The 1153433-nt window shown below is 43.1% G+C and overlaps 1 protein-coding gene and 1 pseudogene across 1 annotated transcript; one reads left to right on the top strand and one right to left on the bottom strand.

Moving 5' to 3' along the window:
• Positions 1–179700: 179700 nt before the first annotated feature.
• LOC124796820 lies at positions 179701–179818 on the bottom strand (annotated as a pseudogene).
• Positions 179819–529475: 349657 nt separating this feature from the next.
• LOC124795582 (leucine-rich repeats and immunoglobulin-like domains protein 1) lies at positions 529476–1067589 on the top strand. Its single transcript, XM_047259654.1, has 7 exons — positions 529476–529901; positions 530227–530347; positions 924154–924278; positions 924368–924553; positions 938064–938256; positions 954629–954760; positions 1067441–1067589. The coding sequence occupies exons 1-7, from the start codon at positions 529476–529478 to the stop codon at positions 1067587–1067589; spliced, it is 1332 nt and encodes a 443-aa protein (XP_047115610.1).
• The last annotated feature ends 85844 nt before the right edge of the window (positions 1067590–1153433 follow it).

Raw genomic sequence — 1153433 nt, 5'->3', positions numbered from 1 at the left:
ATGGTTTGCTGATGGCCCAGCACTGAAATCTGCAGCAATTTGCGGAAGGGTTGTACTTCTGCCTCGTTTAAAGATTCTCTTCAGTCGTCGGTGGTCCCGTTCTTGCAGGATCTTTTTCCAGCCGCAGCGATGTCGGAGATTTTATCTTTTACTGCATTCCTGTTATAGTAACTCGTGAAATGGTCGTAAAGGAAAATCCTCACTGTATCGCTACCTCGGAGATGCTGTGTCCCATCACTCATGCGCCGACTATAACACCACGTTCAAACTCACTTAGATCTTGATAACCTGCCGTTGTAGCAGCAGTAACCGATCTAACAACTGCGCCAGACACTTGTAGTCTTATATAGGCGTTGCCGACCGCTGCATCGCATTCTGCCTGTTTACATATCACTGTATTTGAATACGCACGCCAAAACCTGCTTCTATGCCGCTTCAGTGTGTTTGACAGAGAGAGTATGTGTTGTGTTGATAGCGCGGAAGTGTCAGGTCTCACTGAACCACATATTGATGCTCTCCTATTTCGCCGTTCATCTCCAGGAACACATGGATTACCTTATAGCTGATACCTCTGCATTGCCTCCGCTTCCCACAGAGGTTCTCAAATATTAACATCACACGTGTTCAACACAGCATGTATTCCTACAGAAGTGAGAGGTGTTCTTCCTGGTTTTCAACCCTGACAACGAGTTATATCACCTTCTTTTGGAAGTCACATTATCAACTTACAGGCGAGTGCAGTTTATTAATTAAGGTTTCTGGCAGAGCTGCAAACAATATTTTTGTTAGTGACTACTTTCTAACATTTTCATTGATTCTGAAAGCACTATCTATATTAGAAGGTACAAAGTTATTAACATAACATGAAATAAAACATTTTCAAATATTCTGTGTACACAGATCACAGCAGTGCAATAAATGTTTTATGGCAGACCTGCATTTGAATGCAGTGGAATGTGAATCACACTATGTAACATGGCTTTCTACAATGAGGCGGAATCAAGCAAATGTCTTGTTAAATTATATACTCCTGAATATAAAAAGCAGTACGCAGTACTTTTCGTATTAGACAGCGCGTCCAATGAAAATAGATTGTTTCTAGACACCGGTAAATTATCTGTAAAAGTCACGTGGTTCGTGAAACAATTTGTTGTAATAAAGTGCACGGAACTGACCCTTCGGCGGTAAAAATCTACTGCCATGTTTGATGCTAAAGAAGGATGGTAGGGCGTATAAATTTCTGCAGAACCAGTGTGCATTCGGTTACTGTGCGCATTTCCACAGTCTATGGAAACATGAAATCTACGTTTACGGTCTCGGAATGTATGCAAGCAAACTAGTGATAAGCGTACAGTTTAATCACATTTTTTTCAGCAACTGCTATTGTGGAACTAGTAGTGCGGGAGTAGTAGCGCACTCTCTGCCCAGGGGGAGTGGCAAGGGTTCAAGACCCAATTTGGATGTCATTTTAACTTGTGATAAACGTTAAAAATTGTGTCACCTGCTGAGAACTGTTATCATAGAAATACACTTCTGGCCATTAAAATTGCTACATCAAGGAGAAATGCAGATGATAAACGAGTATTCATTGGACAAATATATTACACTAGAACTGACATGTGATTGCATTTTCACGCAATTTGGGTGCATAGATCCTGAGAAATCATTACCCAGAACAACCACCTCTGTCCGTAATAACGGCCTTAATACGCCTGAGCATTGAGTCAAACAGAACTTGGAAGGCTCCTGAAATGTAGGGTTTCGCAGGGATCGAATGAACGGTAGAGCCACGGGTCGTAACACATCTGAAATGTAACGTCCACTGTTCAAAGTGCCGTCAATGCGAACAACAGGTGACCGAGACGTGTAATCAATGGCACCCCATACCATCACGCCGAGTGATACGCCAGTATGTGGATGACGAATACACGCTTCCAATGCGCGTTCACCGCGATGTCGCCAAACACGGATGCGACCGTCATGATGCTGTAAACAGAACCTGGATTGGTCCGAAAAAATGACGTTTGGCCATTCGTGCACCCAGGTTCGACGTTGAGTACACCATCGCAGGCTCTTCAAAATGGCTCTGAGCACTATGGGAGTTAACTTCTGAGGTCATCAGTCCCCTAGAACTTAGAACTACTTAAACCTAACTAACCTAAGGACATCACATGACACACATCCATGCCCGAGGCAGGATTCGAACCTGCGACCGTAGCGGTCGCGCGGTTCCAGGCTGTAGCGCCTAGAACCGCTCGACCAACAAGGCCGGTGAAAGCGCTCCTGTCTATGATGCTCCTGTCAAGGGTAACCGCAGCCATGGTGTCCGAGCTGTTAGTCCATGATGCTGCAAACGTCGTCGAACTGTTCGTGCAGATGGTTGTTGTCTTTCAAACGTCCCCATCTGTTGATTCAGGGATCGAGACGTGGCTGCACGATCCGTTACAGCCATGCGGATAAGATGTCTGTACTCTTGACTACTAGTGATAGGAGGCCGTTGGTATCCAGCACGGCGTTCCATATTACCATCCTGAAACTACCGATCCCATATTCTGCTAACAGTCACTGGATATCGACCAAATCGAACAGCAATGTCGCGATACGATAAACAGCAATGGCGATAGGCTACAATACGACCTTTATCAAAGTCGGAAACGTGATGGTACGCATTTCTCCTTCTTACATGAGGCATCACAACAACGTTTCACCAGGCAACGCCGGTCATGTGCTGCTTGTGTATGAGAAATCGGTTGGAAACTTTCCTCATGTCAGCACGTTGTAGGTGTCGCCACCGGCGCCAACCTTGTGTGAATGCTCTGAAAAGCTAATCATTTGCATATCACAGCATCTTCTTCCTGTTGGTTAAATTTCGCGTCTATAGCACGTCATCTTCGTGGTGTAGCAATTGTAATTGCCAGTAGTGTACTTTCAGTAAGTCTTTGGAATGTTCATAAATATCTCTGTTAATTTTATAAAGTGTCCTTTAATCCACTCATGGTTCTGCGATTTGCCTCGACATTAAAATAAAGCTAACGCAACTACACTCCTGGAAATGGAAAAAAGAACACATTGACACCGGTGTGTCAGACCCACCATACTTGCTCCGGACACTGCGAGAGGGCTGTACAAGCAATGATCACACGCACGGCACAGCGGACACACCAGGAACCGCGGTGTTGGCCGTCGAATGGCGCTAGCTGCGCAGCATTTGTGCACCGCCGCCGTCAGTGTCAGCCAGTTTGCCGTGGCATACGGACCTCCATCGCAGTCTTTAACACTGGTAGCATGCCGCGACAGCGTGGACGTGAACCGTATGTGCAGTTGACGGACTTTGAGCGAGGACGTATAGGGGGCATGCGGGAGGCCGGGTGGACGTACCGCCGAATTGCTCAACACGTGGGGCGTGAGGTCTCCACAGTACATCGATGTTGTCGCCAGTGGTCGGCGGAAGGTGCACGTGCCCGTCGACGTGGGACCGGACCGCAGCGACGCACGGATGCACGCCAAGACCGTAGGATCCTACGCAGTGCCGTAGGGGACCGCACCGCCACTTCCCAGCAAATTAGGGACACTGTTGCTCCAGGGGTATCGGCGAGGACCATTCGCAACCGTCTCCATGAAGCTGGGCTACGGTCCCGCACACCGTTAGACCGTCTTCCGCTCACGCCCCAACATCGTGCAGCCCGCCTCCAGTGGTGTCGCGACAGGCGTGAATGGAGGGTCGTATGCGTGTTTGGCGCCGTGCAGGTGAGCGCCACAATCAGGACTGCATACGACCGAGGCACACAGGGCCAACACCCGGCATCATGGTGTGGGGAGCGATCTCCTACACTGGCCGTACACCACTGGTGATCGTCGAGGGGACACTGAATAGTGCACGGTACATCCAAACCGTCATCGAACCCATCGTTCTGCCATTCCTAGACCGGCAAGGGAACTTGCTGTTCCAACAGGACAATGCACGTCCGCATGTATCCCGTGCCACCCAACGTGCTCTAGAAGGTGTAAGTCAACTACCCTGGCCAGCAAGATCTCCGGATCTGTCCCCCATTGAGCATGTTTGGGACTGGATGAAGCGTCGTCTCACGCGGTCTGCACGTCCAGCACGAACGCTGGTCCAACTGAGGCGCCAGGTGGAAATGGCATGGCAAGCCGTTCCACAGGACTATATCCAGCATCTCTACGATCGTCTCCATGGGAGAATAGCAGCCTGCATTGCTGCGAAAGGTGGATATACACTGTACTAGTGCCGACATTGTGCATGCTCTGTTGCCTGTGTCTATGTGCCTGTGGTTCTGTCAGTGTGATCATGTGATGTATCTGACCCCAGGAATGTGTCAATAAAGTTTCCCCTTCGTGGGACAATGAATTCACGGTGTTCTTATTTCAATTTCCAGGAGTGTATTTCATGCGTTCATTTTCAGAAACAGCTCGTGTGTGGATAAGCGGCAAGAAGAACCCAAGAATTGCCGCTGTAAAGTGCTGCAGTCTACGAGGGCGTGGTGAAAAGAAACGCCTCCAAATTTTTCACACGAAAACTCTTAAGGCTTATAAAATAGAACAAACGTCATTAACATTCTGCGTATTTATTCTTCATGTCTATTTATTTCTTTATCAACATTGTCACCCTGGCGATGCACACATGTCTCCCAGCGAAAGAGCAGTTTGTTGGTAGAATGTGTGACTTTATTGACGGAGCCACCGTCTCGCCACTACCTGGACCGCTTCATCCCTATCAAAGTGATGCCCTCGAAAACGTTCTTTAACTTTTGGAAACAGACAAAAATCGGAGCGGGCCAAGTCGGGACTGTATGGAGGATGATCGATGACAGTGAACGGAGGGTGTCGGATTGCTGCAGATGTTGCAGCATTCGTGTGTGGTCTGGCGGTGTCACGATCAAGGAGACGCTGCTCCGTGTGTGGACGAGCTGCTCGAATACGAAACTCCGTTACAGGAAACTGTTTCATGCACACTGACATAGTTATGTTACACGCCACCATATGTTATTCATTACAATTCGGAGCCCTCTAACGGCAGAGGACTGCAGCAATGTAGACGAGAAGAATTAAGATATAGAATGTTAATAACGTGTGTTTTTACATTAAAAACTCATAGGCATTACTTTATAGCACGCTCTCGTATGATTACGTTGATGTGTTCGTGCCGAGCTACCAGATAGAATGGTTCGCGCTGAATATCTCTGGAATATAAGAGGGGTAGAACTTTAATAGTAGCAACTATTTATTGACAGCTCGTAGAAAATAGATAAATGTTTCAAAGTTTTACTGTGCTCCAGAGTAGTCACCAGTATTGTGTATAACCCGTTGCCAGTGATGTGGAAGTCGTAGGATACTCTTAGCAGTGCCAGTTGTGTTGACAGTTCGAGCGGTGCGGTCTGCTGCCTGACGAACTTGTAGCAGTTCTGAAGCGAATGCCGTGAAGTGTTTTATTCAGTTTAGAAATCGAGTTGAACTTACAAGGGCTTAACTCAGCCTATGACCAGCTTAGAGACAGAAGTGATGACACTTTCTGCGGGACCTGACCATCATTTTGCGGGACAATGCTCAAACAGTGCAAGCTGTTACTGATTTGTTTGACTGATGGGGCTGCTAGGTGCTGTACCACCTACTGCACTCCCCTGAATTAAGTCCTCATGCGTTCAACTCGATTTATAAACAGAAGGAAACACTGCACGGCATTCGATTGAGAACTGCTAAAAATTCGTCGGGCAATAGCCCGCGCCGCTCGAACTGTCAACACAACTGGCACTGCTAAGAGTATCCTGCGACTTCCACATCACTGGCAACTGGTTATACACAATGCTGGTGACTACTTTGAAGGTAAGTAAAACTTTGAAACACGTATCGATTTTGTATGAGCTGTTAATAAGTAGTTGCCACTATTAAAATTCCAACCCTCGTAAATATTTCACGAAAGGCAACCTTGGTGATAGTTGATCAGCGTTTCAGAAAATTGGGTGTATATAGTTATATGTGAAGAAGTTTATGAAATACGATGAAAAATGATGTTGACTCCAGAATTCAGTGAAAAGGTCGAATGTTTCAGAATAAGCTCATCATTCACTACCACAACAGGTCATGGACGCGACGTCACTCATCACTTTCTTTCGAATATTTATATGACAAAGAGAGATCCGTATAGTGGTTTGTAAGCTCCCTTTCTCAGTATTTTACTTCGATTTTTGCTGCATTCAGACGAGGGTATGGTAGGGTTAACAGAGAGGAAACGCTTCGTTGCTAAAATAATTTGACTGTGTAGCCCAGGACAGAAACGTGTCTCGTTACTATATGAATAATAAAGTTTCTGAATTGTGCGTGAAAAAATGTTAGTCTCAAACGTCAACAGTAAAGATCAGTTTGCGTTGTTTCTCGACTTTTTGCACATAACACACTTCCTAGACCCAACCATGGTCCTATTAACTGTTGAATGTATTCCACTTCCACTTTCAACTTCGCCATTGCTATAGTGCTTTCAGCTTATATCTGTCCATGGCGGCCTTCTTTTAACTGCTCAGAAAGTATTATGTTCCACCAACGGAAGCTGCTAACTATCTACAATACTGTTTAGTCCCCTGATTTCATACAGAGGGTGTAACAGATACAAATGCAGATATTTCTACAGACGATTGAGAACAATGTACTGAATAATATTTCATTTCTGTTTACATCATTTGCATACTAGTGACTACCGCTATCAGCAGTAATATGTTTTTAGCTTGGTTAGTAGCTCCAAGTACATATGACAAGAGCAAGCCATTAATGCTGATTTTCCCCAGGGTTGCCAGCAGAGCGGTTCTAGGCGCTTCAGTCCGGAACCGCGTAGCTGCTACAGTCGCAGGTTGGAATCCTGCCTCAGGCATGGATGTGTGTGATTTCCTTAGCTTCGTTAGGTTTAAGTAGTTCTAAGTCTAGGGGACTGACGACCTCAGATGTTAAGTCCCATAGTGCTTAGAGCCATTTAAAAATTTTAAATCGCCAGGGCAGCAAGTCAGACCTTGACGTGCAGACACTCGGATGCACAACTATTAGCCTATACTGACAGGCATAGTCTACTTAATCCTGCAGTCACAGACATACAGGAAACATTAGTTAGTAATTTATATGACTTATTTGTGGGAAGATTGTTCGACACACAGAAAAACAATAAACAGATTGATGTATGTACATATTAATACCACATATAAAATATCTGAACTTATATGCATTACATCCTGCACAATAACGGCACCTGCTATGAGTAAACTCTACCATTGCTTGTTACGTATTACTCTTATAGTCAACGTAATACTTCGAAACTCATAATTCATCTCTTGATTAACTATTCCAATGAAATTAGTGTGACGCATCTACACACAACTATTTCACATGAATCTCAAGTGAATGCCTACTTGCTTGCTGGAATATGACCAGCAGCTCTTGAAAAGCGTTGAGTGTAAAGGTATTACGACAAGCCCCTGCTAGATATAGGTCAAAGTCAGCTCCAAAAGCTTCATCGATGAGTAACTGGTTCGATTTACTGTGTCATACTACCACTGGGAGAAGTTCTGCTTACAGGTTTGAAAGTAGACGATTATCCTCTTCAAATGGCTCTAAGCACTAAGGGACTTAGCATCTGGGGTCATCAGTCCCCTAGACTTAGAACTACTTAAACCTGACTAACCTAAGGACATCACACACATCCATGCCACAGGCAGGATTCGAACCTGCGACCGTAGCAGCAGAGCGGTTCCGGACTGAAGCACCTAGAACAGCTCGGCCACAGGGGCCGACTAATGTGGCGACAGTATCTCAGGATTATCAATTTTCATGAATTTATGCTGACTGATGGTGACTCTATTTTCACAAAAGTCAGAGGTGAGCGTATGAAATTCACTCATTTTCAAAAGTACTGACACCAAGAAAGAATTCGGTAAGTGTCAGAGCAGCAATCATCGCTCATGATTGTGCTTTTCTTTCTACTTCCTCATTAAATTGAGAGCAATGTCGTAGTTTTGCAATTGTCTGTGATGATGCAAGGCACTTCTCTCACTATGGCCATAAAAGAATGGTGCATCAGCAGGATTGTGCATCGAATCTGTTATTCACTAATCTTTTGCATCAACTGCAGATAGCTTATGCATGATAATCTCCGAAGGCGGTCTACTGAGTTGTGCATAATCACACATAACATCAGTCAGTTCACGTTGATGTATGATCTCAACAATTTTTAAGCCACATGTATCAATATTATTGCAGACCGAAATCTAGAGCATTTTTTAAGAAAGAAAGAAAAGGCTAATACCGTCTTCTCCTATTTGTTTAGCTAGGCCTCAGATATTTTAGTCATATAGTATTTTTAGCGAGATCTGCGAATTCTTCCAAGTATGATACTGTTTTTGCAATAAGGCACGAGGCATGATAAAGGTCAGTGAGAACTACTCCACTGCGATGATATTGATCATGTCTGAACGACCGTAACCATAACTTCTAGAAGCAGATACACCATCCTGGAATTCATGTTTCAATAGTTTTCAAACATTTTCAAGACTACTTGAAAACAGTTTTGCCCATCACAATTATATCATAATTGCTCAGATCCCTACGTAATTAAGTGTGATAAAATACTTCAATGATTAGTAATATCTTACGAATTTCGTTTAATACTCACAGACATAAGATATAATACAGGAACTTTTGTTATGAACTATGTGGGTGTTTATCTTTCCTATACAATCTACGACAGTCACAGCACTGATTATCCATCTAATGTGTTAAAAATGATCATTAATTGGTCTTTCACGGCAGTAATGGATTTTTGCTGTGTCAGAAAGGTCCCTAGAATTTGACGATTGAAAGAATATTTCTGTCCTTTAAAGACTAGGAAGAATTTACCGCTCCTGTTAATGTATGTAGTCTTGTGCAGCAGACGTTTCTGGCATATGTTTCGAATGACAACGCCGCTGTCTAATTCATATGGTGTATACGGTGTAGCATGATGCATTTTAACCAATGCCACTGTCAAGTGACGCAGCATTTTCACGACTGTACATCTGCATTACTATTAAGCAAGCACAGAATGATTTGTTAGCAGGCATACATAGTGTGTCACGTTGGAGATCAATATTCAAAAGTCGACCAGACAAAATGTATTCTGCAAGCAAGATGATTCATGAGTATTCCTTCAGTGACTCTTATTACCTTCCAGTCAACTGAATTAATGTGTGCATCCCATCTTAATTTTCCCGAAGTCGAGATCCAAATTTGTTCCATGTCAATGAGGGAGTACAGCGACTGCCCGCCGTTTGTGAAATTAAAACATATCTGGTCTTTTTCATATTTAGTTTATTAGCATTGCAAGTTTCACTGAAATTTTTTAAGGATGTAACGTCCTTCTATACAAATGCACCCTCTACTGACATTACATGAGAGCTAACAACATTATCAAACTGTTAGATTTCCTTACAGTACACCTGACATTTGCATTGATTTTGCCTGACTCTAAGAACCGGTAACTGTAGATGAAAATGAAATATTTCTAATTTCATCTTCCACTTCACACCTCTTGCTGTCAGCCCGTATTAACAAACATAGTATCCTGTTGGTCAGACCAGTGATGTACACAAAAATCTCATTGTCATGCACAATCCACTATTTAGTTCATGGCTGGAATATGTAGGGTGTAAAGGATATAAGTGCAAATATATCTGTTAGTAACCTAGGACAGTGTACTGAACAACATCACATTAGTATTTAAGCCATTTGAAGACTAGTAATAGTAACTATTACCAGTCGTATATTTTTATGTTGGTTAGTACCTCCAAGTGTGTGTGGCAAGAGCAAGTTATTAATGTTTATTTTCCCCTGACATTAATGCAGGTCAGGTGTTTCAAAGCAGACATACGGACGCAAGATGGTTAGGCTGTACTGAGAGCTATAGTCCACTTAGTGATGCAGTTATGACTGTGCAGAAAACATCAGGACATTAAGTTTATGACGTGTTTGTAGGAAGATACTTCGTTGCAGAGAACAATCAGTCAAGACACTAATGTGTGTATGTAGGTAACACAAAGCCTTTACACCCTGTATCTGACTACACAGAACATTAATGCAGCCTGCATCTCCTACATTTGTGTATATCAATAGCCATGAATAGCTACTGTATCAAATCAGCTGTTTCTTATTATGTGGCATGGGGTTCATACGCAAGATAGTGCAGGCCTTTTTACGTAACACTTTCTGTACGATGACATTTCAGGACGGAACTGCTCTACTGGAGGCCAGTATTGTCATGAGATAACGCCTCTATTGAAGATTGATACACAGAAGAATTGTATTGTGTACCTCATCTCTCGGAACCCGTCAGTTACATAAGCAACATCAGATTTCAGTGTCCTGTAACGTCATAATACTTTTGTTTCTTTTAAATTCCAGCTGAAGGATGAATCATCTACGAAGTGGTTGTTGGTGTTTTAGATCGATAAGCTCGTAGCGGTTCACAATTTATGAGTTCTGCGAATAACAATTCTGTGACATAACTACGTGTAATACACTCGCAATAACTGTTCCTAGAATAAATTTAGATCCTATTTCTTGGGTTCAGGGAGATTGACTAGTTGTATCTCTTAAGACTATACGAATCAGGACAGTCCTTCACTGATGACTTCTTAATATTGAGTAATCTAGCACATCTACAAGATTCATTAAACATGTATTTTTGGTCTTAGCTTCAGAAACAAGAAAGAAAGTAAAACTTCTCTACTGTATAATCAGATGAAACGAACTTGTGAGAAAATAAAACACCTGCAGCCGTACTTATGATTTTATTTATTTTGTTGCAACCAGTTTCGGCGCTTCAATGCGCCACCTTCAGGCTATAGTTGACGCGGAAGGGGTTGATACGACCCCTAAATATATCGCATCAGTGGCCAGCGTAACTGGATATGCAGATCATCTGAAAACGTAGGTGTCAGATGTGATATATTTAGTGGTCGTATCAATTCCTTCCGCATCAACTACAGCCTGAAGATGGCGCACTGAAGCGCCGAAACTGGTTGCAACAAAATAAATAAAATCATAAGGACGGCTGTAGGGGTTTTGTTTTCTCACAATAGTAAACGGCCGTAGTCCCAAAGACCTCCTGCCAAAAGGTTGACCATACAGAAACGAACTTATTCTGATGGAAGTAGATAATCTATATTAATTGTTTTAGTTACATTAAATACTTGGGACCTATGTGAGGCACGCTCACGAGATCTGTAGGAAGATGTAGCAAGCTAACATTTCCCCTTTTGATAGTTTCGAATCGTACACATCTCAAAAAAACTGTTCAAATGGCTCTGAGCACTATGAGACAACATCTGAGGTCATCAGTCCCCTAGAACTTAGAACTAATTAAACCTAACTAACGTAAGGATATCACACACATCCATGTCCGAGGCAGGATTCGAACCTGCAACTGTAGCAGTCTCGTGGTTCCGGAATGGTGCGCCTAGAACCGCTCGGCCACCTCGGTCGGCCGTACACATCTCAAAAACGGCCTAGAATAACCGTAAACACCATGAAAAGCGGTACATTTGATTCGATGCTGTGAATGCTTTAAGCGTATTCCGTAATTAGCGTTCCCTGTATGTTTCATAAGAGTCTTATCAATTTTTGCATCCGTGGACTTGGCGCTTTTGAAGACGGAGAGGTTTCATATTACTTATCTGGTATTGGCAAAGAGAAGAGATATTTCTGTGTTTCGTCATGTGAATTGCTTCCGATAGATGTACTGGAGTGGTAAAGGAATTGATTTTAGTAAAATTTTTGTAATTAGTGTTATTGACTCGTCGCATTGCTTGAAAGGGAACATCCACGATGTAGAGTCAAATTCAAATCCCTGTTCACCAATCAAGATCTAGATGTTACTGTTATTCCCCCACTCACTCCAGGAGAATGCGAGGATCAGTCCTGGAACAGAATACGGCCTGTTAAGTCTTCTGGGCTGTACAATCGCGTTAGTGATCTGACTGTAATGAATCTGAACTCTCGTTATTTGATTACCGAACAAGAAGGAAATTAGAGAAAGCTTTTGACAATGTTGATTGGAATACTCTCTTTCAAATTCTGAAGGTGGCAAGGGTAAAATACAGGGAGCGAAAGGCTATTTACAATTTGTACAGAAACCAGATGGCAGTTATAAGAGTCGAGGGGTATGAAAGGGAAGCAGTTGTTGGGAAGGGAGTGAGACGGGTTATGTTATTCAATCTGTATATTGAGCAGGCAATAAAGGAAACAAAAGAAAAGTTCAGAGGAGGTATTAAAATCGATGGAGAAGAAATAAAAACTTTGAGGTTCGCTGATGACATTGTAATTCTGTCAGAGACAGGAAGGGACTTAGAAGAGCAATTGAACGGAATGGACAGTGTCTTGAAAGGAGGGTATAAGATGAACATCAACAAAAGCAAAACGAGGGTAATGGAATGTAGTCGAATTAAGTCGGGTGATGCTGAGGGAATTAGATTAGGAAATGAAACACTTAAAGTAGTAAAGGAGTTTTGCTATTTGGGGAGCAAAATAACTGATGATGGTAGAAGTAGAGAGGATATAAAATGTAGACTGGCAATGGCAAGGAAAGCGTTTCTGAAGAAGAGAAATTTGTTAACATCGAGTATAAATTTAAATGTCAGGAAGTCGTTTGTGAAACTATTTGTATGGAGTGTAGCCATGTATGGAAGTGAAACGTGGACGATAAATAGTTACGACAAGAAGAGGATAGAAGCTTTCGAAATGTGGTGCTACAGAAGAATGCTGAAGATTAGATGGGTAGATCACATAACTAATGAGGAGGTATTGAATAGAATTGGGGAGAAGAGGAGCTTGTGGCACAACTTGACTAGAAGAAGGGATCGGTTGGTAGGACATATTCTGAGACATCGAGGGATCACCAATTTAGTATTGGAGGGCAGCGTGGAGGCTAAAAATCGTAGAGGGAGACCAAGAGACGAATACACTAAGCAGATTCAGGTGGATGTAGGGTGTAGTAGGTACTGGAGATGAAGAAGCTTGCACAGGATAGAGTAGCATGGAGAGCTGCATGAAACCAGTCTTAGGAATGAAGTCCACAACAACAACAGTTTTGAATCGCGCACATCTCAAAAACGGCCTATATTAACTGCAAACACCATGAACAGCGATACATTTGATTCGATGCTGCGAATGTTTTAAACATATTCCGTAATTAGCATTTCCTGTATGTTTTATAAAAGAGTCTCATTAATCTTTACTACCATCGACTTGTCACTTTTGAAGATGGAGTGTTTTTATATTACTTATCTGGTATTGGAAAAGAGAAGAGAAATTTCTATGTGTCGTCATGTGAATTGCTTCAGACAGGTGTGTTGGAGTGGCAAAGGAACTGGTTTTAATAAAATTTGTGTAATTATTGTTATTGATTCGTCTCATTGCTTGAAAGGGAACATCAACGATGTAGAGTCAAATTCAAATCCCTGTTCAGCCATCAAGATCTAGATGTTACTCTTATTCCCTCACTCACTCCAGGAGAATACGAGGATGAGTCCTGGAACAGCATACTGTCTGTTAAGTCTTCTGAGCTGTACAATCGCATCAGTGATCTGACTGTAATTAATCTGAAGTCTCGTTATTTGATTAGCTAAATAAGGAAATAGAAAGATTAGAATCAAATACCACATCTGTGTAACCATGTATCCCGGAGGATGAAGCAACAATGCATATACTGTGCGTTATTACTTGCAGTCGGCAGCGGAGGGCCAACCTGTTTGTGCCGGCCTGTGAACAGGCGGAGGTAAGTGGCGTGGTTATCAGTAATGGTCCGATGCAGGTGGAACTCCCCACCTGGACAACTGGAGGAGGCAGAAACTGCTCCGGAGCTGCAAATAGGCGTCGTTACCCGAGCTGCGAGCCTCCGGTCCCCCTGCGACGAACACGTACGGCTAGTTTACGGCCGGCGGGCCGCATTCGGACGGACGTAGGGTTAAGCACTAACCGACCCACACGCAACCCTCGTCTGACTGTTTCGGTCTGTATACGTCTACCTTTGCCGGCTCTCAGTACCATTTGTGACAATACAAAGTTATTGAAACACTGTTATTAATTCATTGAGAGGCTTCGCGGCAGTTCGGACAACTTTTCGCTGCCGAAGTATTAGCAATTAAGGTAATAGCTTGAGCTGCAGTTAACGACGTCATGCTTATAGCCCACGTCTCCATGTAGGACAGCTACAAGTTGCAGACACTTTTGTAAGCATGCACTTTGCGACTCTGTGTTACTGAAAAGGATTTGTCACTGAAGAGCATTAAATATTTTCTGATATGGGTGCTGCTTCTACATAAACCTTCCGATGGGTGCGCCTTTGAAACTTGCGCGAGCGGGTGCGTGTAGCACTGACTGCTGCCTCGAGAAAATCGGCTTTTCCGCTTATGTAGCAGCCCTGTTTTTGATATAAGGTAGGTAAAATCATTAGAAACAAATCGCGATATCGAACTGAATTATGTATTTGGTTCTTGAGCGTAATTCAAACACCTTCACTACTACTTCATCTACATCTACATCTACATCTACATCTACATCCATACTCCGCAAGCCACCTGACGGTGTTTGGCGGAGGGTACCCTGAGTACCTCTATCGGTTCCCCCTTCTATTCCAGTCTCGTATTGTTCGTGGAAAGAAGGATTGTCGGTATGCTTCTGTGTGGGCTCTAATCTCTCTGATTTTATCCTCATGGTCTCTTCGCGAGATATAAGTAGGAGGGAGCAATGTACTGCTTGACTCTTCGGTGAAGGTGTGTTCTCGAAGCCGGCCGTGGTGGCCATGCGGTTCTAGGCACTGCAGTCCGGAACCGCGGGACTGCTACGGTCGCAGGTTCGAATCCTGCCTCGGGCATGGATGTGTGTGATGTCCTTAGGTTAGTTAGGTTTAAGTAGTTCTTAGTTCTAGGGGACTGATGACCTACGATGTTAAGTCCCATAGTGCTCAGAGCCATTTTTGATATGTTCTCGAAACTTTATCAAAAGCCCGTACCGAGCTACTGAGCGTCTCTCCTGCAGAGTCTTCCACTGGAGTTTATCTATCATCTCCGTAACGCTTTCGTGATTACTATATGATCCTGTAACGAAGCGCGCTGCTCTCCGTTGGATCTTCTCTCTCTCTTCTATCGACCCTATCTGGTACTGATCCCACAGTGTTGAGCAGTATTCAAGCAGTGGGCGAATAAGCGTACTGTCCGCAGCTCATGGTCGTGCGGTAGCGTTCTCGCTTCCCGCGCCCGGGTTCCCGGGTTCGATTCCCGGCGGGGTCAGGGATTTTCTCTGCCTCGTGATGACTGGGTGTTGTGTGATGTCCTTAGGTTGGTTAGGTTTAAGCAGTTCTAAGTTCTAGGGGACTGATGACCACGGCAGTTAAGTGCTCAGAGCCATTTGAACAAGCGTACTGTAACCTACTTCCTTTGTTTTCGGATTGCATTTCCTTAGGATTCTTCCAATGAATCTCAGTCTGGCATCTGCTTTACCGACGATCAACTTTATATGATCATTCCATTTTAAATCACTCCTAATGCGTACTCCCAGATAATTTATGGAATTAACTGCTTCCAGTTGCTGACCTGCTATTTTGTAGCTAAATGATAAAAGTATCTTTCTATGTATTCGCAGGACATTACACTTGTATCACATACACATCACAGTGTCAGCATGGTGTGCTGCTATGCGCTCAATGGAGGGTTAAATCTATCAAATGCTCATTGACAGATACAATTCAATAATTTCTCCATTATTATAGGTTCGCCAACAAACACAAGCAGGGTGTTCTGTGCATGACATAACGTGAAAGACAGCCAATGTTCGTTATAAATGACAAACAGGTGGTAGCCAAAATTATGGAAACGGAAAATACACAACACATTTTTACCCCGAATACGGTGTAGGAAAACCCTTAGCATTGGAAACAGCCCCCAGTCGTCTCGGAACGCATAAATACAGTTCCTGCATGGTTTTAAAGGTTGTCTTTTACCAGTCTTCCGGCAAAGTAATCGAAAGTTCAGGAAACAGTGGTGAACTCTTATAACGGTCACACATTGTTTTCCTCAAAGTAAACGACAAATGCTACATAATATTGACACCCGTGACTGTGGTGGACATGGGAGAATCGACAAATCATCCTCAAGCTCACAATACCGGCCCTGTACAGTGCGACCCGTGTCAAGAGGGACCCTGTCATCCTGCGCAATTTCACGCCATTCTTGCCAAAACAGATCACTGAGGATCAGTAGTATTGAGATCTGGTCATTGTGGTGACCAGGGAAGATGGAAAAATTAAACTTTGGTCTCCCAAAACCAGTTCTCGGCTATGCGAACAGTGTGAAAAGGAGCCTTGTCGTCCTGAAACACAGCATCACCAGTGGGGACCAAACATTGTACTCTGGGATGGACATGATCAGTCAAAATGGTCAGATAATTCTTTTTTCAGAGTAAACATGGGGGTCCACGGAACACCACAATATTGCTGCCCAAATCGTCACCACTCCCGGCATGTTTCACTTATGGGACACAAACTCGGTCAGAAGTCTGAAAGACTGTGAAACAAGACTCATCCAAACAACTGACTTCCTTTCATTGCTCCACAGGCCTGGTTCCATGCCTTCAGCACCACCTTTTCCTGTTGGGTGATTCGCATGTAAGGTTTTGAAATTCCAGCTCCCCCTGAAGTTACAAGGTGTTTCAAAAATGACCGGTATATTTGAAACGGCAATAAAAACTAAACGAGCAGCGATAGAAATACACCGTTTGTTGCAATATGCTTGGGACAACAGTACATTTTCAGGCAGACAAACTTTCGAAATTACAGTAGTTACAATGTTCAACAACAGATGGCGCTGCAAGTGATGTGAAAGATATAGAAGACAACGCAGTCTGTGGGTGCGCCATTCTGTACGTCGTCTTTCTGCTGTAAGCGTGTGCTGTTCACAACGTGCAAGTGTGCTGTAGACAACATGGTTTATTCCTTAGAACAGAGGATTTTTCTGGTGTTGGAATTCCACCGCCTAGAACACGGTGTTGTTGCAACAAGACGAAGTTTTCAACGGAGGTTTAATGTAACCAAAGGACCGAAAAGCGATACAATAAAGGATCTGTTTGAAAAATTGCAACGGACTGGGAACGTGACGGATGAACGTGCTGGAAAGGTAGGGCGACCGCGTACGGCAACCACAGAGGGCAACGCGCAGCTAGTGCAGCAGGTGAACCAACAGCGGCCTCGGGTTTCCGTTCGCCGTGTTGCAGCTGCGGTCCAAATGACGCCAACGTCCACGTATCGTCTCATGCGCCAGAGTTTACACCTCTATCCATACAAAATTCAAACGCGGCAACCCCTCAGCGCCGCTACCATTGCTGCACGAGAGACATTCGCTAACGATATAGTGCACAGGATTGATGACGGCGATATGCATATGGGCAGCATTTGGTTTACTGACGAAGCTTATTTTTACCTGGACGGCTTCGTCAATAAACAGAACTGGCGCATATGGGGAACCGAAAAGCCCCATGTTGCAGTCCCATCGTCCCTGCATCCTCAAAAAGTACTGGTCTGGGCCGCCATTTCTTCCAAATGAATCATTGGCCCATTTTTCAGATCCGAAACGATTACTGCGTCACGCTATCTGGACATTCTTCGTGAATTTGTGGCGGTACAAACTGCCTTAGACGACACTGCGAACACCTCGTGGTTTATGCAAGATGGTGCCCGGCCACGTCGCACGGCCGACGTCTTTAATTTCCTGAATGAATATTTCGATGATCGTGTGATTCCTTTGGGCTATCCGAAACATACAGGAGGCGGCGTGGATTGGCCTCCCTATTCGCCAGACATGAACCCCTGTGACTTCTTTCTGTGGGGACACTTGAAAGACCAGGTGTACCGCCAGAATCCAGAAACAATTGAACAGCTGAAGCAGTACATCTCATCTGCATGTGAAGCCATTCCGCCAGACACGTTGTCAAAGGTTTCAGGTAATTTCATTCAGAGACTACGCCATATTATTGCTACGCATGGTGGATATGTGGAAAATGTCGTACTATAGGGTGTCCCAGACCGCAGCGCCATCTGTTGTTGAAAATTGTAACTACTGTAATTTCGAAAGTTTGTCTGCCTGAAAATGTACTGTTGTCCCAAGCATATTGCAACAAACGGTGTATTTCTATAGCTCTCGTTTAGTTTTTATTGCCGTTTCAAATATACCGGTCATTTTTGAAACTCCCTGTACATGCTTATACAGAAGATCTTTTGTGTTGTTTTGCTGCTGACAGGGTTCACGAGTGCGACTTTGAATTGTGTAGTGTCGCATGCAGCTGTCGTGTCTTGTTGTTCGTCAAAATCCTCTTTAATGACCGTACATGATCATCACACAACACGTACCTTCGTCTGTGTTATGACTTAGTGCTTGATATTTTTCAGTTTTCCTTGTGTATGGTATAACTCTTCGATACCACACCTCTTGAAACACCAAGTACTTGACTGCCTCGGCTACGAAAGCATCCACCACACGTGCATCAAAAATGTGTCCAAGCTGGAATTCACTTAGCTCCGACATAATTACTCACGAGTACTCAGAACACTATTCTGGCCACGACTGACATTTACAACGTATTGAGCACATTGTACAGATGCGGTTCATGGTGAAATACAACAGCTGCAGATTGGCAATTATCCTTGTTTACGTTCAACCATACATTTCTCGCGGTTTCTCCATATTGTTGTCTAACTCCGTAAAGGCAGTCATTTCGAACGAAGTTTGAGAACTGGCACCACATTTTGGGAGAATAAAAATTTGAAACTGGGGAAATAAATACCAGGCATTAGTTGAACATTGTTTGGAAGGAAAAATGCTCTCTTTCCGAGCAGTTTTGGACTGCGAATCGAGATTATGGGATTTATACATAATTCTATTGAGGAACGTGATAAAAATGTTATTTCTATCGCTACTTAATTTTTAGCAATCCCTTCAAGATCTAAGTTTGCCGAGAAACAACGTTACTATCGCAGAAGTTGCTACCAATATTCCCTGGTAAGCTAATCAGGGTGTTTTCTAAAGCCGTTAACAAAACTACAGCGAAAGGCCATATATACAACAAGTAGAAGTAAACTATCACTTATAACTAGTCGTACAACATACAGAAAGAAATTTCTCATAATTCACTCAATATTGCAGGCTAAGTTACCGCTGACCTGTCTAAGCGACAGGCATGGGAAATACGAACTGTATCATTATTCTTGAAATCCGAAACACGTAGTATAAATAACAACTAGATGAATCCAAAGTGCATAGAGAATAATGGAAAAAAAGGAGAGGCAGAATGCCCTTCGTGAAGTTGCATCTCGCATGCTTATAATCTAGAGATGCAACAAAAAAATTCAAATAACGGGAATAGAAAGTACAACTAAAATTCTTATAGAAATAATAGAAGTGACGATGTTCACCTTTAACGGCATAAAATACTATAAAATCTACAGAAATTAAGTTTTACACCATCAGCATAATGCTGAGGACGTTTAATGATCACTTAAGATGAGAAATCTCGTTGTAGGTAGTTGAGTATTGTGGACCAACGTTAATGAACCAGTATATCAAATATTACCGTGAAAAACGATATATTAGTGCCAACTAGTTTGTACCTGCAGCGTAAAGGACTGCTATCTGGTACTGAGTCTCCTGTTTGGTGAGCAGTGTATTCGAGACGCAATGACCACAAATTATTCCAAAACTGCTACACATTTATTTGACCCCAAAGAATACAATAACTTGAAGGGTTCAACAACGAAGAACTTTTTAAAATCGTTAGAATTCAAACAGGTAGCCTTGTTCAAGTTTCAGGTGAAGGATAATTTCACAGTATGTGCCTAGAAAATGAACGTTTATAGTCTTGACTTAAACCTTCTCTTCTAACTGTAATGACAATCTGGATGCTCGCTCTGCGACTGCCCTAACTTCCCAATTAAAGAGGGCAGATACACATTACCTTAATTACTATAATTTACAGCGAAACGACAGAAACATATTGCAAAACGTTCACCGTTATTGTGGTCCCACACGAAGGAAGTATGATACGTAATTTTCTCTCTCGGTCTCCCTCTGTTCTCACCGGTTTACCCTTTACGCTCTCTTGAAAGTGTCTAAACGGAGGTTTTGCAGCGAATCTAATTCACGCGAATCTTTCAATTAGATACGAGCTTTCACCCACTTTCCCGGCAGGCCATTATATGGTCCGAACACTGGGAAAACCATATTCACTCATTCTCCGCATTCCACTGCTCCCCAGTTTCACCGCCATCGTGTAAAAATTAAATCGAAATACGTATTTGTGTCTTATTCAGGCATCTACTTCTTCTTCTACTTTTACTGATGGTTAAATCCCATCTAGTATGGGATCCTACTGTACTGAGAGTCTGGCAATTTAATGTAATTTAACTTTGCGGCAGGATGCTCTTCCTGGCCCAGGAGTCCGCAATTACATAAGGGAGGAAAGTTGTGCGTGTCACGTGTCTGCTAACTGTGTAAATTTGGTTCTGTGTGTTGTCGCATTTTAACTGATTGTGTATCGTATTATCTAAGGCGGAAATTTGGGATGGACCAGCATTTGCCTAAACGAGCGTGGGAAACCTCCTAAAAACCACTCTCTGGCTGGTCGGTGCATCAGTCAGAGTCTTTACTCCACTGTGAGGATTTCTTGCTGGTCTGGCTCGCCATTCTGTCTGGCAAGGTCGCGCGCTGCGCCTTACGCTATGCGTGCTGGTGTATGTTAACCAAGCGTGGTTGTCAGTATTCCTGTTCCTTGGACAAATGGCGGCGTATTCTACATAACACTTCATCAGTATTAACACGACTGCGTATCGTTCTAGCCAACTGGACTAGCCGCTAGTTGTAGGGCAGTACCTTGAAAAGAATGTCAGCGTGGCAGTTTCTCCTCAAGGGACGTCTGTACTATTATAGGGCTATCAGGTAGCTTATAATGCCCTCGCACCATTTAACCATTTACCTGTCTCTACATTGTGAAATTACAACACATCATCGGATCGTCTTTTAAATTTATGACAGTTTGAAACTGTGTCCAATGAATGGCTGCTAAATTAAGATTTATGGCTTCATTCGACTGAACTAATTTCACGGAAAAGTGTATTCGCATTCTGTCTCTAGGTTCAGCGTTCCTCTTCTGTTATTTTCCGCAGCTTTCCAGCTTCCACGCTGGGTGCTGTGGTGGCTTTGCAGAGGTAACAACGCAGGATGATATCTCCGTGAGGTGAGACGGAGATGTATTACGGAGCCTAGGGCTGGAGGACTAACACTCAAGCCCACCCCCCTTCCCGTTACATTTTCTTTTTAGTTCTCAGTGAAACTCTCTGTCCATGTTACCCTGTTTCTTTATTTTCTCTATTTTGCTCTCTCTCGTCCTCTTCTCCTCTCCTCTGTCGCCCTGCGAGTGCAGTTTAAACTCATGTGAATGAGCATGTTTCCATGAGCTTGCAGAGGGGGCAAAGGGGGCGGGGTGACGTTATCACTGCTTGCGAAACTGAGCCGAAACTGCGGTAGTCACTCTTAAAATGTCCCCAAACTCCTCATCCTCTTGCCTCTAGTGACTGTTAACATGAAGTGAGTCATACCCTACTTATGCTGTCTGATTTTTCGTAAGTTAGCGTAGATTCTACCCTTTAATACGAAGCATATAACAATGCTGAGGTTATGATTATTAAGTGTTAATCGCATTTATATTTGCTACATACCCTGTCAAATAATATCATTTCCGTTGTATTCACTAAATACCATTGGCGACAAACTACATAGGTGTCAGGAAGAGAATGCCCTTAGCACCGAAAGGACTTGCTGTCACTAAGGGAGCTTACTTTACAGCAGCACTACGGCCAAAGTCATGCCGCGCGGTATTAGCCGAGCGGTTTAAGGCGCTGCAGCTATGGACTGTGCGGCTGGTCCCGGCGGAGGTGCAAGTCCTCCCTCGGGCATGGGTGTGTGTGTTTGTCCTTAGGATAATTTAGGTTAAGTATTGTGTAAACTCAGGGACTGATGACCTTAGCAGTTAAGTCACATAAGATTTCACACACATTTGAACATTCGAACATTTGCCAAAGTCATAGGGACGAATACGGTTAGGCCAGCTATGACAGAATGTGTGGCAACACGGATTAGCAACAATTCTCAATAATTACAAGTCTCTTAGGTGGGAAGAGGAGACGAGACAATGTAGATTTCATTATTGTAATGATTTCATACCATAATGATAAGTTACTTATTATTCTTCGTTAACAAAATACATATATGTGAAACGGTTAACTAAAAAAGAGAAAAAAACTGAATGTAAAACTTCAGTGACAAATTAAAACACAAAACAAATGTAACTAAAATAAATTACTAGACGAATAACGAAAATTTAGATATTTTAATTACTTATGGTGAAAATACTCTGACAGCACACTGTATAAAGCTTATTTTCCAAAAATATTTCAGAAAGCAGCTTTATTGCACATGGATGCATGTGCTTGAAGGCTTCGTTGATTTATGTTCCGACAAAAGTTTCCATTTTTCAAAATTAGTAATAGTGGTGCGGTATTCTGCAAAATTTCAAGTTCTTAAAATATCGATTATACAGCTTTCAAGAACATTAATTACGTATCAACTTTTATATGAGAAACAATTTTTATACATCATTTTTTCGCCTTTGGGGCTGTGTTTTACCCCTTATAGGTGAAATTGGACAGAAATTGAAAATTACGTATTACATTATTTTTCCCCCCTCTATACGCCGGCAAAGTTTCATCAAGATAGTTTACTGACACATGGGAATGTTCCCGTTGAGTAAATCAAAACACAACTTGAAAGAAATGTACCGGAAAATGGACAGCTGCCCACGGAGGGTTGGTCTAAAAGTGTGTCAAGACAAAATGGAGATAATGCAAGGAAAAGAAGACGAAAGCAGGAAAAATTTCTTGAGACAGACGGAGTGAGGTTCAACAGACTTCACAATATCGGATAGTGGGGACCATGGTTTGTTAGATACAACAGCGTAGAAATGGACATCAAGGAAAGAACAGCAGTGGAATGAAATGATTGTATACCCTCAGAGGGACGCTCGGGCCAAAATCAGTATCAACGAATTCTAAGATGAGAATATACACTGACAAGCCAAAACATTATTACCATTATCCACCGCGATGTTGGATGTCGCCTGCTGGTGTTGCGGACACGTGACACGGTACATAAGAGGAGCATACCGACAGGGGATCACCCTAGCGAAGATATGGGCTTCAAATGGAGAAATCCATTGAAATAAGCAACTTTGACAAAGGGAAGATTACTATTATGCAGAGCCTGAGAACGGCGAAGCTGGTCGAATGTTCACGTGCTACTGTCGTGAGATCTACGGAAAGGCGGACGGTGACACTAGCACTAAGCGCTAAATGTTTGGACGTTCACGACTCTTTACAGAACTTGCGGATCGGAGGCTTTGTCAAGAACAATAGATGGTGTTCTGTGGCATCTCTGCCGAAAGAGCCCAATCCTGGTGCGTGCACAAGTGTTTCGGAGCAGTGCGTTCACCGTACGTTGTTGAAAATGGAGCACCCCTACATTTTCACATGTTGCTTCCACGATACAGTCAGTTACGATTGCAGTGGGCTCGGGACCATCGGGATTCGACTGTCGATCAATCTAAACGTATAGGCTCTCCGGGTGAATCACATTTTTGCTACACTAGGTTGATGATCGTCTCCACAAACGCTATCGCCGAGGTGAACGGCGACTGTAAACGTGAAGCGTGTCACGGACAGAGGCTGGTTCGAGTGGTATTATGCTACGGAAGATATTCTCCTGCGTTTGCTTGGGACCTGTGGTTGTAATCTAAGACAAGCTGACAGCACTAGACCACCTGCATCCCTTGATTGGAGCAGTACAACTGCCTTTGTCTCGGATCCAGAACCGAACTGCAGTAGTTTGAGGAACATTATAGTGAACTTAGGATGATGTCTCTGCTACCAAATTCACCTGTTGTAAATCCTATGAAACCCATCCGGGTCGTGACCGGGTGCCATTACCGCGTGCACAAATCAGCCGCCCGTTATTTACACGAATTAGGTGACCAGCACGTAGACACACCTCGATATACGTATAAACAAACTGCGAGGTCCCTGATATACAGAGTCAGTGACGTATTTCGTTCCAAAGATGGACAAATAAGCTATTATGTAGTTAGTGATAACATTTTGGTTCATTGGCGTAGATCACAGTGATAAGGCCAGCAGTCACGTAAGGCTTAGATACCTGACTAGATGAGAAGAGAAAAACTATTAAGATTCGAAAGAAGAGTAAGGAGGCGTTCATTTAAGATCTTTCGTCTACTCACATACATAATTGGACAGGAAATTGTGGGGAGATCTAGGGTGGCTGTAGACTGAAAGTGGAGCAGCGCTCGTACTGGGGTATGTTGCCATTATCGGAAGAATGCTACGGCTGTCACACGGGATGACTAATAGTCAATTTCCCAGTAGCAAGGGGGGTATATACGTATATTCTGTCTATATGTGCTTCTTCCGTTAGTTGTCTTAGTAAGCTCTCCATTCCATAGAGTCTGAAAGCATTTTGTGAACAATAATCATCCCTGGGCATGTCTCCGCACGGCGTTGTCAGTGACTGATAAGGAGCGCAGTGTCTGGTGGGCGTAGTCTCTATGTATTGGGGTAGACATAGTGATCGCTCTTTAGTTTGCAGACCCTTGAAGCAGGGAAGTTCATAAACACAATCCGGGGGCCTACAACCCTTCAGCTTGTACCCTACATATTCCCCGCCCAGTTTCACCCTGTTACACTGCCTAACACCATTTATCCCGTAACTAGGCTCTACTGCATTTAGACGTGACACACACGATATCTCTTTCTTAACCCACTTGAGCTAAAGGTGAACATTAATTTTGCACCATTGAAACAGTATTGTTAATCATCTTCCATTTTTTGATCACCTGCACTGTCGAAACTATTAGCTCTACAGAAATAAAATGAGTAGTGTACGTTACGGTCGCAGGTTCGAATCCTGCCTCGAGCATGGATGTGTGTGATGTCCTTAGGTTAGTTAGGTTTAAGTAGTTCTGAGTTCTAGGGGACTGATGACCTCGGAAGTTAAGTCCCATAGTGCTCAGAGCCATTTGAACCTTTTATTTATTATTTATTTATTTTTTATTTATTTTTTGAGAAGTGTAGGTTACTTTTGTACTGGGAAAAGTTTTTCCTAGGAGGGGTGATTTTCGAGTTCGAAGAAACATAAATAGTTAACTTTAAAATTTCTCCCTTTCCCCATCTCCAAACACACTGAACCCCCCCCCCCCCCTCATGCAGGATTTTTAGTATGTTGACCGGGACATTACCTCCGAGCACTGTGCAAAAATTTTCTCCCCCTAATCGCCCTCCTGTGGTCTTCATTAACTGGACTAGAGGCTACAGGTGACTAAGAGAGCGCGTGCTGCTGGCTAGAAAGTGAAATCTACCAGACAGGCAGCAGTGGAGAGAGCGCCCGCGCTAGGCCAGCCGGCGGAAGGAGATGAAAAATGCGGCGCGCAGCACACACGCGCCGCGCGGCAGATTGACTTTAAATAGAGATTTATGTGGCTGAAGTGATGGAGGGTTGTATTTACGGGCCCGCGATAAGTTGCGGCGGTTTGCAAGCGCGCGATCTATCAGCCCCCGGGGGCGGCGTCGGCGTCGGCGGCGTCGGCGCCGGCGGCGGCGGCGGGGCTTCCGTCGGAGGCGGCGACGTTGAGCGATCGCGGCGGCGGCCGGCGGCCGTCAGCCGGGCGGCGGTAATTTCTCGCGGACCGACACACGGCCCGCTATGAGGCGCGCTGCAGCCGGTAATTGGACACTGCGCGCCGCCACGCCCCGCAGCCGATATTGCCCGGGCCTGCAGACTGATCGCTTCCCGCGGGAGCAAAGGACGCCGCACAGCGACGGCCAGTGAATCACACGCGGGCCCACGCCGCTGCCCGGCTCCGTGTCTCGCTGTTAAACGGCTACTCACTAACACCCCTCTGAGCGCTCTCACTTGTACAGTCCCTCTGTCTACGCGGTGTTCTCGTTCCGTCTGTAGCAGAGCTGTAAAACTACCGTAGGCTACTGTACTGTCTGCCATCGTGTTCCCCTACATGGCACGCAGCACCGCATAACAGCCACGCTATGAGGGAAACAAACCAACAGCCAAACAGGCGAAGACATCAGGTAAACACGCCGAAGATTCCAGTCGAATAATAGCAACCTTTCCTTGCAGAGGTCGCCGCGACATATCCGGCCACGGATTCCTACGCCGGGTTTCTATTGGCTCCAGCTCACTATATAGGCTCGGCCGGTCGAAGGCAGACCACTCTTCGTCCGCTGCTAATGGCAACCGCTATAGCAGAGTCTCCGAGAAGATATCACCGGAGCCGCTGTACTGCACTGCTGATCGAAGTACCAGCCGACCGAGAGGAACCACATCTCCGGCTAGATTGACGGATGTTTACATCTATTGTACAGCCAGCTACTGTATTGTAGAAGTTACGTTCAATAAACTGTTAGAGAATACAACAGCTACCGTAGACAGCAATAAGTAAGCTTAGACTACGCTAGTTTTCCCAGTAGCTTCGCTCGTTTAAGATGGTATCCGCATTACCTGTACGTTAAACATGTTGCATACCTATCGGGCGTTACCTCATAACGCTCACTTCCTGTATGCAGGGTGACAATTATTGAACTATATGAAAAAATGTAAATTAGTTACGAACTACGGTGTGCACACAATTTATTCAACATGATGTGTTCGAGATGCCTGTCATCATTAGCGCAGACGAATAGCGAAACTTTGCATGACCCACTGGAGCATCGGAAAATCGATGTTGTCAATGACCTCCTGAACGTTTGTTTTCTGTTCAGTAACGGTTTTGTGGATATTGCTGTACCCCTTGTCTTTAATAGAGCCCCACAAAAATGAGTCTCATGTGTTCAGATCCAGAGAATATGGTGGCCAATCGAGACCCATGCCTATAGTCCCCAAAGTGTTCCTTCACGATACCAAACATTATCATGCTTCGATGAGGTCGAACTCCGTCTTACATGAACGACACTTTGTTGAAATCAGGGTCACTTTGGATAAACGACATGAAATCACCTTCCAAAACCTTCACGTGCCGTTTGGTAGAAACCGTGCCATCAAGAAATATCGCACTGATTATCCCGTGACCAGACATTGCACACCTCACAGTCACCCGTTGATGGGGAACAGACTTCTCGATCGCGGATTCTCTATCCCCGAAATACGCCAAGTTTGCTTACTGACGAACCCATCGAAATGAAAGTGGGATTCCTCGCTAAACCAAACCATACAGCCCATACTAATTCCCATCATGTCCTGCAGCCAACCATGCTGTCTGAATGTCCTAACGCAAACCTTTTAGAAGTTACGACGATTTTATTTCTTACAGTTCACTTATTGTCTCCCTGTATATGCGATCGGTGTCTTACTAGAGTCCCTTAAAACAAGCAGCACTGAAACCATCTAGAAACCGGGTGAGGACACATACAGGGCAGGTAAACTGCGGAACATTTCTGTTCTACGTAGTTATCTTCCTGTCAGTCACTTAAGAATAAATAGTAAATGTAGCAAAACTGAAATTGTTAATGTTTGATTCTGATTTCATTCGAAAATTGATGATTCTTAGCTTGAAACAGAGGGATGCTGTAGTAAAAATAAATAAAACAATACAGATGTATTTTAAAGCGCTAGGAAACGCAATTTAGTTACTAGGAAGATAAAATGAAAGAAAATGTTCAAATGTGTGTGAAATCTTATGAGACTTAACTGCTAAGGCCATCAGTCCCTAAGCTTACACACCACTTAACCTAAATTATCCTAAGGACAAACACACACACCCATGCCCGAGGGAGGACTCGAACCTCCGCCAGGACCAGCCGCACAGTCCAGGACTGCAGCCCCTAAGACCGCTGGGCTAATCCCGTCGCGGCGAAGAAGGTTCTATCGAGTACAAAATAACAACAGTATTTATGTATATTTTTTATGCTTTTGCATGTGAACTGTACTTGTATCAAAAGTAATCGCTTTACTTATACAAAAGGGCAGAACTTCCAAACTCGAATAATTTTATTGCTTTAAATTCTGTAACAATAAAAAAAATACACAATGGACTAACACTGAATGATGTGCGGTTCTAATTATGCGCAAAACGAACAAGAAAACAAAGCGAAGTCGTCGGCTTCCATTTTCTCTATTACACATTTGTTTATGGTCCTATCTCTACCAATTCTACGAATAGTGAGGGTAATTTATCATTTACTACGTCATTTATGCAGAGTACCAAAAACTACGGAACCGTCCTTTTGTAGAGTCCAACTCTAGTTTGTATTGATATTATTGCACTTGTTCTTAATAGCACTTTGAAATCAGTTGTGACAAACACTATCAAGCGTTTAAGCGTGTCCTCCTGAAATATCGTCTGTAGCGCAGTGCAGTGTCACCTGTAATGCAGAGTACTCCTGAGCGTCGAAAGCAGAAGATGTCGCAAAAAGTGACCAAAAAGATTCATAAACAGCTTTAAGAAAGAGCAAGAAACTAGAGAAAAAGGCTTCACGGTCAGAAAACAATGGAGTTCTAGAAAAGTAATTTCTCTATGTGGCTTGGATAACACATTCGAAAAAAAATCGAGTATTGTGATTAAATCCAGCTTTTGAGAAAGTTGTCTATATTTTCAAAAGGTGAGATAAATTTTCAAGGGGAAAGGAAACATTTTGGAAAATTTTGAAAGAGACAAGATGTTATTTAAAGAAATGTGTAACAATAAGAGAAACAACCTAACACGACCTTCCAACATTCTTACAAAGCGTGCGAAATACTTGACAGCAATAAGAAATAATAAAAATGAGCCAATGAATTATGAAAAATGTGCTGTCGACATGAAATTCTGGGCGTATTGACTAGTTGCACTGGAGACTAAGCAGCTACTATTGTCTTCGTTGGAGGATCTTTGGTTTCATAGAGGGACCAGAGTTAATTTATGAATCGAAATCGAAATCCCAATATTATAACGATCATATGAATGGGGATAATTATCACAAATGGTTAACAGAGAAACCTATTCTTTAGAATTATGCGAAGTCTGTTTCTAAAGCGTATGGTATATGCCGCCCTGCGGCTCCCACGATACCACTCTAATTTGAACACTATAGCACTAATCCGCTATATGGTACAGCGAAATAAAAATTTGCAGAGGAAACGTTCTTCCATTAATTTAACCGTCCTAAAGAAATATAACGAGTCTTTATCGTAGATTGCCAAACATTATTGGTTAAAAGCTTGCAAACAAGTAAACGGATCTGAAAATGAGTATGGGCGTAAAATGGACTTGAAGGAAGAAGCTACAGAGAACATAATATTCAATGGTGCTCTGCAGAGTGAAGATGAATATGCAGCACATCGCGTCTACAGTGATATGGAAACTGACAAGGCAGATGCAAGTGGAACGACTTCCAGTGGAACAAATACAGCAGCTGAAGAACTTGGCGTCGTCCTTATGTGATAGAGGATGCACTTCATAAAGCTAATCACTAATGTTGGTTCAGTTCTTATTGCGTAACTTTAGTTGCACCGACCATCCTTCCCTCCGCAATCCTGATTACGCGGTGACTCTTGATAAGCGTACAAAGGCTCTCACTAACAAGTGCAGTAATAGTGTGGTCGACTAACAGGTATGGTACATTGTCACGACTGTAGAGACAAGGATAGAAACGGGGAATTAACTACTCGAACCTATCACTCTTTCCCTATCAGTCATCAAGTTGCACACACCTGGTTATCCAGACAGTGGAGACATCGATCATCTTCATCTGTTCACAGCGTTTCATCGCCAGAATTGATGATATAAATTACAGAAAAGGGAGTAGTGCGAAATCTTAAAATCATTAATAACCAGTAATTGAAATTAATTTTGAATATATTAGAAACCAAGCTCAGTACCTGGTTTTGCCCGCCTATACATTCAATCCAATTTTATTAGTCCATTTCCTCTTTCCTCCTCTCTCCGTCCATTTCCTCTCCCCTTCTCTGTCCATCTTCTCTTCCTCCACCCGTTTACTTCCACACCCATTCACCTCTTCCTGCTCCTGACTCTGTACATCTCCTCCTCTTTCCATTCTCTGTCCAGGTCCTTCTCCCACTTTCCTCTGCCAATCTCCTGCTCCCCCTTATCCGTGTCCATTTCCAACATCACCCTGTTGGTACACTTTCTCCCCCTCGTTTCTGTCTCCACTTTATCACGCAATTCCCGATTTGGGTTTTCTGGTTATTAACCCCAGTGTATTTCCTTCCTGATACTAAGTAAAATACGGATCGAGTTTGTCTGAAATCGATGCAGGGAGGAGCTTTTTAGCCGCAGTTTTGCCCATGTGTACACATATATATATTTGAGCCGAGTGGAGGGTCTGAATCAGAGGCTGAGACGGTTCTGCGGCCGTGTGGGCTGCAGATTCCTCAACTTGCGCCATACGGTGGTGGGGTTTCGGGTTCCGCTGGATAGGTCAGGAGTCCACTACACGCAACAAGCGGCTACACGGGTAGCAGGGGTTGTGTGGCGTGGGCTGGGCGGTTTTTTTAGGTTAGATGGCCTCGGGCAAGTACAGAAAGGGCACCAACCTCAACGGGTGCGGGGCAAAGTCAGGACACGCGGGGACCAAGCAGTAATTGGTATTGTAATTGTAAACTGTCGAAGCTGCGTTGGTAAAGTACCGGAACTTCAAGCTCTGATAGAAAGCACCGAAGCTGAAATCGTTATAGGCACAGAAAGCTGGCTGAAGCCAGAGATAAATTCTGCCGAAATTTTTACAAAGGTACAGGTGTTTAGAAAGGATAGATTGCATGCAACCGGTGGTGGACTGTTCGTCGCTGTTAGTAGTAGTTTATCCTGTAGTGAAGTAGAAGTGGATAGTTCCTGTGAATTATTATGGGTGGAGGTTACACTCAACAACCGAGCTAGGTTAATAATTGGCTCCTTTTACCGACCTCCCGACTCAGCAGCGTTAGTGGCAGAACAACTGAGAGAAAATTTGGAATACATTTCACATAAATTTTCTCAGCATGTTATAGTCTTAGGTGGAGATTTCAATTTACCAGATATAGACTGGGACACTCAGATGTTTAGGACGGGTGGTAGGAACAGAGCATCGAGTGACATTATACTGAGTGCACTGCCCGAAAATTACCTCGAGCAATTAAACAGAGAACCGACTCGTGGAGATAACATCTTCGACCTACTGATAACAAACAGACCCGAACTTTTCGACTCTGTATGCGCAGAACAGGGAATCAGTGATCATAAGGCCGTTGCAGCATCCCTGAATATGGAAGTAAATAGGAATATAAAAAAAGGGAGGAAGGTTTATCTGTTTAGGAAGAGTAATAGGAGGCAGATTTCAGACTACCTAACAGATCAAAACGAAAATTTCTGTTCCGACACTGACAATGTTGAGTGTTTATGGAAAAAGTTCAAGGCAATCGTAAAATGCGTTTTAGGCAGGTACGTACCGAGTAAAACTGTGAGGGACGGGAAAAACCCACAGTAGTACAACAACAAAGTTAGGAAACTACTGCGAAAGCAAAGAGAGCTTCACTCCGAGTTTAAACGCAGCCAAAACCTCTCAGACAAACAGAAGCTAAACGATGTCAAAGTTAGCGTAAGGAGGGCTATGCGTGAAGCGTTCAGTGAATTCGAAAGTAAAATTCTATGTACAGACTTGACAGAAAATCCTAGGAAGTTCTAGTCTTACGTTAAATCAGTAAGTGGCTCGAAACAGCATATCCACACACTCCGGGATGATGATGGCATTGAAACAGAGGATGACACTCGTAAAGCTGAAATACTAAACACCTTTTTCCAGAGCTGTTTCACAGAGGAAGACCGCACTGCAGTTCCTTCTCTAAATCCTCGCACAAACGAAAAAATGGCTGACATCGAAATAAGTGTCCAAGGAATAGAAAAGGAACTGGAATCACTCAACAGAGGAAAGTTCACTGGACCTGACGGGATACCAATTCGATTCTACACAGAGTACGCGAAAGAACTTCCCCCCCTTCTAACAGTCGTGTACCGCAAGTCTCTAGAGGAACGGAAGGTTCCAAATGATTGGAAAAGAGCACAGGTAGTCCCAGTCTTCAAGAAGGGTCGTCGAGCAGATGCGCAAAACTATAGACCTATGTCTCTGACGTCAATCTGTTGTAGAATTTTAGAACATGTTTTCTGCTCGAGTATTATGTCGTTTTTGGAAACCCAGAATCTACTATGTAGGAATCAACATGGATTCCGGCAACAGCGATCGTGTGAGACCCAACTCGCTTTATTTGTTCATGAGACCCAGAAAATATTAGATACAGGCTCCAAGGTAGATGCTATTTTTCTTGACTTCCGGAAGGCGTTCGATACAGTTCCACACTGTCGCCTGATAAACAAAGTAAGAGCCTACGGAATATCAGACCAGCTGTGTGGCTGGATTGAAGAGTTTTTAGCAAACAGAACACAGCATGTTTTTGTCAATGGAGAAACGACTACAGATGTTAAAGTAACCTCTGGCGTGCCATAGGGGAGTGTTATGGGACCATTGCTTTTCACAATATATATAAATGACTTAGTAGATAGTGTCGGAAGTTCCATGCGGCTTTTCGCGGATGATGCTGTAGTATACAGAGAAGTTGCAGCATTAGAAAATCGTAGCGAAATGCAGGAAGATCTGTAGCGGATAGGCACTTGGTGCAGGGAGTGGCAACTGACCCTTAATATAGACAAATGTAATGTGTTGCGAATACATAGAAAGAAGGATCCTTTATTGTATGATTATATGATAGCGGAACAAACACTGGTAGCAGTTACTTCTGTAAAATATCTGGGAGTGTGCGTGCGGAACGATTTGAAGTGGAATGATCATATAAAATTAATTGTTGCTAAGGCGGGTACCAGGTTGAGATTCATTGGGAGAGTCCTTAGAAAATGTAGACCATCAACAAAGAAGGTGGCTTAAAAAACACTCGTTCGACCTATACTTGAGTATTGCTCATCAGTGTGGGATCCGTACCAGATCGGGTTGACGGAGGAGATAGAGAAGATCCAAAGAAGAGCGGCGCGTTTCGTCACAGGGTTATTTGGTAACCGTGATAGCGTTACGGAGATGTTTAACAAACTCAAGTGGCAGACTCTGCAAGAGAGGCGCTCTGTATCGCGGTGTAGCTTGCTGTCCAGGTTTCGAGAGGGTGCGTTTCTGGATGAGGTATCGAATATATTGCTTCCCCCTACTTATACCTCCAGAGGAGATCACGAATGTAAAATTAGAGAGATTAGAGCGCGCACGGAGGCTTTCAGACAGTCGTTCTTCCCGCGACCCTACGCGAGTGGAACAGGAAAGGGAGGTAATGACATTGGCACGTGAAGTGCCCTCCGCCACACACCGTTGGGTGGCTTGCGGAGTATAAATGTAGATGTAGATGTAGATATATTCACAAATATTTAACATGTATCTCTATAGAACTTCCCCCTGCAGTTTAGTTTGCACACAGCTCAATATTTATGACGTCATTTCTCTTGGTCTACTTGTCATAGAATGCTATAATTTGGCAAGCATATCCAGTGGTATATGTGGACGCTGTCTGCGAGATGTGTTGCGAATACGGTTAATAGTAAAGCAGCAATAAACTGTAACGTCATGCCTGTTGCGGCTGTTTCTCACTCATCTGAAATAGTTATGGCGTCATGTTTCCTGAACTGTGTGTCGCACAATGATATACTTTTTCCCGATACATTCAATGATACATGTGAATACGGTCTGAAATATGTGTCGTGAATAGACTTATTAGCAAATAAGTAATAAAGTAAAAGGTCATGCCCCAGTTTTGCTGCATGAACGGTGAAAATTAGGTGAGCTGTAAACTGTGCTACTGCTAGTCACACACTGTGTGCCGTTCACGCAACCGCCGACCGCCAAACCACCTTTTACATAGCGCCATGCCACTTCCGTTGCGGGACGACTTCCCTACAGCTTTTACTTGTTCGAAATACAAGTACCATAAGAATGAACCAGCTTTCAATAAACATTTTCTTTTTATGAATGTACGTATTTTATAATAATTTATCATTTTAACATATCGTTTTGCTTTTTTCACATATACATAATTTTCTTGCCATAGATCAAGGAGTTTAATTAACACAGAAAACACACTTCATAATTGCAGATATACTTTGTGGCGTTCGCTGTTTTATTCAGTGGTTTAGTATTTAACTAATTTGTAAATGAAAATGATAATCTTATTTTATTAAACTGAGTAATTACTAAATAATTTCTCTCCCGGCTAAAGATTTGGTCAAGTTGCTAAAGAACTCCAAGTTATCGTTGTGTTAAAGTGTTGTCTGTAAGTTGTGTAAGTGTCACTAAATCACAGTTCATACAACAGATTCTATACAACTATTGATTATGATGGAAGCAGTTATCTTCAGCAAAATGATCATTAAAACCACCGAATATCAGCCGCGCACAATACTGACGTATGTTACCTGAAACAATATTCTTCGCAACTCGTGCTTCATTAATTTCGGCTCCATACATCAGCTAGAAAAGTTTGTTATAAGGATCGTGCTATGAGCACTGTTTTTAGAGAACCAATCTGATACGAATTATTTTCATTAAAATGGGATCGGGACCACCGGTGCACATTTATTTTCACACATTTGCATTACGTTCGGCATTTATGTCTGCAGAGTCGCGTAATTTGAATTTGCCGCTGAGATAATTGTTAAGATGGCGGCAGACAATTGAGAGAGACTTTCTATTGTTAGAGCCAATACGATAAGTATTTGAAACGCTTATTAAACTTTATTTCGTATTGTACAATATTTAGACTTAATCAAGCAGACATTTGATTTTTTTTCTAAGGCAAAAACAGACAAAAACGCGATACAAGTCGCTATCATCAATGGCTGCGCTCCTTGCAGCAGAAAGAAATAATTAACACAGATAATGCTTACTGAGAGAGGAATTATAGTTACTAATAGTTATTCACTCATATTTATAATAATAATGAACTCTATTCTCAAGTAATAACTAACAAATAATTACAATTTCTTAACAGACCTCAGTCTGATGTGCGTCAGCAACCTACAAAAGCCATCCAACAAAAGGTAAAAAACAAAGGAAGACAAACGCAAATCATAAAAGGAATTTACAATTATCATTGCCTTTGTATGATACACATCGATATGTCCAATTACATCATAAAATATTATATAAATAATTAATATTTATCATCGTTTTCACTGTTTTTTCATATGTTGAATAGACAATGTTTATAACTGTTAGACGCATAACTTCCTCTCTTCGCACTATAGCTAAAATTTATGTCGTGGATATTACAACTTTTACCTAGTGTAAAACTACTTCTAATCGATATAAGTGTTTCAAAGTCTGCTCTCATTTTCAAACACTGCCTAAATAAATTCTGGGTATTCGTGCGTCTTGTGCTATACAACTTTTTCGTCGTCACCGCTTTGAGAAGCGGTTCCAACCCCCCCCCCCCCCCCCTACATCGTCACTTCCCAGACAGTAAGAGTTACGTGTAACACCTTTGACTGAAATCGATCCTCTGGTTTAGGAGACGATATTGAGCATACATTACATACATGCATTCGTCCACTTTTATAATCTGTATGGATGAGAGAAATGTGAGGTAGACCTATCACAATCTTTTATCGTGTCCACTTAGAATATTCTAGAGTGACGCCGGCCGAAGTGGCCGTGCGGTTAAAGGCGCTGCAGTCTGGAACCGCAAGACTGCTACGGTCGCAGGTTCGAATCCTGCCTCGGGCATGGATGTTTGTGATGTCCTTAGGTTAGTTCGGTTTAACTAGTTCTAAGTTCTAGGGGACTAATGACCTCAGAAGTTGAGTCCCATAGTGCTCAGAGCCATTTTTCTAGAGTGACTCGAGAAGTTTCCGCCTTCCTCTATGACAAGTAACTGAATAAAAGCAATAAATTTAGGTCTGGTGCGTGATGCGGCGGCAGTTTTTATGGCATGATTCATACAAAATTTATCACAATACACAAAATAATTGATCTAATTTAATGGTGTTTCAATTTATTGGCAGTTGGTTAGATGATTTCTGTCAATGAACTCCTAGTTCAGCAAGTATCTAACACGTCACTTAAATTAGGAAATTAATTTTCAGTGCTCATGACCTTTCTACAGCAGAGACTCACTACCTTCCGCACTTGCATCATAAACAGTGTGAGAGAGAGACAGCATTCTTCTTTCAGTCATTTGGTTATTCTGAAGGTGTCACTGATTTGTAGAATTTTATGATACTTCATACATAATTTTATGGACAGTATCTTTAGTGGCACTGTATCATACACTTTCACAATATTAGTGAAGACGAAATGACTGCTTAGATTCCTTTCCAGTCTCCCTGTGATGATCTGTCTTAGGATAACGATGTTATCTGCAGATGGCTTGCCTCTTCAAAGGCCAGATAGTACTTCAGTTTCAGTTACAAACTTCTGAAATCTTGATTGTCAAATCTTTTAATAGTCATGGGGGACGGCATTGCAGTTGTAGGGGAAGGAGTAGAAGGATAGGTTACAGGAGAATAAGGCCTTTGGACAAGGAATGGGAGACGAGAAAGGCTAACTGAGTTCTGTAATAAATCCCAGCTAGTAACAGCGAATACTCTGTTCAACAATCACGAGAGGAGAAGGTATACTTGTAAAACGCCAGGTGATACTGGAAGATTTCAGTTAGATTACATCATGGCCAGGCAGAGATTCCGAAATCAGATACTAGATTGTAAGGCTTACTCAGGAGCAGGTAATAGACTCAGATCACAATGTAATAGTGATTGAGAGTAGACTGTAGTTTAAGAGATAAATTAGCAAGAATCAATAAGCAAAGAAGCGGTATACAGAAGTACTAAGGAATGATGAGATACGCTTGAAGTTATCTAAGGCTATAGATACAGCAATAAGGAAAAATTCAGTAGGAAATACAATTGAAGATGAGTGGACATCTCTAAAAAGGGCAATCACAGAAGTTGGAAAGAAAAACATAGGTACAAAGGAGGTAACTGGGAAGAAATCCTGTTTACCGATGAAAGAAAGAAGTTCAAAAATGTTCAGGAAAATTCAGGAATACAGAAACACACATCGCTCAGGACCGAAATAAATAGGAAATTCAAGGAAGCTAAGACGAAATGGCTGCTTGATAAATGTGAAGAAGTCAAAAAAGAAATGATTTTTGGAAGGACTGACGTAGCATATAGGAAAGTCAAAATAACATTCACTGAAATTAAAATCAATGGTGGTAACATTAAGAGTACAACGAGAATTCCACTCTTAAATGCAGAGGAGAGAGTGGATATGTTGAAAGAGGACACACCATCTATGAGGGAAAGATTGGTCTGATGTGATAGAAGAAGAAAGAGGATTCGACTTAGAAGAGATAGAAGATCCAGTATTACAATCAGAATTGAAGAGAGTCTTGGAGGACATGAGATTAAATAAAGCAGAAGGAATAGATAAAATTCCATCAGAATTTCTAAACTCATTGGGGAAGTGGCAACAAAACGACTATTGACGCTGGTGTGTAGGATGTATGAGTCTGGCGACATACCATCTGACTTTCCAAAAAATATCGTCCACACAATTTCGAAGACTGCAAAAGGTGACAAGGGCGAGAATTATCGCACAATCAGCTTAACAGCTCATGCAACCAAGTTGCTGTCAGGAATAATATACGGAAGAATGGAAAAGAAAGTTGAGGATGTATTACATGACGAGCAGTTTGATTTTAAGAAATGTAAAAGCTCCAGAGAGGCAATTCTGACGTTGAGGTTGATAATAGAAGTAAGTCTAAAGAAAAATGAAGACACGTTCATAGGATTTGTCGATCTGGAAAAAGCGTTAGACAATGTAAAATGGAGCAAGATGTTTGAAATTATGAGACAACTAGGGGTAAGCTATAAGGCAAGATGGGTAATATACAATATGTACAAGAGCCAAGGGGATATAATAAGAGTGGACAACCAAGAACGAAGTGCTCGTATTAAAAAGGGTGTAAGACAGGCGTGTAGTTTTTCGCCCCTACTGTTCAATCTGTACATCGAAGAAGCAATGATATGCACAGAAGCAAGGTTCAGGAGTGAAATTTAAGTTCAATGTGAAAGGATATCAGTGATATGATTCACTGATGAAATTGCTATTCTGAGCGAAACTGAAGACGAATTGCATAATCTGCTGAATGGAATGTATAGTCTGATAAGTACAGAATATGAGAGTAAATCGAAGAAAGACGAAAGAAATGAGCAGTAGCAGCAATGGGAATATCGAGGAACTTAACATCAGGACTGATAGCCAAGAAGTAGATGTAGTTAAGGAATTCAGCTACCTAGGCAGCAAAATAACCAATGACGGACGGAGTAAGGACATCAACAGCAGACTAGCACTGGCAAAAGGGCATATCTGGCCAAGAGAAATCTACTAGTATCAAACATAGACCTTAATTTGAGGAATAAATTTCTAAGAACTTACGTTCGGAGCACAGCATTGTATGGTAGTGAAACATGGACTGTGAAAAAACCGGAACAGAAGAGAATCGAAGCATTTCAGATATGGTGCTAAAGACGAATGCTGAAAGTTAGGTGGACCGATAAGGTAAGGAATCATGAGGTTCTGCGCAGAATCGCAGAGCAAAGGAATATATGGAAAACACTGACAAGGAGAAGGGAAAGGATGAGAGTACATCTGTTAAGACATCAGAGAATGACTTCCATAGTACTAGAGGGAACTGTAGAGGGCAAAAACTGTAGAATAAGACTGAGGTTGGGATACATCCAGCAAATATTCAAGGACGTAGGTTGCAAGTGCTACTCTGAGATGAAGAGGTTGTCCAGGACAGCAATTCGTGGTGAGGAGCATCAAGACTGATGACTCAAAAGAAAAAAAAGCATGGTAATTGAACTTGTGGCATTTACGTGACTATAATTGGTACACTTCCTTGCTTCGTTTTTTATGTACGGTTCTTCGATACACTATGTTCCCTTCTGCTGGTATTTCCTGCCAATACCATATAAATTTACATTTAATAAAAAACTTACATGGTTTCGCATACCGAATTTGCTACGAATTACAGAAGGGCTCCGGTAGTTAGGCGTGAAACACTAAGAGGCTCAGGGGTCAATTTTTTTTGTAGCTTATTAAGAATCGTGTCATCGCCGTTCAATCCGGAGTATTAAGCACTCGTTTCATAGATTGAAAAAAGTTGCCAGTGCTGTTGTCAAAACTAATAGAACTCACGCGACCATAGCTCCTTACTCTCGACATGACTCAACTGATACTAAAGAGGAGGTTATCGGCGTATGTATCCACAAAAAATGGTTCAAATGGCTCTGAGCACTATGGGACTTAACATCTGTGGTCATCAGTCCCCTAGAACTTAGAACTACTTAAACCTAACTAACCTAAGGACATCACACACATCCATGCCCGAGGCAGGATTCGAACCTGCGACCGTAGCAGTCACGCGGCTCCGGACTGAGCGCCTAGAACCGCTAGACCACCGCGGCCGGCTATGTATCCACAGTTCTAAGCGGTCGCAACTCTGCTATACTGCCCTACGGGTAGTATCTGCCACACGGGACTTCAAACCACAACAGCAGGGTAACGTAGGATTTGCTGCGAGTTAATAATGTTATATTCTCCAACTCACGGACGTAACCAACTGGTCGGCAGTGACAATAAAATCACTGCACTGAGACAGTGAAGAACGGTACAGTCACAGACAGCTGGAACAATGGAGTATAGTGTGGGATAAGCTTTGCTAATTCTCTACCATCACAAAGTATATGTATGTTGTGGCAGAGCGAAGTGAACATCGCCAACATTAATAAAATTCTTGTTGTTCCAACAAGATAATGCTCGCTCACACACTGCCTGTGAAACTCAACATGTTCTGCAAGACTTGGAGGAACTTCCTCGGGCAGACTTGTCTCCACTCGAACACATATGGGATATGATGGAACGATGACTGACTCGTGCGAATTGTCAACCACCAACCCTTACAGTACTTCGTGAACAGGGCCAGGTGTAGCGTAACTTATACCAGGATAGTATTCACCATCTACTGGATGCGGGTGCCAGCGCCTGCATTGCCTTTCGTGGAGGCTAAACCACATATTAATATGGGTGCTTCAAGATGGGTGAATTCCTGATATACCTGTTATATCGGAGCCAAGGTAGCCCCTGAGGGCCGGCAACCCATGTTACACCACAGAGGACGAGGTTGTCTATGCCCAAGGCGTACCAAAAGCAACATGGTAAACACAGGCTATTTACATACAAGATAATGGAAACAGACATTCCGAGCACTACTTCCCGCAGGGGGAGCTCGAGCCACGGCCACGCCAAAACCTGATTGGCTGGAGAAAGCTATTTAGGGGTTAGAACCATCCCAGAAGTTCAGTTCACGCCGGATGCCGACTTCGTGTACTGCGACCGTTGAAGATTATATCTTTGTCTCAGAATTTGGTCTGTTACTAGTGGCCCGCATCTCGTGGTCGTGCGGTAGCGTTCTCGCTTCCCACGCCCGGGTTCCCGGGTTCGATTCCCGGCGGGGTCAGGGGTTTTCTCTGCCTCGTGATGGCTGGGTGTTGTGTGATGTCCTTAGGTTAGTTAGGTTTAAGTAGTTCTAAGTTCTAGGGGACTGATGACCATAGATGTTAAGTCCCATAGTGCTCAGAGCCATTTGAACCAATTTTTTTTTTGTTACTAGTGTGTGTGTGCGTGTGTGTGTGTGTGTGTGTGTGTGTGTGTGTGTGTGTGTTACCACGAACCTTTGTGGAAAATTAGAAGTTAACTTTTGTTTGCCTTCATTAGGAGACTTTTACTGACATCGTTGTTGTTACCGTTCGTTTGTTGTTCAGTCATCAACCTTGTGAACTTACATTAATAAAATTTGTGTTTGTGAAAAATTGCGAATTGTCAGTCACAACATTAACATAACAACTTGTGCTATCGATCGAATGAAATCATTTCATGTATTCCACATCCACTGTTGAAACAATAAATCTTGAGCGAATAGGCACCTCTGAAAGGGTTAATCTGGCACGGTACGTGCTGCAACTATCTGTCGGCCGAACCGTATGACCACTGTTCTATCTATCGCTAGCGAAAGGCGACTATATACCGAATCTAATACCAACTGACACTGTAGCAGCTTATTGCGTAAATGTAAAGGATGTAAATTTAATATAAATGCATCTGAAGTTTACGCTTTTGTAAAGTAGATTTGTTTGATGTATAAAAGTGAATGTTCTAAAAATATATTTGAAAAGGTTGTAAAACGAGAAAGAGGAATTTTACATAGTAATGTGATTAAATATTTGTGCAAATTAGTGTTTTGGAGTAATTCCGGTAAAACAGACAAGAACAGTTGCTGTACAATATTTTTGCTTAGCACGAGTGACGGGACATAAATTGCTGCGTATCTGATTTGTTAACATAGAATATTCAGTGCTGGGGACAAAATATGGGTCACAAACGAAAAACAATTTGAAAGCATTGTTTAATCTAACGTAGAAAAGTACGTTCCGAGCAAAGTCTTAAGTGTTGGGAAGACCCACCATGGTTTAATATACTTGTCAGAATACTGTTACGTACACGAAGACGCCTCCGAGATCAGACAAATCCTAGCCGACAAACAGAAACCGAACGAAGGCAAAATGAGGGTAGGGAGGGAAATGACTTCGAAAGGAAAAATTTTGTCAAACTACATGACTAAAAACACTAAGAGGATTTGGCCTTACGTAAAATCTGCAAGCGGATAGAAATCATTTAATCAGTAAATAAGAAACCATAATTGCAACGAAGCGGGAAACGACAGGGAGAAGACCGAAATACTCCATTCTATCAATGAAAACTGTTTCACCGCGGAAGATCGTAATACGCTCCCTTCCTTTAATCATTGCGCGGACTTCGAAATGGCAGATATTGAGAAAAATAATTGTTAAAAAGAAAACCAACGACAATTGCTTTATATTGGAAAGGTGTCAGGGCAGATGAGATTCATGTAACATTGTACAGATACTATGCGAAAGAACTACAGTAGTTCCGCTTCTACCAGCAGCTTATAGTAGGTCGCTGGAGCAAAGAAGGGTATCTAGCGACTGGAGAAAAAAGAAATGTGTCATTCCAGTTTTCAAGAAGCGTCGCAGAAGAGACACAAATAATTTTGGACCTACACTGAAGCGCCAAAGCAACTGGTGTAGGCATGTGTATTCAAGCACAGATACGTAAACAGGCAATGCCTATACAGGGTGTTACAAAAAGGTACGGCCAAACTTTCAGGAAACATTCCTCGCACACAAATAAAGAAAAGATGTTATGTGGACATGTGTCCGGAAACGCTTAATTTCCACGTTAGAGCTCATTTTAGTTTCGTCCACCTACGCTCAATGGAGCACGTTATCATGATTTCATACGGGATACTCTACCTGTGCTGCTAGAACATGTGCCTTTACAAGTACGACACAACATGTGGTTCATGCACGACGGAGCTCCCGCACATTTCAGTCGAAGTGTTCGTACGCTTCTCAACAACAGATTCGGTGACCGATGGATTGGTAGAGGCGGACCAATTCCATGGCCTCCACGCTCTCTTGACCTCAACCCTCTTGACTTTCATTTATGGGGGCATTTGAAAGCTCTTGCCTACGCAACCCCGGTACCAAATGTAGAGACTCTTCGTGCTCGTATTGTGGACGGCTGTGATACAATACGCCATTTTTTCTCCAGGGCTGCATCAGCGCAGCAGGGATTCCATGCGACGGAGGGTGGATGCATGTATCCTCGCTAACGGAGGACATTTTGAACATTTCCTGTAACAAAGTGTTTGAAGTCACGCTGGTACGTTCTGTTGCTGTGTGTTTCCATTCCATGATTAATGTGATTTGAAGAGAAGTAATAAAATAAGCTCTAACATGGAAAGTAAGCGTTTCCGGACACATATCCACATAACATATTTTCTTTCTTTGTGTGTGAGGAATGTTTCCTGAAAGTTTGGCCGTACCTTTTTGTAACACCCTGTATAAGACAAGTGTCTGGTGCAGTTTTTACACCGGTTACTGCTGCTACAATGACAGGTTATCAAGATTTGAGTGAGTCTGAACTTGGTGGTACAGTCTGCGCACGAGCGATGGGACACGGCATTTCCGAGGTAGCGATGAACTGGAAATTTTCCCGTACGACCGTTTCACGAGTGTACCAGGAATTTAATTCGGCAAAACATCAAATCTTCGACATCGATGCAGCCAGAAAAAGATCCTGCAAGAAAGGAGCAAACGACGACTGAAGAAAATCGTGCAACGTGACAGAAGTTCAACCATTTCGCAAATTGTTGCGGATTTCAGTGCTGGCGCATCAACAAGTGTCAGCGTGCGATCCATTTAACGAAACGTCATCGATATGGGCTGTCGAAGCCGAAACCCAGTCGCGTACCCTCGATGACTGCACGACACAAAGCTTTACGACTCGTCTGGACAGGCCAACACCGACATTGGGCTGTTGATGACTGGACACATGTTGCCTGGTCAGATGAGTCTCGTTTCAAATTGTATCGAGTGGACAGACGTGTACGGGTATGGAGACAACCTTATGAATCCATGGACCCTGCATGTCTGCAGGGAACTGTTCAAGCTGGTGGAGGTTCTGTAATGGTGTGGGCGTGTGCACTGTAGTGATTTGGAACCACCAATATGTACAGATACGACTCTGACAGGTGACATTTACGTAAGTATCCTGTCTGATGACCTGTCTTCATCTCCAAAAAGATGGACATGCAGAGTGCATCCATTCATGTCCATTGTGTATTCCGAAGGACCTGAGCAATTCCAGCAGGACAATGCGACACCCCACACGTCCAGAACTGCTACAGAGTGGCTACAGGAACACTGTTCTGGGTTTACACACTTCCGCTGGCCACCAAATTCCACAGACAAGTACATTAGTGGGTACATTTGGGATGCCTTGCAATGTGCTGTTCAGATCAGATCTCCGCACCCTCGTGCTCTTACGGGGTTTATGGACACCCCTGCAGGGGATTCAATTTCCTCCAGCACTACTTCAGACATTAGTCGAGTCCATGGCACGTCGTTTTGCGGCACTTCTGCGTGTTTACTGCAGCCCTAGACGATATTAGACAAGTGTATAAGGTGGAAGAGGATGTAGATGAAGACGAAATGGGAGATAAGATACTGCGTGAAGAGTTTGACAGAGCACTGAAAGACCTGAGTAGAAACAAGACGCCGGGAGTAGACAACATTCCATTAGAACTACTGACAGCCTTGGGAGAGCCAGTCGTAACAAAACTCTACCATCTGGTGAGCAAGATGTATGAGACGGGCGAAATACCCTCAGACTTCAAGAACAATATAATAATTCCAATCCCAAAGAAAGCAGGTGTTGACAGATGTGATAATTACCGAAATATCAGTTTAATAAGTCACAGCTGCAAAATACTAACGCGAATTCTTTACAGACGAATGGAAAAACTGCTAGAAGCGGACCTCGGGGAAGATCAGTTTGGATTCCGTAGAAATGTTGGAACACGTGAGCCAATTCTTACCTTACAACTTATCTTAGATGAAAGATTAAGAAAAGGAAAACCTACCTTTCTAGCATTTGTAGACTTAGAGAAAGCTTCTGACAATGTTAACTGGAGTACTCTCATTCAAATTCTGAAGGTGGCAGGGGTAAAATACAGGGAGCGTAAGGCTATTTACAATTTGTACAGAAACCAGATGGCAGTTATAAGAGTCGAGGGGCATGAAAGGGAAGCAGTGGTTGGGAAGGGAGTGAGACAGGGTTGTAGCCTCTCCCTGATGTTATTCAATCTGTATATTGAGCAAGAAGTAAAGGAAACAAAAGAAAAATTCGGAATAGGCATTAAAATTCATGGAGAAGAAACAAAAACTTTGAGGTTCGCCGATGACATTGTAATTCTGTCAGAGACAGCAAAGGACTTGGAAGAGCAGTTGAACGGAACGGACAGTGTCTTGAAAGGAGGATATAAGATGAACATCAACAAAAGCAAAACGAGGATCATGGAATGTAGTCATATTAAATCGGGTGATGCTGAGGGAATTAGATTAGGAAATGAGACACTTAAAGTAGTAAAGGAGGTTTGCTATTTAGGGAGTAAAATAACTGATGATGGTCGAAGTAGAGAGAATATAAAATGTAGACTGGTAATGGCAAGGAAATCGTTTCTGAAGAAGAGAAATATGTTAACATCGAGTATAGATTGAAGTGTCAGGAAGTCGTTTCTGAAAGTATTTGTATGGAGTGTAGCCATGTATGGAAGTGAAACATGGACGATAAATAGTTTGGACAAGAAGAGAATAGAAGCCTTCGAAATATGGTGCTACAGAAGAATGCTGAAGATTCAATGGGTAGATCACATAACTAATGAGGAGGTATTGAATAGAATTGGGGAGAAGAGGAGTTTGTGGCACAACTTGACAAAAGAAGGGACCGGTTGGTAGGACATGTTTTGAGGCATCAAGAGATCACAAATTTAGCATTGGAGGGTAGCGTGGAGGGTAAAAATCGTAGAGGGAGATCAAGAGATGAATACACTAAGCAGATTCAGAAGGATGTAGGTTGCAGTAAGTACTGGGAGATGAAGAAGCTTGCACAGGATAGAGTGGCATGGAGAGCTGCATCAAACCAGTCTCAGGACTGAAGACCACAACAAACAACAAATCAGGTTCTTTGGCTCTTAAGTGTGTAAAGCATGTTGGGGGGATGCAGGCAACAGTGGAATCGCTGTCGTAATGCGGGATGAGAGGGATTTATGTGGCATCCGGAAGGGCATGACCATTGGTTTTCGGGCCAAGGGTGGAAGCATTTCAGAAACGGGTAAGTTCGTATATTGTTTGCGTGCTCTCTTGTTAAAGAATACCGTGCATGTCAAAACGTGCCGGCGCCGATTCAGAAACAGTGCGCCACGGTCCATACATGACAGGGATGAACAACGACTGGGGAGATGTGTACGGACGAGTAGACGTGTAACTGTTGAGCAACCGACCGGTCGGATGAACCAAGGGGCTGCCAACATCGTCTACAAAGCGACCTTCCGGCGAACGTTTCTGCGTATGGGCCTTAGCAGCAGGCGTATGGTTCATGTACCCATGCTGACTGCTGCTCATCGGCGACGGAGCCTGTAATTCTAAACCTTACTACCGCAACTCGACGTCCACTGGGCGGCGACATGCGGTCTTCTCAGACGAATCAAGTACTATGCTCCATTGGACAGGTGGCCAGTGGCGTGTGCGGAGTGAAACGTCTGAAAGCAAAGACTCTGCGAAAGTCACCGAAACTTTATGATCTGTGGAATGTGTTCGTGGCATCCCCTGGTGACCTTATCATTCTGGAAGGCACAACATGCCAACACAAGTATGCATATATCCTTGGGGACGACATCCATCCCTACATGCAATTTGTCGGTCCGATAGCATCTATCAGCAGCACAATGCAACGTGTCACACAGTTCGCAGTGTATGTATATGGTTCGAATGACAACAGGATGAATTTACCGTACGCCCCTGACCACCAAACTCCCTGTATATAAACTCAGTCAAAAATCTGTGGAGCCACCTCTATCAGGTTGTTGGGGTCGAGTATCCCCAACCGAAAAAGCTAACGCAGCTGGCTACGGTACTGGAGTCGGCATGTCTCCACATCCCTGTTGGTACCTTTCAGAACTTGACTGACTCTCTTCCTGCATGTCTCGCGGTGGTTCGTGCTGCAAAAGTTGATTATTCACTCATCTGACAAGTGATCACATTAATGTGACTGCATTGTGCATTTAAAAATCGTACAAGCTATATTTGTTGGACTGGTGGTGGTGGTGAGTCCCATACTCCTTTACAGAACGTAGGGGAGCGACGCGGGAGACCCGCGGCGCCCTACTAGGCAAGGTCCTAGTGGAGGTGGTTTGATATGATACAACACCCAGTCATCTCGAGACAGGAAACATCCCTAACCCCGCCGGGAATCGAACCCGGGACCCCGTGCTCGGGAAGCGAGAACGCTACCGCGAGACCACGAGCTGCGGACTTTGTTGGACTAGTGAACCAAAATTCAAATAGGATGACCTTATAATCACTTATCTACTGTATGAAAAATCAAGAAGTAGATATAATCACAACTGGAAGAATTTAATACGACTTTTGTAGTACACAGTAGGAGGCGCTGGTGGTGAAAACAGTGTTTCGTTTGCCTTCCGCAGAGGGGACCTTTAGACAGCCACAGCAAGAGCGGAAAGTTCCACGGGACTGCTAGAAGGTCCACTTCATAGCAATCTAGAAAAAGGGGAGAAAATCGGATGCACATAAATACCGGCCAATTTCACTGACATCGATTTGATGTACAGTCATAGAACATATTTTGTTTCAGACATAATGACCTTTCTAGACTCTGAGTACCTCATCTGCAAAAACCAACACGGTTTTAGGAATCAGCGGTCATGCGAGACACAGCTGGCCCTCTTTGAGCATGATATACAAGCTCTAGATACCGGCTCCCAGGTTGATGCCATATTCCTCGACTTTCGATAGGCGTTCGACTCAGTTCCGCACTGTCGCTTGCTACAAAAAGAGCGCGCTTACAGATTATGTGATGACATATGCGGCAGGATAGAAAGTTTTCTAACAGACAGGGAGCAGTACGTCGTTCTGAATGGGGAGCCTTCAACAGAAACAAGCGTAACATCAGGTGCGCCCCAGGGCAGCGTAATAGGCCCGTCGCTTTTTACGATTTATTTAAACGATCTGGTTGATGGTATTGACAGCGGCATTAGACTGTTTGCCGATGATGCTACAGTCTACAGGAAAGTAGTATCACACGAAAGTTGTGAACAAATCATTGAGCATTTGCAAAAAATAAATGCGTGGAGTAATGACGGGCAGCTATCTCTCAATATTAGTAACTGTAACCTACTGCGTATAACAAAGCGAAAATCCCCATTAATGTATGAGTACAAAATAAAATCCCAGTCTTTGGATGCGGTAACATCCGTCAAGTATCTGGGTATGACTGCTCGAAATGATCTCAAATGGAATGATCAGATTACACAAGTAACGAGCACGGCGAGCTCTAGATTGCTATTTATTAGTAGAATTGCCCGCATCTCGTGGTCGTGCGGTAGCGTTCTCGCTTCCCACGCCCGGGTTCCCTGGTTCGATTCCCGGCGGTGTCAGGGATTTTCTCTGCCTCGTGATGGCTGGGTGTTGTGTGATGTCCTTAGTTAGGTTTAAGTAGTTCTAAGTTCTAGGGGACTGATGACCATAGATGTTAAGTACCATAGTGCTCAGAGCCATTTTTTTTAGTAGAATCCTGAAGCGATACAGTCCTTCAACAAAGAAAATTGCTTACAATACGTTAGTTCGTCCAGTCTTAGAGTACTGTTCGTCTGTATGGGCCCTTACCAGTTGGGTCTGATTCAAGAGATTGAGAATGTCCAAAGAAGAGCGGAAAGATTCGCGACTGGTATATTTAGCCATCGCGAGAGCGTTACAAATCCCATGGAAAGTTTGAAGCGGGACACACTTACAGATAGACGACGTGCTAAACGGAAGGGGCTGCTCACTAAATTCCAAAATCCGACCGTCGCCGGGGATGTAGAGCATATATTATTACCACCAATTTTCAAATAGCGCAATGATCACCATTCAAAGATAACGGAAATTAAAGCTCGTACTAAGGCGTTCTGGCAGTCTTTTTTCCCACGCGCGATCCGCTAGTGGAACGGATGGGGGGGAATATGGCTGGTTCAAATGCCTCTGAGCAGTATGGGACTTAACATCTACGGTCATCAGTCCCCTAGAACTTAGAACTACTTAAACCTAACTAACCTAAGGACATCACACACATCCATGCCCGAGGCAGGATTCGAACCTGCGCCGTAGCAGTCGCGCGGCTCCGGACTGAGCGCCTAGAACCGCTAGACCACCGCGAATATGACTTTGGCGCGAATTGTGCCCTCCGCATGGTGGCTAGCGGAGTATATATATAATTGCAGAACGTGTTGCAGTCGGTGAGGAAGTTTCAGCCTGCTGGAGCTGCAAGATGTGCCAGTTCTGGTGATATCTGCAGCCCTGCGACAGACCTTTAAGTTATCGTGAGAGAGACTGTAATCCTGCTTGATTCGTGTGATATATAACTGAATTTCCGTGTGAGGCTATTGTATCTGCCTCATCCGTTCCAGTTTAGCGAATGTTTGTGCGTCACTGGCATTCAAAAACGGGGTGGCGATGGAACATTAAACATTTCACTTCCAAGGCGAGCTCGACTATGTAGGTCTGGCTGATGTGTAATAGAGACAAAACTTGCGGAACTGGAAATGAGATCTGGATCTGAAATGTGATAGGCGCTGGAGAAAGGAAAGAATTTATTTGAAATATTAGTATTTTGTGCGTGTCACATAAAAAAGATTTGAATACATGAATTCTTTCTTGAAAAATGAAGTTAGTTAAGCGATGTAAGCAGCTACACCGTCTGTAACTCACAGAATCAAGTAATCTTTTTCAACAACAGAAAGCTGGAAGCGTGGGCAAGTGGAATACAGTCCAGGGCTAACACGTTTACGACTATTTTCAGGTTCCTTGCCTCAGTACTTTAGAGGCTCTTTTGCGTGGTGCGTAGTAAGTATTGGGTCAAAAGGGAATATACTGTAAACTGTGGTCTACCACGAATTTCTCTCGTATTACTTTCACAGGTCGAGCAAGGGACATCCCAGTTTATCTTATCATCATGATCCCTAGAGATGCATGATGCCGACGGCGGAAATGTCACTCTGCCTTTTTCGAACAATAGATTATCGTTCAAGTTTTCCGAACACGTGTGTCACACTTTTGTATGTGTATAGTTGTGTTCCAAGTAGCTTGACCCTGAATTTGTTTTCGACTGTCGCACCTACAGTACAGTGGCTCCAAATGCTGGTGTATCAGTCTATAGATGGTGGTGCTGGAGTCTTATATGGTAATTTCCCTTAGTGGTGCGCCTTATTTTGCCGTAAGTCAGTCAAGAAAATTACATATTCCACTCGCCTTTCTCACTACATGTTTTATGTATTCATCCTGTTTCGTACCACTTCTCAGAAATATGCATAAATATTTGTATGATGTGACGTGGTTCAGACATGCACCAATCATTTTGTAGAGTTTACTGGGAACCTCCATATTTAAGTAGCAAACTAAGTGATGTGATCAAATTTACAAAAATATCATTGTTTATGAGTGAACAAAATAGTCACGAGAGAGGTGGAAAATAAACAGTCTGTAACGAAGCCTGCAGTAAGGACACATGTATATTATGACAGTGTAGTCCTGGACCCTGACACGAATGGCCACCGCGCTCAGAATTTAGTAGTGTTATCTTCTTCCTTAAATTCAGTGTATACTGCAAAGTCAAGGTGGCAACCAGTGCTGGTGAAAGGAGGTTAGAGATATATCATCTCCCCCTTCACGAGCACCAACGTTAATCATAACTGAAGTATCATATACATTGTTACTAAATTCAGTTGACAACGACATGTGCATTGTGTCTCTGCCCAATAAGGTAAGAAGATTACTTGGTATTCCTTTTGGATGTAACAAGTAGACGTGCATGTGTTACATTTTCTAAATACACTATCTGATCAAAATTACTCGGGCACCTATTAGTGAACGTCTGTTTGAAGTGTAACCACCCTTTGCCTTTATGATGGCTTCGCCTCTAATCGGGACTTTCCAACTCAACTAAATACATAGGAATTACCACTAAGAACAATTTATATTGGAAACAACACATAAAAAATGTTGTGGGGAAGGCTAATCAAAGACTGCGTTTTATTGGCAGAACAGTTAGAAAATGTAACGTGTACTAAAGTGTCTAGAATTAACGGACTACATGGAGAAAATTCAGTGAAGAGCAGCACGTTTTGTATTGTCGAGAAATAGGGGAGAGAGTGTCACTGACATGATACAGGATTTGGGGTGAACACCATTAAAATAAAGGCGTTTTTCATTGCGGCGGTATCTTTTCACTAAATTTTCAGCAACTTTCTCCTCCAAAATTTTGTTGACGCTGACCAACATAAGGAGGAACCATCATCATAAAAAAATAAGGGAAATCAGAGCTCGCACGGTTGGATATAGATGTGCGTTGTCCCGAGCGTTGTTCGAGAATGGAATAACAGTGATTTATTGTGTATGTGTTTAGATGAGCCCTCTGCCAGTCACTTCAGTGCGATTTGTAGAGTACCCATGTAGATTTAGATGTAGGTATCTGAATGTCTGTGGAGGAATGGCAGACCATTCTTCCCCATGGCGCGAAACGAGGGAGGGTACTGATGTTGGACACTGGGGTCTTCAGCAAAGTCGACGTGCTAACTGATCCCAAATCAGTTCCACTTTGTTCAGGCCGGGACTCTGGGCGGCACAGACCGCTACAGGAGCGCTATTGTCCACAAACCATTGCCTTACCAATGCTACTCTATTGCTGGGTGCATTCTCATCCTGACACAAAAGTCATCGTATCCGAAATGTTCCTCTACTCTTACGCAGTACACGGTGCAGTAAAGTGCGTTCGTGTTTGGGTTGTCGTTGTTGTAACCTTCAGCGTCAATTACGGTCTGGTACAGCTCTCCACGCAGATATATCCTGTGGAAGTCTCTCGATCTCTGCATAACAACCGCAGCCTGCATCCATTTGAGGCTACATGCTGTAGCCTAGCCCTGGTCTACATTGGATATATATTCATATCCTTCCACTTCAAGCGTTTTCTTAAATGGAATAAGGGGGCCGAATCCTAACCACGAAATACACACCTGTACCGTAACACCGCCTCCTGCGTACTGTACTGTTGGCAGCACTCGTTGGTGGCAGGTAACGGTGTCCATGCATGCACCCAATTCCAAACCCTTCACTCGAATGTACACAAACTGTAGCGTGGTGCGTTACTCCAAATAACTAGTTTCCAGTTATCCACTGACTGTCCAATGGCGTCCGCTTTTACATCGCTTAGCATTGACTACATAACTGTGTTGCTTACGAGGAGATGCTCGAGCGTGGTACTCCGTTTCCTGTGTCTCTCCACGCACAGTAGTTGTGGTAGCTGGGCTGCTGGTAGCACTTTGTAACTCACAGTGACAGCTTTGGCTAACTTCATGGTATATTTTACAACGAACGTCCGCAGTGTTCGACGGTCCTTGTACATCAGTACACGAGAACTGTCTGAATCTGATTTAGCTGTAGTTGTTTCTTTGCGTATCCATTTCAGAATCACACCAATAACAGTCGATTTGGGCAGTATTAGCGGGTTTGAAATGACCCTGGTGGACTTGTTACTCAGATCACATTGCCCGCATCTCGTGGTCGTGCGGTAGCGTTCTCGCTTCCCACGCCCGGGTTCCCGAGTTCGATTCCCGGCGGGGTCAGGGATTTTCTCTGTCTCGTGATGGCTGGGTGTTGTGTGCTGTCCTTAGGTTAGTTAGGTTTAAGTAGTTCTAAGTTCTAGGGGACTGATGACCATCGATGTTAAGTCCCATAGTGCTCAGAGCCATTTGAACCATTTGAACCAGATCACATCCAGTGAATAACACGCGTTCTAAGTCACTGAGCTACTCTGACCAGTCCTGCTATCACTGATTCTCTTCTGGCAGCGCAACACACACTACCTCCGTTTACCCCTAACTCAGGAAGTGTGTTCTCTCAAACCGCGCGAAAGTTTTCGATCTACCACAACAAGTTCAGTCCTAGCGGGATGCTTCTAAATCTCCCATACCCTCCTTGAATCACCAATGCTGTAATGTTTTGCTGTTGGTTTTATTGCCTTCTTTGTTTATTGTTGACGCGTGTTACTGACACTTGGCGCGGTCTCCTAGACCGCACCTCGCGCATTACGTACCTGATTTCTTCAGTATGGTTGAGAATGCGTTGGCAGTAACATGCTAGCTTTAAGCACCCTAAGTTTGGCGACTTGTTATTCGGTGGCTGGAGGGAGATGTCAGTAGATCAATTAACAGACGAAAAAGGCGAAGATTTTACAATAGCCAGTGATCATACTTCTGCTAGGGAACAAGACGTTCTCTCAGACGAAGAACTTAAGAACAACTGTGATGGGGATCTTTCTGTTCATTCAGTGAGGTAGTTGAAGTGTTAATTAAAACCAAATGTGTCCTCAGTGATGACAAAGAAAAGTGTAGATCAAAGCACTGAATGCCAGTTTTGCACTTTCTTTTTATACCCATCGACTATAACTTTTTTGTGCAAGTTTAAACCATGGAATTTAGTTTTATGTGACCATTTACTAGTTACAGATATACTACAACTTTTCAGAAGGTAAAATCCAGTTGTCTAACAGATCGTTTATACGAACTATTTAAAAAACCACACGAAAGTTTTTGATTTTGTGTGATAAAAGTAAAATACAGCATGCATTATTTAATGCAATTAAATTAGAAAAGAGCATTTACTCAACACTTAAATAATTGTATAAATAATTATTGCATAACTTAAATTAAAAATTTCAAACGATTTGCGCCTTAAATCTCGGGCTAAACTCAGGGCTCCCAGAGACCCCATCTGGTAGTACATGTTACAGAAAAGTCACCTCGTCAGTTAAGGGGTTTACAATGGCCGGTACCCTCTCGTGATCTCAAGTGGTCTGTTTCACTTTACATAGGGCTGTCCGGACACTTCTTATCGGGAGTGTAGCTTCATCTTTATTTCCTATGGACATTGTGATGACTGTACAGCCAGCATCGGGTCCTGTGTAAATAATATGGAATGTGACCAAAATTGCATGTTTAAAAGCTGTGAAATTAGAACAAAAACTGAAACTTCTTCAAATGTGATGCTACAGGACACTGTTTGAAATTCTGTGACCAAACAAAATACGAAATTGTGAGCTGCTAGAAAGAGCAGGGCAATACCGAAGTACACAGAAAACTCTGGGCACTGGAAGGGACAGGAGAGGAAAAATGAAGTTCTTGTGTCAGCCACAGATTAGGATATGAAAACAGATTTTCAGTGCTTTAGGCTAAAATAAAGGATTCAGAAAGATGAACAGCGCCATGAAAACAGCCCAAAAACTAATAATGTAAAACTGATCCCTTCACTTAAGCAGTTTGTTACTGGCAAACAGAAACAGTGACACCCATATAGTGTAAACACAGGAAAAAATCTTCGTATTCTGAGTACCTCATTTGCTACTGTTCAATAAAGTGTTTAGTTTCCTGTAGTGTACATCTACAGTAGGTTTCCACGTGAATTTTTCCAAATGCCAAGCCCCAAAATTAATTTTAGTAGCTAATCAGAAAACCGACCAGGGAAAGTAACATGTTACATCACTAAATTAAAAAAAAAAAATCCGAACATCTCTGCACAGAAAACGTAGAACAGGCCAAAAGTAATCGTTAAGCTATTACAGAGTAATTGAATACGGCTGCAAATACCAGTGTATAGAAAGATAGGAAAATATTTTGCTTAGCAAGTGGAAAAAGAAAAGGATTTCTGATATCGTGAAATATTTGTCTACAAGCATGAAAATGTTGAGCATAAATGGCCACAGTTCAACAGCATTGTACAACACGCGTTAGAGAGGGGCGCAACATGGGAATGGCGCGCAGTAGATGGGCAGGCACGACATAAAGTTGCCCAAAGAAGAAAGAGAGCTTCACTGCAAATTTAAAAGGAGCCAAAGCCTCACAGACAAAAAAAAAAAAAACACCACGAAACCAACTTGAGCGAACGAAAGCAAAGCGTTTAGCGAAATCTGAAATAAAATTCCGTCTACCAACCTCCTATAAAATCCTACAAATTTTTGGACTTATGGTAGTAAAGGTATCGAAGTCATAATGCTCTATGACCATAATGGCATAGAAACTGAGATTGAACAGAGAAGCCCGAATTATTAAACATTTGTTTCATAAAATGTTTCTCTGAAGATTACTTTACTGCGATTCCTCCTTAAAACAGTCCGCAAACGTCTTAATGATCGAAATATATGACATCGGGTGAGAGAAATCAACTAAAATTGCTCAGCGCAGGAAAGGCCTTGCCGTGATGGGTTACCAACACTGTTCTACATGGAGCATACTAAAAAAACTTTTTATTCTTCCAGTAACAGTGTACCATAGGTCACTGGAGGAGCACGTGAATATATTTGAAGAATGTCATGCTTATCGCCAAGAACTTGTGATAAAGTCGCTTTATTTAATAAACAGTTTGAGCCCACATCATTTGGTTCAGAAAACATTTGCAACATCACATTAGGTCATTATGAATCAAAACTTCACTGTCTGGCACAGCTTATGATCGACGACGTATTTTATAGCACATTATTATGTGACAACAGTGAAAAATTCATGGATTTCATAAAGTGACGCCATTGATTTTATAACGACTAATATTACGTCACAAATGCTTTTGTGAACCTTATGATGGTCTGTGGAACGAAACTCGTTGTTTAATATAGGAAATTTATCAGCGACCCTTAGCGGTAGTCATGATGTCCTTCAAGTGTTTCTAGTGCTGGGGGAAACGGCAGGTCATTCCCATTTTTCAAGATTGGTCGTAGAAGAGACGCACGCAATGATAGGGCTATATCGATGACGTCGATCTGTTGTAGAATTTGAGAATATATGTTATGCTCGCTTGTTATGCCACTTCTGGATACTGAAAATCTCGGCTGAAGGTAGTACATCTACGTCTACGTGATTACTCTGCTATTCACAATAAAGTGCCTTGCAGAGGTTTCAATGAACGATTTTCAAGCTGTCTCTCTACCATTCCACTCTCGAACGGCAAGCGCGAAAAACGGGCACTTACATTTTTCTATGCGAGCCCTGATTTCTCTTATTTCATCGTGATGATCATTGCTCCCTATGTAGGAAAACAGATGTGTTTTCGCAGTTGGAGGAGAGAATTCGTGATTGAAACTTAATGAGGAGACCCCGCCGCAACGAAAATCGCCTTTGTTTTAATTATCTGATACTCCAATTCACGTATCATGTCTGTGCCACTATTTCGCCTATTTCGCGATAATACAAAACGAGTTGTCCTTCTTTGAACTTTTTCGATGTCATCCGTCAGTCCCACGTGATGCGGATCCGACACCGCAAAGCAATACTCCAGAACAGGTCGAACAAGCGTGGTCTAAGCAGTCTCTTTAGTAGCTCTGTTGCACCTCCTAAGTGTTCCGCCAATGTGTCCATGTCTTTCGTTTGCTCTACCCACAACATTATCTATTTGACCGTTCCAATTTAGGTTATTTGTAATTGTAATCCCTAAATATTTAGTTGTATTTACAGCCTTCAGATTTATGTGACTTATCGCGTAATCGAAATTTAGAGGATTTCTTCGAGTACTCATCTGAATAACGTCAGACTTATCTTTATTCAAGGTCAATTGCCACTTTTTGCACCATATAGAAATCTTATCTAAATCATTTTGCAATTCGTTTTGGTCATCTGATGACTTTACAAGACGGTAAATGACAGCATCATCTGCAAACCCGGATTGTGGAAAATACAATCGTGTGAAACGCTGTTCGTTATGTTCGTCCACGAGACCGAGAAAGCAATACATGCCGGCACCCAGGTTCAACAAAATACTATTATGGTACTGGACATTAGATCAGCTGTGTAATTGGACTGACAGGTTTCTAACAAACAGAACACAGCAAGTCACTAATAACGGAGGAAAAACTGAGAACTTAAAAGTAAGTTCGGGCGTACTCCTGGGGAGTGTTGTAAAAACATCATATTACGATGTCTATAAATAATGTAGTGGATACTGCCGGTATTCCACGAGGCTTTTCGCAGACGATGCTGTTGTATACAGAAACGAAGCAACACTACAGAACTGTACCGAAAAACATTATAATATGCTGGAGATAGGTGCTTGGTGCAGCCGCTGGCATTTGACTCACAACATAAGAAAGTGTAAGGCAGTGCTTGGAAATCGGCAGATCGTGTGGTTACACCACTGCAGAATAATAACTGAGAGTAGTCACATCTGTCAGTTTTCTTAACTATTGCAAAGTGTTACAGTGAAAGTTTGCTTACGAAAAATTCCATCAGAGTAAAGCCAAGTTAGTAGTATCTGTTACATGACTATACAGAGTTAGTTCAAATAATAACAGCTTTTGAAAGAAAGAAGAAAGTAAGAAAGAGGTTTTCTTCAGTAAGAAAGATGTTTTCTGCAAGTGAAATGTTCAGTCTAAAAAGTGTGTGCTTTAGTATTTAAGTATTTTAGTATTTCAGTTTGTTGACTATGAAAATTGCTTTTCTAAAGGCCCCCATGGTCAAAGTATTTTTTCTTACTTGAAATTACCTACTGGGCCTTTTCTCTTTTAAAAACGAAATGTATGAGGGTATAGTCCAACATTGTTTACGTGCAGTAATATTTATTTGAATGTTCAAATGTGTGTGAAATCTTATGGGACTTAACTGATAAGGTCATCAGTCCCTAAGCTTACACACTACTTAACCTAAATTATCATAAGGACAAACATGCCCGAGGGGGGACTCAAATCTCCGCCGGGACCAGCCGCACAATCCACGACTACAGTGCCCCAGACCGCTCGGCTAATACCGCGTGGCAATATTTATTTGAGGAAGGCACTTAAACAGTAGCAAGAAAGTAGGCAAAATTCATACTTCCGCTTTTCCAATACCGGTTCATTGACTGGATAGGCTGGGACTGTTAGTTCATACCTCAAAAAAATAAATGAACTAAGAACTGAGTTGCCCTAGCTTCAATACAGGGTGTTACAAAAAGGTACGGCCAAACTTTCAGGAAACATTCCTCACACACAAAGAAAGAAAATATGTTATGTGGACATGTGTCCGGAAACGCTTACTTTCCATGTTAAAGCTCATTTTATTACCTCTCTTCAGATCATATTAATCATGGAATGGAAACACACAGCACAGAGCGTACCGGCGTGACTTCAAACACTTTCTTACAGGAAATGTTCAAAATATCCTCCGTTAGCGAGGATACATGCATCCACCCTCCGTCGCATGGAATCCCTGATGTGCTGATGCAGCCCTGGAGAAAAAATGGCGTATTGTATCACAGCCGTCCACAATACGAGCATGAAGAGTCTCTACATTTGGTACCGGGGTTGCGTAGACAAGAGCTTTCAAATGCCCCCATAAATGAAAGTCAAGAGGGTTGATGTCAGGAGAGCGTGGAGTCCATGGAATTGGTCCATCTCTACCAATCCATCGGTCACCGAATCTGTTGTTGAGAAGCGTACGAACACTTCGACTGAAATGTGCAGGAGCTCCATCGTGCATGAACCACATGTTGTGTCGTACTTGTAAAGGCACATGTTGTAGCAGCACAGGTAGAGTATCCCGTATGAAATCATGAAAACGTGCTCCATTGAGCGTAGGTGGAAGAACATGGGGCCCAATCAAGACATCACCAACAATGCCTGCCCAAACGTTCACAGAAAATCTGTGTTGATGACGTGATTGCACAATTGCGTGCGGATTCTCGTCAGCCCACACATTTCGATTGTGAAAATTTACAATTTGATCACCTTGGAATGAAGCCTCATCCGTAAAGACAACATTTGCACTGAAATGAGAATTGACACATTGTTGGATGAACCATTCGCAGAAGTGTACCCGTGGAGGCCAATCAGCTGCTGATAGTGCCTGCTAACGCTGTACATGGTACGGAAACAACTGGTCCTCCCGTAGCACTCTCCATACAGTGACGTGGTCAACGTTACCTTGTACAGCAGCAACTTCTCTGACGCTGATACTAGGGTTATCGTCAATTGCACGAAGAATTGTCTCGTCCATTGCAGGTGTCCTCGTCGTTCTAGGTCTTCCCCAGTCGCGAGTCATAGGCTGGAATGTTCCGTGCTCCTTAAGACGTCGATCAATTGCTTCCAACGTCTTCCTGTCGGGACAGCTTCGTTCTGGAAATCTGTCTCGATACAAACGTACCGCGCCACGGCTATAGTCCCGTGCTAATCCATACATCAAATGGGCATCTGCCAACTCCGCATTTGTAAACATTGCATTGACTGCAAAACCACGTTCGTGATGAACACTAACCTGTTGATGCTACGTACTGATGTGCTTGATGCTAGTACTGTAGAGCAATGAGTCGCATGTCAACACAAGCACCGAAGTTAACATTACCTTCCTTCAATTGGGCCAACTGGTGGTGAATCGAGGAAGTACAGTACATACTGACGAAACTAAAATGAGTTCTAACATGGAAATTAATCGTTTCCGGACACATGTCCACATAACATCTTTTCATTATTTATGTGTGAGGAATGTTTCCTGAAAGTTTGGCCGTATCTTTTTGTAACACCCTGTATCATACTATTCATACTGCATTTCTTTCTAACCGTTGGGTAAGATCTTAGGAAAAGAATTTAGTAGTCTGATTTACTTATCCGTTAGACACAACACACGGTCAAACCCTGTGAAAAAGGTAACTCTATTCATTAGCTTTTCCTATTAATAGGATTATCGTCGCATACTGAAGTTTATTTGGGAACTAAACTAAATTTAGTAAGAGGGTTATACTTGGCAACATAGAGACAGGGTTTTCTGTTATTTGGGTAAAGGCATACTAAATTACAATAGCCGTGGTAAGGTTATAAGGTAAGTTACAGAACCCTCGTTGGCCAATATTTGAACGTTGATCGTCAGTCTAGGATCCGTACCAGACGAAACTGATAGAGGAAGCAGCGAATGTCCAAAGAAGAGCAATGTGTATCGTTACAGGATCCTCTAGTAAGCGTTCTCAGTTAATCCAATAGCAGACTTACAAGGTAGCCTTTTTGCATCACAGTTTAGTTTACTGTTAAAATTCGGAGATCATATGTTACTATAAGAGTTGATCATTATATTGCTTCCTCCTATTTATAGCTCGCAAAAATATCACGAAAGTAAAATTTAGAGAATTGAGCTCAAACGGGGGCTAACAAAAATCGTTCATCCCGCAATCTATTCACCATTGAGACAGGAAACCAGGAAAGTAAAGTTTTGTTTATTTGTCGACGAAATGGCTTTTCTAGTGCGTAATCATAATCGGTTTAGGCCACAATTGTATTCTTAAGAAGCTAAAAGCATTTGATGAATTCACGTATGTGTGAGTTTGACAACGCATGAACTTTTGTTCATCAAATGACGCTTTTAGCATCTGACGAGGATCAGTGTGGCCTATACCAATTATGATTACGTAGTAAAAAAGCCATTGTGTCGACAAATAAACTAAACTTTGTAATATTCGAATCAACGTCTTCTTACACCAATTTTTCTTCCAGAAGCTGCGAAGTGATTGTGGTACATGGAAAAGGTTTATATTGTGGCATTCATGTCTTTACGACGTGCTTACGGTAACTGCAGAAACGTGATTGTGGCGACATTTCTACCGGATGTATGCAAACAAGACCAGCATGGTTATATTATCTTCTTGGCTGTCGAAGGGTAAACACCGGCAGACATCCATCGGAGACTGGCGAACGCGTGCGGGGCTGCATGTCTGTCGAAAACTGCCTTTGTGGAATGGTGCGCCAAGTTCTGTGTGGCAGCGGTGCGATAGAAGGCGGCAGTCGATTTGTGACGCCAGCAATTTCAAGTGGGAGACATTCAAGCACACGCCCTATAGTCCTTATGTCTCCCCACGCGATTATAATGTCTTCGGGCCCCTAAAAAGACCTGTAATGGTCAACGACTGCTATCTGTCAAGGATGTGCAGCAGGAAGTTATGGGTATCTTCAGCCTGTTGCATGGGTGGGATGATTGGCTCAATGCACAAGGCTATTCTGCCAGATTGAAATACCGATTCTGGGCTGTACGCCCTTCTAAGGGAAACTTTTTGGTCACCGCTTCCAGTTAGTACTTGACTAGCTGTGGGATCAGTACCTTATTGGTATCATGTGTCTCAGGTATAGTGGTACTCTACCTTCATCGATCTATATTTCCGTTGGTTATCAGACCTAAACAGTTATCAGTTTACAAATTTAGCGCACCTGTTGGGAGAGATGCAGAAGAAATTCCTCAATAAATAGTGCTTTTGACAGACTTCTTATTAGTTGCAGGAGTGTGAGCATTTCTCAGAAAGTCATTTTCCTTGTCTAAAGTAAGGCAGAACCGTTGGACCGTATGAAGAGCTGTCATTTTATATAAACAGAAATGGAAAGCATATTGCTGCAAGTCTGAAATACGTCAAACGGTATTAAACTGGGGTACGTTTGCTGCTAACGGCTACTTTCCTTGAAGTTGAGACTTTCCTAGCGTTGAACATCTCGGTAACCATCGCGAACACCAGATGCGCAAAACTATAGGCCTATATCTCTGACATCGATCTGTTGTACATTTTTAGAACATGTTTTCTGCTCGCGTATCATGTCATTTCTGGAAACCCAGAATCTACTCTGTAGCAATAAACATGGATTCCGGAAACAGCCATCGTGTGAGACTCAACTCGCTTTATTTGTTCATGAGACCCAGCAAATATTAGATACAGGCTCCCAGGTAGATGCCATTTTCCTTGACTTCCGGAAGGCGTTCGATACAGTTCCGCACTGTCGCCTGATAAACAAAGTAAGAGCCTACGGAATATCAGACCAGCTGTGTGGCTGGATTGAAGAGTTTTTAGCAGACAGAACACAGCATGTTGTTCTCAATGGAGAGACATCTACAGACATTAAAGTAACCTCTGGCGTGCCACAGGGGAGTGTTATGGGACCATTGCTTTTCACAATATATATAAATGACCTAGTAGATAGTGTCGGAAGTTCCATGCGGCTTTTCGCGGATGGTGCTGTAATATACAGAGAAGTTGCAGCATTAGAAAATTGCAGCGAAATGCAGGAAGATCTGCAGCGGATAGGCACTTGGTGCAGGGAGTGACACCTGACCATTAATATAGACAAATGTAATGTATTGCGAATACATAGAAAGATGGATCCTTTACTGTATTATTATATGATAGCGGAACAAACACTGGTAGCAGTTACTCCTGTAAAATATCTGGGAGTATGCGTACGGAACGATTTGAAGTGGAATGATCATATAAAATTAACTGTTGGTAAGGCGGGTGCCAGGTTGAGACTCATTGGGAAAGTCCTTAGAAAATGTAGTCCATCAACAAAGGAGGTGGCTTACAAAACACTCGTTCAACCTATACTTGAGTATTGCTCATCAGTGTGGGATCCGTGCCAGGTTGGGTTGACAGAGGAGATAGAGATGATCCAAAGAAGAGCGGCGCGTTTCGTCACAGGGTTGTTTGGTAGGCGTGATAGCGTTACGTAGATGTTTAGCAAACTCATGTGGCAGACTCTGCAAGAGAGGCGCTCTGCATCGCGGTGTTGCTTGGTGTCCAGGTTTCGAGAGGGTGCGTTTCTGGATGAGGTATCGAATATACTGCTTCCTTCTACTTATACCTCCACAGGAGATCACGAATGTAGAACTAGAGAGATTCGAGTGCGCACGGAGGCTTTCCAGCAGTCGTTCTTCCCGCGAACCATACGCGACTGGAAGAGAAAAGGGAGGTAATGACAGTGGCACGTAAAGTGCCCTCCGCTACACATCGTTGGGTGGCTTGCTTGGTATAAATGTAGATGTAGATGTAGATCTTGTTTCTCACCGAAATTTAATATGCGTAGATGCACAAAACTAAATGAAAAGCGCGAACGGGAAGGAGCAAAGGGCGGAGTAACTGTATAGTCCAGATCCAATGCCCTGTCTCCAGTACCTCCTTTATAAGTATAAGACTGTACTTGATAGTGGACACTCAGCGTATGGGAAACACAAGAAGCCACATGATAAAAAATATGGTCAGCTTCAGTACTCTCCGGGAAAGTAACCCGTTCGAAGCTGACCCTGTGTAATAGAAGGTAATGACCATCGTTTTGACACGAGTATTACATTTTGATGAAGAAATCACCCTCCTTTGGGTCCTTGGCCAAATCAATTTTTTCCATGAACTTTGACTATAGTCAGAGCAGCAAAATATGCCTTCCATTTTGGAGATTAAATTGTAAGGATTACGACCACCTGTTCGTCTGGATCTGTAGGTGTTCATTTGCCTCCTGTGTGATGTAGCTGCTGCTCCTTTTTGGAACCATGCTAAAAATCATTGCAGTGAAAGCAAGTGCTCCAAATGACGTTGTGACAATCATTGGAACGCGGCCAGAAGACCTCCCTTCTGTGCTATCAGGCTGACGTAGTTCTCAAAGCAGTTTCTCACATTAATTTTCCTGACGACTGTTGTCACAGAAACTTCGTTTCCGCTGTTGAGAACTTTGACTCCAAACAAATTATGCCTCTGTGAGGTAGCCTACGACCTCGAGCGCTTTTCTTTGTCCCCTTTTAAGGTTTCCTCTTATTATCAGAAAGGATTTGTTTCTTAAGCTCTTTCGAGACAAAGACTTTGCCCGCTTCACTAAGCAAGAACGCTTAAGAAACAAAGCGTTTAATGAGCATAAGGTCGCTTTTAAATATATTTCTCGCATCTGGAATTTAGTCTCTCCATTGCGCAACCAGAAAATAGAAGAAATTTTTTGTAATGAAATTTATCAATTATACCATTAGCTGTATGTGATTAACTGTGGGTTTTAACTGATCAACGTATCGTTAAACAGATCCGCATATCAGCAACAATGAAAAGAAAGAAATTTGTAAAAACAGGAAGAGATGTTTAAGAGAAGGACTTACACTGCTTAGAAAAAAAGGATATGCAACCAGGTTTCGAGCTAAGGGAAACATATGCACGAGATCAGCAAGAGGAAGAAGTTTCCTCTGATAAAAGAAATCCACTGAATATTTTGTCTAGGTTTAATTTGTAGACAAACGAATACTACGTATTATCTACGTCGCCATGAAGAATTAAGACATATTCGGAAACGGAAAGCGTTAGATGGAGGGAATTCAAAGGTAACTATACATGCTATGTAGCTGAGAGCATGTGTAATACGAAGGAAACCGACAGACGAGACGTCCTTAAAAAAATAATAAAATAATAAGAAGGAGTTGCTGTCCCATAGGTGGTACATGCTGGTTTGGTATGAGGATGGATATACATAGTGGTCATAAACAGTTGTAAAGATGTTGCAGGGCAGCGTGAGCTGAGAAATAATTATTAGGAAAAAAATCGATGCATTGCGTAGTTTTCGAGTTGATTACCATTAAAGTTAGCCAATCTGACCGTTGGGCGCGGAAATTCAAGTGGCCCGCCAGAGTCGTTGTCGCCAAACGTGTTCACTTTCTTTTTTTTCTTTTTTGTCTGTTTCCTAAAACCGATCAGGATAGTCTTACAAGAATTGGACATAGGACGGTAGTAAGAATCGAATTCGAACCATAGGCTGAGTATTCTTATGTGCTGTCATCTACGCTATGAGAACAACAGTCACTAATCGTATATGGATGGCCACTTGGATTCGCGAGCGCAACGGTCTGATTAACTAACTTCCACGATAATTAGTTCGTAAATTGTGCAACACCGTTACAAGCTTTTCACACTGTTACTGTATATCACATACATTAATGAAAAATTTTCCTGCAACAAGTATAATTTATTCGTGTGTGGATCGACGTTGCGCAGATGGGCTTCAAAGATATTTTACAATGAAACGATACGTTTCTGGATATGTGTTCCTTAACAGGACTATCTATTAATTCCCCTGTAACTCCTAGAAGGCTGTAATAGAAACTGTGAAACATCCTGCATAAAACCTAGAGGTGACACTACCCAGGTTAACAAAACAGTGACGTGTTTCAGAGGAAACAGGATAACCCTCACCGATGTGTGAATTTTGGTATTCGTAAGACCACTGCCTGATTTAATACCTAGACACTTCTTCAGTGTTGTATAAACAAAAAGTGGAACAGCTTTTTGCCAGTCATGTGTAGTCGTTGAATGGAATTGTCTGATCCATTTCATGTGTTTGTGACACTTAGCTGTGTAGTTCTCGAGGCTTCTAGATTCAAGTATGTGACAGAAGCGAACGTCAGGAAAGGAACTAAGGGCGTGATTTTTTTTTATCGATCATCACATCTATGTTCTGTTATCCTACTTCTTTTTCTGATATCCTGACCCTGTGTTTTGATTCCGTATGTCTGGTCTGAGTGTATGAGACGAGTGTGCTTTCTCGTGGACGAATGGAGAGTAGACTCAAGGATTGGTATCATGTACCAGTGGACCTTGACTTTTCACTCTCCTTCTCTCTGGCTTCTTGAGCAAGCGAGGAATGGTCAGTCGAAACGTGAAACAGTCATGTTCGGGCTTGGTAAGTTCAGGTTGTGTCTCCTGTATGCATTCCCAGATGTGGATACGGGTATTGGAATGCACTCCGTCTTCAGGACAGAAGTGGCTCATCGGGACCATCCGACCGCCGTGTCATCCTCAGATGAGGATGCGGGTAAGAGGGGCGTGTGGTCAGCACACCGCTCCCTTGGTCGTTATGATGGTTTTCTTTGACCGGAGCTGCTACTATTCAGTCGAGTAGCTCTTCAATTGGGTCACAAGGATGAGTGCACGCCGAAGAATGGCAACAACGCATGGCGGCCCGGATGGTGACGCATCCAAGTGCCGGCCACGCCCGACAGCGCTAAACTTCGGTGATCTCACGGGAATCGGTGTATACACTGCGGGGGAGGCCGTTGCTGGGCATTGGAATAGTCTTCGGATAATTTAGCTTTGTTTTATAGCAAACTTTCAAGCTTCGAATGTTAGGAGAATGTATACGTTTTCCGTGTCGAGTATAATTTTGCAAGTGTTCAAGTTTAGATTTTGAAGAGGAATAGTACTTTGTCATACATCTTTTGGCTACCGCGTGGGACAGTAATACTAAGTAACCACGTTTAAATATGTATACGACAAGTTGTTTCTTCCTCAACGTTTTATACAAATTAAAATAGTCTGTATCCCTTAATGCTGCTTTGGGTTTCTAAACTTCTCCATTTTAGCGGAGTTTGTGACTAGGCATTTGTTTCAGCCACTTTTACTAGAGCAACTGTGACAGGATCGATATCATTCGCTTTTTTAGTCTTTCACAATTGTTCACAACTTCAGAGCCTGCATAGAATGCGGTTGATTCTTCATTAAGGTACGGATTTTGAGGCTAAATTGTCGGGTTTCGTACTGCTCGTGAACATCATGGTTCCAGCAAGCATTCACTATATTACGTTGAGGTATCTACTCGTGGTCAGCATTTAATTGTTCTAAATTTTCTTCAGAAAATGAATACGTGTTCGTGTAGTCACATTTTGTCTGTTTCTCTGATTTCTGATTGGGTGTCTCTTTACGATTTTCTTAAGTGATTTTTTTTTTTTTTGTGAACCCGCATGCTCTTCTGGTCACGATAGACGCTATAGCTTGCAACATTAGATTACACTCTCTCCGTTAGGTAGCTATATTTTAGCTGTTTTTCTGATTTCCGATTTTATGTTTGCTTGTGATTTTCTACATCGACATCAACAGACACACTCCGCAAGCCACCGCATGGTGCGTGGTGGAGGGTACCCTGTGCCATTTCTAGTCATTTCCTTTCCTGTTCCACTCGCAAATAGAGCGAGGAAAACTGTCTATATACCTCCGTACGATCCCAAATATCTCTAATCTCATCTTCAAGGTCCTTACGCGAAATATATGTTGGTGGCAGCAGAGTCTCTATGCAGTCAGACTCTGGTTTTCTCAATAGCGATCCTCGAAAAGATAATCGTCTTTTCCAGTGAGTCCCATTTCAACCCTGAAGTATTTCCATAATACTTGCGTGTTGCTCGAACCTACCGATAAAGAATGTAGCAGCCCGCCTCTGAATTGCTTCGATGTCTTCCTTCAATTCGACCTGGGGGGGGGGGGGGGAATCCCAAACCAACAAACAGTACTCAACAATGGGTCGCATAGTGTGCTATATGTGCTCTCTTTTACAGATGAACCACAATTCCCTAAAATTCTCCATATAAACCGAAGTCGAGCATTCGCCTTCGCTACTACAGACCATTTCGTGCTCATTTGCAACGTCTCGTCTATATCTTAAATCGTGGCTGTGCCAAGTAGCCTACTACTAGTACTGTATTCGAACATTGTGGAGCCGCTTTTCCTAGGCATTTGCGTTAACTTACGTTTTTCTACATTTAGAGGTAGCTGCCATTCATTATACCAACTACAAATTTAGTCTAAGCCATCTTGTATCCTCCTGTAGTCACCCAATGTCAACACCTACCTATACACCACAGCATTATCAGCAAACAGGGGCAGATTGCTGCTCACCCTCTCAGTCGGATCATTTATCTATATAGCACAGCGGTGCTGTCACACTTTGCAAGGGCACTTCTGACGATACTCTTGACTCTGATGAACACTTCCCATCGAGGACAACATACGGGGTTCTTATTCTGTTACTTAAGAAGTCTTTGACCCCCTAACATATCTGCGAACCTTTTCCGTATCCTAGTACCTTCGTTAACTTTCGGCAGCGTGGCACCGTAGCAAATGCTTTACGGAAATCGAGGAATATGGAATCCGCCTGTTGCCCTTCATTCATGGTTCGCAGGAGCTCTTACAAGAAAAGAGCAAGCTGAGTTTCGCAAGAGCGAGCTTTCTAAAACCGTGCTGGTATGTGGACAGAAGTTTTTCCCTCTTAATTTTTTATATTCTAACTGAGGATATGTTCAATGATTCTGCAGCAAACATAAGATAAATTTATTGATATAATTGTACGGGTCGATTCTTTTACGCTTCTTATATACAGAAATCACCTGCGCTTTTATGCAGCCGCTTGGTACTTTGCGCTGTACGAGAGGTTCACGATAAATGCAATTTAAGTAAGGGGCCAATGCTGTAGAGTACTCTTTGTTAAACCGACGTGGGATTCCATCAGGACCTGGCGACTTAATTGCTTTTAACTGTTTCAGTTGCCTCTCTACACCAGCGTTGCTTATTACCGTGTCCTCCATACAAGGGTCCGTCTTATGGTCTAAACACGGTATGTTTGTACGGCTTTCCTGCGGGAACGATTACTTAAATACGAAATTTTAAATTTTGGCTTTATTTTTGCTGTCTTCTACTGCCACGCCATACTGATCATGGATAGAAGCCTTACACCTTCTTAGCGATTTTACGTAGGACCAAAATTTTCTCGTGTTCTCGGCGAGATCTATTGCTAAGGTATGACGTTGTTAGTTGTTGTGAGCTACGCCCATCGATAATTTTACAGGCGCACGAATTTCTAAATACTTCTTCCTTTCATCATTTGCGGGTTGAGTCACCGAGAGTACAACAAAAGCTGTTGCACTCTCGGTTCAAAAGAGAACGTGCAATTGACGACAGGCAAAAGTAAATAGAAATTCGTGCGCTTGTAAAAATATCGGTGCTTCCCCGGAATTTTTCGAATTGCGTAGGTAAACCACGGTGGGTCTTTCCTGTCCTTAATGCACTTACTCGGTACATTCTTATCCAGAGTACGGTTTACAATCCATTTTAACTTTCTCCAAAATTGATCCATGTCCATCGTACTGGCACTCAATGATTGGGTTTAAGGTGACTGTGTCTCTCTGCCCACGTGTTCATGCTGTACGTTTCTTTAATCGGCTACTCTCTTCCTGTGGTGTAGAAAAAGTACCTACATGTGCAGCAGGATTTTATAATTCTTTTATTTGTCTAATTTAACGATTTTTCGCCGTTGTTATACCTGTTCATTGTGATGAGTTTCTTCTCTGCTCATTCTGTAGCAGTTTCAGTAGATATAGTAGTGTTTTTGATTCTGTCTTGCTAAGTATATTTTCAGGGGAGCGACTGAGTGTCTGATTCTATATTTATTGATTTCCTCTATGATTCCATGCTTTTCATTGTTCTTTGACGTAGCCCAGAGAAGTGAATAGTTACAGACTCTTGTTCTATGTCATACACAAGCTGAGTAGCTGGAGTTGCTCCAGATATGCTTTTATTCCTAACTTCTATTAGTCCATCTCGTCCTCCTTCTTCTTTGTCCGTCTCCTCTCATTCCTTTCTCGTTCCATTTCTCTTCCCGCTCTCTCTGTTCATCCTCTCCTCCCCTTTATCTGCCTATCTCTTCTTCCTCCAGTCTCTGTCTATCTCCTCCTACTCTTTCTTTCTCTATCAATTTCTTCCACTTCCCTCTCTCTGTCCATTTCCCTCTCCCCCTCTCTCTATGCATTTCTTCCTCTCCGCACCTGTGCCAATCTTCTCCGTCCCCTTCTCTTTCTGTCCATGTCCTCTCCCCCTTTTGTCTCCACGTTATCACTCTCACCCCAGTAGGAAGCTGTTAGTTCTTATACCCACAATATTTCTCTCCAAATCGTAGTATGTGTACCAAATTCATTGGAAATCATTTCAGCGGTTTAGGATGAGATTTTTATCAAAGCCTCGGCCTGCTCACACACATGTGAAATAAATTTCACGATATTTAACACGGTTCACACGTAATCGTATAAATATTTCTCTAGTACCCCCAGCGAATTTTGCTCTGCATTTTCATTTTCGGACAGCTCAATGTTTATAATGTCGTATGTACTCAACTTTGGGCTGTACCGTGATATAATTTTGTAGGGACAGCCAGTAGTATAAGTGTGTACAGACTGGGAAATGTGGTGTGAACAGAGTCAGTAGTAAAGAAATAATAAATTAATACGTCATACTTCATGCAGCAATTTTACTGCATGAACAGCAAAAAAGTAGTAACAGACAAAAAATCGTTCTATCATTATTTTGTGGGGACTGTCAGCGACAAAAGTTTCATTAAGGTTCGAAGTTGTGTGTAAGGTTTGTTGTACGTCATTATGTGCTCTCGTTCTGAAATACTGGATGACTACAGAATGGGTATTCGTGTGTCGTGGGCTACAAAGCTTTCGCACCCCCGGCCTCACTCCTTTGAAAGGTAGGTGTTTATTGTACTCCACAGCGATTCTTTCCAGGCAGTCAGTGATATGTGTAACACTTCTTTTTGGAATCGATCGAGTTGTTTAGAAGGACTTGTGGAAGAAACATACTCGTACATGCAGATGTACATCCGTGGATACAAGAAGGCCAATTTAATATAGACTGAAGCTTTATGATACACTTTGCACATCTGAAAGTTATTATTTGGTAGCCTCTCATGGACTTATAAAATAGGAATTTCCCAAACTACGTGTGTCAGAGAATTGTTTCGCCAGCTGTCCACGTTGAATTATGTCAGTATTGTCCAGTTTCTGAAAGGGCCGACGTACAGATATGACTCGGACTCAGCAGGCTACCAGGTAAATGCTTGCCCCATCAGTTAGTATCCAGCGTGAGACGACAGTTAGAGAGTGCTGAACAATCATTGCTAAACTGATTGTACAGCTCTGTCCTTATCAAGTAGTTTAGAAGTTTACACCGTTGTTTTCCATAGGGGGAACACCTTAGCATCACATGATCGATGTCTGCGATCTCATTTGTATGTTATTCATAGTTCAGAGATGGCTGAACCCATGTGGTTAGGAAGGATAACGGCCGTGACGAAACCTGATGCTCGTTATAGTAGCTATGTGTCACAGGCACATCTGCCAAAACCATGTTTTCGCCGGAATGTTCGGCTGTATTGAATTCCTTTCCTCTGTTGTCAGATCTGCCACATCTGTCTGCATCTCTAAGAGTCTTGTTTATTGGAGCCGGCAACGAGATCCATATGAGGTAGACAAGAGTAGTAATGGTGGCTGTCAGTTGCGCTACGTCTCGCTAGGTGGTCTTCCAACTCGTTAAATAAGATACCAGAGTGACCCTTGATCCATAATAACTGGATCCCTTTGTAATGGCATTCACAGTGGTACATTAATTTAAATGCATCAAGCACACAAGGCGTTTGATTGTAGAATCTCACCCCTGTTTCTCCCGTGCATATGAGTGATCTGGAATAGCGGATACAGATATCTGGTAATACGACAAGACATGCTTTAAGGACTCAAGAGTAGTCAGATCACAATACGAGTTCATCACGAGCCATTTGCACGCTAAATTCCGACAAAATTTTCAAACGTGTTGTAACCGAATCTACTTGAGTAACAGATCTGGTGACCAGATCATTCAAGTTCAGTAACTCGTGAATCATCACGCCAATATCTGGTTACGTTAGATAAAAGTTTACAGTATAATTCACTATCCCATCTATAACTTTTGAAGGAAAAGTTTAGTGGCGATCTGTAGTTCATAAAGTATTTATTTTGGAATTAAACGTTCGACAGATAACTTGATTTTAACTTTATTCATTTACCTTTCGTACTTTACCACTAGTTTTGTCATCTCAGCTCCAAAATCAAGCAAAAATCATTCCTACCATCTTGCTGGAATGCTACGTGGCCAAGTGCTGACGCTGGATCCCATCCTGAGAGATTGGCTCATAATTAACACGCACGAAAAAGTTTTCCAAACACAGAAGAAAATGCAGAAAAACAAACTTTTAACATGGACAACAGTGGTCACACGAACCGTATAAAATGGAGAAAAAGATCGCTCCTTATTACATTTCGATTCATGGGTTTGAGGTTTAAGTTGCGTGAACGTACCAGCCCCTCACTAATGTATCCACTGTTGCAGCTGCTCTGAAGATTCACCACCCGCATTAGAGAACTTTGCAATGAACAAATCAACCCACGAACCCCTTTGGGCCAAGAGTAAGACTGACTGTACGTTCCCGTACATGTCAATAGTCGCCCCTAGCTTCTGCGATAAAACTACTGGAACCAGGTAATTTCTGTCTGACATAAGAGAACGTCACTTTCTAGGACAAACATTTCAAGACATCCGCAACCTCGCTGTATGAATTTTCAGAGGATGCTTCACCAATTACAGCTCTCTCCAGGAACTCGCGCGATCGGCAGTGTGTGAATAATGACCTCTAACAAGAGTCAGGCTACCCCGAATCGCAAATCTCTTGCAGATGCTCGAGATAGGCAGTGGGTCATTGTAAAACACAACGCAAAGGAAACCGTGAAAACAAACCTCATATACTGTGCACCCAACCACATGAGACCTGAAACACCACTGCAGAAACTCATTGCAGTAAACTAGGATGGACCAAGTGCTCACTGAAAGCACATTAAACTCATAGCTTACAATATTTACAAGGAAAATATCAAAGCGGACGGAATATGTGTACCAAAATACAGCGGATTCACAAATAATCATTTTCCATCACAGGTTATAAGCTGTATTTCACATGTTATGAAGGTAAAAAATTAACAGTTGCCTTAATTAATATGTTTCTTTCGCTATTTATACGAATCAGCCTTGCACGACATCCACTACTAACCTAAGTAGCTTGTCACCTAATTTAAAAATTCTTAGCTTAAATCTTTACATGTGTGCAGCAAACATAGACGTTATAATGCTTTAGCAGGTGTTAACCGATTAAGCATAACATATTTACAGTTAGACAGCAATCACCAACTTTGGTCTCCAAGACTGTGCTGCCACCCAACTGAAAGAACGAATCATGTCAGCCCATCCTTCCACGTTGTTGTGGCGTTGCTGTGGAAAAGCAGTCAGTCTTGCTCATCGATAACACAAAAGCACCTTTTCAAATGTCTCAAATGGCTCTGAGCACTATGGGAGTTAACTTCTGAGGTCATCAGTCCCCTAGAACTCAGAACTACTCAAACGTTACCAACCTAAGGACATCACACACATCCATGCCCGAGGCAGGATTCGAACCTGCAACCGTAGCGGTCGCGCAGACAAAAGCACCTTCCAGGTGTAAAGGCAACAGCTGGAGAAGCGACTTCTCTACGTGATTCACAAAACCTGCACGTGTTTCAAATGGTTAACTGCCCCAGAAAGTTATTTAAGATATGACGTACCTTTAAGGACCGAGCTGAATTACTATGCACAAACAGATTAACTAACACAAAGAATCTGTTGCCCTAGCTGTCGATCTTAATGTGGAGATCTGTATAAGAGTAAAATGAAGTTACTTGAAAGTATTAACAGAAACAAGTATAATTGAACAAATTAATTTATTTAGTTAAGAACATAAACATGAAACACAGCTAACAGCCTCAGTTAATATTAGAAAGCTACACTACATGTTTCACACCAAGTGAACTGGCTGGTTCCCATAGCTACTTACAAGTATTGAGAATGTGCACTTTGGTCTCAACTGCCGTTCTGAAAATGACCCACGCACCTTTAACTAAACGGACACAGTGATTGTTGGCCTAGGCGCTACACTGAGAAACGCATGCATGTACCAAAGCACTGTTAGATCTGAGACAGATAATTGCAACGAACTGACTAAATCCTGATCAAAGGGTGTCCTAAGGTGCTCAGCAGGAGACTTGCGGGACACTGCCATCGCCACTGTCTCTCTGGGATAAAGGGCGAGGGAAGTGGCTCCGCCGATGTGAACTCTGGACCTCGGACGAACTCCTAGATCCATTCTCATCTCCATTTCCAGACGAAATTTTTAATATGCGCTCACCATTGTCCCCAAACGAACTCTCCCATCTTCTAGTTGAGTCGTACTGCCAGTTCTTTCCTTCCTGCCAAACAAGACATGACCGGCAGTCACTGTATAAGAAAGAACACTCATCCATCAACTGTGTGATTGCTTCTTCCACAAAAATCTTTCCAAGAAAATGCATCACGTTCAAATTCGAATCGCTTTCTAATCATCCCTCCTTCAGTTAGCCCTGCATCGGAGGTCATCAGAAAGTATATATATATATATATATATATATATATATATATATATATATATATATAGTGTTCGAAGCTAGGCTTTGATCTTACGACATGCTGTGTATGCTTTGGAAAGAGCTAGATTGTCTGCTGAAGGCACTCTTCAAAACACGACAGAATACCGGTATCCGCTCATAAAAGTCCCCCTCCCCCCTTTTCAGCAAATGGTTTAAATGGCTCTGAGCACTATGCGACTTAACTTCTGAGGTCATCAGTCGCCTAGAACTTAGAACTAATTAAACCTAACTAACCTAAGGACTTCACACACATCCATGCCCGAGGCAGGATTCGAACCTGCGACCGTAGCGGTCGCTCGGCTCCAGACTGTAGCGCCTAGAACCGCACGACCACTCCAGCCGGCCCTCTTTCATCACTTCTTGTCCACTTAGCTGGTGGGTCATAAACAAACCACTGCAGTGATCTCTCAGGGCTACCCCAACTGTGCAACTGTCATGGAAACAGTACCTTACACTACTCGCCCTGTGCAAATGCTGGCTGCTCAGGCCCACTTTTTTGTTACATCGGACACTGCCTTGTCTGACCCAGATCCAGCATGCACCTTGTCCTCACGCACTCTCACACTGCAAAGTAAAAGACCTGCACCATGTTAAATGTAGTTGAGATGTGACGTTATTCAGAGGTCCGTACATATTGCCCAGTAGTCCAGTTCACTTTTATTAGCCATTATTGTAATATTCTGCACCCTCATTACCCTATTAGTAGTGTATAATTCTCATATTAAATGAAAGAGACACGTCAAATGACTTCCCAATTTTCAATGTTGAGACACCAGTCTATATTTTACGATCACTTATCATACTTCGCAGGAATTTTAACAGTGTCTTACATTAAGGTCACCAGTCCTCGAAGTTAAGTTTTCGTGCAGATCTCCACATCCTTGAATCACAGCTAATATATTCGTGAATACATGTGCCCCCTTAGGTAATCGCTTTTATTTAAGTGAGAGTGAGGTTAATGATCACATTGGGTATGCTGTATACACCGTGTAACATCATACATCATGTACACTTCTGAGCCAGAAAATTATTATTGTGGTGTCACCGCCAGACACCACACTTGCTAGGTGGTAGCCTTTAAATCGGCCGCGGTCCGTTAGTATACGTCGGACCCGCGTGTCGCCACTATCAGCGATTGCAGACCGAGCGCCGCGACACGGCAGGTCTGGTCTAGAGAGACTCCCTAGCACTCGCCCCGGTTGTACAGCCGACTTTGCTAGCGATGGTTCACTGACTACATACGCTCTCATTTGCAGAGACGATAGTTTAGCATAGCCTTCAGCTACGTCATTTGCTACGACCTAGCAAGGCGCCATATTCAGTTACTATAATCTGAACAGATAATATTGTGGATCATGCACCGTCAAGAGCGACGTTCATCATTAATGGATTAAAGTTAAGTATCAAACTAGCAACGTCAGCTTTCTGAATTCTAATTCCTGGTCATGTTCCAGACCTCACGTCAGTATAGTCCTTCCCTCCTCACGCCAGCCTGCGTGAGCTAAACGCGTGCATTTCGGCCTCCTCTAGTAACACGGTGTTGGCTCTTCAGCCAACGCAACAATTAACACCTGTTTAATAGCGTGTTGGTCAACCTTTGCCACGCAGCACAGCAGGCATTATTTGTGACTTGGACTGTACAGTGTCCACGGTAGGCTTACAGGGGTATGTGGCGCAGGATCTCTACGCTTAGGTCAAGCAGTTCCCGTAAATGTGTTCCATCCTGTTCGGATGAAGTGCATTTTGTAACTGAGGCGTCAAAGTGAGTTTTCTATCATTACAACAAAAGTTACCCTGCTGGAAGGTGCCATTGTTGTTGGAAAACAGCAAGTATGGACCGATGCAGATGATACGAACTAATATTCACCTATCCCACAGCGACAATGGTGCCTTTGATTGCTACCATAGGCCTCACGGAAGCCCGGGTTAATACACGCATACCACGATATTGCAACCACTTCCCAGTGTCTGTGGCTTGGTGCTCATATGGAGCAGCCGTTCAAATGGATGGCAGTTATATGTGCACAACAGTCGGTGTAATAAGAAACGTGATTCATCGGAAAGTTCCATTGATCCACAGTGCAATTTAGATGATCCCGTATGTCCTTCAGTCGTAAATGATGGTGTCATTTGTGAGGTAACGGGCGAGTCATCGCGCCCTGAAGATACTCTAAGTTCGGAGGAAGCAGTGGCCGCACGGGCCGCTTGGTGGGCCGGCCACGTGGTGCCAGACGCTGGACGAAGCAAGAGTGGTCCAGCCGCGTGGCTGGGAATTCCATGGTGACGCTACGTTGATGAAGGAGACACGCCAGGAGGGCGGACTTTGTGAAACCTTAATGGCATACATTTACATCTACATCTACATCTACATTTATACTCCGCAAGCCACCCAGCGGTGTGTGGCGGAGGGCACTTTACGTGCCACTGTCATCACCTCCCTTTCCTGTTCCAGTCGCGTATGGTTCGCGGGAAGAACGACTGTCTGAAAGCCTCCGTGCGCGCTCTAATCTCAATAATTTTACATTCGTGATCTCCTCGGGAGGTAGAAGTAGGGGGAAACAATATATTCGATACCTCATCCAGAAACGCACCCTCTCGAAACCTGGCGAGCAAGCTACACCGCGATGCAGAGCGCCTCTCTTGCAGAGTCTGCCACTTGAGTTCGTTAAACATCTCCGTAACGCTATCACGGTTACCAAATAACCCTGTGACGAAACGCGCCACTCTTCTTTGGATCTTCTCTATCTCCTCCGTCAACCCAATCTGGTACGGATCCCACACTGATGAGCAATACTCAAGTATAGGTCGAACGAGAGTTTTGTAAGCCACCTCCTTTGTTGATGGACTACATTTTCTAAGGACTCTCCCAATGAATCTCAACCTGGTACCCGCCTTACCAACAATTAATTTTATATGATCATTCCACTTCAAATCGTTCCGCACGCATACTCCCAGATATTTTACAGAAGTAACTGCTACCAGTGTTTGTTCCGCTATCATATAATCATACAATAAAGGATCCTTCTTTCTATGTATTCGCAATACATTACATTTATCTGTGTTAAGGGTCAGTTGCCAGTCCCTGCACCAAGTGCCTATCCGCTGCAGATCTTCCTGCGTTTCGCTACAATTTTCTAATGCTGCAACTTCTCTGTATATTACAGCATCATCCGCGAAAAGCCGCATGGGACTTCCGACACTATCTACTAGGTCATTTATATATATATTTATATATATTTCACGCTTCGTATAGAAATTAATAGTAGCCAGATAAATCATGATACCTCAAAAAGAAACATATACATTACTATTATTTGCACGACGATTCTGATGGTGTAATCAGATTTTCAATATCTTTATTAGTTTAAAGTTTAGTGTCTGATGGTAAATTATACAAGTAACACTCAGTAACGAATTTCCAAAATATAAACGCTTCATCCGATTTTGTCGATCGCCGTGTCTTTAGAAAGCTATTAGCGTAAACCTAAATTGGTATGAATTACAGACATGTAACTTGAATAGTACATGAGTTATTGGAGGTAAAAGTGACCGATTACTATCGATCGCGACAGGGCATAAATACTCCACAGTTACACGAAAAAACGGTAGAAGCATGCTTATAAATATATTTATTCATCTATGTCTTTGTCTATATCCGACATATACCATTCATGAAGAAATTGGTTAAATATTTACTGTGTTTTTAGAAAGCACACAGACATTAGACTACTGGCCTACCTTTTGTTTTTATTCCGATGATATGCGTTTATTTAATTTGTTTATGTATCTAATAACGTGTGTTAGAGCGTGTGTATGGTCCAGCCATAGGAATAGTTATTTAATTTCAGGTTATTTAAATGTAAATCCGGTATTTCGAATGCATTTCATTATGTTTGTGTGGGTGCGTTGGCTTGAAGACACGACCCGACCGCTCTAGCCAATCACAGCGTTCATGAATGGGGAGATTCGGGAAGTGCTGGACAGTACGGCACAGGACAGAGAAGTTCGGAACAGGACGGCGACGAACGCAGAGTCGCGGCAGAGACTTGGAGAGTGTTCAGCGGTTTGCGCGTGGTCGCGGCAGATAGAAATACTTCGGAGTGCCGACTTGTGCACTTGTGAGATTTCCGTGGCTGCTACAGTGAAGATGTAGTGTGCATTTAGAAGTGTTGTTGTTCATGACTAATTACATCCAGTAGGAATCTATTGTGTCCCTGTTATTCAACTTGTATTTTATTTAATTTCTAGACCATCGACACCAATAAGTCTTTTGCAGATATATACCGCATTCTCAAAAGTACTTCTACTGTCGTACTCATCATTTAAAGTTGTTAAGATAGTACCTGTAGATTTTATTTAATTGCAATCTTTCATTTATAAATTTATATGTTACTTTCATAATTCGCGATTGCCGAGTGATAGAAACCTTCGACCACTGGATTCATGTGTGTATTATTATCATATACTGCAGATTCTGCAGTATTTGGCCTGTAATGCGGCAACTACGTTTCCCAGGCCCTAGACAACGAAACCAGACAAAACTTTTAATATTTCATCTCTGAGACAGAGGGTGCGTAGTTGCTTGAAAACCCGAACACTGAAACACGTTGAACCTCCACCAACTTTATACGCTCTCCTCAGATCTGCACCAGGTCAGGTCACCACCTACCCTGTCTTAACGAACTTGCAAGCCTCTGACCTCCATGTTTTGTGACGAGCGCCTGTCCAACACGTTGTCACCCACGTGAAGGTTCACAGTAGTTACACCACTTTCCAGGGATCATCACGACAGTATCAGGTAAATAAAAGATCAGAAACTTCCTGGCAGATTGAAACTGTGTGCCGGACCGAGACTCGAACTTGGGACCTTTGCCTTTCGCGGGCAAGTGCTCCACCAACTCAGCTACCCAAGCACGACTCACGCCCCGTCCTCACAGCTTTACTTCTGCCAGTACCTCATCTCCTACTTTCCAAACTTTACAGAAGCTTTCCTGCGAACCATTCTGGAAACATCCCCCAGGCTGTGCCTAAGCCATGTCTCCGCAATATCCTTTCTTGCAGGAGTGCTAGTTCTGCAAGGTTCGCAGGAGAGCTTCTGTAAAGTTTGGAAGGTAGGAGACGAGGTACTGGCAGAAGTAAAGCTGTGAGTACCGGGCGTGAGTGGTGCTTCGGTAGCTCAGTTGGTGGAGCACTTGCCCGCGAAAGGCAAAGGTCCCGAGTTCGAGTCTCGGTCCGGCACACACTTTTAATCTGCAAGGAAGTTTCATATCAGCGCACACACCGCTGCAGAGTGAAAATCTCATTCTGGAAATGAAAGATCAGCTTCACCATTTCAGGGATTCTCGTTCCAAGCGCCAAGCCATAACAACCTACAAAATAGTTTATGACAGACGATTTCTCCATTTGCAGGACATATCGTCGCCAGGATGATTCACCACTAAGTCTCTGCTCGACTTGCATAGTTTCATTACGTGTCACGTGCCCAGAGCGTCACCAGGCGCTGTTCAGTCTCTCGGTGGGTAGCTAGTACAACGTTTTGGCCGTACTGGCTGTGATCATCACGTCCAACGTGACAGACTTCCGTAAACTAACGGTGATCTGTCTTGCTGACATTCTCACGATTAAAAAATTATTTGAATAATTAATTAATTGTGTGATGTGGTGGGCTCTTTAAAATGGTTGAGTTTTGAATTTAAATTACTTTTTTTGACATTCGTTAGTTAATAAAGATTAATCCTGAGCAAACATATTGTTCACGAACTAATCTTGAAATGCGTTACATTTAAGTAACGAAATGAAATAATCTTTTGGTATTTTTGACTGGGCTAAATATTTCTTCTCGAGCATGAGATCTCTGATTATTATTTGCAATTGCCCACACAGGCGCGAGAGAATTATTTGCTACCACTTTTAACAATTACTTGTAGTCCGAGTCATGGCTCTGCATCTCGGCCAAGAACTGAGAAATGAAAATCTTAAAACTACATCTGCTGGTGCTGCGTCAGTCGGCTGTGTAGAAAATGTTTATTTTAATTTTAGTTGGCAAATTCTTCGCTTCCTCGAATTTTATGAACTACGATTGCTACGTAATGGCGTCTAGGGCTGCAGAGGCTGCTGAAATTGTTGCGGTGAAAATTACTCAAAATCTTGGTATTTAAAGGAAGCGGTCATGAGATAGGGCTCATCTCTTACAAATAAAAGTGACGACAAGATTAAACTAATATATTATCAGATTAATAGTACAATTGAGCTTAAATTCAATAGCAGAGAACCAATATGTCCGACTTCTCACTCGGCAGACAAGAGGGACAGTGAACAGATAAAAGGAGACAAATGAATACAGTCCTTCTTTACCTAAACCGCCCATTGTTAATTAATGCTTACTTTTTACTCTTTGTAATCGACTGTCTCTTCAGTATTTTATATAATAATAATAATAATAATAATAATACACATGAGAAAAATTACCTACCGTCAGAGCGGTCAGTATTCACACACAACATAATATTTTGTGTCGAGATAATATCTGTCGTCCACTTTATTTGTTTGTAAGTATCACGTTCGAGTTTTTTGCAGTAATTCAGTGGGGACGGCACAATGTCCCCCGAAATGTTCATCGCATAAAATGTTAGTATTTTTTGACATTAACATTTCCCTCTTAGCGTCCACAGTGTTCGCACACGCAGTTTTTTACATTTTACATAAGTCACATTTTAGGTTACAGTTACAATACTTCTTCACATAGATCGATCACATGTTCCTTCCACCGATGTTATCATCGTTGCCAGAAATTGTACTAAGTGATTGTTGTTGCACAACAAAGAATATAAATGGAATTTTTACAAAAGGACATAGTATACAATTGAATACAAACGGAGTTATGCACAAAATGGACATGGTATACAATTGAACTGACATTTATCATATGACACCTGAACCATTTTGTAAATTGGATCATTATCCCGAGGTCGTACTGTCGTTTTGGCTGCTTACTTTTGGCTGTTGCAGCTTGTGTAGTGCTCGGAGTCACACAGTTACGAGTTAGTCTGAAATTTATACAATCCCAGGGGTATTAGCTGTTCGCTCCCCATTCGGCGAGGCTTGAGGAAAACCCTGGTGAAAACCTAGGCAGAGCAATAGACCAACCCGCTTCGAGTATTTTCAATTAATAATTTATACAACGTCATTTAAGAAATGGAATGTGTATGATAATGAGTAACTATTTGTTACAATATGCAAGCAAATTGACTGATATGATGACAATTGATACATCGTGGCAATATTTTTGTATATATGACAGTATAACAGTTTATGTTGTTATCGAGCAAGGTTGTGGTGTTCTATGCCGCGACGTTCAGCTTCCGGCGGCGTTGGCAGCTGTGGTCTGCGCTCTGCTTCCGCCGTGGCTATGGAGAGGTCAACACCCGATCGGCGTAGGCGCGGCTCCCGTCGGCGTTGAACACCAGTCAGCTGATCCGCCGAGCTGCTGGCGATGCGATTCTGTCAGCGGCCGGGTGATTTGGAGCTCGTTGACCAGATTCTGTTCAGCAACGAATCTCCGGCACTGTACATGAAACACACACACGCACAACTTAATATTCCCTTCCCGCTGCAGTTGTTAGGGCTAGTGGGATAGGAAAGTTTATTAGTTCAACAGTAGATGCGAAGTTTTCACCGGCTGCGGAGTGCCAAGTGAGCATTGTCTTGCAGAGAAACATGACATGGCTCTTTTTCCTTGGCATGAAGTTTATACATGACACCGTTTTCGTTACACTTCAATTTTAGTTCTATTAAAATCCTTATGACTTATCTTAGAAGAAATATTAAGAAAAGGCAAACCTACGTTTCTAGCATTTGTAGACTTAGAGAAAGCTTTTGACAATGTTAACTGGAATACTCTCTTTCAAATTCTGGAGGTGGCAGGAGTAAAATACAGGGAGCGAAAGGCTATTTACAATTTGTACAGAAACCAGATGGCAGTTATAAGAGTCGAGGGGCATGAAAGGGAAGCAGTGGTTGGGAAAGGAGTAAGACAGGGTTGTAGCCTGTCCCCGATGTTACTCAATCTGTATATTGAGCAAGCAGTAAAGGAAACAAAAGAAAAATTCGGAGTAGGTATTAAAATTCATGGAGAAGAAGTAAAAACTTTGAGGTTCGCCGATGACATTGTAATTCTGTCAGAGACAGCAAAGGACTTGGAAGAGCAGTTGAACGGAATGAACAGTGTCTTGAAAGGAGGATATAAGATGAACATCAACAAAAGCAAAACAAGGATAATGGAATGTAGTCAAATTAATTCGGGTGGTGCTGAGGGAATTAGATTAGGAAATGAGACACTTAAAGTAGTAAAGGAGTTTTGCTATTTAGGGAGTAAAATAACTGATGATGGTCGAAGTGGAGAGGATATAAAATGTAGACTGGCAATGGCAAGGAAATCGTTTCTGAAGAAGAGAAATTTGTTAACATCGAGTATAGATTTAAGTGTCAGGAAGTCGTTTCTGAAAGTATTTGTATGGAGTGTAGCCATGTATGGAAGTGAAACATGGACGATAAATAGTTTGGACAAGAAGAGAATAGAAGCTTTCGAAATGTGGTGCTACAGAAGAATGCTGAAGATTAGATGGGTAGATCACGTAACTAATGAGGAGGTAATGAATAGGATTGGGGAGAAGAGAAGTTTGTGGCACAACTTGACTAGAAGAAGGGATCGGTTGGTAGGACATGTTTTGAGGCATCAAGGGATCACAAATTTAGCATTGGAGGGCAGCGTGGAGGGTAAAAATCGTAGAGGGAGACCAAGAGATGAATACACTAAGCAGATTCAGAAGGATGTAGGTTGCAGTAGGTACTGGGAGATGAAGAAGCTTGCACAGGATAGAGTAGCATGGAGAGCTGCATCAAACCAGTCTCAGGACTGAAGACCACAACAACAACAACAACAAAATCATTTTCATTTTTCCGCTGCACTCGCAGGCACTTTTGATCACCCAAATACGAGTACACTTCTTAGCCCAAAATATTCGCTGCTGCTCTGTTCGCTGTATTTACAACAGTCCGCACACAGCATTCAAAACTCACATTGTTGTACTTAATGAAAATACAGTCCGTCCCAAAAACATTGGTTGTGGGTTCATTTAACATCACAAATTTACATTTGTAAGAACGCTCTCAGTTTCTTGTGCATAATATTATCGTTTTGCGTGTTCGCCGCCATTGAACATTCAGTACCTGCACCTCACTGTCCTTGGTCACAGTTTCACTTTCACAGTTCGTCACTGTTCAAAGTAACTGTCTCGGTTAGTTCACAAGTACTAATACATTTAACTCAGTCCAAACTGGATTTTGGCTCATGCTGGGTTCCACCAGTCTCTTTCACCCAAATACATAGCTCCAACTTTCATCTACAGATAAGTACTCTCCATCAGATTTTTGACAGTACAATTGCATTTGCGTCTGATCTGAGGTAAGTCCCATGTCATGTCTCCTTATTGATTGCCTCCTTGCCCTCCTGAGCCAGACTCGACTTTACAGAAACTTTGCCTTGAGTATTATCTATTCATTTTGCAATCTAGGCCGAACGTGCAAGTTCCTAGACTTTCGGTAGATTATGAATTGCAGTTGATCGATAAACTCGTGAAAATCTCTGCCTTAGCAGGTAGCATTGCGTCTTAGCAGGACCTAGCATTTTTCGCGTTTACTGGTTGTAATTCATTCTTTGCCCACAACACATGAGGTACCTTTGGTGTCATACACACCTTACCCTCATGATCGATAGTAAATTGGATTAATTATGTCTCACCCTTGGAATATACATAGATACATATAAAATAACCTATACAATATTTGTTTTCACAAGCTTCATTACTGTTACAATATAAAAAACATTTTCTACACACTAATTAAATTCTTTTAGCTTCACATTTTGCTGCAAGTTTTGAATAAGATATTAAAACATCCTTAAATGAGATTTGAAAAATATTCTTAAACCTACATTTACTATTCTTTTCAAAAATGTCAATTATTTTCATGTTACTGCTACTTTTAACACCAACAGAAATGCGTAGCACAAACTCTTTGTGCGTCACTCTTCTTACATACTACAATGAAACTATATTTACATATATGAAAAAAACATCCAAAAACTTAATCTACTATTTACAGATGTGATCACCGCTCTATTGAGCGAATCTCTTCAGATCATTGTATGGGTATAGTCCTCTTACCTCTTCAGATTTGACGTCGCCCAACAAATAACTACACCAGTGTGGTATGTCCATGATTTTGTAAGGTCCGGTGTATAGCGGTTGCCACTTCTTATTCTTTTTAACTAACTTAGAAGACTTGGGTCGGGTCTTGTTATACGGAGATAATGATGGTTCAATTATACCCCAATCGAGCATCTTCCTGATTTCCTTCGTACCTGCCTCCTTTTTGGACCACGGGACGGTGTAGTTGTCATGGCAAAATGTATCTTGGGGCACTACCTCGATGTTATAGGTGTAGCCTTTTCTGTGTGAAACATTCTCATAACTTACGAGTAGCTGAGTTAATTCATTCGGCTGTGCCGCGGTCAAATATTCTGATTCCATGACCTTCATATTTATCAGATTCCTTTTCTCATCCCTGTCTTCAGTAATAGACTCATTATAATACATCAGAGTACAAGTTCATAACTTATAGGCCTCCAAATCTAAACTGAAAACTACGGCAGTATTTCCTGTGCATTTCTCGTGTTCGTAACAATGGCAGTGTCACACTTTTACCCTCGTTCATAATGCTTACTTAACCGCACATGAGGTCGATTTTTGCGTCCCTCTGGAGTAAAAATTTTATCCTATGCAAGCGACTTCTAATCCTTTAATCACTAGGAACGAGCTTCGTATTGCTTCATTTCCTATCATAAATTCGACCTGGTGCTCTATGATTTGGGATTGTGCATCAGTTGCACCTGTCACCGGACAATTATTCACTGGCAATACAGGTATGTTATTGTTTTGACTTAAGTACTTGTAAATGTCTACACTCATGACATTCGTTGACGCACCTGTGTCTAGAGTTATTTGGATTTGTGCCTCGTATATTTCAGTTTGTAATATAGCTTGCAAAACATCTTTATGTGTTTGGTTTCATTTTGGTGGTACGTTTACCATTTTCTCCTCTGTTTTCATCCCATCATTATAACTCAGCATAAAAATCTTATTACTGCCGTTATTGAATGTGCCCTCACTACACCATCTCGCAGCCAACAATGGAGAGCGGATTGCAGCTGTCTTTAGTTTAACGGGTCAGTGACATTGGGTCGACAGTTATCTGTCACCTCCACTATCCTCACACTATGATTCTGGTTGTTATTATTGTGGTTGGGTTGGCTGTCCTGCCTCCCCGATGGTGCATTTTGATACTTCGCATTGTTCTGGTTCTGCGGCGGTCGCTTATAACCTCCAGCCATGTTTTGTGTTGGATCTGAATTTGAGTTCCACTGTGGAGCTGTATTTTGATGCCAATGTGTTGGTGGTTCGTTATATCCACGCCACTGGTATCGGTTATTCCGCCACTGAAGATTGCCGTTACCATTATACCCACTGTTCATGCGCCCGTCGTGACGTCTTTTTCGCTTTTGATGATTATAGCCATTCCTATTATTTGGTCCACGATTCGGTTGCCTATATTCCTGCCTGCTCTCATTACCGTTTGGTACTGAGTTATTATTGTTACTATTACTACAGTTGTAAACAGCTTTCTGTTGGTTACAGCCCGCATGATTCAACTCATTTTCGGTTTTCATATCTTCAATTAACAAATCAACGGAGTCAACTCCCTCCATGAACTGTTCAATGTCATACTCGGGTACGTTGATGAAATACTTTTTAATCTCACTGGGTAATTTCATGTTTATCAGCCTGACCACATCCCGATCAGACATGGGTTCGTCACAATACCTACTTTTATGTATATATTTTTCGAAGTACTTGAGCAAGGGCCGGCCTCTGTTCCAGATCGGTTCTAGGTGCTTCAGTCCGGAACCGCGCTGCTGCTACGGTCGCAGGTTCGAATCCTTCCTCGGACATGGATGCGTGTGATGTCCTTAGGTTAGTTAGGTTTAAGTAGTTCTAAGTCTAGGGGACTGATGACATCAGATGTTACGTCTCATAGTGCTTAGAGCCATTTAAACCATTTGAACATGCGCAAGGTTCCTACCTTCGGGTTGTACATTTCAGGGCTGTACTGTTCCTTACGCAGTCTTTCTTGTAAGCTGTCTGACCAAAATGTCTGCAAAAATGGTCACTCAAATTGCTGAACACGCTGAAAAATTCTGTGTTTGGTTACATTATCTTCCTCCCGGCACAGTAGATTGCTACTGTGCGTTTCTTTCCTTAAATCATGGTGTGAACTACAAGGTACTGCATATTGCTCGTGTCCGTAATTAACAGCTGGCTGCGTCTGCGCATAGGCACCTTGCATACTGTTGTTGTTGTCATGACAATCGGCATGCGGAGTCTGACTAACTGTCGGTCCTCCACTGTTTACATGATTTTCTAACTCAGATAGCCTCCGTGCGGCATCTCGTTGCCAAATTGGTAACACTGCTGGCACACGTGACTTTATCTGCGCTATAGTCCGTGAGATGAGTGATTGGTACTGACAGTTCCGGCGGGCAGACGGCGCTGTTGCCGAACGTGGCTCACAGCACGCGGCGCCCTGTCTGCTACACGCATTCTCTAGCAGCAGAAATAAAAGCGGGACAAAATACAAGTCGTATTGGTACGCGTGAATTTATTTAAAGTTGATGCTTGAAATATATTAACTCGAACACTGATAAGAGCTATTTAGTACAAGTATCTGAGATGCTGAAACATAATAAAGTTATTTGTTAAACTTCACAACTGAAATGAAAACTATTTTCGCAAGTTGTTGAACATTAGCAGTTTTGGTTTCCATTGTTAAGTATTAGCATTATTAATTTGTTCTACTACAAGCTACAGAATAATTGGTCAGTGTATTAAGAGTTATAATCTGAAGAAAGTACTCACAATATGATGATCTGGTTGTAGATCGATAGCAAACTCCCTCCTTACATTCCTGAATACGTTGTAGTTACTCTAATGGAAAAACACCACTCACATCACTGTCAGAATCTGATTTGACATTGTCTTCCTCAGCACTACTCGAACTATCACTGCTCTCTCCCAGATGTATAATTAAATTTTCGATGCATTCTTCCACAACCCCTTCGGTTTTGGCCGCCTCTCTGATGGCACTTGCAGTGCTGTTTACAATTTTAGCCCACGTCTCGCTTGTCACTTTATTGATAGCTGCTGGAAGGAGAGTTTCCACTTCAGAGATCGTGAATTTTTTATTGTTTGCAGCATTGTAAATTTTTATCTGCACTCACACTCCTTCAATTGCATTGAAGTGACAGTGGTATGGAGGAAGCAGAACGATTTCATGCCCGTGCCTTTTAGCAATCTCGTCAATTACATATGTTGGAAATAGGGGTTTCTTTTGTGCCACAATTTCGAGCAGTTCCGCCTTCCTTAAATCTTCTCTGAAATCTACTTTTCGCCGTTTCAACCACTGAATGATATCGTCTTTTTTTGTTGCCAAGGTTGGTGCCTTATCGTGAACAACGGAATGATAAGGCGCATTGTCCATAACAATCACTGATGGACTTGTTAGATTCGTCATAAGCGATGTCTCGAACCATTCTTGAAATACTACACTGTTCATTTCTTCATGGTAATCGCCCGTCTTTTTTGACCGAAACATTTTCAAGCAGTTTGGCACAAAACCTTTCGATGTTCCTGCATGTAAGACAATAATACGCCCTCCTTTGCCAACAGGCACTGCCATTGTCCCCTCGGGCGTTCCATCATTCCAGCCTCTACGTAAAGAATGGCTGGCATTGACCCAAGTTTCATCTAACCACACTATACTTTCGAATTCCACACCCATGATCCTGCGCAGAAATCTGCACCGCCATGCAACTACATCTGTCCTTTCCATTAATATTTTGCGTCCGTTAAACAGTGAATTGCTGAAGCCTATGTCTTTCAACATTGTACGCAATGAAAATTAGCTTCCTTTAAAAAGATCGTCTTTCTGAAGCGACACCTGTAATTTAGGTAGAGTGGGATGTTCCCTTCTCTTATAATAGCTGTATATATGACGACGAATAGCGTCTTTCTGAAAATCGTCCAAAGCTGTCACCTGCTTATTTCTCGGTCGCTTCTTTCCTGGTGTGTGCAGCTTTGTTGTGCCACTCTCGTCACAATCTACACTATACTGTTCTTTTCCTATCTTTACAACAGTGTTCTTACTTATTTTCAATGCTGCTGCAGTTCTCTTCACAACCTGAAAAACAGGAATTAAGGGCCCACCTTTGTCCTTTTCTTTCTCAAAGTAATTCCTCACAGAGCACACGAATTCACGGGCCTGGGTGTGTAGCACACTTTTCTTCCTCCGTTTCACTTCTTGTGTTGGGCTGGTACTACCCGCCGCACTAGACATTGTTTACAACGAAACATAAACAAAGAAACACTAAAAACAACAAAAACGAAATAAACTGCGAATTCAACTTCAGACAAACGACGAACGACCGCACCGCCTGCACGCGAGACACTGGTAAGTTTCATAATCGCGCGCGACCGGGTTTCAGAGCGGCAACGTGGCCCTTGGTACCCGCTCAAAGTCAGGCCGTCATTGGCTGCCTGCCTGCGGTCGCTAGGCAACGGAAAGACGCTACCGAGCTGTCAATACCAAAGACTCGTCTCCCAGACTATAGTTCAGCTTGTATCGCGACATCGCTGGCGTCAGTGTTTACGCTCATAGCCGCTGTCGCTTGTTCCACATCTGACTTCACATCGCTCTGTATCTCTGCTGAGATTTCGCGATTTTTAAGCTCCAAGCACTTGTGAAGTTCTTTTTCCACCTTGTGAGCTTGGACCCCTAAACACTCATCAATATTTTTTCGCACCTCCAGCTCCACATTATCTACACGGTTTGTTAAGGTTTGAACATCATCTTCAAACCTAGTCTGAGTTATCTGTAATTTCTGCATCTCACTAGCCAAATTTTGTATAAGGTCGGGTATCGCCTTACACGTACCCGCATCCCGACGAGTTCGTTTTGTATACTGCTTAGCTTTGCTTCACTACGCTGTTCTTGCTCACTCAGCATTTGAGGTAATCTTTGGTCTCTTTCTCTATCCCTTTGTTCTAAAAGTCTTCCTCTTTCCCGTTCGTTCTGTTCTCTTCGTAGCTCACGCTCATGGACCATTTCAGGTAATTTCTCGTCTCTTTCTCTTTCTTTCTGTTCTAACCTTCGCTCTCTTTCTCTATCTCTTTCCTCAAGCCTTCGCAAAATTTCGGCAAAAGGCTCTGCAATAGGCTAGCACACAAGTGCCCCACATAATCTAACACTTGTGGCATGGGATTCGTTTACATCTGGAATATGTTAATCACTTTCCATGTGTACTAAATTTCGCTCGTCAGATACGGGTGCTTTAGCTTACCCTATCTTACCCATAGTGAATTCACTTCCACACAATTACAAATTCTAACACTAACATAAACGAATAGATATACCCTCAAAAATAAACAAATAAACTCACTTCTCTTTTCACTACTTACTATTCTGCACCAAAAGGCATCTCATGTGCGCATGGCTTGAATATTTCACACAAAACCATCTAGAATACTTGGACAATTGGCCCTACCTTTTTCTTTCTTTTTCAAGCAATTTCGGTTTCCTTTATAGTCTTTGTCTTCTCCGGATATCCTCAAGGTACAATTTGGTGTATATGTAAGAAAATTTACACAAACATTAATATATTACAATGATTATGTACATACATAATTACATTAGTCACAATAATACACCATTCAAGTCAGTACATAATTCGAGCCCCGAGTTGCGGCGCACGGTCTCACGTAACAATTAAAAAAATATATAAAAAATAATTAATTGTGTGACGTGGTGGGCTCTTTAATGGCTGTGAGCACTATACGACTTAACTTCTGAGGTCATCAGTCGCCTAGAACTTAGAACTAGTTAAACCTAACTAACCTAAGGACATCACAAACATCCATGCCCGAGGCAGGATTCGAACCTGCGACCGTAGCGGTCGCTCGGCTCCAGACTGTAGTGCCTAGAACCGCAGGGCCACTCCGGCCGGCTGGGCTGTTTAAAATGGTTGAGATTTGAATTTAAATTACTTTCTTTAACATTGGTTGGTTAATAAAGATTAATCCTGAGCGAACTTATTGTTCACTAACTAATCTTGAAATACGTGACATTTAATTTACGAACTGAAATAATATTTTGATATTTTTGCCTCGGCTACATATTTCTTCTCGAACATGAGATCTTATTTGCAATTGCCCACACACCCTCGAGAGAATTATTTCTTATCACTTTTAACAATTAGTTGTAGACCGAGTCGTGGCTGAATATGAAAATCTTAAAGTAGCAGCGAACCAATATGTCCGACTTATCACACGGCAGACAGGAGGGAGAGTGAACAGATAAAAGAAGACAAATGAATACAGTCCTTCTTTACTTAAATTGTATACTGTTAATTAATGCATGCTTTTTATCTTTGCAATCGACAGTCTCTTCAGTATTTTATATAATAATAATAATAATAATAATAGACATGAAAAAAACTATCTACCTCGCGAGCGGTCAGTATTCACACACAACATAATATTTTGTGTCGAGATAAAATCTCTCGCCCACTTTGTTTTTAAATACCACGTTCGAGTTTTTTGCAATATTTCCGCTTGGGACGGCGCAGCATACAGATATTTCTTCTTTCTCTTTCGTCTCGATGACATCAATGAACCGGGTATTCATAATTAAACTGATGGTTTCTGAGAGCCGCAGCGCGGACCGTATACATCGCAGGACGTTAAAACATCGTAGATATTTTCTTTGATCGTTACGCTCACGGAGTGTCACGAAAAATGTAATAGTTACACTTACTGTTAATAGGTGAAAATCTGACGCAGTAAGTAGACGGATTGTGTGGGTGCAGGAAAATGGGAGAAACGATCAGACACATGCTAACAGTTGTTGCGGTTTGTTTATTAGGATACGGTCACAAGCTACAACATGTATTCAGTATGGTTTCCCGCCTCAGCAACAGGCTGCATCTGCAAAACGGCACGGCCAACAATTTCTCACACAACATCCTGTTATAATAGCGATATGTCGTCGTATACTGTCCTTTGTATGAGGAAGAATCCGGATACGTGCCTGATACGCACGATCTTTCAGATATCTCCACAGCTAGAAGTCACACTGATTTACTTCGGGGTACCTGAAAGACTACCCATCTTGTAATTGTCTAGAGATGATACGGTCGTTACCAAAGGTTTGTCGAAACAACTGTTTCTCCTGGCAATTGACATATTGTGTCGCCCCATCTTACATGATAATAGTGGTGCAGGCACGATTGCGTTCTTGCAAAACTAGCATCACGTGTTGAACAAGGAGGTCTTTACAACATACAGATGTCACTGGAAGCTGAGAGGTCCTCGAGGTGTCATCTCCTCGAAGGAAAACGGACCGAGAATGAAGGCAATGTGAATCCACACCACACAGTCTCATAAGTTGACAGCAGTGCATGTTCATGCAGAACCTGTGGCGTAGTAGAACCCCATATGTGTCTGTTGTGTGCTATTTTGAGCTGTCACGTTCGCTACAATGATAGGGTGGTATATGCGGATATGTAGCGGTAGAGTAACTTCTGAAATTGTAAATGTACCCTGATCACTCAAAGTGTTTCGTCTTGGAGCCTTTCACCCACTTCAAAGTTGGTTACAAAATTCTCACTCCTATCACTTTACTTCAACCTTTTGTTATATAGAGATGGGATACCGCCCAATGTCTATTCCTGCTTAATTGCTGAGGTCCTCGTACTACTGAATGCAGAGCTAATAAACGGAGATATCGGAAGTATAGACTGTATACCTCCGATCCAGCTCCTGATAATTCAGTAATTAGCAGATATAGTAGTAGAAATACCGATGGTAGCAGTTTTAGTAATAATAGTAGAAGTAGTAGTAATAGCAACTTTTGCTATGTATTGAGCCGTAGAACCGTTCCATTTTATTTTGAATGTAGACCAAACATACGGCTTTTTTATGGGGTGCTACATTAAGACCGCTGCACTTTAAATAAAATATGATTTTCTGTAACAGTGCTTTGTAATACTAATAGATTTACACTGTAGATATTATGTTTTATGTATGGAAAGACACATGATAAATGGCCGCCACGGTTTTAATGACACATGAATGTTCTACTGGCGAAGTTTTCAGTAATCATTCTGTACGAATTTCGTGCTATTTTGGTGATACAACGTACAATTTCGGCCTCGTAACGCTTGCGTGGTTGCGGAACCATTGGCGTTAAGTAGAGATTTCAGAAAACCCCACAGAAGAAAGTCAATAGGTGTTAAACAACAGTACAATGTCAGCCAATTATACTCTTCAAAGCGGAAGATGAGACGAATTTTTTCTGTGCATGATTTACTGCCAGAAGTTGATGAGTCAAGTGCATTTTGTAAGCATGGAGATATAAAGCTGGAATGAGAATAATGTGAGGAGTGGCTGTTGGAACGTCCAGTTCAGCACGACGATGAATCGATATCCTAGATTCTTCGCCACGCTCTCTCAATTTGCCGTGATGTTTATTTATGAACGACCACTACGGGCTCGTGTCTTGTGTTGTACATCAACATCTATACCAGTACCTTCGAATTTTTCGATTATTCTTTTTACAGCTGATGAAGTTGGAATATTGCTTCTACCAATTGTGTGATTGGATTGAGGAGTTCCTAGATAACAGAACGCAGCATGTCATTCTCAATGGAGAGAAGTCTTCCGAAGTAAGAGTGATTTCAAGTGTGCCGCAGGGGAGTGTCATAGGACCGTTGCTATTCACAATATACATAAATGACCTGGTGGATGATATCGGAAGTTCACTGAGGCTTTTTGCAGATGATGCTGTGGTGTATCGAGAGGTTGTAACAATGGAAAATTGTACTGAAATGCAGGAGGATCTGCAGAGAATTGACGCATGGTGCAGGGAATGGCAATTGAGTCTCATTGGAGACAAGTGTAATGTGCTGCGAATACATAGAAAGATAGATCCGTTATCATTTACCTACAAAATAGCAGGTCAGCAACTGGAAGCAGTTAATTCCATAAATTATCTGAGAGTACGCATTAGGAGTGATTTAAAACGGAATGATCATATAAAGTTGATCGTCATTAAAGCGGATGCCAGACTGAGATTCATTGGAAGAATCCTAAGGAAATGCAATCCGAAAACAAAGGAAGTAGGTTACAGTACGCTTGTTCGCCCACTGCTTGAATACTGCTCAGCAGTGTGGGATCCGTACCACATAGGGTTGATAGAAGAGATAGAGAAGATCCAACGGAGAGCAGCGCGCTTCGTTACAGGATCATATAGTAATCGCGAAAGCGTTACGGAGATGATAGATAGACTCCAGTGGAAGACTCTGCAGGAGAGACGCTCAGTAGCTCGGTACGGGCTTTGTTAAAGTTTCGAGAACATACCTTCACCGAAGAGTCAAGCAGTATATTGCTCCCTCCTACGTATATCTCGCGAAGAGACCGTGAGGATAAAATCAGAGAGATTAGAGCCCACACAGAAGCATACCGACAATCCTTCTTTCCACGAACAATACGAGACTGGAATAGAAGTGAGAACCGATAGAGGTACTCAGGGTACCCTCCGCCATACACTGTCAGGTGGCTTGCGGAGTATGGATGTAGATGTAGATGTGGATGCATATGTAGATCGCAGTTTACGTATCGTGACAACGAAACTTTCACCAATTTGATAGTAATGCTTTTTTAATAGAAGATGTTATTCCAGCGTATAGCGCTCCGTCTTTACTCAAATGGTTCAAATGGCTCTGAGCATTATGGGACTTAGCATTTGAGGTCATCAATCCCCTAGAAGTTAGTTCTACTTAAACCTAACTAACCTAAGGACATCACACACATCCATGCCCGATGCAGGATTCGAACTTGCGACCGTAGCGGTCGCGCGGCTCCAGACTGAAGCGCCTAGAACCGCTTGGCCTCACTGGCCGGCCGTCCTTACTCATATCTGTCTCCCGTCGATCTGTTACATTTATCGACCCACAGACTCAAGGCAGCCAGAATCGGTCATGCACTAGTGTAATATCTTTTCGAATAGTAGGCATGAAGAGTAAATAAATGAAAGTGTATCGCAACTAACCAAGATACTCGCAATTTGTTTACCGTACAGGACCAAATTACCCAGCAGCATTTAAGGCTTTAATTCACCCATAAGATACTGCTGTCCCGAGTCGGCAAGAGTCGATCAAAGGAAACCGAATCTCTTTAAGACCCAGCGTCGACAACTTGCATCGGTTTCAGCACACTCAGCAGGATGTGTTTTACGCACTTCGTCGGTGGTAGCCAGTATATTATCTGTCCGCCCCCGGTAGCTGAATGGTCAGCGTGACGGATTGTCAGTCCTCGGGGCCAGGGTTCGATTCCCGTCTAGGTCGGGAAATTTTCTCCGCCCAGGGACTGGGTGTTGTTCTGTCCTCATCATCATCCTATCATCCTCATCGACTACAGGTCGCCGAAGAGGAGTCAGATTGAAAGACCAGCACATGGCGAACGGCTTGACCTACAGGGGGTTCTAGGCATACGATTAAATAAATAAATAAGTATATTAACTTACTTTTGTGTTTCAAATGAGTCGTTTATTCTGATGACAGGTCCATCTTCGTGCACTAATCCTTCTCAGCAGCCTGTGATGAGCGTTTCAGAGGAACACGAGCTAATAAATTATACGTACTGATAGTACCAACACGGTTGTTGCTTTACATAGTCAAACACATTGTAGCTTCGATGGAAATTCTTCCACTGTAATATACACATAAACTGGATATGATGTGCAGTTAGTACAAGCTAATAGAAATTCCATCTCTGTTATGGTAAGAAAATGGATATTTAAGGCGGTTGTTGGCGAAACTATAGTACAGTGTTATCGTCGAATAGGTTGCGATTACTGTGTGTATCAACAGGTATGTATGGTTTGTTTCCCTTTATTTTCTGCAAGAACAACGAGCGCACTCATCTTCGTTTATACACACACTAGAGTGAACTCATTCGAACAGTTATGCTGCCCCAAATCCATAGTGTGAGACGTCTGTATATTTGACATAAAATATGACTGTCAGTATTCTACGTGTGGGATGTTTTTAACTAATCTGTTGTACTCTACATCCTGTGAGGTGTAGCGCCTTCGCATCGCTCCTGTCACTTGTCAGTACGATATCGTTATAGGCATGAGTCATCGACAGATGTCACCAGCTGACGTGGACCTGAGTTACAGAGCTGCACGTAGTTGTACTAGTAGTCGGCAGAGGTCAGCAGTTGAGGGACAGTGCTAGCAGTCGTAGTCAAAACAATGTTGTAAAGTTATATTTGATTAATATTTAATGTATTTGCATAATGATAATTGTTTTATATGTGTAGTAATTAGCAGTGTGAGTGTTGTATGAGTGAAGAAGAACAGAAGTAAATGAAAATTGTTTTGTTTATTCACGAAGTAGCAGTCAAACTATACAGGGGATTTGCTATAATTAAATGTGCAGTCAGTTTATGGTACTAATAAATCGTGAGTAGAACACAAATTAATCGATAATTTCAGAAGGAGTAATTTTATATTTGATACTTTTCTAAATTTATTTATTTAGCAATTGCCATAGAAAAATGGTTTACTATGATTGGTCATTGAAGTAAAGCGCGGGTTAGCGCGGGATAATACTGCAACCTGATTTGCTGTTTCTGATATCAGCCAATCAGAAAAATGCAGGCTCACGCCAGTCTATGCTGGGAACAAAGCCTTTGGTGTGATCTAGGTCAGTCGGGGCTGAAGGTTCGAAGTAGTTACATGTCATTGAAAGCAACTCCGGCGAAAGTACTCTAAAATCGCGGAAAAATGCTAATTACGAGTTCGCGAAGTAGTACAAAGCGTATTTAAGGGAACGGTATAGTGGAAGTCGTGTGGAATTTCGGACGGAATATCAAAATTATTGCTTTTGACTGTTAGTTAAAAGCGCGTCGCGTGTTGTGCGATCTAAGACTGGAACAAGTATTACGTGTAGAGCAGAGTGCACAACATTTGAGCGAGCATTTTCATATCTAAACGATCCGGTGAACTCTATTAACTTCGGTAACGGGTGTAAATACCGTAAACTGGCTGCGTGTGTGATTGTGGTGTGCGTGTGTGAACTTTACATTGTGTTGCCACTTAGTACGGACTTAGCAGTGTTAACTGTGATCTTTATCGTAAAAATACACCTGAAAATTTACATTGCCAAGTTAAAACTTTTATTCCAGTACTAGCCACATCCCGTTTACCGGACAATTCTATGTACAGGGTGTTTCAAAAATGACCGGTATATTTGAAACGGCAATAAAAACTAAACGAGCAGCGATAGAAATACACCGTTTGTTGCAATATGCTTGGGACAACAGTACATTTTCAGGCAGACAAACTTTCGAAATTACAGTAGTTACAATTTTCAACTACAGATGGCGCTGCGGTCTGGGAAACTCTATAGTACGATATTTTCCACATATCCACCATGCGTAGCAATAATATGGCGTAGTCTCTGAATGAAATTACCCGAAACCTTTGACAACGTGTCTGGCGGAATGGCTTCACACGCAGATGAGATGTACTGCTTCAGCTGTTCAATTGTTTCTGGATTCTGGCAGGTACACCTGGTCTTTCAAGTGTCCCCACAGAAAGAAGTCACATGGGTTCATGTCTGGCGAATAGGGAGGCCAATCCACGCCGCCTCCTGTATGTTTCGGATAGCCCAAAGCAATCACACGATCATCGAAATATTCATTCAGGAAATTAAAGACGTCGGCCGTGCGATGTGGCCGGGCACCATCTTGCATAAACCACGAGGTGTTCGCAGTGTCGTCTAAGGCGGTTTGTACCGCCACAAATTCACGAAGAATGTCCAGATAGCGCGATGCAGTAATCGTTTCGGATCTGAAAAAGGGCCAATGATTCCTTTGGAAGAAATGGCGGCCCAGACCAGTACTTTTTGAGGATGCAGGGACGATGGGACTGCAACATGGGGCTTTTCGGTTCCCCATATGCGCCAGTTCTGTTTATTGACGAAGCCGTCCAGGTAAAAATAAGCTTCGTCAGTAAACCAAATGCTGCCCACATGCATATCGCCATCATCAATCCTGTGCACTATATCGTTAGCGAATGTATCTCGTGCAGCAATGGTAGCGGCGCTGAGGGGTTGCCACGTTTGAATTTTGTATGGATAGAGGTGTAAACTCTGGCGCATGAGACGATACGTGGACGTTGGCGTCATTTGGACCGCAGCTACAACACGGCGAACGGAAACCCGAGGCCGCTGTTGGATCACCTGCTGCACTAGCTGCGCGTTGCCGTCTGTGGTTGCCGTACGTGGTCGCCCTACCTTTCCAGCACATTCATCCGTCACGTTCCCAGTCCGTTGAAATTTTTCAAACAGATCCTTTATTGTATCGCTTTTCGGTCCTTTGGTTACATTAAACCTCCGTTGAAAACTTCGTCTTGTTGCAACAACACTGTGTTCTAGGCGGTGGAATTCCAACACCAGAAAAATCCTCTGTTCTAAGGAATAAACCATGTTGTCTACAGCACACTTGCACGTTGTGAACAGCACACGCTTACAGCAGAAAGACGAAGTACAGAATGGCGCACCCACAGACTGCGTTGTCTTCTATATCTTTCACATCACTTGCAGCGCCATCTGTTGTTGACAATTGTAACTACTGTAATTTCGAAAGTTTGTCCGCCTGAAAATGTACTGTTGTCCCAAGCATATTGCAACAAACGGTGTATTTCTATCGCTGCTCTTTTAGTTTTTATTGCCGTTTCAAATATACCGGTCATTTTTGAAACACCCTGTATGTTGCGACATGCAATAGACAGTAGTGGTCTAGTATTTTCTACTACAGCTTTTAGCTAGACAAATGAACATTGCTGGACGCTGGCAGGGCGGAAAAAAGTAACGTGCCGCGCCGCACATGGACGATGGTTAATACCCGAAACCGGTAGATGACTAATGGGGCAATAAATATCTCATGATTAAAATGCATTTCATAATAAAACTTGCGGAAACATTAGAAATGAGAACTTTTTGACTTCTTTGAGCCGTCAGTGTTTAGTCAGAGCCGGGCCATTCTGTTCTCCGTTCCTTTGACTTGGAGGTTTGATGCACATTTGGTCAACTAGTGCGAGGCATTATGTAACAGCTTTTACAAAGGGAACGACTGTTGCATCCAAGATGACTTACTGGTCACGTCGCCGTACATGAATGAGCCAGCCTGTATGGCCGAGCGTAGCGATGGGTCGAACTCGTTGATTCCCGTGAACTACTTCATTCATTTCACTCTTTGCCGTGAAGCGTTCAAATGAAGTAGTTCATTCATGAAGTACGGAAGCCTGGCGAAGTTGCCCAGTTCGCCGCTCAGCCGCGGCTACGCTCGCTTCGCCTCGCTCGTACAATAAAGTTTCGTAATACTTCATAATTTTACCAACAGATTGCCGAACTATGCAGTAACGTGCACGCAACGTTTTACGCTCTTACAGCGCCTGACCTAACTTAAATAGAGCATGGTCGAAGGGGACAAAGGAAAGATAAACAGAGAAGCCTGTCACTTACAAAGAAGGTATTACATTTAATCTTGCTCGACATTTTCTCATCAAACGCCCAAAAAAGTCTTTATCGGCAAAGTGAAACATTATTTGTTGTATTCATGGACTGAAAAACTAGGGCTACCAACAAAATGCACCCGGCGGCGGTGGTCTCGCGGTTCTAGGCGCGCAGTCCGGAACCGCGCAATTGCTACAGTCGCAGGTTCGAATCCTGCCTCGGGCATGGATGTGTGTGATGTCCTTAGGTTAGTTAGGTTTAAGTAGTTCTAAGTCCTAGGGGACTGATGACCACAGCTGTTAAGTCCCATAGTGCTCAGAGCCATTTGAACAAGAAAGAAACAGGTCGTGCTCATTAGTACAGCTACAGTAACACAGTACGTGAGCGTATTGGAAGAGTATTACGTGTAGGAAACTAAGCCTTATCCGGCGGCAGAGAGAGCAGAGTTAATTCATTTGGGAGCCGCCAGGGCTCGCCTGCGGGGCCGTGTGCTAATGTGTGGCAGCGTGCTGGAGTGTGCCGGGCCTGGAGCAGCACTGTGTTTCTGAGGCGGGCGAGGCGGCCGTTTAGCATTCCGGCAGCGAGCTAACAGTTTCCAGGGAGGCGGCGGCCGTTCATTAGGCGCCGAGATGGCACCAGCGGCGCGCTGGCGGTAGCTGCGCCAGCGGCAGCGCCAGCGCCGGGTCGGCGGGGGCTTCCCCGGCGGGGCTTCCCCGGGGGGGGGGGGGGGGTTGGGGCTTCCCCCGCGCCGCTCATTGCGATGCAGCGCGCGGCCGCGCCCCCCAGATCTCGCGTGCGTAATGGCGCGCAATCGCTCCTCGGCGTGCCCTCGCGCCGCCCTCCTAATGTCCCGATGACTTCGCAGACGGCCCGGCCGAAACAGATTCTGAGCCAATATTGGCCGACGAGAGCGGCCTTACTGCCTGCCTGCGAAGACTTCTCCAGCCGGTCGATGACTCGGCGCACCTTCCTGACAGCAGGTGCGCAGAGGGAGCCGGTAAAAGCGCAAATACACGATCAGGCACCTATTATGAGACTACACTGAAACTAGAATGAATTTTCACTCTACAGCGGAGTGTGCGCTAGTTTGATATTTCCTGTCAGACTGTGTGCGGGACCAAGATTCGAAGCTGGCGCCATTGCCCTTAGCTACCGACTGCGCTATTCAAGCACTCCTCACGAACCGTCCTCACAGACTAACTTCCACCAGTATCTTACCTGTACCTTCCAAACTTCCCAGAAGTTCTCTCGCGTACGTTTCGGCTCCAATCCAATGATTCTCAGCCCCCCCCACCCCTAGGGGAGTACAGTAGCACGAAACGTGAGGCGCAGCCTTCTTGGAAAAAAAATATGGATTAAAACTTGATTTATATCTGAGTGAAGCAAAACACATTCTTACATAACAAAAAATTAAAATTCACTTATACACTGATATAATGCACATAGAAATAGGATTGTGTCATACGAATGCATTGTTTCACGACGATATGGAATGATAAAATTCTCTTCAATTTCTGAACGCGTCGAGTTGTTTAAAATCAATGAGCTTTAGCCGGAATTCACCTCGGCCACTGTCAAGCGGTGACTGTGTTTTGGTTACTCCTACTATCCTTACATAGCTGCCCCGCCTCCTGTGATGTCACTGCTGTTCTTCTCAGCTAATTATAAATTTATGTTTTCATTGCACACCTGCCGCTCCCGCTTCAACCTTCCGTTGGCCGCATCCTGAGCCGTTTTTAGCTGCTGGCCGCAGTCTTTGTTGAGAATGACAACTTATCTGATGCCATTGTTGTGGATTTATGTAAACACACACTGACGTCACAGTTGTTTAAGGAGAATATTTTAAATTTAAGTTTTGCTATTTGGGGAGCAAAATAACTGATGATGGTCGAAGTAGAGAGGATATAAAAAGTAGACCGGCGATGGCAAGGAAAGCGTTTCTGAAGAAGAGAAATTTGTTAACATCGAGTATAGATTTAAGTGTCAGAAGTCGTTTCTGAGAGTATTTGTATGGACTGTAGCCATATATGTAAGTGAAACGTGGACGATAAATAGCTCGGACAAGAAGAGAATAGAAGCTTTCGAAATGTGGTGCTACAGAAGAATGCTGAAGATTAGATAGGTATATCACATAACTAATGAGGAGGTATTAAATAGAATTGGGTAGAAGAGGAGTTTGTGGCACAACTTGACTAGAAGAAGGGACCGGTTGGCAGGACATGTTCTGAGGCATCAAGGGATAACCAATTTAGTGTTGGAAGGCAGCGTGGAGGGTGAAAATCGTAGAGGGACACCAAGAGATGAATACACTAAGCAGATTCAAAAGGATTTAGGCTGCAGTACGTACTGGGAGATGAAGCAGCTTGCACAGAATAGAGTAGCATGGAGAGCTGCATAAAACCAGTCTCAGGACTGAAGACCACAACAACAACAACAACAACAACATTTATTCATGGAGAATATTTTAACCAGATGGACGTTGTCACGAGGGGGAGCCCATTACCTCAAGTTACAGCCATCCTGTTTATGGAATACTTTGAGGATATCGCCCAGGATACAGCTCCTACAAAGCCTAGTTGCTTTTATCGTTACGACGACGACTCGCTCGTGGCCTGGTATCAAGAACGTCAAAAGCTGTGAGAACTCTTGGCCCACATTATCAGTACCCATTACAATGTCAAATTCACGGTGCAGATAGATGCAGATGGTACCGTGCCGTTCCCTCCAGTAGTCGTCCCCCATAAACCAAAAGGGTATCTCATCCGCAGTGTTTCCCGGAAACCCACCCACATGGACATATATCTACACGGTAACAGGTATCACCATTCGTGGCAGGAACGTTCCTTTCTGAGGACGTTGGTGCATCGAGCTGAATCAGTCTCAGATGCTGAAAACCTGCCGAAGGAACTGAGCCACTACGAAACGTATTCGAGGAAAATGGTTACAACAACCACCAGATATCGCAAGCCATTTTTCCAAAAAAATGTAAGCAGAAGCTCCCACAGGAGGACCCGAAGAAGCTTGTGTTTTTGTGGTTCTATGGCTCAGTAACAAAAAAAATTTAGTCACTCCCAAAGAGGCAGAAAATCGATTCGGTCTTCAGGCCGTCAGCAAAAATTCAACAACACATTACGCCTGTGATAGGCGATGTACACCTCAGGATGCAAGGAGTATACAAAATACCGTGTGGGCGTAGACAGTTCTACGTCGGACAGACTGTTCGAACTACTGAACAGCGTCGTGTGGAACACGAGAGATGTTTTCACCTTCTGTACCCTGAGAAATCAGCGCTATCAGAGTATGGAAAATGGGCATTGTATTGCATTCGACGAGATATCTGTTGTTACACGTTTCTGAGATAACGTCATGAAAGAAGCGATCAAGGTAATAATTTACGACGACATCATTAATAAAGAGGGCAGCCTAGAGCTATACACTCTATGGGAGCCAGCTATCGGAAGGCTGGTGTGGGTGCGGCGGGGCACAACCAAAACATGACCTTATGAGGCGCTGGAGCGAGCAGCAGTGGCGTCACAGAAGGCAGCTAGGCTATATAAGGACGGCAGCAGAAAACAAAAGACAGTCACTACTTGACAATGGCCGAGGAATATTCGGCCGAAAGCTCGTGGATTTTCAACCACCTGACTTGGGTGGAAAGTCAAGAGAATCTTGTCAGATGCCAGTACTGCATATCGCGTTCAATAAATAAGTTTTCAATCCTAAATTAGAGACTTTACTCATTATTGTTGATTCCTTAGGGCCAGGTTTTCAGAGAAAACATTTAGAAAGAGCGTTTATAATCTGAAACAGACATTCCGAATTCCTTTCCTACGTTTAACTGACATCCGTATTTTAACCAAAAAAAATCGGTTTCGCAAAAGTAGGATGATAAAAATGGTAGTAGCTGACGGAATGTTTTCGTTCCAGATAATTAACTCATCATCCACCTCTGCCCAAAATTCAAAGATCGATTCGCTCCTAAATTTTCGTTTGATTTCATCACTTGCCCCTTGGTATAAGGTAGGCTGGGATGGGGGGGGATTATGAAACTTATGAATAAAATTTGGGTCGCGAATACTGAAAGGTTGAGAAACGCTCCCGTAGGGTGTTCCTAAGCCATGCATCCGCAATATCCTCTTTTACAAGAGGGGTGGCAACGTAAAGTATGCAGAACTCCTCTGAAGTTTGGGAGGTAGATCAGGTGCCGGCGGAAGCAAAGCTGCTGTGCTTGGATTGGTCCGTCGGTAGAGTACTTTCCCGCGAAAAGTGTGGGTCCTTGGTTTGAGTCCCAGTCTAGAACACAATCTTTATTTGCCGGGAAATTTCAGAAATACTTTCCAAGAAGCTAAACCTCGGTGTTTCAGTTGGTAAGTGATATGCTAAAAGTCTAATACTCAAGTGCTCAATGGCCAGATGGTATCAAGATTCTTCGCTTCTATCACCTCCGACACTGATTCCTGAATGTGATAAATGGCAACTCTCAACCCGGTTCGCAGTCCATATTAAACTGCAGACCCTCTAGAACTGGCTGGCTAAGTCAATTCCAAGGTAGGACGAAGGTAGCGGTATACCATCTTCGCTCTGAGTATGCCCAGCAAATCAGTAGGTTGATGACAACTTTACTTAGTTTCTGACACCACTAGGCACTTTATCGATTAGTCTCAAGCAAATGTGAAGTTTACACCGAATTCATTTAAGCAGGAAGTGAACATGGAAACGTACTCAAAATAATCCGCAAAATTTCATTTCATATTTTTAAAACACACAAACAGACGTAGAAAATAATACTGTGGTTCTACATGTTTCTACTGTACATTCATTATCACTAGATCCATTAAAAATAAGAGGAAAAGAAAGAGAAAACCGAAAAGGGGAGTGGGAAATGGGGAATGTGAAATGGGTAAAGGATAAGTGCAAAATAAAGAAATTGGAAATATGGAAATGTAATAAATATGGAAGAATGAAAAAACAAACGAAAACGGAGAAATGAAAAATCAAATGAAGGAAACATGTTACAGCAAAAAAAAAAAAAAAAAAAAGCGAATACAAACATCGATGTACTACGTGAAATACATCAATGAATAACATTATGCTTAAATATGATACTTGAACACATGTTCAGTACAATGTCAATACAAATAATAAGTACACTTGGACTGGAATGAAACAGACAGTGAGAGATTAAATGCTCACTTTTTAAATGTCATAGCTCCCTGCTATTTGCCCTAATCGTTTACAGATACACTGCGTCCAAATTGTAAGTTTGAATTCTGAAGACCATGCCACGAAACATTTGTGCCTCAAAATTTTATGCATTTCTTTGAGTGAAATGTGACCTTTTTATGAATACTTCAAAATGGGGAACATAAAAACCAGAATAAGTACCAAACTCAGAGTTTCTATGCTACCTACGGCCAATGAAGATATGTTTCAACAATTCTATCTTTAACTCAAATGACATACAGATCAGTTACATCTAAATTATTTTTCCGCTACACTTAATGTTCTAAAATAAGTAATAGCTACAGGATCTTTCTTATGAAATATTAATTTAATAGTTAAAGCTACACCAATTCTGCAAGGCTTTAGCTCCGAGTTTTCAGAGAAGTGACCAGAGGAAGATTGCATATCTCAACTACGAAACTTTTGTCGTATTATAAGAATTGTGCGTCCGTTATGAGCATGATTAAGGACTGTGCATAAACAAATTTTATCTCGCTGACACTTGAACCTCATGAAGAATCGACCTGATGTTACTGAAGCAGCGGCAAATGTTCAGGAATTTACGGTTACTTCGTCAAAAGCAAATACAGATAATGTCTGCAACAAATATACACATTGAAATCCTTCGAGATTTTGGCCTCAGCCCGATTCGGAAGGTATATAGCCTCCAACTTCCGTTCAAAAGATGGAAAGCGAGTGTGAGGTCTTCCGAAACGTCACGGATAAACTGTCAGCTGATGTGGTACGCCAACAGTGAAGATTTTTTTGCATAGATTTTTTTGCAGAATAAACATTTTATAGGTTTTTATTTGGGATATCCCTATGATTCTCATACGTTAGTTTCCCACTTTGTTTCGAATATACGCATGTAAAGTGTGTGTGGACAGATATATACACCTTTTCCAGGTTCACAACGTAGTTTGATAGATGATATTGGGACGTAATTTCCTGCTCGTCAGTGGCCGATATCATAGTAGTATATACTCTTAAGTGTGCGATGCAGGTCTCGAAATTTGCAGTTACGCATTGTACTGAAATATTATTAGAAATTTTTGGATATAGGTTCAAATGGCTCTGAGCACTATGGGACTTAACATCTGAGGTCATCAGTCACCTAGAACTAAGAACTACTTAAACCTAACTAAACTAAGGACATCACACACATTCACGTCCGAGGCAGGATTCGATCCTGCGACCGTAGCGGTCGCGCGGTTCCAGAGTGAAGCGCCTAGAACAGCACGGCCACACCGGCCGGCGCTGCAGCAGAGTGCTCAAGATTTGATACGTATCACCAACTGTGACATAATCAGGTGTACAAACAGTGATCCAATACTGTAAAATGCTTTTTCATTCCAGTCTCTGATCACAAATGAATTCTTTAGACGATGACCGGTTTCAGTCTGTTATGACCATCCTCAGATCTTTTTTACACCATGTCCTAAAGTGATACGGCCATAGTGGCATCGTCAAAACATACAAATATAATCAGCATAGCATCGTCACATAGATTTAAAATATGGTGATTATTGCCAATAATCACTATGTGGACGATGTGACCTATTCAACACCATATTTTAAATCTATGTGACGATGCTATGCTGATTATATTTATATATTTTGACGATGCCATTATGGCCGTATCACTTTAGGACATGGCGTAAAAAATATCTGATGATGGTCATAACAGACTGAAACCGGTCATCGTATAAAGAATTCATTTGTGATCAGAAACTGGATTAAAAAAGCATTTGATACGTAGATCGAGTAACTAATGCGAAAGCACGAAACTGTTAAGGCTTCGACAGCCACTTGTTTTGACTTCTATATTGGGTTATTCTGCCAGTATTTCATCATTATTTTTCTGATGTTTCTCTAGTATGTGTGGCTACACGCTCCATTGCTGGTGGCAGACTGTCGATAAAGCTTTGAAATGAGGACGTGCTGTATGAAACTTCGAAGGAAAAAAATTCTGATTCAGCTTGAATAAATGAAGGGATAGATTGGTATGGTACATCCTGAGGGATTAAGGAAAAGTCAGGTAATGGGTGGAAGTATGGTGCGTAAAAATTGTAGAGGGGACCAAGGGATGAATACAGTAAGCGGATTGAAATGAATGAAGGTTGCGGTAGTCATGCAAACATGAAGAGGCTTGCGCAGAACAGATTGGTGTGGAGAACTGCTACAACAACAATAAGCTTTATGAGACTCGACAACGGAGGAGATTAGTGTTTAACATTCCGTCGACGACGAGGTCGTTATAGACGGAGCACAACCTAGGATTGCGTCAAGGATGTGGAAGGAAATCGACCGTGCCCTTTCGAAGAAACCATCCCAGCATTTGCCTTGAGCCTTTTAGGGAGATCAGGGAAAATCTAAATCTGGATGGCCGGACGTGTGGTTGAATCGTCATCCTCCCGAATGCGAGTCCAGTGTGCGCTTACCATTGCACCATCTCACTCGGTAGACTTGACAGCATTCGTGTACCGACGTGGGAAGTGGAGCACCTGGTGCAGCTCGACACGTCGACCTGGTAAGAGTGACCGGCAGAACATAAAACTCTGCTCACAGCGCGACCTCCGTGGACTGCTCGACGTCGTTGTCGTCCGGCACCGGTTCACGAAGAAGCGGATATCCCAGCAGCGGCGAGTATTTCACGATCAATCGCCGACAAATTGAACTGAATCTGTAATAATACTCCGGAATCATAAAATATACGACCTGCGAGTCGGCTCTCGGTCGCCCGTGGCCAGAAGTTACAGCGGGGCGGCGGTGACGGCGTAAGGAGCGCCGGGGGGCGGCGGCAGCGTGGGAGGAAAGAAAGGCAAGAAATAACAGACATAAATTGGAGGCGACGGATTAGAGCTGCCCGGGCCGTGTACTGCAGTTCACATATCTCACAGGGGCTGTCGAAGGGAACTGCCTCCAGCCAATTCCCTCAAACTCCTGCCGCCGACCGGCTCCCTGCAAGCATTGCGCTCGACCGAGGTCTGTCCACAGGCGGCGCCTCGCAGCGGGCGCCAGGAAAATCCCGCGCAGCCCGTCTCTCCACGGGTATTCGATTCACGAGGCTAATAGCATTGCTATGTTTTTGCGGAACATTCTATACTTACTCGTGAGATTACTGTGTGTGAGAGTGCTGCGCGCACACACACACACACACACACACACACACACACAAACACACTTGCATAAACATCTATGAAATTGTGTACTACCGTCGTGAGAAATTTATTCTTTGCTTTCGTGTGTATAACTGAGTTGTTGGATCCTTACATGCACCGGATGGTCATAATCAAAGTGCAGCTTCTCTCGGAGGTCTATTCTGGGCTGTAACTATCGTTTGACAGCGGACCTCAGATGTTAAGGCCCATAGTGCTTAGGTTTTCCGTGATTTCCCTAAATCGCTCCAGGTAAATGCCGGGATGGTTCCTTTCAAAGGGCACGGCCGACTTCCTTCCCCATCGTTCCCTAATCCGATGAGACCAATGACCTCGCTGTCTGGTCTCCTTCCCCACAACAACCAACCAAACCCATAGTGCTTACAAGGGAACCTCCCCATCGCACCCCCCTCAGATTTAGTCATAAGTTGGCACAGTGGATAGGCCTTGAAAAACTGAACACAGATCTATCGACAAAACAGGAAGAAGTTGTGTGGAACTATGAAAAAATAAGCAAAATATACAAACTGAGTAGTCCGTGGGCAAAATATGCAACATCAAGGACAGTGAAAGCTCAGCAGCACCGTGGTCCCGTGGTTAGCGTGAGCAGCTACGGAACTAGAGGTCCTTGGTTCAAGTCTTCCCTCCAGTAGAAAGTTTTAATTTTCATTTTCAGACAATTATCAGAGTTCAGGCACTCACACATAATCAATTTCGCTCTCCAAAATTCCAGGATGTGTTCAGATTTGCTTGGACATATGCAGGATTTGACGGTCTACACAGGGAAAAATTTGAAAACGTTAAAAACATATGTTTTGACAGAGCACAGAGAAAACTGTGCGACTGTGAAACGGTTGCATTCATTTGTTGCAGTTTATGTGAAACATTCTTATGTTTTCATCACATTTTTGGGAGTGATTATCACATCCACAAGAAAAACTAAATCGGGCAAGGTAGAAGAATCTTTTTACCCATTCGCCAAGTGTGCAAGTTAGGTGGGTCGACAACATATTCCTGTCATGTGACGCACATGCCGTCGCCAGTGTTGTATAGAATATATCAGACGTGTTTTCCTGGATCAAATGTTTTCGGTTCCCATTGGAGAGGCACGTCCTTTCGTCTACTAATCGCACGGTTTTGCGGTGCCGTCGCAAAACACAGGCCCTAAACTTATTACAGTGTATAGAGACGTCAATGAACGAACGGACAGATCATAATTTACAAAAACAAAGTAAGTAAACTTTTCGCTCAAAGGTAGACTTGAACCAATGACCTTTCACTCCGCAGCTGCTCACGCTAACCACGGGACCACGGCGCTCCCGAGCCCTGATATGCCTTGATGTTGCATATGTTGCCCATGGACTACTCAGTTTGTATATTTTGCTTATTTTTTCATAGTTCCACACAACTTCTTCCTGTTTTCTCGACTGATCTGTGTAGAGTTTTTCAAGACCTATCCACTGTGCCAAATTATAACTAAATCTGAGGGGGGTGCGATGGGGAGGTTCCCTTGTTAGAGCCAATTGAACTTGTACTGCGTGCCATCGGGTTCCCCTACATGGCAGGCAGCACCGCATTACAGCCACGCTATGAGGGAAACAAACCAACAGCCAAACAGGCGAAGACATCAGGTAAACACGCCGAAGATTCCAGTCGATTAATAGGAACCTTTCCTTGAAGAGGTCGCCGCGACATACCCGGCCACGGATTCCTACGCCAGGTTTCTATTGGCTCCAGCTAACTATATAGGCCCGGCCGGTCGAAGGCAGATCAGTCTTAGTCCACTGCTAATGGCAACCGGTATAGCAAAGTCTCCGAGAAGATATCACAGAAGCCGCTGTACTGCACCGCCGATAGAAGTACCAGCCGACCGAGAGGAACCACATCTCCGGCTAGATCGACGGACGTCTACATCTATTGTACAGCCAGCTGTTGTATTGTAAAAGGAGTTACGTTCAATAAACTGTTGGACAATACAACAGAACTACTTAATATAACTTAAACTAAAGCTATGGGCAATACACACACCCATGCCTAAGGCAGGACTGTAACCTCCGATGGGGGAAGCCACGCAAACCATAGCAAGGTGCCTGAGACCGTGCGGCTACCCCACGTCTATGGTGCCTCGTGACAGTTATTATGTAATCAGGATTTATTCCGTTTGTTATCCCATTTACTACCGTTTCTGTGAAGATACTTCAAAAACATTTACAGAGCCTTAAGATGCAATCACGAGATCGTACAATACAAAGCAAAGGGTAGTACAACAATCCTAAGAGGAACACGTGAATTGAGTGACGTGGTTGCTCTTCTACTGCATAGAGTGAACATATATGCAAGGTGCAGCAAGCAGCAAAGGAAACAAAAGAAAACTTCGGAGTAGTAATTAATATCCATGGAGAAGAAATAAAAACTTTGAGGTTCGCCAATGACATTGTAATTCTGTCAGAGACAGCAAAGGACCTGGAAGAGCAGCTGAACGGAATGGACAGTGTTTTGAAAGGACGATATAAGATGAAGATCAACAAAAGCAAAACGAGGATTATGGAATGTAGTCGAATTAAATCGGGTGATCAGCGGCAATCAGAATAGGAAATGAGACACTTAACGTAGTAAATGTGTTTTGCTATTTGGGGAGCAAAATTAGTGATGATGGTCGGAGAGGATATAAAATGTAGACTGGCAATGACAAGGAAAGCGTTTCTGAAGAAGAGAAATTGGTTAAGTGTCAGGAAGTCATTTCTGAAAGTATTTGTATGGAGTGTAGCCATGTATGGAAGTGAAACATGGACGATAAATAGTTTAGACAAGAAGTGAATAAAAGCTTTCGAAATGCGGTGCTACAGAAGAATGCTTAAGATTAGATATGTAGATCACATAACTAATGAGGAGGTATTGAACAGAAATGGAGAGAAGAGAAATTTGTGGCACAAATTGACTAGAAGAAGGGATCGGTTGGTAAGGCATATTCTGAGGCATCAAGGGATCACAAATTTAGTATTGGAGGGCAGCGTGGAGAGTAAAAGTCGTAGAGGGAGACCAAGAGATGAATACACCAAACAGATTCAGAAGGATGTAGGTTGTAGTAGGTACTGAGAGATGAAGCAGCTTGCACAGGATAGAGTAGCATGGAGAGCTGCATCAAACCAGTCTCAGGACTGAAGACCACAACAACAACATACGCGAGGTGCACATCGGTCCTCTCTTCATCAACAACCGCATCACCACCGCTTTGTACTGTGTATCTCTGTCAAGGTACAACTAACCATGGTGGAAAATTGCAGACAGAATCGCTTTGAATGCAAGATACAGGGCCAAGAGTATAGTGGACTGTACAATAACTGGCATAGGGACTGAATGAAACAACTTTGTTTCGAACAAGACACACAGCCCATATAGTCGACATATGAAATGTTTTGCAGATATTTTCATTGTGACCAAGATACAGTTCCGCCCAGCGCGATCCTGGACGAGTCGCACGATGAGAAGGTGGTCACAGCCACTTTTACCCTCTTTTCACGACTCGGTTTGGCGCCTCTGCGGTGGAGGTGAGAACCGAGCCGTCCAGCGCTGAAATCACGTAGTTTTCTTATGAGTGGCCGAAGAAACATTTCTCACACACCGCCTCCGAGAATTGAATCGAAAAATTCTCGCATGGTGGCATAAAGCGTCAATCACCCCATTGCTTGGGACTTGGATAACCACAGAATTCGCTGTCTATGAGGATAGTTCGCCGTGCGATGGGCCAAAGGACGACTTAACTGAAAACCTTCGGCACTGTTGGCACCTCCTGGACGATTCAACGCTTTTCGACGGACATCACGGAGTTTCAACAGCAATTATCTTGTTCATACCCCTTTGGAGTTTATTAGAACGGCAATGTTTGGTCTGGTTTACACGATGGAACCAGCCTACCATTCAAAACCATTTGTCTAAATTTTAACACGAACCGAAACAGCAAAATGTCCTTACTCTCCTTCAATCTTTCCGCGCCGCATGCTGCTGTGGCGTGATCACAGAAGAGTACGACATTGATACATGAGACCAAATAATTTCAAAGGGTCCCTCTAAGAACATTCAGTTTGGCAAAACTATTACTAGCATCCACCCACACTTACTAACATTTTTCAAAATGTGCATTTACAGAGAAAACCTTGAAGTAACTCGAACCGTCTGCAGGTAGGCAACAACTTGACACACCTCCAAAACCAGCTGCCTGGCTGCAGGCGCCTAGGAGCTTTTCCTCTGTGAAGGCAAAAATAGACTATGTAATCGAAAGTATCCGGACACCTGGCTGAAAATGACTTACAGGCCGTGCTCGATCGTGTTGAAAGATGCAATCGCCATCCCCGAATTGCTCTTCAACAGTGGGAAGCAAATAGGTGCTTAAAACATCAATGTAGGTCTATGCTGTGATAGTGCCACTCAAAACAACAAAGGGTGCAGCCCCATCCATAAAAAACACGACCACTCCGTAACACCCATAACACCACCGCCTCCGAATTCGAATTGTACTGTTGGCACTACACACGCTGGTAGATGACGTTCACCGGGAATTCGCATTACCCACACCCTGCCATCGGATCGCCACATTGTGTACCGTGATTCGTCACTCCACACAGTGCTTTTCCACTGTTCAGTCGTCCAATGTTTACGCTCCTTACACCAAGCGAGACGTCGTTTGGCATTTGACGGCGTGATGTGTGCCTTATGAGCAGCCCCTCGATCATGAAATTCAAGTTTTCTCACCTCCCGCCTAACTGTCGTAGTACTTGCAGTGGGTCCTGATGTGAAATTCAAGTTTTCTCACCTCCCGCCTAACTGTCATAGTACTTGCAGTGGGTCGTGATGCAATTTGGAATTCCTGTGTGATGGTCTGGATAGATATCTATCTAATACACATTACGACCCTCTTCAACTGCCGGCGGCCTCTGTCAGTCAACAGACGATGTCGGCCTTACACTTTTGTGCTGTACATGTCCGTTCACGTTTCTACTTCACTATCATATCGGAAACAGCACAGCTAGGGATGTCTACGAGTGTGAAAATCTCGTGTACTGACGTATGACCCAAGAGACACCCAATCACCCGACCATGTTGGAAGTCCGTGAGTTCGGCGGAGCGCCCCATTTTGCTGTCTCACGATGTCTAAAGACCGCTGAGGTCGCTGATGTGGAGTACCTGGCAGTAGGTGGGCCGCTCAGTACACCTAAAACGTATGTTTTCGAGGTGTCCGGATACTTTTGATCACATTGTGTTTACTCAATAGATACTGGTAGGTGATATTGAATGTTTTGCCAGATTGGGAGTTCTTGGAGTGAGTATTTGCCATCTTATTCACAGATGTGTCATGATTGCACTGCTCTGTGATCACGCCACAGAAGGGTGTGAGAAAAGGACACTGAAAAAGTATAAGGATCCTTTTCTGCTTTTGATCAGGATAAATTTTTGTCGAATTGTTTTAAACGAACCCTACTGGTTCCATACTGCACATAACAGAAAAAACTGCGCTGCACTCAAAAGGGGTGTTGAAGGCTGTGATGTTCGTCGATAAGGGTTGAATCTGATAAGGGTTGAATCATCCCGGACGTGTCAACAGCTTAAAATACTGGCAAAAAGTTGTGCATTTGCTCGTTGTTGCACGAACTGTCGTTTCCAGCACGAAATGTATGGGAATGAACGACTCAAGTCAATTGACGCAATTGATGTCACCTCCTGAGGTCTTCTCGCTTCGATTCTGAACGCTGGTGTGTCAGGTTTCCTCGCCCACTCACAAGAAAACCGCCACGTAATTTCAAAGTTGGGCTTCGCGGTTCTGCCCTCCAACGCACAGGCGACAAAAGAAGTGGTGAGATGTGGGTAAGAATTGCTGTGACGACCCTCCCATCGAGTGGCACGTCCGCGTGGCATTAGATAGAATTGTGGTGAAATTTGGTGCCAGTGTGACATCATTAACTCACTTTACTCGTCACATGAACTTCCGAGCTCTGGCCTTTCTTCCGCATGTGTCGCACCTTACTGTCTGAAGCGACTTGAGCCCGAGGTTGACGTGGCAGGGCGCCACGCTTTTGCGGCGTTGCAGAGGAAAGTTGCAGAAACATTTGAGCTATCTTTCAAACTTATTCGTTGGAATGGGACACAACAACGTGGTTTCGAAAAGTGATCCTTTAATTCTGTTGCAGCCTTGAAGAGTCTCCGTGATTTTGTCCATGGAGTTCTTGTTCACCCCGTAACCTCTATATAGCGAGTTTCATATCTCGTCCCGTCACTTAATGTTGTAAAGCTACCAGCCTCGTTCGGGTGATTAGACAGGTGTATTCCGATGACAGTCATGTGGCGGTACGAGGCACAGCGTCCTTACCAGTGACGTCATTAATGAAAGTCGATACAGAACTAATCGCAGGTGCACCTCGTTTTGGTATGTCAGTGTTGTGGCGGCTCAGTGGTAGAGTCCCATACTGAAGAAAGTCTCGCGTTCGACATCCGATCAGCTCTAGGATTTGTATGTATCACTTGTCACGTCTTTCACATCTGGAAATGTTTGTTAACTGTCTGGCTAAGGCAATTCAGTTGTCGGATGCAGGAAGAGGGATAGCAGCTCCAACACGACCGTGGCTTGAAAAGAACTCTTGTATTTAAACTAATCCTCGGACTGATAACAGCATTACGTTAGTGCGCAGACTCTGTTGTAGGCATACGTCACGCCACGCAACCGGTACTACAAGGCTTCACTAGAACAGTGAAATTAGCTGTTTTGCATACAGTAAAGGCTATCTGTATCGTATATAATCGCGATGTTGTAATAAATTAACTTTTTTGTCAGTCACGTTACATTTCACTGACATTTATTTGGAACTTGTTTTCAGTTTCGATTTTTAAAAGTGTAGGTACACCATAATTTTTAACCCATGTCAAGCTTGGTGTTGCTTACGATGACTTCCGCGTTTTACGATGTGTCTTTAAATTGTCGTTTACGTGCTGTTGCCTAAATCACTACGGTAATTTAGCTCAAATATTCAAATGTGTATGAAATCTTGTGGGACTTAACTGCTAAGGTCATCAGTCCCTAAGCTTACACACTACTTAACCTAAATTATCCGAAGGACAAACACACACACACCCATGCCCGAGGGAGTGGTGGTGGTGGTTAGTGTTTAACGTCCCGTCGACAACGAGGTCATTAGAGACGGAGCTCATGCTCGGGTTAGGGAAGGATTGGGAAGGAAATCGGCCGTGCCCTTTCAAAGGAACCATCCCGACATTTGCCTGAAGCGATTTAGGGAAATCACGGAAAACCTAAATCAGGATGGCCGGAGACGGGATTGAACCGTCGTCCTCCCGAATGCGAGTCCAGTGTGCTAACCACTGCGGCACCTCGCTCGGTGCCCGAGGGAGAACTCGAACCTCCACGAGAATCAGCCGCACAGTTCATGACTGCAGCGCCCTAGATCGCTCGGCTAACCTCGCGTGGCACTACTTTAGCGTGGAAGTGATTTTTAAGACATATTCCGTAAGGGCACCCAAATTATTAGGCACAATCAGTTTTAAAAATTAATGTAGTAAATATTTTGAAGTAAGCAATGATAAACTGTTGGTAGCCATAGGTTTTTCAGTCACACTAAAACTACGTTTCATCACTACACCTTTCTCGGCAAAGCTACGTGTTGCCTTCATGGCCGGCAAAAAGTTAACAGCCGTATCACCAACTTGGTGACACTCAATCCCAACATCACAGGAAGTGCGTTGGCTAACCTACTCAGAACCAAAGCATACCTTCTATTTGTCCGATTTCTACGTAAACTACTATTGATAACGACAAGAAGACTATTTCTCCTACCGTCATAATTGATTTACCAGTTCATAAAACTGAAGCATTGGAATAATATATCAGTAGCTTTATAAGAAAGTAGGAATGTTTGGCTTTGCGAACGAATGTCATGGCCAATGTATCCTTCAAGCTACCTTCAGTTGTGAATATGAAATGCCGGTTTCATCAGTTTTAAGTTCTCTAGAGAGTAACGACGAAAAACACAGAAATTTCATTAGCTGTCAACGTTGGTCATACATTTATAACGTCTTGTGAAAGGGTTATGTGCGCAGCTCGTGGTCGTGCGGTAGCGTTCTCGCTTCCCGCGCCCGGGTTCCCGGGTTCGATTCCCGGTGGCGTCAGGGATTTTCTCTGCCTCGTGATGACTGGGTGTTGTGTGATGTCCTTAGGTTAGTTAGGTTTAAGTAGTTTTAAGTTCTAGGGGACTGATAACCATAGATGTTAAGTCCAATAGTGCTCAGAGCCATTTGTGAAAGGGTTATGAGTCCTCCAACAGCGTGAACGTAAATACGGCTTCTTGTTGCGTTCTTGCAGAAAGCCATCCACCGTTTACAAAAAAAAAAAAAAAAAAAAAAAAAACTTGAGATGCTGCCAAAAGCACCATCAAGGACATCTAAGACAGGAAATTTAAGCTAATCATCTACGAAAACAGCCTCAATGTTCCCTCCCCAATGCGCACAAGCACTTGGCTTGTAGCGTCACAGCCAATAGGACGTTAAACGATGATCTCGCTATCTTCCTCTGTGGTAGATATGCTCATCCAACAGTACCATCCACTTGAAGTACAGTTGATTAAATGAAAGAACTGAAGGAATGCAGGTAAATACAACTTTTCGTAGCCGTTTTTATCTTGTGTTTTCATTTCATTGATACAAACACTACTTTCGTGTTACGGTGGTAATGAAGTGACGCTGCATGCCGAACATAACACATAACGCGTCACGTAAGCAAAAATCGATTGTGATGGAAGTGTTCCATAAATTGAGCTTGAGCGTCTATACGTCAAAGGATGCCATGGTCTAGCCACATAATATCTTACGATTAGAATGTGAATTCATAATTTCGAAAAATTGAAAGAAAGAAAAAATGCATTAGTATTTCAACTGAATACTCCAGCGGTGTTACGAACACCGAAGAAAGCGTATATCAGAGATTTGGACACGCAGTCATTGCGACTTGTGTAAGGTACGATCGAAATGTATCCGTTCGATGGCAACACTAACCTCTTGCCTACATGTCGGTAATTATATACCCAAGGATGTAGGCTGCAGTAGGTACTGGGAGATCAAGAAGCTTGCACAGGATAGAGTAGCATGGAGAGCTGCATCAAACCAGTCTCAGGACTGAAGACAACAACAACAACAACAACATCGGTGCTTCCATATACTCTGCAGGAATGCCCGATAGCGAAAACTTTTTGATCGCCCCTTATAATGCATATCGCCTACTTGCTGACACTAAGACGAATCATAAGAATATTGCATGAATTACAATTATACCCACAGAAATCGCACTTAGGGCAGAAATTAAATCGTAGAGAACCCTTTTCAGATAAGATGCTTTGCGGACTAGCGTTAGTGAAACTAATGGTCGTGGTCAGAACAACGTGTTTGTGAGTGTGTTATATCGTAGCTCAGTGCCTTCTACGTGGGAAATTTGTGGATGTTCGTTTGATGGGTACTTCGGTATCCAAGGCAGCCGTAGAAACACCAGTTTGCTCGAGGATGAAGGTCTGGCAAAAAGACTTAAATCATTACATAGACATAGTTTGGGTCGCTTAGCTAAGTTATTATTTCCGAGACTCGCAAATGTGTATTGTATCGCACAATTAAAGCGAATGACGGTCAGAATCAATGCTAGTGTCGAGCATGTGTTGCTACGCTTAAAACCGTGTTTCCACACAATTTGCAGAACTCCACAGACGTTAACAGACCAAGTCACGTCACAAATTGTTGGACAGCCGGATGAAATCATTCACCTGCTATTTTTAAGGTGCCTCGCTGAACTTTAAGGCCATATTCTATAGTCTACTACGTCTTATGATGTCAGTGTTTACGTACCGACCTGTCAAACACTGCTAAACGGTAGCCCAAGACTGGAAAAAAAAAAAAAAAATTCGTTGTCTTCCTTCCTACAGACATGATAAATTTAGTATTCTGCGTTTATTCAAGAGGCTATTAACAAATTTACTGCTAAGTGCAACGCCATTCATTATGTAATTGTCAAGACTTGAATTAACCAGTGTTGCTACGTGCTGCTACTTGGAACAATGTGGAGGATAACTAATCAAAAATGGTTCAAATGGCTCTTAGCACTACGGGAGAGGATAACTAATTACATGCATGTATGCACAGGGGGTGAACAAAAATATGGAAAGACCAAAAAACTGGGGGGGGGGGGGGGGTGTAGGAAAACCGTTGACGTTCAGAATAGCGTGGTCTCGGAATGGATCAATTCCGGTCCAGTATGGTTTTGAAGGGCATCTGATACCAATCTTTCTGCAGAATGACCAGTTCAGATATATAGGATGGAGCTGTGTAGCGATCACACATCGTTCTCCCTGAAGTAGACCGCAAAGGTTAAATAATATCTATATCTGGTGACTGTGCTGGCCATAGCAACTCCGAATAATCGTCCTCTTGCTCACTAGACCGGCTCTGGCAGTGCGGACTGTGTCAAGAGGGGCACTATTGTTTTGTACGACGGCATCACCACTGGGGAACAAAAAAATAATGTACTATGGGATGGACCTGATCAACCAAAATAGTCACATAATACTTGGTAGTTATGTGACCTAGAATAACAACCATGGGACCAATGGAATACCACAATATGGCTGCCCGAACCCCCGTCATGTTTCCCTCTTGCCAGCGAGCAGTCGGCATTGTAAACTTGGGACGCCTTGCGCCAAACGTAAACTCCACCGGAAGTTGAAGACGGTTCGAAAAAAAGACTCACGTGACCTAATGACTTCCATTTCACCATAGCCTTGGTTTTATGCCTTCGGCACCATGTTTTGCTGTTGCGGTCATTTGCATCACTGACGTAGGGTTTTGAAATTCCAGTTCGCTCCCCATTTCCCAGCTTGTGGAGCTCACTTCGTGTCGTTTGGTGCTGCCAGGTTTCGCGAATGCGACATATTGTTTTGCAGCGAGTTTTTGCAGCCAACTTCCTGTTACTTTTCGTCGAAGTCCTCTTCAATGACCGTCAGTCACGAGCACCCAGCACACATTTTAGTCCGCATTGTGATTTAACGGAAGATGTTTTTTTTCCGTTTTCCCTGTTTGCTTTATAAATCTTCGATACGGTGCCTCTTGAAACTCCAAACACTTATGCTGCCTGGATACGAAAGTACCTATAAAACGGGCACCAACAAGTTTCCCACGCTGAATGCACTGGGCTACGACATAATGGACTCACATCTACAAAGAACAGTGTCCTCACTACGACTGACACGTGAAGCTTATTGTGGGCATTTCACAGGTGTCATACGTGATCAAATACAACTGCACCCTCTGCACTCTACTCTATCATCTGCTTCTCTGCTCAAGCTTTAATTTACAGTGGTATTACACTGTTTTTGTCCAAACATCATTGAAGGGTGAGTTATACTTCTATATTTACTGTCGTCAGCGATTTTTTTCTCTTTTCCCTACACCTTTTGCAGTAATATGATGCAGAATATGCATACAATATTAATGAATACAGTAAATAAAACAGTCTAGTTGGAATAACAAGGAAAAATTTTGAGCTTGCCTAAATGCTATTCAGTCTTTTGTTGCTCTTGATGTCCCTGGTCCTCATTATGGATAAATACAGACGGTATGGTATTTCCACTGGTTGTGAATGCGTCGCTGGAGACTCTATGCTTTTGAAAAGGCAGTCCCTGCGGCTATCGGACCTCCAGTGCCGCTATCGCTAATTCGCGCGCGCGCTGCTGGCTGTGTTTTTAACGCTCAACGTTTCGCGTTACACGATTCGCGGGTACTGTGCACCGTCTTTTCTTTGTTACCACCGACCGTTATCACTTTACGTAGCATACTGTTACGTGTTTCTGACTGCTGTGTTACTGAGAGGTTCAAACCAGAATGTGGCGTAGTAGCTGCTATCTCTCTGCAGGTGAAAAATTCAGTGTTATTTTCATTTATCTTGGCTTATCTTTTGTTAATGAATATATTAATCAATTTAGTGTATATGTTTCTCTTCTGAGCTAGTCGATTCCGACAGTCACAACATACCTACCAGAAGGCGTATCACTCTTAACAGGATTTGGCCTGCTACATTTAGGCGGAAACATGACCTTTAGGGTTCTTGTCGTTCAAAAAGGTAAGGAGATAAGAATTAACGTTTCGTCCATGACCAGGTCGTTAGAGATGGGTCGCACATCGTGCTATTGTAAGATTGGTAAAAAAATCTAAAGTTTGCTTTTCGCAGGAAATATCACGGCATTCGCCTTAAGAGGCCTAGGGTCCAAATGGTTCAAATGGCTCTGAGCACTATAGGACTTAACTTCTGAGGTCAGCAGTCCCCTAGAACGTAAAACTACTTAAACCTAACTAACCTAAGGACGTCACACACATCCATGCCGGAGGCAGGATTCGAACCTGCGACCGTAGCGGTCGCGCGGTTCCAGACTGTAGCGCCTAGAACCGATCGGCCACTCCGGCCGGCTAAGAGACGTAAGGCAACCACCGAACAAATAAACCTGGATATCTGTGCGGGGATTAATCTCATCCGTCTGAAAGCGATTCCATTGTCTTGTTGTCTCTCTCATAACCACTTCCTGATTGTTTTAAAATTAAAGCAAATGACCGCGAGGGATATCCGCGCAGGCTAGGGCGTCTTCTCACGGTCCGGGAGGCTCCCACTCCGCCGGAGGTTCGAGTCTTCCCTCGGGCATGGGTGTGTGTGATGTCCATAGTGTAAGTTAGTTTAAGTTAGATTAAGTTGTGCGTAAGCTTAGGGAGCGCTGACCTCAGCAGTTTGGTCCCATAAGACTTCACCACAAGTAAGTAAAGCAAATGTCTATTGACTCTGTGAAGTCGGCATTAAGAAAAGGGGTAACTTTCGTATTCTTGTGGTTTTATACCCATGCATCTTCATGAAATATTGATGTATTGTGGCATGTATCTCTGTTCATGCATAGTCTTCACACAACGAACCGCCTGAAGCAAAAACACTTTCACTGTTGGCAAGCAAGAAATACAATCATATTGCAGCCAAGTTCAGAAGGCGAAAACAATCGAAATTAGTTGTGTTACTGGAAAAGTGATTGCTTGTATGGTCAACACGACAATATCTCGTGTAGAATGAGCCTAAGCAGTGACATGACGTTTGCTACAACACTAAATCACTTCTATGTGAGAGAAGCACATAGCGCTGACAGAAACTGAAAAATTCCGTAACAGATCTGGATATGGGATTTTATATTCACACATCAGACAGTAGCAAAAGTGGTAATACTCGAGAGATTAGACGCATCTACAAGGAATATAAGATGTCGGCATTCGAGTTTGTTTTGTAAAGGTAATTTCGGATAAACACGTGCTCTGAGGTGAACATTAGAAAGCTGTCTGACGGACGGGCATCTAGATAGCGAGACTCTCACAGCTTTGAGTCGGAGTCAGGAAAATGTGAGGAGGGAGAACATAAGAAAGGAGGGAGAATTATAGCACATTGGAAGAACAAAATAGATTGCTGATGGATGAAGATCATCAAGGAGACGAATGTATTCGATTCTGTGAAGTTGACAAAGCAAAATATGTCAGGTAAGTGACCACAGTATTGTGGAACTGCCAGATACAGTGCTAATATGACTGTTTTCGTTTGCACGTATTAAGAGAAAGTTGCTGAAGCAATCAGCCAACAATAATTGAAAGAGTAATATGATGCTATCGACCGAATATGTAAGAATAATTCTTAAATAGTTCTTATTTCATTGCCTACTTACAAATCTCGGGTACGAGACGTAAGTTTCACGAAAACAAGTATATTATGTTTCGTGAAATCACGTTCTTGTAGCGCTGGTCTAATTCATATGTGCTCAAAAAACAACGAGAGACTTCTAACTGCACAGTATTCGCAGCAAAATAGAGAAGGTGGTTCGATTAAAGAGATCACAAATGTTTACTGGAGCAGTGGATACATTATAAAGTTCTGCACGTCTGTAAATGTTCATGTACACGTGAAGGAGCAAGTAAATAGTAATTATGACCTCGACATGACCTTGGTGCCTGGTGCAGTCGCACTAGTGCTTGCAACATAAACGTCTCATGTGTCACAACTCTACGCTCGCAATGAATCGAGAGACACAGCTGACCAATGAGTTCTCACACACATTAGCAACGTCTGTGTTCTTTCAAAAGCTGAGTCCAGTTGCATTGCACCGATTCTGCGGTTACGCAGTTGTAGAATTCTCAAGGCAACTCTACAATTTTTGCCAGCATTCTCTACAGAGACAACGACAATAGTTTTCAAAAACATCACCTCCGAAACTTTTCAACACGCTGTCGCTGGTTTCAACGTCTATGAAAGAGAGAGTTAGGAATACTGAAAGATTATCTCGCAATTTGCTGATAGTAATCCTTGTCTGTAGCGAAATGGGAATGTAGTCTGTTACAATTGCTCTACTACTGTTCGTTTTTCACTCAACACATGTAATAAAAGTTCATAGACAGCTGTGTACTTTCTTTGCAGTTTTGATTGTATGGTTTAAATGGTTCAAATGGCTCTGAGCACTGTGGGACTTAACATCTGAGGTCATCGGTCCCCTAGAACTTAGAACTACTTAAACTTAACTAACCTAAGGACATCACACACATCCATGCCCGAGGCAGGGTTCGAACCTGCGACCGTGGCGGTCTGCCATGTAAGCAGGAGATCCCAGGTTCGAGCCCCGATCGGGGCACACATTTTCATCTGTCCCCGTTGACGTATGTCAACGCCTGTAAGCAGCTAAGGGTGTTCATTTCGTTGTAATTTCATTCTAACGAGCTGCTTGGTCACCTATGGTATCTGTTCTTTCCGAAAGAACAGATACCATCTTAGTATACATATATTGAGAGAAAGTTACACCTAAAAAATCCGTGGGTTTGTAAGACAGGGGTAAAACCGGAGTATAAAGATTGTTAAGGAATCAGTTCGCATCTTGAGTTTAAAGTAAACTTATACTGCCAAATTACATCAGCAATAGAAAGATGAAAAGGATATCTCAGACTAATGTAGAAAGTATACTTACTTTCAGTCAGTCGATAGGTACCCTATTATCACAAAAATATAGGTTTTGGGGGAGTGTCGCCCATTCTGAATAATTCCTCGTAGTTGCGGAGTAACGAGTCTTAATGGGAACACTATCACCGGTGCAAAAGAATGTGATTATAAGTTTTTCCTTAAAATTATGTACATTTCATGAAGTGTTTGGAATGTCCAATACTACAGTCGCTGGTGAAATGACTTCTGAACGGACTGAGAAGATTCCTTAGATATCTCCGCACATGTGCCATGAATATGATGTTTTTAACGTTCATGGACCACCGAAACTTGTGCAGTAGACTTCATCTTTGAGCTTACTCCAGGCAAAAATGTCCTTAGGTGTCAAATCCGGCGGACGTGCGGTTCAACAGATAATCCCTTAACGTCCTACCTGAGGGGAAGGAAAGAGCTGGGTGAGCTGTTTTTTAATAACAATCTGGGCATCCATCGTGCTACGGCAACACCCATCTACGTATTCCAAGTGGCAATTCCTCTAGAAGAGCCAGTACTACTTCGGAGAGAAACTGAGCATGTCTTTTACCCGTTAAGACTTCGTGAGTGAAGTAAGGACAAGTCACGTGGTCAACAATAATCCCACGCGAAATGTTGACAATCCGCTGCCTATGATGGTCATCCTACATCAGACGTTGCAGTTTCTGAGACGACCAACATCGTGAATTTCGTTACATTTTATTTTCCATGATTTGTAAAAGTCACTTCATTACAGAAGAGAATTTGGGTCGAATAACACGTGGTTGACTCATTCCAAAGGCACTCCCAGCCGCTGCTGCCAGCACAGTTATTTCGTTCGCTCCGCTAGTTGCAGGCTTGCATCTAACCCCATGCTTAGTATTCCAGTGCCCTCCCAATAACAATGTTTACACCCGCTGAATTGCCACTCTTGTAGGACACCATCTCCTGGGACATCTTTATGCGCACCACTCAGCTGTTCTCTGCGCGTCTCTTTTGCTTCCTCCGCACAGAAATGGCATACAGAGTGTCTCTTAGTTCGTGCAAGGCGTTTGAATAGTTCCTTATTGAGGTATAAAAGCACCATCTTACGCATAAGACAGAAACAGGATTAATTTCGAAACAGATAAATCGTGAGCTCTAAATATTACAATCATTCTGAAACTAAACTGGTACCCAACATTAAAGCCACGAACAGAAATTTTGCAAGATTACGTTTATTTTACCACAGAACAGTGTAAACAGGTGATAGCAAAGTAGAAACAATGTATAAAATACAAACTGCAACATGCATAACGGTAGACAAAAATGTTCTTCGTTTTCTCCAACTTAACATATTTGCACACAAATTCCGACAACTGGTTAATGTGTTCTGTTATGTATGAGACGGAACTATGGGCCTCATGCAAAAAGGGTGACGCAGATGAGTCACGCAATTTGACTCTTAGTCTGATCACGAGGGTTGGCCATTAATTGCACGCGTTGATCACGTAGCCTGACGTGAGGATCAGTGAACTATACTTGGCGGGATGTATCTAGAACATCTTTGATGATAAGAAAGTTAGTAGATAGGAATACAATTAAATACTTAGCTTTAATTCAGCATCAGCGATGAAAGTCGATCTTGACTTTGTACAATAATATTTACAAATGCAGTTATAGACTGAACTACGAATACTTGTATACAATTCTGATTGCTTCACACATACAGATCAATTGGCCATGCCCAAACTGTATGTGGTGCCTGGCTAGGTCGTAGCTACTGACTTAGCTGAAGGTTATGCCAACTAGCGTCTCGGCAAATGAGATCTCTGAAGCTAGAACAAGTGAACCATTCCTATTAAAGAGGGCTGTACAACTGGTCAGTTCGCTAGCTTGTCTCGTAAGACCAGCCGAGTGGCGGCGCTCGGTCTGCTAGCGTCGACAGTGGCGACTCGCGGGTCGGATGTGTACTGACGGACCGCGGCCGATTTGAAGCCTACAGCCTAGCAAGTGTGGTGCCTCGCGGTGACACCACACGTTCACTATAAGGTATGTGTTGTGTCTAGACAAGACAGCCTAGACACAATGAGAGGAAGCCGAAAGGCACGCGCTACGCTCACGCAGATGGGCGTGAGGTCTGAAACAGGATACGTAATGAATGCTATAAAGAAAAGTACGTAGCTTCTGGAATACTTAACTTTAATCCATCCTTTTGGTACATCTGGAGATTGTGGCGATACAAGTGAGACTCTTTAGATACATGCAATGTTACTAATGGCGCCTTGCTAGGTCGTAGCCATTGACTTAGCTGAAGGCTATTCTAACTATTGGCTCGGCTAATGAGCAATGCTTCGTCCATGTAGTCGCTAGCAAAGTCGTCCGTACAACTGGGGCGAGTGCTAGTCCGTATCTCGAGACCTGACTTGTGGTGGCGCTCGGTCTGCGATCACACAGTGGCGACACGCGGGTCCGACATGTACTAATGGACCGCGGCCGATTTAAAGCTACCACCTAGCAAGTGTGGTGTCCGGCGGTGACACCACAGTATGACCGACTCCGGCAGCAATACAGGCCTGACAACGACGGAGCATGCTGAGAATAACGTCATCAATGTCATGTTGAAGCAATAGCGCCCATTCTTCCTGCGGAGTTGCTCTCAGGTCTTGGGGAGTGGTTGGTGGATGCTGATGTGATGCAGCCCGTCTCTCTAGTGCATTCCAGACGTGCTCTATAGGATTCAAATCGGGAGAGCGAGCAGGCCACGCCATGCGTGCCACATCTTCCGTTTCCAAGAAAACATCAGCCACCCGTGCTCTATGAGGTCAAGCATTATCGTCATCAATAGGAAGTTTGGGCCAACAGCAACTCGCAACAACCGCAAATGAGGTTCCAAGAGCTCTTCACGATACGCGGCAGCAGTTAAACCTTTCTAATTCACCTGTGTAATTTCATGAGGAGGTGTTCGAGTGGTCAACACAATACCTGCCCGCACCACTAGCGATGCTCCTCGATATCAGTCTCTTCCAACAATGTTCGGGTCTCGAAATCGTGTTCCACATTCCCTTCACACGCCAATCTGTCGAGAATCACTGTCCACACTACCTCGGGACTCGTCTGAAAAGAATATTGGCTCACTGTTCGACCGTCCGGATGACATGTTAAAGACTCCACTCTAGACGTTCCATACTGGGAAGATGCGTCACGGGCACAAGTACAGCAGGTCTCCGGAAATAAAGGCTACACTGTCAACGCCTTTAGCGTCGATACAACACATCCAGTGGATGCTGCGAGGTCAAATACCAGTTGCTGCGCAGTACAGGGTGATTCAAAAAGACTACCACAACTTTAAAAATGTGTATTTAATGAAAGAAACATAATATAACCTTCTGTTATACATCATTACAAAGAGTATTTAAAAAGGTTTTCTTTCACTCAAAAACAAGTTCAGAGATGTTCAATATGGCCCCCTCCAGACAGTCGAGCAATATCAACCCGATACTCCAACTCGTTCCACACTCTCTGGAGATGTTAGAGAATTGTCTGTCCCCTCAGCTCGAACAAGAAGCACAACAATTCATATTTCAGCAGGATGGAGTGCCACCACATTGGCACTTATCTGTCCGTAACTACCTGAACGTCAACTACCCGAGGCGATGGATCGGCCGCCAGGCAGCCCGTGACAGAGCACTTCATCACTGGCCTCCAAGAAGCCCTGATCTTACCCCCTGCGATTTTTTCTTATGGGGGTATGTTAAGGATATGGTGTTTCGGCCACCTCTCCCAGCCACCATTGATGATTTGAAACGAGAAATAACAGCAGCTATCCAAACTGTTACGCCTGATATGCTACAGAGAGTGTGGAACGAGTTGGAGTATCGGGTTGATATTGCTCGAGTGTCTGGAGGGGGCCATATTAAACATCTCTGAACTTGTTTTTGAGTGAAAAAAAACCTTTTTAAATACTCTTTGTAATGATGTACAACAGAAGGTTATATTATGTTTCTTTCATTAAATACACATTTTTAAAGTTGTGGTATTCTTTTTCAATCACCCTGTACTATGGCAGTACCGTCGTGCCCTTACAGCTAGGTAACGGTCCCCTCTTTCTGATGTAGCACCTGGTCGGTCCTGCCCCGGTCATCGGGATACAGTTTCGGTGTCTATAAACTGTCGCCAGATCGGAGAAACGACAGAACGATTCACGTTAAGCCACCGGGCCACATGAATTTGCTACTGTCCTGCTTCCACTCTTCCTACGGCCCTGTAACGCAGGGAGTCTGGTAGGTGTCTTCTCTGTTCCATACTGCGCCGTCTGTGACTGTGTACACAGCGATTGTGGATGTTGGACTACCCGGCAAACACTCCTCCGTTTGATACGCGCCCTGACGTCGTCGTTGGCGTGGTTTTCCGTTCACAGAAATGCTATCTTCCGTGGAGAATACGATCGTACGTACATCCGTTGACAGTCTGTATGATTGTATCGTGAGATAGACATAGGAAGGGGAAATAGCGGTTTGTTGCTTTAAATTTGGACACCATGTAGTAATCGTGTTCGACTTTTATAGAACTGTGATACCAGGAGTAGAAATTACTACCGTTCCATTTCCAGATGACACAAATACCTCTAGAAATAATACAGCAGAAACATAGCATACGTATATTTACTACCAGGAAATAATGAATAAATTTAGCACTCATAATACGAGCTGAGTAGTTGTTCTTAAATCACTGAAACTGCACTGACGGACAAAAATATCGGAACTCCAAAAATAATTAGTACACAATAATGAAATTTCGAGAATACATTGTGTATTTAAGTGATTAACATTGCAGAATAACAGGTTAATGTGAGCGCCAGATAAGCCATTTCAAATTTGAAATGCTGGTGCATTAATAACCGGTGTAGCCGCCAGAATGTTGAAAGCAAGCATGAAAACGAGCTTGCATTGTGTTGTACAGGTGTCGGATGTTAGTTCGTGGGCGGGAGTTCTATGCATGTGGCAATTGGTCGGTCAATGCAGGGACGCTTAAATCTGTTTGCGATTACGCTGGAGTTGTCTTCCAGTAACTTCCCATGTGAGGCTCGACTGGAGACAGATGTAATAATCGAGCAGGGCAAGGCAATATGTAGAGCTTGTTGGGTTACAACAGCGGTATGTTGGCGAGCGTTATTCTTTTGGGAAACACTCTCTGGAATGATATTCGTGAATGGCGGCACAACAGGTCGAATCACCAGACTGACGTACCAATTTTGCGGTCAGGGTTCGTGGGACAGCCACGAGAGTGCCCCAGCTGTGATACGAAATCACTCCCCAGACTATAAACGCAGGTGTAGATCCAGTGTTTCTAGCACACAAATAAGGTGAACAAGCTGGTTGCGGGCCCTGAGGTGGTGTCCTTCTAACCAGCACAGGGCGATAACTGGCACCGAGGCAGAATCAGCTTTCATCTGAAAACACAATAAACTTCCACCCTGCCATGCGGTCACCTTTCGATTGACACCACAGAAGTAACAAATGGCGGTGGTTTTGGGTTCAGTGGAATGAACGCTACAGGGCGTTCGGCCCGGAGCTGTCCTGGAACTAAACGATTTGTTACAGTCCGTTGTGTCACTGTGGTGACAGCTGCTGCTCAGATTGTTGCTGCAGATACAGTACAATGCATCAGAGTTATACACCAAACATATCTACATCTACATCCATACCCCGCAAGCCGACTGACGGTGTGTGGCGGAGGGTACCTCGAGTACCTCTATCGGTTCTCCCTTCTATTCCAGTCTCGTTCGTGGAAAAAAAGATTGTCGGTATGCCTCTGTGTAGACTCTAATCTCACCGACTGTATCCTCATGATCTCTTCGCGAGATATACGTAGGAGGGAGCAATATACTGCTTGACTCCTCGGTGAAGGTATGTTCTCGAAACTTCAACAAGAGCCCGTACCGAGCTACTGACCGTCTCTCTTGCAGAGTCTTCCACTGGAGTCTATCTATCATCTCCACAATGCTTTCGCGATTACTAAATTATCCTGTAATGAAGCACGCTGCTCTCCGTTGGATCTTCTCTCTCTCTTCTATCAACCCTGTTGTTGTTGTGGTCTTCAGTCCTGAGACTGGTTTGATGCAGCTCTCCATGCTACTCTATCCTGTGCAAGCTTCTTCATCTCCCAGTACCTACCGCACCCTACATCCTTCTGAATCTGCTTAGTGTATTCATCTCTTGGTCTCCCTCTACGATTTTTACCCTCCATGCTGCCCTCCAATGCTAAATTTGTGATCCCTTGATGCCTCAAAACATGTCCTACCAACCGATCACTTCTTCTAGTCAAGCTGTGCCACAAACTTCTCTTCTCCCCAATCCTATTCAATACCTCCTCATTAGTTACGTGATCTACCCACCTGATCTTCAGCATTTTTCTGTAGCACCACATTTCGAAAGCTTCTATTCTCTTCTTGTCCAAACTAGTTATCGTCTATGTTTCACTTCCATACATGGCTACACTCCATACAAATACTTTCAGAAACGACTTCCTGATACTTAAATCTATACTCGATGTTAACAAATTTCTCTTCTTCAGAAACGCTTTCCTTGCCATTGCCAGTCTACATTTTATATCCTCTCTACTTCGACCATCATCAGTTATTTTACTCCCTAAATAGCAAAACTCCTTTACTACTTTAAGTGTCTCATTTCCTAATCTAATTCCCTCGGCATCACCCGATTTAATTTGACTACATTCCATTATCCTCGTTTTGCTTTTGTTGATGTTCATCTTATATCCTCCTTTCAAGACACTATCAACCCTATCTGACACGAATGCCACATTGGTGAGCAATATTCAAGCAGTGGGAGAACAATTGGACTGTAGCCTACTTTCTTTGTTTTCAGACTGCATTTCCTTATGATTCTTCCAACGAGTCTCAGTCTGGCATCTGCTTTACCGACGATTAATTTTAAATGGTCATTCCATTTTAAATCACTCCTAATGCCTACTCCCAGATAATTTTTGGAATTAACTGCTTCCAGTTGGTGACCTGCTATGTTGTAGCTAACTGATGAAGGGTCTTTCTTTCTATGTATTCGCAGCACATTACACTTGTCCACATTGAGGTTCAATTGCCATTCCCTGCACCATGCGTCAACTCGTTGTAGATCCTCCTGCATTTCAGTACAATTTTCCATTGTTACAACCTCTCGATATGCTACATCATCATCCGCAAAAAGCCTCCGTGAACTTCCGACGTCATTTATATATATTGTGAATAGTAACGCTCCTACGACACTCCCCTGCTGCACACCTGAAATCGCTCTTACTTCGGAAGACTTCTTTCCACTGAGAAAGACATGTTGCCTTCTGTTATCTAGGAACGCTTCAATCCAATCACACAATTGGTCTGATAGTCCATATGCTCTTACTTTGTTCATTAAACGACTGTGGGGAACTATATCAAACGCCTTGCGGAAGTCAAGAAAACACGGCGTCTACCTTGGAACCTGTGTCTATGGCCCTCTGAGTCTCGTGGACGAATAGCGCGAGCTGGGTTTCACACGACCGTGTTTTTCGAAACCCATGCTGATTTCTACAGAGTAGATTTGTAGTCTCCAGAAAAGTCATTATACTCGAACATAATACGTGTTCCAAAACTCTACAACTGATCGACGTTAGAGATACAGGTCTATAGTTCTGCTCATCTGTTCGACGTCCCGTCTTGAAAACGGGGATGACCTGTGTGCCCTTTTCGAATCTTTTGGAACGCTACGCTCTTCTGGAGACGGGTGTTACCTCTCGGTAGTGCGACGTGCCCGTCCGGAGCCCGGTCTTCTTGTGACTGTCGATTTCGTGATCACCGATGCCAGCAGTCACGTACAGTGGCTCCAATCCTGCCAAGTCTTTCTGCAGTATCGCAGAAGGAACACCCAGCTTCTTGTAGCCCTGTTTCCTAACTCAGTTCAAACTCGGCGATGTGCTGATAATGGTGTCTTTCGAGCGAGGTGGCGCAGTGGTTAGACACTGGACTCGCATTCGGGAGGACGACGGTTCAATCCCGCGTCCGGCCATCCTGATTTAGGTTTTCCGTGATTTCCCTAAATCAATCCAGGCAAATGCCGGGACGGTTCCTCTGAAAGGGCACGGCCGACTTCCTTCCCCATCCTTTCCTAACCCCATGAGACCGATGACCACGCTGTCTGGTCTCCTTCCCCAAACCAACCAACCAACCAAAAACAATGGTGTCTTTGTCGCCTTAAAGGCATCCATGAGTGACATCAACTCACTACGTCCAATCTCGAAAGTAACCAGCGCTCACGACCGTTACAGCAGTTATTTAAAGCAAACCTGAATTGGTATCCTCACATTAGCGCTACTACCGCCACTCTGTGACAGTGGTGCGAGATTTGAACAGACATATTTAAGATGTAGAAACGCGCCTACCAACTTTGGCTTGAGTTGTTCAACTCCTTCTCGGTGATGATTTTTTTTTTTCATCAGTCCATACGTTGTTACATCTTCGATGAGATTCTGAATTAGACGTGAAAGAATGGAAGAAACGTACAGGAAGTTCGAATACACACGTACATTCTTAATATTCCTATATCGCCACGTAATGTGTTTCCAACGATGCACTGAAAAATAAATGGACCACGAGAGGCTAGTGAAACCACTGTTTTATCCTCGAATTATCACAGGGAATAAGAAAGTAAGTTCCTGAGTGGTAATTAGAACCTTTTAGCCGGCAGGGGAAGTGCTTTCTGTATTACATACATAATTCACCTATGCTACTACTTTTATGAGCACAAAATTCATGTGCCTTAACGCGTATGGAGGGCAAGTCTCTTTGTATAACAGCGCAGCGAAGATCTCTTTTTCGGTACACCTCTCGTTTGTGTAGCAGGAATCATTTAACAGTATGGCGCAAAAACTTGGATGTATTAATTCGTTCACAAAACTATGTCAAACTGACGGTGATCTTTGAAGCAGCAACTTTCGTAGATCATTATGGGTATGCTTTCGAATGCTGTTCTACAACTTAATGAGACAACGGAGCATATCTACTGTCCTTGGTGACGGTGATCCTTTCAATTAAGTCCCACCGCCCCGTTAAGTAAGTTTGTGTGTTCTAAGGACACTACACTGAGGTGCCAAAAGTCATCGGACAGCGATATGTACAGATGAAGGCGGCAGTAATATCGCCTACACACGATATAGAAGGGCAGTGCATTGGTGAAGTTATCATTTGTACTCAGGTTATTTAGGTAAGAAGGTTTCCGATGTGAATATGGCAGCACTAAGTGAATTAACAGACTTTGAACGAGGAATGGTAGTTGTAGGTAGACGCATGGGACATTTCATTTCGGAAATCATTAGGGAATTCAGTATTCCGAGATCCACAGTGTCAAGAGAATGCCGAAAATATCAAATGTCTGGTATTTCCTCTTACCACGGAAAATGCAGTGGCCTACGGTCTTCACTTTTACGACGGTGTACAGCGGCGTTTGAGTATAGCTGTCAGTGCTAACTGACAAGTAACATTGCGTGAAATTACCGCAGAAATCAGTGTGAGACGCCCGCATCTCGTGGTCGTGCGGTAGCGTTCTCGCTTCCCACGCCCGGGTTCCCGGGTTCGATTCCCGACGGGGTCAGGGATTTTCTCTGCCTCGTGATGGCTGGGTGTTGTGTGCTGTCCTTAGGTTAGTTAGGTTTAAGTAGTTCTAAGTTCTAGGGGACTGATGACCATAGCTGCTAAGTCCCATAGTGCTCAGAGCCATTTGAACCAATCAGTGTGAGACGTACGGTGAACGAATCCGTTTCGACAGTGGGCGAAATTTGACGTTACTGGCCTATTGCAGCACATGACTGACGGATACGTTTCCTAACAGCACGAGAGCGCTTGCAGCGAGTCTACTGGGCTCGTGGCCATATCGTTTGCACTCTACCGGCAAACCGTGGCCTGGTCAGATGAGTTCACATTTCAGTTCGTAAGAGCTGATGGTATGGTTAGTGTGTGGCGCAGACGTCACGAGGCCGTAGGCTTAAATTGTCAACACGGCACTGTGCAAGCTGGTGGTATCTCTATGATGGTGTGGGCTGTGTTTACATGGAACGGACTGGTTCCTCTGGTCAAACCGACTGGAATCTGCTATGTTCGGCTACGTGGAAACCATCTGCAGCCTTCCATCGACCTCACGTTCCCAAACAACGATGGATTTTTTACGGCTGACAGCCATGTCGCCGGACCGCAATGGTTCGTGATTGGTTTTTAGTATTTTCTGGACATTTAAAGCGAATAGTTTGGCCACATAGCCCGACATGAATTCCATCGAACATTTATGTGTTTACATGCAATGGGATAGGGTCCTCTGAGCCAACTGAACCCGTCATCGACTGGAAATGGCTATGTTCTCCTACTTGGAGATCATCTGCATCCATTCATACACTTTACGTTCCGAAACAACGATATCATGTCAATGGGGCCGAAATTGTTCGCGACTGGTTCGAAGAACATTCTGGACAGTTCCAGTGAATGATTTGGCCACCAAGATCTCCCGACATGAATCCCATCGAACATTTATGGGACATAATCGAGATGTTAGTTGTGTACAACATCCTGCTCCAGCAACACTTTCGCAATTATGGACGACTGGAGAGGCACCATGGCTCGATGTGTATGCAGGAGGCATCGACTGGCTTGTTGAATCATACTAGGTCGAGTTGCTGCAATAGGCCTGGCAAAAGGAGATCGGCCACGATGTTAGGAGGTATGCTATGACTTTTGTTACCTCAGTGTGTGATGCCATTTCAGTCGCTACGTTGCTCTCGCTTACAATGAATGAGGTGATCTGATAGCTTCACACTAGACTTGTATACAAGTCTATGATATTTCTATAACAGTACACAATACGGGATGTTTTAACTGCGCCGCGTTTTAAGATTTTACATTATTCAATTCAAATAACGTGGAAATAATTACTGACTGAACGCCAGCGTATCAGCTGTATCCTAACCATTCTCTGGAAAACATTTTCAATAGCAATATGCAGAGAAGTGCTGGAAATTATTTCTTCAAGATTTATGCCTGGGTATTCGGAAAATAATTGGCAGATCTCTTCTCTTTTCTCGTGCGGCTATGAATTCCTTTCTTGGCGTTTCTGTCGTTATTTTTGTTTTTTATTCTCGAGTCAGGAACATACGTATTTACAGTAGCCATACACATCAATGTATATACAAATTGTATTTATATTGCATGTGCCCAGTACTTTGCAACCTCCAAGGAGCTTGGAATGGCTTGCAGGAGAACAATCTTCATGCAGGATGTAGGGCACAAAAGGCACTGGAGCATGTGGCTTGTGGTTTGTTCTTGTCCACAATCACAGCACGTATCTTCTGTTATGAAGCCCCATCTCTTCAGGTTGTCTCTGGATCGTCCAACTCCTGATAGTAATCTGTTTCAAGATTTCCACGCCAGTCAGCTCCCGTTATGTTGTCCAAGTGGTAGTTCTTCAGCTTCTGGCGTCTGCAGGTGAGGCATCGACTTCTTCTGTAATTCCAGCCTTGCCTTCTCTGGTGAAATGGTGAGCTGCTCGGATGTTCTCAGGAGCTCTTTCGCGATCTCAGCCGTTGCTGTGGTGGATTATGTGCGTGCAGTGGATGGGCACTGTCCTGTTCCACTTTCAGTCTCTCCTTGTTGGCAGCCACTGTTCGGCTTACCTCTGGTGGCGCTATTCCAGCCAGGCAGTTGAGCTTATCAGTTGGGCTAGGTCTTAAGCAACCTGTGATCAACCTGCAGGTTTCGTTGAGGGCAATGTCTACTTGTCTGGCATGAGATGACCTGTACCAGAATGGAGAAGCATATTCAGCAGTAGAAAAGCACAGTGCCATTGCAGACCCGTACATGAAAGGAGCCTCCACGAAGATTGCAATGATTTCCGACCTGGGCGCCAGGTATCTCTGGCGACTGATCCTTTCACACCAGAAACATCACCTTGGTCCTTTTCAGAACCACAGTGGACCATCATATCGATGAATATAGAAGGATATTTCTGTTGAACTACATTTATTATTCGCGTTCTCATTACCTATGCAGGATTTCCCTGTTGATCATAGATAATTTAAGGAACACATAACTGAAGAATATTCCAGTGTGCCTCACGCAAAAAAAAATGAGCAACAAAGAAATATTTCGAAGAAGGAGGATGTGGTTCTCTGGCGAGTAGGCTGCGTCTGTGGAAGCCCCAGTTTCAATCCCGGATGGGAGCACGTATTAATCCTGTTTTGCACCACTCCAGAACAGTTGCACGTCCACTTATCCTGCTGTGATGCCAAAGTGAGTAAGGGGGTGCTTTCCCCGGCAAAAAACCGTCCGGCGCAAGGGACTCGCCATCCCTCCCTACCGCCGTAGTGCCGCGGGGGACAGAAGGGCTGCAGCAGGGCTGATTGCCGGCCAGAGTGGCCGAGCGGTTCTAGTCGCTACAGTCTGGAACCGCGCGACCGCTACAGTCGCAGGTTCGAATCCTGCCTAAGGCATGAATGCGTGTGATGTCCTTAGGTTAGTTAGGTTTAAGTAGTTCTAAGTCCTAGGGGACTGATGACCTCAGGTGTTAAGTCCCGTAGTGCTCAGAGTCATTTGAACCATTTGAACCGGGCTGATTGGCCGTTGACGGATTGCAATTTCACAGAAATCCACCAATGAAGTAACGGATTTAGCATTCTTTATCATCGATTCCACATTAATGATCACCCATTTCAATATTCTCTGATATTATCTGCTGTAGCTAAAAAATGGCTCTGAGCACTATAGGACTTAACTTCTGAGGTCATCAGTCCCCTAGAAATTACAACTACTTAAACCTAACCAACCTAAGGATATCACACACATCCATGCCCGAGGCAGGATTCGAATCTGCGATCGTAGTGGTCGTGCGGTTCCAGACTGTAGCGCCTAGAACCGCTCGGCCACCCCGGCCGGCCCACATGTAGCTGTATCGCTGTGTATGAATAATAGCAGTATTAACTAATCAATTTGGAATTTTATTTCCTGTGACGTCCGTATCCAGATATTTTTCTGACTTTTTTGTCGGTCCTTTCACTGTGAAGCAGGATGATACACACTGAGGAGACAAAACTCAGAGGATACCTGATAATATTGTATTAGAACTCTGTTTGTCCGGCGCGGTGCAGCAGTTCGACGTGTCATGCACTCACCAAGTCGTTGCCAGTCCCCTGCAGAAATATTAACGCATCCTGCCTCTATAGCCGTCCATAATTTACAAAGTGTTTCAGGCGCAGGATGTTGTGGACTGACTGATCTCTCCATTATGTCCCATAAATGTTCGATGGGATTCATGTTGGGCAATCTAAATCATTCGCTCGAAATTCCCAAAACGTTCTTCAAACATCGTGAACAGTTTTGTCCCGGTGACATGACACCGTCATGTATGGTTGCAAATGGTCTCCAAGTAGCAGAACACAACCATACCAATCAGTGATTGGTTCAGCTAGACCAGAGCGCCCAGTCCACTTCACGTAAACAGAGCCGCATCACTGTGGATCCACCACCAGACTGCACAGTGCCGTGTTGGCAATTTGAGTCCATGGCTTCGTGGGATCTGAACCGCACATGGACCCTACCATTAGCCCCTACCAAGTGAAATGTGGACTCATCTGACTAGGTCTCTTGTTGTCTGAATACAGGTCCATTACGTTAACCACCGTGACACGTTCCTTGGAAATAACTATGGTAACCAGACAGACTTTATAATTGAAAACACAGATTCATCATCATCATCATCATCATCATCATCATCATTTAAGACTGATTATGCCTTTCAGCGTTCAGTCTGGAGCATAGTCCCCTTTATAAAATTCCTCCATGATCCCCTATTCCGTGCTAACATTGGTGCCTCTTCTAATGTTAAGCCTATTACTTCAAAATCATTCTTAACCGAATCCAGGTACCTTCTCCTTGGTCTGCCCCGACTCCTCCTACCCTCTACTGCTGAGCCCATGAGTCTCTTGGGTAACCTTGCTTCTCCCATGCGTGTAACATGACCCCACCATCTAAGCCTGTTCGCCCTGACTGCTACATCTATAGAGTTCACTCCCAGTTTTTCTTTGATTTCCTCATTGTGGACACCCTCCTGCCATTGTTCCCATCTACTAGTACCTGCAATCATCCTAGCTACTTTCATATCCGTAACCTCAACCTTGTTGATAAGGTAACCTGAATCCACCCAGCTTTCGCAGATTCAGAGTGCCAAATTCTCTCAACACTACGAGGACGAAGTTTGTAACAGTGTACTTATAGATACAGTTATATACATATGTCGCGTCTGTTCTTTCGAAATTAGTGGCGACGAGTGAAAATGTGTGCCGGACCGGATTCCAACCGGAGATCTCTTTACTAGGCAGCTGCGTGAACCAGAATGCCACCCGAGCGCAGTGTGTGTGTAGCAAATGCGCAGGGTGTCTTTGCACTATGCGCAGCCGACTCACATTGCCACCTATACACAGACCCGTTCATGTCCTCCGTGCAGGCCGGCCGGAGTGGCCGAGCGGTTCTAGGCGCTACAGTCTGGAACCGCGTGACCGCTACGGTCGCAGGTTCGAATCCTGCCCCGGGCATGGATGTGTGTGATGTCCTTAGGTTAGTTAGGTTTAAGTAGTTCTAAGTTCTAGGGGACTGATGACCACAGCAGTTAAGTCCCATAGTGCTCAGAGCCATTTGAACCATTTTCCTCCGTGCTCGCCAGTTTTATATTCCCACTGGATGTCGCACAGAAATGTGCATCCACGCTGAAGGTTGTTGATTCCTTGCCACTCCGCCTTCGATATACGTAATACGTACCACAGCTGAGGCTTATGCGGCGGTATGTGTTCTTTTGGACACGTTCTAAAGAACAAACACCTCACATTTCTGTAACTGATTCGCTTTGGTGGGTTATGAACCAGCGAGCTTCAGCACAGACGGACATTTACGTTTGACCTCCAGTAGAAATCTAAAATTGTTGGTATGGAGAACACGGACACGGTCTGTGGATATGTGGTGCTAGTTGGGAATGTCAGTCGGCCGGGGAGCGTGCCAAGATATTCCACCCATTTGCAATAGACAGTGTGCCCATTTGCCATAAACACTGTGTTCAGGTGGCGTGGTGCAGTGGTTAAAACAATTGCCTACTGGAGGTCCCAGGTTCGAGTCTGCTTTCTTTCGGACATCAGAAAGAACAGACACCATGCACTCATACAACTGATTTGCTCGATGGGAAATGAATCCGAAACCTACAATTCGACCTCCTGTGGAAGTATAAAAGTAGCGAGCATAGAGGACATGCATAGGGATGGGGATAGGTGGCGCAAGAAGAGGATATTAGTGTTAAGGTCGACAACGAGGTCATTAGAGACGGAATAGGTGACGCTAGGTGGGAATGTTAGTCAGCCAGGGAGCGTAACGAGACAGTCCGTGCAATTACGATGAACACTGGGTTTGGATGGTGCAGTGATAAATGCAACTGTCTAGCAAGCAGGAGATGCTGCGTTCCAGTCTCGGTCCACCACATATTTTCGCTCGTCGCTCCTGATTTCCGCATAAAGTCCCAATACACTTGATATCACTAGTTCCTTCGCTCTCCTTTCCTTTCTCCGTGTACACCTTCATTTTCCATAACATAGACACAAAGTGAAACTCTCAGTTTTAAATAGCCAGTAAGTTTATCAATAAAGCATTCCCGCGAATGTGACTTCGTCGTCCTGATGTTATTGAGCACTTTTGTATCAATCGGGGTGATGTATTTGCTGCTGCTACAGAACCACATGCAGGTGTGGTGTAATTCCACCCCATTTGTAGACTTAATTTCTTGAGAACGCCACTGAACTATATTTTAAGTGACGGGCGACCGAAACCCTTTATTGGTTGCAAGAGGTGGAGTCTAAAAGTTGTCCGTATGCAGGGGTTGGTAGAGGAGGAGATTAGTGTCTAACTTCCCGTCGACAACGAGGTCATGAGTGCCGGAGTATAAAGTTGGATTAGGGAAAGATGTGGAAGAAAATTGGATGTGCCCTTTGAAAGGAACCATCCCTGAACTGGTTGAAGCGATTTAGGGAAATCACAGAAAACCTAAATCTGGATGGCCGGATGCAGGTTTGAGCCGTCGTCCTCCCGAATGCGAGTCCAGTGTGCTAGGCATTCCGCCACATCGCTCGGTCAGGGATTGGTCAAAAATATGGAAAAACATCAAGAAATGCATACTTGGCCATAAATGTAGGTGATAACCAAGCTTGAAGGTTGCGCTGATGTATGTGATATCGAACGGGACCTGTGGAATGTCCTCAATACCTGGCAAGCGTCAGCACTGGTCAGAATAGTGTTCCGTTACGTCGGAGCTAAGTGAAATCGAACGAGACCAAGTTGTTGGTGGACGTATGGTGCATGCCTCCACAATAAAGGTAAGCAAAGTGTTTGTTGTTCCAGGAGGCACCGTATCAAAGATTTATATCGGATACAGGGAAAGCGAATAAACATCATCAGCGAAGTCACAAAGCGGACGGGAGTGTATGCTGAGTGATCGTGACCGTCGGCCATTGAAGACGATTGTGACGAAAAATGAACGGACGACGGCTGCCGAACTATAGGCCGCATTCGCGAACCCTGTCAGCACCAAAACAGGTCCAAAGGGAGCTCCATAAGCAGGAAACTGTAGACTGTGCTGGAATTCCAAAGCCTCTACTCTGTGATGCAAATGCCCGCAATAGGAGAACGTCATGCAGAAGCCATATAACCTGGACTATGGAGCAATGGAAGGAAGTAACTGACCTTTGTTGTTGAATGTGGAGAGAAGGTTGCGTGGTCGCTATCTCCGATGTCAGCCCTGGCTTTTTTTTAAAAGAAAAAAAAAAGTTGTTGTGTGTCGCGTTGTCTCAGGAGAGGATACAACGACCTTGCGACACTCTTGTCAATCGAATCAGTGCATGCATCTAGGACAGAGGGGGTGAAACATCATGCTGGCAAGTGGGTTCACAAGGCCAAGTTCTTTGCACATTTGTTTCAGTTTCATAATCACTGAAATAACATGACATACCCTCTCATTTCCTCTTTACCTTCCGGATTCCTCACTTTTTTCTTGACTTTTCGTGCTTTATTTTGGCCTAGACGAAGCAGGGCTCTATAATGCGACGACTGCTGCTTAATGACAGGGTCATTGAGTAAACTGAGCTTTCGTCACCAGCTTTTGAAACAAAAATGAGATCATAGTATGAAGGCTTTCACGACCTGATGACGTATCTTCTGGTAAACCTTCCGGGATGTAAGGTCGTGGTCCATGAAACTCTTCAGCTCCTAACGTTTCGTCCAGAGCTGCGCTGGACATCTTCAGAGGGGTGTTTCTCCTCCAGAGAGTCTTGCCGACTGACGGGTCGGACGTCTGAGAGCGACTTATATATCGTAGAAAGTGGGCGTGACCAGAGTTGCACGTGATATGCAAAGATAATCTTTATCTCTGACAAAGATTATCTCTGCATATCACGTGCAACTCTGGTCACGCCCACTTTCTACGACGTATAAGTCGCTCTCAGACGTCCGACCCGTCAGTCGGCAAGACTCTCCGGAGGAGAAACACCCCTCTGAAGATGTCCAGCGCAGCTCTGGACGAAACGTTAGGAGCTGAAGAGTTTCATGGACCACGACCTTACATCCCGGAAGGTTTACCACAAAAAATGAGATCCTTTTGAACTAATTTTTTAAAGTTCCCTGCAGAATTGCACGTGATGTCTCTTGTCTCGACTTGAACCAACTGTGGCTCAAACTTTGCCGCAATACTTATTATGTTCAATTCTACTAGCACAATATGTTCACGTGTACCATGATGCATTTCCGTAACGTTACAGCGCCTTGTTTGGTCCGTCTGCAGTATTGCAGAATCGGATCCCCCACTTCCTGCATACCTTCTGGTGAGATGACAGCTGACAGCCGACTGGAAGTGTTGATGGCAGTCGATTTTCGCCCGTCTGAAACACTTGTACCACTCATACTTCTGTATATTATCTAAAGCTGGTTTCTACAGCATTCGATGATTTCCTGCTCCGACTTTCACAAGAAAAAAAGAAGGGAAAAACAAGTTTTATACAAACAGACCGCTCCTTCAGGTCAGCCGCCTCAAAACTGGAAACTGACGATATACGACTAGAAATACGCTCACTATCAACCAATGAGGCCACTCAGCTCGCTGCCACCGGTCCAAGGATGTATCCTGAGACATCTAGCGGTATTTAAGTGTACTCTTTACCATTTCATGTGAAATTCCAGTAGCAGGACCATTTACATAACACCCTACATTTTTATTTTTGTTGCTGTCAGTTGGTACAGCCATATAACGTCTAAATCAGGACAGTGAAGCAGCATTTCTGTTCCCTCAGCGCCTGCTGGCGGTTCGTGCCTCCAGCTGCTATGTTTGCTAATGCACTTGATGCCACAGCCTCTGGAACGATGCCAGGCCTTGGCAGTCCACTGCTGGCTGCCAATAAAGTAGATCCACAAGGTGACTACTGTACGAACTTCCTAGTCCAGCCAGTAGCACTTACAGACTGCTGTCAGTGACAGAAGTTCCCCCCACCTTCTTATTCCAGCCAGTCATTAATAGGTTTGAAACATTTTCTTGACAACCTTTCCATGCAAGCAGGATTACATTACCAGAAACATCCCCCAGGCTGTGGCTAAGCCATGTCTTCGCAATATCCTTTCTTTCAGGAGTGCTAGTTCTGCAAGGTTCGCAGGAGAGCTTCTGTAAAGTTTGGAAGGTAGGAGACGAGGTACTGGCAGAAGTAAAGCTGTGAGTACTGGGCGTGAGTCGTGCTTGGGTAGCTCAGTTGGTAGAGCACTTGCCCGCGAAAGGCAAAGGTCACGAGTTCGAGTCTCGGTCGGGCACACAGTTTTAATCTGCCAGGAAGTTTCATATCAGCGCACACTCCGCTGCAGAGTGAAAATCTCTTTCTGGAAACATCCCCCAGGCTGTGGCTAAGCCATGTCTCCGCAATATCCTTTCTTTCAGGAGTGCTAGTTCTGCAAGGTTCGTAGGAGAGCTTCTGTAAAGTTTGGAAGGTAGGAGACGAGGTACTGGCAGAAGTAAAGCTGTGAGTACCGGGCATGAGTCGTGCTTCGGTAGCTCAGTTGGTAGAGCACTTGCCCGCGAAAGGCAAAGGTCCCGAGTTCGAGTCTCGGTCGGGCACACAGTTTTAATCTGCCAGGAAGTTTCAGAATTACATTACACTGTGCATGTTCTGAGGGCGGCACTGGACTAGTACTAAAGACACGGTACTGATGAAGACCACTTGTAACGAAGTCCGCAACGCTGGTCTGTAAAACTGCAGGACAACGCTGTCATATACCCCAGTTTCAATGAAGACGAGCACGGGAGTGGAAACCTATGCTCGCGCACGCCGTAAGTTGTGACTAAGTATTTTTTCTGCATGGTTTTCTGTCAAGGTGTACAGAAATCTTGTGCAGTTTTAGTATCAGAAGAAAGGTACACACACATAGAATATCTGGTATTGCACCCGGAAGAAATAAAGTTGTGGAATTCAATTTTGTTTGTCTACAGGTATGACTCCCCTGCCACAGTAAGCATTGAAATCCACGCAATACAGCTGTAAGGTGTCAAACAAATAACACACCCTACATTGAATTCCTGAAACAATTCCTGTTAAATCGATATGTCACATGACATAGTTACGTGAAATTGTATGCATTTTATTGATATGCGTATCAAATAAACAAGCCGGCATTTCGTGAATATAAACCACTAACACTCACACTAGTAATTGCACACAAGTAATTTCTCAGACCCCAGCTAAGAGCCGCAGTTCTGAGGGAAGGAGAATTTTACTATGAAACGTGCGTCCCGTGTTCGGCTAAAAACTTCATAGTGGGACTTGTAGTGGACACAATGTGACACTGGAGCCGCTGCGTAGGCCACTGGCAAAAGAAGTCATTGTCCTGCTTTTAACGATGACCCTTCGGAAAGCCTTTCTACAGGAGCACGGCTGGGAGATGGTAGATAAACGTCTGGAGAAACCCAACTCAAAACATTGGTGACTAACTGTAGCCACCTGTGTTAAAACTTGCATGAAAAAAGAGCTGTGTATGTCAGTATTACTTAACAGAAGTTAAACTGTGCCCTACGAAAGAAACGACACCTATGATAGGCTACAAAAGCTCTAGTGGGTGCAGTTATAACAAGTACAAACGCTCTGATTGGCCAAAAAGAAAGCGCATGGCCACCAGCTTTGATATAGGAAAATTACAGACTGCAAATTCTCTCTTCCTCTTCCTGCAAATTGTCGAGTGTTTGGGCAAGGCGACTCGAGCCGCGCTGAGACGATTGCGAGAGTCATTGTGTGAACACTTGTTCTCAGGCTCGTCTTAACTTGTAAGAAGTTAAACTGCAAAGTCTCCTAGTACGGGGAATCACACTGAGCACTGACAGTTAACGCTTCTGAGCGATTTGAGGGTAATGACGTACGTGCTACTACCGCCAAATAGCGTGTACCATTCCAACTGTCTTACAAGGGGAGGCCGCCAATTGTGAAATTCAGATTCGATTCATACTGCGCATAATAAAAGCTCATGGCCAGAGGTGTAATGTGGCAAAGCACCAAGATGCACTTCTCAGCCGTTGTCGAGAAAATCGACAGTTAAAAGAAACCGTTGCCGTGAAATACTCACTACGATTAATAGTTTTCTACAGCGTCGTGGCGCAGCGGTAAGCGATCGGGTTCGTAATCCGAAGGTCGCCGGATTGAATGTCGCGCCATGCAACATTTTTTTTATTATTAGTTTTTTGTAAAACAGGGTGTACCAAAGCTCTCACGTCCGCACTGATTTTCGACGATGTTATAAGTTGCGCTAGGGACCGCATCTACCTTCTTTCGAAGTTAGCAGGCAACTACGCTGTTATGCGGCGGCTTGTTTCGGCCCATTCAACATCTGTCCTTCAAGTGTAACGAGCGAGTAACGGAGTTTATATTTCATACCTGCCGCAGCAAATTTGTGTTCGTGGGGTTTCTATTCTAATTCGAACGTTTGACTTACGCTATACGTATTCGTTTCGGAATATCGTTTCTACGTCTTCCATTAACTATACGTGGTTAACATTATGAAGACAATTAATAACATTTGTGAAATACAACTTTGATTGCGGAAAACATAATGATGTTCGAAGTCACCAGTCAACAACTTATTATATGCATAATTGTTGCAACTGATTACCGGGAATTTGTGTGTGTGTGTGTGTGTGTGTGTGTGTGTGTGTATACACACATTTGAATTACAAAAACAAACACTAAAAAAAAAAACGTAGCATGGCGCGAGATTCGATCCGGCGACCTTCGGATTAAGAACCTGAGCGCTTCCCGCTGCGCCACGACGCTGTAGAAAATTATTAATCATAGAGAGTATTTCACCGCAACGGTTTATTTGAACTGTCGATTTTCTCGACAACGGCTGAGAAGTGCATCTTGGTGCTTTGCCACATTACACCTCTGGCCATGAGCTTTTATTATACGCAGTATGAATTGAATCTGAATTTCACAATAGGCGGCCTCCCCTTGTTAGCTAGGGAACAACTAGCAATGTCGGCTTCATCGAAGACCTACAAAATGTATCAGACTGGGGCTTAACAGTCGAGAGGGATTTTGAATAGATTCTCAGGTTCACAGCTCGTTCTGACAGACCCCAGTCCCACCACCGATGAAAGGTAAGCACGCGCACTCGTGCTACGCCAGGAAGTGATATTTGGTTGACACTCAGAACTGCGGTCGTCTCTGTCTCTCCTATTTTTTTCATACGTTCATCCATGAGCTGTAGTTAAGCATAGTCACAATTGTGAGGTTTAATTGAAGCAGAAACGCGACATATCCGATTTAATGAAAATAATTGATCAGCCACTTCTTTTTGTTTGCTCTTTACTGAACCCATTCAGTTTTGGGTATTTTCATAGTGTAATTTAGCATAATTGATATCTCTGGTCCCAACTGTAGTTATTAATTTAAATATACAGGTCCTAGTAATACAGACAACCGCACCTCACTGCAGAACCAATAACTCTGTATTATTGTTTCCTAGGGAGTCATGAAAAAAAAAAAAAAAAAAAATTGCCTGTAACATACAAATAGAAATAACATAACATATCACCTGAAATTTATTCTTGTAGTAGTTTATTATTATTTTCTCTAGTGCTCTCATGTTATCAACATTTTAATGGAAAAACTTGCCCTTATATCGATTTTAACACATGTAAAGAACAACAAATTACATCTCTGTACAAAGTAGGCTTATGCCATATCTCTCTGTCAAGATCTTTGTTATAAGCAACAGTTGTAAAGCGCATGCTGGATGCTGGTAAAGTGTCACTGTTAAAGTGTGAACTAATATAGTTCGTGTGAAAGTGTTCTGGACATCAAAATGGAGGCAGATAGATACGAAAAAAGCCGCCTATACTGTCGCAGTAAGTAAAAACTAAATTTACATCGATATCGAAAGATAAGGTATAGTCATGGCGATACATTGAAGTGACCCATCTCTCTGCCATAGAACCAGCACCCAGCATTATGCTACTACCAGTAATGATGTAACTTCCCGGATTCTGCCGAAATCATCTGAAGATGAACCTGAAAGGGTTCGAAAACCGGTTAATGTAATAAAGCATTATTAATGAAAAAGTGACTGGTTGCAGTTGTGTATAATTTATTTACATTAATATACAGTCACGGTTCTAAAATATCCGTAATGGATAAGCATAATCTGTAGTTAATTTGTTTGTATTTCATCGACCCCCCAAACATAGTCATCCACCATCTTACTATTAAGGAATTTTAGAAGAGTTAGGAACTTCGCTTCATAGTTGTGAACACTCAGTATCAATATTTTACCATCCTGCACATATTTTTGCTAACATTGCTATGTCATGAAGTCATGATTCGAGTAAAAACAAACATTAATAACGAAAAGGTAAGATTTTAATTTTTTGGTAACATATAGTTATACCTCAATCCGTACACTAATATCTGTTAGCGATAACATTTCCTGCACAGGGTGCGCAGTGGAACCGATATCATTGCCTGATTACATCACTGACCATACTGCTGCACTCTTCTGAACCCTACATGCATGAGATGGTACCTTAGAGGCCATAGGTTCAACACCATATTGCAAAAAACACTCACAGAGCATCCTTGCGCGACTGTGGTAAGAAGATAGATGAGAACCAGTCTCACAAATGGTAGACAGTTCCTTAGCGTACTGCTACAAGGAAACAAAATGAGGCCACTGATGAAACGAAGATGGATTGCATAACTTTTTTAGTGTCCTTTAGAGGCGTGCAGTGGAGCTGCGACACGGTGATTTCAATGAGTACCAGAGTTGCAAACAAGTACCTTCAAACAACCAAAAACTGAGAGACGTAACTGCAATTTTCGAGTTTTATAATTGCATCTTTATTACTATTTTAAACTAAACTCCATCTGAACTCGTCTCGGCAGGTCCTAACGGTACTGACCGGCCGGCGTGTAACCTTCAGCTCATAGACATCACTGGATGCAGACATGGAGGGGCTTGACGCCAGCACACAGCTCTCCTGGACGTTGTTAGCTTTCGTGACCAGCGCCGCTACTTCTCAGTCAAGCAGCTCCTCAATTTGCCTCACAAGGGCTGGAAGCACCTCAATTGCCAACAGTGCTCGGCAGAGTGGGTAGTCACCCATCCAAGTGAAACCTAAGCCTGACAGCATTTAACTTCGGTGATCTGAAGAGAACTGTGTCACGACTGAGGCAAGGCCATTGGCATCTTTATTACTGTAGTCTGATTAAAAGCGCTTGATCATTGACACTTCACACGTTGGAGCTCTCTTCCTCCAATCAGGGCGTCCAGTGTCACTCATGAACTGTTCACTGTTACCAAACTGCCGCAACAGATAGTTAGTTCATTTCCAATTCTTTGGCTGGCTTTTGATTTTGACATGTTTGGATCCTGGGGCCAGTCCTTGTTATTTCGGATTTCACCAGACATGGTAACCACTCCAAAAAGAACACTCACGAAACAATAGTAACGAAATACGTACGTTCCATTCACAGAACTACTGGATCCTTTCGCACAAGACGCGATTCGGAGTCACATATTCAGTTATTATCATCATGGACATTGACGTACAGGAGATAAGCTTCGTAAGACATTGTATGATATGGAACTTTTAAAAGGCAGTAAATCACTGTTGTCAATGGTGCTATACATGATTTAATATAACATTATTGGATTACGTGGTAATGTAGCGCAATGGTTAAGATATAATATTGATGTGCAGAAGGTCGTATGGTTCCTAGCTCGTGAGGTAACTGTATTTCAAATTTGTAAATCTTTATGAAATTTACACTGTTATTATTATTTTCAATTAATTGGTGTAAATGTAATTTTCTATTTTTAATCTTTTGTTGCACCACCAGCCGCGGTGGCCGAGCGGTTCTAGGCGCTCAGTCCGGAACCGCGCGACTGCTACGGTCGCAGGTTCGAGTCCTGCCTCGGGCATGGATGTGTGTGATGGCCTTGGGTTAGTTAGGTTTAAGTAGTTCTAAGTTCTAGGGGACTGATGACCACAGCAGTTAAGTCCCATAGTGCTCAGAGCCATTTTTTTTTGTTGCACCATCTTAATCATCGCATTAACTTTTTGTTTCGTCTTATTATTTCTTCCTATCATTCTTTTTTTTCGTTTACAATCTGCCTGTGTCACCTACAGCCTGTAAACGAGTGCCACCCACGACTTCTCATCGGCTGACATTGCGTCAGCTCGTGTAGTCAGTATGAGCGTAGTTCTGGGTAACTGATGAAAGCCATAAGTTGCAGTTCGCTTTTAGTGCTGGAAGTCAAATATTTCTTTCCTTTTTTTCGCTCGTTGAGATCTGCTTCAAACAATTGCTACGAAAAGAGCGATCTTGATTAATAGCACAGCTGTTCAGGTTGTTGACAGCTGTTTCACAGCGCATCACGAACTTGTGGTTAGGTTAGGACATTAGTGTAAATTGAGAGCTAAAATGCGTGTTGTGTGCCACAGTTCAGTCACTGGTCGTTTGAATCAGTTGTGGGTAGCGTTTCTCACGTTTCCGCCGTAGCTGACAGCTTCCAATACTGCTCCGTGTCAGACGAACAGCCGTTCAGCACTTGTGAAGTGACCCGCTGCGTTCGCGTGTCGCCTTTTACTGACAGGGGCAGGCCACGACTGTGGGCTCACGGGTTTGGTGAGGCCATTGAAACAACATAATGTGAGAGTGATATGGTGCACTAATCTGGCAGGTCGGAGAAAATCGCAAGAGAAGTTTTACGCGTCTTTTATGTACTGGTTGTATCTGTGCGTAGGTACTGAACGCCAGACTTCATGGTGGTCAAAGGTTTAGTGATCGAGCAGTGTAAGACGAACGTGTATGAAGCGATCGTTCGATTACCGCTTATGCTTCATTTTTAATCTATACTTTTTCATTTCTGGTCGCATTATTTAATTTACATGACTTTTTAGAGGTAATATAATAAAATAGGAACCACGTGTATTTGCGTGAAGGCCGGCCGGTGTGGCCGAGCGGTTCTAGGCGCTTCAGTCTGGAACCGCGCGACCGCTACGGTCGCAGGTTCGAATCCAGCCTCGGGCATGGATGTGTGTGATGTCCTTAGGTTAGTTAGCTTTAAGTAGATCTAACAAGAAGAGGCCGCCAATTGTGAAATTCAGATTCGATTCATACTGCGCATAATAAAAGCTCATGGCCAGAGGTGTAATGTGTCAAAGCACCAAGATGCACTTCTCAGCCGTTGTCGAAAAAATCGACAGTTAAAAGAAACCGTTGCGGTGAAATACTCTCTACGATTAATACTTTTCCACAACGTCGTGGCGCAGCGGTAAGCGCTCGGGTTTGTAATCCGAAGGTCGCCGGATCGAATCTCGCACCATGCAACTTTTTTTTAGTATTTGTTTTTTGTAATTCAAATTTATATATATATATATATATATATATATATATATATATATATATATATATATACATATATATAAATTCCCGGCAATCAGTTGCAACAATTATGCATATAATGAGTTGTTGAAAGTCGTTTGTCGTGGAAAAACTGGCGACTTCGAACATCATTATGTTTTCCGGAAACAAAGTTGTATTTCACAAATGTTATTAATTGTCTTCATAATGTTAACCACGTATAGTTAACGGAAGACGTAGAAACGATATTCCGAAACGAATACGTATAGCGTAAGTCAAACGTTCGAATTAGAATAGAGACCCCACGAACACAAATTCGCTGTGGCAGGTATGAAATATAAACTCCGTTACTCGCTCGTTACACTTGAAGGACAGATGTTGAATGGGCCGAAACGAGCCGCCGTAAAACAGCGTAGTTGCCTTTAACTTCGAAAGAAGGTAAATGCGGTCCCTAGCGCAACTTATAACATCGTCGAAAATCAGTGCGGACGGGAGAGCTTTGGTACACCCTGTTACAAAAACGGAAAAATGGAGGCGGTACAATTGGAGAGCTATCCGCCTTCACCAACATGCATAAGCAATTCATTAATATATATATATCTGAATTACAAAAAACTAATAATAAAAAAAATTGCATGGCGCGAGATTCGATCCGGCGACCTTCTTTTTTTTTCTTTTTCTTTTTTTTTTATTAGCAGTCCAACGCCATAACCACTTTTTTTTTAAGTGCTCTACCAACCTTTTTTTTTATTTTCCTGGACCTCTTCCACTTCAGGCGTTGGCCCCTATCATCCGTATCACCCCCAAAATCCTATCTAACCTAAAAAAATTTTTAGAAAAAAGAAAATAATGATTAAAAAAAATCTGTTGCCACCGCCACTTTCACCCTAACTTAACCTACTTTTTTATTTATTTTTTCATTATTTTTTTGCAAATAATATATAAAGGAACTGAATAAATCTTCTTGCCGTGACAATCTGTCCAATACCCGTGAAACAGGAGAACACGAAATCAATCAAGCACTTCTGATTTGTTTTATATTACGGCTTCTGGCAAAATGAGTTTTCCTGAGGCACTTTCACCTGCTGTACTATAAAAATAAATAAATGAATAAATGCCAACTTAATTATAATGAAGCACAATTAGTATCGACTCGCTGTAGTGTTGTGCACCAAGCAAAAAAAAAAAATTTCCGCTTCATTACGGCAAAGTTTGAAGTAAGAAATTTTGAAACAAAGCTTTGTATTTCCGACTCGTTTTAAGGTTGTGGTGCTCTTCCATTATATACTGTATGTACGCGTCTATACTCGCATGTGTATTCGTAACTGCAAAATATGCAAACTGGCCGATAATCCAAGCATAGCTATTGTGCTTTGTTGCAGGAAAGAAATGCCAGTCTGGTTGAAGGACATCTTTAAGTGTTATAGCAGAGTCTGTGGTTCTAGTAATTATTGCGAGTTTTTTCCTAGTCCAGTTCCATATGTGGTATTGGTCGCGGCAGATGAGAATGTGTGCCAAGGTATCTACAGTATGGCAATGATCGCAGTACGGACTCTGCTTCATTTTGATATTGTGCAACTTTTCACCTGTGGGGACCTTCTCGTTCACAATGTCATACCACGTGGACACTACTTTGGAGTGGAGGATGGGAGTGTTAATGGTTTTCCAGACGTTACTCCAGTTGACCGCTGGATATTTCGCTTCAATTGGGTTTTGCCTATGGTGTCTCGTGAGGTGGTAATAGGTCCTTCTGGTGTTAAGCAGCTGTGAAGTATCTTGAATATAGCTCATTTCCAGGTAGTAAGTCCGGACGTGATCGAGTTGAGCGCTGATGCGACCAACATCGACTGGGGCCTTTTTGCTCGTTGGGGCTAACCTGTTGAATAACGTTTTCGTAATTGTCGGATGGGGTGACTGCAGTATTTTGCGGATTCGGTCCATACATACGGCAGTGCATTGGTTCTTGATGTCTTTGACCCCCAAACCACCAGCGGCGCGGGTTAACACTATGGTTGGCATGGCGACTTTAAAGATGTTTCCGCTCCATATGAACCAATACGCTGCAGCTAAAAGCTTTTGCGCTGTATCCTTGGGTACTGGTAACACTGCTGCGATGTGATATATTTTGCTTAGCGCATAGCTGTTAATCAATAGAGCTCTCTGTATCCGATTGAGCGTTCTAGTTTTGTGTTCACGGAGAGTAGCCCTGAATATATGTAGTTTATGGTCCCAGTTGGCTACTGTCATGTCTCTTGGGTTGGCCATTAGAATCATACCTAAGTGGTTCGTCTTCTCTGTTCTTTGTAGCCATGTTCTTTGAATGGTCTCCATATGGGGTCCGACAGGTAAAATTTTCGATTTTTGTTCATTGAGTTTGGCTCCGGAAGAAGCGGCGTAAGCGTGGAATATTTGTTGAACGACTTCCATTTCTGAGTACGTGTTAACTACTACACTGACGTCATCAGCATAAGCGTGACACACGGTTTTTGTACCCAACACCTGTAGACCTTGTAACCTGTGATGCAGGTTTAACAGTAACGGTTCTACGGCGATTGCGTACAGTGCCATAGAAAGGGGGCAGCCTTGTCTCACTGATTGCTTGATCGGGACTGGTGAACTTAGCTGACCATTAATTTTGATTCGAGAGGAAGTGCCGACTATACATTTGCGTATGATCTGAATAAAATGAGCACTGAATCCCATCCGTTGCATTACAGTTAGTAGAAAGTGGTGGTTGATGCGGTCAAAAACCTTATCGAAGTCTAAAAACATGAGACCAACATTGCATTTGCATAGCCACGACAAATATATTATGTCTCTATATTCACATAATGCATTCGACATTGATCTCCCTGGGACAGCACTCATTTGATAAGGGCCAAGTACTTTCGGCAGTACCGTCTTCAGTCTACAGTTTATGAGTCGGGTGAAGATTTTATAGTCGGAATTGAAGGGTGTTAGTGGTCGAAAATCCTTCGGCATAGCGCTACGTGGTTTTTTAGGGATCAGTACAATCATTCCTTCGGTAAACTGAGATGGCATCTGCACGTCTCCCAATAATTCATTGCATATTTTGGTGAATTCCGGTCCTATGATGTGCCAAAAACAAGCATAAAATTCTGTGGGTAGGCCATCTAAACCAGCAGATTTCTTTGTAGGCGAGTCTTTGATTATGGCACATACTTATTCCTCAGTTATGTGGGCTACAAGGTCGTCGTTGTCAGTCGGATGGACCGTGGATTGAATGTTGGATAAAAGCGGCTCACTTGCCGTCGCGTCAGTCGCCGATGCGGAGTAAAAATCTGTATAATGTTGCACCACGTAGTTTTTTACTGTGACTTGTTGATCGTATTCGTTCCCCTGTTCATCACTGAGAGTGTGGATTAACTTTTGTTTACCTCTCTTGGCTTCCCGTATCACGTGATATACGGACGTATTCTCCTGCGTCAGTTCAATCGGAGGACGCGATCGAACTTTTATCCCCTCTAGTAATTGTCGTACCAACGCCGTTATTCTTGCTTTAGTGCGTTTTATTCTAGAGCTGTTTGCTACTAATCCCATGGGGTCATCATATAGTTCGCGGAGGCAAAGAAAGTGATACTCGAAGGTGCGTTTTCGCCAGTACGCTTTCATGCGACCATATCGTGCGATGCATTTTTTTATCTGCGGTTTCGCAGACTGTAGCCACCACATGATGCGTGTTGGATATCTGTATTGCATCCGAAGACAACGCTGCCATGTAGCATCGACCTCCTGTTTCAGTACTGCGTCCTCCAAAAGTGACACGTTTAGCTGCCATACGCCCCTTCCCAGGAATGTTTCTTGTTTAGTATGCTTCGCGGTTATATGAAATGCGCAGTGATCCGAGAAGTTAAGAGGCCAAATTTCACAGTCAGTTACATTATGGATAAAACCTTTCGTTACATACAGCCTGTCTACTCTGCTTGCCGAAGTACTGGATACGTACGTGTATCTTCGGGTGTGCGGGTGAAGGTGGCACCAAGCTTTTATCATATCTAGCCCGTTAATTAATAGCAACAGCTCCTCACAAAAGTTGAAGTTCGGGATTTGATCTTCGGGACGCAATACGCAGTTAAAATCTCCACCCAAAATTATGTGCAGTCGAGGATCCGTTATTAATGGGACAATTTCGTCCCGGAACAGGTTGCCCCTTGCTCGTTTTCCGCTGGATCCAGAGGGAGCATATATATTAACAAGAAGCAGATCAAGTATTGCTTTTGCTGTACATGGTATGCCGTGTTTGAACAGTATTCCTGTTCCACATTCATTGCCTATGTTTAAGATCGCCTCATATCCGTACACATCCGCTATTTTGGTCGTAACTACCTCTTGCAACATCGCTATGTCAATGTCGGCGGCATATAAGTAGTCCTTCACAGATTGTAACTTTACGTCCGAAACTATTCTGTTTACATTGAGCGTGGCGATTTTATACGCCTGCGTCACTCGGTAGTCCAACTAAGCGCATTCAGTGTCGTCAGACCATGCTGTCCCCGTAGCAGTTCCGCAGCGGTCAACAGTGTCCATTGGTTCTTCAATTGGAGGGGCGAGGTTCATCTGTAGGTCCTCATTCGGGTTGGGGATGTCTGGTTTTCCGATGTCTACCACGCCTTGCTTTCCGCTTCAATCTGTTTTAAGAATTTTTTTGGTACGGGAGAGTTTTTTCTCCGGTTCTTGAATCTCTTCAGGGCTCTGTTTTCGTGTTTGCCGTTTAGGTTTCACCGGCTGCTGTCTGATGTTGTCTTCCTCAGCCTTCTTCAAATCTTCAAAGCGGGTGGTGTTTCGAGCTAAATTGTCGACCGTGCTCTTGGTGGATGATGGTGTCAATAGAGAAATCGGTTCACTACGAGGTTGCTCATTCCGGGATGGTTCTTGCATGTCGTTCTCAACAGCGGAGGAATCGGAAAATTTGCTGTGGCTCCCGATATCTTTCGGTGTCTGTTGTGCTGAAACCGTTACAGCTGTCACGATTTCCTTAGGTTCGGGTGGTCTAGCTCCTGTTGTGTCAGTGGTGGCTTTCTGGGCTTCTTCTCGGGTTGGATGGTTCTCCGTGTTCACATCAGGGCTTGGGGACAGGACTTGTCCGCGGGCAGCCGTAGCGTAAGTCGCTGCCAGCGCAGTCATAGCCGGCGGTAGCGGAGCCTCACCAGCCGGCAGCTGCGCCTCTCGCCGCTGTAAACACTCCGCGCGGACGTGGCCGGGAGAGTTGCACGCCGCGCACGTCCTCGGCTGGCCGTCGTATATAACGATACCTCGGTATCCACAGACCCTGATGTATGACGGTACATGTTTGTGCAAATCGACCTTTAATTGCCTCACTCCGTTGAGAACTTGGAATTTGCGCGCGTTGGACCACCGTTCGGCAACATTGCTGAGAACTTTACCGTACGGCGCTATCACTGCGTTTATTTGTTCCGCCGGTACTTCGAATGGTAGTTCGAATATCCTGATAGTTCGTATTCCAAACCCTGCATGCGTTACGGTGACTTCGCCTACGTTTCCATCACAATGTTTAAATTTCATAATTCCTCCGCAAGACTCAACTATTTTGTCACATAAGTTGGCATTCCTCAATTTCACAAATACAACGCTGCTCACTATCGAAAGATGCATTCCAATGACATCCTCTGAATCAACTTTCACTTCGTATTCCAACCAATCTTCGATTTCGTGTAGTTTAGGTCGGGCGTAATTACGATCAAACGAGAATTTCAAAGTATCTTGTCTGTTCAAGTGGGCCATCACGGATTCATATTTCAAATTTCAATATGCGTAGAAGTTCTGCAACGATGCAAGAAGCACTGCGACTTACCACGCCGAAGCACAGCAGACCGCGGCGCACGAAACTCAGCACACGTCAGCACAGTACGGCTGACGCGGTGAGACTCACCGCTGCGCCACGACGCTGTATAAAACTATTAATCGTAGTGAGTATTTCACCGCAACGGTTTATTTTAACGGTCGATTTTCTCGACAATGGCTGAGAAGTGCATCTTGGTGCTTTGCCACATTACACCTCTGGCCATGAGCTTTTATTATGCGCAGTATGAATCGAATCTGAATTTCACAATTGGCGGCCTCCCCTTGTAAGTTCTATGGCATTGATGACCTCAGATGTTAGGTACCATAGCGCTCAGAGCCATTTGAACCATTTTCGTGAAGTTTTAGTGAATTTCATGTTATTTGATTACTTACTACATTTAATTAAATTTAATAATCAGAAGAAACATATTTATAGCTGTCGACAAGTACATGTAGAAACGCATAGAGTTTTTCTGAAAATGTATGCCTGTCGTGATTTGCGAAATCCCTTGTACATGCAGTCTGGTAAGATACCCTCAACTACTTTGCACCTCGACGCTTCGAGCCGCAGACACAGAGGCAGGATCCATTTGGCAGTTGACCTTCGTAGTGGTGAGACGGTGCTAATGTAGCAAGAACGAGTAGTGTAGGTGCAAATATTTTGAATATCACAGAATTTAAGCTTGCACTACAAAAATGAAGAGTAGACCGAGAGTCGAACCGTCCACTCATACATTTTCATCCTAGAAAGCTCGAACGCTAACCGCTTGACCATCATAAACTCTAAGGTCCACGAACTACACGCAGATACAGCAGTTTCATAATAGACAGGTAGAATCTCACTTGTGATTTTCTCGGAATTGCCACAATAGTGGACGTTACAACTTGCACATTATGCTATTTTAATGGCCTACTAAAGGTACACAAACTTTTTACATCTACATCTACGTGAGTAATCTGCTATTCACAATAAAGTGCCTGGCAGAGAGTTCAATGAACCACCTTCAAGCTGTCTCTGTACCGCTCCACTCTCGAAAGGCGCGCGGGAAAGACGAACACTTATATTTTTCTGTGCGCGAGCTGATTTCTCTAATTTTATCGTGATGATTATTTCTCCTTATATAGTTGAGTGTTAACAGAATGTTTTCGGAATCGGAGGAGAAAACTGGTGACTGAAATTTCACGAGAAGTTCTCGTAGCGACGAAACACGCCTTTGTTTTAATGATTGCCACTCCAATTCACGTATCATGTCTGTGGCACTATCTCCACTATTTCGCGATGATACAAAACGAGCTTCCCTTCTTTGAACTTTTTCGATATATTCCGTCAGTCCCACCTGATGCGGATCCCACACCGCACAGCAATACTCCGGGATAGGGCGGACAAACGTGGCGTAAGCAGTCTCTTTAGTAGACCTGTAGCACCTTCTAAGTGTTCTGCCAATGAGTCGCAGTCTTCGGTTTGCTCTACCCACAACATTATCTATGTGATTGTTCCATTTCAGGTGTTCCCCAAGGTAGTGTTATAGGCCCTTTGCTGCTCCTTATCTATATGAACGATTTGGGAGACAATCTGAGCAGCCGTCTTCGGTTGTTTGCAGATGACGCTGTCGATTATCGACTAATAAAGTCATCAGAAGATCAAAACAAACTGCAAAACGATTTATAAGAAATATCGGAATGGTGCGAAAAGTGGCAGTTGACCTTAAATAACGAAAAGTGCGAGGTCATCCACATGAGTGCTAAAAGGAACGCTTTAAACTTCGGATACACAATAAATCAGTCTAATCTAAAAGCCGTAAATTCAACTAAATACCCGGGTATTTGAATTACGAACAATTTAAATTGGAAGGAACACACAGAAAATGTTGTGGGGAAGGCTAACCAAAGACTGCGTTTTATTGGGAGCACACATAGAAAATGTAATAGTCCTACTAAGGAGACTGCCTACACTACGCTCCACTTATAGAATACTGTTGCGCGGTGGGGGTCATTACCAGATAGGACTGACTGAGTACATCGAAAAAGTTCAAAGAAAGGCAGCACGTTTTGTATTATCGTGAAATATGAGAGAGATTGTCACAGAAATGATACAGGATTTGGGATGGACATCATTAAAAGAAAGGCGTGTCTCGTTGCGACGGAATCTTCCAATCACCAAATTTCTCCTCCGAATGCGAAAATATTTTGTTGACACCGACTTACGTAGGGAGTTTGACGTATAAAAATTTTCGGTGCCTACAGTGTCACGTCTATCAGTGTCACACAAATTTTTATTTTATGGGGATCGCTTAGGACTATTTCCATGTGTTCACCCCTCAAATTCCTCCCTCATATCACAAAATTGACGTCTGATGTAGTACAAACGGAAAAATAAATTCCTTTTAAAGCACAGTTTCGTATATAATTTATATTCAAAACCTTACACCGGTGTCACAGAACAAATTCTACATCGAGAATACTTCACACAACTTTAAGGGAAGAAATGCTTCCGATAATTATTACAGTATTTAAAGAACATCAAAATATGAACACGCTGAAATGAACAAACAGTACATGAGACTATGTTAATTCAACTGTAAAAAGCTAAGGAGCATATTATTAGAAAAATGAAAAATATGCAAAAATGAAATGCCAAAATGAGCACTTCTCAATTGGAAGAAAATCAAAACAATCAGAATGGCTGAAAGATAGTCCAATTACACGAGCCATAAACGAATAAGAGATAAGCAACTAAGGAAATAAGAGAATAGGCAAAATTGAGATGCCAACAGAATGAGATGCCAACATAATGAGAGCTGGACGAACTCCGTCGGCACTTACATACGGTTGCGCTCGTGGCGGCACTTCGCGGTCCGTACGCAACACGCGCGCCTACGACCACAATGCACTCTTTGTGCTCGCGGCGGCGTCTAGCGGCCCGTACGCAAGTTGTGCGATTGCTGTCGCAGGTCGACCCTTAATCTGTGATGTTACAGGAGGAAGATAAAATCAGAGCTCGTACGGAAAGATATAGGTGTTCATTCTTCCCGCGGCGCTGTACGAGATTGGAATAATAGAGAATTGTGAAGGTGTTCGATGAACTCTCTGCCACGCACTTAAGTGTGATTTGCAGAGTAGCCATGTAGATGTACAGGGCTATTACAAATGATTGAAGCGATTTCATCAATTCACTGTAGCTCCATTCATTGACATATGGTCACGACACACTACAGATACGTAGAAAAACTCATAAAGTTTTGTTCGGCAGAAGACGCGCTTCAGGTTTCTGCCGCCAGAGCGCTCGAGAGCGCAGTGAGACAAAATGGCGACAGGAGCCGAGGATGCGTATGTCGTGCTTGAAATGCACTCACATCAGTCAGTCATAACAGTGCAACGACAATTCAGGACGAAGTTCAACAAAGATCCACGAACTGCTAAGTCCATTCGGCGATGGTATGCGCAGTTTAAAGCTTCTGGATGCCTCTGTAAGGGGAAATCAACGGGTCGGCCTACAGTGAGCGAAGAAACGGTTGAGCGCGTGCGGGCAAGTTTCACGCGTAGCCCGCGGAAGTCGACGAATAAAGCAAGCAGGGAGCTAAACGTACCACAGCCGGCGATTTGGAAAATCTTACGGAAAAGGCTAAAGCAGAAGCCTTACCGTTTACAATTGCTACAAGCCCTGACACCTGATGACAAAGTCAAACGCTTTGAATTTTCGGCGCGGTTGCAACAGCTCATCTAAGAGGATGCGTTCAGTGCGAAACTTGTTTTCAGTGATGAAGCAACATTTTTTATTAATGGTGAAGTGAGCAGACACTATGTGCGAATCTGGGCGGTAGAGAATCCTCACGCATTCGTGCAGCAAATTCGCAATTCACCAAAAGTTTACGTGTTTTGTGCAATCTCACAGTTTAAAGTTTACGGCCCCTTTTTCTTCTGCGAAAAAAACGTTACTGGACATACTGGAATATTCGCTCATGCCACAACTGGAGACCGACAGCGCCGACTTCATCTTTCAACAGGATGGTGCTCCACTGCACTTCCAGCATGATGTTCGGCATTTCTTAAACAGGAGATTGGAAAACCGATAGATCGGTCGTGATGGAGATCATGATCAGCAATTCATGTCATGGACTCCACGCGCTCCCGACTTAACCCCATGCGATTTCTTTCTGTGGGGTTATGTGAAAGATTCAGTGTTTAAACCTCCTCTACCAAGAAACGTGCCAGAACTGCGAGCTCGCATCAACGATGCTTTCGAACTCATTGATGGGGACATGCTGCGCCGAGTGTGGGAGGAACTTGATTATCGGCTTGATGTCTGCCGAATCACTAAAGGGGCACATATCGAACATTTGTGAATGCCTAAAAAACCTTTTTGAGTTTTTGTATGTGTGTGCAAAGCATTGTGAAAATATCTCAAATAATAAAGTTATTGTAGAGCTGTGAAATCGCTTCAATCATTTGTAATAACAGTGTAGATGTAGATATTTTTAATTGTAATCCCTGAAGGAAATCCATGATCGCAAAGTCGTGGCCTCTACTTGTGAGCAGCAGCCGATGTAGCAACACTGTGGTGGTGACAGACTTCAAATGTCAAGTAATTTTAATCGGACAGTAAGTATCGCACAATTTTTTAAGATCGTCGATGCTACTCGCAAGTACTCGGGTTCGAGTCCCGGTTTGGCAACACGCAGTTCGTAGTCTGCCGGGAAGTCGCGGCAGATGGAATTTTTCGCAGGCGGCGGTTTCAACAAGTGCCGAGTGGGGTGGAAGTTCCCTCCGGAGGCCGGTGGCGGCCTGCAAGAGGTCTCTGACTTGCCGGTCCCCCGACTCGCGGCTGCGGTCAGATTATTTGCCAGCGGTGGTAGCCCAGGGAGCGCGTTATAAATCCCAGCGAGCTAATAGTGTTGTCCGAGGGGGCGGAGGGGGGAGGGGGAGGGGGAGACGAAGCAACAGGAGAGGCGCGCCGGCGCCTGCGCAGAGCGCCGGCCGGGCCTCCGGCGTCCGGCGGCGGCGGCGGCGTCCCGCGGCCCGGCGTCAGTCGTGCGCCGCGCGGCACCGCGCTTAGCCTCGCCTCCGCCTCCGCCTCCGCCTCCGCCTCTCCGCCTCCGCTCCTCAGTTCCTCCCCGGCCGGCCGCAGCTCCGGCGGCAGTCGTCTGCGGGCGCCGCGCCGCCTCTCTGTCTGTCCCCCACCGCTCGCGTGTGCGTAGCACGACCGCTGGACGCCAGACAACCCGTGGTCCAGTCTGCCGACGCCGCTGTTGCCTCGCGTGCACGGAGTTGTCTGCCACGAGGAAGCTATCCTTTTCTAGTAAGTCCTCTTCTCGTTCAAGTGAAACTACTGCACGTTGTTCTCCCACGCGTGCCTCATCCTCGACGGATGCCGGCAGTCAGCATCACCTCAACAAGTGGGATGACAGAGTTCTTACTTTTGTAAATAAAGTGGCCCAGATCCCTTAATAATTCTGAATTTTCTTTATAACGTAGTTTCGGCAACTGGTATCATCATCAAGAGTGTAAAACAAGATTTAATGTGAATGTCAATAAAAGCAGTGCCTAATCGGAGTTTGAACTCGAAGCTGACAATTCACCCCACGTTTACCCATAGGTTATATTGACTCTGACACTCAATCTTTATTTACATGTTTCAAGATTTTACCTGAAGATGACAGCTGCCGAAACACGGTTACAAATAAAGATATATCTAAAGGATTTAGACTGTTTTATTCACAAAATGTTCACAACGCTTGCAGACTCGTAAAGAAAATTTATTTCCTCTATCAACGAGACCCTTTTTTTTTTGCAGTCATCGTAAAAGTGCATCGTAAAGAGTCCACAGTAGTCCGCCATCTGTCATAAGGACATACAGGTGCTTTTCCATTCGTCATTACCTAATTTTTCTAATATCCCATCAGCAACTTCTAATGAAGTCCGGTAACATTTAGCAGTCGTCGCTGCGAAAATTAGGCTTAGTAATGTACAGCATATCTTTGAACATAAAAACGTGTGCTAGCGAAAAGAATAAATGCGTAACTGCAAAAAGACAATAAAATGAATAATTAATCAGGAGTGCTTTCACGTGGCTCGCGAAGATAGTCATAGATTATGTTTGTGGGGTGTGGCATCCGACTACGACATAGAGAGCATTCACTAGCCTATTAAAAACCAACCTGCGCCCAGTTTTCTTTCAACTTCAACAAATGACGCTGACCAGAATTCTGTGCCACTTTCTATAACAAGACGCTGTAATCAGAATACATCCGCTTAATCAGTCGTACGGCACTGGGTAGTTAATTTCGAAACACATTTAATAAAGGGACGGCATAAAAAATGCTAGAGACACTCGAATTCCTACGACAAAATTCGGGTAGTAGTTCATGGACGTTTTCTTTGTATTTTGTTGAAGCGTCTCCATGGTCTCATATAGACTGACACGGAACAATTGCATTTGTTTCGATTACTTTCCACCCCTCCACGTTTCTCTTTGCGTCGGCAATAATGAACTAAAAATATTTGAACAACAGTGCGAGTAATTTTAAGCCATATTGACTATGAATAGACCGTGACTGTTTGAAAAACGTGTTTTCAAATACGGTTACTAGTCTCAAAATTTGTTGACAAGTAAATTATCTACAAGCGAACTCATAAGCAGGCTATATTGCCGTTACAGAAACATTTAACACGTGTTTGTACAGATATTAAAGCTTCTTTATATCACTACTGTGATCAGCCTGTGAAGAGAGAAAAGGATAACATGAGGTGATGTCACACTGTGGGAATGGGCTTCCGTTCGCATGAAAATTTTATAAAACACTCACTTACTTTGCGACAGCTTTATAAACTTTTCATGTGAACATAAGATCAATACACAAAGTGACATCTATACTTACTACGTTATCCTTCTCTCTCTCTCCAAAGGATATGTGATCATATAAAGAAGCTTTAATATTTGTATAAACAAATTTTAAATGTGCCAATATAGCCTGATGATGAGATTTCACTTCGAAACATGTCATTAAATAAATAGTTTAGTTGTCAACAAATTTTGTGACTGGTAGTGGCATTTGAGAACTTTTTCATAACAGTGCAAATGTCGGCGCTATGCGCTGTGTGTCTTATTCGGAAACAGACTTTTCACTACTGGCAACAGTACCGTCCTCTTTACTCTCCTCCCTAAAATTTGCAGTCCCTCTTACTGGTTTCCTGTCCTTCCAGCAGTGTTGGTTGTAATTTGACAGCGTAACACAGCAGCAACTACAGGTTTACTGATGAAGAACTGGCCGAACACGTACCTCGTGAATGGTTCACCGAAAGCAATAAAAGCGCGGCACTTGCTGAGCTGTGCCCTCAGCGACTGCGATCACATCGCAGTACTTTTACATCTGTGAAGAACCGAAATTGGATCCTTCGGTACTGTCGTGATCCCATATTACGGGATTTTTCACTGTTGCGAAGTAATACCCAGTTACAAATAAAAATGGGGTAACAAACCGAGTGCATAGAACGTACATTAATAGTCTGTAACGAACGATCAGAGCTGCCAAATATTCAGAGAGAGGCCAAAGGAGATCATAACCAGCGGAGACCATGGCTCTAGTCTACCAAAACGCTCGGAAAATATCTCTGAACAACATTCAAAGCGTTTTCGGTGAGATTCAGGTACAATCTGTATTCCCTATTCGTATGAAAAGATGTTCCAAATTCCATTTGAGGCTTCTGATCGTTGCCTAGTGGGTTTTGTGTCAGTCTACTGCGAAATTCTTCCATGCCGATTGATTTCCGTTATACACATATCGTCAACAAGTTGACGAACGAAAGCGTTAGTCACAATGTGAGTTTCGCCATGAACTTCAAGTGAAGCGTATTCTCCAAAAATACAAATGCTACTACTTCAACTGGATAGAATTAAAAGTGTCGAGTGGAACTTGCCAATCTTTGCAAAAAGTACGTATAGGAAATATAAATCGAAAGCAGACAGGTGATGGGTATTTATAAATAAAATGTCAAGGAATAGTGTATCACATCTTTACGGTTCGGGTTGCTAGGTAACATTTTGTGTGTTCTTCCCCTATAAACTGAAATTATCCTGAAATCCGATGATACCTGTGGTGTGTAACGCTCCTACCCTTCTCACGGCGCGAGTCAAAGCCTCAGTTCTGCAATACATCAGTGACGGCGACGAGCAGGTGTCTGCTGTAACAGTCTGGAGCCGAGCCGATACAGGGTTGTAACGTAGTAGCAAGTTTCAACACAGCCTACAGTGAGGTGTAGGGCGAATATTCGATTCTGTGAGTTAAATATTCGTCTACAATGATATCTATTAAAGAGCCGTATATGACAGTCTCTGCCAATAAGACGCAACCAGTAACAAACATTTTCTCCCTTACGTCTTTCAGCTTTTACTTCATTATTTCTGAATTAACAATCAGTATCTTTCATCAGATTGAACAGAAAAACACTACTTTTCTTTATGGTCGGTGCACCTCCGAATATGCAGCAAGAAGTAAGTGATAGACTAAATAGAATCTTAAAAATAATAAAGCAAACAATTCATGGGGATGTTTCCGTAGAATATTTTTTAACAAATCCATACAACATCTCCGAATAAACTGTCCTTAATAGTTGGTGTCATTACAATGAAGGTAAGTTTTCTGGTCGTTGATGTCGCTCTGGATTTACTAGAGTGTGTTTCATTAAAGACTTAACGATCATTAATAAGAGATACTGTGCATTAATTAGTTGAACTGCGAGTTATCAGAGGTCAGTACGCAGATATAAGTAGCGACTACTCAGAATCACATTAATAGACTTTTCAAAGAATACCCTTGTTTCTAAGCTTCTTATTAAGCTGGTTAACCGAAGAGAAGAGTTGCAACAGCCAGATGTTCTCGTTTGGCCTTTAGCTAGACAATGACGTGCTACAAAATACAGTTCGGCATCTGACCTTCAGGTATTTAAAGAGAAATGGTTTCACTGATATTTCAGTCCATATTCACTCTTCTTACAGAGAGCATTAATGTATTAGCTGCTGACATTCAGTCCTACCTTTTGTGTACATGTCGATAATTCTGTGAGAGTAACATCCGCGACTCAGTAAATCAGGCTTGATACCCATCGCTCACCCATAACAGCGGCATCAAGGGTATATTTATTGACCCGAACAGCTGATGAACTTACTCTGTGGACGAAAATTTACCGTATAGTTTACAAAAATATTTATGCGGATCTTTCATCATTCGTTATGACACTTGGCATGAAGGTGATACTAAAAACATGGATGTTGTTGTTGAATGCGTCTTACGAGCACAATAAATAAATTCATTTCAGATTAAATCATCGACGACGGGTTTTGTATGGTCAATATCTTATATAGTAATGTTATAAATTTACGGAGAAGATCTGAAAAATAAGTTTACGATGCTGTGGCAATGATTATTACAACTGTAATTTTATGTCATTCGGTCCACTATTACGTTTCTCTCTGGCATTCAGAAATTTGGCCATTCGTTGTTCCAATGACAGGTACACCAACAGAGCTTATATGCGAATCACTCTTCTTCTAAATTCTCTTTAGATCCTTTTGATGCTTTCCCGAAGGTTACGTCATATTGCATCAAATAATGTTTAAAGCGTTTTCATTTTGCTACATAGACTCAAGCCACGCTTCTCGTAATACAAAATGTACATTTTCATAACATATTCGTGATTTTATGCATTTCGTCATCTCAAAAATCTACCTGGAAAAATTGGGACCATCGTTATTCACGTAGACTTGGCATACCAGTGGTATCTCTCTTATTTTCATTTGTCTTTTTTCAAAAACGTTCCTAGGTGATTTACATTCCTCCAAGGTCTTGTTAGTTTAAGATGTCTTTCTAGCATACGGGATAGTTTTTTTTTCAGTATTTCTGATTGCCAGAACAAATGAAAAGAAATACTGTTTCGTTGCAAAATCCTCTGAGATCAGTAGTTTTTTATAAACTGCCGGTAGACGCGGATCTGCCATTAAACATACTCAAGGAAATTTAAATAGCTTTTTCAAATGTTGGGCAATTACATTTTTATGAGCTGATATGCAGTCCTTGACGCATAAAATACAAATGTTCATCTTCGATCTAGCGATCAGCTAGTTCATCATTTGGTTATGGAGATTATTCGTGATTACAGAAAATACACAACAATTGCCATGAACATGTCGCTTGTTCTTTAAAGTACAGGGAAGACAGTTGGAGCAACGATTACAAAGCAGCATACATTAAATTATAAATTTGTCTCAATACTATTTTACATCAATTACGAATTCGATATTCCATAAATGATATGTATGAGTAATTATTGTCACATGAAACACCGAGTACTGAGGCAAGGAAGGATCACACCGTACTTAGACACACCGATTACTCTCCATGTTGGTTTCTGTTCTCTATAAATATAGCAGAACTGAATATCGCAGTAGAATAACTTGAGAGTTCTTTTTCAATAAAGCACATAAAAACTCAGTTTAGACAATATTTATTGTGTAACGTAAACCAAACCCAATTTGTCCTTCGGCCCTGGGTTTCATGTGAAACAAAAGAAAATTTAAAATACCACCGTAAACACCAAGGGCAAAACTCTTCCGTGTTGTATGATGTTTAGATATTGTTTTACGCGAAAATCAGAGCAAATAGTGGTGGTACGAAAAGAGTAATTGTTCCCACGCGCAGGTAGAGAATGGAAAAGAAGAGAGGGAACTGTAATGGTGCCATACCTACCCTCCGCCACACACCTTAAGATGGAACACAGGCATTAGCTGAATAGATAGACCTGGCAGAGAAAACAGCTGAACATCACACAAAAGGTTCGAAGTCTTCGGAATTAATCAGCGCTAACAGTAAGAAGCGCAATAAACGCTACCATCATCTCCCCCATTTGTAAGCTTTTGTTCTCCAGCACTTCATTTAAATCGTCTTCCCAAAGTTACGGCGAACCACTGCCTCTCGTTTCGCGTTCAGTCGAAATCGTCCCTCCGCCACTGCCGTCCATCTCACGCCGACCAATATTACGCCGGACTGCTCAGACAAAACCTCATAGAGGTGACGACCGGCGTCCATTCCGGCGATATCAACGCGGCCGCTCGAGATTCCGCGAAATGGGGCGAAATTCGGCGTGCGCGAAAGACATTAAAGCGACGGCGGCAGCAGCAGCGGGAATAAAAGGGCGGCCCCGGAAATTAATCTCCGTCGGGGCCCTAATGAAGAAGAAGTTTGCGCGGATCAGCGCGACGCCCCTGTTTGCCGCTGCCTCGCCGCCGATTAATCACCGCCGCGTCTTAATCTAAAGTCCGGTCCTGTCCAGCCAGTCCAGTGCGGTCCAGTCCGCTCCGGTGCGATCCCACAGGGCGCTGAGTGTGGGGTCCGGCAGGGGCCGAAGCGGCGGCGCTCGGTCGGAAACCGCCCCCGCTGTCTGAAACGGCCGTACCTCGATTTCAGCTCCCTCTACTTTTTGTCTGCGTTGCCGCCGCTCGTTCCGCCTGCACTCCAAGACGAATGGCTGCCTGTTTCCAGTACCGGCGTGGACCGACGAGCTCTCGAAACTCTACTGATTAACGGAAATGTTTTGTTTCTGCCGATCAGTTTCTTTATTTGCGTTTGATAGCCTTCACTGGACCACTTAAGCAGTCTTATACGCCAGATTTTTCGTTTTACTTTTGCCCCACTACTACTTCAGTCTGTCAGATCTCATCTTTATTTCTTCGTCTGCAACCACTCTCCACATTTTTTATTTATTTACTTCCGTTTAATGTCTACTTTGGTTGGATTTCACTTTCTTGATTTCGTGTGTTTTATTTTTTAAATTTTCCGTCGTAATATGTCTCCCTTCGTTTACATAACCCATCTGATGTTGCTCTTACTGTTCTGCAATTTCCGCATTATTGCCCTTCTCTTTCCGTTTTCTCGATATCTGATTAGATGTCCGTAGGACAAAATACGCTTCTTCCTCATCCTGCTCATTACCAGTTCAGTTTCCTTGAAGACTGTTTCATAAGAAGTGTTCACTTTCTATGTGGAGTATTTTGCTTGTTTCTGCGTCGTTACGTCCGCATCTCGTGGTCGTGCGGTAGCGTTCTCGCTTCCCACGCCCGGGTTCCCGGGTTCGATTCCCGGCGGGGTCAGGGATTTTCTCTGCCTCGTGATGACTGGGTGTTGTGTGATGTCCTTAGGTTAGTTAGGTTTAAGTAGTTCTAAGTTCTAGGGGACTGATGACCACAGATGTTAAGTCCCATAGTGCTCAGAGCCAGCCATCTGCGTAGTTAGTTGTTTTGAAAACGGGTTCACTTCCATATGTTATTTGTAGTTGCGTAGCTCTATTGCAGTATTTTAATTATGTGACTGTTGAGAGCTCTTTTTTGTGATATCTACATCAACATCCATACTCCGCAAGCCACCTGACGGTGTGTGGCGGAGGGTGCCTTGAGTACCTCTATCGGTTCTCCCTTCAGCTCCAGTCTCGTATTGTTCGCGGAAAGAAGGATTGTCGGTATGCCTCTGTGTGGGCTCTATCTCTCTGATTTTATCCTCATGGTCTCTTCGCGAGATATACATAGGAGGGAGCAATTTACTGCTTGACTCCTCGGTATCTTGCCAGTTTCTCCATTATATTTTATCACCTATATTTTTCGTGACCTTGTTTGACTACTTATCCTATATACTTAAATTTATTTACTAATTTGCTTACCCTTTCTATTGTGATTCTCTTTACGAGTAGTACCTCCTTTAACATAATTTCTCTTATTTTTCGGATATTCTGAGGGCGATTTTCAGTGATTTTTTTCTGTAATGATTCAACTTGTTGTCGAGCTCCTTAAAAATGGTTGGAACAGAGATCAAAGCCATTCCAAATCACAGGCTGTTCAAACTTCTGCTGCTAATATTTTACATAAAATTTAAGAATTACTGTAGTTCTTTCTTTTTGCCTACATCTGAATACACGTACGTATTCCGAAAGCCACCGTACGGTGGTGGGTGGAGGGTAGATTTCACCACTACTAATGATTTCCCTTCCTGTTCCATTCGCAAACAAAGCGAAGAGGAAACGACTGTCTATATACCTCCATACGATCCCTAATTTCACTTATCTGACGTCCGTGGTACTTACGCGTAATGTATGTTAGCGGCAGTAGAATCGTTCAGCAATACGCTTTAAATGACGGTTCTCTGAATTCTCCCCATAGCGCTCCTCGAGAAAAAGGTCGCCCTCCCTGCAGAGATCGCATCTGAATTCCCAAAGCATCTGCGTAATGATTGCGTGTCGTTCGAACGTTCCGGCAACAAATCTAGCAGTCCGCCTCTGAATTGCTTCGATTTCTTCCTTCAGTCCGACGTGGAGCGGATCCCAAACACTCGAACAGTACTCAACAAGGGATCGTGCTAATGTCCTATATGGGTCTCCTTTACGGATGAATCATACCATCGTAAAACTATTCCAGTAAACAGAAGTCGACCATTCGCCTTCACAACTAAAATTCTCACATGCTAGTTCCATTTCATATCACTTCGTACCGTTATGGCTAGATATTTATTCGATCTGTGTCAAGTAGCATACTTCTGATGCTGTATTCAATCATTACGGGATTGTTTTTCCCTGCCCTCATGCATTAACTTACATTTTACTGCAGAACCACAGTAGTTTGAAATTTTGTGAAGGTTACTTCAAATTAATTGTTATATGTAATGCTTAATATTTAATATATCATGTCTAATGGGAATGAGATTTGTTATTGACGTAAATATTTTCATTTTTACATAGTCTCGATCACATTAAATAATTCTGCATGATTAGTGGTTGCGATTATTAAAGCCACCATCAACTATGGTTGTCTAGAGCCACCCGATCTCCATGCTCTTCTATCTATGCGTGTATTTTTTGTCGACTGCCTTCACGCGGCGTCTACATTTAGTGCATTACTGTACTTCTTTGGTTTTCCTCTCTTCTGCCTTCCTGTAGGTCTCCTCGCTCGCACGTTCTTTCTCTCACAATCCATACGACTCACATGGTCATATCATCTATAGAGGGCTCCATTCCGTTCACTGTACCATTCTTCGCTTATCGTTTTCGCTGCATACCTGTCTATTAGTTTGGTTTTTCGATCCCTTCTCCAAAACATATCCATTATGTGAAGATTTCTATTCATTTTGTTGTTAGTATCTATGTTTCTGACTCATATGACACAGTCCTTTCCGCAAAGCGGTTACTACTTTGTAGCTTCTGAGGTATCATTGTTCTATAACAGTGGATCTACCGCTCAAATTATGACCTCAGGCTTCGTTATTTTTTTCTTTACATCCTAAAAACTCCGACCATCCGCTATACGTGTAACGCCGAAGTGGTTATATGAGATTGTACTTTTAACAATTTCTTTCACGCTGTTCCTTTCCTATACATAGATATTGCATTTTCCCTGTATTTGTCTGCGTGCCTCACAGGGCGTCTCATGTATTTTCACCACCACACATAACATTTTATACACAAATAAATAAAAAATGTGTCTATAAAATGTTATTTTTACTACCAGGAGACATAAACCAGCATAAAAGCCCAGCTTGTAACTTTTCGCGTTACGAAGTTATGGACAGCTGTGCGTCTTTTTATATTGTGCTCTATATTTTTTATTTGATAATCCACTTCCTCCCTTCAGATCTTTTTAAAAATGATCACAATGTACCATTCACATAAACATGACGTTATTAAAAACGTAACACTAAAACTAATTGTTCATATACTGCACGTACCCCGGTACGGTGACTCGCCCACCTGGTGAAGTTGACAGGAAGCAAGTGGAAAAACAAAAGAAAACGCACACCTGCCATTCAGTCAACCGTCTTCGGTTGAAAGTTTGTCTGAGTTCAACATACATCATCAAAGTAAGGATGAAGAAGTTTTTAATCAACTGTACGCAACATATCGTTTAAAAGTGGTGGAATACGGTAATATACGTATCTGCATTGTAAATAAGGATACTTTATTGCGATTACTGTTCTGATAACTTACATTCTGTATAGATGAGTGGCGTTACTACTTTCTCTTCGTTGCTAGACATCGTACTCACTCAAACCTTCATCTGAAAATGGTAGGTTGATCGAAACAGTGTGAAAATTATAAGCTGTTTTACTTAACATATTTAATCACTCTCATTCCTAGTTTTGTGATATAATCTTCAGGAACAGCATATACTTACAGTATAAATTATAGCTCAATTAATGTTAAAAGTAGTACAATATAATCATGCAGATAGTTAGGTCCAGTTCACTACCGACATCTTTCCAGCAGCTCGGAAAAATCTGACTACTTCGTTCTATACAAACGATGTCGTCTATTGTGTCGTAATAGTGGTCATTCATGATGCTTTTCTTTTCACTATTTGATTTGGTGTTGAACAGTCTTCTAACACGTCCATGAACAGAGTAGCTTGGGTTGCAGTGCTGATTTCTCCTCAAGTTACATGCTCAAACACGACGGGATGTAAACAAGTATGGCGTAATCTGTAACACGTATGGCGCGTGGCAGGTACATCGGCTGAGATTTGTCTCTCGTCTGTCGGTATTGAAATGTCAGTATATTGGCACTGGCAGGTCGAAATATTGCTTATCAGCACATAGATAGGAAAATATCTCCAACCTATTGCAGGAGAATATTCGCGGATGCATGAATAGTCTTCAAAAAGACTGTTTTACTACTTACATTATTCATTATTTAACTCATTAATACTCGAAATGTACGAGTTACATGAAGATGAGAACCAAAGACATGAAAATGCAAAACAATCACTTAATAAAATAAAAGTATAAGTTGTTGCGAACAACTGAATTATGATTAAATTTACAACATAAAAAGGACCGCGTAACTTCCAGAGATGTAATTCGTGGGCTACGATGCAGTTTTTTCGTTGGTCATGAGCTTACATGTACTGTAAGACACTATTCGGCGAATGGTATACCAATACATACGGTGCCCATGCATCGAGAACGTCCATAATCGTCCACAAACTGCTGAAAACAGAAAATTGTTGGAATGCAATACCCTGCAGAATGTCGAATACTTTGGCGTGTCTTATATGATACTAATTTTTGTCTGCGTAAGTATTGTATTCCTTAACTCCATTCGATTGCTCATAAAATTAATGTGTAGTGGAATGGCGCTTGCTAATGGTGGCGGCGATATTTCTACGTAACAAAGACGGAAAATGTAGAGCGTTTTAAGAGCAAGATTGCAGGTACTTTATGTTTAGTGGAGACCGAAGGGATAATTATCTTAATCTGACAACCGGACTGTTCACTGTCTGTTCATCTCCAGCTTATGTACGTATAAATTCACTGTAAACATGAACATGAGTCATATAATTTATACCCTGCTTTTTAAGTACACCTGAACGACTTGAAGAGCAATAGATTGTCCGATATAGGAAACAGCGATTGGTTGCTCCAATATGACATTAAAATCGATAGAATTTTTTTATTTAAAGATTCAAAATAATTGCTCCAATATACAAGTAGATTATAAAAGCTTCACATCGTGAACTATACACCGAAACCTACGAATTTTTGAATGTAATATCTTCGAAAGTTTGAAATATTATGGTGCCCAAGTTATGCAGTACGTATTGAATGTCAGAAAATTTCAGCATTGAGTCGTACTAATATCTCGAAGCCAACAACAGACTGTAGATGCCCGACCCAATGGCCTCGTCGTGCTTTCTGGGTGTCTTGGAGCACATAAAGCAACCTAATGATAATAACTTGCCCGTATTGCAGGCTAATCTTTTCCACTGCTGTGAATTAATGATACTATGTTGAACTCCTGGCCCATCTTGTTCTACGACTGTCTTCTAATTTTTCTGTGATCCTGACAAGCATGTTGTCATATAAATGCTCTTACTGCGTCACTCTCGTCCGCTTCAATTCGAATAATGTATGCCAAAGGCATGTAACGTGCCGTTAGAAGTCCTGTATTTTAGGACACCACCACCATCTGAAGGGACACTTAGCGGTTTGCAATTTTACTGTTTTCCCTACGTCACATGTTTTCATTTAATCGTGCAGCAGTTTAAGTCCCAGTTACACAATGTTATCATTGGGTCTGAAAGATGGCTGGGCGGGAAACTTTCTGTTTGTGAAGTGTAAGTATCTGGGAGGAAATATACCACAGCCTTCTTGAACGCAACAATGCAGCTTCGCCTCAAGCATTTAAAGGAAGTCGCGGGAATCTTATAGCAGAATCACCCTAAGGGAAAATACATCGGTACTAGATCGGGGTGTTAAGAGCCACTTTGGATAGTCCACCACAGCGTTTATGAATTTGACTTTTTGTATGTTTATCAAATCGTAGTAAATGGCTTCACTCCTGTCAATACATTTTCAACACCTGAAGAATATACACTCCTGGAAATGGAAAAAAGATACCGGTGTGTCAGACCCACCATACTTGCTCCGGACACTGCGAGAGAGCTGTACAAGCAATGATCACACGCACGGCACAGCGGACACACCAGGAACCGCGGTGTTGGCCGTCGAATGGCGCTAGCTGCGCAGCATTTGTGCACCGCCGCCGTCAGTGTCAGCCAGTTTGCCGTGGCATACGGAGCTCTATCGCAGTCTTTTAACACTGGTAGCATGCCGCGACAGCGTGGACGTGAACCGTATGTGCAGTTGACGGACTTTGAGCGAGGGCGTATAGTGGGCATGCGGGAGGCCGGGTGGACGTACCGCCGAATTGCTCAACACGTGGGGCGTGAGGTCTCCACAGTACATCGATGTTGTCGCCAGTGGTCGGCGGAAGGTGCACGTGCCCGTCGACCTGGGACCAGACCGCAGCGACGCACGGATGCACGCCAAGACCGTAGGATCCTACGCAGTGCCGTAGGGGACCGCACCGCCACTTCCCAGCAAACTAGGGACACTGTTGCTCCTGGGGTATCGGCGAGGACCATTCGCAACCGTCTCCATGAAGCTGGGCTACGGTCCCGCACACCGTTAGGCCGTCTTCCGCTCACGCCCCAACATCGTGCAGCCCGCCTCCAGTGGTGTCGCGACAGGCGTGAATGGAGGGACGAATGGAGACGTGTCGTCTTCAGCGATGAGAGTCGCTTCTGCCTTGGTGCCAATGATGGTCGTATGCGTGTTTGGCGCCGTGCAGGTGAGTGCCACAATCAGGACTGCATACGACCGAGGCACACAGGGCCAACACCCGGCATCATGGTGTGGGGAGCGATCTCCTACACTGGCCGTACACCACTGGTGATCGTCGAGGGGACACTGAATAGTGCACGGTACATCCAAACCGTCATCGAACCCATCGTTCTACCATTCCTAGACCGGCAAAGGAACTTGCTGTTCCAACAGGACAATGCACGTCCGCATGTATCCCGTGCCACCCAACGTGCTCTAGAAGGTGTAAGTCAACTACCCTGGCCAGCAAGATCTCCGGATCTGTCCCCCATTGAGCATGTTTGGGACTGGATGAAGCGTCGTCTCACGCGGTCTGCACGTCCAGCACGAACGCTGGTCCAACTGAGGCGCCAGGTGGAAATGGCATGGCAAGTCGTTCCACAGGACTACATCCAGCATCTCTACGATCGTCTCCGTGGGAGAATAGCAGCCTGCATTGCTGCGAAAGGTGGATGTACACTGTACTAGTGCCGACATTGTGCATGCTCTGTTGCCTGTGTCTATGTGCCTGTGGTTCTGTCAGTGTGATCATGTGATGTATCTGACCCCAGGAATGTGTCAATAAAGTTTCCCCTTCCTGGGACAATGAATTCACGGTATTCTTATTTCAATTTCCAGGAGTGTATTGGACATGTGACTCGGGTGTTGTCGCTTCTTGTTTTGATACTCATATGACCTGAGTACTCATTCTGAGGCACACGTGGAGTAATTATTATCCATCTTCGCTCTTATTCTGTGACATATGAAACTAAAGTCTTTCAACTGAATGTCAGCAGACTACCAGAGTACTTAGGACGTGTTCTTGCCCTCCGTCAGAATAAATCAAAGTCCGTCATAAAAGAATAGAGTATGATTCTGAAAATTCCATTTAGGTTCTCTTTACCAGTTACGTTCAACAAATAGTGATGGTTCTCCAGGAGAGATCTTCTTGAGTTCAGTTTTGTCTGCATTCGTTCCATACAAATATTTTTGGTTGTCATGTCCATTTAAGAATAAATTATTAGTAATAGTTCTACGTCTTATTCCGTTCCTGTCAGACATCGTAAATGGCACACATTTCACCTCTTTTGCATCCGTTAAAGGATGATCCAGGACATTCTATTACGAAGTAATAGCTTCACTTGATACTACGGTCTTTTGCTACAAGTGTTACAACGTATATCACAGTACTTTGAACAGAAATATTATTTCATGCTCTGAAAAGTCTGCCGTACTTTACCACTCTTTAAGACAGTTGAAAAATTTGATGATAGATTTTTCGATGTTACTGTTTCCCTAATAATGTCTCCATCTAATCTTCGCTATTACATTGCACACGTTTCTTTTCACCATCTACCCGTAGTCTGTTGTCTTCACGTAGTCTTCATAGGACACCTTCTTTTGGATGGAGTCGTGAAATATTATTCAAGACTTGAATGAAAAACGTAGAGCTATAATTCTCGATTTTCTGCTGATACAATACTTTTTTCTCTTTGATAGTACCGAAATAATGTACGGAAGAATCCGTCAGCGTCAGTTTGCTATAGAAAGTGGCTGACAAACCCATCATTTCACGGGTTTCCATTTTGCCAACTTTCTATTAAAAACGAAAAGAAAGAACTACTTTTTTGTGTAATAGCGAAAAAATTTCATTTCCATGTGCTCGTGAAATCACCTTTGACATTATGAATCACTTTCTTTTACTCTGTGGGCAGCTACTTCTACTGTCTACAACGCGATTTTGTAAACGTCTCTACAGCAACGTTTCTACTTTTCTCTATAGACGGCTATTGCTTCCTCTACAGTCATCTGATCTTCAGAGCTGTATCATGGATTTCGTCACGTTGACTCGTCTGTAGGAGTGTCTTAGTAACAATGAACAAATGTATTAAGATTTCATTCATTTGCGAGCTTTGTCCACGCATCTCAGTATTATGACTTAATATCTCCTGACCTATGTGTCATACGGCGATATAACTCTGTAGGTACATTCAGCGGCATACTTGCATACCATCTGCAAAATGTATTACAAGTAGAGTCTCTAGCAAAGAAGTGATAAATTTAAACGTTATACAGAATGCGGCATTGTTTCATGCATCTCAATGTTTCTGACGTCATACCTCCAGAAATATGATACGTAGATGGGTCTTATCCCACAGCGATTGTTACGTGACAGTAAGGGGTATGTGTAGCAAATTCGTAACCATATTTCACCCAAAATACGTAACGTACGTCATGAACTCTCCGTTATTGGTCTGTGCTCCAAATTTTTGATGCGGGAAACAAAACACCTGAAATCCGTTTGTGGTGAATGGATTAACTGCAGTGCCGTTTCACTCACTCATTTTTTTACCCAAGTTTGATTGATGAAAAATGGGGATATGTCCAGCAATAGATGTGGGCATAGCTGGGCTGACAAATTTAATTAAAACCGCTGCTGCAGAAGTTTCATCACGCCTAGTTTGGTAGCTAACTTATTTAGAAGTTAACATTTACAGTTCACCACGTGTATCCATTTACAACCAGAATCACAGTGTTATTAAAAACTTAATAGTCCATCATTTGCAATAGCATTATGTAAATTTATGCGTTGGGTTAAAAGATGTAGCGTTATTAACACCCTAATATTACACGAAAATGGGGTCATTTCATAGGAAATGTTATCTCAGTTTGACAAGGTTGGGTGTGGAAGATATTGATGGCGTGGACAGGGGAACATTTGTTTCCCGACGCTGTAATCATCAGTAGAGATATTAATCATCCAAAAATTAATTGAGAATATTACTGTTCTGTTAGTGATGGACGTGACAAAACATCCTGTGAAACATTACTGACTGTCTTCTCTGAAAATTGTTTAGAACAGATAGTTCGAAACTCCACTCATGATGGTGATGTATTAGATCTAAGGGCAACAAACAGACCTAACTCTTTGATGATGTCAACATCTAAATTGGCATTGGTAGCCATGAGGCAGTTGTGGAAATAATTAATAGCAAAGTACAAATGGTATTCAGAAGCAGAAAGTTTTATATGTTCAGTAAACTAGATAAAAAGTAGTGTTGTCGTACCCCAGTTAAGAAATAGAAACTTTTAGCAAAGGACACGAGCATGTAGAGGAACTGAGGTTTCAATTTTAAAAATATTTGACCATGCACTATATAGATACGTACCCTATGAAACAATTCATGACGGTATACAGTCACTGTAAAGAAACTTCTAATGTTACAGGGACCTCTGCATAATATGGGTAGAATAAAGTGCGGAGCTATAGATAGCGATATGCAGAATGAAACGCGGTTAGCTGTCAAGAGAGCAATGCATGAAGCCTTCGATGATTACCATGGGAGAACATTCTCAAATAATGTTTCCGAAAACTCAAAGAAATTTCAACTGCGATACATCGTAAAACCTTCGAACTAAAAACAGTGCCCAGTCCTTGGAACAAAGCACAAGTCACACGCGTCTACAAGAAGCATAGTGGAAGTGACACGTAAAACTATCGTCCAATATCTTTAACATCGATTTGTCGTAGAATCTCAGAACATATTTTGAGCTCAAACGTATTATTAAAAGCACGATCATATGCGGCATGAAGCGCAATTTGTGACCGCATCGCAAATTTTTTGGTAAGGAGGACACGGCAAGTAATCTTGGATGCAGAGTCATCAACAGATGTAGGAGTAACTTCGGTTTGCCCCTGGGAAGTGTGTTGGGACCGTTAATGTTCGTGTTGTATATTAATGACCCTGCGGACAACAATAATACTAACCTCTGAATTATTGTACGTCATGCAGTTGTGTATAAAGAGGACTTCCTGAAAAAAGCTGCGTAATATTCATTATTCAGATCCCAATAAAACTTCAAAGGTATACAAAGATTGGAAACTTGCTTTAACTGTTCAGAAATGTAACACTGCACTTCACAAAACGAAAAGTCGCATTATCGTATTACTAGTATAAATGAGACACATTTGGAGTCGGTTAACTCATACAAATACCTGGTTGTAAGATTTGTAGCGATATAAAATATTACGATCACGTAAACTCAATTGTGAGTGAAGTAGGCCGCAAATTTCGGTATTTTGATAGAATACTGGGGAAATAGAATCATTCTACAAAGGAAACTGCTTACAAATCACTCTTGCAAGCCATCCTAGAAAATTACTTAAGTGTGTGGGACCCGTACCAAATAGTACTAACAAGGGTCACAGATGTGTTTCACGGGGGTGAGGGGGGGGGGGGGGCATGTCACAGATATGTTGAAGAAACTGAATTGGCGAACTGTTATAGGAAGACGTAAACTATCCCAGGAAAGTCTGCTACCAAGGTTTCAAGAACCAGCTTTAAATGGGATATACTACAACTCCCTACATATGCTCACACAGGGATCGTGAGTATAAGATTAGATTAATCTCAGCACGCACCGAGGCATTTAAATACTCATTCTTCGAGCGCTCCATAAGCGAATGAAACATCAGAAAGCCATAACAACTGGTAGGATAGGATGTACCGCCTGCCATGCATTTCAGAGTGATTTGTAGACTATAGATATGCTTTTAGGTACGGAGGTAATTATAGAAACGAAAGAATGAACACCCTTTATTACATAGAGTACGCATAGCTTGGAGTCTAACCTTCTTAACGATTTATTCAAGTGGCTGGGTGAATATGTAACTATTAGTGGTGTTCTTGAAGAAGAAGTTGCGAAGCAAAGACATAAAACGCTCTGAGTTTGAGTAAAGCGACAGAGAAAGGTTTTCTCTTCACATGAGACGTTTTGGTGACATTTTAGCAAAGAGTTTATCCTGGAGATGCACGAATATTGTAGTGAAGGAGACAGTAAAGGTTACTGAAACGGAGTTTCCTAAGAAAGTTTGTAAATGTAGTAGCGGAGCCGTAAGTGTGGATTGTTTTAATGAATTATTGGATACATCATAGTGTTTGGTCAGCGTAATTTAAAGCTGTGTCGTTTACAAAGAAAGGAATAGGCCCCAGCTAATATTTTTATGTGAAATTTCTAAGCGTAGCTTGTCTGTCAATGCATATATGACTTACATCACAACTGCACACATTCATGTAAAGCACCGCACATGTAAAGCACATTAAAGTCATTTTGTATAGAGTGTCAGACAAATAATACATAAAGTTTAAATTCGAAGTAATATATATCCTAATTCTAACGGATACATGTTTGTTATAATGAAAATGAAGTCGGTACTTTATTTGAACCAGACACGTGAACTTACATACGTATCTATCCGTCCGTTGTTCTAGTACATAAGTTTGAAGAATTATTTCATCACAGGTAGTCTAAGAGCGGATGCCTACAATCTTTGTTCAAAGTAAAAAGGAACATCGTATTCATTTCATTCATGAAGGTAAACTCCTCCGTCATGCACATTCTAAAGAACTAAAACGCAAATGGCAAATATTTCACCCCTATGAGTCAAAAATAACACTTTTATGCACCTTACTTACTTATATGAAACTATTCTGCCAATCAGTACAGATGAATCTACTTATGGAAGTTGTACATATTGTAATCTACCCCTTCCTGTTTGCAGCTATTGTCAACAATGAGCAAAGTCTTTTGTGAAAAATTTGAGATAGCGAAGATTACAGTAAACTTCCTAGTTTATTTACCTTTTCGTGTACAGTTGGCTCCAGTTCTTCTTACCTATGGGTCTGATTCTTGAAGTTGGAGTTCTCACATCTTAGGTCCTCATGGTTGAATTGATCTAAATAAATTGGTTGTTGTAGAATTTTTGTTGTCACGCTAATATATTTTGTCACATTTTTGTATATTATAAAGTCTTTTGAATTTTCGCATTAACAAAGCTGTAATTACATTGTTCGCCCAAAATACAAAAATACGTCCGATCACGTCAGAGGCATGTTTACTACTACTTCACTCTGCGGTAATAACCACATTCCAAAGCGTTTACCGTTCTTCTAGACAAATGAATTTCTATTACTTTCGATTATTATTTCATACATGAATCCAGAAAGAAACATAGTAAACAGCGCTAGGTTGCGTAATTATAATAGAAAATTAAAGTGTGCCCAAAAATTCGTAATTTCAAAAGTTTCTTAACAATATAATTTTAACTGTACGCGCAGATCTAGTACTTATCGCCTGTTACATCGAAAATGAAGTAATTAATTTTCATAAATTTTGACTTGAAATATAACGTTCTACGTACAAAATTATATGAAAATTTTCAGAAAAGCAACTGAGATAATATTGACCAATCCAAAATTCGAAAAATAATACTGGTATTGACAACTGCTGTTGCGGAAAAGTTATGCTAGAGGAGGATTCCCGATACAATACAGATACTGAAATATAGTGGTACATTCAAAATAATTATTGGGTTGCCTACCTGCATGTAATACAAATCAAAATTGCTACAAATGGGCTGTATACTTCTTTATCCAGAGCATAAATTCGTATATGAACTTCATTCAATGAATGATGCGACATTGATCTTATCTTTAAATTCGTATATGAACTTCAGGTAATGAATAATGTGACAATGATCTTATCTGTTGGTCACAGTGAAAGGGAAACCTTCACTCCACCTTTTTTGTGAATTGACTGTACAGAAGCAGTTCCAATACTGGTGGTATGAGAGACATTTTTTCCTTTCTATTAGCCTCGAGATATGATAGTTATAAAACAGTCAATCGGATTACGTTTACGAGGTTTCGACACCGACTGTGATTATATACACATATAAACAAACATTAACATAGAGAATCTGAAATAAGCCAGTTTTTATTACTAACAGAGTTATAAGAATATTAAACCCACATATCGTAACTGACAAACGAATTTAGGAGCAATAATGACCCGTCACATAAAATACTTCATTAAGATGTTCATATTAAAACCACATGAAATTAAAGACACTGAAACTAACTTATAGCTATATGGGGTAGCACGGCACTCACCGCTAAGGGCTGTAAGAGGTAACATTTACTCGAAGTGGCATCAGACTTGTAAGAGACACACATGCCAAAGTTGTCACAACGTGGACACGAAAAAAGTTGCACCACTTAGTAACAATCGAAAATAACCACTGCATAATTTTTGAAAAAATATTTTAAAAAGCGTACGTATATTAAGTGTTAACCTCAAATAACAATACCCAATATTATGCAAAATGGGAAGATTATGTAAGACATTGCAACTACTACTATTACATATATTTTTGCCTGAAACGATTAAATGTAATAAATGAAAACGAGAGAGGAAATCGGCATTGTGTAGTCTACTCTGAGGAAATAAAGGAGGCTCATCTATAGGCACTTCTAAGTAACGGGTTTATACCAACAAAAATTTTTTATTACGCAATTGCAACTGTTCGTTAGGAATGAAGCCATCATTAAATGAAAGGTGTCTGAGAATTTCCCTCTCTCTCTCTCTCTCTCTCTCTCTCTCTCTCTCTCTCTCTCTCGCTCTCCGCCCGAACAGACCTTGGAAGACCCAACGGCACCGACCTGCCGCCGTGTCATCCACTCAGCCTAGGGGCTGCGGATATGGAGGGGCATGAGATCAGCACACCACTCTCCCGGCCGTTGTCAGCTTTCGTGACCGGAGCCGCTACTTCTTAGTCAAGTACCTCCTCAGTTTGCCTCACAATGGCTAAGAGCAGCCCGCTTGCCAACAGCGCTCGACATACCGGACGGTCACCCATCCAAGTGCTAGCCCAGCCTGACAGTGCTTAACTTCGGTGATCTGCCGGGAACCAGTGTTACCACTGCGGCAGGGCCGTTGGCGCTGAGAATTCCCGACTCGTTAAAAATATTAAGTCTAAAGACTCTTCTCTCTGAGTGCAGGAGTGCAGATTACACGTGTCATGAACTTCTTTAGGCCTGTGGGCCGTAATAAATAAATGATAGGCGAAGGACATATTACGTATTTCGTTACCTTTTTTCCTAATAGATGTTCCTTTCGTTTAACAGAAGTTTCGCGTCCTATCTGTCCTACATAATAGGCTGGACATATGTCACAGCTAGTTCGATTCCCGGCGGGGTCAGGGATTTTCTCTGCCTCGTGATGACTGGGTGTTGTGTGATGTACTTAGGTTAGTTAGGTTTAAGTAGTTCTCAGTTCTAGGGGACTGATGCCCATAGATGTTAAGTCCCATAGTGCTCAGAGCCATTTGAACCTTTTTTTTATGTCACAGCTAATTTTATAGACACTTGAGTTTTGTAATGGAGAATACTCTGGTTTCAAATAACGAATAACATAAATTTAAGCTGTTGCTGAAGTTATAATTGTTTACACTCAGCTAGCGGCTACACGGGTAGTGGAGGCTGTGTGGCGTGGACTGGGCGGTTTTTTAGGTTAGAAGGCCTCGGGAAAGTACGGAGTGGGCTGCATTCTCAAAGGGTGCATGGCAAATACAGGACGGGCTTGGATCAAGGAACAGGCGGAATTGTAGTTGTAAATTGTTGTAGTTGTGCTGGGAAAGTCCCTGAGCTTCAAGCGCTAATAGAAAGCACATAAGCTGAAATAATTATAGGTACAGAAAGCTGGCTAAAGCCTGAAATAAGTTCTGCAGAAATTTTTACGAAGTCTCAGACGGTGTTCAGGAAAGATAGATTAGGCAGAATTGGTGGTGGAGTGTTTGTGTCTGTCATTAGTGGTTTATCTTGTAGTGAAGTCGAAGTAGATACTCCGTGTGAATTGGTATGGGTGGAGGTTATACTTAACAGCCGAACTAAGTTAATAATTGGCTCCTTCTACCGACCCCCAGACTCCGATGATATAGTTGCTGAACAGTTCAGAGAAAATTTGAGTCTCGTAACAAATAAATACCCCACTCATCCGGTTATAGTTGGTGGGGACTTCAACCTTCCCTCGATATGTTGGCAAAAATACTTGTTCAAAACCGGTGGTAGGCAGAAAACATCTTCCTTGATTGTTCCAAATGCTTTCTCCGAAAATTATTTCGAGCAGTTAGTCCACGAACCCACGCGAATTGTAAATGGTTGCGAAAACACACTTGACCTCTTAGCCACAAACAATGCAGAGCTAATAGGGAGCATCATGACTGATACAGGGATTAGTGATCATAAGGTCGTTGTAGCTAGGCTCAATACCGTTTCTTCCACATCCACCAGAAACAAACGCTAAATAATTTTATTTAAAAAGCGGATAAAGTGTCACTAGAAGCCTTCCTAAGAGAATCTCCATCCCTTCCGAACTGACTATGCAAATGTAGACGAGATGTGGCTCAAATTCAAAAATATAGTAGCAACAACAATTGAGAGATTCATACCTCATAGATCTATAAGAGATGGAACTGATCCCCCATGGTACACAAAACAGGTCCGAACGCTGTTGCAGAGGCAACGGAAAAAGCATGCGAAGTTCAGAAGAACGCGAAATCCCGAAGATTGGCTAAAATTTACAGACGCGTGAAATTCGGCACGGGCTTCAATGCGAGATGCCTTTAATAGGTTCCACAACGAAACATTGTCTCAAAATTTGGTAGAAAATCCGAAGAAATTCTGGTCGTATGTAAAGTACACAAGCGGCAAGACGCAGTCAATACTTCCGCTGCGCAGTGTCGATGGTACTGTTACCGACGACTTTGCCGCTAAAGGGGAGTTATTGAACGCAGTTTCCCGAAATTCCTTCACCAGGGAAGACGAATGGAATATTCCAGAATTTGAAACACGAACAGCTGCTAGCATGAGTTTCTTAGAAGTAGATACCTTAGGGGTTGCGAAGCAACTCAAATCGCTTGATACGGGCAAGTCTTCAGGTCCAGATTGTATACCGATTAGGTTCCTTTCAGATTACGCTGATACAATAGCTCCCTACTTAGCAATCATATACAAACGCTCGCTCACCGATAGATCTGTACCTATAGATTGGAAAATTGCGCAGGTCGCACCAGTGTTTCAGAAGGGTAGTAGGAGTAGTCCATCGAACTACAGACCTATATCATCGGCGTTGGTTTGCAGTAGGGTTTTGGAGCATATACTGTATTCAAACATTATGAATCACCTCGAAGGGAACGATCTATTGATACGTAATCAGCATGGTTTAGAAAACATCATTCTTGTGCAACGCAGCTAGCTCTTTATTCGCACGAAGTAATGGCCGCTATCGACAGGGGATCTCAAGTTGATTCCGTATTTCTAGATTTCCGGAAAGCTTTTGACACCGTTCCTCACAAGCGACTTCTAATCAAGCTGCGGGCCTATGGGGTATCGTCTCAGTTGTGCGACTGGATTCGTGATTTCCTGTCAGGAAGGTCGCAGTTCGTAGTAATAGACGGCAAATCATCGAGTAAAACTGAAGTGATATCAGGTGTTCCCCAGGGAAGCGTCCTGGGACCTCTACTGTTCCTGAACTATATAAATGACCTGGGTGACAATCTGAGCAGTTCTCTTAGGTTGTTCGCAGATGATGCTGTAATTTACCGTCTAGTAAGGTCATCCGAAGACCAGTATCAGCTGCAAAGCGATTTAAAAAGATTGCTGCATGGTGTGGCAGGTCGCAGTTGACGCTAAATAACGAAAAGTGTGAGGTGATCCACATGAGTTCCAAAATAAATCCGTTGGAATTCGATTACTCAAGGCTGTCAATTCAACTAAGTACCTGGGTGTAAAAATTACGAACAACTTCAGTTGGAAAGACCACATAGATAATATTGTGGGGAAGGCGAGCCAAAGGTTGCGTTTCATTGGCAGGACACTTAGAACATGCAACAAGTCCACTAAAGAGACAGCTTACACTACACTCGTTCGTCCTATGTTAGAATATTGCTGCGCGGTGTGGGATCCTTACCAGGTGGGATTGACGGAGGACATCGAAAGGGTGCAAAAAAGGGCAGCTCGTTTTGTATTGTCACGTAATAGGGGAGAGAGTGTGGCAGATATGATACGCGAGTTGGGTTGGAAGTCATTAAAGCAAAGACGTTTTTCGTCGCGGCGAGATCTATTTACGAAATTTCAGTCACCAACTTTCTCTTCCGAATGCGAAAATATTTTGTTGAGCCCAACCTACATAGGTAGGAATGATCATCAAATTATAATAAGAGAAATCAGAGCTCGAACAGAAAGGTTTAGGTGTTCGTTTTTCCCGCGCGCTGTTCGGGAGTGGAATGGTAGGGAGATAGTATGATTGTGGTTCGATGAACCCTCTGCCAAGCACTTAAATGTGAATTGCAGAGTAATCATGTAGATGTAGATGTAGGATACGATGAACCCTGGCAGACACAGGTCCTAATTGATATATGAAAAAGAAATTTCTTTTCATTACGCTCATCATTAGTAGAAATGCCAAGAGTGGCAATTCTGATATTGCTCTTATTTTTGAAAATGTTATCCACTATTATTACCTCAGATCCATTATTGTCAGCAATAGTTTTAATCAAATTCGTTTCAGCTTCGAGATTTTAACCATATAAGGGAGCAGAAACGGATGTTCAGATGTGTGTGAATTAATAAGGGACCAAACTCCTTAGGTCATCGGTCCCTAGACTTACACACCACTTACACCAACTTAAACAAACTTATGCTAAGAACAACACACACACCCACAGCCGAAGGAGGACTCGAACCTCAGGCGGGAGGCGCCGCGCAATCCGTGACATGGCGCCTCAAACCACGCGGCCACTCCGCACGGCTGGTGAGAATGAGGGTGTGTTGAAGAGGACGGCACTATTTGATCGTCACATGATAACGAACACTTCTCAACATCGGTCGGAACAGGGATAGTAGGTGCGCGGACGATACGCTTGCATCTAGCTCCCAGCTACTGAGAAGCATAGCGCCACTTTCCGACAAAGGCGTCGATACCGTCGACTTAATACAGGCTTACCTTTCAGGATAATTGTTTGTAGTGCAATAAGTCGTCCAGCAGCAGTACTCCAGCTCTCGTTCTCAGTCTTGAAATTGAATAACAGAGATGAAAGCTTCGTCTATCACATAGGATCGAACTCATTACATCCAAATCAGGTGCTGCCAAATCGACGTACCAGCCTTGGCTGCGATGTTAAATACTGACAGACAACTGGTTTGTTAGTCTTACTGTTAGCCGCTTATGAAGCATTGTATACATAAGCATAAGTAATTTCAAATGGTCCGATGCAGACGAATATTGCTCATCGAAATAAAATGCTATAAACTAAGGGAATGAGTACCGTAAGAAGTCGTGCAATGGAAATAAGAATGAAAGTGAAATGTGATTCACATTCCAATAAGTATTCAGGGAAACAATGCCATCACACAGAATCCCTCAGCTGTTGAAAACAGTATAGCTACTCACTCAGTCGCCGCCAGCGACTTTGAGGAGAGTGAGTAGTTGTGAATTTGAAATGTAGTGATACCTGTTTCACGGCGTTAACTGCACTGCGATACCTTCCCATCGCTTAAGGGGCTCCGGAACGCCCTATACTTGCAACGTTAAAATAACGCTTATAAATTACATCTTTCCTCACAAAGTATTTGAGGTAGGAAGTTGAACTTTTTACAGATTATTTATTGAAATATGGGCTACAACTTAACACAGGGATTTTACAAAATTTTAGTTCAGTTATTAAAGATGATTTTTTTTTCAATTGTAATGAAAATTCACAACATTGTTTTGCAATTTTTTATTTATATACTCAAAAATATACAGTTTTTTGGAAAAAGGCTGTGTTAAATTATGCAGAAGGTACTGTGTAAAATTTACTGAAAGTTTGAAACAAATATGTTTGGAAGATCCTTAGAAAACATGTAATTAGTATGAGAAAATAAAAGTTTTGGGAATCGAGCGACAAAGATTGGATTAACTTTTTAGTGTATTCCAGGCCCATAGGATGGATTATCTTCATCCTCTGCAAACTCCTCCTCCAGCTTCCTCTTGTTCCTCCTCCTGTTTACTCTTGCTTGTATTTCTAGACTCTTTACAGCCCTGTCTGCAGCCCGAAGGCGTTCCTTGTCTAAAGCAAGCATCGCTCGTACCATGTTAGAACCTATCTTCATTCCCATTTTCTTCAGTTGCAGTTACTGCAACACTGTTCCAAAAGGTGGTCATGTATGAACACTTATCACATTTCAGTTGTATTTCACTAGCAAGTCCTACGTGCTTTATTATGGAGAGTTCCAGACCAACTTCACTACAATGAATACATCTTACACAGTTTGAAAAAATTCCTTTGAGAACCGACATATCAAATATTTCATTCACATCCGATTCGCCCATAAAACATTCATAGTTTTCACTCATTGAACCAAGCTTCTTCTGTGAAGTCTTTTCTTTCCCACTTTGACTGCTATGGGCAGGTGTACTTGAGAGGTTAGGTTGACTCACTTGGTTATCGTCTTTATTGTTTACAGTAATAACACATACCTTTGGCTTTCCAACATTTCTCCTTTTCTTAAAACCCTTCAGAGAATTTCTAATAACTTTACTTTTACTCATTATTATACTTCAACAAAACAGAGACTCAAGAAACAGAATTAATTACGAATATTTTCGAGATAACGACAGAGTAAATAAACATGAAACAATCGACAATCACACCAGCGATATATATTGAACCATCACAGGTTAGCCACAACACATACTTTATCTCACATCACTAAAATGTACCTGATGAACACGGACGTTAATAATAACACCATTTGACAGCAGTTTAACAGCGCCACAGTGGGTCACGCCGATGTAGAACACATTTCAAAAAAATTTAAAAATAGTTGTAGTCTTCGGAATTGAATAAATTATATATCTATTAAAAGGTAATAGTCTGCAGATTCAGAAAACGCAAAAAAGTAAAAATTGAACTTTTCATGATTTTGAGCCTTTCCGGAGCCTCAGATAACTACAGTTATCGTGGCTTTGGAGCATTAAACACATGTAACACGAAACTTCACATGTGGTCTTACGCATTAGCAGCGTCAGAATGATGGGTAATACATGGTGAAGTTCCTTTGAAAAGAAGTGTGTTCCAACTGCAGTACTTCTCACATGCCGGCCGCTGTGGTCTCGCAGTTCTAGGCGCTCAGTCCGGAACTGCGCGACTGCTACGGTCGCAGGTTCGAATCCTGCCTCGGGCATGGATGTGTGTGATGTCCTTAGGTTAGTTAGGTTTAAGTAGTTCTGAGTTCTAGGGGACTGATGACCACAGATGTTAAGTCCCATAGTGCTCAGAGCCATTTGAACCATTTTTTGAACCTCTCACATTTTCCTGATTTGATGCAGTACTGAAAACCGTACAGTGTCTTCTTTTTTTTTTGTATTCCGAATGTAAGTGGTTAGTTTCCTTGAATATCGAGACGGTGTATCCAAAATGTCAGAAAAACGTAACTGGCAGACACTCGACGAAGAACAGTGTGCACACTGCGAGAACATGGTTGCAAAACTATGAGAATCGTCTTTTATCTCAGAAACAAAAAATATTCATCTGCTGCTTCTCTTTAAACTGATGGCATCCGGAGTGCTGCAGTGTGAGCTGTATACATCACAGGACGCTGAAACATCGTAGGTATGTTCATTAATCGGTGCGCTCGCGGAGTGCGCTGAAAAAAATAACAGGTCCACATTCTACCAGCAGGTGGAAATATGTCGCTGTAAACAGTGAGAATGTGAAATGTTTTCTATTTCGATGTCAGAGCGCTGTTGTCGCTTGGCGATGCGCGTTGATTCCTATTATGGAGAGACTACTGGTGTAACGGGCTAAGAAGGTTGAAGTTTGCTGAACGAAAATGGTTCAAATGGCTCTGAGCACTATGGGACTCAACTGCTGAGGTCATTAGTCCCCTAGAACTTAGAACTAGTTAAACCTAACTAACCTAAGGACATCACAAACATCCATGCCCGAGGCAGGATTCGAACCTGCGACCGCAGCGGTCTTGCGGTTCCAGACTGCAGCGCCTTTAACCGCACGGCCACTTTGGCCGGCTTTGCTGAACGAACACAATGGCTATTGAGGAGAAAGACCGTGCACTGCTGGTGAAGTTGTTTTATCAGACCACCAACAACAGCAGCGCTGTATTGTGGGAACATCACTGACAGAAGAAGATGCGAACGGACACTATGTCAATAAATGGGCTAAAGAATATGATCGAGAAATCTGAAGTAACAGACGAATTAGGTGGTGCACGAAGAAGAGGAGGGTGGCTCATCAGCATAGCAGACAAAGTTGCTGTAGCTATAGCAGTTCAGCACAAGCCTCAAATTCAGTGTCAACTACTCCAGCCTTGTCACTGGAAATTTTTTCTCCCCTGGCCAGCAGTTCAAAAGGTTTTGCGGCGTATTTTGCATTGGTATCCCTACTAGAATGCGAATGTGAACCAAATTAAGCCCCAAGATAGATTACAATTCCGAGACTTTGCCCTTCGCTTTTTGGCAAGCGTGGAAAGGAATGACATGAGGCTGGGGGGATATTCTTTGGACGAGCGAAGGCCATTTTAATCTGTGCGCTGCCGTAAATGCACAGGACTGGACTGTCGCATATGAGGCTCTACTCCGCAGCATCTTGTCGAGCAACATGCATAGACTGAGATTATGTGGCAGTGTGGTGCGTTTCTACAAGTTCCTTAATTATCGGTCCGTTTTTTTCGAGGAGACGACGCCTTGTTGGTCTGTTGGGTGTACAGCGACATCTTAATTCTGTAACGATTTCCTTGTGCAAGACGCGATTCTATGTTTTCAAGAACGCAACTATGTCCACACCACTATTTTCGTGAACATCTCGCTTGACAGGGTTTAAGAAACCTTGAGAAGCGGACGCATCATCTCTAGGTAATTCAAAGACGTGTCACCTTCCAGATCCCCCGATCTAAATCCATGTGATTTCTGCTTGTGGGCATATGTGAAAGAAATTGCCTAATATGGACGTATTTGGGCTCTTCCTTATCTGAAGGACGGCATACGACGACATCACTCTGACTGCATCGGGATGCTGTGAGGAATTGTCGGCCTTGCCATGTTATGACTGCAGCACGTAGCTGAGTGGGGAGACTATGTTGAACATCTGTTGTAACTTGCTATCGTTTCCTAATAACATGCCAAGACCTCGGCTGTCATGTGCTTGATGGTTACTCCCTTTCTTCGACGCTAGTAGCGTACTCTCGTTGCTTACAGCGCAATATTTTCTCCTTGTCGTTGGTGGTGGGAATGAAACTACTATTTTTGAGCATACTTTGCGAGCGCGCCAATTAATGAACACAATTGCGATGTTTCAGCATTCTGTGATTTACGCAGCCCTCATGGCAGTACTGGAAACACTAGTTTAATTACAGGTACCCGGCAAGTATCCCACTGAGATCGCGTACACAATAACAGATCACAGAGCGGCGTACCAGCAGCCATTTCTCCCAGACACCTTTTGTTAACGGAACAGAAAGAAACCCAGATATGTTGTCCACATGAAGTATTCACGGAAGCGAACTTCACAATGATTCACAGGAAGTATGTACACAAAAGGGCCAAAAAATTGTGACTACTGACAAGCGTGAGAATAAATACCAGCTGGTGTTACTGTGGGCACATTACGCGATAAGGAAAGTACGGGGTGTTCAAAAAGACACTCCGCAGTATCGTATGGTTGTTAGTCGCACGCGCCGTACGGTTGTTCGCCTGCCTGGGTTACTTCCCTTCAAGTGGACTTCCCCAACATTCCATTATTTCGTTTATCTCAGCCACCGTCAGTAGCATCGTTGGTGTGTGTCGTACCGTATGGACGTGAGCGTGTAAGTTTAGTCCCTTTGTTCGTTTGTTTCGTTTTTGTAGTGTTAAAATGCTAACCATTTTTAGTCGAACAAGTGTTCAAATGTGGCAGTAAATGCACAGTTCGTCAAACATTTAATTCAGTTCTCCCGGAGACAACACTCCCACATCGGGATACTGTGCGACATTTGATTAACAAATTTCGGAGTTCGGGTTCAGTGGCAGATGCACCGAGAGGTGGTCGTCCTAGCGTTTTGTATGAGGATAAACTACTCGATATTTCCGTTGAAATGTCCATGAGTCCCAACAAGTCAATACGAAAACTCGCCCAGGGAATCGATGTTAGTGTCGGAACGGTCCACACAGCTGTAAGGAAAAAATTAGATCTTTTCCCGTACAAAGTGACAGTCATGCAAGAACTGAAAAATGCTGATCATGGCAAGAAACTGCGTTATTGTCAATGGTTCAAAAATTTCGTTCAACAAAATGAAAGGGATATTCTTAATGAATAGTTTTTCACTGATGAGGCATGGTTTGATTTATCCGGGTACATGAACTGACAAAACTCTCGTATGTGGAGTACTGGATATCCATTGTGTATTCATGAGGAACCACTTCATCCTGTGAAAATAGGAGTTTGGATTGCAATTTCTAGACGTCGGATTGTAGGTCCCATATTTTTCAATGAAACAGTAAACGCACAACGATACCGCAGTGAGTTTCATTTCGGTATATTCACCACGGCCTACGGCACGCGCGGCTAACAATCACACGGCACTGCGGAGAGACTTTTTGAACACCCCGTATATGAGTAGAACAGAGACGGGAATCATTCTATCGAAAACACGACAGCAAAGGGGGAATTCCATTGACTGGTACGACTCTGAGAAGGGAAGATTGTTGTGCCCAGGTGCCTGGGACCAGGCATCTCTAAAACCGCAAAACTGGTCGACTGTTTCTGTGGTACTTTCGGTAGTATCTGTGGACAGTGGCTGAAGGATTTTGAGACCACGAGTAGGTGACAAGGAGCTGGATTCTGACGTCTCATCACACAACGGGCAAGTCGGAGTCCTGCCTGCTCTGTTGACGGGATAGGCCACTGTCAAATGGCTCTGAGCACTATGGGACTTAACATCTGTGGTCATCAGTCCCCTAGAACTTAAACCTAACTAACCTAAGGACATCACACACATCCATGCCCGAGGCAGGATTCGAACCTGCGACCGTAGCAGCCTCGCGTTTCCGGACTGAGCGCCTAGAACCGCTAGACCACGGCGGCCTGCTAGGCTACTGTCAGCGGAGGCTCTGATGGAAACGTACGATGCTGGTGCAAGCACATCGTTCAGTGCACACGCGTCCTCCACAGCAGACGATTCTCTATGTGTTCCCACATACCCCAACGATTATTACGATTGCTTTGGGAACTGTTTCATCGAGATAGGATTTTGATAACTGAAAACAGGTTGCCTACTGGGATAAATCACGTTTCTCGTTGCACCAAGTGAATGGTCGTGTTCAGATACCGATATCCAGGGGAACGGCTCCTCTAAGCACGTACCACGCGACGGACACTGGAGAGTGATGCCAATGTAAGTCTATGGTGGACGTGCAGCTGTGTTTCAATGTTACCTGCGGTAGTAATCGAAAACACCAAGACAGCTGCGGACCATATGAACATTATTGCCGACGACCTGCATCGTTCCATGCTTGATGTCTTCCCTGACGGCGGTGGCATCGGCCAGAAGGAGAAATGGCAGTACCACAAGGCGAGAGCCGAACTGCTGCGCTTTGAAGAGCGTCATCGTGATGTCAAGCTGATGTCTTGGCCATCTATTCTGAACCCAATGTGTCACATGTGGGAATCTACTGGGCGCCAAATCTCGCCCATAAACTATTAAACCTAATTTAGGTGAAATTTTAAACATTTTGATTGGCTGTGGCTAACGCGAATTACAGGATGTACATACAGCCACTTCAGTTGCACAGAAGTTTTGTCAACTGATCATCTTTTCGATTCCTCTAAGGACAATATTCATCAGAATAAAAAGTTACAAAGAATACATGTACTCACACCACGATTAAAAACGTCTGAGCAAAAGTGCTAAATGGCTCTGAGCACTATGGGACTCAACTGCTGAGGTCGTTAGTCCCCTAGAACTTAGAACTAGTTAAACCTAACTAACCTAAGGACATCACACACATCCATGCCCGAGGCAGGATTCGAACCTGCGACCGTAGCGGTCTCGCGGTTCCAGATTGCGGCGCCAGAACCGCGCGGCCACTTCCGCCGGCAGCAAAAGTGCTCTCGTCAAACAGAAATGTCATAGCAATGAAAATTAAGGTGTAAAAGTGTAACATGATTGTCAACTAGATAAAATATTCCATGGAATATGACAGCCGCAAGGTCGTTTAGGGCCAAGAGGGGCGTAACACAGCCGCTACCGTCAGACTCTCTGACTTCAAGAAAGTATGTGATTTTTGCTTGATACAAAAATAAAATACTGTTGGCTTTATTTAGTGCAATAAAACGGACAAGTTGTATTTAAAGAACACTTGTATAATTGTAACCATAAATGTTATATAATATAAATTAAATTTTCAAATATTTACTGCTTACATCTTCGTTTAAAGCCAGGGGTCTCAGAGACGACGTCTCGTAGTGTACGTTACAGAAAAATGGCTTAAGTGGTTCTGAGCACGATGGGACTTGACATCTGAGCTCATCAGTCGCCTAGAACTTAGAACTACTTAAACCTGACTAACCTAAGAACATCACACACATCCATGCCCGAGGCAGTATTCGAACCTGCGACCGTAGCAGTCACGCGGTTCCGGACTGAAGCGCCTAGAACCGCGGCCGGCGTTACAGAAAAGTCACCTCGTTAGTTAAGGGTTAAATAGCAGCCGACGAATTCTACCAGAGGCACATACCTCCGGAAACTTGACGAATTTATATCGCATAGAATCGCTACTGTATTCCGTTCCAAAGTTGGGCCAAGAAGCTATTAATTAGGTAGGCATAACGCGAGTTCTAGTGCACGCTTTTCGTGTGTGTGTGTGTGTGAGTGTGTGTGTGTCTGTGGATGTAGAAGTGCATAAACTAATAATATATCTAAATATTTTTATAGGAAGAACGTATCTTAAAGATACAGATTCAGTCAGTCTGCAGAGTCAATAAAGGAGGGAAATAAGAACACAGCTTCGTCCCTGTAGATGACACAGTGCGGCTTTTTCTTTTCAGCGTTGGAATTTCCTGTTCATAGTGCGTGCACGGAGACACAACGTTGTGGGCGTGCCCGAAGCGTCAACAGCAGATGCCCCCCACTGGGAAACACTGCGCTGTTTCCACCGCCCCTCTGCGGTTACGAGGAGCCGCAGAAAATGATAAAATGTCCATCTGAGAGGGTTACGGGACGGGCCTCTGTAGATGGCTAAAAAAATTCAGTCTGTTACTTCTGACCCAAAGTTATTACTTTTCTGGTCACGTAGGTAACGTATGGTGCTCAAATTAAGAGACTGACTATTTTCGAGCCACGACCAGTTTTCGACACGTACGTCAAACTCGATCTGGTGGTCATAGACGCTCCAATACAGGTATGTCAGATAAAAAATAGTAATTATGAAATAATGTCTTTTCCGCTTATTTCACCACGACCTGTGGTTTCTGTAGTTACACAAGTTCGAGATGACAAATATCACATACTTAGAACTTGAACAGTTCATACTGTTATCATACAGTGTCGCTGAGTTAAATTTGTTTGGTGCATAAAATCAGTGGGAAATAAGCACAAATGCTTAATATATCAGAACGAATTTCTCGCTCAGCAGTGCAGTGTGCGTTGACATGAAACTGCCTGGTAGGTTCAATCTGTGTGCCAGACCATGTCGCGACCCCGGGATTTTGGCCTTGCGGGGGCAAGTACCAGGCGTGTTTTTTAAGTAAGTACCGTTCTAAAATTTAAAAGAGACGTGTTAAGATATCTCAATAATTTTATTTTTACATGAAAGCCTGTACCTTAATCTACTTTTCTACATAATTTCCGTAAATATTGAGGCACTTGTCATAACGTTGTACGAGTTTTTGAATACCCTCCTCATAGAAGTCTACCGCCTGACTTGTTAACCACTGCATCACCACTGTTTTGACTTTGTCATCGTCTTGAAGACGCTGACCGCCCAGGTGTTTCTTCAAGTGCAGGAACAGATAGTAGTCACTGGACGCAAGATCGGGGCTGTATGGTGGATGATCTAGAGTTTCCCATTGAAAAGATGTGATGAGATTTTTGGTCTGATTCGCCACATGCGGACGGGCATTGTCTTGCAGCAAAACGATGCCCTTGCTCAATTTCCTTGGACTGTTGCTTTGATTCTGGTGTGACGTAGGCCACCCATGTTTCATCGCCCGTAACAAGTTGGCTTAAGAAATCATCACCGTCGTTGCGATACCGCTCAAGGAAAATCAATGCGCTGTCTAATCGTTTGGTTTCGTGCGCGTCCGTCAACATTTTCGGTACCCAACGTGCGAACAATTTTCGGTAATTCAAGTCATCGGTCACAATTCCATACAAAACACTGCGAGAAACATTACGAAAGTCATCCCGCAAGGAGAAAATCGTAAAGCGTCTGTTTTCTCACACCTTACTGTCCACTTCCTGCACCAAACTTTCATTAACGACCGAAGGACGCCTACTCCTGCCGGCCGGGGTGGCCGAGCGGTTCTAGGCGCTACAGTCTGGAACCGCGGTACCACTACGGTCGCAGGTTCGAATCCTGCCTCGGGCATGGATGTGTGTGATGTCCTAAGTTAAATTAGGTGTAAGTAGCTCTAAGTTCTAGGGGCCTGATAACCTCAGAAGTTAAGGCCCATAGTGCTCAGAGCCATATGAACAATTATTTTTTTTTTTTTGAACGCCCACTCCGTTGTTCATGATGCACATTTGTGCGGCCATCTTTAAGTGCTCTCACCCTCTTTCTTACCATTACATCACTCATAATGTTTTCTCCGTAAACTGCACAGATCTCACGATGAATATGGATCGATTTTAGGCCTTTAGCACTAAGAAATCTTATATCAGCCCGTACTTCACAGTCGGCGGGACTCACAATTATCGGAGGCATCTTAAACACTCAGTACACAACGTAAACACGGAAGAACCAGACTGTAACGGCGTCAGTGCGTAGATTAAGGTACAGGCTTTCATGTAAAGATAAAGTTATTGAGATATCTTAGCACGTCCTTTTTAATTTCAAAACGGTACTTACTTAGAAAACACGCCTCGTACTTTACAAACTGAGCACCCTGCGCTCGACTCACGACCAGTCCTCACAGATTTGGTTTAGCCAATCCACGCCTTCTATAGGGTTCGAGTCCTGGTCCGGTACACAGTTTTACTCTGGCAAGAGTTTTCACAAAATATATCGATTCCATCTTAACAGCAAGCTCTATGATTAAGCGTTTTGACAACCAAAACCAAATTCAAAACGTAATGTCGTACTCCAGCTAACACATCAAAATAATAAATGGTTAAAAGCAAATTACTTTACGTTAAGAGCAGAACATTGTCATTGTACCTTATGAACATAATTAACATGACATACACTGATTTGTACAGGTGTGTCTAGTGAAAGACCATCACTGAATTTATTCGCAGCAAGAGAAATGAGGTAATACACTTTAACACGGTTGTGTAGGTGTGCTGATAGTGTCGAATTCATCAAATCACAACGTTAGAAGAGTTCAGCATGTGCTCTATAACGAACAATATTAACTGGAATTCGTGAGAAATATGGCCATTGCAAGGCTAAGATGTTTCACACGAAAAAACTCTCCGTTGTTACGAAAAAGGAGAAATATAAAATGCCATACGACGATGAGCCAGTAAGCATAGTTGAGATGTAAACACAAAATTGTCATTAGGAAAATATAAGCTCTGGAACATCTAGTAAGAGCTATAGGAGTAGCGCCGAGAGAGATAGGTAGAAGGAAAAACTTAAAGGAAATTAAAAAACATGGATATGTAAAACAAATCGTCCACTATACTAATCGCGGTAAAAATCAATCACAAGTGTGGACCAAAAGGGAATCGCTGTATGGTATCAAATCAGTTAAATAATGGAACACGGAAAAAATCCTAAAATATGTCTTCGGCAAAATACATTCCATTAGCAGGTTCTGTAAAAACTATGCCGCAGTTACCATTTTCCTGTCGTACTTCTCTTACGCTATTGTTCTTAATTGCAGTATGTTTATACAGGGTAGTCAGCAAGAGTATGAAAAACTTGTAAAGCTGAAGTTGAAATCTTCTTGGTTAAAATTCATATGGCTACCATTGGTGGACTATGACCCACCAATGGTAGCCATATAAATTTTAACCAATACTATCACTTTTCCAACACGAACGCGTGAAAACTCTCCTTTATAAGAGGACGCGACACTCGTTTCGGACAGTGTTCTAGCAGTAGTGGACAGCAGAAGACCCTGAGGACGATCGCAGCAGAGGGGTCGAAACGTCGATCATTTTAGAAGAAACATGACGCGGCCTAATAACCCAGAACATTTTAACTTCAGTGACAACGGCCACGAAAGCCTGCAGACTTACATAACTTGTAAAGCTGTTTCACGATAGGCTATACTGTGAAATAACTATTAAGAAAAAATTCGGTACGTTGCACTGTTTCTATTAGGATTGCACTTAGCCACTCAGCACGTTACGGGTGTAAATTCAACCAGCAGGCCAGAGACGGTGTCGCCAAACATGTTTATCGCTTTTTTCCTGAAACCGAACAAGGGAATAACAAACATTTATCAGCACAACCTACAATGCAACAGTGTTACGACCTTTTCAGACTGTTTCTGATCACCCTGTACATCACCGTAACGTGTCTGTGAACTGTGAACAGGTAGTGGCGTTTACTAATAAAGGTGATCACAAAAGAGGCAGTAGTTCGCTTTAATGAGTGCGTGACACATGGCTACGCCTGAATATATTCGCTCTAAATTAGTTAGGCTCATATGAAAATTTAAAATCCAAATGTGCAGCACAGAACAGAATACATTTCACAACGAACTGAGAATATCAATATTTTCAACTGCCCAACAATTGTTATATGGTTGTCAGCGATTGACTTTCTTTTTTTGCTTATCACGCTGTCAATTTCTAGATTAGGTACCCATAAAGGCTGTTTTTTCTGTTACGAACAGTAATACATAAACTTGTGTTATTCTCCTTTCCGAGTTTCTCAACAATTAGTTAACAAACTATTATTTTGACCATTGATATGAGGTAGCTGTTGTTGCTTTCTTGAGAAGTCGGAATTTAACTAGGTACAAACAGAAGATGGAACTGTAGTGATTTCAAGTAGCATTGGTAACACTGTTGCAGATTTCACGAAAGTACAGCAGAAAGCAGGCAGCTGTTAACCTAGATTTCTATTTTTAAGCAAAATTTCCAAACTGTGTTCAAGCTGTTGCATACCATATGATGCAATGTGATAATGCGTAGTGGTAAACCTTTTTCAAGCCGTGGGAAGGGGAGAGTAACTATTCCTGTGAAATGATATTAAAAGGCAACGATTCTAGAATGAAGTATGTATTCAAAAAGACAGAGTAAAACTTCCCGAGATCTTCACACGTACCATGGGTCTTAACAATGCTATGCTTAACAAAGTGAACACTGACTTAAAAAGCGTATAATGTTAACAGAGAATTTCTATTAAAAAAACCGAAGAGATTATTCTGTTGATACGTTAATGAATGACCCAGGGAAGTAGGGTAGTGAAAAAAAAACACCACTATTCTAAAATTATATTCTTCTCACCCTTTAATATACACACTATGTTCATCCATGGTATCCTGTACAATACATCTTTCTTCATCTAACAGATACAACCATAAGTCAACACAACACGAATACGTCCTCACCACCCAACATACTTCAACTAAGAATGTATCAGACTGCACAGGGGAGGTTAAGGTCGTGCCACAACAAGGTCAAAGATCGTTTAACAGCAACATAATTTTCTCTTTCTCTGTAGTGCACATCGATATGTTACAAAAATCAAAATGACATGCCCACCTTACGGTTTAAAATCGTTTATTGACTTGTTTAGATAGGTATATCATTCAATGCTGTACATGAATTGTTGCTCTACAGTGCTGTATCAAACGGCTTTGGTAAGGGAATACTTGTCTTAACCAACTTTCTTTTGTCAACAGCTTCGAAGGGAACGAGGAAAAAAGTGCACAAATTATGTCACGGGAAGCATTGCTTGTTATGAGGACCGACGCGAGGATGGTCAGGAAATTGGTCATTTATGGTGAAGTAATTATTAGGCACTTTTCGCAGATCTAGTTATAACATTCCCGTGGTATTTTGTACTTGCTGTTACAGTGAAATAGTACTTCACAATGTTTCCTAAAGTAACTGCCAAATTTTGTCGGAGAATTGCATCTCGGTCGAAATTTCACAGTTTGACCTTTCATCAGGTTCGTGTCTTTCGATCTTCCATCATTGTGGTATCTATATTAAGCTAAGCTGTTACCAGCATAACTCAAGAATCCGAATAACAATGCGTACAGCGGTCGTCCTGCCGACACAGCCTGGTCGTGCGTAGTTCCTCGAAACGAAATTAAGCAATATTTAGCCGGCCGTTGTGGTCGAGCGGTTCTAGGCGCTACAGTCTGGAACCGCGCGACCGCTACGGTCGCAGGTTCGAATCCTGCCTCGGGCATGGGTGTGTGTGATGTCCTTAGGTTAGCTGGGTTTAAGTAGATCTAAGTTGTAGGGGACTGATGACCTTACAAGTTAAGTCCCATAGTGCTCAGAGCCATTTGAACAATTTTAAGCAAATATTTAACTTTATAATACCAAAACAAAAAGAGTATATCCGAAGTAGCAAAGCGAATCGGGTATTGTATTTTGACTTATAGGATAATGGATAATTTTTGCGACTGGTAATAACAGCTCACGTTGCGTCACCGAAGCAAGATCAATATGAATGCATTAGCAAACATTCAAAATACAATCGATTTCGGGCGCTGTTTTCGTTTATCATTCGTTTCAGTGTCACACAAATGGAAAACGACTGACAGTAACTAAAAGCTAACCGACGTATCAGAAAGGGGTCACTTCGATCACAGTCCACTAGCAGTCCCACGGCGTCCGTATAGACGCTTCGTTTTGCTTCCCACAGTGTTCCAGAACTACCAAACGTCATTTACTGATTTGGTTCCACTGGTGTCGAGTGCTTTGTTTTTACCACCAGAATTTTTTATTCCACCGCTATGTCACAACAGCCAAAAAGTTATATAAACATTTATATATCGAAACATTAGAGCAAGCATTTTTGGCCAAAGGATTTTAGGAGAGTCATAATCCTCCATCAAATGAACGTCGCCCTACTGATAAACGGAGTAGCTTTAAGACAACGGCTAAGGCACTTGAGAAGCAATCGACCGACAGCAGCACAGTTAGAGTCCTAGTTCATACATCTCGACGTAGCTTTTCTGTGGCTTTCTTAAATCGTTTTGAGAAAATGGGAGGTAGCACATCACACAAAGCCACTACTAATACGCTTCGCTATCCTTGCCCAATATGGAATAGTGATCACTGTTGATTATAGTGCCTGTGGTGACGTCAAATTTTAATGTCGTTTCCTATGTATCAGTATGTAAATGTTACATTTTATCATGTCTGTTTTGCATTACTGATATAATTCAAATGCAGTTATCTAAAAACGACAGCTAACGATACTGAAGTATCCACTGAATATCTGAAAAACAGCCCATAAATAGCTATAAACTTCTGTTGCACCACACAGAGATGTTGCAGAATTAGTATTAGCTCTTTACGCAAAACACCTCAAATTTCGAAACAAACTGATAGTACATGTTACCCAAATTTATTTTCTCTATTTTAAAGCCTTTTATTTGCTTGTATCCATTCAAGTTGATGATTCAGTATTGATGTGCCACGTTTCGACTACCAGACTAGGCCTCCTCGTCATGTATGGTGGATGATCATCACTCCTTTGTCTGCTGCCTCTATTCTAACGTTACTATAGTCAACCTGACGAAAATTACGCTAGGACTTTCATTAATATATAAGTCAGCATTTAGTCCACACTACTTCTCACAACTGGAAACCGCCATCTACATTAGCCATTTTTCCAATGTAAATGTAGAGTAGAAAAACATTATTAGTTGTGCAGACTAAATATTAAGTTAAACTATAGTGCCCTGAAACTATTTTAACACGCTTTGATTAGGTCGCTTTCATTTCTACTTGGTACAAATTTCCAAGTGATTTTTTACTAATTTCACGATGAGCTACAGAGTTGAAATTTTGAAAATAACTCACAACTTGATAGCAGTGCAATATTTTGTAGCCTTCTTATTGATCTTTTCAGTAGCAGTGAGGATGAAGATATTTGGTAATGCCTGACATATAGGCTGCCCTGCACAGCTGGTGTGTTGTGTGGAGAGTATTATAATGTGCTTCATGGATACAAAAGTGGGCGGACATGGTTCAGCAGAAAGAGGTGGGAGGAGGGGATGGGTAAAAATCAGGTGAAGAAAGAGATGGACACAGACAGCAAGTAGGAAGAGATGGACAGAGAGAGGGGGAGGAGTTTATGATAGTGAGAGGGGGAGGAAGAGATGGACAGAAAAGTGGAGGAGGAAATGGACAAATAGAAGTGGGAAGAGGATATAGACATACAGATGTTAAAAGAGAACATGGAGAGAGAGAGAGAGAGAGGGAGGAGATGGATAGATAGAGGGGAGAGGGAGACGGACAGAGACGTGTTGGAGGAGATGGACGCAAGAATGGATGGTAAAAGAGAGACAGAGAGCGGGGGAGAAGAACAGATGTGTACAATGCGTGTGTCATACTCGTACAAGGCAAAAGATATAAAGCTGACATTGCAATAAAAATCTTACAGAAACCATAAAAAAATTATAAATAAAATATTTTAAAAGTTATTAAAATCAGTCTTACTTGCTTCTTTATTTTATTTTTTTAGGAAAATAGCAATGAAATAGATTGATATATTGTTAATACGTTGGTGAAAAGACATTGAGGTAAACCTGAAATTTAACAAATTTCTCATAATTTCATCAAAACATTTAAAATCTACAGGGAAATTTCACACACACACAAGATTAAAAACAGAAATTAGTTATTTCAACAAAAATAACTTTTTAACATAACTCACTTTTTGAATCAGACTAACACATGTAAAAGTATTTCTCCCAGCCCCATACAGTTCCTTAACCATGAACATTGTTGATGAATAGTTAACTTTCTAACTATTATCCATTGCATGCACTTTTCTATATTAGTCTTACACGTATTTTTATAGCTATTAAAAATTCACAATCACAAATTTTCAGAACGATCTGTTTTAAGTGTGGAATCTGTATGTTGCTAGGAGAATTTATTTTATACTATTTATTCCGATCTAAAAATGTGTTACATAAAAAGATATTTAAATAATTATTTGACAGCTGTTCTCTGAACACTGTGATATAGTTCACCACTAACTATATCCTCCACTCTGCCCATCACTTCACACAGAGCAGGACTTGTATTCAACGTCCTTTATTATTTGCGGAATGTGTTTCAATATCTGTCTTTTTCTACAACTTTTGCTCTCTCGCTCAATGACCAATGAGGTTATTCACTGATGTCTTAAAACATGTTGTATCATCCTATCCCCTGTTCTGCCAATGTTTTCAACATGTTTCTTTGCAGTCAACCTTATTTTCTACATCCTTCCAAAGCACTAAAGCCCAAATGCTTCGGTTTCTTCTTTTCCAGTTTTCGCTCAGTCCCTGACTGACTTCCATACAAGACTCCATATGAACGTTCATATTACTACCTTCTTCAAATTATTACCAGTGTGTGATGATAGCAGACTTACCAGGTATGTACGCTTTTCCTGTGGTAGTGTGCCTTTTATGACGTCATTGCTTTCTGTCATATGTATTATTTTGCTTCCAAGGTACAAGAATTTTTTTAATTTGTCTACTTTGTGCTCTACAATTTTGAAGTTTACCATTAATCACGTTTCTGCTATTCATCTTTCTTTTTTCTTGAGTTCTCACTCAGTTCACTCTGACTCTCACATTTTCTCCAGTCAGCAGGACATGCAACTGTTCCTCACTTTCATTGACGAAAGCAATGTTACCAGCAAATCTTATCGTTTATACCTTTCACCTTGAGTGTCCCACTCATTAACCTTTGTTTCTTTTCTATTATTGCTTACTTGGTGTACAGATTAAACATCAGGGGAGAAAGACTACATCCCTGTCCCACACACAATATAATCTGAATATTTTGTTCTTGGTCTTCCACTCTTGTTTTCCCTCTAGGTTCCTGTGTATTCTGTATACGATCCCTCTTTCCCTGCAGCTTACACCCATTTTCTTGAGAATTTCAAATATCTTGTACCATTTTAAATTGAAAAATGCTTTTTCTGGGTCGACAGATCCCATGAACGTGTCTTGATTTCATTAGGTCTTGCTTCCATTAGAAACAGCCACATCAGAACTGCCTGTCTGGTGTTTTTACCGACGCCAAAGCCAGACTAATCGTAATCTAAATGGCTCTCAAGCTTCTATTCCATTACCCTGTATATTATTCCCTCCAGGAACTTAGATGTATAAAAAATTAAACTGATTGTGCGTTAAGTAGAGGTTGGCGGTAAGGCAAGTCTATGGTGGGTGGTGGAGCTGGGCTATTATTGGTGAGGAACTTCTTTAGCTCTCCAGCTTGGGTGTAGTTTCAGCAATGTAGCGAGTAGCTACCGAGTGGATACCCGACGTCCGGTCATGAAAACAATAATTTCTTATAATTCTTTATTTCATGCCAGAATACAAGACTTGAAGAGATGCTAGGCAGCAGTCAGTGCTCCTGATGCACAGGTTGGTTTCAGTGGAAGAAACATGCCTCACTCCCGTCATGGTCAGTGTGTGTCATTGACTTGCCCATCCGGAAGCGAGGTTACATGATCAGCACTCAAACGATAAAGTGTCACATCAACTCCTAGGCTGCCAGTCGGTTCTCCATTTTGACAGTCTCCACAACGTCCATCGTGTTACCTGGGCAGATGCGCAGCTCAGTACAGGATGCGCCAAGGTATGTAGAGTCGAACCATGGACCACAGTGCGGATGTCAGCGTCGCTGATGGCAACCAAGGAGTGTTCCCATATGGGACAACGAACAGAACAACGATTGCCTGCAAGGGGCGTTGAACAGCAGCAATGTTTACCCGGAAAGGCGATGGGGGCTAGGCAGCTAAGTGGCTGAGCATGAACTTTGGACCTACAAGATAGGTAGCCTGCCGTTGAGGAAAGTAAATGAGCCACTGGCCCACCAGATGGAGGGCACCATGTCAGCAGCATTTTGACTTAGACGTGAAAACCAGCCTTAAAGCTAGTAAAGACAGTGTGTTGTTGGGACAGCTTGATGGACCACTTTGGGGTGTTGTGCGGCTTAGACATCTCGTTGTAGCTTTCTCCTGGCGGTGGCTGATCCTTATGTGAGCTCAGCTGGCCATTACTTCTTAAACAGCAACACTCTTCCTCCAGAATAACCAGGGAGACGAAGCTGTTGGGCATCATCACCTTGGTGGCCCAGTCCTTCCAATGTGTCAGCAGTACTGCAGCTCTGATTTGTCTTGGTGGTTTGAAACTTCGCGTTTCAGGAGACTTGGCTGACGACTTCTGTTATGTCAGCATAGTCAGTGTGGCTTGTTGCACAAAAACACCCTTCACTGAGGTTTCCTGCGCCACTCTGCTGCAACATCTGTCTGCTGAGTTGGTCACAGGTCTCTTCCATTAGTCTAGGTAGAGACAGTCCACAGGATCACAGACTATCCATGTTATGGCAAAGGCTTCGACACACTTCTTACACCTTTCATAGATGTGCATCACTTTTTACATGTACATCACTTTTAGATCTTCATTATTATAACTCATATTGAACCATCATGTTCATAGGTTGTTTACTTAACCAACTCTTGCTTCGTGAGGTTTGCCCACTCAACAGGTATCTTGTGTAAAGAGAGCTCAGATAGTTGGGCCGATTTTCGCCTTAAATAAATACAGGTTGGACAAAGAAGAGTCAAGACTACAATGGTACCCAACATGAAACACGCATTACCACTAGCCTGTGGTTTCGATCACTATGATACTGTTGTATATGTTAGAGCAGCTCCTCCACAATTATGTATCACATTTGAGTTTCTATTAGTTCTTGCAGTGAGTGTGGAAGGTTAGGTTCCATGATGTCACTGGGGCAAGTTCTGGGCTCAATGTACTTTCAGTGATTTATATGGCCATACAACAAGAAAGTGTGACGTTTACAGTACTTGTTCCAGAGATGGCAGCTGGGAGGTAAAAAGTTGATGCAGAGTTTTCACAAGTTATGCTGTTAATGGAAATGAAATGAGTGTTTGGAGTCACTGGTCAGGAGGCCCCTTGCGGAGCAGGTCCGGCCACCTTGGTGCAGGTCTTATTACATTCGATGCCACATTGGGCGACCTGCGCGCCGGATGGGGATGAAATGATGGTGAAGACAACACAACACCCAGTCCCTGAGCGTAGAAAATCTCCGACCCAGCCGGGAATCCAACCCAGGCCTGTAGGACAGCAATCCGTCATACTGGCCACTCAGCTATTGGGGAGGACATGCTGTTAATTAGCCTGTCTTCCCTAGTCATATTGATTCCTCAGGTTGACATTACCTATAGTAACTTACAACAACCACTTAAAGTTCATACATGGAATGTATTCAGTCTACCCCCATTCTTGGAAACTAGCACTGTGGTGCCAGTATGTCTCACAGAGATACTTCTGGTGCTGCATTGCCCTGAGGATAACTGGGCCTCACTTGCTCTTTTAGAATTGTGGATCACTTGGGTTGGAATTCTACACTAAACTGTTTCCTATGCATTACTTCCATACTAAACACTGTACATTATCATACTGCCATCCTACATAGTTAATTACAAACAAAACACCACCTCAAGCATACTGCGAAACGAAACAAAACTAAATGAGCAATCTTTCAACTCTATGTACTAACAAGACAAATAACAAAAGATAAATACTCAAAATGAAATATAAATGTTAATAATGATTCACCTGATCCGCCAGGTTAGCTGAGGGCACTAATGCGCTGCATACTGGACTCAGGTAGGCGCGTCGGCCTCGGATCGAATCCGCCCGGCAGATTAATGACGAGGGCCAGTATACTGGCCAGCCTGGATGTGATGTTTAGGCGGTTTTTTACATCCCACTGGGTGAATACTGGGTTGCTCCCCACGACCCACCTCTGTTACATGACTCACAGACATATGACAAACGTTTGCATTGTTTCATGGCTTACACTACACATAGACAGCTGGGGTACACTATTTCTGTCCTGGAGGGGGGGGGGGTATGTGGTGGCGACAGGAAGGGCCTTAGGCCACCCTCTGACACTAACGTTGCCAACGTCATTGTAACAAGGCTGACCCTGTGTCGGAGTGGTATAATGGCCCCAAATAAAATGATGAATAATGATTCTCCTGATTCCTATCCTGTCCTCTATATATAACCACTGGTAAACTCTCAACACACCGTAAGTTGTATAAATTCCTCAGTAATTATCACATGAAATTACTTTAAACAATTATATCATTAAGCTCCTACAGTCCATTTAGTGTGTATAGCACAGGACAAAATTACTCCAAACAACACAACAGTCGGCAATGTAATCCACCAAAGATTCCAACCTCTTCAAAAGACATACAACTGCAATAAGTCGCAGAAAATGTGATCAGAAAACACAGTCAAGAACCCTGTAATTATCATCATCACAAAAAATTAATACAAACGAAAAAGTCTTCCCAATAAATGCCCTCAATCTCTCAACAAAGCCAACCAACTTGATTGTCTATGATTCTGGTGTCGCTACTTGGGTAAAGGAAGCATCAATCATTCTCCCTCCCCAGTTTGTAAGATTCTTTGTATGTCTCTTCACTCATAAATACACTATTAAAAATATACATGGCTCCAATTACGGTATCTCACATCATTTGCCAACCCAATCCCACCAAGACACTTAAAAATAAAACGATGTATTATAAGTTCCTTTTCCTGGACATTATGTATATGGAATTTTTCACACAGCTTGCATCAGTGCTTCTGATTCCCTGATCTTCTTATTCTCTACCTTCTTCTTAGAGAGTTGTACCATTACCTGTGCCAATGAATTTCGTTCAGCTGTAAGACGATGAGGATGCCCAATGTGTGCTACAGTCACGCCCATAGGACACTGTAATTTGAAATTCAATGGCGATGCCATTACAACCAATTTGTATGAACCTGGTACCTGATGATGAGGTCTTTGTCTTACTTTTCAGGCTAAATGGCTCATCAACATTACCACTACTACACCCAATATTCTGGTAGTTTACACTTACGATGCCCTATACATTCCTGCCACTCAAGGAGCTTGGTGTTCATCTTTTGCACCCACTTCTCCAAGTCCAACAGTCTAGTGACATTCAGTAGAGATACCCAGTCTTCCCCAATTTTGGCATCACACCTTCATACGGAAATGGTACTTTCCTTCCAGTATACTCCCTCATATGACGACATGTATCATATGTTTCCGAATTATTTGCTGCTACTTTGTGTGGTAAGTTGAGATTAGGAAACAACCCAGTCATTATGATGGTTGCTAACGTAATAGCTCAGCATCCTACCAGATGAATGAATTCCACCTTTCTGTTAGCTTGTGGATGTAATGGGCTAGTTTTTACTTTGTGAATATGTAACAAGTGATAAGACTGCTTCAGCAGGTCTGACATAAACTTGTTTTCCTGATATGTGTTTCCAGTCTCTGGAGCACTGAAATACAACAGCAAATTATTTACAACCAGATGTGCCACCATGTCCATCTGATGATCTAGCACAGCAATAATTACCATATACTGGGAGAAATCATATGTAATAGTCGGAAGGTAACATTTTCTCACTGCTGTCTGGCTAAAAGGTATTGAAATACCCATTACAGTCATCTTAAAACGTTTAGCAGCCTCTGGCAAGCTCTGTAGTAGCACAAACTGGTGGTTTAAATCGGGACTTTCTGTACATAGGACACAATTTCTTACCTGCTGACCTACAACTTGTTTCCTCATTGTCCACCAATAACGCTCAGCTACTTTCTGATCTGTGGTTCTATGACGTCAGTGCCCATATAATACATGATCATGCACTTCCTTTAATACTTATGCCACTGCAGCAGGTGCTATAGTACTGAGCCAAAGTTTCCACGTTGGACATGAAATGTCAGAAAATGGTGAACTGTGGCTGTATTGTGAACAGTTGGCAAACTGCATCAGCAAGTTGTTCTCTTTTTCAGTTCTGCCAGGCTATGAGCCAGTTCTGATATTATGCCAATCTTGCTGATAAGCCCATCTGTATTATCATTTTCCTTACAGGTTTTGTGAAGAACGCCAAAGAGTCTAACTCATTTCCTGCTAATGCCCATTACATTTGTCTACTTAGTGGATACTTCAAACCAAACAAGCACTTCTATGGTGATCTGTACCCAAAATTTCTCCCCACGCAGATAAAATCAGAAGAATTTCATGCTGCATATCAAGCCTAACATCTCTTTCTCAGTGTCAGACTAATTTTTCTCAGCCTTGGTCAAATGTCCCGGAGTGTAACGAGTTGGATGCTCCTTACCCTGAACATTTGGACTTAGAACACAACCCACTTCACGGTTACTAGAATGTCATGATCAAATAAAGTTCTTTCGTGGAACAAGGAGTCCAACACAGGGTTAGTTGTTAATGCCTCTTTCAAAGCAACTAATTTTTTATGCAGATCTGCAATATCTACTCTCAACTGAGCTATGTATTCTATGAAAGAGTCATTTCCTTTCAAAGTAGTAGGGGTCCATGATCTTGACCTTGAAATTAGGTAATCTTTATTTCACATCCAGCAATACAATAGAGAAACGAAACAGAATCCACTTCAACGTAGGCAACTGTAACATTAAAACGCTATTCCTAAATGTTACATCTAATCATGAGCCATCTTGATTCAGTACACAGTTGAGCATAATGGCCATACCTGCTGCACAAGGAACACATAACTGATGCTGACTGTGCACACAGCTCGCTGTGGCCTAGCAGATTACTCTGGGTGCACCATACTGGACTAATGTCAATAGTATTACCTCAAAACTTTGAAGACGGCTACACATCGCTGAGTGTTATCAAATTCCAAACTCAGGGTCCTATGGCTGTCTTATCACCATCTTAGAAGACTTACACATGAACACAACAGGGAGACGTCCAGTCATCCCACTGTGGACTTGATGCTGCCCCCTCTGGCTGTCGACGCCGTTCTCAATGCAGCTTTCCATGACAGGAACACTTCCAGAACCATTTGCAGAGGTCAGAGACGGATGACTCCTAGAGTGGATGATGGAGCTGAGTTGCTAATGGTCAGGAAGCCCATCAGCTCTCCACCTCAACTGTTGTTGCATTGGCATGTACCAGGTGAATTTAAGATACCCAGTCATAAATTAAGTAATGTAATATTTTCCTTATTTCATGTCAGAATACGTCAGTTGAGGTGGTGCTAGGTGGTGTTCAGCGCCCCTAAGGTGCAGGTTGGTTTCGCTCAGAGAAGCGTGATAATGTCGCCATGTGGCTTCCTCTCATGGTCCATGTGTGGCATCGTCTCTCCCAGGAGATGGTGAGGCTATATGGTCAGTATTCCAGGGGTATAGTGCTGTATCAAGTCCTAGGCAGTCAGGCAGCACTCCATTATGACAAACTACACAAAGTAGTTTGCATTAGCTGGGCAGATGTGCAACACAGTGTAGGTTGCACAAAGGTGTGCAGAGTTGAACCATGGATTCCAGTGCAGACAGCAGATCCAGTGATGGCAGCCAAGGAATATGCTTGCTTGGGGTGGCCAATGGCAGCAGAACTTGCCTGACCAGGAACAGAATGCAAAAGGTTGTGCTGCATAATTCACAGAAAGTGGGAAAAGTATGAAAATTCTAGTTACTGTGATAAAAAAGAAATAACAAAATGAATCCCACAGGGTTCAATTTCGGGTCCACTCCTATTCCTTATACTCTTATATGTAAACTAACCTTCCACTTAACATTCAACAAACAAAATTGGTACTTTTTGCAAATGATACTAGCAGTGTAATAAATCTCATTAGACAGAAAGCAGCAGACCACTTAGTAAATGATATGTTCCAAAGAATTATTAAGTGGGTCATTGAAAATAGCTCTCTCTAAATTTCGAAAGAAAACGCACTATATTCAGTGCTGTACAACAGTCAGAGCCATACCAATTACTGATTTAATACATGAGCAGGAATCAGAAAGTAGGGTGGAATTCTTCAAATTTTTGATGTACATATTGATGAAAACTTGAGCTGGAAAATGCATATTACTGAGCTCAAACAATAAAATTCAGCAACTTTTTCTCTCTGTAAAATTACTAATCTTGGAAACAAATGCATCAGCCTTCTGAAATATGAGTATTTTGCATATTTCCACTCAATAATGTCATATGGAATAATTTTCTGGTGTATCACATCATTTAGAAAGAAAGTATTGACTGAACGAAAGCGAACAGTATAAATAATATATAGTGTTCACCCACTGTCGTCATGTAGGAGCCACTTTAAGGAGTTAGGCATTTTAAATACACCCTCATTATAGATATTTTCGCCAAAGAAGTTTGTGATAAATAATACATCGCAATTTGAGAAGAACAGTGATGCACATATCTACAACATTAGAGGGAAAAATGGCTCTTATTAGCCATTGTTAAAACTGTCACTGGCTTAGAGAGGAGTTCAATATGCAGAAATTAATTTTTTCATCTTTTTCTGGTAGCCAGGAAAAAAATAATGAAAACACTAGTTTTTAAGTGTAGTTGTCTAGTTGTGTGAGTAGGAGTGAAATCATAATGTATTCATTAATGGCAACACTAATCACGTATACATATCCTGTGAACTTACTCCCTCCTCATCATTTCGATAAACGAATCGTTCAAATGATATACTGAACATATAATTAACTAACAGATTTTGCGCAGACAAAGACGGCTGGGTGGCTAAGTATCCCAGGCACAAAATGTGACCCGAAAGGTAGGTGGCGGGCACTGGATGGACGTTCTCCAGCTGGAGTACATCAACTCAGCACCATTCGGTATTAGGAGTGGGTAGCGGACTCGCAGCTCAGGACGACAGCATCTTGTGGCAACAGCTTGATGATTCATTTCGGGACGTTCATCGACATAGACTTCCTTTTGTAGCTAGCTACTGGTGGTGAATGATACTGTCTGTTTGAAATGGGCTGTGTTTATGTGAGGTCGGCGGCCGCGGTGGCCGAGCCGTTTTAGGCGCTTCAGTCCGGAGCCGCACTGCTGCTACGGTCGCAGGTTCGAATCCTGCCTCGGTCATGGATGTGAGTTATATTCTTAGGTTAGTTAGGTTTACGTAGTTCTAAGTTTGATGACCTCATATGTCAAGTCCGATAGAGTTTAGAGCCATTTGAACCATTTTTATGTGAGCTCAGTCCGGTACTATTTCTAAAATCGCAGCACTTTTCCTCCGGCATAACCGGTCCATGAGACGCAATCATTGGACAATCACATCATTACCTAGGCGGGCAGTTGTTCCACTGCATCAGCGGTACTACAGCATTAGTGTACCCGGACGCTGGTGCAGTTTTGCTTTACAGCAATGTCAGCGTAGACTGAATATTGTTTATCGCGAAAGAACCCCCTGCAGTCGGAGTTCTTACACTACACTGCCACGACGCCTGTTTGCTGACTAGGTCACGGCTTTCTTCTGCTGGGCTAAGCGAAGCTGTGGGGCAGTTGATAGTCCTGCCATGTATCTGCATTTGTTATCTTTGGGATAGAATCAAATACTTAAGAACAGCATTGAAATCACTCTGATCAGAACTCAAAGTGCAGCTGGGTGATCGTCGTGAACAAGTCGCTCACAGATAAACTCAAGAGGAGATTGAACAACATATGAAAGTAATTGGAAAATAGTTCTTGCTACTGTGAAAGATTTACATCCTGTAAAAAATAGTGACAAAAATGGAAAACGTTACAGCATGAACACCAGACCTGTAGGATATTTTGGATAGACTTTCATCTTAATACGAACTTATTTTCACAAGAGAACAAAGCAGTTCTTGCAGAAGAATGGTGTTGTTACTTAGTGGCTGCTGGGTGTGGCTTAAGTTACTTCAGACGAAGAACGCCAAACAGCACGCCCATAGGACACGCACGTCCAACTTCTCACCACATTTAGAAACGAGATAATGCTTGATTCATTGGCACGAGGGGCCTGTAGTTCACACAGACAGCTTGGTGCAATGCATTGAGTGGAAAAGCGCATGGAGTCAAGATGTGCTCAGAAAAAAGAGTTTGGCAAGGAGAGTAGGAACAGGTTCTGCCAGAAGGGGTACACTATGGGGAGAACTTTCTACTGTGGAATAAACAGATGGTAACAGCTTAAATTGAGACAAAGTGAGTAGGCTGAGAGTATAACCACTAACAGCTGAGAACAAGTTACTGCAAGATGGGTTGAAATCCAGAATTGCCGCGCTTTGTTTCCTTTGTAACTGAAACGAGTTCGAGGATGTCTCCCACAAACAATTTAATTATATTACAACTACATAAAACTTATTACATCTTCCAGGACTGCTGCTTACCCACTGAATATCTCTTTGGAGATAAATTACTATTATACACAAAAAGTAAGGGCATTTCATTACTACAGCAAAGTAGGAGAGGAGTTCGAAGCGGGCCGCATCAAACCAGTCAGAAGACTGATGACCTACAAAAAAAGAAAAAAAGAAACGTAAATTATATCTTCTTGTAGGTGGAAATGGACGAACATGTACGTCACTTCTCGGCAGTCTGAAGCGCCACATGACCAGAATGTAGATACACAACCGAACAGGCCACGTATATATAAGTATGTACACTTTAATCGCCTTCGTCATTGGAGGAAAAGCCTTCTAGTTGTTAGACTGCAAGGTGTTCCTCTGGTGTTTACTCTTACAGAATCGACGTTTCGACCCACCCGATTGGGTCTTCTTCAGGATTTTCTGGTGTCGTCGGTTATCTGCCCAGAAACATAACTCAGACTAATAAAATTCAAGACTTTACCTTCAAATCCTGTATACGTAACCTGTAAACTAATTGTCCTAAACCATATTGATAAAATTCGGGTATGGGATTCGCATACTGACTAAGATCACCGGCCAGAAAATAACTCACCCCAGTGGACACGCACAGATGAAACGTTAGGTGTTTACAGATGGCGCAGCGATGGAGTCACATGTTCAACCACTCGAACTGCCTCTATGTGAGCATGAGGCAGCAGCGATCAGAGAGACATTTTCGTTCCAAGCGGGCATTTTTCAGATACGCGGGTAAACGTAAGGACGTGACAGAGTGGCAGAAGAGAGCAACTGTTTTTGGCCGTGCCCATGTCCATACAGCGTGTGAAGTTGCTGGATTTGTTCGTGTTTCGCGGCGGACTGTTCAAGGTGTCTGCAAGTAGGGGTGTGATACACGTTGCCACGAAACATGACGTCTACATCTACATCTACATCTACACGGTTACTCTGCAATTCACACTTAAGTGCCTGGCAGGGGGTTCATCGAACCATTTTCATACTACATCTCTACCATTCCACTCTCGAATGACGTGTGGGAAAAAGGAACACCCAAATCTTTCCGTTCGAGCTCTGATTTCTCTTATTTTATTATGATGATCATTTCTCCCTACTTAGGTGGGTATCAACAACATATTTTCGCATTCGGAAGAGAAAGTTGGTGATTGAAATTTCGTAAATAGATCTCGCCGCAAAGAAAACCGCTTTTGTTTCAGTGGCTGCCACCCCAAGTCGCGTATCATATCAGTGACACTCTCACCCCTATTCCGCGATTACACGAAACGAGCTGCCACTCTTTGCACTTTTTCGATGTCCTCCGTCAATCCTACCCGGTAAGGATCCCATACCGCGCAGCAATATTCCAGCAAAGGACGGACAAGTGTAATGCAGGCTGTCTCTTTAGTGGGTTTGTCGCATCTTCTAAGTGTTCTGCCAACGAAGCACAGTCTTTATTTCGCCTTCCCCACAATATTATCTATGTGGTCTGTGGTGTCACCACCAGACACCACACTTGCTAGATGGTAGCCTTTAAATCGGCCGCGGTCCATTAGTATACGCCGGACCCGCGTGTCGCCACTGTCAGTGATTGCAGACCGAGCGCCACCACACGGCAGGTCTAGAGAGACGTCCTAGCAATCGCCCCAGTTGTACAGACGACTTTGCTAGCGATGCTACACTGACACCTACGCTCTCATTTGCCGAGACGATAGTTAGCATAGCCTTCAGCTACGTCATTTGCTACGACCTAGCAAGGTGCCATTACCAGTTTATATTATTATAATTCTGTATCATCAAGAGCGATGTTCTACAATTATGGGTTAAAGTTAAGTATTCCAGCAACTGCGTCCGTTTTTCTAAGTTCTCATTTCCTTGTAATGTTCCAGACCTCACGCCAGCCTGCGTGAGCTTAAAGCGTGCACTTCGGCCTCCTCTAGCAACACGGTGTTGGCACTTCTGCCAACACTTCATGGTCTTTCAAATTTAAGTTACTAGTAAATGAAATTCCTAGGTATTTAGTCGAATTGACAACCCTTAGATGTGTGCAATTTATCGTATACTCAAAATTTATCGGATTTCGTTCAGTACACATGTAGATGACTTCCCAGTTTTCTTTGTTTAGTGTCAATTGCCACTTTTCGCACCATACAGATATTCTCTCTAAATCATTTTGTAACTGGAATTGATCGTCTGATGATTTTACTAGACGGTAAATTACAGCGTCATCTGCAAACAATCTAGGGAGGCTGCTCAGATTATCACCTAGATCATTTATGTAAATCAAGAACAGCAGAGGGCCTACGCGGAACGTCAGATATAACTTCTGTTCTGCTCGCTGATTTACCGTCGATTACTACGAACTGTGACCTCTCTGAGAGGAAATCACGAATCCAGTTTCACAACTGAGACGATACTCCATATGCACGCAATTTGATTGACAGTCGCTTGTGAGGAATGGTATAAAAATCCTTCTGGAAATCTAAGTATATGGAATCGATCAGAGATCCCTTGTCGACAGCTCTCATTATTTCTTGGGAATAAAGAGCTGTGTTGCACAAGAACGATATTTTCTGAATCCGTGTTGGTTATGCATCAGTAAGTCATTTTCTTCAAGGTGATTCATAATGTTTGCGTACAGTTAGGTCGGGAAAAGATCCTAAGTGAAAGCGACTTATTTTATGGTTCAAATGGATCTGAGCGCTATGGGAGTTAACATCCGAGGTCATCAGTCCCATAGACTCAGAACTATTTAAACCTAACTAACCTAAGGACATCACACACATCCATGCCCGAGGCAGGATTCGAACCTGCGACCGTGGCAGCAGCGCGGTTCCTGACTGGAGAGCCTAGAACCGCTCAGCCACAAAGGCCGGCACTTGTTTTATGGTTTATGAAACAAAATCGCTTCTAGACCCGAGAGGAAATGCTGCTGGAAATGAATGAAGGTCCATCCAACCTGTTAGCGAGAGAACAGTGCGATGGGAACTGCAAGCAATGAACATTTGGAGTAGTTCACCTCGCAAGAAGTCATTGCTTACAACATAGGCACATAAATATAGCAACAGCAGAGTTCAACCGGGTGTAAGAATATGGGACAGGATTTCCGAACAGTTCCTCATCCAACTGCGTCTCAATTAGCTCTTAAAATCACCTCATTTGAATTTCACAGATAATCAGTGGCACACGCTGGAACACAGGGTAAAACGCCTATGTCAGCATCCGCACAATTTGGTGGAGTTGCGCGACCAAATTGTCAGCGAGTGGCTTAACCTGAATGCGACGTACGTGAGCAAACTTATGGACTCACTTCCTAATCGAATAGCGGTGGCTATTGGGGGTGGAACTACATGGTGTTAAATGATGCTTGTAATGATTTCTGTATGGGTGATTAATTTCTTTTCTCCAGTGAGCTTACATATTTAATTACTGAGTCTGCAGTCAACATAATTTCGAGTTCGTACTGCAACAGCTCATTTTCATGTTACAAGATGTAATCAATTCTATTTATGTATGCTGCTATGGAAGTCACGCGTTAAATAACTTCTGATCGCATCAGATTCCTCGAGTCAATTAGAGAAGTGATTACGAAAAGACCAACGTCACCTAGCACAAGCTGTCGATATGGTATCGAGTCAAGAGATGTGCTGCAGTCAGTGACCCATATGAGACCATTTGTTACATAGTTTTAATAATTCATTTCATTTCCAGTGTTTCCATGACTCGTTTCTTCCGTTCCGTTCCGCTCATGGAAGCTCACGCGCCTTTTTCTGGGATAATTTTTGGAAACTACTTTACGGTAACAGTTATCGGATCAGACGATGAAGCAGAACAGTTTCCTCTTAGACGCAAAGAATTTGGTTCGTGTGACGAGATTATCTCGCTAAAGAGAGTGAATGTGCGGGATTAGGGTGCGGCGGCGCGGTTCTTTCCGTCCCTTTACGACGGACCTGCACCTACCTGTGAACATTGTCTCAGCAGATCATCAGTAGCGAAGCCGAGTGAAACCTGTTGTACTTCGACGTGAACCAGGCTGCAATTGAAGTCACTAATCTACGTTTCGGGAGAAAGTTTTCACACGAAATGAAAGGTTGGAAATTTTGTCCTTAATTAATATATTCTGAAACTTAAATGAACAAGTATCACTGCCAAGCCCGTGCTAGTCTTAACACACTCACTCACAATCCCTTTCACTCACGTTAGCAAGTTTATGGTGTTGCATTTCACGAAAACGTAATAGCTACAAAAATACGGATTGTTTTCGATTGAGAATGCTCGACAAATATTAAGTCTGTCGGTACCTAATGCAGTCACAGTTTTTAGCCACCGACCTGCTCAATACGCCACGCGCAATGCATGTCTTTTCTCGTCATAAAATTCACTTCAAAATTCCGAAATTTCTACACACCAATCGGAATAATTATGTCGTTACTTTACAACACATTAGATGTATGAAACACTGCTACATCCGGCAAGTTATCATTTCCATAGGAACTACTAGTACACACGTCCGAACTGCTTAATGGCTAGGCTCCGACTCCTCTCTAGAATACTCTAAGTCTTCTCTACGAGCAGAGAAAGGCGTGCAAAGAATAATGCTTTACCATAGGTCAGTTTACTCAACAGCCAATAGAAAAACAACATTCTCCCGCGTCAGTCTGCGCTTTTCTTCAATAACCAATCGCAAAATAGTAAACCTAACGACTGTACTTTTTATCGACGTAATTATCTAATATGCTGAAGTTTTGTTTATACCTGAATTAACTTTCCCTTTACCATAAACTTACTTTACAAATCTGTTCTACAAAAATCCCCTTTGTCCACGTCCATACTTCTTCGAAATGCTCCCACACTAAATCCCACTACATAACTCGTTAAACAATTATCTTTATATTAACCAAAACCACACTCACGCATCATTCATACTGCTAAAACACATTTATAACATTTTACATACACAAAAAGACATAATAACACTTTATGAAAATACTAGAACAGTTTATGAAAAACATTCTACTACTTTAGTGCACTCTAGTGGGCACAATCGAAACTAAATCACAGTCCCCTAGAGAGCATGTATACAGAGAGAGTGGCCATAGCTGAAGTTGCCCGTGATAGGTTGATTAGCTTTGGCAGAAAAATGGCGCCAAACGTCTCACTCGCTTCTTATGTTCGCCGTGCTTTTGAGTTGATTTTAAGTTGAGAGGACTTTTGGAAACGATTAAAAGGTATTTGAATTATTGAGAGACTTGTTATGCGTTGTGCATGCATGTTCGATTTAGTTGCATATCGTTTTTAGTACGTAATTAGCGTTTGCGATCTTAAATACGAGTAGATATAATGAAGCGTTTTGTGATGAAGTCAACAGGCCTACATGTTTGAAGTAAACACGTTAGTAATGGTACAGTATTGTTTTTGACATCTGTAATTAGTTCTGCATACGTTCGTAAACGAAGCCAGGTTGTGCTGCATTTGCTTGTTCCAATAGAGGCGAAGGTGGATTTCGCATGCTAGCATTTCCACGCAATGAAGAAAGACGAAAGCAGTGGGCAGTCGCAGTCAACAGGGCTGACATAAATCAAACAGGAGCCTTGTGGAAACCAACCAAGTACTCTTATCTATGCGAAGTAAGTCGTTTTTGCTTTTTACTACATATAAAACAACTTGCAATATACATAGTTAAATTATAAAACCGACCTGTAAATTGGCTGTGTGAAAATTATTATAACACATTATTCTTATAAACTAAGGCATTTAACGAGTGATTTCGCCATATTGTCATGTGCTTTTGATTCGGTGAGTGTATATTCTGTATCCTCCCCCTCACTTATCGACCTTAATGACAGTGAAAAATTAAACCGCGTGTACCTAATGGAAATTTGGGAAAAGCAATCGTCACCGAAGTTAATCTGTCGGTAAAGAGGGAGGAAAGGGTTACATCTCAATTAAAGGAAAAATGCAAATGAAACTGGTGGAAATTAATTTTGAAAAGGGGTAAAGTTAATCAAAAAAGTTAATGTGCGGTCGTTACGTTAACAATTAATTGGCGTTAATTAGATATTTGAGATTTGGGGAAATTACGGTCGCCAGTCCTATGGACAACTACTATAGTAACTGAAAATGAAAGATTAATGCACATACAATTAGCACTAAGCATGGCAACTGAAGGTTGACATGTGTTGTGTGAAAACTGAATGTTTGCCAGAAGTAATAAATTTCGCTACACCCTGACTTAATTTGCAAAAGAATTAATAAAACCGGAAAATTGAAAGTTAATTTAGTGACTGAAATTAATATTGAACTTTGTTTCTGAAGCACTATGAAATTCAATAAAATAATGTTAGTCTTGGGCTACCTCAACAATCATTTCAAAAGCTACTTGAATCTACGCAATTTAGAAATAAGAGATTTAACTTTGAACTTGAATTAAATGATTCTGAACAATTAACAGTAGTAAAATTTAGTACGCACCAAGCTGAGTTGCTGTCATAGGTAAGCTAAAATATGGTAACAAAACTTGCACTCTTAATTTGTGCTTGTGTAATCTAAATATTGTAGCCAGCTATGAATACTTTAACTGAACTTTGGAATTAAAGCAGTGAAATGGAATGATATTACTTTAATGCTGGCGTTTGAATTTCAACGACACTCGGGTTCATTTCAGAAAAGGAAAGCACCCTACTTGGTAATGCAATTGGGACAATGAGCAACAAAGGTTCATGCTAAGTTGCTGTATTTTTGTGATGCAACAGTTTTAAAAGCTGAGGTCTGCCATACAGTTCTAAAACTTTACGTGCTTACAGTCTTCCTTGTTGGTTGATTGAAGGTTTGAAGCCGTCGATCGAGGAGGTGGCGACAGTCACTCATTGTCGGCCGTCGCTGTTGCAGAAGCTGGATGTTGGCGCGCCTCCTTCTCGACACGGTCACCAGGCGAAACGGGCTCTTGATGTGCGCTAGCTAATGCTTCCCGTCCGCGACACCGTGTCAGAAACTATCATAGCAAGTCGAGCGCAATTACATGCTGCCAAACCCCGAAAGCGCGGCAACTCGCAGGAGCTTCACACAACACACCTGATCCACCGCCCTACCCCAGCCAGACTGTCTGCTCTGCCCGCGCTCCAGGCGGCAGAGTTAACACTACCAAAGATCCTAAACACTTTGGTTCTCCACACGACCTATCGCTGTAGTCGTTCGATAGCATAATTTTCCCTAGGCAAGACCCAACGTAAAAATACAAATAATATTTACAAAACAAACCAATTATACATCGACATATATATATATATATATATATATACACAAATAGTAAAACAATTACAATATATAAAGACACAGAAATGTTATATCTTCAGGTAACAAAATAAGAAAAAAGAACTGCAGTGCAATAGGTGGAAATAGGAGGATATGCATTTCCGGCGTTACAACTCCACTACTCCACTACTGGCCATTCAAAAGTCCCCTCCGCAGTCTGGTGGAAAAATAGCCGCCGTATCGTCCGGTTGGCCACTCTCTCCCTATACAGGCTCTCTACAGTCCTCTATCCAATACTGTCCTCTATCGGCTGATACATAAACTACGTGCACGTCCAGTCTCGCGTCACCATCTGTCACTATCCAGCTCTGAGACACATCTCCCACTTAACCGCCTCCAGTACAGGATCGGTATACGGCGCTACGCCTCAAGGGGCCTTCCTGAAATCAGATGCGGGCAGACGCCCAAATTTGACCCAATTTTACTCAGTGCCTCTCCAGTGTCATCAAACCGAGGTCCAGCATCAGTTATCGCCGACAGGCGCGATACGCCTTTAAATACGGACAGTTTGCTGAGAGGCGGTCGCTGTAAAACGGCAGCCAGACGTCGCTCTGATAGGGAGTTGTTGGTAGGGTGGGGAGGGGGGTGGGGTGGGGGAGAGGGAGTGGGGGAAGGGACGCACCGCGAGTCCCGGCTTTGCGGCGACGCCCCAGCACGGCGCGCCGCCAGCCGCCCGCCGCCTGATAGAGCGGCCCGCTATGCAGCGCCCGAGATATCGGCTCATTTTCCGCCTCGGCCGGGGAAATTGCTACGGGCGGAATGCGCCGCCGCCCGAGATGGGATCGCTGCTCCAGAGTTCCAGCACAAATCGCGCGCCAACCGAGTTCCGGCACGCTAGGCAGCGTGCGCGGGCGACACTCGGTGTGTACTCTGCTCGCGACAGCCTGGGCCCTGGATGGCGTGGCCGCAGCAACCGGTTCGGGCTTCTCTACGCCCGTCTCTCACAGGATAAGCTCCCCCTACCCGACTAATGCTCGCGCCGTTCCTTCTGAAATTCCCCTATGCGGCCGCGGAACAAAGAGTCCAGCTAATACAAACTGCACAAAATACACTGGTAGGCGAAACTTCGGGACGAAAGTAACTTACCGGCCGCTGTGGCCGAGCGGTTGTAGGCGCTTCAGTCCGTAGCCGCGCGACTGCTACGGTCGCAGGTTCAAATCCTGCCTCGGACATGCATGTGTGTGACGTCCTGAGGTTAGTTAGGTTTAAGTAGTTCTGAAAGGGAAGCAGTGGTTGCGAAGGGAGTGAGACATGGTTGTAGCCTCTCCCCGATGTTATTCAATCTGTATATTGAGCAAGCAGTAACGGAAACAAAAGAAAAATTCGGAGTAGGTATTAAAATGCATGGAGAAGAAATACAAAAGTTTGAGGTTCGCCGATGACATTCTGTCAGAGACAGCAAAGGACTTGGAAGAGCAGTTGAAGGGAATGGACAGTGTCTTGAAAGGAGGATATAAGATGAACATCAACAAAGGGAAAACGAGGATCATGGAATGTAGTCGAATTAAGTCGGGTGATGCTGAGGGAATAAGATTAGGAAGTGAGACACTGAAAGTAGTAAAGGAGTTTTGCTATTTGGGAAGCAAAATAACTCATGATGGTCGATGTAGAAAGGATAGACTGGCAATGGCAAGGAAAGCGTTTCTGAACAAGAGGAATTTGCTAACATCGAGTGTAGATTTAAGTGTCAGGAAGTCGTTTCTGAAAGTATTTGTATGGAGTGTAGCCATGTATGGAAGTGAAACGTGGACGACAAATAGTTTAGGCAAGAAGAGAATAGAAGCTTTCGAAATGTGCTGCTACAGAAGAATGCTGAAGATTAGATGGGTGGATCACGTAACTAATGAGGAGGTATTGAATAGAATAGGGGAGAAGAGGAGTTTGTAGCACAATTTGGCAAGAAGAAGGGACCGGTTGATAGGGCATGTTCTGAGGCATCAAGGGATAACAAATCTAGCATTGGAGGGCAGCGTGGAGGGTAAAAATCGTAGAGGGAGACCAAGAGATGAATACACTAAGCAGATTCAGAAGGATGTAGGTTGCAGTAAGTACTGGTAGATGAAGTAGCTCGCACAGGATAGAGTAGCATGGAGAGCTGCATCAAACCAGTCTCAGGACTGAAGAGCACTACTACTACTACTAAGTCTACGGGAGTGATGACCTCAGTAGTTAAGTCCCATAGTTCTTACAGCCATTTTAGTAAAGTAGCTTTCGCATGATTTGTCACTGGCAAGTAACATACCTCGATGAAACGTGGACCATACACACAAGACGACGGTTCAGACCCACGTCCGGGCATCCTGATTTAGGTTTTCCGTGACTTCCCTAAATCGCTTCAGGCAAAAGCCGGGGTGATGCCTTCGAAAGGGCCGACTTCTTTTCCCATCCTTCCTTAATCCGATGGGATCGATGACCTCACTGTTTCGTCCCCTCCTCCCAAATCAATCAACCAACTATACACAGAAAGAACTGCTACACTATAGCACACAAGGTAACAGAGAGAAACTCAATGCTACGAACAGAAGTAACACTTTTACTCAAAGACGATAATTAGACTGAACTCACAGCGATTCGTGCTGGTGCCTTGGACATAATCAGAGGTGGGACTTGGTGCATAAATGATGCGTGGTAACGACAGATAGTAACGCATCCTCACCAACATTCTCCTATGCTGATCACAAGGTAAGCAAGGAGTTTTTATGGTAGGGCAGTCGTTCCTGTACCAGCGTTGTTCACATCTGCTGGATGGTCATTGGTGCAAGTGGAAAAGCTGCAGTATCGCTCACATGCTCGATCGGATGGATCCCATTGACTTACTATTAGTTTTCCCCAAAGTCAATCCTACATTTACTATTTAAATTTACTAAAATCGGCATATTTTGCCTTACACACTTCTATCAAACATTAGAAGCTTACCGAGCGAAGTGGCGCAGTGGTTAGACACTGGACTCGCATTCGGGAGGACGACGGTCCTATCCCGCGTCCGGCCATCCTGATTTAGGTGTCCCGTGATTTCTCTAAATCGCTTCAGGCACATGCCGGGATGTTCCGTTGAAAGGGCACGACCGACTTCCTTCCCCATCCTTCCCGAATCCCATGAGACCGATGACCTCGCAGTTTGGTCTCCTCCGCAAAATCAACCCAACCCCACCCCCTTAGAAGCTTTGTTATTGTGGTATAGCAGGAAAAGTACATGCATGTGCAACGCCACAAGGCATTTCTCAGACGTACGCCGTGTATCACCTTTCTTACCTTTCTTACACCCTATACAATTTCTAGGAGGGCGGGGGAGGGGGGGGCGGTAAACTTAAAAAACCTGTAAACGGCTGCTTATAACTCGCAAAATATCGAAAAAAAGCCGAAAGTGTTATACACCGCTAAACATGCCCATTTCTCTGCTTTCCAATGACGCATAACACGTAATGCCATTTATTAACAAAGAAGACACGCTAAGAAGAAGCCATAATTGCACAGCCCATCTCACAGCCGTGAACGTGGTAGCGGACTAGAAACCGACAACCGGCTGTGAGCCGGCTGTAGAAGCCAACGGGTTAAATTGGAGAAATGAGGACGCTAGTCCGTTCTTCGTAAGTCCTCTGGTTCGATCAGCTCTTCCACTTGTTCGATGTGATCACACATTGTCATCCCTATCCATACAAATAAAAAAACTGCAAAATCGTCCTGTCTGTGTGTTTGTCTGTTTGAACACACTAATCTCTAAAAGTACATGACGACTTTTCACTGAATTTCCTCAAGTAACCTGAGTGCAGCTTGGGGCAACGTATGGGTTGTACTTGATCAAAATCGAATAAAGGAAGAAAAAGATGCAGTTTTAATTTTTATAAATGTTACGGGAACTCTGTCTGTTAGTTATGCACGACGAAACTGTTGAATCGATTTGGACCAAATTTCATATGGAGATATCTTGAAGCCTGAGGAACAACATAGGCTACTTGAGAAAGTCTATAGTACAAGGTAGTTATTGATTTGAAGAATATTATGAGAACTAGGGAACAACATCTGCGAAAAGCTATTTACTGTCTAGGTGTTGTGCTTTAGCGATTAACGTTGCGCAGTGGTTAGCACACTGGACCCGCATTCTGGAGGACGCCGGTTCAAACCTGCGTCCGGCCATCCTGATTTAGGTTTTCCATGATTTCCCTAAATCTATTCATGCAAATGCCAGGATGGTACTTTTGAAAGGGCACGACCGACTTCCTTCCCCATCCTCCCGTAATCCAATGGAACTTTTGACCTAGCTATTTGCTAGCCTCTCTCGACTGAACAAACCAACAATTTTGTACTTTGCCGCATTAGTCAGAATGGTTTTATTGGTTGGTACTGTGAGTTAACGAGCATTTCACTCTCATTTAAGTACATGGCAGAAAAACTCAGCATTCAGGAATTGTGAAATGAAACCTGTCGTCCAGGACCGTGTGCCACAAAGAGTGCAGATTCGCCAGAAGATGGGGAAATTCACAGGCGTCTGTTGCACTGAATGAGGCCTAAGCACTGTAGTGTGTGAGCGAGACAGACGAGAACCTACGTTATAGGTAAACCCCGTAGAAGCTGTTTGTGGCCAGGGAGAAGTAGCAGTGTTAAATACGCGGACCTAAGATCGGCCATAAAGCGAAACATTTATGAAAGCTATTTAGTTCTGCAGTAATCTGTCCGCCTCCAAAAGGTCTCATGGCGAGCCCAATAAAACTTGAATATTGATCGTATCTATAATAGTTTAGGATTTACTGTTAAAGTGAAATTAACAATTTTTTTAACGAAGACATGAATGCTAAAATCTGAACGCTCTCGTCGATCTTAATGATCGACATTTCATATAGAAACGTATCATTAAAATGACAAATGTTGTAAATATCAACTCTGTAACTTTATTTGTTTAAAACATACAGTAAATATAAATTATCAGTTTTTTTAAGTTAAGCGTCAGATCATCATTTCCTCCACACAAAACACATTGAACGATGACAGCATGACACCTTATTGAATCATTAGGTAATAGAATATTTGTTGTATAATTTAGTTCATAATAGTTACTACTGTTCTTTATTTATTTACCAGAAAGCACATTGGTGCAAGGCTACTGGCCGTGACATTCAAAGCTAAGAAGGAAATTGTATTGGTTGTATGTAAAGGAATTTAAACTTTATTATGTAATGGACATTATTGTTACTTATTTACAACGTGAAAAAAGTCAAACATTGATTATATAAATATGTTAATATGTAAAATAATGTAGAATAAGCTGAAGCCAATGAGATGGGCCGTTTCAGGAAAGAGAACTGCATTAGTCGGTTGAGCGAGGATGTTCGGCGCGCGGGAAATGCGGCCGGGGACGGGCAGAGGGACAGTGCTGGTGGAGACGCGAAAGCGGGCGGTCGGTCTTTAGATAGCTAGGAAGTGAAACGACTCAGAAAATTTCTCGCTGTGTGGTATCGCGGGACTTGGTGTCTGAGCGGGGAGCAGCCGCGTGCCTGGTGTGAACTATAACTTTTCGAGTAGTTAACGAGGTGGAGTATTGGACTCGTAATTGGCGATGACATTGTGAATGATCGAACTGTGTCAAATGGATACGCGCTCGAGTGTAATAGTAATTCTAAATACGACCACTTTCGCTATTATTTTGCTTTTCTGAATAAACATTATTCTAACCAAATCACAACTGTGTGGCCTACATCATTTATGGGTCGTTAATTTAGCTCCGGATATTATTATTAATGTTGTTATATGTTATATTACAGTTGTATGTTTCATGCAATTTCGCAAACTTGCCATCAGCCAGACAATTTAGCCAATGGGTCACATGTGTCTAAATTAGGGCGTGTAATGCGACACGAACCGTTCAACCCCTAGACGAGCTTGAGCTAGGACGTCTCGACGAAAAGGAACCGCATGTGAGCCCGGACATCTCTGGGATATTAGCTCCAGTATGTTCTAAGTAATATAGTACAACATAATGAACGCAATGTGTATACAGCCCTCAACGTGTTTAATCCACACATCCATACCAATATTAATAAATGTGAAAGTAATGCTGTTGTTACGTTTTCACGACTAAACCGCTAAACATAAGTCCATGAAATTTGCTACGGAGATAGCTTGAACTTTGAGGAGGAACACATGGAATTATAGAAAGTAAACAAAACAATCGACCTCCAAGCGAGTGAAGTAGGGTATGGAACATCTTGGTTTACGCCAGTAGTCAAACCATGTAAAAAATTATAAAATTTGTCGCATAGTGTATACTTTGTAACGTACAGCTGCTTCAGTAGCAGCCGGCCGGGGTCGCTGAGCGGTTCTAGGCGCTACAGTCTGGAACCGCGAGACCGCTACGGTCGCAGGTTCGAATCCTGCCTCGGGCATGGATGTGTGTGATGCCCTTAGGTTAGTTAGTTTTAAGTAGTTCTAAGTTCTAGGGGACTGAAGACCTCAGAAGTTAAGTCCTATAGTGCTCAGAGCCATTTGAACCATTGTTTTGCTTCAGTAGCGCGATGGATAGACTTGCGCATGCACTGGGACAACTTGGGATAGGGTAGAGTGGGGCACACATCATCGCCTATGCTTACGCTAACAGACCGAGAAGTGAGCTGACGTTACTGCATGTACAATAGTTTATTTGTTCACAACCACCCGTCATAACAAAACTATTTATATCTCAGCGCAACTGCGGGTAACGGGAAGTCTTTAATAAAATCTAGAAAACTGCGTGTAGGGCTCGTGCTCTATACATAGAAGACGATGATGATAGTATAATAATAATAATAAAAATAATAATAATAATAATAATAATTTGATGGCGCTCAGTGACCTGCTGGAAGTCTTCCAATTGCTCACCACTTCGGTCGCTTGTGCCACCCTAACCTACTGTACTCACCCAACCGAGGAAAGGGGACCTATAGTTTGACGTGAAATTTGAACCATGTGTTGTTTCTCGAGACTCCTCACATAGTTTAGAGGTGAAGGATGGGTTAAAACAATGTGGAATCTGAACCATGTGTTGTTTCTGGCGACTTCTCACATCACTGAGAGGTGAAGGCTAAGTTAAAATGCAGGCTGAGAAACCCGTATTCCGACCGAGACGCAATCCCGCGATCTGTCGGTTTCCATGAAAGCGCTTTACCGCTGGACCACCAGACCCGATGTGTATGTAAATACTTCATCAAATAGTTCATCTATAAGATGTGATGAGTGATTTTGCAGGTTTAAAAAAATGCGACATACATCTTCTGTATGCATTGACTTGCAGTCTTAAAATACTTGCACCGCCAACGTATCGTAGCCCTTAACACCTGACAAAAGCCGCGTGGGGTTGCCGCGCAGTCTAGGGCACCTTGTCACTGTCCGCGCGGCTTTCTCCGTCGGAGGTTCGAGTCCTCCCTTGGGCATTGGTGTGTGTGTGTGTTGTCCTTAGCGTAAAATAGGGTTAGATTAAGTAGTGTATAAGCTTAGGGACCGTTGACCACTGCTGTTTGGCCCCATAAGATCTTACCACAAATTTCCAAATTTACCTCACCAAATACCAGCTGCAAAATACTAACACGAATTCTTTACAGACGAATGGAAAAACTAGTAGAAGCCAACCTCGGGGAAGATCAGTTTGGATTAGGTTGAAACACTGGAACACGTGAGGCAATACTAACCTTACGACTTATCTTAGAAGAAAGATTAAGGAAAGGCAAACCTACGTTTCTAGCATTTGTAGACTTCGAGAAAGCTTTTGACAATGTTGACTGGAATACTCTCTTTCAAATTCTAAAGGTGGCAGGGGTAAAATACAGGGAGCGAAAGGCTATTTACAATTTGTACAGAAACCAGATGGCAGTTATAAGAGTCGAGGGACATGAAAGGGAAGCAGTGGTTGGGAACGGAGTAAGACAGGGTTGTAGCCTCTCCCCTACGTTATTCAATCTGTATATTGAGCAAGCAATAAAGGAAACAAAAGAAAAATTCGGAGTAGGTATTAAAATTCAGGGAGAAGAAATAAAAACTTTGAGGTTCGCCGATGACATTGTAATTCTGTCAGAGACAGCAAAGGACTTGGAAGAGCAGTTGAATGGAATGGACAGTGTTTTGAAAGGACGATATAAGATGAACATCAACAAAAGCAAAACGAGGATAATGAAATGTAGTCGAATTAAATCAGGTGATACAGCGGCAATCAGAATAGGAAATGAGACACTTAACGTAGTAAATGAGTTTTGCTATTTGGGGAGCAAAATAACTGATGATGGTCGCAGAGGATATAAAATGTAGGCTGGCAATGGAAAGGAAAGCGTTTCTGAAGAAGAGAAATTTGTTAACATCCAGTATTGATTTAAGTGTCAGGAAGTCATTTCTGAAAGTATTCGTATGGAGTGTAGCCATGTATGGAAGTGAAACATGGACGATAAATAGTTTGGACAAGAAGAGAATAGAAGCTTTCGAAATGTGGTGCTACAGAAGAATGCTAAAGATTAGATGGGTAGATCACATAACTAACGAGGAAGTATTGAATAGGATTGGGGAGAAGAGAAGTTTGTGGCACAAGTTGACCAGAAGTAGGGATCGGTTGGTAGGACATGTTCTGAGGCATCAAGGGATCACCAATTTAGTATTGGAGGGCAGCGTGGAGGGTAAAAATCGTAGAGGGAGACCAAGAGATGAATGCACTAAGCAGATTCAGAAGGATGTAGGTTGCGGTAGGTACTGGGAGATGAAAAAGCTTGCACAGGATAGAGTAGCATGGAGAGCTGCATGAAACCAGTCTCAGGACTGAAAGCCACAACAACAACAACCTCACCAAAGTTTCAAGTTAACGCTTCTACTCCTTACTGAGAGAAAGATGTCTTAACAGCCGGACAGACAGACAGACAGACAGAAAACAACAAACTGTTTGTGCCTACCGAGGCCTGGAACCCTAAAAATGAAGTCAGGGCCGACTGTGTCCTTGAAAGGACTCACCATGGGAAGCAGTACTGTATCAGAGTAACCATCACTTCAGACGTTTGGAGGTCACTAACCTCATGCATTATAATGCCTCCCCACACCACGTAAACTATCATGTTCGACAATGCTGGATGCAACCTCACATGGCGAGAAGTTGCAACACGTAATACACCCAGGAACAATGTCCATCATGAAACTTCGTGGCAGATTAATCTCATCCCAAAAAATCGCATAATGTCCATCATGACCCCATCGAACAGCGCAGGTGGAGGACCTCTAGGAACGAAAGGATATTCGCCGAACGGACTGGCCTGCACATTCCCCTGACTCAAATCCAACCGAGCACTTGTGGGAAGCGTTGGGCAGACGTACTGCGGAGGTGCTCGTGCCCCAACGACCATCCAACAGTCAACTGCGCTCTTGGACGGAGTGCGGAACGCCCTGTCACAACAAGCCCTTACCAACACCGTGGTCTGCATGGGAGCACGATGGAGGGATTGCATTGTTATCCATGGTGAACACACACCCTGTTATGAACCATGTCCCGCCTTTTTATAATGTCCTGGGGACAATCATAGATTTCGGTGACCTCAGACTAATTATTGTCTTTGAATAAAATGATCATTTGTAATCGTCTTGTTGCATATTTCTTTCAGTTATCCGCAGCAGTGGTATGCAGAATGGTCGAGCTGTTACTTGGCAGTGAAAGATCATGCGAATGTTATTTTCATTCTTTTGTGTTACACCCCAGTATAGTTTAGGACCAGCCTTACAACTTGCATTATTCGTGTTTTTCGTCGGTGCTCTTTTGAATACGGAATGTCGATAGGTGTAGCTGTACCTCTGGTGCACCTTGAATCAACACGTCAGTTTCTTTTTGTACAGCGTACCCCATTTATCTGAACCGCGTGAAATACCATCCTGTCCAGAAGCAAATTAAAAACATGTAAACGAAAAGTTATTTAGCAACCGGCAAATATTAATCGGCATGATAACGTTGCTTGTAAATTTGTTCGTTACGATGATATGAACAGTAGTGCGTCACGTTTAAATAGCATCTTACATTTTTTATTCGGTAATACACTTCTTCCCCTCAAGACCTGTTCGAAAATGTATGAGGTTGTCCGGCTATTAACTGCTGCAGGCTATCGTTTATTTGCACCTTCCTGCTGTCCGTTGAGACTCCATCGGCAACGAAAGATATGTATTGCGTGTCTGCTCATACCTCATGACGCAGATATTTAAACTCTCTTTACACACCTTTCACGCGGATAATGAAATTGTTGTGCCCTCACCTATATAGTTCTCGTCCATCCAGCATTATTGACAATTGCAATTAGAATAATTAATATTCATTCTGTCTCCAATATGATAACCCTTCTTATTGTAGTTATGTAAATCAGTTGTTAAAATTATGGTTCTTACTTCCACGCGTTGAAGTGCTAGAACGTTCTCAGTTGCAAACAAATAGTTTCAAAAAGCTCTGGTTAAAAGTTAGGTTGGGATTGTTATAAATATTCGTTTAGACACAGGTTCTCGATTAGGAATGAGCTCAAGTCCACCTTTGCTTTTTGCTGTGTGGTGATCACTAAGTAAATAGCCACACAATGAAGTCAGTTTGTTAAGCTCTTAAGAATATCACTGTTTGTTATTCTCATTCGTGCAGTTGTGTTGATACAAGGAAACGCCCACATAAATTTCTCTGAATCGGCTTAATGTATACTTCACACATTCCATAGAGTAAATGAACTCAGTCTGTTTGGTTTAAAACATTATTACGAAATCCTTGCCATACCGAGTTCTATTTACACACGTTACACACATGTAATTAAGTTGTTATGTCCTCGGGAGTGAAGTTCTCGTGAACTCTGCATTACTGACAATCGCAATTACAAGCTCCTTTGATCACGCTCTTCGGTTTGTCAGTGGAATTTTCACTGGAATGTTACTGCTTCAGTATTTATCATTTGATCTCTACTCCGTGCATTCTTCCACACGAAGTAACCGAACTCATACACTTTGAAATCATCTTTCACAAGAAACACACATTGTCTTTCAGCTCTTCTCCATAACCCCAATAACGTAAGGTACTTAAATGAATAAATAAAATAAAATAAAACAGGGGAGAAAAACTTTCGCCTCACAACCATCTATGAATTCCAGATATAAGCAAACCTGTAACATCAGTGCAGCCGAGTAGACTGCGCCGTTTCTCTAGTCACGAATGAGGCAAAGTGCTTCGTGTACAGTCTATCAACATGTTTCCGAGGCAGTGGTCTTCAAACTTTATGGGTCCACGGTTCCTTTGAACTAAACACAATCACTCGCGGCTACTTTCGCACATGACATATAACTCAAACTGTGCGGTAAATAAACTTCATTTTGGAAAAAAAATGACTAACAATAATTATTCTATGAGTATATAATCTATATTATTCTATGACTATATAAAAAGTAATGTGAAAATCATAGCAACAGAGGTGTTGGGTAAAAAACATAGAAACCACAACCGTGCAGCAGAGTGGTGGTCATAGGAAATAGAGGTCCTCGTTAGAGAAAAACGAAATGCGTTCCTTCAGTGGTTGAATGATAAATCAGGAGAAACAAGATCAATATACAAGGAAAAGAAGAATGAAGTGATGAAAAAAATATGAATGGCAAAAAATGAAGCATGGGAAAGAACATTTGCCAAGGTTAATAGCAAATTAGGATCTGGGAGAGCAAAAAAAGCATGGTCAGCTTTAAAAGGGCTTCGACAGGATACAAAAAGCAAAAACCAATCTCCAACTGATAACACAAAAGGAATGGGAAGAGTATTTTCAAAAATTATTAAATGAGGACAGAGAAGAATAGAAAAAGGAACAGTGGAAGAAAATGGACATGAAGATGATGAGATCCAGATTTTAGAAAGTGAAGTACTTCAGGCGTCGAGAACAGGAAAGAATGACAAATCACCTGGACCCGGCAGCATCAATTTGGAGTGTCTGAAATATGGTGGTCACAAAATTGTGAAACAGATAACACAGCTCCTCAACAAAATGATTCATGGAGATTCAGTACCCAACGAGATGAAGCTAGGTTACATTAGTACCATATTTAAGAAAGGGGATCGCAAAATGTGTTCAAACTATCGAGGAATTTATGTTACGAACACATTAATGAGAATTTTTGCGAAAGTAATTAAAAACAAACTGTAAAAAAATTTTAGAACCCAAGAGGAACAATGTGGTTTCAAGGCTGGGACATCATGTGTAGACCATATTTTCACATTACGACAGAGTTTGGAGAAACATTGGGAGAATCAAAAAAATATAGGATTAATTTTCATAGATCTAGAAAAAGCGTATGACACTATCAGAAGAAAATTACTTTGGAGAGCACTACATATGGCAAGCATAAGCCCTTCCATGATTAAAATAATACAACAGATGTATAAAAATAACATTGCCAAGTGAAAGTGGGTAATAAATTTTCACAGAAGTTTAGAGCAAGCAAAGGCCTTTTACAGGGCTGTCCCATGTCACCATCATTCTTTAAAACCTATATAGATACTAGCCTTAAGACATGGTCTCGTAAATGCAATAGTATGGGATTAGAAATAAAAGATGGAGTTTACCTACATCATTTATTGTTTGCTGACGACCAAGTAGTCATAGCACAAGACGGGGAGGATGCTAACTATATGTGCAGTCAACTAGCAGTGACACACAAAACTTGGGGTTTGAAGATTAACTACCAAAAAACAGAATACTTGACTGATGATTCAGCTGGATGATTGAAGGAAAGAAAATCAAAAATATAAACACTTCCTGTTATTTGGGATCCATTTTAGAAATCAAAGAATTAGTAGCGGATGGAAGGTCATTGGGATGCTTAACTCAGTGTTATGGAGCAGGAATGTTATGAGCAGAACAAAAAAATTAATATACAAACCTATATTAGAGAGTGTGGTTCTGTATGGAACGGAGACCTGGACAATTATCCTGAAGGACGTTAAAAAAATTACAAGCTCTAGAGATGGACTTCTGGAGAAGATCGGCAAGACTCTCCAGGAAAAAGATAAGGAACACCGAAATAATAAGGAGAGTGCAAATAAAAGAAAGAACATATGACGTTATGGATAGGAAGAAATTACAGTGGTACAGGCATGTACGACGAATGGAGGAAGCCAGAATACGAAAACTGATACGGGAGTGGGAACCGGAGGGGAGAAGAAGAAGACGACGACCTATGACCACCTGGCTCCAAAATGTACAGTACACAATGAGGAGAATGGGCGTAGACAAAGAGGACACACAAGATCGAAACACCTGGAGGAATATTTTGAAAATATAGTTTAAGAACGTTTATTCTGTGTATAGTAATTTCCGAGAAAGTTATTATGTGGGAGATAAGCCTCTGTAATGAGGAAACGCTCAAAATAATAAAAAATAACTAATTATTTTTTTATTAACAGTAGATCTCTTTAATCTGGAAATATTATTATATGCTATTTTCGCAAAGAAATCAATGGAAAGGATTAGCTTACTTTTTCATCATCATGTCTTCAGATCGAGGCTCAAGACTGGAAACTCTGATTCACATATCTGCGGTCTATATTACGTGCTGATTACTGCCAATTCTGAAATCCGTACCTGACATAAGTACATTGTTGCAAAAACTATCGTAACCCGTAGGGCCTTGTTACCTACCTGTCGATACTCCTGTTTCCCGAAGCTTAAAACTCAAGCAGTAATGAGGAAAGCCGGCCTTAATGGCCGAGAGGTTCTAGGCGCTACAGGCTGGAACCAAGCGACCGCTCCGGTCGCAGGTTCGAATCCTGCCTCGGGCATGGATGTGTGTGATATCCTTAGGTTAGTTAGGTTTAAATAGTTCTAAGTTCTAGGGGACTGATGACCTCAGAAGTTAAGTCCCATAGTGCTCAGAACCATTTGAACAATTTTTTTTTAAATGAGGAAATGAACGTAGATTTCAATATGGAATCCGACGCAACAGCCACAAATTGGTCTTTTTCCTTAATGGTAAGTGTTGAAGCAAGTTCTGCAAGGACAGGATTTTTCTATTCAGTTATCTTGAACAACTTCATCTGGGAGGTAGCTGAGAAAGAAATCATGAGTTCAGTTAAACTGCCCACAGACACAAACTTCAGTTCCTCGCTCAACTGAAAGTCATTGTCTTCTGAAACCATGTGAAGGACAGGAAAGCCGTTGGGTATATCTCTTTAATCCAGCTTTTTCTTCCACGATATCTGAGGGCTGAAATTTTGTCTGACACTTGCTGAATGTTGGTCTTATTACCTTGAAGGGATACATTCTATGAACTGAGTTTTTCAGAAATGTGCTATAATACGCCAGCTTCACTGTTAACGAACTTCTCCAAACTCAAATGTTGCTCTTCAACAAAGTAAAAGTTCATTCCCGCGTTCATACAACTTTTTCAAGACATTACTTCCTGAAAGCCAGGGAGAGTTAATGTTATACATTTATGAAACTTACTCAGTCCCAATATCAATACATTTGTTGGAAAGACGTCGAGCTAAATGGCCGCCTTCTAATGAAGTTCCCCACTTTGGCCACTTACTGAAGAATCACATAAAGACCAGGGCTCATACTTTTTTATGTCAGTGCATCTCGGTGGATAAGACAGTGTGTTCAAATAGCAAAAGGAGCGTCTTTTACAGGTCGGAGCTTGCAGTCCCACTAACAGCCTCTCTCCATAAACACGCGTACGCAGTTTTCCAAATTAGTGCCATTTATTCCACAAAATAGTGCAGTATTTCACAAAAATCTATTGCTTTGGTTCCAAAAATCATTTACCTGCAGAGAATTAAATCAACATACAATTTTTCTAACGTATAAAAAGAACAGAACAAGGGGGATGCACATAAATGTGGCTGACAATAGCTTCATCCAAGGGAATACCAAAATCACCATATCTTTCAGTTTTCAACCAAGTGATTATTGATGACAGCAATACTGAGTATTTGACGGCTAATAGTGTTGTCTGACAAGGCAGCGCGTACTACTTGTTCGGCAGATGACCCAATTATGATGAAAGATAGCATGTCAAGAGCAGATAGTAAAATAAGGTGATCCGCAATCGTGAGAACCTGCATGCTCTTTGCTGCACGGTAGGCATCTTCGAAGAATGAATGAAGAATAATTGTAGAAGTCGTACTGAAAGTTTATTTATAGTTCTGTCACTTCTTTTAACTTGTCAGAGAAGCATTATAATGGTTTATTTACCAAACCCAAAATGTCCCATTTTATTAGGAAGCTTGCTCTGAGTAGCTAGGACTTTGAAACAAATGACACACTATGGTCGTTTTTCATTCCAAACATCACTTCGTCTAAAATCGAAATTCCTGTAGCTGTCGGCAGATTCACTGCATTTTCGTCTATTCATGTCTTTAGAACTGCATAATACATCTGAAATATTTCGTTCCTCGTTTATGTTTAAAATTATCCGAGCTGACAAAAATGCAAATCACAGAAGGCAAATTACAAATAAAAACGATCTTCATTCGACAAAATTAGCCTTCAAACTGGGTATTACCGAATAGAAACAAACAAGTAAATCCGCTGTTCTTTGAAGAATCAAAGTCCCAGGTATGAAACAGTTTCAAACGGGTGATTACTGTTCAAATGAATTAATGTGTTAAATACCTGTTGTTAAGCATGTAAGAGAGATGAAGTCTGTAAATGGTTTGTAATTTTGTTTAAAGTTAGTTGGAAGACGCTAAGCACTCTCATTATGAAACACTGTACGAATATAGTCTGGGTAATTTGCACGACATTATAAGTAAAAACCAGTTTTTCCCACGTCCCTATGTTTATGACGTCATGTCTGCTGAACAATGTCTTGTTCAATGGCGTAATTTTGCAGGCACATTTAGTGGTATTTCTGAATACTGATTCAAACTGTATTACGAAGAGTCGGTAGTGCAGAAGTGAAGTATTACAACATCGTGTATGATGCTAATCAGCATATTGTGGAGAACATCAGCGAGAAAAACTTTCGCAAAAATTTGAAACTATGGGTAAAGTTAGTTGCAAGTCGCTAAGTGCTCTCACTCTTGAGTACTGGGTGAATAAATTCCGGATATTTGCGCGTCGTCAGTTACTCTGCCTCAAGAAAAATACACAGTTCATAACTGTAATACCTGTCTTGTTGTGTTAAACATTTGGTTGATTCTTTGATTTGGGGAGCCGACCAAACAGCGGGTCATGGGTCCCATCGGATTAGGAAATAATGGGGAAGGAAATCGGCAGTGCTCTTTCCATGGATCCATCCCGGCATTTGTCTGAAACGATTTAGGGAATCACGGGAAACCTAAGTCGGGATGGCCAGACGTGGCTTTGAACTTTTGCCCTCCCGAACGCAAGTCCAGTGACCTAACCACTGCTCCATCTCGCTCGGTGTTAAACTTTTGACATTGGAGTATGCCCATTAGTGAGTAGATTATGCCAGCATTTTAGATATTTAAATTCGGTCAATAATCACGCGAAATATAGAAAATAAAATTTTTGTTGCTTCTGGAAGCCAAGAACCTGCAACTAGGAATGTTTTCCACGTTATTAGTCACTTACTAACATAGTAGATGATTCACCTGGTATGTGCAATTCGTCTGCCATCTACTGCGCTACCTTATTAAAAAAAACTCAATTACAGACCCGCTACATATTACCACGAGCGCGCACGTTGTTCCTTTACTAAGGAATCAAATAAGAAAAATTACTACACTGATGGAAAAACTCTCGACGCCAAAAAATAATTAATGTACAGTAATGAAATTTCGGCTATACGTTTGTCTAGGTAACATATTTAAGTGGTTAACATTGCGATATCACAGGTTGATGTAAGGGGGAGATAATCAGGCGCAGATGTGAAATGCTGGTACATTAAGAACCGCCAGAATGTTGAATGCAAGCATGAAAACGTGCATGTATTGTATTGTTCAGGTGCCGCATGTCGTTTGTGGTATGGAGTTCCACGCCTGTTGCACTTGGTCGGTCAGTACAGCGATGGTTAATACTGGTTGGGAATGAGGCTGAAGTTGTCGTCGATGATATCCCATATGTGCTCGATTGGAGACAGATGTGGTGATCGAGCAGAACCAGAGCAACACTTCACGCACTCTGAAGCATGTTGGATTATAGCAGCGGTATTTGGACGAGCGTTATCCTGTTGGAAAACAACCGCCAGGAATGCTGCTCATGAATGGAAGCACAGCAGGTCTAATCAGCAGCTTGACGAACAATTTTGCAATCAGGGAGCGTGGGAGAACCACGTGAGTGCTCCTGCTACCATACGAAATCGCACCACATGCCATAGCTCCAGGTGTAGGTCCAGTGTGTCTACAACCCAGACAGATTTAGTGCAGGTCCTCAATTGACCATCTTGTAACCAACATACGGGCGCCACTGGTACCGAAGAAAAACACACTACCACCGTGCCCTCCAGTGGACATCACTAAAGTTGCAAAAATGTGGTGGTTGGGGTCGTGGAATGTCTGGCTTGGAGCTGTTACTGAAGTAACCGACTTATAACACGATGTCCGAGTACCTGAACGGAATTTTTACCGGGCGTGGTGGCGCAGTGGTTAGCACACCGGACTCGCATTCTGGCGGATGACGGTTCAAATCCGCGTCCGGCCATCGTGATTTAGGTTTTCGGCGATTTCCCCAAATCGCTTTAGACAAATTCCGGGATGGTTCCTTTGAAAGGGCACGACCGACTTTCTTCCCAATCGTTCCCTAATCCGATGGGACAGATGACGTCGCTGCTTGGTCCCCTCCCTCAAATCAACCAACCAACCAAACACTATGGTCTCCCCGTTCGGTAGAGCCACGTGGCCATCCTGAGCCAGATCTTCTTGGGACCCGGTTTTCTTGCTACCGTAACTAGCCCTCACGACCGTTACAGCATGTATTTACAGCTGACCTGATCCACCAACTTTCGTTTATGTCCCACAGCTCTTTCTTGGTGCTGCGATTTTTGTTCCGTTAGTGTGTTGTTTATTTTATTTATCGTATGGCTTTACCAGTTCAAGTGCGGTACTGACATCGTAAATTTACATAACATAACATATAAATATACATATACACACATACATAATAATATAAACATAACAAACACCAGTCATTATGTTGAAATATAATCACAGCTACAATTCTTCAAAAAGTAATGTCCAAATGTGACAGCCATTTAATGGGAGCGGGGCTGGCCTCCACGAAGTCTATCCAGTCACCACAGAATCTTCGCAGTGGGCAATCTGGCACTAGATGTTGTAGTGTTTGTTCATCAGTTTCACAGTCACACACTGAGTTATCATTGGCGCCCTATTTGTACAGCATAGATTTAGTTCTCGCGTGTCCAGTTCTCACACGGTTAAGCTGGCACCAGATTTTACGAAGAAGCTGCATTCCTGGGATTTGTTGGTTGGGGTCCTCTATATTGTGTCGGTTAATCTCACTATTGTTCCACTTGGTTTTCCAGGATTTGTGGCAGTCATAGGTTTTTTCCTTGGGCAAGTGTTCTGTCTTCCCATATAGGCGCTCTTGATTCAAGGCGATATCGCCAGCGGTCATCTAGTACTTGGTGTATCGGTAGCACTCTTCCCTTATCTGCATGATTTATTTTTTGCCAGTCCTGAATTGTTGCCTGCTGTCTACGGATTTCAAGCAGAGTGATGTTTGAGAGGACATGAACCGATTCTAGAGGAGTTGACTTTAGTGTCCCTGTTATTGTCCTCATGGGTTCATTGATCTGGGCGTCAATCTTCTTTACATGGGCAATCCTACTCCGCACAGGTGCACAGTACTCTGCCACGGAATAGACGTGTGATATTGCTGCAACACGTAGTGTATTTTCATCTGCTCCCCATGTGGTACATGCTAATCTTTGGATGATGTTATTTCGGGTTCTCAATTTCTGGCTGGTTAGTTCCAGGTGTTTCTTGAAGGTAAGTCACCTGTCAAGAGTTATGCCTAAGTATTTGGGAAATTTTTTATGGTTAATTCGTTTTCCGCAGATACTAATATTTAGTTCTCTGTCTGCTAGCCTGTTGTTTAAATGGAAGGCGCAGGTCACTGTTTTGTTTGGGTTTGGGCACAGTCCCCATTTTTTGTAGTACTGGTTTAGTACTTCTAGGTCAGCAGTTAGAGTTCTTTCACCATCTTCTAGCCATTTGCTTTGAGTAGCTATAGCCATGTCATCAGCGTAGCAAAACGTACTTGACTCAGTGTCTATCATGTCACTGATGTAAACATTAAAAAATGGTTCAAATGGCTCTGAGCACTATGGGACTCAACTGCTGAGGTCATTAGTCCCCTAGAACTTAGAACTAGTTAAACCTAACTAACCTAAGGACATCACAAACATCCATGCCCGAGGCAGGATTCGAACCTGCGACCGTAGCAAACATTAAAAAGCAGTGGAGACAATACAGATCCTTGGGGAGTCCGTCTTTTATTCTTTTTTACTTGCTGCTTTGTGACCCCAGGTTTACTTTGAAATATCGGACTTTCAGCATTTTTTCCAACAGGGTTGTCAATTTCAAGCATGGAATCATGTTGGCAGATTTCAGGATAGGACCATCTATGCATACCGTATCATAAGTTGCACTGAAGTCGACATAGACTGCTGATGTTCTCAATCCATTTTGGAATCCTGATTCTATGTATGATGTGAGGACTAATACTTGTTCGCAGCAACTTCGATTAGTTCTGAATCCGACTTGTTCGTGAGGCAGGTGTTTGTCTATCGTTCGGTATGTCCTATTGTAGATCAGTCTCTCCAGCAACTTATAGCAAATGCTCAGTAATGCTATTTGGCGGTAGTTTGTCGAGTTTTCACCACATTTCCCTGGTTTAAAGATGGCCAGAGTAAGAGACATTCTAAATTCCTTCGGGATATCTCCAGTTTTTAGTATGTCATTGAAGTAGTCTTTAAGGCAGGTTCTTGCTATTGGTTCCAGATTTTTTATAAATTCAGGAAACATATTATCATCTCCACCTTATTTCCGTAGTTTGAGGGTTTCTATAGCGTTAGTTAGTGTGTTTTTAAGAAGAGACAGTGACGCCGCTTTAATAATGCCGCGACGCCCTTGGGGACCGTGACACGCGGTTTGAAAATACCTGCTCTTGATGACTGTTTGCCGCTTATATCGTCTGTCGATAGCAAGAAGGGCTACCAGCACGGGAAGTGCTCCACCAGCGTGTCGCAAATCACAGCGGTGTTGCTCGAATATTCGTCAGCTAACGCGAGGTATCAAACCTTGAAGGTCTGCCTCATCTGTAGGGCCTCTTTTAATTCGTCACACAAACGACAAAGTAGCTGATACTGAAATATCTGGCCGTGCGATGGAAGAGCAACTGAAGTCGCCCAACAGAGGGGAGGCCGCTGCAAAGTACGGGATACCAGTACGGTTCTACAACAGTAGGCGAAAGAACTTGCCCGTCTTCTAGCAGCGGTTTACCGTAGCTCTTTGGAGGAGCGATGTGTTGCTGTTGATTGGAAAAAGACACAGGTCATTCTCGTTTAATAGAAGGGTTGTCGAGCACACGTACAAAACGATAAGACTTTATCTTTGATGTATATCTGCTTAAGAATATTGGAAAAATTTTTATGCTCGCGCTTTATGACATTTCTACACACCAGAATTTACCTCTATAAAAATCAACATGGGTTCCTAATACAACGATCGCGTGAAACCCAGATGACTCTGTTCGTTCACGCGCACCAGAAAACAGTAGGTGGCCCTCCAGGTTGGTCGTGCGGTCTACCGTACGGCTTTCCAGGCGGTGAGGAGCGCCTGGTCCCCGGCACGAATCCGCCTGGTGGATTTGTGTCGAGATCCCGTGACCCGGCCAGTCTGTGGATGGTTTTTAGGCGCTTTTCCATGTGCCTCGGTGAATGCGGGTTGGTTCCCCTTATTCCGCCTCAGTTACACTATGTCGGCGATTGCTGCGCAAAGAAGTTCTCTACGAACGCGTTCACCACCTTTACTCCACCACGCAAATATAGGGGTTGCACTCGTCTGGTGTGAGACGTTCCCTGGGTGGTCCACTCGGGGCAGAACCACACAATAACCCTGGGTTCGGTGCGGGGCGGCGGAGAGGTGAAGTGGACTGCGGTAGTCTTCGTGGATTGTGGACCACTGCGGCTGCGGCGGGGACGGAGCCTCTCCGTCGTTTCTAGGTCCCTGGTTAGCATACAGTACAACACAATACAAGCAGTAGATACAGGCGCCCAGGTAGACGCCATGTTACTTGACTTCCGGAAGGCATTCGATACAGTACTGCAATGCCACCTAATGAACAAAATACGAGGGTAAAGAGTATCACACCAACTGTGTGACTGTAATGAAGGGAACATAGCATATAATTCTCAATAGAGAGCAGCCTTCAGGCGTACAAGTAACTTGGGGGTACCCCAAAGGAATGTGTCGCTTCGATAACTTTTCACGATCTATATAAATGGCGTTGAAGACAAGATCTACAGCGTCATGAGGCTTTTCGAGGATGATGGTGTTGTATACAGAGAAGTAACGCTGGAAAATTGTAGCGAAATTCAGGGAGACTTGCATGGAATCGGTGCTTGATACAGGGAGTGGCAGCTGACCCTCGCCCAAAACAAATGTAGCATATTGCTTGTACCTAGGCAGAGAGATCTTTCACTGTATGATTAAACGAATGCAGAAAACTCACTGGAAGCAGCGACTTCTAATAAATATCCAAGACTATGACTACGGAGCGATTTGAAATGGAACGATCGCATCAAATAAATCGTGAGTAGAGTAGATGCCAGACTGAGATTCTTTGGGAGAATCCTCAGGACAGTAGTCCATCAAGAAAGATCGTAGTTTTCAGAACACTTTATCGACCAGTATTTTCCGAGCACGGTGTAACTTCCATCTTACTAATCGGCCTGTCCTGCTTGCGATATAAAATATGACCGTGGATCGCGTGTATGCCTAATAGGTTTTTTTCTAATTGTATAAGGCTATCTCTCCCGAAGAAGTGACACCGATACGTAGGTACAACGGACCCTTCTGACGGGAAGTCTACTAAAAATAAAAGTAATTAAAGCGAACTGGGCTATAATTTGGAAAATGAAAGTTATTTTGTGCGTTCACTCACGAGGAACACTGGACAGAAAGGACTACCACTGATAATGAATCCAAAAGTTACGCTAATGAACGAAAAGGAAGTAATTAAGGGTCACCAGCCCACTAGGGCAATTTACATCCAAAATCCTGTACAAGACGATGTGAAAGAAAAACATGTATTACTAAACACTAACGTGGCAACGAAATGTTGCCAAATCTCTTTTGTTTTTACACTAATTTTAAGTGAGTATGTAATGATAAAGAAAACTGAGAAGTCACGTTTACGCTATGTTTGCTGCTGCTGTTGTTGAAGACGGTAGCATGTTGTAGAGCCACGGCTAATTACAGGAACGGGCAATCGTCAACAGACTTCTACCTAAATGTACACATACAGTGAAGCAATGTCCTTACTTATAAAAAGAAAGCATTTACATTACAAATATTTTCATACAATTCAGAAGAAACATATATATCGGTAGCAGGTGCCATGCATCCTGCATTTTCGGTGTTACAACTAAAGTATGAGACCTGTACGAGACAGGACTCTTAGAGCAAACAGAGAAGGTGCAAAGAAGAGCAGCGCGTTTCGTTTCAGTTTCATTTAATAAACTGGAAGTCTTCACAGAGATGTGGCAGGCGCTGCAATAAAGGCGTTCTGCATCACCGTATGGCTGACTGTCTAAGTTTCTACAGCGTATGATCTACAAGGGTCAAAAGATATAATGATAGCTCGTACGTATGGCTCACAGAACGACCATGAAAAAAAGTTAGAGAGATTCCAGCAGACTCAGAGACTTACCGGCAGTTGTTCTTCCCGCAAACTATTCGTAACTGTAACAGGAAAGGAGGGGGTAAACAAAGTACACTCTGCTACACACCGCGAGAGGGCTTTCGGGCTGTAGACGTAGATGCAGATAGTGATATCCAGCGGTCTGCGACGTAAACTGACGACCACAACGTACAAATTGTGCCCTATAGGAACCTCAAGGCGAACGTCACTGCCTCTCTGGAGACAAGTTGGAAAACTGCCACTAATCAAACAATATGTTTTGTGTACTGGCAAGACAGCCAATCCCCAAGGACGGGAGGCCGAAGGGCACGCGTTTAGCTCACGCAGACTGGCGTGAGGTCTGGAACAGGTCAAGGTCTTATAGTAGCAAAAATAGTACGTAGCTTCTGGAATACTTAACATTAATCCATAGTTGGTGAACATCGGTCTGACGGTACATGCATCACAAGATAGATAGCAATTGATAATGGCGCCTTGCTAGGTCGTAGCAAATGACGTAGCTGAAGGCTATGCTAAGTATCGTCTCTGCAAATGAGAGCGTATGTAGACAGTGAACCAACGCTAGCAAAGTCGGGTGTATAACTGGGGCGAGTGATAGGGAGTCTCTCTAGACCTGCCGTGTGGCGGCGCTCGGTCTGCAATCACTGATACTGGCAACACGCGGGTCCGACGTATACTAACGGGCCGCGGCCGATTTAAAGGCTACCACCTAGCAAGTGTGGTGTCTGGCGGTGACACCACAATATGGAACCTTTCCACACGATCAGTTTGATCACCGGGTATCCTTTACACAAGGTGGTCAGAAACAGTGTGAAAAACTTGCAAGGATGTTGCAGGGTAAGCTATGCTGAGAAGTAATTGTTCATAAAAAATTCTATACGTTGCCACAATTGCGAGTCAATTAGCATTGACTTTAGTCAATCCGGCTACTGTACGTGCAGATTGAAGTGGCCCGCCAGATACAATTAACGTCGGTAAACAGTTTTTGATGTTGCTGAGCAACAGTCATATAATATTTTGTAAAGGAACACACCGCTATTTTATTGTTTATTGAAGTACAAACCAGGTTACGTTGCTAAACATAAGCCTGTTATTACTAAATATGGCTTGCTCCCATGGTTATTTACATATCTGTTATAAGATGGTCGATCCATGCCGTGTGGCCAGGGCCTCCCGCGGGGTAGACCGCACGCCAGGTGCAAGTTATCGATTTGACGCCACTTCGGCGACTTGAGCATCGATGGGGATGAAATGATAATGATTAGGACAACACAACACCCAGTCCCTAAGCGGAGAAAATCTCCTACCCAGTCGGGAATCGAACCCGGGCCCTTAGGATTGACAAATCAAATGGCTCTGAGCACTATGGGACTTAACTTCTAAGATCAGCAGTCCCCTAGAACTTAGAACTACTTAAACCTAACTAACCTAAGGACATCACACACATCCATGCCCGAGACAGGATTCGAACCTGTGACCGTAGCGGTCGCGCGGTTCCAGACTGAAGCGCCTAGAACCGCTCGGTCAACTTTGAGCTTAACAACATGTTAACAGTCCTGCAATGTATGTTAAAGACATAAAATCAAATACTTGAAAATGGCATAAAAGGCCGAAACCTGGGTTGTGCTTAAATAAACAATAAAACAGTCAAATAGCGGTGTGTTCTTTTTGAAAGTAATTAACGTCAATAGTTTTTTTAGCGTAGGTGGTAGAGGACGAGACTGCTTAGCCTTTGGCTCGTGTTAGATCCTTACTATCGTCCCAAACCCAATTTTCGTACGAAATTCTTGTTCCAAAAGAAAATAGCGTTTGGCGACAACGTCTCTGCATGACCGTTTGAATTTTCGCGCGGAACGACCTGATTGGCTAATTTCAAAGCATATGAACTCGGAAACTGCGCAACGTATCGATTTTTTTCTTACCAGTTATTTCACAGCTCTACATACCTGGGACACCCTTACAAACTTTTTCAGTCTATTTCTGAGCGCCCTGTAGGAAACAGCAAACGCCTTAGTTCTATTTTGGGCCGACGAGGCGATAGAATACCTAAGTCCTCTAATCGCTATCGAGGTTAAATTTACAACTGTAAAGTACCGGCCAGGATTCTGCAGTCTATTGTTCAATCATACACTCATGTTTTCGGCGATGGCGTTATCCGTCAAGACACGGGTGTACTACTCCAGCCTCGCTATCATTTTCGTCAGGCAGGAATCAACTAAACAGGGCCTGCGATATTTGCTGGCAGGAACCCCATGGAGTGTGCTTGGGACTAGTTGGAATCGACAGCGCGCCAGTGCAGGAGACCTCCTCATACATCTCATGGATAGCATGGCAAGAAAAACCGAAGCGTGTTGCAGTATGAGGAGTGGAGCAAAATCATACAGAATGTAACGGATTAACAGATTCTGATTTCATTCTACTAGACAGCTATCTTTTCAATTTTAGCTTTCATTTTATTATACAGTTTATCTTATCCTTACTTTTGTGAGGCTTATTCACTCATTCTCCGCTCCTGTTGAATCCAAGCCCTCGCACGTTGTCTTATACCCAATGGCACAAAATGTCTTTTCGTGCAGCTAAAGTATCCTTGGCATGTAATCACAGCCATGAATATATTGCGTTCTGACATCTTTCGAATCAAAAATAGCTTTTCCCGCACGTTGCATACATATAAACCGCATATGAAAATACCGAACGAGATGGTGCACTTCTTAATTCACTATTGGCGCTTTGGGGAGGCGCCTCAAATTCTCGTATGCCTAACCAAGTTTAGATTTTCTATGGTATCTCTAAGTCACTTAAGAGCACTGTGAAGAGGATTCCTTCGAAAAAGAGACGGTCGATATGCTCCCACACGGCTACGTAATATCCGAGCATGCATTTACTGTCTATTTATTTATTGTTTATCGTATGGGAGTACATACACTATTCACGTCAATATTCTCACAATGATGTACAAAATACGCAAGAGCTTCTGTCTCAGCTGACCTTACCGATTGATGTCACGAGAGTCTATCCATTCTAGTGTTGTTGGAGGAATGTTGATAGTATCCTTCCAGCCTCCACTGGAGCGTATCCAGGGACATTCTTCCAAAATGTACTCAATGGTTAGCTCAGAAGCTTTACAGTCACCCAATGGGGAGTCTGAGTGTCCCTATTTGTGCATCAAGCACTTAGTCCTTCCGTCTCCACATCGGACTCTGTTCAACTAAAACCATCTTCGTCCAGGCAGTAGCTCAAAATGGTTCAAATGGCTCTGAGCACTATGGGACTTAACTACTGAGGTCCTCAGTCCCCTAGAACTTAGAACTACTTAAACCTAACTAACCTAAGGACATCACACACATCCATGCCCGAGGCAGGATTCGAACCTGCGACCGTAGCGGTCACGCGGTTCCAAACTGACGCGCTTACAGCCGCACGGCCACACCGGCCGGCCCAGGCAGTAGCCAGTCTGATATGAATGTGGAGGCTTCGAGGTCATGACAGCCTATGCTGGTCTTGTTTTTCCATGTCTCCTTCCACACATCTTCAGTCGTCACTGGTTGGATCTCACGAGCTGTTCAGAATGGTTTGGTTGACTTGAGACACGTGCTGGATGGGCTAAACGCAATTTGCTGGGTACATAGCCTTTGGAGAAATTCTTATTAATCTTTTCCCATCCACGGGTCACTGATTCTTGTCTTCTCAAATGTGATGGAGCAGTGTCACTGAGAGCAGACGACCAAGGTAGATGATTTGATCTCGAGGTGCCCGTTATGGTTCTCACGTTATCGTTAAAATGACTCTCCACTTTACTGACGCTAACACTCTTGTCCCAGATTAGTGAACAATATTCGGATACAGAATATACGGGAGACAGGCCAGCTGTACGGTGAGTGTCAGCTTGAGCCCCCCAAATAGTTCCAGCTAGTTTCCGCATAATGTTGTTCCTGGTCTTAAACTTTTCCGAAAAAGACGTGAGATGAGACCTGAATGATAATTAGCGATCCAGTGGGATTCCGAAACACTTCGGGAGAGGGTTGTTTTTACCCGTTTCGTTACAGAAGTTGACATTTAATGGTGGCGTTGCTAAGCGTTTGTAGAGATGCAAAGCTGTCACTTCGGTTTTTGAAGGTTTAGCTAACGATCTCTAATATCTGTGATAATCACCAAGCACAGTTTCTCCATCCTCTAGGTTCTTGCTTTGAAATGCAATGGCAGTATTATCTACGTAGCAGAACTTCTTGGATACAGTTTCTGGCATGTCGCTTACGCACAGGTCGCACAACAGTGGGGCTACGGAAGATCCTTGTGGCAGATCGCTCTTGATTTAGCCTCTGCTGCGCTCATTGTCTTGGACGTTAACCTTAATTAACATCAGTTGCGCCACAAGGAAGCTTGATGGCGCCGCTCACGTTTTCAGAGTCGGCATTAACGACACTATAAGGTCGTTCGCTGACTATGTTTCTGTGCACATCAAAGTGTTGTTCTAAGAAACTGCAGAAAGGCTTGGACTAAAATTTCCGCTTGCTTTAATGAATGCCAGCTTTCGTTAAATGTGGAGAGACATCAGACAATGACTGTAAGAAAGAGGAAGAACCCTTTACTGCTGTTGCTGAATACGCGTATAAGGGTACCAAACAACAGGATGGAAACAGTGTACGGAGCCTTTTTGCGTATTGAGTAAATTCTGTGTGTAAGTGTGAGAAAGTGTTCTAAATATTTGTGTAACGTGTATCTGAGACGGAATACGGGAACCAGCGCGGTGCACATCTAATGGGATGTGGAGAACCGCCTAAAACCCACATCCAGGCTGGCGAGCGCACCGATCCCTCCTGGTTAATCCTCTGGAGGTATTCGACTGGGACCGGCAGACCTACCTGTCCCGAGAGCTGTCATGTTAACACGGGCGGTTACCCAGCCGGGTACTGTCTGGATCCATAGTAGCCGTGAACTTGTAGAGCACGTCACATCGTAATACAATTTAACGGTAATACTAAGACGCGATATAAAATGGGACCATCTTGTGAAACAGTGTTAGCGGAATCCAATGGAAGACTTGATTACTTGAAATGCTGCTTGGAAGATTCAGTGCAACCGTAAGATAAATCGCATAAAATGCGCTAGTACGAACAATTCTAGAGTACGTCTGAAGTTTCTAGAGTCCTCATGAAGTAGCATGAAAACAGGGCGAACGAATTCATACACGCGCTGCCAGGATCGTAAAGGCCGGCGAGCCCAACACGACAATAACAAATCTGTCCGGGGAATTCGAATGTGAGTTCTTGGCAGAAAGACAGCATAGATGTCCCGAAACACTGTAGTAAATTTAGAAAACTAGTATTTGACGAAGAGCGCGACCATTGTCCTGCCGCCATCGCTTATCTCACAAAGATATTGCGAGAATAAGATGTGAGAGAACAGGGCACGTACAGAAGCATAAACACAGCCACTTTGCCCTCTCTCATTACGCAAATGAAACAGGAGAGATAACCGGTAATATTGGTACCAAGTACCCTCAGGTATCACCTATACATGGGTTGCGAAGTATAAATGTAGTTCTAGATGCAGATGCAGAGCCAAAAAGTTTTGGGAGCAACGTTGAAAAATCCTTCGCGGTAAGGGAGGTTCCAGTCTTAAGTGTATCTGTAGAGTACAGATGGCTGTAAAGAGTGTGGGTGTACGCAATAGTGTCGTGTTTTTGTTGCATAACGTTGAAAAAAGGGAAGCGTGGGTGCTCACATTGAAAGTTTATAGCTGAATGTAAACACGAGATAAGCCATTGAACTTGTGAAATGCTGGTACATTAATAACCGGTGGAACTACGAGAATGTTGAATGCAAGCATGCAAACATGCATGTATTGTGTTGCACAGGTGCCGAATGTGAGTCTGTGGGAGGGAGTTCCATGCCTTTTGCACTTGGTCAGTCAATACAGGACCGGTTAATGCTTTTTGTGGATGACGCTAGAGGCCTCGTCCAACGATGTCCCATACGTGCTTGATTCGAGACGCATCAGGAGTTAAACCAGGTCAAGGTAGCGTGTGTATGTTACGTAGAGCGTGATGGGTTACGACACGGAGCGTTATCCTGTTGGAAACAAACCCCCTGGAATGCCATTACAGCACAGTAGGTTGAATCACCAGACCGACGTGCAGATTTCCAGTCAGGAAGCGTAGGATAACTACGAGAGTGCACCTCCTGTCGTACGAATTCGCATCCCAGACCATAACTCCAAGTGTAGGTCCAAGTGTGTCTAATGCGAAGGAAGATTGGTTGCAGGCCCTCAACAGGTCTCCTTCTAAACAACACACGGCCATCAATGACAACGAAGCAGAAACAGCTTTCATCATGAAACACAACTGGTGTACACAGAACTCCAATAAGCTATCAGTTGAGACGTCCGCCCCTCGTAGCTGTGTGCTCATCGCCACGGAATGTCATACCTAACGGCCCGGGTTCGATTCCCAGTTGGGTCAGAGAATTTCTCAGCTAAGGGACTGGGTTTTGTGTTGTCCTTATTATCATCATTTCATCCCCATCGGCGCGCAAGTCGCCGAAGTGGCGTCAACTCGAAATACTTGCACCAGACGAACGGTCTACCCGACGGGAGGCCCTAGCCATACGGCATCGGATCGAATCGCTTGACGCCACTGACGTCGCAAGTAGTGGTGGTTTGGAGTCCATGGAAAGTAAGCTACAGGGCATCTGGCTTGGAGCTGTCCTTGAGGTAACCAATTTGTAACAGTTTGTTCTGTCGCTGTGGATATAGTACGATGCGACAGAGCCGCACTCCACCAAATATGGTGTTTTTCCCTCTCGGTAGTACCAGGTGGCCGTCAGGGGTCCTGGTCTTCTTACGATCGTACATTCTCGTGACTGTTACATCCACAGATTAACACACATTTGCGAACAAAAAATTTTTATTAGTTGGAGCAAGGCCACCGCTTAATTTTACAAAAAGATATTCCTCCAAAAACAAAAAGCTTCTTCTCCTGCCAAAACTTTATAACAAGCCAAAGAAATATCCCACCTCATTGACTTGAAATATTAGCGACTGAATTGAATTTACGTTCCTTTGTCTGGTTTTCTCTCGACGCTCTCGGGCGGATGCCGAGGAGGTAGACGGGCGCAGAGTCCGGGGTCGATGCCCGGCGTAGCGAAGACGTGGCACCTGGACGTTCCGGCTGCGTCGAAGTATCTTCCGGGCGGCAGTCCGCGGTGCGTCGAAAGATGCCTGCTTTTCTTTCTTCCTACTATTTAAACACGGCGGCTCCAGTCTTTCTCCGCTGATTCCGGAGTGATGATTGGCGGCCGTTGGCGATTCCTGATTGGAGGATGGTGATATCATAGTGTGACCATCCGCGCCGAAAAAAAGGCTCGTGCGCGTGCGTAGTTCGCGGCTGATTGAATGTTTGGCGGGAACGCCTCTAGCGCCGGCTGGGGGAACGCGCCGGCACTTACAAGGGGAGGCCGCCAATTGTGAAATTCAGATTCGATTCCTACTGCGCGTAATAAAAGCTCATGGCCATAGATGTAATGTGGCAAAGCACCAAGATGCACTTCTCAGCCGTTGTCGAGAAAATCGACAGTTAAAAGAAACCACTGCGGTGAAATACTATCTACGACTAATAATTTTATCCAGCGTCGTGTAAAGTCGGCTCTCAGCCGTGGCAGCGTGCGGACGGCCCCGCGCGCCGGCCAGTGCTCCGCTGCAGGCGTTGGTTACTTCCGCGTCGTAGCTTTCAGGCTTGCGTCCGTCCACCGTGAACAACATGCCGAGCGCTTACCGCCGTGCGACACTTAAAGTTTCCTTCCCAGCTGAACATGCGCGACCTCGTGCACATGAAGTTGAAACGTTCATACGTGAAGAAGTTCGTTTAGATCCTAACCACGTTATCGGAATCCATTTTTCGATCACGAGTAGTGTCGTTCATATTAAAATGACAAACACCGAGGTGTGTGAAGATGTTATTCGCCGCCATGCCAATGGACTTAAGTTCAAATACTCTGATGGTCACGTCGGAGCTGTAACACTTGAACTCGCAGAGTACGGTCAACGCACGATTAGGGTGTTTGAACTACCTTTTGAAGTGCCGAAGGACGAAGTTGTCTCTGCGTTACAACCATACGGTAACGTCACCGGTTACGTAGAGGAATAATGACAAACCTTCACGACCTACCATGTCCTTAATGGTGTGCATCAGGTCAAAATTGAACTGAAAAAGCATATTCCATCATACCTGACCATTGGCGGGGTGCGAGCCATAGTCATGTACGACGGCCAACCCCGAACATGTGCGGGTTGTGGACAAGAAGGCCACGTCAGATCCGCCTGCATGCGACGCCGCCTGATCCAGACGCCGGTCGGCGAGGAAGCGTCCCCAGCGGTGATGACTCAGATCCCTGTCACATACGCCAAGGTTGCCCAGGAAGGTAGCACGTCTACACAGAGTCTTCCTGCTCCGTTGACGTCGTCTGATCAGGTAGATGCAACCGCTCCTGAGATTCCTTCTGAGGTGTCCCAGACGCCAGATCCTAACCTGCCGAATCATCGCAGCACTGTGACTGAAAATGCTACTGAGATGGACGTTGATCCGGGAGTGGTACCTACTTCTGCTTTCCTTCAGACTGGTTCGGAGTCAGACGAAAGCCACCCGCCATCGGACTCTGAACGACTTGTTCGAAAACAAGGGTCGACACGAAAGAGAAAGAAACGTAGCCGTACACCCCCTGATGAATCCATTCTACGGATGGATACCGGGGATGCAGACCCGAAGATGGACGACAAACCGATCTCTGATGACCGAAAAGCTGATGCGACAGACCCGCCACAGGCGACCACTGGCTACGAACACCCCTCATTACTGACGCCGTCGCCCCCACAGGTCGACGTTGAGAGAGCCTATCCGATGAGACGAAAACTACGTCTCTTCTCCACGTGGATGCCGTGCACAGCCGATGCCCTACCGCAGCATCAGTCTCCTGGGCAGACGACGTGGAGATCGAAGGGACTGGGGTGGATGCTGCTGATGATGGGGCACCCCCATCGGTTGCGCCCGCGCCCGCAAACTCTCCACAATAGCAGCCTCTTCAGCGGACCGGCAAGATCGACGACCTCTCACTCCTGAAGAAGAAGCCCCGCCTGTGCCTGTGGGACTCCAACACCAGCATTATCGTGTCGCAACGATTAACCTCGCGACCATTCGTGCGCCCCACAAACTAGCGCTGCTCCGCGATATGATTTATGATGCGGACATAGATATTGCGCTTTTTCAGGAAGTGCATGTCGCCGATTTTTCACCACCACATGGCTTCACGGTGCATCTTTCTCCCGCTTCGGACACCGGTAGTGGTGTTGCCATCATCTTACGCGAAGCTCTTCCTGCCGAAGATGTCCTATACCTCCCCAGCGGCAGAGGTATGGCCCTTACTCTCTTTAATGTACGCATCATCAACATTTATGCGCCGTCGGGCTCCAGCTACCGTCGTGAACGCAATGCCTTCTTCGCGAATGAAGTTACACCCCTTTTTATGGGACCACACGATGACTGGATCATGGGTGGAGACTTCAACTGCACCCAGCGACCTCAGGATCAATTGCCGCGTCACTCACCATGCGCAGCTCTGGAAACAGTCGTCACGCGGCTACAATTTGTCGACACGTGGAGACATGTTCACGGTGATCTTTTGGGCTTTACGTACCACACTGCGCACTTATCTAGCCGACTGGATCGCATCTACATCTCGCGATCCCTAATTCAACACACTCGACAGGCTGAAATCTGGCCTGTTGCTTTCTCAGACCATGAGGCTTACTTCTGTGATGTTGTTCTCACAAGACAGGCAGTATGGCACGGACGTGGTTTATGGAAACTGAACACGGCACTTCTTAATTCACCTGACTGTCGACTTCTAATAGAAGACACTTGGATCACATGTAATAGACGCCGACCCACGTATCCGTCTACCATATCCTGGTGGATCCAGTGTGCAAAACCTGCTCTTCGAAAAACTTTAATCCGGTATGGCAAAGATGTTGTCGCCTGGAGGAAGAGCACTATGGACTTTTACTACAGGATCCTACGAGAATGCTCCACGATGCCAGCCTCCCCTGAGCGCCATACAAGGATGAACCAAGCTAAGGCCCAAATCTCCAATCTCATGCGACGGCATTTGGAAGGGGCGATAGTACGATCTCGTACTGCTGATCGCATGCCTCATGAACATCCGTCGATGTACCATATCATCCAAGAACGACAAAATCGACGCCGAAAATTGATTCACGTCCTAACGGATCAAGAAGGGCGTCGCTACGTAACCCAATCTGCCATAGGGAATGTGCTTCACGCCCACTACCGGCAGCTCTACGCCGCAGTTCCACATTCCCCAGAGTTGATCGAGGAAGTCTCACAGCTCAACTTCGGTGGTATCCCAGGAGATGCGGCGATTGAATTGATGTCGGAGGTGACTGATGAGGAAGTCCGCGATGCGATCCGGGCAGGAACCATCAATCGCTCCCCGGGCCCCGACGGTCTTCCCCTCGAATTTTATCGCACCTTCCGTGATTTGTTAGAGTCCACCTTCACCTCCATCTGTCGGGAACTGATGTCTCCGGAAGTACCTGTGCCGGACGCTTTCATGGAACGAATTATTATTCCTGTGCATAAACCGCACGGTGGCAACAATATCAGTGATTATCGGCCCCTCACCCTCCTTAACAGTGATATGAAAATCTTCACTCGCCTTTTGGCAGCACGACTTAAAAACGTTGCCCGATATGTTGTGTCGCCAGACCAAGCCTCTTTGGGAGGCGACAACAATATTCGCACGGCTTTATGCCGCTACAGGGATATGATCGCCGTTACCCAGGCACAACGCCTCTCTGGGGCACTTGCGTCTTTGGACTTCAGTCAAGCTTTTGATAGGGTTGACCATTCGTTCCTTACGGCCGTTCTCCACCATATGGGTTTCCCGGTCGCCGTTATCACGATAGTGATGCGCCTTCTGCGGGGTGCCTCATCCAGGATTATGTACGATGGCAGACTCACGCCACCGATAATAATAGGTCGATCCGTACGTCAAGGTTGCCCTCTATCAGCAATTTTGTACGCCTTTTCCTTGGAATCCTTGCTATGTGGACTAAGAAAACGTTTGGTAGGGTTGTCCATAGATCGCTACCGATTCTGTTGCACGGCCTATGCTGACGATGTCGTCATCTGTTTACGTAATGCCGACTAAGTTCGAGCTGTTTTGACGTGGGTAGCGACTTATGGTGAGGCGTCGGGTAGCTCTTTAAACGTACGTAAGTCACAAGTTATGTTCATTGGCACGGGACTTCCCGTGGAGTGCGTTACACCTCTCACCACCGTTGATACCATTCGTTGTTTGGGAATAGATTTTTCATCTGATCTCCGGCGTTCAGCCACCATCAACTGCCGACGCCTCCTTTTAATAATCAGAGCAGGTCTTATGGACCATCGCCTTCGATCCCTAGACATTCTCCAACGAGCTCGATATGTCAATACATATATCGCATCCCGAGTTCCCCATGTAGCGCAAGTTCTACCTTTCCCGCTTACTGTGGCACGTCGCATGTTGGCAGCGATGGCATCTTTCGTCAGCTCTGGGATGTTGTTCAAAGTTAACTATGCGACCCTTACTCTTCCCCGTGAACGAGGTGGGATAGGTCTGTTTCACGTGCCGGATAGAGCTCGCGCCCTATTTGTCAGCTCTCAGATGACGGTATGGACACGTTGCCCAACGAGCCTCACTGGTCTCCTCCTGTCGGCATACTCGCCGGTCTCACTGTCAGCCCCAGTGATGATCTCGGATGTTCCGGCCCAGTTCCATTATATACGGTACTTCTTTCTGGAACTCAGTTATCTACGCCTCACCTTACCAAGACAGCTTTTACTCAAGACAAAGGCAGTATACAATGTCCTCCAATTACGTCGTCCACCTAACCCGATTGAACTAAAGTTCCCACAGATTGACTGGCGTCATGTATGGCGCGCGGTGTTCGCCTGTTACCTTGACACGAATGTTCAATCTGTCTGGTACATAACTGTCAATGGTAAGCAAATCAACCAATTTCGCCTTCATCGTATCCACCTCGCCCAATCACCTCTATGCTCCACGTGTGGAGTGCCAGACAATGATGAACATCGGTTTGTTTGCGGACCGGCGGCGGAGGTTTGGCACTTGGTTCGACGTATTGTGGCCTTTCTAACGCGGGACATTCCGGATCGGATTACTCCCCTTTCATTATTATTTCCGGAACGTGACTATTTTCCTCGGACAAAGACCAATGCTGTGAACTGGATTCGCGGACATGCCATTCACTACTTATTTGGACAAACTGTAGACTCTGTACTCGATTTTTGGACATACCTCAATGACCGTCATTATGTCGTTGTCCGTCACCCAAAATACAGACAATGTTTCTCGAACTTCCTTGGGAGTGCTTTCCACGAGCCGCCTCGCAGCTGGAATGTGTTAAGCCAAGAGAGGAGAAGGTTTCCTGTTTGAACCAATGAACATTTCTGAACAATTGAACGGAACACATCAATTTCGAGAAGACGTGACTCAACATATTACCACCGGGGCGCAGAAGGCCTCTGATCAATTACACAAAAAAAAAATAAATAAATAAATAAATAAATAAAATAAAATAAATAAATAAATATAAAACAAAAAAAATTAAAATAAACTTCAGAAAAAGGCACGTGGCACGTGGCTGGGGGTACCCTATACCATTACTAGTCATTTCCTTTCCTGTTCCCCTCGCAAACAGAGCAAACAAAAAACTACTGTCAATATGACTCCGTATTAGCCCTAATTACTCGTATCTAATCTTCGTAGTCCTTACGCGCAATGTAGTTGTCGGCAACAGAACCGTTTCGCAGTCAACTTCAAATGCACGGCTATCTAAATTTTCTCAACAGTGTTCCTCGAAAAGGAAGTCACCTTCCCTCCAGGGATTCCCACTAGATGATGACGATGATGATGTTTGGTTTCTGGGGCTCTCAACTCCCCGGTTATCAGCACCCGTACAAATTCCCAACCTTTTCACAGCCCAATCTAACCACTTTCATGAAGGATGATGAAATGATGAGGACAACACAAACACCCTGTCATCTCGAGGCAGGTGCAAATCCCTGACCCCGCCGGGAATCGAACCCGGGATCCCGTGAATTCCCTCTAGACTTAACACAGCATCTATGTTCTTCGAACCTACCGGTAGCAAATTTAGTAGTCTCGTCTCTGAGTTGCTTCGATGTCTTTCTTTAATCCGACCTGATACGGATCCCAAACGCTCGACCAATACTCAAGAAAATTGTTCAAATGTGTGTGAATTCTTAAGGGACCAAACTACTGAGGTCATTGATCCCTAGACTTACATACTACTTAAACTAACTTATGCTAAGAACAACACACACACCCATGCCCGAGGGAAGGAGGCCACTCTGCCCGGCCATACTCAAGAATAGGTCACACTGTCGTAAATGCGGTCTCCTTTACCGATGAACCGCACTTTCCTAGAATTCTCCCAATAAAATGGCTTCCCTCCCACAATCCTCACACGCTCGTTCCATTCCATATCGCTTTACGAAGTTACGCCCAGTTACGTAAATGACATGACTGTGTCACGCAGGACACTACAAATGCTATATCTGAACGGTACGACTTTGTTTTCCCTATTCATGTGCATTAACTTACATTTTTCTACATGTAGAACTAGCTGCCATTCATCACACCAACTAGAAATTTTATCTAAATCATCTTGTATCCTCCTACAGTCACTCAACTTCAGCATCTTCTCGTATATCACAGCTTCATCAGCAAACAACGCAGATTTCTGCCCACCCTGACCGCCAGATCATTTATGCATATGGAACATAACAGCGGTCCTATCACACTTCCCTGGGGCACTCCTGACGATAAGCTTGTCTCTGATAGACGCTCGCCATCGACAACCACAAATTGGGTTTTATTGCTTAAGAAATCTTCGAGCCACTCACATGTCTGTGGGCTTATTCCATTTGCTCGTACCTTCGTTAACAGTCTGCAATGGAGCACCGTTTCAAACACTTTCCGGAAATCTAGAAATATGGCATCTGCCTGTTGCCCTTTATCCATAGTTTTCAGAACAGAACCTGAGTTTAGCACGAACTGTGCTTTCCAAACCATGCTTATTCTTGGAGATAAGCTTACTGGTCTCAAGAAAATTTATTTTGTTTGAACTGAGATCATGTTGAAGGATCCTGCTGCTAATCGACGTTAGGGATATTGGTCTGAAATTTTGCGGATTCGTTGTTTTACCCTACATATATAAAAGAGTCATTTGCGCTTTTCCCCAGTCACTTTGAGACGTCCCCTTAGAACAATTATACATGACTGTGCTTAAACTGACACACAATATTTTTAGCGCAACGCAATCTGACTTTCAATAATCCCTACAAAAGAATGGCCCTGACTAACATTAACCTATACCTTTCACAAATCACTTACAAAAATCTTCGTTACTCGAACTACTGCAATACAGCGAGCGCCACTACTGCCAGCTAAATAAAAGATTCAAACTGCGGAAGGCACTAACTACTGATAGGCATAGTTAGCAAATGAAAGACTTTGATAGAGAACAAATGATGTATTTACCTTAATAGTCATAATATATATAGCAGTTCATGACATCCAGTCTTACAAATTTCAAAACTCCGCCATCTCTCTCCCCACATCCACCACTGCTGGCGGCTCACCTCCAACTGCGCAACGCTACGCGCTGTTAACATCCAACTGCCCAACACTACAATGGCAGACAACAATGCAAAATAGCCACAGACTGCACACAGCACCGCCAGTGATTTTCATACAGAGCGCTACGTAACGTTGCCAATAAGAAAACATAAACAGCCTACTTACATAGCCCCCATGCTCCCCACAAAAAATTTTACAAATTGTTTTGGGCAGTGGCCAATAATGATTTGATAAAATTTTTCATAATTACAATAACAAAGATATCAAATGCACACACTTATTGATACAATGTTGGTCAAAAGCTAAAATTTTCTCACAGTCCATAAAGAGAGTCTGATCGTTCATCACAGTAAAATTACAGTGTTTTTCTCAAAGTCTGAGCAGTAAAAGGTGCAGTTCATGACATCCAGTCTTACAAATTTCAAAACTCCACCATCTCTTTCCCCACATTCACCACTGCTGGCGGCTCACCTCCAACTGCGCAACGCTACGCGCTGTTAACATCCAGCTGCCCAACACTACAATGGCAGACAACAATGCAAAATAGCCACAGACTGCACACAGCACAGCCAGTGATTTTCATACAGAGCGCTACGTAACGTTGCCAATAAGAATACATAAACAGCCTACTTACAACTTGGAACTTCGTGCTGAGCGAGAGATGCACGATAAATGCAGGCAAGGTAAGGGGGTAGTGTCGAAGAGTACTCTTCCTAAAACCGAATTAGGATTCAATCCGGACCTGGCGATTTATTTGTCTTCAACTCTTTCAGTTGTTTCTCAAAGCCAGGGAGGCTTATCACTATGTCGTCCATAGGGGAGTCTGTTCGATGGTCAGACTACAGTGTGTCTGTACGATTTCTTACAGGATAAGTTTAAACTGTGGATGTCTTCAAGTGCCACACCAGACTGGTCAACGAGTGAGTAAACGGAAGCCTTAGACCAGATTAGCAATTTGACATTGGACCAGAATCTTCGCTCGTTCGCGGCCAGATCTTTTGCTGAGGCATGAGGGTGGTGATTGTATGGTAGTTGTATGCTTCACGCATAAATCTTCTCACAGACGCACGATTCTATTTCAACCTTTTCCTGTCGTTATTTTCGGGTTATCTTTCGAAACGAGAGTGCAACAAATTCAGCTTCCTCAATATTTTCCTAATTTCGTTGTTAAATCATGCTGTGTCTTTTCCGCACTTAGTAGCTACAAAGTTCTCCAGACCACTACGTACAATCGGGTTAAACATTGTCCATAATTCCCCCAACTCGTCTGAGTGTAACTAAGTGATGCCAATTCCTGTCGAAGTGAGATGGCAACTACTGCTTATCCGCTCCTCCTAGTAGAAACCGAGCTGTTTTGAATAATTTGTTAACTTTGTTGAACATTCCCCCTGTCTAACCATCTCATCGTTTCCCCCTCCGTCCTCCTTCCAAGTCCTTCACCCCATATGTCCGCCCAAGTCTTCATCCACCCCACTAATAACCCATTTTCTCCTGCCATCTACTCATACCCTTCTCTCTCTTCATCTCCTCATCCTCTATCTCCCTGTCCGTCTACTCCTCCCCCCTGCCGCTGTTCATCTGCTCCTGCCTCTCTCTTTGTCCATCTGCTCTTCCCCCTCTCTCCGTACAACTGCTCCTCCTCCTTTCTCTCTCTGTCTGCCCCTTCCCTCTCTGACCATCTACTCGTCCAATCTCTCTTTGCCCATATCTTTCTCCCCCCCCTGTCTCTCTCCATCTCCTCATTATATTTCCTGTTCATCTCCTCCTGCCCCCTCTGCATGTCCATCTCCTTCTTCCCTCCTTTGCCTACTCAATGACCACCTTCCATCACCCACCCCTGTAGGACGTTTGGTGGTTCTCATCCCGTCAGTATTCCATTCCAGATGGCAACTATTAAGTGTGCAACATTTTATTTAAATTGTTCCACGAGCTTAGAGTGAGCTTATTACCTGTGCCTTTGCCACTGTAACACCTCTCAGACATATTTCACATATTGTGCCCCGCAGAATGAAAATGTCATTCTGGAAACATCCCCCAGGCTGTGGCTAAGCCATGTCTCCGCAATATCCTTTCTTTCAGTAGTGCTAGTTCTGCAAGGTTCGCAGGAGACCTTCTGTAAAGTTGGGAAGGTAGGAGACGAGGTACTGGCAGAAGTAAAGCTGTGAGGACGGGTCGTGAGTCGTGCTTGGATAGCTCAGTTGGTGGAGCACTTTCCAGGGAAAGGCAAAGGTCCCGAGTTCGAGGCTCGGTCTGGCACACTGTTTTAATCTGCCAGGAAGTTTCATATTTCACGTATATTTTACAAACTTTATATGTATTTGCACACGTATTTCACCTGTCTCCCTACAGATTCAGTTTCATTTTCATGCAGCACAATGTTTACGACGTCGTATCTGCTCAGCTATACAGCCTTCAATGTTATACTTACGCAGGTACATACGAGGTTACTGTCTGCGAAATCTGTTGTGAATAGAGTTAGTGGCAAAGAAGCAATAAATTAAAACGTCGACCAAGTTATTACAGTTTTTCACGAATCTCAGTGTTTATGACGTCATATATCCTGAACTATATGTTGTACAATGATAAATGTTTCTGGCACATTCAGTGATGTATATGAGTACTGTATGCATAATGCGTCGTGAATACAGTTGGTAGAAACGAAGTAATAAATTAAAGCTTCGTGCTACATGCGACAGTTCTACTGCACGAACGGTGAAAATGTAGTATGCAATAAACATTTTTCCTTTCATCTTTTTGTAAGAGTTGTCAACGACAAAAAGTTAGGTAAGGGTTTGAAATTATGTGTAGAGTTGTTGCGGATCACAAAGCGCTCTCATCCTCAACTATTGGATGGCTGAAGTATGGGTATTCGCGCGTCATACGCCATACTGATTTTTCACCCCCAGTCCACCTCTTTAATAGGGTGGTTGTTCTTACCTCGCAGCAATTTTTTCCAGACTGTATGTGATATGCGTGACATGATTGGTTGATACCTGTGCAGCGGTTTAGCAGGAGATGCATGCATGCATGCACACATACATACATACATACATATGTACATACAAGGACACATACATACATACGTTTTTGTAATATGTATGGATTTTTTTGAAGAAATTTTAATTGGACATTTAACTGACATCGGATACACATTTATAGGACAGTCATTATATGTTGGCAGGGATTACTATACATCACCCACAATATTTTGATTTTAAGATACATTATTTTTATTATCAGATTTCATTGTTTATATAGTTAAATTTGAATAGTTTTGCCCATAATTTGAATTTTATCAGGGATACAAAGAATCTAGCAACTACAGTAGACAGAGGAGTCAATTTACGATTAAAGTAAGATATTTCTCATGTTTGTAAGATAATTTTTGAAGGCACTGGAGACATACACTATTTTCACTACTACAAATTGAAAGGTGTAAATGTTTAAAGTTCATTTGCTGGCAAACTATGGCTCACACAATTTACTATAAATTACGAATCTTGTGTTGAATATCAGCTCGCAGCCAGTGACGTATTCTTTTACTTAAATTAATGAGTAAAAAGTTTTGTGGAAGACAGGTGACCACATAAGGTCGTTATGTGACGTCAATGCACGCACTTTTCGGGATTAGGGAACCGGGAGCATGGAGGGGTGAATTTAACCTTAACAAATGCGGCACACATATAGCCCGAGGTCTGTCCATGTTAGGCTGTTTTGGGGGGAAGGTTCTAGTTGCAGCCGACAAAGGGAGTAGAAAGTCGTCAACGCATTGCGTTTACTACTGTGGTGCCTGACAGAATATTGTATTACAGTCGCGGTGAGCATAACAACGCGCAGGACTGGCTCTGTTGTTTTCCTCCCAGCGTTATTCACACAGCAATTGAGAGTGAAGTGTTTTCCGCTAATTCCTCTAAATATCATCAGCGCTCGTCACAGCAAATAGCTCTCTACACACGGAGCTTGATTCATTCAGTTGCTTCTGATTGTGAACGTGAGATGTGTCTGTCCTTTTTATATCTTTGATTATAAGCGGCAAGTACGTTCGAAAAAATAGAGGTTTATAACCATTGAACAACTTTTATCATCTATTCGCATTGTAATAAAACCTAGAGGTAATGAAAAATCCAGTGTACGGCAGAGCGCCCTGTTTTATCGGCATCAAAAGCTTGTCTATGTCTTTTATTGACATTGTCTGATCGCAGAAATCAATACCAAGGTCGGTTTCAACCGCTAACCAGCCACCATCAAAAGCATAGGAAGGAAAAGTAAGGCTGCTAATACACTCCTGGAAATGGAAAAAAGAACACATTGACACCGGTGTGTCAGACCCACCATACTTGCTCCGGACACTGCGAGAGGGCTGTACAAGCAATGATCCACACGCACAGCACAGCGGACACACCAGGAACCGCGGTGTTGGCCGTCGAATGGCGCTAGCTGCGCAGCATTTGCGCACCGCCGCCGTCAGTGTCAGCCAGTTTGCCGTGGCATACGGAGCTCCATCGCAGTCTTTAACACTGGTAGCATGCCGCGACAGCGTGGACGTGAACCGTATGTGCAGTTGACGGACTTTGAGCGAGGGCGAATAGTGGGCATGCGGGAGGCCGGGTGGACGTACAGCCGAATTTCTCAACACGTGGGGCGTGAGGTCACCACAGTACATCGATGTTGACGCCAGTGGTCGGCGGAAGGTGCACGTGCCCGTCGACCTGGGACCGGACCGCAGCGACGCACGGATGCACGCCAAGACCGTAGGATCCTACGCAGTGCCGTAGGGGACCGCACCGCCACTTCCCAGCAAATTAGGGACACTGTTGCTCCTGGGGCATCGGCGAGGACCATTCGCAACCGTCTCCATGAAGCTGGGCTACGGTCCCGCACACCGTTAGGCCGTCTTCCGCTCACGCCCCAACATCGTGCAGCCCGCCTCCAGTGGTGTCGCGACAGGCGTGAATGGAGGGACGAATGGAGACGTGTCGTCTTCAGCGATGAGAGTCGCTTCTGCCTTGGTGCCAATGATGGTCGTATGCGTGTTTGGCGCCGTGCAGGTGAGCGCCACAATCAGGACTGCATACGACCGAGGCACACAGGGCCAACACCCGGCATCATGGTGTGGGGAGCGATCTCCTACACTGGCCGCACACCACTGGTGATCGTCGAGGGGACACTGAATAGTGCACGGTACATCCAAACCGTCATCGAACCCATCGTTCTACCATTCCTAGACCGGCAAGGGAACTTGCTGTTCCAACAGGACAATGCACGTCCGCATGTATCCCGTGCCACCCAACGTGCTCTAGAAGGTGTAAGTCAACTACCCTAGCCAGCAAGATCTCCGGATCTGTCCCCCATTGAGCATGTTTGGGACTGGATGAAGCGTCGTCTCACGCGGTCTGCACGTCCAGCACGAACGCTGGTCCAACTGAGGCGCCAGGTGGAAATGGCATGGCAAGCCGTTCCACAGGACTACATCCAGCATCTCTACGATCGTCTCCATGGGAGAATAGCAGCCTGCATTGCTGCGAAAGGTGGATATACACTGTACTAGTGCCGACATTGTGCATGCTCTGTTGCCTGTGTCTATGTGCCTGTGGTTCTGTCAGTGTGATCATGTGATGTATCTGACCCCAGGAATGTGTCAATAAAGTTTCCCCTTCCTGGGACAATGAATTCACGGTGTTCGTATTTCAATTTCCAGGAGTGTAGTTACTGGAAATATGAAATAAATAAGTGCGTGCGTACTGGAGGAGACGTACTCATTGTGCTTGTTACATAATAGGCTAACTTAGACGCAGAATAGGACGGCTGTCTAACACAAAACCACTCAGTTTCGGATATGGCACTCAATAACGTATGGAAATACAATGAGGTGACAAAAGTCATGGGGTAGTGATATGTACAAGTACAGATGGCGTTAGTATCGTGTACACAAGATATAAAAGGGCCGTGCTTTGCCAGAGGTGTCATTGTACTGAGGTGATTCATGTGAAAAGATGTTAGGCGTGATTATGACCGCACGACGAGAATTAACAGACTTTCAACGCGGGATGGCAGTTGGAGCTAGACGCATGGGATATTCCATTTCGGAAATCGTAGGGGATTCAATATTCCGAGACTTATAGTGTCAAGAGTGTGCCGGGAATAGCAAAATTCAGGGACTGTTTCTCTCCACGGACAGCACATTGCCCGACGGCCTTCATTTAACAACGGAGAATAGCGGCGTTTACGTAGAGTTGTCAGTGATGACAGACAAGTCAAACTGGATGAAACAACCGCAGAAATCAACGTAGAACGCATGACCAACGTATCTGTTGGCACAGTGCGGTGAAATCTGGCGTTAATGGGCTACGGCAACAGATGATAAACGCGAACGCCTTTGCTAACACAACGACATCTCTTGCAGCTCATCTCCTGCGCTCGTGACCACATCGGTTGGATCCTAGACCATTGTAAAACCGTGACCTGGTCAGATGGGTCCTGGTCTCAGTTGGGAAGAGCTGATCGTAGTGCTAGAGTGTGGAGCAGGCCTCATGAAGTCATGGACCAATGTTGTCAACAAGACACCGTGTAAGCTGTAGCGGCTCCGCAATGATGTGGGATGTGTTTACGCGGAATGAACTGGGTCCTCTGGTCCAGCCGAACCAATCAAGAACTGTAAATTGTTATTTTCGGCTACTATTGGAACTTCTGCAGCGATTCATGGGCTTCATGTTGCCAAAGCGACGATGGACTTTTTATGGATGACAATGCGCAATGTCACCGGGTCACAATTGTTCACGATTGGTTAGAAGAACATTCTGGACAACTCGAGCAAATCATTTGGCTATCCAGATCGCCAGACATGAATACCATCGAAGGCTTATGGGACATAAATGAGAGGTCACTTCGTAGACAAAATCCTCCACCGGTAGCACTTTCGTAATTAGGGAGACTGCAGAGGCAGCATGGCTTAATATTTCTACAGGGGACTTCCAATGATTTACTGAGTCCATGCCACGTCGAACTGTTGCTGTACGCCGCGCAAACGAGGTCCGACGCGATGTTAGGAGGTACCTAGTGACGTTTCTCACCTCAGTGTATTGCATACTGTACCTAAACGTGCATTTCTTATTGGGATATTCACAAGGGAAGCTGCCTATCGCATCCCCCTCAGATTTATTGATAAGAAGGCCCAGTTGATATCTCATCAACAACCAAACACAGAGCAGGAATGATAACAGGAAGAAAGTGAAATGACTTTTTTTTTCTATGACTGATTTCGGCTACTGCCATCTTCAGATCATAAAATATTAAAATACTCTGATGTTGCATCAACGTCAAACTAATAGTAGATACTGCATGAGAATATTTTATGATCTGAAGGTGGCAGCAGCCGAAACCGGTCATAGCGAAATGTAAAAATTTATGTGATAAAAAAAAAAATGGGTTCAAATGGCTATGAGCACTATGGGACTTAACATCTATGGTCATCAGTCCCCTAGACTTAGAACTACTTAAACCTAACTAACCGAAGGACATCACACAACACCCAGTCATCACGAGGCAGAGTAAATCCCTGACCCCGCCGGGAATCGAACCCGGGAACCCGGGCGCGGGAAGCGAGAACGCTACCGCACGACCACGGGCTGCGGACTATGTGATCAAGACGGACCTGCAAAATAAGGTACAACATCGAGCAAAGTGGGGCAGGTAATGTGCAGCGGTCAAGTCGTCATGGTGATGGACTGCAAAGTGGATGAGCCGTGTTCGAAACTCCCTCAAGTCTTCACAACATTATGAACTGTAGTCCGATCAGTGACATGTTTGCTCTGTTTCTCTCGCCTTAGCAGCTGTCATACCATACACTGGATAGATTGGTTATTGAACATGAGTCATGTGGTGAGAGTATATTACCGTCCAAAGTAAATCTGATGAACAGTGAGAGCAGGCGACATAACACATAGACGTCTCACAGAAATGAAAACAACAGGTAAATGTGAACTATGTTACAACAACGGAATTCAAGACTCAAAACTTTTGAAAAAATCTTCGTCAATAACATTTATTTTGACAGCGCCAGAGGTAATGCAGCTTATATGACGAATTATTGTGTTTTCATCATTTCCTTAGGAGTGATCACACTCACATTCATACGAACACCTACATCGGGCGAGAAGGCATATCTCATTCACTCACTCACCAGGCGTACAAATTAGGTGCATCACCGAGGAAACGAACTAAAGACCCCTACGAGGTAGATCACGTTCCCTATCGAAAAAATTTGAACTTATCTTAGGGTATTAAAACGCTCATCAAATTTCAAAATCGGCTCTCTCGAGATTTTTTTGGGAGTTGAGTCAAGAATATTTTCATTTTCAATTTCACGTAACACAAAATTTAAAAAAATGTTATTGCCGTTTGGTCTCCTTGTTAGCAAGATATTATGTGGAATCAGTAGCAGGTAAATAAGAGCCACTTGGAAAACTATGACCTCTGTAGGTTATAAAACCAGCTTACCATCATATCTTAAGTTTTACATGTTACCTCGTAAGATTTCTTTTACATATTTAATATTTTTGAAGAGAGTGCTGATATCTTCTCAAGTTATCAGATGACTAGTGGCGTCGTGCTGTCACAGCGTTTCGACGAGTTTTGCACATTTCATCTTCAGGTGAAGTGTTAAACTGATATCCAGTTCAATCTGTTATAGCCCCTCGAACGGAGACTCCTTTGCCGAGAGCCCAATGGGTAGGATAATCGAATGCCTCCAGAAGAGAGATGGTAGTCGAAGGTGAGGGGAGGATACGCCTGGCGAAGCGGAGGGGGTCTGTATGACGAGTCTAGGTACTGCTTGTCTATTCTGCTCGCTGCACGCCCCAATTCTCATAAGAGTTTTTGCTGAAGCCACACCCCACTCAGATATCAATTTCAAAGTGCCTTCCAAGTTGGCAACAACCCCTATTGCCGATGCTTCTTTGATGACTAAATCCCTTTGTACAGCACTGTGCCTTTGCCTGTTCAAGAACAGTGATGTGTTCTCCTCTGATGCTGTGCCCTGCCTCTGCAGGCTTGTCAGTTTGGTCGAGGTGAACACTGCTCAACTGTTCTGAACTGGACTGTCAGATGCACCTCTTTGTCTGGCGAATGTACTGAATACTAAATTTCCAACTGATGCAGTAGACTCCAGGAGTCCGCAACCATATTTTGTCTGTCAATGATCCAAGAGTATTCTTGATTTTAACTTCTGAGTTGAAAACGACTTTTATAGTTTGGTTCTCCAACATACTGGCTGTTTGTCAGCCCTATATGCAGAAGGAATGCCATGCATTTTGTTCCTTCTTCTGGATTGTTTCGTGTTTTCTTCTCAATTGGCTGGATAGCATATTCAGTGCACACAGGAAAGAAGTGGACTATCTGTGCACGGGGGCCCAGCACAAGGCGGCTTGAGCGAGAGCAGATAATATTCCCTTGTTATCCAATGAGGCAGCACGGAATACCACTGGGTGGCAGGACCGACAGGTGGAGCTCCGTGTCTGACGGCAGACCAGAATGAACGAGACATTGATAAACGTTTGATTTATTGTCAGATATCGAATCCAGCATGTGCACGATCTCTGAGCACAACGTAGTGGCTGATGCTGTAGCAAGTTCTTGATAAGTTCCTGTTTCAGATATGAATCTATGCCGCAGTTTTAATGTACAAGTAATTTTGGAGCCAGCGCTATGACCGTTTACTAGTTTAATTCGAAAATTCTGCACATACTTTTCTCATTACTTTGAAGTGCATTTAGGATTGCAAGAAAGAAACTATGCTGTTACAGTCGTTTGGTAGCGCAAACTAGAACGGTTCTTCAGCCAACTAAATGGACAGGATTTCAAGCTTATTGACTGATTTGTATTAAGTTTTTTTATTACTGTGTCTGAAATGTATACTATTAACCAAGATATCTGTGGTGACCTTTTGAGCAGCGTAGCAGTATGTGCAGAACTTAATGTTCGTGTTCGCTGCGAGGTACACTTTAAACTCTTCTGATGAAGGCCATGCAAGGGAGGGATACTGTAAGTTAAAAGTGGCAGTATTACTTGCTCTCACTTCATGAGCAACTATTGACAGAACTGATATTTAATCCTGAACGTTAGTCAGGTCTGCAATGCCCCTACCATTCCAATAAATATCAACCAAATGTTGTTGGCGATAACTGCTTTCACCATCAGCTCGGGATCGAGTGCCTTTAACGCTGGTCTGGGTGAGCAACTTCGGCAGGCGAGCTGGTCCATTGGCAGATGCTGACAGATTAAAAACTCGATTAATATCATTACTAGCCATAAAAAGGTTTGTAACTCATGTCGGAACGTTACAAATATAAAACATCTTGAGACCACACTCAGACGAATTTACGGCATACAATATTACAAATGAAATTAATAGAAACTAATAGTCTGTAACATTTACAAGTGTCCAACATTGTGTGTACGCTGTGAAAATTTGAAGATTAGCCGGATGATGTGAGGGCAAAATGTTTAGCTTTAAATGGAGGTCGAAATTCCCCTAAACTATATTTTGTTCTTCGTCTCAACAGAGTAAATACAAGCCAAGCAATAAACTTCAACTTTGACGACTTGGTCTTAGCCTCAACAAAAAGACACATGTGTGGATCTTGGAAGACTAAATAATGCTGGTCCCTAAACATAATACTCGATGAACCCTCTGCCAGGCACTTACGTGTGATTTTCAAAGTATCGATATAGATACATGATACATGTAGGTGTAGGTCCAGCTATCATGTGATCTCGTGAAAAAGAGAGTACAAATAAATGTGATAGCTACAAGTTAAATATGAAGGTTTTACCAACAACGCAGGGACACAAATGCGTAAGGCAAATTTTCTAAGTCGACCCACCAAAGTTTTTCCATATCACATATTCTTCACTTCAGTAAGTAATATGTACTTTTGGGCCGCCGTGATTTATTCACTTACTTGTCTTTCATGGAAGTTTGAGGCCAAATCCAAACGTTAAATGTATCTCAAGAGATAGTTTCGTGCGTCAGAATACACGTAGACGACCGGAAACCCTCCATTGCTTCAGCGATTCGTGCACTGAGAGAAACGCACGAAATTACGTTGATTAAGATGGATTTTCATCCAAGTGACAATACTGAACCAGCTCTAAAACATCAAGTCTTTTGCGTGCCCGTCCGCCAGCACAATTCAACCAACAAGTCAGTGAAATCCGTTAGTGCATGAAATTAAGCGGGATGAGTTTCGTTAAACAATGCAAGTTGAAAACGTGGCGCTGCAACAAGGTGGAAATCTGAGATGACTTCATTGTCATTGAAAATGGTTTAGGCATTCACAAAAATCATTCTCTGTAGTTTGATTGATCTGACTAGGAAACCGAACTCAAGCGGCCACAGAAGTTCTTGGTTATGCTGAAATCTCAGCTGTATGATAACTGAAGTTGTAGTAGCTTAGGAAAGTTAAATTGCACCTCCAGACATTCGCAGCTCCTATGTGAAAGAAATATCTCACATTGTTAAGGAAAAAGCCACGAAAGAGGCATGGATCCACGTGACAAAGGTTATGTTGATGTTGTTGTTGGTGGTGGTGGTGGAATTAACGACGTGTTTATGAATGGAATAATGAACAAATTATCGTGATATACAGGGTGATTCAAAAAGAATACCACAACTTTTGGAATTTAAAACTCTGCAACGACAAAAGGCAGAGCTAAGCACTATCTGTCGGCGAATTAAGGGAGCTATAAAGTTTCATTTAGTTGTATATTCTGTGATTTTATCCCTGCTCAAATGGAAACAGATGAATCTTTCGTTTCAAAGATTGTGTTTAGTGATGAAGCAACTTTCCATACTAACGGGAAAGTCAACCCTCACAATGTCTGTATATGGGGCACTGAGAATCCGCGGGAAACAACTCAGTATGAACGTGACTCGCCTAAGGTGAACGTTTTCTGTGCCATTTCAGCCAATAAAGTTTTTGGTCCCTTTTTCTTCGAAGGTGTTACTGTAACTGGACTACAGTATCTGGAGATGTTAGAGAATTGGCTGTTCCCTCAGCTCGAACAAGAAGCACAACAATTCATATTTCAGCAGGATGGAGCGCCACCACATTGGCACTTATCTGTCCGTAACTACCTGAACGTCAACTACCCGAGGCGATGGATCGGCCGCCAGGCAGCCCGTGACAGAGCACTTCATCACTGGCCTCCAAGAAGCCCTGATCTTACCCCCTGCGATTTTTTCTTATGGGGGAATGTTAAGGATATGGCGTTTCGGCCACCTCTCCCAGCCACCATTGATGATTTGAAACGAGAAATAACAGCAGCTATCCAAACTGTTACGCCTGATATGCTACAGAGAGTGTGGAACGAGTAGGAGTATCGGGTTGATATTGGTCGAGTGTTTGGAGGGGGCCATATTGAACATCTCTAAACTTGTTTTTGAGTGAAAAAAAACCTTTTTAAATACGCTTTGTAATGATGTATAACAGAAGGTTATATTATGTTTCTTTCATTAAATACACATTTTTAAAGTTGTGGTATTCTTTTTGAATCACCCTGTATTATTTTCATCTTTAAATGGTTATTAATATGCTCATAATGTGGTTTCTAATGATCGTTAATGTATTATGATGTATGGCGTTGATTCTAAATAACTATGGAACAGTGTGACTCTTGTAGGATATAAGATAGATTTCCTGGGTTATACTCATGGATGAACACAGCAAACAGTCCTGTATCAATTCAGATTTTATTGCAGATCTATGTAGATTTCGAATAAAGAAATGTGGAAAAAAGCCACTTGAATTGATTAAATCAAGAATCATTTAGTAGTTGTACATCTTGAAGAGTACGTAATAAGACTAATATAGCGAGTCATATAGACCCAGAAAGCTTGTACAAACGCATGTCGTTAAAACGACCTTCAACAGTCCGTAGCTTATTTCACACTGAGGCTGCTGTTAGCAATCCTTCACAGTTAGCCACAGTAGCCACAGGTAGTAAAGGGCGCCCCCTTACTAGTTAACGTTCGGTTACAAATTACTACGTCCATAAAATCCACGTAACATATAAAAACGCTAAATAATTTCAAATTTTTCGTTGAATGAATGAAATCACACTGAAATAATACATACACCAACTCTAGGTTATACGGCGCTATCAGCTTATCGTGAAAAATAAGAACGGGGAGTATCCATGTTTGGTGCTTAGTTAGACTAAGATTGAAGGTTTAAGGAAAACTATCTGACATTTAGTTTGATATGTACCTTATTGCATATATCAGAAATATAACTGCATGTTAACAGCATTAGGTTAAATGGTTGGTTACAGTGTCCCGCCTATTAAGATAACATGACACATGCTAGAGCACATAATATGATTACTGATGACTTAATTTAGTAAACAATGACTTAGTTTAATGTTATTTTAACCGTAGCTGAAGCTGTTGCCAAGAGTTAGGGGGAAATTGTCGTAATGTTTCTCATGGGTGAACCTGTTTTCGTTTGAGGACCTGTAGAGCGTTAATGTACACGGTAAATCACTCAAAACGTGCACCGCAAATATTGCGGAATCAGAAAGTGCGATTGATGTGCGATTTTCAAAGAATGGATTGGTAGTCAGACACTCGTACTGTTAGCCATTAAACAAAATGCATTATTACTTATTTTGTGTGAAAATACACTTTTTAAATGGAAAAATGCCTATCGACATTAATAAATTAACAGTAGGGTAAATTAGAATTTCATGGTGATTTTTGCGGGATTCTAGAGCGATATCATACTTTGAAAAGTTCCCACACTTATACAATACCTGTGGAAGAAGAACACACTAAAGAAATTTTCGAGTGCATACACTAATTTAGTGGATTCTGCCCAGTATCGAGACAATTGACCATCACAGGTTGTCTTCAAAATTACCACCATCAACAGCGGCAATACACGCTTCCATTCTGATATGGAACGACTGTTGCACACTTTCTAGCATTTCAGCGGAGAAATACGAGCAGGCTGTAGTAATATGTCGTTGCATTTCATCGGGTGTAGTTGGTATGTGCTTGTAGACAGTCTGTTTTAGCTATCCCGACAAAAAAATTCTACAGGCGTCAAATCCGGGGAACGCGTTGGCCAAGGTACACGTCCCCTGCATCCGATCCAACTATTTGGAAACAATCCGTGAAGACACGCTGTAGTACTTCGTGTACTATGGGCTGGACAGCCGTCATGTTGGTACCGGAGGCTCCTCCTATTCTGCACAGGATCGTCTTTTAGCACATGTGGAAGCTGGTCTGTTAGGAAACTGCGATATTTGTGCGCGTTCAGTTTTCCGTCTGTTAAACAGCGGCCTGTGAGTAGATGCTTACCTGTTCCACACCACACGTTTACACTCCATTGACGGTAACGTTCTACCTGACGAAGCCAATGGGGACTGTTGACAGACGAATAGCAGATGTTTTGGTGGTTTACCTGGCCATGATTGGTAAATGTGGCTTCACCACTAAACAACATACATGATACATATGGAGTATCCTGTCTTAATGCCCACGTACGGAAGTTGACACAATTCTTATTATCGTTCCCATGCAGCTCTTGATGTGGAGTGACGTGATGGGGATGGGAACTATGTCGATGGATAATGCATAGGCCAGTGGCGTGTATCGTGCCACTATCTCGTGTAATTGTGCGGGAGCTAACGTGCCGATAAACTACAACAGCAACAAGAACATTAATTCCCACATCTTTATCGTCACTTGTTTCCGTCTGTTACGTTGTCCAGGTGTTACACTACCGCTTTCAAGTAACTGGCTGAAAAGGTTGATAAATAATTGCCGAGACGGTTGACGTCTATAGTAATATCTTGGCGCATACACCGTACAAGAACGAACTGCATTCTTCCTACACGCTCCATACACCATGTGCATGTCAGCTTTTTCTGCATTAGTAAATCCCACCATCCGCTGACGACCTACTGCTGCTTCTATTGTCCCACACTAACTGATTAGCAAGTCGCCAGGCACTCAAGGAACACACAAGCACGCTGTGAGCAAATATAACAACATCATACCTAGCAACTACACAGTTTGAATGGATCAGTAGCACTTTTCAATTTCGCAATACCTGCGGTGCAAGTTTTAGGTGATTCACCCTCTGCGGGGTGAAGATACTAGGCGGATCAATGTCCCTGTCGTGGTCTCACTTGCCGACAAGGTGGTTTTCAAATAGCTCCCAGAACAGAGTGGTCCTAATTACTAGGTGCTCGTTGACCGGAGTAATGTGACAGGACCTCAGATGACAAGAAACTTCCATCTATTCCGGCAGTCCATCAATCCACCCTTCTCCCTCTATGAAACATATTAATATGGTCGGTCATGTCTGGAACGCTACCCTCGTTTCCGATCAGATGGGCAGCGAAATTAGATTTTTGAGCCACGTCTTTCCATTGCAAGCGACCTGATCCCCGAACCTCATTTCAAGCCGCCTTCCAGTCTGTCCCACTTAACAAGAGCCGGTCAGGACCATTTAGCTTGTGAAAACACCTACTTCATGAGAAATCCACAATGATAATTAAGATATAACTAAGGCTATTCCTGCTCGAAAAGGAAACCTTACGGTTTTTAAAAATAGTTGCCACTCTAGTATTGACTTTGCCATAATACGGTAAATAGCATGATAAACAAATATATTTGCTACTACTGTCCTTTATATCGCTCATCCCGACAGGTGTAATTTCTTTTGGTTTATGGGTACTGCTTGATTCTAAATATTATTAACGTAATAATGCAGTAAATATTAATTTTGCACTATACCTACTCGATGATATTTAGTTCAGATTCATGCACAGTCTCTGGCAATAGAAGTTGAAACAAAAGATTAATTGCAAAATTGAGAAAAAAATTTTATGCTGACCAGGGTGGGTGGAATGGTAATCTATGACATCATCAGTATAGGAAGGTTTTGAAAATACCGATCACGTTCTTCCCACTTTCATTTCTAACATACCTACCCAAGAATTTAACAGAGCCCTAAGCTTCAACTTCGGTAGTAAATTTAATTTCTTCAGTCAAAGTACTGAAATGCTAACAGTTGCATAAGATCATCATTATTGCTTGCGATTAATAACAACGTGTTATCGGTGTATCTGAAAATGATACACTATTTTCTGTGCCAATTCAGGATTTTGAAGGAAAACTTGTTTTCCATGGAATTTATGGCAATGTCCGCTAGTTGACCATATTGAACTTCCCGCACTCAGTCTATCATTTTGAGAGTACATTTCACCATTCAATTTAAAATACTGTAGCTGTATTTCAAACTTAGGTACAGCAGATCAAGAAATCCACAATTCTCACTTTAGGAAAACCTATACTGTTTCCCTAGATTTCTGCTAACAATGTGGATAGTGCCGTGTATGTCATTTAAATTTACTGTGTCCAATACTACATACCTATTGATACTGAGACCTTTTTAATGTTAATGGTAACTTTAACTGCTTTTTACTGAATAGTGGTGATTAAATTGGAAGTGTTTCTTCAGAAAATTAAACAATTTCCTAGTCGATTTGCTAAAAGGACCTCCGCTGTCATTAACACTTAGCCTAACCGACATTTCTTGTTTAAGAATATTAATCTGCATTCTAAGTGTGGGCGTTTGTGGATTCGTAATTCTAAACTGTTGTGTTTCTCTAGGTGAAAATGTCTACCTATATTTTTTGAGCTTTTCTTGTTTTAATTATTTGAAAATCTCTCCCTTACCTACCCTGAAAAATGAATTACTAAACGTAAAACTGTTAATATGTGTTAATAGGTGTTTGCCAGTGACATTACATCACCGTTGCCTTGAATCGTTCAGTTAAATCTGGTCTCAACGTTATAGACCCGAACTACTTCAGAAACTGTATCACAATGCATCACACACCTAGTTCAGTGTCTGACTCGATCGATTCGGCTCTTAATGTCGGTGATTCAGCTAAACCACTTCAGTGATAGAGGTAATCTTTATTACTAAAGTGATTCAACATGATCACAGTCGAATCACTTTAATAGTAAAGGTGTAAGTAGGATGTTTAGGTTTTTTTTATTGGTAACGCCACGTAGCGCTCTGTATGAAAATCACTGGCTGTGCTGTGTGCAGTCTGTGGCTGGTTTGCATTGTTGTTTGCTATTGTAGTATTGGGCAGCTGGATGTTAACAGCGCGTAGCGTTGCGCAGTTGGAGGATATGGGTAGTGAGATGGCGGAGTTTTGAGAGCGGATGATCCGGACAGAGACAGTAAATTTGTAAGACTGGATGTCATGATCTGATACATATATATATATATAGGTTTTTTTTATTGGTAACGCCACGTAGCGCTCTGTATGAAAATCACTGGCTGTGCTGTGTGCAGTCTGTGGCTGGTTTGCATTGTTGTTTGCTATTGTAGTATTGGGCAGCTGGATGTTAACAGCGCGTAGCGTTGCGCAGTTGGAGGATATGGGTAGTGAGATGGCGGAGTTTTGAGAGCGGATGATCCGGACAGAGACAGTAAATTTGTAAGACTGGATGTCATGATCTGATACATATATATATATATATATATATATCAGATCATGACATCCAGTCTTACAAATAATGACTTTTGAACACTATTAAGGTAAATACGTTGTTGGTTGTCTATCAACATTTTTCATTTGCTAACTATGCCTATCAGTAGTTAGTGCCTTCAGTAGTTACGAATCTTTTATTTAGCTGGCAGTATTGGCGCTTCTGTATTGCAGTAGTTCGAGTAACGAAGATTTTTGTGAGGTAAGAATTCATGAAAGGTATAGGTTATTGTTAGTCAGGGCCATTCTTTTGTTGGGATTACTGAAAGTCAGATTGGGTTGCTCTAAAAATAATGTGTGCTACTTTAGTGAATATCTGAATACGTTCAGTTTTGCTGAGCTGTTTGAAAATCAAATAACATAAGATGTTTATCAGCAGAGTCATTCATTAATTTTTCTAAGGGAACGTTACAAAGGTTACCTTTACTATGAAAGTGGTTCAACAGAATCACTAACATTAAAAGTCGAATCGATCGAATCAGAGATTGAACTAGGTGTATCATGGATTGTGATACAGTTTATTAAATAGTTCGGGTTTATAATGCTGTGACAAACTTTAATTGGACGTGACCCTTCGTCCCTCTGACAATACTACGCATCTAAGATAAATTGTCCTTTCTGATGGTCACTCTGTCGAATTGTAATTAAATCCTCAATAAAAGCAGAATGAGGGGGTGAAATTCAGGGAAGCGTGCGGTATTTTAACCGCCCTGTAGATAACACACGGGCAATTACGTACGCTTGTATAGCTTCTGCCACAGCTCACTTGGTCGGGTTTTCGCCAGCAGGCAGCGGTCGGAGAATGTGACGTCGCCGGGGGGGGGGGGGGGGGGGGGCGTACGACAGCCATTAGCCTGTATAAAACGGAATATAAATCAGGGTGAGCGACTAGGGCGCTCTCCTTTTCCGCAGAGCCAGCCGGCCAGCAAATCAAACATCGGCGCTGACATCGCAGCTGTGGCGCTTCCAGACTCTCGTCTCGAATAACATTTTTGCCAGTGAGGGAAAGCAAAACACGCTTCACAGGCCGCCGGAGATGGCATCGGCGGTAACGAAGCGTGAAACGCGGTCGTCTGCGTCTCCTAGGTGCGGGAGGGCGCCGGCGGCAGCTGAGCTGGGAGGAGGGAGGGGGGGGGGGGAGGAGGAAGGGAACAAGTGTTCGTTCAGTGCGCAGTGCTGGCCCCGCGGTTATGAGTGGTAATACTGACAGGGTGTGTATAGTGGTGCTATAACAGATGGAGCCATCTGTGATTCTTATGTACACTACTGGCCATTAGGTATTCATTCGGGAAATATATTATACTAGAACTGACATGTGGTTACATTTTCACGCATTTTGGGTGCATAGATCCTGAGAAATCAGTACCCAGAACATCCACCTCTGGCCGTAATAACGGCCTTGAAACGCCTGGGCATTGAGTCAAACAGAATTTGGATGGCGTGTACAGGTACAATTGCCCATGCAACTTCAACACGATACCAGAGTTCATGAAGAGCAGTGACTGGCGTATTGTGACGAGCCAGTTGCTCGGCCACCATTGACCAGACCTTTTCAGTTGGTGGGAGATCTGGAGAATGTGCTGGTCAGTGCAGCAGTCGAACATTTTCTGTATCCAGAAAGGCCCGTACAGGACCTACAACATGCGGTCGTGCATTATCCTGCTGAAATGTAGGGTTTCGCAGGGATCGAATGAAGGGTAGAGCCACGGGTCGTAACACATCTGAAATGTAACGTCCACTGTTCAAAGTGCCGTCAATGCGAACAAGAGGTGACGGAGACGTGTAACCAATGGCACCCCATACCATCACGCCGGGTGATACGGCAGTGTGGCGTTGACGAATATACGCTTCCAATATGCGTTCACCGCGATGTCGCCAAACACGGATGCGACCATCATGATGCTGTAAACAGAACCTGGATTCATCCGAAAAAATGAAGTTTTTCCATTCGTGCACCCAGGTTCGTCGTCGAGTACACCATCGCAGGCGCTCCTGTCTGTGATGCAGCGTCAAGGGTAACCGCAGCCATGGTCTCCGAGCTGATAGTCCACGATGCTGCATACGTCGTCGAACTGTTCGTGCAGATGGTTGTTGTCTTTCAAACGTCCCCATCTGTTGACTCAGGGATCGACACATGCCTGCACGATACGTTACAGCCATTCGGATAAGATGCCTGTCATCTCGACTGCTAGTGCTATGGGGCTGTTGGGATCCAGCACGGTGTTCCGTATTACCTTCCTGAAGCCACCAATTCCATATTCTGCTAACAGTCATTGGATCTCGTCCAACGCGAGCAGAAATGTCGCGATACGATAAACCACAATCGCGATAGGCTACAATCAGACCTTTATCAAAGTCGGAAACGTAATGGTACGCATTTATCCTCCTTACACGAGGCATCACAACAACGTTTCACCAGGCAACGCATGTCAACTGCTGTTTGTGTATGAGAAATCGGTTGCAAACTTTCCTCATGTCAGCATGTTGTAGGTGTCGCCACCGGCGCCAACCTTGTGTGAATGCTCTGAGAAGCTAATCCTTTGCATATCACAGCATCTTCTTCCTGTCGGTTAAATTTTGCGTCTGTAGCACGATATCTTCGTGGTGTAGCGATCTTAATGGCCAGTAGTGTATTAAAACATAAGCAGTATGGGCACACGAAATATGGTTCTTGTGAAGCACAAATTACACTTATCACAACGAAGTAATGAGCTCTATCAAGAGGGGATATAAAGTTGATTCCATATTTGTAGATTTTCCAGAAGATTTTTGACATCATTGGTCACAATCAGGGCCTAATACAACTGTTTGCCTGTTGAGTATGATTTCAGTTGTGCGACTACGTCCTTGCTTTCCTGTAAGAAAGATCACAGTTCATAGTAATGACGGAAAGCCATCTATTAAAACCTAAGTCGTGACGTCTGAGGTTTCCAAAGAAAGGGTTATGTGTCCTCTGCTATTTTTAATCTATATAAACAATAAATCACACAAATTTAGATGTTTTACGAAATTGCAGGGCCTCTGTTGTTTCGGCTGAAACCAGGCAAGCAATTTACAGTTATAATGCCTGCCGTTACGGCGATACACATAATCGATACAAGAGTGCAGGTTGCTCACACATCGTTGGCGACATATGGATGTTTGGCTCCAATCATGAGTCGTGCTCCGATAGCTAAATGGTGAGGCAATCTCTTGCGATAAGCGGGATATCTGGGTTCGAGCCCCGTCCGGCACCAATTTTGCACTGACGTCATCCCATTATACAGCTGATGGTTTCCTATATTTTTGCCTGCGAATACATTTAATGTATTTCAGAAGAAGCTTGCAACGTAAATCGGGATAACACAAGCACTGCAATATCGTACTAAAGAGTAAGTTTATATTACTCTTGTCAGACCTCTTCTGGAGTACTTCTGCGCTATGTGGAATCCTTACTGTATAGGATTGACGGAAGAGCTTGTAACGCTGCGCTTGTGCACACGATACTCTTTAAAGCCTGTACTATGGTAAGTTGACGGGCTTCACTTTTTGAGAAAGGATTTTTGTATAGATATTGACCGCGTGTACCTGAATGGAGGCAAATCAGACTTACACCCACTCTGAAATAACAATGATACGTCAAGCAAGTCCGAAATGCAACTACACGTCAGGACGGACAAGAAACAACACAGAAGATGTTACCAATTTGTTAATAATACGTTCGCCAGCCTAATTAGGCATTAACTGAGTTTCTTTCCAGTACAAGTTGGTGTACGTGTATGCAAAACAACACGTAATAACACTGCATAATATGGTTAATTTTAGAACCAGAAAATCTACTGAACTGATAATTTCACTTTCTGTACTAATATGGATAAACCATAAATACATAACACTGCACTATAATGTTTACTACAGAACTTCGTACTGTCTATTGATCTGATTAAAATCGGGCATAGGTTACCCTAGAAACAGCACTTTCGAGTCACACCCACAATGTCAATTTTGATAAAGATAAAACACTTATAACTTTTGGTTTTTATACTGGCTTTGACTTTGCTGGTCAAATCAGTTTAGTACACTTCAGAATTCAAATGAATAAGAAAGAGGGGGGGGGACCTTGAAATTGTTATGATCACTGAATTAAAACAATTAATTACTGAAATCATTATGCACTCAAGATTTACAATATATGAGTTACTACTCTTTTTATCTTATTTCCTGCTCATTTAAATACCATTATATCTGTCTCGGAATAATTAAGCTTCATTACTAAATCAATATCAAAATTATCTTCCAACTTTGTCAGACCTTTGTTATTCGTCTATTGGTTCATTAACAAAAAAGTTCTTTAAACATCATTCTAACATAGCTAGGTCTGCAGGTAATTATTATTAACACAAACTTTAATTTTTCATCTCGGGACACTCAGATTGCACAACATGTGGAAAGGGCCCTGTCTAGGTTAGTTGTGAGGATAATTAAATGATAGGACAGTTCTGGTAAAATTTAAGTTGTTATTGAACAGTATGGAACAAAAGTAACACTGGTCCACACAAATACAGTACTAAAAGTTTCAACCTGTTTGTATCGATGTGGCGGTTGGCGAGCGGCGATATGGCGAGGCACAGAGCACACATACAACCACAGCAATGGCTCTTGGCTCTTGATGTATCGGCACTTTACTTCTCCATAGCGACGCAATACTTTTCAATTTAGTGCCTATGGAATTTTGCCATGCTGTATAGGCGTCGGAACGGCATATCCGGGGTTCAATGAAACTATGTCTTCCAGGAGAGCCTCCTCGATCCAGAACGTGTTGCTGAGACCAATGCCCAACTCCGACTACTACTGCTGAGCCCGTTGTGCCGTGCAGCGCCCGTGTGCATTTTCCCGCGCTCGCCTGCCATCCACCTTTTACCGCTCTCTTACAGACAGGGTATTTACCAGAGGTTTTGCATCCTGCATATCCTAATACATTGCCTACGTATGGACCAGACGCACAATTACAACTTTAACATCTTACAACAGTCTCGACATTTGTTACACTTCAATTCTATTACAATATTCCTTGAAATTTGACATAAACAATAATATTCACATCGAAAATTGTTTACAGTTTCTTTAACATAATGGCATGAAACAAAAAAGAAATGAAATCAGAACATCGATTACACTAATTTGTCGAAAATCAGAAGAAAAAATTATTTATATGTACAATAGTATAACGTCGTTGTTGTTACAAGCTGTTGAAAATTCCAAGAAGCGTATTTGCACGAAGTAGGAATAAGATTTTCTTGAATATGATACGCGATTTTGGGTAGGATCATTAAAATACAATGCCGAACTTAAAAGTTAAGCATGCAGAACACATGGTCATATGTCACTGTAACTATGTACATGTACACACGATCGGTGAAGAGTCGCAGTTCTCAGTGTCTCAGTGGCACGTAGTGCCTCCTCCAAAGGGCTTACTCCCAGTTGTAGACTGCCGTGCAAGCAACCTGACAACATCTGTCTTTTTCGCAGGGACTGTATTTTAAGGATTGAAGCATAAGCTTCTCTTAAGCTGCGTGCTGGGGGCTAAATAGCACATTTGTCGCATTTGCTGCTCTGCAGACGAGACTGTCGCGTTTTTGCTGTTCTAACAGTGTTAAATATGCTCGCACAATGATAAGGAGCAACCGCAATAAGCAAAAGAAGACGACAGTACCACCGGAAACGCCCACTGCCGAAATGCCGGAAGAGTCAGGCCTGCAGAGAAGACAACAGGAAAAAGAAGCCCCATATCGTGAAAGATACTATTTACAGAGGTTTCTGGTATTCATCTGCTATACTGGAGGCAACTGGATAGAGACCTATGAAGATCTGACTGAAGAACTTCCATACCGTATCAAGAGCACATCGATGGATAACGGTAGCAGACTGGAGATCAGTGGATTCTCTTTGAATAGCCAGGATACCACGAGGAATGTGGCTGTCTACCTCAGTCAAGAACTAATCAGTACAATACTTCAGAAGAAGACGCCACAAGTCATTGCCCTGTTACGAGTGCTGCTGTAAATGTTCGATCTGAAAACAGTGCCTCGAGCACTGTTGAACCGCGGATTTGATTCTACGCTGAAACTTCACAATCGAAGAAATAAGAAGAAGCTACCGCTGTTTAATCTGGCTGTAGATCCGTCGGAAGATGCTGTTACTTTCAAGATGATAGAAGAAATCTTCGAGGTGAAGAACTCAGTGAGCTTCGATGTGAAGTTTGAAGCTCTCCCAGCAGGATTTACATCACAATGTTTCAAATGTGAAGAGCAAGGACACGTGGCTAAATATTGCTACAATCAAGCGAAATGCTGCTGAGAGCGGCAACTGTACGCAATAGAGAGAAGGTGACCAACCTTGGGCCCGCTGTGGAAAATCACGCTTTGCGAGCTGGCAACAGTGTCAAGGACAAGAAGCAAGCAGATTCAGAAGAAATTGCCAAGAAGAAGAAGAGGCGTAGAGGACAAGGGAAATGCGCGACGTCAATTCCAAAGAAGAACAACACTGTGTCCAGCTGGTGCGCCAAGCCAGTGACGATGGAGGGGGGAGGCCGGCCACACAGTGGGGAGTGGGGGTAGACAGCGGCGAGACAGCAGTCGCAGCAGGCAGCGCAAAACCACAATACCCGAAACGTGGGATGGAGGTCGAAGCACTTGTCGATGCGGCAGTAACGAGACCTTACAGTGAGCTTGAAACGAGGTTTCTAAATACGACTGATCGAGTCAATTCCAGCCGCAGTGAAGATTCTGAAATCGCCCTGACGCGCAAGGTCAATCACAGCAAAAGTTGTAGTGGAGACTTTACTTCGGCTATGAGGCAAATGCGGGGACTTTCGTCTTCCCCTTCGCCTAGCAAAACACAAAATAAACAGTTACCATAGAGTATCCAATATTATCCGGCGCATACGATTGCATTACTTCGGAAACGAACCCGTCATCCCCTCAAAGATGGAAAAAAAATTACGTCGTTGATCATGCCTAGTGTTGCCATTATATAAGGCACGTACGCAGCCTTAGATGTTTGTCTTCGGAAACTTTCACGGTGGCGTGCTTCAATAATATCTTTTCTGTTTACAATCCGCGTCATTTCGAATAAACCACGTGAGCTTTCAACAGCTCATCAAAGTTGAAATCACTGACTGCCGGGGCTGGCATGGTCTTGTGCTTATATAGATGTAATGGCAACGTCTCGAACGTTCCATAGAGGGCCGGAGTGGTGCATGAGCGGAAGGCAAGATGGGCAGCTCCTAGCGACCAACAAGGTATACGAGTCTTGAAACGAACTTATGACGTCACACTAGTAGGCTTGTCCGGCACACTTCGCGAACGCTCGGCTCCGTGCAGGGCCCACGGGAAATAAATTTTTAACTGAAAACGTATTCGCTAAACGTCTTAATTTTGTCTTGTACGATGAAGAACTTTTACGCATCGAAACACGAGGCAAAGAATTATAGACCTCACCTGAAATAGTTACTTGCTCCCCACCAGACACGCCTGCAGTGTCACGTGCTGTGGCGTACGCGCCACGTCCTATCTTTCCCGTGGGCCACGGCGCGGGACCGAATGACGTCACTTGGCGCAAGCTGCCGGCGGTACATTTGAAACCGTCGCTCCCGCGTCCCTACAAACGTCAAGCCTACGATTTTACTTTCGCCCTGTATCCAAAGTATCCAAAGCCCGCCTCCAAGCCTTATCCAAAGTATCCAAAGCCGATCTCTGTAAAGATCGTTGCTGTCTATTCTAATTTCGGCCGGTTCCCTGTATTTTATGCCCGTTTTCTAGGCAACGTTCAGTCTCGACCGACTTCTAAAGTTTCCTTTTCTCTTTCATATGTCGTGAACGCTCTACACGACGCTCGGCAACAGTGTGAATGGTCTGACCTACGAAAATACTACCACAATCACAGGAGAGCCCACAAACGCTAGAAACTCTAAGACTTAAGTTGTCTTTCACCTGGCGTAACATATTTCTTCTACATCTACATCTACATTTATACTCCGCAAGCCACCCAACGGTGTGTGGCGGAGGGCACTTTACGTGCCACTGTCATTACCTCCCTTTCCTGTTCCAGTCGCGTATGGTTCGCAGGAAGAACGACTGTCTGAAAGCCTCCGTGCGCGCTCTAATCTCTCTAATTTTACATTCGTGATCTCCTCGGGGGGTATAAGTAGGGGGAAGCAATATATTCGATACCTCATCCAGAAACGCACCCTCTCAAAATCTGGCGAGCAAGCTACACCGCGATGCAGAGCGCCTCTACTGCAGAGTCTGCCACTTGAGTTTGTTAAACATCTCCGTAAGGCTATCACGGTTACCAAATAACCCTGTGACGAAACGCGCCGCTCTTATTTGGATCTTCTCTATCTCCTCCGTCAACCCGATCTGGTACGGATCCCACACTGATGAGCAATACTCAAGTATAGGTCGAACGAGTGTTTTGGAAGCCACCTCCTTTGTTGATGGACTACATTTTCTAAGGACTCTCCCAATGAATCTCAACCTGGTACCCGCCTTACCAACAATTAATTTTATATGATCGTTCCACTTCAAATCGTTCCGCACGCATACTCCCAGATATTTTACAGAAGTAACTGCTACCAGTGTTTGTTCCGCTATCATAAAATCATACAATAAAGGATCCTTCTTTCTATGTATTCGCAGTACATTACATTTGTAATGTATTGGAGGCGGGCCAGAACACTGTTTAACATTCGTTGCAGTACATAAAGTTCGTTGTCGTTACGGCATCAGCCCCGGCCGTCAGTGATTTCGATTCCTGATGATGATTGCGAAGATAGCTGTTGCAAACTCGAGTGTCTTATTCGAAATGATTTAGCTTCTAAACCGAGAATAGTATATGGAAGCATCAGATGTTGAGCGATCCGTGGTGGACCTGGTCCGTCTCCATAGCTGATTGGGCAGTTCCGTTTCACGAGCGCTAGCGAGCGGCCGCTGTTGACTGCTGCGCTGCACTTCCGTGTTTACATCGCTGTACTTGTGCTTTTCCTAGAGCTGCCCGTCCGTTAATCTCCATGTTCGTTCATATTCCTTGTGATTGCTCCGTCTGGTCGTGCTGCTGCTAACTGGAATTTCCTCGCCCGATTAACCATGGCTACAAACCTCAGGAAGAAAACTCTGGTATTTGCTTTTGACAAGGAAACCCCTCCCGTTCAGCCGACATCTCTGGAAGTAGATGACTGGATTACACAGGTTGTTGTGTTGTTGTGGTCTTCAGTCCAGAGACTGATTTGATGCAGCTCTTCATGCTACTCTATCCTGTGCAAGCTTCTTCATCTCCCAGTACCTACTGCAACCTACATCCTTCTGAATCTGTTTAGTGTATTCATCTCTTGGTCTCACTCTACGATTTTTACCCTCCACGCTGCCATCCAATACAAAGTTGGTGATCCCTTGATGCCTCAGAATATGTCCTATCAACCGATCCCGTCTTCTAGTCAACTTGTGCCACAACCTCCTCTTCTCCCCCATTCTATTCAATACCTCCTCATTAGTTATGTGATTTACCCATCTAATCTTCAGCATTCTTCTATTGCACCACATTTCGTAAGCTTCTATTCTGTTTTTGTCTAAACTATTTATCGTCCACGTTTCACTTTGACTACACTCCATACAAATACTTTCAGAAACGGCTTCGTGACATTTAAATGTATTCTTGATGTTCATAGATTTCTCTTCTTCAGAAACACGTTCCTAGCCACTGCCAGTCTACATTTTATAGCCTCTCTACTTCGACCATCATCAGCTAATTTGCTCCCCAAATAGCAAAAGTCATTTACTACTTTAAGCGTCTCATTTCCGAATCTAATTCCCTCAGTATCGCCCGATTTAAATCGACTACATTCCATTATCCCTGTTTTCCTTCTTTTTTTTTTTGTTCATCTTATATCCTCCTTTCAAGACACTGTCCATTCCATTTAGCTGCTCTTCCAGGTCCCTTGCTGTCTCTGACAGAATTACAATGCTATCGGCGAAAAGTCTTCATTTCTCCTCCATGGATTTTAATTCCTACTCAGAATTTTTCTTTTGTTTCCCTTACTGCTTGCTCAATATACAGATTGAATAGCATCGGGGAAAGGCTACAACCCTGTCTCACTCCCATCCCAACCACTGCTTCCCTCTCACGCCCCTCGACTCTTGTAACTGCCATCTGGTTTCTGTACAATTTGTAAATAGCCTTTCGCTCCCTGTATTTTACCCCACCACCATCAGAATTTGAAAGAGAGTGTTACAGTCAACATTGTTAAAAGCTTTCTCTAAGTCTACAAATGCTGGAAACGTAGGTTTGCCTTTCCTTAATCTTTCTTCTGAGATAAGTCGTAAGGTCAGCATTGCCTCACGTGTTCCAACATTTCTACGGAATCCAAACTGATCTTCCCCGAGGTCGGCTTTTCATTTCTTTCCATTCGCCTGTAAAGAATTTGCGTTAGTATTTTGCAGCCGTGGCTTATTAAACTGATAGTTCGGTAATTTTCGCATCTGTCAACACCTGCTTTCTTTGGGATTGGAATTATTATGTTGTTCCAGAAGTCTGTGGGTATTTCGCCTGTCTCATACATCTTGCTCGCCAGATGGCAGAGTTTTGTTAGAGCCGGCTCTCCCAAGGCTATTAGTAGTTCTAATGGGATGTTGTCTACTCTCGGCGCCTTGTTTCGACTTAGGTCTTTCAGTGCTCTGTCATTTCACGAAGTATCATAGCTCCCATTTCATCTTCATCTACATCCTCTTCCATTTCCATAATATTGTCCTCAAGAACATCGCCCTTGTATAGACCCTCTATATACTCCTTCCACCTTTCTGCTTTACCTTCTTTGCTTGGATCTGAGTCTCCATCTGAGCTCCTGATACTCTTGCAAGTGGTTCTCTTTTCTACAAAGCTCTCTTTAATTTTCCTGTAGGTGGTATCTATCTCACTCCTAGAGATATACGCCTCTACATTTGTACGCCTTGCATTTGTGCTCCAGCCATCCCTGCTGAGCCATTTTGCACTTCCTGTCCATCTCATTTTTGAGACGTTTCTATTCCTTTTTGCCTGCTTCATTTACTGCATTTTTGTATTTTCTCCTTTCATCAATTAAATTCGATATACCTTCTGTTACCCAAGGATTTCTATTAGCCCTCGTCTTTTAGCTACTTGATCCTCTTCTGCTTTCACTATTTCATCTCTCAAAGCTACTCATTCTTCTACTACTGTATTTCTCTCCCACATTCTTGTCAGTCATTCCCTAATGCTCTCCCTGAAACTCTTTACAACCTCTGGTTCTGTCAGTTTATCCAGGTCCCATCTCCTTAAATTTCCACCTTTGTACAGTTTCTTCAGTTTTAATCTACAGTTCATAACCAATTGATTGTGGTCAGAGTCCACATCTGCCCCTGGAAATGTCTTACAATTTAGAACCTGGTTCCTAAATCTCTGTCTTCCCATTATATAATCTATCTGAAACCTTTTAGTATCTCCAGGCTTCTTCCATGTATATAACCTTCTTTCATGATTCTTGAACCAAGTGTTAGCTATGATTAAATTATGCTCTGTGCAAAATTCTACCAGGCGGCTTTCTCTTTCATTCCTTGCCCCCATTCCATATTCACATTCTTTTTCTACTATCGAGTTCCAGTCACCCATGACTATTAAATTTTCGTGTCCGTTCACTATCTGAATAATATCTTTTATCTCATCATACATTTCATTAATCTCTTTGTCATCTGCTGAGCTACTTGGCATATAAACTTGTACTACTGTGGTAGGCGTGGGATTCGTATCCATCTTGGCAACAATAATGCGTTCACTCTGCTGTTTGTAGTAGCTTACCCGCATTCCTGTTCTTTTATACATTATTAAATCTACTCCTGCTTTACCCCTATTTGATTTTGTATTTATAACCCTGTATTCACCTGACCAGAAGTCTTGTTCCTCCTGCCACCGAACTTCATTAATTCCCACTATATCTAACTTAAATTTATCCATTTTCCTTTTTAAATTTTATAACTTACCTGCCCGATTAAGGGATCTGACATTCCACGCTCCGACCCGTAGAACGCCAGTTTTCTTTCTCCTGATAATAACGTCATCCTGAGTAGTCCTCGCCCGGAGATGCAAATGGGGGAGTATTTTACCTCAGGAATATTTTACCCAAGAGGACACCATCATCATTTGACCATACAGTAAAGCTGCATGCCCTCGGGAAAAATTACGGCTGTAGTTTCCCCTTACTTTCAGCCGTTCGCAGTACCAGCACAGCAAAGCTGTTTTTGTTAGTGTTACAAGGCCAGATCAGTCAATCATCCAGACTGTTGCCCCTGCAACTACTGTAAAGGCTGCTGCTCCTTCAGGAACCACATGTTTGTCTGGCCTCTCAACAGACACCCCTCCGTTGTGGTTGCAGGTGCAGTACGGCTATCTGTATCGCTGAGGCACGCAAGCCTCCCCACCAACGGCAAGGTCCATGATTCATGGGGGGATTACACAGGTAATTGGTCTCAATTCTGATACTGTCCATAGCTGGATCAGTAAAAATGCTGTGTTTTTGTCAAGTTATTCAGTACTGCGACTGTTGGTAAAGTGTCATGAAAGTGGGGCAATGAAGTACATTTTGTGCACAGGAATGGTTATAAAAGTAATATTTCCATGTATAGAGCTGACAGTGATTATAAAACCGTTCGTGTGCTAAATCTTCCCATTGAAAATGATAAGATTAAGGAAGCTCTTTCAAACTACGGGGACGTTAAATCAATTGCAAATGAAAGATGGTCGCTTCGCTTTAAACTGCAATGTTTCAACGGGGTCCGCTGTGTGATTCTGTCTCACATAACTGTTTGTGGGTATCAGGCACAAATTTTTTGTACAGTTCACAAGCTACATGTCATATATGTAACGAATCCGGCCACTTCCGATAGGAATGTCCGCGGCGAACTATTGTTTTTAAAAGTGATTTGATACAGCGTCTGAAACTTACCTTAAATGATCCGTTACCAAAGAGTAGCGCGGGTCAGCTGGTTGAGGATATTAACGCAGTGGGCCAGACTGACGTCCCCCTTCATGATACTGTCAATTTCTCCCGTTAACCACAAACCACTACTCGTGAAACTGAAATCCAACCGAAAAAACGATCTCTGGAAACAACTGATAGTTGCTCAGAGGAGGAGCTGTCCTGTTGAACTCCCTCACTTCGCAAGCAAAAACAGTGCGATGCAGTGGCAGAGGAACGGGAAGGCAGAATGCGAGTGGAAATTGATGAACAGAAAGATAATACACATACGGTACCAGAAAGGGTGTAGTCAGTATTAATTATTAATTTGCCAGAAACAACATGTGACGTAACTGATTGCACAGATCAGCATCTATCTTGTAGTTAACGCATTCAGTTACAGGTTGCAAAACTGCCGTTTCCATTTGTTTCTCTCGATCAGGAAGTAAGTGATATTAGTAAAGAACAAGGAAGTGGTGCCCAAAATGAGATCACGGTCAACACCGCAGGGCAGGTGCCACCAACAGAAATTGCGAAAGCGTCTGCTGCTGCTCCAGATGAGACGCGAAGTAAAATAAACACGCAACCAAATGTGAATGTAGTTCGTAACCAAGGGAAGCGAAAATCCGGAAAGGGCGACCGAAGCCCAAAGAACGTTCGGTGCGAAACGGTTCTACACGAATCACTGGAGGAAAAATCAGAAAGTTTACAAGGAAATCAGTCTGCTAGTGGTACAAGAGAAAACCTCAGAAGTAGAAGAAAATGGGACAGTAACTAACAAACTGATTGAAGTGTTATTCCATGTTCAGCCTTCCGGGAGAACTCTTAATAGTTTAACTAAACCCTGCACCACAGGAAACTAAATGAGTTTATTGAAACAACTACATAGAGACAGCGCAGTGACGCAATCTTATTCTGTCACCACTACAAACGTAAATAAAATTACGTCCGGTTTGAAATCATCGGCACTTATGGCATTTTTGTACGAATCCGCGACTGATATTGCCCTGTTACAAGAAGTTCTAATGTCGGATTCAGTAATTCCCGGTTATGTCAGTTATATAAATGTTTCTCACAAAACAAGTGTTGGAACAGCTGTTTTGGTGAGGGAAGGCATTCCAACAAGTGAGGGTAACTACTGGAATCCGGAAGGGTAACAGGTCTCAATATGTTGGATGTGACTAGCAACTTGTATGCCCCTTCCGGAAGTTTTCACCGAGCTGACAGGGCACGTTTCTTCAAAGATGAACTGATACGCTTTGTAACAACAACGCTGTACTATTGTACATACAAGTAAACTTTTTTCCATCAGATTTTTCGATAAATTAGTGTAATCGATGTTCTGATGTCATTTCTTTTTTGATTCATGTCATTATGTTAAGAAAACTGTAAACAAGTTTCAATGTGAATATTAATGTTTATGTCAAATGTCAAGCAATATTGTAATAGAACTGAAATGTAACAAATGTTGAAACTGTTGTAAGATGTTTAAAATTGTAACTGTGCGTCTGGTCCATACGCAGGCAATGTGTTAGGATATGTATAATGCAAAACCTCGGGTGAATACCCTGTCTCTAAGGGAGCGGTAAAAGGTGGATGGCAGGTGAGAGCGGGAAAATGCGCACGGGCGCTGCACGGCACAACGGGCTCAGCAGTAGGAGTTGGGAGTTTGGCATTGGTCTGAGCAACACCTCCCGGAGCGAGGATGCTCTCCTGGAAGACGTAGTTTTACTGAGCCTCGCGTATACCGTTCCAACGCTCATTCAGCATGGCAAAATTCCATAGGCACTAAATGGAAAAGTATTGCGACGCTATGAAGAAATAAAGTGCCGGTACGTCAAGAGCCATAGCTGTGGTTGTATGTGTGCTCTGTGCCTCGTCATCTCGCCGCCTGCCAACCGCCGCATCTATACAAACAGGTTGAAACTTTTAGTACTATATTCGTATGGACCAGTGTTACTTTTGTTCCATACTGTTCAATAACAACTTAATAACAACTTAAATTTCACCAGAACTTTCCTATCATTTAATTATCCTCACCACTACCCTAGACAGGGTCCTTTCCAAATGTTGTGCAATCCGAGTGTCCCGAGATGAAAAATTAAAGTTTGTGTTAATAATAATTACCTGCAGACCTAACTATGTTAGAATGGTGTTTAAAGAACTGTTTTGTTAATGAACCAGTAAATGAATAACGAAGGTCTGACAAAGTTGGAAGATAACTGTAATATTGATTTAGTAATGAAGTTTAATTGTTTCGAGACAGATATAAAGGTATTTAAATGAGTTGGAAATAAGATAAAGGGAGTAGTAACTCATATATTGGAAATCTTGAGCGCATAATGGTGTCAGTAATTAATTTTTTTAATACAGTGATCATAACAGTTTCAAGGCCCCCCTCCACCTTTCTTTTTTTATTCATTTGAATTCTGAAGTGTTCTAAATTGATTTGACCAGCAAAAGTTAAAGTCCATATAAAAGCCAAAATTTATCAGTGTTTTATCTTTATTAAAATCGACATTTTGTTTGTGGCTCGAAATTACTATTTCTAGGGTGACCTATGCCCGGTTTTAATCAGATCAATAGACAGTACGAAGTTTGGTAATATACATTATAGAATGGTGTTGTGTATTTATGGTTTTTCCATATCAGTACAGAAAGTGAAACTATCAGTTCAGTAGATTTTCTGGTTCTAAAATTTACTATGTTATGCAGCATTACTACGTGTTGGTTTGTATGAATATACACCAACGTGTACAGGAAAGAAACTCAGTTAATGTCTAATTAGGCTGGCGACCGTATTATTAACAAATTGGTAGCATCTTCTGTGTTGTTTCTTGTCCGTCCTGACGTGTAGTTGCATTTCGGACTTACTTGACGTATCATTGTTGTTACAGAGTGGGTGTAAGTCTGATTTGCCTCCATTCAGGTGCATGCGGTCAATATCTATACCAAAATCCTGTCTCGTAAGGTGAACCCCACTCACTTACCATAGTACAGGCTTTAATGAGTATCGTGTGCCCCACGCGTCACGTTACAGCTTGTTAAGGAAAAATCCAAGACAGTTATTACTTGGAGGTGATTTTAAATGTGTTTTAATTTCTTAAGTGAACTAAAACAACTAGTTACTGATTCAGAATTAAAGGATATATGGGAAATCAAATACCCCTCCATTGTTGAGTTCACTTATGTCACGGCAACATCTCGTAGCAGGATTGATAGATTATATATTTCTAAAAATCTTGAAACTTCCGTGACGAAAGTAGAAGCCATTCCTACGTACTTTTAAGACCATTCAAATGTCTTAGCTTACATAAATCTAACAAGGCAGCCAAGTCGCCGATTCCAGAATTAGTGGAATTTGAACATTTCCTTGTGAGTAAATCATGATTTAGAAGACCTGATGAAAGGAGCATGGGCAATATGCCTGCGTGCTCGTAGTAGAGATACCATTGCTATCGACTGATGGGTTACAATGGCGAAGCTACAGTTGAGGAAGGTTCTCATTCAATACAGTGCTCAGAGCGCAAGAGAAATGAAATGCACTATAGAATACTACTATTCTGTTTTGAAAGATCTATATGAACAGGTCTCAGCAGGTGTCTCACTTCGGATAGCACACATCAAAAAAGTCAAAGCCAAGTTACTTAATATCAAGAGAAATCAAATGGCGCTGCAGTCTGGAGCCGCAAGACCGCTACGGTCGCAGGTTCGAATCCTGCCTCGGGCATGGATGTTAGTGATGTCCTTAGGTTAGTTAGGTTTAACTAGTTCTAAGTTCTAGGGGACTAATGACCTCAGCAGTTGAGTCCCATAGTGCTCAGAGCCATTTGAATTTGAAATCAAATGGAAGGGTTGAAAATAAAATCGAAGGCAAATTCTGCGTCAGAAGATGAAACTACTTCCTGTATCATTTTGTGAAGCATACGAAAAATGGAAGAAGGACTTTTATTGAGGAAATTCAAACAAAAAACTGTACGATTCTCAGTATCCAGCAGGATATCATGGACGAGATTTATCACTATTACAGCTAGCTATATTCTGTAAATGAAAGTAGTGATGCATCCTCGGAAGAATTCCTTGACATGCTAGCCCCCACAGCTGACAGAAGATGACAACGGTAATTTTCTCGAGGTAGTCAGTGAAGAGGACGTGTATGAGACTCTGTGCGCCTCACCACCAAAAGAATCCCCATGACCGGATGGTCTGCCAGCAGAGTTTTACATCCGTTACTGGCCAATAGTGGGTGCGAAAATCACGGACATTATAAATGAGGTTATTCAGGATAAAATGATTCCGGCTGAGTTTAAGGAGAGTAAAATTATTCTTGTGCCAAAAAATAATGGAAACAAAGATTTAAATAATTTTCGTAAAACTTCACTGCTGAATTCGGATTATAAATTAATAGCTAGAATATTGAACAAGAGAATTTCATGCCTTACATATAAAATTATTAGTAAACATCACAACTGTGCGCAAGGCAGGACCATTTTTCAAAAGATAGCAGAATTCAGGGATATCATGGCAATAACTTCTGTAACAAACATAAAGTGTGCTTTATTGTTTTAGATTTTTATAAAGCCTTCGATGTAGTAAATTATGAATATCTTCTACAGTCATTGAAGAAAATAGGTTTCATCGATAGGGTCATAAAGCTGATGAAGAACATAGCAACTGGAATAAATGCAAAAATAGCGGTGAATTGTGAACAATCCAGGCCGATCCAAATTAAACGAGGTGTTCCTCAAGGAAGTCCTCTGTCCATGTCACTCTTCACCTTTTCACAGCAACCTTTCCTCCGACATGTCCATGCTAGATTAAAAGGCTTAACATTATCAGGAAATAAAACAGTTATTAGAGCCTAAAGTGACGATATAGGGGTCATTATAAGGAATAATGAAGAGGTAACCACGCTAACAACAGTGATTGATACGTACTGTAGAGCATCTGGAGCCATTGCAAACGAAAAAAAAGTAAGATGTTAAATCTCAGAGGTTTTGATAGTATCAACTTCGAGTCGGAAAAATTAGCCCGACAACAATAAACACTTGGGATCACCCTGACAGCATGCCCCATGAAAATGACGGCTTTAAATTGAAAAGTTGCAGCAGATAAAATGCAAGGAGCCATTATAAAAAATTTAACTCGATATATGAGTTCATAGAACAAAGTATATCAACTCACGCATCGCTTATTATACTGCCCTACTGTTTCCAATACCGAGAATGATAGCGAGGAGAATAATGTCCAAAATCACGAACTTTTTGTGGAAAGGTGAAGTGTTCAGAGTACCTGCTAAAGTAGCCACTTTAGATCCTAAAAATGGTGCACTACGATTATCTCATATAAAGGATGAAGCCTCTGCACTTTTTATCAAAAGGCAGAGTAATTTGATAGGAGACTCGCGAGAAAGCATAACCAGCCAACTTTTCGAGATCATTAAACTACGAAGCCTACTTCCCCCGATTGGAGTGTAGAATATCAACAGTCGTTTACAGCATGTGAGGGTTTTCTACGTTGAGTTCAGTTATGTAAGTGCCGAAATCAGACAGTCACGACACTTAACATCAAGAGCTATACTGTGGGAACGAAAGAAAAGCAAATGGAGGAACAAAATGGAACGACAGTTTCCAAACATTGATTGGACTGAGTCCGCAGCTTGTGGTCGTGCGGTAGCGTTCTCGCTTCCCACGCCCGGGCTCCCGGGTTCGATTGCCGGCGGGGTTAGGGATTTCCTCTGCCTCGTGATGACTGGGTGTTGTGTGATTCCTTAGGTTAGTTAGATTTAAGTAGTTCTAAGTTCTAGGGTACTGATGACCACAGCTGTTGAGTCCCATAGTGCTCAGACCCATTTGAACCATTTTTTTTTATTGGACTGAGATTTGGAACAACATTAGTTCTAATGTGCTCACGTCTAATATAAAAACGACATGGTACAAGACAGTTAACAACATAGTTAGCACCAATGAAAGACTGTACGCAGTCGGTCTCTGTGAAACAAATTTATGTCAACAATGCCATCTAGTTGACACAATAATTCATAGATACACTACCGAGCGAGGTGGCGCAGTGGTTAGAAACTGGACTCGCATTCGGGAGGACGACGGTTCAATCCCGCGTCCGGCCATCCTGATTTAGGTTTTCCGTGATTTCCCTACATAGCTCCAGGAAAATGCCGGGATGGTTCCTTTCAAAGGGCACGGCCGACTTCCTTCCCTAATCCGATGAGACCGATGACCTCGCTGTCTGGTCTCCTTCCCCAAACCAACCAACCATAGATACACTTGCAGCGGTCACGTGAAAAGCTGGAAGTGGATCCGAGAGGAAATAGCTTTGATTACAAGGACAAATGGTTCAAATGGCTCTGAATACTATGGGACTTAAAATCTGAGGTCATGAGTCCGCTAGACTCAGAACTACTTAAACCTAACTAACCTAAGGACATCACACACATCCATGAGCGAGGCACGATGCGATCCTGCGACCGTAGCAGCAGTGCGGTTCCGGACTGAAGCGCGTAGAACCATTAGACCACAGCGACCGACTTACAAGGACATCCCCTGAGTGTATATCGCTGTCATTGATACACAGGCCTGAAGCACGCTATTTCCCAGAGGCAAAAAATAACGCTGTCTACTGGTTGCTGGACGGTTACGTTAATTAGGTTATTAACTAACTAGGGGCCGACAATACCATAGAGTTCAAGGTAGACATGCTGTGTGAATACCACAAAATGAGAAGGTATTTGAATCACAAGAAAAAGTTCGGTAACATGTTAAAAATTGTATTGGAAAGATTGGACGTTGGTTAATGTAAAAAAAGAAGACTGTGTTGACAGTGATGTAGTTACCTTAATGATATTATTTAAATTTTTATTGTACATTTTTGGTGTGTGCTTCTTCTGCTTCAGAAAGTAGTTTTTGAAATTTTATAAGCTAATGTACAGATCGTATGTTACAATCAGATGGTGTGTCTATAGTGTCAAAACACAAAACATTAAAGCAGCATTATTGGCTTATAGCATAAATATGGAAATTGACAGTTTTGATGGAAATGTCGTTATCTATTGTTTAAAACCATAGGATTGTATCTGATGCAATGTACTATTCAGTGGCTGGAAAATTGCCCTGTTCATTTTTGCACTGTGAGGTGTAAGTGAGTTTTCCAGTGAAAGATCTATTATATACGTCTGACCACTTCAGATAATTAACATTCCATTAATGTTCAGAAGGTGCAGTTGGAAGGCTAGTCAACTTTACAACATCTCTTCTCCGCCATTTTCAAGTATTTAAGAGATTGTCTAATATGATTATTAAATTGCTTTTATATGCGATGGGCATAAATCTTCCATATTCTGCATACGTTTTTGGTGACTACCATACAATTGTGTGAAATGCTCATAGCTAGTATGACTGAGCTGAGAAAGTTAAAGAACAGTTTGTAAAAAAAAAAAAAAAAAAAAAAAAAAAAAAAAAAAAAAAAAAAAAAAAAAAGTGGTCGGCGTTGCAGAATGCCGGTGTGACGTGTAATTTTATATATATAAATTTTCGGTGTCTGCAGTGTCACGTCTTTCAGTGTCACACACATTTTTATTTTTAAAGGGGATCACTTAAGACTATTTCCATGGGTTCGCCCCTCAAACGTCTCCCTCATATCACAAAATTGTCGTCTGATGTAATTCAAACTGAAAAAATAAATTCCTTTTAAAGCACAGTTTCGTATATAATTTATATTCAAAACCTTACACCTGTGTCACAGAAGAAATCCTATATCGAGAATACTTTACACAAGTTTAAGGGAAGAAATGCTTACGATAATTATTACAGTATTTAAAGAACATCAAAATAAGAACAGGCTGAAATGAATAAACAGTGCATGAGACTATGTTAATCAATTCAAGTGTAAAAAGCTAAGAAGCATATTATTAGCAAAATGAGAAATATGCAAAAGTGAAAAGCCAAAATGAGCACTTCTCAATTGGGAGTAAATCAAAACAATCAGAACGGTTGAAAGACAGTACAATAACATGAGCCATAGACGAATAACAGCTAAGCAACTAAGAAAATAAGAGATTAGGCAAAAATGAGATGCCAACAAAATGAGAGCTGGCCGAACTCCGTCGGCACCTATATACGGTTGCGCTCGTGGCGGCACCTCGCGGCCCGTACGCCAACACGCGCGCCTGCGATCGCAGTGCACTCTTAGCGCTCGCGGCGGCGTCTAGCGGCCCGTACGCAAGTTGTGCGACTGCTGTCGCAGGTCGACCCTTAATCTATGATGTTACACTGGGTAGAATATTTTCCCCGCTCGGGGACTGGGTATTGTGTTGTCTCCATCACCGTATCATCCTTATCGACTCGCAAGTCGCCGAAGTGGCGCCAACTAAAAAGACTTGCACCAGGCGAGCGATCTATCTGACGGGAGACCCTAGCCACACGACATCTCATTTCACTTGAAGACATGGAGATAGCTTGTACACTGGCGAGAAGGCGTTATCAGTACCTAACTGTTTGAAAGAGGCCTCTTTGGGGGTCTCCATTTGGTCAGTTGGCAGAATCGAGTAATATCCAAATTTGTGCGGCATGTCGGTGTGACACTGGTCCAATGTTGGACTGCACTGGAATGCGAGGGCAGCCACACCCGTCGTCTACGATCTAGTCCACCACGTCCGACCAGCGCTGGAGAGCATCGCCGCACTGTGCTCCAGCGCATCGTAGCCCCTCCATATGCGCTCTTGTCATCCGAGAACACGCTGTGGACTCCTTGCAAATTCTGCATCATCTCGCATCATTGGTTGGAGACAAGCAACAGCTAGACTAGGTAATTAGCGTCACATGTGTAGACTGCCATCAACACAACGCAAGAGGGTGCGTTGGGTGAGGCACAGCGGTATTGTATGGTAGGTTGATCTGGGGCAGGGGACCAAACGCCGAGGTCATCCGTCCCATTGGGTTAGAAAAGGGTCGGGAAGGAGGTCGGCCGTGTCCTCTCAAAGGAACCACCCCGGCATTTGCCTGAAGCGATTTAGGGAAATCACGGAAAACGTAAATCTGAATGGCTGGACGCGGGTTTGAACCGTCGTCCTCCCGAATGCCAGCCGAGAGTGCTGACCGCTGCGCCACCTCGCTGTGTACCGTGGTGTTACTGTGGCGTCACGGTGCGGAGAGCCCCGGCGTATGACGTCAGGTCGCTGCTCACTGATCACTGAGAGAAATCTGACGGCACAACTTGTAACCCTACTACTCGTTTTTGAACCAATCTGTGTGCATAAGAACGTGTGACTCAGCAAAAACTGCCCCAAAATGTGCCTCTTTTATATAAAATTTTGATCGAAGGTGTGTTACTGCTATCTGACTGTGGTTTATTAAACGTGTTCAAGAATAGCAGATGATTTCATCACGCAGCGGAAAGAAACGGGAACATGAATTAAATATTTAAATGAATGTAAGATCATGGTTACTTCTAGCACGATGAGGCGTAATCCCTACACTCAAAGCCTAACGTTTGTTCTGACAAGAGTATGAAAGACAGTAATCACGTCGAACGTAGTCTGGAATCAGCACGCAGTTTCGAGGTCTTGCCAGCACCAACTTGCCTTAGGAGCAGGCGTGCAAGGAATTCCAAACGATTCCGCTGATGGCACCTTGGCTTCACTTTGATTAATAATCCCGATGATGACTGCATTCTGAGAAACCTTCGTTCTCAAGTCAAGCACACGCGAAAGAATTAAAATAAAATCAGGTGAAGAGAAAGTATAGCAGTGGTTTCATAAAAGACTGTGGAAGCAAAATACATTTTAGTTCTTTTAGTGACATTTCTGATTATTATTGTTAACACCAACTTCAATAAGCAACATAACTAACAAATTACGTACGTCCTGTGAGGGATCGTGTGGTATACAAGTTCACGGTATATGAAAATCAGAGCAAACCAAAACCGTCTACATGCAAGGAGACTGTAGACAACACTAAATGAGTGGGATTATAACTAAGCCAGTACATTAATGTCACCGATACGTAAGTGAATACTGATAATATGTCACGAGCGTAAAATAACAACCATCTCTTTGAACAGTGGATCAAAGGCTGAACTCGAATGAAGGTACGCCTGTAGACTTCAAAGCATTGCAGACAAAATATTTCACCATATAGTTCAAGTATGACACGGGTTCATCGTAATCCTCGTAGAACGATGAATTAGAATAGCCATCAGAACGTAGTCTCAATTCAAGTACACATCATTCACAAGGCAGCTTCTGTCCCAGGCCCACGAGAAAGACAGGCCGCTGCGCGTGCGTCACCAAACTAGGCCTGAACTCGCTCGCTCTCTCAGCTCAGCAAACGAAATGCGTTTCTGAACCTGGTAGCTCGCAACTGGGCGTGTACATACTAACGAGAATTGCATCTCGTACTGGAATCAGCTATTATGCAGCCCTACTGATTAACAGTACTATAACAAAATTTAAGACTAATACCCGACATAAATAGTACAATGGCTTGTTCATAGCAGTTAGTCTCTTCTGGTTAACAGTCCTCATTTCATACAAGAAGTGGCGCCTTATGCAAGTGATAATTTTGGCATGATTTTAATTTTATTGTACCCCAGTACAGCGTAACAAATTATAAGTAGCCTTATGGACTTCCGATCATTGTAGGACTAATAACAGCAAGACTTCATAATAGTGGATTCCAGCAGAAGATGCAATTATTGTTTCTACGTGCACACCTAGTCACGAGTCAACAGGTGTAGTAACATAGTTTATCTGCTGATCTGAGAGAGCGAGCGAGCGAGCTCACGCCTAACTTCGTGACGTACGCGCAGCGGCCTGTCTTTCTCGTAGGCTTGGCTCTTGTCTGTGCCGGGAGACAGGAAAAAGAAAGATGTCCGCACAGGCCCAGAAACAGCATTGGAAAGGAAATATTTGGGTCCGTTCTAGGGCCACACTAACACGCGATTCTGCTAGCGCTTCCGATGGGTGGTCAGTTTACTATACCTACAACACGTCGAAACGTCCCCTTAGAAAAATTATACACGAGTGTGCTTAAACTGACACACAATATTTTTAGCGCAACGCAATCTGACTTTCAATAATACCTACAAAACAATGGCCCTAACTAACATTAACCTATACCTTTCACAAATCACTTACCTCACAAAAATCTCCGTTACTCGAACTACTGCATTACAGCGAGCGCCACTACTGCCAGTTAATATAAAAGATTCAAACTACGGAAGGCACTAACTACTGATAGGCATAGTTAGCAAATGAAAGATTTTAATAGAGAGCAAACAATGTATTTACCTTAATAGTGTTGAAAAATCATAACATACATAGCATTTCATGACATCCAATCTTACAAATTTCAAAACTCCGCCATTTCTCTCCCCACATCCACCACTGCTGGCGGCTCACCTCCAACTGCGCAACGCTACGCGCTGTTCACATCCAGCTGCCCAACACTACAATGGCAGACAACAATGCAAACTAGCCACAGACTGCACACAGCACAGCCAGTGATTTTTCATACAGAGCGCTACGTAACGTTGCCCATAAGAAAACATAAACAGCCTACTTACAAGCTGACCAATTTATCCCATGGTCGCCGGGAGTGAAGTATCTCGGTGTCTACCTTGACAAAAAATTGCTCTTTACGCAGCATATTGACGACAAGAAGACGGCAGCCCAGAAGATGACCAGGTCATTGATTCCGTTCCTGAAGAGTAAGGATCTCAATCCTAAGACTAAACTCCAATTGTATAAGGCAACGATGGAACCCACAATGTTGTATGGCTCCACCTCATGGGGAACTACGTGCGTCTCCAACTACAACAAACTCCAAGCGCTGCAAAACATTTGCTATCGATGGATCACAGGAGCTCCATGGTGGACAAGAAACGTCGACATCTGCACCGCACTCCACGAGACCACTATACAAGAGAAGGTCCATGACAAGGCTCTACGAGTTTTTGACAAGATCGATGCCCTTAGGGACGAAGTTCGACAATTACAACCTGTAGGAACGGTAAACCCTGCAAGATGGCACAAGTATCGAGTACCGAAGTCAATAACGTTTCACCCCCCATAGGCAATCTGTCATAACACGAGGAAGCAGTCGCACATAACAGCCTTGACACATTTCACCATCCACAGGAGATAGACATCACCAAAGACAGCAGGCTAAAGGACCCATTGCGTGCCCAAGCCTAACTGAATGTGTAATAAATAAAGTGTTTTCCTTTTATCCTTACATCCCATCCTAGAAGAATAAGTCATCAAGGATGATCTCTTCAGTCCACACTACACACTATATTTTAAAAAAAAAACAAAGAAAAGGGAGGCAGGAAAAAGAAAGATGTCTGCACAGGCCCAGAAACAGCATTGGAAAGGAAATATTTGCGTCCGTTCTAGGGCCACACTAACACGCGATTCTACTAGTGCTTCCGATGGGTGGTCAGTTTACTATACCTACAACACGTTTCCTAGCAGACACACCTTCGCTTTACCAGCCAGAGACTGTAGTATGTTTAGCAATCGATAACACGTATACCGAATCTCTTTGCAACAGATTTGCAGTTCAGAACGTGCAATAGAATGAACAATGAATAATTTGGCTGTATGACGGAACAGATTCACACGGCACACTGCAGATACGGTGCGTACTTACGTGTTACCTCTCATGCAGCTGCATTGTGGCACCAATTTTCAGCAGGACAATGATCTTCGATGCACGGCGCGTGTCTCCGTGCAGTGTCCGCGTGATGCTGAGGTACTCCCGAGGCCAGCAACGTCTCCACTCCGTGGGATCAGATTGAACTTCAGTTCCGTCTCAGTGCTAGGGTACAGGATACCTTAACCACCGAGCGAGGTGGTGCAGTGGGTAGCGCACTGGACTCGCATTCTGGAGGACGACGGTTCAATCCCGCGTCCAGCCTTCCTGATTTACGTTTTCCGTGAATTCCCTAAATCACTTCAGGAAAATGTCGGGATGGTTTCTTTGAAAGGGCACGGCCGATTTCCTTCCCCATCCTTCCCTAATCTAAGCTTGTGCTTCGTCTCTAATGACCTCGTTGTCGAGGAGACATTAAACACTGATTTCCTCATCCTGTCCACTACAGAAGGTATAAGAGAGGAATATAAAGACCTAACGAAAAACGAAGGGCCTCGTGTTCGATTCTCGGGTCGGTCGGAGATTTTCTTCGCTCTGGAAATGGGTGTTGCGTTGTTCTTACTTTCATATCGTCGTAAATATCTAGACAATCGTCTCCAATAGACTGTCGTATTATTTTTCCGAGGGCATGCAGCTTTACTGTATGGATAAATGATGATGGCGTCCTCTTGCGTAAAATATTCCGGAGGTAAAATAGTCCCCCATTCGGATCTCCAGGCGGGGACTACTCAAGAGGACGTCGTTATCAGGAAAAAGAAAACTGGCGTTCTACGGATCGGAGCGTGGAATGTCAGATCCCTTAACCGGGCGGGTAGATTAGCAAATTTAAAAAGGGAAAGATGGGTAGATCACATAACTAATGACGAAGTATTGAATAGAATTGGGGAGAAGCGGAGTATGTGGCACAACTTGACAAAAAGAAGGGACCGGTTAGTAGGACATGTTCTGAGGCATCAAGGGATCACAAATTTAGCATTGGAGGGCAGCGTGGGGGTTAAAAATCGTAGAGGGAGACCAAGAGATGAATACACTAAGCAGATTCAGAAGGATGTGGGTTGCAGTAAGTACTGGGAGATGAAGAAGCTTGCACAGGATAGGGTAGCATGGAGAGCTGCATCAAACCAGTCTCAGGACTGAAGACCACAACAACATTCAGACGCCTGAATGCGTATGAACCGAAAGCCAATAAACTGAAAAAAAAAATCTTCCCAAGCGAATCATACATGTATCCAGGCCAGGGAGGGTGCAGTGTCATTGCGCGCAGCTCGTGGTCGTGCGGTAGCGTTCTCGCTTCCCGCGCCCGGGTTCCCGGGTTCGATTCCCGGTGGGGTCAGGGATTTTCTCTGCCTCGTGATGACTGGGTGTTGTGTGATGTCCTTAGTTAGGTTTAAATAGTTCTAAGTTCTAGGGGACTGATGACCATAGCTGTTAAGTCCCATAGTGCTCAGAGCCATTTGAACCATCTGGCAGTGTCATTCTCCTAAGTGGGCTCATACTGACAGGTTGTTTGTAAGTGTGATTGAATAATAACGTCATATACCCTCTGAATGTGTGAAGTTTCATTTCGTTTCCTCAACCCATACTGAGTGCAACACGTTTTTGTCAGGCACCGTAAAAGAGTTTCTCGTTATTGCCTGACCTTTCCACGAAAGGGCAGTACCTAAGTTTCTTTCAATCACCTGACATTGACAGTATTGCAGAGTTCCATCTTTAAATACATTGTTCCAATCTTGTTTCGGAAAACTTTTTATTTGCCACGATCGCAAGGAAAGATACGAATATTAGTTTCGATCAGTTAAATGCCCATCTTGCGATCACGTAACAGAAAGCAGTATTAACGAACTTCCAGAATATTGGAGCAGCCTGTGTCAGCAACTTCTGTTAATCAGTATAACGAAAAACCAGTCCAACTTGTAAATTTTTACTTTTTATTCATTCGATGACTAGTTTCGGCCCAAGACTCATTTTCAAACCATCATAACAAAGTCAAACTGCAAATGTTCGTTGCTAATTTTTGACGTCTTTGGAATTGCCATTTTCGACTTTGTTATGGTGATTCGAAAATGGCTCTCTGGCCTAAACTAGTAATCGAATGAATAAAAAGTAAAAATTTGAAACTTGGACTGGTTTTTCGTTGTACAGAAAGCAGTATTTACATCGGTTATCAACGAGAGACACTTAGTCAGAATCATATTTACAGTCCAAAACTCAAAACTTTCAGGTGGCATAGGGTTTATATTTCGTAACAACAAATTTGGAGGCTGGATTTGTCAACATGTTTACAATTCCAAACTGAAAAACTGAATTTGGCATACCGTATGTATATTCCAGTATGTATATTCTAACTACAGTTCTCAAGTTTGGAATTGTAAACACGATTGTGACAAACGTCTCGCTTGAGTAACCATTGTGCACACTGCTTTCTGTTAAGTGATCTGAAGGTGGCCATTTAACTGGTTGGAACTAGTAATCACTGTATCCTTTCCTGCCGTCTTGGCAAATAAAATGTTTTCCGAAAGGAGAATGCAACACTACCTACGTTTCTCCTCCGGAAGCCAAAGTAGTTCGTTGACGCCCATCTACATTGCGAGAAATAATTCTTGCAATAAAATAAATTAGATCTCGCACTGAAAAATTTTAGGTGTTACTTTTTCCCACGTGCTATTCGAGAGTCGAAAAGTAGAGAAATAGTATGAAAGTGGTTCTATGCTTCCTCTGTCAGACATTTAAGTGCGAGTTTCAGAATAATCGTGTAGGTGTAGATGCAGAAACGGGACAGAAACTGTTTAATGCAGAGTAAGTTCTCCTATGAAGCACTACAGAGGAGGAATTCGTGACACACGTTTTCAGATGTGGCGCACTCAGCCAGACGTGAATACGGGATTCGGCGGAGAGCTTTAACAGAGAGCGCGGCCCTTAGGCAGCCTTACAAGGGTTCCTCAGGACTGGGCAATGAATGAGGTTCGCACTAATATTACTGCTTTCCATGGGCTTCATCAACTGCTGCTGCCGCCTTCCTTGCAAAGTAATACAATACCGAATCGTGCTCATTTCGTTGCATGAGGAGAGTTAACTGAGCGAATATCCAGCTGCTACAAAATGCCAGTGAAAACTCTTACTTATGTGTACAAAACAAACCAATCCATGTTAAGGGTGTTGCGTTCGACTGCGAGAGGGAATGTCTAAAAGATTTACAATTCATGAGCGCGAAATGATGTAAGGAAACTGCGTTCGGTGAAGGTACTGAGTTGAAATATGTACACGACTGGCCATTAAAATTGCTACACCACGAAAATGACGTGCTACAGACGCGATATTTAACCGACACGAAGAAGATACTGTGATGTGCAAATGGTTAGCTTTTCAGAGCATTCATACAAGGTTGGCGCCGGTGGCGACACCTACAACGTGCTGACATGAGGAAAGTTTCGAACCGATTTCTCACACACAAACAGCAGTTCACCGGCGTTGCCTGGTGAAACGTTGTTGTGATGCCTCGTGTAAGGAGGAGAAATGCGTACCATCACGTCTCCGACTTTGATAAAGGTCGGATTGTAGCCTATCGCGATTCCGGTTTATCGTATCGCGACATTGCTGCTCGCGTTGGTCGAGATCCAACGACTGTTAGCAGAATATGGAATCGGTGGGTTCAGGTGGGTAATACGGAACGCCGTGCTGGATCCCTACGGCCTCCTATCACTAGCAGTCGAGATGACAGACATCTTATCCGCATGGCTGTAACGGATCGTGCAGCCACGTCTCGATCCCTGAGTCAACAGATGAGGACGTTTGAAAGACAACAACCATCTGCACGAACAGTTCGACAACGTTTGCAGCAGCGTGGACTAATCAGCTCGCAGACCATGGTTGCGGTTACCCTTGACGCTGCATCACAGACAGAAGCGCCTGCGATGGTGTACTCAACGACGAACCTGGGTGCACGAATGGAAAAATTTCATTTTTTCGGATGAATCCAGGTTCTGTTTACAGCATCATGAGGGTCGCATCCGTGTTTGGCGACATCGCGGTGAACGCACATTGGAAGCGTGTATTCGTCATCGCCATACTGGCGTATCACCTGGCGCGATGGTATGGGGTGCCATTGGTTACACTTCTCGGTCACCTCTTCTTCGCGTTGATGGCACTTTGAACAGTGGACGTTACATTTCAGATGTGTTACGACCCGTGGCTCTACCCTTCATTCGATCCCTGCGAAACCATACATTACAGCAGGATAATGCACGACCGCACGTTGCAGGTCCTGTACGGGCCTTTCTGGATACAGAAAATGTTCGACTGCTGCCGTGGCCAGCACATTCTCCAGATCTCTCACCAATTGAAAACGTCTGGTCAATGGTGGCCGAGCAACTGGCTCGTCACAATACGCCAGTCACTACTCCTGATGAACTGTGCTATCGTGTTGAAGCTGCATGGGCAGCTGTACCTGTGCACGCCATCCAAGCTCTATTTCACTCAATACCCAGGCGTATCAGGGCCGTTATTACGGCCAGAGGTGGTTGTTCTGGGTACTGATTTCTCAGGATCTATGCACCCAAACTGCTTGAAAATGTAATCACATGTCAGTTCTAGTATAATATATTAGTCCAATGAATATGCATTTATCATCGGCATTTCTTCTTGGTTCAGCAATTTTAATGGACAGTAGTGTATATTCATTGCCCACCACTGTTTTTATGAGGGTAACTTGTAATTATGGTTCCAAAATGAATGGGAACTACTTAGACATTGCTGAAAGTATCATATGTCCTCGTTGACTGTCATGTAAATAAATCGTCAGTATTCTACGCTGCGTATGGTGAACACCAATGACAAAAAATTATGGGAGGTAAGCAACCGTTTACAAATGTAATTTTAGGCTGTGACTTCTCTTCTGCAATTTTCAAAGTGCTTCGGAGCATTGCCCGAAGTACGAGCATAAAACATGTGCCGCAAAGTGTTATATGCGTGTACCAAATGTTAGAACTACTGAAATGGTATCTGATTGATTGGCAGTCGAAAACAGCGCTAATTTCTTAGATCTTTTCTTAAGTATAAGGGACAGTCAAATGAAAACGAGACAAACGGAAAAGAAGTAAGTTGCCTTTTTATTATTTCAAAAATAGTCGACATAACTGTTAACACGTATAGACATGGCTACATTGAAAAATGTTTGCTGTTGCCTACGAAACCACGACTGTAGCGAGGTATGCACTCCTACCAAACGAAACCTACGACAACGAACATCTTTCTTCAGCGCTCCAAAAATATGGAAATCGCGCTTGGGTGAGTTCGCATGTCACCAAGTTTGTTTCTGCTACGCTTCACAAATTTTGCTGGGAAGCCTGGCACATTCTCCATAACGTCTCCATCTCTTCCCATGAGATTTCCATATTTATGGAGCCCTGGAGAAAGACAGTCATGGCTGACGAGTTGCTTCGGACGAAGACGAACACTATTGGGTACAACCATCATTCCGTGCACAACTGTAGACTTTTTCCATGAAGCCACTGGCAGTCTTGTCTCTCAGTGGGATAAATGTATTAACAGTTATGGCGATTATTTTTGAAATAATTAACAGTTACCTAATATTTCTTTTCCCATCTGTCTCGTTTTCATTTGACTGCCCCTTATATAACACATCATGTATTGAGTAGGAAGGAGTGCTGAAAAGTAATGCCTCCGAAATTTGTATGTGAAAACTCTTGAAGTAATTTAAATAGAACAAAGGTTACTGACATTCTGCATCTTTATTCTTTATGTTTACATATTTACTTGTTAACACAGCCATTCTGGCGACGAATGTATTTTTTTCCAACGAGATACCAGTCTGTTGATATCATCGCTGTAGAATGTTTGACTTTGTTGACTTAACCACAACCTCACCTCTGGTTGCACGGCTTCGTAACTATCAAAGTGAAGTCCTGCAATGTGCTCCTAAGTTTTGGCAACAGATGAAAACCGACTGAGACGAAGTCGGGACTGTACGGAGGGTGATCGTTCACAATGAACCCAATACGTCGCATTGTTTCAGATGTCGCCGCGCCCGTTTGTTGTCTGGCGTTGTCATGCTGAAAGAGAGCATCCTCCATCTGTGGACGAACACTTGGAATTCGAAACTCGATTACAGCACTCTCTTTCTTACGCACCAATTTGTAGACATCAAGAATAAAGATGTGGAATGTTAATAAGTATGTTTTATTTTTAAAAGCCTTAAGAGTTCCCGCACATACTTTTCAACACGCCTCCGAACATCCGTTGCTTGATGGAATTTTGAAGAAACTGTGCAATGATTCTGCCGTGCTGACACGACGTGTGCAATCTTGTGTAAATTTATCAAAAACAATGGAACTGTACTTACAAGGGAACCTCCCCATCGCACCCCCCTCAGAATTAGTTATAAGTTGGCACAGTGGATAGGCCTTGAAAAACTGAACATAGATCAATCGAGAAAACAGGAAGAAATTGTGTGGAACTGTGAAAAAATAAGCAAAATATACAAACTGAGTACTCCATGTAAAGATAGGCAACAACAAGCGTAATGTACTGTCAGGAGCGCCGTGGTCCTGTGGTTAGCGTGAGTAGCTGCGGAACGAGAAGTCCTTGGTTCAAGTCTGCCCTCGGGTTAAAATTTTAATTTCTTATTTTCGCAAAGTTATGATCTGTCCGTTCGTTCTTTGACGTCTCTGTTCACTGTTATAAGTTTAGTGTGTGGGTTTTGCGACCGCACTGCAAAACCGTGCGATTAGTAGATGTGCCTCTCCAATGGGAACCGAAAACATTTGATCGCAAGGTCATAGGTCAACCGATTCCTGGACAGGAAAACACGTCTGATATGTTCTATATGACACTGGTGACGGCATGTGCGTCACACGACAGGAATATGTTGTCAACCCACCTAATTTGTACACTTGGCGAAAGGGGAAAAAGATTCTTCTACCTTGCCCGATTTAGGTTTTCTTGTGGATATGATAATTACTCCCAAAAAAGTGATGGAAACATAAGAGTTTGTCACATAAACTGAAAATAAAAAATTAAACTTTCCACCGGAGGGAGGACTTGAACTAAGGACCTCTCGGTCCACATCTGCTCACGCTAACCACGGGACCACGGCGCTCCTAAGCTCGCAGTATCCTTGATGTTGCTTATCTTACCTATAGACTACTCAATTTGTATATTTTACTTATTTTTTCATAGTTCCACAAAACTTCTTCCTTTTTTCTCGATTGATCTGTGTTCAGTTTTTCAAGGCCTATCCACTGTGCCAACTTATATCTAAATCTGAGGGGGGTGCGATGGGGAGGTTTCCTTGTTAGCATTTACTCAATAACTCGCACTGCATAGAAGAAACAACATGGTCAACGTGACGTTCTCGCAGTAAAATGGATCGGATAGACATGGAACAAAAATACGCAGGATCCCCACGATCTTATGGTCATTATTCTGGATAAAGTAGCGACACTGGTGCAGCAGCGGAGCGGTTTAAGGTTTCTACGAGAGCGAAACGTCTCCGGATACTGGTGAAAGGCATGCTAATTCTCTGCGATCAAACTCCTTCACGAACAACCCCAGTGGTTCGAGGTATCCTGAATACAATTCTCTGCTACCTTATCTAACCTACCGTCGTACGGAAACGCTTTGCAGTTCACTGTTTGGGTTAGGACGTTCAAACTGCACGGTTGGCCGCGGGGCATGACGGGAATTAATATGCGTAAGCATGGTTTGGTTTAGCGATGAAGCCCACTTTCATTTGGATGGGTTCGTCAGTAAGCAAAATTGGCCCAATGTGGGGATTGGGACTCTGCATTTCGGGATCGAGAAGCCTCTTCACCCTCAACGGGTGACTGTGTGGTGTGCAATGCCCAGACACGGAATAATCGGTGCGGTATTCCTTGATGCCACGGTGACTACCGAACTGTACGTGAAGATTTTGGAAGATGATTTCATTTCCATTACCCAAAGTGACCTTGATTTCGACAATATGTCGTTCATGGCAAACGGAACACGACCCCATCGAAGCAGGACAGTGGAGGAGCACTTTGGGAACCACATTCTGGCTTTGGGGTATCCGGAGAGCACTGCCATGGGTATTGATTTGCTGGATCTGAACACATGCGACTCCTTTTTGTGGGGCTATATTAAAGATAAGGTGTACAGCAATAGCCCCAAAATCATTAGTGCGCTGAAAACAGCTATTCTGGAAGTAATCTGTAAAGGGTCTCGTTGTATCTCCAAACAATGTGTGGTGAATCACCGATTTCATTGCTATGATAGTGCCTGCAACTGGTGAAATACTGGAATGGGTAACTCTTAGGGACGCACATCCGTCAGAAACTTAGTCCTCCGGCCAGATGGAATTATCTGTCTGCGAAACAGCAGGAATATTAGGTTTCAACGTCCTGTCAACTAAGAAGTGATTAGAGACGAAAACAATCGCGTAGGGCACGGATTTAAAACGGAAGCAGCTGTTTCAAAGCTATCACCCCGGAATTTGTCTTAGTCGATTTAACATAATCATCAAAAATTATTCGAACCACCATCCTTTCGATTTCGCATCCTCTGGGCTAAACGGCCTGATCATCTCACTCTAGTGCTGTACTTACGAGATTCTCTACAAGGCTCAACCATTTACTGCAAAACTCTTCGCGCCTTAGAATGTAAAGTCAGTTTTTGTATGCTTAAGGTTTGTGAATACCTACGGCTATGGTAAAACACATGTAATTCATTCCACACAGAATGGAAGCAGTTGCAGACTGAGGCTCCTAGAACGGCTCGGCCACAACGGCGGCAACGATGTGTCAACACTTCGCGTTTATGACGTTTCTAACTGAGCTGGGATCTGTTTGAATGAGATTTCTGAATTTCTGTGGAGGAATGACAGACCATTATTTCTCATAAACCGAAACCAGTGTGGTAACCGACGTTGGACGCTGCGATCTTCTCTGAAGTCCCAAAAGTGCTCCATTGGGTTTTCCAAACTTTTCCTCTACTGTATGCAGTACATACAGGGTTATTACAAATGACTGAAGCGATTTCACAGCTCTACAATAACTTTATTATTTGGGATATTTTCACAATGCTTTGCACACACATACAAAAACTCAAAAAGTTTTTTTAGGCATTCACAAATGTTCGAGATGTTCCCCTTTAGTGATTCGGCAGACATCAAGCCGATAATCAAGTTCCTCCCACACTCGGCGCAGCATGTCCCCAGCAATGAGTTCGAAAGCATCGTTGATGCGAGCTCGCAGTTCTGGCACGTTTCTTGGTACAGGAGGTTTAAACACTGAATCTTTCACATAACCCCACAGAAAGAAATCGCATGGGGTTAAGTCGGGAGAGCGTGGAGGCCATGACATGAATTGCTGATCGTGATCTCCACCACGACCGATCCATCGGTTTTCCAATCTCGTGTTTAAGAAATGCCGAACATCATGATGGAAGTGCGGTGGACCATCCTGTTGAAAGATGAAGTCGGCGCTGTCGGTCTCCAGTTGTGGAATGAGCCAATTTTCCAGCATGTCCAGATACACGTGTCCTGTGACGTTTTTTTCGCAGAAGAAAAAGGGGCCGTAAACTTTAAACCGTGAGATTGCACAAAACACGTTAACTTTTGGTGAATTGCGAATTTGCTGCACGAATGCGTGAGGATTCTCTACCGCCCAGATTCGCACATTGTGTCTGTTCACTTCACCATTAAGAAAAAATGTTGCTTCATCACTGAAAACAAGTTTCGCACTGAACGCATCCTCTTCCATGAGCTGTTGCAACCGCGCCGAAAATTCAAAGCGTTTGACTTTGTCATCGGGTGTCAGGGCTTGTAGCAATTGTAAACGGTAAGGCTTCTGCTGTAGCCTTTTCCGTAAGATTTTCCAAACCGTCGGCTGTGGTACGTTTAGCTCCCTGCTTACTTTATTCGTCGACTTGCGCGGGCTACGCGTGAAACTTGCCCGCACGCGTTCAACCGTTTCTTTGCTCACTACAGGCTGACCCGTTGATTTCCCCTTACAGAGGCATCCAGAAGCTTTAAACTGCGCATACCATCGCCGAATGGAGTTAGCAGTTGGTGGATCTTTGTGGAACTTCGTTCTGAAGTGTCGTTGCACTGTTATGACTGACTGATGTGAGTGCATTTGAAGCACGAGATACGCTTTCTCGGCTCCTGTCGCCATTTTATCTCACTGCGCTCTCGAGCGCTCTGGCGGCAGAAACCTGAAGTGCGGCTTCAGCCGAACAAAACCTTATGAGTTTTTCTACGTATCTGTAGTGTGTCGTGACCATATGTCAATGAATGGAGCTACAGTGAATTTATGAAATCGCTTCAATCATTTGTAATAGCCCTGTACATTGAGGTTTATAAAGGCAAGGTATGGCGATACGCGCACACACAGATGGAGAAGGTATCGCGTACACAGTGTCTAAGAGGTCTGTACACTGTCGGTGCTGTCACTTATAATACTCAGGTGATTCACGTGAAAATAAGTCCGGCGTGATTACTGCCGCACGACGGGAACTAACAGACTTCGACATCGGAATGGTAGTTGGAGGCAGACGCATGCGACGTTACAATTTCGGAAATCGTTAGGGAATTCAATATTTTGACAACCATAACGTGCCTAATAAGTCAAATCTCTGGCATTAACTCCCACCATGGACAACGCAGTGGCCGACGGCCCTCATAACGACCGAGAGCTGAGGCTTCTGTGTGGAAGTATCGGTGCCAACAGACAAACTGTAATGTGTGAAACAACAGTAAAAAATAAATGTGGGACGTACGACGAACGTATTATCCGTTAGGCCGGTATTACACTAACAAATTACTTTGTCAAAGATTTGATCGAAAATATGATCAAATATTCGTCAAATTTATTTGACAAAGATCTTTCATGTGGCGCTAAAAACTGTCATCATATTTTTTGTCGAAGTTCAAGATGGCTGACAACAACAACTTGTTATTAACCTCAACATTTGCATGTACCACAACTGCGCAGTGTCCACATGTGGGAGAGAAGCGGGTGGAAGAAAGAAAACGTACCTGGGTGACGCCGTGTGCATTACGACGAGACGATGAAAGCATTCAACAAACCTTGGTACGTGAGCTTGTAGTTGAGGACGTCATGTCGTACATAAATTACTTAAGAATGGATGAACATGCATTTCAGTATTTGCTCAGTGAAGTGTATCCTCATACCATAAAACACAATACTCACTTAAGAACTGCTATATCTGCAGAAGACAGGCTCGCTGTAACACTCCGATTCCTTGCTACAGGAGAGAGTTACGTTAGGTTAGATTAGGTTAGGTTAGGTTAGGTCTCCAATATTCTTAATCTATTGTTTTTATTCACGGTGCCTCACGTTGTAAAGCGCTTCATCAGCTTCATACAACCCTATTAATTTTGTAGTTGTCTGTACACACCAATTGTATTTACTGGTCATGTTTGTAAACACACTACAGATGACAGAACGCTGCAGCGATGCTAGCGCTCCACGTGGTAACATGTCACATTGCAGTGAACAGAAGACAAGCGACTTTTATGATCAAATCTACATCGGGGCCATAGATTTGATCAAATTCATTTGACGACAGACGAGATTTGACAAAGTGCCCTATTACATCATCAAACTTCTTTGACATAAACATGTGTCATATCAGCTTTGACAAAGAAATTTGGTAGTTTAATACCGGCCATAGGACAGCGAGCAGTCCGCAGCTCGTGGTCGTGCGGTAGCGTTCTCGCTTCCCGGGTTCGATTCCCGGCGAGGTCAGCGATTTTCTCTGCCTGGTGATGACTGGGTGTTGTGTGATGTCCTTAGATTAGTTAGGTTTAAGTAGTTCTAAGTTCTAGGGGACTGATTACCATAGATGTCAAGTCCCATAGTGCTCAGAGCCATTTGAACCATTTTTTTGCAGAAATTTGATGTTAACTTGCAGACGACCAACACCAGTGCCATTGCTAACAGCACGACATCGCCTGCAGCACCTCTCCTAGGCTTGTGACCATGTCGGTTGAGCCCTAAACGACCCGAAAACCGTGGCTTGGTCTGATGACTCTCGATTTCAGTTGGCAAGAGCTGACGGCAGGGTTGAACTGAGGCACAGACCCCACGAAGCCATACGCCCAAGTTGTCAACAAAGTATTGTGCAAGTGACTCCATATTGGTGTGGGCTGTGTTTACGTGGAATGGACTGGGTCCTCTGGTCCAACTGAACCCAGCATTAACTGAAAACTGTTATGTTCGGCTACTTGGAGACCATTTGTATCCATTCATTTTTGTACATGATAGTTTGCCATGTCACCGGGCTACAGATGTTCGCTGTTGATTTGAAGAACATTCTTCACAATTCAAGCGAATTATTTGGCTATCCAGACAGCCCGACATGAATCTCGTCGAACAGTTATGGGAAATAATAGAGAAGTCAGTTCGTGCACAAAATCCTACACCGGCAACACTTTCGCAATTTAGGTAGCTATAGAGGTAGCTTGGCTCAATATTTCCGTAGGGGACATACAAGGTCTATTGAGTCCATGTCACGTCGACTTGCTGCTCTATGCTGTGCGAAAGGTGATTAGACACGACATTAAGAGGTATCCCACGGTTTTTGTTACAGCAGTCTAATGCTGTAGTATGTAAAATTCTACAGCATTTAGCATTTCCACAAGCACAGTAATGGAGCCACACTCGAACCACCAGAAACTCCCACGTGATATTTTTGTATCCCGCCTGGATAGGCGGTAGGTGGGTCTGCTAATGTGAACTGCTTCTGTAATATAGGCCGAGAGTGAAGGAAGCGAGTAGGAGCAGGACAGGTGAAGCACTTCGGTGCTGCATGTAACTTTAACACTTTTAATAGAGTCAAAAACACAAGCAAATACACTCCTGGAAATGGAAAAAAGAACACATTGACACCGGTGTGTCAGACCCACCATACTTGCTCCGGACACTGCGAGAGGGCTGTACAAGCAATGATCACACGCACGGCACAGCGGACACACCAGGAACCGCGGTGTTTGCCGTCGAATGGCGCTAGCTGCGCAGCATTTGTGCACCGCCGCCGTCAGTGTCAGCCAGTTTGCCGTGGCATACGGAGCTCCATCGCAGTCTTTAACACTGGTAGCATGCCGCGACAGCGTGGACGTGAACCGTATGTGCAGTTGACGGACTTTGAGCGAGGGCGTATAGTGGGCATGCGGGAGGCCGGGTGGACGTACCGCCGAATTGCTCAACACGTGGGGCGTGAGGTCTCCACAGTACATCGATGTTGTCGCCAGTGGTCGGCGGAAGGTGCACGTGCCCGTCGACCTGGGACTGGACCGCAGCGACGCACGGATGCACGCCAAGACCGTAGGATCCTACGCAGTGCCGTAGGGGACCGCACCGCCACTTCCCAGCAAATTAGGGACACTGTTGCTCCTGGGGTATCGGCGAGGACCATTCGCAACCGTCTCCATGAAGCTGGGCTACGGTCCCGCACACCGTTAGGCCGTCTTCCGCTCACGCCCCAACATCGTGCAGCCCGCCTCCAGTGGTGTCGCGACAGGCGTGAATGGAGGGACGAATGGAGACGTGTCGTCTTCAGCGATGAGAGTCGCTTCTGCCTTGGTGCCAATGATAGTCGTATGCGTGTTTGGCGCCGTGCAGGTGAGCGCCACAATCAGGACTGCATACGACCGAGGCACACAGGGCCAACACCCGGCATCATGGTGTGGGGAGCGATCTCCTACACTGGCCGTACACCACTGGTGATCGTCGAGGGGACACTGAATAGTGCACGGTACATCCAAACCGTCATCGAACCCATCGTTCTACCATTCCTAGACCGGCAAGGGAACTTGCTGTTCCAACAGGACAATGCACGTCCGCATGTATCCCGTGCCACCCAACGTGCTCTAGAAGGTGTAAGTCAACTACCCTGGCCAGCAAGATCTCCGGATCTGTCCCCCATTGAGCATGTTTGGGACTGGATGAAGCGTCGTCTCACGCGGTCTGCACGTCCAGCACGAACGCTGGTCCAACTGAGGCGCCAGGTGGAAATGGCATGGCAAGCCGTTCCACAGGACTACATCCAGCACCTCTACGATCGTCTCCATGGGAGAATAGCAGCCTGCATTGCTGCGAAAGGTGGATATACACTGTACTAGTGCCGACATTGTGCATGCTCTGTTGCCTGTGTCTATGTGCCTGTGGTTCTGTCAGTGTGATCATGTGATGTATCTGACCCCAGGAATGTGTCAATAAAGTTTCCCCTTCCTGGGACAATGAATTCACGGTGTTCTTATTTCAATTTCCAGGAGTGTATCATATGCATACATAACTTTGGCTAGGATGAGCACGTAGGTGTGAAGCCGTAGTCCATGTCTAATCCTGTGAAGTTCGGATGACTGTTCTGTATAATCTCAAAACTAACAAATACTCGTTGCTGTCCAAAATTTAACTAAACGTAACTAACAAAAAGTCTCAATATCAAGCTAGCCCACTCGCTAGTAGAAGCGATATTTCCAGGCCGTCTTCTCTTGATGAAATGGGGGAAACCAAGACGGCACTCCCTGAGCTCCACAGCGTCGCCCAGAGGGCGCTGTGGTCGGCATAGCTAGTCTTCTCTCGTAGTGCCAACTTACGAGAGCGTGCACCCACGTCGTGGCATCGTAACTATCGACGCCATAGTTATAACAGCACCTCCTCCGTAAATGACTGTTCTCCATCTTACAAACTCCTCAGGCCGCCATCAGGTGCAAGACGGAGGAAACATTGTATCACTGCCAGTCATTCCTTTCCCTGTGCTACGTGCAAATGGAGTCACGGGAAAACTCCGTCCGAGCAATAATTCCTCTTAATTTATCTTCGCTGTCCTGGCGCTTCATGTACAGAGTGACAATTATTGAAATCTATTAAAAGAAACGTAAATTACTAACAAAATACCGTGTGCACCCATTTTATTCAGTATGTATGTTGTGGACTGGCAAGACAGCCAATCCACAGTGACGGGTAACCGAAAGGCACGCGCTTAAACTCACGCAGGCTGGCATGAGGTCTGAAACAGGATACGTAATGAATGCTATAAAGAAAAGTACGTAGCTGCTGGAATGGTTAACTTTAATCCACAATTGGTGAACATTGGTCTTGTTACTGTACATGCTTCATTAGATACATAGCAAAGGATAAATGGCGCCTTGCTAGGTCGTAGCAATTGACTTAGCCGAAGGCTATGCTAACTATCGTCTCGGCAAATGAGAGCGTAATTCTCAGTGAACCTTTCCTAGCAACGTCGGCTGTACAACTGGGGCGAGTGCTAGTAAGTGTCTCTAGACCTGCCGTGTGGCGGCGCTCGGTCTGCAATCACTGATAGTGGCGACACACGGGTCCGACGTATACTAGCGGACCGCGGCCGGTTTAAAAGCTACCACCTAGCAAGTGTGGTGTCTGGCGGTGACACCACAATGTAAACCTCACTACAGATATTCGGATTTAGGTTACGACTTGTTCGATATGGCTGCCATCATTGGCTATGATATGGCGCAGACGAAAAGCGAAATTCTGCATGACCCGGTGAAGTGTGGGAACATCAATGCTGTCGATGACCTCCTGAATGGATGTTTTCAGCTCGCCAATAGTTTTGGGGCTATAGCCGTACACCTTGTCTTTAATGTAGCCCCACAAAAAGAAATCGCATGTATCGAGATCCAGAGAATATGCCGGCCAATCGAGACGAATGGCAGTGCTCTCTGGATACCCCAAAGCCAGAATGTGGTTCCCAAAGTGCTCCTCCACTGTCCTGCTTCGATGGGGTCGACATATTGTCGAAATCATGGTCGCTTTGGATAATGGAAATGAAATCATCTTCCAAAATCTTCACGTACAGTTCGGTAGTCACCGTGGCGTCAAGGAATATCGCACCGATTATTCCGTGACTGGGCACTGCACACCACACAGTCACCCGTTGAGAGTGAAGAGATTTCTCGATCCCGAAATGCGGATTCTCAATCCCCAAAATGGGCCAATTACGCTTATTGACGAACCCATCCAAATTAAAGTGGGCTTCGTCGCTAAACCAAACCATTGGTTCAAATGGCTCTGAGCACTATGGGACTCAACTGCTGAGGTCATTAGTCCCCTAGAACTTAGAACTAGTTAAACCTAACTAACCTAAGGACATCACAAACATCCATGCCCGAGGCAGGATTCGAACCTGCGACCGTAGCGGTCTTGCGGTTCCAGACTGCAGCGCCTTTAACCGCACGGTCACTTCGGCCGGCTAAACCAAACCATTCTAACGCATACTAATTCCCATCTGCCCCGCGGTCAACCGTGCAGTTTGAACGTCCTGACGCAAACAATTAAGAAGTTATGAGGATTTTATTTCACAAAATGGTTCAAATGGCTCTGAGCACTATGGGACTCAACTGCTGAGGTCATTAGTCCCCTAGAACTTAGAACTAGTTAAACCTAACTAACCTAAGGACATCACACACATCCATGCCCGAGGCAGGATTCGAGCCTGCGACCGTAGCGGTCTCGCGGTTCCAGACTGCAGCGCCAGAACCGCGCGGCTATTTCACACAGTTCAATAATTGTCACCCAGTACATAGGCAGAAAGAGGATCTTAGGACAAAAACGTCGTCCTGCATTCAGAAATTCCCATTTCAGTTCACGATGCGTATCGATCGAATGTTCCGATATCAAATCTAGCAGCGCCCCTCAGAATCGCATCTGTGCTTTTCTTTAGTCTGAGCTATTAGGATCCCAAACACTCGAACAGTACTAAAGAATGAGTCGCACTAGTGTTTACAGGCGATCCCAACTCCCAACAACCCGAATTCGACCATTCACTTTGCCTACTAAAGGCCTTACGAGCTAGATCTATTTCATACCGGTTATGAATATTACCCTTAGATGTTTCATCGACGTGATTGTGTCAAGGAGCACACCACTAATGCTGTATTCCAAACTTACAGAACTGTTTTTCGTACTCATCTACATTAAGTGCAATTCTTTGCCGGCCGATGTGGACGAGCGGTTCTAGGCGCTTCAGTCTGGAACCGCACTACCGGTTGATATTCTGTCTAAGTCATCCAGTATCCTCTTACAGTCACTCAATGACAACTACAGTTGTTGAATGTTGCTCACCCCGTCCGTCAGACAGTGTATGTATATAGAGGAGAGCGGTCCTATCACGATACCATAGTGTCTGATGACCATTCGCCGTTCAGGACAACTACTTCGCTCTATTACTTAGAAGTCTTTCAGTCACTCCCACATTTGAGGATCAAGTTCCGTTCTCTCGGATTTTCGATAACAGTCTGCAGTAGGGCGCTATTTCGGGCGCTTTCCGGAACTATAGAAATATGGAATCAGTCTGTGGCTATTCATCCATAGCTCGCACGACATACCGCGAGAAAAGGGCAAGCAGAGTTTCGTACGAGCGATGCTTTCTAAATCCGTGCTGATTTGTAAACAGACGTTTTTCTGTCTTAGGTAAAATATACTCGTGTTTAGGATTTTCTCTGGGATTGTGCAGCGAACCGATTTTAATGATACTGGCCTGTAATTTTCGTTGTCCATTGTTTTATTCTTCTTAAATATAGGAGTCACCCAACCTTTTCTCCAGTTACTTGGGACTTTGCACTGGGTGAGAGATTCTCGATAAATACAAGCCAAGTAATGGGGCAATGGCGTAGAGTACTCTTTACGCAACCGAACTGGGATTTTAGCCGGCGGCTTACTGGTTTTCAACTCTGTCAGTGGCTTTTCAGTGCCTGTGATGCCTATTTCTTTGCCCTCCGTTTAGGAATCTGAGCGACTGTCAAACGATTGTACCCATTTGTCCGTGTGATGCTCTTGCATGAATGATTTTCTTAAACACGAAATTTACAATTTCAACGTATCTTCTGTTGCCACCCAGACATATAGCTACACGCAGGGTCAGAATTTTCTATGGCTTCCGGAAAAATCTTTCTATAAGTTAAAATGGTGGAAGTTGTTATGTGTTTCACGCATCGAATTTTTTTTATAGATATACGAATTATTACTAGTTTTAGTCTCTCGACATTAATGCGTTCCTTTATGAATCGACAGCGCTACAGCCTCTCCTTCCATAGCATTTTCCGACTTTCATTATTGAAGCTTGATCGGTCATTCCCGTCTGTAATCCACTTTCTCGGTACATAGTTTTCCAAAGTGCGAGTCACAACCAGTTAAAACATCGGCCACAATTCCTCTACGTAACTTATATATATATACTTCTATATAAACGTTTTTGGGGACAATCTGAGCAGCCCTGTCAGACTCTTTGCAAATGTAAAATCAGCAGAGGATCAAAACCAATTGCAAAATGATTTAAGCAAGAAATCTGTATGGTGCGAAACGACGCAGTTGGCTGTAAATAATGAAATGTGTGCGGCCATCCACATGAGTAATAAAAGGAATCCCCTAAATGCTGACGAATCAGCTAAATACCTAGCGATTACAGTTACGAATAATTTAAATTGGAAAGATGACACAGACAATGTTATAGGAGAGGCGAGCCAAAGACTGCATTTTATTGTTGGAATGCTTAGAAGATGCAACAAGTCTGCTAAGAAATGAATATTTCACTCTGCAGCGGAGTGTGCGCTGATATGAAAATTCCTGATAGATTAAAATTGTGTGCTGGACCGAGACTCAAACTCGGGACCTTTGCCTTTCGCGGGCAAGAGCTCTACCAACTAAGCTACCCAAGTACCCGCTTTGATTCCGCCAGTAACTCGTCTCCTACCTTCCAAACTTCGCAGAAGCTCTCCTGCGTCCCTTGCAGAACTAGCACACTTGGAAGAAATTATATTCAGGAAGGATGCAGGAGTGCTTCTGCGGAGTTTGGAAGGTAGAAGACGAGGTACTGGCGGAATTAGAGCTGTGAGGACGAGGTGTGAGTCGTGCTTGGGTAGCTCAGTTGGTAAAGCACTTGCCCGCGAAAGGCAAAGGTCCCGAGTTCGAGTCTCTTTCCGGCACACAGTTTTAATCTGCCAGGAAGTTTCAGTCTGCTAAGGAGATTGTCTACAATACACTTGTCCGTTCTCTTGTCGAGTACTATTGCACAGTGTGGGATTCGCATCAGACAGAAGTTAAATGAAGGGCGGTTCCGTTTGTATTATCGCAAAACAGAGTGGAACGAACATGATACTCGAATTGGGGAGACGGTCATTAAAACAAAGGCATTTTTTATTTCTTTCTCCAACGTTTTCCATAGAGTGTAAGTATTTTGTTGGCGCCTACCTATATAGGGATAAATGATCATCATAATAAATATGAGAAGTAAGAGCTCGCACGGAAAGATTTAAGAGTTCGCTTCTACCACGCGCCGTTCAAGAGTGGAGCAGCAGAGAAACAGCAAGATGGTGACTGGATGAACCCTCTTCCAGGCAATTAATTGTAAATTGCAGAGTAGTCACGCAGAAGTAGATGTAGAAGTAGCATGTACATACATTTTTGTAGTCCCACTGTCGACGGCCGCAAGTCCTCATCTTCATACGATGTGTGACGTAATACGAATAGTATCTGTAGCAAACATAATAAAATCGTATCAGCTACATTTTCACTGATTGGTCGATTGAAAATCTAGACTCGGATTTTTCCGAGGGAAAGTATTTCTAAGGTTATCGATACATTTTATCGATGTTTTAATTAATAAAATATTACTAGCAATACGCTTTTACGTGGAACAAATTATCTGTACTGCGATATTTTGACATCGCACATCGACTGTGATGCTTGAAGTGTTGCAGAATGTTTCTCTCTACATCTGCATATGCATCTATAGTCCGCAGGCCACCTTGCGGTGCCTGGCGGAGGGTACATTGCATACCACTCATACCACTGTTGCTTTTCCCCTTTGCTGCTACGACCGCGACTAGTTCTCAGGAAGATCTGCAATACATTACATTCGAATATACAGGGCTATTACAAATGATTGAAGCGATTTCATAAATTCACTGTAGCTCCATTCATTGACATATGGTCACGACACACTACAGATACGTAGAAAAACTCATAAAGTTTTGTTCGGCTGAAGCCGCACTTCAGGTTTCTGCCGCCAGAGCGCTCGAGAGCGCAGTGAGATAAAATGGCGACAGGAGCCGAGAAAGCATATGTCGTACTTGAAATGCACTCACATCAGTCAGTCATAACAGTGAACGACACTTCAGGACGAAGTTCAACAAAGATCCACCAACTGCTAACTCCATCCGGCGATGGTATGCGCAGTTTAAAGCTTCTGGATGCCTCTGTAAGGGGAAATCAACGGGTCGGCCTGCAGTGAGCGAAGAAACGGTTGAACGCGTGCGGGCAAGTTTCACGCGTAGCCCGCGGAAGTCGACGAATAAAGCAAGCAGGGAGCTAAACGTACCACAGCCGACGGTTTGGAAAATCTTACGGAAAAGGCTAAAGCAGACGCCTTATCGTTTACAATTGCTACAAGCCCTGACACCCGATGACAAAGTCAAACGTTTTAAATTTTCGGCGCGGTTGCAACAGCTCATGGAAGAGGATGCGTTCAGTGCGAAACTTGTTTTCAGTGATGAAGCAACATTTTTACTGAATGGTGAAGTGAACAGACACAATGTGCGAATCTGGGCGGTAGAGAATCCTCACGCATACGTGCAGCAAATTCGCAATTCACCAAAAGTTAACGTGTTTTGTGCAATCTCACGGTTTAAAGTTTACGGCCCCCCTTTTCTTCTGCGAAAAAAAGTTACAGGACACGTGTATCTGGACATGCTGGAAAATTGGCTCATGCCACAACTGGAGACCGACAGCGCCGACTTCATCTTTCAGCAGGATGGTGGTCCACCGCACTTCCATCATGATGTTCGGCATTTCTTAATCAGGAGATTGGAAAACCGATGGATCGGCCGTGGTGGAGATCATGATCAGCAATTCATGTCATGCCCTCCACGCTCTCCCGACTTAACCCCATGCGATTTCTTTCTGTGGGGTTATGTGAAAAATTCAGTGTTTAAACCTCCTCTACCAAGAAACGTGCCAGAACTGCGAGCTCGCATCAACGATGCTTTCGAACTCATTGATGGGGACATGCAGCGCCGAGTGTGGGAGGAACTTGATTATCGGCTTGATGTCTGCCGAATCACTAAAGGGGCACATATCGAAAATTTGTGAATGTCTAAAAAAACTTTTTGAGTTTTTCTATGTGTGTGCAAGGCATTGGGAAAATATCTCAAATAATAAAGATATTGTAGAGCTGTGAAATCGCTTCAATCATTTGTAATAACCCTGTAATGAGGGATAGTTACTACTCCCTGCAACAAACGTCGATGGTATGCAGGTCTTGCTTTATTTCGCTACAATGTTCCAGCGTTGCGCCTTCTCTGCACCAGACAGTATCACTCGCAAAAAATCTCATGGAACTTCCGACCTTATGTAGTACGACATTCATCCACAACGTCTGATCAACAAGGTTTGATCTCTAAGTATTTGAGCTAGACGTCTACCCCGCGACTAAAGATAACTTTCTAGATGTACATGTTTTGACTTCCTCTGTCTCTCTCCACTAGCAGAACTAGGCTCCTGAGACATATTTACACGCAGCACGTGTACTGTCAGTTAGCAACACCCCACCAGTACGCAGAGGCAACAACGTCCCTCTGATGAACGTAATGCAGAAATACGATGGTGTACTGGTCGCCCTTACTATTATAATGTGTATTATGTTTCCCCCAGAAGAGCGTAGTTTACAGACTGGCCATGCGACACAGTCATCAAGAGTACATTGCTATCTCAAGAACTTCCTCAGTCACGGTCACAGAATATGCGCCAGAAACTCTCCAACTAGTTTGTACGACTCAGTGGCAAAAGGTAATTTAAATCAGCCGTTCATTTCGTGTGGATAAAATCGCGATCCGCATGTCATATTGCGTGATGGAATACAGCTGTAACAGCAGTTTCCGAGAAATATGACCAGTATCTCCGCATTGTGAAATATAAAAACTTACAGAATCTTCGTAGAGTTTTAAGAGATAGTAGTAGACAGTTTGTTCAAATCTAGATGAATTAATCTAATTCTTTGCATTAAAAATAGAATTATCATGGTCTAAAACCGGTATTTACAACAATGATATTTGGTATCAGCATGGTGGAAAATATCTCCGTATACAGGGAAGACCGTAGTTTTGAACCCAGCACTTTCCAAAAGTGTTTGGAAAAGAATCGAGAAGCTTTGTAGTCTAGAATCTTTCGTGATGCTTGCATAATACATAGAGTGTAACAAAACGCACTGCTTGACAAAAAGGGTGAAACACCCACAAAATCAGGAGGAAACCAAATGAAACTTCACATGTTGAGAGAGTATGCGATGGTATTTCAATGATTGCAAAAACCAGATCAAATTTACAAAGAACTTGAGACAATGACCCCGTTTATCATTATGATTTATTCGGGAGGACGGCGGTTCAATCCCATGTCCGGCCATCCTGATTTAGGTTTTCCGTGATTTCCCTAAATCGCTCCAGGCAAATGCCGGGATGGTTCCTTTCAAACGGCGCGGTCGACGTCCTTCCCCGTCCTTCCCTAATCCGATGAGACCGATGACTTCGCTGTCTGGTCTCCTTCCCCAAAAACAACCCAACCCCCCATTATGATTTTGCACCTGCCTGGGTGCATGCACTGATTCGTTTGGGACAGCTGCTATAAAGTAGTTTTATACTATCTTCAGGCAAACTGGGTCACAACTGTTGTAACTGGACCTTAACATCCTGGGTGCTGGCAGTGGAAAGGATTTGGTGTCCCATTTGATTCCACACTTGTTCTGTCTTGCTGGTCACGGAAATACCCCAACATCATGCAGACACTTGGAAAATGCACATGTCTTCTGTGGACGAGCACACTCCTACTTAAAAATGACACCACGATACTGTCGAAACACAGGTAACATTCGAGGATGCATTATGTCCATGACACACCGTGGTGCTAACAACGGTTCATCACCGAATACAATGCCACCCCATTCATCAGTAATACATTGTTCCTGGTCAAGCCACGAGTCCAATTGCAGCCGTATGTGTTGTGAGAACGGCAGAATTGGCATGGAGCAGTAATGCCCTAGTCCCGATTTTGCTAATCTCCGACTAATTCCGCAGGATGCCATAGAATGTTGCATGGGGTGCATTTCCTGTTCTCGAATGCCAAGCGCAGAAATGAAGCGTTCACGATATGCTTGGTGCATAATACTGCGACCCTCCCTCGTGGTGGTCATACGTGGCCGGCCGGTGTGGCCGAGCGGTTCTAGGCGCTTCAGTTTGGAACCGTGCGACCGCTACAGTCGCAGGTTCGAATCCTGCCTCGGGCATGAATGTGTGTGATCTCCTAAGGGTGGTTAGGTTTAAGTAGTTCTAAGTTCTAGGGGACTGATGACCTCAGATGTTAAGTCCCATAGTGCTCAGGGCCATTTGAACCATTTTTTGGTCAGACGTGGTCCATTGGAACCTTGACGACATGACTGCCCTCGCGTTCCACTAGAGTCGAATATCCGGCCACCGTCACATCTGAAAGCTCCACAAATCTGGACATCGCACTATTCCAGCAGCCGGCCAAATGGAGATGCGGCATGAGACTCGTTTCAAACTATGTCAGGTGCTGATAACGCTGCCTCACACGACTACGCGATACCTCTGTTCCCTTCACAGGGATCTACAAACATGAGACGTGGTTCACGCCCACTGTTTACCGTACCAAACATGGTAACAACACTAACGTACTCCCACGTCTGATCTTTTGTGTCACTGCGAATTTCAACTGTAATTCACCTAATAATCGTAAACGTGGTCCGTAGTAGGCTGTAATGCGGTATTTATTTAATCGTGGCGTTAGCAAATTTATACCAAGCGTCATATCCAAGCACATTTGTGACATCTGTATTTCATTTCATTTTCAAGTCACTCTTAATTGCAAGTAAAAAGTAGCCATATTCCCTCATTTCAGGAACATCCTGTGCAAAGAGCACACTTGTTCTATCGAAAACAGATCAGGATGTCTTGCTGGACACCTCAACATCGTACGGACAGTTGGCAAATACACATGTCTTCTGTGGACGAGCATTCTGCTGCTTAAAAATGACACCACGATGCTGTGCAAAGAGCATAGTTCAGGACACGATATCAAAAGGTGTCACTGTAGTGTGGATTCCCTCCAAAAATGACAGAATATGACTGCTTTCTACTTGTAATTAAGAGTGGCTTGAAAATGAAATGAAATACAGATGTTACAAATGTTCTTGGAAATGACGCTAAATCGAAATTAGCTAATCGCACGATTAAATAATTATCGCATTACAGATTGCTACGGACCATGTATACGTTTTGAAGCATTTGGGAGCTTTGGATCCACATAAATACAAAATTTTAAGTAAATTATTTACATACCCGCCATTGGCGAGCTACTGTGCGACGTTACACTGAGATCCAGCCACGCCTTTCGGTCTCCTTTTTTCAGTCAGAATACACCTACAAGATTCGCTAGGTTGTAGACGTTGTCTTTTGCAACAAACTGAGGATATCCTCCGTCCAGAAATTGCGTATAACGACAGTACAGAGCGTCGTTGCTACAGAGAGGAACGTCTGCCACTATACCATCCTTTCGTCAAGAAATTAAGTTGGTACGGCGATGAAGAGCAAGCGGAACTCTAGAGAATAGGCTAGACGGCGTTTAAGATAACAAGGCGGCGCCGACCGCGTCCTGTCCTGCTTCAGCAACACTGTCGACTCCTACAGAGATGGTCGGCCGAAGTGGCCGAGCGGTTAAAGGCGCTGCAGTCTGGAACCGCAAGACCGCTACGGTCGCAGGTTCGAATCCTGCCTCGGGCATGGATGTTTGTGATGTCCTTAGGTTAGTTAGGTTTAACTAGTTCTAAGTTCTAGGGGACTAATGACCTCAGCAGTTGAGTCCCATAGTGCTCAGAGCCATTTGAACCATTTTGAACCTACAGAGATGAGGGTGCTTAGACCCGTTCTCTGCCAGAGCGGTGGCGTAGAAGTAGGCGTTTTCCCCTTCCAGGCACCACTTCGCCCACCTCGATACTTCGTTGCGTCATTGGACGGCGCATCCGTACGTGGATTTACGCCCTCAATTTCTTCCCCAATTCTTCCTCAGTCAGTCGGCGAATTTTGCTTGGATTTTACGCAGACAGTGCAGAGTGAAAGTCTTGACAATGAGGGAGACAGAGAGGGATGAAGACAAAGGAAACAGAGACAAAACACCTCATTTAACGAAGCTTTTAATGCATGTGAACTAATTTGAGTCCAATCGTTTCCGCGGAACTAGCCGTATATAGTAGGCCTTATTGCTGTTCATTAGGAGAATTTCAGGGACGATCGATACCAAGCCGACGCAACCTAGCAATTCCACGGGCGGCTGGCCGCAAAGCGCGGCATTTCAGTGACGGACGCCGGTAATGGATTGCGCTGGAGACGTCAGACGGTCGCGTGCGTCTTCCTCTATGTCTGACATGTCGCAACCTCCCCTCTTCCCTCCCCCCTCCCCACAATCCCTTCCCCATCAAACTGAGACCCTTCGGCTGCCTCGATCTGCCAGCCGTCTTCCCCAATAGCTTGCAACACCAGTCCTCGTTTACCAGAAGTTTCGATCGCCGTAGTGGTACTTAGTGAACGGTTTCAGTAAAGCAGCTTGGAAGCACTTCCTGCAGGAACTAGCATTCTGAGAGTCTCCTAAAGCCGCGAAGATGGAATTCCTTGAATCGCTACTGCTCTTCCCATGCCTCAGTTTTATGTGACTCTACACATTGTCACCGTGCAGATTGCCAGACCATATATATCTGTCACTCTTTTACTTTTCGATATTAGTATTTTGTCTCATTATGTGTTACATATTTTATCCACATGTACTTTCTACACCCTTGCCGCAGTGGATGCATTCCCGTGAGATCACCGAAGTTAAGCGCTGTTGGGCGTGGCCGGCACTTGGATGGGTGGCCATCCAGCCACCTTGCGCTGTTGCCATTTTTCGGGGTGCACTGAGCCTCGTGATTCCAATTGAGGAGCTACTCGACCGAATAGTAGCGGCTTCGGTCAAGAATACCATCATATGGACTGGGAGAGTGGTGTGCTGATGCCATGCTCCTCTTATACGCATCGTCCTCGGAGAATGACACGGCGGTCGGATGGTCCCGGTAGGCCACTCGTGGCATGAAGACAGAGTGCTTTTTTTATATTTTCTACACACTTCAGCCTCTATATTAGGACAACATGACAATTTTCTGGCTAGGTACAGAGACGGTATTCATACCAGTTACGGTTTTCTAAACCAGTATATACTGTTCGATAACGTAAAAGAATAAGTTGATCTGTGGCGTAGTTTTGATCATTCTGCTTTTTAATAAAGTTTTGTTGTGTTTGTATTGGTCAGATTAATAACCTGTGAGTAGAGTGTCAAAGAGAGTTCAAAATGGTTCAAATGCTTCTGAGCACTATGGTTAACATCTGAGGTCATCAGTCCCCTAGAACTTAGAACTGCTTAAACCTAACTAACCTAAGGACATCACACACATCCATGCCCGAGGCAGGATTCGAACCTGCGACAGTAGTCAAGCAGTTCCAGACTGAAGTGCCTAGAACCACTCGGCCACAACGGCCGTCAAAGAGAGCTCAAGAAGAGATAATAACATATAACGATTATACCTCAAGGTCACTTCTGGCGTTTGGTTACACAATCGGGCTTACTACTTTAAATCACAGGGAACTCCCATGCCTCACCCCATACCCATGGACAATTCCCACATCTTGGGCAATTGTGTGTCACGCATTCAAGGTCACCAAACCACTGTGAGAGTTCTGGAACAAATATATTTAAATATAAGATTCATCAAATATGTGCTAATTAACACATGTCTAACGATTATTTTTATGAAAGATGCTCGTCTTTTTGTTCCTAATTAAATATTGGGCACGAAATTCCTGTTTCATTGCAAACATAAATAATGAATTATCAGTATTCTATAAATGATTATTAACAAGTTTATATATTTTTAAAAAATTAAATAATCTTTGTTAGCATTCTTTTATATAAGGTTTATATTTGCAATGAAAATTGGAATTTTGTACACAGTACATAATTAAAAACAAGAATGCATGCACCTCCATAAAAAAGTACTTCTACATATGTTAATTAGCACACGTTTGATGAATTTTATATTAAATGTTCTCGGTCTCGAATGAAAAAATTCTAAATTTGGAAGAAGGACTGAACCGATATTCGAAATTGCAGTCCTTTGATTTCCCAATTACCTATTTCCAACGATCCCGAGTAAGCCAAGATTCTGTCCTGAGGAAAAAGTATTCATTTTAAGAAACAAAAGTTACTGAGTTTCCTTGCAAAACTTCAAGGTCTGCTTTCTCAAGAATTTTTGAGAGTTGCACTGAATGGTTTTGTAAGACCGATATTTGAGATATGAACTTCACTTACTATGAATATAAAAAGAACTACAAAAATCCGGTCGATGTTTATTCTGTTTCTAAGTGGAGTAAAGTCAGGGAAGGTGGACGCCACTACCTTAAAACTCAGCTACGTACACACGTCACCCACCAAAGACTTCCGATACAGAATTTAACCTGGTGAAAAAGCGACGTCAGAACAGTAACTACAAAGGCACCTTCAACTAACAGCTGCAAATAACAGACGTGTATTCGACCACCCAGTCGTGAGCACATAGTTTTAGATAGCGGACATGCAGTCGTAGTGTGTCGACGGTGTTGTATTACAAATCTCAAAAGGAAGTGCTCTTGTCATTCTCCAAAATGTTTTGAAGAAGAGAAAACTATGTGCAAAGTTTGCGCCACACTCTTTGACTCCTAAGAAAAAGTAACGACGTTTGGAGGCGTGGGGCGACTTAACTGAAATGAAAAACTCGTACAGTTCTTCTCTAGAAGAAATCATCACGGGTGACGAGAACTGCTGTTGTCAGTGCGAACCAACCACAAAACGACGAAGTGCGGAGTGGGAACCGAATAGGGTGTGAATGTAACGTACGAGTTGAATAACATCCCAAAGGAGTTTGCCAGCAGTGCAGCAGTTGTATATGATTGTGTGAACGTTATGTGCACTGAACTCAAGGAGAGGGGGGGGGGGGGATATGTAGAACACCTGGAGTATGAACATCACAATTTTAACTTTGCTCAATTTTTTTATTAATATGTGGTCTCGAAATTTTTAGGTTTGACGGGGTAAATCTCCGGAGTAATTGGATATGGAAGTATGCCCGAACAGTTAGCCCGTAATGAGGCGAGGTATCATCTTGCTCAAAGAAAATTGACAGTGTCGTCCCTTGAGACTGCAGTGACACCAGCACAATTTAGGCTGACAATAGTAGGTAACAGGCTACTGTTAGCGTACTCTGACTGAAGAAGGAATCAACAACATTCGAAACCCATATATCACGCAAAACTATCACTTTCGATGTGCCAGTGTCTATCGAAGAACATTTCCAGTTAGAGTCAACGTCTGACCAGCGTGCGTGATTCTGTTTACTTACTTCTCCGTTAATGCTGGACAGTTTTCGAGCTTTCGTGACACCCATTCCGTAAACTGAACCAGACATTTTGTGTCGGTAAGATGTATCAAGGAAGGTGGCCCAGTGTTCTGTACACTGGTCTCTCATTCAGGAGACCGACGGTTCAGATCCCAGTCTTAACATCTAGATTTAGATCTTCCTTGATTTTCCAAAACTGCTCCAGGAGAACTTCGAAAAGTTTCCTTTGGAAAGAGTTCCTTCCCAATTATTTCGTAATCCGAGTTTATTCTCCGTCTCTAATAACCGTGATATCGACGGAAGATTAAACTCTAATATGCTAAATTGTTGATGCTCATTGTTGATGTACGGCAGACGCCTGTTTCCTGCGAGAAACGGCGCGTACTGCATTCTGGACTCTTATCGAACGATGTCAAAATGGTGGTTGATGTTTCTTCATCATTGGCGGTTATCGATCGTTCAGCTTGCTGTTTGATAAGTGACACGGTCAGTTTCACGGAATTCAGCCAGAAGTTTCACCATCGCACTGTGGGTATTGGGTGATCAGTCTGGGAGACATTGGGTGATATCCTCTGGGATAACACTGGTGCCTGTTTCCTGAGGTCAGGGCTATCTCTGTACTTTAGGTTTTTCTTAAAGCTTGCGTTAACGCCATCAGCTTACATGCAACATTTAAGGAAGAAACATCAGTCATAACTCGAGAATAAATAATGCTGTTCAAAAATGGCTCTGAGCACCATGGGACTCAACTGCTGAGGTCATTAGTCCCCTAGAACTTAGAACTAGTTAAACCTAACTAACCTACGGACATCACACACATCCATGCCCGAGGCAGGATTCGAACCTGCGACCGTAGCGGTCTCGCGGTTCCAGACTGCAGCGCCAGAACCGCGCGGCCACTTCGGCCGGCAAATAATGCTGTTCTCAGATGAAAGACGCCGTTGTGTTCCTCGTGTGATTCTCTGTTTGATAAACTATGTGACCCCCTTTCTATGCGAAAATTACAAATTGCATCAGATACGGCCTTCATTTTCGTAACATAGCCTCAAATGTTTCCTCGCTCTCCCAGCAGATGGTATTTAAATTTTTTTTCTATCCATCTGCATTTGTTTCAGAAGAATGGTTCAGTTCCGTATCTGTAGAGCATCCTCTACATGATGTTTTTCCGAAACTTCAAATACTGAGGTAAGAAATAGGAGTCACGTTGGATCATTATCATACCTGCTGATTGTTATGCATTAAATGTAAATGTCGTGTGACTTGGGCCTCCCGTCGGTAGACCGTTCGCCTTGTGCAGGTCTTTCGGTTTGACGCCATTTCGACGACCTGCGGGTCGATGGGGATGAAATGATAATGATTAGAACAACACGACACTCAGTCCCTGAGCGGAGAAAAATCTCCGACTCAGCCGGGAACCGAACCCGGGCCCTTAGAATTGACATTCTGTCGCGCTCACCACTCAGCTACCGGGGCGGACTGTTATGTACTACGGCAGTGCGATAATGCAGCACCTCATGGAAAGAACAAATATCCAACACAGACACGAACAAAAATGTATTGAGAGTGGATCCTCAAAACAGAGACCACTTACTCTTTACAGCCTTACACAGGACGATCGCCTAAACTTTTCACTTCAAGTATTTCCGAACCCGTTTAAGACGCCGAAATTCCATTTTCACCCAGATGAATTATGAGAAAGTCCCCACTAAACGACGTACAGTCTCTTTTGATAGCTGCATTAATTGCAGAGATATCGGTTTTAACTTCGCTTTCTCAAATGAAACTATAGTAATCTCAGATGCTAGTATTTCAGTTATAAAAGAAACGAATTGAATGGCACCCCACTCTTCAAAATATTATGACTATTACTTCGATGTAATTACAGTGTTTAGAACTTAGGATATATTATTTCTGAACATGAATTCCATTGTTGTTTTAAAGCGAAGTTTGTGAGCTACTATCCAAAAAATGAAATACGTTACGGCTGATAAGTAGAAAGTGATCCACCACTGAGATACCGGTATAAAAGGAGCACATGGCAAATATAGCTTTCATTCTGTCTGCGTTGTTTACGTGTGTCGAGTGCTCATTGGTTTAAAAAAAATAAATGTTTGTCACAAACCAAGAGAAACTATACATTCTGCTACTTTACGACGAATGAAGAAAGAAGGCGAGAGAAAAGATGAGTTCTACGACCGTAGCTATCTCAATAGATGCTGTGCAATAAGAATAACATTTCATAGAACATGCAAAAAAATTTTGATTGGAAAGGGCACTGGAATACTAGGCAGACTGTAAGGACCAAGCTTCCAACGAGCGAAGCGGACGAAGTGCACTGGTATGTGAAACGTAAGGGCGAAAGTAACTTTCACATGACACTTCACTGCCTGGTAACATAGCTCGACGAAACTTGGCCTGTACATAGAAATATCTACTAGAGCATAATAAAGAAGCAAGAAACGCAATGTGCGTTGAGGCGAACAGAAATAACACATTTATTGAAAGACAACAAATGCACCGAAGTCGCCATGACTTAAGATGGTATCAAAAATGGTTCAAATGGCTCTGAGCACTATGGGACTCAACTGCTGAGGTCATTAGTCCCCTAGAAATTAGAACTAGTTAAACCTAACTAACCTAAGGACATCACAAACATCCATGCCCGAGGCAGGATTCGAACCTGCGACCGTAGCGGTCTTGCGGTTCCAGACTGCAGCGCCTTTAACCGCACGGCCACTTAAGATGGTATCCTGGACGTAGCAGAAGGTAGAACGTCGTTCTAAATAGGGTATGCGATTAGTACGGACGGCAATGTATGCTCTGCAAGATGTTCCCAGGCTGGCCACAAGAGCGGAGAGAAGGCTGTGCAGTAGGGCGTTCCCCTCGTCCACCAGCGAGGTTGACAACTGCTGCTTGGTCGTTGGTGGATGAGGACGTGATGCAAAACATCCACCAAAAGGCATCGCACACGTGCTCAGTGAGATTTAAGACGGGGCAAAGGGCAGGCCAGTTCATTCGCCAAATATCCTCTCGTTCTAAGCGGTGCTCCACCTGCGCTGTCCGATGCGGTCGTGCTTTTTCACCCATAAAAACGAAGTAAGCGCCGAATGCGCCCCGGAATAGACGAATACGGGGAAGGAGTACTGTGTCAGAATAACACTGGTGAACGTACAGGGCTCAGGGATTTGGAGGTCAGTGTAACCATGCGACATTAAGCTGCCCCACACTGTAACACCTAAGCCACCAAAACGATCGTGTTCGACAATGTTCCTGGGTATATTAGGTTGTGTGACCTCTCGCCATATGAGTGTACGTCGAGAATCACCATCTGAACCGTATCTGCACTCATCCGACAGGTGCACGTGACCCCACTCCTCGCTGGTCCGGTTCACACGCCCCTGCCAAAACAGCAAATACTACAGCCGCCTTTCGGGTGTCACTGGGTCACAACGTACTGATCGCCGGCCAAAGAGACGCCTCCACCCCATATACTGCCTCTATGTTGCGTGAGACTGCGTGCCTTGCCGTCCTGTTAAATGCTATTGGAATTCCACCAGTTGTTTGATGTGGATCACTTGCTACCTGTTTCATAGTGTAGCGATTATCTGCTGCCGCAATTGATCATGGTCGATCACCTCTTCTCCTAGGGGTAGCAGCGTCTGTTATTCGGAGCGCTCTCCATGAACGCCCAACAACGCTGTTAGCAATACCAAATTACTGGGCTACACTCATCACACTCCGCTACCCATCCAATTCTCCGATGATTATTTCTACATCTACATCTACATTCATACTCCGCAAGCCACCTGACGGTGTGTGGCGGAGGGTACCTTGAGTACCTCTATCGGTTCTCCCTTCTATTCCAGTCTCTTATAGTTCGTCGAATGAAAGATTGTCGCTATGCCGCTGTGTGGGCTCTAATCTCTCTGATTTTATCCTCATGGTCTCTTCTCGAGATATACTTAGGAGGGAGCAATATACTGCTTGACTCCTCGGTGAAGGTATGTTCTCGAAACTTCAACAAAAGCCCGTACCGAGCTACTGAGCGTCTCTCCTGCAAGGTCTTCCACTGGAGTTTATCTATCATCTCCGTAACGCTTTCGCGATTACTAAATGATCCTGTAACGAAGCGCGCTTCTCTCCGTTGGATCTTCTCTATCTCTTCTATCAACACCATCTGGTACGGATTCCACACCGGTGAGCAGTATTCAAGCAGTGGGCGAAGAAGTGTGCTGCAACCTACTTCTTTTGTTTTCGGACTGCATTTCCTTATGATTCTTCCAATGAATCTCCGCCTGGATTCTGCTTTACGGACGATCAATTTTATATGATCATTCCATTTTAAATCACTCCTAATGCTTACTCCCAGATAATTTATGAAATTAACTGGTTCCAGTTGGTGACGTGCTATATTGTAGCTAAATGATAGAGTATCTTTCTTTCTATGTATTCGAAGCACATTACACTTGTCTACATTGAGATTCAATTACCATTTCCTGCACCATGCGTCAATTCGTTGCAGATCCTCCTGCATTTCAGTACAATTTTCCTTTCTTACAGCCTCTCGATATACTACAGCATCATCCGCAAAAAGCCTCAGTGAACTTCCAATGTTATCCACAAGGTCATTTATGTATATTGTGAATAGCAACGGTCCTACGACACTCCCCTGCGGCACACCTGATTTCACTCTTACTTCGGGAGACTTCTCTCCATTGAGAATGACATGCTGCGTTCTGTTATCTAGGAACTCTTCAATCCAATCACACAATTGGTCTGATAGTCCATATGCTCTTTCTTTGTTCATTTGTGGGGAACTGTATCAAACTCCTTGCGGAAGTCAAGAAACACTTCATCTACCTGAGAACCCGTGTCTAAGGCCCTCTGGGTCTCGTGGACGAATAGCGCGATCGTCTTTTTCGAAACCCATGCTGATTCCTACAGAGTAGATTTCTAGTCTCCGGAAAAGTCATTATACTCGAACATAATACGAGCTCCACCGGCCGGGTTGGCCGAGCGGTTCTAGGCGCTACAGTCTGGAAACGCGCGACCTCCACGGTCGCAGGTTCGAATCCTGCCTCGGGCATGGATGTTTGTGGTGTCCTTAGATTAGTTAGGTTTACGTAGTTCTAAGTTCTAGGGGACTGATGACCTCAGAAATTAAGTCCCATAGTGCTCAGAGCCATTTGAATACGTGCTCCAAAATTCTACAACTGATCGACGTTGGAGATATAGGTCTATAGTTCTGCACATCTGTTCGACTCCCCTTCTTGAAAACGGGGATGATCTGTGCCTTTTTCCAATTCTTTTGCACACTACGCTCTTCTAGAGACCTGCGGAACACCGCTGCTGGAAGCGGGACAAGTTTCTTCTCGTACTCTGTGTAAAATCGAACTGGTATCCCATCAGCTCCAGCGGCCTTTCCTCTTCTGAGCGATTTTAATTGGTTTTCTATCCCTCTGTCATCTATTTAGATATCTACCGTTTAGTCATATGTGCGGCAATCTAGAGAAGGGACTACAGAAAAGCCTTCCTCTGTGAAATAGCTTTGGAAAAAGACATTTAGTATTTCCAGTGTGAACTAATCTAAATGTTGTCTCCAGGCATTATTGTAATGAAGAACGTCAACACATTGTCCCGCAGCTGCTCGCTGAGTGACACACACAACTGTTTTCCGTTCCTTCAACTGCCTCATGTTCCCGGACAGCGCCGTTTAGTGGTACAGTCATGCTGACCTAACGCCATGTGACGTCCAGCTCTCTGTATACGACTGGCGCCAGCCGTTGTGGCCGAGCGGTGCTGGGCGCTTCAGTCCGGAACCGCGCGACCGCTACGGACACAGGTTCGAATCCTACCTCTGGCATGGATGCGTGTGATGCCGTGAAGTTAGTTAGGTTTAAGTAGTTCTAAGTTCTTGGAGACTGATGACCTCAGATGTTAAGTCCCATAGTGCACAGAGCCATTTGAACCCTCTGTACGACTGGGAAAGCTCTGGCAATAAGCTGCCATCTTCTCATTTATTTCCAATAAGAAATCGATGTTCTAGGGAGCTGTTTCTCATAATGCGTATGTTATTCCCTAAGAATCTCCGTGTGCCTTTGGACTAAATCAGCCCACAGTTTTTCGTATTTTGTGCTTAAACAGCTTTTTTTCGTATCATATGTCATTTCACCGGTGGGTTAAGCATCGGAGTCTTGCTTGCAGACACTGTCACTCGGTTCTGATGCTACGTTGTCTAGCGAGAAACACAGCGGGTATAGACCTTAGCGTTACCTATAGAAACGTCCAGTTGAGCAGCTAGGGGTATGACAGTGACATGTCAATCACCTGGAATGAGACTGTCCGCACGTCCCAACATTCCAAGAGTCACAACTTTGTCGGTACGCCGGGACGTGGGAGGCTGGACAATTTTGGGCGACGTTTTCACTGCTACGTCTCCGTAGACGTTCTACAAGTGTTTATCAGCATCATAGACGGTCCAGATATCGCCAAAAGAAACTCACTGACAGCTCGCTGCTTGGAACGCACCTCCATTACAAACTCCATTTTGTAGGCAATGTATAGCGCCGCCACTTACCGGGACATTATGAGTATATAGAAGGTGTTTCGGAAGTGATGGCGAATAAATTATACGTGGAAAGTACAGGCCAAAAGTACCTAAAAAGCTCCAACAAATATGGGTCCACAAATCAACCACTGTCGAGATACAACACATTTTCTGCTGCGGTCCATCAGTGCTTAGGAACTCAAGGTATTTCTAAACGTTAAAGTAGGTGTTCGAAATGTGGTCCATGTGTCCGAATGCAACACTGAACTCGTCTCTAAAATCAGTTGCGAATCCTCTCGGGCGGTCCTGGGGAATTCTCTAAACGCTGGAAGGCTGCTTCAATCCGCATTCGTAATTCCTCAACAGAGTTGACCTCGGTAGAGTAGACCAGACTTGTGACATGACCGCACACACAGGAAACTATGGGATTTAAATCCGGAGACCTTGGAGGCCATCGTACTGGCCTTTCTCTACTTATTAGTATTGACCGCACGTCCGAGCTAGAAGCCGGCGCTCTCGTAAATGAAAATGTACTGGAGCGCCGACATTTTCAGGCGTTGGTTCAGTGGGACGTCATCATCCACATCTGGCAGTACAGTCCGCAGAAACTGTATGTACTGCCGTCCGGTTAGTCTCCGTGTTAGGGAGTGTGGTCCAATTATACGGCCTCTGAGGAGTCCTGCCAAACGCTCAACGGATAACGCTGCTGATGTGTGATACGTGCGTTGCATTAGGACTGACATCGGCCCAAATGTGACAGTTATGGTCGTTAAAAATACCGTCACGAATAAATCCAGCCTTATCCGTATTGCTTACAAACAGGGTGCGACCGAACCGCCGAATCCTTCCATCAGTAAATGGGGTATTTTCTCAACTGACTCGCTTGTTTTAACCCCCTCCACTGACGGAATGACCCGCTTCCTAATTCCGTATGTATAAAGCCAATACGGACTTGTAGCTGTCACGCCTTTGCGCTTACTGCTACGTATTTTAACCGTAAATAGCTCAGTCCTAATGGTAAGAGGTAGTAGTGAATTCACGTTGTTAATATTTGAATACAGCACAGCTGCCACCAGCTCAGCTCACTTTTACTCCACTCCTACCCTCGCCATTGCACCACATTAACTAGATGCTACATGGACCTCGCTAAATTCACTTGCGTATACATTTTTGACCGTTACTCGCCAGTATTTACCTAATGATTAGTACACTCCTAACCGGACTATTTCCCAAAGAGCTGTGATGATTGAACGGGTTCGATCCACGGCCTACAGTGCCCTACAGTTCACACGGTAACACTGCCTACCTGACCCACTTAACTTGGTAGTGAGCTTATGTATCCAATCACCACTGCTAGCAGCAGTGGATAATCCTATCAGCACGACGAGAGCAGCAGACTTACCGTCGAATCCTCCTGAAAATACTTATAACTACGGTCGCCAGCTCTGAAGGAGCAAAAGAATAAATCAATTTTTTGGCTCGTTTCAAAGTGAAACGGCTTGAGTTGAATTTAAACTTAATTCTGAATATTACTATTTCTGATCATTCTAGGTGATTCTACAAAGCAAATACTCTCTCAATTTCTGTGAGTTGGCTTGGTAATTACTACCAAGACAATTTATGCAACTAAGGTTAAGAAAATTCTATCCTTCAACTTATTTAATGATTTTGGATATTACTCTTTGGACAGTTGATATAGAATTAGTTAAGTGACTTTACTTGAAAGGTTACTCAGAAAAATTTAAGTAACTATAAATAGGCGACTCATTCTGGTGTGACCATTGCTCTTTTCAACATTCTTATACGCTAAAGTATTCTACACCCAAAAGAATTGTAAATGAAAGAGGCGATGGTGGCCTCAGTCTGATTTCACTACACTATGTTTGAGGTTACTACACTTTACAATGAACAACATGCGTCGTAATTTTACTCATTACTATATTCTGTCCTCTGCACTTGCATAAAAGAAAACTGGTATTCTCCTTTTACATGTATGCAGAGTTCGACTTAACAATTTCAAGCAGTCTTGCCTTGGGTAGACGTGTCAGTGCTGGTGGTGGGATGCATGTGGCTAACGCAGCTCTTCACGCCTCATGCCCTTAATGGCGGCTGGAACTACGAGCTGTAGCACTCGTATAAGCTACTGCACGTCCGCCATAAAATCTGGGCGCAGGAACTCTTACAATCAGCCCCAGTGGCATAGAGACGGCTTCGACAACCATTCGTCGCGTTCCACTCCACAAACGGCGACGATATTCGCCTGTTCGCTGTTGCACAATCACTTTTGCGTGAGCACAGTTACGCACGTCCGATCACGTCAACACTCCCCAGGCCATTCCATTGTTCAGTCCCTGTGTCTCCAGCTACCCCTAGCTACACTCGTATCACCAAGAGTGGGGGCGTTCCCCTACCATCTTTTCACCGAAATCATTTAGTATTTAAGAATATTTATATTTATTACCCTGGAGTTCATACCAGTCATAATGATTTACAACTAGCGCTTTACAATATTAAATTATACAGTAATAACTTATAATTACCAAGAAGAACAATACATTTGACTCCGAGAGCTTAGTGCATTGTCTGACAGGAAGCGATAATTCCCAGTTTCGCCAATAGATGGCAACAGGGTGCACTCCCTGGCAGTCTCACACCAGCGCGCCCGTTTCCGACGCGCGGGCTCCAAATTACTGTCAGCCCACCATCATTTCAGTTCCGTTACAAGGGGATTCAGGGTATATTGTGGTTGCATCCATTGGCAGAAATTCTCTCTAGCAGGGAAGTCTTCACTGTTGAGGGCTTTAACTCGCTGGAGATGATACGGATGGAGTACCTGCTGATGTAAAATCCGCCGCAAGCTGCTGTGACTCAGGACGCGCTCTTGGGTAGCTGAAGTACTCGGACGTTCGTGGAAATCACGTGACACCCCTTTCTCAGCATCGGGTGTTATGGATCTGGGTCGACCTTCCCGTATATCGTGTTCGAAACTCCCGGTTTGTCTAAGGCGCTGATGTAACCCGCTAAATGTGCCATTGTCGGGTTGCCTCCGGAGAGGAAACGCCTCTTCATACAATCGTGCAGCCTCAAGGGCACTGCCATTCCCTTTGTCGTACATGAAGTGCGTGTCAGCGTACATTTAATTGGCGAAATCTCTGTCTATGGTGCATTCATGTTTGTAACTGATAGTGAGGCTGGTACCACACAGTCCATGTAGGGAGCAAGGGCAGTACACTACTGGCCATTAAAATTGCTCCACCACGAAGATGACGTGCTACAGACGCGAAATTTAACCGACACGAAGAAGATGCTGTGATTTGCAAATGATTAGCTTTTCAGAGCATTCACACAAGGTTGGCGCCGGTGGCGACACCTGCAACGTGCTGACATGAGGAAAGTTCCCAATCTATTTCTACATCTACATCTACATCTACATTGATACTCCGCAAGACACCCAACGGTGTGTGGCGGAGGGCACTTTACGTGCCACTGTCATTACCTCCCTTTCCTGTTCCAGTCGCGTATGGTTCGCGGGAAGAACGACTGTCTGAAAGCCTCCGTGCGCGCTCTAATCTCTCTAATTTTACATTCGTGATCTCCTCGGGAAGTATAAGTAGGGGGAAGCAATATATTCGATACCTCATCCAGAAACGCACCCTCTCGAAACCTGGCGAGCAAGCTACACAAACAGCAGTTCACCGGCGTTGTCTGGTAACACGTTGTTGTGATGCCTCGTGTAAGGAGGAGAAATGCGTACCATCACGTTTCCGTCTTTGATAAAGGTTGGATTGTAGCCTAGCGCGAATCTGGTTTAACTTATCGCGACATTGCTGCTCTCGTTGATCGAGATCCAATGACTGTTAGCAGAATATGGAGTCGGTGGGTTCAGGAGGGTAGAACGGAAAGCCGTGCTGGAGCCCAACGGCCTCGTATCACTAGAAGTCGAGATGACAGGCATCTTATCCGCATGGCTGTAACGGATCGTGCAGCCACGTCTCGATCCCTGAGTCAACAGATGGGGACGTTTGCAAGATAACAACCATCTGCACGAAGAGTTCGAAGACGTTTGCAGCAGCATGGACTGTTAGCTCGGAGACGATAGCTGCGGGTTACCCTTGGCGCTGCATTACAGACAGGAGCGCCTGCGATGGTGTACTCAACGACGAACCTGGTTGCACGAATGGCAAAACGTCATTTTGTCGGATGAATCCAGGTTCTGTTTACAGCATCATGATGGTCGCATCCGTGTTTGGCGACATCGCGGTGAACGCACATTGGAAGCGTGTATTCGTCATCGCCACACTGGCGTATCATTCCGGAGTTATGGTATGGGGTGGCATTGGTTACACGTGTCGGTCACCTCTTGTTACCATTGACGGCACTTTGAACAGTACATTTCAGATGTGTTACGACCCGTGGCTCTGCCCTTCATTCGATCCCAGCGAAACCCTAGATTTCAGCAGGATAATGCACGACCGCATGTTGCAGGTCCTGTACGGGCCTTTCTGGATACAGATAATGTTCGACTGCTGCCCTGGCCAGCACATTCTTCAGATCTCTCACCAATTGAAAACGTCTGGTCAATGGTGGCCGAGCAACTGGCTCGTCACAATACGCCAATCACTGCTCTTGATGAACTGTGGTATCGTGTTGTAGTTGCATGGGCAGCTGTACCTGTACACGCCATCCAAGCTCTGTTTGACTCAATGCCCAGGCGTATCAAGACCGTTAATACGCCAGAAATGGTTCAATTGGCTCTGAGCACTATGTGACTTAACTTCTGAGGTCATCAGTCGCCTAGAACTTAGAACTAATTAAACCTAACTAACCTAAGGACATCACACACATCCATGCCCGAGGCAGGATTCGAACCTGCGACCGTAGCGGTCGCTCGGTTCCAGACTGTAGCGCCTAGAACCGCACGGCTACTCCGGCCGGCAATACGGCCAGAGGTGATTGTTCTGGGTACTGATTTCTCAGGATCTATGCACCCAAATTGCGTGAAAATGTAATCAAATGTTAGTTCTAGTATAATATATTTGTTCAATGAATACCCGTTTATCGCCGGCCAGAGTGGCCCACCGGTTCTGGGCGCTACAGTCTGGAACCGAGCGACCGCTACGGTCGCCGGTTCGAATCCTGCTTCGGGCATGGATGTGTGTGATGTCCTTAGGTTAGTTAGGTTTAATTAGTTCTAAGTTCTAGGCGACTGATGACCTCAGTCGCATAGTGCTCAGAGCCATTTGAACCATTTGAACCCGTTTATCATCTGCGTTTCTTCTTGGTGTAGCAATTTTAATGGCCAGTAGTGTAGTTGCGCATGCATAAACAAACAAATAGTCGATCCCAAACCTTGAGATACCGCAGTACCCAGGGACCTGTACAGTTCGTTCCTAACATGAATTAATGCGATACCTCAGCAACGGTTGATTTTCGGACCCATGGTTATTGGATCCTTTTAGTTTTCTTTTGGTCAGTACTTTCCATGAGTGAATTATTGGCCATCGATTCTGAAACACCCCGTGAAGCTGAAGCTGGAATATTCCACTATGTCCCACGAGAAATTCCAAATTTTTCAACTGAAATCGGCCCGGAACACCGTTCGTATAACCCATTTGTTTTCTTTTTTTTTGTTTAATAAGTCTCCTATGTTATTTTTCCATTTCCGAGAACAGTGGCCCGTGAGCTTGGCCGTACCGTTTTGCAACACTCTTCAGCATAGCGTAACATTTATTTACCTCCGTCCCTGTGTAAGTCGAACAGGACAAGGAGTCGATAATATGAGTAAGAAACAGTCATCACCATTCACTGAACCGCGGCCACTGTGGAATATATGTAGATGGAGCAACAGAAGCTCGCTACGATGTGTCAAGCACGCGATCGGTGGAAGGAAGTGTGTGATCAGCAAGCGCGACGGCGGACCAGTCCTTATGTAAATAGGAGGAGAAAAAAACGCCTGAATTTAAATTGGGAAATAAGCGGGCGTTTGGCGCTACTCACTGCCTGCGCAGCGCCGCCTCCTCCGCAGCCAGCCGGCGGCTGCTTCCGGCCTCTGCCGCCGTGGCGCTGCGAGCGGGGCCCGCCCGCTACGCCGCGCGACGGCAAACCGACACAAGGACTGGAAAGAATCGCAAATATTTAAATAGCCGGTATTTTCAATTCCGCGGCGACGCGGTCCGTTCTGTGGCGCGCACACCCTGTCAGGAGTCTCCCTGTGTGTGTGTGTGTGTGTGTGTGTGTGTGTGGTGGGACGCGGGGTGAGGTTGGAGGGTAGCGGGCGGCGCACATGCTGGAAGAGGCATGGAGATGGCGCTCTGCTGCGAGATATACGCTGGCCCGGGAATGGTAATAGGATGCATTCCTCGCGGCCAGCCGGCGTCCAGCGCACAGTGTCCGGCAGATTGCGTTTCGCGATGGCGGCCAACGACGTTAGCTGGCAGCAGACACCAGCTCTGCGACGCTGAGCGCCGGGTAGGCTCGGCTTGGAGGCCGGGTCCTGTGCGCGGGGTAACACAGTACATGTCTCGACGTTCCTTCAATATCTTCTCCAGTTACGAGGGTCACTCAAAAAAAAAATGCACACTATTTTTGAAAAAAATACAGTTTTCATTCTGCATGTGTGAAAGTTCTGCGGTATGTAGATACAGCCTTCCCGCTTCTTTTCAAACTTAGTTCAAACTGTTCCCGTGAGTGGCGCCGTCACACCATGTCTTCAAGATGGCTGCTACACTTGACGTTCGTCAGAAGCAACGTGCTGTCATAGAATTCCTATGCTGTGAAAACGAGACAGTGGGAAACCGACAAGAGGTTGAAAAAGGTGTATGGAGATGCTGCTGTCGATCGCAGTACAGTTAGTCGGCGGACAAGCAGGTTACGTGATGAAAGCGGGCACGGCAATATTGAGGATTGTCCTCGCAGCGGTAGGCCTCGTACTGCACGCACTCCAGACAACGTGCAGAGAGTTAACGAATTGGTGACTGCTGACAGACGCATCACAGTAAACGAATTGTCACGCTACGTTGGGATAGGGGAAGGAAGTGTTTGCAAAATACTGAAAGTGTTCGCGTTAAAAAAGAGTTGTCCAGGTGGGTTCTCAGGATGTGGACAAAGAAACAAGAAAAACGAAATGCAGCGAACTTTTGAAACAGTAGAAGAATGGTGGACATGAATTTCTTGGAAGAATTGTGACAGGTGATGAAACATGGCTCCATCATTTTTGACCAGAGACGAAGAGGCAGTCAACGGAGTGGCATCATGCAAATAAACCTAAGGAAAAAATTCAAAACCACACCTTCTGCTGAAAAAGTTATAGCCTCGGTGTTTTTCGATTCCGAAGGTCTCTTGCTTGTGGACATCATGCCAAGTGGAACCACCATAAATTCTGACGCATATGTGACGACTCTGAAGAAACTTCAAGCTCGACTGAGTCGTGTTCGACCACGTCAGCAAAAGCAGGATGTTTTGCTGTTGCACGACAATGCACGGCCACATGTCAGTCAAAAAGCGATGGAAACGATCAAAAAACTCGGATGGACAACACTGAAACACCCGTCTTACAGTCCTGACCTGCCTCCATGTGACTATCATCTCTTTGGGAAACTGAAAGACTCTCTTCGTGGAACAAGGTTTGAAGATGATGACTCCCTTGTGCATGCTGCCAAACAGTGGCTCCTACAAGTTGGTCCAGAATTTTACCGTGCGGGTATACAGGCGCTGGTTCCAAGATGGCGTAAGGCAGTTGAGAGGGATGGAAATTATGTGGAGAAATGAAAATATTGTTCCTAAAGAATGTATCTACACACTGTAAAACTTTCAAACATGTAGAATAAAAGACGGATTTAAAAAAAATAGTGTGCATTTCTTTTGGAGTGACCCTCGTATAAACGAGAAATCGCCTGCACTTGTCTACAATGCAACTCCATCAAAACATACTCGGCCCTATACACTTTCTTTTCGGAAATATTGCATGGGAATTTCTTTTCTTTCGTGACGTTCCCCTGTGTCAACAATATGCTGTTCAAATTTCACATCATTCTGAGCAGTGATTCTCTTGCTACAGCTTTTTGGAACTGGAAGCCACCTGGCGGTGCGTGCCGGAGGCTACCTTGCACCACAACTAGTCATTTCCTTTGCAGCTCCACTCCCAATCAGTGCGAGGGAAAAACGACTGTCCATGTCCCACCGTACGAGTCCGTCCTCATTTCTCTTATCTTCGTGGCCCATAGGCGAAATTCACGTTGCCGATAGTTGAATCTTTGTACAGTCAGTTTCAATTGCCCGTTCCCTAAATTTCCTCAATAGAACGTTGCTTTCTGTCCAGGGTTTCTCACTAGACTTCACGAAGCATCTCTCTAATACTCGCGTGTTGTTCGAACCTATCGGAAGCATATCTGGCCCCATGCATCAGAATTACTTAGATGTATTTGAAGCGCCTGGTTAAATCCGCATCACAGAACAGGTAGTTGGAATTGTGGAAAGGGGCCAAACATGAGCGGCTGTCAGTTACACTCGAACACACATAACTTTATTTAGTTGCCCAAACATTACAGAGCAAATTTTCGAGCTTAACTATCGACCGAATATGTCACACAATCTTATGGCTTCAGGGCACAACTTCTTTAATTTTTAAAGCGGCTGAACGCACATGATTTAAAACACAACTACAATAAATTTTGAAAAGCCAAAAAGCGCAAGGTTTTATCCTTAAATAATACTTCAGTGAGGTTGAAAGCCCAAACAGTCTAAGTCTTGACAAGTAAGGAATTTTAATTTTAAAACGGCTGAAGGCCCATGATTTAAAAACACAACTACAATAAATTTTCAAAAGGCAGAAGGCCCAAAGCGTTATCGTTAAGGCGTAAGGCCCAAACAATCTAAGACTTAACAATAAGGAATTTTACTTTTAAAACACAACTACAATAAATTTCTACAAGGCAGAAAGCCCAAGGCTTTATCCTTAAATAATATTTTTAAAGTGAGGCTGAAGGTCCAAACAATCTAAGATTCAGAAAGTAAGGAATTTTAATTTGAAAACGGTTGAAGGCCCATGACTGAAAACCACAAATACAATAAATTTTCAAAGGGCAGAAGGCCCAAAGCTTTATCGAGAAAAAAATGTTTTAAATGTGGCTGAAGATCCAAACAATGCAAGAAGCGACAAGTAAGCAACTTTCAATTTTAAAATGGCTGAAGGCCCATTATTTAAAGCCCAACTAAAAGCACACGAACCATCGGCTATGAGCCGTTAAAATACACACTCAAACACCAATAAGCAAAGGCAGTACAGCCAGCGGGGCTCAGAAGTTTCCGGGGGGTCGGTCTGCACTTGAAATATTAACGTTCGCTTAGGGGAGACAGGTAATCCGCCCAACTACACTCCTGGAAATTGAAATAAGAACACTGTGAATTCATTGTCCCAGGAAGGCGAAACTTTATTGACGCAGTCCTGGGGTCAGATACATCACATGATCACACTGACAGAACCACAGGCACATAGACACAGGCAACAGAGCATGCACAATGTCGGCACTAGTACAGTGTATATCCACCTTTCGCAGCAATGCATGCTGCTATTCTCCCATGGAGACGATGGTAGAGATGCTGGATGTAGTCCTGTGGAACGGCTTGCCATGCCATTTCCACCTGGCACCTCAGTTGGACCAGCGTTCGTGCTGGACGTGCAGAACGCGTGAGACGACGCTTCATCCAGTCCCAAACATGCTCAATGGGGGACAGATCCGGAGATCTTGCTGGCCGGGGTAGTTGACTTACACCTTCTAGAGCACGTTGGGTGGCACGGGATACATGCGGACGTGCATTGTCCTGTTGGAACAGCAAGTTCCCTTGCCGGTCTAGGAATGGTAGAACGATGGGTTCGATGACGGTTTGGATGTACCATGCACTATTCAGTGTCCCCTCGACGATCACCAGTGGTGTACGGCCAGTGTAGGAGATCGCTCCCCACACCATGATGCCGGGTGTTGGCCCTGTGTGCCTCGGTCGTATGCAGTCCTGATTGTGGCGCTCACCTGCACGGCGCCAAACACGCATACGACCATCATTAGCACCAAGGCAGAAGCGACTCTCATCGCTGAAGACGACACGTCTCCATTCGTCCCTCCATTCACGCCTGTCGCGACACCACTGGAGGCGGGCTGCACGATGTTGGGGCGTGAGCGGAAGACGGCCTAACGGTGTGCGGGACCGTAGCCCAGCTTCATGGAGATGGTTGCGAATGGTCCTCGCCGATACCCCAGGAGCACCAGTGTCCCTAATTTGCTGGGAAGTGGCGTTGCGGTCCCCTACGGCACTGCGTAGGATCCTACGGTCTTGGCGTGCATCCGTGCGTCGCTGCGGTCCGGTACCAGGTCGACGGGCACGTGCACCTTCCGCCGACCACTGGCGACAACATCGATGTACTGTGGAGACCTCACGCCCCACGTGTTGAGCAATTCGGCGGTACGTCCACCCGGCCTCCCGCATGCCCACTATACGCCCTCGCTCAAAGTCCGTCAACTGCACATACGGTTCACGTCCACGCTGTCGCGGCATGCTACCAGTGTTAAAGACTTTTTTTTTTTTTTTCACTTGCTGCTCTTTATTTATTGACCCACCTTCTAATTGCTTATGGTGGGTCGTATTAAGCCGCTTAGCCACTGTGACTGGGCTCGGGCCCAGGAGTGGTTATGTGAGTTACCTCCCCTGTTCCCGATCCCACTCACACTGTTGCCCAAGTCTTGCCACGTGGAGGCGTGCTTTTACGTTATTTGTTCGTTTTTGTTCGTTGTGCAGCTTTTAGATACATTACAAATAATATAAATAATACGGAAATGGAAAACAATTTCATTTTGAATTTAAGAAGGAGTAAACAGAAAGATAGGAAAGAAAAGGATAGAGAAATTACCACCACCTATGTGTGGGTTGCGGTCAGGGTCTTGGAATGACCTTCAAGACGCTGGCCGCCACTCACAGTTCACATATGTACTTGTATACTTCATTAGCTTATTACTACTTACATAGTGCAAAATTAAATATTAACTAGTCTAGATGTGATGGAGTGATTTTATTGAATTTGTTTAGGTCTGTGTTTGTGTCATTATGTGTGGTTGTGGGTGTGTGTGTGTGTGTGCTTGTCAGACAAGTTCTCGCTTGATGAATGATTGGCACCTCCCGGCTATATGGCAACTCAGCCTGGACGGTGGTTTTCCCCGATCTACATTGTGTATCTGTCGGGTTGGGCCCAGCTAAGGGGAACCACAATTAAGATCCTTCCATCCAGGCCCAGTGTTGCCTCTCGTCGGGAGGCGTAGGTTCGTATGGTAGGTGCCTATCTTGGAGTTAACCCTTGTTTACAGGTGTCATGTCACCTTTGACTGCATATCCTCTTGTCTGTGTTCTTGTATATATGTGCTATGTGCGTGTGTGTGTATGTGTGTACATGTGCATGTAAGACCAGTTCCCGCCTCCTGGTTACGCGGCAACTCAGCCTGGACTGTGGTTTTCCCCGATCTACGTTAAGTATCCGTCGGGTTGGGCCCAGCTAAGGGGAACCACAGTTAAGATCCTTCCATCCAGGCTGGGTGTTGCTTCTCGCCAGGATGCGTAGGTCCTTGGGGTAAGTGCCTGGCTTTTGACTATTACTCATTTGTGATTTTGTGTGCATGTGTGTGTTCTTTACTGTTGGATGTTGTTCAGGTACCTAGACTACTCATACGCAGGTTGCCACAATGGGCCGTCGACATGGCTCATCTCAACATCTATGTCTTCGCCCGAGGTGTTTGTACTGCTGTCCATCTCATGGGCACTCTGTGGTCTGCGTCCCCGGCCTTGCCTTCTGAATGGTCTATTGTTTAGATATTCGGTACACAGAGACCTGGATATTTCGTCAGTTAGTGTATTAAGTTTGTCACATAGGTCTTGGTCTCGTAGAATGGTGTATATTTCATCTTGGGTATTCTGCCGGGTAATGTGTAGTGTGTGTCTAATGTTTGTGCGTTGCCCGCAGAATAGGACAGTGTGTTCTGGGGAGCCTTCTTCCCCACATGTGCATCTGGTAGTCTGCTGCAGACTCATGCGGCTCAGGTGCGTGGGATCAGGTGCGTGTTAAAGACTGCGATGGAGCTCCGTATGGCACGGCAAACTGGCTGACACTGACGGCGGCGGTGCACAAATGCTGCGCAGCTAGCGCCATTCGACGGCCAACACCGCGGTTCCTGGTGTGTCCGTTGTGCCGTGCGTGTGATCATTGCTTGTACAGCCCTCTCGCAGTGTCCGGAGCAAGTATGGTGGGTCTGACACACCGGTGTAAATGTGTTCTTTTTTCCATTTCCAGGAGTGTATATCCGATCCGCCGGAAACCCAACCAAGAGACAGTCAACGGACCCACCGACAAGACGACTTGCTTTCCACCTGACCAGTACACAAGGAACTCCAATGCCAAAAAGTAAAAGGCATAGCCGCTCACAACCAAGTACGCATAAGCTGTCAAAACTACACGCACGTGTTGGACAGCGACAACACGGTGAGGAAAGGACACTGCCCGAATTTTAGGTCAGCGGCCAGGGCAAGTAATCGGAACGCTAACGGCTACAAGCCAGAAAATTTCGTTGGTACACTTGGACTTCAAATAACCAAAATACAGTTAAACTCCACCAGATGGTGGCAAAACTTTCGCCAACTCGAACACTCGCTGTTGCTCACCGGAATACCCCCAACAGCCAACCATGAAAACCAACGTCACAATGTGAACAGACTGGCTTCGGTAATTAAATCACCACTCAACTTTAATGTCCTGGGTCGGTGAGCCACGAACCCCGTAGCAATCGGAACAGCTCCTACACACTCCGACACTGCGTAGAGACCGCCAGCGGGCCCGACCCACTGCGCCGCGCGGAGATTTCCTGGCTGACCCACACCAACCGACCGACTGCCGGACACCGGCTAGCCGGAAACTATAAGCACCAGACCAAAGATAGTACAAGGTGCGAATATCGATACACACCGCTGCTGCTACACGTAGAAAGAGGAAGAACCACGGCATAACCACAATAACTGCGGGAAACCAAACGCAGAGTAACAGTCAAGGTTTAAACCAACGCATATGCCTGGGGCAACACGGCTCAGTATTCTCTTAATCTTACCTAGTGGGGATCTCAAACACCAGTGAACGGGTCGCACAGGAATTCTACACGCCGTCTCCTTTACAGATGAGCCGCACTTTCCCACAATTCTCCCAGTAAACCGAAGACGACTATTCGTTTCCGTAGTACAGTCCTTACACGCTGGTTCCATGTCATATCGCTTTGCACTGTTAACGCTAAGACATTTAATCAGCCTAGCTGTCGCTGGCAACAAACTGCTAACGCTGTATTAGAAAATTACGCGATTGTTTTTTCCACCCATTTGCGTTAATTTACATTTTTGTTCGTTTAGAATTAGGTGCCATTCATCACACCAACTAGAAATTTAGTCTAAGTCATCTGGTATCCGCCCAGAGTCATTCAACCGTCAGCAAACATCACGTCACTGCTGTTCACCCTGTCAATTAGATCATTTATGAACATAGAGTGTAATAGCGGTTGTTTCACATATCCCTGGGACACTCTCTTGTCTGTAATGAACACACGCCGTCGACGATACCGTACTGAGATCTATACTCATGCTCATAAATTATAGATAATGTTGATACATGGTGAAACAACAGTCTGGTGGGCGGTTTGCGGGTTTAAATCACCTCGGGGTATAACTATGACGTGCAAATGACCTGCGGTCGTCGCACGGTGGCGCTGGCAGCAGCCCACATACGCAGAGGTGTGTTGGTGCATGTCAGAGTACGGTGCAGGAGTAAGTGTGCAGACGTTTTCAGACGGGCTAATTGACTGCGTGTTGAAATGGCTCAAAGAACACGTATTGATGACGTTACGAGGGGCAGAATACTAGGGAGACTGGAGGCTGGTCAAACACAGCAGGTCGTAGCACGGGCCTTCCGTGTGCCACAAAGCGTGATCTCAAGATTATGGCAACGATTCCAGCAGACAGGAAACGTGTCCAGGCGCTACAATACGGGACGTCCACAGTGTACAACACCACAAGAAGTCCGATATCTCACCATCAGTGCCCGAGGACGGCTACGGAGTACTGCAGGTAGCCTTGCTCGAGACCTTAGTGCAGCTACTGGAACAGTTGTCTCCAGCCACACAGACTACAGACGACTGATCAGACATGATTTATTCCCCCGGAGACTTGCAAGGTGCATTCCACTGACCCCTGGTCACAGGAGAGCCCCTAAAGCCTGCTGTCAAGAACACAGTACATGGTCATTGGAACAATGGTCCCAGTCCACGTTCACGGGCGAGTCCAGCTATAGTCTGAACAGTGATTCTCGCCGCGTTTTCATCTGGCGTGATCGAGGAACCAGATACCAGCCCCTTAATGTCCTAGAAAGTGACCTGTGTGGAGGTCGTGGTTTGACAGTGTAGGGTGGGATTATGATTGGTGCACGTGCACCCCTGCATATCTTTGACAGAGGAACTGTAACAGGTCAGTTGTATCGGAACGTCATTTTGCACCAGTATGTCCGCCTTTTCAGGGATGCGGTGGGTCCCACCTTCCTCCTGATGATGATAACGCACGGCCCCACCGAGCTGCCATCGTGGAGACGCACCTTGAAACAGAAGATATCAGGCGAATGGAGTGGCCTGCCTGTTCTCCAGACCTAAACCCCATCGAGCACGTCTGGGATGCTCTCGGTCGACGTATCGTTGCACGTCTTCAAATCCCTACGACACTTCTGGAGCTCCGAGAGGCTCTGGTTCAAGAATGGGAGGCTATACCCCGGCAGCTGCTCGACCGTCTGATCCAGAGTATGCCAACCCGTTGTGTGGCCTGTGTACGTGTGCATGGTGATCATATCCCACATTGGTGTCGGGGTACATGCCCAGGAAGCAGTGGCGTTTTGTAGTACATGTGTTTCGGGACGGTTTTCTCAACTTATGACCAATACTGTGGACTTACAGATCTGTGTCGTGTGTGTTCCCTGTGTGCCTATGCTATTACGACAGTTTTGTGTAGTGCCACGTTGTGTGGCATCACATTGTATAATTATCCTTAATTTATAAGCATAAGTCTATTAGCTTCTTAAGAAGTCTTTGATGCACTCACAGATCTGAGTACCTACGCCTCATGCTCGTTCCTTCGTTAACAGCTACTCCATGAAACTCCTTCACTCATTTGAGAGATGGTGGGCGAGTTAACTGTGTTTTTGCAGTAAAGAATAAAGTAGTTTATAATACTCTAAGTGACGAATGTGAATGCCAGGGAAGACGAGGTTCTCGATAATCATGCTCATCAAACCATTATAGAACATTACAATCCTCTCTAATGGATCCATTAGCATCTTGCAGGATTCATTCCACTACAATAAAATTTACCGACGCAAGTTAATGAACTTTATCTCTCCAAATGACTTCTGTGACGCCTCTGCACTCAAAACGACTCTAATACCCACCGAAAACCCTGATTTTGCTACAGTGTATTACTTAACCCTATCGTACTGCCAAGAAGACATTTTGGGTTCTTTGGTCTCCGAGGGGTCTTCCGCACAAGAATCGTTCCTGGCTATAGGTAGATCCGTCCGAATGCTTTCCGTGATTCTACCGTTTGATAGTGCTGTGTGCACCAATGACGCCCCTCATTGGCATTTGACTAGTTTATTAGATGTTTGTCAACACTTCCACGAGGCTCTCATATATGCAGATCTCACCACAATGATTACGTTGACACTGCATTTTAAGGACGCTTCTTAAACTGCAATGCTGTCAGGAAACTTGGCAAACTAACTGAAGATATTTGCAAATTTTGTCACTTAAGGACCATATAAGTAAGGATCGGAAATTTGCATTGATTATTAAGTCTACAATTCAAGGTGATGGTAGACCAGCACGACATAAAAGTTTTTGGAACAACTTTTTCTACTTCAGTCACTTATTACTATCAGTTATTACCATGACGGGTTTATGTGGCATGCTGTCATCGTCAGCTGCATTACAGTTACATGTACATTACCCTGACGTCTGATGAGGACTATTTTCTGTTCGTTCCAGTGAGATTATATACTGAAGCTTAACCATTTTGTACACAGAGCACAGTAACAAGCTCAACACCAGCCATTAGCACTTTCACTTTCAGATGTTTACATTAAATTAAAGAAAAGAAATGGAATGTAAAGACAAATATGCGAAAGAGTTATGTGATGTTTCCGTGTGTATTACTGTGTTCTGTGTGACAGATAAATAAATTTCCAAAAAAAGTGGAAAAATTTCGGTACAGAACCTCACTGGCATACCCAGTAAATACTCCCAATCACTCTTCAGAATTAACTGTTGTGCACCTGATGATGGTAGCATGCTGCCGCAACGCATCATGCTAATAAATATTAGTGAAATGTGACAGAAGAAGTAAAAATTATTTCGTAATTTTAGAATACAGTTGCTGACCTTACTCAGCTTCATATCAAATGGATAAATTTAGGTTAAAAGTGGATGTACCACAGCAAATGGAACGGTTTGGTGTTACAGACCTTCAACTAGCCTTCGCCAAGAGAGACCAAACCAGGACGGGCAAGATAAGCGATTCTGGTACATTTGATCGTAACCATATCGTACGTTGAGAGGTGATGTTTCTAGTGAGATGGACTCTTCCGTTACAACGTGTCAGCGATGTACCTACCGACTGTAACTTCAGTCTAGGATACACATCGTTACCAGGGTCAGTTTCCGTGGACTGGAACGAGTCGATAACAGAAGTTGCTGTCGACTTTTACGGATTATGAGCGAGCATACGCGGGTCGAATTGGAGAAAATAAGTCACGAAATCAATAGCGAACGATACCATCTGATGGGCAGCGATAACACCTCTTCGTTAGCTTTGTCATCGGCAGCACGCATACTGTAGTGTGTACGAAAGGAGCAAAGACCCATATTATCGACCGTCATAGAGGCTTATGGTAAGAATGATATGGAAATAAGTTTGGATTCTGACGAATCGTGAAGCATCAAATACATTAGAGACTGAACATTTATTGTGGTTGGAAAATTTGCCTTTGTGGAGGAAACCATTCCTGAAATCGGTTTAGATGATTTACAAATACAACGGAGAACCTAAGGCAGAATCACTGGACATCCGTATAATTCACGGGAGCATAGGGGACACGACAGCGGCTAAATACAGTATTTGTGTTACTTGCTTTCAAATCAAGCCTTGGAGGGTTAACGAAGTGTCAGCGTAGCACAGGTGGATCAGACTGGGCAAAAAGAGGGCACTTAAGAGACATAGAGATACTCTGGATTCACATTGAGCAGGATCACATTTTGTTCACTTAGGGTTAACCCTTTCTCTATCACTGGGAGGTATGAGAATATGTCGCACCATAGGTTACCAGAGAAATAGTGGGAATTTGTTGCATTTTATCGCCATGTATCAATATTCCACTAGTTAAGGGAAGCCTCCTAATGGTTTAAAGAATTCTTAAAATCACAGCTTGCATCGACTGGGTGTGCTGTCTTCAAGTTCCATTGTTAACTCTCTACTGGGGTGCGCTTCACCCCGTACTCTCTCATCGAATCAGCTGACGCCTACAAGTAGGCAGACCTGCAAAGCGGGCTGATATCGCGTCTTCTCTTTGTTTTTCTTTTTGTTTTCTTTATTGGGACCAAACTGCTGAGATCATCGGTCCCTGAGCTTACACAGTACTTAACCTAACTTAAGCTAACTAACGCTACGGACACCACACATACCCATGTCCGAGGGAGGACTCGCGCCTCTGACGGGGAGAGCCGCGCGAACCGTGGCAAGGCGCCCGAGACCGCGCGGCTACCCTGAGGCTATCTCGCCTTCCTGAAAAATTTATATAGATTAACTGCTCGCACGTATCGACGTTGGCTGCCTCACAGTATAAGTCCATATTGAGTACCTTTAATGGAAGTTAAGAACTTGGGCAGACGCTCTGTTCACTGACGTCTGTCTGTTTTTTGACTACCTTTCTAGTTTTGAGTAGCAGTCTCCTTAAACTCCAACGGCCTTGCCGCAGTGGTACAGCGGTTTCCGTCAGATCACCAAAGTTAAGCTGTGTTAGGTTGCGCCGGCACTTGGATCGGTGACCATCCGGCCTTCCGAGCGCTGTTGGCAAGCGTAGTGCACTCAGCCCTTGCGAGGCAAACTGAGAAGCTACTTGATTGAGAAGTAGCAGTTCCGGTCGCGTAAATTGACATGCGGCCGGGAGAGCGGTGTGCTGACCACTTGCCCCTCAATATCCGCATCCAGTGATGCCTGTGGGTTGGGGTCGGTCAGTACCGTTAGGCATTTATGGGCTGTTCGCAGGGAGTTTAATTAGTTACTTAATCTTCTTAAACCCCAGGGGTACTTATGGATAACCCTGTACGTGGGACCGATGACCGTAGCAGTCAGGTCCCTTCAATCCCACAAACAAACCACCAACCCTGTACGTCCCACCCTTCCCCACAATGGGAAACTAAACTGCGGGAATCATTTCTTTTTTCGTACTGTTTCATCCGACTACCACATTACTTAAAATAACCACACTTTAAGGTCTCTCACTCCGAGAGAAAAGTGGTAGTGAATGGTTTAAGAAGTTAAGGTGTCAAACGAGGCTGTCCTCCTTTAAAATTTACAGATTAGATTACATTAGATTAATACTTGTTCCATAGATCATGAATACGACACTTCGTAATGATGTGGAACGTGTCAGGTCAATAAAAGATGTCTGTACAAGATATTACATTAGACAAAATATTGCATGACACTAATGTTTAAGTTGTTGTTTTTTTTCCCTTAATTTATATCCTACTTATCTGTGGGGAACAAGCTTTAAGTACCTTGCTGGAAATGCCATCAATTCCGTAAGAGCTTTTACTTTTCAGTGAGTTTAATATTTTACTGATTTCAGAGGGAGGGGTTGGTGGAATTACATTTAAGCGATATCACACGTGACGGAAAGCAAACATTAATGCAGGTAGGGAATCAATCGAATATAGAAGTTTAAACATTTTGTCATGCGTGAGCGCCAGACATATAAATTGGAGCAGAATGGGTCATATTGGCCGACACTGAGAACATCGTTGGATGTCGGAACGATTTTGAACAATCGATGTCATTTTGGAGAGGCAATGAGAGTTCAGTCTTTAGGCTGGGTGCTAAACTGACTTTAGCACGGTACCTGACAGAGGAAATATGTGTGTTGTTCCTGCATTAAGATGGGGGTCGGACAGTACCTTCAGCGACCAACTGGATTGGCAACAGCTGGCAATCAAGCTCAAGAAACTCTCTCAATGCAACAGCAAGAAAATGGACAACGGCTTGTGGTGCAACAGGTTCTCGCCTCTTGGACTGTCGGTATTAGCAAGCACATTGGTTAGAACGACCGTCTTGAGGAAGGTGAGGCTCTCAGTGAAACGTCATTAAACTTAATGGTAACTTCAAATATCATTTAGTAGGACGACTTGTGAAAATACCTTACACAACTGCTGGCATTACGACACTATCTGCGTCGCGTCTGATTCTGAAGTTCACACATCACTCAGTTATGCACGTAAATTATGCGAGCAGGAAAACCTTCGCACTATTGTTCCTCTTATTTTTGTTTCCTTTTTCCGATCACAACTTTTTAATACGATATTCGTTAAGAATATACTGATTTCTTGTAAGGCTTCGTAACTTCATAAATTTCTTCGCATTATCAAAACATGTAGTACATTGTGTGAGTGACATCCTTACGCATCATGTAGCTCTAAAACCGATCAGTGATCTGAATATTGTATTTCAATTCTGCAAATACGATGGAACCGACGCCCTTTATCCGATCATATCCGTAACCAACAACATTTCGATGTGAACAGTTATTCTTGTGAGTAATCGTCGAGTGCAACATTAATATGTGATCGTCTATCGTCCGTTAATTCCAGTGCCACACAGACACGCTCGATAGAGGCATTTAACGAGGAATGAACTGTTAACTATTCTAAAGCGGAGAACGACGAGCAGGTGTTACCACCAAAGCAACGGAAAACGGTATATCTTCTGAGAGACTATTTAGCTGACTAAAGATAATAGTTTAGTTTTGAAGATCACATCACAGTCGAATTTTCACACTTCACCCACATATGATGCCGGAAGACTTGGTATTAAAGCCAAAAGCAGCCCTCTACCGTCGCATTTCAAATTATTGGGAATTGAAGTTTCCACCATTTTCATTAATTGAATTAGTTGACTCCCGGTCCGAGTCGACTAAGGTTGTGTATTCATACGCACTGCACGTCGCTTTCCGAGAGTTTAAAAATCGTGTGTGCAGATTTTTTTCCAATAGACACCCTTTATTGAAGAATCTGACTTGCAAACTTTTTTTTTTTTTTTTAAGAATGAGATTTTCATTCTGCAGCGGAGAGTGCGCTAATATGAAACTTCCTGGCAGATGAAATCTGTGTGGCAGACTGAGTCTCGAACTCGGGACCTTTGCCTTTCGCGGGCAAGTGCTCTACCATCTGAACTACCAAAGCACGACTCATGGGGCGTGAGTCGTGCTTCGGTAGCTCAGATGGTAGAGCATTTGCCCGCGAAAGGCAAAGGTCCCGATTTCGAGACTCGGTCAGGCACACAGTTTTAATCTGCCAGAAAGTTTCATGGTTTTTTTTTTTTTTTTTTTTTCCTACTAGACACCCTTCATTGAGATTGAAGAGTTTGACTGATGTAGTTAGTGTACAGGAAAATCAGTGTTCACTTCTGTCGCTGGAGCATAATCCGAACCTAAGTTTTAAGGGCGTGATACATCATCTTCTTACTTGCAGCATCTACCTGCATAAGAGGACTACATGTAAGGAGCACCCATACCTGAGATAAGAACTGTTCTGGGATTGCTTTCGAGAAAATGAAATGTAAAATAAATGATTCGAGACAATTATTAGAGAATTTCCACCGCAAATAAAAGAAATAAGGTATTCTTTTCATTTGTTTTTTAATTTGATTTGATTTGAAACATTCTTAGTTTAGTTAAGTCTTTATGGGAAACTTAGCCCATCTGGTAGTCAAGCCGACTTGAAACGGCTGTCGACAATAACTAGACAGTGGGCATAGCGAAAACTCGCGAGTGATGAGGCACCAATAAAGAAGTGACTCTATTGTGACGGAGATGTATTAGTCATAGTAGGTTTACAATACCATGTTTTACGCACCATTTTACTCAATTTTGACACTAGATAAAACTTTTATTTTTGCATCTTATACGTGAACTTCAAAGTACACCCTAACTGAGGGTAGACAAACATGCATTCAGATAGTTAATGTATGCAAAATAAATTTTTCTTTTTGAAAAATCGCAAGATATTGTTCCAATACGAACAGTTAGAAGCAAGGTAGAGAGTTGTCTACGGAATTGGTTTCATAATTCTGAATATCATTAATTAGCTTCACTTCTTTTCGTATTAATGACGTACCGAATATAGCGAGAAGCTCTAAACTTTACTAGTGGAGCAGGACCATCCTCTCTGAAAGGGTTTCATCGAAGACTTCTCACAGAGTGAGGAACACGAAACTAATATTACTCTTGCATTATTTGCAACAAATTATCATACCAGAGTAAAAACTTGATTCTGAGTTTCTGTCTGTGCTCAGTTGGGTGTTTAAAAGCGTATCATTAATTATTAAGAATCCAGTAGTATTTCAGAGGGAAAATCCTCGGCACAGTAATTTAGAATGTTGTTAGCAAGTGCAAACATTCATTCTCGTTAAAATATAAACTGTAATCTCAGTCACACAAATCAATATTTCATTGTACGCAGACATATTCTGTATCTTTAGCTACACAGATAATCCGCAAGCCACTGTACGGTGCATGTAGGAGAATACCATGTACCACTGTTCCCTTTCCTGTTCCACAGCGAGGGAAAAACGACTATCTATATGCCCCAGTTTCTCGTATCTTGTCTTCGCTGTCCTTGGTACTTCTTGGCGGCACTAGAATCGTTCCGCAGTCAGCTTCAAATGACGTTTCTCTAAACTTTCTCAATAGTGTACCTCGAAATGAGTGTCGCCTTCCGTTCAGGGATTCCCATTTGAGATCCGGAAGCATCTCCGTAACACTTATGTGCTGTTCGAACCTACCGGTAACAAACCTAACCACCCGCCTCTGAATTGCTTCGCTGTCTTCCTTCAGTCGGACGTGGCACCGATCCCAAACACTCAAACAGTACTCAAGAATAGGTCGCGCCAGCGACATATATGCGCACTCCTTTACATGTGAACCACGCTTTCCTAATATCCTTCCACTAAACTGAAGCTGACTATTCGCCTTTTCTATCACAGATCTAAGTTCTCACATGCTCGTTCCATTTCATATCGTTTGGCAGTATTACACAAAGATATTTAGATGACTTCACTGTGTCAAGCAGGACACTACTTATACAGTATCCGAACATTACAGGCTTCTTCTTCCTACCCATCTGCATTAACTTACATTGTTCCACATTTACAGCTAGCTGCCATACATCACCCCACATATGTGTCGTAATGCCAGCAGTTGTGTAAGGTATTTTCACAAGTCGTCCTACTAAATGATATTTGAAGTTACCATTAAGTTTAATGACGTTTCACTGAGAGCCTCACCTTCCTCAAGACGGTCGTTCTAACCAATGTGCTTGCTAATACCGACAGTCCAAGAGGCGAGAACCTGTTGCACCACAAGCCGTTGTCCATTTTCTTGCTGTTGCATTGAGAGAGTTTCTTGAGCTTGATTGCCAGCTGTTGCCAATCCAGTTGGTCGCTGAAGGTACTGTCCGACCCCCATCTTAATGCAGGAACAACACACATATTTCCTCTGTCAGGTACCGTGCTAAAGTCAGTTTAGCACCCAGCCTAAAGACTGAACTCTCATTGCCTCTCCAAAATGACATCGATTGTTCAAAATCGTTCCGACATCCAACGATGTTCTCAGTGTCGGCCAATATGACCCATTCTGCTCCAATTTATATGTCTGGCGCTCACGCATGACAAAATGTTTAAACTTTTATACTCGATTGATTCCCTACCTGCATTTATGTTTGCTTTCCGTCACGTGTGATATCGCTTAAATGTAATTCCACCAACCCCTCCCTCTGAAATCAGTAAAATATTAAACTCACTGAAAAGTAAAAGCTCTTACGGAATTGATGGCATTTCCAGCAAGGTACTTAAAGCTTGTTCCCCACAGATAAGTAGGATATAAATTAAGGGAAAAAAAACAACAACTTAAACATTAGTGTCATGCAATATTTTGTGTAATGTAATATCTTGTACAGACATCTTTTATTAACCTGACACGTTCCACATCATTACGAAGTGTCGTATTCATGATCTATGGAACAAGTATTAATCTAATCTAATCTAATCTGTAAATTTTAAAGGAGGACAGCCTCGTTTGACACCTTAACTTCTTAAACCATTCACTACCACTTTTCTCTCGGAGTGAGAGACCTTAATGTGTGGTTATTTTAAGTAATGTGGTAGTCGGATGAAACAGTACGAAAAAAGAAATGTTTCCCATTGTGGGGAAGGGTGGGACGTACAGGGTTGGTGGTTTGTTTGTGGGATTGAAGGGACCTGACTGCTACGGTCATCGGTCCCACGTACAGGGTTATCCATAAGTACCCCTGGGGTTTAAGAAGATTAAGTAACTAATTAAACTCCCTGCGAACAGCCCATAAATGCCTAACGGTACTGACCGACCCCAACCCACAGGCATCACTGGATGCGGATATTGAGGGGCAAGTGGTCAGCACACCGCTCTCCCGGCCGCATGTCAATTTACGCGACCGGAACTGCTACTTCTCAATCAAGTAGCTTCTCAGTTTGCCTCGCAAGGGCTGAGTGCACTACGCTTGCCAACAGCGCTCGGAAGGCCGGATGGTCACCGATCCAAGTGCCGGCGCAACCTAACACAGCTTAACTTTGGTGATCTGTACCACTGCGGCAAGGCCGTTGGAGTTTAAGGAGACTGCTACTCAAAACTAGAAAGGTAGTCAAAAAACAGACAGACGTCAGTGAACAGAGCGTCTGCCCAAGTTCTTAACTTCCATTAAAGGTACTCAATATGGACTTATACTGTGAGGCAGCCAACGTCGATACGTGCGAGCAGTTAATCTATATAAATTTTTCAGGAAGGCGAGATAGCCTCAGGGTAGCCGCGCGGTCTCGGGCGCCTTGCCACGGTTCGCGCGGCTCTCCCCGTCAGAGGCGCGAGTCCTCCCTCGGACATGGGTATGTGTGGTGTCCGTAGCGTTAGTTAGCTTAAGTTAGGTTAAGTACTGTGTAAGCTCAGGGACCGATGATCTCAGCAGTTTGGTCCCAATAAAGAAAACAAAAAGAAAAACAAAGAGAAGACGCTATATCAGCCCGCTTTGCAGGTCTGCCTACTTGTAGGCGTCAGCTGATTCGATGAGAGAGTACGGGGCGAAGCGCACCCCTGTAGAGAGTTAACAATGGAACTTGAAGACAGCACACCCAGTCGATGCAAGCTGTGATTTTAAGAATTCTTTAAACCATTAGGAGGCTTCCCTTAACTAGTGGAATATTGATACATGGCGATAAAATGCAACAAATTCCCACCATTTCTCTGGTAACCTATGGTGCGACATATTCTCATACCTCCCAGTGATAGAGAAAGGGTTAACCCTAAGTGAACAAAATGTGATCCTGCTCAATGTGAATCCAGACTATCTCTATGTCTCTTAAGTGCCCTCCTTTTGCCCAGTCTGATCCACCTGTGCTACGCTGACACTTCGTTAACCCTCCAAGGCTTGAGTTGAAAGCAAGTAACACAAATACTGTATTTAGCCGCTGTCGTGTCCCCTATGCTCCCGTGAATTATACGGATGTCTAGTGATTCTGCCTTAGGTTCTCCGTTGTATTTGTAAATCATCTAAACCGATTTCAGGAATGGTTTCCTCCACAAAGGCAAATTTTCCAACGACAATAAATGTTCAGTCTCTAATGTATTTGATGCTTCACGATTCGTCAGAATCCAAACTTATTTCCATATCATTCTTACCATAAGCCTCTATGACGGGCGATAATATGGGTCTTTCCTCCTTTCGTGCACACTACAGTATGCTTGCTGCCGATGACAAAGCTGTCGAAGAGGTGTTATCGCTGCCCATCAGATGGTATTGTTCGCTATTGATTTCGTGACTTATTTTCTCCAATTCGACCCGCGTATGCTCGCTCATAATCCGTAAAAGTCGACAGCAACTTCTATTATCGACTCGTTCCAGTCCACGGAAACTGACCCTGGTAACGATGTGTATCCTAGACTGAAGTTACAGTCGGTAGGTACATCGCTGACACGTTGTAACGGAAGAGTCCATCTCACTAGAAACATCACCTCTCAACGTACGATATGGTTACGATCAAATGTACCAGAATCGCTTATCTTGCCCGTCCTGGTTTAGTCTCTCTTGGCGAAGGCCAGTTGAAGGTCTGTAACACCAAACCGTTCCATTTGCTGTGATACATCCACTTTTAACCTAAATTTATCCATTTGATATGAAGTTGATAAGATCAGCAACTGTATTCTAAAATTACGAAATAATTTTTACTTCTTCTGCCGCATTTTACTAGTATTTATTAGCATGATGCGTTGCGGCAGCATGCTACCATCATCAGGTGCACAACAGTTACATTAATCTGAAGAGTGATTGGGAGTATTTACTGGGTTTGCCAGTGTGGTTCTGTACCGAAATTTTTCCACTTTTTTTGGAAATTTATTTATCTGTCACACAGAACACAGTAATACACACGGAAACATCACATAACTCTTTCGGATATTTGTCTTTACATTCCATTTCTTTTCTGTAATTTAATTTAAACATCTGAAAGTGAAAGTGCTAATGGCTGGTGTTGAGCTTGTTACTGTGCTCTGTGTACAAAATGGTTAAGCTTCAGGACATAATCTCACTGGAACGAACAGAAAATAGTCCTCATCAGGCGGGTGATGTACACGTAACTGTAATGCAGCTGACGATGACAGCATGCCGCCTAAACCCGTCATGGTAATAACTGATAGAAATAAGTGACTGAAGTAGAAAAAGTTGTTCCAAAAACTTTTATGTCGTGCTGGTCTACCATCACCTTGAATTGTAGACTTAATAATCAATGCAAATTTCCGATCCTTACTTATATGGTCCTTAAGTGACAAAATTTGCAAATATCTTCAGTTAGTTTGCCAAGTTTCCTGACAGCATTGCAGTTTAAGAAGCGTCCTTAAAATGCAGTGTCAACGTAATCATTGTGGTGAGATCTGCATATATGAGAGCTTCGTGGAAGTGTTGACAAACATCTAGTAAACTAGTCAAATGCCAATGAGGGCCGTCATTGGTGCACACAGCACTATCAAACGGTAGAATTACGGAAAGCATTCGGACGGATCTACTTATAGCCAGGAACGATTCATGTGCGGAAGACCCCTCGGAGACCAAAGAATCCAAAATGTCTTCTAGGCAGTACGATAGGGATAAGTAATACACAGTAGCAAAATCGGGGTTTTCGGTGGGTATTAGAGTCGTTTTGAGTGCAGAGGCGTCACAGAAGTCATTTGGAGAGATAAAGTTCATTAACTTGCGTCGGTAAATTTTATTGTAGTGGAATGAATCCTGCAAGATGCTAATGGATCCATTAGAGAGGCTTGTAATGTTCTATAATGGTTTGATGAGCATGATTATCGAGAACCTAGTCTTCCCTGGCATTCACATTCGTCACTTAGAGTATTATAAACTACTTTATTCTTTACTGCAAAAACACAGTTAACTCGCCCACCATCTCTCAAATGAGTGAAGGAGTTTCATGGAGTAACTGTTAACGAAGGAACGAGCATAAGGCGTAGGTACTCAGATCTGTGAGAGCATCAAAGACTTCTTAAGAAGCTAATAGACTTATGCTTATAAATTAAGGATAATTAGACAATGTTATGCCACACAACGTGGCACTACACAAAACTGTCGTAATAGCATAGGCACACAGGGAACACACACGACACAGATCTGTAAGTCCACAGTATTGGTCATAAGTTGAGAAAACCGTCCCGAAACACATGTGCTACAAAACGCCACTGCTTCCTGGGCATGTACCCCGACATCAATGTGGGATATGATCACCATGCACACGTACACAGGCCACACAACGGGTTGGCATACTCTGGATCAGGTGGTCGAGCAGCTGCCGGGGTATAGCCTCCCATTCTTGAACCAGAGCCTCTCGGAGCTCCAGAAGTGTCGTAGGGGTTTGAAGACGCGCAGCAATACGTCGACCAAGAGCATCCCAGACGTGCTCGATGGGGTTTAGGTCTGGAGAACAGGCAGGCCACTCCATTCGCCTGATATCCTCTGTTTCAAGGTACTCCTCCACGATGGCAGCTCGGTGGGGCCGTGCGTTATCATCATCAGGAGGAAGGTGGGACCCACTGCATCCCTGAAAAGGCGGACATACTGGTGCAAAATGACGTTCCGATACACCTGACCTGTTACAGTTCCTGTGTCAAAGACATGCAGGGGTGTACGTGCACCAATCATAATACCACCCTACACCGTCAAACCACGACCTCCACACAGGTCACTTTCTAGGACATTAAGGGGCTGGTATCTGGTTCCTCGATCACGCCAGATGAAAACGCGGCGAGAATCACTGTTCAGACTATAGCTGGACTCGCCCGTGAACGTGGACTGGGACCATTGTTCCAATGACCATGTACTGTGTTTTTGACAGCAGGCTTTATGGGCTCTCCTGTGACCAGGGGTCAGTGGAATGCACCTTGCAAGTCTCCGGGGGAATAAATCATGTCTGACCAGTCGTCTGTAGTCTGTGTGGCTGGAGACAACTGTTCCAGTGGCTGCACTAAGGTCCCGAGCAAGGCTACCTGCAGTACTCCGCAGCCGTCCTCGGGCACTGATGGTGAGATATCGGTCTTCTTGTGGTGTTGTACACTGTGGACGTCCCGTATTGTAGCGCCTGGATACGTTTCCTGTCTGCTGGAATCGTTGCCATAATCTTGAGATCACGCTTTGTGGCACACGGAAGGCCCGTGCTACGACCTGCTGTGTTTGACCAGCCTCCAGTCTCCCTAGTATTCTGCCCCTCGTAACGTCATCAATACGTGTTCTTTGAGCCATTTTCAACACGCAGTCAATTTACTCGTCTGAAAACGTCTGCACACTTACTTGCTGCACCGTACTGTGACATGCACCAACACACCTCTGCGTATGTGGGCTGCGGCCAGCGCCACCGTGCGACGACCGCAGGTCATTTGCACCTCATAGTTATACCCTGAGGTGATTTAAACCCGCAAACCGCCCACCAGACTGTTGTTTCACCATGTGTAAACATTATCTTTAATTTATGAGCATGAGTATAGATCTCAGTACGGTATCGTCGACGGCGTGTGTTCATTACAGACAAGAGAGTGTCCCAGGGATATGTGATACAACCGCTATTATACTCTATGTTCATAAATGATCTAATTGACAGGGTGAACAGCAGTGACGTGATGTTTGCTGACGGTTGAATGACTCTGGGCGGATACCAGATGACTTAGACTAAATTTCTAGTTGGTGTGATGAATGGCACCTAATTCTAAACGAACAAAAATGTAAATTAACGCAAATGGGTGGAAAAAACAATCGCGTAATTTTCTAATACAGCGTTAGCAGTTTGTTGCCAGCGACAGCTAGGCTGATTAAATGTCTTAGCGTTAACAGTGCAAAGCGATATGACATGGAACCAGCGTGTAAGGACTGTACTACGGAAACGAATAGTCGTCTTCGGTTTACTGGGAGAATTGTGGGAAAGTGCGGCTCATCTGTAAAGGAGACGGCGTGTAGAATACCTGTGCGACCCGTTCTCTGGTGTTTGAGATCCCCACTAGGTAAGATTAAGAGAATACTGAGCCGTGTTGGCCCAGGCATATGCGTTGGTTTAAACCTTGACTGTTACTCTGCGTTTGGTTTCCCGCAGTTATTGCGGTTATGTCGTGGTTCTTCCTCTTTCTACGTGTAGCAGCAGCGGTGTGTATCGATATTCGCACCTTGTACTATCTTTGGTCTGGTGCTTATAGTTTCCGGCTAGCCGGTGTGCGGCAGTCGGTCGGTTGGTGTGGGTCAGCCAGGAAATCTCCGTGCGGCGCAGTGGGCCGGGCCCGCTGGCGGTCTCTACGCAGTGTCGGAGTGTGTAGGAGCTGTTCCGATTGTTACGGGGTTCGTAGCTCACCGACCCAGGACATTAAAGTTGAGTGGTGATTTAATTACCGAAGCCAGTCTGTTCACATTGTGACGTTGGTTTTCGTGGTTGGCTGTTGGGGGTATTCCGGTGAGCAACAGCGAGTGTTCGCGTTGGCGAAAGTTTTGCCACCATCTGGTGGAGTTTAACTGTATTTCGGTTATTTGGAGTCCAAGTGTACCAACGAAATTTTCTGGCTTGTGGCCGTTAGCGTTCCGATTACCTGCCCTGGCCGCTGACCTAAAATTCGGGCAGTGTCCTTTCCTCACCGTGTTGTCGCTGTCCAACACGTGTGTGTATTTTTGACAGCTTATGCGTACTTGGTTGTGAGCGGCTATGCCTTTTACTTTTTGGCATTGGAGTTCCTTGTGTACTGGTCAGGTGGAAAGCAAGTCGTCTTGTCGGTGGGTCCGTTGACTGTCTCTTGGTTGGGTTTCCGGCGGATCGGATATAGATATAGATGGTTCCATCAGGTCATACATAGTTTATCATCCAGTTTATTTCTTCACTTACTAATTCTTCAATGTTCACGGAATTGTATATGATATATTACAACACGTCTCATGAGGATTCACCTCGAAATGGCACGTAAATCCCTTAATACTTCCTGGCCTTTCTTCAAAAATCTGTATATATTTCTCCAAAAGATTTACCAACTGGCCAGTTTGTTAGTTTTCCAATCCATCACCTTCCTTCACCTTTTCTTACACTTGTTCTGCTATCCTAATATCTTGGATTCTTTTACCTCTTACGTACGTTTACATCTCCTTTCTTTTCTAATGAGCTTAATACCACGCCCAGGCCAGTAATTTCCAATGATCCCTTCTTCTATGATCAGATCAACTTGAGCCATTTCCCCCTTATCAAAAAACTGACTTTGCCGGATGAGGAGTCTATTTTTAAGCCCCTCTCCCACATAGTCTCTAATCCGATGATACGAGTACAATCTTCTTTTAATTTTAAGATTACTGGGAACACGCATCTTATTGCTTTATTCCTATTCTTAGATCTAGCAAAGCTTGTATCCGTACTGTTTGCGAGCGGTTACCTAAGGCATCAATGATCTTACAGTTTCGTATCGGCAACGTCGGTAACTCTGTCTTCTGGGATAGCTGTTTAAATAAATTGTTGGAGATCACATTTATCGAAGCTCCGGTATCCAAGAATGCTCTGATAGGCATGTCTAATATTTCGGCACGGATCGCTGACGCTGGCACTTTATTAGAAACTTGTTCCCCAGGATTTACATCTTCCGTTAACTCCTAAATTATACTCATTCCATCGTTACACCTAAAACAGTTTGCAGGTGATTGCTTCCCCCTCATTACTCTTTTGTCGACCGAACCTCAGGAGCGTAATCCGGTCGCATTCAGTTTAAATTGCCGGGACTAGCCCGTCCGTTGTTGTCATCGGTAGATTCGACTGTGACCGGTGATTGTTCTCGCCAGGCTTGATTATTTCTTGGCCTTGGCCTCGCCCCCTATGTGGTTTGATTATTTTGTCCTTGATTTCTACAGTCATTAATACAGGATTGTACCTCCTTTCAAATCGCCTCTGTCTGTTTCTGTTCGGCTCATAATTTCTTCCGTTATTCTGCTGTTCCATACAGTTTGCTCCATTGTTGTAACCACTAATCATATTGATTCGATGAAAATTATCCATTTGTCTTCCATTCATTCTTCCGTTGTGACTGTTATAACCTGTCTGCCTAATTTCCATTTGATAGATTTTATTGTAATTATCTCTTCCTATTTGTTCCTCCTGTAGCAAATCGATTGAATCTACTGCATACATGAATTCTTCCAGATTATCTTCTGACACATGCAGCAGTTTTTCCCTGGTCTCCATCGGAAGCTAAGCTTTTATGATCATTATCCCACTTTTGTGATCTATTGCTTGATCCCAATATCTTGCTTTGTTCAAATATTTTTCGAAGTGTCTCCGTAAGTTACCGTTTCGGTAAGAGACGGGTTCTGGGTTATGTACATCCTTCTTCAATCTCTCCTGAATGCCTCTTGACCCATATGTGTTGAGGAATGCCATCTCAATTTCTTCGCATGTGAGACACTTGTCTACTACGTCAGTCACCCACAGACTATCATCGCCTTGCATGTAACATGATACATACTCGATATTCTGTCGATCAGACCAGGCTCGTAGTAACACTCCTCTGAATCGTCTGATACATGCGACAAGATTTAATGTCTTCTTTTCCAGAAAAAACAAAATTGGAATTGCCTATGCTTTAACGTTTTCTCTTTAATGATAGGTGACATACTTCCATACATCTGTTCGTTTGGGCTTGTGTATGCGTACTGCTCATCACCTCCATAATTATACACCGAGCCGCGATTTCCAGCCCTAGATCTACCTCTAGATCTCCTTTCTTTCTTTAGTAGCTGCACTCCGTAGTTCTTCTATACTTTGAGCGCACGTTGGCAAATTCTGTGTAACTTCTCCATTCAATCTTTGGAACTCGGTTCCTATCTGCTCGCGAATTTCCTTCAACTCGTAATCTGTTTGGCGAGGTAACGATAGGCCTTCACTCACTGTATTCTCTAACGCTTCCTCGATACCTTTATTAACAGACAATATCACTTGCTGTTCCTTATCCACTACCCAGTCATCTAATTGTTGTCTAAACAGCTGGTTTTTTTTCTTGTAACTTTTGTTCCATTCGCCCTTGCCATCCTGACGCTACTTCCTTTACTGTTGAGGCCAGGTTTCGCACCTCTACTTCTACCGTTTGTTGTCTCCCCCGCACGTTTTCAATTTCGCTGTTTACTCTATTTAGATCGGAAACTGTTCGTGGGTTTGCTTTACACAATTTCTTTCTTTCTTGATATCTGTCTGTTCATTTGTCAAAGTACTCACAGCAGCCAATTCTTTAACGAAATCTTCCCTTGTGGGTAGTTCATTCCCTTTATTGGTTACACCCTTTACTTTCCCGCTAACTCTGTCTGTTCTGTAACTAAATTGCTCACAGTGCTGGTCAGGTTTGCTACTTTAGCCACTATATTTGCCTGTCCCATAGCTATGACTTCTACATTTGCAGTAATAGCCACGTGCACAGCTGACATATTCGCTTGCGTAGCAAAGTCATTTGAATAGTAGACTTGTGAGACTGTTCTGAAGCTAAACTCGCTACGGTATTCATCAAAAGTTTCATGTGATTTAAAAGCTCAGCCATAGGATCTTTGGTTTATCCTTGGCTAGACTGTTGGCCCTGGGTTTAGTTCATCACCACTGGGCTGCACATTCTCTTCCTGTTCCCTCTGCATGTGATCTGGTTTTAACCATAAGAATTGAACTGTTCACTACTCTTTTAATTACTTTACTCTAGACACAATTCAGCTTTACCTCACGAAAATACACACCAGGCTCTATACCCCAGAGTATCTTTCCACAACTGTGAACACGTCAACAAAAAACACAAATCACTCTGCGTATACTAAAACATATAATAAGTAAATCTACAAATATTCCTAACCCAGTTGTTATCTACAAAGACCAGACTGCATTGTCTGCATTGTCTCTGTCATTCTTGTACTCGCCTTTACCGCAGAGTTCATATGTGATGGACCCGCTTTGACGTGACTGTCTCATGTCGGATGTAACTCACATAGAATGATTCCGTCAGTCGTGCATGAAATTCTACAAAGCACAACATTAGTACATACACATAACATAAAATACACATTTACCACACCAAATCAGAATATACAGGGTATATCATAATTAATAGTGTAAACGCATACAGTTGAAAGTACACGATACTAGAAGCAAAAAAGTATCAGTAAACACAGGGGCGGAAATGCATACCTTACGAGCTACGGGTAATTTTTCATCTTCGATACGGTGAAGCAAATCTCTTCTACTGCAAGCTCTTTGCTTTCCACATTTCAGGAAGTAATAGTATGGACCAAAACGGGGAAAAATGTCCAGTAAAGATTTACTCTCAAATGCATACCTTAAAAGTTATTAGCAATTGTTCATTAGAAGAGTTGCGTTTCCAACTAGTGAAGATGAGCACCTTCTGATATCTCTTAACATATGCACTTTAGAGCACATGTTCCCTGGACATTTTTTCCTTGTTTTGGTCCACACTCTTACTTCGATACTTTTTTGCTTCTAGTATCGTGTGCTTTCAACTGCATCAGTTTACGCTATGAATTATGATACACCCTATATACGATAAATACATGTAACTGAATGATTGTGTATTAATTAGTTTTTGGTCACGAAATACTTGACAGTGTCTATTTTCGCCCCTTGTAGGTCCTGTCACGTTTTTGCCATTTTTATAATATTACTGCTCAAAAAAGGAATTAATGTTTTTGAAGCTGGTAATATTCAACTCGTTGTTATTCAACTAGTGTGTGTCGTGTCTCTGTATCTCTGTGAAGGACAATATTCCAAACGGCGTCGACTTCGCATTTGGTTCAAATGGTTCAAATGGCTCTGAGCACTATGAGACTTAACTTCTGAGTTCATCAGTCCCCTAGAACTTAGAACTACTTAAACCTAACTAACCTAAGGACATCACACACATCCATGCCCGAGGCAGGATTCGAACCTGCGACCGTAGCGGACGCGCGGTTCCAGACTGTAGCGCCTAGAACCGCTCGGCCACTCCAGCCGGCTCGCATTTGATTTCTTTTTAGCAGAGAAATATTTCTCTATGCTTTTGATCGTGTTATTGAAACAAGTTCTACAGCAAACAGCGACCACTAAATGTTAGAAGTCCTATACAAGCTTGTTGTACATTACAGTTCACCACAGAATCTCTTGGTCAAAAATAAATACGCAAAATTACCTTTGAAATGCACTGGACTGTATTATGGCTGATACTAAACTGCGCATTAACGACACATATCGCTTGTGAGCCTCAGAAAACACAAATTATACAATATGGCGGCGAACAATGACCGTTTCATTGTGCACACTTCATACACGTCCTCTCGTTATGCTGTCTCGCCATGTATCGAATTTCTTACATTTCTTCGTTCGTCATGGAGCAACGCTAAATCAAGGAATAAATGTTTCGCTCGCGCAGGTGAAATGTGCGGCGTCGCGATATACACCGTGGTCCATTGGTCGTCACTGTTTCACTTACGCGTGAAAAGAGTCAACTACAAAGATCGAAACTTGTCTGGCTCCAACGGGAAAAGAGATGGCGCTGAGGTCAAACGGATATCAAATGCGTTTTTCGAATAGGAACCGCTAATTTTTATTATTGGATATCAAATGCGTTTTTTGAATAGGAACCGCTATTTTTTATTACATATTCGTCTAATGAATCAACTACAAAGAACGAAACTTGTCTGGCTCTAAGGGGGAAACTAGATGGCGCTGCCAAAGGCCAAACGGATACCAAATGCGTTTTTTGAATAGGAACCGATATTTTTTATTACATATTCCTGTAGTTCGTAAAGAAATATGGAAGTTTTAGTTGGACCACATTTTTCGCTTTGTGATAGATGGCCCTGTAATAGTCTCAAACATATGACTCACATTTTAGACGAACAGTTGGTAACAGGTAGATTTCTTAAATTAAAATACAGAACGTAGGTACGTTTGAACATCTTATTTCGGTTGTTCCAATGTGATACATGTACCTTTGTGAACTTATCATTTCTGAGAAAGCATGCTGTTACAGCGTGATTATGTGTAAATACCACATAAATGCAATAAATGCTCAAAATGATGTCCGTCAACCTCAGTGCATTTGGCAATACGTGTAACGACATTCCTCTCAACAGCGAGTAGTTCGCCTTCCGTAATGTTCGCACATGCATTGACATTGCGCTGACGCATGTTGTCAGGCATTGCCGGTGGATCACGATTGCAAATATCCTTCAACTTCCCCACAGAAAGAAATCCGGGGACGTCAGATCCGGTGAACGTGCGGGCCATGGTATGGTGCTTCGACGAACAATCCACCTGTCATGAAATATGCTATTCAATACCGCTTCAACCGCACCCGAGCTATGTGCCGGACATCCATCATGTTGGAAGAACATCGCCATTCTGTCATGCAGTGAAACATCTTGTAGTAACATCGGTAGAACATTACGTAGGAAATCAGCATACATTGCACCATTTCGATTGCCATCGATAAAATGAGGGCCAATTATCCTTCTTCCCATAATGCCGCACCATACATTAGCCCGCCAAGGTCGCTGATGATCCACTGTCGCAGCCATCGTGGGTTTTCCGTTGCGCAATAGTTCATATTGTGTCGGTTTGCGTTACCGCTGTTGGTGAATAACGCTTCGTCGCTAAATAGAAGGCGTGCAAAAATCTGTCATCGTCCCGTAATTTCTCTAGTGCCAAGTGGCAGAACTGTACACGACGTTCAAAGTCGTCGCCATGCAATTCCTGGTGCATAGAAATATGGTATCGGTGCAATCGATGTTGATGTAGCATTCTCAACACCGATGTTTTTGAGATTGCCGATTCTAGTGTAATTTGTCAGCTACTGATGTGCGGATTAGCCGCGACAGCAGCTAAAACAAATACTTGGGCATCTTCATTTTTTGTAGGTCGTGGTTGACATTTCACATGTGACTGAACACTTCTTGTTTCCTTAAATAACGTAACTATCCGGCGAACGGTCCGGACACTTGGATGATGTCGTCTAGGATACCGAGCAGCATACATAGCACACGCCCGTTGGGCATTTTGATCACAATAGCCACACATCAACACTATATCGACCTTTGCCGCAATTGGTAAACGGTCCATTTTAACAAGGGTAATGTATCACGAAGGAAATACCGTCCGCAATGGCGGAATATTACGTGACACCACGTACTTATACGTTTGTGACTATTACAGCGCCATCTATCACAAAGCGAAAAAAGTGTTCCAACTAAAACATTCATATATCTTTACGTACTATACGAAAATGTAATAAAAAATGGGAGTTCCTATTTAAAAAAACGCAGTTGATATCCGTTTTACCTATGGCAGCGCCATCTAGCGGGCCAATCATAGCACCATCTGGTTTCCCCCTTCAAGTTAGACAAGTTTAGTTCTTTGACGCTTATTTCGTGAGATATTTGGCCCGGTCACTATCAATGGACTACCCTGTACATTAACTTTGAACCAACAACAAAGGGAAGGCTGTTGAAGAAATCAGCTGATCGATTCACGATTTCTAACCGCTAGTGCAGGGCAAGGGACACTATATGTGCACTCTGCACAGAATAGTAAACCTTGACTCGAAGCGATACGTATCCCCACAATGTTGAGACGTTGTGAGTGTATTTTAGACTTCGCTTTGTTAATTTTAACATCTACAAAACGTAGTGACACTGTACTTCGCCATTTAACATGTAGGTTGCATGAAATGATGCGGCGTTAGGCCGTGAAACTGTTTGTGTTAAAACAATAGTTTTACCAACTGTTAGTGGAATTCTATGTAACTTGACTGCTAAGAGATATTGTGCCAATTTCAGTCCAACTTGCATGTTGGACAGTTAAAATACCGAGCTGGTTGTAGGACCTTGCCTGTAATGCTCCAAAAGCTCTCAGTTGGGGTGAGATCCGGCGACTCTGCTGGCCAAGGTAGGGTCTGGCAAGCACGAAGGCAAGCAGTAGAAACTCTTGTCGTGTGCGGGCAATCATTATCTTGCTCAAATGTAAGGTGTGGATGTCTTGTCACGAAGGGCAACGAAGGCAAAAAAATGGTTCAAATGGCTCTGAGCACTATGGGACTCAACTTCTGAGGTCATTAGTCCCCTAGAACTTAGAACTAGTTAAACCTAACTAACCTAAGGACATGACACACATCCATGCCCGAGGCAGGATTCGAACCTGCGACCGTAGTGGTCTCGCGGTTCCACACTGCAGCGCCTAGAACCGCACGGCCACTTCGGCCGGCTGGCAGCGAAGGCAGAATATCGTCGACGCAACACTGCGCTGTAAGGTTGCCGCGGACGACAACCAACTGGTTTCTACTATGAGCTGAAACAGCACCCCAGACCATCACTCCTGGTTGTCGGATCGTATGGCGAGAGATGGTCAGGATGGTGTCCCACCGTTGTCCAGGTCGTCTCCGGACACGCCTTCGCTGTTCATCGGGGCTCAGTTCGAAGCAGGACTTATTACTGGAGTCAGTTCTACTCCAGTCTATCAGATTTCAAGCCGAATAAGTCAGACACCACTACAGACTGGCTTGTAGGAGTACAGAGCTCAATACTAGTGGGCTCAAGGGGCGTCATGAGCTCGGTCCCATTACTGCGAGCCTCCTGTTGATGATCCTGAAGCACTAGTTGCACTTCGGATCGATGATAACGTTGAATACATAACTCTGAGAGCCTCTTTGATGACTGCTTGTTTTGTATCCCGCCTGGGAGGCGGCGCGTAGGTAATACAAGTCGGTACTGCAAGAAAGTGGTTTACTTGTGCAAAACAAGGTAATAAACGATTACATAACTTTGTACGTAGGTGCGATGCTGAAGCGAAGTGTCCTGGCTCGCTGCACCTGATCAAATGGCCTGAAGCCGTCGCGGAGCTCGTAGACCTCGACAGCACCGGCTAGAGGGTGCTGTCGCCTGTGTCTCTCGTAGTGCCAACTTGAGAAAGTATTCCGTGGCATCGTTGCTTTCGATGATCTGTCGCCTCTCTAGGTTGACTGCTTCCGTCTTGACGCTATGTGTAACCGTGGTTCACCCCTTTGTGCTAACTTCGTCGAACAGTGGCATCGCTCCTATTCAAATGTCAAGCGATTCGCCGATTACGTCAACCGGCTTCTTCGAGCTCCAACCACATGTCCTCTCTCAAATGCCAACATCTGCGTAAACCGTTCACGCATCTATCTGCGAGGCATAGTTACTATCCAACTGAGTGCACGGAATGAAATACGCGAAGATTTTATTTCATGCATCTGCCGCCAAGTTCACAATTTTGAATTTTCCGTAGGTGACCAATTTGCATAACTTTTATAGTATGTTTGTTTCTTTTCTTAGAGTGTTGTTGTTGTTGTGGTCTTCAGTCCTGAGACTGGTTTGATGCAGCTCTCCATGCTACTCTATCCTGTGCAAGCTTTTTCATCTCCCAGTACCTACTGCAACCTACATCCTTCTGAATCTGCTTAGTGTATTCATCTCTTGGTCTCCCTCTACGATTTTTACCCTCCACGCTGCCCTCCAATGCTAAATTTGTGATCCCTTGATACCTTAAAACATGTCCTACTAACCGATCCCTTCTTCTAGTCAAGTTGTGCCACAAACGTCTCTTCTCCCCAATCCTATTCAATACCTCCTCATTAGTTATGTGATCTACCCATCTAATCTTCAGCATTCTTCTGTAGCACCACATTTCGAAAGCTTCTATTCTCTTCTTGTCCAAACTAGTTATCGTCCATGTTTCACTTCCATAAATGGCTAAACTCCATACAAATACTTTCAGAAACGACTTCCTGACACTTAAGTCTGTACTCGATGTTAACAAATTTCTCTTCTTCAGAAACGATTTCCTTGCCATTGCCAGTCTACAATTTAAATCCTCTCTACTTCTACCATCATTCGTTATTTTGCTCCCCAAATAGCAAAACTCCTTTACTACTTTAAGTGTCTCATTTCCTAATCTAATTCCCTCAGCATCACCCGATTTAATTTGACTACATTCCATGATCCTCGTTTTCCCTTTGTTGATGTTCATCTTATATCCTCCTTTCAAGACACTGTCCATTCCGTTCAACTGCTCTTCCAAGTCCTTTGCTGTCTCTGACAGAATTACAATGTCATCGGCGAACCTCAAAGTTTTTACTTCTTCTCCGTGAATTTTAATACCTACTCTGAATTTTTCTTTTGTTTCCTTTACTGCTTGCTCAATATACAGATTGAATAACATCGGGGAGAGGCTACAACCCTTTCTCACTCCTTTCCCAACCACTGCTTTCCTTTCATGCCCCTCGACTCTTATAACTGCCATCTGGTTTCTGTACAAATTGTAAATAGCCTTTCGCTCCCTGTATTTTACCCCTACCCCCTTCAGAATTTGAAAGAGAGTATTCCAGTTAACATTGTCAAAAGCTTTCTCTAAGTCTACAAATGCTAGAAACGTAGGTTTGCCTTTCCTTAACCTTTCTTCTAAGATTAGTCGTAAGGTTAGTATTGGCTCACGTGTTCCAACATTTCTGCGGAATCCAAACTGATCTTCCCCGAGGTCCGCTTCTACTAGTTTTTCCATTTGTCTGTAAAGTGTATCGTCTTAGAGTGTATCAGCAGTGAAACCATAAATGAATGAAGTTCAAGAATCAAGTTACATACACTCCTGGAAATGGAAAAAAGAACACATTGACACCGGTGTGTCAGACCCACCATACTTGCTCCGGACACTGCGAGAGGGCTGTACAAGCAATGATCACACGCACGGCACAGCGGACACACCAGGAACCGCGGTGTTGGCCGTCGAATGGCGCTAGCTGCGCAGCATTTGTGCACCGCCGCCGTCAGTGTCAGCCAGTTTGCCGTGGCATACGGAGCTCCATCGCAGTCTTTAACATTGGTAGCATGCCGCGACAGCGTGGACGTGAACCGTATGTGCAGTTGACGGACTTTGAGCGAGGGCGTATAGTGGGCATGCGGGAGGCCGGGTGGACGTACCGCCGAATTGCTCAACACGTGGGGCGTGAGGTCTCCACAGTACATCGATGTTGTCGCCAGTGGTCGGCGGAAGGTGCACGTGCCCGTCGACCTGGGACCGGACCGCAGTGACGCACGGATGCACGCCAAGACCGTAGGATCCTACGCAGTGCCGTAGGGGACCGCACCGCCACTTCCCAGCAAATTAGGGACACTGTTGCTCCTGGGGTATTGGTGAGGACCATTCGCAACCGTCTCCATGAAGCTGGGCTACGGTCCCGCACACCGTTAGGCCGTCTTCCGCTCACGCCCCAACATCGTGCAGCCCGCCTCCAGTGGTGTCGCGACAGGCGTGAATGGAGGGACGAATGGAGACGTGTCGTCTTCAGCGATGAGAGTCGCTTCTGCCTTGGTGCCAATGATGGTCGTATGCGTGTTTGGCGCCGTGCAGGTGAGCGCCACAATCAGGACTGCATACGACCGAGGCACACAGGGCCAACACCCGGCATCATGGTGTGGGGAGCGATCTCCTACACTGGCCGTACACCACTGGTGATCGTCGAGGGGACACTGAATAGTGCACGGTACATCCAAACCGTCATCGAACCCATCGTTCTACCATTCCTAGACCGGCAAGGGAACTTGCTGTTCCAACAGGACAATGCACGTCCGCATGTATCCCGTGCCACCCAACGTGCTCTAGAAGGTGTAAGTCAACTACCCTGGCCAGCAAGATCTCCGGATCTGTCCCCCATTGAGCATGTTTGGGACTGGATGAAGCGTCGTCTGACGCGGTCTGCACGTCCAGCACGAACGCTGGTCCAACTGAGGCGCCAGATGGAAATGGCATGGCAAGCCGTTCCACAGGACTACATCCAGCATCTCTACGATCGTCTCCATGGGAGAATAGCAGCCTGCATTGCTGCGAAAGGTGGATATACACTGTACTAGTGCCGACATTGTGCATGCTCTGTTGCCTGTGTCTATGTGCCTGTGGTTCTGTCAGTGTGATCATGTGATGTATCTGACCCCAGGAATGTGTCAATAAAGTTTCCCCTTCCTGGGACAATGAATTCACGGTGTTCTTATTTCAATTTCCAGTAGTGTATGTCGTGAGGCGATGGGGCCAGTGCACAAAAAGAGTGGCGCATTGTTACAAAAGGGTACACGCCCTGTATTTCCTGCAGACATAGTTCTGTTCCGGTACGGTTAACAGGTCTGTGACGGTTTCAGAGTGAAACGGCGTGGGAAATGAAAACGTAGTCCGAAGTTGAAGCACCTGAGACAGCAAGATTATTGTGGGCAAAACTCTAAAATACTCTCAAATTCACCATCAGATTTTGGCAGTATATAGACGAAATACAGTCTCGTGTCAGCCGTAATGAAATAATGTCAACAGTCTGCCCAAGGCCGCACAGATGTGAGTGATGGTGATCTGGAAGGAGGACCATCAGTATCAACCACACAGTGCAATGTGGAGGAAATCGAGGAACTGATTAGTGGGAACAGAAGATGTTCTAACCTCGAGGACGATCACCCAGTGGTTTCCGAATGGCTCTGTGACAAAGGAGCGGATTGCTGTATTTGAGGAATTGGACGGTTGGGACAACGTTCCGATTGTGGTTTACACAGACTTGGTGACTACGCCTGAAAATAGTGTCACGTATATGTGTCACTCTGAAGTGTAGTGTGGCATTCACTAAACGTCACTTGTCATCTCATGGAAAAGTGTAACTTAATTTTTAATGTTCACATGTAACTGCCAACAGAAGGATTTTCGAACGCATGTTCATATGGACTCCCTGTATTGGTTTCTTGTCAGGAACGCATTCCTGCATTTATTGGCACCAATTTGTAAACATCCTGGTGCACCTGTCGACTCCAGTGTAGTCGGGGTCGCTCGGATGATGGACGATAGTACAGAGGGGATTGCTCCAAGCGGCGTCGAAGACAGTTTTGCAGAACGCGTCGGTCAATTTTAAAAACAGCTTCACATGACAAACAGTTGACCTTACACATATACACTGAAGCACAAAGGAAAGTGGTATATGAATGTTTATTCAAATACAAATGGTTCAAATGGCTCTGAGCACTATGGGACTTAACAGCTATGGTCATCAGTCCCCTAGAACTTAGAACTACTTAAACCTAACTAACCTAAGGACAACACACAACACCCAGTCATCACGAGGCAGAGAAAATCCCTGACCCCGCCGGGAATCGAACCCGGGACCCCGTGCTCGGGAAGCGAGAACGCTACCGCGAAACCACGAGCTGCGGACTATTCAAGTACAGAGATAAGTAAACATGCAGAGTACGACACCTGCTGTCGGCAACGCCTATATAAGACTACAAGTGTCTGGTGCAGTTGTTAGATCGGTTGCTGCTCCTACAATGGCAGGTTATCAAGATTTAGTGAGTATGGATGCGGTGCTGCAGTCGGCGCACGAGCGATGGGACCAAGCATATCCAAGGTACCGATGAAGTGGGGATTTTCCCGTACGACCATTTCAGGAGTGTACCGTGAATATCAGGAATCCAATAAAACCTCAAATCTCCGACATCGCTGCGGCCGAAGAAAAGATCCTACAAGAACGGGCCTATCGACGACTGAAGAGAATCGTTTAACGTGTCAGAAATGCAACCCTTCCGCAAATTGCTGCAGATTTCAATGTTGGACCATGAACAAGTGTCAGCGTGCGAACTATTCAACAAAACTTCATAGATATGGAATTTCGGAGCCGAAGGCCCAATCGTGTGCCCTTGGTGACTGCACGACAGATAGCTTTACTCCTCGCCTGGACTCGTCAACATCGAAATTGGACTGTTGTCGACTGGAAACAATTGCCTGCTCGGACGAGTCTCGTCTCAAATTGTATCGAGCAGCTGAACGTGTACGGGTGTGGAGACAGCCTCTATGGACCCTGCACGTCAGTAGGGGACTGTTCAAGCTGGTGGAGGTTCTGTAATGGTATAAGGTGTGTGCAGTTGGAGTGCTATCGTGACCGTCTAGATACGACTCTGACAGATGACACGTACGTAGTATCCTGTCTGATCACCTGCATCCATTCATGTCCACTGCGCACTCCCACGGACTTGGTCAATTCCAGTAGGACAATGCGACATGCTGTAACCTCTCCACAAAAAAATCTTAAAAGTCAATAAATGTGAAATTGTAATCTCCCAGCGAGAATATAAAAGTCAATGTTAAGTGAAATGTTATATTCCCACAAAACTGCATAATAAAAATGAACCAAGCGTAACCTGCTTGCAAAATTAAGAATAATAATGGCCCAAATGTAAACTCCCCACAAACATTAACTAATGAAGATTGCTCATTAGACCCACAATAAAATTAATTAAATAATGAAGCATAAACTATGTGTAACATCTGAACACAAATAATTAAACCTGACAACTTTTATAAGGGCAGCGGCGCTGACCTTCGGCCCTGTGCAATAATTAAACCTGAACACAAAAACCAAAATTCTTACATCAGTAAACTCCATCAATATCTGCTCTTATTTTTCGGCACAGCTCCGTGCAATGCTGGCCCATGTTTAATTTTAATTCTTGGAGGGAATGTATACGAAGTATTACTTCACTTGAAATGAATCTTTTTGTTTAAAACAGTTACTTTATAAGAAAATTATTATTGGGGCAATTCTTGAACAAATTAATTACAATTAACATGTCATTAGCTGACCGCAATGTTGCTTCATTACCTTCTAAAATAATATACCTCGTCCTGAATCGTGACCAGAGATGGAAGGAGAGCACGCCGCCGACGCATGCCGACGCCCGCTCAGTACAACCGTCCACTCGCTACAACTACTGCCGACTGAGTGCAACTCGCAACTGACTACTCGCAACTCAACACTCGCGCGGTCAAGCGCAGACTAGCAACGATAAATAACTCTCTGGTCAGAGATTCTGTCATGTCTCGCCATCGCTGGTAATGAATACGTACGCGTTTCAATGCCGAACGTCTAGAATTGTTAGAGTGGCTCCAGGAACACCCTTCTAAGTTTAAACGCTTCCACTGGCCACAAAACATCCCAGACATGAATATTACTGAGCATATTTCGGATGCCTTGCAATGTCCTGTTCAGAAGCACTACTTCCCTCCGGCACTACTTCAGACTTAGGTCGGGTCCATGCCAAGTCGTGTTGCGGCACTTCTGCGTGCTTGCGAGGGATCTACACTATATTAGGCAGCATTACCAGTTACTTTGGCTCATCAGTGTACAAAGATAGATACGCGCGTTTGTAGATGGAAGTTCAAAGTGTTCCAGCCGGGAAGTGCGGAAACAACAAAGACTGGAGGTGCCAGTGGTTACAGAAGTTTAGTCTCTCAACTGAAGTTCACACAAGATCTAAACACAAATTCTGTTAGACAGAATTGCACACTGAGTCTATATCACAATTGTGGTGTCACCGCCAGACACCACACTTGCTAGGTGGTAGCCTTTAAATCGGCCGCGGTCCGTTAGTATACGTCGGACCCGCGTGCCGCCACTGTCAGTGATTGCAGACCGAGCGCCGCCACACGACAGGTCTAGAGAGACTTCCTAGCACTCGGCCCAGTTGGACAACCGACTTTGCTAGCGATGGTTCACTGACAAAATACGCTCTCATTTGCCGAGACGATAGTTAGCATAGCCTTCAGCTACGTCATTTGCTGCGACCTAGCAAGGCGCCATTGCCAGTTACTATTGAGATTATGAATGATGTACCATCAAGAGCGATGTTCACAATTTATGGATTAAAGTTAAGTATTCCACCAGCTACGTCAGTTTTTTCTACAGTCTAATTTCCTTGTCCTGTTCCAGTCCTCACGCCAGCCTGCGTGAGCTAAAACGCGTGCCTTTCGGCTTCCTCTCATACCGGGTTGGCTCAGTTGCCAATCCACAACAACAATCATTCAGCACTGTGATTTTATGTCTGTAGCTACAATTGATGTGTCCAAACATTTCGCGAGACTGTAGCCTGACTTCGCGCTGCTGTCCGTGGCGGGGCGTGCGCTTTTGAGTAGTCCGGGTGCGAAAGAGTACACAGGCCGCCGGTGAGTCCGCGGTGGCGTGGCGCGGCGTGTTTGGCCCGTAGTCGGTACGTTGCTGTTTTCCGTATGCACGCCGGCTGGCGTTGGTGGGGTTACCGCGGGAGCGGCTTATGGGTGGTTGCGCTTGCGCTGTTAATCGGTCGTGAGCTGAACTCTCTGCGCTACGGCTTGGTTTTGTTTTGTTTTGCTATAGGGTGCAACAAACAACTGGGGTCATACGCGCCCAGATCAAAACTAGAGAACACGAAGACAGATAGGAGTTGAAGAACGACTATCCGTCAGTTCCAATTGACATAAGAGAAGACAGCTAAAAACAGGGGCTTGGAGAAAGGGCTAAAAACGACACCAAATAGAAACGGAGGTCCAAAACTAAAAATTAAATGGCCTTCGCCATATTGCTTTTGCGGATAAAAAGTAAAACCCCGTCGACGGCCGTCGCGTCATTTGCTACAACGGCCGATAACTCAGACGGCAAACCCGAGCGGGAACGTAAACGGTTAAAAAATTACATTGTTCGCTCAAAACTACGTCCGATCACATCAGAAGCATGCTTACGACTCTCACACTCTGCGGAAATAATCATATTCCAAAGGGTTTACAAATTTTCTTAACAAATGAGTTTCTAATAGTTCCTGTTACAATTATTACTTTCGATTATTATTTCGTAAATGTATGCAGAAATAAACATAGTAACCAGTACAGTATTGCGTAATTAATAACAGAAATTTTAAGTGTGCCAATAGTTCCTAATTTCAAATGTTTCTAAAAAATAGTTTTAACTGTACGTTCAGAACTAGTACTTATCGATTACAACACTGAGACTGAAACATTGTATAAAGTAATCCATTTTCATAAATTTTAGCTTGAAATGTAATTGTGTGAAAGTTTTCAGAAAAGCAACCGAGATAATACTGACCTGCCCAGAATTCGAAAAATAACTCTAGTATCGACAACTACTGTTAAGGAAAAGTAATGCTAGAGGAGGATGTCCCGTTACACAGAACATAAGCTTCAAAATGCTAATCACTCCAAAATGGGAAGGCGTATTTTGTATTAGCTCTTAATATAAATGGCAACTCTGGCGTCCACTTCTCAGAATAGTTCGTGGTCCCTGACTAACTATAAAATCTAAACTAAAGATCTTACTCACTGTGGGCGCAGCGAAACAATGAAAAAGTCTACAACCGCGCTCAACTAGAGAAACAAGTCCAGCCATATTGCCACACATCGCTCTAATCAGCCAGGCAGCCACCTTGCAACAACAAATCGCACGCGGCCCATCAGACTGCCTGGGGATTCCCTGCGATCAGAGCTCGGTCGCTGCAATTTTCCCACACACGTGCGATCTACGAAGCGGTCGGTCTCCCGTATGTGTGGCCCTTAAGAATCACGTGGGCATTCCGTGAGGAAGTGTCGGACAGTTAATACTTGGGCGCAATGTGTAAAAAGTGGTGCGGTAGCGCCACTTATCAAATGAAGATGGCTAAAAAGGCAGTGCCCAATACGCAGCCGAGTTAAAATAACCTCCTCTCGGCCGGAGGCCCGAGAGGAGGCCGACCAAGCCGCTGGGAGAGGCTTGGTAAGCCGGAGATAATTCCCGTGAAGCGAGGACCATTGGCGATGTCGAAGGGACACCACCTCCTGACAGAAGACAACACAGAGATCATCGGAGGGAATATGGGCACTCGCGGGCTGAGGTGCGATGACTGCAGCCTTGGCAGCAGCGTCAGCAGCCTCGTTTCCTGGCAGACCGACATGACCAGGGACTAGCGGAAACATCACACTGGCTCCATCAAGAGTGAGCAAGTGACAGTTTTCCTGGAGCCGCTGCACTAAGGGATGGGCGGTGTACAGCGCACATGGACTTTGGAGGGCGCTGAGTGAGTCTGAGCAGAGGACACAATTGACAAGCTGTGTCTCTACGGTGCGGTCATTGATGATGTCGCAGAAGGCTTGGGTAATGTAGTTATCATCAATTGGCCCATTTATCTGGCTGATAAAGATGTTTTGGAGTTATGGTGTAATGTAAATTTACTCACAGATGTATTTATACACAAAAAAAACCGTATTGCAACTCCTTTTTAGTTGACGCCACTTCGGCGACTTGCGAGTCTATGACGATGAAGCGATGATGAAGGACACACAACACCCAGTCATCTAGAGGCAGCAAAATCCCTGACGCCGTCGTGAATCGAACCCGGGACCCCGTGCGCGAGTTGCGAGGATGCCACCGCAAGACCACGAGCTCCACCAAATCAACACATACATCTCAAAAAATGTATTTGATGTATGCAGGGGGAAAATAAAATCATATTTTGTATTAAAGTAATACTGCTGTGAACGTTAAAATTATTTATCGTCATAATCTGTATACCACACTTATGATTTTTAAATATTTTAATTACTTAAATGTTAAAGCAAATACATTTTGGTTTCTTTTCCTTATAACAACAGATTAGGTTGGGGCAACACTAGACGTGAAAAATTAGAACAGGCTACCGTAGATACCTTACGCAAGCGTGGGATCACGGTTGTTTTCCTCGTAGCCTTGGTCAGTTAAGATCGTATCCGCGTTACTGTATCGGTAACTATAGGGCTTTACCTCTTATCGAACTCTTTGGTTACATACGCGATCAGTGACTCACTAGATTCCCCTAGAAAACGTAAGGGGTGAACCCACTAGATACTCAGTGAGGATATACAGTGAAGCGCCTGAGAAACTACTGTAGGCATGCGTATTCGAATACAGAGATATGTAAACAGCAGAACACGGCACTGCGGTGAGCAACGGCTATATAAGACAACAAGTGTCTGGTGCAGTTGTTAGATCGGTTACTGATGCTAAAAAAAGATTTAACTGAGTTCGAAGTGGTGTTATATTCGGCGCACGGCCGATGGCACACAGCATCTTCGAGGTAGCGATGAGGTGGCGATTTTCCCATGCGATCATTTTACTAGTGTACCATGAATATCAGGAATCAGGTAAGACATCAAATCTCCGGCATCGTTGCGCTCGGAAGAAAATCCTGCAAGAACGGTACCAATGACGAATGAATAGAACCGTTCATCATAACAGAAGTGAGACCCTTCCGTAAATTGCTGCAGATTTCAGTGCTGAGCCGTCAACGAGTGTCAGCGCGCGAACCATTCAACGAAACATCATCAACATGGGATTTCGGAGCCAACGTGTCAACACCGAAATTGGACAGTTGATGGTCGGCCTCTGTGGCTAAGCGGTTCTAGGCGCTTCAGTCCGGAACCGCGCTGCTGCTACGGTCGCAGGTTCGAGTCCTGCCTCGGGCATGGATGTGTGTGATGCCATTAGGTTAGTTAGGTTTAAGTAGTTCTAAGTCTAGAGGACTGATGAGCTCAAATGTGAAGTCCCATAGTGGTTAGAGGCATTTGAACCATTTTTAATCAGTTGATGACTGGAAACATATTGCCGGGACGGACGAGTCTTGTTTCAAATTGTATTGAGAGGATGGACGTGTACGGGTATGGAGACAACCTCAAGAATCCATGGACCCTGCATGTCAGCAGGGGCCTGTTCAAGCTAGTGGAGGCTCTGTAATGGTATGGGGCGTGTGCAGTTGGAGTGATATGGGACATCTGATACGTCTAGATACGACACGTAAGTAAGAATCCAGTCTGATCACCTGCATCCATTCATGTTCATTGTGTATTTCGACGGACGTGGGCAGCTCCAGTAGGACAATGCGAGACGCCACACGTCCGGATTTGCTACAGAGTGGCTCCAGGAACACTCTTCTGAGTTTAAACACATCCGCTGGCTACCAAACTTCACAGACATGAAAATTATTGCACATACCTGCGATGCCTTGCAACATGCTGTTCTCAAGAGATCTCCACCCCCTCGTACTCTCGCGGATATATGGACAGCCCCGCAGGATTGATGGTGTCAGTTCCCCCCAGCACTACTTGAGGCATTAGTCGAGCCCACGCCACGTCGTGTTGCGGCATTTCTGTGTGCTGGCGGAGGCCCTACACGATATTAGGCAGGTGTACCAGTTTCTTTGGCTCTTCAGTGTAGAAAGGGCCATGTATCCGACGGGAGATTTTTGTTCGACATAGTTATTCTCTTCTCTGTTACTTAAAAATTAGCAACATTTATGGGAAATTGAAATTGTAAATGTTTAATTAAGGTTTCATTCGAAATTTGTTGATTTGAGACGTGAAACGAGGGGATATTTTAGAAAAAAAAAATGTAGAAAATACAGATTTATCATACAACCCTATGAAACGCAGTTTGCTCATATGTCGCTTCAATACCTCGTCGAACCTACGTGAAACGTATTTCTGTTATCCATTAACCGGTTTATCTTTTATCAGTATTAAAAGGAAACTTTTGACCTTGTTCAAGACGAAGAACGTTGTATTGAGTACAAAATAACAACAGTAATTGCATAATTTATGTTTCTGCTTGTAAAGTTTACTTGCAGCAAGCGTTTTTGCTCTGGTCACAAAAAACCGCAGGTGTTACGCGATCAGGTAACGGTTATTACTTATAAAATGCAGTATTTGTTCTATGACGATATAAAACACACAGCGGTTAACAATGAACAATGTGCGGCTCTAATTATGTGCAAAACAAACAACCAGACGAACAAGGAAACAAAGAGCAGTCGCCAGCTCCAAGTATTCGCCTTACACACTAATTTGCGTTTCTGTCCCCACCAATTCTACAAATGTCACCGCTAGTTCCACCATTTACTACGTCATTTATGTACTAGACCAAAACCATCCAACCGTAGTTTTGGCAGAGCGCAAGTCTAGGAAACAGTAGTCAGTTCACATGTTTTGTTTGTGATCTCTCTTGAGACGTCTATTTACAAAATCGAGTTCCACGCGAAGTCGTAGTTCTTCTATCCATGTCAATTGTTGGTAAAATGGCTTCTTTCGTTTTCATTGTTAACATGGGAATACTCTTTGGATAAATGTTAAGATTTCAGTGTGGTAGAGCTAGTCTTGATTGTTGATCTGTCAGTGTAAATCCTAAGAAGTGGCTTTTCATTAATTTCGCACAACCATCATTACGCTATCGGTGAGCCACACGGTTACGCGACAACTTGCAAATAATGAGTATAACAGAGTTGATGTTAAGTCTGAGGCAGTTGGCGGCGCCGGGCGACCTTTGGTAGCTGCCCGCAGCAGCAGGCGTTTGCCCGGCTTTGTGTAGGAAAGCCAGCGTCGGACGGAGCAGGTCCGGCAGATAGGCCACGTCTAATAGACACGCTCCAGTTCGCATCGGCGTCGGATAGAGGGCGCCGAAATCGCGGGGGCGGCCGACGACGAGGCGTCCTCACACACACACACACACACACACACACACACACACACACACACAGCTGAGAGGCACAACACGAAGTCAGGGATGACAGGGCAGCGAGTTTCAACACAACTTGGTGGCCACGCCAGGCACACTACGTGAGGGCTTCGGTCAAACACGCCACGCCAGCTACAGTATGTAGTAGACCTGAAGGTGGCAGCTACTTAACCGAGGCCTTATTAATTGCAAGATACTGTAGTGTACAAAATTTTGGCTGCTCATAAAATGTAATTTACATTAATAACTTTGTATTGTGTTCAAATGGTTCTGAGCACTATGGGACTTAACATCTGAGGTCATCAGTCCCCTAGAACTTAGAACTACTTAAACCTAATCAACCTAAGGACATCACAAACATACATGCCCGATGCAGATTCGAACCTGCGACCGTAGCAGCTGCGCGGTTCCAGACTGAAGCGCCTAGAACCGCTCGGCCACACCGGCCGGCGGTATTCAGTCAAACCAGTAAGAAAAGTCGATACGAGGCTACTTATGCAAGGCTGCTTTACTCTTGTATACAGGATAATTCCGTAAGAGCGTGCAAAAATGTAACAGGACATAGAGGATGCTCTACTGAACAATTTGAAGTAGGGAACCAGGGATCGGAGAAGCCAGCTTAAGGAGATATGGAAGTAAACTTGTATACCGCTTTGTCTAGCATTACTGTCTTCCAGTTTATTTACAACTAACGTGCGTTTACACGTATTGAGCTGTCTATTTACGTACACATTCTTTATTTCTTTGCAAGGAAACCAGGAGGACGAGCATGATTACTAGGAAGTCATTATGCAGGGTTTGTTCACTTTATTTGTCCATAAGGTGTCTCTGTTGTGTAGTACACTACTGGCCATTAAAATTGCTACACCACGAAGATGACGTGCTACAGACGCGAAATTTAACCGACAGGAGGAAGATGCTGTGATATGTAAATGATTAGCATTTCAGAGCATTCAAACAAGGTTGGCGCCGATGGCGACACCGACAACGTGGTGACATGAGGAAATTTTCCAACCGATTTCTCATACATAAACAGCAGTTGACTGGCGTTGCCTGGTGAAACGTTGTTGTGATGCCTCGTGTAAGGAGGAGAAATGCGTCCCATCACGTTACCGACTTTGATAAAAGTCGAATTGTAGCCTATCGCGATTGCGGTTTATCGTATCGCGACATTGATGCTCGCGTTGGTCGAGATCCAATGACTGTTAGCAAAATATGGAATCGATGGGTTCAGGAGGGTAATACGGAACGCCGTGCTGGATCCCAACGGCCTCGTATCATTAGCAGTCGAGATGACAGGCATCTTATCCGCATGGCTGTAACGGATCGTGCAGCCACGTCTCGATCCCTGAATCAACAGATGGGGACGTCTGCAAGACAACAGCCATCTGCACGAACAGTTCGACGACGTTTGCAGTAGCATGGACTATCAGCTCGGAGACCATGGCTGCGGTTACCCTTGACGCTGCATCATAGACAGGAGCGCCTGCGACGGTGTACTCAACGACGAACCTGGGTGCACGAATGGCAAAAGGTCAATTTTTCGGTTGAATCCAGGTTCTGTTTACAGCATCATGATGGTCGCATCCATGTCTGGCGACATGGCGGTGAACGCACATTGGAAGCGTGTATTCGTCATCGCCAGACTGGCGTAACACCCGGAGTGATGGTATGGGGTGCCACTGGTTACACGTCTCGGTCACCTCTTAGTTTCATTGACGGCACTTTGAACAGTGGAACAGTGAACAGATGTGTTGTGACCCGTCCCTCGACCCTTCATTCGATCCCTACGAAACCTTACATTTCAGCAGGATAATGCCCGACCGCATGTTGCAGGTCCTGTATGGGTCTTTCTGGATAAAGAAAATGCTCAACTGTTGCCCTGGCCAGCACATTCTCCAGATCTCTCACCAATTGGAAACGTCTGGTCAATGGTGGCCGAACAACTGGCTTGTCACAATACGCCAGTCACTACTCTTGATAAACTGTGGTATCGTGATGAAGCCGCATGGGTAGCTGTACCTATAAACGCCATCCAAGCTCTGTTTGACTCAATGCCCAGGCGTATCAAGGCGCTTATAACGGCCAGAGGTGGTTGTTCTGGGTACTGATTTCTGAGGATCTGTGCACCCAAACTGCGTGAAAATGTAATCACATGTCAGTTCTAGTACAGTATATTTGTCCAATCAATACACGTTTATCATCTGTATTTCTTCTTGGTGTTGCAATTTTAATGGTCAGTAGTGTATTTACATTGTCTCGTGACAGAACGTGCCATAAATCAACCACAGGCTAATTCATTACCCAGTGCTATTCAGAGACGTACAGAACAGTACGGTGGAGCAGTACCGGTACAGTTTCGCAGAACTCACTGACATGCACCTTGTGTTTGTGGCGAAGTACGTTGCAATGCTCTCGTTGCTGAAAGGCTGTACAGGAAACGATTTCCTAACAGGCGTCATCCGTCACGACGAGTGTTTATTTCTCTCGATTGACGAATGTGGGAGACTAGTTCACTGGAAAGAAGAAACGAGGCACCTGGAAACATGAGGATCGCTCGCACTCCCGATTCTGAAGAGAAGATTCTGGGATTGTTGCAGCGGACACCACTACAAATACTATTCATATTCAAAATATCCACGGGTGTGCCGCCGGTCTATAGTGTCCAACGGGCACAATATTTCGGCGATCATACATGACGCCATCGTCAGGTGAACTGACGGACTGAGCTCCTGTGAACGTGCTGGCAGGGAGATCCGTACGCTATGGCTGCTCAGAGGGAACTGGGTTCGGTCTCGGCGGCGGCCGATTTAAATACCTTCCGCCCGCGGCGCGCTCCCTCCGCCGTCAGCGCCCCGCGCCACGGTCGCGCGGTGGAACAGATTGCGACGGCGTCTGAGATGACGTCGGTGTGATGGCTCTGTCCACCGTGGTCGTCACAACTATACGTTTGCTCGATTTACTCTTGATTAACCCGATCGCTGGTTCCCAAGGCTTGCTAAGATTATAGCCACAGTCACGGTTTATGAGGTCGTCATTGGTGCGAATTTCGATGGCCTCTCTAACAACGCTGTCCCAGTATCTCGACGTCTGTACCAGAATCCTCATGCGGTCATACTCCATGGCGTGATTTTCCGACAAACAATGTTCAGCGACCGCTGACTTCCTCGGATACATCAGTCGAGTGTGCCTCTGGTGTTCACGGCATCGATCCTCGACGGTACGTATCGTCTGACCAATATACGACTTGCCAGATTGACACGGAATCTGGTACAGGCCGGCCTTCCTCAAACCGAGGTCATCTTTGGCGCTCCCCACCAGTGCACTAGTTTTATTTGGAGGACACAACACAGTTCCGACCCGGTGTTTCTTCAGAATGCGGGCGATTTTCCCCGAGAGTGCGCCTGTGTATGGAATAAATGCAGTGCCTACCTCCTCCCTCGTGACTTCATCCATCTCAACAGGTTGTGCTGCAGTGGTTGGGCGGAGGGCACGTTGAATCTGCCACTCTGAGTACCCATTTTTTCGAAATACAGTTCTCAGATGTTCCAATTCCTGGGGTAGACTCTCTGCGTCAGAGATAGTGCGCGCCCTATGTACTAGAGTTTAAATCGGCCGCCGCCGCGACCAAACCAGTTCCCTCTGAGCAGCCATAGCGTACGGATCTCCGTGCCGGCACGTTCACAGCAGCTCAGTCCGTCAGTTCACCTGATGATGGTGGCATGTATGATCGCCGAAATATTGTGCCCGTTGGACACTATAGACCGGCAGCACACCCGTGGATATTTTGATTATCAAATACGCCGGGAGAAACTCAAGAATCACTATTCATATTGCACGTGAACTGGGGGCTGCACATACTAGCGCGAGGAAACTACTCTGCTTACATCGGTTACATCCATATCATCCAGAACAAGTCCATGCAATGCTTGTGACTGAATTTGCACCGACGGTCGAACTGTGTCACTTGTTGCTCCAACAGTGGATTGATGGACCAGTTTTCACCCAGATAGTGTTGTTTACTGACGGGACCTCTTTTGCTTGTGATGGTATTTCGAAAACCAGGAATAGCCACGTGCGGGATGAGGAAAACCTTCACTCCGTAGTAGAGTCACACCTTCAAGTACATTTTGTTGGCGACACTCTCACTGAGCCACCAGGCCGCCTGTATGGCCACCTTTGTTTGAGGTTCGTGCAAAGAGCTCTACCTGAATTGTTGGAGAACGTACCCTTGGCTGTTCGTGAGAGGATGTGTATACAAAATGACGGTGCAGCGCCTCACTTCACTGAGGATGTCCGCTACCATCTCAATGCTATATTTCTTGATCACTGGATTGGAAGGGGAGGTCCTAGGTCAGCTGGCCTGAATCTCCTTGATTATTTCCTATTCGGATGTCTAAAGTCACTTGTTTATGAGACCCCAGGGGATCTGGAGATGGAATTAGTTGTGAGAATTGTAGCTGACTGTGATGTGATTCGAAACACAGCAGCGACATTTGTAATGGTGCGTCCGAATCTTGTTCGGCGATATCATGCTCCATTGCGGTTGATGGCCGTCAGTTTCAGCAAATGTTGTTGGATACAGTACAAATGGTACGTTCATTGTGTCACTGATGGAGTTAACTGTAACTAACGTAAATAAAAAAGTACACAGTAATGTGATTTTATTCCTATTATCTCTTAAGCAGGCTTCTCCGACTCCAGGTTCCCTACCTCAATTTGTTCAGTGGAGCATCCTCTACGTCCTGCTAAGTTTTGCGCGTTCTTATGGAAACACCCTCTATTCGATGTACAGAAGCGAGTCTGGATATTCTAACTTATCCAGACTATATCTTCTAAATGAGTGAAGACAGAAGCTTGAGCAAATTTTTAACTTAAGCATCGAAAGTAAAAGGGTATCGCGGCCAGAAGCTGTAATTTCCCAGTCCATAAACAATAACCTCTTTGCATTCTCCATTTCATGAGGTGCAAGTCAGTTACAACTGCCCAATTCTAGTTTGGTCTCGGGTGTGCAACTGCATCTACTGTAGCTCAAATAATGAGAGAAAGGCACCATCAGTTTCAGGATGCTGGTTGCTTATGTAAGGTGAAATCCATAGGTCGCCTCAGTGTAAGAACATGGGAAAAGCAGAAGAGACGCACAGTAGCCGAGCACTAGAGATATTCTCCAAGGATTGACGTGTTTTGCGCTGTTTTGACTTCATGGCGCGTTGTAAATTCTGCAAAGCATCTTTATAGCTCGGCGCACTGATTGTGGTTCTACCCTCATGGAAACTTATCGCTTTTCGTGCTGCCCTTCTTTGCATAGCGTCAATATCTGCTGTTAGTCCTATTACGTATTGGTCTCACATACTTGTACCATATTCTAACATGGATCACACAACTATCTATTACTTTAAACAGCCTCCAGTACATGTAGTCAAATCATGGAAAGAGAAACCATCATGGGCTACGGGGCTTTAATCCATGCTGCAACTGAATGTGTGTCCAGTGTTGTAATACCTGCATCATGTAGCTCAGTTTAGAAGGAAAAATAAATAATTAATTATCACGTAGCGAAATTTATGAGAAAATAAACGACGCCTTTGTGCATAACTAAGCATAAGCAAGAAATGACATTGCATTTCCAAAATACGATGACTAGGACATGTTATCAGAAAACCTAAAAAATCGTAAATTCTCTTTACAAAATATTCATTAATCCCAGAAAAACCTATCCAATAACACAAAATTTGTTAAAATTTGGTACTGTCACTTGTAGTTGCATATGCATGGGATGCCAGGGCTTGCTATAGTTTCTATGAGGTGCTTCTTTTTATAGGCAGCTTGGCAATCCATCCAATTCCTGAAAACGATTTGTGCGGATCTTGTGAAAGAATCGTTGGCAGCTGACATACTGCAGTTCGTTTTCTTAATGGATCCCAAACCTGTTAATGGTATTCAGGCCCAAAGGCCAGCGTATGTTACTGAGATATTCACCAGAACAGCTCGAAACAGACAAAGCGCAGTTGGCAAGCAGTGCAGGCGAGAGGTCACCTATGTGGTCGCGGTGCTTCGCCTCTGTACTTCACGCTTTTAAAGACCTCTACACCTGTACGAAATATCCCACCCCCCTCTCCCCTACCAGGACGATACCAACACAAAATCGATAGCTTTACGTGATGTTCCTGTGATTGTGTCAGCTATCATTTTACTTCTAGACAAATATGTGATGGATAAATCTGTTCACATGATATGCATCCCACTCTGAGCAACGTTTTCGTTAGTTCACTCATAACCCAGCCTTCGTGTTCCTGTCTACATAATAAGAGCGGCTGCATCTGCGCTGCCATGAGCGGAACACACACATCTGACTCACAGAGCAGCTGAGTTCCATAGAGAATTTATCTGAAAACTTCGTCTGTTGAGCACAGCTGTAAACTATGTAGGCAATCTCAATGCAAGCATCGCTGAATTTCGTCATGCAGTTTTATGGCGTCTGTTAAAAGGCGATGTCTACTTGTATATCGATAATGAGCATCTGACTCAATGTAAGCACGGTTCGGCAGACACCAATCCAAGTAACGCACAGCCCATCAGTCGTTTGGAGAGGATCCGGTGTGGCTCGATTAATAAACAAACTTTGTGGGCTACTAATGACTAGCCCCTATTCTTAAATATGAAAATAAAAAACTAAATAACAGCTACAGTTACACATAACTCGACTGGCAACACCACACAACCTGAAAGGTATAAGGTAAGAACTCGCAGGCGCAGCTTCGTCTTTCGGCAGTGTGACTTACCTTAATTTTATAAAACTGTCCCTAACTTACAACTATGACTCTCCGAGACACCTTACCGAGGAGATGAAGTTAATAATCGACACTAACAATAATCAGAAAATATTTGTTGATTATTACTTTAGAAAAAGCATGATATGGGAGCATTAGTTTGCTGTAGGTAAATAAATTAGAAAATTGAAATAAACTTCTGGCTTATTAGAACAATTACAGCAACAAAACCTCACATAAATTAATACGACGAGTAACATCTGCTACACCTGGCTGCATACCTGAACAAACGATGTTAACAAAATAAAGAAGTACTTCCCATCTGTCCGACGAATGAAAGCAGTGATATACTAACTCCCGATCACAGGTTAAATGTTGGACTCGGACGTATCCAACGCTGAATATTGAGCTAAAACTAATTACCGCTGTGCTACATGGTTCACCAGGAAGCCTAATCAGTTACGCTGCCGCTAGATAAGCTTCAAGCCGTAAAAAAGGAAAGTAGCAACACCTTACCTCGGATAGCTGAGCAGAAAGCACCTAGAGGAGCAACATGTGCTTGTTAAAAAAAAAAAAAAAAAAAAAAAAAAAATCAAAAAATATAGCTTGCTCTCTCAAAACTAAAACTGCAGCCACAAAAAACATAGCTCTCTCCCCTTCAAAACTAAAATTGCAGCCACTCTCAATACCAATATCATGTACTCCGTGCCTTCAGCTGTGTGACGACAGAATTACCGGACCACAAGTTGCATGATGCAAACAATTTCCAACCGGCCTCTTCCGGCTCAGCAGTCTGCTGGCGCCAACTCAGAATAACATTCGTGCGAAACAGCTCAGAAGCGACTAACTCGTAACACATGCGCTACTCTATATGACAAGCCCACCGACGCGTGTGTACATATGACAACAACCAGCGCCGGCCGTTGTGACCGAACGGTTCTAGGCGCTTAAGTCTGGAACCGCGCGACATCTACGGTCTCAGGTTCGAATCCTGCCTCGGGCATGGATGTGTGTGATGTCCCTAGGTTAGATAGGTTTAAGTAGTTCTAAGTTCTAGGGGACTGATGACCTCAGATGCTAAATCCGATAGTGCTCAGAGCCATTTCTTTGAACAACAACCAGCTGACTGCCTCAGCACAACAGCTGACTCTTTACAGTTGCCTCCTTCAAACTGCTCCTTTTTCTTCCTTCAAATACAACGCGCTAACGTGTTATCACCAAGCCCTAGGAGTTCATTTGCTGAGGCACTCACGCCAAATATCACCAGTGAAACCTAATTAGTTCCCATGTCGCTAAGGTACATCGAAATCGTCCAGAGAGCGGTTGGAAAACACACCACAGTCGATATTTAAAAATACGTGATCGGAATGAAGGGGGACAGAATCAACAGACACCTTTTACAGTCAACGTCGGATTACCTACTTCGTGTTGCAAACGTCACCATCATCAAAGCGCAGCATCACAGTGTATCAAGACTGAGGAAGAGTGATGGCAACCGGGCAGCCCTCTACATGGAGTCGGCTTCCCCGAAACATGCAGCCACAGTGTCCATCCAGCTGCAAACATCACCAGTGGACGAGAATCATGAGTATAGAAGTGGAAACACTTCTCACAAGTGAAACAGAAATACTTGTGCATTACTGATTTCTATATCTAGACTTTATCTCATTCATTATTCGTTCTATACTGTTACTATACCAAATCATTTCAATAGCATGATTTTTTTAAAAAAAAAGGTTCAAATGGCTCTGAGCACTATGGGACTTAACTTCTGAGGTCTTCAGTCCCATAGAACTTAGAACTACTTGAACCTATCTAACCTAGTACATCACACACATCCATACCCAAGGCAGGATTCGAACCTGCGACCGCAGCGGTCGCGCGGTCCCAGACTGTAGCGCCATGAATTTAAAATGTTGAGTAAAATTGTGATATTCTTGGTACAGTGGTAGGAGTAGTTTAAAAATTTTGACAGCTGTCTTATCTCTCATCTTTTACAAGGTGTCTGAGGAAACTACTCCGTAAAATGCGATCAAAAGGCAGCGGCATAACTGCTCTCTGGTGACCCGGACATTTTCCTGTGGCCCCTGAGGATGAGATGCCCCTTGCGCCCGAAAGGAAGAAATAGAGAAAACAAAAAAATTAAAATAGAAAAATTAGTACCTATGAGTCAAGTGAAGTCATTTCCTGTATTAAAACAATTAAAGTTGGTTTCGGAGATCATTCTGACATAAGGATACGCGAATCATTTAGTCACTTATAGCTAACCCATGACAGTGTGTTCTGTGCGTCTACGCACTCGCAAACGAAAGCTGACGTAACACTTAAATGTCACAGAAATTTTATACATGTTTGAACTGGAACTGATTTAAATATATAGATACGAAGACGTGCTGAAAGTAGTGTGAAAATTCTTATAGATTTTTAAACAAAACAAACGTTGATAAAATTCTACAGCTTTGTTCTTCATGTCTACGTACATGATTTGCAACATGTTAACCCTGATGACCAACACAATTCTCCAAACGATAGATCAGTTTGTTGATACCGTCACTGTGAAATACTTGACTTTGTTGATGGAGCCACGACCACACGTATGCTTGCCCAGCTTGATCACTGTCAAAGTGAAGTCCTCGAAGGTGTCCTGTAAGTCTTAGTAGCAGAGGGAAATCGGATGAAACCAAGTAGAAACTATATGGAGGATGACAGATGACAGTGAACCTAAGGCGCCGGATTTTTACAGACGTCGCAGCTTTCGTATACTGTCTAGCAATTCCACGCTGAAACTGAGGCTGCTTCGTGTGTGGAGAGACTCTTTCAATTCGAAACTCGATTGTAACACGCTGTTTCTCACGCACCGAATAGTTATGGTACACAGTGGAGCGTTAATTGCTAAAATTTGGGGAGCCCTTTACAGCCAGAGAGCTGCAATTACGTAGACATGATGAGTGAAGATGTAGAATGTTAATAATGTTTCTTTCATTTAGAAATCTTTAAGAGTTTTCACATAAAAAATTCGAAAACATACTTTTTCAGCACGCCCTCGTACATTAAATGTAGACACTCACCGCATACAATTTTGAAAGCTGCGATTAATACCGATTGGGAACAAGCGAAAATTGGTCCGAAATCATCCACAGTCTTTCGACTTCTGTCGGAACTGATACTCCTGTGAGCCACTGCTCTGAGGGCTTGTGACAGTCAACGGTAAATACTCACGTCAGAACGGGGAGTACACAATGACGTAAGAGGTTATGTACTGATGTTACCCACTGCTACAAGTTACACGTCAGCGAAGTGAAACACAGCATGAAACGGTGACTACTAATAGCGTCTGGTCTACTGCGCAAGGTATCATATGATGGACAAAGTTGGCAACGAGAAATATCAAAACGTGTACTGATTCAGTACTAGGGAGACAAGAAGCCAAGATAATACAGGAAAACTGTGCGTGGGCTGAGAATACGAACTGCAGCGGCATCAAGAAGAAAGGTGACTCACGGTCTTTAATTACACGTTATCAGTTTCGAATCGCATTTTGTTTCGTTTATGAAACCTAAGGTTTAAGACGTAAATTAATTTCCTCACAAAGAAACAGCTTAAAGTTTGAGAGTTTTGTCGTGAGAAATTCAGAAAAAATATTACGTTATTTAAAAAGATAACGGTATTTCTAATGATACGTGCATGGGAAAGTGCGTTTAAGGACACCACCTGAAACGTTCCACTAGTCGAATAATTTCTCTGCTGGCGAATACAGACATCATCTGGCACCGAAACTTTGTTGGAGAATTCTTATATTCCTGTTATTACAAAGTTCATAAAACTTACGATTGTCGAACACAAAATGCCTCGGACAATTTGTTAATAGTCTGGATGACTGTTTCGCAAAATCAAATTACGCTGAATAGAACTGCAATGCCAAAGATCTCTGCTTTCATTAAACATACATGACTGTGAGACTTCGTTATGCGTCCTGAAATATGTGCAGCTGCTTTGACGCCTGTAGTTTTAGTGCCACGAACTCGTGCAACTGAGATGACTTACCTTCTCACTATTATCGTTGTTTCGCGCTCTTACTGCGTTTCACGGTTTTCTTGAGATTTTGCTGACTTCGGATGGACACCTTCACGTTGCTCGCCAGTCGCCTCTTTTCGAACTGTTGCTAAGCAACGGTATGGACTGCTGTAGAGTCTCTTGTATTGTTGAGAAGTGCCTCACATCCCGATATGTTTGTTCTTTACTGCAAGGGGACGTACGAAAAATAATAGTCGCACGATTAAGGAAACAATAAAGCAATTTCAGCAGGGGTGTAACTAGTCTAAGACGGCCCCGACGGTAAGATGCCTCTAGAAAAAAAAAAAAAAAGACGCTAAGGAAAAATTAGAATGTATTGAGAAGTCTCTTGCGATTTTAAAATAGTGAAAGATCGTTTTAAAAGTTCTTCTGACGTAAAATATGCCAATCATTTGTCTCCTTGACTCTGCTCCAAGATAAATGAGCATTAGGATATGAATATCAGTTAAATGATTCTATAGAACGAAAACTCGATGTGAGAAGTATTTCGGCCGAGGCTGTGTTGGTGCATCAGTCATGAATGGTATACTCAATGGTGTGCATAAAGCAGTGAAGATACAATTTTAGTCTAGTCTTTAAAAGCGCTGTAGAGTCTAGGAGGTTAAACTAGAAACAGCCCTGCATTTCGAAATAGTTGAGAAAATGTACAGATTTTTTTTTTTCACATCAGACTACGGTTGTAGGGTTTGGCTACTTGTTTCGTGAGCACGTCCAAGGAAACGTTAAAGACACAACATCCGCAGCGTTCGGCTGGGAGATAAGGAAGTATCTACAAACTTTGAGAGAGATTCATTAACTTTCTTGCCGTTCCCACGAATATGGTAAGAGTAAGAAATATAACAAACGAAGTGTAGCGACACGTCTTGATGTATAATATTACCCTTTTCAAATGTTTAAATGTCTCTAAGCACTATGCGATTTAACATCTGAGATCATCAGTGCCCTAGAACTTAGAACTACTTATACCTAACTAACCTATGGACATCACACACATCCTGCCCGGGGTAAGATTCGAACCTGCGACCGCAGCAGGCGCGCGGTTCTGAAGCACCTAGAACCCTTTCCAGATTCAATAGACGTTCCTAGAGAGAATTAATACAGAACCTACGTCCTTGAAGTCTGAAAATATGTTACGTTGTAGCTCTACAGGACTTCCTGAACGGCCCTGCCAGTAATATAGATGGAAGATTATAACTGAACGTCCCGTTCACGCCGTTGTCTTTAGAGACGAAGCGGGGACGGTTAAGTGAAGACTGAATAAGGAAATCGGCAGCGTCCTTTTTAGAGGAAACATCCCGGCATATGCTTCAAGCGATTTGGGGAAAACAAATGAAAACCCTGGATGGGTGTACGGGGATCTGAATAGCCATCTGCCCGAATGCGATCAAAGTCTCCAATTTTGTTTCCTCGTTTCCTCATGACATTTACACTGATGAGCCAGAACATTACGACCTGCGACTTACTATCGATAGAAACCTGTAAAGGCGATAGCAGCGTCACCTGGCGAGGAATAACTGCTGGTCCGACACATGCATGGTACAATTACTGTCAATGTGATGTGTTGGCAGAAGAGCCAACACCGTGTAGCTAGAGGAGGCCGAAATGCACGCGTTTAAGCTCACGCAAATTGGCGTGAGGTCTGGAACAGGACAATGTAATTAATATAGTAAATAAGGTACGTTGCTGCTGGAATACTTAACTTTAATCCATAATTGGCGAACATCGCTCTTGTTGATACATCAATAACAATCTCAATATAAACGTAATGGCGCCTTGCTAGGTCGTAGCAAATGACGTAGCTGAAGGCTATGCTAACTATCGTCTCGGCAAATGAGAGCGTATTTGTCATTGATCCATATCTGGCAAAGTCTGCTGTACAACTGGGGCGAGTGCTAGGACGTCTCTCTAGACCTGCCGTGTGGCGGCGCTCGGTCTGCAATCACTGACAGTGGCGACACGCGGGTCCGGCGTATACTAATGGACCGCGGCCGATTTAAAGGCTACCACCTAGCAAGTGTGGTGTCTGGCGGTGACACCACACAATGAGCGTGCTGTCCGTGTGTAGATTGGGGAAGGTGAGCGGTCTATCTGAGTTTGAGCGAGGGCAGATTGTGATGACCCGGAGACACTACACGACTTGTCGGGTGTTCGAAGAGTGCTGTGGTGAATGTCTTCAACATGTGACGAAACCAAGGTGAAATCACGTCCAGACGTCGTGGGATAGGGCGGCCACCTCTCATAGGTGATGGGCGTCGTAAGCTGGGCAGACTGGTAGAACAGGCCAGGCAGCGAACCGTGTCGGAACTAACATCAGACTTTAATACCGGGCAGAGCACAAGTGCGTCTCAACACGCAGCGTACCGAACACTCCCAACGATGGACCTACGCAGCCGATGACCCATGCATGTGCCAATGCTAACACCACGACAACTGAAATGGGCACGTGACCATCAGAGCTGGACGTTGGTGCCCAGGCTGAGCGTTGTATGGTCTGATGAATCCAGATACCTTCTTCATCATGCCGATTGGAGGGCGCGAATCCCTTGTCTTCCAGGGGAACAGCACCTAGACACCTGTACTGCGAGACGGAACCAAGCTGGCGGCGGCTCCGTTATGTTCTGGGGAACATTCACGTGGACATCCATGAGTCCAGTGGAGCTCGGCCGAGGAATAGTGTACACTGGCTGCAGATCGCGTACACCCCTTCATGACGATCATGTTTCCCGACGGCAGTGGCATTTTCAACAAGATAATGCGCCATGTCTCAAGGCTAGGAGCATCATGGAATGGTTGGGGGAACACAGTGGCGAGATCCGATTGACATAATAGCCACCCAACTCGCCAGTTGTGAACCTGATCGAACATATATGGGATATGGCTGAGCGTGGCGTCAGAGTTCATCGTCCCTTCCCCGGAATTTACGGGAATTAGGTGATTTGTGTGTGGAGGTGTGGCGCCAACTCCCTGCAAGGCTTCATTGATTCCGTGCCACGATGCGTCGCCGCTGTTAATCGTGCCAAAGGTGGACGTACCGGCTACTAGGTAGGAGTTCTGGATGGACAGTGAGTCTTACGTTTCCAGCAAATCTAATGTTAATAAGATATTAATCTAAAGTACAAATACAAGAAAACTTCTTGCTGCAAGACATAGCAGAGGAAATATTGAGTTACACTGTTGTATCTATCAAAAGCCACGGCTTTTACGAAACGGAGCGCTTTTTTTTTTTTTTTTTTTTTTTCAAAGCTAAAATTAATTTCTTAAAATCCTTAAGTTCGGCGAAGTTTCAGGCATGGTTATCCATTGTGGTAGTATTCTGAATAGGAGAAGGCTGCCAGTCTGTTAGAGACTCATTAAGGCGCCGTACATCTCTCAGGAACGTGTTTGGTAAACTCCGAGATCCATCTTTCAATGCAGAAACCACGGGTGCGCAGACACCTACATACCTGTCCCACAAAGTTCGTGCAGATGACCTTACACTCGCACAGGGGCGCAGAATGAGTCATTCTTCAAATGCTCTGTTCGCGGACTAAACAGAAAACTTCAGTGTTTCAGTGAAAGATACGCTCTTCCACGCAGTTTATCATCGTTCGGAGAGTAAAGATAAAGATGTAAATGTGTAAATTTATGCAGAAAATTAAAGAGCAAGTAAAACTGATTTTTGTAAAATGAGTATTTGGCATACACAGGAATGAGAAAGAACTCATAACAGTAATTTTTGATTTGTAGGCCTTACACAGTCGTCAGAGTTTGTTTCTGTCGGTAACGTTTCAACTCCTAATTCTGGAGACACTATCAGAGGCTAAGACTCAGACTGCAGTTGAATAGTTAAACTAGCGCAGCAAGCCGCAATGATGAGCTCATAGAGTCGTACGGGCGTGTGTTACGGAACTTGTATAAGGTAATAGTTGGAGATGTTTGCTTTATTTTGCACTGAGGCCCATAACGTGTGTAATTTTAGTCAAGCCGAAAAAACAACGTGAACAGAAAATAATCCTTTAACAGAAAAGAATTTTTCAAGAGTTCAAAAGCAACTTGTAACAGAATGGTGTACTTACTTGTTAAACGAGACAGATTGTTGGCCTTAGCGCTAAATAAAAAAAAAGAAATTAAAAAAAACAACACAAACTCTTGGCAAGTACAAACTCCCTAACACAAAGCTTAGGCACGACTCTGCGAATGTACAAGCAGCAGTCTTCTGTTACGCCGCGACCCGACAATGCTACGATGTGTCTAAACAGTTTAGCTACTTGAGTCTTTAGTAGGCCCCGATGATGTCTCCAGCATTAGGAAACGAAACGTTACACAGAGATAAATCACCAAGGGTAGAAATATCGGCTGTGAAAAACAGAATTTTAACATTATTTGAGTAAGACATGAATTTATTTAACGCGTTAGAAACGTACATTTCATTAGCAGTCTTCATTTTTATACGGATATTCTAACTTATGAACTTCTTTCAAACTGTCTCTTCGTTCTTGTTTTGTCTTGCAGGGTAATGTTAGATATTACCGTTAGTAGTTAAATACATATTTTCTATTTGGTTTTCTAGTTAATTAAAGTGTACCTTCCGTAGTGTCCAGAATTCGTAACGGAGCGATCCAGAAACTAAAAGTTGTTCCACACGCACACATAGAGAGAGAGAGAGAGAGAGAGAGAGGGAGAGAGAGAGGGAGGGAGATAAAGGGAGGGAGGTTGAGAGAGAGAGGAGGGGTTCTTTTTGGGCGAGAGGGGGATGGGGGGGGGGGGGGAAGAACGGCTAGCTGCGAGATACGAGGTGTGGGCGAAGCTTTGAGTTGGGATTGGTTTTAGAGTGGGGATAGGAATGTAGAAGGAGAAGTGGGCCCCACTTCATGTACTTGTCCCGATGCTCTATAACAACAAGTTACAATCCGTTCATGATGTTGGTGCCAATGCAGTAGGGTCGCTATGGTATCACGTGTCCATTTCTAGCAGTGAATACTGGTTCCAAACACGCATTACTCAGTTCAGAATTGTAGAGAAATCTTGCCGATAATTAACGCTAATTAAGAACTTCTTGTCTTTCTCATAAACTATTTTCCCGAATATACTTAAATTCTATGCAGTGCTGATTAATGTAACAATACACATAGTATACTTATACAGTCATGTTGCACTGTCGGTGAAATATTACGTATTTCCTCCACGCCTAAAACATCGGGGTTGCATCTTCACTTTCTATCATCTTTAATGTGATCAACTGTCTTTCGTTATGTTTCAGTTATTTCTATGGATTCTCTAGCCAGTTTCAGTCTGCATCGAAACTTTCACCACTTATCTCTAATGGCCAGGCTGTACGCCTGCTTCAGTTGCTAAGTGGCTTCGAAGAACTTACTTTCCCAGTGATTATTAATAGATAACAACAGCATTTATCTGTTCTTTTCAATTCGTTGTGCGTCATTCGATTACAATTAGTTAGGTTCTGGAGCTATAATTGTTACATTAGGTGGCGTATTTATTTTATATTAGGGAACAAAAATTGCCGTGCGGTTAGAATATAAGTGGAACACGTGCACGTATATTCATTATCAATTTTTCGCCACTACAGTGGAAAACATTTTCCCAGAAACATTATCAAAACTTTTGATAATACTTTGCGGAAACAGCGGTCTTGTAAGTTACGTAAAATTAGTGAAAAAACGGTCTAGATCGTGATGGTTATTTTATTAAAAAGGCTGGTTTCGACCTGGTCTTAGGCCGTCTTCAGAACAGCACCATCAGCTGAAACTGCTGATGTCTAGAACAGTCCTTAGACCTCAGTTGCTGAAAGTGGGACTGTGATCTTCAAAAATGGCTCTGAGCACTATGGGATTCAACTGCTGTGGTCATCAGTCCCCTAGAACTTAGAACTACTTAAACCTAACTAACCTAATGACATCACACACATCCATGCCCGAGGCAGGACTCGAACCTGCGACCGTAGCAGCAGCGCGCTTCCGGACTGAAGCGCCTAGAACCGCTCGGCCACCGCTGCCGGCTATAAGCGGCGACGCCCATTTATCTATGTATATACAAGATATTCTCTTGATGAGGTTCCAAACTGTCAGAATGATGGAGAAGGATAAATGTATCAATTTGAACTAAGGGACGCTGGTCCTGAAACGGACGGGTCAAAAGTTATAAGTGAAAATCGTTGTGATACCTCTGACAGTGGAATAAAGTACCAATACTGTTGTTCCTAAGACTGTACAGTAGGCTAGTTCCAGAGGTGGTAGTTTGGACCGAAACAGGAGAAAAATGTCCAGTAAACATGTGCTACAAAATAAATACCTTAGGAACTACGAACACTTGTTTACCTTTGCTAGTGTGAAACGCATCTCCTCTACTGAATAGTGTCATAGCTCTTGATGTATGTATTTTAGAGTCCATGTTCACTAGACACATTTATCTTGTTTTATTCCATATAACCACCTCTGAAAGGTGCCTACTCTACAATCTTAGCAACAACAGTACCGGTACACGTATTCCACTGTTAAAGGTATAGGAACGATTTTCACTTGTAGCTTTCGACCCGTTCGTTTCCGGACCAGGGTTCCTAGCTAAAATCAGCATAATTATCCTTCTCCATCATCCCTGAAAGTTTGTAACATCATCATGAAATCATCATGAATATGCATGCACACACAGACACCGGCGCCTATAACCTCGACTCTCGCTAGTGTCGTTTGGGTGACTTTCCCAGGCACGTGTTCATATCCTCATTTTGTTCACCAATATACGAGGGCAGTTCAATAAGTAATGCAACACATTTTTTTTCTGAAACAGAGGTTGTTTTATTCAGCATTGAAATACACCAGGTTATTCCCCAATCTTTTAGCTACACAACACTATTTTTCAACGTAATCTCCATTCAATGCTACGGCCTTACGCCACCTTGAAATGAGGGCCTGTATGCCTGCACGGTACCATTCCACTGGTCGATGTCGGAGCCAACGTCGTACTGCATCAATAACTTCTTCATCATCCGCGTAGTGCCTCCCACGGATTGCGTTCTTCATTGGGCCAAACATATGGAAATCCGACGGTGCGAGATCGGGGCTGTAGGGAGCATGAGGAAGAAAAGTCCACTGAAGTTTTGTGAGCTCCTCTCGGGTGCGAAGACTTGTGTGAGGTCTTGCGTTGTCATGAAGAAGGAGAAGTTCGTTCAGATTTTTGTGCCTACGAACACGCTCAAGTCGTTTCTTCAATTTCTGAAGAGTAGCACAATACACTTCAGAGTTGATCGTTTGACCATGGGGAAGGACATCGAACAGAATAACCCCTTCAGCGTCCCAGAAGACTGTAACCATGACTTTGGCGGCTGAGGGTATGGCTTTAAACTTTTTCTTGGTAGGGGAGTGGGTGTGGCGCCACTCCATTGATTGCCGTTTTGCTTCAGGTTGGAAGTGATGAACCCATGTTTCATCGCCTGTAACAATCTTTGACAAGAAATTGTCACCCTCAGCCACATGACGAGCAAGGAATTCCGCACAGATGGTTCTCCTTTGCTCTTTATGGTTTTCGGTTAGACAACGAGGGACCCAGCGGGAACAAACCTTTGAATATCCCAACTGGTGAACATTTGTGACAGCACTACCAACAGAGATGTCAAGTTGAGCACTGAGTTGTTTGATGGTGATCCGTCGATCATCTCGAACGAGTGTGTTCGCACGCTCCGCCATAGCAGGAGTCACAGCTGTGCACGGCCGGCCCGCACGCGGGAGATCAGACAGTCTTGCTTGACCTTGCGGCGATGATGATACACGCTTTGCCCAACGACTCACCGTGCTTTTGTCCACTGCCAGACCACCGTAGACATTCTGCAAGCGCTTATGAATATCTGAGATGCCCTAGTTTTCCGCCAAAAGAAACTCGATCACTGCCCGTTGTTTGCAACGGACATTCGTTACATACGCCATTTTAACAGCTCCGTACAGCGCTGCCACCTGTCGGAAGTCTATGAAACTATACGAGACGAAGCAGGAATGTTTGAAAATATTCCACAAGAAATTTCCGAATTTTTCAACCAAAATTGGCCGAGAAAATAAATGTGTTGCATTACTTATTGAACTGCCCTCGTACCTTTTACATCGCCTCGAAGTTTGTCGGTGTCGTTTTGAAACATACTGTATACACTACGAAGTTAGTTGCTTCATAGGTAAATTCTCTTCTAACGATCTTTTCAAGCACTGAGTTGCAAATGCTCTTCCTAGTTGCCTGGGACAGCACTTCGAGCTACTGGTCTGTGACGCTACAGGCTGGGAAAAATTCTAACTAGGTAAGAGGCACGTCGCGTGCTAACTGCCCGCGTAAGAGGTTAATTGCTGGCTTCCTCCCACTTATCTGATCGCGAGCGCCAGCGTGCAGTTTCCATAAAGCTCTTCTGCGGCTTTGCCCTCGCTGTTGAATGCTGATGTGCTAAGGGAGGATGAATCTCTTCCTTGCTGATTCCGTCGTTTCATTTCTTGTTGCCTTATGTTTAGCAGATGACACAACGATAGAATTTGGTGGATCTATCCGGCAGGCACAAGTGTCTTTCAGTCAAGCACACAGTTTTAATCTGCCAGGTAGTTTCGTATCAGCGCACACTCCGCAGCATGTTGAAAATCTCATTCTCGAAACATCCCCCAGGCTGTGGCTAAGTCATGTCTCCGCAAAATGCTTTCTTCCAGGAGTGCTAGGTGTGCAAGGTTCGCAGAAGAGCTTCTGTGAAGTTTGGAAGGTAGGAGACGAGGTACTGGCAGAACTGAAGCTGTGAGGACGGGCCGTGAGTCGTGCTTAGGTAGCTCAGATGATAGAGCACTTGCCTGCGAAAGGCAAAGGTTCCGAGTTCGAGTTTCGGTCCGGCACACAGTTTCAATCTGCCAGGAAGTTTAAGTAGCTGTAAAGAATCCGCTGAGTACTCCATACGTATGCTGGTCAAAAGTACTGTATCGAACTGAAAGAAGGTTAGAGGGACAGATATGCTTCAGATGAGAATACATCTGGCACCAGTGGTTTACAATGTATGGTTTCTGCACATGATCTTTTGTTGTGCTCCATACAATCAGTCTTGTGTACTACAGCACTATCTTTAATATTTCATGGGTAAACATTGGTGAATCTCTCTCCATCTATCTGTTTCAATCTTCAAAACTTCCATTTGGTACTGTAAGGACATGACGATCTTCACGGACAAATTTAATAGTATTCAAAGCACAATGAAGATTATTAGATTGCACATAACTCTGAAAGCACTTCACACCCAACTGAATAGAAACAACTTAAATTTGCGAGGGTGTGCTAAAAAGTAATAACTCCTAATTTCTTATGTGAGAACTCTTATAAGAGGTCCATGATTAAGGAATTTGTTGCTAGCGCACTCGAGCAGATGTAATTTCGATGGATTGCTCATGCGCTGCCTGCGATATGTAAGCTATAAGAGAATCTGAGACCAAAGAGCAGTGTTGACTGCAGTAGTAACTGTGTAGCTGTAGCAGCAGTAAGTAGTTGCTAGCGAGCAGTCTGGTGTATCGTGTTGGCTGGGCCGGTCGTGATGGAGCGATGGCGGAGCCTGAGCGTTGTAGTATAAGGTAAAAGCAGCCTCGCGCATATGTAGTATTGTTATATCAAGTCCCAAGTAAATGTTCAAAAAAAAAATCTCTTAATAATAATCTTTCTCATAAAAAGTAACTTTTGACAATCATTCATTTCAATTTAAAGAATTTACTAATTTCTCCAATCCTTGGTCATTCCGATTATTAAAGAAAAAAAAAGTTGTTCTTTTTATACATGATAAATCTATCGGCCAGCATTGCACAGAGTTGAGCCAGAAAAATTTCTTATAGGAGCAGATATATACGCGTTATCCGGCGACCTAATTGAGGTAAGATTTTTCAATTTATTCATAATGAATTTTCAGGGCCATGACGCAGAACTGCTGACGTCCAAAATTTACCAGCTTAAATTCACAGTCGGTTATTGAAAGGTTATAAGTGAGTCGCAATTTAATTGAGAGGTTAGTGACATTGTATTATTGGTAGGTTACGGAAGTTTTCTGTTGGGAGGTTACACTGAAAGAAATAAATAATTGTATTGTTTTTACTGTTGAGAGGTTACGGAATTTATTTTGTGGGGAGGTTACACTCTTAAGAGTTTATAAATAAAAAAGATGTTATTACCTTTCTACGCCTTCATCCTTCATGTCTACATGTTTGTTTCTCAACATAGTCACACTTGTGGTATCGGTACCTACGATGTCACTGCTTAGGTTGGCGCTATGACACAGACACGGACGACAGCGCCCTCTAGCCGGCGCTGGAGAGCTCTGCGAGCATCGCTACAGATTCTGCCCATTTCATCCGGTGCAGAGAGCCAGATCACTTCGCTTCGACTTCGCCCCACCTTGCAAGTTATGTAATATGTTTGCATTTGTTTATCCACGAGTAAGGTGTTTTAACTGTATTGCCAGTACCAACGTAATTTCCCTTTTCCCGTTCCTGCCCACACGCCGCCTCCCACGCGGGATACAAAAACCCTGACCAGGAACCCACTTCTGCCGACGAGGGACCAGTTTGTTGATACCGCCACTGCGGAGTGTTCGACTTTGGTGACGGAGCCATGAGCCTCATCTGTGCATGCATCGCTTCATCAGTACTAAAGCGAAGTTCTCGAAGATGTTTTCTAAGTTTTGGAAACAGATGAAAATCATATATGGCCAAGCCGAAAATGTATGGAGGATAGTCGATAACAGTGACCCAAGGCGTCGTCGTGTTGCTGCAGACGTCTCAGCGCTCATGTGTCGTCTGGACATTGTCATGCTGAAGTAGGCGGTGAACCACGTGTGGACAAACTCTTCGAATTCGAAACTCGATTGTAGCATGTTATTTCTCATGAACCGACAGTTACCTTACACATCAGCACGTTACACGCTACAATTCGGAGGTTTCTAACGACAGAGGCTGCAAAACTGTAGACATGGAGAGTAAAGATGTAGAATGTCAGTAACGTCTGTTTTATTTAAAAAGTTCAAACAGTTTTTATATAAAAAAATCGGAGGCATTACTTTTCAGCACGCCCTCATAAGTGCTGAAACGTCCCCTTAGAAAAATTTATGAATGACTGCGCTGATAAACCTCTTACATTATTTGCTTTTCAAACAGCTGAGCAGTAAAAGAAAATGCACACAGAAGTAGTGAATTTCCACGCAGTCTTGAAGAAGTTGTGTTGTCCTTCCAACGAAAAGACAATGCTGACTCTTGACATGCAGACAGGTAATGGGCCACAACAGAGCAAACCCACAGCAGAGTCAGTCGAAGTTTTGAAGAATATTGGTAGGTAGGTGTAGTTCTGGTAGAGATTATGGTATTGGTGAGCCACCAGAGGTGCAGACCCATTGCAGTCATTGTAGAAATAATGGTATTGGTGGGTCATCAAAGGTGCAGACCCACTGCAGTCCTTGGCTATATAAGTAGGCTGTTTAGGTTTTTATATTGGTAACGCCACGTAGCGCTCTGTATGAAAATCACTGACTGTGCTGTGTGCAGTCTGTGGCTGGTTTGCAATGTTGGAATTTGCTGTTGTAGTGTTGGGCAGTTGGCTGTTAACAGCGCGTAGCGTTGCGCAGTTGGAGGTGAGCCGCCAGCAGTGGTGGATGTGGGGAGAGAGATGGCGGAGTTTTGAGAGCGGATGATCTGGGCGTGTGTCCATCAGAGACTTTGGCTAGGATGAGCATGTAGGTGTGAAACCGTAGTCCATGTCTAATCCTCTGAAGTTAGGATGACTGTTCTCTATAATCTCAAAATTAACAAATACTCGTTGCTGTCCAAACCTTAACAGAACGTAACTAATACAAACTCTCAATAGCAAGCTAGCTCACTCGGTAGTAGAAGCTGTATTTCCAGGCCACCTGCACTTGATGAAATGAGCAGAAATCAAGACGGCACTCGCTGAGCTCCACAGCGTCGGCTAGAGGGCGCTGTGGTCGGCGGAGTTAGTCTTCTCTCGTAGTACCAACTTACGAGAGCGTGCACCCACGTTGTGGCAATGAAACTATCGACGCCACAATATTGGCAGTTGGGCTACTGAACACTGCAGACCGCCCGCGAAAGAAGTAGCTTAGTCATCAACGCACTGGGCTGAAATTCTAGAGCAATGAGACTCAAATACTCGCCCATGTTCACGTTTCTCTGGTGTCCCTGAATCATTAGGGCTTCTTTAAAAAGGAATCAGTAAATTTCTCTCTCTATATATGCCCGTTCCGATAATCATCCTTGTTATCGGGTACGGCTTGCCTAGCCTTCCTTTCCTTCCATTTCAAAACAAGCTGTCTGATCGCAGATCGCGTTCGCCGCTTCTAGCACTTGCGTGGTCATCACTGTAGGGCGGACTGGAGCTTAAATAGACTAAAACTACGTACTTTCGTTTGCTCACAACATCACAGACTGCATTCGCGTGCAACAGAAATGTGATGCGTTTGTCGTTTCTGGACGAAGGATACCGATCTCACGAAATGCGTGCCACCAGTTCAGCCCGCAGAAAACGGCGCCGAATCGTTGCCGCTCATAAACTATAAGTTAATATGTCAAAAATCTGCCTCAGTTGCGAAATGTTACTGGTCTTTACCCAGGTTTCAGCTAGAGTATCAAGCCTTCTTCAGAAGCATCAAATAAACTAATACATGCCAGAATAAGGCACGGATGTAGCAACTGATGAAGCGTTAGACAATGTCAAATGGCGGAAGATAGTCGAAATTCTGAGATAGTTATAGTGAAAGAGGGGTAGTACACAATACGTGCAAGAGCCAAAAGGGAACAATGAGAGTGGAAGACCCAGAACTAAGTGCTCGGATTAAAAAGAGTGTAAAACAGGAATGTAGTCTTCCGCCCCTACTGTTCACTGTGTACATCGAAGAACAATGACGGATATAAAAGAGAGGCTCAAGAGTGAAATTCAAGATGAAAGGATATGAATGATAAGATTCTCTGATAACATTGTGATCCTCAGTGAAGGTGGAGAAGAGTTACAGGATCTTCTGAATGTAATGAAAAGTCCAATGGATACAGAAAATGGATTGAAAGTAAGTGGAAACAAGGCTAAAGTAATGAGAAGTGGCAGAAATGAGAACAACAAGAAACTTAACGTCAGGATTGCTGATCACGAAGAAGATGAAGTTAAGGATTCCTCCTGCCTAGGCAGCAGAATAACCCATGACGGACGGAGCGAGGAGGACATCAAAAGCAGGCTAGCACTGATAAAAAGTGCATTTCTGGCTAGGAGAAGTCTGCTAGTATCAAACATAGGCCTTAATTTGAGGAAGAAATTTCTGAGAATGTACGTCTGGAGCACAGCACTGTATTGTAGTGATACATGGACAGTGCGGAAACAGTAACAGAAGAGAATCGAAGCATTTGAGATGTGGTGCTACAGACGAATGTTGAAAATTATTAAGTGGACTGATCAGGTAAGGAATGAGGAGGTTCTGCCCAGATGGAGAGGAAAGGCATATGTGGAAAACACTGAGGGGAAGAAGGGATAGAAAGACATCGGATAAGACGGAATAACTTCCATGGTTCTAGAGGGAGAGGGCAAGAAAATGTAAAGGCAAACAGAGATTGAAATATCTCCAGCAAATAACTGAGGGCATAGGCTGCAAAATCTCCTTGCAGCTTACATTTGAAAATTTTTGGAATTCAATCCCACTTCTTTCTTCTCCACTTGCAGCATTACGAGTTTGTAGACAAAAACTGACCCTTTACACCTTCCTGAGAAACACCGCAGGGCTGCTTCCGTCGTTGGATTTACTTTTTCTCTTTTGGGCGGGTTCGTTGCTCGTGATGAATGGCAGGGCATTCTTCCTCACACGTACTCCTGTGTCTGCACTTTTCCGCCGGTGCCGTTTCTTTTGAACGTGCAACTCCTAGCTATAAATCACGCTTGCCCTCACGCATTTAGGCCGATTATACACTGCTCCGCGAGTCAAATTTTTGTCTAAGTGACTGATCTTGTCCGCACGTTTCCGCTGGTGCCGTTTATTTAGACATGCTGCCTCAGAAGCCTCCGAGGACATAAATCTTGATTAAGATTTTACTGTGTGGTTGTCAGGGAAGGATGAAGGACTAAGTACTGGACTCGTACCTCGGAAGGATCAGGTTCAGTTCACAATCGGTCATTCATACTGAAGTAATTTTCCTATATTAGCAGACTAAAAACTGCAGATAATGTTCGATTTTCTTCCCCCACCACTCCCGCATTGGAATAATCATATCTGGTACAGGTTGTATCAACAACTACTCCCCAACGTTGCCATTGTCAGCGATTAACAGTCATTGCTCTAAGATTATCCATGGGATATTCTGCAGCATATGTACTTGAGTTCAGTGTTCATTATGTGACGAAAAGAAACCGCGAAACACTCGTGATGGCGTATGTGCAGCAAAAGGAGATATTGTTACCACCCCCGGGTGATGTGTATTGATCTGAATTGTTGACAATCAGATAAAAAATGTTAAATGTTGGGGAGGAGGTATTTCCTTTGGATTATTGCATAATTAGAAAAGAACATGAAATGCTCTCTTGAGATTGGAACATATCTTGTACGAGACAGGAAAACAAAAACCGGATGACGAGAAATTAATTTGAAATTTTAAGAAAATATTTCTCTTCGTCGCATTCATAATTGATTTGCTTGTATGTAAAGTCAGCGAGCGATAAGCAATAAACGAAATGCATAGAGAAGGCTAACGTTTCCATAACAGAACGGTGAGTAAATTGTCTTCCCAGGAACTATGGAACCCTCAAATTACGCATCACTTACTGCTAAAGAACAATGAAATTTAAATTAAATGTGAATTTTTTCAGTGCGAAGTGTCTTGCGGCTCTCGAATGGGGAAGAAGAGCTGCTTTGGCGCAAACAGTTAAAAAGTCTTATCTTGAATTATGTCATGCATTAAACAATAGAATTTATCTATCCGATGCTAGCTTTTTTTAAAAAAAATTCAGCATACAACAGCATTATAAGTTGTACGTTATACCTAAGTGTAGCGTGATGAGTACTTCTAGGGAGTTTGGTATGGTAATTCAACTTCACTGTATCAGACTTCCTTACCAGACACAGGGACGCATGGGCGCGCCACAACGAAATTACGAATTCGAATTACTTCAAGAAACTATCCTGCTTAACCTTCTCCAAGCTCAGAAGAAGAGAGCGGTTAATTTTCAAGCATTTTCATATCAACTGTTGCACAAATTACCATGTCTTCTAAATTTTAACAATGTTAATTGTTATCTACGATCTTCACTTTGTGGATATTGATCGGTGACTCAGTTCAAGCTTGAACAGCTTCCAAAAAATCTCAACAAAACTTGATCCTAAAAATTAATCTTGTCTTGACGAATTGAAAATAAAATTTATAATACGTTCCGTTATTCAATGACTTCAAAATTGTTGTAAGATGATTAAATAAATTTTCTTATTCATCGATGTATTTTATTACAACGTAGAATATACAATACCATCAATGTCAATTCTATGAAGTCAAAGCATGAATAAACTTAATAATCATTATATTTTTACATTAATAACATTGCGGGTCCATTACTATGTCTGTTAAAGACAGTTAATTCCATTTATTTTTCCGCAAATCAGAGGGCGATGACATACTCCCACAGAATCTTCTCCTGTGCCACGACCCTCACGAGTTTGTCAGCAGCAATCAGCTCTGTGACCCTTGTGGTGGCATCGACATGCAAAAAATAAAATAAAACATTTTAGTACACAGTTAAAACTTAGCAGTTACGAAAATATCACTAAAAATATTCCTACTACACATTCAACGTCTTACCCGTACATTGTACTGTACTATTTCCCTGCAAACTGAGAGGTAGAAGACCAGGAGTAACAGTTTTAATGTTTGGTTACGCTACTCATTGTAGCGGATATACCCAAAACATTGGCAGGATTACATAAGATGAGAATTGTGTACTCGCAGAGATTGGACTATCACAGAAGGAACGCTTCTGCCTTCATTTCCTGTCAATGAGTTCGCAGCAATTCCTACTACTTATTATGTGAATATGTGAAATGTATTCGTACTTGCGGATATGGATAACCATCAGCTGTGGAATGGAATGACGACAACGAAAATTTACCAATGTCCTGGATTCGCAAGCATGCGTGTCCGAAGGAACAACAAGGGCGCTGCAACATCGTACTTATTATATGTCCATGACCATATTTCTCCTTTCGTAGAGAACGGATACCTTCATAACATATCTATAATGTATGATAAATTCCGAAATGCAGGACTTTTGACCCCAGCGATGGCGCTGTTCTCCATAATAGAACGTTGACTGTTACTTTTCGGTGTCAATACGACTGCGTTATTCCGAATCGACATAAAGCATTACTTTACAGTACAGAAGATCTTGAAAAACTGATTTTCACCCACAACTTATCAGAATTACCAGAATACACGAATTGTGCTACGATTTACACTACTGGCCATTAAAATTGCTACACCAAGCAGAAATGCAGATGATAAACGGGTATTCATTGGTGTAACGTCCCCACAAAAATTTTAAAGAATATTATTTAAGACTGCTAGTGATCATTGAGCTAACTGTAACCTTTCCGGAGAATTTTTAAAAAGACAATATTTAATAGAAATGGGAGCCAAACGTAACCTCCCTGCAATGAAATGTACTGACAAAGACAATAAAAATGTGAAATTCGCAATCTGACTCTGGTGTAAGCTCCCACAAAAAATATAATAAAAGATAATTCAGTACTAATGAAACATCAGTGACAATGAAAATTCAATTAAACCGAAATATCGGTCTTTGGCCCTGTGCAAAAAAATCAGAATTAATTTCTTACCTCAGTATAACTGCATGTCAAATTTCTGCTCTTATTGTTGGCCACGGATTGGAGGAAATGCATTGCAAATAATATTTTTTTTTTTTTTTTTGAAATTTAACTGAAACTTTTCTTTAAAGGAAATAGAAGGAAATCATAGGTTCAATTAAATGGTTTTTTTGTAAAAAAAATGCTTTGAAATCAAAATTATTATTGGGGCGATTATTGCACAAATTAGTTACAGTTGATTTGCATTATTAGCTGAGCGCATTTAAGAATAATATACCTCATCCTGAATCTTGACCAGAATGCCGTGTCGACGCCCGCCGACTCCTCACACACAACTGCACTCGGCTGCTACTACCGACATACTGCAATGCACACAGACTGCCCACTGACAGACTGCTTGCAACTGTACTGCACGACTACTACCGACCGAGTACTGGACGCAACTGAATTGAGCTACTGCTACCGACAGAGTGCTGCTCGCAACTCTCGCGCGGTCAAGCGCAGACTAACCACGATAAAAGGCTCTCTGGTCAAAGATTTTATCATGCCTCACCATCGCTGCTACGTTACATACGTGTTTCATAACCCTCCACTGGGGGGGCAAAAATTTGGCAGCGATGGTGAGTCATTTGGACTTGCCATCGCAAGAAATTTTTACAATTTACAGAATACTCAAATGTAGTACATAAATTAAATGTGGTGCACACGCACCAAGTACAAAACATTTCAGACAAAGACAAGATATGAGTACAAAACATAGTAGCAAATCAGAAAACTGTATATACAAATTATTTGACAGATAACAAAGTGCATACGCACTGAAAAAATTCTTTAGCATTTTCAGAACAAATAAACAGAATGGCAGAAAATCATGTTGACAAGTGACATGAGTGTACTTAATGAACATATCAGGAAATCATAAAAGGTATACAGAATGAGTACAAATCATATTGAAAAATGAGAAAAGTGCACAGGCACTGAAGTTCAGTAGAAAACATATTAACACATAACATAAGTGCACATGCATCGTAGTTCAGAACATATCATTAAAATAAAAATGTATATACAATATAAAAGACAAGAGTGCACATATACTGTACTTCAGAACAAATCGAAAAAATGTCTTTAGCATTTTCACAACAAATAAACATAATGGCAAAAAAATCATGTCGACAAGTGACATAAGTGTACTCGCACTGGAGTTCAGCAAATCGAAAAAAATGTATAACCCATGAACATAAATGATGTCAGCAAAAAATGATCTTCACTGTGTGACAAGAATTAGGATAGGAAAGGGTAGGATTGCATCATGGTTGTAGCACTTTAGATTGCACACAGCTGTTCTGCAAGTCCATATCTTTCCACAGAAGTACAACACCAAGTGACACAATTTGAAGTTCCTTTCCCATCAGAATTTATCAGCGTAGCCAAGACACTGAACTGTCGTAGTAATGTTCCATGTTTTCATTTTGGCAGTACACTAGGTACACCAAACAGTGCGACCATAATAACGTCTTCATCGCTCACGGTGGTGGACAGCATGTCGTGTCAACACCACGCTCTTACAAGGCACACCAACGTAGAATTAGTGCAAAAACCAAATATAGTGCTCCATGATCATGAGGATGGACAGGACAAATCGACATTGCAGTAATTCAGGGTAGTTAGCTCATAAGGTGAAGGACATTAAGTCACATAATATTGAGAATTACAGTAGTAGTTTGCGGCATTCAGAGCCCAGTTATTGAACATTTCTGTACCATGTATTTAGTATAATAATGTTCATAAAATTAAATTATTGGCATCATGGGTAGTCGTATTACAATAAATAGTGGCAGTCCTTGGCCAGTTACAAAGCACATTTAGTATGACAGAATAATGTTCATCAGACGTCTTAATTGAACAGGAGAGTCAATTATTGGCCTAGCATTAACATAATACATTGAGTGATACAAATTATTGGCACTCATTGGCCAGTGACCAAAACATGAAATGTCATAATTGAAAACAGGAGCTAATTGATGACATAATTAATATATAATTCATTAAGTGGCACTAATTATTGGCACTCAGTGGCCATCAAGTATCGACTAGTATAAAACATTGTTCCTCATTCAGTATTATCCAGATCATTAAGAAGTCATTATTAAAAATCAGCTAATTACAATCATAGCAATAATAATCATGGGCATTACAAGTAGTCTCATTACAATAAAACATTGTTCCTCATTCAGTATTATTCAGATCATTAAGAAGTCATTATTAAAAATCACCTAATTACAATCATAGCATTAATAATCACAGGCATTACAAGTAGTCTCATTACAATAAACAGTGGCAGTTATTAGCCAGTTACAAAGCATTATTTTATATATATACTTTTTTTTTGTCTCATTAAGAAGTCATTACTCAAGTGACATACTATTCAGACCTAATCAGTATTATTCAGAATTATCATAAACTAGTGACATTATGTGGGACTGGTAATACATTTTTTTTTGTTAGCAATGCATTGCGTTGGGATCGATAATTAATTGCTGAGGCATAACAATATTTGCTTTTGACCTATTGCTGCAAATGAGGATAGGTAACGTCATTCGTCATGACTCAGCTGTAGCAAGGTTATGTAACAAGGCAGTATATGTGATCACATTTATAAATAATAGACACAAATGGGTAAAAAAAAATGCAAGTACTAGAACAGGTATAATAAGTAACAGGTTTAGTAAGTATCATGAAAAGCTTCTCCTGGAAAAAAAAAAAAATACAAAATGGATTATTGAGCTGAAAGAAGAAACGCATACTATGCTGAAAAGTAGTGAACTTCGAATTAACAGGTAGTGAAATGTGTATAAAAATGTGTTCCATAGCTGTCCTTTCCAAAACTTTCCGTCATCCTACTATGCAATATAACACCTGCTGTCAAAGCAAACTGCAACAAATACTTAAATAACTACATAGCATAAATACATAACTTCAACATTATCCTCATCTCTAAAGAAAAAACTTCATTATCAATCACTTCATTATCCATATTATCATAACTTCATTATTATCATCACCTATAAAGAAAAACTTCATTATTCATAACAGCATATTCTTCATCATTATTCATCAGCATTCATTATCATCTGCAAAAAATTCACTTCATTACTCATTACACAACTATTCCTTATCTCTAGCATATTTCATCACTAAAACTAAGATGTGTAGTTCTGTCTGACAGCCTGCATCAATCGCCTTGTATTCTGAAAGAAAAAATTAGTAAAGACTGCTATTCTACGATGAGTATAGTATATTCTTGTTAATGCTTGTTAATCCTGATCCATTTACTCTTCCTCATAAAGTTATTGCATCTTCTTTCGTTTACTCCGTAGGTGAAATTCCCATTTCTGTTGAATTTATTTCTTACACGCATCATTTCTTTCTGAAATTGATGAACAAAGATTAATGTCTTGCATTTAAATCATATACCCACTAAATAATGACTGGTTTATGGTGACATAATTAACCATACAGCATAACATGACAGAAAACGAAATATGTCAAAGACATTGACAGTGTTCAGAGGCAAAATGTACAGAGAATATCACAATGCAGCAGCAAAAAGAAAAATGTGAAACAGTCACGATGTTGAGATATCATAGGGCAAAAAAAAATTTCAAAGTCAACTGGTGTGTGTTATATCTTAACTATTTCACAGTGCATACAAACAAAACTGGAATACAATCATATACACAAAAAAAAAAAAAAAAAAATGGAAAATGTGCCAAGAAAAAAATACGATAATCATCAGTAATTAGTCATGTGAATATAATTGCATTAGTAAATGGCATCATAGTGTGTTGAATCATACAGTGTCTTCATTCAATAAAGGGTTTAATATTTGACCAATGGTGGTTGCCTTTCGATTTTCTGGTTCTCAAAGTTTCGACGTGTACAACATTGGGATGAGGAATGCTGCGAATCCGATATGGACCTGCGTATAGAAGTTCAAATTTACTGCACTTACCTTTCAATTTGCTGGATAAATAGTGTGTACGTACTAATATCTTCTGTCCAACGTGAAAGTCGCGGGGTGTACAAACCTGTTTTTGCAGTCTTCTCCGGCGCTCTGCGGCACGTTTGATGTTGTTCAGCGCAATGTCAATTATTTCGTGGTGTCTTAGTCGACGACATTTAGGGAAGTTTACTAATTCTTTAATTTTGTTTGGTGGTTCAACGTTTTTCAGTATAACAGACGGAGATAGCATAGTGGATTCATTTGGAATGGAATTAATTACATCTTGGAATGAGAGTATGTGTGTATTCTAATCGTAACATTATTCCTATCTTGCCAAAGGTGTTTAATTTCTTTCCACACGTTGTCTTTATTTTGCTCCTTTGCTATGTCCTGTAATGACGATGAAATAAAGTTTTCAAGTGCAACTTGCTGAATGTGCATGACACTGAAATTTGCTTTGCAGAAGTTGGTTGCTACGTCTTGCTGATTGTTGCTCAGAGAACGCGATAGTGCGTCTGCTATAACATTTTGTGTGCCGGGAATGTGAACTATTGTAAAATTAAATTCCTGTAAATAAAGTTTCCATCTGCTTAATCTGTCGTGAGTGAACTTAGCCGAAAGTAAAAACTGTATTGCTCTGTGGTCTGTGTAATCGGTGGTATGTCTGCCATAAAGAAAGTGCCGAAATCTTGTAAAAGCCCATACAACACATAATGTTTCAAGTTCTGTAACAGAATAATTTCGTTCAGCAGGTGACAGAATGCGACTTGCAAATGCGATGTTTTTAATTACTATTGAACCATCTTCTTCAATTTCCTGGAAAATGTGTACACCTAAAGCGGTATTGGAACTGTCGGTGGCAATGGAAAAATTTCTAGTAAGATCTGGGTGCGATAAAAGTGGTGCATTCAACAGAGCATGTTTCAGGTTCATGAATTCAGAAAGTGCTTGCTTATCCCAAGACCAAATACTGTTTTTACCTGTTAATTGGCATAATCTAGGCGTGTCTAAAGCGGAGTGATGAATAAATTTACGAAAAAAGTTAATGAAGCCAAAAAAACTGCGTAATTGCTTCTTCGTCGTAGGAACAGTAATGTCACGTAGAGTTTGAAGTTTTTCCGGATCAGGTGCAATGCCTTCTGCTGAAATTACGTGTCCAAGAAATTTTATAGAAGTTTTGCCAAAGTGCGATTTACTAAGGTTAACTGTAAGTCCTTGTGCACGAAAAGTTTGTAACAGTTGTTCAAGAATCAGATTGTGTTCAGACCAGTTAGCTTCTGCAATAAGAATGTCGTCTACGTACGTCGTGATTCTGTCTTTAATGCAAACGTGTGTCGGATGGCGTCAAAATTAATAACATTTTCGTGAACAAGAATCTGCGTGTCTAAATTATTGCTTACTTTACTGGAATATGCAACCTGTACCGTCTGGTCAAATTCTGTCGTACGTGCTATTATTTACGGGAGGATGCTGTGGCATTTCGACTATTTGAACTGCTCTGTTATTTCTTACTGACGTGTTACGCTATAGATGACACCTATTGCCTGGTTCATTCATGATTATTTGTTGTTGCTAATGTTCTTGCTGCTGATAAGATAGACTGTTATTAAATGTACGCTGATAATTGTGCTCATTATTTTTACGTCTGTCGTAATAGTCGTTCCTATACGGTGCATTGCGATAGGAATTGAAATTCGGAGTTTTCTGTACGTAGCTATTTCCTTGCTGCTGTGCGTTACTATTTGTTGGATCTGGGACTAAACGTGCACGCGGCGAAACATTAAAGTTTGGTTGACCTTGTAGACTGCATTGTTGGTTAGGTATGCTAAGCGGCTGACTTTCATGCTGTTGTGGTGAAAAACATCTATTGTTACTAAAAATGTGGTTCCGATTGCTCAAAATTTTATACATACTGATGATTACGATTTTATCTGTTATTAAAGTTCTCGTAGTTGTCATTACGGGAGTGCTTAATAAAATTGTCACATTCGGTAAAGATTTGTCATATCCGGTTTTCATTACATATTCTTAATCCTACAAAGAGCAATAGTTAAAGAGCAGTTTTGATAGATATAAAGGATAGTAGAAGAGAAGGCAGCAGTGCAGAAATCTAAAGATGAAATAGCACTACTACAGCTCGGGGCCCTATGCACGCTACGGCACATATTCATTAATGCGTAATGAATCCCCTGAGGTCAATTACGCACTGCAAATAAATTTTAGCTTTTGCGTTGTAGGCAATGACGGTAAAAATCCAAACAAAAATTCCTGTATTCTTGCTAATTCCAGTTTCTGCATTCTGCATAATAGGTAATGCTGATGAGAATACAATAGCAAATTGTCGCATCAGTTTCAAAGCTAGCTTCTGCATTACAGGCAACAGCGGTGAAAGTACAAAAATAAATTGTCTTATACAGTGCAAATCGTGTATCTGTGCTCTGTCATTATTAAATTCCTTACATTTTCTTATAAATGCATATTGCTTATAATCAGTGTTTTCGTCACTGAATTTGAGAACACGTTCAGGTTTGTGTGAGAATCTGTTTGTCTGTGTCATTTCGGATTTCAAGTTGCGTAGCTTTTCTGATTTTAAGTCGCGTAGCTTTTCGGATTTTAAGTCGCGTAGTTGCTGTAAATTGTTCAAATTATACGCTCTGCGTGAGTCAGACAAATGCTCGCAACGTAGCGGATTCTGTGACGTATTGGTGACTGAAATAGTTTTCAACTCTGTTACTGTAACACTTTCGTCAATTTGGTTGATCTGGCATGCAAATTTCTCGTCAACTTCCGTATTCGGAGTGTGTGAAACTTCCACTGACTCTAAATTAACTTCGTCGCGTATCTGTACTGCGTTTTTAGGGCATTGTTCATTGACTGCATTAATTTCGTGTATCAGTGTTGCGTTTGCTGAACATTGTTCAGTGACTGCATTAATTTCGTCTTTATGTGATTTTGTTGTGCCTACACGTGTACTACTTAATTCTTGTGCAACAGTGCCAACTTCTTCATTACTGTTATTAGCACAAGCCTTAGTATCCTCACGTAATTGTTCTTTACTGTCTTGACATTGCACGGTAACAGCTGTAATCTGCTCACTAACTTGTTTGTTCTGTTCTTTAAGGTCGTCTTGTTTTTCGTTTGTGCGTTCGAAACTTTTATCAATTGCTTCGCTAAGTTGTTTGTGAAAGTCGTCTAATTTTTTATTTAACTTTCTGGAATTGTCGTCTAATTTTTCATTTAACTTGTCTTGTTTTTCATTATTATTGTCTAATTTTTCATTAAACTGTTTGTTCTGTTCACTAAGTTGTTTAAGTCGTTGAAAATTTTCACTATGTTGTAGCAATATTGCCATAATTTGATCCAGGGTAACATTACCTACTCTATTCTCTGTACTGTTTGATAGTGTGTCTGCAATTGTCGCGTTTTGTGTGACCATTTGGTCATTCTGTAATTTGCAAAAGGATTTATCAGTCGAACGTACCCTGTCACTCACTATTTCGGAATTAACTGAATCCGGCGTACTTTCAGTACACTGTTCATTTTCATTAGACAAATTTGTGTGTTTGTCACGTGAATTTAGTAAACTAGTTGTGTTAAGCTGGGCAGCGCTCATTACAATAGGGCGCCCTGCGTCATCAATTGTCGTCAAATCAAAAGAGCACATAACCGAGTTCGTTTGTTCATCATTAAGACAAAAATCATCATGAGTGGTTGGAACGCACTGATTCTCAGTGAACGCAGAATTGTCATCATTACTATCGGTCACGCTGTTTAAGTCGGTAATTTCGTTCATAATACCTCGCGATACACTATTCACAGTCTTTCGCGGCATTTTTTACAATAGTCACAAATATTCACAAAACAAATAAGCACAAATACAAAAAGGCAACAAACACAAATACAACAGAGCAACGAATTGCCGTTGACCTGTAGAAAGAAAGTCACAAGATTAGTAAAAGCGTTGCGCCAAATTCTAATTATATCTAAGCAAATAAGAGCAGATGCCTTTTCAAAAGATTCTCAACGAAATACGATCCTGGACTGGGTGCCGCCAAGTGTAACCTCCCCACAAAAATTTTAAAGAATATTATTTAAGACTGCTAATGATCATTGAGCTAAGTGTAACCTTTCCGGAGAATTTTTAAAAAGACAATATTTAATAGAAATGGGAGCCAAACGTAACCTCCCTGCAATGAAACGTACTGACAAAGACAATAAAAATGTGAAATTCGCAATCTGACTCTGGTGTAAGCTCCCACAAAAAATATAATAAAAGATAATTCAGTGCTAATGAAACTTCAGTGACAATGAAAATTCAATTAAACCGAAATATCGGTCTTTGGCCCTGTGAAAAAAAATCAGAATTAATTTCTTACCTCAGTGTAACTGCATGTCAAATTTCTGCTCTTATTGTTGGCCACGACTTGGGGGAAATGCATTGCAAATAATATTTTTTTTTTTTTTTGAAATTTAACTGAAACTTTTCTTTAAAGGAAATGGAAGGAAATCATTGGTTCAACTAAATGGTTTTTTTGTAAAAAAATTGCTTTGAAATCAAAATTATTATTGGGGCGATTATTGCACAAATTAGTTACAGTTGATTTGCATTATTAGCTGAGCGCATTTAAGAATAATATACCTCATCCTGAATCTTGACCAGAATGCCGTGTCGACGCCCGCCGACTCCTCACACACAACTGCACTCGACTGCTACTACCGACATACTGCAATGCACACAGACTGCCCACTGACAGACTGCTCGCAACTGTACTGCACGACTACTACCGACCGAGTACTGGACGCAACTGAATTGAGCTACTGCTACCGACAGAGTGCTGCTCGCAACTCTCGCGCGGTCAAGCGCAGACTAACCACGATAAAAGGATCTCTGGTCAAAGATTTTATCATGCATCACCATCGCTGCTACGTTACATACGTGTTTCATTGGACAAATATATTATACTAGAACTGACATGCGATTACATTTTCATGCAGTTTGGGTGCATAGGTCCTCAGAAATCAGTACCCAGAACAACCACCTCTGGCCGTTATAAGCTCCTTGATATGCCTGGGCATTCAGTCAAACAGAGCTTGGATGGCTTGCACAGGTACAGCTGCCCACGCAGCTTCAACACTATACCACAGTTCATCAAGAGTAGTGACTGGCGTATTGTGACGAGCCAGTTGCTCGGCCACCATTGACCAGACGTTTTCAATTGGTGAGAGATCTGGACAATGTGCTGTGCTGGCCAGGGCAGCAGTCGAACATTTTCTGTATCCAGAAATGCCCGTACAGGACCTGTAACATGCGGTCGTGCATTATCCTGCTGAAATCGAGGGTTTCACAGGGATCGAATGAACGGTAGAGCTACGGGTCATAACACATCTGAAATTTCAAAGTGCCTTCAATGCGAACAAGAGGTGACCGAGACGTGTAACCAATTGCACCCCATACCATCACGCCGGGTGATACGCCAGTATGGCGATGACGAATAAACGCTTCCAATGTGCGTTCACCGCGATGTCGCCAAACACGGATGCTACCATCATGATGCTGTAAACAGAACCTAGATTCATCTGAAAAAATGACGTTTTGCCATTCGTGCACCCAGGTTAGTCGTTGGGTACACCATCGCCGGCGCTCCTGTCTGTGATGCAGCGTCAAGGGTAACCGCAGCTATGGTCACCGAGCTGATAGTCCATGCTGCTGCAAACGTCGTCTAATTGTTCGTGCAGATGATTGTTGTCTTGCAAACGTCCCCATCTGTTGACTCAGGGATCGAGACGTGGCTGCACGATCCGTTACAGCTATGCGGATAAGATGCCTGCCATCTCGACTGCTAGTGATACGAGGCCGTTGGGATCCAGCACGGCGTTCCGTATTACCCTCCTGAACCCACTGTTTCCATATTCTGCTAACAGTCATTGGATCTCGACCAACGCGAGCAGCAAAGTCGCGATACGATAAACCGCAATCGCGATAGGCTACGATTTGATCTTTATCAAAGTCGTAAACGTGATGGTACGCATTTCTCCTCCTTACACGAGGCATCACAACAACATTTCACCAGGCAACGCCGGTCAACTGCTGTTTGTGTGTGAGAAATCGGTTGGAAACTTTCCTCGTGCCAGCACGTTGTAGGTGTTTCCACCGGCGTCAACCGTGTGTGAATGCTCTGAAAAGCTAGTCATTTGCATATCACAGCATCTTCTTCCTGTCGGTTAAATTTAACGTCTGTAGCACGTCATCTTCGTGGTGTAGCAATTTTAAATTGAAAGTCATTTCCAGTGCGGATGTGGAACCTGATTACAATTTATTGCTTATGAACTCCAGATAAAAACTGAAGAAACTGCAAAAAGGCAAGAATTTAAAGAGATGGGACCTGGATAAACTGATAGAACCAGAAGCTGTAGATGTTTCAGAGGGGTATTGGGGAACGATAGACAAGAAGAGGGAAAAGAAATACAATAGAAGAAAAATGGGTGGCTTTGAAAGGTGAAATAGTGAACGCAGAGGAGAATCAAGCAGGTAAAAATACGAGGGATAGTAGAAATCCTTGGCAAACAAAAGAGATATAGAATTTAATTGATTAAAGGAGAAAATTTAAAAATGCAATAAATGAAGCAAGCGAAAGGAATTACAAACTTCAGTAAATTGAGATCGACAGGAAGTGCAAAATTGCGAAGCAGGAATGGCTAGAGGACAAACCTAAGGATTTAGAGGCATATATCACTATGGGTAGAATAGATACTGCCTACAAGAAAATTAAAGAGACTTTTGGAGTAAAAAGAAGCACCTGTATGAATATCAAGAGCTCAGATGGGAAACCTAATTAAAGACTGAAAAGCAGCTAGGTGGGAGGAGTATGTAGAGGGTCTCTGCAAGGCAGATGGGGGTCATGTTATGGAAAAGGAAGAGGACGAAGAGGAAGATGAAAGGATAGGTATGATTCTGCGTGAAGAACTTGACAGAGCACTGAAAGACTTAAGTCGAAACAAGGCCCCGGTAGTAGACAACATTCCGTTAGAGCTACTGATAGCCTTGGGAGAGCCAGCCATGACAAAACTTTTCCATCTGGTGAGCAAAATGTATGAGACAGGCGAAATCCCCTCAGACTTAAAGAAGAATATAATAATCCCATTTCCAAAGAAAGCAAGTGCTGACAGGCGTGAAAATTACTGAACTATCTGTTTAACAAGTGACGGCTGCAAAACACTAACACGAATCCCTTACAGAAGAGTGGACCAATTGGTTGAGGCCGACATCGGGGAGGATCAGTTCGCATTCCGGGGAAATGGAGGAACACGTGAGGCAAAACTGACCCTACGACTTCTCATAGGAGGTAGGTTAAGGAAAGACAAGCATATCTATATGTAGCATATGTAGACTCAGAGAAAGTTTTTGTCAGTTTTGACTGGAATATTCTCTTTCAAATTATACAGGTGGCAAGGGTAAGACACAGGGAGTGAAAGGCTGTTTACAATTTGTACAGAAACCAGAGGGCAGTTATAAGAGGCGAGGGGAACGATCGGGTAGCAGTGGTTGGGAAGGAAGTCAGACAGGGTTGTAGCCAAATAATATTCAATCTGCATATTGAGCAACCAGTAAAAGAAACAAAAGAAAAATTCGGAGTAGAAATTAAAGTCCATGGAGAAGATATGAAAACTTTGTGGTTTTCCGATGACATTGTAATTTTGTCAGAGACAGCAAAGGACTTGGAAGAGCAGTTGAACGGAATGGACAGTATCTTGAAAAGAGGATATAAGATGAACATCAACAAAAGCAAAACGAGGATACTGGAATGTCGTCGAATTAAATCTGCATTTAATGTAGTAAACTGGTCTTGCTATTTGTATATTGACACAATATATAGGATCACACTAATGCAGAATGAATAATCGACACCAAATATTATGGACACACCAATATGGCGGCAGTGGCTTCACTTCTGAGGCGTAAAGGCATCTCCACTTATTCTACCATCCATGACTGGGACCGGCAAGCCATAGACTTCTGGTTAAGTCAGCACTGACAGGAGGCCCTAAACTCTTGTCTTCCTGGAGGTGTGGCTTTGCCCGTTCTTTCCATTGGCGCGCGGGTCAGTGCCTTCTTGATGCCGTTTCGTGACGCTGCTCTGGTCGGTGTGCACTTGATGCCTTAGGACAGCACACAGATGATGGCAGCTCTGTTTACCTAAACCATTAATCTTAAACAAAATTTTTACAAATGTGATCTTGGCTGACTAGTTATCTTCCTTCCACTCAGCAAGGTCACGTATACCCTAACTTAAGCTTACTACCGGTATACGGGATTAATATAACATTTATTTTACCATAAATACTACTATGTTGATTACGTATGGACGTATTTAATTTTTAGTAGACATTTTACAACAAACACAGGTACATCTGAAGACGAGATGTGAAGTCTCGAAACGGAACACGGAATAAAAGATTTGTAAGACTATCCCTGCAGACTCACTCTATTATATTTATTATTGTAATAGAAATTATTTGGTAGAAGCAGCTGACGAGTTTTTGTGTGGAGCGCAGTTGAAGAAAAGGAATGAAAGATCGGGGTATCGGTGGAAAAATAGCCTGGAGTCGAGAATGGTATTTTTCTTCTGTGTCTGGAGAGGAATGAACATCTACACAGCTACTCTGCGATTCGCTCTTAAATGCCTGGCAGAGCGTTCGTGGAAGCACTTTCAGATTTTTTATTTGTGGAAAAGCACGTGGGACAACGAACACGTAAGTATTTCCGTACGAGCTCAGGTGTTCTTATTTTATTAAGATAGTTATATCTCCCTGTTGCCCGCATCTCGTCGTCGTGCGGTAGCGTTCTCGCTTCCCACGCCCGGGTTCCCGGGTTCGATTCCCGGCGGGGTCAGGGATTTTCTCTGCCTCGTGATGGCTGGGTATTGTGTGCTGTCCTTAGGTTAGTTAGGTTTAAGTAGTTCTAAGTTCTAGGGGACTGATGACCATAGATGTTAAGTCCCATAGTGCTCAGAGCCAGCCTCTCCCTGTCTAGGAGAGAATCAACAAAATGTTTTCCCATTCGGAGAGGAAAGTTGGTGATTGAAATTTCGTGAAAATATCTCGCCGCAACGGTAAACGCCTTTATTTTAGTGATTGACACCCAAACTCGAGTTCCATTTTCGTGACTCTCTCTCCCGAGTTCAAAGTGATCGTTGTTCGATGAACCTTCTGCCAGGCACTGAAGTGTGAATTGAATAGTAGTCATGAAGATGTACATGCACATGTAGAATACATAATCACCATATATAAACGCCATGTTGAAACGTATGGTAGACCACGGTAAAGTGAAAATGACCTTGTGGTACGCAGAACTTAAAAAACATGGTCAATATGTCATACTTGATTTCCAGTTTATTTCCTGACTATGCCAAAAATTAGCGTAAAAACTAATTTTCAAAAGATTTCATACTAAATAATAAAACACTACCACTACACTCTTTGCAAAAATGGTTCAAGTGGATCTGAGCACCATGGCACTTAACATCTGAGGTCATCAGTGCCCCAGAACTTAGAACTACTTAAACCTAACTAACCTAAGGACATCACGCACATCCATGCCCGAGGCAGGACTCGAACCTGCGACCATAGCGGTCGCGCGGTTCCAGACTAAAGTGCCTAGAACCGCTAGGCCACACACTCTTTGCAAAGACGACCGACAGATAATAAACTACATCATAGAAGAAAGTGAGTAAAATATAAATATCTTCAATTCAAAACGTAAAATGATGTCTCGTACGGGATGCGAACTGGTCACAACCAACCCAGTAGAAAAATGGCTCTGAGCACTATGGAACTCAACTGCTGTGGTCATCAGTCCCTTAGAACTTAGAACTACTTAAACCTAACTAACCTAAGAACATCACACACACCCATGCCCGAGGCAGGATTCGAACCTGCGACCGTAGCAGCAGCGCGGCTCCGGACTGGAGAGCCTAGAACCGCACGGCCACCGCGGCCGGCCAACGCAGTAGAGTAAACTAACAATGTTCTTAATCTATTCACTACATGGCCGCGTGGGCAGAAGTTTTCAGCAATTGCAGTATCTATGTATCTTAACGAAACGGCATTTGAAAATATCAGTATATTTACGTTGTTCGAGCTTCAAAAAGTCAATTGTAGTTATGTTGCTGACGAAAAAGCATTTTGTGAAAATAGCGGTTATCTATAAAGTCATACTACCATTTAAAAAATCGTATGTTGGAAACTACACTCCTGGAAATTGAAATAAGAACACCGTGAATTCATTGTCCCAGGAAGGGGAAACTTTATTGACACATTCCTGGGATCAGATACATCACATGATCACACTGACAGAACCACAGGCACATAGACACAGGCAACAGAGCATGCACAATGTCGGCACTAGTACAGTGTATATCCACCTTTCGCAGCAATGCAGGCTGCTTTTCTCCCATGGAGACGATCGTAGACATGCTGGATGTAGTCCTGTGGAACGGCTTGCCATGCCATTTCCACCTGGCGCCTCAGTTGGACCAGCGTTCGTGCTGGACGTGCAGACCGCGTGAGACGACGCTTCATCCAGTCCCAAACATGCTCAATGGGGGACAGATCCGGAGATTTTGCTGGCCAGGGTAGTTGACTTACACCTTCTAGAGCACGTTGGGTGGCACGGGATACATGCGGACGTGCATTGTCCTGTTGGAACAGCAAGTTCCCTTGCCGGTCTAGGAATGGTAGAACGATGGGTTCGATGACGGTTTGGATGTACCGTGCACTATTTAGTGTCCCCTCGACGATCACCAGTGGTGTACGGCCAGTGTAGGAGATCGCTCCCCACACCATGATGCCGGGTGTTGGCCCTGTGTGCCTCGGTCGTATGCAGTCCTGATTGTGGCGCTCACCTGCACGGCGCCAAACACGCATACGACCATCATTGGCACCAAGGCAGAAGCGACTCTCATCGCTGAAGACGAGACGTCTCCATTCGTCCCTCCATTCACGCCTGTCGCGACACCACTGGAGGCGGGTTGCACGATGTTGGGGCGTGAGCGGAAGACGGCCTAACGGTGTGCGGGACCGTAGCCCAGCTTCATGGAGACGGTTGCGAATGGTCCTCGCCGATACCCCAGGAGCAACAGTGTCCCTAATTTGCTGGGAAGTGGCGGTGCGGTCCCCTACGGCACTGTGTGGATCCTACGGTCTTGGCGTGCATCCGTGCGTCGCTGCGGTCCGGTCCCAGGTCGACGGGCACGTGCACCTTCCGCCGACCATTGGCGACAACATCGATGTACTGTGGAGACCTTACGCCCCACGTGTTGAGCAATTCGGCGGTACGTCCACCCGGCCTCCCGCATGCCCACTATACGCCCTCGCTCAAAGTCCGTCAACTGCACATACGGTTCACGTCCACGCTGTCGCGGCATGCTACCAGTGTTAAAGACTGCGATGGAGCTCCGTATGCCATGGCAAACTGGCTGACACTGACGGCGGCGGTGCACAAATGCTGCGCAGCTAGCGCCATTCGACGGCCAACACCGCGGTTCCTGGTGTGTCCGCTGTGCCGTGCGTGTGATCATTGCTTGTACAGCCCTCTCGCAGTGTCCGGAGCAAGTATGGTGGGTCTGACACACCGGTGTCAATGTGTTCTTTTTTCCATTTCCAGGAGTGTATTAGAGATAACGCATCGTGGTTCGCTGTGAAATGTTTATCAGCTCTCAATGTTTTTATTTATTTATATATTTTTATTATTTTTATGGGAAATATTCAATGTGTGCTCGACTCAACGCTCAGACTATGAAGGGAATATTCAATTACTGCCCACGTACGGGTCAGCACTGCAGCATATACTACTCTCATTGTTTAATTATTCGAGCGCGAAGAAACCAGTGTCATTGACTGATGTGTACACGCAATCCAAGAACAGAAGCCTGATGACGCGGCATCGGTAGAGCGCTGGGGCCATGTGATGGGACCATGACGACCCATCCACAACTCAGGAAACGCGTCACTCAGCGCATTCTGCACGTTTATGCGCTAAACCCCCTTCGTGCATAAAGCTATCCAACCCGAAAACCTAATCGTGAGCCGGGCACACCTTTAAGGTCTGACTTAACAATTTTAATGTGCGCAATTTTAATAGATAAAGTGATTTCTAACGCCCTCACTGTACATCTTTACTTGGATATTTACGCAAACATCTATTTTAATATGAGTAGAAGGTGTCTAACATAAAGCGTCTTTCACTAAACACAACAAATTATTCAATAAAATATTGTAAAAAATGATCAGATTATTCACGATTGCTGAATGATTTACAAACTCAATGCATATAGATTTAACTACTGGATTCCGACTGGAACGCAGAGTTGCTTTCCCCAAAGAGATAACCGAGCCCTTGTAACATAAAATACGAAACTATAATTTGGTATGAAAATTCGTTAAGCCCAAATGATCACAGTGACTGGACTTCTGCTGAGGCCCATGCACTGCGTGCAGCAACTGTGAATCTGAGGCAGGTCATCATACAGAAATCGACAAGTGCTGACCAAGAATGCCCTATCACGCTGACGATGGAACTTATGGAACTTGCGCTCTCTGCAATTATTCTCAGGCAGCTGTGCTGGACGGTGCTTTCACGGGGACCGCTCTGCTGCAACTATCAACCTTTTGGTCCCTCACTGGGATGCGCTCTGCGGACCGCACTTTCAGCATCCCGACCCTACATACTCCGAACCCAGTTTACCGCTAGTTCTCACTACCGACTGTTGTAGCACTTTCCTATCCCCAACAATGCTTCCTCGCCAATTCGAACATGTCTACCAACAGTGGAAACTGCATACACAGTTGCCTAATAATGTGAATCACCTCCATTTCGCAGAGTCTCCCACGAAACAACACGTCATGATACCAGTCCAATCGTATTTCCAGTTGGCTAATTTATCAGCGGCACGTTTTCTTGCCCAGCACCAGCCTCGCATCAGAGATCCTCCAACATTTAGATAGCCGTACATGAGGCTGGGGTCATTCATATACATCCACATCTACATCCATACTGTGCAAGCTACCTGACGGTGTGTGGCGGAGGGTACCTTGAGTACCTCTATCGGTTCTCCCTTCTACTCCAGTCTCGTATTGTTCGTGGAAAGAAAGATTGTCGGTATGTCTCTGTGTGAGCTCTGATCTCTCTGATTTTATCCTCATGGTCTCTTCGCGAGATATACGCAGGAGGGAGCAATATACTGCTTGACTCCTCGGTGAAGGTATGTTCTCGAAACTTCAACAAAAGCCCGTACCGAGCTACTGAACGTCTCTCTTGTAGAGTCTTCCACTTTTGCGGTTATTAAATGATACTGTAACGAAGCGTGCTGCTCTCCGTTGGATGTTCTCTATCTCTTGTATCAACCCTATCTGGTACGGATCCCACACCGGTGAGCAGTATTTAAGCAGTGGGCGAACTGTGTACTCTAACTTACTTCCTTTGTTTTCCGACTGCATTTCCTTAGTATTCTTCCAATGAATCCCAGTCTGGCATCTGTTTTACCGACGATTAATTTTATATGGTTGTTTCACTTTAAATCACTCCTAATGCCTACTCCCAGATAATTTATAGGATTAACTGCTTCCAGTTGCTGACCTGCTATAATGTAGCTAAATGATAAAGTATCTTTCTTTCTATGTATTCGCATCACATTACACTTGTCTACATTCAAATTCTGTTACCATTCTCTGCACAATGAGTCAATTCGTTGCAGATCCTCCTGCATTTCAGTACAATTTTACATTGTTACAACTTCTCGATATACTACAGCATCATCCGTAAAAAGCCTCAGTGAACTTCCGATGTTATCCAAAAGATCATTCATGTATATTGTGAATAGCAACGGTCCTATGACACTCACCTGCGGCACACCTGAGATGACTCTTACTTCGCAAAACTTGTCTCCATTGAGAATGAGATGCTGCGTTCTGTTATCTAGGAACTCTTCAATCCAATCGCACAACTGGTCTGATAGTCCATAGTTCATTAAACGAATGTGGGGAACTGTATCAAACGCCTTGCGGAAGTCAAGAAACACGGCATCTACCTGCGAACCCGTGTCTATGGCCCTCTGAGTCTCGTGTACGAATAGCGCGAGCTGGGTTTCACATGATCGTCTTTTTCGAAACCCATGCTGATTACTACAGAGTAGATTTCTAGTTTCCAGAGAAGTCTTTATACTCGAACATAATACGTGTTCCAAAATTCTACAACTGATCGACGTTAGAGATATAGGTCCATAGTTCTGCACATCTGATCGACGTCTCTTCTTGAAAACGGGGATGACCTGTGCCCTATTCCAATCTTTTGGAACGCTACGCTCTTCTAGAGACTTACTGTACACCGCTGGAAGAAGGGGGGCAAGTCCCTTCGCGTATTCTGTGTGAAATCCAACTGGTATCCCATCAGGTCCAGCGGTCCGGTCTTTCTCTTTTGAGCGATTTTAATTGTTTTCTATCCCTCTGTCATCTATTTCGATGTCTACCATTTTGTCATCTGTGCGACAATCTAGAGAAGGAGCTACAGTGCAATCTTTCTCCGTGAAACAGCTTTAGAAAAAGACATTTAGTATTTAGGCCTTTAGTGTGTCTCCTCTGATTCAGTACCATTTTGGTAACAGAGTATCTGGACATTTTGTTTTGATTCACCTAGCACATTGACATAAGACGAAAATTTCTTAGGATTTTCTGCCAAATCAGTACATAGAACATTTCTTTCCAATTCATTGAACGGCTTTCGCATAGCCCTCCTCACACTACATTTCACTTCGCGTATTTTTTGTTTGTCTGCAAGGCTTTGGCTATGTTTATGTTTGCTGTGAAGTTCTCTTTGCTTCCGCAGCAGTTTTCTAACTCGGTTGTTGTACCACGGTGGCTCTTTTCCATCTCTTTCGATCTTGCTTGGCACATGTTCATCTAATGCATATTGTACGATTATTTCAGCACTCCACGTTTCTTCGAGAATGCGAACAGTAGTTACCTACAAAAGCTTTTTCCTAAACACAGGAAAGCGGCACTCTCCTGCTTTTTACGTGGCGAGTTGTTCACAGTTTTGTCGCTGGGCAGGCCCAGGTTGTAAAATATACAATAGCTGCTGGGCCCCATGGCTTTGTGCTGGTTACACAACTTACACGAACACAGACACCTGAGGTCGCAGGTTCTGCCCGCGGCAGAGAAATGCTCTTATTTTTATAGCAATCTGTCTGTCCTGTTCCAACTCCGAGCCGCTGTGCCGTCCCACACTCACAAAACCCATCCAGAAAACAGGCTGTTCCAGCAACAAGTTCAAATGCAAAGACATGAGGCTAGAAAGAGCGCAGTCTGGTACCTGGGATTTGATGTACTTTAATAAACATTGCCCACGAAATCCACATCCCTATCTTTTTCTCATTTCTTTATTGACTTGATGTAGAATAATAAAAAAAGCATGGGAAATAGTTTGCCGCATTTCACAAAGTCCACTGTGGGGTCGCACCTTCATGCTGGAAAACGATGGAGGGCTACATCTCTTCAGTGTGTGGTACCAGGACGTATTCGAGGATATCGAGGTGAACATTTTCATTTATGGTTTTCTCTGTGAACAGGAACAGGCGTATCACCCGAGCTTGCTTTAGGACATTAGCCTCAGGCTATCACGGTCGTGTTAACGAATGTTGTGTGAATTTTGGAGCCGCAAATCCTAATGTTGTAGCGATTCACGTGCCTAGAAATGTGGAACGTTGTTTCACCTGAGAACAGGCACTTTTTCAGGTAGCCATTGTCAACATCTATGGACACCAGTTCGCAGAGGAAAATCGTTTGGTGTGATTTGTATACAATTTGCACTTTGCATTAATAAAAAAGAGTAATAGTATATATACTAGTTTATGGTCAGTTGAACTTACTTCCTGTTATTGACGTGAAGAACGTCAAATTTAGCTCCGGGATTTGCACTGAAAAGCAGCTTTCGCTTTACCAGCTAGTGCTGGCGATACAGCGGGAAGTACACTTCGAGGAAGTTCTTGCACAGTGCCTGTCTCTTTCGAAGTTTTGATCCATCTCACTACGCCTGCTTTTTATTCCAGTAGAGCCCTGCATACTGGCCTCGAAGATTCTTCAGTAAAGCTGTCACAAATTTGGATTCTGCGTAGCAGATGACAAATTCTTCTGCTTATGCCATCATTTTGATGTCCTCCAAGTCAAATCTGCAACAACAGAACAAGGAGGAAACTAGGTGCCGCTGAACGCTTTACGACAAACAAGGATTCTGCGTGTCTAATATGAGGGGCAGTCAAATGAAAACCGAGCTCTCGCCACAGCGGGGCCATAGGGTGGTCGCATTCAAAAGCAATCAGCACGAGTGTAAGACATTTGTTCACTAAGGAAACAAGACTATCAATTGCTGTTTCGTACAACACAGTCAACGGTTGACGGTCCCATAACCGCTCCAACTCTTCAACTCCGTCGTCTGACCGAAACCGTCGTCCACGCAAGTCTTTCTTCAGGTCGCCGAAGATGTAAAAATTGCGCGTTGAATTATCCTGGCTGTACAGAGAATGTTGCAGTATTTTCCAACCAAGTTGCTGAAGCGTGGCGTTATTCCGATTGCGGGGGGAAGGGGAGGGGGCGGATGTCATCTACTACATCATACAAGTGTCATCGTGTAAGAGTATGTTTCCGTTAGATACCGTTCCAAAAACCGGTGGCAAACGGCTAGGCTAGCAGTGAAAGCCTCCCACATCTCTGCCACCAAAAAAATCCAGAGCTGTTCACACAACTTCCGATACGGTTGAGCCGTAGTTGTGTTCGGCTCTTTGAAAAGCGCGCCAGGCGTAGTGCTTTCGCTTCGTCTAGTGTTTGCGGTGGCGCTTTCGGTTTGGCGCGCTGTTTGGATCTCTACCGCCCTCTGGCGGGAGGTGGAGCAAGTGTACGGCAGTGTGACGATAGAGGAGTAAGTACCGGGCTGTGACCGAGAGAGGTGGTGGCGCGAGCGGGGCCCTGCTGTTGGGGGTCGTCAACTGCTCGCCACGTGCTTTGGCCGACCTCTTGGCTGTCAGGGGCTAAGTCTGCCTTACCCGCATGTACGTGGCTTATGAAGCTTAGAAGCCGTGGTGCAGGAGATCAGCGCGTGGGACCGTATGTCTTCTTATCGGCCGTTGAATCCACTGGCAGCGGTTGGCTCTGACGAGCAGAAGGAAGTGCAACGTGTTCCCGGCGCCGTGGTAGAGTGTGAGAAGTTGAGTTATATAGGGGTTTTTCAAGTTCTAGTGAAGCGTATGAGTTTCTTCACCAGTGGTTTTGTTGGGGTCTTCCCACCACAGTTTTCGCTTGCCTGTCCGCGGGAATGTGGTAATTGCTTCTTGGTCGGGCCGTTTCATTCACACCTCAGTTGGGTGATTTAGGGTCGGTGTCGTGTGTCTCTGTGGTTCAGAGTCTGTACAGGCACCGCCCTTGCTACATCTTCTGGTTTTGAGTAACTTGGGGAGATGGTGGCTTGTAATGGAAGTTTTGGGGCTGAACTGCTGTGGCCCTGTAGACCACCAATAGCTATTCCTACTGTTGTGATTTGGGCCCCTTTACACGTGTCACTCCCTCCCCGAGCTAAGAAAATTTTTTTTTGAGAACTGCCTTTAATGTGGAGGTTTGTGTGCTGGCTTACTCACATTTATCTTGTAACAACTGACAGGTGTAATATAAGTTATTTAACCGGCGAGAAACAACTTTTTTGGCTTTAGTACAAACTAGCTACTTGAAGGCGTTTTTTTAAAGGAATTGTTCTCTTATAGATATAACAAGTTTAAAATCTTATTATTGGGAACTTGTTAACGTCATACCTTGCAATATCCTTCACATACAGAAAATTCGTCAGCTATTCGAAATTGTTTTTGAAATTGTTTTCCTTTATATGCCAGATTTAAAAATTTATTATTGAGAAAGCCTTTTAAAATAAAAGGATAACCTTAGGAGTGTGTGTTACTTCACCAGTACCTCCTAGCCCCTACTTCCGTGATAACGTTTTGGAATAACATGTGTACTTGAGGTGTTGTTTGTGAACCACCCTAATTGATGGCTCAAACGTCACGATGACCTTGTTTTTAGATTGCAGCGGCCCTCTCCTGGTCATATTCCTCGATTATGGAACCACAAATAGTGCGCAACGCTATGAAGACACTCTGCAGTAGCTGCCATGCTCCATAAAGAGAAAAAGCCCAAGAATGCTGTCGGGTGATAACAACCTGTTGCACGATAACCCCCGCCCCCACATCGCCAATCGGACTAACGCTTCGGTTCAGCAATTTCGTTGGGAAAACACTGCAACTTCCTCCGAACATCCCGACTCCCTTAACGTGGGGTGACCTGAAGAAAGAGATGCATGGACGTCAGCTTCATTCGGATGGAAGTGCAAGAGTGGGTGCGGTTGTGGATCCGCAAGCTCCCTAGCGCATTCTGCATCTACCTCTACATCATACTCCGCAAGCCACCTAATGGCGTGTGGTGGAGGGTACTTTTGGTACCACTATCTGATCCCTCCAACCCTGTTCCACTCGCGAATAGTGCTTGGGAAGAATGATTGTCGATAAGCCTCTGTATTGGCTCTTATTTCTCGAATTTTCTCCTCGTGGTCAATAAGTGAGATCTATATGTGTGTTTGGGGGGGGGGGAGGCGGTGGGGGGGCGGGGGGAAGTAATATGTTGTCCGACTCCTATGTATGCGTAATATGTTAAATTTATTTACGTTCAGGGTCAACTGCCAGAGTCTGCATACTCATCAATTCTCCGCAGGTCGTTCTGCAAATTCTTACTATCTTCTGGTGTTGGTACTTTGGTATAAGCAACTACATCGTCTGCGGGTAGGCTAAAAAGCATCCGACGCTTTCTACTACGAGTGTGAGTCAAATGAAAATCTAAAATTCGTAATAACAAATCGAAATTTCGCGCCGTTTCCGTTATCCTGTAAGTTGGTAAGCGTGCTACAAACTGCGTGCAAAATGGCCTGTAGGTGGCAGCATAGTGCAGATGCACACATACCGTCGCAGTATCAGTATAAAGATGGCCGCCCCACTTACGACTTGCACCAGGGAAGAACAGTGTTCTGTTCGGTTTTTTCGTAGCGAAGGTGTGAAACCTATTGAAATTCATCGACGAATGAAGGTTCAGTACGGTGATGCATGTTTGTCACAGCAGCAAGTCTACGAATGGAGTAGGTAGTTCGCAAATGCTGTGACTTCAGTGGAAGATGCTCCTCGTCCAGGTCAGGCACAAGGAGTTGTGACTCCACAGAACATTGTAGCAGTTGAAGCCACAGTGAAGGAAAAACAACCAAGTGACACTGAATGACGCAATGGGAGGAACGAAGTTCCATTCTGATGAAGAGGTACGCCACGCGGTGCATGAGTGGTTGCGCGGACTACCAAAAGAATTTTTTTCTAAAGGAATTTATGCACTTTGTAAGCGCTGGAAGACTTGCATTGAGCGTGGGAGAGATTATGTTGAAAAGTGATACAGCTTTGTACCAGTTCTGCACAATAAATAATATTAAAAAAAATTTTAGGGTTTTCATTTGACTCACCCTCGTAGATCATTAATACAGGGTGTTACAAAAAGGTACGGCCAAACTTTCAGGAAACATTCCACACACACAAATAAAGAAAAGATGTTATGTGGACATGTGTCCGAAAACGCTTAATTTCTATGTTAGAGCACATTTTAGTTTCGTCAGTATGTACTGTATTTCCTCGATTCACCGCCAGTTGGCCCAATTGAAGGAAGGTAATATTGACTTCGGTGCTTGTGTTGACATGCGACTCATTGCTCTACAGTACTAGCATCAAGTACATCAGTACGTAGCATCAACAGGTTAGTGTTCATCACGAACGTGGTTTTGCAGTCAGTGCAATGTTTACAAATGCGGAGTTGGCAGATGCCCATTTGATGTATGGATTAGCAAGGGGGAATAGCCGTGGCGCGGTTCGTTTGTATCGAGACAGATTTCCAGAACGAAGGTGTCCCGACAAGAAGACGTTCGAAGCAACTGATCGGCGTCTTAGGGAGCACGGAACATTCCAGCTTATGACTCGTGATTGGGGAAGACCTAGAACGACGAGGACACCTGCAATGGACGAGGCAATTCTTCGTGGAGTTGACGATAACCCTAATGTCAGCGTCAGAGAAGTTGCTGCTGTACGAGGTAACGCTGACCACGTCACTGTATGGAGAGTGCTACGGGAGAACCAGCTGTTTCCGTACCATGTACAGCGTGTGCAGGCACTATCAGCAGCTGATTGGCCTCCACGGGTACACTTCTGCGAATGGTTCATCCAACAATGTGTCAAACCTCATTTCAGTGCAAATGTTCTCTTTACTGATGAGGCTTCATTCCAACGTGACCAAATTGTAAATTTTCACAATCAACGTGTGTGGGCTGACGAGAATCCGCACGCAATTGTGTAATCACGTCATCCACACAGATTTTCTGTGAACGTTTGTGCAGGCATTGTTGGTGATGTCTCGATTGGGCCCCATGTTCTTCCATCTACGCTCAATGGAGCACGTTATCATGATTTCATACAGGATACTCTACCTGTCCTGCTAGAACATGTGCCTTTACAAGTGCGACACAACATGTGGTTCATGCACGATGGAAGTCCTGTACATTTCAGTCGAAGTGTTCGTACGCTTCTCAAGAACGGATTCGGTGACCGATGGATTGGTAGAGGCGGACCAATTCCGTGGCCTCCACGCTCTCCTGACCTCAACCCTCTCGGCTTTTATTTATGGGGGCATTTGAAAGCTCTTGTCTATGCAACCCTAGTACCAAATGTAGAGACTCTTCGTGCTCGTAATGTGGACGGCTGTGATACAATACGCCATTCTCCAGAGCTGCATCAGCGCATCAGGGATTCCATGCGACGAAGGGTGGACGCATGTATCCCCGCTGACGGAGGACATTTTGAACATTTCCTGTAACAAAGTGTTTGAAGTCACGCTGGTACGTTCTGTTGCTGTGTGTTTCCATTTCATGATTAATGTGATTTGAAGAGAAGTAATAAAATGAGCTCTAACATGGAAGGTAAGCGTTTCCGGACACATGTCCACATAACATATTTTCTTTCTTTGTATGTGAGGAATGTTTCCAGAAAGTTCGGCCGTACCTTTTTGTAACACCATATATATATATATATATATACACTCCTGGAAATGGACAAAAGAACACATTGACACCGGTGTGTCAGACCCACCATACGTGCTCCGGAGACTGCGAGAGGGCTGTACAAGCAATGATCACACGCACGGCACAGCGGACACACCAGGAACCGCGGTGTTGGCCGTCGAATGGCGCTAGCTGCGCAGCATTTGTGCACCGCCGCCGTCAGTGTCAGCCAGTTAGTTTGCCGTGGCATACGGAGCTCCATCGCAGTCTTTAACACTGGTAGCATGCCGCGACATCGTGGAGGTGAACCGTATGTGCAGTTGACGGACTTTGAGCGAGGGCGTATAGTGGGCATTCGGGAGGCCGGGTGGACGTACCGCCGAATTGCTCAACACGTGGGGCGTGAGGTCTCCACAGTACATCGATGTTGTCGCCAGTGGTCGGCGGAAGGTGCACGTGCCCGTCGACCTGGGACCGGACCGCAGCGACGCACGGATGCACGCCAAGACCGTAGGATCCTACGCAGTGCCGTAGGGGACCGCACCGCCACTTCCCAGCAAATTAGGGACACTGTTGCTCCTGGGGTATCGGCGAGGACCATTCGCAACCGTCTCCATGAAGCTGGGCTACGGTCCCGCACACCGTTAGGCCGTCTTCCGCTCACGCCCCAACATCGTGCAGCCCGCCTCCAGTGGTGTCGCGACAGGCGTGAATGGAGGGACGAATGGAGACGAGTCGTCTTCAGCGATGAGAGTCGCTTCTGCCTTGGTGCCAATGATGGTCGTATGCGTGTTTGGCGCCGTGCAGGTGAGCGCCACAATCAGGACTGCATACGACCGAGGCACACAGGGCCAACACCCGGCATCATGGTGTGGGGAGCGATCCCCTACACTGGCCGTACACCACTGGTGATCGTCGAGGGGACACTGAATAGTGCACGGTACATCCAAACCGTCATCGAACCCATCGTTCTACCATTCCTAGACCGGCAAGGGAACTTGCTGTTCCAACAGGACAATGCACGTCCGCATGTATCCCGTGCCACCCAACGTGCTCTAGAAGGTGTAAGTCAACTACCCTGGCCAGCAAGATCTCCGGATCTGTCCCCCATTGAGCATGTTTGGGACTGGATGAAGCGTCGTCTCACGCGGTCTGCACGTCCAGCACGAACGCTGGTCCAACTGAGGCGCCAGGTGGAAATGGCATGGCAAGCCGTTCCACAGGACTACATCCAGCATCTCTACGATCTCCATGGGAGAATAGCAGCCTGCATTGCTGCGAAAGGTGGATATACACTGTACTAGTGCCGACATTGTGCATGCTCGATTCCACAGACCGAACGTGAGGAGAGGGGCTAGACTAATAGGTTAATACAAACCATAAAAAAATGCACGGAAGTATGTTTTTTAAAACAAACCTACGTTTTCTAAATGGAACCCCGTTAGTTTTGTTAGCACATCTGAACATATAAACAAATATGTTATCAGTGCCGTTTGTTGCATTGTAAAATATTAATTACATCCGGAGATATTGTAACCTATGGTTGACGCATGAGGACACTCCTCCGCTGTTCGATCGTGTGTATCGGAGAGCACCGAATTACGTAGGGATCCAAAGGGAACGGTGATGGACCTTAGGTACAGAAGAGACTGGAACAGCACATTACGTCCACATGCTAATACCTTTTTATTGGTCTTTTTCACTGACGCACTTGTACATTACCATGAGGGGTGAGGTACACGTTCGACGGGCGTTTCATAGGACGTGGAGAACGCATAAATTGGCCAGCCCGTTCTCCTGATCTTAGACCTCTGGACTTCTTTCTGTGGGGTACGTTACAGGAGAATGTGTACCGTGATGTGCCTACAACCCCAGAGGATATGAAACAACCTATTGTGGCATCCTACGGCGACATTACACCAGATGTACTGCGGCGTGGACGACATTCATTACGCCAGAGATTGCAATTGTGTGCAGCAAATGATGGCCACCACATTGAACATCTATTGGCCTGACATGTCGGGACACACTCTATTCCACTCCGTAATTGAAAACGGAAACCACGTGTGTACGTGTACCGCACCCCTCATGGTAATGTACATGTGCGTTAGTGGAAAAGACCAATAAAAAGGTGTTAGCATGTGGACGTATTGTGTTGTTCCAGTCTCTTCTGTACCTAAGGTCCATCACCGTTCCCTTTGGATCCTTACGTAATTCGGTGCTCTCCGATACACACGATCGAACAGCGGAGGAGTGGTACCCAAGCGTCAACTTTAGGTTACAATATCTCCGGATGTAATTAACATTTTACAATGCAACAAACGGCACTGATTACGTATTTGTTTATATGTTCAGATGTGCTAACAAAACTAACGGGGTTCCATTAAAAAAACGTAGGTTTGTGTTAAAAAACATACTTCCGTGCATTTTTTTATCGTTTGTATTAACCAATTACACTAGCCCTCTCCTCACGTGGGATTGATTCGTCAGCATTTGATGTGGTTTACGAAATATATCCAGCGGAAACGTTAGGTGACTCACCCTGTATATATATACATCGTAAGCAGCAACGGTCCTAATACACTTCTCTGTTGTACTACGGATATTACCTTTGCATCTGTCTACGGAAAAGGAATTGATTATTTTGTCTGTCAGTGGGATCAATGACTTACCGAGGCTGCTGTTTACTTTTGAATGGAAACATTTCATGCTCTTATTGTGGCCAGAGTTTAGTTTAAAAGAAAAGATTTTTTGATATGGTAGTTAGAGTTTATGAACACCCTGTGTATTAGAATGGCATGTCTTATCCTTCCCTAGAGCGTGTAATAGTGTAAACTGAACTAGCTGCTGCAATCCTAAGACGCCCCATCTCTGCAGGCGACAGGAGACAGCTCGAAAACGCCACGCTGTACGTTTGTCTTTCTTAAGACCTAGATGAAAACGCTGTAAAATGTGGGGAGCTTGGGGGGAGAGACACAGGGACTTGAGGAAGGTGGATCCGGTGGCAGACGGCAGAGGACATCTGGCGCTCGCCAATCGAATAGGTCCTCGCGCCGGATCAGAGCCACAGCTGCTTTTGTCTCCGTGGGTGGAAGAGTTCCCCCACTCCTCTCGCGGGCCTACAGGTGTTCCCTGCTATCTCGGATACGGCAGACTGCCAGAGGAGGTATATAAAAAGAAGGAGGGGCAAAGTGACGGAGCTGGTAGACCAGTGAGAGAGGAAGAAAGCTCCGAGGGAGGCAGAGAAAGGGAGAGAGGTGGAGTTTGGCGGGGTGAGTGAGAGGCTGGCCACCGGGGACCTGCTGAAATCCACGGCTCGGCTGGAGGCGGCGGCCGTTCCAGCGGCAGTTTGTCTGCGCGAGCGCGCCGTGTCACCCGCAGGCCTGCGAGACCGTGTCCGCGGCCGCTCGCTGCTCCGTCATACACAGCTCGCTGTGGCGTGCGCAACAGGGCGTCTGGACCGTCGGTGGCGGGGGGTGATGGGTGGTGGGGGTAGGCAAGAAGGGAAGGAAGGCGGGACAGGGCGCAGCGCGCGCCGGGCTACGTCACGGCCGGCAGATTGCCGCTGCATTCGGGGCACAGAGCCGCCGCGCGATCGGCGCATTAGCCAAATTGAATTCCGCGAGCGGCCGCGAGTTGCACGAGAAAATATCGCCTCGGCCCCCACCACCGCCGCCGCCGCCCCCGCGTCTTGCTCCTTTTCCGTTCCTTTGTCTTAGGGCGGATTTCCCGGCAGGGTCTTTCTAGCTGCGAGAGTAAAGGCGGCTCCGAATCGGACACAACAGGGAACTCGATTAAAACACTCGAAAGGACGGAAGCGTCTTTGTGACAAATCTTAAGAGCATTAGTTTTTTTGTCGGAAAGTGTTTGCATTGTAGATTGCCCAGTGCGAAATATTGCTTTCCGAGTTTGTTTGTAGAGAATTAATCTTAACCCCAGCCATTCGTTCATCACGTCAAAGCAGTCCCCTCTAATCACGGAGTGGGCGTATGTGAGCAGATTCAGAAAACTTGTTTCCTTGTTCCAAACAAGTTCTTAATAGCCATTGTTTGCTGTTCTAAAACCACGTCTACATACACACTCCACGGGCGCGAGAACGGTGCCTGACGGAGGGTACCCTATGCCACTACCATTCATTTTGTTTCATGCTTCACTCGCAAATACAGAGTGTAGCATGATACCTTAATATTTACACACATCACTGGGTTTGTTGGTTTTTCTCTGTGTCGAAAAGTCTTCCCACGAACACGTCTCATGTTCACTACACAGTCGTAAATTCACCACTATATGGACTACGCATGCCAGTGTAAAGTAACCGTTTTCCGTCCACGTGTCCATACTTCAACACCTGGCCAGGTGCCCAGGGGATTCAAATGGTTCAAATGGCTCTGAGCAATATGGGACTTAACATCTATGGTCATCAGTCCCCTAGAACATAGAACTACTTAAACCTGACTAACCGAAGGACATCACACAACACCCAGTCATCACGAGGCAGGGAAAATCCCTGACCTCGCTGGGAATCGAACCCGGGAACCCGGGCGTGGGAAGCGAGAACGCTACCGCACGACCACGAGCTGCGAACTGCCCAGGGGGAAATAAGCATTAGTGGCATGCTGTTGCCACATCTACTTACTTGTAGGTACTACCCCGCCTCAAAACGTAGGATTTACAATAGATATAGTTATTAGTCTGCAACCAGCATAAATACTGACATAACGTTGTTCAGTACACTACTCTTACTCACCAATAGAAATATCTCCACTTATACCCATTACACCTGTAGACCGAGTGGAAACGGCTGTATCCCTCCAAGCAACCCCTAACTTCTCTTATATTTGTGGTCCTTACGTGAAAGGTCCTGTACGTTAGCAGCAGTACACTCGCTCTTCAGTTAGCTTCAGACGCTGTTTTCCAAAATTTTCTCAATAGTGTTCCTCGGAAAGAACGTCACCTTCCTTCCAGGGACTCCATCTGATACCTCGAAGCATCTCAATAGTACCTGCGCGTTGTTCGAAACTCGTGGCAACAAATCTATCAGCCCACCTCTGAATTTCTTCCATATCTTCCTTTAATCCGATCAGGTGCTGATCCCAAATACTCGAGCAGTATTCAAGGACTGGTAATACTTGTGTCCTTTGCAGATGAACAACACTTTTATAAAATTCACCCAACACACCAGACTCGACCATTCGCCTTCCCCTCTATAATCCATTTCATATCACTTTGCAACGCTGCACCTGGATATTTAATCGACATGAGGACGTCAAGTAGCACACCACTGATGCTCTATCCGAATATTAGGGGCTTTGTTTTTCTTAGGCATCTGTGTTAGGTTACACTTTTATAGGTTACACTTTTATACCTTTGCAGTTCATCACACCAACTAGAAATTTTGTCTAAGTCATTTTGTATACTCGAATAGTCATCCAATTATGACAAAAAAATACTTCAAAAGGTTCTCAGCACTATGGGACTTAATTTCTACGCTCAACAGTCCCCTAGTACTTAGAACTACTTAAACCTAACTAACCAATGGACATCGCACACATCCATGCCCGAGGCAGGATTCGAACCTGCGACCGTAGCGGTCGCGTGGTTCCAGACTGCAGCTCCTAGAACCGCTCGGCCGCCCCGGCCAGCAGCTATGTGCGGCCGACCTGGACGCGGGAGATCAGCCAGGTTACCGCGACATTTTTATGATGATGACACACGCCTCGCCCAAAGACTCACCGAGCTTTTGTTCACACCAGGTCTCCGTAGACGTTCCGCAAGCGCCTATGAATATCTTCGATGCTCTGGTTTTCCCAAAAAGAAATCTTTATGACTGGAACGCACTTCCGTTACAGACGCGATTTTGAACACTACGTACAGCGGCGCCACCTACCGGAAATTCATGAAAGTAAAGGGGCTGAAACTGGAATATTATACGATATCTCATAACAAATTCCACGTTTTTTCGACCGAAACTGTCAGAGAAAAAAATGTGTTACATTACTTACTGAACGTCTCTCGTATTGTGGGTAACAGCAGAGGCTTATTATCGTGTTACTTATGTCATTGATCTAGGACAGCGCCTCTAAGAGACTTAACCAAAATTATTTCTGTGAGGTGTTAGCGGTTTCATACACGTAACATCTCGGAGCCACTCTGAACACAGTGGTTTTCAGTTTGTATGTGAAGTCAGGGACTCATAGTGAAAGATACAAATCAGAGCCAACATAAATGCCCGTTGACTTATTATCGTGTTACTTGTGTTTTTTATCTAGGACAGCGCCTCTAAGAGACTTAACCAAAATTATTTCTGTGAAGTGTTAGCAGTTTCATACACGTAGCATCTCGGAGCCACTCTGAACACAGTGGCTTTCTGTTTGTATGTGAAGTCAGAGGTTCATAGTGAAAGCTACAAATCAGAGCCAACATAAATGTCTGTTTGACTTGTCTATGGCATTTAAAACAATTGCGGTTTATCGTGACCTCGTTTCCATAGATCTCACAAAATTGCGTACTTTCTGTATGTTACACGTGGCTGTATTGTCCAGCGGACAATTAATTGCTGTTAAACTTCTAGAAGACTCACTGTGTGCCGTTCAGAATTAGAGATTTCCGTTTAGGATATGCATAAAATGTGAGACCATGAAGATTAATTTAGTTGACAAGGTAGATTCCAGATAAAAAATTCAATCTAGGACAAGCATAACATAGAACTAGTGATCTTTTCAAACAGTCCGGTTTTGTATTTTTTTTTCAACTCAGTGTGACTAAAATGATTAAGTCTGGTATAATTTTGTAATTTTAATTAAATAGTCTCTCGTGGTACCATGTCTGAGTTTACTTCTCTTGTCAATCAAAGTTTTCCGAACCAGACCCGTTAAATGTCATTTACTTGTGGTGGAGCAAATTTAAGTAGGTCTTACACAAATATGTTTGTTTTAAGTAATACAGAATGTCTATCCTTGGATCAGTACTGCCCTGCCTGTCGCCAAGGAACCACCTTCCTGCTTGTGGCGCGATTCTGCTATCCCCTCCGCTTTAAACACGGGTTACGACTTTTAGCGAGTTATTTGCTTACATTCTGACGTGAACGATGAGAATGGCTATAAGGCAGTTACCTTTAAGCGATGACTTGTTAGAAAGGAATCTTCATCACATGAGGACGCGTCTTCTAGTGGCGAGAAACCGGTCGTGACTTTTAATGAAAAGTGTTCTAGAGCCAGTACAGGATTATTTATTTCAAAATGTGGAAATTTGGCTGATGTTGCCCACAATTTAAAATTATATCGCGGTATATTGCCTCACTTCGTTGACAATATTATCCTTTTCGGTGTCGATGACAGATTGTTTCATCACTAGAATAACACATTGCCTTGAGATCTCACTATTTGTTTTGGTATCCTTTGTCGAAAGGTATTATTGAATCGAAGTAATATAATACTGCCATGAGATTCGAATAGAAGAACTTCCACGATTGTTTCAATCCTGGACGACTTTCCCAACCTATGAGTTACTAGTCAATATTCTTTTGACACGCCGTCGTAGAATTTAGTCCGGTGTTTGGCTTCCGAAGACAGGGAGTTCGCGACAGACCACATCCGATGACTGCACTTTAACGACTGCCGTGCAGGCCCATGCTCGAAGACAGGACACCATAATACTCAATACTGAAGCCACAGATGCTCACCTGTGTGTTGTCGCACCTTCCAGAGATTGTATTTGATCTCATATCTACAGAGATGCAGCAGCGGTGGCCTCACAAAATCATTCATCCTGAGAAATTTATTTTCAGGCTTTGAAACTTTTTCTCAAAGTATTGAGGTTGGCATTCCCTCCCGTTTATGTAATTTTGACCCGAAAGACTTTGGCCACCACATTCTCCTCTCCGATCCCACCATCTTTCTCAGATCCGCACTCCACTATCGGCGCCAGCGCAGACTGTTTTCCAGAGATTATAACATCCGTTTGCTATGACACAAACTAATGTTACCCTCTAGGAGGATTTTGAGTTTTGACCGCGTGTTTGTCTAATACATCAGACGGTAATTTTGAATATATTGGAATTTATAGAAAAACTAAGCAGGCTTTACTTTGAGGATAAAAGAGTTCTTACGAATGAAACGATAAACGGTCGCCAGCCCAGTTAGGCACATAAATTTGAAATATTATGTTTTAGAAAATTGAATATTAGTTGTTGAAGTGACTTTAATTGAAATCCCCTTTGAATAGCATACTGGATACACACGAATACATGGCGACCGAAGTTGTGGATAGCAGTAGTTACCATCAATGTACGAACCAGTAGCCATAGAAAGCAAAATTATACCCAACTCATAGTAATAACAGCTACAAATACGGGCATCACGTGACTCAGTATTGAGATGTTACTGCAGCAAGCACCGAACTAAAACGGGTCATGGAGGAGCTTCTGACTTAATTGACTTATAAATACCACAAATTAAATTAAATAATACTACTATTACAGTGTTTATATTCCCATTTATAGCAAAGTATCAGATTTCTTTAGTAGCAATAATATTCCAATTATATTTCTAATATGAGAAGAATATGGAGGGGATCATAAACTGATACTGTATCAGTAGTCAAACTCTACGCTTATTTCAGTAGTAAGATTCAATTAAACTAAATTTAATTCTTAGCCTCACTTGGAATAATTCAGACAAAATATTCGTACAATATATCGATACTGTGTATCCCAATGAATCCTTGTGTTTTCATCCTCCAAGGATGAAAACACATTAACCTCAAAAACATTGTTCAAGATAGCAATCAAGGCTAAATTATGTTTCAAATAAATTTAAACTTAAGTGCCTTTTTCAACACCTTGTGAAGCAGGTATTTTAGACAACAACATTTAGACAATCTGGCACTGGATTTTAGCACATTTAACACACAGAAATAAATTTCTAGTTTGTTTAAAACAGGATACTCGGTCTTCTGAACACTTGGGAGGGTATCCTACATAGGTTCATGATTAGGATAAAGGATACGGTTCTAAATACAGTTTTATAGCACTTGGATTATTATTAAAATCACTCACACAAATTAACTGGTCCATGCTCTGATATATATCTTTATGCATGAAGTTGATGGAGCAGTGGCGAAGTAGTGGTGGCAAGCGACGTGGCGGCCAACTGTACTCACGGCTCTTGATGTTTCAATGCTCTTTACAGTTTCTTCTTGGCGACGGATTTTTATCGTGTTAGAGCCATTCCTTATTGCAGAGAGTATCATGCAATAGCCAAATCCACATCCGAGACAAAATTCCTTGGAAAACGGCTTCCAAATGCCTCCATTGTCTCCTTCGATGTGTACCGTGCAACGGCTGGCCACTGACTCCGTACCGTCCCCACCACGGAGCCGCCCAGTTCGACCGCCAGAACCACATTTTATATCGCTCCAAGCCACTTCCGTTGCGGAGGGACTTCCCTACATCTTTTACGTTTATACGACTGTCTTAAGCATGAACCAGCTTCCAATATACAATGTTTTCTTTATAACGTACATATATTATAAAATATCATTATTTAGTTTTTTCTATAGATACATTACAAAGTTTAAATTTCCTCTCACAAATCAATGACCTTAACGAACAAACAACAAACACTTCATAATCACAGATACACTATTACATAGTATTAACATACTTCTAATCGACATAGGTGTTACAAAATGACGCTTTCGAATCCTTTGTTCAGTTTGCTGTGCAAGCGTAACAATTATTCATGTGACTCGACAGTGTCATTTCTCCACTTTCTATTGATGCTCATACGACCAACTACAGTATGTGGCTAACAACTCACGGAGATGGCTGTAGTGACGTCTCTTAAAGGTACATGCCAAGTTCAAAAACCTGAATAACAAAACAGTCACTCGAAACAACATATTTCATTATAATCAGTTGTTCTCGCCAACGATAAAAATATGTTTTCAGTTACCTTCTACTATTAAATATAGAAAGCAATCTCTATTAGTTGCCGTATGTTAATGAGAATTATCGCTTTTGCGATTTGAAGTAGATTCAAAAGGAGACACCTGATTCGACAGTTATCAGGCAGTTAATAAACAAGATCGCGACACATCAACTATAGCAACGGTAAGTGTCAGAAAGAAACGTATATCACAATTTTAGTGAAATACATAGCTCAGAGTAAATATTCTTTACATCCTTGTGTTCCAGTGTCACAACAATATAATTTAATATATTCCACGACTCTCCTGTTTTTAACATCTTACGATAGTTAAATTTTGGATATGCTAGATTTCTGCATCAGATAATCAATGCACTGTTTACTACTTATAGTTATGCAACAGTTTGTTCTCTGTCATCATTCAGCTGATGTTAAGCATTGCCCTGTTTTCTAAAACACCGGGATTCATTGGGAAACACAGTATCGATATATCGTACGAATATTTTGTCTGAAGTATTCATTACACACAGCACAAGACGTATCTTGAAGGTTGATGAACTCGAGGGAAATCGTGACCTTTTCACCTGCAAATGCACCCATCAAATGTACCTCAACTTTTCAACTTTTTCTGGCGTACTTTCATTTGCAACCGTGACCTTTTCACATGTCAAAGCCCTCATGAAATGTACATTCATCTTTTTATTGAGTAGTTCCATTTATTTTCCAGTGGCTGGTATGAAGAGTTGCTTTGAACTTAATCCGACGCTCTGTGAATACAAACATACGTCAAATTCTGACAGGTGTTAAGTGACGTAAAGAGCTTTGAAATTTATTTTGTTGTAGAGGATTTGAAGTATTGGTTTCAAGAATATCGAACGACTTTCCTTCGAGTCAGCGCGTCCCGCAGTGTAATTCATAAAAAAGATTTCAATGCAAACAATGATTGCCTACTGATTACGGACTGATTAGCTCGTATATGGCACTACTAAAATCGCAATTATTTTGTGTTAAGCTTATTCAATTTCCTTTTCTTTTTCGTCCGTAAAAATAGAAATATTTGCACTATGGCGAATTGTGTGCAATGCAACGTCAAGTACTGCACATTCAGTGACGTATGAAGTTTCACTTTGGTTGTATTTTTTCCAGACTCTGGAAAACCCTTATTAAAATATTTATGACTTTACAACAGATCCTGAGAGTGGCTTCCCTGTTTCCTGTGTGTGCTGGGCACACATCGTAGCGCCAAGTCGACATCTGCTAGGGCTTTGATTATTAAGGGAAAAATCACATGACGCTGATGTGATATACTTTCAGTAATGCTTTATAGAATTGTCATATTTGTTTATCCGGGTTTAATTTGTGTTTACCGGATTTAATTTGTGTTGGTATTGATAATCCCGTCATCAAAACGTAGAATTTTAAGATGTGAACAGAAATTGAAGAAGATAGCAAAAGAGGAGAGAGTTATGGTTTTGTGTCCAACCAATATGGAGGTCACTGGCGACTGATTACAAGCTCTTAATGGCCAAATGTTTGGAATGACATCGGCCAATTCCTTTTCAAACGAGCCGACGCCAAATTTGCCTTGAGCGGTTTGGAAAAATCAATAAATACCTAATTTTAAATGACTGTGTAGGGATTTGAGATGCTTTCGCCCCTCATGCGCCATACTCGGCAAAGAACGTAACCGAGCTTTCACGCACCCCAAATAAAAATCGATGAAATCACCATGCACCTCTGTCAACATGTTTTGTTCATTCTGTGGAATAATTAATTTATTGTTAAAACTTCTCGCATGTGTTCATTAAGTACACTACTAACATAGTTATAATGATGTATTTCGTTTCATTACTTTATTTACTTTCTCTGTTTGATAGAAACGCTGAGACTAACATCGCAGTTACCAAAGTTGTAATAGCGAAAGAATTTCAGTAGGGCGAAAGCCATATGTAGTTTAATTCAATTCAGAGTTAGGCATAAGTATTTGCTGTTCAAATTTCTATCATGACTTCTATATTAATGCAACGACACGCACTGGGACTTGCAGACAAAAAGTGATTAGTATCCTCGAAACTGAAAAATGCAGTAGTTATGAACTGTAAGATTTTCTGGTAGACAGATAAATATCCTCGAAATCGAGAGAGTAATGCCAATGAACTGTAAGAATTTGTGTAAGTTACGAGGCCTTGCTGAAAAGTAATGCCACCGAATTTTTAGTTCCGTTTGCAACGGTGCTTTCGCGTTCCCTTCAATACGGTACCAGAACGTTTAAGTTCTACCACAGTAAAGACGGAAGATCCGAGATTCGGAATGCCAGAACTGTGTAGTAAGTAGCGGTAGGAACACCACCACAACATTACGCAACACTAACACTCCAAAATCATCGACTCTCGGGGAGAGATTTTAGCCGTGTTCAACCTAATGGTTGTATCGAACTATTTTTCTCCGAATCATACAGTTTGTGGGAAAAGCAGTGAGAATAATTACTTTTGGAAACCTTTTATCAGACAATGCCTGTTATAACATTAAACTGTTTCGCTTAATAAAACGTCCGCCAGCCCGAATCGGGCACAGTGTCTACACAAAAAGATGAAGTCAGTTTTCGACACTGAATAAATAACTGCTTTCACTTACTACGTAACTGAAACACAACTACTTAATTTCCATTTACTACGGTCACTTCGCAGTAAGTACTATTAACACCACTTTCTGTTACTTATGGAATTTATCACTATACTTCAGTAATTATTTAAAGAAGACACACATATGTTTCAACAAGGATACAAAAAAATATTAAACTTATAGCTATCATTCATATGACCAAAACTTTTATTTAACACGACTAGATTTCATTTCTCTAGGACTGTTATTTGTTAATGTTTTGCTAACACCAATATTTGTCTGGCTTTCTTTGACATGGAGAAGCAACACGAACAACTACTGTTAAGATTGTTGCAGTTAAACAATTATGTTACTTTACTTTCAGAAATGCTATTGAAAACTTATTCTCATGGTCACACAAAGCGGTGGCCCTTAAACTGATACGTGCAAACTTTGTTATTTAATAATGATTTTCAGAATTTACCACCAAAACGATACTATTCCCAGTAATTTACTATTATTCAAGCTTCAATAAACATCAGGATACTCGGAATAAATTCGTTTAGGCAAGGACCCTACTGAGGTAAATGACAGGAAAATCACGGTTAAACATAAAGGTACATTCAACACTTATATTGCACTGCAGGAAGAAGGATGGTTCATACTGTGATACACTTCTAAGTAAAGTACTTTGCCTGTTACTGATGTCGAAGGTGGCGTGAGGCGATGCTGTGTAGTAACATTGCTCAGGTACGGCTCTTGATGTACATAGCTCTGTCTTCCTCTTGGTGGTGACGATAAAATTACAAATTTTTGAGCTATTAATTTATTGCCGTACTGCGCCAATCATGTAGAACACGTCCGAGGCCAAAAACCCAGTCTTGCAGGTAAATTCGGGGCCTCTAGTGCTTGACCAACGTAATGCCTGTTCACTACTTGCAGGGCAGCTACCGACTGTGTGAGCCATTTGCGCGCCAAATCTCACTCGCACGCCCCACCACCTTTTCCATTCCACCACAGAACGGAGTTCCGTTCTACCTATGATCCCTACACCTTTTCAATTTACACTTCCGCTTCCAAAAACCCTAAGTATGAACCATCTACAATTGCATGACAGCATATACATACAAATTGACATAATTAATTACAACTGTACTTGAGATATTACATAATTATTTACAAAATACGTTTTAATAAGTTTATTCCGCCTACGTCAAAGAGGTTATTTTAAACAGATAAACTACACTTAACAAAAACTTACTCTCGTTATAGTATTTGGTTAATTTTTCAAAACTATTATGGAACAAAAAAAAATTTAAATACACAGATTAATGGCAGTATTATATTTACAATAGAATTACACGTTCTACTCTCAGAATTGGTTGAAGTACTGTATGTCAAGAACATTACTAACTAGTCATTGTCGCTTCGCTGACGCAAGTTGCAACCCTCTATCAGTAAAGTACTCCGAACTGTATAGTGTGACGTTGCAGTGACTAAAGTAACTGTGTCGGTGCGTGAGACGCCCTCAGACTGCTGAAATCACGAATTAGAAGAGTTCGTCCATACTAGGGGCACCGTCTTCTTTAGCACGACAATGCAATGCCACGCGCAAGCACTGCGACATCTGCCAAAATCCTACGCCTTGGGTTCACTTTCATCAATCACCTTACATACAGTCGCGACTTGACCTCATCCGCTTTTCAGCTGTTTCCAAACCTTAAAGAACGCCTTGAAGGATTTCACTTTGATAGCAATGAAGCGGTGCAAAGGGAGGTGACCTTGTGGCCCCGTCAACAAAGTCAAACATTCTGTAGTCCCGGTATCAACGAACTGGTTTACCGTTGGGTGAAATGTGTTCGTCGCCGAGGTGACTATGAAGAGAAATAAAGAAGTGAACATGACGAATAAATATGTAGAATGTTAATAAAGTTTGTTTTATTAAAAAAAACTTTAAGAGTTTTCACGTAAGAAATTCGGAGGCATTACTTTTCAGCATGCCCACGTAAGTTTGAATTGTTAATACTGGGGTCTCCAAAGTGTGTGTCGATGAACTTATAAGCCGTCGGTAGGTGCCAGCAATACTACTTAACATCATACGATTTGAGGTTTCAGTTAATGTCAATGTACCATTCACAAATAAACGAAAATTAAATTAGCCTCGTCACATGATTCAGTCCTCTCGATTTGGTAATATATATTCTGCTGATCTCACAACAAGCAAACCGCCGTTTAACGGCACGACCGTAGGTGAACAGGTGATGTCTGAAAGATACCTAAGTCACGTTTTTTATAATTTTGAGAAAAACAAAATAAGCTTCTTTTTTGTTGTGTGTTATTAAACAGTGCTTTGGTGAAATTACATTTAAGATGTATACATAGACCCACAATTAAGTGCAGTTTCGACACTTAATACATACTATAAAACCAGAAAAAAATCGTTTTATGTTGATAACTTAGATACTTTTTAACACTCAATAAATTTTGAAGTATGATTTTGCTTCAAATGATGCAGGTTTTTAATAAATCATGTGCAATATCTGTTAGTTCCTATTAAAAGCACAAACTTTAAAATACATTACAAAGACTTATTTTTCTGAATTTATTATTTGAAGCAACTCAAAGTGAACGTTTTCTTTTTGTACTCGTATGTTAAACACTAAAACAGATTTAACCCATTACTACATATGCCGTGAAGGTCAGGTATATCGCTCATCTGCTTTTGCCCCTGTTTTGTATCTACGCTTCACGGATATCATCTCTCTTTAAGCACAACACTTTCACACGGGCTGTTTTTGCTATTTCTTATTTTCTACGCATCGCAATATTTGCTCCTCATGTTCGTTTTGATGTTACTGACAGCGTAAAATGTTGTAAAGCTTACTCTTTCATAAGCAATCAATAAGTCAATGTCTCATAAGAAGAGCTAAAAGTAACTGACGCTGAAACTGAAAATAGTATTTTCAGATGTGTGAAGGAAATGTACTCTAAATGCTAAAACTGCCAAGAGTCTTCCAAATAATCTCAATTAGGACTCTGACCCACTTCCAGTCTTAGTGCCAGAATTTTACTTCTGAAATATCGACTTTCCACCTCTGACTTATTGGATCATCGCCTACCTGCCGCGCTCTTCGCTGTCCATGACCACCAGCCTTGGTCGTCTTTTGATGCATGTAAGCAGTTTGTATTATGAAAATATGAGACATCGTTGTGGTTCGTGTGGTTGCTTGCTCAGCGTAGTATTTTAGCCAAGAAGTGTTTCCTGCTGTTATAAGCTCAATCAGGTCACTTTTGTAATATTACGTGACCTAGACCTAAACTGAAATTTCAATTGTCTTTTTAGAGCGGAAAACACATTGTCAGCTTGAAGGTCATATAACAATTTAGATGTGAGAAATATTTATTTTTAGTGAACATAACGTGTACTAGACACTTCTCACAAATATCGTGTATTTTGCACCGCAGACATTTTAATCGAATATAATATGTTGAAAATTAAAATATGAAACGTAAGTTTTTGAGACTCCGTGTAGATTTACACTGTTTGTTGTATAGATATCGAACTTCTCCAGAATTCACTAGTGCTTCATTATGACGTTACGAAAAGAAACTTAAATTGTCTGTGTGTGCTTTACAAGAGTCTGAAAACTATTTTTGCGGTCAGCCAGGAAGCAATGTTAAACATACTGACTCTAATTTCCAGTCTCAAGTCCACATTACTATTTGTGCTCACTGAAAGAAAAAGTTCCTACTCCCATTTTCTCAGCGGGATCTCCAACTGTGACTGTAAATTAAAGTTCTTCGTTTTAACTGACTGATGCATTCTGTAAAAGTTCAACCACAGGTAGTATAGTAAAATCCATAATAATAATAGTAATATTATCCCTACCGGAAACAGCACTGTTAACATTTCAGGGGCTACCTGTACGCAGAGTTCTACGTAAAAAGGTCTGTCACCCTGACTCCTACTCACCAAAAGTTAATTGATCGCCATAAAAGTGGAAAATAATCTAGCCACTTGCGCACGACTTTGCCAACGTTATGTGCGGAACACAGACAATTATATCCGAGAAACCTGAGAGATCCCGAACAGAGTGCAGTGCTCGCGAGTTCACTTCCTACTCTTACCGAAAACGCATTCAAGTCTGCTCAGCTCTGACCTCATCAGACGCACAACACAGGCAGGCGTTTGACTGTCTCGAACAGATTGATATCTCGGTGCTAAGTGTCTTTGCCACGGCCTCTCTGTACAGGGCTATTACAAATGATTGAAGCGATTTCATAAATTCACTGTAGCTCCATTCATTCACATATGGTCACGACACATTACAGATACGTAGAAAAACTCATAAAGTTTTGTTCGGCTGAAGCCACACTTCAGGTTTCTGCCGCCAGAGCGCTCGAGAGCGCAGTGAGACAAAATGACGACAGGAGCCGAGAAAGCGTATGTCGTGCTTAAAATGCACTCACATCAGTCAGTCATAACAGTGCAACGACACTTCAGGACGAAGTTCCACAAAGATCCACCAACTGCTAACTCCATTCGGCGATGGTATGCGCAGTTTAAAGCTTCTGGATGCCTCGGTAAGGGGAAATCAACGGGTCGGCCAGCAGTGAGCGAAGAAACGGTTGAACGCGTGCGGGCAAGTTTCACGCGTAGCCCGCGGAAGTCGACGAATAAAGCAAGCAGGGAGCTAAACGTACCACAGCCGACGGTTTGGAAAATCTTACGGAAAAGGCTAAAGCAGAAGCTTAACCGTTTACAATTGCTACAAGTCCTGACACCCGATGACAAAGTCAAACGCTTTGAATTTTCGGCGCGGTTGCAACAGCTCATGGAAGAGGATGCGTTCAGTGCGGAACTTGTTTTCAGTGATGAAGCAACATTTTTTCTTAATGGTGAAGTGAACAGACACAATGTGCGAATCTGGGCGCTAGAGAATCCTCACGCATTCGTGCAGCAAAAGTTAACGTGTTTTGTACAATCTCACGATTTAAAGTTTACGGCCCCTTTTTCTTCTGCGAAAAAAACGTTACAGGACACGTGTATCTGGACATGCTGGAAAATTGGCTCATACCACAAGTGGGTACCGACAGCGCCGACTTCATCTTTCAACAGGATGGTGCTCCACCGCACTTCCATCATGATGTTCGGCATTTCTTAAACAGGAGATTGGAAAACCGATGGATCGATCGTGGTGGAGATCATGATCAGCGATTCGTGTCATGGCCTCCACGCTCTCCCGACTCAACCCCATGCGATTTCTTTCTGTGGGGTTATGTGAAAGATTCAGTGTTTAAACCACCTCTACCAAGAAACGTGCCAGAACTGCGAGCTCGCATCGACGATGCTTTCGAACTCATTGATGGGAACATGCTGCGCCGAGTGTGGGAGGAACTTGATTATCGGCTTCATGTCTGCCGAATCACTAAAGGGGCACATGTCGAACATTTATGAATGCCTAAAAAAACTTTTTGAGCTTTTGTATGTGTGTGCGAAGCATTGTGAAAGTATCTCAAATAATAAAGTTATTGTAGAGCTGTGAAATCGCTTCAATCATTTGTAATAACCCTGTACTTACACTACGTGATCAAAAGTATCCGGACAACCCCAAAAACATACGCTTTTCATTTTAAGTGCATAGTGCTGCCACCTACTGCCAGGTACTACATATCAGCGATCTCCGTAGTCATCAGACGTCGTGAGAGCGCAGAATGGAGCGCTCCTTGGAACTCACGCACCCCTAACGTGGTGAGGTGATTGGGCGGCACTTGTTCCATACATCTGCACGCGAGATTTCCACCCTCCTTAAAATTCCTAAGCCCACTGTTTCCGATCTGATAGTAAAGTGGAAACGTGAAGGGACACTCAGCACAAAAGCGTAAAGGCCGACCTCGTCTGTTGACTGACAGAGACCGGCGACAGTTGAAGAGGGTCGTAATGTGTAATAGGCACACATCTATCCAAACCATCAGACCGGAATTCCAAACTGCATCACGATCCACTACAAGTACTATGAGATGCAGGCGGGAGGTTAGAAAACTTGGATTTCATGGTCGAACGGCTGCTCATAAGCCACACAGCACGCCGGTAAATGCCAAACGACGCCTCGCTTGGTGTAAGGAGCCTTAACATTGGACTACTGAACAGTGGAAGAACGTTGTGTAGAGTGCCGAATCGTGGTACACAGTGTGGCGATCAAATGGCAGGGTGCGGGTATGGCGAATGCCCGGTGAACGTCATCTGCCAGCGTGTGTAGTGCCAACAGTAAAATCCAGAGGCTGTGGTGTTTTGGTGTGGTCGTGTTTTTCATGGAGGGGCTTGCACTCCTTATTATTTTGCGTGCACTACCACCGCAGAGGCGTACATTGATGTTTTAAGCACCTTCTTGATTCGGGGATGGCGATTGCGTCTGTCAACACGATCGAGCACCTGTTCATAATGCACGGCCTGTGGCGGAGTGGTTGAATAACATCCGTGTAATGGAGTGGCCTGAACAGAATCCTGATCTGAATCCTATAAGACACCTTTGGGATGTTTTGGTATGCCGACTTCGTCCCAGGCCTCACCGACCGACATTGCTATCTCTCTTAAGTGCAGCACTCCATGAAGAATGGGCTGCCATTCCCCAAGAAACCTTCCAGCACCTGATTGAACATATGCCTGCAAGAGTGGAAGGTGCCATGAACGCTAAGGGTGGGCCAACACCTTACTGAATTCCAGCACTACCAATGGAGGGCGCCACGAACTTGTAAGTCAATTTCAGCCAGGTGTCCGGATACTACGGAACATCTACTGTCAATCGCCCTAGGGACAGGTATCCCCTTTCTCAGAAACGTATCCATTAATAGCTCTGTCTTTCAATTAAAATCCTCTAAATTTTTCTATAGAGTTATGTATGCTTCAGTTAGTCTACTGAGAAAGTTTTAGCTCTGCTGCATTTAAACTTTTTCGGCTATAATTTTTAAAATGGAACCGACAGTTGAACGTTACGGAAGCATTGTTATTTATTACAATACAACCTTGAAATCTGGAGAGCTGTATTATCTGATGAATGCAGTAATTACCACTATCTTTTGTAAATACGAATGATGCTTAATCTGCCATTTTATTTCCGAATTTGGTTGTTAGTAAATAACTTGCAAACTTCTAGAGATAGTATATAATCCATTATTGAGTCGAGGTAGCAGTTGTCGTTATACTGGTTATCACTGTTAGCATTCAACCGCGATTCTTATACATATATTTTAACAGCGCGTTTCAAGAGACAATGCTCTCATCATCAGGTTGTAAAGGTTCTAGAGGTAGGTTATTGGATAACATATTTCGTGGTTTTACGTGAAAGTAAGTCTACATATGAATTTTCAGTTTTCTGAGCCTAACATTTAGCGGCTTCAATTTTTCGTATAAACGCCGATTTCCACCAAAATATTGCTCTCATGAGTTGAGACTTGTAACTTTTAATTGTGACATACATTTGCATATGCTGAAGAACTTTCAGTTTTGTAGTTTTATTACGCAGCGCCACTTTTTTTTTCTTCTTAAGATTGTATATTTAGCCTAACACATTCATTGGGTCATTCTGAAACCTTACAGTATTAACATACTAATCACTCACTTTTAAATTATGGTCTGTTAAGCAGTGGTGCGTTATGATGACGTGGCGCTGGTAGCAGTGAACTGGGCTAAGCCCAGGCACACTCGCTCACCTCTGTACCGCTTACAATGATACAGCGCTTGTTTGGCCTCACTGCTTAATCTGTGAGTTCATAGTATAAGCAATGTGTGTATGTTTCCAGAATGAGTGTATGTGTTGTTGCTGTTGCTGTTGGCCGGCCGGGGTGGCCGAGTGGTTCTAGGCGCTACAGTCTGGACCCGCGCGACCGCTACGGTCGCAGGTTCGAATCCTGCCTCAGGCATGGGTGTGTGTGATGTCCTTAGGTTAGTTAGGGTTAAGTAGTTCTAAGTTCTAGGGGACTGATGACCTCAGAAGTTAAGTCCCATAGAGCTCGGAGCCATTTTTTTGTTGCTGTTGTTACTGAAATATTTTAGCTATGAACACACTACAAGGTAAATCGTTAATCTAAGTTTTGGGTAAATACTTGGAACACGGTGGAAAATTCTCAGAGTTCGGATACTTAGCACAGTCAAGATTTCTTATGCTGCTACCTGGAGATTCCATTTTAATGTGTAGCAAAATACTGCACTTTGATTGCTTCGTGCTTACACTACCGTGATTCTGGCTGGAGAGACGAAAAAAAAGGTATGATTGTGTGGCATTGTTGGCCGGGAGGACCCTTCTTGGTTGCAAGTCTTCTGTTAGATGACGCCACACTCGACGACTTGCGCGCCGTTGATGATGATGAAGGATGGTGAAGACAACACAACACCCAGTCCAAGAGAGGAGAAAATGTTCAACCGTGCCGGTAATCGAACCCGAGTCCGCTGCATGATAGCCAAGTACGTTACCACTTTTTTTTCAGTCTCATTTTGTTCATTAATGTTCGTTGCCTTTGTTCGGGGTGGACGTCCCATGACACCTACTAAAGTTCGTCGATAATCCATTCACTCAGCTCTTTTTTTTTTTTTTTTTTTTTTTTTATTTACAGAGGACTGCTAACCCTCCGACCAAAAATGAAAAATGCTGAGCTACCGTGCCGGCTCTCAGCTGAGCAGGCGGACGCAGGAGAGAAGAGTGTAGGTGCAGGGGGGGGGGGGGGGGGATGGTGAAACGGAGGAGGAATGTATGGTTTGTCACGTGATAGACAAAGAGGTTATCGCTTGTCATGTGGTAGATGAAGGGAGTTGGCTGCCGACATCTAGGATTGTGATATAATGGACACAGCACTGATGGGGGTCACGCGATGTAACAAATGTACACAAAGTGTTCTGGAAAGTTTATGGTTTTACTATTTTGTCATCACCGGTTTCACTTTCCAGTTACGTGTGTACTCCAAAGGTGCTCTCGAATTATGCCTCTCCATCTACTGTAATTCTCTCAGGACAGTATCCTAGCTGATTCCTGTTGTCCTATCTCATTCTTTACTTGCTCCAGTCATCCCCTCCTTTGCCTTTCTGCCGGTCTCATCTATGTGTAGCCGTTCTTTTGTTCTCCTCCCCTGGTCCATTTTTATGACATGGTCAGAGCAAGAGTTCACTCCATATTCTGCCATTATTTATTCACTTATTACCCTATCCTCCGTAGTTTCCTGTAGCACAGTTCGTAAAAACTTTATTTCTGCGGCTTATAGTTTGTTGACCTTTTTCCCTTTTGTACATATTTCTAGGCCAATATGTAGATATGATGGTAAGGTATGACTGAAGGAGAGTCTCTTTTGGTCTTAAGGTGACTTGTTTTACATAGACAACGTATTCACATTTTTTTCTTGTTTCGGACATATCGCCCCTGAATTGAATTGAAAATTGTAAGTGATTCCGGTTCTAGGCGCTGCAGTCTGGAGCCGAGCGACCGCTACGGTCGCAGGTTCGAATACTGCCTAGGGCATGGATATGTGTGATGTCCTTAAGTTAGTTAGGTTTAATTAGTTCTAAGTTCTAGGCGACTGATGACCTCAGAAGTTAAGTCGCATAGTGCTCAGAGCAATTTGAACCATTTTTTGTAAGTGATTCCCATCCCCTAGTTTTGACAAAGATTTTCCAGAAGGTTCCCTTGGTTGGAAGGCGAAAACCGAAACTGAAAATTTCTCACCAACAAATCAAAACTGAAATTTCCCAAGCAAGAAAGGCCGTAATTATCCTTTGCACGACCGCAAATCCTTAAAATATTGTCACATAGTTCCAGCTATGCTCGATGACGGGTGACAACGATGTTGGTTATGGCCTAACCTCAGCTGTTAGCAACATTTAGAAAGGGCTGCACTGTACTTACCAGGACTTTTCTATGTGAGCAGGAGATTGTGGAGAAATATCACTGAAAACTTTGGACGAATGTCTTTATAATCCAGTTGCTGAGAGTTTTGATTTACGTAATTCAGAATTTATTCAAAGCGTGTTATCCAAACGCCTGTTCGAATCGATTAGTAGTTGTACAGTATATTATTTTCTCAATCATAGCTGGCTGTCTATTTCGAAATATCTCAGTACAGAAAGAAAGAAAAAAGAAAAAGAGTTATGGTTCAAATGGTTCAAACGGCTCTGAGCACTATGGGACTCAACATTCGAGGTCATCAGTACCCTTGAACTTAGAACTACTTAAACCAGACTAACCTAAGGATATCACACACATCCACATCCGAGGCAGGATTCGAACCTGCGACCGTAGCAGTCGCGCGGTTCCGGACTGAAGCGCCTAGAACCGCTCGCCCATCGTGGCCAGCCAAAAAGAGTTATCAATTGTTGTAACAATGATGTGACACTCTTCAGATTATGAATCGAAATTTCGTGTCCGGTTAGCTACTTTCACCATCGTTTGCTTACTAAATAACTTAGTTGAGTGTTAGAATTTTATGCATGCTGAATTAAAACGAAATACATCGTATTTTTGTGTCTTTAGTTTAATTCTATGACACTGGTTTCTGGGCAACCGGTTGTTACGTTCATTTCTGGTAGAATATCGACATCGAGAATATCATATAATTGAGCTAGATGTAGAAGACGGGGAAATTGGAATCACTGCTGTTTCAGAGAAGTGAATTCGGTAACAGGAATACTGAAGGAAAGTTCTCTCTTCTACGTCTAGGCACATCAAGCCAACCTTAAGTGCGCGTGACAAACCCTGAGAAACAGAGTTTATTGTTTATGGCTTTCATGAGGTTTCTAAATCAGATTAGCCGAGTCGTTCTCAAGTGTTATATTAGTCATAAGGCCGAAATATAAATGATACGATAACGCACGACATCAGATAGCAATTTTTTTGTCTGGATGTGGATTGCTCTATTGTCACGTTCAGAACGCATAGGTTTTCAACAAACGTCCATTCTACGTCAAAGCATTTTTATCTAAAATTTTTGTTTCACAGAGTAGTAACCGTCGCTGGATTGTCAATCAGGAAATTTGGCAAAACAGTCATTTGTGGTTATCTGAGACAGCGTCTTGACATCCTCGAAATATACACTAGACCAAAATTCCTTTCCTTCTACGGAAGTTACCGGGTGCCACATTTAGCAGGTATTCCAGTAATTCCTAGTCGAGGGTCCCCGATCTGATGTATACAGAGTTTCGTCTCTTGTGCCAAGACCCCTTCCAAAACATTTGTTCTGTTATCTTTGGCGTAAGATTTTCATAAGGTCCTCAAGTTACTGTTTTACGTTTCGCTAGGTAATCAGCAAGAACACTCTCCTTTGGATGGCAAAAATTCGCCAACGATGTTTCTGTTTTTGTAAGAACCTAATGAAAGATTCGGCCAAAGAAAATCTTAAGAAGTCGAATCTCTCCAGCCAGAATTGAAGAAGACATTCGCAACTTCCTCGATATTTGCAAAGCTAACATTAGAATTTTTTTAATCATATACTACTATATTCTGAAGTCTTGCTGCGTCCACAGGAATAAATTTCTCCTGTAAGTGTGAGCAAGAGCCGGTAATTGTGTGCGATAAGTATCGTAAGCAACCAGATTAGAAGCTATCCTTAAGCATGACGACTTCCGAGTGCTGCTGGCAAATGGTTCAAATGGCTCTGAGCACTATGGGACTTAACATCTCAGGTCACCAGTCCCCTAGAACTCAGAACTACTTAAACTTAACTAACCTAAGGACATCACACACATCCATACCCGAAGCAGGATTCGAACCTGCGACCGTAGCGGTCGCGCGGTTCCAGACTGAAGCACCTAGAACCGCTAGGCCACACCGGCCGGCGGTTGCTGCCCCCTTCTGTTTCCTCAAGGTAACTAACAGTAAGAAGGCTGGCGTCATTGAGCCAGCAAATATGTATGAGGCAAATAAAGCGGGCCAGTTTCTTTTCTTTTTTCTTTTTTCAGCAGAAAGAAAATAAGAAGATAAATTTACAGTTGTTAATGACTTAACGTTTATGTGAATTCTAGCTGAGGAATCCGGCGTCTCTCGGGTATTAATTTATTCCAATCTTTCATTATCGCATCTCCTCCTGCCCCTCTCTCTGTCCATCTCCTCCTCTCTCCTCTCTCTGTCCATTTCTCTCTCCCCTCTCACCATCCATCTCCTCCTCTTCCTCCTCCTTTCCTACCTGTGCCTACCTACCCCTCGCGGTCTATCTCCTTGTCCTCCCTTCACTCTGAACGTTATCACACTCACCCCAATATGAAGCGCATGCTTCTTACTCCTACAGTATTTCTTTCCACATTGCAACTGTTATCTTTACAAAATTTGGCTGAAATCGTTCCAGGGGTTTAGGATAAGCTTTTTCCCTGTGGCTTTGCTCGCATACCCAAATGCCCAACATATTTCACACACGTTTATCATATTTCACTCGTATTTATGCACTTATTTGCCATGTATTGCTAGCAAATTTCGTCCTGCAATTTCATTTTCACGCAGATTAATCTTTATGACGTCATATATCCTGAAATACGTGATACAAAAGACATAATTTTGAAGACACATTCTGTGGTTTATGTGCCTACTGTCTGCTAAATGTTTTGTGAGTAGAGTTAGTAGTAAAGAAATAGTAAATTAAAACGTCATCTATGATGTGACAGTTTTCACACATCTTAGTGTTTATGACGTCATATCTCCTGAACTATGTGTCGTGAAATTATATATTTTTCTAGGTAAACTCAGCGGCATTTGTGGATACTGTTTGTAAAATGTGTTGCGAATAGGTTTAGTAGAAAAAATAATAAATTAAAACCTCATGCTTCATGTGGTGGTTTTGATGCATGAACAACGAAAAAGTAGTAAGCGGAAAACTTTTTTCCTTTCATCATTTTCTAGGTGTCGTCAGCGAAAAAAAGTTTTCGTAAATGTTTAAAGTTGAGTGCAAATTTCGTTGCAAGTTTCTAAGTGCTCTTATCGTCAAATACTGGATGACTTAAGTATGGGTATTCTAGCGTCATGGGCTTCACTGTTTTTTTCAGCCCCCACCACCACACCTCTTATAGGTGGGTAGTTCTTAACCCTACAATAATTTTTTCGAGGCAGTAAATGATATGTGTACAACGTTTGACTGAAACTGGTCCTATAATGTAAGAGGAGATGTGGAACATTGATCCGTACATGAATACACACGAATAACCTTTCCTGTAATTTGTATGGATTTTATTAAAATCTGTAATTAACTACACCATTTCGTTTATTTTCTTTCTAAGTGTAATTGTTTAACATACATAATCTCATTACCTTGTTGTGTAGTCGCAGACTGGGGTAATAGTGCGCTGAAGGAGAACAGGTGCGCACCCTGGTGAAACGGAAGCTGGAACCAGCTGAAACGAAGAAGAAGTTACGGAATGAAAAGAAATTATATACTCGGCTTATGAACAAGAAGCTGAAAGTTGTCTGTGGACGATTTATTTGGCAACTATATTTTGTTGTCGCCGACCTACATAGGGGGAACGATCATCACGATAAAATACTGGAAATCAGAAAGGATATAGGTGTTCGTTTCTTCCGCGCTTTGTTCGGGAGTGGAATAATAGAGAATTATTGAGATGGAGGTTCGATGAAACCTCTACCAGGCAATTAAGTATTTATGCAGATGTAAACATAAAGCCAGAAAAAGAGGATGGAAGAAACCCAAAAGAATGAAGGAGGTGTCTCATATTCCCAGTATTTCCAATGATGACTGTTACGATAAACTGATTATTGGGTCATTGAAATCACTACCGACATTTAGTAATGAACCAGATGAGCTGTGCTGCGTCTGTGGAGAAGGAGGTAAAGACAGAAAACTGTGCGACATGTGTGTTGAATGCTCTGGGAACGTCCCACATCTACTGGAGAAGACACCCCAACACTATGATTGTGATGACTGCTTACCCAAGGCAAGAACGTTCTGGAAACTGTTGAAATGTAGAAGTTAAACAGACTACCCAGTCCCTGTTACTATTAAATAACATTTCAATATTCTGATTTCCTCACAGAAACAAGCAGATAAATTAAATGTTAACTATATTCACTCATTTATCTATACAACTCTTTAAAGACAATTCGTTGTTTAAAGTTGTTACCAAATACCGTGAAAAGTCTTTGTCCAATTTACTACACAATACTATTAATGTTCGGAGTGGCATACGTCATATATCTTTTCAATACATGTATAAACCTAAAACGTTGTTACCCAAAATGTCGAAAAGTTCTTGATCGATTTTCGTCAAATTTTTGCACGTTATTCTAATAAACATTCGGATGGATTGACGATATATGTATAGGTTAGCTGTGAAGGATGTCTGTTAAAAACGACTGAGAGAAAGAAGATGCTGCGCTTTGAAAATCTTTGGCTTTTTTATTCCTTCTTGCACAGTTTTAACTGCGATAGCAGGTCATGTAAACTACTAGACTGAATAGACATTGCTTTTCCCTTATATATTTTTCTCCTTATGTCTAATTACAAATAAAAGTAGTGTTTGCAACTAAGTGCTGTTTTGAAAAGTAGAAAATTGTATTAGCTTATCGAGTTACGATTGCAATTCTACTGTGAAATCCGAACCGTGTGAAATTTTGTAATCCTACCCATTTGCAATTTAAAACTATACGAAACACTGTAATTTTAGCTACTATCTTCAGAAATCCAGCAGCAGGAGAGGTCTCCCATACTCTGTACACCGATGATCCGAACCGGTTTACCCATTCATTTTAAGCAACTTCGATTTCCAATAAAGGTTTCGTTGACAATAACAATAAACCAGGCTCATGCCCAGAGAGAGGAAGGGAGAGAAGATGGACAAACCGCAGGAGATGAGGAGGTGGAAAGAGATAGGTTGTGGGGAGGGGGACGGGAGATGGACAGAGAAACGGGGGATAAGATGATAGCCATAAGGAGGAGAAAATTAGGACGTATATCCAATGCCAATACATATTTTGCAATTGCGAACCATTGGCAGGTTCGCTAGCGTTTCACACAACCTACCCTTCTCTAGCGTACAATTCTGCAAACGCTGCGGAAAATTACCCCACGGGCTACGGATCCGATCACTGTATCATCTTTGCGATATCAGCAGTTAAATTGAATTCAGCTGTTTTTCACATCAGAATTGATTTAGTGTGGTAAGAGTAGAAAAACTACAGTACTCTTACTGGCAGTTGGCGTTAGGTTACTAATAATGACTGTGTCAAAATAGTTAACTTTTACCTTACATGAGGGGTGGCCGAGAGGACGTGAAGCACTGTGACAACTCTGTTGTTGTTGTTTCTGTGGTCCTTAGCCCAGAGTTTGGTCTGATGCAGCTCTCTGTTTCCATATTCGATCAAAATTTACGCGTATGCTTCAAATGAATGGCCACCATGCGACGTTTGCCTTGTCGTAAGATAAAATGTTTGAATTCTGTAATTACAAATCCCACAAAATCCCAACTAATCTGAGTTCTACATGATCGGGAAGAGTTTATGATACCATGCGGTGCCAGTTGCTCGTAACAAATTTAAACTCATTCTATTGTCTACTTGGCTAGTGTAAAACTCTAACAGATATCCAATACCTTTTATCAGGATACACTGGAAGCATATGACCAATCTCCTTTATTAATGTATTACGTTTTCGCTTTGTTACAAATTACTCAGAATTCTCGTTAAACAGTATATCGAATAAGTTAAAACTGGTTCGGTATTACATATTAATGCTACTTAAGTTCATTATCATACACAAATTACGTTTATTACAAAGGGGAATAACATGAAGTAAGTATTAACTGCCTACATAATAAAAATGGATTAATGTTAATGTTCATGATGTTTTCCACATACGATGTTGAAATGCAGATTTGGTAGGAAACGTACTTTACACGAGAAAGAAATTGATCAAAATAGAAATGCAAATTTGAACACGAGTCTCCAGATCCGAAACAATTACTCACAGTTGCTATCTGGCTAAAGTAACTAGGACTTTGTCGTCACGGAAAACTATGTAATCTTTTTTTCCAAATAACTATGAGCGTCTAGGTACTGCGATTTCTTTCCATCCGGTCCGCGCACAACCGGCTGCATTTCAGTGACGGAAAACACCTATACAAAGTCCATTCAAATCGGTGACTTACAATTGGTAGTCGTAATAACGACCTCAGCATAATTCTGAAGGTTGTAACAGAGAAAGGTCACACAGACACTTCTACTCTTGTGAAATAACATTTGACTCGAGCTAGATCTGTGGAAGAAAGGTATACAAGGAGATTAACATACACCAGTCGTAGATACCTATACCGCCAATAATTCAGTCTCATTCAGCCTGATACTATACCATCATAGAACTGCATTTTGTTCCAAGAGCTACCATACCTGAAACTTCATGAAACGAATTCAGTCCTCACATCTACACTTTTAGATCTATTTAATCTCTCTTCAGTTTCGAGAGACGTGGTTTTCTTCAAAAAGAGTTTGAGAAGTGAAACAGTAGTAAGTTTTGTGAAAGAGAGAGATAGACAGACAGACAGACAGACAGAGAGAGAGGGTATGGAAGAGATGAGGGAAATACTGAAATGTTATCAAAAAATTATTTTTTGTTCAAGAAAAGAACAATTTGCAGGAGTTTGGCGGTACAAAGATTAACATCATCTGTCGTCAAAATGTGGAAATATACATGTCATACAACACAAACAGGAGTCTCTACGTTTTTAAGAATGCAGTGGAGTAAGTCATTTCTCGCGAAAGCAGAGCTCGAATTTTTTTGGGTGTAGCGCGGCACGGCAAGGACATAAAAGGCAGTCATTGAAATGCAGCCGGTTGTGCGCGGACCGGATGGAAAGAAATCGCAGAGGCGTGATGTGGGCAGAGTCGGGAGATAGGACGAAACGAGACGAGAAAAGTTAAGAAACTAACTCAGCAGAGAGCTGTGGAGAGTTGAGAGATCAGAATAAAGTTTTAAGGAAAGGAAATATGGGCGGGAGGGGGACTGAGGCGAAGCAAGGAAGCGGAGGCGTTTCTTACAATATGGTTATGGAGGAAGATGGCTGAGCCATATATTTCATCCCGGATTTATTTCCCCGAAGACCAGTACGTCACTAAGATTAAAAAGACTGTCGTTATTGTTAATAATGGTCTGACGGGAAAGTAATCACGCGTGAACTTCAATGGGAACACTTCAGGGGTTTGCAGTCATTATGTGTTTCGAGAGCAAGCGTACAGTGGCTAATGGCTATTTACAGACGTCAGTGACCTGTAGTGAGCTTCGGATGGCCTTCCTGTACTAGCGATTAATTAGTACGTCACCACATTACCCCGCCTCGCTAGCGGTGCGTTGCTCTAGCAGCAGATAGGCCTATAATGCGAGCATAGTTGTGGTTTTCTACGGCTAACAGTTGTCTAACTCTTTGACTGCATGAGATAGGTTGTGTCTTGGATATGACAGTTACTTCGAAGATATATACTAAGAATATATCTTATTTAATTTATTAACTCAACTGCGATATTCTGGCAGTTCGAAGAACTATGCTAAACATTCAGATCTGATAAGAACATTATTTATACAAAGGTTGTGGAAGTTGTACGGTTCCAAAAGCCCTCTCAGCTCACGCTACCGAAAATACTTGAACCACATCCATATACATCATAAAAATGTGTGTGTGTCTTTGTGTCTGTGTGTTTCACATCTGCTCCTAAACCAGTGGAGAGATTTTAACCAAACTTGATACACATGTACCTTTCTGCCGGGTGACAATGGCTGTGAGGTAAGATAACCCTTCCTATCAGAGGGTTTGGGGAGGGGGGAAAAAGAAACTTAGCCCGTGACCCGATAATTCTCACACTTCATTCATACAGAATTTGTGAATGAGAGCAGTTACCAGCTTGCAACAACATTTACGCGTAATTTGAAACCTTCACGAAATTGTTTCTCTCTAAAACCCCTACAAAATGATGAAAGGGAAAATGTTTATCGCTTACTACTCTTCCGTCGTTCGTGCAGTAAAAGTTTCGTACACGTATGGCGTTGTGATTTATTACTTTTTTTACTACTAGCTGTATTCGCGACACATTTTAGAGGCAGTGTGCATATGTAACGCACTGAATGTACATGCAAAATGACATCATTATGCTACACGTAGTTCAACGGATATGATGGCATAAACAACGAAATACATGAAAAAATACCGCATCATGTTCAAATGTTCATATGTTTGTGAAATATTATGGGAGTTAACTGTTAAGGTCATCAGTCCCTAAGCTTACACACTACTTAACCTAGATTATCCTAAGGACTCGAACCTCAGCCGGTATCAGCCGCTCAGTCCATGACTGCAGCCCCCTAGACCGCTCGGCTAATCCCGCGCGGCTACCGCATCATGCATGACGTTTAAATTTATTACTTCTTTGCTGACATTAGTATTTGTAATACATTTTGAAGACAGCCTTCACATAGGCCGCTAAATGCACCTACAAAATTGTGTCACTTTACAACCAATAGTTCGGAAGATATGACGTCATAAACACAAGACCAGCCGCTGCGAGGTACGGCTGTGAACTCACAGCTATACACAAATACCTGGTCAGAAGCGTGTTTCTCTTCTAGTATTCTTAAAAATATAACGATGCGCCAGAAGGCAGATTTTTACGAGATAATTCAGATGTGTAATCGAATTGCATATATGACAAAAGAACACGTGATAAAGTACTTTGACTGTGGGTGTGTTTGTGCTCTTGTTGCGGTTTTTATATAACACGACGAATAATATTTACTCTATTCTCGATCGAGAGTTGCGTAAACATCAGGTTTCACTTGCTGCTATGGCAGGAGTATATGTAGGATGCAGCGTGAACATTCTGTTGGTGTGCAACGTCAGCAGAGAGATGCCCATACTCACTGTATTTTACTCCTCAGTTTCTTCTCTGTTCTACGAAAGTTGTAGCCCTGAATTTGTGTCATGCAAATTAGCTAATCCGATAAAAATCTACTACAATTAAAATTTTAAAAATGTTAACCACCTTTGTATTTTAGTTATTATTTCATTCAAGTAATTTTGTGTCGCATAAACAGAGAGAGCTTCTCGGACCAAGCATTCTTCGTTTTCTTGCTGTATCAAAATTAACATACACTCCTGGAAATTGAAATAAGAACACCGTGAATTCATTGTCCCAGGAAGGGAAAACTTTATTGACACATTCCTGGGGTCAGATACATCACATGATCACACTGACAGAACCACAGGCACATAGACACAGGCAACAGAGCATGCACAATGTCGGCACTAGTACAGTGTATATCCACCTTTCGCAGCAATGCAGGCTGCTATTCTCCCATGGAGACGATCGTAGAGATTCTGGATGTAGTCCTGTGGAACGGCTTGCCATGCCATTTCCACCTGGCGCCTCAGTTGGACCAGCGTTCGTGCTGGACGTGCAGACCGCGTGAGACGACGCTTCATCCAGTCCCAAACATGCTCAATGGGGGACAGATCCGGAGATCTTGCTGGCCAGGGTAGTTGACTTACACCTTCTAGAGCACGTTGGGTGGCACGGGATACATGCGGACGTGCATTGTCCTGTTGGAACAGCAAGTTCCCTTGCCGGTCTAGGAATGGTAGAACGATGGGTTCGATGACGGTTTGGATGTACTGTGCACTATTCAGTGTCCCCTCGACGATCACCAGTGGTATACGGCCAGTGTAGGAGATCGCTCCCCACACCATGATGCCGGGTGTTGGCCCTGTGTGCCTCGGTCGTATGCAGTCCTGATTGTGGCGCTCACCTGCACGGGGCCAAACACGCATAAGACCATCATTGGCACCAAGGCAGAAGCGACTCTCATCGCTGAAGACGACACGTCTCCATTCGTCCCTCCATTCACGCCTGTCGCGACACCACTGGAGGCGGGCTGCACGATGTTGGGGCGTGAGCGGTAGACGGCCTAACGGTGTGCGGGACCGTAGCCCAGCTTCATGGAGACGGTTGCGAATGGTCCTCGCCGATACCCCAGGAGCAACAGTGTCCCTAATTTGCTGGGAAGTGGCGGTGCGGTCCCCTACGGCACTGCGTAGGATCCTACGGTCTTGGCGTGCATCCGTGCGTCGCTGCGGTCCGGTCCCAGGTCGACGGGCACGTGCACCTTCCGCCGACCACTGGCGACAACATCGATGTACTGTGGAGACCTCGCGCCCCACGTGTTGAGCAATTCGGCGGTACGTCCACCCGGCCTCCCGCATGCCCACTATACGCCCTCGCTCAAAGTCCGTCAACTGCACATACGGTTCATGTCCACGCTGTCGCGGCATGCTACCAGTGTTAAAGACTGCGATGGAGCTCCGTATGCCACGGCAAACTGGCTGACACTGACGGCGGCGGTGCACAAATGCTGCGCAGCTAGCGCCATTGGACGGCCAACACCGCGGTTCCTGGTGTGTCCGCTGTGCCGTGCGTGTGATCATTGCTTGTACAGCCCTCTTGCAGTGTCCGGAGCAAGTATGGTGGGTCTGACACACCGGTGTCAATGTGTTCTTTTTTCCATTTCCAGGAGTGTAGTTGTTACAGATCCAGAGTTAGGTAGAACACTCAGTACAGATGGCAACAAGACAACAACGAAAATTCACAAACGTTTCCACGTTTAAAGAAGAAAGACTATAGCTATAGGCACGTTAGCCCGGAAAAGGATAATCACGAATGTCTTTAGCACAGAAGCCCATTTACCGCAATGATCTGCGAGGTACCAGTGACTCGTAATACAAAATAAAGCACGTTTCTAATCCACGAGATCTGCTGCGAAAATTGCGGCAAGACTCCGACTTTGTGGCTGTGGATCCGCTAGCGGATATCGCGAAACGTAATGGATTAGTGTACATAATCTAGTAGTGTGGCCAAGGGCAAGGACCATACGTTCCTTTGAACAAGAGTGCTGTTAACATCTCGAGATATCTGCTGTGTACCACATTAGCCATCTATCATATTACATAATTAACATATCGTCTACATCTCTATGTAATACCTTATGACGCTCCAGCTTGCTTCAGACTGACTTGCTAAATTCAGCGTAACGAATAGTAATGTAAGCAGTTGGTCGATCTAGAGCACAGAGAGAATTCCTCTGTCTGGAAGAGCTGTTTATGGAAAGAAAATATTTTTTGATGTTTTACTCGACGTGCAGTAACCCAAGCTAAGTGTAAAAATGTAATCAGCTTACAAGAGAAGCTACAACTGGTCACCCTTCCCCCTTCACATTTTAAAATTGGAACACTCACTTTTATTGCGTAGTCTCGTTCCAGGTCAAAAAATAAGTACGATTTTCTGAAGACATTGTTTTCCATTCGTGACAGATGGTGCTGTAAACGACAAATATAAAGTGTTCCTGTTTTTGCAATTAAGAGCCAATGCATGTGTTTCAACATTTCATTTGAGATGCAAACAAAAATTTTTGTGTTCTGTCGATTGATATTTATGTTAGAAATTTACTTTAGTGTCACTAATTAGAATGTACAGTACAATTTGATTAGCCGATTCAATATCTGGTTAGAAACTACCACTGGAGTGCTAAATTTCGGTGAGTATCCATGACAGATGCGCTTCTGACTACATCTACATACATACTCCGCAATCCACCATACGGTGCGTGGCGGAGGGTACCTCGTACCACAACTAGCATCTTCTCTCCCTGTTCCACTCCCAAACAAAACGAGGGGAAAATGACTGCTTATATGCCTCTGTAAGAGCCCTAATCTCTCTTATCTTATCTTTGTGGTCTTTCCGCGAAATGTAACTTGGCGGCAGTAAAATTGTACTACAGTCAGCCTCAAATGCTGGTTCTCAAAATTTCCTCAGTAGCGATTCACGAAAAGAACGCCTACTTTCCTCTCGAGACTCCCGAGTTCCTGAAGCATTTCCGTAACACTCGCGTGATGATCAAACCTACCAGTAACAAATCTAGCAGCCCGCCTCTGAATTGCTTCTATGTCCTCCCTCAATCCGACCTGATAGGGATCCCAAACGCTCGAGCAGTACTCAAGAATAGGTCGTATTAGTGTTTTATAAGCGGTCTCCTTTACAGATGAACCACATCTTCCCAAAATTCTACCAATGAACCAATGAACGACTATCCGCCTTCCCCACAACTGCCATTACATGCTTGTCCCACTTCATATCGCTCTGCAATATTACGCCCAAATATTTAATCGACGTGACTGTTTCAAGCGTTACACTACCAATGGAGTATTCAAACATTACAGTATTCTTTTTCCTATTCATCTGCACTAATTTACATTTATTTATATTTAGAGTTAGCTTCCATCCTTTACACCAATCACAAATCCTGTCCAAGTCATCTTGTATCCACCTATAATCACTCAACGACGACACCTTCCCGTACACCACAGCATCATCAGAAAACAGCAGCACATTGCTATCCACCCTATCCAAAAGATCATTTATGTAGATAGAAAACAACAGCGGACACACCACACTTCCCTGGGGCACTCCAGATGATACCCTCACCTCCAATGAACACTCACCATCGAGGACAACGTACTGGGTTCTATTACTTAAGAAGTCTTCGAGCCACTCACATACTTGGGAACCAATCCCATATGCTGGTACCTTAGTTAGGAGTCTGCAGTGGGGCACCGAGTCAAACGCTTTCCGGAAGTCAAGGAATATGGCATCCGTCTGATACCCTTCATGGTTCGCAAGATATCATGTGAAAAAAGGGCGAGTTGTGTTTCGCAGGAGCGATGCTTTCTGAAGCCGTGTTGATGCATGGACAGCAATTTCTCTGTCTCAAGGAAATTCATTATATTCGAACTGAGAATATGTTCGAGAATCCTGCAACAAACCGATGTTAAGGGGATTGGTATGTAATTTTGAGGATCCGTCCTTCTACCCTTCTTATATACAGGCGTCACCTGCCTTTTTTTCCAGTCGCTCGGGACTTTACGTTGGGCAAGAGATTCGCGATAAATGCAAGCTAAGTAAGGAGCCAATGCAGTAGTGTACTCTCTGTAAAACCGAATTGGAATCCCATCAAGACCTGGCGATTTATTTATTTTCAACCCATTCAGCTGCTTCACAACCCCAGGGATGTCTATCACTATGTCCTCCATACGGGAATCTGTACGAGACTCAAACGGCGGTATGTTTGTACGATCCTCCTGCGTGAAAGTTTCCTCAAATGCTAAATTTAAAATTTCAGCTTTCGCTTTGCTGTCTTCTGTTGGCAGGCCAGATTGATCAGTGAGTGACTGAATTAAAGCCTTCGACCAGCTTACCGATTTTACGTAAGACCAGAATTTCTTTGCCTTTTCAGCAAGATCTTTTGCTAAGGTATGACGGTGGTAGTGGTTGAATGCTTTGCGCATCGCTCTTTTTACAGCAGCACGAATCTCTACTAACTTTTGCCTGTCCTCATTCTCCCGGTCTTTCTTGTACCGCGAGTGCAACTGTCTTTGCTTCCTCAGCATTCCCCGAATCGCACTGTTAAACCACGGTGGGTCTTTTCCGTCCGTAACCCACTTTTCCGGCACATACTTCTCCAATGCGTGATTTACAATGTGTTTAAAATTTGTCCATAATTCTTCCACGTCCATCGTACCGGAAGTAAATGAAGTTGATTCATTTACTAAGTGGGATGCTAACAACTGCTTATCTGCCCTTTCTAGTAAGAATACTCTCCTACCCTTCTAGACCGACTTTTTAACTTTCGTAACCATAGTCCTAATGACAACATCATGTTCACTAATCCCTGTCTCAACAGTGACACCGTCGATGAGGTCTGGTCTGTTCGTGGCTACCAGATCTAAAATATTTCCATTACGCGTTGGCTGTCGATTTAGCTGCTCAAGACAGTTTTCGGATAATGTGTTCAAAAGTAATTCACACGACGGCTTGTCTGTACCACCTGTAATGAATCCATAGACATCCCAGTCTATGCTAGGTAAGTTGAAGTCGCCTCCGACTAATATATCATGATCCGGGTACTTCTGCGACGCAGAATGTAAACTCCCTTTGAATGATTCTAGAACTGTCACGATGGAACCTGGTGGCCGGTAATAGTACCCCACAATTAACTTTATTTCCCCTAGCTCTGTTAAACGTGTCCAGATAACTTCACAACCACACTCTACTTCGACCTCAGTATACACAATATTTTTGTCAGCTGCAATGAAGACACCACCTCCTACGGTGTCTAATCTGTCTTTCCGATACACGTTTCAACCCTCACTAAATATTTCAGAACTTCCTATCTCAGCGTTCTGCCAGGTCTCAGTCCCGAGAATAATTTGCGCGCCACACGCTTCCTGGAGGGCAGTAAATTCAGGAACTTAATTCCGCACACTCTGAACTACTTCATCGACATTTTACCTTATTACAATGTATATAGTTCGTATCCCGCCAGTAGCTGCGTAGCGGCCAGAACGAAAATTACGGCTGTCGGATGGATACGCACACAGAAATCAGTATGTCTGTTGGCGGGGTTCGAAGGCGGCCACCTAAATCAAGCATTCCGATGGTTTGAAGACTAACCGCGATCAACCCCTCAGGGAACAGAAAACTGCCCCACTATAAAAGTAGCTTATTTGCCAGAAATCTCAACATTTAGGCATGTTATTTTTACTGTATAATCATATTTGGAGCACTCAAATAATTTTTGAACATCAGTATCAACAAAACACAAAGCTTTACATTTACATCGTAAGTGAAACATAGGATCAAATACGTCGGTTCTTAATTGCGAAAACACTCAATATTTGTTGATTACAGTGCTATCTAACACGAATCGGAAACAATGGTTTGCATAAACAGTACGTATTTTCTGGCGTAGAGTCCGGTTATGCAAAAATATGGGAGATTCCCTTTTTGAAATACCAAGTTGACCCCCTCCCACGCAAGATGAATGGTTAGGATGTGGCACAGGCTGATGTCCCGTACACTAACATCAACTTTTCACCTGGAACGTTTCCTTCGTACGATGTGCTGGTTACGAGAATTTAATGGTCTCATGTTAAAAAAACGCTCTTTATACGTATTTGTTGATATTTGGGCAAATAAAACTTGTCTAGTAAACCGATAACTTTTTTTTTTTAAATTCAGAGACTGCTGTCCTGCTTACATTATCAATTAACCATCAATTATGGAAACTGTTTTTTTATGTACGATGTTTTAATCATGTTGAAAGAGACGTATTTGTTGATATTTGGGCAAATAAAACTTGTCTAGTAAACCGATAACTTTTTTTTAAAAAATTCAGAGACTGCTGTCCTGCTTACATTGTCAATTAACCATCAATTATGGAAACTGTTTTTTTATGTACGATGTTTTAATCATGTTGAACGAGTTCCTTCTCTCATCAATACACCAGAATTCCGAGCTTCAAAAAATTCTTTGTTTTGGACAGTTAGTCGGTAACGGAAATTCAGAGTTGGAGAAGATCTGTAAAGAGACCTTCAGAAGACTACCCACACGGAGGGCTTCCAGAAACAGCAAAGGTATGTTAAAACTGCCTTTTTCAGTTTCCCAGAGCTTCGAGCAGCTACGTGTCTCACTATTATCTCATGAAATATAGTCACGAGGTCGAGTTTGGGTCGTCAAACCGAGAAAAAAGCCACAGGAACCACGGGAATGGGATCCTGGTCCTCCACGTAGCAACCTCATATGCTGATCGATCAAGTGCAACCGAGTGCATGTACACGGTTTCACTCCACCACCTCCCATCAGTTACCAACAACTGTGACCTGTCTGCCGGATATCACGGATCCAGTTACACAACTGAGACGATACTGCATATGCTCGCTAATTGGTTTCAAACCGCTTCTGAGGTGTATCGTTTTAGAGACCCCGCTGAAAACATCCGTTTACAAATGGCATCTATGCAACAGTGATTGAGTAAGACGCACATGGCAGCCAGATGTTTCGCGAAAAATGGTTGCAGCCTCAGCCAAAGTGGCAACCAGCCATTGCTCATTGTTTTTCGATGTCTCGTACTCCAAATGCTTCAGTGCCCGTCGCAAAAAGAAATACGTAGGGGTGGATCCCAGCGGAGGTTCGAGTCCTCCCTAGAGCATGGGTGCGTGTGTTTGTCCTTAGGATAATTTAGGTTAAGTAATGTGTAAGCTTAGGGACCGATGACCTTAGCAGAAGTCCCGTAAGATTTCACACGCATTTGAAATTGAAATACGTTGTTGTTGTTGTTGTTGTTGTTGTCTTCAGTCCTGAGACTGGTTTGATGCAGCTCTCCATACTACTCTATCCTGTGCAAGCTTCTTCATCTCCCAGTACTTACTGCAACGTACATACTTCTGAATCTGCTTAGTGTATTCATCTCTTGGTCTTCCTTTGTGATTTTTACCCTTCACGCTGCCCTCCAATGCTAAATTTGTGATCCCTTAATGCCTCAGAACATGTCCTACCAACCAGTCCCTTCTTCTTGTCAAGTTGCACCACAAACTCCTCTTCTCCCCAATTCTATTCAATACTTCCTCATTAGTTACGTGATCTACCCATCTAATCTTCAGCATTCTTCTGTAGCACCACATTTCGAAAGCTTCTATTCTCTTCTTGTCCAAACTATTTATCCTCCATGTTTCACTTCCATACATGGCTACACTCCATACAAATACTTTCAGAAACGACTTCCTGATACTTAAATCTATACTCGATGTTAACAAATTTCTCTTCTTCAGAAACGCTTTCCTTGACATTGACAGTCTACATTTTATATCCTCTCTACTTCGAAAATCATCAGTTATTTTGCTCCCCAAATAGCAAAACTCCTTTACTACTTTAAGTGTCTCATTTCCTAATCTAATTCCCTCAGCATCACCCGACTTAATTCGACTACATTCCATTATCCTCGTTTTGCTTTTGTTAATGTTCATCTTATATCCTCCTTTCAAGACACTGTCCATTCCGTTCAACTGCTCTTCCAAGTCCTTTGCTGTCTCTGACAGAATTACAATGTCATCGGCGAACCTCAACGTTTTTATTTCTTCTCCATGGACATTAATACCTACTCCGAATTTTTCTTTTGTTTCCTTTACTGCTTGCTCAATATACAGATTGAATAACATAGGGGACAGGCTACAATCCTGCCTCACTCCCTTTCCAACCGTTGTTTCCCTTTCACGCCCCTCGACTCTTATAACTGCCATCTGGTTTCTGTACAAATTGTAAATAGCCTTTCGCTCCCTGTATTTTACCCCTGCCACTTTCAGAATTTGAAATAGAGTATTCCAGTCAACATTGTCAAAAGCTTTTTCTAAGTCTACAAATGCTAGAAATGTAGGTTTGCCTTTCCTTAATCAATTTCTAAGATAAGTCGTAGGGTCAGTATTGCCTCACGTGTTCCAACATTTCTGCGGAATCCAAACTGATCTTCGCCGAGGTCGACTTCTACCAGTTTTTCCATTCGTCTGTAAAGAATTCGTGTTAGTATTTTGCAGCTGTGATTTATTAAACTGATAGTTCGGTATTTTTCACATCTGTCAACACCTGCTTTCTTTGGGGTTGGAATTATCACATTCTTCTTGAAGTCTGAGGGTATTTCGCCTGTCTCATACATCTTGCTCACCAGATGGTAGAGTTTTGTCAGGACTGGGTCTCCCAAGGCCGTCAGTAGTTCCAATGGAATGTTGTCTACTCCCGGGGCCTTGTTTCGACTCAGGTCTTTCAGTGCTCTGTCAAACTCTTCACGCATTATCGTATCTTCCATTTCATCCTCATCTACATCCTCTTCCATTTCCATAACATTGTCCTCAAGTACATCGCCCTTGTATAGACCCTCTATATACTCCTTCCACCTTTCTGTTTTCCCTTCTTTGCTTAGAACTGGGTTTCCATCTGAGCTCTTGTTATGCATACAAGTGGCTCTCTTTTCTCCAAAGGTCTCTTTAATTTTCCTGTAGGCAGCATCTATCTTACCCCTAGTGAGATAAGCCTCTGCATCCTTACATTTGTCCTCTAGCCATCCTTGCTTAGCCATTTTGCACTTCCTGTCGATCTCATTTTTGAGACGTTTGTATTCCCTTTTGCCTGCTTCATTTACTGCGTTTTTATATTTTCTCCTTTTGAAATACGTAGGATGTGCGTAAGCAACAACTCTAATACAATATTTGTGACATGGCGGTTCTAAAACCGTCTCTGAAAATTACTGGCGTGAAAACCTACATAGATCGCTACTGGAACCCATTTACGCAATTCAGACAATACTCCAGATGTACTTAGTTTGATTTTAAGCCGCTTGCGAGAAATGGTGTCAAAGGTTTTTTTTGGATATCTGGAAATATGAACTCATCTGCAGATACCCGGACGACACTACGCATTATTTTGTGGGAAAAAAGTATACAGTTTTGTTTCCCAAGACGGATATTTTCTGAATCAATGCTAGTTTTTTGCCATACGTCGCTTCCTTTGAGGTGATTCATAATGCAAAAATATAGTAAATCTTTCAGATTCGTATTCTAAACCGTTCTCAGTTGTATTCAGTGGTCAACTTCTATTTGCTTTCGTTTGTACTGATGTGGCCTGCGCAACTTCCCAATCTTTACCTGCGGATCCTTCGTCGAGCGAGCGGTTGTATATGACTGCAAAAACTGAGCTATTATATCACGATACTCCTAAGGGAACCTATTTCTTACACAATGTGCACAGAAAAATTTGCATTTATTAAGTGACTTAAGTTAATTAGGTACACCGGGGCTACTTCCAAGCTTTGATATGACGTCTGGAACATTTACTTCATCTTCTTTTGGAGGATGAATTTCTGGAAAGTATGTTTGGTAACTCCGCATTAGTGGCGCTGTTATCGGCGAAATTACCACATCTATCACGCGGTAAAGAGATTCATTGTTTTTTTTTTCACCTGGCGTACTTTGCATACGACAGTATCTGTATGGATTTTCTGTCAGATTTTGAAACAGAGTTTTGTTGTGAAATCTGTTAGAAGCACCTAGGACTCAAATACACAGTTTCAAGATTGTGTAATCACCAGCTCTGGAGGTTTTGCGTTCCGTTAAATCTGACATGCATTTTTCGTTGCTTGTTGAGTAGTGAACTGTTCTGTTATGTGTAGAGTCGGATACCATTAATTTAGCTGGTATGAAACTCTGAGTTGCGGTCAGTAACACTTCTTTTACTGTAAGCCACATCTGGTAGGCGCTAATTAAAAAAAAAAAAAAAAAAATGGCTCTGAGCACTATGGGACTCAACTGCTGAGGTCATTAGTCCCCTAGAACTTAGAACTAGTTAAACCTAACTAGCCTAAGGACATCACAAACATCCATGCCCGAGGCTGGATTCGAACCTGCGACCGTAGCGGTCTCGCGGTTCCAGACTGCAGCGCCTTTAACCGCACGGCCACTTCGGCCGGCAGGCGCTAATTCAGTCTCGAAGCAATAGAGACTTCCTTAGGAAGGCACCAAGGAAATTTTTTTTCGCTTTTTTAAACACTTTTGATGGATTTGGATGTAACGGTATTCAGTACCGCTAGAACGACCTTGTAATCGCTAATTCCTATACCTGTCATGATGTTCTGTATGTACTCTGTACTGGTTTCTAAGAGGTGAAGTATGTTATCAGAAATACTTAGACTTTGTGTGGTCTCCTGGATTAATTGGTTAAAAAAATTTGGGAGTGGAACTTAGTGCAATTTCGAACGATATTTTATACCCACACCAACTTTAAACATGTATCTTCCGTGACGTATCTGTGCTAACATGAAGTCACCACCAACTTTAAATGTATGAGACGGTTACCTCAGCGAAATAACACCGAAATTTTTCTTGAAACTCTCAGCAAACATATCATATGACTCGTGGAAGTGGGCTGAAAAGGAAACCATTATTAATTTCTTCCGATTGCCGTGTGTAACTTCTACCACAATATCTCAACAATTATCTACTTCACTCATGGAAGTGGGCTGAAAAGGAAACCATTATTAATTTATTCCGGTTGCCGTGTGTAACTTCTACCACAATATCTCACAACAATTATCTACTTCACTACAAGACAAACTACCTCTGACAGCGAGAAACACGCCACCAAAACTGAATTTACCTATCCATACTGAAAGCCTTTAGGTCTTCGGCAAAAACTTCGGCTGAACGTATCTCCGGTTTTACCCAGTTTCTCAGTAGTTAGAAGATTTCAGTGCTTTGCATGTGCCCTTGAAGCTCTGGTTATGTCCCACCCCAGCTACGACGATTTGGAACCATAATACTGATGATACCTGTATGCCGGAAGGTAACTGGCGGAAGTAAATCTGTGAGGGCAGGTCGTCGGTCTTATTTGGATAGCGCAGTCGGTGGAGCACTTGCTCACTATTGGGGAAGGCCCAAGTTCGAGTCCCATTTCGGCACACGATTTTGATTTGCCAGGAAGTTGCAAATCAACACACACTCCACTAACGATTAAAGATCGTTTCTTAAGTCTACCCACGTCCTGTGATAGACTTACTTACTTTGAGACTGGACTCCTCTCGGTACGTCATTGAAGTAAGATACGTTTTTATCTAAAAAATATGGACTACACTGTTCATGGATCACATTTGTCCAAACAGTCTGAAAAATGTTTAAGTGAAAACACTCGTACCCGATGAATGAGCAAAAACATTTACTTCCCGTTCAAATAATATGGTTCAAATGGTTCTGAGCACTATGGGACTTAACATCTGAGGTCATCAGTACCCTAGAACTTAGAACTACTTAAACCTAACCTAAAGACATCACACAAATCCATGCCCGAGGCAGGATTCGAACCTGCGACCGTAGCGGTCGCTCGGTTCCAGACTGAAGCGCCTAGAACTGCTCGGCCACACCGGGCGGCTCAAATGATATACGTAGTTTGTCTCTATAAGTGTTAGCAATCAAGGTCATGTCTCATGCATATCTGAAAAGTCTGAACAAGTACGTAAATGAAAACAGTCCTACCCAGAGACTGAGTGAAAACATTTATATAATAGACGTAGCCGTTAGTCGGCTGTCTGCCACTGAGTGAAACCACTCAAACCCGATGAACGAGTCAAGAACATTCGTACAACTGACGCGGCCCCAGAGACTAGTTTCGTTCGAATAAACAAAAGCAGTTGAAAGAAAAAACAATCGAATGATCAATCGTGTGTTGAAACGAGTCTGTTGTCCGGTCACTATCTCTTCACACTGCACTGTTTCAATAGTGTACCGTTAGTACATCGAACGGAAAGGAAGTGCTGTCACCGGCGTGGACTATAATGGACAGCGACATATTATTGGCAGTGTTCGCTGGCGAATATCGCGTATTATAGTACGGGATAGGCAATTAGAAACGTAACAGACCAGCCGCAAATTAGTGGCTCATAACAATAACTGGTGTGTTACAATATGAATAGTGTGAAAATAAGTTGCGAGGAAGTAAGCATAAATTTTACGTTGCGACGTGTTGCCATGACAAATGATGCTCCTGTAGTTTCGAATGCAAAACTGTCGAAAGTTCTAGGCTTGGCATCCTTTTAGATCTGCATCGAAATCTACATCTAGATGGTTACTCTGTAATTCACCCTTAAAGTGGCTGGCAGAGGGTTCATCTAACCATTTTCATACTACTACTCCATCATCCCACTCTCGAATGGCGCGTGGGAAAAAGGAACACCTATATCTTTCAGTTCGAGCTCTTATTTCTCTTATTTTATTATGATGATCATTTCTCCCTACGTAGGTGGGAGTCAACAAAATATTTTCCCTTTCGGAAGAGGAAGTTGGTGATTGAAATTTCGTAAATAGATCTCGCCGCAAAGAAAACCGCCTTTGAGATCTCAGGCTTTCCCGGCGAATGTGCTGTATCCAAGGTTCTCGGATGTCCAGCCGGATCCGTTCGTCGAAGTTCCACGATATTTCGGCGGATTCGGCTGGACACCCGAGAACCTTGGATACAGCACATTCGCCGGGAAAGCCTGAAATCTCATATCACCAACCTCTACGGGTACGATATGTACCAACTGGTGAAGAAACTGGATAAGCTTCGGAACCAGAAAGGACGTCTGCTGAGTTCTCTCGCCTTTTTACTAAGGTGTAGGGATGAAAACACCATACCTACTTTCGCCAAAATGGTGTATTACATATGCACGCCTGCAGCGAATCGTATTAAGCGAAGAGCCAGTCTGGCCCTAGTCAGGGAGAGGATTCGCTACACCCGTCTACAACTGGACAAGAACGCCAAGCAGCTCCTGCATCTTCACCTACGATTATCCTCCGTACTCCAAGATCACTCTTGGGAATGGGTGGACGGTGTTACCTGGGCCCAGGCAGACTGGACCCACCGTAAATCCACGGAGAAGCAGATCACCAAGTTTGCACGACTACCTGGCAAACCGAAACATGAGATAGTGCCCAATAGACGGCCCGTGATTAACCTCACGGGTAAACCACTCGGCGACGCAGCTACAGCTGTACTTGAAAAAGGACTCAATTTCGTACCGACACCTGCATATCTGCCGTTCAATGAAATAATCTCTTCAGTAGAACAGGCAGTCCGTGGCTTACCAGATGACAAAGCAGAAGAAATCAGAAGGGAAACTTGCTGGATTGTTTCAAGGCAAAACCAGCCAGAAGCAACATCTCGGGAGCAGAAAGAGCAGCACTACGAGCCCTCAGAGACAATAAGGAGATCGTCGTTCTTCCTGCCGACAAAGGAGATGCCACAGTCATCCTTGAGAGACGCGACTACCAACAGAAGATGCTGCAATTGCTAGATGATCCAGCATATCGGAAAATCAACACAGACCCGACCAGGAAGATACAACAAAGCACCGCCACCTTGCTGAAAAATGGCGCGCTCGAGGACAACGACATCAAAAGACTTCGCCAACGTTCGGCGGTAGCTCCGAGGATATATGGTCTCCCAAAAACGCACATTGAAGGCATGCGACCCATAGTCAGCAACATAGGGGCACCGACGTATCTTTTGGCGCAGCACTTAGCGGGCATGCTAAGACCTTATGTGGGGAAATGTGGGCACCATATCCAGAACTCGACGGACTTCATTGGCCGCCTGAAGGAGATGACAGTACAAGAATCTGACATCATGGTTAGCTTTGATGTCGTCTCATTATTCACACGCGTCCCGCTGGAAGATTCTCTCCACTTAATCAGTGAGAAATTTGGGCCTGAGCTGACACAACTGTTCAGGCACGTGTTAACATCGACGTACTTTGTCTTCAACGGTCAATACTACGAGCAGACCGACGGAGTACCATGGGGAGCCCGCTCTCCCCAGTGGTGGCCAACCTGTTCATGGAGAGTTTCGAAGAGGAAGCACTGGAAGCCGCCGAACTGAAACCTGTATGTTTCTTTCGCAACGTGGACGACACGTTCGTCATCTGGTCACATGGACAGGAACAGCTACAGATATTTCTGCAACATCTAAATTCGGTCCATAGTAACATTCAGATCACGATGGAGACTGAGGAAGATGGAAAATGTTGTGTCGGTATCTGGGCCGACACCGTGAAGTTGAGATGGCTGAAAAGGCAAGCTAGACTAACGCAGACGGGCGTGAAGTACTGGAACAGGATACGTAATTAATGTTAGGAAGAAAAGTACGGAGCAGGTTTAATACTTAACTTTACTCATTGATTGAGGTACATCGATCTTGACGATACACAGGAGGCTTTAAGTACAATCACTGTATGGCTAATGGCGCCTTGCAAGTTCGTAGCCATTAACTTAGCTGATGGCTATTCTGTCTCTCGGCTAATGAGAGAGAAAGGCTTCGTACATCTGGTCGGTAGCTAGGTTCGCGTACAACTGGGGCGAGTGCTCTCTCGTATCACGAGACCTGCCTTGGTGGTGGCGCTAGGTCTGCGATTACACAGTGGCGACACGCGGGTCCGACATGTACTAAATGGACCGCGGCCGATTTAAGCTACCACCTAGCAAGTGTGGTGTCTGGCGGTGACACCACATTCCTCCCCCGCAAATCGGCGAACGGTCGTGTGATAAGGCTTCCGCCCGCCGTGGGGAGGACCACATGTTGACGTATGCGATGAGGTGGGGAGCCTAAAGGCCGGTTCCCACTAGAGCGCGGCAGCGCGGCGTGCGGAAACGGCAGCGGCAAGCGTTTTCCGCGTTGACGCGGCGGCTCGCGGAATTGGCGTTCCCATCTGGAAGCGGCAGACGTTAGCGGTAGCCAATGACGGACAGCCACTGAGGTACGGGGCAGGACCCACTGAACCCGCGGTGCGTTTGATTAACTATATCTTACACCTACATGAAGGAAAGACGAAGTTGGGTGAAGACATACCAATTTTTCATTTTCTGTACAATGTGCTCTTTCACATACTTCATTATTCATGTTTTCTCATTTCACCATAAACAGATTTCATGACTACCGTTCACGATTGTTCACTATCTCCTAACACAGTGAAACAATGTACAACAAGAGAGATTATTCAGATAGTTAAGCGAGACAAAATTTTAAATGTGGTACGGTAGCAGGTACACGAAAACAGTAAGAACACAAAGGCTAGGTGGAGGGGATGAAAGTGGAAGCCACCTGATAGAATTTCCCACAGAGCATAATGTAATCATCGCCAGCACCTTGCTTAAGAATCACGAAAGAATAATATATATTTGGAACAGTTTTCGAAACCAGATTTTAAATTGTAAGGCATTTCCTGGTGCAGACGCAAACCTGACTGAAGACTGTCAGTAGCAAGAAAAGGGTTCTGAAAAAGAGAATTTGTTCACACCGAATATAAATGCTAATGGTTGGATACTATTTTACAAAGGTATTTGTGTGGAGTGCAGCCTTGTATGTAAGTGAAACGTGGACGATGAACACTTCTGTCAAGAAGACAATGGACGCTTTCAAAACGTGGTGATTCATAAGAATGCTGAACATTAGATACGAGGATCGTGTGACTAAAGAAGAGGTACGGAATTAAATAGAGGAGGAAGAGGAAATTACAGTAGAACTTTGACGACAATAGGGGTTAGTTGACAGGGCGTATTGTGGGGCGTCAAAGAGTGAGGACAAAGGGGTTGGGTGATAGTATTCTGATAATAATCATCTGTTGAAATACTATGCTACTATTTTATCCATTAATGTAAGCAGTGAATTTACTCTTCCATGCACTCCTTAAAACATTTAAACCAAAACTGAAATCAGCTGAACACCAAATCTTTCAACCACTGTCTGACAACTACTGGATTCACTTTCAACTTTCTATAACTATCACTGGCTAGCCACACACACATACAGATATAAGGAGAACAAAAATAAACAAACATTAGTTTTCAGCATATAATTCTGCAGGTTGGCATCATGTACATAAACAAACCAGACAGGAAGGGACATGAGGTGAACACACTGTAGTTACGACTTTAAATCAGAGTTTTCGGTAAAACGTCTACTGCTAGTGACAGAAGAAAAAAGAGCGAACATGAAAATGTGCTTATGTTCCATAATCTAAGTTTTAGTTCAACCTCCAGCATGTGAGCAGGTGAGGGGAAACGTATATGTCCGCCAAAAACTCAATTCACTGTAAGTAATCAGTCATTCACGTAAAAAAAGATGTGAACTGTTTTATAATCTCCAAGTATCACAGATCAAAACAAAACTGAGTCATTCTAGATTCCACCGAAGATGCCTTAAAGTAAAAGGCGAAACGCGTCTTGAATCTGTAAAGTACACTGGATAAAGAAAAAAGAAAGGAAATAATCAATAGCTCTACATATTTAGTAAATTACATCTTATGACATACCAGCAAATTAGTTTCGGTTTAACTTCTCATTCGACATGCTATTAATGCCATTTAAAAAAATTCATCTATCCCTTCTGAAAAACTGTAGTTACTTTCATATCTTGGTAGATAAACAGATTTAGGATATTTATCATGCGACGAAATACATGACTTTTCACAAGTTATCGTTTGCAAAAAAAAAAAAAAAAAAAAAAAAAAAAAAAAAAAAAAAAAAAAAAAAAAAACATTTCGATTTCTTGAACCGTTTACGAAATTTGCGGTTGATCCAACCATATGGTTTACGACGAGCAGAGCAGGACGAAGTACCGGTCGCGTCGCCGAGCAACCCGCGCGCGGTCACGGCATAGCCCGTCCGCCGACATATCAGACAATGTCTCGAGAACGGTGATAGCTATCGATCTGCTCTCAGCTTTAAAAACAATTTCGATATGTTGACTAAATTTCATACGCAATAATGTATTACCTAAAATGAACTGTACGCAAAGTCCACGCAATGCGTTTTTACCTCTGCACACTCATTAAAATTTCGTGTAAAGGTTTACGTAAATGCGATACAGCAAGTAACCACGACGAATAACGAAAAGAAATTCGGTCCTTTATCGAGAGAAGATATCAGGCTGTAACATGCCCAAGAATCAAATTTTTCTACCGAATAGTTTCCTTGGAATCGGATGATAAGTATTTCATAGCTGCCGCCGCGTCCGCGCCAGCGGTTCGGCGAAAGTTCGTGTGGCCCGGGAGTCCGTACCTGACGTCACGCTCAGCGCGTTCTGTGATTGGCGGCGCGCACCTGGAGCGCGGCACGCGGCAGCGGAAGCGGTTCGACATGGTCAAACCGCGACGCAGAGCCCGCCGCGCCTTGCCGCTGACGCCATTTCCATGGCAACCACGCCGCTGACGCGCCGTTTTGACGCGCGGCAGCCCTAGTGGGAACCGGCCTTAACAACAGGCGAGGCTGTGCCACCCGCACCCGGCCATTCGGTCCGAGGGGAGCTAGGAAACGCATACAACTGGGGCGAGTGCTCTCTCGTATCACGAGACCTGCCTTGGTGGTGGCGCTAGGTCTGCGATTACACAGTGGCGACACGCGGGTCCGACATGTACTAAATGGACCGCGGCCGATTTAAGCTACCACCTAGCAAGTGTGGTGTCTGGCGGTGACACCACAGAAAACTACCCTTTCTTGATGACCTAGTGGAACGTAGGTCTGATGGCTCACTGGGTCACAGTGTGTACCGAAAGCCCACACACACTGACCTGCACCTACATGCGTCCAGCTGCCACCATCCGGCGCAGCTTAATCGAATGCTCAACATCTTGGTACATAGAGCACACTCGATCTCTGATGAACAGAACTTGACAACGGAGCTCAAACACCTGGAGACCGTGTTCCGCAAGAATGGGTATGGCAACCGCAAAATCCAAAGGGCCTTCCGACAACAGAAGTGCAGCAAGAACCGACATGAAGAACAACCCGAAGAAGAAGAGCAAGCTCTGGCCTTTCTGCCGTTTGCTGGCAACGTGTCGTCAAAAATAGGGAGACTGTTAAAGGCGACATAAGATTGACACAGTCTTCCGGCCACCAGCAAAGATTCGTGACCTACTAGGTACGGCAAAAGATGATGTAGGGCCGAAGAAAGCGGGCGTATACAAAATCCCGTGCGGCCAAACAGTTCGCACGGTCGAGGACCGATGCAAAGAACAGGAACGCCACACCCGCTTACGCCAGCCCAGCCATTCGGCCCTAGCAGAACACTGCATTGAAACCGGACACACAGCGAAATTTGAAGAGACAAAAATCCTGACTGCCACAAGTGGCTACTGGGACAGTATCTACAAGGAGGCCATAGAAATTCGAGTAACAGATAACCTCATCAACAGGGAAACCGGGTTTCAACTTAGCAAGGCCTGGAAACCGTTATTAAACACCATCAAAGAGCAACGGCACGAGCGGACGCGAGATCCTTCCGCCACGGCGGACGGAGATGGACTGCGCCTACCACCGGGCGTGGCTGCAGCTTCCCCCACGCCTCCCACCACGCGGCGCCCCGTCGGCCGCCCACGCCGGGGTACGACTCGGAACCCCGCGGACATAAATACCACGGACACAGCGCAGACAGATCATTCCATCAGCACCACCTGATGATGGCGGAACGGTTATCCGCCGAAATATCGTGGAACTTCGACGAACGGATCCGGCTGGACACCCGAGAACCTTGGATACAAAACCGCCTTTGTTTCAGTGACTGCCACCCCAACTCGCGTATCATATTAGTGACACTCTCATCCCTATTACGTGATAACACGAAACGGACTGCCCTTCTTTGCAGTTTTTCGATGTCCTCCGTTAATCCTACCTGGTAAGGATCCCATACCGCGCAGCCATATTCCAGCAGAGGACGGACAAGTGTAATGTAGGCTGTTTCTTTAGTGGGTTTTTCGCATCTTCTAAGTGTTCTGCCAACAAAACGCAGTCTTTGTTTCGCCTTCCCAACAATATTAACTATGTGGTCTTTCCAATGTAAGTTGCTGGCAATTGTAATTCCTAGGTATTCGAATTGACAGCCCTTAGATTTGTGTGATTTATTATACACCCAAAACTTTTATCAGATTTCTTTTACTACCCATGTGAATGACCTCGCACTTTTCTTTCTTTAGTGATAATTGCCACTCTTTGCACCATATAGAAATTCTCTCTAGATTATTTTGTAATTGGAATACATCGTCTGATGATTTTACTAGACGGTAAATTACAGCGTCATCTGCAATCAATCTAAGGGAGCTGCTCAGATTATCACCTAGATTATTTGTATAAATCAGGAACAGCAGAGGGCCTATGACACTACCTTGCCTAACGCCAGATATCACTTCTGTTCTGCTCGATGATTTTCCGTCTATCACTCCGAACTGCGACATACAAAGCAGTGTTAAGAGGCCAGTGAACAGAAACCCTAGTGTAATAACACTAAATTAAAAACTAACCCAGAGGGGTCATATTCCATGTAAAAAAAAGCCCAAAGTACATCATAACTACTGAAAGACGCCCGCTGTATACTGACTAACCGGAACGTTTAAATATTGGTAATTCGTTCTTCGGTGGGACGTTCTTTCGCCCTATAACATGGCCTTATCGTACCCGTGAGCTTCCTATTAAACAAACATCCTGAAGCTTTCCTAAATGCCGAGTTATCTTGAATTCCAGGAATATTAATTTAATTTAACCCCAGATCATATCACAGAGATAACGTACAACTGGAAACTAACTACTGGACTTAATATGGACCGATCATGAAATGAACTTTACTACATCCTTGCCAGTAACTTTCTCTTACGGGATATTTAATGTTATCGACTACAAGAGGAGGGAAGGCGCGGTGGTATGCACATTAGGCATAAGTTTAACGAAATAAATTTATACTCAAAGCACATTTCTCCATAAAGTGGAACGTACTACCGAGCGTCGCCGGCCGAAGTGGCCGTGCGGTTAAAGGCGCTGCAGTCTGGAACCGCAAGACCGCTACGGTCGCAGGTTCGAATCCTGCCTCGGGCATGGATGTTTGTGATGTCTTTAGGTTAGTTAGGTTTAACTAGTTCTAAGTTCTAGGGGACTAATGACCTCAACAGTTGAGTCCCATAGTGCTCAGAGCCATTTGAACCATTTGAACTTCCGAGCGTCATTAAACATAGAAAATGAATGAAACCACAATGTGGAATGTACTGCTGAACGTCATTAAACACTGAACATGTATAAACCCCAAGGACTATGGTTCCATGAGCCTAAACTGTATCAATCATCAACATTCACTGAAGAAAATGTTGTCTCTGGGGTGCAACATGCGTTAACAGTCACAGTCTCAAATGCTCACAGTCTCAAAACACAAGATAACATTCCACAACTTTCTACCAAAAGTTGTTTCGTCAAAACTGGCTTGTGACTGGCAGCAGAAATAAACAAGAAACTCAGTCGGGATCACGATGCATGAAGAGAATGGTAACCAAATGAGGAACGAGTCAGACGAAATCTGAATCTAGTTAAAAGCCAGCAAAATCGAAGCTTGCGAGAATTCCATGATGCTTCTGAAATATGACTTTAAAATTAAAGAGATTTCTTAATTCGAGGAAGCTGAACTAACTTCCATCCTGGATCACCGTCTAATCTTGCTCAGAAGCAGCAGATCGTGCTCACCAAACACCAGCTCAGCCCATTTTCTCCGACTGACTGACTCTGTTACAAAATCCAACCTGCCTCGCTACCGTGTCCACAGACCTAAAATCTTGGAGGAAGCGAACTGACCAAACAACAGGACGATATCTTTAGTAGTAATGGCACCTCCTTCAATTGGAAGACAGGAGAGCCCACACCTGTTTGCTCTTGCTCATAATTTTCCATCGCGTCGACGTCTCAGATCTGAATCAACTAGTCCTTTGCGCATGGAACTGAGTTAACCAGTTGCGATGTTCCTCGTTAAGAAACGCCACACAGAGTGGTGCCTCAAGACAACACGCATAATTAAACTCAATGGCCATTCTTGGGCCTCTGCTATGAAACTGAATCAAAACAGTCCACCCGATTTCACCGCGTTGGCTGCGTTTGCAATTACACTGAAATTCAACTAATCCAGCATTCATCCATGTTTAGAAAAGTTGGTTACAGGTATATGATGTGATGAACATGAACTGTAATAAAAATCAAAATAAAACACAGTTTCGCTTGCCAGAGTAATATTCCATTCTGGCGTGGGAAAAATATGAGAACACAGAAGTAGAGAAGAGACACTCTGTAGAACTTTCAAAAACAATAAAATTGTACGAAATGTTGAGCGCCGCCTTTCACTATTAACTGGTCGAGCGTGTGTGTAAAATTCCACAACCGCTACGCATACACGTAAAATCTTGAAACTACCTGGCAGATTAAAACTGTGTGCCGAACCGAGATTCGAACTCGGGACCTTTGCCTTCCGCGGGCAAGTGCTCTACAATCTGAGCTACCCAAGCACGACTCACGCCCCGTCCTCACAGCTTTACTTCTGTCAGTACCTCGTCTCCTACATTCCACACTTTACAGAAGCTCTCCTGGGAACCTAGCAGAAGTAGCACTCCTGGAAGAAAGGATATTGCGGAGAATTGGGGCGTGAGTCATCCTTGGGTAGTTCAGTTGGTAGAGCACGTGCCCGCGAAAGGCAAAGGTACCGAGTTCGAGTCTCGGTCCGGCACGCAGTTTTAATCTGCCAGGAAGTTTCATATCAGCACACACTCCGCTGCAGAGTGAAAATCTCATTCCGGAAACATAAAATCTTCATCTACCTGATCATTGCATATGCCAGTGAATCATGGATTTCTCCTCCTTCCAAGTTCTGTTACTCCCATGAAACTCTGGTGCGACATGCACTCCCCCTCGCTTTCCGTGTCCGACTACTTTCTCCCAATTTGTGTTCCGTACAGGTACCACACCTCCTCAAACATCTAGTAATACATTCGCCTCTCCTACATTTCCGATAAACTTTCGTCTCAACGCCCAACACTCTCGTCCATCCCCTAAAAAAACAGGACTGCTGCCTCACCTATGGTCATCACTTCTTAGTTTCCCTTTATGTCCAAACAGCTTACTTCCTTTCCCAACGTAATTTCAGTCGCCTTCACATTCCAGACCATGAAGTAATCCCTGAAATTTTCCCTTCCACCTAAACACAACCTACTCAACCTAACGCCCCTCAACCCAAATGAAGGCACCTCCCAATCTTTCCTTTCCCAGCTGGCATCCCACTCACCTCTTAAAACCATATTCCTTCCAGTATTTCACGTCCATAGCCATATAATACCGTCCTCAATATTTTCCACATCTCAACTGCAATTACATTAACCAGGAGACCTCATCATAACATGGTGACAATGAAGATAGTGTAGAATCCAACACCGTAACAGCCCTGAGTCTAACCATTAATTTTATCGTGTAATATTTTTATATTAAAATTGTAAACTCTGTAACGCAATGACTGAAGAGCGGCAATTTGTTCGTTGCCCAGCCGCTCCAAACAGAGTGAATCTAAATAACTAATTCGGCAATCGCTTCAAAAGACAGAAGAAAATAATGCTCTTCCCCAGGGAACAGCTTTGGCATCAGTTCTGTTCAGTGTATATAAAACTGACCTCACTGTAAGAGTGCCAAAAAAGTATATTTATGTAGGCGATCTGGGTTTGGCCACTCAACAGAGAAGTCTCGAGACTGGCGAAGAAATACTCTCTGCAGATGTAAGTACAATGCATGTAATGTAAGTACAATGCCTGAATACTTAAAGAAGTAGGAGTTAATACAAAATTCCTAGAAGACCTTAGCTACTTGCTTCCATCTTAAAAATAGAATGACCAATGCAATACTAAATGTCACTTTTAACGGTAAAGTCTTCCACCATGAAAATATCCCAAAATATTTCGCTCTAATTTCACGTGGAACCTGGATTTACAAGACCACACAGGAAATGCCGCAGTAAAGAAGAGATCGCTCAATAACATCATGCAGGAGCAGATTTGTATCTCACGGAGCGTGAGAGCCACAACTTCACTAACGTTCTTCCACAGGCCTCGTATACTCCGTTGCCGAATACTGTGCTCCTGTTGTAGGTTAATAGTTCACATGTGAGGGAAATTGATGCTCACTTAAATGCAACAACGAGGACAATAAAGGGACGCATCGGGCCTGCTCCTCTTCACTAATTAGCATCCCTAAGGCACACTGTGTCACCTGATCTAAGAAGAAAGAAAGTGTTTCTCAAGAAATGTGAATAATTAATGAAAATTCCCAGGCCTTAATCAACTTCAATGTTCGTGCACTTAGAATTAACCGATTAAGATATACTAACCCACCATATTGGCAGAATTACTGCAAGAAACGAATAATAACATGAACAGAAACGTGGAAGGGCATTGCCTATGAGGAATGAGGAATATAAGACTTTCGTAAGGCCTGCTACAAGGACGTCTGTGGAGGAAGCCTCCACCGACGGTGAATAGGTTCATCTTCTCCAAATTACTGCGGAAAGAAAACATTGTAACACGATGTAGGAGACGAGCGTACCCTGGGAATAAAGAAGATTTCATTGAAGTAATAGAGGCAGCCCTCGAATAAATGAAGAGTTAGATATTAGTTTCTGGACTGAGTGCTTTAGTATAATCTATTTTTTCAAATTAAGCAACTCATGTACAATAGTTGCTTACGTTTGTATCGTCGTAAGCTAAATATATAAATGGGGAGCCATTTCAAAAGTTTCTATCTGTACTAGAAGGAAGTTCTAAGAATAATTATTGCTGCAGACAAATTGCTGCTACTATTTTCCTCCTGGATCACGTTACGAGATAACCAAAGAACCACAAGAGCTGGATATCTTATACAATCATAGGTGCATCACGTAACATACACTATGTGATCAAAAGTATCCCGCCACCTGGCTGAAAATGACTTACAAGTTCGTGGCGCCCTCTATCTGCAATGCTGGAACTCAATATAGTGTTGGCCCACCCTTAGCCTTGATGAGAGCTTCCACTCTCGCAGGTGTACGTTCAATCAGGTGCTGGAAAGTTTCTTGGGGAATGGCAGCCCATTCTTCACGGAGTGCTGCACTGAGGAGAGGTGTCGATGTCGGTCGGTGAGGCCTGACACGACGTCGGCGTTCCATAACACCCCAATGGTGTTCTATGGGATTCAGGTCAGGACTCTGTGAAGGCCAGTCCGTTACAGGGATGTTATAGTCGTGTAACCACTCCGCCAGAGGTCGTGCCTTATGAACAGGTGCTCGATCGTGTTGGACGATGCAATCGCCATCCCCGAATTGCTCTTCAGCAGTGGGAAGCCAGAAGGTGCTTAAAACATCAATGTAGGCCTGTGCTGTGATAGTGTCACGCAAAACAAAAAGCGGTTCCATCCCCCTCCACGAAACACACGACCACACCGTAACAGCACCACCTCCGAATTTTACTGTTGGCACTACACACGTTAGCAGATGACATTCACCGGCCATTCACCATACTGACACCCTGCCATCCGACCGCCACATTGTGTACCGTGGTTCATCACTCCACATAAAGTTTCTACACTGTTCAATCGTCGAATATCTACGCTCCTTACACCAAGCGAGGCGTGGTTTGGCATTTGCCGCGTGATGTATGGCTTATGAGCAGCCGCTCGACCATGAAATCCAAATTTTCTCACCTCCCGCCTAACTGTCATTATACTTGCAGTGGATCCTGACGCAGTTTGGAATTCCTGTGTGATGGTCTGGGTAGATGTCTGCCTATTACACATTACGAGCCTCTTCAGTAGTCGGCGGTCTCTGTCATTCAACAGACGAGGTCGACATATATGCTTTTGTGGTGTATGTGTCCCTTCAAGTTCAAACTTCAATATCACATGGGAAGAAGAGGACATAGTTATGTTTAGGATTGTGGAAATCTCGCTTACAGACATATGACCCAAGTGACACGCATTCACTTAACCACATTCGAAGTCCGTGAGTTCCGCGGAGCGCCCCGTTCTGGTCTCTCACGATGTCTAATGACTACTGATTTCGCTGATATGGAGTACCTGACAGTAGGTGGCAGCACAATGCTCCTAATATGAAAAACGTATGTTTTGGAGGGTGTCCGGATACTTTTGATCAAATAGTATATCAGAGTTCCGATGTGTGTCAACTTACGCTTGGGTGATTTTAGGAGAAAACTCGTCTCATTGTATGGCAGCAGAGGTCGTGTTAGAAATTGTGAACCACACGTTGTCGACAGTGATAGAGTGTACTCTCAGTTCACTGGAAGTGTGAACTGTAAACATAAAGAGCTGTCGATGCCTAAACGAAGAATGGATCAAGAATGTCGTGTTTACAACAATTACTCCGCATTCGGCCTAGGTGACAGGCGCCTCGCCGATAGCTTCTAAAGGACGATTGACAGCGTTACTTGGATGGCAGTATTCGCAAACTGGGAATATGTAGACATGCACATCTATAACCTTGCAGAAGGAACCTTCTCTAATATCTCGGTTTACCGATGCCTCTTCTTTTAGTCTTCTTCTTGTTGGTCTCGGATTCTTGAGACCTCTTAATGAAGAGACACGATGTAACACGTTCCGTAGTGATACAATGAAGTTACGCAACAGTTGGTGATTAAACTTTTGAAACTGCCGGTTTATTGGCATTTGTGGAAAGAAAAACACTCTCATAATCTCATGCGGCCAACTGTAACTTTTTTGTGTGTAACGGGACTTACTGCGTCACAAATCGTTCTGATATATTAATTAAGCTGCATTAAAGTGTTGCTAGGCCACGTAATCAACACGGTGATACGCGTCTCAATTAAATCTGAACTTCGATATTTTAAGTAAACTTTCGGTTCATTTTGGTCGAGAACGGTACTTGTCTCAAAATTAACTTCCAACGTAGTGCATTTGCAACTATTGCATGCGCTTTACAGGACAGCTCGATCACGTACTGGTGTGTAATGTACATCAAGCACGCAAGTTTCAGTTTTCCCTAAAGGGCTAAACGATTCTTTTGTAGTAATGTGATCCCACGTAAAGTTTTAGCTGGAATTGGATTTGTCTTCTTCCCAGTCAAAACCATAAAAACAAAATTCACCGTGCACGTCAGTGAACTGCACTCACGCACATTTAAACTTTAAGTGATACCTCGTCTCAGCATAAAACCCGCACCTAAATTCACAGCTTAGTCATGCATACAATAATCAAAGCACCTTTGTATTAAATGTATAAATTATGGCAAGATAAATTACGGTATACAATAACTAGTAATACATTTCTGACTCTGAATGCACTTCAAGAACTTTTATTTGTTAATCAATAAAATTTTATTGTCTGTGAGAAACTATTAGTTTGCTAAAACGGATTCAGATTACAGTCAACTCGTGTCTGGACGATGACGTCACGAATAGACACTTGTTTGGAATGAACGTAATACCTGTACTGAAAAATATTGTCCGTTGAGTGATTTACTGACCATTACGACAAATCCGGTACCCCTTGCATCGCTACATCGGGTCACTTTAACGCTGTCTCTTATTCTCACGCTTCCGACCTATCGGCTCTGTAGACGGCATAAATTCTACTTAAGGCTCTCGTTTCAGCCACATCCACTGCCTTACAGTGTGCCGTATTTAGTGCCCAAATGATGATCTCACTACCGACCTATGAATCGTCTCTTTAGTCTTCAGAATTATTCTTCTACCGTAAAAAGTCCCGTTGTTTCATTTATGTTTCATTACGTGCCGTAACTCTCTCAGCATTTATTTATTTATTTATTTATTTACATGTCAAGTTCCGTAGGACCACATTGAGGAGCAAATCTCCAAGGTCATGGAACGTGTCAGTACATGAACTTACAACATAAAAGTAATAACAGATAAAAATAAATGTTCATGAACCTGAAAGAAAATCAGTCCATAAGTTTAAGCAAACGCTATCAGCAATACAATGAGAATCAGCTTAATTTTTCAAGGAACTCCTCGACAGAATAGAAGGGGTGACCTATGAGGAAACTCTTTAGATTTGAAAGCGCGTGGATTACTGCTAAGATTTTTTAATTCGAGTGGCAGCTTATTGAAAATGGATGCAGCAGTATACTGCACACCTTTTCGCACAAGAGTTAAGGAAGTCCGATCCAAATGGAGGTTTGATTTCTGTCGAGTAGTAACCGAGTGAAAGCTGCTTATTGTTGGAAATAAACTAATATTGGTAACAAGAATCGACAATAAGGAATATATACATATTGAGAGGCCAATGTCAAAATACCCAGACTCGTGAACAGAGGTCGACAAGAGGTTCGTGAACTCATACCACTTATTGCCCGAACCGCCCGTTCCTGAGCCAAAAATATCCTTCTAGAATGGGAAGAGTTACACCACAACATAATACCATACGACATAAGTGAATGAAAATTAGCAAAGTATCACTCACTTTCGATACCGTTCGAATAGTGAAAATGGCAGTATTAAGTATTTGAACAAGATTCTGAACGTGGGCTTTCCACGGCAGCTTACTATATATCTGAACATCTAGGAATTTGAACTGTTCAGTTTCACTAATGATATGCCCGTTCTGTGAGATTAAAACGTCAGGTTTTGTTGAATTGTGTGTTAGGAACTGTGAAAACTGAGTCTTACTGTGATTTAACGTTAGTTTATTTTCTACAAGCCATGAACTGAGGTCATGTTCTGCATTACTTGAAACCGAGTCAATGTTGCACACAACATCCTTTACTACCAAGCTAGTGTCATCAGCAATAGTACTAGAGGGCATATCATTTATATAAATAAGGAACAGGAGCGGCCCCAACACTGATCCCTGGGGCACCCCCCACTTGACAGTACCCCACTCAGATCCCACATCACAGCCGTTATCAACATTGTGAATAATGACCTTTTGCTGCATGTTGCTAAAGTAAGAGGTGAACCAGTTGTGAGCTACTCCCCTTATTCTGTAATGGTCCAACTTCTTGAGCAATATTGTGAGAACAAAACAGTCAAATGCCATTGTTAAATCAAAAAATACGCCAAGCGTTGGAAAATTTTTGTTTAGCCCATCCAGGACCTCACAGAGAAAAGAGAATATAGCATTTTCAGTTGTCAAACGAATTCTAAAGCCGAACTGTACATTTGATAGCAAATCGTGTGATATAAAATGATCCATTAACCTTACATACACATCCTTTTCAATAACTTTTGCAAACACTGATGGCATAGAAATAGGTCTAAAATTATCTACATTATCCCTTTCTCACTTTTTATAAAGCGGCCTGATTTAATTCGGCTGCGTTCAGTTACCCTTTCTTAACATATGCTAATTAGCTAGAACATTAGGACCACCTACGTAAAAGCTGATGTGTCCTCCTTTGGCAAGAATAACGGCGGCGACGCGTCGGGGCATGGAAGCAGTGAGGTCTTGGTAGGTCGCTGAAGGGAGATGGCACAACATCTGTATATGCAAGGCACCTGATTCCCGTAAATTACTGGAAGGGGGGCGAGGCGCGCTAACGTCATGTTCAGTCACATCCCAGATGAGTTCGATCGGGTTCAGATCTGGCGAGTTGGGGGGCCAGCACATCAACTGTGTTCCTCGAACCACTCCATCACACTCCTCGTCTTGTGACGTGGCGCGTTATCTTGTTGAAAAATTCCACTGCCGTCGGGAAACATGATGGTCATGAAGAGGTGTATGTGGTCTGTAATCAGTATACGATACTCCTTGGCCATTGTGGTGAGTTGCACGAGGTCCACTGGACCCATGGATACCCACGTCATTGATTCACGCCCTCCCATCGGCATGATTAAAACGGTATCGTGATTCATCATACCACGCAACGCTCTACCACTGTGCCAACGTCCAGTGTCGATGGTTACGTGCCCATTACCGTCGTAGTTTCCGATGCCATGGTGTCAATATTGGCACAGGCATGAGTCATCGGTTGCGGAAGCCCGTCGTTGAGAGTGTTCGGTGCACTGCGTGCTCAGACATACTTGTACTCTGCCCATCATTGAACATCATTGAAGTCTGATGTTACTTCCGAAATAGTTAGCCACCTGACCTGTTTTACCAGTCTGCCCAGTCTGTGAGGCCCGACATCTGAAATGAGGGGAGGCAGCCCAACCACACAATATCTGGACGTGGTTCCACCTTGGCTTCGTCACGTGTAGAAGAAACTCACCACAGCACTCCTCGGACACCCGACAAGTGGTGCAGTATCCGAAATGCTCGTGCCGAGACTCCGGGGCATCATAATCTAATCCCGGCCAGACTCAGATAGATCACGCGCCTTCTCCATTCTATACACGGACAGCTACGTGCACCGTGTTTGTGTCCGACTATCAGTTATTCCTCTCCAGGGGACGCTCCTGTCGCCTGGACGCGTTTATATAGAGAATAAGTCGGTAGTCTAATGTTCTGGCTAAACAATGTACAGGGTTATTACAAATGGTAGAAGCGATTTCACAGCTCTACAATAACTTTATTATTTGAGATATTTTCACAATGCTTTGCACACACATACAAAAACTCAAAAAGGTTTTTAAGCATTCACAAATGTTCGATATGTGCCCCTTTAGTGATTCGGCAGACATCAAGCCGATAATCAAGTTCCTCCCACACTCGGTGCAGCATGTCCCCATCAATGAGTTCGAAAGCATCGTTGATGCGAGCTCGCAGTTATGGCACGTTTCTTGGAAGAGGAATTTTAAACACTGAATCTTTCACATAACCCCACAGAAAGAAATCGCATGGGGTTAAGTCGGGAGCGCGTGGAGGCCATGACACGAATTGCTGATCATGATCTCCACCATGACCGATCCATCGGTTTTCCAATCTCCTGTTTAAGAAATGCCGAACGTCATGATGGAAGTGCGGTGGAGCACCATCCTGTTGAAATATGAAGTCGGCGCTGTCGGTCTCCAGTTGTGGCACGAGCCAATTTTCCAGCATGTCCAGATACACGTGTCCTGTAACTTTTTTTCGCAGAAGAAAATGGGGCCGTAAACTTTAAACCGTGAGATTGCACAAAACACGTTAACTTTTGGTGAATTGCGAATTTGCTGCACGAATGCGTGAGCATTCTCTACCGCCCAGATTCGCACACTGTCTGTTCACTTCACCATTAAGAAAAAAATGTTGCTTCATCACTGAAAACAAGTTTCGCACTGAACGCATCCTCTTCCATGAGCTGTTGCAACCGCGCCGAAAATTCAAAGCGTTGGACTTCGTCATCGGGTGTCAGGGCTTGTAGCAATTGTAAACGGTAAGGCTTCTGCTTTGCCTTTTCCGTAAGATTTACCAAACCGTCGGCTGTGGTACGTTTAGCTCCCTGCTTGCTTTATTCGTCGACTTCCGCGGGCTACGCGTGAAACTTGCCCGCACGCGTTCAAGCGTTTCCTCGCTCACTGCAGGCCGACCCGTTGATTTCCCCTTACAGAGGCATCCAGAAGCTTTAAACTGCGCATACCATCGCCGAATGGAGTTAGCAGTTGTGGATCTTTGTTGAACTATGTCCTGAAGTGTCGTTGCACTGTTATGACTGACTGATGTGAGTGCATTCAAACACGACATACGCTTTCTCGGCTCCTGTCGTCATTTTGTCTCTCTGCGCTCTCGAGCGCTCTGGCGGCAGAAATCTGAAGTGCGGCTTCAGCCGAACAAAACTTAATGAGTTTTCCTAGGTATCTGTAGTGTGTCGTGACCATATGTCAATGAATGGAGCTACAGTGAATTTATGAAATCGCTTCAATTATTTGTAATAGCCCTGTATATAATGTGTGTTTTATATCCACTTTTGAATACATATTCTGTTCAGAAACTACCTGGCAAATTAAAACTGTGTGCGGGACTCGAACCCACGAGCTTTGGGGCAAGTGCTCTACTGACCGAGCTACGCAAGCACTGCTCGCGACCTGTTCTCACGGCTTTATTTCTGCTACCTTCCAAACTTCGCAGAAGTTTTACAGGACTTTGACTTCTGGAAGAAAGGATATTGCGGATACATCGAAGTTTGGAGATTCATTCTCGTAACATCCTCCAGGCTGCGCCTAAGCCACTTCTCTGCAATATCCTCCTTGCGGGAGTATTTGTCCAGCAAGTTTCGCAGGAGAGGTACCGCGGAAGTAAAGCTGTGAGGACGGGTCGTGAGATGTGCTTGGGTCCCCAGGGTCAAAATCATTGTCCGGCACACTGTTTTAACGTGCCAGTAACTCTGCTGCAGAGTGAAAAATCTCATTCTGGAACACCGCTTAGGTTTAGGCTAAGCCATGTCACTGCAATATCCTTTATACACTGAAGTGCCAAAGTAACTGGTATAGGCATGCGTATTCAAATACAGAGATATGTAAACAGGCAGAATACGGTGCTGCGGTCGGCAACGCCTATATAAAACAACAAGTCTCTGGCGCAGTTGTTAGATCGGTTACTGCTGCTACAATGGCAGGTTATCAAGATTTAAGTGAGTTTGAAAGTGGTGTTTTAGTTGGCGCACGATTGATGGGACACAGCATCTCCGAGATAGCGATGAAGTGGGGATTTTCCCGTACGACCATTTCATGAGTGTACCGTGAATATCAAGAATCGGATAAAACATCAAATCTACGACATTACTGCGACCGGAAAAAGATCCTGCAAGAGCGGGATCAACGACGACTGAGGAGAATCGTTCAGTGTGACGGAAGTGCAATCCTTCCGCAAACTGCTCCAGATTTCTATGCTATCCCATCAACAAGGATCAGTGTGCGAACCATTTAACGAAACATCATCGATATGAGCTTTCGGAGCCGAAGGCACACTCGTGTACACTTGATGACTGCATGGCACAAAGCTTTACATCTCGCCTGGGCCCGTCAACACCCACATTGGTGTGTTGTTGACTAGAAGTATGTTGCCTGGTCGGAGAAGTCTCGTTTCAAATTGTATCGAGTGGATGGACGTGTAAGGACATAGAGACAACCTCATCAATCCATGGAACCTTCATGTGAGCAAGGGACTGTTCAAGTTGGTGTATGGTCTGTAATGGTGTGGAGCGTGTGCAGTAGAAGTGATATGGGACCACTGATTCATCTAGATTCGACTCCGGCAGGTGACACTTACGTAAGCATTCTGTCTGATCACTTGCACCCATTCATGTCCATTGTGCGATGCAAAGAACTTGGGTAATTCCAACAAGACAAAGCGACGTCGCACACGTCGAGAATTGCTACAGAGTGGCTCCAGGGAGACAAATCTGAGTTTAGACACTTCCGCTGGTCACCAACCTCCCCCGACATGAGCATTATCGAGCATATCTGGGATGCCTTGTAAGGTGCTGTTCAGAAGAGATATCCACTCTCTCGTTCTCGAGTATGATTTATAGAGAGCTCTGCAGGATTCATGGTGACAGTTTCCTCCACCACTACTTCAGACATTAGTCGACTCGATGCCACATCGTGTTGCGGCACTTCTGCGTGCTCTCGGGGGCCCTACACGATGTTAGGTAGAAGTACAGTTTCTTTGGCTCTTCAGTCTGTATGTAGCCTGGCAAGTTACACAGGAGAACTTCTGTGTAGTTTGGGAGGTGGGAGATTACCCACTTTCGGTTGTAAAGCTCTGAGGACAGGTCGTGTGTTGTAATCGGGTAATTCAGTCGGTAGAGCACTTACAGACGAAAGACAAAGGTACAGGTTTCGAGTCTCTGTCCGGCACATAGCCGCGCGGGTTAGGTTCGAGTCCTCCCTCGGGAAGGGCTGTGTGTGTTGTCCTTAGGATAAGTTAGCTTAAGTTATATAAAGTTGTGCGTAAGCCTAGGGACCAATGACCTAAGCATTTTGGTCCCATAGTCCTTACCACAAATTTCAGTTTGTCCAACACACAGTTTTAATCGGGCAAGAAGTTTCGTATCAGCGCACACAAAGTCAAGAAAACGTCATTCACAACCTATTACGTTTCTTAGCAATTGCTTACCATCCAAGCTGTTATTTTTCATTCAGCTACTTCTCCAAAAGCATTAACTTAACTGTAAACTCACTTAAAAACAAAAGTGTAAAACAGTATTTTGATTTAAGTAATACGTGAAGGCGAAAAGTCGACGAAAGTGTACGCACAGAATAACTATTGTTTCCAGAAAAAAATTATTCAACTGTTGCATTGAATAGCTGTAGCTTGTACTCTTGTACTTGTAATGTTCTTTCTTCCATTACTCATGATTCTTTATGTCTTGCGTTTTTAAGCGAATCAGGCGCTGACGAAACTATATTACATTATTGTTGATAGTGAGATGTTGCTTTGAGTTCTGACTTAGTTTACTTGCGGTGAGGCTTAGATCAGACGTACTCAGCAGCTCTCTTTTGGTAAGCAATGAGTTGTTGCTAGTCTCTATGCTACTGTCCACAGTCCGCAGGTAGGTACTGTGTCTGATATGGCCACAGCGAGGATCGTCGCTAGAAGTGACACTGCGCCTTTCTTCACCCAATGAAGCTCTGCGATGACGTGCCTTGTGCTCTCAGGGTAGCCACACTGCCTCGGGAAGCGAAAATCGTTCTTCTTGCGGTGAGGCTTAGATCAGACGTACTCAGCAGCTCTCTTTTGGTAAGCAATGAGTTGTTGCTAGTCTCTATGCTACTGTCCACAGTCCGCAGGTAGGTACTGTGTCTGATATGGCCACAGCGAGGATCGTCGCTAGAAGTGACACTGCGCCTTTCTTCACCCAATGAAGCTCTGCGATGACGTGCCTTGTGCTCTCAGGGTAGCCACACTGCCTCGGGAAGCGAAAATCGCATTAGTGAGTCCCACCTCGAGTATGATCGTCAATTTTGAATGTTTCTTTACTCTGTATCTACTGAAATACATCAGAATCTTTATTTCTGAATGATTTTTATTTCAGTTCTTGATTTTTGAAGAGTGAGCGAAATCTGTCTTTAGTCGACGCCCTCAGAAATTTTTCCAGGGGGCGGAGGGGGCATGAGTCTAAAATGGCCATTTCTGATATAAACAAATACTATACTGCAGTCATCGTACGGTCTGACTGTGGTCAGTGAGTCCAGATTTTAACGACCCAAAAAACAGCAAAATAGACAATCATTTATGACCTAAAATTTATATAAATACGATATTACAAAGTAAAATATGGGTTAATAAATGTTGCTTATTTACAGACGTTCTTGTCGATTTCTTTATATATCATGCAACACAAAATTCCTTTCCGTACAAATTGAGAGTAGTATTTACTTTTTGCTGTGTTTGAAATTAACTAGCACTTACTATTGTAATGCTTGAATATGTCGGCAAAAGCACTAAGTACAATGAAAAAAAAAAAAAGCCTATCCAAAGAATGAAACCGTAATTTTACTATTGCGCATCCTTGTTTAAAGTATTCTAAATTAGTTGGCATGTTCTGGCAATCTTCAGTTTCTGTAGGATTGCGCTGGATCACCAGGTGCATTTTAAGGTTTTCCAAATTCTGAGATCTACGATCGTTCCTGAGGATAGCTTTGTGCCTGCAAAAGCTCCTCTCCACATCACAGTACGTCACAGGAGAATATTTCCAGGTGATGAGGACAATGCAGGCCAGCTTTCACTCATTGTCTTCAAATGTTGTGGCATTCCTACAAAGACTGTCACCAATTTTGTACGTTGTAGAGTATCCAGGATTCCGCTGGAGAACAGTCTGCAATTTATTGTCCACTTCTGTCTGCCACATGACCACGAACTCGAATCAACTCTGCTCACGTTGCAGAACACCCAAAGCGTCTTACCATTGGGTTTCAGACGTGTGATGGATTGTGATATAGCTGAAAGTATCGTTGATGCATGACAAGCTTCCCGACGAGGTAGCCGTAAAGACCTGTTTCACAGTTTTGATAACAAGCTCAGAGGACACTACCATTGCTTTGGTGCTGTTGATATAATACTCAGAAGCCTTTAAGCCAAGAACCCACTCGTGTAAGAACAGGCTAAGGGAGGAGGGGCAGTGAATGTGCTTGTTCCTTGAATTTCTACACCCGTAGTGGAGCCAAAGGAAATAAATTTTATCACATGAGGGTAATTTGATCGCACCTTACATTCAACTCTATGTAATAAATGTGCAAGCCAAGTGACGTACTCCATACTGGGATAGAGAATCCCAAGCCCCTTGGTTGCTTTTACCATGTATGATGCACCATCCGTTACTAGCAGCAAAACCTCCCTGTTGACATCATCCAGCCACAACAGCTTCGTAGACTTGTCAAACAAAATCGCCATTGACAGTTGTTTACTCTCTCGAGACCTTTATAAGGAGGCAAATTTCTGCAGGCCCATCAACTTCTACGACAGAAGCAACAACATTTTCAGCATACCTGTCTCTAACATAGGTGGTTTCATTTACGAACACCCAGACCTTTTGATCAGCAGCATTAATTCACATTGAGCATCTCCTCTTAGCACGCGTATAAATAGTTCTTTCCCAATCCAGATTAGTTTGGAACCCTATGTGTTGCGTACTTGTCCAAGAATAGTCCGATGAATTCTTCAGCTGCTCCAGTGGCACATTGCATGACACCACTATATCATACACAAGTCCTTGAAGAATAATTGCACGGCTGAAGATGCACCTGTCTGCTCAAACAACAGCGTTTGTCTACTGTCATTTTCAGCACTTCTCTTCATGCAGCTGCTGTGTTTGGCCATATAAAAGTGTTGTTGCACATTAAAGCTCTTTTCTACACTAACTTCAGCTTCACATAGTTTACAAAATGATATTTCACTGTCAGTGCTGAAGAACTTCTCTCCAAAATCACGAACAAAACCTCGCAACCTCATGCTGTTGCAGCACATTACTTTCTGCTTCTTGAACCCGATTGAGTTTATATTCAGAGTGAATAGTATGACTAGGTGTGCGACGTTCATTGCGTTAGAAGCCACCTTTCTTGGTTTAGAGAGCATTTTGCCGCCCCCGCGCAACAGTGTCTTACCTCAACCAACCGACTAGTGTAATTGTTGTGCCTGTTTGTGAGAATATGACCTGAAACAGTGTCATGCGACCGACATTTTCATTTGTTTATTCTTTTGCACTCAAAGATACGACAAATATATGCACTCTGGCAAAAGTTGGCCGAGATGCGATTACAGTGGCAAAAGTTGGAAATATGACATAGTACTAACAAATGTATAAATATGACGCTATATGCACGATAGAAAAACATTTACTACTGTACAGTACCTGAAGTCGTGCATAGATTGTTGTAAAATTTGCCTTAAACTTTGTAACCTCCCCCTCACTTATCGACCTTAATGGCAGTAAAAATTACACCGCGTGTACCTAATGGAAATTTGGGAAAAGCAATCGTCACCGAAGTTAATCTGTCGGTAAAGAGGGAGGAAAGGGCTACATCTAAATGAAAGGAAAAATGCAAATGAAACTGGTGGAATTCAATTTTGAAAAGGGGTAAAGTTAATAAAGAAAGTAAATGTGCGGTCGTTACGTTAACAACTAACTGGCGTTTGTTAGATATTTCAGATTTGGAGAAAATTACGGTCGCCAGTCCTGTGGACAACTACTATAATAACAGAAAAAGAAAGGTTATTGCACATATAATTAGCACTAAAAGCGTGGCAACTGAAGGTTGAAACATGTTGTGTGAAAACTGGATGTTTGTCAGAAGTAATAAATTTCGCTACACTCTTAATTTAGCAAAAGAATGAATAAAGCCGGAAAATTTAAAGTTAATTTAGTGACTGAAATTAATAGTGAACTTTGTTTCTGAAGCACTACGAAATTCAATAAAATAAGGTTAGTCTTGGGCTACCTCAACAATCATATTTTAAAAAGCTACTTGAATCTACGCAATTTAGAAACAGGAGATTTAACATTGAACTTGAATTAAATGATTATGAACAATTAACAATAGTAAAATTTAGTGCGTACAAAGCTGAGTTGCAGTCACAGGTAAGGTAAAATATGGTAATAAAACTCGCACTCTTAATTTGTGCTTGTGTAATCTAAATATTGTAGCCAGCTATGAATACCTTTACTGAACTTTGAAATTAAAGCAGTGAAATCGAATGATATTTCTTTAATGCTGGCGTTTGAATTTCAACGACACTTGGTTTCATTTAGGAAAAGGAAGGGACCCTGCTTGGTAATGGAGTTGGGACAATGAGCAACAAAGATTCATGCTAAGTGGCTGTATTTTTGTGATGCAAATGTAAAAGTTTGAAAGTCTGAGGTCTGCCATACAGTTCTAAAACTTTACGTGCTTTCAGTCTTCCTTGTTGGACGATTGAAGATTTGAAGTCGTCGATCGAGGAGGTGGCGACAATCACTTATTGGCGGCCGTCACTGTTGCAGAAGCTGGATGTTGGCGCGCCTTCTTCTCGACACGGTCAGTAGGCGAAACGGGCTCTTGATGTGCACCAGCTAATGCTTCCCGTCCGCAACACCGTGCCAGAAACTATCATAGCAAGTCGAGCGCAATTACATGCTGCTAAACCCCGTAAGCGCGGCAACTCGCGGGAGCGTCACTCAACACACCTGCTCCACCGCCCTACTCCAGCCAGACTCCGCTCTGCCCGCGCTTCACGCGGCATAGTTAACGCTACCAAAGATCCTAAACACTTTGGTTTTCCACACGACCTATCGATGTAATCGTTCGATAGCATAGTTTTCCCTAGGCAAGACCCAGTGTAAAAATACGAGTAGTATTTACAAAACAAACCAATTATACATCGACATAAATGCATAAATTTATATATATATACAAATAGTAAAACAGTTACAGTATATAAGGACACAGAAATGTCATATCTTCGGGTAACAAAATAAGGAAAAAAATTTATAGTACAGTAGATGGAAATAGGAGGATATGCGTTTCCGGCGTTACAGCTTCAGGAAAAAAATTGACTTGTCATTAAAACTCAGGTTCTAGTGATCACCTGCGTAATTCTAGAACTGTCTGAACGAGAGGTTTAGCTGAATCACGGGAAATAGTTTGTAGAAGTGTTTGGGCCTTTTGCATTGAATGAAAGCTCTCTATTACAAAGTCTAGGGCGGTGAAGGAGGGTGGGATGTGGGAGAGGGGGGGGGGGGGGGGGCGCTCAGGTGGGCAAAGTGGTCCGTCTTGAGGAAGCATATATCAGTGACGATGTCGGATCACAGAAGAGAATCGCCCTTACACTTCATCTACAATTCGGACGCCTTGGTTGCGAATTATTTGTCACCTTCCTGTTTTCCTGCTATACTACGATAATATTTCGGTATCCATCAGGTGGACGAGTGGCAGGCTCACATCTGTAGATCGCATTTCTTGTTAACAATAACTATGTACCTTAACAAATACGATGATTATAAGATTTCTTGTTTCATTTTATGTATTACTAGTTGACAAAACCGGCTTTGCTGGTGTACTAACATTGCGAATTGTCTATTAGAAACGAAAAAAAAAAAAAAAATGAAACGTGTTTGTAGTTTCATATCGAAAAAGTTTCATTTCTGTCTTCCTGACAACATTTTTGAATTCATTGAACAGTCGTACAAAGAAACGTGCATAATGTACCATCCAAACGAAGAAACATAGCCGGCCGAAGTGGCCGTGCGGTTAAAGGCGCTGCAGTCTGGAACCGCAAGACCGCTACGGTCGCAGGTTCGAATCCTGCCTCGGGCATGGATGTGTGTGATGTCCTTAGGTTAGTTAGGTTCAACTGGTTCTAAGTTCTAGGGGACTTATGACCTCAGCAGTTGAGTCCCATAGTGCTCAGAGCCATTTGAAGAAACATAGAATTTTTGTACGCTGGGTGCAGCTGCTTCGCATCTCTAGAATGCGATTTTGTAAACTAGTCTATGGCAACTATTCTTCATAGCTCTATAGAAGTCTATTGTTTTCGCCTACAGCCGTTTGAACTGCGCAGTTGAAGGCTGTGAAAATCACTGCCAGATGGCAGGGGTTTCCTTAAGTTGCCTGGGCTGTATGAGTGCCTTAGTGGTACAGAGTAAACGTGTTAAAACTTAATGCATGCTGCGGCAGGTTTTAACGGATCTCAGTGTTTATGGTGTCATATCTCCTAAGCTATATATGGTACCATGATATAAATTAGTAGGTGAATTTAGCGGCGTATGTGGATATTATCCGCGAAAGTTATTGCAGCTGGAGTTAGTAGCTCCGATATGACAAATTTAAACGTGAATGAAATTTTTACTCTGTAGCGGACTGTACGCTAATATGAAACTGTCTGCCTGACCGAGACTCGAAGACGGGAACTTTGCCTTTCGCGGGCAAGTGCTCTACCAATAGAGCTACCCAAGCTCTACCAGGTGCCCGCGAAATGCAAAGGCCCCGAGGTCGAGTCTCGGTCTGGCACACAATTTTAATCTACCAGGAAGATTCAGATTTAAACGTTATGAATAATGTGGTAGTTTTTCCCACATCTCACTGTTTACGTGGGTTTACTACGTGGGTTGTTCTTACCCCACCAGCGACAGTTGCCTTACAGTAATCGGTCCAGCGGTTTATGAGTAGATGTGGAACACATAGATACACACACACACACACACACACACACACATACAGACACACGATTTTATAATATCTTTGGATTACTGAAACGAATACTTGAAATAAGAATTTTTTCACTACAGCCAAGATATTCGTCACAAGGGAATTATCAGCTGCAATGAAATTTTAAAGAAATGTTGTGTATCTAACATTTCGAAAAGGAAACGTATTCTGCATGCTGCAGCATGCAACAGGTGGTTTTCTTTTGAACTACTGTAATTTATATACAGCTGCTGAGATTATGGCCTATGCAGGAAATTTGTTGCATAATGCATTGTTTATTTTTCAATCTCAGTTGCATATTTTTTAGAGAATGATTGGCTTCGACCTCCTTGGATCATCTTTACAAGGTGTTGTTCCATCACCAACTGAATTAGTTAGCACATCGGCTTCTCTCCAGACCCCAGTGTTCCATATGCCTACCTTCTCTGGTTTCGTATCTTGAGGGAGAATAGCCTATGCCCCCACAGACATTCAGATACTTCAGTGCAAGTGTCCCAACCAGAGCTCAAACCGTGGAGTAATTCTCCAGCAGGAGGAGGTTCTTACTTATTGGTCTGTAGATTATTACAGTAGTGGTCGAAACCGGTCACCATAATAAATAAATAGTGATCAAGACTGTTTTTGATAGTAAATGCTTAATGACTAATTAAAAGTGTGTTTTCTTGAAGTATAATGTTCAACGCTTAGGAAAGTACATGTCCATCTGGGACTTGGCTGACACTGGTCCTACTCTATGACATTGACTGCTTCAGCTGACATCATAAACTGGCGACAGCGTTTTCATACCTGGCTCTAGAATGACCACCGTGCGAGAGTGCTGCTGTGCTGAGAGACAGTACGTGTCTTCTTCAGCATCCCCTGTTCTGTACATAGTTCCGCATAGTCAACGCGTGCACAACTATCCCACTAGAGCACGCCCCGCTAAGCACAACAGCGCAGGCGCAGCGCTCGTCCGTCTCCGCACTATGAGATGGCGCTGCCTTAGAGACGGACAAAATTCTGCTTCCACCAATCAGTGTGTTAATATGTAACGCAGCCAATGAGATTGCTGCTAGCGTAGAACCTTTTCTCCTCACGGATCACACTCGCGCAGTGATACCTGCAGCCGGCCGCGGTGGTCTAGCGGTTCTAGGTGCTCAGTCCGGAACCGCGCGACTGCTACAGTCGCAGGTTCGAATCCTGCCTCGGGCATGGATGTGTGTGATGTCCTTAGGTTAGTTAGTTTTAAGTAGTTCTATGTTCTATGGGACTGATGACCACAGATGTTAAGTCCCATAGTGCTCAGAGCCATTTGATACCTGCACTTGTGAGGTATTATAACGAGTGTACAGACCTCCGATTGGTCAGTCTGCATTAGGCTGCGTTTGTCTGCATTAGTCTGTACCAGCCTGCATTAGTCTGTACCAGTCTATAGTCAAGTTTCAGTCTGCGCCTAATAAGATTATCATATTCCTGTACATAGCCATGAAGAGAAATGTATAACTTTGTCAAGTATCACAGATATGTGTGAATAAGATTAATGTACCAAGACCAAAGGAACTTCAGATTGTCAATTGTAAATAGCATCCCAAATCAAGTTACATAATGTCTATGCTTTTCATTATTTTAATAAATGTATGTGAAAATTAATCAAGTTCTGTTTAAAGTTGGTCACTGTCAATCTGCTACTCTAAGTGTTCAAGTGGCATTTCTATCGTCTGACCTAACGGCAGAAGATAAACACGCCACGATAAGACCACGAGACATATTGCAGACACTCACCTACTTCGTTAGAGCGACAAGTCAAATAATCCGATGGTGTGTGTACCGAAGGTCTTACAGTACGCAGACCACATCTCCCATTCGCTGTTGCGGGGTGCAGCGAGACCTCGAAAATGTCTGTGGTATTGACTCGCGTTGTCGACTTTGAAATGGAGTCGCGGTTTCCGGTCGATACCACTCTGCCCAAATTAATGACCACACTAACAGGTGGACAGTTGACGTGGCTGTGCGATCTTTGGGCGATACCACACTACTCATATTAATGACTACTACCATGGGTACGGATACTTCTAGTGTAGATGTCGACAAGATATCGGTAGACCCACTAATTAATTAGATGGTAGGCTGTTATTTTATGATCATTGACGTTAAGCATAAAGATTAAAAAGGTACTGGGCAGCAGTGAGGTCCGCAGCATGTCAGCTGTTGGTGTTGGTGAACCCTGCTGGCTGGTTGGCTGGCTGGTGCCAGCCCCTAACCCCCCGGCAGCTCATCAGGGCCTGTGTGGCCTGCTGTGTTGCAGCATGAGGCGCGCCGCGCGGCATGCAGGGAGCGAGTGAGGCGCGTCGCCGCCCCCGCCGCCGCGAGCCGCGGGCCGCCGCCCCCGGCCCCTCCGCCCCCGGGGCGGGCATGGGCCGCCGCTCCGTCGTCTCTGCTGCCGCCCCCGCGTCCCCGACAGCCGCCCCCGCCGCCCTCCTGGTGCTCGCCGCCCTCTGCGCCGCCGCCGCCTCCGGCACAGCGGTCAGTGGTAAGTACTCAGTCAAAGCGTCCTGCACATTAACAGACAGCGCCGTTTTGTGAGAAGAGCAAAGAGGTAAATTTCAATCGTCGCACGAACACCTGCTGGATAACCATAGCTATAAGTCACGACGGTAAAGAAACTCATCCACAGTCACTCAGCTGTGTGTAACAAAGATTGTGCTGAATAATGTTTTTTTATTCCAGTCTTTGATCACAATATTAATTCTTTTGTCGATGACCGGTTTCAGTCTGTAATGACCATCCTCATATCTTTTCTACACCATGTCCTAAAGTGATAAGGCCATAATGGCATCGTCAAAACATATATAGTCAGTACAGCATCGTCACATAGATCTAAAATAAGGTGTAGAATAGGACACATCGTCCTCATAGTCATTATTGCTACTCAATATGACTGTGTGGACGACGTGGCCTATTCTACACCTTATTTTAGATCTATGTGACGATGCTGTGCTGACTATATTTATATGTTTTGACGATGCCATTATGGCCTTATCACTTTAAGACATGGCGCACAAAAGATCTGAGGATGGTCATTACGGACTGAAACCGGTCATCGTCAAAAGAATTGATATTGTGATCAAAGACTGAAATAAAAAACATTTGACAGTATTGGATCACTGTTCGTATACATGACTATGTCGCAGCTTGTGAGATAGTGCTAAATAATTCAAAGAATGTCAGAAGCTCAGAAAACTTCATTAGCTGCCCAGAAATACAACGCGAGCCCCACAGGGTTCAATTTTGGGTCCACTCTTATTTCTTATATTTGTGAATAACCTTCCACATAACATTTGGTAAGCAGAATTGGTACTTTTTGCAGACGATGTAAGAATCCTATTAGAGACAAATCTATATAGATAATGATATATAATGTCTTCCAGAGGACTATAAAGTGTTTCTCAAAGATGAGCTCTCCCTAAATTTTAAAAACACGCTATATTTAGGCCTATACCAAATATGGTGATACTAACAACTGTTAAAGCACACGAGCAGGAGTCGATAATAAGGTCAAATGGTCCAAATTTTTGGGTCTATATACTGATGAAAACTTGAATGGGCCGAAGAATGTTATAGCAATTAAGTTCAGCTACTTTTTGTATAATTACATAGTTGTGTTCCAGTATTGTAACAACCATATAGAACTATTAATGCTACAACATCCGATGACGACAGCATAGATTTGTCGAAACCTGTCATAGCAATAAAAAAGATTGCTAGCAATCTTGGGAACCTTGATTCTTCAAGAATAAAGCAACTTACTACAATTGCCAACATTCAGAAACACCTCTTAAAATATTTTGCATGTTGCCAGTCAATAACGTCTTATGGAATAATTTTTCTGAGGTAACTCATCACTTAGAAAGAGAGAAGTGGTTTCACAAAAGCGAGCAGTGAGAATGATATGTGGTGTTCACCCACGAATGTCATGCAGGTTCTTTTTCAAAGTGCCACGCACTTTAACTGCTCCATCAGAATGCATCTATTCACTAATCAAATTATAAATGCTGCATCACAATTTGGAAAGAGCAGTTTTGCCCACACCTACAATACTAGAGAGAAAAATGATCCTTATTCCCCATTATTATAGCTTTCAGTGGATCAGGAGTTGAATAAGCAACATTTTTCATCATGTGCTCAGTAACATAAAATGTGTGATAGGTAGGGAAGCAAGTTTTTAAATCCAACTTAAAATCGTTTCTTCTGGACAATTCCTTCTATTCTGTTCACAAATTTCTACCTAAAAACTTGTTGCTAGCAAAAAAATAGAACTGAAGTTAGAACGTTTTCATTAATGTTAACACTAATCATGTGTACATAACCTGTAAACTGACTCGTTCGACATAATTTCGATAAAAGTATCGTTCAAATGATCTATGAAAGTGAAACTAACAGGGGGAAGGTAACCGGACCTTGCGAGATACATGCACGATTATATATACATAGTGAGAAAAAACTCACTCATTTTCTAACAGTGAATTATAGTAGGTCGCTGGAGCAACAAAACGTTTCAAGCAACTGGAAAAAGGCAGAGATAAATGCTGTATTTGGGAAGAGACACGTGTTGTGGACGTCTTTTATTACAGAACTATATTAGCATATTACTACGTTTCGTCTGTGTGAACAACATGTATTTGCATAGAGAGATAATAATATGCTAGCCTGCGCTGAGCAGATTCCTTACAAAGAAAAAATGTATTTACAAAACTGTATTAAAGCAATTTTTGACGTAGCTAGGCATCCTGAAATGTTTTGACTCACAATGTACTATTCAACAATAAACTGGAACCGTGGAAACAAGCAACGTCATTGATATATAGAATATACTTAAAGATTCATTAGTAGCGGGTGCAGTACAAAATTGTTAAGGCTTTCATGGCCACTTGTTGAAAAACTGCCTGTTGGCTTCTGTCTGGGGATCTTTGGCCGACGTTCATCTGATGATTTTTGCCGTTTCACCAGCACGAGTGGCTGATATTGTTAAAGTTTCGCCCTCCATTGCTGGTGGTGAGGGTGGTGGACGTTTCGCCAGCACGAGTGGCTGGCTTTATCAAAGAAAAACCATCAGACGAACGTCGGCCGAAGAACCCGACACACAAGCCAAAAGACAGTTTGCCAACGGGCACAGTATTAGAACGACTACATCCATTCATGAATTAAGCAATTGGTCATACCAACCAGGGACTTGAAGTGATTTTATAGCATACGAAACCAGTATAAATATTTCTTCTATGGGAAGCCCAAATAATGCATGTCATAGATTCACTACAGCTGACTTCAATACATCAGGTGGGAAGCGAGCAGGTGGTTACCGGCAAGTTAGGCAGCCCACACTACGGTCTCATATGTCTTGCGGACCGAAGTCGTGGACGCTTATAGCATCGAATGTTCTGGAGACGCAATCGGCAGAGAGGCCTGGGACCCATTTTGTACAAAAAAAAAAAAACAAAAAAACAAAACGGGTAATTAATAGTTTATTGTGTGATGATAATGTTGGCTGAATGACATCAGATTTCTGACGTTGTTTTATTTCCCATGTAGAATACATTGAAATTTAAATGGTTACAGAATGTGCGCAATGATTCCCCTTGATAATATGTACGATTTATGTGCATTCCTCGTTGTTCCATTTTATGATACACCTAAAGAAGAAGTAACTGCCTATAAACGCGATAACAAAGCTTCTGCCCAAGCCCCTGCTATAATTTAATACGATAGAACAAAGGAATATAACAACTGATACAATGGGGCTATTGAATGTAATAGTTTCTAAGTTATCCAATCCTGTGATATAACCCAGGACCATAGTTCACATGAAGTATAAGATTTTCAAGCACTGACCTATGCGAATTTCACTTATTAATGAGGGTTGCGCCTTAACATTGAAATTAACACTTACTACGAAAGTTACGTGTTTTGTTGCTTTATGCACCCTGTCATGGTGTTTGAACTTGCTTCATGTCGAGGTTTACAAAGTGCTAAGGAATTTCCGGTGGCAAACTCTTGTTTATTAGGTGAACAGGTGTAACCTCCGTAACGCTACTCTGCGTGGTCGCGTGTCTTGGGAACGTTTGGCTGCTTGCTAGTTTTCGTTGTTTAATCGCAAGACCGTTCCAATATCATTGAATAATAAGTTGCGAGTCTGAACATTTCGGTGTACTAGCTCCTCCAGAAATCGTTTTCGGAACTATATTGTATTAACGAACCCGACGATGTTTCTCAACTGATAGATATTATTACGGATTGGATATACGGCATAATCTGGTCTATGGCAGGGAATTGTCTCAGGACGCTAATTTCGACTCCTTGTTGGGACTTCGTCCACTTTGAACGTATGGAACTCTAACTTACATTAAATCACATAGAATATGAATGAAAAAGACTCTTTTGCTTTCGTTTTCTTTTTATTCGTTTTAAGGTTTGTCGAATTTGTTGTACTCAATACAATTACAAAACTTTAGAATATACAATATTCTTTGTTTCTTGTATACTATGCGGTGATACTATGAAATATTGTTCTAAACCAGTTATTGGTGAAAGTACAACATGCAACTGTGTATGTGAAAAACATTCATCTTAAATAAATTAGAGCGTATGTGAATGCCATTACAAACGAAATTGGAAATTTAAATCGCCCAAAACAAATGGGTAAATCGGATGGGATCATTGGTATAGGGGTATTGGAGCTATTTCCCCAGCTGCTGAACCTGTAAGGATGGTATCTTCAATGACATTACTGGATTCATGAGATTGGAAACTGTGGTCGATACTGAACTGCTTCTTCATTGGTAAGTACAGTATCGAATGATTTGTATTCCTTCTGTTTCCTTTCACCTTTTCCAAACTGATATTGTTTATTTCAAATTCAGAAATGTTACGGAGTGTAATGACTGCTCTCTTGCGAAATGAGTGGTATGTATTCAGTAAGAGATCATTGAAGTCAGGATTAACTTTAGAAATTGGATATTCAATTGTTGATGTAATGTTACCAAGTATATCATGAACAACATACAAGCAAGCTGAAGGTTATCCGATAGTTGAGACGTACAAAAGCTAATTTATATTAAAGATAGGCTGACTTCATTCACTGTTGCTTCGTAGATGTATATGTACATCGTAATCTTTCGTCATTGATAATGACCTAATAGTGTCGGAAAAAAGACAGAAATAAATTCCTTTTTTTCTAAAAGTGGATGTGAGAAAGAATTTTAAATCGTTAAAACAAAACAGTACATTTTCGCAGTGCGTGTGTGTGTGTGTGTGTGTGTGTGCTGCGATATATATATATATGTATATATATATATATATATATATATATATATATATATATATATGTATGATGTACTGAACAAAATTGCATCAGTATGTAGATCATTTGCTTTCTAATAATTACAGGTATTACAAGTGGTATGTTTTGAGGGTTGGTTAGTACCTCCAAGAACATGTGGTAAGAGGAAGACATTAATGCTTATTTTTCCCTTGAGCAGGGATTGAAGTATGGCAGTGTAGACGCAAAACGGTAAGTCTCTAGTGACAGGCGTAGTCCACTTAGTGAGTAGTTACAGCCATGCAGAAAACATCAGGTAGTAAGTTACTTGACGAGTTTGTGGGACGACTGTTCGATGCAGTGGAGTAACAACAAACACAGTGATGTGTATACATATTATGCCTGTACGTTGCTGTTTACAGAAGTATAATGGGTGTGTCCTTCCCAATGATTATTAGCGTGACAGATAAATATCTGAAGTAAATCGATCAAGAACTTCTCGAGTTTCTTGCTAATAACGTTTTCCACTTACATATTAGCATAAATATAAGTACACCCCTTTAGTAGTCGCGTTGTGGAGGAAATAAATTTATGCACGTACTTACTAAAAGTGTGTGTAGGTTAATACCAGACGTCTTGAAGCGTCAAAGAGCCGTACAGTGAAAAATTGAGGAAAGTGTGAAGAATAAAGGTGATCAAGCAGGTAAGAATGGATGTAAGCTACAATAGCTATGGAAGAATGAAGAAGTTCGCACAGGAGTTACTTGCAGGCACAATTGTGTCTACATCTACATCTACATTTATACTCCGTAAGCCACCAAACGGTATGTGGCGGAGGGCACTTTACGTGCCACTGTCTTCACCCCCCTTTCCTGTTAAAGTCGTGTATGGTTCGCGGGAAGAACGACTGCCGAAAAGCCTCCGTGCGCCCTCGAATCTCTCTAATTTTACATTCGTGATCTCCTCGGGAGGTATAAGTAGCGGGAAGCAATAAATTCGATACCTCATCCAGAAACACACCCTCTCGAAACCTGGACAGCAAGCTACACTGCGATGCAGATCGCCTCTCTTGTTGAGTCTGCCACTTGAGTTTGGTCAACATCTCCGTAACGCTATCACACTTACCAAATAACCCTGTGACGAAACGAACCACTATTCTTTGGATCTTCTCTAGCTCCTCTGTCAAACCAACCTGGTACGGATCCAACATTGATGAGCAATACTCAAGTATAGGTCGAAAAAGTGTTTTGTAAGCCACCTACTTTGCTGATGGACTGCATTTTCTAAGGACTGTCCCAATGAATCTCAGTCCTCGGAAATAAGACTACGACAACGATCACAACAAGTACAAAAATTGGAAGAAAAGTGAGAAATATGTGTAGGAATTCAATAAATTTTAATTCTGCGTTTATATATGATTGCACCCGTCCGCATATCAGGCATGAGGTATCATGCCTTAGAAGTAGAGCAGAGGTTTACCATAATTACGTTTTAGATATGTCGCTGAGAACAAGAATATAAATATTTCCAAAGCATATACCTTCTTTAATTTACGTACATTTCGTCTGAACATTCACCAACGGAGTGTTCAAGAACTGCTAAAGACGCAGAACTATGAAAATTGTCAGCAGAAAGATATAGTGGAACAGGGAGTGTAGCTTACATGTTCATAGATATGTGTACGAAATGAATCCGGAGAGAGTGTGATTCGACGATGTGTACGCGAATGTCGTCGTCTCCCAGGGAACAGTCTTTTGGCATGAAATAAATTTACGTTATTAATAGGGCAGTGCTGGAGAAACCTGCCCGGGAGCAATGCAGGCTGAGTTTCGGCACTCCGATGTGAGGTGGTGTGTGCTGTGTTGCGTGACTGGAAGCTGTTGCAGCTGCTGCACTCTGAAAGTCTTGCTGCTCCTAGCCTAACGGTCCGCGAAACTAAAGCGCCAGCAGTTCCTCCAGTTGCCGCGAGAGCCGCGGAATTAGCGACAACTGTGGCGTCTCGAGTAAACGTCTCACAGTTGGACAGCATTCATGGACGTTTTCAAGCATACGGTTTGCACATTTTTCTTTGTATCCTACTTGCTAAGTGGTTTACTTCGTTCCGCGAATTTGTTTGTTAGGTTGGAAAACAATTTAAATCCTGTTAATCAGTAGAATAGGCTTTGTGGAACATTTCGCACTGCCTCTGAGTTACGAAACTTTCACGCTCAGTTCTGCAATACGGACACGATTTATTTTTTGTCTGATTGTAGTTAAGATTTATTTCAGTGTCTTTAATTAGGATCAATGTTGAGCGAGTTGGAAGCCTCACAAGACTGCGTTTCTTCGAACTGAATATAGGGAACTACAAATAGCATCGCATTCCTAATCATATACTGTCATACAACAGTAAGGACTGTCTCTTGTGATTGCTGTTCACCAGTACTGTTAAAAGTATTCTACAGTTTTTTGTTCCTCTTTGTTTCCATAATCTACTTGATGCACTTCTCATTCAGAAACAACTATAGGAAAAGATGACATACGACTCAAATTCGAACAGATATTTCATGGATATGTTTTGTGTAGTAAGTGATCCGTAGCTTCTACGAGGGTTGGAACATAAATAGTGGCAACTATTTATTCACAACTGACGTAAAAGAGTTATATGTTTGCACCCGTTACTGTGCTTCAAAGTAGTCACCAGCGTTGTGTAGAACCCGTTGCCAGCGATGTGGAAAGTGTAGTATACCGTTAGCAGAGCCTGTTCTGTTGATGTTGCGAGTGGTCTACTGCCTGTCAAATCTTACACCGTATCGAAACACTGGGTGTGACATGGGCCACATTGTGGGAACCAATCCAACGAATAGCGTCATTAGGGGCCGCCGCGAAAGTTGAAAGTGCCTTAGAGCCCCTGTATGGTGAAAGTTATGGTGATTCCCGTGTACAACTGTGATGGTGTTATCTTAACACATTACGTTCCTCTACGGCAGACCGTCATTGCACAGTATTACTGTTCGTTTCTGGAGCATCACCTGCGACCGGCTTTGCGAAAGAAGCGGGGACACTTTCTGTGCAACCCACCCATCATTTTGCACGACGATGCGCGGTAGCATATAGCGCAAGCTGTGGCTGCTCTGTTCGGTCGATGGGACTGGGAACTACTGTACCATCCACCATACACCCCGGACTTACGTCGCTGTGGTTCAAATGGTTCTAATGGCTCTGAGCAGTAAGTGGCTCTGAGCACTATGGGACTTAACATCTGAGGTCATCAGTCCCCTAGAACTTAGAACTAATTAAACCGGTCTCGCGGTAGCGTTCTCGCTTCCCGAGCACGGGGTCCCGGGTTCGATTCCCGGCGGGGTCAGGAATTTTTCCTGCCTCGAGATGACTGGGTGTTACTGTGTCGTCTTCATCATCATCATTCATCCCCATCACGGTCGGAGGAAGGCAATGGCAAACCACCTCCACTAGGACCTTGCCTAGTAAGGCGGCGCGGTTCTCCCGCGTCGCTCCCCTACGCTCTGCAAAGAAGTATGGGACTCATCATCATCAACCTAAGGACATCATCACACACATCCATGCCCGAGGCAGGATTCGAACCTGCGACCGTAGCGGTCGCGCGGTTCCAGACTGAAGCGCCTAGAACCGCTCAGCCACACCGGCCGGCTAAGTTCTTGTGACTTTGATTTGAGGATTGAAGATGAAGGAACCACCTCGTGGTATTCGCTTCAGAACTGTACCAGAGGTTCGACAGGCAGTAGACGGCACCATTCGCATCATCAACACAACAGGCTCTGCTAACGGATACTACGCCTTCCACATCACTGGCAACGGGTTCTACACAACACTGGTGACTACTTTGAAGGACAGTAACAGGTGCAAACATGTAACTGTTTTATATCGATTGTGATTAAATAGTTGGCACTATTTAAGTTCCAACCCTCGTATTATAAGGCAGAAGCCATGACCACCGGTAAGCTTAGCATGACTTAACTTCTTCGACGACTACTTTCTGTAGCGTTACAATCACTTGAACGAACGTCTCTGAGGTATACTATGCTGAGCCATTGCTATTATGTGTCGTGAATCATCAAACAATTTATGAATTTGTATACGTACATTAATTCTCAAATATCGTAGACCGTAATAATCCTTACAATGTTTTATGTAAGCTCACCACAGTTAGTGAGTACGACTCAGTTACATTTGACATATGATGATATTACCATCAAAACTATTCGTCGAAGGATATGTAATAAAATTTTACTGCTGCTTCCTGTTGGTCTCTTCATCATTTTTATACGCTTTATTGTATATGATGCTTAGGTAATGTAGAGGTACACAAGTTTACTAACTGATAATAAAAAATAAATTAATACATTGATATAAGTGGACAAAGGCTGTGATTTGAGCAGATTGGAGAGAACATGTAACGTGGCAGTATGGAATCACTATTTAAGAGGCAACATGAGAGTATAGACTGGAAAGAGAGAAGGTTAATAAAGATGTACAGCAAAGCAAAAAGTGAAAGATCGAGTCGGCAGTTGGAAGACATAATCATCGGAAAGGGGGTAACGCAAGCATGTTCACTGTCACTGAAGGTATTCAACAGGTCTAGAGAAGGACTGACAGGAAGGCTCCAGAGGATGCAAGAGGCTATGTAACTGGAGGAGAAAACATAAAGATTATAAAATATGCAGATTATCAAGCAGTGCCAGTGGAATCTGGCAGCAGCTACAAAAGGCTTTGAAGAGTACTGCGAGAAGTGCAAAGGAGTATGGAATGAAGATAAATGTAGGAAAGACGGAAATGATGAGCATAAGCAAAAGGGAAGTTCCAGTTAACATACTCCTACATGGAAAAAAGGTAGAACAAGTAAAAACGTTTCTATACCTAGGAAGTTTAATAATACGCAATGCACGATGTACAGAAGAAATAAGGAGGAGGATGTCTACGTGAAAGACAGAATTTGAAACTTATATACTAACATTTAGAAGAATTACAATGGAGGTAAGGAAAAGATTTGCTAAATGTTACATGGGAAGTGTAGTGTTGTACACCAGTAAACAATGTACAGTTAAAAAGGAAGATGAAAGGTATTTACAAAGTTCTGAGATGTGGCCATGGAGCAGAACGCTTAAGGTGAAGTGGACTGACAGACGTAAGAACGAAGGAGTGATGAAGGAAACAGGTTAAGAAAGAATAATATTGGAAGTGACGAGAAAGAGGGAAAAAGATCTTCACTGGGATATATACTGCGTAGGAATTGCTTGGAACAAACAGTGAAAGACGGAAAAGTGGAAGGTAGAATTAGAATGATAGATGATATTAGAAGAGGAGAAAATTACGATGAACGAAGATGCCCGGAACAGGACGCAGTGGAGAGCCTCCAGTTGAAATGTGTCATAAGACAGATACACTAAACGAGTATTTCGTCTGAGCGGGCACTACGATGAGCGTCTAAGTTTCTGTTCAGTACTATCCTCTGCTTTCGCTTGAATTCTGGGAAGAGTAATTCTGTAGAAGCATTTATGATGGTAATCAGGTGTTGCCTAGTTAAGAGAGGTGCACCAATATTTGAGCAATATCTTTATTAGTAATATGAAAACCAACAACTCGAAATCAAGAGGCGGACCCCCAGTAAACAGCTACAATACAATATACAAATTATAGTGACAAAGCATGGCCACTAAAAGAAAATATGGTACAGAATGATTTCAATAGAAGTCTGTCAAATTCAATTTTAGCACTAGCCCGTTGGCAATGGCAAAATTAAAAGAAATATGTTAAAAAATTCAGTCCAGTAGTAGCATTTAAAACAATCACAAAAATCGTCATTATGATTTTCAAAATCGACCGAGAAACAGCAATAAGCAGAGATTTAAAGAGAGACACTACATTCTCAACGGGCCACTCCAAAACAAGCAGTAGCGGCGACATGAGCAAAAAGGATGGCTAGCAATTATCACAAAAGCCCTTAGCAGAACTTCAAGCAGTGGCAGTCAGTCGGCAATGCTAACTAACGTGGAACCTATGACTACTAGTCAATAACTAACAGAAAACCCGAGTGCAGATTAAGAAAAATACAATTGCATTTAATCCCCTAATAGCACTCGTGCAGACATGCACTACTGTCCATATGACGATGCAACTCACTTGAACCAGCTTTTAGTCCAGTTTGCAAAAAGACCGTAACCGAATTCCGCTGCCATGCCACATGAAGGGCTGCGGAACAGATGCGCTCGTTCTGTTTATTGAGTGTCCCATTCATACGGGCCAAACTGAACCAATACCCACCTAAGTGGGCTGACAGCGAGGCCAGTTGCAAGGTCCGGTTTCTCGCCAGGTGGAGGCACGTGGCACATCAAACCCACGCGCCGCCATTGTGATGGCAGATTATATTTGATGCATGGAGCTAAGAATATGGGGAGATGGCGCTACGTATCCCAGCCGTACTACGTTTTGAAGCCATGGGGGCGTGGCTCGCTGCCATGACATTCTGACCAAAACATTGCCAGTGTGCTATAGCGCTGCGTGTATTACAGTCGCTAATTGCACCATATACGCATGTAACGTCATCAGATTGGTTGTTTCAAAGTTTTTGTTTAAAGTAAAATCTCGTAAAGGCGAAATTCCGCGTTTCTTCTGACTAAAAATTGTTTTTAATGTAATATTACGAATAGCTAGCCTACAATGTAAACGATACAATTTTGTTAATTCAGTAATAAACGTGTATCACAAACTAAATAATAGAAACTGAAACTAAGTTAGCTATACCCTCCCTCCAAAGCCCCATAAATACATCTTGTTTGTAATACGTACTGGGACATTTCAGTTACGTTACACTACTGTGAAACACTGTTCATTACCACCAATATTTACTGAAATACGGTACATAGAATGGTAAATCTACACAGTGTCCTGTTTAGGCCTATACTTTACGCCAGTTAATGTAGTGTTAGCTTTTAATTTGGTACATGATGAAGACAAAGTGAGTTACTCAACACTTCGATTATCGACGATACGTACGTATTATACTGAAACGTGAACTTGAAAACTAAGAATTTAATTCTTTGAATTAACATACCTTTTGCAAATGTTTTGGGTGTTAGGAAAACTGATGGTACAGCATTTTCTCGGAGCCTTACTGTTGAAAGGGAAGTTTGGTCTATGTCCTCTTCTCGGAAATGCTGAGAACATATAGTGCTCCATTTAGACGCACGCCAATTCTTCCTCCTCACGGAATTCTCCCAGAGAGCTTTCCGACTTTCATTTTTAGGAAATCTAAAATCATACAGGAGAAAAACACGCTATAGTACAAGTACCGATGTAGCACACGTTCATTCACAATGAAGTTGTAAAATCACACTTAACGAGACAACTTACACATGAAATGTTATTCCCTTCGATTTCGCATCACAATCAGAACGATTCATACATCCGAACACCACACAAGTCACCATAATAGCGCAAAATCCTTCCAAAAGCGAGCGACAAGCCTATGCACACAAGCTTACAGCAGCAATGTTTTGGTCGGATTGAGATGGCTACCCTCGGCTTCACATAGCTTCACAGCTGTGACGTCACGGCGTCTCCCTCTGTTCTTACCTCCATGATTTGATGGCTCTACTGGGAAGGCCACGCCAGGATCAGCGCGCCTGCAGCGCTCCGGCAGCTGCGGCGATCGTGCGTACTTCTAGCACAGCGTACAGGACGCCTCAGAGCCCTTAGTCGGATATTCAAAACGACGCGGTGACGTCACGTAATTGGGCCGTCACTGAACTGTTACTGTGGATCATATTCAGGCTCGTTACCTGAGATGTAAATCGCTCTCTATGTGGTTATTACTCGGTAAATGCCCGTCTGTAAGTTCTTGTCCTAGAGATAGTATTTCACATCTTGTTGGCAGTGATAAGCTATAAGATTACAGCATTTTACGGAAAAGTCGCTTTTGTGTTTAATGCTGGGTGAAGTAATCATCAGAACAAAATGGTGCAACTGACATTTCTTTTATGGGCATTATGCCGTGGTCCAAGGTACACTACTGGCCATTAAAATGGCAACACCACGGAGATGACGTGCTACAGACGCGAAATTTAACCGACAGGAAGAAGATGCTGGAATGTGAAAATGATTAACTTTTTAGAGGATTCACACAAGGTTCGCGCCGGTGGCGACACCTACAATGTGCTGACATGAGGAAAGTTTCCAACCGATTTCTCATACACAAACAGCTGTTGGCCGGCGTTGCCTGGTGAAACGTTGCTGTGATGCCTCGTGTAAGGAGGAGAAATGCGTACCATTACGTTTCTGACTTTGATAAAGGTCGGATTTTAGCCTATCGCGATTTTGGTTTATCGTATCGCGACATTACTGCTCGCGTTGGTCGAGATCGAATGACTGTTAGCAGAATATGGAATCGGTGGGTTCAGGAGGGTAATACGGAACGGCGTGCTGGATCCTAACGACCACGTATCACTAGCAGTGAAGATGACAGGCATCTTATCCGCATGACTGTAACGGATCGTGCAGCCACGTCTCGATCCCTGAGTCAACAGATGGGACGTTTGCAAGACAACAACCATCTGCACGAAAAGTTCGACGACGTTTGCAGCAGTATGGACTATCAGCTGGGAGACCATGGCTACGGTTACCATTGACGCTGCATCACAGACAGGAGCGCCTGCGATGGTGCAATGAACGACGAACCTAGGTGCACGAATGGCAAAACGTCATTTTTTCGGATGAATGCAGTTTCTGTTTTCAGCATCATGATGTGTTTGGCGACATCGCGGTGAACGCACATTGGAAGCGTGTATTCGTCATCGCCATACTGGCGTATCACCCGGCGTGATGGTATGAGGTGCCATTGGTTACACGTCTCGGTTACCTCTTGTTCGCATTGACGGCACTTTGACCAGTGGACGTCACATTTTAGATGTGTTACGAAATGTTCGACTGCTGTCCTGGCCACCACATTCTCCAGATCTCTCAGCAATTGAAAACGTCTGGTCAATGGTGGTCGAGCAACTGGCTCGTCACACTACGCCAGTCCTACTCTTGATGAACTGTGGTATCGTGTTGAAGCTGTGTTGGCAGCTGTACCTGTACACAACATCCTAGCTCTGTTTGACTCAATGCCCAGGCGTATCAAGGTCGTTATTACGGCCAGAGGTGGTTGTCCTGGGTACTGATTTCTCGGGATCTATGAACCCAAATTGCGTGAAAATGTAATCACATCTCAGTTCTAGTATAATATATCTTTCCAATGAATATCCGTTCATGATCTGCATTTCTTCTTGGTGTAGCAATTTTAATGGCCAGTAGTGTATAATTGTCTGCCTAATGTTTCATCTTCCAATGCTAGAGACATCATAATAGATTTTAATGACTTGGAAAGAAGTTACAGACTCATACAAGCTCAGCAAACTAAACTAAACACCGCCCCAACAGGTAATGAAGGCCCATCCGTGCTGACAAGCTGCCGGGTCATCCTCAGCCCACAGGCGTCACTGGATGCTGATATGGAGGGTCATGTGGTCAGTTTAAGAGACCGAAGCAGCTACTTCTCAGTCAAATAGGTCCTCAGTTTGCCTTACAGAGGCTGAGTGCACCCGTCTTGCCAACAGCGCTCGGCAGATCGGATGGTCACCAATCCAAGTACTATAATTGCCCGATAGCGCTTAACTTCAATGTTCCGACTGGAACTAATGTTGCCACTGCGGCACAGCCGTTGGCACGAGCTCAGGAAGCCGAAGAGTTTGTATGTATCCACGGAACGGTCGGTTCGTGACGTTATCAACGTCGTCAGACTCCCGCCCGAAGCTCACGAAAATGGCAGGCCTTGGCGCGTACGTCACAGCAAGTGACACTGCAGGTCTTACGAGTGCCAGCAGCCGCCTCCAGCGGGCAACGAGTAACTATTTCAGACGAGTTAAATAATTCTTGGCTGTGCGTTTAAATGCACACTACATATGCACATGATAAAGCGAAGAGCTTTAGTGGGTACCTTTTCAATTACATACTGACTTCCCGTGCGCTCTTTACGGAGCCGATTGTGGGCGAAGAGTGGTGGCCAAGTCGACTAGAGTGACGTTACGAATTCGTTGTGGGGCCCATATTTGTCGTGGGCCCCGACTACTGCTTAAGATCACGGACTCGCGCTGACATATGTTGTGGAACTTATTCTAGGGAGCAATTGGCGCTCTTTCTCTTATTTACCTGTAAGGCCAACAACTTGTTTAAATTCAGTCCTTCTTCTTCTGTGTTGAAACTATGTTTTGTTGTTTTTTATTTCTGTGTACATCCTAGCGTAGTAACTATTTGATTTTTCTAAAATCATAGTGGCAGAGTGTTTCCAGGTCCTAGGTCATAATTCTCTACTGATGTCCACAGCTCGTGGTCTCGCGATAGCGTTCTCGCTTCCCCAGCACGGGGTCCTGGGTTCGATTCCTGGCCGGGTCAGGGATTTTCACCTGCCTCGAGATGACTGGGTGTTTGTGTTGTCCTCATTATTTCATCATCATTCATATAAGTGGCGAGATTGGGCTGAGCCGAGGTTGGGAATTTGTACGGGCGCTGATAACCGAGCAGTTGAGCACCCCACAAACCAAACATCGTCATCATAATCTACTGCTGATCTACACGTCTGACCTGTCGACAAGTACTCTCGTGTTCCTCAAAGGGAGGCGGAGATGTTAATGCCTCTATTTGCAGTTTTTATGTACACTGGACCGCAAGTGCATGGAATTTTATACATTCTTGCGGTGGCAAGCGGCGGGCATAGGTCCTTTGTAGTGTTCAAATATACATACAATTTTCTTGTTGGTTTAAACACTGTATCAATTTCGTGTTTACTGAGTGGTTTGTTTGCTCATCCAACCCGTGACAGTTTTCACAAAAAGATGGTTCCTACTTATATCCCTGTCAGAGAAGTAAGTTCCTTCTGAAGACAGTTGCTAGGAGATTGAGCTGTGTAGTTCACAGTTTCTTTTAGCCCCGTCCACCACTGTTTTGATTGGTCCTTTTTTCTGCTCGGGATGATCATTGAAACTTCTGCGAAGGTGTCTATCCGTGTGAGTGGTCTTTCTATGGAGTTTATTCTATTAAGTTCCATCATGCTTTCTAAGTAGCTTTGCGAAATGCCGCGTATGAGCTTCCAGGTCTCCATCAATTGGAACCCTGAGAGGTAAATCCAAATGCTTAATAAAATTACGCAATTGAGTTGAATCGAACGCAGTTTTAACAAGTTAGCCCTAATTATCAATTTCAAGTATCAAAATTTCCATAAGTATTATATTGATTAATTGACGAAAGGGATCTACTTGTTACGAAATTAAATGCATTTACCAAGAAACGAATTTAATACATGTATTTGTATGTGCACAGATTAATAACAAACAGTACAATAGCACTTCCTAACAGATTCATTAAACAAGATGGAATCACATGAATACAGCGATTTCATGATCGTGGAAAGGAAAGAGCACTATGCCTGAGAAATTAGTTATGGTGTGCCTGCATGAATTTACTTGAATCTAGCAGCGTCTTAGCTCTATTCTGACCTAATCCGCTGAAGCTCCTATGTGATCTTACCTTAATTGTGAGCAGACGAGATGACTGTATACCTGTAGGTGTAGGTAATCAGAATTGAGACTGCTGCCCATCTAGTTGCAGATCTTGCCTTCTCCTCTTTCCATCTCAAAGTCCGCGACCCTCCAAGTTAACCTGCAAGTGAAGTCTGAGCTGGAGTCTGACGAAGTGTACTGCTTCTAAAGACGAAGCGAAGTCAAGTTCCCTCCGAGCTGCCAGCGTCTGCCCTGAGTGAGATTTTGTGCTTAGAAGCTTTTTCCGCAAATGAGATCTTTCTTAGCGGCTTTTTCTCCCACCATGAACTGTAAAAGACATAGCCTGAAATCCTGGGTCCGTCGGCCTGCTCTGGACAGAGAATTCCAGGCCGTGGGTCCCCGTCATGAATGCACATCACTTAGTCAAGCAATGAACTGTCGTTTCGCATGGAAAATATTGAGTAGGTACTCTGTTTTTATGTCCTTAGGGCGTTTCTCTTTGCTTGTGGGTGGTGAAATTTGTCCTGATCCACCTTCATCCGGCTCGCAAGTCGCGTGTGGTAAAAACCGAAATACAGGACATATTTCGAAACGATTTTACTTGCACTTAGGCCAAGGGAAACGACAGGTATCCGTAGAAATGCGACCCTCTCAATTGCGTCTTCTACGAATTTGTTGGGCAGCTAACGCTTCTGAAATTAGTCGGCGTTTTCGGTGGGAGTCATGCCCAGGGAGAAGTGCGTCGCTCCTCTGCTGGAAAGATTTGCTGCGGTACAAACTTACCGGAATGTGAGGCTACCAGTGTTCTTTCCTAGCTTGGGAAAGCCGTAAATGCGTTCTGCCAAGCCTTCTGTGGTGCACAGAATCCTTTCGGGCCTATGGGGTCTGCCGCGTCGCAAGCTGCGTACCCTATTTCATCACTTACCGGAACTGTGTTTCACAGGCAGAATCAAATCTCTGCGGAAGCCCATATGGTTAATTAGAGCAGAAGATGATCTGACCTTACAGTCAGTGCTGTTACTCTGTCATTAAATCGGAGGAAGATTCGATCGATCGGAACGTGCGTTGTCGAATTATTGATTACATCTGCATATCAGAAAAAGAAAAAATGAGGACAGACAGGCCAGGGAAGACTGACACTTCTCACCTGTACATCCAAAAATTGTATTAAATGTTCTTCCTTTTTTTCCGTACTGAAGTGTTATATTGTTGTTGCGGCCTTCAGTCTGAAGACTGGTTTGATGCAGCTCTCCAAGCTACTCTACCCTGTGCATGCCTCTTCATCTCCGAATAACTACTTCAACGTAAATTCTTCTGATTCTGTTCACTGTACTCACGTCTTCGTCTCCCTCTTCAATTTTTACCCTCACACTTCCCTCCAGTACTAAATCGTTGATCTCTTGATGTCTCAGAACGCGTCCTATCAACATTACTTCTTCTAAAGTTTCACCACAAATTTCTGCTCTTCCTAAATTCCAGTCAGTACCTCCTCATTAGTTAACTGATCCACCCAGTTAATCTTCAGCATTCACATTTCAGAAACTTCTATTCCATTCTTGTCTAAACCTTTTCGTTGTTCATTTTTCACGTACATACATGGCCGAACTCCACACAATTATTTCAGAAAAGACTTCCTGGCACTTACCCCACATTCTATGCTGACAAATTTGTCTTCTTCAGAAGTTATTCTCTTTGCCAGTCTACATTTTATATCCCCTCTATTTCACCGAACATCACCTATATTGCTGCTCGTATAGCGAAACTCGTCTACTGCTTTGTTTGCCTCGTTTCGTAATCTAATACTCTCAGCATCATCTGATTTAGTTCGACTGCATTGCATTATCATTGTTTTACTTTTTTGATATTCATTTTATGTCCACCTTTCAAGGCACTGTCCATTCCGTTCAGCTGTCCTTCCAAGTCTTTTCCTGTCTCTGAGAGAATTACAATGTCATTGGCGAACTTCAAAGTTTTTATTTCTCTTTCCTGAACTTTAACTCGTTCTCCAAATTTATCCTTGAGTTCATATACTCCTTGCTCTATGTACACATTGAATAACAGTGGGGACAGGCTATAACCCTGCCTCACTCCCTTGTCAACCATTGCTTCACTTTCATGCCTCTCGACTTTGGTTTCTGTACAAGTTGAAAAAAGCCTTTCACTTCCTGTATTTTACCCCTTCTACCTTAAGAATTTCAAAGAGAGTACTCCAAAAAGGTTTCTCTAAGTCTACAAATGCTATAAACGTAGGTATGCCTTTCCTTAACGTATCTCCTAAGCTAAGTCATAGGATCAGTATTTCCTCGGATGTTCCTACATTTCTCTGGAATCAAAACTGATCTGGCCCGATGTCGACTGATACCCAGTTTTTAGATTCTTCTGTCAAGAAACTGTATCAGTACTTTGTAACAATTATTTATTAAACTGATAGTTAGGTATTATTCCCAATTAATGTTAAATTAATTTTATTCAGAATAGTTAGAAATTCCGAGAGCATTTTTTCTCCATGAAGTCATATAACCAAAGTATCATCCACATACCGAAACCAACATGAGGGTTACTTCTCTGCCGTCTTGCTTTTTCATATATCAGCAGTACCCCAAATACCGGCCGTGGAACCCTGCATTCTTGCATACAGTGATTTACGTCAGCGAATCGCCTCCTGACATTCGTGCAAGACGCAAGATACGATTAGTACGCGTTGCTAAGGCTGCTCTCGTAATTCGAGGCGGCCGTCCTGAGCCCTATAAGCTCGAGCAGCTCCTCCTACGCTCACCATTTAGGGCGTCTCTAATTAGCCTCGCTGGCCTGGCGGCCGCTTTCAGCGGCGCGGCCCCGTCTGTCTACGCGTTCAGAGCTGAGATGCCGCCAAGGCAGCAGAAAGGTGGCACCATTACGAGCTGTGACGGCCCGATCGGAGGGCCAGGCGGCGTTATTGGCTCGCGTCACGTTGCAGGCTGTCTGCCGCCGGAACAGGTAACTGAATAATCGATAGCACGTCACGGGCACCTACAACAGCCGAGGTGAGGAGCCGTCGTCGCCCCCGCCTCGCCGACGCCTAGCCACCGGCAGCGGCGCCACACCACAAACCCACCAACTCCAGCCACCTGTTTCTGCTGACTCAGACCTCGTAAACGTCCGCTTACCAGTGGGTTTCCGCATGTGGAAAAAAGGTTCGACTCGTGACCTCCAGCTTGCATGATTCGTCAAACCTTACACACTCAGCAAAATACTGTACATCAGTGACGGCCAGGAATCCGGCTCGCGGGCAGAGCCTTGGCGCGAGTGCTGTACCTCTCAGCCTCGCTGCACGCTTTCGTCACTGGTACACGCGGCCATCGGGAAAGAGATACGGTGGCATTTACACCACGGCACGTCACATTGCAGGTCTAAGGGGTGCCAGCAGCCGTCTCCAGTGGAGAGTAAGTAACTACGAGGGCAGTTTGCAAAGTAAGTTCCGTTTCGATTTTTCTCCTCTGCACTGCTACCGTCAAAGTTCCACTCATCCACAGTAGTATCTGTAGAAATTCTTCCAATCCATATGTGACCTATAGCAAATCAGTGCTTAACAGTATCGGTTAAAAACAGTCTTTGTTGCAATTTTATTTTTTTATTTTTCAACGACGCGTTTCGCCTGATTTAGGCATCTTCAGCTTATCTTAATTTGGTATTTCTTAGAAGAATCCTTTAGTCAGTGTAGCCAAAGGGCATCGTCGAATATATGAGGCCAACATCGCCTTCGTTTATTGAGTTTAACGAAGCCGATGTTGGCCTGATCAATTAGACGAGGCCCTTTGGCTACACTGACTAAAGGATTTTTCTAAGAAATACAAAATTAAGATAACCTTAAGATGCCTAAATAAGGCGAAACGCGTCGTTGAAAACTAAAAAACTAAAATTGCAACCAAGACTGTTCTTAACCAATACCATCGTAGTATCTGTGGTTCAGGCAGAACGAAATGATGCCATTTCGAGCTCGATTGTGTTGTGAGTCTTTCTTAGTGATTTTTTATAACGATATCGTTATCGAAAATCCCGTGGCGTGTGAACTGAGATCCGCGATTCGTTTCCTGAATGCTAAGAACGTTAAACCAAGTGACATTCATCGACAAATCTGCGAGGTCTACAGAGAAAATGCAATGCGTGCTTCAATGGTGAGAAGATAGGTCTGACAGTTTAAGGAAAGGCTTGATCAACTGCATGGCGAAGAACGAAGTGGGCGTCCGTCTGTGGTTTCTGACGTACTGGTTATTTCAGTCGAAGAAATGATTAATAAAAACGGTAGGCTTACGATTATTGCTATTCATCATCAATTTCCATAGATTTCACGAACAGTAATTTATAAGGTTGTTTGTGAAAAACTGGGGTTTTATAAAGTTTGCACATGGTGGAAGCCTAAACTTCTTGGGGCAGCAGGTGACAACATTATATGATGAAGGAATACATAAACTTATACCATGCCATGTCAGATGCCTCGAAAATTATGGGGGCTGTATTGAAAAGTAGTGTAAGTGTTGCAGATTTTTGTGAAATAAATCGCTTTCGTTATTGGTACTCGGTTCCTTTTTTATAACTGAATGGTTCTTACTTTCCGAACTACTCTCGTGTTTGAGACGAGTTTAATAATTCTTGACTGTTCATTTAAATGCACATAAGCTATCGATAACACACTAGAAATTTAAGGCCTTTAGTTGGCTCGCTACATAGTGATATCCCTTTGGCGCTGTACGGAGCTGAGCGTTCGCTAAGTGTGGTGGCCAAGACGACTAGTGTGACGTCACCAGTTCGTTGCAGGGCGCCTATAGCTACGCCACATTAAATGACCACGAGGAGAGGGAACAGGGGGAAACTGTGAACGCGCTGCATTCAAGCAGCAGTTTCTCAACTACACAGATGACAAAAAAAAAATAATAACTTTTTAGTTTTATTTAATTATTTTCGCTGCACTCAAAGGGTAATTTAATCCTTATCTGTAACAAACTATCGGCATACGGACAGATGTAGCCAATTTCACAGATTTTTCGCACTCAGGTTGCCACGTAATACTGATTCACTTAGTTTCATAATCGAAAAAAGGTCTTTCACACACATTTGATGTTCTAAATATTGTAGCATTATTTCTACCTCATTATGGAGACGTGAAAGCTCTACCTGAGAAAAGCTAAGTAGACATCTTGGAGTGTTTTAAGGATTTGACTTAAAAATGGGAACTACCTTGCAGATCAAAGAGTTATCTCTGCGCACACATTGGAGCCCTTTCCACTGCAACGGCAAATGATCGCGAAAACAGCTCGTAAACAGATGTAACATTGGCAGTGTCCTCAAAACTTTTACGAAACAATGAGTTCTCACAACTCAAGTTTCCTTTAACGCCTGTGAACTTAGGTAACTGGACTGTGTTCATCAGAAGATGTGCCTTCTAATGTGCGATGTTCTTTTTCAATGCACCCCCGTCAAGTCATAAATACTCGTAAGTTGTTTCTCACTTTGCAGTATCTTAACGTTGGCAGTGCGCAGTCAAGTCCACATGAAATGCGAGGTCTGAAATCCATTCTGCATGTTCTAATTTTCGTTCCTACACCACTTTTTTCTCCATGATTCAACAACAGTGGGTTTTAAATCCAAAAATCTTTCCCGGCATGCCCCTTGACTTCACCAATGTACTTTTCAGTAATGTATAGAGTCTCTACACTCTTCGGTCAGCGCCACCGAAAACCGATGGAACCAACAGTGGAATAATCGGTTAGACTTCAGAAACTTTACTACTGTACCAACTATTTCTTCACCAGTTCCACGCCTTCAAATTTTGCACAAGGTGCTTCTTGATGTTCAGAACAATAAACCCTATCTGTTGATCTTTGTAATATTTTGCTTGTTCATTGTGAACAAAACCTGTAAATTATTTCTGCATGCTATTGTAATGTCATTTCATAGTAAATTTGCAGTATCTGTCGGTTATGCGACTGGATAGTACACAATGAGATTTATCACCCCTCTATTCTGTTGTTTCTATTTATTTTTAAAGTGTTCTGACGATAGTTCACTAGACAGCATCCAATTGCGAAAACGGCACCATGGACCAGCAGTGGAGGATAAACAACGCTGACGCAGCGATTCTATCGAACTGAAGAGAGCTGTATCGACTGAAAAGTGCCTCACCGCAATACTAAATTAAATGTCCCACTGTACCGACCACTTCCGACAAGGATCGAGCAAAGCCGAGACAAGATGTATCTACGCCCGCACACTTGGCCAAATGGAGTTTGCAAAAAAAGTGAAACACCAAGAATATACGAAGAAATGACATGGAGTTTATGGGTTGACAGGGTGCATGTTGCCATTTCAGTGTTTATAAAACTCAGTCAACCGTACAAAGACAATGGCAGTGAACACTATGGCGTGGTGACAGCTCTGGCCTGTATGCATGCACTGATTCAGTTGGAAAGTGTGTCATAAAGCCGTTCTATCCTCTGTTGAGGCAAGCTGCCGCACACCTGTTGTGACTGGCTCTTGACATCCTAGATACAGGCACTGGGACGGAGCTGAGTCCAAGATGGTTCCACAAACGATCTACGAGTATCATAGTCATATCGGGGGATCTTGCTGCCCATGCGAGTACTTCATCACGGAGGCAGTTCATAGGGAAACGTGCCATGTGTGGTCGAGCATTGTCCTGTGGATAAATGGCAGCACGATACTATCACATGCGAGGTAACGTGTGAGGACACAGGTGTTCCTGACGTACGGCTGTGTTGTCTGAGATCGTTCAGTCACTACTAGCCGTGACCTGAAGATGCGACCGATAGCTCCTCACCCCATGGTGTTAGCAACAACGCCGCTGTGAAATCCAGAACATTTGGAGAACGGGACCTCTCCCGAGGTCGCCGTCATATTCGCCGACGATGGTCATCCATGGTAGTGGGTATCCACGATTCATCCACTTGTGATTATCACATCTGTGACCCCTGCGGACAATTAAACTCTCTGTCCTCTCTCCCATCTCCCTCCAAAAAGAAACAAGAATGATCTCATTCTATCAGTTTCTGATCATTTTACACTCCAGGAAATGGAAAAAGGAACACATTGACACCGGTGTGTCAGACCGACCATACTTGCTCCGGACACTGCGAGAGGGCTGTACAAGCAATGATCACACGCACGGCACAGCGGACACACCAGGAACCGCGGTGTTGGCCGTCGAATGGCGCTAGCTGCGCAGCATTTGTGCACCGCCGCCGTCAGTGTCAGCCAGTTTGCCGTGGCATACGGAGCTCCATCGCAGTCTTTAACACTGGTAGCATGCCGCGACATCGTGGACTTGAACCGTATGTGCAGTTGACGGACTTTGAGCGAGGGCATATAGTGGGCATGCGGGAGGCCGGGTGGACGTACCGCCGAATTGCTCAACACGTGGGGCGTGAGGTCTCCACAGTACATCGATGTTGTCGCCAGTGGTCGGCGGAAGGTGCACGTGCCCGTCGACCTGGGACCGGACCGCAGCGACGCACGGATGCACACCAAGAACGTAGGATCCTACGCAGTGCCGTAGGGGACCGCACCGCCACTTCCCAGCAAATTAGGGACACTGTTGCTCCTGGGGTATCGGCGAGGACCATTCGCAACCGTCTCCATGAAGCTGGGCTACGGTCCCGCGCACCGTTAGGCCGTCTTCCGCTCACGCCCCAACATCGTGCAGCCCGCCTCCAGTGGTGTCGCGACAGGCGTGAATGGAGGGACGAATGGAGACGTGTCGTCTTCAGCGATGAGAGTCGCTTCTGCCTTGGTGCCAATGATGGTCGTATGCGTGTTTGGCGCCGTGCAGGTGAGCGCAACAATCAGGACTGCATACGACCGAGGCACACAGGGCCAACACCCGGCATCATGGTGTGGGGAGCGATCTCCTACACTGGCCGTACACCACTGGTGATCGTCGAGGGGACACTGAATAGTGCACGGTACATCCAAATCGTCATCGAACCCATCGTTCTACCATTCCTAGACCGGCAAGGGAACTTGCTGTTCCAACAGGACAATGCACGTCCGCATGTATCCCGTGCCACCCAACGTGCTCTAGAAGGTGTAAGTCAACTACCCTGGCCAGCAAGATCTCCGGATCGGTCCCCCATTGAGCATGTTTGGGACTGGATGAAGCGTCGTCTCACGCGGTCTGCACGTCCAGTACGAACGCTGGTCCAACTGCGGCGCCAGGTGGAAATGGCATGGCAAGCCGTTCCACAGGACTACATCCAGCATCTCTACGAACGTCTCCATGGGAGAATAGCAGCCTGCATTGCTGCGATAGGTGGATATACACTGTACTAGTGCCGACATTGTGCATGCTCTGTTGCCTGTGTCTATGTGCCTGTGGTTCTGTCAGTGTGATCATGTGATGTATCTGACCCCAGGAATGTGTCAATAAAGTTTCCCCTTCCTGGGACAATGAATTCACGGTGTTCTTATTTCAATTTCCAGGAGTGTATATACAGACGTTATTGATATTGCATTTGAAACTACTAGGGTTGCCCAGAAAGTAACGCACCGCATTTTTTTTTCTCCTCCGAAAACAATGCTATGAATGCGAAAACGTTACGCATGTATTATTGAAGTTTCCTGAGTGCGCGCACCAAGCTTTCGTCACTTCCGACATGTAGCGTAGCTCAAGAGCAGTCTCAAAGTGGCGTCTGTAGCTGATATACGTTACAAGCAACGTGCCGTCATTGAATTTCTCACTGCAGAGAAAGAAACTGTGGGGAATATTCACAAACGCTTGTGCAAAGTCTATGGAGCATCTGCTGTCGACAGAAGTACAGTCAGGCGCTGGGCACGGAGGGTGAGGCCATCAGAAGGCGGTTTGGTGGAGCCCAACGATTTGCAGCTTTCTGGGAGACCATCCACGGCTGTCACACGTGCCATGTTGCAGCGAGCTGATGTCATTCACGAGGACAGACGCATTACGACTCTGCAGTTAACGTTGCATCTGCCAATCAGCAATGTAAGTGTGGATGCAATTACCCGCACTCTTGGATATTTAAAAGTGTGTGAAAGGTGGGACCCGCGGTGTTTAACGGTGGATCACAAATCGCACAGAAAAAACATTTGTCTTGCTTTGTTGCAACTGTCCAAAGCTGAGGGGGGAGACCTTCTTGTCCCGGATTGTGACAGGTGATGAAACGTCGGTTCACTATTTTGAACCCGAAACAAAACGACAGTCGATGGAACGGCGCCATTCCCGCTCCCCACAGAAGAAAAAATTCAAAGCAATTGCTTCCGCCGGTAAGGCCATGATCACCGTGTTCTGGGACTGTGGCAGATGTCATTCTCACTGATGTATTGCCAAGAGGTGGTACCATTAAGTCACAACCATGTGGCAACACTTCAACAAAACTCAAGACGCGCTTCCGGTGACTTCGGCTCTACAGCAGTCCAGGAGATTACAGACGTGATTGATAATGGTTGCATTAGAAACTACAAGGCTGCAACATAATAACGCTCGGCCCCACCAATGTCTGAGAACTGCTGAACTCATCGCAAAACAGGGTTGGACACTGTTACTCCATCCAACCTACAGCCCTGACCTAGCCCCCTCGCACTTCCACTTGTTGGGCCATTCGAGGAAGAAAGAAATGTTCTAATGTGTGTGAAAGCTTATGGGACTTAACTGCTAAGGTCATCAGTCCCTAATCTTGCACACTACTTAACCTAAAATTTCCTAGGGACAAACAGACACACACACATGCCCGAGGGAGGACTCGAACCTCCGCCGGGACCAGCCGCACAGTCCATGAGTGCAGCGCCTTACACCGCTCGGCTAATCCCGCACGGCTTCGTGGAAGACATTTCGTGGACGATGAGGCTGTGAGTCACACAGTAATTCACTGGCTCCACCACCAGGACAAGGATCCTACTGACAAAGCATACACGCCCTTGTTTCTCACTGGACGAAGGCCGTAGAACAGGATGGAGAATACTTGGAAAATTAAGGTGTATAGGTAAAACACCATTCGTGTGTGTTTGTTGAAGAAAAACACCATCCTGTCAGGTGTGTTTGTTGAAGAAAAGCAAATGCGGTGAATTACTTTGCCGGCCGCTGTGGCCGAGCGGCTCTAGGCACTTAAGTCCAGCACCGCGCTGCTGCTAAGGTCTCAGGTTCGAATCCTGCCTCGGACACGGATGTGTGTGATTTCCTTAGGTGAGTTAGGTTTAGGTAGTTCTATGTCTAGGGGACTGATGACCTCAGTCCCATAGCGCTTAGAGCCATTTGAACAATTTGTATTACTTTCTTGGCAACCCTCGTTGTTATAATCACTCACACTAGGCTATCTAGCTTGTAAAAAGTCTTCCACGATGCGCATCCGAGCCTTTTTGCTGTTTTGCTACACTGAAAACTGAGAAACAAATTTTCTTCCCCACACCACGCACTATTCTGCAATCTTTCGTACTATTTACAGCCGTAACGTAAATCGAAAGCCTGTAATTTGCTGATGTATGCAGTTTTCATCGACACCCTCGTCAGCTTAGACTCCTCTTAAATACAAATATAAATTTATTCGTTGCTAGTTAGGTTTTGAAGTCATTTCTTCTTGACAGTTTGAAACATCCTCTTAGAAAAATTCATGAATTACTGTGCTGGTAAACCTCTACGCTATTTGATACAGAGACAGCTGACTAAAACTGAACGTACTCAGACATTTCTCTCTTTACTTATTCTGATCATCACTAAACTGAGACACAATATTTTTAGCGCAACACAATCTGACTTTCAATAATCTCTACAAAAGAATGGCCCTGACTAACAATAACCTATACCTTTCATGAATCACTCACCTCACAAAAATCTCCGTTACTCGAACTATTGCAATACAGCGAGCGCCAATACTGCCAGCTAAATAAAAGATTCTAACTACTGAAGGCACTAACCACTGATAGGCATAGTTAGCAAATGAAAGATTTTGATAGAGAACAAACAATGTATTTACCCTAATAATATTCAAAAGTCGCCATATATATATATATATATATATATATATATATATATATATATATATATATATCATGATATCCAGTATTACAACTTTACTCATTCTGATGGACACACGTCCAGATCGTCCGCTCTCAAAATTATGGCATCTCTCTCCCCACATCCACCACTACTGGCGGCTCACCTCCAACTGCGCAACTCTACTCGCTGTTCACATCCAACTGCCCAACACTACAATGGTAAATATTCCAACAATGCAAACCAGCCACAGACTGCATTCAGCACAGTCAGTGATTTTCATACAGAGCGCTACGTGACGTTACCAACATAAAAACCTAAACAGCCTACTTACAAGTTAATTTCATAGTATTAAGACAGCAAACACATTGGCTTGCATGTGTACGTCTACAAGATGAAACTCATTATACAGTGATGCGTTAATAAAGCAGACTTCTTGATCGAAACTTGTCAATCCGTCACTTTCGGAAACGTCAAAATGAAAACACCCGCTGCCCTAGTGAAAGTACTGCCCGGTCTTTAGGATTTCGGTGTTAGACAGCGTTAGCAGCGAAGCATACCTGAAAATTGACCCAAACTCAGGGTAAAACTAGCTACAAAAATTCAAACTGAGTATTTTGTAACATATTTCAAGATGGCGGGTGGTATTCAAGGTCAGTGCTAGCTGCTTAAGTTTCGTGCGGTATTGGAGCGTATCATATACGTACTCATTCTCCCATTTCATCTCCCATTTCATCTTCATCTACACCCTCTTCTATTTCCATAATATTGTCCTCAAGTACATCGCCCTTGTATAGACCCTCTATATACTCCTTCCACCTTTCTGCTTTCCCTTCTTTGCTTAGAACTGGGTTTCCATCTGAGCTCTTGATATTCATACAAGTCGTTCTCTTATCTCCAAAGGTCTCTTTAATTTTCCTGTAGGCGGTATCTATCTTACCCCTACTGAGATAAGCCTCTACATCCTTACATTTGTCCTCTAGCCATCACTGCTTAGCCATTTTGCACTTCCTGTCGATCTCATTTTTGAGACGTTTGTATTCCTTTTTGCCTGTTTCACTTACTGCATTTTTATATTTTCTCCTTTCATCAATTAAATTCAATATTTCTTCTGTTACCCAAGGATTTCTACCAGCCCTCGTCTTTTTACCTACTTGATCCTCTGCTGCCTTCACTACTTCATCCCTCAAAGCTACCCATTCTTCTTCTACTGTATTTATTTCCCCCATTCCTGTCAATTGCTCCCTTATGCTCTCCCTGAATCTCTGTACAACCTCTGGTTCTTTTAGTTTATCCAGGTCCCATCTCCTTAAATTCCCACCGTTTTGCAGTTTCTTCAGTTTTAATCTACAGGTCATAACCAACAGATTGTGGTCAGAGTCCACATCTGCCCCTGGAAATGTCTTACAATTTAAAACCTGGTTCCTAAATACATTATATAATCTATCTGATACCTTTTAGTATCTCCAGGGTTCTTCCATGTATACAACCTTCTTTCATGATTCTTAAACCAAGTGTTAGTTATGATTATGTTGTGCTCTGTGCAAAATTCGACCAGGCGGCTTCCTCTTTCATTTCTGTCCCACAATCCATATTCACCTACTATGTTTCCTTCTCTCCCTTTTCCTACACTCGAATTCCAGTGACCCATGACTATTAAATTTTCGTCTCCCTTCACAATCTGAATAATTTCTTTTATTTCATCATACATTTCTTCAATTTCTTCGTCATCTGCAGAGCTAGTTGGCATATAAACTTGTACTACTGTAGTAGGCGTGGGCTTCGTATCTATCTTGGCCACAATAATGCGTTCACTATGCTGTTTGTAGTAGCTTACCCGCATTCCTATTTTCCTATTCATTATTAAACCTACTCCTGCATTACCCCTATTTGATTTTGTGTTTATAACCCTGTAGTCACCTGACCAGAAGTCTTGTTCCTCCTGCCACCGAACTTCACTAATTCCCACGATATCTAACTTCAACCTATCCATTTCCCTTTTTAAATTTTCTAACCTACCTGCCCGATTAAGGGATCTGACATTCCACGCTCCGATCCGTAGAATGCCAGTTTTCTTTCTCCTGAAAACGACATCCTCTTGAGTAGTCCCCGCCCGGAGATCCGAATGGGGGACTATTTTACCTCCGGAATATTTTACCCAAGAGGACGCCATCATCATGTAATCATACAGTAAAGCTGCATGCCCTCGGGAAAAATTACGGCTGTAGTTTCCCCTTGCTTTCAGCCGTTCGCAGTACCAGCACAGCAAGGCTGTTTTGGTTATTGTTACAAGGCCAGATCAGTCAATCATCCAGACTGTTGCCCTTGCAACTACTGAAAAGGCTGCTGCCCCTCTTCAGGAACCACACGTTTGTCTGGCCTCTCAACAGATACCCCTCCGTTGTGGTTGCACCTACGGTACGGCTATCTGTATCGCTGAGGCACGCAAGCCTCCCCACCAACGGCAAGGTCCATGGTTCATGGGGTAAAATACAGGGAGCGAAAGGCTATTTACAATTTGTACAGAAACCAGATGGCAGTTATAAGAGTCGAGGGACATAAAAGGGAAGCAGTGGTTGGGAAGGGAGTAAGATAGGGTTGTAGCCTCTCCCCGATGTTGTTCAATCTGTATATTGAGCAAGCAGTAAAGGAAACAAAAGAAAAATTCGGAGTAGGTATTAAAATTCATGGAGAAGAAATAAAAACTTTGAGGTTCGCCGATGACATTGTAATTCTGTCAGAGACAGCAAAGGACTTGGAAGAGCAGTTGAATGGAATGGACAGTGTCTTGAAAGGAGGATATAAGATGAACATCAACAAAAGCAAAACAAGGATAATGGAATGTAGTCTAATTAATTCGGGTGATGCTGAGGGAATTAGATTAGGAAATGAGGCACTTAAAGTAGTAAAGGAGTTTTGCTATTTGGGGAGCAAAATAACTGATGATGGTCGAAGTAGAGAGGATATAAAATGTAGGCTGGCAATGGCAAGGAAAGCGTTTCTGAAGAAGAGAAATTTGTTGACATCCAGTATAGATTTAAGTGTCAGGAAGTCATTTCTGAAAGTATTCGTATGGAGTGTAGCCATGTATGGAAGTGAAACATGGACGATAAATAGTTTGGACAAGAAGAGAATAGAAGCTTTCGAAATGTGGTGCTACAGAAGAATGCTGAAGATTAGATGGGTAGATCACATAACTAATGAGGAAGTATTGAATAGGATTGGGGAGAAGAGAAGTTTGTGGCACAACTTGACCAGAAGAAGGGATCGGTTGGTAGGACATGTTCTGAGGCGTCAAGGGATCACCAATTTAGTATTGGAGGGCAGCGTGGAGGGTAAAAATCGTAGAGGGAGACCAAGAGATGAATACACTAAGCAGATTCAGAAGGATGTAGGTTGCAGTAGGTACTGGGAGATGAAAAAGCTTGCACAGGATAGAGTAGCATGGAGAGCTGCATCAAACCAGTCTCAGGACTGAAGACCACAACAACAACAACATATACGTGGCAATGGAGTCACTCAGTAAGTCGAAAAAACGGGCCTGTCCTTTCTTCGTATCCACACCGACCTGACTGCACGACCTGTATGGAATATAAATAGGCGACGCGGAAAGTTGGAGATCTCCACTCCTGCCTAGAGGGTGGCTAGCGCCGTGGCCCGGCACCTGGCGCGTTTAGTTTTCCCTCGGTATCTGCCGCACTCACCCACCCCTGCGGCCGTGTCCGCGCCGTGCGCCTTATTACAAGAAAACAGCGGCTGTTGTGAGCTGGCCGCCACCGCCGCCGCCGCTGCGCCGCGAAACCTGGTTCCAACTAAGCGGCTTTTCTCGAGTCGGTGCCAGCCTTCGCGCCGCGGAATAATTTTTCCACACTCGGTCCCGTTTCTGCCCGCTTACCCGGCGCTCGCTTCAGCCTCTTAATTAAGCGTCCTCAAAACGCCCTGCGGTCCGGACGTCTCGCTCCCTACCAGATTAGCGACAATTACAGACCCAAATTTCCCCTTGTGGTCGCCGACTATTGTCAGTTTCATAACGGTTCCTGCTTGCGTATTGTACGCGTGCGAGGAACTTGTTTTCCATGGAAATCGGTCCAGAGACCCTTTTCGGCAAACATATCTTCAAATGGTAAAAGACGCTCGTTATCCTTTCCACAATGTATACCGGGTGATCAAAAAGTCAGTATAAATTTGAAAACTGAATAAATCACGGAATAATGTAGATAGAGAGGTACAAACTGACACACATGCTTGGAATGACATGGGGTTCATTAGAACAAAAAAAAAAAAAAAAAAAAAAAAAAATGAAAAATAAAAAAATACAAATTTTCAAAAAATGTCCGACAGATGACGCTTCATCTGATCAGAATAGCAATAATTAGCATAACAAAGTAAGACAAAGCAAAGAAGATGTTCTTTACAGGGAATGCTCAATATGTCAACCATAATTCCTCAACAATTGCTGTAGTCGAGGAATAATGTTGTGAACAGCACTGTAAAGCATGTCCGCAGTTATGGTGAGGCATTGGCGTCGGATGTTGTCTTTCAGCATCCCTAGAGATGTCGGTCGATCACGATGCACTTGTCACTCCAGGTAACCCCAAAACCAATAATCGCACTGACTGAGGTCTGGGGACCTGGGAGGCCGAGCATGACGAAAGTGGCGGCTGAGCACACGATCATCAACAAACGACGCGCGCAAGAGATCTTTTACGCGTCTAGCGATATGGGGTGGAGCGCCATCCTGCATAAACATCGTACGTTCCAGCAGGTATTTATCAGCCAGGCTGGGGATGATGCGATTCTGTAACATATCGGCGTACCTCTCACCCGTCACGGTAGCCGTTACAAAACCAGAATCACGCATTTCCTCGAAGAAAAAAGGCCCGATAACGGTAGATATGGTAAATCCAACCCATACCGTGACTTTCTCGTCGTGCAATGGAGTTTCCACGACAGTTCTAGGATTTTCTGTAGCCCAAATTCTGCAGTTGCGGGCGTTGACAGACCTCGGAGCGTGAAATGAGCTTCGTCGGTCCACAACACGTTACTCAATCAATCGTCATCTTCCGTCATGTTTTGTAACGCCCACACCGCAAATGCCCTCTGCTTCACTAAATCGCCAGGTAACAGTTCATGATGCCGATGGATTTTGTACGGATAGCATCGGAGGGTACGCCTACGTGCCAACTAAACAGTAGTGTATGGAATGCCGGTGCGACTTGCGACTGCACGAGCACTGACTTCAGTCTCCATTTCTTTCTGCACTGTCTCATCAGCATTACGCCTTGTGCTCGGTCGGCCACTAAGGGGTCTATCGTCTAAACAACCCGTGGCTGCGAGCTTCCAAATCATTCTCGTCACAGCTGCATTTGTCAACGGACCTTTACCCGTTCGAATCCCCTTCCTGTGGCGATAGGATCGTAACGCTGAACTAGTACATTCCCCATTACGATAATACAGCTTCACTAAAAGCGCCTTTTTAGGTAACGTCAACATGCTGCGACTGCTGGCGCATCTGATTCTCTCTCTCATTACAGCTCCTTTTATACACGAATGTCATGCGCAGTCACTGACGTTTTGCTGTCCAACGCCATCTGTCGGTCATTTTATGAACTTTTTTTTGTTCTAATAAAACCCCATATCATTCCAAGCATGTGTGTCAATTTTTACCTCTGTATCTACATTATTCCGTGGTTTATTAAGTTTTCAAATTTATACCCACTTTTTGATCACCCGGTACTTGCTATCTGCCATCCGATGGTATATCTGATTTGGATTTGGATTTTCATTCAAATATGGGATACATGCTCTTACATACACCACGATATTTGTGAAGCCACTCTTCTTCTTATCGAGAGAGGCAATGCATTTATATGAAATTTCGTCCGAGAATTTAAAGGAATTAGGACAGATGTCAGAGACAGCAAAGGACTTGGAAGAGCAGTTGAACGGAATGGACAGTGTCTTGAAAGGAGGATATAAGATGAACATCAAAAAAAGCAAAACTAGCATAATAGAATGTAGTCGAATTAAGTCGGGTGATGCTGAGGGAATTAGATTAGGAAATGAGACACTTAACGTAGTAAAAGAGTTTTGCTATTTGGGGAGCAAAATCATGATCGAAGTAGAGAGGATATAAAATCTAGACTGTCAATATCAAGGAAAGCGTTTCTGAAGAAGAGAAATTTGTTAACATGGAGTATGGATTTAAGTGTCAGGACGACGTTTCTGAAAGTATTTGTATGGAGTGTAGCCATGTATGGAAGTGAAACATGGACGATAAGTACTTTGGACAAGAAGATAATAGAAGCTTTCTAAACGTGGTGCTACAGAAGAATGCTGAAGATTAGATGGGTAGATCACATAACTAATGAGGAAGTATTGAATAGAATTTGGGAGAGGAGGAGTTTGTGGCTCAACTTGACTAGGAGTAGGGATCGGTTGGTAGGACATGTTCTGAGGCATCAAGGAATCACCAATTTAGCATTGGAGGGCAGCGTGGAGGGTAAAAATCGTAGAGGGAGACCAAGAGATGAATACACTAAGCAGATTCAGAAGGATGTAGGTTGCAGTAGGTACTGGGAGATGAAGAAGCTTGCACAAGATAGAGTAGCATGGAGAGCTGCATCAAACCAGTCTCAGGACTGAAGACCACAACAACAACAACAAGACATATGATGATGCGCAACGGAATCTAGCGAAGCGATCTGAGCATGACTGGTCAGGGAATCTGTTTCATTAGTCATTTTAAAAGACATTTCTCAGGAAGAGCAGACGTTCTCAATATGGGAGGTGGAAAGGAATGTTGGGAAGCACGTGGGAAAAAAAACTAAAGAACTATATTCCCTGAAGGAGGATGTAAATCATCAGCGACTTGTCGTCTAATTTTAGCAATATTTGAAAGATGCGATTTCATCTGATTATGATTCATATTAATGGCTCTGAGCACTATGGGACTTAACTTCTGAGGTCATCAGTCCCCTAGAACGTAGATCTACTTAAACCAAACTAACCTAAGGACATCACACACATCCATGCCCGAGGCAGGATTCGAACCTGCGACAGTAGCGGTCTCGCGGTTCATATTAATGATTATTTGGTTTCTTGAGAGACTATTATACGATGCACTTAAGGTGTGCACTGATGCAGCAGCAGCCTTAAGCGTACATGTTTGGAAATGCAGATTAGTACACGTCGCCCAACTGGGCAATAAACGGGATATAGCCCTGGCGTGCACTAGACGACAATACCGCACGAATCTCGAAGCGGACCATTTGTTTTCTTCATTCAAATTAACAATTCCTGACAGCTCAAGGTTCCTAGATATTAACTGTTCTTTACTTCTGTGGTTATTATTTATTAAGCAATTGTTGTTCTCTCATGTAACTGTCACTGAATTATTAGTTCTGAATTATGGGCTGAACTACTTGTTTTATATATGGCACTTGGTAGTACAAGAAGATGTTATCTAAATATACATATACAACATTTTGAGCATGGAGGATGCACTTCTTTTTCGAGGTAGTGCCCTGGCAATACCTGTAGCCCTTAGGATTGCGGCACAATAACGACGACGAAAATCCAGACGTTTTTGGCTTCAGTCATGCCTGGGAAGAAGGGACTAAGTAGCGACATATACGAGGTGCGACAGTAAAGTAAGGAGACTGATTTTCCTTGCAAGATGTGGCAGCCCTGCAGGCTTGCGTAGGCACGATATCTTTGACCTTGGTCTATAAGCTGCTTCTAGTCCAAACAGCACATCGATGCAACTGCTCAGTCGTCAGTTGTGCAGTAATAAGTTAACCCGTGTTTGTGTCTCTCGTCACGGAAATGGAACCGGAGAATATTGAGCAACGGTATGCCATTTCTTTTTGCGTTAAATTGGGTGAAAATGCGACGACAACTTACGGTAAGCTTCAGAAGGCTTTTGGAGAGGAGGTTATGTCAAGAGCTCAAGTTTTTCGTTGGCATAAAATGTTTAGTGAAGGCAGAACGAATGTTGACGATGAAGACCGCAGTGGACGACCATCAACCTCACGAACGGATGTCAGCTTGCCCAGGGTGCATGAACTTGCGATCTGATTGAAGATTATCCGTGAAAATGATTGCAGAAGAACTGAACATCAATCGAGAAACGGTCCATGTAATAATAACTGAAGTTCTTGGTATGAGAAAGGTCTGTGCGAAAATGGTCCCCAAAAATTTCACACCACAACAGCAAGGAACACTGGGAAATGAGTCAGCCGATTTGTTAGAGCAAACGGAAATCAATCCAGAATTGTTGAGCTGTGTTATCACTGGTGACGAAAGTTGGTTTTTTCAGTACGATCCAGAGACAAAACGCCAAAGTTCGCAATGGTGCTCAAAGGGATCACACAAACCAAAAAAAGCTCGCATGTCAAAGTCAAAAGTGAAATGCGTGCTTCTTTGATTCCTATCGAATTGTTCATAAAGAGTGCGTGCCTCCTGGACAAGCAGTTAACCAATATAACTACAAAAAATTTTTAGAAAGACTTCGTAAAAGAGTTCTTTGTGTCCGTGCCAACATTGCTGATAATTGGATTCTGCATCACGATAATGCTCCATCCCGTACTGCTCTGTCAGTATAGCAATTTTTAACTTCAAATCAAATTTCAGTACTACCACAGCCACCTTGTTCACAAGATATGGCTTCGTGCGACTTTTTTCTATTTCCAAGAGTCAAAACGGCGGTCAAAGGACACCATTTTCAAACAACACTTTATGTCCAAAAAGGTGTGACGAGGGTCTAGGAGGATATCACAGAAGATGAGTTCCATAAATATTACCATCAACGGCAGAAGAGCTGGAAAAAGTGTGTGCAATCAGAAGGGAATTACTTTGAAGGAGACAACACTAAACTTCATTAAAACAGTAAGCAACATTTTTTTTCACATCAGTCTCATTACTTTATTGTCGCACCTCGTATTCCCTGTTAACGAAGGTATTTAGACTCGAAGATCCGTAGGAATTTCGGAACTCTGTGAGAATGGACGTGGATTACTTTGACAAGCTGCTGTCGAAGATAACTGAAGGAATTTGCTCCAGTGACACAATAAAGTATGAGGCAGTTTCACCTAGTCGAAAGTAAGAATCAATCAATTTGTTCAGTCGTTTTGAGGTCGGTCTCTATCGCCGGCTATTGCCAGTTTCTCTTTCCAGGCTTGCTGAAATGAAGCAAAAGATGCAATCAATTCAGACGTGACGTTTTCTCAATTATAGCACGGCACTACATACAAAACTCCAAAAACACACATATAATGTTGTATCCACGTTTTCTTACAAATAAAAGACCTCCTACGTAGCTTATAACGACAGCAGGTCGTGATGATCATACAGATATCTTTCCTCAGTATACGCCTGAATTAGGACGCCCAGTACTTGTTTGGTCCATACCATTTCTAGGATAGGAACCAATAAGTAGAAAGAAATTTTTTCGCAAAATATGTATATAACAGAAAGTTTGTCGGCAAAAAATGTTGCTTTTCTTTAATTACTGCTTTTATTTAGAATATTCGCAAAATCTCCAATATGAAAACTGAAAGGTATCTACGGATGAGGGATGTTAACAGCAACAGTAAACCACGAATAGTAACAAGCAGGGAGCATACTCATAGTAGTCCGTTCCGTGAATTTGTGAGTTATCACTGCCTAATGTGCATGCGGCGGTCCACAGGTGATAAGAACTGCTTTCTATTTCCGAGCGCGGATTGATGTACCTACTAATGTTCCGCCCTTTCCATCACCAGACATCCATCTGTCGCATTAGATCTGTACCGTTCGTGGCGATTCGTCGTCTAACAACCCGTTGACAGGGATTGGGGTGAGTTCTTAAGAAACTCTCTTGATATTATTCTCTCAGCAGAGCAGTTTGACATTAGAGAATCGTGAGCTGAGTCGCGAATCGATCTGTCGCGCCAGTCTTTCGTGCTCGCTTGTCTTTGGCTAGACGGCGTCCACGGGCGGCTTCTAAGAGGTCTCTGGCCAGTTGATTCTCTCACAGACAGTCCACCGAGGAGGCAGGTGATGCGTAACGGGACAGCTCGTGGGACATGCGGAGAGTTCCGCGGTAGCTGGTGGTACAGCAGAAAGAGAGGGGCCATTTCTACTGCAGCCTAAAGACTGGTCCTGCGAACCGCATTCTGCGCCTTAGTTCTACTCTACGTGTTGCCACGGGGCCGCAAGTTGCTTTTTTACATCACTTCATTATTGCCGTGTGAGAAGCTTGAGAAGTAGTTGCTTACATTTAGCAGTGCACCGGCCCTGTTCAAACTGCAGTTACGACACTTTATACCAGCCGAGTGTCTGGAAACGCACGCTGCCTTGGGTAACGCTCGTTAACTCGGCAGACGTGTGAGAGAATCCGATACCCGCTAACTATCATCTCGCTATTTAAATCAATTTATATTTTTTTTTATAAGGCTCAGCCTCCCGTGGTAAAGCTTCCTTCTAATTAAATGCTTGCTGAAATTTTCTGGCACATTAAAACTGTGTGCCGAACCGATACCCGAACTCGGGACCTTTGCCTTTCATAGGCAAGTGTTCTACTGCGATTAGCAAAGGTCCCGAGTTCGGGTCTCGGTTCGGCACACAGTTTTAATCTTCTAGACGTTTCATGTCAGCCCACATTCCGCTGCAGAGTGAAAATTTCGTTCTGTAAATGCCTGCTGTTTAATGTGTTGGTCCTTGAGTGAGAGAATAAGGATATATGACCTTATATTCAGTAAACTTTGCCGTTATGGGCAGTGTACAGTTTTGGTGTGACTTTTAACGCTCCACCTGCGTTCTTTGCGGGTGCTCCGTATGGAGTTGGTCCAAGCTGGGTTCCTGAGCAACTACTGAGATTACTTTATTAAAGCCGGCAGTGCAGGTTTTGCAACTAAAAATTTTCTACTTCTTGCAAATGCAGAAAAATTGTGATAAGTTATTGCAGTGCACTATTACATCACCTGGTGCCAGGAACTTTTGCTAGTCCCTTCTTATATCGTGAAACTGACTGGTACTGAAGCGAGGCGAGTAGCTAATTCATAAATCTAATCCTCAAAGCGTGGGATTCAGCTGTTTGTTGCCACGCTGTATTGCGTGTGTTCATTTTATTGTGTTTATAGTAACAGCTTTGTGTATATTTTAGAACCAGCTACTCTGGGCTACATGGCCCTGTTCTTGTGGAGTGCCATGATTTCTACCGCCCGATGCGAACCGCTTGCGAACCAGGAGATTGCACAGACTAATCTGTAAAAGTTTATTCCTCAAATTTCTTATTCCTATTGTATGTATATTTTATTAAAACATTCTTCATATTTACATAAATGTTACTGTATGTGCCCAGTTAAGGTTCCGTTTGGTGTTACTGAGAATTCATGTAAATAATTCTACTCACGACTAGAACGTTTTAAGTGTTGCTTGATTTTATTTGAAGGTCTACACTGTTCAGATTATGTAATTTTACTCTCAAATGCTCACTGGCGTGAAGTATATTTGATGAATTTTTAAAAATCTAAGTCTTTTCTGTTCTGTGCTCCTAATTTGGACATTGGCAACCACCCTCTTTTGAGGTCATCCTTTTCAGTTTGCTAATTTGATGAATTATGTGGAATTTTGTAATTTTAATAAACTGTTGTTCAGATGTGCATTAAAGAATGAGGTTGAGTGGCCATTAGCCCGGTCCTTCCCTGTAGAGGCGTACTGACGCGTCTCCGATTGGGAAAGATGGGTGGGGGTGCATTTATAAATGCACTATAACTGAGAAACTCGGTTTAGGTGGGAACGAAAGTCACTAGAAGATAAGTTCACCGTATTAAGCCAAATCCCAATAATTCCTACAAACTGCAAGCTGTAATCGTTAAACCTCACTTGTGACCATTCATTCAGCTGAAGAAATTCTATACTTCACAACGGAGAAATTTTAATGTGGCTGCATAATGATGTCAAGACCTCTTACCAAAACTGATAACATTGATAGATGCAGAAGTTAGCTCTGTAACTCTCTTGATAACTGAATGTAATTACTGCAGTGATTAGCTACATTATGAAACCTAATGACTAATAGTGATTGCTGCCAATTTTTTTTTTCTAAGCGTACTCGAAAACACCACGATACATTCCCGCACTGTCTGACTTCCACTCACTCACACAGAAAATTTCTAAAACTTTGCAGACCCTGTGGTCTGGTGCAACGTCCATGAGTAGGGGCGAACGGCAGACTGTCACTAAGAAAATATACTGTGGCAAAAGGCCATGTGTCCAGTTGAGTGTGTGCTGAAAACGCCAGCGCCTGTTGCTCAAGCCTCTCGTACAAAACCTGAACAGGACTTCAGTGGAAATTTCCACTGCGTGCGCGTTGGTCTGACTGGCCAATCGCAAGACATACCTTTTAAAAAGATTCGGACAAATCGTTCTCTCCGGCCCGGTCACACCACACAGCCCCGCTTTGGAAACTAAATTCAAAGTTTTCGTTCCTTTGCAATTAGAATCAAGAAGGCTGTTCCGATTCTATAATCGCACACGTAATTCTAGTCATCTACACATTCATACATCATATCCACGGTTAGGATTACGGATACTGGGTAACATATGATGCTGATATGAGACAGAAAGGAAATAAAATCAATAAAGTTGGCTGCCTACACTATTCTTCTGCCGGGCATGACTATAAGTTAAGCAGGTAGAAGAAACGCATGTGCCAAAGTAAATGCAGCCTAGTTAATCATTGCACGTAATAATTGCACGGTAGGTGGCTTAAAAAGACGCCTTTCAAGGGGAACATAAATATATGGTAGGACTTACCTGAATTAATTGTCGGCCCATCAATCCAATGCAGACCAATCGCAGACCACTGAAAAAGAGTTTCTATTCAAAAACTCTAAGTTTATAAGTTCTTTACAGACTTTTTAACTGTAATATAAATAGATGAATGCAGCAGCAGTTGATTGTATCAAATGAGCTAAGCGACACAAGGAATACCTTTGAAATTCGTTACTCCATTCACTAGACTATAGCTGCAGTAGTGGCAATACTCAGTTATCTCAGTAAACTAGATGGCAGCGAAAATTCACAGCTGCAGACTCAAAGTGTCCCTCGTATTTCATGAGTAATTGATGAAACAATGTGTATCAAGCCAACTTTCCATGAAAGCTGTGAAGTTCTTTTACGATCTCACTCGTCAAAGCATTTCATGTCGCGATGGATTCGCGAAGTAATCAGAGCCGTTACAGCTGAATAATGCGGTCACTTGCGACCCAAAATCAGTCACAGAAACATAACCACCTGCTGTTCTGGAGGCAGGGCTCCTCACCCATTCGATGCAAAAGCCACGTCCCGTCTCGCAAGCATTAACAGCTAAGTCCAGCTTACTGTGCCCCTCCCCCCCCCCAGCTCTTTTTAGTTTGCTTGATACTGGCTGCCGCTATTGCCTTTCGCTAATAATCCAGTCTGTCCTAGTGACATATGTCACATTACAGTGTTGGGCAACTTTTGAACCAACTGGCCAACGTTTATTGTAAGAGAGTTATAATAAATTGCCCTCAAATACTGATCAAAATGAAATCAAATGCTATATACAGCGACAGTAAAAAAATCACAACATCTAGAAGGAGTTGGGTGACATAAAGTGCACCTGAAAGATGATTTCCGTTCAAATTTCGCGCCAGTCACATAAGAGTGACGCTAGTAGCGCCCCTACGAAAATGCAAATATGGTTTGCTTCAAATACACGCTACAACGGTCGTGAGCATTAGTTACCTTTGAGATTGGACGTAGTGAGTTGGTGTTAGCCAAGAATGCCTTTAAAACGTCAAAGACACCATTAACAACACCTCACAGAGTTCGTGTACTACGAGAAGCTGGATGTTCCTTCTACTGTACTGCAGAAACACCTGGTAGGAACGTAACCACTGTACATGATTGCTGGCAGCGGTGGCCACGAGAATGTACGCTCGCAAGATGGTCGGGTTCTAGACAGGCACGTGACATTACTGAGAGGGAAGACCATCGTGTGCAGCGTATGGTTCTGACTCGCCGCACTACATCTGCAGCAGCGATTTGAGCAGCAGCTGCCACCACAGTGACGCAGCAAACTGTTACAAATCCGTTACTTCAAATACAGGTTTTAGCCAGACGCCCTATAGCGTGCATTTCATTGACCCCTCACCACCGCCATTGGGAAATTTAGTGGTGTCAATGGAGAGCCCATTGGAGGGCAGGGTGGAGGCCTGTTGTGTTTCCTAACGACAACTGGTGCTTCCTTGTTGCCAGTCATAGCCGTGTTGGTTAGGAGCAGTCCAGTTGAGGCCCTGGATCCAACCTGTCTGCGTGCTAGACACACTGGAACTGCACCTGGAGCTATGGTGCGGGATGCTATTTCGTACGACAGCAGAAGCACCTTCGCGGTTATCCCATTCAACCGGACTGCAAATGTGTACTTCAGTCTGGTCATTCGACTTGTGTTGCCATTCAGGAACCGCATTTCAGGGGGCGTTTCTTAACAGGATAACGTTCACCCACGTAACTCTGTCGTAATCCAACGTACTCTACTGAGTTTCGGCATGTTGCCTTGGCCAGTTCGATCACCAAATCTGTCTCCAATCGAGCACATAGGGGACATCATCGGACAATCCAGCGTCACAACAGCATTAACCGAGCCCGTAGTGATCGAACAAGTGCAACTGGCATGGAACTCCATCCCATAAACTGACATTCGGCATCTGCACTACACAATGCGGCACGTTTCTATACTTGCTTTCAACATTCTATCTGTTACACCGGTTATTAATGTACAGTATTTCACATTTGCAATGGTTCGTCTCGCGCTTACTTTAACTTGTGATCGTGCAACGATAATCAGTTATGTGTCTTACATAGACAAATGTATTCCCGAAATTTTTTTACTCTATATTAATTATTTTTGGGTACTGCTGTTTTCTTTTCGTCAGCGTATTTAAAATTAAAACCAGTTCAAAAAATATTGTGTTATCACTCATATATTATTTCTAACTTAAGACATAAATTATATACACATTTTTAACATTCACTACTCATACGCAAGTTCAGAAATTGTATTAGAGTGAGCATGCTGTGGTGCCTGCATTAAATGTTTGGTGAAAGCCCCAACTCAGTAGGTTCCAGTACGAGACCCATTCTAAGAAGCGCTGGATTCTGATAAATAAGCTGTGAGGGAAACCGCAGTTTATCTAATCGGATATCTACACAAGCTGTTAAGCAACTCAGCCATTCCTAATGGCATACCTGAAAGCACTCAGTACAACAGTACCCGCTACCGTTATCCGAAATGGAATTACTTCGGTTGCATTTACACAGAGAGACATCCTTTCGGGCAATAAATTTTCTGCGCCGGCCTGCGAGCTCGCTCCTTAAAATTCTTTCCCTATAGGTCTTCATATTCAGAGTTCCTCGCTGGAATTCTGCAACACATCAAAGTGGGAGTGACCATTTTTGTGGTTTGGAATGTCTGTCAAGCTATTCAGAACCCCATTTTCCACATTATAATCACCCGTAAACACAGGTGTTTGTGTCGTATTGTTTCAACAGGTACTCAATAGGAAGAAAATGGTTCAAATGGTTCTGAGCACTATGGGACTTAACATCTGAGGTCATCTGTCCCCCAGAACTTAAAACTACTTAAACCTAACTAACCTAAAGACATAACACACATCCATGACCGAGGCAGGATTCGAACCTGCGACCGTAGCGGTAGCGCGGTTCCAGACTGAATCGCCTAGGACCGCTCGGCCACACAGGCCCGCAGTAGGAAGAAAAGGTATCTAACTGGTGTCATACGTAATTCAGAAGTCAGCTACGTTCTGTCACAGGAGGTGGGTAACGAGACTCCAGACAGTCTCGCAGTTGATGGATTTTTCCTGATTTCTTTGTGGGCCGGCTGTAAGGGGGTTCACGAGTCCCGATTGTTCACCACGGTGGCCTTCCCCTAATTCAGAGGTCAGAATGTTGGGTTGCGTAACACCACGAATCCGACATTCGTGGAGGCAGTAGAGCTCGTATGGCAAATACATTATTTATTTAAGAAGATGGTTATACAGATGTGGCGGCGGTGATCCGAGCAGCGGTGTCTGTCTCCGTCGACCATCAACTGGCGTGGTTGTAGTAATGTCAAGCAGTGCCGAGGACCTATTGGAGACTTCTACCCTGGAGGTGGCCCCTCTTGGTGGTTGTGGCTCAAGCTCCAGAATCACTGGGTCTAGTAGACGTCTAGCTAAATGATGGTTTACGAAGCTTATTGGCCCTATCGGACCGTCAGCTGCCGAGGAGTACCTCTTGGCGTTGGTAGCAAGCGACGACTGGAATACTACTAGGCGGGAGAGCAGAGTAATTGATGGTCGTTTTCCAATCTCTGTTATGACCGGGCCCAACCTTTGGTCAGACGTCGACCGAGCAGGCGCAGCGTTAGGGTTCGGCACGAGGCAGTTCAGCTCGCCACTGCAGTGGTCCTCGGCCTTGCATCACGCCGCATCCTGGCAGCAGGATTACACGGGCAGAGAAGTTGGAGAGAGATAAAATGCAGACTCTTTATGTAAGAGTGGGCGGGGCTGCCGTAGCTCGGCCGTTTGACAACTCAAGAAGACTGAGATTAACTGGAGCTGCAGAACTGAGAGCCTGTAGGCAGCGCCGACAGACAGCAGTGCATCTGAAACGGGGTCATTGGCGGAACACTCAGCTTCAGAATTGTCCTTTGCGCCTAGCGTTCGTTAACACGATGAAGTTAGGCGGCGGCCATAGCCTACCCAAATGGAAAGAAATATTGTTGAATCATGTGTATATTCAGTGAAAATGGAACACAGACTAGTTACAAATTAACCAGTACAGGGTTATTACAAATGACTGAAGCGATTTCACAGCTCTACAATAACTTTATTATTTGAGATATTTTCACAATGCTTTGCACACACATACAAAAACTCAAAAAGTTTTTTTAGGCATTCACAAATGTTCGAGATGTGCCCCTTTAGTGATTCGGCAGACATCAAGCCGATAATCAAGTTCCTCCCACACTCGGCGCAGCATGTCCCCAGCAATGAGTTCGAAAGCATCGTTGATGCGAGCTCACAGTTCTGGCACGTTTCTTGGTAGAGGACGTTTAAACACTGAATCTTTCACATAACCCCACAGAAAGAAATCGCATGGGGTTAAGTCGGGAGAGCGTGGAGGCCATGACATGAATTGCCGATCGTGATCTCCACCACGACCGATCCATCGGTTTTCCAATCTCCTGTTTAAGAAATGCCGAACATCGTGATGGAAGTGCGGTGGAGCACCATCCTGTTGAAAGATGAAGTCGGCGCTGTCGGTCTCCAGTTGTGGCATGAGCCAATTTTCCAGCATGTCCAGATACACGTGTCCTGTAACGTTTTTTTCGCAGAATAAAAAGGGGCCGTAAACTATAAACCGTCAGATTGCACAAAACACGTTAACTTTTGGTGAATCGCGAATTTGCTGCACGAATGCGTGAGGATTCTCTACCGTCCAGATTCGCACATTGTGTCTGTTCACTTCACCATTAATAAAAAATGTTGCTTCATCACTGAAAACAAGTTTCGCACTGAACACATCCTCTTCCATTAGCTGTTGCTACCGCGCCGAAAATTCAAAGCGTTTGACATTGTCATCGGGTGTCAGGGCTTGTAGCAATTGTAAACGGTAAGGCTTCTGCTTTAGCCTTTTCCGTAAGATTTTCCAAACCGCCGGCTGTGGTACGTTTAGCTCCCTGCTTGCTTTATTCGTCGACTTCAGCGGGCTACGCGTGAAACTTGCCCGCACGCGTTCAACCGTTTCTTCGCTCACTGCAGGCCGACCCGTTGATTTCCCCTTACAGAGGCATCCAGAAGCTTTAAACTGCGCATACCATCGCCGAATGGAGTTAGCAGTTGGTGGATCTTTGTTGAACTATGTCCTGAAGTGTCGTTGCAATGTTATGACTGACTGATGTGAGTGCATTTCAAGCACGACATACGGTTTCTCGGCTCCTGTCGCCATTTTGTCTCACTGCGCTCTCGAGCGCTCTGGCGGCAGAAACCTGAAGGGCGGCTTCAGCCGAACAAAACTTTATGAGTTTTTCTACGTATCTGTAGTGTGTCGTGACCATATGTCAATGAACGGAGCTACAGTGAATTTATGAAATTGCTTCAGTCATTTGTAATAGCCCTGTATTGTGATTTTACTGACAAAATCAAGACCATTTCCTTGACGGTTATGAGCCTTTAATCTGTGCAGCAGATGATACTAAAGTTTAGAGATGGTGCATATCCACTGAAGAGTCAAAGAAACTGATACATCTGCCCACTATCATGTAGGGCTCCCGTGAGCATGCAGAAGTGCCGCTGCACAACGTGGAATGGACTCGACTAATGTCTGAAGTACTGCTTTAGGGAATTGATACGATGAATCCTGCAGGGCTCCCCATAAACCCGTGAGAGTACTAGGGGGTGGAGATCTCTTCTGAACAGCACGTTGCTAAGCAGCCCAGATATGTTCAGTAATGTTCATGTCTGGGGAGTGCGGCTGCCATAGTATTAAAACTCAGAAGAGTGTTCTTGGAGCCAATCTGCAGCAATTCTGGACGTGTGGGGTGTCTCGTCCTGCTGGAACTGCCCAAGTCCATCTGAATGGACAATGGACATGAATGGATGCAGGTGATCAGACAGGATGCTTACGTATGTGCCACTTATCAGACAGACTCTAGACATCTAGAGTATCAGCGGTCCCATATAACTCCAACTGCACACGTCACACACCGTTACAGAGCCTCCCCTGCAGATATACAGAGCCCATGGATTCACGAGGTTGTCTCCACACTCTTGCACGCCCATCCGCTAGATACAATTTAAAACGAGACTCGTCCGATAAGGCAACGTGTTTCCAGTCATCAACAGGCCCGGCGAGGGGCGCACGAATGGGTCTTCGGTTTCGAATGCCCATATCGATAACGTTTCGTTGAATGGTTCGCACGCTGACACTTGTTGATGCCCCAGCATTGAAGTCTGCAGCAATTTGATTAAGAGGTGTACTTTTGTCACATTGAACGATTCTCTTCAGTCATTGTTGGGACAGTTCTTGCAGGATCTTATCCCGATCGCAGCAGTGCCGGAGATTTGGTGTTTTACCGGATTCCTGATATTCACAGTACAGTCGTGAAATTGTCATGCGGAACATCCCCACTTGATCGCTACCTCGGAGATTCTGTATCCCATCGCTCTTGCGCTGACGATAACACTACGTTGAAACTCACTTAAATCTTGATAATCTGCCATTGCATTAGCACTAAGCGACCTAAAAACTGCGCCAGACTGTTGTTGTCTTTTATAGGCGTTGCCGACCGCAGCGCCGTATTATGCTTGTTAACATACCTCTGTATTTGAAACGCCTATACCAGTTTTCTTGGCTCTTCAGTGTAACATGTGTTGTGGACTGGCAAGACAGCCAATCCACAGTGACGGGTAACCGAAAGGCACGCGCTTAAACTCACGCAGGCTGGCGTGAGGTCTGAAACAGGATACGTAATGAATGCTATAAAGAAAAGTACGTAGCTGCTGGAATACTTAACTTTAATCCACAATTGGTGAACATTGGTCTTGTTACTTTACATGCTTCATTAGATACATAGCAAAGGATAAATGGCGCCTTGATAGGTCGTAGCAAATGACTTAGCTGAAGGCTATGCTAACTATCGTCTCGGCAAATGAGAGCGTAATTCTCAGTGTACCTTTCTTAGCAAAGTCGGCTGTACAACTGGGGCGAGTGCTAGTAAGTCTCTCTAGACCTGCCGTGTGGCGGCGCTCGGTCTGCAATCACTGACAGTGGCGACACGCGGGTCCGACGTATACTAGCGGACCGCGGCCGATTTAAAAGGCTACCACCTAGCAAGTGTGGTGTCTGGCGGTGACACCACAAAATGTATTGGAAATATTACTATGTTGAGACGCATAGCTACATTTCCTTAAAGAAAACACCTATCGGTAGGGCACAACGAGCACTATTGGGGTGCACTAATGTAAATTTAATAAACCGTATACAGCCAGGACTGCAAGCCCGAAGAGGCATTCTGAACCACAAAAAGGCTTGAGTTTCGCCAAAAGTATTTTTTAAACGTGGAATGTAGCGTCAGCAGATAATAGTAAGAGTAACTACTAGGGCTGTTCAGAAAGTAAGTTCCGATCGGTCACGAAATGGAAACCACTGGAAAAATCCGGTAATGCTTTGCACAGATGTGTTGGGCAGTGTCTCTAGTATGCCCATCGATCGTGTCTCGTCGCTCTTTTCAGTTTTGAGTGAACAGTGAGCACATAAATATGCGTAGGTAATAGCGTCTCCCGCCAAGTATGAGGGCCTGGTTAGAGATTTCGCCTGTGTCATGCAGCCCACGTAACACAACTGTCGAGCAGTTCCTTCTCCATACCAATTCTCGGCCGCACACTGCGGGGCCAATGAAGACGCTCCTGCAGCGTTTCCGATGAGAAGTGCTTGATCACCCACAATACAGTCCTTAATTGGCTCCCCCTGAGTCTCATCTCTGCTCACAAGAACCGCTGGCTATGAAGACAAAACTTTTCCACAGACAGCGAGCCGCAGACCAGTGCAGATAACTGGCAGAAATCACAGGCGGCTGCTTTCTATGACGAGGATATTGGAAAGTTGATAGTACGCTTCGAAAAAACTCGAAGTTGGTGCGGCGATTATGTAGAGAAGTAGATGGAAGGTGGACTTAACTGTTGCAAATAAAACGTTTCTGGTTTTCGCTGTGGTTTCCATTTCGCGACCGATCGGAACTTACTTTCTGTACAAGTTTCGTATGTACGTATGTATTAAGTTCTTTTTATTTTATTATTATTTGGTAATGAAACAGGGCACAGTAATCCCAACAGGGATAAATTCATTAATATTAGGAGAACTATTTGCCTGATTGGAAACCTGAGTTCAGCAATGGGAATCGGTACAATTCTAGACTAAAATGATGTAAAATACATGTATGTAAAGTAGAAATTAGTAATTTTAAATACTGCGAAACGGAAGATCAATCATTTGGCTCGTTCCGAAGCGAGGTCATAAATAGGCGGCGGCCATCTTTATCCTGTATTCGGAGTATTTTGCGGCAGTCTCGTTTGGATGGGGTCGGTCGTAGGTGTCTGGAACGACAACCGAATCACATTTGGTTACAGTGTGGAAATTTTATATGTACTGAGTTTGGGAGTCAGTATATTGGCGCCCAGTACCGCGAAATATTTAGAATCTTTTTAGCCAGTGGCAGGCTGTAGGCTTCGCCATGTTTTAACGTAAGGTGAATATTGAATTTACTTTACGATCAGTTGCTGCCGTTGGGACTTGGCAGTTTTTGAGATCAATTGCCCTCTTTGAACTTTCATTTTGTAACTCTATTTCTGAGGAATTTTCGGGAACAGTTTGCAGATTTCATGCGAGGTAGCCGCCAGGTTGATTACGACCTTGCTCTCCAGTGGTACCTGACGCTGTGTATGTATCAACTGACGTGATAGTGTCCAACAGTGTGAATAAACGCTGTTGATTGAAAAAAACTACACTCACAGAGAGCTCTGATTGTTTCATCACAATAATTCCTGCATGCACTTTATTTGTGAGACTAATTCTAAGGTAACTGCGACAGTGCGTTTGGTCGCCACCTGTAGACAGTAACGCAGCCACTTGCAAAGTCCAGCCACGCATTTTTTGAAGCTATAAACAAGGACCTGTTGATCTTTATTCCATTTTTAGTTCATCCAAAAGCACGTAAGGGCTCTGAGATATTTTATTACGATCAGTAATCCTTAAAAATAGTCGAAAAATGTATTTCCGAGCAGTCATATAACATGAAACTTCCTGGCAGATTAAAACTGTGTGCCCGACCGAGACTCGAACTCGGGACCTTTGCCTTTCGCGGGCAAGGTCCCGAGTTCGAGTCTCGGTCGGGCGCACAGTTTTAATCTGCCAGGAAGTTTCATATCAGCGCACTCTCCGCTGCAGAGTGAAAATCTCATTCTGGAGTCATATAACATATTCTCAGTGTGAGGATGTTGCCGCAACACTACATTCAACAGCACGAATACAACACGCTTAGTAGCAAGGAGCGTTATCCGTTGTGCACACTTAATCCACAAGTATGAAATAATTGTTTCGAGTCAGTTACAAAAATTTTAAAAAAAGCAGTTTACAAAGGGCAGAAAAGGGTAACCTCTCAGAATGGTAAATGTACTGGTACATATTGAAATTGTGATTTTACAACGTACGTACCACGTTCACACTATAATAGTCTATTGATTTCGTCATAATGAGTTGCTGCTGTCGATGTAGATTACCTAACACAGGCAGTGTCATTATCACTCTCAAGAAATTGGGATTGCAAAGTGGCACAATTATCTGTACTGAAGAGAAATATTTCCTCTCAACGAATGACAAACTTAACTACCTCATTGTGTAGGATGCACGTAGGTACCCAACTTCTAAATTCTTCGAACAGCATGGCACACAATTAAATGTGAGAGAGCAGCAACAAAGAAGGACGACATGGAGAATACACTGTAGGCCGGTTTCTCGTTGCAGTATCAAGCTTTATTTCAATACGGAAGTTTATTATAGCCTAAGTGATCCACAGCTAGTTGCTTTTATTCCACACTGTTTTTCTTAATTTTTTTAGGCAGGCTGAACGACGTGACACAGTTGCTGAACTCGTTCAGGAGGATGCCGGTTCAAATCCTCATCTTGTCATTCACATTTAGGTTTTCCGTGATTCCCTAAATACTTAATTGCGAGTGTTACAATAGTTCCGTAAGAAAAGAAAAGGGACGATGTTCTGCCTTATTCTTCATCAGTCCGAACTTGTCCTCCGTGTCTAATAATCTCGCCATCGTCAGCATGAGAAACAGAATCTCTTCCCTTCTTATCTCCAAATACCTTCATAGTACTGATGCTTTCTTGAAGCGTCGTCAGACTAACTGTTATCTGAATGGTCATCATTATCATCATGTACTATCATCCTGTCTCTTCTACTTCCCAACGTGTTCCACATATTTCTGACCTTGCCGATTCCGCAGACAATCACATTTCTTATCAGTCCACCCAACTTTCCATCCCTCCCATAACACTACGTCCCAAAGGTCTCAAACCATCGATTGGCTTATTCTCTCTGTCTCTCTTTTTCCCACAGTTCATGTTTCGCTTCCATACAATACTTTGCTTCAGACTGTACTTCGAAATTTTTCTCTCATGTTGTGGCCAGTGTTAGACGCTAGTAGACCTCTTTTGATCAGGACGTCAGAAACCCGCTGTTTACCTGTGCCAGTCTCCTTTTTACATACTCCTTGCTTTTGCTTTAAAAGTACCGGAATTCTTTCACCGTCAGCTTCGTAATCGGTAGTTGTAGCGTTCACTAAACTCATTTCTTCTACTTCTCAACATTTCGCTACGCTTCGGTTTAGCCACAATACATGTCCTGTGCCCAACAGACTGTTCATATTGGTTAGTACCTGCACTAATTCCTTCTCGCTTTCAGTGAGGTTACAGTGTCATCTGGGAATCTTAGCTTGAATATTTTTTCACACCGAACTTTAATTTAACTCCTGAACCAATCTTTTATTTCAGTCATTGCCCCTGCGGTTTACAGATTGCACAGTGGAGAGGAAAGGCTACATCCTTGTCTTGCACATTTTTTAGTCCGAGAACGTTGTTGTTGGTCTTCAGTTCGTATTGTTCTTTCTTGGCTGTTTTATATATATATATACTGTTCCCTACAGTTAGTACCTATTTTCCTGAGAATTTCGATCTTGCAGCGTTTTATTGTTGAATGCTTTTTCTAGCACACAGATTGTAGTACATAACGTCATTGGTCCATCTACAATCGACTCTCCTTACCTAAACGTGCCGCCAGCACTTGTATGGTATCTGTCCATGGAGAAGTGGCAGCAGTTTCTGTATCCTCTTCCACAGGGAGCTTGGTTCTTGAGATGAACTCTCTGCGCTACGAGAGTTAATTTTGTTACGAATAGATGACGTCACTTGCAGGTTGCCTTACTTTTTAAAGCCGGGCACGCGGAGATTTGCGTTTGTTGCGATTACAAATGTCTTAACGATATGGCCGCTGACGATTTTTTATATCCCGAGCTGTAATGTAGAAATTCGATACTTGGTGAGCAGAACACACTCTGGGCAGCTATTTTTCGATTAGCATGCCTGTAATAAGGAAAACATCACATCAACCTTCATCCTTTCAAATGCGCTTGATACTAAACTAAACTAAACTCCGTCCGAACAGGCCTTGGAAAGCCTAACGGTACCGATCGGCCGCCGTGTCACACTCAGCTCACAGGCATCACTAGATGCGGATATGGAGGGGCATGTGGTCAGCACACCGCTCTCCCAGCCGTATGAGAGGTTTCGCGACCGGAGTCGCTACTTTTCAGTCAAGTAGCTCCTCGGTTTGCCTCACAAGGGCTGAGTGCGCCCCGCTTGCCAGCAGCGCTCGGCAGACCGGATGGTCACCCATACAAGTACTTGCCCAGGCCGATAGCGCTTAACTTCGAAATACACTTAATGCACAAATTATAACCAGTTAAAACTCTTCGATTTAGTAACACAGTATTATGTATTTCCGTGCTTGTGTCGAAGTGATTGTTCAACAAGTAATATTTAACAGACACATGTTCATACTTTCAAAGACCAATATTTTAATCATCCAGTGTTTCTCAGCCAAACTACAGGAACTAAACTGAAATAGGATTTACTTAATCCCTGACATCTATGTTTTCATTTGATGACTGAATACCTACGGAGTACTGGTATGCTCGTACGCATTGCACAGTTGTTTATTTGAAGCGTGTTCAAACCATTGTACTTTGTGTTATCTACTTATTAGGGATTACTTAAAGCTGCTTTAGAAAAAGTCGCGTGAGTTATTTTAGGTCAAAGTGTTACATCACAGATAGGGTGGTAGAGCAGAGCTGAGCTTCGTTGTCTTTGTTGAGCAGGTAAAAAATAATATCAGACCCATGACAAAACAATTTTCGTAGTATTCAGGAAACAGTTATAAGTACACGTCTGTATATAGATTCGGATTAGTATCAGTAGCTGCACATGATTGTTTTGTATGTCAAATAATTTCACCGTTTCACTGATACCACGGGGTAAAGACTGAAAATGAACAAGGAAGTTTTTATTAAATTTATTGCAAGACGTCGACATTAAACGGCACAGACAGGGTAAATATCATAATCCAGCAAACGTTACTGCTGTATTTCTATACAGTACTTGTATTATTATAATGAAAATTTAGTCCCTCAGTATTAAATATACTTGAAACAAAAAATTCCTTATTAGCACTTAGAACAATAATATTCCCTGGTGTACCAAATAAAACGTTCTGAATAAATTACTGATTTCCTAATTTGTCTCACTATTTTTTGCAGTGATGATGTGAGCAGTATAATCATATGGTATCGGAATACCTTCTCAATTTTCTTAATACAAATATGTTATGCACAAAGTGAGATAAATTGTTTTTTTTTTATTTTCGCCGAAAATGTGAGACCTGGCACGTTTATTTCTGTTTTTGTACTGACTGGGGCAACATTTCCTGCTTAAGTCAGTGGTGGATCGTAATACAGATTCACAATTATCTCAGACATGTCTTGTTCATGGACACAAGTTTACTCGAAAGATTTTTCTTCCATTGCCATACAATTTCAGCAGTGTGAGGTTTCTCTATTACTTATGATATACAATATGTGTCCCAGGGAAGTGTGTTAGGACTCCTGTTGATCTCTATATACATAAATAATTTTTCGGACAGGATTGGCAGCAATCTGCGGTTGTTTGCTGAAGATGCCATGGTGTACGGTAAGATATCGAAGTTCAGTGACTGTAGAAAGGTACAAGATGACTTAGAGAAAATTTACGTTTGGTGTGATGAATGGCAGCTAGGCCTAGATGTATAAAAATCTGGGCATAACTTCGCAAAGCGATATGAGATGAAACGAGCTTGGAAAAACTGTGGTAGGGAATACAAAAGGTCTCCTTCGGTTTATTTGGAGAATTTTAGGAAAGAGTGGTTCACCTGTATAGGAGACCGCCTATATGGCGCTGGTGCGACCTGTTCTTGAGTACTGTTCGAGTATTTGGGATCAGTACCAGGTCGGATTAAATGATAACATCGAAGCAATTCAGAGGCGGGCTGCTAGGTTTGTTACCGGTAGTTTCGAGCAACACATAAGTGTTACGAAGATGCTTCAGGAACTGAAATGGCAATACCTGGAGGGAAGGTGACATTCTTTTCCAGAAACGCTATTGAGGAAATTTAGAGAAACGGGATTTGAAGCCGACGCCGAACGATTGAACTGCCGCCATCGTACATCGCATGTAAGGACCAGGAAGGTAAGATACGAGAAATTAGGGCTCATAAGGAGGTGTACAGACAGTCGTTTTTCCCTCGCTCTATTTGCGAGATGGCTTGCGGAGTGTATATGTATATGTAGATGTAGATTCAGATGTATACAAGGTGAGTCAGCTGCCCCTACCGATAGGCTTTATACAACCCACAATGCCTTTAGACACCACTCACCAATTTTCATTTTCTCTCGGTCGCTACGCAAAAACTATTAGTCCTAAAGAAAAATGAACAGGACATTTTTGTAGGTTGTTTAATGTAATTATTGTACTATTATAAATTTTCACTGGACTTTCGTGTTATTCAAGAAAAACGCATTTGTAGGTTTTCTTGAATAATTCTGAAACTAGGGCCCCTAGCGAAAACGCATTCCAGCACCAAATTTAACTATATTAAATTTCCTACAAAAAGGACACGTTAATTTTTTTCTGTAGAACTACTTAAAAGTCATTAGGCGCATTTTATCCGGTATTTCGGCAGAAACTTGTAGTTAGTCGGGCCAAACAAACACTGCTCACCAGATGTTTCATGTGACCCGCAGCGCCAAACGAAAGTATCAGTTTGTTTCCTGTTATAAACAGAATGATTTTTAAAACGGTATTTTAAGTTCCCAGTCGACAGAGTGGTCCGAAATTAGTGTATCACGGTATATATTCGATCGATATGTATTTACATCGGCAGTAAGCACAACTCGAGCAGGGACTGTCGAATGGGCAAGTAAAATTTCGCTCTAGGTATCATACTGTTTATAATGAAAAGCAAACTGACGCGTTCCATTGACACTGGGCATCGCATGAAAAACATGATGAACATTGTTTGTGGGGGCTGACACGAGCTACATATTTCAGGAGTGAAATTGCATATATCTGCCGAATCACAAGAGAAAATACGTGTGGCGACTCTTAGGACGGATGCCCAATATATACGCGGCGTCCCGCCTAACTTTGCCACGTCATATATTTCCGAGAGGAAGCAAAATGTGAAAAAGAAATTGGTCATAGATGTCCCTATTCAGGGGCTCAAAGAATGGGCTGGATTGCACGATCCATAAATACAAACAAAAATCTCTTCCAACATAATGTTACTTTTTTTTAATGGCAGGTTTATGTTTTTTCTCCAACTAGAGGTACAATTAGTGACGGCAGACTTAGTTTCACTGCTCTAAACCTTATAAGTTCTGAAATACTTAGAATTTAAACAATGAAAACAGTGCCACAGTCTCCCCTGCAATCCAGTACTGCCGCAGTGCGGGTTGCCTACACTGTTCTGAAGCCTGCTGTAGCCAAGCCTTGCCCTGTGCATCACGATAGAAACCAAGGAGCCGTTGTCGTCCTTTAAAGTCTACGTATTTCAGAAGGCTTGTGATTTAGAACACTAAAAACACATCTGCTGTTACGAACAGTACCTTTGCCTTCCATTTCCGTATAAAAAACATACACCTGCCATCGGAAAAAGGGTACTTTGTGCTGAAAGTGATCTTTGTTTCCATTGGATTTGGCATTCCTTTCTGTTGTGTGAGCCCCTGACAGTTGAGGGAGTGCTACCAACCTGTCTGCGTGATAGACACATTAGATCTACACCTTGAGTTATAATCTGCAAGAGAGCACTGTTATGGTCGTCCCAAATACCAAGACTGCAGACCCGTACATAAATCTTGAGCTGCACCGTCCGCCTGCTTAGCTGAGTAAAAAAAAATAAAGTGGTAACGTGCTTGCCTCTCATGCAGCGGGCCCAGGTTAGATTCCCGGCCAGGTTGGAGATTTGTTCCGTTCGTGGACTGAGTGTTGTTTTGTCATCATCATCATTTCATCCCAATCATCGGCACGCAAGTCGCCAACTGTGGCGTCGACTGAAATAAGACTTGCACTTGGCGGCCGAACGCAAATAGGACCTCCCGGCCAACAATGCCATACGATCGTTCTGTTTTTTCAATGGTGCAATTTTCAAATTTTGTTAGTTTCGGAAATTTATAACGTAGTAGAGTTAGGTGCGACACCCTGTGCATACATTGACGTAAAAAAGATCGCAATACTGAAATATAGTTAATCCAGAATAATGGAATTTCCGCAATGGATTTGTCTAGGTAACATGTGTAAGAAATTAACAAGGCAGGATCACAGGTTAATGTAAGCACGATATGAGCCATTGAACATACGAAATGTTGGCACATTAATAATTGATGAAGTCGCCAGAATGTTGAACAAAACCGTGCAAACATGTATTTTATTGTACAGGTGCCAAATGTCAGTTTGTGGGATGGAGTTCCAAGCCTGTTGCATTTGGTCTGTCAATACAGGGGCGGTTAACGCTGTTTGTGGATGATGCTGGGCCGGCCGCGGTGGTCTAGCGGTTCTAGGCGCTCAGTCCGGAGCCGCGCGACTGCTACGGTCGCAGGTTCGAATCCTGCCTCGGGCATTGATGTGTGTGATGTCCTTAGGTTAGTTAGGTTTAAGTGGTTCTAAGTTCTAGGGGACTGATGACCATAGATGTTAAGTCGCATAGTGCTCAGAGCCATTTGAACCATTTGATGATGCTGGAGTTGTCGTTCGATGACATCCCATGTGCGCTTGGTTGGAGACAGATCTGGTGATCGAGCTGACCAACGAAACGTGTCGACTCTCTTACAGCACGTTGGAATACAACAGCGGTATGTGCGCGAATGTTATCCTGTTGAACAATATCCTCTGGAATGCTGTTCATGAGCAGCAGCACAACAGATCGAATCACAAGATTTATGTACGGATCTGCAGTCTTGATGCTTGGGACAACCATAACTCAAGGTGTAGATCTAATGTGTCTATCACGCAGACAGGTTGGTAGCACTCCCTCAACTGGTCTCGTCTTAACCAACACACAGCCATCACTGGCACCGAAACAGAAACAGCTTTCATGAGCTCAAAACGACAAACCTCCACTCTGCCCTCCAATGAGCTCCCGGATGACACCATTTTACTCAAAAATGGCGGCGGTTTGAGGTCTGTGTAATGAATGCAGCTACAGAGCGTGTGGCTCGGAGCTGCCCTTGAAGTAACCAATTTGAAACAGTTCGTTGAAATTCAGTGACATGTTCAATGTCACCATGTCCAGTCTCAAAGGTAACTAACGCTCTTAGACGTTGTAGCGTCTATTTAAAGCAGGGCCGGCCAGAAATTTTGCACGCGTGCGGTGCTCGTGCACATGTGCAACTTCCGGGTCGCAGCATGCACGCCGCGGCCGTCAGCGTTCACGTAGTGCATGTTTCTACGCACAGATGTCGCTTTATCCACTTGCTGAGATACTCTGTACCGGCGCATTCTAGTGCTCTTTCCACAGCTTGCAGGCCATCCAAGGGAAGGTATTTCGCATATTAAGCATTTAAAATACTGTCACAGTCTATCATTGAGACATCTACTTTTATGTTAACAGTTTAACCCAGTAAGACATGTAACACAGTTAACATCCGTGGGTTTTTATTAAGGCAGCTTGACTGACGGCACGTAAATACGCATTATGTTTTTGAGCTAGTATTTAAGAAAGAGAGCACTTAGCGACTTCCAACGAACCTTAGTCATGAGTTCAAATAACATTAAACTAATGCAAGGTTTCTTATAACTAATTCTCGGTGCCCTCATTTACACCCACATAATTTCTGTCTCACTGACCACTGAACAGGTTGATAACCGCAGATCTCTCGATGATCACCTGTTATATCAATACCATTATTGCTATCTCTTTCAACAGGTCCGTCTGAAATCTGCATAGTAACCGACAGTTAGATGAATGTTATGTTTTATCGACTTCAGATGAGAGTAGCCCCTCACACATTTAAAAAAAACCCTAAATGTAAGTATACATTGAAACAATCGGTTTAGTGACCAATTTTCCTCTTGCTTGTACCACATAAACAGGGAAGTGGAGCCGCCGCGGTTCATTTAGGACACATGTCTAATAACAGATGTCGCTGTCGCTCCCTGTCGCACACGTGCGCACATGTGCAGCACTGCCGCACGTCTGCACACTGTGCAGCGTTTGGCCGGCCCTGATTTAAAGCAAACGTCTCAAAGTTGCCGAACTAGTGCCACCAAACAGCTCCGTTTTCGTGTGGCGATCCTTTTCCATCAGTATATATATATATATATATATATATATATATATATATATATATAATTATAACGATTGTTCCCCTTTAGGAGAGCGATTGGACTTGAATTCATAATTTCATCTTCGGATGTTTTTCTTCTTTGCTTCCCAAAACCTCCTCATCCTCTCAGAATGCTCCTTCTTCCGTTCATCTGTCCATTTTTTACCAGGCTGACGCGATGTTCTTTCCCCAAACTTCACAATTGTGATCTTATGCCGGCACTCGGTGCGATCTTCGAGATTTTTTTATGTTGATCTGCTGTAGATCCCTCTGGACTTCTTTCAGCCATTCCGTGCCACATTTACTCCTTGTTACAATATTGAATAATTTCTTTGCTGTTCTGGAGTCTTCCATCCTGTAGATGTGTGTATAAAATTTGGCTCGGCGCTTTCTGATTTCATCTGCTACTATGTTGATCTTTCTATAGAGCCCGTTTTGTGGTCTCTTCATCCAAATGCCATTTTTGTTGATTGGACCGTAAATCTTCCTGAGAATTTCTCTTTCCTTAATTTTAGAATGACCATCAATCACCATTGATTCAGCTGCATAGATTGCTTCTGGAAGAATCACTGTTGTATAGTGCCTTAATATATATATATATATATATATATATATATATATATATATATATATATATATATATATATATATATATATTTTACACACAGTGAAGCACCAAAGAAACTGGTACAGGCACGAGTAATCATATACAGAGATATGTAAACAGGCAGAACACGGCGCTGCGGTGGCCAACGCCTATATACGACAACGAGTGTCTGGCGCAGTTGTTAGATCGGATACTGCTGCTACAATGGCAGGTTATCAAGATTTAAGTGAGTTTGAAGATGGTGTTACAGTCGGCGCACGAGCCATGGAGCACGCCACCTATGAGGTAGCGATGAAGCTGGGATTTTCCGTTACGGCCATTTGATGAGTGTACCATGAATATCAGGAGTCCGGTAAAATAAAAAATCTCCGATATCGATGCCGCTGGAAAAAGTTCCTGCCATAAAGGGACCAACAACGACTGAAGATAACCGTTCAACGTGACAGAAATGCAACAGTTCCGCAAATTGCTGCAGATTTCAATGCGGAGCCACGAATAAGACTCAGCGTGCCGTCCGCTGTGGCCGAGCGGTTCTAGGCGCCTCAGTCTGGAACCGCGCGACCGCTACGGTCGCAGGTTCGAATCCGGACTCGGGCATGGATGTGTGTGATGTCCTTAGGTTAGTTAGGTTAAGTAGTTCTAAGTTCTAGGGGACTGATGACCACAGCTGTTAAGTCCCATAGTGCTCAGAGCCATTTGAACCCAAGACTCAGACTCAGCGAAACATCATTGATATATGCTTACGGAGCCGAAGGCCCAGTCGTGTGCCCTTGATGACTGCACAACACAAAGCTCTATGCCTCGCCTGACCCCGTCAACATCTACATTGGACTGTTGATGACTGGAAACATGTTTCCTGGTCGGATGAGTCTCGTTTCAGATTCTGTTTGAGCGGTGGTTATGGAGACAATCTCATGAATCCATGGCACTTGCATGTCAGCAGGGTCTGTTCGAGCTGGAGGAGGCTCTCTAATGGTCTGGGGCGTGTGCAGTTAGAGTGATATGGGACCCTGATACGTCTAGATAATATTCTGACAGGTGAGACATATGTAAGTATGTTGTCTGATCACCTGCATCTATTCATGTCCATTGTGCATTCCGACGGACTTGAGCAATTTCATCATGACAGTGCAATACCCCGTATGTCCAGAATTGCTACTGAGTGGCTGCAGGAACACTTTTCTGAGTTAAAACACTTCGGCTGGTCACCTAACTCCCCAGACATGAACATTATTGAGGATGTAACTCTTCAGGCTCTCCCGGCGAGATCCTGACATGTGGAATAATCGAGTCTACTGCCGGATGTTTGTGTCGCTCTGGCGCAATATTTCGGCTACGTAACGCGTTGCCTTCTTCAGGTGCTACCTGAGACTGCCGTATTGGAGGATCTGCCAGGCGGGCGCGGACGGCAAAGAGAGGGCCCAGCGCCCTCTGGGCATAAATACTGGACAAGATCCACCAATACGGCAGTCTCAGGTAGCACCTGAAGAAGGCAACGCGTTACGTAGCCAAAATATTGTGCCAGAGCGACACAAACATCCGGCAGTAGACCGTATTATTCCACATGTCATTATTGAGGATTTCTGGGATGCCTTAACATGGTGTTCAGAAGAGATCTCCACCCCCTCGTACTCTTACGGATTTATGGGTAACCCTACAGGATTCATGGTATCAGTACCCTGCAGCACTACTGCAGGCATTAGTCGAGCTCATGCCACGTCGTGTTGTGGCACTTCTGCGTGCCCCGCACGACATTAAGCAGGTGTAGGAGTTTCTTTGACTCTTCGGCGATGCCGCTCCGCTGCCATCTTTGCTGCGCGACTGTTCCCCCACTCCTCTCGCCTGGTGGCCCTCTCTCTTCGCCCACGGCCGCTAATACCCCTGATGCTATCTGGCACACTCGCCGGCTGTCTGTTGAGATAAGCCGGCGCGCCCTCCCCCGCGCCCTTGCCGCTTCAGATTATTAACTTTACCCTCCACCCCCTCCCCTCGCCTCCCCTCCCCATCCCACCGCCAACCCCAGCGCTGCCGCAAGCCGGCGCCGGGTCTCGTATTCCCGCCGCCAACCGCGCCAAGCATAATAGCCACTTAACTTGTTCCCCCTGCTGCCGCAGACGGGCGCTCCCGCCTAATGTATGTTTAGACATCGAATTTGGAACTTTATGCACAATAGCTGGTCGCAGCCCGGCCGGACGCATATTCTACGCTGCGCTACCTTATCCTGCCCCGTCCCTCTGTAGAGACCGCGCCGGTTTCGGTGTGGGGAGATGGGCCTCGGATTGCACCTCTTCTGTAAAACTTTATTGAATTCACTAATTAGAAGAGGGCCGCTTGCCCGCCGGAGTGTTACGCCCTCCACAGCCCGGCTCTCATTAACGATGAGTGGCTTCCTCGGCGAGTGGATCCGGCCGCCGTCAAGATTTAGGCGCGCTACGGTTGGACCGTAAAGAATATTACTACTGCCACCGCCCGCCGGGGCCTCCGCCATACTCGCGTGCCCAGAGGGCAAACTTCATCTCGCGCCGACGGGTCCCTCAGCTTGCCTCGACGAGTTTCATGCTAGCTTAATTTTTAATCCGCATCTTCTTGCTGCTGGGGAATTAACTCGGCGACTATTAAATCATAACGGCGGCTATCATGGCCAAGTGCTTCCTGGCTTACTTGTAAGAGTTATTTCAAACACTGGCCGCGTCTTGCTGTTTTAACTTCCAACCTCAAGCGGGCGGTAAATGAGCGCTGCTTAAGACCCTGGCATAAAAAATTTATATCAGGATCTTCGGCCAAACAGGTTTCTGAAGTAGGAACAAGGGAATACTTTATAATTACAAATACGAAGGCTACGAGAACACTGTAATGGCAGGTACTGCAGATACACAGTGGTGTCGCAACAGTGATAGCCGAAAACAAAACAACATACACATCATTGAAAGGATCACTGGAAAGGAAACTGTTGTGTTTGATGTGTTGGCAGAAGAGCCAACACCGTCTAGCTAGAGGAAGCCGAAATGCACGCGTTTAAGCTCACGCAAACTGGCGTGAGGTCTGGAACAGGACAATGTAATTAATATAGCCAATAAGGTACGTTCTTGCTGGAATACTTAACTTTAATCCATAATTGGAGAACATCGCTCTAGTTGGTACATTAATAACAATCTCAATATAAACTGGTAATGGCGCCTTGCTAGGTCGTCGCAAATGACGTAGCTGAAGGCTATGCTAACAACCGTCTCGGCAAATGAGAGCGTATTTGTCAGTGTAGCATCGCTAGCAAAGTCGTCTGTACAACTGGGGCGAGTGCTAGGACGTCTCTCTAGACCTACCGTGTGGTGGCGCTCGGTCTGCAATCACTGACAGTGGCGACACGCGGGTCCGACGTATACTAACGGACCGCGGCCGATTTAAAGGCTACCACCTAGCAAGTGTGGTGTCTGGCGGTGACACCACAGTGTTGGCAGAAGAGCAAACACCGTGTTACTAGGGGAGGCCGAAATGCACGCGTCTTAGCTCACGCAGGCTGGCGTGAGGAGGGAAGAACTATACTGACGTGAGGTCTGGAACATGACAAGGAATTAGAATTTAGAAAGCGGCCGCACTTAGTTTGATACTTAACTTTAATCCATTAATGATGAACGTCGCTCTTGACTGTACATGATTCACAATATTATCTGTTCAGAAGACATAGTAACTGAATACGGCGCCTTACTAGGTCGCAGAAAATGACGTAGCTGAAGGCTATGCTAAACTGTCGTCTCTGCAAATGAGAGCGTCTGTAGGCAGTGAACCATCGCTAGCAAAGTCGGCTGTACAACTGGGGCGAGTGCTAGGACGTCTCTCTAGACCTACCGTGTGGCGGCGCTCGGTCTGCAATCACTGATAGTGGCGACACGCGGGTCCGGCGTATACTACCGGACCGCGGCCGATTTAAAGGCTACCACCTAGCAAGTATGGTGTCTGGCGGTGACACCACAGGAACCTTCAAAAAATTGGGGACACAAACATTAAACGAGCACTCGTTACGCGCTATCTTCGGGTACACATAGATGAAAAATGGAATTTCCACGAACACCTAAGGCTAATAACACAGAAAGCAGAAAAAATATTGCGTAAACTGGTAAGGCTAAATTCAAGACAGTACACACTACCTCTACCAGTCGTACGGACATACCACTGTGTGCTCTTCGAATCAGTACTCAGCTTCGCAGCTAGCACGTGGGCACACAGACTGAACACACTGACTGAACCTGGTCACCAACAAAGCATCATTCAGACGAGAGCCGAGAAGTGTCCTACTCAGGCTCTCTGGAGCCTTCGGCACCACCTCAGTGGTGCTCGGAATATGCCCCACAGATATCACGATCAAATACAGAAATGAAAAGTACTGGTTAAAGATGGGGAGACTAGATAAGGTACACACAGTAACTGGTGTGGCTATACAGACGTTACGTCCCGTTCAAAGATGGCGTTTGGATACGTGGCCAGGTGAGTGGGATGTAAGCGATAAGGGACGTAGATTTCACGACTTCTTCCCTGACATAAGTGGAGGTTAACAATGAAACATATCGATCCTAGCCGCGGTATGGTACATTTCTTAACCGGACACGGACATCATCCCACGCACTTAAGCCGCGTGAGTCTGCGGCAGGCATCAACATGCACACGCGGGGAAGAAGGTTCCCCTGAACACACTCTGTCTTTTTTTTTTTTTGCGGGCAATACGCCAACAATAGACATACACTAAACTTAGACTATATAGAAACAGACATAGATATATACACGTCAATAAGAGACGAAGACCAATGGGCACAATTAAACGTATTGACAAACAGTATTTCGAAAACAACAGATGAAGAGTACCTGCGGACACGACATAACAGACATGCCTACGTGCAACGTAGCAACAATCTGCAAAGGGTGGACAGCAATAGCCACGAAAAATGGTTCTGAGCACTATGGGACTTAACATCTGAGATCATCAGAACTACTTAAACCCAACTAACCTAAGGACATCACACACATCCATGCCGGAGGCAGGATTCGAACCGGCGACCGTTGTGGTCGCGCGGTTCCAGACTGAAGCGCCTAGAATCGCTCGGCCACAACGGCTGGTGCGAGACCCACAGTGATAGCGAAAGTGACAATGAAGAGGAACAGGAGGAGGAAGACGAGATAATAAACAAGAATAAGGTGCTGGTGCTAGCGAACAAGCCAAGAAATCACCAAATGCTTTACACGAATGAGCACCTAAAGTTAATACATAGGATTAGCAATACATAGGATTAGGAATACTATTTCTCTACTAAGAACCAATTTGTGTCTGTGTGCGTGTGCGTGGGCGTGTGTGTGACTGGCGGTCAACAGCTCGAAGAAACCATTCCGAGATATTCACTGTCAGTCACAAACGGTGATGCCACTAACAAATCTCTCCTCTATCCTATATTTTTATATTCTTCTTAAAAAACAACAAAATTTTATTTATATGTCAACCTTAAATCACTGCTATTTTGAAAAGTATTACCCTGTAGATAAACAAAAGAAAAGAAAACTGCAGAAAAGATGAAAAACGAAAATTGTAAGATGTCTACCTGTTTTAAAACATCAGGTAACTCGTCTATAATTCGGCAATAAATAAATAAATAAATAATACTACTGAAAGTAGCCAGTGTCAGAGATATATTAGATAAATTACACATAACTAAAAATGCACTCGTTTCAAATGAAAATAGATGGAGAGAGTAATAATGCTGCTGTTATACAATTACACTCCCGTTGAGACCCTGAAGTGTGAAATTCGGATCCAAAGTGCCCAAAACCTTCCTCTGCATTGGTGCAAACATGTGGCGCTAGGCAATGTCAGTCTGGCGTTAGGTGACGCATTGTGCAACGTGGCGACTACGGGAAGAAAAGGCTAGAGGTCAGTAGTTCCTGTGAGCTGTAAGGTGTGTTAATGGTGTCACACAGGTACCAAATTTCGCCACAGTTCTGCCTCCGGTAACAATGGACGCGGTTTACTTATTGGTGGCCGAGGATAACGTTTCAGACCCACTATCTCCCATGATCGGCTTGAAAAGACCTCCGAAGCTGGCATAAAGAGCGTCATTGGGACCACCCCTTCTCTAGGACCGTTCATTTTAACACATTTCGCTCTCGAAAACGACAGTTTGAACTACAGTGTACAACAGGACGACGTTCTTGACAGTTCTTTCCATTTTTCTCACACGCCCCAGACGATTCAACACTTTTCTCTAAGGCTGCTGCAGCCTCATTGTATCTGGAGTGCAGTTTGACCACCAAGTTATCTTGTGTGTAGATCTTGGAACCACTAAGGGCACCTTAAGAAAAATGCAACGACATTTTATTGTTGTTCAAAGCAGAAAGTGTTGCTCACTGTTTTAATCCCTGTTTTTTTGAGCCCTTCTGCTGCGCGTAAACGGACGGCGAATGGTACTACATTAAATCGCCCATGAATAAGATGACAAAGGGACCTCGAAGAGTCCCCTTCCTCCCATTTCGGCTCACCTTTGTTAGGCAGTGTAATGATGTCTCTGTGCAGACAAACCAGTCTAGCGACCCCTGCGCACCGGCTGGACAGGCAGCCCTTCCGACACCCCTCTGATTTCGCTTGCTGCCAGCTGGCACAAGTGTGCAGCGGGCTGCCGGTCTCGCTGCAAGGTGGAACTCGCTGAATGAACAACTCTACACAAGGGCACTTTTAAAGTGCCCAGCAATGGTACCCGAGTAACAGTGCCAAACTAGGTGGTCTCGAAGTGAGCCTTTGCCACATCATTCAAGTGGGAGTCGGCGTCACCTCTCTCCCTCTCCACCCCCTGTGCAAACGCACAAAGAGCGCGAAAAAGGAGGGATATAAAAACATAATCACATTTTCGTTTTGGATCACGTTCAAATTTAGTCCGTTTTGAACGGATCCTAGTGGTTCCACTCGAATACCAGAGAAAACGGGACGTTAAACACTAATCTCCTCCTCCTCCTCCACCAGAGAAAAAAATTCAGTCATGCTACATTCCAAAGAGGTGAAACCACATTCAGTGGGGGTGCAGCCCACGATGTCCTTTGGAAATGGTTGAACCGTACAGGAGGTTTCAGCAATGTCAAAATCTGTGCAGAACGTCGACCTGATGATCAATCATCTCACTGCGATCTTTCGTTTTCGAGTGTGAAATATTGGAGAATCAACGCGACAGGGGATGGTGGTTTCATGGACTCTCTCTATGCCACTTCCTGAGGGCTTTCAGTGCCAATTCTGGGTGGCGGTGCGTCTGCAAGTTTTCATCAGCCACCTGTAAGAAAATCGCGTGATTTCAGTGCTGGGGGTCGTGATTCTGATCACCAACATAAAAGTGTCTAACGAAGGGGTGAAATGTGGGGAAAGGAGTGTGGCGATCTTCCCAATGGGTGAAAGATTCACTGTGGCGTTGGGCAAAATTGTGGTGAAATTTTGTCTCAAAGTGACGTCATTAACCCACCTCACACCTCAGACGTACTTCTGAGCTCTGGCTTTTCTTTTCCCCCAATAGTCAGTATTTTGCACTTTAAAGCATCACCGAGCCAGAGAATGACATTGGAGGGCGCCATGCTTCTGCACCATTACAGAAGTAGGTTAAAGGCACCTTCAAGTGACGTTCCATACTTCTCCGACGCAGTGGGAGACAATAACAGGTTTTCAAAAAAGTGGCAAAATGGATTGAGAATTATAATGGAGCAACAGTAAGTTGCATGATATGAAAGGGAGTGAGCAACGGTTCTACTCAATCGCCCTTGAAATAACAGATATACATAGAGCAAGTAGTAAAGGAAACAAAGAAAAAATTAGGAGAAGGTATCAATGTCCTGGGAGAAGAAGTAATTTCAAGGTTCCCAGTGAGACTAATTCTGTCACTAAAGGCAAAGGATGTCGAAGGTCAGTTCTGTTCCTTGAAAAATCTTAAGATGAATATCAACAACAACAGAACAAGGCTAATGTGTAATAGTCGTATCAAGTTAGGTGAATACGAAGGATTACGTCGAAGTGAGACGCCTAACGTAGTAGACGATATTTGGTATTTTAGAAGCGAAGTGTCAATGGCAGAAGTAAATAGGATGCTGACAAATATGTGTGCAGAATGATAACTAATAAATAGGCACTGAATCGAACCAGGCAGAAATTTAAGGATGGTTTAGTTGATAGGATACAAAATGAAACTTGAAGAAACATTTAATTTTCAACTCGTCATTAATAGGTCTTGCACTAACAATATTTAATTTATTATTATTTTGGTTTCTGGACACAGGTGAAAATATTAGCAGTTGGCGTGTACAGAATCAGCATCACTTCAGTCACTCTAATTTGCTGAAAAACTTCACGTAGCAACCCTTGGTTTTGCAAGTGGTTCCTGCTGCAGACTAGAATCTTATTCGGTATTCATGGGTCGTTAATCGTAAAGTGTCATGATTTATCCCTCTGGCTTCCGTAATTGAATTCAGTTTAATATTTGAATAGTTATTTTTAAATTGTCTTCATCTATTCCATTTCCTTTCAGTTATCCAGTATCAAGCCCGCAGAGAGACGACGATATCGGAAAAGGTATTGAAGGTCAGTACTACCACAATGATGGGAGAAGAGAAGGAAAAAATTGAATGGGAAGCAGACCAGTTTGTTTTGGAAGAGGCTTTAGAGAGAGGTTTGAAGAACGTAAATGCATATACGTATACAAATATCGGATCAATGCTCGTGGAAATATAAAAATCATTGTTTGTATAAGCAGATAAAAGAAGAGCGTAATACTTTCAACTTAAGAGTCTGTGTTTTTTATCAGTTAATATTTTTCTCTTTGTGCACTACGCTACTAAAAGCTTTTGAAGTACTGAACGACGCTTTTTCCATCTGTAAAGGTGTATGGATAATCCCAAACTTATCGAGTGACAAGGAAGAATAACAAATAAAGCGTACGTCTCAGTATTTGGTAACGCTTCCAGCTTGGCCAGTTCTGTTCCTAGCTGCTTCATTGTGTTTGCTGCTGCAGCTAGAGGACTATGAGGCTTGATGCTGGGGATGGCTTCTTTCTCTGAAACCACTACGCCGAGTTGCATGTAGTCTCAGGGATAACAATAGGTGGTATGCCACCAACATGACTCTTAAGAGGGATATGCACCAACCGTTAATGAGGAAAGACTTTAAATTTTCATTCTGAAATGACATTTTGTGAGTTCGTGAATCAGTTGCTAGACTGTAGCTGTCGTATTGTGTGAACAGTTTGAAATCCATAGGCTGATAATATGTTGTACGCGTTAATAGTTATAATTGTTACTCATCAAGATAAAATAAACGATACTGTGGTCAAATAGTTTTTATTTGGACTTTACGCACGTAATTTCTCTGGAGTATCCATTTCATAATAGGTCATCGAACTTTTGCACATATAATTTACAATTCAACGAAAAGTTCACAGCAAGTGAGACGAGAACATATCAAACCTAATAAAAATTTGCGTGTTGCTCAATGAAAGAGAGCAAGTCTTTCAACTGGATGCTACTTCACCGATTTACGAGACCTTAAGCTACACCATTTATCCAACCAGGGAACGCGAACTATCTGTCGTTCCTGGCAGCTCCTCACGCCGTTGATAAATGAAGACCAGGTTAAAGACAGACTGGAAACTTACGTCGTCCGACCGGGATTCGAATCCGCCACGTCTCATTCCCCACGCACTTCTTTCAGCACTAGAGCGCCAGGCGCAAGAGATCACAGCTTATGTGAAATTGACAAACGCTCTTACAAGGGAAATTCGTCGTCACATCCCCCTGATTTAGCGGTAAAATACCTCGGTGAATAACCCGTCAAAAACTGAACACATTTCCAACATGAAAACAACAATGAGATGTGCTGATCTGTGGAAAAGAAGCAAAATAGAAACAGTGTACGGTTCAAGCTCAAGATTTGCTACATCGAGCGACCTGCAACAATCACGACGTAGCGGTTGTGTGGTCACAAGTGTTGGACTGCAAAGCGTAAGATACGTGTTGAAACCTGCCTGCTGCCCCATTTTTTTCACAAATTTATAAACTGTCCGTCTGGTCATTGATGTGTCTGTTCTCCTTCTTTAGTCTTGGCAGTTGTAATAATATAAATTGGTTATATGAGTCATGTGGTAAGAATGTATTACCGTCGCAAGTAAATGTCATGAATAGCGAGAGCAGGCGAGATGCCTCATAGATCTCTCACAGAAATGGAAAAAAAGCATATAAACGGGTATGAAGTATGTTACAGCGAAGGAATTCAAGAGTCGAAAGTTCCAAAACGGAACGCAAGAGGCATAGTCCCTGGTAGTTGTGTAGAAAAAAATAGGAGGTACGTTCGTCTATAGGTTCCTTCGTTACACTTGGCTGTTGCGAACGGACGCTACATCAAGATACAGACACAAATCTGAGTATCGCAAACAGATATGTCGATGATCGGGGGATGAGGGGGGGGGGGGGGGAGCAGTTCAGAATTTTTTGAAACACAAGAAGGGCGTCAGGGAGATTTGAACCCGGAACGCCTCTTTCTGAGCCCAACACAGTGACCACGTGACCACGACGGGACGGTCGTTCATAGTTGCTTGATGTTGCACATGTTGATCTCGGACCGTTCACTTTTTGTATTTTCTTCTTTTTTTTCCAGAGTTATTATACTTTCTTCCTGTTTTCATGCTTGATCAGTGTTCAGCTTTCGACAACTAAATCTGAGCGGGCTGTGATGGAGAGTTTCCCTTGTTAGACATAAGCATTAAACTGTGTGGGGATGTGATGAAAACTGACAGTTTTCCTTTCGAAGAAATTATTTCGAAATTTAAGTTTTGTGGATGACAGAACCAAGGGAAAAGAAAATATGAATCACTGGACAAGAAAATTTAGCGCAGTTCTCCCAAATTAAGGCCTTTACTATCGCACCAACTCATTCTAAGCGTGTCCAAAAATGGCAGACTGGTTTAGAGCTCATTATTGTCCGTTGGTTGAGGCAATTTTTACAGTACACTCAGATAACCGAGAGGCGGTGATGGGGTAAGGAGAGGACTCATGTTGCCCAGTTTAGTTTTTAATTTTTGATATTGTTTTTTCATACCTTAATACTTCAAATCACTGAGGAATTGTTTGCTGTGATATGTTTAAAATAATGAACAAAGAGCAGAAGAAATGAAAAATTAGGGAGATAAGAGATATGGAACAACCAGTCGTACGAAGAAGCTAACAGTTTCTCAGAAATTGAAAATATTGGGGAAGAGAAAATAAAAAATAAAAATCAAACATCATAGTACACGTCCAGCCATAAATCTTCTAGGTCCTTTCGAAATCTCGTTTTCCAAACTGTTTTACAGTATAGCACTAAAAGGTCTGCTGATAGATACCATAATTGCTTGAGTGCCTTTTGTTTCCTTTTTTTAGGTTTCAGATGTATATGACACATACCACTCTCTTGGTATTTCCTCTCTCCTCACGAGTTGACTCTACGATTTACATATTAAGTCTCAGCATTTAACGGGATCAGTATTTCCAAGGTTCTATCACAACTCCTCCTAGTCCACTCGCGCTCCCAATCCTTGTGTTCTTCAGCAACACTTTTACTTCTTCCTGTGGTATATATTCTATGTTACCTAAGGTACTGCTATAGTAATAGACTTCTGTTAACAGTTCACTTCTTTTTATACTTTCTACCAAGAGTTCTTCGAAGTACTTTTTCCAGTGGCCTATAGGTATAGGTTCAATTGGGGGTGCGGGATTGCTAACCACTTGCATCTTCCTTCTCGTCCTCCAAGCCCCGCCGATCTCCTTCATCCAAGTGAATGCTCAAGTTCCTCACATACTCTTTCCCATGCCACTTTCTTAGACTTCGTTTGTAATTTCTTAGCCCTCTTTCAATACACTTTGTATCTATTTAAACCCTCTTTACCCCCAGAGCTTAACCGTATGTAGTACTGTCTCTTCGTTTCCTCAATTACCTCTAACAACTCCGTGGTCATTCACTCAGTTCTTACTTATCTGTATCTTTCGCTTCCTACACCCTCCTCCGTTGCTTCCTTAATCGAATTTTTCACGACGCCTTATAGTTCACTGTCACTTCAGTCTTCCTCCGTCGCATCCAATCATAGATTTAATCTTTCACACCCTCTTCTTTTAGCGGCTGTATCCTCCGTTTTAGCTTCTCTGTATCTGTACTTCCGGCCTCCTTCTCCCCGTGTTTTATCTTGGTCTTAATCGGAAAAACAGCTCTTGAACTAACTACATAATGGCTGGAGTCGCATTCTGTTCCTTTTTTTACCCTTACATCTGGCAGCTTAATCACGCACTGTCTTCGCTCTATTACATACTCTATAATTCATTTTAGGTTCCTTTATGGATTATTCCAGTTGTACATTATTTCTGCTGGAATTGGCCTTTCATAACAGTACATTTCTGTATCTTAGGGGAGTTAAAAAATCTCCTACATTTATTATTTTCTACATCTATCCCCATGGTCCTACATTCATTATATAACCATTTTCCAGTTCGACCATGTACGGCCATTATAAAAATTCACGTCCCCCTAGAGCTTCGTCGACCGCTTCTTGCAGTCATCGAAGAAGTCTCTCTTCTTCTCCTCAGGAACCACCCATTTGTATTCCAGAAATTATTTTGTTACACTCATTAGTCTTTCATTCATTTTCTCCCAACTACTTATTGCTTGCTTCCGTTTCCTCCATATTAGATCTCCTACTCCTGAGTTCGCTCTTCCACTCCAAAATAGAATGTAGTCTCCAATCGCACCTTGAGGATATCCTTTCTTTTCGTTTCTGTCATTATAAAGGACATCAGTTTCCGTTCTTCCACTTCCCTAATTATTTACTCAGTTTTTCCTCACAACTCCTGCACATTCCATGTTCGACGAATCAAATTCCTTGTCCTTTACCAGAGTTGATGCCTTTTAATCCATCTGTTTCTTTTTTACTTTTTTTTGAGCAAAGCCTGTTTTTTTCCGGGATACGATGATAACACCCCGCCAGCCTCCAACAAGGAGGAACGGGATTTTTCCTCAGCGTTTACCCCTCTAGCGAGACTTTCACCCACGGCCCGTCCCCTACCCTACGTGCATTATCTTGGTCGGAAATAACATTTCGGTATCCTGGTTATTACACAGGAGGCAGACAGATCAACATTTTTGGGGATTGTCTCGCAGTTTAGCCTTTAACCGAACAGATATCTTTTACAAGTGTGGCAGTTAGGTTTCAAGTATGTGGAACTCAAGACCAGTTCTTTTAATTATGTTCAGTTTTCTTCCTGCATAAAGTCGGTCACAGAATTACTAACAAAATTTTCAAGGTACTCAGTAGAAATGAAGTTACTTTTGCCTTCATCGTCTCACGAATTTCAACAATAGCGCGAATTTTCTGAAGCCAAAGTGTCCACGCCATCTTATATTTAACTTTAAGTATCCTTCTGTACATCCACTGAGAAATGTAAGGAAATTACTACGAAGTATCAACACTGAATACATAAAACAAACGACACATCTGTCTTACATCGACCAGACACAGAGTAAGAGTTCTCTTTTTTAGGTAACAACTGCATAGTTGGCCACAAGTTACTGTTGTAAACTTGAGTATAGATTCTCTGACTACGAGTTATCAAGTTATCAAGATACGTCAAATATGAAAACAGTTCTGAGAAAGTTTTGCTGTCATATGTACTTAATGTATGCCATCAATTCCTGGTTTGTAAATTAAGTTTTTCAGAATATGTTCTGTAATTTCTTCCAGTCACTCCCCGGTGGCTCTGCATGTCTAAGCACGCCCGCCTTAAAAGACTATTTTGCAGTACAGAAACTAAAGTACCAGGAGAGATTATCGTGGTTTTAAATGTGTGACAAAAAAAAATATGGCTCTGAGCACTATGGGACTCAACAGCTGAGGTCATCAGTCCCCTAGAACTTAGAACTAGTTAAACCTAACTAACCTAAGGACATCACACACATCCATGCCCGAGGCAGGATTCGAACCTGCGACCGTAGCAGCAGCGCGGTTCCGGACTGAAGCGCCTAGAACCGCTCGGCCACCGCGGCCGACAAATGTGTGACATGTCACTGTCACATAATTTAGAATTGGAATGTAGTCACTGAAAAAATGTGGGACGAAGTGCGCTGTCGTTGAGGGCGGTTACGTGAACAGTGGAGTGTTGACCTCAGAATACATCCTTTCACTGTCACATGGCAAATAAGCCAAATACAATGAAAAACTTGTAATGTGAAACTGACGGGAGGTAAATGTTTTTTGTGTTAAAGAATTTCGTATCAAGCAATGTGTGCTGGAAAACGTATATTTTCGGTATCGTCAAATTATATTACAGAAAAGTAATTCTATTTGCTGCTAACAAGTAATCTTGTATGTACATATTGTACATATATAGTGTATTATTGGTGTTTAGTTATAGTTAATCAAAATCTAGAGTATAATCGATATAGATAGCGATTCGCCGTTTATTCAACTGATATTGTTGATACATTTTAGAACACGACGGCTTTCAGTCTTTCCCCAACAGAAAATAGAGGTAATTTTTCCGATTCATAGGAGTCGCCTCCTACATCCTAATTTGTCCTTAGATATTTTTCACAGTGAACATGACTGTCCCTTGGATGATAAAGTTGTATTGTTGTAAGAGGTCAACTTTCAGGAACACACAAAGTCGGTCAAGGATTTTCGCAAGCCGATGGGAAAAGTGGGAATTTCCAAGACGCCGTGTAGCTGTGAAGATGTTTATGCGGGCACTGCTAACGGAATAGTAGAAAATCGAGTTGAGGAAAACAAGGGCAGCTGCAGAAGGAGAGCAACAGCCGTGTCAGCTGTTGTGAGACATGCTTCCCAGCCATGAGGCCACCGGGTAGGATTTGATAAGACTCAAGTGCTGGCAGTCACGCCTTCAGAGATTGCCAGATACACCAACAGTTTTCATGAGAAGGAGGGTAGTGTGAAAAACGGATTTGGATTGCAGTGCTGGAGAAGATGTGTACAAATCCTCCACCATGTGATGACAGCAACAACGGACGACTAGAACCGAAAACGGCCAATTGCGCTGCAGTTTTCAGAGCATGTGAGCCCACAGAATCGGAATTTAATTCAATCAGCAGCGAGCCAGGGTATGCACTGGACTTTCCAAAGAGCTGTAAACCCAGTTGAACGTGTCTTCCGCAGTCGGGGGCCAAACGTTGGGATTCAAAAAGAAATTCACCCGACCGTGTCATTATAGCTTTGAATAGTTTCACGAGTATGAATTTCTATTAGGTAAGGTTCAGTAAAGAAAAGCGACTTTCGTTTGCGTTGAAGTCAGATTGCGCATCATATTGTTTCCACACTGAAACTGCAACCTATCTATGGTTATCACTTAATAAAGGCAAGGCCTCCGGTCCAGATTGTATACCAGTCAGGTTCCTCTCAGAGTACGCTGAGAAAATAGCTCCATATTTAGAAATTATGTATAACCGCTCTCTCACAGGAAGTTCCGTGCCTAAAGACTGGAAAACTGCTCAAGTCACACGAATACCCAAAAAGGGAAGTAGGAGTAATCAGCTGAATTAGACGCCCATATCACGAATGTCAATTTGCAGTAGGGTTTGGAACATATACTGTGGTAGGACATTATGAATTACCTCGAAGGAAACAACTTATTGACCCATAGTCAGCACGGATTCAGAAAACATCGTTCTTGTGAAACACAACTAGCTCTTTATACTCATGAAGTAATCAGTGCTTTCGACACGATATGTCAAATTGATTCCATATTTTTCGATGGCTTTCGATACCGTTCCTTACAAGCGTCTTCTAACCAAACTGCGTGTCTGTGGAATATCGCCTCAGTTGTGTGACTGGATTCGTGATTTCCTGTTAGGAAGGTCACAGTTTGTAGCAATAGACGGAAAGTCATCGAGTAAAACAGAAGTAATATACGGCGTTCGCCTGGGAAGTGTTATAGGCCCTCTATTGTTCCTGATCTACATTAACGACATAGGAGACAATCTGAGTAACCGTCGTAGATAGTTTGCAGATGATGCTGTCGTTTACCGTCTTGTAAAGCAGATGATCAAAACGACTTGCAAGCTGATTTAGATAAGATATCCGTACGGTGCGAAAAGTGGCAATTCACCCTGAATAAGGAAAAATGTGAAGTTATTCACATGAGTGCTAAAACACATCCACTAAATTTCGATTACGCGATAAGTCACACAAATCTGAAGACTGTAAATTCAACTAAATACTTAGGGATTACAGTTACAAATAATCAAAATTCGAACGATCACATAGATAATGTTGTGGGTAGAGGAAACAGACGACTGCGATTTATTGGCAGAAAAGTTAGAAGCCGCAACAGGTCTACTAAAGAGACTGCTTACACCACGCTTGTCCGCCATATTCTGAAGTATTGCTGTGAAGTGTGGGATCCACATCAGGTGGGACTGACGGATGACATCGACTAAGTTCAAAGAAGGGCGGCTCGTTTTGTACTACCCCGAAATAGGGGAGATAGTGCCATAGACATGATACGGGTATAGGAGTGGCAATCATTAAAACAAAAGCGTTTTTCGTTAAGACGGGAACTTGTCATGAAATTTCAATCACCAGTTGTCTCCTCCGATTGCGAAAACATTCTTTTGGCACCCACCTACATAGGGAGAAATGATCATCACGATAAAATAAGAGAAATCAGGGCTCGCACAGGAAAATTGAAGTGCTCGTTTTTCCCTCGCTCAGTTCGAGACTGGAAAGGTAGAGAGACAGCTTGAAGGTCGTTCATTGAACGCTCTACCAGGTACTTTATTGTGAGTAGGAGAGTAATCACGTAGATGTAGATGTAGTTGTAGTTGTAGATGTAGGTACTTTCTTTATTAACTTTACCACTTTTCAAAATTAATTTCCACCAGTTTCATTTGCATTTTTCCTTTCCTTTAGATGTAACACTTTCCTCCCTCTTTACCGACAGATTAACTTCGGTTACCATTGCTTTTCCCAATTTACCATTAGCTACACGCGGTTTAATTTTTCACTGCCATTAAGGTCGATAAGTGAGGGGGAGGTAACCTCGCTTATCGACCTTAATGACAGTGAAAAATTAAACCTCGTGTACCTAATGGAAATTTGGGAAAAGCAATCGTCACCGAAGTTAATCTGTCGGTAAAGAGGGATGAAAGGGTTACATCTAAATGAAGGGAAAAATGCAAATGAAATTGGTGGAAATTAATTTTGAGAAAAGGGTAAAATCAATAAAGAAAGTAAATGTGCGGTCGTTACGTTAACAATTAATTGGCGTTAAATAGATATTTGAGATTTGGGGAAAATTACGGTCGCCAGTCCTATGGACAACTACTATAATAACTGAAAAAGAAAGGTTATTGCACATACAATTAGCACTAAAAGCGTGGCAACTGAAGGTTGACACATGTTGTGTGAAAACTGAATGTTTGTCAGAAGTAATAAATTTCGCTACACTCTGACTTAATTTAGCAAACGAATTAATAAAACCGGAAAATTGAAAGTTAATTTAGTGACTGAAATTAACAGTGAACTTTATTTCTGAAGCACTACGAAATTCAATAAAATAAGGTTAGTCTTGGTCTACCTCAACAATCTTTTCAAAAGCTACTTGACGCAATTTAGAAATAAGACATTTAACTTTTAACTTGAATTAAATGATTCTGAACAATTGTTGTTGTTGTGGTCTTCAGTCCTGAGACTGGTTTGATGCAGCTCTCCATGCTACTCTATCCTGTGCAAGCTTCTTCATCTCCCAGTACCTACTGCAACCTACATCCTTCTTAATCTGCTTAGTGTATTCATCTCTTGGTCTCCCTCTACGATTTTTACCCTCCACACTGCCCTCCAATACTAAATTGGTGATCCCTTGATGCCTCAGAACATGTCCTACCAACCGATCCCTTCTTCTGGTCAAGTTGTGCCACAAACTTCTCTTCTCCCCAATCCTATTCAATACTTCCTCATTAGTTATGTGATCTACCCATCTAATCTTCTGCATTCTTCTGTAGCACCACATTTCGAAAGCTTCTATTCTCTTCTTGTCCAAACTATTTATCGTCCATGTTTCACTTCCATACATGGCTACACTCCATACGAATACTTTCAGAAATGACTTCCTGACACTTAAATCAATACTGGATGTTAACAAATTTTTCTTCTTCAGAAACGCTTTCCTTGCCATTGCCAGCCTACATTTTATATCCTCTCTACTTCGACCATCATCAGTTATTTTGCTCCCCAAATAGCAAAACTCCTTTACTACTTTAAGTGCCTCATTTCCTAATCTAATTCCCTCAGCATCACCCGACTTAATTAGACTACATTCCATTATCCTTGTTTTGCTTTTGTTGATGTTCATCTTATATCCTCCTTTCAAGACACTGTCCATTCCATTCAACTGCTCTTCCAAGTCCTTTGCTGTCTCTGACAGAATTACAATGTCATCGGCGAACCTCAAAGTTTTTATTTCTTCTCCATGAATTTTAATAGCTACTCCGAATTTTTCTTTTGTTTCCTTTACTGCTTGCTCAATATACAGATTGAACAACATCGGGGAGAGGCTACAACCCTGTCTTACTCCCTTCCCAACCACTGCTTGCATTTCATGTCCCTCGACTCTTATAACTGCTATCTGGTTTCTGTACAAATTGTAAATAGCCTTTCGCTCCCTGTATTTTACCCCTGCCACCTTTAGAATTTGAAAGAGAGTATTCCAGTCAACATTGTCAAAAGCTTTCTCTAAGTCTACAAATGCTAGAAACGTAGGTTTGCCTTTCCATAATCTTTCTTCTAAGATAAGTCGTAAGGTCAGTATTGCCTCACGTGTTCCAGTGTTTCTACGGAATCCAAACTGATCTTCCCCGAGGTTGGCTTCTACTAGTTTTTCCATTCGTCTGTAAAGAATTCGTGTTAGTATTTTGCAGCTGTGACTTATTAAGCTGATAGTTCGGTAATTTTCACATCTGTCAACACCTGCTTTCTTTGGGATTGGAATTATTATATTCTTCTTGAAGTCTGAGGGTATTTCGCCTGTTTCATACATCTTGCTCACCAGATGGTAGAGTTTTGTCAGGACTGGCTCTCCCAAGGCCATCAGTAGTTCTAATGGCATGTTGTCTACTCCCGGGGCCTTGTTTCGACTCAGGTCTTTCAGTGCTCTTTCAAACTCTTCACGCAGTATCTTATCTCCCATTTCATCTTCATCTACATCCTCTTCCATTTCCATAATATTGTCCTCAAGTACATCGCCCTTGTATAAACACTCTATATACACCTTCCACCTTTCTGCCTTCCCTTCTTTGCTTAGAACTGGGTTGCCATCTGAGCTCTTGATATTCATACAAGTGGTTCTCTTCTCTACAAAGGTCTCTTTAATTTTCCTGTAGGTGGTATCTATCTTACCCCTAGTAAGATAGGCCTCTACATCCTTACATTTGTCCTCTAGCCATCCCTGCTTAGCCATTTTCCACTTCCTGTCGATCTAATTTTTGAGACGTTTGTATTCCTTTTTGCCTGTTTCACTTACTGCATTTTTATATTTTCTCCTTTCATCAATTAAATTCAATATTTCTTCTGTTACCCAAGGATTTCTGCTAGCCCTCGTCTTTTTACCTACTTGATCCTCTGCTGCCTTCACTACTTCATCCCTCAAAGCTACCCATTCTTCTTCTACTGTATTTATTTCCCCCATTCCAGTCAATTGCTCCCTTATGCTCTACCTGAATCTCTGTACAACCTCTGGTTCTTTTAGTTTATCCAGGTCCCATCTCCTTAAATTCCCACCTTTTTGCAGTTTCTTCAGTTTTAATCTACAGGTCATAACCAATAGATTGTGGTCAGAGTCCACATCTGCCCCTGGAAATGTCTTACAATTTAAAACCTGGTTCCTAAATCTCTGTCTTACCATTATATAATCTATCTGATTCCTTTTAGTATCTCCAGGGTTCTTCCATGTATACAACCTTCTTTCATGATTCTTAAACCAAGTGTTTGTTATGATTATGTTGTGCTCTGTGCAAAATTCTACCAGGCGGCTTCCTCTTTCATTTCTGTCCCCCAATCCATATTCACCTACTATGTTTCCTTCTCTCCCTTTTCCTACACTCGAATTCCAATCACCCATGACTATTAAATTTTCGTCTCCCTTCACAATCTGAATAATTTCTTTTATTTCATCATACATTTCTTCAATTTCTTCGTCATCTGCAGAGCTAGTTGGCATATAAACTTGTACTACTGTAGTAGGTGTGAGCTTCGTATCTATCTTGGCCACAATAATGCGTTCACTATGCTGTTTGTAGTAGCTTACCCGCATTACTATTTTCGTATTCATTATTAAACCTACTCGTGCATTACCCCTATTTGATTTTGTGTTTATAACCCTATAGTCACCTGACCAGAAGTCTTGTTCCTCCTGCCACCGAACTTCACTAATTCCCACTATATCTAACTTCAACCTATCCATTTCCCTTTTTAAATTTTCTAACCTACCTGCCCGATTAAGGGATCTGGCATTCCATGCTCCGATCCGTAGAACGCCAGTTTTCTTTCTCCTGATAACGACATCCTCTTGAGTAGTCCCCGCCCGGAGATCCGAATGGGGGACTATTTTACCTCCGGAATATTTTAGCCAAGAGGACGCCATCATCATGTAATCATACAGTAAAGCTGTCTGAACAATTAACAATAGTAAAATTTAGTACGTACCAAGCTGAGCTGCAGTCAAAGGTAAGCTAAAATATGGTAACAGAACTCGCACTCATAATTTGTGCTTGTGTGATCTAAATATTGTAACCAGCTGTGCATACCTTAAGTGAACTTTGAAATTAAAGCAGTGAAATGGAATGATATTACATTAATGCTGGCGTTTGAATTTCAACGACACTCGGGTTCATTTCAGAAAAGGAAGGGACCCTGCTTGGTTATGCAATTGGGACAATGAGCAACAAATGTTCATGCTAAGTTGCTGTATTTTTACTGATGCTAATGAAATAGCTTAAAAAGCTGAGGTCTGCCATACAGTTCTAAAACTTTACGTGCTTTCAGTCTTGTGGAAATTCTCACAAATTTGTGTTTTTACGTCATTACAGACTTTTTGACATTTCGATTCAGTGTTATGTAACTCAGTAGTTAAATCTTCACGTGTTTGTTCAAGTGTGGTGTCTAACTTTTGAAGATTTTGTTCCATTGTGTCTAACTTTTGAAGATTTTGTCCCATTTGTTTCTGATTTTGTTCAAGCGTTGTGTCTAACTTTTGTAGCCTTTGTCCCATTTGTTGCATTAACTGTAATAACAATGCACTGGTGTCTGAAAAATGTTCCTCAGTGCTTTTAGGCAGTGAAGTTGCACCGGCAACATTCACATTTTGACAAGCAGAAAATCTGTCTTGACTCATTTGACAAAACGGTGAGATCCCAAAACCTGAGTCTACAGTATTTGCAATATTGTGCTCTGTCATTCCCGATTCCTGAGGCGAGCTGTTGCCGACCGATCGATCTATAATGCTTCCCTGTTCACTAATTGTTTCACTGTCTACACCATTATTTGCCGCCCGCTCCATTTCCTTATGCACAATTACCAAATTACTAGTTTGAACATTAGTTAATTCATTACACGGTGGCGTTAACACACTGTTTTCGTCTTCACTGTCATTTCTCAGTTTACTTTGGAGCCTAGTATTACGTTTTTCACACGCCATTATTGTCACAATATTTCACACGACAACACAGAAAACCACAATTTGAAGAGCAAAAATAAGAGAACACATTAACATAGCAATGAAAATAATTTCTAGTTAATTGCAAGCACAGCTGCGAAATACTTGGTACAAATTTACATGCATGCCACAACTGTTTTACTGTACCACAATGAAAAACTACAACTACAGAGGAAATTTTCTCTATAATCACGCGCTAGCAATAAACAGTAGCTACACTAATTACAGAAACTACAAGGAAAAAATCAGAAGATTCCAGTGAGGTATCCTCAGCTAAGGGTGGACATATGAAACGTCCCCTTAGGAAAATTATACATGACTGTGTTTAAACTGACACACAATATTTTTAGCGCTACGCAATCTGACTTTCAAAAATTCCTACAAAAGAATGGCCCTGACTAACATTAACCTATAACTTTCACAAATCACTTACCTCACCAAAAATCTTCGTTACTCGAACTACTGCAATACAGCGAGCGCCACTACTGCCAGCTAAATAAAAGATTCAAACTACTGAAGTCACTAACTACTAATAGGTATAGTTAGCAAATGAAAGTTTTTGATAGAGAACAAACAATTTATTTACCTTACTAGTGTTCAAAAGTCATAATATATAAAGCAGTTCATGACATCCAGTCTTACAAATTTCAAAACTCCGCCATCTCTAACCCCACATCCACCACTGCTGGCGGCTCATCTCCAACTGCTCAACGCTACGCGCTGTTCACATCCATCTGCCCAACACTACAATGGCAGACAACAATGCAAACTAGCCACAGACTGCGCACAGCACAGCCAGTGATTTTTCATACAGAGCGCTACGTGGCGTTACCAATAAGAAAACCTAAACAGCCTACGTACACCATTACCGAACTCTGTTTTCCATCAATTGGCGTACGTAGCTCTATCTTCAATCCAAGCGAAATAGTGGTTTGATTTCGTTCCAGATTCTCTCCCTTTCCACTTAAAAATATGTTACAGTAGTTGTATTTAAAAACGAAAGAAAAACAGAAAAAGCTTCTGACAGAAAAACCACTGCTTTCGAGACAAAGTTCACCACCTTGGTCATTTTCGTCACTGAATTCGAAAACTGACGGAAAATATTTCACAGTGGCAGTAACAAGAGAAAGGCGATAAAACAGCAACAGTAGCAACCCATGTTTACTTTGTTCACTCTAATACAAATAATAAAAGATACAGCACAAAAAACTTATCACGTCGCGTCTTTAGAAAGCTTTGCTCATGAGAATCAAATCTTTTCGTGTAAAACGATTTTCGTTTCGTGCAAAAAAAATTGGATTAAACGATTTCTTCGTTTTAGGCTTTACGAGGGAAATGTTCGTCACTTCATATCTCCTGTATACAAAGGATGGACAAAAATATGGAGTCAACAAAACGACAAATCATTACCATGCCTGATGCGGTGCAGCGAATCGCTTGGCATGGAAAACAGTTTCCAGTTGTCTCAGAATGGACAAAGACAAATCCCTTGTGGTTTCGAAAGGAATCTTATACCACTCTCACTGCAAAGTAGCGGCAAGTTTAGCTAACGATGATGGATGTGTACTGCGATCACACACCCTTCTCTCAACATTAGTGTGGTGACCAGGTAAGATGCGACGGTTCATGCCCGTGCTCACAGAACCAGTCCGGGACGGTGGGTGCTGTGTGAACAGCTGTATATCTTGAAACGTAGTACCACCATTGCGGAACAAATATTTTACCGTGGGACGGACCTGATCGGCCAAAATAGTCACATAATCCTTGGCAGTAACGCCATATTGCAGAGTATCCGTGGCGACCATACCGCGACATGGCTGCCCAAATAATCACTGAAGTCCCAACGAATTTCTCTCTCGGGACGTAAACTCGACCAGAAGTCGGAAACAGTGTGAGACACGTCTCATCCAAGGAAGTGGCTTTCTTCCATTACTCATGTGTTAAGTTTTATGGCTTCGGCAACACGTTCTCCTGTTACGCTGATGAGCGGTTTTGGAATTCCATCTCGGCGTGCAGCTGGTGGTCTAGTGGAGCCGGCATGCTAGCTCAGCGTGTTCGGTCAGTGGGTTTAGCTATCCTCTGTAATAAAAAAACTGAGTGAACGGATCAACGACAACCAGAACGGGTGTCTTCGGACGTCCGCCACGAACAAATTCAACGAACAGTGTAGAACAAAATCAGATTAAAAAAAAAGAAGGTGGCTAGCGGTCCTGCCCCTGGATCACGGACTCCCGCGTTCGATTCCCGTCCTGGTCGAGGATTTTGTCTGTCCGGGAACAGGGTGTTTGTGTTGTCCTCATCATCTCATCATCATTTGGGAAGAGCCGAGACTGGAAATGGAAAGATTTGGAACTCATACGGGCGCTGATGATCACGATGTTGAGCGCTCCACAAACCAACATCATCATCAACGTTATCACGTAATTTCCTGCTTACGGAGCTTTTTTCGTGTTGTTTTCGTCCTGACATGGTTCTCGAGTGCCGCATTCAGTACTGCGCTACTGTAGGTTGTCACCTCCCTCTTACTAATCGGCGTATCCTGCTTGCGATATAAAATATTACCGTGGATCGCATGTATGCCTAATGAATTTTTTTTCTAATTGTATAAGGCTATCTTTCCTATAGAAGTGATTCCGATAAGTAGGAGGAAAGGGTACAACCGACCATTCTGATGGAAAGTCTACTAAAAATAAAAAGTAATTAAACCGAACAGGGCTATAATTGGTAAAATGAAAGTAATGAAATGCATTCATTCACGACCAACAATGGACAGAAAAGGGGTACCATTGATCATGAATCCAAAAGTTGCACTAATGAACGAAAAGGAAATAATTAACGGTCGCCAGTCCACTAGAGCAATTTACATCCAAAATCCTGTAGCCCCTACAAGATCATGAGAAAGAAAATCATGTATTATTAAACACTGACGTGGCAGCTGAAGGTTTTCACGATTTTTGACACTAATTTTAAGTGAGTATGTAACGATGAAGAAAACTGAGAAGTCACTCTTACGTTACGTTTGGCATTAAATTTTAAAAAGGGCAATCGTGTAAAGATTTGAAAATACGATATTGAACTGTATTTTAGTAATGAACTTCGTTACGTGAACAATAACTTTCAGTGACCTCAACATAACGTCATCAAAGAAATTTAGTAAAGCAACCAGCCTTTACTTTGCCGTTACTTATTTTCCAAACTGGATTTTATATTATTGTCTGAACAACTGAGCCTCTTTTATGGCTTGAACAGAATTAGACACTAGAACACATACCAAATCAGACAGCCATGTGCTCCAAGTTATATGTAAAATAATTAAAACTTCCGCCCTCTTAATTTGTGCATTTCTTTAGATTTGGATTTTTCCCAGTGATTGATTCTCAAACTTAAAAAACAAAATTCCTTTACTTTAGTCATATACTGAGTACTCTGTTGTACAACAGTTCATTGAAAGTAGACTGAGGCTAAAATTCTTAAAAGTGAAATTATTCATTAATAACCTGGTTGTAAGTATTCAATTTGTTTCTTGTGACATTCGGTTAGCATATTAGGAAAAAAAAGGAACAAGGACCCTGCTTGGTAACAATGGCGGGGGGCAATGAGGACACAATCGCCCTGTATTTAACTGATTATTATTTAAATAAATGTTATCAATCAAATCACATTCAGTTGTGCTGTTGGGTTAGCCGTTAATACTTTCTACCAATGAACAGTCTTACTTCAGGTGGTTGTTCTGGGTAGTGATTTCTCAGGATCTATGCACCCAAATTTCGTGAAAATGCAATGTCAGTTCTAGTATAATATATTTGTCCAATGAATACCCGTTTATCATCTGCATTTCTTCTTGGTGTAGCAATTTTAATGGCCAGTAGTGTACATCCCTTCAATGTCGAGTAGTGAATGTACTAAATATCTTCCTACAGCCTGTTGTATCTGACGAACAAACCTTGATAAGCTATTAAAACAATGGACATTTCCAAATTGTAACCTGTCACGACACGTGGAAACGTCTGTCATCAATTATGCGCTGAAAGCTTAAAAGAGAAAAGATATTGATGGTGGAGCAATTACGCGGTGTGGCATATTTAAGGATGGAAATATGCGGCAGTTTTAACTGTAACAGCTCAGGGATTCGGGTGGGTAAACAGGGACTCCGAAATATGTTCCCGCGTGCGTGTGCGTGTCTGCGCTCACATACGGGCGCGTAGTTACTGGCGGCAGGCGCGCGCACATGATAAATGACGCGATATCGGCCGGAGTCAGGTGTAGCGGCAATATCGCCAGAAGATATTGCAGGCGGCGGCAGAGACATTAAGGCAGCGCCAGGCGCGCTAATTTATCGCGGCGCAGACGGCTGCCTAATACGCCAGACGGAATACATCAATTTCCTTCGCACCTGCTTCCGAGGCGCGGTGAGGTGGGGCATTGGCGGGGCGGTGCGAACTGCGCGCACCGAGTGGAGGCAGCAGCGAAAGCAGGGCGAGTAGCAGCGAGTAGCAGGGAGTAGCAGGCAGCGCCGGGGGAGGGCCGTTAAAATTAGCCGAGCCGAGCAGCGGCCACGGCAATCGTTCCGCGCTGCCACCGCCACCCCCTTCCCCTCCCCCCTTGGCACACCCACACCAAGCTCTGCAGCGGCGGAAACCAGCCAGGCCGATACCTCGATAAACTTAATTGTCGGCACTTAATTAACTAATCGCTTACACTATTAGCACAGGCCGCCGCGACGGAGCCCGCTTAATGAGGAAACTGATGCGTGAGGCGTTGCCTACGGGTGCGGGATACGAAGCGCGCTCGGCGAAAGTGTCGCGATTTTGCTGTGAAATCTCCAACTGTTTTGCACACGGTTCGAATGTGCGGTGAACAGGGGCGACCATATAGACTCTACGACAAAACAGAAACACACCCACCACGAAGGAATTGTCCGAATGGGACGCGGGTAGATGTGATGTGCAAGTACAGACAAACAAATTATTACCATATCAAATTTGATGATTTATTCGAAAGGAATAGCTTCACAAATTGAGCCAGTCAATAACGCTCTTCTCCACCTCTGGCCTTTTTGCCAGCAGTTACTGGGCAAAGGACTGAGTGGTATTATTGGCCGTTCTCCACAGGAATATCGTGCCAAACTCGGTCCAACTAGCGCCTTAGGTTTCAAAGTCCCGAAATCGTTGGAGGGCCTTGCCCATAATGCTCCAAAAGTACTCAGTTCGCCGCGCGGGATTAGCCGAGCGGTCTGGGGCGCTGCAGTCATGGACTGTGCGGCTGGTCCCGGCGGAGTTTCGAGTCCTCCCTCGGGCATGGGTGTGTGTGTTCGTCCTTCGGATACTTTAGGTTAAGTAATGTGTAAGCTTAGGGATTGATGACCTTACACGCCCGGGTGCGATTCCCGGCGAGGTCAGGGATTTTCTCTGCCTCGTGATGGCTGGGTGTTGTGTGATGTCCTTAGGTTAGTTAGGTTTAAGAAGTTCTAAGTTCTAGGGGCTGATGACCATAGATATTGAGTCCCATAGTGCTCAGAACCATTTGAACCATTTGATGACCTTAGCAGTTAAGTCCCATAAGATTTCACACACATTTGAACATTATTTTTTTGTTTTTGGACTCAGTTTGGGAGAGATCCAGATAGCTTGCTGGCCAAGGCAGGGTTTGACGAGTACGAAGACAAGCAGTAGAACTCTAGTCCTTTGCTGGCGGGCGTTATGTGAACCCACGATGGCTTACCATGAAGGACAAGGAAATGGGAATTGGAACGTAGTAGACGTTCCGCTGTACTGTTAGGGTCCCGCGGATGTCAACCACAGGCATCCTACTGTGCAATACACTGGTGTCAAAAATTGAAGCAGGAAAGAGCAAAGATATTTACAACAAGAAATATACATCTAGAAAAATAAAACTGAAACACTGCACCACAGTGGTACGACCAGAATGTTTATATGGATCTGAATGCCAAACGATGAACTATAAGATGGACAGACTAGAGGTATTGGAAAAAAAGATTGTTAGAAAAATAATGGGTCCGATAAAAACTGCAGATGGTTGGGAAATGAGAAGTAATGAGGAGGTCTACAAAAATATAGAGAAAATATCTTAAGTAACGGCCAAACGAAGATTAACCTTTTTCGAACACCTTTACCGAATGGACGGAAGCAGACAAACAAAACAAATACTCCTATATTTCTGGAAGAAGAAAAGGAAAATAGCATGGATTACAGAAGTGAGGAAAGATGTAGAAAGAAGCAATATCAAAGAATAAGAAATAGCAGAAAGAAACCGTTTTAAAAATAAAATACTAGATTTGGAAGGCTTTCAAAGCAGAAGAAATAAAAAATCGGGAACAACATAGACAGAAGAAAAGAAGAGACTTCATTGGGAGAAAATGAGGGAATACTGGAAAAATTGTAAGGAACAACAAAGGCAGAAAAGGAACTGAAGTTGTTAACGTGATCCTAGTTGGTCAATACGATTGTATTATATATATAAATATGTATAGTTTGGTGCCCTCTAGCGACAGAGGGCTGCGAATATGTAAACATAAAAAGTGAAGATGTAGAATGTAAATGACGTTTATTATATTTACAAAACTTTAAGTGTTTTCCCATAAAAGCTTTGGACCACTACTTTTGAGCCCGTCCTCGTACTAAGGCGTCCGCAAAACATACCCTCTACGCTGCTTTCACAGTGTTCCAGCATCCGAAAAAATTGTAAAAATCAAGAACACAAAGTTGATTCAATAAACGATACACAACCCACAATCCTTTCTCCATTCTCTGTCAATAGAGACAAAGAGATCTCTATCTACATTTTAATTCGGCAGTGTGAGGTAGAGGAGTAGAGGATATGTTTAGCGGTCGTCTTAGTACGAGGGTGGACTGAAAAGTAGTGGTCAAAAACTTTTATGTGAAAACCACTACTTTTCAGCCCACCCTCGTACTAAGGCATCCGCCAAACATACCCTCTACTCCTCTACCTAACACATGCTGCCGAAAGCAAATGTAGATACACTCTCTGTTGACAGAAAATGGAGAAAGAATTGTGGGTTATGTATTGTTTATTGTATAAACTTCGTGTTCTTGATTTTTACAATTTTTTTTTGGATGCTGGAACACTGTGAAAGCAGAGTCGAGGGTATGTTTGGCGGACGCCTTAGTACGACGGCGGGCTGAAAAGTAGTGGTCCAAAACTTTTATGTGAAAACTCTTTGTAGATGTATAAACGTCATTTACATTCTACATCTTCATTTTTTATTTTTACATATACGCAGCCCTCTGTCGCTAGAGGGCACCAAACTGTAGTGTTCAACACGGTGGTGTGTACTTAACTATAGCGGTTAGTGAGAAACAGCGTACTGTAATCGAATCTCGAATTCCGAGAGTTCTTCCACACACGGAAAACCCTCTTTTGCATATAATGTCAGGCACCACACGAGCGCTGCAACAAAGGTAACAATCCGACCCCTTAGGTTCACTGCGATAGATCGTCTTCCAAACAGTCTTCACTTTGCCCCACCCTTTTTTCATCTGTTTCCAAAACTTAGAGAACAACTTGGAGGACATCAGTTTGATAGTGATGAAGCGGTGCAAGCAGAACTGAAGTTGTGGCTCGGACAAAGAAAGTCAATTATTAGAGAGCGAAATGTCAACAAATTTGTGTGTCGTTGGGAGAAATGCGATTGTTGCCAAGGTGACTAAGCTGAGAAGTAAATATGTAGACATGAAGAATAGATACGTAGAATGTAAATAAAGTTTGCTTTATTGAAAAAGCTTTGGAAGTTCTCACGTAAAAAAATTTGGAGGAATTCCTTTTCATAACGCCCTCGTACATTTCAGATTACATTTTATGTCTGCAGTAGTTTACGTGAAACGTGAATCACCTCTCCAATGCAGTATGTTAGTGGGAAAAAATGCCTCATGGATCAAATTTAGTTTGATAATGCACTTTTCTATAACGTCAGTCGTTCAAAGGCACGGGAGAACTACCTCAAAACGGAATACATATCGAGAAACGCTATGAAGCTCTCACTAACATTCGAGAAGCAGCTGTCACCTTTAATCCCACAATTATTTACCGGAAAAGAAGAGAATCGAAGTGTTTCAGACATGACGCTGTGGAAGGGTGGTGAAAATTAGGTGGACTAATAAGGAATTTGGAGGTTTTCCACAGAATAGGCGAAGAAAGAAACACGTGTAAAACAGTGACAGAAAGGAGTTGGTTGAAAGGGCTTGTGTTAAGTCACCGGGGAATAACTTCCATGGTGCTAGAGGGTGGTTTAGTAGATAAAAACTGTAAGGGAAGACAGAGATTGCAATACACCCCGCAAATAATTAATTATTTGGAGTGCAAGTGCTAATTTGAAGATGTTGGCATAAGGGATGAATTCGTGGTAGGCCGCTGAAACAAGTCAGGAGATAGATGACCAAAGAAACGCACCTTATTGTCTGACGCATGTGAGAATATCGCAGTTATAGCGGTTTCGAGTTATCGATGGTTGCTTTACGTGCTCATGTTGTTAATACCATGGAAAAGAGAGGATGACGAATTCATTAGAGGTGGAGTACGAATTATAACTAGAAGAGTATGAGGAAGGAAATCGGCTGTGCTCTTTCCAAGGAAGAACCCCGGTATTAGTCTTAAGCGATTTAGGGAAATCTCGGAAACACATTCTGGTTGGTCAGAAGGGGATGTAAAGCGTCATCCCCCTAAATACGAATACAGTCTTATCGCTGCAAAATCGAGGAGTTATATAGACAGTTCTGATTTCTTTACTCTTAGTGGTATGAAAAAAATTCAATTACTTATCAGAGGATACTCACGGAAACACTGTAGAGTGACACAGCAGGTCGTTGGAGGCGGCTTTAACCTATCGAGTATAGATTGGGACACCTATGGATTCATTGCAGGGAGTCCTGACGATCAGTCTTGTGAAGTACTAATGTACAGGTTTCCCGAAAACTGTCTTGAGCACCTAGTTCGATAGTACACAGGCAGTGGAAATATTTTAGACCTTATAGTTTCAAAACCAGCTAACTCTATCTATGGTGTCGGAATGGAGACAGGGATTAGCAATCATGCTATCATAGCAACGACGATTACTGACGTTAATAAGTCCGTAAGGAAGTTTGGGAGAATATTTTTGAAGTGTTGGCAGAAGAGCCAACACCGTGTTCCTAGAGGAGGCCGAAATACACGCGTTTAAGCTCACGCAAACTGGAGTGAGGTCTGGAACAGTAAAGGGAATTAATAGTAGCAAATAAAGTACGTAGTTGATGTAATATTTAACTTTAATACATAATTGGAGAACATCGCTCTTGTTCATACAACATTTCCTTCTCAATATAAACTGGTAATGGCGCCTTGCTAGGTCGTAGCAAATGACGTAAGTGAAGGCTATGCTAACTATCGTCTCGGCAAATGAGAGCGTATTTGTCAGTGAACCTTTCCTAGCAAAGTCGGCTGTACAACTGGGGCGAGTGCTAGGACGTCTCTCTAGACCTGCCGTGTGGTGGCGCTCGGTCTGCAATCACTGACAGTGGCGACACGCGGGTCCGACGTATACTAATGGACCGCGGCGGATTTAAAGGCTACCACCTAGAAAGTGTGGTGTCTGGCGGTGACACCACAATTTTTACTAGAAAGAGCAAGTAAACAGTTGTTAGGATCCAATTTACAGAATGAAGGGGCATCATTCAGAATAATAGACCTAGAATTATTATGAGCAAAATTTAAAAGGGTTATAAATCATGCTCTGGAGAAGTATGTACCGAGTAGGCGGGTTACGAAAGGAAAAAACCTAATTGTGGTTTAGTTTTCTGAGGAAGCAGAGACTGTTGCCTTCTTGGAACAAAAAAGAAGGCGCATATGTAGACAGGCAAGTTTAGTAGAAATTCCTACGTCTGTACAAAGATCGACACTGCGACTACCACCATCGTAGCTCAGCAAAACATCTTGCCAAGAACTTCTCAAATTCTTGTCCTGCGTGCGAGGTTTGCCCAGAAAGTAATGCACCGCATTTTATTTCTCAGCCGAAAACAATGCTTCGAATGCGAAACGTTAGGCATGTATTACCTGAAGTCTCCTGAGTGAGCGTGCAAGTTTCCGTCACTTCCGACAGATAGCAGGACAGTTTCAAAATGGTGTCTGTAGGTGATGTACGTTACAAGCAACGTGCCCTCTTTGAACTTCTCACTGCAGAGAAAGAAACTGAGGGGAATATTCACAGACGATTGTGTAAAGGATGTGGAACATCTGCTGTCGACAGAAGTACAATTAGTCGTTGGGTGAGGTCATCAGAAGGCGGTCCGGCGGAGCTCCACGATTAGCAGCGGTCAGGGAGACCATCTACGGCTGTCACACCTGACGTGTTGCAGCGAACTGATGTTGTTATTCGCGAGGAAAGACGCATTACGACTTGGCAGTTGACGCTGCAAAGAAAGTGTGAATGCAATTATACGCACTCTTGGATATTCAAAATTGTGTGTAAGGTGGGTCCTGCGTTGTCTATCGGTGGTTCCCAAATCGTACAGAAAAAACTTTTGTCTTGGTTTGTCGCAACGTTTTTAAGCTGAGATGGAGGCCTTTTTTTCCCGTATTGTGACATGTGATGAAACCTGGGTTCACCATTTTGAGCCTGAAACAAAAAGGCAATCGATGGAATGGCGCCATTTCCACTCCCCACGGAAGAAAAAATTCAAAGCCACTGCTTCCGCCGGTAAGGTGGTGATCACCACGATCTGAGACTGTGAAGGTGAGATTCTCATTGGTGTTAATTCAGAACCATATGTGAACACATTAACAAAACTCAAGGTGTGCTTCTGGCGACTTCGGCGTCACAGCAACTCAGGAAATGCTTCGCTGCAACAACGCTCGGCGCCATACAAGTCTGACGACTGCTGTCGCGTCCCAAGCGTGGGTATTGCGAGGGATTGAGCGACACGGTTCGTGGATGGGATTTTAGCCGGTTGACCTTAGTGAGAGGGAGAATTTTTGATCTGGCTAAGATGTAGAAATCCCTGGTTTTCACAAGGCTAGGAAGATGGTAGAAATTAAAGCCTTGATAACTTTAACAAATTGCAGTTTATTCTAACTGAATACAGCTCACCCTAACTGCGCGGTGATTGCATTCACAGGAAGGCCAAGTTTAACACAGAGACGGTGACTGACTCCACCGTTCCGACTGCCTACTAGAAGTTCTGCAACGTTTCTTAACACCCTACGTTAGAGTCCCGCGGCTACGCCTTAACGCTCTCCAGCGACCATCTCCGGCTGCCTGCCTACAGCCCGTTCCCCAGCCCAAGTCGGCTGCTGCTATCACTCTCTAACTCTTCGCCCTCACCAGACTAGACCCGACACGACAAGACCTCAGAGCGGCGTGCTCTCGGGTTTTGTTAGCGTTTCCCCTTCGACCCCGCCAGCGCTTGGCCTGACGTAGCGTCGAAGGCAACGTGTCCTTATTTAGTATCGTTAAAACATTGTTGTTGCTATTGTTCTTCAGAGGCTGAGTGGAGGGGCAGAGGCGCCTCTCCCTATATGGTCACGCACTGCGCCCTGAGCCCTTCATTGGCTCCTCATGACGTAGTGCGGTCCCCACCAAAGGCCCTCTTTCTTTCTCTCTCCACTCCCAGACCTCTCTCTCTAGCCAGGAATGCTTACCGTTGATACTTTTTAATTGATTGCTTATCATGAGTCCCTACACAGACCTTCGATTGTATCAGCTGGCTGTTTGCTTTCTTATCAAGCGCCGCTGCCCAGCAGTTTGACTGCCGCCTCGGCTGACCCCTCTCTGCCGCCTCGGCTGACCCCCCGGCCACGCCTGGAGTCCAGCGCTACAACTTTAACTTCTTCCTACGTACTATTCTCAAGGTACTGCAATTAGACTTGGCTTGTTCCTGTGGTTACAACACTGCTGAACACATCGCAAAACAAGGTTGCACAGTATTACCCCATTCCACCCTACAGCCGTGACACAGCCGTCTCCCCTTGTTTGGGCCATTAAAGGAAGCCATTCGTGGACGACATTTTGAGGACGATGAGGAGGTGATTCACACAGTGAAGCACTGGCTCCGCCACTGGGACAAGGATTTGTATCGACGGGGCATACATGCCCCTCTTTCGCGATGGAGAAAGGGGTGGAGATTACCTGGAAAAATGGTATGTGTAGATAAAACACTATTCTTTCGTGTGTGTAATTCTCATTATGTTCAATAAAGAATTGTTGAAGGAAAAAATGCGGTGCATTACTTTCTGGGCAACCCTCTTAAAATGGCTAAGGGGGTCGAAGGCTTCAGTCACTCGTTAACGAGTCTGTCGTAGCAGTAGAAGACAGCAAAAGAAACTTCGAAGTTTTAAATCTCGCATTTAAGGAATCATTTACGCAGGGGAATCGTACAAAAATTCTCTAGTTTGATTGTCGTGCTGACTCACGCATGGAGGACATTGTAATACGCATCCGGAAGGTAGATCAGCAACTGGAAGAGTTGAAAACAAATAAGTCCCCAGTTCCGGATGGAATCCTAATTTGGTGTTACTGACAGTACTCTACTTCATTAGCCCCTTACTTAGTTTCCATTTATCGCCAAACTCTCGCCCAGCGGAATATTCTAAGAGACTGGGAAAAAGCATAGGTGACTGCTGTTTATAAGAAAGATAAAAGAACAGACTCGCAAAAACACACAAAAATATACTTAACAAAGGTTTATTGCAGAATTCTTGAACGTATTCTCAGTTCGATTGTCATAAATTTCCTTGACATGGGAGAGCTTCTTCCACAAAGTATCGCCCGTACGGAACTCAGCCTGTCCTACGAACTGTGAGTAGGGGGCAACAGGATGATTTGACAATTCTAGTTCTCCGAAAATAAGCCGGTCGGGGTGGCCGAGCCGTTCTAGGCGCTACAGTCTGGAACCGCGCGACCACTACGGTCGCAGGCTCGAATCCTGCCTCGTGCATGGATGTGTGTGATGTCCTCACCGCATCGAAACATGAGTTTCTTTCAACAATTAGTGACCTTTACAGCGACTGTATTCAAGAACACTATCGCAGCAGAAAGAAAAAGTAAGTTTTCCCACTGAGAAGAAAATTCAACTAAGAACATTGACCATCAGATTTCCTAGAAAGTTAGTTTTCGGTATGTTTGATGGTGACTGTTCGGGAGCTGACCGTAGAAGCATTTCATTAACTTCCATTTAAAACTTCGCAACTTTTCCAGTTCAACACCTCTAAATTATTATCCAGCCAGCAGTAAAAATAGAATACAACGTACTGGCGACTATGACAGGACTATGTACTGCAATCATCAGATCGAAAGTAAAAAGTAATGTAGCTGTAACAGTCATTGTTGAAATGCTATTCGTATTCTGTCTTTTTTCCACATATTCGACAGTGGACGACAATGGGAGAAGATAAATGTTACCAGCAAAAACAGAATAAACTTATGGAAACGCAAGAAAATTGTCTCCATAGACAAGTAATTGAAATTAACGGAACGTGAATAGAAGTAAATCAGAAAAAGGTAAGATCAAGAATATTCCATTGATCGTAGCACGCAAAAATAATTTCTCCACCGTAACCTAATCCTTAACCGGTTTAAAACATTTTCGCAAGCAACAATATTTATGCCAGAGTTGAATTTTCATTGTAGTAAGAAACTATATTCATATACTTATCAGTAACAAAACGAGAAGCCATCGTGTCGTGAACGTGTATCACGAGTGGAATTTTCCACAAATGTTTTCTGTTATATTTCATTATCTCAATTACAGTGTGTAATTTATTATTGGTAAAAATGGAATCAAGTGTCAGTGAGAAAATTTATAGTGATGGTAGTGATGACGAAAATACTGAATCAGAATGTAATGTATTAGACAATGAAAAAGACAATGCATTGCAACAGGATGGCAATGTCACCGTCGAAAACAATATGCGACTGAACTCAGTTGCAATGAATGGAGAGACTGTTAGGCCAAATGAGGTCACACGGCTAAGAGCCGATAAGGTTAATTCACAATCCTTAATAGGAAATCTCTCTTTTCAAAATAATTTGAAGAGCAACTATGCAACAGACGCAGGAAATTATTCGAGCTCGATATTGAGAGAGCGGAACACACACGCACATATTCAGTCTACACACATCAGACAATCATTATTCGCAAGTATTAAGCATAGATTCATAAAAGAAGGTTGTATACATGGAAGATTCCTGGAGATACTAACAGGTATCAGATAGATTATATAATGGTAAGACAGAGATTTAGGAACAAGGTTTTAAATTGTAAGACATTTCCAGGGGCAGATGTGGATTCTGACCACAATCTATTGGTTATGAACTGCAGATTGAAACTGAAGAAACTGCAAAAAGGTGGGAATTTAAGGAGATGGGACCTGGATAAACTGAAAGAACCAGAGGTTGTAGAGAGTTTCAGGGAGAGCACAAGGGAACAATTGACAGGAATGGGGGAATGAAATACAGTAGAAGAGGAACGGGTAGCTCTGAGAGATGAAGTAGTGTAGGCAGCAGACGATCAAGTAGGTAAAAAGGCGAGGGCTAATAGAAAATATTGAATTTAATTGATGAAAGGAGAAAATATAGAAATGCAGTAAATGAAGCAGGCAAAAAGGAATACAAACGTCTCAAAAATGAGATCGACAGGAAGTGCAAAATGGCTAAGCAGGGATGGCTAGAGGACAAATGTAAGGATGTAGAGGCTTGTCTCACTAGTGGTAAGGTAGATACTGCCTACAGGAAAATTAAAGAGACCTTTGGAGAGAAGAGAACCACTTGTATGAATATCAAAAGCTCAGATGGCAACCCAGTTCAAAGCAAAGAAGGGAAGGCAGAAAGGTGGAAGGAGTATATAGAGAGTTTATACAAGGGCGATGTACTTGACGACAATATTATGGAAATGGAAGAGGATGTAGATGAAGACGAAATGGGAGATAAGATACTGCGTGAAGAGTTTGACAGAGCACTGAAAGACCTGAGTTGAAACAAGGCCCCGGGAGTAGACAACATTCCATTAGAACTACTGATGGCCTTGGGAGAGCCAATCATGACAAAACTCTACCATCTGCTGAGCAAGATGTATGAGACAGGCGAAATACCCTCAGACTACAAGAAGAATATAATAATTCCAATCCCAAAGAAAGCAGGTGTTGACAGATGTGAAAATTACCGAACTATCAGTTTAATAAGTCACAGCTGCAAAATACTAACGCGAATTATTTACAGACGAATGGAAAAACTGGTAGAAGCGGACCTCGGGGAAGATCAATTTGGATTCCGTAGAAATGTTGGAACACGTGAGGCAATACTAACCTTATGACTTATCTTAGAAGAAAGATTAAGAAAAGGCAAACCTACGTTTCTAGCATTTGTAGACTTAGAGAAAGCTTTTGACAATGTTAATTGGAATACTCTCTTTCAAATTATGGATGTGGCAGGTGTAAAACACAGGGAGCGAAAGGCTATTTACAATTTGTACTGAAACCAGATGGCAGGTATAAGAGTCGAGGGGCATGAAAGGGAAGCAGTGGTTGGGAAAGGAGTGAGACAGGGTTGTAGCCTCTCCCCGATGTTATTCAATCTGTATATTGAGCAAGCAGTAAAGGAAGCAAAAGAAAAATTCGGAGTAGGTATTAAAATTCATGGAGAAGAAGTAAAAACTATGAGGTTCGCCGATGACATTGTTATTCTGTCAGAGACAGCAAAGGACTTGGAAGAGCAGTTGAACGGAATGGACAGTGTCTTGAAAGGAAGATACAAGATGAACATCAACAAAAGCAAAACGAGGATAATGGAATGTAGTCAAATTAAATCGGGTGATGCTGAGGGAATTAGATTAGGAAATGAGACACTTAAAGTAGTAAAGGAGTTTTGCTATTTAGGGAGTAAAATAACTGATGATGGTCGAATTAGAGAGGATATAAAATGTAGACTGGCAATCGCAAGGAAATCGTTTCTGAAGAAGAGAAATTTGTTAACATCGAGTATAGATTTAAGTGTCAGGAAGTCTTTTCTGAAAGTATTTGTATGGAGTCTAGCCATGTATGGAAGTGAAACATGGACGATAACTAGTTTGGACAAGAAGAGTATAGAAGATTTCGAAATGTGGTGCTATAGAAGAATGCTGAAGATAAGGTGGGTAGATCACGTAACTAATGAGGAGGTATTGAATAGGATTGGGGAGAAGAGAAGTTTGTGGCACAACTTGACTAGAAGAAGGGATCGGTTGGTAGGACATGTTTTGAGGCATCAAGGGATCACAAATTTAGCAATGGAGGGCAGCATGGAGGGTAAAAATCGTAGAGGGAGACCAAGAGATGAATACACTAAGCAGATCCAGAAGGATGTAGGTTGCAGTAGGTACTGGGAGATGAAGAAGCTTGCACAGGATAGAGTAGGATGGAGAGCTGCATCAAACCAGTCTCAGGACTGAAGACCACAACAACAAGCATAGAACAATATTTACAGATTTGTTATTTATTTATTGTATGGCTAATACAGACATATCATAAAATTATGTTACACACACACACACACACACACACACACACACACACACACACACACACACGCACACGAGGAACTTGAGTTTGTCTTTACAACTGATTTTCCAGTCCTTCAATCCAGCGCACTGCATCTGGAGTTTCTAGCAGGAAGTCCTCTTCTTCACCGTGATAGGCTCGAATCCTGCATTCGCTGACAATGTGGTGAACAGTCTGGTGTGGAGCCCAGCACTCACAGGCTGGATTAGGCAGCTTCTTCCACTTAAAGAGAGCATCCCTGCATCGGCCATGTCCGGTACGGATTCTGTTGAGAGTAGTCCAGTTCTTGCGTGGTAATTCGAATCCACTTGGAAGTATAGCACCTGAGAAGACGTTATGCAGGCGCACGTGTGTCACTGCTTCCCACCGACTTTTCCATTCTTCGAGAGGTCTGAAATCCTTAGCAACCATGTCAGCAGCATCGTACAGGGTTGGGTGGCGTGATTTCAGTCTCTTACGATTTAAAAGTGGCAGGCCGGTATGCACAGGTAGGTTAGAATTCCTGGAGATCTTGTGGAATTTTCTCATAAGGGCAGTACATCTGCGTAGATCAGTAAGCATATAACGGTTAACAGTGGAAGCCAATAAACTGGAGTATAATTGCGCCAGATATTATGCGCGTTGTCGTATTCAGCTGTGTGTCAACAAGCTTTGTATGATGACTGTTCATCCAAACAGGTGCACAATACTCATTTGTATTAATTTAATTTGCATTAATTTGTGTAAATATTTTGTATTTAGCAGAATATTTACAGAAATTGATACAGATGATTCCTGAGTTACATACAGAATTGAGTACGATAATCGCAAACGTGTCCACTGGTCTCGGCAAATTAGATCAAAGTCTCTGTACCTTAGACCAAAAAAGTCACGCCACTCTCTAACGACTTCGAAAATTTGCTTACCAACTTGAACACACAGTTTACAGAAACATTAAATAAATTAGATACAATATTTTCTAACACGTACAATCAGCAAGACAAAAACTTTCTAGGATGAGCGAAGATGAAGGCCAAGGCGCATGTCAAGTTGAGGAACTGGTAACGGTGTACAGTAGTTAGTACACACTACATCTTAGCTCAAGTGGTAACAATAATTCAGACACAACCCTCTCAAGTGAAGTCTACGTGCGAAAACTCACCGGATGATGTACAAAAACTCCACCAAGACATGGGGATTTCTGACTTTATGACAAGCTTTTTTTGAAAACCAAGTACGAACGTATCAATAATGGTGGGAAAAGATTAAATGAGAGAGCTGAGGACGGCCCCTTTCGCAGCGATTTTACATCAGCCGAAAAGTGCTTCTGGGAACAAAATACTTACGTTCAAGCGGTTAAAGTGATAATAAACAAAAGAGAAAGTAAATCTATCGCTAAAATGGTTAGTGATATTGAACCGCGAATTTACTTTCAAAACTTTTTCTTAAGAATTTACGAATTTGCTTTATTTACTAGCGATTCATCAAGAACATTAACACATTTAATCACACTATGTGAGCTTGGAAGTAGTTGCCAGTGGGTAACTGATGAAAACAAATCAAATTTCTTTCAACAAATGGAAATTTTATTCCTGAAGCATTTTTTATTAGAAATAGATTTAAAATTATAATCAGAAAGCAGCCTCTAAATATCAAGTTACAATTTATTCAGAGGCACAAAGAACAAATTTTTGACTGTATGAAGTTTCGGGCTGAAAACCTTGCCGCTCCCTTTTGACAAGGCCGTAATCACGACCGCCCACAACAACCTCTGAAAGACTACACTGGTGTTAACCTGCAACACACCAGATTACTTCAAACTAAAAATTTTAACAACTCACACAAGCACATGAACTATGCACCCCGTAGTAGGGATGGAAATGGTACAAAACACTAGCATTTAAAGATTAACTTGCCACCGAAGGTGCAACTTGATTAAAAAGAAAAAAAAACTCTTACGGTGGAAGGGTGGCAACTTTATATACTAAAATGACCATTTAAATAAAGATCCATGAAATGCAGTCTCACATAAAATATACAAGGTTAGCCAAACATGCTCTACATTACACATATACCGCCTCTCAAGATGATAGGCAAGATAAAAACATATTTCAGGAATTCGTCCGTTACACTTCAAGCAGTAAGTTCGTTAAGACCGAATCCGACAAACATGACAGAGGCAGCTGTTAAGGTACGGCAGACCGACGGACAGACAGACAGACACTAACTGCCTAACAAATGCGGACGGGAGATAGACTAGCAAACTGAGGACGAGAGACTGACCAACAAAACAAGTAGAAATTAACAAATAAATGAAACAACATATCACGAATCAGTTAGCTTCTAATAAACTGCGATGTCTGGCGAAGACTGGCGCAGCACCCCCAAAACGCTCTCCCGAACCGTCTGCTGCCAGTCGCATCAACGGACGCAGGAAGGCCCGCCGATCTCCCGTCTCACGGCGTCGCAGCTCGCACGGGGCAGACCGATGTCGTGGGTTGGCTCCTGTTGCTCTCGTGTCGGCCGCGAAGCCACTGCCCCTCGTTATACGGCGCGGCCCACTGGACTGACGTGGCGTCGACACGCGCGCCGACGCTCAAGACGGACAAGTCAGCCTCTGTCCCAGTGCGCGACCGGCCAACCGATCGATCCAACCGCCAATGACCATTGCCTGAGCAACCTCGAGAAGACTGGCGGCCTAACACAACCTAGCACGCCGGACGACAGACAGACACTGACTGCCCCACACTGACCCGGCTGACCAACTGACCGACTGCACGTGAACAGGCAACCTTTCCCGTTTCTCACCCGAGGGAGACACCAAAGCTGCGACTGCCACAGCGGGGCCACCGCCAGAAACGGGGGGCGACTTCTTCACATTACGCGCTGCGTCGCGCTCTACAAAACAGCAATTTTTTACCTCGGCTCAGATTTTGCAAGCCACATCTAAGGGTCAGTTAATACTTATGTTCACGCTGTACAAACATTAACAGAACACTAGCGTTGTAGAAACAGTTGAACACTACATTCAGGCACAAAGTTACCAGCAAACCTCAACATAAAATGCAATGAAAACATACGCAAATATATTTCTATCTGTAGTATACAGAGACGGTTTCAACAATTATTACCTGAGTGAAAAATATACATATTAAACAAAGGATATTGAGACGTAGCTAGAAATATAAGAAGCTGCGAGCAGAGCATGGATTTACAAGAACTGTTTCAGCTGTCTTTGTAGCAAGTAGCGTAAATTGTTTGTGAACAGAATTGATAGTACAAGAAGATGCATGATGTTTATCTTAAACAGATGTTATTTGATAAAACTCCCATGCTTTCCCTTTCTTCGAGTAGTGGTGACATTGCTCTTGAATGTGTTGACGATAATATCAGTTTTCAGGCTGTTGACGGAGATGTAAAGATCTTGGGGAGTTAACTCTTCACTTACTGAAAGAAATACAAAGCAGAAAATTTTTTAGAGCTAAAAATAAAAGTGTCAGCAGAAATTAACTACGAGGAACCTCAAATTAGAATATAGATAAGATTTCTTTATAACTGTGCTTGTATAACTTTTATTTGTTTGATGTCTTTGTAAATATGTTCATCTATATTTTTTAAACCTGTGGAAACCAATCTTACGCGATATCAGTCTTGTGAAAGAGTGCTAGGTAAGTTTTCCAATGTACCTCAGATATGTTGAGTTGCCACCTGGTTGCTACAAAATAGTGTGGGCGACGTTTCATGTTCGCAGTCACCAAGTTATTCATCACTTTAACGAATCTATCGAGGACCAGTGGCACGTGTGTGCTAATGGAAAGCTTAACACTCACCAAAATGTCCATGAAGGTTTCAAGAAGACGTATCTGGTCCTGCAGGATTCATGGGCTTAACGATAAAGTGGAGACTATCATAGCTTACGGAATCCGTAGGCAGATGTAATCACTCCGAGTGGACACTACGAACAGTTCACGCTACATCACGCAAGCAAATAATGCTCTGCCTGTAGCGGAAAACAATAACCGTGAGGCTTCAAACAATGGAAGCAGCTCACGCCGACGATTCAACGACAATTGAAAAATAATGGACAGAGAAGATGCAAATGTTTGTTGCAAAGTAAAGAAGAGACACGTAATTGTCATAAATGAAAATAAAAAAAAGATAGAGATTTAATTGAATATAGAAAAGAGTACATGACATAAATGAAAATTTCTAAAATTTTCCTCATTCATGTAAAGTAACTGATTTATTTGTAACTGTACTTCTGTGTACGAAAAATTTTGGTGAAATGTATGACGCATAAAGTATTTGATAAAAACGAGGTTTCCACGTAGGTGGCACACGTTAGCCATATGGTATATCAAAGAATAGTGGACAAATATTCCAATAGGTGAACGTTCGAAATATAGTTTCCTGACCCTTTGGCCATGAAACCACACGACTGCACCTAGCTCCTCTGGATAAAAATTATAAAATGTGTAAATTTGTATATATTAGTAAGAAAAGGAAATTTTGTACTGTATGCTTTGTATATGAATCTGCAGCCCACAGGGGGGTGCAGGTGGAATGCACTTGCTAGATATCTGCAAAGAGGTATACGTTAATACAAAAAAGGAAGTGATGCACTGCAGCAGAGATGCTGTTAGATGAGAGAGATGTGGCTGTCAGCAGAAAGAAAGAGCTAAGTCTATTGTGCGTCTTAATCAAGAGAGGACATGAATATTTTATCGCTTCTCCTGTTGCAACAGTTTTGTTAATAATATTGGACTTTGGATTATTGTAAATAACATCAAGTAAAACAGTGCGTGTCTATTCATTTGATAAACAGTTTATCTCTCCACATAAAAATATGAGTTTCTTTCATTAGGCAACGCTGTCAACAATTAGTAACTTCTACGGCTGCTGTATTCAAGATGACCATCGCAGCAGAAAGAGAAGATTAAGTTTCCCACTGACGACAAAATGCAACCAAGAATATTTATTATTAAATTTCCTAAAAAGTTTGTTTCAAATACATTTGATGGAGCCTGTTCGGCAGCCGGCTGTAAAGATCTTTCATTAACTTCCATTTGTGACTTCATCTTTAAAAGCAATAAAACAAATTCCAATTAAAGAACTCTAATTAATTATCCGGCCAGTAATAAAAATAGCATATAATATAGAAAGTACCCTCCACCACGCACCATACTGGGTATGTATGTTGATGTAGATGTGCAGTGGTCAAGGAAGGTGCAGTAGTTATAGAAATAGATATAGAAAATTAGGTGATAAGCCGAAGTGAGTACCGTTAGATGATAAATCGTGATGCGACAAAGTATGGAGCAAGTGCCTACGCTGTAAGTCACCCTTTGTTAGTGTGGGTGTCTGCTTGTCTTGCGTTCGTGAGTTTATTCAGCGCTGTCCCTTGTTGCGTGCACAAGATCACATGAAGCGCTTGTGAGTATTTCATACCCCACTCACCTCCAGTGAGATTAACTCTGCTATTTCCTGATAGCGGCTTGTGTCATGTGAGAAAGTCCAATTGTCGCCGTCCCTACGAATATAATTTCTCACTCAATGAGAATCCGGTACGCCCGGCTCACAGAACGTCAGGTAGGTGGGTTAGCACCTACTCTACCTCAACTTCTGCCGATGGTTGCTAACTTCTGTCAGCCGGTGCGTTCATGAGTTAGTGGCGTCCCTTTTAATTAGCTCTGGCGCAGTCGCGAGCAGTTCCGATGGGTAGAACCCGCGACGATTGTGTATAATAAAAGACCCTTTGTGAAGACCTCAGCACTCTGACGAATTCCCGACGGTCTGCCGCAAAGCGTCTGACTAGGTTTCCGAACGGCGTGGCTTTGATCTCTGTTCTAAATAATTACTTCGTTTCGGAGAAATGTGCGCGGCCTCCGCTTGCCTCTATTCTGTAGACCATAGTGCAACGACCCGAGAATGGAGCAAAACGGCGAATCCAGGATCTACAACCGAGAGCTGTTCCTTTGTTACTGAATCGAAGCTGGAACGAGCTAAGTGTAGGACAGTGGCAACGGGCAGGCATGCTGTGCTTCTGGCGAACCTAGCAGCGCAATGAACGACGTCACAACGACAAATTACGAATTTTGTCAGCAGACTTTGAAGAGAGCACCTTCGTTGTGCGAAATGTGAAATTTCTTTACTGCAGCGCCAAACTTGTAATACACTACTGGCCATTAAAATTGGTACACCACGAAGATGACGTGCTACAGACGCGAAATTTTACCGATAGGAGGCAGATGCTATGACATGCAAATGATTAGCTTTTCAGAGCATTCACACAAGGTTCGCGCCGCTGGCCGTACCTACAACGTGCTGACATGAGGAAAGTTTCCAACCGATTTCTCATACACAAACAGCAGTTGACCGGCGTTGCCTGGTAAAACGTTGTTGTGATGCCTCGTGCAAGGAGGAGAAATGCGTACCATCACGTTTCCGACTCTGATAAAGGTCGGATTGTAGCCTATATCGATTTCGGTTTATCGTATCGCGACGTTGCTGCTCGCGTTGGTCGAGACCCAATGGCTATTAGTAGAATATGGAATCGGTGGGTTCAGGAGGGTAATACGAAACGCCGTGTTGGATCCCAACGGCCTCGTATCACTAGAAGTCGAGATGACAGGCATCTTATCCTCATGGCTGTAACGGATGATGCAGCCACGTCTCGATCCCTGAGTCGACAGATGGGGACGTTTGCAAGACAACAGGCATCTGCACGAACAGTTCGACAACGCTTGCAGCAGCATGGACTTGGAGACCATGGCTGCGGTTACTCTTGACGCTGCATCACAGACAGGAACGCCTCTGATGGTGTATTTAACGATGAACCTGGGTGCACGAATGGCAAAACGCCATTTTTTCGGATGAATCCAGGTTCTGTTTACAGCATCTCGATGGTCGCATCCGTGTTTGGCGACATCGCGGTGAACGCACACTGGAAGCGTGTATTCGTCATCGGCATACTGGCGTATCACCTGGCGTGATGGTATGGGGTGCCATTGGTTACACGTCTCGGTCACCTCTTGTTCGCATTTACGGCATTTTGGACAGTGGACGTTACATTTCAGATGTGTTACGACCCGTGGTTCTACCCTTCACTCGATCCCTGCGAAACCCTGCATTTCAGCAGGATAATGCACGAACTCATGTTGCAGGTCCTGAACGGGCCTTTCTGGGTACAGATAATGTTCGGCTGCTGCCCTGGCCAGCACATTCTCCAGATCTCTCAACAATTGAAAACGTCTGGTCAATGGTGGTCGAGCAACTGGCTCGTCACAATACGCCAGTCACTATTCTTGATGGACTGTGGTATCGTGTTGAAGCTGCATGGGCATCTGTACCTGTGCACTCCGTCCAAACTCTGTGTGACTCAATGCCCAGGCGTATCAAGGCCGTTATTACGGCCAGAGGTGATTGTTCGGGGTACTGATTTCTCAGGATCTATGCACCCAAATTGCGTGAAAATGTAATAACGTGTCAGTTCTAGTATAATATATGTGTCCAATGAATACTTGTTTATCATCTGCATTTCTTCTTGGTGTAGCAATTTTACGAGGTGCATTCAAGTTCTAAGGCCTCCGATTTTTTTTCTAATTAACTATTCACCCGAAATCGATGAAACTGGCGTTACTTCTCGACGTAATCGCCCTGTAGACGTACACATTTTTCACAACGCTGACGCCATGATTCCATGGCAGCGGCGAAGGCATCTTTAGGAGTCCGTTTTGACCACTGGAAAATCGCTGAGGCAATAGCAGTACAGCTGGTGAATGTGCGGCCACGGAGAGTGTCTTTCATTGTTGGAAAAAGCCAAAAGTCACTAGGAGCCAGGCAGCTGAGAAGGGAGCATGAGGAATCACTTCAAAGTTGTTATCACGAAGAAACTGTTGCGTAACGTTAGCTCGATGTGCGGGTGCGTTGTCTTGGTGAAACAGCACACGCGCAGCCCTTCCCGGACGTTTCCGTTGCAGTGCAGGAAGGAATTTTTGTTCTTGAAAACATTTTCGTAGGATGCACCTGTTACCGTAGTGCCCTTTGGAACGCAATGGGTAAGGATTACGCCCTCGCTGTCCCAGAACATGGACACCATCATTTTTTTCAGCACTGGCGGTTACCCAAAATTTTTTTGGTGGCGGTGAATCTGTGTGCTTCCATTGAGCTGACTGGCGCTTTGTTTCTGGATTGAAAAATGGCATCCACGTCTCATCCACTGTCACAACCGACGAAAAGAAAGTCCCATTCATGCTGTCGTTGCGCGTCAACATTGCTTGGCAACATGCCACACGGGCAGCCATGTGGTCGTCTGTCAGCATTCGTGACATTTTCAGGTCGTCATGCAGGATTGTGTGCACAGAACCCACAGAAATGTCAACTCTTGAGGCGATCTGTTCAACAGTCATTCGGCGATCCCTCAAAACAATTCTCTCCAATTTCTCAATCATGTTGTCAGACCGGCTTGTGTGAGCCCGAGGTTGTTTCGGTTTGTTGTCACGCGATGTTCTGCCTTCATTAAACTGTGGCACCCACTAACACACTTTCGACACATCCATAACTCCATCACCACTTGTCTCCTTTAACTGTCGATGAGTTTCAATTGGTTTCACACCACGCAAATTCAGAAAACGAATGATTGCACGCTGTTCAAGTAAGGAAAACGTCGCCATTTTAAGTATTTAAAACAGTTCTCATTCTCGCCGGTGGCGGTAAAATTCCATCTGCCATACGGTCTGCCATCTCTGGGACGTATTGACAATGAACGCGGCCTCATTTTAAAACAATGCGCATGTTTCTATCTCTTTCCAGTCCGGAGAAAAGAAATCGGAGGCCTTAGAACTTGGATGCACCTCGTAATGGCCAGTAGTGTATTTGATAGGCATATCATTTTCCATTTATATTTTCAACCAGTTTTGGATTATGGATGACTCAATTATTTGATAGGAACTTTCACATTTTTGGCTAGTTTCAAGTATACTGAAGCTGGGATAGCAACAATGAGAATTCAGACTATGGGATCTGTCCCAAATTCCGTTTTCAGCATTTTAGTCACAATTCAGATAAATCTCTCTAAAACATTTGATGTAATGGGATGACTGGTTTCAGTTAGCAGCTGTAGCATTCCTTAGTAATCAATCACACAGAAACAGCATACTTATTTATCTATTGTTCGGTGGTCGGCAAATTGTACTAAGCCGGCCGGTGTGGCCGTGCGGGTCTAGGCGCTTCAGTCTGGAACCGCGTGACCGCTACGGTCGCAGGTTCGAATCCTGCCTGGGGCATGGGTGTGTGTGATGTCCTTAGGTTAGTTAGGTTTAAGTAGTTGTAAGTTCTAGGGGACTGATGACCTCAGAAGTTAAGTCCCATATTGCTCAGAGCCATTTGAACCAAAAACATAGACTTGTATAAGTAAATTAAAGTGACTCATTTCCTGTAAGAAAACGGGTTAGTTCATATTTTTGATGTATTTGCCTCTCCGAATCCTTCGAATCGGAAACGTAACTTACAAGTAAGTACCCTTTATATCTTAAGCTTACCACAATTCAATTATTTCCACGTTATTGTTACTGTGGTGGTTCTCTGTAAAACTGTCACTCATTTTTCACGGAAGTATTACTCGTCCGCCCACTCCTTCATTTTATGCGGTACGTCACTTGTGACACCTCAGATCTTGTGCATACGACTGAATCATTCATAGTTAGTACGTACTGATCCCTCTTGTTTCAAAATATTGACTTCATATTACTTTAGGTTGAAGAGACGTACCGTCATTACAAACAGTGTGACATCTTCACCAGAAGTTAGTAGCAGTCTGCACTCTGACGCACACAAATTCTGCTGACGTTAGTAATCCACACCTCTCACAAACATTTCTTTCGATAAGATTTGTTTCATTTGCATTGCGGCTTCTGAAAAACCTCTGTTAAGTCATAGTCTATTACTCTGTGTGCTAAAATTGAGCTGATGGCTCCCACAAACAGCACAAAACACAGGTTAGTACTCTCCCACCATACACCACCTGTACCAGGTACTTGTAACGATACAGGTTAATTATTTACAGCTCGAAACTCAAGAAATTCCTTACTACATCAACCATCACAATGATAAGAAATTCTCATTTAAAATACCTTAAATGGCTCTAACCAAAAGGAAATTCACCGTTGTTATCACCTAGTTACAAACTGAATTTACGGGTGATTCTCTTTTCATCATCAAGGAAAATTAAATTTGAAAATAATGATGTCAGAAATTAATGCTTATCATTACATACAAATTATTCGAATTTCTTACACTACCAGCTGAAATAAAAATAATACCAGAATGCTCAGACCATCCTAGTCCCTCAGCTCTGTGAATGAATCATTCGCTAACTTATACTACCATCTTACATAGAAAATTATAAAGTCCTACTACTGTATATACATCACTGAACTTCCTTTAATCATTATATCACCCACATTATGTATTAGTTCATGTATGAGTTCAGGGCACATCACGAGAAATATTTCTCCAAATCATGATGTAATTCGGTTTGTTCTCCGATAACTAAAAACATACGACCGAGATGCGAAATTCTCAATATCGTAATTGACGCAAGCACAGAATTTGTTATTTCTTGTTGAACTCATTTAACAGCGAAGACTTAGGTTGGGTTTGCAAGAGTACTTGTTCTACGAAATTAAAATTTTATATCCCCAATCTTCTTCGATCATATGCCGTAGTCTAGTCTTCACTTTTAGATTATCTACTCCATCTGTAACGTTTTCCTCCCACTGAGAATTGGCTCTCGGTGCCTTGGGGATCTTATCCATCCACTCATTCCGTTTTCCTTGAGGAAACATCAGTGCTACTGCTGTGAAATTTGTGGTAGTACTAATCTCTTCAAATTCCCTCCGGAAGTCAATCCTTGAGGTTTGTATGACACGGTTCACATAAACCTATTTAGCTTTCTTAGAATCTGTACCACGAAATTCCTGTCGAAATGGTATCTTGAGGTAAGTATTTGTTTAACACCCTCTGCGTCTAATACATATCTCCAAGCAAGACAGGTCATGTTGAAAGCATAATCCGACAGTACTGCATGTGACTTGCCCAAACGCGGCAAGAAGTCGTCCGCTTTAGAAAGGGTCTTCACGATGTTATCTTTAACGGAAATACCTTTACATTTTTGCGAAGATATCAGAGAAAGCAACTATATATTTACAGCCACATCTGGCCTATGCACTGGTCCACAGACTTCCACACAGATGACACCTAGGGGCTTCTCCGATACTATTGGATGGAATGGATTCTTACTGCCACGATTGTTTGGCTTCGTCTTTTGACGTAATTGACGGTGGCGAATCTCTTTTAACACCTTAATCCTGAAGTCCGTGAAGTAACAGTAGGCTTTTATCTTGACTGCACATTCACAAACACCAAAATGGCCCATAGATGGTTTGTGCCATTATAAGCCTATTTTCATAGTCAATAGGAATGCAAACACGCAAATTATTTCAATTATCACACTTGCAGTTAAATAGTACTTTATCTACAACTATATAGAATTTATGTAAGTGGTGATCCTATTGTCTCCGAAGTAACTGTCGAACTTTTGATCATCTACATCTACATCCACATCTACATCCACACTCCGCAAGCCTCCCAACGGTGTGTGGCGGAGGGCACTTTACGTGCCACTGTCATTACCTCCCTTTCCTGTTCCAGTCGCGTATGGTTCGCGGGAAGAACGACTGTCTGAAAGCCTCCGTGCGCGCTCTAATCTCTCTAATTTTACATTCGTGATCTCCTCGGGAGGTATAAGTAGGGGGAAGCAATATATTCGATACCTCATCCAGAAACGCACCATCTCGAAACCTGGCGAGCAAGCTACACCGCGATGCAGAGCGCCTCTCTTGCAGAGTCTGCCACTTGAGTTTGTTAAACATCGCCGTAACGCTATCACGGTTACCAAATAACCCCGTGACTAAACGCGCCGCTCTTCTTTGGATCTTCTCTATCTCCTCCGTCAACCAGATCTGGTACGGATCCCACACTGATGAGCAATACTGAAGTATAGGTCGAACGAGTGTTTTGTAAGCCACCTCCTTTGTTGATGGACTACATTTTCTAAGGACTCTCCCAATGAATCTCAACCTGATACCCGCCCTACAAACAATTAATTTTATATGATCATTCCACTTCAAATCGTTCCGCACGCATACTCCCAGGTATTTTACAGAAGTAATTGCTACCAGTGTTCGTTCCGCTATCATATAATCATACAATAAAGGATCCTCCTTTCTATGTATTCGCAAAACTTTACATTTGTCTATGTTAAGTGTCATCGATCATCTTGTTCTTGCAATCCACCCATAATGCGGAATAAGTCCAAGTAATATCTTTGATTCAATTCATGATGCGTTAACAAAATAGTAAAATCCCCTTTTTTTCTTTTACAGCTGTTTTCTGACTGAGTCCTTCTGGCAATCGAGATAGAGCATCTACAATTAATTTTTTCTTTCCACTAATAACCAAAATCTTAAAACTATACTCCTGTAAAATCAACACCTATCTTGCAAATCTTGAATGTAGCAATTACAACTTTGCAAAAATGTTAAAGCTTGGTGATCACAATACACTTTTGTACTGGGTGACAATTATTGAACTATATTAAAGGAAATAAAAATTATGTTCAGGCGCTCAGTCCCGAACCGCGCGACAGCTACGGTCGCAGGTTCGAATCCTGCCTCGGGCATGGATGTGTGTGATGTCCTTAGGTTAGTTAGGTTTAAGTAGTTCTAAGTTCTAGGGGACTGATGACCAGAGATGTTAAGTCCCATAGTGCTCAGAGCCATTTGAACCATTTTTGAAATAAAAATTATTTAAAAACTACGGTGTGCAGACACTTTATTCAACATGTAAACTTCACTACAGGTATTCGAATTTAGGTTATGACATGTTCGATACGCCTGTCATCATTGGCGACGATGTGGCGCAGACGAATAGCGAATTTCTTCATGACCCACTGAAGTGACGGAAAATCGATACCGTTCATGACCTACTGAATGGCTGTTTTCAGTTCAGCAATGATTTTAGGGTTATTTCTGTACACCTTCTCTTTAATAAAGCACCACAAAAAAGAGTCGCATGTGTTCAGATCCGGAGAATATGGTGGCCATTTGAGGCCAATGCCAGTAGCCCCTGGGAACCCCAGGGCCAGAATGCCAAGGACATCAAACACTCTTCTGCTGCGATGGGATAGAGCTCTGGCCTGCATGAACCTCATCTTGTCGAAATCCGGGTCACTTTGGATAATGAAGATGAAATCATCATCAAAAATCTTCACGTGCTTGTTGAGGAACCCATCCAAATGAAAGTTTTCTTCGTCACTAAACTAAACCATGCGCGAGCATACTAACAGCCATCATGCCCCGCTGTCTACCGTGCAGTTTGAACGTCCTAACGCAAACCGTTCGAAAGCTATGACGATTTTATTTCATATAGTTGAATAATTGTCACCCTGTCTGTGATCCGTACAGACCGTAGTTAAGTTTGTGAAAAGCTCAAACCGCAGCCAGTGCTTCCTGCTCTGTAGTCGATGATTGCTCACGTGGAGACAAGGTCATACTGACGAATGCTACGGGGTGAAATGTCAGTATTTCTTCAATTGTTTGAAATGGATACGCACTCGGTCCGAAGGAGGATGCGTCCGTCATTAAGCCAACCTCTTATCGTATATCCAGATGGTATAATTATCTCGAATTCACTAACGCTTTCTTTATATCATTTACAGCTTCTTGGCCTTCATTTGTACGCTGCCATGCTACGTTGTTGCGTAGCAGGTTCAACAATGCTTCGGCATTCAACGATTAATCCGAAACAGGATGAGAGACCGAGAAACCTCTTGTCTCTCAGTCCTTGGCATGGAAAAATTATTAACTGCATGTATCTTTCCCGAATTCAGTAAAATTCCTTCGAAAGTAATTAAGTGATCTAGGAACTTTATCTTCTTCAATGCGAAATGCAATTTGCGCAAGTTGACCTAAAATCTTCCAGTACACGAGCTAGTAATTCTACATGTTCTTGCTAGGTCGATGTGGCTATCAACAAACCATCCAGAAATAAAGACAGCGGACTTCACAAGGCAGTTTCTAATACGTAGTCCAGAGCCTGTATAAACACTCCAGCACTCATAGCAAGGCCGAACGGAAGAAGTTTCCACTGATAACTTCTCCCTGGATAAGGGAGTGCTGTATTGTAGCTGTGCGCCAGATGTATACCATCCTTGACTCACATTTGATTCCATTTAAGCTGACTTTTATATGCCTTAGCGCTAAATAAACGTGTCTTTAAAACATGTGACAACGGCGGTTCTTCGATGATAGGAAGATTTCCGCATACCCCCCGACGTCTATTCCCGCCATCAGCTGAAAACAAACGTTATAGTCTCAGTTACGTCTCTTCTGCTCTTTCCAATAACGTCTCAGAATACTACTCATTGCAGAGGGCTTCTTTGTCGCTCTTGATAATGTCTGTCTGAGAGTTATGCTAAATATCGTGATCTTTGTCCTTGCGTTCAGCGCTTAATTCGTTTATCTACAGTTCTTACAATAAATACTAAGTAAAACAGACACAGAAATATTTCATGCCAGTCACATTTCTCATTGTTAAAATACAGGTGTATAATCACAATATGAATGGTAACTTATGTAGTGAAACACTCTGATCTTAAATCACGTTAACGCATTGGATTTAAAATACGACCTGCCTTATTCCGAATTAAAAAATCGTCAAAACTAGTGAAGGTATACCTAGATAAACCCTGAATTACAAAAAAAACTTAATGACTTTAACACATATCATGATGCTGTAAAGATTTGCATCGATTACTGGAGGTATTACGTGTGAGGCGCTCTCGTGGTCTCGTGTATCTTTTAAGCCCAAGAGAAAATACACAAATCAAAAAAAGTTTTGCATCACCTCGATTCCGAGAGTTCTAGAACCTGTACAGAAAACTGGAATAGATATCAACAAAAACATCCTTTCCGCCCTTTTTATTCCTGATGAAAATCACACATTGCACGTTGTACCACCATACAACGAGACCTTCAGAGGTGGTGGTCCAGATTGCTATACACACCGATACCTCTAATACCCAGTAGCACGTCCTCTTGCATTGATGCATGCCTGTATTCGTCGTGGCATACTATCCACAAATTCACCAAGGCACTGTGGTCCAGATTGCCCCACTCCTCAACGGCGATTCGGCGTAGATACGTCAGAGTGGTTGGTGCCTCAGGTCGTCCATAAACAGCCTTTTTCCAATCTATCCCAGGTATGTGCGATAGGGTTCATGTCTGGAGAACATACTGGTCACTCTAGTCGAGTGATGTCGTTATCCTGTCGGAAATCATTCATAAGATGTGCACCACGGGGGCGCGAATATTCGTGCATCAAGACGAATGCCTCGCCAATATGCTACGGATATGGTTCCACTATCGGTCGCAGGATGGCATTCACGTATCGTACAGCCGTTACGGTGTCTTCCATGACCACCAGCGGCGTACGTCAGCCCCACATAATGCCACTCCAAAACAGCATGGAACCTCCACCTCGCTGTACTCGCTGGACAGTGTGTCTAAGGCGTTCACCCTGACCAGGTTGGCTCCAAACATGTCTCCGACAATTGTTTGGTTGAAGGCATATGCGACACTCATCGGTGAAGGGGATGCCAATCCTGAGCAGCCCATCTGTACCGCGCTGCATGGTGTCGTGGTTGCAAAGATGAACCTCGCTATGGACGTCAGGAGTGAAGTTGCGCATTATGCAGCCTATTGCGCACAGTTTGAGTCGTAACACGACGTCCTGTGGCTGCACGAAAAGCATCATTCAACATGGTGGCGTTGCTGTCATGGTCCTCCGAGCCATAATCCATAGATAGGGGTCATCCACTTCGGTAGTAGCCCTTGGGCGGCATGAGCGAGGCATGTCATCGACAGTTCCTGTCTCTCTGCATCTCCTCCATGTCCGAACAACATCGCTTTGGTTCACTCCGAGACGCCTGAACATTTCCCTTGTTGAGAGCCCTTCCTGGGACAAAGTAACAATGCGGACGCTGCCGAAACGCGGTACTGACCGTCTAGGTATGGTTGAACTACAGGCAACACGAGCGTGTACCTCCTTCCTGGTGGAATGACTGGAACTGATCGGCTGTCGGACCCTCTCCGTCTAATAGGCGCTGCTCATGCATGGTTGTTTACATCTCTGGGCGGGTTTAGTGACATCTCTGAACAATCAATCAAAGGGACTGTGTCTGTGATAGTCAACGTCTATCTTCAGGAGTTCTGGGAACCAGGGTGATGCAAAACTTTTTTTTGATGTCTGTGAATTCATGAAGCAGTATGTGCACTGTGCTCAACTTAACAACATGTATACTGCCTGAAAAGAAGTTACGCACCCAGGGAGAGGAAACGAAACGAAACTACTTGGGAGAGTATGTGATGTTATTGCAGTGATGAAAAGTTTACAAAAAGCTTGGCAGCGTAAGTCCACTTGTCAGCGCGACGTTGGATCATTTCAGACCTGGATACGTAAACTAATTATGTTTCGAAGCGTGTCGTAGAGCCGTTCTATCCTCTTCCCGTGAAAGATGGCCAAGAAGTGTTGCAAACTGGTCCTTTGTCTCTATGCTGTTCATTTTTGAAACACAACCTACGACCAGCTTAGAGACAGAAGTGATGACACTTTCTGCAGCACCTGACCATCGCTTTACAGGACAATGCTCAAGTACGTATATTACAAGCTATTACTGATTTGTTTGACGGATGGGGCTTCTAAGTGCTATACCACCTACTGCACTCCCCTGACTTAAGCAAATTCGTCGGGCAGTAGACCGAGGCCGGCCGGAGTGGTCCAGCGGCTCTAGGCGCTACAGTCTGGAACCGCGCGACGCTACGGTGGCAGGTTCGAATCCTGCCCCGAGCATGGATGTGTGTGATGACCTTAGGTTAGTACGATTTAAGTAGTTCTAAGTCTAGGGGACTGATGACCTGAGAAGTTAAGTCCCATAGTGGTCAGAGCCATTTGAACCAATAGACCGAGCCCCTCGAACTGTCAACACAACTGGCACTGCTAAGAGTACCCTACGACTTCCACATCGCTGGCAATGGGTTATACATAATGCTGGTGACTACTTTGAAGGTGAGTAAAACTTCGAAACACGTGTCTGTTTTGTACGAGCTGTAAACAAATAGTAGCCACTACTTAAGTTCCAACCCTCGTAATTTCGTAATTTTTTTAAACATAATAACTTTATACTTCATTCTTAATGATACTGCCCTTTGCAATACATTTGACTGCAGTGCAGTTTCTGTAGTACAGCTCATTTTTCTTAATAGGTTAATGGCTTTGGCGTACTTCCAGCGTATTCGATTAAAGAATCATGCTTTACCCAGTAAACATGACAGAAAATTTCACTTAAAGCAGCCAGAATTGGATGCGAATTTAAAGTTTGCCTAGTTTTGACTATTGGCACCACTATCCTCAACTGATCTCACCAGTGACTGCACCCTTTTACATAAAAGGGGTATTAGCTGGGCAAGTTAGTTTAAATGTACACATTTCCACGTGCTTTTTGCTGACTGACTGTCGTTTTATGTCAGTGGGTCCAAAACAATGTGTTTCCGATCCATCGTTATTTCGAAACTTTTCCTGGGTTTGACGTGCCTTCCTATGTTCTGAGTTTATCAGTACGTTGTTATTTTCCATGTTGTCTGTACGAAGTGTTTGTCCTGTCTTTACACAATATGATTTGACCATATTTAATTCTTCTTAACCAGTAGGCAGATGTGTTTTAAGGAGTCATTCTCCGTATCCAGAAGCTACTTCGTTGTATCATACAACACATCTATTACAGAAAGCAAAACTGCGTCCATTAAGGCGGTTATCCAAGACTCTGAAAAGGCATAGAACAATGTACGATACGAAAATCTGACCTATAGCGGCAGACGAGAGTCCGTAGCGTGAAAGTCAGCTTTTCAGACAGGTATCTACCGAGTCATGCATTCGTGCTAGATATAAATGGCAAACGACCTTTCACAACGGGAATTACCGCTCAATAATCGGTACGAAAAATGTCTGACTTTGTTCACTTGGTGGTCGAACAGAGCAATAAGCTGACGACCCAACGTTCGATACCGGCCGAACACGACAACACACAAACAGACAGCGCCTCCAGCGTCTACTATATTTCAACGACGAAAAACTACAAAAGAAACACAAACACACAAAAAAATGCTAGTTAAGGGGGCGTTGCAGTACACAGAAAAGAAACCAAACCAAGTCACTATGGTTCTGATGTGAGCTGATAGCAGTGAACACGGTATTGCTGGGTTTTTACATTATTTAATAACTTCCTCGCACTACAGTATTGTACACCAGGGACACACCGCAGGAGGTAGCACTGTTTTAAACTTGTTGGTCTTGAATTCGGGAGTGTGGAGTTTCCAGTCAACATCCGGGCATTCTCATTCAGGTTTCCCGTGCTTTCCCTAAATCACGTCAGGCAAAATCCATGACGCTTCCTACTAAAAGCCCACGGCCGACAGCGGCTTGCCAAAACATACTTGTAATTATGTAAATGCCTTTGTTTATGAATTATGTTATTTCTGTTGTTCTTAGATTGTAATGCCACTGCATGTACAGTATCGTAGTAGAAACAGGCGTATGACTGGGTAAAACGATATTAACGGAAAACATGTCGTTAAACTCCGGAGTTTCCGTGGAGGAATGAAGTCCCTTACCTGTGCGTAATACTGGACGAAAGTCACTTCCTCCACTGGCACAGCAGGCGAACGAGAATACCCGTCACTGATTTGTCCACAACACTTTTGGTGTTATTTACGCATAAACAAATAACGATAGAAACGAGGAGGAAATTGCTAAAAATGACAGAGGTTGCAACCAACACATACGACTGAAGGTCTCAGGGTACAAGAAAGCAGTATCTGGCTGTACAGTAGCAGTACAAAATAGGGTAATACGTACAATGTTTGTCACATGCTCCGTCACTGGTAAAAATCTCTAAAATAATCTATAACATAGAAAAGAGGCTCTCTAACAGATTCCACAAATAGACTTTCTGCTAATGTATACGAAAATCCAAAGTTAACGATGGAAAGAGGTAGGCCCATTGAAAACGTAGTAGTAGTAGTGGTAGTAGTAGTAAAACGAAGACTACTGGGCAGAATGAAGTTCTCCGGTGCGCACTTGAAGTATCAGTACCTCCTAAGAGCACAGGTTACACGAAAAAGAAAAAACAATAAAGTAGCGAAAGAAACTAATTAAGGAGAAATAACCGGATCCGATTCTGACACCAACAAGAAAGATGCACAAGGCGTGCAGAAGAAATAGGTATTCGCCCATGCGGGTCGCAGACTCGTCGACGAAACGAGGTGCTCGAATAGCTGATCAAGGTTCCCAAAAGAGAAACAAAATGAGTCCAGACTTCCAAACCTATACGACAAGCTGGCGAAACTCGTAAGTGTGTAACACGAACAAAAAGACAAGCAGACGTCCATAAGTTATGTTTAAGCAATCTTCTAAGTGGAGACGACGTTTGCAACGAAAGTAAGACTCCAGGTCGTTAAAATCGTAGTAGGCAGTTTCCATGATGGAAAGTTCGTATGTAAATTAATAGAAAAATTATCAGGCGGAAAATATGGAACAAAAACTCACAGGTACCAGCTTGAAAGTTTAGAATTCTCCACTTGTACGAAACGTGCTCTGCAGAACATGACAGCAATGTGCTATAAATCGATGACGGAAAGATGGAAGCAAATCGTATAGCTACTTCGGCTGAGATCTTTTGTCGAAACTGAGGTCGAGTGAGACATCGCATGACAAAATAAATGCAACGTTGCATACAAACGTACATCGCTGTGTCCCTAAATTCTTGTAAACGCAAACTCCGTTAGGAAATCAGTTAGCCGTACACGCTCATTATGTATATTTACTGTCATTATGGTTTCTCAGGTTCCAGGTAACGGAGATCTATACAATTTCTAATTAAAATAAATATTGTGTCATTGTACGAAAATCGTTCAGAACGCAATGAACGAATCCACCTGTACAAAATAACTAGCACAAAAATACGAGTAACAAAGTGAAATTGTGGGAATGATTCTACACCGTTAACTTCCAAGTAATGCCACTACATTTGGGTAAACTAAAACAGCTCAAAAAAAAATATTCTCCTCTTCAAAAGACTCTCTGAGAAGTGGCGTACCAGCTGCTTCATTCTACCTTCCTCAGTACCTTTACAAATTTTCCCAAAACGTTTGGCCTGCGAACATACTTGCGTTTTTTTTTAACATACAACTCACATCAAATTACCACAAGCTCCCCTAACTGTATCTCGCTTACTTCCACTAATCCATCGTTGTAATTCACTCGTACCCATTCACTCCCACTTGCTCACTCTCAGTCAATCACTCATTCACCCCAACTCAGTATCATTATCTCTTAGTATTTCTTTGACTGTCAGTGTCTGCTGTCTCACAGGCGCTGTCTCCATTCTGTCTTACTGCTACTGTCTCCTCTCACTGTTTCTTGCTATCTTACTGCCGGTATCTCACTCATCCTTTCATGCAAATGCTGTCTGGTCTCACTGTCACTATCTCCCTGTTCCTCGTTGACTTGTCATAAACTCTGTCATTATCACTGTTTCTCTCCTCCTCTTAATACCTCTCCCACTGACACTGTCTCCTTGACTCTTCTCCTAGCACTGTTCTGTCAACTGTGTTCTACTGGCACAGTGTCCCTCTCTTTCTCTCACACCGTCAATGTCTTTTCGATCTTTCTATTCCACAACCACTCTATACTATCTTCTAGTATTAGTTAATTTCCCGTCTGTTTCCAGCTGCCTATATCTCCTTCACTCTTAGCATAAGAAAGTGCTAGAGTTTTTGCTTGCCGAAGTATTTAGAAAAATTTCTGAAGGTGCTGAGGAAGGTATAATCAGGCATCTGGTACATCACTTAACATTGAGAGCCTTTTAAATACGTGTATATTCGCCTTTTTTGTGTTCCGATAGGGACATTTTTCCGCTGGATCTCTACTTTCCCCTGCTACGGTAGGGCATGTGATTCTTACGATGGATTCTTAATGGGTCAGTGAAATTTTAATAGTTGACTTACGTGTAACTGAAATAACACCGAACTAATTCTACCCTTCAGACCGGATTCTACTGGCAGAAAAACTTTGGATCTGATTCAGTACTACAACCTGGGGTTCGCAGAATCCTGTTGATAATAAAGAAAACACTTTAACAGCGTATTGCTCCGCGCTATGTCACGTTATAAACTACGTTTCTACCTCACTCCGGATTTTACGTGAGTATTTTAAGTGTACAAATAAGGTAAGTTTGAATCTTTCCAGCTCGTAAACAAAGATATTAAGAAAATTTTCAAGCTATGCATAGCTAGGTTTTGGTACCCAAAAATTAGGATTTGGGGTGTTTCTCGATGACGTATGAATATTTTTGAAAACGAGAAGATAGTACTCGTATATAAATGCCTACAGAATATAACGTTAAAATTTGAGCAATTTTCTATGGTTATTTATTATCTACATTTCTCCTCCCACCGTATTTTAAGTGCGTGTTTCACATGTACAAGTAAGGTAACGTTGAACTTCTGAATCTCGGAACGGATAAAGGTATCAATAAGATTTTCGGAATCGTTCGAGATCGGAATATTAAGATCATATCTTAATAATTTCAGCCTTTTTCTGTGTATAGACGTCTTGTAATTAGCGGCTCTGTTTTTATGCGAAAAGTGGTAATATGTATACATATACACTCATGTTCAGAAAAAATAGAACACCTTGAATGACTAGTAATACGATGCTCATATTCACAGGACACGTACATTAGTATGTTCTGCAGAAATGCTTAGCATTTGAACCATGTTATCCCGAAGGTTCAAGGCCAGCATCAGTATCGCCAGCCAGCGTGGCCGAGCGGTTCTAGGTGCTACAGTCTGGAACCGCGCGACCGCTACGGTCGCAGGTTCGAATCCTGCCTCGAGCATGGTTGTGTGTGATGTCCTTAGGTTAGTTAGGTTTAAGTAGTTCTAAGTTCTAGGGGACTGATGACCTCAGATGTTAAGTCCCATAGTGCTCAGAACCATTTGAACCATTTTGAACCATCAGTCTCGTGGCTGCAACACCATCTACGAATAAACTACCTGCGGCTCTCTTTGGAGCTATAGACCGCAGGTAATAGTGTGGCTTCAGCAGACGTGCAAGATGCCTCGCAGATACATGCGCGATCAGTACCGTCAAATCAGTCAGTTTGAAAGAGGTCAAATTACTAGAGTGAGAGAACATGATGCATCCCTCCGAGAAATTGCTGTTTGTGTGTTAAGAAGTGTTTCCGCAGTGGAACGGGTGTGTGTAGTATGGTTCTCAGAAGCCGTAGAACACGACGAGATGGGTCAGGTCGCACCACCCAGGCCAGCCCCCCCCCCCACCCCCGCGCCCCCTCCCGAGATGATCAACACCTCATCCGAATGCCGTAGCGGGACAGATCTGCGTTCTCCTCGACTCTGCCGCAACTGTGGAACAGTGTAACACATAGTACACTACAAGTCGCCGTTTATTAAGGCACGGGTTACGTGCGCGTCGTCCACTTCTCCGCCTACCTTTAATGATGTTAAAGAAACATGCTAGACAACAGTGGTGTGTGGTAGGGCGTCAGTGGGGACACGAATGACAGATAGTCTTTTCCGACGAATCCCGGTACTGTTTGTTTGAAATTAATGGCCGCATTAGAAAATTGTAGCGAAATGCAGGAAGATCAGCAGCGGAAAGGCACTTGGTGCAGGGAGTGGCAACTGACCCTTAACATAGACAAATGTAATGTATTGCGAATACATAGAAAGGAGGATCCTTTATTGTATGATTATATGATAGCGGAACAAACACTGGTAGCAGTTACTTCTGTAAAATATCTGGGAGTATGCGTGCGGAATGATTTGAAGTGGAACGATCATATAAAACTAATTGTTGGTAAGGCGGGTACCAGGTTGAGATTCATTGGGAGAGTCCTTAAGAAAATGTAGTCCATCAACAAAGGAGGTGGCTTACAAAACACTCGTTCGACCTATACTTGAGTATTGCTCATCAGTGTGGGATCCGTACCAGATCGGGTTGACGGAGGAGATAGAGAAGATCCAAAGAAGAGCGGCGCGTTTCGTCACAGGGTTATTTGGTAACCGTGATAGCGTTACGGAGATGTTTAACAAACTCAAGTGGCAGACTCTGCAAGAGAGGCGCTCTGCATCGCGGTGTAGCTTGCTGTCCAGGTTTCGAGAGGGTGCGTTTCTGGATGAGATATCGAATATATTGCTTCCCCCTACTTATACCTCCCGAGGAGATCACGAATGTAAAATTAGAGAGATTAGAGCGCGCACGGAGGCTTTCAGACAGTCGTTCTTCCCGCGAACCATACGCGACTGGAACAGGAAAGGGAGGTAATGACAGTGGCACGTAAAGTGCCCTCCCCCACACACCGTTGATTGGCTTGCGGAGTATAAATGTAGATGTAGATGTAGATTTGGTTTGTCACAACCACGGAGAGTGGTATCACACTGACTGCATTCCCACAAGAAATACAGCGCCATTTCAAGGCCTTACGGGATGGAGTGCAACTGGGTACAGCAACAAACCACATTTTGCGCGTGCCCTAGGAACCTATGTGTATAACATCCTGCGTCCCTTAACCGTACCCTTTCTGCACAACACCGCAGGCACCATTTTCCTGCAAGACAATGCACGGCGACATGTCGCTGTACGGACACGTGTCTTCTTGGAATCACAGGATGTCAGCCTTTTTCCCTGGCCTCGAAATCACCAGAGATGTCACCAATCGAAAATATGTAGGATATGGTGCAGGGCTGTGACTCAGTGCCCGTCACCACAGGTGAACTTCGGAGCCAGGTGAATACAACATGGACGGCTACACCGCAGAACGCCGTTCACACCTTATACGCTTCAGTGCCATCACGCATGGATCAAATTATCACGGCCCATTTCGGACCCTTTGCCTACTACACAACAGGACACATGTTAAACTGAGGTGACCGAAATTCTGATCATTAATTCAGAACCTACTAATGTATGTGTCCTGTGAATACAAAAGATAATTAAACTTCCAGAATGAGATTTTCACTCTGCAGCGGAGTGTGCGCTGATATGAAACTTCGTGGCAGATTAAAACTGTGTGTCGGACCGAGACTCGAACTCGGGACCGTTGCCTTTCGCGGTCAAGTGCTCTACCAGCTCCCAGGAGAGCTTCTGTAAAGTTTGGAAGGTAGGAGACGAGGTTACTGGCAGAAGTAAAGCTGTGAGGACGGGGCGTCAGTCGTGCTTGGGTAGCTCAGTTGTAGAGCACTTGCCCGCGAAAGGCAAAGGTCCCGAATTCGAGTCTCAGTCCGCCACACAGTTTTAATCTGCCAGGATGTTTCATAATTAAACTTTCTTGTATCTTTTGAACTCACCGTCAAATATAAACCAGTCTGCATGGGCAGTGTTGGAAGAAAACACGATTTTGTTTATGAATTGCAGAACGTCAATGCGCTTTCCTAAGAACTAGGCACGAGTTTGTGGACATCAGTCCGCAGCGGTGGCGACCCCAGGCGATGTTTACCGTCACCCGCGGCCTCCGTCATCGTCTGACGTGACGTCGCAAACAAGATAGAGCTGCCACCACGCCTCGGTTCGCAGGATATATGGAGCGGACCCACAGCAAAATACGGTGTAATCTTAACAACCTGTCGCGAAGCGAGACATTCGCAGTGTTTTGCATGCGGTTGCGTGAAGCTTAAAAACATCAGCGCTTGCAGAATCAAGCATAAAGCGTACTGTACCATCCTGTGCTCTGCTGTACAGATCATTAATCAACTCTTTGTGCACTTTCTTAATTGCCTGTTTTCTTCGATACGGCTTTGTTTCTCTCAAAGTCTTGAATTTTCGCAGGAAATTTCTTGGTACTTTTTAAAGGAACTGTTTTGGTGTTTTTCATTAACTTTACGCGATACTTTCAAATATATAAATTCTCCAAGTCACCGAATAAATGCCAACCTTTCATGATGTTAAAGAAGTGTTCTTATGTTACTTAACGAACAGGTAAATAAGATAAGCATAAACTACCACTATCAGCGTCAATTTTTAACATTGTTAACAGATTTCCTATGTAATCATATCAGCTTGTCGTGTGAAAAAAATAGAAAAGCATTTTGATACATTGTATTAAGAAACAATGGCTTCGTAATCGAAACGTACCACAGAGAGGGGAAGAGTCAGCGACAGGTCGTTTCCACGAATCTAGACGGCGGCATGAAGAACATTTTGCTAATAACCATTGAAATGTAAATCTCTTTGAGGAATAATACTACTTACAACTGTGAGATACACAATTTGACTGTAATATTTGCGGTGGATTTCTAGCATTTTTTGATAAAAACGGCGACTAAATAAATTTAAGAGAATGATATTAAATAATTGCTAATCTACAGCTGTATTCTACAAGCCATTGACCGTGAATATGAAGAATGATTGCTTAAATGCCTATATGTTCGCTGTACTTGATTTAAACCGGGTCTTTAAATGTCTTCCAGTCCAGATTTCCAATATATCCGCGACATTTTACCGCGATTCAAGCAAACCTCTGACCACTTGTGCCGCCTTCTTCGTATCCGTTCAATATCTCCTGTTTGCCCTATTTCGAATGGGACTCATATGCTTGAAGAATACTGTAGGACGTTACGCACGAAATTTTATAAGTAATCTCCTTCATAGACTGATTGTATTTGTAACTACATCATGCAAATGAATCGAATACCGCCACCTGATTAACTACAACTGAGTCAATGTGATCTCACAAGTTCACATCCCTTCAAATTGTTACACCCGGTATATTCACGAGCCGACCTATTCCAACTGTGACTCACAGATATTGCAGTCATGGGAGAATACGTTTCTCTCTTTCTGAAGCTAACAACTTTACACCTCTGAACAATTAGAGCGAGTTGCTAACTTCCCAACATTTTTGCCGGCCGCAGTGGCATAGCCGTTCTACGCTCTTCAGTCTGTAACCGCGCGACCGGTACGGTCGCAGGTTCGAATCCTGCCTCGGGCATGGATGTGTGTGATGTCCTTAGGTTAGTTAGGTCTAAGTAGTTCTAAGTTCTATTTTATTTGTTTATTTATTTATTGTTCCGTGGGACCAAATTAAGGAGAAGTCTTCATGGTCATGGATCGAGTCAATACATGAAATTATAACACGATATTAGAAACGGATAAAATTAAATATTAAAAAAACATATTCAGGTGACAAGTCGTAAGTTTAAATGAAGAAAATCAGCAATGTAACACTGGAATTTGCTTAATTTTTTAGCTCTTCCAGGAGCTCCTCGACAGAATAGAAGGAGTGAGCCATGAGGAAACTCTTCAGTTTGGACTTAAAAGAGTTTGGGCTACTGCTAAGATTTTTGAGTTCTTGTGGTAGCTTATTGAAAATGGATGCAGCAGAATACTGCACTCCTTTCTGCACGAGTCAAGGAAGTGCATTCTACATGCAGATTTGATTTCTGCCTAATATTAACTGAGTGAAAGCTGCTAACTCTTGGGAATAGGCTAATATTGCTAACAACAAACGACATTAAAGAAAATATATACTGTGAGGGCAATGTCAGAATTCCCAGATTTTTGAATAGGGGTCGACAAGAGGTTCTCGAACTTACACCACATACAGCTCGAACAGCCCGTCTTTGAACCAAAAATACCCTTTTTGAATCAGAAGAATTACCCCAAAAAATAATACCATATGACATAAGCGTATGAAAATATGCGAAGTAGACTACTTTTCGTGTTGAAGTGTCACTTAATTCAGATACTGTTCTAATGGCAAATAAAGCAGCATTTAGCTTCTGAACAAGATCCTGGATATGGACTTTCCACAACAGCTTACCATCTATCCGAACGCCTAGGGACTTGAACTGTTCCGTCTCGCTTATAATATGCCTATTCTGTCTGATCAAAATATCGGTTCTTGTTAAATTGTGAGTTAGAAACTGTAAAATCTGAGTCTTTCTGTGATTTAGCATCAAATTATTTTCCACAAGCTACGAACTTATTTCATGAACTACATTATTTGTCACTGTTTCAATATTACACACAAGATCCTTCACTATCAAGCTGGTGTCATCAGCAAACAGAAATATTTTTGAAGCACCTGTGATACTAGAAGGCATATCATTTATATAAATAAGAAACAGCAGTGGCCCCAGCACCGACCCTTGGGGAACGCCCCATTGGGACTGAACGTCACTACCACTCTCAATATTGCGGAGAATTACCCTCTGCTTTCTGTTCTTAAAGTAAGAGGCGAACCAATTGTAAGCTACTCCCCTTACTCCATAATGGTCCAACTTCTGCAGTAATATTTTGTGGTCAACACAGTCAAAAGCCTTCGTTAAATCAAAGAAAACACCTAGCGTTCGCAACATTTTATTTAATCCGTCCAAAACCTCACAGAGAAAAGAGAATATAGCATTTTCAGTTGTTAAACGATTTCTAAAACCAAACTGAACATTTGACAGCAAATTATGTGAATTTAAATGCTCCAGCAACCTTGTATATACAACCTTCTCGATAACTTTAGCAAACACCGATGGCATAGAAATAGGTCTAAAATTGTCAACATTATCAATCTCTCCCTTTTTATAAAGTGGCTTCACTACCGAGTACTTTAATCGGTCAGGAAACCGACCACTCCTAAAGGAAAAGTTACAGATATGGCTGAGAACTGGGCTAACATACATAGAACAACAGTATTCTGCTAGATACCCCGTCATATCCATGAGAGTTCTTGGTCTTTAGTGATTTAATGATTAACTCAATCTCCCTCCTGTCAGTATCACGGAGAAGCATTTCAGGTAACAGTCTCGGAACACTTCTTTTCTAAGAGGGCTATATGATTCCTCGTGCCGGTCTTTGTGGCCAAGCGGTTCTAGGCGCTTCAGTCCGGAACCGCGCTGCTGCTACGGTCGCAGGTTCGAATCCTGCCTCGGGCATGGATGTGTGTGATGTCCTTAGGTTAGTTAGGTTTAAGTAGTTCTAAGTTCTAGGGGACTGATGACCTCAGCAGTTAAGTCCCATAGTGCTCAGAGCCATTTGAACCATTTGATTCCCTGTTGGGACTAGGTTTCTATTTAGTTCACCTGCTATATTCAGAAAGTGATTATTAAATACTGTACATATATGCGACTTATCAGTAACACGGACATTCCCACTACGCACTGATTCTATATCCTCGACCTGTCTCTGCAGACCAGCAACTTCCTTTACGACTGACCATATGGTATTAATTTTATCCTGAGACTTAGCTATTCTATCTGCATACCACATATTTTTTGCCTTGCTAATAACATTTTTAAGCACCTTACAACACTGTTTGTAATGGGCTGCTGCATTTAGATTTTGACTGTTTCTAACGTTTTGATATAATTGCCACTTTGTTCTACGAGATATTCTTATCCCTCTAGTCAGCCACCCATGCTGCCTGTTTGTGTTAGTACCCTGTTTTAAACATTCTAACGGAAAGGAACTTTTAAAGAGCATGAGGAAAGTCTTGAGGAAAGCATTATATTTATCGTCTACTGTATCAGCGCTATAAACATCTTGCCACTCTTGTTCCTTTATAAGGTTTACTAAGGTCTCTACAGCAACTGGATCAGCTTTCCTGAACAGCTGATGACTATATTTAACACGTGTCGCAGCACAAAAATCTTCTAAAGTTAAAATTTGTGCATCATGATCTGAAAGGCCATTCACCTTTTTGCTAGCAGAATGCCCTTCTAGTAATGGGGAATGAACAAAAATGTTGTCTATGGTTGTTCTACTGTTCCCTTGCACTCTCGTTGAAAGAATACGGTTTGCATATGAATTAAAGAGGCTACCAGCATCCTCTTCCTTGCACAATCACTTATACAATTAATATTGAAGTCACCACATATAACTAACTTTTTGTATTTCCTATAAAGTTAACCAAGAACCTCCTCTAGCTTTAGCAAAAATGTTGTGAAATCGGAGTCTGGGGATCTATAAATAACAACAGTTAGAAGTTTAGCTCCGTTAAATTTAACCACACCTGCACAACATTCAAACACCTTTTCAGTGCAGTACTTTGAAACATCATTTGACTCAAATGGGATGCCGTTTTTCACATACATGGCTACTCGCCCACACTGAGGACTGATGACCCCAGATGTTAAGTCCCATTTGAACCATTTGAATCGCCACTTTTACACCTAATTACCTATTCATTTGCAAATAACTGCTTTTACATAGTGCTGTACAAGGTGCCCCATGCTGTATGGGCAACGCCTAATATTAAAGCAAAGTTTTGGTTCGACCGAGGGGTAAAATGCTTCAAGAATTGGTAGTCCACACATCGACGGACGATAACAGGGACCTCCCTTTATGTACGACGCCTACACGCTATCACTATATATTTCGTTCTCGTTTTATACATTAAACTTACTGTCGGTACTTATTCAGTTCGCTTGAACACTATATTAGCCAAAACTTTTCTCCACACTAAACCGTTCAAGAAAAGTAGCCTTGACGTCAGATTTCAAAAGAAAAATGGTATCGCCGGCTTTCATATCTGTCCTCGTATAAGAGAATAGGCGAAATTTTTTACGGTGTGTCACTGAAGAAATTTAAACGTGATCATCCGGGACGTTTTAAATACTGTTGGAACAATATCATCAACGTAGAATGACACCAAAGTTGCTGTTCATGTTGTACCTCTTTGCAGTCACAAGTGCATATAAATGATAAAGTATGTCTGTCCTCAAACCCACCTGACAACCTTAAAGTGTGTTTCTCTCTTTTAATGGTATTCAGTTAATACAGTCTTTTAATATAGAAAACAGATGAAGAAATGTCAAAACACGGATTTTGTACAGTAATCCTGTAGTTTCGGAAATACTAATATTTGAAAACGAAAGAAAACGAGCTCTTAGAACCCTTAGGTATATTCAAAAATATCAATAAAGTAGTCATCCATTTTGACACTCGACTGTTTAACTAGTTTTGTGTCAACCTAGCTTTGAAAGCTAGCAAAAATATGTGGAAAATATGAAGTTACAAACGTTGTCCCATGTATAGCAAAACCTCACATATACTGCGCAGGGCAATTGAAGTGCTGGTTTCTTTAAACCCGTAAGTGTTTTTCATTGGGACACTGATGTTTGAAATTTGGCTTAAAGCTGTTCAAATAATTTACGGTTTGCTGCCGGGTGACGTCGTCGACCACCGCCAATATTCCGGGAGGAGCACACCCTGCCATTCTCAAGGCACAACTGCAAGGAGGAAGCTATGTGCAAGAGAGTTTAATACATCGGTTCACAGAGGAGGAACAAGAACAAGTAATCGCAAATTCAACACACAACCAAAGATAACCAACATCAGAAATATCGATAATGACTATTAATTAACAGGTGAGGCAGCCCTAAATCTGTCCCTCTGTTTTTTGATGAGAGACAGAGCCGGATACCAAGCAACATTTAAACAAAATCCACCATCTCTGTTTATAAGGTTGCTTGATAGTTTAATTTCAACAGCTTCCTGAATGACACTATCTCAATAATTGGACGTGCAAGCCAGAATCTCCGTGTTTTTGTATTCCATAGGATTACCGGTGTCAAGGCAATGTTCCACAATAGCGGATTTGCTCGGCTGTTGTAAGCGTGTGTGACGCTTATGTTCAATACACCGGTCTCCCACAGTCCTGATTGTCTGACCAATGTACGACATGTCACAACTGCAAGCAATACGATAGACACCAGCCTTACGCAAACCAAGATCATCTTTCACGGACGCCAACAGGGCATTAATTCTAGAAGGTGGTCGAAAAACACATTTCACGTCATATTTCCGCAAAATATGGCGAATCCTGTTGGAAATGCTTCCTGCGTAAGGCAAAAAGGCCGTAAATTTAGGTGCCACTTGGTTGCTATCGTCACTCACCCGTTGCAAAGAAGGCTCACAGCGCAACGCACATTTGGTCTGCATCTCACTGTAACCATTGCGACGAAAGTTGACTTCGAGATGTGATAGCTCAGCTGCCAAACTTTCAGTGGCTGAGATAACGTGGGCCCTGTGAACCAAGGTGCGAAGTACTCCTTCACGCTGAGCTGGACGGTGACAACTATCAGCTCGCAGTCCGCAGCTCGTGGTCGTGCGGTGGCGTTCTCGCTTCCTACGCCCGGGTTCCCGCGTTCGATTCCCGGCGGGGTCAGGGATTTTCTCTGCCTCGCGATGACTGGGTGTTGTGTGATGTCCTTAGGTTAGTTAGGTTTAAGTAGTTCTAAGTTCTAGGGGACTGATGACCATAGATGTTAAGTCCCATAGTGCTCAGAGCCATTTGAACCATTTTTTTATCAGTTCGCAGGTACAAGTCAGTGTGAGTAGGCTTCCTATAAACAGAATGTCCCAACGTACCATCAGTCTTCCTTCTGACCAACACATCAAGGAAGGAAGGCATCCATTCTTTTCCACCTCTATAGTGAACTGAATATTCGGGTGGATTGAATTCGAGTGTTCCAAAAACCGGATTAAATTCTCACTACCATGCGGCCAAACAACGTATCGTCTACATAGCTGAAAAAACACACAGGTTTCAAGGTCGCTGACTCCAGTGCAAGTTCCTCAAATGCCTCCATAAACAAATTGGCCACAATAGGTGACAACGGGCTTCCCATTGCAACTCCATCAGTCTGTTCGTAGTACTGACCATTGAATAAAAAGTAAGTGGAAGTCAGCACATGTCGAAAAAAAATCTGTTAACTCGACACCAAACTTAACCTCAATTAGCTGCAACGAATCAGAGAGAGGAACGCGAGTGAAAAGAGAAATCATATCAACGTAGGCTAAAATATCAGAGTCTTTCAAACGCAATCGCTGCAACTGGCGTAAGAAATTTGCAGAGTTCTTAATGTGGTGTTCACACCTACCCACTAGTGGGCTCAACGAACTAGCAAGATGTTTCGCTACACGATATGTCGGAGCACCAATATTAGAAACAATAGGCCTCAACGGGACAGCCTCTTTATGGACCTTAGGGAGGCCATATAATCTAGGTGGTACAGCACAGTAAGAATAAAGACTCTTGATAGTCTCCTGTGAGAAACAACTTTTCATCAGGAGGTTTTCAGTCTTTCTCTCAACACACTTAGTAGGGTCAGCACCAGTTTTGCGATACGCCGAATCAGAAAGTATACACTGCATCTTTTGAATGTAATCGTGCTTGTTCAACAACACTGTGGCATTTCCTTTATCCGCAGCTAAAATAACAATATCAGGATCCATTCTGAGCGAACGTATAGCAGCCGCCTCAGCTGCTGCAATGTTACACTTGGGTGGACGGGCCCCATTCAACACACGACAAGCTTTCCTCCTAACCTCTTCCGCAGCCTCGGAAGGTAGTTTATAAATAGCCTGTTTGATAGAACTAATAAAATCAACGACTGGCAAACTCTTAGGCGTCGGTGCGAAATTCAAACCTATCCCCAGCACAGACAAAGCTGCGTCGTCAAACGATTTCTCCGTGAGACTGATCACAGACTGTCGAGAATTAAGATTAGAATTAGACACTGAGCCAAGGAAACGTTCAAACTTCGTCGAATGACGAGCAGTTACAGATTGAAATTCCCAGTCAGACTGCACCGGCTATCAAATCCCAAGAAAATTCAGAAAAATTAGACGCCATCATTAAACGAAGATGAAATAATTCCTTTGAAACAAACGGCGAGTATAGTGGATCCTTTCATCCTCAGGGTGTGCTCTTGCCAAAATATCGGCTGTGGTCGACCACGTCACCCGGCAGCAAACCCGTAAATTATCTGAACATTCAATTCGCCGGGAAAAGTTAAGGTCTCAAATTTGCTCAAAGGTGCCTACAACCCTCGGCTGTAGAGGAGCAAAACCGTGGTGTCCTGCGACGTCAACCTCGCGCTCGGCGACACTTCAAACTGCCAATTGTCGACACATGCGAAAAATTCGGCCAGAGTTCATCAGTTCATGTGAGCTGTAAGCTGGGTTGATGACGTCACATTGGCCCCGAGTTCCACCACAACTCTGCCCAACGCCACCCTGGACGTGTCACACGATGGGAAGGTCGTCACACCCCATCTTAACAATATACCACCCTTCGTCCGTTGAATCTGCGGTAGAGGTCAGAATCTCGGAGACTAGCGTTGAAATAACGCGCGTTACATAAGGGAGATAAAAAAAAAACATGACAAATCACCTCTCAGAATGGACGCGAAATGACCTCAGGAGTTGCATAAAGAGCGTCAATGAAACGACGCCTTTCCTAAGGGTCTTCTTTTTCACACATTTCGAGATATGTAAAATAGGAGGACGTTCTTGACAATTTTTGCCACTCCTGACAACCGCAAGCCGAGTCAACCATTTTCTAAAAAAAAAAAACGCTGGGCTTCAATTACGTTGGAGCGATCTCACCAATTGGGAGTGTAGGTGACCGCAAGTTTTGCTTTGGCGCACAAGCTGGATCCATTGACGAAATATGAACGTGACGAAATATGAACGTGATCCGAAACAGAAAACGGTGCCTATGTTTTGTCATTCCTCTGTTTTCGCGCCGAAACTACAGACTTGTTGCCGAGATCAATAACCCTGGCTTCGAAAATGGAATGCTATTTAGAGGGATGTTCATAATTATGGCTGTAGATGAAATTTTGACTGCCCGTAGTCTGACGGCAAGGTAAGAAGAGGCGAAGGTGTAATGTTCATGTGAGAACATTGCACGCCAGTATCATAAATAAAGTTCGAAATTTCTGGATAGAGCAGCCGCGCGGGATTAGCCGAGCGGTCTCAGACTCTGCGGTCATGGACTGTGCGGCCGGTCCCGGTGGAGGTCCGAGTCTTCCCTCGGGCCTGGGTGTGTGTGTTTGTCCTTAGGATAATTTAGGTAGTAGTGCGTAATCTTAGAGACTGATGACCTTAGCAGTTAAGTCCCATAGGATTTCACACACTTTTGAACATTTTTTTTCTGGACAGTGCCTCATGCAGTGCAGGTATGTGACGCTGTTGGTGCTGATCAGTCTGAGATGGGGACACAATTGGACGCTCCCCCTGGCGAAGTTTCTGATTTGTAGAGTATGTAACAGCACTGGGTTCCACCCTCTACCTCCGTCCATCATCAAGATGGACACTTGTTACAGTAATCTGTAGTACGTGATTATGAGTTTCATGTAACCTATATGTTATGCGGAATTGACCAGCAGATGTTACTAGAAGGGGACCCGTCAGTACAAAAAAAGGCGGGGAGTATTTTGTAGTCAGTGGGTCTGTGAAAGCAATTGTGTGATTTCGAACGTGCGCTAGTCATTATATGTCACCTGAGTATACTAGCTCGCGTCTGCTGTAGAATACTGCACGTGCACCCTGGGTAACGCTAAATGAGTTAGAGCAATTTTCGGCCGGCAGACTATATCTTTGATCTCCTGGCTAACGTACATGGATGCAAGAAGACCAGTAATTCAAGGTCCTTATCATACCCAAATGACAAAGAACCTCGGAAAAAATAATCCGTGACTGCCAACTAAATGCTGAGGGACCTAGCAGAGCCAAGACTGAATACATCTCGAAGTTCCTATTAGGAGAAAGCATTGACGTTGCCTTGATCCAGGAAACTCATATAGAAAACGACAACCAGCAACACTATCGGGGTAAAAGGCTTTGATATGAACTACTCGGCGCATCCTATCATCGATCATATGGTGTCGCGACCTATGTCCGGAACGACATAGAAACCGCCCAGTTAGTACAGTCAGGCACAGATGGTGGTATCCACCCATTAACTGCGAAAATAGCCGATATAACTGTTGTTAACATATGTAAGCCAACGCAAATACAATGGCTCCAAAGGATGTTATATGTCCATCCACTCCCAACTATATATGCTGGCGACTTTAACAGTCATCATACAACTTGGAAATATAGACCAACAGATCAAAACTGTAAACAAATTTTACATTGGACAGATTCTCATAATCTCAGCTTAATTTTCAGTGCTAAGGGTAGGGGAGCCTTTAGATCGGCTGCATGGAACATGGAAACGAACCCAGAACTATGCTTTGTTACACAGGACACCCAAAACCGTCCAGTCACAGTTTCAAGGATGGTATTGAACAACTTACCACAGCACTAACCCTTCGTGTGTGCGCGCCCTGAGCATGGATCCTTTAAGGTGGTGGCCAGAGAGGGGCCGGCCGCGGTGGTCTAGCGGTTCTAGGCGCGCAGTCCGGCACCGCGCTACTGCTACGGTCGCAGGTTCGAATCCTGCCTCGGGCATGGATGTGTGTGATGTCTTTAGGTTAGTTAGGTTTAAGTAGTTCTAAGTTCTAGGGGACTGATGATCACAGATGTTAAGTCTCATAGTGCTCAGAGCCGCGCCAGAGAGGGACGTGAGCTGTGCCTTGGCACGATACACCACCGCCTGGAGCTCTGGCGAATACTGCATCATTCCCGGAGAATGGCGAAATAGAATTCCTGAGTCGGTCGCCGCCACGCGGCAACCTCCCTTCCGTAATCAATGAAGGCGTTGCGGAGAGGAGACTCTGCACAGAGCACCCACCAACACACATCAGACTAATAGGCACCACGGCGTCGACGACAATGGTCTCTATGAGCTGCCGGAAGTCGGATGAAGTAAGAGAGATCGTGTTCAGATTCCATGGTCCACAGCCGCGCCACACCCTTTGGCGGCAGAAAAGGATGGCGCTGATATATGCGTCATGTTGCGAGAAAGCAGTGAGCTAGACTACAGCAGCCTGCACCCCACTGACAATATCGTGGGAAAGGCAAACACGATCGAGTCGGCTGGAAGAATGGCTAGTGAAATGCGTAAACCCTGGACGACCGCCATGAACCTGCTCCCAAGAATCCGCTATTCTGAGGTCCTGGAGAATTGTCGCTAGCAGCGAACACGGAGAGTGACGTGATAGTTGGCCTTTGGGTGCCTGGGTGCCGACCCAGGAAGAGAGGCGTGACTGCCTCTGAGACGAAGGTGGAACGATCACGGCGGTGACTCGAACCAGATGGCGCATAGACATTGACGGTCTTGGCGCAACTAAATGTGAGAGTCATACCTCTGGCATCAGAGAGGTAGGCAACTGCATCAGCGAGGAATTTTGTCGACTACCAGTAAGGGAAGTAAGAGAGACACGTGCTGTAAAACTATGGGGAGCAGAGAAAGTTGCAACATGCACCTGCTGAAGGAGAACTACACTATTTGGACATTAAAGTTGCTACACCAAGAAGAAATGCAGATAATAAACGGGTATTCAGTGGACAAATATATTATACTAGAACTGACATGTGATTACATTTTCTATCAATTTGGGTGCAAAGATCCTGAGAAATCACTACCCAGAACAACCACCTCTGACGGTAATAACGGCCTTGATACGCCTGGGCATTGAGTTAAACAAGCTTGGATGGCGTGTACAGGTACAGCTGCTCATGCAGCTTCAAGACAGTTCATCAAGAGTAGTGACTGGCGTATTGTGACGAGCCAGTTGCTCGGCCACCATTGACCAGACGTTTTCAGTTGGTGAGAGATCTGGAGAATGTGCTGGTCAGGGCAGCAGTCGAACATTTTCTGTACCCAGAAAGGCTCGTACAGGACCTGCACCATGCGCTCGTACATTATCCTGCTGAAATGTAGGGTTTCGTTGGGATCGAATGAAGTGTAGAGCCACGGGTCGTAACACATCTGAAATGTAACGTCCACTGTTCAAAGTGCCGTCAACGCGAACAAGAGGTAGCCGAGACGTGTAGATATGCCACCCCATACCATCACGCCGGGTGATACGCCAGTGTGGCGATGACGAATACAGGCTTCCAATGTGCGTTCACCGCGATGTCACCAAACACGGATGCGACCATCTGATGCTGTAAACAGAACCTGGATTCATCCGAAAAAGTGACGTTTTGCCATTCGTGCACCCAAGTTAGTCGTTGAGTACACCATCGCAGGCTGATAGTCCATGATGCTGCAATCGTCGTCGAACTGCTCGTGCAGATGGTTGTTTGTCTTGCAAACGTGCCCATCTGCTGACTCAGGGATCGAGACGTGGCTGCACGATCCGTTGCAGCCATTCGGATAAGATGTCTGTCATCTCGACTGCTACTGATTCGAGGCCGTTGGGATCCAGCACGGCGTTCCGTATTACCCTTCTGAACCCACCGATTCCATATTCTGCCAACAGTCATTAATATATTAAAATGACTGTAATTGAATATTGTAGTGCTATGGCACATTTAATTGTAAATAGAGAATTTGCCGGCCGGAGTGGCCGAGCGGTTCTAGGCGCTACAGTCTAGAACCGCGCGACCACTAGGGTCGCAGGTTCGAATCATGCCTCGAGAATGGATGTCTGTGATATCTTTAGGTTTAAGTAGTTCCAAGTTCTAGGGCACTGATGACCTCAGAACTTAAGTCCCATAGAGCTCAGAGCCATTTGATTCATCTGATAAACCGCAATCGCAGTAGGCTACAATCCGACTTTTATTAAAGTCGGAACCGTGATTGTATGCATTTCTTTTTCTTACACGAGGCATCACAACAACTAGCAGTCGAGATGACAGGCATCTTATCCGCATGGCTGTAGCGGATAGTGCAGCCACGTCTCGATCACTGAGCCAACATGTGGGGACGTTTGCTAGACAACAATCATCTGCATGAACAGTTCGACGACGTTTGCAGCAGCATGGACTCTCAGCTCGGAGACATGGCTGAGGTTACCCTTGACGCAGCATCACAGACAGGAACGCCTGCGATGGTATACTCGACGACGAACCTGGGTGCAAGAATTTTTTCGGATGAATCCAGGTTCCGTTTACAGCATCATGGTGGTCGCACCAGTGTTTGGCGACATCGCGGTGAACGCACATTGGAAGCGTGTATTCGTCATCGCCATACTGGCGTATCACCAGGTATGACAGTATGGGGTGCTATTGGTTACACGTCTCGGTCACCTCTTGTTCGCATTGACGGAACTTTGAACAGTGGACGTTACATTTCAGATGTGTTACGAGCAGTGACTCTACCCTTCATTCGATCCCCGCGAAACCCTACATTTCAGCAGGATAATGCTCGACCGCATGTTGCAGGTCCTTTACGGGCCTCTCTGGATACAGAAAATGTTCGACTCCTTCCCTGGCCAGTACATTCTCCAGATCTCTCACCAACTGAAGACGTCTGGTCAATGGTGACCGAGCAACTGGCTCATAACTATACGCCAGTCACTACTCTTTGATGAACTGTGGTATCGTGTTGAAGCTGCATGGGCAGCTGTACCTGTACACACCATCCATGCCCAGGCGTATCAAGGCCGTTATTACGGCCAGAGGTGGTTGTTCTGGGTACTGATTTCTCAGTATCTATGCCCACAAATTGCGTGAAAATGTAATCACGTGTCAGTTCTAGTTTAATATATTTGTCCAATGAATACCCGTTTATCATCTGCATTTCTTCTTGGTGTAGCAATTTTTATGGCCATTAGTGTATTCCGAGAATATCTAGTGGCGGGAGACGCATATCTTCCCGTATAAAACGTTCAACACCATAGGCATACGGACGTTCGTTGTGTAACGGAAAAGTTATTTTAATTGTCGCTTGGCAGTAATAAAACGCCGTGATGATCAAAGAGGTCGGATTCGGAAAGAAGCTGCTACGCGGATGTAAACAAACGCGCTCTGGCCAGCAAGCAGCACGACAGGCGAGACGCAAGCAAGTGGTGTGCGCCTCACCACAGCCGGCGGCCGATTGTTGACCATTGAGCCATTCGCTCACAGTGGCCGTCGCAACTACACAGACCACTCTAGGTCGCCTCCCGTCTGACCCAATTTCTTAATCTAACCACACTCTGCGAATGTAGTTCCCCAAGCGATTATCCTCATTAGTTGCGGAATTTCGCCGATTCCCGCAAGAGTTCGGGCCTGGTGTTTATCCTATGTCTTTGCCTTGATTATATGTAAATGTTTGTGGTGTCTGTTCTTTCGGCCACGTACGAAAGAACAGACACCGCATGTATATAATTTATTTAACTAAGCCTTTTTAATTACTTTAATCTACATCTACATCTGCATGCATACTGTACAAATCACATTTAAGTGCCTGGCAGAGGGTTCATCGAACCACCTTCACACTTCTCTATTATGCCAATTTCGGCCACGTACGCTTGGGGAACTACATTCGCAGAGTGTGGTTAGATTAAGAAATTGGGTCAGACGGGAGGCGACCTAGAGTGGTCTGTGTAGTTGCGACGGCCACGTACGAAAGAACAGACACCGCATGTATATAATTTATTTAACTAAGCCTTTTTAATTACTTTAATCTACATCTACATCTGCATGCATACTGTACAAATCACATTTAAGTGCCTGGCAGAGGGTTCATCGAACCACCTTCACACTTCTCTATTATGCCAATTTCGTATAGCGCGCGGAAACAATGAACACCTACATCTTTCGGTACGAGCTCTGATTTCCCTTTTTTTATCGTGATGATCGTTCCTCCCTATGTAGGTCGGTGTCAACAAAATATTTTCGCATACGCAGGAGAAAGTTGGTGATTGGAATTTCGTGATAAGATTCCGTCGCAACGTAAAATGCCTTTCTTTTAATGATTTCCAGCCCAAATCCAGTATCATATCAGTGACACTCTCTCCCATATTTCACGATAATACAAAACGTGCAGCCTTTCTTTGAATTTCTTCGATGTTCTCTGTTAGTTCTATCTGGTAAGGATCCTACACCGCGCAGCAGTATTCTAAGAGAGGACTGGCAAGTGCAGTGTTGGCAGTCTCCTTAGTAGGTCTGTTACATTTTCTAAGTGTCCTGCCAATAAAACGCAGCCTTTGGTTAGCCTTCCACACAACATTTTCTATGTGTTCTTTCCAATTTAAGTTGTTCGTAATTGTAATACCTAGGTATCTAGTTGAATTTACGGCTTTTAGATTGGACTGATTTATCGTGTTACCGAAGTTTAACGAGTTCCTTTTAGCACTCATGTGGATGACTTCACACTTTTCGTTATTTAGTGTCAACTGTCACTTTTCGCACCATTCAGATATCTTTTCTAAATCGTTTTGCAGTTTGTTTTGACCTTCTGATGACTTTATTAGTCGATAAACGACAGCGTCATCTGCAAACAACCGGAGGCGGCTGCTCAGATTGTCTCCCAAATCGTTTCTATAGATAAGGAACAGCAAAGTGCCTATAACACTACCCTGGGGAACACCTGAAATAACTTCTGTTTTACTCGATGACTTTCCGTCAGTTACTACGAACTGTGACCTCTCTGCCAGAAAATCGCAAATCCAGTCGCATAACTGAGACGATATTCCATAAGCACGCAATTTCACTACGAGCCGCTTGTGTAGTACAGTGTCAAAAGCCTTCCGGAAATCCAGGAATACGGAATCTATATGAAATCCCTTGTCAATAGCACTCAGCACTTCATGTGAATAAAGAGCTAGTTGTGTTTCACAGGAACGATGTTTTCTAAACCTATGTTGACTGTGTGTCAATAGACCGTTTCCTTCGAGGTAACTCATAATGTTCGAACACAATGTATGTTGTAAAATCCTGCTGCATATCGACGTTAACGATATGGGCCTGTAATTTAGTGGATAGGCTGGCTTAGACTACAGGTAGCAGAAAACCTGCTTCTCACATCCAAGTTCGAAATGGTGGACTATGTCACAGCATGAGTGAGTCACACAACCAAAAATTTTGTATCGAGTTTAACTCAAGTTTCAGTGGCTGCAATTAAATAAGCCACATTTGGGACACGCCGTACAGTTATTGATGAAGGCAACGTCAATTTCTAAGGTGGGATGATTGATTACAATGTGGGTTTCGAGTTACATTCCGTCCTCCAAAGAACGCCTACATTCAGCGTATCCGTGCGTCCGACAGAGTGATAATTTCTGCTCCAGTGCGTGCCTTCACCGCAATTATTAAATTTTCAAAAGCTAATAATTAACGGAAACAATTAATGCGTTGCGGGGATTACTTCGCGCTCTGCGTCATGTAATTGCCGAATACGCTGAGCGAAGTAATTAGCTGATTTATTGAAATACAATGTATTTCATTCACTTTGTACTGTCACCATCCGGGAAAAAAATTGCTGGAACTGTACGAAAAAACTTGTTTTGGAATTTATCACAACTAATTTTTTTTTTTATATTGAATGTCAGTTGAGGCCCACGTTGTCCAACAGTAGCAGAAAGCACAACTCACCATATCTGCTAGTCTCATACATTTGCGAGAAACAATGCATTTCGTGGAACTTGCACTTTAAAGCAACGATTTTAATAATATTGGTATTGTCAAGCATACTGGGATTTGCAAACTACAACCTGATGCCTTAACTCGTCCCACCCCATCCGTTTCACAAAACTAAAATTGTCATATATGAGAGCCAATTAACCATGCATCAGGTAAAACATCTCGTCATCGCAGAGTTGCTTGAAACTCCCTCTGGCCACTGCAGCCACCCAACAATACAGTAGGAGTATTCTTCGCCAGAAACGTGAAACAGGTCACTCATGGACTCCTCGTAACATTTCCTACTTCCCTTTATTGTTACAGAACATTTCACTAATTCCATTTCCACAAATTCCTCTTAAGCCTTGTGCTACGAAATAGTACCGGCACTGTTTCTCACAGAGGATATCGGATGGCGTGGTTGTTTTTATTCGTCGTTTACTTCCTAAGGATATAAACAATAGCCTCTGTCGCCGGTTTTCTGTGAAGTAAGAACTGTTGTGCCCCCTGATATACAATTAGAGGTGATACGTCACAATCAGGTACGCTTTCTTCGCTGTAAGCTATCTACGTTACAAAACTGTTTATTTTTCAAAACATTTCTGAACTCTTATGACTGGCTTTAAATGGTATAGTCTTTCTGAAAATAAACTTTAGATCTAATGAAAAAAGATATTGCAGATGATATTGAAGTTAGAAGAACACAAAAACTGTCTCATGATCTTACATTTTCCATTCGCTACAATTCACTACTAGATCTTATTATTATCTCATCAATTTCGAAGGTTCAGCCATATTTTAACTACGTACTAGACAGAAATGTTATACAATACGTCGTAGAACTTTAGGATGAAAATTGTACATGCGATGAACGATGCAAATTTCAACATTTTGAAATAAAGAACCAGCGCTTAGAAATGTTTCAGGTAACGACCAGTTTGAGTGACTCACTGTTTATAAACTGCATATGCTTCGTAATAAACACAATACGCATTAGATTGGCACGAAAGTGAAGAACTGTTTGGGTCCACTACAACCGTGGCCGAAACGTTGACTTCACCAGTACAGTTGGTGTTCATTTTATTTTTTTAAAAATTTTTTTTATATTTTTATTTTTCTCCTTCCGCTATGATGTGGTACCATATTCGGAAAAGTTTTATGTCGACTGACTAGCCTACGCAATGGCAATACAAATGCGTCTGCAATGGCGCCCGCTGCGCTGTTTAACACTGTTTGCGGGCCATGATAACTTATCAATGACGGAAAATTACAAGAACTTGATGCCATGTCCCAAAGCCAAATAATTGATGAAAGAAACATTTAACTACAAACTTCATCCTAAACAGGAGATTATTACAGCCTGGCAAACAAATTTGCGATAAACAGTTCACAAAAGACACTTGTCCAATGTTCGCGATAAGTAATTGTTCGCAAAATAGCATTTGTGAAGGTGGTATTGGCTCAGAGGAATAAAGCTCATTAATAAGCATTCATCAGTTCGCCCGTGGTATAAACACTTGGAAGAAAACTGTATGCCAAACACAGCTGAAGCGCCATCTACAACCCTATCATAAACAACGTGTACTAGCAATGGGGTGCAATTACTTTGAACACAATATTCCTGGGGCTGGTGTTCGCCTCTATGAGTAGTTGATTCTACCTTAAGTTGTTCCTGTAACTTGTTTGTGTCGACAAGTTGATCATGTAAAAATACTTACTTTAGGATCCTATATCGCCTGTATAATTTCGATCCTTAAGTATTAAGGCGTTTTGTATTTGCTTCTTTCGCCGCATTCCCCTAAAATATTCGTTGTCACTCAGCCATCACCTTCTTTGTTACCTGTGACACCACAGCCTGTGGGGGACTTTATAGAAAACTGTGGTGTTATCCCTAACTAGCTGTTTTCGCTGCTTTGCTCACTTCCTCGTTTCGCTGTGTCTAGCTGTATTCATGTTCCCAGAAGGGAATCACCATTGCTTTTGCAGTGACAGATTCCAAACAGTTATCAATAACTAAGGTTGAAAGTTCGTCTATATTTGAATGTTCAGGTAAGAATTTATCTTTAACAACAGGAAAACATTTCAAAAAAATGGTTCAAATGGCTCTGAGCACTATGGGACTCAACTGCTGTGGTCATCAGTCCCCTAGAACTTAGAACTAATTAAACCTAACTAACCTAAGGACATCACACACATCCATGCCCGAGGCAGGATTCGAACCTGCGACCGTAGCAGCAGCGCGGCTACGGACTGTAGCGCCTAGAACCGCACGACCACCACGGCCGGCTAAAACATTTAATTTGGTATTAGTTTTAACATTAGTGGTACAAATTTTGAAATTTTCATCTGTATTTTTGATTTCAGCATAACTATTTTCAGTGTTAATTTGGACTCATTTCAGCCTGCTCTAATTATTTCTGTTATTTGTTTAAGTTCACTACTCAGTTAAGATTCTACTTCCCCCACACTCATTTCTACATCCGAAACTCTGGTTTCCAAATCCCCCACATTCTCTCCAAGATTATGAATCTGATTTGCGAATAGCTGTTAAAGAATTGCAACTTTCTAGTCTGTAGACAGTTGGAGATTAGCAACTGACTAATTAACACTCGTAATTGATTGTCCCATATTTTGAAATTGTTCCTGATTTTCGATTAAACTCTTAATTAAAAAATTGTACTATTCCCACTAACATAATTTTTACATCATCATGCCTCTGTTCTATTACTTCAAACATTTCATCTTCTTGTTTAATTGTTTTGTCTAAGTTTCCCATGTCAGCTAAATCTTCACCGCCACCTGCTCCTACTTCCAACTTTGGATCTGTATTGGTCATTTTTACTAATTTTTTTTCTTCACGACACAATAAACCAAATAAAACACTGTACTGCAAAATAAATTTATTTCTTATCCCCACATGTCCATATATGCTTTTCGTGTCACCAGTTTAATACCAGTCCCTAATTACCCTCCAGGATACAGGTCCCTTATAAAAATGTATTTTTTGGAATTTCCAGCCCCATACACATTGTTATGTTTATTGAGTCTGTTACTGCAACATTTTATTGTATTAATACACAAAGTATTAATATACTAACACACCCATATTCTTATGTCTTATAATACGAAAAATAATAAAAAATTAAAAATGTTTTTCCAAAACTCATTTTTCTACAGTGATCTCGTTTAGATGTAATATTCCTTAATTTCATAAGCAGTAAGGAACAGAGGCAACAAGTTTCATTTACCCCATTTCCTTGACAATGAATACATTTTCTTCCCTTAGTCAGCACAGTAGACTTGAGGTTCCTAAGATTCCTGATGGATGCAGAAAGATATTGGTTCTTTAGCAGCAGAATTTCTTAAGAACAGTAATAAAAGTCACAGGCGTTCATTTTCACAAATACCACATTAACTCCAAACTTTGAAATAATTATTCTTCAAATAAAATAGTTACAGGCACAATGCAGCATGTACGTGATATAAAACCAACTTTCACATCATACATTTCCTGCCGACTGTATACAACAGCAACCATGCACCATCTGATCTATCTTTATCATATATGTTCGGTTCATTTGCAGGATAGCCTGCAGAGCACAAACAGAAAAGAAACTTCCTTCCTGATTCATCCGCCACGACTTCATATCATGCACTTGAAAGTGTTTTAGTGATGCAATAAAAATAGGAGAGCTCCCGACATTAGCCCCAAGCTTAGACCTACAAGTACAAATGCCTGTTTGAGGTACTGAGATGTAATGCAGTTTAATATCTTGTTAAACACAATAGCCAAAATCCTTTTTCTCTGCTCAGTAACGTCCAAGATTCCTGTAGACCTGACAGTCATCCAGGGAGTATCTCTTGTAGATCACTGTTTAAGAACTGGGGTGTCTACTACAATAAGTTGATCCAGTTGTAATTGGCGTCGTGTGGAAAATGGCGTAGCTGTTCAGCCGTTGGTGAACGTTGGCTCCACTGATTGGCACCAGTGTCGAAAATGGGAAACTCAGGTCTGGACCGCACTTTGTATGCGTGTCGCAACAATGAAGATTTCTCGCCGGATGTTAATGGAAGGTTCACAATTTTACCATCCTCCCCTCAGGAAGCAGTTCGTGGGTGTGGGACCCGTCCGGTATGTCCCTGTGGTCAGTGTATTTCCCGTATGATGGACTGTGTCCAACACCTTTATATTGGATGTCCAGCTGACACATATATTACGCAACCATAGCCTATTCGTGCGCAAATAAAAGTGCTATAAGATGTGAGCAAGCTGGACCAAACTGCCTTCTCCTCACCCCTCCGCACCCCATGGCCCCAACCTCTGATCAAACACAAGGCCAAAATATGACTGAAATTTTCAGAATCCGAAATGGTGACCCTAGTGTCCGAACTTATGCTAAGTTAAAAGAGTGACGTACACTGTTATAAAATACACAAAAACACTTTTGGGCATAGCGAAATTTAGAAACAGGCTTATCAAAAAAAAAAAAAAAAAATGGCTCTGAGCACTATGGGACTCAACATCTGAGGTCATCAGTCCTCTAGAACTTAGAACTACTTAAACATAAATAACCTAAGGACATCACACACATCCATGCATGAGGCAGGATTGGAACCTGCGACCGTGGCAGTCACGTGGTACCGGACTGAAGTGCCTAGAACCGCACGGCCACCGCGGCCGGCAAACAGGCTTATCAGCCCAGCCGTCTAGCCCCTTAAGGGTCAGCTGCTATTGGGGAGTTATGGTTGTGAGGCTGGAGGAACAACAGAATATAGAAAAGGCGTAAAAAAAAAATGTTTGTGTGACAGTAGAGAAATTGGTAGTGCTTGGTCCGAGAGGTAAGTGTAACAACATTCCACACTGGACCAATTTTTATTAACTGGCACAAAAACCCAAGCATTAAAGTGAATACCTAAACAAGGGATGTACCCACAGAACTACAGTTTTACAACAAGGATATGCAAAGACTCCCAAAATGTACAGTCATTTAAAATAATAGAAAATTAATAGCATAGCTTAGAAATTTTTTTGGGAACGGTCTTACCGCAATGGATACACCGGTTCCCGTCAGATCACCATAAGCGCTGTTGGGCGTGGCTGGCACTTAGATGTTCGACCATCCGGGCCGCCATGTGTTGTTGCCACTCAGCCTCGTAATGCCAATTTAGCAGCTACTCGACAGAATTGTAGCGGCTCCGTTCAAAGAAAACCATCATAACGACCGGGAGAGCGGTGAGCTGACCACACGCCCCTCCTATTCGCATTCTCCGCTGAGGATGACACGGCGGTCGGATGGTCCCGATGGGCTACTTGTGGCCTGAAAATGGAATGCTTAGGAATTTTTAATAACATAAAGACGCGCAAAATGTACAATAATTTAGTAACACAAAGTACCATTACTTAGGAGGTTGCACAACATCTACACAGTATGTTAATTAAGATTAATACAAGCGTTCGATGTTATTTTATGCTACTTTATGTTTGATGTCCGTAGCTTAGGGAAAACAGCTGAATATGAGCGCTGGGTCATTCCATTCTCTTTTCTCGATCCGAACACGGCTGGAACGTGTGAGTATCTTCATCCTGTATATCTCTTCATTTTATTTACGTTTTCTTACCTTACATAAGTTTTTCTCTACTATTTTGTATATATTTCACCTGAAGATGCGGATACACTACTGGCCATTTAAATAGCTACACCAGGAAGAAATGCAGATGATAAACGGGTATTCATTGGACAAACATATTATACTACAACTGACATATCATTACATTTTCACGCAATTTGGGTGCATAGATCCTGAGAAATCAGTACCCAGAACAACCACCTCTCGCCGTAATAATGGCCTTGACACGCTTGGGCATTGAGTTCAACAGAGCTTGGATGGCGCGTACAGGTACAGCTGCCCATGCAGCTTCAACACGATACCACAGTTCATCAAGAGTAGTGACTGGCGTATTGTGACGCGCCAGTTGCTCGGCCACCATTGACGAGACGTTTTCAGTTGGTGAGAGATCTGGAGAATGTGCTGGCCAGGGCAGCAGTCAAACATTTTCTGTATCCAGAAAGGCCCGTACAGGACCTGCAACATGTGGTCATGCTTTATGCTGCTAAAATGTAGGGTTTCGCAGGGATCGAATGAAGGATGGAGCCACGAGTCGTAATACATCTGAAATGTAACGTCCACTGTTCAAAGTGTCGTCAGTGGGAACAAGAGGTGACCGAGACGTGTAACCAATGGCACCCCATACCATCACGCCGCATGATACGCCAATGTGGCGATGACGAATACACGCTTCCAATGTTCGTTCACCGCGATGTCGCCTAACACGGATGCGGCCATCATGATGCTGTAAACAGAACCTAGATTGGTGGCGAAGAGTTCTCGGGCTTCCAGCCGGGTGGCGATGTCTTCAAACTGCGACGTTTCGACGAGTGACATACTCATCATCTTCTGGCGAAGTGCCGAGACTTTGCGGATGCCGGTCCCGTTATACCTGCGGTGTGCCCCCCACCACCTGGCCGCGGGAGGCTGGGTCCAGCGGAGCCGGCGGGTGGGGTGGAGGGGGAAGCGGGTGCGCCGTTCGTGTCTCCGTCAGAGCATTCTGATCGCGTCTCGTGAGCTGGACGGTTCTTGTTGCGTTCCTGGCGTACTGCGGCTAATGCTGGATTCCAGGCCGCGCTCAGTTGATAGCCTTCGTCCCTGTTCACAAGATTCTCGTGGACCCGTATTTCTATTGATTCTTTAATGACGCTATCCCAATAGCTCCCGGCTCAGCACAGCACCCTGGTGTTTTCGAAATCAAAGGTGTGGTTTTCTTTGATGCTATGTTCAGCTATAGCAGATTTCTCTATCTGTCCAAGTCTAACATGCCTGATGTGTTCCTCGCACCTTTTAGAGATGCAGCGCTGCGTTTGACCAATGTACTGCACACCACATTCGCAGGCAATGCTGTATATACCAGGTGTGTTTAGTTTGAGTGGGTCTTTAGCTGAGCCCAGCAGCTCTTTCGTCTTCGGCGGTGGTCGGAAGACGGTATTTATGTTAGATTTTCTTAATAGCCTCCCGATTTTGGCTGATGTGGGCCCCAAATATGGAAGAAAGGCGAGTCTCTTGTTAACTTCCTCTTCCTGAAATTTGTCAGCCTGTCTCCTCTTGAAGGCCCTGCCAATCTGTGTTTCACTGTACCCGTTTTTCCGAAATACCTCTCTTAGGTGGTGTAATTCTTCTGAGAGGCTTTCTTTGTCACAAACGACGTGCCCCCTATGTACCAAGGTGGTCAGTACTGACTGGCTTTGCGCCGGATGGTGGCAGCTGGTTGCATGGAGGTACAGGTCTGTGTGCGTCTTTTTTCTATATATTGAATGGCCCAGCGTGCCATCCGCTTTCTTCCTGATCAGTATGTCCAGGAATGGAATACAGCCATTCTCTTCTACTTCCATCGTGAAGGTGATATTTTCAAAAAATGGTTCAAATGGCTCTGAGCACTATGGGACTCAACTGCTGAGGTCATTAGTCCCCTAGAACTTAGAACTAGTTAAACCTAACTAACCTAAGGACATCACAAATATCCATGCTCGAGGCAGGATTCGAACCTGCGACCGTAGCGGTCCTGCGGTTCCAGACTGCAGCGCCTTTAACCGCACGGCCACTTCGGCCGGCGGTGATATTTTCATGTATGCCGTTTAGGTGGTCCCTAAACTTCTCCAGTGCCTGACTGCCATGCTGCCATATCACGAAAGTGTCGTCCACATAGCGGAAGAAGTGCCTGGGTTTACGGTGAGCAGTTTGTAGTGCCACCTCCTCAAAGTGTTCCATATAGAGATTCGCGATACCTGGAACAAGGGGAGATCCCATGGCCACTCCATCCACTTGTTCATAATGCTCTCCATTGCACTTGAAGAAGGTGGTCGTAAGAGCATATTCAAAGAGCTTCACGGTTTCAGGCTCGAAGTACTGATTAAGGAGCGCCACGGCGTCTTGTAGCGGTACTTTCGTGAACAAGGAGGTGACGTCGACGCTCACGAGTAGGTCATCACTCTGTATTCGGATGTTCTCCAGTATTCTAACGAAATCTGCGGAGTTTTTCACGTGATGACTGCAGTGTCCCACCAGTGGTTTCAATAGTGTCGCCAGGTATTTGGCCAGTCCATAACTGTGCGAGTTGATAGTGTCCAGAATCGGCCGTAGAGGCAACCCATCTTTTAGAATCTTGGGCAATCCATACAGGCGCGGTGTCGTTGGCGCTCTGGGATACAGCCGTTTCTGCACTGCCTCTGGTTGATCTGAGTCCTTCAGTAGCGCCACGGTTTTCCTGATCATCGTCGATGTAGGGTCCTTGTTGAGTTTCCTGTAGGCTGGGTCTTGCAGCAGAGAGCAGATTTTCTGTTGGTAGTCGACTGTGCGAATCAGCACCGTCGCATTTCCCTTGTCTGCGAGAGGCTATCCGCGCACTGAGGGATGATGCTGACATCATGGTCCTCCCAGCAGAAACGGTCTCCGAGCTGATAGTCCATGCTGCTGCAAACGTCGTCGAACTGTTCGTGCAGATGGTTGTTGTCTTGCAAACGTCCCCATCTGTTGACTTAGGCACCGAGACGTGGCTGCACGATCCGTTGCAGCCATGCGGATAAGATGCCAGTCATCTCGACCGCTAGTGATACGAGGCCGTTGGGATCCGGCACGCCGTTCCGTATTACCCTACTGAACCCATAGATTCCATATTCTGCTAACAGTCATTGGATCTCGACCAACGCGAGCAGCAATGTCTCGATACGATAAACCGCAATCGCGATAGGCTACAATCCGACCCTTATCAAAGTCGGAAACGTGATGGTACGCATTTCTCCTCCTTGCACGAGGCATCACAACAACGTTTCGCCAGGCAACGCCGGTCAACTGTTGTTTGTGTATGAGAAATCGGCTGGAAACTTTCCTCATGTCAGCACTTTGTAGGTGTCGCCACTGGCGCCAACGATGTGTAAATGCTCTGAAAAGCTAATCATTTGCATGTCACAGCATCTTCTTTATCTGTTAAATTTCGCGTCTGTAGCACGTCATCTCCATGGTGTAGCAATTTTAATGGCCAGTAGTGTAAAAGGCTGCAAAGCCGCCAATGCATATAAATAAAGGACTTCGGGATGAAGCAATCTTATCTTTTAAAAAATTTGTACTTCTTTTGATTATATTATTAAGCGTGTAATGGTATTTCCGACACCCGACTAGATACAGGTGATTTGTTTCACGGTTTCGAGTGTCCACATCATGTGTCGATTTATTATCAGTTCAGTAGTCTTTCCTATGCTGCTGCTGAAGGCGAGACTTCTGTACCAACCTGGAGACACACTATCCTTCTCTGGCTTGAGACGTCTCATTATCAGATCCCGCCAATCATCTGCCTTCAGCTTAGTTTTATTAAAAAGATAAAGGACTTCTGCCCCTCACACGTGTTTGTTTTAGCATGTGATATTGCATTCATCTCTTCCAGGAGCTGTTTTGTGCCCATCAGTTAACGGAGACCAGTTCTCATATGCAGAAGGGACGATTATATTGCTCCGAGATACTAGACGACAAGTCCAGTGCGTGCTTCTCCATGTAGTTCCAATGTTGGGGAATGAGGGATTTGTGTCTTGGGTGTAGCTCAAATAACAAAAGTGATTTGTGGTCGTTCGTGCTATATCTATAGGTGTTGTTTGTAGATGATCATTGTTGAATATGTCAAGTACTGGGAACAGACTGTCAATATCTGACATCCTTCTATTTCAATACCTTCGTTGCTGTTGAGCAAAGGTTACGACGTACCAAAATCGTTCCTCACTCTCTCCGTTTCCTGTCCTTGATGTCTATCCCTAGCTCTCGTCATCCGAAAGACTGCGTAATGCCCCGCCCCCGCCCTTGACCTATTGCCAAACGTACATAGTGCAATTATCCTGTATATTATTGCTGAGTGACATTCCCGCTACAGCACGTGACATTTGTGACAAAATTGTGAGCAGAGTCGAGTCTTCTCAGCTGATCATCTACTAAGACTCAGGCGGTCTTCTTTCGTTGCCGTAGTTTCAAGTAGGTGAAGCCATATGGGAAAGTGGTCGGTTGAGCATAGATCGTTATAAGTTTGCCACTGAACCGTATCTGCATGGACAGGAAAAAATAGGAAAACGGATAACAGGAGAGAACCATACTATGACTGTGGAATAGTTCGTCATTTCTATGTTATTTTGTATGCAGACATCGTCTGTCAGTAGCTGTCTGTATTATTCGACCCCTTGAGTAAATATTAGTGGAGCCCCAAAGCACATTTATGCATTGATGTAATCTATTGGAAAGAATGGACGCGGGAGTTCTCTCAGTACGCTTGCAAGTGCTGTTCTGTCAGGACGTTCCTGACGGGAGATGCCCACGAAGCATATTGCTTACTGGCGCTTGTTTGCCACTGTAGTAAAAAAAAATGGTTCAAATGGCTCTGAGCACTATGGGACTCAACTGCTGTGGTCATTAGTCCCCTAGAACGTAGAACTACTTAAACCTAACTAACCTAAGGACATCACACACACCCATGCCCGAGGCAGGATTCGAACCTGCGACCGTAGCAGCAGCGCGGCTCCGGACTGGAGCGCCTAGAACCGCACGGCTACCGCGGCCGGCCCACTGTAGTCGCTTGCAGCTCAGTGGTAATGTTGATGGGTTCCCTTTTGAATACAGCCACATCACCCTTTTCCTGTTAACCACATAGGTCCATCTATGTGTGAAGATTAAATGCTAGCAGTACGGGATCGTGTATGGCCTTTTACACCTACTGAAGACATTTGCTCATAGGCCTTTCCTCTACTAGTACACTGACGGAAAAAAAGGCCCTAAAACCAAGAGGGCGTTGTGCTACATAAACGGTTGACAGGTGTCGTTTTCTATTCAAATGATTACTATTCTAATTTTGCTCCAGTCGCATGAGAGGGACGCTGTAGCTCCACTATGAGGGTGCAGATCAGATTTGTTTGAATACACGCTGTAACGCTCGTGAGCGTTAGTTGCCTCTGAGGTCTGACGGGGTGAGTCGATGTTAGTTAAGAAGCCTTTAAGGCGACAAGCACGGCATTGTCAGCAGCTCATTGAGTTCGAATGACGTCGTGTAATAAGGCGACGAGAAACGGGATGTTCCCTCAGTGACACTGCAGAAAGACTTGGCAGGAATGCAGCCACTGTAAGAGTACATGATTGCTAACAACAGCGGTCATGGCACTCTACCGTCGCACGAAGACCGGACTCCAAATGGCCAGGTGTCACTTCCGCGAGGGAAAACCATCGTGTTCAGCATTTGGCCCTGAGGCATCTCACAGTATTTGGAGCAGATCTTTGAGTAGCAGTTGGCTCCACAGTGACACAACGAACTTCAAGGTCAGCTCCGAGCCAAACGCCCATGTAGCTTGCATTCCACTGACCCCAAACCATCGCCTTTTGCGACTGCAGCGCTGTCATGCGAGACCTCACTGGAGGGCAAGGTGGAGGTCTACTGTGTTTTCTGATGAAAGCTGGTTCTGCCTCAGTGCCGGCGGCAGCTGTGTGCTGGTTAAAACGGGGCCACTTGAGGGTCTGTAATCAATCTCTTTCCAAGCTAGGCACACTGGAGCTACACACGGAACTATGGTCTGGGTGTGATTATGTACAGTAGCAGGAAGACCGTCTTGGTTATCCTACACATTCCCTGACTGCAAATCTGTATGACAGTCTGGTGATTCGAACTGTTTTGTTGCCATTAATGAACATCACATTCCCAGGAGTGCTTTCCAACAGGATAACGCTCGCCCGTATACCTCTGCAAGGCCCAACGTGTTCCACTGTGTCGATATGTTGCCTCACAAATAAGGGACATCATCGGGCTTCAGCGTCATCCACAAACAGCATTAACCGTCCCTGTATTGACCGACCAAGTGCGCGATATGCATCGAAATCCAGCAAACAAATTCACATCTGGCACCATTACAACCTAATGCATGCACGTTTGCATACTTTCATTCAATATTCTGGCGGTTAATGTACCAGTATTTCACATTTGCAGTGGCTTCTTTCGAGCTTACATTGTTGTTGTGGTCTTCAGTCCTGAGACTGGTTCGATGCAGCTCTCCATGCTACTCCATCCTGTGCAAGCTTTTTCATCTCCCAGTACCTACTGCAACCTACATCCTTCTGAATCTACTTAGTGTATTCATCTCTTGGTCTCCCTCTACGATTTTTACCCTCCACCCTGCCCTCCAATACTAAATTGGTGATCCCCTGATGCCTCAGAACATGTCCTACCAACCGATCCCTTCTTCTGGTCAAGTTGTGCCACAAACTTCTCTTCTCCCCAATCCTATTCAATACTTCCTCATTAGTTATGTGATCTACCCATCTAATCTTCAGCATTCTTCTGTAGCACCACATCTCGAAAGCTTCTATTCTCTTCTTGTCCATACTAGTTATCGTCCATGTTTCACTTCCATACATGGCTACACTCCATACAAATACTTTCAGAAATGACTTCCTGACACTTAAATCTATACTCGATGTTAACAAATTTCTCTTCTTCAGAAACGCATTCCTTGCCATTGCCAGTCTACATTTTATATCCTCTCTACTTCGACCATCATCAGTTATTTTGCTCCCCAAATAGCAAAACTCCTTTACTACTTTAAGTGTCTCATTTCCTAATCTAATTCCCTCAGCATCACCCGATTTAATTAGACTACATTCCATTATCCTTGTTTTGCTTTTGTTGGTGTTCATCTTATATCCTCCTTTCAAGACACTGTCCATTCCATTCAACTGCTCCTCCAAGTCCTTCGCTGTCTCTGACAGAATTACAATGTCATCGGCGAACCTCAAAGTTTTTATTTCTTCTCCATGAATTTTAATACCCACTCCGAAGTTTTCTTTTGTTTCCTTTACTGCTTGCTCAATATACAGATTGAACAACATCGGGGAGAGGCTGTCTTACTCCCTTCCCAACCACTGCTTCCCTTTCATGTCCCTCGACCCTTATAACTGCCGTCTGGTTTCTGTACAAATTGTAAATAGCCTTTCGCTCCCTGTATTTTACCCCTGCCACCTTTAGAATTTGAAAGAGAGTATTCCAGTCAACATTGTCAAAAGCTTTCTCTAAGTCTTCAAATGCTAGAAACGTAGGTTTGCCTTTCCTTAATCTTTCTTCTAAGATAAGTCGTAAGGTCACTATTGCCTCAAGGGTTCCAGTGTTTCTACGGAATCCAAACTGATCTTCCCCGAGGTTGGCCTCTACTAGTTTTTCCATTCGTCTGTAAAGAATTCATGTTAGTATTTTGCAGCTGTGACTTACTAAACTGATAGTTCGGTAATTTTCACATCTGTCAACACCTGCTTTCTTTGGGATTGGAATTATTATATTCTTCTTGAAGTCTGAGGGTATTTCGCCTGTTTCATACATCTTGCTCACCAGATGGTAGAGTTTTGTCATGAGTGGCTCTCCCAAGGCCGTCAGTAGTTCCAATGGAATGTTGTCTACTCCGGGGGCCTTGTTTCGACTCAGGCCTTTCAGTGCTCTGTCAAACTCTTCACCTTTCTGCTTTCCCTTCTTTGCTTAGAACTGGGTTTCCATCTGAGCTCTTGATATTCATACAAGTCGTTCTCTTATCTCCAAAGGTCTCTTTAATTTTCCTGTAGGCAGTATCTATCTTACCCCTAGTGAGATAGGCCTCTACATCCTTACATTTGTCCTCTAGCCATCCCTGCTTAGCCATTTTGCACTTCCTCTCGACCTCATTTTTGAGACGTTTGTGTTCCTTTTTGCCTGCTTCATTTACTGCATTTTCATATTTTCTCCTTTCATTAATTAAATTCAGTATTTCTTCTGTTACCCAAGGATTTCTACTAGCCCTCGTCTTTTTACCTACTTGATCCTCTGCTGCCTTCGCTACTTCATCCCTCAAAGCTGCCCATTCTTCATCTACTGTATTTCTTTCCCCCATTCCTGTCAATTGTTCCCTTATGCTCTCCCTGAAATTCTGTACAACCTCTGGTTCTTTCAGTTTATCCAGGTCCCATCTCCTTAAATTCCCACCTTTTTGCAATTTCTTCAGTTTTAATCTACAGGTCATAACCAATATATTGTGGTCAGAGTCCACATCTGCCCCTGGAAATGTCTTACAATTTAAAACCTGGTTCCTAAATCTCTGTCTTACCATTATATAATCCATCTGATACCTTTTAGTATCTCCAGGGTTTTACCATGTATACAACCTTCTTTCATGATTCTTAAACCAAGTGTTAGCTATGATTATGTTGTGCTCTGTGCAAAATTCTACCAGGCGGCTTCCTCTTTCATTTCTTAGCCCCAATCCATATTCACCTACTATGTTTCCTTCTCTCCCTTTTCCTACACTCGAATTCCAGTCACCCACGACTATTAAATTTTCGTCTGCCTTCACTGCCTGAATAATTTCTTTTATTTCATCATACATTTGTTCAATTTCTTCGTCATCTGCAGAGCTAGTTGGCATATAAACTTGTACTACTGTAGTAGGTGTGGGCTTCGTATCTATCTTGGCCACAATAATGCGTTCACTATGCTGTTTGTAGTAGCTTACCCGCATTCCTATTTTCCTATTCATTATTAAACCTACTCCTGCATTACCCCTATTTGATTTTGTGTTTATAACCCTGTAGTCACCTGACCAGAAGTCTTGTTCCTCCTGCCACCGAACTTCACTAATTCCCACTATATCTAACTTCAACCTATCCATTTCACTTTTTAAATTTTCTAACCTACCTGCCCGATTAAGGGATCTGACATTCCACGCTCCGATCCGTAGAACGCCAGTTTTCTTTCTCCTGATAATGACATCCTCTTGAGTAGTCCCCGCCCGGAGATCCGAATGGGGGACTATTTTACCTCCGGAATATTTTACCCAAGAGGACGCCATCATCATTTAATCATACAGTAATGCTGCATGCCCTCGGGAAAAATTACGGCTGTAGTTTCCCCTTGCTTTCAGCCGTTCGCAGTGCCAGCACAGCAAGGCCGTTTTGGTTATTGTTACAAGGGCAGATCAGTCAATCATCCAGACTGTTGCCCTTGCAACTTCTGAAAAGGCTGCTGCCCCACTTCAGGAACCACACGTTTGTCTGGCCTCTCAACAGATACCCCTCCGTTGTGGTTGCACCTACGGTACGGCTATCTGTATCGCTGAGGCACGCAAGCCTCCCCACCAACGGCAAGGTCCATGGTTCATGGACATTAACCTGTTCAAAATGGCTCTGAGCACTATGGGACTTAACATCCGAGGTCATCAGTCCCCTAGAACTTAGAACTACATAAGCCTAACTAATCTAAGGACATCATACACATTCATGACCGAGGCAGGATTCGTACCTGCGACCGTAGCAGTCGCGAGGTTCCGAACTGAAGTGCCTAGAACCGCTCGGCCACAACGGCCGACCTCATTAACCTGTGATGTTGGATTTTTAACCACTTATCACTTAGATCCTCTTCCCTGACAACATTAAATTCAGGCAGTACATGATTTCATGCGATCTTTAAATACGTTCCTGAAGAGATGTGCACGTACGCCTTCCCTATACTAGTATTTTGTAATTCTTGAAGAAGTGCTCTGTAACCATTCACTTCCCGCTGAATGATAGTAGCCATTTTAAACCTCGGTTTTTATCCTCATCGACTGCTACAGTCTAGAACGACGGTTCAAAACCTTAGGGCGAGGACCATAATGACTTGCTGGTTCGCCCAAATTCATTTTTAGATAAACGGGTCAATCTTTCCATTATCCATCAAATGTGACTGACGTCCTATGGTTAGAGGATTTGATGTCAAGATTTTTGTACCTGTCGTTTCTACTAATGTTTCTTCTTCTTTAGGAGATAAAGTTGAAGATAGACATATGTGGATTCCAGGCTTCCTTTTCTGGCCATAATTTGCATGCTTTTGATTTTTAGTCCACGGTGGTTTGCCAGCCAACTTTTACAGGCACAGGTGAATGCAGTGGTGGGAAGTGCGGCATCTGATTTGCCGACTGGCTTCTTCATTGTAATACGTATCGAGGATGCAAACTCTGCACATTAAACAGCGCTGATATCTTTGTTCCCCAATGTCTCTTGTCCGTCTTGTGACTCGAAGTTATTAAATCTTCTGTTCCTCTAAATCAGGGCTTAAAAACTCGCTGACTGTGATCATGAGCAGTCGCGCCTGCTCCAGGATCTTGCTCGCGAGCAGAGCAATGGCGTCTTGCGGTGAAATGAAGTTGTGTAACACTGACAAAACGTTCACATTTCACTGTGTAGTATAAGGAATCCTCAGGTTGAACAGTTTCGCTTAGTGCTGTTATGAAACCTGACAAACATGCGTTGCACACAGGATATGGTTGATGACAGTCGCAGTCATAAAAAAAAATGGTTCAAATGGCTCTGAGGACTATGGGACTTAACTTCTGAGGTCATCAGTCCCCTAGAACTTAGAACTACTTAAACCTAACTAACCTAAGGACATCACACACATCCATGCCCGAGGCAGGATTCGAACCTGCGACCGTAGCGGCCACGCGGGTCCAGACTGTAGCGCCTAGAACCACTCGGCCACTCCGGCCGGCCGTCGCAGTCATCTTATAAGTATTAATTTTTATTTTATCACAGATGTAACAGTGACGTCATAGTAAAGCTCCTGGGCTTAATAGCAATCAACAACATTCTGAGCAACAGTTTTGTCATATGAAGAAGTGCTAGGAGGCCGTGGCTTTAATGTGAAATATTTATGATATACTGCAGTTTGAGGCTGATTGGAAGCATATTCTTAGCAGTGTTGAAGAACGTGCAGAAAATTGTAGGTTTCGCATAAAATTTATGTTTCTGTACATACAGACGGACCGACAGCCGTTTTGGAAAGTAAATCAGTAATCGTAGAGGAACTGAATGGGGTACTCAGTGAAATCAAACATGTTCACTGCATGACTCGCCAGGAGAATTTATGTGCAAAGGATGTATACTATTCTGAAAAACGTGATGAGTGTTATAGTTCGCACTATGATAATATATCACATCATGGATTTCTGTCAACACCGCCTATATGAGAAGTTTCTTGAAGATAACGACATCCAACTTGGGAGTCTGGCATATTACAACAAAGCGCGCAGGCTTCATTGAGGCCAGTTATTAAATCAATTGTTTTGCCTTTCGGATGATATAGACATGTTTAAGGAAATGAGTAATGCTTGTGTTAGTGAAGTGATAGAGACTTCATGGGAAAGTGACCTTGCATTCCTGTAGGATACAAGCAGTCATCTTAACTACTTCAACACTTCACCTTTTGGTAAGGATCTGCTGATAACGCCTTTCGTCGACAGTATGCAAGCACTGAAAATTTAGCGGGAATCTCTTAGACAAAGAAAGTGAAATTTATTTTCCAGAGTTACCTTCACTAAATGACTCTGCTATTAAAACAGACTTTGAATGCTCATTACTTGTTCTACGTAACCTTTAGCAATAATTCCAGCTTTGATTTAAGAATGTGAAAGCTAGTTAGTGAATATTGATGATATTCGCGCTGATCTGCAACTTGAAGTAATTGATGTGTAGTTAGACAGGGAGTATGTAGATGTCTGTGAACAATTGTTTCTAACAGTTAAGAACAATAAAAGGTTTTTGAAACATTGTCAGATGATAACTTATAGAGAACGAGGGTTGGTTAAAAATTATTATGTGTCTAATGTATTGTTAATAAAGTTGAGAAGTATGTACCTACTTGTTGTAAAATAAGTGTAAGCACTACTTTTTACTTTCTTTCTCTTACACTGAAGCGTCGAAGAAACTGGTATAGGCATGCTTATTCAAATATTTAAATATAAAGATATGTAAACAGGCAGAATACGGCACTAACACCGGCAACGCCTGTATAAGACAACAAGTGTCTGACGCAGTTGTTAGATCGGTTGCTGCTGCTACAATGGCAGATCATCAAGATTTAAATTAAGTGAGCGCACGAGTGATGGGACACAAGATCTCAGAGGTGACGATGAAGTGGGGTTTTCCCATACGACCATTTCACTAGTGTTACGGCATAAAATCAAACGCCGGAACTCCAGTCGGGAACGAGAGAGAAGAGATAGCTGTGAGACGACGTCAGCCAATTGCAAGCTGACCGACCCCTCTCTGTGTGAAGAGGACATAAGCTGTAAGGCTAGCTTAAAAACTAGCTACCTGAATAGAAGCAAACTCTATTACTTCGCCTGTTCTATGATTCTTTATACTGAAGAACCTTGCTTATTTTATATCTGTGTAACACAAACTATTGTAATTGCTCATTTTTTGATAAAGCTCTTTAATACGATTTGTTTGAATGTTGTCCAGCGATCCAAAAAAGCAAGTTTCCTAGACACCCCATATTGACGACTAGGCAGGATTTAACACCGGATGTAGTGTGAAAATCAGGAATCCGGTAAAACATCAAACCTCCAGCGAGAACACAACCAACGACAACTGAAGAGAGTCATTCAACGTGACAGAAGTGCATTCCTTCCGCAGATTTCAATGCTGGGCCATCAAATGTGAGTTTGTGAACCATTCAACGGAACAGCATCGATATGAAACTTCCTGGCAGATTAAAACTGTGTGCCCGACCGAGACTCGAATTCGGGACCTTTGCCTTTCGCGGGCAAGTGCTCTACCATCTGAGCTACCGAAGCACGACTCACGCCCGGTACTCACAGCTTTACTTCTGCCAGTATCTTGTCTCCTACCTTCCAAACTTTACAGAAGCTCTCCTGCGAACCTTGCAGAACTAGCACTCCTGAAAGAAAGGATATTGCGGAGACATGGCTTAGCCACAGCCTGGGGGATGTTTCCAGAACGAGATTTTCACTCTGCAGCGGAGTGTGCGCTGATGTGAAACTCTCATTCTGGAAACATCTCCCAGGCTGTGGCTAAGCCATGTCTCCGCAATATCCTTTCTTTCAGGAGTGCTAGTTCTGCAAGGTTCGCAGGAGAGCTTCTGTAAAGTTTGGAAGGTAGGAGACGAGATACTGGCGGAAGTAAAGCTGTGAGTACCGGGCGTGAGTCGTGCTTCGGTAGCTCAGATGGTAGAGCACTTGCCCGCGAAAGGCAAAGGTCCCGAGTTCGAGTCTCGGTCGGGCACACAGTTTTAATCTGCCAGGAAGTTTCATATCAGCGCACACTCCGCTGCAGAGTGAAATCTCATTCTAGCATCGATATGGGCTTTTGGAGCCGAAGGTCACTGCTTTACGCCTCGCCTGGGAGCTTCAACAATGACACTGGATTGTTGATGACTGGAAACATGTTGCCTGGTAGGACGAGTCTCGTTTCAAATTGTATCGAGCGGATGGACGTGAAAGGGTATGGAGACAACCTCATGAATCTATGGTCCCTGCATGTCAGCAGGGGCTGTTCAAACTAGTGGAGACTCTGTAATGGTTTGTGGAGTGTGAAGCTGGAGTGATATGGGACCCCTGATCCGACTCTGAGAGGTGCCACGTAGGTAAGCATCCTGCCTGCTCACCTGCATCCATTCATGTCCATTGTGCATTCCGATGGACTTAGGAAATTCCAGCAGGACAACGCGACACCTCCACACGTCCATAATTCCCACAGAGTGGCTCCAGGAACACTCTTCTGAGTTTAAACACTTCCGCTGGCCACCAGACTCCCTCCCCAGACATGGACATTATGGAGCACATCTGTGATGCCTTGCAACATGCTGTTTAGAAGAGATCACTACCGCTTCGTACTTTTACGGATTTCTGGGCAGCTCTGCAGGATTCATGGTGTCAATTCACTGAAGGACTATTCAGACATTAGTCGAGTCCATGCCACGTCGTGTTGCGGCACTTCTGCGTGCTCGCGGCAGCCACATACGATATTAGGCAGGTGTATCATTTTCTTTGGCTCTTCAACGTGTAAAACTGTTTCTTGTTAATCTGTGCTCTACGTAGACAGAGCATTCCTTGTACGATACCGGATGTTTGTGTGAACAATTAACACGAGGTGTGGGCAACGTGGGCGGCAGACTGAATCAAGAACATCGAAACAAGAGCATCGAAACCACGTATCAAACTGGTTGCATTATCCTTACATGATGGGACTGTGCACCAAAACCTTTGGAATTGAAAGCCACGCATCGGTTTTCATGCTTATAGATTAACTCTTGAGATTAAGACAGCCTTCACCCATTCAGGTAATATCGGTGAGTTAAAAGTGAGTACCTAGGTAGATGTTTTTCCTGATTCACTATTCACTCGTTCCAATTTGTACTTGACCATATTTTGCTGTTATTTTAAAAATTTTTTGGCTGTAATGTCCAGTAGGTAATGATTTTATACGACACCTCTGTTGTAACTGACATCGTTGTGGATTTCAGTAATGGCACGTTCCCCAAGTTTTTTAATTTGCAGTAATTTAAGTTCTTGTCTTAGTCCCTATTAGCAGAGTATTTTTCCTCAACATTTTAATAGGTTTATGAGGCTGTCAGTTCTCTCTACATACGGTTGTGTATACAATGTGCCTTCTTATCTCTTCATAATAACAAACACAGTACTGCTACTACTTTTTAAATAGACATTTCAGTTGGTGTTGTCTGCCTAAGGACGCTTTGTACAATTGTTTCCAGTAGGTCATCACTTCTGCTTTTGTTCGCTTTAGTGCGAGTTATTTGGGCAACACGACAAACTAGGGAATCGTCAGTCAGTTCCAAAAGACCTCCTCTCGCTTTATGCAACTGAGATGCAGCGAGTACACCACACATTGCTCAGTATGTGCTTCGCACCAACAGCCAGCCATCTCATGAAGCACACTTCAAGACTGGATCTTTGCATAGAACCTTGTACGAGGAATGCCCAGAAAGTAATGCACCGCATTTTTTTTCTCAGCCGAAAGCAATGCTACGAATGTGAAACGTTACGTACGTATTACACGAAGTCTCCTAAGTGAGCGCGCCAAGTTTCCGTCACTTCCGACAGATAGCGTAGCTGGAAGCCAGTTTCAAAACGGCGTCTGTAGGTGACGTAAATTACAAGCAACGCGCCCCCATCGAACTTCTCGCTGCAGAGGAAGCAACTGTGCGGAATATTTACAAACGCTTGTGGAAAGTCTATGAAGCATCTGCTGTCGACAGAAGTACAGTCAGGCGCTAGGTACGGAGGGTGAGGACATCAGAAGGCGGTTCGGCGGAGCTGCATGATTTGCAGCGGCCGGAGCGACTATCCACAGCTGTCACACGTGACATGTTGCAGCGAGCTGATGTTGTGATTCGCGAGGACTGACGTACTGCTACTCGGAAGTTGGCGCTGCACCTGTCAATCAGCAAAGGAAGTCCACACAGTGAGGCATGGGCACCGCCCGCTAGGAGGAGGATCGGTAGCAACAGGGCATATACGCCCTTGTTTCGCGCTCGAGGGAGACCGTAGAACGGGATGTCATTCTCAATGGAGAGAAGTCTTCCGAAGTAAGAGTGATTTCAGGTGTGCCGCAGGGGAGTGTCGTAGGACCGTTGCTATTCACAATATACATAAATGACGTTGTGGATAACATCGGAAGTTCACTGAGGCGTTTTGCGGATGATGCTGTGGTATATCGAGAGGTTGTAACAATGGAAAATTGTACTGAAATGCAGGAGGATCTGCAACGAATTGACGCATGGTGCAGGGAATGGCAATTGAATCTCAATGTAGACAAGTGTAATGTGCTGCGAACACATAGAAAGAAAGATCCTGTATCATTTAGCTACAATATAGCAGGTCAGAAACTGGAAGCAGTTAATTCCATAAATTATCTGGGAGTAGGCATTAGGAGTGATTTAAAATGGAATGATCATATAAAGTTGGTCGTCGGTAAAGCAGAAGCCAGACTGAGATTCAGTGGAAGAATCCTAAGGAAATGCAATCCGAAAACAAAGGAAGAAGGTTACAGTACGCTTGTTCGCCCACTGCTTGAATACTGCTCAGCAGTGTGGGATATGTACCAGATAGGGTTGATAGAAGCGATAGAGAAGATCCAACGGAGAACAGCGCGCTTCGTTACAGGATCATTTAGTAATCGTGAAAGCGTTACGGAGATGATAGATAAACTCCAGTGGAAGACTCTGCAGGAGAGGCGCTCAGTAGCTCGGTACGGGCTTTTGTTGAGCATACCTTCACCGAGCAGTCAAGCAGTACATTGCTTCCTTCTACGTATATCTCGCGAAGAGACCATGAGGACAAAATAAGAGAGATAGAGCCCACACAGAGGCATACCGACAATCCTTCTTTCCACGAACAATACGAGACTGGAATAGAAGGGGGAACCGATAGAGGTACTCAAGGTACCCTCCGCCACACACCGTCAAGTGGCTTGCGGAGTATGGATGTGGATGTTGATGTAGATTACGTGGAAAAATAGGGTGTGTAGATAAAACGCCATTGTTTCGTGCGTATAATTCCCATTATATTCAGTAAAGAACGGTTGAAGAAAATTATGTGGTGCATTACTTTCTGGGCAATCCTAGTACCAACCCCCCGATCCTGGCCCTCACACGAAGATCGTTATTCTCTGTGACTCATAACGTTGCGACACGACGCCGCACATTGGTCGCTGAAGTACTCCCAGAGTTCGCTGGTATGGAGGACGATGGTGCTTGCCAGCCCCCTGCTCGGGAAACGCAGGTTCGCGAAGCCCGTACCCAGCCAAGGAAGACCGAGCTCTATGAGGTGCTCGCCGTTTGGTGCGATCCTGTGGGGACGTGTGCCTTATCGACCGCCACGGACGCGGTGAACATTACACTTCCACCCTGTCATTCCTTTTCCTTTCGGTGTTAGCACTAAGAGTTGATGTTCTTCGATTTGAGGGGATAGGTACAGTAATCACGGCCAAAAAATCACATTTTTCAAAAATAGACCCATAATATTCGTCATTTCTTTACCTTTACATATGTGAAAATTTTAATGAAACTATCTTGATTTGCTGCAGAGTTATTGATTAATATGTATAGAGATGTGCGGGCGACAGTTGGTAACTCCATGCTCACCTCAGTTGTTTGTTGGTAACTGACTTTTGTGACTTCTAACTTTCTAATACTTCTGTGAAATAGAATGGCACTCTAAATTTATCATACTTGTTAAGCGATATTTTATCTTTGGTTTGGGCCAAAGGAGTGATAGTCGACTGTTTTTGTTTTGCATTATTGTAGGTGTGGATCGGTTTCAAGTATTTTCTACAGAGTGATTTCTGATGTAATTCTTTTTCACTGCCAAATGGGAAAACGCAAGGCATCTTATAAAACAAAACGTGTGTATTTTCATGGAAATAGGTACAGTAATCGTGGGAATTGCAGTAACACATCAAGTGCTTCTAATATGAAAGTGAAAAGCAACTATAGGCCTTCGAAATCTCCAGAGAAGATTGGAAATGCAGTTTTTAATATTGATCTAACGTTTAAAGAAATAGAGAGATGCTTACATTGTGTGCGTGGTGAACAAGTGAAACTAAATGCCACTTTCTTAGGTTTAGGCTGCAACGTCTCAATAATGTGCAGTAAATGTGGAAATATTGGTGCATTCCGAAACAGTGCCATGATTGGACAGAAGAAAAGAGTGTATGCAATCAACATACAAACTGTTTACACTATGAGGTGCTTAGAACAAGGTTTGTCAGGAATCAGTTTGTTTTGTGGAATGATGGACTTTCCTCCTCCAATAAAACGAACAACATACAACCTGATTGTTGACAGACTTCTGGGATGTCTTGTGTCTGTAGCAGAAGAGTCAATGTCACAAGCTGCTGATGAAGAAAAATCATTTGAGAAGAGTAACGATCGTTCATGGCTAACAAGAGGACACACATCACAACATCGACTTTGAACAGTCATCGGCGTAAAATGTGGTAAAGTTCTTGACACAGAAGTACTGTATTCGAGTTGTAAATCTTGTCAGTTTTGGAAAAATAAAAATAACACTGTAGAATATGCTAAATGGATGGAGAAGCATGAAGGTAAATGCAGCATTAATCATACAGGAACATCTGGCAGTATGGAAGCAGAAGGGATGAAATCAATTTTCGTGCGATCTGAATAAAAGCGTAGTGTAAAAAACTGTAAATTCATTGGAGATGGTGATGCGAAAACTGTTAAATCAATTTCTGAAATGCAGGCATATGGTCCAGATACTCCTGGGGTAAAGTATGAATGTGTTGGTCACATGCAGAAGAGAATGGCTACAAGATTAAGAAAGTTGAAGGCAGACTTTAAAGCAACAAAACTGTCAGATGGAAAAAGTATTGCGGGAAAAGGCCGCTTGACTGATAGTGCCATACTAAAATTAACTAGTTATTATGGCTGTGCAATCAGATCTAATAGCTCATCTGTTGAAAATATGAAACAGGCTGTCTGGGCTGTTTGGTTTCACAAATCTTCTACAGATGACAATGCAATGCATTCACTTTGCCCAAAAGGAGCTGATAGCTGGTGCCCGTACCAGAAAGCTTTACATGAAAATAATTTGAAAATGTATAAGCATAAAAACGACCTTCCAGTTGCAGTAATGGAAGCAATTAAGCCCATCTTTCAGGATGTTTGTGACTTAAAATTATTAAAAAGGTATGTGGGTGGATTCACTCAAAATCCAAATGAGTCATTCCACTCAAAAATCTGGAAAGTTTGCCCAAAGACTGGATTTTATGGAAGGAGAATAGTACAAATTGGGACTTATGATGCTGTGGTTACTTTCAATGATGGTATGGATGGAAGATTAAAGGTTTTTGAGAGACTGGAAGTACCTGTGTGCCACAACATGATAATATACTTTAGGAATGAAGACATTCTGAGAATAAGCACTTCCCCAAAAAAAAAAGGCGAAACGGTCCACGAAAGAATCAAGAAAGGAAAGAAGAGGCTCAAGTTACAAAATGAAGCTAGTAAAGGAGAGGAGCAAAGAGTGTTTTTATTCATCTGGGTAGTTTTAGTTAAAAATCCTTATTTTAAGGTACAGTAAAAAGATTTTCCGACTTCAAAGTTGATATTCTCGGTTCATGTATTTCTAAAATGATTTCCCTGGTAACTCTTTGTGTAATGCTCGTATTATCTTCTAATTTTGAGTGAACACTTACCATACCACGATCTACAGCATGGACTAGAAGATCTGAAGAAAAATGACAACTGAATGATCTATGATTTTTGTTGTTGTGTATTTTGAACGAAAAGCTGTTTATATATTACTTATTTAATAAAAACCTTTACACAAAGAGAACTTTGATGATTCTAGAGAATACGATAACTGTGTATTATACCTATAATTCTAAATTAAAATAAATGCAAAATATTGAATACTTATTGTTCTATAATGAAAACATTGATAATATGCACATTTGCATTGTTAAATCTTCGTCGGAAATTGGGACTTTATCAACCTACATATTAACTCAAATATCTGTTTCAATTGTTGCCAGTGCATCTATATCTCTGCAAAAAGAAAATTTCATAGTAATCTCTTGTATACTTTAGGTGGGGAAAAATAACAATATACTCAATATTTGCAATCCAATAACTGTATGTACCCCCTTGAGGGAGCAGAAACGCTATACGGTGGACGCAGGAGGCTACAAGTTACGGTCTCATGCAAAGAACTTAACAGGCTGTCACGGCAGGAAGGAGATTAATTACATGGACCACTAATTGAAACAGACTTACCCGCTCAGACACGTACATTCGGAGAGGTGTGTAGTACAAGAGATATAACATATGATGCAGCTGATAAACAAATGATATTCACGTGCAGGTATCACTGATGAGAACTATACGGATTACGTACAGGATTTAAATCGTTATTTGGTGAAGCTACTGCTGTATCTCAAACTATTCTTTTGCGCTTTGGGATCGACAGGGTGGTGCATTCTCTTCGTTAAAGTATCGGACAACTGCAGGACGCCTGAATCGAGGTCCATTGTGCTGCTCGACACGCTGGCACGTGGAGAGCCGGAAATATTTCAGGAACGACGGAACGCCACGTGTAGGGCGCTCACGAACCGGTCTCCATCAAAGGCACCGATATTGCTGGCGTTGCTCATTGTGATGTCGAGTGTCATGCCGGCTGCCATTTTTAGATCAGCCGATGTATAAGGCCACGAGTTCGCCAACTATGGCGCCCCTTAGGTGAAGACAATGTCTGGCGGAAACTGCGGTGCTGCATTGCAGAGGCGTTCTCCTGGAAATAGCCACTCTTGGACGTACAGGCAGTTCCTCTCATCCACTACTCTCAAGAGAAGGGCGACTTCAAAACGGAGAGCGTAGCCGCGGGAGCGGACCATGGCAGAAATGACGAGTTCCAGACCTGTGAGTAAGTGTCACGGTAAGTGACACGGTTTGATAAATTCAAGAAAAGGACAGAGGGGGACTACTAATAAAGGCTGGCGTACGTCTCACATTAAATATAATGAAATGTTTGATGTAGAAAACAGCCAAAGTTGCAGGATTCACTTTTCTTTATTTAGCTGACGAGTGGTTTCGGGTTACCTGAACCAATTTTCAAAGCGTCACCCGAGGCGCAAAGTTAAAATTACAGTTCGTACAAAACTCACAGGATAAAACTTTTAAGTTCATTGTGTGCATCTACAAATGTAATACGATTATCACTTTACATGTGAGACAGTTTTCCTCTTCTCGCAATGAATCTCCTGAGGGCAGCCAGGAATTAGCTGGTTACTAAGTCACTGACTAAATCTATGTGGATGACTTCGGTAGCCATGCAAGTAAATAAAGCAATGTAGGCCTTGGTAGTAATCGTAACCGCCTTTCACCAAGCTTGACAGTAACACGGCCTGCATAATCCACTCCACAATGCTGGAAAGGACGAGACTGATTTACTCTAGATCAGGCGCGGCTCGTGGTTTCTATACTGGGGAAGGCTGCGGCATTTACCAATCGGAGCCAATATAGACCTCTGATTACGTTACAGATTAGTCTGAGGGGGAGGGGGGTGGGCAGATCACTCTCTACCCATAATTTTACGTACTGTGTCTTCTATAATCAGGTATTTATTAAATATCATTAGAGGCTAACTTCGAGTTAAAATCTTTGGTTAGTGTTTTTATACGTCATCATTACATTTTCTGACACTTTGCAGCAAATCATATGAAAAGACGCGTTTCGGAGAGATCTTTAATGCGATGAATGTTAACTTTGCGGCTGCTTAATATTTTTGGTGTTTTCAGTTCTAAATTTAAGGCGTTTATTGTAGTTTACCTCCAAAGCTCGAAGTTAAATGTTTTCGCTGGAATTATGTTTTTTCCCCTTTGCGTGAAAATTCTTTAAGTCAGTGATACCAGTTTCAGTCCAGGCACTGTCAGTACTATTTGTACGAAGACAGGTGAAACAGAAAAATGCATTTTTCACTTCACAACCACACAACCACTCGGCTGCATCGTACATTGCTCTATTAAAACTGCGGTTGTATCCTTGCCTAGATTTGCACTGTTTCTGTTCTTGATTGATCGTTAGATCGGGTCTGGGTGCACAAAGTTCTTTCACTTGCATCCTATGGCCGTGTTCCAAGTTTTTACCTATTGAATTGCACACTGAATTCATATTCCGCTGGTTTCACAAGCAAGTAAAACTCACTAAAATCTTGCAAAATACACTCCGAAAAAGATACTTGCTAATATCACACGATATCAACAAAAGCAGTCAGCACCAGCAAGCAAGGAAAGTACAGTCACGGGACAAATTTCGCGCGCTTTGTCCTCTAATCGCTTACGAAACTCTCGCTAGATGGCAGTACTGTTGTTACGGTTAGAGAGCCTGTAGTTACGGTAGTCTAGTGCACTCTGGCGGGATATTTGCAAACTTATTCTAAATGTGGATAAAATAGCCAATGGTAGAAACAAAACAACAATGTAAAAAATTATCAAAACAATAATACTAAACGTCGATTAATGACGCATCGAAGCGTAGCAGAGATGTGCAGAGACAGAGATTGGATAGCGAAGTTTCGGCCACTCTGCATTCCTTTATTACATAGATAGTGGAACGTGAAAAACTGCATTCCTTTATTACATAGATAGTGGAACGTGAAAAACGTGTGGTGGTTGGTATGACACCCTTAGGCTGCAAGCTCTGAGCCTTCGGGTCGCCCATAAAGAGCGGTACTATGTAGAAGCCACGCCCCCAAACCGCTACTACATGCAGCTTACGGACGTTCCAAGGCGCAGCCTAAACACTACTAACCGTTCCGAAAACATCTATCGATACAAACAGTTCCAAAAAACGTTGACCGTCGTTATTTTAATCGGAATGGGAAATGTGCTAAATTCTTCCTGATAATTTAAATTTTGTAATATGCTCTTGCGAAATTTACTTTAACATATATTTTGGGGCGGCTCCGCCTCAGAGCCTTTAATTACGAGCCGCGCCTGCTCTAGATGCTGGTGGCACCTAATGGAACTGGAGCCTCGGAGTTAAACATAAAGCATTTCAAACATTTCCAGATAACTCCTTTGTCTGTGTTGGGTTAGCTTGGAATCCAAAACCACACACAGCACGCAACAGACTTTAATGTTCATACACGTTGAGTATTTCCGTCACTTCAGATGATCCTTAGGTGGTATGACAATACGCAGCCGCTTACCATACGGTACGTTAGTGTTCATCAACCTCTCTCCCATTCGTAAAATATTGTTTGCCTGAATGAAGGGGTGCAAATCTCTTAATTTTGTATTATGTGGAACAGAATTGGTCTTTAAGCAAACGATCTCACTAGCATAATCATCATGTTGAACTATGCCAATGGTCCTTTTGATAGTGTTGTGCCATTCTTGTGGGGTGAATAGCTGAGTCATACTTTCTGCTTGTTGCAACCTAGTGCTGTTAACAAACCTCCCTGCGTAAACCAAAACGCTGTAGGTTCTCCTGAATGAGAAACATTTACACAGCAATTTATCATCAAGCTTAAAAACTTACACCAAAGACACTTGCAAATTCTGGCGCATCTTCTACCACATGTGAAGGACAAGTACTGTAGTCTAGATCATAGTTGGACAGCCATGAAGGACCAGACCACCACTGCACAAGTGAACTCAAATGTGCTTGACTAATGCCACGTGATAACTGATCTGCTGGATTGTTTTCTGACCTGACATCTCTCCAATGGGAAACTGCACTCAGTTACTGAGTTTCAGACACTCCGCTGGGCCGGCCGGTGTGGCCGTGCGGTTAAAGGCGATTCAGTCGGGAACCGTGTGACCTCTACGGTCGCAGGTTCGAATCCTTCCTCGGGCATGGATGTGTGTGATGTCCTTAGGTTAGTTAGGTTTAATTAGTTCTAAGTTCTAGGCGACTGATGACCTCAGAAGTTAAGTCGCATAGTGCTCAGAGCCATTTGAACCATTTGAACCACTCCGCTGGTAGCAATTGTTCTCCAGTGACTAGGACTACGTTGCAGCCAGAAGAGAACTACTGTGGACTGCCCTGATGGACATCACTACTGTTTCCGGTGTCTAAGGCACTGGCCACCTTGTGAATGAGTTGGGCAAGAAGTAGAGCACGAAGCAATTCCACTCGTGGAAGAGATTGTTGCTTGAGAGGTGCTACACTACATTTGGTAACATCCAATGGAAGTACAACTTTGTTGTTGGGGAGAACACGTTTAATACGTATTATATTGCGTATATACGCAAGCACCATATGTCAACTGCGTAGCACCACAGAAACCATGTTTTTCGAGTGTAACGTGTTGAGGAGAGGAAATGATTTTCGTCTAAATCACAATTTCATTCAGGAAAGGCAGTTGCATGTAAAGGACATTGCGCTCATCACTTAGGTTGGGTGGAAGAACTTCATCCCAGTCAATACTTAGTTGCCACAAGCGTTCCAACAACAGCTTGCATATTAAAACTGATGGGTGAAAAATACGTGCTATTGCAGACAGAACATTACGCTTGCTAATTTTTGAGCATCGATGACTCTTCAGCTGCACACGGCGCTAAAATGTGTCAGAGGTAGGGTGCAATAAGATTCCTAACGTTTTTATGGTTCCACCAGGGAGATTATGAGCAAAGGCGTTCCGCTGTCCGGCACTGGAAATTGTTCCATTGCCTTGTCGCTGCAGGAGCACCATTTCCTCAGTAGAACCCGCCCCAGAAGCAAGTAGCTGAGTCAGCTGGATTCGAAGTTCCTGTGGTTCAGCTTTCGTAGCTGACTCACCTAATAAGTCATCCATATAGAATTTAGTCAATAGAGCTTGCGATGCCACTGGAAATTTGTCTTGACTTCCCAAGGACAATTGTTAGAGACATGTAATCGCAGGAAAGGCAGCAGGAGATGCTGTAAAAGTGGGTTGTCGATAATCTATATTCTTGCAACGGTTCAGATGGTAATTCCAGTCATCAAGATGGAGGGACACTTGGCGATACACTTTTGCTATTTCAGCTGACAGATCCACATTGAAGGAGCGAAATTTTACAATAATGGAAAATAAATCTGGTAGGATAGTGGGACGAACCACCAAGTTATCGTTCAGAGACACTCCATTAGAAGTGGAAGCAGATACATGAAACATTATCCTCAGTAGCGGAGCTGCATTCCATGAAGACAGCGTGGTGTAATACCTTAGATCAGTACCTTATATCAACAATATTCTGAGAATCAGATACATCCATGTGTCCTAGGTCAGTATACTCATTTATGAATGCTATGTATTCTCCTTTCAGATACGTTGCGTTTTAAATCTCCTCTTATGAAGCTTCAGCCTCCGAGAGGCCTTTCATCGTCATTCACTTAAAGGTTTGTAGTAAGCTTTCACGGACAGCTGAACCCGAAACCTCCCACTTTCATCTCGAGCTGTATGGGTCTGAAAGTCTGTCTCAAATATTTTATCCTGATTATTCGATGGTTTTCGTAGACAGTTCCTCTAGTCTACAAAACCTTTGTATATGACGTCTCAGTTGACACCTCTAACAAAGCATAAGGTCATTATAGAACAAGGCTTGTTGCATGAATCTGAAGGAATCCTACCAGACAGAATTCAGCCGAATTTAGTTTACATTAGTGATTGACGTTATGGTCTCCCCACCCTTTCCATACATACAACATCGAAGAAAATCTCAGCATCACGAATTAAGTCTACTGTGGCAGGCTTGTTGAACTCAGAGTCCGCAAGTGGTAGACTGAGTGGAACATTCCAACATCTTATGTTTATATAGCTTGCTGGTAAGTCACTGATGACATTGTCCACAGTAGCACCAGTGGTTCCAATATAAAAATCGCTAAGCCTAGACGACTGTTCAACGTTATAGGTGTAAGACAATGAGGCTGAAAAGACATTGTTTACTTAATTCACAGGAAATGAGTGTTTAATTTGTTTTAATTTATCTGCATTGACCTCGGACGTGAAAGACAGCTGGCTCGCACTATCTAGCAGCACCATAGAGGATTACTGCTTACTCATGCTGTCCTTAATGTTGACAACATCTGTTGCCAACAAAACATTACAATGTATGTTAGATGTCCCGTTCGTATCCTGGGGTCCAAGGAGTGGCTTCCATCTGCTGAGATTTGGAGCGGTATACTGCGCCTTCCCTTCCAGGTCTTGCAAGAAGAAATCTCGCATTTACTCTAGAAGTGATCAGGGCACATGCACAGAATACCAAAGCTTCTTTCATTTTAGAAACTGCCGATGCTCGTCGATGTTTAGGATTGGAACCCCTTTCATTTACTAAAAGCATTAGGTTCATTATAAAGCTGGCACGCCCCCTCAGCTTCAGCATTAGCCGAATGATAATGCCTAGTTTGATTTGAGTTACTGACATTTCCTTGCGGATGCTATGAGATTATGCCCACGAACCTGATCAGCTAAGGAGTCTGATATTTTGTTTCCAAAAAATCTGTCAGTTGATCCACTGTAGTGTTCGTGGACCCAGACGGTTTTATTTACCACTCATGACGGTCAGTCGGTCGCAAACCAGCTGGAATTCCTTCCGAAAGAATGACTTCGTGTCGTGGGTCGTCAGGTTTAAGAGCCTCTGAGGCCTTCAAATGGCTATGCACATAGTTTATTAACTGCCTATAAGCAGTTGCCGTGGCATGGCAGACTGTGGGCAAGCCCAACAAAGCCTCTGCGTCACTGTCGGAAATTATTTTTGGATTGTCGTATCTCTGCATAACTAGCTATCCAAGCAATGAACATAATTGTTGACGTGACAGGTATATGTTTCAGTAGGTTCTTAGGTTCTTTTCTTCACCTCACAAGGAAGAACTGAGGGAATGAAACTTCTGCGCATCATCAGTCAAATTATTATTCATGATTACATTGAGAAAGGCATACTCTTTAGGACGACGACTTAAGGTAGTTCCCTTCGAAATTTGGCAAGTTAATAGCAGGTAATTTCAAAGTACTGACACTGATTTGTCGGATTCGATTCTATAGGCTATGGTAGCGTAGCGTGTCTCTTCATTAAAACCTTGACAGTGGATTCAATGAATTACCAGAAATTATCGAATTCCTTCCTTTCCTTAGCGTGATTAGCGGATTAGTTTTCAATTTGTGGCCGACCCTGATACAACTCAATATCAGTCTCAATATGCGTCGGTCTTCTTAATTCCGATTCCAGCATTATATACAGTTTGCAAAATGCTCCCTAAGTGTGGGAGAGCGGCCTTTGCTACCCCACTCTGTTTTGCTACTTGTGTTCTCTCAGAAGAATCCGACTAGCGAGTAGGCAGATGGAAACAGGAAGTCAACAGTTGCATTTACCAGGATTCAGTCGGCGTGAAGTGGAACAGGAGTGATACCTTAAACGCTAGCAGCTGTCTCACCTAGGGCTGCTGTTTTCCGATGGCCCATAGCTTCGGCGTAAGTCTGTAAGTCTGTTAGCACCGACAACTATACGCAGATATCGCTGCTGTCGGTCGTTAAGTGGATCTCGGAATACACTACTGGCCATTAAAATTGCTACACGAAGAAGAAATGCAGATGATAAACGGGTATTCATTGGACAAATATATTATACTAGAACTGAGATGTGATTACATTTTCACGCAATTTGGTTGCATAGATCCTGAGAAATCAGTACCCAGAACAACCACCTCAGGCCGTAATAACCGCCTTGATACGTCTGGGCATTGAGTCAAACAGAGCTTGGATGAGGGTGTACAGGTACAGCTGCCCACGATACCACAATTCATCACGAGTAGTGACTGGGGTATGGTGACGAGCAAGTAGCATGGCCACCATTGACCAGACGTTTTCAGTTGGTGAGAGATGTGCAGAATGTGCTGGCCAGGGCAGCAGTCGAACATTTTCTGTATCCAGAAAGGCCCGTACAGGAATTGCAACATGCGGTCGTGCATTATCCTGCTGAAATGTAGGGTTTCGCAGAGATCGAATGAAGGGTAGAGCCACGGCTCGTAACACATCTCAAATGTAACGTCCACTGTTCAAAGTGCCGTCAACGCGAACAAGAGGTGACCGAGACGTGTAAACAATGGCACCCCATACCATCACGCGGGGTGATACGCCAGTATGGCGATGACGAATACACGCTTCCAATGTGCGTTCACCGCGATGACTGCAAACACGTGTGCGACGATCATGATGCTGTAAACAGAACCTGGATTCATCCGCGAAAATGACGTTTTGCCATTAGTGCACCCAGGTTCGTCGTACACAGGCGCTACTGTCTGTGATGCAGCGTCAAGGGTTACCGCAGCCACGGTCTCCGAGCTGATAGTCCATGCTGTTGCAAACGTTGTCGAGCTGATCGTGCAGATGTTTGTTGTCTAGCAAACGTCCCAATCTGTTGACTCAGGGATCGAGACTTGTCTGCACGATCCGTTACAGCCATGCGAATAAGATGCCTGTCATCTCGACTGCTAGTGATACGAGGCAGTTGGGATCCAGCACGGCGTTCCGTATTACCCTCCTGAACCCACCGATCCCATATTCTGCTAACAGTCATTGGATCTCGACCAACGGGAGCAGCAATGTCGCGATACGATAAACCGCAATCGCGATGGGCTACAATCCGACCTTCATCAAAGTCGGAAACGTGATTGTACGCATTCCTTCCCCTTACACGAGGCAAGACAACAACGTTTCACCAGGCAACGCCGGTCAACTGCTATTTGTGTGTGAGAAATCGGTTGGAAATTTTCCTCATGTCAGCACGTTGTAGGTGTCGCCGCCGGGGCCAACCTTGTGTGAATGCTCTGAAAAGCTAATCATTTGCATATCACAGCATTTTCTTGCTGTCGGTTAAATTTCGCGTCTGTAGCACGTCGTATTCGTGGTGTAGCGATTTTAATGGCCAGTAGTGTACCTTGTGTACGTGATACTAGCGCCATCTGTATATGTGCCTATCGCTACCCCGTGACCTTTGTCACCTCACTGTATGATCTTCTGCCACGTAATTTGCGCGCTACTATGCATCCTCGGTGGAACGTCACGTGCGTGTATAGTAGCAGTTCTGCGCGCTCTACAGAGCTGCAAAGCGAGCAGTGTGCTCTTTCAAGGGGGCGACAATCTTATTTTTCCCTTGAGGCAATGTGGCAGTGCCCGTTGTCACAGAGTAAGAAACCTCTACTGCAGAAGTCAGGCCGTCTTGCACAACGGGGTGGACTGCGCAGACCTAGAGCTTGGTTTCTTTGCTCAGACAGTCCTTTACGGGGGACGACGGGCCGTGCTAGACAAGGCGTCGCAGTAGCCGCTCCGAGACCTCGCTCAGTGGCGGAGCGGACCAACAAGCAGAGTAGCAACGCAGCGCAGGAGATGGCCGCCGGGATAAGCGCCACGGCTGTAGCGAGCGCCGGCAGAGTTTCCACTCGATAAAGTGCGTCTCTGGCCCCCGCCGGCCGCCACATATCTCCCCTGCGAGCTGCCGGGTCGTCCGCCGCCGAATCCCGTCTCCGAGCTGAGAACCCGCGTCTCCTGCAGGCTCGTATGCAAAGTGGCGCGCGACACGCCGCAGTAAGTTCGTGCACCGAGACTTTACTCCGATGAAGGCCACTACTCAGTAATTACTCTAGACATGATCCACAGTCAGTCATTTCCTCATGCATTACGCTGTACAGCCAGTAAAAAAATTCTATTGTTAACCTAGACTGCATACATTTCCAGTTTTATCACCTGTTTCGGTTCCTTCGAATAATTTTCAGAATGCATGAGTGTGTGTACAACGCCTGCTCAAAAGTATCCGTGAACCTCTCACAAGTAGAGCTCCCCAGCGGAGGGATCGACTACATGAGTCCAGCTACATGGGGATGCAGTCAGGGTGCCAGGCATTATACTCTGCAACCATCCATCACCCTGCAACCATCCATCCTGGTGGGCCATCCTTTTCATGTAATGGATGAAAAAAAAATTAAGGAATTACGCGAGATGCTCTACAGCTTCAAAAAAGGACTGTTGAACTGTGAATTTACTTTCAAAATCTTTTCTTAAGAATTTACTTTATTTACTAACGATTCATCAAGCACATTAACACATTTAATCACACTATGTGAGCTTGGAAGTAGTTGCCAGTGGTAACTGATGAAAACAAATTAAATTTTAACAAATGGAAATTTTATTCCTAAATTTTTCAAAGAAAAAAAAAAACAAAAAAAAAACCGATTTAAAACTTATAATCAGAAAGTATCCTCTAAATATCACGTTACTATTTATTCAGAGACAGAAATAACAATTTTTTTTGATAGTTTGAGTTTTCGGGCTGAGAAGCTTGCCGCTCCCTTTTAACACGGCCGTAGTCACGACCGCTCACAACAACCTCTGAAAGGCTGCACTGGTGCAAATCTGCAGCAACCCAGATTACTTTAAACTAAAAATTTTAACAACACATACAAACACGTAAACTATGCACCCCATGGGAGGGATGGAAATGGTACAAAACACTCACATTAAAAAAATTACTTGCAACCGAAAGTGCAACTTGTTTTTAAAAGAAAACTTTTACGGTGGAAGGGTGGCAACTTTATATACTAAAATGACCATTTAAATAAAAAGCCATGAAATGCAGTCTTACATAAAATGTACAAACATGCTCTACATTACACATATACTGCCTCTCAAGATAATAGGTAAGATAAAAACATATTTCAGAAATTCGGCCTTTACATCTTAAGCAATATATTTACACTCCTGGAAATTGAAATAAGAACACCGTGAATTCATTGTCCCAGGAAGGGGAAACTTTATTGACACATTCCTGGGGTCAGATACATCACATGATCATACTGACAGAACCACAGGCACATAGACACAGGCAACAGAGCATGCACAATGTCGGCACTAGTACAGTGTATATCCACCTTTCGCAGCAATGCAGGCTGCTATTCTCCCATGGAGACGATCGTAGAGATGCTGGATGTAGTCCTGTGGAACGGCTTGCCATGCCATTTCCACCTGGCGCCTCAGTTGGACCAGCGTTCGTGCTGGACGTGCAGACCGCGTGAGACAACGCTTCATCCAGTCCCAAACATGCTCAATGGGGGACAGATCCGGAGATCTTGCTGGCCAGGGTAGTTGACTTACACCTTCTAGAGCACGTTGGGTGGCACGGGATACATGCGGACGTGCATTGTCCTGTTGGAACAGCAAGTTCCCTTGCCGGTCTAGGAATGGTAGAACGATGGGTTCGATGACGGTTTGGATGTACCGTGCACTATTCAGTGTCCCCTCGACGATCACCAGTGGTGTACGGCCAGTGTAGGAGATCGCTCCCCACACCATGATGCCGGGTGTTGGCCCTGTGTGCCTCGGTCGTATGCAGTCCTGATTGTGGCGCTCACCTGCACGGCGCCAAACACGCATACGACCATCATTGGCACCAAGGCAGAAGCGACTCTCATCGCTGAAGACGACACGTCTCCATTCGTCCCTCCATTCACGCCTGTCGCGACACCACTGGAGGCGGGCTGCACGATGTTGGGGCGTGAGCGGAAGACGGCTTAACGGTGTGCGGGACCGTAGCCCAGCTTCATGGAGACGGTTGCGAATGGTCCTCGCCGATACCCCAGGAGCAACAGTGTCCCTAATTTGCTGGGAAGTGGCGGTGCGGTCCCCTACGGCACTGCGTAGGATCCTACGGTCTTGGCGTGCATCCGTGCATCGCTGCGGTCCGGTCCCAGGTCGACGGGCACGTGCACCTTCCGCCGACCACTGGCGACAACATCGATGTACTGTGGAGACCTCACGCCCCACGTGTTGAGCAATTCGGCGGTACGTCCACCCGGCCTCCCGCATGCCCACTATACGCCCTCGCTCAAAGTCCGTCAACTGCACATACGGTTCACGTCCACGCTGTCGCGGCATGCTACCAGTGTTAAAGACTGCGATGGAGCTCCGTATGCCACGGCAAACTGGCTGACACTGACGGCGGCGGTGCACAAATGCTGCGCAGCTAGCGCCATTCGACGGCCAACACCGCGGTTCCTGGTGTGTGCGCTGTGCCATGCGTGTGATCATTGCTTGTACAGCCCTCTCGCAGTGCCCGGAGCAAGTATGGTGGGTCTGACACACCGGTGTCAATGTGTTCTTTTTTCCATTTCCAGGAGTGTATAACACCGAATCCGACAAAAATGACAGAGGCACCGGTTAACGTATGGCACATCGACAGGGGGATTACTGTACAACCCGAACCGCAGATTGCTCTAACCCGCCCCTACTCCAAAAGGGAAAAACGGACCACCCAATTCATAAATAACCATCGACCCGCGGGTGGGCGAACGGAAAAGAATGGTGGGACGACCCCAAACAAAGCGGCTGGTGACCTCACCAAAAAAACAAGTAGAATTTAACAAGTGAATGTAACAACATGTCTCCAGTCACTTAACTTCTAATAAACTGCGATTTCTGGCGAAGACGTGGCGAAGACCTGGCGCAGCACCACCAACGCTCTCCCGAACCGTCTGCTGCCAGCCGCTTCAACGGACGCAGGAAGCCGCGCCGATCTCCTGTCTCACGGCGTCACAGCTCTCATCGGCCAGCCCGTTGTCGTGTGTTGACTCCTGTTGCTCTCGTGTCGACCACGAAGCCACTACGCCTTCCTATACGCCGCGGCCCACTGGACTCACGTTGGGTATTCACATGTGCCGACGCTCAAGACGGACAAGTCATCTTGTGTCTCAGTGCGCGACCGACCAACCGATCGATCCAACCGCCAATGACCGATGCCAGAGCAACTCGAGCAGACTGGCGGCCTAACGCGCAGACTCAAATGCATGATCTCAGCCCCGACCCGGCGACCACTAGCTGAGTTCTGTTACTGGCGGAGTGGCAAGACTATCATTCTCTGGCTTTAAAGTTTGATCCAAACGACAGACATACTAGCACTCCGACGACAGACAGACACTAACTGCCGCACAAATGCGAACGAGAGACATACCAGCAACTGGTGACGCGAGGCTGACCCAGCCTCACTCCCTGACCAACTGCCGCTGGCGAGCTCATAGCGCCCCTTAACCTTAAATGCACGTCAACAGGCAACATTTCCCCTTTTCCACCACAGGGAGACAACAAAGCTGTGATTGCCACCGCGGCGCCACCGCCAGAAACGCAGGGCGACTGCTTCACACTACGCGCTGCGGCGCACTCTTCAAAACAGCAAATTTTACTACGGCTCAATTGTTATTAAAAAAATGGTTCAAATGGCTCTGAGCACTATGCGACTTAACATCTGAGGTCATTAGTCCCCTAGAACTTAGAACTACTTAAACCTAACTAACCTAAGGACATAACATACATCCATGCCCGAGGCAGCTTTCTAACCTGCGATCATAGCAAAATTACAAGAAGAAAAAATGAAAGCTATAGAAAAAGTTAATACGGCGATTAAAGTAACGTGCATATAAATAAAAAAATACGTTTAAACCAGTTAACTGAATAAAAAGAATGACGAAAGTCGTTTCGATAGGAATTTGTAAATATAGGATTCAAATCATTTGACGAGATCCGAAGGCACAGCCTCTTACATATGATGCTTGCACTATAACCATTACACAACGAATCAAGTACATGTAATACACCTTTCCTAAAACTATAGAGCATGGAATTCTGAATTTTTTTCCTTTTCTTTTTACGTCGTATACTCGGAAACGAGGACCCACCAGGATGAATGGCTTGCAGGGTATAATACCTGGTATCTAGCTCTACATCACTGTATACTTGGTTTCAAAAAGTCGATCGAATTGCTAAAGACCTCTCCTGGCTAGTGGTCGTTAACATGGAGTGTTGTCTACACTTTGCCTTTATGACTGCTTTAACACTGCTGGTGACACTTTCAGTGAGATGTGGAGGAATGGCACCCTATTTGTCCTCGAAAACCCAAAAAGTAGTCATGTTGGATGCTGGGGTCTAGAGCGAGGTCAACGTTCTAATTCATCCCAAAGGCGCCACACTCGGTCCAAGTCAGGATATTGGGCAAACTGATCCATTTCCGGACTGCTATTGTCTTACAGAGCATTGCCTCACAGGTGCTGCTTTATGACAGGGTCCATTGGCATGCTGATGGAAACAGTCATCGTCTCCGTAACGTTCCTCTACTGTACAGAGCGTACAATGCTGTAAAAAGTGTTCACATTCTTCCGCATTAAGCGTTTTCTTAATGACAACACGTGGACCACTCCCCGATAACGAAAAATATATCCATACCGTAATAGCACCTTCCCTGTACTTTACTGATGAGAAGCACATCGAGCGAGGTGGTGCAGTGGTTATCACACTGGACTCGCATTCGGAAGGACGATGGTTCAAACCCGCGTCCGGCCATCCTGATTTAGGCCCTCCGTGATTTCCCTAAATCGGGTCAGGCAAATGTCGGGATGGCTCCTCTAGAAGGGCACGGCCGACTTCCTTTCCCATCCTTCCCTAATCCGATGGGACCGATAACCTCGCTGTTTGGTCCCCTCCTCCAAATCAACCAACCAACCAACAATGGCACTACAGATGATGGCAGAGGTAACGTTCTCCAGGCGTTATCTAAACTCAGATACCGGGTTGCCACAGGTGCTGTGCGTTCCTCGTGTCCAGTCGTTCTCTGTGCAGTAGCGTTACTCTCTACGCCACCTCCAGCTTCGCTTCGCGTTGACTACCGAAGTGTCTGGTTTATGAGGAGCTGCTCGACTACAGTACTCCAGTCTTCTTAACTCCCTAACCTTATTGTGGTAGCTGGACCACTGGCAGCACTTTGAAACTCTTGTGTCGTTCCCACCGCTGATTTCATGTGATTTTTTTTGACGATCATCCGATGAAAGGATCGGTTGTTCCGGACTGTCAGTATATGAGACCTGCCTGAAGCTGGTGTAGCTGTGACTGTTCCTTAGCCTTTCCACTTTGCAATCACCAACACTCGAACTGGGAAGCTTTAGTGGTGTTGAGATGTCCTTGATGGATTGGTTACTGAGCTGACATCCAATGACTGGTTCACTTCCGAAGTCACGGAGCTCTCATGACCGACCCATTCTGCTGTCACTGTCTCTCTACTGACAACTCAGTACAACACATCAGCGGATTTTGTTTAACGGACAACAGTAAAAGTGAACCTATTTTAGGTTGTAACTGATCTAACAAACTGAGGCCTAAAGACGGTGTCTGTTCGTTTTTGTTCTTAACTTGATTTTATATCACATGGTTTTGCGGGACCGTCTGTATTGTGTCCTGCACTGATAGCTCGTCATTTTCCAACCAAACGATGTAATTGTGAATTTTATCAGCGAGTTAACCTAACCCTTGGTTTCTCTAAAACGTGAGTTCGGTGTCGCGACGTGTTTCGTGTATACATTTGTTATTACGTTTTATTGTGACTGATCGTTGTTCTTTCTCGTTTCGAGAGCACTGCAGACACATATTAAATATAAAGGCGAGTGTAAAACCGAAAATTTCCGAAGTACACTTATTATGTGTGTGCAGAGCCCACGGAACGAGAAAGAAGAGGTATCAGTCACAACAAAACATACGTAGACACAAAACATCACGTTTTTAAAAATTCAGGTGATACGTTATCTCGCTGGTAAAATTCACACTTACATCGTTTGGTTTGCAGATGACGAGCTATCAGTGCAGCCGGCCGGGGTGGCCGAGCGGTTCTAGGCGCTACAGTCTGGATCCGCGCGACCGCTACGGTCGCAGGTTCGAATCCTGCCTCGGGCATGGATGTGTGTGATGTCCTTAGGTTAGTTAGGTTTAAGTAGTTCTAAGTTCTAGGGGAATGATGACCTTAGAAGTTAAGTCCCATACTGCTCAGAGCCATTTTGAACCATATCAGTGCAGTACACAATACAGACGGTCCTGCAAAACTATGTGATGTAAAATCAAGGCAAGAATTAAAACGAACAGAAACTGTCTTTAGGCGTCGTTTTGTTAGATCAGTTACAACCTAAAATATGTTCACTTCTATTGTTGTCCAACGAACAAAACCCACTGAAGATTGCGCTGAAGTGCTGAAACATCTTTGGGTAACAAGAGAAATGAGTGTTTTTGATCAAAGGAGAAACCTGTATCTAATAACATCACGCCTCTTTTTAAACTGTTGCGTTTGCCTTTCGTGGCATCTAGTGGTCAATTCTGCATTACATACTGATGTCGAGGTTCTCTTGATTGGATTTTTTACTCATGTATGCATCTACGCATGTTCCACATTCCCATCTAAACCACTCGATCTCAATCAAAACCGGTACACACATCAAACAGTATCCGAAATTAAACACTATGTAGGTAAGAAGCAACTACCTGTGACATGGGAGGGGGTGAATAGGGGGCGGTATAGAAGTACAACTCATGAACGGCTAGGGCAGTTTCAACTTAACTTTGTATGTACATCTAAATCCAACTGTTTTTCTTCAGAAACTGACAACTCAGCTTAAATTAATAATGTTGGAAAGTTGTTTACAGCAGGTTTTCCGGCAAGGCCATGTAAATACTATTATTTATGTTGTGACAACAGTTAACCTTCGCAAACGCAACGGAATAAAAGTTCATGAGTATCAGAAGGAAATGGTTAGTCGTGATAATGATCATCACTTGAAAGCTCCGGGCTGAAAGGCCATGGTCGATGTATAAAACTTTCTGCTAACGTTTCTTCTCAGGCTGCGGGAGACTTCTTCAGAGACAGACTTACGAGCTGCAGCATGAACTAGTGGGAGCGCCGAACATTGAGCAGCGTAGAGGGCCCACAACACAGTCCATCAAGTGACGTGCTCCTCGAGATCATCTCTGGTAGTGTCAACATTCTCGTCCGCGATCGTCATTGTCCCGTAGCAATGTTAACGTCCAAATCTCATCTAATGAAACACCTTCCTCTTTTCTGTTAAAAGTTAATTATCACTTTGTCCAAAAAATTCTGAATTATGGTCACATAGATTACGAACGCCTAGTGTAACGGAGATCTCACAGGAAATCGTCCATGTCATGCACTTGTTTGTGCAATCTGTGTACCGTGTAACAACTCCGAGCGTTCGTTAAGTACAAGAACAATGAGCTTCGAATACGGTACGAATTTTTACATGAGAATTTGCGAGGATAGATATGTGGTGAGCATCGGTTGTGTTGCGATATTTACCATGCTTCTCTTGGATGATTACCCACATGAATATACCAAAAAATCACGTAATGTTTAAAATACTGGTAATTTTGTGGAATGCGCAAAAATATTTGCGGATAATGGTGCAGTTTAATGGAGCGTGAGATCATAGTATGACTTGCAGCAGATTGTTATCTTTCATTAGGCATGTGGATGAAAAGAAAGAAAAGGAAGCTACAAAAAACTAATCATTAGGATGCTAGGTTTGTTAATAACTAGCTCTTTTTATAAAAACCACACCTTTTACGGAATAAGCATATGCACATTGAAGGTCATTCATCAACACTGAAATCCAAACTAAGAACAAAAAAGTAGGCCACTTTACATGAACGATACTGCGAAAAAGTCGGTCTGCTTATTAATGAATGAGATGGTCGGTTGTTAATCAGTATTATTATGGATCACAACGGAATGCATAGATGTCCCGTTCCACATTGGCACACTGCACAAATACATTAAAAAAGAACTAAGTTTCGCTTTCGGACAGAATGCCTAAAGAAAATCAAATATTTACTTTATCTAAATGCGACATCAGAAACATTAGTTAGTCCTACATCAATGCAGCCGATTGTACTTGCAACGCATTGCTTAAACCAAATCACCAATAGGTTGGCAGCAACAGAAGGTAAACAGAGCACAGTGACTAGCCACCGTTGATTGCATGGCCTACCGAAACCAACAAGAACCACAAAATGTCTACGTTCAACTGCATTAAAAACCAACTTATAATGAACAAAGATGCATGCCCATTGGTAGAAATAACTGAAATTAATGGCACCACCATCGTTCCAGGAATGGTTTTGCTAAATTTCAACTACAGATTATACGATTCGTATTTCCCAAGTCTTTACATTACTCACTGGTGTCTTTTCTATAATTTCCTATATTTTCATACTAATACACAACATAATGATAACAATTTTTCATATTTCTGTGAATTATTTCTGTGCTAAGGAGATTAGGTGTCCTATAGTTTGCCAAAAGATTAGGTAATGTAACTGTTAAAGTACGTTATTTATTCAGTAAATGGAAAACTGTTACTGCACATCAAAAACAGGCCAATTTCTTTTTACAAATACAACCAGGTGACAGATTTCACTGTTCTAAGAAAGTAGCATATTCATAAATCTAAAAAACTGCATTTTTCAATTATTTAAAACAGACTTGCTTCTAAATTTGTCCTTACATTTTTGTAAACTTCAAAAAAGATAGCTTTGTTAAAATTATTCACTGCTGAAAAACAGTAAGTGACTACAACATGTAATTTGAATCTCTACTCTTTCTGGAATATTTGATAAAATCAATGTGCTGAAGCAACATCTACTATGTAACTTCTGCACGAAGCTTTAGTTGTTTGTTTCTGATAGTTTGGGCAAGACGTATGCGACAGTATTGTATTGTGTTTATATCCTTGCTTTTGTAAACTGTGCTCATGACGAAAAAGCTGTTTCTAGTAAGAAAATAATTTTCTTAACAAAGATAGAAAATGTGAAATAAACCAGCAAATGGTTGAAGTGGCTCTGAGCACTATGGGACTTAACTTCTGAGGTCATCAGTCTCCTAGAACGTAGAACAACTTAAGCCTAACTAACCTAAGGACATCGCACACATCCACGTCCAAGGCAGGATTCGAACCTGCGACCGTAGCGGTAGCGTGGTTCCAGACTGTAGCGACTAGAACCGCTCGACAACTCCGGCCGGCCTAAACCAGTAAATATTGTGTTCGAAGAGAAGATTCTTTACCATGAATTAGAAAAACCTAGATCTTTTTTCTCTCTTAGACAACGGAAAGAGGAACCTCGGATCTGGAACTATTATACATATGAGTCCAAATTTATACCCAAATGTTAACCTTTTTATGAATTTTGTGTAATGTCAACCTTTCTGATAACATTGTAAATGTAATTTAGTTGCAGTGTCCATTGCTAGAACAGTATATACAGGGTGGTCCATTGATATTGACCAGGCCAAATATCTCACGAAATAAGCGTCAAACGAAAAAACTACAAAGAAAGAAACTCGTCTAGCTTGAAGGGGGAAACTAGATGCCGCTGTGGTTGGCCCGCAAGATGAAGCTACCATAGGTCAAACGGATATCAACTGCGTTTTTTTCAAATATGAACCGAAGTTTTTGTTACATATTCGTGTAGTACGTAAAGAAATATGAATGTTTTAATTGGACCAATTTCTTCGCTTTGTGATAGATGGCGCCATAATAGTCACAAACGTGTAAGTACATGGTATCACGTATCATTACACCAGTGCGGACGGTATTTGCTTCGTGATACATTACCTGTGTTAAAATGGACCGTTTACCAGTTGCAGAAAAGATCTATTCGTGTTGATATTTGGCTATTGTGGTCAAAATGCCCAACGGGCGTGTGCTATGTATGCTGATCGGTATCCTGGACGACATCATCCAAGTGTCCAGACCGTTCGCTGGATAGTTACGTTATTTAAGGAAACAGGAAGTATTCAGCCACATGTGAAACGTCAACCATGACCTGCAACAAATGATGATGCCAAAGTAGGTGTTTTAGCTCCTGTCGCAGTTAATCCGCACATCAGTAGCAGACAAATTGCGCTAGAATCGGGAATCTCAAAAACGTCGGTGTTGAGAGAGCTACATAAACATCGATTGCACCCGTACCATATTGCTATGCACCAGGAATTGCATGGCGACGACTATGAACGTCGTCTACAGTTCTACCACTGGGAACAAGAGAAATTACGGGACAATGGCAGTTTTTTTGCACGCGTTCTATTTAGCGAAGAAGCGTCATTCACCAACAGCGGTAACCTAAACCGGCATAATATGCACTATTGGGCAACAGAAAATCCACGATGGCTGCGACAAGTAGAACATCAGCGACCTTGACGGGTTAATGTAAAGTGCGGCAATGTGGGAGGAAGGATAATTGGCCCCATTTTATCGATGGCAATCTAAATGGTGCAATGTATTCTGATTTCCTACGTAATGTTCTACCGATTTTCCTACAAGATGTTTCACTGCTTGACAGAATGACTATGTACTTCCAACTTGATGGATGTCCGCCACATAGCTCGCGTGCGGCTGAAGCGGTATTGAATAGCACATTCCATGACAGGTGGATTGGTCGGCGAAGCACCATACCATGGCCCGCACGTTTCACCGGATCTGACGTCCCCGGATTTCTTTCTGTGGGGAAAGTTGAAGGATATTTGCTATTGTGGTCCACTGACAACGCCTGACAACATGCGTCAGCGCATTGTCAATGCATGTGCGAACATTACGGAAGGCGAACTACTCGCTGTTGAGAGGAATGTCGTTACACGTATTGCCAAATGCACTGAGGTTGACGAACATCATTTTGAGAACTTATTATACCTGTAATTACCACTATTTACAGGTAATCACGTTACAACAGCATGCGTTCTCAGAAATGATAAGTTCAGAGAGGTACGTGTATCACATCGGAACAACCGAAAAAAATGTTCAAACGTACCTACGTTCGGTAATTTAAATTAAAAAACCTACCTGTTACCAACAGTTCGTCTAAAATTGTGAGCCATATGTTTGTGACTATTACAGCGCCATCTATCACAAAGCGAAAAAAGCGGTCCATATAAAAATTCATATTTCTTTACGTACTACATGCATATGTAATAAAAATGGGTGTTCATATTTAAAAAAAAAACAGTTTATATCCGTTTGACCTATGGCAGCCCCATCTAGCGGGCTAACCATAGCGCCATCTGGTTTCCCCCTTCAAGATTGACAAGTTTCGTCCTTTGTAGTTTTTTCTTTTGACGCTTATTTCGTGAGATATTTGGCCCGGTCACGATCAATGGACCACCCTGTATTTTAAGTTTCATATCTGCAAAATTATTCATATCGTAATTGAGCAAAGGAAGGGGGACATTATAAACTCTCGCAGAAAAATGTCTGACTGGGTGCTGCAACCAAACAGCTTGTCATGGCCGGTACTTTGTTGTCCGTAGAGGTAAGTGAGACAGCACAGCATCCATACATGGGTATATATGTGCTAGCCTCTTTGGGTTTGACAGGGCGTCGTTGTGAATTTGGTGATGAATAGATTCGTACAGCAAACCATTTTTGAAACATCGCTGATTACAATATTCCTTTATTCAGTTTTGTTTTGGTACTCAGACCAAATTCCAGCAGGAGAGGAGCTCCTGCTCCCCACTTCTACATCCCCTCCCTCCCCACCCTCCCTCGCCCCCAGCAGTAAGGCTGCAGTTTGCTGCATACTCATCGGAAAAGTGCAAGTAAGGGCAGCTCGTATTATTGCAAAATAGGAGAGAGAGTGCCACGGATATGATAAGTGATCTGGGATGACAGTCATGAAAACAAAGGCATTTTTCTTTGCGGGGATATGTTTTCAGGAAATTTCAGTGCCCAAATTTCTCCTCTGACGTGAAAATGTTTTTATTGTCGCCGACCTACATAGGGAACTTGATCACCATAATAAAATAAGGAAAATCAGAGCTCATCCAGAAAGCTTTAAGTCTCCTTTCTCCCCACGTGCTGTTAGAAAGTGGAACGGTAGAGAAATAGTCTGAAGGAGGCTCAAGAAACCCACTTCCAGACAGTTAAGTGTGAATTTGTGAGTAGTCGCGAAGAAGCGGAATGGGAACAGTGGTAAGCGAGGAAGCTGAAGGCTGACACTATAGCGCGCCACCGTCAATATCAGGTGGCACAGTTCCTACCAGACTGACTGCTTCGTGGTAACACTGAACCGCGCTACATCTACATCTACATCTACCTTTATACTCCGCAAGCCACCCAACGGTTTGTGGCGGAGGGCACTTTACGTGCCACTGTCATTACCTCCCTTTCCTGTTCCAGTCGTGTATGGTTCGGGGGAAGAACGACTGTCTGAAAGCCTCCGTGCGCGCTCTAATCTCTCTAATTTTACATTCGTGATCTCCTCGGGAATATAAGTAGGGGGAAGCAATATATTCGATACCTCATCCAGAAACGCACCCTCTCGAAACCTGGCGAGCAAGCTACACCGCGATGCAGAGCGCCTCTCTTGCAGAGTCTGCCACTTGAGTTTGTTAAACATATTCGTAACGCTATCACGGTTACCAAATAACCCTATGACGAAACGCGCCGCTCTTCTTTGGATCTTCTCTATCTCCTCCGTCAACCCGATCTGGTACGGATCCCACACTGATGAGCAATACTCAAGTATAGGTCGAACGTGTGTTTTGTAAGCCACCTCCTTTGTTGTTGGACTACATTTTCTAAGGACTCTCCCAATGAATCTCAACCTGGTACCCGCCTTACCAACAATTAATTTTATATGATCATTCCACTTCAAATCGTTCCGCACGCATACTCCCAGATATTTTACAGAAGCAACTGCTATCAGTGTGTGTTCCGCTATCATATAATCATACAATAAAGGATCCTTCTTTCTATGTATTCGCAATACATTACATTTATCTATGTTAAGGGTCAGTTGCCACTCCCTCCACCAAGTGCCTATCCGCTGCAGATCTTCCTGCATTTCGCTACAATTTTCTAATGCTGCAACTTCTCTGTATACTACAGCATCATCCGCGAAAAGCCGCATGGAACTTCCGACACTATCTGCTAGGTCATTTATATATATTGTGAAAAGCAATGGTCCCATAACACTCCCCTGTGGCACGCCAGAGGTTACTTTAACGTCTGTAGACGTCTCTCCATTGATAACAACATGCTGTGTTCTGTTTGCTAAAAACTCTTCAATCCAGCCACTGGGAAGATCCATGTGTTTTAATCATAGGGGCACCTAGCATGGATGAAGTCGAAGGCTCATGTCCACACTGGGTGGTGATTAGCGTAGCTGGGTAGCCCCCAGCCCAGTCTCGAACAAGTGACACACCAGAGTGGTGATAACCAGCATTTAATAGTCACCTGGCAGGTGACCCAGTTGTGCAACGGCGGCTAGTTGTTTGCATACAGACCCCGGTTCAGACGGACACCTGCAGCCTCTGGAGATGACGACCTTGGAAGTTTACCGGATGCTTTGTCTGGCACTGCAGTGGTCTTCAGCTTGAAGTTGACAGTTGAAGAAGACAAGATGGTGGCATTCGACATCATGTACACAACCCTATTTGGTAGAAGTTCAGTGAGCATCTGTTAATATCTTGGAGTGAGGATCTGATTAGTGGGGGAAGATATCTGTGGGAGAATTTTGATCAGCACTTATCCAACAGTAGCAACTATGGTCTGAAAAGGACAACACGCTGAAGTGGCAGGATGTCGGCACCGGGTGCTGACGATTTCTTTTTCTGATTTTCCTGTATAGTCAGCTGCTGCAGGAGCCTATCTGGAGCTGTAATATTCTCCAACATTACCCTTCAGAGCTGTTCACTAGCTTCTTCCGGTTTGTGAGAATCCTGAATGTGCTCTTTCTTTCCGAATAAGCCTTCTTGTGAAATGGTGTCTGCTCTTCAGTTGACACTCATTTCCCTCTGTAAGCTGTCAATTTGTGACGAAAGCCCAGACTCGTTTCATCACGACTCATTATCTGTGTTATATGTACAATGACGTGTATAAAAATACTGCTTCGGAATGTATTCTGCTACTACCACTAGAAGTGGGGATGAGGGTGTGATGTCATGACATGTAGAAATATTCTATAGCGGTTGATAGTATCTATGGCGTTTCACCGGTAGGTGTGAAAGTAGGGCATTCCTATATACTGATATATCTCGAATGTGACCATATCTGTGCAACGACTGAAGGAATTGGTGCCCAACTTGGCACATGTATCACTTTCCACCTGTGTAAAGTTACTGTGACAGTAAGACACTCCTACCAGCCTCATGGCTGATGTTGGGGTGTGAAAGCCTATTACATAAAAGCATAACTTAGGGACACATTCAAGCCATTTCAGCCAAGTCTGGGATATATATATATCCCATATATACATATGTATATACATCCCAGACTTGGCTGAAATGGCTTCAATGTGTCCCTAAGTTAAGCTTTTATGTAACAGGCTGAAATGGCTTCAACGTGTCCCTAAGTTATGCTTTTATGTAATAGGCTGCAACAGCATGCGTTCTCAGAAATGATAAGTTCACAAAGGTACGTGTATCACATTGGAACAACTGAAAAAAATGTTCAAACGTACCTACGTTCGGTAATTTAATTTAAAAAACCTACCTATTACCAACTGTTCGTCTAAAATTGTGAGCCGTATATATATATATATATATATATATATATATATATATATATATATATATATATATATATATATATATATATATCATTATTTGAGTAGAAATACTGGAAGAATAAGATAACCTCACTACCCTTGGAATGGGACCGGGGATGAGAAGGGGAAAATGGTAAAGATATTTGAAAACAACCTGTTGGTATATCTACTTGACTTTGAATACTTTAAAAGTATAAGGCTCAATCTGTCTCTTGCATTGCTCAGTCCGACAACCATGGTTCAAATGAAGATTCGGGGTAAAATGCGCTATACGTATACAATACTGCTTGGAAAAATGTGAAACATCAAGTCCGAGAGATTTGATCACAATGAAATTCATCCACCAAATAGGGACTTGATTAGGATTACAGACCTGTGCATGCACTCCAGATGTGGAAATTCAGTACGGAGTAGCGCCGCGATTTCTGCAATCAGAGCCGCTAGACGTCGTGACATGGATTCAAAGAGTATCCGAACATGTTGCCGAGGAATACTCTGCCACGCGGTTTGCAGGGGCGCCGACAAGGTATCAACTGTGGCTGCTGTAGGACATGAACGAAAAAGTTGCCGACCGACCATATCCCAGACATGTTCGATGGCCTACGTATCACGCATACGGGCAGGCTAGGAAAGCAGTGGTACCCGTCACTTTCTTCGATGAAGGCTTGCATATTCCTCACAACATGCAACCAGGTGTTGTCTTGCTGAAATATGGCATTGTGGAATGACATGCAGGAAAGGCAATGCCTGGGGCAGTAAAACGAGGTTGACGTAGCGGTAGCCGGTCGCATTGCCCTCAAGACGTTGGAGGCGAGATCGCAGGTTATAGGCAACGACGTCCCAAAAAATCACTTTTGGGGATTCTGCGCTTAACAGCTCAACAATACAGTCTGCGAACTGCGTTTACCACGGCAGCCTAAGACAGCATGTGGCCATCACTTTCTGACGAGTCGTATCAGGACTGGTCCTAAACACTATGTTTTGCCACCCAGCAGTCTAGTGTCGGCAGTCATGTGCCCATTGCAGACTTCAGCGTCGGTGGATTCTGGTCGATGGAAGTCGACGCAATGACATTCGTAACACAAGTCCAGTCCGCAGAAGATGATATCGAACAATCAACTCAGTGCTCCCATGACACGCCAACACTATGACCGAAGTTGTTCTGCCTCTTAGGGGCAAGTGGACAAGATTGTGGTCATCTCTCGCTGTGATCGCATTGTATCTCTCAGTATGCTATGTGCGCTGTGTACGGCCCTCCTTTCCCCACTGATTCCACATACGTCTCACCGCTGAAGCACTGTGCCCTATTCGAGCTGCAGTATCGCGGAACGACAGATCCTCCTCACGGAGACCACTCATTCTGCTCCATTCGAACACTCTCACATGCCGATATTCCACCCTGTGACGTCGGCGAGGCATAGTAGCACTCGGGTCACACTTTTGCACTTCGTATGACGGCTCCATACCGACAGATCTTTCCGTAATACTGACCTGTCCGGTTACCCAAAAGAGGCAGCTGTTGGGCCTACGTGCACGCCCCATCTCCGGTATTCAAATCACTGACTATGGTTCTGCTGTTCTGCTAGTGCTCTTACCGTGACACGCTGCGCACCATAACTTCTGAGTGTTTAACTTTTTGCAAACAGTAGTCTAAATGAAATAGGAAAATTCTTGTTAGAGACAAAATTTTCGCTGACTGTTCCCAGAGACGCCAGACGTCCTCCACTATTCGCCGACTCGGGGACGACGAGGTTTCACCGAACTAGCTGGGTCTACTAACAATGAACAGACAGGGTGATTTTCAACGAGAATACCATAAGAATGAGTGTCTGTAAGAGGAGAAAGATATTTTAGAAACGAATGAGGAACTTTAATTCTACTTTACCTACGAACTTTAACGTGGAGCAGATGCCTGGATTGTAGGCAACACGCAAGGCAAACTGCCTGTGCCCTGCCGCCTCCCTGAGAAACAACGACTACAAAAGAATGTGTAGCGTCGCCGGAAAATTTTAAGCGAATAGTTCGTCTCCAAATAAATGACACGATCTGTCACCCACACACGTTTGATGCAAAGACTTTGAAACATTTTACGTAAATGTACGTGCAGAAAGCTAATTGAAATGAAGGGGCTGCTTTTGCGTCTGACATATTCGGATATGAAGATAGTTCGATGGAAACGAAACATCATAACATTAGCAGTAAGAGAAATCTAGACGGACAATAAAATTTATTGTACAACCACTGACTGCTTATTTTCTCCAAGCAAGAGAAAATATCAACTGTTACAAAAATTGTTCTGCTTCTTGTGTACTTCTGCTCCAGCTCAAATTACATTTTCCATCCCTTCTTTGACGAACGAAGTGGCTTTTAACCCCTTTCTGCATGTATGCCGCTGGTGTGATTAAATCTCATTTTTCCCCAATGTATATTCCCTCTTTAAAGGACAAGATTCGTCCTTAACAAATTTCTAACGATTTATTGCCAATGAATGTTTTACTTCTGACAGATATTGTTGTTTTGTTGTTGTGGTCCTCAGTTCTGAGACTGGTTTGATGCAGCTCTCCGTGCCACTCTATCCTGTGCAAGCTTTTTCATCTCCCAGTACCTACTGCAACCTACATCCTTCTGAATCTGTTTCGTGTATTCATCTCTTGGTCTCCCTCTACGATTTTTACCCTCCACGCAGCCCTCCAATTGGTGATCCCTTGATGCCTCAGAACATGTCCTACCAACCGATCCCTTCTTCTAGTCAAGCTGTGCCACAAACCCCTTTTCTCCCCAATTGTACTCAATACCTCCTCATTAGTTTCGTGATCTACCCAACTAATCTTCAGCATTCTTCTGTAGCACCACATTTCGTAATCTTCTATTCTCTTCTGGCTTCTTGTCCTAACTAATTATCGTCTATGTTTCAATTCCATCCAAGGCTACACTCCATACAAATACTTTCAGAAACGACTTCCTTACACTTAAATCTGTACTCCATGTTAACCAATTTCTTTTCTTCAGAAACGCATTCCTTGCCATTGCCAGTCTACATTTTATATCCTCTCTAATTTGGTTATTTTGCTCCCCAAATAGCAAAACTCCTTTACTACTTTAAGTGTCTCACTTCCTAATCTAATTCCCTCAGCATCACCCGACTTAATTCGACTACATTCCATAATCCTGGTTTTGCTTTTGTTGATGTTCATGATGTACAGACATTAAGATTAAGTATTTTAGACATCTGGTGGAGAAATGTACCGGGGGGGGGGGGGGGGAGGGGAATTAGAAAGTAGTGCAGAAAATTTTATATATATATATTGTTTCTATGTGCATCTCTAGCGAGAGAAGCCTGAACTACGAAACAAAAGTGGCGCGCATGTTACTGTGTCGTCAACTCGTGAAGAGCAGCGAAGTGATGCTCGATATTTGTGGGACGAAGTACATAAGCCGAGTGAAATTTTTAGGGACATACGTGGCATCTGTAAGGACGACTGTATGGACCGCAGCAATGTCAACAAATTGTATGCATTCTTGCCTGAGAGCCGTGTGCACCTTCGAGATTCTCCACGATCCGGGCGACCAGTAACAGATGCCACCCCGCAGAACTTCGGTGCCATTGAGGCAGGAATTTGAACGAGCGGGGTGTGCTACTGCGAACTTTGTCGCAGCAGCTCAACATTTCCCACGGCATGGTGCACGATATTGTTCATACCACGTTGAAATTTCGTAAAGTTAATGCTCGCTGGGTGCCTAAGACCCTGACAGACAACCACAAGGGCCAGCACCGAAAGGGATCACTTTCTGAAATGAATCATCACTGGTAATGAGTCGTGGGCGTGCCACTACACGATCGAAACCGAGCAGACCTCTCTACATGCTGGTTTCGCTGTAGGAAAACAATTCAAAGTGTCTCACTCTGCTAGGTAACTGCTTCTGACAGTGTTTTGCAATATGCATGGTGTGTTATTGGTGGACTCTGCTGAACGTGGAACCTCTGTGAATGCTGCAGGCGGCTGTAAAACTCTCGATAAGTTGGGTCGTGCCATTCTTGACAAACGACACGATTTAAATGCTGACGGTTCTTTATAATAACGCACCCCCTCCCCCCCCCCCCCCCACCCTCGTGTTGCTGCTCCTGTTCGTGAGAAAATCGTCGTCAAATTTGGGTAGGCGGTTTTTCAGCATCCACCATAAAGTCCGGACCTTGCACCGTCGGACATACATCTGTTTGTTCCATGAAGAAATTCCTGGCCGGCCAACGCTTTGGGACGGATGCAGAAGTGAAATCAGCAGGCCACAGGTAGCTATACTCCAACCAAACAGACATCTAAGAACAAGGCCTGCTGAAACTAGTACCACGCTGAGCGAAATCTATTGAGACCTTTGGTGACTAGTAGAAAAGTGGGTAAAAGATTTGAGTTCATTTCTGAGATTTTCTTGTTTTGTTATTCATTAAACTTTTTGGTAGTAAAAATATTTTGCGATACTTTCCGATATTTTCTCGTCATTGCTTGTTCATCAGAACGATGTAACTGCGCTTTTCTTCACATCCATAGTTATAACACTCCATCTGTATTATAAAGCAAAAATTGCCGAGAAGCCAGTGTAAATTTGCTGTACACCTAAACTCAATTTATTTGTAAATCTTCCAGTCCAGCAATGGCTGTTTGAGAATTTCTGTAAGTAGGTTTCATCACTTTTATTCATCTCTTTTATCAGGTTTGACGGTACGCCAACTTTTTTCAGACAGTATGTGTTTTCATTGATCTAAGGAATTTCATCTGCTGCCTCTACTTGTCTTCCGTTCATTTACCTCCTTACCTATCTTTATCATCGATAAAGACACAGGCAGTGCCATAACCCTCTGAAATTCGAGTTATGGTTGTATTGACGTTTTTCCTTTCAGACGACCTTTAATTGTTCACCACATAGCTTGTAATTTTATCTAAGTTTCGCTGTCGTATCTGTAATCGGCATCTCAGAAACAATAGCCATGTGATGTACAGCGATACGATTATCAGCCCGTCATGAAACTACGTTGGAACAGTACAAGATTTTAATTATTTCATTATGAATGAAACATACAGGTGTAATATTCTACACAGCAGCGTAGTGTGTGTTTCATTGATAACGTAGAATATATTCTACCAAGAACCGACAGAACAGTCAATCAACGCTATTAATTGTTTCAGTTTTTTAACCCTCTCGTTTTGAGAAATCGTTTGCTAAAGATTACACAACGAAAAGGTGGAAAACTATCGATGTCAGTTTGTGGTACAAAAGCAAAATTTTTCTCAACTACAGATTACAGAAGCTAATGTGGCCTTTTTTCGTTCACGGGACAGGCATTTTTTTCGAACGTCATGCAAAATGCATTGCGATGATAGCTGACACTAGTAAACGACAATATACCTTAAAATTGAACTTATGTCGCATTTCTGACGGCGTACTTTTAGGTACACAAACTTCTAGATGATATTTAGACGGAATGGTTCAATATAGCTGAATCTGCCATATTGTCCCATTATAACAGTTGCTTTCTTATGCAGACGGTATTACTTCGTTTGAATGTTCTTCGAAAACCATCCATCTGCTGACGAGCATCCCCCATTATTGCAGTATATAACAACATACACAAAACATTTATTCACGTTCTGATTTTCGAATATTCTCTGGTAGTGCACAATGCTGCAGAATTTTAAATGTTTCCTTAAAAACAAGTCCATAACAGTTTCTTTCCTTCGGCAGCGGCATTTATCACACTGGCAGTTCATTCATACATCATGTTCCGCAAATCTCATCATCAAGAGTAACTTTCAGGAGTATGAAACGATTTGAGCTATTCATTAATTAGGAAAATAACCTAATAAAGGCTCCATTTGAGCAAGAAATAACCGGTTACAACGAGTGCTAATATATTCACATTGTTCATAGCTTGAATTATATCTGGATTACTTTTCTCGATTGGATAACAAGAATTAACAGCACCGGGGACTGCACCAGCCGAAATAAAGGGAATAACTCGTTAAGGAAGAGCTTATTGGCGAAATGTGGTTCTCATGGTGTCGATTAAACTACTCGGGAACCGATTAGTTTGGTGATACTTACGCGGTGAGCCTCTAGTGTAATTCCAAAAATCAAGTAAAAACAGTGTCGATCGCGGTTTAACTTTCCTCAGTCCATCTTCAGAGTTTTCACAGTACAATAATAATACGTATTCAGTATTGAGGGATGAACATATGGCTAAACTATGAATCAAATATTAGCTATATAAAGTACGATGTTATACCCATTGCGTAGCTGGTGGCAGCAGATGGAGCGAGATCCGTAGAAGAACGGCTGTCACTGCTGAATGAGGCAGCTTTGGACAAGATTATATACTATAAGCTACTCCCATCACCTACAGCATCACTGATGGCCAATTATGAATCACATACTACATTGATTGGTGTAGTAGAACGTACAAGAATAGATACAACAATAGATACATAAATTACATACACAAGGGTCAGTCTCCGATCAACAGCAATTACTGCATGCCTTACGCTAGAACAGACCCGAAAAAACTGTATATATGTGATTAATGTATTTATTGTTGTATCTTTTGTTATAAACTCGACTAAACCAATCAATGTAATGTATCTTATGCATGACTGCTCATCAATGATGTAGTGCTTACAGCATCCACGCCCCTATTATGTAGTCGATAAACATTTTTTATTCTTTGTTAATATGTGATTTCATGAGAGACAAGTGTGTTGTCAGAGAAGCAGTTTGGCTTTGGTAGTGTAGTGACGGTGTAACAGTATCATCACAAGCCACAGAAAATAGATTGAAAATAATGATATCTTGCAATTACAAGAACAATTATTATTATCACTGATTTCTTTTGTTGCATTTTCTCTTATTGTCGAGTAGTCATGATGCTAGCAAGACGCATTTAATCCGCCGCCTATGGTAAGATTTGGTGCTATTACTATTATGTAAGTTACCTATTGTAAATTATTGGAGAAAAATAGAGAATAATGTTATTCAAGTCTATCTCATATTTTCTGTAAGAATATTACTAATTTTGATCCTCTGCATTCCATTTTTGCTTAGCTGCGGTCGAGCCGCAACGCCCCCATTAGCGGTAATATGTTTGTATGATTTTATAGGCAAGAGTTATAGCTTTATTTCAGATTGAAAATGCTGAGAACAATTATTTAACGCTGATTAATGTTTTTTTCGAATTGAATTCAGTCAGTTATTTTTATGTAATAGGAACACATCGATTCAGTGATACACCGATGTTCATTTATCTGCCGCCATTTAATGAAAGCTTTATGCGGCGAGTTTAAATTGCTGGATAATTCAGACATATATATTTTCCATTGTAAAAAAGAATCCACGTAAATGTAACTTGATTGTTAAAATCTATGCTATGAGGAGCTATTTTAAGTTCTACCATTCTTTGCTGGTGTCGGAGCATAAAACTTTCTCAGCTGAAGCTCAGAAATCTTTTCTGTAAAATTCACCAATTCCAGTGTTGAGTGTCTCTGTGTTATAAAAGTGATGTGATATTCAAGAGTGAACTAAGTTTGTATGAAAGTAGTCAACGAACCTAATTGAATAATTTTAAACAGATACACTACTTTACAGACAACATATGAATACGGTTGTGTATTCCAATTTAGTTCACATTCTTGCTCATGTCATATTCTAGCCGGATGATTTAACAAATGAATAGCAATTTAGAACTGTAGACAAATTTAAATATTTATCATTCCATGTAGGCTTTCACGGCCGGCGTCTTTGTCAGTAAACTCTTCCGGGCTAAGTTGCCGTGGTCGATCTGTAGAACTTCTTCTCCCTGACGTTTCGTTCTCAACTACGGAGAGCATCTTCCGAGGTGAGTCGACTCACCTCGGAAGATGTTCTCCGTAGTGGAGAACGAAACGTCAGGGAGAAGAAGTTCTACAGATCGACCACGGCAACTTAGCCCGGAAGAGTTTACTGTTAAATAATTATGTTGGACGCTGCTAAATTTACGCATTCACAACTCGGTTTAAAAGACAGTACATGCTGTAGGCGATGGGCGTAGCTTACAGTATATAAACTCGTCCAAAGCTGCCTTATTCAGCGGTGACAATCGTACTTCTACGGATCTCGATCTGTCTGCCGCCAGCAGCAGCCATATTGGGTGTAATATCGTACTTTGTAGCTTGCTTGCAGAATGCTTTCTGAAATTGTGATGTAATTGTCTTTTAACTATAATTCCTTACACGACTTTTCTAAGTCACCAATACCTTTTTCATCTTTTTATCTTCACATGTGTTTTGCAAAGCAATGGGATGTAAATATTCGTTGGACATTGACGACATCGCGAAGGAAGAGTCACTTATGCGGAAAGTGCGACATAAAAGTTATATTCGTCGCGTGGCGCGAGAGATCGGTTACGAAAGGGTGATGAGAAAGCGGAGAAGGTGGTGCGAGGTAAAGGATGACATAACGATATATGACGTGAGCAGAGAGTCATTGCAGTGACGTCATCCCGCATCCATTCACATGGGTTTTAGCGAGAATTATCGCACTACCGAGCCACACACGCGTTTGCGACAGGGGCTGTAGTGTGCTGTCGTCGGTAGTCATCATTCGATCGACATGCGTTGGGACCTGCAAGTTAGTACACATCCAGTGTGTATGTGAGTAGTGAGTCTAGTTCAACGGAAGAACTAACTAAAAAGAAAACATATTTAGTGAGTTAAATATTTTAAAATCTACATTTACATGGATACTCTGCAAATCACATTTAAGTGCCAGGCAGCGGGTTCATCGAACCACATACGCAATTCTCTTTTGTTCCAATCCCGTATAGCGCGCGCAAAGAGGCCCTTTTTTCGGTGATTCGATTACATTTACACAATTACGACATATCTATCCGTACGAGCTCTGATTCCTCTAATTTTTGTCATGGTGTCAACAAAATAAATGCTCATCTTATGTCATCGTAGTTACTGTATATAAACGAATAACTGAAACTGTATCTGAAACCACGTCATCGAAGTTTTGAAAGTACTGAAAGACAGTAACTGACTTGTCAAGAATCACAAGGAGCGTGAAATCAACGTATAAGTGTAAAATGAAGGCCGTAATTTTATTGCTTATCGTAATTTACAACTATTTATGACTACTTATATTCAGCGTAGCGTTTTATTAATAACTAGTTCACCTTTCTGTTGTGATTAGGATCAAGTATCTGAAGTACAACTTTAATTAATTATCGGATTTTGAACTCATGGTGGATGGCAGACAAGGCATTAATGCGAGTGCTCAAGTTGAGAACTATTCCGCTCGTGGAAGCCATAAATCTGTCTCTCGTCCACAGTGTTATTTACGTTCATTCGAAAACAGCAAACTTGTGGGCTGTATTACGACTGTCATCAGTTTTCTCTCAGTTACAACAGAAATTAAATCTAACAACGCCTGAACTGATGCATTTTCTTCCATTGCTCATAATTCGAGCTGAGTAAAAGAAACTTCCTGCCATGGGTCAATGGTTTGCTTCCCAGTTAGAACTTCTGACTTGCGATCGGTTCGTTTACGAAATTATGTCGGTAGGCCTTCATGTTCGACCCGATTGTATTTAATTTTTCTAAATTCCTATTCAATTTTGACACCATCTATCACTTCCCATCCGGAATGTAATTTCGATGGACAACGGAGATGACGCCCTTGTTTCGGTGATTCGATTACATTTACACAATTACGACACCCTGTCTCTCGGCCAATTTACCGCTCGCGCCTGCTACTGAGTTGCTGCGAAAGCATCGACTACATTAAACAAAGGAAATATAAATAACCCCGCCGGGAAACTCGAAACCAACATCTGAACCGGTAAAGCTGCCAATTTTCGTCAAAAGTATTGACATCTCATACACTTGGTTTCACTTCACTCGTACATGCGTAGGCGTAATCAAATTTAGTTCTATTGTTTACAGTCACGACCTTGGCGAAGCTGTTGTACGAGCAACATAAGTGCAGTGTCTGTATTTGACAGCGTCTGTAAAGTTGGATGCATGTCCAAAGGAACAGTGCATCGAACATTATAGACAGTGTCAAATACAGATGCGGCACTAACACACTGAAGAGCCAAAGAAACGGACACACCTGCTTAATATCGTGTAGAAATCCCGCAGAGGTGCCGCAACACACGTGGCAAGGACCCGACTAATCTTTCAAACAGTGCTGGAGGGAATTGACAGCATGAATCTTGCAGGGCTGTCCATAAACCCGTAAGAATAAGAAGGGGTGGAGATCGCTTCTGAACATCAAGTTGCAAGGCATCCCAGATATGCTCAATAATGTTCATGTCTGGGGAATTTGCTGGCCATTGAAAGTGTTTAAACTCAGAAGAGTGTTACTGAAGCCACTCTACAGCAGTTCTGGGGTGTCGCACTGCCCTGCTGGAATTGCTCAAGTCTGTCGGAATGCACAATGCACCTAAAAGGACGCAGCTGATCAGACAGGATGCTTACGTACTTGTCACTTGTCAGAGTCGTATATAGACGTTTCAGACGTCCCATATCACTCCAACTGCACACGCCCCAAAACATTGCAGAGTCTCGACCAGCCTGAACAGTCCCCTGCTGACATGCAGGGTCCATGGATTCGTGAGGTTGTTCCATACCAGTACATCGCCATCAGCGCGATACAATTTGAAACGAGACTCGTCTGACCAGGCAACATGTTTCCAGTCATCAACAGCCCAATGTCGCTAATGACGGGCCCATGCGAGGCGTAAAGTTTTGCGTCATGCAGTCATCAAGGATAAACGAGTGGGCCTTCGGCTCCGAAAGCCCATTTCAATTATGTCGCGTTGAAGGGTTTGCACGCTGACACTTGTTGATAGCCGGCCGGGGTGGCCAAGCGGTTCTAGGTGCTACAGTCTGGAACCGCGCGACCGCTACGGTCGCAGGTACGAATCCTGCCTCGGGCATGCACGTGTGTGTTGTCCTTAGGTTAGTTAGGTTTAAGAAGTTATAAGTTCTAGGGGACTAATGACCTCAGAAGTTTAGTCCCATAGTGCTTAGAACCATTTGAACCATTTTGACACGATGTCACGTGATATTCTCTTTTTCCATTTGCCTTATTTTCATGCTTCCTGGTGATGCGTCAGTTGACGTTACGGTGGTTAGTGCTGCAGCAACAGGGTGCTGTAGCACACGGTCGCACAGTACGCCAATATGTTGTTAATTGACGGTGTAGATCGTCGTAACAGAAGAGGAACTCAGCGACTGTAGCACGAGAACTTTCCAAATCGTGACACTAGATCTCATTCCTTGTTTACCACAATAGGACAACTGCTGCGGGAAAGTCGGAAATTCACAAACGGTAGAAAAAATGTTGGTGCTCCTAAAAAGGCCGTGCACTCTCATGTTGGAAGAAGCAGTGCTTCAACAAGTTGAAGAGAGATCATGGACGAATACTCGAGCCACTGCACGTGACTTGCATGTGTCTCATTCGCCCGTCCGGCGTGTTCTACATGAACAGGAACTCCACCCATATCAGTCTCAGAAGGTACACGCCATTCTCCCGATAGATTTTGTGCCACTTGTAAATTTCTGTACTAGGTTTTTACACCGTTTTGTGCGTTTTCGTCAGTTTTCTCAGCATATTTTGTACACAATGAAGCGCATATCAACGGGGAAGGGGTTTTAACGCTCTAATCAGCCATATCTGAGATCAATAAAAATCCAGAAGCCGCGTGTTCACGAAACTTTCAGTGCTCCTTTGGCATCAACGTCTGGGCAGGTATCTGCGATAGTCGTGTGATTGGGCCGTACATCTTTCCTTCCCACCTAACGGGTGCCGGGTACTTGACATTCCTGCAGCAAGTGCCGTCCGAGTTTTTGGAAGACGTGCCGTTGTACATTCGGCACGGATTGTGGTTGCAGAATGATGCCGCGGCAGTACAGTTTGAAATTCTCGTCCGAAAGCATCTGAATGTAGTCTACGTGTCCAGGTGGATCGGTTGAAATGGACAACATGGCTGGCCACCATGATCTTCACATTTAACCACACTTGACTTTTTCTTATGGGGCCACATGAAGGGTCTTGTTTACGAGATCCTCGTCCAGTCAGAGAAAGATCTGGTTGCGCGGGTCATGGCTGCGGCAGAAGAAATTAACCATACACCACGAATACATTAACTAAATTCGCAATTGCGAAGAAGATCAACCATCAGCTGTAGATTGGAATGACGACAATGAAAACTTGTGAAAACTTGTGCCAGACCAGGATTCGATCCCGGATTTCCCGCATATCGCGAGCGGTCACTTTACCATTCTATTTTTTGTTTTTTTTTAATTTTTTTTTCAGTATTATTCGTTGCTTTTGGTTTGGGCAGACGTCACATGGCATCCGTTCAAGTTGATCGTTGATTCCTTTAGTAAGTTTTTTTTTATTTTTTTATTTTTTTTTTTACATAATACAATCGGCCCTCTGACCGAACACCGGCATACTATTTGGCTATCCGTCCACGACCAATGGCCATACTCAAACATCCATATGTCGTTAACTTTGCGTCTAAGACTTTACAGAAGCTCTCCTGCGGACCTTGCAGGAGAGCTTGTGTAAAGTTTGGAAGGTAGGAGACGAGATACTGGCAGAAGTAAAGCTGTGAGTACCGGGCGTGAGTCGTGCTTCGGTAGCTCATATGGTGGAGCACTCGCCCGCGAAAGGCAATGGTCCCGAGTTCGAGTCTCGGTCGGGCACACAGTTTTAATTTGCCAGGAAGCTACTCAGTCTTGTTGGTGCCTCGGCCGGAGTCACATCATAGTTGCGTACGGAGTTTTCCTCTTGGCGGCGGTGTTTTCTGCCCTCGCCATGCTGTCTGTCGAGTCTCCTAAATCAGTTCCCCGTCGACCTAGTGTTCGTTTCAATTTTGACAAGAGTACGCGTCGTGTTCAGCCCGGCTCTTAAATTCACGATGTTATCCGTGTTACACCTGATCAGGTAGATACTGATTACTTTGACTCTGATTTGTATGCATTTTTTGTGAAGTCTTGTCATCCTGCTCAAGTAGAACGGCTTCTCTTTCGGGTTGGTTCTAAAGTGTTGTTTACACATCGAGATGACTCTGAGCACTATGGGACTTAACATTTGTGGTCATCAGTCCCCTAGAACTTAGAACTACTTAAACCTAACTAACCTAAGGACATCACACACATCCATGCCCGAAGCAGGATTCGAACCTGCGACCGTAGCGATCACACGGTTCCAGACTGAAGTGCGTAGAACCGCACGGCCACACCGGCCGGCCACATCGAGATGGCTCCGTTAGTCAAGTCCTCCTTGAAAATGCGGCACTCGCGTATACTCCGGTTGGACTTTATAACTTTCCTCCTGAAGTTGGCGATTCATTTCTTAAAACAGCGTTGTTTTTGTTTGGAATAATACGGTATATCCTATGGGAACGCTGGTCAGCACAACATCGCTCCCAGTGTTATAATGGTATCCGGACTGTGGCCATGTACGTTACTAAGAATATTCCATCCCACTTAACTGTTTGTGGTTACCGGATCCACGTTACGTATGCAGGGCAAGAAGGAACCTGTATTCTCTGTAACGAAAGCGGCCATCTCAGATCCGATTTTCCGCGCCGTACTACTGTCCTGACGCCGTCTTATCAAAAACGTCTTCCTTTAACATTAGCAGACATAGTGTCTTCGCAGTCAACTGTCAGTCAATCTCCAGCTTTAAGCGATGTTGGGGCAATGTTACCCCCTACTCCTCGCGAATTTCCACCCTTACTGGCGCGTCCCAGTGCGGCCTCTGTCCATGAGGGGCGACGGTTCCTGCAGCGCAAGTCAAACGCCGGCGGACTGGGGCGGTACAGATTTCGATAGCGCCCCTCTCCAGTCTCGTTCTTCTGATACGGCATTGAGGGTGCACCTCCTGGCGGCAATGAGTGGTCTACTGACGTAAATTGTGATTCCGGTATTACCAGAGATGATGTGGCTGCTTCTGTTGATGTTGAAATGTGTGTAGTATCTGCGCCCACCACTTCACCTGTAGACGCGACGGTTCCCGTGAGTTCAGATGTTGCCGCAGAGACGTTGCCTGCTGGCCAGTCTTTACAGTGTTCCATTGAAAGACCACCCCTCCGCCACGCTGAGACCGCGGAGCAACGGGATTCTACGGGTTCTCATCCGCATTATCAGGTAATGCAATCCTAAACCGGCACCATTACCTGTCTCTTCTGTACCTGATGTTGCTGTTAAGTCGTTCTAAGTTGTACTCTGCGATTACCGATGAGTGCACTGGCGATGGCTCCTCTATCAAATCGGAGAGCTCCACCTGCCCCCAATCCATCCACATCAAGAGTGTATGTTGTCGCGGAGTGGAGTGAAACAGCGTTTTCAACCTGCGCGTGCAGCGGCGCGTCGTAAAAAGAAAAACGAGGATTCCTTCGCTTCCGGCGTTGAGGAGAGAAGGGCGTGATGAGTGCATTTTCCTTTGTGTTGTTTCATTGACACGTGTGCTAACGGATGCAGGCATATGCATTTCTAACCCTCAATGTTAACAGGATATGTTCCCAACTACGACTTGCTGCGTTACGACGGTTCATTTACGAATCCCAACCTGATATCGTGTGTTTACAAGAGGTATTATTTGATGTGTTTTGCCTCCCTGGATACTCTATGTTCTTCGGTGTCGCGGAGTCGTGGACGAATTGCCAAATGGAAAGGCGACCTTTCGCGATGAGTGGGAAACCCGAGTTCGAGACCCGGTACATCATATATTTTCATTGTTTTCATTCCATTCCACAGCTGATAGTTGTCCATCTTCACAGCTGCGAATTCAGTTAACGTACGTCATAATGGCTGTAGTCGCCGCAGTGGCTGTTCCTGGGGACTTGCATTTAAATTTATGACATCTAAAACTCATAATTATAAGTTGGCCTTTATACGATAAAGGGTCGTTATCAGAATAACACAGCCACTGCAGTATCGTACAGTATTGTATCGTATGTACAACACGAATGATGGACACTGTTTATGCGAAATTACTGCTCAGATACACTGTGTGTACCGAACTTGCTGATCTTCATATCGAATAGTAGTTGTAATACCACAGTAAAAAGGAGTGGAATCTGTACATATTGTTTTCCCATGTAACATGAAATGATCTGTTTCCTCACATGAGTTCTTACTTGAAACCTTATCTAATGCGTCGTCTCTACAACCGCTAGATGTTCGTAACATGAATTGCGAAATACTGTGTATAATAATTCACCGGAAAGTTAAATACTCGTCTCAGTTTGGCAAATCTTTTTTTTTTCTTTTTTCTTTTTTTTTTTTTTACACACACAGTATCTTATCACTTGGCACAATTAGGAACTGATTCACTGTTAGGCATTTTGTTTAACTGGCACTTTACCAACTCTCGAGTCTCTGTGATTGTTTCAACAACTCGCCCACAGCTGCCTCTCCGTTAGCCTGACCTTTACTGTCTCTTGAATGCACACGCCGAATGCTACGTTATTTATAAAGTTGATTTCCCCGATCAGAGCTGTCATTCCACGAGACTACTGTTCATCACGCGAGCAGTTCAGATAGTAATGGCGGCCAACCAGCGGTTGATGGTCACGGCAGCACATTCCGAAGAAATATAGATCAGCTATTAATGTCATCACCTACGTAAGATTCCAACACATGCCAACGAGCCTCCACGTTCGCTAAATGCTGGGGACGAGTTTCTCTGTTCGTGACTCGTTAAGCACAAATGCTGATATAAAACCGTTACCGACTTTGTCAGATTAAGTTTTAGTACAGTGTATACAGCAGCACGCTGCACATTTCCTCCAGAAATATTGTCCTTGTCTGGTGTATTTAAATTCTGCACTCCCTCGGATCGCTGGCCTTGGCACAGCTTCGTAACGCTTGTAATCGTAAAACAGTCGACCTGCGATGTAAGTATTTTATCCTCACTACGTGATTATAGCACTACTTAACGTTACAGACCAGCTTTGGACAGGTATTCAACAATATGTCTTCTCTGATTTCGTTAAAAATGCTTCAGTCATCTGAGTAACGCTTTACCAGTCAGAGTATCTTTATACCACTTACTACTTTTTTTTTCAAATTGCTGCTGTTCCACCTACATGCATTATTTTGTACTAGAAGTAACAGTCTCATTACCTCTGTGGTTTCCAGTTACTATTTCGGTTGCCTTTCCACCTTCTTACAAGACCTCAGGTGTGTGATTATTGTTTAATTGTGTTGCCTGTGAAGAGGGCTTCTGGTGATAGTGATGCAAGTTGAGCAACTTCAGGTCTATTCAGATAACTCGATATTTCAAAGCAAACATTTTTTTTTTTTTTTGTTCATCAGTCTACTGACTGGTTTGATGCGGTCCGCCACGAATTCCTTTCCTGTGCTAACCTCTTCATCTCAGAGTAGCACTTGCGACCTACGTCCTCAATTATTTGCTTGACGTGATCCAATCTCTGTCTTCCTCTACAGTTTTTGCCGTCTACAGCTCCCTCTAGTATCATGGAAGTCATTCCCTCATATCTTAGCAGATGTCCTATCATCCTGTCCCTTCTCCTTATCAGTGTTTTCCACATATTCCTTTCCTCTCCGATTCTGCGTAGAACCTCCTCATTCCTTACCTTATCAGTCCACCTAATTTTCAACATTCATCTATAGCACCACATGCCAAATGCTTAGATTCTCTTCTGTTCCGGTTTTCCCACAGTCCATGTTTCACTACCATACAATGCTGCACTCCAGACGTACATCCTCAGAAATTTCTTCCTCAAATTAAGGCCGGTATTTGATATTAGTAGACTTCTCTTGGCCAGAAATGCCTTTTTTGCCATAGCGAGTCTGCTTTTGATGTCCTCCTTGCTCCGTCCGTCATTGGTTATTTTACTGCCTAGGTAGCAGAATTCCTTAACTTCATTGACCTCGTGACCATCAATCCTGATGCTAAGTTTCTCGTTGTTCTCATTTCTACTACTTCTCATTACCTTCGTCTTTCTCCGATTTACTCTCAACCCATACTGTGTACTCATTAGACTGTTCATTCCGTTCAGCAGATCATTTAATTCTTCTTCACTTTCACTCAGGATAGCAATTTCATCAGCGAATCGTATCATTTATATCCTTTCACCTTGTATTTTAATTCCACTCTTGAACCTTTCTTTATTTCCATCGTTGCTTCCTCGATGTACAGATTGAAGAGTAGGGGCGAAAGGCTACAGCCTTGTCTTACACCCTTCTTAATACGAGCACTTCGTTCTTGATCGTCCACTCTTATTATTCCCTCTTGGTTGTTGTACATATTGTATATGACCCGACCCTCGCTATAGCTTACCCCTACTTTTTTCAGAATCTCGAACAGCTTGCACCATTTTATATTGTCGAACTCTTTTTCCAGGTCGACAAATCCTATGAAAGTGTCTTGATTTTTCTTTAGCCTTGCTTCCATTATTAGCCGTGACGTCAGAATTGCCTCTCTCGTCCCTTTACTTTTCCTAAAGCCAAACTGATCGTCACCTAGCTCATTCTCAATTTTCTTTTCCATATCTCTGTATATTATTCTTGTAAGCAGCTTCGTTGCATAAGCTGTTAAGCTGATTGTGCGATAATTCTCGCACTTGTCAGCTCTTGCCGTCTTCGGAATTGTGTGGATGATGCTTTTCCGAAAGTCAGATGGTATATCGCCAGACTCATATATTCTACACACCAACGTGAATAGTCGTTTTGTTGCCACTTCCCCCAATGATTTTAAAAATTCTGACGGAATGTTATCTATCCATTCTGCCTTATTTGACCGTAAGTCCTCCAAAGCTCTCTTAAATTCCGATTCTAATACTGGATCCCCTATCTCTTCTAAATCGACTCCTGTTTCTTCTTCTATCACATCAGACAAATCTTCACCCTCATAGAGGCTTTCAATGTATTCTTTCCACCTATCTGCTCTCTCCTCTGCATTTACAGTGGAATTCCCGTTGCACTCTTAATGTTACCACCGTTGCTTTTAATGTCACCAAAGGTTGTTTTGACTTTCCTGTATCCTGAGTCTGTCCTTCCGACAATCATATCTTTTTCGATGTCTTCACATTTTTCCTGCAGCCATTTCGTCTTAGCTTCCCTGCACTTCCTATTTATTTCATTCCTCAGCGACTTGTATTTCAGTATTCCTGATTTTCCCGGAACATGTTTGTACTTCCTCCTTTCATCAATCAACTGAAGTATGTCTTCTGTTACCCATGGTTTCTTTGCAGCTAACTTCTTTGTACCTAAGTTTCCCTTCCCATCTTCTGTGATGGCCCGTTTTAGAGATGTCCATTCCTCTTCAACTGTACTGCCTACTGCGCTATTCCTATTGCTGTATCTATAGCGTTAGAGAACTTCAAACGTATCTCGTCATTCCTTAGTACTTCCGTATCCCACTTCTTTGCGTATTGATTCTTCCTGACTAATGTCTTGAACTTCAACCTACTCTTTATCACTACAATATTGTGATCTGAGTCTATATCTGCTCCTGGGTACGCCTTACAACCTAGTATCTGATTTCGGAATCTCTGACCATGATGTAATCTAATTGAAATCTTCCCGTATCTCCCGGTCTTTTCCAAGTATACCTCCTCCTCTTGTGATTCTTGAACAGGGTATTCGCTATTACTAGGTGAAACTTGTTGCAGAACTCAATTAATCTTTCTCCTCTTTCATTCCTAGTCCCAAGCCCATATTCTCCTGTAACTTTTTCTTCTACTCCTTCCCCTACAACTGCATTCCAGTCGCCCATGACTATTAGATTTTCGTCCCCCTTTACATACTACATTACCCTTTCAATATCCTCGTACACTTTCTCTATCTGTTCATCTTCGGCATTTATACCTGAACTATCGTTGTCGGTGTTGGTCTGCTTTCGATTCTGATTAGAACAACCCCGTCACTGAACTGTTCACAGTAACATACCCTGTGCCCTACCTTCCTATTCATAACGAATCCTACACCTGTTATACCATTTTCTGCTGCTGTTGATATTACCCGATACTCATCTGACCAGAAATCTTTGCCTTCCTTCCACGTCACTTCGCTGACCCCTACTATATCTAGATTGAGCCTTTGCATTTCCCTTTTCAGATTTTCTAGTTTTCCTACCACGTTCAAGCTTCTGACATTCCACGCCCCGACTCGTAGAACGTTATCCTTTCGTTGATTATTCAATCTTTTCCTCATGGTAACCACCCCCTTGGCAGTCCCCTCCCAGTGATCCGAATGGTGGACTATTCCGGAATCTTTTGCCAATGGAGAGATCATCATGACACTTCTTCAAATACAGGCCACATGTCCTGTGGATACACGTTACGTGTCTTTAATGCAGTGGTTTCCATTGCCTTCTGCATCCTCATGTCGTTGATCATTGCTGATTCTTCCGCCTTTAGGGGCAATTTCCCACCCCTAGGACAAGAGAGTGCCCTGAACCTCTATCCGCTCCTCCGCCCTCTTTGACAAGGCCGTTGACAGAATGAAGCTGACTTCTTATGCCGGAAGTCTTCGGCCTCCAATGCTGATTATTTATCAAAATTTAGGCAGTGGCGGGGATCGAACCCGTGACCGAAGATGTTATGAGTGTGAATCAAAGACGCTGAACAAGCTCCAGTGGCGGACACTTCAAGAAAGGCGTTACGCAATACGGAGAGGTTTATTATCGAAATTACGAGAGAGCACATTCCGGGAAGAGATGGGCAACATATTACTACCGCCCACATATATCTCGCGTAATGATCACAACGAAAAGATCCGAGAAATTAGAGCAAATACGGAGACTTACAAGCAGTCGTTCTTCCCACGCACAATTCGTGAATGGAACAGGGAAGGGGGGATCAGATAGTGGTACAATAAGTACCCTCCGCCACACACCGTAAGGTGGCTCGCGGAGTATAGATGTAGATGTAGATGTAGACGCTACCCCTAGACCTGCAGCTCTGAATTAACACAGTTTGTTTTGTCTTCTTAGTAATACCTGAGTCCATTTTGGCATGATCCAAATTTACTCAGAGTAGTATATGTAAGAAAAATACTGTTTTAAACAATTGTCTAAAGTTACCCTAAATTACAGTACTGGAATAAAAATTTTCCATTGACATTGTATAGGTAGCGAACATTTTCGCTTTCCCAAACACTCAGTAAACATGGATGTAAAATTTTTGAATGTCTGTTGTGTTGTATAACTTACTTTATACACAGTATTTTCAAATTAAGGAGAAATGTGTTAGAGTGTTACCCCAAATGGCTAATAAACGAGTTCGTCCTGTTCTCAACGTGGAGAGAAAAGTTGGTATTAATGTATCAGTACGTTCTTTATTTCAATGTAGCTGTAGTGCAGTTTTTTTACTTTCAGAGAGCGTCAATGGAAACCAAATATATAATTATTGTAGTGGTAATTCTAGATCCTCGATTATCATTTGATAATCTTCAGATTTCAGTGAATTATTTTCCAGTAATCGAAATGGAGCATTGACATAAAACGATTGAGTTGATAAAATTTCAGTCAGTAGATAGGTTCGAACACTTGATTTTTGGCCACAGGCGCACTTTTTGCATTAATTTATCTCTGGCAGCGTCGCTTGTGCAGAGGCGGTAGTGATGCGAGTGTCGCTGTTCACTTTTGCGACACTGCGCTATGCACATTTTACTGGAATGTTGTCGATATCTCCACCCCTCCCCCCCACACACACACACCAAAAACTAATAATGATAACAATAATGATAATAAGAATAATAAACATCAGCTCTAAATAAATCAGGGAGTATATGTTCAGACCTGACTTAAAATGGAAGCTGAATACAAAACCGTGAGATACAGAAATTATGTAGAAGAATCCTATTGTTGTTGTCATGTTCAATCCGAAGACTGGTTTGATGGAAATCTCGACGCTACTCTATGCTCTGCAGGTCTTCCCATCTCTTCACAACCACTGCACCCAACATCCATCTGAGCCCACTGAATGTAGTCAACCCTTGGTCTTCCTCTACAATTTTTAGCCTGCAGAACTTTCCTCGATTACCCAATTAATAATCATTGTTGCCCAACGATGCATCCCTTCCTTTGCTGTAGTTGAGCCATCAATTTTTTTTATCATCAATTCGATATTGTCTTTGTTAATTATTAGCTGTATTCCTAATATTCAGCATTCTTCCCTAACACCACATTTCAAAACCTTCTGTGCTCTTCTTCCCCAACCTGTTAATAGTTTACCCTAAACTTTCATACAAAGTAGCACTCCAGACATTTACTTTCTGAAGTTACTTTTCAATGCTAAAATTTATATTCAAATTAACACATTTCTATATTACATAGTGATTGCTCTTGCTACTGTGACATAGCATGTATATGCACTTCTCTTCTGCAATTGTCAGTTGCCTCTCTCTGCCAAGCATATAGATTCCCTTGACCCTTTATTCTATTCCTTTGCCTACAACCACATTCCAATCCCCCATGATTGTTACATTCTCAGCTCTATTTACATTCTGAAATACTCGGTCAGTATCGTAATATATATACGAACGTAGCCAAAACAGGAGTTACTATTAATGAAGTTTACGTGTGATAGGAAGTAGAACTGAACTGGAAGCCCAAGAAGGAAGTGCAAGGATTCAAAAGGGTGTAAGGAAGGGATGTAGTCTTTCGCCACTGCTGTTCAATCCATACATCGAAGAAACAATGAAGGAAATACAAGAAAAGTTGAAAAATGGGATTTAAGTTGAAGGTGAAAGGTGGAAGGATATCAACGTTTATTCGCTGACGACATTCCTATCCTCAGTGAAAGTAAAGAAGAATTACAGTACCTGTCGATTAGAATGAAAAATCTCATGAGTACAGAATATGGATTGAGAGTACATCGAACAAGGACAGAAGTAGAGAGAAGGAGCAGAAATTAGAACAGAGGGAAACATAAAATGAAGTGCATGAAGTTAAGAAATTCTGCTACCTAGGTAGCGAAATGCGAGTAACCAATGATGGACAGAGCAATGACTACATCAAAAGTAGACCAGTACTATCAAAAAGGGCTTCCCAAAGACGACCACTAGTATCAAACGTTGTTCACACTTCTAGGAAGAAATTTCTGAGAATGTACGTCTGGAGCACAGCTAGTATGGCAGTGATACATGGTACTTGGGTAAACAGGAACAGAAGAGAATCTAATGTTGAAATTAAGTGAATTAATAAGATAAGGAGTGAGGAGGCACACAGCAGACTCAGCGAGAAAAGGAATATATGGAATACACTGAGAAGAAGAAGGTATAGGGTAACAGCACACCTTTTAAGGAATCAGAGAACTACTTCCTTGATACCAGAGGGAGCTGTAGAAGTTGAAAACTGTAGAGGAAGAGAGAGATTGTGATACATTCAGTAAACAATTAAGATCATAGATTGCTAGCACTGTTCTGATTCTGAGTTGAGGGGTCTGACACAGGAGAGGAATTCTTGGTTGACCTCATCAAACCAGTTAGAAGATTAATAACTAAAGAAAAGAAGAAAAAAGAAAAAAAGAGAAAAACGTACAAGAGGAGAAGCGGTCTCTATAGCTCTGTGCGTAGATAAAAATTTCAGCAAGAACAGAGATACGAATGGAATCACATCATTGGCAAATGATACCATCTAAACAAACGGGAAATACATTTAAAGTTAGATAATCACGTGTTATAGAATGCTTGCCCAAGGAATATATATATATATATATAAAGCAGAAATTCAGACGTACGTCTTTGGCATACGGTTCTATTTCAGTAGAATGCTTTTAACTCTACGTTTTTTAAAAAGCTATTTTACATTGGCATGCATGACATTGCCTGTACTGACTCGCTAAAATATGGCAACGACGCGGCATTTTTATGCAACCAGTGTACTAGCTTACGGGAATACGTGAGTCGTAAGGGATTGTACTTCACGTGAATGAAAGATTAGGACATTAAAACTCTGCGGAAGCTCGCAGATCAGCTGATAAGTGACAGGAAGGGAAAACGAAGACGTCAACAGCAGAGTAGAGGGTTAATGTACTATAATAAAAACTTTCATGCCGTGGTATACGACCATATGTCTCAACAAAGGAAATGCAGAATAACAGAACTTTAGACACAGATTGCAATAATCGTGTCACCCAAATTTCTGACAATACTCTTGATAAATAAATATAAAATCAGATACTTTCAATTAAGAACAACATCACGTTTTAAGTTACGCTAGGACTTGTTTCGAAAAACTTCCGATGACGGTTTTAATGTCATTACTGTCTACTGTAAATTCCTCTTACAACAAGCACAGTTCGAGTGACAAAATGTAGGGGCTCGCATAATTACTTTTTTAAGCAATTCAGCATGTCATTCTCTGTATTTCTCAGCATGATTCGCTATTGGTATTTTTTCGCATTTTTAACTGGGTCGACGTGGCTATGAAGCTGAAAGAATACGATCAACCTAATTCATTTTCACGGGACTAGAGGTATTCGTTAAACATAGTAGCATCCACATATGTGGAAGTACGAAAAAATGACTTTCATAATGGTGTGACTACATGGTGGTTACTGGGTGTGTTTAACGTTATTGGAACTTTTCATGCCTAGGTCGCAACCTGTCAAACACGCATGTACCTACAGCTAATCACTGACTCTCAGACTCTGACAAATGTCGCGCAACTGGCAAGAGCATCATACCGACATGTTGCACAGACCGATGATGACTCAATACCGACTGGCGACGAAACGTCTTCAGAATAACAGTATTCGAGAAGAGTAGGCAGACGTTCTAACAGAAACGATATACCCTAAGAAGGTCAGAGGATTGTTCAACTGGCTCTGACGAGTAGAAGCATGACAATACGTCAAATCTGCGCAGAGACTCGAGGCAAAGTGTCGCCACTAACCGTCGGAGACAGATCACTGGAAGCTAGTTTAAGATTTCTTGTTGCCATGCCTTGTTTACAACTGACATAGAAGAAGTCAGCCAAAGACAACTGCTACACTGAAAGGCATGCTCTGTTCATGTGTTCTTGAAGGTCTGACAGACAAGGTTATACCATACAGAGATTCTTGATCCGAAATCTCTCCATTCCCTATATGAGGAAAAATGTTAAAAACTTTTGTCGTATCCACCATCGATAGGGTATCAGATGAAATATTTCAGCAGGATAATGCAAGATTCCACACTACAGATCACATCGAAAGCACCTCGGATGGCCTGCCAAGGCCCCTACTTTATCACCCTTTTAGCAGGTTTGGGTTACCATGGGAAGATATATACATCAGTTCCCGTGCAGCGATCTTCCTAATCTGACACAACATGTGTTTTACACATGGTACGAAATTCCTCAAGGCGACGTACGGAGCTGGTGGATTCCATTCCACAGTGAATAAAAGAGTGTATTTAAACTCGTGATGGTCACATCTCACACTGACGATGTTGGACGTCGGTTGTAAATGGAGTTAAAGTGTAATCATTTAATGTCGATCATGTGACGAATCCACCAAGTTTGATAAATGTCGAACTAGTGCTTCAGGGAGTCGCACTTGTCATTTCCGTAAGTATATTACACTGAGTGACAAATTGTAGGAGAACACATCAGTACACATGAAGCAGCTCAACAACCTTAATCTCAAGTTTTCTCAGTTGTGATTGGCTGATGTCATATTTTTCAAATTTCCAGTCCAGATGACCCTGCTACACACACACAAACACACACACACACACACACACACACACACAAACACACACACACACACACACACACACACACATGTGAAGATATTATACGACCACGCACATCGCTCCCAGATTTTCGTTTATGCCTTAAACGTTCTCTGATAATACAACGATGGTTCTGATTCACAGAGTTCCAAACGGGGTCTCTTGAATATTTTCCACAGGTACAAGGCTACTGATCGCAAAATCAGTGTCTTCCAACAGTTATAAGCAGGGACACCTGCGTCATTGCCTTTCTCACAGAATGCTCTCGGCAGGTAGAGAATCTTAAAGGAAAATGTCTTAGATATGTATATTTTCGACCCGTGAGGGGTACCACGAAACGAGTCTAAATCGACATTCAGTGCCAACTAACATTAAGTAGATTTCCACCTTCGTGAAAGCAAATAATACATCATTTTTGTTTTCTGACGTTAACGTGAACCTCCCATCGTGATCAGGCTTGCTAACGCCTCCTGTTGTAGTTCGACTCAAGCAGTAAGTATTTGGTTCGAATCATCATGCTGGAATAAATATCTAAGTTTACGATTTGGTTTGCAGTGGGAGTCCAGGCCATGAGTTTAAAGATCCCAATCACTATACGTTGTGCCAGTAGCATTTACTGAGTTCCAAACATTTCCACAGTGTCTTATGAAGTGACGGCATTTGGCAGTATTAGAGGGGTCTTTCCATCCGTTGGCTTCTGTTAATGGAATCCTATGAATTGGTATGGGTTTTCACAATTTATCTTTCACCTATAGTAAACTGCAAATAACTTTGACATAGATATTTATAGTAAGAAGTTACATATTAGATACATTACATAGGATCGGTACCAATGGGCACATTATATAAATATGGTTTCTCACTTCTCGGCTGGACAAGACCTGTAAGACCTCGAGCTCTACCGGCAAGCAGTGCCTCACTACTGTTTATTTTGGTTATTTTCCTGCAAAGGAAATTTGCATGAGATAGAGAGTTAAAACCCTTCAGCAATATCAAATAAAGTAAATAAATTTCAGTTTTCCTATTTATCAACTAAAACTAGTAACAGACAACGTGACCACTTCCTACTGAAAGTACATCAGCAATTCACAGCGCCTTACATTATAAAAAACTTACAGCATAGCAAAGAAACACCGTCTTATACGAGTCTTATGCATGCGACACATATCCTACTTAATATATTACAAACTGCTGCGCATAAAATCAGTGTTTTTCTTGGGTTAATACCGCAAATTCTATTGGTGATAGATCTTAGGGTCAAGTATTTTGGATAGGACGAGAGAGAGGCACCACTTGTACACCAAGAAGAAAATTCGTCTCACCATAACTATCCTACAGTACAGGGTCAAAGTTTGAATCTTGTACACGTCCTTCAGCTTTGGCAAATGGAGCAAATCGGTTGATTGTTTTTGCCTTGGATGTGGTGTAAGATGCGCCTTAATGGGCTTATGGAAGCACCATTTAGCTCATCAGCAGTTCCTGAGAAAACCTGAAAAACCGTTCCCATAATTTAAACAACTAACGGCAGGAAATTACTCAGGTTTAACGTTATGTACTTTGGGCCTTTATCTAGAACTACTGTCTTCACATTTTCAAAAATCTTTATCAATTATCGAGAAATACCCAAAAAATTTGGTTGTTTGATGCCCAAAACCGGGTCGCTGATTCAAAGACGGCTACGCACAGTAAATGACTGAAATTTTTATAATATATTTCCAAGAACTTGATCCAGAAGAATTTTGAAAATATTCTTGACATCCTTAACCGTTTCCGAGATACAAATGTTGAAAGTTACCCAATTTTGACACATAAAATACTTATGTAAAATCGGCGTAAGGTGAAAACGTAGTTTATAAAGTGGCGTAGCACGGAGAAATATGCTTTAAAGTGTCTCCAAATACGCTTTAAAGTGTCTCCATTATCATCAACAGGGTTCTGAGAACACTATGTTCTAGCACTGAAGCACATGCAAAATTTTTGTGCACGTAAAATTCGCTCTGAGATGTAAATTAACTTGCGTGTTATTTCAATTCCACATAAGTAAGCTATCAAAACTTAACTGACCCGTGAAGTCCTTTTCATATGAGTGACATATCCTGCTGTGGCAAGTAAAAGAAGAGAACCAGTGGAAAAATGCTCGTATCATAGTACAAAAAGGGCGAACATGATCCCGTTTTACAAAAGACTCTGACTGAAAAGTAGGATACCAGCTGATTCACACTACCTTCCTCAGCACCTTCAAAAATTTTTCCACACATTTTGCTATGCATCATATTCGCGCTTTGTATGGTGTGACAGAAGGCGAAAGTGGCGGTGGGAAACGGACGGGAAAGTAATAAATACTGGAAGACAGAAGACAGTGGTTGTGGCATAGAAACAGCGAAGGAGACAATGGCAGTGGGAGAGAAAGAGAGGGACACGGTTGCAGAGGAACGTAGTTGACAGTGACAGAACAATATGGAAGAAGTGAAGGAGACAGTGCATGTGGAAGTGGAATAAAGAGAAGAGAATATGAAGGTGGCTGAAAGTTATAATAAGAGACAGATTCTATAACAATGACAACGCAGAAGGGAGAGAGAGATAGTAACAGTGAGAAGATGCAGCAGCAGACAGAAGGAATGAGTGAGATAGTTGCAGTAAGAGATAAGAAGAGAGAGACCTTAACATTGAGAATAACAGTACCAGGACATAGAAAGGTGGAGTCTGTGGCTGTGAGACAGGAGACAGTGACAGAGAGAGACAAAGAGACAATGACAATGACTTAGGCTGAATGAATGAATGAGGATGAGACAGTGGGAGTGGATGGCTATGAGCAGCTTAAAGTGATGTACCAGTGGAAGTGAGCAAGTTACAGTTAGGGGAGGTAGTGGGTGGGAGTACGACGTTAGTTTGATATTAAAAAGAGCCAGCCAAAAGTTTTGGGCCCATTTTGGAAGGTGTTGAGTAAAACAGAATGAGGCAGCTGCTACTCTATTATTCAGTCCTGTAATAAACAGTAGCATATTCGCCTTTTTCGTGCTCCTTGGCGAGCATTTCTGAGCTGGTATGCTTCTTCACTTAGTGTGCCTCAAACTGCATCACCATGACACATTAACATATCATATGACGTATTATTTCTTCGATGGCTGCTGAAGATGCGCGAGGCAGATGCCATTTCCATTTTTGTATTAATCACGAAGACGTGCTAGAAAAGATCGCGTAGCTAAATGATGCACAAGATATTTGAAGATTTGTAATTAGTAGCTTTCTGGGCCACAGATTTAGGTGTTCAAGCAGGGAAGAATTCAGGCTTTTCCACTACGATCCTGGTCGCAGTGTGTTCATAGACAGCATTATAGACGTACGCAGTGAGACCGGAGCGTCGCTAAGAGCTATCGAGAGGTAGGAAATTAGTTGTGCCATTAGCGAGATGCATAGCCGCCATATAGAGGGCGCCTCGGCTCTTCGTGTGAAAGACGTTTCTACCGTAGTGCTTTAACGGCCACAGATAAACATCACGAGTCGTCAAACCACTTCTATGAAAAAGAAAAATAAACAACATAAAGGAATGTTGTAGGTTACTGCACGTGCCGCATCGTTATCGTTTGTTATCGTTTGTGAGTGACCGAATAAAACGCATTCATACTGTCTGTTTTACAGTCTGATACTACATTGAAGTCTTTTATCTCGCACTTAGTCTTGAATGAATAATTTACCTGTACCTCCATTGTAATTTCTTCATCATCAACAAAATTCCGAAATAACTGATTCCTGAAGACTTTGTCGCTGCCCAAGTATACTCTATTGTAACGTAATTATTACGTTAGGGTTATGAGTCTAATGCAGCCTATCCCCAGTGTTGCTGAACCTATACACTGAGAAAGCAGTGAAAGAAATCAAAGAAACATTTGAAGTAGGAAATAAAGTTCAGTGAGAAGAAAAAGAAACTATGAGGTTTGCCGATGACATTGTAACTCTGTCGGACACAGCAAATGACTTGACAGATCAACTAGTGACTTGATGGATAGTGTCTTGAAAGGAGGATGTAAAATAAATATCAACAAAAACAAAAAAAGACAAAGGAATGTTGTCGAATTAAATCAAATGACGCAGATGGAATTAGGATACGAAACAAAATAGTACATGAGTTTTGCTCTTTTGGCAGCCAAATAACGGATGATGGGCGAGGTAGAGAGGATATAAAATGAAGACTGGCAACGCGTTTCTGAAGAAGAGATATCTTTTAACATCGGATGTAGATGTAAGTGTTAGGAACTGTTTTTTGAAGGTATTGCAATGTAACCACGTATGAAATTAAACGTGTACGATAAATAGTTTAGATAAAAAGAGAATAGAAGCTTTTGAAATGTGTTGCTACAGAAGAATGTAAAGATTAGATGGGTAGGTCAGGTAAGTAATTAGGAAGTACTGAACAGAACTGGTGAGAAAAGAAATTTGTGGCACAACCAGACAAGAAGAGGGGGACCGGCTGATAGGAAACTTCTGAGACATCACGGGATCATAAATTTAGTATTGGAGGGAATCGTGGGAAGTGAGAATCATAGAGGGAGACCAAGAGATGAATAATGTAAGCAGATTGCAGTAGTTATTCGGAGCAGAAGAGGGTCGAGCAGGATAGAGTAGCATGGAGAGCTGCATAAACCGTTCTCCGGACTGAAGACACGAAGAAAACAACAATGAGCTTAAAGCATTTCTGTTCTCATTAGTTTATACATGCTAAAACCCCTTACGGAACAGTAAAAATCCACTCAAGAAGCGATGTTTTCTCTGTTGTATAGGATTATGATCAAAGTAAATAAACTGAATATGGTGTTGCTTCCATGCCCATCTGCCTGATCGGTGGCAGGACTGTCTCAGCTCAACAAACTTGCTGGGATATATGCGAACACTGGTCGCCCAAGTTGGGGTTACCCAAGGCCAAACATATAAACTGTTGCCTGTACAGAGGCTGACATAATTCTTTTGTAGGTGTTACTAAATGTGTCTTCCTCCATTTCTAGGGAATTTACAATACGGAGAAATTGCACAACATATTTATTAGTCCAAGAATCTATTTACTGTACTTGAGGCAGTCACTACCACATGTAACGAGTCTTTAATCAGGCGAGTTATTTTATTGATGCAGTCTGCAGTCGATTCTTGGATCTGAAATTCATGGTCTGCCATAAAATAATTACAATTATAACAACATCGTAATTCAAATCTCGATTAAACACTAAATAAAAAAATTATTCGACTCCTATGTAAGCAGAAATTCCAGTACAAATTTCAACGACATAAAGAATAAATTAATGTATTCCTAAGACATTAATTCCTTCTTTCGCCTTCTACTTAGTGAGACGAAACAGCACAACTTTTAGATCTGAAGAAGCTTCAATAAAGCTGGAGTAAAATAAAATCATATTGATGTAGTACGTTCACCAGAATTCGAGGAAAACAGCAATATCATGTGTATTAAAGGAATTTTATACAAAATGCTTAGACATGTTTTTAAAAGCAAATGAAATATATTCCACGGAAATAATTCACCTCTAATAACAAACATCCAACTTGTTGAGGAGGTAGATGACAGATAATTCTGTGAAGCTTTACAGATGGCGTTAAATCACAGCAAAACCAACAGCAAGATGATAATGAAGGTTTTTAAAGAAAAAACTTATAATAAATAGAGGATCTACATTTACAGAATTTTCCAAGCTGCATACAGAACCAAATTACTAAATTGAAACATATTTCCCCAAATAACATGGAAATTGTACAGGGTGCGAGATCCTAAATTCTCCAAATAGTCATATGTTCACTGACCAGTAACATATCGAATAAAATGAGATGCAAAGAAAGAAAATGTCATGGAATTATTGTTGATAAACAGCAGACAATGTGGCAGCTATGACGAAAGTGAAGGAAATGAATTTCCAGTATTGTGTGAAATCCATCTGTTACTAAGGACGAAGTTACGCAACAATACACAAGTTGCGAGGCATTCTTGTTACTCACACTCTCTAGTCCTTGCTTTTTTCTGCTGGGGTACCGTTATCATTGGTTGGGCAGTGTAGAGCTTGACTCTAAGCAGTAGTTTGTCCGAGGAGTTTTTTTACGAGACGATAAACGATAGCATCACCCTCAAACAGCCTGAGACGGCTGCTCTGATTGTCTCCCAAATCGTTTATGTAGGTAAGGAACAACAAAGGCCTGTAATGCTACCTTGGGTAACCTCAAAAAGCACTTCTGTTTTACTCTCATACTTGTAATTTTATTTCCAGTCGCATAAGACGATATTCCATAAGTATGCAATTTGATTAAAAGCCGCTTGTAAAGTACAGTGCTGAAAGCCGTCTGGATACCTAGAAATACGGAATCAATTTGCAATCCCTTGTCGATAGTACCCAACACTTCATGTGAATAAAGAGCTAGTTGTGTTTCACAAGTACGATGATTCCTATATCCATGTCTAGTACGTGTCAATTGACCGTTCTCTTCGAGGTAATTTATAATGTTCGAGCACGAAATATGTTCCAAAATCTTGCAGCATATTAATGTTAATGATATGAACCTGTAATTTAGTGGATTAGTCCTACTACCTCTCTTGATTATTGGTGTTACCTGTACAACTTTCCAGTCCTTGTATACGGATCTTTCGCCGAGAGAGCGGTTGTATATGATTGTTAAGTGTAGGGCTATAGCTTCAACATACTCTGAAAGGAGCCTAAGTGGTATACGGTCTGGACTGGAATACTACTTACTGGTAAGAGATTTACGTTGCTTCACCTTTCCGGCGATATCTACTTTTAAGCTACTTACGTTGACACCTGTCCTTGATTCGAATTCTGAAACATTTACGTCGTCTTCTTTGTTGAAGAAATTTCTGAAGGAAATTGTGTTGTGCGGGCAAACAGAAGCTACAACATCCAGGCTTGTTGATGAAATTTCTTTCTGCTTTATCTGCATAGACGTAATTCTAAATTACGTTATTTTTCAGGTTTATTTCCTAGAATTGCTTGGCAGCTCTGTATCACGCAAGCAAGACTAGCTTTCCGCTCGGTTCCTGTCTTTGTTTAGACATAGGGAGATCAATATCTACACTCCTGGAAATTGAAATAAGAACACCGTGAATTCATTGTCCCAGGAAGAGGAAACTTTATTGACACATTCCTGGGGTCAGATACATCACATGATCACACTGACAGAACCACAGGCACATAGACACAGGCAACAGATCATGCACAATGTCGGCACTAGTACAGTGTATATCCACCTTACGCAGCAATGCAGGCTGCTATTCTCCCATGGAGACGATCGTAGAGATGCTGGATGTAGTCCTGTGGAACGGCTTGCCATGCCATTTCCACCTGGCGCCTCAGTTGGACCAGCGTTCGTGCTGGACGTGCAGACCGCGTGAGACGACGCTTCATCCAGTCCCAAACATGCTCAATGGGGGACAGATCCGGAGATCTTGCTGGCCAGGGTAGTTGACTTACACCTTCTAGAGCACGTTGGGTGGCACGGGATACATGCGGACGTGCATTGTCCTGTTGGAACAGCAAGTTCCCTTGCCGGTCTAGGAATGGTAGAACGATGGGTTCGATGACGGTTTGGATGTACCGTGCACTATTCAGTGTCCCCTCGACGATCACCAGTGGTGTACGGCCAGTGTAGGAGATCACTCCCCACACCATGATGCCGGGTGTTGGCCCTGTGTGCCTCGGTCGTATGCAGTCCTGATTGTGGCGCTCACCTGCACGGCGCCAAACACGCATACGACCATCATTGGCACCAAGGCAGAAGCGACTCTCATCGCTGAAGACAACACGTCTCCATTCGTCCCTCCATTCACGCCTGTCGCGAAACCACTGGAGGCGGGCTGCACGATGTTGGGGCGTGAGCGGAAGACGGCCTAACGGTGTGCGGGACCGTAGCCCAGCTTCATGGAGACGGTTGCGAATGGTCCTCGCCGATACGCCAGGAGCAACAGTGTCCCTAATTTGCTGGGAAGTGGCGGTGCGGTCCCCTACGGCACTGCGTAGGATCCTACGGTCTTGGCGTGCATCCGTGCGTCGCTGCGGTCCGGTCCCAGGTCGACGGGCATGTGCACCTTCCGCCGACCACTGGCGACAACATCGATGTACTGTGGAGACCTCACGCCCCACGTGTTGAGCAATTCGGCGGTACGTCCACCCGGCCTCCGGCATGCCCACTATACGCCCTCGCTCAAAGTCCGTCAACTGCACATACGGTTCACGTCCACGCTGTCGCGGCATGCTACCAGTGTTAAAGACTGCGATGGAGCTCCGTATGCCACGGCAAACTGGCTGACACTGACGGCGGCGGTGCACAAATGCTGCGCAGCTAGCGCCATTCGACGGCCAACACCGCGGTTCCTGGTGTGTCCGCTGTGCCGTGCGTGTGATCATTGCTTGTACAGCCCTCTCGCAGTGTCCGGAGCAAGTATGGTGGGTCTGACACACCGGTGTCAATGTGTTCTTTTTTCCATTTCCAGGAGTGTATTTTCCATTGAGTCACCCCAAACTATCGGTCGCCTTCACATTACTTTCAAACTCATTAAATACTGCTGTAGGGATTAGAAAGCATGTGGTATTATTTTTCTCTCATTGTAAGTATGTAATGCTGTACTATCACGTCGTACTTTAGAGGCCTTTTTGTGTGTTACTCATGAGCTTTTGTGAATTTTCAGAATAACAGCAAATCAAATATCTCATGAATTATTTTCCTCTTGATGTCATTTTTCAGTATTGCTATCTTTAGTGCTCATTTTTACATCTTCTCATTTAGCCTTTGTTGACACAAGCACCATGTACGAGTGTAATATATTTAATACGAATTGTCTGCAGCAGAACTAATATTTCGTAAATAATCTTAGTCAGTCGTAATATTCTCCGATTTTATGCGTACCTTTCAGCCAAATACGGTGAATGGGAGTCAAAGTGAACTTCAAAAACGTTCTCCAGTAACGGACGCTTCGAGACTTTGCTTCAAATGTGCTAATTTCTTTAAGGTTTGTGTTAGAACATAAAGTCTTCAATTATATCTGCATGGCACGTATCTCTACGATGACAATACATATACTTACAATGACAAGCTGTATTAGGACAGATGAAGATCTTGGTTGCAATTTAAATTTGTTATTTACTTTATCTGAAAGGCACCGATGCAGCTTCGTGGCACCATGAAACTTTCCTCATTAAATGGGATTTTCACTCTACAGCGGAGTGTGCGCTGATATGAAACTTCCTGGCAGTTTAAAACTGTGTGCCGGATCGAGACTCGAACTCGGGACCTTTGCCTTTCGCGGGCAAGTGTCCTACCATCTGAGCCACCCAAGCACGACTGATGCCCCATCCTCACAGCTTTACTTCCACCAATACCTCGTCTCCTAAACTTCACAGAAGCTCTCCTGAGAAAGAGGTACTGGTGGAAGTAAAGCTGTGAGGACGGGGCGTGAGTTGTGCTTGGGTAGATTAGATGGTAGAGCACTTGCCCGCCAAAGGCAAAGGTCCAGAGTTCAAGTCTCGGTCTGGCACACAGTTTTAATCTGCCAGGAAGTTTCCTCACTAACTCATATTTCATTAAAAGTAGTCAGCCTTGTTCTTCATTCATGAGTCAAATTTCATGGAAACGAGACTATTTTCAGGGCATTAATACCGGATTCATAAGTTGCTATCCACTCGAGATTAGCTGTACTGTGGTAGTGTAAGTGAGATGAACTTATCGGGTGACACACGGTTCGCCACTGTTGTGAGTGTTGTATCAAGGTGGCCACGTTTGTAGTTTAATTCAGTCCTTAACATTGTCACCTCAACAAAATGTGTTGGCTCGAACAGAGAACGATCCTTCTGCAAAGCATCAAAATCCTAGTCGCAAACTCTGCCATTGATATACTATGATCGGAACCATTACGAATATGGTTTACAGGTTAATCTAACCAATATCACCTGAGAATCCAAACCAGATTACCAGGACACTTTGCCCAGATTAATATCGGTTAATTCCAGGGGTCATCTTTCGTCAAGCCTTCGTTTGAATTTCTCTAGACGTCAGTGTGGATTAGGTAGCTACCTCTTCTCTCCCAGTATACCACTAGCAAGATCATGTTACTAACAGCACAAAGGTTACACTGATATAAGCTCTAATAATACTGAATGTCAGCACTTAATGGCAACATGTACACAAATTGCACTGAGAAAAGATCGAAAGAAACAGTGTAACATATGACAGTTGTCTCGTATATCACTCACAGCAAATCTCAAAGAAGAAAACCCTAAATCCTCGTCAACATGTCCGATTCCGCCAATATTGTATTAGTCAGGTATCAATGGACCTTGCAAAAACGTTTAATCAATATATAAGCTTCATTCTTCTGCTACAATTAATCAAAGACCATTTGTAACAACCGTCAGAGATATTACAGTACCTGTGAAGGTATTCTCAATATCTATATGTAAATGTTTACAAGCACACGACACTCCTCGCTAATAAAGTAGCTACACAGCAAAACTTTTCTCCATGACTAATAGTCATTTCTAAGACTTTCGTTCACTGATACTAGTAATACTTTCTCTTACTTTACCTCAAATTGAGATTAAATTATAGTTACTCTCAAACGTATTTTCTTCGTTTAAATCTTCCTTCTCAGCTCAACTCACACCAGGTTCATAAATCATGAATTGGCAAGTGAACACAAAAACTGAAGTACCGATTTTAATATTTTATAATACAAGCAGGCCAATGATAGTTATGTGATTCGAAAGGTATTCCACCACAGTTGAGCACAAGGAAAAAATCCTGTGTGCACCTAGCCATTAAGACTGGTAAAAGAAAGTAGATGCTTTCCTATTCATAGCTCTGATGTTATCTCCTCCATCATGCGTTAAAATCTCCAGTACGTGAACATTGAAAATTGAACTGTACCAACTTCTGCACTGAGTACCGGTTAGTTGCTATGAGAGAAATGACACACGAAATTAACAACGTTCCGTGAAATAGCATTCTAGGGACGTCCATGTTTACATGGTTCATTTGCAGCAACACACGCATTCTGGGTAAGTGCAATGCGACCACTGTTAGTTCGATGATGTTGTCAGCAGTAGAAATCAAAATTTCATAGTAACGAAGTCTGTAAATAACGTTGTGTATTTGGGTTATTATTTCGCTTACTTTTCTGTAAGAGCAGCTTCGTGGTCATTTGTCATTGTTACCAGAAAATTAGAAGTAAGTTCCTAATTTTTAACTTCTTCATTTTGAATAGTTGCGACTTCCCACTTCGCTTATTATACGGAACCTATATTTGTTTTGGGCTATGCCTAGGAAGATAATGCTAACGGGAGAAGAGAAAGACGCAGAGCTAGACAGACACAATTTTTGAGGAGGAGAAGCAACAGGAATACGGAAATTTATAATGATAATGCAACTGTTTCTTGAATGATACATTCAAATGTAGACTGAAGGTAATAGCACATAATTTGGAGAATCGCGATTATTGTCTTATAAATTTGCAATGTAGATTTTGTAATGCAAAATATTTCGCATCAGAGGTTACTGTCCTTGTTACAACGGAATTCATATCGTGTTGTAAAAACGGAAAAGTTAATTTGCTGGCTTTAACACAAAATTCATTTTTCAACTCTTTTTATCAAGAATGCACTCCAAATGATGTAAGAATTCAAGAGAAATCAAAGAATTCTTTCAATAATATTCGTAGCTATAACACAGCATTTGCCATATTCCGTTCTGAAGACAAAATTTCATACATGATTTTATGTGGAGTGTATCACGTTAAGGTACACATTTTTTATCATAGGTTATGTCTAATGACTCTACGTGTGGTTAGATTAGATTAGATTAGTACTTGTTCCATAGATCATGAATACGACACTTCGTAATGATGTGGAACGTGTCAGGTTAATAAAAGGTGTCTATACAAGATATTGCATTAGACAGTATATTACATGACACTCAATAATTTTTTTGTGGAGGTTGGGAAATTACCCACTTACTATATCCAAAAATTCATCTAATGAGTACAAGGAGTTGCCATTGAGAAATTCTTTTAATTTCCTTTTAAGTGCTATAGGGCTGTCTGTAAGACTTTTGATGCTATTAGGTAAGTGACCAAAGACTTTTGTGGCAGTATAATTTACCCCCTTCTGAGCCAAAGTTAGATTTAACCTTGAGTAGTGAAGATCATCCTTTCTCCTAGTGTTGTAGCCATGTCCACTGCTATTACTTTTGAATTCGTTCGGATTGTTAATAACAAATTTCATAAGTGAATACATATATTGTGAGGCTATAGTGAAGATTTCTAGCTCTTTAAATAAGTGTCTGCAGGATGATTTCGGATGAGCTCCAGCAATTATTCTGATTAGACGCTTTTTTGCAATGAACACACTTTTACTCAATGATGAGTTACCCCAGAATATGATGCCATACGAAAGCAGAGAATGAAAATAGGGGTAGTAAGCTAATTTACTCAGATGTATATCGCCAAAATTTGCAGTGACCCTAGTAGCATAAGTAGCTGAACTCAAACGTTTCAGCAGATCCTCAGTGCCGTTCGCACTGTTACGTGCAATTATATTTTTATGATCCAGAAACTGCAGTTCGCCATAGACTGAATTCAGTGAACAATAAAAACGTATTATATGAAATTGCTATTGAATTAGAACACCCTAATCCTTTTCTGTGTCCTTTCACTGTGGTGAAAAATTCCTGCACCAAAGTGGAGAATGAAAATAGAGAAATCTCTGTGATTGTTTCAGTTATTAAAAATCTGGACCTCCAGCCTTGCGGTGATACAATTCAAACTGATGTGGAAACTATTTTATCACCAGGAGCTGCCATTCGCAAGACATATGGTGTGTTTTATTAAAAACACTGTTACAGTGAAAAAATATTCGTTTTAGGTTCCTCTCTGGACTCATTAGCATATTAATTGTCCTTTCCTAAAAGAGGCACTGGGTTGCACACCCATTTATTCCTTAATAGGCGAAATACATCAACTGTGAGACAACTCTAAATTGAAGTTACTATGTTGCAGTATGCATGTTCTCCCCTTGAAATTAGAGATGGTTTCAGCCTTTTACATCAATCACTAAAATTATTTTTGCAGTGGATTGTTAGTATGTATGTACATATTGAATGTGAAGGACATCATTTCATAAGTCAAAAACTCTCCAATTAAAGGTCAGAAATTTGTAGTAACTTACGTGATCATTTGCAGCTTATCTCAAATGACAAATATTGAAAGAGGAGCTGTTTTGCCTTCCTCATATAAAAATCCTCCAAGAAATATGTAAGAAAAGTATTTGGATATTATGTCCATTGTTCAACATTATGCTAAACCTTCATTATTTGTTACAATGAATTGGAATCCTAAGTGGCCAGATTTATTTATTTATGTAGCGTATGGCATTACATATGAACAGTGACTACCAATCGTGATTACATAGTTCCACAAATCTAAAAAAAAAACAATTAAATTTCGTAATTTTTTAATTTAAGAATAAGTCTATAAATTAATATCTAATTCGTCGATCCATTCAAGGACTGTCTCTGTCACTTCACAGAAATCTACCTAATTCCCATGGAAGGCTCTTCTGCTACAGCTTGTTACAATGTGATGGATCGTGTGGTATTCATTTCCACACTCACACTGAGAAGATGAAGCCCTTCCCCATGAATCTGCTAATATCCCCCCAGAAATTATTGTGCTAGCATTAAAGCCTAAATTAAAAGAATTATTTGATACAGTAGTAACGAAACATATTTATGGTAAAGTAGTGGCAATCATTTATACAACTGAATTTCAAAAAAGAGAGTTCGCACACCCCTATTTTAATCGCTTCATGTGAAGTCGATAAAATAGTATACATTTGTGATATTGATAAAGTATGTGCAGGAATTCCAGATACCGTAAAACTCCATAAACTATACGAATATGTTGCAAAACATTTGATTCATGGACTATATGGAGCGCATAGTCTACATTAAATGAGTATGAGAGATGACAGATGCACAAAAAATTTCCTAAAGATGTACGTGAAATCACAAGAGAATCAGTCAATGTATTTCCACTGTACAGACGGCAAGATAATGGTGTTAGTGCTACTGTTTGAGGACAATCACTTGACTATCATTGTGTTGTACCATACAATTCATATTTAATCGCTAATTTCGATTTCCATGTGAATGTTGAAGTTTATACTAAGTTAAAAGTGTTAAAACCATTTATAGATATACATATAAAGGATATGATAATGCAGCTACAGACTTGGGCAACGAAAGAGCATATGGGAATGAAGAAGTTGATTGATGAAGTGGAACGACCATTATGTGGGATCAAGTAAAGTGGTATGGCGTAGCTGTGAATTTACAACTCCTTTTCAGTCAGACAGTATCATTATACTTGACATTCATTTACCACATAGACAAAATGTTTACTTCGGAGTAGGACAAGAACGGGATGTAGTCAGAAACGTGAAAAAAATTATCATCATTCTTTGCATTGAATGAAACTGATTCGTCAGCGGATGATTACGGTTACACTCAAATTCCTAGCCACTATGTTTGGGGTGATGCCGAAAAAAAGAAAAAGGAAAAAGAAATTATTACACATAGGTTTGTAGTATTTCAAACGGAAGCATAACTTTATCATTTAAATTTGCTATTATTCGTAGTTTTTGGGCCGAGGTCATTTGAAGACGTTAGTACCTATATAGGAATTGTTTACAATACATTTACTGAAGCGTGCCACACTCGCAGTATTGCTTAAAATGACAATGAATGGTGTGAATGTTAATTTAAACAGATGAATTCACCATAGCAAATGTGTCATTTATTTGCTGTAATTTGAGTACTGAAGGTACCACCAGATCCTTTAGCACTCTGACTTGAGTTTAGAATATTTCTTTGGGAAGATTTCTTATGGCAATGGAATGAAGAAATTTCTTATAACAGAGCACTGTAAGAAACAGATATTTTGAATGATCACAGTTTGACAAGTCGATTACTTGTATTACTTGTTCTAAACTTAATACCAGAATTTTTTTATGTAAATGTTTTAGATTCAATCCATGAAGAGTTGCAATTTCATGAACTTGACGAAAGTGGTAACTGAAAATACTCGTAGCTTACTATAATTCACCATGTTATTTATGAAGTTCATTACCATCACACTGGCTCAAATATGTGTTAAATGTTCATGCAAGTTGTGGTAAGACATTCATATAGACTGCTATTATACATAAATTAAATTTGCACTGAAACAGTCTTCAGTGTCATAGCTTCAGCTCTTCTTATTGGAAGGTATAACAGTTGTAAATTGTCGTAGCTGTGTTGGGAAAGTACCAGAGCTCAAATCGTTATAGGCAGTGAAAGCTGGATAAAGCCGGATAGAAGCTCACCCGAAATTTTTGCGAAGAACCTAACGGTGTTCCGAAAGGATAGGCTAAACACGGTTGGCGGTGGCGTGTTCGTTTCTGTCAGAAGTAGTTTAACTTGTCGCGAAATTGAAGTAGATACTTCCTATGAGTTAGTATGGGCAGAGGTCATTGTTGGCAACCGGAATAAAATAATATTTGGATTCTTTTACCGACCTCCCAATACAGACGATACAGTTGCTGAAAGGTTCAAAGAAAACGTTGAGTTTGATTTCAAACACGTAACCGACTCATACGATAATGGTTGGTGGTGACTTTAATTCACCCTCTATATGTTGCCGAAAATACATGTTTAATTCTGGAGGTACGCATAAAATATCATCCGAAATTGAGCTAAACGCATTCTCTGAAAATTATTTCGAGCAGTTAGTTCATGAGCCCACGCGAATAGTAAACGGTTGTGAAAACACACTTGACCTCTTAGCAACAAATAATCCTGAGTTAATAACGAGCATAAAAACCGATTCAGGGATTAGTGAACACAGGGCTGTAGTAGCAATATTGAATATTGTAATCCCCAAATCCTCGAAAAATAAGCGAAAAATATACCTATTCAAAAAGCAGATAAAAATTTTCTTGGCGCCTTCCTGAGAGACAATCTCCACTCATTCCAAATTAATAATATAAATGTAGACCAGATGAGGCATGAATATAAAGAAATAGTATCGGCAGCAATTGAGAGATTTATACCAAATAAATTAACAAACGACGAAGCTGATCCTCCTTGGTACACAAAACGGGTTAAAACACTGTTGCAGAAGCAACGGAACAAACACGCCAAATTTAAACAGACGCAAAACCCCAAGATTGGCGATATTTTACAGAAGCTCGAAATTTAGGACGGACTTCAATGCGAGTTGCATATAACAGTTTCCACAGCAAAACATTGTCTCGAAACCTGGCAGTAAATCCAAAGAGATTCTGGTCATATGTGAAGTATGTTAGCAGCAAGAGTTACTAAACACAGCCTTCCGAAATGCCTTCACAAAAGAAGACGAAGTAAATATTCCAGTATTCGAATCGAGAACAGCTGCGAACATGAGTAACGTAGAAGTAGTGAAGCAACTTAAATCACTTAATAAAAGCAAGTCTTCTGGTCCAGACTGTATATCAATTAGGTTCCTTTCAGAGTATGCTAATGCATTAGCTCCAAACTTAACAATCATATAGAACATACGTATATTGTGTTCGAACATTATGAATTACGCCGAAGAAAACGGTCTATTGACACACAGTCACCATGGGTTTAGAAAACATCGTTCTTGTGAAACACAACTAGCTCTTTATTCACATGAAGAGCTGAGTGCTACTGACAAGGGATTTCAGATCGATTCCGTATTTCCGGATTTCCAGAAGGCTTTTGACACTGTACCACACAAGCGGCTCGTAGTGAAATTGCGTGCTTATGGAATATCGTCTCAGTTATGTGACTGGATCTGTGATTTCCTGTCAGAGAGGTCATAGTTCATAGTAACTGACGGAAAGTTATCGAGTAAAACAGAAGTGATTTCTGGTGTACCCCAAGGTAGTGTTATAGGCCCTTTGCTGTTCCTTATCTATTTAAACGATTTGTTTGCAGATGACGCGGTCGTTTATCGATAAATAAAGTTATCAGAAGATCAAACCAAAGTGCAAAACGATTTAGAAGAAATATCGGAATGGTCGGAAAAGTGGCAGTTGACCTTAAATAACGAAAAGTGAGAGGTCATCCACATGAGTGCTAAGTGCTAAAAGGAACTCGTTAAACTTCGGTTACACGATAAATCAGTCTAATCTAAAAGCCGTAAATTCAACTAAATGCCTAGGTATTAAAATTACGAACAACTTAAATCGTAAGGAACACACAGAAAATGTTGTGGGGAAGGCTAACCAGAGACTGCATTTTATTGACAGAACATATAGAAAATGTAACAGACCTACTAAGGAGACTGCCTACACTACGCTTGTACTCCTCTTTTAGATGGATGGACATCATTAAAAGAAAGGCGTTTTTCGTTGCGACGGAGTCCTCTCACGAAATTCCAATCCCAACTTTCTTCTCCGAATGCGAAAATATTTTGTTGAAACTGACTTACATAGGCAGGAACGATCACCAAGATAAAATAAGGGAAATCAGTGCTCGCACGGAAAGATATAGGTGTTCATTCTTTTTTCGAGAATGGAATAATAGAGAAGTGTGAAGTTGGTTCGATGACCCCTCTGCCAGGCACTTAAATGTGATTTGCAGAGTGTCCATGTAGATGTAGATAAATTGGCACTTTACATTAGCAGATTGCATTTAAAATGCTAAATGTAATTGAAGACTTAGAGTGAATTTTTACATACCTTTCGTTTTTCATACTATCCTCTTTCGGTAGTCGAAGTTGTGCTGTGAATTAAGCTAAGTATATCATTATACGTGCATGATAGTGTTCTTTCTATTTTTTTTAAATTTCTTCCTTATAGAATTTTGTATTTGGGTATCAAATTATTTCAAGAATTCCTTTGTCAGATTTATCAACTATAGTGTCGAATGGCTTCATATTAAAGGTCGTTTATGCTTTATTATTATTATTACTAGCTGAGAAAATCAGTGTTGTCCGGTATATATTTGTAGCTGTGCCTTAGACTCCATATGTGTGGTTTTTATTTTCCACTTATAAGGATTCCTTGTATATAAGGTCTGAAGTAGTGTGATTGGGGAAATGAAGAACTTGTTTGCTTCACTAACATGGGACAAAGCCACTGAGAGCTGGTCCTGCGAAAATTATACTCAAGTCCACGCCCGCAACACCCATCGTCTGGCTTCGTGTTTTGTTTATAGTCAAAACATAAGCTCACCGGGAACTGCACAAATTAAAGACAACGGCAAATTGTTAGGAATAAGCAGGATTCAGGGTACAAGAAATCGATCGCCGGCAGCACTTCCCGTCAAAATTTCTGCTTGTATTATTTCACGTTGGATAGGAGTAGCTTCGAGCCTCTGTAAGCGAAGGGTTCTGAAGAGCGAAATGCTGCATGACGCTGACATTAAGAGTTATGTCGCACCTTGTTTTCGGAAGGAGTTTCCAAGTTAAAGCCTGATGTTCTCGAGCCACAGAGACACTCACCTCACGTTCTTCGTTGGATTCTTGAGACCGCATTGTCATCAGTATTTCAGCCATTGTGGTGTACTGAGAAATACTCGACTGTTATCTAGGCACTTTTACTCGTCAATAAAACGAAATCAAAATACAATGAGTAGGCACCCAAATCACAAACCAGACTTAAGAAATTATTGTTTTCCAGCAAAGAACATAAATAAAACTGATCGAAAAAAGCAAAACAATCTCGATAAATTTTTGATACGCAAAGCAAAATCAGCAAATCTGTAAATCCTAGCCAAGTAAAATCAATGTGCTTCCGAAAATACACCTATGTAAAAAAGCCTTCCTAGGAAAGAAGTCAAATACAAATAAAAGCTATCGAAAGAAGCAAAGCAATTTCATGAATTTTTTAATACACAAACCAAAATCATTACACCCATAAATCCATGATAAGTAAATTCGCTGTTAGTTTGCATTCATAAAGACATGACCGCGGCGCTTAATTCTCTCATTGATATAAGCTTCCAAAGCTACATGTCACTGAGTTAAAAAAATAACAGCACCATATATTGGTTCTTTGGTGGAATGCGAAATGAACAGCGCTCTCTATTGGTGCACTACTGAGATTGGCAGATGATCTTAGATAAAATGTTATATTACGATATCTATTTCTTCCGTGTTCCGACATTGATGAAATAAAGTATGTTAACCCAAGCAAAGCTCAAGTTACCTGTGAAAACTTTGAAAACTTCTGAAAATTTGTCTAGTAGTTTTGGACACACCGTGTTCAAAAAGACAGCTTACACTATTTTTCACGTTTGGCCCTTACTGGACTACATGATGTAAAGCAAAAGGGCATTTTCAGAACTTTAATTTTGCGTTCCTTTTACTTTTTTCCAGAATGAGCTCATTTCCGCTAGTTAGACCAAGTTATACCGCTCTTCTTGGATTTATGGGCAAGGCCAGCAGTTAGGCCGTGTATATTAAGATTATTTATTTCCCGTCTGGCATATCAGGTTTTGTCATTCCTGATAGGCTGTTGTCTTCCTTCTTGTCTTCTCTTCCCTCCTGTCTTTCCTTCTATTGCGCCAATAGACCGTGTTTAAATTTTAGGTATGTGCTACTTTCGTAGAACTTCCCCACATGTATAGTTATCTCTGTTTTGCATCTCTTAATGTACCCATACAATACTTGACTGTGTTTTCTCATGTCCGAACGCATGTTGGTATACAGTTACATTTTTTGTGTCCTCTTTGTCTGTCTGTTCTTTTTTCATTATGACTGGAGCTAAATTTTTCTTGATACCTTATCTTTCTCTTGTATAGCAACAAGTATCAAGTTCTCCACTATATTAGTGCTTGTTAATCAATACTCTTTGCTGGGATAATTTTTGTGTGTGTGTGTGGACGAGATGGGTGAGGGGGGTGGAATTGAATCACTGTTCCTGCAAGAATTTGTGCGCCAGCTAGCAACGAGCGACATATTCTTGTGTTGGGGTTAAGACAGACAGTTAAACTCGTTTCCTAATAGAGATATTTAATTCTCGTTATGGATTTTTTTTATTTCATGTTTCATTCCCAAGTTGATATACAATCAGAAGTCTCATATTGCTAAGGATTATGAATAAATTTATTACATTTCCAACAATTTTACTGCTGCTTTATCAATTGTCTCCCCTGAAAAATAGAGTCTTTCAGAGAGTTTCTTCACATCGATTTATGAATGAGACAGTTCACTGACGAACAATATTTCAACTTTTGTATCTACTATTTTGCATAAATTTCACAACCGTAAAATTTTTTCACATACCTAGTTTCTTCACGATTTTCCCGCCCTGGGATAAGTGATGAACTGATAACGGTAGCTGTTTTTCCTCTATTAAGTTTATATGTACATTAACAAGTACTGTGGGTATTACATCATATGTGAAATAAAGACCTGAATTCTTCACGAAGATGAGTTGTCACAAACTCTGTTCCCATGTTGTTGGATAATGTTGTCCAACAGTGGAGAGATGCGCAAAACCACGGCTATTGAAGATGCACAAATTAGGAACAAAGTAAAATCAAAAAAAGTAGTAGTAGACTGCCATTAGGATGAAGAAGGTTCTGAAAGTAACACTGGTAAGCTTCTAGTTGCAGGAAAATCCTACGTCAAGATACAGCAAAAAAACACCAAAGACCTCAATGCAGAGATCATCAGGAAGGTATAAGATCAGGTGATGAATCAAGTGAATAGCTTCCGTTGCCTGAATAAAAACTTATTAGGCAAGTTACAGACCAACAAGTACGTAATAGATAGATCCAAAACGGTGCAGAAACTACGATATGCTGCAAAGACATCATACCGAAAGGAAAACGCGTCCAGCAACAAAGGGCTGAGACATTATATGTCAACAGTCATAAATACCGTATTACAGCTGAGACAACCAATTTGGGCAAGAAAGCCTGAATCCAACTTGAAAAAGGGGACAAAAGAACTTGAGGGACATTTTGGGCTCGAAAAAAGAAAAAAAGAAAAATGATGTTAAGTCTGGATGTATAGATCAAGACTGGACGTCTGAGAGAGTGTTAGACCAATTTCAGGCGTAATACGGAAGACAGGAAAGACTTGCCAGGTTCATCATGTGTATGGAAGACTATTTGCTGATCAAGAAGGTAGGGGACGCAGCGCTCTTATCTAAATGAAAGAAGTCAGGGGAGATTGGAAAACAATTGAAAAATTTAAATTTTAAGAGTCTTAATAAGGCCAAACCTCACATTTATCAGGAGACTCAGAAATCAGCGCATCCTCTTCTGAGTATAAATTACTTGTGTTCATAAATTTTAAAAGGTATTCTGATACTACAGAATTATAGTGTCCACCTCATCACTGCAAAATAATTGTGAGATGAATTAGAAAATAACTAATTTATTAATAACATTCTATGTGCCATACAAGAAAAAGTACCTGGTTCTAAGCTCCAGTGAAGTTTTTTTTCAACTGTTTTATTTTGGGCTCTGTTTTATTTGTGATAGTTCAAGTACAGAAATATGGCAGTATTATTTTACCTAGTAGTACAGGAGTCAACAAATTACAAGGGGGTAACAAAATTGCATGCATGAAAAAAATCCCTCAGTATTGACTTCCGTTTATTACACAATTCAGTTTGCGGAGTAGATGTTGCAAAGCTTACTGTGAAACTCCCTGTGCTGTTGAGGAAGAACAGATCGTCAACAGATCTGGTAAACATAGCTGGTCTTTCATACGAGGTACTGCATACCATTCGTCTGTCATGATGTTAATTCTTTTGAACATATTAACACTTTTTCCATTCTTCTGTTATACATTAAGAACGCTAATGGTTATTTGAGATGGATGAGTGTGAGCCAGTCTGACGACAGTGCATTTGGAGATATTACACTCCAGCATTAACAACAATGTCTCAGCATCACCTTTAAAACCGAAGACGGCAGTTGTATGCGTCGTAATAACGTGGAGTGACTTAGTAGCATTAGCTGACGGAACTTCTGAGAGTAGCATTGCTTTGGCACAGACCATTCACGTTCCGGCAACGAATGGTTGAAACATTTTCTCAATGAACTAACGCTTGGAACAAATCTAGAGACGTGTACCGAGGGCACAACAGCAGTGAAAACACATTTCTGAAGAAAATCCACTTTACAACGTCTTTAGTAGGTATCCATACATATTTCAACCATACTTGGTACTCATATCACTCGCTGTCTATAAATCATCGCTATAGGGTAAGAACCATATACTTACGAAAGGGGGGCGGGAGACAATGTAGTTCACCACACTCGATTATCCACACTTCAGTCACACAGTATTTGAGAATGAGAGTACTTAGAGACTTGTAATAAACTTTACAAATACATTTAAACCTTTACGAAACATTTTCTGGCTCAAGACGCCCACAAAATGATGTAAGTAAAGAAGCTTGTCGGTTACTACATTCTCTCCGTTCATGGAGTAAGCTGCTGCATCAGGCATTACGTTGTAATTTATTACTTCTTTACTGATAACTGTATTCAGGACGCACATTTATATTCCACAGAAAGTATCAGAAAAATACGTTGATGAAGGTGTAAGCAGGTGAATGATGAACACTAACTTCACTTGACGAAGGTTTATTCAGCACTTGCACGTACAAGAACGTGGAGCGAACTGCCTTCGGCCAGGACATATACAGTGTATATACAGCTACAAAAAATTGCAGTACAATGACTCTTTATATTTGTGGATACTTCTAAAATGCACTCAAACCGAATATAGAAATTAAAATTGAACAGTTCCGGTTCGCTTTGAACACACGACTGTCTATGCAACAATTCAGTATCGCAACCACTACACCACATCTCTGCTCAGCTTCTTCTGCGACATTATAATTGTACGACATTGGTGCAGGATGCATGATGTCATAAACAGTGATATTGTGAAAACCTGCAATTTCATGAAAGAGGTTTAAATTTATTACTACGTTGCTACCAACTGTATTCGCAAAACTTTTCGCAGGCAGTAGCCACATCTGCCGCTTAATGTAACTACAAAAATACGAGTATTTAAATATACGACAAGCAATTCAGGAGATATGAGTCAAATAATGAGATCCGTGAAATACTCGCACATTTTGCATGACGTTTTGAGTTATTGCTTCTTTATTACGACTCGTGTCATATAAAGTAGCGAAATATACCACAGAATGTACCTCCAAAACTATGTCACTGTACAGCACATAGTTCGGGAAATAAAAGTTGAATTATGTGAAAACGAAACTGCAGAACGAAATTCACTACAGATACAGGTACAAATAATTATATGCAAGATATATTTGAGATGTGCGTACCTGGGCAAAAAGTGACGGTTTCATAGCCTGCAACGCCTGCAACCATTGCAACCAAATTTGGTACATATCAGTTACAAACTGGAAAGAAATATTGTGAGGAGAAGAACCATCAGCCTCATATTGGGGTGAGAGTAATAACGTGGAGGAGGGGGGGGGGGGAGGAGAGGATGGAGAGATAACAAGAGGAAAGGAGGGGATGGACACAGATAGGAGGGAGGAGGAAATAGACATGAAAAGCGGGAGGAGGAAACTGACAGAGAGAAGAGGAGGAGGTAATGGACAGAGAAATGGAAGGAGATGGAGAGAGAGAAGGGAGAAGTAGAGATGGACAGAGAGAAGGGAGAAGTAGAGATGGACAGAGAGAGGAAAGTGGAGGAAATGGACAGGGAGAGGGGAAGCAGGAGATGGAGACGTGAGAGGAGGAGATGGACTGGGAGTGGGGCAGGAGATGATAAAGAGAGAGTGGAGGTGGAGGAGATGGACATATGTGGGGTGAAGGAGGAGAAGACAGAAAGAGGGGATAGGAAGAGGTGATGTAACTGACGATTTGGGTAAATACAAATATTGTAACGAGTGATACTGAGCTAGTAAGTGAATATAATCCTGATGCGGTGGTGCAGGATAGGTGCAGTTATATGAATACAATGGAAGGTACGAGGTGAACTGATCCCAGATTCAAAATTAATATCGTGGAAGCAGAGAGAACCAGTAGAAGCGAGAGAATGGAGAGGTATTAGGAAGAAAGAAGAGGTATTGAAGAACGCACCTGTGTTCCAAAATGGTGAAAAGGAACAATATAAATAAGTTAGAAGTACATGATGTAGAGCTCCCGGAGGTTACAGTGTTATAATGTATTAAACAGCGCACTGAATTACGTTCGTACAGACTAATACTTGACTAAAAGCTCTGCTCGAGTGCGATTCGAATCCGGGACGTTGGCTTTTGCGTGGGATGCTCTTACCGACTGCTCTATACAGGCACAACTCGGGACGGCTGTGGGTGCGAATCATGGTCCGGTACACAATTTTAGTCTGCCAAGAAGGTTCAAAACAACACACTTTAGATAGAAAACTGGAAGACTCACTATGGATACGTGTGAAAGTTTATGAAGCTTGCGTTCAAAACTAACAATAAATCAGCTGTAATTTCTGCGTGGATGGATTGGATTAATAGCGTAACAAGTGCTAATGTTATATATAATTTAATAACAAACAAAAGGGCGGGAGTTTTTCTCCATAAAATTTTCGTCGAGTAGCTGTTGCAGAGTTTACTGTCGTGCAATGGACGGCTACGAGTAAATGACGAATAAGAATCGACGCCAGCGTCTTTTGTCGTAGACGGGCTGCATCTTGCGTTATTCATGCAGCCATTTTCCTGAAGGTCTCCCGCAGCTTAAGGTCGGGGGCGCAAATGAGAGCCGGCGCAAGGGATTTTTCTGTTCTTCGGCGGAAATCCTTCAAAGCCAGCTTCGCTCACAGCAAAGCTGCGCAAATCCAGCGGGAAGGGAAAGAGGGCGGATGAAGTGCAGGACAAGAGGGAGGCAGTCTGCGAGGACCACCACAAAGCAGTGCGCCGGACGGGGCGCGCCAGTGCGGGGGTGGGCAGTTTGGGCTCCTCGAGATAAAGGATCTCCGGAGCGGGGGCGTCTTTTCCCGTCGGCCGGTTCGGCCGGCGACGTCGATGCCCCTGCGATGGCCGGCCTTTTGAAACTCTTACCAGATGGCCGCGGGCTGTTAACGAAATTGCATGACTATCGCGTATCGGATCGCTCCGCTCCCCTCCCGCCGAAGACGGGAAAAAGCGGACGGGATTTGACAGCTGCGTGTCCAGTGCATACGACGCCGCATACTGGGGGACGACGAATGCACTCGCGCCTACGACACGGCGCTTTTGTCCTCAAGGATCGCGAACCCTGTGAGACTTTAGTTCCGATACGCTGTTCCGCTATCTTAAGCCAGATTGATCCTTTACAATATAAACATAATGTGTCCGGCCATAGAAAGTTATTATGTGCTCACAGTAACTGAACAGAAATTGGGGAACTGTTAAAGTCACCCTAAAATCTCAAAATACGCATTGCGATGTATTATTTATTGATTTTTATGATTTAATGAGAGAAATCTGTATTTTCACAAGTTGGTGAATACGTAGACGTGGTGAATTTATTTTTTAAGTTAAGCTATTGACTTCACATTTCAGGAACCGGTTTAAGGGGGAGTACACATGGTGAAATCGGTCAGAAAGTGACATTTTCCCGATTATTATCTCTTAATAATGTTTGATCTCTCCTGAATAATTTGATGCATGATTTGTCGATTAACTGCATTTGGAAATTTTTTTTGTTATTATTTCAAAGTTAATAGTGAAAGTGTAAAAAATCAATTCATTCTGCACTGGCTTCCTTAAGTATTCTCAGTAAATATTCGATCTAGAAACCAGTGGTTTTCAGCTATTTACTTCTTGAATTTACGTTAATATTCTCGTTAAGAGGTTGGATGCATTGTGTAAACAGAAATTACCGTATTACGCATGCATTTTGTGGAGACCCTAAATGGTAGAGGGAGACTTGCAGATAATAACATTGATGAATTCCAGCGATATTATCAAGTGCAATAAGAAACAATACACATGACCTACAAGGGATGAAAAGAGCAGTGTGGATTACTTTTTCCACAAATTATCCACTGATAATACTCCTATGTATGGTATTTGCCGCCTGGTGCCGATTCATGGTGCAAAGCCTAGGCAGCGGGTACAGAGGAGCAATTTAGACACAAAAATAGCACACCATATACAGTAACGGAAGCTATTAAATCAGTATGTATGGAGCCAGCTCATCCTGACCTCCTTTCCAAATGACTCGCCGGCCGCTGTGGCCGAGAGCTTCTAGGCGCTTCAGTCTGGAACCGCGCTGCTTGTAAGGTCTCAGGTTCGACTCCTGCCTCGGGCGAGGATGTGTGTGATGTCCTAAGGTTAGTTAGGTTTAAGTAGTTCTAAGTCTAGGGGACTGATGACCTCAGATGGTAAGTCCCATAGTGCTTAGAGCCAAATGTCTCCATGGTCGAACGCAAAACCCGAATGAGTCTTCCAATAATCTCGTTCGGACCCGCATACCAAAAAAAATCTTTGTTGGAATGAAAACTCCGTCATTCAGTGTTCCTGATTGTGTGATAACGTTTAATGATGATAATATGCGAAGAATGGAGGTACTAGGGCAACTTGGTATCACTCTAGGAGCCAACACAAGCAAGCCTTCCAGCTAATGGGTCGACTTAGGGCCAGGAAAGCTCAACGTGCAGCAGAGGAATTGACCAAGGAAGGAAGAGGCAGTAAAAGAAAGAAGCTTCTAGGTTTGCAGGATGATCAGGAACAATATCCGGATAATGCTGATGGCCTGGCTGTTTCTAGGAGCTGGCATGCGTCCATATGCGAGTTAATATCAAATGAAACGTTTAAACTTGATTTCCTGAGAATGACTTCTTTTAAAATATTTGACTCATCTCAGAAACTATTACAGATGCGTATATCTAATTGTGGTGGACCACCAGAAGGTTTGTACCTATAAAGGTGTTTTACTTCCAGAAGCAAAAGTGGATTAAAAAACACAATTTTTTTTAAAGAAATGATACCTAACTAATTATTTGTCTTTATACTATGAATCTAGTTCAATAATCAGAGAAGGATTGAAACTATACCTCCCAAAAATTTCAGATCTGTATCTGTCAAAGGTTCTGAGATAATGGGTCATCAATATTGCAAATTTAACGCTGTAGGTATAGGATGTGCGTACCCCCTTAAGAAATGACTATAATGTTTTCACCCATATGATTATAGAAAGATACAGGATGACTCAGGCAGAATTTCCGGTAAGTTTGATGAATGGAACGTAGTCCTGTATGTACAAAAACGTAAGCGAATTCAGATGAGCAGGAATAACAAACCCGGAAAGGGCAAACACAGGATCACTATTCTGCGCTGCTCGACGCAGTCACATCGATTAAACAGCTAGACTTAACGTTTCCAAGCGATATGTAATGGGACGATCTCGTAAAGGTTGAGGTAGGGAAGGCAAGTGATCGACTCGGGAGGAGGTTAGGAAGGTCTGCCTCATGTATAAAGGAGACCGCATATGGAACACTTACTCGACCCATTCTTGAATACTAGTCGAGTGCTTGGTATCCGCACCATGTGGGACTGAAGGGATATATCGAAGCAATTCAGAGGCGATCGGCTACATTTATTACTGGTAGGTTCCAACAACACGCAAGTCTTACGGAGGTGCTTCCTGAAATGAAATGGGAGTCCCTGGAGGGAAGGTGACGTTCTTTTCGATGAACACCATGGGACTGGAATAGAGGAATGCAAGCAGTCGTTTTATCCTCGTTCATTTAGCGAGTGGAACAGGAGAGGAGATGACTTAAGCGGTGGCCTGCGGATTATGTATGCAGATGAAGATGAACTGTTAGAAAGTTACCACTATACGGCACACAGTCTTTTTTTATAACGATATTTATTATAGACAAACTGCACGGCGTTTTACTCTGCAAAATTTGTTTCCAGTTCCTGTATAATTACAGTATTTAGAACTTAGGATTTACCTATCTGAACATGAAACTGGCTGCTGTCTTATGCGGAAGTTCGGAATTTGTTACCCAAATAACGAAATACGTCACGTCTGACAAGAATAAACCGAGTGTTGCACCACCGCTATCCTGCATATGGTCCAAAGAGGAAACGTAGCTTACATTCTAATTGTGCCGTACACATGTGTCGAGTAATGGTTAGCTTTAAGAAAATATATTTTTTTTTCACTTACTCAGAGAAACAAGAAATGTTACTTATTTACGTAGAATTCAAAACAAATACCAAGAGAACAGCTGTGTGCTGAAAGGTATCCCAACAGAAGAGACACATCGGAGATCACATTTCACAAAATGTGGAAAAAGTGTTATGGGAAGGAAACCGGTATACTTCACAGGGAGTAAGGAGCAGGTCTGCAGGGAGGGATCTGTAGTTCTTTGCGATGTAAAAATTTCAGCTTTTAGGTCATTGCAGTCAAAAGACACTGCCATATGCGTCACGTACTTTGACACTCGCAAATTACCTCATCAGAGCTCATAGATGAACTATCTAATTTTTATTTTATTTTATTTATTTATTTATTGTTCCGTGGGACCAAATTAAGGAGAAGTCTCCATGGTCATGGAACGAGTCAATACATGAAATTATAACACGATAGTAGACACAGATAAAATGAAATATAAAAAAATATATTCAGGTGACAAGTCGTAAGTTTAAATAAAGAAAGTCAACAATGTAACACTGGAATTTGCTTAATTTTTTAGCTCTTCCAGGAGCTCCTCGACAGAATAGAAGGAGTGAGCCATGAGGAAACTGTGTGCCCGACCGAGACTCGAACTCGGGACCTTCGCCTTCTCTGGTAGAGCACTTTCCCGTTAAAGGCAAAGGTCCCGAGTTCGAGTCTCGGTCGGGCGCACAGTTTTAATCTGCCAGGAAGTTTCATATCAGCGTACACTCCGCTGCAGAGTGAAAATTTCATTCTGGAAAGAAAAATGTTGTCTATGGTTGTTCTACTGTTTCCTTGCACTCTCGTTGGAAAGAATACGGTTTGCATAAGATTATATGAATTAAGGAGATCTACCAGCATCCTTTTCCTTGCACAATCACTTACACAATTAATATTGAAGTCACCACATATGACTAACTTTCAGTATTTCCTATAAAGTGAACCAAGAACCTCCTCTAGCTTTAGCAAAAATGTTGTGAAATCTGTGTCTGGGGATCTATAAATAACATCAGAAGTTTAGCTCCATTAAATGTAACCACACCTGCACAACATTCAAACACCTTTTCAGTGCAGTACTTTGAAACATCAATTGACTCAAATGGGATGCCGTTTTTCACATACATGGCTACTCCCCCACACCGCAAAGAGCTCCTAGAAAAGCTGCCAGCCAACCTGTATCCTGGTAAAGTAAGCCTCTGAATTATCTCCTTATTTAAGAAGTGTTGAGATATACCAATAATTTCAGAGTCAACATCTATAAGCAGTTCACTAGCTTTATCTCTAATACCTTGTATATTTTGACGAAATATACTAATTCCCTCATTACTCCGATACCTAAGCTTTGTCAAAAGTGGTTCATTTGTTAGAGAGACATCCCTTAAGCAGGAATACCTATCAGCTGACTTTAGTCTAAAAAAGGTGCAGCTCTAACACCGACTACTGCAGGAATTTTCCCATGAGTGATCCCCCCCACCCCCACCTATGCTGTCACCTATAAGCTTTTCCAACATCCCCTTCCCATACTTGTTAAGGTGCAGGCCATGTCTAGTGAAACCCGTCCTGCTGATAGACTCCACCGTCACCACTTAAATGTGACCCATGCTTTCTGTCGTCAGCGTACCCACAAGTCTCATGTTATTACGCCTGACGGCTGTATTAAGATGCGGCCGATCGAGACGCTGAAACAGTTCCACGAAATGCACGTTCGTGTTGCCAGTCTGAGGGGCTATCTTTTCCAGGTCACCATCTATGTCATACTCCCCATCCCTATCAATACTATTACCAGCCCCACCCACAATCACTACCTGATCCTCTTTAGTAAAATCCCTACGTAACCCTCCTATGCTAACAGTCACCTGAGCCAATCATGCATCAGGCTTCACAATGGTGGTGACCTGGTGCTCACTCCCCAACACTTCATGCAACTGCTGGCCTACACCTCTGCCATGAGAACTACCTAACAGCAGGACTTTCTTCTTCCTCTCCGACTCTGAAAGTGTCCTAGCCACCGTAACCGCTGAAGTCTGCTGCGTACTTCCGACATCTACAGCTACTAGAGATTCCTCTCCACTAGACTCTGACAGTTGGTCATATCTATCTATGTATATGTCTGGCCTGGTGGTCTAGCGTTAAAGCCGATATATAGAAACAAGTATGCCGTGGAATCACGTCGCGGTAGGACTAGAGATTCTTTCGATCTTTTTCAAACTATCCATGACCTATCACCGACGTGAAAAGTCGTCAAAACCAGTTTGTGGTTTTGATTCCACCTTAAACTGTAGTTCCCCTTTCCGCAGCTGGATAAGTGGGTTAGGTCAGCGGCACTAGAGTTGCAGAAGTGGCTTGCACCATCCAACCGAACCGCACGAAATTATTATAACCATACACATTATTAAATATGTACATGGTTCCTATAAAGCGACTACTCCAGTTGTCGATTTTTGTTTGTGCTTCCTGCTGTTCTATTGCTATCTCCTCAGCTACCTGTTCTGCTTTCTCTATCATACGCCATAGGACTGTAGCACTGTTCAGATAAGTTTCTATCTACATATGCAGAGTGTAATTTCAATGTATTTCTCATCCTGTGGAGTTGGGAAAGAGACTTCTTGTATACTTTGTAAGTCTACATGCTAAGGCTTGACAGGCAGCAATAATATTGTGAAAATCTGTAGCCATTCTTCCCCAGTTGCTATTTCAGTTATGTTTTGATGTAGATAAGAACATATTGTATCCATCGCAGAGCAACATAGCCTCAGCTAGGTCCAAATTAGACAATAATGAAATGCTTACTCAGCCAGTTAATAACGCCAGTTACGTTGTTCTAGTGTAGAACATTGTGCATTATCATCTTATCAGCCAAAAAGATGTTTGGTGAAGTCAGTCAGAAAAACTTCTACAATCGTCAGATGATGATAGTTCTTTTTTTGACAACCTTCCTGGAACGTTATTTGCAATAGCAGGTAATGCACCCACATCCCAGGCAACACTAGCAACAAAACTGAGTGGTTTTAATTGGAATATAGTCGCTTAATATTGCACAACTGTCGAACATAGTAAGTAAACAAACCGTATCGTATTTCACTCACAAATACGAGAAACTCACAATGATGTGTAGTAAAACTAAAGGATGTTACTGTTTTCGTTGCGGAAATGACTACAAAGTCAGGTACTTTTTCTCGTAAATCGTTAAAATACGAAATGAAGCAGTCGTATGTTTGCGACAGTACAACGTTAACAAACATACATTTAGGAAACTTCCTGGCAGATTAAAACTGTGTGCCGGACCGAGACTCGAAATCGGGACCTTTGCCTTTCGCGGGCAAGTGCTCTACCAACTGAGCTACCCAAGCATGACTCACGCCCCGTCCACACAGCTTTACTTCTGCCAGTACCTCGTCTCCTACCTTCCAAACTTTATAGAAGCTCTCCTGCGAACCTCCGCTGTAGAGTGAAAATTTCATTCTAGATACATTTAGGAGTATACTATTCAAATAGCTTTATCCATACCAGGAAATATAGTAAAATAAGCCAATAATATCCTCTCACAACTGCTCATAATATAATTTTTAACCGTTTTAGGCTCCAAGGGTACGGAAAACAATCTCGGCGGTGGCGTGGTTATGTCTGCTGCTATGCACACATAATACAATTTCCAACACCACCGATCGAAAATGCTGTTATTCTCCACTCAGTCTTGCCATAGCAAGCTCTCTGAGTAATGTTTCGAAGAAAAGGGTGTGGCTTAAAAATAGTTTAAAAATAGGATTGGAAGAGCTGATAGAGCAGTGGAGTACTAAGCTGCTATTGGGAGTGCTAAGTATGCATAACATTATTGCCTTATAATCTTTTTGTTTGAATATTTCTAAATAAAAGTGCGTGAGTAATGAATGAGGGACAGGAGGGTAGGAGAATGAGGTAGATTATGTAGAGGGTGTGACTTACGGGAGGAGTGGGGCATGATGATGTCATATGTTTGTTCCTACTCCTACATGTAGGCAAAACGATGGACAAAGGTCAAGTTTTTTCCAGACTGCCCGCTGTCCTCCTTCATATACACTCCAAATATTCATAATTATCTATTTAACAATCATATGCGTAGTTTCCCAAACATTACATTTTCCAAAGTACCTTCCCTTGGATTACCGTCTCAAGAAGAGATATCTTGGGAAATGTAATGACGTTCGACGTTCGTGAAACTACTGTATTAGGAAGTCACTAAAGCTAAGGCCCTGAAGGTGATACCTGCAGGTAGGTGATATGTGGATTGTATTTTGAATGTGAGCGATTGTGGCCAACTGTCTCACACCCTTAGTTCACCATTACTGCATTCAAGCATCCATACTAATTGTTATGACCACCAAGGGTTGTCAAATCCAAAAAACAAGTATATCGAAACGAAGTTTGTTAGTCTCCCTCATCATTGAGTAAAAGAGTGTTCATTGCACAAAAGCGTGTAGTCAGAATAATTGCTGGAGTTCATCCAAGATCATCCTGCAGACACTTATTTAAAGAGCTAGAGATTTTCACTGTAGCCTCACAATATATACATTCACTTATGAAATTTGTTATTAACAATCTGAACGGATTCAAAAGTAATAGCAGTGTGCAAGGCTACAACACTAGGAGAAAGGATGATCTTCAATTCTCAAGGTTAAATCTAACTTTGGCTCAGAAGGGGGTAAATTATGCTGCCACAAAAGTCTTTGGTCACTTAGCTAATAGCATCAAAAGTCTGACAGATAGCCATATAGCATTTAAAGGGAAATTAAAAGAATTTCTTAATGGCAACTCCTTCTACTAATTAGATGAATTTTTTGATATAGTAAGTGGGCAATTTCCAGCAGATCACCCCCACAAAAAAGTAATATTTTGTGTAATGTAATGTCTTCTATAGACACCTTTTATTAACCTGAGACGTTCCACATCATTACGAAGTGTCGTATTCATGATGTATGGAACAAGAAGTAATCTAATCTAATCTAATCTCTGAACAAGCACATGATATCCTTTAACGTGCTCCAAATTAACAAATGCCACTGTCAAATCCAAACAGAAATAGAAATTATACATCACGCCTTAATTTTACCGGTACTGAGTTATACATCACCCTTTGTGCATGAGCGCCTAAAAATTTTCCTCTTTACAGTTATGCCAGGATTCGAGTGTCGCTTTCCAAAACAACAATCCATAGGTTGCTTCGTCTTTTGAGAAGGAAAGTCGCTGTAGGGAGCTGGTGTCTGTGATATACTTTACTCCTTACTATGGCATAATCGCAAACATCGTCTCCGATCTACCTCAGTGTTTCTGGGCAGCAGATAGTAAGTTTTACATTTATACCTCACGCAGATTCAGATTATCGGATACAAGTTCTTTTATATTGGGGCGATATTTTATAAATCTACAGAGACTAACCTTAGAACGTTATCAGCACAATGTGCTGTTTATGATTGTAGTCAATACGTATTACTTTCAGTGCCTTGTAATTGGTAGCTCATGACTCTTCAGTTTAGTGACTACGCAAAGAAGGTGAGTGAGGCCTCGGAAAGAAACTCGCCCTCATCCGTTGTGTATGAAAAATCAGAAGGCAAAAACCTCGATTCGCACACGTCGAAGAGCGCTGATCAGGATCCTAAAGCTTACCGCCTTCCAATGTGCTAAACTCATTCTTGAACGAATCTTTCACTCTGGCTGCAGACCAGGAAGGAATTGAGTAGAACTGAGCATTAACAGGAGATAAGAGCAATTCTTTCCGTTGCACTTCAACTCTTTGCCAGGGTTCATAAAGACGAGTGGAGGCAGAGCAATCTGTGAACAGATGATTTCAGTGAGAGAGAGAGAGAGAGAGAGAGAGAGAGAGAGAGAGAGAGAGATGTACAGAACGTGCTGGCCAGACAAACAAAAAACACAATTTGCATCGAAACACTGTAGGTCAGCCTTAATTCTTTTCTTATTTATCTCCTAGCTGCTACTCGCTGTTTCGCGAGTTTTGTTCAAATGGCTCTGAGCACTATGGGACTTAACATCTGGGGTCATCAGTCCCCTAGAACTTAGAACTACTTAAACCTAACTAACCTAAGTACATTACACACATCCATGCCCGAGGCAGGATTCGAACCTGCGACCGTAGCGGTCACGCGGTTTCAGACTGAAGCGCCTAGAACCGCACGGCAACACCGGCCGGCCGCGAGTTTTGTTATGATGAGTGATAGTGAGCAAGTAAGCTAGTAATTTTACGAAATGTCTGTGTATACTTTGATGTGGTGGCGTATGTACAGTATGAAAACTGTATGCAGTGTGCTGAGTAGGTACACAGTGAATGCGATTCTATTATTTTGTTGTGTGTCACATCTGAAAGCATGCATTACATTTTATAATCATATTTAGACAGGGGCTCGATTCATTACATTCGTGCAGAAGTATTGAGGGTTCGCTCTGGCTCACCTAGTGCTGGATGTGAGATTCTGCCACCAGAGCAACACATACCAACCGTTTCTTCCTTCCGTTTTAATGCGTACGGTGCTAACATTTTCTTATCAATCCCCCTATGATGACTAATTTATGATTAACATAGTCAATTAACAGGTCATAATCATTTGAAATCTCACCAAAAGTCTACCACATTCCAGATGTGAAAGTGCGTCTGTCTGTGTGTCGTATAGCCTTGAAATGATCCCATCGTGGTGAGTCTTGAAAGCTACAGGAGACATGTGACTGTCAGCATCTAAAATGCGACGGCCTTGTGTCTGTTCTACTGTCCCTGCACCTCTTAAGGCCGCCTGATGTTCTGTATCCAAGCTCTGGCCGACATGAGGTTGCTCTCACGTTTGCCGCATTCGAGTAACTTTCGCAGCTTGAGATCTCTCAGAACTATGCGCGAAATTAAAGTATGTTAGGCTTGTTGTTCAAATGGTTCAAATGGCTCTGAGCACTATGGGACTCAACTGCTGGGGTCATTAGTCCCCTAGAACTTAGAAGTAGTTAAAGCTAACTAACCTAAGGACATCACAAACATCCATGCCCGAGGCAGGATTCGAACCTGCGACCGTAGCGGTCTTACGGTTCCAGACTGTAGCGCCTTTATCCGCACGGCCACTTCGGCCGGCTTAGGCTTGTTGTAATAGTTTTAAATATTGTTCTCGGGTTTACCATAAGATTCTACTGATGTATCTCCAGCAAAGCTCTCCAGCAACGCCAGATGGTGTGGCAGTTTAATATGATTTTTCACTATCACGGAATAATCTGTAGACACTAAGAGCCGCAGATCATCGCTCCAGCCAGTCTGGAACCGCACGACCGCTACAGTCGCAGGTTCGAATCCTGCTTCGGGCATGGATGTGTGTGATGTCCTTAGGTTAGTTAGGTTTAAGTAGTTCTAAGTTCTAGGGGACTGATGACCTCAGAAGTTAAGTCACATAGTGCTCAGAGCCATCGCTCCAGCATCGTGTGCATGCCACTCTCCAGTACCATATTTAAAAGTACTAAAACACTTAAAAAGGTACTACTTTCTTAAGTAGTCTATAATCTTCCTCACGGTTGAAGCTATTCCTACACCGAATTTAATCGGAATCGGTTCAGCGGTACACTTATGAAAACGTAACCGACGGAGTTACTTTCGCAGTTGGTAACACTGGTATCTGTATGGAAGTATGGTTTAAACACATTCGAAATTGAATAATCATTGTATTGATTACGATGAATAATATTATTTTAAATGAATAAACCAAAAAAACCTTCGTCAAAAATGTGATAAAGTTCAAAAGTGAAAGACTAAATAGCTTCTCCAAAGACTAAATATTTTCCCTAGCCGGCCGAAGTGGCCGTGCGGTTAAAGGTGCTGCAGTCTGGAGCCGCAAGACCGCTACGGTCGCAGGTTCGAATCCTGCCTCGGGCATGGATGTTTGTGATGTCCTGAGGTTAGTTAGGTTTAACTAGTTCTAAGTTCTAGGGGACTAATGACCTCAGCAGTTGAGTCCCATAGTGCTCAGAGCCAGCTATTTTTCCTAATTGCGTAATGTTCTTCAAAATCAATAAATAGTTATACTACACACTTCGTAATATAGCCCTTATTCTTAGTCAGCATTCAAGCTATATCACATCAAAATTCATGGCTATCGGTTTAGAGGTTTATTCGTGAAAAGTAACAGTCAGAGTTACTTTCGCATTTGTAGTACTAGTATGAAAGAATGGATTGGCATGGATTGAGCAAGTTGAGTATTGTATCAGCATTTTACTGTAGCTGTTACCCACGGAAATGTGCGTACGGATTTATTGGCCTTGAGATCCCACTCGGGCTGTTCGGAAGCTTTGTGCAATTGTTTTTCTTTGAAGCCACTTGTGACTTGCACTTCGATGATGGTAAATTGATGATCAGGATGATACACTCGACTTGAGCAGAAGGAAAGATGTGAAACAGCAACGCTAACCGTACAATCACAAGCATTACGCGTAAACTAACACGTAACACACAAGTTATAAGGACGTATGACACTCTCCTACATTCCAAACTTCACAGAAGCTCTTCTGCGAACCTAGCAGAACTAGCACTTCTGTGGAGTTTGCAATGTAGGTGACGAGTTACTGGCAGAACTGAAGCTGTGAGGACAGGTCGCTTGGGTAGCTCAGATGGTAGAGAACTTACCCGCGAAGAACAAAGATCCCGAGTTCGAGTCTCGGTCCGGCACACAGTTTTAATCTGCCAGGAAGTTTCAGCACAGACGGTAACTGAAGGAAATGCGGAATGAAACGGACAGAAATGACTTACTGAAAGACAATAATTACACTGAGATCACCGCGATTTATGATGATGCCCTTGATATTACTAAAGACGGGACGTGGTGCTTGAAAGGGTGTATAGTCAGCGTGGACAGGAACGCATGCTTTGCAACGTGCTCTTGCGTCTGCCACAACTTTGATAGGGAAATTTTCTGGTAAGGCGTTCCATTACTTCACCAGTCGGTAGACAACTGTGGGATGATTTTGGTGCATGTGGAGCTGTTCCAAAACGTGCCCCCAACGTATCACCCACGTGCTCAGTGGGATTCAAGTCGGATGAACGGGCAGGTCAGTCCAATCGCAGAACATCCTATCGTTGCAACAGTTCCTCCACCTGAGTAGTTAGTTAGACCTACCCGTCTCCTCTATATTTTTTTGTTACACAACCTTCCCTTCTACAATATCCTATGAAACCTTCCCTTAGGATTTCTACCTCTTGCTTAATAATAACAAATTAAACCTGCCTTTTGAAATTAATTCCCTTTCTCAATCTTCGCATACAAATTTAATTGCTGCTTATTAAAAGTGATTTTCTGATTATTTCGACGAAACATAGAATGTGTCGTCGTCGTGGACCTCAGTCGTTATCTGCAATAACCCAAAACTGTTCCTTACATTTTTTACTGTTACTGGATCGCCATCTGACTGCTACATCGAACTGCGACATGAATATACTTACTCTGTATTACTATACTCTATTAGCTGCTGATGGGCTGTCATAATAGGTGGCTGTATTTATTACCAAAGCTGATGTTATACTTTAATAACAAAGCTGACGTTATTCTTTAATACCAAAGCTGACGATATTCTTTAATAGCAAAGCTGACTTATTCTTTAATTAATTTGACTGAAGTTACGTAATTCACACTTTTTTCTTGACAACAATAAAATTTTGCGAAGTCTTACGTTGATGGTTTTTGAGTTGGGTTATAATCAGTAATGCAATATTGTTGGCAAAAATTAATTATATCCTGAGTGAAATGATTTTACAAACGTTCAAATGAGACTTACTTTTTACAATAATCTTACAACTAGCATTGCGCAAACATACCCTCAGTAGCCTTCAGTTTCTCAAGATATTAATTTAGTAATATTAGTTCCTCTTATGATAATAGTTAGCTGATGTCTCTGTAGATCCGTTTATAATCTCTTGTAAATCACAGCTAGTGGCTGGCAGGCACACCGCTCCTCTCAACCTCTCGCTTCAGACCTGCTACCGACTCGCTTCACATCTCGCTTACTACTGACTTCCTAAGAACGCTAAGTGCGCTCTCTCCCGCCAACAATGCTTTCTGGTGCAGACAATTCCTGCTACCATTACAAAATGTATCAATGCGCGGTCTTTCCCGCTATTTTCTTAAAATGTATCCATACGCGGTCTCTCCCGCCCTATTTTACAATTATATCAATGTGCGGTCTCTCTCGCCAACAATGCTTTGGTGCAGACATTCCCTGCTACCACAGTTATTTCCGACATGACAAATATAAATTATTCCTACTTAATCCTACTAATAAAATATAAACATCTTTCATGAGTTGTGGTTTGACAATAGACAATAGAAATATACACGTCTTACATTAGTTGCGGTCGCGCACTTTTATCCATTAAAATGAAGTCGGGGTCGAATGCAACCGTGAAAAGATGCAGATGGGAAAAGAGTGCATTGTCAAAATAACGTTTACCGGTAAGTGTGACATGTCCAAAACTTTTTAGATCAGTACGCCAATGTAACTATATGCCTCTCTACATCTGCAGCACCAGAAAGATCATCTTCTCCAATGCTGGACCTAGTCTCATACAGGGAGAGGTGGGAAGACGTAATTCACCGGGGAACATTGCCTAAAATGATAGTTTTGCTGGTGCAGTTGTTGCATTGGCGTACCGACCTCCAAGTCCTTTACCACGGTACACTCATTGGTGAACTTCTATCCCATGCACGTCTTTCTAGGGATGCATTCAGCCATGACCTGATTTTTATGGATGACAACTCGCGACCGCACCGACTGCGCGACGGGAGGAGCTCTTGGAACGAGAGGATATTCAGCGACTGGACTGACCTGCCCGTTCCTCGGAGTTAAATCCCTTCTAGCACGTGTGGGATGCATTGGGGACACTTACTGCTGGACGTCCACACGCACCGCCGACCAGCCAGCAGTTTTCAGCCGCGCTGGGGGAGGAATGCAACGACTGCCACGAGGACTCCTATAACCCACCTTGTGGCCAAAATGGGAGCACTTTGCCGAGCTTGCACTGCCATCTGTGGTGACCACACACCATGATAAGGACCATGTCTGTCCTTTTGTAATATCAAGGGGTCCATCACGAATTGTGTTCACATCAGTGTAATTATTGTCTTAGAATAAGTCTTTTGCGTTCGCCTCATTGCAAAATTCTTATAGTGTTTTTCTGTACTATACTTCAACACTTCTTTATATGTATTATTTGGACTATCATCGGGCTACGTTACTTGACAGTAACATACCATGAGTTTGTGACTTTCATGCTGAACTTTAGCACATCACTCTACGAGTATACTTTTTTAGCCAGGTTTCGTTCTAGAAGTGTGGTTCTGCACTTCTGGACCATCCTGTAGATACATACAGGGTGCTCCATTGATCGTGACCGGGCCAAATATCTCACGAAATAAGCTATGTCAACTTCTGAGCTATGTTGAAAGTTCCAAGTCTCTACCTCATTGAGACGTTAGTTTGAAATTAACTGCAAAGTTTGTACTGAACAAACAAACAAGAAAGCGACGTATTAAACTTGTTAATAATTAGGCGCTGGTTACTGGCCATTCTTCGACGTTTTGAACGCTCGCTATGCTTGTGGGGGGAGGGGTCTTGTACTCTATGCCCAGCTTGTGAAAATACCGTAATCTACTGTGGTACTTGTTACTTTAAAATTCTGGAAAAAAAATTATTTTTAATACTTTCTTATAGTAGATTCCGTAACTATTTTAAATTTTTCAGTAAAACTTAACCCAAAAATTTATGTCTTAATAGTGCATGTGACCTTTGCAACAAGTGCAGTACTCAAAATTTCAGTTTTGTGACTCTTGTTACATACTCGTATCTCTGTAATTTTGAAAGATATTTTGTGAATAAAAATCAACGATAACACAGGCCAACGATGGAAAAACTTTTTGCTGAATACACCTTATTCTTATGTTTTTATAGGGTGGGAAATCCAAATATGATACTTAAAAAACTGTATCACCCACCATTTCTTTACATTTTATAGTTAAATTTATTAAATTAAGCCATTTTTTAAAGAATTTAACAACTTTTATATAGTTAAATAAATTTTAAAAGGAGGTGTAATGAATACAGATGACGTTAGCACTGCTGAAAAACATTTGATGGCAAAAAAGATCGATTCTATTTTTGTGTTAACAGATGGTGTTTCGTTTACAGTCAACCTAACCTCAATTTCCCATTTCCGGCACATGTTCTCAGTACAATGTCTAATCGTGGTTGTAAAAACTCTGCCTACAGTTTTTGTTATATTGTGGTGAATTTGTTAATAAAGAACACCACAGAAACATTACAGACTTTGTCAAAAAGGTTTATCTGTCATACTTTGTATCTAAACTTGGTGATCAAGATAAATATTTGGCGTCACATATGGTATGTTATGTCTGTGTTGCAGATTCGACAAAATGGTCCAAAAAGGAGAAAAAAGCCATTAGATTTGCTATTCCTATGATATGGACGGAGCCAAGAAATCGTTCCGATGATTGTTACTTTTGCAGTGTTGATATTACTGGTCATAATCCGACCAGTAGGGCATGGTGTTGACTTGCCGATTCCTGAACCACCAGATGATTCAAATTCTACTCCAACAGAAGTATTTTCTGATGTACATTCTGATTTCGGTGAACCAGATGATGATGAATTCCATTGTAATACAGAAAGTCTAGAGCCCAAATTGTTTATTTCGTTAGGGATCTGGGCGTAACCAAAGAAAAAGCAGAATTGCTGGGCTCTAGATTAAAAGAAAAGCACTTTGGCAGTTGCAACCAACATATTCATGTATAGAAAGAGAGAGCAGCAATTTTCGCAAGTTTTTTTTTCAACAAGAAGGTGATTTAGTGTACTGCTCTGACACTCGCTGTCTGATGAATGAGTTTGGTATTGAATACAAAATGGAAGACTGGAGACTGTTTATTGACTCATCCTTAACTAGTTTAAAGGCTGTTTTATTACACAATGGTAACATGTATGACTCTATACCTGTTGGAGATTCTGTACATATGAAAGAAAGGTATGAAAACCTAGAATTTGTGCTAAATAAAATAGGCTATCCTGCTCATGGTTGGATGATATGTGGCAGTCTAAAAGTAACATGCATACTCCTGGGTCAGCAAGGTGGCTTTACCATATTTCCATGTTTCTTGTGTGAATGGAACAGTATGGCTAGGGATCAACATTGGTGCAGAAAGAACTGGTCTGTGAGGGAGTCTTTAAAACCTGGTGAGAACATTCTACGCAAAAAGCTTGTAGATCCAAAAAACGTACTCCTACCACGGCTACATATAAAGTTAGTCGTAATGCAACAGTTTGTAAAGGCTTTGTCTAAAGGTGGACCACGTTTTAAGTATCTCTGCCAAAAGTTTACAAACCTTTCAGAAGCTAAACTAAAAGAAGGCACCTTGTCGGACCTGACATTACAAAATTGATGTCTGATGTTAACTTTGAATCCACAATGACCAGAATGAGAAAGAAGCATTGGTATCGTTCAAGCGCATCGTTACAAAGTTCTTAGGGCATGAAAAAGGACCAGAATTTGTTTCTATTACAGCTACAATGTCAAAGAAGTTTGAAGCTTTAGGATGTTTAATGAGCCTGGAAGTTCACTTTTTGAAAAGTCAGCCTGATTATTTCCCGGATAATATGGGAGATGTTGGTGAAGAGCAAGGAGAGCGTATTCACCAGGACATTAAAGTGATGGAAAAACGCTACCAAGGCCACTGGAACACCAACATGATGGGGGACTGCTGTTGGTCACTTAATCGAGAAGTTCAGCAAGCGATTCATCAAGAAAAAGCTACACAAGAGAAAGAAAGTACATACCAATTCCAGGTGACAAGTGAAACCTCTATTAAAACATATAATTGTTATAAGTAGCTTACTGTAAACACAAACCATGCTTATCTTGTAACAAAGCGTTTCATTAATTTCCCCGTTGACGGATATAGCATAAGATTTTTATACTACGTAGTAAAAAGCATATTGCTCGAAAACTATGGTTGATACAAAAAAAAGTAAGGCTAGATCTGGATTCAGCTCATAAAAATCTATAAAGATCAGCTATCAAAGTAAGAAACGTTTTTCAAAAACATGTTTCGTTGGCGTGTGTAGTTAATGAAATTTGTATTTTTTTAAATTTTTTGTGGTGGTCATAACGTACCCTTGCACTCAGTGTTAAAATGAATGAAAAAGCGTTGGTATTCTTCAACTGTGCTCAAACATAATGAAGTATCTCTCATCCAGCATCGATGCCGAAAACATCGATCATGTGAAACCCAACTCCCTCTTATCTCACGTGATGTAGTGGAAGCTTTTCATCGAGACAGGCAGGCAGATGCAATATTTATTAATTTCCGGAAAGCATTTGAGTCAGTACCACCTTACTGTCAAAAGTTCTGTCATGTCAATCAAATGTCATTTATGTCAGGATTTTGGTAGGCAGGACACAGCATGTTATCTGGGATGGAGAGTCACCGTTATATGGTCAGACGTAGAAGTAACTTCGGATGTGCCCCAGGGAAGTGTGTCTAGAATTTTACTGTTCATGTTGTACAATAATGATGTTGTAGACAATATTAATAGTAATCCCAGACGTTTGGCAGATGGTGCAGTTTTCAGTAATGGAGTACTGTCCGAAGAAACCTGCATAATTATTCAGTCACATCTTGATAAGTTTCCAAAGTAGTGAAGACATTGGCACCTTGCTTTAAAATTCAGACATGTAAAATTGTGCACTTCATAAAACGAGAAAACATAGTACCTTGTGAGTATAATATCAATGAGTCATTGTTGCAATCAGGAAACTCATCGAAACACTTGGGTATAACACTTTGTAGGAGTAAGAAATGGAGTGATCAGATAGGGTTACTCGTCGGTAAAGAAGGTGGTAGATATCTGTTTATTGGTAGAGTACTCATGAAATGCAATCAGCCTACAAAGGATATTACTTACAAATCACCCGTGCGACCGGTTCTAGAATATTGTTCATGTGTGTGTTACCCGTATCAAATAGGTCTAACAGGGTTTTTTGAATGTACACAGAGAAGGGCAGCACAAATGGTCATAGGGTTGTTTCATCCGTGGGAGAGTGTCATAGAGATACTGAAGAATCTGAACTGGCAGACTGTCGAAGACAGACATAAATTGCCCGCATCTCGTGGTCGTGCGGTAGCGTTCTCGCTTCCCACGCCCGGGTTCCCGGGTTCGATTCCCGGCGGGGTCAGGGATTTTCTCTGCCTCGTGATGGCTGGGTGTTGTGTGCTGTCCTTAGGTTAGTTAGGTTTAATTAGTTCTAAGTTCTAGGGGACTGATTACCATAGATGTTAAGTCCCATAGTGCTCAGAGCCATTTGAACCATTTTGAACAGACATAAATTATGTCGAGAAAGTCTGCTGTCAAGGTTTCAGGAACCATCTTTGAGTGATAACTCTATCAAAATACTACAGTCTTCCACGTCTCACTCACATATGGATCGTGAGGATAGGATTAGATTAATCGCTGCACTTACAGAGGCACTGAAACAATAATTTCTACTGCGTTCCATACGGGAATGGAATGGGAAGATTTCCTTATAACTCGTGCAATGGGATGGTCTGCCATGCATTTCATTTCAGACTCTAGATGGAGATTGTGCTGAAAGATATTTTCGGATTTTGTAGGCTACTTATACACCAGTACCTATTTAAAAAAGTATGTTGTTAAAAAAAAAGTAGAAGGCAAAGCGAAATGTTTTTTTGGTGATGGGCAAACAGTCCCCCCCCCCCCCCCCCCCCCTTCGCCTTTGGTAGTACGCATTATGGAAAATGCGTTGGTATTGCTTGCGTTAAAGCCAATAAAGTTGTATCTGAATGACATCAGCAGTTTGTAACACCGAAAATACAGGATGCATGGCACCTGCTACCGATATATAATTATTTTTATTGGATGTAAATATTTGTAATTTAATTGCTTTCTTTTAATAAGTAAGGACATTGCGTCACTGTATGTGTACATTTAGGTAGAAGTCTGTTGACGTTTTATTGTATTTATCTGTGTTTTACTGTGAAACTTATAAGCTCTGGGAAAAAGCCAAAGGAATTGTTATTTGCATCGACTAGCAACGATAATAGCACTGCTTGTGCGATGTAAAATCTTTGGGTAGGGGGTTGTTGCGCAGAGTGCGCGGAGAGAGCGAGAGACGGGTTCCAGCGCTTGTAGTGTGCGGAAGTGTGGTGTTAACGCTCTCGCATTAGAGAGTACCATTTCGGCGGCATCATGTACGCGCTCCGGCCAGATGACTATAGCTCAATTCTTTTATCTTAGCGGCTCGCGCATGCCGGCCCAGACGCGGGAGATTGCTGCGTTGCCAGTTGCAAACGACGCACGCGCCAAGAGAAGCAGCGCCATAGTATAGTATAGTTCGCAAACTTACGTTTAGGGGGGACGCGCACTTTATGAAGTAAAGCCACCACGGCCGCATTAACCCTTTCGCTGCCACACAGACGTGCTCCCCGCATTTCGCGCTGTGCGCGATTTTATCATCACTGCACTGCTTGCCTGTGCAGACACATGGTGTTCCGACTACTTTGACACACTTGTTATTCGATTTCATAAAAAATAATTGGCCCAAAAATTTGATTTTTACACATCTTCTTGACTGTTACCTTTCCCCCATAAATGACTTAATTTTGTTTCGATGTTCAGCGCAGTTATTGTGCAGCATTAAATGTAGTAAACCATTGCACGAAATTTTGAAGAGTTTGCAGAGGTAAAAGTCCATAGCGTGTACTTTCCGTATGGTCGATTTTAGTTGCCACAATGTTGAGAATGAAATGGGAACAAGATACCTAAATTTCATATAAAATTTACTGTGTAACTATATCTCATTTAAGTACCAGATAGGTGTCGTATGTAACATTGACAAATATTCCGTCTTTCGTGACTGTAATAAAAGTTTTATTTACACCAGAGTAATTTCGGTTTATCCTAAAAAGTTCTGATTAAAACAAAGTTGGCGAAGTACACAAAACTGAATTGTTGGCGTAATAAAAGATAGAAACTAAAATATATTGTCAGTGAGGTGCAGCGCGCAAACAATTTGTGTTTGTCACAACGGACAGCAAATACTTGCCAAAACATAGATCAGTCGACGAAAACATTGAATATGATGATGTTGATAAAGCAGTGAAACAAAGAATTGAGTCAGACAATCAAGTAGCTCGGCAAAATACGAGCCGAAATTCTGCTCTAAATAATACTTTTAATACTGTCGCAAAAGAATGTATCTCAATATGAATAGTAAAACAGTGACTGCAGAAGAGAAGATATACAAACAAAACAGATAACATGAATATTGTACGTGTGCCTTTCCATTGTTTTTAACTGCTGAGAAAAGAAATATTGGAGGACAAAGTTAGAACAACCGAAAACTTATTATGATTATAATGCAGAGACAAAGCAGTAGAAATGTCAAAAAATTACATTGGAACGAATAAAATTCATGAAGTAAGACACTTCGATATTGTTTTAAAAGAAAGAAAATATCACCACCGAACGAAGTTTGAACTCAGGACCATTCACTCAGCAGCCAAATACCGTAACCATTACGCTAACGTCGGTCGTCATTTAACAGATTTCTAGGAGGAGTCTAAAGGCAAAATACTGACAAACACTGTTGGTATGACTATGAATTACTCACGTTTCGTCGAAGTACAATAGGAAATAAACAATTACCGCTGTTCTTTATTGCGAAAAAGCGGTTTGTGAGAATGATACAAACACCTTTCCTTGTTATCGCCTGAATAAGGAGGCTTATTGTTTGTTTGGTTTAATTAATTAACAGAAAATGAAGCAACTGATATAAAGAATGTTTTTTCCAAACTTTCTATAAAAGAAAGTGTGCTATCAAGACATTGCTTTTGTTTAATTATTTTATTTATGACTGAACGTTTCTAAAACTGAAGACACTTGTCCGTGCTCTGCACTGCAGTCGAGCTCTGGCAAAGTCGTTCTCTGTTCATTGGCTAACTGTGTATTGTGACGTCAGATGCGCAGAACGAACCTAAACTTGGCCACCATCGTAAATGATGCGCACTATAGTAGCAGGAGGAAGGACAGTCAACAGGCAGAAGAGACTGTATTAATTAATATTCCCCATTCCTGTAATTAGCCGTGGCGCGACAAGACGCTACTGTCTTCAACAACAGCAGCAGTTCCAGCAACACAGATTCGTCATCGGCTCCGAGTTTCGTCGCACGCACAGCACTGAAGTAAGACTGTTCATCGGTAGAAAGTATTAACGGCTAACCCAGCAGTACAACTGAATGTGATTTTATTAATGAACCTAATTTAAATAATAATCAGTTAAATTCAGGGCGATTGTGTCCTCATTGCCCCCAGACATTATTACCAAGCAGGATCCTTGTTCTCTTTTTTCCTTTTATTCTAAGCGAAGTTTGAGAATCTGTCACTGGAAAAAATCCAAATCTAAAGAAAATGCATAAATTAAGAGTGTGGAAGTTCTATTTAATTTACATACAGCTTGGAGCACATGGCTGTTTGGTTTGGTACGTATTCTAGTGTTTAATTTTGTTCAAGTCAGTAAAAAAGGCTCAGTTATTCGCACAATAATATGGAATCCAATTTGAAAATTAAGTAACTGCAAAGTAAAAAGTGCTTGCCCTTCTCTAAATTTCTTTGATGACGTTATGTTGAGGTCTCTGAAAGTCATTGTTCATGTTACAAAGTTCAATACTAACATACAGTTTAAGTGGATATTTTCAAACCATTGCTCGACTGCCTTTTTCAAAATTTAATGACAAACTTAACGTAATAATGACTTCTCAGTTTCCTTTATCATTAATACTCACTTTCAATTAGTGTCAAAAAACGTGACAACCTTCAGTTGCCACGTCAGTGTTTAATAATAAATCTATTCCTTTCCCATCATCTTGTACAGGATTTTCGATGTAAATCGCCCTAGTGGACTGGCGACCGTTAATTATTTTCTTTTCGTTCATTAGTGGAAATTTTGGATTCATGATCAGTGGTACTCCTTTTCTGTTCAGTGTTGTTCGTGAGTGAATGCACGAAATAAGTTTCATTTTTCCAAATTCTAGCCCTGTTCGATTTAATTAATTTTTTATTTTTAGTAGACTTTTCTATCAGAAAGATCGGTTGTACACTTTCCCCCTACTTATCGGTATTACTTCTTCGGTAAAGATAGCCTTATACAACTAGAAAATTTCCATTAGGTATACACGCGATCCACGGTCATATTTTACATCGCAAGCAGGATAGGTCGATTAGTAAGGGGGAGGTTACAAGTTACTCGCTGGCCGAATACTGGTTAAGAACATTTCTTACGTTACCAGTATATGAAATCTGTATATCCGGATGGAGCCATAGCGCGCATTATCGATAAGGGCTGTGGAGGCCAATAAATCTAGAGCATCGTCTCAGCTGATGTGACCGCACTCTTTCCAGTGCCCGATATGTCGAACTGGAAGAGCTGTCGTCCAGGAGGAGCTCGGAACGTGCCGAAAGCTGTGAGGACTCCGCTGGAAGCGGAGGGCTGGCGACGGCGGGAGATGGAGGTGGCAGCGGCCGCCCGGTGTCGGGACAAAGGCGGCGCTAATCCTTTCAAGGGGTGGGTGGGAGGGCGCAGCATTGTCTGGCGGCGGGACGCGGGGCGCAAAACGCCGCCGCACGTTGGGGCCGCTGCGGCAGGCAAAAAGCCCCCAGCCTGGGCCAGGGCAGCCAGGGCAGCCACCACAGGCTCACGAAGCACCGGCCCCAACACACTGCATACCCGGCTGTCGCCACCCGTGTCCCGCCTGGTCGCGGTAGGCGTTCATCCACCCAGGCTGCGACAAGCTAGTGCAACGATTGTCACGAAGACGCTAATTCCTGCTACTGCCTCCGACACCGGTACTACACTACTGGCCATTCAAATTGCTACACCAAGGAGAAATGCAGATGACAAACGGGTATTCATTGGACAAATATATTATACCAGAACTGACATGGGATTACATTTCCACGCAATTAGGGTGCATAGATCCTTAGACATCAGTACCCAGAACACCCACCCCTGGAGTCAAACAGAGCTTGCATAGCATGTACAGGTATAGATGCCCATGCAGCTTCAACACGATACCACAGTTCATCAAGAGTAGTGACTGGCGTATTGTGACGAGTCAGTTGCTCGACCACCATTGACCAGACGTTTTCAACTGGTGAGAGGTCCGGAGAATGTGCTGGCCAGGCCAGCAGTCGAACATTTTCTGTGTCCAGAAAGGCCCGTACAGGACCTGCAACATGCGGTCGTGCATTATCCTGCAGAATTATAGGATTTCGCAGGGATCGAATGAAGGGTAGAGCCACGGGTCATAACACATCTGAAATGTAACGTCCACTGTTCAAAGTGCCGTCAATCCCAACAAGAGGTGACCGAGATGTGTAACCAACGACACCCCATACGCCGGGTGGTACGAAAGTATGGCGATGACGAATACACGCTTCCAATGTGCGTTCACCGCGATGTCGGCAAACACGCATGCGACCATCACGATGCTGTAAACAGAACTTGAATTCATCCGAAAAAATGACGTTTTGCCATTCGTGCACCCAGGTTCGTCGTTGAGTACACAACCGCAGGCGCTCCTGTCTGTGATGCAGCGTCAAGGGCAATCGCAGCCATGGTCTCCGAACTGATAGTCCATGCTGCTGCAAACGTCGTCGAACTGTTCGTGCAGATGGTTGTTGTCTTGCAAACGTTCCCATTTTTGACTCTGGGATCGAGACGTGGCTGCACGAACCGTAACAGCCAATCGGATATGATGCCTGTCATCTCGACTGCTTGTGATACGAGGCCGTTGGGATCCTGCACGGCGTTCCGTATTACCCTCCTGAACCCAACGATTCCATGTTCTGCTAACAGTAATTGGATCTTGACCAACGCGAACAGCACTGTTGCGATACGATAACCCGCAATCGCGATAGGCTACAATCCGATTTTTATCAAAGTCGGAAACGTGATCGTGATGGTATGTATTCTCCTCCTTACACGAGGCATCACAACAACGTTTCACCAGGCAACGCTAGTCAACTGCTGTATGTGTATGGGAAATCGGTTGGAAACTTTCCTCATGTCAGCAAGTTGTAGGCGTCGCCACCGTCGCCAACCTTGTGTGAATGCTCTGAAAAGCTAATCATTTGCATATCACAGCATTTTCCTCCTGACGGTTAAATTACGTGTCTGTAGCACGTCATCTTCGTGGTGTAGCAATTTTAATGGCCAGTAGTGTATTTGGTAAAAAGTATGAACACGTCCCTACGTATGGCGTCATCCAAAGAACGTGGTGCCATACTGAAGTCAACACCTGTACGATAGGAGTTAGCGATGCCTTTGTGCACTCCTCACTGACAGATAGGAGGTGGTGTCGAAGGCACGCTCTTGCTCCCACCTCTGCAGCGTCACCACATGGAGGCCGATATTCAGCAGAGCAGGAGATAGTTCTCCCCAATTCGTCAACTCCGATCAAGAGGACAACATCGACTAGTTAAGGCATATGACGTATGGGTCTCTTACGAGGAGAACACGGGAAAGTGCTGTAACCAGATGTGAGGTAATGGGCGAGTCGTCACTACCTGAAAAAATTATAAGTTCTGAGGAAGCACGGACCACTCGGCCAGCCGGTGCCCGGCAGCAAACACGTGGTCCTGAATGTTAGCCGGACGAGAGGGGTAGCCCCAGCACGTGGTCCATCGAGCTTGTGGCTGCGAATTTCTTGGTGACGCTGTGCGCTGGGAGGGCCAAAGATGGCGGACTTCGTGAAATCTTAAGGGGCTCCGGAACGCCCTATACTTGCAATGTTATAATAACGCTTATAAATTACATCTTTCCTCACAAAGCATTTGAGGTAGGAAGTTGAACTTTTTACAGATTATTTATTGGAATATGGGCTACAACTTAACACAGGGATTTTACAAAATTTTAGTTCAGTTATAAAAAGATGATTTTTTTTCAATTGTAATGAAAATTCACAACATTTTTTTTGCAATTTTTTATTTATATATTTAAAAATATACAGTTTTTTGGAAAAAGGCTGTGTTAAATTATGCAGAAGGTACTGTGTAACATTTACTGAAAGTTTGAAACAAATATGTCTGGAAGATCCTTAGAAAACATGTAATTAGTATGAGAAAATAAAAGTTTTGGGAATCGAGCGACAAAGATTGGATTAACTTTTTAGTGCATTCCAGGTCCGTAGGATGGATTATCTTCATCCTCTGCAAACTCCTCCTCCAGCTTCCTCTTGTTCCTCCACCTGTTTACTCTTGCTTGTATTTCTAGACTCTTTACAGCCCTGTCTGCAGCCCGAAGGCGTTCCTTGTCTAAAGCAAGCATCGCTCGTTGTTGTGTTCGTAGATTTTGCTACCATTTTCTTCAGTTGCAGTTACTGCAACACTGTTCCAAAAGGTGGTCATGTATGAACACTTATCACATTTCAGTTGTATTTCACTAGCAAGTCCAACGTGCTTTATTATGGAGAGTTCCAGACCAACTTCACTACAATGAATACATCTTACACAGTTTGAAAAAAATTCCTTTGAGAACCGACATATCAAATATTTCATTCACATCCGATTCGCCCATAAAACATTCATAGTTGCCACTCATTGAACCAAGCTTCTTCTGTGAAGTATTTTCTTTCCCACTTTGACTGCTATGGGCAGGTGTACTTGAGAGGTTAGGTTCACACACTTGGTTATCGTCTTTATTGTTTACAGTAATAACACATGCCTTTGGCTTTCCAACATTTCTCCTTTTCTTAAAAGCCTTCAGAGGATTTCTAATAACTTTACTTTTACTCATTATTATACTTCAACAAAACAGAGACTCAAGAAACAGAATTAATTACGAATATTTTCGAGATAACGACAGAGTAAATAAACATGAAACAATCGACAATCACACCAGCGATATATATTGACCCATCACAGGTTAGCCACAACACATACTTTATCTCACATCACTAAAATGTACCTGATGAACACGGACGTTAATAATAACACCATTTGACAGCAGTTTAACAGCGCCACAGTGGGTCACGCCCATGTAGAACACATTTCAAAAAAAATTTAAAAATTGTTGTAGTCTTCGGAATTGAATAAATTATATATCTATTAAAAGGTAATAGTCTGCAGATTCAGAAAACGCAAAAAAGTAAAAATTGAACTTTTCATGATTTTGAGCCTTTCCGGAGCCCCTTAATGGCAGACATTTCACAGTTCGTATAGAAATTAACAGTAGCCAGTTGATACTTCAAAAAGAAACATGTAAATTACCGTTATTTGCATGACGATTCTGATGGTGTAATCAGATTTTCAATATCTTTATTAGTTTAAAGTTTAGTATCCGACTGTAAATTAGACAAGTAACACGCAGCAACGAATTTCGTCGATCGACGTGTCTTTAGGAAGCTATTAGTGTAAACCAAAATTGGTATGAACTACAGGCATGTAACTTAAATAGTACATGAGTTGTTGGAGGCCAAAGTGGCCGATTACTATCTATCACGTCAGGCCATAAGTACTCTACAGTTACACGAAAAACGGATAGCAGCATGCTTATAAGTATATTTATTCATGTATGTCTTTGTTTATATCCGTTATATACTATTCATGAAGAAATTGGTTAACTATTTACTGTGTTTAGAAAGCACAGAGACATTAGACTACTGGCCTACTTTTGTTAGCTATTCCTTTGATGTATGTTTATTTAATTTGTTTATGTATCTAACAACGTGTGTTAGACAGTGTTTATGGTCCAGCCGTAGGAATATTTATTTCATTTCAAGTTATTTAAATTTAAATCCGGTATTTCGAATGTGTTTCAATACGTTTGTGAGTGCACATTTTCTTGAAGACGTTTAGGTAGCTCTCTAGCCAATCACAGCGCTCGTTACTAAGGGAGGCAACTATCGAAGTGAATGGAGGTAGTTCGGGAGAGCGCAGTTATATTTTATTTAACTGCTGGACCATCGACACTTATAAGTGTTTTGCAGAAATAAACAGCATTCTCAAAAGTACTTCTACTATCGTACTCATCATTTAAAGTCTTTAAGATAGTACCTGCAGATTTTATTTAATTGCAGTCTCTCATTTATAAATTTATATGTTACTTTCACAATTCGCAATTGTCGAGTGATAGGAACCTTCGACCATTTGACTCATGTGTCTGTTCATATTGTAAGCTGTAGACTCAGCAGTATTTGGCCTGTAATGCGGCAACGACGTATCCCAGCCCCTGGACAAGGAAATCAGCCACAACTTTTAATATTGCAACGTTGAGTCGGGGAGTACACAGTCGAGGGCCACCATTACACCAGTTTTTTTGTTTTTTTTTTGTTTTTTTTTTATAGAAAGACCGCATTCCCAGAAACTTAGCTTAGAGGAAGAGGGGATCAAAATAAGCGAATGCATGTGGCAGGTTATCCATACATACTTCACTGTTTTTGACCAAACCATAGTGAACGTTTTCGGGGTATTTTCAAGGTACTTCATGCGCCTTTTTCTCCTTGGTTAACATCACAGCTTTTTAATTTTGCGCCCCGTGTTTGAAACCTAATTACTGTTTTATTCATTTGATTTCATTGTTATTGTTTTTAATTATCTACCCAAGTCCGTATAAGCTTACTACACAAGTGCTTCTTATCAAATTAGGGAATACAAGGATGTAATTTTAATTGTTAAATTATAACTGAATTTCACAATAAATGTCACACATTTATTATGTAAAATAAGTGTGTATGGTGCGTTGATGGCTTACAATCTTTTTATACTCTCATACTCTGGTATTTTCTTTCCAAATCAATTCTTATATTAGTTCTTACATTTTGTTCTTGTGCTTATTCTTCAGGGCGTTTTGGTCCATTCCCTTGGACGATAACGTTCACAAAAGCATTCAAAATACATATGTTCTGAAAATCACGAGCATTGCACGAAGGCAGCGACATTTCTTCGTAACACTCTGACTCGAAAAAGAAACGTCGTCAACGTTCGTGATGATTTTGCGCGTCGGCAGTAACTTTGCGGCCAACCATGGATAACGTATCACTTCTCCTAAAACTGTCGATTTCAGCTGATTATCAATCAACATGGAATACAGGAACTTTACCGAAAACAAATTCAAATCATTTTCTCACTTCTTAAATTCATTCTGATGTGTCTAGTAATCCTGCATATTCGGTTCGCTAGTCAAACAATCAAACAACTCGTATTAATGATTTCTATTATAACAAAACAAATACAATACATAACTTTGATAGATGTGTCACAAGCAAAATGCGACATACAAAATAATCAATCTTCTGCAGAATAGACAAACACAAGTCTGTGCTAATGATACAGGCTACGACGCGTCAGCTAAAGAAGTGGCTAACGTTTAAACTGCTATCGAAGTGGACTGCGACAATTTTTTTTTTTTTATGTGGTTGAAATACAGCTTTACCGGTTGTTCACGGTCTGTGTTTGTGGATGGTAAAACTGTTCTACTCGACAGTGATGCCATTCCAAATACATCACTGGAGTGCACTCTGAAGGTGTGGCGGTGGGACTTGAAGTCCGGCCGGCCGCTGGTGGCCGAGCGGTTCTAGGTGCTTCAGTCTGGAACCGCGCGACCGCTACGGTCGCAGGTTCGAATCCTGCCTCGGGCATGGATGTGTGTGATGTCCTTAGGTTAGTTAGGTTTAAGTAGTTCTAAGTTCTAGGGGACTGATGACCTGACATGTTAAGACCCATAGTGCTCAGAGCCATTTGAACCATTTGAACTTAAAGTCCCATACAACCCTACGACGGTGGAAGTATCAACATTGGTGGTATACGATGGGCGACACCCATCGAGTGCTCAAGCCAATACAAACTCTGCATTAGTGGTCGTAAGAAGGCTATCGCTAGCCCTCGTCGAAATCGGAGATCTCGAGAATGGTGAGAGGAACAGGGAGTCGATTCCAGTGTCGGTGTGTCGCAGTACCTATGTTTTGCGTACCGGCGATAGTGTCACGTACGGCTACCGGCATAGAGATGCGTTGCCTTATCTCGCATGAACGTATTGAGAGTGCCCATGTCCATTTCCTCGTGGAGGGAAACTACCCTCTTGAGGCTATGGCATGCAGGCTCCTCCGAAGCACCTTATTCTGCGGGCGCTGGAGGGCTTGCATCTGGGAGGCATTGATCGTAGCCCACACAGTGAAGCCATAGGTGAGGGGAGGGTCGACAACCATCCGGTACAGCCAGAGCTTGGTGTCGAGGTTCACTTCCCTACTGGTGAACACTGGGTACAACGCTTTTATCAGCTTGAGTTCTTTTTGGGTCACATGTTCTGCATGGCGATCGAAGAGCAGTTTTTTATCCATCCGAACACCTAGGTATTTGGTATTTTATGGGAGCATGCGACCTGGACACCTGCAATAGTGATGTTGCGGCACGGGATGCGGCGCGGTTTAGTGGACTAGACTGCCGTAGCCAGAATGAGATTTTCACTCTGCAGCGGAGTGTGCGCTGGTATGAAACTTCCTGACAGATTAAAACTGTCTGCCGGACCGAGACTCGAACTCAGGACATTTGACTTTCGCGGGCAAGTGCTTACCCACGAAAGTCAAAGGTCCCGAGTTCGAGTCTCGGTCCGGCAGAGAGTTTTAATCTGCCAGGAAGTTTCATACCAGCGCACACTCTTTCTGGAAACAACCCCCAGGCTGTGGCTAAGCCATGTCTCCGCAATATCCTTTCTTCCAGGAGTGCTAGTTCTGCAATGTTCGCAGGAGAGCTGCTGTGAAGTTTGGAAAGTAGAAGACGAGGCACTGGAGGAAGTAAAGTTGTGAGGACGGGGCGTGAGTCGTGCTTGGGTAGCTTAGACAGCCGTAGTTTTGGTGGCATTGAGGGCAATCTTGTTGGAACGACACAAGGTCACTGTCGTGTCCACTTGCCTCTGGAGGCGAGCTACGATCTAGTCTGTGTTGCGGCGAGTGGTAAAGAGCGCCGTATCATCGGCGTATTGTGTCACGTGGCAGTGTGGGAGGACTGGCATACCGTTAACATAAATGTTAAAAAGGATGGGAGTTGACACAGAGCCCTGAGGGGTACCCACCGACATGTGACGTAAGCAGGAGAGTTGACCTTGCTGAGTAACCAAGAAAGTCCTATCATGTAGGAAATTATTCATGATCTTCCCCTATGTTGAGGATGCTCGTCTGTGTTAGCATTTTGTACACAAGATTGTCCTGGCAGATCTTGTCATATGCATCTTGCATGTCCAGAAAACCACTGGCGTCGACATGGTGAAATTAAAACCCTTGATGACATGCTCCGTTATCTTAAGGACTTGGAGTTCGGCCGACAGGTGGAAAGCGAATCCAGACCGTTCCGGACGGATTGTCCCAGCCGTAGCCAGAGGCTGGGAAAGGCGGTGGAGGATCAAAGATTCTTGTACATTGGCCGTAGTATTCAGAAGACTAACAGGCCTATCGTTAGGAGGGACCGTAGGATCCTTCGAGGGCTTGTGGACGGCAATCATTTTGGCCTGCTTCCACCGTGGGGGAAAAATGCCAATTGTGAGACAGCGGTTCAGGAAGCTGGTAGTCTGCCACCAGTTGGGTGCGGCGCTTATGTCCTCCTCACCTGGAGGCCGTTGCTGTCACGTTGTCGTGCTGGAGGGATGTTGGTAACGTGCGATTGGCTCACCTCTTCCCACAGCTGTCTCTTCTCTGTCGTTCCCGACTGGCGTGCCGGCGCTAACTTTACGCAGTAACACATTCATCTACCATACAATTACTGGACGAATAGGGGAAATCTTATATCAATATACACTGGAAAACATAAGTGTAATAATCTTGTAGAAACATGGGTGATAAAATAAAGAAGAAGAATCAAAACGATAATCGTGTTTCTAGCATTTGTAGACTTGGAGAAAGCTTTTGACAATGTTAACTGGAATCATCTCTTTCAAATTGTGAAGGTGGCAGGGGTAAAATACAGGGAGCGAAAGGCTGTTTACAATTTGTACAGAAACCAGATGGCAGTTATAGGACTCAAGGGACATGAAAGGGATGCAGTGGTTGGGAAGGGAGTGAGACAGGGTTGTAGCCTCTCCCCGATGTTATTCAATCTGTATATTGAGCAAGCAGTAAAGGAAACAAAAAAAAAATTCGGAGTAGGTATTAAAATCCATGGACAAGAAATAAAAACTTTAAGGTTCGCCGATGACATTGTAATTCTGTCAGACACAGCAAAGGACTTGGAAGAGCAATTGAACGGAATGGACAGTGTCTTGAAGGGAGGATATAAGATGAACATCAACAAAAGCAAAACGAGGATAACGGAATGTAGTCGAATTAAGTCGGGCGATGCTGAGGGAATTAGATTAGGAAATGAGACACTTAAAGTAGTAAATGAGTTTTGCTATTTGGGGAGCAAAGTAACTGATGATGGTCGAAGTAGAGAGGATATAAAATGTAGACTGGCAATGGCAAGGAAAGCGTTTCTGAAGAAGAGAAATTTGTTAACATCGAGTATAGATTTAAATCCCAGGAAGTCGTTTCTGAAAGTATTTGTATGGAGTGTAGCCATGTATGTAAGTGAAGCATGGACAATGAATAGTTTTGACAAGAAGAGAATAGAAGCCCTAGAAATGTGGTGCTACAGAAGAATGCTGAAGATTAGATGGGTAGATCACGTAACTAATGAGGAAGTATTGAATAGGATTGGAGAGAAGAGGAGTTTGTGGCACAACTTGACAAGAAGAAGGGATCGGTTGGTAGAACATGTTCTGAGGCATCAAGGGATCACCAATTGGAGGGCTGCGTGGAGGGTAAAAATCGTAGAGGGAGACCAAGAGATGAATACACGAAACAGATTCAGAAGGATGTAGGTTGCAGTAGGTACTGGGAGATGAAGAAGCTTGCACAGGATAGAGTAGCATGGAGAGTGAAGTGTTGGCAGAAGAGCCAACACCGTGTTGCTAGAGGAGGCCGAAATGCACGCGTTTAATTTCACGCAGACTGGCGTGAAGTCTGGAACAGTTAAAGGAGTTATACTATGAAGAAAAGAACGTAGCGGCTGGAATACTTAACTTTAATCCATAATTGGAGAACATCGGTCTGACGGTACAGGCATCACAAGTTAAATATCTATTGATAATGGCGCCTTGCTAGGTCGTAGCAAATGACGTAGCTGAAGGGTATGCTAACTATCGTCTCGGCAAATGAGAGCGTATTTGTCAGTGTAGCATCGCTAGCAAAGTCGGCTGTACAACTGGGGTGAGTGCCAGGACGTCTCTCTAGATCTGCCGTGTGGTGGCGCTCGGTCTGCAATCACTGACAGTGGCGACACGCGGGTCCGACGTATACTACCGGGCCGCGGCCGATTTAAAGGCTACCACCTAGCAAGTGTTGTGTCTGGCGGTGACACCACAGAGAGCTGCATCAAACCAGTCTCAGGACTGAAGACCACAACAACAACAACAATCGTGTTTCGAACAGAGGGCGCATAATTAAAAAGAAAGGCACGACACGAACCACTGTGTCGCCATTTCATCTGGTTATGTCGAGCAGTAAAAGCCACGTAAATTACCTAGGAAATAATCCTAAAACACTGTCGGTCGTCTTTTCAGAAACGATCGTAGACCTATTCAGGAGTATAGACACCTGTTCACTTATTTTGACCCCTCCTCAAATCTACGAGGTCTCTACGAAATCTAGTGAAGACACTTGCCATGCTCCCCTCCTCTGCCGACCGGGGTGGCCGAGCGGTTCTAGGCGCTACAATCTGGAACCGCGCGACCGCTACGGTCGCAGGTTCGAATCCTGCCTCGGGCATGGATGTGTGTGGTGTACTCAGGTTAATTAAGTAGTTCTAAGTTCTAGGGGACTGATGACCTCAGAAGGTAAGTCCCATAGTGCTCAGAGCCATTTGAACAATTTTTTTTCTCCTCCTCTGATGGAACTTTACATGTGTACACTAATAACTTTGTTCTTCGAGAACAAAGTTCAGTAAATGTGTGCATCAAATGATGATTTAATATTCAAAGATATTTGAAAATATTTGACACACTCTGTGGCTATGGATTCTATAAAATTAAGTAAATATTTTAAAAGTTCTTGTAATAAAATGAACTAATATTTCACATGTTGTAATTACGGTCTACCACCTCCCAGAGCCATCATAGAACCCACAGCTATAATCGGACGATTGCAGTTTCGCCAGGGCATTACACAACGTATACTGCGGAACTGACCACCAGTTGTCACGAGGATATAAGAGAGCGTATTGCATCAGCAGCAACAGCACGTGTCGGTCACGGGAGTTCATTGACTTACAACGAGAACTCGTCACTGAATGTCACCTAACAAACACATCAGGGACATATGAACCATTCTAAAGCAGCGCAAGTCGACTACTGGTGATGGAGTTGTGAAAAGGAAACGCGAAGGAACGGTAACAGCAACACCAAGAAGAGCCACACCTCTTGTGCTGGTGGACATGGACCGTGGAGCATTGCCGAGGGTGGTTGTAAAAAAATCAGATGAAATCAGAGGAACGAATCACTCCTGAACTCAAACGTGGTGCCAGCAGTACAGCTTGCACAATGGCCGCGGGTTAGGAGTTAAACCGAACGGACTACAATGATCGAACAGCTCCTCATAAGCGTCATAGTTTTGTGCAAATTATTAACGACGTTTGACGTGGCGATGGAGAGAGTGATTGTGAGTGATGAATCACACTACAACTTACTGGTAATCCCATAGAAACGTTTGGATTTGCTGAAGGCCTAGACGGCGTTCGCTTCCATCATATCTAGTGCCAACACTGCGCGCGGGATTAGCCGAGCCGTCTCAGGCGCTGCAGTCATGGACTATGCGGAGGGATATGAACACAGCACTGTGTAGTGTGTACACTAGAGGAACAGTTGATAGACGGTGACTGAATCAGCTTGACAGTGAACCCTTGCATAATGCAGCATCCGTGTCGCCATGGTTTGCGGACAAAAATATTCGTGATATGGACTGGCTGATCAGAAGTCGCGAAGAAGCCAATGGAACATCATTGGTGAGATTTAGATCTTCTACTCCGCACCAATCCCCAGCGTCCAACATCAGTACTTTCTCTCCTCTCATCTCCTGAGGAGGAATGGACTGCCGTTGCTCTGCAGACGTTCTGGCACCTCTTTGAAAGCGTCCCCTGCAGAGTTCAAGATTTCATAAACGCAAACGTTGGAAACATCCCACAACAAAATCGTTTATGTAGAATGTATCAATAAGGACTTGACAACTGTGAAAATTTGTACAAACTTATTCATGGGATTTACTGAAGGAAAATGGATCAAGTTTTGATCGTTTGGCAAGAAGCCCGGGATTTGCTAAGTGTCTGGTTTCCACTAAATTGATTGGGTCGAGGTGCGCCAATTGCTTGGCCCCCATGTTCACTGGACCTGACACTTGCTGACTTTACTTTCGGGTTTGTTTCACCCTTATCAATTGCTCTATCAGAGCTCAGAGCTAGAATCTACTTTGCAGCTGAACAACTCACACCTCCTGCGAGTTTGGCAACAAATCTACTTCAGATGGGCTGTGTGCTAAGCAACGAATGTAAGTCATTTTTAACTTGTTTAGGTTACGGTTAGAAACTTGACGTATGTTCCTAGTAAATGACACCAACAGCATGCATGCCGGGTAAATGAATAAGTCAATTTGTCCGGGTACCTTTGGTCAGATAGTGTATTTCATGTTGTGACTGTGGTCTTTTGCCCCAGATGTAAGTTTATACGGGCATCCTTAAATTGGAGTTTTTTTTCTTTTTTTAGGACTCGCTCACACACACACACACACACACACACACACACACACACACACACACACACCTCGAGAGATCTCAACGGCCGTTTGGTCCAGCCCAAAAAAACAAAGAGTTGCGAAATAATTAATTAATGGAAAATCCAATGACATACTCGAACTGTAGAGGAGATTACTAACCCATTTTCCTCAATCACGGGTTAATCGCGTGCATAATTAATGAGCTGATAAATTTCATAAGCAAATTTTCCCCACAAAAATTATTTTGCACGCGATTCTGGACTGACTGAGGTTCTGCCAAGGAAAAGGCTCACATTATGAGAAAGTAGGGATAATTTTGAAATAACTGGAAATAAATTTATTAAATTAGTGCCAAGATGGCGTATTTATTAATGAGGAAGAAAGGAGCCGTTGTCTCGCTTCCAGGCAGCCACCTCGTTGCTAAATGGCACCAGGCCTTCCTGCGCCTCTGGATAGCAACCACTTTGGCATAGCCAACGTGAGAAACTGAAATCCAATCCCACCACTCAGCAATAAAACGGCAGGAGAGTTCAGCACCACCTCCCTGTAAGGCTGGCAGCGCGGACTGTGTTTCGCAACGGAGGAACACGCACTGAGATTCTCGAGCCTTAACCTGAAGTACTGTCCAGCCGCAGTCGGTTGGATTCGGTACACCGTTAACATTGGCGAGCAAGTGTGCCTCCATCTTACAAGGAACCCCTTTAGCGCGAGGTCGCAAGTTGAATCTGTGGTAAGGCTCATTTGAAGGTCTTGTGTTAACAATTGTGACTGTAGCTGATAATGACTCACCATGTGCATCTCACGGGCGACAGAAAAAGTGTGTCCAGGAGGTGAAGAGATCGACCTTCTATGGAATGTATGCATTACACTTCAAAAAATGTACTTCGTCGACATTCAAGAGAAATTCAAAACAAACCATTAACTTCCCCCATGAACACCAAATGCGAAATGGCACCACAGTGATTACAAAGGTTCGCACCAAGAAGCTCGAAGGCCAGTTCCTCGGGAAATACAAACCCTGCTAGCTATCCACTTTAATAAATGCATATAGAATCATATTCGGTTAATGGGATGATGATAACTGAAGGAATGTGGTGGCATGCACCAGAATTTGAAACAGTCAATTATAGAGTCATCGTGAAACTTCGTATCATTTTAAGACGTAGCTGCACATAGCGCGTTAATACGAGTATGTTTTGTAGGCACGGAAAAAACAAGCAACCAGAGGCTAAATTTGTCTAGTGGTTCCAGGTGGTATTCATTGCAATGTCGCACACGTTTCAGAAGAGATACGAGTTTTCTCTAAAGGAGTATGATTTTCATACGTAAACCAGGAATCAAGCAAGAGCACATTATTTAGAACAGCTGTTGGTGAATAGCAGTGAGTGCACATACCATAGTTGTAGTTCACTTCCGCTCATTTTTCCCACTCTTGCTCGCTGTGGTGTAAACATTCCGCCGTCTCCGGTGGCAGAGCGGTTCTAGGCGATTCAGTCAAAAACCGCGCGACTGCTACGGTAGCAGGTTCGAATCCTGCCTCGGCGATGGATGTGTGTGATATCCTTAGGTTACTTAGGTTTAAGTAGTTCTAAGTTCTAGGGGACTGATGACCTCAGAAGTTAAGTCCCATAGTGCTCAGAGCCATTTGAACCATTTTTGTAAACATACCCTGCTGCCACTGCAAGATCACGCACCTGAGAAAGAATCGTAAGGGGCAGAGCACCTCCACCTTCTTGCAGCACAAAAGATCTTGCCAGCCAATTTACTATCCACATCAACAGTAGGCATAATTGTATACGAATGCGTTAATACTTGACGTTAGTTGATCCTGATACAGCTCTCTTCGTACCTCATATTTCCAGGGTTTCTGGCATATGCTTCTCCTCTTCAAATCCCGTTTGATAGGTGCTGAAAACAAATTCGTTACTGGACGATTGGATAAGTTTCTTTATCTCATCTACAATTTTTAGGGCTGATTCCGCAGCTTGCTTTGCATCGTCAAGTTGACGTTTTGTTGGAAATTTCGCTATCTTACGTCTTCCAATAGTGTAGCACTGTCTGATGATGTGCAACCGTCCTCTGCTTTCCTTGAAATCAATGTAATCTGTGTCGCGCATTACTTCATTATCGTAACGCAGTACGTCACTATTATGAACGCACTGTAAATCGTATCGAGCATTCTTGAACCGCGCAAAAACCCGTTTTTGTAACAACTACGCCTTGTTCGCCCTTGAATATCTTTTCTTATATATTACATGGTACAACTGCTGCGATCTAATTCGAAATCCGATAATGCAGCGCCTGTGTTATGCTGATTACGACACAAAGTTTCTTTGCACGTGCTTATAGTGGACGTACGTTCGAAAACTGTTTTTTGTTTTCTATCCTGTGGATGATCTGTGTAAGTAATTATGTTTAGTACCCGCTCGTTGGACAATGATTGTCCTTTACTGTGTGTCACTGGGGACTGGATTCGTTGCTCTCTGTCTGACAAGGATGATGAACTACATGCCTCGAAGCCTGCTCCCATATCACTTTCACTTGTTAAGCACATATAGTCACAATTGTACTTCTCTCGTACTTTGTCCCCACAGTCGAGCGTATACAGCACCACACATCCCCCTGACTCAACTTGCAGAAACGGTAATATTTCGCCTGCCACTTCTTTCACACTTCGCGAAATTCGCATCTGTTTTTGTAGATATAACGCGGTATTTGCTTTGTTTATCGTTGCCATTGCTCTTCTTTGAATCGACACCACTAGCACTGCAGCACTGTTGTGAGTTACTCATGAAAGGTCTCTGTTCGACTCCTTTCATGTTAATTTCTTAAAACTGTTGTCATTTACGGCGTACATTCCACTTCTAAATTTACTGTGGTGTTTCTGACTATCTGGGAGGAGACTGAGCAGTGGAACGTGTTACTTTTACACATAATGAAGAACGATCTGTCTCACTACTACACTTTAAAAACACAGTTTATATGTAATTCATGTCACACAGTCTCATATGGAACCTACATCCGCTTTCTTTTATATACTGTGTATGATAAGATACTGTCATCCCCCTTCCTTTCTGTGTGAAAGGATGAATGAGCAAATGTATTTGTAGTTGCATGCTTTATAGTAGCAGACAAGCCTCTCTGCTAGAGAACAGTAGAACCAACGTCGGAACAGGCAGCTACGCTTTCTAAAAGCAGAGAGCTTTATATTCTTAGTATGGTCCTGTCCGTCCCTTGCCATGTGGGTATAGGAAGCTGCCTCTCTGGTCACTTCCGTTTGTATCCACCCTCGGTAGTGGCCCACAGCAGTCTGTCTGCGGCGAGTGTCTGAAGTGGTAAGATCTCCGGCTAAGCGCGTCTCTGCTAAGAACGTAGGACAATGGATTTCTTAAGTTCAGCCTAAATGAAAATTTAATCACCTTTATTTCAGATTTAGATCTAAAATATCTAATGTTATCTTTAATTGCAACGCAGTGTAATTCGAGTGTGAAGTTTAGAATATCTTCCAGTAGTTGCTTTGTCAGTACTTTGTGAGTAAAGTGGAACCACATCTCGATGATCCGTAACTCTAAGATCATCAATCTTAAATGCGAATGTGCGTGAGATTATAACGTCTCGTCTTGACAATATTTTTCAATATAGCAACTTTTCTTTATGTTCAACGCACGTGGGGTGTACTTTGTGAGACCAGTACCACGTGCTTATACAATTGTTTGACCCATCAGGTTAATAGTAAGACGATAGTAACCAATTCGAGGTTTTTCTTTTGTAATTTGCGTTTCGATGTAATTTATTTTAATTATCAAAATTATTGTGGAGCTACACTCTTTGTGTAAACCAAGTTGACCACGTGAAGCATGTAGTGTAACCATCAAAGTAGCCCTCAGCTATTCTTTTCGGGAAGATTTCACAGAGAGTTAGTATAAATTTAGTATACCAGTGTGTGGTAATTTCATGACGGACAGGATTGCGCTACGAACGTAGCTTCTTTGGGTGAAAATTGAATTGGTTGGTTGTGGTTAATATCCTCTTGCATATGTTTCAACGTTCTTCGTGTGTTATTTTATGAAAGCAGTGGTGTATGCAGTCTCCCAATCTTGGCTACATATTTGATGTGTTCCGTAAGATTACAAACTCACATTTTCACAGTCCTAAATAAGGCACCAGTTTAGCTATGAATCAAGTTTAATATGCTGAAATTTTAACGGAACCATGATCAATGCTCAAATAAATGTCAAAATATAAACTGATTTATTTCTTTTCATTTAAATTGTCTTTTCATATATATATCACCGGTTATCGTAAGATGACTACTAAAAGATTATAATTAATGTTAGTCTGGTTGGAAATTTGGTAAGCTAGACTGGATACCTGGTGAAACAGTTGCTCAGTAATGCAAGGTTAACTTCTCCAGATAGCTCACGGCTTTTAATCCGCTTTTATTGTCTTGAATATCAGCACCGCTTTCAGAACAAATTAATGCATCAACATTAGACTCAACGACTAAGCATTTCAAACAGCTGCGTGGCGTCATGTTATGCTCACATTGGATACGTCCAGTCCCGCCCCCTGTAGCCATTAGCAGCCAATACTGGGTTTACATGTGTGAGGTAACGGACGAGATGTGGCGCCCTGAAAATGTTCAAAGTTTGGAGTTGGCGCGGCAGCACGCGCTCAGCAAGCCGGGGCTCGTCAGCAACCGCGTGGTGCCGAATGTTTGGCGGAGCAAGAGGGGCAGCTCCAGAGCGTTGTCGATGAAGATTTGTATGCCGGGAGTGCCAAAGATGGTAGAATTTGTGAAATCATAATGGTAGACATTTCACAGTTGATGTAGAAATTAATAATAGCCAGAGGAATCATGATACCTTAAAGAGAAACATGTAAATTACCATTATTTGCACGACAATTCTGATGGTGTAATCAGATTTTAAATATCTTTATTAATTTAAAGTTTAGTATCTGACTGTAAATTAGACAAGTAACACTGAGCAACGAATTTCCAAAATCTAAATGGTTACTCCGATTTTGTCGATCTACGTTTCTTTAGGAAGCTATTAGTGTAAACTTAAACTGGTATGAATTACAGGCATGTATCTTGAATAGTACATGAGTTATTGGAGGTCAAAATGGCTGTGGGGCGGCGGATAAGTTTGTAAAAACAATTAAATCTGATTGCTGGATAAACGCTTGCATGTAGAATCAGTTTCTGGTTTTTAGAATGTTGTTAATGCTGTCTTTCGCCGTTCTCAACACTGGCTCTCTATTTACTTCTTGGCACCCAGAAAGTGATTTAATAAAACATGGAGCCAGTATTTAGAGATCCTAGTGCCCACTTCAATTGAGATACCATTATAGCTGCAGCTTACAGCTCTGAGGAATTAGGAGATTGTCCGGGATTTCTAATCAAAAACGGTTTTCCAAAATAGTTGAGTATATTCTGAAATTCACTGATAAAAAACACAAGTATCCCAACAACCTAACTAACAGAGCAGTTCAGAGTCTAATGCGCTGATGCAACTATAAATGTCTGAATTAAATATTAAAAAGAATGCTCGCCATAATTTGATGAAAATATTTCATCAAACGCCACGCTAAATATTTGGTAGAATGTCTGTCCCGCGACGGCGCGTGAAAATACGACAATACGCAAACTGAAGGTAGATAATGAAAATCATTCCAGAATTAACACTTCACATGAAATGTTTTCATGGCTCCGCGTATCTCTAGTAACTTAATACGGCACCCGAGGCTGTTTGTAGCAGATACACTGATGCGACGCGACTACCGACACAGATGGCGTGTCATTCAGCGTCTGGAGAGAACTGGGGCCTTTTTTCCTCGCGCAGCGTCCTTATATATAAAGCCGCGGTGCGGACGGCGAAGGGAACGCCTGATCTTTTCGGCTCTCTCGACTAGCCGCTGGGCTAGTAACGCACCACTTCAAGTTACATAATAATTTATAGCTTCTTTTGCTGATGGCCGATGAAGCTCTTAATTTAAACGTGCATTCAGCACGCAGGTAAGTATTGATAATAATATTTTGACGTGGCTAAGTTAAATATTTTGGGCGAGAGAATTAATTAAATTACACTGCACGCAGTAGATGAGCTCTGAACTGGCCCTTTTGAGATCCGCTATCGCTATAATTTTATAGGTATTCAAAAGAAACTTCACACATCTTCATAGTCATAGCGGACCTCCAACCTATTTAAATCTAAACATCCTAGCCTTATTTACTAGCCTACTTAATCTATCTTGCTTCCTTCAGTTTTGAGACGAAAACCACAAAATCATGAATTTCCACTAAAATCTTAACATGTGAAATCCAAAGTACTGTTTTTATTAAATCATTATGAAAGATGAATCTAAATATAAATTTTGAAGTCTCTAGCTCTTTTCTGTTGCGCCAATGATTTTTCCAGAAAAACGTCCAAATTTCGAAAATGGCTGAAGTTATCGAACTGATATTTAACACACATTAATTTAGTATTATTCCTGGCCTGCTAGAAAAGTTTTAGGTCATTTGCTTGATTTTTAAGGTATTGCGCAACATTTATGACGTCAGAGCTAGTTACAGCAGACTGGTTGGCACACAACGGAAACTGATGTGAATTTACTACAGCGTGAGTAGGCTGCTTTCCTACATGGCCAATTACTATTTATCGCATTAGGCCATAATTACTACACAGTTACACGAAAAAAGAAACGGTAGCAACAGACTTATAAATGTATTTATTCGTCTATGTCTTTGTTTATATCCGATATATACTATTCATGAAGAGATTGGTTAAATATTTACTGTGTTTTAGAAAGCACAGGGACATTAGGCTACTGGTCTACCTTTTGTTTCTATTTCTTTGATATATGTTTATTTGATTTGTTTGTGTATTTAATAATGTGTGTTAGTGCGTGTTTATAGTCCGGCAGTAGGAATATTTATTTAATTTCAAGTTTTTTAAATGTAAATCAAGTATTTCGTATCTGTTTCTATATGTTTGTCAGTGTGCGTTGTCGTGGAGAAATGGCGGGAGTGCTCTAGCCAATCACAGGGCTCGTTAATGGGGAGACTGGATGGAAGTGGGGGAGGAGTGTTGGACGGGGAGGCGTGACGAGTGGTCGCGGGAAATACTTGGAGAATGGGGCAGATTTTTGCTTGTGGTCGCGGGACATAGAAATATTTCGTAGTGCCGTCTTCTGCACTTGTGAGATTTCCGTTTAGAAGTGAGTATCTCGTGAGCTATGTTGTTGTTCCTATCTAATTACGTGGATTAGGAATCTATTGTTTCCCTGTTATTCAACTTATATTTTATTTAACTGCTGGACCATGACATCAGTAAGTGTTTTGCAGTAATAAACGGCATTCTCAATGGTACTTCTGCTATGGTACTCATCATTTAAAGTCGTTAAAAATAGTATTTGCAGATTTTATTTCATTGTAGTCTTTCATTTATAACATTCAAAATTCGCAATGCCGAGTGGCAGTAACCTTTGACCATTCGATACACGTGTATATTCATATTGTATACTGTGGACTCAGCAGTATTTTGCTTGTTATGGGGCAACTACGTATCCCGGCCCATAGACAACGAAACCAGCCATAACTTTTAATATTTCAACTGAGCGTACCTAGTTGAGGGCCACTATTATTTCATTTTTTATTAGAAAGGCCGCCATTATAGACAATATGTGGAGCGTCGATGCCATAAACATTACTGGCCCTTTGTGACGTCGCAAATGGAAAGTACTGGACCGTACCAGCTGTTTTACTCGCGGTAAATCTATTTCGGAAGGAGAGACATGAAAAGTGATGAAAGGGTTGGGAGTCTGCGATACGTAACGGGAAGGAAAGGAAGGACGTGTTTGATAATCTTCTACAAAACACTGGAACGAATGAAGCACATACGTTATGTCGACGTGAATGTATTAAGCGGCCTAATGTAGAAAACTAATTGACCAGAAAGCTGCACAAGTAGACGATAGCAGTTTAAGATCGTATTCGCATTACCAATTCAATTTCAACGATGCAACATCGTGTCGTTGGGCCACTGCAAAAGCAGAAAAACTCATCCTATCTCTCTGCACAAAAACAGGAAAAAATCCTGGTGATGACACTTTAAACGACAGCAGATTTCAATGTTTTAATTTACTTGAGGCTCAGACAAGAAGTGCAGTCATATTCTCTTGTTTCACACCCAATACTAACGCAACATCCCTCCATTCCTACGATCTAGAAGTCCAGCTATGGTTGAGGAACAGCTTGCACCACAGAAACTGGAGTTTGAGGGAATCAAACGCATCCCTCTCTCCAATTGAGGTGAAACAGTCATCAATTCCAAACAACATTCAGGTTTCATGTGGCTGCACTCAGGGTTTGAAAGAAAATGCTGATGTGTGAAGACTGACTTAATTTGTACAAATGTGTAAAAGCTGTCGAGGACAAATCAGCATTAGCGTGACTCAACATGACTTTACAGAAGAATTAGAGGATGGTTTTCAGTAAATAATTATATACGACTTCTTTTTTGTTCAACATATATTGTGGTATTTTGATTGTGTTGATGCTGTACGTATGGTGACAACAACTGTATTATAAAGTCAGTAATTGTTCATTAATCCTGCAATACGTCCTCATTCTGTGAGAAATATTTTCGATTTCAAGATAAATATTACGGAGCATAATACTGACCAAAAACTGTATGGGAGACTTGTACTGAATCAATAACTATCAGTTTTAAAAGGAATTTCACTCTGTCCCTTTCTTATCTTCAGATGTTAATATTAACTTTTATGTGCTACACAGCTGTTCCTATATCTATAAAACGCCATTAATTGTGAAGAAAGTGAAGAAAGATTTAACTGAATTAAAATCTAATTTGGAAATTATTCGGAACTCGTAGACTAATACATTTTTAATCTTCGAGATAGAAGTCTCCAAAACCGGTTATCTTACATGAAACGTGAGCAGGTCGACGACCTTCTATGAGCAGAATTTCACCAGCGATTTTTTCTGTCGTGATAGATGTCAGCGAAAAATGAACCATTTTCGCAAGAACTGAAAAAAGTAAAAACAAATTGAATTAATGTGTGGGGAACGGAGATGGTCACTCGATAGGGGATGGATAATTCCTCATTCTTACAAAAATCTATTCTGTCACAGTTTACCTAAGGTTTCGAAACTGTATAAATTATTTCTCCCACAATTCCTAATTTTCCTGGGGTTATTGTTCGATACGCAGATATGAAGAGCAGTACGTCATTTTTAAATGCTAACCTCTACTTCCAATTCCTCCACTCAAGGCCTGTGTCTCAGAGTACCAAGCCCTACTCACGTTACGATGACGTTACTAAAAAGTACACAAAATAGACTTTGACTCTCCTGTACTACCGGATGATTGCAATTAAAATGTAGCTACTCACAGAGGTCCAGTGTGGATTATGTTATCGAATGGCAGCGAACCTTGACGGATATGCTAATCCGTTAATTCAGAACCAATTCACGCTGGAAAAGAATTGTTGCAGTTGTGGCCAGAAGGTGCAGATATGGCACTCTCCACTGTTTGTATGACGGTTTGACACCCATGCTGTCATTTGACAAGCCACAACATGAGCGAACTGTATGGCTAACGAGGTCAGGGACCGTGCATTGTTAGTGAATCTGTTTTACGTGAAAGGCAGCAGTTACCGTTTGAGAGTGTATCGCCGACTGAAAGGTCATTAACGGGCTCCGGAAAGGCTCAAAATCATGAAAAGTTCAATTTTTACTTTTTTGCGTTTTCTGAATCTGCAGACTATTACCTTTTAATAGATATATAATTTATTCAATTCCGAAGACTACAACTATTTTTAAATTTTTTTGAAATGTGTTCTACATGGGCGTGACCCACTGTGGCGCTGTTAAACTGCTGTCAAATGGTGTTATTATTAACGTCCGTGTTCATCAGGTACATTTTAGTGATGTGAGATAAAGTATGTGTTGTGGCTAACCTGTGATGGTTCAATATATATCGCTGGTGTGATTGTCGATTGTTTCATGTTTATTTACTCTGTCGTTATCTCGAATATATTCGTAATTAATTCTGTTTCTTGAGTCTCTGTTTTGTTGAAGTATAATAATGAGTAAAAGTAAAGTTATTAGAAATCCTCTGAAGGCTTTTAAGAAAAGGAGAAATGTTGGAAAGCCAAAGGTATGTGTTATTACTGTAAACAATAAAGACGATAACCAAGTGAGTGAACCTAACCTCTCAAGTACACCTGCCCATAGCAGTCAAAGTGGGAAAGAAAATACTTCACAGAAGAAGCTTGGTTCAATGAGTGAAAACTATGAATGTTTTATGGGCGAATCGGATGTGAATAAAATATTTGATATGTCGGTTCTCAAAGGAATTTTTTCAAACTGTGTAAGATGAATTCATTGTAGTGAAGTTGGTCTGGAACTCTCCATAATAAAGCACGTAGGACTTGCTAGTGAAATACAACTGAAATGTGATAAGTGTTCATACATGACCACCTTTTGGAACAGTGTTGCAGTAACTGCAACTGAAGAAAATGGTAGCAAAATCTACGAACACAACAACGAGCGATGCTTGCTTTAGACAAGGAACGCCTTCGGGCTGCAGACAGGGCTGTAAAGAGTCTAGAAATACAAGCAAGAGTAAACAGGAGGAGGAACAAGAGGAAGCTGGAGGAGGAGTTTGCAGAGGATGAAGATAATCCATCCTATGGACCTGGAATGCACTAAAAATTTAACCCAATCTTTGTCGCTCGATTCCCAAAACTTTTATTTTCTCATACTAATTACATGTTTTCTAAGGATCTTCCAAACATATTTGTTTCAAACTTTCAGTAAATGTTACACAGTACCTTCTGCATAATTTAACACAGCCTTTTTCCAAAAAACTGTAAATTTTTTAATATATAAATAAAAAATTGCAAAAAAATGTTGTGAATTTTCATTACAGTTTTTAAAAAATCATCTTTAATAACTGAACTAAAATTTTGTAAAATCCCTGTGTTAAGTTGTAGCCCATATTCCAATAAATAATCTGTAAAAAGTTCAACTTCCTACCTCAAATACTTTGTGAGGAAAGATGTAATTTATAAGCGTTATTTTAACATTGCAAGTATAGGGCGTTCCGGAGCCCCTTAAATGGTTTAAAGAAGGTGATAATGAAATTCAAAAGCAAGGATGAGCGGCTGGAAGATGAAGGCGTTCTATCCCGGTGGAAGTTATTGATGAGGTAGCTGTGTGTTGTAACTGACCATGCGACACGTAGCCCAGATAGTGCTAACGCTCGTGCGGTGCCACGAGAACTGTCCATCCCATGGTCAACAGTACGGAAAGTTTTGCGCTCTTTTTTACACTGGTAACCGCACAAGATCCCGATGGAACAGCAACTGAAACTTCAAGAGCTGCGGCAACGTTCTGAATTTGCTCTGCGGTTTCCGGCACGGATCGAAGTTGAAGACAAGTGGCCGGGCAATATCCAGTGGAGTGCTGCGGCAAATGTTACACCACAGGATTCAGTGAATGTACAGAACTGCCGAATTTGGGATACCGTCAAACGGAGTGTTGTGCTTTAAAAGCCATTGCACTCGCCCTATGTGACTGTGGTGATGATTTACAAGCACCTTTGTTTCAAGTCCGCTATTCTTTGAAGAGAAAACATACAGAGGGCCCGTCACGTGTACCGTGATGTCTGTACGTTATTGAGATCTTGTGGTACAGCATGTGATTCACCTTAGGAAGAGCGCAACCGTGTGGAAACCACTACTTTCATGTAAGGTGGTCAACACCTCATGTCACTTGCCCGGTGAAAGATCTGCTTAATGCAGCCTCCCACGGACGTGTTATCTACAGAGGTTTTCCAGATTCCTGGCTTGCAACGTCACCTGATATGAATCCATATGACTTTTCACTCTGGGGATACATGAAAGAAAGCGTATACCAGGGACAGTGAAACCCAGTATACTGTACAGCATACTGTATAGTATACAGTATACTGTATAGTGTATTGTTCAGTATACTGTGCCGGAAATGTTGCGAGCAGCTGTTTATCACCTCGTGTTCCGGATGCAGCATCCCCTCGATGTCTCCTGCGCTCCAATTGGACAATCTGAGCTAGTGGCGCTTATTAATAAATTCAATATTAAGCTTTTATCACCTGTTTACCATTTTCTACCCACGTCCAGTTCCGAATCCATTATATATAGAATCATTTCTATACATCTTTCTTCCATTCACAGCACCCTATTTGCAGTTGGTGGCCGAAATTGGATCTATTATCATATCTGCCAAGTTTCGATGTAATGCGATAATGGCTCTGAGCACTATGGGACTTAACATCTGAGGTCATCAGTCCCGTAGAACTTAGAACTACTTAAACCTAACTAACGTAAGGACATCACACACATCCATGCCCGAGGCAGGATTCGAACCTGTTACCGTAGCGGTCGCGCGGTTTCACACTGAAGCGTGTAGAACCGCTCGGCCACCCCGGCCAGCTCATGCGATACTGTCCGCAGCTCGTGGTCGTGCGGTAGCGTTCTCGCTTCCCGTGCCCGGGTTCGATTCCCGGCGGAGTCAGGGATTTTCTCTGCCTCGTGATGACTGGGTGTTGTGTGTTGTCCTTAGGTTAGTTAGGTTTAAGTAGTTCTAAGTTCTTGGGGACTGATGACCATAGATGTTAAGTCCCATAGTGCTCAGAGCCATTTGAACCATTTTTTGTGTTAATGACAGCCGACACTGGATCTTTGTGGGTAGCTGCACTTTAATTAGACACCCTTGGTAGCATACGTGCAAGTACCCGGGGAAAAGGGACTCTTCCACTTGCTGGAGTTGACAACAAACAAATGGAAACAGAAGGAAAAAGTTTCCCCGATCATTCCGTCAATCCTCTTCAGTTGACAGTTCGTGTGTGTACGATATACAGTTGACAGTTTGTGTGTGTACAATGTACACGACCAATGAGAGGGTAGAAATACTACTCGTCTATCGAGAATGGAAATAAAACTTTCAGTTGAAAATGGTTCAATGAATGACTGATGTGCATTTTCTTCTGTTTCCATTTGTTTACTGATAACTCCGGTAAGTAGAAGATTTAAGTTTCTCCGGCTACTTGCACTCTAAACTAGGTGAGTAGAGTCAAACTCAATTTTGTGTTACGATTTTTATAATGTGTTGTTTACGTCAATCTTGAATGAAATAGGGACAAATATCCCACACGTTTCATCCTTTCCACGACCTTGAAGGAACTTCAGGGAAGCTAAGTGGGATGAATTTCCTCAGAATCTGGACAAATATCTTGGTTGGATTCCCCCAATAGCGAAAAAGTATGAGAGGCTTGTTGAAGCTGTGATAAGTGCAGCAAAGAAACCAATTCAGGGCTACCGGAAGCATTATATTCCAGAGTGGAATGAAACCACTATGAAACAATATGATGAATTTCTGAAAAGCAGGGAGCCGAAAATAGCGGATAATCTACTTCATAACGTCAATACGGCCAGACGCATCGGGTGGACAGAGACTGTTAAGTCACTCAGTTTTCAAACATAAAGCATAGAAGCATGATAACTACTAAGGAAGTTGGGTGGAAACCAAATTGAAGTATCAAACAACACTCATCTGTCAGCTAATAGGACTGCATGACATCTACCTTCCACATCAAGAACACCAAGGGACAAAACTCACACAAGATACATCAGAGGCAAACATACATTCCTGAAAAAGAGCTCTAGCGGACAATCTGACTTCTCAAGAACTTTCTCTATACCTGACATTTTTGCTGCTCTTAAAACTATAAAACCCGGAAAGGCTCCGGAAAGAGACGATATCCAACCAGAATTTATTCTGCATAGTGGTAACTCCGCAAAAAGATGGCTGGCGGATTTCACTTCTGACATTATGATAACTTGTTCAGTCCCACAAAAAATGAAGCAATCTAAAATCGTAGCAATACTCAAGCCCGGCAAGGCACAAGACCAGCCTAAGAACTAACACCCAATCGCAATACTGAGTACTATTTATAAGTTCCTTGAAAGAATTCTGTACAGTCCGATTAGTCCAGTAAGCTTCAGATCCTTACTACTAAGGAAGCTGAATTCCGACCAGGACGGTGCTGCGCTGATCAAGTCTTGTCTTTAATAACATTTATTGAAGCAGAATACCAAATGAAGCAGAAAACACAGTTTGGTGGCATGGATTGCTTTATAGATTATTATATAGGACTGCATATATATATATATATATATATATATATATATATATATATATATATATATATATATATATAGTATCCCTTCAGCAGAGTCCATAGTATTTGGCTATGTGGACGACTGGGCAGTAGCCATCCAACACAAAACTTTTGAAGCAATTGAAGAAGTCCCAACTTCTGCTCTAGGCATCTTAAGCCACTATTTCCGTAAATGGAGGTTGGAATAAAACTCTAATAAAACAGAAGTTTCATATTTTCTGCTGTCCAGTAGATTAGTGCACAGAGCCCTGGACGTCTGTTTTGAAGGAGACAAACTTCATCGCATCATACAACCTAAACACCTTGGGATCACGTTAGATAGGACACTTTCTTTTAACGAGCAGTTGACACCAACATACGTTAAGCTCAAAAACAGGAATAATGCTCCCCATAAACTCTGCAGCTCTCGTTGGGAATCGTCAACAGACACTCTCTGGGTATCAGTACTCGGTTTGTTATACTGAGCAGCAGAGTACTGTGTGCCTATATGCCTAAATAGTCCACACCTATAAAAGATAGACGTACGACTTAACGAGGCTATGCGCATTCTCAGTGGGTCAATACGATCTGCTCCCACCTACTAACTACCTATCTTCAGCTATATTCCACCTCCTGATATGAGAGAGCACCACTGCGTGAAATATCAGAAGATTGGTAATAACAACGACCTTTCAACAATGGATGACGTATTCCCTGCTGAGCGAAGAAAACTAAGATCATGACATCCCACTCTTATCACAGTCATGACTCTTATGGAAACTGAATTCAATAACATCGATGAATGGAAATGTGCTGGTAACAAAACTGGGCCGGCCGGTGTGGCCGTGCGGTTAAAGGCGCTTCAGTCTGGAACCGCGTGACCGCTGCGATCGCAGGTTCGAATCCTGCCTCGGGCATGGATGTGTGTGATGTCCTTAGGTTAGTTAGGTTTTAGTAGTTCTAAGTTCTAGGGGACTGATGACCACAGATGTTAAGTCCCATAGTGCTCAGAGCCATTTGAACCATTTTGAACAAAACTGTTTCCCACAATGCCCGAAACTGCCTTGTACCCAGAAGAAACCCCCTGGATTCGACCATCCTCGGGCAGTTTGGACTACCCTGAACCACATCCGAACGGGCCATGGACAATGTGCAGACAGTCCCTACATGTGGGGCAAATCTTCATCACACTGTGTTCTTGCGATGTGGAGCAGTTGCTCGTGTTGTATCAGCATATCCTGCACATGCCCACATGGGCCCTTTCGAAGATTTCCTCAAAGCGACGAGTGATGTTTTAAAATACGTAAATCACCTTGATAGCCATATATAGCTGTTGTCATGTGTGTTATCTTATGCTGGAGAGCTGTGCTTAACTGTCGACGTGTAGAAGCATCGTAATCTTTGTGTATGTATCGCCACATGATAAATGATAAATAATAAGTGAACGGTAAACTATATGCCTTCATGTCCAGGACTTGATAAGAGGACGTGGATTGTACTACAGTATGCACGCCTAATCTTCCTAAGGAACAAAGTTACAGGAAAGGGAGTCCTACATTAATGTCCAAATGGTTCAAACGGTTCTGAGCACTATGTGACTTAACATCTGAGGTCATCAGTCCCCTAGAACTTAGAACTACTTAAACCTAACTAACCTAAGGACATCACACACATCCATGCCCGAGGCAGGATTCGAACCTGCGACGGGAGCGGTCGCGCGGTTCCAGACTGTAGCGTCTAGAACCGCTCGGCCACAATGGCCGGCATTAATGTCCCTTTCTGATAGTTAAACAACAGACACTGCCGGAAAAAAGTAGTACACTGGAACGACGACTTCGATTTCGATCTGATGAAGCGATTTGCCACCTGGAGGGTAGTAGATGTGTTGATAATGGTGACAACGTCTTTCACCAACAGTTAGCATAGTGAGATAGCTACCAGAGCGCCATCTATGTCTACCCTTTAAGAGAGAATGCTCACAGCAGAAGGTTCAGAGTAGTGCGAACGTATGAAGCAAGCAGGCAACCATGGCACAGAGACGCACTAGTGCTTCCTACAGCCAACTGAACGAGTTGAAAAGGGTTCAGTTGTGACCTTTCCGAGTAGCAGAATGACACTGTCTGAAAATTGCCTCACATGTTGGACGTGCTACATCACTTGTGCAACGCTGCTCATATCAGTGGTCATGTGAACATTCTCACACCCTTAGATGAGGTTCTGTACGTCCAGCCAGTGCAGACGCCTGTCCGAATCGTATTGTGAAGCGTAGCAGTGGCATATCGTACAGCTACCACGCCACTGATTACAGGGCTTGTTAAATCAGGCGTGTCAACGCGAATTTTTACGAACCGGTTATTAGCAGTGGGACTAGGGACATTTACACAACTAAACTGTCCTCCGTTCCCGCAACAGCATCGACGTACACGGTTCTACCGGTGCCGTCGCAGGATCGATTCGAAGATGGAGTGGCGCGCCGTGGTTTTCAGTGATGAAAGCAGATTCTGCCTGCAAGCAAGCAATGGTCGTTTGCACGTACAGCGTAGACCTTCTGAGCGCTGCCTCGTACAGTACATTGGTCCAAGATACACTAGCACCAGCCCATGCGTTCAAGGTCTGGGGTGCGGTAAGATACAACCCTCGTTCACCTTTGGCGTTTCTGAAGGGGAAGCTAACGGCTCTTTTGCCGTTCTTGCAGCAGGAAGCTGATGTGGTGTTCCAACATGATAATGCTCGCCCACACACTGCCTGTGAAACTCAACATGCTCTGCAAAATGTGCAGCAAATTCCCTCGCCAACACGATCTCTGGCCTTGTATCTAGTTGAGCGCGTGTGGGATATGGTGGGATGAGAAGAGACTCATACGACTCGTCTACCAAAACTCTTCTGGTGCTGTCCGTAACTCGTGGTCCAGCGGTCGCATTCTCGCTTCCCAAGCACGGTGTCCCGGGTTCAATTCCCGGCGGCGTGAGGGATTTTTCACCTGCCTCGAGATGACTAGGTGCTTGTGTTGCCCTCCTCATTTCATCATCATTCATGAAAGTGGCGAAATTACACTGAGTAAAGGTTGGGAATTTGTACGGGCGCTGATAACCGCGCAGTTGAGCACCCCACAAACCAAACATCATCATCATCTTCTGGTACTACTTGAACAGGTAGAGCAAGCGTTGCATAACGTATCCCAAAACAGTATTCGCCATCTGGATGCCAGAGTCAGTGCGTGCACTGCCGTCTGTGGAGGCTGCACCTCGTACTAATATGGCTGTTTCAGCGTGGGTTGATACCTGGTACCTCAGGACCGCTTGCGCTATTGACCGCTTAAACGTAATCATTTTATGCAACCCATAAGCAAAAAAATGTTCAAATGTGTGTGAAATCCTATGGGACTCAACTGCTAAGGTCATAAGTCCCTAATCTTACACACTACTTAACCTAAATTATCCTAAGGACAAACACACACACCCATGCTCGAGGGAGGACTCGAACCTCCGCCGGGATCAGCCGCACAGTCCAACTCATAAGCACTGTTGCAACAATAACTGAATTGAGAACCTATAAAAGCGTGTACAGTTTGTTTTCGACAGTGTATTTTGTTTTATGCAATTTTTTTATGTTGCATCTTGACCAACGTTTCTTGTCCTGCTGAGTGTAAATGGAACACACTATACAGGGTGTTACAAAAAGGTACGGCCAAACTTTCAGGGAACATTCCTCACACACAAAGAAAGAAAATATGTTACGTGGAAATGTGTCCGGAAACCCTTACTTTCTATGTTAGAGCTCATTTTATTACTTCTCTTCAAATCACATTAATCATGGAATGGAAACACACAGGAACAGAACGTACTAGCGTGACCTGAAACACTTTTGTTACAGGAAATGTTCAATATGTCCTCCGTTAGCGAGGATACATGCATCCACCCTCCGTCGCATGGAATCCCTGATGCGCTGACGCAGCCCTCGAGAATGGCGTATTGTATCACAGCCGTCCACAATACGAGCACGAAGAGTCTCTACATTTGGTACCGGGGTTGCGTAGTACTATAGGGCAACGAGTCGCATGTCAACACAAGCACCGAAGTCAACATTAGCTTCCTTCAATTGGGCCAACTGGCGGTGAATCGAGGAAGTACAGTACATACTGACGAAACTAAAATGAGCTCTAACATGGAAATTAAGCGTTTCCGGACACATGTCCACATAACATTTTTTCTTTATTTGTGTGTGAGGGATGTTTCCTGAAAGTTTGGCCGTACCTTTTTGTAACACCCTGTATGAATGATTAACAGCTGCAGTTCCCTTTGTCCAGCTATTCTGCAGATTACGTATTAAGTCGCCCGTGTTAGTTTAATTGCGAAACATCTCGTCCACTCCGTCCAGCGTACAAGCAGTGGATCGAACTATATTTCAAGCGATAATGCGGCCCAAAGTGCATGTATAACTTAATCTGTTTGTCCCTTGCGGCGCCCGTTGGCTGCCAGACGGCAATAGGTCCGTATCGGGGTCAGGGATTTAGAGGGCGGCGTGTTTGGGGACGGGCCGGCGATTAGGCACGTTCGCGCAGTAGGGGGGCGTGTTTATGCTGCGGTCTCCGCCGGCCGCCGGCTGTTTGTGCAAGGTAAGCTGCTGCGGCCGGCAAACACCGCCCCCAGCAGCCCGCTTGCCTTGCCGTCGTGCCCTGCCGACGTGACGCGCCGCAGCGGCAGAGTCTGCTGCGCACGCGCGCCTCACCGCTGCTCGGGCTGGGGCGATCCTCGTAATAACACTGCCGTCACCCTCCGATTCCGGGGGCCCTGCGGATACAGCGACGACAGAATACATGCCCACGATTTGACTGGCGGGGGAAGTGCGATAAGCCAAACCTCCAGCGCATTCAGTTGTGTACTGACAGCTCCAAAGCTTACAACTTAAGATAGCTATTGGGAACCAGGGCCGTCGAACAGATGCGCAAAAGTATAGGCCTAAATCTCTGACATCGATCTATTGTAGAATTTTAGAACATGATTTTTGCTCGCGTATCATGTCATTTCTGGAAACCCGGAATCTACTCTGTAGTAATCAAAATGGATTCCGGAAACAGCGAACCTGTCAGACCCAACTCGCTTTATTTGTTCATGAGACCCAGAAAATATTAGATACCGGCTCCCACGTACACGCAATTTTCCTTGACTTCCGGAAGGCGTTCGCTACAGTTCCGTACTGTCGCCTGATAAACAAATAAGAGCCTACGGAATCTCAGACCAGCTGTGTGGCTGGACTGAAGAGTTTTTAGCAAACAGAACACATCATGTTGTTCTCAATGGGGGGACGTCTACAGACGTTAGAGTAACTTCTGGCGTGCCACAGGGGTGTGTTACGGGACCACTGCTTTCCACAATATATATAAATGACCTAGTAGATAGTGTCGGAAGTTCCATGCGGCTTTTCCCGGATGATGCTGTAGTATACAGAGAAGTTACACCATTAGAAAATTGCAGCGAAATGCAGGTAGATTTCCAGCGGATAGGCACTTGGTCCAGGAAATGGCAACTGACCCTCAACATAGACAAATGTAATATATTGCGAATACATGGAAAAAGGATCCTTTACTGTATGATCGTATGATAGCAAAAAAAAAAAAAAAAAAAAAAAAAAAAAAAAAAAAAAAAAAAAAAAAAAACCGGCTCTGAGCACTATGGGACTTAACTGCTGAGGTCATCAGTCCCCTAGAACTTAGAACTACTTAAACCTAACTAACGTAAGGACATCACACACATCCATGCCCGAGGCAGGATTCGAACCTGCGACCGTCGCGGCCGCGCGGTGCCAGACTGTAGCGCCTAGAACCGCTCGGCCACTTAGGCCGGCGTATGATAGCAGAACAAACACTGGTAGCAGTTACTTCTGTAAAATAACTGGGAGTATGCGTACGGAACGATTTGAAGTGGAATGATCATATAAAATTAGTTGTTGGTAAGGCGGGTACCAGGTTGAAATTCATTGGGAGAGTCCTTAGAAAATGCCGGCCGCTGGTGGCCGAGTGGTTGTAGGCGCTTCAGTCTGGAACCGCGCGACCGCTACGGTTGCAGGTTCGAATCCTGCCTCGGGTATGGATGTGTGTAATGTCCTTAGGTTAGTTAGGTTTAAGTAGTTCTAAGCACTGGGGGACTGATGACCTGAGATGTTAAGTCCCATAGTACTCAGAGCCAAGTCCTTAGAAAATGTAGTCCGTCAACAAAGGAGGCGGCTTACAAAACACTCGTTCGACCTATTCTTGAGTATTGCTCGTCAGTGTGGGATCCGTACCAGGTCTGATTGACAGTGGAGATAAGGAAGATCCAAAGAAGGGCGGCGCGTTTCGTCACAGGGTTATTTGGTAAGCGTGATAGCGTTACATAGATGTTTGGCAGACTCAAGTGGCACACTCTCCAAGAGAGGCGCTTTGCATCGCGGTGTAGCTCGCCGTCCAGGTTTCGAGAGGGTGCGTCTCTTGATAAGGTATCGAATATATTGCTTCCCCCTACTTATACCTCCAGAGGAGATCACGAATGTAAAATCTGAGAGATTCGAGCACGCACGGGTGCTTTCCGGCAGTCGTTCTTCCCGCGAACCATACGCGACTGGAACAGGAAAGGGAGGCAATGACAGTGGCATGTGAAGTGCCCTCCACCACACACCGTTGGGTGGTTTGCGGAGTGTAAATGTAGATGCAGATGTATCCAGAGTAAAAGAGCTTGTGACAGACTTTCGTGACAGAAGAACTTCATTCTCGTCTATGCACTGACATCACATTAACATGCAGGAAACAATATACTGCGGGTGGGTAGCAAAATATTTGTCCTTTTGTTCATTTTTTGAGGAAGTATAAGCGGTGGATAGATTCGAGAACTCTGTTCACGACCGTATTCAGTAACATTTCTGTTTACCGTATTTACATGTCAACTAATCATTGCTACTGCTCTCTAGCCTCCCTACGACGACATTATTTTCCACTGCGCTGTACATTAGGGAGTGAAGTGTCTAGGTGTGGAATAAAAACTATAATCTATACTAACAAATGAAGTCCACGTCATTGTACTTTTACAGCCATGCGGAAAACATCAGGTAGTAAATTGCATTATGTATTTTTTAACAGGATTTTTATTATAAATTTACCAGCCACACCTTGCTAGATGCAGCTAAGTACAGTTGCCTGAGATACCCAAATATTCTTTCGATTTATGATATAATTTTTTAATCGATTCTCAAAGCAAAGTTGGTCGTGACACCCAGCAACCAAAATTTATTTCATGTAAATTCCAATTTGTATGTATGAAGTATAAAGTGTGTTAAGGTATAGATACATAGATTGTGATCCTTTACAGCTTGATATGTACCTGATTTAGTGTGTTGGTTGTTTTCTCTCTGTGTCTAACAGTCTTTCCACAAACACATGTCATAATTTAATACCTGATGTCTTCTGCTGAGCTGCAGTTGCGCCATGAATTGGGTACGCCTGTCAGTGTAGACTATACGTTTTGTATGCAAGGTTTCACACTCCAGTACCTGACATGCTGCTCAGGGGAAAATAAAACATTGATAGCTTACTTGCACATGGTGAACTTGCAGGTAAATGTTGTCCTCAGCCATCAGTAGAAATACATGCACTTATGCTCCTAACACCCAGTATATGACAGCAGTAAAATATTTCTTATCACTCTCTGATTCTATTGATACTACACAACTACTCAAAAAAATTTATTTTGGGTCTCCTCTGAATATTCTACATTTTGTTCATGGAAACCACTTTAATACATTTCCCCATATTTTGCTATGTGTATTCAGCGTCATGACAACTAAAGGATTCATGGGGGAGCAACTCTTTTAACTAATTTCTAAATTGTATTATTTATGAGAAAAAGAAGTTGTCACACTGTATTGAGATTCAAATACAAGAATTTTGAAAAGTAACATTTGTTCAACAGATTCTAGAAGACAAAACGTCGTGTTCTACACATAAAAATATATCTCAAATACATCAGTTTATTTAGTAATACCGAAGTGAAAATCACAATATAAATTAGTCCGTGACTTCAGAAACATTACAAACCTGCCCAATGTGAGGATAGTTTAGGAGTCATCACCCTCTGAGGAAAGAGGGTTTTTCAGTTGTCTGAAATTTTGTAAACGTTTCATATACTTTATTTTGTTAACACGACAAACTTTGAGGAAATGTAGTATGGTTGCTGCTACAGTGACATATATTCGAAGAACTTTAATATACCACAGACAATCTGTTGTAAGTTAATATATAAATGAAAATCGAGCTTGGCTTCAGGCAGTTATTTCTATTATTATTAGTTTTGCGACAACTCATTCCTTCAACAAGTGGGAGGATGGATTTCCTTAGAAACATTTTGATGGACACCGAGCTTCGCTTGGGAAGGAGTTTATATTGTGGTAGGTCACATAAGCCGTCAATACTTTTAATTTTTATGAATCACAGTAATGTAGGTTGACAACCGTGTACAAACATATGCAATCCTAGCATGCAAACCTGACAGTGAGCCACATCTGATAATTATTTACAAAATAAATTTATCAAAATGTAGATAGTACCTAGTTACACACCTGACAACACAAGTGAAGATCGATGTCAGATACCAGGAATTAACAGAGCATCTAAATCATCACACTGCATTGATGAAATCTACAAATTGCATTTGTGGAGTACTGGTGCTATACTAAATGGGGGCTCAGAGAATCAAATAACAGGTAAAGTTACACACTGTTACATTTTCTCTACAACTAAACAGTGGTATGGTAGTTCTGTGTTTTGACCGACCGAATGAAATGATGGCACAGAATCCATTTATGTATATTATATAATAGAGAATATTGTTCATTCAAATCTTTAAATTGGCAGACGATTTATATTCGAAGCAGAGAGGCGTTGAAATTTCATAAGAATTAGTATTAAAATACTGTTGAAGGTCTAGTCGCAAAAGCAAAATTCAAACGTCAAAAATGGCGTTGTAGCTGATTTTTCAACTCGATCAAAAGTAATATACTACATGATGTACTAAAAATAGTGCAGCACCTGGCCAGAGGCAGGTACATTGGCATGAGGCTCTGTCGTGTCTGCTTGTAGTTTCACGACAGTCAATGTGTTCGTCTCGTTTCTTGGAACCTTTCACTTCCTTCTACTATCATCTGTTTGAATTCAGTATTGTTGTGGAATCGGCACTGTCTGAAGAACTTGTCAGCATCGTAAGATATAGGAGCGTCACCGAATCTTCTTGTAATAAGGGGCGGTTACACCTGTGCCCTTGCGCCGAGTCGCCGTGCGGCTACACGTGCAAGCAGAGGCATGCGTGTAGCTGCATGCCTCTTTCCCAACATGTGAGCACGGGTGATGCCATTCACTTCTCAATGTTCACACTGTGTTCCAGACGGGAATGTGCGACTACCTGAAGAAGAGGGAAATTTTTTTTTGATTTTGACGCTGTAAAACTCTTGAATGTATATAAGACTGCACCACTTCGTTGCTGAACTTATTTTGTAATCGAGGGCTTTACTTTCCTGACGACAGACGGTAGTAGCTACGTATAGTTTCGTGTGATTTTTTTAGGTCAATAATATTTCTCAGTCGATTCTGAAGAAAGTGTTCCGTTTAAATATCTCATATTTTCAAACGTGGTAGTGTGTGATCTTAGCTTCCTAACGAAGCATTCAACCAGTCGCGGCCGGTTATCGTTTGCTAATGTGCTATAGCGCACTGTAAATATTACCTTAAAATTATGCCGTATCTCTCTGATTGTAAGCCAGATATCACATTGAAATTACATCATTCCACTTTGAATGCGAGCCGGAAATCGCACTAAATTTACGCCATTTCTCTACGAATGCGTGCTGGTGGGCAAATAAGACGGACGAAAACATGTTTTGTATCTCTTTCGCCGCGATAACTGCAACTCAGTGTCAAGTGATGAAATGATGGTCTGCCGCACTGTTATGTCAGAGATAGAACGCAGATACCTGTTTTCGACTGTGCATTCTCTGATGTGACGTAATTCCTTCCGTCACCGTACCATGTCAGTAGTTTTCACTGAAAGTGCAGGTAACGAGCTGAGCAAGCATAGAGTATAAGAGATACTTGAATAGCAGTTGGGATAATGGAGGCATGGCCGAGTGGCCAGTTCGCCACCTCGGGTTTAACTTCCACTGCTACCATAATTTTCTTATATTATTCCTCGCCATATTATCTGACTGGCAATAAAATTTAAATATATTTGAACGTTCAGTTTACATGTGTAAAATTTATATATTCAGTTCTGTTACGATTATTATTCTTGCAAGTCAAATGGTGTCTAAAGAAAGCTAGTGTAAGAGGAAATTTAGTATGAAAGTGTTTTGTGTAGATGATTTGCTAAAGAGGCTCTTTTCCAAAAGATTTTTGAAAGAGTGTGAGACTTAAAGAGTTAGGTAGATCTACTCCAAATGTGTATGTCACAGCAGGAGGGTGTGGGACGAGGCTCACCAGCATGGCTCAGACCATGCAAATAGAAGAAGGTAGATGATCCTTTAAAGCTACCAGAATATATCTCCTAAATCGATCTAGGAAAAGATGAAACTCTCTGTAAGTACTTGCGCGTAGAGTATATGGAACGTTTGAGCAGAATTTTTTGTACTGGCTGGGTAGCTCAATGGTATATAGTACCGACTGGCAGTTTTTTGGCTTGGGCTCGATTTCCCCTCCTACCATAACAAAAAATGGTTCAAATGGCTCTCAGCTCCATGGGACTTAACATCTATGGTCATCAGTCCCCTAGAACGTAGAACTACTTAAACCTAACTAACCTAAGGACATCACACAACACCCAGTCATCACGAGGCAGACCATAACAAATCTATCGTTTTGTTCCACGCATTGTTAAACATTTAATTATAAAATTTAAATACATTTTAACAGTTCAATTCATATACGTAAAATTCATATATTCAGTTTAGTTGCATGTGCAAGTCGAAATGCTATGGCCACCATTTTGTAGTCGAGCGGTAAAATTTTGCACAAGTCGCCACAGCACTTACCTTTTCTTAATTCGTAACGGTCATTGTGAAACAAGTCTACTCGTTAAACACGTACACATGATTGACAAATCTTACACCAAAAATGTGTGATAGGATATAGTTTACCGTTCGTTATGTTTCAGACCACACATTCCTGGGAATGAAATATAGATAAAAGAACAAAAGAGTCTTTGAAATGGTGTTTGCTTCGATATTTTCACCTATCACAAGTAAATTCAAGTTACTGAATGGCATCAACGCCATGGGTGCGAGTCGATGGAGTCCGTGCGCGTTAGGCACAGTGTCAAGAAATGCTGGATAGAAAAGCGAATTACTAGCAATCAGTATAGTCCGTGTATCGGACCAGGGAGTAATTTTAAGTATCCACGATCAGTAAACTCCCAATATAGATCAATTTTTCCCTTTGTGATCACTTGATACTGGACAGTCATCTGTTGTGTTACGTTAACAGAAGAAAAGTAATTAATTCTTTTCCGTATCTTACAACTAATTGGACTGTACATCCCGTGTGTGAAACATGACAGAAGAGCAAATCAGTGTAAGATAAGACTTTGCTGTGCACTGACTATAGTAAAAGCTTTGACGCGCTATTTAATTATTTTCTAGTTGGAGATGAAAAACGGAAGTTGCCAAAACTAGAAGTACATATAAATGATTAATGCCCAAAATTTACCTGTCTCATATTGGCGCTTTCGTATTTTTGAGGATTTTTTTACCGCACGTTGTCAGTAATTACATTATCTCCACTTTCAATTAGCTGTGCACATCCCTTAGAATTAATATTCATCTTAGGAAATTCCTATAATCATTTCACATTGCCCAAATTTTAAATTATTCTTTCTCCCTGTATGTCGTTTGCACTTCGATTTTTCTACTGTAACAGAAAGCATATTCAACGCGGCCTCAACCACTGCAGGCTAGGTAAGCGAAATAAATACTATCGAGTGAGGCAGCTGTAGTGTTGTCTTATCGTGCAATCCAAATCAAATTAAACTGTGAGAATTATTCGTGTTTGCTTGTTTTTCTTTCTTCATTGACTGACTGATTTCCACCGGCGGCGAGGTAAATCCTACTATTCTGTTCGATAGTGTCGTTACAGCGTGTACGCAACTTCGCGCGACTCCAGTGCGGGTATGGCAAAAGCACCAACATGTAGGCAATGGACCAGTGTGGCACTGGTGTCTTTCCGTCGTATATTAGGTAAATGCGGAGAGGTGAACTATGACGACGTTGTTACCACATGCGTCTAAACAGGAAAAACGTGCCGCTATTCTTTTATCGGCTGTCGAAAGACAAACACCAGTAGACATCCATCGGAGAATGAAGAATGTGTGGTATGGTGTGACACTGGTTGTTGGAGCTTCATGATAACGCACGTCCCCATAACGCAAATGTCCTAACGTAGAAGTTAAGCCATCTCGAGCGAGAGACACTCCAGACCTCTCCTCGTGCTGTCGTCACCCCTTGCGTCATTTAGAAGACCTTGGAGGATCGTCACTCCCTGTGGGACGAGGATGTGCAACAGGCAGTTACGAACTCCTTTATGCGTCAGGACAGGACGTTTATCAAACGGTGGCATGATTTCCTCAATGCTCACGACTGCCTGATTGGCATATCGACTGTGGACTGTACGGCCTTAGAATGCAAACTTTTTTATGGCTTTTTTCTTATATAGATACACAGCTGCAGCCACCCGCTGCCTACTGCCAATAAGCCTGAGCCAGCTTACAAACAAATGACGTCATTGTTCTGTTGATATTGTTTTGACAATGCAGAGATCACTGAACCTTGAATCACAGAAGAAACAGGTTACTCATATTACAGAGTGAATTATAGATCACTTCACCGTCTGTCGCAGAACATTCAAGGGAATTTCAAAACAACATATTTTCGTAGAAGTAGGAGAGCTGAAAAAGTAATGCGTATAGCGATAAATTAAGATAAATTAGTGGACATTGTTTTGAAGGAAAAGTTTGCACAGGACTCTCTGCTTCTACTGAAGCTCTTGCATTTTAAGTTTTACAAATACAGGTATTGGCCTTTGTAAAGGGCGTCAATTGCACTGCTAAGTCTCCTTAGGAAGTAACAAGTGTCGTCATTTTGGATGGCGTCTTTGTGAGTTTACATCAAAGCTAGTGAGTCCTCATTGGACTGCTAAAATTCTTTGTGAACATTTATCCACAAGTTTTTTTTTTCTCTTTCTCTTTAATGATGCTGTACTTGTCAGTTGCAATGTTTCATCGACCGGAGCTAATAACGGCCTCTCAGAATGATCACCTTGTGACTCAGACAGGTTGAAAAGTGAAACTTTTTGAGATATTCCCGTTTGACTCTCTGTTTCAGTTTCCACTGAGAAGAAGTATGGATAGGTATTGGAAACAAAATATCTTTTAAGAAATTCGTGTAATAAGACTAAGGATAAGTCCAACTGCGTTTTAATGGACTTTTCCCTAGATCACCTAATCTCACTTTACCAAGACTTTTTAAACTCTTTTATGGAACTCTCTCCAGGTGTTCCCATTTTCAGTTCACAGTTTTTAGCGAAATAATTGTACAAAAAAATTTCCTTGTGCAGTACTACCCCTGATAAAAACGGACAGGAGACATCTGATACGTTTACTGCAGAAGCTGAAGTTTAGATCACCAGCTTGCAACGGCCGTCGGCTCGCACCGGAAATGCTAAAGCATAGCTCAATGTGTGGCCTTGGCCAGATGTATATTTACTTTTGTCTTCTATTAGTCCATCTCCTCCTCCCCCTCTCTATCCATGTTTACCTCCCCCATTTCTGTCTCTATCCGCTCCTACTACCCCTTTGTCCATCTGCCTTCTGCTCCTTCCCCACCCCCCCTGTCCATCTACTCCTCCGTCTCTTTGTTCATCTCCCCACAACCACCTTCACCTACTTCACTCTCTCTTTATTCATGTTCACATCCCCCCCCCCTCCCATAACTCTGACCATCTGCTACTGCCCCCTGTGTCCATCTGCTCCTTCCCCATCTATCTGCTTCTCCCTTTCTGTGTCCATCTCCCCCAATCCCCCTCACGTTCTTCATATTATCCACCCCCTTCACTGTCCAGATCCTCCTTCCCCCTATCTCACTCCACCTTTTCCCTCCCCCTGACTCTGTCCATCTCGTCCTCTTCCCCTTTTCTGTTCATCTGCTCCTACCCTCTCTGTCCATCCACTCATTTCCCCTCAGTCGCTCTCCTCCTTCTCCTTTTAATTCCTGTCATGTTTCCTCCTTGGAATCTATCTCCTCTTCCCTACGCTATCCCCATCCTCTCCCTTCTAAGTCCATCTCTTTGATCCACCACTCTCTGTGCATTCCCTCCTCCCCCCTTCCCTTGTTTGTCTTCTTCTTTCCCCTCTCAGTCTGTCTCCTCCTACCCCCTCTCACCACTTTATTACCTCTATACCAATAGAAGGTTACTTGTTCTTACCGTAACAGCATTTCTTTTCAGATAGAAGTAGTGTTCTACCAAGTTTAACTGAAATCGATTCTGGGCTTTATGAGGAGATTGTCACCTGTGGCTTTGCCCACATACACACATGTCATATGTATTTTATATGTTTCACGCATATTAATAAACATATTCCTCATATATCTCTAGCGAATTTTGCCTTCCGTTTTCGTTGTCATGCACTGTTTATTACATCATATTTCTTGAACTCTGTGCAGTACAATGATATAATTTTGTAAGTATTTTCAGTGGCATATGAGAATTCTCTCGGCAGAATGTGTCGGGAATACTGTTAACAGAAAAGAACTAATACATAAAAAATCATGCGACACTTGGCAGTTTCACTGCATCAATAGCAGAAAAGTACACAACTTTTTCCTTTCATCATTTTGTGGGAGGTCTACAGTGACAAAAAGTTTCGTGAACAATTGAAATTATGGGCAATGTTTGTTACAAGTCACGAGGTGCTCTCATCCTCAAAATTTTTTATGAATAAAATCTGAGTATTCACGTGTTATGGGTCCAGGAGGCTTATTTACCCCCACTCCGATAAATGTGTGTGTGTGTGTGTGTGTGTGTGTGTTTGTGTATGTGCATATATATGTACATATATTTTTATGATAGATTTGAATTTTGAAAAAATGGATTTTCATGTAAACTCCAAAGATCGTGACTGATATTTGCTTGTCATGCGAAGATTGTTGGGAAATTATTTCTATGAGGCTCACTGCCTGTAGGAAAACACGAAGAAAAGACAATATATATTAACACAGGCAACAACGGATTAATTGGAGACAGTGAAATGATATGAAGTATTCACATTATATTTTAAGTAATTTTGGGCAATGTGGAGTTTTTTTAATTCCATGTTAAGCCGTGAAGAACTTTATGTCTTTGATTTATCATTTGATATTCATTATTTTTTATGAGAAACGCATTTAGTAGCAGAACATTTCTGAATACAGTTAAATGCTAAATGTAGGGACCCAATTACCTTTTATTTTTATATTGGCAACGTAATTTTTCCAGGTACGTTTTAATTTAGGCACCTTATCGGAGCGGGTCACCCTAATCAACTAGTATCTGTGTGAATTTTAGTGCTGGGTACTGGCCTTGGGAGGCCCAGCGGCACCGACCGGCCGCCGTGTCATCCTCAGACCACAAGCGTCGTTGGATGCGGATGTTGAGGGGCATGTGGTGAGCACACCGCTCTCCCGGCCGTATGTCAGTTTACGAGACCGGGGCCGCTACTTCTCAGTCAAGTAGCTCCTCAGTTTGCCTCACAAGGGCTGAGTGCACCACGCTTCCCAACAGCGCTCCGCAGACCGGATGGTCACCCACCCAAGCGCCAGCCCAGCCCGTCAGCGCTTGACTTCGGTGATCTGACAGGAACCGGTGTTACCACTGCGGCAAGGCCGCTGGCCGCTGGCCACTGGTGGTATCTAACAGTCCCTTAATCAAATTTAAGCCTGGTTTATAAAAACGGGAGCAGTCAACTTCTGTCCCCTTAGAAAGCTCTCTTACTTTATTCTCATATTCACGATGCCAGACATATATGGTGTCAGCAATTGTAGAAAAATTACGTCGCCTGTCTCCCAAGGATCTTCGTTTTCGTTCCCCGAGCATTTTTGTTACACATATATGAAGAATGTGCTCATTTGTCACGAACCTAGAAGCGCGTCTCTGAACTATATTTTAGGAGTCCGTCCCATTTCGTATCACTTATTAGACACTTTGTTACCCTTAAGCGGAGACTGCACTCAAAAGTTTCTTCTACTTTGCCGATTTCAGCCAAAGCTTAAAATCATGTCTAACACGCAAAGGCGTAGCAATATGCAACCTTTGAAGTCCTGATCTTCATTGGATTTTGAGTTTTGAATTTTTAATATAATTCAAGCGGCATTTTTGAAAACCTAATTTTAGTACTCAGCGCTGAATTTTCACCTTTCAGGTTTTCTTAAGAACATTTGCAAGACATTGTTCAACAGTTATACACATATATTTCATGAGAAATGTTATTGATTTACTTTCAATGCATTTTCAAGTATCAAATTTAGATGGTCTTTAATTATCGATGGGTAATAGTGGTGATAAAATAAACAAACTACACTTTCGACAGTATTAATCATAGGAATATGTAGATGTCCCATGTACATAATTCACAAGTTATTGACGCTGGTAGATATTTACCATAAAAAAAGTTGACATTGAGCTTAGAAAACTAAACTTGCGGGAAAACGGGAAAATTCCATTAAAATGAATGCCAGTACACGATGCATGCCCATTACAATTCACAAGCACCTGGTCATGTAAGGTTTCTTCTGCATGTAATTTCAATACTACGGTAGTCATTTCAACAAATTTTTCGATGTCCAGTGAGCAACTTGTAGACTGTTTGATCCGTCGTTGACTTTTAGATAAGTAGAAATTCTTCAGGGAGTGTGATGAAGCAGTGCTGGGACTCCTGGTTATTACCAGTCTTCAAACATCCCATACTGAACTGAGAAATAATTTATACAAGACCGAAAAATATCTTTTCTTTTCTAATTTTCTTGTGGACACTTTTTTCAAACGGTACTGTGCAAACATTCTTTTGCATTTTGTGACCTGCCATCAGTTCATCTAGCCAGCAGTGGTTCACATGCAAGTCTCTGATAGACATGTACTGTCTTGACCACTCTGGTAGCTATCAGTGTGCTACGGCCCCTAGCACAGTCCATATTTAAAATGCTTCTTATGTGCTATTGAAGAGATTGTGGTGGCACACCAAAGTTGGCAACACATATCGCTACCACAGGTGTTAGAGACGTCTCGCTGCAAAACCTCAATGACGTATAAGGAGGCTCTCCTGAAGACCACATCTCCCGTCTCAGCGTAGCAGCGCCCTGGCACCGAAAGTCAGTATAGAGCCGAGCACAGAAGCACTCCATCCAATTTTGTGACGTATCTATATGTACATCTATATCTACATTTCTACTCCGCAAGCCACTCAACCGTGTGTGGCGGAGGGCACATTACGTGCCACTGTCATTACCACCCTTTCCTGTTCCAGTCGCGTATGGTTCGCGAGAAGAACGACTGCCGGAAAGCCTCCGTGCGCGATCGAATCTCTCTAATTTTACATTCGTGTTCTCCTCGGGAGGTATAAGTAGGCGAAAGCAGTATATTCGATACTTGAGGCAATACTGACCTTACGACTTATCTTTGAAGATAGATTAAGGAAAGGCAAACCTACATTTCTAGCATTTGTAGACTTAGAGAAAGCTTTTGACAATGTTGACTGGAATACTCTCTTTCAAATTCTAAAGGTGGCAGGGGTAAAATACAGAGAGCGAAAGGCTATTTACAATTTGTACAGAAACCAGATGGCAGTTATAAGAGTCGAGGGGCATGAAAGGGAAGCAGTGGTTGGGAAGGGAGTGAGACAGGGTTGTAGCCTCTCCCCGATGTTATTCAATCTGTATATTGAGCAAGCAGTAAAGGAAACAAAAGAAAAATTCGGAGTAGGTATTAAAATCCATGGAGAAGAAATAAAAACTTGGAGGTTCGCCGATGACATTGTAATTCTGTCAGAGACAGCAAAGGACCTGGAAGAGCAGTTGAATGGAATGAACAGTGTCTTGAAAGGAGTATATAAGATGAACATCAACAAAAGCAAAACGAGGATAATGGAATGTAGCCGAATTAAGTCGGATGACGCTGAGGGAATTAGATTAGGAAATGAGATACTTAATGTAGTAAAGGAGTTTTGCTATTTGGGTAGCAAAATAATTGATGATGGTTGAAGTAGAGAGGATATAAAATGTATACTGGCAATGGCAAGGAAAGCGTTTCTGAAGAATAGAAATTTGTTAACATCGAGTATAGACTTAAGTGTCAAGAAGTCGTTTCTGAAAGTATTTGTATGGAGTGTAGCCATGTATGGAAGTGAAACATGGACAATAAATAGTTTGAACAAGAAGAGAATAGAAACTTTCGAAATGTGGTGCTACAGAAGAATGTTGAAGATTAGGTGGGTAGATCACGTAACTAATGAGGAGGTATTGAATAGAATTGGGGAGAAGAGGAGCTTGTGGCACAACTTGACTAGAAGTAGGGATCGGCTGGTAGGACATGTCCTCAGGCATCAAGGGATCCCAAATTTAGCATTGGAGGGCAGTGTGGAGGGTAAAAATCGTAGAGGAAGACCAAGATAAAAACCCTAAGCAGATTCAGAAGGATGTAGGTTGCAGTAGGTACTGGGAGATGATGAAGCTTGCACGGGATAGATTAGCATGGAGAGCTGCATCAAACCAGTCTCAGGACAGAAGACCACAACAACAACAACAACAACATCATCGAGAAACGCACCCTCTCGAAACCTGGACAGCAAGCTAAGCCGCGATGCAGAGCGCCTCTCTCGCAGCGTCTGCCACTTGAGTTTGCTAAACATCTCCGTAGCGCTATCACGCTTACCAAAGAATCCTGCGAAGAAACGCGCCGCTCTTCTTTGGATCTTCTCTATGTCCTCTGTCAACCCGAACTGGTACAGGTCATACACTGATGAGCAATAGTCAAGTATAGGTCGAACGAGTGTTTTGTAAGGCACCTCCTTTGTTGATGGACCTCAGTGGAAGCAATCAACAACATCGAATGGGACTTACGATTGATTCGAAGTTTCAAATGAACTTCTACTTTAGTAAATATGAACATTCTACTTCAAGAGAACACTTTGTTAATTACTGTATCTTGTGACGCTTTGCTATTCAGTGACGATGTAAATCATCCAGTACGTCTGTGGCAAGTTAAGTAAATCTTTTAATCTTGTATGAAATAAAGTGAACTAACATTTCATGTGCTCTAGTGCCTCTGTACCACCTCTCGAAGCAAAGAACCCACAGTTATGGCCATTAGATTGCACTTTCCTATGGTCAAAACACCTTAGACGTACTTGTAAAGCGAATGAAGCTAAATGGTTTTAGGATCTATGTCCAAACACTCCAAAGACGTCAAATAGCTATTAAAATTTTCTTGGAACAGTTAAAGGTTCAGGTTACTCATTTTGAGCCATTAGGGATTGTGATAATATATTAGAATAGATAAATTTCCTTGCCCAGATCGCTAATCATAACCATTGTTCTCGATAACCGGTCTTGGTAAGCAATGTTACCATCTTCAGCTCTCGGGAGATAGGTTATTGCATATTCTTTAAAATAGCAGAAGGTTTGCTCTGTCTCATAAATTGTTAAGTACGTAACAGACTGAGTTTCGCTCTAAATACTTAGGCGATCTGGCGTGCTTAAGAGGAGTGCGGATGGAACAACGATACCTCCCTCCTGCCACGACAGAGTTCTAGCGAGAGACACTTTGTTTCTGCAGAAAAGCGCCGGCAGTATACGAGCTCCACTCGATACGCCCGCACGCCACGCGGGCGTCGTTAGCCGCTGCTCCCTTCAGGTGTTCCCTGTCCCCCTCCCCCTCCAACAACCGACCCCCCCTTTACCATCACGAGGCACGATACCCCCTCCCTCCCCCGCTCACACGCACCTCCCCCCTCTCCAATGCCTTCTCGCACCCATCCCGGGGTCCGGGACAATTACCACGGACCGGCGCGGGGATCGGTATTGATAGTCACTCATCAATATTCAATTACCGTACATACAGAGGCGGGCCAGGGGCTATCAGCAGCGATTGTCGGCGCCCCGCGGCGCCCGCAGCAATTAGCGATATGGCCGTGGCGCTGCCAGCGCCTCTGCCCGTCCAGACGCCAGCCCTGCACCCTCTCTGAATCACCACCGCCGTCGCCAAAGGGGTAGCGGACCAGTCGACACCGCTTCAGGCTGCGTCACTGATTTAAAGTGGCATCCGCCGCCTAAGGACTTTAATTGCGATATACGGACCATAAAGCCCCCGCCATTATTAACTTATGTTCATTCTTGCCAATGGCGTTATAAAAGGTATGGGCAAATACAGCAGTGAAACGAATATTACGATTCATCATCATATAACTGCAGGTGCTATTGCAGCCAAATAGCTATACAAGTTCAAAGTACAATGATGTTGTTGTAGTTGTGGTCTTCAGTCCTGAGACTGGTTTGATGCAGCTCTCCATGCTACCCTATCCTGTGCAAGCTTCTTCATCTCCCAGTACCTACTGCAGCCCACATCCTTCCGGATCTGCTTACTGTATTCATCTCTTGGTCTCCTTCTACGATTTTTACCCTCCACGCTGCACTCCAATACTAAATGGGTGATCCCTTGATGCATCAGAACCAGTCCTACCAACCTATCCCTTCTTCTAGTCAAGTTGTGCCACAAACTCCTCTTCTCCCCAATTCTATTCAATACCTCCTCATTAGTTATGTCATCTACCCATCTAATCTTCAACATTCTTCTGTAGCACCTCATTTCGAAAGCTTATATTCTCTTCTTGTCCAAACAATTTATCGTCTATGTTTCACATCCATACATGGCTACACTCCATACAAATACTCAAACACTTTCAGAAACGACTTCTTGCCTTTTAAATCTATACTAGATGTTAACAAATTTCTCTTCTTTAGAAACGCTTTCCTTGCCATTGCCAGTCTACATTTTATATCTCCTCTACTTCGACCATCATTAGTTATTTTGCTTCCCAAATAGAAAAACTCCTTTACTACTTTAAGTGTCTCATTTCCTAATCTAATTCTCTCAGCATCACCCGATTTAATTCCGCTACAGTCCATTATCCTCGTTTTGCTTTTGTTGATGTTCATCTTATATCCGCCTTTCAAGACACTGTCCATTCAGTTCAACTGCTCTTCCAGGTCCTTTGCTGTATGACAGAATTGCAATGTCATCGGCGAACCTCAAAGTTTTTATTTCTTCTCCAAGGATTTTAATGCCTACTCCGAATTTTCTTTCGTTTCCTTTACAGACTGAATAATATCGGGGAGAGGCTACAACCCTGTCTCACTCCCTTCCCAACCACTACTTCCCTTTCATGTCCCTCGACTCTAATAACTGTCATTTGGTTTCTATAAAAATTGTAAATAACATTTCGTTCCCTGTATTTTACCCCTCCCACATTCACAATTTGAAAGAGAATATTCCAGTCAACATTGTCAAAAGCTTTCTATAAGTCTACAAATGCTAGAAATGCCGGTTTGCCTTTCCTTAATCTATCTTCTAAGATAAGTCGGAGGGTCAATATTGCCTCACGTGTTCCAATGTTTCTACGGAATCCAAACTGATCTTCTCCGAGGTCGGCTTCTACCAGTATTTCCATTCGTCTGAAAGGAATTTGCATTAGTATTTTGCTGCCATGACTTATTAAACTAGCCGGCCGCGGTGGTCTCGCGGTTCTAGGCGCTCAGTCCGGAGCCGCGCGACTGCTACGGTCGCAGGTTCGAATCCTGCCTCGGGCATGGATGTGTGTGATGTCCTTAGGTTAGTTAGGTTTAAGTAGTTCTAAGTTCTAGGGGACTGATGACCACAGATGTTAAGTCCCATAGTGCTCAGAGCCATTTTTGAACTTATTAAACTGATAATTTTCACCTCTGTCAACACGTGATTTCTTTGGGATTGGAATTATTGTATTCTTCTTGAAGTACGAGGGCATTTCGCCTGTCTCATACGTCTTGCTCGCCAGATGGTAGAGTTTTGTCAGAACTGGCTCTCCCAAGGCTGTCAGTAGTTCTAATGGAATGTTGTCTACTCCTTGGGCCTTGTTTCGACTCAGGTCTTTCAGTGCTCTGTCAAACTCTTCACGCAGTATCATTTCTCCCAGTTCATCTTCGTCTACATCCTCTTCCATTTCCATAATATTGTCCTCAAGTACATCGCCGTTGTATACACCCTCTATATACTCCTTCTACCATTCTGCTTTCCGTTCTTTGATAATGGTGATAATAATACAGAAAATTAGAAATTTTACATATAGTGGTTTGCATAGTCACTTATTGACTGTGTCCTTTTGGAACAGTGTTCGATATGGTAACTTTTGCATATTTGATGACACACTTTACACTCTCACATTGCGTTTGGTTCTTGATAGCACATGTCGTTGCAAGCAGTAGGATGGAACTGCCATTCTGTTGATCACGTTCCTCTCTTCGATCTTTTTCCTTGTCCATGTTCGACCAATCATGGCACCTGTGATGAGAAAGCTGGAGGTATGTCTTCCGATTTTTGTTCAGTGCCTTTAGTAGAATTTCCTAGTCGCTGGTGACCGGTAGCATCAACTTTGTCTGTAGGTCTTCAATGAGACACGGTTCCCTCGACAACAGTTATACATGTCTGTATTGTGTTGTTTTGAACACTCCAGTTTCTTTCTTTATACAGATCGCAACTACTCCCTCTAGTGTCGTTAGGTCTTTCACTGTGAGATATGGTCCGAAAATTTCTATGCCGTACGTCAGTGTTGTGATTTTGGCTGTGAGCAGTGTCACTGCTGTATCTGGACTAAGGGATGTAATGTATTCTATTTCATGGATTGTCATTATTGATTGCATTGCTTTCTCTGTTCATTGTTTTGTCAAACATTTTACGGTTGTTTGCATTGTGACCCATAGGTACTTGAAGTCTGGCTTGATTTTCAGTTTCCAATATTGAGTTCATATTTGCACTTTTAAGACGCCGTACTCAAAAGTATCGCTCCGAATTTTTTACCTCAAAATTCTCAAACCTTGTAAAGTAAAGAGAACGTTATTAATCGTCTGCATCTTTAATGTTCACATCTACATATTTGCAGCCCTCTGCCGCTAGAGGACTCTGAATTCCAGTGTATAACATATTGGTGTGTAACGTAACTATGTTGGCGCATGAGTGTAAGGTGGCACACCACCCTTTCACTTAAACTACACTGTCGGTCAGATTAATATCCATATTTTTCTTCAAGATCTCCGTGTTCCCCAGTACTACATTTGGTATGTCTGGTTTATGACTTGTTTACGTGAGGAAATTGTTTGCAGAAGTTCCAGATAACTGCATGTATAGCTTGTAGACAACTTGTACCCGAGATGCTGTAGTGGAGGCGACAGGGAACAAAGAGAAAGATGGATAGTGCACCATAAATGTTGTCCAGCGACCCCGCTGTGTTAGTGATTCGGGGTAGTAGAGCGCTGTGAATTGTACCTGCAGAAGGACTGCGGGCCATGGCACTCCACTCTTACTGTTCAGGGCTAGAGCAGAAGGGCACAGGCTTGCAAAATATTTTAGCTGGGAAAGGCAATAGACTGCCGTGGAGGCGGTCAATTGGCAGAAAGTGGGTGGAGGAAGAGACTGCTGTGAACTGAGCTTTTGTGCCAACAGCGGGACGGTCATAAAACTACAGGCATTCTCATGTTAGAAGCTGGAATGATATGAACAGAGAGGCTGGTGCACATACTTAGTGAGGCAAGACTGTAACTGCCCTGATGCCAGGAAGTGGCCAGGTTCTTTTAGTGTGTGGCACAAATATATATTTCATGGGCATGACTGTCAGGGAAGTTAAAAGCTTTCTTTCGGAAATTGGAAATGATTGGCCTGGAAAGGTTAGATCTGTCCATAAATGAGGGACTGTGATCCCATCTAGGTAGATATTTTATGCCGAAATATGGCAATGCGTACAGTGAGAACGACGCCTCCTTAGCCAAAAGGCTTCCCTTTTCAGATAAAAGAGATTCTGAGTTGCTGATTGGCTCCCCTTTGGATGTTCAGAGGCTCGCTCCCCGAGCGTGGGAAAGCAGGTGCTGTATTAGGATTGGCTACCAGGCCAGCAGTACAGTCAAAAGGGGAGATTCAATGAGTAGAGGATAGTTCCGTTGGTTTGTAAGACGTGGAAGAGATTTTTTTTCTGCTAATTCGGCTCCCGTACCGAGGCTTGGTGTAAAGTGATTATGATTCTTTGCCTTCTTCATCTTCTGGTCCTCTCCTGGCGGAGAACTTTAAAGTCTTTGCCTAGTATGGGAGACTCATGGTCTGCAACGTGTGTCAGGCTAAGAGCCAGTGGTCGTTTCCAACGTACCAACAGTGGAACTGCATATCATCTCTGCCATATCGCGTGTCACCAGGGTGAACTTATTTGTGCTGAGTCGGCCATCGGACGTTTGATAATTCCAGCACACGTCGTTATGCCTGTGACTCGAATTGGTTGGCCAGACCAGCGAAAGGGTGCACCGCACACTGAAATCTGCTGGGATTTCAGGGCTCTGACACGGAAGTTCCCCGCGTTATAATCAGATTTCATTCCCCATAGTTTGCAAGTTTCCATGGACGCGTCATAACATTACAGCTATAGCCGCTCTCCGCTCCTCGCATTCAGAGTGCCTTTTTCTACTGCCGCCTGAAGGTGAAGGGGTAAAGTATCACTGCACTTGAGTAGGGTTTTTAAATGATATTCACAGCTCCCTATTCTCCGCGAACCATAAATTGTGGTAACCCTATTTTTAGGTTATACCATCTGAACAGAATCACAGTGGACTCATGCAAAAAAATTGTGTGATTGCCTCATAAATGGGATTAATTCAGGGGGGAATTTATATAATTTCACCCCCCAATGACTACTTTGCCAGTCAAGCACCATTCCTTTGCAATTTTATGTTTGTCATTTTTTGTAAGATTGTCAGCTCAATTATATTTATAAAAGGATGAATAAAAACTCGTCATTATTTTTGTAAACTTAAATGCCCCACTGTTCCTATTCATACTCCTCCAACCATTCACATTTTTCGTTTAATTGTGGTAATACATGGATACGCCAACAACTCAGAATACTGTCGTACTAAATTAGTTAATTTGATGATTAATTAGAGTTCTGAAAGTGACAGCAGACATAAGCAACAAAAACTGTCATTAATAAATTCGGTAATTTTATGTATAAATATTAAGGGTGTAGCTTACTATTTGAAGATTGTTGAGAGGATAATACTTTTCTATTCGTAAAGATAACAACATTTTGCTTCACTTTGACATATACGTATGATTATAACAGCTGACCACATGCATGAGAAGCAGCATGCTGCATCAGAGTTCCGAATTCGAAGAGTAGGTCCACACACGGAGTACCCTCTCCTTTCAGTACGACAATGCCAAACTAGAAACGAGCGCTGAGACATCTGCATCAACCGGACACCTTGCCTTCACTGTCATAGATTGCACTCCATACAGTCCCGACTTCGCCCAATCCAATATTCATCGGTTTCGAAAAACTCAAGAACACCATCCAGGATAGTGACAAAGCAGTGTAAGCAGAGGCGAGGCTGTGGCTCCGTCAACAAAGTCATACATTCTATAGTGTCGATTTCAAGAAACTGGTCTCTCGTTGGGAGAAATGTGTTCGTCACCACGATGGCTATGTTGAGAAATAGATATGTATAATGTTAATAACGTTTATTTCATTTGAAAAGGTGTAAGAGTTTTCACATAAAATATTCAGACGCGTTACTTTCAAGCACGACCTCGCAAATACACGTTTTAAAGCAGTCAGTGGCGTGAGGGAGAGAGATGTCAGAAGAAAGTCATGATGCACATTTGCCGACACGTAGATCTCGGGAGAATTTTGTGTGGTTGAGCTTCTTGGGAAAGAAAGTGAGAGAGAAGTTAAGCCTAAACGCAGTCAATGAGACAAAGATATTGTCAGTCACAGACCTCGTGCAAAATCCTCTCCGGTCGCTGTGGCCTAGCGGTTCTAGGAGCTTCAGTTCGGAACAGCGCGACCGCTATGGTCGCAGGTTCGAATCCTGCCTCGGGCATGGATGTGTGTGATGTCCTTAGGTTAGGTAGGTTTAAGTAGTTCCAAATTCTAGGGGACTAATGACCTCAGATGTTAAGTCCCATAGTGCTCAGAGACATTTGAACCATTTGCAAAATCCTCCTCAACCAAAAATTCACGAACTGGGTGGTAATGTGTGTGGAGCCACCGCAGGAAGTTGTCTGAAACCAAGAAACGACGAAAAATATCCGTGTCCCTGACTCTGTACGCCTATGAGTCTATCTTTTCTTATTCTCGTGATCCATACGACAGATATATGAAGGTGTCAGTGCAATCGTGGAAGAAGTACATCAGCATTCTGCCAAGGCGATCCCCGTCACTTGTGTCATGATTTCGTATGGGCTATACGGTCTGTTAGGAACGTAGCAGCGTGACTCTCCAGTCGTTCGATGTCTATTGGCAGGCCTGCTTCTTAAGGAGTCCAAACGCTGCAGCAACGCTCTAGAAATGGCCGCTCTATCTCATTTATTCTTTGTTTTGTGTACAGATGCACTGGACATTCTCCCAACTCTCAACACGTCTAAGTCTTCCATTCGCCTCCCATAGTACTGATCTTACACGACCGTCCCATTCGCATCGCATATTGGTTTTTCGTTGTGGGAGAAAAGGTCAGTCGTAAATAGACAGTCTTTGGGGAGGTGGGGCGTCTTTCCGCCATCTGCAGGAGTGGTCCGCCTGCGCACGTCATCCAGGACCTGTGCACCTCTGCTGTCACAGAATGTGGCAGTATTTCGGGATGTGGATAAGGGTACTAACCTTTGGTAGTGTAAATCAGTTTGAAGTTGTCTGACTGAAGGTGTCTACAGTTTGTCTTTAATTACATAAAAATGCCTTGCTGGCCTATTCTGGTAAACATACTTGTACCTACGTTTTGATGGACTACCCGCTCTGAACAAGATTTAACTTTCAGTTTAACTGTCAGAGCTACAGTAAATTAAATCTACGCGACTGATTTTTTAAAAATTGGTTCTCTGGTTGACAGTTGCCGCCAACAGTTCCTTTCCTAAAACCAGCAATTTGGAGTAAGGAATATGGAATCTTCAAAAAATCAGTAATAATGAGAAATGTATTAATATCATGTTGAAAAAATGTACAATTATTTTTAATACTTAATACCAAACAATTGGTACCGTTAGTTAACTGAATCGAATAGCTCTTGTACCTGGTGTATCTTCGATCTTGTGAATATAAAACACAAGATGGCTGGTAATAAATCCTACAATATGTTCCTGCGCAGGTAGACAAGTTTCTTTGCCAAATCTGTGTGCTAAGCCATATCTTTCTGCTAGCTCATAGGTTAATGAACTGACAATGGGATACTTCGTCGTTTGACTAAAAGGTCTGTTACCCACTGACTTCAAATACTCTACCAGCTCTTCTATTTGTTCTGCAATGCACACATTTTGAAATTTCGCATCTGATTTCTCAACTCTGACGCCAGGATTATTCTAAGTTTTACGAACATATCGTTGAAACTTTGACTTTGTCACACTAAACTCATGAGATGCATTTAAAACTCCCATGTCGGAAGACAAAACGGCAGAAAACGCCACATCCACTGATTTAATACCCAGTTGCTGTCTATCAATCTTTCTAATGTAAGTTCGCACCGTAAAAGTCCAAAGTCTCTTAGAGGAAAAGGCCAGAATATAATGATAGCTTTTTGTAAATCTTCTCACTGTTATCTTCTTTTTAAATAAATCGGTTTTGAAATGTCAGTTAAGAGCTACAACATTCCGACGCCATCGAATTATTTTCTTAAAATTTTGAAACGATATCGCATATTCACCAGACTATAATACTTTCTGTGACTGTTTAGAACAATCTACTACTCTGGTAAGGTGACTATAATTACGCACATGCTTTGCCTTGAACTACAACCACAATTAGGAATCATTTGATATGATAGGTTGTACATCGTATACATGAATACGTAAAAGACTGACATTTCACGTAGGCCTTGTAAATAATTGTTAACGCTTATTGCATGAAAGGTGACGGAGTATCTTTATTAACAGAACGGCGTAATGAATGATTGCCTATATTAGTAGAGGTTGGAACGCCAGTGGAGATGAAATGTCAGGCAGAACTCAAGCTCTGGGTGGAAGGCCTGCACAGGTGTTGGTCCTGCTTAAAAACAGGAAGTAGCTAGACGGACGTCGTGGCACCTGAGCTCTGGAGCACAATAGGGTGACAGCCGGCCGCATTGTAGCAAATGTTGGACGCAGGTGAGAGGAACGAAGAAGCAGCACCTCGGAAACCACGCAGGCTGTGTTATCTCCAAGCATTCTAACTCAGAAGCGAGTAGAGGTTTTTCCTCGCAAACTTTCCGCGCTGGACGACAAAAGACTAAAATATGGTTGGTCGGCGTTCGGAAGAATCTGTAGAGAGGGAGAATATTCCGTGGTTTCGGGAATATGATTGGTTTTCGGAATTACCAAGCCTTGTTGGGAAGCCAGCAGTGGAGAGACGAGGTCTTCCATTGTGAGCGCCCATGTGTGACGGTTGCTCGGTATCAGCTTTGAGGGTACAGACGGATTTGCTGTCTTTGCTCTCAGGAGAGTTTATAGTTAGAACAGTTAGGCACTGTACTGTTGCGAACCTATACGATTCTGGATTTTACCTCCGGGTTAGAAGTCGTCACTGAGTACGCAGCATTCAGTAATTGAGAGCACTTATTCTGCCTATACTTACGTTGAAACGTTATTTTAACTCCATCCTTGTGGCTGAGAGTTCGTGTTTCTCGTCTGTAGAACGCAGAGAGGAGAAGGCAGTATTAGCGTATATTAGAGGACCGCCTTCTGCCATCCTAGTGTTTGAAAGCGTTTATTTATGGCTGGAGTTCTTCCATCGTCGGAGACGAGAACGAGAACCATCACTTCGACGCACCGGACGCAGTACATACAGTGATATTGCAGATTGCTTCGGCTTATTAGGGCTACAAAGCTAAACAGCTGTGATCACGTTAGTTTATTTCCACTGAGGTTGCACGCCACCGTAGGTCATCTTTGAAAGTAGTGTCTACTAGTGTTTGGTACGTACATGATGTCAGTCATTTCGTGTTAGTGATAGACCGTGCAGTCATAATAAGGAGGAAAATGGCTCTGAGCACTATGGGACTTAACATCTGTGGTCATCAGTCCCCTAGAACTTAGAACTACTTAAACCTAACTAACCTAAGGACATCACACACATCCATGCCAGAGGTAGGATTCGAACCTGCGACCGTAGCGGTCACGCGGTTCCAGACTGAAGCGCCTAGAACCGCACGGCCACACCGGATAATAAGGAGCAGAGTTGGGCAATTGATTAAATATTTTAGTTAGGAAATATAGACAATTGTACTTAAAGAGTTGATTTAAATCTATAATAAATACATATTGAACAACAGCGTTTATCATTTAGTATTAGTGGCCTTCATCATTAATTTATGTTTAATTGCAATTTATATGTAAAAAAGAGCATTAAAAGATCCTAAGATCTGATTCTGGAGGTAGTCAGACAGGGCCAAATCATCATTTTAGCGTATATTATTTTCTGTTGCGCACATTCATTTTTACACCCGCCTGGAGTAGCATCTTGGACTCTTCGTACAAGTTCACTAGATAATCACTCCTTAATACCACAACAAAGCAAGCCCACAACGCAGTGATTACGCAGCACGCCAATAAATAAAAATATCAAGTATTCTCGGGTTAATTGTAACTGAGAATAAGGAAGGAAGACAGGCAGTTGAAAAGATGAAATGTCACTCTAGCACCGAAGCTCATACTTCGTTGCAAACACATTCCCGAACTTTGCAGTCAGACGTCACTGAATATTCCAGCATGTATATTCCACACGGAATTGTAGCATAATGCTCTACCTACCTCAAAATGTGTCATCAATTGTTTGCTCAGAAACCAAGTTCTCGTGATGCTGATTTCTGACTTCCCCGAGCCGATATTATTGGAAATTTGCATTACAGTTGGTAGAAACGTTTCAACAAAAGATGTTGAAGACTTTTTTCTCCTTGAAGTTATTGTTATACTACGAACTACCCAAATAATTTGAGAAATAAAAGCAACACATGGTGCGCACGTGTAACAAAAAGACACGGACAAACTTCAAGGGAGTGTTGGGAATGTCTAGAGCAGCGTTTCCCAAACTATGTTATGCGGTACACCAATGTTCCGTGGAAGGTGAACAAGTGCTACAGAAAAACTATTAATGACATGGCGCTTTCTTTCAACTTTTTGACGATACTAATTATTTTTTAAATTTTTTATTGTGATGTCTGTGCTATAAGTTACGATATAAAATTGAAGCAATCTCTGAATAAAAAACGTTTTCTCACATTTCTTACAAATTTTACCAACTTTCAAAATAAAAAAGATGTTCCATTAAAGTACCAGTATTCTCAAAGCATTCCGTCAGTGAAAACGTTTGGGAACCCCTCGTCTAGAGGAATAATTTGAGGAGAGAAACTCATATTCAGAAAAGTTTTCCTACGACGCTAGACAGGCTGGATGTTACAGGGAAAAGCACCTGCTACAGGGACAAGTCTATGTTTATTCCAATGATGCATAATAGACAAAACACCTCGCACTGGTCCTGAGAGCGTTCAGTCGATTAGTTAATGTTGAATGCTTCCACGTCTGTCAAAACAACACTGTTGAGCGTACGATATACTACCTCCAGGCCATTTTCCCCCATAAATTCGATGTAGTGTAACAGACCGGATGGCAGACTAAAACTCGCCCACAAAATGTTTCATGCACATCAACAAAGTCGACCCAACTTCCATCACCTGCCATGAGTTATTTAAGATAATTGTCTATTTTAAAGGGCATGAAATATTTTCCGGACCAGCTGTATATTGGCAACCCTGTAGTAGTTGAAAGATAACCTCTGAAGATAGGTTTCAGCGTCAGTTGGTTCCTGTGACACCCAGTTTTTTTCCTTAGTGTACTGAAGTAGTAACACGATTAATTTTTTAGCTCCACATAACTGTCATGAAGGAGTGTGAATGAACGAAATTTAAAATTTTTATTGAACGGCACAAACGGTCGTCTAGTCACAGTTACTAAAACATTGAAATTTTAAACAGGTTACTGATATAACCTTCTACAAATTTCATCGTTTTAGTGACTGTGACTTGACGACCGTTTGTGGTGACAAACATTTTGTAGAACGCGTCTAAATTGACAGTACGTACTCAAGCACAGTTTATACGGAGATATTTAGTTGCGAAACACGTTTCTTGAAACCAGTACAGCGAAAGATGTTTCTCTCTATACGTCGACATATTACTTTCCAGTTTTATAAGTGCCGAAGCACCACTTTCGCCTCTGAAAGAAAAGTTGTTGCAGTTTCGTCTACGCCGAGGTGACAAAAGTCGTGAGCGATACGCAGACACACAGACAGCGGTAGTATCGCATACACAAGGTATAAACGGGCTGCTACGGTCGCAGGTTCGAATCGTGCCTCGGGCATGGATGTGTGTGATGTCCTTAGGTTTAAGTAGTTCTAAGTTCTAGGGGACTAATGACCTTAGATGTTGACTCCCATAGTGCTCAGGGCCATGTGAACCATTTTTTATAAACGGGCAGCGCATTGGCGGGGCTATCATTTGTACTTAGATGATTCATGTGAAAATATTTCCGATGTGATTATGGCCGTACGACGTGAGTTAACAAACTTAGAACGTGGATTAATAGTTGGAGCTAGACGCATGGGACACTCCACTTCACAAGTCGATACGAAATTTAATGTTCCGAAATCTACAGTGTCAAGAGTGTGCTGAGATTACCAAATTCCAGGCATTGCCTCTCTCCACGGACAACGCAGTGGCCGATGCCCTTCACTTAACGACCGAGAGCAGCGGCATTTGCGTCGGTTGTCAGTGCTAGCATACAAGAAACACTGCGCGACATAGTCGCCAGAAATTAATGTGGGACTTGCGATAAACGTATCCTTTGAGACAGTGCACCAAAATTCGCCGTTAATGGGTTGTGGGATCAGATGACCGGCGTGAGTGCCTTTGCTAACAGCGCGACATCGCCGGCCCGCGCCTCTCCCGACCTTATCGATTGTGCCCTAGACCACTGGAAGCCGTTGCCTGGCCCAGTTCCATTTGGCAAGAGCTGGTGGTTGGATTCTGGTGTGGCGCAGACCTCACGAAGCCACGGACCCAGGACGTCAAGAAGGCTCGGAGGAAGCTGGTTGTGGCTCCATGATGGTGAGGTCTGTGTTTAAATGGAATGGACTGGATCCTCTGGCATCACTAAACCGATCATTGACTGGAAAATATCGGTATGTTCACTTACTTGGAGTCCAGTTGCAGCATTCAATGATGGATTTTTTTTTTTTTTTTTTACGGGTGACAATGTGCCACGTCACCGGGTCAAAAACGTTCTAGATTTAATTGAAGAACATTCTGGACAATTCGAGCAAATGATCCAGCGACCTAGATCTTCCGACATGAATTCCATCGAACATTTACGGAATTAATAGAGAGATCAGTTCATGCACAAAAATCTTGCCCCGGTAACAGTTTCGCTACTGTGGACTGCTATATATGCAGAATGGCTCACTATTTCTGGGGGGGGAGGGGGGGCAGGGGGGAGGGGCGGGAAACTTCCAAGGACTTCTTGAGTCCATGCCACGTCGACTTGCTGCAATACACCTGGAAAAAGGAGGCCCGACAGGATATTAGGAGGTACCTCGTGACTTCTGTGACGTGAGTGCATGAATTTGGAGATCAGGGTTGTCTGCTTGAAACCAGTACAAAAGAAGGAGTTGAAATGTGACTCGATATAGAGAACATGTCACTTCGCGTGCTCAGGGCCGAAATTTTGGCAGACTGCACCAGATGCTACGGTGATTCAACTACGTAGGAATGACATTAGAACAATCCAGTCATTTCAAAAGAGTTCAAAGTGCTGTAAGGAAAGAGGATAGACCAGTGAGTGAAGGATTTATTTTTTGTTTGCAAGTGAAGGTTATTACTCCTCGTAGAGGAGGTTGTGTTCCAAAAATGAACAGCATATAGACAGAAGTGATGATCCTTTCTGCAGGACCTGACCATAATTTTGCAGATCAGTGATCAAGGACGTACAGTGCAAGCTGTTACTGACTTGTTTGACTGATGGGGCTTTTAAGTGCTATACCACCTACTGCACTCCCCTGACTTAATGCCTCGTGAGTTCAACTGGATTTCTAAACTGAAGAAAACACTTCACGGCATTCGCTTCAGAACTGCTACAAATTCATCGGGCAATAGACCGCGCCGCTCGAACTCTCAACACAACTGGTACTGCTAAGATTATCCTACGACTTCCACATCGCTGGCAACGGTTTGTACACAATGCTGGTGACTACTTTGAAGGTCAGAAAAACTTTGAAACACGTATCTATTTTGTACGAACTGTAAATAAATAGTTGCCACTATTAAATCTCCAACCCTCGCAGTATCTACATCGCGTTCCACAGTCCACAAATGCCAAATTTATTCCAGATACTTGTGATGTGATTGTCTGGAGGTTATCTTATCTCCGACTTTTAGACATCAAGCTTCCCGCCTCGTGCATATTAAATATCCTATTTTCACCGATAGGTCCACAATGTATTCTTTAGTAAATTTCCGCATTTGCGCACCTGCCGGCCGTAGTGGCCGAGCGGTTCTAGGCGCTACAGTCTGGAACCGCGCGACCGCTCCGGTCACAGGTTCGAATCCTGCCTCGGGCATGGATGTGTGTGATGTCCTTAGGTTAGTTAGGTTTAAGTAGTTCTAAGTTCTAGGGGACTGATGACCTTAGAAGTTAAGTCCCATAGTGCTCAGAGACATTTGAACCATTTTTGTATTCACCTATGAGCATCTATAGACGTTTTCCAATGCAGGAATAGTTCTGCATTGGTTTTAGAAGTCATAATACTTCTCTAAAAAAGTATTTTGGTCACTAACACCATCATCGACAATACTTTTATGTTTACGTCACGAAGAAGTATCTCAAGTGCATCACTATGTCGTACTTAGTCTTTGCAGCTGTTACCATTAACGTTTCACAAGCACCTACACACAGCGTAACTGACCATTTGACACTACACCTTGCGTTTATTTAAGCACCTCTTAACCTAAAAACACATGCACCTGATAGTTTCATGCCGTTGAAACTCTCCGAAATTGAACAGTTACCCCGACGACTTATGTTGGTGCGGGCAGCTCATGCGCAGTGCCTGGAATCGAAGGTTCTTGAATTGTAAGGGGGACCCACGTGGGCTGCTGTATGGTACAGTCAAAACTTGGCATGTTGAGATAACGGTGAATATAAAGGGACACAGATTTCGTCTTAGATGGCAAGATTCCATAGATTTCGAGAAAATGATTGTGAAATTTTCGACGTGACTTCATCAGTCCAGTGTCGCATAGCCATAGTCAGTTCCAATCTTATGTCTTGTTTTTCTCTTCTAATCGAGAAAGTATGTCACATCACTATTTTTGTGAAATGCAATTGAATTATTGACAAAAGAAACAAGTATTCGAAATCTTATTTTATGTTATCACGAATATCATATAATCTTATATGATAACACAATTTAAAATTTTTAAAAATCTAGTTTTTCAATTGTTCCCTTCTTAATATACTTTAGTGCTTGAAAAGAACCACTTCATTCATATAAACATTGAAACGATAAAAATTCAAAGCACCACGAGCTTTTTGCGAAGGCACGTACACCACATTCATATTTGTTGCCTGAATATCGTTAGGGAAACAGCTTCACGATCTGGCGATAATACTGATGCAAACCACTCTCATGGATGCATTTCTTCGAAAGATGGAGCCTGCCGTTGATTATGGATGAAGTTGTGTATTTTAATGACATAACGTGATTTCCAGTTGCCGTGCGATGAGAGAAGGGAATTTCTGTAATCGACGTATACAATACTTCACCTGTCACTAAAAACATGCATCGTGCGGCTTACATAGCGGCCTACACGTTTGGCGGGATTACTTTTAAGGAACACGTCTGTCTTCCTATTTCAAGGACAACAGCCAATCGTATACGGAGTGATAATTTTGCATACTCCATGAGTTCAAATGGTTCAAATGGCTCTGAGCACTATGGGACTTAACTTCTGACGTCATCAGTCCCCTAGAACTTAGAACTATTTAAACCTAACTAACCTAAGGACATCACACACATCCATGCCCGAGGCAGGATTCGAACCTGCGTCAGTAGCAGTCGCGTGGTTCCAGACTGTAGCGCCTAGAACCGCTCGGCCACCCAGAGCGGCTATACTCTATGAGTCAGTTGTGTACAGAAATGGCTCCATTCTTATGCCAGATCGCAAAACTTTGTCATCATAATGATGATTGGTCTCTTCTACGAAGTTTCCAGATTTTATGGCTGTTGCGTGAACATTCCGACATTCCATTAATTCGTTTATGTGCCGATGGACTTAAGAGTCACGTTTGTTACTTATGTTTTTTGAGGCAAATGAAAATTGTTGGTAGCAGTTGATGTACTTCCACAACAAAAAGATAAAAAAAAGATGCATAAGGTTTGGTACCAGCACGGGGCTCAAACTTTCGAAACAGCGCGCTTAGCCACTACGCTGCCAACGCACCCAATTACAAAAAAAAATGGTCCAAATGGCTCTGAGCACTATGGGACTCAACTGCTGAGGTCATAAGTCCCCTAGAACTTAGAACTACTTAAACCTAACTAACATAAGAACATAACACACATCCATGCCCGAGGCAGGATTCGAACCCGCGACCGTAGCGGTCTCGCGGTTCCGGAATGTAGCGCCTAGACACCCAATTACAGGCCGCGTGAATTGCTTGATGAAGCAACTTCGAAATTTTGACCGTCATTTTCCCCGGAAGGTATTGCGTATCGGCGCATAATCCAAAGTAAGCATCCAGTTTCAATGTTTTTCCATCCCACCAGGCTGCGATTGTATGAGAGGGCGAGGAGTATCATGTGCCCCTTGTTAGTTTTGCATCATAGTGACCCCTTGTAAAGTAGACTTAAGCTACGTTTATGACGCTGCAAGTTACGAGAAATTTTAACGAATCGTGAAGTAGAAGTAAGGTCACTACTTCGACAAGAAATTCGAAACAACGGTGTCCCAGTGTACAGAGTAGGAAAACTGGGTCTCTGGACGGCGCAGTGCCGCTGTTAGCGCTGGCCGGCGCCCGTGCCTGTCTGGTACACGGAACACCGGAACAACGCTCCCTGGACAGCCGCCAGCCCAGCAGGGCTGCAGCAGCTGGAGGAGGGACGAGCCGTCCGCCACACAGCCGGCTCTGGATCCAGCTGGAGTGAATGCAGGCGATCATTCTGCAGTGTCCACTAGAGGCACGGACGGTTAACACTAAAAGCTTTTGCTGAAGCGAGGCACAGACCAAGATACTTCCATTATACAGTCAGGTTTGTTCTTACTAAGCTCTCCAGACAAATAAATTCTAAAATTCAGGCTATCACTAGGTACATTCTACATTCTGCAGATGTGAACACAAGCTATAAAACATATCGCACTGAGCGGTATAACGTATTCAAACTTCAGTATGAGTGGAGGTATCCGCAAAAACGTTTTTCTTTTTTTTTTTTTGTTTTTTTTTTTTTTTTTTTTTTTTTGCTTTTGGGCCTCCTGCTCCCCTCCCCCCAAACATAGGCTACTCTGTACCATACATGTGAGTAGTATCTCTTTGCTTATCCACCTACTTTGTAGTGCAGCTTAGACGATAAGAGGAAAAAAAAAAGGTTTTGAGACCCCTAACAAGTAGGCTAGCCAGCAAATCAAGTGTGCTGGAGTAGCAACAGCTTGCTTTATCGACCTGTTTTGCAGGGGCCACTTGTGTCGATAGGCCTCGCTGGGGGAATTCAGGGATGGACAGAGAAGAAGGCGGAAGAGGATGGTCATGGACGGGGGGGGGGAGCATGAGATGGGCTAAGAGGGGGGAGGAGGAGATGGAAAGAGAAGGGAGCCAGAGAGAAGAGGAGGATGAGACGGTTAGGAAGGAGATGCTCAGAGAGTGGGGTGGGAAGGAAACTGGCAGACAGTGGGAGTGAGCAAGGGAAGATGAACCTAGGTCAAAGGCTTAGGTGGACAGAGAAACTAATTAATTGATTTGTTTATTAGTGTTTATTTATCATCATCAGAGGGGGGGGGGAGAAGAGAGGATGGACAGTAAGAAGAGGGTAGTAGGGGTAGGATACGGAGAAGGAGAGCATCTTGAGGGATGTACAGAATGTGGTGGAAGAGGATGGACATCAAGTGGGAAGGGTGAGATGGATAGAGGTAACGAGAAGTGGGAAGTTGACAAAGAGAGAGAAAAGAGGATGAGACAGATAGGGAGAGGGGATAGGAGGACGTGAATAGGAAAAGGTAAGGACAGGAGACTAACAGAGAGAGGGGTCAGTAGACACAGATATTGGGAGGGAAAAGAAGAAGTGGACAGAGTGATGAAGATGATGGGAGGAGACAGAGAGCTAGGGGGAAGAATAAATCGACAGAGAGGGAGAGGCAGAGACGAATTGGGAGATGTGGGAGAACTTGATATGTAGAGAGGGAGCAGTAGCTGATTGGCAGGGATTAGGGAGTAGGAGATAAATGGAGTGGGGGCGAGAAGGAGATGCCCTGACAGAGTTGAGAGGAGGAGATGGACGGTAAGGGGGAGGAGTTGGATAGAGAGCGGAGGAATAGAGTGTGGAGGGAGAGATGGTGAGAGAGATGTCGGTAAGGGATACAGATAGGGATGGACAGAAATAAGGGGGCAAGAGGGAGGTGTAGCAGGCATGTGGAGGATTTACAAGGGAACCAGTTGGTGAAAAAGCAAGCAGGTGTGATAATGCAGCTGCAAGAACGAGAAGGTGTGGGCTGGAAGACAAAATATGAACGAGGCGGCAGGAGGAAGCAGCGCGTGTTGTGAGGAGGCATGTGCAAGATCAAATTCGTAAATACCTGGGTAAAGCCTGAGCATTGAACTAGTACGAAAATTCTAGGAAGGCGTCCCTGAATAAACACTGGTAGTTTGTCGGTTGAGTTCCGGCTCACCTCGTATTCAGAGTAGCTCTCTTACATTATACATAACCTAAATTTGTAGACTGCGAAATATTTTCAACTGCAGCACAAAATAAAACCTAATGCCTAACGAAAACAACTGTTGACAGTGGTGGAAACTGCTCATGACGGTCTCTATAACACATTCCTTCGTGTGACTAAAATCAGTCACTAGACTGAAGCACCGTCTAAGAAAAATTATGTGTTCTTAGGTACACTGCCCTCTAAGAGTCTCCACTACTAACACACAGTGCCGGTGAAATGTGTAACGTAATTCGTTATCTTAACGTATCGTTTAAAAGTACTGCAGCACTGTACTACTTAGAACAGTATTGTAATAAGGAAGCATTATTGCAGTTACTATTCTGCTTACTTATGCCCTACGTAGCTTTTCTTCAATGGTGTACCCCGCACTCACCCATACCTTTAACTTAACAGAGTTGACTGAATGACTGGTATTTTCCCTGTCTTTCCATTAGTTCAATGTCAACCCCAGCAAGTGGGCCAGTTCCGCTACTCCTGGTATGAACATTTTTTGTGATATTGAAATCGCATTTGTTCTGGAAGAATAATCTGATTTTCGGCGTTTGTAGCAACATCGTAATCTGGAAGAAGTGCTTGAAGAGGGTGACCTGCTGAGTCACAATACGCTATCAGTGTTCTCAGAAAACTTTCTGCAGGGTTGGAATATCAGACGATGTGCGGCGGTACCCCACACTAATTTACTAGGGCTATTCAGAAAGTGGGGAACGATCGGTCGAGAAATGGAAACCACTGTGAAAATCCGACGAGGCTTTTCACAGTCGTTTTGGGCAGTGGTTCTAGTGCGCCCGTCGATCACATCAAGACGCCCTTTTCAGTTTCTGAGTGCACTGTGAGCGAGTAAAGGTACCCAGAACAACAGTGTCTCCCACCAAGTAGGAGGGCCGCTGAGAGGCTTCGCCTTAATGAATGCAGCCCCCCTAACACAACTGCCACCCTCTTCTTTCTTCTTGTCAATTTTCAGGTGCACTCTACAGCGGCATTGAAGACGCTCCTGAAGCCTTTTCGATGGGGTGTGTTCGATCACCCACAACACAGCCCTAATGGGCTCGTCCTGAGTATCATCTCTGTTCACATGAAACGCTGGATACGAAGACAACACTTGGGCACAGGCTACGCGCTTTAGACCAGCGTAGAGAATTATCGGAAAGCACAGGCGGCTACCTTCTATGGCACAGGCGGCTGCCTTCTATGACGATGGTGTTGGAAATTCGGCATAGCGCTAAGACAAATGTCTAAGTCAGAGAGGCGACTGTGGAGAGAAGTACCTGGAAGGTGTAGCCGAATGTGCAAAGAAAACAGTTTTGATTTTCACTGTGGTTTCCATTTTGCAATCGATCGTTCCTTACTCTCCGAACAACCTTCGTACTTACTTCCTGGACGCAACATAAATGTTTGCTTGGCGAAAATAATTTTTTATTGTTTAAGCAGTGCGTCTTTACTCGTATGAAATGTTGATGAAATACTCGCGGTTTACCAATCGATTTGTGGCGTCGTGTTGTCGTAGCGTTTCGGGAACTTTCCCACTTACCATCTTCAGGTGAAGTGTCTTCTAATCAGAGGGAAGTAGGAGGGCCAGTCACTTGCCTCTGGAAGAGATTTCGCATAAGCTGTTGGGGACCTACCCGGCACGAAGCTGGGTGGAGGGTCTGTGGACCTGGCTTTGTGTCCTGCTGCTGACTGTTGTCCAGCAGCTGCAAACGAACGAACTGGACGTGAAGCCGACACTTTGCCTGAAGATGACAATGTGGAAATTCGTCGAAACGTTGCGAAGATACGACAACACTAACTGGCTGATAATCTGAGGAAATATCTTCAAAGAAATTCAACGAGAAAGCCTACTTTTCCACATGCTGAAATGTTGTATTGGGCGCTTACGATGTAACGTGAAGATAGCAGTACATTAACAGTACAGCAAAAGTCAAGTCGGAGCTTGTACTAGGGACTGACGTAATCTGAATCCGTCTTGCGTTAATCTCTGACATTATTGGCTAGATGTTTGTTCTATGTTTGGTCTCGAAGTCATAAAAGTTATCGTACAGATCTGAAATGTGTAACTGTTCCGCCTCTACAGGTATCTGCTCAGCTACTGTAGGATGTCGAAAGAAACAGATTCCACTCACTACGGGAAAACCCTTCCTGCTTAAAGAATTCGGGAATGAGTTCTACGTATGGTAGGACCACTCGATGTGGTCACAAACAGATATATGGGCTGTCTGCTAATGCAATGTTATTACAGAAAAAAATAAGGGGTAGAAAAGATGGTATGAGAGCAACGGGCCAATATTTCGTGTCTTTCGTATGTGGTAGGATATCGGAATCAACAACTCACTCTCTTCCTCTCTCCGTATTTCTCTTGCTCCTATCCCCTTCCCCTATCTCTCTCTCTCTCTCTCTCTCTCTCTCTCTCTCTCTCTACTATCTGCTGCTTAACTTCCACTACGGAGGGACGCATGTTCGCCGTCTCTGCAGGGCTCTACAACACTGCAAAGAGAGAATTGATGACCTGCCACAGGCAGCCACCGTAGCTTTCCGCCAAGAATGCATTTACCGGGATCTGCAGGCCGCAGACGTCCTGCTAAGTTCTGCCACTGCAGTTAACCCTTAAACTGGGTAAAATGTTCCTAGACGCACACCCAAGTCGGTGTATTACATGCAAACTAAGAGGTCTTTTGTACGGCAAATATACAGTAAATAACTTTTATTTTTCGACGTAAAATTTCGATAGTATCTACTGAGGACATGAAAGATTTCAAATATGAACATATACGAGTGCAAAGAATCATCAAAGATGGGCTGAACACCTTAATCGAGTACTTTCATATAACACCTCCCTCAGAAGTTGTACCTGCAGAGCGCTTCAAGTGATTACGCTACTGTGAACGGTGGAGATTTGATTTCGCCTGTCATAGAACTTAGTGAAAACTGGTTTCACAGACAGCGATTCATTTGAGATTGTTCTGAACTCTAGTCCAATCAATGCATTTCTCCATTCACCAATGCCCAAATCAATCGGCGGGAAGTAATTTTTACGCAATATACATGATCGTTATTTTTTCGCCAAAGTGTAAGGCATTGCATCTGAAACTCAACTGATGAAGGAATGTAGAGCTCCTCCTCATATAGCATGCTGCTTCTTCTTTGTAAATGTCAAGAGAAACGTGATGCATAGATGTCTACAGAGGTATGTATTAAAGGCCTAATGGCGCCGATAATTGCAGAACACACGTCTTCTCTGAGTGAAGTATGGTTGTAATTTTTCTGGCGGTTGCAGGTCACCAAATGAGTCGAAACAGTAGACGTTATCCGCATTTTTCATAACATATGATACCCAGTGGGTGCCGGGGCATCCAGCAACATCTAAATTCACATTGCCACATTCACCGGTTTCCCACATAGTCTTCGGTAATGTATCCCGCATAAACACACCACGGAATCTTGGAATGTTGAATTTGTTTCTAATAAACTTAATACGAACAGTATTTGTGAATGGTCGGTCTGGTAGGACCACTAACGCGCTTTTTTTTTTATTTACGAGTAGACCAAGCCCCTCCCTGTACGGTTTCAAGTATAAGTCCTTTTCCGATGGCTGCGGCTTCCATTTTGCGGCTATGTCTTCTTGCCTCTTCTAACTGCGCTTAGGAGTTCTGCGCGTTCTTGGCCGTTCGAGCAGTAGCTGCAGCACCACCAGCGAGGGACCCTACTGCCGAGAGCGCGGAGAGGACCGGGATGAGAAATGGAAGAAAACCGCCAGATGTCTTGGGTTTTGGTAGAAATTGACGTGATTTAACCGATTCTTCTCTTCTTCTTCTCCTTCCCGCATCTTTCACCTTCAGTGCGTTTTCAGCTACATACATCGCTGTAAGGATACAGTTCTTCAAACAGCTCTGCTTTCCGCCCTTTTCCTTCTTACTTGTTTAATGCACAACGTGCAGCATTCAAAACTCGCTTGAAATTCATCACTCCTAAAACCAACTTAATTTTTCCACAAATGGTTTTATCAACTGCAAATGCTGCGATGCGTTGACCTACACCAATATCCTTTCTTCTCCGTACCGCTTTAGCCTTATCAGCTAGAATCCTATCAGCAATGTGACGACTTGAGAGATCTTGATCTGCACGGTATGCAATGTCATGTTCCTTACACACTTCGTCGAGCACATTAACCCCCTTATCACCTCGTGGCAAGTGTTTCTGATGCTTTGTTCCAGGTCCACAGTATTTACACCTCGGAATGTGTAACTCCACTGGCAGTTTGTCCAGAATTCCACCACCTCCTCTAATGCGTCTCCTAGCAAGCATGTTATGCTACGTGGTGGTTGTGGACTGTGCGCCTCCATTATATAGAAAATCGTCAACATCAATCCATCTGTTTTGTGCATCAGGAAAGCCAGGCCATTTGACTAGTGCTTTATTTCCACATCGTCTTATGACTCTCTGCACGAGAAAAACATCCGGTTCTGAGCATCCTTGCAAATCTTCGGTGTAGAAGCAGCCTGCGTTATCTTCGCTTTTACTATCCTTCGATATGTAAGTTCTAGGATTCGTTCTTTGCACCTTTGAAACTGTAAATATCTCTGTTGGCCAGTTCGGTAGGTATGATTTCTCAAATGCTATTTTGTTTTTTGAGATATGTACCAAACCACCTACATTAAATTTCTATCTTCGTGGATCCAGCATTTTAATGCGATAGTACGTCGTATCTATGAGTCCATTATCATGAACGTCGATTGGTCTCATTTTTATTGTGCTACGTTAGGTTCGATTATACTGAGCAATTATTTCTCGGAGGATATCTGTCCCCTTGCATGAACCGCGAAGGTTGAAGCGCATCCGCATTCGACCTTTTATGGTTCAGGTTTAGACGCTCCACGATACCTACCTTCAGGTGAGTGAATTCTGAGTAGTGATGCATTCCGTACCGCTGCATCACGATCTTGAAATACCTGTTGGAAAACTCTCGAACGTGATCGGTTTGGAGGGTGTCTTGGCATCGATTCGTCCCTGTTTGTAGCAAACGCTCAAACACATCCGCGACATTTCTACCCGTCTTTGTTTTAACAAAGCCCAGGCAAATTTGGAGTATGTAACAATAACTATTAAAATATATTTGAGTCCATTACTCTCATGTGAATATTCCCTCATATCTACAAGATCAGCTTGCCATAAGTGATCCAAACCTTTAACCATAACATGCCTAGGAGGGTATATTCTACGTGCTGGTTTGTGCAGTTCTCGAACTACTGCCTCCATACTTATTCGAATACCTCTACCTCTAATCTCAGAGATTATTGGAACAGTTTCATTCGAATGAGCTGCTGCCATGAGCAGCCGTTTTCGATCTATTACCTCGCTGGGGTCGTCATAATATATATACTGCGGGATTCGATTGTTCATTGCTTTATGCCCAATGTCAATACCATCACCGCTGCTGCTGCCGTTGTTGTTGTTGTTTTCGCCATCAATCATTGGTTTTATTATGGTTTTATATTTCTTGTTGCTCTGGCTTCTCGCAATCTTATGTACATCAGCCATGTGCAGTAGTTCACAGTACGTTTCCCTATAATTAACTGAATAATTTTAGGACTTTCGGTAGGTCTTAGGTTCAAAAATGGCTCTGAGCACTATGGGACTTAACATCTGAGGTCATCAGTCCCCTAGAACTTAGAACTACTTAAACCTAACTAACCTAAGGACAGCACACAACACCCAGCCATCACGAGGCAGAGAAAATCCCTGACCCCGCCGGGAATCGAACCCGGGAACCCGGGCGTGGGAAGCGAGAACGCTACCGCACCACCACGAGATGCGGACCGTAATGGTCGCGCGGTTCCAGAGAGGAGCGCCTAGAACCGCTCGATCACTCCGGCCGGCTAGGTCTTAGGAAAATAAGATTCATTAAGCCAGGTATTCTCTCAAGCCACACATCACCAATGTGTATTGTTTAATCAGTTACAGTTGTAGGATGCGTGCCCGGCATGTACGGTCTTCCCCTGCTAACGCCGAATGTTCTCTCTATCTGACCAGGAGCGTGACGAATAATGAATCCGTCAATGGCAGCACCATCGTTATCGTGTACTTTTGCTTTTGCTGAGAGCTGCCTGTGAGATTAAGTAGCTGGCTTAAAGGTCTCTCTTAGTATTTGCTGTCGATACATATGCCCTAACCTTAGCAACCGTAATTTCTCTCGAAGTGATTTCCACGCTTGAATCACTTTCTGCTTCGTTGACATCTCGGGCCGGCTGCGGTGACCGAGCGGTTCTAGGCGCTTCAGTCCGGAACCGCGCGACTGCTACGGTCGCAGGTTCGAATCCTGCCTGGGGCATGGATGTGTGTGATGTCCTTAGGTTAGTTAGGTTTAAGTAGTTTCTAAGTCTACGGGACTGATGACCTCAGATGTTGAGTCTCATAGTGCTTAGAGCCATTTGAACCATTTGACATCTCGGTGTATACTAATCAGAAATCTCCGCAGCATGAGGCTATATATATATATCCGCTCTTCTTCTTCCTCTTACTATGTGGCTACTCCCCCTTCTCAACAATAAGGAAATCATCATCTATTTTCCCCTCAATAGGCTCGAGTTTTTCAGTTAAGTCGGTTACTTTCTTACTGATTTCATTAACTAACTCATTTAACGCATTTACCATTTTCAGAAGAGTCTGGTACTACGTCTCTCGTTCCCTGCGCATACCTCCAACATTGCGCACAATAGCCTGAATTTTCGCATCCATGTAGAGACGAATGATCTGTCTGTGTACACCCATTCTCTCAGGTTGAGAGCTGGACATGCGCGGGAATTTGTCCATGGTGCAGCGTATATTGATGTACTAACCTCCCTTACGGTGCTATATACGCAGAAACTCTTCAGAGTTTCGCCTGTACCTACCACCACTCACTTTTCTTGTTTTATCAATAACGGGAACCCATACCGTGAATGATCCCAGCAATCAGCACATATCTGTACAACATCACTGAACGATATGTCAGTTCCTACATGATCCTGCTCAACGTGCTTTAAATTCAGACCTTCTTGCTTGAAGGCTGCAACGAGGTTTGCATTATCCCTAACCAAATGTTTAGGGATTCTGGAATATCTTTGGCTTAGATAAAATTCATGAGGACCCATATGACGCAACATCGTCAAATGTGAAGACAGTGTTTGGCCTTGCTTTTTCAGGTGGAGGAATATCACCATTTTCGCTGAGTGTCGTCTATGTAACACCATCTACACCGCGCAGTATCTCCTGCAATAGCTGATACTTGGGTTGAAACAGTGTTTTCGACAATACACAAATATGTTTAAATCGGACTCCATCTACATGTGTTAGCAGCGTCATGAGGACATTAATCTTGCCACAATTGGATGGACCTACAGTAATTGCTCGTATATTGTCAGAAAGGAGGACCAATCACCGACATAAAAGTCCTTGTGATGAGGATGTTACACAATCCCTGCCACTATACTGTCCACGCCAGGTACTGACAAGTACTTAGCATGTATAGAAAGATACACTTGAAGGGACGGTAATAGTATGTGTAGCCACTATAGCTCCATCATTTAACCGACTGAGCTATACTGGCTACACACAAGAAACAGCTATATACATTTTATCCATGAAGAGTAACTTTACCATTCATTTTGTCAATAAATGGTTAGACGATGTTTGGGGTAATTGTCTCCTGCTGCATCATTATCAGTGTAGCATTAAAAAAAATGATATTAATAAGCGTAATGCTTCGACTGTAATGAAAGAAGTATGAAATAAAACGCAAACACGGTTTGAAATTATATGTACATACATTATTTATTTAAATATCGTACACAGGACGCAGTATTTCAAAAAAATGATCATACTCTTTCTGTATCTTCTTCTTCGCACCTGTACAGTATTTCCAAAACAGAGCTTTTTGATATGCAATAAATTCCATGCGTATCTCACTGAAGCCAATGGATGTCTCACAGTACTCGGGTTTTTCACACACACACACATTTAATGTTTCAAATTGGTTCAAATGGCTCTGAGCACTATGGGACTTAACATCCACGACTGCGTTCTATTGACAGGACACTTAAAAAATGTAACAGATCTACTACAGAGACTGCCTACACTAGGCATGTCCGTCCTCTTTTGGAGTACTGCTGCGCGGTCTGGGATCCTCACCACGTAAGATTTACGGAGTATATCGAAAAAGTTCAAGGAAGAGCAGCACGAAACAGGGCAGAGGGCGTAATTCAAATGATGTAGGATTTGGGATGGACATCAGTAAACCAAAGGCGTTTTTCGTTACGGAGGAATCTTCTCACGAAATTCCAGCCACCAACTTTCTTCTCCGAATGCGAAAACATTTTCAAAAATGGTTCAAATGGGTCTAAGCACTATGGGACTTAAAATCTGAGGTCATCAGTCCCATAGAACTTAGAACTACTTAAACCTAACCAACCTACGGACAGAACACACATCGATGCCCGAGACAGTATTCGAACCTGCGACCGCTGCAGCAGCGCGGTGCCGGACTGAAACGCCTAGAACTGCTCGGCCACACCTACCTACATCGGGAGAAACCATCACCATGATAAAATAAGGGAAATCAGAGCTCGCACGAAAATATGTAAGTGTTTGTTCTTTCCATCTACATTTACATGTACTTACATACTCCGCAATCCACCATACGGTGCGTGGCGGAGGGTACCTCGTACCATAACTACCATCTTCTCTCCCTCTTCCAGTCCCAAACAGAACGAGTGAAAAATGACTGCCTATATGCCTCTGTACGAGCCCTAATCTCTCTTATCTTATCTTTGTGGTCTTTCCGCGAGATATAAGTTGGCGGTAGTAAAATTGTACTGCAGTCAGCCTCAAATGCTGGTTCTCTAAATTTCCTCAATAGCGATTCACGAAAAGAACGCCTTCTTTCCTCCAGAGACTCCAACCCGACTTTCTGAAGGATTGCCATAACACTCCCGTGATGATGAAACGTACAAGTAACAAATCTAGCAGCCCGCCTCTGAATTGCTTCTATGTCCTCCCTCAATCCGACCTGATAGGGATCCCAAACGCTCGAGCAGTACTCAAGAATAGGTCGTATTAGTGTTTTATAAGCGGTCTCCTTTACAGATGAGCCACATATTCCCAAAATTCTACCAATGAACCGAAGACTATTATCCGACTTCCCCACAACTACCATTACATGGGTGTCCCAATCCATATCGCTCTGCAATGTTACGCCCAAATATTTAATCGACGTGAATGTGTCAAGTGCTACGCTACTAATGGAGTATTCAAACATTACGGGATTCTTTTTCCTATTCATCTGCATTAATTTACATTTATCTATATTTAGAGTTAGCTGCCACACTTTACCCCAATCGCGTGCTATACGAGATTGGAATAATAGGGAATTGTGAAGGTGGTTCGATGAACCCTCTGCCAGGCTGGAAAATGTGATTTGCAGAGTACCCATGTAGATGTAGATTGGAGCGTGTACTTTACAAGTACGGACTTTTCGCATCGGAGGCAAAGACTGTAAGACTCAAATCCGAAGATATGACTCGCAGATGGAAAATCTCGCGCTCCGAGAGCTGGGCTCGGGGGATGCCCGCCCTCTCTCACAAGTGGCGTCGGGCGGCGCCGGCGTCGCGAGAGCGCGACAGCGGGGCGAGACTTAAGGGCTCCATAAAGGGCGGCGGCTTACGAGCGCCACAGGACGCCACGCCGCAGCATCAGCAAGTGCTGACCGCCCCTAACTCCTGAGATACGAGTTCCAATATCTGCCGGAATTACCCCTAAATGCTGATGACAAGCGTCTCGCCGGGCGCGCGCCCACTGCTGAGTTCGCACTGCCACCCTGCGAACGGTAGCGCGCCGGGGAGGCGATTACTTCCAACGACGCCCGGACTCGCAGCTTCGGCTGTGTTTTGCGCCGCCGCCGTCAACCTCCCGTCGACCTTCGGAACGCACGCACAGCGGCGCGGTGCGCTGGTTATCCGAAACGCATTACCGGCGGCGACCGGCGCGCACGCGCGTGCGTGCGCCCGCGCCGGCGGTGCGTTACGTCCGCGGCGCGCGCATTCATTACGCGGACGCAGTAGAGGATTAGCAGCGCGGACTGCGATAGCGGCGCCGGCTGAGCGATGCCCCGCGAAGCGCACGGAAGGCAGGAAGTGCCGCGGGCGCCGACGCAAACTGCCGCTACTGTGCGACCGACCACCGCTGTCGGCGGTTAACGGCTGCGCTGGCCTGCCGAGGGCTCTAATTCCGCTCTGACGGCGGACCTCTGTACGCAGTTACTGTGGACAGCCGATGAACAGCTCTTAAACAGCATTGCTGTTGCGCTCAAAATACAATCGTTCAAACTGAATGTCGCCCGCTCGGACTGGAAACTTCTGCTCGTGAGTGTACCATTAATCTCACGGTGGGCAAAGTGCAGAACATCCATAAATTATACAGGGTTATTACAAATGATTGAAGCGATTTCACAGCTCTACAATAACTTTATTATTTGAGATATTTTCACAATGCTTTGCACACTCATACAAAAACTCAAAAAGTTTTTTTAGGCATTCACAAATGTTCGATATGTGCCCCTTTAGTGATTCGGCAGACATCAAGCCGATAATCAAGTTCCTCCCACACTCGGCGCAGTATGTACCCATCAATGAGTTCGAAAGCGTCGTTGATGTGAGCTCGCAGCTCTGGCACGTTTCTTGGTAGAGGAGGTTTAAACACTGAATCTTTCACATAACCCCACAGGAAGAAATCGCATGGGGTTAAGTCGGGAGAGCGTGGAGACCATGACATGAATTGCTGATCGTGATCTCCACCACGACCGATCCATCGGTTTTCCAATCTCCTGTTTAAGAAATGCCGAACATCATGATGGAAGTGCGGTGGAGCACCATCCTGTTGAAAGATGAAGTCGGCGCTGTCGGTCTCCAGTTGTGGCATGAGCCAATTTTCCAGCTTGTCCAGATACACGTGTCCTGTAAGGTTATTTTCGCAGAAGAAAAAGGGGCCGTAAACTTTAAACTGTGAGATTGCACAAAACACGTTAACTTTTGGTGAATTGCGAATTTGCTGCGCGAATGCGTGAGGATTCTCTACCGCCCAGATTCGCACACTGTGTCTGTTCACTTCACCATTAAGAAAAAATGTTGCTTCATCACTGAAAACAAGTTTCGCACTGAACGCATCCTCTTCCATGAGCTGTTGCATCCGCGCCGAAAATTCAAAGCATTTGACTTTGTCATCGGGTGTCAGGGCTTGTAGCAATTGTAAACGGTAAGGCTTCTGCTTTTGCCTTTACCGTAAGATTTTCCAAACCGTCGGCTGTGGTACGTTTAGCTCCCTGCTTGCTTTATTCGTCGACTTCCGCGGGCTACGCGTGAAACTTGCCCGCACGCGTTCAACAGTTTCTTCGCTCACTGCAGGCCGACCCGTTGATTTCCCCTTACAGAGGCATCCAGAAGCTTTAAACTGAGCATACCATCGCCGAATGGAGTTAGCAGTTCGTGGACCTTTGCTGAACTTCGTCCTGAAGTGTCGTTGCACTGTTATGACTGGCTGATGTGAGTGCATTTCAAGCACGACATACGCTTTCTCGGCTCCTGTCGCCATTTTGTCTCACTACGCTCACGAGCGCTCTGCGGCAGAAACCTGAAGTGCGGCTTCAGCCGAACAAAACTTTATGAGTTTTCCTACGTATCTGTAGTGTGTCGTGACCATATGTCAACGAATGGAGCTACAGTGAATTTATGAAATCGCTTCAATCATTTGTAATAGCCCTGTAAGTACAACTTCGTACTTTAATAACACAACTGAACCGTGATTTAGTTTCAAAGAATATTTGTTGTGTTGGCAGAAGAGCCAACACCGTGTTACCAGAGGAGGCCGAAATACACGCGTTTTAGTTCACGTAGGCTGGCGTGAGGAGGGAAGGACTATACTGACGTGGAGTCTGGAACATGACAAGGAATTAGTATTCAGAAGGCGGACGTCATTAGTTTGATAACTTTAATCCATTAATGATGAGCGTCGCTCTTGAAGGTACATGATTCAAAATATCAATATCAATAGTAACTGAATATGGCGCCTTGCTAGGTCGTAGCAAATGACGTAGCTGAAGGCTATGCTAAACTGGCGTCTCTGCAAATGAGAACGTATGTAGACAGTGAACCATCGCTAGCAAAGTTGGCTGTACAAGTGGGGCGAGTTCTAGGGAGTCTCTCTTGACAAGACCTGCCGTGTGGCGGCGCTCGGTCTGCAATCACTGATAGTGGCGACACGTGGGTCCGACGTATACTAACGGACCGCCGCCGATTTAAAGGCTACCACCTAGCAAGTGTGGTGTCTGGCGGTGACACCACAATTTCCTTAAGAATTTATTTTATTTACTAGCGATTCATCAAGAAAATGGCTCCCAGCACTATGGGACTTAACATCTGAGGTTTTCAGTCCCCTAGAACTTAGAACTACTTAAACTTAACTAACCTAATGATATCACACACATCCATGCCCGAGGCAGGATTCGAATCTGTGACCGTAGATGTCGCGTGGTTCCAGACTGAAGCGCATAGAACCGCTCGGCCACTCCGGCCGGCGACTCATCAAGAACATTAACACATTAAATCACACTATGTGAGCGTGGAAGTAGTTGCCAGGGAGTAACTGATGAAATCATAAGCAAAGTCCTTTTTACCGAATGGTAATTTATTCACTTTAATGGTGTCTTAAGCATTTTTTAACAGAAACAGATTTACAATTATAATCAGAAAGCACCCTCTAAATATCAAGTTACAATTTATTCAGAGCCAGAAAGAAACAAATTTTTCACTGTATGAGCTTTCGGGCTGAGAATCTTGCTGCTCCCTTTTGACACAGCCGTAGCTGCGACCGTTCACAACGACCTCCGAAAGACTACACTGGTGCAAATCTGCAACACACCAGATTACTTTAAACTAAAAGTTTTAACAATTCACACAAGCACACAAACTATGCACCCCGTAGGAGGGATGGAAATGGTACAAAATACTAAAATTAAAATATTAACTTTGCCACCCAAGGTGCAACTTCATTTTAACTTTTAAGAAAAGTTTTACGGTCGCAGGGCGGCAACGTTATATATTAAAATGACCGTTTAAATAAAAGCCCTTGAACTGCAGTCTTATGTAAACTTCTACAATAGTTAAGATGCTCTACAGTACACAGATACCGCCTCTCAAGACCATAGGCAACAATATCAAAGTTTCCAAAGATCAAAACATACACTCCTGGAAATGGAAAAAAGAACACATTGACACCGGTGTGTCAGACCCACCATACTTGCTCCGGACACTGCGAGAGGGCTGTACAAGCAATGATCACACGCACGGCACAGCGGACACACCAGGAACCGCGGTGTTGGCCGTCGAATGGCGCTAGCTGCGCAGCATTTGTGCGCCGCCGCCGTCAGTGTCAGCCAGTTTGCCGTGGCATACGGAGCTCCATCGCAGTCTTTAACACTGGTAGCATGCCGCGACAGCGTGGACGTGAACCGTATGTGCAGTTGACGGACTTTGAGCGAGGGCGTATAGTGGGCATGCGGGAGGCCGGGTGGACGTACCGCCGAATTGCTCAACACGTGGGGCGTGAGGTCTCCACAGTACATCGATGTTGTCGCCAGTGGTCGGCGGAAGGTGCACATGCCCGTCGACCTGGGACCGGACCGCAGCGACGCACGGATGCACGCCAAGACCGTAGGATCCTACGCAGTGCCGTAGGGGACCGCACCGCCACTTCCCAGCAAATTAGGGACACTGTTGCTCCTGGGGTATCGGCGAGGACCATTCGCAACCGTCTCCATGAGCTGGGCTACTGTCCCGCACACCGTTAGGCCGTCTTCCGCTCACGCCCCAACATCGTGCAGCCCGCCTCCAGTGGTGTCGCGACAGGCGTGGATGGAGGGACGAATGGAGACGTGTCGTCTTCAGCGATGAGAGTCGCTTCTGCCTTGGTGCCAATGATGGTCGTATGCGTGTTTGGCGCCGTGCAGGTGAGCGCCACAATCAGGACTGCATACGACCGAGGCACACAGGGCCAACACCCGGCATCATGGTGTGGGGAGCGATCTCCTACACTGGCCGTACACCACTGGTGATCGTCGAGGGGACACTGAATAGTGCACGGTACATCCAAACCGTCATCGAACCCATCGTTCTACCATTCCTAGACCGGCAAGGGAACTTGCTGTTCCAACAGGACAATGCACGTCCGCATGTATCCCATGCCACCCAACGTGCTCTAGAAGGTGTAAGTCAACTACCCTGGCCAACAAGATCTCCGGATCTGTACCCCATTGAGCATGTTTGGGGCTGGATGAAGCGTAGTCTCACGCGGTCTGCACGTCCAGCACGAACGCTGGTCCAACTGAGGCGCCAGGTGGAAATGGCATGGCAAGCCGTTCCACAGGACTACATCCAGCATCTCTACGATCGTCTCCATGGGAGAATAGCAGCCTGCATTGCTGCGTAAGGTGGATATACACTGTACTAGTGCCGACATTGCGCATGCTCTGTTGCCTGTGTCTATGTGCCTGTGGTTCTGTCAGTGTGATCATGTGATGTATCTGACCCCAGGAATGTGTCAATAAAGTTTCCCCTTCCTGGGACAATGAATTCACGGTGTTCTTATTTCAATTTCCAGGAGTGTATTTCAGGTATTCGGCAGTAAATTCGTTAACACACCAAATCCTACAAACACGACAGAGGCAGCTACTAACGTAAGGTAGATTGATAGGGAGATTACCGAACAACCCGAACCGCAGGTTGCTCTAACCCGCCCCTACTTAACAAAGGAAAACGGACCACCAAATTCATAAGCAACCACCTTCCCGCGGGTGGGCAAACGGAGAAGAATGGTGGAACGACCCCAAAACAAAACGGCTGGTGACCTCACCAAGAAAACAAGTAGAATTTAACAAGTAAATGAAACAACATATCATCAAATACTTAACTTCTAATAAACTGCGATTTCTGGAGAAGACCTGGCGCAGCACCCCCAAATCTCTCTCCCGAACCGTCCGCTGCCAGCCGCTTTAACGGACGCAGGAAGGTGCGCCGATCTCCCGTCTCACGGCGTCGCAGCTCGCACCGGCCAGACCGATGGCGTAGGTTGATTCCTGTTGTTCTCGTGTCGACCGCGAATCCACTACTCCTTTCTATACGGCGCGGCCAACTAGACTCACGTGGCGACTTCACATGTGTCGACGCTCAAGGCGGACAAGTCATCTTGTGTCTTAATGCGCGACCGACCAACCAATCGATCCAACCGCCTTGACCAATGCCTGAGCAAACTCGAGCAGATTGGCGGCCTAACCCGCAGAGTCAGTTGCAGGAACTAAGCCCCGACCGGGCGACCACTTGCTGAGATCTCTTACTGGCGGAGTCCAAAGACTTTAAAGGTTGATCCGAACGAAAGACATACTAGCACTCCGGACGACAGACAGACACTAGCTGCCTCACAACTACGGGCGAAAGACAGACTAGCAAGCTGGGGACGAGAGACTGACCCAGACTGACTGGCTCAGACTGACTGGCTGGCGAGCTTATAGCGCCCCTTAAATGCACGTGAACGCCTACCTTTCCCCTTTCCCACCAGAGGGAGACACCAAAGCTGCGATTGCCACAGCGGCGCCACCGCCAGAAACGGAGGGCGACTGCTTCACTCTACGCGCTGCGGCAATTTTTACCAGGGCGCAGCAACAATACTGGATATTAATTTTAATTACCAATAGCCTCCGTTGCACCGTTTACCTAGAATGTACCTTGGTTTCAGTCGGGATAACCCAACCTGCTTCAGAATAACAGTAACTACCGTTTGTCCATGGTGGACATCGTCAAGCTAAAACTACAAACCCAAAAATTGTCGTCAGACTGTAAAAACTTATCTGAAACTGCCTCGGCCCCACTTCGCGACCGCGATGCGGCAGCCACGAGTGCTGTACTGGAACTGACCGTAGCGTCATGAGGCCCTCCTTGGTGGACACAATACCTTGCGCCTGCGCATAAACTGTATAATAGTTACTTGTTGGGACAAGACGCGAACTTAACTCCTGACCTTTAATTTACTAGTAAAGTGAAATAAAAGGTATAGCTGAGGAAAAGGGCGTATATGTCATCCTGTGCAGAACGTACTTAGATCGACTGTGATAACATTTGTGAAGTATTCATTGGTCATGATATAAGAAAGACATCATATGCTTACAAGGTATGGCCTGTCTAGGGAAATTTTTGTGCTTAAGCACGAAGTTTAATCACGTAAAAAGAACTTAGGAGTGGGAAGGACAATATAAAGGCCACATCGTGATTATTATGACTAGGTCTAGAAATTTTTAAGACGTAATTGTTAAGCACTTGCTTAGCTATGGTTACAACGCATGAACATCCTATTGACTTAGCACACAAATGGTCATGATTGAACTTATGAACAAGTCTATATCTAATCTGTAACATCCGGCAAGACGGGCAATGTAAAATAGATGATCATTATTCAAGATTAGTATATTTGACCTGAAATGGTCTAGAATCAAGCCAAAAACTAATGCACGTGCCTATTGAGCTTCTTGACGAAGTTATGGTTATGAGTTACAGAAAACACTATAGTAGGGGATGATGTGGCGGCAATGGGTACTCAATTTGCCTTCATGGAGGTGATCCACACACATATTGTGAAAACTGTGTGTGGACCACTGCCATCATAATTCGGGTCTGGTGACCACTACCATTGAACTTAGGGAATGACAGAGAAATTATGTTCAAAGCTAAAGTGTGACTTGGCCAACATCGCTCCAGTGTACACACTTAAAACTATTGACCGACATAGGTCAATTATGCTCGAAGCATAAGTGTGACTTGGTGAACATCGCTCCGGTCAACAGACTTAAAATAATTGACCGACATAGGTCAATATGTACTTAAAGAACTAGTCTAAATTATAGGAGGTTGACGGGAAAATGGTTAAATTGTGATTTGGTGAGCAACGGTCCAAGGACACCTTTAAACGTTATTGAGTAAGATCAATTCAAACTGATCCGGCTAGTCTGAACCAAAACTTCGTATCCAGTAGATTGTGCCAAGGTGACGTTACCCTCTCGTGATACTTACATGGATATGACTGCCATTAATTAAGTTAATAAAAAGTTGTGTATGACTAGGTGGTGGCATCACTACTATCGTATACACATAGTATTGACCACAATAGGTCATATTGAAGGATTTTCTGTAAAGCGGTAGTGACTTGGTGATCGTCATTCCGGTTACTACACGTACATGCTATTGACCGACGAAGTTATTATCCACTAATTAAATCAAGTGTTGAAACCTTTCTAAACTCTATAACGTGCATACCGAATATCAGTAGACCATCTGTGTGCATGTTCAAGGTGTTCAATATCCAAATATTAACAATTTATGCTACTAACCTATATAATAATGAAATATTAATTAGGTAGCTGCATACTCTTATATAACTAGTAGACAATTTCATAGATGGGTCCAAAAAATTCAGTTTCAAATATGTTTTTAAAGTCTGACGATATTTTATGGATTTGTACTTTTAGCTTGACGATGTCCACTATGGACAAACGGTAGTCACTGTCATTCTGAAGAAGGTTGCGTTGTCCCGACTGAAACCTAGGTAAATTCGAGGTAAACGGTGCAACGGAGGCTGTTGGTAATTAAAATTCATTTTTATACAGTTGCTGACAGGACCGAGAAATGTTGAAGACATACTGGATATTAACAGATTGCTTTCAACGAGAGATAGGGTAACTCGAAAATTGTTAACCGGAATTTCCCCATAGATCCTGCTAACCGTCAGTGTGGGTCCCGTGAGATAGCGTCTGCAGCACAACTGTTTCCTGCAACGGCTGACGACAAACGTCAACACACACGAACCCAAGTTCCCTACATAGATATCCATTTCAGACTCGTAAACACGTCTAGTTTTATGCCTGCTAACTACGATTTGCGTACAGCACCGGTTTTCAGTTATCATTTGAAATGCTGCACAATCGCGTCGATTGCTTGTCGAAGCCTTCGACGAACATGCACTTGGGAAAATTCAGAAGTGGTGATTTTGAGTTAGAAACGACCGAAAGCACCAAGAAATTTCGAAGAGAACGAATTACGGACCTCAATGGATGAAAATGATACTCAAATCCAACAGACCTCTCGGAACAATTGAATGTGACGCACAAAGCCATTTCTCTTGGGGTTGAACGCTATGGGAAAGGCGCAGAAAGTCGAAAAATGGGTTCCGCATGAACTGAATGAAAGATAGCTAGAAAATCAAAAGACTACTTGTGAAATTCTGCTCGACAGATACAAAAGAAAGGCGTTTCTCTATCGATGATGGAAAGTGGACGTATTTTGAGATTTCTAAGCGTCGTAAATCGTAGGTTAATCCAGGCAAACCACCGACATCCACTGCAAGGCCAAATCGCTTGGGAAAGAGGACAACGCTCTGTGTTTGGTCGGATCAGAAGGGTGTCATCTATTATGAGCTGCTAAAACCCGGTGAAATCGTTACCACTGATCGCTACCAACAGCAAATGGTCGATTGAAATCAAGCATTACGTGTAAAACGACCGGAATGTGGAAAAAGGCAACACAAAGTCATGTTGCTCCATGATAACGCCTCATCACACACAGCAAAATGGGTCAAGGAAACGATCGAGGCTTTCATTTGGGAAATACTAGGGTATGCAGCTGATTCTCCAGACTTGGCCCCATCTCGTTATCATCTGTTTGCATCACTGGGACACGCTCTCACTGAACAATGCTTCAATGTGTATGAAAATGTAAGAAAATGGTTGGCTGACTGGTTCACTTCGAAGGAAGAACTGTGGCATTCATAGCCTTCCGGAGAAGTGGGAGAGTGTATAAATGTCAATGGAGATTATTATGAATAAAACATTGTTTGTCAGTTTCAAACAACAGATGTATAATTATTGCAACCAAATTCCGTTTTCACACTTCTATACGTGATAAGATGCGGACTCCACAGGAAAGAGCTCAGCTTGTTCATTCAGACGACGTCCGATACCCAGGTGCAACGAAACTTTCGAGCACAGTATGGAATGCAACTACCATACCGACAAATTATTCGGGTTTGTCCTACGTCTTCTATGCAGACAGGTAGTTTTCACCACAAAAAGGGGCGGGTGGCCCATCTGTTTCAGACGTCAACGTGAACAAGGCACGGCAGGTGGCAAGAAGTGCGACAAAATCGGTGCCTATGGCGCCCAGAGAGTTGGAAATCAGACAGTGAACAACGCACCACGTCTTGCGTTAAGAGGTTACGGCTACATCCTTGCAATGACGATTATAGGTATAAGTTGAGAAGGCTAGCTCTGAGCACTATGGGACTTAACGTCTGAGGTCATCAATCCCCTAGAACTTAGAACTACTTAAACCTAACTAACGTAAGGACATCACGCACATCCATGACCGAGGCAGGATTCGAACCTGTGACCGTAGCAGTCGCGCAGTTCCAGACTGTAGTGCCTAGAACCGCTCGTCCACTCCGGCCGGCCAGGTTGAGAAGGTCTGAACACAAAGCTGTGGAGTGGGAGGGCTAGCCCAGCAACATCAACATCATTCGCAGTTTGCATGATGACAATTTATCAGTACAAGTTTAGCCAGTGAGTGTATGGACACAACAAAGCAAATTTCTTCGTGCATGAAATCCTTGAATGAAATGCTGATTACACAGCAAACAATCTGTAGTTAAGAAAAATACATCAGAACATACAGTAAGGTCAGAATTTCAATAAATTTTATATTTAAGAAAATATGCCCTAGCGCTTACTAAACTATCTGTCAATAAAAGTTTACCTTTTCAATACAATATAAACGAAATTTGCAATTTTAGAATAATTCCCACCTGATGCTTACTGAACCATTTATCAATAACAGTCCATCTTTTCAAAAAATATTTGGTTAATATTTGCAATTTTAGAAAAATTTGTGTCTAGCACTTACAAAACTCTGTTACCAACTTCCTGGTTAAGAGCTGATTGCAAGAAACGTGCAGCAATGCGAAGTCTTTAACAAATTTACGTTGAAAAATATATAAGATCAAACCGGACCACGGCGCTCAACAAGTAATTAATTAAATATCAACAGGTCAGTGTGAAGTAAGCTATGTAAGCTCCGAACAGCCATCCGAACGAATCAAGATGAGCTCAGGAAAGTAATGCACACACAGTAAAGTAATGTTGTTTTACAGCTCCGGCCTCTAACAGTCAGCAGACCAACATGAGGCGGCTCGGCCTATTCTGACGCCGACAGGTCGGTCGGTCTGTCTGTCTCTGAGAGAACGGCGCCTACCATGGCAGCGGAGAATTGCTCCAAGCTCTCGCCGTTGGTGGGGAGTTGACAAGGACTGAAGCACAACAGACTAAAATTCTAAATCAATAAATTGTCAAACACAAGGATGAACAATTACAAATGGGGAAGAAACCAATTTCACTTGAGGGAAGTGAGAGTGACGTTCCTACATTGGTGCGCACAGACAGTGTCCATACACATTAGCAATGGATTTCAATTTAAATTACACGAAACTGGGAACTTAAGCACAAGTCAGGCATTTAATATTGTTCCTGGGACATCAATAACGCCCTCCAAACTCAAGGTGGAATATTACGCTTGTGATGACACAGCGATCTGTCAAACAGTAAGAACTATATAATATTTTAACTATCACATATTATGGTGCTTCGAAACATTGGCTGTCTTAAGTGTCGGTTTATTACCCCTAAACATATGGCATAATTATTGTCCATGAGCTCCACTAGAACTTCAAACCACGGCTGTACGTTATCCTTTACATTTGAAGGGTCGCCGATTAGTTCTGAATGGAAGTGAGTACCTGAAGGTTTTCGCTCCTCCCAGCGGCGATATCGGCGTCCAGGCACCACACGCGCCAATACAAAGGCAGCAACCACCCCGGTCAGGGCACGGTCGCTCTACACGTTTCCGCACATGCCGCTTGCCTCATTCTCTCCAAGTTGCTGGCAGCCAGCATCGACCCCTCTGTATGCCACGGCCTCATTCGTTGCCGACGTACCATTTGCGCCCTCTCTCAGTCTTCCCTCATACCGCCAGCCAGCCAATTCTGCAGGCCAGGACTGTGAACCAGCCCGCTAAGGCTATATCCAATCGAGTGCCACGACTCCATCTCTGCGAGGTACACTTGCTTTAGGCATTAAAACCAACGGCCGAACTTCTGCGCAAACACTTTGCAGCCGTTATACTATACAAGATTCATGAAAAAATTACATTTGTGAAAAGCTTTGTTTGTCGAATGAGGCAACGTTTCATGTATCCGACAACTTGACTTGTCGTAGCGTTTGTATACACAGTGGTCGGAAATTTCCATTACAATCTTCTAGGACATGCAGAGGGGAATGAGTACATAGTATTTTGAATAGGAATCCCATATCCAGAAATGTCATCGAACGACGTTACAGTGCGTCGAAGTTATGGGCATGAGTAACTATAAATGTACATACATGCTCTGAAGAGCCAAAGAAACTGGTGCACCTGCCTAATATCGTGTAGGGCGCGCGGAAGCGCCTCAACACGACGTGGCATGGACTCGACTAATGTATGAAATTGTGCTGGAGGGAATTGACACCATGAATCCTAAGGGCTGTCCACGAAACCGTAGGAGTAAAAGGGGGTCGATATCCTTTCTGAACAGCACGTTGCAAGGCATCTCAGATATGCACAATAATGTTCATGTCTGGGAAGTTTACTGGACAGCTCAAATGTTTAAACTCAGAAGAGTGTTCCTGGAGCCACTCTGTAGAAATTCTGGACGTTTGGGGTGTCGCATTGTTCTGCTGAAATTCCCCAAGTCCGTCGGAATCCAAAATGGACATGAATGGATGCAGATGATCAGACAGCACGCTTACGTACGTTTCACGTGTCAGAGTCGTATCTACACATATCAGGGGCCCCACACCGTTACAGAGCCTCCACGAGCTGCTGATACGCAGGGACCATGGATTCATGAAGTTGTCTCATTACCCGTACACATTCATCCGCTCGATACAGTTTGACCAGGCAAAACGTTTCCAGTCACCAATAGTCCAATGTCGGTGTTGACGGGCCCAGGCGAGGCGTAAAGCTTTGTGACGTGCAGTCATCAAGAGTACACGAGTGGGCCTTCGGCTCCAAAAGCCCATTCTGTTGAATGGTTCACACGCTGGCACTTGACGGCCCAGCACTGAAATCTGCAGAAATTTGCGGAAGGATTGCACTTCTGTCACAGTGAACGTTTCTCTTCATTCGTCGACGGCCGAGGTGGCCGAGCGGCTCTAGGCGCTACAATCTGGAACCGGGCGACCGCTACGGTCGCAGGTACGAATCCTGCCGCCGGCATGGAAGTGTGCGATGTCCTTAGGTTAGTTAGGTTGAAGTAGTTGTAAGTTCTAGGGGACTGATGACCTCAGAATTTAAGTCCCATCGTGTTCAGAGTCATTTGATTGTCTTTTCAGTCGTCGTTGGACCAGTTCTAGCAGTATCTTTTTCCGGCCGCAGGGATGTCGGAGATTTGATGTTTACCGGATTCCTGATATTCACTGTACACTCTTGAAAAGGTCGTACGGGAAGATCCACCTTTATCGCTACCTCGGAGATGATGTGTCACATTGCTCGTGCGCCGACTGTGACACCACATTCAGTCTCACTTAAATCTTGATAACCTGCCACTGTAGCAGCAGTAACGGAACTAAATACTGCGCAAGACACTTGCTGTCCTATATAGACGTTTCCCACCGCAACTCCGTATACATACCTCTGTAGTTGAATACGCATGCCTATACCAGTTCATTTGGCGCTTCAGTGTATAAGATGATACCGCAATAATGCTACAAATTTTCTAGGGCGACAAAAAATGGGATAAATGTATTATTTTCAAGTAAAGGTCCCTAAACCGGAAACGAACGAGTCGAAAGTTATAAGCGAAAACCGTTCTAATATCTCTGACAGTGGAATTCATGTAGTGGTACTGGTGTTGCTAAGATTGTAGGGTAGGAAACTTTCTGAGGTGATAGTATGAACGAAAACAAGAAAAAGTGTCTAGTAAATAAGTACTGTAAAATACTTACCTTAAGAGCCGAGAGCACTTGTTCAGCAGAGGAGATGTCTTTCACAGTAGTAAAGCTGAACTAGTGTTGTAGCTCCTCGGCTATGCATTGTAGAGCCCATGTTTACAGGATATTTTTTCTTTGTTTAGTCCACACTATGACCATTGAAAGTTGCCTGCCCTAGAATCTTAGCAACGGCAGTACAACTGCATGTATTCCACTGTCAGAAACGTCCGCATCTTGTGGTCTATAGGCTAGCCACCTCTGAATCAGGGACTTCCCGGTTCGGTTTCCCTCCGAATCACGGATTTTTTGTGGTTTTGTGGGTGTTTTTATTGTCATCATTTCAACTTCATTCGGAAAAGGGGAGAAACTGGACAGTGGAAAGATTTTGAATTTTTACGGGCACCTATAACCACGTACTTGAGCATTCTAAAAACAAAATATCGTCATCATCAACTGCCAGTCGTATAACAGTTTTCGTTTAAAACTTTCGACTTTTTCGTCTCCCGTAGTGGAACCCGTTTCTTAAAATGATACATTAATCCTTTTCCATCATACTAGACATTTTGTAACATCACAGAATTGCCCTGTGGACACGTACATTTACACTACTGGCCATTAAAATCGCTACACCAAAAAGAAATGCAAATGATAAACGGGTATTCATTGGACAAATATATTATACAAGACGTCACATGTGATTACATTTTCATGGAATTTGGGTGCATAAATTCTGAGAAATCAGTACTCAGAACAACCACCTCTGGCCGTAATAACGGCCTTGATACGCCTGGGCATTGAGTCAAACAGAGTTTGGACGGCATGTACCGGTACAGCTGCCCATGCAGCTTCAAGAGGATACCACAGTTCATCAAGAGTAGTGACTGGCGAATTGTGACGAGCCAGTTGCTCGGCCACCATTGACCAGCCATTTTCAATTGATGAGAAATCTGGAGAATGTGCTGGCCAGGGCAGCAGTCGAACACTTTCTGTATCCAGAAAGCACCGTACAGGATATGCAACATGCGGTCATGCATTATCCTGATGAAATATAGGCTTCGCAGGGATCGAATGAAGGGTAGAGCCACGAGTCGTAACACATCTGATATGTAACGTCCACTGTTCAAAGTGCCGTCAGTGCGAACAAGAGGTGACCGAGACGTGTAACCAATGGCACGCCATACCATCACGCCGGGTGATACACCTGTATGGGGATGACGAATACACGCTTCCAATGTGCGCTCACCGCGATGTCGTCAAACACAGATACGACTATCATGATGCTGTAAACAGAACCTGGATTCATCCGAAAAAATGACGATTTGTCATTCGTGCACCGAGGTTCGTCGTTGAGTACACCATCGCAGGCGCTCCTGTCTGTGATGCAGCGTCAAGAGTAACCATAGCCATGGTCTCCGAGCTGATAGTCCATGCTGCTGCAAACGTCGTCGAACTGTTCGTGCAGATGGTTGTTGTCTTGCAAACGTCCCCATCTGTTGACTCAGGGATCGAGACGTGGCTGCACGATCCGTTACGGCCATGCGGATAACATGCCTGTCATCTCGACTGCTAGTGACACGAGGCCGTTGGGATCCAGCACGGCGTTCCGTATTACCCTCCTGAACCCGCCGATTCCATATTCTGCTAACAGTCATTCGATCTCGACCAACGCGAGCAGCAGTGTTGCGATACGATAAACCGCAATCACGATAGGCTACAATCCGACCTTTATCAAAGTCGGAAACGTGATGGTACGCATTTCTCCTCCCTACACGAGGCATCACAACAACGTTTCAGCAGGCAACGCCGGTCAACTGCTGTTTGTGTATGAGAAATCGGTTGGAAACTTTCCTCATGTCAGCACGTTGTAGGTGGCGCCACCGGCTCCAGCCTTGTGTGAATGCTCTGAAAAGCTAATCATTTCCATATCACAGCATCTTCTTCCTGTAGGTTAAATTTCGCGTCTGTAGCAAGTCATCTTCGTGGTGTAGCAATTTTAATGGCCAGCAGTGTAGAAACGCAGTCCCCTACAACTTTGACGCTCTCTAGCGTCGGTATATGACGTTTCCGGACATGGGTTCCTATTGAAAGCATTAAGCACTCACTGCCGTCTACAAGTCCTAGAAGTTTCTAACAGGAATTTTCGAACACCCTGTATGGTATTCACAGCATCCTTATGTTACACTGAAGTAAGGAGACAGTACCACTGTCAATGTTTGGTTCGGACTGATGCAAAATTGCATCTTTGGTTCATTCTTTTTTTATCAAGTCTGCCGTCAACGGTGGTGATTACATAGGTATGTTACAAGATTTTCCTGTGCCACAATTGGAACACCTGCGACATGACGTCATGTTCCAGCGGGACGTGGGCACCATCCCGCTAGTCTCTACATTCCTGTCCATTTCTAGAAGAAAAGTTACCGATGTATGTTAATGCATATTACTTAGTTCTAAATGTATTCAGTTGCAGAGACAACACGAGAAAATACACTGCCTCAGAGAAAAAGTGAAGAGCCCTGTAATCTTGGTCGGACGTCAAATTAGCGTCGTACACGTACGCACCATTGGCAGGTATGTCAGTGACTTCAGTCACAATTCTCTATGAAAGGTGTAACGACCCCAACAGTGAATTTATGATATTTGTGTTTAGTGTTATACCACACCTGTATCAGTACGCATGCCTACCGTGCGCTGCCTAATGTGTTCCGAAATGTCGCGCATAGAAACGGTATTTTTCCGTGGCTTATACTGCCGGTTTTATTCACGATACAAAGGTAGGGTCAAATACTATGGATAGCCCACGGTCAAGAGACCATTTCAGTACCCAACAAAATGATAGTCTTACTGTAACTATCCTACAGTACAGAGGAAAGTCTGACTATTACAAACTTCCTCCAGATTAGGCAAATGGAGAAAATCGGTTGGTCTCTTTTGCAATGCAAGTCAAGAAGCAAGACGAGCAGTCATCCGCTGATGACGATTGCCTCCAAATCTCCGAGATGGCGCCTGCTAGTAGTTCCGTAGGTTACCAGAAGACTGTCAGCGAGAGTCACAGGGATCATGAGGTGCCCGGTTCGACTCATACACCCGGTTTTTCCGTACTCTCCTCTACCCCACGTTATATTGGCCGATGGCATCGAGCCCATTGCAGTGAATGAGCACCAAGAACGGATCATAGTGACATTGCGGGGAGCTGGAGCTTCCCACGAAAACAGGCCGCCTGCTAGGAGCAGGCCTTTCCGTGGCCTTGGGACACAGTGAAAGCCTTCTGCCGACCGAACGGTACACTGCAGTGCATTACAGGCTCATCACCTTCCTGCGAGAAATCGCAGAAACTTCCACTCCTAGCAAGTGCACCAAGCTCAGGCAATATATTACCAAGCAATCGCAGCATAGCTGCAGTAGTTTATGGAAACCAAGGGACAGCAAACCTAGATCGTCGAGTAGGTAATAGAAACCTTGCACCACCTAAATGCAAGTTGAGCACCGTTTTAACCAAGCCTTCTGCTACACTTACAGGAAGTGAAGACGTTCTGGATCAGCATAGACAAATTTCATAATCTTCCATTTTTTAACCTTATTTAATTCATCGAGGAACTGTGCAATTGTAGAAAGTTTACCGGTAACAGTAGCCTAAGAAATTTATATCCTTCATATCTACATCTACATTTATACTCCGCAAGCCACCCAACGGTGTGTGGCGGAGGGCACTTTACGTGCCACTGTCATTACCTCCCTTTCCTGTTCCATTCGCGTATGGTTCGCGGGAAGAACGACTGTCTGAAAGCCTCCGTGCGCGCTCTAATCTCTCTAATTTTACATTCGTGATCTCCTCGGGAGGTATAAGTAGGGGGAAGCAATATATTCGATACCTCATCCAGAAACGCACCCTCTCGAAACATGGCGAGCAAGCTACACCGCGATGCAGAGCGCCTCTCTTGCAGAGTCTGCCACTTGAGTTTGTTAAACATCTCCGTAACGCTATCACGGTTACCAAATAACCCTGTGACGAAACGCGCCGCTGTTCTTTGGATCTTTTCTATCTCCTCCGTCAACCAGATCTAGTACGGATCCCACACTGATGAGCAATACTCAAGTATAGGTCGAACGAGTGTTTTGTAAGCCACCTCCTTTGTTGATGGACTACATTTTCTAAGGACTCTCCCAATGAATCTCAACCTGGTACCCGCCTTACCAACAATTAATTTTATATGATCATTCCACTTCAAATCGTTCCGCACGCATACTCCCAGATATTTTACAGAAGTAACTGCTACCAGTGTTTGTTCCGCTATCATATAATCGTACAATAAAGGATCCTTCTTTCTATGTATTCGCAATACATTACATTTGTCTATGTTAAGGGTCAGTTGCCACTCCCTGCACCAAGTGCCTATCCGCTGCAGATCTTCCTGCATTTCGCTACAATTTTCTAATGCTGCAACTTCTCTGTATAGTACAGTATCATCCGCGAAAAGTCGCATGGAATTTCGACACTATCTACTAGGTCATTTACATATATTGTGAAAAGCAATATATGAAGCGTATTTCGTGTATGTCCGTATATGGACAACAATATTATCGTAAACGTTAATGAGGCATAAAACGTATTATTCTGATTATACTAACGTTTCTTTGAGTATTGACTAACTGCGTTACTGCGTAATATTTAGTAAAACTTCATGGATTCTTTCTAAGGAAGGACGAGTACTTGAAACAGTTGTATACTGGTTCAAAGTATATAAATAATTATCTTTCGCTGTGTTGTCGTCAGCAGTTGTTTGTAATACTATATTGATTATTTGCACGTTCGATTCAAGTACACTGCCGGAAAAAAATAGTGCATCGTTTTAGAGGTTTGAAATTGCTTATACTGAGCCGTGCACGGCTCGTTTTTATGCCATTTATTGTTTGTCATCTTCTACTGCGGTACTGCCGCCTCGTTTTCTTATTCCATTTAATGGCGTCACTAACTTCCTGCCTTACTTGCCGGTGAGCAGCAGCAGATGCACTTATCGGTAAGTGCACTGTTGTACCATCTCTGAAGCGACCGATAGTACTTCCGGGTCGTCGTGTGTCTGGCGGTCAGTTGGAGACGGACCAGCAGTGCAGTCGGGACGCAGCAGCAGTGAAGTCGGAGACGGAGCGCCGGTGTTGCGTCGACATCCACTGCTCGCCGACCGCTGGCGACACACGTGAACTGACCGACGGAGGCAGACTGGAGCGGGGCGACCGTTGGTTGGTCGTTAGGTTGGTCGTCTCATCGGCCGACGTATATTTGGTCCTTTCACCGTTTCGGAGCCTGGGCAGTCGGTCGGTTGGCGTGGAGTAGCAAGGATGTCTCCGTCGCGCGTACTCTGGCCGGGGCAACTGGCGGTGTGCACGCGCGCTTGGAGTGTGAGGTGCTGCTTGCGAATGCTACGAAGTTCGTCGCCCACCGATCTTGGACATGAAAGTTCAGTCCTCACTTAACCTACTATCGAGCCTGAACTGTTTACATTTCGTCGTTTGATCCTGGTTGTCTCTTTTGGGACATTCGCACGACAACAAAATGTGTGTATTCAAGTCAGCTAGGATTCCAGCCATCTTCCTGTGGAGTTCAACTTAATTTAATACCTGTTATTGAAGTTGACTAGCGGTGACTTCTGCCTTGTGGCCGTTGACGTACCGGTAACCTGCCCTGGTCGTTGACGTTTTTAGTTTCCTCGTCGTGTTGTTGCTGTCCAGCGCGGCATGTAGTTGACAGTTGACCTGTTGTTGGTCGTTGTGGGTGGCAATATTCTGTGTGTCGTTATACTGAAATCTTGTCGTTTTACTGGTGGCGTAGAGCGGAAATATTTTGTTGATTGGTCGGTCGGCTGTCTGTCGGTTGGGTAGTTTCTGATTAAGTCGTTGGACAGGCTGCGTGCCTCGCTTAAACGGGAGTTAGTGTTACAATCGCTGGCTGACCCTTGGAAACTTCTGAGCGCCATTCCTTGTGTGTTACATAGTAATTTCCCTGTTTGGGTCTTAGTTATTGTTTGGCCTTCAGCCGAGTATCAATATCTCTTAAATTAATGTTCGTGTCCTGCCCTTAGGGCAAGAGATTGTTATGGTTTTGTATGGAGCCTTCAGCCGAATTTTGCATGAAATATTTTGAGATAAGGCCTTCTATCTTTTGACTGAAACTCTTCTTATTGCTTAATATGCGGCCTCCAGCCACGTTATATTAAAATTAAATTGCTAAGGCCTTCAGACTATTTAGATTGAAGATTTAGAAAATATTTTTGGGAGAAACCTCCAGAAGAACCTTGTATTTCAATTTCTTGCTTAGGCCTTTTGTCTTGGATCTTGAGCGTGGCCTTCAGCAGACCTAAAGTTAATCAAAGGAGGTCGATTAACGTTTTGAGTGTTTTGCATCCTTGTAATATTGTGTGTTGATAAGTAAAGTTTGTATGTGGACTTCAACTGAGAGCAACTCGCATTTTGTCCCCGTTCCACAACGTAATCCACTCTGTCCTGCTAGTCCAGACATTTCACATACAGTGGAGTCACAGTCTGCACAAGCAATTCTGACGTACCAGGTATCGATCCATGCTCACATTTGTACGTGGTGTAGCCTCCATGGGTGGCACTGCAGGTGCTGACTCTGGTATCCGGTCGATCGTACAGATGCCGAATACTGTCCGGTGATAGTCGCACGCTGTACCACGCCTGCTCGACCTGTTCACGTAGTTCTGAAAGAGATGCAGCTTGACGAGTAGCGCGAGTCACTTCTCGTCCTGTTGTATCACACACGTGCTCGATCGCAGTCAAGTATCTAGATGGTGCTGGCCAGGGAGGCTGCTCCACGTGCTGCGGAGCACGTTCAGTTTTCACAGGCAGCATGTCATATCCTCTTGGAAAAACACATCACCTTCCTGTTGCAAGACCAGCAAAAGAACACGTTTAGCAACATTCTGCTCGTACCAAGTACTGATTGGCGTCCCCTTTGTGAACATGAAAGGTCAAGGAGAGTTGTAGCTTGTCGCATCTCATACTGTAAGGCCTGGGATGGGGCCAGTCTGTTTCGGACGAATGCACTCTACGAGACAACGCTTACCAGCTCTATGTCGTACACGCAAACGACGATCACTTGCGCGCACGCAAAATCTGCTTTCATCTCTGAAGACCAAAGCGCGCCATTCCGTCTTCCATGTGATCATCTGACAGCACCAGCAGAACCGTGCACGTCGATGCTGTGGTGTGAGTAGCGTGAGGTGTGCGTAGCGAGTAGTGCCATTGCTAATAGCAGGTACGCAACTGTTCGTGTTGACACGTCTGGGATCACAATCCCTCTTATCTGTGCTGTCGCAGCTGTACGACCTGCCACTGCTGCCTTCGCAACACGGCATTCTTGGAGGGTGTGTGTGCTGCGTGGACTTCCAGAACCTCGTCTATTGGTGTGAGAATGTTCACGTGACCACTGAAACCGACATCGTTACACAACTGACGCAACACGTCCTATTTGTGTGGCAAGTTTCTGAAAGGCCCATCCTCCCACTCTGAAGACCACAATTTGACCCCTTTCAAACTCGCTCTGTTGGCTGTAGGAAGCACGAGTGCGTTTCCGTCGCACGGTTACATTCTTACTTCATACGTCTCCACCACACCGAGCCTTCTGGCTGTGGGGATTTCGTATCAAAGGACAGGCAAAAACGGGACTCTGGTAGCTATGACATTGCGCTATCTGTTGGCTGGGTGGCTCTGAGCACTATGGGACTTAACATCTGTGGTCATCAGTCCCCTAGAACTTAGAACTACTTAAACCTAACTAACCTAAGGACATCACACACATCCATGCCCGAGGCAGGATTCGAACCTGCGACCGTAGCAGACCCGCGGTTCCGGACAGAGCCTAGAACCGCTAGACCACCGCGGCCGGCTATCTGTTGGCGGAAGACGTTGAAACCATTAGTAGTACAGCTACTATTGTAACGTCCCCTTAGAAAAATTTCTGAATTACTGTGCTGATAAACCTCTTACATTATTTGCTTTTCAAACAGCTGAGCAAAACTGAACGTACTCAAACATTCACTAAAGTGACACACAATATTTTTAGCGCAACGCAATCTGACTTTCAAAAATCCCTACAAAAGAATGGCCCTGACTAACATTAACCTACACCTTTCACAAATCACTTACCCCACCAAAAATCTTCGTTACTCTAACTACTGCAATACAGCGAGCGCCACTACTGCCAGCTAAATAAATGATTCAAACTACGGAAGGCACTAACTACTGATAGGCATAGTTAGAAAATGAAAGATTTTAATAGAGAACAAACATTGTATTTACCTTAATAGTCAAAATATATGTAGTAGTTCATAACATCCAGTCTTACAAATTTCAAAACTCCGCCATTTCTCTCCCCACATCCACCACTGCTGGCGGCTCACCTACTGCGCAACGCTACGCGCTGTTCACATCCAGCTGCCCAACACTACAATGGCAGACAACAATGGAAACTAGCCACAGACTGCACACAGCACAGCCAGTGATTTTCATACAGAGCGCTACGTAACGTTGCCAATAAGAAAATATAAACAGCCTACTTACACTATCTACCAACTGACATATGCTGTCATATATCAAAATCGACGTCTTCTTTCCAGATGTACTATTTTTCTCGGCAGTGTATGAACAATTGAATAAAACTAATTTTATCGTACCCTTTGTGTTTTGCCTTTACTTTTCGAAAGGCAGCGCTTAAAATACGGACGGTCGTTTACTTAATATTGCACTCCGTCTTCAGGCCACAAGTGGCCCATCGGGACTATCCGACTGCCATGTCATCCTCAGCTAAGGATGCTGATAGGAAGTCGTGTGACCAGCACACCGCTCTTCCTGTCGTTATGATGGTTTTCTTTGACCGGAGCCTCTACTGTTCGGTCGAGTAGCTCCTCAACTGGCATCACGAGGCTGAGTGCACCCCGAAAAATGGCAACAGCGCATGGCAGCCCGGATGGTCATCCAAGTGCGGGCCAATCCCAACAACGCTTAACTTCCGTGACCGACGGGAGAGGGTGTATCCAGTGCGGCAAGTCCGTTGCCTTACTTCATTTTGCTTTGTGGATACTGTTGCAAACTATATAATGTTACTTGCAACTGTCGAATGTGTGCTTTTGGTAATCACTTGGATTTGTTATTGTGGTCACACGCTTTTTGTGTGTGCACAGTCGCATTAAATGCAGAATTTTCTATGGGAATTATCAGTTTATTTTTAAGTCTAGCAACGAAAATTTCGCCTGTATCCACGCACCTCTGTCACAGTACCCACAGTCCGACCGTCGACTATCGATATTTTACCGCACCCTGTCCCTTGCAAAGCAGTTTCATATATATACACTCCTGGAAATTGAAATAAGAACACCGTGAATTCATTGTCCCAGGAAGGGGAAACTTTATTGACACATTCCTGGGGTCAGACACATCACATGATCACACTGACAGAACCACAGGCACATAGACACAGGCAACAGAGCATGCACAATGTCGGCACTAGTACAGTGTATATCCACCTTTCGCAGCAATGCAGGCTGCTATTCTCCCATGGAGACGATCGTAGAGATGCTAGATGTAGTCCTGTGGAACGGCTTGCCATGCCGTTTCCACCTGGCGCCTCAGTTGGACCAGCGTTCGTGCTGGACGTGCAGACCGCGTGAGACGACGCTTCATCCAGTCCCAAACATGCTCAATGGGGGACAGATCCGGCGATCTTGCTGGCCAGGGTATTTGACTTACACCTTCTAGAGCACGTTGGGTGGCACGGGATACATGCGGACGTGCATTGTCCTGTTGGAACAGCAAGTTCCCTTGCCGGTCTAGGAATGGTAGAACGATGGGTTCGGTGACGGTTTGGATGTACCGTGCACTATTCAGTGTCCCCTCGACGATCACCAGTGGTGTACGGCCAGTGTAGCAGATCGCTCCCCACACCATGATGCCGGGTGTTGGCCCTGTGTGCCTCGGTCGTATGGAGTCCTGATTGTGGCGCTCACCTGCACGGCGCCAAACACGCATACGACCATCATTGGCACCAAGGCAGAAGCGACTCTCATCGCTGAAGATGACACGTCTCCATTCGTCCCTCCATTTGCGCCTGTCGCGACACCACTGGAGGCGGGCTGCATGATGTTGGGGCGTGAGCGGAAGACGGCCTAACGGTGTGCGGGACCGTAGCCCAGCTTCATGGAGACGGTTGCGAATGGTCCTCGCCGATACCCCAGGAGCAACAGTGTCCCTAATTTGCTGGGAAGTGGCGGTGCGGTCCCCTACGGCACTGCGTAGGATCCTACGGTCTTGCCGTGCATCCGTGCGTCGCTGCGGTCCGGTCCCAGGTGGACGGGCACGTGCACCTTCCGCCGACCACTGGCGACAACATCGATGTACTGTGGAGACCTCACGCCCCACGTGTTGAGCAATTCGGCGGTACGTCCATCCGGCCTCCCGCATGCCCACTATACGCCCTCGCTCAAAGTCCGTCAACTGCACATACGGTTCACGTCCACGCTGTCGCGGCATGCTACCAGTGTTAAAGACTGCGTTGGAGCTCCGTATGCCACGGCAAACTGGCTGACACTGACGGCGGCGGTGCACAAATGCTGCGCAGCTAGCGCTATTCGACGGCCAACACCGTGGTTCCTGGTGTGTCCGCTGTGCCATGCGTGTGATCATTGCTTGTACAGCCCTCTCGCAGTGTCCGGAGCAAGTATGGTGGGTCTGACACACCGGTGTCAATGTGTTCTTTTTTCCATTTCCAGGAGTGTATGATATTGATCACAAGTATTATACATGGATACATGAAAAGAAAGTACTGAGAATATCAGAAAAAAAAATTGGTAACAATAACGTATATGTTGTGTGGTGCCGGCTGGTGTGGTCGAGCGGTTCTAGGCGCTTCAGTCTGGAACTGCGCGACCGCTACGGTCGTAGGTTCGAATCCTGCCTCGGGCTTGGATATGTGTGATGTCCTTAGTTTAGTTAGGTTTAAGTAGTTCTAAGTTCTAGGAGACTGACAACCTCAGATGTTAAGTTCCATAGTGCTCAGAGCCAGTTGAACCATTTTTGTTGTGTGGCGTACATAAAACTGTTGCATAAATAGGTGCCTTATTTCTAAACAAAACATAAACGGGCCAAGATATCAGTCGTGTCCCTCTAACGCAGTAATATAAAAGAAGAAAAAAAGACGCTACTAGTCAGTATGAGCAGCTGGTTCACACGCTATTTTCCTATCGTACAGGAAATGGACGGACAGGGCCTGCTAGGCGTTCGTCTTGTCCACCTGTTCATCTGTACGGAAAATCATCCATACCATCTGTACCTGCAGGGTTTCTTCGTGGAACTGGAGATGTCACTGTCCTCTTACTGAAGATACTATTTCAGAAAGGAATGCTACACAACATTCTATTCTTGCTGTTCAGCATTGAAACGGTGATAAATATCTTACTTTGATACGTCAGTGCTTTTCACGACGGATCTGACGGGAGAAATCTTCTTCATTTTTAATTCACATCAGTTCTACAGACAGCGCTCTCAGACAACAATTCCTGTCATACGCTTTATTCGACCTTAATAATGCCGCTTTTGGTCGCAAAGAATCCCTGCCGCACTGAGCTGCGGAAATCCACGGTTTGCGTGATTGCGGAAATTGTGCTGCCGCATATGTCCTACTCCAATAATCAGGCCTTGATCAAATGTGCTGACCATACAATGAGTGTACTGTTAGCGCAGTCTATGACTGTCGCTTAATGGTTAGTAAAAGCTCTGATAACATCAAGTCACTGCGCATGATGTTTTCACAGCTTAATGGGCGTTAAAAGGACTGATAAAATCTTGTCAGTATGTGTAATACTTTCAGCGCAACTGATTCTCTCAACCCAAATCTTCACACTGTACCCTTATACATAATGTTGTCTTTCGTAGGTATTTCTCTATCTTCACGAAGAACGGAACAGGCACACACTGCAGATGTAGCACAGAGCTTGCTATCCGTTTATTCGTTTTCTACCCCTCTCCCCCCCCCCCTAGTTACTGCAGGTCAAAAACAATTGCTATTTTAGTGGAGAGTACAAAATTATACTGGAATTGGTGTTAAATGCGTTATTCTGTCATCCTTTTTCGTGATGTTTTAATCATTGTTCAACTACCTTTTAATGTCGGCTCAGTTCGCCATTTTGTTGTAGATAAAACAGTAATACGCTGTTATCCACTGTCAGGGAATTCGTGGAAGTTATCCAACATACTGTAGAGGAGCAGAATGACGTGGTAATTTCTTGCAACTTTTTTCTGTGATGTAAATAAAGGTTATTGTCGCAATTTAAAATGGCAAATTGTGGAACGCAGCAGAACAATGGATTTAAATACAAAGTTATCTCACCCACTAGAAAATAACGGCAGCACAAGCTAATGCACTGTTTTAAATGTGTTAAACTGTACCTGTAACTGGTGTTACAGGAGAAACACGTCCAGTTGTTTCTGTTAATATACGTAATATTTATAAGTAATTAGGTAACTACCAACACCTACAACATCGCGGGGTTGAAATTTAGAAGCCGCACTTGTGAAGTCATTTGAAGCGGCCTACCTCATGCTCAGGGCACGAGATCTGTCTGCAGTGAACTTCATATCCGCCGAAAGAACTTCATGTGCACATTTAATACGCAATCCTTGCAAGAATAGTAAGAAACGCAGCTATTGCAACGTTATTAATGACCATCAACATCGAAAGAAGTACTGTCAACTGGATGAAATCACACAGCAATAAATGTTATTACAAAAATACCTGTATGTAGCTGTTTCAATATTATACCCTCGTGTGGTGGAGTCCTGCCCATTCGTCGCTTATAGGGTGCCTAAAAGATGCGGCGTTCTTGGAAAGCTATACAACAATTCAAGGAAATAACATTAGCAGTTTTATTTCTTTAAATCAGATTGACAATACGTAACTTTAATGTACAAAGGTGTCGCAAGCGATGGCCGATATACAACATAAATCCGAGTCCTTGTTGTACACAATGTTCCGGTAAGTTGACACACTCTCTGCTAGGCCGTGCTAATACTCTACGAATCCTTTCCGCCAGTGTCCGTATACTGAGCCGATCTGAGCGGCCGAGGCTGGCAGGAGCGTCGCTTATATTCACTTCTGCATGTTCTATTCCGCGCACCATTGGCCGACGTCGTTTCACGTCCTTCTCTGGTCCTGAGTTCTTCGTTCCGGCACTTGTGGTTACGCTAGAATACATATTACCAATTATGCTGTTCGTCACAACTCGAGTACTGTTTGATACGCTGTAAAACGGGGTGTAGAGATTAAAAGTGGCTCAGCAAATACACTGAGGGAAGCACCAAAACATAATTAATGAACAATAACGAAATTTTGAGCATTCGATTGTCTGGGTACCATATGTAAGTGATTAACATTGCAAGATCACAGGTTAATGTAAGTGCCAGAAAAGCCATTGCAAATCTGAAATGTTGGTACATTAGAAACCGGCATAATCGCCAAAACGTTGAATCCAATATGAAAATGTTAATACAGTGTGTTGTGCAGGCGCCAGAAGTCGGTTTCTGAAATGGACTTCTACGCCTGTTGCACTTGGTAGGACAATACATGGATGATTAATGCTGTATGTCAATGATGCTGGTGTTGCCTTCAGAAAATGTCCTGTATGTGTTCCCTTGCAGACAGATCTGGTGACGGAGGAGGTCAAAGCAGCGTGTCGACGCTTTGTAGATCATGGTGAGATACGTGGAAGAGCGTTATCCTGTTGGAAAGCAGTCCTTGGAATGCTGTTGATGAATAGCAGCGGAACAGGTCCAACCACCAGATTGACGTACATATTTCCAGTCATGGTGCATGGGTTAACCACGAGAGTGCTCCTGCAGTCATCCGAAGTCTCACTGGAGACCATAACTCCATGTGTAGGTCTAGTGCGTCCAGCGAGCAGACACTTTGCCTCCTGCTAACCAATATACAGCCATCATTGGTCCAGTGGTAGAAACACCTTTCATTGGAAAACCCACCAGACCACCTCCCTGCCTTCCAGTGACCTCTCGCTAGATACCACTGAAGTCTCAAATGGCGGTCATTTGGGTTCAGTGGAGCTGTTCTTGAGAGAATCGATTTACAGTTCGTTGTGTCAGTGTGGTGCCAACTGCTGCCCAGATATCTGCTGCAGATGCAATACGATGCGCCACAGCCATACACCGATCACGATGGCCTGCTCTCTTGATAATGCCCCTTGGCCGACCAGAGCCCCGGCTTTTTGTGACCATAAATTCTCGTGACCATGTACAGTGGCAACATTCCTGCCATGTCTTTCTGGATAGGGAACATCCAGCTTTTTGAAGCCCTATTGCACGACTTCGTTCAACCTCAGCGAGGCGTTGATAATGTCTAGAATCAAGTCACCATGTCCACTCTCAAACGTAACTAACGATCACGACCGTTGAAGCGTGTATTTAAAGCAAACCTAATCTGCATCCTCATTGGCGCGCAACTAGCGCCACTCTCAAGCGACTGGAATGGAATTTGAATGGACTTCACCTTCAGACGTAGAAATACGTCCACCAACTTTCGTTTGTGTCGCACAACTCCTTCTGGTGTTGCGACGTTTCCTGCCGGTGTATTTACTGACGCAGGATTTTCCCTTGATAGCGAACATCACAAAAGGTGCCAGAAATGGTCAACTTCGATGCAGCGTCCTGCTCGATTTATCAAACTGTGCGACACCCGCAGCAGCTTTCTCTGAGGGACAACAGCAACAGTGTTTTCAGTGTTCTGCTGTAGTTCTTACCGTGTGTGACAATTATTCCAGTATATCTGAGCCTTCAGTTTTCCCATGAATAAAATGTACATGTAGAGAATGAGGCTATCGAGGTGGTCTTTTTATCACTAAACATCTCATGCATTCGTGTCAAGGGCGTGCTGTGTTCCTTCGACTTGTTGAAAACATCTGAACAGTCGCTTAAGGCACAGGTCATACCCATTTACAAGGAGCGTAATAGAAATGAACGACAGAACTACCATCCTTGAAATCGATTTTTTTAGAATCTTAGAAGATGTTCCGAGCTCAAACATAATGGGTGGGTTGATGAACGTGTGGATTAGTCAGTTTCTGAACATTGCAGTTGATATTGACGGTTTGGTGAAAGAGTAGTGTGAAGGTGCGGAAACCAGACATTTCGCACCACACATCAACCATGAGATTATGCAGCAGTTCTTCAGAGTACGGCTGGTGATTTTCTAAATCGTAATGGCACATCTTCTGTGAGTTCTCACACCCTGACAGGCTGAACCGGTCCTCATGTGACTAAATGAGAAACAGGATGCAACAGATCTGACTTCCGTTTACTCGGAGCCTACAGAACTCAACACGAGAGAGTTCGTCTGGACGCTTTAAATTATGCCCAACAGTAATTTGTAAAGACACAGATGGAGGTTTTTATGGATAATTTTTCGTCAAGACAGTCTCTAGGCGCTTCACTTAGGAACCGCGCTGCTGCTACGATCGCAGGTTCGAATCCTGCCTCGGGAATGGATGTGAGTGATGTCGTTAGGTTAGTTAGGTTTAAGTAGGTCGAAGTCTAGGAGACTGATGACTTCAGATGTCAAGTCCCATAGTGCATGCAGCCGTTTGATCCAGGCAGTCTCTTAACTTCCACTTGCATAGATTAACGGCGATAACCCGCGCGGGGTAGCCGTGCGGTCTAGGGCGCTCTGCCACTGTTAGCGTGCCCCTCCCCCCCCCCCCCCCCCCTAACCCCTCGGAGGTTCGAGTCCACCCTTGGGCACGGTTGCGAGTGAGTGTTGTCCTTAGCATAAGCCAGTTTAAGTTGGATTAAGTAGTGTGTGAGGGTAGGGACCGATGACCTTAGCAGTTGGGTCCCATAGGAACTTCCCACAAGTTTCCATAAAACGGCGTTGAGTCGGACTTCGTTCTAGGCTTCCCTTGACTCGAACAGCGTTATCTAGGCTTCGAATTCCTTTCGGATGGCAATAGTTTTTTATTCTCTTCAGAGAACTTATCGTGCTATTTTTCCACTAAGTTTTGCACTGCAAACTTCGTTGGAGGTTTTGTCAAAACACTTCCAGTCACTAACTCTTGCGCAAACATTTCTGTGCCTGTGCTCTAAAAAGTTTTTTCTACGCATGACTGTCGATCCTGTATACGTGCTGTTTTATTGTGGATATCATTGTAAGTTGCACTGAACTCGTCACAAAATACGTCTGCTCCTCTGACCCACCACGACGTAGTACACAACGAAATACTTTGGCATACGACATGTGGATGATGCGCATGCGCAGACATATGACACCAACCGAATGGCCCCTTAAATCACCGTTCCCAGCATTTTTCTTGATGAGCAGCTGTTCCATTCGTTAAGATATGTCAGTTCCACGTCAGTATTATAAATATTTTCTGTTCGAGGTTTTAATATACACACCATGTATATTAGTAACCTTTATGTATTGCTCTTAGGTTGGGCGAGCGAGGTAGTGCAGTAATTACGACAATGGACTCACATTCACGAGAGCTTGGTTCATATCCCTGTCTGGCAATCCAGATGTAGGTGATAGTGGAACGATTTGGTTAGAAAACGGCAAAGCCGATTTCTGTGCCCATTCTTCCTCAACCCGATTTGCAACCTAACAACATCATCGCGTCATCGTCAATGGCACCAGTTAACCAGATCGTCCTTCCTTTTTTGACACGGTCAACACAGCATTATTCCTGTGCGTTCTGTCTATTATGTGCTTTTAGCGCATTGGTCTAGAAGTGTGTGCCTAGACAACGCAGCAATTTGAATTATGACTCGGTAACGACAGACATTACTTAGCTGGATAATATTTTCTTTGCTGTAGTTATCTTAAAACATAACAGTGGAATTAACAAAGAAATGGCGCTAAATGCTGCTTCCGCGGTTACAAAAATTTCTATAAACCTGCCCAAAATCTGAGGTGGGAAAATGGCAGTAGAATGGCACAAAATAATCAGTTAAAGAAAATAAGAAAATGAGTGTCACACTGTTTTTCCTATGATTTACTAATCTTTAGGGCAACTGGCAATCGAAAGCTACTAAGTTACAAATTGAGTTGTTCTTTATTCTTTCGACGTAGTTTATATGTGAAGCATAGAGAGTCCTGGTATTACCAACACTGCCATGTGAATGACGAATACTGGTGACTCGAGAATATGCCAGTAAATGCAAAATTCAGTCTCAGTTATTTGAGTGCACCTAAAAGATACGCGAGAATGTTCTGCACAGTAATGTGCATGGAGGGAAGGTGTATGTAATGATAATGATCAGAGACGCAGCCAGAGCGCTCGTAAAAGTCGTAGCACCCTCTGACGTGGGCGCGAGCACACACACACACACACACACACACACACACACACACACACACAGTTTTACTAGCACTCTACATCTTTTGTTCCTTACCACGAAACAACAATCTGTACTGCCTTCACAGTTCTGTCAGCAAAGTATTGAAGACTTACATCGGTAGCAACCGGACACAAATTTACCAGCATATCAACAGTTTTATTGCCAAGCCCACTAGTGAAAAGAAATTTTGTCATTAGAGAGCAGTTACATTACAACGATGGTGCTGAAATCCCTTTCTGTAACGCATGTTATAGCAATGACGTTGGTGAATGCGTCCACATGGAAATTTCTATTCGTTGTTTTAAACTATTAATAAATTTACTCTGAAGGAAGCTACTCAATTTTTAATGCCTTTAGGCATGATTTGAAACAATTTTCGATAAGGGTCGCCCATAAGGGAACTTCTGGTAATTTTTTAAAGTGTGCTGAATAGAAAGAGTGGTGGCATTTAACGGGCTGTCGATATTGAAGTCGTTAGGGGCCGAACATATGAGTGGCCTTCATGGCGCTGTCACGTGACACTGATGTGGTGTGGTTTGGTGTGTGCTTTAATTGCAAGAAGTGGTAGGAGCGAGGCTAAAATAAGGAAACTGATCCGTTGGCTTGCTTGTTTAAGAGAGACGGAAAAAGAGTGAAGTACGTAGTTTGTGTAGGACCGCTACAACGTTTGATACTTTAGAGATTGAATGCAACCTATGATTAATGAGCAAGCTCTAAATCTCGGCAAGCTGTACTTTCAGCTGCACTGTTTAATTTTATTGTGAAACTGATTTCCATAGTGGGCTACCTAGTTGTTATGATTGTGGTGGTGATGGTAGAGTGAGAGAAAAACAATGCGATGGTCCAGTCTCTAGCCGCTGCAGGTGCTTCTCTGTTTCAGATTTCAGATTTCTCATTACACTATCGATTACGTAGTATTTTTGCACGTGTGAAAGTGCTACATAAAACTGGCCAACGCGAATTATCATACTCTACAACTGTTCTAGCTACATTTTATAGTTATATTGCTCCGTTATAAGTTAAGTACCTCGGATTTCACCGTACGACACTGTCGCTCACAAGTAACTTGAACATTCGCAGAAAATTAAACCCAGACCCAACAGAGTTACTATAAAATCCCAAAGCAACATACAGTGGAGAAAGACATGAAAGAAATTAATGTCATGGGAATATCAGACGTAAGTATTTTTGAGGTAGGGAATATGACTGTCGGTAACGACTTTTTCACTACGAGTTTATTACGTACAGGTAGCGAACACCTTTTGGAGAAGAATGGGAGCAGAATGTCGACTGTGTCGCCTTAAAAAGAACCATTATGGCATTCTCCTTAAACGAGTAAGGTAAATTTGGAGAAACTAAAATTTAGAGGATGAGGTTACTCCTCCCACGGCGTAAGTCCACTTACTTAATCCCTCCTAGAATGGCGTCGATAAATACACTCAATTTTCATTTAGTTACGGAGAAGCAAAGGAATGGCCTACAGTCGTGCCAGAGAGATTCTCCTGGTATTCATCTTATACTGTACATTGAGCTGCTTATCGTCTTCCTTACCTGTATTACTCAACAGCTAAGAAGCTAACTCAGTCTCTCTCTCCCATTGCCTATGTAATGGCTTCCAGGGACAACTTTTCATATCATTCCTAACCGATTCTAAATATTTAAAATTCTGTCAGGTATGATCTTACGCTGAAGGCCAAACACAGTAAGCCACATATGAAATTTAGAAACTGTGTATACATTCTGAGGCAGCCTACCTCAAACCACGCAAATTATGCGAAGTATATTCATCGAATATTTGAGGACTTAGCGACTTTTGACATAATTTCCACAGAGTTTTAAAACCTTTTCGAAACTTTCTCTTGCTGACACCTCCCATCAAATAAAGAAAAAGATTTGCCTATTATATATCTGCTGTTAGTGTAGTAAAACGCCAGCATCACACAAGAGTTTTAATTTATTATTTCCTTATTATAAATTGTTTTCAGGTAGTATCCCCTGGTACCAACGAAAGAACATGCTAATTTATATTATTTTATGACTCGTAGTTTAGGAGATGTGAGAGCATAACGAAGGAAATGCGTGAGTTGTTTTTCACACTATGGTCAATATTAATACGGAGTGTGCACATCCTTCGCTTGAACTCTGTTGGGGACACTTTCAGTGCGTTGTCTCAACGTCGGCGAAGAAACAACAGTTCTTCCTCAAGAGCAGAAATCATAAAAGGTAATGATGTTGGACGCTGGGATGTGGAGTGAAGTCTGCGTCCTAACTCAAACCAAAGGTGATGCATCGGGTTCACGCTGGGAATCTGGGCAGAAATTTGTTGGACTGCAATGATTGATTGTGAGAGTGACCTTAAGTAAGTTCCAGTGTCCACAGTGCGAACAGAGCAGCCGTGTCAAGTGATCATGACCGATCTACTAAAGTCTTGCAAGATCCGTGTTACATCATTCATTAGCGAAGTACTCATCAGTTCTCTTCCAAGTAAATGTCATATTTGGCATTTCAGCGTGGAGCTGCGAAGGTGAAGCGAATGTGAACTATACATAATGTATCAGTGGGTGGGTGGTATCACCCAACATCAGTTCGGTTACAGATTGCTTAACTGCTACTAGACGGATGTCTGTTCAGCCATTGGAGAATTTAAGAAATCGATCGGTTTGGAAAGCCTGCTACTGTGTCATTCGTGATTTACAGAATGAGAAACAGCAGCAATTACTTATTTTTTCATGCTCAGCGGAACTCGTTTCATGAATATATTCTCATATTCATGTGCATTTGTTATTTTGGCATTTGTGAAAATTAGTCGAAAGATTAAACAATAAAAAAGATAGATTCTCAGACTCATAAAAGTACAAAATCACGTGCAAAACTTGCTGAAGATACTACATGGGAAAAACTGGCCGGAACTTTCAAATTAGATACGCTGAACACATCAAAACCAATTAACAAAATCAGCAGTAGCACCATACATAAGAAAGTTCATTCCATTACGAAATTTGTGCACCATGACCACACAGGAAGTATTGCAAACAAAAGAACCTCCAGCGGTGATCGTATAAATTTGAAATCGTCTGAATCTTACTAGTTGATATGTTCTTCAGTATGAACGCATAAGTTTGAAGTCAAGTTTTATGCATGATTATATTTATCCACTTGACTTAGACTTGGTCTGTATTTTACCTTGTAAACCTCAACTTTCTCTATTGAAAATTGGCACATATGTCTGTGCATTGATTGTTTATGTTTGACTTTGTGTGTTTTTATTGTATTTTAGCAGTGAAGATGATTGCTCTGTGGTTTAAATCGATATGTAATCATAAAAAAATGGTTTCAAATTTGTGCTCCCAAATGCTGGAGTTTCCCTTGTTTGTAACACGTAAGAAACACTGGGCATCCGTTCAACAAAAAATACTAGATCTTAAGATACTCTACCACTTGAAATATTTTTACTACATATTATAACTGTGATAATTTCCATAAATATATAATTATATTACCCAGCAAACTCTGCTGAACATCTATAATAAAGTAAGAAACATAGTAATCGATAATGATAAAGTGAATCTTATTACTGACAAGTGTATGTACATAATGTAGTCCTCAGAAAATGTAACACCTCTGAATGCATACAAAGTCTCTGTGAAACAAAAGTGTCGTGTACTGTTGTAGCGTGTTTTGATTACAAAAGCAAGCAGTGTAAGTGATGATTTGCGTATATCTGATTTCCTGTGTAATGGAGAAGGCACAATACCCAAAGAAAGACAAAATGCGATTGCAGTATTACCTCAAAAACACAACTACAGTGCAAGTAAACCACACACGCAAATATCACTAAAATATTTATTTAAACAAATGCACTTGAAAATGAAAATATGTCCTCAAAACACATTGTTCTAAGTTTGAAAAATAGGTAACTGGTACAGTTCTTCATTATTTAAATCGTGATTGACTTATTTCATATTTCAGTTTTCTGCTTTAAGAATTGCTACTTTACTGAGTACTCATGATCGTGGTTACTTTTATTTATTTTTTTCAGTATTAGCAGTGATGTACGGGGCTAATTGGAGTTCATTTGCTGTACTGGACGAATTTTTAATTTAATTTTCCAAACGTGCCGATTACTGTCATAAAACGTTCCAGTATTGACAGGACAGAGTAATTAAATTCATTTTATAAAATTAATAGCAACAGATCACGTCGTGCCTATCTGGGGGTGTGGGTCATAATATAAGTGTAATACTTATTTTTTTCCAATTTCTACTAGCTAACGTTCCAGAAGCGCAACACGTTTTTCAGCAAAAGCCTGAGTCCAATAGTTGCCCCATTCTGCTGAAGATGCACTGGTTCTCTCATCTCCAGGCAGTGAGACGTTAAACCGTATACAACTAGATTTATTAGTCGTCTTTTATAAATATAACGCTAGAGTTAATTCTCAAGCACTCGGATGTATTTTTGTAATAATCGGCAGCTGCTACCACTTTCCAAAGTCTGCTGGATAAACGACTCTTCACGACATTTCCTTGCATTTTTGTCTTTAGCGACGCATTCCATATTTCACGTACATATTACCTATCCTCGTATTGCCACTTTCCATTGAGCCGTCATTTCTCTCTGATCCATTTATTTCCATTTATGCCTTTCCTAGTAAAGTTGATCAGAATCTGTTTATTGATCGCTGTGTTGCCATCGATTTCACGATAGTTTTCCCATTTTTATCCACACCTGTCTGTCTAACTATCGTAAGAAAAAGAAAATCGAACATCTGTTAGACGACAATCAGTCTGTTTTTCGGAAGGGTAAGAGCTCCAGAGAGGTAGTTCTGATGATGTCACTGATAATGAAAGTAACACTTACGAAAAATCAAGACATTTTCATTGTATATGTCGACCTACAAATGATGTTCGATAATTAGAATTATGTATGTGGTTACAAATCCTAGAAAAACAAGAGAGCTATAGCGATCGAGGGATAATACAGGATGAGTCGGGAGGAAAGGAGTGTTAGCGATTCGGAACAAAGAACTTCTAATTGGTATAAGCTCTATTCTGAATGGTTCCAAACATAGAAGACATTTAATGTACATTGTCATTCATTTTAAGTATTATTTAAACGCTGTCATTGTTTACAACGCACCACAGTGGTGTACAAGTGGCTACAGCGTATGCAAGTCGTGCGAGATTTTTGGTACTCTCGCTCTGTCTTCGCGCAAGCTATTATTCCTAGAAACTTTTTTGAGTAAGTTTAATGCAGTCTAATTTTGTACTGAAGCACTTATTCGCTGGAGGGCGCTGTCTTCGAGTTTCAAAATAAACGCACAAAAGTGATATTAAAGGTGATCTACCTCGAAAATCGTTCGTTTTAGTGCATATGTCCACATGAAGGGTTTTGTTCAGAATCATTAATACCATCACAGCTCTAAGTACGTACTTTTTCTTCTAAGTCTGTGTACAGTATGCAGAAAGACACGAGTGAACTGTAAGAATGCTACACAACGAACGAAGTGCTCGAATTAAAAAGGGTGTAATACATGTGTTTTCCTTCGTCGCTGGTATTCAGTCTATACATCGAAGAAGCAACAACGGAAATAAAAGAAACGTTAAAGAGGGGAATTGAATTTCAAGGTGAAAGCATGTGAATGATAAAATTCACTTGACGGCATTTCTATAATCAGTGAAGTTGAAGAACAGTTACAAGAACTCTTGAATGGAATGAACAGTTTAATGAGTACAGACTATTGACTGAGATAAAGGGATAATAATGAGAAGATTCGAAATGAGAATAGAGAGAAACTTAATACAAAACTGGTGATCACAAAGTAAGCGAAGTTAAATAATTCTTCTATCTTCGGAGTACAATGTCTCATGACGAAAGGAGCAAGGAGAGCACAAAATGGATACTAGCACACGCAAATAGGGCAGGATGGCCAGGCGAAGTATGCTGTTACCAAACATCGGCCTTAATCTGAGATGAAAAACTCTATGAATGGAAGTCTGCAGCAAAACACTGCATAGTATTGGATGATGGACTGTCGGAAAATTGGCAAAGAAGAGAATCGTACAGTTTCAGATGTGGTGCTACAGAAGGAAATTGAAAATTGGTAGGACTGATAATGTAATGAAGGAGGAGGTTCTACTCAGAATCTAGAAAGAAAGGAACATACAGAAAACACTGAGAAGAAGAAGGAACAGGATGGTAGGACATGCGTGCAGACATTAGGGAATAACTTCCATGGTACTAGAGGGGCTTGCCCGCGATAGAAACTGTTGAATAAGACAGAGATTAGAATACAACCATTCAATACGGAGGACGGAGGATGAAAGTACGAATGTCTGAAGAAGAAGTTGGCACAAGACAGAACTTCGTGACGGGCACTGTCCAGCCAGCAACCAGCCAGAACAGAAAGGACCAAAATAATTGTCTTAAGTCCAAACTTATAATAAATGGCGATTGCAAACTTTCATTTTCAAATACATTGTCACTTCGTTTCATAAACTCAGTTTAGTTTTCCAAAAATATTCCAACCCCTATTTCCTGTTGTGTTTATTCTTATTGCTTCTTCTCCATTACTTATTTTCGATAAATCTCAATACAAAAACTCAACTGATTACATGATATCTGTATTCATTTATTCAGTCGTCTATTTGATGGATCTCTTAGTCTTGCTACAATCAATGTGCAAGCCTTATTTCTACCTTCTTTATCTCCCACTTGCTGTTAAAGATAATTTGCACTAAAGCAAAATAGTAACTGTAGCAACATGGTGGAACACCATCACATTTCCGCAAAGTACAGTGTACTCCTTACTTGTTTACGTAGACTATGAATTAAGAATTCCCTTTGTGGCAGCTGAGAACAGGTTGTGGGACGTGGAATCACCTTCCTCGACGCCCATTTCACTCTCGAATTTCTCTTGATGTAGTATATAACACTACGGTCCGTTATTGTTATACCATAGCTTCAAAGGCTGGAGACAGTACGTATAATGAAACTATGTTGTTAAACCAATCATGGCATTTAGAAGCCGTGCAATGTTATCCTCTGAAAGGAATTTTGTAGTTTTGACCGTGATGTACCTAACGGAAGTGGCTTATCGGAAGGGAAATTCAGAATTACGTAAATGTTTAAACCGTAACAAATAAAATATACCTATTCGCACGGTACAAATGATAAAGAAAACGGTGGCAAGCATAATTAAGCATAAGAATGAGTAACATTCCCATTCAAAAAAAATGGATATAGGTAACTTTAATGGACAAACACCACCTATACTTTGCCATGCGAGAGTGCAATGAACTCTAGCACAAGCATATGTTAACGTTATGGCTGGAGCGAAGCCCACACCTACTACAGTAGTACAAGTTTATATGTCAACCAGCTCTGCAGATGAAGAAGAAATTGATAAAATGTATGATGAGAAAAAGAAATTATTCAGGTAGTGAAGGGAGGGGAAATTTTAATAATCATGGGTGACTGGAATTCGATAGTAGGAAAAGGAAGACAAGGAAACATAGTAGGTGAATATGGACTGGGGGGAAGAAATGAAAGAGGAAGCCGCCTGGTAGAATTTTGCACAGAGCACAACTTAATCATAGCTAACACTTGGTTCAAGAATCATGACAGAAGGTTGTATACGTGGAAGACGCCTGGAGATATTCCAAGGTTTCAGATAGATTATATAAAGGTAAGACAGAGATTTAGGAACCAGGTTTTAAATTTTAAGACATTTCCAGGGGCAGATGTGGACTCTGACCACAATATATTGGTTATGAACCATAGATTAAAACTGAAGAAACTGCAAAAGTGTGGGAATTTAAGGAGATGAGACCCGGATAAACTGACTAAACCAGAGGTTGTGAGGAGTTTCAGGGAGAGCATAAGGAAACAATTGACAGGAATGGGGGAAAGAAATACAGTAAAAGAAGAATGGGTAGCATTGAGGGATGAAGTAGTGATGGCAGCAGAGCACCAAGTAGGTAAAAAGACGAGGGCTAGTAGAAATCCTTGAGTAACAGAAGAAATACTGAATTTAATTGACGAAAAGAGAAAATACAAATATGCAGCAAGTGAAGCAGGCAAAAAGGAATACAAACGTCTCAAAATTGAGATCGACGGGAAGTGCAGAATGGCTAAGCAGGGATGGCTAGAGGACAAATGTAAGGATGTAGAGGCTTATCTCATGAGGGGTAAGATAGAAACTGCCTACAGGAAAATTAAAGAGACCTTTGGAGATAAGAGAACCACTTGCATGAATATCAAGAGCGCAGATGGAAACCCAGTTCCAAGCAAAGAAGGGAAAACAGAACGGTGGAAGGAGTATATAGAGGGTTTATACAAGGACGATGTACTTGAGGACAATATTATGGTAATGGAAGAGGATGATGATGAAATGGGAGATTTGATACAGCATGATGAATTTGACAGAGCACTAAACGACTGGAGTCGAAACAATGCCCCGGGAGTAGACAACATTCCATTAAAACTAGTGACAGCTTTGGGGGAGCCAGTCCTGACAGAACTCTAACATCTGGTGAGCAAGATGTATGAGACAGGCGAAATACCCTCAGACTTCAAGATGAATATAATAATTCCAATCCCAAAGAAAGCAGATGTTGACAATTGTGAAAATTAGCGAACTATCAGTTTAATAAGTAACAGCTGCAAATTACTGACACGAAATCTTTACAGACGTATGGAAAAACTGGTAGAAGCCGACCTTGGGGAGGATCAGTTTGGATTCCGCAGAAATGTTGGAACACATGAGGCAATACTGACCCTCCGACTTATCTTAGAAGAAAGATTAAGGAAAGGCAGACCTACGCTTCTAGCATTTGTAGACTTAGAGAAAACTTTTGACAATGTTGACTGAAATACTCTTTCAAATTCTAAAGGTGGCAGGGGTAAAATACTGGGAGCGAAAGGCTATTTACAATTTGTGCAGAAACCAGATGGCAGTTATAAGAGTCGAGGGACATGAAAGGGAAGCAGTGGTTGGGAAGGGAGTGAGACCGGGTTGTAGCCTCTCCCCAATGTTATTCAATCTGTATACTGAGCAAGCAGTAAAGGAAACAAAAGAAAAATCGATGGAGAAGAAATAAAAGCTTTGAGGTTCGCCGATGAAATTGTTATTCTGTCGGAGACAGCAAAGGACTTGGAAGAGCAGTTGAATGGAATGGACAGTGTCTTGAAAGGAGAATATAAGGTGAGTGTCAACAAAAGCAAAACGAGGATAATGGAATGTAGTCTAATTAAATCGGGTGATGCTCAGGGTATTAGATTAGGAAATGAGACACTTAAAGTAGTAAAAGAGCTTTGCTATTTGGGGAGCAAAATAGCTGATGATGGTCGAAGTAGAGAGGATATAAAATGTAGACTGGCAATGGCAAGGAAAGCGTTTCTGAGGAAGAGAAATTTGTTTTTACATCGAGTATAGATTTAAGTGTCAGGAAGTCATTTCTGAAAGTATTTGTATGGAGAGTAGCCATGTATGGAAGTGAAACATGGACAATAAATAGTGTGGATAAGAAGAGAATGGAAGCTTCCGAAATGTGGTGCTACAGATGAATGCTGAAGATTAGATGGATAGATCACATAACTAATGAGGAGGTATTGAATAGAATTGGGGAGAAGAGTAGTTTTCAGTGCTTAGTCAAACAGGATGGTCGCAACAATACTACAATTAATATTCACCATTGAATCATAAATTGGACACAGGTTCTGTCTTACTTTTCAAACATTTTCATACCTAAGGAAAAAATGTAAACATATTTCACTACAAAATTATGAATGGGGCGTAGGTTAAGTCTCTCTCAGCTTAATATCTTTCTATTTAGAATAAAATTTAAATAAAATGCACTGACAAACACTCTCTAACTGATCTTGGTGGTCACTTGGCTCAAGATCGGGGCTGTGTGGAGGACGATCTAGAGTTTCCCATCAAAAAGATGTGATGAGATCCTTTGTCTGATTCGCCACATGCGGACAGGCATTGTCTTGCAGCAAAACGATGCCCTTGCTCAACTTGCCACGTCTTTTGTTCTGAATTGAACGGCGCAGATTGTGCAATGTCTTACAGTAAGTGTCTGTTTTCTCTCACCTTATTGTCCACTTCCGGCACCAAACTTTCATTAACGACCGAAGGATGCCCACTCCATTGTTCACCATGCACATTTGTGCGGTAATCTTTAAATGTTCTCTCCCACTTTCTTACCATTCCATCACTCATAATGTTTTCTCCGTAAACTGCACAGATCTCAAGATAAATATCGATCGCTTTTAGGCCTTTAGCACTAAGAAATCTTATAACACCGCGTACTTCACAGTCGGCGGTACTCAGGATTATTGGAGGCATCTTAAACCTCAGTACACAATGTAAACAGTGAAGAATCAGACTAATGGCGTCAGTGCGTAGACAACAGATGTAGGTACCCAGTGCGCATGCGCAGAGCGCCGATCGCAGCGCTGCGGTCGTGGTGTGCCAAAACCGTAGTTAAAAAACACGCCTCGTAGAATAATTACAGAAGCTCAACCATAAAATGCTGAACAAAACAGAAAGCAAAATGAATCAACTAAAAGTATGTAGTGTCTAAGCTATGATGTTACAAGTATAATTTGAACTGTAGCGTTGGTGTATGTAATACTGTGTACTACAATACACTGGATCAGTGGTTTGGTTCTGAATCACTGTTAGAAGCAGTTGTGTTGAAAGCGAGTCAAGAACTTCCCCCAAAATTTAAATATTTCGGCAAAGTGGTTTTTATTGTCGTTATTCTCTTCTCTAATTTAGTTCACAACGTGCATATGGTTTGTGCGCTACATTCACCGCTAAAAGCATCTTAATTCTTTGTATGATTGAACTTCAAGGTATTTTCAGTATGTGTAGCAGGAGTTTTAATGAGTATACTGCACATTATGGAGGGTACAGCGACATCTTTGCTGATTTACCTGTCGTCTGTCCAGTTAAATGGACTCAGTAGCGCGTTTTGACAGTTATAGAGTCTTTGCCAACAGACACCGGAAAACAATTTTGCAAGTTCCTTTAGTATTCCATTTTATTCGGCTTTATCCACTTAAGCGTCTCCTGGCGCAGTTTTTTTTGTTTCTTTTACCTTTCCTTTGCAAATGACTCTATATACCTCATATGGCATTACACACGTCATTTTTTTCATTGACACAGCGTCCTTCTGAGTCACCATTTGAACTATACAAATCTAGGGTGGCTTTTCATACTAGACTAGACGGTTGTTCTTAGGCAGGGAAATCATTAACTATCAGCTGCGCAACAGGCAGCCCAAGTGCGGAATCAGCCCTCTTATGTGGGTAATCCCTAATTCCCATGAAAGGATATATACGAAAGTAAGCACTTTCTCAGTATTATACGGAGTAACACACGCTATTGTCTACTCCTAAATGTCTATTGCTCTGCCATTTCTCTTTTTGTATTTGGAGCTAATGTATGACGTTTTTCTCATTCAAATGTTATAATCTCTGAATGCATCTTGTAAATGTTGACTCACCGCCATCCATTATAGGTAACTGTCACTTTACTAATATCGGCGGGTACAGTGATGGATGTGTAATTCCACCGAACTCAAGCAATGTACGTAAGAAAATTTCAGCCGAAGCTATGAAGTGGTATTCCAATCCGACTACTTCCTCATACTTGAGGTCAATCTTGTCGATTAACCAATGTCTCCAACTCTAGTTCACTCATTAACATACGGGAGTCATTATGGTATTGGATTCTTGCGTACTTTAACTTTCATCCTCAAAGATGTAGTCGCACCCGTCTTTCTGACTGCCCTCTTCGCACGGTTATAAACTTCTGTAAAAAAGTGAACATCCAGTCAGACACAGACAGTGCTCTTTTTTTTCTTTCTTTTGCTTCATAGCTGCAAGACGTTGGGATCGACTATGATCTGAGGAAGGAAAGTTTTCTACAGATCGTGGTTCCAAGTTCTGTGAGCATCTTACGTACCATACGAGACCACCAGCTGTCGAACAGGGGGAGAGGAGGGGGCGGGGGAGTTTAGCGCAGCCGAAGCGGCAGACTGGGACTCTGTACGTACAGCGATCTTGTGTCACCACTTTTGTTCCCAAACATCCACCGAATGCTTCTAACTCTACATCGAATCATGTTCTGCAAGAAAAGTAACAGTCATAATAACGACAGTCATAGCGGTACAGTCGCAGAGAGTTATCCATACAAATTACAAGAATGGATGTACGCATGCATGTACGTTACACATCTCATCCTAAACCACTGAACCGAATTCTACCAAACTTGGTGAACATACCATTTACTGTCTGGAAAGATTCACTGTGGAAATAAGAAATACGCACCTTTCAAAGGAGTGAAGGTGAGAAGGCAGGGTAGCCCACGAAACGAGAATACTCATACTTTAGTCATCCAGTGTGAGAATGGGAGCACTCAGAAATTTGCAACGAACTTTACACGTAATTTTAAACCTTTACGAAACTTTTTTCACTGATGACTCCCACAAAATGATGAAAGGAAGAAATTTTCTTCCTTATTACGTTTTCACCTCTAACTCAGTAAAATTGCAACATCAAGTCTGACGGTTTAATTTATTATTTCCCTACTACTAACTATATTCTTGACACGGTTGACAGACGATATTCATATACACCACTGAATGTACCAGTAAAACTACATCATTGTACGACTTTGTTCAGGAGATACGTCATAAACACTGATGCGTGAGAAACTGCCGCATAGCACTTGACGTTTAATTTATTTCTCCGTTACTACTAACTCTACTCACAGCACATTTAGCAGACAATAGTCACATATACCTCTGGAAATATCTGCACAATTACATCACCGTACAGCACATAGTTAAAACGATGCGATGTCAAAAATAAGGAGTCGCGTGATAATGAAAATTCTGCGTGAATTTCACTAGACACAAAGGTGAAATATGTGCACAAATAGGCGTGAAATATGCTGAATATGTGTGGAATATATTTGACATGTGCGTATGCGGGGCAACCCACGGATAAAAACTCCGTCCTAAACTCCTACAGCTATTTAAGTCAACTTAGGTACACATATTAATTACAATCTGGGAAGAAATACTGTGGGGGTAAGATCCACCAGCGTCTGGGTTTGATAATGTGGAGAAAGGAGGGAGGATTAGTCAATGGACAGGCAGCGAGAGGGAAGAAGGAGATAGGCACAGATACGAAGAGGGGATAGGCGGGGGAGGAGGAGATCGACAGAGAGGGGTGAGGAGAAGACTGATGAGGAGATGAGGAGGATGAGATGGAAGTTAGAGAGGATGGAGGAGGTGGACAGAGGGGGAAAGAACAGATGGACTGCGGGGGAAACAAGCAGACTGACAGAGATAGGAGAGAGGAGATAGACAGATTGGGGCAGGGGTGGCGGTGATGGAGATGGACAGACAGGGGGGGGAAAGAGGAGATGCACTAATAGAAGAATGTAGTAAATATATACACAGCAACGACAACCCCGAGTACTGAGCTAGTATCTCATACATAAAAAGGACACCTGATACCTGTGGGCCAGAACTGCGACATATACTTTTATCGGGAACTCAAAACGTTTCTGAAGCGACTGCACAGTGCTTCTGTTTTGGAGAAGTATCCTCTCATGAAGGTTGCATTTGCTCCCTGGTATACATCATTTGACTGCTCCGTTAGGCTTTATCTATGTTGAAATACGCATGGTTTACATACAAATTATTTATCTTTAGATGTTTTCACTTGTTATTAACAACTAAACGTGAGTGCCAAAAAGTGTCATACAGAAAATGTGGTTGGAACGTATCTCTTGCGATGTTTCTCAAGCTTCTATGGTAGATCCCATGAAACTGTCAATGATGAGGTGCAATTATAATAACTTCAGTGCGATACCATTCTAATACCCGCATAAATATATTCACTTACGAAGATAAACAGTATGGCCACCGACAATCGCAAGACTGTCAGCCGTTTGGTGAAGCTGCTAGACGGTGACGCGCAAAGGAAAGTATACAGGCTGATTCCGTGATAATGTTACAGACTATCACAGGTGATGGAGGAGGGCAAATATATTAATTTCAGGGAAGGGATCCCGGTCTGGAAGCGGCGTGGCTTAAAGTTGTAAGCGAAAATCGTTGTGATACCCCTGATTACTTCATCTTAAAACTATGCCTTGCATGTTTTAGGGGTGGTTGTATGGATGAAAACAGGAAAAACATGCTCCATACGTTAAGAGCTGCGAGCACTTATTAATTAATTACAAGACATTTAGTTCAACTAGTAATCATAACTCAACGTATACATTTTAGCCCATGTATACTAAGCATTTTTTTCTTGTTGTGATCCGTCGTATTTGCCCTCAAAATATGGAAATCAATGAACTTTCAGTGAAAGAGAACCACTGTCAGAGGCACCAGAAGTATTTTCGCTCATGCCTTTCGACGGCCGTTTCTGGACCTCAAAATGATACCTTTATCCTTGTCCATCATTCTTGAAAATTTGTAACATCATCACGGAATCACCTTGTATAAGGGGAGCAGAGACGAACTTGCAGTGTTTCTAGCAACAACATTAACCGTAAATGGGTAACTCCATTGACGACACTATGGCAAAGGGCAGACTTAACAGCCAGGGCGTGGTAATGAGCATCGCAGGAACGGTGAAGTTGGTCGCCTTGCTCCATCTGCAAAGCAGTATAGGCAGCGATCTGTGGCAGAACTGACGGCAGAGTATAAGGCTGACGAAACGCAAGTATTTTGGAGCACACCTTTCACCACACATTGTTGATCATGTGGATCCGTAGCGGACGAACCCTGCGTGTTCCCATGTTTACCCAATGACATCGTGAATATGACATCATGAACACCACTATAGTGGACACGGGGTCATCTAGATTCGACGGTGGATCAGTGAAAACCTGCCGCCTAGTGGGATCAACCACAGTTTTTGGCACACCACGTCGATGGTCGAATCCGAGTACACTGTCATCCGGGCATATGGTTGCTCGAACATGCATAGAGCATGGGTGGTAATATGCTGCTGGAAGACATTCACCTGGGATTGCAAAGAACCTGTGGTAGGAATCTAAGACCCCATGACAGGTGTGGATTATGTAGTGTTGGCAGAAGAGGCAACACTGTGTTTCTAGAGGAGGCCGAAATGCACGCGTTTAATTACACGCTGACTGGCGTGAGGTATGCTTCCTAATACTAATTATCAACTGCTATAGCGCCTTGCTAGGTCGTAGCAAATGACGTAGCTGAAGGCTATGCTAACTATCGTCTCGGCAAATGAGAGCGTATCGGTCAGTGTAGCTTCGCTAGCAAAGTCGGCTGTACAACTGGGGCGAGTGCCAGGACGTCTCTCTAGACCTGCCGTGTGGTGGCGCTCGGTCTGCAATTACTGACAGTGGCGACACGCGGGTCCGGCGTATACTAATGGACCGCGGCCGATTTAAATGCTACCACCTAGCAAGTGTGGTGTCTGGCGGTGACACCACAGATTACATGAATATTATTGCGGACCACCTTATCCCTTCATGCTTTGTATCTTGCCCGACAGCGATATCACCTTCCAACAGGATACCTGTGCGTGTCATGAGGTCAGAATCGTTCAGCAGTAGTTTCAGAAGTATATTAGAGAACACCCGATAGCTTCGCCATCGAATGGCCTGATCTGAGCGCAGTGAAATAGATGTGGTAGACTATACGAAACCAGCTATGCACTCACAAACCACCGGCACGTAATTTACGGAGACTGTTACCTCTGTGTAGAAATATGGTACCAACCAGTTCTAGAAACTTACCGAGACTGCATCTAATCCGTCATACAAGGAGTTGCTGCTATTTACCGTTGGAGAGGTCGACCAACACGCTACTGAGCAACTGGTCAAAGTATTTTCCCTCATCAGTGTTGGTACATAAACATTAACTTTGAAAAATTTTTTTTCAGTTTGATTTAAAACTTACTCTGTAACCTGTCAGACATTTTATATTGTTTGGCAAATTATCAAAAATTTTGTTGCTGCATACTGGACTCCTGTGTGAGTCACTGGTATCTTTAATGATGAGTAATAAAGATCGTTCTTTCCTCTATTGTGGCAGGTATGGACATGACTATTCTTGTCAACTTTGATGAGTTATTAATGAAGAATTTCACTAGCGAGACTGTGCCGGTGCAGTTAAAACGCCTAATTCGTTGGTAGTTACATGGCGACCGGGGATAACACTAATTACTCTCACTGTTCGCTTTTGTGGAATCAATACATTCTTTGTGAATGGTGAATTACCCCGAAAAATTACTTCGTGTTCACCATTGGGTACTAGATCTATACCTAATGTACTTGATGTCACGGAATTTCCAGTCAGCGAATGCATTACCAAATATTTCACACGGCTATGGATCGTCAACAGTTTCTGTTCTTTCGGATATGTATGTATGTATTCCATTAGGGAGTATTAAGTGGAAACCTGGAAACCGTATCAGGCAGTACATTCCTTTGTTTTCAGGACTATGAATTTTATGAAGAGCATCAGCAGCTGATCTTAATGGTCTGAGGTCAATAATATGCGCGTTCTTGTCCAAATTTGCAGCAGTATGTACAACCGAAAATTTGGAGCATACAGCCCTATTTACTAGGTCCTGTTCATATTTTCATCAACTGTTGATACATCTCTATATGCTGTACTCAACTGAATGTAGCGTTTGCTACGCACTACTGGAGTAATGTTGTCTGGAAGTGGAAGGACGGGGCAGAATAAGGAATGAAGATCATTCGTGTGAAGACTTATTAACACTCGTCAGGAAAAGTATATTTACCAATTAGGCTTACAGAACTTTGACATATTAGTACAAGATAGTCCAATTACATAAAACAGTTTAAGAACAACTACAGATAATCGATAAAAATTTTCTTCAAAGGTTCTTTTGCCTTGTTAAAATTACAAATGACTAACTACGATACTCAAGAATGCTTCAACAAATGGTGTTTCGTAACAAGTATAACATGACAGAAAAGAGTCTTCAAAGAACGCTGCTGATAAACATGTTTATAGTGTGTGACTAAAATGCAACAAATAATTCAGGTTTACCTAAAAGAAGTTAATTGAAAGGAAAGAGAAACAAAGCAGCTTGAAATGAAACCACCAAGCATAGGATAATGTGGTTCGAACCAACAGCCCAGAAATTACTTCGGGCAGGCCTGATATACTGCCCACCACACTTCTCATTTTCTAAGCAGCCAGTCGGCCTACGTCCGGTGGCACAAACATACAATGACCTGATGAACAGAGAAGCAACTTTTAAGTAAAACGAGTAAAATCTTAAGTGGTCAGACTACACGCTGGCAGCGTAGACAAAATTAATAAAAAAGTCTCTAGAAGGTAAGGTAGCTGGCCAAGGCAACCACCCCCGTTAACTGCTGATAAGGAAGTTCATTGGCCAGCCAAGATTCAGCTCCGAATCACACCACGAGGCGGAAACGGTAAACAATTAACTGTAGCGCTGGGCGGAATGCATAGTTGGAAGGAAGGCGCGTACAGTTGGTTGATCACCTTCGTTAAACATAAGCTCGGCTTGGAAGTATAAACCACCAAAATATACGGCACAAGATTTGTCCCCGTAAGACGCTTAAGCTTGCGGGCTCCAAATAACTAAAGAAAGCGACTTGGCGATTTAGTACACAACGTACAACACAAAAAATAAACGTCACGAATAATAATGGCACATGGAAAAAAGTTACATAACCCCACACAGTACAAACAATCGATAATCTAAGACAATAAACCAAATCACAACTCAATGGCAATTACCAAATTGAAGCTATGATGTCTTCATACGAGTGAGACGCTCCTCAAATTGCCTGGTCAGACACAGGAACAGAAAACAACAGGTGGCTGTACAGAGTCCGATAGAGAAGTAGCGAGCCAGAAACAAACCCAGAAATCGAACCAAGCTCACCAAGCATCCAAAGGCACTGCGCAGTGACAAACACTGGAAAAGCTTGGAACCGCCACAAAAGGCGTGGATGATGACCCACTGCCCACCCGGCCAGAGGAGTATCGTGTCCACTTCTATCTTCAGTGTACGTCCTTCGTATCCAGAAGATGCTCAGTCAGACACAGTCTGAAGTAACACAGGTGGTAGAACAAACAGCCGACCCGTTGCCCTGCAGACCTGCGTTGTCCATGCTGCTTCAGTCACTGCTTCTTCCATAAAACGGACTGAACGTCAGTAGCGGTAAAACGTACCAAACCCCTTTGCACCAAAAGTCGTGATCCAGAAGATGTGGAGTGAGCTGTAATTGGCGCAAAAGTTCAACCTCCCCGCCCCCTCTCAAATAGGATTCGCAGGGTGGGAGTTAGAGCCCACAAGGGAGACTCAATATTACCTTTTTTAACTTGGATAAGTTGCACCAAAAACGCATTTCCCCTCTCTTCGTTACATAGCCTAATAGCGGTAGGAGCGGGTACATCCAACATATAAAATGTACCCACTAAGTGGTGTGACAGTTTTCGGGACATCTTACTCATAGGATCTCTACCCACAAAACTTCTCACGATGACTATACCCCCGACCTGAATGTTCCCCGGACGTCGGCCCTTGTTATATTGCGCCACTGCCCTTTTACAGGAGCTCTGAATGTTTGTCCTGGCTCGTCGCCAATTATTACTGGTCAACAAATCCTGTGTGGACCACATATTTGATAAAAGGGAATTAAGGGGATGGCCAAATATGAGAGAGGTAGGGGCGTGTTAAACCCCGGGTCGGAAACATAAGTTCCGAAACCCCCCCAAAGAGAAACAAGGCGCCTTACCGTTGACAATGGTGTTCGGAGGAACGGATCAAGAGAAGATCTTACTCAAATGCCTAATACTTTGTCTGGGAGTGATATCACTAACAGACAGCAACCAACTAAACCATCAACCACGACAGATATATAGCACCTCCCCCTTTGGGTACGTGGAAGAGGACTGTAGTCAATAGAAAGACGCTCCATGGACATCTCCGCCGTAGTGGACTGAAGCATCCCCCTATACCCTTCTGAATGTGGCTTAGCCATATTGCATTCCCGAAACTGACTAACAGTTTTCTGACAGGTAGGGCCACGTTATGGATTCATGGATAGCTTGAATTGTTTTATATAACCGCAGACGATTCACCCATAGCAGAATTATAATATTTGGAAGCAGCCAGGACAAGCACTGCAGGCAGACAGATTTTAAACTCTGTCATCTCGGAGTCCGTCGTGGCAGATAACGTCCTTCTGCACTCCTCAGGTAAAGTAGCTTTACCAGTTACGTCAACAGGACTTTGACATATTAATAAAAAGTAATCCAATTTGATGAAATAATTTTACAATAGTTACTAATAATAGATAAAACAATCTATTCAAAAGTTATGATTCTTGAGTTTCACCCGGCGTATTTGATAATCAAAATATCCACGAGTGTGCTGCCGGTCTATAGTGTCCAACGGGAACAATATTTCGGCGATCATACATGTCGCCATCATCAGGTGAACTGACGGACTGAGCTCCTGTGAACGTGCCGGCACGGAGATCCGTACGCTATGGCTGCTCAGAGGGAACTGGTTTGGTCGCGGCGGCGGCCGATTTAAATACCCTCCGCCCGCGGAGCCCTCCCTCCGCGGTCCGCGCCCCGCACCACGGTCGCGCGGTGGAACAGATTGCGACGGCGTCTGAGATGACGTCGGTGTGATGGCTCTGTCCGCCGTGGTCGTCACAACTATACGTTTGCTCGATTTACTCTTGATTAATCCAATCGCTGATTCCCAAGCCTTGCTAAGACTATAGCCACAGTCACGGTTTATCAGGTCGTCATTGGTGCGAATTTCGATGGCCTCTCTAACAACGCTGTCCCAGTATCTCGACGTCTGTACCAGAATCCTCGTGCGGTAATACTCCATGGCGTGATTTTCCGACAAACAATGTTCAGCGACCGCCGACTTGCTCGGATACATCAGTCGAGTGTGCCTCTGGTGTTCACGGCATCGATCCTCAGCGGTACGCATCGTCTGACCAATATACGACTTGTCACATTGACACGGAATCTGGTACACGCCGGCCTACCTCAAACCGAGGTCATCTTTGGCGCTCCCCACCAGTGCACGAGTTTTATTTGGAGGACAAAACACAGTTCCGACCCGGTGTTTCTTCAGAATGCGGGCGATTTTCTCCGAGAGTACGCCTGTGCTGATTCCCAAGCCTTGCTAAGACTATAGCCACAGTCACGGTTTATCAGGTCGTCATTGGTGCGAATTTCGATGGCCTCTCTAACAACGCTGTCCCAGTATCTCGACGTCTGTACCAGAATCCTCGTGCGGTAATACTCCATGGCGTGATTTTCCGACAAACAATGTTCAGCGACCGCCGACTTGCTCGGATACATCAGTCGAGTGTGCCTCTGGTGTTCACGGCATCGATCCTCAGCGGTACGCATCGTCTGACGAATATACGACTTGCCACATTGACACGGAATCTGGTACACGCCGGCCTACCTCAAACCGAGGTCATCTTTGGCGCTCCCCACCAGTGCACGAGTTTTATTTGGAGGACAAAACACAGTTCCGACCCGGTGTTTCTTCAGAATGCGGGCGATTTTCTCCGAGAGTACGCCTGTGTATGGAATGAATGCAGTGCCTACCTCCTCCCTCGTGACTTCATCCATCTCAACAGGTTGTGCTGCAGTTGTTGGGCGGAGAGCACGTTGAATCTGCCACTCTGAGTACCCATTTTTTTCGAAATACAGATCTCAGATGTTCCAATTCCTGGGGTAGACTCTCTGCGTCAGAGATAGCGCGCGCCCTATGTACTAGAGTTTTAAGTACCCCATTCCTCTGTGAAGGGTGGTGGCAGCTGTCTGCGTGCAAATACAGATCAGTGTGCGTTGTCTTCCGATACACCCCATGACCTAGGGTGCCGTCAGCCCTTCTCTTGACCAAGACGTCAAGGAAAGATAATTTACCGTCCATTTCAGTCTCCATAGAGAATTTGAAGTTGGGGTGTATGGAGTTTAGATGTGTAAGGAAGTCAAGGAGTTTATCCATACCATGTGGCCAGATGACGAACGTGTCGTCCACGTAACGGAAAAAGCAAGTAGGAGGGAGTCGCCATGGGTAGCCCACTCTCACCGGTGGTAGCGAATTTGTACATGGAGAACTTCAAGGAGGAAGCCCTGTCGTCATCCTGGCGCTACAGTCTGGAACCGCGCGACCGCTACGGTCGCAGGTTCGAATCCTGCCTCGGGCATGGATGTGTGTGTTGTCCTTAGGTTAGTTAGGTTTAAGTAGCTCTAAGTTCTAGGGGACTTATGACCTCAGCAGTTGAGTCCCATAGTGCTCAGAGCCATTTGAACCATTTTTAAAACGAAATAAAAACAGTTAAAGGTACTTGATATGAAAGCACCACACATAGGGAAATGTGGTAAAGACGAACGGCCCTGAAAATAATAAAGGCAGGCCCGGTATACTGCTCGTCACACGCCTCCCTTTAGAATCAAATATACAATGACAGCTTGATGGACAGAGGAGTAACTTTTAAGAAAAAAGGAGTAAAAGCATGAGTCGTCAGATTGCAGAGCTGCATCAAACCTGCCTTAGGACAGAAGACCACAACAACAACAACATACAAGAACATACACAACTATTCCTCAAACCAATGCACAGTTTTCTCTTTAAAACAACAAAGATCAATTCACGGCTGAGTGCCCAGGTAACATCTCCAGAATACGTTTAAGTGATTGCTTTTAAAACACCAGGATTTAGAGCAACGGCTGAAAGCCTTACGTAAGTAAAATTTCAATATCTTCTCGGCTGAAGGCCGAAATAATATTTCAGATCAGCTAAGGAAATTCTTTAAGAGCCAAACATTTACAAATTTCGGCTAAAGACCATATTAAGGAATAATCAGTTTAACTTTAGAGCTGAAAGCCTAATTTAAAAAATTTTCTTTACATAATCAAAGAGAGGCCTTAAAGATAAGCTAATACACAGTTCAACAGAAAAATATCTTAAGCAAAGTTGAAGATCTTGTCGGCTGAAGGCCCAAATAATTACTCAAGAATAATTAAAGATAGCCTTTAGATAAACATTTACAGAACACGACTGAAGGCCGTTTCAAGAATACAGGATAATTAAAGAGAAAGCTTACAGACAAGGATTTACATATTAAAGCCACAGATTCTGAAACAAACGCGGCTGAAAGCCTAAATACAGAGCAACAGGAATTTTAAATGAAACGTGACTGAAGGCTTAATCTTAAAGTTGTTATGAAGTTTGGCTGAAGGCCATATTCCAAACATAAAACAGACGATAACAATACACAGCTGAAGGCCTGACACAGTACATGCGACCAAATAAAATGACAATCCCAAACAACAAACAGTGTTGCTCAGAAGTTTTCCAAGGGTCGTCCTGGAGAGGAAACCCTAACCACAGTTTAGGTGAGACTCACAGCCAAACGTAACTCTGAACAATTGGGTTTCAGCACGACGTACGGACCAACCAACCGCCTTATCAATTCCCTTCCACCCGACCAACAGCATAACAACTAAAAGTATCAGTGAAGACGAGGATCTCAGAAGGATTATGTCTTAATAATTGGCGTATAAACACAGTCAAGACACAATAAACACTCAAAAGAGAAAAAGAGAACAACATCAAGCTGTCTAACTACACGCCGTGCCAGACAGCATCAACACGGCGATGAAAAGAGACTTCCGCAAAACTACACTAACGCTCAGGGCAGGTAACCGGAACGTTAACGGTCATAAGGCAGAAGGTACCGCTGGTGCACTTCACTAGTAAATTATAATCATTTCAAAGGCTAAACACCATACAAGAAGAAGGCTGCAAAATTTTGCCCACTCCAACACGCTTACGGGGACAGCCCAGGGTGCAACAACCGGCAATCAACGAAAAGATATCACAACGATTGATCTTTCATGATAGGTTTCACTGATTACTCAATTCCAGTATGCAGGTGCGGTGGGGGACGAACTTAGCAGTTCTCGCAGTTAGTGCCTCAACTCCGACCACGCGTGCACGCCGCAGAGACTTCCTCGCTGCTCCGCCGCAGCCGACCAATTGCCCGTTCACACCATGACACGGAAATATAACTGCCACACCAAAGAAGTTACAGCAGTAGTAATATCGATAAACGCTGCTGGCGGAGCATGGAGGTAAGAATAAGGGGAGATGGCGCTACGTATCCCAGCCGTACTACGTTTTGAAGCCATGGAGGCGTGGCTCGCTGCCATGACACACTGACCAAAACATTGCCAGTGTGCTATAGCGCTGCGTGTATTACAGTCGCTAATTGCACCATATACGCATGTAACGTCATCAGATTGGTTGTTTCAAAGTTTTTGTTTAAAATAAAATCTCGTAAAGGCGAAATTCCGCGTTTCTTCTGATTAAAAATAGTTTTTAATGTAATATTACGAATAGCTAGCCTTCAATGTAAACGATACAATTTTGTTAATTCAGTAATAAACGTGTATCACAAACTAAATAATAGAAACTGAAAACTAAGCTAGCTATACCCTCCCTCCAAAGCCCCATAAATACATCTTGTTTGTAATACGTACTGGGACATTTCAGTTACGTTACACTACTGGGAAACACTGTTCATTACCACCAATATTTACTGAAATACGGTACATAGAATGGCAAATCTACACAGTGTCTTGTTTAGGCCTATACATTACGCCAGTTAATGTAGTGTTAGCTTTTAATTCGGTACATGATGAAGACAAAGTGAGTTACTCAACACTTTATCGACGATACGTACGTATTATACTGAAACGTGAACTTGAAAACTAAGAATTTAATTCTTTGAATTGACATATCTTTTGCAAATGTTTTGGGTGTGTAGCGAAAACTGATGGTACAGCATTTTCTCGGAGCCTTACTGTTGAAAGGGAAGTTCGGTCTATGTCCTCTTCTCGGAAATGCTGAGAACATATAGTGCTCCATTTAGACGCACGCCAATTCCTCCTCCTCACGGCACTCTCCCACAGAGCTTTCCGACTTTCATTTTTAGGAAGTCTAAAATCATACAGGAGAAAAACACGCTGTAGTACAAGTACCGATGTAGCACACGTTCATTCACAATGAAGTTGTAAAATCACACTTAACGAGACAACTTACACATGAAATGTTATTCCCTTCGATTTCGCATCACACTCAGAACGATTCGTACATCCGAACACCACACAAGTCACCATAATAGCGCAAAATCCTTCCAAAAGCGAGCGACAAGCCTATGCACACAAGCTTACAGCAGCAATGTTTTGGTCGAATTGAGATGGCTACCCTCGGCTTCACATAGCTTCACAGCTGTGACGTCACGGCGTCTCCCTCTATTCTTACCTCCATGTGGCGGAGGCAAGTGATCAACTCGTTCAGGCAGTAACTGAGGGAGGAACAAGACGCCACTCGATGGTGACGAAATGCCCAAAAGGAAAAACGGCATTCACGCCAGCCGACCACGACTAACCTGCTATGGCAAAGGTGTAAGGCGTCTAGTCTAGCTTCCAGTGCACGTCCCTCGTGTCCGGAAGATGCTCACAGAGGCACACTTGCAATTCACACGGGTGGCAGAACGAACAGCAGGCCCGTCAGCCGGCAAAACTGCGCTCTCTGTGCTCCACCACTCGTTGCCTCTCCCGGAAAACAAACGCCACTCAGGTCAAAACATGCTACGCCCCTTCACCCCAAAGATTGTGTTCCAGGATACGTGGCGCGAGATATCGACCGCGCAACGGTTCAGTGTGTTTTCTCAAATTTAGGGAGTGTCTATTTGCTGAGAACCATTTTAATAATTCTTTGAAAAACATCATTAAAAATCTCGTCTGTGCCTTTTTCCCTAATGGCGCTTATAACTTGTATAACAGTAATATTGTCTGCCAAAAGTGTCAGTTCTGATTTTTGGTAGTTAAGTTGAGGTTTATTCATATGCATAAGGAGTAAAAGCGTACCAAAAATTAGACCCAGGTGGACTCTGATTTCTCCCCAGTCACTAAGATATTCTCTTCTTCCAATATTGTTTGAACAACTGAGCACAACTTCTTGTATTATGTTCGTTAAGTACGACTCAAACCCGTTATGTGTATACCCATTAGTTCCATAAAACTTGAGTTTTTCCAAGAAAATAATATGATCTACACAATAAATCGCCTTGCAAATATCAGAAGAAATAGTAATTGGCGACATTGTGTTATTTAAAGCCTCTTATACATAACGGGTGAAACTACATATAGCCCTCTCCGTCGAGCAGTCCATTTGAAACCAAGCTGTAATATGCTATGTGAATGGTCTCTACTTAAAAGGTGACTTCTTTCGAGTATATTACTTGTTCGAATTTTCTGCAAAAGAAAGGTATATTAGTAAGGAAATCGGACGATATTTATTTAAGTCTTCCTTGTCTCATTTCTCATAAAGAGGTATGTCACATGGACATTTAAATTTCTCTGGAAAAATTCCGTGTGGAAGTGATTCATTGCATATATTTATGTCACTTATTAAGTTATGATAACTTCTCAGAATTCTGTTCCAAATTCCATTAGGACCATATGTCCTGTTTATTAGACTTTATAAAATTGTTACTTTCAGTGAAGGATCACTGATTAAAGTTTTGTCTAACGCATTTTTGACATATTTCGTTGCTTCTAAATTACTGCGAAATCTTCTACACTGACTATCCCTTCTCCCGTATGACAATATTTTTAATCTTATTATTTGGACTACTAATTTCTGTCAGGACGACCTTACAACTGGACACCTGAAGGACGTCTCTAAAAATATTACATTTTATTACAGCAGTTAGTAAGAGGTGACAGCTCATCTGGAAAGCAACTATGGGTTGGAGCGCGGAAACGATGGCTCACAGTGTTTATTCCACCATTAGTACTGTGCAATGCATGTTTTTCTTACGGCGACCAATCCTTATCTCAATCTAAATGGCTGTCGCAAATGAAAATCTGTATTGTGTGTATGTTTTTAACTCTAGTGGACTTTAAATGGTTCAAATGGCTCTGAGCACTATGGGACTCAACTGCTGAGGTCATTAGTCCCCTAGAACTTAGAACTAGTTAAACCTAACTAACCTAAGGACATCACAAACATCCATGCCCGAGGCAGGATTCGAACCTGCGACCGTAGCGGTCTTGCGGTTCCAGACTGCAGCGCCTTTAACCGCACGGCCACTTCGGCCGGCCGGACTTTAAATCAACGTAGAGATCTCTTCATGAACTCAAGATGTAATAAACCCAGTGTTAATCACAAACAGTCTAATTTAGTGATACCTTTTCGTCATAGTATGCTCAGTGAGTTATTTTGAGGAGTGGCGGTAGCACATTGAGACGACACGTTTCACATAGACACACGGTTATGGAGGTTTTTGCAACAATACGTCACCTCGGTTGTAAATTGTCCAGTAATGGTGTACACAGGCAGTTTGTTGGGGACTCAGTTTGGCAGCAAACAACAGGTCAGTGAGTCAGCGAACTGTTTATATAAACGTCCAGTAGCTGGACAATATGCTTGGCCAAGTCAGATCCAGTATGTTTTTGTGAGATTACACTGTTGCTGTGGACTCTTATTGGTTGTTATGATAATGAGAGTCGGAAGTGTATAGCTATTTCAGCACAAGAGCATTTAGATCAAATGAACTACTAAGTAACCACACGTATCATACGATAGTACAAAAGTTATTGCAAACTGAAGATCTCCCATAAAATTGAAACTACCTTGGGAATAGTTATCTAATTTTCAGGACCCGAGTAATTTTCAGTAGGGACTTCAAACATGAATCCAGATGAAGCTTCTCCTTAAACATCGTTAAATGGTGTCAGTTATATGCTGCGAAACAGACAAATTGTAAAGGACGAAACTATATCGACAAATACGGCCTATTAAAATGCTTGAATAACGCAATCAAGGAAATCAAGCATTAGGGTTCTTGAGTGGAAACTGGAGTGACATGAAATAAAGTACTTAAGTCACACTGAAACACAAAGCATTTATGAATCTGTTTTAAACACCGTTGGCAAAACTATAGTAGTTCCTTCAGTGGCAGAAAGCCATGAAATAGTCGGTAACTAGGACACAGCTACAAAAAATCCCGTCGGAGGAACAGCCACAACTAAGGATTATACCACAGGTTGAAAATACCGATACAGTTGTAAGGTTCTTTTATTAAGAACACGACCAGTTTCGAGCTCTTATACGTTCATCTTTAGGTGTTGTACTGAACACAGCAAGAGACGGGAGGTAATTTTTACACGCAGCAATACACATAAAAAGCAAAAAAATTTCATAAAGTATTTAAAACACCACCGGTCGAGCTAGGTGCTGTAAACCCTGAGTCAATGCCGAAGTAACACCAGACGGTACTACAGACGACTGCCTGTTGAAGAAACATTCAAAGAATACACCTGGTGCTGTGACTCCGAGCACCGCGGTGTACGAGCACAAGGCGCGTTGTGTTACCAGCGGACGCGTAGGAGCAAGCAAACTAGTTTACCGGAATGGCAAAAGTATTGCCACCTGTTGACGAAAAGAAAAACGCGGGATCACTAATCCGGCCGTTAACAATATGAATTAGTGATTTACATTTGAAACGAGAAATGAAACAAAAAAACATTATATAGAAAGTTACGTGAAAAACGTTAAAGTTGTATTACGCGCGGTAAAGAAACATGCTGAACAGGGCAGTACAGAACTTTATTACAACTGACAAGGGGAGGCCGCCAATTGTGAAATTCAGATTCGATTCATACTGCGCATAATAAAAGCTCATGGCCAGAGGTGTAATGTGGCAAAGCACCAAGATGCACTTCTCAGCCGTTGTCGAGAAAATCGACAGTTAAAATAAACCGTTGCCATGAAATACTCTACGTTTAATACCTTTCTACAGCGTCGTGGCGCAGCGGTAAGCGCTCGGGTTCGTAATCCGAAGGTCGCCGGATCCAATCTCGCGCCATGCAACATTTTTTTATTATTAGTTTATTGTAATTCAAATATATGTATATATATATAAACTATTAATGAATTGCTTATGCATGTTGGTGAAGGCGGATCGCTCTCCAGTTGTACCGCCTCCATTTTTCCGTTTGTTTAACAGGATGTACCAAAACTCTCACGTCCGCACCGATTTTCGACGATGTTATAAGTTGCGCTAGAGACCGCATCTACCTTCTTTCGAAGCTAGCAGGCAACTACGCTGTTATGCGGCGACTCGTTTCGGCTCATTCAACATCTGTCCTTCAAGTGTAACGAGCGAGTAACGAAGTTTATATTTCATACCTGCCACAGAAAATTTGTGTTCGTGCGGTTTCTATTCTAATTCCAACGTTTGACTTACGCTATACGTATTCGTCACGGAATATCGTTTCTACGACTTCCGTTAACTATACATGGTTAACATTATGAAGACAATTAATAACATTTGTGAAATACAACTTTGTTTGCGGAAAACATAATGATGTTCGAAGTTGCCAATTTTTCCACGACAAACGACTTTCAGCAGCTTATTATACGCATAATTGTTGCAACTGATTGCCGGGAATTATATATATATATATATATATATATATATATATATATATATATATATGTGTGTGTGTGTGTGTGTGTGTGTGTGTGTGTGTGTGTGTGTGTGTATACACACATTTGAATTACAAAAAACAAATACTAAAGAAAAAAGTTGGATGGCGCGAGATTCGATCCGGCGACCTTCGGATTACGAACCCGAGCGCTTACCGCTGTGCCACGACGCTGTAGAAAATTACTAATCGTAGACAGTATTTCACAGCAACTGTTTATTTTAACTGTCGATTTTCTCGACGACGGCTGAGAAGTGCATCTTGGTGCTTTGCCACATTACACCTCTGGCCATGAGCTTTTATTATGCGCAGTATGAATTGAATCTGAATCTCTCAATTGGCGGCCTCCCCTTGTGGGTGGAAGCTGTCGACATAGAATTTATATACAATCCGTAAAACGCAACGAAACTTTTTCTTTGCACGAGCGGCCAGTTTTGTGGTGGGCTATGAATTATGATGTGACTGCAGAGAGTAATAAAAGTTTTACTTCAGATACCTACGCCACTTGTAACAGGGGTACTGGTAATTCGAGTATGACAAGCTGTGGCTCCCCCGCGAGCCCATGCCTCCCTCGCAGCTTTTCGCCACATAGTTGGCGTATCAGCGCAGGCCGACGAGACTAAACTATGCCAGGCTTGTAGTCTGGGCTGGCATGCACGTGCCAAGCCGCGGGATAGCTTTAAGAGCCACAACTCTCGGATTAGGGCGATGCTGCACCTAGCGGTAAACAACGGAGAGACTCTGTTCAAACACCCTGCACCATCGAGTACAAGCCCTGTGAAGTAGACGATCGCCAATCGATTTTGCTTATCCACTCAGAGCTACAAATCTTTGTTCTTCGCATGAATACCGACTCCAAACCAGTTCGTACAGTGCGGCACTTTATCTTGAGGAGGGGGTCGTGTTGTAGCCACGGCCTGGATCCAGGTGGGTTAAAGACGAGTTTGCTGTTCAGATGGTTCCCCTCTCCCCTGTCCACACAGATTTCGCGCTGTATCCCCATCTCAACCTCAGAACCACTGCGTGGAACGATTGAAAATGAGGTCACAGGGAGCTGGATCAGGGGCACATCATGATTTCAGAAAGATCATTCTTCCATAGAGACTAGAGCCTGCTTTGCAAGAATACTAGGATCAGATCTGTCGTATCACACTGTGATGATAACAATGAAATATAATTAAAAGTTTTACAGCTCTCGAATGAGTGTGTTTGACTCCCATATAGCCATTAGTTAAATGAAAAATTTTAAGTTTTTACTTGTTTGACTATGACACAGAAACCAGGTGCTTGGTCGGCGATTACCAACACCCTATGGAGACTTCCGTACACGTGTCAAATGGTTCAAATTGCTCTGAGCAGTATGGGACTTAACATCTATGGTCATCAGTCCCCTAGAACTTAGAACTACTGAAACCTAACTAACCGAAGGACAGCACGCAACACCAATTCATCACGAGGCAGAGAAAATCCCTGACCCCCCCCCCCCCCCAGGAACCCGGGCGTGGGAAGCGAGAACGCTACCGCACGACCACGAGCTGCGGACGTACACGTGTCACTCAAGTTCTTAACCTCATCAGAGTCTTCCATATCCTAACAAAGTACAGTGTGGCGAGCAGTAATTTCGTATGTGACATGCTTTTTCTGTGACCAATGCTTAATTTGGTAGAGGGCATTAGGTCGCGCCTAATGGTTATGGTGCCAAGTTCCATAGCTCACAGGAGTTCCTTTGTATCACGTATTTTGTTCCGGAAATCTTTTATCCTCCTTCGTTTGACATTTAACGGATCTACTTCCATTGGACAAGACTTAACGTAAGACAGGTAGTCGTTAAGTCTTAGCTGACACCTCGGAAAGTAAAGTTATGTAATTAGTTGTTTTCTCCCTGTGTAAGAATATTCTTTGCCATAAACTTGGCCGACGAACGGTGGCCCCATAGACTGATGCCGAACCGTTAACTTACGCCAACAATAAAAGTGGCCTCCGGATTATAACTCCAGCCATCTGCGCCAACTGGCAACACTACTGCATGCCGAAGTTTTTACAGGTGTTACTGTATTCTACTCAAGCTGTTCTTGCGCTGCATCCGCTTGTGGTGTGTTGGTAAACGTCGCTCAGTGTAAACACGATATCGAGAAAACGAACACGCTCATTCCTTTATTCTTTTAAACGAATTTCTTCTGTTTGCTAACAGTATTAGTGTGACGGAAGCTCTAAGACAATATACTTCGGTTTCGATTCGGCCAGTAACAGAAAAACTTCCATCAAAAATTCTGTAAAAGAGCTCGTGGCCGTCTGTCCTCTGGGTGCAGCAAACGACACGATCTGTGGCCACCACTCTCTTGAAATCCGCTGAATTACAAGCCTGTATCACTAACGTCGATTTGCAGTAGGGGTTTGGAACGTATACTGTATTCGAACATTATGAAGTACCCCCAAGAAAACGATTTATTGTCACATAGTCAGCACGGTTTGAGAAAATATCATTGTTATGAAACACAACTAGCTCTTTATACTCGCCAAGTAATAAATGCTATCGACAGGGGATGTCAAATTGATTCCATATTTTCAGATTTCCAGAAGGCTTTCGACACCGTTCCTCACAAGCGTCTTCTAACCAAACTGCATGCCTACGGAGTATCGCCTCAGTTGTGCGATTGGATTCGTGATTTCCTGTCAGAAAGGCCACAGTTCGTAGTAATAGACGTAAAGCCATCGAGTTAAACAGAAATAATATCCGACGTTCCCCAAGGAAGTAGTATAGGCCCTCTATTGCTTCGGATCTACACTCCTGGAAATGGAAAAAAGAACACATTGACACCGGTGTGTCAGACCCACCATACTTGCTCCGGACACTGCGAGAGTGCTGTACAAGCAATGATCACACGCACGGCACAGCGGACACACCAGGAACCGCGGTGTTGGCCGTCGAATGGCGCTAGCTGCGCAGCATTTGTGCACCGCCGCCGTCAGTGTCAGCCAGTTTGCCGTGGCATACGGAGCTCCATCGCAGTCTTTAAGACTGGTAGCATGCCGCGACAGCGTGGACGTGAACCGTATGTGCAGTTGACGGACTTTGAGCGAGGGCGTATAGTGGGCATGCGGGAGGCCGGGTGGACGTACCGCCGAATTGCTCAACACGTGGGGCGTGAGGTCTCCACAGTACATCGATGTTGTCGCCAGTGGTCGGCGGAAGGTGCACGTGCCCGTCCACCTGGGACCGGACCGCAGCGACGTACGGATGCACGCCAAGACCGTAGGATCCTACGCAGTGCCGTAGGGGACCGCACCGCCACTTCCCAGCAAATTAGGGCCACTGTTGCTCCTGGGGTATCGGCGAGGACCATTCGCAACCGTCTCCATGAAGCTGGGCTACGGTCCCGCACACCGTTAGGCCGTCTTCCGCTCACGCCCCAGCATCGTGCAGCCCGCGTCCAGTGGTGTTGCGACAGGCGTGAATGGAGGGACGAATGGAGACGTGTCGTCTTCAGCGATGAGAGTCGCTTCTGCCTTGGTGCCAATGATGGTCGTATGCGTGTTTGGCGCCATGCAGGTGAGCGCCACAATCAGGACTGCATACGACCAAGGCACACAGGGCCAACACCCGGCATCATGGTGTGGTGAGCGATCTCCTACACTGGCCGTACACCACTGGTGATCGTCGAGGGGACACTGAATAGTGCGCGGTACATCCAAACCGTCATCGAACCCATCGTTCTACCATTCCTAGACCGGCAAGCGAACTTGCTGTTCCAACAGGACAATGCACGTGCGCATGTATCCCGTGCCACCCAACGTGCTCTAGAAGTTGTAAGTCAACTACCCTGGCCAGCAAGATCTCCGGATCTGTCCCCCATTGAGCATGTTTGGGACTGTATGAAGCGTCGTCTCACGCGGTCTGCACGTCCAGCACGAACGCTGGTCCAACAGAGGCGCCAGGTGGAAATGGCATGGCAAGCCGTTCCACAGGACTACATCCAGCATCTCTACGATCGTCTCCATGGGAGAATAGCAGCCTGCATTGCTGCGAAAGGTGGATATACACTGTACTAGTGCCGACATTGTGCATGCTCTGTTGCCTGTGTCTATGTGCCTGTGGTTCTGTCAGTGTGATCATGTGATGTATCTGAACCCAGGAATGTGTCAATAAAGTTTCCCCTTCCTGGGACAATGAATTCACGGTGTTCTTATTTCAATTTCCAGGAGTGTATATTAACGACATAGGAGACAAACTGAGTAGCCGTTTCAGATGATGCTGTCATTTACCGCCTTGTAAAGTCATCAGATGATTTAGATAAGACATCTGTATGGTGCGCAAAGTGGCAATCGACCCTGAATAAAGAAAAGTGTGAAGTTATTCACATGAGTACTAAAAGAAATCAGCTAAATTTCGATTACACGATAAGTCACACAAATCTGAAGGCAGTAAATTCAGCTAAATACTTAGGGATTACAATTACAAGTAACCTCAATTGGAACGATCACATAGATAATATTGTGGGTAGAGCAAATCGATGACAGAACACTTAGAAGATGCAAGAGGTCTACTAAAGAGACTATTTACACAACGCTTGTCCTCCCTATTGTGGAGTATTGCTGTGCGGTGTAGAATCCGCATCAGGTGGGACTGACGGATGACATCGAAAAATTACAAAGAAGGTCAGCTCGCTTTGTATTATCGCGAAACAGGGGAGATAGTGCCACAGACATGATACGTGAATTGGAGTGGCAACCATTGAAAGAAAGGCGTTTTTCGTTGCGACGGGATCTTCTCATGAAATTTCATCCACCAGTTTTCTCCTCCGATTGCGAAAACATTCTGTTGGAACCCCCCTACATAGGGAGAAATGATCATCACGATAAAATAAGAGTAATCAGGGCTCCCATTGAAAAATTTAAGTTTTTGTTTTCCCGCGTGCCGTTCGAGAGTGGAACGGTAGAGAGACAGCTTGGAGGTGGTTCCTTGAACCCTCTGCCAGGCACATTATTGTGAATAGTAGAGTAATCACGTAGATATCGATGTAGATGTAGAAACCCACCGCCATCAATGCCAGCGATCCTGACGCTGACGCTTCACGCCTTGCACCTACGATCCACTGTGACCATTTAACATTTATACGGAACTTACATTCAGAGAGCATGATTAGAAAGTTCAGAGTAAGGGTACCACATGGTTATATTCAAAGCAACTAAAATGACAGCATTAGTCGGAATTACATTTCTGTTTGCATATAATTAGTCACTCACTCAACATTTCTATGTAGCATCGTTATTGCTGATATGGGTTGTTACGCCACTTACGTAAAAACTTACTAATGAGAGAGTCCAAGTACAAAACGTGTCCTCAGGCAGGGAGGCTTGTGTCTGAACACAAGAGATAATATTTTGCATCTGGTGTTACAAAAGTGGCTGTCGTTTTCTACGAACAGTTTCCCAGGAGTGTGTACAACACCGCTAGAATTTGTGACTAGCAGCCAATAAGGTTTTAGGTAAGATATACGACCAAGAAGAAAGAAGCAAGAGCTGCAGCACGGATTTTTTAAAGAAGAAACCTATCCAGCAGCGATGTTCTCCTCGTTTTGCGCTCTAAAAGATTTACCTCTTTTACTCGTTCTCGAATGCTCATCAGGACTGTTCCATTCCGGATGAAAATGACCACTAACTTTTATTTCCGAGGTATTTACCAGCAGACAAGTACATTTCTATAGGTGTTGAATCGAAAAACTAATCGAACACTCACAGTCTGAAGAAACAGTAGTAATAGGACAGAACTAAGGAGACTGTGGCTGTGTGTTAGGGGAAAGTGACATTTAGAGAGAAACAACGAGATAATGACGATGATTTGTGCTCCGATAGGAGCATTTTCCTTGTGGTAAGGATTTTGGCCTGTTCTCCAGTTGCTATCTCTGCTGCATGGGCACATTTCAATTGGTCTCGTAATGGTATGAGCTATTCGCAAGCCAAACTGAGCACCTTAGCACGAGAGGCACTACAATGATTACCTATACAAGGTCCAACATAGGAACCCTGCTAACAAGAAGAAACAAAATATCGACACCATAGGGCCAGAAATAAAAGTCTTTCAATGTCTTGATTTATTGACATATTCCACTCTGCCTAAGATAATTACATTGTGTGTACAACTGTAAGGTGTCAGGCAAATCCAACACCTTCCATGAAAACCCTGACATGATAAGCAAATCCAGTAGTATGTCACATAGCTCCGAGTAAATCGTGACATTAAATTAACCAAAGTAATACGAGTAACGAGTGAGCAAATGGAATGCCACAGACTAACACAAGAATGCCTAAATGCATGTCATACCTTCCCACCGTGAGACAGACGCAGTTCCGAGGGAACAAGCGAGATGCGAGAACAGAAGCCGAGAGCAGAACCGTGTTAAGCTGGAAGGCCCTACGATAAGGGACGGACGGACACCCACGTCGCCAGCTAGCCACTAGGACGACACCACCCGCAAGTTTTAGCGTGAGACTTTTTCGCGTCTCTGTTAAGTTAGGACCACCCCCCAGCCCATGTTAAAAGATAGTGCCCTCCAGAAGAACAGTACAGATCTTACGATAGCGCTAAAAGGACCACACCAGCTGCAAGTTTTAGGGTGAGACTTTTTCGCGTCTCTGTTACGTTGCAAACTATAAAAAACATTGCCTCACCACGAAAAGTATAACGTTTCTCATTGGATAGACAGAATTTTTGTAGGCGGAGCTTAAGGTTAACATTGAGATCCTGATTGGTCAGATGAAAACACAGCCAGATAGTTTTTTTAAACCAACTTCGGTAAATTGTAGCAAGGAGAAGTTAGAGGAGAGTTGCTTCCGAGAGGGCGAGCTGGACGGAGCTGCCCCCCCCCCCCCCCTCCCTTACGAACACCGACAAGATAATGAACGCATGCGATGCCGTATAACAGCGCATAAAGCTTCACTCAGAACTGCAGAAGTCTCATCTGTTACATCCCATTTTTGCATAATACTAGTGTCGATCGTCAATTAAAGCTCATGATGCTCACATTTGCCACTTGAAGTAAAAATCTGAAACGCAATGATTTTTCTGTTATATAGTTATTGAGAAGCCACATCAGCCACTGTAATTTACGACAAGTTAGATAAATAATTAAAGATAATTGAGGGTCGCTGTAGACCATTTTGATAACTTTCTCTTTTGTGAAACTTAATTTAAACCTAGATTATAGATGTGATATGGCATAGGTCATCCTTCGATCCATTGTAGAACTTGGAAACCCACTCAGGGAATATTCGTTCACATTTTTGTTGAACGCAGTTGGTTTTTACCAACCTGTACTAAAACATTTCCTTTTATCAATAGTGCAATTTATAAATGATGTTTTGTGAATAGAATAAAATTTCCAATGATAAACTTACCTGCTTTTTCGACGTTATTTTACCAGCTAACTAAAAATAGGAAAGCCTTGAACCCCTTCCACTAAATTTAGTTAGTATTAACATTCCTTTACAGGGAGTGCAGTGGAGCTGACGCTGAAATCATTGAGTATTTGATTATATCATCGCTAGTCTCACTGAGCTCTTCTGAATTCTACATGTCATGTGTGGTCTGGCGTCTCCTTACCAGCAACAGGTCCCAGGTTCAAACTAGTCAATTCCCTAAAGAACACGCTCAGAGCGTCGTTGCGCGAAAGTGGTAGGGAGACACGATATAGAACAAACAGACACCACGCAGAATGTTTAGACCACAATGAGATAGTATTGCACAGCTTTTCCGTACACAACATCTTTTTTGTGTCTAAACTGTCCACTATTAAACCCAACACTAGTGACATTCCAAAATATCATATTTGTGTGTCAATGTTATAACCTGCCACGCATACTGTAACATGCGTTAAAGTGTCTGTCGTGGTTACACAGGCGCATTGGCTTGCGAATTGCTCATATCACTGTTAATGGGATGACAGATTTATAATCTGAACACATTCTCGTGCCGTTCTGAGTGCCCTAGATCATATTCCTTACTGTTTCGAATACCACTGTTGTCTGTCAATATACTTACGCATATTTCTTTAATACTACTCAAAGTGGTAAATTCTTAAAGTGTCTGTTACTCACAAAAGTGATTCCTTGACGCTGGTTTCAACTGTCATCTATCCCTTCAAATTTCTTCATAGTTTAATGTTCCCTCAGTAAAGGTACTCGATATTCTAAAATAATTGTGGTTTACATACATCATAACCTGTCATACCAAATATTACAGTTATCTCTTAAAATATCTTTTAAATTGAAGCAACAGATCCTGATATTTGATACCATTTATCTATGGCGTGTGTTGTTTTCTTTAATGTCTCCCAATAAAGTGGTGAAATTTTAAGCTAAAATACTGCGTGACAAAATCTGGTAACAAAAATATTCCCCTGTTACTGTTCTGGTCTTCCCTTGTCTTGCAGAACGGGATATTCACGCTGCCTGAGGCTTCCTTCTCATCCCTCAATCGGAATGACATAGAAGTGTAAATATTTTTCGCAAAATGAAGAACAAATCGCCTTCAGTCACAAGTTGCGTTTATTTACTGCACTATGCATTTCGAGCCCTGGAGGCTCATCTTCAGGTGCTTTTTAGTGATTTACATGAAGTTTTTTTAGTTGTTTGCCTGTTGATATTACATTTTTGTGGTACAACATGGTATATTGTAGACATAAGTTTAACAGAGTTAATAATATGAAACTAACTTACAGTTTAACATTGTATGATGTTTGCTTCTGTTGTGCAGTTGGTATACGCAATACGCATCTTTAATTTTGCCGTACATACTGGGATATATACATAGTCACACACTTTTTCGCACATTGTAGTAGCAGAACGTAAACATACTAAAGATTCTCGTTCATACAGATGTTCTGTTTCTAAATATAATCGATTTTCTTGTTTCACAGAAGATAATATGGTATAGTATTACTAGTACACAGGTATTATTAAAATAATTATTTGGCATCATGTTGTAGGTTGTCAGCTGTTTGTACTATTATAGAGTTGAATCCTCAGGAAAAAATAAACTTTTAAAGGTGTAGAAAAAATTGTAGCTGTTGAACTCTGTTTGTTCATTCAACAAGTTTTCGCAATATTTTTCTTTGTGTAGCATTATTTCTGACTGTTTTAGTAGATTAAGTTTTTTACTGTTGGGTTCTGTGTGAAGTACAGTTAGGCTGTTGTGATTGTCGTCAAGTCTGCGTTTATTAATATACATGTGGTTAGCCATTGTAGATTTTTCAAAATGGTTTAGTCGCAAGGCGTCGTTGTGTTCTTTATACCGTGTGTGGAAGGTTCTTCCACTTTTTCCTACGGAAAACGCAGGGCAACTGTTACATTGTAATTTATATATTCCACTGTGTTGTGTTATTGGCTTGTTTGTGTTCAGTGTGTGAGGTAAGTGGTATCCAAGTTTGCTGATTGTGGAGAAAGATATTTTAATATTGTTTTTTTTTAATAAGTTAGCTATTTTTTGTGATACTGTGCCTAAGTATGGAATGCTTGTGAAGATTTGTTTTGTGTCGGTAGTTTTCTTTTCAGTGTTGTTGTGAGTAATGTTGGTCTGAATTTTTCTAGATAGTTTATCAATTGATTTTACAGAGTAACTATTATTTACTGCAATTGTTTTGATAGTATCTATTTCTTGCGTTAGTGCTTTTGGTTTTAAAGGTAATGTATGTGCCCTGTTCAACATTGATCTAAATGCAGCGTACTGTGAGTTCGGATGGTGTGAAGATTCATGTATTCGATGTCAGTGTAGGTTGGTTTTCGGTAAATGTACAAGTTATGTTCTTGTTGTTGATTCACAATTGTGAGCTCTAAAATTTATGGATTGATTTGTTTCATGTTCTATTGTGAACTTTATTTTATTGTGGAGTGAGTTGAATGACGTGAGGAGTTCTTCAAGTTCATCTTTAGTGCCATCAAATAAGAGTAGTGTGTCATCTACATATGTCTTGTAATACACAATTTTTTGAACAAGTTAATAAAATAATTTCAATAATATCCGTTTTACTACGTGTATACTTGCATTACAATGCAATAATAGAGTCCTGGAATTACTTGTTTATACACTAAAACCTATTTAGAAAAGAAAAACTCTCCGTAATTTTTTTAAGAAAAAACGATATAAATAATTCCAGCCCGGTCATGTAGTTGGCTGTTGCAGGGAATACACGTTATTTATGTAGCTATGTTAACGACACAAAAATGCAGTTATTTTTTGTGAAGTTTGGTTGCGCATTCTTAGATTTCTACTATCAGACATACGGAAGTAATTTATTTCATTCCTACCTCAAATGTGCACTTTTAAGATGAGTGAAATTGTTCTCTTCATCTGAAAGGCTAGAGTTCGGTTGCCCTTGGAACTGGAATGCCCGCTTAAGAATCGCAGCAGTTCCAGACACGCCAGATAAAACGCGGGACCGGGATAAAGAGGGAGCTAAGCCGTAAATCAGGGTTGCCTGAGTCTCCCGCTTGCTCTACTTTGCTACGATTAACACCAGGGAAGGAGATTAATGGCCAAGGAGAGGCCTTACACGGCTCGGCTACCAACATAAGTGTACATCCTTTCCTCTAATGCTCTTGTTTAAAATTCAGAGTCCCGGTGTCGCTTGCTTTGGTGATATTTCTTAAAGGACTTTAAGGTTATATTCAGAATGTTATGTCTGATGAAAGGTTATTCCCTTAACCAGTCTGGGATCTTTTTTCGGCCTTTCGGTCAGCCCAGGATGTTGGCAGCTGGTCCGCTAATTCTTGTTAGCCCATTGTTTAGACCTTAGACTTTTAAGCCGGCCGAGGTGGCCGAGCGGTTCTAAGCGCTGCAGTCTGGAACCGCGTGACCGGTACGGACGCAGGTTCGAATCCTCCAAAAAGCATTTATTGAGACATAAACGCGCAATTCCTAAATTATATCCTAATAATCTGTTGTCTAGGGTAGCGTTTTTGGTTCGTAACCAAAATGTCCTTGGTCCCGGGTTCGAATCCCGCCACCGCTTAAATTTAGATTAATAATCAGCATTGGCGGCCGAAGACTTCGGCCATAAGAATTACCCTCATTCTCCCAACGGCCTTGTCAAAGAGGGCGGCGAAGCGAACAGAGGTTCAGGGCCCTCTGTTGTCTTAGGGGTGGGAAGCTGCCCCTAGAGGCAGAAGAATCAGTAATGACCAACGCCATGAGGATGTAGAAGGCAATGGAAACCACTGCATTAAAGACAAGTAACATCTATGCACAAGACATGGGGCCTGGCCTGTAACGGAAAAATTGTCATTATTATCTCTCCAGGGTTGACCATATTGGATTGTTCTTCCTGTAGCCGCTTGTGCGGAAAATATTTTGGACGAAATGGCAGCTGAATGGCTCTACTTTTCCCACAACACTACCAAATTAGTTACAATGTAACTTGTCATTTGCTGAAGCAATCTGCAATAACCGACTATGATTTCTGTTATCAACACTACTTGACGACGATATCTGGCTCTGGCGTTGGTGACTTTCACTGAATGGAGACGTTAAAGATACATCTTTGAGAAACTGATACACGAAAAGGAAACTGTGAGGAAGATCGTTGAGATGGGTGCTGATCAAACCCAATGTCCCTGTGTCTCTTGTTAGCTCTCTGATCGGCTGTCACGCTGACGGCCAGTACAAGGTCTGACGACATTCCAGTCTCGTGACATGATGAACTATTCGATTCAGGCCACCCCTGTTTAAAAAAGGGAATGTGGTTTCTAATGAGCCCCAGGGAAGTGCGACAGAGCTGTTATTTTTTCTTTTATAGGTTCGTGATTTAGTTGTAACAAACGGAGCTGATATATATAATGAGTGAAATCCCACAATAAAATTAGTAATCCACGTGATATTCTGCGATCAAAGTATGAAGGGCAGCAGACAGGTATCCTTAAAGCTTTTGCTTGGTGCCCCACTGCAGACTGTTAACAAAGGTACACGCATATGCAATAGGTTCCCCCCGTGGCTCGAAGACTTCTTAAGTAATACAATCCATTACGTTGTCTACGATGACGAGTGTTCAGCAGAGACAGGTGTATCGTCAGCTCTGCCTCGGGGAAAATACGATAGGACCCCTATTATTTTCTATAAACATAAATGATATGACGGAGAGGGTGAGCAGCAATCTGCAGCTGTTTGCTGATGATAGGGTGGTACACGAGAAGGTGTCGTCGTTGACTGACTGTACAAGGATACAAGATGACTTAGACAAAATTTCCAACTGGTGTGATGAATGACAGTTAATGCTAATTGAAAGAGAAAAATAGTAAGTTAACTTACATGAGTAGGAAAAAGGAACTAGTAATTTCGGGATACAGCATTAGAAGTACGCGGCTCGACGCAGTCACGGTATCATCACGTTGCAGAGCGTCATGAAATGGAACGAGCATGTAAGGATTGTATTAGGAAAAGCAAATGGTCGAATTCGGTTGTTTGGGAGAATTTTAGGAAAGTGTGGTTCATCTGTAAAGGAGACGTATCTTTGCATCTGTAAAGGGGCCGTATAGAATCCTATTTCGATCCATCCTGGAGTACTGCTGGAGTGTTTGCAATCCTCACCAGGCCGGTTTAAAGGAAGGCATCGAATTGCTTCAGAGGCGGGCTACTAGAAGTGTTATCAGCGGTTTCAGTCACCACGCAAGTATTAGGGTTATGCTTCGTGGTCTCCAATGAGAATCCCTGTACAGTAGACGACTCTCTTTTCAAGGAACGCTATGAGAAAATTTAGAGACAGGGTGTCTGAGGCTGACTGCAAAACAAACTCTACTGCCGCCCTCGTACATTTAGTGTAAGGAACTTAAAAGATAACATAAGAAAAATTAGGGCTCGTACAGAGGCATACAGGCAGTCGATTTTCCCACGCTCTGTTGCGAGTGTAACAGGAAGGAAAATGATTACTAGTGGTACACTGTACCCTCCGCCACGCACCCTACGGTGGCTTGCGGAGTATAGATGTGAACAGATAATTTTGATTGAGAACTGTTTCCTCCCTTCCTCCTCCCCCTTCCCCCCTTCCCCACTCCTCTCTCCCCCACCCCCTGGTCACCAGTTCTGTTAAGAATCGAAGTCCGTTGTATAAAACATCTTCAAAGGTCTGATTACGCGATGGTAGTTTAAATATTTGCCGTTAAGCATAGAAAACCACAATGGCCGATTACGCTACACCCTACTTCTGTTGGTTTTATTAACTTAATATTACGGACTAGATTAATGAATAAAGGAAAACTCAGAAAGAAAAGAAGTCTATATTCTGTAAATGTTTAGGAGAATACATTTCCAGAGCTATGCGTCGTAGAATAGTATAATTTTGTAGATTCATTCAGTGATATGTGGGAATACTGCTTGCAAAATGTTTTGCTAAAACAATTACAAACAAAATTAATGAATGAAAACGTCTTGTGCGATGCTGAAGTTTTACTGTGTGGGCGGAGAAAATATAATAAGCGTTAAAACTTTTTGATTTAATTATTTAGTGGTAGTTGTGAGCGAGAAAATGTTTCGTAATGGTTTGAAAATACGTGTAAAATTTGTTAAAAATCGCTAAGTGCTCTCATTCTTAAATACTGGATGAATATGCCTCTTCTGGACACATACACAACTTGTAACTTTAATTCTTATCTTATTGAAAGTTTAATGTAGCATTACGCCGCTTAATGAGTAGCTTATGGCAGCATTTTAAGTTTATGAATTAACTGAATAATTATGCCAAATACTGAAAATCAAATTATCGTTCCCCCTTAAAGCCGTTAGACAGGCATGCTGTTTGTTTTGGGTTGGGCGACGGATTTAAACATTTAGTGATAGAGATCAGTCCAGCAGAAAACTGCTTAATAGAAAAATATATTCTTGTACATTACATCAAAGGAAGCATATTGTTGCCTTCGAGCACACGATTAAATCAGTCGAATTGCCTGATAACAACAAAGGTAGTAGTAGAGCTCTTATTTTTATCCACAGTCAAATCGTAAACTACGCATGCATTCCTGCAGTATCGTATCAACAAACCTGGAAAATGAGGCAGCAAAGCAATAATAATAATAATAATAATAATAATGATAATAATAATAATAATATGCGGTATCAAAATTCAGTTCTACATTTCTATTGTCTTCTAAAACAATATGTAACAGCCAAATTCTCAAACTTTTTTCACTTCGACTTGCTTGTTAATCTGATACCATTTTTGTACATATAAATTAACTTCCTACATTATAAGAAGTGGCGGGTGCATACTTAAGTGAAGATATTTCAGAGACAGTCAGATCAAGTAAAAAGTCCTTTACATTTTCGCCACGCAATACTCTTTGTGAACTTGATAAACTCAGAGTCAGAACTTGATCCGATACCTTTTTGATATTCTTTTTATCTGCAACACTCACTTCTCCGTAGGATAATTGCAAAGATTTTTCAACCTCTTCAATATTTGTCGGAGGTTCCACCAGTTACTTGTAGCTCTTGTAGCTTATGAAGTGTTCTGGGCTCAGAAACCCCAAAATAAAACATAAAGGTAAAGCTCTATATCCATTTATTAACAAAATAATTTCCTTCAACTTAACACAAATGATTTCCTCCGACTGATATTGACTCTCACCACAAAGTGAAAAAATGTCAGTAACTCGGAAGAAAATCATAATACACTCCTGGAAATTGAAATAAGAACACCGTGAACTCATTGTCCCAGGAAGGGGAAACTTTATTGACATATTCCTGGGGTCAGATACATCACATGATCACACTGACAGAACCACAGGCACATAGACACAGGCAACAGAGCATGCACAATGTCGGCACTAGTACAGTGTATATCCACATTTCGCAGCAATGCAGGCTGCTATTCTCCCATGGAGACGATCGTAGAGATGCTGGATGTAGTCCTGTGGAACGGCTTGCCATGCCATTTCCACCTGGCGCCTCAGTTGGACCAGCGTTCGTGCTGGACGTGCAGACCGCGTGAGACGACGCTTCATCCAGTCCCAAACATGCTCAATGGGGGACAGATCCGGAGATCTTGCTGGCCAGGGTAGTTGACTTACACCTTCTAGAGCACGTTGGGTGGCACGGGATACATGCGGACGTGCATTGTCCTGTTGGAACAGCAAGTTCCCTTGCCGGTCTAGGAATGGTAGAACGATGGGTTCGATGACGGTTTGGATGTACCGTGCACTATTCAGTGTCCCCTCGACGATCACCAGTGGTGTACGGCCAGTGTAGGAGATCGCTCCCCACACCATGATGCCGGGTGTTGGCCCTGTGTGCCTCGGTCGTATGCAGTCCTGATTGTGGCGCTCATCCGCACGGCGCCAAACACGCATACGACCATCACTGGCACCAAGGCAGAAGCGACTCTCATCGCTGAAGACGACACGTCTCCATTTGTCCCTCCATTCACGCCTGTCGCGACACCACTGGAGGCGGCCTGCACGATGTTGGGGCGTGAGCGGAAGACGGCCTAACGGTGTGCGGGACCGTAGCCCAGCTTCATGGAGACGGTTGCGAATGGTCCTCGCCGATACCCCAGGAGCAACAGTGTCCCTAATTTGCTAGGAAGTGGCGGTGCGGTCCCCTACGGCACTGCGTAGGATCCTACGGTCTTGGCGTGCATCCGTGCGTCGCTGCGGTCCGGTCCCAGGTGGACGGGCACGTGCACCTTCCGCCGACCACTGGCGACAACATCGATGTACTGTGGAGACCTCACGCCCCACGTGTTGAGCAATTCGGCGGTACGTCCACCCGGCCTCCCGCATGCCCACTATACGCCCTCGCTCAAAGTCCGTCAACTGCACATACGGTTCACGTCCACGCTGTCGCGGCATGCTACCAGTGTTAAAGGCTGCGATGGAGCTCCGTATGCCACGGCAAACTGGCTGACACTGACGGCGGCGGTGCACAAATGCTGCGCAGCTAGCGCCATTCGACGACCAACACCGCGGTTCCTGGTGTGTCCGCTGTGCCGTGCGTGTGATCATTTCTTGTACAGCCCTCTCGCAGTGTCCGGAGCAAGTATGGTGGGTCTGACACACCGGTGTCAATGTGTTCTTTTTTCCATTTCCAGGAGTGTAGACGGGAAGTCCGCTGAATGCTTGTAACACAGTCCTGTTACTGAGACACACAAAGATATTCCCTGTGATACAGTACATTCCAAGTTCACGATCCAACGGGAAGGCATAAGTCTGAAAAGAATGATACTTAAGGTTCCAACAAGACCATAAACAATTTCAGAGTCCCTTCAGTCTCACCGGACGAGTCTGACAGTAACTAATCATACCAACGGTTCCCACGAGCACGTCACCAAACTGGAGATGAAGATGGTGTATAAGCGGAAGGGGTACTGGCCCGAAGCAGAGGGCATCAGCAACGTAACTGGCTGGATCGGGGCCAGTGTATTCCTGTATACTCGCATAGCTGAGGAATACATGCATTCGATTGACATCACCTGGGAAGGTAGATGCAGCAAAAGGTCCGCAGCAAAAGCGACCCCTGTCGCTATTGTGCGCTCCACCTGTTCTCGTGTCTGGTGTACGAGAAGGCTTCTGCGGGCCGGGATGCCAATTTCGTATCTCGCTGCTCTGTGCAATCGTTCAGTCACAGGTGCAGTGCTTGCTGCAGCCCGCCTAGCAGAGGTGTATTGCAGGGTGGCTTCGGCGCCTGATTACTTCCGCGACACACCCGCTTCCAACTTCATTGTTATCGCAAGCACAACAACAGAATTTGATTTAGTACAAATTAGGTCTTGCTTTATGTCTGTTTTCTTGAATGTCACTTCCACATACTTAATGTAAGCTGCATTAGTGTCCTCGACAGTATCTGCGACCCAAACCCAGAATTAACACGATTAGTGGATAATAATTTGAAGTTTTTCTGTAGGTAAAGCACACAGATGTTATCATCATGGACTGTGTGGCTGGTCCCGGCGGAGGTTCGAGTCCTCCCTCGGGCATGGGTGTGTGTGTGTTTGTCTTTAGGATACCTTAGATTAAGTAGTGTGTAAGCTTAGGGACTGATGACCTTAGCAGTTCAGTCCCATAAGATTTCACACACACTTGAACATTTTTTGTCATCATCAACAACTTTCGTGAATTTACGGTCTCTTAGTGCCTTATTGCCAAAGTTATCACAGTAAAGATGGCGTCATTAATTGCATTTTGGACGTCTCATTAACTCGTTTTTGACACTACCAGTGAATTCAAATTGTCATATTCTAGACGTACTGTTTCTGCTACGGCTTGTATTGCATGGGCTAAAGAAGGAACGTGCCTTAGTTAACGGTAAAATATTTTAACTGCTTTCCCATCGAACAAGTACGACGCAGCATTTCTTAGCAACAACAGGACTGTTTCTAGATTTAAATTAATGGCAAAAAACATATGCTGACCTCTAGAAACGTCTACCGAGCCGACGGAGGGAACTTGAGATCATTACGAAGCACAGACTGGCACAAAATTAGCGAGATGACGCATGTACTGCGACTTTGAAATGATTTGTGTGATATAAACATCAACAAGAGGTGTTACCACGCGAGTTATTGCAACATACTATAACGTGGCTGAGTGTGCCGTCCCCTAATCAATAAAAGTTTGAGTTTCTGCATGTAACAAGAATTTCGAGACAGAGTTTAATTCCACTCGAAATAAGTACCAAAACATCAAATTGGCTCTTGCTTGCAAAGGGGACGATGTCGGAATTAAATTTTTGCAACGTGGTGATTTAATTACTAGATATAATTCTATTTACAGTAGAATATTTGTTTTGACGTTTGTCTGGCTTTGAATTGAGTAGATACCTTTACTGATGTGTTTTCGATTTTCACGTCAGAGGAAGGTGAGATGTAAGTGCCGCGGACAGAGGAGAGAGCGCTTTTGCTTTGTTCTGTTTTCTTGGACGAAACGTGTGCGTGAATCAATAATTCGTCCTGGTAATTTGAAAACACGTAGATTTGAATAGTCGCGCGATAGGCAACAGTGTGGTACGTAAATAATTAGTGGAGATTTAAAGACTCGCCCGTGCTAAGTATTAAGATATTCAATTTTGAAATAATCGACAATACGGAGTAGCTTACTGATTCCGTTGCTACGTTGCATGAATCATTCAGCACAATTACAGTTGTATATGAAATGAGACTATTTAAGATGAGTGGATGTAGTGTAACTGCAGTTTTATTTCAGAAGGGTCAATAAATCGCAATTCGACATGTTCAATGTTGTTCGATTTTCTTAACGAAAAGCCAATCTTTTGAACTTTGAATGCCAGTACACTACATATCTGTTGGAATTTTGGTGAGGGTGACCAGACCTTCATTAAAAAAAAGAAAATTAAATTAAAAATACAAATCCACACCAGGACACTAACTGAATAGTCACGCTTACCGAAACTCTACCTGCCGTTCTCCATCGCTCCTTCCCTGAGACGAACAAGCCGCAAGACAAGAGGGCACGACGCCAAGCGGTTCACGTGGTGATGCGAGAGAAGGAGGGGAAAAAGTGGTTCAATATGCACCGAGGTCAGAAAATAGAATCTGTATCATAAATATCTAATATTGTTAGGTTATATTAATGAAATCTTCGAAACATAGATTTACTCCCCAAATGGCCGAAACATGCAACGATGAAGGTATAATGCATCTGCATGGAAATCCGGGCTCTGACGATTGGATGTGGTGCGTAACGACCACTTATGGTCAGGTATAGGCGGTGGTAATGTCAGATTACGATTTATTGTCAATAAATTAAATCCGTAAGACGTTTCGACGGCTTCCAATGGTTTATTAATACGAGAATACCATCGATATCTTTTCTGTTTCTGCTGTAGACAGCTAACCGTGTTAACCCAGTCTTAGCGTCAAAAGTTACGAAACAAAATGGTATTATTTTCAGCACACTACATCTGTTTCCGTGTGGAGCTAACAGAAACAGCAGTACGACCATGCAACATGAAATATATTTAGTGAAGAAATTTGGTATGAGTTACCTTCTTTTCCCTTATGTCCGGAAGGTCCTCCTGCAGTTGTCTTACCAGCTCAGATTCCCCCACCTTTCCTCAACTCCTCCTCCTCTCGCTATCTCAACCCGCCAATCTTTGAGTTGCAATGCTACGTGAAGTTGACAGGAGGATAAACGTCTGTTGCAGGCGAGGTGGTGTTGCAGCCAGACGAGCCCATGCCGGAGTTCCTGGCGCCGCTGGAGAACCTCACGGCCACGCAGGGCCGTGACGTCACCTTCACGTGCGTCGTCAACCACTTGGGCAAGTACAAGGTGAGCCTGCATGACCCGCCCCCAGCTCCCAATGCCATTCCATACCGCTGAGCGCTGGACTGTGAGCTGCGAATGCTGCGCTGACGCAGGTGGCGTGGATCAAGTCCGACTCCAAGGCGATCCTCGCGATCCACACGCACCTCGTGGCCCACAACCCGCGCCTCACCGTCACCCACAACGGGCACAACACGTGGAAGCTGCACATCAATTCCGTGCACCAGGACGACTCCGGCATCTACATGTGCCAGGTCAACACGGAGCCCATGCGTAGCCAGGTGAGTGCCTCGTCTCAAACACACAGCATTGCGTGGCAAGTACTGCAAATACTTCTATATTTGCATAAATTCTCTGTAAACCACTGTAGAGTGCATGTTGGACGATACGTGGAATACGCCCTGCACGATGCTGAGGAACATCTTGTCATAGCGGAGAAGCTGCACAAACGGGCATATATGGGGAAAACAAGATTCGATGATCCCAAATTATTTCATGTATACTTTTGAAACTTAAATAGCCGATCACACACGGTTGTATTTCTGCGAGGTTCCATATCCACGCGCCAGCGTCGCGGATATCTTTGGCGGATCCTACCTGCCGATCCCACAAACTTTCAGTGCCTGCTTACCGGATCTAGTCGTTCAGATGTGCCGGAACCAAGCCCTTGATGTGTTGCGTAAATCGACGGATTTTCGTGATTTATCTACGAATCCAGGACTGTAGTGAATATTTGACAGGGTAGAGGCCACGGGATACAGATTTCAGTAGCTGTGACTGTGTCTCGCCAAAAGCGCTTTGTACGCTGAGGTATTTTTAGACGTTACGTTAATTGTACTGAATTTATTGTAACTCGTTTTTATCGTCAAGAGGAAGTTATTATGTACTGTAGTAGGAAGAAAATTCTGGGAATCGTCGGCGATTTGTAAGCTATGTATTCACGTATTTCTCGAAACAAAAAGAGCGAAAAAGAGTCAAAAATGGGTTGCCGAAACAACATTCCAGACACATATATCTGATTCAGAATCGTAGGCCTTCCTCTGAGAATCGTGAGGGTTACAAGTGCTAGGGATAGAATCTTCTTAATCTTTGTAATGTTCATTAGTTCGCAACATCTGTAAAAGAATGGTAAAATAATGGACGGGACACAGTTATTGGTAATACAGGATGGTAATAATACCGGCATCACTTTATTGGCACTTTCCATAGTGTTGTTTTATGCAATTCATTTCCTCCACTTTGCCGCCTCTTTCAAGAGAAGCTCTTTTCTGAAATTACTGAAGGTATTTTAAATCCATCACTCGTAATACAAGAAAATGCATATTTCGTCACCAGCTGCATTTCGTTCCTTTGAAGCAAAATTTCATCAGTGGCTCGTAATGAAACATGTTTACGGTTTGCCTTGCTTTCTAGATCTAAAACCAGTTCGTTACAAAAGATAATGATTTTGATACGTCACTTTATGTCAATAAGAAAACGCAGTTATCTATCAAAATCTTGAGGTATTCCCTCGTTTGACAGTGCTGTTTGCCGCCTAATCCCACATTTTGCAGAGCTATACACTTATCGATGTGAAATACGATAAGCAAGGAGACGAAAATCGGACATAAAACACTGCAAGTAAAATTAGCACCTTTTGCTTCGAACAATTTTTAGATACAGAAAGCAAACCATTACAGTCTACTGACAATGTTGTAGATCAGTCAAACTAAAGGTGTTGATAGAACCTACCGGTAACAAATCTAACAGTCCATCTCTAAATTGCTTCGCTGTCTTCCTATAATCAGACCCGATAAGGTTTCCAAACACTAGAGCAGTACTCAAGAATAGGTCCCACATTCTATATGTGGTCTCTATTACAGATGAATCACGGTTTCCTAAAACTCTTTCAATAAACCGAAGTCGACGATTCGCCTTCCTCACTATCTAATCTACCTCACTGTGTCAAGAAGTACACTACTAATAGTGTATTCCAAATTTGGGAACATTAATTGCTCGTCACTTTTACTTGTTTTTTTTTTTTTTTTTTTTTTTTTTTTTTTTTTTTTTTTTTTTGTGCGAGAAAGTTGCAGAGATACCAACAAAATCTAGCGGCACATTGCGACTCAGAAAGGTTTACTATTGAAATTTCGAGTGAGCACTTTTCGGAAAAAGCAGGACGACATATTATTTTTCCTCACTGACATCACACAAACTGACCAAGGCAAAAAAATTGAGAATCTGTTACTAATACAGAGGCTTACCGTCGATCGTTCTTCCAACGCCCCATTCACGAATGGGACAGGGAATAGGAGATCGGTTTTTGGTACCAGAAGCACCCTCTACCACACACCGTTAGGTGGCTTGTGGATTATGATACAGTTGTAGATGTAGGTAGGGCACTGTTTTTCCTAATCATCTGCATTATCTTACATTTGTCTACGTTTATAGCTAGCTGCTATTCATGACACCAACAAGAAATTTTGTCATTTTTTCGTTTTCCATCCTTCCTTAGGTGCTTCAAAATTGATGAAGGACAGTTTGTTTTATCCATACACGTTTCGCTTCTTTTATTTATGAAGAATCTTCAGTGACGATTTCCATTGTTGTTCGTCCATACGTACGGTCTTAGAGATTTATTTATTCGAGATCCATGCTCCAGCTGGCCGTTTTCCGGCGTTTTTTCACCCACATTTGTTATGACACATCACTTTCACTTTTCATTTTATGATCAACATATGTATGTTTGTACACACTCTTAAACACACACATGTTGATTAGAAATGGAAAGTGCAAGTGATGTATCACAATAAATGTGGATGAATAAAGCCGGAAATCGGAAAGCTGGATCATGGGGACCGAATGTTCTCTTCTTCGGACCACATATATGGACTAGCAACAATACAAATCGCAAATGAATATGCTTCATAAATAAAAGACGCGAAACGCGTATGGCAAAAAACAATCTGTCCTTCGTGCAGTTGCATAGATGGAATACTAATGTATGAAAAAAACTTTCTTTAGGTCATATAGTATTCTTCTGCAGTCACTCAACGACGACCTCCTTCCGCACATCACAGCACCATCAGCAAACCCGCAGGTTGCTGCTCATCTTCATTGTCACATCATCTATGTAGACGGAAAATAAGAACAGTCCTATCACACTTCATTGGGATACTCCTGTCGATACCCCTATCTCTGATAAGCACTCGCCGTCGATGACAACTTACTGGGTCCTATTATTTAAGAAGTCCTGGAGCCACTCACAACTGGGAACCTAGTCCGTGCGCTCGTACCTTCGCTAACAATCTGCCTCTTCCCGTTGATTCACAGTTCGTAGCCGGCCGGGGTGGCCGAGCGGTTCTAGGCGCTTCAGTCTGGAACTACGCGACCGCTACGGTCGCAAGTTCGAATCCTCTCTCGGGCATGGATGTGTGTGATGTCCTTAGGTTAGTTAGGTTTAAGTAGTTCTAAGTTCTAGGGGACTGATGACCTCAGAAGTTAAGTCCCATAGCGCTCAGATCCATTTTTTGAACGACAGTTCGTAGGATGTCGTGTGAGAAAAGAACAAGCAGAGTTTCGGTCGGGGGATGCTTTCTAGAGCCTTCCTGATTTTTGCACGGAAGCATTTCCTCCTCAAGGAATTTATTATATTCGAACTGAGAATAAGTTCAAAAACTCTGCAGCAAACTGATGTCGGGGATATTCATTTGCAGTTTTGTTGGTCCGTTCTTTTACACTTGTTATATACAGGATTCACCTGAATTTTTTCCAGTCCTTGTGATTTTGCGCTGCGCTAGTGATACGCAATAAATGAAGCTACGGAAGGGGCCAAATGCGTACAGTACTCTGCAACGCCGAATTTGGGCTCCATCCTGATCTGGCGACTTGTTTGTTTTCGATACGATACTGCATGCGTATATGCACGTCCGAAGTAACTTTGCATCGTATTTCTGAACAACAGTGGCACTGCATTATCGTATTTATCCTCCGAAAGCGGGCAAGGACTTTCAATTGAAACGTCTCCTCTGTACGAGAATACACATAATGGATGCACGAGTTCAGGTTGCAGACACATGGTTGACGACATATGGAAGATTGGATCTGACAGTGGGTCGTGCTCGGATAGTCTAAAGACAAGGTGACAGATCGAGGTAAGCGGACACTCCGGGTTCGAATCTCTGTCCGGCACAAATTTTCGTTGCCGTCATTCCATTATATGGCTGACAGCGGGCCATATTCGCAAATCCGGATCATTTCATATAAACAAATCAGAATTTGAATTACTGCACGCCGATATGTATTATTTGTCTCTCCCTATAGTAACTTCACTGTTGCGGGTGTGCCTCACTGCATTTAGAATCTGCAATTGGTGGCTGCGGAGGCTGGAAAACTAATCACTGGCTCAGTAGCAGTAGCTTTTCTCTGCCAAAGCCTATGTTCAACCTTAGCTGCATGGCAGTTTCTCGTCTCATACATGCACTGTCAAAGCAGAGGTGTGGTCTGAAATTGACGTCTACCAGAGAAGTGACTATCTGCACAGTGCTTCCGACAAAGAAAACTTTGAGGGCTGGAGTTCTCAACATAGCATAGCGTAATTTTGATTGGAACAGTACTGACCGACAAGATATTGTTTTAAAGACATTGGCCTCCCTTCCTTACTCGGACTCCAGGGAGTTAAACATTTAAAAAAAACTTGTTAGTCTTGGGGCACCAAGAGTGTCTATGCTTTACTCCCTTTTCCCCCGTTTATTTGTGGGCTGATTTCTGTAAGTACAGTCGGACTGTCTTCTTCCGCTCATAGATTGTTTATATGAACCAATAGGAGCTGTCTTTACGTTTGTTTAAAAGCTTATTTAGTTTGACGTCTCTCGGTCGGGTTCCGGCGTCTCACGCCCCACGAAGAAGTCTCAACTTCTGTTCCTGTTCCACTTTCTAGGATGCTGTCTCAACAGCTCATGTTTTTCTGCGAAGTTTGTGTTCCCGCTGAGAGCTGCTGAAAAAGCATTTCTCCCAGGTATCTGACCATCACGTGAACGCACTCCGTGGACATCACCTGTTAAAAACAAACTCTGTTGACAAGCACCGTCCTGGGATGCATACTACATTGTCAGAAGGCAGACGCACGGGGACCAAATGTCTCTTTGTTGTTTCTTTCTATCTCTTTGTCTCTCTCTATCGCCCCCACAAAGTAAAACTGAGCTCCGACCATTTTCAGAGTTATCTCACGTTTCCCTTCAAACGGAGAGGCAAGTGGGCAGTCCTGGGAATGTCGTGTGCTAGACTCCCTAGGGATATGCAACCAACACAGAACTCCTCGCTCTTACCGGCGTTCTACATGCTTTCCCAATGACCTTTCATTTTGCTATAATGCAGTTAGGGATACGAAATCAAAAACGAAGTGTTTCGGCAGTCACTAGTACAGATTCATATTTTATAACCCGAAGGGGATTCATTTACTCCAAATTAAGGTCATTATCTTTTGTGGTTTTTACACATTTTAAAGGTCATTTTGATTTAAAGTGTCTGGTAGCAACTAGAACGTCGATACTAGTTCACTTCGACTTGCTTACGACGAAGGCCACATCTACCCAGCTACCTGAGGATGAATGCAACCACTTTCCGAGTTCTATGCATAACAGTTTATTGTTAGGACGCTCTCAGATTTCAAGTCGTGGTGGTGGTAACAATAGCAGATTGTCGATGCTGCTAGTTATACAGCTATTGCGGTTGGAGTGACCAGTTGTGCGCATCTCGAGGTTTTAAGATTGCATCCTAACGAGTCAGTCTAACTTGACTAGTTGATCAGATTTTTACACGTATTTAAGTAATTTGTAATTTATCCCGGACATTCACTTTGCATATACAAAAAGAAGGTGCTATCTGAACAGAAATTTCAAGGAGTTCTGATTATTTTCCGAGCTAGGTAAAATGTGTAAAATTAAAAACATACGATACATTGCGTGCATAGAATGTTATAATACACCATTCTAATGTTAATGTGTACAGGTCCCGTATTTTAGTCGTTGATGGTATCCTACTACACCACTGTAGCCCTAACATCAGAAGGACGTATATGTGTGGATATGTATCAACAACAGAAACACTCAATTTGAAGTGTTCTCTTTGTGTACACCGCTAGTCAAAAACAATACGACTTGAATATAATATCTGTATTTTAAGGCAGAAAATTTGAAACGTGCAACACGAATAATATTTTCTAATTATGCAAATGCGGCATCTTTTAATGACTTTCACATAAAATACTGCTGTACTTTATTTCTTCTTCTGCACTTGTCCTTAGGCACTCTGGTTTCACAATTAATGTTAATTTTTTTTGCTAAGCTTCCTGCAGTGCAAACTACAAAACGCAGGGCATCCATTTGTATCTTGTCATTTAACATATGCGTCACTTTATAAAACACTCTTCTTCCGTAAGGTAATTGTCAAATATACATTAAGTTTCTTTGAATTACCTCATTATGCACACTTGTTAGGCTGGAAAGAGCTGTAAATTTGAAAATTCTCGTCAAGCAAAGACATAAAATCTGTGATACAGATATTTAATTATTTATATTTCAAGTTGTTTGACACAGAAGTGGCATTATATGGCAAATCATTTTGTTCAGATCACTGGATAATACACTGTTATTTAGTTAGTCACTTGTTAAAATGAAAAAGTTTACACTGTTCACTTATTTTATTTCATATTGCAACAACATTGCAGGTTCAGCCCTGTAACCATTTGGCATCAATTCATTATCACCCCTTTTGCAGTTGGTTACACTGCAATACGTATATGTCAGGAACATTATATACTTTATTTTACCATAGAATCATCGTCATATTGAATCACGCCTCACCTCCACATAGTTATTTAATGAATACTATTTTATCAATCTGGTCTTAATTAGAATAAAAAAACCTGCTATACGTTGCTTCAGTGATCAATTATTGCGGCAACATATGTACGTCATTTAGCACCAAAAGAAGGAACCAGCCAAAAACTAACTTCTGCAACGTAATGTCCAACAGCTTATCTACAACAGTAAATAGTGGTGTAACAGGGGTCCGTGACTTACAGGACCTACCATCTAATGCTACACACCTGACGTCCACCGGCAAATTCTCCACCTCTTAAACCACCCTTTCCTGTGGTGCGTATATTCTTAACCTGTGGTCCCATATGCGTACCTAATAAAACCTAACGTGAATACAACAGTGCTCTGAAACTGGCCGGTATCACCATCGAACAAATCACAAATCATTGTGCTAAAATACAATTTATTACTGGTGACTTGTATCCTGTTGACTTGGTGAGTTGGTGTATAGACGGTACAACATTCATGTGCCGCGCGGAGTGACCGTGCAGTTTGAGGTACCTAGTCACGAACTGCGCAGTCCCTCCCTCCGGAGGTTCGAGTTCTCCCTCGAGCATGGGCGTGTGTGTGTTGTTCTTAGCATAAGATAGTTTAAGTTAGTTTAATGTAGTGTGTAAGTCTAGGGACCGATGCCCTCAGCACTTTAGTCCCCTTGAAATACACACACACACACACACACACACACACACACACACACACACACACACATTTATGCAAAGTTGACAGTTCTGCTCATCACAATTCAGGAAGCATGCGACGCTGAAAGTGATAGAGATTTAAAGCAAACATTTGGCTTGCCAAATTAGCTATTCGCAGATTACATTACAATCATTCTTCTGCTCTGCCATGCACGACTTAGACAAGAGATCGCCAAGATAGTTTCTGAATCTGCTGCAATAAGTCACAAGATTCCTCCAAAGCATAAAATACGCTAACCCCACAGCTCCGAGTAGATGGGCTTCAGCGATAATCCACAGGAACAGTGAGCCAGTACAGAAATAAACGGCCGGCCGGAGTGGCCGTGCGGTTCTAGGTACTACAGTCTGGAGCCGAGCGACCGCTACGGTCGCAGGTTCGAATCTTGCCTCGGGCATGGATGTGTGTGATGTCCTTAGGTTAGTTAGGTTTACTTAGTTCTAAGTTCTAGGCGACTGATGACCTCAGAAGTTAAGTTGCATAGTGCTCAGAGCCATTCGAACAGAAATAAACTTCTAGCATCGTCCGACATAGTGACGTTTAGTTTGGTGATGACGTGTTACGCTCCCGTTCGGCCACACTTCCAGCATGATAATTATGGGCTTATGCTTCTATGCGATGGCAATAATTTTGATTCCAATAGCCGATTAAAACTGAAATATGTTGTGATCTACGGCTCTGATTACCAAGCGATTTTTACCAAACACTCCTAAATAAACTACACCATCCAAACAGCTTCTGTTAAAACCTCTTTCTCCCTATACTCCATTCTTATGCTTGCTGCAACAAAGACATTGGCAGGACCGATGTCAGTAACTGTACATCTCACTGTCACATCTCAGTGTTACAGCGTAACACAACGGTCACTGATTGGTCAAGTAACGAATTTGATGTTCTTGACATATACATTGACGGAAGAAATGTCGCAAAAACGAAAATTAAAACTGGTAGGCGTATTTATACATCTGAAAGATGATGTCTACTCACATTTCACTCCAGTCCCTTAAGAATGCCACTAGCGTGGCGGCACTACGTGGATGCAAATCAGATTTGATTTAAATGTATGCTGTAACGGTCTTTAGCGTTAGTTACCTTTGAGATTGTCCATGGTGAGTTGATGTTGGTGAAGAATATCTTTAAGGCAACAAAGACGTCATTGCGAACACCTTACGGAGTTTGGATGAGGTCGTGTAATAAGGCTACGAGACGTTGGATGTACAGGGCTATTACAAATGATTGAAGCGATTTCATAAATTCACTGTAGCTCCATTCATTGACATATGGTCACGACACAGTACAGATACGTAGAAAAACTCATAAAGTTTTGTCCGGCTGAAGCCGCACTTCAGGTTTCTGCCGCCAGAGCGCTCGAGAGCGCAGTGAGACAAAATGGCGACAGGACCCGAGAAAGCGTATGTCGTACTTGAAATGCACTCACATCAGTCAGTCATAACAGTGCAACGGCACTTCAGGACGAAGTTCAACAAAGATCCACCAACTGCTAACTCCATTCGGGGATGGTATGCGCAGTTTAAAGCTTCTGGATGCCTCTGTAAAGGGAAATCAACGGGTCGGCCTGCAGTGAGCAAAGAAACGGTTGAACACATGCGGGCAAGTTTCACGCGTAGCCCGCGGAAGTCGACGAATAAAGCAAGCAGGGAGCTAAACGTACCACAGCCGACGGTTTGGAAAATCTTACGGAAAAGGCTAAAGCAGAAGCCTTACCGTTTACAATTGCTACAAGCCCTGACACCCGATGACAAAGTCAAACGCTTTGAATTTTCGGCGCGGTTGCAACAGCTCATGGAAGACGATGCGTTCAGTGCGAAACTTGTTTTCAGTGATGAAGCAAAATTTTTTCTTAATGGGGAAGTGCACAGACACAATGTGGGAATCTGGGCGGTAGAGAATCCTCGCGCATTCGTGCAGCAAATTCGCAATTCACCAAAAGTTAAAGTGTTTTGTGCAATCTCACGGTTTAAAGTTTACGGCCCCTTTTTCTTCTGCGAAAAAATGTTACAGGACACGTGTATCTGGACATGCTGGAAAATTGGCTCATGCCACAACTGGAGACCGACAGTGCCGACTTCATCTTTCAACAGGATGGTGCTCCACCGCACTTCCATCACGATGTTCGGCATTTCTTAAATGGGAGATTGGAAAACCGATGGATCGATCGTGGTGGAGATAATGATCAGCAATTCATGTCATGGCCTCCACGCTCTCCCGACAAAACCCCATGCGATTTCTTTCTGTGGGGTTATGTGAAAGATTCAGTGTTTAAACCTCCTCTAGCAAGAAACGTGCCAGAACTGCGAGCTCGCATGAACGATGCTTTCGAACTCATTGATGGGGACATGCTGCGCCGAGTCTGGGAGGAACTTGATTATCGGCTTGATGTCTGACGAATCACTAAAGTGGCACATATCGAACATTTGTGAATGCCTAAAAAAACTTTTTGAGTTTTTGTATGTGTGTGCAAAGCATTGTGAAAATATCTCAAATAATAAAGTTATTGTAGAGCTGTGAAATCGCTTCAATCATTTGTAATAATCCTGTACTTTCTGTGGTATTGCAGAAAGACTTGACAGGAATATGATCACTGTCTATGACTGCTGGCAGCCTTGGTCACGAGAGTATATGGTTACAAGGAGACAAGGCTTCGGGCAGCAATGTGGTACGACCAAGAGGGACGACCATCGTCTTCGGCTTGGTGCACTGGCACATCGTACTGCACATGCAACAATAATTTCAGCAGCAGTTGACACCACAGTGATGCAATAAACTGTTATAAATCGATTACTTCAAGAACAGCTCAGGGCCAGACACCTTACGAGAGCATTCCACTCAACCAAACCATCGTCATTTACGGATTCAGTGGTGCGAAGCGAGAGCTCATTGGTGGGTAGGGTGCAGCTTTATTTTATTTTCTAATGAAAACTGGCTCTGCCTCGGTGCCAGTGATAGCCGTGTGTTGGTCAGAAGGACCCCAGCTTAGGGCCTGCAACCAGCCTGTCTGGATCTAACAAGGGGAGGCCGCCAATTGTGAAATTCAGATTCGATTCATACTGCGCATAATGAAAGCTCATGGCCAGAGGTGTAATGTGGCAAAGCACCAAGATGCACTTCTCAGCCGTTGTCGAGAAAATCGACAGTTGAAAGAAATCGTTGCGGTGAAATACTCTCTACGATTAATAATTTTCCACAGCGTCGTGGCGCAGCGGTAAGCGCTGGGGTTCGTAATCCGAAGGTCGCCGGATCGAATCTCGCGCCATGCGAACTTTTTTTGTATTTGTTTTTTTGTAATTGAAATATATATATATATATCAGGCGACCTTCGGATTATGAACCCGAGCCCTTACCGCTGCGCCACGACGCTGTAGAACGTTATTAATCGTAGAGAGTATTTCACCGCAACGGTTTCTTTTAACTGTCGATTTTCTCGACAACGGCTGAGAAGTGCATCTTGGTGCTTTGCCACATTACACCTCTGGCCATGAGCTTTCATTATGCGCAGTATGAATCGAATCTGAATTTCACAATTGGCGGCCTCCCCTTGTAAGTCTGGAGTTATGGTCTGAAGTGAGGTTTTTGTGTGACAGTACGCTCACGGTTATCCTACGAATCTTGACTGCAAATTTGTACGTTAGTCTGGTGATTCGACCTGTCGTGCTACCATTCATTAACAGTACCCTGGGAGAGTTTTCGTGTAGCAAACCACTCGCTCGCATACAGCTATTGTAACCCAACATGCTCTGCAGAGCGTCGACATCACCAAATGTGTCTCCGCTTGAGCATTCACGCTTGCATACTTGCATTCAACATTCTGATGGAAGCACCGCTTATTAATGTACTAGCATCTTGCATTTGCAGTGAATTATCTTGGACTTGCATGAACCCGTGATCTTGTAATGTTAATAACTTAAATACGTTACCTAGAAGAATGTCTTACAGAAATTTCATTACTCTACATTAATTATTTTTTAGTGTTGCGACCTTTTACTGTCAGTCTAGGATTAAATGAAATGTAAGGTATTTTAGAAAATAAAGTAAAAATGATTTCAGAATGGCTACAGAGCTAAAACTTTTGCGGGTTCAGAATGAAATGAATCAAATGGCGGAATTATTATTATCCAAATTACACGTTATTTGTAGGAAATTATAACATACTCTATTATGTATTACACAGGGTCTCTCTCCTAAGGGTAGTCACGCACATTTTCTCTGATGTTTCAGCAGATATTTGTAGTTAAGTTTTGCATTGTGTAGCTTGAGGCACCTCAAACACACACTGCTCATCGTGTCTTTCATGTGACACCTGGTGTTGATGCAAAGGGGTAGTTGTTTTCAGTTACAAAGAAAATGAGTTTTTAAGCGGAATTTTACGTATTCATTCATCATAACAGTCACAGATTAGTCTACTCCGATAAAAAATTCGTTTTATTGGTATCTATTAACAGGCACAGCAAAACACGTAGAAAAACCAGAATTCCAGCAGCAGCTGCAGTGGCGTGGCCTACGCTGACTACTACCATCAAGTGTCCAGCGTTACTAAGTCACTGCTAGATTGCCATTTACTCTTCGTGTTTTATTGTCTCTGTTAATACGTACCAATAATACGAATACCAGACTAGACTAGTTTAGGAGCGCTCAATGGAATGTGCACGTAAAATTCCAATTTAAAAATAATTGTATTTGTAATGGGAAAACCACAAAGGTTTCTGTTGTCACTGGGCTTGTGTGAAAGATGTGACAAGAAGCAATTATTTGGGCTGACCCCAGTAATGCAGTACAAACACTAAATTGTGAATGTCTGCCGAAACACCAGAGAAAATGCGCCTGATGGCCCTTAGGAGAGACACTTGATATATATAAAGCAGTGTGTATGTATGTACAGCATCTCCTCCCATATCCCTAGATCGTTTTCAGTCAAAATCGGCACACAAACAGCAGGCCTCATGAGTATCGGCGTTGTCAGTTTTATAACCTCCTGGCTATAATAGGAACAGAGATATGGCACTAAACGACTTTTTTTCTACGTCTGATATATAGGCCACCCTGCAAAACAGGGATGTTGTGTGGGAACAGCACTTGCCTGTCAAATCAATCTGCTTGGCAAGGCAGCCTACATGCCAGGGCAGCCAACATGTCAGGGCCAAGAAGTCATCAGAAATGCTCGATGGAGAGTCCTCAGCAGCATCTGCTGCTCTTTCTTTCCTTACGATATACCGTCGATTCGCGCAGTCGTTAACACAAAACATGTCACGAAAGGCAATCCCTTCGTTAGCGGCACAGCGCCTGGACTCAGCGGTATTTCCAGCTCACTTTTAGGTTGCCATGTATTACAAGTATGTTGTGTTGGAGTGACATAGGCCTGCTTTATCAACCTGCTTTGCATAGTGTTCTGTGCATAAGAGTCAAATAAATATTTTAAAGCCTCTCATGTATAGCCTACCTTGCATGCCAGGTGTGGAAGTAGTATCAGCCTCATTTATTGAACTGTATTGCACGGGTCTCTAAGTGTCGATGAGAGTGACTGGGGACAGGTTGACATGGTGGAGGAAGGGAGTGACAGAGTGAGTGATGAAATGCAAAGAGACAGAGGAGCAGCGGTTATGTGTGAGACAGATAGGTGATGTAGAGGGTTAGTGGGTGAGTGGAAACAGAAGAGGGGAAGCAGAGATAGTAAGAGATAAGGGGTGGGGTGGAGTACATGGACAAAGGGATGGAGAGGAAGATTTAGTCGAAGGGATAGGATAGAGGAGATGGATAGAGAGAAGGGGAGAAGGAGGTGAAGAGACAGAGAGAGTGTGGAGGAGGCGACAGACAGGTAGTGCGAGGATGAAGTGGACAGATAGTGGGAGGAAGAGCTGGACACAGACAGGGAGAAGAGAAGGTTTGTTCATTGCAAATGTCGAACCCATATTGTAGTGAAGCTGCGGCAAAAAAGGGTGATTAGTATAGTAAAATGAAAAAGAACTAGTATTAGTCCAACCCACCAGTCAAAGTATTTTATGCTGCTCTGTGTATCATTATTTTGTTCCTATTACACAACCTTTGAAGTTCACATTGCTTTGTCAGGAAGACTTAAAGAACCTGTGGACCACTCGGGACCTCAACTGGCTGGAAGGGTTATTAGTGACACTTGTTGCCCCAAATGTGCGATGAAGTGTTCCTTTCTGACCATGCAGATGTAGACTTAGACACTTTTCTGCTGCTCTGACACCGGCCGCAGATGGGCCACCTGGACGTGGTGGTGCCTCCCGACATCCTGAGCAACGGCTCGACGGACAGCGCGACGGCGCCGGAGGGCGGCACTGTGCGGCTGCGCTGCGTCGCCACCGGCGTGCCGCCGTCGCGGGTCACCTGGCGGCGCGAGGACGCCAAGGAGATCGTGCTGCGCCAGGAGGGCGGCCGCGACAAGCAGAGTGAGTCCCAGCCCCAACCTGTTCACTGCCTAACTTGTTACTTACACTTTAAGAGCTGCAGATTCAAACTGATGAAATTGTAAAGAGGACGTATAATTAAGGAGATGGCACCTGGGTACGTTGAAAGAGTCAGAGGTTGGTAGCATTAGGCAACGACAGACTGAAACAGGTGATAGGAACAGTAGATGGCGAATCGGTAGCTTTGCGAAACGAGATAGCATAGGCAGCAGAGATCAAACAGGTAAAAAGTCAAGGCCTAATAGAAATTTGTTGATATCGCAAGAGATATTGAATTTAATCGAGGAAAGTAGAAAATGATGCATGTGTAACGGTATGCAAGTGTCTAAAAAGTGAGACCGACAGGAAGTGCAAATGATTCTGTTCTGTTTTGCTTCTTTGTTCGATGTATAAAAAACACGAATTTAACAAAGCCAACAGTTCTAATATGTTTTAAGCCCTCAAAATATTCTGTTAAGAGGCTCCCCATTTCAACGACTACTTGCATGCTGCGAGGGAGGGAGCCTTTGAGGTGAGTAATGAATTTATTTTTGCCATCTTTTTGGTGGCAGCAAGGGCGACTTTCCAAAGGTCATCGCAGGTTTCTGGAACGAAGCTATGAGTCCTCAACCATATCCAGCCACCAATACTGTAAGGTTCTCCAGTCCATAGGAGCAATTCCAGCCCTAAACTATCACAAACACACGGCCACTGCTCCATGAGTCGTAGGTATAATTGGAGACTGAACGAACACCATGGGGCTTACGTACTCGTACTGGAACACCATATGCTTTTGAAAATACTGATTCGTCTTTGGAAAATATTACATACTGCAGTCAAGATAGGTATTTTTCTCATCAAAAGCTGTTAGTAGAGTGAAAGATCGTCACGGAGAATTCGCTTAAGGGCCTCATATAAGCTTTCTAGTCCAGCCTCAGCCTCCCCGAAATCTGCGCCGAACTGGAACAACCGACCGGAGAAGCACCGTTTACCGTGTTTGAGAAAGGATTTTGACGGGTTGAGTTTACAAGTTAATTGTTGTTGTTGTGGTATTCACTCCAGAGACTGGTTTGATGCAGCTCTCCATGCTACTCTATCCTGTGCAAGCTTCTCAATCTCTCAGTACCTACTGCAACCCACATCCTTCTGAATCTGTTTAGTGTATTCATCTCATTACGACTTTTTCCCTCCACGCTGCCCTCCAATACTAGATTGGTGATCCCTTGACCCCTCAGGAGCTGCCCTACCAACCGATCCCTTCTTCTAGTCAAGTTGTGCCACAAATTTCTCTTCTCTCCAATTCCATTCAACACCTCCTCATATTTATGTGATCTACCCATCTAATCTTCAGCATTCTTCTGTAGCACCACATTTCGAAAGCTTCTATTCTCTTCTTGTCTAAAGTATTTATCGTCCATGTTTCACTTCCATACATGGCTACACTCCACACAAATACTTTCAGAAACGACTTCCTGACACTTAAATCTATACTCGATGTTAACAAAGTTAACAAGTTAATTATCTTAGGCTATTGTGAAACATAAACGTCCATTTCCCACAAGCTCACTGGATTTTCCAGTATCAGGATTTCGTTTGGTCTATCATTGCACAGAGTGTTCAGGAACGACATACGGTGCCCCAGCCTCCAACGCCATCAAACTCTCCTCCTCCACAAGACTAAAGACGCATTTGTCAATGATGCGTGGCTACTGAAAAAGTGGCAGGACTCAAACTGTGGTGCTTTAGGTCTTTGACCTAGTATCATGTATTGTCGTTGGGCCTTAGAGAATGAATGGCGCTACGATAGATATAAAGGATCTTCTCTATCTCCTCTGTTAATTATAGTTAGCAAGCGTGGCAGAGTGCTGAGGAATCGGTCGAACAAGTGTTTAGTTAGCCGTTGCTTTCTTTAGGGAAATACATTTCCTTCAGATTCTGTCAAAAATCTCAGCCTGGGATTCGCTTTTCTTACATTTTGTTTTCTATGGTCATTCCATTTTAGGTCGGGATGGTCAATCCTTGGTATTTTACACTAGTTACTGTTTCCAGTGAATTGTCCCCAGTAATGTAATCGTACGGTATCGAATTCCTTCGCCTATTTTATACCAAATACATTACATTCGCTTCAGGGTCAACTGCCGATTGCTGCAAATTTTTCCTGCAATCCTCTACAGTCACCTGGATTTGTTAACTATCTATAAACAACCACATCATCTGCAAACGGCCTCGGTACACAAACACGCATACACGAGTATATGTTACCCTACTACCATAACTATATTTACTCTGTTAATTCAGATCACCAGGCGTGCCTGTTGTATTTATGATTAGAATGAAATAACAACCAAATATGTCTCACTTGACAGACACTGTGATTTCGTGCACCTAGTACCATATTATAAGCGAACAGGTGGTGGAAAGTGACTTAGCGATGTGCATCCAGCATGCGAACCTATTCCGCATGACTCAGTTTCGATATGGACGAATACTGAAAGGGAATTACTTTGCAGCCAATCTTACTCTTTCTTATTATGCAAGTGGAATATGGAAGAAAATCTTCGGAATGCTCGGTGTAATTTTACATAATCGGTGCAATGCCTCTCTATAATGACAGACTTTTATGTTCCTTTTGAATAACAATGGTAATAGGTTAACGTACCTTTACAGTAGAAATCAGAACATTCACAATCAACGCCAAGTGGGCCCCTACCACACGTTGGATTGCTTTTAGTGAGATATTAATTTAAAACATCAGGGAATGCACACATTATCAATAGACTGAGGTAATCATGTGTGATAAATGATACGGGTCTTCTTCCTTCATATTATTCATACGCATGGAAGGCATGCAGTTCTGTTATTTACTGCTCACCAGGTAACAGGGTCGAGAGTGAGCGCTGTTTCGAGGGCAACCTACGTCGACGGAACTCTTACAAATTCCGAAAATTTACTGTTATGCCAAAGTCCCCCACTCCAACATAGGTATTGAGTATGTCCGTCATACCGAGCTCCATGCACTTCATCGTGACAATAACTAATAGCATCAGAATCATGAAAACGCACTCACTACTGAGGCCAGCACAGAACCTTGTCTCAACGAACAACAGGAAACCAACTAAAAGGAAATAAGCCTAAGCCTTTTCACACAAAAGATGGTTAATTTCACGGAAGTTGCAATAAGTGACCTTAGACAATAATCGTCTACAAGAAAATACCCATTTAAATCTGACTGCTGCAATGATCAAGGTTCACCTCTCTATATTTTACTACACACGACAAATATTTCATCAAAAATGGAATAAATAACATCAGATATTTACCTAGCATAATTAGACTGAAACAAAAATGACTAAAGACGATAAACCATAAAATTAACATATTCTGACACATTCCTCCCAAGACTTTACAGCACCGCTCTGAAAAGTGCATCTGCCCACTTACCGAGCCAACCAAGAAGTGTCTGAAACCGCTTTTGCTTAAAACTGGTGGTAGGGAGAGATTCGTTGAGTCTGAGACGTTCACCCACCTCTCTCGCTCCAGGTTTAGCGTTTTCGTCCTTAAGCCTGCTCTCTTCTCTGACGTGTTTAAAACGACACTAGGTAGAGAATGGTTCATGTGTTTAAAAAGTGGTGGGGAGAGATTCGTTGACTTTAAAATGCCCAGCCAACTGTCTCACCCATGAAGCACTCCTCATTCTTACCTTTACGTCTGTCACTTTTGTTGCGTTAAGGGCGACGTGCTGAATTCTGTATGCAGGGAAGTTCCGATTACAGTCACAGATCTGGTCCGATATTCGATATTTTCTTCATTAACAATGGCGCGGAACTGTGCCATGTGCCTTAGATAAATCCAAGAACTCGGCATCAACGTTCTCAACGATGTCTACAGTGTTTTGCATCTCATGGGCAAACAGATACAGCTGATTTTAGCAAGACCTCTGTTTGTGCAATCCTTTTTGTTTTCCATACAGGTGTATTTAGGTTCTCCAGAAACATCATAATTCGAGGTCACAGAACGTCTCTCGCAATTCTAGGACAGGCTGGCATCAGCGATATACAACTGCAATTGTCTGCACTCTCCAGCAACATTCTTTGGAAGTGGGAATGACGTGCAGATTTTACAGTTGCTAGACGCCATTTGTAGCCACAGTGACCTTCGATAAACTGCTACTAGGAGGTGACCGTGTTCTTCCAAACAATCTCTGCAGAATCGCACGTATTTCTCAAACCGTTCAGGATTCCATACTGTTACTGTGTGACTGTTATTGCTTTTCTGCATGTACAATCGAAAAGAAAACAAAAAAGAAAAGAAATAGAAACGGACGCGCCACGAAGTAATTATCCGAATGGGACCAAAGTCGGTAGACTTGATGTACTGGTAGAGACAAACAAACAATTACAATTCCAGAAAAACTGTATAATTTACTCCTGAGAAAGAGCTTCACAAACTGAGCAAGTCAATAACGTATTGGTTCTCCTCTGACACTTATGCAAGCAGTTATTCGGCTTGGCATAGATTGACAGAGGTGCTGGAAGACCGCCTGAGGAATATCGTGCCGAATTCTGTCCAACTGGCGAGTGAGATCGTCAAAATTCTGAGCTGATTGTAGGGCACCGTCCGAAGGCTCCACACGGTCTCAGTTAGGGAAAGATCCAGTGATGTTGCTGGCCGAGAGAGGGTTTCGCAGGCCGAAGACAAGCAGCAGAAACTGTTGCTGTGTGCGGGCGGGAATTACCATGCTGAAATGTAAGCCAAAGATGGCTAATCATGAAGGGCAACCAAACGGGGCGTAGAATATCGTCAACGTATTGGTGTGCTGTAAGGATGAATCGGATGGCCAGCAAAGGGATCATACTGTGAAATGAAGTAGCACCGCACACCTGGTTGTCAGTCCGGACGGAGGACGACAGTCAAGGTGGTATATCACAGCCGTCTGTGGTGTCTCCAGGCACGTCTTCGTTGGTCATCGAGGCTCAGTTCAAAGCAGGACTCAGCACTGAGCACAATTCTACTCCAGCCATGGAGACTCCAGGCCGAATGTGCCCGACACCACTGCTAATGGGGCTGTTGGTGTACGGCGGTCAATGGTATTATGCGCAATGGGCGCCGTGAGCTCGGCCACCTTTCTATGAGCATCTTTTTATGGTCCTTGTGGTCAGTGGAAAACCGATTACACGTTGGCTCGACGATAATGATGAATCCGGGGCTCTGAGTGCCTCTCTGATGATTGATCTGTACTTACGGCCTGCCGTCTGTCAAGGTCGCATGCTTCCTTATTGACGCTGTGCTGAGCCACAGTTTACCCATTCCTGCCAATATCGTCGAATCATGGCATCGCTCCTATTCGAATGTTGAGTGATTCGCCGATTGCGTCAACCAGCTTCCACTCGTACCCGCTCAGATGCTGACATCTGCATATATTGTCCACGCGTTTATCTGCCAGGAATGATATTAACAAAGAGTTTGTGCCTTTACATCGACCGAGCGAGGTGGCGCAGTGGCTAGCATATTGGACTCGTATTTGGTAGGACGGAGGTTCAATCCCGCGTCCGGCCATCCTGATGCAGGTTTTGCGTGATTTTCCTAAATCGCTCCAGGCAAATGCCGGGACGGTTGCTTTGAAAGGGCACGGCCGACTTCATTCCCCGTCCTTCCCTAATCCAATGAGACCGATGACCGCGCTGTTTGATCTCCTCCCCCACACAACCCAACCCAATCCCTTGCATCGACACATCCCCTCTCTACCATCCTCACAAGCTGCATTGTGAATTGACGCTGGAACATCAGACATTAATCGATCGACCGCCAAAGTTTACAATTTTGTATTTTCCGTCGATACCCATATGAATATCAGTGAATATCAGTGTGTGACCAATTTGATAAGTTCTTCGAAGTGTGGCGTTTCTTTTCTTTGTCTTCGTGTATACGTCGTACTCCAAGAAATGGAAAGAAAAAAAAATTGTTACAAATTATCTTGCAATCAGGTGTTAAATTACGCACAGTGAGACCTGGCACTGATAAGTACAATTACTAACCTCCTTGATTGCCAATGTACGTGTTTCTCGAATCATGAGAATTGAGTAACAGAAGAATGAGGTTAGGACAGGAAGAGTATGGATAAGGTTCTTTATTTAAGAACGCTGGGTGGATACCGCATGGTGATGCGAGTTGCGGATCACGAGTTATTTCTGTTTCAATTAGGTACTAAAATCAGAATTTGTGTCAGGGTACTGAAGCCCGACGCAGCCATTGTCGCGAGTTGTAGTGACAGAGGGTCCAAAGACGCTATGTCATCATGGCAGGGCTTAAAGTGCGTTGTCAGAAAATATTTGGGGCACTTATAAAGGACACAAAGTAAAAAACATCTCTTGACAACAACCAGCAGGACGAGTCCAAGGTGTGGCCGACAGAGGAAAGAAGAATTATAGATCAGGAAAACACATTTCCCAAGAGTAATCAGGAAGGGAGAATTATTTCAGATTCCCAGAAGAGTTCCCACTGGAAGAATTGATGCAGGTAAAGTACAATTTAGATAGGAAAATTCTTAGTAGAGTGACTGGTATGACGCCAACATAGCCCAAAGTGTTAAAAGTAGTAAACCACTGTGTGAAGGAGAACACGTCGGGGCATCGCTGAGGTCGGACCTATGTTAGATGGAAGTGTAAACTAAACTAAACTCCGTCTGAACAGGCTTTGGAAGGCCCAACGGTACCGTCCGGCCGCCGTGTCATCCTCAGCCCACAGGCGTTACTGGATGCAGACGTGGAGGGGCATCTGGCCAGCACACCGCTCTCTTCTGAGCAAAGTAGCTCCTCAGTTTGCCTCACAGGGGCTGAATGCACCCCGCTTTCCAACAGCTCTCGGCAGACCGGATGCTCAGCCATCAAAGTGTTAGTCCAGCCAGACAGCGTTTAACTTCGGTGATATGACGGGAACTGGTGTTACCACTGCGGCAAGGCCGTTGGCTAGATGGAAGTCTACCTTACTCAAATCATACGCTTTGTATTTGTTTATTGGATGTTGACTAAGTGTGAATGCACAGAATTGCGGAGGCAGTGTTCTTAATTGGTGCTTCAAAATACATTTTTGCTCGTGACAATATCCAGAGATTTGGAAATTGGTCTACCGAAAAAGCTTATGGCTTTGTCGGCAAGCTGGACGATATTGATTAACTAGTTGTGTGCCATCTCATAGTTGTGATAAATTATCATGGACTTCAGGTCATGATAGTGGGCTTAGCAGTTTGTTCCTTGGAAAACTAGTGAGACTTATTGCCGATAGGTCTCAAAACTATCCTAGTGGTTCGTGTGTGAGTCCCACGCGACGTAGCATAAAGTAATTGAATTTATATGCGAGTAGGTAATTTGGTAGGACGGAAATGTTAATCGGAATTAGTTTCAATCCCACAAACTAATTTCTTGGAATGACTCCTGTTTTCCATCTTTTCATTTTGTCTCCTTGTCTACGTACCGGTAAACCTTGATAGCAGTCCTTCAAGTCCTATGACGCAAGACACCTCAGTAATTCATGTATTTCTTCGACACAGTACCGTGAATGTTGCACTGTACTGAATCTCAAATGAAAGAAAGAATAAGAATGTGTTATTATTTGAAGCCACAATGACGATCTCGCTGTAGGTATCCGACTATTGTGGCATATGAAATAGATAAAAATACATGTTTGACGTATTTTGCTGCAAAAGCGGATTCCACGAGTAGCAGCTGCACTAAATTTTACGGAGAAGCTGCGAGCTCCGTCCGCGCAGTGACGCTGTTTACGTGTTCCAGTTCGTCGCCTGCAAATTTCCCGTTTAATTACTTAATCAGCTTAAAGTGCACTGGGTGGGGAGCGCCTCAATCGGAAACAAAGTGTCTACGTGACAGAATCTTAATCTCGCAAAGAACCAGAGTGGGAGTACTTTTATCAGACAATGCGCAGTAGGAGCAGTAAGCAGCTTTTCAGTTTTATTCACTTATTATTTATCAGAATGAAGAAGAACTTTGATTTATTTACAGAGAAATGGTGAACTGTGATCTTAGAGTTCAAAACTGAGCTAATTCAACATGAATTATAGGAGCGACGAGTGTGCTTTGGTTTAACCCAAAGTGAGAACTGATTGCCTCAGTTACAATAATTTTCATCTCTGTCAGATAAAATGCTTCCAAATTAACGACTCCTTTTTTTCATCATCATCTTCTCAGCCCTTTCCCACGTTATGTGGGATCGGTGTTGCTTTGCTGGATTCTTCCATAAATGCCTCTCCAGTACTTCTTCTCCCAGCCATCCTTTCTCCCGTAGGTCCCCTGCTACCTTGCCTTTTCATCTCAGTTTCGGTCTTTTTCTACTCTTTGATCCTTCCATTTCTGGGTCTTCAACTCTCCTCTCCACCTAGTACTCCCCTCTCCTCTGTATGTGTCCGTACCACCTTAGCCTACTATCTTGGATCTTCTTCCCTATGGGCCCCACTTTCACTGTTGCCCTGATGTACTCATTCCTTAGTCTATCCTTTCCTGTCATCCCACTCATCCACCTTAACATTCTCATTTCTGCCACTTCCATATATTCGTCTTGGACCTTTGTAATTAGCCAAGTTTGTTCGCTATACAGCATCGCAGGCCTCACCACAGACTTGTAAAGCTTTACTTTTATTCTGCAGCTAACCTTCTTGTCACACAGTACTCCGCTCAGTTTCCTCAGATTCATCCGTCCAGTAATTATCTTGTGCTCTATTTCGGCCTCCAGTCCTCCAACCTAGGTATTTAAATTTCTTGACCCACGTCAATTTTTCTCCTTGCGGGTTAATATATAGACCTTTGGCATCATTTGTACACATATACTCTATTTTCACCCTGCTAATTCTCATTCCCCTTTCCTCTAGAGCTTTTCTCCACTGTTCAAGCTTGTCTTGAAGTACCTACTCACTGATTACAACATCATCGGCGAACATCATACTCCTAGGTGCCCTTTTACACATCTTTGACTAGTAGATCCATGACAAGGTCAAAGAGATATAGGCTGACAGCGGATACCTGATGTAGTCCTTCTCTCTCTGAAATGCCTTTGTTGCGCGTGAACTGCTCCTGAATAGTGTCATTCCACCTTCATACATGTGTTCTACCACCCTGATGACTTCTTTTCTTATGAACTAAAAATTTTCTCATACTCCCATTCACACCTCCGAGCACTGGAGCATTTATGCCTACCACTCACTTACAAGGAACCCCTTAAATGAGAGGCCAAAAAAGACCAATGATGTTTACGGAAATCGACGCCTCATAGATTATTTACCATGGAGCCACAGTATTATCTGCTAAAGGCAACAGGGGGCGAGCATCGCGTTATACAATGGTGAGCACAGCATGAGGCTACGGAACACTGTTGGCTTGACTAGTCGACGAGTAACTCACAACAGTGCTGCAGTGCTAGTGACGTTGATACAAAGCAGAGCAATGAAAATGATAAAAAAAGCAAACATTGCATAATACCTACAATAACTTTGACCGAAGTTGACATTTCGTCAGAAAGGGACCTAAAAATTTCGCAGAGTAAAAAAGAAGAGGCAGATGAAATATTAGCTGTTCTTCGAGATGAGTAAATGGAATGTGTGGTATTGTATAAGATCGACGGTGCAGACATTGTAGTTGAGGAACACATATATGACGATACGCGCTTACCAAGTGAAAGAGGTGTCGAGGCATCTAGTTCATCATCCTTGTCAGACAGCCACAAATCCTGTCTCCAGGGAAATGTAGTAAAGGACAGTCGTTGTCCAAAGTGCGATACATTAAACCTAATTATGTAACTCACATACCCAACACATTAAAAAAAAGCGTTATGAACAGATTCAGAATAAGCATGCAGCAATATTGCCGTGTTGTGCATAAGACAAACTACGGATATTCAAGAGAGGACAAGATGCACTTGTTTCAAAAACTGGTTTTTGCACCTTCCAAGGATCCTCGATACAATTTACAAGCGAGTGACGTACTGCGTTATGGACATCAAACTGCACGTGACTTAGATTGTAGCGATTTCAACGGAAGCAGTGGATGATTACATAACGTCAAACAACGCTCCAGAATTGGAAGACGTAAGGAAACGAAATTTCAAACACAGCGTCAATTACACTGTGGAATCGGCCGGAAAATTTGTAAATTAGATAAAAAAATTTATCCCACCGTTCAGTATGAAATCAGATTTCAACTCCGACCAATGGGGATCTGAAGAAGAAATCAGAACTACAAAGAAAGTAATATCAATTTCAACTAACAATAATGCCTTCACACATTCGTGTAAAATTATGCCGACTGTTAATCTGGATGCTAAATAGGCTGGAGGGTTATCTATTGTGCTGCAAGACGTTAGAGGAGCTCTGCCCCCGACAGTTCTTTCTCAGCTGAGTGACTTTGCAGGGACAGTACGGAATATTTTTGCGTCACAGCAAGCAAGAACGGGAAAATGGACGACAGAGAACTACAACTACGGTATGAGCCCTGCTTTTGGCCAATATCTGGTCAAAATAAGTTGCTTTTACTAGATTCCTAGTTTGCGTACAAAAATCATACTCGTTTAGAGCAACCTACCTCTCCGAAAAATTTGTGTCATTGCCACCCGGAACCACTGGACAAATTCAGCCACTGGATAATCGCAGTTTGCGTTCCTATAAAACGTATTACCGCACCATCTGCTGCGTCGCCTTAAGGAATAGACAGTTTCGCGATAAGGTCGACGGCAGCCTCTTTCACTTTTTGTTGTACACTATCAAATTCCATCAGTTCTCATCACCGGGCTACACCAATAACATACTATATACATTCTTTAAGAGTGGATACCTAGCTGCCGGCCGTTGTGGACGAGCGGTTCTAGGCGTTTCAGTCCGGAACCGATCTACTGCTACGGTCGCAGGTTCGAATCTTGCCTCGGGCGTGGATGCGTGTGATGTCCTTAGGTTTAAGTAGTTCTAAGTTCTAGGGGACTGATGACCTCAGTTGTTACGTCCCATAGTGCTCAGAGCCATTTGATACCTAGATGCATGATTTGTAACTCCAAATGAATTTACCTTCGATCTTGATGGTGTGAACCTTAGTGATCAATGTGGCGCTCCATTTTTCATTCGGTGTTCGTGGTCCAACTTAATGTTCTGTTTCGAAAATTTCTAGAATGTCGACGATATCCACTTTCGACTATACCCAGACCTACATGGCTGCTCTGCAAATTACTCTTTAAGTGCTTAGCAGAGTGTTCACCGAACCAACTTCACGATGTTATTCACTCTTCAACAGCGCGCAGAAAAAGATGAAAACATGTATCCTTACGTCTGAGCTCTGACTTCCCTTATTTTATTATGGCGATCGTTTCTTCCCATGCAGATCGGTGTCAACAAAATATTTTCTCATTCTGAGGAAGAAGTTGGTGAATCAAATTTCGTGAGAAGATCCGGCCTCAACCAGAAACGCCTTTAAAGATAAACAGTCTTGACTGCGAGAAACCTTGATTTTTGTGGCTACCGGTTTCGGTCAGTTTTTTTACAATCTTCAGAACTTACAGCTGACCAGTTGATGTTCGTGGAGTCGTAACGGTTGCTTCGTTCACCGCCACAGCCTACCATCATGGCATAAAGTCTGAAGATGGTCGAAATCTGACCGGAAACGGTAACCCCAAAAATAAATGTTTCTCGCGCTCAAGATAGTTTATGTCTGTTTTAGGTATTAAAGAAACCGCTGTTCTAATCACAATTTCTGTATCACGGCCGTGACACTCCGTTCCTTACTTCTCAATAATGCAAAACGTGCTGCTCTTCTTTGAACTTTCTCGATGTACCTTCGTTAACCCGATCTGGTAAAGACCCAACGGCGTGCGGCAGTAATCCAAAAGATGGCGAACAAGCATAGTGTAGGCAGTCTCTTTAGTAGATCTGTTCCATGTTAGGCAGTCTCTTTAGAGATCGGTTGCACGTTATAAGTGTTCTACCAATGAAACGGAGTATTCGGTTCGCCTTCCTCACAACATTTTATGTGTTCTTTCCCGTTTAAGTTGTTCGTAATTGTAATTCCAAGGTATTTAGTTGAATTCACAGCCTTCACATTTGATTTAATTATCGTGTACCCGAAATTTAACAGGTTCTTTTTTTCTCTCATTTGAATGACCTTACACTTTCCATTTTAAGTGTCTATTGCCAACTTCTGCACCTTACTGGTATTTTAATTAAATTGTTTATCACTTGATTTTTACCTTCTGATGACTTTCCTAGGCGATAAACGACAGCATCGACTGCCAACAACGTAAGATGACTGTTCAGAGTGTCTCCTAAGTCATTTATATAGATAAGGAAAAAGAAAGGGCATGCAACGCTTCTTTGGGGAACACCAGAAATCACTTCTGTTTTACTCTATGGATTCCCGTCAATTACAACGAACTGTGACCTCATGTGAAAAAAAAGTTGAAATGTGTGGGAAATCTTATGGGACTTAACTGCTAAGGTCATCAGTACCTAAGCTTACACACTACTTAACCGAAATTATTCTAAGAACAAACACACACACCCATGCCCGAGGGAGGACTCGAACCTCCGCCGGGACCTCATGTGAGGTACGATGTCAAAACACTTCTGGAAATCTAGAAATATGGAGTCAATTTGAAATCTTTTGTCGATACCACTCAACACTTTGTGTAAGGAAAGAGCTAGTTGTGATTCACAAGAACGATGTTTTTAAAATCCGCGTTGACTGTGTGTCAATAGACCGTTCTCTTCGAGATAATTGATAATCTTCGAACACAATGTATGTTCTAAAATCCTGCTCCATATCGACGCAAACTGTATTGGCCTGTAATTTAGTGGATTAGTCCCGTTGCCTTTCTTGAAGATGGGTGTGACCTGTGGAACTTTCCATTCTTTGGGAACGGGTCTTTCGTAGAGCAAGCGGATGTATATGATTGTTAAGAATAGAGCTACTGGATCAGCATACTTTGAAAGGAACCTGATTGGTATACAATCTTGACCGGAAGACTTGCTTTCATTAAGTAACTTAAGCTGCTTCACTACTCCGAGGATATCTACCTCTTAAGTTACTCATGTTGGCAGCTGTTCTTGATTCGAATACTGGAATATTTACTTCGTCTACTTAGGTGAAAGGATTTAGGAACGCTGTGCTTAGTAACTCTACTTTAGCAGCTCTGTCATCGACGGTGTTTCCATTGCTATGTCGCAGAGAAGGCATTGATTGTGTCTTGCCGCTAGAATGCTTCACATACGAGCACAACCTGTTTATATCATCTGCCAGGTTTCGAGACAAAGTTTCGTTGTAGAAACTGCTATAAGCATGTCGCACTGAAGTCCGCGCTAAATTTCGATCTTCTGTAAAAGGTCTCCAATTTTTCATCCGTTTAAATTTGGCATGTTTTTCGTTGTTTCTGCAACAGTGTTGAGACCCATTTTGTGCACCAAAGAGAATCAGCAAAGTCGTTTCTTAATTTATTTGGTATAAATCTCTCAACTGCTGCCGATGCTATTTCTTTGAATTCAAGCCGCATCTGGTTTACACTTACGTTGTTAATTTAGAAGGATCGGAAATTGTCTTTCAGGAAGGCGTCAAGTTAACCTTCATCTGCTTTTCTGAATAGATATATTTCCGTTTGTTTTTGAAGGATTTGGGAGTTGCGGTATTCGTTCTCTCTACGACAGACCTGTGTTCACCAGTCACTGTATCCGTTTTGATGCTTTTTGCTAGCTGAGGATTATTTGCTGCTAAGAGATCACAGAACGCATTTTGCACAATTTCGGATGATGTTTTATGTGAATCTCAGGATTTAAACTCGCTTTTTCGCAAACTTATCGAGGGTAAACTGTAGTTACCACCACCTATAATTGTATGAGTCGGTAGACTCTCTTTGAACTTTTCAGCAGTCGTATCATCTGAGTTGGGAGGTCTGTAAATGGATCCAATTATTATTTTATTCCGGTACCAAGAATGAACTCTACCCATACTTACTCACTGGAACTATCAACTTCGCTACAAGATAAACTACTTCTAACAGCAACCAACATGGCATCGCCAACTGTGTTTAGTCTATCCTTTATGAACACCGTTAGGTCCTTCGCAAAAATTTCAGTTGAACTTATCCCGGAATGTAGCCAGTTTTCAGTGCCTGTAGCGGTTTGACAATAAGTGCTTTCTATTATCGCTTCGAGCTTTGGTACTTTCCTAAAAGAGCTACAACAATTTACTAGTGTTATACCTATGGTTCCTAGATCTACGTTCTTCCTATGTTCGAACTGCACTCTTTGCGACTGAAACTCTTCCCGTGTTTTGCCGAGTCCTCCTAATCTAAAAAAACCACCCACTCCAGTCAACACAGCCCCCGCTACCCGGCGACCACCTCCTGCGTGTAATGGACTCCTGACCTATTTAGCGGAACCCAAAATCTCAACGTCCTATGGTGAAGTCGAGGAATTTGCAGCCTACATGTTCTAAGAACCGTCGAAGAACCATGAAGAACAAGTAGACTCTCCACTCGGCTCTGTATTAGAGATTAACAATAGGGACTAATGGCTAACTCAAATGTTGAGCTCTGCTTTCATCTCGCGAACCTTTACCACTTCTGTTAGCTGCTCGAAACCAGAGATAATCTCTTCTTATCCAAATCAATACACATCACTGGTGCCGACGTGAGTCACATCCCGCAATTGGCTGCACCGAGTGCTTCTTCATGGCATCCAGAAGGACCTGTTCCACGTCTGTAATGAGTTCACCCGATGTACACAGGTACTTCACATTGGTTTTCTTCCCCTCCTCGATAGCCAAATCTCTAAGAAGACCTATAAAGTGATTAACATTGGAACTCCCAGCTACCAATAATCCCACCCCCTGTAACTGCTGTATCTTGCAGGCTGAGAGGTTTCCTCTTAAACAGGACAAGCGACTGAATCTGGCTGAGGGACACAGACGGCCACGGGCAGCACCTTGAACCCGTTTGTCTGGCTAACTGGGGAGGCATTACCTTCGGGACCCGGGAAACCTTTTACAGCCGGCTACGCACTGAGGCGACCTCCCATTCGCCACGGATGATGGGTCAGCCTCAATGGGAGCAGTACTGGGCTATGAAGTGTAATACACACATCCCGTAGAAGGTTGAAGTAATGAGAAGTAGCAGAAATCTGAACAGCGAGAAACTTAATGTCAGGATTGATGGTCACGAAGTAGAAGAAGTTAAAGAATTCAGCTACGTAGGCAATAAAATATCCAATGACGGACGGAGCAAGGAGGATATCAAAAGCAGACTAGCACTGGCAAGAAGGGCATTCTTGGGAAAGAGAAGTCTAAAAGTATGAAACATAGGCCTTAATTGTAAGAGAGAAATTTCTGAGAATGTACGTCGGGAGCACAGCATCGGATGGTAGTAAAACATGGACAGTGAGAAAACCGGAACAGAAAATAGGCCGGCCGAAGTGGCCGCGCGGTTCTGGCGCTGCAGTCTGGAACCGCGAGACCGCTACGGTCGCAGGTTCGAATCCTGCCTCGGGCATGGATGTGTGTGATGTCCTTAGGTTAGTTAGGTTTAAGTAGTTCTAAGTTCTAGGGGACTAATGACCTCAGCAGTTGAGTCCCATAGTGCTCAGAGCCATTTGAACCATTTGAACAGAAAGTTGTCGAAGCATTTCAGGTGTAGTGCAACAGACGAATGTTGAAAATTAGGTGGACAGATAAGGTAGGGAATTAGGAGGTTCTGCGCAGAACCGGAGAGGAAAGGAATACAATAAGAAGGGACAAAGGGACAGGATGCCAGGTCATCTGTTAAGACATGGGGGAATGACTTCCATGGTCCTAGAGGGGCCGAAAGTTGTAGAGGAAGACGAAGGTTGGAATACTAGTTGAGGACGTAGGTTGCAATAAGCGTTATTCTGAGATTAAGAAGTTGTCACAGGAGAGGAGTTCATAGTGGGCCGCATCAAACCAGTCAGAAGACAGCTGAATCAAACAAAAACAAAAAAGAAAACAAAAGAGGCTGATCTCTGCACATCACGGACACCTATTTTCTGTCGCCCTTCTGATGCACATAGTGAGTGATCTGCAGCTAATATTTTTGTTGTCATAATAACTAACCCATTTCAAAGGAGACCTACTAAAGATTAAACTTGTGACCTCGTACTCAAGGGACTTCTTGTTAGAAATGTTTCTAGACCGGGACTAACAGAGAGTCTTATGTACCCCGATAGCAGTACAACAGCACAGTCTATTAAGAGGTCAAGAAGATTCAGTAGATGTGTAATGTTGCATTATCTCCGATGCTTAGTTGCGTAAGGTAATCCTAGCTTGCAGGAGGAACGTCAGCACTGCATTCGCTGTTATCACACACTCGCTTTCTCCTTCCCTCACAGGTGTGCTCTACTTCGAAGGCGAGACTCTGACGCTGACGGGCGTGCAGCGGAGCGACATGGGGGTGTACCTGTGCATAGCCTCCAACGGAATCCCGCCGTCCGTCAGCAAGAGGTTCCCCGTCACGGTGCTCTGTAAGTATCAACCGCCCTTCTAGAAATCTGCGCGTCGCTCATAAGAAAATAACCATTTTCTGCTTTGTTTACAGAACAGTGCCTCGTATCGGGTTTCTTGTTGCCCCGACTGTCGTCATCATTGCCCTCCGTGTTGTCTCTTCATTTTACACTACTGGCCATTAAAATTGCTACACCACGAAGATGACGCGCTACACACGCGAAATTTAACCGACAGGAAGAGGATGCTGTGATATGAGAATGATTAGCTTTTCAGAGCATTCACACAAGGCTGGCGCCGGTGGCGACATCTACAACGTGCTGACATCAGAAAAGTTTCCAACAGATTTCTCATACACAAACAGCAGTTGACCGGCGTTGCCTGGTGAAACGTTGTTGTGATGCCTCGTCTAAGGAGGAGAAATGCGTACCATCACGTTTCCGACTCTGATAAAGGTCGGATTGTAGCCTATCGCGATTGCCGTTTATCGTATCGCGACATTGCTGCTCGCGTTGGTCGAGATCCAATGACCGCTAGCAGAATATGAAAACGGTGGGTTCAGGAGGGTAATACGGAACGCCGTGCTGTATCCAAACGGCCTCGTATCACTCGAGATGACAGGCATCTTATCCGCATGGTTGTAACGGATCCTGCAGCCACGTCGCGATCCCTGAGTCAACAGATGGGGACGTTTGCAAGACAACAACCATCTGCACGAACAGTTCGACGACGTTTGCAGCAGCATGGACTATCAGCTCGGAGACCGTGGCTGCGGTTACCCTTGACGCTGCATCACAGACAGTACCGCCTGCGATGGTGTACTCAACGACGAACCTGGGCGCACGACTGGCAACACGTAATTTTTTCGGGTGAATCCAGATTCTGTTTACAGCATCATGATGGTCGCATCCGTGTTTGACGACATCGTGGTGAACGCACATAGCCGTGATGGTATGGGGTGCCATTGGTTACATATCTCGATCACCTCTTGTTCGCACTGACGGCACTCTGAACAGTGGACGATACATTTCAGATATGTTACGACCCGTGGCTCTACCCTTCACCCTTCATTCTATCCCTGCGTAACCCTACATTTCAGCAGGATAACGCACAACCGCGTGTTGCAGGTCCTGTGCGGGCCTTTTTGGATACAGAAAATGTTCGACTGCTGCCCTCGTCAGCACATTGAAAACGTCTGGTCAATGTTGGCCGAGCAACTGGCTCGTCACAGTACGCCAGTCACTACTCTTGAACTGTGGTATCGTGTTGAAGCTGCGTGGGCAGCTGTTCCTTTACATGCCATCCAAGCTCTGTTTGATTCAATGCCCAGGCGTATCAAGGCCATTATTACGGCCCGAGGTTGTTGTTTTGGGTACTGATTTCTCAGGATCTATGCACCCAAACTGCGTGAAAATGTAATCAAATGTCAGTTCTAGTGTAATATATTTGTCCAATGAATATCCTTTTATCATCTGCATTTCTTATTGGTGTTGCAATTTTAATGGCCTGTAGCGTATGTTATGTTACGCTATGCATTTGTATTAACACAGTTACAAAAAGGGAAGAAGGAACTTTCTACAATCATGTACAGAGTGTTTAATGTGATTCAGCTTATTTCGCAAGACTATATCGGATCGCATGTGACAGCATGCGCTACCGGTATGTTCCATACCGCTGCACATAAAAACGGTATTTTTCCAGGGTTATACCTCGAGTGCTGTTGATGACAGAAAGATAAGTTCAAGTGTTTTGCATAGCCCCGGTTTTAGGGACTATTTGTACACCCAATACAAGAATCCTCTTACTCCAACTATCCAGTGACAAAGTTTGAATATCACACACTTCCTCCAGCTTAGGCAAATTGAGCAGATCCAGTGGTTCTTTTTGCGTTATATGTGATCTACGGTGTGCCTTACTGGGCTAAGGTAGGTACCATTTAGTTCACAGGCGGTTCCTGAGAAAACACGAAAGAAGCGTTTTCCACCATCTCTGCGCCGACAGCATATTGATCAAATCTTAACGTTATATTCTCCATGCAATTATGTAGAAGTGCCATCTTCTCGTTTTCAAAAATCTTTGACCGTTAACGTGAAACACCCGCGAAACATGGTTTTATGTACATCTAAACGAAACCGCGGATTACAAGACGGCTACGCACAGAAAATCTCTGCACTGTTTGCAACATATTTGTAAGGCCCTTATCTCTAACAGTCTTGAAAATTTTCTTGGTATCTTTATCCGTGTCAGGGATACAGAAGTTCAAAGTTTCCCTCATTGTACACTTACAATACGACGTGAGGTGAAATCATAGTTTATGCAATAGCATAGCACGGAGAAATATGCAGTAAAGTGTGTCTGTTATCATCATAAGAGTATGGAAACCACATTTTGTAGCGCTGAAGCACATGCAAAATTTTCGTACACGGTCTAATGTGAAAACTTATTTCAGTTTCAAACAAGTAAACTGTCAATATTTTCTTTATTCATTAAGTTCTTTTCATATTGGAAATTTTTGAAGATGCCGAGGATGGTAAGGTGAGGCAGATGGTACCACAGTTTACAAGCCACAGTCTTTTAAACGGGAGCATATTCCCCTTTTTTGTGCTCCGATGCGAGCAGTTTTCCGCTAGTCTTGTACATAACTGACGATAGAAATTTGTGGCGAATTTTAACTTATCCACAGCCTTATAAAGATTTTGTTTTTTTCAAAACAGATATTGAATTTGACGACGCTGTATCTTGTAGATGCAACTTGCGTTGTGTTGTAAACTTACGTTTAGGATAAAACTTTTGATCTACTTCATTCCTCCACGGGACGTACGTCAACATCTAGACGATACTGAAACTCGTGCCATTCTTTTGCGAACGTGTCTGGAGTTAAATAGTTTTCATCGCTCTTATTCCGCGGCGTCGCACTTCACACAAAGTTACTGGAAGGTGGCACACGCAGAGAAACAGTACCGCAGCCTTGGGTGCCAATGGAGTGATCCTACATCAGTACGACCCTCACAGGCTGTCTGTAATTCAAGCTGCGCAAAAACAGACATAATGTCTTATGGGATAACAGCAATCAGTGATTTTATAATGTTACTTTAAATCCGTCTTGATTGCAAATTTTTTTATTATTATTCATATGACCGGTTTCGGTTCATTCAGAACCATCTTCAGATCTGATATTTAAGTTACAGGAGTAACCCGTCCCATTCAGCAACTTTCACATGCTATGTGACGTAGCATGTGAAAGTTGCTGAATGGGACGGGTTACTCCTGTAACTTAAATATCAGATCTGAAGATGGTTCTGAATGAACCGAAACCGGTCATATGAATAATAAAAAAAAAAAAATTGCAATCAAGACGGATTTAAATTAAAATTAATTCAACCTGCTCTTGCAAGCACTTTTAGGCTATCTGAATTGCACCTGTTGACCCCTCCACTGTTGAGTGCGACTTAAGATTGCGCACATCTACGTCACAGTGCCTGTCGTACAGGGCACCATATAGCGCTGAGTACACGAGCGGCTGCTGCGCTATCGTCCCAGGGTATTCAGTACTTATTCTCGCCGATAATTGTTTTAAAATAGTCTGTACTTTGAACGTTTATTATTGCTGGGGTTTTCGAAATTAGATAACATTACAAAGAAACGTATTTCAGGAAGTCTTTCTTTGTGTGTGATATGCATTAGAGATGTGCGGTTATAGCTGAAGCAATGGGTTTTCGCTTATATCGGCGTTTTTTCTCCAGTGCCAGTTTAAACTGAGTGTTAAAACCGCTTAAAATAAGCGGCTTCTGCAACAATCTATTTCCAATTTCTTATTATGTTGTTTCCTATAGTAAACCTAGAAATCGAACAAAGATTGAGAAATTTTGACTCCTTCAGTTTCAAGAAATGCAGACTCAAAATAGTAAATTAAACAGAAAACAAAAGAAAACTTAGTCCGTCTACCGTTAGCTGCTTTTATCGAAAAGTGATAAGTGGCTCAATACTACAAAACATTTCCAATATTCAATAACATAGATTCCAATGTTTTGAAACTCTGTTCAAATATCACGTTGTATTAGAGGATCATATCACTATTTGTATATTGCGAATAGTCAGTGTAAAACGGTGAAGACTGGTAGAATAACTCTGTTTTGCACCTTAATTTGTCCGTTTTCTAGGGTTACAAGCAGAAATAGGCATATTATGTAGATACAAGTAACACATTAGCTGTTTCCTCTGTTTAGTCTCAACTATGAATTAACTGTGAAGTTTTAAGTGTTATCCTTATACGACATCGCCATCTGTGGTGGCTCCTCCCGTTCTTAATCTTTTTAAGCAAATGGAACATTGTACTGCACCGCACTTCGTAAAAATACTTCTTGATTAGGGATGGTGGCACTCTGTACTACAACTAATGTACGACGACAAGGTGAAGAAATTACGATATAGACCAGGTCGGGACAAGTCTCGCTCACTGCATATACATGCGTACCATCCAATAGGCTACACCCAAGGTAACAAGTTACTGTTTCGCCATTGCTTCACCACTTCTTATCTCACGTGTTTTTTGCTCGTTTCTGTTGTCATTGCTGTTAAAACAGCACTGATGGATTTTCCCATTTCATATTGTAAAGCAATATTTCAAAGCAATTCAAGTTTTGCAAATAAAAACTACACGCCTTTTAAGAAAAGATTCATTTAAAAATCAAGAATTTCAGCACAACTGCTATGGCTCATTAATGTTTCAGTTTTAACTGGGTTATTAGCAATTTATAAGAGACATCTGTTACGACCCAGACCGAACAAATACTGAAAAATACCGGCTAATCAGGATCAAAATATTGGTATCGGTTGGTTTTTACCATCCCTAACATACCCTGTCAAATGGCTCTGAGCACTATGGGACTTGACTGCTGTGGTCATCAGTCCCCTAGAACTTAGAACTACTTAAACGTAACTAACCAAAGGACACCACACACATCCATGCCCGAGGCAGGATTCGAATCTGCGACCGTAGCAGCAGCGGGATTCCGTACTCAAGCGCCTAGAACCGCTCGACCACAGCGGCCGACTAACATACCCTATCAAAACAAGGCATAACACACTGTCCCACATCACACTGTTTTTTTTTTTTTTCTTTTTGTTCTTGTTACGCACGATGGATATCCTTACTGATTCGTGTTGTTTAATGAGTAAATGCGTTTCGATCAGCCACAACGAATTTTCCTCTGATCGATGACCTCCTGATGCTTTCCTTTCTTGATGGCATGTCTCGGAAATCTCACGTGTCAGACAGATGATATTTGGCGATTGAAGTTTATCTTTTGGGTGTCAGCTTCGTAAGTAACAAATCCGCAAGTAATAAGGAGAGAGGGCGTCAACACCGATTCTCAGTCAACATATGGGCAGGCTTATTTGGCGATGGATTAATATGGCCAGAACAGCTACCACAAAAGTTATCTAGACTTCCTCATTAATATACTGCCTACCTTGCTGGAGGCCATTTCATTGCAGCAAAAAATGTAAATGTAACTCATGCATGTTGGTGCAACAACACACTTTCGTCGCAATGTGACTGAACACGTGAGCCAGACATTTCAAAACCGCTAGGCTGGTCGGGTTCGGAGTGGGGAAAGGGGGGGGGGGAGGAGGGCGGCACACCTTGGTCTACTCGTTTCCGGGACCTCATTCCCCTAGACTTTCGTTTACAGGGACAGTTGAAGGAATTGTTGAACAAAACGCTACTCCAATCAACGATGTACGAACCCTACAGGGTCGCTTGTTCAATGTGTGTCAGTAGGTACAACAACAGCTGGGTATACTTCAAAGGATGCGTCATTCCTTAAGCCGGAGGGCAGAGGGGTGCATTGTCAACGCCACGTAGATCACCTCCTCTAAACACAGGTTTATCGTAGAAAGTATGCATTTCTGGGTCCATGCTTACTGGACTTATTTCAGAAAATATGCGTTTCCGAATTCAGGTTTGCTGTACTTAGTTTCCGTGTTTCGATGAGTACTACCACCTCTCAAAATATTCAGCACTTTTTTGAACATACTGTGCTCAGGCGCACACACATGTCTAACGAGTAAAATAACGATTTTCTTGTACCATTTCGGTGTTTTACGAACACATTCCGTCGGGCTGAGCACCACGTCATATTCCTCCACCGCGCCTATAGTTTCAAAATCAACACACAGATTGGTTTAAATTTTTCGGTATTAGTTTGGTGGCTTATTTTGCAGCTGATTTCTTTTCAGATGTATCGCATACCGTCGAACTACATGTACCCCTTTTGTCATTCCACTTCAAAGCCATCATTGTGTGTGCTAAATTAAATTCCATCTCTTCTTTTTGTAGTTTAGCTCCAAGTTTGCTTACATTTTCTGTTATTGCGAATTGTTGCTACTGCATTTGTACTTCTTTCATTCAACGAGTGGAAAAGAGATGGGTTTTTGTACCAATTCTCCACATATGGCGTGCTCTCCCTTCCTAAAAAAAAAGGCCCCAGACGTGTCACAATATTGCCAGTAATTCACAAATATTCCTTATTGACTACTACGTCACACTTTGCACCAATATAAACCAAAATGTCCAGTACAACTACTTTTTTCATTTTTATACTAAAATGACATATTGTTTGGGAGCCAAGCATCCCTTGAATAACAGGAGACTTAAGTCAATTCTAACATTTTGTAATGCAGCGAGTGCTATTTGCAACTTCTCTCTCACGTATGAAACAACTATGAGTTCGTACAACCAATCATCTTAAACAGGAACATTGTTGTTCCAGAAACGCAGCCTTCAGAAATAACAAATAATAAATATCAGCCACGAAACATTATTTCACCGAAAATCAGAGTTTTGAAGGGAGAGTTATTTGACCAACATTCAAACTTCATCAGTTTTTAGTCTTGCTATTAACAGAGATATTATCAGGGAACAATACATGTCTTATATGTTTATTTCTCCAGGCCTTCAAATGGCTTTTCTATTTAGCAGTAGTACTCTGAACTGTGTCTGAGTGTCGTAACTATTAGTCTCCTCTACAAATAACTAAGCTTAATTCCTCCGCGAACAATGACTGAAGAACTGGTAACGCACTAGGGTTTTCCAAAAGTCTACGAGTCACGTCTGACTGTACAGTATCACAATGATGAACCCTAGTATGTAGCTCCTTCCCGTGTCACTTAAATTTCTTCACAAACTTGCTGTTCTTTATGTCACTGTTTGCAAGATTCCGTTCTTTTGAGGGCCGCGTCATCTTTGTTATCGCTGTCTGTCGTACTTTGAAGATATGCGACCAGAAAAACGGTTTTCCGGTCCTGAAATGTCGAAGGCGAGAGTCAACAGGCATGGTGTTCAAAAAATGGTTCAAATGGCTCTGAGCACTATGGGACTCAACTGCGGAGGTCATTAGTCCCCTAGAACTTAGAACTAGTTAAACCTAACTAACCTAAGGACATCACAAACATCCATGCCCGAGGCAGGATTCGAACCTGCGACCGTAGCGGTCTTGCGGTTCCAGACTGCAGCGCCTTTAACCGCACGGCCACTTCGGCCGGCAGGCATGGTGTCCTCAGGTTCAGACGAAGTAAGAGAAAGCTCACTTTCACCACCACTTTCCGTGAGAATGCATTAAATTTCCTTGTCAGTCAGCACGCGTTTACACATTTTCAACTATAGTGATTTAAGTAGGCTATTTAGGTTTTTTATTGGTAACGCCACGTAGCGCTCTGTATGAAAATCACTGGCTGTGCCGTGTGCAGTCTGTGGCTGGTTTGCATTGTTGTTGGCTATTGTAGTGTTGGGCAGCTGGATGTTAACAGCGTGTAGCGTTGCGCAGTTGGAGGTGAGCCGCCAGCAATGGTGGATGTGGGGAGAGAAGTGGCTTAGTTTTGAAATTTGTAAGACTGGATGTCATGAACTGCTATATACACTGCTGGCCACCGTAAATGCAACACCCTGAAGGAAGCATCCGAATCAAGTGAAATTTACACCATGGGTTTGCAGCGATGAGATATACAACTGATTACAATTTCAGCGCAGACGCACATCACGCGAGCCTGTGGCGCCACCTCATAGCGCCATTTAAGGCTTGGCGATTTCGAAGAGTGTACGTTCGGCACGTGTGTTTACCTTGTGGTTGTTTCACAAGACGATCAGTTATGCCTCGTAGACAACAGCGAACATCGTTTGATCAAGTATCCGAGTTCGACAGAGGAAGGATAGTGGCTTACCGAGATTGTGGATTATCATACAGAGAAATCGCTAGTCGTGTTGGACGAAACCAAACAACTGTAATGCGGATATGTGACCGTTGGATGCAGGAGGGTACGACGGACCGACGTGGTCGATCGCATTCACCTCGGTGCACCACTGCACGTGCTGATAGGCAAATTGTGCGCATGGCAGTGACGGATCGCTCAGTGACATCCCGAACCATAGCAAAGCGCATTGCGTCTGTAACGCATCATCCAGTGTTTGTGCGTACCATTCGACACCGTTTACAGCAGAGTGGTCTGTCCGCAAGACGTCCATTGCTTCGTCTACCATTGACGCAGAACCACAGACGTCTCCGTCGCCAATGGTGTGATGACAGACGGATGTGGACGGCAGAATGGAATGACGTTGTCTTTACTGACGAGGCACACTTCTGTTTGCAGCACCACGATGGTCGGATTCGAGTGTGGAGACACCGTGGAGTGAGGATGCTGGACAGCTGCATTATGCACCGCCACACTGGTCTTGCACCGGGTATTATGGTATGGGGCGGTATTGGATATTATTCTCGCACGCCTCTAGTACGCATTGCCGGTACTTTAAATAGCCGGCGCTACATATGCGAGGTGCTGGAGCCAGTTGTCCTTCCTTACCTTCAGGGCTCGGCCACAGCCATACATCAACAGGATAATGCGCGACCACACGTGGCACGCATTGTCCAAAGGTTCTTCGTCAATAACCAGATTGAAGTGCTTCCCTGGCCGGCTCGCTCTCCGGATCTTTCGCCGATAGAAAACATGTGGTCCATGGTTGCTCAACGAGTGACACAGATTACATCCCCAGCTGCCACACCAGATGATCTTTGGCAACGTGTGGAAGCTGCTTGGGCTGCTGTACCCCAGGAACACATCCAACGTCTGACTCAATGCCGAGACGTGTGGCAGCGGTGATCTCCAGCAATGGCGGCTACTCTGGCTACTGATTCTGGCAGAAACCACATGTCACAGACGTATGTAAACGTAATCATTTGATACTTGGTCAACATGTTATTTACAAAATAAATTTTGTTGTGCTACCTATCGTCTTTCTTGGTGTTGCATTTACGGTGGCCAGCAGTGTATATAATGTTTTTTGAACACTATTAAGGTAAATACATTGTTTGTTCTCTATCAAAATCTTTCATTTGCTAACTATGCCTATCAGTAGTTAGTGCCTTCAGTAGTTTAAGTTTTTTATTTAGCTGGCAGTAGTGGCGCTCGCTGTATTGCAGTAGCTTGAGTAGCGAAGATTTTTGTGTGGTAAGTGATTTGTGAAACGTATAGGTTAATGTTAGTCAGGTCCATTCTTTTGTAGGGATTTTTGGAAGTCAGATTGCGTTGCGCTAAAAATATTGTGTGTCAGTTTAGTGTTGATCAGAATAGGTAAAGAGGGAAATGTCTGAGTACGTTCAGTTCTGCTCAGCTGTTTGAAAATCAAATAATGTAAGAGGTTTATCAGCACAGTAATTAATTAACTTTTCTAAGGTGACGTTTCATTCAAACAATACAACGCAGGATACTAGCCGATAAACTGCTGATGGTGACATTTACGTCACACTGAAAAACCGCTTGCAATCGTAAAAACGACTTCTTGTGCTACAAGTGGCGTCGTTTTACCTGTCGCTAGTACTTACTGAGAGAATCTCGAAACGCGTGCAGCCGACCAGCCGACGTTAGAATTCCTGCACATTTATGTTCTGTCGCCTGTATACTGTGTTAGCACTCGACACACGATGGCTGTGCATGCACATGGAGGGGGTTCCGAAACTATTTGTTCAAATTAAAACAGGAGATAGAACACAAAAATATTTAGTTAGGGCAACTGTAGTCCTTGACAGCAGTTTATGATGCTAGGGACGATTTACACAAAAAGTAGTTTAGCATGCTAATTACAGCAATGGAGTTCATCGACACTGCTCAAATGCGTGATCATTGACCTGTATGCGCCCAGTAAATCTTCGGGTGGGAGACTGTCGTGTCCGTTCGAAATTCCTGGCTTGTGGACCGTGGTACCAGCAGCCACAGCAATTCTACCGACGAGGTCTTCCGTTTCCGCAATGGTTTCAAACATCAGCTGCTTCATACGCCTCCAGAGGTAGAAATCCATACACATAATGTTAGACGACCTGCGTGGCTAAGCTACAGGGCCACATGGGCCGACCAATCGATTCCCGAAGGCGGCTCTCTGATGATTCCTCACAGCTACGGTGAAATGGGCTACCGCCGCACCGTGCTGGGAGTACATGCTTCGTCCAACATTCAAAGGTATACCTTCCAGCAGTTCTGGAAATACATTTTCCACGAAGATGCGTTATCTCCGTTCGCTGAGGTGGAATGGAATAATACAGGGCGATACAAAAAGAATACCACAACTTTAAAAATGTGTATTTAATGAAAGAAACATAATATAACCTTCTGTTATACATCATTACAAAGAGTATTTAAAAAGGTTTTTTTTTCACTCAGAAACAAGTTCAGAGATGTTCAACCCGATACTCCAACTCGTTCCACACTCTCTGTAGCATATCAGGCGTAACAGTTTGGATAGCTGCTGTTATTTCTCGTTTCAAATCATCAATGGTGGCTGGGAGAGGTGGCCGAAACACCATATCCTTAACATGCCCCCATAAGAAAAAATCGCAGGGGGTAAGATCAGGGCTTCTTGGAGGCCAGTGATGAAGTGCTCTGTCACGGGCTGCCTGGCGGCCGATCCATCGCTTCAGGTAGTTGACGTTCAGGTAGTTACAGACAGATAAGTGCCAATGTGGTGGCGCTCCATCCTGCTGAAATATGAATTGTTGTGCTTCTTGTTCGAGCTGAGGGGACAGCCAATTCTCTAACATCTCCAGAGAGTGTGGAACGAGCTGGAGTATCGGGTTGATATTGCTCGTTTGTCTGGAGGGGGCCATATTGAACATCTCTGAACTTGTTTTTGAGGAAAAAAGAACCTTTTTAAATACTCTTTGTAAAGATGTATAACAGCAGGTTATATTATGTTTCTTTCAGTAAATACACATTTTTAAAGTTGTGGTATTCTTTTTGAATCACCCTGTATATTCGTCCAGTCAGTGTGTTACCGAAAATGCCCGTCCACACATCAGCAACGAACCGCTCGTGGTCACACATGTGCCGAAACATGCGAACTGTGGATATTGAAAGATCCTCACGAGTAAAGAAAGCCTCATCAGTCTACAGGACCTCGGTCGGAAACATGGAGTGCGAGTAAGACGGTTGTGAAAACCATTGTGCGACCTGCACACGTTGGGGGAAGTCTTTTGATGGTAATACTGCCACGCGTTGAAGATGGAAAAGATGTAGGTGTTGGTCATGTAACACGTTCAAGGTAAGGCTGTGTCTGAGCCATGGACGTGTGCGGTACGTCGTTTACACCCAGATGGAGTGTCTTCAACATATCTCCGAATCTCATTTTGGGAGTTCGCACTGTCAGATTCCGACCTGTAGCATGCATACTTGACGGAAAGTGCCTGTTCACGTGGCAGGCGATGCAGACGTCCCAATGTTTAGTGTTGTCGAACGCGGCGGTTGAGAAAGCGCTGTCAACACCCTTCACTGCAGATTGTCCGTTTCAGTTCACAGACGCGTATATCAGTTGCCCGTCAGTCATTTCATCACACGTACAGCGCTCCACGTTCACTACTCTAGGAACAAGCCAGTAGTAAATGCGACTCAATGGGTGTGTTTATAAGGAAGTTGTTACAAGGGGCTGCTGCTTGCGAATGAATCGGCATGATTCCAAACAGACCTCAAAAGCCAGTGATCCGTGCACAGAGCAGTTAGGAATGTCAGTACAAATTCCCAGTTGGCGAAACCGACACAGCGACTTACGTCAGTGCAAGTAAAAAAATGTTCCCTACCACTAAAAGTTAACTTCGGAGACCCTTATCTGAATACACTGCAGAGCCAAATAAACTTGTATAGGCAAGCGTATTCAACTACAGAGATATGTAAACAGGCAGAATACGACGTTGCGGTCGGCAACGCCTATGAGACAACAGGTATCTTAGTCGGCGCACGAGCAGCATCTCCCGTACTACCATTTCACGAGTATCAGTAATGCCGTAAAACATCAGATATCTGACATCGCAGCGGCCGGAAAAAGATCCTGCAAGAACGGGACCAGTACCGACTGGAGAGAGTCGTTCAACGTGACACAAATACAACCCTTTCGAAAATTTCTGCAGATTTCAACGCTGGGCCATCAACATCAGTGTGCGAACCATTCAACGAAACATCATCGATATGGGCTTTCTGAGCCGAAGGCCCACTCGTGTACCCTTGATGACTGCACGACACAAAGTTTTGCTCCTCACCTGGACCCGTCAACATCGAGATTGGACTGATGATGACTGGAAACATGTTGCTTGGTCGAAGGAGTCTCGTTTCAAATTGTATCGAGGGGATGGACGTGTACGATATTGGAGACATCCTCATGATCCATGGACCCTACATGTCAGCAGGGCACTTTTCAAGCTGGTGGAGTCTTTATAATGGTGTGTAGTTGGAGTGATATCGTACCCCTGATACGTCTAAATACGACTCTGACAGATGTCACGTCTCTAAGCAACCTGTCTGATCACCTGCATCCATTCATGTCCATTGTGCATAGCAACGCACTTTGTCAAAATCATGAGGACTGTGCGACACCCCACACTACCTGAATTGCTACAGAGTGGCTCCAGGAACACTCTCCTGAGTTTAAACACTTCCACTGGCCACCAGACTCGCCAGACATGCACATTATTGAGCATATTTCGGATGCCTTGCAACTGTTACGGATTTATGGACAGCCCTGCAGGATTCAATTCCGTCTAGCCCTAACTCAGGCATTAGTCGAGTCCATGTCACGTCCTACTGCGGCGGTTCTGCGTGCTCGCGGGGGCCCAGGCAGGTGTACCAGTTTCTTTGGGTCTTCAGTGCATATTTTATTTTGATTTTCTCTACCTCCCGTGTTAATATGAACGAATTGTTTGGGAACACACTGTATACGTTGCGAGCAGTTCAGCAGCTAAAGGGTTAAAATGGTGAACGCAAAATGTCTTTACTTCCTGTCTCATCGCGTCGACTTGATATACATTAGGCAGTGAACTAGCGCGCGACCAACTATGCCTCACCAGGGAGGCCCGTAGTGCCAACCACATAAAACTAAAACTTGCCGCTGGCGTCAAGGTGACCTTTTACTTTTTATAGGGAAAGGTATAATTTACCGTATAATTCTACCTTCATTCATGTAGAACGTGTTATCTTGCGAAAACGGAAGAATCTTCCTGAAGCATCTTGTATTTTAGTATCTCTCCTCAATCAAAACACAAATTAGTTAGTTACATGTCCCATAGATCATTTGAATAAGTCCTTTTACAGAAATGACAATTACACTTAACATCAATGAACACATTACGATTTTATTCCTACTCGGGATACTGGCAACTGACACTTAAAAACAAGTATATATATATATATATATATATATATATTACTGGCTACAAGTTTTGAAGTAGAAATTCGTTAACGGAATAAAAGGAGATGTCCAGGAGAAATGATTCTAAATTTGATTAAATACTTGCCTTGCTACCTGTCAGACGTTTTATGTTACCGAGATAATGATTAAAGATTTTTATTGATGCGTTTTGAACTCCTAACAGAGCCACTGACGGATTAAGGTTGGATAATAAAGGTCTTTGAACCTCTTGGTATTTGTATCACTGATCTTGTATAATGTGATAGGCAGCTTATGACGAATTCCATTAAGGACAATACGTGTTGTGACAGGTCACTGAAGAGGCACCAACATGACATCCGTGGCTAAACACCACAAATTATTATTGCTACTCGCTTTTGTGCAGTCAACACTTTCTTTCTAAGTGATAAGTTACCTCATAAAATTATTCCGTACGACGTTACTGAGTGCAAATACGAAAAATATGTCGGGAGGTAGATACGTTTCTTTCCCATATTAGCAATTATACGAAGAGCCACAGTTGGTGAACTTAATTGCTTTGCCAGCCCAATAATATGCTTCTTCCAGTTCAAATTTTCATCAGTACTGACACCAAAAAGTTTGGAGCATTCAGTCCTGCTTACTGACTCCTACTCATTTGCTTCATTAGTTGTTGGTATGAATGTATGTGTTGTACAGAAATGAATATATAGTGATTTTAAAAAATTTAGGGATGGTCCGTTTTGAAAAAACCACTTAATAATCTTTTGGAAAATATCATTTACTAACTCTTCTATATCTTTCTCTGTAATTGAATTTATTATAATAAAAGTATCGCCTGGAAAAGTACCAATTTTGTTTGCTGAATGTTAAGTGGAAGGTCATTCAAATATTTAAGGAATGGGAGTGGACCCACAATTGAATCGTGTGGGACTCTGTTTGTGATTTTACCCCAGTTGCTAAAATTTTGTGTCTTTCCGATATTGTCTGAATTATTGAGCACAACCTTTCGAATTCTGTTTGTGAAGTATGAGTGAAAACATTTATGTGTAAAGCCATCAGTTCCATAGAACTTCTGTTTTTCATAAGACTATGTTACACACTGTAAGACATTGGAGAGATCGCAAAGTGTCTTCTTATTCACCGAGAATGTAGATTTTACTTAGCAGCACATTTGCTACCCATGCTGTCGACTCAGTCGTATAGAACAGCTCGTCAACTTCAAATATCAGACAAAGAGCTGCGCTGTTGAGTGAAGACAATTTGAGCAACTGCTTAACATGGTGTTTGTCCAGCTGCTGTACGCGATTCTGCGTCCCAAGAACTGCTAGGTTTCCAGAGGTATCCCGCTCCAAATCACTGTAGCACGGTTTAAGCCTTGTGACACTGACAGGTATCCCGTTGGAAGACATCACCGTTGGGGTAACGTCACACATGAAGGGACGCAGGTGGTCTGCGATGATGTTAACGTAGTGCATAGCTGGCGTGATGCCTCAGATTTCCACCCCAGCGCCCGTGGAAGTCGATGTCGATGTCACCCATGGCATACCATTGCTTTCACCAGACTGCGTCCATAGCTCGGTGCATGTTTTTAGCAGTCGTTCGCTTATATTAAGGCTCTTTCTTGCACGACCATCGACCTGTTGTAAACAAGAAACGCAGTTCATCCTACAAAGGAACGCGTTTCCATTACGACGAGATAGTATCCATGGTCCTGAAACCACTGTAGTTTTTTCATCTTCACTGTATATACTGTGGTGACAAAAGCCATGTGACGCATCCCAATATCGTGTCGGATCTCATTTATCCGGGTTACTGCAGCAACTCAACGTGACACTGTCTCAGCAAGACACTGGAAGTCCCCTGCGGAAATAGAGAGCTATGCTGCCTTTATAAGCATTCATAATTGCTAAAGTGCTGCCGGTGCAGAGTTTCGTGCTCGAACTGACCTCTCCACAATGTCCAATAAATGTTCGATATTCATGTCGGGGGACCTGAGTGGCCCAATCGTTCACTCGAACTGTCCGGAATGTTCTTCACACCAATCGCGAACAGTTGTGGCCCGGTGACAGAGCGCATTGTCATCCATGAAAATTCCGTCGTTTTTTGGGAACCTGAAGTCCATGAATGGCAGCATGTGGTCTCCAAGTAGCCGAACATAACCATTTCCAGCCAATTGTTGGTTCAATTGGACCTGAAGAACTCAGTATATTCCATGTTGCACACAGCATTATGGAGCCACCGCCAGCTTGTACAGTGCGTTGTTGACAACCTGGGTCCATGTCTTTGTGGGCTCTGCGCCACACTCTAACCCTACCAGCAGTTCCTACCAACTGAAATCAGGGCCTGTCTGAGAAACCCACAGTTTTCCAGTTGTCTAGGGTCCAACTGAAATGATTACGAGCTCTGGAGAGACGCTGCAGGCGAACTCATGCTGTTACCAAACTCACTCACGTCAGTTTTCAGCTGCCATAGCGTATTAACGACAAATTCCGCTGCACTGTCCTAAGGGATACGTTCGTCGTACGAATATTATCCGTTTTTGCGGTTATTTCACGCAGTGTAGCAGAATCTATTAGCACTGACTTTTCTACGCAGATGCCGCTGCCCTCGGTCGTTAGGTGAAGGCCGTCGGCCTCTGCGTGGTCCTTGGTGAGAGATATTGCCTGAAACTTGGTAGTCTCGGCACACTCTTGACACAGCAGATTTTGGAACATTGAATACCCTAACGATTTTCGAAATGGAACGTTCTGCGTGTCTAGCTCCAATTACCATTCTACGTCCCAAGTCTGTTAATTTCCGTCGTGCAGACATAATCACGTCGGAAACCTTCTCACTTGAATCACCTGAGTACAAATGACATCTCCGCTAGTGCAGTGCCCTTTTATACCTCGTGTAAGCGTCACTAAGGCTATGCGTATGTGTGCTATTCCGTGACTGATGTCACCTCAGTGTATTGGTATCTTAGCAACTGAATCTATTTGATCTTGGCAGTTAAGACTCTTTGGACTGATGTAAACATCTGTATGAGGGAGTGTTAAGCTGTGATGTATTTGTCACTGTGCGCTGTGTGTCAGTCAGTTAAACATCTATCAAAAATGTAGGTAAATGCACTAACTTAATGATGAAAACATGCAGATCAGTTGCTGTACAAAACAATAAAGTTTGTATCTTTCTGTGGAGGATTGCATTTCGACGCATAACCTCACTGGCATGGCATGCATAGCAGATGAACCTAATTACACATTTGATTACTGTAATGTATATGTACATGGAAAGCACCTGATGTTGGCAGCATGCTGCCGAAACTCATCGTGATAATTAAGTAATGGTGAAAAGTGGCTGAATCAATGGAAATTATTTCATAAATTTACAATACAGTCGCAGTCTTCGAAGAATTCTATGTACTCATAAAACGGATAAATTTACGTAACTGATCCATACCTGTAGTCAGTGACAGTCTCAATACATTTCGTCTGTGGAAGGAAGTTGGTTTACAGTTGTTCACACGTGCTAGTGTGCAGGGAGTAGTTCAGGCTAGAAGTGAGTCTGTAATTTTGGGCTTGTTCATCGTACCATGACCTGGATCCATTCAGTGATATTACCACGAACAGAAACAAGCTGTTTATTTCGACAAGAAACGCAGCTCTGTGTTCTACATCTTCATTATTAATGTGCTGTAGACACCCACGTCTTCCAAGATGATAACAAACGTGTTCACAGGGCCGCATGCAGTAAGTGCCTGGTTTGACAAACTGTTACATACATAACCGTACCTCGAGTGGTCCTCAAAATCACTCGATCTTAATCCCATTACGCTACCGTCAACGTGCAGCACGATTTCAATTCCGATGTGTTTGATATGGTGAAATGGAATGTGCATTTGGCATACTTGACCGGCAACCCTCTTCTCGGGAATTCGGCCACCTGTTGCTAACGTTATTTCACGCCACTTCGCACACACACACACACACACACACACACACACACACACACACACTCACACACACACACACACAACACACACACACACACACACTCACACACACACACACACACACACACACACACACACACATACACACACACACACTCACACACACACACACACACCTAATGCCTCGACACCGCCAGTAATCGAGCCCTGGGCCCCGCGAACGAGAGTCATCCAGGATAAGCACAGAACCACGAGATGATGTGGTCAAGACGACTCAAGGCTCCGTGCACGAAAACAGCGCCTAAGCAACGAATCTGTCCCGTCACGTTACCAGCACTCACTTCGGCACCTTCACCTTCCTCCACACTATGCAGAGCGCGTTCTTTAGGTATCATAGGCCCACACCCGTAGCAATAAGAATACGACGATTGGTAGCTTTGCCAAAGTCTAAGTTTCGAAATAAATTCCGTTGTCCTCAGTAACATTTGCACGGAAATCTTGCTGTCACTTATTATTTCTAGATCTCTGCAAAATGAGTTGCTTCTGTATGGTTAGCGGTAGAGCTCTTCCGGTACCTGAGAAATTTGGACAAAGGTACTTTCGGTATGAATGTTTTGGCAGGAAGGCGAGCTGTGATTAGACAACACTGCTGTTCTGGTAACCCTCGATGAGGCAACAAAATTGCGCCCGGTCTCCGGCATTACTCTGCTCAATTACTCCGAGCTCCAAATTACTTGCTGTTGTGATGCTGTTTGCTCAGTTTTAGTGTCAACACTGTGTTATTACTCTTACAGTCCTCAACCATGAGACCTGTGCAGATATCTCATTTATTTCGTCACGAATTCTGCCTCCTGCAACCTTAACGTTCTGCCTTTATGTGCTGTATATCGGTACACCACCTACAATCCCCTCTTTCCACCACCCCTTCCACTCCAGTTTTAAGCAATAGATTATGTCGCTATAGTGTGCAAGGACACAGTGACGTAGTTGTTAGAGTAAAGGACAAGGACAGTGTTCTGCTCATGGGTGATTTTAACGCCAGGATTGGAAATCGAACAGAAGGGTATGAAAAGGTTATGGGTAAATTTGGAGAGGATATGGAGGCCAACAGGAACGGGAAACAACTCTTGGATTTCTGTGCCAGTATGAGCTTAGTAATCACAAACTCCTTTTTTAACCATAAGAACGTTCACCGGCATACTTGGGAAGGCAGGGGAACCAGATCTGTCATTGACTATATAATAACAGATCAGGAACTCAGGAAGGCTGTGAGGGACACACGTGTACTCAGGGGATTCTTTGATGACACTGATCATTATTTAATCTGCAGTGAAATTGGGATTGTGAGGCCGAAAGTGCAGGAGGTCAGGGCCATATGTAGGAGGATAACAGTGGAGAAACTTCAGGATAAGGAAATCAGGCACAAGTACATAACAGCGATCTCAGAAAGGTACCAGTTAGTTGAATGTAGTCAATTACAGTAATTGGAAAAGGAATGGACAAGGTACAGGGACACAGTACTAGAAGTGGCTAAAGATTGTCTTGGAACAGTAGTGTGTAAAAGTAGGATGAAGCAAACAGCTTGGTGGAATGATACAGTCAAGGCAGCCTGTAAAAGGAAAAAGAAGGCGTATCAAAAATGGCTACATACCAGAACCCAGGTAGACAGAGAAAGTTATGTTGAAGAAAGAAACAAAGCCAAACAGATAATTGCAGCATCCAAGAATAAATCGTGGGAAGACTTTGGAAACAGGTTGGAGACTATGGGTCAAGCTGCTGGAAAACCATTCTGGAGTGTAATTAGCAGTCTTCGAAAGGGAGATAAGAAGGAAATGACAAGTATTTTGGACAGGTCAGGACAACTGCTGGTGAATCCTGTGGATGCCTTGGGCAGATGGAGGGAATATTTTGAAGAGATGCTCAATGTAGGTGAAAATGCGATCAGTAATGTTTCAGATTTCGTGGTAGAATGGGATAGGAATGATGATGGAAATAGGATCACATTTGAGGAAGTGGAAAAAATGGTCAATAGGTTGCAGTGCAATAAAGCGGCTGGGGTGGATGAAATTAAGTCGGAACGCATCAAATACAGTGGAATGTCAGGTCTTAAATGGCTACGCAGGATAACTGAAATGGCCTGGGAATCGGGACAGGTTCCATCAGACTGGACAAAAGCAGTAATCACACCAATCTTTAAATATGGAAACAGAAAAGATTGTAACAACTACAGAGGTATCTCTTTAATCAGCGTTGTGGGTAAAATCTTCTCAGGTATTGTTGAAAGGAAAGTGCGAGTATTAGTTGAGGACCAATTGGATAAAAATCAGTGTGGGTTTAGGCCACTTAGAGGTTGTCAGGACCAGATCTTTAGCTTACGGTAAATAATGGAGAAGTGTTATGAGTGGAACAGGGAATTGTATCCATGCTTTATAGATCTAGAAAAGGCATATGACCGGGTTTCTAGGAGGAAGTTATTGTCTGTTCTACAAGATTATGGAATAGGAGGCAAACTTTTGCAAGCAATTAAAGGTCTTTACATGGATAGTCAGGCAGCAGTCAGAATTGACGGTAAATTGAGTTGATGGTTCAGAGTAGTTTCAGGGCTAAGACAAGGCTGCAACCTGTCTCCACTGTTGTTCATATTATTTATGGATCATATGTTGAAAACAATAGACTGGCTGGGTGAGATTAAGATATGTGAACACAAAATACGCAGTCTTGCATATGCGGATGACTTAGTTGTGATGGCAGATTCGATTGAAAGTTTGCAAAGTAATATTTCAGAGCTAGATCAGAAATGTGAGGACTATGGTATGAAGATTGGCATCTCCAAAACGAAAGTAATGTCAGTGGGAAAGAAATATAAACGGATTGAGTGCCACATAGGAGGAACAAAGTTAGAACAGGTGGACGGTTTCAAGTACTTAGGATGCATATTCTCACAGGATGGCAACATAGTGAAAGAACTGGAAGCGAGGTGTAGGAAAGCTAATGCAGTGAGCGCTCAGCTACGATCTATTCTCTTCTGCAAGAAGGAAGTCAGTACCAAGACTAAGTTATCTGTGCACCGTTCAATCTTTCGACCAACTTTGTTGTACGGGAGCGAAAGCTGGGTGGATTCAGGTTACCTTATCAACAAGGTTGAGGTTACGCATATGAAAGTAGCTAGGATGATTGCAGATACTAGTAGATGGGAACAATGGCAGGAGGGTGTCCACAATGAGGAAATCAAAGAAAAACTGGGAATGAACGCTATAGATGTAGCAGTCAGGGCGAACAGGCTTAGATGGTGGGGTCATGTTACACGCATGGGAGAAGCAAGGTTACCCAAGAGACTCATGGATTCAGCAGTAGAGGGTAGGAGGAGTCGGGGCAGACCGAGGAGAAGGTACCTGGATTCGGTTAACAATGATTTTGAAGTAATAGGTTTAACATCAGAAGAGGCACCAATGTTAGCACTGAATAGGGGATCATGGAGGAACTGTATAAGGGGGGCTATGCTCCAGACTGAACGCTGAAAGGCATAATCAGTCTTAAATGATGATGATGATGATGATGATGAGTGTGCAACCAACCTATGTCTTCAGTATTCTTTAATTTCATTAAAATCTCGTTTCTGAAATTTAACTTTTTATACTGTCTATGCGTTGTTTTTTTGTAGATAGATTCGAGGAAGATTGACATGCAGTATGTTCTGAATTTTTCAAATTACAGAATTTCCCAAGTTTTAGTTTAAGTACGCAACTTCAAAGAAATAAACGAAGGTCATCGAAGATTTATTAAATCTATGTCAGTTTTACATCCAAAAGGACTTGTGATACGTACAAGGTGATTATAGAAAACAGGAAATTTTTAAACTTGTGTTGGCAAAACGTGGGCTATAGGTAGCACTGGATAACGTACGCCAGCCTGCGAACGACACCTGGCCATCAGTTATCACTGATGCTTGGAGTGTTGCGCAACGTGCGTCTGTGATCAAAGCACTTTTCAAGAACAATGACAGTGTGGAAGGGGTTCGTAGAGTATTTCGCCATCATTTTAATTTAAGAAGCCACGATCATGTTCCATCGGCACATGCTACTAAAACATGGATAAGTAATATCCAAGAAACCGGTTCGGTAATGGAAAAGAAACTTCCAGGCCATCTGCGAACCTTTGGTACCCAAGCAATATCCAAGCTGCTCGAGATTCTGTCATAAGAAGTTCACCTCTGTCAGTCTGTCGTCATTCAGTATCTTTACAGTTGCGTAATTCAAATGTTCGAATAATATTAGTGTAGACTCTTGTACCTCAAGGAAGCAAGGGAGAGGATGTTATGGGTGTCCAGTATTTTCTTTCTACAACTCAGATGCACACATGGAGCAATGCGGTTCTTTATTTACATGCACTTGGAGTATTCACTTGCCTTGAATAGAGTCCATGTGTTGTGGTACAAGCTCATCAGTAATAGTCATAGTTCGGACAATATCGGTAATCTTGCTGTAGTCTCAATTCTGGTCGCTATGTACTGTCAGAACCTGCAGTGAACTATACCCACTCTGCAAGTGAATGACAGACGACAGACTGGGGTAGTGGGTGTAGCCAGTGAGCCCTCAGGTCAGCGGCGTCGGCCTACATACATACTGTCGAGAGGGCGGCATGTTACCTCTCAGTGTGTCTCTGGCCTGTCTCATGATAGGTGCACTGGATCCAGTGCCTACTGTTGAGCTTCGTTCTTCATCTTCGCCGACCTGTGTGCTGGTGACAGCTTATGTCAGACCATTTAGTACAGGACTTACAATACCATCCATACAAGTTACAGGAAGTGAAACCCAACGGTCATGTTTGCAATGACAGTTGTGTGATTTCATATTTCAAAAGATAAACGAAGACGAAAAGTTTATTAACAAACTGTAGGTGTCAGACGAAGCCCATTTCCACATCACTGGGTTTGTTAAGAAACAAAATTCTAAATATTGTGCACAGGACAATCCTATGGAGTTGCACCAGCATCAAGTGCACTGCAACAAAATTACTATGTGCTGTGCCATGTCATCATATGGTGTGATAGTCCCACTTTTTTTTTGTCTTTTTATTTTTATTTATTAATTAATAATTTTTTAGGACGAGAATGATCATACGATTACAGACGTGTCAAATAGTTACACTGCAATGTTAAAAAGTTTTGTTGTGCAACAACTACAGAGCTATTCACAGATTATTGACATCCTGGTTTGAACAATGTGGATCAACGTTACACACAGACCGAATATTGATGGTTGGTGTGCGCCAATATTTTGGGGAACGTGTAATTTCGAGAAATCTCCCAACATCTACATCTACATCCATACTCCGCAAGCCACCTGACGGTGTGTGGCGGAGGGTACCTTCAGTACCTCTATCGGTTCTCCCTTCTATTCCAGTCTCGTATTGTTCGTGGAAAGAAGGATTGTCGGTATGCTTCTGTGTGGGCTCTAATCTCTCTGATTTTATCCTCATGGTCTCATCGCGAGATATACGTAGGAGGGAGCAATATACTGCTTGACTCTTCGGTGAAGGTATTTTCTCGAAACTTTGATAAAAGCCCGTACCGAGCTACTGAGCGTCTCTCCTGCAGAGTCTTCCACTGGAGTTTATCTATCATCTCCGTAACGCTTTCGCGATTACTAAAAGATCCCGTAACGAAGCGCGCTGCTCTCCGTTGGATCTTCTCTATGTCTTGTATCAACCCTATCTGGTACGGATCCCACACTGCTGAGCAGTATTCGAGCAGTGGGCGAACAAGCGTGCTGTAACCTACTTCCTTTGTTTTCGGATTGCATTTCCTTAGGATTCTTCCAATGAATCTCAGTCTGGCATCAACATTATATGATCATTCCATTTTAAATCACTCCTAATGCGTACTCCCAGATAATTTATGGTATTAACTGCTTCCAGTTGCTGACCTGCTATTTTGTAGCTAAATGATAGAGGATCTATCTTTCTGTGTATTCGCAGCACATTACACTTGTCTACATTGAGATTCAATTGCCATTCCCTGCACCATGCGTCAATTCGCTGCAGATCCTCCTGCATTTCAGTACAATTTTCCATTGTTACAACCTCTCGATACACCACAGCATCATTTTCAAAAAGCCTCAGTGAACTTCCGATGTCATCCACCAGGTCATTTATGTATATTGTGAATAGCAACGGTCCTATGACACTCCCCTGCGGCACACCTGATATCACTCTTACTTCGGAAGACTTCTCTCCATTGAGAATAACATGCTGCGTCCTGTTATCTAGGAACTCCTCAATCCAATCACACAATTGGTCTGATAGTCCATATGCTCTTACTTTGTTCATTAAACGACTGTGGGGAACTGTATCGAACGCCTTGCGGAAGTCAAGAAACACGGCATCTACCTGTGAACCCGTGTCTATGGCCTTCTGAGTCTCGTGGACGAATAGCGCGAGCTGGGTTTCACATGACCGTCTTTTTCGAAACCCATGCTGATTCCTACAGAGTAGATTTCTAGTCTCCAGAAAAGTCATTATACTCGAACAGAATGCGTGTTCCAAAATTGTACAACTGATCGACGTTAGAGATATAGGTCTACAGTTCTGCACATCTGTTCGACGTCCCTTCTTGAAAACGGGGATGACCTGTGCCCTTTTCCAATCCTTTGGAACGCTACGCTCTTCTAGAGACCTACGGTACACCGCTGCAAGAAGGGGGGCAAGTTCCTTCGCGTACTCTGTGTAAAAGTCCCCTGTTAGCTTGTCATTTCCTTTTGTGGAGGTCAGCTTAAAAACAAAGTGTTCCTTAGTCGACCTGCGACAATGTAAGAACTGAAAACCAATATCCGAGAAACAATTGCCGAAGTTCCTGTTAAGATGTTACGTCAAACCATGAACATTGTAACGAAGAGACTGCAGGAGTGTTTGCGTAGAGAAGGTAGTCATCTGCAAGATGTCTTCGTCAAAAAATAAACTGTACTGGATACATTCCAAAATGGCATTATTTTTACTATCAAATGACATAAATAAGTATTTTTAGAAAAAGGCATTCTTGAAATTATTTAATTTTCAAAATTTAGCGTTTCTTTGTCTCATCCTGTAACACTATGATGCGTGCGCTTGTCGGAAATTCTGATGCATTAGAATTAGATAAATACCACTTTCCTTTGTTTGTCAGTTTCAAATATCCCACTGTTCAGGGTAATCACTAGAAATACATTTACTTGTTTTCGCATTTTCCCTCATATTTACTTAAATGTTGAGCGTATAATTGGACTGTAAGTGGGTAGAAAGCTGACTTCATTAATTTTAGCATTACTCAGCAGCCGAAGTAACAGCTGCAGTGTTAGACATTTGGCCGCCTCGCTTACTTTAGGTCCGGACCGCTGACGCACGGCTGCCCCTGCAGAGATTGCCACAATTTGTCCGGCACAAACAAGACGAATTCGACTGCCGCCATATTTGCGTAACGACCGCAAACTTTGGAAACATGATCGCTGAATACACACTAGTGCGGTGTCTGCCGGGCTGTCCGGCTTGCACTCGCTATCGTGTACGACTGCGCGTTCTCTTTGCACTGCGTTCGATGGAACCATTACGGCTAGAAACGTAATGTTGGTGTTTTACCTCGTGTGCGATGGAGTCAGCGGAAAGGGCCTTCTGGTGGAGCTCTAACGATTTGCTTTTATACGGAGGTCCCATTAACAGAGCTATCAAGTGTTTGGATTTCGCGCTCTTGCGTAACAGACGTGCCGCGACATTATGGGAAGTTTTAATTACTTTCCTATGACGGTAGATAACGACGCAGAATATAAACCATCACACAAATGATGGCTGGTGGACGTACTATACAGAGAAAGGGGTTAGGGAGGGCTGGAGTTGGGGTTAGGTTCAATTAAGACTTGATCATGACACTTTGTGACATCATAGATTGATGTTATCTTTATCGGTAGAAGGAACTGAGCGTACCTACCGTCTGCGGACATAATATCAGAATGAATGTGATGAAAATTTTTCGTGAATGTGTGGCACTGAAAATTCAAAATGTCGAAAATGTGTTCATTAGATAAAAAGCCTTGTCACCCACAGGAGGCATTAGGCTTATACCGTGTAACACCTGCTCTAGCCTGACAGTATCGTCAGTTGAACGAAGAACACAGTCTTCATGTTTCGTCAAGTAAGCTCATCGTCAGCACTCACTCACAGATGAATCGTTAGTACTTTAGAAGTGGCGCAACGATCGGGTCACGTGCTAAATCACGAACGCACTAAGTCAGTGGCGATTAGTGAGATATTTGTTTCTAGCGGACATTGTACGTAATCTTGGGTAAATGGAAGGATGTGACAAAGTGACAAAAAGGGGAAATCGTGTATGGCGGTGCCCGTTGCTGGATCTGCTGGTGTTTCGCGGAGGACTGTTCAGTGGGTGTAAAAGCAGTGACGCAGCACACGTAACCACGAAACACGACGTCAGCATTGTCGTCGGAAGTGAGTCCTTACTGAGATGGACCAGAGAGGCTTTTCAAGACATGTGAATCAAGTTCACTTCCAAACCCGATTGGAATTGCTGCAGACCGTGAATGAAGGTCCATTCCAACCTATTAGCGAGAGACCATTGCGACGGAATTGCATGCAATGAACATATGGGGTCAATCATCTCGCAAGAGGCCATTGCTTAGACAGGTACTTAAAGACGACAACAATGAATTTCATCGGACTGGAAGAAAATGCGACTGGTTTTCTGAACTCTGCTCGATTGCCCTTGAAAATCACCTGTCTGACACCCCGAGGAAAATCTGTGTGATTTGTTATAACAGCAGGTAAGACGCCGACATCGTCACTCCCCAGTTCGATGGAACTGCTCGATAAAATCGTCAGCGAGTGGCTTAACCTGGACGCGATTTGCCTGCACAACCTGGTCAAGTCAGTACCTAGCCGATTCCAGGCGGTTATCAAGTCCAGCGGTAGAATTACGTGGTATTAGATGAAGCTTGTAATGATTCATCCAGGGTCCAGAGAGTTTGTGTGACATCCAGATGAAGCCACTCATAAATTACTTCCCGAGGAGCTACAAAACACGGATGGTGTCACCAGGTACGTTTCAAATCCTGTTACAAATAATCACAAATACAGGGCTATTACAAATGATTGAAGCGATTTCATAAATTCACTGTAGCTCCATTCATTGACATATGGTCACGACACACTACAGATACGTGGAAAAACGCATAAAGTTTTGTTCGGCTGAAGCCGCACTTAAGGTTTCTGCCGCCAGTGCGCTCGAGAGCGCAATGAGACAAAATGGCGACAGAAGCCGAGAAAGCGTATGTCGTGCTTGAAATGCACTCAGTCAGTCATAATGGTGCAACGACACTTCAGGACGAAGTTCAACAAAGATCCACCAACTGCTAACTCCATTCGGCGATGGTATGCGCAGTTTAAAGCTTCTGGATGCCTCTGTAAGGGGAAATCAACGGGTCGGCCTGCAGTGAGCGAAGAAACGGTTGAGCGCGTGCGGGCAAGTTTCACGCGTAGCCCGCGGAAGTCGACGAATAAAGCAAGCAGGGAGCTAAACGTACCACAGCCGACGGTTTGGAAAATCTTATGGAAAAGGCTAAAGCAGAAGCCTTACCGTTTACAATTGCTACAAGCCCTGACACCCGATGACAAAGTCAAACGCTTTGAATTTTCGGTGCGGTTGCAACAGCTCATGGAAGAGGATGTGTTCAGTGCGAAACTTGTTTTTTGTGATGAAGCAACATTTTTTCTTAATGGTGAAGTGAACAGACACAATGTGCGAATCTGGGCGGTAGAGAATCCTCACGCATTCGTGCAGCAAATTCGCAATTCACCAAAAGTTAATGTGTTTTGTGCAATCTCACGGTTTAAAGTTTACGGCCCCTTTTTCTTCTGCGAAAAAAACGTTACAGGACACGTGTATCTGGACAAGCTGGAAAATTGGCTCATGCCACAACTGGAGACCGACAGCGCCGACTTCATCTTTCAACAGGATGGTGCTCCACCGCACTTCCATCATGATGTTCGGCATTTCTTAAACAGGAGATTGGAAAACCGATGGATCGGTCGTGGTAGAGATCATGATCAGCAATTCATGTCATGCCCTCCACGCTCTCCCGACTTAACCCCATGCGATTTCTTTCTGTGTGGTTATGTGAAAGATTCAGTGTTTAAACCTCCTCTAGCAAGAAACGTGCCAGAACTGCGAGCTCGCATCAACGATGCTTTCGAACTCATTGATGGGGACATGCTGCGCCGTGTGTGGGAGGAACTTGATTATCGGCTTGATGTCTGCCGAATCACTAAAGGGGCACATATCGAACATTTGTGGATGCCAAAAAAAACTTTTTGAGTTTTTGTATGTGTGTGCAAAGCATTGTGAAAATATCTCAAATAATAAAGTTATTGTAGAGCTGTGAAATCGCTTCAATCATTTGTAATAACCCTGTATTTGCTACAGGGCTAAGACTAAGTAATTTAACGGGTTAGCTGAGATACAAAATGGTGCCCGACTTTTCGTCAAACCACTAATATATTAGAGTATCCCTGTAAGACGGCTGTTATCTAAGAGGACGGGTGTTTCCACAGAACGAACGATACTTGGTCATCGAGAATCTTAAATCAAAAGCCTACATTGCAAATCCTGGCCAATGGTCACGCTGACAGGAGACAGAATTATGGTACGCATAACACTCCTAAAACATTACAGAATCATGTACCGCGAGAATTGCTCCCTCCACACACTATTGGTTAAGCACCTCTTTAGTCCGTCTGCGCGTTCCACGCCTTGCATCATTTGAAAAGAGGCGAAATCGCTACTGTTCGGACCACACTGCACACCCAATGAAGACGTGGAGCTTTATTTCCCGTTGCGGCCAATGCTCTTCTGCGAGGTAGTCGACTCGAAACGTGCATTGTCACGCACTTGCGTCCGTAATTTTCGCTGGAATACTGACTGCGACGTGCTTGCATTGACTGAATCAATTCACATTGAGTTGAAACGTCCCCTTAGAAAAATTAATAAATTACTGTGCTGATAAACCTCTTACATTATTTGATTTTCAAACAGCTGAGATGAACTGAACGTACTCAGACATTTCGCTCTTTACCTATTCTGATCAACACTAAACTGACACAATATTTTTAGTGCAACGCAATCTGACTTTCAATAATCCCTACAAAAGAATGGCCCTGGCTAACATTAACCTATATCTTCCACGAATCACTTACCTCACAGAAATCTTCGTTACTCGAACTACTGCAATACAGCGAGCGCCACTAATGTCAGCTAAATAAAAGATTCAAACTACTGAAGTCACTAACTACTGATAGGCATAGTTAGCAAATGAAAGATTTTGATAGAGAACAAACAATGTATTTACCTTAATAGTGTTCAAAAGTCATAATATAAATAGCAGTTCATGACATCCAGCCTTACAAATTTACTTTCTCTGATGCACACACGTCCAGATCATCCGGTCTCACAACTCCGCCATTTCTCTCCCCACATCTACCACTTCTGGCGGCTCACCTCCAACTGCGCAACACTACGCGCTGTTAACATCCAACTGCCCAACACTACAATGGCGAACATTCCAACAATCCCAACCGCCCTCAGATTGCACACAGCACAGCCAGTGATTTTCATACAGAGCGCTACATGGCGTTACCAACATAAAAACCTAAACAGCCTACTTACAGAGTTCAGAACGAATTTTCATTGACTTGGCAGGGTAAGGATATTTTAAACACCATTATTCCTACGCAGTGCTACATGAAACCGAGTGGTAATACATCCTCTTGGGCCCTGCCTGACAGCCGCGCTCCTCCAATCATTGTAATGTCGTGGGCACACGGTAGTTACTGTCTTCCATTCTGACACATCTGCCTGTCAGCTCGTTTTACTGCACTGACTCCACACAGACGACTGACACATTCACACCGCTTCAATGCCATGCCGTACGTCGGTGATGGTATGGTGGTGCATAACCGTCATATGCGAGTTCTATACTACAGCCGGGAACCGCATGACGTTTGGCGCGAGGGCACAGTGCACGATCCATGTACGGCAGAGGCTCAGCCCGTCTCGGCCTTCCTTGGTACTTCTCGGAAGTTCTCGTATTGCGCCACATTTCATTTGGCATAGCCGTGCGGCATTTTTCGGTCGGAAAGTCTCCCTTCAGTTCGGCACAATCTTGGTGTCAGCGCTAAACAGCGCTTTTTGCTGGTGGTGTGACTGACGTTCACAGGTGCAGTGGCTGTTTGCACAAAAAGGGGTAGTCTAGAGATCTATCGTCACAAGTCTTTAAAAATTAATGCGATTGACAAAAGAGGGGCATGAGAATTCTCAACATCTATATTTACTTGCACAATTGACGTGTTCTGCAAAATTACTGTGAAACGAGGTGACAACACCACACGGAAAGTGTTCAAAAAAGTAAAAAATTACAAAGATCGACCGACAGGGTTCATTGTTGTGTACATCAAGAAACACTTTGTGCTAAATTTGTAGGCATGGGGCACGTGAAGAAACTGAAATGAATTTTTTAAGGCGGACACATTATTCCACTGTCTTTTGCAACAGTTTTCGGTGGAACTGAACAATGAGCATGGAGACTTTATATATTACTGGAGAGTACGTTGGTTAAGGCAAGCGGCATGCCTGGAACGATTTTTACATTTCCCAGGTGTAGAAGTATGAAACCGAAATTTAGTAGCAATATTTACACCCCTGTTGTTCGAAAGTGATAAAAAATATTTATTCAAAATTATCTCCCTTCCTATTTGCACAAGGGCTGGAATTTAAATTGTGGCAACTATTTAGTAACAACCGATGCTAAAGAGTCACATGTTTGCACCAGTTACTCTCCTTCAAAAATAGTCACTAGCGTTGTGTAAAGCCCGTTGCCAGCGATGTGGAAGGCGTAGTATACCGTTAGCAGAGCCTGTTCTGTTGATGGTGCCAATGGAGCGGTCTACTGGCTGTCGAATCTCTGGAACAGTTCTGAAGCGAATGCCAGGAAGTGGTTTCTTCATCTTCGGAATCAAATCAAAGTCACGAGGACTTAAGTCTGGGGAGTATGGTGGATGGTACAGTACTTCCCAGTCCCATCGACCGAACAGAGCAGCCACAGCCTGCGCTGTATACGCCCGCGCATGGTCGTGCAAAATGATGGGAGGATTGCGCAGAAAGTGTCGCCGCTTCTTTGGATGCTCCAAAACCGAACAGTAATACTGTGCAATGACGGTCTGCCGTGGAGGAACGTAATGCGTTAGGATAACACCATCATAGTCGTACACGAGAATCACCATAACTTTAGACCGCTCCATTCGCATCATCTAACGGTATACTACGCCTTCCACATAACTGGTGATGGGTTCTACACAACGTTGGTGACTATTTTCGGACAGTAACTGGTGCAAACATGTAACTCTTTAGCATCGGTTGTGAATAAATAGTTGCCACTATTTTAAGTTCCAACCCTCGTACATTTCTCCCACCTCTCTGGCGGGCTATGAATGCCACCCAGAAAAAAAAGTTCTTCTTTTGAAGCGAACCAGTCAGCGAGCCTTTCTCGTTCATTTTCATATGAATGGAAGCCTTTTTTAGTGACAGCGTGTCCCAGTGATGCAAACAGATGATAATTGGACGGGGCCAAGTTTCAAGAATAAGCCGCATGCCCTAATATTTCCCAACTGAATCCTCGATCGCTTCCCTGGGCCGTTTTGCTGTGTGTGATGGGGTGTTATCATGGAGCAATATGACTTTGTGTTGCCTTTTTCCATATTACGGTCGTTTCTTACATAATGTCGATTTAAATCGATCATTTGCTGTTGGTAGCGGTCAGTGTTAATGGTGTCACCAAGTTTTACCAGCTCATAGTAGATCCCACCAAACCCAGATCATTGTCTTCTTTCCAAAGCGAATAGATCTTGCAGTGGTGGTGGTGGTGGTGGTTAGTGTTTAATGTCCCGTCGACAACGAGGTCATTAGAGACGGAGCGCAAGCTCGGGTGAGGGAAGAATGGGGAAGGAAATCGGCCGTGCCCTTTCAAAGGAACCATCCCAGCATTTGCCTGAAGCGTTTTAGGGAAATCACGGAAAACCTAAATCAGGATGGCCGGAGACGGGATTGAACCGTCGTCCTCCCGAATGCGAGTCCAGTGTGCTAACCACTGCGCCACCTCGCGCGGTGATCTTGCAGTGGATGTCGATGGTTTGCTTGGATTCACCCATGATTTACGACTCTTTAGATTCTCAAAATATATCCATTTTTCGTCGCCTGTCACTATCCTATGGAGAAACGACTTTCTTTTGTACGTGTCGAGCAGCATTTCACAAGTAGTAGTTCCTAGGTACAGAACTCGACATGTTTACAAGTTTGAAACGGGTACTGATTACTGTGTGTTGACATTCGTCGTCAGCCGTTACAGGAAGCAGATGGCTCTGCAGACGCGGTCTCACGAGCCCTACACTGACGTTTAGCACAATCTATAGGGAAATTCCGGTTTCATACTTCTACACCTTGTCAAACGCACTGTTGTATTTATGGAGATCAGGAACGGAAATTAGTGTACAGATGATAAATTACATGCCTCGTGTTTAAAGTGAACTTGACCGCCCACTGCCCACAATAATACACTCCTGGAAATTGAAATAAGAACACCGTGAATTCATTGTCCCAGGAAGGGGAAACTTTATTGACACATTCCTGGGGTCAGATACATCACATGATCACACTGACAGAACAACAGGCACATAGACACAGGCAACAGAGCATGCACAATGTCGGCACTAGTACAGTGTATATCCACCTTTCGCAGCAATGCAGGCTGCTATTCTCCCATGGAGACGATCGTAGAGATGCTGGATGTAGTCCTGTGGAACGGCTTGCCATGCCATTTCCACCTGGCGCCTCAGTTGGACCAGCGTTCGTGCTGGACGTGCAGACCGCGTGAGACGACGCTTCATCCAGTCCCAAACATGCTCAATGGGGGACAGATCCGGAGATCTTGCTGGCCAGGGTAGTTGACTTACACCTTCTAGAGCACGTTGGGTGGCACGGGATACATGCGGACGTGCATTGTCCTGTTGGAACAGCAAGTTCCCTTGCCGGTCTAGGAATGGTAGAACGATGGGTTCGATGACGGTTTGGATGTACCGTGCACTATTCAGTGTCCCCTCGACGATCACCTGTGGTGTACGGCCAGTGTAGGAGATCGCTCCCCACACCATGATGCCGGGTGTTGGCCCTGTGTGCCTCGGTCGTATGCAGTCCTGATTGTGGCGCTCACCTGCACGGCGCCAAACACGCATACGACCATCATTGGCACCAAGGCAGAAGCGACTCTCATCGCTGAAGACGACACGTCTCCATTCCTCCCTCCATTCACGCCTGTCGCGACACCACTGGAGGCGGGCTGCACGATGTTGGGGCGTGAGCGGAAGACGGCCTAACGGTGTGCGGGACCGTAGCCCAGCTTCATGGAGACGGTTGCGAATGGTCCTCGCCGATACCCCAGGAGCAACAGTGTCCCTAATTTGCTGGGAAGTGGCGGTGCGGTCCCCTACGGCACTGCGTAGGATCCTACGGTCTTGGCGTGCATCCGTGCGTCGCTGCAGTCCGGTCCCAGGTCGACGGGCACGTGCACCTTCCGCCGACCACTGGCGACAACATCGATGTACTGTGGAGACCTCACGCCCCACGTGTTGAGCAATTCGGCGGTACGTCCACCCGGCCTCCCGCATGCCCACTATTCGCCCTCGCTGAAAGTCCGTCAACTGCACATACGGTTCATGTCCACGCTGTCGCGGCATGCTACCAGTGTTAAAGACTGCGATGGAGCTCCGTATGCCACGGCAAACTGGCTGACACTGACGGCGGCGGTGCACAAATGCTGCGCAGCTAGCGCCATTCGACGGCCAACACCGCAGTTCCTGGTGTGTCCGCTGTGCCGTGCGTGTGATCATTGCTTGTACAGCCCTCTCGCAGTGTCCGGAGCAAGTATGGTGGGTCTGACACACCGGTGTCAATGTGTTCTTTTTTCCATTTCCAGGAGTGTACATTGCAAGGTGAGAAACAGCTTCGTTTCTGATTAGTTGAGGATCCATTTAAAAAGGTAATCACATTGCAGAACGTTAAAGTTGCACACGACGTCTGCATTCCTTATCCTCAGGTGGAATACCCACGTTTCCATAATTAGTTTGCCAACTTGACTAAATATTTCGATAACATATGTGTGTGAAAGCCTTTTCGGATTATGCATCTAAATAAGTCACGATTACGCGGCAACTTGAATGCGAAAATCGGTGAAACTGCCTCCGTCTCTCCATACACCGACAGTTTGTACTGATAAAAATTACATTATGTCTTCAGCACGCCAAAAATAATTAAATATTACTGAAAATTGGTTTTGTTTTTTATCTACGTTGCTGTGGCATGTGTAATATAAAATCAAGTCGTATGCAGTGCGACTGCACTACCATTTACAATTATTGGATTATACGAAAAAAAACGTAAATTAGTTACAAACTACGGCGTGCACACACTTTATTCAACATGTAAACGTCACTACAGATATTCGCATTTAGGCTATGACGTGTCCGATATGCCTGCCATCATTGCCGATTACGTGCGCTGACTAACAGCGAAATTTTGCATGACCCGCTGAAGTGTCGGAATATTGATGCTGTCGATGACCTCCTGAATGGGTGGCGACAGGATGGGCATCCGGCCACCCTCTGCAACTTTCACCGCCACATCCATGATAACAGTGCTGACCCTGCGTTGAAGTGGGACCAAGGCCCAGAGGAAATGATGATCGCGTTGTTTATTCTGAGGTTTAATTTCACAACTAAGTCCTCCTATGTGCCAATTAAGTGCTGTTCCAGTAAGTCTGAAGACCAGCTTCAGACTACATAACTAAGATATTTAGGACAGATAAAACCACTCTGATTATTAAACGTTTAATACACAGACATCAGTAAGTTGCTTTCAACGGGGAAAGCCTTTTTTCTAAAATGTACCCCAGAATATCGTCTTTTACGAAAAACAACCCTTTTTTCAGGTAACCAGTATTCTCGCTAGTTTCTGTCCTTTACCAACCTCTTCATCTCAGAGCACCACTTGCACCCTAATGTTCTCAGCTATTTGTTGACTACTCGTATTCCAATCACTGTCTTCCTCTACAGGTTTTTGTTTACACCTCCCCCTAGAGCAATGGAAGTTATTCTCTGATGCCTTAACACATGCGCTACCATCCATTCCTTTCTTCTTATCAGTGTTTTTAGGTACGTTCCTTTCATTGCCTATTCTATCGAGAATTTCTTCATTCTTTATATAATCAGACCACCTAATTTTTCAAATTTTTCTGTACAACTACATCTCAGAGACTTCAATTCTCATCTATTCCAAAATTTACTACCAAAAAATTCCGTACTCCAATAGTAAATTTTGAGAGATTTCTTCCTCAGGTTAAAATCAATGTTTTAAAGTAGTAGAACTCAGTTGGGCTTAGATAATCTCTTTGTTTGTGCTAGTTTGTTTTTTATGTCTTTCTTGCTAAGTCCATGCCTTATTTTTCTTCCAAGGTAGCATAATTCCTTAACTTCGTCTACTTCGTGATCACCAATTTTGATATTAAACTTCTCCCTATTCTCATTTCTGCTACTTCTCGTTACTTTCGTCTTTCTTCAGTTTATCCCCAATCCATATTGTGTACTCATCAGTAATAATTCATTTTCACTGCGCATGGCAATGTCACCAGCGAATCTTATCACTGACAATCTTTCACCATCAATTGTAGCCCTCAATATTGCAAATCTATTTTCGCCATTGCTTCTTCGCTGTGTCGATTGACCGGCAAGGGGGAAAGACTAAATGCCTTTCTCACCCCTTTGTTAATCGGGGTACTGTTACATCTTCATTCTTGTACGTAATGTATATTATTCATATCCTAGTTTTTTTCAGAATTTAGAATTTCTTGCACTATTTTACATTGACGAACGCTCTTTACAGGTCAACAAGACCTACAAGCACGTCTTCAATTCTATGATTTCTTGCTTCCATTGGCAGCTGAAATGTCGAACTACCTGTGTCGTGCCCTTACCTTTCCGAAAGTCAAACTGACCGTCGTCTCTGAGGTCCTCGGTTTTCTTTTCCATTCTTTTCTGCATTATTGTCGTCAGTGAAATTGGATCCGAGATTCGTTGAGAAGATTGTGCGACAGTTCTAGCAATTATCTGCGATTGCTATCTTTTTGATTATGTGGAGGATACTATTCAGAAAGTCTGATGTGTGTCCAGACTCGTAAATTCTTCATATTAACTTCGACAGTCTTTTAGTTACCACTTTCCCTAGTGATTTTAGAAATTACATTGAATGGTATCTATCCCTTCCGCGTTACGTGATCGTAAATCTTCCAAAGCTCTATTAACATCCGACTTCATTACTGGATTTCATATTCCTAGAGGTTGCTCTATTGGGACATAACTTGGCGCCCTTAGGCTAATGTGGATTAATCGAATTTTGCACTATAGAGAAATTTATTTAATAAAGAAGGCCCTAATATACATGAGACCTTGGTTGACAGTCTAGTGATACACCTGATTAATACCAAGGAGGCATGTAATTATCAAATGAAACAGGATTCTAGAACAAATTAATTTACTGGGTGGTTATAATTAAACTTTCCCTATTTAACACGTAACAAGATGGAAACTAATTACCGTACACGTACCAAGCTAGGTAGCATTAATGTCCAGAGTATGGAGTGCGTGATTTCCATGCATCACAAATCGACCTTCCATTTGCAACTATGACCACCATCTGTCGTGATAAATCATCGTGATTGAAAGTCTCGCACACCTGAACAGTCGCAGTGCACTTGTTGACTGCATTGATCCTGCACTGATTCTGCATTATTTCTCTTCCCCATGTGCTTCACATTAATGATACCGAGTTTGGTCCCCGTAGTAATTAATTTCCGTGTTATGACGTAGTAAGTAGGGGAAGTTTAATAATAACCACGCGGTAGTATAAATGGTGGTTTGACACATAGTCATGACATTAATCATGTGACCTGACTCAAGAAAATAAATTGCAAGTACAATATTTACTGATCATGAGTAATACTATGCTTGAAAATAAGCGGAATGAAACTGGTTGTATGAAGCTATCGCCTCTTAAACCATCAGTCCAATTACGAACTCGAGGTATGAGTCCAATGATTGTGGCATTACTCTGAAAGACTGGTTATCGAATGGACGCATGTTACATCAAGAAATACTCTTTGTATGCCTTCCGACTCTCCATGAAATAACAAGGTCCTAAACTATTGCTCAGTCCTAACACGGTACCGTCCGTAGCTCGTGGTCGTGTGGTAGCGTTCTCGCTTCCCACGCCCGGGTTCCCGGGTTCGATTCCCGGCGAGGTCAGGGATTTTCTCTGCCTCGTGATGACTGGGTGTTGTGTGATGTCCTTAGGTTAGTTAGGTTTAAGTAGTTCTAAGTTCTAGGGGACTGATGACCGTAGATGTTAAGTCCCATAGTGCTCAGAGCAATAACACGGTACCTACCAGTAACTTCTGCCTCCACACTCGTTCGGCTAAGCTCGCCGTCATATTACCGGACTTTGCACGCAGAGGAGCAGCTACTATGTGTTGCTGGTGGAGAGGAAGCCAGCCCACCGCTCTCGCCGGGGAAATGTTCTGCTCGTCCCTCAGTGGTCAAGCCTGCTCTCGTGGCCCGCTGGAGAAGAAGAGTCCTTTTTTCTCCAGACTAACTCTCCCTTCTCTGTCCGTGCGCCATTCGCAGCTCCAACCAGAAAGGCTTACTAAACTCTGCCCAATGCCCTGATTATAAATAAATAACGATCTCCGTGTTCGTTTTCAATATTAAACTATGAAAGAACTTAGTTCTAACAAGTCTTCTAGAGGTGCCCACTCTGCTATCGAACTCCCTCTCCAGCATACCGGCTGATTCCACGTATTTAAGCAAACTGGCCCACCATCCAACGTGAAGATTTGTGCCTCGCGGTTTCTCGCGGTCCCACTGTGCGCTCACCATCTCCCCTAAGAATGACTTTCGAACTTGAAAACGAAATCCTTATGTGAAAGAATTACGCTTTGGTACACCAGCCCGCTAAGCTCACTGTGTCGTTGGAACTGAATTATTGTCCCGATACGTTATCTGATCGACTGGGAAGGCACCGGATGGCACTTAGTGTGAAATACAACACGACGACTGCTCCGGAACAAACCGAGGGCGGTTCACTAAAGTCGGACGCTTCTGTCGCCTCCGGCCGCACCGAACCTTCCGGTACAGCAAAGGATGGTTGCTTTTAAGTGCAGAATGTGACCTCGCTCCGCTGCTGAAAACAAGATCCTCAGGCTGCGCTTCGGCTAGCGATTCACCATTCACTAAAAAATTACCGAGGGATTTGCGGGCAACTGCCTGTATATACGAGTTGCTAACGAAAAGTTCCCGAAATTTGTATAACTCGAGGTTGCAAACATGGCTAGGAGCAATGTAATACATGTTTCATCGATCAGCAAGGCTAGCGATTTCGATGTAGGCGGGCGTATTTATTCTTGGTGGCCAGTTTTTCATTGAGACTTTTGCTTGTGTTTGCGATTTTGCGATGTCCGATCTGAGAGAACAGCGCTGCTGTATCAACTTCTGTTCTAACCTTGGTAGAACAGCCGAAGGAACGTACAAAATGTTAGAGCAATAATTTGGCGATAAAGCCGTGGGCCACACACAAACGTATGATTGGGTTAAACGTATTAAAAATGAGAACTTTTAACATTGCAGCGCGTCAGTAATAGAGAATAATTTAATGATTATAAAGAATCCGCATTGATTGCAAATCGAGGCGGATTCTTTATAATCATTAAGTTTTAAAAATGACCGCACATCTGTTGATGTAGCTGGACGTTCGGAACGACAGCCTACTGCCATTACATCAGAAAACGCCTGTGCTGTTCGGAATGCGATTATGAAAGATCGTAGGCAGACCATGCACATCATCCGTAACATCACGGGATTATCATACAGCATATGCCAACGGATTTTGTCAGAAAAATTGAACGTGACAAGGATTGTAGCAAAATTGGTCCACGACTGCTGTGTAACAATCAGAAAGAACATAGCATGCATGTCTGCAGGGAACTGAAAGAACTGCTTCGAACTAACTCAGGGATTCTTTCTAATGTCGTTACGAGTGACATGAATGTGATCCTGAAACTAAGCAGCGGTCATCCCAATGGAGGATCCCATCTTCATATCGGCTAAAGAATGCCCGTCAATATCAGAGCAATATCAAACACTAATCGGCCAGTTTCTTCGATACTGATGGGACTATCCGCAAAGAGTTCGTACCTCGTGGTCAGATGATTAATGGAAAATTCTATGTTGATGTCCTAAGGCGGCTGAGGGAGAATATGAGAAGGAAATATCCGGAGAATGAGTGGGCCTTTCACCATGACAATGCCAATTCACATATAGTTTTCATTGTGCAGCAATTTCTGGCAAAAAACAACGTGACGAATCTTCCTCATACACTATATTCAACCGTCTGGGAATCGTGCTACTTTTTTTTCTATACCAGATTCGAAGGTTCAAAGATTTTACACTGTAGAGGAGATTCAAGCAGAATCACAAGTGCAGAACACATTGGCTATAAAGACTTTCAGGATGCATTCCGTTCGTGACCGAATCAATGGGATCGGTGTCTAAGATCCCAAGGGGACCACTTTGAAGATGACGGTGGTGAATATAAATCTTGCATGATGTGATGTTATTTAGTGTTACATCCCGGAATCTTTCGGGTAGTACATCGTAACTGAGATACGTGAGATGATAACTGAAGTTCAAGTCTGCAGAATCATTAACGAGGGGGCAAGTTCTATCGAGCGATTTCGCAGGAATTCCACACAGCGAAAGAGGAGACAAAATAAGCAAACACGTGTCACATCTTATCTGCAGATACTCGATGGTTGCTGAAAAAACCACGGTCAAAGTTTTCGAGGTGCTTTCTGTGCCTTTTATTGCACGATGTCGTCAGAGGAATGGTGGATCAAGGGTTAAGTTTGCGACTCACTTATTTTGCGCCCCATCTTCGGAATCCAATTATTGTTTTCATTTACTTTTTTTTATTTTTAGTGTTTTCATTTCTCTGCCCATGTCCATAGCGGGTTACTACACGAACGTTTGTTTAGCAAATTATAGGATAGAAGGACAGTATATTAATGTAACATTGTAACTGGATTTTACAATAAGTGAACATCTTGCTTCGGCAATGGTTAATAGCCTGTACGAATTTTAAAAGATCCGTAACACTGTGCTGTTATTACAGACAGCTGTTGGGTGGTTTCAATCTTCCTAAATTCTTATATTCTGATATTTCACTGTCATACCAGTTCTTAAATTACTTATTATTTATTAGTATGTTTATTCTTCAGGAAGATTAGATGTGTTCACTTGTATGATACTGATCGTACAAACATTCGAAACACGGATATTCCGAACACCACAAGCATCGCGCGAATGCAGGTTTGCCACAGCGTCATTCCTTCCTCTACTTATCACTCGGGAAAGAAACGTCGCTAACATTCGTGAAGAATTCGCGGGTAGGGAATAATTTTGTGGCAATCGATGCATAACAGATCACTTTTCGGAAAACTGGCCCTTGAAATAGATCTTGATTCAAGGTACACTACAGGAATTTCACTGAAAACAATTTCAAATAATTTTCTCATTTTCTTTTCACTCACTCATCTGACATAGAATTTGCAGACGAATAAGAACAACGCTATAACAGTCCACATTGCAATCCATTCGTGTACGAATATGGCTCTGACACAGATAAATAAACTAAAAACAAAAATGAAAGTAATAATTGGATTTGGAACACTGTAAGATGTCGTGGTCTCCTGACCTTCACTGCTTATATTCCGCCCTCACAATAATATTCCGCACATCAAGACGCTTCATTCGAACCCAAACTCGATAAGATAAAGTCAATGTTGTATGAATTCATGTAAACGATATGCAAATAACAAGTAAGAGACCAAAAGATATACCCCTTCATGACTGGCGTGGAGAGGAGCCCTTCCGTAGTCGCTCTTAGAGCGAGAACACATAACGAGAGCATGTTCGCTCGTACGTGTACTCAAAGAGCAAGGAACAAGTCTCTACTCAGAATGAGATTTTCACTCTGCAGATTAAAACTGTGTGCCGGACAGAGTCTCGGTCCGGCACACAGTTTTAATCTGCCAGGAATTTTCAAGTCTCTACTCAGTACATCACTGGGAGAGCACCTCTATCGAGAGCGAATCGAAGTGCGACTCTATACTGAGTCCTTGCAATTAAGCGTTGTTCACTGTGTTGGCTGACACACTTACTGTGCAGTGTGAACGGACAGAGTTATAGTTAGCCATCTGCGAGCGAATTTTTGAGTGGCATCATGGTCGACTTGTTGTCTGACCGGTGTACGACGCCAGTAGTTAGACTAGGGGTGAATAGGAGTCCTTCACTTCATCAAGGTGTAGGGAGAGTTTGATTGACGAAGGTCAATCAAGATAGAACTAGAGTTACCTTATTTGTCAGCAGCGAGCGGCGCAGACAGCAGTCATCGCAGCTTACGGTATTGTGCGCTACAGCTATTGCGAGCCCCATATTTCCTCCACAACAGTACCCTTCACTGCATTTCACACGAGACAGCTTCGACCGTACCTAGCAACATTCTAACGGATAATTATTCAAGTTGAGTAGGCGCGGCTCTCAGCCATTCTGCCAAGTCAATAACAATCTTAAACTTTGTATAGAAATTTCATTAGCGAATCCTATCCTTGAGAAGTAACTTCACATTCCGAAAAGAACCAGGATATGACTTTTTCAATTCATAACTTAAAGTGCCATTGTGATTTATCAGAATTTTTGCAAAATAAATAATAATTTTCGTTAGTTTTATGTTTTTCTTACACTAACTAGCACTACTCCAGTATCCAAGAATCCCACTAGTTACGTAAGAAATTTCGTGAATTTTTAGGTCATTTCCTTACAGTGGACGACTCCAGAAGATATTTATTGCTCAAAGTTTTTCAGGCATTTCTCTTTAGAACGTTAGGAGCGTCTGTCTGACTTCTGTAGTAGTGTGGGGGTGGAAATTGCATCTTGCAGGAGCCACAGGGTAAAGGGTACATCTCAGATTAATCCGTTGCGCAGAATAACATCTCCGATCAATCCCACACTCGCAACACGGAGAGCAAAATTAATGAGGCCTGACGCCAACTGTGCCATGATCTCTTCTCCAGACATGGCGCAGCGACACAGCCATAAAGCACTTAGAAAATACCTCGAAAATCTTGACAGTCGTCTTCTCTGAACAGGTTGGATATTTATGGATAGGCCGAGACACGCGTTCACTTATTTTGACCCCTCTTCCACTGAACTAAATTTCTTGGAAATCAGATTATAGCACTTGCCGCGTTCTCCTCGAAAATACTGATTTCTATAAACGTGTACGTACATCTGCTAGATACAGTCAAACCAAGTGAATCAAAGGACAATATGACAGTAAAAGATGTGATGTCTCATTGCAACAGTTGACTGTCACGTGTCACTATGCCTTCCGTGTGGACTCCCATTCCTTCCTCACTGACGTCATCATACTAGTCCTACTCCTCGTCGAGGCCTTGAGTGTACTCTTCCCACCCATACGCTGGCTCCTCCGCGTTTAACAGCGGAAACCCTGCGGAAGCATAACAGCTGTTTCAGAATTCTACAGCAGAGCGATTACTCCGCGGTAAATGGACGGGTTCTGTGGCCGGCGGTAGTTTTGCCCGCTCCACGACTGCGCAGTGAGGGAGTCCGTGTCGAGCTGATGTAAGCACGGCCAGGCGGCCAGACTCCCAGTTAACGAGCAGCGCGCCGGAACAAGCGGCTGGCAGGGCGCCTGGAGCTGCGGTCCGCGCGTCATCGCCCGTCTGTGTCTGCTGCAGACCAAACCCCGCCGTGCTGTCGTTGTCGCTCCCGCTGTCGCCCGCGTGCCAAAGCCACCGGCCCCCGCGCTGCCGCGTCACGTGACTTTGGACAAAAGTTCGAAGCTCCAGCAGTAGCCTTCACCATGCAAGTATTTCACCGAACGGCTCTACAGGTTCCACGAAACATTATTAAAACAGGCGGTATAGGTAAATGGCTATACATAGCGAAACGAATGACACAGTACGTGATGGACAAACTCTCAAAGTTTCTTTGAACCTGGTACCGCCTAATTAATTTGCAAAACTGCCGACAGAGGCGCCATCTGCCGTAGCTGCTAAAAGTGACGGTGAACCAGAAAGACATCGTTTACTGTGCTAAAATTCACCCTTTGCCAATTCGCACTGAGTGTGCAAATAACTTTCGCTGGCGAGTTTTAAAAGACACAACCAGTTTACAACTGCATGGGGAAGTGGTAGAGGAAATTCAAGGAGGATGGCTGTTTCTGCGGTGTAAGACGTTTGGGCCGACCGGGTGCTGCAAGACAGTCGGTTGACAGCGTGAGGGACGCTATTTTCCCAACTCCCTCGAAGTCTACCTACCGAGCTAGTAACGAGTCGAGCATCACTCAGCCACAGTGTAGAAAATCTTTCGTTACAAAGTATGAAGCCGTACAAATTGTACCTCCTACAAGCCATACACCATGACGCAATACCGAGCCATCTGCACATACGCAGAACGATCTTAAAGTGACTACTTGCGAAGCAAATAATTCTTCAGTGATGAAGCTACATCTCATCTTTCTGTAATGGTCAGCCAACAAGAAACACGTATGTGAGGTACAGACAACCCATATGCATTGTCAGACGTCCACTACTCCGAGAATTCCGTGCCCTGTCCAACACCACGGTGTACAGGCCCAGGTTCTTCACTGAGAGAACTGGCAATGTGGAAGGGGGGAGAGGCGGGGGGGGGGGGAGGAAGGGCTTTTGCCCCCTTTTGGAATATGAGAACAGGCCTTTTAATTCATTACAGAATTCTCTCAAAATTCCTAGCAATTATTTTCTGTGACTCACAGATTTAACATTTACGAATGAGACGACAGATAAAGCACCTTTAGAAATCACTAGGGTTTTTTGATAGTGTCACTGGTAACGCAAAATTATACGGATTACGTGGTGCGGCTGTGATTTCGGCGCTGATGTACAGTTGAGATGGATACGAGCCTTCACAGAAATATGCCTAAATAATATCCTCAGTCTTTTCCTGCCGATTTTTCGTTCTGCCCTTACTGAGCTGCAGATACGAATCAGGCTCTCACACTGGGACACGGATTCCAGTGCCGATTCCCAAAATATAATCACGGTAGCAGTATAAGTACCGCCAATGCGCCCCAATTCCCACACTGACGCCCCGTCACCTTGGGGTCCAAGAGAGTAACAACAGCAGTTTACCATTTTTCTGCCGGAAACGGAAACTCAGGATGCTGACTCTGCATTCGGTTTTACATGACATGGGCATCGTAGTACACAGGAAATCACATGCAATATTATAGTTATTTACTTCTACAATCAACGCGAAATGCATCAGAAAAGAGGGTAAAATTTGAAATTTTGAGACTGAAAAAAATGTGTTGACTAGGATTAGGAGCTTCTCAAATTTTATAGGTGCTACACAGCGGAACATGCAGTCACATACCTACGGAAGCTACAGTCCAGTCGGAATGTTGGACAACAACATGGCAAACTCTAGTCCCAGGTAAAAATTGGTTCCATCGGCCAATCTGAGGGTGGTTTTGGGAGGTTTCACACATTCCTGTAGTGGTATAGCGGTCCTCGGTTACACTTTACCTAACCAACCCAAAAAATGTAACTTTCAGAATAAATTTTGTTCAACTCTAGCTATTCCAGTCGACACTAAAAAGTAGAAGTCAAGTAAGTAGTGAAATAAGTCTACCTAGTGTGAAAAAATGTAATTTTTTATAAATAAAGTGTTATAGATGGCTTCAGATTTTAATAAGTGTTTTTAAAATTTATTCTCTGTTTCCACTTCAAGGACTGTTAACGTGACGTTTTTGTTGATATCCAGCTAGTTTTTCTCGATCATTCTGACTTTTCATCCCATCTCAGTTCTTTAATTTTCAGTTTCAATCTAACGTTGTGGGAGAATTAATTTTTTTTGTATTGTCTACTTTTATTTCATAACTCTTTGGATACCAAAGACTAAATCATATGATGATGCAATTTGAGACTGATGAACTAAAAAGCACTATACATACTTATATTAATGATATAAAAGGATGTATTATTTAAATATGCCTGCCCTATCGGTATCAAATAATGTACCTTAGAAACACGAAGTAGGTACTGTCAGTCTTTTAAGGTACAATAAATTTTATGTTGTTCTTGTGAAACTTACTTCTGGGGAAGGGGGGGGGGGCACGTCACGTTTCAGACTCACAGAATCAGTTACATAAGACATTACCAGTTGTGAATCTTGCCCTCTTTTGGAAAAATTTCTGCAGGCGCCCGTGCATGCGGCGTGTTGGGCTTATGCCACAATTTGGAAATGACTGTCTCAATCGAGACTACCTGAGTGACTCGTTGCCACGTCACTGGATGGTCCGTTTTGGGGCCAGAGACCAGGTACTACGCAAGTGTTCACCGCGGTCGCTAGAGCTGACGCCTTTTTATTTTCCCCTACGGGTTTACATGAAAGACAGCGTTTTCCTTCCACCTCGGCCACATCGAAGAGTTGTGACATCCAGCGGCTGTCTTTACTGTAACACTCTTGATGCACTGGGTCTAGTATGTGGAAAAGTACTAATAGATTCCGTAACAGATGTGTGACGTGCGACGAACGATAGGCATATAGAACATTAATAAAAATTCTAAAAGCTTCGAGATTTCATCTTTCAAAATGGTATCTTCGCCCTCTATCTGCGCCGCATTCTTGAAATACAAGAGCGTACTTAACAGTAACGCCTCCGAATTTCTTATGTGAAAACTTTTAAGGATTTTAAGATTAAGCAAGCGTTATTATCATTCTAGATCTTTATTATTCATACCTACATATTTATTTCTCAACATAGTCATCGTGACGATGAACACATTTCTTCCAACTAGAGACCAGTTCGCTGATACCGTAACTGAAGGATTTCTGATGAACTAAAAAGGACTATACATATTTATATTAATAATATAAAAGGATGTATTATTTAAATATGCCTGACCTATCGGTATCAAACAATGTACCTTAGAAACACGAAGTCACTTTCTCACCTCTGCTTACACATCACTACCAAATTCAAGTCCTTGAAGGTGTCCTTTATGTTTGGAAACAGATAAAAATCGAATGGGTCCAAGTTAGGACACTATGGGGGACTGTGAACCCAAGGTGTCGGACTGTTGCAGGTATCGCGGCGCTCGTGTGTAGTCTCGCATTGTCATGCTGGAAGAGAGTGAGATCCATATGTGTACGAACTCTTCCAATTCTAAACCCGATTACAGCATGCCGTCTCTCATTCACCGACGTTAAGTTACACACTGCCGTGTTACACGCCCCCTATCATCAGAGGGCTGCAAATATGTAGACGTGAGAAATAAACAAGTAGAACGTTAATAACGTTCCATTTATTTAGAGAGGGCTTAAGAGTTTTCTCTTAAAAAATTTGGTGCTATTACTTGTCAGAACTATCTCGTAGAATTACGTCATGTCATGCCTTGATATGACCTCGGACATTTCTCCGTCGCTGTTGCATTTCTCATGTAACTGGTATTCTAAGGAAATGAATACACTGCTTTAAACATGGCAGACGGCAGGAACCGTATATAAATATTCAATATACACTACTGGCCATTAAAATTGCAACATCACGAAGATGACATGCTACAGATGCGAAATTTAAGCGACAGAAAGAAGATGCTGTGATATGCAAATGATTAGCTTTCCAGAGCATTCACACAAGGCTGGCGCAGGTGGCGACACCTACAACGTGCTGACATGAGGAAAGTTTACAACCGATTTCTCATACACAAACAGCAGTTGACATGCGTTGCCTGGTGAAACGTTGTTGTGACGCCTTGTGTAAGGAGGAGAAATGCCCACCACCACGTTTCCGACTTTGATAAAGGTTGGATTGTAGCCTATCGCGATTGCGGTTTATCGTATCGCGACATTGCTGCTCGCGTTGGTTGAGATCCAATGACTCATAGCAGAATATGGAAACGGTGGGTTCAGGAGGGTAGTACGAAATGCTGTGCTGGATCCCAAAGGCCTCGTGTCACTAGCAGTCAAGATGACAGGCATCTTATCCGCATGGCTGTAACGGATCGTGCAGCCACATCTCAATGCCTGAGTCAACAGATGGGGACGTTTACAAGACAACAACCATCTGCACGAACAGACCGACGACGTTTGCAGCAGCATGGCCGATCAGCACGGAGACCATGGCTGCAGTTACCCTTGACGCTGCATCACAGACAGGAGCGCCTGCGATGGTGTACTCAACGCCGAACCTGGGTGCACGAATGGAAGAACGTCACTTTTTCGGATGAATCCAGGTTCTGTTTACAGCATCATGAGGGTCGCATCCGTGTTCGGTGTCATCGTGGTGAACACACATTGGAAGCGTGTATTCGTCATCGCCATACTTTCGTATCACCCGGCGTGATGGCATGGGGTGCCATTGGTTACACGTCTCGGTCACCTCTTGTTCGCATTGATGGCACTTTGAACAGTGGACGTTACATATCACACGTGTTACCACCCATGGCTCTACCCTTCATTCGATCCCTGCAAAACCCTACACTTCAGCAGGATAATGCACGATCGCATGTTGCAGGTCCTGTATCGGCCTTTCTGGATACAGAAAATGTTCGACTGCTGCCCTGGCCAGCACATTCTCCAGATCTCTCACCAGTTGGAAACGTCTGGTCAATGGTGGCCGAGCAACTGGCTCGTCACAATACGCCAGTCACTACTCTTGATGAACTGTGGTATCGTGTTGAAGCTTCATGGGCAGCTGTACCTGTACACGCCATCCAAGATCTGTTTGACTCAATACCCAGGCGTATCAAGGCCGTTATTACGGCCAGAGGTGGTTGTTCTGGGTACTGATTTCTCAGGATCTATGCACCCAAATTGTGTGAAAATGTAATCACATATCAGTTCTAGCACAATATATTTGTCCAATGAATACCCGTTTATAATCTGCATTTCTTCTTGGTGTAGCAATTTTAATGGCCAGTAGTGTATAAAGCATGCAGCGAACCAGTTATGTAAGTTTAATGTGGAAACCTTATCGTCGTTTCAGTACCGCTAAGGGCATCGTGTGCAGAAGGAAATTTGCCTATAATGTTTCAAACATATTACGAAACAAACACTGAAAAGGAGTACATGGAATTAAACCGATACCTACAAACATAACATGGCGATAAAATCATACTTTAAGTTACGATGAAATCCTGACCATTAGCTGCTTACAGGCGTTGACACACCATCTCCATATAAAAATCATACGTATACGTTACGGTAACTGTTGCGTAATTCGTACAGGACCGTTTATCAAGCTACTACTGCTCAATGAGTGACGCTCTCTGCAGCGTGTTTAACTGGGATCGTAACTAGCTGCCACACGTTCAGTCCAATGTCTGCTCTTTCAACAAGCAGCACCTATGTAGCGATATTTACTATCCCCATGGAGGACGATATTCCACATTTCTACTGTTTGACTTGAGCTCCTTAGATCATAATGTATGTCTAAAATTTGAACTTCATATAATGTCTGTAAGCATCAGTTTTATCCCATGTGCTCATTTCATTGTTGTCGAGTATTAAGTATTTTAGACATTTATTTTGTAATATGTTTAAAACATTATAGGTGGCTTTTCTTATTAAGAAGATACGCCTCGTGGAATTGAAATCCAGGCAGGGTTCTTGCATTAAATTTATGCAACCGGTTGGCTGTATACTTTACGTACTGGAAAGGAATACAGCGTGGATGTGGTCTCTCCTAACTTACAGCCAACCTACTTTCTTGAAAATATATGTTCTGACGTATCTATCTCCTCACTGAATCAATCTTAAGCTCTGTAACTCAGTGTAGCGGTTCTTTTTTTTTGGCCGTAGTATTTTATTCCTAAGCTGACCGGACAACAAGTTGAACATCCCTAGTAGACATTCCGCTAATACTGTGCGTCACCACATCTAGGCTAGATATTGGCCTCAATTCTGTCAGTGAGAGTCTCGAAAAGTTTCTTGAGCGTTTATATATATAGCAAAGCTATTCAGCGACCGCACGGATCTAACTAACTGCTGCAGTGCATAGACTGTCACATTTAGCCCACTGTTCTACACAGTCCCATACATATTCTCTATAATTATAGTGTCGGCTAATTTGGTGAATCAGGCGACGCAAGACAGGAGATTTAATGCTCATCAAACCAAAAACATATGTGTACAGACCTGTGAACATGGACGTGGTCATACTGGAATGCGTGAGTGCTGACAACATACACTTCATGAATGCAGTGAGGTGACAAAGAACGTGGGACAGCAATCACTTGTACAGGTGGCGGTAGAATAGCGCACACAAGGTGTAAAAGAGCAGTCCATTGGTGGAGCAGTCATTAGTAGTCAGGTGATTATGTAAAAGGATTATGACGTGATTATGGCCGCATGACGGGAGTTAACAGATTCTGACCGTGGGATGGTAGTTGGAGCAAGATGCATGGGACATTCTACACTCCTCGAAATTGAAATAAGAACACCGTGAATTCATTGTCCCAGGAAGGGGATACTTTATTGACACATTCCTGGGGTCAGATACATCACATGATCACACTGACAGAACCACAGGCACATAGACACAGGCAACAGAGCATGCACAATGTTGGCACTAGTACAGTGTATATCCACCTTTCGCAGCAATGCAGGCTGCTATTCTCCCATGGAGACGATCGTAGAGATGCTGGATGTAGTCCTGTGGAACGGCTTGCCATGCCATTTCCACCTGGCGCCTCAGTTGGACCAGCGTTCGTGCTGGACGTGCAGACCGCGTGAGACACGCTTCATCCAGTCCCAAACATGCTCAATGGGGGACAGATCCGGAGATCTTGCTGGCCAGGGTAGTTGACTTACACCTTCTAGAGCACGTTGGGGGGCACGGGATACATGCGGACATGCATTGTCCTGCTGGAACAGCAAGTTCCCTTGCGGGTCTAGGAATGGTAGAACGATGGGTTCGATGACGGTTTGGATGTACCGTGCACTATTCAGTGTCCCCTCGACGATCACCACTGGTGTACGGCCAGTGTAGGAGATCGCTCCCCACACCATGATGCCGGGTGTTGGCCCAGTGTGCCTCGGTCGTATGCAGTCCTGATTGTGGCGCTCACCTGCACGGCGCCAAACACGCATACGACCATCATTGGCACCAAGGCAGAAGCGACTCTCATCGCTGAAGACGACACGTCTCCATTCGTCCCTCCATTCACGCCTGTCGCGACACCACTGGAGGCGGGCTGCACGATGTTGGGGCGTGAGCGGAAGACGGCCTAACGGTGTGCGGGACCGTAGCCCAGCTTCATGGAGACGGTTGCGAATGGTCCTCGCCGATACCCCAGGAGCAACAGTGTCCCTAATTTGCTGGGAAGTGGCGGTGCGGTCCCCTACGGCACTGCGTAGGATCCTACGGTCTTGGCGTGCATCCGTGCGTCGCTGCGGTCCGGTCCCAGGTCGACGGGCACGTGCACCTTCCGCCGACCACTGGCGACAACATCGATGTACTGTGGAGACCTCACGCCCCACGTGTTGAGCAATTCGGCGGTACGTCCACCCGGCCTCCCGCATGCCCACTATACGCCCTCGCTCAAAGTCCGTCAACTGCACATACGGTTCACGTCCACGCTGTCGCGGCATGCTACCAGTGTTAAGGACTGCGATGGAGCTCCGTATGCCACGGCAAACTGGCTGACACTGACGGCGGCGGTGCACAAATGCTGCGTAGCTAGCGCCATTCGACGGCCAACACCGCGGTTCCTGGTGCATCCGCTGTGCCGTGCGTGTGATCATTGCTTGTACAGCCCTCTCGCAGTGTCCGGAGCAAGTATGGTGGGTCTGACACATCGGTGTCAATGTGTTCTTTTTTCCATTTCCAGGAGTGTATTTCGGAAATCGTTCAACATTCGTAGATCCATTGTGTATGTATGCTGAGTATACCATATTTCAGCCATTAGCTCTCACCACGGACAATTCTGTGGCCAACAGCCTTCACTTAACGACCGAGAGCAGCAGAGAGTTGTCAACAGGGAGACAACACTGCGTGAAATTACCGCAGAAATCAATGTGGGGCGTACATGTTCGTTAGGACAGTTCAGTGGAATATGGCGTTACTGGGCTATGGCAGCAGACGACCGACGAGAGTGCGTTTGCGAAGAGCACGACATCGCCTCCAGCGCTTCTCCTGGGTTCGTGATCGTATGGGTTGGACGCAAGATTACTGGAAACCAGTGGCCTGGTCATATGGTTCCCAATGTAAGTTGGTAAGAGCTGATGGTAGGCTTTGAGTGTGGTGCAGATTCCATAAAGCCAGGCACAAAAATTGTCAAAAAGATACTGCGCAAGCTGGCGACGGCTCCAGAATGGGGTAGGCTCAGTTTACATGGAATGAAATAGATCCTCTGTCCAGTTCAATCAATCGTTCCTGGAATGTTCGGCTACATTTGAAGGGATTCATGAATTTCATGTTTCCAAACAGTGATGCATTTATTGTGGATGGCAGTGCACCGTGTCACCGGGCAACAGTTGTTCGCATTTGGTTTGAAGAACATTCTGGACTGTTCGAAAGAATGATTTAGCCATCGAAAATGCCCGACACGAATCCAGTCGAACATGTATGGGATATAATCGAGAGTCAGTTCGTGCACAACATGCCTTTAGGCGTTTTCCAACAACTTGCTTATTCCATAGCACATCGAATTGCTGCCCTACGCCGGGAAAATGCAGCTCCGACACGATACTGGAGGTGCCTCATAACTTACGTCACCTCAGTGTATGTATACACATCAAAAAAAGTTTTGCATCTCCCCGGTTCACAGAACTCCTGAAGATAGACGTTGACCCTGTATCACAGACACAGTCGCTTTGACTGTTCACAGATGTCACCAAACGCACCTAAAGATGTTAACTACCATGCATGAGCAGCGTCTATTAGACCGAGGCGGTCAGACAGCCGATGAGTTTCAGTCATTCCACCAGGAAGGAGGTACACGGCTAGTGTTCCCTGTAGTTCAATCATTCCTTGATGGTCAACGCCGCAGTTCGATCGCGTCCACATTGTTACTTTGTGCCAGGAAGGGCTTTCAACAGGGGAAGTGTCCAGTCGTCTCGGAGTTAACCAAAGCGATGTTGCTCGGACATGGAGGAGATACAGAGAGACAGGAACTGTCGATGACATGCCTCGCTGTGGCCGGCCAAGGGTTGCTACTGCAGTGATGACCGCTACCTACGGATTATGGCTCGGAGGAAACCTGACAGCAACGCCACCATGTTGAATAATGCTTTTCGTGCAGCCACAGGACGTAGTGCTACTACTCAAACTGTGCGCAATAGGCTGCATGATGCGCAACTTCACTCCCGACGTCCATGGCGAGGTCCTTCTTTACAACCATGGCACCATGCGGCGCGGTGCAGATGGGAACCACAACATGCCAACGGACCGCTCAGGATTTGTATCACGTTCTCTTCACAGATGAGTGTCGCATATGCCTTCGACCAAACAATCGTCGGAGACGTGTCTGGAGGCAACCCGTTCAGGCTGAACGCCTTAGACACACTGTCCAGCCAGTGCAGAGAGGAGGAGGGTCCCTGCTGTTTCGTGCTGGCATTATATTGAGCCTACGTACGCCGATGGTGGTCATGGAAGGAGCCGAAACGGCTGTACGATACGTGAAAGCCATCCTCCGAACGATAGTGCAACCATATCGGCAGCATATTGGCGAGGCATTCGTCTTCGTGGACGACAGTTCGCGCCCCATCGTGCACATCTTGTGAATGACTTCCTTCAGGATAACGACATTGCTCAACTAGATTGGTCAGCACATTCTCCACACAGGAAACCTATCGAAATAGATTGAAAAGGGCTGTTTATGGACAACGTGACCACCAAACACTCTGAGGGATCTACGACAACTCGCTGTTGAGGAGTGAGAAAATCTGGACCAACATTGTCTCTATGAACTTGTGGATAGTATTCCACGATGAACGCAGGCATGCATCAAAGCAAGAGGACGTAAACTGGATATTAAAGTACCGTTGTTTAGCGCAGTCTGGATGAACACCTCTGAAGATCTCGCAGTATGGTGGTTCATCATGCAATCTGTGATTTTCATGAACAAGAACAAGGACGGAAATGTTTATGTTGATCTCTATTCCAATTACCTGTACAGGTTCCGAGACTCTCGGAACCGAGGTGACGCAAAACTTTTTTTGACGTGTGTAGAACAAGGTGCCACTTGGTCCCAAAGACTTCTTATTCACGGTGTCAAGAACGAGTTCCCCAGTTCCATGGAACGCAAGACTCTTGCAAAAACACCACACGACCACCTGTGGCCCGAATTACACCACCAGACACTGCCGGTTGGACGCCTTGTTTGGCCATTGCTGCGAAGGATATTCAATATTGTATGAAAAGAAGTGAAATCTCGAGTCTTCGGATCACACGACGATCCTCCTGTCAGTTAATTTCCAGTTTTTATGTTGTTTGGCCCACTGAGGGCCTACAGCTTGTAACCGAACTCCCCATACCACGTGTGACCGATTCGTTTTTCAATTTTAAATTACTGGTATCGCTTGCAACCGAAGTTTTTAATGCTTTCGTAATACGAAGATCATTTCTTTGTAACTACGAAACTAGCAATTTTTTGCTGTTGTAATAGACAATACAGAATAATGTTGTAACTTACCGCAAAGAAAAAGCTTCCTAACCAAAGAAGATCTGATAAAACAGGCGCCTGTATCGTCCTGTTTTACGACTGGCCAGAGCACGACACAAACGATGCCTTGCATATTGTGACAAAAAGCCGTTTCTCGCCTCCCTCTCTCTCTCTCTCTCTCTCTCTCTCTTCCCAGTAGACGACAGCCCTATATTCGCTCAGCTGAGCATTGGCATTTAATCCCGATTATACAATGAAGCGCCAAAGTAACTGGTACAGGCATGCGTATTGAATTACGAAGACGTGTAAACAAGCAGAATACACCGCTGCGGTCGGTAACGCCAATATAAGACAACGAGTGTGTGGTGCAATTCAAAAAATGGTTCAAATGGCTCTGAGCACTATGGGACTTAACAGCTGTGGTCATCAGTCCCCTAGAACTTAGAACTACTTAAACCTAACTAACCTAAGGACATCACACACATCCATGCCCGAGGCAGGATTCGAATCTGACGCAATTGTTAGATCGGTCACTGGTGCTACAACGGCAGGTTATCAAGATTTAAGTGAGTTTGAACGTGGTGTTATAGTCGGCACACCACCGATAGGACACAGCATCTTCGATGTAGCGATTGAGTGGGGATTTTCCCGTGCGACCATTTCACGAGTGTACCGTGAATAGCAGTAATCCGGTAAAACATCAAATATAAGATATCGCTGCGTCCGTAAAAAGATCCTCCAAGAACGGGATAAACGACGACTGAAGAGAATCGTTCAACGAGTCAGATTTCAATGCTGGGCCATCAATAAGTGTCAGAGTGCGAACCGTTCGGCGAAACATCATCGACAGTGGCTTTCGGAGCCCAGGGCCCGCTTATGTACCCTTGACGGCTCGCCTGGTCCGGCAACACCAACATTGGACTGTTGATGACTGGAAACATGTGGCCTGGTTGAATGAGTCTCGTTTCAAATTGTATAGAGTGGGTGGACGTATACGGGTGTGGAGACAACCTTATGAATCCGGGACCCTGCACGTCAGCAGGGGCTGTTCAAGCTGGTGGAGATTCTGTAATTGTGTGGGGCGTGTGGAGTTGGAGTGACATGGCACCTCTGATACGTCTAGATAGGACTCATAGGTGACACGTACATAAGCATCTTGTCTGATTACCTGCGTCCATTCATGTCCATTATGCCTTACGTCGTCGTGGGCAATTCCAGCAGGGCAATGCGGAATCCACACGACCAGAATTGGTACAGAGTGGCTCCAGGAACACTCTTCTGAGCTTAAACACTTCCGCTGGCCACCGGACGCACCAGTAATGATCGTTACTGAGCGTATCTTGGATGCCTTGCAAAGTGCTATTCAGAAGAAATCTTCTCCCCCTCCCCCCCCCCCCCCCCCCCCGGCACCGATGATACTCTTAAGGATTTAGACATTAATCGAGCCCATCCCACGTCGTGTTGTGACAATTCTGCATGCTCCCGAGGGCACTACACGATATTAGGCTGGTTTGGAAATTTCTTTGGATCTGCAATGTATAACTGTTGCTATTTCGCTAATTCTAGCAATATTTAATTACTGAATTGACCATGTCAAACCTAACGGAAAATTTTAAATTTTAGCCAAATATTTTTCACATAGCAAAGGATGTTACAGTGAATTAACACTTCGCTTCTTTCCTTGTAGTCTTATCCTCATTACAATAGAGAACGGATTGTAGAGTGGTATGATTTTAGCGCCCGACATTCCCTCTGAAAAAAATATTGATTCTGGGAAGATTTGCGGTCGCCAGCTCTGAAGGAAAAATTTAGCTTTATTCTTTCAGAACTACTTTCACTATTACTGAAATGAATCTACATGACTACAGTTAATTTTCAATCTTCTACTTGGAATCAGTATTATGAAGTTTGTGACATTTTGACGTCGTTCAATTCCTACCACCTCTAAAATCTACACATACGTATTGATGAAAATTGAATATTAAATAAAAGTAATCACAAAAAGTGAGTCATTCAGAGTCAGCAACGTGATGATATAATTTTATATGCAAGAAATAAATTTGAAGTTCTTTTCCAGCTATTTACAAATCGTTGTGATCGTTGTAATTATGAAAATATTTTACGCGCTGTTTTGCCCGATTGGATTTACTCAAAATTGTTTAAAAAATCTGCGTATAATAAGGAAAGTATGATTCAATTTGTGACTTTAGTGTTATAACTTCAATAAATACTTTCAATTAATTGAATCTCTTCAGTCTGTCTGTAACTGTAATATTCATTCCACTTCTGATTACGTAGATTAAAGAAAAAGTTTTGCCTTGTTTAGTTGCATCGGCTCCGAATTCCACCATAGGTTAGTGTTGGATATTCTTGCTTTCCAAAAACCGCGATTTCTGGAGACGACTTTGTGAGACAAACACCGCTGCCGTGCCAACTTCCACTCGATTATGCACAATCTGAGCACTTAGAGAATTTTAGCATCGCTAGGCGTAGCACAGCTAGGTGCACACACCAAACTACCGTGCCTGCGATGGCTGTCTTTTCGTTTCACTGCGTCCTTTCCGCGCCACTTGCTGCCGAGGTCATCCACAAAACCGACAGTTGAAAATCGAAAGTGAATTCCTGGCTTTCTTGTTTCTTGTTTTCTTTACGAAAGTAGTATAGACATTCAAATAACCTATGAATACTACAGTTATTATAATTGTAGAAAACATTCGTTATTATGTTTTTAGTTTCTTTAAACAATATATATCACTCTATAAACTTTTAACAGATTGTTAATGACATTTAACATCATTAGAAAACGACACATTTAATATCATTTGTAAACAACGGTACTTTTATGTATCGATTTTTACAGTCACAGTACAGTCGAAAAGTTTCAGTAAATATTTAGTTGGATATAAGCTGCTGCGTTACAAGCTACTTGTGGCACAGTCCTTTTGCGAAGTACTCCAAACTTCAACTAGACACACTTTATTGCGAAGTTTTTGCTCGTAAACTAATTGATATGTATCTGTCTTCACTGACAACAGCAATTACTTTCGGGTTTCATACTAACTATAAATTCTATAACGATCATAAGTGCCAAGATCTCTGCAAGGTCAACTTTTATTGGGCACTGAAGTCATAACAACGAAAAGCGCTCGCCCGTTTTCAAATGGTTGCAAAGAAGTAGCGGAGTCGCATACGGAAGCACGGACCAGCAGTGAGTGGAGAAAATACTGAATGAAACAAATTTATATTCAATTAAAGATCCACCCCGGCTTAGCACGGGTAGGTAAATGTCTACGGCCTGACAAGTTGTCTGGTAACTCGGTGATAAATAGTATGCTGAAACCATTCTCCTGACTCAGTTTGTCTTTTAGTGAAATCCATATAAAACATTCCTATAGTCATACCTGAAATTGGATTTCAAGTAGAGGGAAAAAAACTTTTTAGCAGACTTAAACTATATAAGCATATACACTGGCTGAAGGAAAAGGTGAAGCACGCATATGACAGGGTCAGATGCGACTTCGTAGAGGTACACGCCGTCAGTGTCTATGTAAATAATTAGAACTGCACTTCCTCGTGGCACGTAGACCAGTCACTGGGGTGGATTAGTGTTATTCGTATTTGGCGTTGTTACAAGGCCTAATATGGTATATAAGGAGTGTGAGCAGCGTCCGATATTGAATGATCACTTTGCGGACATGGTAATAGTAGGTACAGGTGTGAGATAGCGTCATCAGCAGAGTTTTAAAGGGGCCTTGTTGAAGGTCTGTCTTGTCCGACTGGTCGCAAAGTTCAACATCCTGATTTGTAGGGCATTCGGATGTGACAGTCGGCTGATTTTCGACTACATGGAAACGTGACGGCAGACGCACTCATCATCAAGGTCCTGTCCGAGCACCAAAAGTGAGAATCGCCGTATCGTGCTCGAAGTACATCGTAACACCTGCATACCCACTCTTGTAATCCTACAATCTTAAAACAGTTAATGGACTTCCTAAGACATGCGTAACAGGGGAAATACTTAACTTGATCGATGAAAGAAATGTTCAAGGATTTTCAGAAATATAGAAATACAAGTATCTGAGGACTGAAATAAATAGGAAGTGCGCGGAAGCTAAGGCGAAATAGCTGTATGAAGAAAATGTGAAGAACTCGGAAAAGAAGTGACTGTCAGGAGGGCGAACTCAGCGTATAGGAAAGTCAAAACAACCTTCGATCAAATTAAAAACAGGGACGGTAACATTAAGAGAGCAACGGGAATTCCGATCTTAAAAGTAGAGAAGAGAGCGGATAGGTGGAAAGAGCATATTGGAGGACTCTATGAGGGGGAAGATTTGTCTGATGTGATAGAACAAGAAACAGGAGCCGATTTGTAGGAAATAGGGGATCTAGTATTAAAATTCGAATTTAAGATATCTTTGGAGGACTTAAGATCAAATAAGGCAGAAGGGATAGATAACATCCCGTGAGAACTTCTAAAATTCTTGAGGGAAATGATTGCAAACCGACTATTCACGTTGGTGTGTAGAATGTATGGGTCTGGCGACATACCATCCGACTTTCGGAAAAATATCATCCACACAATTCCGAAGACTGCGAGAGCTGATGAGTGCAAAAACTGCTGCACAATTGGCTTCACAGCTCTTGCATCCAAGGTGCTAACTAGAATAATATACAGAAGAATGGAAAGAAAGTTCAGGACGTGTTAGACTAGGATCAGTTTGGCTGTAAGAAAATCAAAGGCACTAGAGAGGCAATTCTAACGTTGCGGCTGATAAGGGAAGCAAGACTAAAGAAAAATCAAGACACAGTCATAGGATTTGTCGAACTGGAAACGGCGTTCGACAGTTTAAAATGGTGTAAGATGTTGGAAATTGTGAGAAATACAGGGTTGATCTATAGGGTGGGACGGGTAATACACCTACAATATGTACAGGAGCCAGGGAATATTAAGAGTGGGCGATCAAGAATTGTGTGACCGGATTAGAAAGGCTCTTTTGCCCCTACTGTTCAGTCTGTACATCGAAGAAGTGATGATGGATATAAAAGAAAGTTTAAACAGTGGAATTAAACTGAAATTGAAACGATTGCTATCCTGGGTGAAAAAAATCGTTCAAATGGCTATGGAACTTAACATATGAGGTCATCAGTCCCCTAGAACTTCGAACTGCTTAAACCTAACTAACCTAAGGACATCACACACAGCCATACCCGAGGCTGGATCCGAACCTGGTACCGTAGCGGTCGCGTGGTTCCAGACTGAAGCGCCTAGAACCGCTCGGCCACAGTGTGAAAATGAGAAGAATTGCATGATCTGCTGGACGGAATGAGCAGTCTAATAAGTACAGAACATGAATTGAGAATAAATCGAAGAAAAACGAAAGTAGTGAGAAGTAGCAGCCATAAGACTAGCGAGAAACTTAACATGAGGACTGATGGTTACGAAGTAAATGAAGTTAAGCAATTCTTCTGCCTATTCAGCAAAATAAACAACGACGGACGGAGCAAGGAGGACATCAAAAGCAGACTAGCGCTGGCAAAAGGTGCATTCCTGGCCAAGAGAAGTCTACTGGTATCAAAAATAGGCCTTAATCTGAGGAAAATATTTATGAGAATCTATGTTTGGAGCACAACATTGTATCGTAGTGAAACATGGACTGCGGGAAAACGGGAACAGAAGAGAAGTGAAACATTTGAGATGTGGCGCTACAGACGAATGTTGAAATTTATGTCAACTGATAAGGTGAGGAATGAGCGGGTTCTGCGCAGAATCGGAGAGGTGAGGAATATGTGGAAAACCCTGAGAAGGAGAAGAGACAGAATTGTAGGACATCTATTAAGGCATGAGGGAATGACTTCCGTGGTACTAGAGGGAGCTGTAGAGGGCAAGAACTGTAGAGGAAGAATACATCTAGCAAATAATTGAGGACGTAATTTGCAAGTGCTACTCTGAGATGAAGAGGTTAGCGCGGGACAGGAATTCGTGGGGGGCCGCATCAAACCAGTCACAAGACTGAAATTCTGTGTCATCCAACACTATTCGCTGTTCATCAGACACTAGCAGCAGCCGCACTATGGAACTACCGTCCCACTCGTAGGCTGCCGTTAACATCAGAAAACAATCGGCTACGTTTAGAGTGTGGCCAGTAAGATCCCCAGATGCGTTCTCGATACAACTTGTGTGGAACCTCCTCTGACGTAATATCTGTCACCGTGACAGTGACCAGGGTATCAAGTACCAGTTAAAACAGTTGTGGATTACTATGCCTCTTGCAACACCCTTCCCAGCTGAATCGGCTTATGCAGCCAGGCCAGAGGATGTGCAACATCAAATTATTTAGTAAATTTGATTCAGTTTTGTAATCACCACGTCCCTCCAAACCCTGACGTTTCATTTTCTTGTGGTTTCACTTTGGTTGCATCACATTTTCCGCCACGGAGCCTATTACATGTGTGTGTGTCAGATTCCGCTTCCCCTGTAATTGACCAGTTCATATCTCATTACTACGACCCTAAACGACAAATTAAATATGGGGACAGATAATAAAACATAAATTACACTCACAAATTTACTGTAATTATCAACAATATACACAATCCTTCTCCAGTCTGTCTATTACTGACAATCGTATCGACGTCTCTACAGTAGTAGTTGAGAATTTCCTTTACAGACAAATGTCGGGGGTGGTGGGGGACTTTACAACAGGTATAGGTATCGTGATTACTGAAAGTGAGATAAATATCGACAGAACGTAAGAAGTGGAAGTGTGATTAAATGAAATGTATTGACTACAGTATTCAAGGAAACGCAACGTAATATGAAGTTACCAAGGAACTTTTGTCCGTTAAATGTAGCTCAAGGGTTAACATCAACAATCGTGCACACATTAAAGGTAATGGTAAATGTTCTAAACGATGTTTTGTTTAAGATTCAGTAGTTTTCATGGAGTGTATACATGAGTAAAAATACTTTTGTAAAGACATCGGAGAGTATGAAGGCGGATTGTAGTTCTGCCAGGTGGAAATTATTTTCCAGTAAACAGTGATTTTAACCGTAATTTTTAAATTACCATTTATTAAATGTAACCCAGAATATTATAAATGCAGGCTCTCGACGTGATTTCAGTTATGAAATGTTCTTGTGTTATCAGCCGGCTCGTGGAATTGTGTTGTCGCAACATTTCGGCGAGTTTCCTACCTGTCACTTTCACGAGAAATGTCCCCTTCATGTCTAGTTCGTTCCATTGTAGCCGCTGGGCGGCAGTCTCCTCTTACGAAAAGCCAACGGGTGGACCAGTCCCGTCTCTCCAGAAGAGAGGTCTCAGCAAGTGAGGGAGCGGGGGGCGGGGGGGCGGGGGGTTCCGTCGGGAATCGGGTGCCTAGACCTTGTGCTTTTTGTCTATTCCGACCCTGCTGCTTTCACATCAGAGCGTTCCAGATGTTCTTTTCCTAAGGCATAGCGCAGCTGGAAACTACTATATCGGTTGGCAAGATCGTCAGGAAATCACATTTCAATTGCCTCTTCGACGATCGAATCCCAAAAACAGTTTTTGCGAAGCAATAACTTTGTCTCTTCAGAAACAAACATGAATCCTTAATTGATGCTGCATGGGACAAGAATTTCCAATTGAGCTATGCATGGAATGTGGAGTTAGCAAAAGTAAGTCCCGAACGCTCCGATATGAAACAGGTCGAGGCAGCCGGTAGAACAGAAAGACCGAACCACGACTCGACATATGGATTCGTCTGTCACTATGTCGGAGGTGCCACCGACCACCAGCTACAACGTCTCTTCCAGAGGCACGCGCTTGGTCCATCCTTTGGGCCCTATGCAGAGGAGTTTGAGCTCAGTGGCTGCAAAGGAACGAACCTGGCGTACAGTTCTCGGTCTCTACTCGCCAAAGACCTATACATTCATTGCACTAACATTGTTTCACAGTTTTTACATGTTTCATACTGAGTTTTCTGGGAATTACACATATTTCAGTCATTTGTAACAAAAATATTATTCACTCTGAACGAGTCCTAAAATTATGGCAAAGAACACCAAGTCCTTAAATATAATTTTTGGTCTTACACTGAGGTGACAAATGTCATGGGATATTTCGTAATATCGTGTCGGATCGCCGTTTGCCCGATGTAGTGCAGCAACTAGACGCTACAAGGACTCAACAAGTCGTTCGAAATCTCCTGAAGAAATATTGAGCCATGCCGCCTCTGTATCATTCCTTAATTGCTACACTGATGCCGATGAGGGATTTTGTGGACGAAATGACTGCACGATTATATCCCATAAATGTTCGATGGCTGGCCACATCATTCGTTCGAATTGTCCAGAATGTTCTTCGAACTAAACGCAAATAATTGGGGCCAAGTGATATGGCGCACTTGTAACCTCCCCCTCACTTATCGACCTTAATGACAGTGAAAAATTAAACCGCGTGTACCTAATGGAAATTTGGGAAAATCAATCGTCACCAAAGTCAATTTGTCGGTAAAGAGGGAGGAAAGGGTTACATCTAAATGAAAGGAAAAATGCAAATGAAACTGGTGGAAATTAATTTTGAAAAAGGGTAAAGTTAATAAAGAAAGTTAATGCGCGGCCGTTACGCTAACAATTAACTAGCGGTAATTAGATATTTGAGATTTGGAGGAAATTACGGTCGCCAGTCGTAAGGACAATTACTACAGTAACTGAAATAGAAAGGTTATTACACATATAATTAGCACTAGAAGCGTGGCAACTGAAGGTTGACATGCGTAGTGTGAAAACTGAAAGTTTGTCAGAAGTAATAAATTTCGATACACTCTGACTTAATTTAGCAAAAGAACTACTAAAACCGGAAAATCGAAAGTTAATTTAGTGACTGAAGTAAATAGTGAGCTTTCTTTCTGAAGCACATCGAAATTCAGTAAAATACGGTTAGTCTTGGACTACCTCAACAATCATTTCAAAAGCTACTTGAATCTACGCAATTTAGAAATAAGAGATGTAACTTTGAACTTGAATTAAATGATTCTCAACAATTAACAATAATAAAATTTAGTACGTACCAAGCTGAGCTGCAGTCACAGGTAAGCTAAAATACGGTAACAGAACTCGCACTCTTAATTTGTGCTTGAGTAATCTAAATATTGTACCCAGCTATGAATGCCTTAACTGAACTTTGAAATTAAAGCAGTGAAGTCGAATTATATTACTTTAATGCTGGCGTTTGAATTTCAACGACACTCGGGTTCATTTAGGAAAAGGAAGGGACCCTGCTTGGCAATGCAATTGGGACAATGAGCAACAAAGGTTCATGCTAAGTTGCTGTAATTTTGTGATGCAACAATTTTAAAAGTTTGAAAAGCTGAGGTCTGCCATACAGTTCTAAAACTTTACGTGCTTCCAGTCTTCCTTGTTGGTTGATTGAAGATTTGAAGCCGTCGATCGAGGAGGTGGCGACAGTCACTCATTGTCGGCCGTCCCTGTTGCAGAAGCTGGATGTTGGCGCGCCTTCTTCTCGACACGGTCACCAGACGAAACGGGCTCTTGATGTCCGCCAGCTAATGCTTCCCGTCTGCGACACCATGTCAGAAACTATCATCGCAAGTCGAGCGCAATTACGTGCTGCCAAACCCCGAAAGCGCGGCAGCTCGCGGGAGCTTCTCACAACACACCTGCTCCACTGCACCACCCCAGCCAGACTCTCCCTCTGCCCGCGCTCCACGCGACAGAGTTAACACTACCAAAGATCCTAAACACTTTAGTTCTCCACACGACCTATCGATGTAATGGTTCGATAGCATAGTTTCCCTAGGCCAGACCCAGCGTAAAAATACAAATAATCTTTACACAACAAACCAATTATACATCGACATAAATGCATATATATACAAATAGTAAAACAATTACAATAGACAAAGACACAGAAACGTTATATATTCAGGAAACAAAATAAGGAAAAAAAATTATAGAACAATAGATGGAAATACGAGGATATGCATTTCCGGCGTTACACACTCTCTTCCATAAAAATTCCATTATTGTTTGGGGCCATGAAGACCATGAATGGCAGCCAGTTGTCTCCAAGTAGCCGAACATAACCATTTCCTGTCAAAGATTGGTTCAATTGGACCGAGGACCCAGTCCATTAAGTGTAAACTCAGCTCACATGGCTATGGAGCCACTACCAGCTTGAAAAGTGCCTTGTCAATTGGGTCCATGGCCTCGTAGGTTCTGCGCCTCACCCCAAACCCTAATGTCAGTTATCAACTGAAATCGGGACTCTTCTTACCAGACCATGGTTTTACAGTCGCCTACGACCCAACCGATACGGCCACGAGCCCAGGACACGCGCTGCAGGCGATGTCGTGCTGTTAACAAACGCAGTCGCGTTAACAAACGTATGGATAGTTTGTTACCATTGTCCATTAACACCAAATTTCGATGCACTGTCCTAACGGATACGTTTGTCGTACGTCCCAGACTGATTTCTGTGGTTATTTCTCGTAGTGTTGCTTGTCTGTTAGCACCGTCAAGTCTATGCAAACGCCGCTGCTCTCGGTCGTTAAGTGAAGGTCGTCGGCCCCTGCGTTGTCCGTGGTTGGAGCTAAAGCCTTAAATTCGATATTTTCCAATCACTCTTGACTCTATGGGTCTTAGAATTTTTAATTCCCTGACAATTACCTAAATGGAATGTCCGAGGTGTCTAGCTGCAGCTACCATTCTGCCTTCAAAGTCTGTTAATTTCCGTCTTGCGGCCATAACCACGTTGGAAACCTTTGAACACGAATCAAGTGAGCACAACTGATAGCGCCGCCAATCCACTGCACTTCCACACCTTGTGTACGCGATACTATCGCCATCAGTACATGTGCATATCGCTGTCCCATGACATTTGTCGACTCATGGTATTTCGTCCCAGAACAATGCACTGACGATCGATATGAACGTCTCATCCATAAAATCTAAACTCAGAATTGATGAGGTTGTAACAGAAATCGCGCACGGTTGTAGATCTTTTGCATATGTTCACCTACCTTTGATTATAAAGGGACTGGTGTTGAGATTTAGTGTGATATTTGACACCGCCCTGGCAACGATTATCTGCACAATTATTATGGGAGCTCATCACATTTTTTTATTAAACACAAACGTTGCATAACCTTGGGTACATGTTGTACAACGGTACTGACCTAGCCGAATGGTGTGTCGGAGAGGTTCTAGGTACTTCACTCTGGAACTGCGCGACCGCTACGGTCGCAGGTTCGAATCCTGCCTCGGACATGGATGTGTGTGACGTCCTCCGGTAGTTAGGTTTAAGTAGTTCTAAGTTCCAGGGGACTGATGCCCTCAGATATTAAGTCCCATAGTGCTCAGAGCCATTTGATACTAACTTATTGCGCTGAAGTAATTGCATGGGAAATTTACAAATGTAAGATTAATAGGCAGTATCGACACAATTTAGACACTTAAATAAAGCTCTCCTGATTCTAAGATCTGCATCGTGTACAGGTGCGAGCCCACGCAATTTACGCCTGATCTCCCGCGCCACTCTCACCCGAATCTGTCATTTTCCGATTCTCCCAGGTCGATCAGGGTCTCTTTTGCCCACCACGAGTCGATCGGAGGGCATAATTTGACTCACCAACATATAAAGAAATCTTTAAAGTCACCAACTCATTCCCTTAAAACACGATGCTGTGTGCATTTGCAGGATAACGTAGAATAATGGCATCAAAAAGTATTCGTCACAGGGTTCCCCGACGGCAGTTTCATACTGGATCGTACTGCAAAGCTTTGTAACATGTTCACTATGGAACTGCATGTTTAATGAAAGGCAGAACTGAAATCCGTACTGATTTCCGTCAATCAGAATTTTAATTTCTTGTGTTAACAGAGCAGTCTCACTCAAGTCTAGTCATACCTATTACGAGCTGTTGCCTCACAGACGTTTTGAACATTAACTGCATCACTTTTGGTTCAACGTTGTTGACAGTTACTACACCATACCTTAGTGTAAATTAAGGTGTGTCACTTCACACATGCCCACCTCCCTATGACACCAGCCAGGTAAGCTAAAACAGGAAACAGGGTCATACAATAGCCCGAACCCACTACTATCATACAGACTATATGTGTTTGACATGTGTCCGGCACACCTCAGTTTCCTGTAATACAAGACATATATTTTTTTTGGTGAATCGTTACGTTAGTCATGGAATCATCACAGAGTTAAGGCACTAAGAATTAGGACTGAAACGCCAAGTAATAAAAAACAATAAGTTCTACATAAGAAATACCCATCTAGACAACATCAAACTACTGCTTCAATGCCCATATAGGCGAGTGAGGGAACTTATATTCTACTTTATTGATGCATTCATTATTTGTTTTCGAATACCATCAGCCAACAGATGCGATACTTCTGAATTATGATACCTTCTGTGAAGTCCATGTGGAAAATTTTGGAAGCATTATATATGCAGTAGGGTTGTTGCAGACGAGAGCTGTACCAAACACTCCTGGTTGTTTTACAGTACTTACGGTTTCCAGTTATTTGTTACTAACAGTGCAACCCAGTGGTAGTCAACCTAGTCCCTACTTCTCACTAGTGGGCGTTCCAGGTTTCATGGTAGGCGGTAGGCAGTACCAGTTTCGAAAGCATTTTCATTAAGTTTTCATTACATTTTCACTTGACGTATTTGGTGACTGGTTACTATTACGTGCTTCAACTTTCTGTAACTCTGCTTTATAAGTTAAATAAAGTAAAGTTACTTCCCTACTTTTTAAACCACCGTTGCTGTGGAACTAGTGAACAGCCAGAAAATTTCATTACCAATAGATATCCAAAAGTGGGTGGTACTTAAAACAGTTTGACTAGTCCTGGTGTAATCGAGGAATAGTGGACCTCTTCGCCTATTTGTACGCAGTATACAGTGAGCACAGATATTTTGGCCATTGGTACCGTAATATGTACCCAATTCATTGTATTAGCTGATTTTTCTATCTGTCTGACAGTCTTCCCTCAAATAAGACACATCATTGACCACCCGACGTTTTCTGTATTGTTGTAACTGCGCCACTAAGAGGACTTTGCCTGTCAATATAGGCTAACCGTTTTGGGTCCACGAGTCCACTCTTCAACACCTGACATGCTGCCCAGGGGAAAATAAGCATTAATGGATTACTTGGTTCAAATGGTTCTGAGCACTATGGGACTTAACTTCTGAGGTCATCAGTCCCCTAGACCTGAGAACTACTTAAATCTAACTAACCTAAGGACATCACACACATCCATGTCCGAGGCAGGATTCGAACCTGCGACCGTAGCGGTCGCGCGGTTCCAGACTGTAGCGCCTAGAACCGCTCGGCCACTCTGGCTGGCTAATGGCTTACTCCTGCCACATGGTCTTGGGGGTACTAACGTACCAAAAACGTACTATTCGTAATAGCTATAATTATTAGTCCAAAAACGAAACAAACATTCCTATCCTCAATCACCAATAAAAATATCTGCACTTATATCCCTAATACCCTGTAATTCTTTCTTTTTTTTTTTTTTTTTTACGTTCAAACTATCAGTCCTGGCGTCCTTATTTTCCCAAATTTGCTGTAAAAAAAATTTTGTGTGCTACAATGGAGCACTGGAAAACAATAACTGGTTTATATCACCTTCATCTTTCCTTCTTTCTCTGACAGAGAGGGAAGATGGGAAGGTATAAAAGGTTAGTACGTTATCGTATGTAAATAGTTAATCAGCCTTATGAGGGTTTGAAATTTTTGAGGCGAGGGATAGTGAAGCACCAGTTGAACCTACACACGCTGCTGTAGACATTAGCTAAGTTATACAGCGTTGATCGTAAGCTAGCTGGCGTCGGCGTGCAGTGAGAATGTTAGAGGCTCTGCCCGCTAACGAAGGTCGGGTGACGGCAGTCGGCGAAATTGAGGCGTCCAGCGGCGGCGGCTGTCGGCGGTAATTGAGCCCCTGGAGAGGAGCGCTATCTGCCGGGGGCAGCAGGCAGCGGGGGCGCCAGCCAGCGGAGCAGGGACAGCTCGGTCGTCCAGTGACGCCGCGCCTAGCTAGGCCGCTGTCCCGTGCTACACGGCTGTTGGTGATCCGTCCGCCGGGCAGGCTGGCGTTGCGGCCGCTGGTTACGCGAGTCGCGTCGCTTACTTGTGCTTTGATTTACTCTAAGAATGTTCAGATCACATAATTTTGATTGAATTCAAGACTTGTTCATAGGTGTAAAGTAACATGTGATGTGTGAGGGGGGGGGGGGACTTCTTGTCACGAATGATCTACGGGAAGAACGAGAGTTGGCGAGGCTCCCTGCGAGCTGAAATGGCTTTGATTTGACCTTGACGTTCATTCCTTGAGGTGTGCAGTCGAAGGATGCAATATATTGATGGACTCTTCTAGGATGGTGTGCTCTCCGAATGTTAGCACAACGCCTCTCTTGTAGATTCTGCCTGGTTGTATGCACTGATACGGTTGGTAAAAGCTGTTGAATCCTCTCCTGAGCCTTTCTAACGCACAACTGCTGTAATTGAAAGTTCATAGATATCGGTGCTTCTTTTTGGCATCAGAGCCGGTCACACTCATTTCGAATCCAGGACAGATTTGTGCATCTTGCTTGCCACTGGAGTACTTCAACATCACACAGATAGTTCATGCAGAGACACAAGAGAATTACTCACGAATCATCCGCAGTTAATCTGGAACTGCGCTATTACAGCGATGCCAATCGGCTGGCATAAGCACATTGCAACACGAATGTGTATCGTGCATCTGTAGTGTAAAAGCATATTCAAAATTCAGATGAATTCATGTTTTGGAGTTTACTGTGACGCTATAAATTGTAGAAGCTTCGAGTGGATTTGACATATGTGGAGGATTGTTATTTTTCGTCAAGGATATAAAAAGTGGTGATGCAGCTGTGGTAATCGCAAATGAAAAGGATTGCGTTTAGTGCTAAACGTAATAGAACACGAGGTAGAAATAGTTTAAGATATGGAGGTAAATAAGAAGAAAGCATCACAGGCGAATCTTGAAGATAGGTACGCCCATTGCTCCTTGGGAAGAATAAAACATATGCATTTCAGTTACACGCAAGGAGCGAGGATGAAACGAAAAGGGCACGGATAAGACGAAGTAGCAACAAACCTCCAAGGATGAAAAAATTGCCGGCCAGTGTGGCCGAGCCGTTCTAGGCGCTTCAGTGTGCAACCGCGTGACCGCTTCGGTCGCTGGTTCGAATCCTGCCTCGGGTATGGGTGTGTGTGATGTCCCTAGGTTAGTTAGGTTCAAGTCGTTCTAAGTTGTAGGGGACTGATGACCTCAGTTGTTAAGTCCCACAGTGCTCAGAGCCATTTGAACCATTTTTGAATGAAAAAATCGTACCCGGTTTTGAATGTGTGAAAATGAGTCTGCAGTCTAACTACAATCGGCAAAAACCCTCACAAAGTACGTGCCAGGTACCCTGATAAACTAGTAATAAGTTGGTGTTGAACTTAAACTCATCACGATACACTTTATTTCTCCTGTTGAAGGAGATTCGATGATGCGAGATCGACTCTGCTACTGTGAACCGTATATATTACTTTATGCTGAGATTTTTCTAACTATGTATGTTCACATTATCAGAAGATTGGATATTATTTTAATTTCGTTCTCCTATTGTTATTGTAGAAATAAACGTCTCATTTAATGACTGGGAAATATGGAAGTAACACCGTAAAAATAGGAAGTTTTCACTTTACACCTTGCCACTATTCTATTACAATGAGAGATGTTTAAAAGATAAGGTACGAAACACACTGTGGGTATAACTAAAGTTATTGTTCAAAAGTACAAACGTAATCACCAGAGGGCTGAACACAGCTATCCGACTATTTCACATGTCGAAGGATTCCCTGTTCCCCGAATTCCTGTGGCTGTGACAGGAACAAGTCCTTGACTATGTCCTTCATTTTGTCGCCAGAGTTGAAGTGCTTTCCTCTGAGATGTGTGTTTAGCGGACCAAACAATGGAAGTTGTAAGGCGACATTTCCGGGCTGTAGGGGGGATGCTCAACCTTCTCCCACTTGAAACAGGCCGATTATGTTCACTGCGACCTCGGAGACGGTTGGACGCGCGTTATGGTGGAGCAGAGTCACGCCCTCCATGATCAGCCCAGGCCATTCGATCCTGACGGACTTCCGTAGACTGCAGAGTGTCACTGTTAGAGGTTCTTCCGTGCTCGAGAAATTCGATGCGTATCGGACCTTGAACGTCAAAAAAGACGGTGAGCATCGCCTTGCCTGCCGAGGGCTCTGAATTTTTTAGGGGAAGATGAAGATAGTGCTTTTGCGTCCCTATATGTTTCACTAATATATCCCAAAGCAGCACAGGCAAATGTGAACTGTCTCTTTGTTATGATGTTTCATATCTTCTCATTTGAACATTCTTATTCATGCTAGCCGTTTCACCTTTCCTAAAAGGTTGCAATTTTTGTCATACAAAATTTCGCAAATGTCTGTCGTACACTGTTGTACGTAAGGACACGTGTCATGAGTAGACGAGAGTTGTCCTGTTGAAAAATTGGACTGTCGACGGTCTGCTGTGTTCAGCATCAGCGTCATTTGAAGTACGGGAAATACGATTAATCGACGATGGCCAAGCGTAGCTTGTTAAATGAAGAGGAGGCTTTGTTTTAATAAAAATTTCAATAGAGACAACAGCTATGCACTTTGCACTGCATGGAAGCGGCCACTTGATAAAGAAGGCACGGAGGAAGATCTCTCATAGTTTAGTCTGATGTAAGTGGTGATACTGCAACCGACGTTGAACAGCTAGTGAAAAGATCACCTATATACGCAGCAACCTTAACCTCAGCCTGGTCCATAGCTGTGACGTAATCAGGCCAGTCAGCTGTCGTCCTCTGGGCATAAACGTCGGAGCCCCTTCAGTTTCACGACGGTAAGACATCTTCCTACCATCTTCCTCAGTTAGGAGAGTGAACTTCAGCCCCACACCACTTTCAAGATGTTCTTCTAGAAGGAACAGTCATGTAGCTTTCGTAATGGATGTTATTGCTTAATTTGGTAAATCATGCAGTTGCTAACGACATCCTTTCCTGAAAGCTGGAAATTAGTAAGACAGAGTTAGACTTATGACGGATGCACTCACTGAAAACGAGATTTTACTCGAACTGGACGCGGCAAGCGAACCGACAACTTTTTATCCGATTACTCCGTCGTGGAGGACATCTTGGCCACATGGAGACGTGTTTTGGTTATTGCTTGGTACATGGAACACACCGCCGCCTCAAGTGAACACTGAGACCAGGCTCCTCAAATGGACTGCACGTAGTGTAATTCATCATAGTGAATGCAGGCGCTTCAGGAGTGTACCCACCGTGAAAAGCTCTCAGCTTTCAAACTGGATCGCAGTGTTGAAATACCACGACGTTTCGACGAGCGTCTCACTATAAAACGTCCCCTTGGAAAAATTTGTGAATTTCTGTGCTGATAAACCTCTTACGTTATTTGATTTTCAAACAGCTGAGCAGAACTGAATGTTCTCAGACATTTCTCTCTTTACTTATTCTGATCAACACTAAACTGAAACACAATATTTTTAGCGCAACGCAATCTGACTTTCAATAATCTCTACAAAGGAATGGCCCTGACTAACAATAACCTATACCTTTCATGAATCACTTACCTCACAAAAACCTTCGTTAGTCGAACCACTGCAATACAGCGAGCGGCAATACGGCTAGCTAAATAAAAGATTCTAACTACTGAAGGCACTAACTACTGATAGGCATACTTAGCAGATGAAAGATTTTGATAGAGAATTAACAATGTATTTACCTTAATAGTGTTCAAAAGTGATAATATATATATCAGTTCATGTCATCCAGTCTTACAAATTTACTCTTTCTGGCTGAAACACGTCCAGATCATCCGCTCTCAAAACTCCGCGATCTCACTCCCCACATCCACCACTGCTGACGCTTTACTTCCAACTGCGCAACGCTTCACCCTGTTCACATCCATCTGCCCAACACTACAATAACAATGTTCCAACAATGCAAATCAGCCACAGACTGTACACAGCACAGTCAGTGATTTTCATACAGAGCGCTACGTGACGTTACCAACATAAAAAACCTAAATAGCCTACTTACCTAGCCCCAATGCTCCCCACAAAAATTTTACGAATTGTTTTGAGCAGTGGCCAATACAGATTTGAAAAAAAATTTATTATTACAATAACAAAGAAATCAAATTCACTGTTGGTCAAAAGCAAAGATTTTCTCACAGTCCATACAGTCCTGATCAGTCATCACAGTAAAATTGCAGTGTTTTTCTCAAAGTCTGAAGAGTAAAAGAAAATGCACATGAAAGTAGTGGATTTCCATGCAGTCTTGAAGAAGTAGTGTAGTCCTTCCAACAGAAAGACAACGCTAACTCTTGACGTGCAGACGGCTAATGAGCCACAACAGAGCAAACTCACAGCAGAGTCAGTCGAAGTTGAAGAATATTGGTAGGTAGGTTATCACACAGCAGACCCACTGTAGTCCTGGTAGACATTATGGTATTGGTGGGCCACCAGAAGTGCAGACCCACTGCAGTTCTTGTAGAAATAATGGTATTGGTGGGTCACCAAAGGTGCAGACCCACTGCAGTCCTTGTAGAGACGGCCAGCAGCCATCTGTTGCGACTGTGTAGGTGCTCAATCACCATCAAAGAGTCTTGTGGACAATATAGCGAGTCCATAAACCACCACTTGTGCATTCACAAATTTTTTGGAATTGTCCTTAGAACCAGCAATGCTGTTAACCAATTCCTTGCTGAATTATTAACACATGTGCAAAAACAATAACAGTCCAAACATCTCACATATTGTGCCTATACTATGACCAACAGAAACGTCTGCACTGAAATTAATGCTCACACGCTACTTAATTTGATGAACTGGTGACAATTATAATTTTATAACATTAGAATACGATCACAAAGGTACAGAAAACATCTTTAAAAAACATAATAATACAGATAACATTTGTAGTAATACAGACTTTACAAAAGAATAGAAATAAACATATGCATAAGTATTACAGGAATTATGACATATGTAAGTACATAAAAGATCAGAATATCTTTCGAAAATAATGTCTAAACATCTTTACAAAGTAAATAACATATTATTAATGCAAATCGTATTTGAGGATAATAGTATTCCTCATCATAGTGAACATATCTTAGTATTAGTAAAATTCTACAACGTAAATCTTATCAGCTAAACACATCAAGACATGAAAAACACATATACACAAGGGTACACAAATGCATAGTGGGATAACACAAAAGGAAAGGACAGGGTTTGTTTTACTGAAGTCTTTGGCAAACAAAACTTTCTTTACTTCTTGGAGATCTCCCTTCGATCATCATTATTCCCAAAAAGTCCTATCTATACCCGCTTTCTGTAATCTATTCATATCCTCTTCCAAAATAATTATTCTTCATTGTACAGTACACTTTTCTTAAAAAAACTTTTTTCGTGTAACTTCTTAATGCATTTCTTCCAATTCATCGCTACTCTTTCTCTTATATAGCCTACCCCCTCTTAAGCTAACTTAAATCTACTGAGCTCAGATGCATAACCTAAGGGACGAGGCAATGCAGCAGCACAAAACAATTAACACAAACAGCAATGACAAAAATTCCAAATTGGCAAAGCAAGCAACAATAAACGGAAATCAGCAAAGCAAATGCAACATTACAACTAATATAAGACAATGTGCAGCAAACAAGAAAAATAAATCAGTAGTAAAACTGGCTTAACAGAGTAATAGAAAGTGAAATTCAGCAGCACTATGCCTGGAAAACAGCAGCAGCAAATGCAATAACTTATATATAAAAATGACAAACCCACAAGTAGAAAACACAGTACACTAAAGACAACAATGCGCAGACAAGGAAAATGTCTATTTACATCTTAATGTCTATGTCATTAAGGTGGTGCACCATAACTTATTCTACAAAAGAAATTACCAAGTACTTGAAAAGAAAATTAGGTATGCAGTTACTGTTATTAGTCCCTTCTTATTGGTCTTTCCTTTCCAAGTGCTCCTTTTTTGAAGAATGTGGATCGTAAATTTATTATTTAACAGATCTGTTGACAGTAAGTGTTCACATTAGCAAATGCATTTAATTTTATTTTATAGAGCCAATGCTGCAACAGAGCTGGAAACCAGGTATCAAATGAAATAAGCAACTATGTACAAAGCAATGCATGAAACATCATTCACTAGCCATATGCCATTTTATAAGGCAGTAAAAATATCTCTCAACTAGAAAGACAGTAGTCATAATCGGGCGTATTGACATAAAATATTTCTCGTCATTTCATTAGGCATTACAGTAAATATCAGAAAGTGTGAGCTCAAAACTGTAATCATATGTTTCAAGTATGAGCATGTCTTATTTGAAATGCTTTCTACAAAGAAATGTCAATAGCGAGGTTAATGGCCACTGTTTTTTTTCACCAAATGGCTTTTTCTCCAGGCGACTGGCAAAGCTGGGCGCCCATAACACATTACGTCAAGGTTACTTACCTTCCTTACCGAAATACTTACAACAGTAGTTTGCGCTACAGTGACAGTCTCATATAAAAAATTTCAAAGGTCGAGAATTTGCGTTACAAATGTGTAGAAACAAAATCCTATAAATATAACAGTGACCAAAAAATTTTCGCCGGTATTGTGATACATTCACGCATTTACACACATTTAATAACTCTTAAAATACGATTCTTGGTTTCCAACATCCTTTTTCACAAATCAGAGTCCCTAATCATTACTCATTATTGCTTACTTTATTACACATATACATATTCGTCGACACTTCTTCAATATTTCATCATAATAAATACATAGCACGATCAGATTCCTCATATAGCATCAGATTATTGATCATAAACATACCTCAACAGCATAATACACATCGTCGTCATAATAATAACATCATAACACCTCAGTCAAATCTCAAAAACGTTGTAGCTTTCTGCAATAATTTCAAAACCTAAAATAAATTCCCTGCTCATTTCAATAGTGTCACCTACCTCAAACGTACTTTAAAAAACATGATCTCATACCAACTACATCATTCAAAGCTCTCATAGTATCACAATGGTTCCGAAAACATATGAGCAGTTCACAAAGAACAGACAAAATACAATTTCATAAGTGTGAAGTTATCCAACTGTGTAATTACCTAAACAACTTTCGCTGATGCAGTTAAATAAATGTTTGTCTCTCTCAGTTAAATGATCGGATAGCTGTGTAATTATGTGTTAGAGAAATATGCTACCGATGTGTAAAGTCGTATAAGCAAATACCATATTAGCTAGGGCTCCTTGTGCTTGCCAAACACATGGTACACAAAGTAAGCGTATACCTTTCTGAGGATTAATGTAATTATACCCTCAGATGATACTGATTACAGCAGCGGAATGGAATGTATCACGGAAAACCTTTGTATCTTTGTAATTCAAAAATCTTTAAAATTAAATGTTTTGAGTACAAATTTAATCACTCAAATACGTGTACTGCAGTGCTAAACTGTGCGTCTTATTGTAAGATAATCTCTGTCACTACTTAACGGTAAAAATGTGCCAAGTGTCGTAGTTATCGTCCTCTGTAAGCAAAGTTCTGCTGAAGTCAGTGTACTTACCTTGTAATAAACAAAAGTGAAATGCTTAGCGTATAGATATCGTAGTTATTACGTACAGTACCGTGATCAAGAAAGTACTATACTGTAACGTATTGTTGTGCTATGAAAAAGGCTGTCTCATTGTAGCTATACCACAAAAGTTACTACTAAAACATGTTTTACTTTCCAGAAGAGTTCAGAAATACTGTGCAGATATAAAACAGATACACCGCAAAAGCAACAATGTAAATTGTGTCACACATTAGTAGCGTCGTGATATAGTCATGTAGATGTCGCATAAACTAACAACTGTGTCATCTGGTATCTCTGAGAAAGCACTTTCAATCCATCATGTATTTTCAAGTAAACCAAAATGTTGCATTACAATGTCATTAGCAGTACCAGTATATGTTCTAAGTATGTAAGCCTTATAGTCGTTACGTAATCATGCAACTAACAAGCAAGAATGTACACACACAATAACACTCTGTTGTCTGTTCACTATAACAATGCATTCGTAATTACTGTCTAAATATGTTCCCTAGGTTCTAGACTGGATAGTTAACTTTAAAACATTGTTGCATGTTAACAGTTTCTTAGTGTGACAAAGCGTACTAGTAATCGTGAAGTGAAAAATTATATAGCAAAGACTAAGTTAAAAAGCAGATCATCTCCCAATAAACGGTTTTACATGTGAAATGTGGTGAAATATTTTACCCTTTCTAGTGCGCAGAGTTTCAACTTCAAAGCAATTATCATGTTGTATACGTCGGTAAGGAATGCTCAAATTTTTCTCAAGGTTAGCATCTAGGTTATTTTTCTCTTAGTCAGCCGGTGCACGTGGCTGCCCGCAGTGCGAGTCATTCTCCGTCTCTTTGTTGGCGGGCGTCGTTATTGAGATTTAGGAGGCCTAACTTCTACAAATTCACCTTGTCGAGAGGGCCCTGCCCTGTTTCAAACACGCCAGTTCTGAGGAAATTCAGGTCTGTCGTTTTGTCGGTAGTTTACATAGTTTCTTTTTTGTCCGTCCTGTGGGGGAGAATTTCTCCCGGAATCGCAACTACACGGTGGACCGTTGTGTCTGAAATTATTTTGTCTCACTTGATAATAACTATTTTGGTTCCCATATTGTTTGTTTCTCTGATTGTCTCTGTGATAGTCATTACTCCGGAGAGGTGATCTTCCCCTGAAATTATTACTACTCTGCCAACGGTTGCCATACGGGTGGTGCCTGTTTTAGTAACGATTTACGTTGTAAGAATAGCCTTGTCGTGTCCAGTTATTATTTCTTTCATCGCGGAATTGTGACGGATGTGACCTATAATTGTTGTGTTCCTGATTTCGCGTCCCGCGATTGTCAGTGTCAATTTGCAGTTCTTGTAACAGTCCCTGAAAAGCTTAAATGTCGTCTTTGCAATGTCCTGCCAAAATCATATGTCGTAAATGTTCATGCAATTTCATTACGCAAATGCGGATGAGTTCTGAGGAGCTGTATGGGTTTGACAGGTACTGATTCTTGTGCAACATGTCTTCAAAATATTTCACAAGACTGGAAAATTCAGATTGTTCGAAATGTTTCATCATTATGATGCTATGTTGGTCTTGTGTAGCTTGAGACCAATATGCTGAGAGGAAGGCATGATGAAATTCTCCTTCACTGTGACAATTGTGAATGACCGATCGCATTCTTACAGCTGATTCATTCTCTAAGTAGCCACACATAAATTCTAATCTGTGCTCTAATGACCAGTTGGGAGGGAAACAATGAGAGAATTGATGAAGCCACGCTTGTGGATGAATGTCGTGGCCAGAATTCTGAAATGTTTTGAATTTACGTGTAGTAATGAACAGCTTATAGTCAAAATCATCATATCGGCAAATCGCATATCGGTCATTCTTACTTATTTTCGGCGGTTCCATCTCAAAATTCGGTGTACCTTGCCAATTTCTTTCATAATTTCCGAAGTGCCCTGTGTTATTATTTTGCGGCTACACCGTATTTCTATGACCCTCTTCCTGTATTGGAGCGCGAGTGTCCTCTAAAATATGTAATTCTTGTATTACTTGTGCCAACAGATCTTGTACTTCCAGGATTTCTCTTTTGTACTGTGTATTGATTTGATTTTGATTTTGTTTGAATTTTCTAATTTGCTCATACTCTTCTGTGTCAGTGAAGGCTACGGGTCTTGTGTCATTCATATCATCATCTACCTTTGTAGATAAGTTAGTGAACTGATCTGAAAGTTCGGCTACTTTCTCCGATAGTGAACTTATTTCCTCAGTGTGTTTTTCTGAACCAAGTTTCAGAGTGCCCATTTGTGTTGAAATCGTATCTACTGTGTCCTCTAAGTTTTCTTAAGTTTTTGCAAGTTGCGTAATCGAATCGGCAGATGCAACTGAGTCAATTTTAGCTTGCAAGGTGTCGTTATTTTCATGAACAATAGTTTGCAGTTCCTTTATGGCTGCTTCGTGATTCTGTAATGCATTTTCATGACGCGAAAAAATAGGTTGGAAATGCTCACAAATTTGTGTTTTTACGTCATTACAGACTTTTTGTCATTTCGATTCGATTTTAAGTAACTCAGCAGTTAAACCTTCACGTGTTTGTTCAAGCGTGGTGTCCTACTTTTGAAGCTGTTGCTGTGACTGTTTTTGATTTTGTTCGATTGCGTCTAATTGTTGCTGTGTTTGTCTCTGGTGATGTTCCATTGGGTCTAACTTTTGAAGCCTTTGTTCCATTGTGTCTAACTGTTGTTCTGTTTGTCTATGATTTTGTTTCATTTGTTGCATTAATTGCAATAATAATGTATTAGTGTTTGGAATCTGTTCCTCTATGCTTTACGGCAGTGCATTTGCGCCGGCAACATTCACATTTTGACAAGCAGAAAATGTGTCTTGACTTATTTCAGGAAACGCTGAGGTCCCAAAACCTGAGCCAACAGTATTTGCAAGATTGTGTCCTGTCATTCCGGATTCCTGAGGCAAGCTGTTGCCAACCGATTAATCGATAATGCTTCCCTGTTCACAAACTGTTTCACCGTCTACACCATTATTTGCCGCCCGCTCCATTTCCCTATGCACAATTACCAAATTACTACGCTGAATGTCTGTTAATTCATTACACGGTGGTGCTGATAAGCTACAGTCATCGTCACTATCATTTCTCAGTTTACTTTGGAGCCTAGTGTTACGTTTTTCACACGCCATAATTATCACGTATTTCACACGATAACAAGTAAAGCACAATTTGAAGAGCAGGAACAAGAAAACACATTAGCATAGCGCTGAAAATAATATCTCGTTAATTGCAAGCGCAACTGCTAAATACTTGGTGCAAATCTACAGCATACCACACTGTTTTACTGAACAACAACGAAAAACTACAACTACAAAGGAAATTATCTCTATAATTACGCGCTGGCAATAAACAATAGCTACACTAATTACACAAACTACAAGAAAAAAACAGAAGATTCCAGTGAGGTATCCTCGGCTAAGGGTCGACATATGAAACGTCCCCTTACAAAAATTTGTGAATTACTGTGCTGATAAACCTCTTACGTTATTTGATTTTCCAACAGCTGAGCAGAACTGAACGTACTCAGACATTTCTCTCTTCACTTATTCTGATCAACACTAAACTGACAGACAATGTTTTTACGCAACGCAGTTTGACTTTCAATAATCTCTACAAAAGAATGGCCCTGACTAACAATAACCTATACCTTTCATAAATCACTTACCTCATAAAAATCTTCGTTACTCGAACTACTGCAATACAGCGAGAGCCAACAGATTCTTACTACTGAAGGCACTAACTACTGATAGGCATACTTAGCAAATGAAAGATTTTGATAGAGAACAAACAATGTATTTACGTTAATAGTGTTCAAAAGTCATTATATATATATATATATATATATATATATATATATATATATATATATATATATATATATATCAGTTCTTGACATCCAGTCTTACAAATTTACTCTTTCTGGCGGACACACGTCCAGATCATCCACTCTCAAAAATCCGCCATCCCACTCCCCACATCCACCACTGCTGACGGCTCACCTCCAACTGCGCAACGCTACGCGCTGTTCACATCCAACTGCCCAACACTACAATACCAATGTTCCAACAATGCAAATGAGTCACAGACTGCACACGGCACAGTCAATGATTTTCATTCAGAGCGCTAAGTGGCGTTACCAACATAAAAAACCTTAACAGCCTACTTACAACTCATCATCTCCAGGCGAAGTGTCGTGATATCTGGATGCTTTGATATTTATACAGCCAACGGCCTCGCCGCAGTGGTAACACCGGTTCCCGTCAGATCACCGAAGTTAAGCGCTGTCGGGCTGTGCTACCGCTTGGATGGGTGACTATCCAGTCTGCCGAGCGCTTTTGGCAAGCGGGGTGCACTCAGCCCTTATGAAGAAAGCTGAGGAGCTGGTTGATTGAGAAGGAGCGGCTCCAGTCTCGTAAACTGACGTACGGTCGGGAGAGCGGTGTGCTGACTACATGCCCCTTCATATCCGCTCCAGTGACGCCTGTGGGCTGTGGATGACACGGCAGCCGGTCGGTATCGTTGGGCCTTCCAAGGCCTGTTTGGACGCAGTTTGGTTTTTAGTTTAGTTTGATATTTATACTAGTAGATTAATCCATTCTGTTAGGTAGGGCGCGCGTCATTTGCGATAAAGAAGGCTTGCCGAACGAGCTAAAACGCCTGAAAGAAATATTCTGCAAAATGTGTACAGTGAAGCTCAGGTTAGTAGGGCATTCGTGAAGAGACAAGTTTCTGGAAACCCGAAACAGGAAAAAGAAGGCAAGAGGCTCGCTGTCTTTCCGTAACTGGGACCGCTCTCAACTATATTTATGAGGCTACTCGGAAGATCCAACATCAAAATCGTCTTCGGACCAGCTACGAAGACGAAAGAATGACTTGGCTCTGCGAAACACCCACTAAAAGTGAACGTACGATGAATATACAGCATCGCCTGCTAATGTCGTCACCAACAGTACAGTAGATAAACATAGCGTTGTATTTCAAACGCTACGGTCGCGGGTTCGAATCCTGCCTCGGGCTTGGATGTGTGTGATGTCCTTAGGTTTAAGTACTAGGGGACTGATGACCTCAGAAGTTAAGTCCGATAGTGCTCAGAGCCATTTGAACCTTTTTTTTTTTTTGTATTTGAAAACGCTGCTAGCAGCACACCAGGCATGTGCAACTGGGACACAGGTAAATCAGCGATAGCCTCAAGGAAGACCATATCTTCGATTTGCAGAAAACAAAGATGCTTTGCCAAGCAACTGGCTATTTTGACGGCGTCCTAAGGAAATCTGTCGAGACACGGGTGCACGACAATTTTGTTAGCACAGACGAAGGATGCAGCATGGAACCCAGGGTGACCGCCGATGCGATGAGAGAGCGACCAGCACCGTCCAACAGGCAAGGCGCGGCCGGCATGCGCACACAGAGAAGCGAACACAATATCCGCTACCACCAACATCCCAGCACTGCATCCTCATTCCCCCCCCCCCCCCCCCCCCCCCTCTCCCGCCCAGCCGGACAGCACACGGCAACCCGTACCCAGGTAGAGGGCGCCACTCTGCTAGCATAAATATCACAGTTTCTGCATATCTTAGCACTTTAGCGGAAGATGATGAGCATGACAGTTATCGAAATGTCGCAGTATTTCAACACTGAAAAAACGAGACCTTTGCACTACGTAATTTTGTTTTTCGATGAAATCATTAAGAAAGATTTGGGGCGTAACTGTACGGGTTCTCAGTACTGGAATGGAGAAAATTTTCTCGGAATTTAACTGGTCATTGACATCGAGTTTGCAACATGCCTCTCTGCTCGATGACCATTCTTGGCTATGATCTGTGGTGTTTCCCTGTAACTAGGAAAGCTTCACTCCTACGGCGACCTACGGTACTCTGCGGCCCAGCAGAAGAGCAAGTTCTATCAATTACTTTACGCAGAAGGGTGACTAATAATCACTAAGAGTCAGTCATTAATAGGAAGAGAGTTATTAATTTTTAATGCGTTAGTAACAAGCTTGGGCCATACAGATGACTTACACATGCACATGATACACAGCTTGGATGGATTTTGTTGCAGATCAGTATTACTGCAGTGCGTTTTATACATTTTCAGCCACACTCTGAAACGCTCACAAAATCAAAAACGTTCCAAGACCAGCACACAAAGTACGACGACCGGCTGAAATATCGAAATCTCTCCAAACATTTAATTCGCGGGAAAGTTTTAAATTTCACATACTACTGCTTTCTCAGTTTTCAACTTTTCCAGTATCTCTTGTGCATACAGAGTGTTCAGGCAAAGATGTCCCTGATTTCAAAACTAAATATCTCTAATACTAGGATCGATAAACGAATACAACACAGGCATGTATATTGTGGACGATCTAGGAATTTTATATGGAAGTTTAGAAATGCTTCTGCGCACCTCGTTCAGCATCAGTACTCGTAATTAAACTCGTTCTTTGCGAGCGCTCTTTGCAATCAGATCACAATCTTTTCAAAGTGTCCACCGCTCGAAGTACGGAGCTGGCGTAAACGAAGAATGGAATATGCCATCAGATCCCGTAGTCTCCCAATGACAATCGATGTAATGCCACACAGATCGCTGATCCCAGCTCGTCCAGTATGAAGGGATGTTTCTGGTAGACGCCGTCTTTCAAAGTGCCCCACAAAAAATAGTCAAAAGAAACAGATCGAGCGAATACAGACGTCAGTCCATCCCCACGCCAGCAATTTTGCAATGATACGTACAGAGCAGTGACTCCTTTCCCGGAGTGTTCATCAATAAAAATACCTGTTCGGTACGGCGTGGTTTGGTCCCATCTTGCATGAACCACACGGTGCCTCGTCGGTTCTCCAACGCTCTGTGACGACAAACTGTTTGAAAATTGCAACGTGACGTTCCCTAGAGATCGTTTATCGCGTGAAAATATGACCAATAATGCCCCTGCTGCATATCTCAGCCCAGACATTAAAGTAGGAATAATACAATGGTTTTTCTTGACGCAAATGAGGCTTGTCTGGGCCCCAGAATCGGCAGTTTTGTATATTTGCGATTCCTTTCAGGTGGAAGTGTGTGCACCAGATGCAGCCAACATAAAATCCTTCATTATGAGACACTGTGAGAATCTGGTTCGCAAAGCCACACCTCTGTCTCACAGCTCGTACTGGTATGATCAGGTGGCTTTGTATTTTGAATGGAAACATGTGGAGGTTCGTCTTAGTATTTTCTGCGTGCTGTAAACGTCAAACCAGTCTCTGCTACAATTCTTCAGACGGATTTCTTTAGGTTTTGCTGAATTATTCCGGAAACAGGGAAACATTTTCAGGAGTAGTTACGGTTTTCCTGAGGCCAACATTGCCCGATACGTCATTGTCCACGATGCCTGTCCGTCGGAATCTGGAGAAGAGCTTGAGATTAGTTTTCGCATCGAGTCCTCTCGGAACAGTAAATCGTCTTTGAAAACTTCCCCTTGTTGCCGTGGGACTGTGTTCTAACCTGTGGTATTCCATTACCAGAAAACCAAGTTGTTCAATGGAACACATGATTTCAACATCTTACGTTTCAACAGTGGAAATGATCGTTCATAGCTGCGGCCCACTATTTATAGGCATTAGATATTGCGATTACTGCGCCATCTGTTAGCAGCTTGTCGGACTATTTAGAAAGTTCTACATGAAATTTTTACAGCTTTCCTAAAACAAACTGTTTGTTGCACTCGTCTATCGATTTTGGTTTTCGATATCTTTCATTTTGGAGTCAGGGACTCCTTCACTGGACACCCATTAAGTTTGGGGACAAGTGGTCCTGGAAGAAACCGATCGCAGCCAGAAGGTTTTGCCCACGTCATTGCTGGTTATTTAAGAGATGAACCTCCCACTGTGCAGTAGAATGTGCACTGTTTCACAACTTCACGGCAGACTAATACTGTGTGCTGGCTGGTGTTTGAACTCGGGAACTTGTCTTTGGCGGCCACGATCTTCCCCACAAAGCTGTATGCAAGCAGCTCGCAACTTCACCTGTGCCACTGCCAGATTGAAAGTCTCCTTCTGGAAACAATACCCTAAACCGTGGCTAAGCCATTTCTTGGCAGTATCCTTCCTTGCTGGACTGGGTGAGGTACACAGACGTGATCTGTGATAAGCTGCGGCTAAATCATTTCTCAGAAGTATCCTTCCATTCAGGACTGGGTGAGATATGTAGAAGTGGTTCTGTGAACTTTTTGACTGGAGAAGAATGGTGTTGACAAATGCGAAACTACTGTAAGGGTCCGTCGAGAATCATACCCGAATAGCCCACAAGGTAAGAGCGCTGCCCGAGAAAGATAACTTTCTGGGTTTTAGTTCCCAATCCGGCACACTTTTGTGATCTACCACGAAGTTTCAAAACAGCGCACACTCCGCTGAAGAAAGAAGGAATCATGCTAGAACGCAAGGTCTCCTGAACTAAAATTCAAATGTTACCCTCAGTGAACCAACTTCGCGCATTCTGACGGGCGATCCGCAGTTAAACAGATTTATTATCCAGCTCAATTACATTAATTCTTCTTAAATGTTCGTTTTCGCTCCAACATGACCCATCCTTGCATCTGAACGTACTGGTTACAAGAGTAACATGTCGAATTATCACAAAATTTCCATGCTAAGTCATTTAATGAAAAGTGTTTTATTGTGCTACATAGCATCTAAATTTTCTGATAGTCAGGCTTGTAACCAATACATTTAGATCTGAGGATGGTTCATACTAAACAGCAACCGGACCACGAAGAAAAATTGGTGCCATCAAGACGGATAATAAGTCTGTTTGAAACTCAATGATCGTGGATTTTATCTCTAAGGAACGTTAAACATAACATTTATTGACCAGACATGCCATAAAAATCTAAGAAGTGTATTAATCAGTTAAAATTAATTATCTCTCGAAGGGCAGGAACAATTACAAAAGCCTGTGAATTTGGAGATAGATATCATATTTAATTAGGGCGAGTGGTTGACCGAAAGATGAAAGACATAATTAGTTAATACATGTTGACAATAAAAATAATAACATACTATGGTAATTATATGTTAGGCACGGTGCTAGACCTACTTGTGGTGTAATGTCATAAAGAAATCCAAAGGACATGAAAGTGGTAATCATGATAGTCAGCACTGATTGACTGAACTAATGGCGGGGAGATATAGTGGGAAATAAGTTCGAATGTAGTGTATGAAATAGTGAGAAACAATACACGTAGATGATGTGCCTACATGATTTGCAAAGTTGAAGCTAGGCAAAAAGAAGCAAGAATAGACATAGAGGGAGGAGGAGGCTATTCTTTTTGTCTCTTAAATAAGAAAAGGGATTCAAAGCTGATAATGGACTGCAAAACATGGAAGGGTGCAGTGCGTGGAAGGCAACAAGGTAAATATTAAAATTTAAAGGGAAAATACGTCATTAAAGGAAGAATAATAAAAAAAACGATTGTGCTTTCATTTTTGTGTTAGTGTTAAATAATTGCACGTCTTTCGTATACGATCAGGCAATATACAAAATACAATAAATATTGCACAGAGACGCGGAACTGAAAGCTCCAGCTCGAGTATTGTAACGCAGAACTCATTGGACAAGTTGCGCAGGACAGCTAAAGAGTAGTCGCTTGTCGCAAATGTGATTACGCTGTTAAATAACAGCCTTCCTCTTTACCTTCGTTTTCTGCCGAAATTATGCATGTACAGAAGGATTATTACTTTCATTTTTGTACTCTTAGTATACAAGGAAACGCGCTATGGCGTCCGACTGCGCGAAGTTTGGTTCAGTTTTAACGAAGATTGTCTTCATCTCACTGGCTGCTTAGTATTACGATTGGGTGTAACCATATTTACACAAACGCCGTCGTAAATTCTATGCTCCTACAGTGCTAAACAGAGCCATTACACAAGTTTTCAGCGTATTATTTAGTCAAATGTTCTTTACATCATTCGAAAGATTCTTTTATCGAAATTATGTGGAACGAGTCAGTTTACAGGGTATGTACACGTGAGTAATGTCAACATTAATGAACACATTATTTTTAGTCCTACTCCTGCAGCTACACTCTGTTTTTTGCGTCAATGGAGAGGAGTTCTCCAGGAGAAATTATTTTGAATTAGATTTAAAACTTGTTTTGCCACCTGTCAGACGTTTTATGCTGTTGGAAAAATACTCAAAAAAATATATTACTTCTTACTGAAACCTTCTCTGAACCACTGACAGCTTAAACAATGGGTATTGCAAAACGGGATGAATAGAACCGAATTTGAACTTTTGGATTAAAAATTCACTTGTTGTTTGTTAAGTTAAAATAAAAAATTACTACCCAGATCAAAGGGTCAGTATTTTACCTGTCAACTTATAATTTTTGAACTACTTTATTTAAATTAAATTTAAAAAAATAGAAAACAGTTTTTCTAATCACCATCTCGGGCGGGTAGGACATTCACCACTCTCCTTTTTTCTTGGTTTAGGAGTCTGGTCTTGCCTAAGATTTTCAAGGAGTTCTTTAAAACTATTGTCAAAAGCATTATTGGATTCTTCGAGGTTCTTCATGTCCCGGTTTTTGTCTAGCGGTATACCAGTACCTGGGGACATTGATAATACATTTTTGCGGTACAGAGGCTCAATAACGCATTTCTTAGGACCTGCAATAACATTCATTTCCTTCAAGAAGTCACACAACTTTTTCAAAAGCAGAGGACATATATCCTTAGGAACCGTTGCCTCATATCTTCCTGATCCTTTCTTTCATTCTTCTAATATTTGGCATCAAGTCTTGTTAAAGAGTCCGAAAAAATGCCACACCCAGCTGTCTTGTCACAAGAGTTGAAATTGGTGGTAGGATTATAAATCTTATGTCATTGTCTTGACACAGTTGAACTGATTCTACGGACAGGTGCAAGGATAAATTGTCTTCAATGAGAAATTTCTTCCCTCCTGGCTCTTTCAGATATAAGATAAAAGACAGCAAGTGTAAGAACCCAGTCCTCGATGCAGAACGAAACGAACGCGATAGATTTCGTCCGATTGCATCATGCATATTTTGGCCTGCCTGCAGTTCAGCTTCGATATAATTCGAAGCCCTGTACACAGTATAAGGGGATGGGATAAGGCCGTCTGCACCGGCAGCAATAATCACGGAAGTTGATGGCGTTGAGGAATTCATGGCCCTTTCAGGATATTCAGTTTCCGTCCGTGTGATTACCTTTGTATTCCTGGATCATTCGTAAGGGTTCTCTCATCATAATTTAGTATATTCTCTATTTCATTTGACGGTTCATCCGTGTAACAGTTGATGGTTTCTGGTGTTACACCAGCTCTAGAACATTTTATTTTTTGGTAGATTTGTACTGCCAATTGTGTTGTCTCATTAATAATTCCACAAAATCATGTCTGGAAAGATTATTCCTAAATCTTTTCACTTCCTTCCCACGTTTAATGTTGGGGCTTCTTTTTAGGTGTCTGTATAGTACACTACAATGAATTCCATGTTCCTTTTCAGCTGATTTCCCCAGACTAACACCAGATTCGATGTCAGAGGGGGCATTTTTTTATATTCTCAGGGCTGTGTCTTTTGTAATCACCTCCAAGGATGGATATGTATTTCCGTGGCAACTCTGAAACAAAAAATATATGCTAGCTATGAATACAACATAACTAGAGAACGGATAATAGATTTTTTATGGAGTGTTAACATTGCGTACAACATTTCTTTAATTTGGCGTTTGTGTGGTAAATAGAAGCTCGAGAACTATTACGTTTCTATTCACACCACAAACTTTAGAAACCAAACGTAAAAAAATATGAAATCTTTCAGAGCTGATTTGTTGAAGAAAAGCAACCCTTACTTTTTTATATTGATATTGTAGGAAGTATTTACAGTTCCATTAATCATCACATATGGAATACATGTTTAAAAACCAAACCTAAAAATATGAAATTTCTCAGAGCTTTCGTTAAAAGAAAAAAAACCTTACTTTCTTGCATTGATGTTGTAAGTACCTTTTACAGTGTCACCAACTATTACACATAGAGTACATGATTACATACCAGAGAAGTTCAAAGCAGGTAGGAAAACGTCTTGAAAACTTTCGATTGACACACCAGGATAAAAACCTAAAGTGTTGCCAGACAAACAAAACATAAGTTCCTTGCTCGAAATCCAAGTGTTGCCTACCCGAAAACAATAACAGTAAACATTTATGGTATCAAAAGCAATTATGTACATGATTTTTTTTTCTCTAACTGCTCCACTGTTACTACTCACCCCATTTTAGGTTAAGAAACGTCATTTTTCCCTCTAGTGTTGTAGATATGGACCTCACCGTTCTCCTCAGATTGTGAGGGACTTTTACGAGGAATTTCATTAGCGAAAATTTGTATCGTGACGGAGCATCTAGAATGCCTAGCTCCTTGAAGATGTACCTATTTGGCGTCCATGGCTGAATACCACATATTATTCTTATTGCGTGCAATCATTATCTTCTTCCTAAAAAATGAGTACCTCCGGGAATTATTCCGTAAGACATTATTCAGTATAAATATCCAGAATATGTCAGGAGATAGGTACGTTTGTTTAGAAGATAAGGAATTACATGAAGAGCAAAAGCAGCTGGACTCAATTGTTTGAGAGCTAAGCAATACGCTTCTTCTAGTTCAAGTTTTCATCAGAATGTATGCCGTAAACTTTGAAGCATTGTACCATATTTACTAACGTCAGCTCAAGCTCTGCTTAAATTGTCGGTATGTCTCTGTTTGTTGTAAAGAACTGAATGTAGTGTGTTTTTTCCAAAATTTAGAGAGAGTCAATTTTCAGAAAACCATTTAATAATTAGTACCAAAATATCATTTGTCAACTGTCATGTTGCTTTTCGTGTAATGGGCAATTTCGTGGAAGTGGTCTCACATAATTTCCCGTCGTCTCGGACAAATAAATAAGCCCTCTGTCCTCTTCTCATAAGGCCATGAAGGTATGTGTACGGTATATAACCTCAGCAGATATTGCAGGGAACGCACATGGTTGAAGTGGAGTGGAAATATTGCAGAAGACTAGAGTCTACAAACTCGATGTTATTTCGTGGAACGGCGAGCCCGAGTGTTATTGCATAGTTCCATCGTTTATGTCTTCTTGCTTGCTTCCGTCCTCACGGCCAATGTTCTGGCTTACGTCTAAATAGTTCCTGCCCATAATCCGTAATTGTGAACCGAGTGTAAGCTATGCCCCATGCCGCAGCAGTTCCACTGTGGTCCGACTCTGTACTTTCAGCGAAGTTTACGGATCTGTTTTATCCTCGCACCTACTCCAACATTTCGATAAATTTGTGTGCACAGGTGTACGGCGTCTCTCCGTTCCTGAAATTTTCTCAGTTAATGGAACAGGTAGACTATACTGACGAAATCGCAGTAATAAGACGTTCTTATCCGCAAACAGAAGTAATTTTATTTGTTCCTCAGTGTGATTACTCTTTTACTCTTCACCTAGTACCTCGTACCGTATGTCCATTTGTCCGTAAGTTATTTTAAGGGTGATGTAACTTAAAATGTAAGCATTTATTTAAAAAATTATTGCAGCCATATTCATAAATGAACAAATCTAAAATTTTGCATGTGTAAAGCAAAAGAGCTGTGTTTTAACTGAAAAAAGTAATAAAATATTCTGGATTAATATTTTGCCAAAAATTTGAATTTTTAATTTGTTTTATTGTCTTTTTTTTATAAAAATCCATCACTCAAGTCCTAATCATGCAAATAAACTGAAAATTTTACTGTAGTGTCCTGAGAAGTTTACAAGATCACGGAACTACAGTTATTAATTTATGGTACAAATTGTACCATTATTAGAGTTTTTAACTTTGCACATCTAAAATTAACTTTTTTTCTACATACAATAATCTAAAAATCAGAATGTAATTGCAGAATCTCGTATTTTTTAGTTCCAGGTAGACAGCAACACGCTGCGAACAGTTTCTGATAATTTCATAGCATTGGTGCATATACTTTTTGAGAAGAGGCTTCTAATAACGTAAAAAAAATGTAAAAGAGAGAGAATGAGGTTCAAAGATTTTCTTCTCTTACTGCTACATGTAATAAGCTTACCTCAATTTTAAAATCCTCCATACTGATACTTCTCATCCTCCAGGTTTCTCTTCTCTCCGAATCTGCCTGGCCTATATCTGTAGGTAAGACACTGAACTGTCACCTTTCTTGACCCTGCTCTCGTCGATGGTGTAAGATACTTTTGTTGTAAACATAAACTGGGTGCTTCAAGTCCTCAGAATGTCCTTTTTGAGCACGTAACCCAAATTAAATTACTGAGGCTTTCATTTGCATTTTGTGTCCTTCCGTGAAGAAACTTCCGCAGTAGATCACAATTTGCAAGAAACCTGAATTTGGGCTTAATTGCATTCATGACGGGTTCTGGTAATAAGGTTTACATTGCAATAACGGAGATAATGTCAGAATTGAAATGCTGAAGAGAGTTGTTATAGATCGTGGCGTGTTTAGTACAAAAGCATTCTACACCATCGACCAGGGCAGGGTCAAGAAAGCTAACACATCAGTGTGGTGGATTTTAAAATTGAGGTATACTTATAACATGTAGAAGTATGAGAAGAAAATCTCTGAACCTCATTTTCTCTGTTTTACATTTTTAACGTTATTATAAGCCAGAGATGTACATGTCAGCCAATATATATCGAAAGAAAATAGGCTTCACACTGACAGAAATTCCATTGAAGCAAGCAGTTTCCCATATGTCGGAAAAGTCGGAAAAGGTGGGAGTGGCCGCCAGTGCATAGTTAATCAGTTTAACAATTTAAAGACAAGATCCATTACAACACCACTTAACTGATTTTAAGGAATTGGATCTCTGTATGACAACGCACCTAATTTGATATGGATGGAAGTACCTCTAATCCGAGAGCACAGGAATATGGGGGCACTGTGGTCTTAAGCTTAATAAGGATATTAATAACATACCTGGCACACGCAAAGGGAAAATGTGTTTCCGTTCGTTGTACTGGATCAAAGTTTATGTTGGGAGGTCTATACGTCGACATCACCCTCGAATAAAACAAAATAGAATAACATGAGCAAGTGCAAGACGTGAAATATACTCACAAACCTAAATTAGCGAAGTTTTATAATTTCCACACTTTTGTAAACATCATAGTCCTAAATGATATAAAGAAAAATACAAAAGCAATGTGTATCCTGTTAAAACTAAATAACATGAACTTATCTTGAAAAACAGATCTACTTCGATCGTTAGTAGACTGAGGTATGACAGGTTACAGTAGAGGTGGAGAATGCTTGATTACGTAGAAATCGTGCTACACAGTCCAGTGACTCTCTCATTTCGTTGATCTAAAATGCAGGCGCAAAAAATGATACCGTGTAGACCACAATCTGAATTAGAAATTACGGTAATCAATGATGAGTGGAAACTGGCGGACCGGCTACTGTTGTCCTAGATGAATGAAGCCGTGTCCAAATTCAACAAAATGATATAAAAATTCCGACCAGTGGCATGACCGAATCCCATGACACCGAAATATAAACTTCAAACATCAGAGCTAACGGGACAACAGAGGGATGTTGGGGGTGTTAGCCGAAGACGATCAGGAGTAACAACCCTAAAACATATAAAGCAAAGGGCGAGAGAAACACGATACAAGTGTGATATCAAAGATGGGGTTATTACAAAATTAATGCGACCCAACTTTAACAGGTATCGAAAACTTCACTTGACATACTGCTCAACTTGAAGAACCGATTAAAAAAAAGGGCCACAAACCACCAGTAATTCAGAAAGCTAAAATGTAATACCAATACAAATGGCCAAAAACCACGACAGTTAACAAAATGTTGTACTGAAAATCACTAGATCCAAACAGGTCAACTGAAACGCCTAATAACAAAAGTGGAAGCTAAAACCTGGTACCAAAACAGGAAACCAATAGGCGGTACCAGTACATGCAGCGATGAATCATGAGAAAAAACGTATTTTGGAGTCGAAACGTCACTAGAACCATACAACTAGGAAGCGGTCTGTATGTTAAACTTGAGAGCATGTAAAAACGTATACAGACAGTTGACCTACTTGTAATGCCCTCTGTACGTATAGATATTGACGGCTTAAAATGCTGTTGTGATGTTGTATCGCCATCTAAATTCCTTTTATGAACATGTTAACAAAGTAATCACTTAGCGCAGTGACAAGTTTGCTAACAACAGAACTATTATTTGACGTTTAAAGAATGTAATATGCTCCACCTTATAGGCAGTGAGCATGCTTGGCTCATAGCTATAGGCTATAACTGTAAGGTCCCAATTACGAAATAATTTATAAGCCTGGAATCACATGGCGTCTTGAAAAGAAAAGTTGTACAAACAGTCTAAATTTAATGATGGGAAAATGGGTAAATAAATATGTAAAGATTTTGTATAAATTTTTGATAAAAAATTACATGAACCACATGGCTTCTTTACCGAAACGTGAGAAATACTTTATTCACACAGTATTCATGAAACCAACAAAACAACAAGGAATTGTTAAGTGGATGAAAAATTGCTTTACATAGCTCACCCTAATCGAAACTGCATGTTCGACAATACCACTTATAATTGCTCAGAACGGACATGAAAACCTTGTATCAATACAGCACATCAAGCAAAGGCTTTGCAGGATATACTAGTGTTACCACATATTTCTCTGATCGTGCACGGAGAATTGCAGGTGCTCTGAGCACTATAGGACTTAACTACTGAGGTCAACAGTCGCCTAGAACTTAGAACTACGTAAACCTAACTAACCTAAGAACATCACATACACCCATGCCCGAGGCAGGATTCGAACTTGCCACCGTAGCGGTCGCGCGGTTCCAGACTGTAGCGCCTAGAACCGCTCGGCCACTCCTGCAGGCGCAAGTCCCAATTATAAACATAAATTTTCACATACAAACCCAGATTGTAGTCGCCAACCGTTCTCTTCCTCTCTCGGTATACCTTTCAGCAGTCACGCTTTCTCCTTCCAACCAACAGAACGCAGAATAGACCAGAACTGAAAAGAACAGCTCCTTGGTTACGCATTTAAAGACACAGATCTATGCTACCCGTACGGGCCGAGTTGAATTCACCACTTATCCAAAGAAGGTCAGTAAGAAAATTCATCTCAGCCGAGCTTGGACTGTTTACTTTACGGATATCGAGTAGCGGGCACAGATTAACATACCAAAACTACTCGCGAGTTAGCAGACGACTGAACTTATGAAATAGAAACTGACGAATACAAAGGAAACTTTCAAACTCAAAACACCTATACTAATACAGAAATATGTATCTCGACAGCAGTACAAAAAGCCAAACAGCGATACCAGTACACAATCAAAAACATGGGGGCGAACTTCCATGCCATCGAACCTGCCTTTGTCCGTCAAATCTAGTAACACACCAGGCAAAAATTTTATATGCGAAAGACAAATGTATAGATGAAATATTTCAAGTTAATGAAAATTGTAATCATTGTTTTCGCTCGTTACCAGAACAAATGACGACAATGTTTAATCCTAATTAATGACGTCACTCAGTATAACAGTACTGTGTTGCGGCTCAATGCCGATGGGCAGTATCGAAGGCTCAAGGTGACTTGTTAATCTCTATAGATATCTTACGTATTTAGCTGTCTTCTTTTGTCTCCATGGAAAATTTTAATTCGGTTTCCAAACTAAAATATCATCGTTTGTCGCTACTACAATTCACCTCCGGGACGGAGTATCTTCAGTTGCCACGTTCGTCACTTTCAGTGTATATTTTTGTCTAGTGATTCTACCGTAGTTTCACCAGCTGGTTAGCAGAATAATGAAAACTTTGTTTTTATCTCTCTAGGTGAAAAGAGACCAGAGGTAGCGCAAAGACGTTATTCCGTGTGTGGCATCGGCGTATCTGTACCAATCAGTTCAGGTTTTTTTTATGAAAGTATGTTTACGACGTTCTTTGTTGTTTCCAGAATTTTCCACTTGTGGACAAACGAACAACACAAGCGTTTCTCTAAATTCTTCCTAGTCTACAGAGGTAATATCCTGTCATACTAATATGTTTACAAAGAATATTTACTACACAAAAGCAAGCAGTTAGAAAAATACGTGGTATTCACCAACAGACGTCATGTAGGTTTCAGTTCAAGGAGCTAGGCAATTTAACTGCGCATGTCAAAATACATATTTTCGCAAATAACATTCCTCGTATATAATTCACCACAGTTTGAGTAGAACAGTCATGTAATATCTACAACACCTTGTGGAAAATGACCTTTATTACCCATTGTTAAAGCTGTCAATGGCCTAGAGAGATGTTCAGTATAAAGCAGTAAAAAGTTTTGATCATGCTCAGTAATGCACAATGTTTGACAGGTAGCGAAGCTAGTTTTAATCTAATTAAAGATCATTTCCCCTGGACAACTCCTTGGGTTCTCGAATGCTGTTAAGAAAAGTACTTAATCCCACAAAAACTTCTTGTCTTGACGATATTTCCTTTAGTGTTTGCTTGAAATTTGTACGTAATTCTCATACTAAAAGCACGTCCTTGGAATTTTCTTAAGAAGGCGATCGTAAAATAGTACGCTTCTTTTCAATGTAAGTCGTACCGTTGTTTTGCAGTAAATTCTCTTGTAGACGAACTGCTCTCTCTAAGAATTCCACTGCAACTCAAACACGTAGTTTCTTTATGGACAACCATGCCTTTGGGATCGTCCCCTCCGTAGATACACAGTGTTACTTCGAGGAGCTGACATGACCAGCTTCATCTGTGATTTATAGTTCAAGTAATCAAACACAGCTACAATTTTTAATGTTTATAAAATTAAAAAAAGAAAAGCACAATACCTGTCAATAACAGGTGTACGCCAGTATTTGCAACAAATGTGTCTTGTCATGATGTAATGTGATATTGATATTATTTTTGTAGAATATATCTTCATAAGTAATTGCGTCATCTTGCATTGAAAGTAATACGATAGGCAAACTTGTAACAGATAACATGAATAGTAATGACGCTGTAACACATTCCTGGGGTACATCGATTATCAACTTGTATCGACGGATACGCCTCTAACCATAATATTGTTGCTTTCTGCTCATTAAGTAGCCTGTAATTCAGTCTCAAATCTGCCTACATATCTCATATAAAGGTATCTACAGATGCATCCATCGATGAGGCACTGCCGCATGGGATTAGCCGAGCGGATTTGAGGCGCTGCAGTCATAGACTGTGCGGCTGCTCCCGGCGGATGTTCGAGTCCTCCCTCGGGAATGGGCGTGTGTGTTCGTCCTTAGGGTAATTTAGGTTAAGTAGTGTGTAAGCTTGCGGACTGATGACCTTAGCAGTTAAGTCCCATAAGATTTCACACACTTTTTTTGTTGAGAAATTACGAATTAATTCTGACGATAAAATAAAACAGTTACCAACTACAGCTAATAATGGCATTTGGTACGAATAAATAGCATCTTTTTCAGTGTTAAACTGACATTTTCATTCTTAGGCGGCTGTTCACATTGAAATATTTAAGCATATAGCCCTATTGTGTGATTGTTTATAAATTCTTAAATGTTGCCTGGTTTTCGGTGGAATGTATATTTCCTCCAAAGTAGACAGCAGTGCAATAAAAAGACGAACGATTTTTGATGTAAGTAACAAATTCTGATCTTAACTTAGGAAGTCGTTTACTGCATTAGAATTAATTTTTGGGTACATTTATAATAAATATGATTCGACGAGTAGAAGATTATTGTTTTTCCTTAAATCGTTTTATCACTGTAAGGCACTACTACGCAAAGGAGCTTTCTCTGAACTCGACGAATGTCACATTTCCATTAAAATAGAATTATAAACCTGAACAGGCGCTCAGAGCTGAACCAGCTGGTTCGAAACCAATAACGACGGTATCTGTCCCTAACAGACCGCATTGTTACAACTAGCTAGTATTGTTTTTACGTTATAAGAATTAACCTGTGTTTCACACAAGCATGACATCACCTAGTCAGTTTCCAATTAAACTGAATTAGATCTTCAAACAGAGAAGCCACTTGGCAACAAATATGGATATGGACGTTTAAAAATAGTGTGCGCGAGGAGAAAAATTTTGCTTTCACATGATCAGCGCTGATGACTATGGGGAATACTATTTCTTCCCAGACTGACCGTTATATTTGGAGGTGACTGTTTTAGGACTGTAGTTCCATGGTTTTGATAATCTGCCTTTCCTTGGTGACAGATAACACGTGCTTCCTTCTAGTCCTTGGGGAAAGTGGGAAGAAATTTCCCTCCGAGGGGCGTGCGGTAAATTATGATTAGCGCTGAAGTTAATTTAGTCGATGTTTTACTATAGAGGCTAACGAGGACTTCATTGCACCCTAGGGCCTCATGGTCCTTAATTAAGCCATCAAAGCCATCAGATCGGCTGTTATAGATGACGGAGTTTGATTCATCGATGAACTCTAATTATTTCAAGTATCCTGACTTACATCTTCGAACGAGAGAACTTTCATTTTAGCGCTGAAAGCTTAAGGGCATTATCAGTTCTGTGGGGGTTTTTAAAGCGTATCTACAAGTAATAATCCACGACGTTTCGAGTATTGTGGTAAATGATAATCCAAGACTACACTCTACTTGAAAATACAACATGTTGCACAAATTTATTGCTAGATGAGAACACATTGTGGATCAACAGATAAAGCAGTCTGAAGTTATAGAGACTCTCATGTGTGAAGCTCCAAGTAGGTTGAAAATGATAGAGAAAAATTATCAATTATTCACTCTTTATTCAAATAGCTTTCTCAATCAATACAAGTTTGTACAAAGAAAATACCACATGAAAACTAGAGGAGTTCATGGTAACTGTGTTTGGTAGACTTCATGATTTAACTAAGTTGCGGAAACTGTCGTACATACCTCTAAAACGGCGCAGTGTTAACAGCTGACTTCACAAACCATTACTAAAAAAATGTTGCAAATGAGGCAGATCCCATCTGGAACAGAGAGAATAGCAAAGTCAGTTGCAGCAATACTGTCTGTGTAATCGAAAGGGTTAGGGTAATGAGTTACACATCTGTAATCAGTTACAAATATGAAACTAGGATATTACTACAGATAGAGCACTTAACAAAGAAAACATGGTGCAGCAATAGTGCTCTGAAAGTGAAATAGTATGACAGATTCCATTCAGCTTTAGATAATACTTCGCGCTACGTACATCAGGCTGTCACACTCTGGAGGCGCGCGATGGCGGAGAGTTAACGGCAAACTGATGATGTAGTAGGAAAAAAATAGACATGGCACATGATTACACATTAGCTTACGCAAACTATTTACTGTTTTATTGACATCAGTGGTGAATATATATATATATATATATATATATATATATATATATATATATATATATATATATATATATATATATACGAAATTAATAAATTTTTGATAATATCAGATTATTAAATCTTACAACATACAAATGCCGAGTACCTGCAACTTTCATACTTTCTATGACGAGATGGTTATTCTCAACAAAAATCTGACCCAAACATAAACGTATTATGACCGCATTTATGTGTTACTTGGAAACTACCATTTCATGCCTCTCTAAATCATAATGGCACACATTCCTGGTGCTATAATCCCAGTTATTTAATAGAAAAAATTCTCTAGGTGTGTGTAGTACTCGTGCACTGAGAGTTCTGTACAAACTTAATTGTGTAAACGTAGACAGTTTACATATTCCAGGAATGGAGGATCACGACGATTTTTGCCTATTATCGACGTTGACACTGGCAAAGTATTGGACACATTGATTTCGAGATTTCCAAGTATGTTTCAATTTCATGTTTGAAGCCAGATAACAAACAGAAAAAATAAATATATTTTTCTTGTGATATAATTACAAATTGACAGTTTCGGATTTTCCGCTTTACTTGTACTGTGAAAATTTTCTTCTTGCCATATTTCATGATTCTATTCCAATGGGACTTGATGACTGTGTTGGTGATTAGCAAAATATATGACATAAATGGCCAAATCTTTTGCTTACATTGACTTATAGGCTTAACATTTATACTCCACCATAGTAATACAGACCTCAGTATGTGACATTAGTTTCAATTTCGTACACCCACTACTGACTATAAGAGGTCTTAATAGACGGAGGGACAGACACACAGTCAGGTAACAATTCACAACAAAAGGTTTTCCTCGTGTGATTCAATTAAAAATTAACCATTTTTTGATTTTTTTTACTTTTGATTGTACTGCGAAACGTTGCTTGTTTGTAAATTTCATGATTTTAGTTCACAGGGTTCTGGAGTGGGAATAACAAAAAAAAAAAAAGGTTCAAATGGCTCTGAGGACTATGGGACTTAACATGTATGGTCATCAGTCCCCTAGAACTTAGAACTACTTAAACCTAACTAACCTAAGGACATCACACACATCCATACCCGAGGCAGGATTCGAACCTGCGACCATAGCAGTCACGCGGTTCCAGACTGAAGCGCCTAGAACCGCATGGCCACACCAGCCAGCCTGGGAATAACAGGTTTGGAAGAAATGGTGTGGCAGTGATGGTGAATAAGAATGTACAAAGCTGTATTGAAAATGTGAGATATATATCAGACAGGATCATAATATTAAACATGAGATTCCAAAAAGAAACACTAAAAGTAATCCAGATTTATGCACCTCAAGTGGGACGTAGTGAAGAAGAGAAGATGGACTTTGAAAATGAGTTAGAAAAACATATAGAGAGTGCTAATATAGTGATGGGAGATTTTAATGCACAGGTAGGCAAGGACAGAAAGGGATTTGAGCAAGTGTTGGGATGTTTTGGATAAGGAGGCAGAAATGAAGAAGGAGATAGACTCCTGGATTTGTGCCAGAGGAATGGAATGAAAACAGCAAACAGCTGGTTTATGAAGAGAGAAAGTCATGTTATCACCAGATACAGTTGGGTTGGAAGAACCAAGAATGTAATTGATTATATTCTAGTAGATAGGGAATGCAGAGAAAGTAACAAATGTGAAGGTAATTCCAAGTGTGAGTGCAGATGGAAACCATACATTACTGGTTTGACAATGGAAAATTAATCAGTGTGTGAAAAACATAAAACAGTAGAAAGTGATGAGGATACGGGATTGGAAACTGAAGGAGACTGAAAGTGCTGGGAAGTATACAGAATTAATCACACAAAAATTTCCAAAAGAAGTTTTCTGCGATGAAGAAACGAGTGGAGTTTATTCAAAGACACTTTAGTTGAAGCAGCACAAAAAGTATCTGGTAGAACATCTAGAATTTCTGGAAAGGAAAAAGTAAGACAAACAAGTTAGTGGAATGATACCACAATCCAAGCAGTTAGAAGAAAAAGTGGGGCATGGAGAAAGTGGTGGAAAATTAAAAATGATGAAGACCATAAAAGATATATTGAGGAAAAGAAGAAGTGCAAAGAAATAGTGGAAACAGCAAAGAAAAAGGCTACGGAAGAGCTTACAAAAAAAAAAAAACTTGAAGAAGATGTGAAGAACAATAATAAAATGTTCTATAAAATGATGAAAAATATAAGGAAGGCTTCTGAAGTACCAGTGAAGATGGAAACAGAGAACGGTACCGTGATTGAAGACCCAAGAAAAACAAAAGATCTCTGGAAAGAACATTTTAAGAAACTGTTAAATGCTGAGGAGCAGATACACGAGGAAACAAGAAATAATGGCGAAATTGAGAGAAGCTGGGAAGCAGAATTAGGACAAATTACACTGGAAGAAGTGTAAATAGCTGTGAAGAATATGAATGGCAGTAAGCCCCAGGACCTGATGAAGTATCAGTGTACATGATAAGAGCAGCAAGTCCAGTGGTAATGCAGTAGCTGTATAGAGTACTATCAAGTGTGTGGAGAAACAGTACAATACCCGACAGTTGGACAGGAAGAGACATTGTTCCCATCTTCAAAAAAGGCAACAAAAGACTTCGTAAAAACTACAGAGGAATAACCCTTATGAGTCATACAGCCAAATTTTTTGAAAGAATTTTACTAAATCGAATAAGTGAAAAGATAGAAAAGGAGCTGAGTGAATAACAGCATGGGTTTAGGAAAGGAAGAAGCACGATCGGCTTGATATTTTCCATCTGTCAACTGTTGGAAAAAAGTTGGGAGTATAACAAAAGGGTTACAATGGTTTTTATAGATACAGAAAAGGCATATAACGCAGTTAGCAGGTAAAGACTCTGGGAAGAAATGAAGAAGATAGATATAGAAGACGGATACACTATTGTAATAAAGACAATGCACAGAGGACACAATTGTAGAATTAGAACACGTTTGTGTTTCAGTTATTTTGGGAGTAAAATATCTAAGTATGGAAGAATAACCAACGAAATTAATAGGAGGTTACAGAAGGGAGGCAATTTCTACCAAACAATAAAACACCTGATTTAGAAGAAGGAAGTTTCAGAAAAAGCAGAACTGTTTATGTATAGGGGTTATTATTTCCCTATTGTCACCTATGGAGGAGAAACATGGACAACGACATAAAGGGACTGGAGTAGACTGCAAGCAGGAGAAATGAAATTTCTCAGATCAGTTAAGGGAAAAGAAGAAGGGACAGAGTAAGGAATGTAGATATTAGAAAGAACCTTAAACAAGAAAGTACGAGAGAAGAAATCGAAAAAAGAGATTAGGATGGTACGGGCATGTTAAGAAGATGCGTGGGCAGAGGCTCCCCAAAATTATGGAAGAACTAAAGATGAATGGGAAAAGACATAGAGGGCGCCCAAGAACACGGTGGAAAATTGGAGTCAGAATATCTGTCGAAAGGAGAGGTGTGACCTGGCAGCAAGTGGAGGAAGAAAAGTGGTGGGAGGACCGAGCCAAATGGAGAGGACTCGTCAGCACCCAGACCCGGCAGTAGCTGGAGCGGGATTCGGATATAGATTGGTAGATAGTTCACGGGGAAGTATCCAGTAGGTTTTTGATGAGTGAGTTTGCTTCTGTCTAAATATGAGACGTAAATGGCCGTATCATTGGCTTGCATTGACTTGAGGCTAAAGTTTATTATACCGCCAAGGGTACCATTTCCTGAGAAGAAGGAGGATTAACAAACGCAAGGCGATACAGAGAAACGAAAAGAAATTCTTGTAATATAATCACAAATTCATCATTCTCTAATTTTTTTCCCTCTGGTTTTACTGTGGAGCCTTGCTTCTTGGTAAATTTCACGACTGTAGATCAGTAGGAGATACCCTACAGATTTTGGTGAGTGGGCAGGCCAGGGTGGCCGAGCAGTTCTAGGCGCTACAGTCTGGAGCCGCGCGACCGCTACGGTCGCAGGTTCGAATCCTGCCTCGGGCATGGATGTGTGTGATGTCCCTAGGTTAGTTAGGTCTAGGTAGTTCTTAGTTCTAGGTGACTGATGACCTTAGAAGTTAAGTCCCATAGTGGTCAGAGCCATTTGAACCGTTTTTTCTGGTGAGTGAATTTGCGAAAGTCAAATTATGTGTCATAAGTGGAATCTTCTGACTGCACTGACTTCGAAACTTCTCTGTGTACACCACTAGTGGTCGTAGCCCTTAATTTTTGACATAAATTTCAAGTTGATACATCTATTGTTCGTGAGAGAAAGTCGGACAGATAGACGGATGGACAACAAACAGATCCTTTAAGGGTTCCGCTTTTACTAATTGAGATACGGAACCCTAAAACCATTAGAAATCTATTACGTAGAATTGTCTTTCAAAATGTACAACATCTGATGAAATCATAAATGCGCTGCTAAATAATTCCATTCCATTTCTTTGATGCGAAGATCTTTCATCCGTTTCCCAATTTCGTGAAGCTGCACAACGAAAGATGTGCCGATGGGTAGTTCCAGCAATAAAATACATTTGATAAATCCTGTGTTCGCTGGACAAAACCGTTTATTAAAGAGAAATAATATTTCCGTAAATGGATTAATGTTAGTTTTCATTGTTGATATTAACTGATTTTCTTTCTGAGGTGCTAGTTCTTTACTATCTTGTAAAGGCGTCTTTTGTAACTCTGTTTTCTTTTCTCACTGAAAGATGTTTCTATCGATATTTTTGTGCATTCTTAGTGATACATAGAGGAAACGACCATTCTGTAACTATTTTCTTAACTGCTTGCTTCAATATTTTGGCTCTGAGCACTATGGGACTCAACATCTGAGGTCATAAGTCCCCTAGAACTTAGAACTACTTAAACCTAACTAACCTAAGGACACCACACACGTCCATGCCCGAGGCAGGATTCGAACCTGCGACCGTAGCGGTCGCGCGGTTCCAGACTGAATTCAATATTTTGTTCTGAATCGTATGGTTTATACATCTACTCGTGCGGACAGCAATTTTAGTAGTTCCGTTACTGACACTATGTATAACTACAATATGTAGTCTTAGCACTTCTACATGTCATACGTTTTATGTTCATTGGGTCTGCTGGTAGCACTCACGCACTCGAAGTTCCTGGTATACGAGCGTCTGTTGCATTAGATTCTACCTCGATGTTGTTACTCCAAATGGCAACTGGACCTTGATGACTTAAGGACTGCAGAAGTTGGCAACGAAATGTGGGTGCTGGGCTGGACTGGGTAGGGTTGATTTGGCGGTGGAGGACTCTTGAGATAATCATATGTGTGTGTGTGTGTGTGTGTGTGTGTGTGTGTGTGTGTGTGTGTATGCGTGCTTGCGCACGCTTTAGGGAGGGGTACGTTGCTTAAGAAACAAAAGTGAAACTAAATTAAAAACGAGTGACAGTTATTCTCGCCTACAATACAGACAGCACGTATTATACACGTTGACGAACACTCAGTTTTCTCCGGGAAGTGCCGTACTTAGATTGTTCCTATTCTCATTACATCGGCGAAAGAGGCTGTCACTGTCCATTCCTCATCATTCGATGACTAATAAGACTGTTCTTGCATCTGCATAAACAGACTGATATTTCTTCCGAGTAGTAAGAGCACTACGAGAACTCCGCCCTGTATTAAGTGGTCACACCTCGCAAAGGTTATAATGTGAAGACGAACACCGCTAACCAAAATCCTCTGAGCAATCGGTGATCGACAGGAGTGACTGCAAAGTGCCTGGCACGTTTACCCCACCTCTATACCCAGCGCCACAACTATGTGCCTTTGCGAGCTCTTGCCCCCTATGGAGCAGAACTGGAGCAGCCTGCTCTAAGTTGTACTATTGTTAACGGTACTCGTTCTCTGAGCCTCGTGAAACAAAGAGATTAGTCAAACAGCCTATCACACTCTCAGGTTGACTGCTGAAGACTAATTTTTACAGTGTGGTCAGAAACAGTCTGAAACGCATGTGGGGGCGTTGCAGCGTAGGCTGGGCTCATAAACGTTTGTTAACAAAAGAAGTCCATACCTTGCGCCGTTCCCGAGTTATTAGTGTCGGCTATAGTTAATGAATACGTGGCGCGCTAAAGTTCAAGCCTTCCGCCAGAGCCGTTATCACCAAAAGTGAACTTCGTCTGGTTTCCTAAACGCGAACAGGAGAGTGATACAAAACTTGAACAAGGGACAGTAGTAAGGATCGAACCAAAGCAAAAGGCAGGCCATTCTCGAGCACTGTCTTGTACACTGTGAGGACAATTGCCACTCATTTTATCTGGCGGGACGCTTGAATTAGCGCGTGCAAAGGCCTCATTGGCTAACTTCGATGCTAATTAACTTGGAAATGGTGCAACGCATCGAATTTTTTCTTAACAATTATTTCGCAGAACAACCAACCCTGCACTACCCTTACATGATTGTCATACTCAAGTCACAGCACCCTGCATGAAAAATTTCTGCTCTCTAACAGTCGTAAGTTGTACACCACTGTGTCCTCCACGTCTGGAACGTAGCTGAACGATATGTTTTGCACAATAAATTGAATGGATAGTTCTAATATCAACAGAGACCTACAAGAATAGTCACTAGACATTGTTCTTTCCTCTCTCAAAATTTCTTTGATTCTAGCGCGTCCTGGGTCTTTTAATATCCCGCAAATTTGCTGTCCATGCACGATATTTTGTTGTGAAAATCGCTGTGTCTACGTCGACGTGAAAATTTTCCAAAAAGCCAGGCGAAAAATTCGATTTTTCAGAAGGTCATGTGTCGGGTTCTGTTGATCACAGAGGTAAGGGTAAAGTGTTTTGCATAGCCCTTGGCCTAGCAACCTTTTGTAAACCTATCGGAAGACCGGACATACTGTAGCTGTCCCTCAGTACAGGGTTAAAACTTTAAGCATATCCTCCAGCCCAGGCAAATAGAGCAAATCGCTTCTTTACTATGCGTTACGTGTGATCGACGGTGTACTTTAGGCAGCTTATAAAAGCACCATTTGTTCATGAACAATTCCTGAGAAAGCCTCGAAGAACCATGATTTTTGGTACGAGAAGTACCAATTGTGGGGTTGGCCACTTCTGTAATTTATATACATGGGCAAATCCTCGAAATTTTTATCACATGTTCTTAAGATGATATTCTCGGAAAACCTAGAATCTTTTTTGTTTTCGAAATCATTATCCATTTTCGAGATCCAGAGGTTCAAACTTACTGTACTTATGCATGTAAAATATGCACGTAATATTCTGTCTGAGGCATAAGTGCAGTTGTAACTGACGTAGTGAACACGTGGCGAGATACCTAGGGCCACTGCAGGGTATCTAATGTGGCAAAAATAGGATTTCAGTCAGGATTTTTTCACCGGTTAAACTCTATGGCGTGATGTCTCTGCACAATGGGCACTTCATGCCTATAGAAACATGCCCCAAGTGGTACTATAGTAACTACAAATATGACGGGTCCGATTGGGACTCGCCTGCTGAGGGTTTCGTACAAACTTAATTATGTACAAAGACACTTCACGAATTCCGCGAATCGACACTGATACTGGTAAGATACCGGTCCCAGGTATTCCAAGATTTCCGAAAATGTTTTTATTTCAATAATATACACGTGAAATAAAGTCGTGCAGGAGCCAGCCGACCATTATTATAACAATTAGTAGTTCTACATTCTGGCTGACTGGGTCGCAATGGTAAAAGCGGAAAATCAAGCAAGGAATGACTTTGTTGTTAACACGGCACGTTTAAAAATTCATGCTTCATCAGATATCCAGGAGCGATTAATGCAGTTACGTAAGGCCTTTCAAGTTGCATGCGAAACAGACATTCCCAGACGACTCTGCGACCCAGTCAGCCTAGATGCAAAACTATTGATTGTTTCAATCTGAAGTTTGACATCTCGTAACAAAGCATAAAATATCTTTTTTCCTGTGATAAAATTACAAACCAGCAATTTTCGGATTTTTTTTCTTTGCTTGCACTGTGAAACCTTGCTTGTTGCCAAATTTCTTGATTCTCGGTCAACGGGTTATACCCTATAGGTTTCGATGAATGTGTTTGCGAGAATCCGAGTATTGATTGATTGCACTGATTTGGAAGTTAACGTTTATTACATCGCCAGGGGACCACAGACATTAGTGCGTGACATAAGTGTCAAGTTTTTAACAGACGTACAGAGAGACAGAGGAAAAGGAATCCTATAAAGGTTCCGTTTTCACTGACTGAAGCACAGAACCCTAAAAATTGACTGAAAAGGATCTTAATAGGCCTGAAAAGAACTTAAAATAACTGCCAAAATTTTTTCAACTGGAGAAACTGCAAGTATTTCTAATAACATTAAATTCTCTTAAGATTCAACAAATCGTAAGCCGAGAGTTTTCGATTACGTGCACTGTAAGAGCGAAGTATCCAGAAAAAACGTAAGCCATACACATTTCGTTAACGTTATATTATGCGTAGTTATTTATTTATATGTATCAAACTACGAGGATAACTCCAAAAGAAATGCAAACTATTTTTTTTTTGAATCCATCTTTTATTCTACATGTTTCAAAGTTTTACAGTGTTTAGATACATCCTTTAGGAACGATATTTTCATTTCTCCACATAATTTCCATCCCTCTCAACTGCCTTACGCCATCTTGGAAGCAGTGCCTGTATAACCGCACTGTAAAATTCTGTACCAACCTGTTGGAGCCACTGTTTTGCAGCGTGCACAAGGGAGTCACCATCTTCAAACATTGTTCCACGAAGAGAACCTTTCAGTTTCCCAAAGAGATGATAGTCACATGGAGCCAGGTCAGGACTGTAAGGTGGGTGTTTCAGTGTTGTCCATCCGAGTTTTGTGATCGCTTCCATGGTGTTTTGACTGACATGTGGCCGTGCATTGTCCTGCAACAGCAAAACATTCTGCTTTTGCCGATGTGATGGAACACGACTCAGTCGAGCTTGAAGTTTCTACAGTGTCGTCACATACGCATCAGAATTTATAGTGGTTCCACTTGGCATGATGTCTGCACAAGCAAAAGTCCTTCGGAATCGAAAAACACTGTAGCCATAACTTTTCCAGCAGAAGGTGTGGTTTTGATTTTTTTTTTTTCCTTGGGTGAATTTGCATGATGCCACTCCACACTGATTGCCTCTTCGTCTCTGGTGAAAAATGATGGAGCCATGTTTCATCACCTGTCACAATTCTGCCAAGAACTTCATCTCCACCATTCTCGTACTGTTGCAAAAGTTCGCTGCATACTGTTTTTCTTGTTTGTTTGTGAGTCACTGTCAACATCCTGGGAACCCACATGGCACAAACCTTTCTTAACGCCAACACTTTTAGTATTCTGCAAACACTTCCTTCCCCTATCCCAGTGTGGAGTGACAATTCGTTCACTGTGATGCGTCTGACACCAGTCACCAATTCGTTAACTCTCTGCACATTCTCCCGAGTGTGTGCGGTACGAGGCCTGCCACTGCGAGGACAATCCTCAATATTGCCGTGCCCGCTTTCATCACGTAACCTGCTTGCCCACCGACTAACTGTACTGCGATCGACAGCAGCATCTCCATACACCTTTTTCAACCTCTTGTAGATGCTTCCCAATGTCTCGTTTTCACAGCACAGGAATTCAATGACAGCACATTGCTTCTGACGAACGTCAAGTGTAGCAGCCATTTTGAAAACATGCTGTGACGGCGCCACTCACGGGAACAGGTTGAACTAAGTTTCAAAACAAGCGGGAAGGATGTATCTGCACACTGTAAAACTTTCACAGATACAGAATGAAAACTGTATTTCTACAAAAATAGTGTGCATTTCTTTTGGAGATATATATAAAAGTGTCTAAGTATGTAAATAAACTATCAAATCTTCGTCTTTTATTTCTTATTATTATTGTTATTATTATTATTACATCCACCGTTATTTTCTGGAGTATTCCGACCTCTGCCTTCTTCTCCAGTTTTTACCCTCTACAGCTTCCTCTAGTATCGTGTAAGTTATTCCCTGCTGTCTCAACACATGTCCTATCATCCTGTCCTTCTTCGTGTCAGTGTTTTCCATATATTCCTTTCCTCGCCGATTCTGCGGAGAGCCTCCTCATTCCTTTCAGCAGTCTTCTGCAGCACCACATCTCAGATGCTTTAGTTTTCCTCCGTTCCGTATTTCTCACAGTCCATGTTTTACAGCCAATCAATGCTGTGCTGCAAACACACAATCTCAGAAATGTCTTTCTCAAATTATGGGTTGTATTTTATACTAGCGAAGTTCTCTTGGCGAGTAATGCCCTTTTTGTCCTTACTAGTCTACTTTTGTATTATGCTTGCTCCCTCCATCATTGGATATTTGGCTCCATAGGTAGCAGAATTCTTTAATGTCATCCACTTCTTGATCAACAATGTTGATGTTAAGCTTCTCGGTTCTCATTTGTGCTCCAGTCAACAGATTCTGTAATTCGTCCTCACTTTCACTGAGGATACCGATGTCATCAGCAAATAACTTTGATATCCTTTCAGACTGAATTTTAATTCCACTCTTGAACCTTTCTTTGATGTTAGTCATTGCTCTTCGATGTATAGATTGAACAGTAAAGACGAAAGACGACATCAGTGTCTTACATCCTGTTTAATCTGAGCACCTCGTACTTGGATTTCCACTCTCACTGCTCCCTCTTGCTTCTTGTACATATTGTATATTACCAAATTTTACTTATAGATTACCCCTATTTTTCTCATAATTTCGAACATCTTGGACTATTTTATACTGTCGGAAGCTATTTCGAGGCTGCCAATTCCTATGAACGTGTCTTCTTTTTCCTTCAATCTTGATTCTATTACAAACGCAACGTCATAGGTGCCTCTCTAGCGCCTTTCTCTTTCCTAAGGCAAAACTGATAGTCGTTTAACAGATCCTCAATTTTATTTTCCATTATTTCTCTTGTCGGAGCATTTTGTTAGCAACTCTGACGCATGGACTGTTGAACTGAGTGTGCTGTCTTTCTTGCACTTGTCGGCTCTTTCATTCTTCGGAACTATGTGAATGATGTTTTTCCCGAAAGTCTGATGGTATATCGACAGTCTTATACATCCTGCACACAAACAAGAATAGCCCTTTTGCGCTATTTCTCCCAAAGATTTTAGAAATTCCGATGGAATGTTATCTATCCTTTCTGCCGTATTTCATCTCAAGTCTTCCAAAGCCCTATTAAATTATGATTCTAATACTGTATCCCGTATGTCTTCCCTACTGACTACTATTCCTTTTTCTGTCACGTCATCCGACAGGTTCTCCCCATCATAGGGGTCTTCATTTTATTTCTTCCGCCTATTCCCTTTGTCCTCTCCATTTAACAGTGACATTCCCATTTCACTCTTAATGTTTCTGCCCTTGCTTTTAATTTCACCGAAGATTGTTTTTACTTTTCTGTATGTGTAAAGAAATAGGATACCGTAGCCCTAAGGAACGCAGAGATGTTTTTGAAGTTCTCAGAGGCTGTAGATACTGCGATAATGAACAGCTAGGTAGGCAGTTCAATTGAAGAGGAACGGAAATCTCTAGAAGGGACAATCACAGGAGATGGAAACATAGGTACTAGGAAATTAACTGCGAAGAAACCATGGATAACATAAGAAATACTTCAATTGTTAGACGAAAGAAGAAAGTACAAGGAGTCAATTGGGAGTGAAATTAATATCCAGTGCAGCGAAACTAAGACGAAACGGCTTCGTGACAAATGTGAAAAAATCGAAAAGGAAATGATTGTCGGAAGGACCGACTCTCCTGATTCTTCCTGATTACACTCATGCTCATAAATTAAAAATAATGCTGATACATGGTGAAACAACGCTCTGGTGGGCGGTTTGCGGGTTTAAATCACCTCGGGGTATGAACATGCGGTGCATTTGACCTGCGGTCGTCGACGGTGGCGCTGAGGTGTGTTGGTGCATGTCAGAGTACGGTGCAGCGAGTAAGTGCGCAGACGTTTTCAGACGTGCTAATGGCGACTGTGTGTTGAAAATGACTCAATTAACACATACTGATGACGTTATGAGGCGTAAAATACTAGGGCGACTGGAGGCTGGTCAAACACAGCAGGTCGTAGCACGGGCCCTCCGTGTGCAGCAAAGTGTGATATCAGGATTATGGCAACGTCTCCAGCAGACAGGAAACGTGTCCAGGAGCTACAGTACGGGACTTCCACAGTGTACAACACCACAAGAAGACCGATACCTCACCATCAGTGCCCGCAGACGGCCACGGAGTACTGCAGGTAGCCTTGCTCGGGACCTTACCGCAGCCACTGGAACAGTAATCTCCAGTCATACAGTCTAGAGACGACTGAACAGACATCGTTTATTCGCCCGGAGACCTGCAAGGTGCATTCCACTGACCCCTTGTCACAGGAGAGCCCGTAAAGCCTGGTGACAAAAACACAGCAATAATAATGAGCGTACGGCATTGGTGGCCGGGAGACCTATCGCGTGGCGGTTCGGCCGCCGCTCCACAAGTTCTTCAACGCCACAACGGCGACTTGCGAGGGAATGAGGATGAAATGATGATGAAAGACATACAATACCCAGTCATCTCGAGGCAGAGAAAATCCCCGACACCGCCGGGAATCAAACCCGGGAACCAGTGCGCGGGAAGCGAGAACGCTACCGCGAGACCACGATCCGCGGACAAGAATGGTCATTGGAACAGTGGTCCCAGGTTATGTTCACGGACAGGTCTGAACAGTGATTCTCGCCAGGTTTTCATCTGGCGTGAACCAGGAACCATATACCAACCCCGTAATGCCCAGGAAAGGGACCAGTATGGAGGTCGTGGTTTGATGGTGTAGGGTGGGTTTATGATTGGTGCACGTACACCCCTACATGTCTTAGACAGAGGAACTTTAAGAGGTCAGGTGTATCGGGACGTCATTTTCACCAGTATGTCCGCCTTTCAGGGGTGCAGTGGGTCCCACCTTCCTCCTGATGGGTGATAATGCACGGCCCCACAGAGTTGCCATCGTGGAGGAGTACCTTGAAACAAAAGATACCAGGCGAAAGGAGCGGCCTGCCTGTTCTCCAGACCTAAACCCCATCGAACACGTCTGGGATGCTCTCGGTCGACGTATCGCTGCACGTCTTCAACCCCCTACGACACTTCAGTAGCTCTGACAGGCACTAGTGCAAGAATGAGAGGCTACACCCCAGCAGCTGCTCGACCACCTGATCCAGAATATGCCAACCCGTTGTGCGACCTTTGTACGTGTGCATGATTATCATACCCCATATTGATCTCTGGGTAAATGCACAGGAAGTAATGGCGTTTTGGACCACATGTGTTGCGGGAAGGTCTTCTCAACATATCACCAATACCGTGGACTTACAGATCTGTGTCGTGTGTGTTCCCTATGTGCCTATGCTATTAGCGCCAGTTTTGTGTAGTGCCACGTTAGGTGGCACCACATTCTGCAATTATTTTTAATTTATGAGCTTGGGTGTAGTTTCTACTCTTCATCATTACTAAATCGTGACCTGACTCTGTATCCCCTCCTGTGTATGCCTTACAATCATATGTCTGATTACCTGAATGTTTGTAATCTACCTGAATTCTTGCTGTATATCCCGGTATTCTCCAATCAGATCTCCTCCTCTTGCGATTCTTGGACAAATTATTCGCTATTGCTAACTGAAATTTATTGCATAAATAATCATCTTTAGGTTGAAGATCTGCTATCCGTGTTTGCTCACAAATAGTATTGTTTCTGGAGAGGACCCGTCTTGAACAAAACTAATTTTTTTATTATTTTCTTATTCACCAGACGTGTTTCGCTGAAGTTTTAGCATCTTCAGTGGGTTTTTTGTTGTGTTCTATAAAACAGGAGAAATGCTTTTTACTACTGGTACACATATAAATTTTAATTTTTAAAGACAGTATTTACAAATCTGAGAAACAAAGATTTTGCGTAGATACCTCGCTACCACATGTTGCGGAATTTTATGTGTTTTAATGCAGTTTCGTCATCCGTAGCTTTATAGGACTTAATTTACTTCGAAAACTTACGACTGGGCATGCTTACCATTAACTAATGCTATCTGGACGATTGTGTTTGTGTGTGTGTGTGTGTGTTTGTGTTAGCAGTACGTTTCTCATACCCGCAAAAGTAGGCGAATCATATTGCATCCACACACACACACACACACACACACACACACATACACATACACACACACAATCTTCGAGATAGTGCTAGTTAATGGTGGACATAACCATACGACGCCCAGTCCTATATTTTCAAAGTTAACAACTGTTATACACTATGTTCTACACGGTGGCAGATGACAAACTGTGAAACAAAACAGCTCCATTAAATTAAATTGAATCCAGGAAATCCAGAGCATGTGGTAACAAGCTATATAGACAAAAATTATGTCTGTTTTTTAAATATTTAATATCTTTAAGCTGAAATTTATGTGTGTAGAATCAGTAAAAAGCAATTTTACTGTTTTGTAGAAGATAACGAAACACCCACTGATGATGCTGAAACTTACGCGAAAGCTATCTGGGGAATAAAAGGAAACTTAAAATGCGTGTTTTTCTCAATGCGGATCCTGTCCAAAAACTAATCTCCTCTCTCTTTGGCTCCCACTTCTGTTGTCTTCATCCATCTCTCTTTCTCGTCTCTCATTCCTACTACCAAACCCGTATTCTCAAAAATGGTTCAAATGGCTCTGAGCACTATGGGACTTAACATCTGAGATTATCAGTCCCCTAGAACTTAAAATTACTTACACCTAACTAACCCAAGTACATCAAACACACACCCATGCCCGAGGCAGAATTCGAACCTGCGACCGTAGGAGTCACGCGGTTCCAGACTGAAGCGCCTAGAACCGCTCGGCCACCGCGGCCGGTGCCCATATTCTCCCGTCATCCTTTCGTCTACACCTTCCGCTGCAACCGCATTCCAAGCGAAGCTTCATTGACCTATAGAATTAGTTCTATATAAAAAGCACACCACGCTATGGCAAGGAAGGGAAGGCAACGAGTGGGAAAGTGCTGTGATCGGACCACCAAGGAAGAGAATTGGTTCCTCACCACAAAATTTTGGAGACAATATTCTCGCTCTTTTTGCCGATAGAGAGAAGCAGAGAGACAGTGGCAGCGGAAGAGAAATTATGCTGTGCCAGTAATGCCAGTGGGAGAGGACGAGAGAGGAGCCAGTGACGGTGGCAGAGAGAAAGAGGTAGTGAAAAAGAAAGAGAGATGGATGAAGACAACAGAAGTGGGAGCCAAAGAGAGAGGAGATGTCGATGGTCATTGGCAGGCGGCAGTAGTAAAAGAGAAAGACAGATGCGTGGAGATAGAAGCAGTGTGATCAGAAGAGATAGTGTTACTGAAAAATCGGATGAGAAAACGTACATAGGATTTTAGGAGGGGTGGGTAGGAGTATGTTCCTTCCCAGACTAGCGAGTTTTAACACGTAGGTATGGGGCAGGGTGCAGTTTGGACAGAAGTTTTAAACACGTGAATGTAGGTGAAAAAGTAACGTGGACTCTCAGCATTTTTAAGCTGCCGTGATATGGCGGAGACAGTGGCTAAATATGAAGGCTTAAATAGAAAGAGAGACTGGATGATAGAATTTAGAATGTTTTGTATTAAAAGAGCGCGACTATATTCGCATGCCGAAATTTTTGGTGAGGGAGGCAGAATAAGGACTGAGGCAACTGGTTCCCCACATTTCTGTCAGATTCTTTTAAGGAGCAGCGTATTCGCTTTCTCTGTACTCTGACAAGAGCACTTTCCCGCTGGTTCAATGCATTGTCGTATGTAGCGTGAACCTTTGCGCCAGAAAATGAATCTCGGTAGTGATATAACCTGTTCTTCCTTTCTACAATGTTGCTGGTGTGTGGCAAATTGGACACCTAATAGTTTGCTGGAGTTGACATAGGCTAACGCGCAGCTAGCAGCAGCAGCAGTGCGCACGCCCTGACGCTTCGCTTCCGTTGACAGTTGCGCCGCTGGTGAAGGTGTCCAATCAGCTGGTGGCGGCGCCCGTAGGCAGTGACGTCACCATCAACTGCTACGTGGAGGCGTCGCCGGGGGCGCTCTGCACCTGGCACAAGGACACAGGTGAGCACGGCAACACGCCACGGTCGTAGTTTAGTAACGGTCAAAGTCCTTTCCACATCAAAGACTATATGCCTCTTTCACGTGCTTTTCCATGAGTGTTTTTGACGCTCACAAGGAAACCTCCCCATCGCACTCCTCTCAGATTTAGTGGTAAGTTGGCCCACTGGATAGCCAGCAATAACTGAACACAGATCAAGGATGAAATCAGGAAGGCGGGTTTCTGAGCTATGGAAAAAAGAAGCACAATAGAAACAGTGAACGGTCAAAATATGTGTGTGCGATATCGAGAAACATTAATGATCGTCATGTGGCGACTGTGAGGGAGATGATTCGGATTCTTGTAACAGTCCCACTCTTTTTTCGCAAAATTACGAAATTTCCGTCCGGTCTCTGACTTATCTATTCGCTGTATTCAAATCTGTGTGTGTCGTGGCGTAGTGTCAGTTTCTAACAGCGACGTGTAGCGAAGGGACCTCCAGACGTACGAATCTCCCACTTGTCCTACACAGGTACCACACGCTACGCTTACTGCATTCCGTTCTTAAAGTTTTGAATTCCTTCTTTGTAACATAGTTCACACCCGTTCTCGTGTTGCGTTCATTTCTGTGAGACGTCTAAGCGGCATCTCGCCCGCTCGCACCATTCATCACATTCACTTGCGACATAATACCCTACTGGCCATTAAAATTGCTACACTACGAAGATGACGTGCTACAGACGCGAGATTTAACCGACAGGAAAAAGATTTTGTGATATGCAAATGATTAGCTTTTCAGAGCATTCACACAGGGTTGGCGGCGGTGGCGACACCTACAACGTGCTGACATGAGGAAAGTTTCCAACCGATTTCTCATACACAAACAGCAGTTGACCGGCGTTGCCTGGTGAAACGTTGTTGTGATGCCTCGTGTAAGGAGGAGAAATGCGTACCATCACGTTTCCGACTTTGATAAAGGCCGGACTATAGCCTATCGCGATTGCGGTTTGTCGTATCGCGACATTGCTGCTCGCGTTGGTCGAGATGCAATGACTGTTAGCAGAATATGGAATCAGTGGGTTCAGCAGAGTAATACGGAATGCCGTGCTGGATCCCAACGGCCTCGTATCACTAGCAGTCTAGATGACAGGCATCTTATCCGCATGGCTGTAACGGAACGTGCAGCCACGTCTCGATCGCTGAGTCAACCATCTGCACGAACAGTTCGACGACGTTTGCAGCAGCATGGACTATCAGCTTGGAGACCATGGCTGCGGTTACCCTTGACGCTGCATCACAGACAGGAGTGCCTGCGATGGTGTACTCAACGACGAACCTGGGTGCACGAATGGCAAAACGCCATTCTTTCGGATGAATCCACGTTCTGTTTACAGCACCATGATGGTCGCATTCGTGTTTGGCGACATAGCGGTGAACGCACATTGGAAGCATGTATTCGTTATCGCTATATTGGCGTATCACCCCGCGTGATGATATGAGGTGCCATTGGTTACACGTCTCCGTCACCTCTTGTTCGCATTGACGTCACTTTGAACATTGGACATTACATTTCAGATGTGTTACGACCCGTGGCTCTACCCTTCATTCGATCCCTGCGAAACCCTACATTTCAGAAGGATAATGCACGACCGCGTGTTGCAGAGCCTGTACGGGCCTTTCCGGATACAGAAAATGTTCGACTGCTGCTCTGGCAAGCACATTCTCCAGATCTCTCACCAACTGAAAACGTCTGGTCAATGGTGGCCGAGCAACTGGCTCGTCACAATACGCCAGTCACTACTCTTGATGAACTGTGGTAACGCGTTGAAGCTGCATGGGCAGATGTACCTATACACTCCATCCAAGCTCTGTTTGACTCAATGCCCAGGCGTATAAAGGCCGTTATTACTGCCAGAGGTGGTTGTTCAGGGTACTGATTTCTCAGGATCTATGCATCCAAACTGCGTGAAAATGTAATCACATGTCAGTTCTAGTGTAATATATTTGTCCAACGAATACCCGTTTATCATCCGCATTACTTCTTGGTGTAGCAATTTTAATGGCTAGTGGTGTATATTCTTACCAATAACAAATATGGGATACATACGTTTGGAGGTCCCTTCGTAACACGCCGCTGTTGCAAACTGACATTACATCGAGAGACATACACAAATTAGAATACAGCGAACAGTGACCGGTCGTAAAGTTCGTAATTTTGTGAAAAAAGAGTGGGACTGTTGCCGATTTCAACCCGGATCTCCTCCTTTGCCGTCGACCACCGTGTCCACACAGCCAGGACGCGATGATCATGAGCGCTGTTCGATATTGCACCCATTAAATCTGGGCCGTTCGTTGTTTATACTTTGCTTCGTTTTTCAACAGTTCAGTACATCTTCTTCCAGTTACCATGTTTGCTCCCTGTTCAGTTTTTGACGGGCTATCCAATGGTCCAACTAACCACTAAATTTGAGGGAGTTGTGATGGGGGATACCATTTTATAAGCACTCATACATTTCATAGTGGAATACTGCTCAAGAGTGTGCGATCTAAATCAGTGGGGAACTTGTAAGAATAACGGAAATATGAGTTTGCTCAGGTTTTTTCGTTGGTCAAATATTTGAGGGGAGCGAAACTGAGACTGCCTAGAAGTTACACATTGCATTTATGTCAAGGTTTCATTGCAAAACGATGAGTGCGAAATAGGCAGATGGAGTATCAAACCGACTACAGTGAGATACAGTTCTGCGGAAAAGGTTTAATTGCTTGTAAGCAACTGGGGTGCTGAAGAAAATATTAATTAGCCATTTAAGGTCAAACTGAAATATTTGACGAACAGCTGTTGATGGCTATGTAAATGAGTGTCACATCTTCAAGACCACTCGAATTTGCCCATAGAAAGTTACTTATGTGTGATATTTAACTGTCAACAAAAATTTGAGCGGAACGAATATAAAGTTCCTCAGAAATTACACAACCGATTTTTGTGTAAAATCGACAAATGGGTTATCAAACTCACCCGCAATGGATATAGTTTCGTCGAAAATATTTAAATATTAGAAAATAATTAGGCTAATAAACATATTAAATTTCATTCTTTCTGAACGAAATCTGGAAATAAAAGGACTGCAAAAGAAAACTGGTCAAATATTTTATGAAATGACTTGTCTGAAAGAAAGAAATAAATGAAATTAGAGAGACATTTGACGTGGCTTTGAATGCTGCTCGAAGTCATGTACAGCAAATCAGGGGCCAATCGAGAGTTCAAAGTTAAATGTTTAGCTTGAAATATGAAAGACCAACAGAGTGAAAATTTAATTTTGGATACATGCCCCACGCTGTGGCTAATCCATGTCTCCGCAATATCCTTTCTCTCAGGAGTGCTAGTTCTGCTAGGTTCGCAGGAGAGCTTCTGCGGAGTTTGGAAGGTAGGAGACGAGATGCTGGCGGAAGTAAAGCTGTGAGGAAGGGTCGTGAGTCGTGCTTGGGTAGCTCGGTTGGTCGAGCACTTGCCCTCGAAAGGCAAAGATCCTGAGTTCGAGTCTTGGTCCAGCACACAATTTTAATCTGTCAGGCAGTTTCATTAACAGAGGATGTTTGTGTGGTAGCCTACGTTATCCAAGGGAGAAATATCGTCCTCCAAGCGAAAAACTGAACTTAAAATTCTCAATCGTCACCTCATTTGCTCTATATGAGTTTTCGTGCAGCATTGAAAGTAACGTCAGATATTTCTGTAATTTATGTGATTTCTTACTTTCAGACAAATAATTCCACAAATTGTGCCATTATTTTTTCAGAAGACAGTAACAGAGAGAAATATGAGAAAATGTGACCTGGTTGAGGTTCGAGAAGAACATTAAGTTCGCAAAATAAACTTACAAAATTACGAGAAATACATGGCGAATCATAGTACTACTCTTCAGTCTGCTACATGTGCATCCTTAAATTAAATTAACAGATAAGTGTTTGGGTGTCCGCAGTTCATAGTCTCGTGACGAATGGGGAGTGGAATGTTGCTGCTTCTACATCGTATTGGCCCCGTAGGATTTTATCTGCCATCGACTGAGTGCTTTGTTGTGCTCATCATCAATTCATCACCATCGACGAGTAAGGCGCCGAAGTGGCGTCAAATAAGAAGACTGCAACAGGCGGTCGAACATCCCAGATGTGGTGTCTCGGCCAATAATGTTATACCATCATTTCATTTTTACAGCCAGCATACATTTTCCGAACTCTACACGCGAATGGAATGGGTAGTAAAGTTAATAAACTATCATATAATAAACGATTTCACAGCTGGGCCGGCGTTTGATTTTTTTGCTCACGTATACTATCGGTTTTCTGCGGGAAATGTTTGTCAGAAAAAAATAGGCCAGAATCCGTCAGTGATGACCTCGTTCTTTTCGGGACTTCCCCTGTGGCAGCCCAGTTCTGTAATTACATACGTCTGTTGCTCTAATGAGGCTTTTTCTAAGACAAAAATGCAGTACTCCAGGTTGTCGTTGTTGTTGTTTTGTTGCTGTTGTTACATATTTGTCATTGATAGCTCGTTCGCGAAACATCTTCTTCTCCACCTGAAGGATTCCTCTGCTAACTCTTCTGATTTCCACTTCAGTCCGTTTCCCATACCACTGCATTTATTTTTTTTTCTGTAGGATGGTACTGTATTATATTTTCAGAAGTTCTGTCGTCTTACATTCACTCCAAATGGTTTTTATACTTCGCTCTATATTGATCCATTTCGTCAGTTGGTGCGTATATATTGGTCTTATATCTAAGATAATCATCCTTATTTCTGAGAAACTTTCCCTTTCCACAGTAACCTGGTTTGATTTTTCCCTTTGCAAGAGATACAGGGAGTCACATCCATACGAGAGTGTGAGCACTTTCATATCTTACAGATAATTAGTCAAGTGTTCTTTCGTGTTTGACGAGTTGTGCAACATATATTTTGAAATCTGTGTGCATAAATTTTTATATCATGCTGTTTGTCGTACCTTATGTCACATCCTAGCCAGCTGAGGTGTGACAGTTGTTCGACCGTTAGTCATGAAGGCAAAAACCTGTTTTAACTCTAAGCACTGCTTTTAAATCCTTTACTTTGTTCTCTTGCTTTGATACTTTCATATGTATTGTTACACATTAGTTCAGAAGGTGGAGTGCTGTTTATGGCCCATCTAAGTTTTCGTACATTATAAATGTGATCACAAGCAAAATGGAAAGCGTGGGCACATCTGCTTTGCTTTGATTTAATGCCTGGTCTTACCTTAGAATTCCATTTCTCGAATATATTATTGATAAAGAGATTAAATAATGTTTCTCAAAGACTATAAAATACCCCAGACATTGAATGGTACTTAATCCCTGCGCAACTGGGCTTTGAGTTTTATTTTAACGGCGGTCTTTGTATAAAAACTTTCGGCAAAGTGCTTTGATAAGCGCCTTTCTTTCATTGTAGATCGCAGCTTCCACCCGTCTGCCCGACCAAATGATTTTTCAAAACAGTTTAGGCAATTTGACTCTTTACTTTACTTTCCCACCGCAAACAGATGCTTTTACTCGGTATAAAAACATTATCTTCTGTGGACCGTCCATTTCTAAAGCCATTCACTATACCTGATGAATGAAATTAGCAGTTAAGTTTCGACTTTTGTCTGTCGTCTTGGAATGAGTTCTAATGCTAGTTTTAGTAGACTAATCTCTGTGAATCCCTAACATTTCCTTCTATATCTGTTCCTTAACAGCGGTTAACGTGAGATGCCTGCAATTATATTTGTTGCCTTCTCAGGTCTGATCTATCAATACAGGCGCACTAACACCCAGGCTCTAAATGAAGTGCAGACCCTAGGTACAGTTGCCTCTTCTCATTTTAGGAAAATCCCTCATAAGCACAGGCCACGGCGGCGAGCAATTTTATTTATTCTTACTCCAGTAGGATCATCCATTAAATCCGAGGCTTTTATCGCTTCTGCAGAGTCTGAAAATTATACTACACAGAAATAGTATCAAATGTATAACCACGTTATGGCTTGTCCGTTGTCTCCTGCAGACACGTTCTGTTGCCTATAATGTACCACGAAGATGTGATTGTGAATTGATCATTTCACGGACCAATTGGTAATTAACTGCGTTAAACCTGAGAGCATACAGGGTGTTACAAAAAGGTACGGCCAAACTTTCAGGAAACATTCCTCATACACAAAGAAAGAAAATATGTTATGTGGACATGTGTCCGGAAACGCTTACTTTCCATGTTATAGCTCATTTTATTACTTCTCTTCAAATCACATTAATCATGGAATGGAAACACACAGCAACAGAACGTACCAGCGTGACTTCAAACACTTTGTTACAGGAAATGTTCAAAATGTCCTCCGTTAGCGAGGATACATGCATCCACCCTCCGTCGCATTGAATCACTGTTGCGCTGATGCAGCCCTGGAGAATGGCGTATTGTATCACAGCCGTCCACAGTACGAGCACGAAGAGTCTCTACATTTGGTACCGGGGTTGCGTAGACAAGAGCTTTCAAATGCCCCCACAAATGAAAGTCGAGAGGGTTGAGGTCAGGAGAGCGTGGAGGCCATGGAATTGGCCCGCCTCTACCAATCCATCGGTCACCGAATCTGTTGTTGAGAAGAGAACGAACACTTCGACTGAAATGTGCAGGAGCTCCATCGCGCATGAACCACATGTTGTGTCGTACTTGTAAAGGCACATGTTCTAGCAGCACAGCTAGAGTATCGCGTATGAAATCATGATAACGTGCTCCATTGAGCGTACGCGGAAGAACATGGGGCCCAATCAAGACATCACCAACAATGACTGCCCAAACGTTCACAGACAATCTGTGTTCATTACGTGATTGCACAATTGCGTGCGGATTCTCGCCAGCCCACACATGTTGATTGTGAAAATTTACAATTTGATCACGTTGGAACGAAGCCTCATCCGTAAAGAGAACATTTGCACTGAAATGAGGTTTGACACATTGTTGGATGAACCATTCGCAGAAGTGTACCCTTGGAGGCCAATCAGCTGCTGATAGTGCCTGCACACGCTGTACACGGTACGGAAATAACTGGTTCTCCCGTAGCACTCTCCATACAGTCACGTGGTCAACGTTACCTTGTACAGCAGCAACTTCTCTGACGGTGACATTAGGGTTATCGTCAACTGCACGAAGAATTGCCTCGTCCATTGCAGGTGTCTTCGTCGTTCTAGGTCTTCCCCAGTCACGAGTCATAGTCTGGAATGTTCCGTGCTCCCTAAGACGCCGATCAATTGCTTCGAACGTCTTCCTGTAGGGACACCTTCGTTCTGGAAATCTGTCTTGATACAAACGTACCGCGCCACGGCTATTGCCCCGTGCTAATCCATACATCAAATGAGCATCTGCCAACTACGCATTTGTAAACATTGGACTGACTGCAAAACCACGTTCGTGATGAACACTAACCTGTTGATGCTACGTACTGATGTGCTTGATGTTAGTACTGTAGAGCAATGAGTCGCATGTCAACACAAGCACCGAAGTCATCATTACCTTCCTTCAATTGGCCCAACTGGCGGTGAATCGAGGAAGTACAGTACATACTGACGAAACTAAAATGAGTTCTAACATGGAAATTAAGCGTTTCCGGACACATGTCCACATAACATCTTTTCTTTATTTGTGTGTGAGGAATGTTTCCTGATTTACACACATGAGCTACCGATTACGCGCAGGGAGGGAATGTGATTGTTACCGATGAATTGAATGTACCTCTAACTGTAGGCTGGAAGATGTTACACAATAGCAGTAAATGTGTTCTCTAAGTCACAGAAACTAAACTGCCCCTTGGCGTTTGTGTTTTCCCGCAGACGGGAAGCTGATGGAGGGCAGCAAGTACGCGATGAGCGAGACGCCGATGGGGTATTCCCTGGTGATGAACCTCACCATCCGCTCCCTGGAGGCGCGCGACTTCGGCAGCTACACCTGCATGGCGAAGAATCCGCTGGGCAGCGCCGATGGAACCATACGGCTCCAAGGTGAGTCAGCCAGACGTCATTTGCTGCGTGGCGAACGATTCAGACTGTCTGCACAAACACACAGAACAACACGCATTCATATCAGTCGCTATGCATGATATCAATACCGTATCCTCTGCCGATGATCCAACTCACATTCGTATTCAACACACGTTCATATCAGTCACTATGTGTGATATCAATACCGTAGCGTCTGCAGATGATCCAACTCCTCCTGTGCCAACACCATAATTAGCGTTGGCCCTCTCTCCTCTCTTCCCTACATCTAAAAAAATAAATCCGTGCATGGCAGTCTAGCTCCTTGTCCACACCCAACTGTCACATGCTTCCAATCACCTACATCGAGCCATTAGCATCCTTTCTAATTAACCATTCACCTGCAACAGTTTATCCTATATCTTCCACCAAACTACTGGCGTGTCCAAGGTCTAATCCTATCATTAATTCTGTATCTCCTACACGTAGCTGACATTGCAACCTCGTCACCCACCTCCTCACGTACCTACTCCAACATGCTGACGGCATTACATTTCACACCGTCTAATCGTCCATTCAGATTCCTACTCATCCTAACATACCTTCAACACCATCGGAAGAGCTTCACCACTTGACGAAGCAGTGGCACATCTCCATCAAACCTACAGAAGCCTTGACAATAATTAATGAAAAACGACGCGATTTTCCCGGGTGTCTGACCTCTACCTCATAGTACAAAAGTCTCTTTAGACTCATTTCATTAAAAGTGAGTATCTACGCAATAAAAGAAACTCCCCAAAAGACTAAGATTGCCAACTGACTCGCAATGGAGATTAAATGTTGAGCCGTGGAGGGACCGGCGCCAGTAGTATCTCTGACATGAGTACGATCGATTTCCTAGTACAGAGGTTTGTCTCGGGGCTTGGGCCGGCTCGGGATATAAGCGATTGTCGACCGCGAGTAGAGAGAAGGGACACAACGCTTTGAGAACGGAAGGCGGCGGTGAGCGAGTCGGCGATTCGCTGAGGGGTAGAAGAGAAGACGGCGTGCCTGAGGCCGGGCGGCGGTTATCACGAGGCTGTACCGGAGGCGGCGGGAGTTGGCCGGCGCTGTGCATTCTCCGGCAACCTCGTGAACTGTGTATGCGCCCGCTTCCTTGGAGGGACACGCTGTTAAGGTTCTGCGAAGTGATGGTCTCACATCATCGCAAAAATCGTCCCAGCATCAAGACACCCAGTTAAAAGCTCTAATTACTAAGACCGCTTAGTTACCTATGATAGTGATCACTCTTCGTACAGTAAAACGTTGCCGGACGCGTGATGATATGTGTGTTCGATTTCATTTGATGCCTCTTACTACGCGTATTCTCTGTTTCCGCATAATATTGATGTATTTGCCGAATGTTAGTTCATCAGCATTTGTTAGCAAGTGTTTAATTTGCTTACGATATCCGTTAACCCATGTCGATATGTCCTCTGCGTGCACATTTAATAATGAATAAAAATAGGAGTGCGGGTAAGCTACTGCAAAAAAACATAGTGAACGCATTAATGTGGCCAAGATATACACGAAGCCCACGCCTACCACAGTGCTACAAGTTTATATGCCAACTAGATGCCCAGATGACGAAGAGATTGATGAAATGTATGATGAGACAAAAGAAATTATTCAGATAGTGAAAGGAGACGAAAATTTAAGTCATTGGTGACTGGAATTCGATAGTAGAAGAGGAAGAGAACGAAACGTAGTAGGTGAATATGGAATGGGGCTCAGGAATGAAAGAGGAAGCCGCCTGGTGGAATTTTCCCAGAGCAAAACCTAACCATAGCTAACGCTTGGTTCAAGAATCATGAAAGAAGGTTGTATACATGGAAGAGGCCTGGAGATACTGGAAGGTTTCAGATAGATTATATAATTGTAAGACAGAGATTTAGGAACCAGGTTTTAAATTGTAAGACATTTCCGGGGCGAATGTGGACTCTGACCAAAATCTATTGGTTACGAACTAAAGATTAAAACTGAAGAAACTGCAAAAAGTTGAGAATTTAAGGAGATGAGAACTGGATAAACTGACAGAACCAGAGGTTGTGGAGAGTTTCAGGAAGAGCATTAGGGAACGATTGACCAGGATGGCGGAAAGAAATTCAGAAGAAGAAGAACGCGTAGCTTTGAGAGATGAAATAGTGAAGGCAGCAGAGGATCAAGTAGGTAAAAAGATGAGGGCTAGTAGAAATCCTTGGGTAACTGAAGAAATATTGAATTTAATTGATAAGGAAAAAATATAAAAATGCAGTAAATGAAGCAGGCAAAAGGAATCTAAACGTCTAAAAAATGAGATCGACAGGAAGTGCTAAATGGCTTAGCAGAGATGGCTAGAGGACAAATGTAAGGATGTATAGGCGAATATAAGTAAGGGTAAGAGATTCTGCCTACAGGAAAATTAAAGAGACCTTTGGAGAAAAGAGAACCACTTGTATGAGTATCAAGAGCTCAGATGGAAACCCAGTTCTAAGCAAAGAAGGGACAGCAGAAAGGTGTAAGGAGTATATAGAGGGTCTATACAAGGGCGGTGTACTTGAGGACAACATTATGGAAATGGAAGAGCATGTAGATGAAGATGAAATGAGAGTTATGATACTGCGTGAAGAGTTTGACAGAGCACTGAATGATCTAAGTCGAAATAAGGCCCCGGGAGTAGACGACATTCCATTAGAAGAACTGACAAAATTCTTCCATCTGGTGAGCAAGATGTATGAGACAGGCAAAATACCCTCAGACTTTAAGAACAATATAATTATTCCTACCTCAAAGAAAGCAAGTTTTGACAGATGTGAAAATTATCGAACTATCAGTTTAATAATTCACGGCTGCAAAATACTAACGCGAATTCTTTACAGACGAATGGAAAAACTGGTAGAAGCCGACCTCGGGGAAGACCAGTTTGGATTCCGTAGAAATGTTGGAACACGTGAGGCAATACTGACTCTACGACTGATCTTAGAAGATAGATTAAGAAAAGGCAAACCTACGTTTCTAGCATTTGTAGACTTAGAGAAAGCTTTTGACAATACTGACGGCAATACTCTCTTTCAAATTCTGAAGGTGGCAGGGGTAAAATACAGGGAGCGAAAGGCTAAGTACAATTTGTACAGAAACCAGTTGGCAATTATAAGTGTCGAGGGGCATGAAATGGAAGAATTGGTTGGGAAGTGAGTGAGACAGGGTTGTACCCTATCCCCGATATTATTCAATCAGTGTATTGAGCACCAACATCTACATCTACATACATACTCCGCAATCCACCACACGTTGCGTGGCGGAGGGTACTTCGTACTTCAACTAGCATCTTCTGTCCCTGTTCCACTCCGAAACAGAATGAGGGAAAAATGACTGCCTATATGCCTTTGTACGAGCCCTAATCTCTCTTATCTTATCTTTGTGGTCTTTCCGCGGAACATAAATTGGCGGCAGTGAAATTGTACTGCAGTCAGCCTCGAATGCTGGTTTGCTAAATTTCCTCAGTAGCGATTCACGAAATAACGCCTCCTTTCCTCCAGAGACTCCCACACAAGATCCTGAAGCATTTCCATAACACTCGCGTGATCATCAAACCGAGCAGTAACAAATCTAGCAGTCCGCCTCTGAATTGCTTCTATGTCCTGATAGGGATCCCAAACGCTCCAGCAGTACTCAAGAATAGGTCGTAGTAGTGTTTTATAAACGGTCTCCTTTACTGATGAACCACATCTTCCCAAAATTCTACCAGTGAACCGAAGACGACTATCCACCTTCCCCACAACTACCATTACATGCTTGTCCCACTTGATATCGCTCTGCATTGTTACGCCCAAATATTTAATCGACGTGACTGTGTCAAGCGCTACATTACTAATGGAGTATTCAAACATTACGGGATTCTTTTTCCTATTCATCTGCATTAATTTACATTTATCTGTATTTAGATTTAGTTGCCATTCATTACACCAATCACAAATCCTGTCCAAGTCATCTTGTATCCTCCTACAGTCACTCAACGAAGACACCTTCCCGTACACCACAGCATCATCAGCAAACAGCCGCACATTGCTATCCACCTTTTCCAAAACATCATTTATGTAGATAGAAAACAACAGCGGACCTACCACACTTCCCTTTGGCACTCCAGATGATACCCTCACCTCCGATGAACGCTCACCATCGAGGACAACGGACTGGGTACTGGGTTCTACTACTTAAGAAGTCTTCGAGTCACTCACATATTTGGGAACCAATGCCATATGCTCGTACCTTAGTTAGTAGTCTGCTGTGGGGCACCGAGTCAAACGCTTTCCGGAAGTCAGGGAATATGGCATCCGTCTGATACCCTTCATCCATGATCCGCAAGATCTCATGTGAAAAAAGGGCGGGTTGCGTTTCGCAGGAGCGATGCTTTCTAAAGCCGTGCTGATGCATGGACAGCAACTTCTCTGTCTCAAGGAAATTCATTATATTCGAACTGATAATATGTTCGAGAATCCTGCAACAGACCAATGTTAAGGATATTGGTCTGTAATTTTGAGGATCCGTCCTTCTACTCTTCTTATATACAGGTGTCACCTGCGCTTTTTTCGAGTCGCTCGGGTCTTTACGTTGGGCAAAAGATTCGCGATAAATGCAAGGTAAGTAAGGAGCCAATGCAGTAGAGTACTCTCTGTAAAACCGAATTGGAAACCTATCAGGACCTGGCGATTTATAAATTTTCAATCCATTCAGCTGATTTACAACCTCAGGGATGTCTATCACTATGTCCTCCATACGGGAATCTGTACGAGACTCAAACGGCGGTATGTTTGCACGATCCTCCTGCGTGAAAGATTTCTCAAATGCTAAATTTAAAATTTCTGCTGTCTTCCGTTGCCAGGCCGGACTGATCAGTGAGTGGATGGATGCCTTCGACCCACTTACCAATTTTACGTAAGACGAGAATTTCCTTAGGTTTTCAGCAAGATCTTTTGCTAAGGTATGACGGTGGTAGAGGTTGTATGCTTCGCGCATCGCTCTTTTTACAGCAGCACGAATCTCTACTAACTTTTGCCTGTCCTCTTTCTCCCGATCTTTCTTGTACCGCGAGTGCAACTGTCTTTCCTTCCTGAGCATTCTCCGAATTGCGCTGTTAAACCACGGTGGGACTTTTCCGTCCGTAACCCACTTTTTCGGCACATACTTCTCCAATGCGTGATTTACAATGTTTTTAAACTTTGCCCATAATTCTTCCGCGTCCATCGTAACGGAAGTAAATGAAGCCGATTCATGTACTAAGTGGGATGCTAACAAATGCTTATCTGCTCTTTCTAGTAAGAACACTTTCCTAGCCTTCTTGACCGACTTCTTAACTTTCATAACCATAGTCATAATGACAACATCATAATCACTAATCCCTGTCTCAACACTGACACCGTCGATGAGGTCTGGTCTGTTCATGGCTACATCTACATCTACATCTACTTGACTACTCTGCAATTCACATTTAAGTGCTTGGCAGAGGGTTCATCGAACCACAATCATACTATCTCTCTACCATTCCACTCCCGAACAGCGCGCGGGAAAAACGAACACCTAAACCTTTCTGTTCGGGCTCTGATTTCTCTTATTTTATTTTGATGATCATTCCTACCTATGTAGGTTGGGCTCAACAAAATATTTTCGCATTCGGAAGAGAAAGTTGGTGACTGAAATTTCGTAAATAGATCTCGCCGCGACGAAAAACGTCTATGCTTTAATGACTTCCATCCCAACTCGCGTATCATATCTGCCACACTCTCTCCCATATTACGTGATAATACAAAACGAGCCGCCCTTTTTTGCACCCTTTCGATGTCCCCCGTCAGTCCCACCTGGTAACGATCCCACACCGCGCAGGAATATTCTAACAGAGGACGAACGAGTGTAGTGTAAGCTGTGTCTTTAGTGGACTTGTTGCATCTTCTAAGTGTCCTGCCAATGAAACGCAACCTTTGCCTCGCCTTCCCCACAATATTATCTATGTGGTCTTTCCAACTGAAGTTGTTCGTAATTTTAACAGCCAGGTACTTAGTTGAATTGATAGCCTTGAGAATTGTACTATTTATCGAGTAATCGAATTCCAACGGATTTCTTTTGGAACTCATGTGGATCACCTCACACTTTTCGTTATTTAGCGTCAACTGCCACCTGCCACACCATACAGCAATCTTTTCTAAATCGCTTTGCAACTGATACTGGTCTTCGGATGACCTTACTAGACGGTAAATTACAGCATCATCTGCGAACAACCTAAGAGAACTGCTCAGATTGTCACCCAGGTCATTTATATAGATCAGGAACAGCAGAGGTCCCAGGATGCTTCCCTGGGGAACACCTGATATCACTTCAGTTTTACTCGATGATTTGCCGTCTATTACTACGAACTGCGACCTTCCTGACAGGAAATCACGAATCCAGTCGCACAACTGAGACGATACCCCATAGGACCGCAGCTTGATTAGAAGTCGCTTGTGAGGAACGGTGTCAAAAGCTTTCCGGAAATCTAGAAATACGGAATCAACTTGAGATCCGCTGTCGGCAGCGGCCATTACTTCGTGCGAATAAAGAGCTAACTGCGTTGCACAAGAACGATGTTTTCTGAAACCATGCTGATTTCGTATCAATAGATCGTTCCCTTCGAGGTGATTCATAATGTTTGAATATAGTATATGCTCCAAAACCCTACTGCAAACCGACGTCAGTGCTATAGGTCTGTAGTTCGATGGATTATTCCTAATACCCTTCTTAAACACTGGTGCGACCTGCGCAATTTTCCAGTCTGTAGGTACAGATCTATCGGTGAGCGAGCGGTTGTATATGACTGCTAAGTAGGGAGCTATTGTATCAGCGTAATCTCAAAGGAACCTAATCGGTATACAATCTGGACCTGAAGACTTGGCCGTATCAAGCGATTTGAGTTGCTTCGCAACCCTTAAGGTATCTACTTCTAAGAACTCATGCTAGCAGCTGTTCGTGTTTCTAATTCTGGAAAGTTCCATTCGTCTTCCCTGGTGAAGGAATTTCGGAAAACTGCATTCAATAACTCCGCTTTAGCGGCACAGTCGTCGGTGACAGTACCATCGGCATTGCGCAGCGAAGGTATTGACTGCGTCTTGCCGCTTGTGTACTTTACACACGACCAGAATTTCTTCGGATTTTCTACCAAATTTCGAGACAAAGTTTCGTTGTGGAACCTAAAATATTTCCATTACGCATTGGCTGTCGATTTAGCTGCTCAAGACAGTTTTCGGATAATGTGTTCAAAAGTAATTCACACGACGGCTCTCGCATTCGAGAGGACGATGGTTCAATCCCGCGTCCGGCCATCCTGATTTAGGTTTTCCGTGATTTCTCTAAATCGCTCCAGGCAAATGCCCGGATGGTTCCTCTGAAAGGGCACGGCCGACTTCCTTCCCTGTCCTTCCCTAATCCGATGAGACCGATGACCTCGCTGTTTGGTCTCTTCCCCCGACAACCAACCAACCAACCACGACGGCTTTTCTGTACCACCTGTAATGATCCATAGACATCCCAATCTATACTAGGTAGGTTGAAGTCGCTTCCGACTAATATAGCATGATTCGGGTACTTCTGAGATACAGAGTGTAGACTCCCTTTGAATGATTCTAGAACTGTCACGGTGGAACCTGGTAGCCGGTAATAACACCCAACAATTAACTTTATTTCTCCTAGCCCTGTTAAACATGTCCAGATAACTTCACAATCACACTGAATTTCGACCTCAGTAGACACAACATTTTTGTCAACTGCAATGAAGACACCACCTCCAGTGGTGTCTAATCTGTCTTTCCGATACACGTTCCAACCCTCACTAAATATTTTAGAACTTCCTATCTCAGGGTTCAGCCAGGTGTCAGTCCCGAGAATAATTTGCGCGCCACACGCTTCCAGACGGGCAGTAAATTCAGGAACTTTATTCAGAACACTGAAAATTTACTGCTAATATCTTGATAGCTGAAGTCTCTTTACACTGAGCGCGTCCTGATTTCCCTGCCTGCACGTCGACTGGTGAGTGTTCATCAGATCACCTCGCACTACTGTCTAGCCTAAAAAAAAAACCATGTGCACGCCACAAGTACTCTGCTACCCGAGTAGCCGCTTCCTTTGAGTAGTGCACCCCTGACCTATCTAGGGGCGTCCTAAAATTCCCCACCCAATAGCGCAAGTCTAGAAATCTACAGCCAAGACCGTCACAGAGTCGAGGAAGCCTCTTGTTGAGACCCTCCACTCGGCTCCAAACCAAAGGACACCGATCCACTCTGGGAACGATACTGATAATAGAGAGCTCTGCTTGCACCCCGCGTGCGAGGCCAGCGGTCTTCACCAAATCCGCCAGCCGCCTGTGCGATCTGAGGATCGGCTCAGAACCCAAGCGACAGGCATCATTGGTGCCGATGTGAGCAACTGCTTGCAAACGACTGCAGCCCGTACGCTCGATAGCCGCAGGCAAGGCCGCCTCCACATCTCGGATGAGGCCCCCCCCCCCCCCCCCCCCCGGCAGATAAACCCAGTGCACGTTGGAATTCTTTCCAGCCCTGTACGATAATTCCCTAAGGGGCTCTATCACGCGCCTAATGTTGGAGCTCCCAATAACCAGCAAGCCTTTGCCCCCGTGTGCTTGCTCGGGCGAGGCCAGGATGAACGGGCGAGGCCAGCCGGCCAGCCTCCACATTGACCCTCCACCTCGAGCGACGCGAACGCGTTGCAGTCCGCCATTCATCCCGAGGTGAGGGCGCCCCCAACGCTCCGGGTACACTAGGAGGTGCCTCGGCGGCTGAGTCAGCGGACGCAGCAAGCGTCACCTGGGGTGTCTCAAGCGACGCGCCAGACCCTCCGCCGTCGCTGGACCTCGAGGCAGCAGCCTGAAGGCGGCTGACCGTGGCCAACAGCACGCTCAGCTGCTCGCGAACCGCGGCCAGTTCCTCCTGCGCACGCACACAGCACGCACACACCCTATCCATCCTACTGCTAATATCTGGACGTATAGAGTTGCGACAAATAAAACACCAATATGAAACTGCACAGTTGCGTCACCAGCGCCAGATAGAGCTGCGATATATGAACAATTACTTACGAACCAAGCAATCAAATGACCACGACTACACCACTGTACAGATATTACAATGCGATCCTACCCCTGTCTTAGTACAAATGACAACCGCCTACGTGATGTTACACCCTACCGTTATTAAAATTTGATACTACCCCTATCTAATTCGAAAATACGCAAAAATCGGAAAAATTTCACCACGCAAGCACACAAATACACAAAGTAATTTGAATTAAACCTGCGGAACTAGTACGAAAAACTGAATATACGACTAGTTTCTGCTACTGGGGTAGCAGGGGTTGTGTGGCGTGGACTGGGCGGTTTTTTAGGTTAGATGGCCTCGGGCAAGTACAGAAAGGGCAGCAGCCTCAAAGGGTGCGGGGCAAAGTCAGGACATGCGGGGGCCAAGCAGCAGTCGGTACTGTAATTGTAAACTGTCGAAGCTGCATTGGTAAAGTACCGGAACTTCAAGCGCTGATAGAAAGCGCCGAAGCTGAAATCGTTATAGGTACAGAAAGCTGGTTGAAGCCAGAGATAAATTCTGCCGAAATTTTTACAAAGGCACAGACAGTGTTTAGAAAGGATAGATTGCATGCAACCGGTGGTGGCGTGTTTGTTGCTGTTAGTAGTAGTTTATCCTGTAGTGAAGTAGAGGTGGATAGTTCCTGTGAAATATTATGGGTGGAGGTTACACTCAACAACCGAACTAGGTTAATAGTTGGCTCCTTTTACCGACCTCCCGACTCAGCAGCATTAGTGGCAGAACAACTGAGAGAAAATTTGGAATACATTTCACATAAATTTTCTCAGCATGTTATAGTCTTAGGTGGAGATTTCAATTTACCAGATATAGACTGGGACACTCAGATGTTTAGGACGGGTGGTAGGGACAGAGCATCGAGTGATATTATACTGAGTGCACTATCCGAAAATTACCTCGAGCAATTAAACAGAGAACCGACTCGTGGAGATAACATCTTGGACCTACTGATAACAAACAGATCTGAACTTTTCGACTCTGTAAGTGCAGAACAGGGTATCAGTGATCGTAAGGCCGTTGCAGCATCCCAGAATATGGAAGTTAGTAGGAATATAAAAAAAGGGAGGAAGGTTTATCTGTTTAGCAAGAGTAATAGAAGGCAGATTTCAGACTACCTGACAGATCAAAACGAAAATTTCTGTTCCGACAGTGACAATATTGAGTGTTTATGGAAAAAGTTCAAGGGAATCGTAAAATGCGTTTTAGACAGGTACGTGCCAAGTAAAACTGTGAGGGACAGGAAAAACCCACCGTGGTTCAACAACAAAGTTAGGAAACTACTGCGAAAGCAAAGAGAGCTTCACTCCAAGTGTAAACGCAGCCAAAACCTCTCAGACAAACAAAAGCTAAACGATGTCAAAGTTGGCGTAAGGAGGGCTATGCGTGAAGCGTTTACTGAATTCTAAAGTAAAATTCTATGTAGCGACTTGACAGAAAATCCTAGGAAGTTCTGGTCTTACGTTAAATCAGTAAGTGGCTCGAAACAGCATATCCAGACACTCTGGGATGATGATGGCATTGAAACAGAGGATGACACGCGTAAAGCTGAAATACTAAACACCATTTTCCAGAGCTGTTTCACAAAGGAAGACCGCACTGCAGTTTCTTCTCTAAATCCTGGCACAAACGAAAAAATGGCTGACATCGAAATAAGTGTCCAAGGAATAGAAAAGCAACTGGAATCACTCAATAGAGGAAAGTCCACTGAACCTGACGGGATACCAGTTCGATTCTACACAGACTACGCGAAAGAACTTGCCCCCCTTCTAACAGCCGTGTACCGCAAGTCTCTAGAGGAACGGTAGGTTCCAAATGATTGGAAAAGAGCACAGGTAGTCCCAGTCTTCAAGAAGGGTCGTCGAGCAGATGCGCAAAACTATAGACCTATATCTCTGACGTCGATCTCTTGTAGAATTTTAGAACATGTTTTCTGCTCGCGTATCATGTCGTTTTTGGAAACCCAGAATCTACTCTGTAGGAAACAGCGATCGTGTGAGACCCAACTCGCTTTATTTGTTCATGAGACCCAGAAAATATTAGATAAAGGCTCCCAGGTAGATGCTATTTTCCTTGACTTCCGGAAGGAGTTCGATACAGTTCCGCACTGTCGCCTGATAAACAAAGTAAGAGCCTACGGAATATCAGACCAGCTGTGTGGCTGGATTGAAGAGTTTTTAGCAGACAGAACACAGCATGTTGTTATCAATGGAGAGACGTCTACAGACGTTAAAGTAACCTCTGGCGTGCCACAGGGGAGTTTTATGGGACCATTGCTTTTCACAATATATATAAATGACCTAGTAGATAATGTCGGAGGTTCCATGCGGCTTTTCGCGGATGATGCTGTAGTATACAGAGAAGTTGCAGCATTAGAAAATTGTAGCGAAATGCAGGAAGATCTGCAGCGGATAGGCACTTGGTGCAGGGAGTGGCAACTGACCCTTAACATATACAAATGTAATCTATTGCGAATACATAGAAAGAAGGATCTTTTATTGTATGATTATATAATAGCGCAACAAACACTGGTAGCAGCTACTTCTGTAAAATATCTGGGAGTATGCGTGCGGAACGATTAGAAGTGGAATGATCATACAAAATTAATTGTTGGTAAGACGGGTACCAGGTTGAGATTCATTGGGAGAGTCCTTAGAAAATGTAGTCCATCAGCAAAGGAGGTGGCTTACAAAACACTCGTTCGACCTATACTTGAGTATTGCTCATCAGTGTGGGATCCGTACCAGATCGGGTTGACGGAGGAGATAGAGAAGATCCAAAGAAGAGCGGCGCGTTTCGTCACAGGGTTATTTGGTAACCGTGATAGCATTACGGAGATGTTTAGCAAACTCAAGTGGCAGACTCTGCAAGAGAGGCACTCTGCATCGCGGTGTAGCTTGCGCGCCAGGTTTCGAGAGGGTGCGTTTCTGGATGAGGTTTCGAATATATTGCTTCCTACTTATACCTCCCGAGGAGATCACGAATGTAAAATTAGAGAGATTCGAGTGCGCACGGAGGCTTTCAGACAGTCGTTCTTCCCGCGAACCATACGCGACTGGAACAGAAAAGGGAGGTAATGACAGTGGCACGTAAAGTGCCCTCCGCCACACACAGTTGGGTGGCTTGCAGAGTATAAATGTAGATGTAGATGTACTGCTGCTCGCACACGTCACACTCCAAGCAGAGATAAAGCTGCACTGGCCTCTGTCTGCTACTGGCTGACTCTACGGAATAAACAGAAAGCACTGGTTTTCCGAAACAAACAACTGACTAACGACTCCGCGAATTTACACTTTACAGCCATCAATAAGCAATATAACTCCTCTCAAATACGAGAATACGCAAGGATTTTATTTAATTAAATATGCAAGCGCACAAACACTTGGAAAGAAATTAAGAATCAAACTACAAAACAAATATGAAAGCTAAATATGTGCCTCGCTACTGCACTGCTGCAGTAAAGGAAAAAAAAAGAAAAATTCAGAGTAGGAATGAAAAGCCATGGAGAAGAAACAAAAACTTTGAGGTTCGCCGATTACATTGTAATTATGTCAGAGACAGCAAAGGACCTGGAAGAGCAGTTGAACGGAATGGACATTGTCGTGAAAGCAGGATATAAGATGAACATCAACAAAAGCAAAACGGGGATAATTGAATGTAGTCGAGTTAAATCACGTGATGCTGAGGTAATTAGATTAGGAAATGAGAAACCTAAAGTAGTAAATGAATTCTGCTATTTGGGGAGCAAAATAACTGATGATCTTCGAAGTACAGAGAATATAAAATGTAGATTGGCAGTGGCAAGAAAAGCATTTCTGAATAAGAGAAATTTGTTAACATTGAGTATAGATTTAAGTGCCAGGAAGTAGTTTCTGAAATTATTTGTGTGGAGTGTAGCCATGTATGGAAGTGAAATATGGAAGACAATTAGTTTAGCCAAGAAGAGAATAAAAGCTTTCGAAATGTTTTGCTACAGATGAATGCTGAAGATTAGATGGGTAGACCACATAACTGATGAGGTTTCAAGTCGAATTGGGGAGAAGAGAAATTTGTGGCACACCTTGACTAGAAGAAGGGATCAGTGGGTAGGACATGATTTAAGGCATCAAGGGATCACCAAAATAGTGTTGGAGGGCAGCGGGGAGGGTAAAAATCGTAGAGGTAGATCAAGAGATGAATACACTAAGCAGATTCAGAAGGATGTAGGTTGCAGTAGGTACTGGGTGATGAAGAAGCTTGCACAGGATAGAGTAGGATGGAGAGCTGCATCAAACCAGTCTCAGGACTAGAGACTACTACTACAACAACAACAACAATAACTACAGTGTTGAGCTTTGCAGGCCCACTTAAGGTGGCCACTATGTGTGTCATTAAGTGCTAGTGAGTGTCGGTTCTCGTGAGCCAGTTCATTTCCCACTCTTAGCGTTTGTTTATCAGGTACTGTTTCGCTTAAATAAAGGACTTGCGAGTGAAATTAGTTCGTGTCCAGCCTTGATTTTATGCTGTTAATTTGCGGGTCAAACTTGAATGTTAAAGTTGCGAAAAGTTTTGGTCCCCTGTTGTCGAGTGTTGTCTATGTTTCAGTGAGCTTAGCCAGCGGGTAACCGAAGCGCAGAGCTTCCCTTTAGAATACAAGTTTGCCTAACGGGCGGTGTACTTTGTCTGAGCTCGTGTGTTCCTCTTCGATAGCGCTTTTAGGGTTCACATGTGGGGTGGCAAACGGAGCCGCGACTTGGTTCGAAGTTAAGTATTACTTCCATCAGTCGGTTCCATTGTTCGTGTTTGAACCGCGGGCTTACAAGTTTGGGCCTCACTTCTATTGTTACAAATTTATGATTGTACAAAGTTGTACCTTTCCATGCCCTAGAAGCCCACCTTACAAGCCAATGTTCATTTGAATAATTTCGTGGTTCGCTATAGACGTTTCTCTAGTCTACTAATTTGCAAGATTGCCCAAGTTACGTTTTAATAAGTATGTTCTAAGGATTCGTGTTAATATTGAGTCTGTGTGTCCACAGTTATTTTACATGTAAGGTTAACGTATTGGAATTGAAAAGGTCTTAAAGAACGTGTCTTAACTAGAGTTGTTTTGTTAAAGTTATGGTCAAATTCAGCTTTAGTGACTTCTGCCAAATTTTAAGAGATAGTTGTTAATGGTTTATTAGTTTATTAATGATATTAAGTAAATTGTATATTTTGCCTGAGTGGCGTTTCTCAATGTTTATGTGAGATCGTGGACTAATGGCTTATTAATTTGCTTATGATTTTATGTAATGAGAATTTCGTAAATCATCTTGCCTGAGTGGCGTCTGTCAATTTTTATGTGAGGTTGTTAAACGCGTTGGAATTGGAATGTTCACTTTATTGGGTCAGCCCTTCCACTTCCTTTAAATTTAGAGGTTAAATAAAGCAGGTGCAGTAAAAACGTTCCATTGATCGAACACACGTGACATCACCCTCCCAGCAACGTCTTACTGCACCAAGAGCGATCACAATGACAGTTAACTAAGAACTCTTAGTAATTAGAGCTTTTAACTGGGTGTCTGGATGCTGGGACGATTTTGCGATGATGTCAGACCATCACTTCGCAGAACCTTAACAGCGTGTCCCTCCAAGGAAGCGGGCACATCCACAGCTCACGAGGTTGCCGGAGAATGCACAGCGCCGGCCAACTCCCGCCGCCTCCGGTACAGCCACGTGATAACCGCCGCCCGGCCTCAGGCACGCCGTCTTCTCTTCTACCCTTCAGCGAATCGCCGACTCGCTCACCGCCGCCTTCCGTTCTCAAAGCGTTGTGTCCCCTCTCTCTACCCGCGGTCGGTACTCGCTTATATCCCGAGCCGGCCCAAGCCCCAAGACAAACCTCTGTACTAGGAAATCGATCGTGCTCATGTCAGAGATACTACTGGCGCCGGTCCCGCCACGGCTCAGATGTCACTACAACTATTCAGACACACTCACAGTATCCAAATATAGCCCATCCTAAGTAGTGCAAATGTTGCATTCATCTCCTTTTACCTCTGGCCTCACCACTTACGTCAAACCACTGAATTTAATACATACTGTTTGGTTTTCTGTATCAGATATCTTCTCCCATCCGTTTCTAATAGGAGGTAATTATGTTCCCAAGTCTCCTCAAACACCTGCAACCATTCCGTAAGATTTAATTTTTCAGTAAACGTGGATCCGAATACAACGTTTTATACTTCATCCTTGAAAGCGTTTAGGTTCTCCAGAGCTTGTAACACGCCATTTCACTTTCTACATACTGTTGGATGCTTCAAAGCTACCGAGCGAGGTGGCGCAGTGGTTAGACACTGGACTCGCATTCGGGAGGACGACGGTTCAATCCCGCGTCCGACCATCCAGATTTAGGTTTTCCGTGATTTCCCTAAATCGCTCCAGGCAAATGCCGGGATGGTTCCTTTGGAAGGGCACGGCCGACTTCCTTCCCCGTCCTCCCCTAGTCCGATGAGACGGATGACCTCGCTGTAACCCCCCCCCCTCCCGCTTCAAAGCTAGTAACACCCTGAACCGTGAATTAGCTTTCAAAACCTTTTCTTAAGAATTTAATTTATTTACTAGCGATTCATCAAGAACGTTAACACATTTAATCACACTATGTGAGCGTGGAAGTAGTTGCCAGTGGGTAACTGATGAAAACAAATTAAATTTCTTTCAACAAATGGAAATTTTATTCCTAAAAGCCTTTTTTTAAAAACAGATTTAAAATTATAATCAGAAAGCACCCTCTAAATATCAAGTTACAATTTATTCAGGGGCAGAAAGAACAAATTTTGACAGTATGAAGTTTCGGGCTGAGAACCCTGCTGCTCCCTTTTGACACAGCAGTAGTCACCACCGCTCACAACAACCTCTGAAAGACTACACAAAGTAAAAGTTTTAACAATTCACATAAGCACATAAACTATGCACCCCGTAGGAGGGATGGAAATGGTACAAATCTCAAACATTAAAAAAAATTAACTTGCCACCGAAGGTGCAACTTGTTTTTTTTAAAAAAAAATCTTACGGTGGAAGGGTGGCAACTTTAATACTAAAATGACCATTTAAATAAAAAACCCATGAAACGCAGTCTTACATAAAATATACAAACATGCTCTACATTACACATAACGCCTCTCAAGATGATAGGCAAGATAAAAATATACTTTAGGAATTCGGTCGTTATACTTCAAGCAATAAATTCGTTAACACCGAATCTGGCAAACATGACAGAGGCAGCTATTATCGTACGGCAGACCGACAGACAGACAGACAGACAGACACTAACTGCCTGACGAGCAAGCTGGGGACGAGAGACTGACCAAGAAAACCAGTAGAATTTAACAAGTAAATGAAACAACATATAACGAATGTCTTAACTTCTAATAAACTGCGACAACAGGCGAAGACCTGGCGCAACACCCCACCAAAACGCTCTCCCGAACCGCCCGCTGCCAGCCGCTTCAACTGACGCAGGAAGGCGCGCCGATCTCCCGTCTCACGGCGTCGCAGCTCGCGCCGGCCAGACCGATGTCGTGGGCTGACTCCTGTCGCTCTCATGTCGACCGCGAAGCCACTACCCCTCGCTATACCGCGCGGCCCACTGGACTGACGTGGTGACCTCACATGCGCCGACGCTCAAGACGGACAAGTCATCTTGTGTTCCAGTGCGCGACCGACCAACCGATCGATCGATCCAACCGCCAATGACCACTGCCTGAAGAATCTCGAGCAGACTGGCGGCCTAACACATACTAGCACTCCAGACGACGGACACTGACTGCCCCACACTGACCCGGCTGACTAACTCCCCACTGGCGATCTCATAGCGCCCCTTAAATGCACGTGAACAGGCAACCTTTCCCCTTTCCCACCAGAGGGAGACACCAAAGCTGCGATTGCCACAGCGGCGCCACCGCCGGAAACGGAGGGCGACCGCTTCACACTACGCGCTGCGGCGCGCTCTTCAAAAGAGCATTTTTTACCATGGCTCACACCCCATCTAACTTTCAACACTCCTATTTTAACCGAAACGCCAGCAGCTACATCCATTTAGTGAACTGTATGTGATTGTTGGCTGGGACATATCTATGGGTTAGGTTGAGCTGCCGAATCGGGAGGACAGTCCTATCACGATGCACAGTGGCTCCAGTCCTTACAGTGATGGAAAGCTACATCATAAGGGCATCTGAGGAGTGTAGATGACTATGTTGGTGTCGTGGTTGTGTTGTATGAGGACGTGAGAAGGGAGGGAGTGAATCCTGGTGTTGGAATGCACCCTGCCTATATCGAATAGCACGAAGCGGCCACTCTAGCTTAACGTCCAATTCCTACAGACGAATTATTATCGCCAGTGTCGCATGCCCTCACTCCTACGGGGCACTACGTAGCGTGTCGGAATTTAATCCAGCTGTCCTGCCCTTTCGTGTCAAATAACGACGTGAGAATTTCTTCCTCCAACAGGATTCAAACTGGTTACCTTTGAATCAGGCACCACCAAACGGGTGTACCTTAGTGAACTAGGCTACTGAAAAAAATCTTCAAAAGCCAAGATCGCTACGAAGGAGACCACTTTCGGTAGAGCTATGCTGTCATCAGTCATAAAACCCGAAGATGACAGCACTGCTCTGTCGAAACTGGTCATCCAGTATAACGAGTTCTGGGTGATCTTGGCTTGAGAAGTGTTCTACAATTACCATGTGACGGACACTTAACAGTATGGCATTCCACATGAAGTGACAACAAAATTAATTTCCTCATGCTAACAGCCCCTCACTATCAGGCAGAACTTTTCACTTTGCCTTCGTGCAGTGATAACAATGAGCAATGGTATGAGACAAACTAAAATTGCACTATAAAATGGTACATGTTATGCTTCTTCGTCAATACGTATTTGGCAGCAGTTTCACTTTTGCATTTGTGCACTGTTACCAAAGACGTCTTATTTCACGCAGCCCGCTCTGTATGAAGAAGCGTTTGTTGTGCGAAACTACCATTTCTTACTCTGCCATTCAGGAGAGTCATCCAAGTATAGAGCGTGTGGATATTTTCTTGTGGACGATGGTGGTTTGGGATGGCTCAGAAGTCGCTCAGAAGCTATATAATGCCTTTATTGCACTAAGTAGTTGCTAATACTACTCCCGCACACATCTGGCTCTGTTAGAAGGTGGGCCTCCATTCGAAAGCTTCGTTAGTGAAGTGTTGTAGTAGAACTCCGGACAAGCCAACTAACCAACTAACTAACTAAGTAGATCTTTGGGTACTGTGTTCTTACAAGGGAACCTCCCCATCGCAGCCCCCTCAGATTTAGTTATAAGTTCGCACAGTGGATAGGCATTGAAAAACTGAACACAGATCAATTGCGAGAACAGGAAGAAGTTGTGTGGAACTGTGAAAAAATAAGCAAAATATACAAACTGAGTAGTTCAAGGGAAGATACGCAACATTATGGACGATGGGAACGCTGGAGCGCCGTGGTCTCGTGGTAACGTGAATAGCTGTGAAATAAAAGTTCCTTGGTTCAAATCTTCCATCGAGTGAAAAGTTTAATTTTTTATTTTGAGTTTATGTGACAAACTCTTATGTTTTCATCACTTTTTTGGGAGTGATTATCACATCCACAAGAAAACCTAAATCGGGTAAGGTAGAAGAATCTTTTTACCCATTCGCCAAGTGTACAAGTTAGGTGGGTCGACAACATATTCCTGTCATGTGACGCACATGGCGTCACCAGTGTCGTATAGAATATATCAGATGTGTTTTCCTGTGGAGGAATCGGTTGACCTATGACCTTGCGATCTAATGTTTTCTGTTCCCATTGGAGAGGCACGTCCTTTCGTATACTAATCGCGCGGTTTTGCGATGCGGTCGCAAAACACAAACACTAAACTTATTACAGTGAACAGAGATGTCAATGAATGAACGGACAGACAATAACTATGCAAAAATAAAGAAAGTAAAATTTTCGGTCGAGGGAAGACTTGAACCAAGGACCTCTCGTTTTGCAGCTGCTCACGCTACCACGGGACCACAGCGCTCCTACGCTCAGAGTCTCCATTATGTTGCTTATGTGGCCCATGGACTACTCATTTTCTATATTCTGCTTATTTTTTCACAGTTCCACACAACTTCTTCCTGTTTTCTCGATTGATCTGTGTTCCGTTTTTCAAGGCCTATCCACAGTGCCAACTTATAACTAAATCTGAAGGGGGAGCGTTGGGGAGGTTCCCTTGTTAGCAAAGCGCAGGCGTGTTTGGGTAATGGTCCCGCAACGGCCGAGCGACGCCAAGGATGAAAAGGCAGGCTGACACCGCCCGCTGAGAGTGGAATTCTGAGTCCTGGATGGATGTGGCAGGTGGTTGGCACTGATGTCCAGCGAGCGAACCCCGGACCAGCAGCTGACTGGGATGCTCTAGCGTCTCGGTGGATATCGGGGCCTCATTTCGACACTCGGCAATTAAGGTAATGGCTGGCAAGCGGTCCTCTCACGATGACGGCAGAGGTGTGAAAATCTCACGGCGGAGGCACAGCGGTTGACTTCTCAACGACTTGCTGCCTCGATGCGTGCTGAGCTTGGCCCAATGGCCAATTCTTATTCTATCCAAAATGAGTCTGTTGTGGTGTTAGCTAAAGAAATTATGCATTCCGTGTCCCGAAGTTGTCTGGTAACAGTAACCATCTGGACACTGACTTTCAGGCGGCCATAGACGTCCGACGAGGGCCGTGGCGCGATGCTGGGTCAGCATATGGCTTTAAGTGGCGCACTTTATGGCATCGAGGCCACCTGTCTAGATTTGTGTCTTCCCACAAGTGAAAATAAATGTTATCTCGCAAAGAAAGATATGCCATTGTACACTCAGACATTTCCTCTTTCAAATATACCAATTATGTAAAATTTCCCATTCAACTTCTCAAGTTTGTACTAAGTTCTCTGACGTGATACAGTGGTAAGCCCCTGGACTCGCATTCGACTCGAAGTCTCGTCCTGACATTGGAACTGATGTCTATAATGGAAACACTGAATCGCTTATGATAAAGGCCGGTATAGCATTACCTAATGACTACGTCACCAATAGGTCGTTAAACCGCAGTTTCCTCCATATTGGACTACAAACCATGTTTTGGTTACAACAGGTTGTAACCTCTAATTAGGAGTAATAACCCTGAACACAATGGACTATCGAGGTTGTATTAGAACGAAAAATTTATAAGTACCCTTAATATGAATACTTTAGTTTCGTATGCACTTCACTGTAGAAATTAGAGAGACAAATAATTTTATTCATGTAGTAATTGGACGGCTGACGTAGATTTGGTCAATCATTTAATATCCTAGAGCACTACATTTATCTAAAAACAATTTAACATAACAACCTAAAAGAATTCATACACATGTTTATACGAAGTCCAGTATTACCCAAGCAAAAAAATAACACTATTGTTATTTCCGTATGAAAACATAGTGTGCAACCACTAAGATTCCTTGACGTGACTGTAATGGCATTTAAATAGGGAAATACGTAAGGAATAATTTGCCAACCAAAGTAAAATTAATTTTAGTGCAAAGAGTATTATTGAAGCAAATTTATGCCTCTATATTAATGAAATAGCTACGTTTTTGTCACACTTCTATTATTTGGGATAAAAGCAGTTTCATTTTGATGCGTTTAAAAAGTTATCAACTAAAAAAGGCAACTTCACTAAAATTACTTTTAACTGGTAATAGTTAAGAAAGTATAAAAAATATTGAGTGCTATACTTTACAAAGTATGTTAATTGACTTATCGATGTGGACACATTGTCGAAACGACTACCATGACTTCAGTGCCAGACTGGTACCTCTCTCTCTCTCTCTCTCTCTCTCTCTCTCTCTCTCTCTCTCTCTCTCCGTCCTTCCTTCCCTCCCCCCCTCCCCCCCCAGCGTCCCTGTGCTGTTTTTATGGTAAATAATCTATGGCCATAAATGTCTTCCCCCGTACATCGTCACCTCTCTTGTGCCAAGCCACATGTTTCTTTTGGGCACCAGTAGCGCACGCAGCAATTTCGAAAGCACTCTGGCACTCACTGCCAGTAACAGACTGCAGCTGTTCCATTCTTTGACCAGCAAGTAACGTCTTTGGCCAATACAGGGCAGTTCTCTTAAAAACATTAACAGTGTACACATGATGTAAAATCAAACGGCCCTGTCAGCGGTTCTCATATCGTAGATGACAGCACACGAGACTGCTCAGTCATTGGCTCGGGTTCGATCCTCAGACTATCCCATGTCCAAGTTTTGTATCGCTCTTGTCCACATTTAAGAAAGCAAACGAAGCACACGTTTGACGACCCCGTCACTGGCGGGCAGCTTGAACTGCGCGCTTAAGGGGCTCCGGAAAGGCTCAAAATCATGAAAAGTTCAATTTTTACTTTTTTGCGTTTTCTGAATCTGCAGACTATTACCTTTTAATAGATATATAATTTATTCAAATCCGAAGACTACAAATACTTTTAAATTTTTTTTGAAATGTGTTCTACATGGGCGCGACCCACTGTGGCGCTGTTAAACTGCTGTCAAATGGTGTTATTATTAACGTCCGTGTTCATCAGGTACATTTTAGTGATGTGAGATAAAGTATGTGTTGTGGGTAACCTGTGATGGTTCAATATATATCGCTGGTGTGATTGTCGATTGTTTCATGTTTATTTACTCTGTCGTTATCTCGAAAATACTCGTAATTAATTCTGTTTCTTGAGTCTCTGTTTTGTTGAAGTATAATAATGAGTAAAAGTAAAGTTATTAGAAATCCTCTGAAGGCTTTTAAGAAAAGGAGAAATGTTGGAAAGCCAAAGGTATGTGTTATTACTGTAAATAATAAAGACGATAACCAAGTGAGTGAACCTAACCTCCCAAGTACACCTGCCCATAGCAGTCAAAGTGGGAAAGAAAATACTTCACAGAAGAAGCTTGGTTCAATGAGTGAAAACTATGAATGTTTTATGGGCGAATCGGATGTGAATGAAATATTTGATATGTCGGTTCTCAAAGGAATTTTTTCAAACTGTGTAAGATGTATTCATTGTAGTAAAGTTGGTCTGGAACTCTCCATAATAAAGCACGTAGGACTTGCTAGTGAAATACAACTGAAATGTGATAAGTGTTCATACATGACCACCTTTTGGAACAGTGTTGCAGTAACTGCAACTGAAGAAATTGGTAGCAAAATCTACGAACACAACAACGAGCGATGCTTGCTTTAGACAAGGAACGCCTTCGGGCTGCAGACAGGGCTGTAAAGAGTCTAGAAATACAAGCAAGAGTAAACAGGAGCAGGAACAAGAGGAAGCTGGAGGAGGAGTTTGCAGAGGATGAAGATAATCCATCCTATGGACCTGGAATGCACTAAAAAGTTAATCCAATCTTTGTCGCTCGATTCCCAAAACTTTTATTTTCTCATACTAATTACATGTTTTCTAAGGATCTTCCAAACATATTTGTTTCCAACTTTCTGTAAATGTTACACAGTACCTTCTGCATAATTTAACACAGCCTTTTTCAAACAAACTGTATATTTTTGAATATATAAATAAAAAATTGCAAAAAAATGTTGTGAATTTTCATTACAATTGAAAAAAAAATCATCTTTAAAAACTGAACTAAAATCTTGTAAAATCCCTGTGTTAAGTTGTAGCCCATATTCCAATAAATAATATGTAAAAAGTTCAACTTCCTACCTCAAGTACTTTGTGAGGAAAGATGTAATTTATAAGCGTTATTTTAACATTGCAAGTATAGGGCGTTCCGGAGCCCATTAACATATTGATGCTCTAACTAATAATTATCTCAGGAAAGGCATCACATATTTTTTTCTTAACAAGTATATCTCCGTACAACCTACTCCGCCACTGTTTGTGTCCACCCTTCTGTGCGGAATAACTGAAAGGTCACTTTTTTGAAACACTGATATTTGCCTCAGAGGGACCTACAATATTTTTCAGTGATGGTGCTAAATTATGGCACACTGCAACGCCGCCCCCGGGCTTGGCGACGTTTCAAACATCAAGGTGTCGACACAAGCGAAGAAAGACAAGAGCTCAAAGGCTCGTGTGCGATGTGAGGTGGGTTAATGATGTCACATTGCCACCAAATTTTACCAAAACTCTGTCCAACGCCAAGTGGATGTGTCTCGCGATGGGATGATAGTCACACCCCCCCCCCCCCGCCCCCATTACCCATGTCTCATTCATTCTCCTCTGGGATAGAGGTCAGAACTACCACGCTAAGTGCTGTCATTACTTGGACTTTTATGGGCCGCCGAGAAAAACATTTCAGACACGGGCGTTCAGAATCGACACGAAAAGCTCCCAGGCGATAACATACAGGGCATCAATGAAGCCACCCCTTCCCTTCGGGAGTTTATATACACACATTTAGCGATAGAAAACGACAGTTCCAGTGCAGTGTACAGCAGAACGACCTTCTTGACAATCTTTGAGATCGCTGACACCTGATGGACACTTCAGCCATTCTCTTAGGGCATTTCAGCGCTGAAGCTTCTCTGAAGGTGACCTGACATCTTTGGAGCATAGCGCGACCGCTGGGTTTGCTCTGGTATATAGCGGGGCTCCAATAGAGACGGTTGAAGACTATTCGACGAAATACTTAAACTGAAGCAGCAAAGGGTTTTTATCCTTTCTCAGCCCCTCTGTTTCGTTCATTCGTTCGGCGTGATCTTTTGCAGCCCTTCCGTTTCGCACCACATGGCGTGACCATGGGGAAGGCGGCAACATTGACAAGTGCATGAATGAAGCGGCGAAGTGTCCCTCTAAGGACTCCTAGTTCAGCAACGACCTAAGTGCCAACCACACACCTATCCTGAGCCCATAAAAATATACCTGTACTGATTCATAGGTACCTGCAGGCACGCGTCTCCTTCGTCAACCTTTAGCTGAGTGGCGCCACACTGCAGCAGTTGGTGCGTGCTTACCTCTTGTGAAATCTCAAGAATGGCGAAGTGTTGCCCATCCAGCAGGCGCGTAGGAAACAGTGAACAGAGCTAGGAAAACGACTATCTACATGCCTCTCTATGAGCCCCAGTTTCTTGTATCTTGTCTTTGTGGTCCTACATCTACATCTACATCTACATTGATACTCCGCGAGCCACCCAACGGTGTGTGGCGGAGGGCACTTTACGTGCCACTGTCATTACCTCCCTTTCCTGTTCCAGTCGCGTATGGTTCGCGGGATGAACGACTGTCTGAAAGCCTCCGTGCGCGCTCTAATCTCTCTAATTTTACATTCGTGATCTCCTCGGGAGGTATAAGTAGGGGGAAGCAATATATTCGATACCTCATCCAGAAACGCACCCTCTCGAAACCTGGCGAGCAAGCTACACCGCGATGCAGAGCGCCTCTCTTGCAGAGTCTGCCACTTGAGTTTATTAAACATCTCCGTAACGCTATCACGGTTACCAAATAACCCTGTGACGAAACGCGCCGCTCTTCTTTGGATCTTCTCTATCTCCTCCGTCAGACCGATCTGGCATGGATCCCACACTGATGAGCAATACTCAAGTATAGGTCGAACGAGTGTTTTGTAAGCCACCTCCTTTGTTGATGGACTACATTTTCTAAGCACTCTCCCAATGAATCTCAACCTGGTACCCGCCTTACCAACAATTAATTTTATATGATCATTCCACTTCAAATCGTTCCGCACGCATACTCCCAGATATTTTACAGAAGTAACTGCTACCAGTGTTTGTTCCGCTATCATATAATCATACAATAAGGGATCCTTCTTTCTATGTATTCGCAATACATTACATTTGTCTATGTTAAGGGTCAGTTGCCACTCCCTGCACCAAGTGCCTATCCGCTGCAGATCTTCCTGCATTTCGCTACGATTTTCTAATGCTGCAACTTCTCTGTATACTACAGCATCATCCGCGAAAAGGCGCATGGAACTTCCGACACTATCTACTAGGTCCTAACGCGAAATATATGTTGATGTCACTAAGGCGACCAGGAGCGGATCCAAAACACTCAAAAATAAGTCGCACAAGCCTCCTACACTGAAGAAACTGGTACACCTGCTCAATATCGTGTAGGTCCCCCACGATCACGGAGAACTGCCGCAACGTGGCATGGCATTGCTGCAGTGCTAAAGCAGTGCTGCAGGTAACTGACACCATGAATTCTGCAGGGCTGTCCATAAATCCGTAAGAGCACGAAGGGTGGAAATCTCTTCTGAACAGCACGTTGCAAGGCATCTCAGACATAATGAACAATGTTCAAGTCTAGCGAGTTTGGTGGGCCGCGGAACTTTTTAAACTCAGAAGAGCGTTCCTGGAGTCAACGTGTAGCAATTCTGGACGTGTGGGGTGTCGCACCGTCCTGCTGACATTGCCCAAGCCCGTCGCAATCCGCAATGAACATGAATGGATGCTGGGGATCAGAAAGGATGTTTACATACGTGTCACCTGTCAGAGTCGTATCTAGACGTACCAGGCGTCCCATATCACTCCAGCTGCACACGTACCACACCATTACATAGCCTCCACCGTCTTGAACAGTGCTGATATGCAGGGACCATGGATTCATGAGGTCGTCTCCATACCCGTGCACGTCCATCCGCTCGATACAATTTGAAACGAAACTCGTCTGACCAGGCAACATTTTCAGGTCATCAACGGTCCAATGTCTGTGTTGAAAGGCCCAGGTGAGGCGTAAAGCTTTGTGTCGCGCAGTCATCAAGGGTACGGCTCAGAAATTCCATATCGATGGTGTCTCGATTAATGGTTTACACGCTGACACTTGTTGATGGCCCGGTACTGAAGTCTGCAGTAATTTGCGGAAGAATTGCACTTCCGTCACATTCAACGATTTTCTTAAGTCGTCGTTGGTCCGTTCTTGCAGGATCTTCTTCCGGCCGCAGCGATGTCGGAGATTTGCTTTCTTACCGGTTTCCTGATATGCAAGGTACACTCGTGAAATGTTCGTGCGGGAAAATCCCCACTTCATCACTACTTCGGAGATGTTGTGTCCCATCGCTCGAGCGCCGGTTATAACATAACGTTCAAACTCACATAAATCTTGATAACCTGCCATTGTAGCAGTAGTAACCGGTCTAACTACCGCGACCGACTTGTTATTTTGAATAGGCGCCGTCCGGAGTGGCCGAGCGGTTAAAGGCGCTACAGTCTGGAACCGCACGACCGCTACGGTCGCAGGTTCCAATCCTGCCTCGGGCATGGATGTGTGTGATGTCCTTAGGTTAGTTAGGATTAAGTAGTTCTAAGTTCTAGGGGGCTTATGACCACAGCAGTTGAGTCCCATAGTGCTCAGAGCCATTTGAACCATTTTTAAATAGGCGTTGCCGACCGTAGCGCCGTATTCTTCCTGTTTACATATGTCTGTATTTGAATACGCATGCCTATTCTAGTTTCTTTGGCGCTTCGGTGTGTATGAAGTCTTTTTTTACAGATGAATCACACATTCATAAAATTCTCTCAGTAACCGAAGTCGACCATTAGCCTTCCCACCAACTGTCCTCGCATGCTTGTTCCATTTCACATCGCTTTGTAACGTTACGCCGAGACATTTAAACGACATGAGCGTGTCAAGATGGACACTACTAATGTTCAAGAAATGGCTCTGAGTACTATGGCACTTAACATCTGAGGTCATCAGTCCCCGAGAACTTAGAACCACTCAGACCTAACTAATCTAAGGACATCACACGCACCCATGCCCGAGGCAGGATTCGAACGTGCGACCGTAGCAGCCGCGCGGTTCCAGACTGAAGCGCCCAGAACCGCTCGGCCACACCGGCCGGCTCCGCTAATGTTGTATCTGAACAGTACGAGTTTGTTTGTTCCTACTCAGCCGCATTAGATTATATTTTTCTACATTTAGAGCTAGCTGCCATTAATCACCCCAACTAGAAATTTTGTCTAAGTCATCTGGTATGGCCCAACTGTCACACAACGTCGACATTTTACTGTACTCCACAGTGTCATCAGCAACCGACTGTAGATTGCTGCCCACAAACTATTTATGTATATGGAAAATAATAGCGGTTTTATCACATTTCCCTAGCAATCTGTGATGAACACTTGTCGTCGAGGACGGGAATTAAGAAGTCTTCGACCCATTCACATTTCTAGGAACCTATTCCGTATGCTCCGTTAACAGTCCGCACTCGTGTACTGTGGCAAGTGCTTTTCGGAAATTTAAAAATATGGTATCTACCTGTTAGCCTAGAGAAAAGGGCAAGCTGAAATTCGAATTCACAATATGTTCTACAATTCTGCAGTAAACCGATATAATTTTACGGGTCCATGGATTTACGCTTCTCATATTCAGCAGTCACCTGCACTTTTTTCAAGTTCTTTCGGACTTAGCGCTGAGCGAGAGATTCAAGATAAATGCAAACTAAATAAGAGGCCACCGCCGCGAAGTACTCTCCGTAAAACGGAATTGTGACTCTGCCAGCACATGGCGACGTATTTGTTTTCAACTCTTTCAGTTGTTTCTCTACATAAGGATGCTTATTACTACGTCCATCAAACGGGAGCCCGTTCGATGGTCAAACCACGGCATGACTGTACGTTTCTCCAGCGTGAAAGATTTCTTAAAATATAGAATTTAAAACTTCGGCTTCCAATTTGCTGTCTTCAACTGCCATACCAGAATGGTCGACGAGTCACTGGATGGAAGCGTTAGGCCCTCTTACAGATTTTACACAGGACGAGAATTTTCTCAGGTTCTCGGCCAGACCTTTTGCTAAGGTCTGCATCGAGCGTGGATCTTTCTGCAGATGTACGAATCTCTATTGATATTTGTTGTCGTCATTTGTGCGTTGCCTGCTGAATCGAGAGTATAAAATCCTTTGTTTCCTCAGCATTTTCTGAGTTTAGTTTTTAAACGACGAAAGAAATTTCCGTCTACTTGCTGGACTGGGTCATTAAAATATCTCAATGGCGACTCATGAAACTTTGTACTGGACCGGGATTCGAACCCACATCTCTCAGTTCAGGAAAAATTTTCATCGGTCGACGTTGAGTTATTTCAGTGCCCCAATTCAGTAAGAAATTGGAAATTTATTTCTTCCAGTATATATATTATTGTGCACTACATGATCCACTCTTAGTTCTAAATGACTTAACAAACAAAAGAAATTGTGCAGAGTAACTGCATCGAATTTAATGTGTCGTTAGAAGGGTCCACATCCAGCACTAGTTGTCAACATGACAACATTCTCGTACATTAGTTGCCGGTGGCAGTGATAAATAATTCTTTTATTTTGCTTTCACTACTGCTAAGTTTCAGCTACGAAACCATTTTCAAGTAATTGTATAGTACAGTTCTTAAAAAGGGGACTTATTTATGTTAGAATCCACATAATCACCAAATCATACAGTGACAAAAACATGGATGAATGCCGGACTTTAGAATCAAAGACATTACAGCAAGTATATCTCACGTAGCGAAGCTGACAGGTGCAAGCTGTAATCACCTGGCTTACAATAATCACCTGGCACTAAATTTTGTCATCGCGCGGCCCTTATTACACCAGCACAACTGCTTGGTATTACCGAAAATCAGAGAACCTCAGCAGCGTTGCGGAAAGTTGATCTACGTGTGAGTTAAATCGTCTGCTTGATAACAAAGTCGAACCTGGCGCGTAAAAATACCGGGCTTCTAACCGTCAAGAGGCTTTTAATTAGTGGCCGACGTGGAGCATTCTACCACTATGGGTCTAAGGAGGCACCACTTCTCACCACCACCCTTGTGACCATAATCTCCATTCACCATCCATCCTATGGGTCGCTTTGTCTTGGGGTCCAGCCTGAGCACCAAATGTAGGAGTCGGAGTTCTCTACTGTTAGGAGAGGGCACATCCAGTCAGGTGCTGCTTGGTACCAGCTGATTCACTTATTTGGTCCAGGCTTACGACCACGTCCGGCAGGTGGGGAGAGGCAGTCGAACCTGTGGTCCTCGGCATCGAAGTGTCATACTCATCTGCAGCCTAGTGACTCAGTCGGTCTCGCGGATCAATGAACCTTCCCAGGTAGACATTTCAAGCTGACAGCAGACCTGTATCAGATGGTAGAACTGTTACGCTACTAGCAAACCGGGCTGGTGGTCTGTGCCAGCTGTGGCGAGTGACGTTAGGAATTACCATCAGGGAGCAAACCCAGAGCTCAGTGTCTGGCTGGCAGCACCTTGCGAAGGCTGTCACCACGAGACCAGCGGCTGGGAAGGTCCTATTTCGACCGTCAGGCCACTGGTACTAAGGCACGATTTCCAGTGCAGTAGACTCTGTAGTATGGCAAACACAGATGGTGGGTCAGCAGCAGTGCCTCGTCGGCCTCACTGCACTACGCTGCTCCACAAGTCTTCCCGATTCAGTACCTCTCGTCAGCTGGACGGTCAGTATTAATATGCGCTACGGTCATGTGTGTGTCGGTAATCAGACACCCAGGAGTCAGACGGTCCACTTGCCACAGCGCTGGCGAAGCGTTCTGGATTTCGGTAAATACAGTCGGTCACTGAACGGATGGTCGTGCTAGGGCACCGATGTGGGCTTGATGGCAAAATACTGATTAGTGGTAGCAGTGCAATTACTGCTATGCCCGTTCGCACCCTACATTTGATAACACTGCTGCAGCGTGCCACTTAGTTGTATAAGAACCTAATGGGCATGTCAAGTTGTCAGTCAGATGGTTGGAGGTTTTATTGATGCTAATTTTATTTTGGAGGAAATAGTGACGTATCGAAACAGCCTTTCGGTGAATTGTACCATGTTGTTGTGGTCTTCAGTCCAGAGACTGGTTTGATGCTGTTCTCCATGCTACTGTATACTGTGCAAGCTTCTTCATCTCCTAGTACCTACTGCAACCTACACCCTTCTGATTCCGTTTAGTGTTTTCATCTCTTGGTCTCCCTCTACGATTTTTCCCCTCCACGATGCCCTCCAATACTGAATTGGTGATCCCTTGATGCCTCAGACTATGCCCTACCAATCGATCCCTTCTTCTAGTCAAGTTGTGCCACAAACTCCTCCCCAATTCTGTTCAATACCTCCTTATTAGTTATGTGATCTACCCGTCTAATCTTCAGCATTCTTCTGTAGCACCACATTTCGAAAACTTCTATTCTCTTCTTGTCTAAACTATTTATCGTCCATGTTTCACTTCCATACATGGCTACTCTCCATACAAATACTATCAGAAACGACTTCCTGACAAATCTATACTCGATGTTAATAAATTTCTCTTCTTCAGAAACGCTTTCCTTGCCATTGCCAGTCTACATTTTATATCCTCTCTACTTCGACCATCATCAGTTATTTTGCTCCCCAAATAGCAAAACACATTTACTACTTTAAGCGCCTGATTTGCTAATCTAATTCCCGCAGCATCACCCGATTTAACTCGACTACATTCCATTACTCTCGTTTTGCTTTTGTTGATGTTCATCTTATATCCTACTTTCAAGACACTATCCATTCCGTTCAGCTGCTCTTCCATGTTCTTTGTAGCATAGGAACGCTTTTATGATGTTGTTTTACACAAACTAACGCTGTGGTCTCTCCCATCGACGTTGCAGAGCTACACCTGCCGCCTAAGACAACGACAGCCGCCACGCACGCCCATCCGCCGCCGACGCCGCGCAAGAAGTTGCAGGCGCACCACAAGGAGCAGCAGGGCTCGCACGTAAAGCGCAAGAAGGGCCGCATGCAGATGAGGCAGCCGCCGGACGGCGCCGGGGGCGGGGGCGGCGGGCAGCCGCTGCCGGACCCGCACCGCGAGCAGCCGTTCGACGCCGACCTGGAGGCGGAGCTGGGCCGCGACTCCAACGCGCTGGCCGCCGCCGCCGCCGCCCCCGCCGCCACCACGCCCGCAGCCCAGCCCGGGGGCCGTGGAGCGCCGCACCACGCCGCCCCCACGCGGCCCACCCTGCTGTACCAGGCGGGCGGCGTGTCCGCCCCCAGTCGTCTTCCAGCGCTGCCCCTCCTGGGGGCAGCCATCGCTACAGCGTGGTCAGCCGCGCTAGGCGCCTAAACCCAACACTGTGGGTCACCCAAATAACGTGTCGTTCCGTTCTTTACCTGAAGTCGAGTCACTCCGAGTAACCTGGAGATCTTGTCTGGGCTGACATTTACCTGGAAGTAGACAGCTCAACTAGTCTGTTTATTCACTTGAAATGAGAGCACCGTATCATCAAATCAAGAAATAATTACGCCCTTTCCGAAAGGAATGAGCACTTTGAATCCAAACATCAAGTGACGTCACCTGTTATGACTCAGTACCACACATTGTCCCAACCACTAGTCCGGCCTTTCCTCGTTTCGGAGTAGAAACATCCACACCGCCGTCAATTGGATCTCCCCTGCGAGAAGTTTCTGGTATCACTACAAAATCAAAAGAGTTTCAAATTAAAGTGACCCCCTCACAGTGTTTCATAAACAATTAAAAATAAAAAAAAACAGGGGTGCGGCAGACGTTGGTGCGTTGCTGTGTTACACTGCGTTTCACCGAGATGTCCGTTTTTCTTTTTTTTTCTACATGAGTGAGGGAACTCTGTGATAGCTACCGATTAGGAAGATGGTAGTGTATTCCTAATATTGGCATCATCAAGAAAGTTAATTTTCGTAAGATCATAAACAAAGGAAATGTCTTCGTTGAGTTACTTTTCAACATATTCCAGTGTGATGAAAACTTTAGTTGTCCCGCACGAAAAACGTTGTTATCCTTGACTCCAAGACGTCTGTTGTGCGTTCCTGGAATTGACGTCACAATGCGACAGCTGTTTCTGTTTTTCTTAACAGTGAAAATGTTGACCGAGTAGGTATACCTTCCCCCTAAGCGAGAAGAGATTTAGGTAGTAGGAAGGGCATATTTATGAGATGGTCGGCGAAACATCTGCTTCAGATGCATCCCCTCTCCACCGCCAGTATGACACCTGCAGTTAATAGGCATACATTGAGCATTGAGCTGTACACGAGGTGAAACCGAACTCCACTGACCACATTTCGGAGGTCCGTCACGGACATTGTGTGAGTATTTTGGTATAGGAACCTCTAGCCTACAGTGGGTCGTTACAGAGTAATAACGTAGGATTGATTTATTCAGCTTAAACCTGTTCACCTTGGTAGGAATGCATTAATTTTACAACAGCTAGAAAGCCTGTAATATTCTATCACCAAACCGTACAGTAGAGATTAGTGCAAAATAAGTGCGATGTGGTTGCCATATATGGGCTGTGAAGCTCTTCCGTTTCGTTCAGTGAACCCATACATGACGTGCAAATCGGCTGATTCATCAGTAAACCTGTCCATACCGCCGTGTATGACTCTCAACGTACTACTTGACACTGTCGGACTAACATATCCGAGACAGAACGGAGCAGTACGGAATGCTAACTTAATGGCGAAGAGGGAAGTGGGCACAACTCTACTCCACGGCTAGTATCTTGAGTGAATGGAACAAATTTGTTACGAAACAGGACACATAGGCCATACTGATATCATTAGCAACGTTGAGTAGGTATTTTGTGTGCAATGTAAATTCAAACATAAATGGGAGAGAGAAATTCGATGAAAAGAAAATACTCTGTAACTGGATTCCAGGTATTGTGGTGCCTCAGTACCAAAATAATCAGGAAATGTCACTAAAGACCCTCTGAGAATTTGGTGATGTTCGATTTCACCCTGTATACATGACTCTCCTGGATCAGCACAATACCCGTACTATGTATTTCCACGCCTCTAATTCGAACAGCCCATTGAAATCGCGAAGAGCGGAATATCTATTGGAAATTATTGGTCAGTTGTATTGTCGTTATGAGCGACTGCTCTTCATTCTTCTTCTTCTTCCAATTCACTCGCCACTCTCTTTCGTCCAATAGGATTGTGTTCCATCGCTTGTCGAGGGATTCTCTGAGGTGACGTACACATCTATTTTCTCTTTGTGACCCTGCTTTCCTTAGATCACTTTCACATCTCATGACTGTACCCCCAGTCCTACCCTTATTTCTTATTTTCTTTCCCTTGTACAGACTTTCACTGATTTAAGACGCTTCATTCCAGACGTTTCAATTTGTCTTAAGTCTCTTGACCTTAATGAGCGACTTTGTGCTATACTGTTACTGTAGGTAATGTCGTAACTTTCTAAAATATCAAATGGGTTTCTTTTCTCGTATTAACATTTAATGCCACATAGATGTCACTAGGCGTTAATTTCCTTATTTATATCCTTATTCAAAAGTTATGTCACATTCTAGTTACTGGAAATGAGACACTTGTTATGATGTTATTTACTGATGATTACCTTACAGCGTATGTTTATGTTTTCGTTGTTGATATCTTCATGTTACAATATATATCATTGGTTAATCTACTTAAAGCTATTTGTTGTTTGTTTTCAATTTCGTTTGTTATTACCTGGCCGTCGGCAAAAAAATTTATTTAAAAATTTATGTGACCCAATTCATATGCCTTGTTTAAATGTCTTCCATCCATTCCTTGATCAGGTAGATGTTGAACTGTATTGATAACATACTTGCCTAAGTTCCGCGTTAATCTCCTTTCTGGTACCAGTTCCTCTCATTTTTCTATTTTTATTTTGGTATTTTTAACTTAAACTCTGGTATACCATTATCTCGTGGTTGCGGAAGCCTCCTTTCTCCATCAATAACCAAAGATTTTTCTTTTTGCGATGTGAAATTCTTTTTCATAGTCGATATATGCTAGGTTTGTTTCCATACTAAGTCCTCGTCTTCTTTCCACAGTTCGTTTCAGCGTCAGGAAGTCGCCGGCAAAGGATTTTCCTTTACGGAAGCATGCTTGCTCTTCTAATATAATCAGAGATGTTTCGAAGCCTTTTATTAACTATTTTGCAGTAGGTTTCATAAGAAGCAGCCAGAAGACTCATTCTGCTGCAATGATTTGTGCTATTTGTGTCTCATTTGGTAAACAGTGAAATAGTTCGTGCTCCTCTCCATGCTTCTGGTATTTCACGTGTATGCTAGCATATATTATTGTGCTGAAACAATCTAAATTCTAGAAATGTTCCATGATATCTTATTGATATCTTATTTGTTCAGAGTTAGTACCACATCATGTAGGTGCTCTTCTAGCCCTTTTTTTTTTTTTTTTTTTTTTTACTTGGATACCTGTTTTAAGTCTGTCAAATCTGTTTGGTCTCTCCCCAATTCCTCTTCTTCTTTCCTCGGCTCTTCCCATTGAGATTATATTATAGTTTCTGATAGCGATATATCATCTCTTCTGGAGGAAAGATATTTGTACTTACAGTATCTTTATCTCTTCTTTTTAGTTGTCTGATCAGTTTATATGCTATTTCCTATCTACCGTGAATGTCATGTTCAACACTGCTTATACTTGTGTCCCATAAAGATCTACGTGTTCGTCCTACTATTTTCATTTTGGTTTCATTCATAGGGCGCTGCTGTACCGCCTCCACAAGACCGTCACTTCGGCATGGACGTTTTCACGACCTTATACGATTAGTCCTTGAGAAATGCTGTGTCTTCCTATCCCTGACGTGCAACACTTGATAGATCTGACACTGAATCTCGACCGAGTTACGCTAGGCAGCTTTAGAAATATTACTCATAGATGTATCACCAATGTCTAGGGGAGGGGGAGAGGAAGAGAATCATGGACTCCGTTTCTAATAGCTGTAACTGCGGCAGTGTGACCGATATCGCCGTGTCAACTGTTGCGTACTGTAGCACCTCCACATTTCTCAGATGCTTGTAAGTTGGCCCCTAGCTCAAACAATGTGCGGCTTAGCACCTGCTGCTCGTGTGTGGATCTTATTTTCTGTATTACCCACTCGATAAAACACTTGGGAAATGTGTCAGACGCTTGCACTTACATCTTGCAGCGTGCGGCCTAGAATCTGTTGCTAGTATAGCAATCTTATTCTTCGGATAACCCTCCCGAAAAAAAGTCGCGAAAGGTCTAAACGTGAGCTTTAAGTCTCTAAAATGAACTCGTTCTTCCTATTTGACGTCAGACCATATTGTCCAGATATATCACTTTCACCTCTTCCTCTATGAGAAAACATTACATTCCTCATGTCCCATTACTCCCCTTCTGAAGATAATTCAAATGCCGCTGCCGAAACAATCATATTGTTCCATTTAAAGGAATCTATTTCACTGTGTCAGTATATATTGACCATACAATAAAGCACTTCTATCTTTAATTACAGTCACTGAAAATAGCTTTTCCATATCGTTAACCACTTATGAACTAATGTTACCTATAATCAGTCTTGATTGCAATTTTTTTTCATTCATATGACCGGTTTCGGTTCATTCAGAACCATCTTCAGATCTGATATTTCAGTTACAGGAGTAACCCGTCCAAATCCAGCAAATTACACGTGATGCGTCACATCAGATGTGACGCAGCACGTGAAATTTGCTGGATTTGGACGGGTTACACCTGTAACTGAAATATCAGATCTGAAGATGGTTCTGAATGAACCGAAACCGCTCATATGAATGAAAAAAAAAATTTGCAATCAAGACTGATTATAAGTAACATTATAAAATCACTGATTGCTGTTATCCCAATGAGACATTATGTCTGTTTTTGCAAACTTATGAAATACCTGAGATGTATATTACAAAGGTTTGATACTGTAAACATTTCGCTGTAACAAGAGATAGACAAGATTGCCTTGCTTTTCCCAGTTTAAAACGAGTATTTTCCCTCTTTTGCGCTCAGCATTTCAACTCTGTGAATCTGTTGTTCCCTATAACACACCTTGTTTAAGACAATCACTAAATTCTACTCAAGACGAACTACGACACCGATTAAAACAATATGTTTGCAGTAGAAACGTTATGCGAAGAATTTTCGGCGAAGGATGCTTCTCTCTCTACATATCACATTGCCAAATGTCAGGGTAAATCAAGCAGATTTTTAAGGATTCTACAGTCACACGACATATTTGAGTCGCCTGGTGTAGATGCGTCACAAATTACTTGTGATTTTCTATTTACCTGACATATCCATCTGACGCCATTTGTTACTAAATTGTGGATAAACCAGTTCCAGTGAGATTCGTTTCTCTATACATATTTTATATACTGAAGCTTTTTTGTTTTCGCTTTTGCTAAATCAGTACAAATTTCGATTTGTATATTTTAAAGAAGTGTCGACAGTTCGCATTCACGCAGTTCTGATCGTAGTTTTAGGTTTCCTTGCAGGTTATACCATCTGCAACTTGAAGTATTTCTTTGCATAACATGAATGGTCAAACAACGCAGATTCGCTTGGCCATAAATAGTGTCAGCTAAGTTTTCATGTGATTCATCTTCAAAAGAACAAGTCGATGTTGTTTTAGTATTTTGGAAATAGTTCTATTTACGCTTGTTGTTTCCTCCTTTGTAATATGTATAATATTTTCTGACTATTTTTATATTATGTGAACAATGGATTTCTGATCTGGGTATCAAATAAAATACGAAAGAAGACTGTACGAACACATGGGGAACCAAGTCAGTGGAGAGATTTAGACAAGCGAAATGTAAGGTTTTGCGATGTTTATTCTCAAAAACTACGAAAACTTGTTCATTTGCAGCTCGTTTTCGGATATATTGTTGACGTTGCAATTCTGTAAGTGGAACTGTGTTACGTAGAAACTGTCCATGTACTATTATTGTCTCTCTCTTTACACACGAATGGTACGAGTAACAACATGTGTTGGTTCATTGTGTATATACAATGGAAAAGAGAACAGCATATGGCGAGGGGGAGGTGTCAGCAAATGAGAGTGATGGAGGCGTTGGAAGGACGAGAGATGTGGGTTAGATTCTGTAGAGCAACGGTAAAAAATTTCAGCTCGTTGAAAGCTAACTAGCTTGACTGACGTGGTAGATGTTTCAGTAATGTCAGCTGTTACACGTCCACTCGATAATACGGCTGCATTGTTTCACTCATTTAAATTTCAAGAGGTGGTGAGTTATTGTATCGACAGAAATAATTTACATAATGTTAATACTGCATGAACAATTCGCAAGTGTGTATTAAATATTTAAGCATTTATTGCTACAAAAAAGTAAAATAATTTTACGCCCCTCAAATGCTTCTTTTCTTACTTGTACTTTATTTAGAAACACGTAAACTGTTCATCTGAAATTGGTATCTATGAAAAACATATAGACAATCATTAACTCTTAATAATCTGACAGAAGGTATGCCACTGGTGCGTCAGTCACATAACTGGCTGCTAGTTTGTTTTCTGGCTGCTGTAACTTCGACGCTAGCACGAAACGAAGATGAAGCAGTGAAACAGTTACAACAGTATCTAAAAAACTGTTTGGACTAAATTAATCTAATTTAGTTCTTCATTATAATACGTGTTCCCAACTTATTTTCTGTACCAGAATTTTATCCATTTTTGTAATTTATGTTTGTGTCAGAATACTATTGAGATTAATTCATTTTTGGGGCAAACTGCAAGGGCAGGCAGCAACACCAAGTTATACAAGTTACTTGAAGTAGCAGTTGTTTGATAAAGTGATACACAAAATGTTGTGATATGAGTGGAAATAATGTTTTGTTGTGGAATGCTGTTGGAGCAAATTTGATATTGCATTACATAATGTGAATATGACGTTATTTTGTAAATGTTGCTAAGAGCTAGAATATTTTATGTACTAATGGATATGTGATATGTTCGATAATGTACCCATTCATGTTATTTGGAGTTGGAAGCGAAACAACCTTATCTACAACGAGCTCTTCCACAAAAGTAGGTCTTCTTCATTTATAAATATTTCCTATGAACTAATTCAGTGTCAGTTATAGTACTCAAATTAGTTGAAAGTATGAACTGTTTCTGCATAAGGTTTTTTTTACACATCTGAGAAATTATGTTGTGTATGACTTATAATTATTCACATTCAATATGATGTAAAACTGTCATTCTCTATATTATCAATATCTATATATTTTGTTAGAAGATTTGATTTAAGAGAATATCACCACCAGAACGAATTTTCTAAAGGTGTTAATAAGACAATAATGTACATTTGTTGTTTATGTGATTATGTAATATAGCTGACATTTATATAATAAATTTTGAGAAGCCTTTATAATTGTCTGACAGCATGGAATCAAAAATCCGATTACCAAACATTTTGAGCCCAGTTACTATAAATTTCAAATCTCTATGTGTACTCGTCCCTTTAGATTCAAACGTGTGTTTAACAGAGTAACTTACTGTGACTCAATACAGGGATCAATCTGTTCAATACATTACCAATTACTCTTCAGTATCATACTATGTATTCCACTTACTTTCATTTCATTGTTTACTGCACAACACTACATTTGATTTCTCCTTATGTTTGGTCTTACTAGCAATGGCATTTACTAACAAACAATTGCATTTCTTTATTAAAATGTTCATTTGGGTCTAGGCATTTCCCACCTATACATTTGTGTTCGCTTTATACACAGTTTTAAAATCTATGTGAAATTATATTTCTATACAAAACAAATAAACAGATCTATAGCCAGAGTAATACATATTCTAAACAAATTGTATTCAAGGTTGTATGCATAAATACCAATCTAGCTAGAAGAGAAGAGACAAATCCACCATCGTTCCCAGTAAACTGTCTATGTAAACCCCTTAAAATGTTGTCTTGGATGTAAAAAAATAATATGCTAGACATTTGGTCAAAATAAGGCATCAATTAAACAATCATTAAAAGAATTTCTTGGATTCCATACCAAAAAATTAACTAAATTCTTACTTAACTTTTCTTTTTAAAGTTTACTAACAAATTTCTTTAGCATTTTTTCACATTATCCCTGTAACTGCCTGTTTAAATTAATAAAAACCTTAGTATCTTAGTAAAAGTCATTACAATTAATTTCTTCCATTATGTCAGAAAAAACTGAAACATATCAATATTTTATTAAGTTTATTTTTATATTTTCACCTTGCATAATATTTTATATAATTAACATGAACTATTAACGCTATTCTATTACAACTAGTAACTCTATGTTAAACGACAATATTGTACATCATGTAACGGGTAACATTTTTAAAGTGTCAATAAAGACTTTTGATGAAGTTATCACCAGAGATGACTATATGTTACATCACTGTAGTTCTAATTATTAGTAACACATAGGATTAGCCAAAGATATATTAGTTGTATACAGTAAACTTCCACTGCACATGCTAATACAGACTTTTTCAACTACGTCATTCCTCATCTTATTGTAGAATTGCGACAGAACTGATGAATCCATGGAAAGTAAACACATATGTGAATAAACTATACATCACATCAATCTGCTGCACATTACGTCCATCTTATCTCAGTTTGTGTCTAAAGAACTTGCAAGGTATTCGTAGGTAAGTTCAAGTACTGAGTGTATACGCTTTTTTAAGTTCCATTTTATATCGCAACGGAAGAGAAGGTGTGTTAGACTGGAACGATATCAACACGCGGCCATAGGTGAGTACATAGCTCCAGTAACCCTGCGCATTGTCTCAGGTGACCAAACGCGTGACTATCCTCCGCTCTTTAGGGAAGTTAGAGGAAACGCTTTAGAGGCTTAAGAGCTTCACCAAGACTTATATCCCGAAATATGACACCGCCAGGCTTCACACTTACGAGTGTGCAACGACGTCTTCTTAGTTGTTGGTCACTGGCATGACCACTGGCCTGTTGCAAAAAAACACTGGCCGCTCATTATTATCAAAGGGCTTTCTTGTCCGAAATTTGTCGATGCCTTCACAATATCACGACGCTGTTTATGCAGTTGATCATCAGGCGGCTCCTGTTATGTGAATACTATAAACTCAGCTGGTTCAACTATACCAGCTACATTTGCATCATGAGGTCCAGGGTCAAGATTTTGACAGGAAAATAGCGTTCGGGAGATACATATTTCACCTTGATGACTTTTTAACCACACATCCTGTTTTCAAATGAAACGAGGTTTCCTGAAGGGTGAATAATCCGCCTTGGGTACGTCAGACAGTTTTACGGAGACAGGGTGGTGGTTGCCTACATGGCTGCCAATTGTTTTTCAAGATCAGCTGCCGGCCGGAATAGCCGAGCGGTTCTAGACGTTACAGTCTGGAACCGCGCGACCGCTACGTTCGCAGGTTCGAATCCTGCCTCGGGCATGGATGTGTGTGATGTCCTTCGGTTAGTTAGGTTTAATTAGTTCTAAGTTCTGGGGATTGATGACCATAGCAGTTAAGTCCCATAGTGCTCAGAGCCATTTTTTAAGGTCAGCTAATTGGAGAGATCTAATTGTTTCTTGAAGATGAGCTCCCACCGTTATTGTAATACGTGAAACTGCCGGAGGGCTTTAGAATATGGTTTCTAACTGAAGGACCTTCAACATACTCGACGATTTTATTTGGAGAAACATTCCCATGCAGCTTATTCTGGTAAATGGATTCGAGCGACGTACATTGCATGTAAGGGCCACGAAGATACGGTAAGCGACTGGAGGAAAGTGAAGTGACTCCTGTATTTAAATAAGATAAAAAGACGGATCCGCAAAATTACAAACCAAAGTCCTCAACGTCAATTTGCTGCACAATTCATGAACATATTCCGAGTTCGAATACATTAAATTCCTTCACGCGGAAAAGCTTCTGTCCACTAATCACGACAGCTGTAAGAAACGTTATTCGACCGAAACTCAGCTTGCTACTTTCTCGCATGATATCCAGCGAACCTTGGATGAAGGGCAAGAGACAGGTAACATATTCCCAGAAATCGTTTGACACGGATGCCTACTGCGGACTGCTAACGAAGATCCGAGCGTACGGATTAAGTTGCCAGATATTGCGTGGGTGTAAGACTTCTTAAGTATTAGACTCCAGTATGTTTTCCTCGAAGACGATTGATCATCAGAGACAAGGCTGTCGCCAGAAGTGCCCCAGCGAACAGTGACAGGTCCGCTCTTATTCTCTGTCTAGATAAATGATATGACGAAGAGGGTAAGCAGCATTCTGCGCCTGTTTGCTGATGATGCTGTGGTGTTTGGGAAGATGATTTTAGGTGGATACAAGATGACTTGGACAAAAAAAGAATTGTTGGTAGTCAATGGTTTGAGACACAACATTGTTGTTACAGTCTATGACTTCCAGTTCACAGATCTTTGCCACTCATGGGTTCGTGAATACGAATGGACTTATCCCCTCAGCGTCAGTTAAGGCATGGAGTTTGAGTACTGAATCACCGAAACTGTGGCTGTATAATAAATAACATCGAAAGTACGGCTGCAGATGTTCCATTTTATTACATAAATAAACGTCCGAAGTCCTTGAAACCTTGAATCAGAAGGAGGGACACATAAAATAATTCTAGTAGGTGTGATGAATCACAGCTTACACTAAATGTAGAAAAATGTTAGTTAGGCAGATGCGAAAGAAAAACAATCCCGTGAAGTTCGAATACACGATTAATGGTGCTCTGCTTGACACATTCAACTCGTCCAGGCGTATAATCACAAAGCGACACGAAATGGTACTAGCACGTAGAAAGGAAGGCAAACGGTCGACTTTGTTTTATTGGGAGAATTTCTGGAAAGAATAGCTTATCTATGAAGGAGACTGCGTTCAGACTACTATGTGTAACCTGTTGTTGAGTACTGCTCGAGTGTTTGGAATCCGCACCACTTTGACTAAGGGAAGACATCCAGGCAGTTCAGAGGCGTGCTGCTAGATCCGTTACCGGTTGCCCCGATCAACACGTAATTATCACGGCTTCAGGAACTCAAATGCGAATCGTTAGAGGGAAGACGATAGAGAAAATTTCGAGAACCAGCATTTGAAGCTGACTGCAGAACGATTCCTATGCCGCCATCGTAGATATCTCGCAAGAACCACAAAGGGAAATTAGGTCTCCTACGGAGAAATATGGACAATCGTTACTCCCTCACTGTTTGCGAGTGGACCAGGAAGGAAAATGACCAGTAGTCGTACAGAGTACGCTTCTTGATGCTCCATATAGTACCTTGCGAAATATGTGTAGTAGATGTAGATTTTGATGAAGAGGATCTGTCCGAAGGCCTATTGCATCATCCTATCTTATGGCTATTGACCATTTATTGCGTGGTAGTTTAAAACAAATGTAGTATAAACAAGCTTATCCCGACCACTTCGGTAGATCTTCTTTGAGATGCTGCAAGGTGCCCGACTCTCCTTACAACGGCAATGAAATTCATGATTCGGAAACGTGATACACTAAATGACGCACTAAATGTAGCGTCGTATCCCAGGTTTCTTATGACCAAACCAGCTCCAAAGGCTATGATAGTTGTGCCACTCGCTGCTATTTAAACAATGCTGTCTATGGAAACAAGTATGCGATATTGCTGCATCCACGTAACAAAAGCGAAACTCAAATAGTCACCATGCAGTCTTGGATACCCCTTACGATCGAGCTCAGTCCATAAACGTATCTCCGACTGATCCAAATTGAGATAACTCTCAGACTCTATTCCAACGAACAAATTCTAGCAATACGCATACGAAAACACTATATGCGCTTCCTACTACTGTGTAACGTAGGTGTTTTTCGAATTTGTTCATGAGTTCTTCCGGTTTCCAATATATGAAGACTGGAGCCAATCATTTGTTCTGTCTTATACGAGGGCAGTTCAATAAGTAATGCAACACATTTTTGTTCTGAAACAGGGGTTGTTTTATTCAGCATTGAAATACACCAGGTTATTCCCCAATCTTTTAGCTACACAACACTATTTTTCAACGTAATCTCCATTCAATGCTACTGCCTTACGCCACCTTGAAATGAGGGCCTGTATGCCTGCACGGTACCATTCCACTGGTCGATGTCGGAGCCAACGTCGTACTGCATCAATAACTTCTTCATCATCCGCGTAGTGCCTCCCACGGATTGCGTCCTTCATTGGGCAAAACATATGGAAATCCGACGGTGCGAGATCGGGGCATGAGGAAGAACAGTCCACTGAAGTTTTGTGAGCTCCTCTCGGGTGCGAAGACTTGTGTGAGGTCTTGCGTTGTCATGAAGAAGGAGAAGTTCGTTCAGATTTTTGTGCCTACGAACACGCTGAAGTCGTTTCTTCAATTTCTGAAGAGTAGCACAATACACTTCAGAGTTGATCGTTTGACCATGGGGAAGGACATCGAACAGAATAACCCCTTCAGCGTCCCAGAAGACTGTAACCATGACTTTACCGGCTGAGGGTATGGCTTTAAACTTTTTCTTGGTAGGGGAGTGGGTGTGGCGCCACTCCATTGATTGCCGTTTTGTTTCAGGTTCGAAGTGATGAACCCATGTTTCATCGCCTGTAACAATCTTTGACAAGAAATTGTCACCCTCAGCCACATGACGAGCAAGCAATTCCGCACAGATGGTTCTCCTTTGCTCTTTATGGTGTTCGGTTAGACAACGAGGGACCCAGCGGGAACAAACCTTTGAATATCCCAACTGGTGAACAATTGTGACAGCACTACCAACAGAGATGTCAAGTTGAGCACTGAGTTGTTTGATGGTGATCCGTCGATCATCTCGAACGAGTGTATTCGCACGCTCCGCCATTGCAGGAGTCACAGCTGTGCACGGCCGGCCCGCACGCGGGAGATCAGGCAGTCTTGCTTGACCTTGCGGCGATGATGACACACGCTTTGTCCAACGACTCACCGTGCTTTTGTCCACTGCCAGATCACCGTAGACATTCTGCAAGCGCCTATGAATATCTGAGATGCCCTGGTTTTCCGCCAAAAGAAACTCGATCACTGCCCGTTGTTTGCAACGCACATCCGTTACAGACGCCATTTTAACAGCTCCGTACAGCGCTGCCACCTGTCGGAAGTCAATGAAACTATACGAGACGAAGCGGGAATGTTTGAAAATATTCCACAAGAAATTTCCGGTTATTTCAACCACAATTGGCCGAGAAAAAAAAATGTGTTGCAATACTTATTGAACTGCCCTCGTATTAAGTAAATCCTCTAATTTCGTTGCATCACTTTGTTCTATGGAGTATATCTAACGCTTGTAGTATAGGGAGGTCTAGAAAATGTGATCACTGTGTGGTAGACCATATATTCTTAACAATTTTGGTTACAGTTACAACTTTTAGCAATGAGATACAGTTATGCTAAATCTTACAAAGGACTACAAGTAATTTCTGAATAACTCCTGTGGCACCCAGCTACAAGAAAAAAATTCTGCCGTACGTGTTTATAGCGTAATGGCAACACATGGCCGAACGATTTTTCACATATCTCGTCCTCTGTACATGGTTTTTGTCGGTACAGATCATTCTTGAGTTGTAGCTCTTGGTCTACGGCTACCGTCTTTGACTAGTAATTAAAACGACCTGCGGTCCCAGGTCCAATACCAGGCACTCCTTAAATACTGAATAAAAATAATTAGGAATGGCCGCCAAATATGCTTCTGGTATAATGAGTCACCCTAATGGTGCCAATGGTCTTGTCAAAGAGGGCGCAGAAGAGGACAGAGTTTCAGGGCAACTTGTTGCCCTCTGGGTAGGAAACTGCCGCTAAAAGGTGGAAGAATCAGTAATGATTAATGGCATAACGATGCAGGTGGGAATAGAGACCATTGCACTGAAGACATAATGTGTATCCACAGAATGTACGGCGTGTAATTAAAAAAGTGTCATGAAGGTCTCTCCATCGGCAAAATATTACACACTTGCCGCCTTCCTGTCTCTGGGAGGAGACTGTCAAGGTAAAGGTAACTGATTGAATAACTAACAGAAGGGTAACGTTCAGCGAACGTGGAATATCAGATGTCAGAGGCAGAAAATCTGAAAAGGATATTTCAAAGAATTAATCCACATATATTGGGGGGCCAGTGAAGTGCAGTGGAAACAAGACAAGGATTTCTGGTTAGACGAATATGGGTTAATATTAGTAGCAGCAGAAAATCGTACAACAAAAGTAGCATTCTTTGTTGTTGTGGTCTTCAGTCCTGAGGCTGGTTTGATGCAGCTCTCCATGCTACTCTATCCTGTGCAAGCTTCTTCATCTCCTAGTACCTACCGCAACCTACATCCTTCTGAATCTGCTTAGCGTATTCATCTCTTGGTCTCCCTCTGCGATATTTACCTTGGACACTGCCATCCAATACTAAATTGGTGATCCCTCGATGTCTCAGAACATGTCAAACCAACCGATCCCTTCTTCAAGTCAAGTTGTGCCACAAGCTCCTCTTCTCCCCAATTCTATTCAATACCTCCTCATTAGTTATGTGATCAACCCATCTAATCTTCAGCATTTTTCTTTAGCACCACATTTCGAAAGCTTCCATTCTCTTCTTGTCTAAGCTATTTATCGTCCACGTTTCACTTCCATACATGGCTACACTCCATACAAAAACTTTCAGAAACGACTTCCTGAGGCTTAAATCAATACTCGATGTTAACAAATTTCTCTTCTTAAGAAACGGTTTCCTTGCCATTGCCAGTCTACATTTTGAATCCTCTCTACTTCGACCATCATAAGTTATTTTGCTCCCCAAATAGCAAAACTCCTTTACTACTTTAGTGTGTCATTTCCTAATCTAATTCCCTCAGCATCACCCGACTTAATTCGACTACATTCCATTATCCTCGTTTTGCTTTAGTTGATGTTCATCTTATACTCTCCTTTCAAGATACTGTCCATTCCGTTCAACTGCTCTTCCAAGTCCTTTGCTGTCTCTGAGAGAATTGCAATGTCATCGGCGAACATAGGATTTTAATACCTACTCCGAACTTTTCTTTTGTTTCCTTTATTGCTTGCTCAATATACAGATTGAATAACATCGGGGAGAGGCTACAACCCTGTCTCACTCCATTCCCAACCACTGCTTCCCTTTCATACCCCTCGACTCTTATAACTGCCGTCTGGTTTCTGTACAAATTGTAAATAGCCTTTCGCTCTCTGTATTTTAACCCTGCCACCTTCAGAATTTGAAAGAGGGTATACCAATCGACATTGTCAAAAGCTTTCTCTAAATCTATGAATGCTAGAAATGTAGGTTTGCCTTTCCTTAATCTATTTTCTAAGATAAGTGGTAGGGTCAGTATTGCCTCACGTGTTCCAACATTTCTACGGAATCCAAACTGATCTTCCCCGAGGTCGGCTTCTATCAGTTTTTCCATTCGACTGTAAAGAATTCGAGTTAGTATTTTGCGGGCTGTGACTTATCAAACTGATAGTTCGGTAATTTTCACCTGCTTTCTTTGGAATTGGGATTATTATATCTTCTTAAAGTCTGAGGGTATTTCGCGTGCCTCATACATCTTGCTCACCACGAGGTAGAGTTTTGTCAGGACTGGCTCTGCCAAGGTTGTCAGTAGTTCTAATGGAAAGACTCAGGTCTTTCAGTGCTCTGTCAAACTCTTCACGCAATATCATATCTCCCATTTCATCTTCATATACATCCTCTTCAATTTCCACAATACTGTCCTCAAGTACATCGCCCTTGTATAGGCCCTCTATATACTCCTTCCACCTTTCTGCTTTCCCTTCTTTGCTTAGAACTGGGTTTCCATCAAAGCTCTTGATATTTATGCAAGTGGTTCTCCTTTCTCCAAAAGTCTCTTTAATTTTCCTGGAGGCAGTATCTATCTTACCCCTAGTGAGATAAACCTCTACATCCTTACGTTTGTCCTCTAGCCATCCCTGCCTAGCCATTTTGCACTTCCTGTCGATCTCATTTTTGTGACCTTTGCATTCCCTTTTGCCCGCTCCATTTACGGCATTTTTATATTTTGTCCTTTCATCAAATAAATTCAATATTTCTTCTGTTACCCAAGGGTTTCTACTAGCCCTCGTCTTTTTACCTATTTGATCCTCTGCTGCCATCACTATTCCATCCCTCACAGCTACCCATTCTTCTTCTACTGTATTTCTTTCCCCCATTCCTGTCAAATGTTCCCTTATGCTCTCTCTGAAACACTGTACAATCTCTGGTTCTTTCAGTGTATCCAGGTCCCATCTCCTTAAATTCCCACCTTTTAGCAGTTTCTTCAGTTTTAATCTACACTTCATAACCAATAGATTGTGGTCAGAGTCCATATCTGCCCCTGGATATGTCTTACAATTTATAACCTGGTTCCTAAATCTCTGTCTTACCATTATATAATCTATCTGATACCTTTTAGTATCTCCAGGGTTCTTCCATGTATACAACCTTCTTACATGAGTCTTACACCAAGTATTAGCTATGATTATGCTCTGCGCGAAACTATACCAGGCGGCTTCCCCTTTCATTTCTTAGCCCCAATCCGTATTCACCTCCTATGTTTCCTTCTCTCCCTTTTCGTGTTGGCGAATTCCAGTCACCCATGACCTAAATTTTCGTATCCCTTCACTACCTGAATAATTTACTTTATCTCATCATACATTTCATCAATTTCTTTTTCATCTGCAGAGCTAGTTGGCATATAAACTTGCACTACTGTAGTAGGCATGGGCTTCGTGTCTATCTTGGCCACAAGAATGCTTTCACTATGCTCTTTGTAGTAGCTTACCCGTACACCTATTTTTTAATTCATTATTAAACCTACTCCTGCATTAACCCTAATTTGATTTTGTATTTATAACCCTGTATTCACCTGACCAAAAGTCTTGTTCCTCCTGCCACCGAACTTCACTAATTCCCACTATATCTAACTTTAACCTATCCATTTCCCTTTTTAAATTTTCTAACCCACCTGCCCGATTAAGGGATCTGACATTTCACGCTCCGATCCGTAGAACGCCAGTTATCTTTCTCCTGACAACAACGTCCTCTTGCGTAGTCCCCGCCCGGAGATCCAAATGGGGGACTATTTTACCTCCGGAATATTTTACCCAAGAGGACGCCATCATCATTTAATCATACAGTAAAGCTGCATGCCCTCGGGAAAAATTACGGCTGTAGTTTCCCCTTGCTTTCAGCCGTTAGCAGCACCAGAACAGTAAGGCCATTTTGGTTATTTTTACAAGGCCAGATCAGCCAATCATCCAGACTGTTGCCCCTGAAACTTCTTTATGAACATTCATTATGAACATTCTTTATGAATTGGAAAACAGCCCAGACAGTGTGTTACTATCAAAAGACGAATGATCACGTTTTTCTCATTAGAATTGACAACAAACCAACCCTGACAACATTAGTTCAACCATATGCTGACGTCAAGAATAGAAAACGAAGTGATGGAGAAATTATATGCGGATATCGAATGGATCATTCGGTAACAAAGAGAGATGATAATCTAATAGTCACAAGTTATTCGAAAGCGGTAGTAGGAAATAGACTAGAAGAAAGAGTTCTGGGACGGTATGGGCTTTGTAGTGAGAAATGAATAATTTTCTGCAGTATACTTCAGCAAGTGGACAATGATCTTGCCGCAGGGGTAACCCTGATTCCTGTTAGTTTGTTGGTTTAAAAGAGGCGGGCGGAGGGGGGAGGAAGGGACCAATCTGAAGGTCATCGGTCCCTTGTTCCCAGTACAACAATTACCCAAGGGAAAGAAGAAAACAAAGAAGATGTACGGCACAATAACAGGGGCAAGGAGGAACAAGAAGAACGACAGAAGGTCAACAAACACTACAATGCACAAAACAGGACAAGAAAACCACAGAGAGACGCAAGAAACAGGGAGAAGGGATTAAAATCAAGAGAGCACATTATCATAGCTGTGTGACGGTGAGAAAAAAGGAGAAGCCAGCTATTCTGCAACATAGTAATACCTCCACCTAAAAGCCCTTTGAGTGGACGACACATAGGAACAAAGGACATGCGCTAAAGTCATATCAAATGATGAAAACCACCCTCACGAATACAACGTAAAACCGAAGCTGCTGATCATTGTCGCGCAACACCGAAGGTAGGGTGCTGGGGAAGTTAAAAGTCCGCGGCAGAGAGGCTAAAAGTGGTCAGTCCCGCAAGAGCGGACGACTGTATTTTGGGAGCCACAGCAACACAGAGATGGGTCCTCGCCACGTATAGCCCATACAGTGCCGAAAAAGGACAACTGATTCCCTACGAGAAGCCTGCAGGGAAGACTTCCTCAGATTCACAGTATCCTTAATGACACGCAGTTTTTTATGCATACTGTTATGCCACTCCATCTCCCAAAGCCGAAAACCCTTGTGGCATAAGACAGAACGCAGGTCAGTTTCAGAGATGCCCATCTCCAGGAGTGGTATCTGCGTACCCTGTTTGGCCAGCCCGTCAGCAAGTTCGTCTCCGACGTGTCCTGAGGTCCACACAAACACCACTGATCGACTGGACCGTTCCAGGGCAGGGCTGGACTCTTCATGTTCGCTACCAAAGGATGGCGAGGGTAGTACTGGTCGATAGATTGTAAGCTACTCAGGGAGTCAGAACAGAGAAGAAACGGATGTACGGAAGTTCACGAGATATGGCCACAAGTTCTGCAGTGAATACACTGCACCCAGCGGGCAAGGAATGCTGTTCAATATGGTCACTGTGGACATAGGTGAAGCCAACATTGCCATCAGCCATCGAGCTGTCGGAGTAAACAACTTCAGAGCCACGAAACGCGTCAAGAATCGAGAGGAAGTGATAGCAGAGAGCGGCGGGGTTAACAGAGTCCTTAGGGCCATGTAAGAGGTCCAGATGAAGCTTCGGCCGAGGTGTACACCATGAAAGTGTACATGAAAGGACCTCAAGTAGAGGTTGTAAAGGGAAGGACACTGGTTCACAGAGCGCACACGAAATGCAATCGTGAGCCCTGAACTGCGCCGCCAATGTGGGAGATGGTAATTCGGATACTCAGGAGAACTACGAATGTGTGCAACTTAACTGGCGAACACTTGTGCACGTCGGATCCACAATGGAGGGACTCCAGCCTCCACCAGGACACTGGTGACCGGACTCGTCCTAAAAGCTCCCGTCTCTAGGCGAACGCCACAGTGGTGCACTAGGTGGAGTAAAGGCAACGCTGAGGGTACCGCTGAACAGAAAACCAGACACCCATTTTCAAGGCTGGATTGAACAAGGGCTCTATTGAGCTGTAGCAGCGTAGGGTGATCTGCACCCCAGTTGATGTTGCTCAGGCAGTGGAGAGCATTGAGGTGCTGCCATCACCCCCACGTAAGCTGATGAAGGTGAGGCAGCCAAGTCAATCAGACGTTGAAAACTAGTCCTAAGAATCGATACGTTTCCACTGCAGTAAGTGGATCGTCATTAAGATAAAGTTCATCCGAACGGTACGACGCCGACAGAATTGCATGACACACGACTTCGAGCTGAAAACTGGAAGCTGTCGGCTAGAGCCGTTGACTGTACCTTGTGAATGGCTCCCTGTAGGTGCCGTTCAGCAACACCAGCACTGGAGGAGCAATCTGAAATGCAGAAGGGGAGAACGACCGCCCTATAGCTGCTGCTAGGCCGTTAATGGCCACTAAAAATATACACTCAATATGGAGCCCTGAGGAACGCAATTCTCCTGATTACGGGGGGGACCAAGGGAGTGGGGGGGGCCGAACTTGGACACAGAAAGTACGGAGCGATAGGAGGTTTCGGATGAAAATCAAGAGCGGGCCTCGGAGACCCCACTCATACAGTGCGGCAAGGGTAAGAAAAAAAGACGGCAATCAGGTGTTGGCTTCTGGAAAAGGATTATCAGTGGTAGAGCGACCCTGGCGGATCCGCCCTGATATGTAGCCAGTAGGCCACATGACTCCAGGACCCAACTTAACCACCGACACACCATACGTTCCAATAACTTACAGAGAACACTGCAGAGACTGATGGTCCGATAGCTATCTATATCAAGCGGATTTCAGCGGGTTTTAGCACTGTAATGATGGTGCTCTCCCACCATTGCGATGGAAAGACGCCATCGCACAAGATCATGCTGAAGATGACATGGAGATATCGCCTGCAGTCATACAAGAGATGTTTAATCATCTAACTGTGGATCCGATCTGGCCCAGGAGCTGTGTCGGGGCAATGAGCAAGGGTGCTAATGGGGTCCCACTCTGTAAATGGGACGTTATAGAGTTGACTGGCGTGTAGTCAACGAGAGGAATTTCCTTTCCGTCCACCGTTTGGGGCTGCAAAAGGCCGGGGGTTAGTTCTCCGACGCAGAGGCTCGACCATAGAGCTCAGCAAAGTGCTCGGCAATCGCATTTGCGTCGGAAGTGAGCACGCTATTGATGCTAACGCCAGGGACACATGTTGGGGTGTGGTACCCAAAAAGACGTCTGATCATACTCCAGACTTGGGAAGGTGACGTATGGCACACAATGGTCGACGTGTACCTCTCCCAGCACTCCTGTTTCTGTCGCTTTATAAGCAGGTGAATGCGGGCGTGGAGCCGCTTAAAGGGTATTAGATGCTCTAGGGAACAGCGTCGCTTACGTCGCTGTAGAGCTCACCAGCGCTCTTCAATTGCCTCAGTGACCACTGACCACCAAGGTGCTGTCTTACGCTGGATGCATCCTAGAGAACGAGGGATCGCGTTTTCTGCAGCAGAAATTATGGTTGTAGTGACCTGCTCAATCACAACACCAATGACACCACGTGGGGGAGATTCAACGGTGACAGCAGAGGAAAAGGCTACCCAGTCTGCCTTGTTTAAAGCCCATCTTGATAAGCACCCGTGGGCATGACGCTGGGGGGGGGGGGGGGGTGATAGGTAGATGGGGAAGTGGTCACTACCACACAGGTCGTCATATGTTCTCCAGTGGATAGATGGGAGAAGTCATGATCTGCAGACTGATAAATCAATGGCCGAGTAACTGCCACGAGCCACATTGAAATGTGTGTCGGCTCCAGTATTTAAGAGGCAGAGGTCGAGTTGGGACAATGAATTTTCGACATCTCTACCACGCCCAGTAAGCATGGTGCCACCCCACAAGGGGTTATGGGCGTTAAAATCTCCCAAAGGTGGGAAGGGTTTAGGGAGTTGTTAGATCAGTGCAGGCAATATGTTTAGTGGTACCGCACCATCTGGAGGGAGATATATGTTGCGGACAGTTATTTCTTGCACTGTCCATATCCTAACAGCCACAGCTTCAAGAGTAGTTTGAAGGGGCACATGTTCACTACATACCGAGTTCTGGACATAAACACAATCTCTATTACATTTGCTACAGTTATTGTAATATCCACTGTAGCCACGAAGGGCAGGGGTCCGCATTGCCAGGAACCACGTTTCCTGGAGGGTAATGATGAAAGCAGGCGTAAAACGTAACAGCTCAGCCAAATGGTGGAAGAAACCGCCTTAATTCCACTGGAGGATGACGTGATGATGAGACTTGGAAGGCATGAAACACTCAATGAAGCAGTCTACTCCTCAGGGGCACCTGCTGCCACCAACTCATTTCCTGAACAGGCTATATCCATTTTGTCTGAGTACCTGGCAAGATCTAGGTCCACAACGAATGCCAGAATCTTCACCTCATTCTCAGAAGCAGAAGTTAAAGGCAGCGATCGTGTGGGTGCCACAGCAACTCCCTTGGTCTTGGGGGTCTTCTTTACGGATCGCTGATCGTTGGGCTGGGAGGGCTTCACTGACTCAGTCTCTGGGAGTGAGGATAATCGTGAAGCCCAGCTACTTTTGGGCACTTCAGCCACTGACAGGTGTCATCTTTACCACTAGAAGAAAACGAGGGAGGTAGTGACCCAAGGGACCCCTTCCCAGCAGGAGGAGTTGAAGAATACTTACGCTTCTCTGGCTAAGAAGTGGAGACTGGTGTCCTCTATGGTTGGGGGGACAGTGCTCCCAAGGTAGGTTGTGCGGGAGCAACAGGAGTGTCCCCCACCGTCAACGGGCCAGGTGTAGTCTTCAGACTCTGAGAGCAGCCTGGAACTCATGGAACTGATGGGGTTACATCTGTTCTCGTAGAAGCGGCATAACTGCAGGTCATAGCCACAGGATGTAGGTCTTCAAATCTCCTCTTGGCCTCAGTGTAGGTCATTCGGTCCAGGGCCATGTATTCCTTGATTTTCCTTTCTCACTGTAAAATCCTGCAGTCTGCTGAGAAAGGGGAATGATGTTCTCTACAGTTGACACATATGGGAGGCGAGGCACTTGGAGTATCGGGATGGGATGGACGTCCACAATATCGACATGTGATGCAGGAAGTACAGTGGGAGGATATGGAGGTACCCAGCACTTAAGGCACTGCAGTGGGGGAGGGATGTATGGCTTGACATCACAGCGGTAGACCATCACCTTGACCTTCTCGAGTAATGTGTCACCCTCAAACGCAAAGATGAAGGCACTGGTGGCAACCTAATTGTCCCTTGGACTCCAATGGACACCCTGGACGAAATTAATTCCTCGTCACTCTAAGTTGGCGTGCAGCTCGTCGTCACATTGTAAAACTGACCCCCCGACTGCATTTTGGACAAGCCCTCCACATCCCCAAACTTGTCCTCTACAAAAAACTGAGACTTCATCAAGACAAAGTAGTCCCTATCAGCTCTCGTACATATGAGGTACTGGAGTGGATAAGGTTCATTGCCATCCTTAGCCTGGCGTTCCTCCCATGGTGTGGCAAAGGAGGGGAACGATTTAGGATTCTACTTCCTTGCATTGTACTGAGACTTGGAACACTTAGAGACTGCTGGCGTTTGATCAGCAGCAAGTGATGACCTGGTACGCCTCATCGTGCGTCACCCACCCTGATGCCACCCACTCCGACCACAGACGCTCCCCACAGGTACTACCCAGCTGCATCAAAAGCCACCTGGCAGGAGTCTCGACGCCCCAGGGTGACGGGCAGCTACTCCTCGGCATACATGGTGAGTTAATGGCGCAGGCATCAGCAGAACAATCCCTGTGTAGTCACGGAGCTACAGCCAACAGGGTACATAACGGCCCCACCACAATGGACTGGCTACCATGCTGGATACGAGGTGCAAGGAATTCCATGGTCATCGTTGGCATAGAAAACGACACTGCATATTGGGTGGAGGGAAACGCTCCCAGGTAGGTGTCCAAGGTCTAAAGATTGAGGATGAGCAGGACTGTAATGCCACGATGAGAAAGTGGGCTAGGGATCATAATGCAAAATGGACACGATGTACCATATAAGGCGCCCTTCCCCACTTGGTTTGCTCTTTAGGAAAATTTTGAAAAATGGACGTGTAACCCTACAGGGGACCATCACAGAAAGGCCGAAAGGTGTGAGATTCCTTTTAGTCTCCTCTCTCCCAGGCCCACAGGGGTGGCTGGTTCCTGTGATCACTGAAGTTTAACACTAACGTCCTGGGCTAGAACTTGGATGGGTGACCGTACAGTCTACCGAGCGCTGTTGGCAAGCGGTGTGCGTTCAGCCCTTGTGAGGGCAACTGAGGAGCTACTTGGTTGCGAGTTAGCGGCTCCGGTCTCGTAAACCGAGTATGGCTGGAAGAGCTGTGCGCTCGCCACATGCCCCTCTATATCCGCATCCAGTGAGGCCTGTGAGTTGAGGATGAGGAAACGGCCGGTCGGTACTGTTGGATCTTCATAGCCTGTTCGGCCGGAAAATAATATAGCAAATACACCATCCAAGACTCACAAGAGGAGGAGGTACATCTTAAAAGTACAGGTGACATATAAGATTCCACCTGGATTACATAGTGGTCACATAGAGATTCAGAAATCACGTACTGGACTGCTAAGGCGTACTCAGGAGAAGACACGCACTCGCATCAAAAAACTGTCATGAGGAATGGTAGGCTAAACGTTGAGAGAATTATTCAGAAGAATCAGTTTCGAGGAAAGGTGAATACTGAAGAACTGAGAAATGTTTAGACGTGCTTGAAATTCCCTAAAGCTGTAGATGGTGCAACAGGTAATACCACTGTAAGCGGTTCAGCCCTAGAGGGATGAACGCCTCTAAAAAAGTGTAAACTTAGACCCTGTACAGACAAATATAGATGCAAAGAAACAAATAGTGAAGAAATCTGACATAACTGAGAAAGTACTTCTTCGCATTGACGAAAGAAGGAAGTAAACCCATTTTCAAGGAAAGACAGCAACAATAAGTATCACTCAGTAAGGAAAGAAATAAGTAGCTAGTGCAGAAAAGCCAAAGCGAAATGAGTCCTAGAAAAATGTGAAGACTCAAACAAGAAGTGATCGTCGGAAGGACAGATTCAGCATAAAGAATAATTAAAACAATCTTCGGTGAAATGTAAAATAGCGAGGACAGCGACGTTAAGTGTGCCATGGGGATTCCCCTGTAACCTGTAAAACCCCGGGCAGAGAGAAGAATGATGGAAAGAGTCAATCGAAAGTCTCTTCGAGGAGGAATGGTCAGAACTTATCTGATGACGTGATACAAGAAGAAGAGGGAATACATATGCAAGTCATTGAGGATCCAGTTTTAACAGAGATTTGGAAAACTTGCGGTCAAGCAAAGTAGGAGAGGTGCATAATTTTCCTTCAGAATTTCTAAAATCTTTTGGAGAATTAAAGCGAAACGACTAATCAAACTGGTGTGTAGAATCTACGAGACTGCAGGCGTACCATCATAAATCGAAAGAATATTATCCACAAATAATGAAGACAAAATACGCAGATAACTCTGAGAACTACCACACAGTCATTTTAATGGCTCAACGATCCCAGTTGCTGATGAGAATTATACACAGGAGAATAGAAAAGCAAATCTAAAATGTGTTGTCAGATGAGAAGTTTGGCTTTCGGAAAGGTAAAAGCACCAAGGAGGTAGTTCTGATTGCGCGACTGGAGATAGTAGCAAGAATTAAGAAAAATAAACAGACGTATGAACGATCGGTCAATCTAGAAAACGTGGTGGAACTAATAAATCATAACATGTTCCAAATTCTGGGAAACAGGCGCAAGCTGTAGGTAATGACAGATTATACGCAATATGTACAAGAACCAACAGGTAAGAATAAGAATGGAACACCAAGGAAGAAGTGTCGAGATTAAAAACGGTGGAAGATGCTGCCTATCGCCGTTACAGTTCAGAGTATGCATCGGAGGAACGGTAGAAATAAATGAAAGACTCATGAGTAGGTTTAAAATTCTGGGTGGGAGAATGTCAATGGTAATATTCTCTAATTACACTCTTAACTTCATTGAAATTGTAGAAGATTAACAGGACTTGTTGAATGGAATGAATAGTCTGATGATAATATAATACAGATCTAGAGTAAACCGAAAAAAGACGAAAGTAATGAGTAGTAGCGGAAATAAAATTACTGATGAACTTAACAACAAAATAGGTGATCGGAATGTTAAGGAATACTGCTACTTTTGGAGCAAAAGATTGGAAATGCGAAACGAAGTAAGTGACAAATCTGACATTTTTCGGAACAAAGAAAAAACAATGTATCCCTGCCTGCACGTAAATGATTTGCATCCAGAAACCAAGAAGGCATTCTGATATCGCAGAATTTTCCATCTCACCGCATCCCCGCACTAATATGAAGTATTGAAGAATTATTCTCCAATACTTTATTAAGAACTTTCTGATTTACGTAAAAGGAGACTGACTTGTACTAGGTGTCAATAACAGAGTTTTTACAAGCTGAGTCTTGCAAAGAAGTAAATAGAATGAATTCTTAGGTAATAATGCTATTTATTTACACAAATAGCTCTGCTACCGGTTTCAAAAGAACAGGTTCACTTTAAGACTGTTGTTTTTATTTGTTGGTGGCCTGAGTGTTTTAACGATTGACATAGACAAAAACAAATGTAATAAACACACGAAAAACTGCAAAACTACCTGAAGACGTACCTGTTGGTTCTAACACTGTAATGGCGCAATTTCTATAAATAAGAAGCATTACTAATAGTGGCTGTTAGCCGTTTCCTTCTTCACGAGAATTAACTTTTGTATAAGTCATGTCCCTAAAATGTCAATTTGCAACAAAATAGAAAACAGGAAATGTTTATTTCACTTTTCAATATACCTGAAGCGCCAACTTCTTACTTTTGATAGTATATGCACAGAAATATGCCAACAGGTTTTTAACAAGTAAAGCTGTAGTCAACGAAAAACACTTCCCATTTACACTGACAGAAAAAAATCACAGCACGAAAAAATAATTAATCTAGAGTAATGAAATTTCGAGAATGTGTTCATTTAACTAAATATTTTGGTGATAAGTTTTACAGGATCACAGGTTAACGTGAGTATGAGTTAGGCCAGGGAGAATGTGAAATTATGGTACACTGATAGCCGGGGTAGCCGCCAGAATGTAGAATGCAAGTGTGCACAAACTCAGTGAGGTGTTAATAATGGCGTATTTATCACCTTCAATCCACTAACATCGGCTCACCACTTACAATGTCAAAGGTACCCAATTCTCGCTACCGTTACATCGACTATTTAAAGCAAAAGTAATTTGCGTTCTCATAGTGGAACTATTAGCGACACTTTTATGCGACTGGCGCCTAATCTCAATAGGCGTCATATTTGACCTGTAGAAACACGCCCACCAAGTTTCGCCTTTGTCGCGATTTTTTTCCGTCAGTGTAACTTATTGAGAACTTTCTGAGAGCCGTGATAGGAAACTGCTTTGTTATAGGGGTCAATAAGAGAGTCTTTACAAGTTGAATCTCATGAAGAACAAAACGGCATCCATGCGCTGTCAATAATGATATTTATTTACGGGACTATCTCCGTTACCGGTTTCGAACCAACAGGTTCATCTTCAGACGGCTGGTCACCTTAGTATTAGATTTGTTTCTCAGCAATATGGTAATTGCGAGTCCGCCTTGATTTTTTTGTTTTTGATTACATTAGTTGTTGACTTTCTGTGTTGTAGGAACTAACGTAAACAACCGATGTAATGTAGACGTGAACATCGGACTGAAGACGAACCCCTTGGTTCGCAACCGGTAACGGAGGTTGTTGTTCTTTTTTTTTTTTTTTTTTTTTTGCCAGAATCAGCTTTTATTTTGTATACAGTCACGTTCTCTGTACACAGTCACGTTCTCTAAATCGTCAGTTTTTTAACAAAATAGCTAGAAGAATGTATCTGTTCAAATTTTCGTTAGTACTGTTCAGTTTTGATGATAGGTACAGAGATACAGCGTTAGGTTATTAAGTAGTAGAACTGTGGTGAACAAAGCCGCTTTCCATGTATTTTAAACTTTGAAACTCCAGAGGTGCGCCATCCACTAACAAACGTATACCTGTAAGGCTTTCCCCATGGTTTGGCGCTTTCTTCAAGGCTGCGGAGATACACCGTAGTACAGAAAATGCGATAGTACTTAAAAGGCGGTCTTTTAACAGTGACACTTATAACTCTTAGCAATTCCACTCTTCATTGAATGGACGAAGCTAGGGGGCAAAAAGAGCAAATTAAAACGGGCAAAGAGTTCATTCCATGCCAAAATAAGTCTATTAGTGTGTAAATGTTTACTCAAAATTTAAAAATGTTACGTTTCATGGTCCCCTTCGTACAGAGGTCCACAGGTGCGAAATAAGGAAAACGAAGTGAGTTCTCAGTTCTTGCATGTAAATCGTTTTATCGTATACTGGTTTTGGATGGCACACGAAATCTTTATTCGAAGAATAAGTTAAGTCTGACCGTTATAGTACTCTCGAAACAGAAGGAACCAATTGAACATCGGGTGACAGACCACACCACATATTCAGCCTTGAGGGATTCACTGACTTGTCCACATGAACTTGAAGATTATCATGAGCCCAGCAGTCATAAATGTGGCGATTCACAGTACCATTAAGTCTGAAATTCGACTTGTCAATCAACACAATTATCTCTACAAATTCCCTATATTTGCAAACCATGTGCTCAAATTGATTCGTATTGCCCTCATTCATCGTGCGTAGCCATCTTAGAATGCAAATGCTCGACTTTGCCTGCGTCTTTCACATCATCGACTCACTTCCGCGCGCTCCCTGACTCATCATTTTCTGAAGTGATTGAACGAAATGTTGCCACACCGCTGCGCTGGCCGCTGGACAGGCAGTTATTCGTGGTCGGCCTGATTACGCTTTCTGCATGTGTTGGATAGTTCTTTCGGTTGCGAATTTATCACGAATTTGGACAAAAGGTGAGTGACCGGGAACAAAATTCTTTCTGCCAGTGCTTTTATACGTCGAGAATGTTCTCACGCTTCCAGTACCACCTCGAAATAGCCTAGCATTCCTCAGATGATAAGATCAGCTCATACGTTATTGTTACTCTGCTATCTTGGTCTCTACTCGCACTCGTGAGAGTTTGCAGTACGTTCCCAGTGCCGCCTACTTATGAGAAATTTAATACACTCCTGGAAATGGAAAAAAGAACACATTGACACCGGTGTGTCAGACCCACCATACTTGCTCCGGATACTGCGAGAGGGCTGTACAAGCAATGATCACACGCACGGCACAGCGGACACACCAGGAACCGCGGTGTTGGCCGTCGAATGGCGCTAGCTGCGCAGCATTTGTGCACCGCCGCCGTCAGTGTCAGCCAGTTTGCCGTGGCATACGGAGCTCCATCGCAGTCTTTAACACTGGTAGCATGCCGCGACAGCGTGGACGTGAACCGTATGTGCAGTTGACGGACTTTGAGCGAGGGCGTATAGTGGGCATGCGGGAGGCCGGGTGGACGTACCGCCGAATTGCTCAACACGTGGGGCGTGAGGTCTCCACAGTACATCGATGTTGTCGCCAGTGGTCGACGGAAGGTGCACGTGCCCGTCGACCTGGGACCGGACCGCAGCGACGCACGGATGCACGCCAAGACCGTAGGATCCCACGCAGTGCCGTAGGGGACCGCACCGCCACTTCCCAGCAAATTAGGAACACTGTTGCGCCTGAGGTATCGGCGAGGACCATTCGCAACCTTCTACATGAAGCTGGGCTACGGAATGGAGGGACGAATGGAGACGTGTCGTCTTCAGCGATGAGAGTCGCTTCTGCCTTGGTGCCAATGATGGTCGTATGTGTGTTTGGCGCCGTGCAGGTGAGCGCCACAATCAGGACTGCATACGACCGAGGCACACAGGGCCAACACCCGGCATCATGGTGTGGGGAGCGATCTCCTACACTGGCCGTACACCACTGGTGATCGTCGAGGGGACACTGAATAGTGCACGGTACATCCAAACCGTCATCGAACCCATCGTTCCACCATTCCTAGACCGGCAAGGGAACTTGCTGTTCCAACAGGACAATGCACGTCCGCATGTATCCCGTGCCACCCAACGTGCTCTAGAAGGTGTAAGTCAACTACCCTGGCCAGCAAGATTTCCGGATCTGTCCCCCATTGAGCATGTTTGGGACTGGATGAGGCGTCGTCTCACGCGGTCTGCACGTCCAGCACGAACGCTGGTTCAACTGAGGCGTCAGGTGGAAATGGCATGCCAAGCCGTTCCACAGGACTACATCCAGCATCTCTACGATCGTCTCCATGGGAGAATAGCAGCCTGCATTGCTGCGAAAGGTGGATATACACTGTACTAGTGCCGACATTGTGCATGCTCTGTTGCCTGTGTCTATGTGCCTGTGGTTCTGTCAGTGTGATCATGTGATGTATCTGACCCCAGGAATGTGTCAATAAAGTTTCCCCTTACTGGGACAATGAATTCACGGTGTTCTTATTTCAATTTCCAGGAGTGTAGTTAACCCACGCTACATACACTCGTAAGTGTGAAAACTGTCTTACAATAAGCTCAGCACCTCAAGCTTCGAAAGCAGACAAGGATAATCTGCAGAACAATGTCGAAGCTACTTGAGGATCTGCCAAATGACAGTTTGGCTTTGGCACAGGTAAAGCCACAAAAAGGTACATCTGACGTTGCGCTTAATAATGGAAGCAAGACATTAGAAAAATCAAAATAGATATATGGGATTAATCAATCTACAAAACGTGCTCGACAACACAAAATTCTCTAGAAAGTAGGTGAAAGCTGTATGGAAAGACGAATAATATACAGTATTATATTCGCTAGAGCGACTGATTGTGAAGACGCTCACCAACATCCGCTAGAACAGAGCAATAACGAACACCACAAGAGTCCAGCTTGTTGAAACAGTTGTGTTTTTCGTCTTATTTTATGATTGCGAAATATATACTCTTATGGCCAGAGACAAGCAATTTAACTCTGGTGCTGACGCAGAATGCTGAGCATAAAATGGACTGAAAGAAGAGATGTGCCTTGACCGACGCATAATGTCAATCAAAAACTTCGCCAGTTCTTTGGCCATATTATGAGAAGATGTGGAGAAACTCTAGAGAAAATAATCAGGGAAGGGAAGATGGAGGACGAGAGACCGAGGGGAAGAGCAGTGGACAGGTGGATTGATCGGGAAGGCCTCTGGTCCACGTCGTCGGCAGATTCTAAGACAAGCTGCTAACCGTTTGGGATGGAGAAGCTTGGTCAATGTGTTCACGACGCTCACCAAGGTACACAACGACTTGTGGTGATGACGACAGGAACCATGAAGAAAATTAAGAACAGAAGACAGATAACGAAATGCTCGGATTAAAAAGGGGTTAAGACATGAATGCTGCCTTTCGACCCTACTCTACACTCAACCAGTAATGACGGCTTTAAAAAAAGATTCATGTGCGGGTTTAAAATTCAGGGCGAAAGGACATCAATGATACGATTCGCTGGTGGTATTTCTGTCCTCAGTGAAAGTGAAGAGAAATTACAATACCTGTTGAATCGAGTGAACATATTAATAAACACACACTGTGGATTGAGAGCTAATCGAATACTGAATTAAGTAAAGAGGATCTGCAAAAGTAATTAACATCAAAATTGGTAACCACAAAGTTCATGATGTGAAAGAATCCTGTCACCTTGTTAGTAAAACAACACGTGACGGAAGAGGTAAGGAGCACATTACAACGAGTGCAAATGAAGAGGGTGTTACTCACCAAAAGAAATCTACGTATATCAGATATCTGCTTTAATTTGAGGAAGAAATTTTTGGAATGTACATTTGGAGAACAGCACAGAAGGAATGTGAATAACAGACTGTAGGAAAACCGGAAAAGAAGAGAATCGAAGTGACTGTGATGTGGTGATGAAAACTAGGGTCTTGGGTAAGGTACGAATTGGGGAAGTTCTCCGCAATATCGGTGAGAAGAGGAGCACGTGTAAAACACTGAGAATATGAGCGCTCAGGATGAGAGGTCGTGTGTTAAGACATCAGGGAACAACCCCCGTATTAAAAGAAGGAGCCGTAGTGGAAGACATAGATTGGATTATATGCAATGAATTATCAGGAGCGTTGGGTGCAAGTTAGACTCTGAGGTGAAGAGGTGGCTCAGGAAAGAAAGTCGAGGCGGACTGCTTCAAGCGAGATAGAAGACGAAAACTGAAAGAAAACCTTCCGCATAATGTTAGTAACTGTAGTACATTTTTTTCGAAATTGTTAAATTACAAATGCAGAGTACATCTCAATATGTTTGTAATTTGTTGAGAAACTAGAGTGAAAGGTGTGGATTCACCCCTCGATATATTCGGTCACTCCTTGCAAACGGTCACAGTTGGATATTTCATCATCATTAGCCACTTATTAGCGCAGTAGAGCACGATTAAGGCCTGTGACTACCTAAAAAACTAGTATTAGAATATTTTGAAGTATAAAGTTTGAAGAAAAGGGTAACAACGATTAGCTCCATTGAAAAGCCAGCAGATGCTGAAGTCTTCTAATAACTTAGTTATGGATATTAGTTTTATTATATCTACAAGGTGTTAGGGGTATAGGTACAGATATTTTGATAACTGCTACCATAATATGTACCCGCTTCAGTGGTTAGTTGTTTTCTCTCTGCGGTTGTCAGTCTTACCACAAACACATGACATAATTTACTGCCTGAAGTTTTCTGCACAGTCGTAACTCCACGGCGAAGAGGACTACCCCTGTCACTATAGACTAACCGTTTTGCGGCAGTGCCTCCACACTTCAATTCCTGATCTACTGCCGAGGTGAAAACAAACATTAATTGCTTGCTTATGACACAGGTACTTGGCGGTATTAAACAACCTAAAAACATACTACACGTAATAACTATAATTATATGCATGCAAATAAAGTAAATATTGATGTAATGTTGTTCAGTACATTGTCCTATACGGGGAGCATTCAGTAAGTAATGCAACATAATTTTTTCTCCGCAAATTTTGTTGTTGTCGGACATCGTAAATCATTCCCACTTCAGCCCTTACAGTTTCAATAGGTGGCGGCGCTGTAAATAGCGTTCGAAATGGCGTCTGTAACGGATGTAAGTTCCAAGAAGAGATCTGCCATTGAGTTTCATTTGTCGGAGAGCCAGAGCATTGCAGACATTCATAGCCGCTTGCAGAACGTATACGTAGATCTGGCTGTGAACAAAAGCACGATGAGTCGATGGGCGATGTGTCCTTCGTATTCACAACAAGATCGCGCAAACTAGCGGGACGGCCGCAGACGGTCGTGACTCCTACAATGTTGGGGCGTGTAGACACACTTTAGGTTATGGCGTCCAGAAACTTTGCTATAGTGAATGGAAAGTATGTGCAATTTGAATGTGACTGTTTTGTAACTCTTACACGAAGTACCGATGATTTATTTTTGAATGCGGTTGGCGCCCAGAACAAAATTATTAAACATATTTCCGTGAAAAGCAAAGTAAGAGAGTCTTTGGGATAGACTTTCTCAGTGATACGTGATTCCGATGGGTATAAAATGCGCTGTGCTAGATACGAGGCTATCACTTCAGTTTGGCTAGTCAATCATATTTTCTGAGAATTTGAGACAAGGATGTGCTGTCCATGTGAAAGTCATTAGACACAGAGCACAAGCTGCGACTGTAGGATGATGGGGAAGGAAACCGTTTCGAAAGAACGTGCTTACACTTAAGAACGGTTTTCAGTGAACTGTGTGTCTTTCTGCATGGCAGACGCAAAACTAGCGAGTGCTATTACTAAAAACTTTTGTCTGCTGAGTGACAATCACGCAGCGGTCGTGGATGACTCGCTACATTTACATACAAGAATAAAAGTTACCTCTAATATAACAGCGTTGTTGCGTGGTTTGCAATATTTAATATACCATGGAAGCTCCTACATGTCAAAAGGAGATTTATGTTACTTTAGTTCTTCAGTAACGGCATTTTTTTATTTTTTGTTGTGGCGTTTGTGCTGGTCGGCTCTCATCATCAGCATCTAGATCAAAATAGCAGACACTGCCCACTTTTCAGTTAAAAGCCATGGTTTTCATACCCTACGGTCTTCATGCTATACAACTGCTATTTCACTAGCATGGTTTCTAATGTGATGTGGCATTCTCCCAACTGATCGCCGTGAGTATTTACTATGATGTCCTATATACGGAGACTCGTTATAAGGATGATGAAACACTGGTTTATACTAGAGTATAAGAAATTGTTACTAGACGTTTATTATATGTGGAAGGATTCTAAGAATTATATTAGTTGGTGTAAGCGTCAACACCATTTCACAAATCTTGGTGCTTTTCAGTCAGTTGCAAATAACAAAGAGCAACATCTCTTGGAACAGTGACAGATTTACGTATGGCAAACAGAAATCGTCAAATAACTCTCCTGAGTTTTTCAGAGTAAATACCTTCTGTGCACTGTAATATAGCACAGAACAAATAAAGATGTGATCGTACTTTGTAGGAACTCATTGCGGCGGGGCCGGGTTTTTCTTTCTCGTTACGTCGTTGTCACAGTGCAGGATGCAAATTAAAATTCACCTGCCTCAGAACGGCGTCTGCTTGATGTCCACTCGGCAACGTAGATACTTACAACATTATGTAAAAGCAGCGTTGGTAAAAAAATACCGTCTAATATCAATAATTACTGAGGCCGCGCAACTCTAGTTATGAACGAAAGTTCTGTAGAAAAACTGTCATTCAGTTTTATAGGAGAGTAAGAAAATGGATTGGCTTCTGGAAAATAATGTACGAAATTTCCACACAAAAATGTTTATTTTGTCCCTGATAGCCAAAAGAAGGTACTATTCATTCTACCTTTAAACTATTGGCTATTTTCTTCCAGTTCACAACCCGTACACACATTTCACACGCACAGCAGCCAGAAATCTGTCCAAACCCGACCCGAATTAAATAACGTTTTCACAGTCATTAATTTCACCACTAATTTGATTTATTACATTCGGTCCTTCTTGTGGATTTCTAAGTAAGAAATTGCTTGCTAAAAATGCTCAGTGGTTAAATACTGAAACATGCCGTGTGGATACTATGAAGGTCAATATATCACACACGAATATCTGTCCAAAAGATTTAGTCAAAATCTCTGAACTTTCGCCAAGCATTCCTCAACAGCAACTGTTATCGGCTTAGCTCACCAATATTTCAAACACTAAGAAATTCTTCATCTTACACATTATTTCGAATGGCACTAGTAACATGACCGTCCGCGTTCAAAGCTAGAGAGCGACTCCCTCCTTGCAGCGTCACTCCCAGTATATCTGTCCGGTAATGAGCAGGAACAGTCCCAATTCTGACTGGCTGGCGATACTCGCTGCCAATCAGAATGCTTGCTCATGATCATACTCGTGCCAAAACTGGCCTGCACCAATCCTTATACACAGACGCATTTGTATCAATCTGACATGCAAATATTAAAGTAATGTTTAATAAACGAAAACGAAAAGACAGTAATGCTGGAAAGATTCTTTAGATACAGATTTTATTCCAGCTGACTTTCTGGCTGCTCTGTTACAATAGCAAGCACACCTAGAGATGCGTCATCAGCAAAGTGAGTAAATCCCCTGTGATCATTTTCCCACGGCAGTATGTGTAACTATTGCTGGTTACTTAAGACAGTATATAATGCTACATTGAAACTAGACGAATGTCCCACATACACACTCTTATTTACTCACATTTACTCCCACAACCATATTGAACACAAATGATAACATTGTCTGATTTTTTATATTACGAAAACGAAAAATAGTTAAAGTTTTAATATGAAAATTTCAATTAATTAATTCTGCACACTAAGGATTCGGTTATGTTTTCCAATTATACCAAAAGATAAACTATTGTAGTTCCTAACTGAATTTAGTTCCCTAAGTGTCGGTTTTTTACTTTTTAGTAATTTTTTTATCTCCGAAACTAAGATAGTTACATAGTTGAGTTTTTTATAAATCTACTCCTGAATAATTAAAGGTGGTATACCGGTTTTGAAAATGATTGAATAATATTTAATATCATTTATTTAGATTCTTATAGGTGGTGAATGTGAGAGGCACCCACATGCCTTGCTCATACTGTGGCATCAAGCAGTCAGGCCTGCAAGATGAGTGGTCTGCCAAGCGAGTGGATTCATTCTTATTTATCGAGCAACATGAACTCTCGTACTCACAATTAAGTCACAAATTAACCTCCTGTATGAATAATACGCAACGGAAACGCACATCTGACTATCAGTGATTTACATAACACAGACTGTTCACTACGCACTGGCAATACCACATTTTCTTTATGTCTTTTCTTTAACGGCTTTTATCAACACGTGGCCACCGCACTGAATATGAATGGCGCACACATTGTAAACTCGGGACATCATGACAACATACAATTCGAAGGAAAAGTCCACCAATCTTTTTCTTTTCACTATCTTATTTATTCCGATGAATTCTATAACATAAACACACAAATTCTATAACCTACAACAATAGCACATGAGAAATTCCGCCCAGTGGGCGTGACTTTACATTGGTGAATCTCTATATTATGGTCTCGTAATTATTTAACACTACGGTGCACTTTCTGGATAGGATGGTGGATCTTTTAGTATATCTCACACTTCGACTCTCACAGTCATCATCACGAAACTTTCCTCCAGATCGAGCGGTACAGAAGGAACAAGCATAGCCCACTAATCTTTTGAAACTACCTTACTACTCTCCCATGCAAACCATACATACCCAAACTACATGACATACACCACATTACAATATGAAATACTACACAGGTAATAGTCACAACATTATCACTTTCAGATTTCCCACTTCAATTAATATTCATCCCAGTTTCACACGACACTGCCCCGCTTCGTAATTCTACTTTCCTACTATGAACTCTGGAGATATATGCACGTCTTCCTGTACAATACAAGCCAAGTGGCGTTGCTGGATAGATGGCCGACTCACCTTGCTTCTCTCTCTAGCGTCACACGGAATCATATCACGCAAAGTAATATTAAGAACATATTCATCACACACGCGAGTACTCAACTGATACCATGGACGAGTACTTCTCTTTATCTTTTGTCTCATACACAGTTTGAGACTCACACAGTACTCACCACGTGGAAGTACTCGTCTCTAATTTCAAGTCCTGCACACGCCATTTCTTAAATATTTCAACTTATGGTACACACGCTATTTCTTAAATATTTCAACTTATTGTACACACGCTAGTAATTCAGCTTAACTTAAGCACACGGAAGTATTTCAACTTATTGCTACACGTGGTTCCATTGTGACCGTTGGTCACTTCTGAAGATTACTACAATCCCATTAATATTACCTGCCTGACATTTAATTCTCCCCACAAAAGTTCCTGAAATAGAGAAATTATTATTTCAAACTACTCTTAAATATTCCACATGCATACCATGTCTCCACTCTTTCGTCATTACGGAGCACAACTAAAACAGGTTATAACAGCACAAGATCCAGCGGCAGAGTGCTGAAACATGGCCGTTCTCCCGGTCCTCTCACACCTCTGTCGAAGTGGGGGAGCACCTTGCTACCGTATCGGTCAGCCACATTTCAGGCGCTCAAAGCTCAGGTAAATTTCACCTCTTTGGTCCCACCAAAGGTGGCCAAAGGATCGTCTCAAAGATGATCATATATTCACATTCACTATCTGCGGTTATCAGACGACCATACATTCATTCATTTCACAGATCTCACCAAACTGGATGTAGGGATTTATTTTGTGGGAGTGCACATGTGATCAATTAAATAAGTAAATTGTCATTCTTTCCCACACTGGTATCCGGATTCGCTGTATTAATTGAAATTGAGTTATTTTACAATGAAAGATGTGTTGTTCTGAGAAAAATAATGAAGTATGTTCTACCTATTTTCAATGTCGGGCGGTACTGTACCCTTTCAAATGTATGCATCCAGTAAGAGACGTTGAATAGCCTTTCCATGGCAGTCAGTGACAGATGCTCGTGTGTCTCTCGGTTAGGCTGCTAGATGTCAGCCCCTGAAGTTACATGCAACAAGGTATCCTAAAACAAAGGTTCGCTCGGAACAACTTGTGATGCTAAAATATATGGAGAACTCTTCTAATAGAAGAATGAAGGCTTTATTCATACACCCATTTCATTAATTAAATTGAATCAAATCAGTTAAGAATTAATCATAAACAAAGCATCAATAAATATATCTACACTGAAGAGCCAGAGAAACTGGTACACCTGCCTGATATCATGTAGGGCCCCAGCGACGACGCAGAAGTGCCGCAACACGACTTGACATGGACTCGAATAGTGTCTAAACTAGTGTTGGAGGGAACTGACACCATAAATTCTGCAGGGCTGTCCATAAATCCGTAACAGTACGAGGGATGAAGATCTCTTCTGAACAGCACCTTGCAAGGCATCCTAGATATGGTGATTAACGTTCACGTCTGGGGAGTTTGATGGCCAGGGGAAGTGTTTAAACAGTGTTCCTGGATCCACTCTTGTAGCAATTCTGGACGTGCGGTGTGTCGTATTGGCCTGCTGTAATTGTCCAAGTCCGTCGGAATGCACAGCTGACACGAATAGATGCAGGTCATCATACAGGGTGCTTACGTACGTGACACCTGTCAGAGTCGCATCTAGACGGTTCAGGGGTCCAATATCACTCCAACTGCACATGCCTCACACCATTACAGAGGCTCCAACAGCTTCAGCAGTCCCGTGCTGATATGCAGGTTCTTGGATTTATGAAGTTGTCGCCATACCCGTGTACGTCCATCCACTCGATACAATTTGAAACGAGACTCTTTCGACTAGGCAACAAGTTTCCAGTCATCAGCAGACCAGTGTCGGTGGTGACGGACTCAGGCGAGGCGTAAAGCTTTGTGTCGTACAGTCATCAAGGGTACACGAGGGGGCCTTCGGCTCCGACAACTCATATCGATGACATTTCGTTGAATGGTTCACAGCCTGACAGTTGTTGATGACCCAGCACTGAAATCTGCAGCAGTCTGCGGAAGGGTTGCACTTTCGTAACGATGAACGATTCTCTTCAGTTGTCATTGGTCGTGTTCTTGCAGGATCTTTTTGCGGCCGCAGCGATATCGCAGATTTGATGTTTCACCGGATTCCTAATGTTCACGGTAGACTCGTGAAATGGTAGTGCGGGAAAATCCGCACTTCATGGTTACCTCGGGGATGCTGCTTCCCATTTCTCGTGCACCGACTATAATATCACGTTAAAATTCACTTAAATCTTGATAATCCTCAGTTGTAGGAGCAGTAACCGATCTAACAACTGCGCCAGGCCGTTGAGGTCTTATAAGGTCGTTGCCGAGCGCAGCGCCGTATTGTTCCTGTTTACATATCTCTGTATTTGAATACGCATTCCTATACCAGTTTCTTTGGCACTGCAATGTAGATCTGTCTCTCATGGGCTGTGCGGCTAGTCCCGGCGGAGGTTCGAGTCCTCCCTCGGGAATGGGTGTGTGTGTTTGTCCTTGCGATAATTTAGGTTAAGTAGTGTGTAAGCTTAGGGACTGATGACCTTAGCAGTTAAGTCCCGTAAGATTTCACATAAATTTGAACATTTTTGTAGATCCGTCTAACATTACCTTGTGAAGATTTATAGTACCATAAAGGATTCTCAGCAGAATGGAGCAGCACTCCACAACTTGGTCAGCTAGCCGGTTCGTCTACGACATCGCGGCCAGCCCAGCTGCCGAATGCTTTCCTGAGGCGCTAGAAACGAAATTACCACCGTCTATTTCTTGCTACATTCAGAGCGAATATAATGGTCAGGACTAGGGTGTGACTTTTGGTAATGATAGATGTAATCATTCCCGAGATAGATCGGGCAGAAGCCTAGTCCATGATGTAAAGCGATGTCAATGACGAACTCTGTCCGGGTCACCTTAACTCATTAAAGTACACTGTCCAGTCCCATTAATGTGAAAACCTGTAAAAAGCCTGAAAAAGCACCTTTTGCAACTAGGACCCCTGCGAGACGTCTAGAAAGAGGGTCGATGGGGTTCTAGAAGACATCTACAGGGATGTGGAGCAATGCCGACTCCAGCTGCGTGGAGAGCTAAGCTACGTTTCTTGGTTGAGGGTCCATGCCACAAACCGCCCGACTGAGGTGCTCCAATAGTTTCTCTATTGGGTTTAAATCCTGGGAGTTTGGTGGTCACAGGAGTAAGATATACTCATTCTGAGCCTCTTCGAATCACGTAAATACGCTGCGGCTGCGTGAGACGGAACATTGACCTATCGGTAGATGACATCTTGCGGATGCAAATAAAAGTGAATGTGGGGGGTGGACGTGGTCCCCAAAGTATAGTGGCATACTTGTATTGACTCACGGTGCTGTCTAGACTGGCGCAGTCAGGGAATGCCAGAAAAACGTTCCGCAGATCGTAGTGCATGAAGGGTGTTCGCTTTCAGACGTTTCACCCTGAAACACGCCAACGGACATGTGTTTGATGGAGCATAAAACGTGATTCATCTGAAAAGGCCACCTATCGCCTTTCATTGGACAGCCAGTGGCGATACTGGAGTGCAAATTCCAGCTTTAGTCGCCCATGAGCGACGGTCAGCGTGGGTACGTGAAGCATTCGTCCGCTGCGGACGCCCATACGCACGTACAGAAGCTGAAAGGTCGTTGAGAAGACACTGTTTATCGGTCCATCTAGGCCGTCAGGTACTCAACAGTTCCACCTATGTTTGCCCGTACATATCGCCGCAGCCGTCGTTTACCCCTGTCGTCTACTGCCCGTGTTGCATCACAGTTGCCTCGACGACAGATTTGGATACCGCCATTTCTGCATGCACGGTACAGTTCAATCATGGCGTCACGTGAACGGTTTACAGGCTTAGGCTGGAAATGCTTCCTCCCTTGGTCTGACAGCCAATGATTATGTCCTTTTGGACGTCAGATAAATCCCTCCGTTCCAGCATTACGACAACGTCTGCACTGTTTTCCGTGTCTCTCCGACACGCTTTATATACCCTCCACTGCTAGTGCTGCTATCTACCGTCTGTGAGTGGTTATTATACGTTGATATAGAATGTAGGCGGTGTTCATATTAGCCGTGTAGTACTGTGGTTTCAAATCAAGCCCTCTCACACCCTATTTAATGAACGTCACCAGCGGTAGAATGAAGTTTTCGAATGACATCTGACGGCTATCAGTTTGTGGCTACGTAAGTTCTTCACTTAATACGTAGGCCAGACGATTTTAGGAACGTGGCATAGTAAGGCAGCCATTCTGTGGATACGAATTTAACAGCGAGGGAAGACTTTGGGGGAGGGCATGTGATTGATGTATGGGTGGAAATGTTAAGATATGCACATGATTGTGCTCTGGTCGCAGAGGCGAAAAAGGTTATACAGAATGTCGTCAGCACAAGTATTCTGCGTGTAGTATAATCTGAAGATATACAAGAGGATGACTGAAGTAAAGAAGAAGTATACGAACGTCTAATAACCAGGATTAGAAATGATCAGTTAGAAGGGACAAAGTAAGATCACTTGAGACTTGCCAGAACAAGACTATGAGCAGAACACAGCAGGCCAAAATCTCCATTTATCTCAAGAACGAATGCCCTCGCCAGCGAGAATGCCAGTCAGGAAGTAACGAGTCACGAAACGCTTTAGACGTTAGGAATATTTGACTGAAGACATCCCGAGATTTTGTTCAAATGGTTCAAATGGCTCTGAGCACTATAGGACTTAACGTCTACGGTCATGAGTCCCTTAGAACTTAGAGCTACTTAAACCTAACTAACCTAAGGACACATCACGCATCCATGCCCGAGGCAGGATTCGAACCTGCGGCCGTAGTGGTCGCGCGGTTCCAGACTGTAGCGCCTAGAACCGCTCGGCCACCCCGGTCGGCCGATATTTGGTGATATGGATGGTAGTGAGTATCTATTTGTGAGACAGAATTAGCAACGAAGAGATGTGAGTATAATACCGGATACCAAATATCTCTAGTCTCATCCAAAAAAATTGAGCCAAACTCGTTGTAAGATTTTAAGATATAAAAACGCAGTTGGAATAGAAGAGAAAGGAACTGTTAATAAAGAAAATCAAATATCCCATATGTTCATCAAATTCTGAATTGTCAACGGTGTGCTACGGAGTCAGACTTGAAGAAGGTGACAGTGTGATGACGTAGCTCTACAAACTAAACTCAGACATGTACGCTAAAGAGAAAGAGAGATAAAACCCTCCTTTCACAAAGCAACTTATGGCTAGACAAGAGTTACCTAACTAAACATTTTCATGAGGTCGATTTACGGTAGGGTTCTACTCTCTTTTTCTTTTTCCGTTATTCCTAAGAAGTATTTACTGTCAGTTATGGCTTCCCCTTTAAATTTCGCCGAGGACAGGGCATGGCTGGTTTCCCTGTGCGACTTCCTTCATCGCATGTTTCCGTCCTACTTTAATGTCCTGTTTAATAACTTATAACTAGAGTGTAGAAGAGATAAATATTGGTATTATATAAATGTTTACCTTCACCTCTTTTGGAAATATTGCTGCTTATCCTTCCTCTAAATCTGTAAATCGTTATTTGTCGGGATAAAGTTCATTACATGGCTGTTTTATCCTATCCTAAAATTGAACGGTAAGTTAGACATGTAATTAATCGCGGTCCTGCGACATCCCCTTTTATAGCTTGTTCTTACATTATTCATTCCTCGGCGAAAGAAGTGATAAGTATCCAACTACCTCATGAGTAAAGATTCTATATTACATGTCTCACGAAATAATGTACTTCGTTATTAACGGTAACATCCATCTCGGAGGTTGACATCTCATAGAATGTCATTGTACTCTCGTATTACATTTTCGAATTCTTTTTATAATAGTGTTACTATCTGACTCCTGATCCTAGTGTATCACAGTTAATGAATCAAAATGGTCGATCTTCCCCGAAATCGTTAATTACATTCTATATTACTTGCGTTTCATTCAGCTGTTGCATTACCATCTCTAACATTGATACTATAACGTTATTTGTGGTGTCTGTCGTACCTTTATTCGATATATCTGTTAGACACTTACATGTGAAAAGCGCTAGCAGCATAAGTTTGTTCTCTTTTGTACCTTTAAAAGCTTTCTCATGTCATTCAATTGCTGGGCTTTGTCAGTTTCATCCACGAATCAACGGCATTAAAACATTTTTGGCACTTGTATTATACAAATCTTTCATACATCATAAAATTTCTGATCCAGTTCTCCGTCTAAGTATATACTGGCGTTTAAACTGCACTGTGGTCTTTCGTGTCTTGCCTTCTATGGCCGCAGTTAGACGTAAATCATGTACTAGTGGTAACAGAAATAGAGTGAAACTATTTCAAAGCTCTGCTTAATTATTCTTTTACATAAATTTCTTGTATAGGTAGCCTGCTAACTGTCATGTTCATTACATAGGTATTAGTAAGTACGATGGTTTTTATGTGTTATGTCACCAAGGTTTCAAAAATGATTCAAATGGCTCTGAGCACTATGGGACTTAACATCTATGGTCATCAGTCCCCTAGAACCTAGAACTACTTCAACCTAACTAACCTAAGGACATCACACAACACCCAGTCATCACGAGGCAGAAAAAATCCCTGACCCCGCCGGGAATCGAACTCACCAAGGTTTACAGTTAACGTCGATACTTCTTACTTCTGCAGAAATGTTGAAATTTGTATGTTGGTGAGAATAACTCAGGACGCATTTAAAATCACCACCACAATCATTTTCAGTTATTCCTATCTAACAGGTACATTAGCTCTGTTAAAAGAAAATAGTTCTGTTTGTTATGTTACCTGACTGACAAGGGACAACACTATTTCCCCTTTTATTCGTACCAGACTACAAAGTTCTCGCACAAGTATGTCTGTGTTGCTGTGGACAGTCCTGGTCGTCTTACACCAGTTTCCCGACTAACACGTAACTGAAAACGTCAGTAAACTGCACGCTCTCTGCTCAGTTATCAAACCCCGCATGCTGCTTCACTCCTAAAAGTAACTGAATCATTGCCGTAAAAATTACGGTTTCTGATATTTCATCTTTAACTGGAATCCTGGATTCGCACAAGAAACCAATTCTTTTTTCGCCACGCTAATGAAAAACCCAAGATTTATACGCGAGATACCACCGAAATACGATTCTAAACTCGCACAGGCGCCCAAAATGCTATTATTACCGCCGAAACTTGTGTATAACTGAATTAAAATGGAGCCTAAGAAAAAAAGATTACTGCTCGCAAAAAAATTAGAGACAAGATTGAGCACGTATTTCACAAGTAGCGAGCACGTGAAACTTATGAGGATGCATAAAAAAATCGAAATCGAGCTTTCTTTTGCGTCAGGACGTGACTGCCTACCAGTAGTGAAGTCGGATTCCCTTTCAGTGGTTTTCATGCTTCTCATTGGGCAGGTGACGTCGCTTGGAATTCTCACTAACGTTGGCAGTGTGACGTCACCTGGAGGGCCGGAATCGCATGCGCAAATGCAGGAAATCATAATGTGGCAGTTTTGCCCCGCTATCCTCCATTCGGACGTGACTGAAGGTTGGAAGGCGAATGGAGATCACCCCAGGCATCACCTATCTTCCTGCAGATCTACAATTTTTGGTTCTCTCTCACTGAACTAGTTCTGTCTCTAGTGCCCGTCTATACGAAAATCTCAAAATGTGACCTTCGTTTCTGTGAAAACTGTTAATTCACTTGTCACCCTCTACTTCTTTTGTTACGGGATCCCAGTAAGTCGAAGCGTAGGAGAGGACCTCTGTTTTCTCAGAGTCGATCATGTGCTCTTCCACAAGTCGCTGATTTCACAAAATATCTGTACATGACATGCCGCCATTCTTCAGGCCAGCACTCGGCTGCGGTGCGGATTGTCTGCCCTACACAATTCTCGCCACATTAAGGGGGCAAACCACAGGGACGAAAGGTCGTCTCAAAACCAGGCTTATGTTCAGTGGATGTAGAAAATGTTTACTTGTCTGTTACCAGTGGTGGATACAGAAAAACCTCAAGGAGGGTACGCTAAAGATATCTTGAGCCTCCTTTACTTTTACCGTGATAAAAAATAGTCAAGTCACACGCAAAGTTTAATAAAGTTTTATTTACTCTGATTATACAAATATACAAGGCAGTGCCATCTTATGATATAAAAAAGTTAGAGTTGTGGTTCTCTTCCTTAAATGACGCATTCTATCCGCCTATTCCTCCTGGCAAATTGGTTAATTACATAGTCAATAGAACAATCAATGTCAGGGCGAGTGTTGAACAGAGCTAAGCCATTAAGTCGATCCTCCTCCCTTGTCGACCTGCACCATGTCTTTGTACGCCGAAATGTTGAAAACTTCTTTCTGCTGTAGCAATAGGTGCAGGTAGCGAGCAAATGTTTTGTACAGCGTGTGCGAAGTAGGATAGTCACATCTGGGACAAACAAACAGCGCTTGCATAACAGAATCACGATCGTTAAGGGCGTTTATGCTCGTTCACTTGTATTGAAGAATCTCTACCATTAGTCTCTTTTTAATCACAAAGAGTGATTCTCCTTCAAAGAACGGTAGTTCAGATAAGCACTGTTTCAATTTATGTGCCAGATCATTACCGTCATGTTTCAGTAGTTGTGAGGGCAAAATTATGTTGAATTTCTAACGATCAATATTTTCTTCAGCAAAACCTTCTCTCATGTTCTTTTTCAATATGCAATATGTCACAGCATCATCATTATGATCGCAGTTTTCCTTGTGTATTTGTCTGTCTGGAGGACGAAAAACAAACTCCACATCTAACTCTTCCATAACTGCCTTCGCCTCTTCACCAATACGAGCAAAGTGACTATTGCATTAGCTCTCATGCCGTCGTACACCTTGAGCGTTGAACCTAATATTGCTTTTGCCATCGCGACGCCCAAGCTATTTTGCTGACTGGATATGTTATGCTCATATGTTACTTAGCGTAAACAGAGTGATAATAAACTCACAATTAGAGAGAGCTCGAAGGAGAATATTGGCTTTGGTAGCTGTTGTTATATCGCTGCTTTTCTTTAAGAACTTTGCAAACTCTTCCGAGATCAGCTGCGAATTGAATAACGGCATCGTGTCACTCAAACCCATCTCGCTTGACAATGTGACTGCAGGGAGTGTTTTAGGTCACTTCAATGTCGCGAGCTGTTTGCTAGACGCTATAAGGAACTGTACTACTTCTTCAATAGTACCAAGTGAGTTTCTTACACTTGTAACTTTGCAACCGCGAGAGACAGCGAAGTTGAGTTGATGACTTCGACACGGTCCTATCTGCGCGTTGATAGCTTTCTTTATTATTGTAGCCACAGCTCCTTTCAGTTATGAGCAACCATCACAGCCTATACCCACACAGTTCTCCAGTGACAGAGAAGTGCTTTCCATTCTCCTCAGAATGGTAGTAGCTAATATTTCACCAGTAACACTGCGCTCTTCATCTTGACTCTCTTGAGGTTCATCGTCAATGTTTCCACTACACTCATTGTCTTTATGGATGTCAACAAAACCCAAAAATCTTTCGTGTAATTTGCCTTCACCATCGACGTATCTTGCAGCTGAACTCAGTTGGGCGAAGTGCGCTATGTCCGTAGTCTCATCGAAGATTATGCTGTAATAACGAGAATTTTTGACTTCCTCCAGTACTCTCGATAACATCGTTGTTTCACAGCATGAAATAAGTTCGTTACACTTTGTTTTACTTTCGTAAGTGGCGATCGCGTTAGTGGTCTCAAGGTGATGTTTGATTGCAAGTCTCCAGCGCAAATTCTAAATCTTAGACGAGTTCTAAAGTTTCCCTTGTTATTCACTATAATTTGACAATCATTTTAGTTTCCTAATAGACTCCCATCATCTATATGCCCTCGCAGAGAAATATTTTCCTTCCCATGAAATATGATTATTTTTATTACAGGTACAAGACGGTCTCTGTTTTCCCTAATGCTTCCCATTTTCTGCTTTAACAACTGATTTATGACCTCAAGTTTTCGGTTGTCTCGTGTCGCCAAAAGGAATTTCGCATCTATTGAGGCTTCAACGTGGTACTTGAGCTGAAAGTGGGCCTCAAGGTCACCATCTTTATCAGTAAGTTGGGCAAACTTTATTAGTGGTTCAATTACAAGTTTCTTGGTGTCAATGGATTTCTTTCCTCCAATTATTTTATTATTCGCAAACATTGAACAGTTAACGCAAAGAAGTCCCTTTTTAACTTGGGAGAACACCGGCCATGGATACTGTTCAAAGTGATTATGGTGGACTTGTCTGCGTCCAACCCGTCCCTCTTGTTGTGATCAGTAGTAGGAAAGATATAAACTCTTTCAGGTTTCCTGTGAGAAGCTTGTGTTTTATATCATCACTAATATTTCCTGACGCTAATATATCCAAATAACTGCCAATATCCATGCGATTAAAGGAACCAGTCGATGAACTTTGTTGTGGAAGTTACGACGAAGTGCTGGGCTCTGCCTATACATTTGGAGGTATTTTTACGGTTGAATGGTGACCGGACTCTTCAGATGTTTCTACTTTTCTTTTTCTTGTTACATAACGATCCATTATG

Source organism: Schistocerca piceifrons, chromosome 4, assembly GCF_021461385.2.
Source record: "Schistocerca piceifrons isolate TAMUIC-IGC-003096 chromosome 4, iqSchPice1.1, whole genome shotgun sequence".
NCBI lineage: Eukaryota > Metazoa > Arthropoda > Insecta > Orthoptera > Acrididae > Schistocerca > Schistocerca piceifrons.
This window is presented reverse-complemented; position numbering and strand designations above follow the sequence as displayed.

Coding starts and splice junctions, on each gene's coding strand:
- LOC124795582 (XM_047259654.1), top strand. CDS start 529,476: ATGAGGGTTACTTCTCTGCCGTCTTGCTTTTTCATATATCAGCAGTAC. Junction 924,279..924,367: donor ACCACTTGGGCAAGTACAAG/GTGAGCCTGCAT, acceptor GCGCTGACGCAG/GTGGCGTGGATCAAGTCCGA. Junction 954,761..1,067,440: donor GTTCCCCGTCACGGTGCTCT/GTAAGTATCAAC, acceptor TTCCGTTGACAG/TTGCGCCGCTGGTGAAGGTG.